We start from the raw sequence: 1,153,433 nt of genomic DNA, 5'->3' as shown, positions 1-1,153,433 counted from the left end.
TAAAAGGCATTAATCTGAAAAGAAATAAGGAAGAGAAAATACTTTTATTAGAAAACTCATAAGAAAACCAAAAAAGATATTATATGAATATATTATTTCAAATAAGTACTTACTATGTTAAAATTCCTTGAATGAATTAAGTACCAACTATAATTAAGTGAGCCAAGAGTTGAAATACCCACTTATTGAAAAAAATCACCAGGTATCACAATTCCAGACTTCAAGTTACATTACAAAGCTGTAGTAATCAAAACAATACGGCATTGACACAAAAACACATAGGTCAATAGAACAATAAAAAACCCAGAATAAACCCATGATTATATGGCCAATTAATCTTTTTTTTAAAGATTTTATTTGTTTGACAGAGAGAGAGAGATCACAAGCAGGCAGAGAGGCAGGCAGAGACAGATGGGGAAGCAAGCTCCCTGCTGAGCAGAGAGCCCCATGAGGGCTCAATCCCAAGACCCTAAGACCATGATCTGAGCCAGAGGCATTTGCTTAACTCACTGAATCACCCAGGTGCCCCAGGTCAATTAATCTTTGACAAAGAGGAAAGAATATGCAATGGGAAAAAGTCTCTTCAACAAATGGTGTTGGGAAAACTGGACAAGCTACAATGCAAAAGAATGAAACTGGGCCACTTTCTTACACCATACAGAGAAATAAATTCAAAATGGATTAAAGACCTAAATGGGAGACCTGAAACCATAAAAATCCTAGAAGACAGCACAGGTAGTAATGTCTCTGATGTAGGCTGTAGCTTTTACAAGATAGGTTCCCTGAGGCAAGAGAAACAGAGCAAAATAAACTACTGGGACTCCATCAAAATAAAAAGCTTCTGCACAGCAAAGGAAACAACCAAAAAAAAAAAAAAACCCTAAAAGTCAATCTATAGGATGGGAGAAGATATTTGCAAATTACATCCAATAAAGGGTTAGTATCCAAAAATATATAAAGAACTTAGGCAACTCAACACCCAAAAAACCAAATAATCCGATTAAAAATGTGCAGAAGACATGAACAGACATTTCCTCAAAGAAAACATACAGATGGCCAACAGACACCATGTTTCACCATCAGGGAAATTCAAATTAAAACTACAATGAGAGGGCACCTGGGTGGCTCAGTGGGTTAAAGCCTCTGCCTTCAGCTCAGGTCATGATCCCATGGTCCTGGGATTGAGGCCCGCATCGGGCTCTCTGCTCAGAGGGGAGCCTGCTTCCCTTCCTCTCTCTCTGCCTGCCTCTTTGCCTACTTGTGATCTCTATCAAATAAATAAATAAATAATCTTTAAAAAAATACAATGAGATATCACCTCACACCTGTAAGAACGCTAAAACCAAAAACACAAGAAACCACAAGTGTTGGCGAGGAGGTGGAGAGAAAGGAACCATCTTACACTGTTGGTGGGAATACAAACTGGTACAGCCACTGTGGAAAAGACTATGAAGGTTCCTCAAAAAGTTAAAAATAGAACTATGGTAGGATTGGGGCACCTGGGTGGCTCAGTAGGTTAAGTGTCCAACTCTTGGTTTCAGCTCAGATCATGATCTCAGGGTCGTGAGACTGAACGGGTATAGGGCTTCATGCTCAGCATGGAGTATGCTTGGAATTCTTTCCCTCTCCCTCCCCTTATGCCCTTTCTCTCTTTTTCTCTCAAATAAATAAAGAAATAATATCTTTTTTTTTTAAGAAAAAAGAACTACCCTACAATCCAGTAATCATACTACTGGTATTCACCCAAAGAATATGAAAACATTAATTCAAAGAGATATATGTACCCCTATGTTAATAGCAGCATTATTTACAATAGCAAAATTATGGAGGCAGCCCAAGTGTCTGTCAATAGAAGAATGGATAAAGAACAGGTGGGGTGTGTGTGTACACATATACAATGGAATATTATTCAGCCATAAAAAGAATGAAATCTTATCATTTGCAATGATATCAATGGAACCAGAGAGTATAATTCAAGTAAACTAAGTCAGTAAAGGAAAAATGCCATATGATTTCACTCATATGTGGAATTTAAGAAGTAAAACAAATGAGTAAAGGAAAAAAAGAGAAAAACCAAGGGGGGGAAAAAACTTTTAACTATAGAGAACAGACTAATGGTTACCAGAGGGGAGGGAGTGAGAGGGATGGAGAAACAGGTGATGAGGCTTAAGGAATTCATTAGTGATGAGCACAGGGTGATGTATGAAAGTGTGGAATCACTATATTGTACATCTGAAACTAATATAACACTATATGTTAACTAGCCTGGAATTAAAATTAAAAAATTTTTTAAATCATAAGAGAATCCAATTTAATTATAAAGATGTTAAGGGGTATAAATAACATGGATAATAAGAGCAGGCATTATGGAAAGCTGTCGTAAAGAACACTGAGAACTATCACTCTTCCCAGATCATTTTTCAATTTTATGAAGCCCCACAAGATGTAAATGATCAGCAGCACATTAATTAAGAGTAAGCATCTCTGTCTTTCTTACACGAATGCACACACATATAAGAACATATCCACTGATTAATCGGAAAGATATTCCAAATGAGCCAGAATATTAATGCATTTATACAAAGACTAGAAATATACTTTGTATATATTCATCATTTGTAAGAATTAGGAACACAATCACAGATACCAGTTCCTAATTTCCTACCACAAGTTAAGTCTAGAAGGAACTGGCATAATTTCCACATTTAGGTTTACAGATTAAATCAAGGTGAAGTTAAGTTCTGAACAAAATCTAGTATTCTTGTTTATTCCCACAACTAAAACATTACACCCTTTGATAAGCTACTGTTCATTAGCTTAGAATGTCTCTTAGCATTCTTGACTTCTCAACTTTTATATTAGTCTAGAGGTCTAACATATCATGTGTCAAAGGTCACAGAGAGTCAGATGCAGCCCCCAAACCTACTCTCTTATTAAACATTTTGTCGACATGCTATCTTATCCCTGTCAACATAAAAATCATATGAAGTCTAAAAGATGTCTTTACTCCAAGAAAAAACAGGATACAGTAAGGAGAGACAATAAACCACTGTCCAGAGCAACTAAAGGACAATTCTAATATATAGAGAGAAAAGAGTACAGTTTCCAATTAATTATCTACTTTGAAAAATAATCTTAAAATTTAGTGTTTTCATTATTATTATGCCTTTCTGTTTGCTTGTTATCAAAGAAAGAAAATTTTATTGGTGGATTGATCTCTACTTTCCAACCAGAATTTTTAAAAATAGTTAGAATGCTGATAATTCCAATACAAATTTCTTAGAATAAATTAGAAGAATAATTGAGCATTAAAAAATTTGAAGTTAATATTATACTTGGATTAAATCAAGAGTCCCTACGTGCTCAGGTAGAGTACCTTTCATTTGGCTTATTGAAAAGAACAATTTACTGAGTTTTGGTTTTATAAAGTGTTCTTGAGAAAAAAAAAACACATCACAGCTTGATAGTTACTATGAATTCATCTACTAAGCAGAGTAAAATTCCTTCCCAAAACCTAATCAGAAATATACAAAGACTATTTTACTTCGTGAAGAAAACTGACTACTAGCATTCAATGAAGAGCAAATCAGACTTCACAACTCCTGTGCTGCAGTAACGTTTTTACACAGCATTAGGTCAATTTCATGGATGCTTTGGCCTTCCAGACTTGTACCTAGGCCAAAAGCACAGCTTCTGGAAGCAAATGTTGTGAATCAGATGACAAGTCTAATATGCTACTAAAAGCAACCCCCACAGTGGTTTTAGAACTCCTGGCCAGGTCCCATGCCCTGTAGGAACAGTCTGATGGCATAATATCCAGGGATGACCCTCTGGCCAGTCCCCACTGCCTCCTGGGGACTTTCTCCAAGATTTATCTCTGGGGGAGCAGACTTATTCAACAACTTATCCAAGACTCTGACCTTGTCATACAGGAGTAGAACAGACATTCAGCCAGCTGATTAAAGCGTGCAACATATTCTACCAGAAAGTAAGGAAATCTCCAAGTACTATGCCTAGTAAGTATGCGAGGATAGAGCTGCCCAATGTTCCTGATAGTTCTGCTCAAAGTATAAGGCCCAGTTTCCTCCTATGTCACATCCACAACTATTAGAACCATTACAACCGTTATAACCATTTATTGTTGTTTTGCTGTGGTTTAGTTTTTATTTCATCACCATAAACTTAACTCGGCAATCCAACTAGACTTGGAGGGGAGTAAGGAAATATGGAACCCATGGAGCTGCAATGAGAGCACAGAGACTGCAGGATATTTCAAGTAGATGGGAGTGAAGGGGTGCCCTTCTGAGCTGCGGAAGGAGTGGTTTGGTAGTTAAGATAAAACACAAGTCAAATTTATGAGTTTGTCCACAGTTGGCAATGGTGATCTTCTCGCTGGTCTTGCCATTCCCAGACCCAGAGCCCTCCATGGCGTCCACAATATTCCTGCCCTCATTCACCTTGCCAAAGACCACATGCCTGCCATCTGACCACTCAGGCTCAGCAGGAGGAGATGCGGCCCAAGGGCTTGCCATCCATAGCGATGTTGAAGAACACAGTGGCCTTGACCATGGCTGGGCAGCACAAAAGGCTCCAGGGTGGCAGCAGCTGCAGGGCCACCATTATAGATTCTCAACTTTGAGGGCCATCATGTTCCCAGTTATGATTTATCCCTTACTTCTATTGGCCTGTCCCAGATCGGAAATGCCTTTCCTAGCACCTCTGATTTTAGAGGGATAACATCCTCTTCTTTGAGTGCCCCCAGGCTCACAACTCAGCTTCAGAAAATTTCTAGAGTCAGGAAATGGCCTGAACTACCAGTAAGTTACTCAGCACCATGTTCTGTCTTTTATGCTGTTCCCTGTATCTCAGAGGCTTAAAGTCTGGGAGATCCATCCCCCAGACTTTTTGTTATCACAGTTTGGAGTGAGGTCACACAACTAGGACACACTCATAAGGTAGAAGAGAAGCGAAAGCCCAATGTGATGGTGGCAGGCAGGTGTGTGGGCATTGGCAGATGGTCAATGGGAGGTGTTGCCAGGTGCTTCTGGGTACAGCAGCTAACTGAGATCATCAGTGGTTCTTTCTTAATGTTGTCATCTCCCTAATTCTGTAATGGTGGTTGTAGTCCTTTTCAATTCTTTAGTAAGCCTCTAACTCTTATATTCAATCACTTCCTTCTTGAAATATGTAAGGGTTTCTTGTTTTCCCCAACAAATCCTGGTTCGTGCAGAGCGCCTTAGTCCTAATTCAGGTTCACCGTTGGTAGAAGGGCCAAAAGGATTTAACTGGGTTCCACAGGAGCAACTCTGGTACCGACAGTGGGCAACAGGCGAAGCTTCAAGAAATCAGACTGAGCTAATCGCCATCAGGCATGGCAACCGTCAGTGGGGACTCTGACGCTGAGCTGGCTATCAGAGGTAAGATCGCTGTCCCTGGCAGCAACAGAACCAACTCCCTTTGGACCTCACCTCAAAATCCAGTGCTGACATCCGAAATAGCCATGTACTTCCTCTTCGTGCCAGGCACAAGTCTGGCGCAAGCAAGATAAAGACCCGCACTGAATCATGTGAACCCACACAGCAGAGCCGCGCTCTCCTAGCCGGTGATGCAGGAAAGACGGCCCACAGCTTTAACAGTGCTCAGCAAGTCGCCGCTGAAGTCGCAATAGTGAAGATTTCCTGGAAGGTGAAAAAAAAAGCACCTGGGAAAACGCTGCTCTGGTCTCTGATGCGCTCATGTTAATCTTCTCCGGGTGCTGGCTGTTGCTGAGTGAGGGCTGTGCCCTTTCCTCCCCGAGTTCCCCCACCTCTTACAGCTTTGCATGCCTTGAGTTAATTCTCCTTCTTTGCTGTCTTTGAAGAATCACTGGTCACATTCATCAAAATTTCCCATTAATTCATGACTAGATAAAAGTGCTAAATAGAAAATCACTTCAACTTTCTGGAACTTGGCTTTCCCTTTCATTAAAGCACGATGATAATCCTATTACACCAGGTTTTTGTGAGAATTAAATGAAACATTATATGCATAAGAGCTTTAGAATGTAAAGTATTACCAGGAAAAAATCACTGCAACCATATCCACGCAAAAATGTCTACCAAATACTTCCCTGAGCATTCTGCAAAGCCACGCACTAAACAAAGGAAGTAAAGGCCCTTGGAGCAGAAAAGGATTGCAAAGCATAACAAAAGCCAAAATTGAAAACAAAACAAAACTGTTTTGTTTCTTTAAAAATAATATCATCAGCCAAAATTGTTTGACTTTCAAAGTTGCAGCTTAGAGCATGCTCAAACAATTTCTAAAATGTGGAAACATTTGTGGAACTTGTGGGAAAACACAATTTCCAAAAGTTTTACTCAGAACAAACCCACGAGAAATAACAATGCCCACATCATCTCAGACATACACATCAGCACACACCCATCCCCGGCGCAGCCTGGCCCACCCAGAATGCAGGCCTTTGAGCACTTGGTAACAACACTGATCAATGGCATTTCATGGACAAATCTTTTGAGAATTAGCTCAAGGTTTCTCTAAACAACTGAATTGCACTGTTTGGGACATGGAGTCTCCATTTGGGTTCCCCTACAAGTGGAGCCTGAGGCAAGGGTATGAAGGTACATGGCTTACTTAGGAGGTGAATCGGAGAATGGGGAAGACGTCCATAGAGGTGTGTTAACTAACGAGTCACTTCTGCGGGCCCTGGACCTCGGTCCCACCAGGGAATGGTGGGACACAATGTGGAACACGCCTCGGAGTTGTCCCAGTTAAGGATCGAGGAGGCTGGAGCAACTAAACGGCAAGTCCCCATCCATCACGTCCCCAGGGCTGCTTTCCTAGGCTCACTCACAGCACTGGCCAGCATCAGGGGGGAAAAGAGAAGCCCTTGGGTGCAGCCTGAGTGAATGCTGAGGGAACACAAAGACCTACCCAGCCCCAGATGTCCAGAGGGTCACTGCTGAGAAACCCCGACTCAGACACTGAGAGTTCTAAAGGTTAATAGGGGAAGCGAATTAGTACCTCGTAAAGGATGCTGCAGGCGGCTGCTTTCGGGGTTGGGGAAGGGAGCCGAGCTAGAAGGATTTCACTGAGTTTTGTTCATTAGAAATTCCTCTCCTCTCCTCACGTTTTAATAATACATAGTACCGACATTGAGGGGATTAAATCCAGGGCGACACTACGGTACCATCGACCATTTCTGCCACTGAGTTCTAGCCGCGTGGTGTTGGGTGGATAAAGTCTGTCCCGCGGTGGCCTCTCCCAACCACGCTCCCCCATCCTAACTGAGGTCCAGGTATCCCCACATCTTCTTTAGCATTTGCTGCTTATAAACAGTCTTGGAGGGTCCTCCTCCTACCTCTGTCCTTAATTCTTCATTCCAATCTCTGCTTATACCGTCCGGGGGTCTCGAGCTTCCTCCCACAGAGGACTCAACCTGGCACTTCTGTTGGGTGCTACAGAGTCTTCATTCATGACATTTCTTTTTCTCACATTCAAAAAGTTGGCTTAACAGAAGCTGAGGAATGTGGCAAAAATGCAGGAAAAGATCTGAATAAAATGCAGAGCAAAAATACTAAAAATAAAGTTCTTATTTACAGCAAGCTCAAGTCTGGAGTAAGAAGAAAATGAAACATATGTTAGAGACCTTTCAATAATGGGTCTCGGATCGAGAGGGAAATGGACAAAGACGCCCAGAGAGGAAGGCTCTGAAAGTGACACGAGGTCTCATGAATTATGACATGAAATCTAATATACATTTAAGTTACCGGCAGCATCAGAACCAAGGGGACAGACTCTTAAATTACATGAGTGGCAGAGAAAATTCCTCCCCTTTTATTTCTGAGTCTCCAAGAGACCAAAAAGTTACCGAGTCTTACACTTATTAATCTGCAGCTGAGGTTTCAGAAGCCAAGTCAACAATGAGATCATAGGCATAGTAATTTTTTCTCCCCATTTGATAAATAAACATGATTGGTTTTACATGTTATTATATGGAATATAAATACCTGATACATTTAATACATCGTTGCTGTCTGGGCTGATGGCTAGCAATGACCAAACATGATGAGGAGGATGATGGTGAAGGTGACGGTCAACAACTGGGTGCTTACTGTGTGCCAGGAACTATGAAAAACATTCGTAAGTGTCATTGCTTCAGTCTCTCGATGCAACTGTAAGATACTATTATTATCCCATTTTACAGTGCAGAAACTGAGGCTTGGCATTTCAGAGTGAGTAAGTGGCAGCTCTTGGAATGTATCCAGATCTGTCTGTGTAGCCTATAATCATACCATCTCTCTGGTGATGGCATTTTGGAAAGAGCCAGTATTACTTTGATGTACGATTTTAAAATTTTAAATCTATCATTTTTAATGTAAGAATTAAATTGTATGCCTTGAGGTTAGGAATTGGGGTTGGGCTTTCCTTCTAGGACATTTTCTTTAGGTATTGCCTGCCACTCCTTTCTATAAGATGGGCAGCCCAGTAGACAGAAAAGGGGTAGACTTTAATGCTAGATAGACTGGGTTTCAAATGCTCGTTTCCCAACTCTCTAGCTGTGTGAATTTAGGCAACGTAGTTACTGTGACAGGCATAATTCTAAGTATGCCCCCCCCAAGATTCCCAACCCCTGGTTAATCAATCAAACACTATTCCAGGTACTGTTACAAAGGGATTTTGCAGATGTAATTGAAGTCCCAAGTAATTTAACCTTCAGATACGGAGATTAGCTGGCTGTACCTTTTAAAAGGCAGAAATCAGGGTGAAATAGGTGATAGAGATTAAAGAGCATGCTTATGATGAGCACTGAGTAATGTATAGAATTGTTGAATCACCATACTGTACACCTGAAATGAATATAACACTATGTGTTAACTATACTAGAATTAAAATTTTAAAAAACTTTAAAAAAAAAGGCAGAAGTCAGGGAGACTGGAAGCATGAGAAGGATTTAACATGCCACTTCTGGCTTTAAAGGTGGAGAGCCCATGAGCCAAGGAATGCTGATGACCTCTCAAAGTTAAGAAAGAGCCCACGCCAACAGCTAGCGAGGCAACAGAGACCTCAGTCCTATAGCCACAAGGAACGGAGTTCTGCCAACCACCAGAAGGAGCTCACAAGTGATTCTCCCCCAAGAGCCTCTAGCACAGAACACAGTCACTAAGTTTTTAGTCATTTAAAAGCAAGAGAAAACTAATACAGTCACCCCTCTCTAGGTTGGTTTTCTCAATAATCAAATAGGGGTAAGCATGCATATGTTGCAGCATTACTGGGAGGTACACTGGCGTGTACCTAACATAGAGGAGGCAGTAAGTGCCACTAATGACTCCAGAACTCCAGGCTGAGATGCAACTGTGCTTTATCTTTAATACAGACAAGATGTAAAATTAGCATAAAACTACAAACTATATATAAAGTTGAATTAAACTACAATAAAGTAGAAATCAATTCAAAATGAACATAGACTCTGCAAAGCTTGCAGAGGAAGCTACTAACTTATGAAATCAGTTCCAAGAGCCTATTTTTAGGCCAGTAGTTTGGAACTAGGTAGTCATTCTCCCAGAAGAGTAATGCTAAGACTCAGTGATGAGGGCTCAAGTCCACTCAAACCCTATTAATTGATGAGGTGGCTAACTGTCTTCGGGAGAACCCCATCATAACAGGCAACAAGCTTTCTTTTCATTTATACCACCACTTTACTCTAAAAGGAATTTTCATCTATTTTGCATTTTTATCCCACATAGCAACATTTTGAGACAAGCACACAGAGAGACAGAAGTGGCAAGCTGATGACAAAGGACTTATGTTAAGCCAGGAGTCCACATTCCCTGGAACCCCCTTGCAGCTAGGATGGGACCATATGATCAAGTGCTGGTTGTGCTGCATGTCACCTCCAGGTCAGGATCATGGGATGTACCCCATCCTCATGCCATTCCATGGAGCACACAGACTGAACATGGAGGTGCCACAAGATGGAAGAAGCCTGTGTCTTTGAGTGCCCACGTGGAAGTCTGCCCTTCAAACACCTGATGTAATTCCAATGCTAACCAAAAAGTTAACTTTTAATGTGTTAAGCCACAGAAACGTTCAGACTGTTCCAGCAACTAGCTTTTTGTTGCAGCATTTAGCCTGTCCCAGTAGAGATACTTGAACCTTAACATGAGGTGCTGTCATCACCAAGACCTAAAACATGTAGAACAGGCTTAGCCATCAGGTCACAGGCAGAGAGGAAATAGTGGCTGGTAAGACAGGTGACTGTCTTTTGCAGTCCCGCTATTGTAGCAGTGGGACGCTTGTTAAAATGTTCACCTGCGATGAACTAGAAGGCAGACCCAGCACCTTTAGAGATAACTATTAGTACATGATGGCTACTCCTGGTTGCATTTAGAGCAAGAGACTGCAACAGAAAAGGAGGAGCCTGGGAGAGAATTTCAATTCTGCCAGCAGAAATGAAAGGAACAGGGATTCCAGACTTGGAACCTATAAAGTTTGGAGAAGCTTACTCTTCTAGATACCCAACTACATAAAATAAAGGCTTAGAACATCAGTGTGTGTTGGCCTCCACTGCCCAACTGACTTTATTTTTTTTAGGTTTTATTTATTTATTTATTTGAGAAGGTAAGGGGGGGTGGGGAGGGTGAGCGCATGAGGGAGGGGAGGGGCACTGGGAGAGGAGAAGCAGACTCCCTGCACTGAGCAGGGAGGCCAACATGGGGCTCAATCCCAGGACTCCAGGATCATGACCTGAGCTAAAGGCAGGTGCTTAACTGACTGACCCACCCAGGCGCCCTGGCCAACTGACTTGAGAGGCTCACATCGCTGTGGTCAGTTAATAGATGGAATTCAGAGCAGTTACATTTTTGCCTGAGATCACGTGCCTTTATGAAGCGAGAGATCCAGAATTCGAACTCATATCTTGTGAATCTGACTTCAACCTTCTTTCAGAATATTTCGCAGCCAAATGCTGCAGTAAATTATAATTTTTAAAAATGTGTTGATGGTTCAGGAGCTAAACAACAGTGAATTTCCTTGGGAACAAAACAAACTTTGCATGTTTTTTATGGGAACCAGGAGGTGAAATCAGTGCTTCGATTTCCCTAAAATGGGATCCCTGCATTGTTTTCACTTAGAACTCCTTGTTCTCCTTTTTTTTTTTCTACTGACAAAATGAGAGACTGGCCTCCTTAAAGGCATTACTATCATTTTATTAAAAATTAGATTTGAGAATCTGCCTTTTGTTAACAGTGATATATGGCATATATTTATATACGCTATTGATCTGACCACAGTTCACAGCAAAAACTTAATAAACACGGTTATGTGACTCTGAGAGAAAAAGCACTGAATAACACAAGGCACATGATAGAATTATCTGTGGCTTATTTCCACAGTTAGACGATAAGATCCTGCTGGGGAGAGCTGAGTTTATTTCCTCTTTTGTGACTAGCTTTAGAGCAACATCAAGCATAAAGAAGTACACAATAACTCAGTGCCTATGGAACAATTAAAAAGCATTGATATTTTAAGTGAGATAGAAATAAACACACAATGTCAGCTCCAAAGGGTCTTAATGTGGGCTCCCCCAGAAGCAGATGCTGAAGCAAAGATTTGTAGACAAATAGTTCACTTAGGAGGAGTATCAGTTTCCTGTTGCTGCTGTGACAAATTACTACAAATTTAGTGGCTGAAAACAACACAAACATACTATCTTAGAGTTCTGAAGGTCAGAAATGCAAAATGGGTCACAATGGGCTAGAATCAAGGTGTTGGCAGGGCTGCATTCCTTCTAGAGACTTTATAGGAACCCATTTCATTGCCTTTTCCAACTTTTAGAAGCCACCTGCATTTCCTGGTTTGTGGTCCCTTCCTCCATCTTCAAAGGCAGCACTGTACCGTCTTTCAGTCTCTGACTCTTTTTGGTCATCATTTTGCCTTTCCTGAATCTGCCTGCCCCCACATCCCTTTTTCACCTGTAAGGATCCTAGTGATTATGCTGGGCCCACCTGAATAATCCAGGCTTATTGTTACAGTTTGAGATTCTTAATTTAATCCACATGTGTCAAGTCCCTTTTGCCATGTAAGGTAGCAAAGTCACAGGGCTGTGTATAAGACATGGACATCTCTTAGGAGCCAATATTCTGCCCACCACAGGAGGGGATACCAGAAAACACTGGTAGGGGAGTGAAGAAGTGAGACACAGAAGGGAAAGAAGTCAGTTAATGTGAGTTAACAAGGCAGCCATCACCGAGGGCAACTGGGATTCAGTCCTGCAGGGAGACTCTGTGAGGTAGGGCTGATATGCTTCAGTAATATCAGAAGGGGGGGTGACTGCCTATGACTTGCCCATCTATCACCATGTGAGGGCTGCTCCCACTGTCACTAACTCTGACACTACCAGCTTTCCCTGTGTTGGCAGTGGGAACTCACAACCAGCTAGAACGCGCTGGGAAGAAAGCTGCAGGTGTTCTTCTTCTCAAGCACTTGCCATCAGGAAGAAGTGGCTTCTGGAATCATCTTATCTGACCATATTCCCTTTTCAGAAGACCAGAGGCCCAGAAGGGATGGCCCAAGATCATGAGACAAAGAAAAGAAGTGATGGCTGCTTCCATTTAGTTAGTATCTCAGGCTATTGTGTGCTGGACACTGTACCAAGGGCTTGACATGTGCTTCCACATTTAATCTTCCTAGTCACCCTTAAGATGTGAGTATGAATACTGTCCTAACAAACTTGGCCAACATTACACACCTAGGAGTAGTGTTAGATGTAATAAGTGGCTGTTTAGTAGAACAGAAGTCTACAAAGCCTGGGTTGCCAAACTACAGCTCGCAGGCCAAATCCAGCCTCTTCCTCAGTTTTGTATAGCTCATGAGCTAAGAACTGAATGCATTATTCCAGTTGTAGCCTCGACCCACCTAAAATATAGCAAGGCTACCACCTCCCTAATTCTAGATGTAATACTTCTATTAATGCAATCCAAGAAAACTTTTATTTTTTGGAAACTGCCTCAGTAAGTGAGCTTACGTTGCCAGCTGACTCTTAGTTAAAACATGTAAACATAATTCTAAGTTGTATCCTCTCTATCCAGGATTTATACAGGTGGTTTTTCTGCATTTACCTTTAAGAATTTTTATTGATACTTGTTATAATCCATTTTGTTATTTCTACCTCTCGACCTCTTGTCTCAGCTCTACAGCTACTTATGAGGCACCTCGACTTGAACGGCTCCGCAGCGCTGAAAAGCACAGAGTCAAAACGGGAACTCATCCTCCCTCTGCCCACACCTGCATTGCCCCCCCCTTATATTCCCCAGCCTACGACTATCTGAAGGCTGCCCATACCATGGCATCATCTTCAGGGGACACTATGTCCTAATGCCTGGCAGTTCTCTAGCATGCATGAGTGAGTTCACTAAGTTTCAAGGGATAAAAAGGAAAGAAGAGAAGGAGAAGAGGGATGGGGAGGAAGGGAGGAAGAACAGGGCATTTTTATACTTTGTAAAGAATAGTAAAGGAGTGGAGGTTCTGCATGAAAAAGATGTAAAGGTAGCACTGCTGTAGTCAGGGCAGAGTGGACCCCAGGGTCCCATGGGCAGGCATGGGAACCCCCTACCTCCAGTCTCCTAATGGCAGCCAGTGAATAACAAGGTGGAGATTCTACCAACTCGATAAAAAGTGGAGGGTCATCATTTGTGCATGTGGAGGATATTTTTTACTTCCATGATCAAAGATGTTGCCTTTATTCAAGGGGACTTTCCTTAGAGAACTATCTGGACAAGCATGGGCCCACTTAAAGAAAGTCAACAATTTCAAGGACAGATTATAAAGCATCTGTACTTGCCTCCTGAACTAAGAAATAAAGAAAAAATTATAATTCCTTAGCCTCGAAGCCTTATCTGTATGGCAACACTACAGTATTACTCTATTATAACTGTATAAGTTAAATTTATTATTTAAGCTACATTTAAAAATTACAGTCACATGACTTTAGAGTAAATATTTTCTAATTTCATCAATGTGTGTACAGTAACTGTTAATTATTTCAAGTCCCAGAAATAAGATGTTGACTCAGGAACTTGATAAATGAACCCATCTCCCATCATTCCCCTCATGTTGGGATATGGCAAATTCCCTCAGTGCTACTTATCCGGGGACAGAGGTCTTCAGCCGGCCTAACTTCCCCCAATCTACAATCCAGAAAATTCCCAGGGCTTCCAGCTGTCCAAAAAGGTATCTCTAAATGAATTATTATAATTCTCCACAGCTTGTGGGTTTAGCTGTATTTTCAGAGAGAAATCTCAAATTCCGAAGGAGATGACTTCATCTGGGCAAATACTTTACTGTAAAAGGTACGAGACTCAGCCCTCATGAAAGTCTCATTCAAAACTGCGTCAGGAGACAAAATCTCACCCAAGGAGGGGCAGAAGGGAAGATGTTGACAGGTCCATTATGAGCTCTAACCATGTATGTGCATCCCCAGAGAAATCATTTCTGGCCTCATATTTTCCATTTTAATGTCTCAACAGCAGAACATAAAGCACCTCCAGATTATACCAGCAGCCACTGCAACAAGGCTTAACTATGGCCAGCACTCATTAAAGGCCAGAAAATTCCCTACAGAAGTGAAATAATATGTCCCAGAGGATAGGTGAGGACACTATAAGAGTGACGATGACCAAAAAAAGCAACTCATTTGAACAAACTCCTGGGTGTTCACAATTAACCTCATTAAATTGCGTTTTTCATTTCCAGCCTCTCTTTCAAACTCGTGTTTCCTACGGATCTTTCACACTGCGGGGGAAATTAAGCCCCTGGAAATAATATATTTTTGTTTTATACTTGAGTGGGGTCCATGGACAGCAGAACTGTCTGGGAGCTTTTGGGAAATGCAGTCTCTCAGGCCCCACACTGAACCTACTGAAGCAGAATCTGCATTTTAACCAGGGCCCCAGGAGACCTATGTGCACAGACGGGTGAGCAGCACTGACCCACCAGAGAGTAGCTTGATAAAAATGACCAGTGTTGCAACTCAACAGTTAAAAAGAAAACCCAATTTATTTCTTGAGAAACTTTATTTGAGAGAGAGAGAGAGCATGAGTGCAAGTTGAGGGAGGAGAAGAGGAAGAGGGAGAGAGAATCCCAAGCAGACCCGGCACTGAGCACGGAGCCTTATCAAAGCTCAATCTCACGATCCTGAGATCATGACCTGAGCCAAAATCAAGAGTCGGCTGCCCAACCCACTGAGCCACCCAGGTGCCTCAATAAAATAACCCAATTTACACATGGGATCCGAAGAGAGATTTTCCCAAAGAAGATATACAAATGGCCTATACGCACATGTAAAGATGCTTGGGGTTGTTTACCCATTAAGGAAATTAAAATCAAAACCACAATGAGACACTGCTTCATACCCACTTAGGATGGCTATAATAAAAAAGCCAAACAATGATAAGTGTTGGCAAGGAGGTGGAGAAACTGGAGGCCTCACATGCTGCTGGTGGGAGTGGAAAATGGTGCAGCCGCTTTGGAAAAGGGTCTGACAGCTCCTTGTATGGCATATGAACCAATAATTCTGCGGCTAGGTATATCCCGCACAGAACTGAACACAGACGCCCATGCAAAAACTTGTACATGAATGCTCACTGCTGCATTACTCCTATTGGTCAAAAGGTAAAAACAGCCTGGAGCACCTGGGTGGTTTGTTCGGCTAAATGTGCGACTCCTGGTTTTGGCTCAGATCATGATCTCAGGGTTGTGGGATATAGCCCTGTGTCAGGCTCCACGCTCAGCAGGGGGTTTGCTTGGAATTCTCTCTCTCTCCCTTCCTCTCCCTCTGCACTCCCTCAAATACTAAATAAATAAATATTTGTTAAGCAAAAAGGTGTTCCATATGTCCATCAGTGGATGAATGGACAGACAAAATGTGTTTTAGGGATGTCTGGGTGGCTTAGTCTGCTAAGTGTCTGCCTTTGGCTCAGGTCATGATCCCAGGATCCTGGGCTCGAGTCCCACATCTGGCTCCTTACTCAGCAGGGAGCCTGCTTCTCCCTCTGCCTGCTGCTCTCCCTGCTTGTGCTCTCTCTCACTCCCTCTCTCTCTCTTACAAATAAATCAATAAAATCTTTAAAAAATAAAATAAAATTTGAAACCTCTTAAAAGTATTTCATGTTTAAAAAAAATGTTTTTCAACATTTCATTAGCGATTCGGGGTCTCTTCTGGTTCCATACAAATTTCTGGATTATTTGCTCCAGCTCTTTGAAAAATAATGGTGGAATTTTGATTGCAATGGCATTAAAAGTATAGATTGCTCTAGGCAATATAGACATTTTAACAATGTGTATTCTTCCGATCCAAGAGCATGGAATGGTCTTCCATCTTTTTGTGTCTTCTTCAATTTCTTTCATGAGTGTTCTGTAGTTCCTCGAGTACAGATCCTTTACCTCTTTGGTTAGGTTTATTCCCAGGTATCTTATGGTTCTTGGTGCTATAGTAAATGGAATCGATTCTCTAATTTCCCTTTCTGTATTTTCATTGTTAGTGTGTAAGAAAGCCACTGATTTCTGTACATTGACTTTGTATCCTGCCACGTTACTGAATTGCTGTATGAGTTCCAGTAGTTTGGGGGTGGAGTCTTTTGGGTTTTCCATATAAAGAATCATGTCATCTGCGAAGAGAGAGAGTTTGGCTTCTTCATGACCAATTTGGATACCTTTTATTTCCCTTCGTTGTCTGATTGCTGTTGCTAGGACTTCTAATACTATGTTGAACAAGAGTGGTGAGAGTGGGCATCCTTGTCGTGTTCCTGATCTCAACGGGAAGGCTGCAAGCTTTTTCCCATTGAGGATGATATTTGCTGTGGGTCTTTCAAAAAAAAATGTGTTCTATCCATACAGTAGAACATTAGCCAGCCATAAAAAGGAATGATATCGGGACGCCTGGGTGGCTCAGTTGGTTAAGCCGCTGCCTTCGGCTCAGGTCATGATCCCAGTGTCCTGGGATCGAGTCCCACATCGGGCTCCTTGCTCAGCAGGAGCCTGCTTCTCCGTCTGCCTCTGCCTGCCACTCTGTCTGCCTGTGCTCACTCTGACAAATAAATAAATAAAATCTTTTTTTTTTTAAAAAGGAATGATATCCTGATGCATGCTACAGCACCAATGAAGCTTAAAAACATTAAACTACATGAACGAAGCCAGTCACAAAAGACTAAATATTGTATAATTCCATTGATATGAAAGGTCCAGAATAGGCCAAAGCATAGAGACAGGAAGTAAATTAACATTTGCTTAGGGCTAACAAGGAGGATGGGGTATGTGTGGAGGGAGGTAAGAGCTAAACAGTGTGAGGTTTCTTTTTGAAGTTACCAAAATGTGCTCAGACAGACAGGGGTAATGGTTGCACACATCTGTGAACACTGTGAATATACTAAAAACTGCTATTTTTTTTTAAATAAAAGGCAGTGAACTCTTCTGTCATCAGACTTTCACATATGATATGATGCCCAGCTGGAAATCTGATGACCTGCAGACTAGAACAAAGACCACAAAAACTAGAACAAAGAACGCCTTGTGCCAAAGAACACATCATGGACGGAGCACGTCCTGTGTGCCAGGTCCTATGCTGGTCCAGAACAGGGATTTTCCCTTAAAAATTCTCCCCACAGCTCTAGAATTTAATTATTATTACCGTCACCATTTAACAGATGAGAAAACGGAGGCACTGGAAACATATCCAAGATCAACTAGCAGGTGAGCAGTGGTGACACCCAGTTTTGAAGCCAGGGAGTCTGGGAGCAGAGCCCACCCACCATCTCTGTCTCCATCTTGAGTCTCCCCATAAGCTGCTTCAGCTCATCGCTAGCTCTCTGAGCCAACACACAGGTGGCAGAAGAGCCCCGTGGGGAGCAGGGAGAGGTGGGAGTTACCCCGTGCCTCTCAACCCATATTCTGCAAGCCCCACGGTTTATTGACTATAAGTGACCAATGCTGAATGGCTTTTCTCCTTGTATCCGTAGACCCATTGGCTTATCGTGATAATCAGCTTCAACCTCATCCTTCTGAGTTTTCCAAAACGTAAAATATTTTGGAAAAATCAGCCAGCCTTTTTTTACCAGAAAAACACTCAAACAAAACTGCCTATTTTCAGAAATGCTCTGAATGAGTAAAGGCCCAGTGAAATTCTACATGGGATGTAATTCCGTAAGTCATATATAAGAAAATATATTTCATGTGCAATCATAAGACAATGGTATCTGTAACAAAACTCCTGACAAATCAATGACTCCAATCTGATTATCTAAAAATCACAGCTAACACATACATAATACTCACTGTGCCCCACGTACTATTTCAAGTGCTTTCTATTTACTCAGTTAATATACACAAAAACCCATAAGGCATCCAATAGTCCCATTCTAAAAATGATGAAACTAATTACGGTTTTGGCAGCCAGTTAACAGCAGAGCTGGGGTGTGAAACCAGACGATTCCTACTCTGAACTATTGCAGCCTACTAACTGCTCTCGACAACTGATGGAAGAAAAAGCGAGAGCCTCTGTAACTGGAGATCACTGGGCAAAGACAAATGCAACACACTGAAATCAACTAAATTTCCTGGTTGTAATAACTTCTACAAGCTCAGAAAAGTGTTCTGTCAGCAAGTGACGGTTATGGCAACTGAGGTGAATTTGAACAGGTTGTTTAAACATACAAAATAAGCCAGAAGGCTACTCCGTGTTAGATACCAAATGAATTACCAGGAAAAATACAGTCTCCCCAGCCAAGGAGTCATTTCTCTTTAAGATCAAATCCTATTGCTCATGTCTGCACGGAATGGAATTACTCAGGAAAAAAGCAAACAGTATTGCCAGCTAGTCTATTTGTTTTCCCTACTATAATTTCAAACAACTTCATGGTTCATTGGGTATTTTGGCATACTCAGTAAGTATTTTTTAATGGAGGATGATCACAAAGCTTTAAAGTAAATTAAAAACTCCATAATAATCAATCACGATCAAGTAAGCTTTATTCCTGGGATTCAACAAGGTTCAACATTAGGACAACTATTGATGGAATTCTCTATGTGTTTACATTAAAGGAGGAGGAAAATAACATTGTCATGTCAACAGATGCTAAAATATATTTTACAAAATTTCAAGGGCTTACATATTAAAGAAAAATACAACTATTAATAAATCAAGATAGAAAGAATTGCTTCATCTTGGTCAAGGGTATCCACTAGAAAGTGATAGAAATCATCCTTGTTTAACAGTAGAAACTGAGAAGTGGCCCCATTATACTCAGGAGCAAGGCAAACATGCCCACATTCAACATTGTACCAGAAGATTCCATCAATACACATGACAAGAAGACACAAAGAAACCTTAGATAAAAAATACAATCTCAAATTATTGTTATTGGGAGATAAATGATTTCCTATCTACAAATCCAACCCTGTTAATTTAAAATTTATTGGAACTAATATAAAAGCAATAAGGTCACCAGATAGAAGACCAACATAAAAGTTAATAGAGTTCCTATACGCCAGCAAGAACCAAATTGAAAACATAATGGAAAAATAGATTTCATCCAGAAAAGCAAAGCAATCACAGAAGAAACAAAAATAAGTCTGTTAAGTGGTAAGGAATGAAATTAACAAGAAATGTGCCAGATCTGTATGAGGATTTTACAAAAACGAAAATCTGCTAATTACAAGTATTACTCTGATGAATAATTATCATCAAATAGGAGCACATAAGCTATTAAAACCTCACAAGGGGGAGATGCTCAACTATTCACTTTGGCTGCCCAGATCTAATTTGCCAAGTAACTGATATTTTGCCAGCGTGGCTAGTGTGGCCAGCCAAAAGCAGACCCCATCCGCTGGGCATTTATCCTCCCCCTCTTGAGAGTTTATCAGCCCCTTAGGAAGTAGAAGTCCCCACTGATCCCTTCCTGGCCAGGATTCTATATCCTGCACGGTGGCCTGAGGAGGAAGGTCTGCACACAGGCTGTTGGGTGTTGGAGTATTGTGAATTACCTTCCTATTTCAAGGAATATGAATAACTTCACTTCTGAATAAGAACCCACCCAGGTCTCATATACTCAGGCTGTTCCGCTGTCAAAACTGCAGATCCTGGTGCTGATCCTTTGTATGCATAGCTCCGAAACACTAGGATTGTAATAATTGTAGATGTAATGGAAAAGTATGAAACTGCATACATTTTAAAGCAATATTCTAAGTAATCCACGGGAAGAATACATGCATGTCAAGGAGATGAAAACTGTAGATAAGAGTCTGTGACATAACTACAGGCACAGAGGGCAACCTGAACGAAGACCCTAGGTCAAGACTGATTAAAAAGTTCCAAAAGCCACAGCCAGCAAGAGTACTGAGACTGGTGTAGAAGGATGGGCCGTGTTAATGCAGTTACAAGCAAAAGCAGTTGCATGGTTCTGACACATCGGTTCCTAGTAATTTAAAACAGGAAACAAATCTGGGGTGTTTGCTCTCTTCAAGGAAAGACTGTGCTGTAACTATCCCATGGGGTCAGTCCTGGGAAGAGACGAAGTGTAACTAAGGCAGGGCACGCGTGTTGTTGAGGGGCTAGAGGAGGGAGTCTTTCAGCAGAGACAGAGTTGCTGAAAATATTAACTCCTTATATGCTGCAAGATAGAGAACAGTGTAAAAATCTATGCGCCACAGGAGTCTTTCATCCCCACCAAAAGAGACCACGGAAAAGAGGTGATTTTAACAGAATAAATCCTTATAGTACCATGATTTTCAGTAGCATAATGTTTTCTATTTATTTAAGCTCTCTCCCTGATTTCTGAAATGATATGTATTCATTATAGAAATAACTGCCATTTTTCATTGTTAAAAACAGAAGTGTGATTTTTACAGATGCATTCTGCCATTTACAGAATTACCCTTGAGATGTTCTGAGTGTGAGGCAGACACACCTATTACCCAGGTCCCAAGCTCCCGCCTTCCATCTCAGTTACTGGCCCTTCTTAAAGGAATCTGAAAAGGCCCCACTTCTGAGATGAGCCAACATTTTGATAATAGCAGGCTTGGTTTACTAGGGAGATTTTTAAAGTTCTCTGGGCCACCATTTCCCGATCTACAAATATAATCCTCCCTTCCCGTGATTATTGTGAGTTTAAGAGAGTGTCGCCACTTGGTAAAATGGTTTTCCAATTCCTCAAAAACGTAAACGTAGAGTTACCATATGACCCAGCAATTAATACTCCTAGGTATAAACCCAAGAGAAGTGAAAAACTTACATCCGTACAAACACTTGTACGTGAACGTTCGTAGCAGCGCTGGTCTAAAGAGAGAAATGCTGCATTTGGCATGGGCCAAAAAGGTGCAACAACCCAACTGTCTGCCAAATGATGACTGGATACACAGAATGCATTCGATGCAGGCAATGGAAGTTATTCAGCAACAAAAGGAAAAGTCCCGACACATGCTCCGACAGGGATGAATCCTGGAAACATGTGAAGTGCAAGTCAGTCAAGAAAAGATGACATACTGTATGATCCCATTGGTGTGAAATGTCCAGAATAAGCAAATCCAGAGAGATGGAAAGTAGATTCGTGGTTTCTTTGGGCTGGGGAGGCTGGGAAGAAGGAATGGCTGCTGAATGACACAGGGTTTCTTGTGGGGGTGACGAAAATGTTCCAAAATTAGATAGTGATGATAGTTGCACAACTGTAAATAAATTCAACAAGTAAACTAAAAAAAAAAAAATCTAAAAGACCCTTACCCCTTATTTGGACACCTTAAAAGGGTGAATTTTTTGGTCTATCAATTGTATCTCAATGAAGCTGTTATTAAAAAATAATCTTATATTCTGTCGCTTGTCTGTGATCCTGTTGTCAATACCTGCATGTAGGAAAATCAGACACAGTCATCTGGTTTGCTCTTCTGAGCTTTTAAAGAATGAAGAATTCTATGACCACTTGTACAGCTTCTTATGCACGGATATCAGGCAGAAGATTGCATAGAAAGAGACACGCCATGTTTCTAGGAGTTTGTGAGTAGATTAAACTATAAAATCCTGGGAAAATAAACTCATTTGGACAGCCTGCCTTTGAGAATATTTCAGCAAGCTCTTCTTGTTTTCTATAAAAACTCTTTTCTGAGTGAAAGAAAGAAGGTGTTTAGTTACTATCTGCAGAAATGCTGAGCCCGAAGAAAATTATCTAATGAAGAACCCAATAGGCTGGCTTGAAGGGGGAAGGTTGATACATGAGAGTGACAAAATCCAGACCAACCCACTCATGTGGTGATGTCTCATTAAAAGACTTGCAGGAGAAAATTTACCTCACTGCAAACACTTTTGCCCTCACGTCCCCGGTCCCTGTTGATCTGTGTGACCTGTTCATTTACCGTTAGCTTATGAGAATCCAGTACCTCAGCACAAAGCTCAGTGGTGAGACACATTCAAAATGCCCCCATCAAGATCTAAAGAAGTAATTAGTTGCTGTTGGAAGGTAAAAGAAAGACAAGACTCATTAGGCATGGTTTCAAGAACCAGCTTTATTTTTGAAGAAACAGAGGGATGAGAGAAGAAAGAATGAGAGGGCATGGTGAAGACAGAGTAAGTGAAGACACAAATTGTATAGGCTTTCTGTGTCCTGAGTTTTCTATGGACCTGAACAGGGATCAGATATTTTTAAAATGTACTACAATGATAACCAAGAAGTTTAAGAAATCCATTCAGATTTGAGAAAAATTTAGATCACAGCTCTACAAACACAGAGTCTCCCAGAGATCCGTTCCTGTATTATAATACTTCACAAGGATGTAGAGAAACTGGAACCCTCATACACTGATGGACTGTAAAATGGCCCAATACCTCTGCAAAACATTCAGGCAGTTCCTCAAAAACTTAAGCCAGAGTTAGCACATGACCCAGCAATTCCGCTCTTAGGTATCCACCCAAGAGAACTGGCCAAACAAAGACTCGTACGTGAGTGTTCATAACACCCTTATTCACAGTAGTCCAAGAGGTGGAAACAACCCAAATGCCCCCCAAGTGACGAATCAACAAAAGGTGGTGTATCCATACAGCAGAATACTATTCAGCAATAAAAAGGCATAAGGAACTGATACATGATGCAACACAGCTGAACCTCAGAAACAGGCTAAACTAAGGCAGCTGCAAGAGACCACATGTTACCATACCAGTTGTATGAAATGCCCATAATGGGTAAATCTATAGATAAGGAAAATAGATTAGTGGTTGCCAGGGGCTGGGTTGAAGGAAAATGAAGATTAATGCCATTTAAATGGGTCTGCTTGGGGTAACGAAATAGTTCTAAGACCAATTTGTAGTGCTGGATGGACAGCTTAGCAAATTTATGAAGAACTCATTGGAATATATACTTGAAAGGGTGAACTACATGATAAGCAAAATATGCCTCAATAAACCATTTTTTAATTCATAGAAAAGGACTGATGGTGGGTACCTTGGGGGTGGAGAATGGTGTGTGATTTCTTTTTTCTTTTTTTTTTTTGTTGCAAATGATTTGCAAATTTTCTACGTGAGCAAATTCTTATACTAGGTTCCCCAGAATTAGACCCAGGTGAAGAACTGTATGAAAGTGATGCAGGGGCGCCTGCGTGGCTCAGTGGGTTAGGCGTCTGCCTGCAGCTCAGGTCATGATCCCAGGGTCCCGGGATCAAGCCTGGGTTCAGGCCCCCTGTCTGGTGGGGAGTTTGCTTCTTTCTCTCTGTCCTGTTTCTGATCACTCTCATTCTTTCTCTGTCAAATAAATAAATAAATAAAATCTTAAAAAAAAAGAAGAGAAAATGATTCATAAGAATAATTCCCAGGATAAACCTGAAGTAAAGTGGGACAGTAGGCCAGGAAAGTAAAGATGCCAAGGAAAGATGTAGCATCAGGCAAAGATCTCAGGAAGGTTAACCATGGCTCAGTCCATACTGATGGAGGGAGCTGGGGAGACAGTGTCGGATCCACATCAGTCATCTGATAAGGAAGCTGAAATATTTATCTCACACACACACACACGTGCACATGCGTGTCACAATACCAGTCATTGGCCGTCCTCACGATGCCCCACCCACTCACCAGGAGGAGTAAATTCCAAGGTATGTGTGGTTCTTTGTCTGCCAGCTAAGCGGTGGGACCCATAGCCTAGGGTTGGTCCTCCAAAACAGCAGACAGGGTACTGGGTGTTGCGAGTGAAAGCACCCGGGAAACAAGGTTGCCAGAGAATAAGGATGAAGCCCTGGCAGGATCTGCAACAAGCATGTTTTGATTACATAGGCCAAAAAAGTAAAATATTTTAGGACAAAACAAAAAAACTATTCATGGTATATGATACCTGCAAAACATAGTATATTAGTGATGTAACCACATGTACATCATAATAACGGTTTGACGGCATTTCTGAGACATTCTATAAAATGTAGAGGAAAGTTGAAAAAGATGTGGTTGCTGCCTTCTTTGAAGTAGAGAGAATTAAGATCCAAAATGGCACAGGAAGCAAGGAGTCATTAGCACAAGGGAAACTGTCAGTGGAGGGGGCTTCCCTATAGGAGAAGCATGGCTTGAAGGGCCTCTGGCAAATTTCTGGTTTGGTAGAAGGTGGTCCTCACTGACAACCAGCATTCTGTCAGAACATATTTGCACCTTTAATTCTTTTTTAAGAAGATTCTATTTATTTGAGAGAGAGAGAGAGAGAATGAGAGGGAAGGAGGGGCAGAAGAAGGGTCCCCGCTGAGAGGAGTGCCTGACATGGTCTTCAATCCCAGGACCCCCAAGATCATGACCTGAGCCAAAGGCAGGCACTTAACCAAGTGAGCCACCCAGGCAGCCCTGCACCTTGAATTCCTGTCAGACTCTGGAAGGGATGTCTCTAAGTACAAAAGTTTGGCATGCAAAATAACGTTACTGTCTGGGATCGAATGAAGTATATTTAATAAATCTCATTGGCTAGTTGTTTTCTAAAAGTTTGTTTCCTTAGCATTTGCAATGAATGACTAGTTTGCTGATTAGACCTGGCAATGTTGTAGACCACCTTGAACTAACCTGGAAACACAAAAAATGTCTTTAGAGAACATCAGAATAAAAACTCCCACGTCCATCCATGTTTTCTTCACATTATTGCTCAGGAACATTGTGACCACTGGAGCGTTTCTGTGTCCTCTAACTCTCTAAAGTTGATTGCTCCAGCAATAATACCTCCTGTGCCCATGATTATTACAGCAGGAGTAGAAATGTGACCTTTGGCGCTTATAGAGTGGCCCGCAGAATTATCGAAAGCTGAACAGGGAAAAAATAAAGCAGTGAGAAGAAGCTAACTGAAAAAGCTACCTACTATATGATTCTTACGCAACGATCTGGAACTACGCAACAATCTGGAAAAGGCAAAACTATGGAGATGGTAGAAAGGTCCATGGTTGTGAGGGTTAAGGGGAGGCGGGGGCTGGCAGGGATGAATAAAGGAAACTACGTTGTCTGGCACTACGAGGGTGGATACGCTTCATTACGCATTTGTCCAAAGCCATAGAACATAAGCCACCAAGCGTGAAGCCTAATGTAGAATGTGGACTCTGGGTGATGATGACGGGTAGTGTAGGCTCAACAGTGGTAACAAATGTCCCACTCTGGTGGGGGTGTTCATAGTGCCAGAGGCTGTGCACTTGTGCGTGAAGGCAGGGGGCATAGGCGAAGTCTCTGTACCTTCCCCGCAGTGGTGTTGTAAACCTAAAACTGCTCTAAAAAGTAGAGTCTCTTTAAAGAAAAAAGGAAGGAAGCAGAAAAAATGGGCCTCTCAGCTCTCAGTAGCTATTCATTCACTCTGCCCCGTCTCCGTGGAGCCTTGGCCAAGGCCAGTAGCTAACTGGCAGAGCCCAGAAATGGGAATGCAGGGCTCCTTGTCCAAACATTATTAAGAATACCAAGATGGTGACAACAAAGCATTAAACCCAGCGGGGGTCCCTCTAAACATCAGGTCCCGTGTGACTGCACAGGTCACATGCCAGTGAAGCAGCCCAGCCTTAGCAAGCGCTTGCCACTCTCCCACTTAAAGCACTTAGGATCCCCTGTAAACAATGAGCGAGAAGTCCCAAGTCCTTAACAGGTTTCACTTGCCCTTCCAGATCCACCCATCTGTCTTCAGCCCCACCCTACTCTCTGTATTCCAGTCACCTAAAGTTTCTTCAGTTTCTTGAACTTTCTATGCTCTCCTGTCCACAGCATCTTCGCATGTGTTTCCCTCACTGGGACTGTAATTCCCCCTGTTTTTCATCACTGTAACTGCTACTGATCTTGCAAGCCTCAGTTAAGCAAAGAAGTGACAGCTGGGCCGCCTGGGTGGCTCATTCAGTGGTTAAGCGTCCGACTCTTGATTTTGGCTCAGGTCACATCTCAAGATGGGTCACTGTGGGACTGAGCCCCATGGCCGGTTCCAAGGCCAGTTCCATGCTCAGCGGGGAGCCTGCTTCTCCCTCTCCCTCTGCCCCTCCCATTGCTTGTGCTCTCTTTCTTGCTCATGCTCTTTCAAATAAATAAATAAAATCTTTTTAAAAAAATTAAAGAGAAAGAAAAAATATTTTTATACAAGAAATAACCCTCTCATTTTTTATATATGTAAATCTGTATTTTCACAAAATGATTTCACATTCAATTAGGCAGACTGGTAGTTTTCAGTATAGCTTGTCATATTGTCAATTGTTGAAAAAGCACAAGTTTCCAAATACTTGATTTTGTTTACAAGATAACATCAAAGCCTACAATGATGTTGTCTTCTGGATGACCACAATTTCCGACCAATGTCTCCATTCTCTTAAAAACGAAGGATCAAAAGAAGGCTTAGACTACTCCTACAAAACATCACTTCTATTATATCATAATGTCAGTCACAGATGTCCAAAAGGATCCAAGTTATCCAAAATTAGCACCCAAGGACTTAGCAGATAAGGTCTGCCCCCCGTCCCCACACCAGGCTTGGAACCTAGAAGATGTTCGAATTTGGCCTCTTAATTTTCTGATCCCCTGATCTACACTTTTCTTCAAACTCGGACACTCTAGGTGGATCCACTTTATGGTTCTGCAGCACGTTATCTTTGATCATGCTATGTTCCTGGCTCATGAGTGTCTTCAGGTCTCTTTTCTGCCCACCTGATTCAAGCATTTAATAAATCTTTTTTGTTGTTGTTAAAACTAACTATATAGTACTTTCCATAAAATGACCCATGCTATGAACCTATACTTTGATAAGTAACTAGGGTGATCAACCTATCCCAGTTTGCTGGGGACTTTCCACCTTTACCACTGAAAGTCCTGTAGGTATCTCAGAAACCCCACTCCATCCCCTAAGGCCTGGGCAAACAGGGATGGTTGGTCATTCTGTAAACTTTGATATAAATTATGAGCTTATCTGTGTTTTCCACAGGCTTAACACAGGGATTTAAGCATAATTTTTGTTTTAAAAATTTCTGATTAATTTCAACCACATGCATTTGTGTCACTGTGTTTTTAAGAAGACACTTTCATAAGTGATTTTTCTATGAATTCATCATAAGGTCCAAGTACTGTTATAATTAGACAAAACGGTCAGTTCCTGGCAACCTGAACATGAAGAGAAAAAGAAAAGCACAGAGCCAAAATGTTAATAGCATTTAAAAATATGGCAGAGCTAGGAAAATCCTTGCTAACAGAGTTTACAGCTTATCTATGACCACCAAGAAATACTTGAGAAGGATTAAGGTTTGTGACCAATTACTATAGATGATTAACATGTGTTCTATTACCTTTTTTTTTTTTAAAGTAAGCTCTACGCGCAACATGGGGCTCAAAACTCATAGCCCCAGGATAAAGAGCCTCATCCTCCACCAGCTGAGCCAGCCAGGCACCCCTCTACCACCTTTATTCTTGATACTAATAGTAAGGTATTGAATCTACCCTTTTATCCCTGTCAAATATGTTACATTAAAAATTACTTTGAATCCCCATGAGGGAAGCAAGTATCATTCTGTGAGCTGTAAGGAATTACAGAGTTTATCACTATTAATATAAAAGGCAAAGCCAAAGTCAACATTTTTAATCAAAAAGTGACATCAGGTCAAGCCTTGAACTTGGCTCTTGAGAAAAGCAAGCAATCAAGCTGAAGCGATAATGTTCCAGGCAGAGGGAAGAGCATGCATAAAGACTTATAAGTGAGAGACCACAAGGCGTATTCAAGGAGCTGAAAGAGTTTCTTTTGTTTGAGATAGAATTTGAGAAGAGGACAGGTAGTGCTAGACCAGTGATGAGGAAGTGAAGAGGTAGATTCAAACCCCAGAGAGTCTTACCAACAAGGTCACAGAGTTTGTACTGGATTCAAAGAGCAACGGAAAGACATCAAAGTATTTGAGTAGGGAAGCGGATGTCAGGTTTTCATTTTCTGACACACCACTCAAATAGCAAAAGGAGAGAGAAAACTGTTGGTGGGTCAAGCTGGAGGCAAAAAGCCCACTCCTGAGGCTGTCACTGGCCATGGTGTGATGGAATATAGGGCAGTGGGGAAGGAGACAGGGAGACTAGAGAGATGTTTCAGTAGAAGACATGTCATGAGATAAGTGACTGGATGTGGGATGGGGTCATGCGAGAGGGAACGGCTGAAACTGACGTTCGAGAGTTTGGCTTCAGCAATCAGTGGACCCTGTGCCCTTCACTGGCCTGGGAGCTCTGGCAAGGGGGCTGGGTGGGGTTGGGGAGACAAGGAGTTCAGCTGCTTTATACATTGAGTCCTAAGCTGACAAAACACCAATTTATAGTGCCATGTTTATAATCCAAATAGCTATTTTCACTTCAGAAACACACCCCAAGAATCAAGTACAGTCTCAAAACAAATGTTTACACTTGTGCAAAATAAAGAACGCAGAAAGTAGATGGAACAGAGGTGCCAATTTGTAATAGGTCTGGACTTTCAATGATAGAATGCCCTGTGGCATTTTTTTTCTGTAAATTTTCTTGTAGGCAAATGGCTCTGTGGTGATTGCCAAGATACCACACACCACTCTCAAAGGCAATTTAACCAGAACACAGGCCACTGTGTTGCCAGCGCACGAATTCCTGGGAATCCACAGGGAGTCAAGGGAAAATGGTAACCAGAAGGAGAGTTGTAATTTCGACTACGTAAGAATCCCAGAGCATATCTGGATGATAACATACCAGCTCAAGAAGATTGTCAGAGAACCAGATGCTCTCCATGTTTAACATGGATGCAAACAAGTCTTATATTCTATTTCAAGACTCTTGGCCCAGAAACAAACGGGAAAAACCTCAGTGTTGTAGCAATAAAACAAAATCTTGTACAAAATTTAAACTGTAGAGTATATATGGCTGATGCCCCACCCCTGACCTTCACCTTTGCCTGTTGAAGGCTGCCTACCAGGAACGCCAGTAAATCTAGGCCTGAGGGCTTTTTTTTCTGGCTGAAGAAGCAAGTCTTCCTCACATGGGGCAAACTGGAAATACCAGAAAGTTAATGCCCCTGGAAGCAGCCCTTACTTCAGACAAATAAGGTGTTGGTAGGCAAATACACCTATCTCCTAGGCCCCCAGTTGGGATAACTCTGAGGGGTGTTCTACACAGTCTCCCAAAGTCTTATGGCCGGACTGAGCCCAGTTACAGGTAGTAGGCAAACATTCGAGTGCATGTAGTTTATTTTGGAGGTGTTCCCAGGAAACTAGCAGAGGAGTGTGAAGTGAGATAGGAAAAGGAAGATATCCAGTAGCGCAGATTACCACTGTGGGAAACTGGGGACTGATCCCACTGGGGCCTCTGAGAGATGGTTGTAGAACATGCCTCAAAGCTAAGAAAGCTGGTACATTTATGTACCAGTGACCATCGGTCACAGGCTCAAAGTGGATCCCAGATGTGGAGAGCCTGTGCTGGTAGCCAGAGGCCAATGGGTCAGGGTGCATAAGAACGATGAATGCTAAGGGGCACTGACAACATCTACTACAGGGAGGCACAAACTCCACAGAAGGGTGCCCGCAAGCAGTTCTCAGTGACTGACTGAGCTAAGCCATGGAGGGCAAGTAGGAGCCAATAGGGTTTGCGGCAGGGTGAGGGGCTATGGGAGAGGGACAGGACAGTAGGCAGGAGCAGAGTCAGTCTAAAGAAGGCCATTAGATGGGAAGCTCTTGGGCCCATCCCCAGGAGAACTGGTGCAGGCGTGATGCCAGGGAAAGGAAGTGGAGCTGGAGAGAGATGGAATCAAGGGGACACGAATAATGTGATGGTAAGGAATGTGAGAAGAGGATGATTTGTAGATGGCTGCCTCAAGAGACCAAATGGCTACAGTGTTCATTATGCCAGGAACACAGAAAAACAGAACAACCTAGAGTGAACATCGTGATTTAAATTTTTTTTTTTTAACATGTTGAGTTTGAAACCTACGGGGAATCCAAGTAGAGAGATGCTGTGGACATTACTGGTCAGCAACTTAGAAGCAATCTGTGCCTATCACGAGAATATAGGGAGCAAAATTAACTCCACAAAGATTTTTAAAAATATATCTACTCTGTGCCAGGCACTGTGTTACTCCCTAGAGGTACGCCATGATGAATATGAAGGAAGAAGTCTCTTCCCCACTGGATCTTTCAGTAAAGTACAGTTTCTGCTACCCTGATGTTGGCAGAAACCATGGTGGCTAATAAGACGTCCAAGAAGAATGTGAACACTGAGAACGGAAGAACGTGGAGCAATTCCAGCTTCTGAAGGACAGTCAGCAGAAGGAAAGCATTTGAAAGAAACCAAGCACAAATGGTCAGTGGAGTAGAAAAAACACGAAGAAGATAAAGACTGAAAAGAACTTACGATAACCATGTGGCTTTACAGGCTATAGTAGTGTTACATGTGTTGAGGTCGAGGGCGCGGTACTGAGCAAATGACCAAGAATATGATCTTAGATCTGACCGGCAGAGTGGAGTTCCTGCCTCAGAATTCAACACCAATGTTGTCTAGTCGATCCCACTGGTAGCAGCTCTCAAGCGGCATTTAGACCTTGAGCAGAAACTCTGAGATTTCTAATTAATTCTCAGGTAACTTAATCCACCAAGAGAATAATTTTCACACTGGAAAACAGCCAGTGCTATTCGGAGGAAGAGGAGCTATAGATGTGAACAACGCAGTCCTATTTTTTAATTGGCCAGGCTTTGATACGGAAGTCTTTTTGTTTCTCACACAAAATGAGGGACTGACTCCCTTTCGAACTGGGGCCCGGCAGAACGGCTCCTGAAAAGAAGGGTGGTGATGATGGCCATTCCGCTGCCATCGAGGGAGTGAGCGGAAAATACACCACCCACATTCACAAGTGCATCACAGAGTGGGTTTCTCAGGCCCTCAGAAAAGATCTGGAAATTTGCCACAAAGAAGATGGGAACTCCAGATGTGCGCACTGACTCCGAGCTCAGCAAAGCTGTCTGGGTCAGAGGAGTAAGGAATGTTCTCTACCATACCTGTGTGCAGTTGCCCAGAAAACGTAACGAGGGTGAAGATTCAGCAAACAAGTCCTAAACAGTGGTTCCCTTTGTACCTGTCACCACTTTCCAAAATCTACAGTTAATGTGAGCTGAGGACGAAGTGCTGATTGTCAAATAAAGGTATAAAACTGCAAAATGGTAATAATAATAATAATAATAATAATGCTCTGGAATGTGTCTTTCCCTCAGCTAATTGCTGCTCTGGCTTACAAATACATGTGTTTGTGCATTGTTTACACACCTTGTGTGTGTGGGTGTCTGTGAGCATGCATGTGTGTGGGGGGGTGTTTTAAATACATCAGACTTGAAACTTCAAAGGGCCAGTGGTTTCTGTGACTCTAATACTAGATGTTTGATTTATTAACGGACTTTTTTTTTTGTCTTCTTCACATAGTGGGGGAAGAGGGATTACATACCTGAACATAGTTTATAAGAAAAATAATGTAATTTATACTTAAAGAAGAAAACAGAATTGTGGATACAGGACTCAGGTTTATGCATACAGAACAAAATCTTCTTTTTTAAAGATCGTATTTATTTATTTGAGAGAGAGAAAGGGTGGGCAAGAGAGAGAGCACAAGTTGGGGGGAAGGCAGAGGGAGAGGGAGCTGAGCAGGAGCCCGCTGAGCAGAGTTTCCTGCTGAGCAGGGAGCCCGATGTGGGGCTCGATCCCAGGACCCCAGGGATCATGACCTGAGCTGAAGGCAGAGGCTTAACCAACTGAGCTACCCCGGAGCCCCAAGAACAGAATCTTCTTAAAGGTGTACTTTTCTAGTCTGTATACACACTGTCTTAGTCGGTTCAGGCTCCTATAACAAAAATATCATACACTGAGGATTTATAAGCAAAAACATGTATTTCTCATAGTTCTGGAGACTGAGAAATCCAAGATCAAGGTGCCAGCAGATTTAGGATCTGCTGAAGGTCCACCTCCTGGTTCATAGATGGCCATTTTTTTTTCACTGTGACCAGGGAGAGCTCTGGGGTCTCCTTTATAAAGGCACTAATCCCATTCATCTTCCCTCATGACCTAATCACCTCCCAAAGGCCACCTCCTAATATGACCACTTTGAGGATCAGGATTTTGACCTATGAATTTGGAGGGGACATAAATATTTTATCCATTGTGCATATCCTATATTACATTCCTCTGATTTAACAAGATAAAAGAGTATAATAAATCAAAACAGAAATGAAAAGTATTCACAATTTTTAATGTAAATAGCTAACCTAAATTGCCAAGTTACAGCTATGTGTCCACCAGTGGCCAGCTTCAGCCAATCCTCATAACCATCTTATAAGATGGGCTCCTGTCCTGGAAAGTAGCACTGAGGTCCCCTAGCCCATCCCATTGGTAATAGCTCTCAAGTGGCCTTTAAACTCTGAGAAGTTGTGAGATTCCTAAATTAGTTCTCAAGCAATTTATTCCACTGTTAAGGAACTTTTTTTTATCCTGGGAAATAGCAAACTCAATTTAGATTAAGAGGATCTATACCAATGAACATTTGATGTGAAGACTGTCCTCTTCTGACCAAGACCCACAGGTGAAGGAGTCTTGCTTAAGATTACAATGTTCATTTTCCCTTTTTGTAGTATCACCTCGTTTCCCAATTTGAGATTAAATTCAAGAAAAAAATGTTTTTTCCTAGAATGCTTTTCCAACTTTTCACCTCTCATCAGCCACTCGAGCTGTCAACCAGAGTTCTTTTAACATGAAAGAACTCTAACCAATTGGGATTACTGTGATTGTTTCCCAAACTTCATAAGGTGACAGCAGGAAGGAGAAATCCAGGGGTTTGGGGCTCCCACTCTTGAACCCTGACATGCCCCCACACTCCCTCCACACAGACAGTGGAGAAGCCTGGTATCAAGGAAGCACCCGTAAATCCAGGGAGCTGTCTAGCCCCTCAGTGGGAATGCCAGGCCCGTATAGATATGAGCAGGAACTCTGAAGCAGGCTCACATCAGCAGCTACCATGGACATGAACCTCAGGCTCCAGAAACCTCTGCACTATCCACCCTTTGAGACAAGCCCTAACATTCCATTTCAAAGCCCAAGATAGCGTCTTGGCCCTTCAAATGCTTGACTCTTTCCTACCACCCCTGCCCAAGCACATAGCTTAACCAGGCTACTTTCTCACCAAAAAATCTCAGTCCCTGGTGACCCATCCTGGTTAGGATTCAGATTGTGAGTTCCTAGGCATTTACCACCAGTTTCCTAACCTTTCTTGAATGCCAGGATCTCTTTGTGTCATTCTCTGATGAATGGTTGGCTCCAAGACTAGACTATAAACTCTGTAACAAGAATCTAGACTGTTTTGCTTACCACTGTATTCCTCAGTGCCTAGCACACAGTAGGGACTTTTTCAGTGTTTACTGAGTGAATCACAGGCCCTAAAATATTCCTTATCTAACCTGATTTGCTTGGGTGTCATTTCCTGCATGAAGCTTTCTCAGACCATCCCAACCAAAATGACTTTCTCTTTTATTCCTTTTTTCTGCCACCTGCACCACTTCCAATGTACCTGAAAGCACAACAGGAAGAAGGAGGGCTTTCTGGGCCCAGAGGCACTCAGAGGATGTACCGAGGAGGGGAGACTATAAAGCTCAAAAGAGGGAAAGGACAAAACAAGGGAAAGATGGTAACCTTGATTAAGGTAAATTAGTCTGAAGAATGTGAAACCATGGGTCAAAAACGAATGATCTACAGTGGTCAGCTAGAGCTGTGATAAAATTACGTAACAAAACCGCTCACCAAGAAAACCATGATGTCCTTGCTCATGTATCTTACATGGCTCTGTTTCAGGCTGCAGTCAACTGGGTTTGGCTCCAGCTTCAAGCTGGGTCCAGATCTGTTTCTTGAAGCCTAGGTTGAAGGGGTAACAGCTACGTGGGGCATGCTCTAATCACTGCACCATTAGGAGGCCAAAGGCCAAGCCTAACCATGCCAGCATATGTAAGAGCTCCTCTGGCCTCACATCTGCTAACCTACTAACAGCTACAGCAAGTCATATGGCCAAGACCACTATCAAAGAGGCATGGGGGTGCCTGGGTGGCTCAGTGGGTTAAAGCCTCTGCCTTCAGCTCATGTCATGATCTTAGGGTCCTGGGATTGAGTCCCACAGGCTCTCTGCTCGGCGGGGAGCCTGCTTCCCTCACCCTCTCTGCCTGCCTCTCTGACTACTTGTGATCTCTGTCAAATAAATAAATAAAATCTTAAAAAAAAAGAGGTATGAAAAATATACCCTAGTCACCCAAGGACACTGCAAGAACACACTACATGCATAATGAAGAATTGAGAACACAAGCTATCACACTGTACAGAGAGCCTATCGCTATGACCCAAAAGAAAAAGAGCATGCCAGCACTCAAAGCACATTTTGATGAGGAACGGGTTTTTTGGAAAAGGTAGAAATGAATGACTTATTCATTGAGTTCACCAACAAAGGGAAACTGCCACTGAAATCACGAAGCAGTCTGAGGTTTCATGTGTGAGTTAGGAAACTGGGTTCTACAAACATCTAGAAATTTCCAGTGTTCACATGAAATCTACACATTCCATGCAAAATACAGCTGTTATTTATTGTGTAACTGAGTTCAAAGCTAGCTTATTTGGAGCCTTGCCCCAAGTTCTCCATCCTCACCAAACAGTAACATTTGTGGTAGTCCTAGGATTAGTTTCTCTGGGAAAGCACTCCGAGCCTGGGAGTTGCATGCAGAAGGCTGATTAGAGAATCCTCTAGGGAGATAAACCTATGAGGAAGTGAGGGGGGAAGGAAGGACCAGGCACAGGGAGGAGTCCTGCAATGCAGTTGCAACAGAGGCATCAGCTGAGCAGACAAGGAGCTCTGGAACTTGGGTGGCCCTTCAGACACAAGAAGGTAGGGCCTCTATAACACCAAATTGGCCAGTCCATGGCTATGGATCACCCTCTCAGAGGCAATGTAACCTTGAGAAAGTCAGTGCCATGGGGCTGAAGACAATTCCAGTAAGGGGAGCAGCTGTGAGCCCTCGGAAGGTATCGTCCCCAGCAACTGGAGTTGGGTGGGTGTCAGTCCCTGGAAAGGGTCCTTAACAGAGCACTTCAGAATCCACCACAGCTGGTATCCACTGATCTGCTGGGGGAACTTCTGCTAAGTAACTGGGGGAGAAGAGAAGAGCCAGTGATTGCACAAGAGGGCCAGGAGAAGGGAGGAAGAGAATGGGAGGAATGTCCTCCATCTGGTCCCGAGGCTTGGGTTTGAGTTGCATGGTTAAGGCCCTTCCATTTCCATGAGAGACTCCACACCCAAGCTTCAGATCAAAATGGCCAAGGCTGACCCAGAGCTAGGGAGCTGTCCACTCTTCCTCTCCTCTGCATGGAAACCAGCAGCATGCTTGGAGAGTACAGGGCCTGGACTTTGCTCGTACTGATCTGGGCAATGGGTATAAAGGTAAACTGAAAGAAGCCCAGAGAAGATAGAATGATCTATATGACAGCCAGGAGCAACCCCATCCCAGGGAGAAAAGAAGGGATACAGAAAGGGAGTGGGAGGGAGTTGGGGCAGTGCTGTGAAAGAGGGAAGATCCTGAGGAGGCAAAGTTGGGAGAGGAAAGGGAAAAGAGGGGAAGAAGAGCAGAGAGACAGAAAATATGCAAAAATGGCTACCATGCTGTAGGGTAGGATTTAGGGATTTGGACCACTTAAGATTTTCTGTGTGCCATGCAATCTAATTTGACTTAATTCTTTCAAGCGCAACAAATTCTTTAAAGTGTAATTTCATTTTTTGCAACACCCCGTTGGACTCAACAGGAAGTGGCTTGGCTTTATCCACATTATACAAAAGAAACGAGAGAAAGAACAAAGATTCGCAGGGATGGAGGTGCAACACTTAGGGGTTGTCCTTGTGATGGTTCTCGAAGGGTTGTCTTGTGCTTTATGCTACTCCTTGCTGTGTTATTGACTTTTAAGAACCCCAAGAAGTGGCTGCAGCTTCTACTTATTCATAGCCTCCACATGCCTCATGATCTCTTTGAGGGCAAATGTTATATATGCAGATCCAAGGTGTTTGGCAGTCCTAGTAGAGCACAGGATCCACGAATGAAACTCAGAGAAGGAATGGGTGGATCCAGATGGGGTCACATGATCAGCTAAAGTGGAAATGAAATCAGTGGCCAGGATCTCCCTTAGACCTAATCCAGGGAACATTCAAGAAAGCAGTGGGAGCATCTTGTGAGTGTGAAAGACACCATTTCTCAGATTGCTTTTCAGATCTCTGGAGGCTCAGTGTTACTTTTTAAAATCTTTAAGACCCCATCTGGATGCAATAGTAAATTTATCCATTCTTTCATTTAGGTGCTACTTTCACTTTCAAACGAAACCTGTCCATCATCAGTAATTTAATAGTTTAAATATGTTAGGAAGACACTTAGCAAAACATAAACGTTGCTGAACACATGGTGATTGAAAATGGCACATTGCAAAATCACCTCAATCAATGCTGAACTCTCTCCAGTCTGTTTCTTATTTCCTCTGTTCATCTTACTTCCCCTAACATGATGCTCAAATACTTCTCCTTCTGTAAGTATTCATTTCATTAAGTGGGATTTGGCTCTGACAGCAGCCAATTCACGAGCTATATTCATGACTAAGTTTTCTGTCCTACATGTAAAAGACTGGAAGCATCTTCATTACGACCCTTCAATGCTTAGCTATCACTAGTGGACAGCTAAGATTACAATCTGTGTGGATGGGTCCCTAACAGACTAGGCGGGCAGGCTTTTTTGCCCCTTTGTGTTTTGACAATGTACAATGCTCAGCTCTTCCTGCATTCAACACTGCCTTCTAAGAACCTTATTTCTCTTATCCTAGTTCCCACCATCTCAAATGATAACATCAACAAAAGTCTAAAGGGATGACAGACCGTGACCATGCACGACTTCCACAGCTCATTCACAGGCAGCGTTTTCTGTCCAGAGTTCCCTGAAAAAGCCAGATGTGGAAATGAGTGGCTCTACAAGTGTCTCTGGTGGTTGTTATAGCACAATAGTTGGTTCCACACTCTTCGTTTCATTAAAAGCAAGCAAAGAAAGCATTCCTACCATCATTTAGCATTCAGAGACGGGTCAGGTGAGGTTTGAGTTGCCCAGAGGAAAAATCCATGAGGCTAACAGAATTAGAACCACAGGCAAAGTAACTGACAATTGGGGTTATGTTTAGGGTTTTAAAAACTCCATCTTCCTTTGTAAATATATATTATAAAAATAGCTCTGAAGGAATGTAATCTAATTCTTATTGCTGGCTGCTTGTTACTGTTAAATCAGGTCGTGTATAAAAGTATAGCTTGTCACAGTGACCTTATAGTCTACTTTAAATTCTACTTTAAATTTATGTGCAATTGTAGCCAAAGAGCTAGGCCGACAAATAACTTGCAGTCTTCTGGCTTCTTTCAACAAAGTTTTGAGTGAACCAGTGCAAAAGCATAGCAGCACAACTGACACTATAGGCTATGATAAAAAATAAGGGGAAAGAATCACATTTTGGTTCTTCATAGGGTATTTGCTTCAAAAACACTAATTTAAGAATTAAATCAGCAATCTGTATGAAATTATATCTTGTGGATAGAACGGGCTATTATTTAAAGATGTTTTGTCCTCCCTACTAGAAAAAAAATAGGTAAGCCTGGTTTTCATTAATCTCTCATTTTCTACTATTTTACAAATAAATTTCAGTTTTATGAAGTGAAACTTCACAACTACAACACTAGAGAAAGTAATGGATTATTGTGCAAAAATGGCAAGATCATGTGATCACAGAGACTGAAATGACACTCTTCCTACAAATACAAATAAATTTAAGTAACGATACGATAAATAAGGAGGAAAAGGATGGTTCTGGGGCAGTTCAGTATTCAAAATATAGAGATTTTTCTTTTCTGTAAAATTGAACTATGGAATGTACTAATTATGAGAACACAGCCATGATACGTTGCATGTTGATGGGCTAGAAAAGTCTGACCATCAAAACCACCACCACCACCATCAACACAACCATCGTCACCACTGTGGAGAAGCACAGAGTCTTAGGAGAAGGAACCCAGCCAGCCTCAGAGCTGGACAAGTCTGGCTGTGATGCACTGTGATTTCGCATCCCTTCAGCTAGGTGGTCTTTGCCCACTAGGGCACAGCTGGACATCCAGGTGGCATCAGGAATGGCCGATTCCATCAGAATTAAAGAGGGAACTTCTGGCCTTAACAGGAGTCATGGCAACCGCCAGAAGACAGAATGCCCTGCAACCAGATAAACCCAGGTTGCAAACCTGGCTCCACTGTTTACGGCCAGCGGGCCTGGGGCAAGGTCTGCAACCCTTCCCAAACCTTAGTTTTTGCATTTACAAACTTGTTATGTTAACTTGAGTCCGGGCAGACCCTGCAGAAGGATGGGGGTGCAGGTATTTTGAATGGGAGGTGATCTCAGGAAGCTCAAGGCAGGGAGTGGGAAGAGGGAGGGGAAGACGGCAGGAAAGCCGGTGAACAGTACCTCAGTGAGGAGGTTCCTGCCACAGTTAGGTGGGGTTCCCTCCTCAGAGGCACTCTGAGAAACCACAAGGAGCACAGCTCAGAATCACTCACTACAAACAGGGAGGGCTGTAGCATTTTTCTACTTACTTCCACCCACCATCCACTTAGGGCTGCCCTGGGGAGTGTCAATCCCCCTTGGCCTTTCCAGGTTGCCTCTACAGGCAACAAAGCTAGCCCTGGGAATGCTAGAGAAGCAGTCAGGCAGAGATCAGGAAGGCCAAGAAGAAAGAGGGAGAGACACAAAGAACACTGGCAGGCCCTGGCGGTGGGAACCCGTCAGCAGGCCAAAGACTATAGCTGCAGGCCAACGGCAGGTCTATGGAGAGGCTATTGGGGGGTGGGGTGAGGCATAACAGCATCTGCTATTCTTGGGACAACACCAGTTACCCTTCCAAGACACCGTGAGGATCTGAGACCAGAGCACCAAGTGCTTGGTCCAGAACAAGGACTCGGCAAATGGGAGGTACGGTGGCAGAGATGTCGTCCTAGAGGAAGGTGGGCACCACTGCACTCAGGAGCCTGCCGGTACCCTGGTCTGGCCCAGCCAGGGCGCCTCCTCACCTCCAGCCGGTAGCCTCCAGGTGTGCAGCCGGGCCGCTTCGCATTGGCCACCTGCGCTGTTGACACCTTGCTCCTGCCATGTTAAAGAAGGCTTTCGTGAAAAAAGACACACTCGGCCTATGTGGCCGAGCTGCCATGTAGAAGCGTGAGTGATGCCTTCCAGGGGCACAAGGCATTTTGCCTTCATGGGCCCCTTCCTCCATAAAAAATACATAAAATATATTTTATGACCATGTTGGTATAAATAGGAACATGGTAATACACATGAAGGCATTTTCTTGGACCTAAGAGTTCATTTTTTCATCTGAATGCAAAAGAAATCAAAACATTTTTTAGGCCCCCTGAAGTACTGCAGGCCCCAGACACACACCTGCTGTGCCTGACGGGCCGCTGGCCTTCATAAACGATTTCATTTAATTCTTACAATAATTTATATGTGCTGGCCTAAAATTTACCCAGAAACTCAGGAAAAATCTTCCAGCAGAACCTTCCAAAAACAAGTGCCCAATGACTTTTCTCAATTCAAATCGATGTTACATCCCCTTGTTTTTAAAAGAGTTTTTTTTTTAATTTATTTGAGGAGAGTGAGAGAGAGATCATGAGCAGAGGTGAGGGGTAGAAGGGAGAAGCAGACTCCCCGCTGAGCAGGAAGCCCTACGAAAGGCTTGATCCCAGGACTCTGAGATCATGACCTGAGCCAAAGGAAGATGCTTAACCAACTGAGCCACCCAGGCGCCCCGCGTCATCCCCTCTTGACAACATCTCCTTTCACTCCTTGGCCCCACTTTCCACCTAAGACTAACCCCATACCACTGAGTGCTCAGGACACTGGATAACACGCAATGATGACTGAGTGCCTATATGTGCCAAACATGGTGTTCAGTCCGGGAACAGAAAAATACTAACAGGCAAGGCCCATATATATCTTCAAGGAACTTACTCCCTTTTGAAAGAAAAGGAGGCTAATCAATCAGTATACAAATAATCAAAACCATTTCACATATAGAGATACACACACACTCTTTTGGTGGTAAGTAAAAAAAAAAATCGATTCTAACTAGCTTAATCCTCTAAATATAATCATTGGAAAGATACTGTGGTGTCTCAATCTTACAGAACTAGAAGGGCCACATGTACTGGCCTTGGGAGGAAGTAAAAGTCATTATAATTCCATGCGAGTGTTCATCTGCACATGGCTGAACATAACTGCTTGCCAAAACGCAAGCTTTTATAGGAGCAATGACCTCTCTCTTGTTCAACACTGTACACGTAACCTCTAGCTTCTGGCACATTGTAGGCACCCAAACAGACCAACGTCTCCCAATTTCAATTCTAAATTTCAGAAGAGAAAAACAGATTGGCCATCTTGGGTCAAGCGTCCATCTCTGATCCAATGAGCTGTCACCACACATACCACAAATGTTTTTTGGGTCCCACTCTTGGATGGAAAGAAAGAACGGTTCTCACAGAGGAGAGTTCATAACTCAGTATCCACAGAGATGGCACTTCGGTTGTCATTCTTTCAGTAAGTGCTGTCAGCCAGCTAACCCTTCTGTATTATTTTTTCCCTAGGTAATTGAGATGTAACTGACATCAAACATTGTGTGAGTTTAAGGTGTACAGTGTGTTGATTTGATGCACTTACATGCTGGAAAGTGATTACCATCACAGCTTCAGCTAGCACCTCCATCATCACACCACAGAATTACCATTTCTTCTTTGTGGTGAGTACATTTAAGATCTACTCAGAAACTTTCAAGTGTATAAGACAGTATTATTAACGATAGTCATCATGCTGTACATGAGATCCCCTTACTCATTTTGTAACTGAAAATTTGCACTCTTTGACCAGCATCTCCCCATCTCCCCCACAAGCCCTGGTGAGCACAACTCCTCTCTGTTCCTAATCGTTCTGTATTCCCACTCACTCCCTTTGGGTCCATAGTAGATATTTATATGAATTCTGACTTAAGAATTAAGAATAAAGCTGCAACTGAAAATTAAACTCAAATTAAGTTATTATTCCCTGGATATACACCAACCAACTAAGCCTATCAGCCAGAGACACAACATAAGGAAAGAACATTGTTTAAACAATAACACTGCCATTAATAAAAATGCCCATAATTTCCTAAAATTGAATGGTTTATCCCAGGTGGGAAAACCAGTGATTACTGTCTGTGGCAGATACCTTCAGAAGCCAACAATTCACTGTTATATTCTCTGGGACCCGTCATCTGTTCACCTACCCACCCCACTCCCACCCCAGGGGTTGGCCCCCAGCATCTATGTCCGTTGCCTTACAGCTGACCAACCTGGAGCATTCAACCAACTTAAGCATGGCTGATGGTATTCTTGCATCTGGGAACTGGGCCTAGAAGGCTGAAGGGCTGTTATCAGGTTCCACGCGGAGCAGGGACCATGTGATACAACCCCTTAGAGTGGCCTACCTTTTGGCCACTGTGGGAACCAAGAATCGGAAAAGGACTGTGAACAGGAGGAGATGAATAAAGCAGATGTACAACAACCTGAGAATCCAGGATAATATACGTATCATTCTAATTTTAGGTTCCGGCCTTTTCCTGAGATCTGCCTCTATCGCTGTTCTTGTGATCGACAGATATCCCTACATAGTTTTACAAGACGCCCTCTGGCTAGTTCCATCGGCTTAGGTTACTAACAACCAAGAGCCTAACTGGCACATGAAGTTATTGAAAGCCTTGACAGAGCTTCTTATGGTAGGTGATAAAGGACAAATCTGAAGCTTCCCACATTTCTTAGTTCGTACTTTGCCATCTACAATGAAACTCGAAGGCTTCTGAGTGTCAGTCCCATCATACTCTGGCACTATGGTCTGTGTCCAAGTTGCTATTCTTTAGAAAAGAGGAAATAGACTCACACTTTTAGGAAGACTGTGTTTGATAGCTCTGGGCTAAATCCTGCCTGCCATCTACCTCCATCGGCCACTTCTAGGTTTGTGAAAAGACTCCATGCGTTAAAAAAAAAATAGCAAAAGTAAAAACAAGGTCCTACTTTATTTTTAGCTGAGCCTGTTTCTAATAAACCCAGATGAAGCCAAGAGCACTTGGCAAGAAAGAGGAAGGGCTCTGGTGGCGCCTTGTCGAGGGCTCCTTGCACCACGGGCATACATGGTCCATTTGAAGGCAGGCAATTTTGCTGGCAGCACCCACTTCCCTATCTATCGAATTCAGCAAACTGACCCTTCTCCATGGCCCACACAGCCAACTGTTGTAACGCCTACCTTAAGGACCCACTGGCCAGACACATCCCACCCAAGCAGGATCACAGACCCTGTACTTCTCAGAATCTCCAATTCCAGTCTCTTCCCTCGAGGCTTGGGAAAAGGGTTGTTTTTCAGGGCAACACCTAAAACACAAAATTATTCTCAAGGCCTTTGTGAGTCAAGGGAACCAAGGACAAGAACACAATTCATGAGTGATGGGCTTAGTACATACATTCTCAAGGGGGCAATACTGCCACCAAGGGAGTAAAAACTGACTCTTGGGAGAGAAGAAAACTTATTCTTTTTTATGTATAAAATACAGACATACATACACTACATCTGTGGTATTAAAATTTCATGGCCTGCGGCGGGGGCACCTGGGTGGCTCAGTGGGTTAAAGCCTCTGTCTCCAGCTCAGGTCATGATCCCAGGGTCCTAGGATCAAGCCTCACATCGGTCTCTCTGCTCAGCAGGGAGCCTGCTTCCCCCCTCTCTCCCTGCCTGCCTCTCTGCCTACTTGTGATCTCTCTGTCAAATAAATAAATAAAATCTTTTTTAAAAAATTTCATGGGGGATGGCAATTATGGGAAAAAATGTCTAAAAAAGTCTACTTAAGAGAAAGGGATGAGAGACATTGGAACCTGTAAGGTGGATTTTGTGGTGTGACTTCCTGGCTCCCTCACCCCAACGGACCCATTCCCAGTTCTGTGCACACTGGCTAAGGACTTCCAGGTGACTCTTTCTCCCAAGAACTGCCCTTTGCAGAAGAGGACCCACCTCTCCCAGGAAGGCTATGCTCCCACTTAACCCCTTTTCTATGTCTCTCCTATATGCTATGCTCCATTTCTGTGAATGACAAGCCTGTCCAAGCACGCTTTCATTCTGCATCCTTCTCAGGCCTTCCCCCAATCAACTCTCTGTTTTACAGACTGAACCTTCTCTTTCCACTCCACTCTTTTCCAAGTACTACTTCCATCTGAATATTCTTCATTAGTGCTGGTGTTTTTTCTCCTGTGACTCTTAAAAGCATGCTGAGGGACAGAACCTTGCCTCATTCTTTTTTCTGCTCCCAGGACCTAGCAATGTTCCTGGCAGGAACAGGTGTTCATTAACTGCTAAGATCAATCAAAGTAGTTTATAGAACATATTTGTGAGTCTTTGGGCAAGGTGCACACTACAAGAGTGGAGAAAGCCACAAAGCAACTCCCACTTACTTCAAAGTTCGTTCAGCCACTGAAAAGACCCAATTCCACTTATTTTTGCACTCCCACAAGCACCAACAGCCAAGAAAACAAAATACCTGAAAGTCTGTCAAGATATAATCCAATTGTCATAAAGAGAACATTTTTGAATAAGTAAAAAATTATGAGAAAATACATCTCTACTGAAATAGCCATACTTGAATTCAAGTGCTAAACATAAATAAAATATAAATAATGCTGACTTCCTCCTGCAGACTACATGTAGTTTATTTTATCTGTACTGTCTCTTTCAACGTTAAGTCAACCTAGATAATATTTTACCCATTTAAAAAAAGATGAAAGTAGGGCACTAGGGTGGCTCAGTTAGGTAAGCCTCTGACTCTTGTTGGCAGCTCAGGTGATGATCTCAGAGTCGTGGGGCTGAGCCCCACATCAGGCTCTAAGCTCAGCATGGAGTCTGCTTGTCCCTCTCCCTCTGTTCCTCTACCGCCCTTCCTCTCTAATAAATGAATAAGTAAATAATTATCTTTTTTTAAAAAGGGATGAAAGTGTTTTAACAAGTGCAAGTGGCTCCCTCAAGGCCTCAGGGTTGCAAAGTAATATATAGAGAACTGAATTCAAACTCAAACCTTCTATACCCAGTTCAGCAGTTCTCTGTCCAAGGCAATTTTGGCCCCTAGGAGATTTCTGGCAATAATGGGAGACATTTTTTGGTTGTTGCAACCGAGGGTGAGGTGCTACTGGCACCTAGTGCAAAAGACCAGAAATGTGGCTAAACGTACCATTCTACGCAGGACAGCCCTCCATAAGCTAGAATTACCTGGCCCAGAATGTCAACAGTGCTGAAGTTGAGAAACCCAGATCTGGTCCCATGTGTTTACCATCATATCGCTTTGTCTTTGGGTAGACAAACTAGCTCTTAAATAGGTAGGGAATTATAAAAACTTTGGTTACAGGGCCGTGCTTTCCAACACAAAAGCCATGAGCCACATATAAGCATCACGCGCATGAAATGTGTCCAGGCCATACCAAGATAATTCTGGGTTCGGAGGACAGTGTGAAATAAAGCATACAAATTCCCTCAATATTTTTCTATAGATTTCATGTTGACATGATAATATTTTGGATCTACTGCATTAAATAAAATATATAACTAAAATCAATTTCACTTGATTCTTTTTACTTTTTTTAATGTGGCTATGAGAAAATTTAAAATTCAGTATGTGCCTTAACACTTGTGGCTTGCATTATATTTCTTTGGATACTGGTGCTATAGAGATTGTTGCTGCCAGAAAATAGCTAGTTGAAACAGTATACATCATATTCATTATGCAAAACAGCGTGAGAACAGGTTATTGCAAAACTGTCTTCCAATTTGTAACAGGTAAAGTAAGAGCCCCCACAAAGATGTCCCCAGCCCCTTACTGGGAACCAACGAATATGTCACCTTACAAGGCAAAAGGACTTTGCAGGTGTGATTAAGTTAAGGACCTTGAGTTAGGGAGATGATGGTGGACTATCTGGGTGGGCTCAAAATAATCACAAGGATCCTTATAAGGAAAAGAGGGAGGCAGGAAGGTCAGAGGAGATGTGATGATAAAAACCGTGTCCAAGAGAAACTGAAAGGTGCTTGCTATGCTGCTGGCTTCAAAAATGAAGAAAAGGGCCACAAGCTAAGGGTGCACACAGCTTCTAAAAGGTGGAATCAGCAACAGAATGAATTCTCCTCTAGAGATTCCAGAAGGAGCGAAGCACTGCCAACACCTTGGGTTTCGCCCATTGATACCCATCTCAGACATCTGGCCTCCAGAACTGTAAGATAATAAATTTGTGCTGTCCTAAGCCACTAAGTCTGTGGTAATTTGTTACAGCAGCACAGGACACTAATCCAGCATTATAAATGCAGAGGAGGATTATGTTGCACGTCAGCTTTCCTTCAAAATTGAAAACTCTAGCAAAATCCATGACTGCATTTTGGGAAGTAGAAATCTATATGACTTTGATTAAGCACACTCATTGAGAACTGACGTGTTCTGGGGGTCTAAACCACCTCCACATTTACAATGCAATGCATTTACCAAAACTACTTTACCTAGTGAATTACCGTAAACCATACTGGGCCCATGCATGGATAACTGATTTGCACAACATGCATGGTGCCCCAAGTAGAAGTCACTAAAGAGAAAAAGAATAGGAAGCTAAAAAAATTAAAAATTCATTGTCCTATATAACATACATATTCATATATAAAACTGGGTCTCGTGGATGGATGGTCACTACCCAACCTATGCTATTGAAATTCCAACACAAAAGCAAATTGCCTGTATGTGAACAACAATTATATATACAAAGAAGAGGACATTTCAGCTAAACACCTAAATGAAAGCCAAGCATGGTCACTGTAAGTCTCTCTACTTTTCAATAATATCGAAACACATGTGATTACCAAGCAAATGAAGGTTTTTAAAATGCAGGCCATCCCTATTCACAAGCCTCTGTGTTTGAGTGCATAGTTAGAGAGTTAATCCTTTGGATAATATCACATTTCAAGGAAGGTGGGCTTTAGTAAAAAAAAAAATTTTTAAATAGGAGGGATTAATAATACACTAATCTCCTTAGTAACTGAAGCTAATTTATGAGAACTATAAACTTTAATCTATTTCCAACTTTAAAAGCAGAGAACATAAGTCAACCAGAAAAGTATTTATGGCTAGCTACCAAAATTAAAATTGATTCTCTTTTGGGCTGAAGTAGCAAGAGCTCTGGATTAGGGGGCAGACATAGGATCTAGTCCCTGTTCTGGAACCAAGATACTATGCAGCTTTAAGCAGGTCCCTTGGGTTCTCAAATCGCGGTCTTCCCCTTCACAATATTAAAATATTAGACCAGCCATGCGTCTCTATGGCTCTTTACAGCTCAAGAACAATCCATGCATAAACATTCGTACGGGATTGTTTTATTAATTTCATCTTTGTTACCATATAAAAGCATAATTTATAAAGACTTTTAAATCTCAGGTTGTGCCCATGACAATGCATGTCTGATGACTCAAAGAAAAAGAGCAGCGTGATTCGTCCTATAGTTTGTTCAGTGCTTAGGGATTTGATGTCTTCACTTGGCTTGTAGTGAAAATGTTGACACAGATTACTGCCCTCTAATAAAAATAATTTTCATTACATTTGGCCAGAAATATGTGTGTGAGGAAGAGTAGGATCCAAACAACAGATCAGCGTATCAGCTTCTGCAGCTTCATCTCCCTTCCTCCTGGCAGCACCCCCCCCATCACTGTCCAACATCATTAATCAAAAGCAGGGCTTAACTATAAATAGGCACTGGAATTGACTTAACTAACTTTAACACGGAGGGAAAGGGCTGGGGTAAGTTCCAAGTTGGCTACATTTCTCTTCATTCCTAAAGATTTTCCAGCAAGGTCTAAACCTCCTGCTGCCCTCTTCTCCCTCCTAGTCTTCACTGTCCTTCTACATTATAACTACAGGCAGCACTTCCCTTTACTTCTTTCTTTACAGGACAATCTCCTTGTCTTCACTTGCAACATGCGATGCCTGTGCTCAGTCACAGAGTTAATATACAAAGTCACAGAGAGATGTCTGCATAAGACACTCAAAAATATCCAGAGGTTTTAGAGTTTAGAGTTAGCCTGGTCAATACTAAAAATGTAGAATTTAGCTAAAAATAAAGCAGGTTTATGAAAGCTTTGCTGCAAATACAAAAAAAAAAAAGATGAAACAAAATCATAATCAAGCTGGGGCAAGAAGGTAATACGAAAGTATCTAAGGGAGCCTGGGTGGTGCAATGCGTTGAGCGTCCAGCTCTTGGCTTGGCTTTGGTCACGAGAACGAGCCCTGAGTTAGGCTCCGTGCTCAGTGTAGGGTCTGCTCGAGATTATCTCTCCCTCTCCCTATGTCCCTCCCACTCAGGCTCGCTCACTTGCTCTCTCACTCTCTCCCTCAAATAAGTAAATAAATCTTCTTTTTAAGAAGTATCTAAAGGAACTGAACTATAGGCATACTTCATTTTAGTGCACTTCACAGAGAGTGGTTTTTTTTTTTTAAACAAATTAAAGCTTTGTGGCAAGTCTGCATCAAGCAAGTCTGTTGGTACAATTTTTCCAACAGCATTTGCTCACTTTGTGTCTCTGTATCACGTTTTGGTAATTCTCGTGGTATTTCAAACTCTTTCATCATTATTATATGTGTTATGGTGATCTGTGACCAATGATCTTTGAGGCAACTCTTGTAACCGTCCTGGGGTGCCACAAACCACTCCCATCTAAGGTGGCAAACTTAACTGGCAAGTGTTTATATTCTGACTATTGCACCAACTAGCCATTCCCCGATCTCTCTCCTCTCCTTGGGCCCCTCTATTCTCTGAGACACAATAATACTGAAATCAAGCCAACCGAAAACCCTACAATGGCCTCTCAGTGTTCCAATGAAAGGAAGAGTCACATGTCTCACTTTAAATCAAAAGTCAGAAATGTCTAAGATTAGTGAGGGATGCATGTCAAAGGACGACAGAGGCCAAAACGGCCTATGGCACCAAACAACGAAATTGGAAATACAAACGAAGAGTTCTTAAAGGAAATTCAAAGTGCTACTCCAGGGGCGCCTGGGTGGCTCAGTCCGTTAAGCGTCTGCCTTCAGCTAGGGTCATGATCCTGGGGTCCTGGGACTGAGCTCTGCATCAGGTTCCCTGCTCAGCGGGAAGCCTGCTTCTCCCTCTCCCTCTGCCACTACCCCTGCTTGTGTGCTCGTGCTCTCACTCTCTTTCTCTCTCCCACTCTCTGTCAAATAAATAAATAAAATCTTAAAAAAAAAAACCCTACTACTCCAATAAACACTGTGAATGATAAGAAAGTGAAATGGCCTTATTGCTCTTACAGAGAAAGTTCTCATGGTCTGGATAGAAGATAAACCAGCCACTACATTCCCTTAAGCCAAAGCCTAATGCAAAGCAAAGCCTTTACTCTCTTCAGTTCTCTGAAGGCTGAGAGAGGTGAGGAAGCCGTAGAAGGAAAGTCGGAAGCCAGCAGAGGTTGCTTCGCAGGGTTTAAGGAAGGAAGCTGACTCCACAACGTCAGAGCGCGAACTGCAGCAGCACGTGCTGATGGAGAAGCTGCAGTGAGTGGTCCAGAAGATCCGGCTCCGGTGTCTACTGAAGGTTGCTACTGCACACAACAGATTTTCAGTGTAGACAAAAGAGCCTTCTATCAAAGATGCCACCTAGGACATAGCTAGAGAGGAAAAGTCAATGCCTGGCTTCAAAGTTTCAAAGGACAGGCTGACTCTCTTGTTAGGAGCTAATGTAGCTGCTGACTGTAAGTTGAAAGTAATACTCATTTGCCATCTGGAAAATCCTAGGGCCCCTAAATATTAAGCTAAATCTACTCTACCTGTGGTCTATAAATGGAACAACAAAGCCTGGATGAGAGCACATCTGTTTATACCATGGTTTACCGAATATTTTAATCTCAGTGTTTAGACCTGCTGCTCACAAAAAAAGATTCCTTTCAAAATATTACTGTTAACAATTCACCTGGTCACCCAAGAGCTCTGATGGAGATGTACAATGAGATTAATGGTGTTTTAATGCCTGCTGACACAACATCCATCTTGCAGCCCATGGATCAAGGCATCATTTTGACTTTCAAGTCTTATTATCTAAGATAAAAAGCTTCTTCACAGCAAAGGAAACAGTCAACAAAACTAAAAGGCAACCTATGGAACGGGAGAAGATATTTGCAAATGACATATCAGATAAAGGCCTGGTATCCAAGATCTAGAAAGAACTTACCAAACTCAACACCCCAAGAAAAAAATAATCCTGTCAAGAAATGGGCAGAAGATATGAATAGGCATTTCTCCAAAGAAGACATACAAATGGCCAACAGACATATAAAAAAAAAATGCTCCACATCACTTGGCATCAGGGAAATGCAAATCAAAACTGTAATGAGATACCACCGTATACTGGTTAAAATGGCTAAAATAAACTAGACAGGAAACAACAAATGTTGATGAGGATGTAGAAAAAATAGAACCCTCTTACACCGTTGGTGGAAATGCAAGCTGGTGTGGCACTCCTGGAAAACAGCATGGAGGTTCCTCAATAAGTTAAAAATAGAGCTACCCTATAACCCAGCAATTCCATTACTGGGTATTTACCCCAAAGATACAGATGTAGTGAAACAAAGGGGCACATGCACCCCAATGTTCATAGCAGCAATGCCCACAATAGCCAAACTGTGGAAGGAGCCAAGATGTCCTTCAACAGATGAATGGATAAAGATGTGGTTCATAGATACAATGGAATATTAGCTATCAGAAAGGATGAACACCTACCATTTATATCGATGTGGATGGAACTGGAGGGTATTATGCTAAGTAAAATAAGTCATTCAGAGAAATACAATTATCAAATGGTTTCACTCATATGAGAAATATAAGAGAGAGTGCAGAAGATCATAGGGAAAGGGAGGGAAAACCAAATGGGAAGAAATCAGAGAGGGAGACAGACCATGAGAGACTCTTAACTCTGGGAAACAAACTGAGGGCTGCTGAAGGGGAGATGGGTGGGGGGATGGGGTACCTGGGTGATGGGCATTAAGAAGGTCATGTAATGTGATGAGCACTGGATGTTATATGCAACTGATGAATTACTGAATACTACATCTGAAAAGAATGATGTACTATATGTTGGCTAATTGAATTTAAATTTTTAAAAGAAAGAAAATGTTATAATCATAAAGAAAGGAAATGTTACTACCAAGTAGTATGAGATAGGGATATAATTTTTCTCAATACAAAATGGAAATTAAAAGGAAAGAAATATACTTCCTAGGCTATAGCTGCCATAAATAGTGATTTTTTTGATGGATCTGGGCAAACTCAATTGACAACCTGTGGGAAGAACTCACCATCCTAGATGCCATTAAGAACACTCATGATTCATGGGAAGAGGTCAAAATATCAACATTAATGAGAATTTAGAAGAAGCGGACTTCAACCTTCATGGATAACGTTGAAGGGTTCAAGACGGATAACGCTGAAGGGTTCAAGACCTCAGTGGAGGCAGCACCTGATAATGTAGTAGAAACAGCAAGACAACTAGAATTAGAAGTGGAGCCTGAAGATGGGACTGAATGGCTGCAATTTTACGATAAAACTTGAACAGATGAGTTGCTTCTTATGGATGAGCAAAGAAAGTGGTCTCTTGAGACAGAATCTACTCCTGGTGAAGATGCTGTGAAGGTTGTTGAAATGACAGGAGAGGACTTAGAAAATGACATAAACTTAGTTGACAAAGCAGCAGCAGGGTTTGAGAGGATTGGCTCCAATTTTTAAAGAAGTTCTACTGTGGGTAAAATGCTATCAAGCAGCATTGCATGGTACAGAGAAATCAGTTGTGAAAGGAAAAATCAGTATATGCTTCAAACTTCATTGTTTTCTTATTTTCAGAAAGTGCCTCAGCCACCCCAACCTTCAACAACCACTGCCCTGACCAGTCAGCAGCCCTCAACATTGACACAAGACCCTTCACCAGTAAAAAGATTATTCTGGCCAAAAGCTCAGATGATGGTTAGCATTTTTTAGCAATAAAGTATTTTTAATTAAGGTATGTACATTGCTTTTTTTAGATATAATGCTACTGTACACTTAATAGACTACAATACAGTGTAAGCATAACTTAAATATTCACTGGGAAACCAAAAAAATCATTTGACTCACTTTTTTACAACATTTACTTTATTGTGGTGGTCTGGAACTAAACTCACAATATTTCCAAGATGTGTCTGTGCCAAGGGGGGAAAAAACCCTCAAACTCAGTTAGAAAAAACCCAAATTTTTTTTGCAAACCTTTCTTCTATGACTTCTGGATAAGAAAGAGTTTAAAGTTCATGCTGTATAGTGTCCCCTCTGCTCTAAATATATAGTTATGATCAATGGACTATAAAAAGATAACACCAAAAGATTACAGCAAAGGGGCGCCTGGGTGGCTCAGTTGGTTAAGTGTCTGACTCTTGATTTCAGCTCAGGTTATGATCTCAGGGTCATGAGATCAAGCTCCAAGTTGGGCTCCACACTCAACAGGATGTCAGCTTGAGATCCTTTCCCTCTCTCTCTGCCCCTCCCCTGGCTCACATGGGTGCACCTGCCCACTCTCTCTCTCAAATAAATGTATCTTTTTTAAAAAGATAACAGCAAGATACAAAGATATATATCTTCACCAGTAGTGGCGAATGTGAAGTCACAATCTGCGGGGTGTCGGGACCTTAAACAGGCAGCAAGAGGTGGGACTTCCTTTCTAGCGGAGGATTAAAAGTCCTCTACTTAATATGAAGGACTGAACCCAGGCTCTAGGCTTAAAGCTGGACAGGATTTAGAACCACTTGCTTATTAAAGGAAATTAAAATAAACTATTAACAACTGATTCCCAGATTTATAAATTATACCATTGGTTACAAAGACATGACTTTGCTCCCCAGGGAACATTTGGCAATGTCTGGAGACATTTTGGGTTGTCATAACTGGACAGAAAGATGTGCTACTAGGGCAGAATGAGTAGAGGCCAAGGATGCCATTAAACATCCTACAGTGCAAAATACAGCCCCTTACAACAAAGAACCATCTGGTCCAAAATGTCAAGAGTTTCCCTAACAAGAAATCCTGGGTTACATGAAACTGAAGACCTATGAAAGCAGGAGGCATCAATACAGCCTGTCTAGACCAAAATCTTAATCAGGCTGCTACTGCCTTGGAGACTGGCTCTGTATTATCTCTCATCTCACTATAGGACAAGAGCTCCAAACCATCATACAGGATGTGGTTCTGTCCTGGGGACCCAGGTAGAAGTCAACTGAAAGAGTCAAGACACAAAGAGTTGTCCATTAAAGAGAGAGAGAGAGAGAGACAGAGAGACAGAGAGAAAGACAGCATAAAGAGAATAAAAATGCAAAAACAAATGAGCAAGAGAGAGCTTAAAAAACACAAACAAAAAATTTCACTCAAAATTAGCCAAGGAACCCAAATCACAAAACCTGTGAATAAATATAACACTGAAAAAGACAGGCAATAAAACATATATTCCTAAGTGAGTTCACTCCAGTTAAAATAATTTTACAAAATAGCTTGACAAAAACTTAAAAAAGAAGTATGTTTAAAATCTTCAGGAATATAAAAGATAAGATCACATCTACAAAAACAAAAAATTATGACACAAAATTGGGCAGAAGGGAGGAAAGGACAGGAAAATGAAAAAAGAAATAAATTAAAAATTAGGAAAAAATTCAGTTTTAAAATTAAAAATTCAAAGGCTAGGATAATCTTTAGACCTGAAAAAGCTGAAGAGTGAATTAGTAAATTAGATTTTGGTACCAAGAAATTTGCCCAAAGGGTTCCCCTTTCTCCCCATCCTCTCCAACACATGTTGTTTCCTGTCTTGCTAATTTTGGCCATTCTAACTGGTGTAAGGTGGTATCTCAATGTGGTTTTAATTTGAATCTCCCTGATGGCTCGTGATGATGAACATTTTTCATGTGTCTGATAGCCATTTGTATGTCTTCATTGGAGAAGTGTCTGTTCATATCTTCTGCCCATTTTTGATATGATTATCTGTTTGTGTGTGTTGAGTTTATAGATCCTGGATATCAACCTTTTGTCTGTACTGTCATTTGCAAATATCTTCTCCCATTCCATGGGTTGCCTCTTTGTTTTGTTGACTGTTTCCTTTGCTGTGCAGAAGCTTTTGATCTTGATGAAGTCCCAAAAGTTCATTTTCGCTTTTGTTTCCTTAGCCTTTGGAGACATATCTTGAAAGAAGTTGCTGTGGCTGATACTGAAGAGGTTACTTCCTATGTTCTCCTCTAGGATTCTGATGGATTCCTGTCTCACGTTGAGGTCTTTTATCCATTTCAAGTCTATCTTTGTGTACGGTGTAAGAGAATGGCCGAGTTTCATTCTTCTACATATAGTTGTCCAGTTTTCCCAGCACCATTTATTGAAGAGACTGGTTTTTTTCCACTGTATATTTTTTCCTGTTTTGTTGAAGATTATTTGACCATAGAGTTGAGGGTCCATAACTGGGCTCTCTACTCTGTTCCACTGGTCTATGTGTCTGTTAACCCTCTTACACTGTTGGTGGGAATGCAAGTTGGTGCAGCCACTTTGGAGAACAGTGTGGAGATTCCTCAAGAAATTAAAAATAGAGTTTCCCTATGACCCTGCAATTGTACTACTGGGTATTTACCCCAAAGATAACAGATGTAGTGAAAAGAAGGGCCATCTGTACCCCAATGTTTATAGCAGCAATGGCCATGGTCACCAAACTGTGGAAAGAACCAAGATGCCCTTCAAAGGACGAATGGATAAGGAAGATGTGGTCCATATACACTATGGAGTATGATGCTTCCATCAGAAAGGATGAATACCCAACTTTTGTAGCAACATGGACAGGACTGGAAGAGATTATGCTGAGTGAAATAAGTCAAGCAGAGAGAGTCAATTATCATATGGTTTCACTTATTTGTGGAGCATAACAAATAACATGGAGGACATGGGGAGATGGAGAGGAGAAGGGAGCTGAGGGAAATTTGAGGGGGAGGTGAACCATGAGAGACTATGGACTCTGAAAAACAACCTGAGGGTTTTGAAGGGGTGGGGGGTGGTAGGTTGGGGAAACCAGGTGGTGGGTATTGGGGAGGGCGAGTATTGCACGGAGCACTGGGTGTGGTGCAAAACCAATCAATACTGTTATGCTGAAAAGAAATTTTAAAAAATAAAATTAAAAAAAAAGAAATTTGCCCAGAAGCCAGCAAAAATAGAAAAAGAAATTTAAAATTGTTAAAGAGCATTTAAGAATCAGGGGGATGGGGACGCCTCGGTGGCTCAGTCGGTTAAGCGGCTGCCTTCAGCTCAGGTCATGATCCCAGCGTCCTGGGATTGAGTCCCACATCGGGCTCCTTGCTCAGCGGGAGCCTGCTTCTCCCTCTGCCTCTGCCTGCCACTCTGTCTGCCTGTGCTCACTCTCTCTGATAAATAAATAAATAAAATCTTAAAAAAAAAATCAGGGAGATGGCTTGAGAATCTCCAACTTTAGAGACTTAATCAGAGACTTAGAAATTGCTAACAGAGATTTCAAAAACTGGAAGTCTGAAACAACTAAAGAGAAGTATTTGTACATAAATACACAATAGTTCTTTTTCCATTATCAAAGAAAAATGAAAATCCTCAGTTTAAAGTACACTATTAGTATTCAGCAGCATGAATATGAACAAATCCTACACATAGACATATTTTAGTGAAATTGAAAAATATCAGTATTAAAAGTCAGCAGAGACAACCAGTAGCTTAACCTTAAAAAAGTGACTATCAGACTCACAGCCAAATTCTTTTTTTCTTTTTGAAGATTTTATTTATTTATTTGACAGAGAGAGACAGCCAGTGAAGAAACACAAGCAAGAGAAGTGGGAAAGGAAGAAGAAGGCTTCCCACTGAGCAGGGAGCCCAATGTGGGGCTCGATCCCAGGGCCCTGAGATCATGACCTGAGCAGACCTTAATGACTGAGCCACCCAGGTGTCCCTCAAAGCTGATTTCTGATAAGTGACAAAAGTTGATAGAAGAACCTGAAGCAAAACCTTTACAATGAAGATGAAAAGTTACTGTCAATACAGAATTTTATTCCTGGATACTATCACGCGACATTGAGGGCAAAATAATGGTAGTATAAAACATTAAGAATCTTTAGCACTCACAGGCACTCACTAGAAGAACTATTCAAGGATTTATTTCAGCAAGAAGAAATATGAACTTGGAGGAAAGGCATGGAACAAAAGAAATAAAGCATTTGTATTTCTTATAGATGAAAAACAAAATGATATTGCCGCAAGAGTTAAACTGTACCACTCGCAAAAATGCCAAATGACCTTGACTTCAGTAATATTAATAGTTTACCTCATAATCCCTACTTTAATATATTGCTTTTTAAAGATTTTATTTGTTTATTTGAGAGAGAGAGAGAGAGAGTGTGTGTGTGTGTGTGTGTGTGTGTGTGTGTGTGTGCGCGCGCGCGCACGTGCATCAGTGGCGAGAGGCGCAGAGGGAAAGAGACAAGCTGACTCCCTTATGAGCAGGGAGCCCTATGAAGATGACGACATGCGGCTCCATCCCAGGACCCCGGAATCATGACCTGTGCTGAAGTCAGATGCTTAACAAACTGTGCTACCCAGGTACCTCAATATATTGGTTTTAATTTCACTAAAAGAGAAAGTTCTATTTTCAAGTACAGAGACAAAAGATTGTCAAAAACAAGCTTATAAAAACTTGGAATGACCAGAATAGATCAATTATAGACAGAAACAATGTACCAAAGAAACAAACAAACAAAAAAAACCTCTTCAAAGAAATAGTTACCAAACATTAGGGGAAAGGTAAAGACACGAAAACTACCAACAAAAAAAAAAAAATATAATGGGAAGAAATGTGTATCCTGGACAAAACTGAGATTGCTTTAACTACTTTATCTATAAAACAAGGAATGGAGGGAAATCAATATCTTCATCCTTGACCAAAGGTGTTATTAACCTAAAAGATCATTTTAAAGCATCTTTTTGCTCAATTACTTAGCAAAAATTATGTAGCGGTCACAAGTATAAAATCTTAGGCTTGAAATATATATGTATTAAAGCTTTAGGTATTCCTAGAAAATATTTTGCATTTTCTCCATGGATCTATGCCAAGTTTTTCAAACTAGATATTCAACAAAGAGAATGGAACCAAAACATAGCATTTATCAACAGCCCAGGTAAAATCTTATTATTTATAAGCCCGAGAAATACATTCTATATTACCTTTAAAATTTGTTGGTAAAATTGCAAAGGAGACATTGAACCATGAACTACACAATTTCTAAAAATTCCTGAAGTTGTATACTAATTGTATGCCAAATATTTCAACAGTGCCTGGTCTATGATATATCCTCAATACACTTTCATGAATAAATAAAAGAAAATTACATAAAAACAGAATATAAGAGAAAAGCAGAAATTAATGACAGAAAACAAGATATAACAAAAGATACGTAAAACCAAAAGCTACTTTTTTACTAAAAAGCAAATAAATTGGAAAGTCTTAAGTAAGATATACCTAGAGAAGATATACATGTATGCAATATTAATAATGTAAAAAATCAAATACAGCAAAGATTTAGGTCATAAAAAATAGTATCAACATAAGAAATTTTAAAACTTGGGTAAAATGAATAATTTCAAAGAAACATGTAAATTATGGAAATTGGTAATGAAGAAACAGAAAACCAGAACAAATAAATAACCATTAAAGAAATCTAATTGCTAGCTAGAAGTATGCCCTTGAAAATGACAACCAGGCCTAGATGGTTTTACAGTTTGTTCAAACAACTTCAAAAGATGCAAAACAAACACAAAAACAAAAAATCACCTAATTCTCTGAACAAAGCTAGAATGCTCCTCATACCAATTTGATAAGGACTGAATAAAAAACTAAAATTGGAGACCTACCTGCCAATGAATATAGATACCAAAGTCTGAAAGAAAATATAGAACTTTTTTTTTAATCTACCATGCATATCGATTAAGCAGGGATGGTTCAAGTTTTTTTTAATCTAAAAATTTAATATACCACATTAATATATATTATGGATAAAAAGCCATATCTGCATCTCCTTGAGTTCAGGAAAAAAAAATTCCCTAAAATTCCTCACTTATTATTTTAAGAACTCTTAGCATGTAAGAATTTTAAAATACCCTTTAACTTGATAAGAATTTAAAAATCACCTAAGACAAAATATTAGATTATCACTTTCCCACCAGCCCTTTTTTAGAGCCATAATCAATGTAAACAAAACAAAACTAAACTAAAAGAGTTAAGAAGAATTAGAAAGGAAGAGATTAAATTGCCCATACTAATGAAGATGTGATGATCTCCCACAGGAATTTACAGAAAATTATTAGAACAAATAAGAGAATCCAGCAAGGTTGCCAAATCAAGAGCCAAACACAAAAATCAAGAGCCTTACCATATACCAGTAATAACCAGTTAGGAAGAAAATACATCACACAAAATATCAATGAGAACTATAAGATCCCTGGAAATACACATAATACAATCAGTACAAGCTAAGTTGAGAAAATTGTAAAATATCACTAATAACATAAAACATTACTTCAGCAAATGGATACATACCATTTCATGATAGAAAGACTCAATTTCATGCACATGTCAAGTTTCCTAAATTAATATACCAATTCAAAGCAATACCAAACAAAACTGCAACATGATTGCTCAGGAACTTACTGCACTTATCATAAAATTTATACGAAAGGGGTGTCCAAGCACAGCCAAGAAAATTTTGAAGAATCATCAAGAGAAAAAGGGAGGAATGAGTTGATCTTCTACTCATAAGATAGAATACTATATATCAGAGAACATGAGTAATTAGAATTATGATGAGCAAAGAAAACATGTTGCAGAATGATACCTATAAAATAATGAGATTTTTTAAAAACATGCAAAAATGCTGAGTTTAGCCACTAAGTATATCGGTCACAATAAATTGCCTTTATGATCACGTTTCTCCCATTTTGAATGAATAAGAAGAACACAGTGGTAGCAACCACGTCATGAGGTCAAAGTGATGAGAACACAAATCTGGCTTTAAGTGTTGCCTCTGCCCTTACTGGCTTTGTGACTTTGAGTATCTCATCTAATCTGTGGGCCTCACTTTCCTATCTCAGAATTTACATAGGATTCAGGGAGGACTAATGAGCATACTGACCAAATTCACAAAGTACCTGGTCTCATAAGTAATAATCCCCTCATTAAGTGATGAGTGTTACTGCTATTGCAGAAACCATTTCCCCTATGCAGTGCAGGCTGGCATTTGCAACCTCTAAGCCTTTGGGTGGCATGGACTATTCAGAACAAAGCCACGGTTTCCACAAAATTCAAATTCTAAAGGTTATTTTTCCAGTCAATTCATTGTCTTTTGTTTCTATTTTTAGACCCATAGGTAAACTTCCATTAACGATGTAGTATAAAAGTGTCACTGTAAATCTGAGGGAAAAAAGCTAAATGAAGATGAGTCATTTTCTGTGCAATAAATCACTTTGCTCTCCAATCGTTTATTACACCACAACTTTGAAAAGAACTGGCTTGTGCAATATTTGAGATTTTAGAGGAAAACAAAATGTACTAGGTGGAGCTGAGTGTCACCTAAAATGTTTGACATAGGGGAAAATATTTATGATTTTGCTGTCATGGCTAAACTTCTGAAATAGAAATCACAAAATGATTTCACAGACAATTATTTGAAAGCTGCAGAGAAAATTACATTGCTGCTACACTGAAAAAGCAACTGTCCCCCCAACATCATCTTCTGATTCAGTAAAGATACAAATGAATCTGTAAAAAGAAAATTGCATTATTATCTACTGTTAAGAACTTAACAGGTTTCTTATTGAAAGCCTTACAAATCTCTTTTTATAAAAGCTTCCTTTTAAAATAGTTATATTCTTTGTCTATTTCGCATCTGTACACAGAGAAGCAAGGCTATGTCCCCTTGTGTGGTACTCTACAGCAAGCTGATATCAGAGCATACAGAAATTCTAACCATACGCACACACAAACACACATACATACGCACACACATATGCACACCCCACACAACACATACATACACCGACATTCTAACCATACACAATTTCAGGTAGCACTCGTCAAGTGGAAAAATGATAACCACTTCCTCCAAAGCTCCCTTGCAAATCCCACCAAAACCTGCTACATCAGAAAAAGCAGGCAATGAACAGATCAACTCCTCTTCCTAACATGGAAACTTTTCCAAAAAAAAAAAATGAATATAAAGATAGTTTGGCAAAACTAGAATTGTTCTCTCCCTGTTTGAATATTTCAGATGTATATGAATATTTCCCGTTTTGCTAGCACGAGAAAATAAGTATGTGTTCTAATCATCCCACAGCTCCCAAACATGGCGAATATGGGTCATGTGCACACACAAGGTGGAGAGTGGGTCTTGCAAGTCTTATATCTTTATACATCTATACAAAGTACTTAGTTCATCCCAAGAGAGCACTAGGAAAGGAGGGACTTGCCTACTTTCCTCCACCTCCTTCATCTGCCATTACCAGTAGTGACCTCATCGTCAATATAGTCCATAACCTCATAGTGGTCCATGTTCTCAGGTCCAGAGAACTTTGCATTTATCCTACAATGCCATTCATGAGGATGGCCAACTCCCCTTGGAATATTTGCCACCCTTTGGAAGTGCTTGACCTAGAAACGTGCTCCAACTCCAAACTCCTACTCTTCCATTTAATGTATGTCTTTATCTTTCTAAACCTGCTCTTTCTTGTCATTTTTAACTCATTCATTCATTCTACGAATATTTATTTTGTATGCCAAGCAGTGCACCTAGAGCTGGGTACAATAATGAACAAGACCAACATGGTCCCTGACCTAATAAAGCAATCATGAATATGAATATTATATAAATCCTCATTAGGACACTGAATTCTGAAAGAACTTTGCCACAAGTCACTCCTAGCTCCCAAAGGCAGCATTCCATTATTAAAGCACATACTCCCACAAATTAGAAGACAAAGTCATTCTTTCTATGCCCAGGAATAAGCTGTTCCCCCAAGGCACCGAGTGGCAGCAGGAAGGCTGGGCTGAGGTTCCCCCTCACACACCCTTAAGAGTTCCCTGCCAAATCTGACCTCATGTTTCAACCACAAACACACAGCTAATAATAGCTTCTGCTCTTAACTCACAAAATACAATTCTTAAAGGCAATTCTTGAGAACCAGCCAAACATCCGAAAGGAAAATTTACAGAGCCTAACCAATAACTACTACCAAAACAAAACTTCTCTGAGCAGCCACACGGTGCTTGCAAGTTTGACCAGCAAAGTCCTTTGAAAAGAACCTGAGCACCCCCCAACCCGTATGCGTGTCTATTCACCCTAGAGTTCAAGTCTGTTAATCACCCCTGCTGGCTTCTGCTCTCTCAAAACAAGCAAAAGATAAAAATCTGTTCAGATAGGATCAAGAGAAATATATAACCAAATGTTTTATTTATATATAAACAGATTTACATAGAGAGAAGTATATATAAAGATATATATATCTATAAAGATATATATATATATATATATATAGAGAGAGAGAGAGAGAGAGAGAGGGAGAGAGGGAATTGTTAGCAACATTCGGCATGTGTTTGGTAGCTCAGAGAAAAATAAAGTGTTACACTTAGAGAAAAATAAAGCTGATGTCCAGTATATTTTTCATCCTTCAATTAAAAAACCAAATTATAAGATCTTCATTCCACTATTCAGACTACTTGTAAAAGCAAAATATCCAAGCAATCCAATTCAAGTGACTTCTGAATGAGCGGACTGAACCACGCAGACATCGAACTCCACATGTGATGGGGATGCCTGGGCCTTAGAGATCGGTAGATAAATAAAATTTATCCTCCATGTGGCTCTGGCAGGTGAAAAAAGGACTGTGCTGTCTCTGAGGGCAGGGACCGTGTCTCTTCTGCTTATAATTGTGTGCCTAATGCCTGGCACAATTAGCCTGATGATGAGCATGGAGCAAGTGCTCAGTAAATATTTGATGTTAGAATTAATGGTGAATGAGAGTGAGGGAGGATGGATGGATGGATGGTTGGGTGGATGGAAAGGTGAATGAATGCATAGATTTTGTTCCCTATTTGGATGAATAGAGGAGGGATTAGAGAGAGCGAATAGTCAATGAGTTAGGGAAAGATTTCCTTTTTTTTTTTTTTTAAGATTTTTATTATTTATTTGACAGACAGAGATCACAAGTGGGCAGAGAGGCAGACAGAGAGAGAGATGGGGAAGCAGGCTCCCTGGCGAGCAGAGAGCTCAATGTGGGGCTTGATCCCAGGATCCTGGGATTATGACCTGAGCCAAAGGCAGAGGCTTTAACCCACTGAGCCACCCAGGTGCCCTGGGAAAGATTTCTGACCCATATTAATGACCCTCTCCCTTTAGCAATAAGAGAAAATACTCTGAGCCAAGCTTTGAAGTTAGGTGAATTCACGTATAGGTCCTGCAGTGACCTTGGATCAGCTATGCAAGGTTAAGCAGGTAATGCCACCTTTGGGGGCCCATTTCCTTATCACTAAAGTTAAAAAGTGAAACGTACTTGGGTTATTGAGAAGATAAAACGAAGTAACAGTCAAAGAGCCCACGGGACAGCCAGACGCCATGCTTTTTTTAAATGCTGGAAAGAGCTATATTGAAAAGAGTTGATAATCACCTTTGGGTTAAAGGACATGTCAGTCATATACAGGTAACAGAGATAGCAGTTCAAATAATTCAGGCCCCTGGAAATCTAGGATTGATTGCTTCAAATATGCAGAGATAAAAGATCTTGCCCTGTGTCTGTGCTGTAGCATTATGTGTTTAAGTAAAATGTTCATCAAGAAAACCGTAGTCCTCTCTTTCCTAAAGAGCTAAACTGAACTTTATTTTCATCATCACATGATTCCCCAGGTTTTGTGTGTTCTAGTATTGTTTTAAAAGACCACAAAGTGTGGGCAAAGCGTGGCGCAAAAATCTAGAGCAGGGATCAACGAACAGTTTCTCTAAATGGTCAAACAGTAACTATTTTAGGCTTTGAGGGTCATACAGTCTCTGTCACCTACTCAGCTCTGGCATTATAGCACAAAAGCAGTCAGAGACAAACACAAATAAATGGGTCTGTCTGTGTTCCAATAAAACTTTATCTATGGATGCTGAAATTTCATTTTCCTATGATTTTCATGTGCCACAAAATGTTCTTCTGGCCATAAAGTGAAATGTGTGAAAGCCTGAATTTGGCCCATGGACCATAGTTTACCGACTTTTAGTCTAGATCAAGCCGTTACTTTAATATTTGACTGGAGTCCTTTAATGAATCAGGAGTATTTGCTTTAAATATGATGTTGATGTGGAGAAAGGGGAACACTCTTACACTGTTGGTGGGAATGCAAGTTGGTGCAGCCACTTTGGAAAACAGTGTGGAGATTCCTTAAGAAATTAAATATAGGGTTCCCTGGGTGGCTCAGTGGGTTAATCCTCTGCCTTCTGCCCAGGTCATGATCTCAGGGTCCTGGGATCAAGCCCCGCATTGGGCTCTGGCTCAGCAGGGGGCCTGCTTCCTCCCCCTCCCCCACTCTCTGCCTGCTGCTCTAACTACTTGTGATCTCTCTCTGTCAAATAAATAAATAAATAAAATATTTTTTTAAAAAATTAAAAATAGAGCTTCCCTATGACCCTGCAATTGCACTACTGGGTATTTACCCCAAAGATACAGATGCAGTGAAAAGAAGGGCCATCTGTACCCCAATGTTCATAGCAGCAATGGCCATGGTCACCAAACTGTGGAAAGAACCAAGATGCCCTTCAAAGGACGAATGGATAAGGAAGACGTGGTCCATATACATGATGGAGTATTATGCCTCCATCAGAAAGGATGAATCCCCAACTTTTATAGCAACATGGACAGGACTGGAAGAGATGATGCTGAGTGAAATAAGTCAAGCAGAGAGAGTCAATTATCATATGGTTTCACTTACTTGTGGAGCATAACAAATAACATGGAGGACATGGGAAGATGGAGAGGAGAAGAGAGTTGGGGGAAATTGGAAGGGGAGGTGAACCATGAGAGACTGTGGACTCTGAGAAATAATCTGAGGGTTTTGAAGGGGCATGGGATGGGAAGTTGGGAGAGCCTGGTGGTGGGTATTGTGGAGGGCATGTATTGCATGGAGCACTGGGTGTGGTGCATAAACAATGAATTCTGGTACACTGAAAAGAAATTTAAAAAATAAAAAAATTTAAAAAAATAAATATGCTGATGATCCAATGTTAAAAATTTAAAAATTTTTAAATTTCATATTTGACCTACACATGAAGCACTGCCATGAAGCTATGCTGTCAGTGAAGTTTGGTAATACTTAAAACACGCAGGCATTTGTTGCTGTACACAGATTAGCTAACATCTGTCTTTCCTAGCAAAGATAAGAAAAGTTAAGAAAATAAAAGTAAGAGGGGTGCCTGAGTGGTTCGGTTGGTTAAGCATCTGCCTTCAGCTCAGGTCATGATCCCAGGATCCTGGGATCGAGCCTCAGGTACGGCTCCCTGTTCTATGGGGAGCCTTCTCCCTCTTCCTCTGCCCCTGCTTGTGCACACGCTCGCTCACTCTCTCTCTGTCAAATAAATAAATAAATACAATCTTTTTTTAAAAAGAAAGAAAGAAAAGTAAGAAAAAACAATTTTCTTCTGGTTTCTGCTTAATCAATTGTTGAAGTGTGTTTTAGGGTGATGACAATTGGAAAGGCACATTTCATTTCCTAATATAATAAATGATACATAACGATTTCCTATCCTGCTGTTAGAAAGCTTTTGGGACTACGATTTCTGTGACTTATTAAAACCTGCCTTTAGGGACAGAATTGAAATGCCCTGACCATAGTTTAACTATTACCATTTGCAAAGCTCCGATTTGATTTTAACATGAACCTTCTAAGTTAGAGACTTGGAATTATTTGTCTTCCTTATTTTCCCTTAGAAAATTGCGTTTTTAATTGACCTCAATCTAACTCCCACAGATTCAGCATAAATGATCACAGTGTAAAGAACTTAATATAATTTATCTTTGGTACTTCTGTTTGGTACATTAAGGCTCAGCAGGAACAGCTCAACCAACAAATTAAAAACTCTTCCAGTTTTCACAAATACATGGGAGTATTTTTTTTTAAGATTTTAATTATTTATCTGAGAGACAGAGCACAAGCACGGGGAGCACCAGAGGGAGAAGGAGAAGCAGGCTCCCTGACGAGCAGGAAGCTCAATGTGGGGCTCAATCCCAGGACCCCTGGATCATGACCTAAGCCAAAGGCAGATGCTTAACTGACTGAGCCACCGAGGTACCCCTGGGAGCAGTATTTAAATGGATTTGTTCTCCTGATCCACTGTTGCTATGGACTGAATGTTTGAGCTTCCCCAACCTCAAAATTCATGCATGGAAGCCCTAACCTCCAATGTGTCGGTATTTGGCAGTACCTTTTAGGAGGAAATTATGTTTAGGACATGACGGTGGAGCCTACATGACGGAATTAACATCCTTACAGGAAGAGGAAAAGACCAGATGAAGACATGCAAGAAAGTGGCCATCTGCAAGCCAAGAAAGGAGTTCTCACCAGGAACCAAACCTGCCCACGCCTTGATTTTGGACTTAACAGCCTCCAGAACTATGACAACTAAGTGTCTGTGGTTTAAGTTACCCATCCTCCAGTATTTCGTTATAGTGGCCCTAGTTGACTAAGACAGTGGCCTCGCTACATAGTTTGAAAGCATGCTTTCCTTAGCTGTGCTGCCCTCAGCAAGTTGCACTTCACCTACTTTCAGTAAAATGAGGATTATAGTGCTATCTGCCTTGGAGTTGGCATGAGGACAGATTAAGATAATATTCGTAAAATGAATAAGGAGAAGTTGATAAATGTTCACTTATACACATCCTTAAATTTATCTTTACTTGTAGATCTAGTGGTTTAAGATACATACATAATTATTTTAATCTAAATGTTTCCTAAGCTTCAACCGAGAGTCATGTGAAAATATAATGAGAGACATAAAGATTACAGTAACAAGGAGATACTATTTCTCAAGTTGGCTATTTTTTTTTAAGTATTCAGTGTTGGCAAGTCAAATACTCTGAGGCATGTTAAACAGCCTAACTTTTCTGGAAAGTAATTTTGCAATACTCTTAAATCCTTAACATTATTCATACCCTTTGAATCACTGATTCTTCCTTTAGCAATAAACCTTAGTGTAATAAAAAGATGTGTAGGCAAAGATGGATGCATGAGGCTATTCAGCATAACACTATCTACAGTAGCCAGTAATCAGAAATAATCTAAATAGCCAACAACATAGAATAACTAAGACATGGCATATCCTTACTAAGTGATTTCTGCATCCATAAGAAAATCAAATTTTTAATAATTTTTAATGACCTGGGAGATTTTATAAGAGAATGTTACATAAAAATACTATAAGACTCTAAATGAGACATTCCCTAATTGTATTAGTTATCTATTGCTATGCAACAAATTACCTCAAAAGTAAGGTGCTTAAACAGCACACATTTTTTATCTCACAGGTTTTGTGGCACAGGAGCCACTTAGCTGGGTCTTCCACTCCGGGTCTCACAGGACTCTGGTCAAGGAATCTGTGGAGGCTGAGGTCTCATCGGGAAGCTCCACTGGGGAAGCATATGCTTCCCAGCTTACTCAGGTTATTGGCAGGATCCATTCATTGAGGACTCTTAGACTACAGGCTTCATTTCCTTTCTGGTGATTGTCCAGAGTTCTCCCTAAGTTCCTTGCCATGTGGGCCTCTCCAACATGCCAGCTTGCTTCAAGAGAGAGCCTGCTAGCAAGTCAAAATTCACAATCCTTTGTGGCCTGATCACGGAAGTGACATCCCCTCAAAGGTGCCGTATTCGATTGATTATAAGCAAGTTACTCACAGGGAAGCAATCACACAAGGCTGTGAGGACAGAAGGCAGGGATCAGTGGCCATCTTAGAGACTGCCCAGAAGTCTCAGCTATATGCAATGCTATAATATATAAATATACAGAAAAAAAATACTGCAAGATATTCTAAGTAATTATCTCTAAACTGAAGGAGTATGGGTGATTTTCAGCATTGTCTCTACACTCCTATATTCTATCAGCATTTTTTCACAGTGAGCATACATTACTTTTAAAATTAGAGAAATATGTTTTTTAATAAATACTTAGTAAAATTTAATTAAGTTTGCTAAGAATGCCAAAATCAAGTTATTCTCAAATGATCCCTTCTGTGATAAAATACTCCTATAAAGGTCTGGTTGTAGTTAAAATGTCTAAATCCAGGTGAATACTTTCTAACCCTGGTAACTAAATGGGCACTTGGGTCATGATTAACCATATCTGGCTTACTCTTTAACCCTTTCTACTATATAAAACTATGAACCTAAGAGAAATATCTTTAAATAATCATTTTTGGCACCATCACCCATGCTTTTAGTCACAATCATAGAGAGGAATATTACTATGAAGGTATGTCAACAACCCAACAAGAATTTCCTCACTCTTCACTTTGGGCATTGCAATGTCCTCAGAGCTTCAGGGAGACAGTCCTTGTGCTCAAGAAGATTGTGTTCTTATTGGTAAGAGAAAGAACAAATACACAACAAATAATAGCACATAATTCTTTACTTGAGGTATATAAAACATCCTGATGTCCACATGCTTGCCCCACTGCTGTCTTAATAATTCAGATAAAAGAAGGCCAAAGTACTCCAAAGATCCTTCTTGTAGGATACTTGATGTGGGCCTTCCAAAGTGGGTAGCACTTAAACATACGTGGAAGGGTGAAGAACAAGACATTCCAGGTGAGGTTTGCCCAGTACAATCTCAGGTTATGTTTGTTACTCTGGAGCAGTAATTAATAGCGCTCCTTTTCACATTCCAGACTGTCCCAATTTTGAAATAAAATGATAGGAATACCCTAAGCAAAAGTTCCCTAGTAGAGAGCACGGATGTTCACTAACTTGAGTACATTTATTCAATAGCTAATATGTCTTACCAGCACCAACAAAAGAACATTTACTCACTTAGATTATTTGTTCATTTATTAAAAGGGTAATTTGTTTTACCATTTTTTATTATTGCTGCATGATACTAGTCAATTAGAGCCAAGGACTGTGAGAGTGTATTTTTTTGCATAGTTGTTTTCCCTTTTTTTCTTCTGTACCGTTATCAGGATACTAGAGCAGATACCAGAAAGACTCCTAAAGCTTGGTGGTTACAGGCACACCTAGAGTTTGTAGCATGAACAAAGGTCCCCAATGGCTTTGGAAGAGGATCATATAGATTTTCTAGGATTCTCCAGGACAGGCATTGAGATGAGGTTTTTCCCCCCAGCTTTGTCCTCAGAACTACAGTTTAAGGCTCACTGAATTAAAGGACTTGTCTGAAATCCAGCGAGATTTGGGGTAGAGGTTGCCATCTCCATGGTCATCAGATCAAACCTAAGTTGGGCATCACCATTCCTCAGTACAATGGAAAACTGGAAGTACTAAATCATATGTAACAGCTGGCACCAGATAAAAGCCACAGTCATTGAGTATTCTTGCCACCACAAGAAAATCACAACTTCTTAGAGTTCACTGGTAACCATGGAATATGAAATCCAAATTTTGGTTAGGCCAAATTTAACAATAACTTCAGTCAACCAAATATGTTACATAAAATTTTAAGCCATGATCAATTTGATAAAAATATCTGCATAATTTCACTTTGTGCAGAGTAAAATTTAAAAGACTCTGTGAAATCAAAGTTGAACTACCTTCCAATAACAGTGTTGCTCCAAGGTACTACCTTATTAACTTATAAGATATAAATTTAAGCAGAGAAACTTGACCCAAAGAGGAAAAATAATCTATCAACCAATATGCAATTAACAGCAAGACGGAGATTATTTTTTTGAAAGGAGAGTCATTCTTTTAAAAGTCCGTACTGCACAGTATTCATTACTTAGCACATCATGGGTTTTACCATGGTCTGACTGTGCTGGTGAAAAATCTCAAACATAATTGTTGGAATGGTCAAGCTGACGTTTAGGGCAGGCAATTCCATTAAAATCTGGCAAAAGGCATCAATGATAATATATGATACAAAATCCTGCCATTATCCAGGACTCTGCTGGGACCACATCAATTACTTTTAACAATACCTGAACTTTAAAAAAGAAAATTATTCTAAATCTTGCTTTCACTTTCATTCCACCTGGTTTATTCTCTTAATTAATATATGAAAGCAAAATTCATTAGCCTAATTATTTAAACTCTGATTCAAGACTAACACCTATTTATACTAAAAGAAAACGGAGACAAAACTAACTTTTGATAATAAGCACAGTTTTAGTTTAAATGTCTCTGTGAAGAGCTCAAAAAGTCACTTCACTGAGTTTAAATACGTTTCTCTCTTCCAAATTCTTCTCAAAACTAATTAAATTTCTTTCTGTAATTGCTTTTACCCTTTCCTCCAAAGTGTTAGCTATAATAAATGCAAATTTTGATAATGTTTTCAATTGGCATTTAAAAATATTCCTAATTACCAGTGACTGGGTGGCTTAAATTAAAATGATTCTTTTGCGATTCTCTGAAATTAGTTTTTGAGTAGTTTCATGGAGGTTCAGGTGATAAACAGTTTTGAATTTCTCCTTATAGAGAAAGAAAAATGAGAAAGGATGTTCAATGATACAAATGGGCTGTTTTCCTGCCAAAATAATATGGTCAGGGCTAAGAGCAACAATTTTCAATGATAACAGGAGAAATTCTATTTTTAGTCCCCATAAGGAAGGAAACCAGAGGATTAGACAGACAGATAGCTAATAGTACAAATTTGCCATACAGTGGTGGGACACCTCTTGAAAGCAATATACAAACAGTATCACCAAAAGAAGCAAAGATAGGAACAAGAAGCTGTTCTTAGGCATTTGCTATCTAGAACTATCTCTTCCAATGCAAAATAAATTCTGAATAATGTTTACAGTTGGACTGAAGAAAATGGCAAAGTTAAAAAAGAGCAAGAATACCACTGAACAACGCAGACAGAAGCAATGGAAACTCAATGGTCTGAGGTAAATCTACCAGAACTAAATCCATGAAAGTTGTTTACAAGTTAGCGTACATTAAAAATTGAAGCTTGAAATAACAGTGAGGCTCTGTGCAAATAACCAAATTTCAGGTATTTAGATGATTTGTCTACATGATCACACAACTAATCTGACTGAACTGTTTAGCCATTTTTAGTGATTATAGCCATCTAAAATTCATTCTAGGGGCTTCTGGGTGGCTCAGTGGGTTAAGCCTCTGCCTTTGGTTCAGGTCATGATCCCAGGGTCCTAGGATCGAGCCCCACATCAGGCTCTCTGCTCAGCAGAGAACCTGCTTCCTCCTCTCTCTCTGCCGGCCTCTCTGCCTACTTGTGATCTCTGCCTGTCAAATAAATAAATAAAATCTTTAAAAAAAAACAAAACAAAACAAAACTGACTTTAGGGTGCCTGGGTGGCTCAGTGGGTTAAGCCTCTGCCTTCGGCTCAGGTCATGATCTCAGGGTTCTGGGATCGAGCCCCGCGTCAGGCTCTCTGCTCAGCGGGGAGCCTGCTTCCCCCCCCACCGCCTGCCTGCCTGCCTGTCTGCCTACTTGTGATGTCTCTCTCTCTCTCTCTCTGTCAAATAAATAAATAAAATCTTTTAAAAAATAAAATAAAATAAAATTCATTCTATACTGGGGCGCCTGGGTGGCTCAGTCAGTTCAGCATCCGGGTCTTCATTTCAGCTCAGGACGTGATCTCAGGGTGGTGAGACCGACTCCCATGTCAAGCTCCGCACTGGGTGCAGAGGGCGCTTGAGATTCTCTTCCTTCCTCTCCTTCTAATCTCTCTAGCCTGCTCCCCACTCCCATGTGTGCCCTCTAAACAAATAAATAATAAATACATAAAATTCTATACCTCCATTAAAATCTTCACTTGTTTGAAGTTATAAGGGTAATTCCTCCTGGTATCTATGCTAGAAAAGAAGAAATCAGCTGGTATACAGAGAAAATAGGGCCAAATTACTACTCTCCTCACATTAAATTTAAGTTTTAATCGGCAACCAAAAAGAAAATATTAATTTCCAGCAGATGAGAGAAAAATCATATGTAGCCCCAGACTAACAACTAACACAAAGACTTAAATATATGAGAAACAGTGGACTCTGAGAAACAAACTGAGGGGTCTGGAGGGGAGAGGGGTAGGGGGATGGGTGAGCCTGGTGGTGGGTATTAAGGAGGGCACGGATTGCATGGAGCACTGGGTGTGATGCATAAACAATGAATCTTGGAACACTGAAAAAAAATAAAATTTAAAAAAAATTATTAGTAAAAAAGAAAAGCTAAAGTACTAATTTTTTTAAAAGATTTTATTTATGGGGCGCCTAGGTGGCTCAGTGGGTTGAGCCTCTGCCTTCGGCTTGGGTCATGATCCCGGGGTCCTGGGATGGAGCCCGGCGTCAGGCTCTCTGCTTGGCGGGGAGCCTGCTTCCCTTCCTCTCTCTCTGGTGCCTCTCTGCCTACTTGTGATCTCTCTCTCTGGGTCAAATAAATAAATAAATAAATATCTTATAAAAAAAAGATTTTATTTATTTATTTGACAAACAGAGATCACAAGTAGGCACAGAGTCAGGCAGAGAGAGAGAGAGGAGGAAGCAGGCTTCCTGCAGAGCAGAGAGCCCGATGTGGGGCTCGATCCCAGGACCCTGGGATCATGACCCAAGCTGAAGGCAGAGGCTTTAACCTACTAAGCTACCCAGGTGCCCCAAGTACTAAATTTTTTAAAGATTTTATTTATTTATTTGACAGAGAGAAAAAGAGACAGACAGAGAGAGAGCACAAGCAGGGGGAGCGGGAGAGGGAGAGGGAGAAGCAGGCTCTCTGTTGAGCAGGGAGCCCAATGTGGGGTTCGATCCCAGGACCCTCAGATCATGACCTGAGCCGAAAGCAGATGCTTAACAACTGAGCCACCCAGGCGCCCCTAAAGTACTAATTTTGTATATTAGAACGAATGAGATCTAATGGATACAAACCCTATTTTTAAACAACTGTTAGGCTACAAAGGAACACAACACTTGTCAGTGGAAAAGTTCATAATTGAGTTAATCTGAAAATTAGAGATTTTAGGAAGCACGAATTGATGTGGTCTCATTTGAAAGGATTTCTGACTGACAAAAATCTGGGATAGAAACTAAGAATGAAAGAGTATAATAAATGTGAAATGGTAAAAGAATGATAAGGTAGCAGGAACGGAAAGGAGAGAAACATAAGGCTGAAAGAAAATAGGGACATTGAACAAGTAATGAAAAGAACATAAATTATTTTTAAAATAATCCTTCTGGAGTAAACAACCATATGATGCTGTAACTCAGTAGTACATTTTTACAGGATTTCACTTCTGTGATGTATGGGGGGGGAGGCTAGAGAGAAAGACTGAGAGATCGTCACCAACCGGCTTTACTACCAAACTCCCAATCCCCAGACTCCTGGTTAAGTAAAAGTAGATGAGAACCACACATTTGTAAAGCTTCCTTTTAAGTTTCAGCCAGTGTGTATTAAAATCTTAAGTGATTTTTAGTAAGCAAGGTCATCCTACAACTTTTGATAAGCTTCTGATTCCATAGTTTTAAAATCTAATAACATGTACATGAGAGATAAGACTAATGCCCCCAGGAAGGGAACATGAAAATTCCACTCTTTAATTCATCCTCACTGCTCTTTCACTGTGCTAAATTTGTTGATCCCACATCTACTATTCAAGAAAACATAAACTTGGCATCTGCATTGTCTTCTAGGCTTGCATCTGTATTTTGTTTCCCATCTGACATAACAAAAATCCAAAAATACTAATCTTTTCAATGAACTGGAGAAAGAAAATTCTCCTACACTGGAATTGGGTGTTCATCCTCACTCTGCCCTTGTTGGCTTCCAAAAGTTGTGGGGTTTCAAAAATCAAAAACATAAATGCAAACCTAATAAAGAACAGTGCTGCCTCGCCTTAAAGGACCTTCTATTGTAAAGTACGCAACAGGATAAACAAAGATACACCAAGAAAATAAGAGGTTTGCTCAGATGCTTAAAAAGCAGCGTCTGGCTTTGCTGCTTTGCTCCAGGCAGCTCCAGTCATAGCCTCGCACATAAAGTGATTGCTTCTTCCTCAGAGCTGTTGGCTGGGTTGCTTCTCTCTCAGAACTATGGTTCATGTTTCTTCCCTAGCCTCAAGTGCCTGCAAGTCCCCACGTCATATACTGACGTTCTATCTACCTCCAGAGCCAGCTCAAGGTCCCCCTTCTATGAGGTCTTGTTCACTCATTCCCGATCATCCCAGATTCTCCCTTCTTTCAATTTAGATGGAATTATCAGACACCTCAACAGTTTTCCCTCAGTTTAATACTTGTGTTATTCCCTAATTTTTCCCCATGTACTATCCAACTACAATGGTAAACTGGATGGAAGTCTAAGGCAGTTTTACATAACAAGATTTTGGACAGTAACAAGGGCATGGATATTTGACAACTACTTGCTGGGAGATGGACTGATGGATCAATTCTTTTCCTGGCTGGTAAGAGGGTGAAGGAATAGGGAGACTTGTCCTTGGGACAAACAGTCACCTAATTATCTGACTTCACAAGGGATCACAGCATAAGAATCCTATCCTGCCTCAAGGGAAGCATAGGTTAAATGTGGCCTCTTGTTTTGGTAATCACCACATCCTTCGAATTGGCAGCCACCCTCCCTGTCCCCCCCCCACCCCTGGGAATTAACAGTGACAAGGACTTGCCAAAAATATACTCACAAGGAGAGTGGAGAGGGAAATATATTCCCTTGCATGGAAGAAGGGGACATTTGTGGTTCCAAGAAGATTGCCCAGAGGGGAGAAAACTTCTTCCAAAGCCATTTTTCTTACTCTTCAGCAACAGCAGCACATAGCCTGGGACCTGGCATACTGACAATTACTGCAAGCAGCTCAGAGTCTCAACATTCATGAAAGAGGAGAACCTTTTCATTGTGATATGCTGAACGGTCACTTTCAGCCTGAAGGTCACACCACATGTGACATCTTGGGAAAGTAATGGATGATGCAATAAATTCCGACATAAAGACACAAACACTTCAGAGAAAAATAGAAATGTAAAAAGCATGTATTTAAATTATGTGAATAAACTGATGAGTACATTATAAGTATTTCCACAACCTGGCTTTGGAGCATTTCAGCACAGCCTGCATTCTGCATGCTTCAACAGACTCTATAGTTAGAAAAAGGCAATATTCTCCTTGTTCAAATGCTCTTAGGCTGAAGAATTTTAACAGCCCCCAGGGAGGAAAGCCTAGAAACTGCTTAAGCAAATTCTAAGCATGCCCACGTGGTTTCTGCTCAGCTGCAGGTAATTATCAATCATATCATTCTGGCAAAAGCTCGACGACATCACTTGCATTCTCATCTTTTTTTCTCATTATGCTCTTTTCCCTATAGAAAAATATCATTTGGAAAAATAACAAAACAAAACAAAACAAAACTCCAGACTATTCTTACACTGCTTGACAGACCAATGAATAGTTTATAACTTTACCCCTTCTTTTACTCACTTTCATTCCATGGGCACAGAGCCATTTCATCTTCTTCAGTTCACCATGTAAGCATGGTAATACCAAGAATATGCAATATACCATATATTCAATTTCAAATATAATGTTTCATATATATATGTATATGTGTGTGTGCATATATGTGTGTGTGTGTGTGTGTGCACATGCGCACGTGTGTGTGTGTGTATAAAACATCTTGGAAACAAGCAGCAGAAACTTACATATAACTTTAAAACTCACTAAAGATGCTGAACACCTATTCCAACTTTTGTGCTATTCCTTAAAAGTATATGTAGAGAGGCATTTTGGAAAACTCTTCTCAGGTAGTCACTCGTTTTTTAAAGAGATTTTATTTGTTTATTTGACAAAGAGCACAAGCAGGAGGAGTGGCAGGCAGAGGGAGAGGGAGAAGCAGACTCCCCAATGAGCAGGGGTTCTGACGTGGGACTCCATCCCAGCACCCTGGGATCACAACCTGAGCCGAAGGCAAACGCTTCACTGACTAAGCCATCCAAGTGCCCCTCAGGTATTCATTCATAACATGTATCACACTCACACCTTGGTTAGGCCGAAAGACTGTATTCTCAGCAAAACCAACTATATTTGTCAAAGGAGCCTAAGCAATGAATTTGTTTAAACCTTAGTGTACTCAGAAATTCCACTCCTGGGTATATACCCAAGAGAATTTAAAACATATGTTTATAGCAGCAATGTCCACCATAACCAAACTATGGAAAGAACCTAGATGTCCATCAACAGATGAATGAAGAAAGAAGATGTGGTATATATATACAATGGAATACTATGCAGCCATCAAAAGCAATGAAATCTTGTCATTTGCAATGACGTCGATGGAACTAGAGGGTATTATGCTTAGCGAAATACGTCAATCAGAGAAAGACAACTATCATATGAGCTCCCTGATATGAGGAAGTGGAGATGCAATGGGGGGTAGGAAAAGAATAAATGAAACAAGATGGGATCGGGAGGGAGACAAATCATAAGAGACTCTTAATGTCACAAAACAAACTGAGGGGGGCCGGGGGGAGGGGGTTAGGGAGAGGGTGGTGGGGTTATGGACATTGGGGAGGGTATGTGCTATGAAGTGCTGTGAAGTGTGTAAACCTGGTGATTCACAGACCTGTACCCCTGGGGCTAATAATACATTATATGTTTATTAAAAAAATAAAAAGAAAAAATAAATAAAAACATAAATAAAACATATGTTCACACAAAGACTTGTACTAAGAGTTCATAACAGCATTATTCATAGAAGCCAAAAAGTAGAAACAACCCAAATGTCCGTCAACTGATAAATGGGTAAGCAAGATGTTGCCTCTCCATGCAATGGAATATTATTCGGCAACAAAATTAAATGAAGTCCGGATACATGCCATAGTATGTGGATGAACCTTGAAAAATTTGTGCTAAGTGAAAGAAGCCAAAGACAAAATTCTCCATATTGTATGACTGCATTTATATAAAATGTCTAGAATATGCAAATCCAAAGAGACAGAAAGCAAAAGCAGATTCATGGCTGTTCAGGGGCTGGAGCAGAAAGAATGGACAGTGACTGTTTGACGGGGACAGGGTTTCTTCTCGTGGCGATAAAATGTTCTAAAACTGACAGTTGCACATGTCTGTGCCAATATCCGAAATCATTAAATTCTACATTTGAAATGAGTGAAGTGCATGGTGTATGAACTAATCTCAATGCAGCTTTCTTATAAAATTAGAGGGAATAATGGCTGTAACTCAAATCTGCTTGATAAATGGATTCTCTAATAGCACTTACTTTTATTTTTTGTGAAGAACACATATGAGCTCTAGGGAAGAAAAGCAATTTTCTTAGCCCTGGTCTCATCCATGGATCCACCATCCTATTGTCCACCCACCAACAGTCAAAAGAACAGTCCATAACACAGAGTTCCTTCTCATATATGATTCCAGTCTCCCAAATTTAAGAGCTAACACTAGAATGTGTCATCTTCTACACTCTATCTTCTTGGCACAAAGCTATTACGAAAAATACATGTAAAAACTTTGAAAGTTTGGATAAAAAGCAGAGGTTCCCATCCAAATATAATGCATTTAACATTTTACACCAAAAAAAAAAAAAAATCTAAACAAGTTCACCCCCCAGAAGTTTACTATTTACAATTCCTTCTATTTGGGAAGAAATGTTAGTGCCTTCCTCACAGACAGAAGTAATCACTCCCTTATGTTTAATTTATATAAGCAATACCTGTTTACTTTAGAAGAAATAAAAATATAAAAATGCAAAAAGAGGATTTAAATTCATCCAACAATATACAATTTAATGTTTTGATGTATTTCCAGCTGGATTCTCTTTTAATATACACTCACTTCAAAATTCCAAGTCACTTACACATAAAAGAGACTGATTACCAAATTGGGCCCTTGCAATGCGGCAGAAATTTCCATTAATAGATGAAGTCTATGACCCCATCCTTTGAAACTGGGTTGACCCTGTGACCCAAACAAGAGAAGACAGCAGAAGTGACAATGTACAGTTTCCACCTCAGCCCCAACAGGCTCTGGAGCATCTAATTCCTCTTACTAAAACCCTGCATCCCAATGAGTGTAGACCTTAGCCAGCCTGCTGGAGAATGAGAGACCACGTGGAAGCAAGATGAATATCCTCTACCAACATGCTCCGTGACTGCACGGGCACAAGCAAGCCTGGTAGAGATCAGCTGAATTCTGCCCACATCAACAGAACTACTCCACCAACCTACAGAATGGTGTGCAAAAATAATTATTCACTGTTAGATGAAGTCAAGTTCTGTGATCGTTTGTTACATCGTTTTCTGTGACCAGAGATAATTGATGCAGTATATAACCCTCATCTGAGCTCTTAGAAGCTGAATCCATCTAATCAGAAAGGCAATTAAGAAGATATTGAGCAGCTAACAGGATCATGGAGATACTCAGGACCAAGTTTCCCAAAACAATTTCCCAAATCACATCACAAACTGACCCGCTCGATGATTAAATTGCATTTGGCCTTCCTCAAGTTCAGAGGGTGTAGTTGATGTTGCTTCCAAAACCTTGACTTTGTTGCAACTATGTTGTCACCAAACAGATGCCACTCTCATCAGAAACTTAACCTTTCAGACAACTCCTAAAAGCTAGAAGCTTCTACCTCCACTGTTGCTAAGAAATGAATGCCTTCATTATGCTCTTACCTAGGGAAACCTAGGGCATATTTTCTCTTATGAAAATCAATGCTATGGGCAAAGGACTTGAACAGACATTTCACCAAACAGGATCTAAGGAGGGTCAATCAGCACATAAAAAAAGATTCACCATTATGAGCTGTTAGGAGAATGCAAATCAAAACCACAATGGGATACCACAACATTCCTCTTAAAATGGATAAAATAGAAACCACTGACAATACCAAGTGCTAACAAAGATGTAGAACAACTGGAATTCTCACACATTTCTGGCGGGAATGCAAAAATAGTACAGTCATTCTAGAAGATGGTTTTGACACTTAAACATACACTCACCATATGATCCAGCAATCTAACTCCTGGCATTTATCCTGGAGAAATAAAAACCCATGTTCACATAGAAAGCTCTACACAGGTTTATTTATAGCAGCTCTAGTCACAATCCCCCAAAACTGGAAAACATCCAAATATCATTTAACAGGTCAATATATAAATTACAGTACATCCATACCATGGAATTTACCACTCAGCAACAAAAAGGAACAAACTATTGGGACACCTGGGTGGCTCAGTCAGTTAAGCATCTAACTCGGGTTTTGGCCAGATCGTGATTTCAGGGTTATGAGATTGAGCCACAGGTTGGCTCTGTGCTGGGCGTGGGGCCTGCTTAAAATTCTCTCTCTCCTGGGGTGCCTGGGTGGCTCAGTCGATTAAGTGTCTGATTCTTGATTTCAGCTCAGGTCATGATCTCAGGGTCCTGGGATCAAGCCCCACGTTGAGCTCCACGTTCAGTGGGGAGTCTGCTGGGGGATTTCTCTCTCTCCCCCTCTGGCCCTCCCTCCACTCATGCATGTCTGCCCCTCCTCAGATAAATCTTTAAGAAAAAAACATTCTCTTCCTCTCCCTCTGCCCCTTCCCCCTCAAAAAAAAGGAACAAAGTATCGATAACAAGTGATGAATGTAGGGAGAGTCCATATGACAAATGATATTTTGTCTTGATAGTAACAGGACTTCATAATAGGAAATTAGATGGTGACCTTAGTGCTTAAGGAAGAAAGCAGGAATTAAAATGAGGAAACCTGTCATCCAGGAAACTAGTTATAAGGCCCAGCATGAGAAATGAGGGCCAGTGCCAGAATGGACAGAAAGAAAAGGATAAATAAGAATATTATTTAGAAAGAAGGGTAAGTTATCCCCCATAGGAGAGCCATATGAATACAGAATATAAAAAAGAAGGAATAATCAAAATATTTTCAGGGTTCCAAGGTTCTGTAAATGTTTATCATGGAAGAAAACAGGAAAGTTCAGAGAAGCTAGCTGTGGTTCATCTACTTACTTTCCTTCTTGCAGAGAAAGGATCATTAATTATCTTGAACATTTAAAATTTGAAATGAGGGGTGCCTGGGTGGCTCAGTGGACTAAAGCCTCTGCCTTCAGCTCAGGTCATGATCCCAAGGTCCTGGGATCCAGCCCCGCATCGGACTCGGCAGGGAGCCTGCTTCCCTTCCTCTCTCTCTGCCTGCCTCTCTGCCTACTTTGATCTCTGTCTGTCAAATAAATAAATAAAAATCTTTTAAAAATTAATAAAATAAAAAAATAAAAAATAAAATTTGAAATGAACCTACAAAAAGAACCATCCAGTAGACAAATGGAAATACAGAACTAGGATTCAATTGGGGAGGTAAATAACCATTTGCACTTGTAAAGGACAGAATTGATGACTGAAACTAAGATACAATATTAACCAACTGAATAAAACTGTTGGGAAAACCCATTTCTTCCATTTGACTAAAATTGTTTTTGACAAATAGGAATATCCAATTTAATTTACAAATTTCTACCATGAAAGTACAATATAGACATCTGTTTTAGTACCACTCCATTTCAAAAGAAACCTGATGTTAGATTTACCTTCTGAAAGATATTTAATTAGTGAATATCATAGGAAATAATTGTATCAAATTTTGTAAACCAAGAGAAATATTTTAAGTTCAAATCAGGCTCACAGATAACAAGATCAGCATATTCAAGGAATGCAGTATAAACCAGGCATATTTTGCTTCTCTTTGCAAAGCACCTCCCAAATCCATACTTCATTCCCTAGAGATATGAACGTAATCACTGAGGATGCTGGCCAATGGTATTTTTCCCAACGGTATTTATTATAAAACAATCTTGGCAAGTGAAAGAAAACAGCACACACTGCTAATATTTTGGTAGAATTATGTGTTTATTCTAGCACTGTTAACAAGAGAGAAGCAAGCATCCAAAGAGCACAGAGGAATGCTGCTGATTTAAATGAATATTTACTCCAAGTCCAAATCTTCCCCCCCACTAACCTCCCCAACATCGAGGAATGACAAAGAGCATTTTGATGTTGGCTTTTTCCCAGCCTCACACGCCAACAAATGCAGCACCCAAAGAAATGCTCGTTAATGGCTCAGGGTGGCAATAAGCACAGACAAAGCAGGAGACTATGACAGAGCTTTTCCAGTCGTGGAGAAGGGTGGGCAAATCCAAGTTATAGAGAGAGAATATGGCTCACGGGTCTACTGGTTGCTATGTATGAGAATATGGCTCAAGGTCACTGCTACGTGGGGGCTTTCTTCAGTCCCCTAACCACACTCTATACTCTCAATATTGCATCTGCTCAACAGACATATGACTGTGCTGCCATGCAGACAGGACAAGAGGAGGTGGCTCACTGGGTGAAAAGTACTGCCATTAACAGATACGTTATATTTTACTAATGTAGATGTATAAACAGTAACAATGGTGTTCAAACATGCAGTGTGTGTTCTTTCCATCACCTGGTTCTAACCATGGGAAACACCAGACAAACCAAAACTGGGGAATAGTCCACAAAGTGAAAAGGTCATGGAAGACTGACTGGAAGAGGCTAAGAAGCCTTGCTAACTACATGCGATGTGGGTTCCTGAACAGGATCCTGAAACTGAGAAAGAGCGAGAGTAGAAAACTTGGAGACTCCAAGTAAGTTCTCTATTTCAGTTAAAAGTACTGCAGTTAACTGGTATCACTAAGATTATCTTGGTTGTTACCAAGGTTTATTTTTTAGTTTTCATAAATGTACCATGGTCATACGAGATGTTACCATCAAAAAAGTTATTGTATATTTATTGTTTGTCCCGTTCTTTGGATCTTAATGGCTAGTTGAGTAGAAGATTAACTCATATGCAAAACAACTCCAGAATTCATGACCCATTTTCCAATCATATCAAACAACTTTTCCTTTCTATACTATGCCCCGCTTACTAATTCTTCCATATTTTTGCTCATTCTGTTTCTTCTACCTGCCTTCTTCCCCTTCTTTGTTCCCAGTTCATACTCCTTGTTTTAAGACTGACTTCAAATTAAAAAAAAAAAAAAAGACTGACCTCAAATATCATCTCACCTGGCTTCCCCAAGCAAATTTTGACTTTCCATTCCTAAAGCACCTTCTACAAAACCATTTTAGCTCACATGAGAAGGGACTAAATCTACCCTACGTGGAATAATGGTTACAAGCAAGTGATCTAAAATCAGGCTATATGGATTCAAATCCTGACCCAATCCTTTGCCAGCAGTATAAATTTTAACAAACTACTTAATTCTCTGTGTCTATGCTTCCTTGTTTATAAAATGGGGCTAATAACAACAATTCATGGAGTTGAAAGGAGAACTAAATAAATTCCCACACATAAAGTAATTCTAAGAGTGTTTGACTCAGATAAGTGGTTAATAATTGTTAGCTATTATTATGGTTATTACATGTCTGTCCAGATGGAGGACCTTCCGAACAAGGACCATATATACCTACTTTCCTGGGTGAAATTCTCCAAGCTGGATTTCCTTTGATTATTGTGAGGATTTAACGATCCAATGCCTTTCAAAGCATTTAGTAGGATAACTGGTTCAAGGCAAGCATTCAATAAATATTGGTTATTATAATTATTGTCCTGTTAACCCCGAGCTTGACACTTAAGATACGCTGAATCACTTGATGAATGAATGAGTGAATTAACTGGTAAGAAGAATTACTGATGTAAAATACTTCAGCAGCTGATACAGATTATCATTATCAGCTAATGGTAGAAACAATTTTTTTCATTTGCCACCCCATGCCTCTAAGCTTTACAATGCCAGTTTTAACCAGAGACCTGTTTGTTTTCCTCTGTGTTTTGTCATTCCAGTCATTTGGAAGGATCTCTACATACCACAACAAAAAGTTCTAGGAACAAGCAGCTTTGCACAATGCAACTCTTACAGCCAATGGGGTTGTCTGAGCGGCAGATATTGCCAGATGAAGAGTATGTGCAAATTCCCTAAAGGCGGCAGATCAATCAACAATGACTCATCTAATAAACGACTGCTGTAAGACCGGATGGACAGTCTTAATTAACTTCTTTGCTCCAACTTTGACTAAAATTAAAAGGGAGGTTTATTTTGCCATTTATTCATCAGTATATCCATTTGACAGGAACCAAATTGCATTCTTTTCAATACAATTTAAAATGCAATATACAAATCTTAAAAGCTAATATATAGAGGAAAAACTGCATGTCATAGTTCTTTAACTACTACATATTTTCCTTACAGTTTAAAAAGCCTAAAATTGCATCTTACACTTGTTACTTACATGTACCGTAGTATTATTGCCTTTTTCCCTCTGAAGGCATTACAGTCATTAATCTGCATCTGCCTGTGATAGGATTTCAGAATGAAGTAGACTGAGTAATAAACGCTAGAGCCCGGTGCATAATACATCAGAGGGTGTGAGTGCCTCTTACGGGTCCTAAGTGTACTCATCATTGGTTTCACAACCACCTACAAAGAAAATACAATTATATTTGCCCTTGAAGATGAAGAAACTGAAATTCATCCCTCACAAGTAGTAGCCCTGGGATTTGACCCCAGGCTTACCTACCTCCAAAATCTATGGTCATATCGTCCTTCAGTAATGCTTTTGGTTAGCTAAGATAGTGGGTGACTAATTCTAAATGCTGCTCCCCATGAGCCTATGCTAAACATTTGAATTCAGGTGGAACTGTGCTGGGAAGTTCTGTGCAAGCTCACACTAACCTTGTGCCGCTAATGACCCATGTCTATAGTGAATGCACAGTACTGTGCAAGAAGTTATCAGGTAAATTAAAAACCCTGGAAAGAATCTCAACCAGTGGAGGATGGAAACCAATGGGGATATTGCCCAGATCCCAGATCCCCATCTTTTAGCTTGTGACAGAACAAAGAAGGCCACATATTCTTTTTTGCTTCTCCCATCAAGAAGTAGAATCTACTTCCCTTGCCCTTGAATGTGGGCTGACCTTGTGACTCACTTTGACCAAATACCATGAGATCACCACGTAGCACGGAAGCCCAAACTAGCCACTTGAAGAGAGAGGAGCCACATGAAGGAATACCAAGGCACCACACATGTAAATGAAGATATCTTGAACTTTCCAACCATGGAGACATCAGCTGATGCCATATGAAACAGAAGTGACTAGCTGTGCCCTGATCTAATTCCTGACTCACAGAATCACGCCACTAAGTTTGGGTACGTTTTGTTATGTAGCAATAGGCAAGTGAAACACAGATGGATCATCCTGAGAGGCCTTCTGTGTGTTTTCTAGCGGTCCTAATGGAACTCCAGTTGTCCCTTTGTCCACAGCTGCAACTACCATGACGTAACTTACAACAGCATTTCATTCTCCTTTTTCTTTTTTTCACTCCTGCTTGCTGGGATCACCTCCCAATAAACCGCACTCAGCCAGGTCCTGACTTTGGAGGAACTCAAACTAAGACCCAGAACTTTTGCCCCCTTTAAAAATTTTTATCATGGAGAAAGTTTATATTTTCATAAAAATAATTTATCCAGATTGTTCTAATTATATATAGTAGTAATTAACCATTCATTTTTATTTCTAAAGAGAGATGTTATCATGAAATTAAAAATGATGTGTAGAGATATATAGACAAAGAGAGAAATTACACTAATAGTTCATGTCTAAAATTCTTCAAGAAGTCTTTTGACACAAATAAATAGAAAGATATTCCATGCTCAGGGATTGGAAGAACTAATATTATTAGAATGTCCATACTACCCAAAGTAATCTACAGATTAAATGTAACCCCTATCAAAATACCAACAGCATTTTTCACAGAACTAGACAAATAATCCTACAATTTATATGGAACCACAAAGCAATCTTGAAAAAGACCAAAACTGGAAGTATCACAATTCCAGGCTTCAAGATATACTACAAAGCTGCAGTAATCAAAACAGCATGGTACTGACACAAAAACAGACACATAGATCAATGGAACAGATTAGAAAGCCCAGAAATAAACCCAGGATTATATGGTCAATTAATCTTTAACAAATGATGCAAGAATATGCAATGGCGAAAAGACAGTCTCTTTAACAAATGGTGCTGGAAAAACCAGACAGCTACGTGCAAAAGAATGAAACTGGACCACTTTCCTACAACATACACAAAAATAAACTCAAAATGGAATAGGGACCTAAATGTGAGACCTGAAACCATAAAAATCCCAAAAGAGAGCACAGGCAGTATTTCTCTGACATTGGCTACAGCAACATTTTTCTAAATATGTCTCCTGAGGCAAGAAAAACAAAAGCAAAAATAAACTATTGGGACTACATTAAAATGAAAAGCTGCTCCACTGGTCTATGTGTCTGTTTTTATGCCAGTACCATGCTGTCTTGGTGATCATGGCTTTGTAGTAAAGCTTGAAATCAGGTAACGTGATGCCCCCAGTTTTTTGTTTTTCAACATTTCCTTAGCGATTCGTGGTCTCTTCTGATTCCATACAAATTTTAGGATTATTTGCTCCAGCTCTTTGAAAAATACCGGTGGAATTTTGATCAGAATGGCATTAAAAGTATAGATTGCTCTAGGCAGTGTAGACATTTTAACAATGTTTATTCTTCCAATCCAAGAGCATGGAATGGTCTTCCATCTTTTGGTGTCTTCTTCAATTTCTTTCATGAGTGTTCTGTAGTTCCTCAAGTACAGTTCCTTTACCTCTTTGGTTAGGTTTATTCCCAGGTATCTTATGGTTCTTGGTGCTATAGTAAATGGAATCGATTCTCTAATTTCCCTTTCTGTATTTTCATTGTTAGTGTACCACTTTGGGAAACACTGTGGAGATTCCTCAAGAAATTAAAAATAGAGCTTCCCTATGACCCTGCCATTGCACTACTGGGTATTTACCCCAAAGATACAGATGTAGTGAAAAGAAGGGCCATCTGTACCCCAATGTTTATAGCAGCAATGGCCACGGTCGCCAAACTGTGGAAAGAACCAAGATGCCCTTCAACGGATGAATGGATAAGGAAGATGTGGTCCATATACACTACGGAGTATGATGCCTCCATCAGAAAGGATGAATACCTAACTTTTGTAGCAACATGGACAGGACTGGAAGAGATGATGCTGAGTGAAATAAGTCAAGCAGAGAGAGTCAATTATCACATGGTTTCACTTATTTGTGGAGCATAACAAATAGCATGGAGGACAAGGGGAGATGGAGAGGAGAAGGGAGTTGAGGGAAATTGGAAGGGGAGGTGAACCATGAGAGACTATGGACTCTGAAAAACAATCTGAGGGTTTTGAAGGGGCGGGGGGTGGGAGGTTGGGGGTTCCAGGTGGTGGGTATTGGAGAGGGCACGGATTGCATGGAGCACTGTGTGTGGTGCAAACATAATGAATACTGTTACACTGAAAAAATAAAAAATTAAAAAAATATATGAAAAGCTGCTGCACAGTGAAGGAAACAACCAACAAAATTAAAAGGAAACCTTCTGAATGGGAGAAGATATTAGCAAGTGATACATCTGATAAAGGGTCAGTATCCAAAATATACAAAGAACTTAACTCAATATTCAAAAAAAAAAAATCCAATTTAAAAATAGGCAGATACACGAACAAACATTTCTCCAAAGAAGACATACAGATGGCCAACAGACATATGAAAAGACGCTCAACATCACAAATGATCAGGTAAATGCAAATCAAAACCACAATGAGCTATCACCTCACACCTGTCAGAATAGCTAAACTCAAAAACACAAGAAACAACAAGTGTTGGTGAGGATGTGGAGAAAAAGGAACCCTTGTGTTCTGCTGGTGGGAATGCAAGCTGGTGTAACCACTGTGGAAAACAGTATGGAGGTTCCTCAAAAAAATTTAAAACAGAATTACCATATGATCCAGTAATTCTACTACTAGGTATTTACCCAAAGAATATGAAAATACTAATTTGAAAAGATATACAGTACTATGTTTATTGCAGAATTATTTACAATAGCCAAATTATGAAATCAGCCCAGGTGTCCACTGACAGACGAATAAAGAAGAGATGGTGTATATATACATGATGGAATATTATTTGGCCATAAAAAGGATGAAATCTTGCCATTTGCAACAACATGGATGGATGTAGACAGTATAATGCTAAGTGAAATAAGTCAGAGAATGACAAATACCATATAATTTGACTCATATGTGGAATTTAAGAAGCAAAACAAATGAACAAAGGGAAAATAGACAAACCAAAAAATGGACTCTCAACTATAGAGAACAAACTGGTGGTTGCCAGATGGAAGGCAGGTGGGGGGAAGGATGGGTGAAATAGGCAAAAGGGGATTAAGAGAGCACTTTTCATGACGAGCACTGAGTAATGTACAGAATTGCTGAATCACTATACTGTACACCTGAAACTAATATGACACTGGAATTAAAATTTTTAAAAACACTAAAAATAGGGGCGCCTGGGTGGCTCAGTGGTTAAAGCCTCTGCCTTCAGCTCAGGTCATGATCTCAGGGTCCTGGGATCGAGTCCCGCATTGGGCTCTCTGCTCAGCAGGGAGCCTGCCTCCTCCTCCTGTCTCTCTCTGCCTGCCTCTCTGCCTACTTGTGATCTGTCAAATAAATTAAAAAAAGAAATCTTTAAAAAAAAACACTAAAAATAGAAATACCGAACAATCCAGTAATTCTACTTCTGGGTATTTACCCAAGGAAAACAAAAACACTAATTCAAAAAACATAGGCACCCCTATGTTTATTGCAGCATTATTTACAATAGCCAAGACATAGAAGCAGGGGCACCTCGGTGGCTCAGTTAAACATCTGACTCCTGATTTCAGCTCAGGTCATGATCTCAGGGTTGTGAGATGGAGTTTTGTGCTGAACATGAAGCCTGCTTAAGATTTTCCTTCCCTTTCCCTCTTTAAAAATCATTTTTAAAAAAGATATGGAAGCAACCCAAGTGTTATCAAGAGATGAATGGATAGGGGCACCTGGGTGGCTCAGTGGGTTAAAGCCTCTGCCTTCAGCTCAGGTCATGATCCCAGGGTCCTGGTATTGAGCCCCGCATCGGGCTCTCTGCTCAGCAGGAAACCTGTTTCCTCTTCTCTCTCTGCCTGCCTCTCTGCCTACTTGTGATATCTCTCTGTCAAATAAATAAAATCTTAAAAGAAAAAGAGATGAATGGATAGAGAAGAGGTATTATGTATATACACAATGAAATATTACTCAGCTATAAAAAAGAATGAAATCTTGCCATTTCTGGCAACATGGATGGAGCTAGAGGATATCACAGTAAGTAAGATAGGTCAGACAGAGAAAGGCAAGTATCATGATTTCACTTATGTGTGGCATCTAAGAAACAAAACAAATAACAACAACAAAGAGAAACAGACTCATAGAGAATGCGGCACAGGAGCAAGTGTGGAAGGCAAAACAGGTGAACAGGATTCAGAGGTACAAACTTCCAGTTATGAAATAAGTCAGGGGGATGAAAAGTATAGCACAGGCAATATAGTCAATAATAGTGCAGTGACTTTGTATAAAGAGTAACCATGCTGATCATGGTGAAAATTTCATCATATATCTAAGTGTTGAATCACTATGTTGTATACCTAAACCTAAAATAATAATATTATGTCAACTGTACTTCAATTAAAAATTTAAAAATAAAAATATTAAATTAAAAGATATAATGGTAAATAAATAAAACTCTGGAAGAAGTCTCTCCAAATAAAAGAAAAAATTGAGGTGCCCAGATGGCTCAGTTGGTTAAGCATCTGACTCTTGATTTTGGCTCAGGTCATGCTCTCAGGGTCATGAGATCGAGTTCCCCGAGTCTGGCTCCGCACTCAATGGGCAGTGTGCTTGAGATTCTCTCTCTCTCTCTCCCTCTGCCCCTCCCCTCCCCTGCTCGCACATGCACACATACTCTCTCCAAAAAAATTAAAAAGAAAAAATTAACCTTTCTGCACTGTAAAAATATTGCATAGGAACAATGACTTGGAGAAAATCTCCATTGGTATACTAAGTTAATTTTCTTCTTGACCATTCAACTTTCTCATCCAGTGAACTTTAAAAAAATAACTTTACTTCTTTAGAACGGTTTTAGATTTCAATGAACATTTACATAAGATACATCTACCATATCTTTATATAAATTAGAAATGATACCTTATGAGGACAGTAAAATACATAGTATGAGTTTAAATATTTCCTATAAGAGAGATAGTTCTAGGTAGAGAGAGACAAACTTGACAATCACAACCTACTAACTCTTCTGCATCTAGCTTCTCCCAGGGAGAACCAAAACAGAATAATATTGCAAAGAGAAATGCACTAATCCATTTGTTCAAAAATTTGTAAGTCTGGGGCACTTGGGTGGCTCAGTTGGTTAACTGTCTGACTTCCGCTCAGGTCATGATCCCATGGGTCCTGCGATCCAGCCCATTATTGGGCTCCCTACTCAGCGGGGCTTCTGCTTCTCCCTCTGTCTCTCCCCTCAAACCCCCACTCACATTCACTCTCTCTTAAAATCTAAAAGATTTTGTTATTTGAGAGAGCACGTGAGAGAGAGAGAGAGCACAAGCAGGGGGAGGAGTGGAAAGAGAAACAGACTCCCCATCAAGGAGGGAGCCCAGTGCAGGACTCGGTCCCAGGACCCTGGGATCATGACCTGAGCTGAAGGCAGATGCTTCACCAAATGAGCCACCCAGGTGCCCTGATACAGTGAGCTCTAATCCTGCATTTCTGTAAGTAGTTTCCAAGAGAACTTTGGGTCAATAGTATAACTTTAAACTATTCTTCAATTCTAGTTTGATGTATTCACAATTCTTATCTGCCAAAAAGAAAATATGACCAAACGTTGTGCTGACACTCAGAAAGAAAGCTAAGCCAACTTGCAGAAAAGGGTAACACAATATTAGTGACTATCTGCAGAACAGGTACGGCAGAATTCATTTGTAGCATGGTAAAAGCACCAGGGAGACTGGTTTTTTAACACAATTTCAGGAAGAATTTCCATGTCTATTAAAATCTAAAGGCAGAACTGTGAAGGTCTTCATTTGTGGGGTCCAGGAATAGACTGGGGATGTCATAGATGGGATTTAAGTATCACATGGGTGTCTGTACTACATAGAAAACTTTTTAAAGCTTTCCCCTCCTAATATTCTCTTCTGTTCCTAGCCTGCTGAAGTCAGTCTAAAAATATTAATAGGAGTTACAGTTAGATGTTGAGAGAAAAAAACAAGCATCTGAATGTAGATGCTACAGCCTTATTTAGTGATGCTACCCTGTTCGCCTGGAGAGATGTTGGAGAGATGAGCCATGAGAAAAGTCAGCTTGATCTCACGTGACAGTGGTGGTATGAAGAGGTGAGAAAAACACCAGGCTTGAAGTGAGAAAGCAGTCTGCCATTTACCAGCTAGAGAACCAGGGCTGGACTGCGAGCTCTCCAGTTTCCAACATTCTAAGAGTTCTACAAACAAAAAGTGTCTGATGCAATGAACTTACTATGACTAGCATGTGGGAATGAAGGTTATTACCCCTAGGCCTGTTGGCATGTTGGGTTATAACAAATCCACAATGCAAGTCTGACAAATTCCTGTGTTCCAAGTCACTAGGCCAAAACACCAGGAGTGACAGCCTGCTGTTGCTACAGTGCCTATCATGAAAAGTATATCTTACTTAACAGCTTGCAAAATACATTTCAAATTGCCTTCCACTGTTGTCTAACTCAACTAGGCCTACTCACTCACTTGTTGATCACCTAAGCTCTCTTCGATAGCCACAGCGAAAAGATTAAGCTTCCCGGCACACAGTAGGTGTGGAATGTGTATTTTTTTACTGATGTAATATTTTAATCCAAGTCCTACCTTTGTTGCCTCCTAGTTGTTTGACCTGGACACTTCTTCCACTTATTTAACCTTGTTCTCCTTCGTATCTTTTAGTCCTTCCTATGTGCTGGGCACTTTCCAAGTAATTAAGTATTGAGATCCTCACAAAAACTCCCTGAGGCAGGCACTTTATCACCATTTGACAGATGAGGAAACTGAGGAGGAAATACGCTTTGTAATTTCTCAAAGGCTACAAGGCAGAGCTGGGATCTGAACCCAGGCAGTCTGGTTCAGAGTCCAGCTCTAATCCATTCACTTCTTTTCCTCTCCAACTCAGTTTGGCTGCCTCTTAATCAGAGTCTCAGTGTCCTCATGTACAAAATAAATGTTGACAGCATCATCCCAGAGGATTGTTGTAATAAAAGAAAGAAACCGGTGAGCACTCTGCAAACACAAAGTGTTGTTTCACTTGCCATCACCATCAACATCCATCAACTGAAATAAGGGCGCAGGGAATCAACTGGAAGTTCCAACATGAGAAGAGTGATATTTGGCTCAAGAGCCATTTAGGTCTCAGAGGACCAGCTTGCCTGTTTCTTAACACCTGAGAGGTGAAGTTATCAGCAATGCCATGCTTCTTCACACTTTGACTCCTACAGGTGGTATGAATTCACCTATTTCCATGAGTGGCCCAGATATACAGAAACAATAACATGTCACTTTCCTTGATCCATGGGCCACCCAACTCAATTCATTTCCAATTTCTCCACAGACATGAAGAGTATAGGCTTAGCCTTCTCTTGGGTCCATCGGCACATCGTTTGATGGGCAGTTTCTCAAGCTGCTTTTAATTCTCATGGCTCCTAAAAATCTTTGGCTATTTAATAGGTCTGTTGTGATATGGCTGGGCAATTTTTCAAGACCATAAGTAGTTTTTAAAGTCTTTGCGTATTTTGAAAAACAATCTTTTTAATCACTTTGCTTTCAAGGCCTAATGATCAGGATACAGAATCTCCACGGTAACCAATCTCAGAAAATCTTGGGCTGGCTGTCAACTCTTGCACCGAATCTGCCCGAGCCATTACTGCTTCCCTTGCTGTGTCTTCAAGGCCAGCATTTCACATACATTAGGCCTAGGCCAACTGCATGATTGCTCACTTGGGTTTATGTTTTCTTGAAAAGATGGTGCAGCAACAATGTTGGTATATTTTCTAAAAGTTATAAACACCATTCTTTCAACGGACATTCAAATTCGCATCCTGTAAAATCCAACCCTTCGAAGTGCACAGGTCAGCAATGTCCTAAAGGATATTCACCAGGTTGTGCAACCATCACCTCTATCTCGTTCCAGAACGTGTTCAACATTCCAAACAGAAACCCAGGATGCATTAGCAGTCACTCCCTGTCCCTCCCTACTGCCAGCCTCTGGCGGCCACTAATCTACTTTGTGTCTGAATTTGCCTATTCTGGACAGTTCATATAAACAGAATCATGTCATTTGTGGCCCCTTGTGATGAGCTTCCTTCACTTTTTATTGCTGAACAATCTTGCGGTGTACGGGCAGACACAGTGTGCCTATCCCTTCATCTATTGATGGGCATTTGGTTATTTCCACCATTTTGGCTGTTACAATAATGCTGCTATGGGTATTCATGGACACGTTTTTGCGAAGACATATTTTCACTTCTCTTGAATATGTACCTAGAGGTGGAATTAACTGAGTCCTATGGTAACTCTATGTTTAATTTTTTGAGAAACCCTCATGCTGTTTTTCAAAGCGGCTGCACCATTTTGCCCTGTCACCAATAGCATAGGAGCCTCTCAAAAGGCAGATATTCTTGCCAACACCTGTTATTATCCTTTCTATTGTAGCCATCTTAGTGGGCATGAAGTGGTATGCCATTGTAGTTTTGAGTTGCAGTTCCCTAATAGCTCATGAAAGTATCATTCTTAACTAACACAATAACTAATTTCATTTTTTCACATGTTACATTCTACCTCTTCTGCCGTACTATAACAGAGTTGCAATTATAGTCTCCCTCTCTTTTTCAGAAGCAATGGCCCAGAGAGGATGCAGTAAACTTTAGAACAAGATGTCACGCCCCAAAGGTGTGTCTCCAGGATTTGGAAAACTGCTGTCAGAACACAGACTCCCACAAATCACTGACTGGATTCTGATATGAACACACTTTCCCTGCTGCAGGCACCAGACCAGAAGAATCAGAATCCCACTATGGAAAAATAAGCTCACAATTCTGCAAATCCTGAATGTGTCATGACATGTACCATACTCAAAGCCTGTTTATTCTGAGATGGCATCTGGCTGAGCCAAGAAATGGAAATGGAGCTTTCTCAGAGACATAGGGGACCAACTGATCAAAAGCAAATTAAGAAGGAGAAGACAAAAACCTCTGCAGAAGCCTTGGCATTAAGCGATAAAATCTGTATCGTGAAGCTCAAGGCCCAGTCAGACTTACTTTCTGCCATCTCTCACTCTCATACTCCCCTCTCGGGGGACTTCTCAAAGTTCCTGGAGCATACTACGTTTTGGTGACCTACAGGTTGTCCCTGCTAGCCAGCGTGCCGCCTGCCTTCCTTTTTGTTTGGCCAAAGCTTCCCCATCCACTGGTTTCAGTTTAGACATCCCAGGCGCCCTTAGTCCTTGTACTGGCTTCCTATTGCCGCTGTAAGAAGTCACCACAAACTCAACAGCTTCAAATAAGACACGTTTATTCTCTCACTGTTCTGCAGGTCAGAAGTCTCACTGGACTGGGGCTGCACTCCTTCTGGAGGCTCTAGGGGAGAATCTATCTCCTCGCCCTTTTCAGCTTCTAAGGGCTGCCCCATTCCTTGGCACATGACTCCTTCCTCCGTTTTCAAAGCCAGCAGTGTAGCACCTTCAAAACCAAGTCATCCCTCCTCTTCCTCCCTCCCTCTCTCCTTCCCTCCCTCTCTCTCATTCTGTCCCCACATCTCCTTCTCAGACTCTGACCCTCCTGCATCCCTATTACAAGGACACTTGGAAGGCGCTAGGGTAGCTCAGTGGGTTAAAGCCTCTGCCTTCGGCTCAGGTCATGATCCCAGGGTCCTGGGATCGAGCCCCACATCGGGCTCTCTGCTCAGCGGGGAGCCTGCTTCCTCCTCTTTCCTTCTGCCTGCTTCTCTGCCTGCTTGTGATCTCTGTCTGTCAAATAAATAAATAAAATCTTAAAAAAAAAAAAAAGGACTCTTGGAATGACCCTGGCTCACACAGATAATCCAAGATCATCTCCCACCTCAAGATTCTTAACTTAATCACACCTGCAGGGTGCCTTTTGCCAAGTAAGGTAGCGTAACTATGGGTTCCGGGAATCGGGACATGGACATTTGTTGGTGGGGGGGCACTGCTCTGTCTACGGTAGTCCTATGATAATGCCACAGCATTCTGAACAGCACAGGGACCTGTTTATTTGAAAGTGTTGCTTTCATAAAAGGGTCGGCCCCTCGTGGGGCCATGCCTGCTTGTTCCACATGTCCCTGTGTCATGTGCACAGCCGGTACTTGATAAATATTTGATGACTGCCTAGCTGAGTGGCCAGTTTGGTTTTCCTGGACCAGAGTTCATGGGGGACAGAGGAGGTAGGCTAAGGTTATATTGTAAAAGTCCCTGAAAGGACTCGCTAAGCAGTTTGGGTTTCATTCTGTACATACTGAGTCCCAGCAAAGGTTTTTGCTCAGAAAGTTAACATGATTACAAAGCGTCTTTGGAGTAAAAGTCCCATAAGCCAGATGGGTAGAGGGAGAAATTGAAGGCAGGGTGGCCAAGCAGGAGGCCACAGCCAATGAGGACATGGACTAGGCGACAGCAATGAGAAGGAAGAGCTGGAGAAAGATGTAGGAACGGGGATACATTCCACTTCAAATCCATTTCAGAATAGAGCAAATGAGAAGTAAACACAGCAGGACTGAGTAACTTATTTGAGAAGACAAGAGAAAGCAGAGGGGAGCACTGGAGATGCCTGCAACCTGGGAAAAGTAAGCAGGTGGAAGAATGGTGGCACCAGGCAAAATTAGGAATGCAGAAAGGGAAGCATGCTCACAGGGAAGGGGGATGATCTGCTCCACAGCAGACATGCAGAACATGAGTCCAGCTGACACTGTGAGCAGACGTCCAGGAGGAAGGCAGAGATGTCAGGAACTCAAACACAACAGGTAAGCATGTCCCCGAGAGGGATGATGGCTCAAGTCGCAAGACTGAATGAGATCATCACAGGAGAATGATTTGAAGGAAAAACAGAGGACCGAGGGGATTGGTGGACAAAGATGAACCAGCACAGAGACAGAAGAGCAGGAAGAGACACTGGAGATGGAGAGGTGGCAGCTGGGACTCAGGGTGGTGGGCAAAGGCAGAGCAGGAGCACAGGTGGGACAGTGTGGCACTTCTGCTCAGAAGTCCAGCCAAAGACACAAAAAAATGGAAAACTGTTCCATGCTCCTGGATTGGAAGAACAAATATTGTGAAAATGTCTATGCTACCTAAAGCAATCTACACATTTAATGCAATCCCTATCAAAATCCCATCCATTTTTTTCAAAGAAATGGAACAAATAATCCTAAAATTTATATGGAACCAGAAAAGACCCCGAATAGCCAAAGGAATATTGAAAAAGAAAGCCAAAGTTGGTGGCATCACAATTCCGGACTTCAAGCTCTATTACGAAGCTGTCATCATCAAGACAGCATGGTACTGGCACAAAAACAGACACATAGATCAATGGAACAGAATAGAGAGCCCAGAAATAGACCCTCAACTCTATGGTCAACTAATCTTCGACAAAGCAGGAAAGAATGTCCAATGGAAAAAAGACAGTCTCTTCAATAAATGGTGTTGGGAAAATTGGACAGCCACATGGAGAAAAATGAAATTGGACCATTTCCTTACACCACACATGAAAATAGACTCAAAATGGATGAAGGACCTCAATGTGAGAAAGGAATCCATCCAAATCCTTGAGGAGAACACAGGCAGCCACCCCTTCGACCTCAGCCGTAGCAACTTCTTCCTAGTAACATGGCCAAAGGCAAGGGAAGCAAGGGCAAAAATGAACTATTGGGATTTCATCAAGATCAAAAGCTTTTGCACAGTAAAGGAAAGAGTTAACAAAACCAAAAGACAACTGACAGAATGGGAGAAGATATTTGCAAATGACATATCAGATAAAGGGCTAGTGTCCAAAATCTATAAAGAGCTTAGCGAACTCAACACCGGAATAACAACCCAACCAAGAAATGGGCAGAGGACATGAACAGACATTTCTGCAAAGAAGACATCCAGATAGCCAACAGACACGTGAAAAAATGCCCCACATCACTCAGCATCAGGGAAATACAAATCCAAACCACAATGAGATACCACGTCACAGCAGTCAGAATGGCTAAAATTAACAAGTCAGGAAATGACAGATGCTGGCAAGGATGAGGAGAAAGGGGAACCCTCCTACACTGTTGGTGGGAATGCAAGCTGGTGCAACCACTCTGGAAAACAGCATGGAGTTTCCTCAAAAAGTTGAAAATAGAGCTACCCTATGACCCAGCAATTGCACTGCTGGGTATTTACCCTAAAGATACAAATGTAGTGATCCAAAGGGGCATGTGCACCCGAATGTTTAGAGCAGCAATGTCCACAATAGCCAAACTATGGAAAGAACCTAGATGTCCATCAACAGATGAATGGATAAAGAAGATGTGGTATATATATACAATGGAATACTATGCAGCCATCAAAAGAAATGAAATCTTGCCATTTGTGATGATGTGGATGGAACTAGAGGGTATCATGCTTAGTGAAATAAGTCAACCAGACAAAGACAACTACCATATGATCTCCCTGATATGAGGAAGTGGAGATGCAACATGGGGGGTTTGGGGGGTAGGAAAAGAATAAATGAAACAAGATGGGATCGGGAGGGAGACAAACCATAAGAGACTCTTAATGTCACAAAACAAACTGATGGTTGCTGGGGGGAGGGGGAGTTGGGAGAGGGGGGCGGGATTATGGACATTGAGGAGGGTATGTGCTATGGTGAGTGCTGTGAAGTGTGTAAACCTGGCGATTCACAGGTCTGTACCCCTGGGGATAAAAATACAGTATATGTTTATTAAAAAAAAATTTTAATAAAAAAAAAAGAAGTCCAGCCAAAGGAGGTCTAAGAACAGTCCTGGAATTGTGGGACCTTCAAGAGAACTGTTTCTTTAAGTAATGGGGATGGAAAAAAGATTGCCAAGGAATAAGGTGCTTGTAGCCACAGAATTTTTCCAGAAGTTTGGCAGTTTATACTGAGAGTCCAGAAGAACTTCCAGGTAGTTCTGCCCTTGGCTTGTCTGAATTTGAGCTTAATCCTTCCAATCCCTGGCTTTAAGGAGGTTACAGCTAGATGCTACCCCAGGTCCTTCTTGAGTCTAAAACTTGCTCTTTCCAACCTGCAAATCTCTAAATTCTGGTGAAAGTTCAATCTCCAGGTATCTGAGAAGTTACCTTCACATTATTCTCTACTTAAGTTTAAAATTACTTTAGGGATGAACTCTAACAGAGGGATAATCCAAGAGAGAGCATATGAAAGCTGAGTAACTATTTTCCTAATTTGTAAGTTCTCACAACATTATGCTGATTTGAGACATAATTCCTTGTAAAACGCCCTTTGTCAATTTCATATGCGAAGCTGTCTTACTCAAATTACTTTCTCTTTGGTGACACCAGTGAGCCTCTATTTTTAACAACAGTATTCATCTCTGCCTACACTTTAAATTTTAATTCCAGTTTCCACCATTATATATTTACCACTCAATTTTTCCCTACACATATATTTAGAAACCCCACATTTTTTTTCTATCCTCAGTATCATTTGGAAAGGTTTTTTTTTTTTTCTCCCAATTCAGAGTTCTGGTTGACATATACTAGAAAAGAAGAAAAAATGACATGAGAGAAAAAGTACTGGAAAGCAACCTAGAATTCCGTTTCTTGTATAAAGTAGCACATTACACTGAAGTTCCTCAACTTCAGCGCTATTGAAATTTCAAGCAGGATAGTTCTTTGCCACAGCAGCCTGTTTTACATGCTGCAGGATGATGAACAGCATCCCTGGCCTCGACCCACCAGATGTAGGTAGCGACCCCATACCCCAGCTCTGGCGACCAAAAACGCTGCCAGTATTGCCCCAGGTGCTCAGGGTGCAAACTCACCCACAGGTGAAAACCACTAGTCTACAGAGACAAACCCAGTAGTAGTTCAATAATGCCAGGAAACAATTTGCTAAAGTGGAAAAGAAATACAGAAGTATTATGTTTATATGCCAACTCCCATCTGTTTGTAGGATGCTTGGCATGGTTTTCCCATGCCGGCCTCCTCTGAATCTCTGTATACCCGGCCTGTTTCACTCTGCTAACGCACTGTCTCCCACCGCCCCACAGACACCAGACTGATCGCTCTAAAATACATGTCTGATCATGTTCCACCCTCATGCTTTTAAAACAAATCACCAATTTCTCCCGGTCTCTAGCACAGGGTTTCTCCACCTGGGCATGCCTGACACCAAAGGACTGAGAATGCTTTGCTGTGGAACTGCCCTGTAGATCACTGGATGTTTAGCGGCACCCCTGGCTTCTCCCCCACTACATGCCAAGAGCACCTACTGCCGTGGCAAACACACTAGTGTCCACAGAAGATGTCCACGCCCTCATCTCTGGGACCTGTGAATATGTTAGGCTCTGTGGCAAAGGGGAGTTAAGGCTGCAGATGGAATTAAAGGCGCTCATCAACTGACCTTAGAACAATGAGATCGCCTGGATTATCCAGGTGAGCCCACCGTAATCACAAGGGTCCTTAAGAGAGTCAGAGAGAGAAAGGACTATGGAAGAGATGCAACAAGGCTGGCTTTGAATATGGAAGAAGGGGGCACTGAAAAAGCAAAGGAAACAGATCGTAGAGCCTTTAGAACACAGTCCTGCCAACACCTTGCCTTTAGCCCTGCGAGACCCATTTCAGACTTCTGACCTCCAGAACTAGAAGGTAATAAATTTATGTTGCTCTAAGCCACTAAAACATGTGTTATGGGAGCAATAGGAAATTACTATATCACCACCCCAAAACTGTCTTCAGACGTTGCTAAATGTCCCCTGGGGATGAGGTCACCTCCAGGTTGAGAACGATCACCCCACAAAATGTCCAGTCCGAACTCCTGGGACGTGCACAGTGGGGCTCTTCGTAATGAATGCTACCCAAACTTTTGAACACTATTATCCAATACACAGCGAGACACAACCTATGCTCCAGGCATACCAAACTTCCAACTTCAAAAGCACTTTACTCCCTTTCACTTCCTTGCAGATTTAATAACAAGAGGGGCCTTGGAGCGTGGGCCATGAGCTCTGGCCTTCCTGCCATTTGCATCCATGCCCATAGTCAGTTATGATCCCCCAAATATGTGCCTGATTTCTGGTCTCATTAGATTACTATATAGACAGCCACTTGCTTGCTACATAAAATAAGCCACAGATGTCCTCACCTCCTCCTCCAGACCAGCACTGCACTCGAGCACCACTAAGTCCTCTTCGTTGGACACTCTGACGTCACCAACTCCTCTGTGCCTTTGCGCGTCCACTCCTTTCTCTTTCACCAAGGAATCACCTCCCTCCTTCTTCTAAATGGCAGGCACCCCTGAAGATCAAGTTCAAGTGTTCTCTGCACAGTGAAGCCTTCCAAAAGTCTCCAAAGCACAGTGAATCATCACCCTCCACCCCCCACACACAGCCCAGTCCCCCACTGTCCTGATCTTTCTGCACTGTACCTACTGGTCAACTCATCTGTCTTCCTCATTAGACTGTGAGCTCCTTAAGGGCCAACACCATATTTTAGCCTCTCTGTATTTCTGGTACCTAGAGAAATCTTGCACTCGAGAAGTGCTTATGGCAGGAATGAAGAAAAGAAGTCATGGGTAGAAAGAGATCATGTTAATTATGGGTTCTCAAAGCTGGCAAGCTCCTAGTCAGCTATGAGCATAATCCTAGCTCTGATCCGTAAGCATCAGGAGAATGCCAGGGTTGGAAGGAGACCTTACTCTTCTGAGATCAGAATCACGGACAGAGCTGGGCTTCTAAGAACACAAGTTGAGAAGCATGTACCAACTGGGTCACCATGCACCACTTATTCCTTTGCCTTCTCTCTTTTTCTACTCAACAGGTATTCTACCCAGCATGTCCATGAATCCATTTTTGTTAAAACAATCCTGAAATACATAGTAAGGAAATATGAATAGAGCCGTAGCTGACTTTGTTTAATACCTCCTGGTTTTAGGCCATAAAATGGCCATTTGGGAGCTCTGAGTGGGCACAAGGCACAGAGCTACAGGCACTTATGGGAAGCTTGGGAGTGGGAGCCACTTTAGGAACAATTTAGTTTAAAACCAGAGAAGCTGCTCAAAGAACTAAGCAGAAATAACTGTGATCCATCACTGGCTAGACCTGAATGAGGGTGAATTCTCAGGTCTGACTATGGATTCAGTGGAAGATAAACAGAATTGTTCATGAACCGTAAGAGGCACGCATGACCAAAGAGAGGTCCATGTGGTTTGAGGAGGGGACAAAGGCCTCAGGGAAACTTCATGCCAGCTGAGAGCACTGACGTGGGCACTCGCTGGATAGCCGGCATGAGGAGCTCACATTCAACTCACTGGTGCAGTGGTTCTCAGTCGGGGCCATTCTGTCCCCCACAGAACATTCGGCAGTGTCTATCAACATTTGTCACTGTCACACTGGTGGGGAGGAGTGCTACTGGCATCTAGGGGGTAGAGGCCCAGGACACTACTAAACATCCTACGAGGCACAGGATGGCCTCTACCACAAAGAATCATCCGGCCATAATTGTCAACAGTGCAGAGGCCGAGAAACCCCGAGCCAGAGCAACCAGGAAAAGCAAAGCAACCCAAGTACCCCTCCAGAGCCCACGTGAAGTAACCTTGCAAGGTGTCCATTTGCTGGGCTTTTGACATTATTGATAAAGAGTTGCTTTTAGGAGAGACGAGCCAGCTCGTTTGCAAGTGAGAAGGAGAAGCAGTGCCCAACCGGATGAATATCCTTGGTTTTTGAGACGGTTCCAAAGCCTTAAACCTTTGAAAGGCGATCTAGGCCATTAAATCCCAGACCCAGGGGTTAAACAGGATATCTGGGCCTCTACTAAACAAAACCAGCCTTGGACCTTCCTTCCATCCAGTCACTCCATGTCTGCCTTGAGACTCAAGAAATTGTGCGTGCACACACACACATACACCCACGTGAACATTTGATGAGAAAATGTTCTTTTGCTAGACGGCTATATACTAAGTTTTAACCAGTGCAAAGAGGTGCAAGTTATGGTAGACAAGCTAGCCAACTGCCCAGATACTGCACAGAACAGTGAAAAGCCACCGGTATTGCAGCAGTTCCCATACTTGCCCATTGAGGATGAGATTTTAGTGGATAAGAAGATAATTTCTAACCAGCCGTGATCCTCTATAGCAGAAGACCTTTTGGTCATAACAGCAACAGCATCTGGATACTATATTTCAAGTATGTACAGTTGTTAAGAAAAGCAGAGACATTCCTAATGATGCAATCAGGTTTAAACGTGAACATCAGCGGCCGTCCACTCCAAGAATCTGGCTTGCTTCTGCATTTCTCTCTCCTCTCAACTCACAGGATTATTCTGATAATGTGTGCTTCTGTTATATAGCAGGAATTCAGCCCCTTTTAAAGACCAAGAGAAATTCAACATCTAGATTTTTTTATCCTCTTCCTAATGCTGAGTTCCCTGGTTTGGAGAGAATCTCTTGTTCTCTGACTTGCCTTTTCTTTCTACTGCCTATCTTCCTCAGGAAAATAGGCAGAACAGTCAGCAGGGTCTGTTAGTTTTTGTAATCCATACTCCCCACCCAACAGCAAGTTACTTTGACATAATAACCAATATTTTATTAATATGTGATACTAATATTTCTGATTAATACTATTGATTTTTCTAAGACAGTCTATTAAAATCCAAAATTTCATAGTTATCTCATGGTAACAGAGCGAGGTATGATCTTGGATGCTATTTTCAAACTGTTTTTCTTGGTTGCGTTTCCTTTATTTAGTCCAAATCTCCAGCAATTACATGGTATTTCATTTCATTTCTGTAATTCTAACTGTACTTTAAAATATTTAATTACAACTGATGGCATCTCCCTTCCCTTATGGAAAGAGATCCAAGGCAAATCTATAGAATTTGTGAACTGAAAGAGATTGGAAGTTGTTCATTTCTAAAACAACTACTATTTACTCCCTAAAAGCATGCTGCCTTCCAAGTACCCATCGACCACAGTTTCCCAAGAGCTCTAGTCTCCATTCTTCTTAACCAGACAGCAAACATTTAAAAGGTACCAAATAGCTCCCTCTCAGTTCCCTGTTTATTAAAGATTCCCAATTTGCATATATTTCACTAACTAGTAGTTGTCCTTAGTAGAACTTGGGCATATTTCCATGATCTCTCATAGCCTGAGCAGAGATTCTTTTTCACCTAGATTAGACTAGTACTCAGTATCATAGATTCCTGAAATTAGACCTGTAGGGAGAAGAAAAGATCAAACTAGAGAATTCTAGTATTTACTTCCCATACCACCCAAACACACACACCTACACACACACACATACAACAGCACCCTCCAGAATAATGTTTCTGAATTCTCTGTAGAACAACCAGATGGCAGACATATTTCAAAACACATGACATCCAATCCTTATAAGAGCACAGGAATTAGATCATTTGAGTTCTGAAAAATATCCGCAGTGCATGAAGGGATCGGACGACCCTCTGAAATCGCCCACAGCACAAACAGGAAAGCACATCAGCTCTCCTTGCAGCTCCCACCACTGCTCCAAAGTGAAGCCAAGAAGTCCTAACAAGACACACATGGGTGGCCGCTAGGGACATCCCATTTCCAGGCACCATTTAACCGGCCAAAGAGGGCCAGCCACACCATGGAAATCTCTCAATGGGTCCCTGGTGCTGTAAACGTGATGGAATTAAACAAATGCCCGGGTGTCCAGCCTTGGGCCATGAGAATGCACAGCACGGGACCCTACCTACCTCGGACTTCCACACAACGTAGGGGTGGCTGTGGCTGTTGTGGGGGGACTGGAACTTCCTCTGCTGGAGCCACCTCCTGGGAGAAGTGAAGATGCCATTAGGGCCACCCCCGGAGGAGCAGAGGATGGCGCTGCGGCCACTGCCAGGCCCAGCCAGGACTGAAGGCAGGTCCCAGGCCATGCTCTTCTTGAGGCCACCGCGACCCAGGGGAACCTCATAGTCAAAGTGAAAACTGCCAGAAGGCGACTTCTCCTGCGGGGTGCTTGGCGTGGAGAAGGATGAGCAGAGGGGTCTAGGGGGTGGGAGTCGGTTGGCCCGGGGATGTGGGCCCCTAGGGGAGGACGCCGAGCGCGGGCCGAGACCCTCGGCTGGAGGCAGCGGGGAGCAGAGGCGGCCCCCGGTGGCCCCCCGGGAGCTGCCCTCCACGCCGGTCTCGCCCCCGCAGCCGCCGATCAGGGCCGGGTCCAAGCTGCGGGTCTGGCGCAGCTTTCTCTTGGAGAAGCCCTTGGCCGAGGTCGAGCCACCCGAGGCCGGCGAGGAGCAGGAGAAGACACTGTGGAGTAGGCTCTGCGCGGACATCCCGGCGTGACTGTGCCTAAGGGCCACCCTCTTCCCGCTCCCGGGACGCTGGCGATTTGGAGCCGGGAAAGGAAGGGGGCTCAGACTGGGCTGCCAGGCGGTACTGGCCCGAGGCTGGCCGAGGGCGGTGGAGGGCGGTGGAGGGCAGTGCCCGGCTCACGCGCCACCAGCGCGCTCCAAGTGCCCCAGCGGGTGCAGAAGCAGAAGATCCATCACCGGCCTTCTAGGGAAAGAGGTCGGATGGCCTCCTGTGGCCACTAGAACTTTCCCCCAGAGCCCAAGTCGGGAAAGGGGTGAGGAAGAGGAGGAAGGTCAGGCGCTCTCTGGGTCCCCAGCTCCAGCCCGCCAGCGCCACTCCCCCTTCCCAGCCGAAGCAGGAGACGCCGCGCTCTCGCTCGCTGGCTCTGGACAGCCTCGAAGTCTTCAGCAAGCTCCTCCTCGCGCCCTAAGAACCGTCCCGAGGGCTGAGGAGGAGGCCTCCTGGGCGTGCGCTCAGGGCGCGTCGGTCCGTTGCGCTCCCCGCGCTGCGAGAGGGACTTCCTCCGGCTCTGAAGTTGGGCGCCCGAGCTGCGCCTGGGCTGTACGGTCCTTGTGCCCCGGGCCCTGAAGCTGCGTGTCTGGTCTCCACTTGGCTGCTGTGCCCACTCCTCCGACTGGCTAGGTGCGAGAGTGTCTCCAAGCTCCAGGATCCCTCGGGGTGCAAACCTTGCTACGAAGTGGGGACACGGACCACGCTGCGCCTAGGGCCTCCCAAGGGCTGAGTGGCTACGGTGGGAGAGAATTCTTGGCTGCGCTCAGGGAGCTACGGAAAGAGCCCCAGGGGCGAGTGTCTAAGCCCCACCGGATAAAGGCTCTGGATATTCGCAGCCCAGCTGCGGGCCCAGAGCTGGAGCGGAGCTGTCCCCGCACGCTCACGCTGGAGGCAGAGGGAAGGGGGTGGGCGGGACGGGTAGGGCGGGAGGGAAGCCAGGTCTGGAGCTGGGGCGGAGCCAAGAGCAGGAGAAAGCGAACGTGGAGTTTTCCAGGCGCCAAACCCGGGAGCCGCGCTGTGAGAGCGCAGCTTGCTGCTGATACCGGGTCTCCAGGGGAGATAGCTAGTGAGGACGGAAGTTCGGACCTTCTCCCTGTCTCCCCTCCCCCAGATAGAGGGGGCGCCAGCTCCACTCACGTTTCTGGAAAGGAAAGGAAGTGTCAGATTGCACCCCACCCACTGGTGTCAGATGGGCAGCCCAGGACGGTTGTTCTAAAGTTGAGAATTAAATCTCCTGTCCTCCTTTTCCAACCCCTACAGCTTTTTTTTTTTTTTTTTTTTTTTAAGGGCAGATTTCAGTTCAAAAGCAGTGGCTGCAAATGAACGGGCTAGAGATGCGGACCTACTATGGAGGTGGGGGGAGTCCTGGCCCAGTAAGGGTCATGTGTGAATGTACTCGAGGAGAAGGGGTGAGTGAGAGGCAGGCGCCCAAAGCAGCGTCCGCCCGGAGGCTTCGGAGATTGGCGCTCCCGAGTGATAGGTCTCCTGCTTCGGCTCTGGGACGCCTCTGGGCGAAGTGCACAGCGGCCACATTCCTGGGAAGCTGAAGAAAGCTGGCGATGTCAATGTTCCTCACTTGGAAACGAGTCTGGAAGCAGCTTTTCCAGCTACTGTCCAACCCCTGGAATCTAAAAAGCTCGAAGCCTCACCGGCCTCTTAGCGGGCTTTGTGATGTAACATTTAGGTTCTGCAACACAACTTATAACCTCCTCGATAGGGGAGCAGAATGTTGGAAATGCCTACATACTTTTTTTTAACTATGTTCATGTGTCCTCTTACCACTTCAGGGTGAAGAGAATTATATATGAATGTAAAGGTAACTTTTCTCTACCATTTATTGTATTAAAGAAAACTTACAATGAACTTACAAACACAGGTGTTTGGCACAAATGTTTACCTTGCTGTGGGTATGTAAGAATTGCCCAACTTTGATTTTGGAAGATTTCTTTTACTCCATATAAAATTTTCAGGGGAAAATTTTGTCTTTTTCAAAAGTATGTTTGATGTTCCTAGATATCCGACTATCTAGGAAAGAGGTACTTCATGAACTCTAACAGAAGAATCCAAGGCCTCCACAAAAGGCTTCATTGGACCCCCAGGATCTCTGTTACACAGGTTTTTGTAAATGTGGTGGGACAGACTGTATCCAGGGAGTTCCTTCTGGTAACTTTATGACCTATCTGTTGCCTGAAGACACAGTGAGTTACAAATTCCCCAGGACTCTCACCGCTGTCAATCGCTTAGCACACTGAGACTGAAGTATTTCCACTGGCTGATGATGACGTGTGTATGGAGAAGCACAGCATTTAAAGTTGCTTACTTCCCTGCCTGAGTACATACACCAAATTACATTTGGGGGATTGTTGGCGTTTGCTCTCTTCCCCCCTCAAACAAGTCACATTGGAAGTAAAAGAAGGAAGGTCTTGCCTGCCCTTTCCTTTCTTAACAACACCCTGTAACTTGTCACTAATAATGAAAACACTGACGATCTCTACCATTCAGATACCATTGCATGGAATTGGTTATGCCTCACTGGATCTTGGCATTTGAAGTAGATGGTTAACAAACTCACACTTCACAGAACCTCTTATAACTCAAGGTGGTTGAGCAAATGTAATTTATGGTTCATATATATTCTATTCCTCTAAACCCATATGATGACCATGGAATTGAAAATGCAACCCTGCCATGATTATGTCAGGCTTCTAAGAATGCGCTCTAGATACAAAGTCATATATTCCTGGTTATGGATGTTGAGAACCAATGAGTGGAAGGACTCATCTACTGGTACTGGGGGCTTGGGGCAGACACATCCAGTTAATTCATCATCTTGTTTCTTCTTTTTTTTTTTTCATCATCTTGTTTCCAATGGGTCTTGACCCTCTATTAGCCTGAAGCTTGCCTCACTGTGGGAAACAATGAATAAATTGTTTTATATATTCATAAAATTAACTTTGGGCTCCTTTTTCAAACCCCAGTTTAAGCATGTGAGCTTTTAAAACATGGGGGGAAATGTAGTGGTACTTATAGAAAGAAAGCATTCATAAGAAAATTATTTGGATTTTTAAAATATTTTTGAACTATTTTGATTTCCAGCCTGACTGCTAGCTATTAGGTTTATTTTGTAGTCATTGTGGTTTGTGGCATATTTATTCATTCCTAGTTAAGGCATCCGATTTTACTCTTATTTGTTATATAATCCCTTTGCTTATACAGACCCAACTCACACTGGCCTTTCTGATTGACTGCCATCTGGATTAAGGAAGATCTGGGTTTCATTTAACAATTTCAAAAGTGGCTGGTCGTGTTACATGCTCCCCAGAATCTTTCTTGCAATTCATCAGCCTGCTTCATAAGCAATATAACCAGTAGTCTAGAAATAAATGGCTTTTAAATATATATACTTTAAAAATCAGATCTCAGGACTTTGCTCCTTTACGAGGGCATTTGCTATTGAAAAGTAGTGTCCACGTTTGTTTATTTCTTTCCCTCAGAACCAAAGTTAATCAAAGCCTTAGGATACCTGCTATTAAAGGGTAGCACAGTCTGTTCACTCTTCATTCCCCATTATAATTATCTTAGAAATTCAGTATAAAAAAATATATCCCATCTGGTCATGGCACAAGAATATTCTAATGAAAGTTCTAGAGTCCTTGGTCTGACATCAAGGTATCCTCTTATCAAGGACCCTAGAATACTCATCAGTTTCCTTTGTGTTCCCTTGAGATGTTGTTCTACAAACACATACATCTTCCTACCAAAGGATATATTCTGTTAAACCTAAATTTCCCTTTTCTTAACTTTATCCCTTGAAATTTTTCTTATCTCCAGCCAAAATTCCTCTTTCCCCTTGGTGTTTAGACCCTCAAACTATTTGTAGATTTTTATCATGCCCCTTGGGTCTGACTCTGTGGTTTGGCTACACTATAAAGTTCATATTTTGCTTTAAAACCATCATTGTAGATGATCTCCTCTGGATTTCCTCCAGTTGCTTATTTCTTTTCAGTTCTGATGTCTAATGTTCTAGGTTGGGGCATCCTATTTTACCCTTGTTTGTTATATAATCCCATTGTTTATATCGTCCCAAATCACATTCAACTTCCTGATTGATTGCCATATAATATTTCAGATTTCTATATGATTGGCTCCCAACACTTAGCATCACTGACTTTTGCTTCATTCTGCCTGTGACTCTCAAACTGACTGTGATCCCTCTGATATCATTTCTACATTTTTAGTGGTATCTATGGTAAACAGTTCACAGCACCTCACTTTCTCATAGAGGAAGTCCAGAGTTCTAAGTTCCTGAAACATGAAAGGGGGCACAGGTTTTTAATCTATGTGATGTGGAATATATGAGAACTTTACAGGACTTAAGAATGCTACTTACATTAAATAACCAGACTGCTCCATACTCAAACTGCTTGATTGTAAGCTAGGAATTTTTGCAGCTGAACTAAGACCGTTTCTTCTGAGTCCTATTCTAGCATCTCCCTGAATGAATATAATTGCCCAGTCACTTAAACTACCACTGATGGATGTCAGTAGAGGTAAATCTAGAGGCACAGGATAATTCCATATGGGTAAGATTAGCAAAAACTCACTGTCTTAAACATCAACCCAGCATTGAGGAAAAGTGATCATTTTCCAAACATGAAAATATTGTCAGGGCACCTGTGTGGCTCAGTTGGTTAAACATCTACCTTTGGCTCAGATCATGATCTCAGGGTCTGGGGATTGAACCCACTTTGGACTCCCTGCTCTGTGGGGAGTCTGCTTCTCCCTTTGCTTCTGCCGCTCCCCCACTCATGCTTTCTCTCTCTCTTTCTCTCAAATAAACTCTAAAAAAAAAGAGAAAATATTGTCATAAATATTCCCTAGAAGGTGAATTTAATGATTTGCAAGGTAGAAGGACATTTGAGAGCTTAAATTATAATCTATACTATGATGTGAGAAGACTAAGACATAAGTTCCACTCTCTAGCTTAGAGAAAAATATTCTATTACCAAAAGAAATATTCAGGGAGGGAAAATCTTCACACAACCACTAAAGAGAAAAAGCACTGAACATATCTATACCATTTGTTAACTTGAATTTAGTGTTGTACTCAAGGTCACTTATTCAAACAGCGTGGTCCTGACCTTTTTAATCATAACAATATAATAACTAACACTTGTTGGAACTTACTACATGGCAGGCGCTGGGCTGAAATCATGCATGCACTATTGAAATCGACAGACAGACAGACAGACAGACACACACACACACACACACACACAGAGTTAGAATACTTAACCCCCAATTTTATAAATGAAGAAAACCAAGACCTGGAGCAGTCCTACAGGTCACCCCCTGGTTAGGTGGCAGAGCTAGTATTCAGATCCATGTCACCTAACCTTAACCTCTAACTCTTGCAGGACTAGAACTGCAGATTAAGAAGCCCTTCATTTTGGAGGTGCTTTGAGATCCCTTCTGGATGGATTTCAATTTGTTGTTTTCCCATCTAGCTGTGTGACCTTGTGCATATCATTTCATGGCTCTCAATCTCACTTCCCCATCTGCAAAATCACATCTCCTTCAGAAGGCTGTAGAAATGGGGTGGGGGGGACCACTGTATGCAGCATGCTTAGCAAAGGGCATTCCAGATAGAACGAGCACAACGACAGGAGTTACAACTATAATCTATACAAAATCTATACATTCTAAATTACTTTATGAATCCAAATATATTGAATGACCAACAAGCTCTAATATGAGTTCACCTGGCCTAACACCCAAAAGACCTATCCAAATCTTTCCAATTTGCTAATGAATCATTTAAAATTATTTGAAAAAGAATTGTGGTTGACTCTGAATAGTCATAGCTGGGATTTTCACTACTCCCCCAAGTTTTAGTGAGGTGCTATCAATACCAACTAAACAATACCAACATAGCCTTTCAAGGTAGGGCACTTGAGGGGCGCCTGCATGGCTCAGTGGGTTAAAGCCTCTACCTTCATCTCAGGTCATGATTTCAGGGTCCTGGGATCGAGCCCCGCATCGGGCTCTCTGCTCAGCAGGGAGCCTTTTTCCCCTCCTCTCTCTCTACCTGCCTCCCTGCCTACTTACGATCTCTGTCTGTCAAATAAATAAAAACTTAAAAAAAAATGGTAGGGCACTTGAGTTAAATGAAGGATGATTTGGGATTGTCTGTATTCAGAGAGGAGTGTAGGAAATGTTTTGCCTCCTACTACATTTATATACCTAAAAGCCAGTTTTTTGGCTCAGTTTCACATTGCCCAGAACTAGAAACATGAACCCTCTCTCTCTAAAAGAGGCATGCAGATGAGGTTTGAGGTATGATCTCAGGATCCTGGGACGGAGTCCTGTGTCAGGCTCCAAACTCAGTGTAGAGTCTGCTTAAGATTCTCTCCCTCTCCCTCTGCCCCCACCTAAAATAAGTAAATAAACCTTAAAAAAAAAAAAGAAGTCAAGTTCCAGTATGGGTTTGAAAGAATCTTCCAACACAAATCCTAAATGTATGACCATCAGCACTTTCAGTTTTGGCTTTGAAACTTGATCTCAAGAGACTTTTAATAATAATACAAGTTGGCTGACAACCAAATTCTGTTTCAATTTATAAAAATTTTATTTTTTAATTTATTTTGGGTGGGACAGGCAGGGGGAGAGGGACAGAATCTTTATTTTTTTTTTGAAGATTTTATTTATTTATTTGACAGAGATCACAAGTAGGCAGAGAGGCAGGCAGAGAGAGAGGAGGAAGCAGGCTCCCAACTGAGCAGAGAGCCTGATGCGGGGCTCGATCCCAGGACCCTGGGATCATGACCCAAGCCAAAGGCAGAGGCTTTAACCCACTGAGCCACCCAGGCACCCCGAAAGGGACAGAATCTTAAGCAGACTCTGTCCTGAGCATGGAGCTAATGCCGGGCTCCATCTCACGACCCTGAGATCATGACCTGAGCCGAAACCAAGAGTTGGTGGCTTAACCAACTGTGCCACCCAGGCACCTCATCAGTTTATAAACATTTTGAACACACACTTTGTGCCAGTAGCATTCCTTCTTTGTTTTGCTTTCTCCTGCCTTTGCAGGTAAAGGTGCACTTGGAGTCTCAAAGTAAGTTAATTTTACCTAAACCTGCTATATGGCTCAGCTGTACTTACTTTCTTAGTTTTTAACATCTTCCCATAGCATGTTTTAGACTACTTTTGAGGAAGAAGAATTAAGTAATCGGGTAGCTCAGTCAGTTAAATGTCTGTCTTCAGCTCAGGTCCTGAACCCAGGGTCTTGGGATCAAGCCCTGCATTCCCCCCATCAGGCTCCCAGCTCAGCAGGGAGCCTGCTGTTCCCTCTCCCTCTGCCCGCCTCCCACCCCTGCCCCAGGCTTGTGCTCCCGCTCTTTCTCTCTCTCTTTTTCAAATAAATAAATAAAATCTTTTTTAAAAATTAGGTAATAATGTAAATGACTTTTAATATTTTGTTACTTTAAAATTTTCATTATCTAAGCATTTTTCAATATTTTTAATTTTTAAAAGTAAACAATGTAACATTTTTTCCTCTGAAATTTTCATTTTCCCCAGAATCCTGACTTCTCATCATTGAATGGAAACAGGAAAACCTATTTGCCCAACATTTTTTCTAGTGACAAGACAGGGTGGGGCATGGGAGGGGAAAAAGAAAAACAGCTGGTACTGTGCCTAGGATGTATATTTTTTCTCATCTACTTTACTGAGGAATAATCTAGATACAATAAACTGTACCAATGAGTTTTGACAGCTGTAAATACCTATGAAACCACCAGCACAATCAAGTCCAGAACATTCCCATCACCTCCTGGGTTAGTTCTTATTAATGTTCCATGAACACTGACAACTAGATTTTACACCATGTAATGGTTGAATTATGCCTTCAGTCAATATATAGAGGGAGGGAGGGAGGGCTAAATAGAGAACAGAGCTTTTTGCTTCTTATAGTGGGTCAGATTATGTCTCCCCAAAAGACATGTCCAAGTCCTAATCCCTGGTACCAGAGAATGTGACCTTATCTGGAAATGGGGTCCTTGCAGATGCAATCAAGTTAAGATTAGGTCAGACTGGAGTAGGGTGGGACCTAAAATGACTGGTGTCTTTATAAGAGAAAAGAGCGGGTGATTTGGACACACACACACACCACATGAAAAGTGAAAATGGAGGCACAGATCAGAGTGATACATCTACAAGCCAAGAAACACCAAAGACTGCGGGCAACAACCAGAAGCTGGAGAGAGGCATAAAACAGATTCTCTGAGACTCCAGAAGGAACCAATCCTTCTGACACCTTGATTTCAAACTTCTGGCCTTCTTAACTGTGAGAGAATAAATTTCTGTTGTTTTAAGCCACCCACTTTGTAATAATTGGTTGTATTTCTTAAGCATGGCATGCCACAGCTTGGTTCTCGTTGTAACAATTTAATAAAACCCAGAACCAAGAAATTCATTGAACAAAAAGCAATCACAGAGAATTTAAAAATAAGGCAAGAGAAGAGCTACTGAATGGTTCCAAGTACAGTCACATCCTTGCCACACCAGCAGCTAAGCTGCAGCTGGGTCCCATGCCTGGTTCTAACCCTCCTTCAGGATGGAGTTCAGTTCACTTTTCCCCTTTGGAACCTTCTGTCCTTCCATGCATTTGTTTCAAGAAAGGTGTTGGGGCTTGGTTTTGTAACTGGTCAGCAACACACAGAAGTGTATCACTAGCTCAAGCCCAAAAGAGACACTCAAACTTGGAGGGCTATGAGGCTTTCGATTACCTTCTTTGGTGCCTAATGCACTCTTCATTTAAGGCACTGAGCACAAACCTGGGATCCGAGCAAGTTCAAATGCCAGAAGAGGCCTGAAAAAAAAAGGCCTTTAAAAGGACAGATGGGAGCTGATCAAACTCTTCAACAGGCATGGAGAGCCAGTGCCCAGTAAGGTTTCGCTAGAGAAAAACTCTAGGGATCCAGTTGAAAAAAGCAGAGCTGCTCAAGTTCATAGCTGCATGCCCTTCATTTGCCTTCTGTACGATTTATTGGGAATTCCTTGGGTATTTTTCACAGTTCACTGCTTTGTGGCATGACACAGATTAGAGACATACCAAAGAACTCCCACCCCCTTTAAAGATACAGGAATGAAAATAAGACACTCACAGGTTGTAATAAGCAAGTTGTGGATCAGGAGCTAAATTTAAGGGGTTTCCCCCCTTTTAAAATAGAAATGGCTTCAGAAAGCAGAGCTATGGAGTTGCCAAATGCAGACTGCGGGAAGTCACTGAAGGTTTACACAGCAGTGAGGGAAAGCTGCTGCTTTTCCCAGATCTAACTTTTAGTACAGGATTGGCCACTAACTAGAGCAGTCAACTACCCTTGTGCAAGATAAATCTGTATTCGCCTTCCTGGTCTCAACTTCAAAGTCACTCTCATGAGGAGCTCTCCCAGCCTATTCCTCCTGCCTCAGCTAAGTTAGGTCCCTGTTACACACTCTTTGACTCACACACTTTTCCTTCGTCATAGCACTTGCCAATAGAACGGTAATTACATGGTATTCATTAGTGCAATCGTGTATGTTCAAGCTCTAACAGCCCCAAGATCATGAGTTTCATGAAGCAGGAGCCATGACTGATTGGTCTTCCCTTGTATGCCGAGTGCTGAAACAGCTCAGATCACATAAGAATAAGGGCTCAATCCATAATCATATATCAGCCCCTGTCCCCTCATCTGGAATCTGGCTCTTTTGGTCCCTGCTGTCTCTTGCCTTCTGCGTCTCAGAAAACTTGGAATTATCCTCAGGGCATCACAGGGAGATATCTCTGTTAATCTGACTTGTTGTGAAAGGGCTGAAATAAGCAATAATGATGTAGGCATCTGTTTATCAAAACTGTTGCTATTTTGTTAAATGCATGGCCTCTAAATTGGACATCTCCAACTTTGAATCCTAGGGTTGTGTGTGTGTGTGTGTGTGTGTGTGTGTGTGTGTGTGTGAGAGAGAGAGAGAGAGAGACAGACAGACAGAGACAGAGAGACAAACCAACTAACCAACCTTGGGTAAAGTTATTTAATTCTTCAGAGATTCAATGTTTCCTCTGATACAGGGAGTTTATAACTCTAAGATGTAAACCATTTAGTACATTTTCCAACACAGAACACACACATAATAACTGTTCCCTATTATTAATAAAATTTACTAGCATGAATTATAAAGTATACAGTATGGCTTATCGAGGCTTGTCTATCTCTACGTACCATCATGAAATCAAACACCTAATAACAGTAACAGTAATAATAGCCAATCCTTCATACACATTAAGTGCTTCACCAAGTACTTTACATGGGTTATCTTATTTAATGCTCACAACTTGATGAGATATTTATTGTCTTCATTGCCCAATGAGGAAACTGAGTCTCTAAGAGGTTACAGACTTGCCTAAGTGAGCTAATAAATGGTAAAGCCAAGATTTTCCCAACATAGCTGATCAATGACAGAGCCAGTAAGTTCATCTCAGACACACAACGCTAACTGGGTTTATAAAATATGTTTTCTATGGAATATGTGTGACAAATTTTAAAAAGTTCACGTTAATGTCCCCATTCACATGATCTAGACCACATGCACAGGACTGGAGGCATCTGGGTCTGGGGGTCAGATGTGGAAGAAGGGGGGAAGGCAGGCTTAATATTTCCCAAGCACCTATTCTGTGCCAAAAACTCTGCATAGAGGATTCCTACACAACTTTGCTAAAATGTGAACGTTCTTATTCCCATCTCCACCATGGTGAAATCACCATAAACCAGTGATCTACACCCACAATTGTCTAACATCAAAACCTACTCACTTCCCACTACACTTCATGAATGTCGAATCTGGCTTAAAAAGATCATGGTCATCATAAAACCTGAACGGGAATGTCATATCCCTAACTTGAACTTATACTTTGTCCTTTCTAAATGCAGATGGAAATTAGACAGCCATAGCTCTGTGTTTCTTATGCATCTTTTCACTTATTAAAGGAGTTCTAGCCTTCTTTCCTCCAGGGTAAGTCTTCAAATTTTTGTTTTCTGGTATCACTGCTTTGTTTTAAACATTTTCTTCTGGACATTTTTTCCCTTACTGCATATCCCTCTTAAATTGTGAAGCCCCAAACTGGACACAGTGCTCTTATACGGGACATATTCAAGCTGTGTTTAGTTTGATTTATGTATGCCAAATAAGAAGTTGAGTAGAAGGCTTTTATTCACATTTTATGACCTGCCTGATATGTGTAGGATGATAATAAGTTCATCAAATTCTTGTTATCTATAAAGTAAAAGGAAACCAATCCTACTAAATTGGGTTATAAGGTTATGAGAAATAAGTTGCTAAATTCCCTTTTATTATTCAGAACAGCTCCTTCTGCCCAAATGAGTTCTCATCAATGGAAAGTCAGTATCTTGAGCCAGATGATCCTTGGGGCATTTCCAAATTGCATGCTGTAGCAAAAAGTGTCTTTCTAAATGGAGATTGATCTGATAAAGCAGAGGGCCAAGAAAGTATCTATTTGGCTCAAGCATGTGACACAACGTGGATCATTAAGATAATGGAAAAAGTGTGTTTAAACTACTTGAGAGCCTGACTGGAAGAAATGTGATCACATAAACCTTTTATTCAAAAGTCCTGAACTTAAAAAAAAAAACAATAACAACAACAACAACAACAACAAAAAAAAACCCACACACAACCTTTATTGATAGTAAGCCCTTACATCTCAGCACCTGCTAAGGCAGTCTTCTATACATTCAGTACGTCCTCAAGTCTGCACCCCTCTCCCTAGTTGTCAGCACCTCCACCAGCAACGAGACTCACACAAGTAGAAGAAACACAACATCTAATCTGCTTGAGAAACGGAGAAAGTTGTGGCACAGAAATGGCAAGTAACATGCCCATTATATGAGAGACTATATTCCATTCATTTTTTTAGCCCTAGAATATTCCACAATGGCTGATACAAGATAGGCACTTAAAAATGAAAAAAAAAGTGAATGAATGAGAGATTATTAAGCTTGAATTATTTTTGCCGTCTTACATGCTGAGGTCACCCTCTATAATGTTATCGAGGTATAAGTCACATACCATTAAATTCACCCATTTTCAGCTCAGTTCACTTTAACTCAATTTAGCTAAATGTGCTAAATTATACATACTTACTTAAAGTCTCCTTCAAGATTTGTCAGGAGACAAGGTGAGCACACACAGTTAAAACTAGTTTTGGAGATCTCTTAATTTATTTGTTAATGCATCCCTTGAGACCACCAGTTGAGAAATGAAAACTAAAAACTACAAGTCACTGATAAAAGAAATTGAAGAACACAAATAAATAGAAAGACATTCCAAGTTCATTGACTGGAAGAATCAACATTGTTAAAAGGTCCACGTTACCCAAAGTAATCTACACATTCAACGCAATCCCTATGAAAATCCCAATGGCATTCTTAACAGAACAAGAACAAATAATTCTAAAATGTCTATTGAACCACAGAAGGTTCCAAGTAGCCAAAGTGATCTTGAGAAAGAATAACAAAGCGGGGGGTATCACACTCCCTGATGTCAAACTAGACTACAAAGCAATCATTATCAAAACAGTATGATATCAGCATAAAAACAGACATATAGATCAATGGAACAGAACAGAAAGCCCCCAAATAAGCCCACACATTTATGGTCATTAATTTACTACAAAAGAAACAAGACTCATCAACAGGGAAAGGACAGTCTCCTCAATAAATGGTGGTGGGAACACTGGCCAGCCAGATGCAAGAGAATGAAACTAGACCACTGTCTTAAACCAGACACAAACATTAACTCCAAATGGATAAAGACTTGAATCTTCAAGACCTGAAATCGGAAAATTCCTAAGAGAAAACATGGGCAGTAAACTCCTTGACATTAGCATTAATGATGTTTTTTTTCTGGATCTGACTCCCGAGGCAAGGGAAACAAAAGCAAAAATGAACAAATGGGACTACATGAAACCAAAAAGCTTCTGCACAGCAAAGAAAATCGTCAAGAAAGCAAAAAGGCAACCTACTGAATAGAGGAAGATTTTTGCAAATCATACAACCAATAAGGGGTTAATACTCAAATATATAAAGAACTTATACAACTTAACAACAAGAAAAACAATCCCACTAAAAATGGGCAGAGGATCTTAACAGATATTTTTCCAAGGAAGACATATAGATGGCCAACAAGCACATGAAAAGATGCTCAACATCACTAATTATCAGAGAAATGCAAATCAAAAACCACAATGAGACATCCCCTTACACCTGTTAGAATGGCTATTATCAAAAAGACAAGAAATAACGAGTGTTGGTGAGGATGTGGAGAAAAGGGAATCCTCTCGCAGTGTGTCCGACAATGCAAACTAGTGCAGCCACTGTGCAAGACCATATGCAGGTTGTGCAAAAAACTGAAAACAGAATTACCGTATGAGCCAGCCATTCTACATCTGGGTATTCATCCAAAGAATACAGAAATATGAATCCAAAAAGATGCATGCAGCCCTGTTTCCTGCAGCATTCTTTACAATAGCCAAGATAGGGAAACCACCTAAGTGTCCAATGACGGATAAATGGATGAAGATGTAAGACACACACACACACACACACACACACACACACACACACGACTACTACTCAACCATGGGGAAAAAAGGGAAAGCTTACTGTTTATGACAACACGGAGGATCTTAGGAGCATTATGCTAAGTGAAATAAGTCAGATGAAGAAAGACAAACACCGTAACATTTTGCTTACATGTAGAGTCTAAAAAACAAAAACAAAAACAAATTCATAAACACAGGGAACGGATTGGTGGGTGCCAGGGGGAAGGTGGGTAGAGCAATGGCCAAACGAGAGAAGGGGCTCAACTGCGCGGCGGCGATGACATCTAGACTTCCAGTGGTGGTCACCCTGTAATGTGGGCAAACATCGAATTATAATGCTGTATACCTGAAACTTCTAAAATGTCACATATCAATTTTACCTCAGTAAAACAAAAAGAGTATATTTTCCAAAATACATATCGGCTAAACTAAGAAGTTATTTTGCATATTTTTAACTTAGTGAAGAAATCCTTACAATGATGAGGAGATTGCTGATTTTCAGTCAGAATCTTGCTTGGAAAAAAGAGCTTCCAAAAGAGAGTCACAAGATTTTCAGATGATTGACCAGATCCAGAGAGTAAGACTTCCAAGGAGAAGCCAGATGGATTTATTACTACTGATTTTCAGCAAGATAAAGTATTTGTTTTCACAGATTGCTTTAGTGTCCTGGTTTGACATTTACTATTGTTTTAAAAGGCAAATTAAAAACACTGGAAATGAGAGGGCCAGATAAAATAAAACCCCAAAGTACCCTGGAGGGACAGAGTAATTGATAAAGGTGACCTAGAGCCCCCTTCTTCGGCCCTAGACAGCCCAGGGCCCCAAGGACTATTTGGTTGGTGCCTCTCCTTATTTGAAAAGATTTAATCCTGGCCAACCAGCTTCTTTCTCTTCTAGGAGCTCAAATTATTAGTCTAAGGCAGAACATCACCAGCTTTTTAAAGGAAGGCAATGAGCTCAATGAGACTTTATCTGGTAAGATCGAAAGCCAAATGAAGGTAATATTTTTTTCGGTCAGCTCTTATGTTCTCTCGCTAAAGGAAATGAAAGTTCTCCCAATATGCAGCCCCTTTTCTGTGACAACCACAGGACACCTTGGAAATACTAATTTTCACACACCACTTTTCTAAAGAAAGAAATTTTGCCACAGATCTTTTAACTAACCTGACTCAAATTAGAGAGATTTTAGTCAGTGCACTTGAACCTCCAATTTCAAGTCAAGTATCCCTCTGAGATGTTTCACCCCCCTATGGGTGATTTCGGCTTTCTCTCTCGAGTCAGTCAACAAACATTTAGTGAGCAACCGCTTACACCCTGGAAATTCTCCTCTGTGCCAGATACAGCAGTAAACAAGAAAGAATGTGTCCCCGCCTTCAAAGAGCTCACCAAATTGTAAAGGGAGGCACATGACAAATATGTAAATAAGTTAATGTATCATTTTAAGAAATAATATGTGCTATGTAGAGGGGAAATCAGGGGACTGGTGGGTTGCTTTGGCTACAGTGAAAAAAGACCTTCCTGAGGAGGTGGTAACAGATTTGGTTTCTATTTGTCTGTAGAGAACTCAGACCAAGACAATAATCCAAAAGGCAAAGGGTGGTGACACAAATACCCGGAGCAACCAAGGCAAATGCGAAGGGTGAGGACCCTGAAATGTTCCCAAAGGTCTGCTTCCTTGTCCTTGTGAGAAAAGCAAAGTCTGGCTTCTCTTAAGAGACCTGAGAGGAGCTTTAAACAATCACTTGCCTTGGGGCTCTTACCTTTAGGAGGCTGGGTGTTCTAATCCAACCCACAGATCTATCATCTCTCTGAAAAGACAGTACTTCTGTGATTTAAAAGAAGACGTCTTTGTAAAAATACTTCACTTCCACGCAAAATATAGTTTCCAGAACTAAATATAGTTTCAGCACTCATGCCGTTGGCTGACTTCCCTGCATTACATTTGCCTTTAAGGGTATGTTATGTTCACTTTCTAGTTCTCATGCTTTCAGACACGGCTGTCAGTCGGGTTCACAGCCCTGCAGGGGCAGTGTTTCAATGACCTCCCATGTTTCCATTAATTCTTAAAAAACCTTATACAAACATTTCTGTTCATGTTAGGTTTTGCAAACCTTTGCCCTTGTGCTCTTTTTTTCTTTCAAAACCCTAAGTTTGGTGCTTTGACTAATTTGACCTCAAAATATATCATCTTTTAAATAACTCTAAGACGTGACAAGAGCCAGAAACTGGGGCTGAAATGGAAGTCAGGATCCCCTCCAGTATTCCGAGGCCAGGTCAACAGAGCTACAATTCTCCCAACAGCTCTGGGGGAAAATGAAACAGTCTATTTTCGGTGAAGGAAGATAAACAAACATTCAAGGGGAGTATCTATTTTGAGGGGAATCCACGACAGAGACCTCGCTGAGTGTTACCTGAATTCCTTATCTGCCCAACTCTTCTGAGGTATTTTCTGGACTCTGTTTCATCTTGGGCTTTGAAGATCAGCCCCAGCGTTATGATTTCTTGGTCATAACGTCCACATCGGCTCAAGTGATCAGCAGTAAAAGGGCTCATTTAACAGGACTCCACGATTTTAAGGAACTGCTCCTGACTCCCGACTGACCACGGTACTTCGGTCAATTTTCTAAATATTTGCAGCCCCTCCGCTTGCTCGTCTGCTGGCGAGGAAGGTAACAGGAGTCCGCGGACGCGTCAGCCCTGTCACTGCATTCCGCTGACTGCCGCGACTGAGCACTGTGTGAGAAGCAACGCCAACGCTGTAGTGACGGAGTCGGTTTTTAAAAGAAAATAAACATGTGTCTTACAAAGCAAAGCTTAAACATGTAACTTTCATTACTTGTTAGGCTTTGAAGGGAAATTTGTAGAACCCAATTTCTAAGCCATTTGCCTCATTATTTCCACAGAAACCGCAAGGGGGATTAAATAGGAGAGCTAAGTGGTTGTAGGAATAACTCACATGGAAAAATAGCAGCTTTTTAATGAATTTCCTGAGTACTGCAGCACTGTAGAGACGACGGAAGAATGCTTTTTAAAAGTGGGGCTGAAATGAGCAAGATTGAGTAGGATACTGGCTCTTGGGTGCCTATCAGCCAAGTCATGTTAGGGCCAGGCTAAAATTTAGCCCAATCATCTATGAGACTGAGAGAAAAACTCAGAGTTCCCAGAAAGATCCCTGTTTAGAATAAACGCTGGGCGCTGGGTCGAGGGCTGCTGAGAATAGAAACCCGGGAAGAGAGGGAAATAAACAGGGTGGCGGGTCCGAAATCGCAGGCTGACAGGTTGCAAAGGGGTCTGCACCGTCTCAGGAGCGGCACGGAGGGAAGCAACGGGAGATGACAAAGGAGAGAGCTCTCTCCGTTCCCCGTGCAAGCATCACCGGCCGCCGAATCCCGCAGTGGCCACCAGCCAGCGAATCAGACACTGGCAAAAGCAAATCCGAGAGGCAGCAGAGTAAAGGCTGAAGAGTGTGGATGCTGGAATCAGAGCCAGGTGGGAAGTCAGGCTCCGCCCCTTACCAGCTCTGTGCCTCCATCTCCTCCCCGAAAAAATGGGACAATAGCTGTCTTTGCTCCCGGGCTACTAGGAGAATTCAGCGAGTTACTACTTGCAAAATGCTTACACCTCTGCCTGACACACAGAGGACACTCAGTGAGTTTTTGAACTAGTAAGTACACTTACACCTAGAATGCTTTAGTCTATGTTTTGGTAGGTTTATCAGCTGATAGAACATGGGCAGTACTTTTGATTGCTCATAACTCATACTTCGATTTATTTCTCTCCAAGAGTTTCTGTTTATGAAGAGCACCTTGTTATAACATTTCCATTTATTTTTACAATTTTTACTGTTCTGGAACAATTCTCTAACAGACATGTCCACAAACAAAAAATGTTTTTTCTGAAATGATGCTGGTCTTCAGAAAGTTGGTTAAGTCCATTATGGTCACCCAATACACTGCATAGCATGTACACACAATGCATTATAGGTACGGAGGATTTTTTCCTCTCTGTGAACGGCCTTGACTTTCTTTCACACTGAGACTCTCAAAGAATCCATTTGTGATTTTATGGAAACTTTTCTAATGAATGGTGCTGCTTTTGAAGTTGAATCCACTCATTCTGTGGAAAATGTAAGTAACACTTGGCATGGAGAAGAGCAGGAAAATTCTAAGAAGTAAACCAAAATATTTATATATTGGTCCACAAAAGACGTGCACCAGTGATCTTAGAATATATAGGAAAATGAGTTTTGCCCTCACTGCTAAGACCTACATCCATTTGTAAGAACAACATAAAAGATGCCATAAGCTTGCCCTTTGTTACTGGGTCACCACAAGAATGTGAGCTGGGGGAGCTGAGTGTGTTCTCAGCACTACCTTTAGCTTCTAGTCTGGTGGTCCTTGCTGGAGCCAGACTTCTCTTGTTAACTCAAAACCATTTTAGCAAAATGTAAAAAAGCTGTCTTACTATTCTTCCTGTGTCAGAAAAGATAGTTTCAAGTTCATACTACTCTGAATTTATTCTGTTTCTTACACTACTTTGCTCTTATCTACTTGCCTGGCATTCTTGCACATTCAATTCGAATATTCTGTACGTGATTTACATTTGATGAATTTTATTTCTTCCAACATATTTTAATGCCAATTTTCTCCCAAAGAAAGTGGTTTGAATGCAAGTATACTAAATTTCAGCCAAGGAACTGAACAAAATAATTGTTTCACTATAATCATTTCTTGTAGATTTAATTCTAGGCTACTGGGCAATTGAAAGGAAAAAGAACAGATTCCTTTTCTACATAACAATCCATAGTGTGGTGTGTCCCAATTATTTTTATGAATATACATGTATACACATACCCACGCGGACACATACACGTATACATATAGACATGCATATATATGTATGTGTATACACACAGATGTTACAGATATGCCTACCTAGCTTTCTTTCACATATAATGTTTCCATAATGGTTGGCAAGGTGAAGTAAGTCTCTCCGGTAAATTGCGCTGAGAAATTTGAACACAGGCACTTTTAAAAATTCCTCCTCAACTATCGACAAGATAAATAGGTGTGCCTGGGTGGCTCGGTCATTAAGCATCTCCCTTCAGCTCAGGTCATGATCCCAGGATCCTGGGATGGAGTCCTGCATCGGACTCCCTGCTCAACAGGCAGTCTGCTCCTTCCTCTCCCTCTGCCCCTTCCCCCATGTTCATGCTCGTTCTCTCGCTCCCAAATAAATAAAATCTTTAAAATAAAAAAATAAAATACCAAGATAAATATCAAGTGATCAAGACCAAAGGCCAAAAGACACTAAAACAGGTTACAAATAAAATTGCTCATTTAACTACCATTTCCCCCCTTAAGCACACCATACTTCAGCATATTACATTACAGAAACTATAAAGTGTGCTTGGAAAGCTGGTATAAACAGTGGCGAAGAAAGCAGGCAAAGGTGTATCTGCTAGCTAAATGCCCTTTCTCCTAAGGTGAATTTCCCTGCTGGGAGTTAGCGCACACTCATGGCTAAAAATGCATTTTTCTCCAGGCAATTATATCCCAATCACGTGGCCAAGAATCTGATGCATGCAACCTAAGAAGCAAGTCACACAGGTCCTGGACACCAAGTTCTCCAGCAACACTCTTCCAAGGACACAATAAACAGCCTTCCTTTGCTCACAGGAGGTCACACTTGCACCAATCATCACTAACTTGCTCCTGACCAAGCTTGCCATTCTCTTTTTTTCTTTGTAGAGTTCATTCCAATTGTCCCTCCTTATTTCAGGCTGTTATACCAAGTTCCATAGACTGGGTGGCTTCTAAACAACAGAAATTTCTTTCTCGAAGTTCCAGAAGCTGAAAATCCAAGATCACGATGCCAGCACAGTCACATCTGGTAACGGCCTTCTTCCAGATTGCAGATGGCTGTCTCCTTCTTGTATCCTCAATGGCAGAAAGAATCAAGTGTGCATTCTGAAGTCTCTTTTACAAGGGCACAAATCCCAGTCCTAAAGGTCTTCCTGTTACCATGGCAATGGTGGTGGGTGGCTGCAGGTTTGGGGCGGGGGAGTGCGGTTAGTGGTAAGATTTCAACATATGAATGAGAGTGAACACGTTCAGTCCACTGAAGTTGTAAACCACACCTTCAGGGAGCAAGTGGATTGATTTGGACCTTGAACTTTGTCTAGATGTGTCCCATTGTTTCTACTTTCTCGGGGGAGGGGGAGGGCTCTGACCACTCATCAGTGCATACAGCATTCTAGGGAATACAACCACCAATGAGAATTACAGATGTTACATAAACTTATATTTTCTTTCTGCCAATGGCTGGAAATGTATAAGCAAATACTTTTCCTCTACAACTATTTTTTCTAATTTCAGAAAATAAAAATAGAATATGTTTTACCCGTCTTTCTCCTGGCACAGTAAGAAAAGATCTAAGCTTCATAATAAAAGTTATTTTGAGAATGATCTCAAGTCCACAATCAGGGGGAAAAAAACAGTAACCCCAAAGGAATGGCAGGGAAGTAAGGGATCAAACTAACGAAGGTGCTTAGGAATTTCAGGATTGTCATAGAGGAGCATGAGTCACTTAAAATGCAACTGGTGCGGGAGGTATGCTCTTTATCTAGAACTTACAAGGTCTGGTCTGCACAAAAAGACAGATCTCCCCCAGCAAAAGGAGAACTAAACTCCCTCTAGCTATGCAGTGAGTAATTTAAACCATTTTGAAGTTTTAAAAAATGCAGTATTTCCTTTCATGTGGTTGCACAAAAATTTGAACTGAGTGAAGACTCAGGGTGTTAATTGGGCACATTCCTGCATTTAAGTGAAATAAAAACATCAAAGAGGGAATGAGAAGAAAAACACCAAGAGAACACATTTGACACTCGTGTATGATACGGTAGACCAAAACAAAACTCTGAAAACCATGTGCAAGACTTGCCATGTCGGTCAGCCCTTAAAGAACGGAACAAGCAGTTCAGCTTAGCATATAGGAGAATTTTCGAACCAGAAGTTATCTTGGACCCAGGATGATCCATCTTCCCTCAGTCACGGAGAAAACTGAGGCCACACCAAGTCACCTGAGCTGGGTTTTAAACACTTTGTAGGCAGGGTTCTGGTCTACACAATCGGCTTATCTGTAAGTGGAGTGCCCAAGAGACCTGCTGGGTGTCTAAATAAAGTAATTCATGTCCAAGGTGTCCTCCACTTCATACTTCCTCCCTCCAGAACTCTCAGTTTTCAGAATTTCTCGCTGTGTCTACACTGTGGTAGACAATGTGGCAGACGCCTGAACTCCTGATACCTACTATCCTAGTGACCTCTCCAGGCTTCTTGCTACCTTCGTCTTCAAACCACTTTGCCCTGGGTTGGATACACCGAGTCTCCTCTTCTTCACTGTCAAGATGTAACTCCAAGAATTGTGTGTTGTATGGCAAACTCTACCAAAGATTGAAAAATGGGGAGAGGAATGGCCCCAGAGTGCCAGCAGTCGCGTAGCAATGGGCATTCACGCTCTTCCGGCTTTCCTCTAGCGATAGCTGTTACAGAGGAAGCTAGTATTGACTCCCTTTCCAGAGGCCTCAGCCCTCTCCTCTGGCCCCAGTTCCAAGACTTCACATCTATTTCTTTCAAGGTACAGAGCAGGCAACTCCATCCTTCCCAAACACCTAATGTGTGAGTAGGTCCAGGCACAAAGCTTTGCAGATCCTAGAAACCCATTTGGTGTTTTCCTAAGCTACAGAGAAGTTATTTTCTCTAGGTTTATCTCTTAGCATACATACATGACCGCAATTTTAAAACAAAGCACCATTTTCTTAGATCGTGGCCGTATTAAACAAAAATCAGGCACATTGGAATCATCAATCCACAGGCCCTCTGCTCAACTTGTAGAGCCATGCGTGGCTTACAAATTAATTTTGTCTCCTGAATACCTTTCCTAACCCATCTCCCATCCCCTCCTCCGCATCACCACTGCCACTGCTGTGGACTGGGCCCTCACCATGTCACCCTTGATTCTGACCATTACCTCCTAAACTTGTCACCCTGACACTAGCCTCCTCCACCTCTTCCAGTTGCATTCACCGGGCCATCAAAGTTTTGTCTCAAGAATTCAAACTTTATCAGTACACTCTCCCAGTGAAGCTCCACAATCACCATCACCAGCTCTCAGGAGCATGTGTGGTCTTATTTCGTCACAGTCTAGCCCTAACTTAGCACTCCATCCTCACACCCTTCCATTCTCCTAATGACATTGTCTGGCTGCTATTAAAACACACTTTCCCTTTTCACACCTTGGTATCTTAAAGAAGGTTTTTCCTTTTTATAATGTGACCTATAACTTCTTAAAACTATCTAACACAACTGCTTTAAGAATAAAGGCCTCCTAAAGGGATAAAAGGGGGGGAGCATGAAGGGCTCCATGCTGAACGTGGAGCCTACTTTAAAAAAAAAAAAAAAAAAAAAAAAGAATCAGTGCCCAGCCTGAACATCACTTTTATGAAGTCTCCCTCTTGGTTCTCATAATCTTCAGTACGTGCTTTCATTATTGCATTTTCCACATTATGTTGTTAACAGAAGTGATTTCCCTACTAGAAGTAAAAGGTGAAGTAAAAAGGAACACTTGATTTAATTCAACTCAGCTTTCTACTGCTTAGCACAATACTTAGCTCTGAGTAGGGAGATATTTAAGGCCCTATGTCAAGCATTTTAAATTAACTTCAACTTAAATTTCTGGAAAATAATGGAGGACAGAGGACCCTGACTCATTTCATTCAAATCAATGACAGTGTTTCCTGGATAATGTTGGTAAAATTGACTCTATGAAGAAAAATAATTTGTACTGCTATCTCAAACAACTGTGTAAAAGTGACCTCAGAATGAATTAAAAACCCAAAAATGAAAGTCTCCCATCAAAAATAAAGTAGTGAACAGAAGCAATGAACTAGAAGTGCATAAAAATGGTAGATCTTAAAAACATAGTTAAGTAAAATATAAGCAACAGAATCAGACCAAGAATACAACAGCATTTATGGAAATTAAAATCATAAATATAAAAATACAAAACAACAATTAATATTTTCCCAGTATACTTTCTTTTTCAAAGACATATATTAACCATGGTTGGGTATATGGCCTAAGGCAGGGTACAGAATGAAGAAGAAAATTAACAAAATAAGACAGAAGAAAGACATTGCCTGAAATGATAATAGTGGGCTCTGAGAGAGGATTTTTTTTTCAATGTAAAGACCCTGTTGGCCCTTGAACAACACGGGTTTGAACTGTGTGGGTCCACTTATACATGGATTTTTTTTCACCACACTACAGTACTTCAAATATCTCTTCTCTTCTGATTTTCTTAGCACAGTATATAATACATATACATACAAAATATGCATTAATCAACTGTGTTATCAACTGTAGACTGAACCTATTAAACTGGTGTAGTGTGAGAGGAAAATTGAGGAGGAAAAATAAAAATTTTTACATGGGTAAGGTACAGGGTAATCTATTATGCACTCACCAATATAAGTAACTCAATTGTGTCTCTAAGTTTAAATAATGAAATTAAAAGCTTACAGAAATGCGAGAATATTCAGTTTGGTACCATGAAACAATGAGTGTGTAGGACAGCACAGCATCCATCTGCAAGGTGTGATGTCACATTCTGGCATCTGAAAATCAGCTGGTGGCTCCTTTCTGAAAGCAGTGATGTAGAACAGGCCAGGACCTGACAGAAGATTCAAGTTCCTGCTGTGTCTGGAACTTGCTAGGTGATCCCAACAGGCCACCCCCTATTCCTGGGCTGCTTCCTTATCAGAATGACACAGCTAACAATACCCATGCCTCATCAGAGAGGGGGCGAGACAGCAAGCAGAAGGGACTGTTCCTTACAAATGACTCATTTCCCTCCAGATATTAAAGACATTAAGCAGGGGGGAATTCAGCTCCCAGGTGAAGAGTGCCTGCTCCCCATTGTTAGAAGCCTGCAGCCACTGTATTGAAATTCAGGAGGGAAAGTAAGTGCTAAAAAGAAGCGGCCCAACCATTGAACCCACCTGTTGTCTGTTAGCTTGTGTCTTGGAATCTGTTGAGGATCACTTAGCCATCTGTGTGTCTTTGGAGGACCATCCAGATTCTAGGGATCTATGGTCAATATGACGCAGACCTCAACTAATGGAAACCCTTGGCCCCCATTCCATCTCTAAAGAACAGGGTTAGATAGAGGTCACATGATAATAGCCTGAGGCCTATGTTTCAAGGACCTGAGGATAAGATAGTTCCCATGCAAGAGGGATGACCTTGAAATTTCCTTCCTGTTTTGATTAAATAGAAACCATTAACTGCACTTGTAGGACCAAATGCAAAGTTCACCTGTTTCACTCATCTGCTAACATAAACAAGGAAAACCCTCATTCTTTCATACAAAACAGCCATCTGAATTTATTAAATATTATTATTCTTTTGGCACAATTTATAGTTAGAATGTCTTACGATTTAGACTGAAGGCAAATATTTATAAAATGTGAGAAATTACTTTTTAAGAGAATCCCCAAATTACTTATATTGACAAAAAGAATAATTTACCATTAATAATTGAATCTGCTGTGTTAAAGACATGAACTCTTCCAGAAGTAAACTGAAGACAACTTAAACTAAAGTCTTTTCGTGAGCTACCACTGCCTATAGCCTGTTCTGTAGTTTTTTCCTGGTAACTTGGCACTGTTGTCACATAATACCTTACTCAGCTGTATAACATGCTGTTGGACAGGTGAGTGACCAGTGGGGAAAGTCTTGAAGGAAAGAGAACACCGACTGTTGAAGTTACTCACAAGACTTATAGTCTAAGAGTGGGCCTAGAACTCAAGCCTCTGACATGATCTCAGAAACCTGGGTTGATCTTAACTTCCAGGGAAAATGGTGGAATAAGAGGAAGCTTCCCTAAGCTCACTTCATCCCATGGATACAACTAGATAATACCCACATCAGTGTAAATAACCCAGAAAATGACCTGAAGACTGGCAGAACAAACTCCACAGCTAAATGTAGAGAAGGGGCCACATCAAACAGGGTAGGAAGAGTGGAGATGTGGTGGGGAGCTAAACAGACCCACAGGGATGCCATAGGCATGGAGAGGGGAGAGAAACAGACTCACACCAGGGACCCACAAGGGGAGGATGAATCCATATAACTTTGGCTTTAAAAACTAGAGGGGCCAAATTTCACAAGTTCTTATGATCAGCAGGACTTAACACCTGAAACTTTAAAACTCAGCAGGCTTGGCTCTGGGAGAGCCGGGAGGGTGAGAGGAAACAGTCTTCACCCTTAAAGTGACAGCACAACAAACAGCCCTACAGAGATAGAGAATAGAAGCAGCAGTTTGGAAAATGCATGGGGTATATGGGAGAGAGATTCATTTACCAACCTCACAGAGTGTGCTGGAGGAGTATGGATCATTGGGCAACTTCTCGAGAAAAAAAGGAGATAGCAGGTACCTTTCCCTCCCAGTTCCCCAGCATAAATACATGGGCACCTAAGAGAAACCAGCATGTTGCTGACACTAACTTTGGAGGGACACCTGGCTGGCTCAGTCAGTAGAGCATGTGACTCTTCATCTTGCAGTCATGAGTTCAATCCCCACAGTAGGCATGGAACCTACTTTAAAAAATACACTAGAGAAAATGAACAGACTGGAGAAATCAGGAGACTGGATCAGCAACATGGAGGACAGAGTAAATGGAAAGCAATCAAGCTGAACATGAGAGAAAAATAATAATACAAAATGAATATAGACTTAGTTAACTCAGTGACAACAATAAGAGTAATGACATTTGCATTATACAGATCTCAGAAGAAGAAAAGAGAGAAAGGGGGTAGAAAATTTATTGTAAGAAATAACAGCTAAGGGGTGCCTGGGTGGCTCAGTGAGTTAAAGCCTCTACCTTCAGCTCAGGTCATGATCCCGGGGTCCTGGGATTGAGCCCCACATCGGGCTCTCTGCTCAGCAGGGAGCCTGTTTCCCCAGCGCTCTCTGTGCCTGCCTCTCTGCCTACTTGTGATCTCTGTCTGTCAAATAAATAAATAAAATCTTTAAAAAAGAAAAAGAAGAAATAACGGCTAAAAACGTCCCAAATCTGGGGAAGGAAGTCTAAACCAGATCCAGGAGGGAAAGAGGACTCCAAAACAAAATCAACCCAAGGAGATCCACACGAAGACACAAAAAAATAAAATGGCAAAAAGTAGTGATAAAGAGAGAATTTTAAAAGCAGCAGGAGAAAAACAGTTATATGTGAAGGAAACACCATAGGGATATCAGCTGATTGTTCAGCAGAAATTTTGCAGGCCAGAAGAGAGTGGCATGATATAGTCAGAGCGCTAAAAGGAAAAAACCTGCAACCAAGAACAGTCTATCCAGCAAGGCTATCATTCAGAATAGAGACAAACAAAAAGACGAACAAAAGTTAAAGGAATTCATGACCACTAAACCATCCCTACAAGAGATGTTAAAGGAGACTCTTTGAGTGAAAAGGGAAGACCAGAAGTAGGAGTAAGAAAAGTAAAAAGCACAAAAGCAGGGGGAAAAAGTATATCTATAAAAATCAGTCACAAATAAAAGGATGTATAGTATGACACTATATACCTAAAACATGGGAGGGGAGAAGTATAAAGAATGGGTTCGGGGCACCTGGGTGGCTCATTGGGTTAAAACCTCTGCCTTCTCTCAGGTCATGGTCCCAGGTCCTGGGATCCAGCCCCGCATCAGGCTCTCTGCTCGGTGGGGAGCCTCTTCTACCTCTCTCTCTGCCTGCCTCTCTGCCTGCTTGTGACCTCTGTCTGTCAAATAAATAAATAAAATCTTAAAAAAAAAGAATGGGTTCAAACTTAAGTGACCATCAACTTAATACAGATCTGCCAATGCAGAAGATATTATATACAAACCTAATGGTAACTACAAATCAAAACCCAGCAAAACATATGCAAAAATAAAGAAAAAAGAATCCAGGTAAATCACTAAAGAAAACCAACATGCTGTGAGAGAAGAGAGCAAGAGAAGAAAGAAACAAAGAACTACAAAAACAACAATAAAACAAGTAACAAAATGGCAATAATACATACCTACCAATGATTAAATTGAATATAAATGGATTAAATGCTCCATAAAAAGACACAGAGTGATGTAACGGATAAAAATGCAAGATCCACCTATATGCTCCCTACAAGAGACTCATTTCAGACCTAAAGACACATGCAGATTGAAAGTGAAGGAATGGAGGGCACCAGGGTGGCTCAGTTGGTTAAGTATCTGCCTTTAGCTCAGGTCATGGTCTCAGGGTCCTGCAATGGAAGCCTCCATCCAACTCCCTGCTCAGCGGGGGGTCTGCTTCTCCCTCTCCCTCTGTCCCTCACCTCTACTCATGTGTGCTCTTAGTTAAATAAATAAATAAAATTTAAATAAGAGGAAGTGAAGAGATGGAAAAGCCCTTATGCAAATAGATGTGAAAAGAAAGCCAGGGTAGCAATACTTATGTTAGACAAAACAGACTTTAAAACAGACTGTAAAGGGTGCCTGGGTGGCTCAGTCAATTAAGCCTCTCCCTTCAGCTCAGATCATGATCCCAGGGTCCCGCCACTGAGCCCTGCATCAGGCTTCCTGCTCAGGGGGGAGTCTGCTTCTCCCTCTCCCTCTCTTGTTCTCTCTCATACAAATAAATAAAATCTTTTTAAAAAATTCCTGACTTTGGGCTAAAATGAAAGAGTGGTGTTCTCTGTAGCAGTAGATAAGGGATAAGTTGCAAACAGCTTGTTCGTGGCCTCCGACACTGTTGGTGGGAATGTAAGCTGGTGCAACCACTCTGGAAAACAGCATAGAGGTTCCTCAAAAAGTGAAAACAGAGCTACCCTATGACCCAGCAATCGTACTACTGAGTATTTACCCCAAAGTTACAAATGTAGGGATCCGAAGGGGCACATGCACCTGGATGTGTACAGCAGCAATATCCACAGTAGCCAAACTATGGAAAGAACCTAGATGTCCATCAACAGATGAATGGATAAAGAAAATGTGGTTTATATATACAATGGAATACTCGGCAGCCATAAAAAAAAAATCTTGCCATTTGCAATGATGTGGATGGAACTAGAGGGTATGATGCTAAGTGAAACAAGTCAATCAGAGAAAGACAATTATCATATGATCTCTCTGATATGAGGAATTTGAGAGGCAGGGCGGGGGATTGTGGAGGGAAGGGAGGGAAAAAAATGAAACAAGATGGGACCAGGGAGGGAGACAAACCATAAGAGACTCTTAATCTCAGGAAACAAACTATAGTTTGTTTAGGGTTGCTGGGGGGTAGTGGGGAGGGATAGGGTGGCTGGATAATGGACATTAGGGAGGGTATGTGCTATGGTGAGTGCTGTGAATTGCGTAAGACTGATGATTCACAGACCTGCACCCCGAAGCAAATAATATATTATATACTAATAAAATTTAAAAAAAAAAGAGCTTCTTCATGGGCTGCCTGGGTGGCTCAGTCAGTTAAGCATCTACCTTCAGCTCAGGTCATGATCCCAGGAGCCTGGGAATGAGTACTGCATCAGGCTGCTCGCTCAGTAGGAAGCCTACTTCTTTCTCCCTTTGCCTGCTGTGCCTGCTCTGCCTGAAGCTCCCCCTGCTTGTGCTCTCTCTCTCTCTGACAAATAAATAAAATCTTTTAAAAAATTATAAGAGCCTGTTCATATTTTATCGTTGAGTGTGTGTGTGCTGTGATGAGTTCAACATTGTTTACATGATGATACAGCAAGCAAAGAGGAGGGGGCTAGCAAGAGAAGAGAAGTAACTTTATCTTTGCCCTATTGAGCAGCTTTTTGAAACCTGAGTCATCAGTTTGGGGCTATCCCGTGGGAAATGGCCAGGAAGTGATAAACAAAATAAATGATGGAATCCAAATGGAAAAACACTGCTCTGTGAGCTATTGGCCGCACAAAGAAGAAAACGAGATAGAAATGTTTATCCTACCAACATGCATACAGTGCTTAGACAGATCAGTTTCCAGACTGAATGTACAGTTATGTGATGTTCTGCTCATTTTTTTCTGTGCATAAGCCCCATGATGTCATAAACTTAATAAATCTGCTACTTTCTATTTACACAGGCATGGTCCAACGGCAGAAGGGATTTTTGTACTGGAAAGGAACAGTACTGACCTAAATTGAACTAGATAAATCTAATGGCTCTACTACCACTGATGTTAATTACTTGCTTACCATCAGTTATAAGGAAAACTAAATCCCCAGTTCCCAGCTTAGTCAATTCAACTCATCAGCAAGACAGCACCCTAGTCTGGGAAGATAAGCCCAGACAAAGTTCATAATAAAGAATAGAGGAATTAATCATCTATTGGACATGGAGAATCTTTAATGATTATTATAGGTATATGCAATTTCTGTAAATATCTGATACTAAATTTTAAATAATAAACTAAAGATAATGGTGTATATCCCAGTCTACTGCTATATGTTCAATGATCACTGAGAAATAACTTTTCAGAGTAGGAACCATGTTTGTAGGAACCATGTTTTAACATATAAGATATACTAAAAATATTAAACACTGATAAAATAACTACCCTTTATTGAGCACCTCTGACATACTAAGTAAGTAGGTTTATTAATCAGCTTCCTCAGTCCAACAAATATTAAATGAACAATTATCATGAGGAAGGTAACCTAATTCTTTTTAAAAACGTGCCAGTTGAGTGAGTTCTCCAGCATAGCCACCTATGGAGGTGGTATGTATTATGCTATTATTGCTTAAAATATGTGAAAATCCTTTATACAAAGGGTCTCCAATGTCAACTTTTTTTTAAGATTTTATTTATTTATTTGACAGACAAAGATCACAAGTAGGCAGAGAGGCAGACAGAGAGAGAGAGAGGAGAAAGCAGGCTCCCCTCGGAGCAGAGAGCCCAATGTGGGGCTCGATCCCAGGATCCCGGGATCATGACCTGAGCCGAAAGCAGAGGCTTTAATCCAGTGAGCCACCCAGGCGCCCCTCCAATGTCAATTTAGAATCAGATAATACTTGTTTCTTTAAAGTTATGTATTATTTTTATTCCAAATACATGTTTTTCATCTTGACTCATCTTTCTTTTCAGCGTTGATCCAAGTGGCTTTTATCTGAGTCAAAAAATTAAATATAATCTCAAAGTACTCATTGGTACTGTACTAAGCACAATTTCCTAAGACAGGTTACCCAAGTACTCTGGGAAAAGGCCTCATCACTGCTAAGTTTAACACTTCACAAGTCTTTGCCAAGGGAATACTTTTACTTCTTTTACAGGAGAAAATTCTGGAGAGGATACATTAAAAAAAAAAGATAGGTTACTGTGATTTTCAGGATAGTTAAGGAGGTGTAACTCCCTATCTGCCTTCTCATTCTCATCTGAGGTCCTTGCTTCCTGTTTCACCTAGAAAGTCACAAGACTTCTTCCTATTGCCTTAGCACTAAATCTAAGCCATGTACCCTTCCTTCCAACCTCTCCTGTGGAAGAGCTGTCCACATTCTAATCCATTGTCTCACTAGCTTTTAAATCTCTGGCATCTGTAGTTAGCCCTTTTTATACTCCTAATAGTGAGGTTGGTTTGCGTGTTTGTGTGTGTGCGTGGGTGGGTGTGTGTGCCTTCTCTATTTTATGAGTTTTGTCAGTTGTCATTACTGTGAGTCTTTTTTAAAAATATAACTTGGCTTTTAGTCTACTTTCTTTTAACTTACTTTTATTATTCTCATGCCTCTACTTCTTTGAACTTATTCTGTTTCTTTTCTGATTTATTAAATTTGGGGTTTCATTTATTTTGGGCCTTCTTATAAGCATCTAAGTCTATAAACTTCCTGTCAAATACCACTTCAGCTACATCCCTCAAATTTTGTACTACCTTTAATGTCTTTCAATTTTAAGTATTTTCAAATTTCCAATGTTTTTTCTCCTTTGAACTGTACATACCTCTTAATGTTTCTTCAATTCCCAGAGTATGTGGTTTTTGTTTTCTATGATCTTGCTTGTTCTTGATTTCTAATGTAGTTGTGATAGAAAAGTTGAGATAATGGTTTTTTGACTTTTGTCTAGATTATTTTATATCCCAGTAGATAGTCAGCTGTTGTGAAGTTCCACATGTGCTTGAAAAGAATACATATTGTCTACTTCTATATAGTGTGCATGTGTGTCTCTACCTACAGAGACATATGCATATGGCCAAGATTATTTATATTATCTTCCATATCATAATGCTTTCCTTCACCTATGAATTACTGAGAAGGAAAGGTGAAAATGATCCCCATGATTATAAATTGGCTATTTCTCTTTATAATCCCATCAATACCTGTTTTACAGATTGTAAAGTTATATTATTAGACAATCTAAGTTTTAAATTGCCAAAATTTCTCATCCGTTATGAATCACTAGATTGTACACATTAAACTGATATTATACTGTATAACTAGAACTTTAAAACTTTAAAAAAAAGAAAAAACTTCTCATGCACTAAACCTTTTATTAATATTTAATAGCCTTCTTAGTGATATATTTTGTCTTAAAGCCTATTTTGTCTGATAATACCATGGATATACTGACTTTCTCTTGCTTAATGTTTGTCTGATATAGGCAAACCTCTCAGGTCCCCTCCCTCCTCGGGAGCTCTGTACTATCGCTTTGCTCTCGCTCAATAAACATTGATTTGTTGTCCACCAAAAAAAAAAAATAGTCTGATATAACCTTTCTAATCATCTTATATTCAACATTTCTATACTGTTTTGGTTTTAGATATATTTGTTATAAACAATATAATTTAGTGGGGCACCTGGTTGCCTCAGTCAATAAAGCATATAACTCTTGATCTTGGGGTTGTAACTTTGAGTCCCACATTGGATGTAAAGATTACTTAAAAATAAAATCTTAAAAATACATATGCATATATATACATATATATGTTTTAAGATTTTATTTTAAGATATATATATACATTTCTCTAAGTTATATTTATATAACTTAGAGAAAAAGTTCTTTTTTAAATCAGTCTGCTGGTCATTGCTTTTTAACTCAAGTTAAAATTATTGTGACTATATATTGTACGATATATAATATATATTATAGCTATAAAAACATTGTCACTATAAATTATTTGGGTTCACTTTTCCAACTTAGTGCACGCTTTTCCTTTGTCCCAATCTTTCTTTTCTCTTTTTCCCTTTTCTCTATTCCTGCTGTCCACTGGATTAAGTTTCCTCTCTGCCTTATTTTTCCCTTCTCCTAAGGCATATCTGGTCCTGCAAGATTGCTATACGCTGCCCTAGAGACCTGCATGCTAGTTACTGCTTCTGTTTTCTTGAGTTTTCCACAATGAACAGTTCTCCAGCAGGCCTGGCGTATATTTGCTTGGATAGCCGCTCATGTTTGCATAACAGCAATTCAGATAGTTAGAGAAATATCTGACTTCATTTTCACTCAGATGGATAAGTAGGTCCAATCTAAATCTCTCTTTTGAGGATATTTCAGCTACCATGAAGGCTATCAGCTGGTATATTCTCTAGATTTCTCAGATGAAGCCTACTTTATCTTAGTTTACTAAACTGATGAAGCAGAAGTATTTGCTAATTACATAGTTCAGCAAATGTTGGCTGCTTTCATGTGGTACAGAAATGTAAATCCCTATGCCTGCTCTTGGCAAATGGAAACTCCATTTGGGAAAAAGAGCAGCCCATGCTGAAAACATCAGCAGACAAGAGAAAGGTCTATGATTAAGGGCTAAGCTGGGTGGTAGAAGGCTGTTACTATAGACATTCAGAAATGAATGTGAGCTAGAGCAGGCAGGAATAGCTTCATAGGAGAGGTAGAAGCTGAGCCCAAGACGTAGCACTTGCATAGCACATTTAACTATTGCAAAATGTACCATTCTTTTAATAGCCATTTCTCTGTCATTGTTTACTCCAAAGTGTTTTTCAGAATATGAATCACCTGGGAGTCTTGTCAAGGGACATATTCTGGTTCATCATGTCTGGGATGGGACTTGAGATTTGCATTTCTATAAAGTGAAAGTGATGTTGACTCTGTTGGTCCAAAGACCACCCTTTGTTTTTTGGGGTTTTTTTTTTGTTTTTACTTTATTAAATTTTTAATTTTTTTTATAAACATATAATGTATTTTTATCCCCAGGGGTACAGGTCTGTGAATCGCCAGGTTTACACACTTCACATTTGAATAGCAAGGTGATGGATTATTAGTTCTCCGAGGCAGGGACCAAGTTTCGCTCACCCTCCCATTCCCTAAACCCAGCACATGCCTGGCACATAGTAACCTCAATAAATGCTAAATGAACTTGTGACTGAATGAGAATGAAGGAGAAGGGGCATCATTTCAGTGAAGGGTTATTGAGAAGGGCAGTGGGAAAGGGTAATGCCAGCAAGACAAAGCGTTTAACAGTTGTAGAGAATTGCGTCCATTAGGAGTAAATTATGATACTCCATGGAAACCAAGCCTAGAATTTTTTATTTAAAAAGTCTTAAAATGTGGTTTCATTAAGGACTTTGGACAGAAGACAAGGGTGATGAGAATTTTAAAGATACATTTTTCTGAATGCATAAAACAGATTGCTTCCACCAGCAACTGCCATAATTGCGTATCAAATACTAATCATACTCCTCAGTTCTGGGATTTCTATAAGATGGGTGGGTGCTCACCAGCTCATAGTTTTTTATATACAACCAAGTCTTTACCACCAGGGCTGGCCGAAACATGCTCTCTTAATTTTGTAGTCTCCGTTCTACATTCTATGAAACATTAAAACAAACCCATATCCCAGAGGAAGCATAATTCATTGCTGTAAAAAAAACAGTTAAGGATTTTATAATTCTGTTTTATGATATTTAGCTACAAGTAACTTTTGATTTATGAGTCATAATACATACACATCAACTCTCACAAAGTAAGAAAATACAACTTACAGATGGTTTTCAAATGTAATGAAATGTTTATGGATACTAAATATATTAATTATTGAAACTGACATAATGTTAGGCTTTGTGGACATTTAATTAAACATTTATTCATTTCTATTCTACAGTTTTCACTTTGTACTTTTGAGCCCATAAATTCAGTTTCAAATCTCAAATATTTTTTAAATCCCTGAAAAGCTCCAAAGCCTTAATCATATGCTCATAAGATATAATGAATAAATTGTCCCTGCTTCTGTCCCCTGCCTGCTTTAATCCTGTATCAAAAATATCATCAATCAGATGTTAACTATAATTATTATTGTGGTGATCACTTCACAGTGCAAATATCAAGTCATTATGCTGTACACCTGAAACTAATATACGTCAATTATACCTCAATAAAAAAGAATATAATCAATCATTTTTATGACCTTCAAAACAATTGGCAACAATGATGACTGTATCACAGAAGAAACCAGTCTTCAGGATAGTGCTGTATTAGTCAAATATCAATGGGCCCATTTTGCTCCAAAATATCAAGTAGGAAGCTGCTTCTCACTTCTGCAGTACTGGTACACCCACTTTCGTTTTCTTTTTGGGGGGGATTTTTTAAAGGGTCCATTGTGATTCTTTTTTTATTAACATATAATGTATTAATTGTTTCAGGGGTAGAGGTTTGATTCATCAGTCTTATATAATACCTAATGCTCATTACAACACATACCCTCCCCAATGTCCATCACCCAGTCACCCCAGCAACGCTCAGTTTGTTTCCTAAGATAAAGAGTCTCTTACGGTTTGTCTCCCTCTCTGGTTTCCTCTTGTTTCATTTTCTCTCTTGTCTCCTATGATCCTCTACCTTGTTTCTTAAATTCCACATATCAGTGAGATCATATGATAATCATCTTTTTCTGACTGAATTATTTCATTTATTAGCATAATACCCTCTAGTTCCATCCACGTTGTTGCAAACAGCAAGATTCCATTTTTGATGGCTGCATAATATTCCATGGTGTGTGTGTGTGTGTGTGTGTGTGTGTGTGTGTGTGTGTGTGTGTGTATCACATATTCTTTATCCATTCATCTATCAATGGACATCTGGGCTTTTTCCATAGCTTGGCTATTGTGAACACTGCTGCTATAAACATTTGGGCACAGCTGCCCCCACGGATCACTACATTTGTATCTTTGGGGAAAATACCCAGAAGTATAATTGCTGGGTCATAGGGTAACTCATTTTCAACTTTTTAAGGAACCTCCATGCTGTTTTCCACCAAGCTGGCTACATCAGCTTGCATTCCCACCAACCGTGTAGGAGGGTTCCCCTTTCTCTGTATCCTCTCCAACATCTGTTGTTTCCTGATTTGTTAATTTTAGCCATTCTGACTTGTGTGAGGTGGTATCTCACCGTGGGTTTGATTTGTAGTTCCCTGATGCTGAGTGATGTTGAGCAATTTTCCATGTGTCTGTTGGCCATTTGTATGTCTTTGCAGAAATGTCCGTTCATGCCTTCTGCCCATTTCTTGATTGGATTGTTTTGGGTGTTGAGTTTGGTAAGCTCTTTATAGATTTGGGATACTAGCCCTTTATCTGATATGTCATTTGCAAATATCTTCTCCCATTCTGTTGGTTGTCTTTTGGTTTTGTTGACTGTTTCCTTTACTATGCAAAGGCTTTTTATCTCGATGAAATCCCAATAGTTCATTTTTGCCTTTGTTTCCTTTGCCTTTGGAGAGGTATCTAGCAAGAAGTTGCTGCAGCCAAGGTCGCATCACAGAAGTTGCTGCCTGTGTTCTCCTCAAGGATTCTGATGGATTCCTGTCTTACATTTAGGTCTGTCATCCATTTTGAGTCTATTTTTATGTGTGGTATAAGGAAATGGTCCAGTTTCATTCTTCTGTATGTGGCTGTCCAATTTTCCCAACACCATTTGTTGAAGAGACTGTCTTTTTTCCATTGGACATTGTTTCCTGTTTTGTCGAAGATTAGTTGACCATAGAGCTGAGGGTCCATTTCTGGGCTCTCTATTCTGTTCCATTGACCTATGTGTCTGTTTTTGTGCCAGTCCCATACTGTCTTGATGATTACAGCTTTGTAATAGAGCTTGAAGTCCGGAATTGTGATGCCACTGCCTTTCATTTTCTTCTTCAACATTCCTTTGGCTATTAGGGGTCTTTTATGATTCCATACAAATTTTGGGATAATTTGTTCCAGTTCTGTGAAAAAAGTTGATGGTATTTTGATATGGCTTGCAATGAATGTGTAGATTGCTCTAGGTAGCATAGACATTTTGACAATATTTGTTCTTCCAATCTATGAGCATGGAATGTTTCTCCATTTCTGTGTGTCTTCCTCCATTTCTTTCATGAGTGTTCTATAGTTTATTGAGCACAGATCCTTAGCCTCTTTGGTTAGATTTATTTCTAGGTATCTTACGGTTTTGGGTACAATTGTAAATGGGATAGACGACTAATTTCTCTTTCTTCTGTTTCCTTGTTGATGTAGAGAAATGCAACTGATTTCTGTGCATTGATTTTATATCCAGCCACTTTACTGAGTTCTTGTATGAGTTCTAGCAATTTTGGGGTGGAGTCTTTCAGGTTTTCTACATAGAGCATCATCATCTGCAAAGAATGAGAGTTTGACTTCTTCTTTGTCAATTCAGATGTCTTTTATTTCTTTTTGTTGTCTGACTGCTGAGGCTAGGACTTCTAGGACTATGTTGAACATTAGTGGTGAGAGTGGACATCCCTGCCATGTTCCTGACATTAGGTGAGAAGTTATCAGCGTTTCCCCATTGAGAATGATATTCACTGTAGGTTTCTCATTGTTGGTTTTTATGATATTGAGGTATGCACCCTTTATCTCTACACTGTGAAGAGTTTTAATTAAGAAAGGATGCTGTACTTTGTCAAATGCTTTTTCTGAATCTATTGAGAGGATCATGTGGTTCTTGTCCTTTCTTTTATTTACCTCATGCATCACAGTGATTGAACCAACCCTGCAGTCCAGGAATAAGTCCCACTTGGTCATGGTAAATAATCCTTTTAATGTACTGATGGATCCTACTGGCTAATATTTTGGTGAGAATTTTTGTGTCCATGTTCATCAGGGATATTGGTCTGCAATTCTCTTTTTTGGTGGGGTCTTTGGTTTTGGGATCAAAGTAATGCTGGCCTCATAAAAAAAGAGTTTGGAAGTTTTCCTTCCATTTTGACTTTTTGAAACAGTTTCAGAAGAATATGTATTAATTATTCTTTAAATGTTTGGCAGAATTCCCCTGGGAAGCCATCTAGCCCTGGGCTCTTGTTTGTTGGGAGATTACTGCTTCAATTTCCTTGCTAGTTATGGGTCTGTGTACATTTTCTATTTCTTCCTGGTTCAGTTTTGGTAGTTTATACCTCTCTAGGAATGCATCCATTTCTTCCACATTGCCTAATTTTTTTTGGCATATGGTTACTCATAATACATTCTTCAGTTTGTATTTCTTCGGTGTTGGTTGTGATATTTCCTCTTTACTCATGGTTTTATTTATTTGGGTCCTTTCTCTTTTATTTTGGTAAGTCTGGCCAGGGGATACCACTTTCTTTAGAAATGATCTTTGCTGCCCAAGTTCTCTCCGCAGTAGGACTACTTAAACTCAGAGGCCAATTGATAAGAATTTTAAAAAGATGTTTCTTAAAGTATGAAGCAAAACAAGCAATTCCTAAGCCTAATCTGGTCTCTGGAACTCATCAGCTCTTAATTATCTGACTATGTCAAAGTTTGGTAAAGTTTGAGAGTTCCATGATAAAAGAGTAAAGAATTTGATTTTTAATTTTTTAAATTTAATTTAAAGTTTTCATTCTAACTTAATGTACATTTGCTTTTAGATATTATTTTAGTCTTTATCTCAGATGTCTTAAAGGACTTAAAATACTTTAAAACAATGGAATCAACCTGTTAGGATCTCCTGGATTTCCCTACTATGCTTTCCCTCAAAGCACCTTTCTAGTATCAGAAAACCAAGCAACAACAGAAAGAAGAGTGCATATTCTCTGAAAGGTATGGAGGAAAGAATGTTTTTGAGGGCCTACTGCATGCTTGACACTTTACCTACATCCTTTCACTTAACCCTCAGAACAAGCCTATGTGGTCACCCTTGGCAGTAGGGTGTGGAAATAATTTGAGGTCAGACAGCTGAAGTTGGTAGATACATACAGGTTTTAAACCCAAAGCCATGTCTTTGCGCATCGGATTTTTTCTTTGATTCATGCCATCACAGGACATAGGGGTAATTATGTTGACTTAAAATATTAGTTTACAGCCTCTAGTAGGCTATTTAAAGATCCCATGCTCTACTCCTGAGACCAATATTGCACTGTGTGCTAACTAGAATTTACATAAAAATTTGAAGGAAAAGGAAAGATCCCATGCATATTGACTGATTCATTAAAGTTGGTAAAAATGTCAATATAGACTTGAATAATTGAAATCTGATTTTGATATTTAATATTAATCAATATTAATTTAATATTAATATGAAGTTTTTTCTTTCCCATTTCCAAAGAGTTCTTTCACCTTTCTACAAAGTAAATTTGCTTCTCTTTATCATGTTAAGAATTATCTGTCATACAATTTTATTAGACATCGACTAATTTATTGCCACTAGTTAAATATATTACTGTAACATGCGTGGTTTCTTAAAATAGAAGCTAGAGTTATTTTACTAAAATAATTTCTCCTTAGAAGCCCCATTTGCAAAAGTCTATTTCAGGCATGCCTTTTGAACTTAATTTTGATCTGTGTTTACTGTGTATCACTAGTCTTCTATTTATAGTCAGGGGATTAACATTCCCATGTTCCCTTTGACCTATTATTCCCAACAGCTAATTCCTTTGCTAAAACCTAATTAAATGCAAATTAAAGTATTTAAGAGTCCAAATTACTTAAGTGAAATTATGTGATCTGTGCTTGTAAGAATTTGAACATTTTCTTAAATAACTGAAAGCTGACTTTATTTACCCACAATTGTGTTTTGTGTAATATTGAATATCATATTAGTCTTGTGTGATATGAAAGCTCTAAAAAGCAAGTGACCCATTGGAGTAGCTACATAAATTTTCAAAGGGTTACTGTCTCAGTCCTTTTAGGCAACTATAGCAGAATACCATAGACTAGGTGGCTTACAAACAACAGACATTTATTTCTCACGGGTCTCGGGGCTGGGAAGTCCAAGATTAAGATGCCGGCATGCTCACTGTCTTGGGAGAGCCTGCTTCCTGTACATAAATGGCTGTCTCCTTGTTGTATCCTTACATGGTGGAAGGGACAGGCAAGCTCTCTGGAGTCTCTTTTATAGGAACACTAATCTAATTCATAAAAGCTCTGTCCTCATGACCTAATCACTTCCCAAAGGCCCCACACCCCCAAATACCATCACATTGGGAGTGAGCTTTCAACGTAAGAATTTAGGGGGTACACAGCCAGTCTACAGCAGTTACTAGGTATTTTTAAGTATATATCAAGAGGTTAGTTATCAGAGGAAAGCTATATAGAAATTATTCAACAAAGGTAGGATGAATCTAGATAGAGCAGACTCTGCTAGCTGCCTACTCAATAAGCAGTCTCTCCATTCTTCCCAGAAGACTCATTCTCCCAATCTGTCTTGGAGCAAATGTTGGCCATGTGACACCAAGATGATATGTGTAACATAAGCCAAAGCTTTCAGAGGGTTCTGAAAAAGCTTCTGCACTCATGATTAAAGAAAACAGCTGGCACAGGCATTCTCCCTTCGTACAGCCTTGAACTTAAATATGAAGTGTATTTTGTGGCCATTTACCAACAAGTATGAAGAAAGAGCAAAAGAATCCAAGCCATTCTGGGCTTGATATCATGGAGCCACAAAACCGATGCTAATGGCCATCTGCCATCTCTAGATTTCTCGATGTGTAAGGACAAATCCTGATAAGACACTCTTAGCTGTTATATTATATGCAATTAAATGCATTTCAAACACTACACCTGTGAACCTCCCTTTTAAGAATTTGCTACTCAAAGCGTGGTCCATGAACCAGCAGCCTAAGTACCACCAGAGAGCTTGTTAGAAATACAGATTCTCAGAGCACCTGGGTGGTTCAGTCGGTTAAGCATCTGCCTTCAGCTCAGGTCCTGATCTTGGGGTCCTGGGATCAAGCCCCGCCCCGGGCTCCCTGCAAGGCCAGAGTCTGCTTCTCCCTCTCTGTCTGCCCCTCCCCTTATATTGTGCTCATGTGTGCGCTCTCCCTCTAATAAGTAAAATCTTAAAAAAAAAAAAAAAGAAAACGAAAAGGAAATAAATGCAGAATCTCAGCCCACCTCAAACTCTGAATCAGAATCTGCATTTTAAGAAGTGCTTCACGTGATTTGTGATTAAAGTTTGAAAATCATGGTTCCGACATGTTAGGGAAACAGAGAGGAAAAATATACTCTGCATACATACATAAAATATAATTTTTTTTTTCAAACAAGGAAAAGGAAGAGCAGAGGGCTTAGTTTCAAACACTTGTCTGCATATCACCTTCTATGTGGCAGGCATTTTATTTGTTTATACACACACTGCAGTTTATATTCACTATATTACTTAAACCTCAGATATGGTAGTCATTGATCTGCATGTTACAGATGAGGAAATATGGCTTTAAAATGTGCAACGATCTCTAGAGCCATTCAGACAGAGCTGCTTCTTGAACCTAGGTCTTTCTGACTTCAAAGCTCCCATCCCTTTCTGCTATACTACACTGAATTTCTGGCTATAGGTTGAAAGGAGGTGGAAAATGAATGAAATTTCGAAGGGAGGGAAGATGTGCTTTAATGGTGAGGGATCAGTAGAATGAACTGCTAGGGTCTGCATCTCCGGGCAGAATTTGGGAGATTAGGGAGATCAAAGGCTCCTGGGGGAAAAGAGTACAAGATGGGAAAATACAGGGGAGAATGGAGTTTACATTGTGAATGGCAAATGATAGGCACACACTCAATTCAGAAGAAAAACTAAAGATGTTAAGGATAAAGAAGTAAGCAATGCTATGAAACTGACTTGCTTCAGAAATCCTCAGCCAGAATTCTAAACTCACACAGTTGTTTTCTGGCATGAAGTCCAGGAGATCATTTCTTATCTGAAACACTCATTTTTGTTCATATTCATAAGCAGTTCTGCTGACTATGTTGTTGGCTTAGCATTGCACATCTGGTCAGGGGGCCTCATTTGGGCAAATGTGAACTGCCTACAATGGTGTTGATTCACATAACTTAGGAAAACACAGAATGAACCCAACAGGCTTTAGGACATATTTATTTTTCCTTAAGAAAGATTATGTTCAGTAGAAATGAGCATGAGGGAACATGGACAGTCGCTGACACTGTATGGATCGGGGAGGCCCTTTTCCCAAAAAGTCATGGCTCCTTCAGCAACATCATCATTAACAAAAGCCAAAAAAGGAACTTCCTGTTGACCCACATGGGGAAGGTGATAACTTGCCTTGAATTCATCACTTTTCTACTTGGATCAAAATCTCTATCATTAGAGATCTTCCTATTTAACTTATAGAATAAAACTGATTAATTGTCCCCAGAAAAGTTCCACTCAGTAAACACAGTAAATGTGTTATAAAGCTCAGAAGAGGAGAGAAAGCCAGAAGATTCCTCTTTCTCAATAGGGTATGATCAGTTACTACGCCAAGGTAAATGGAACTTCCTAAGATGTGATTTTGATAGTATTATTTCCTTGCTTTAAAAAAAAATGGGGATGCCTCAGTGGCTCAGTCAGTTAAGCATCTGCCTTCCGCTCAGGTCATGAACCCCTGGTGCTGGGATGGAACCCTGCATCGGGCCCCATGCTCGGCGGGGAGCCTGCTTCTTCCTCTCCCTCCACCTGCCACTCACCCTGCTTGTGCTCGCTCGCTCGCTCTCTCTTGCGCTCTTTCTCTGACACATCAATGAATAAAATCTTTTTTTAAAAGTACGATCCAAATGTGTTCCCAGCCCTCAGTCATCATCTTTCTCACCTTCGTGTTTTATTATTTTCAGCACGACTGTCATTATTCTAAATGACCTTGCTAATTTGCTTTCTGGCTTCCCTTCTGCCTTCCGCTTCCACTGTGAAGACTCCAGGGCAGCAGAAGCTCCGAGCACCTAAGCCATCGCCGCATGGTCAGCCCCTGGGACGGTGCCTGGCACTCTGTAAATACTTGCAGGAATTCATCATGGCCACTGTAGAAAAGGTAAACTCCAGACTCACCTCTATTTTCATGTTCAAGACCTGTCCTGACTCCAACTTCACCTTCCCAGGCTTGCTCTTTCCCTCCTTTCACTTTGGATCCCAGCCATATTGGCCCTGTCAGTGGCTCCCGAACAGGAGGACTTCTGTCTGACCGAGGGTTCTTACTGAATGCCCCCACATCTATGGACCTTCCCTACATTCTGCTCACCCAAATTCTATCCATGGTCTGTTGATATCTTTCTTTCTTTGTGAAGCCCCTCAAACTGCTCCTGTCCACACACACACCACGCTCTTCTCTGCATCTGTAGGGTGTCTATTCAAACCAGCTAACACGACCATGTATGTTCTGCCTGTGTTCTGCTTTCCTCTTAGACTGCTATACATCGTAGTATCCGCTTCAGGTACTGCTACTTACACTGTCATGTGTTTCTATGTTGTTATACTACATGTGCTCTAGGCAACTATATTTTTTTCACTTCACTTCTCAAAAAGCAAGTTGCATAGGGCTTTTCATATAGTAGACCTTTTTTTAAAGGTATTAATTGAATAAACTGAATTAGCTAATTAACACTTACAATGTACAGTTATAAGGATCTGAGGAAGTTTCTTGTGATATGGAGAATGTTGAGAGTAATAAAGGAGGAATTGTCTTCCGACTGGTATTACCCTATAGACCAGGAATAGAAAATAAATTTTCATTCAAAAGCCACAATGAAAAACAACTGTCTCAAAAAGCAACTTCTTGGGTCGCCTGGGTGGCTCAGTCAGTTGAGCACGTCTGCCTTCTACTCGGCTCATGATCTTCCACTCGGCTCCTGGGATAGAACCCTGCATCGAGCTCCCTGCTCAGTGGGGAGACTGCTTCTCCCTTTCCCTCTGCTGCTCCCCCTGCTTGTTCTCTCTCTCTCTCTCTCTCTCTCAAATAAATAAATAAAATCTTAAAAAAAAATAAAAAACAAAAAGCAACTTCTCAGGGTGCCTGGCTGACTCAGTTGGAAAAACATGTAACTCTTCTTCTTTTTCTTCTTTTTTTAAGATTTACTTATTTACTTTAGAGAGAGAGAGAGAGACCCAAGTGGAAGGAGCAGCACAGGGAGACAGAATCCCAAGCAGAATCCCCAACGAGTGCAGAGCCTGAGGCTGGACTCGATCCCATCAACCTGAGATTGTGACCTGAGCTGCAATCAAGAGTCAGATGCTCAAAAGGCTGAACCATCCAGGCGCCCCAGAAACATGCACCTCTTGATCTCTGTGTCGTGAGTTTAAGCCCCATGTTGGGAGTAGAGATTACTAAAATAAACAAACTTTAAAAAGTAACTTCCCATGCCATTTTGCTAGAAGCAGCAAAATTGATCGCATTGAAAACTCATGCTTGTTTTTAAATGGGACTGTTTCCCATGACTATCAGATTTTAAAAGTCAAACATGGCATGGTTGGCCCTTAAGACATCCCAATGTATAATGCATGGAAAACAGACAACGAATTGTGAAAGATCTACTTATGATCACCTTGCCCATTAGCTTGTTGGGAAATGTATTTTATTACAGATAATAGTTCTCAAAACCCAAAGTTATCTTGGTCAAATCATTAATAGCTACCTAACAAATATCTGAACCAACTGTTATTTCCGGCATGTCATCTAATTTTATGATTGCTCCCCACATTTCGTTATCTCCTACACAGCAGGGTATAATTTCTAAATATAAATGATACAAAGTCAGTACTTTTTATCAAGATGAATAGGAAAAGAATCTCATGTGCTGATTTACAAACTCTTGGTGTACTTGCAAATGTCAACATTTATATCTCAGCTTTTGAATGTAGGCAAAAACATTCATTTTGTTTTAAAAATTGTGGATTTTTAAGATCTAGGATTAATCTAGAATTCCCTCGAACAAAACTTCAAAATTTAAACTTACTATCATAAAATGTTTTTGTTTGGGGTTCATGGGTGGGTCAGTCGGTTAAACATCAGACTCTTGATTCTGGCTCACATCATGACCTCAGGGCTGTGAGATTGAGACCCATGTCTGGCTCTGCGGTGGAGCCGCCCTGGTGTTCTCTCTCCCTCTGCCCTGGCCACCCTCACACGTCCATGTTTTCTCTCTGTCTCTCGGGGGGGAAAAGGTTGTTGTTTTCCTATTAAATGTGAAATTTTAAAATTAGCTCATTTTGCATGATCTGAACTTTAATCTGATATTAAATATTTCTGCTTTGCTGCAATCTATGAAAGCATGTTGTCTGTTTTCAAAATTTCGACATAAACCCAGGATGACTGTGAATAACGACTTCAAAAAATAAATTTTCTATCACAAAAGGCTTTTAGCTGTTTTATCATCAAATGTGAAATTACAGAAGTAGCCCCAGTATGTGAACTTTTAATAAAATTTAAAAAGAAATGTATCCTCTTTATAATATTGAAAAACAATTGCTCTATACCTGTTGATTTCTTTTTCTTTTCTGTAACTCATGAGTATTTTGATTCCAAATGAGTTTTGTTTTGTTTTTGAGAGAGAGAGTGCAGGCATGAGAGGGGTAGGGGTGGTGGGGGCTGGGGGGAGGAGCAGAGGGAGAGAGAGAATCTTAAGCAGGCTCCATAACCAGTGCAGAGCCCTACACTGGGCTGGATCGCACAATCTAGAGATCATGACCTGAGCCGAAATCAAGAGTCAAAGGCTTAACCGACTGAGCCACCCAGGCGCCCCCCAAATGAGTTTTCTATAGGATATTCTCTATCAATGATTATTTTGGAACCTATAAATAAAATGTTTCTTTTCTCTGTTCTTTTTTTAAAAGATTTTATTTATTTATCTGAGAGAGAGAGAACACGAGTGGAGAAAGGTCAGCAGGAGAAGCAGACTCCCTGCCAAGCAGGGAGCCCGATGTGGGACTCGATCCCCGGACTCCAGGATTAGGACCCGAGCGGAAGGCAGTCGCTTAACCAACTGAGCCACCCAGGCACCCTCTCTGTTCATTCTGTAGGTCAAAATATTTGAAACCATATGTCTGTGTGAGCTATGTATGTGTGTTCTTCATGCACTGACATTTTGAAATTCTGTTTAAAGGTATCTTCATATTTAAAAAAAATCAGATGAAACAGGGGCCTGCTTAAAGAAATCCACTTGCTTCCACTAGTGGATATTCTGCAACTATAAATCCCAGAGTCAGGAAGTTCACTATGTTCCAATGGGGGAAGATGCCCAGGTCATACTTTGATTGAAAAATGCAAGGCACGTAACAGTACATATAGAACAGTACTTTTTGTGAAGAAAAGGTGAGAAATAAGAATAAACATTCATAGGAGTAAAACTTCTCAAGGCATAGTGTTTAATGTATTTTGCTTTTTGAACCAAGTAAATCTATGAGCTATTCAAATATAATGAAATAAAACAAGATCTATTCGAAATCAAGTGAAACATGGGGCACCTGGCTGGCTCAGTCAGTAGAGCATGTGACTCATGATCTCAGGGTCATGAGTTCAAGCCCCATGTTGGACCTGGAGCCTACTTAAAAAAAAATCAGGGTGCCTAGGTGGCTGAGTCAGTTAAGCATCTGACTTCAGTTTAGGTCATGATCCCAGGTCCTGGGATGGAGCCCCACATCGGCCCTGCACTCAGCAGGGAGTCGGCTCGTCCCGCTCCCTCTGCCTCTCCCCCGACTCGTGTGCTCTCTCTCAAATAAGTAAATAAAATCTTTCTTTAAAAAATCAAGTGAAACTGTGTTCTGATTTGGATAAAAGAAGATAAGATGACAACTGAAACCGGAGCTAAAGCTACTATTCAAATTTCTTTGTTTACAATTCAGTGCTTTTTAGTATATTCACAAATTGTGCAACCATCACACTAATTCCAGAAATTCTTCATTACCCCCTGGAGTAACCCTGTGCATTAGCAGTCACTCCCCATTCTTCCAGTTCATTATTTGCTTTTTTAATCATAAAGTATTCAAGCAAAACATAAATTCCAACCAGAAAATGATTTTTAAACAGCACTTGTTACAATAGCACTTGTGAACAACATCCACAATGTGATTTCTAGCAGACTTCAGTCTACTATTAAGCTCAATATCTACTTCTACTTCCATACTCCTAGTTTTTCCTCTCTATTACTATTATTTTTATTCTTTTTTATTCTTCTTTTTATTTTTATTATTATTACTATTATTATTTTGAGACCCCTTCAGGTGCTGCAGAAGCACCACGCCCACATTCACACACTGTCTCCAGACCTGCTCACTCCCACTGAGCCTTCGCCACTAAGCTCTTCTCTATTGTCTTCTGCTAATGACATACTGGGGAATTTGCACATTCGTTATAATAAACACCTAAAACCCTGCAGTCTGTTGGATTTCACTGTTTACATTTTAATTAGAATGTCAAAGTGAATTTCCAAAAAAAAGAAAAAAGAAAAAAACATGGGAGAGAAAAAGGAAAGAAGAGAAAAAGAATGACCCCCTACTCCTGTTGAGGAGTGGTCACAGCCCACATCTCCAGCAAGAGCAATCACAGTACTCCCTCACCTGGGTCTGGGACCGCCCATACAGTTAGTTGCCCACAGAGCATTCCCAAAAGCTCATAGGGTTCCCCACATCTAACCCTCTGGCCTCTTCTTCACAGTGTTCCCTGTCCCACCTAAAACACTTCCTCTCATCCTCTAAGACCCAACTCAAATGATAGATCTCCAGTGCCCGCTTTGGTAGAAACATGCCACCATCACAGATGCAACCCTTCTTGAGGGATTCCAGAGCCAGAATTTATTAGCTATCTCTTTCTAAAGTCCTGATGTTCAGGAGGAGTGTTGGGCTTTGCCCCGAGGATAATAAGTTTTTATTTTATGTCTGGTTGCCCTAGATAATAGGGAAGAATGACTAGGCACCTAGGGATGTAGGATAAAATAATTACGGCTGCCTATCTTTTATGAACCACAGGGAGTGTTTGCAAGTCTGAAAAGGACGTGGAGCATGCCACCAAAAACTGTCCGATGGTTCACACAGTCCAAAGGAGTGCCCAAAGGTTTTCACTGGTCAAACAGAATGTAATTCCACAGAGGTGGCATTGTTTTAAGTCAGCCTAAAGAAAGCAGGTATAAAATAGCAGACTGTAAATAATGATGCCCATAGCTTTGCCTACTTTCTGATTAATTTTCCAGTAGTTTTTTTTTACAACATTATTTAGTAGTTTTTTTAATAAAATTCAAGTACAGTTAAAAATTGTTTTTTAGGGACACCTGGGTGGCTCAGTCAGTTGGGTAGCTACCTTCAGCTCAGGTCATGATCCCAGGGTCCTAGGATCGAGTCCCGCATCGGGCTCCCTGCTCAGTGCGGAGTCTGCTTCTCCCTTTGCCTGCTCCGCCTGCTGCTCCCCCTGCTTGTCCTCTCTGTCCCTGACAAATAAATAAAATCTTTTTTAAAAATTGTTTTTTTATACTTCTTCATAATTCAGATGAGGAAAAATAACTACACTGTGGTGATATTTTATGAAAGGTGTAACTTTTCAGTCAGGGTCCAGTCAGGAAAAGGAAACTCTTGCCAGGTATTTTAACAAAGAAAGTGACCCAAGGAATTGGTTTAAACAGATCGTGGGAGCCCCGCCCCGGAGCGGAGGAAGTAGGGCGTGTGGGGTTAGCAGGGTAGAGCAGGTCGGAGGAGCTGCATCAGAGTGTAAGGCAGGCCCCTGAAGAGCTGGCCCTGAGGGGCTGATGCTGCTGTCTCTGAGCCAGTGCACGGAGGATGGCTCTGGGAATACGAAAAAAAATGGAGAGAGAAACCAAAAGCAGCCCTGTAACTTGAAACAACTGCCACTGCCATGGCCAGGGTTAACACTGACATGAACAAGAAACAGTGAAGAGCAGGCCCCTCCCGCCTCCCGCAGCCTCCCTCCCGCCCCGCCCCCTGGGCCATCGTCTGACCACAACCCGGAGCCCGTTTGCAGACTCTCGGTGCCAACATCTGAGAGAAGAGTACAGGAGACCCGGTTTGGGCTGAGAGACAAGAGCTTGATGATCAGCTTATTTCTTAACTTAGTACTGCCCAGGTTCATATTTAAGAAAACCAATGTAAGTAAATTAAAACTCTGAAATCTACCAGCTTTTACAATTTTAAGTCACATAGTTCGTGTGTTAATGTCCTGGATTCATGATTTCAGGGTTCCTGTCAACTAGTTCTCAGTAAGGGATGTCTTAAAATTTCTAAATCCAATTCGGAGATAGCTTTGATATTAACGAGATGTGTATCCAGCGAACACACATTTCAAAGTCAGCATCTCTGGCCTCTACCCACACGATGCCCTTAGTGCCCCCAGGCCCAAGTTGGGACAACTGAAAAAATGTCTCCAGGCTTTGCCAAATGTCCCAAGGGCCAAAATCACTCTGGTTGAGAACCACTGGTCTATCACCACGTGAGTGATGTATTAATTAAATGTAGATAATAATGAAGAGAACTGAGAAACGAGCCCCTCATTCTCACTATCCCTAACTGGAACCGCCTCTCTGCTAACTCAACATGAAATTTGTAACTGGGTTTCAAAATCCTGTCAGCTTCATTATGGGGGGGAAAAACAGTTTCTCATCTTTGAGGAGACCATTCCCATATTTGGGCCAGAGTCTTTTCATCTATGCTTGCAACTGAAGAGGGAAGATTCCTGAATCTGAATGTGCCTTGATGCATTCCCAAGTATGAAGTTCAAACTACTGAGCTCTGGTTTTTAGCTGCTCCATACTATTTATCTTGGGCTTTTGAGGTTGAAGCCAGAGTTCTAAGATGTCTGAGTTGTGAAAGCTTTCAAACTGGATTTTTTTTTTTTATAAAAAAGAAAGGTGAAAGTAGAAAATAGTTTCTCTCAACAATCAGTTTTTGGACTCATTAGTAAAGGAAACATTAAATAAAAATACTAAAGATATAAGAATTATTTCTCTATCTAGATAAATGCCTTAGAATATTTGAAATACCTGTAGCGAATATGTGAAATGTTTCTCTTTTTCATATGCCTTCAAGAGAAAACCCAACAAAAATAAATATAGCACAAAGAAAATGAAGGCTTCCAAAGCACATTTGGTTAGGTGAACTGATAACTAATTTTGCTTAAACTTCCTTAAATATGTAAAGAGGATCGTTTATCCCACCAGAGCTATCCCACACAATTAATATTCCATACAATTATCTAATTCTATATAATTAATGGAGCTAATATTAAGTCATAAATAGTTCAATCAAAAGTGTGTCTCTATTCACTGATGTTAAAATATTCTGTCCAAGGAGACGTGGTGTCTTCCTCTTATCTTTCCTCCCTTCCTCTCTTTATAATGCATAATATATGCTAAGCGTGAAAAACTTACTAAAGAGCTTACAAAATAACCAAAATAAAGCAGCTAATCTCAAAATCCAGACAATATTTTAAGGTATGTCATTTATTACAGTGTGTTTTCTCTACCAATTTTTGTCAATGTATTCATTTGTCAAAAAAGCATAGGTATGACTTGAGATCATGGTTTTAAATTTTATAGTTATATCTTTTGTTGAACATTATATCATGCACATGTTCTCCTAGGGCCAAATATTCTTCAGAAAGATCGAGTATTCATGGGGTGCCTGGGTGGTACAGTCAGTTGAGTGCACGGCTCTTGGTTTTCACTCATTCATGATCTCAGGGTCCTGGGACTGAGCCCTGCATGGGCTCTGTGCTCAGAATGGAGTTTGCTTGTGGTTCTCTATCCCTCTCCCTCTCTAGCTCATGCTCTCTGTCTCTCTCTTAAATAAATAATCGTTTAAAAAATTAAATAAAATTTCTCAACTTGTTCATGTTGGCACATTATGCTTACTTGTGTTTATACTTTTCTCCTAAAAGTATTAGCACTCAAAGAATTAAGCTTATTTGATGATATATTGTTTCCAGGATTTTTTTAAAGCAGTTTTGGTGGGTTTTTTGAAACAGAGAGAGAGTGTGTGTGAGTGGGGTGCGGGAGAGAAAGAATCTGAAGCAGGCTCCACACCCAGCATGGAGCCTGATAACGGGGATCAATTTCACAGTCCTGAGATCATGACCTGAGGCGAAATCAAGATTTGGATGCTTAACTGACTGAGCCACCCAGGCGCCCCTAAGTGTGTCTATGATTTTTAAATCAAGTTCTAAATTTACTATTTTTAAAAAGCCTCTATTTTCTATGTCTTAGAGTCTCATCTTTATTTTCTGCATCAAAAACATAACTGAGATTGGGGAATTTGTAAATCACTCCTGCTATGTATCACTGATGTAAATCTCTCCTGCTTACGGAAAGTAGTTATCACAGTGCTTGGCACACAGTCTGATTTCAATGAAAGTCAGTATTATTCTAAGATTTCTTGCATTTTTTCCATGTGAAACTTCAGCTTTGAGAATAAAGCAAATTTCATAAAAGGAGAACGTAAATATGACTTATTTTCACATGAGTTACTACTATAGGTCAGGGTATCTCAAGCCCACATAACTGAAATTTAGAACCGGATAGTTCTCTATTGGGGATTGACCTACACATTACAGAATATTTAGCAGCATCCCTCATCTCTACCTACTAAATGCCAGCGGCACTTCCCCCACCCCCAACGGTTGTCACAACCAAACATGTCCCCCGATACTGTCAACCACCCCCTGACAGGCAAAACTGCCCAAGGTCGAAAAACTCCTCTAGGTCCAAACCAAAGATATTCCTTTATGAAGACCTTCTGCCACCTCCAAGCCTTCAGCATGAGTGTTGTATCCGAAAATGTACATATAAGGTGAGGTTGCCTTTTCTTCTGAGAAGTCTCTTAGGCTTCCTCATGTCCTTGAGATCTCAAAATGTGGATGGTGCCAGAACCAGTCACCAAAGACGTCGGAGCCAATAGGACTGAACAAAGAGGCACATAATGAAGATATTTGGCTGAAAGTCAATGCATTTGGAAACTAAAACATCCTTTCATTCTCATCCAAAAACCAGGACAGCATCACATGATGCTGGAGTGATGAATGAAAAGAGAATACCCAGGGCACCTGGATAGCTCAGTGGGTTGAGCCTCCCCCTTCGGAGGAGGACCCCCTCAGGGTCCTGGGATCGAGTCCCGAGTCAGGCTCTCTGCTCAGCAGGGAGCCTGCTTCCCCCTCTCTCTGCCTGCCTCTCTGCCTACTTGTGATCTCTCTCCATCTGTCAGTCAAAGTGAATAAATAAAATCTTAAAAAAATAAAAAGAGGGGTGCCTGGGTGGCTCAGCGGGTGGGGCCTCTGCCTTCAGCTCGGGTCATAATCTCCGGGTCCTGGGATCGAGCCTGCATCGGGCTCTCTGCTCAGCAGGGAGCCTGCTTCCCACTCTCTCTGCCTGCCTCTCTGCCTACTTGTGATCTCTGTCAAATAAATAAAATCTTAAAAAAAAATACCCAAGAAGATAAAATGTCCACTGTCTCCTCCATCTCCTTGATCTTCTCCTTACCTGTGCAATATAAAGACTGTGAGCTACTTCACTATTAGCAGCAATATAAAGGCCAAAAAATTAGTTTTTAAATTATTAATATAACTAATGTATCTGGAATTCATTCAAACTTTTTGCTTTCCTTCCTTTATACACCTTAAAAGTATATTCGGTAGAGAATCAACTGCTGTGAGAATATAATGAAAAGAAAGCCAACCATGCCTTTTGAGTGAACTGGCTAGGGTGGTGGTAGCTGCTGTAACAAACCACTCAAATTGAATGGCTACACTAAACAGGTTAAAAGTTTAGTTCTCACTCCTGTAACAGGCCAGTTTGGATATTTTTGGTCTCTGGGCAGGCAGTTTTCCTCTACAGGGATCTGCCATTTCCCGAGGCCTTGCGTAAAGAGAATAAGGAAGGTACCAGTCTTCCAAGACCCACCTGAACTGACAAACTCAATTCAATCCACATTTCATTGGTGACAGCTAATGGCATGGTCACATCAGAAGCAAGGGCAGCTGGAAAACATAGTGTCGGGTGGGGAAGCTGCCTTTCGGTGGTTGCGCCTCATGATAGAAGGGGAGCACAACTATTGGTGGACAGCCAGCATTCTGCCATAATGAATACACTGCTTTAACTCAAAGTAGTTTGGGGGGAAAAAGACCTAGTAATTGAATTTTGTCCCCCCAAAGATATAACAAAGTTCTAGCCCCAGAGCCTCAGAACATAGCTTATTTAGAAGTAATGTCATTACAGATACAGTGAATTAAGAGGAGGTCATACTAGAGTAGGGTGGGCCCTTAATCCAGCGTGGCTGGCGTCATATGGAAAGAGGAGAGACACAGAAAGAAGGCAGCTATGTGACCACAGAGGCAGAGACTAGAGTAATACTTCTACAAGCCAAGGCACACCAAGGATTTCTGGCAACCCCAGAAGCTAGCAGAGCCAAGGAAGGGTCCTCCCCTAGAATCTTCAGAGGGAGGGTGGCCCTGTAGACACCTTAATTTCCGACTTCTGACCTTTGAAACTTTTTAGTATAAAAAAGACGTGCGAAAAGTCCCTGGGCCCACAAGCTGTCTACATTTGCCTCTGAAGTTTTCTCTGCTTTGTATTTGCTGAAGGAAGCATGGCTGATGGTGGAGGAAAGGGGAGGGGAGCTGGTTGGAGAAAAAGAGCCCTTTGGTCATGATTTCATGGGCCTCACCCAACCTCTCTCCGAGAAGAGGTCCCATCTCGGTGCATGTCCTTCTCCATCTCTGTTCCTTGAACTTCTTGAAAATGTATTATCCTCTGTATTTAGCCTCAGGATTCTAAGAAGGCCTCCTTTGGAAAAGGAAGAGTTACTATAAGAGGCAATAAACAATATTAGAACAGGAACTATTCATCCCTGCAGGGCCCCCAGACTGCTTCCAGGACCTGCTTCTCTTTCTGGTCTCCCCATGGTTTCTATGGCACCTCCCTCACGGCACCTCTGCCTCCTTCCAGATGAGATCGGGCGCGTTCTGGGTGGTATGGCCGTAGACACCTCTGCCTCCTTCCACATGCTCCATTTTTCTTCATGTCCTGACCAGCCCATGCTCACTGTATTCCCCACCCCCAACCCAGATTTCACCCAGAGCTAGTCTCATCAGCTTAGCTAGTTCCCACTGTCCTTTGAGGCAAAACCTTTGCACCAGGTCATCTCAGGGAAGTCTCCAAACTGTGGAGACTCTGCTTTGCTCTCGGGCTTCCCCTGAGCTAAGAACAGGCCATCACTGTTTCTCCTTCAGGGTGCTGCATATGGGCTGTGCCCAACTGGAAGGGAACTCTGCACTTTGCTGGTTGATACATCTGACATGCCTGACATGGACCCAATATATGCTCTGTTAGTCTGTCCTACGTCTTAATTGCTTATTCCTGATGCACATCATTTTATCTTTTGAACTGCCACAGTTGCTCAGCATGAGTAAAGGCGTGGAAGCAGAGCCTGAAACTTCCATGGGCTAGCTTGGAGGCCATGTGATGGGAGCAACATGGCTCATACTAATAGCTAACTCTTAAACAGAACTTTCTAAGAAGCAGGCAGTCTTCTAAACACCTCACATACATTAACTCATTTAATGTTAACAACCCCCTGAGGTGGATGCCATTAGTAGCTAAGGAAACTGAGGCAAAGAGAGATCAAACAGTATGCCCATCCTGCCCATAAGTTTGATCCCCTGCCCACAAAGTAGGCCACAACGTTCTTGCTCCTCACTGGGCCTTGTAATTTGGACAATAAGCCACCCTTCTCATCAGGCCTAGAGAAAAGAAATCTCCCTAAATCGGGATATTTATATCTGTTGTCCTCAGACCACCTGCATCAGAAATTTATGTAGTACTGGTTTCTTGTTTTGTTGTTGTTGTTGTTGTTGTTGTTGTTGTTTTAAAGCAGGCTCTTCAAATTGTCAAGGCAGACTCACTAACAGCATGGCTTGGGGGTAAAGGATGGCTTTTAGCAAGTATTCTAGATTATTCTTTGTACATTATAGTTTGTGACCACTGCTTTAGGCCAAACATATATAACTTACTTCTGGGGTGTCCCCACCCCCCCAAAAGCTAAGATTTGGGTCTCAGCCTGTTTTCCCAAAGAGACTATTCAGAGTTTGACATGATTTAGCTGACATATAAATACAGACTGTTCACAAGGTTCATCTTTTTTTAAAAATATATTTTTTAAAGGTTTTATTTATTTATTTGACAGAGAGAGAGACAGAGATCACAAGTAGGCAGAGAGGCAGGCAGAGAGAGAAGCAGGCTCCCCACTGAGCAAGGAGCCTGATGTGGGGCTCGATCCCAGGACCCTGAGATCATGACCTGAGCTGAAGGCAGTGGCTTAACCCACTGAGCCACCCAGGCACCCCTAAAATACTTTATTTATCTGACAGAGCATAAACGGGAGCAGCACAGGAAGGAGAAGCAAGCTCTCTGCTGAGCGGGGAGCCCGACACTGGGCTTGATCCCAGGACGCTGGGATCATGACCTGAGCTGAAGGCAGATGCTCAAGCACCTGAGGCACCCAAGGGCCCCAAGTTTCATCTTTCCAAATTACGCCTAAGGTATCTCTGTATGTGAATGTTGAGGAACGTTTGACCCATCATTGTGCTCGCCATCTGGTGGTCACAGTAAGGAGTGGCATGTTTTCCAGAGAAGAAAATGACGGGCGAGTTTGTAAAACTGGGGGATCTTTGTTTTAAAAAAAAAAAAAAATTTTTTTTTTAGGAGAGCTGACACATAACGCTACATTAGTGTCAGGTGTACAACACAGTGATTCAACTTCTCTCTCTGTTACACTGTGCTACCATCTGTCACCATACAGCGCTACAACAGTACTAGTCACTAGATTCCCTATGCTGTGCCTTCTATTAAAACTGGAGGAGTTTGAAGTATTTCCTTGATATCTTAAGGACTGAAAATCACAGTCCTTTTTTATCTCATATGCTTGGAGGTTTTCTTTATATCAGTGGAGAATTTTGACACACAGCTGTGGGGTATACTTTCACTTTCAAACAGAAACTATTTCAATTAGATGATCTAGCCCAGCAAATTTTTTCTGTAAAGGGCCAGATAATAAATATTATAGGTTTTGTGGACCATATGGTCTGTGTTGCAATTACTCAACTCTGCTTCTGTAGGATGAGAGCAGCCACAGACTATATGTACACAAATGGGCATGGTATGTTCCAATAAATCTTTGTTTATGGACACTGAAATTTGAATTTCATGTCATTTTCACGTCATGAAATATTATTTGTATTTTTTCTTTAAGATTTTATTTATTTGTCAGAGAGAGAGAGACAGCAAGCACAAGCAGGGGAGCAGCAGGCAGAGGGAGAAGCAGGCTCCCTGCTGAGCAAGGAGCCCAATGCGAGACTCCATCCCAGGACTCCAGGATTGTGACCTAAGCCAAAGGCAAACGCTTCACTGACTGAGCCCGGAGGCATCTCTATTTGTCTGTTTTTCAACCATTTAACAATGCCACAACCATTCTTAGCTCACAGGCCTTGTGAAAACAGGCAGCAGGCAGGATTTGGCCCACTGACCATAGTTTTCAGACTTCTGGTCTAGCCCACAAACTGTCCCATGCATGGCCTTCCGTCATGAGGACTGTGAAGGAGATCCACTGCCTAGCATGCTGGGTGTCTTTTGTTTCTGTCTCCACACAGTAAAGAAAAGTGGGGCAGTGAGACTAATGTTCCCTCTTGAAACCTCAAACCCTGTAGAGCCCCAACAAAGACAACCATGAAAAAAGCAAGTAATAGGCTGAGTAATGGATCCCTACAGGAGATCGTTCTTTCTAAAGATGAGCTCACAGATAAACTTTACAAAGCATGTGAGGAAATCAAATACCATGAGCAGTAACAAGGAGTGATGAATCATATTTGATCATTAAAATAAAGGATTCAGTAAATGAGCTCAACAGTAGACACAGCTGACCAGAGAGTTGTGAACTAGAAGAGAGATGTAAAGAGAAGACCAAATTACATGGCAGAAGGGCAAAGACAGGCACAGTTGCTCAACAGGGGCTAAGGAACAGACAAAACGGTGAGCTCTAATATACAATCAATAGAAGTATAGCTGGGAGGATGGACAGGAGAGGCGACGATAACTGCAGGGATAACAGCAGAGATATACCCAGGAAATATTTTTTTTTTTAAAGATTGTATTTATTTGATCGAGATCACAAGTAGGCAGAGAGGCAGGCAGAGAGAAAGAGGAGAAAGCAGGCTCCCCGCTGAACAGAGCGCAATGTGGGACTCGATCCCGGGACCCTGAGACCATGACCTGAACCGAAGGCAGGGGCTTTAACCCACTGAGCCACCCAGGCGCCCCTCCAGGAAATATTCTTGTAGGCGTGTGTAAATTTAATTTTTGTGTAGTGGGGGGACTTGCAAACATGGACTTTGGAACCAGACAGATTTAGGGTTGATCATGGTTCTGTGGTCAGTCAGAGATCTTGAGCAAATAGCTTAAGCCTTGATTTTCTCATCTGTCGATCTACCTTCCCCAGGAAGACTGTGACAGCTAGACAGGGGAGACTTAAAACAGGGATTGGTTTGTTTTTTTAAGCAGTTACCATTACTGTAACTGGGAAGCACAGGAAAGATCTCAGCTACAGTGTGGAATTGATTTGGGAGCTAAGGTGGCATCTTGGATGACCTCACCTCAGTTCTTGAGGTGGTCTTCTTCTCTTCCACAATATTCCTATATAGATCATTTTTGTTTTAATTTCTCTCTCGTCAAAGAGGCCGGGGGGGCGTGTATCTTGTGTTCTTTTTACTTTCCCTGTCATCTCACACAGAATCCCCATCACGGCCAGCTTCCCTGGTGAAAACTGCCCCTGTGTCATTATGGAGGTATTCCATTTGGATCTTACAACACCACTAGGATATCTGGCATTTCATATGTGCATAGAGTTCCTTTTATTTGTTATCTTTCTGTCTTGAAGTTAGAGCCTCCTGTGACCTCTAAGAAATGAGAAGCCCATGTCACTTAGCCATCCCTGAGACAGCAATTAAAAACAAAAATAGATGTCTTTGAACACCAAGTGGTTTCACACTCTTAAGGGACTTTCCTATTTATTTTCTTTTCATGGAGCTTAGGATAATAACCACTCTTGTCTTCTTCTCGTGGATTTCAGCCAAAAAAAGATGCTTCATTCACAGGGAGGAACTTGCTGCCCTCACTGTGCCATTGCTTAGATTAGCACCTCTACTTTGATCCTTCATGTCCACCCCTATCTCAATGCCAATGTTTTCTATACATTGAGATTACTATTGAACCATCCTTTTCTTGGGGTTGCACTACTGTTCAATGAGAGCCCAGTGAGGGCAGTACTGCTAACGCCTGAACAACAGCCCGCATCAACTAGAGCTTTGCTTTATCTTGGTGCAATTTTTGGAAAAAAACATTCAGAGTATTATTTTGCAAAAAAGAAAAAATAAACTAAAATTTTCATATAAGGATAATTAGAAAAAATTATCTGTGCCATGAGACCCAGTTTTAGCTGAGAATGGGAACATCTGTTTGGGTAAAAGAAAAAAAAACCTGTAAAAACTTTTGCTCGTTACTGAAAATCAAACCTATCGAACCAGTGTTGGTAGAATCGATGACTTCGGTAGACTTGGCGACAATCCTCCCTGGCTTCACTTCACCTCGTACAGAGTTAAAACTGGAGAAGACCTGAAAATCCTACCATCTTCATTCCAGGAGAGGCCCAGAGAAATAAACCAAGCAGTGCCTCCCATCGCATCCCCTCTGAGCTTCTGCTACTTTTCCTCTGTTCCGGTCTTCTTCTAGAAAGACAGCATATTTACATATTCCATCAGTGAAGGGTATGATTTGGGATGACAAAATACTAATTTAGTCTCATTTCCCCCTCTGACAGCTGTGACTTTGGAGTCCACTGACATGAGGTGGATTCTGATAGCAAGTACATTAGCTTCCCATGACTGCCATCACAAATTACCGCAAATTCAGTGATATAACACAAAATTATCATACAGTTGTGGAGCTCAGAAGTCCAAAATGGTGTCAGCAGGACTTCTCTCCTTCTTTCTAGAGGCTCTAGGGGAGAATTTGTTTGCCTCTTCCGGGTTCTAGAAGCCATCAGAGTTCCTTGATTTGTGGCCCTGCCTTACTCTGATCAGCTTCCCTCCTTCTATCTCCTTTTCTGCTTCTGATCCTCCTTCCTCCATCTTTGAAAGACTCTTGTGGAGCACCTGGGTGCCTCAGTCAGTTGAGCATCCGAGTCTTGGTTTCCACTCAGGTCATGATCTCAGGTTCGTGGGATCGAACCCTGAATCTAGCTCTGCACTCAGCAGGGAGTCTTCCTGAAATTCTCTCTCCCTCTACCCCCAACCTACCCATAGACATGCTCTCTCTCTCCCTCAAATAATTTTTTTTAAAATACTTGTGACAACACTAGAGCCACCCAGATCATCCAAGATGATCTGTCCCAAGAGCCTTAACATAATCACATTCACCAAGTATGATTTGTCATGCAAGGAACCATATTGACAGGTTCCAGGGATTAGGAGGCAGACATCTTTGGGGAGCCATTATTCTGCCCAGCACAGCAGTACTGGGTGTACCTGTCAGTGATGACACATCTTCCATTAATGTCTTGGTGTATAAGTAAAACATTTTTACCATCTAACTTATTCAAGTCTATGTCTTCTTGCCATCATTAACGTCATTTCCTTGAGGGTAGAGACTCTTCCTTAGGCACCTTTGTGTCCTCTAATGTCAGAATTTCACGCATGGTAGTTGCTTGGTAATACTGATGCACCAAATTTGATTTTATCTCAGAGTACACTATGTTAGAGGATGATCCAGGTATAGGTCCCTGATATTTTCCTCCATAAAACATATGCATCAACTTCAAAATTTTTTAAAATTTTATTTAAATTCAATCAATTAACATATAGTACATTATTAGTTTCAAAGGTAGAGTTTAGTGATCCATCAGTTTCATATAACATCCAATGCTCATTACATCAAGTGCCCTCCCTAATGCCCATCACCCAGTTACCCCAGGCCCCCAGCCTCCTCCTCTTCAGGAACCCGCAGGTTGTTCCCCATAGTTAAGAGTCTCTTATGGTTTGTCTCCCTCTCTCATTCTGTCTGATTTTACTTTTCCCTCCTTTCCCCTATGAACCTGTTTTGTTTCTTAAATTCTACATATGAATGAAATCACATGACAACTGTCTTTCCCTGACTGAACTAGAGGGTATTATGCTAAGCAAAATAAGTCAACTTCCAAAAACTTTATAAGGGTTAGGGATAATAGCACATTTACAAAAGTACTATTTGTAGGTAAAGAACATGGCATAAAATATTTAATCTTCCAAGAAATTTTAATCTTCCTTATTAAGCTGCCTGAAATCTATAGTTCTTTTTCATTCTTGTGTGTTTTCTCTATATTCTATATTTCCTTTGAATAGTTGGCTCTAAATCATGAGTCAATCCCTTATATGTGGAAAGTTAACTGTTGTCTTCACATAATGAAACTTCTATGATGCTTTATGGTGATGATGACGTATCACTGAAATGTAATGTGAACTGAGCAGCTTCTATTTGTGATGTTTCCACGTTATCCATGTTATTCATTACTCCTTTAAGCATTTGCAGGTAAATAAAGCCTCGAAGGTAAGTAAAGCCTTACAGGTAATTGAAAACGGCCCCAAAGCATATGCAAAACAGATTTCCGAACAAACCACTGGTATTTAGAAAGCCAGTGAGGAACAGTCATTATACTCGGGACACCACAATCTCACTTCTACCGTTTTGATAAAACTACACGCAGCAGTTACAAGACAGACTAGCACCTAAATAAAGTTACAAGACAGACTAGCACCTAGATGAGCCACTGGCTGCTCAATGTTAGAAACTCACGGTGACCATCTATCTCCTTTGAGAACCCTTTCTGGTATGTTAAATATATATAAAATGTCCTCCCCCTTGTGTACAGAAATGCTCTTACTGACCCCTGTCACCAAGGGATCAGATGAGGGTAAGTAGTGGCACTGATTCACCATTGTCTTCTTGCTCCTATCAATTTGTAAACAAAGATACAGATTTTTCAGTCATGAGCTAGGATCTACAGGTAAGGACTGAAAAAAAAAAAAAAGTATACCTGGCCCTACCTGATATCAAATACAGACCTTTAAATTCATTAACACCCTCACAAACTATAAAATAGAATATGAACATGGGGCACCTGGGTGGCCCAGTGGGTTAAAGCCTCTGCCTTCGGATCAGGTCATGATCCCAGAGTCCTGGGATTGAGCCCCGCATAGGGCTCTCTGCTCAGCAGGGAGGCTGCTTCCTCCTCTCTACCTACTTGTGATCTCTGTCAAATAAATAAATAAAATCTTAAAAAAAAAACAGAATATGAACAAAGAGATGAAAATGTGCTCAAATTCCTCTGTTCACGTATGCAGCGTGTGCACGTGTATGTTAACATACACACACACATCTCACAAATCAATTTAAAAACTAAATTGATTAATTTACAGAATTCTATCAATTAATTTTTTTAAACGATCCAACTAAGAATGTTGGCAATGGTGCTGAAACACAATACCATCTGTGAGAATATTTGTGCATATAAATGAGCTTAGTAGCAGAGTCCTGTTCAAGCTGCTTCAAGGGTCCCCGGCACTAGCATGACATTATTCAACATAACTCATGAATTTCCTGATGAACCCTTTCGTTTTAGGAGACCAGACCAGGTTCCTGGGCTGTATATTACAATCTCCTGAGTGGAATTAGCCAGAGATCAATAAGTGCCATTTTGACAGCCAAGGACCCATCACAGGTACATTTTGCTTTCCATTAAATTAGAGGGAATTCTTTTTTTTTAAGATTTTTTTTTAATTTATTTGACAGAGAGAGATCACAAGTAGATGGAGAGGCAGGCAGAGAGAGAGAGGGAAGCAGGCTCCCTGCCGAGCAAAGAGCCCCATGCGGGACTCGATCCCAGGACCCCGAGATCATGACCTGAGCCGAAGGCAGCGACTTAACCCACTGAGCCACCCAGGCGCCCCTAAATTAGAGGGAATTCTAAATGACTCATGGCCCTGCCTTCCTACAAACAAGGCTCAATTTTGAGGACAATGCAAACTAACGCAGCTTTTACTGCTACTAATCTCAGCCAGATTTCTTTTCTCCTTGGGATTAATTTCTGACCTGCGTTCCATTCTGGTTCATCTTCCATATAAACTAATAAATGGAATCAACTAAGTTGCTTAAGAAGGAAGTTTGAGGGGCTCCTGGGTGGCTCAGTCAGTTAAGCTTCTACTTTCGGCTCAGGTCATGATCCCGGGGTCCTGGGATCGAGCCCCAAGTCGGGGTCCCTGCTCAGTGGGGACTCTGCTTCTCCTTCTCCCCCTGCTCCTTTCCCCCTTGTCCTCTCTCTCAAATAAAAAAAAATCTTTAAAAGAAAAAAAAGGAGCCTTGAATAGAAAGTTTGTGCCCTAATACAAGGCTAAACTTCTGAAGAGAGTAGCTATTATTGTGAAATGACAAGAAGTAGGGTGGACAACAGGACCTGCGGCCACTCCAGAACCCCTGAAACTATACCAGGTATACCACAACTTCCTAGAATGTAGTTATCAAAAGCTAGGCTGTTTTTATTTTTAATGTACTTCTAGGAAAACCCAGTAAGAAGTATTACTTCTCTGACTTTCAGGGAGAAAAGGAAGATAAGCAATTTCATACATTTTTTAAAGTTTTGGAATTCTTTCCTTATTTCAACTACCATCCCTCATTCTCTCACTGGACCTTTTTTCTCTAAAAGAAAATGCTGTCTGAAAAGTGACTAGCTGGCAAATGCAGACTCAAACATCTGGGTGCCAGACTGGAACAGATGTTTTTTATGGATCCTGTTCTATAGCAAGCTCCAGGCCAATTCATTTGAAGTGAATTGAGCAGAAGACTCATGAGGAAAAGGGGTTGAGGGGGACACAAAAGTTCACAGCAGAGGTTAAAAGTCTTGGTCCTCTGTTTTCGTTTCCTGCTCAAATTTCTGTTGTTCTCCTGCCTCTCCTCCTTGCTCCTGTTTCTAGTTTTAGATCACCACATTATAGTTTAGCAATAATGAATACTTCATTCTACAAATGATCGTTATTTTTTTAGACAAGTGTTTTCTATAGAATGTTCTTACCCTATGAAGTTTTCCCTCCTGTTCACACTTCAGGGTACAATGATTTAGAACAGGGTTTCTCAAATTTAGCAGTGTTGACATCTGGGGCTGCCAAACTCTGTTCATGGGCTGTCCTATGCACTGTAGGACATTCAGCAGCATCCATGGCCTCTTCCCAGTCACACCGCCCACCTCCAAGATGGGACAACCAAAAATGTCTCCAGACATCACCAAATATCCTCTGGGGGCAGGGGGGGGCAAAAATTGACCCCAGTTGAGAACCTTTTTTTTAAGATTTTATTTATTGAGGAGAGAGAGAGAGAAAGAGAGAGAACAAGTGGGGAGAGAGGCAGAGGGAGGGGTCCCAATGTGAGGCTCCATTCCAGGACCCTGGGATCATGACCTGAGCCGAAGGCAGACACTTAACCTACTGAGCCACCCAAGCACCCTGAGAACCGCTGCTTTAAAGGAATATATATTCCTTTAAATTCCTTTAAATATATATAAATGTGCTGCATCTGGATATTTTTATTCTTAAATCAGAACTAGTTTCATACCATTTTTAGTGTCCTTAACAGTCTTTCTAGCCTAACTAACACATGGCCCTTCTAATGTTAAGAGATTGTCATAAAAAGTTTACATCACCATCAAGCTGGGTGCGCGTGTATGGGAGAACTGCGGTCCTCCTTGCCATTTTTCCCATAGGCTCAGCCTTGCACACCAACCTATGTCACAGTCACAACAGTAACATCTGGACCTCTTCCCCTGCTCTTTGAATATAACCCCATCTTCTATCTATTTTCCATTCTGTCTCATTCTAAACTTTTTGTTTTGTTCTCTAGCCAGTTTCTCCTTTTTCCCAGGGTTCCATCAAGAATCCCTGCTGTCTTGGGTTTAAGCAGCCCATTAGATGGAACAGTATCAAAGGCTTTCTGAAAATTGAGATTATCCATGTTGTATGCATTACTGTTTTCCAATGTGTCTGTAAGCTGCTCCAAAGTATACAAAAGAGCCAGTGAAGTTAGATAGATAACATCTTTCTACATAAAACCCCCTCACTCGGTCTTCTTGAGGCCAAAACACCCATCCGAAAGGAGAAAGATGCTTGTCGAGTAGGTTTTGAATGCAGTCCAAACATTTGGATGCTTGGCATCATGTCGACAGCCATCTGGAAGGCTGATAAAATTTTTCTTCTAGATAGTTTGGTGGTATGTAGCCAGAACTTCTGAGTCTTCTTGGAATACTAGCAACTGTGGTTGGTTCCTAGTTAACTAACAATTATTGAGCCCTTACCAAATATCACACATACAATAACTATTCCGTTCTCATGAACATCCTATAAGGTACGTGCTTTTGTTCCTGTTCAACAAATAAGAGAAACAAGCCTCAAAAGGCTGAGGTCACAAAATAGGTGGCAGACTCGAATTTGAACTTGGGTATTCCTCTACAACACAAAAGCATAGAAAAGCATAGAGTCCCATGCCCAGTATACAAGTTTGAATTCTCATTAAGTAACTCCTTGCCATAGCTATTCAAATGTGATCCTTGGAGCAACAATGTCAGCAACATCTATGAACTTCTTAGAAATGCAGAATATCAGGGGCTCTACTGCAGACCTACAGAATCGGAATCCTCAACTCAGCAAAATCCCCAGCTGATTTCCACGTACAATAAATCTTAAGGAAGTACTGCTCTTCAGCTAGCTCTCTGAACATGGAAAGGCAGTCACCTAGTTGGTCACTCTGCTATGCCCCTTGGTAACAGGAGGGGGACTAGATACTCAGTCTCTTCCTGTTGCCCTCTGCATACATTCCTGCACGAGGGCACTCTTACATCCTCCTGGACATAGCATTCTTCCTCTCACATTCTGGGCTAGAAAAGAGCGAGAGGTTTCAACTCTTTCTGCCAAGGTTCTAACAGCAGGCTTGTTTCTTCCACCTCTTTCAATAATGCTCTAGTCACTTGCAATAAGATGCAGTTTTAAGGCAATAGAAGAGGGTTGGTCTGCAAGTACGTCATGTTTTCTTCTTTTCTTTTCAACTTCATTTTATTTCTTATTATTTTTTTAGTACTCTCTATACCTAACGTGTGGCTCCATCTCACAACCCCGAGATCAAGAGTCATATGCTCTTCAAACTGACCCAGACAGGCACTCCCATTTTTTTTTAACTTTATAAAACTTTATAAAATGTATCCTATTAAGATGGGCTTGGATACTGTATTGTCTGGACCTGTGAAACCAGCAGTGGTTAAGACCAGTAAATTTGTTAAATTCCTGGACCTACACTGTTGCTGCCTTCTCTGTGGTACGCCACGTATTTATTTCCTGTTGTTACTGTAACAAATTACCAAACACTTAGTGGCTTGAAATAAGACAAATGGGGCGCCTGGGTGGCTCAGTCTTTAAGTGTCTGCCTTCGGCTCAGGTTGTGGTCCCAGGGTCCTGGGATGCCTGCTCAGCGGGAGGCCTGCTTCTCCCTCTCCCACTCCCCCCTGCTTGTGTTCCCTCTCTTGCTATGTTTCTCTCTGTCAAATAAATAAAATCTTTTAAAAAAAAGAAATAAGACAAAAGTATCCTCTTACAGTTCTGGAAGTCAAAAGTCCTAAATGAATTTTAAGGGGCTAAAATCAAAGACCCTTCGGCAATTTCTTCTGTAGGCTCCAGGGGAGAACCCATTTCCTTGCTTCTACCAGCTTCTCGAGGCCATCTGTATGGCCTCTTTCTCCGCTGGCCCCTTTCTCCATCTTCAAACTGCTCTGCTTCTTGCCTCTCTCTTATAAGGATCCTTAGGATAACACTGGGTCCATCCACTCTGGTGTGCCCAAATCTGAAGGTCAAGAAAAGGATCTGACTGGACACTTGGGAGTACTGAAGACACAGAAAGCAAGTGAAGCCATACTGGGTGACAGAACATCGCATAGGGCAATGACCCTTAATCCTCTTGGAGAATCTAATGGACCCTACACTACACATCTTTGAGAAAAATTAAAATTAATATACTACTTCACATGCAATTTCAGGGGTTTAAGGGCTCTATAAGCATTCATGAACATTAGGTTAGGAACCGCTGGGGTATAGTCATCTAGGATAATTATTCAGTTGGATCCTTTCTTCACATCTCTCACCAAAACACATTCTGATGGATCAAAGATTTGATCATCACAAAAGAAAACATGAGAGAGTTTTAAAATTACTGTCAAGGTGATAAAGGTCTTTCTAAACATAAGACAAAAATCTCCAACCCGTGAAAGAAAAGACATAAATTCAACCACATAGGAAGATGTGTGTGAATTCTATGTGGAAATTAAACCATAAGCAAAATCACAAGGCAAATGACAAAATGTCAATATTTGCAACTCACATCAAAGACAAAGAGCTAATTTTCTCAGTATTAAATACATTTTTAAGTTGATAAAACTTAATTAAAAGGATATGAAGAGTTCACAGAAATTGATTTAAAAAGCATTTTAATATCTGAAAAGATACTCAGTTTCATAATAAAGAAATGCATTTTCAAATATTAAATTGTAAAATATCAAGAAGACAGAATACAGTCTTGGTGAAGGTACAAACAGAATATCATACAGATACCGCTACTGGCAATCCAGTATCTACGACCTCTAGCTCAAGGCTTATCAAAGGGAAACATGCACCCAAATCACTTGCTGATCTTACGAAAATGCAGATTATGGTTCAGGGCCTTAAGGATTAGGTCTGAGATTTTGTATTTCTAACCAGATCCCAGGTAAGGGCAACACTGCTGGTCCACAGATCACACTCTGTTATAAAACCTAGTGATTTGGTAACACTTTGAAAATTTTTCTCTTAAACCAACAATACAACCTCCAGGAATTTATCCTACTTACTTTCCCGCATATGTAGGAAAGGTGTGTGCACACAGAAATGCCTTATGAAACTGGGTATAATAACAAAAAACAGCAAACAACATAAACATCATTCTAAGTGTGCTAGCACAGAACTTTCCCCACCCATTCTTCCTTCCTACTTTGCATCTGCTGGGTGTGAAGAAACTAAACACTGCACTTCCCAGACTCTCGTGCAGCTAGGATTTGGGACATGATTTAGATATCAATGAGCTGTTTTTATGTGAAACTGAAAATCAAAATGAGACATCTTCCTGACGCTGTGGAGTCTGGAAAGGGAAGTCTGACAAGACATGAGAATTTGCGGCAGCGGGACTCAGCTCACCCCAGGGTCTCCTCGCTAGCTCTGGGAGTGAGCGGCTCAGCTGTGGCCGCAGCCGTGATGGCAGCCAGAGCAGGTGCCTGACTTGGTCACCACACCAAGTGTGGTGTGACCTTTAAACCATCGGCTCAGTGCTCCCCCTTGAATTTAATTCCTCACTTGCTTCCAATGAGTTTTCAAGCACCTGATTTTCTGTGGTCAGTCCCATTCTACGTGAAATGATCTAGAGTGTTGCACTGGGTTTCTGCATGTAAGTGTGACTACAGCAGTACGCGGTACTAAGATGGAGGACTGGGATTAGACATCTCACCAGTTTGGTGTTTGAGGGAGTGACAACTCCGTTACCATACTGGCTCTTACCAGTCCACCGTACAAATCACCCTACTTAGCTGAAACACCATTCAAAGGCAAAAGGAACATGGAATGCCAAATGAAGAAAAACATTTGTAAATACCAAGTACAACACCACGGTCAGTTGTCAAATTGAGGAACAGCATAGATGTTTTTCCTTGCCATTTTATGTTTATACCTTTATATATTAGCCAGATTCCTTTTCTACCTCCTCCTTTCTAGTCTAATTTTATACCAAGACATGTAAATAGTGGTTGTTGTTATCATTTAGTCCTTCGGTTAGAGGATATAAAATTTCCAATATGACTAATATCGAGAGTATTAAAATCACCCAGGGATGCATTCCGCAACTGATGGAACTGGTTCTCTGTTTTATGGAGGAAGGGTGAATATATTTTCACTTGCATAAGGTATGATTACTTTATATAAGGCAAGACCATGTTGCTGCAATTTAGGGACAGGTGGAAGGCTGGGTGTTTATGCCAAACAGCCAAAAGGGTGGACAGTGTTGACCCATCAGCCCTTGGTATCCATTTCCACTCCCCTTTCTATTTTATTTAGGTTCTGCTCTGAGTCGCTCTTAAACAACAAGAAAGTGAATCCAAGCTGGAAAGCATCCAAGTAAAAGTGAGACAAGGGCCATCTCTCTGACACTGTGCAGGCTACAGACAGAGAGGCATGAGCGGATGCGTCTCCTGGCCTCCAGCTTCATGGGTATGAGACAGCAGTGATACTTGTGGCTATGGCAACAGCAGCTTCTGGAGCTCTGTGCCAGGCTTATGGTTGTGAAACCTGGAAATCAGCATTCCAGCAGCAACGCCATGACTTTGACTCCTTTGCCCCTTTCAATTACTTCGTTATCATCTAAATCCCTTAACTGAACTTCATTTATGCCAGAAATAGGGTGAATTTCTACTTTCTACATTAAATTCTAGCTGATACAAGGAGGCTAGTTAAATTAATTATGGTATATCCATATGTTGGCATACTCTGCATCTACCCAAAAAAATATGCAGCTCTGTGTGTTCATATATGGAACAAGCTACATGATATATTACTAAACAACTGTCTTAGTCCATTTGGACTGCTATAATATAATACCATAAACTAGATAGCTTTAAAACAATAGAAATTTGTTTCTCACAGTTCTGGTGGTTGGAAGTCCAAGATCAGGACACTGCAACACAATATTAGCAGGGGATTTTAACACCCCATTTGCATTAATAGATAGATCATTCAGGGGGCCCCTGGGTGGCTCAGTGGGTTAAAGCCTCTGCCTTCGGCTCAGGTCATGATTCCAGGGTCCTGGGATCGAGCCCCGCATCGGCTCTCTGCTCAGCAGGGAGTCTGTCTCCTTCTCTCTCTCTCTGCCTGCCTCTCTGCCTACTTGTAATCTCTGTCCGTCAAATAAATAAATAAAATCTTTAAAAAAAAATAGATCATTCAAACTGAAATGTCAGTAAGAAAACATCAGCCTTGCGGTGCCTGGGTGGCTCAGTGGGTTAAGCCTCTGCCTTCAGCTCAGGTCATGATCCCAGGGTCCTAGGATCAAACCCCACATCAAGCTCCCTGCTCAGCAAGGAGCCTCCTTCTACCTCTCCCTCTGCCTGCCTCTCTGCCTGCCTGTGCTCTCTCTCCGTCAAACAAATAAATAAGACCTTTAAAAAAGAAAAAGAAAAAATATCAACCTTAAACAACATATTAGACCAGATGGACTTAATAGATATACACACAACATTCCATCCAAAAGCAGCAGAATACATATTCTTGTCAAATGCATATGGAATATTCCCCAGGATGGATCACATGTTTAGGCCACAAAACAAGTCTCAATAAATTCAAGAAGACTGAAATCCTATCAAGCACCTTTTACAACAACAATAGTATGAAACTAGAAATCAATTACAAGAAAAAAACTGGAAAAACTATAAAAACATGAAGATTATACATGTTACTAAAAAACACTGGCTAATAGAAGAAATCAATAAATATGAAGAGACTAAAACAGAAATACAACATACCAAAATCTATGGAATGCAGCAAAAGCAGTTCTAAGAGGGAAATTCAGAGCCCTACAGGCTTACCTCAAGAAACAAGAGAAATCTCTATAACAATTTAACTTTGCACCTAAAGGAGCTATTTAAAAAAAAAAATGAAATGCAGGGTGCCTGGGTGGCTCAGTCAGTCAAGCATCTGATTTTAGCTCGGGTCATGATCTCAGGGTCCTGGGATAGAGCCCCACATCAGGCTGCAAGCACAGCAGGGAGTCTGTTTCTCCCTCTCTCCCTGCCCCACCCCTTGTTAATGCACGTTCTTTCTCTCTCTCAAATAAATAAAATCTTTTTTTTTAATATTTTATTTATTTGACAGAAAGAGAGGGAGAGAGAGAGAGGCAGTGAGAGAGGGAACACAAGCAGGGGGAATGGGAGAGGGAGAAGAAGGTTTCCCACAAAGCAGGGAGCCTGATACAGGGCTCAATCCCAGAACCCTAGGATCACGACCTGAGCCAAAAGCAGAGGCTTAAGAACTCAGCCACCTAGGTGCCCAATAAAATCTTTTTTTTAAAAAATGAAGCCCAAAGTTAATAGAACGAAGGAAATAATGAAGATCAGAGTGGAAATAAATAATATATAGACTAAAAACACAATTTAAAAAGGTCAGTGAAACTAAGAGCTTGTTTTTTGAACAGATAGAAACTGACAAACCTTTAGCTAGATACAAGAAAAAAAAGAGGACTCAAATATATAGAATCAGAAATGAAAGAAAACTTACAACTGATGCCACAGAAGTACAAAGGATCATAGGAGACTACCATGAGCAATTGTACACCAACAAATGGGACAACCTAGAAGAAATGAGTACATTCCTATAAATTTATAATCTTCCAAGACTGAATGATGAAGAAATAGAAGATATGAATAGGCCAATTACTAGTAAGGAAATTAAATCAGTAATCAAAAATCTCCCAACACAGAAAAGCCCAGAACCAGATGGTTTCACCGGAGAATTCTACGAGACATTTAAACAAGAATTATGGCTAATCTTTCTCAAACTCTTCTGAAAAACTGAAAAGCAGGGAAAGCTTCCAAACTCATTTTATGAGGCCAGCATTACTCTGATATCAAAACTGGAAAAGAATATCACAAAAAAAGAAAATTATAAGTTAATATCCCTGATGAACATAGATGTAAAAATTCTCAACAAAATATTAGAGAACCTAATTCAACATTACATTAAAAATCTCATACACTATGATCAAGTGGTATTTATTCCAGGGATGCAAGGATGGTTCAACATCTACAAAATCAATCAACATGACATACCATATTAATAAAAGATAAAAATCATATGGTGATCTCAATAGATGCAGAAAAAGTATTTGACAAAATTTAACATACATTTATGATAAAAATTCTCAACAAAATGGGTACAGAGGGAACATACCTCAACATAATGAAGGCCATATGAAAAACCTACAGCTAATATCATACTCAATGGTGAAAGGCTGAAAGCTTTTCCTCGAAGATCAAGGATGCCTACTATCCCCACTTTTGTTCAACATAGTACTGGATGTCCTAGCCACAGCAATTAGCCAAAAGATAGAAATAAAAAGCATACGACTTGGAAAGGAAGAAGTAAATCTGTCACTATTTGCAGATGATAAAATATATATGGAAAACCCTAAAGACTCCACCAAAAAACTGTTAGAATAAAGAAGTCAGTAAAGTTGCAGGATACAAAATTAACACACAAAAACCTGTTGCGTTTCTATACACTAATAAACTATCAGAAAGAGAAACTGAGAAAACAATCCCAATTATAATTGCATCAAAAAGAATAAAATACTTAGAAGTAAATTAGGTGAAAGACCTATATGCCAAAAACTATAAGACACTGAGGAAAGAAACTGAAGAAAACGCAAATAAAAAGATATTCTGTGTTCATGGTCTGGAAGAATACTGTTAAAATGTCCATACTAGCCAAAGCAATCTACAGATTCCATGCAACCCTATCAAAATTCCGATGATATTTTTCAGAGCTAAAACAACTTTAAAATCTGTATGGAACCACAAAAGACCCCAAACAGCCAAAACAATCTTGAGAAAGAACAAACCTGGAGGTATCACGCTCCCTAATTTCAAACATACTACAAAGCTATAGTAATCAAAACAGCATGATATTGGCATAAAAAGCAGACACATCGATCTATGGAACATAACAGAGAGCCCAGTAATAAATCCACACATATCTGGTCGATTAATTTACTACAAAGGTGGCAAGAATATGTAATGGGGGAGCCCTGGTGGCTCAGTGGGTTAAGCTTCTGCCTTCGACTCAGGTCATGATCTCAGGGTCCTGGAACTGAGGCCTGCATCGGGCTCTCTGCTCAGCAGGGAGCCTGCTTCCCCTCTTTGTCTCTGCCTGCCTCTCTGCCTACTTGTGACCTCTCTGTCAAATAAATAAATAAAATCTTTAAAAAAAAAGAATATGTAATGGGGAGGTTGCCTGGCTGGCTCAGTCAGTAGAGCATGCAACTCTTGATCTCAGGATTGTGAGTTCAAGCCCCACCTTGGGCATGGAGCCCACTTTTTAAAAAAAGAATATTCAATGGGTAAAGAGCAGTCTCTTCAATAAGTGGTGGTGGGTGGTTCAGTCGGTTAAGCATCTCCCTTCAATTCAGATCATGATCCCAGGGTCCGGGGATTGAGCCTCGTGTCAGACTCCCTGTTCAGTGGGGGGTCCACTTCTCCCTCTGCTCCTTCCCCTGGCTCATGTTCTCTCTCTCACTCTCTCAAATAATAAAATCTTAAAAAAAAATAAGTGGTGGTGGGAAAACTGAACCACTATATTACATCAACTACAAAAAGTAATTCAAAATGGATTACAGAGTTGAATGTAAGAACTGAAACCATAAAACTCCTAGAAAAAAATAGGTGGTAAGCTCCTTGACATCAGCCTTACTAATGTTCTTTTGGATGTGACACCCAAGGCAAGGAAAATGGAAGCAAAAATAAATGGGACCATATCAAACTGTACAACTGCACAGCAAAAGAAACCATCAACAAATCGAAAAGGGAAGCTACTGAAGGAGAGAAGATATTTGCAAATCATATAACAGATAAGGAGTTAATATCCAAAATATTCATGTTGAACACATACAACTCAATAACAACCAAAAAAATCTGATTTGAAAAAATAGGCAGAGGATTCGAATATTATTTTTACAAGAAAAACATACAGATGACCAACAGGCACATAAAATAATGCTCAACATCACAAATCATCAGGGAAATTGCAAATCAAAACCACAATGAGAGGGGCACCTGGCTGGCTCAGTCAGAAGAACATGCTACTCTTGATCTCAGGATTGTGAGTTCAAGCCCCACGTTGGGTGTAGAGATTATTTTAAAAGAATAAATAAATACACTTAAAAAAAAAGAAATGAGGGCACCTGGGTGGCTCAGTCTAAAGTTAAGCAACTGCCTTTGGCTCATGATCCCAGGGTCCTGGGATTGAGTTCCTCGTCAGGGTCCCCACTCAGAGGACAGTGTGCTTCTCCTTCTGCCCCTCTCCCTGCTTGTGCATGCATTCTCTGTCTCTCTCACGTATGTGCTCTTTCTCTTGCAAAAATAAATTTTAAAAATCTTAAAAAAGAAATGAGAAGAAAATTTTAAAACAAAACAAAACCACAGTGAGAATCACCTTACACCTGTCAGAATGGCTAGACTCAAGAAGACAAGAAATAAAAAGCATTGGAGAAAATGTAGACAAAAAGGAACCCTAATGCCCTCTTGGTGGGAATGCAAGTTAGCACAGCCACCATCAAACACAGTATGGAGTGTCCCCCAAAAATCGAAATGGGACCACCGTATGATCTAGCAATTCCACTACTGGGTATCTGAAGAAAGCAAAAACACTAATTCGGAAAGATACATGCACCCCTACATTCACTACAGCCTTATTTACAATAGCCACAATATGGAAAACACCTGTGTCCATTGAGAGATGAATAGATAAAGAAGATGTGGCATATATACACAATGTAATATTAATCAGCCATAAAAAGAATGAGATCTTGCCATTTGCAACAACATGTATGGACCTTAAGGGTATTATACTAAGTGAAATAAGTCAGAGAAAGACAAATAGTGTATGATTTAACTTATATATGGAACCTAAAAAAACAAATTTCAACCTCATAGATACAGGGAACAGATTGGTGTGGTTGCCAGAGGGGTTGGGGGATGGGAATAGGTTAAGGGGATTAAAAAGTACAATCTTATAGTCATATAATAAATAAGTCATGGGGATGTAAGGTAGGACATGGGAAATACAGTCAATAATATTGTATTAACTTTGTGACAGATGCTAACTAGGTTTATCATGGTGACCATTTCATAATTTACACAATGTTGCATCGGTATGCTGTACACCTCAACTATGTCAATTATATCTCAATTTTTTAAAAGCACAACACACAATAATACTGCATATAGCACTATACAGCATCATGTTTGTGTGTCTGTATATGCATAGAATGACTCTGTAAAGACACATAAGAAATCCATAATGGAGGTTCCCCTAGAAAGAGAACTCAGGTGGCTAGCAATAGAAAGCCAAGTAGTCTTCATTCATCACCTTTGTACCCTTGGGATTTTTTCCAACTAAATATATTACACACACACACACACACACACACACACAGAGTTTATGGAAGAAAGAAAGAAATTTGAAAGGGGTAGGGTAAAAAGAAAAGAAGGCATGGAAGAAAACCCTAAGGAACACCAACAGACAAAGGAAGAAAAGCAGAGACAGAAACCCGAGGAGTGCCAGAAAGCTTGGAGAACAGGCAAGAATGGTGACACAAAAGCAAAGGCAGTAGAGCATTTAAGGAAAACAAGAGTCATCAACTGAGCCAAATACTGTGAGAGGACCAATAAGAGCAAAATTGAAAAACTGAATTGTCACTTGGTATAGGAACAAGGTCATCAGAGGTCTTGGTGAAAGAAATTTTAATGGAATGCACACTCCATCCCTCTGAAGAACACCAAGAGGTCACTGGATTCAAAGAGACACAAGTATCCTTTTTTCTGAAGTTCTATTGCTTGTTGAAATGCCGGGTCAATTCAGATGGACTCTAAAGATTGAAATCATTTTGGAGACCCCTACATACTGCTAGTGCATACACACTAATAAACGGCTATTACTAAAAGTCAGTATATTTCCTGCTAAGTGAAATGAAGTCACTTAGGCAAAGCAGTCATTCAGTTGAGCTTTAGAACACACCCACTAACATAACTTCCTAGGACATAGCTGGGTTATCCAGTAAGATCTGGCCTCTTATCTCCAAACTACAATCCTAGTCCTTTACTACTGTCTTCATAAAGTCTTTAAGAGGTTGATGATCACTACTAATCTGTAGGGTAATGTGGATGGCTACTTTTACTTTGCATATGGAAAATGAGATTCAAAGGATTAAAGTGTTCTCAAGACTAAAAAAAGGGTCATTAGGAGGAAATGGTGTCATGGGTTGTGAGATTTTTTTTCTTTCTTCCACTAAATTCATGTTAAAGCCCACTACTTTCATTTGTCTTCCAGAATAAATAGATAGCTCAGAGTAATTTGTTAACCATATTTTTTTGTCTCTTGGATCTTGAAATCTCATATAAACAATGTTGATGAAGGCACCCAGGGGGCTCAGTCGGTTAAGCGTCCAACTCTTGATTTCAGGTCAGGTCATGATCTTGGGGTCGTAAGACTGAGCCCCACATCATGCTCCACACTCAGCATGGAGCCTGCTTAAGATTCTCTCTCCCTCGGGGCGCCTGGGTGGCTCAGTGGGTTAAGCCGCTGCCTTCGGCTCAGGTCATGATCTCAGGGTCCTGGGATCGAGCCCCGCATCGGGCTCTCTGCTCAGCATGGAGCCTGCTTCCTCCTCTCTCTCTGCCGGCCTCTCTGCCTGCTTGTGACCTCTCTCTGTCAAATAAATAAATAAAATCTTTAAAAAAAAAAAAAAAAAAAAAAAAAAAGATTCTCTCTCCCTCTCCCACATCCAACCCCCACTGGCATGCTCTCAATAAATAAATTAATTAATTAAAAACAATATTGATAAAGGGGTGGCTGGCCGGCTTCGTCAGTGCAGTGTGCAACTCTCGATCCTGGGGTTGTGGGTTCACAAGTACCATGTTGGGTGTAGAGATTACCTTAAAATAAAATCTTTCTTAAAAAATTTAAAAAAAAACAGCACTGATATGGATATTCAGTGGTGCAAACAGCATAAGATTTAAATTATATGTTAGCTGAAAAAACATATATGTAATATATATTTCATTCCATATATTTCATTCCTCAGTTATGAAAGAACTTAAAAGTCACAATACTATACACTCTATTATTTTCATGCTCCTTTTTGAAGGTCTGTTGGTCTCAAGTCTGTAAGAGACCAATCTGCAAAATAACCAGTTCTCATTAAAAAAATCGCTTGGAAAATGTTATTAAACTAATAAAATGAATTAATATGTAGGTCTAGTTGAAATGACAGAGTTTAAACAGTGAGTAAAGAATGCATGACTTGTCCCAAGTGCTATTTTACAACATCAGTTGATGATAATCCTAAAAACTTTTTTAAACACTGTTGGATGAAAATTTTTAAAGATTTCCAAAAAAGGGAAGTTTGATAACACAAACCTATTTGGGCAGAGACACAGTCTTTATAGGGAACCTAGGAGCTTTCTGTTTATAAGATGAATCTAGTAGTATTTGTATTTTTTCCTTTGGGATGTAAACAAAAAGTGGTAGAAAAGATTCAATATAGTGAACTGCAAAATTATCACAATTAATCATCCATCTCAGTAAGAAAACCCAAAGATGTTTATAAGATAGGTGATTTAGATCAGCCACAATCCAACGTGAGGATTTAGGAAACGCAGTGAGCTGATGTGACATAATTGACCACATTTTTCTGTTGTCAGCTGTGGTCAAAAAGGCTACCGGGCATGAAGCAACTCCCAAAGCTCCCTAATGTGCAGACTCCAAGGAAAGCAGGCTTCGCTCACATCCAAACCTCTGCACACGCTTTTCCCGTGTAGCTCCACAACCAACGTTTCCTTTCCAGTTCTTCCTTGTCTTTCAGCACAGTATCTCCCTCCGCCCCGCAGAAAACCCTTCCCTGACCTTCACACATGAAACTGCTTCCTTCTCGTTGCAACTTTAGTGCTCTGTACGTGCTTTATCGTTACATATTTTTTCTTTGCTGAGGTTATAAATTTGTCCGTGAGGCAAATCCCTGGTCTCCTGAGGCCAGGAACAAGCACTGGGGTTGTTACCTCCTCAGACTGTCTTAGGGCAGACGACTTTTGGGGGGACGCCGAGGTGGCTCAGTATGTTAACCATCGCTCTTTGGCTCAGGTCATGATCCTGGGGTCCTAGGATGGAGCCCCGCATTGAGCTCCCTGCTCAGCAGGGAGTCTGCTTCTGCCTACGCCTGCTACTGTAAGGGCCTGTTCAGCCAGAGCGGCCCCGCCTCGGTTCAACAGCCATTTTGTTGTTTATGCAGTAAAACTTACACCCCCCACCCCCGCCAAGAGGAACTTACTTAAAAGCAAGTCTGGGAAACCAGTCCCAGGTAACAAAGCCCAAATACAAGGGTGGGTCAGGCCAGGTGGAGACAACAGCCCGAATGCAGGGATGAGTCGGGTCAGGTGGAGACACCCAATCAGTAGAGCGCGCATACCGTCTCCCTAGCTACCAAGGAGTGTGGGCCCCGCCTTTTGGGCGCCAATTCTGACCAAGGTGATAGGCTAGTTCAAATGTCTACTATGGGGTGAATGGTAATGCAATTGGCCACCCGTGTGTGACCTAGCATGACTGTGCAGCTTTCTCTGTGTGTTGCAATCTCATCGGCCACCTGTGTGTGGCCAGGCCCAACCACATGGCCTTTGCTCCATAAAAGTTAGTCTGTGAGGCAGGGAGGGGTCACCCTCTCTGTAAGGGCGGCCCTGACCGGTTGGTTTGATTCTCGATGCTTCCTGCGAAATAAAGCTTTGCTTGACCTTCGCTTTGTATCACTCTCGCTCCTTTGACCATGGACCCATTATTGGGGGACCCAACACTACTCCCCCTGCTTGTGCTCTCTCTCTCTCTCTCTCTCTCTGACAAATAAAGAAAATCTTAAAAAAAAAAACTTTTTGGATGACTTCATGATCAACATGACCACAATGCACAATCATCTCTTCACTACTCTTGTTGCTTCTCAGCCACTGTGTTTCTCCTGCTGGGACACACCTCTTAAACTGCAAAATTCACATTACAGATTTACTACGACATAAACTTTTCTCCTTGATGTAAAAGTACCACTGGGTAAAAAGGGTACATGTCTCTTTAGGACTCTCAATTTCTGAAATGTGCCCACTGTAAACTTCTGTGTGTTCATTTCAGTATTAGAGCAGGAAATACACATCCCGTTTCACACATCTTTCATGAGTTTTCCTGCCCATACGTTCCTACTGAAAAGGAAAGTCCTGAAAACGGTGTTCCTGTCGAGCTCTGGGGATTACATTTGACAGGCGGGAGGGTGGGGGAGGAGGAGAAATAGGACCAGAGGAACACAAACAATTCTACTTGCCAGGCACACTCTTCTAAGTACTTTCTAATATGTTCTCATTTAAGCTTCGCAGCAACCCTAGGAGTTAAGAATCAGATAGGAATCTCTTAACCGCCACATGTGGAAATTGAAATGTGAGTGCACACTTGTGTGCTGCCTTTCTGTGCCTCTTACAACAGAACCCAGCAGAGGCGACCCAGGGGGCTGACCAGGCTGTGTTCCTCACCCGCAGTTCGGGGCATTTACAAAGCATTCACTTTACAATAATTTGTAAGCTATATGTTTAGGTTGTATGCAGTGTTTGTATGAACGTAACACTTTGCAATTAAAAAAGAAGTCTGAAAGAGAAAAGGAAGGAAGGGGGGCGGAGATGGAGAAAGAAAGCCACAGGGAGGGGGCGGGAAAGGAAGGGCATGACAAAGGAAGCATTATGTAACTGTTAGCTATTATTGTTTAAAGACAACTCCCTATGCTTTTGGATGCATTTTTGAGTGCAGGAACAAAATATTCATCAGTAAGATATATTCAGTGAAGTGTCGTGAGCACACACGCCTAAGTAGCTCTCTTTTTTTGAGGGAGTTCTACTTTTGTGAAAAACAGCATGGCATTTCAATTTTTATTCCTGTTAAATCTTTTTTAAAGATTACAAAGAAAGTTAAAGAATATAATATCTGCATACTTACTACACAGCTTTATCAATTATTTACCTTGTATCCTGTCTCAGTTATTTTTAAGTAAAATATAATTAGTTCTACAATTATGCAAGTGGAACATCCCCTCCCCAACGTGTACCTCTTTCCTCCTCCTGTTTGTCTTCCTTCTTATGGGCAATCATCATCATGATCATTGTTTATTGTTTCTGTGCATTTTTATTTATTTTTTTTAAAGATTTTACTTATTTATTTGACAGACAGCGATTACAAGTAGGCGGAGAGGCAGGCAGAGAGAGAGAGAGAGGGAAGCAGGCTGCCCGTGGAGCAGAGAGCCCAATTCAGGGCTCAATCCCAGGACCGTGGGATCATGACCTGAGCCGAAGGCAGAGGCTTTAAACCACTGAGCCACCCAGGTGCCCCTGTTTCTGTGCATTTTTATACAGATAGCATAAATCATAGACATTACTGCTTTGTGTGTTTTTGAAAAGATTTTAGATTTTATTTATCTGAGAGAAAGATAGAACACAAGCAGAGGGAGGGCTAGAGGAAGGGAGAAAAGCAGAATCCCCACTAAGCAGGGAGTCCGAGGAAGGGCTCAATCCCAGGACTCCCAGATCATGACCTAAGCCAAAGGCCGAGGCTTAACTGAGCCACCCAGGCACTCCTGTTTTGCATGTTTTTAAAATTATGTTTCACAGGGGCACCTGGGTGACTCAGTGGGTTAAGCCTCTGCCTTCAGCTCAGGTCATGATCTCAGGGTCCTGGGATGGAGTTCCTCATTGATCTCTCTGCTCAGCGGGGAGCCTGCTTCCCACTCTCTGCCCACTTGTGATCTCTGTCAAATAAAATCTTTTTAAAAAATTATGTTTCACAGCTTTAACACAATGGTTCTGTTATTTTATTTGCTGTATAGTGTTCTATTGTATAAACATGACACATATTTCATCCAGTCTCCATCTGTCCTATATTTAGATCATTTTCATAATTTTTTGCAATAAGCAATACTACAAAGAACAATCTTGTCTCCTGTTAGATAAGGTTAAGAATTTTTCTAGATATCTTCCTAAAAATGGAATTGGTGAATCAAAGGATAGTGTATCTTCAACTTTACCATCTCTGGCCAAATTGTTCTCCAAACTGGGTTTGCTCATTTGCACTCCCACTAACAGCATATAAGAATTTTCCCCAACTAGTATCTTTACCAGAACTTTGCATTATCTAGCCTTTCATGTTTGCCAATTTGAGAACATGAAATTGGTATTGTTGTTTGAAGACCTATTTCCCTAAACACTGAAGAGGTTATACATGTTTTCAAATGCTCTGTCATTATAACTTTCTCCCATGGTGACTGCCTATTTATTGTTGGCTATTTTTCTTTTAGGTCATTAATCTTTTACTTACTAATTCCTAAGCATTCTGTAAAAATTCTTCTCTGACATCTTCTTCCTCTCACGTAAGCAAATTCTTTAGGTATTTTAAGATTTTACTTATTTATTTGAGAGACAGGGAGGGAGGGAGCACAAAGTGGGGGAGGAGCAGAGGGAGAAGCAGACTCCTTCCTTGCTGAGCAGAGAACCCAAGGAGGGGCTCATCCCAGGACCCTGAGATCATAACCTGAGCTGAAGGCAGGTGCTTAAATGACTGAGCCACCAGGTACCCTAGTAATTTTTTTAATTGACATATATGCACAGAAATGTACACAAATCATAATTACACAGGTGAGTACATTTTCACAAAGGTTACCAGTGGCCACATCACAAAATAGGACATTACCAGCACCCAGAGTATCCTCGTTTGTTCCTTCTCACAAGGGCATACACTATCTCAATTCTTAATATTATGTATTATTTTTGCCGGTTTTTGAACTTTATGTAAATAGAATAACCAAGTATTTACCGCCTACTACATGGCTTCTTCCATTCAATAATAAGAGATTCATCTGCGTTTGTTCTGCTATATTGTGTTCTGTTGTATTTATATGTTATAATTTATGTACCCAGTCTACAGTTGATGGCCATTTGGACAGTGGACAGCCTTGGAACTATTGCAAAATGCTCCCATGAGCATTCTTGTACTTACCTTTTGATAAACTTACCCACACCTTTCTGCAGGGCACCTAGCTAGAATACAACAGCTGGGTAATAGGGTATTTTATGTTCCACTTTAGTAAAGACTCCCAAACAATTTTCAAAAAGAGTTGTTTCAATGCATACTCCCATCCTCAGGGTATGAGAGCTCCAGTTGTTTCACGGCCTCGCCAAAACTTGGTATTATTGGGTTTTTTTTTCCATTTAAGGCATTTTGGTGCGCATGAAATGATATCTTCACAATGTGCATCTCCCTGCTGAAGTCCATCACTTTTCAAATATCCTCTCCCACACTGTAACTTCCGACTTGCTTTTTCACTATTTTTATGCTGCCCTTTGATGAACAGAAGTTCTTAATTTCAATGAGTACAGTTTCTTTTTAATTAGTGCTTTTAGGCACCAATAATTTGATACCTCCAAAATTATGAAGATATTCTCTTATGCTTTATTCTAAATGTTTTATTGTTTTTACCATTCACATATACAGCTACAATCCATCTGAGATTGATTTTTGCATATGGTTGGGTTAGCGGGTCAAGATACCTTTTTCATATGGACATGGAGTTGACTCAGTATCACTTATTAAAAAGATCCTCCTTGCCCAACCACACTGAAACAACCCCTTATTCACAATTCAAGTGAAATGTGTGTGTCTATTTCTGGACTCTCTTCTGTTCAATATGTCTTTCTATTCTTGTGCTAATACCACAGTATTTTAAATGCTACAGCTTATAATACGTCATGATATCTGATGATATCTTTTAAGTCCTCTCGGTTTGTTCTTGTTCTTCAAAGTATTTTTTTTAAGATTTTATTTATTTGACAGAGAGATCACACGTAGGCAGAGAAGCAGGCAGAGAGAGAGGGGAAAACAGGCTCCCTGCTGAGCAGAGAGCCCAATGCGGGGCTCGATCCCAGGACCCTGAGATCATGACCTGAGCCCAAGGCAGAGGCTTAACCCACTAAGCCACCCAGGCACCCCTCTTCAAAGTGTTCTTGACAATTGCTGGACCTTTGTATTTCCATACAAAATTTAGAATCTCCTGGTCAATTGTTAAAAACTGCCAGGATTGCACTTTATTAATGAATCTGTAGGTCAGTTTGGGGAGAACTAGTATCATTACAACATGGACTCTCCCAATCCATAAACATGAGCTCTTCCTCCATTTACTTAGGTCTTTTTAATTTCTCTCAGCAATGGTGCACTTTTTGTACCTTTTATCAAATTTATTCTAGGTATCTGACATTTTTGATGCTACTATAAATGGTATTTTAAATTTCATTTCCTACTTGCTTACTGCTGGCATATAGAAATACAACTATCTCTATGCAACAACCTTACTAAATATACTTATTAATTCTTATAGTTTACCTACAGATAGAGCTTTGGATTTTTTTTTTTTACATAGACAATGATGTCATTTGAGAATAATGATAATTTCACTTCCTGTCCTTGAATCATTTGCCCTTCACATTTATTTTCCTTCTTGATCTGGTTAGGACCTCAGTATTGAATAGGACTGAGGTACAATGGGCATCCTTGTCTCATTCCCCAATCTCAGGGGAAAAGCTTTCCATAATTCACTGCTAAGTGCAATGTTTTACAGTGACTTTTTTTCAACAATGACTTTTTATCCCTAGATCTTTAATATTCATTATATGTGTAGTTTGCTGCATTTAAGAATCTCTTTTTTATATATAAAATGTAACCGTGGGTTTCTAAAATTTTTTATTTTGACTGATTGATTTTGAGAGAGTGAGCAAATGGGAAGGGGCAGAGACAGAGGGAGGAAGCGAATCTTAAGCAGGCTCCATGCTCAGCAAGGAGCCTGATGTGGGGCTCGCCCAATGTGGGGCTCGATCTCTCAACCCTGAGATCATGACCTGAGCTGAAATCAAGAGTTGGATGTTTAACTGACTGAGTCACCCAGGCTCCTTTGTGTTGTTTTTTTTAAAGGTCAATACTTGATAAATTTCTGGCATATGATTTCCATTTTGGGTAGCTATGTTGCTTTCACTAAAATCTATAAAGGGATCTGTCTCTATTTTTTTGTTTGGCTATTATCTTTTTATTGCATTTTGAGAAATAAAATAAAAATAAAAATACATAGATCTGGATTTACATCAAAGATATTCAGGTCACTTATCCACCTTTTTTTTTCCCAAAGGGGGGAAAAGGGGAGGGCCAGAGGGAGAAGGAGAGAATCCCAAGCAGACTCCCTTCTGAGTGTGGAGCCCAACACTGGGCCCGATCTCAAGACCCTGAGACCATGATCTGAGCCGAAATCAAGAGTAGAATGTTTAACTGACTGAACCACCCAGGTAGGTGCTCCTCTTATCTACATTTTTTTAATTTAAATTGAGATCAAGATAAATTTTGAAGGCTGAAGATCCACTGATTCATTTCTTTCATTTAAGAAGCAATTTTAGCCCTTTTACGAAGATGGCGCCGAAAGCTTAAGAAGGAAGCCCTTACCCCTCCCAAAGCCGAAGCCAAAGCAAAGGCTTTGAAGGCCAAGAAAGCAGTGCTGAAAGGCGTCCACAGTCGCAAAAAAAGATTCGCACATCACCTACGTTCCGACGACCCAAGACTCTGCGTCTCCGAAGGCAGCCCAAATACCCTCGAAAGAGCGCCCCCAGGAGAAACAAGCTTGACCACTATGCCATCATCAAGTTCCCCCTGACTACTGAGTCAGCCATGAAGAAAATAGAAGACAACAACACACTTGTGTTCATTGTGGATGTCAAGGCCAACAAGCACCAGATCAAACAGGCCGTGAAGAAGCTCTATGACATTGATGTAGCCAAGGTCAACACCTTAATCAGGCCTGATGGAGAGAAGAAAGCATACGTTCGGCTGGCCCCTGACTATGATGCTTTGGATGTTGCCAACAAAATTGGGATCATCTAAACTGAGTCCAGCTGGCTAAATCTAAATAGTTTTTTCATGATAAAAAAAAAAAGAAGCAATTTTAGAGCAATTACAATGTACCAAGAATGATGCTAGGCTCCAGGACCTTTGAAGGCCGAACATTCATCAATTAACTACTTATTTCACTTAATAAGAATTTTTTTGAGAAATTATGGTACACCTGGGACTGTGCAAGGCCCTAGAGATATAGAGTTCTCCTCAAAGAGGTCTGATTACACAGGAAAAGACTGAAACCCAGACACTGATCATATAGCATGGGAAGTTCACTGACATACACACGCACGTGATCACACACAGAGGGGCAGTCAGCATCTGCGAAGACTTTGCAGAGGTGATGCCTGCACTGAAGCTTAAAAGAGAAATACAGGGGTGCCTGGGTGGCTCAGTGGGTTAAAGCTTCTGCCTTCGGCTCGGGTCGTGATCCCAGGGTCCTGGGATCGAGCCCCGCACCGGGTTCTCTGCTCTGCAGGGAGCCTGCTTCCCTTCCTCTCTCTCTCTGCCTGCCTCTCTGCCTACCTGTTATCTCTGTCTGTCAAATAAATAAATAAATAAAATCTTAAAAAAAAGAGAGAGAGAAATATAAGTTAGTTAAGTAAAGGGGGGATAGAAGTAGAAATGTTGCATCAGGAGTAAAGGGCTAAAAGTAAGCAAACTAAACAGCATCATTCATTCATTCCACAAAAATTTACTGAGTTTTTCCTATGTCACAACTGTTGTATTAGTCACAAGGTACTGATAAGTAAAAATCGATATAGTCTCTGCTCTCCTGAGTAGCTCTAACATAAAGAAGAGGCATTTATAAAATGACGTATAAGACCTTCATCTAAATATCGATTAACTTGTTTTTTCTCAAGATTTTATTAATTTTTTTTATTTGACAGAGAGAGCACAAGCAGGCAGATTGGCAGGCAGAGGGAGAGGCAGAAGCAGGCTCCCCGCTGAGCAGACAACCCAACATGGGGCTCAATCCCAGGACCCTGGGCTCATGACCTGAGTAGAGGCTTAACCAACTGAGCCACCAGGCCCTCCTAAATATCCATTAACTTCTAAACACTTTCTGGTAATATAGTCTGCACATTGTTATATTACTACGACAAAAGTTAATAATATATATATTAAATAGCTCTAATTTAAGAGTTTCTAACGTTTTAGTGGGAGGTCTCAGAAATTCATTTACAGTTTGGTTGTTCTTAAACAATAGCTTAAAAATCAAACTATATTATAAATGGCGGTTAGGTTTACTCTCTGGTGCCCAAAGCCAACTTAATGCATAATACACATGGTGTAAAGCATGAACTGTCCTGTTTCAAATATACTGAAATATACTGAATCACCATTATGTCAAGTGAATATGTAATATGAATTATGTCAAGGAAAAATGTAAGGCTCTGGGGAATACACTGTAAAAGAAAACATAGACCTGGATCTCACAGGAGTTAAAATTTAGTGAGAGACAAATAACTATACAAATGAATGTATAATGATAATCTGAGATGAGTGCTAAGATAAAAGGAAGAAAGCAGTGGACATACGAGCACCTGAGCCTAATTCTGAGGTCTGGGAAGACTAATCTGGCAACTTGGCAAAGGGATGAAAGAATTATGATTTTCATTTTCTTTGGGCAAATACTCTGTAATGGAATCACTGGATCATAGGGTAGTTCTAATTTTTGGAGAAATCGCCATACTGTTTTCCATAGTGGCTGCACCAGTTTGCATTCCCACCAGCAGTGCACAAAGGTTCCTTTCTCTCCACATCCTCACTAACGCTTGTTTCTTGTGCTGTTGATTTTAGCCATTCTGACAGATGTGAGGTGATAATCTCATTGTGGTTTTGATTTGCATTTCCCTGATGATGAGTGATGTTGAGCATCTCTTCATGTGTCTGTTGGCCACCTAGAGGTCTTCTCTGGAAAAGAATTACTCTGCCCATTTTGTTTTGTTATCTTTTAAGATTTTATTTATTTGACACAAAGAGGCCCATTTTTAACTGGGGATTCTTTCCCCCAGTGTTGAGCTGTGTAAGTTCCTTATATATTCTGGATATTAATTCCTTACCAAGTAACATACAGAATGTGGAATCATTACATTGTATACCTAAAATATAATACTGTATGTTAATTATATTACAATAAAAAGAAGTGAGGGAGATGAAAGAACATTCTGGATAGGATGTTAAGGGAACAGAGACAAGATCAGCATAGATAACATAAAAAAGGGGAGGAGGAGAGTGCCATGAGAAATGCCCATCCAGACCACACCACACCTTCTTTCTAAGAGCAAAGGGAAGCCCCTGAAAGATCGAAAGGAGTGGAGTATCATGGCAGATCTACGTATTAAACAGCCCATCCCACTGTACCACGGTGAAAAGATTGTACAGAGTCCAGACTGGAAGCAAGGCATCCAGTTAGGAGGTTACCATGCTGATCCAGGAGGGAGGGGACAGTGGCTCATAACACAATAGCAGCAGCAGAGATAGAGTAAAAGATAAATGAGTTGGACAGGTATTTAGGTGCTAGGACTTGTTGCAGGATTACTGAGAGGGCAGAGAGAAATGGGGTATCAGGGATGACTACAAATCTTAAGAGCTACTTAGGAAGAACTGATTGAATGCTCCAACTGAGTCAGAAAAGTAACAGGTGGTATCCAGACATATGCCTCGAACAATAGTGCATAATGATTTAGCTACTGAAACTCACAGAGACACAGCAGGAAGTTTAGGAAGAGAGGTGAGGAGTTTCATTTTGGACTCGCTGCATTTAGATACTTTGAGTATTCCATGGTACAAGACAAGCAGGTAGCTTAGAGACAGGAGTCTGACACTGGGATAGTGTGGAGTAGAGACAAAGCAGTGGGATTCATGATTTTGCAGGTTACAGATGGCCCCACTGGTGGGGTGGAAATGAGACTCTGGGGAAGTACCACCATAATGAATCAGGGTTGCAGGTCTCACCATCTCTTATGTTAATTAGAACCCAACCTCCTTTAGCTACATGCTAACCCCTAAGGAAATCATATCTTGTCTGTGTAACCTCCCCAAGTTTAATTACAACCCAGGAAGGGTGACGGAGAATTAGATTCACTATCTTCCTTCAATGGAAACCAAGTGTTGAGTAAAGAAAAGCAGAAGAATTTAACATTTCAGCCTCTTTTGCAATCTTCCTCTTCCTATATGAGAATTCATCTTTCTCCAACCTCTCTAGCCTCTTACTGCAACAAACATTTGTGAGACGATATGCACAAACCAGGCTTGTACCACTCTCAGAAAACCATGTGCAGACCTGGGATATGATTTATCATTAAACCTAATATTTATTTTTCATTATTAAATTTTAGTTGCATGCCAAGACAATGAAAAATTAAGTCTGGTATAAGGCTTGTGTAGAGCCATGTACCACTCTAATACCACCTCTGGTACAATCTTTTATATTTCTAGTTACCACAGCAGGATACTGGGGAAAGTTTTCAATTAGCAGTAACTGCACCTTGGATAAAGCTCATTGGCTACAATACCGTCACTGCACCGAGCTATAACCCCGTATATTTCAAACCTCCTTAAAAAGTGTGTCTAGGGGCGCTACAGGAAAAAAACTGAGGGTTGCTGGAGGGGAGGTGGGTGGGGGAATGGGATTAGCAGATGATGAGCATTTAAAAGGGCACTTGATGAGAAAAAAAAAAAAGAAGAAGAAGAAAAGGAAAAAAGAAAAGTGTCTGGGAGCCTGGGTGGTTCAGTCAATTGGGTAACTGACTCTTGATTTCGGCTCAGACCCTGATCCAGGGGTAGAGAGAAGGAACCCCACATCAGACACCATGCTCAGTGGGAGTCTGCTTGAGATTCTCTTTCCCTCTCTCCCTCTGTCCCTTCCTTCCCCACACCCACACTCTCTCTCTCAAGAATAAACAGATCTTCTTTTTTTAAAGTGTGTCTAAAATAATTTGGCTCACTTTCCTGCTTTTGCTACATGGAAAATAGTGGCCATATGAGCAGGCACTCAGTACGTTGACTACTACATTCTTTAGGACTCTTGGTTGCAAGTGACAAAAGCCCCTCTGCAAGCAGCTTAAGAAAAGAGAACGTACTGCCTTTGATAGCTTAGGTAGTTCACTGACTGAATCTAAGAAAAAGGTGCAGAATCTGAGAAATCAGGGAAGACCACCACCAACACACCTTACCTACTGGGATTTCAACTTGTTTCTGTTTCTCTTTATGAGTTAGTTTCATACATTGTTATTATACATCATCCTCTCTGTGGGGTGGGAAAGATGTAACCCCAGTCAGAGTTTGTCTGCTTCCTTTCCACTCAAGCTGCTTTTACTCCATGTCCAGGTAACAAGAACAAGGAATAATTCTGTTTGGTGGAGAGAAGAGATATTTCATTGGGTCAGGCCTGGGCCAGAGGGAGAGATCTACTATCACAATAAAGAACATGGCAAATTTTTCTGAGGTCTACCAAATAAAATCATTACCATACAACCCATACAATGGCGATGCCCAAAATCTTATATTTTGGATGGCATGAAAAAAACCTGTGACAATACCTCGGAATCATCCTTGTGAATGCTAATTCTCACTGGGGAGTATTGTGTATGTAGACAGAATAAGACGGGGGACAGAAGCCTGTATGTCGCTGAACATCCCTAAAATATTATATTTGTAGTAAATATTAATCTCCAAAAAATTAGGATATAAAAATCATTTTCAGTTACTTTTGAACCAAATTTGCCATCTTTACTTTTTTAAGATTTATTTATTTATTTGTCAAAGACAGAAAGAGAGAGAGAGAGAAAGCACAAGCAGGGGGAGTGGCAGGCAGAGGGAAAGCAGGCCCCCCACTGAGCAAGGATCCTGATGCAGGACTTGATCCCAGAACCACCTAAGCAGAAGGCAGACGCTTAACTGAGCCACCCAGATGTGCCTCAAATTCGCCATCTTTAGTCTAGATTTTACTACATGCAATACGAGTGTAAGAAAAATCTAGGGGTGCCTGGGTGGCTCAGTAGGTTAAAACCTCTGCCTTTGGCTCAGGTCATGATCCCAGGGTCCTGGGATCAAGCCCTGAATCGGGCTCTCTGCTCAGTGGGGAGCCTGCTTCCTTTCCTCTCTCTCTACCTGCCTCTCTGCCTGCTTGTGATCTCTGTCAAATAAATAAATAAAATCTTTAAAAAAAAAAAAAAAGAAAACTCTAAACCAGTAACTTTTAATTTGGTGATTGAGCTAATCTTTTTCATGATCCATTAATCACATACTCATGGTATTCTTTTCACGAGCTTCTGTTTTTTAAAATCAATATCATCATGACATAAACATTAATGACAGATTTAAGTAAAGAGGAAGGAAGTATACCTCTAGCCATGATTCCTGGGAGAACTGAAAGCTAATAATAAACGTTTACTGTAGCTCAGTTCTCTTTATCAGTCCTTCTTCAAAAGCAAAAATTAATTATAGGGACCAAAAAGCCATTTTTCAAACATGATAAAACCAAACAACACTGTTTGCAAGATTCATTAACTGAAATGTGAATGCTTAAATCATCAAGAAACTAATCCATTTCAGAATATGTTTAACAGCAAAATGTACAGTTTACGTGAATTTGTTCCTCAGTCAAGATTCACCAATAATTCAAAATATACAATTAAAGTAGTTTTATTATTCAAAATATAAAGTCATTTGCATGTAAGATTAGCCAGGAATATAGTCATTTTACTTAGAAATGTCATCTGAGTCTTAAGTAAAGCAAATCTGACATGAATAAGACATTCAGTGCTCCCTTTAAAATTACTGCACCAAACTTCAGGCGTTAATATTCCAGAGGCCTTGGCATTTGGACTCTATTATGTAAGTAAAATTTTTTAAAAAACTGATTTGATATTTTGGACCTTGTGTAAAACTCTTTTCTGTAAATATCTCTGGAATTCCAATTCTAAGGAGACTTTTAATCTGGTTATTGTAGCTGATCTAACTCTCAGTATCATGAAGACTGAAATGATTCTATGACTGTAAGCTCAGTGTCTTTTTGTCATGCAAATGATATTCCCTGTGCTGGCGCTAATTTGATATATCACAGGTGCAGAAAGCAAAGATTACATAGTAGTATAAAGACAGACATTCGAAACCTCGTTAGACTTTTGCATGCCTTTTTCAAAGCTTGTAAAACTTGCTGGGATGTTAACAAGTAAACTGAGAAAGTAGCAGGACATGGGAACTGGACTCAGAGTGACAAGATTATTGACATGCCTCCTTGGACAAGTCCCTCACTGTCCCTGTGTCTTAGTTTTCTTGCTTTAAGTGGAGGTAATAATAGTTACACCGGAGGACTGTTTGTGGCAATAAATAAAAAGATGAATGAAAATGCTGGCGTGGAGCCGTGTAAGTTCATGAAGAGTTGCTATTATTATTTGGTTCTTCAAGAGCACCAGCCAACCCTCGCTCGCTAAGTAAAATGTCCAGAAAGAGTGTTAAATAGCCGTGTCCCACAGTTCTGCATTCCTGAGAACTATCAATGTTCTTGATCATACAACAGGAAAGTCTGACGAGTAACTCTGACAAGTAAGCCTCTGCTTACCCCTCAAAATGCTACATTTAGCCTGTGCAAGAAGAGTTCAAATGCCAGGGAATACAGATGCTGGAGCCCCACCATCAGTATTTTGTCTCAGTGGGTCTAAACTTCAGGTTTAAAAAGTTCCTCAGGTGAGCAGAAATCCAGATTCTGTTTTCTAACGCTTTTGGTTGTTCCTGTATCATTAACAGCTTTTGCATGCCAGTATCTTTCTACAACATAATTTCAAAGGGCTTCATAGTATAGGTGCGCTGTTATAATTTGTTTCCGATTCGTGCTTGGCTTCTAGTTCAAGCTAGGCACCACATATATTAATACCTTTGCTATTTATAAAGAGGCCCTAACTTGAGTCTTAATGCCCAGGCACAGCCTTAGGGTTTTGAGGAGAGGAGCGGTTAAGACATTGTGGTCTCTGGCATCAGTCTGAACCTACACCCCAACCTTGGACAAACTGGTTAGCGCTGCAGGTGCCAGTTCCTACATCTATTAAATAAGGACAACGATAATGCCACCTCATAAGGGAGGGATGGTTCAACTTGAATATGTAAAGTACTTAGCACAGTGCCTAGCACAACACAAACAATAAGTTTTAACTATTGAGAGGGAAAAAACGCAGGCTCTGACATCCAGAAGCTGGCCAGGCCTTCACAGCTGGTCCTTGCTATTCTCCTAGTGACCATAAACAATGTCACAGAATATCAGACAAGCACATTTTAGAGACTGTGGTCACCAAGTGACCCACTCTATAAACCCGCCTGAACACAGAGAAAACACGAATACTGTCCAAACCACAAAATATTAAATAGTCCTCCCAGCAAATGAATGACTGCTGCTTCTTCGTCTCATTCTAGTGTCCTCCTTGGCAAGAAGTACTCAGCCACCCAATCATAAAAAATCCCCTCTTCTTAGCAGCATCCAATCCAAAGCCCCCAGTTCCTTACCTCCTTCCCAAATTATCTAACACAAGTCCAGTTCACTAATAAGCCCTTTCTAACCCCCTCACTGAGAGGCCCCGCAGCTCCCCAAGGTACTTCTCCCCAGCTGCAGCTTGCAATAGACCCACCTTGTTCCACTCAAGCTGAACGAGTGTGTCTGTGATGGTCTTCAGCTGGAGGCCATTGCTGGTATTGTTCCAGAACCCTTTCTTCGTTATGGAACTAAAATGTAGGAAGCTTGCTTTCACCTTGAACTTTATCTGTTTATCATTTGAAAAAGCAGAGGTAGGAACCAGAAAGCAAAAGTCATCCCCACTTAAGAAACACTAACACAGATTAAGGATTAAGAAGTACTGAGTCACTTAAATTGCAACTTTGGGGGGCACCTGGCTGGCTCAGTGAGAAGAGTGCATGACTCCTGATCTCAGCGTGGTGGGTTTGAGTCCCACGTTGGGTGTAGAGATTATTTAAAAATAAGATCTTTAAAAAAAAAAAAAAAAAAGCACTGCAACTTCTGTAAAAGGGACACTACAATTTTGTATCAGAATTTTCATTAACCACAAGCCACATTCGTAGAATGCAGGGTCTGCATATTACTCAAGACTAAAGTTTTTTCTAAAGTGTCTAGCTGTTCCTAATTTATAAATGGGTTATTCCAGAAATTCACTTAAGGTTTGTTTGTAACACAGAGCTTCTAATTGAAACCGTATCATAAATGGTCATCAGGTTTACTGTTCATCCCCAAAGCCTATTTAATCCTGAATACATGTGAAGTACTATTCCAAATGCACCAGCATGTATCCCTTCTTGTCCAGGTGAAAATGCAAAATGCATTCTCACTGTGGGAGGTCCATCTCCAATACTACCAAAAGTAGCAGTATAAATCGTGCCAAGAACTCGCTACAAATGTAGAAGAGGTGTGACCAGGGTGGTTTGGGCTGCACCGGGCTTTATTAGACCGCACAGCAAGATTGGAGTTAGGCGGCAGGGTTGGTTAATCCAGTGAGTCAGAGGCTCAATAAAGTATCCAAGACCCAGGTGAGCGAGCCCACCCCCAGCTCTTTGCCGTTATTGTCAAGGTATCAGGGATGGTTGCAGCACTTGCCACATCTCCACGCAGAGAATAAAGCCCAGTGAGGAAGAGGAGAGTTTATGTCACAGTGATCTCTTCTTGGGGTACGGGAATCTTCTTTGCCAGAAGCACTCCCCACCCCCGACACACAGGCAGAAGTTTCCCTCACTATGTAAGGAGTGTATCACATGGCCATGCTGAAACCAATCACTGCAAGAGGAAAGGTTTCCAATGTTACCCACACAGAGGAATCAATCCTCAGAGCTACAGAAACAAAATTCCAATTCTCAGCAACAGTAGGTTTTAAAAGTTCCCCAGCTGTTCCAAGAGTATACTTAGAAGCTAGCCCTACTGCATTAGCCTAATCAAGTTTCACCCCCGCATGGGCTTTGGGGCTCTGCCAGCAGCCATGGGGCAGGCAACAGCTAAGGCCGGAGGTGAGCACCTCACTACATCCGAGGTGTAGACACACCTTGCTATAGCTGACAGAAGGCGTCTCTGAAGGCCGGCCACCCACTAGGTGACCTATAATGACAAACTTAAAAGATGTGTAGGGGTTGATCCGTAACCCCTACAAAAACCGGAAAATGAAGAAAATACCTTATAAACGTTAGCTCCCGGTTGTTAAACATAAAAGCCTTTTAGACGGAGTTGGTTATAATGTCATGGCGGCCTACATAAGCAAACCAAAACCTGCCTGTAAATGCCTCAAGGTTATGAAATCGACCCACTAACAATAACCAACACAAAGAACCAAGGACACCTGAAGTGACAATCATTCCCTTAGTCCGCGTCCGCCTTTCCTCTAGGAAATCGCGGGCCTAAGAGCCTGTAGGCGGAGCCCGCCCACCCACTTCCGGTTCCGTGCTTCCATGTTTAAACTGATTTCCACTCAAAGAAACTTAACATTTTTAATGTGCCCCAGCTTAGCGTTTAACAGTTCTCATCTCAGAACAGGGAACCGGAGGAGACCCCCAACAGCCCCCAGGGACACGGAGCCACAAGCACGAGTACCTGCGGAGCCCCTTGAGCTCGCTGCTTTCTCCCTGTGTGTGGGGATGGCGGGCGGGTCCCTCTCAGATCCTGCCTTCTCGCTCCGCAGCTTTCCCGGCCGCTCCCTGCGTTCTGAGCTTCCTCACGTCACTTGAGCATTTCTTTCTCCTGACATGGTCCCGAAAGCAGCTGCACTGGGGGCTGTGTCCGACTTAAAAACCGGACCGGGTCCGGGACCAACTGGTTCCGCCTTAGAAACTGGTCCGCGGCTGGCCTGGGGCCGACTTACAAAGTGGACCGGGGCCTGCGTGGGGCCTCAGGTGAATACGATTTTGTCTTAAGGCTGCACAAGTATTAATCGAGTACGGCCACGGTGAGGAACTTTTAACCATCTTAGGTAACCTTATCAATTTACGACGTGCCCCAGAGAAAGAGGGGTCTCGGCCCTCAGTCACTCAGTGTCTACTGACGACAAAGGGTGGACAGAAAATTATTTTTCCTCCTGTACAGTTTCTGGGGGCCAGGATAAGACCGGCTACGACATGGGACACCCCGGCTCACTCTGGAGCAGGCAGAAGGCATCCTGGGAAAACTGGCAGAGGCCAGCAAAGGGGAACAAGTCTTACCAAAGTCGGTCCTCCCAGACCTCTGTGGCCTGGTGTAGAGAAGGTGAATTTCACATTTTCCCTTCCTTTCCAAATTCGGATCGGCTTAAAAAAAAAAATTGGTGAACTGTCCTTTCTCTCCTAAGGACAGTGATAGCCTTCTTTTTTGTCTCATTTTGCATCCTGAGAACTTGGCGTGGCAACCATCAGACCAGGGGACCCCAAAAAGATAGCTGAACAGAAATGTGTGTTGCGCCCCCATTCATGGCTAGATAAGCCTGGGCAGAAATGTGGATTGCATTCCATTTGTGGCTAGAGTCCTACTAACTGTGGGACCTGATAGTATTTGATAAGAATTGTTACCCTTTGCTAGTTTCTGCAAAAGCATCTTTCCCACGATGCCTTCACACTCCAGAGTGAGCGGGGTGGGGGGGGGTCCGGTCCGGACAAGTCTTAACATGGCCACCAGAAACCGTAGGGGAAGAAAAATTACCCAGTAATTCCAGCTCTCAGGGGAATTGTCCAAGTCTTCTTTCTATTGGTGATCTTAGGGAGTGGCTCTGGATCTTGGGAAGGTAATAACTTTTGCACCTCTTGAGAAACCCTCTTGGCTCTATGGGATTGTTGAATACTACCAGGAATATTGACTGTTTGTGTCCGCTGAAACCTGACAAGATACTAACAATGGAGTTTTTAAAGCATCACTATGGTCATAATTGGCCAGATTGGAACCTGATATTGAGAGCCTGATAAAAACTTTTTTTTTTTTAGGACTTCTCCCTTAAGCTAAAATGAAAGAAAAGCATTCTGAAGCCACTGTGGAAGGATTTACTAAAATGTTCTAAAGACAGGGAACCTGCAGGCACAGTTGGTTAAGTATCCAACTCTTGTTTTGGCTCAGGTTCTGATCTCAGGGTCATAAGATCCAGCCCCCGATGGTCTCCGTGTTCAGGAAGGAGTCTGCCTGAGAGTCTGTCTCCCTCTCCCTTTGTCCCACCCTCCTCCCCCCACACTCTCTCTCTCTAAAGTAAATCTTGAAAATAAAATAAAATATTTTAAAGAAACCCAGCTCTAGGAGACAGACCATAAGAGACTCTTAACTATGGAGAACTAACTGGGGTTGCTGGAGGGAAGGAGGATGAGGACATGCACTAAATGGATGAGGGACATTAAGGCAGGCACCGGTTGGGATGAGCACTGGGTGTTACATGTAAGTGATCAATCACTAAATTCTACTCCAGAAACCAATACTACACTATATGTTAAATAACTCGAATTTAAATTAAAAAAAAAAATTAAAGGAGCCCAGGTCTAAATCTAGAACGTATAAATCTTTTGATAACCATCTTAATTGCAGATCTTCTCCCTGATACAAAGAAGCAAATGGAGGATAATGTAGTTGGATGACTGGGTCAGTGGCTAGAAATCGTTCAGACTGCAACCCAATTCTTTGAGGAATTAAAAATTACCTTACAATTGAGTCTTTTCAAGAATGGAAATGCGGCTCTAAAAACAATTCAAAGCCCACCTATCCTTTTTACCAATCCCAAACTCTGCCCTATTCATCCCAAAAGGCTCACAGATACTATAAAAGATCTGGATTTAGGAAACAAAAGCTCTTCTTGGAGAAACAGCCTTTCTCTGTGGCTTTGAGATGCAAACGTTCTATCTGGCTTTCTCTAGGAACCCAGAGCCATCTCTTGAAGTGCAAACTTCAGGAAGATAATTCTTACAAGAAAAACAAAAAGCTATTTGGAAATTAGGCTAAATGAAAAATGTTAAAATTTTTTCCACAAATATTAGTAAAAGCTTTAGCCATCTGAGCAGGTAACCCTAACTTACTCTGCCGGAAACACAATTTAGATACAACCATTTTTTTTTAAAGATTTTGTTTATTTATTTGACAGAGGAAGACACAGCAAGAGAGGGAACACAAGCAGAGGAAGTGAGAGAGGAAGAAGCAGGCTTCCCTCAGATCAGGGAGCCCAATGAGGGGCTCGATCCCAGGACTCTGGGACCATGACCTGAGCTAAAGGCAGACACTTAATGACTGAGCCACCCAGGTGCCCCCAACCACTCTTTTTTAAACTAACGAGTTTTGCATTATCATACCTGTCCCATGGCTAAAATTTTAACATGGAAAGCTATAAGATCTCTGTGTCTTGTATGTGTGTCTGTCTGTTATATATGTGTGGTATTTTTCTACCTCCAGATGATATTTCCCAAAATTAATTTGTAAAAAACTTCTACTTAATAAGCTTAAAGACAAACAAGTATTCATATAAATCAAACAAACCCTCAGAAATAGAAACTAACCCAAATGTTTTTCAAGTTCACATCATGTAGGATAATCTTCAGTAAATAAAAGCTAGTTTAAATGTGTTGATTTAATTAAAACAGGCATATCTTTAGAATTACCAGCATTAAAACAAAATACTTGAATTTACCTAGGTTTACTAAAAGTCAAATAAGCTAATATATGTTATCTCTGTTATAGGATATATCAGCAAGAACAGTTAGCTGTTTAATGTCTCATGAAATTTTCATGAGTAATCTAAACATAAGTGTTAAGAACAAGTAAATAAGTGTCAGTAGAAGTTTATATATTTTCAATAATAAATATTCTCTACGGTATGTCTACTTAAATACAGTGTCCCAAATTTTTTTGAGAACTTGAAACCCTAGTTATACTGAGATAAATTAAATGATGGTTATTCATTGAGTATCTCAATCATTCCAAATAGGAGAAAATAACTAAAACATTAATTATTGAACACAGCTTTATCCACTTTTGGCTTTCTTTTGCAGAGGAACTAAAGATATTTGGATCGATTAGTAGACATCTTTTGTAACACATCAAAAATTTTACTGAGGAAGAATATACTTCTAGAAATTGTGAAATATATTTATAAATTTCCCAATCCATAGAATGTTAGTGTAACCAACAGTCGATGTTGCTTACTTCTCAGTTTTCACTAGAAATAAAGGACTCTCCTGGTTAAGAATTCTAATCAACATATGTAATTTAAACTACTTAGGAGGGGGGCCTGGCTGACTCAGTCAGAGAAACATGTGACTCTGCTCTCAGGGTCATGAGTTCAAGCCCCACGGGGGGCATTGAGATTCCCTGAATAAATAAAACTTAAAAAAAAAAAACCTACTTAGAAATAATAAGGGTGAAAGTAAACTACTGTATACTCCTGAAACCAATATTACACTGTATGTTAACTAACTACAGTGTAAATAAAAAATGGATACAAAAAAAAAGGAAGGAGGAAACTACTATGTATCTATTACCTGAACTAGATCCGGAATTCTAGTTTCCTCAAGTGTCCGGCTACAACTCTCCAGGCTAACGTTTCTAATTTTCTCCCACCTTTCTGACTTGGAATCACCAAGAACAAAAGCTGCTCTTGAACCTCCCTGGAAGAAACTATAACCGGTCCTTCTCACTGCCAAGACCACAAACTTCAGGGACTTGAACTTGGGTCCACTTCTCCCCATGAAAAAGGGCTCCTCCAGACTCTTGGAACGGCATGCCAGCTGGAGATCTAAAATTCAAGTTGACTAGGGAGGTTCCTCCTCAGAAGCAGATGGCATCTTGAGGCGGACAGCTCCCTAAAGATCATGGATCAAGATCTTCATCTCCAATCTGAACCTTTATTCCTTCTGCCTTTCCACCACTTGCCTCTTCTCTCTGATAACGCACAGGAAAATAACACTCCTTCGCCAGGGCAACTATTGCTGAACTACTGCTCAGGCCATAGCTACACAATTAAGTCTCCAGACGTTCTTGCTAAGATGGTTTCAGATAGGAGAACTGCTTTAGGTGATTTACGGGCTGAACAAGGAGGAGCCGGCGCCACAGCAAATACTTCCTGCAGTACCTGGACCAACACTCTGGTCTCACAGCAAATACAGTAAATTAACAAACCAGCCGCTTGGCTAAAACAGGCTGATGTCCCCTCTTTGACTTATCTGAGACCCGTTGGCTTGGCTCATGGGAGCCCTGGCGAAGTCTCTCCATGTTATCCTCCTCATAGTCGTCACCGTAATTCCCCTTGTATGGTATGTTCACTCGGAAGTCTTTTTATTTTTTTAAAGATTTTATTTATATATTTGACAGAGAAATCACGAGTAGGCAGAGAGGCAGGCAGAGAGAGAGGGAAGCAGGCTCCCCACTGAGCAGAGAGCCCGACGCGGGGCTCTATCCCAGGACGCTGAGATCAAAACTGGAGCCAAAGGCAGAGGCCTAATCCACTGAGCCACCCAGGCGCCCCTCGAAAGTCTTAAGCGCATGTTCACAGCCATCAGCAGCACATCAGATGGTCCCACTGGGCTTAGAGAAACAGAAACAAGATGGACGAGATGAACAGCAGAAACATTTCTTCCACGGATCTGACATCATCACCTATGAGGGTCACAGTGTGACGGCTGCAACTTAACTCTCATGATGACTGAGAGTGACACTCATACCAACGTTTTGGTCATTCTCTCATGTAGAAGAAGAGGACCAAAAGGGAGGAATTGTTAAATTAATTCAACAAGGAGGCTATTAGACTGAGGTAGCTCTAATGCTTTGGCAGCCTAAAACCTAAGCCTGTAAATGCCTCAAGGTCATGACATAAAAACTAAGGGTAACCAGTCACAAACAGCCAACCAGTCTTTACACGATAGCCTATCAAGAACCTCTTTATTTCTGCCTTTTCTCTAAAAAAAAAAAAAAAAATCCCTCTCTGGGCTCCTGACCCTGAAGTAAGTACTCCTCAGCACTTCCCATTGGCATTTACTTGACTGCAGTTGATTTCTGCTCACATTCTTAAAGATGTTTAATATGCTTCAGTTTATTATTTAACAGGAGAGACTTCCTCTCTGGAGCCTTTTCTGACACTCTCCCTCCTCCTGGGGTGATGTAAGCACCTGTCTGTTCCCTCCGACAGCATGCATGATGCTCACTGCTGGGCCCCTCCTGAAACGTCTCTTCTTTAAGGCCAAGGGTAATACCTGTATTCTGTTCTAGCTTGTGTGTCTAGCATCCAGAACACTGGAGGCTCAATAAAAATCTGTAGAACAAGGTGCCTAGCTGGCCTGGTGGGTAGAGCAGGTGACTCCTGATCTCAGGGTTGTGAGTTCAAGCCCCCATGTTGGGCATAGAGATTACTTAAATATATATATATATGTGTATATATATATATATATATATATATACATATATATATTTTTTTTTTCAGTGAATGAATGAGGTCAAGGAGAAATGACCAAGGGACACCTAATATTAATGGCAAGCACATACCCACCACTTATTATGTGCCAGGCACTACACAAACACATGTACACTGAGTAGATTTATTCCTAAAACAACCTGAGGAGGTTGGAGCCACTATTATCTATAAATGTGAGGAAACTGCATCACAGAGAGGCTAATCACTTGTCCAAGGTCACAAACGAGAAGTGACAAGTGTGGCACTGGATCACAGAGCCCTCTATGTTCTCTACCTTTGCACATAAGAGGGAAAGGGATGCTCAGCCCACATTAAAGATGGAGGCCTCTCTAGTGGTTCCCAATCCAGAGGAGGCCAGCAAGGGGTGCTGTCACTGAAGGCTTTTGCATTCTTGGACTGTTTAGGGGCAACAGAGGAAAAGGTGTGGCTCAAGCACATAAGAAGGGGTGGAAATGGAGAGAAACAAAAGAAAGCATCTAAAAGTCTTGCCCTGCAAGGTTAGAGTCTGGAAAGGAAATCTCCATTCTCCAATAAGAAAAATAAAAATGCTAATATTCTGATGTGGTTTAGCCATGACAGGCAATTCCTTGTGCCTTAGAGGTCCCACTGCTATTTATGGGGAACATCACCATCAACAGCTCATTCCTCATAAGCCACAAACTGCAGAAGGATCACAGCTCCAGTTCCGGTTTCACCCCTGTATTATCATCAAAGACACAGCTCACTATCTGTCCATCTTCCCCCAACCTGTCCCTCTCATGGCCCTTATTTTGCCCAATGGATCTATTGCTCACCCACCTCATTATGCCAGAAAATCTGGACGTCTCTCAAGATTTCTCCTTCCCTTTCCCCTGTCAAGTCCAACTGGTCACTGAGTTTTGGGGATTCTATTTCATAAATCTGTTAATTCATTCACTGAACATTTATTGTGTGCCAGGACTATGCCGTGAACTGGATGAGATTCCCCGCAGCTCTGCCCTCCCAACTTCAAGGAACGGAGCATCTTATGGGGAGTACTTTGGCAACGAACAGCCCATTCTACTGCAGCATACCGTAAATGTAAGAAACAGGTAGGTTGAAGGCTGGGAGGGAATATTGGAGGGGTATGTGATTCAGGTGGGGAAGCCTGAGGGTTTTTCTCCTGGCAATGTCCAAGCTGAAATGTGAAGGATGTATAGCAAGAAACCCAGTGAAAGGGAGCGCAAGCGCAAATTTCTGGTTGCAAGAATAGAGCACGACTTCAGAGGCGCCAAGGTGCTCTAGGCCGATCTTAATCCAGTCACTACACTACCCAAACGCTTTCCATCCCTCAGAACAAAGCAAAAAAATTCAGCACCTTCTTTCCTGCCTCTGGGCCTTGGTCTCCCAGCACTTGTCACTTGTTCATCAAGATCTCCTGAGCACCTCGTTGGTGCAGGTACCTCCTGGTACCAGCTTCACAGTACTTTCCCCCTTGGGGGAATTTTCAACATATTGCAGCAGACCTTGACGGAGCAACTCCTGAGTGCGGGGTTTGAAAACCATGCCAAGACTTAAGATGTTACTGACTTGGTTACGGACCTCACAGCCTCACTCCCAATGCTCACCCGCCGTCACTGGAAGGCTCCAGGCCTGTCACCTACTGGTCCCGGCCCAGGTATGCGCCAGGGCTTTCTTCGCTCCCCCACCACCCTTCGCCCACCTAGACCCGACTTCAGCCGGACGTCCTCCTCGCGGAGCCACCCTTGGCGGCGCGCAGCTCTGCTAAGGTGGCCCGCGCGGCGCGGTCGCTGCTGGTTGCTAGAGGGCGGCCGCCGGCTGGCCTCCCCGCCGCCACTGCTCACCCCCAGACAGACCCTCTCCTGGGTGCCTCCCAGCCCGGGCCGGAGAGCGCGCGCCCGGCCCGATGACCCCGCGGGCCCAGCCCGCGCCGGCCACCTTTCCCACGACCGCGGGAGGGGCCGTCCTGCCGGAAGACCGCGGCCGCGGGCAGCATTCCCTCCCTGTCTTTGCGGAGCCCAGCAGGACTCGCGGAGACGCGCCCCGCCGGGAGCGCGCCCGCCCCGCGACTCCCAGGTCTGGCCACCGCGCGGGGCGGGCCGAGGCGGGACTGAGGGCGGAGCGGTCGCAGCCTCCGCCATTCCCCGCTCCCTCCCCCCACCCCCGCCGCTGCGCGCCACCTCCCCGCCCCCACACCCCCTCCCCCACCGCGCGCGCTCCGCCCGCCCCGGAGCCTCGCCCTCCGCCACGATGAGCAAATGAGCGCGAGCGAGGGCATGAAATTTAAATTCCACTCAGGGGAGAAAGTGCTGTGCTTCGAGCCTGACCCCACCAAGGCGCGAGTGCTGTACGATGCCAAGGTGCCGCCGCGGAGGGACAGGGAGGAGGCGCGGGCCGGGGACCCCGGGACGGGTGGCGGATGCGGATGCGGGTGCGGACGGCGGCGCGGAGCAGGGGAAGTGGCGGGGCCCGGCGCTCCATGCCGGCGGCTCCTCGGCTTGCGAGGCGCCGTGCGTGCAGCAGGGGGCGCTCTCGGGGCGCGGCGCTGGGGAGTCGGGGCCCGGGTGCTTCCGCTTCCGCCCGGCGCTGGGCTGCGCACGCGCCATCGGAAACCTCGCGCGTGCAGTGTCGCGAGGCTGGGGCTGCGACGCCGGTTTGCGTACGCGACGCCAGCGAGGGCTACCGTCGAGGAGGTCGCTTGCCGGCGGCCTTCAGCTTCTTGTTAAATCTTTCACCATTCTGCGCGGCCCATCGTTGCCTGGGCTGCCGTGCGACGCCCTGACTGACCGAGCCAGGTCCTAAACCGTAGCGCCATAGCACTGGCCGTCGACTCACGACGTCATTGCTCTGGAGCACCAATCGTGTCTGGGCCCGTCCCTCCCGTAGGCCGCGACTCCCCACCCGAGGGCAGTGTTGACCCGGTGCTTTCGTCACTCGGGGTCTTGCAGCATTTAGGTTTTCAGTCCCCGAGTCGCGCCCTGTGCCTGTTCATCCAAGTTTCGGGGACGGGGGGGAGGGACGGGGGCACTGAGCCACAACCGCAGCTCCTGGGGCCTGGATGACGAGTGGGAGTGGGCACCGCAGTTTGGGTTTGGGGGCTGGCTTCGGGCCCCAGGTGCTTCAGGGCGACTCTGGCCTTAAGGGGACTTCCCGAGGCCTCTAGCTTTTGCGAGTTGTGTTTTCGGGCTCCGCCGCCGAAGCCTCCGGCTGCTTGCTGTCCCACCTCCCGTCCCGCCTTGAGCCTCCGTAGGGGTCACACGCCTCATTATTTGCCCCAGTTGTTCCCTCTAGGGACACCTCGGAGGGATGGCATAATTTGCCAAACGTCCCGACCCTGGACGCGGCTAAGCTGGGGTTACTACAACTCCCAGAGATCTTAGGGCCTCAGCGCTCCTGTCTGGCCTGGACTCTCTAGTGACAAATCGGTCGGCCAATGGGCTTCAAGAAGCTGAACCCAGTCTCAATATCTGAGACCAATCGCGGGCTGGTTGGAGGGATGTTTCCTATTTTGAGGCATCCACTCAGGGGGAAAAAATGGAATTGAAAGGAAAAATGTTTCAACCCAGCTTTCAGTCTAAAAAAGGAGAGAACGCTTTCTTTTCTTTTAAAAAGAGATCTGTGATCTAGTTTTCCTGATCTAGCTTCCAATATTCTCTATGTTCTGTCATTTGCGGACAATATTTCCTGGTTTCAGATTGTCGATGTTATTGTTGGGAAAGACGAAAAAGGCAGAAAGATCCCAGAATATCTGATCCATTTTAATGGTTGGAACAGAAGGTGAGTGTACTTGTTCAACGGGATTGAAAATTGATCATCTTTGCCGCACAAGAACATTGCAAACTTATTTAAGTTTTAGAAACACTTGTAGAAAAGCTTTACTTCCTGTTTCTGTTTTTTTATCAAACCTTGCGTATTCTGAAGAAGGATTACTTTTAAGTCAATTATATTTGGATTCTCTGTGGGTAATTCTAGAAACCCTAGTTCTTTCTGTGTCTGCATGAGTTTCTTTTTCAATTTATTTGCATCTTTTTTGTGATTTTAAAATGTTTAAATAGTTTTCTAAAACATAAGTACTTCTGGGACACTTCTGCTTCTGTGAGGCGCTTGTAGCATTTGTTTCATATCAACCTAAAATACTGAATTTTACATGCTTTTCCTTTTTTTGTTTGATTAGCTGGGATAGATGGGCAGCTGAAGATCATGTCCTTCGTGACACCGATGAAAATCGGAGATTACAGCGTAAATTGGCAAGAAAAGCTGTAGCTCGCCTGTAAGAACACAAAAATTGTGACATAATTGTTATTCAGTGTGTTTTCTGTTTGTGTTTAGAACCTTTAAAATCTTAAAGTAAAAATATGGCAAATATGGCTTATTCATAACTTTATATATTTAAAGTGCGCTCATGAAGAATTGCTCTTACATTCTAAATTCTGTGTTTTCACAGAGGTTACTGTATAATCTTCTGAAGTGGAGATTAACATTTATGTTCTGGGATTTAATGATTTTTAGGTTCTTAAGAATCGTTGTTATATCTTGTTTGTACTTCAATACCCGTTATCAGTCAGCATCAAACTTTATTTTGGTTGCGTTTATTTTCTTTCAGGAGAAGCACAGGAAGAAAGAAGAAGCGCTGCAGGTTGCCCGGTGTTGACTCTGTCTTAAAAAGCCTCCCTGTTGAAGAAAAAGATGAAAATGATGAAAACTGTGAGTGGTTTGACTTCATTTTCTCCAGCTAAAAGAACTTTTACCTAGTCCTTTTATACCACAGGATTGAGGGGTAGGAGTCGTTGTAGTTACAGACAAGGAAACATTTTAAGCTCACCACATATAACATGTGCCCCTTTTGTTCTTAACAATTAAAGCAGTGGTCAGTTAGTCCATAATACTGCATCAGTCTTGCTCATGACTGCTGTCTTTTCAGGCAGGGTCTTGATTTGTACTAACCCCTCATGTTTCCTTCTTGGCACTTCCTGAGCCTTGTCGCCAGTTATGAATGCAACAGAGAACCATAGAATCCTAGGTGACTAAACACTTTCAGATCATTAACTTGGGTGGGTTTTGCCCTCATTGAAATTGGTGTTATATTTCTCAAAATAAATTTCTATTCTGAAAGGTCCAGTTTTTATGTTCGGCATTTAAAATATGTGCAGGACTACAGTTAATTATTGCCAATAGTAGGACACATGCTTCACCTTAAAGAACTATAATTGTAGGGGCGCCTGGGTGGCTCAGTCGTTAAACATCTGCTTTTGGCTCAGGTCATGATCCCAGAGTCCTGGGTTCGAGCCCTGCATCGGGCTCCCTGCCAGGCGAGAAGCCTGCTTCTCCCGCTCCCACTCCCCCTGCTTGTGCTCCCTCTCTCACTGTGTCTCTGTCTGTCAAATAAATAAATAAAATCTTTTTTGACGGAGAGAGAGAGAGCACAAGTAGGCAGAGAGGCAGGCAGAGAGAGAGAGGAGGAAGCAGGCTCCCTGCTGAGCAGAGGGCCCGATGCGGGGCTCGATCCCAGGACCCTGAGATCATGACCTGAGCCGAAGGCAGAGGCTTAACCCACTGAGCCACCCAGGCGCCCCAATAAAATCTTTTTTTAAAAAAGAATTATAATTGTAAAGGTTAGGGAAGTATATGGTGCCATTATGCCTGATAATTTTTGTTTTTCTAGCAATAAGCAGTTCCTCTGCTGACAGTAGTGAAGAAAAGGATGAAGAAATAAGTGAAGAAAGTGATATTGAAGAAAAGACAGAAGTGGTATAAAGTTTCTACTGTAAAAATGCTGGTTTTGGTATATATTTAGTGGTAAAAATATGTGATAAAATTCTTCAGTTGCAGATCATTTTGTAAAAGTGCATTGTTTTAACCAGATACTGTAAACCTCTACTTGATCTTTAAGGGAAAATAACCTTTATTTATATTTATAGTCACTGTATGAACCTCTTGGTAGCTGTTTTTACCTGTAAAATGTTTTCACAAATCATAGTTAATTCTTTCTTTCCATTGCGGCCATGAACTTTGTTTTTTTAGTCGTGATTAGCTTTTAAATGTTGTGTATCAGAGTTTGGCATCTTCTGCCTGCCTTCAAAGTTAACATAAATCTCACTGGCAAACTTAAAAGGGGGAGAAAGAAAATTAGCATCGGCAACATGGTTCGTGCCGTAAAATACATTAACTTTTGGCCTTTAATGTACTTTTCTGTAAGACATATGGTATTCTGGTAGGAATGTCGAGGATTAATGGGGTTTGTTTCATAGTAGGCTCCCTGTGTTAGTCTTCCTTTGGATATAGACTCTGTTACTGTGATGACTAGTTAAAAATGAAATCGTGATATTGCAGAAGGAAGAACCAGAGCTGCACACAAAAAGGGAAATGGAAGAAAGAACAATAACTATAGAAATCCCTGAAGTTCTGAAAAAGAAGCTTGAGGATGATTGTTACTATATCAACAGGAGGAAACGGGTATGCAGGGAGAATACATAAAACCTGGATTTGTAATAGAACTTTCATTCTGCCATATTTTACAGTTACAGACTCAAATAATTAAGAACCTTGTAAGGATGAAATTCATATTTTAAGTTTTATAGTGAGTTAGGTTTTAAAGTTCTCTGACAGTACTCTTCTGTTGCTGATTGAATTAAAGCATGCACAGTCGTTCCCAGCTTTGGCTGTCCATTAGAATCCTCTAGGGAGCTTTGTCAAACTCCTCATGCCTGGGCTTCATCCAGGAGGTTAAGACAAGGGGCACCTGGGTGGCTCAGTTGGTTAAGCGTCCAACTCTTGGGTTTCAGCTCAGGTCTTGATCTCGGGGTCCTGAGGTCAAGACCCGTAGTGGGTTCTGCACTCAGTGGGGAGTCTGCTTGAGATTCTCTCATTCCCTCTCCCTGCGTTCTTTCCTGCCCCGTCCCATCTTATGCACGCACACAGATGCGCTCTCTCTCAAATGTTTTAAGAAGATGTTAAGACAGAATTGATCTGTCACAGAGGCCAACAGTGGACATAGTCTTCCCAGGTAGCTGCAGTTGATCATTAAGATATGAATCACGGGTCACATTTATTTTTAAAATTTATACTGTAGTCTTCATGGGGATAACGATTAGTAGAAGCAATCATAGACCTTCAAAGCATCTTTATTTAAAACATTCTCAAGCAGAATTGGCTTTATTTTTGAGTTAAAAAATGTATATCGGGGCGCCTGGGTGGCTCAGTGGGTTAAGCCGCTGCCTTCGGCTCAGGTCATGATCTCGGAGTCCTGGGATCGAGCCCCGCATCGGGCTCTCTGCTCAGCAGGGAGCCTGCTTCCTCCTCTCTCTCTGCCTGCCTCTCTGCCTGCTTGTGATCTATCAAATAAATAAATAAAATCTTTAAAAAAAAATGTATATAGACAAGAACACTGTTTCTTGGCACATGTGGTTTATACAATGACATGCACGCATCACATGTCTGTATTTTTATTAACAGTTAGTGAAACTTCCATGCCAGACCAACATCATAACTATTTTGGAATCCTACGTGAAACATTTTGCTATCAATGCAGCCTTTTCAGCCAATGAGAGGCCTCGTCACCATCATGCTATGCCACATGCCAATATGAATGTGCATTACATCCCAGCAGAAAAGAAGTGAGTAGTGAGGGAGGTGGGGATTGGTGTCTCAATGGCTCTCTCTTTGTGTATTAGGGAAGTAACTTCCATTTAGAACAGGTGACACTCTACTTCTGTAACTTGGAATTCATTTAATATATCACTCGATTAACCCAATAATTCATTAAGTAAGAAATTTAACACCAAAATATTGTTCCTTTTACGAAATGTTCAGTAACTATTTAGATATCTGGTCTGGATATACTGAGTTTGCACTGCCTCAACACCAAGACCAGTTTTTTTCAGTGATAGGATACAGGGAGGTAACTCTTTGTCCTTGAGAATCACCAGAATAGGCAAATAAAATTTTATCAAAGCTTGTTTACAAATAGGTTTTTATTTAGCCGGGATAATCGTTTTCATAGCCTGCCTTGTGCATGTTACCCAGCTGGATTAGAGGCAGACAGGCAGGCTGTTTGATTTGAAATAAGTATTAGGAATGGTTCATTAGGTCTGCCCCCTTCTACTCCCAGTAATTGCGGTCCAGTAGTCTGTGTTCTGCAACACAGGCTGCTTGGACTCCTCGTGTGGTACTGAATGTATACATTTGTGTTCAGTGCAGTAAGTTGAAATTCCTGGTGTACTTTTTTCGCTTTATATTATAGATCAACATTGTCATCTAATTTTTTGGTGGCAGCATCTACAAACTCACTGTATTTTTTAAATGTGTAGGTGTAATATATGGTGTTTCAGTTTAAAACTCTGCCTGATTAAAAACATGCAACTTCATTATGACCCTTTGGAAAGTATTTACTGCATCTCTAATCTCTTCTTATTCTCCTAGTGTTGACCTTTGTAAGGAGATGGTGGATGGAGTAAGAATAACATTTGATTACACGCTGCCACTGCTTCTACTCTATCCGTATGAACAAGTTCAGTATAAAAAGGTGACTTCATCCAAGTTTTTCCTTCCAATTAAGGAAAGTGCCACAAACAGTAACAGGTAAGTTAGATAATCTGAAGTTTGACTGTCAGATGTCAGCAACCAAGTTGACTCTGTCTTTGAAGATTTCCTCCTAATGCTATGGGGCCAACAGGTTTGGAGGAGGAGATTGAAAAGTAGAGTTTTTCCCTGGGTAAGCTAAGTCATCACTCACTTTCAGATGGCTCTCAAAGATTGAACCAAGTGAAGGTTCCAGTGCGAGAACTTGGTTTGCTTTTGAGCAGCTAACCTGTCTTTCCAAAGACAAATGGGGTGAAGAAGGCACAGACCGAGAAAGGCAGAAGTGGGTTTGAATGTAGCTCCTTCACTTACTGATTGTGTGGCTCGAGGAGATTCCTTCTGAGGCTCTTTCTTTTGCCTCTGCACAATGGAAAGAACGGCTTCCTCCTTGGGTAGTTATTAAATGAGAAAGTTCACAAAGGGCTGGCCACCTTTTGCCTTCAACTAAAGGTTAGTTCCTTTCCTGCTCTGATGCATCACTACTTTCTTCCCTCAGTCACCAAGCATGCCCAAATCCCTATTGTTTGGTTAGGGGAAGGGGTGGAAATCGCCCACCTGAAGTCTGCACCCTCACCTGTATAAGCTGCTTCCCTGTCTTCCTATGCCTCTCTTGGTGAGAATGGCCAGTTCTCATGATTTCCACTTCTTCATCTCTTCCTGCCTACTTTACGCTCTGCTGTTGTCTACCAACTGCCCCTGCTAACTCTGCTCCCCAAGGGGGGTACTAACAACTTCCCACTTGTCACACGCCATGCTCTGCTTTGGCCACCTTTCCCCACCACCCCCTTGTCCCTTCCCTTCATGCCTCCTTGCTCCTGGTTCTCTCTCTGCCTCATGATCATCTCTTAGCCTGCCTGCCTGCCTCTCCCATTGGTTTCACCCTATGCGAGAAGCGTGTGCAACTCGCTGGGGACCTGTGTCGATGTTCCCATTTACTCCCAATCTCAAGGTTCCCCGTGTCCAGGGTGGACTGTGTGTTCCACAAAGCTTGGCGGATGCTTGTGGCTTCTCTGTTCTAGTCTTGTGAGTAGTTACACTGTGGTGAGATAACGTGGTATTCTTACTCTATTTAAAAAAAAAAAAAAAAAAAGCTTTTACTGAAGTATAGTTGACACAATGTTATTTTACTTTAGAAATTAGGACACAGTGATTGCACAGACCTCTATGTTACCCACACATGGAGCTACGACAGTAATCCTATTCTCTTGACCGGGGTTTCTCAACCTCAGCCCTGTTGCTGTTTTGGGTGAGATCATTCTTTGTGGTGGGGCGTCCTGGGCGCTCTGGGTTGTCGGGCAGCAGTCCTGGCCTCTACCCACTAGATGCCAGGAGTGTTTTGCCAGTTGTGCCAAGCGAAGCAGCACTGTCTCCAGATAGCGCTATTGTCCCGGGCAGGGCACAGTGACTCCCCATTGAGAACCATCGCTAAAAAATACAAAAGGGGCATCACAGCCTTTAATGCCAGCATGCCTTGCAGAGTTATCAAGAGGATTTAAATGATCGAGTACGTATGGTTACTCTTTAAGAAAACATTTGTTTTGCCACACGTGAAAGTAAAAGTTTTAAGTCTCCTAGAGTGCAGTCCAGAGTGTTTTCTGCTCCGCCTGAAGGAGGACATTAAGAACGTCAGGTTTTGCAACGATTCTGGGACCAGGTGTGTGTGATGCTCTCTCCTATCCTTCCGTAGGAACCAAGAGGAGCTCTCTCCAAGCCCGCCTTTGTTGAATCCATCCACACCGCAGTCCACGGAGAGTCAGCCCACCACCGGGGAGCCAGCTACCCCCAAACGGCGCAAAGCTGAACCGGAAGCCTTGCAGTCTCTGAGGCGGTCCACGCGCCACTCTGCCAACTGCGACAGACTGTCTGAGAGCAGCGCCTCGCCTCAGCCCAAGCGCCGGCAGCAGGACACACCCTCCAGCATGCCAAAGCTGTTCCTGCACCTGGAGAAGAGTAGGTCCACTTTCAGGTGTGGGAAAGCCTTTCACTTTGGGCTTGGCGTGTGCCAGTCACTGCTCTCCTGACGGGAGCCCAGCCAACAGGGGAGGCTGGGAGAAGAATGGGGATGAGTGCACAGTCACACCCAGATTCACCCACTCAGCTGTGGGAAATCCACTCAGGAGTTTGGCTCTGACCAAGACTAACGAGGCATTTTCCCTATGGCTTGGAGAGAGGAGTCCCGCACCTTCGGCTCTGCAGTTGGATGCTTGGCCCTGCTGGTTTAGCTGTCTCGAGGGTCTTGTAGCGGTAGCTCTGTGTTCCCTCCTCCCAGCCCTAATCTATCCTGCTAGGCAACCACTAGTTAGTTATTTCCTATCTCTGTGGATTTGCCTCTTCTAGGCATCAGTTCCTGTGAGTGGAATTACATAGTAAGTGACCTTCTGTCTGTGGCTTCTCTCAGTTAGCATAATGTTTTCAAACTTCAGTGTGTCGTAGCATATGTCAATACTTGTTTCCTGTTTCTCCCCCCCCAAGAAGCCAGGTACTGTCTTTGATGATGGGAAAGTCTTACTGTTAAAGATTAATAACTTCTCTACTGTTTTAGACTGCCGGATGACTGTTAAAACAGTAGCAGAGTTATTACTCTTCAGTTGCTGTATGATTCACAAGCGAATAATTAACATTTTTTCCTTCTGAAGAAACGCCTGTGCATAGCAGATCATCCTCACCGGTTCCTCTGACCCCCAGCAAGGAAGGGAGTGCCGTGTTTGCTGGCTTTGAAGGCAGAAGAACTAATGAAATAAACGAGGTAAAGCATTACTGTTGCTGGTCGTCCGCAGTGAGTCCTCCTTAAAGGACCTTAAAGGACCTTAAGCCTCCTTGGGGCTTAAATCCTGTGGGCGGAAATCAGGTTTCCTTAGAAACGCTGTGTTGCTCTTGCTGTGGATAGCAACACGATGCTTCATACGATGACGTTTAATACTGGTTTGGGTTTCTAAAATGAGAAAATCCTAGGATTCCAGCCCTGCGCTTATGGTCATCTTTTAAGTAAGCACAAGTATTGAAATACATGAGTATTTTCATTTTATGGAACAGGCGTTGGCACACTTGTTCTGCAGAGATCCAGAGAGTAAATATTTTAGGCCTTGTGGACCACACAGTCTCCTTCAAGACTCCCCAGTTCCAAAAGCACTCTGTAAACGAATGGGCATGCTGTGTTCCAATAAGGCTTGATTTATGGATACTGAAATTTGAATATCATAATTTTCGTGTTGTGGAATACGGTTCTTCTTTTGGGTTTTTCCAACTATTTAAAAATATAAAATTCTTTTTTAATAATTGTACCAGTATCCATCTCTTTGAGGGTGTGCTATATGTTAGCATTGTGCCAGCCACTTGACCTAAATTGCCTCAGATTCTCTAGAACAACCTTGCCACCAGGTTTCCGTTTTACAAGTGGGGAAACTTTTCACTTAAAAATTCAGTTTTGGGAGCGCCTGGGCGGCTCAGTGGTTAAGCGTCTGCTTTGGCTCAGGTCATGATCCCAGGGTCCTGGAATCGAGCTCCGCATCAGGCTCCCTGCTCAGCGGGGAGCCTGCTTCTCCCTCTCTCATGCTTCTCCCTCTCCCACTGCTTGTGTTCCTTCTCTCACTCTGTCTCTCTGTCAAATAAATAAATAAAATCTTAAAAACATACCTTAAAAATTCTGTTTTTAAGTCTAGTTAACTGATGTGTAGGTAGTGAGTGTACCGGGGGTTTAAGAAATGTCTTGGTCTACTGGGATACTCTGAATCTCACCTAGGAGGTAGGATTTCCCTGTTTCTGTGCATAGGGGAGATGGCTTTACTAGGGAGAGAGAACATTTAAAGATGAGGGTTGGCAAACTTTTTCTGTAAAGAGTCAGATTGCAAATATTTTCAGGGTTGTGTACCATATAGTCTCTTTGGAGATGATCCAACTCTGCTGTAGTGTGAGAGTTACTCATAAGTGAATGAGTGTGGCTCTGTGCCCCCCAAATTGTATTCATGCACACTAGTAATTGACTTTCATGTGATTTTCACGTCATGAAATATTTATTCATGTGATTTTATTAACCACTTAAAAATACAACAGTCATTTTTAGCACAAGGGAGTTAGGCTGGATTTGGCAGAAGGCCTTAATTGGTTGACCCCCGATAGAAAAGCTGGAAAACTTCATTTGTTTTACAGTGACACTGAGGGAAAGTTAGGAAATTCCTATAATAGCAGTCCCTAACGTCCTGTTTTTCAGACAAGGCCCTGCAGGTGTTGTTAAAGGGGAGCCCTTTTTCTTTTAAGAGGCTCGTGAATATTCAGGCAAGGCCATTCCCACTCAGGTTGGCGGCGAGAGCCCACCATCTAGTGGTTACAAGGACAGCTGCAAGCTCCAGTAGAGCAGGAGTTCTAGTAAGCCCGGCTCTCAGCAGTGACTCATGACATCTTAAGAAACTGCCACCTTCCTGAGTGCCTCTGTCTCAGTGTGTTTTAGTAAAAGCTCTGCATCCAGATCACCTGAGACTGTCACTGACCTAGTGCGTTGGGGTAGAGTCTGGATGTACACATTTACAATTCACAGGCGGTTGTCTGTATACCCCAGGTGAGAATTGCTCTGCTAGAAACCTGTTTTTCCCCATGAAATTTATCTTTGGTAAATAGAAGGTGATACACTGTGTCGCAATGCAGAGTAGAATGAGTGAGGTAGGCTGGCCTGCTGAGTAGCCCGATAACTGGCATTTGCACACACGTGTCTCATGGTTCCAATGATTGCGGTTTCCCCTACGTTAACTTCAAGCATCGCTTGCCAAGCTTCTGTTGTGTGCGCCACAGGCTGAGGTGCTGTGCATGGAATAAAGATGCTGAAACCAAATCCCTCCCTTCAGTGGTCTACACCCCAGATGGGTGGTGCGGGTGAGGCCAGGGCTGAAGCCCAGACTTGCAGCGTGGAGCTATACAGAACCATGGTGAGACTCACTTCTACAGTTTCATTGTGTACACTTGTACTCAATTTAGTACATCAGCCTTTCTGGAGTGGTTTTGGCATCCTTCTGCCTTGTCTTACAGAGGATTTCTTTGGCCCTACTCTATTTCCAGATTAAACTTGACAGATCCCAAAAGGCAAAGCAGCAACTCGGTAAAATAGTCCTGTAATGTGCTGAAATATCTCTGTGGAGACTCATCAGAGAGCTTCTAAATACAGCTCTTGACTTTAACAAAAGCCCAAAGTCCACCCATAGCTCTGAAATTTAGAAAAAAGGAAAAGAAATTGGTTACCAGGGTTGAAGTCTGCTTTCACTTGATCCAGTGGTTCGGATTAGTTTCCAAAGTGAATCAAATATATCAGGAAATAAGGGAATCTTAAAACAATGGTAATATTACTCAAAACATGTTTGGGTTAGTTTTTGCTGCTACATTCTCTAGTATGGCATGATTTCCAATAAAAGAAAAGGGACAAAAATGACCAAAACAGTTACAACTAATTTATAGGTCATAGCTATCGAGAATTGGGAAATCAGATATTTCCTTAATCTTATTTTAGGTCTCCTCTCCCCCTACACACACACTTTATTTTTTTAAGATTTTATTAATTTGACAGAGAGAGACAGCGAGAGTGGGAGAGGGAGCAGCAGGCTTCCCGCAGAGCAAGGGGCCCGACGCTGGGCTCAATCCCAGGACCCTGGGATCATGACCTGAGCTGAAGGCAGACACTTAATGACTCTGCCCCCCAGGTGCCCCACACTTTATTTTTATAAGCTTTCTATTATTTTGACATAGAGCTGTATATTTTCTATATTTTCCTCTACGTGCAATTTATTGTTTTGACTTCTTAAGGTGATGAGAGGTATCTCCATGTTGCCAAGGAAGGTGGATCCTCATGTGATATAAGAGGCAAGAATGTTTTGAAAAAGTTGTAGGGAACTATTAGATATATGTTGATACATAATCAGTATGGAAGATGCATACCTTATCCTCCCAAACTTCTTAAATCATAATTTCACCAGTAAGATATGGACATTTAACTTTTTGGTATATACTTCCTGGTAGGTCTTCTGTGTATTTACATAATAATTATGCACATCATATTGTGTATTTTTTCTAAGTATCATATTGAATTTCGTTATTTTGTAGTTTGATCCTTTTCAACATAATGCATTATACTCCTGTATTCTGAGATCATGTCCCTTTTTTAAAGGGCTTCATGGGAAAGTTAGAGGAGTGGCGTTCAGAATTCCACAGTGGTTTGTCATTACTATTTACTGCCATTTTCTGGGTCCAGCTGTGAAGCAACTCCTAAGTTGCTAGGAGGCCACGAAGCTTGGGAGTGAGAATTTGACACTCAATTCGAGATGAGAATCTCAAAGCAAGTGTATTTCCGCTGGGATTCTAAATTTTGAGATCTCTTGGTGACAGTGTTAAGCATGCATTGAACAATTTGTCACTATATCTTTTCTCAGGTCCTCTCCTGGAAACTTGTACCTGACAGCTACCCCCCAGGCGACCAGCCCCCTCCACCGTCTTACATTTATGGGGCACAACACTTGCTACGATTGTTTGGTAAGAAATCCTGGTCCCTGCTTTCTTCTTCCTCCACCGCCCCCGCTCCCTTCCACTTTGGGGGTTTTTTAATCTTTTTTTTTTTTTTAGTAATCTCTACACCCAGTGTGAGGCTCAAATTTACAACCCTGAGGTCAGAAGTCATGCTTTTCCAGCTGAGCCAGCCAGGCACCCCTCCACTTTGGTTTTAACACCCTTGTTAGTTTATGTACATCTCGTGGTAATTTTGAGGGTCTAAGAAAAATCATTGAAAAATTTTTTTTAAAAAAGGCACTGACTCAATCTTAAATTTCATAAAAATTGTATTTGTACCACGTGTACCACTATACTATGTTCAGTGAGAGGTTTTGGTTTTGTTTGATAATGTAGATGTTAATTTCAGTTTGAATAGGATAAGCAAGGACCCTCAGTGTGTCCTGCTCATTGCCAGAGTCTGCCAGTTGTATATGGTTTTGGTTTTATTTTTTATGCAGTGAAACTTCCAGAAATCCTTGGAAAGATGTCCTTTTCTGAGAAGAATCTGAAGGCTTTACTGAAGCACTTTGATCTCTTTCTTAGGTATTTTAAATTTGTTTGTAAATACTAACTCTGCTGCCTTATATATGACTTTTTTGAACTTCTCCATAATAGATGTGGAAACTAGCTTTGTGGTATTTTAAACAGGAGCAGTAGTAGCTAAGAATGATAAAATGATTCCAACTGTGATCATGACATCAGGGTTTTTTGGCTATTTTCTTCTTCTGTAATTTATTGTATAAAGGTAAAATTTTTTGTGTCACTAGAAGAATGCATTTGGGTAACTGAATAGAAAATTAATTTTTTATAGTAGAAGTGATTGAGATTGATAATTTAGTTTTACATTTTTCATTTAGAAGTACCTTAAGTATTAGGTGTTTCTTTGTTGCATATACATAAACCTAAATATTAGCATTTACAGGTTGGATTTTGTGCTTAGAGTTAAGATAAATGAGCGATACATGCTGACGGTTTGTCAGCGTACAGAAAGGTATTGTTCTCTGCATCTGACAGAGCCAGTCATTGTATCTTAGGATCATTTGCTCAGAGGCTCTGCCCCCCACTCCTTGTACCATGCTGTGGGCCCCAGACTCATTTGTGCCTGTGGCCCAGCTCTGTCCCATCCAGATGTCTACTGACCAGTTCCTCTGCTTCATGTTCAAGGCTACTCATCACACCACCTTACCCAGCTCATGTATCTACCTGATCGGATTTCTTCCTTCTCTGTAAGGGGGTACCTTCTTTTTGTAGTCAGCTCCAACCTGCAAGAGCTAAACAAGTAGGATTTATTGGTGTGGAAAGTATTCCAGCCAGAGGAATGGGTTTTTGGAGTTTTTAAAGGGTGTTTTAAAGGGTATTTGGAGTTTTAAAGGGTATTTTTATGTAGACATTTTGAGTAAAGTGTCTGTGAGTGAAATTAGAGTTTATAACACGTTATTAGAAACAATTATGAAACATATACTCTTCCCTTCCAGCCTCCCCCTCAAACACCCAATTCTGTTTGGCATAAAGATTGTGTAGGCCAAAATCAAATAGTGCCAAGAAAACATGAAGAATAGCTGCAAGTTAGCATAGGAAAGCCTGCTGATTTTGTCGTGCCCAAAACAAAATAGAAATTAATGTTTTAAGAATTAATGTAGAAAGATATACAAATACTCTAATTGGTTTTGAAAACGTATCCAGAATGCTCGGTAGACTCAATGATCACCTTAAAAATGGCACAATCCAAAGAAGAGTTAGCTATCTCGTGAATTTTGACTCGGTTTTTACTAAAGAAGATACTAGGTTTATCCTTACATTTTTAGAAATTTGGACAGGTGGGAAGAGGCTGGTGAAACAAGCATGAAACTAATTAGCTTCACGGTTAATATGGCCCATGTGAGAATGTTTAAGCCCCGTGTGGTGAAATCTTTGACACTTCAGACACAAAATAGCGTCTGCGGAATGTGAACTTTTGAATAACTGGCCTCATTGTAAGGTCCATGGTCAGACACTAAGTCAGCCTTGTTTATGAAGTACGCTGAAACTGTAACACCTTTGGATGGCGATTTAGGACCCAGATACCCTTTACTATTTATACTGCTCAATTTCGGTTTAGCTTAGCCTATAGAAAGTATTGGAAATTTCTCAAGTGACATTTGTTGAGTTTATAGCGCCTTTTTTTTTTTAAAAGATTTTATTTATTTGAGAGAGTGAGCACCGGCAAGGGGAAGGGCAGGAGAAGGAGGCTCCCAGCTGAGCAGGGAGCCGCTGTAGGACTGCATCCCAGGACCCTGGGATCATGACCTGAGCCGAAGGCAGATGCTTAACTCACTGAGCCACCCAGGCGCCCTGAGTTTATGTTTTTTTATAGTTTATTTTTATTTTTTTAAGACTTTATTTGACAGAAAGCGTGCACAAACAGGGGGTATGGCAGGCAGAGGGAGAGGGAGAAGCAGGCTTTCCACCCTAGCAGGGAGCCCAGTGTGGGAGCCGGGGATCATGACCTGAGCCAAAGACACTTAACGACCGAGCCACCCAGGCGTCCCAGTATAGTTAGTTTTTATAACAGGAAAATGCAGCAGTCGTCAGAGTCCCCCCGCCTTTTTTTTTCAATGTTTGTATAATGAAGGCTGCCACCTAGTGGAGTTTCAGTTCTATTTCTCTTTGTACACTTGATAGTGAAAGGATCCTAATGAAATGGTAATTGATATAGGAGCCAGATATGTGCAATGAAAGTGATGAATATATAGAAATCAAGATTTTATTCATTTTCTTCCTTCGGAATACCAAAAACGTCTGAAATGTTAGGATGGTCGCAAGTTAAAATTTTGCTTGCTGGTATTCAGTCCTCACTGTTAAAGATCATCAGGGCCATTTTCTTCTTTTCCCAGGTTTTTGGCAGAATACCATGATGACTTCTTTCCAGAGTCTGCCTATGTTGCTGCCTGTGAGGCACACTATAGCACCAAGAACCCCAGGGCAATTTATTAAAGTTTTGATGGTTCTAGAAGAACAACTTCTCTGTCTAGCTTTGTGCTCTAGGATCCCAGTGAAGATCTAGGGAGAAGGTGGACCTTCTTTACAGAGCTGGCATGACACCCACCCCTAGGGGCGCTGGCAGAGGTGGGCCCATTTGTTTGAGTTGCTTACATACTATAGTTATTTCTGTTAAGGTTTACTTCCTAGGTGCCTGACCAGCCTCTAGCATGAGACCCTTGCCACCGTTCATGTCATCTGTGACAGCAGAAAAAGAACAGCTGTGGTCACTGTGAAGCGTTAATGAGAGAATGTATAGGTCAGGCTGTTTCAGTAACTGTTGGAGTTAATTTGTTAGCGATGACCACATTTTTTAGTTATTTGTTAGCATTAAGCAAAATTGTTTTCCAAACTGTTTTCATTCTTGTGATGAGGCTCAAAAACTCTGTCCAACAAATTTTAGTTTCGCTTGGAAATCACAACGTAGTACCAAAATATTTTAGAGGGAATTGATACCGATGGCAAAAGAAAATTTGCAGTCACACATTTGCTTGTTACAGCTCCTTTTCTCCAAAATCTTATTTTTGGTAATCTAAATAAAGTGTTGCCTCTCTTGTTTGAGATTTTACAGCTATACTTTGTTGTGTAATGTTATGGTTCCCTTTCTGTAAAACCTTATTTTTGGTGATCTAAATAAAGTGTTGCCCATCTTGTTGCAAAGAACCAGTTTTCACTCTGGCCTTGTCCTCTTTCTTTGTTGCAAAGGAACAGTGAGGTAATCTCTTGACTCATAACTTTTTGTTTTATTTTGTTATACTTTTGTGCCTTTTTTGCTAAGGCCTTTTGTTTTCTATCCCTCTTTGATTTTGCCCCACTTGGTGGCTTGACCATAAGGTGGCTACTGGGAGTCAGTGCAGTTTTTTGCTATCTTGCTGCTGCTCTCTGAGGTGGTCTGGGGCCAACACATTTATCCTTGTACACCATTACCAGCTGATGGTCTCTGCAGTCACCCTTTTTTTTTTTAAAGATTTTATTTATTTATTTGACAGAGACAGCGAGAGAGGGAACAGAAGCAGGGGGAATGAGAGAGGGAGAAGCAGGCCTCCCACTAAGCAGGGAGCCCGATGCGGGGCTGATCCCAGGACCCCGGGATCATGACCCAAGCCAAAGGCAGCTGCCCAACGACTGAGCCACCAAGGTGCCCCTGCAGTCACCCTTCTAATCCTCGTTTTAATATCTCCTGTGCCCCCTTTCTGCCTCGATGCTTAAAAGGCAAACATTAACATGATGAATATGATCCTTAACTGCAGGGTATAGCAGTTTAGGGAAATAACAGTTTAAAAATTGACAAGAGGAGGAAAACATAATTTTTAGGAAAATGGCCTAGATTTTTAAGAAAGTTGTAACTCAGTTAAAGGGATCCCAGTACCATACAAGCCTTGACTATAGCGCCTGCCTTCTTTTGTAGCTCAGTTCAGTTGACCTTAACTTCCAAAGACTATTGGTCATGAATGACAAAGGCCACAGGGGATTTTTTTTAAATCTAAAATGGTTCAGTGGTTCCATCAAAGAGACTTCTGCATGTATTGACCAGTTAGATTGAAAGCCTGTAAATCAGAGTAGACATCATCTTAGCGTGGTTAGTAGCTAAGTAAGACTCAGGTTTTTGGTGTCTCATCAAGTATAGCACTGAATTCGTACTATGTTTCATCTCCATTTGGTTCATGCAGTGCCTCTTTAATTAAATCTGGTGCACCGGCAGTGTGCTCTGAATTGCTGAAAAAGTTTAATCAGTAATTATTCATGGCCTGGAAAAGAAAAGAAGAAAAAAATTTCCCTTATGAGAATCTCCTTGTTTAAAGTCTCCAGTGAAATGGATACCGACTATCTCTGAGAACATTTATACAGTTGCATACCTTAAGTTTACAATTCATTCATTTTCTTTTTTTTAGCAGCTGTTTATCATTTAATCATGATCTTGTGTATCTCTCCAGGTCTCTACATGCAGATTTTCATTCCCTTCCTTTAAATCTAAATGTATCCTAAAAGATAATACATTCTTGTCACTTAAGATCCAAAAGGTACAAAAGAGCACACAGGGAAAGCCCCTTTGCTTCCGCTGTCTCTACCCCAGGTACACTGTGTAGACCCCGCCAAGTGTTTCTTTTTCCCCAGGAGTTCTTCTAGAGACAGCCATAATTCATTCATTTCCTTTTTTTTTTTTTTTTAAAGATTTTATTTATTTATTTGACAGTGAGAGAGGAAACACAAGCTGGGGGAGTGGGAGAGGGAGAGGCGGGCTTTCCACAGAGCAGGGAGCCCAACCTGGGGCTCGATCCCAGGACCCTGGGATTATGGCCTGAGCCAAGGCAGACGCTTTAACGATGAGCCACCCGGGCACCCCTTCATTCATTTTCTAATAATGAAAAGTTTTCTTCCTAAGGCATTTCCTAATCATAACTTCCTTTAAGCTAATCATTTACAGCTTAGGTTGATTAAGAGACCTTCAAATGTCCCTTTATTATATATCATTAATAAATTTTCAAATAATAAATCAGTTAAAAATATGATTTAAATGTCTAGGCCATTCTCCTAAAAACTATACGCTATCTTCCTCTTGTCAATTTTTTTAAAAGATTTATTTATTTGACAAAAAGAGATCACAAGTAGGCAGAGAGAGAGGTAGAAGCAGGCTTCCTGCTGAGGACCCTGGGATCATGACCTGAGCTGAAGGCAGAGGCTTTAACCCACTAAGCCACCCAGGTGCCCCACTCTTGTCAATTTTTAAATTGTTACCTTAGTCCTAAAGTGCCAAACCTTGCAGTTAAGTATATTTATCATGTTAATGTTTCCCTTTTAAGTCATTTAAAGGTATATTGAAAATAATATCTCAATAACTTGTATAGCAGGTCTTTGTACTAGGACTTTGAAAAGAACATTCAAGAACAACAACAAAAAAAACACTTGTCTGAACAGAAGTAGATTTATAAATCATTCCATAGTACAGTATACACAAAAAAAAGCAAAAAGAAAAATTTACTGAGGCGCCAGGCTAGCTCAGTCAATAGAGCCTGTGACTCTTGATCTCAAGAGTTGTGAGTTCAAGCCCATGTTGGGTGTGGAGCCTACGTAAAAGAATCTTTTTTAAACTCTCAATTTATAAAAGCTGACATCTGTCATTAGATTTTATTAACTCTGTAATAATGTCTGTCAAATAACTCTGTAATTTGAGGAAGTGCAGTTACCCTGTTTTTCCATTGTTTTAATAACTCAGTGGCCTCTGCTCCTTAATATTTAGCTTGTCAACAGTAAGTTTATCTGAGCATGTATTGACAACCACCTACTGTGGTTTAGCACAGCAAAACCTGTGCTAGCTATTGGAAACGTAAGGATGAATAAGGTATGATCCTTGGTGGGGAATGCACTTAAGACTGAGTCTTCCTTAAGTTCTATATTAAGGAATTGTAGTTCTATATTAAGAACTACAGTAGAATTTAAGTTCTATATTAAGGAATTATTTTAACTGCTTCTTTACTATAAAAAGTATAATGTAATCATAAACGGCAGCATTTTCCAAAATTAAGCTTTCCATTGTCTAAGAGAGAAGGGATAGTTGTACTGCTAATTGATGTATGGATGTCAGCTTAGGTAAGTTCGATTATTAACTTTTTGCTAGTTGAAAAATCTGCCAAGATAATGTTAAGGGACTTGATATCCATTGGAGAAGGGAGTCTCAATCGATTAAAATTAAAAGCAGTAATTTGGGGAAATCGTGTTTACTTCACAATGAGATAAGATTCCTCAATAAACCAATTAAATCTTTTTTTAAGCAATGCAATTGGAGAGACACCTATTTGTTCTAATTCTGTTTGTCTTATTCTTGTGCCAAATTCTTCCCGATGCTCATCTGGGATAGATTGTCAGTGCGTATTTAAGTTAATTGAGTTGTGTTGTTTTTACCTAGTCCAGTAAAAAGAGAATGCTACTTTCTGCCTCCCTATTCTGTGGAATACATCTAAGCTCAAAGTGACGTTGTAAATGACCGTTTCTTTGCCTTAGCTTTTCCTCTGATGGATGAGCAGAATATACGTCCCCTGTGAGTGTCCACTAGGCCTGGGGTGAGGTGCTTAGTCAGCTCTTCTCTCTGCACGTTGACTGGAGCATCTATTGGGACCCTAGCACAGACCATCTTCTCAAGATTATATACATGTTGCCGAAGGACTACAGTTAGTATCAGAGGGTGAATGAGCAAGTGTTCACGTGGTGGTGGACAGTCTGCTGAGCACTCAGGGGAGAGTGGAGATTGCTGAGGAGGAAAGAAAGAAAAACAACAAAAGGTCTGCTTTAGAAATGGAAAAGGATTGGGGTGCTTTTGCTGGGTGACATGCACTAAGCCTCTTCCCCTTCAGTTCTATAAGGTAACTCTGCCAAAATGGTAACCATTCACTTAGTGCTTGAGGAAATAGTTTTGTACTTTTAACCTTTAGTGGAGATGGGTTGCCAGGCTGAGACTGGCTTCTACAGGTGCGATAAGAGCAAAGGCACCCCAAGAGATGAGGACATCAGGTTGATATGTTCTTAAACTCATCAAAAGAGTTCCAGGAGAAGCCAGATACAAGAGGCCATATAGTCTGTGATTCCATTTCTATGAACTGTCCATAATAGATAAACCATAGGGACAGACAATAGGTTAATGGTCATTAGAGGACGAGGAGAGGAGGGAATTGGAACTGACTGCTAAGAGGCCTGAGGTCTCCTTGGGCTGATGGAATATTCTGGAATTAGTGATCACATGCCACCCTGTGATTTTACTAAAAACCACTGAATTGTATGCTTTTAAAAGGTGAATTTTACAGTATGTGAATTATAACTTAATTGAAACAGGGAGACCCAGGGATTGGATGTAACTACAACTCAAGAAATATACACCATGAAAACGCACTTTTGAGACCTGAAAAGCTATTTGATCCAACAGAGATAGCAAGAGAGCAGAAGTGGGGTGGAGCAGAAGTGGGGTGGAGCTAAGCAGGGATCCAGACATGGGGCTCCATCCCAGGACCCCTCTCGGAATCATGACCTGAGCTGAAGGCAGACGCTTATCCAACTGAGCCACGTAGGCGCCCTTTAACATATGGCTTCTTTAATGCACCATTGGCCAAGGCAGGCCGAGTTTCCTTTTCTCCACTTCCACTGAGTTCAGACTTCACCTGAAGTTCAGAAAACACAGTGCTGTGCCTTCATACAATTTTCTTCGTGAGCAAGTGCAGAGTTGACGGATCTTCAAACCTCCTTGACTTTCAAATTCTGCACGGCAGGGCATAACGAATAAATATAGAAGCAAAGAAAGTTGTTAAACAGAAGAAGTTAGTGACTATAAAAACAGCATGAATTAAGAATAATGCAAACCATAGGTCATGTTTACAAGTTTTCATGTTTTGGAATTTCTTTACAACATCAGTCTTTATCCTTCCAGAAGGTCATGAAAAATCATAGGTAGTAAAGTGTTGGACTGTGTTTTTCTATTGATTTGTCCTTTTCTCACTCAGATTTACAACTTTCGGTGGGATGATTTAGTAAGTCATTTTGGAGATCTGCTTTGGCACAAGGTAAATTACACTAGCCTGCTGATTCTATGTACTGCTCAATCTTCACCATTGTAAAGGTGACTTCAGAGACAATTTCAGGTCGTCAGCATCTATTAGTTGTTTATTATTAACCAGAAAATGATTTTGGGTGAGAAGATTTGTGAGCTGTATAGAAACACACCTGTAAGTGTTAGAGGCGGAAGCCTATTTAAGTGTGTTTGGGTAGTACCTAAAAGTCTGAAAACCAAAAATGGAGGGCAACCTAGTAAGAATTTCTTTTGATAAGTGATTATTCATCTTAGTGTTTATATTCTGTAGCACATAAAGTTTAACCAATCATAGCATTGAACCCTTTTGTTAATTTGGTGGTCCCTAAGAAGCCATGATGTGGTAGAAGGATTGAAAAATGTTTCTAAATCTTTACACACAAAATGCTTCTAAATCTTTAAACATACACACACATACACACACACACACCCACGTTCCTGTCTCTAATCTTTCAAATGTGTATTTTTTTGAAGTTTTTTCAACTTAGTTAACATATACTGTATTATTAGTTTCAGGAGTAGAATTTAGTGATTTATCAGTTGCATAGAACACCCAGTGCTCATTACATCAAGTTCAAATGTGAATTTTTAGTTTCTCTTATCGAGAGTTAGGATCCATTTTCCTTCTCCTTGATTTTGGTCTGGCTTTCATTTTTCTTGTGCTGAGGGCTGACTTTCAATAGATCGCAGCAAGGGAACTGCTCTGCTTAGTATGAAACCCACATTAGTCTGGCTTTGGGACTTGATTTAGCCAAGAAAATAGGGCAGAAGTGCTTCACTTCCCTTCTCTCCCTTGGAACCTTGCTGAGATGTGAACCAACCCCAGGCTAACCTGCTGGGTAATAAGAGACATGTTGCCTAGTTATTCTCATCACCCAACCACCTACCAGCCAACTGCCCCACATGTGGAAGAAACCATTTCAGACCAGCCAACCCCCAGCCTACCTACAAGCCCGAGTTTCCTTTTCTCCACTTCCACTGAGTTCAGACTTCAAGTGAACCGAAATCTGCCGAACTTGGCCTAGGTTAGAGCCACCCAGTTGACGCATATGTTGTTGATCAATAATGAAGGCTTATTGTTTTAAGCCACCGTGGTTTTGGGTGGTTTGTTATGCAGCAACAGCTAACATCACAATACGTCTTTGTGGTGTTTCTGTTTTGCATCGTGTTCCATGGCAGAGCTCAAACTTCATTGCCTTAGCTGAAATTGCTGAAATTCTGGTCTGTTCAGAAGCCATCAGCTAAGCAAGGGAACATGTATGGGCTCCTGCCACTGTTCAGGTAACAAGGAAGAAAATGGGTAGAGACGGCGACAAATCCTTGGGATTTTGTAGCTAACACTATGTGGGTTTTATTTTGTAAGAAATTTAGTTTGCAGGAACCAAAGAGAATATAAAATACGGTTTTATCATAAAATTAACTATGGTTATTTGGTAAGATTTGTTTCCAGCCATTGTTTTTTGGTTTTGGTTTTTTTGTTTTTTTACATTTTTTTATTAACAAATAATGTACTATTTGCCCCAGGGGTACAGGTCTGTGAATCATCAGTCTTACACAATTCACAGCACTCAACATAGCACATACCCTCCCCAATGTCCATCACCCAGCCACCCTGTCCTTCCGCTCCCCGCTGCAGCAGCCCTCACTTTGTTTCCTGAGATTAAGAGTCTCCTACGGTTTGTCTCCCTCCCCGTCCCATCTTGTTTCATTTTTTTTCCCTCCCTTCTCCGCACGAGCCCCCACCCTACCTCTCAAATTCCTCATATCAGGGAGATCATATGATAATTGTCTTTCTCTGACCGACTTATTTCGCTCAGCATAATACCCTCTAGTTCCATCCACATAGTTGCAAATTGTTTCCAGCCATTGCTTTAGAAAGGAAGAAGACATTTTGAATCTGGCTGAAATTCCCTTTATCGTTACCTGGTTCTCAATCCCCAGCCCTTCTCCCAGAGGGGATAATACCCTGAGCCGAGTGTGGTGTGGCCTCCTATTGTGCACATGGAGTTTCGTGCTCTCGTATTCTTCATCATGTTCCTGACATACATAGAGATGCATATTTACACATACACATGCATGTGCAACAGAAACGTGTGTGTACATACACACACATCAGTTTGTGTTTTTACACATACACACATTTAGTTTAATCTTGTTACCTGCTGTGTAAGACTACCACACGGATATGATACCCGGTTTTAGTTACCATTGTTGGATAGTCCGATTGCTTCCAAGTTCCCCTTTAACTAACAGTGTTGCACAGAACAGCACTTGTACTTTGGTCCTTGTGTTCAAATTCCAGTCTTTCTGTAGGTCACATACCCAGAATTGCTGGGTGGTCAGACACATGGAGTTACCCTGTTGGACAGGGATCTGGCTTTATAAGATTTCCTGGGTGTTCGGTTTCAGGACTGTTGTCTTGTGGGACATTTATAACACTGGGAGCTGAAAAGAAGAAAAAATTGGAGGAAAACTTGAAGTCTCTGCAACATTCTCCATGTTACCTCATCTCACATCGCCCACTCTCGCCTTGCCCTGTGTTTTTCTGCAGTATTGGGGATGATTTGGCGGTCTCATAAAAATTCGAAATAAATAACTTCACAGTGGTAAAAAGCAGGATAGGAGGTGATGGCCTGCTGCTTTGTTCCCTGATTGATTTCTGGGGCAACTATTAATGACACTGTGGAAAGGAGTCGATTGGTCATCCGAGGACTCTTTCATTGAGTGGGGCAAATGTACCACATGAGATCATTTTTGAGGGATCTCAGGTTCATTATTCAATAAGGCAAACCAGTTGTCTTTTGGGTTTTCTCAATTGAGAGGTCAAGTCTTTTTAGACCTGCATGTTAACATGCCAAGACATGAGGTGGTAAACATACCATGGCAGGATCAAGGTTGGGTCAAACAATATTGTCTCTGTAAACGAGAGAAAATCATTCTTGTTTAAGCAGTAAATAGTGGAACGTTCTTAGATTTTACACATCCCCTGTCAAAAATGAGTTAGTACACAAGAAACCCATTCTCATAATAAATGTTCTTCTCAACAAATCGTGGTGCCCTTTGTCCTTTGGGTTCAGTCTGCACCAGCTGATCATAAAAGATGATGTCAGTGTCACCCTATTGCTTTCCCTGTATAACCATATCTGAGAGCTGCCTGAGGTCTTTCGATTTATGTCACGTTCCATTATAGGTGCTCTGTAATGCAGCTGCTCTTAGTTTAAAATTTTTATAACTGCCAATAAGAATTGCTGATTAGCAGAAGTGGTACTCTATCAGGCATTTTGTATAGAAAAATGAGAAATAAAACTGTAGAAAAACTACATCCTTGTCCTCAAACTTCCAAGCCAGGCTGATCACAAAATCACGATTAAAATGAGCAATAAGATAAAAGTAATTAAATGATCTCCTGCATGCTCCCAGAAATCACTCCAAAGGTGTTTATTCATCTATTTATTTGCGGAGGGGAAGGGAGGGAGAAGCACACGCCCTGCTGAGCGGGGAGCGCCATGTGGGACTTGATCCCATAATCCTGGGATCATTACCTGAAACAAAGGCAGAGGCCCAACCAACTGAGCCACCCAGGCACCCCTCAGAAATCACTAAAAAGAACATCTAGGGATGCCCAGCTGGCTCAGTCGGTAGAGCACGGGACTCTTGATCTCGGGTTTGTGAGTTCAAGCCCACGTAAGCCATAGATCTGACATAAAAGTAGTAATAAAATAATAAAAGGAGCATCTTGTTGTTTGACAATATTGTTTGACCTGACCTTGATCCTGCCATGGTATGTTTACCATCTCATGTCTTGGCATGTTAACATGCAGGTTTTTAGACTTGACCTCTCTGATGCCAGTTTTTTAGTTCTGTTCTTGAAGATTTTTGGAATCAAGGCTCGGGTTTCGGAAATAGCCTGTGTATTTTGTGCACTTGAGGGAAATTTTATAAAGAGGTTTCAGGTGTTGCCAGTTTTACATTGATCATCTGGCAGCTCCAATCCACCGCTCTAGGCTGTGCTCTTTTCCTGAGAACGTGAGGCTCCGCCGAGGCAAAGCAAGCGTCTCCCCCCCACCCCGCCACCCCGCGCACCCCGCTCCCCGCGCTTCTGCCGGGGGAGGCAGCACCGGAAAGCAGAGGAGGCCCGACTGCCTCTGGACTGGCTCGCCCTTCCGTCCCAGATGCTATGGCAGCCCACAGTTCCCCTCAGCCCTTCCAGAAGAAGCGTCCTGAGAGGTGCCCCTGCCTCAGTAGGCCCTTGGCTACAGCCCTGGCCCCAGCAACAGCCTGGCAGCAAGCGCTCCCTCCTTCACAGGTATCCCCATGCATCAACGCGTTCCCTTTGCAGACGAGTTACTGGGATCCACGCTCTCACTGGCTATGTGTGAAAATACTTCTAGAAAGCTCTCTCCCATGATTGTTAATGAACTCTCCATTGTCTTTTCCAGAATTTTACATTTAATTTTTAAATTCAGTGCTTCCCACGGGCCTGTAGAAATTGAGTGGTCACCGCAGAGCCTGTAGGGCCCACAAAGCCGAAAATCTACGTGTTATCAGGTCCCTTACAGATCAAGTTGGCCACACCTGGTCTGGATTTCCAGATACAGGACAGCTGTGGCTGCCCAGTTTGTACATTCTCAGAGTTACTTTTCAGTGGCTGTTAAGGTCCATTTCAACACTCAGAAGGCCTTTAGGAGGCATTTTCTTTTTAATGGATTGTATTTGTCAAAGGTCATCTTTGCTATGCCTTTTTAAGAAATTTGCTCTTGGATTTATAGTGATACATTCTTGTTTTCTAATATGTTTACTTTTATTTTCTTCTAATTACTTAGTCTTTAAAAAATCATTTTCTAAAAATGTTAGGGTTATTATTCAAACAACCCACCTCCATTTCTTTTAAAACCAGAATACTACCGTGTCCGGGCTCTAAAATAACACCGAGTTAAAAACTAAAAGGCGGGGCACCTGGGTGGCTCAGTGGGTTAAGCCGCTGCCTTCGGCTCAGGTCATGATCTCAGGCTCCTGGGATTGAGTCCCGTATCGGGCTCTCTGCTCGGCAGGGAGCCTGCTTCCCTCTCTCTCTCTCTCTCTGCCTGCCTCTCTGTCTACTTGTGATCTCTGTCAAATAAATAAATAAAATCTTTAAAAAAAACAAAACAAAACAAAAAAACAAAAAACTAAAAGGCACCGACACGTCAAAGCACAATTAAAAGGAGGGGGAAAAAAATCATCCCCGTCCCACCACCATAGCTGCTTGCCATAACCATGTTGGAGATTTTTTCCTTCTCGTCTCTTCTTTGAGGCACACATATTTCAAGGGATGCCACTCTGCCCTCTAAGATTTAAATTCAATTTTCCTGAGCCCCTTTTCCACACTCCATGGGGAATCTAATCCCCTGCTCCAGGTCTCTGTGACACCAAGGGGACTTTGGTTTTCGTGTCCGTATCTACGTCTTCTCTTCTCTCACTGCCTTCCTCTACTTTTTTTTTTTTAAAGATTATATTTATTTATTTGACAGAGAGAGATCACAAGTAGGCAGAGAGGCAGGCGGGGGGCGGGGAGCAGACTCCCCGCTGAGCAGAGAGCCTGATGCGGGGCTCGATCCCAGGACCCTGAGATCATGACCTGAGCCGAAGGCAGAGGCTTAACCCACTGAGCCACCCAGGCGCCCCTGCCTTCCTCTCCGTAACTGGCTTCCCCCACCCCCCGGAGTTGTGATCCACGTGAATCCTTTTATCACTAGTCAATCAAAATCACCTCTCATCAGCAGACAGGGATTCAACAACTATGTTTTGTGTTTCCATGAAGTCTTTCTCCTGACCTGTGTTCTGTCTAATAAGACAAGCAGGATGGGAGAAAAATGCTTTCTTCAAAGATGAGATTCTGAAACCCCTGGCACTGAGTTGGTGGATTTTAAAAGAACTTTCCAGGATTTAGAGTATGATTGTATTTTGTGTCTTGTGCTGTTGCCAGATGATTTTGCTCTTTCTTAAACAATTCTCTATGTCTTACGTCTTACCTATAGTTTAGTAGAAGCGTTTCTCATCTAGCCTGCTCCCACTGCCATCTGAACAGAATGGTGTTTCTTGCTGTTAAGTTATAAAAGAAGGTGATGGGGTTGGCTTGTTTTAGAACTGTTTTTAAATATCTTAAAGTTTTGAAATACTAAATGGGACATCAAAACCTTAAGTTGAGTTCATTTATTGCTGCATAATGACAAAGCTTGGTAGTTTAAGACAATTCCTTCTCACTGCCTTGTTGGTCGCCTAGGCTGAGCTAGGCAATTCTGCTCCATGAGGGGGCAGCCCTTCTGTGGTTGCATTCAGTTGGGAGCTCATCTGGGGTGCGAACATCCAAGATGGCTCCACTCATGACTGGCACCGTGGCTGGGGCACCTGCTATGTCGGGGACTGGCAGGGCCCCTCTTTTTAGCAGAGGAGACAGACTTTCAACATGGTGACTTAGGACATGGAGAGCAAAGTAAAAGCCTCCAGGCATCTTTTGTCATACTGTGCTATGGGTGGGGGGGGACAAACTCTACGTCTTGATGGAGAGAGAAGAATGCAACATGGTGAGGGGAAGACCCTTTGGCAGCCACATTCGAGGAGAATCTACCAAAACCTAATGTAAATCCCATCAATTACATTCAGGAAAACAACATACTCGATATTGAAAATCTACCTATCTGCTATTTATTGTGCCATGGGACAATGAGGATAAATAATTAAATGTCTAGCGCATTGATTGGTAAAGGACCAGATAAGAAATAATGTAGGCTTTGTGCGCCAGGCAGTCTCTGTTGCAACCCAACCTCTGCCATTATGGTGTGGAAGCTGCCACAGAAGATGTATTAGAAAATAGGCAGGGCTGGCTTAGTGGGTAGGATTTGTCCTGTGGGCTGTACTTTTCTGCCCGTTGTTCTAGAGAAATAGTGCTTCTCCTGCATTCTACAGGAATTTAAAAATTATTCTGTAGGAAGGAGATTTCCGATTCTAACAATACCCACAAAAACTATCTGAAACCATGTAAAGTTACTATGATGATCAACCTACTGTGAGCTTGTACGTGTTGTTTTGGCGTCAACATCACGCCATGCTAATAACGTTAAGTACCGTGTGTGGACCCGTTTATAACTTGAGAGCGATACATGGCAGCACATCCTTTTTCCTTACTTGATTACCATTGCCTTTTAGATTCTGTAAAATCCCTCAGTATCCTTAGAGAAAGGATATTCGATCATGTGAAATCCTGTTTGGTAAGCAAAAGGCAAACAGTGGGATAGTTGCCGTCTTCAAAATACATTTACTAGCTTTATGTTGGCAGGACACTGAATATTTGAGTTCTTGGGCTCTTTGTGATGAAGCAAAAGACAAGGCAAGGTGTGATTTCAAAACGCTCCTGACCGTTTTTGTAGGGAGCGATTTTTTTTGACTTCTGCACTTTTCTGCAATAGACCCTCACCATTTCATATTTTATCCAGAACACATAGTGCTTTATGAGGTCATGGTTTCTTGGTTTTGTTCACATCCACACATGTCCGTATGTGGGTGGGAATTGCAAAGAGTTTCTCATCGGTTTGCATTCCATGTAAAGGAACAAGAGGGGGCAACTGGCGGGCTCAGTCGGTGGAACGTGCAACCCTTGATCTCGGGGTCATGAGTTCAAGCCCCACCTTCGGTGTAGAGACTACTTTAAAAATAAATAAATAAAATCTTTAAAAGTCGAAAAGATCCCAGGGAAAATGATTTCCACCCTCAGCACCAAAGATACTACTTTTCATACATTTTTATGTATATGCATTATCTAAATCAAATATACCATTCTTTTCTTTGCTACAGTATGCCTTACGTTAAATCCAAGAAGAAGTATTCTTTTTTGAAATTCAAATAGGGCAGCCAAGCAATACGCAATGTATTAAAAAGCAAGTATTGTAAATGTTTTTCAAAACTGTAGTAACATTATTGCCCTTTACAACTCTCAGGAACTATACAGCAGGTCCGTCCTTGGTTAGCATCGTTTTAAGTTTCTTTTAAGTTTCTTTACTTTTTAGTAATCTCTACACCCCACATGGGGCTCGAACGCATAACCCGGAGCTCAAGAGTCCCATGCTCCACCAACTGAGCCAGCCAGGTACCCCGAGCATGGTTTATTTTCTGCCTGCAAAGGAGACACCAGAACACAAAAGCCCTTGCTGAGCTTCCTTTTCGCGGGTACTGACAGGCCCTAGCAGCCTGTAAGAGCTAATAAGAAAATGCCGTCTTTTGTGGCTGTGTTGCCATATTTTCCAGCTTGCCCCCTGGGCCCAGCTGTCGCCACTGCCACCCCCATGCCCCCAGTTGCCCCCTCCCCCCAGGGCTCCAGGCTGCGGAGGAAAGGGCTTGAGGCACAGTGGATAGGGAAAAGTCCCACCTGCCCGCAGAGTTGAGCTTCTGAGTGTCTGTTTTGTGAGCGTGGGGGGCTGTGTTTAGCTTCTCCTCTTGTGTACCCTTGTCCAGGTAGCTCATGTGTGATTCAAATAGCACCCGGCGCTAGCGGGCTGACGCGGACACCCGCTGAAGTGCTTTAGCCGGAAACTGTATACAGCACTAGAATAGCCGGAAACTGTATACAGCACTAGAATAGCCGGAAACTGTATACAGCACTAGAATAGCTGATGCCTGAGCTCCACCTACTCCCGCCACAGAAAGTTCCAGCTCTCAGCTCCTCCACCCACCCTGAATCTCCCCAGGAACTGCCTCAAACACGAAATAAAAATGAGTAGAATCCATTCCAAACATCTTGGTTTGGATGTGGGTTTTGCCTTCCTCTTCAGCCCTTTCCATCCCGTACCTACTTTGTAGGATCTTTTAATTTTCTGATTTTTTTCCCCCTTCAACTCTGAGCACTGGGCCTGAGGGCCTGGCTCCTCCCCTTTGGCTTGATGGGACCAGTTTCTAGAACTCAGCAGGAAGTCTTGGGTCTCAGGGAGGAGCCGTTTCTCTTTTCTGCTTCCTTAAGGAAAATCAGTCCACAGAGAGACACGCACTTTATTCTGTTTCATGCACCGGCCAGCCGACCGGCACTTCTTTTAATGCATACGAAGTTCTCATGCGTTAGCTTCGTTTCTCTAGGCTTCCTTTTGGAGCCGTCTCCTTTGATTCTTGTCCTATTTCCTTTTCCACCATCTGTTAAAATGTCTTTTTTAGAGATACCAAAATTGAGGCATTAACTATGTTTTTGAGGCTGCTGGTTGATGTTGGCGTTTAAGGCTTAAGAGGGCAGTCCGGGGTCCACTCTGAAACAGAATCCTCTTTTTACTCTATTTTCCAAAAGGCGCACAGTAGTTTCAAAGTGCCAGTAATGAGTTTTTTGAAGACTTAGAAATGACAGTTATTTCATTTTGATTTCCTGGATTACTGTCTAGATTGCTACCTCATAAAGATGCGGGCTTTGGCAGGTGCAAAAAGAACACTTTAGAACTTACCATTTACTCTTTTTTTTTTTTAAAGATTTTATTTATTTATTTGACAGAGAGAGATCACAAGTAGACAGAGAGGCAGGCAGAGAGAGAGGGAGAGGGAAGCAGGCTCCCTGCTGAGCAGAGAGCCCGATGCGGGACTCGATCCCAGGAACCTGAGATCATGACCTGAGCCGAAGGCAGAGGCTTAACCCACTGAGCCACCCAGGCGCCCTACCATTTACTCTTCATAGAAACTTGCATGCTTTTCTTGGGCACTTCACAGTATATATTTTTGAGAAATTATTCTTCCAATGGCGTGTTCAATCCTTCTAAACTGATAATTTTATCTTTAAGGTCTCATTGTGAACAATAATCTTAAGAAGGACATTCTTTGGGGCACCTGGGTGGCACAGTGTGTTAAGTGCCTGACTCTTGGTTTTGGCTCACGTCATGAGCTCAGGGTGGTAAGATCAAGCCCCAAGTCGATCTCAGGATCAGCAGGGAAGTCGGCTTGAGGTTCTGTCTCCCTCTCCCTCTGCCCCCTCTCTCATAAATAAATAAGATCTTAAAAAAAAAAGGGGGTATTCTTTTCCTAAGGACATTTTCCCGTTTCCCAGATTTTCTGTCTAAGTGAACCAAATCTAGTATCTTTTTCTGTGATGCGCTACAAAATTAGCTTGCCATCAGGATAGGCAAGGAGAGTGCTGGGATGCAAATTATGTTTTCATGTTGATGACTGAGTTGTGTATTTTGATCAAGTCAACCAAAGAGCGTCTGGGCATATTTTAGTTAGCTTAAAATATGGATTTTTTTAAGACAGCATTACATGGATAATACCTAGTAATTAGTGGCAATCGCTTGCTTTTTGCTGGAGACTTGCCTCCTGTCGGCTTGAAAGCCATCACATGCACGATGGGCCCATTGCTCCTAACGGGCCACAAGATGCCCAGCTTGACCAACAATACCTGCCTGGGCCCCTCTGACTGCAGCACCGGTTTTCATAGTTGGCTCTTCTGTGGCCCATTTATCAACATGGAGTCAGCTCTCAAGTGTATTAAAGGAAGTGCCTTATCTCAGGCATTGCCACATGATTCTGTAATTTTCCTTTCCCATCGACACTATAGGGAGATCCTTTACACATGGACTCTAAAACCAAAATGTAAAACACACAAATATATATATTTATCTTTTTTATAGTACCTCTTGAACAAAAAACAAAGAGAAAATTTGTCCAATGAAATGTATTTCAGATTTTATAACAGGAAAGGAGGGTGTAATGATTTTTTTCAACCAAAATGAAAACTATAAATTCAGCATTTAAAAAAAATTGACTTGGGGCACCTTGGTGGCTCAGTCAGTTAAGCGTCTGCCTTCGGCTCAGGTCATGATCTCAGGGTCCTGGGATCGAGCCCCACATCGGGCTCTCTGCTCAGCGGGGAGCCTGCTTCCCCTCCCTCTCTCTGCCTGCCTCTCTGCCTACTTGTGTTCTCTCTCCCTGTGTCAAATAAATAAGTCTTTTTTTAAAATTGGCTTAAATTTATGAAAGGAATGTATACAATATGTTTATTTTTAAACTTTTTATTACGGGAAATGTTGAACATGTACAAATGTTGACCCAGTAGAATGTTGATGCCCCAGTTACGATCATCAACTTCAACCATTATTGATTCAGAGCCAGTCCTTTGTTATCCATACCTTTCCCCACTTCTACAGCTCTCAGATTATTCTGAAGTAAATTCCAGATACTGTATCATGTAAAAGTACCTTTACAAATAGAAGCATCTGAAAATGTTGAACAGGGCACCTGCCTGGCTCGGTTGGTGGAGTGTGCGACTCCTGATCTCAGAGTGGTGAGTTCAAGCTCCATGTTGGGTGTAGAGGTTACTTAAATAAATAAGTAAATCTTTAAAAGAAATTTTAAAAATTTTTGGACAAAATAAAGTATAAACAGGTAAAATAGGTAACAAGAGCTTTTATGTCTATGTAATTCAAGAAATGGAGTGATGTTTGGCATTTAAATGTCAACCATATGGCAGAAAACCAGACTTTTACGAAATAATGAATTAGGTATAACTTGAGAGCCAGTCAAATTGAAATATTTGAATTGGTCAACAAATATTTATTTTATGTATGTACATATTTATATATGTATGTAAAAAGAATTTACACAATCACTGAAATTTTAGCCAAGGTCACTCACAGTAGTGAGTCTTTTGTTTCTTTGTGCGTTTCCTTGTTTTACAAATTCCTTGCAATGGAATTTATTGCTTCTGAAATGATTTTGAAAGTATTAAAAATGATTTTGACTATATGCAAGCTATTGTACAAAGTGCCAGGTGGAGGTAGAAAGATGATATTAGATTATTTCTTGTTCCCAATCCATGACTGGTTTGGGTTGGGCTAGCTCTATGAACTTGAAAAGCCAGTGTGGCAGGTGTTTCTGCTTTTTGCTCTCTTCTTTGTTCTGCCTGCCTCACATTTCCCATGGGAACCACCCCTTCCTCAGTTCCAGTCCCTGTGGCTCATATGTGAAGTGGGTGGCTTCCGCTCCAGCTCCAAGGCTGGGCCCAGGACATATACTGGCTGGTCAGCTCCCACAGACCCTCGGCCACCATGATGATTGGTTCAGGAGGGACATGTGATGGAGGCAAACCAATCCAATAAGAGCTAGAGTGGATTAGACACCAAGAAGATGGGTGGGGCAGGTACTCAAAAAAATTAAACATAGAATTATCATATGACCCAGCAATTCTACTTCTAGGTATATGCCCAGGAGAATTAAAAATGTATGTCCACACTGGGACGCCTGGGTGGCTCAGTCAGTTAAGCACCTGCTTTCAGATCAGGTCATGATCACAGGGTCCTGGGATCCAGTACCGCATCGGACTCCCTGCTCAGTGGGGAGCCTGCTTCTCCCTCTCCCTCTCCAGCTCCCCCTGCTTTTTCTCACTCACTTGTGCTCTCTCTTTCTCTCTCTCTCTCAAATGAATAAATAAAATCTTTAAAAAAATTTTTTTTAAATTAAAAAAAAAGGAAATGTATGTCCACACAAAAACTTGTGCACAAATGTTCATAGCAGCATTCATTATCCATAATAGCCAAAAACCCCAGAAACAACACAAATGTCCATCAGCTGGAGAATAGATAAACAAAAGTAATCTATCCATACAATGGAATATTATTTGGCCATAAAAAAGGAATGAAGTACTGACAGATGCTACAATGTGGATGAGCCTTGAAAACATACTGTGTGAAAACAACCAGTCACAAAAGACCATAAAGATTGTATGATTCCGTTGATATGAAATGTCCAGAATAGGCAAACCCAGAGAGGTAGAAAATAGATTAATGGTCACTTAGGGTGGAAAGGAGGCCACGGAGAGTGGGGACTGTGGGGAGGGATGGCTCATGGGGACAGGATTTCTTTATGGGGGTGATGAAATTGTTCTAGAATTGGATAGTGGTGACAGTTGCACAACTTTGTGAATAAACTGAAAACTGCCGAGTTGTACACTTTAAAGGGGTGGATTTAATGATGAGTGAATCGTATCTTCATCTAAAAACTGCCATGAAAAAAGTGCTATGGGAATAAGAATATCTAATCATACCAAAGAAGGGAGATAGGACCACTAAAAGCTCAAATGGTTAAGGCAGGCATGTTAACCATTATTGGAAAATGGCAAAGTGTTGCAAAACATCTGGTACTGGGGCGCCTGGGTGGCTCAGTCGTTAGTCGCCTGCCTTCGGCTTAGGTCATGACCCTGGAGTCTTGGGATCGAGTCCTGCATTGGGCTCCCTGCTCAGTAGGGAGTCTGCTTCTCCCTCTCCCACTTCCCCTGCTTGTGTTCCCTCTCTTACTGTCTCTCTGTCAAATAAATGAATAAAAAATTTTTAAAAAATATCAGAAATTAAAACAGCTGGTATAAAAATAGGGGCACCTGACTGGCTCAGTAGAGCATGTGACTCTTGATCTTGGGGTCATGTTTTAAGCCCCATGTTGGGCATGGAGCTTACTTTAAAAATTTTTTTTTTAATTTTAAAAAATCTGATATAAAATCAATCGATGAAAAGAAGATATGAGAATGTATTGATGTCTTCTGCCCAAGTCAAATTTTGGATTATTAGGCTCAATCGTTTTATATAAGTTTTCACTTTCTGCACATCTGAACACTGGATATTAAGCATAATATACCCTTTTCTATTTTGGTCCAGGGCAATTACTGTATGCCTTGGTCATATTGGGTGCTCAATAAGCATTTGTCAACTGCATGGATAAATGAATGTTTTTACTGTAATGTCTTCTTAAGATACTGGCTGTATAAGATTCTCTTCCCCCTGAAAATGAATTATTTCAGAATGTTGCATTTTGTATTTGTCTACTTGAAAGTGTTTCCTTTATATTTGTATATTAGTCTTCTTTTTCACAACTTATTTGTTCAGATCAGAATAGAAATAATGTTTGACCATTGTAATTATTGATCTGTCCATCAGTCTTTAATCTGTAGGTTTTTTCCCTCTTTTTTTTTAATCCTCTTGCAATTTATTCTTTTAAGAAATTAGTTCTTGGTCTTGTAAACTTGCTCACAGGCTGGACTTTGCTAATTGCATTTGCATGGTACTATTGAACATGTTCTTTGTCCCCTCTAGTTTCTTTACACTTGTAGACACGACGAGAGGCTTAATCAGATTCAAGTTCAAAATTTTTGGCAAGACTACTTCATAGCTGTTATTGTTACTTATATCAAGTGGCACTTTAGGTCTGATTGTCCCACTCGTGATGGCAGTAGCCACTGATGATTATAGTATAGATCCATTCATTCAGTGGCAGTTGGAGAATGGTGACTGTGGTAGCCAACCTCTAGAACAGCCCCCAGTGTTTCCTGCCTCCTTGCATTCCTGCCCCTATGTGATATCCTTCTGCATTGTAACAGGGTTGGTCTGAATGACCAAGAGAATATCGGAGAAGTAGTGGTATGCCATTTTTGAGGTGAGGTCGTAAAAACAGTGTAGCTTCTGCCCTGCCCCTTTTGGGGGGGGGGTCACCTACTTTGAGCAAAGCCAGCCACCATGTCATGTGGACTGTGTGGAAAGGAAATGAGGGCTTCTGCCAGTAGCCCCGTGAGTGAGCTTAGAAGTCAGGTCTTCAGATGGCTGCAGCCCCAGCTGGCATCTTGATTCCACCCCCTGGGAGGTCCTGAGCCCAGAACCCCTAGCTTAGCCACTCCTGAATTATTGAGTTGCAGAAACTCAAATTAAGCCTCCGTGTTCTGAACTGTAATATATTTTTTTAAAGATTTTATTTATTTATTTGTCAGAGAGAGAGAGACAGAGAGATAGGACACAAGCAGGGAAAGCAGCAAGCAGAGGGAGAAGCAGGTTCCCCACTGAGCAAGGAGCCCAACACGGGACTCAAACCCAGGACCCTGGGATTGTGACCTGAACTGAAGGCAGACGCTTAACTGACTGAGCCACCCAGGTATCCCTGAGCTGGAATACTTCTATAAAGAGAAACTTTCCTTCAACAACTGTTTGATTGTTCTGTGGTACAGTTGATATAGGTAAAAATAGATAATCTTTCACTCTGAATTATAATCATGCCATATATGTGCTTTTGTACACATATACATGCACATGCATATGTAGGCATATGTATATAGATAAACTGATAAATGTAAAGAATTTAGGACATTTTCTTATTATTTTTACTAGATGTCCTAAACATCATGTTACTGGTTGTGCAATATTCCACTGGGTTTATACAACCATTCTTCTTTGTTGGAAATTTGATTTTTTTACAGTATTATTGCTAATAGCCTACCCATTGGAGATATTTTTGCAATAAGGATTTTTCTGACTTTAAGACTATTTTTTTTTTTTAGATCAGATTCCTAAAACTACAATTGCTAAACACGAAATCATGGGCATGTTTAAGGCCTGATGTATTTTTCTAAATTACTTGCCAAAAGGAAAATATAATTTCTCCTGGCAACAGCCAAGTCCCATCGTCATTTCTCTGCATTCCTGTCAGGGATCTGTATTATTTATACGTTCAGTATCCATACAACAAACACTTGTAATGTGCCTACTATGTGTGTGGTGCTGTTCACAAAATGAAAAAACTCGACTTTTTAAAAATTGTCTGGTTCAAAAGTACCTCACAAATATTCTGAAAATTTTATATCTACTTTAAAAATATCTCTTTGTTTAAAGATTTTATTTGTTTATTTGACAGACAGAGCTCACAAGCACGGGTAGCAGCAGAGGGAGAGGGAGAAGCAGACTCCCCGCTGAGCAAGGAGCTTGATGGGGGGCTCGGTCCCAGGACACCCAGCCAACTGAGCCACCAGACACCCCTAAAAATACTTCTTGATCCCTCTTCTTTTTGTCCTCTGGGTCCAGCAGGCATTTCTTTCTGTCCACTCGCCACCAACAGCCTTACAGTCTACATCTCTGAACCTTGCCTCTCTGTCCATCTCCTACTTTGCTTCTTTTATTTCTTCTACGCTGGGAAGCCAGGTAACCATCCTTGTTATGACAATGAATTAAATGAGGCGACTTTGGGACACCTGGGTGGCTCAGTGGGTTAAGCCGCTGCCTTCGGCTCAGGTCATGATCTCAGGATCCTGGGATCGAGTCCCTCATCGGGCTCTCTGCTCAGTGGGGAGCCTGCTTCCCTCTCTCTCTCTCTCTCTCTCTCTGCCTGCCTCTGTCTACTGTGATCTCTCTCTGTCAAATAAATAAAATAAAATCTTTTAATAAATAAATAAATAAATGAGGCAACTTTGATTCATCTACTGCCACCATCCATTCTCATAAATGCAAGTGTAAATCTGTTTTTAGGCCATATTTTATTTAGCTTGATTTATTATTTCTTACAAGAAGACCTTTCCCTGAAAGTCCTAGAAGGAAAGCAACCTTGTAAAGAGGCTACAAGACATTTCCTAAGAAAGACTGTTCGTAACAGAGACCGTCATCCCCTAAACTAAAGAGACATGGACTGGTTTCTCTTTTGGCCACATTTAGGATGATAAATTGGGAAGTGAGATTAACTTTCCCTTAAAGTAGGCATCACATACATTAGATCTTCAAGGAAGTAGTGGTTAATTCCAGACCAAATCACCAAGTAGATTTGTTTCTTTTGAGAGGCTACCATTTGGGTGGTTTCAAGTTCATTGGCAGTAACTATCCTCCCTGACTCCACTCTAAGGGTAAGGTCGAAAATTAGCAGTCAGAATAATAGAAAGAAAATAGCTGTTGCCCACAGCCCTGCTACCCAGACATGGTCACTCCCAGTATTTCAGCTTACATCTGTCCTACAGGAGGCTCCTTTGGCTGCCTGTGGGTCATCTATCAAGATTTGGGAGAAATTATATGTTACATAGTATGAAGTAAGAAGTAGGCCCTATAGGGAAAGGTAGACATAAAACCAGGGTTGGCAAGAGATGAGAGGCATGGACACACCTTCCTCCTAATATTCCACTAAAAGGAGTGTTCAGGTCAGGACTCTTTGCTGTATATATGCACCAGAGGTCCATGTTCTAGTGGAATTATCCTGCCCCTCATGAATTTCCATTTTTACAGGAGAGCATGAGAGTGACTGTCAAGGGTAGAGTAATCTGAAGGTTGGCTCTGGGGAGTCTAGATTTGATTGCCAGATGTTTGCAGAACATGTCAAAGTGCTAGCCCCCCAGGACCCAAGGCTTTTGGAGTCCATGGGAACTTCAATGGGCCTCTGGGAAGCTGAGTTCAGCTGAGGCCCCTCTCACTGGGAGGCCGGGTAGAAGCATCCTTTTCACATAATCCATGATCCCAACCGTGTTTTAGTCCAAGTGACCCAAATGGGGGTGGACCCCTGGGTCACTCTTGTACCCTAATTTCCTTTTAACTGGTTACATGTGTGCTTATTTATTTCTCTCTCTCTCTCTCTACACACACACACACACACCCCTTCTGCACAGTTTCTCAAAGAAATGTAGTTCACTTTCTGACACAGTTCTTCATGCTATCTCCATAGCTTTAAAGCATCCCATCACTTGGCTGCTTTGTTTTTAGTATGCTTTTAACTTGGAATGGTTTTGCTAGTGTTATGTTCTTATTTTTTAATTCAACAGCAAATAATCATCTGTAAGTGTAAAAGTTTTTGTGTTTTTGAAAGGCAAACACGATTCAGTTTCTGAAAACTGGATTTATTTGCACCTTTCTAGGAATTGAGCTTTCGTGTCAATCGGGCCATACATTCTGTTTGTTTTCTATTTCTGTTGTCAGGTCTGGCTACTTCTCCATCCTTAGGGATGAAAGTGAGAGAGGGCGAGGTCCAGGTTGTGGCTTCTTCATTTACCCTAGTTTATTTCAGCCAAAATTGGGATTTTTCCACAGAAAAGCCCCAGGTAATTCTAAGACCATGATATGATTTCTGTTTAATCCCTCACACAGAAGAACAAAGCGGGGAGGAGATTTTTAGATACTTAAAGGCAAGCTGAAGGTGCAAATCTTGTCGAAGTGTCCCCTGAAATGCTGAAATATCTGCTGATGCCATCTGGCTAGGAGCTCGTGTGGAGAGGGTGGGGGGGAGAGCCACCATCAGTTTAGCATGAGCTGGGCGGCAGCTTCATACATGCGCTCATTTCAGCCTTCAACAACTCCTGGAGAGATCTGTAGTCCCATTTAGCTGACGAAGAGACTGAGACACAGATGTGAGTAATATGCAGTTAATAAGAGAAAAGCAAGAATTGGAACCAGATCTGCTTGTCTCCCAAAGACTGTATTTTCTAGTATAGGGGCTGGTGAGGACGATCCCATTCTCCACAAAAAAGAAATATATATATATTATATTTATATATACACATAGATATTAAAAATTATATCTTACCATTATTTTGACATAAAGACAATATAATCCAAGCTGGATTAATTATTATATATAGATTACTATATTTTTTCTTCTAATTGTTTAAATTTTAATTTTTTTTTGTTTTGTTTTGTCTTTTGTTTTTGTTTTTTTGAGGAGGGCTGGCCAGAGGGAAAGAGAGACGGGATCTTAAGTGGGCTCCACACCCAGCATGGAGCCTGACACAGGGCTGGATCTCACCACCCTGACATCATGACCTGAGCCAAAATCAAGAGTCAGACTTTTAACTGACTGAGCCACCCAGCGACCCCCAAATTTTTTTTAAGTGGGCTCCATGCCCCACGTGGGACTTGAACTCAACAACCCTGAGATCAAGAGTCACATGCTCTGCTGACTGAGCCAGCCAGGTGTCCCTCTTCTGACTTTAAAAGAAATTAAAATTAAAATAATTTTCATGAGCCTCTAAACATATTGTGGGACCTGGACTTACTTTTTTTTTAAGATTTTATTTATTTCTTCGACAGAGAGACAGTGAGCAAGCACAAGCAAGGGGAATAGCAAGGGAGAAGCAGGCTCCTTGCCAAGCAGGGAGCCCGATATGGGGCTCGATCCCAGGATCCCAGGATCGTGACCAAATCCAAAGGCAGATACCCAATCAACTGTGCCACCCAGGCACCCTGGGACCTGGACTTATTGTGCCTAGTAGAGAAGTTGCTCTGGTCTACTCTAACATAATTCCTCCTTCAACTTTTTTTGTTTTATAGGAGAAGGGAAAGTTCCTGGAAGCCAGAGCTTTCGGGTCAAGGGAAGTGTAACGAGTCACAGCAGCAGAGAATGTCTAACACTGAGCAGAGTTGTTTTTTTTTTTTAATTTTTTTTATTAACATACAATGTATTATTTACCCCTGGGGCTAATAATACATTGTATGTTAATGTGAATCGCCAGGTTTACACACTTCATAACCTTCCCCAATGTCCATAACCCCACCACACTCTCCGTACCCCCCTCCCCCCGGCAACCCTCCGTTTGTTTTATGAGATTAAGAGTCTCTTACGGTTTGTCTCCCTCCCGATCCCATCTTGTTTCATTTATTCTTTTGAGCAGAGTTTTAAAGTCATCAGGAAAAATCATTTTCAAGATCTTCCTTTAGTGTTGTACCTCTTTGTTGTGAAAAGAGGAAGTCTTATATGCAAAGTCATTGTATAAAACTCTCATCCCAAAGGACCCTTGAGGGGCTCTCTTGACTGTTAAGGCGTGCTAGGACATAATCTAAACCCTCACCTCTTTCCCCGAAGAGGTTGGGGAGACACAGAGAAGTTAGCAGTCACAGTTGCTCAGAGGATCAATAACACTTGGTCCCCGGCCTGTGTATCTGGACCCCAAGCCAGGGCTGCTTCTACTAGCCTTCTCCTCCACCTATGCCTACCTGGGTCCAAAGAGTCACAGTCATATCCAGTTTTAAAGCCTCTAAACATGATTCGGCTGGAAGATATGTGAAAATAATGATGGTTAGCAACCCTCCCTCCAACTTCCGATGACTTTTTAAGCTTCAGTTTCATACTCCCTTGAAGTATTGTTCTGGGACCCAGCAGCTATGCTGTTGAGTGGAGGAAACTTAGCCACCCTGCGATCCTTGGTATGTGGGGAGTGCTACAAGGGGGCCCTCTGAATATCTGAGATCGGGGGCAGGTCTCTGACAAGCTCCTGTGCGGTGGAGTCTCGTGGACAGAAGCCGGTCCCAGCTCTGCTGCCAAACCTCCCCTCTGTGTTTCAGGTCATGGCCATCTGGCATTTCCCTGAAGACCATGTATGTGGTGGCTCAGACAGCGGTCCAAGCAAGAGCACTCTCTGGTTGTAATGTGAGAGTCACAGATAGGAACGCAGTCCCCCAAATGATAGGTTTTGCTTGGCACATAGTAGTTGATCAATTAATATTGAAAATGAATGAAAGATGCATGCCTGGGTGGTTTAGTTGATTAAGCATCCAACTCTTGATTTTGGCTCAGGTCATGATCTCAGGGTCATGAGATCAAGCTGCATGTTGGGCTCTCTGCTGGGCAAGGGGCCTGCTTGTGATTCTTTCTCCCTGTCCCTCTGCCCATTCCCCCTTCTCTCTCTATCCCTTTCTCTTAAAAAAAAAAAAAAGAGATTTTTCTCTCTCTTTATGCCCTCCCACCCCCGCCCCTGCAAAAGAAAAAAAAAGAAAAGAAAAAGAAAATGAGTGGAAGAATAAATGGTGAAGACATTCACATGCCAGGAAAAATCGGGGGTTTCTCTGCAAAGTCTCCTTTGGGCTTGAACCTCAGATCATCAGTCCTCCTTATCCTCCCTGTGATGGGTCCAGTTGCCCTTCTGAGGTTTGCTACCGAAGCTTCTGGGGAATAATAAGAGGCTGGAGAGGAAGATGCTTCTGGGGAAAGGCTGAAGACTCTAGAATGTGAGTGCAGACTCACACAAATCCCTCCATGTCTCCCTTCTGTCAGTGCCTGTTCTGCTCTGGGCTCCATTCTTTTTTGCATCTAGAGGTTTCTGAGGAGGAAGTAAGGTGTGAACTTCAGGAAATATAGCCATTTGAATACTAGCTCTGCTGGGTAACCTTGGGCAAATTATATAATCCCTGGAAGCTTTGGTTTCCCCATCCAAACCATGGAAAACAGTGATGCCTGTCTCACATTATCTCTTGGAAGATCCATTGTGATAGTATTTGAAATAGCACTGAGTAATCTCTCTCCTGGGTATATGGCTTCAGGAAATTCTCGCATAGGTACATAGGAATATTTTCAAAGATATTTATTATGACACAGGAGTGGAGCATTGGAAATGCCACCACTGGTAGTGCGGGGTGGTTATTAGTAAACTGATGAAAGTATACTGTGGAATATGCATTAACAGTTAGAAGGAGCACGCTGGATTTGCATACAGCAACATGAGTAGATCCAAAAAACAGCACTGTGTGAAAACAAAAGTCAGAAAGAGAATGTTCCGGGTGTAGTCCCAAGGCTGTGTGTGTAACATAAAATACACATATACAAACACCCTCCTAAATGCTATATAACGTCATGTACAAATAAAAGGATACACATCAAATGCATTAGAATGGGAGGATGGGGGTAGAAAATAAATAAAAGAAGACCTTATAGAGTTCAATGATGAAGATATGCTGTCAAGTGGGGAATTTGATTAATTCAACCCTTTGCTTCTGAAATCCCAAAATGAAACTGCTTCATGGGGAGACCATCACACAGCAGACCTGGTTATACCTAACTAGTTACACCAACTCTAGAGCAGGGTTTCTCAGTCTCAGCACTACTGACATTTTGGATGAGAACATTCTTTGTCATGGGGCAGGGGGTGTGTGTGGTATGTGTCAGAGGATATCTCGCAGCATCTGCAGCCTCTAACAACTAACGCTAATAGCATCCATCCCCCAGTTGTGTCAATCCAGAATATCTCCAGACATTGCCAGATGTCCCTAACAGTACAGAGTTAGCCCTGACCAAGCACTAAGTGGCCAAAGGAGTGGTGATCGTGAAGCTGAGGTTGGGCTACCCAGAGCAATGCGGATAACCTTACTGCTCCACGCCAAGTTAGAGGTCCGAAATCTGCATTGGGTCTGAGAAGCATATGTCCAGGCAAACCGAAGTTCTCTTTTGAGGGCATTCCCCACTGGAAGACACAAGCGTTATTTCCCTCATAATGAAGTCCAGGAAAAGCACTTTGTTGTTACGAAGATGCGTGTGTATGCGTACACACACACACACACATATGATTCTGCTTTCATTTAGTCATTCGTAAGAAGGTAGTATCCTGAATATTCTCGTTTCTTTCCCTGTTGGTTCTGAGCATGGTGATGTATTATGCTTCTCTTTTTGAGTCATCTTCTAAACAGATAGTCCATAATTTGACAGAGTGCAAGCATATTAATTCTTCAGGAGGAATTTGGGAACTTTCTATCATACGGTGGGTACCAACTAGATGACATTTCCCGTGATTTTGTCTGCTCGGTGCTACATAGTTTAATGCATTCTTGTGTACCTTGTATTCTGTCACTTGTAATTTATGTGCCTCTGGAAAGGTAGATCTTGGGCTTAAATATATTATTAGCATCCCTTGAAAACATCTGTTTTGTAAATATCCCATCAATTCTCTTTCCGCGACATGTTTATGATCAACTTGGAAGATGTTAGAAGAGGTAGAGAAAAGGGGAATAAGGATATTATGGCTTTCTAAAACTCTGGCTGGTGTTAATTGAAAATGAAGGCACTTTTATTCCCCCTGTCATTTTGATGTATCTCTGAATTTTTGTAAACGGATTTTCTTTTAAGCTTCAGAGATTACACGCTGCACTGTGTTCCACCTCAGCTGCTGTAACTGATTAGCCACATCTTCCATTTCAACAGCACGGTGGCTAGGGTGAAAAATAATACATTAGAGTTCCGGCCTTCTAAATTGAACTTCAGTCTGTTGCGTTTCAGCCTGGGACAAAAGACTTGCCTTAGAGTGTCTTAGTTTCTCTTCAACCTCAGTGCTTTCAAGTGTGATGCATACTTAATTTTACAGAAACCATTCTTTTGATTTCAGTCAATGAAGATGTGCTACTTGGGTTAGGCTATAAACTCAACTGAGTTCCTGCATCCAGATGGGTAGAAGACCAAAACAGGGGCTCTTTATTTTTAGGCAGTAAGTGGGTTCAGGGCCAATAAATGTATCCAAAGGAAAATACTTTCCTCAGCTAACAGAAAAACTTGTCGTCTCCCTGGTTTGGTACAGTATTTCTGAAAATGCATTTTTGTCCCGTAAGCTTGAGTGTGTAGAATTACAGCACTTTAAAGACCATTTCCATTCAGAAGTATACCTCAGAACACCAAATAGAGAAAAAAAGAATTCTATGAATCAAGAATCCAGTATGAGCTGCCAGCCCAAAGTGCTATGAAAGGTGGGAATTTTTTCAGCTGCTTCTACAAAATATGAAAAAGCGATTTATAAATTTGGGATAATATAAACCTGCTAAGCTTTGAGTTCTTTACACTGTTCCCAAACATTAGCTTTCTTATCAACATATTCCTAATTGGTATACATCGTTTCTCAACTTCCACCCACAGAGGTGGAGGATAATGGGGTGATGGCCCCCAGCCTGGATCGGGGTTTGGAATCTGCGGGGGTAGAACACGGGATGCTGAGAGCCAGATAGTTTATTTAAGGTCCAAGCCACGGAGGAAGCAGCTGAGGTCCAAACTCCTCAAAGTTTCCCTTAGACAGCAGAGCCAAAGAGTTAGAAGTAGACCGGGCATAGGTGAAGACGTGAGAGTTCAGAGCCCAGTAAGAATAGAAGAGCTCCTTGCGTGCTCTTGAATTATCCGTCCATCCCAGTTCATGGACATAAATGATAAATGCCACAGTTCTAGGGAGAGGGAACTGAAAGTAGGAGTCCTTTTTTTTTTTTTTTAAGATTTCATTTATTATTTGACAGAGAGAGGGACAGCAAGAGAGGGAACACAAGCAGGGGGTGTGGGAGGAGGAGAAACAGATTTCTGCTGAACAGGGAGCTCCACGTGGGGCTGGATCCCAGAACCCTGGGATCATGACAGGAGCCGAAGGCAGACACTTAACAACTGAGCCACCCGGGGGCCCCATTAAGAGTCTTTTTTAAAGTAATGGAGGGCACCCACGCACTGCCGGTGATGTGTTGGGATTGCCTGGGGAGAGAGGATGTGGAGGGGTCCCTGGAGAGGCTTGGGGGCCACAGAGCCAACAACATTTTGAGAGGGGACCATGGCCCCCTGGTCCCAGAGCCCCATAGCAGATTATTGAGAGCTGCACAGAGGTCATGATAGAGCAATGGCATAAGATGTCACGACATGTGGGGCCAATGAGACCACGCTGGGTAGAATTCTGTTTGCTTCCTCGTGTGACCTCGTTCCTGCTGGTCTTCATGCTGGTACAGCCCACAGAAGTAGCGTCAAATGCTAGCTTCTTATTGCTCCGTTCTGCCTCTTTTATAGAAAGTAAACATTTGTGTAACAGTGTTAGAATACTTGCTGTAGTTTCGTAGGATCATGCTCTGTTCGGAGCCTTTGGGGGGAAAAAATCTTAGATTCTAGGTGTGCCTGGTGGCTCAGTTGGTGAAGCATCTGCCTTTGGCTCCAGTCGTGATCCCGGGGTCCTGGGATCAAGCCCCACATGGGGCTTCCTGATTGGAGAGGAGTCTGCTTCTCCCTCTCCCTCTGCCTTTCCCCCTCCCACCCCACTTGTGCTCTTTGTCTTGCTTGCTCTCGCGCTCTCTCTCTCTCAAGTAAATGAATAAAATCTTTTTTAAAAATCTTACATTCTATAATCTTAACTGGAAGATTCTGGAAAATTTTTAGGAGTAGGAAAAACATGGAAACAACAATGTATGCTACTCATGAAGAAGAAATTTCTACTGAGGCATAATGTACTGGCAGAAAAATGCAAAGGTCTTTTTTTTTTTAAATGCAAAGATGTTAAGTGCACAGTTCTGTGAGTTTTGACCAAAGAATACACCTATATACCCATATCCTCAATTAAGATATGGAATCTTTCTGTCTCCCCAGAAAGTTCCTGCACGTCCCTTTCCAGTCAGATGTACTCCAACTCTTCTACCTCCAGCCCCAGTGCCCACCATTTGATTTCTTCACTACAGAAGCTTTGTCTGTCCTAGAACTTAGTATAAAGGGAACGATACAATATGTACTCTTTCACGTCTGCTTTGTTCACTCAATATACTAATTTTGAGAGTCATTCACATCACATGTATCATTAGTTTGTTCCTTCTTTATTGCTGGGTAACATAATATGGTGTGAATATGCCACAATTTGATTATCCACTCACTTGTTGATGGAAGTTAGTTTCCAGTTTTTGGCTACCATGGATAAAGTCCCTATGAACTTTTACGTTTAAGTTTCTGTGTAAACATATGTTTTCATTTCAGCCGAATAACTACCTAGGAGTGGAATACCTAGGACGAAGAGTATGGAACATTTAGAAGGAAGTGTCAAAACTGTTTTCCAAATACATCACACACCCTTTTACACCCACACTAACAATGTATGAGAATCCCTGTTGCTTCACCTCTTGGCTATCACTACTTTTTAAAAAGATTTTATTGATTTATTTGACAGACAGAGATCACAAGCAGGCAGAGAGGCAGGCAGAGAGAGAGGAGGAAGCAGGCTCCCTGCTGAGCAGAGAGCCCGATGCGGGGCTCGATCTCAGGATCCTGGGATCATGACCTGAGCCGAAGGTAGAGGCTTTAACCCACTGAGCCACCCAGGTGCCCCCTAGGTATCACTATTATTAACACTAATCTTTTCATTTAAACCATGTTCCTAGTAGAAGCTCATTGTGCTTTTATTTAAATTTTAAAATTTCCTTGAAGATTTTATTTATTTACTTGAGAGAGTAAGAGAGAGAGAGGGTCAGCGGGAGGAGCAGATTCCCCACGGAACAGGAAGCCTGATGCAGACTCGATCTTCCTGGGACTCTGAGATCATAACCTGAGCTGAAGGCTTAACTGACTAAGCCACCCAAGTACCTCTCTTCGTGCTTTTAATTTGCATTTCCTAATGACGACGCTGAGTATCTTTTGCATGTGCTTATTTAAGGCCATCAAGATCTTCTTTTGTGAAGTGTCTTTTCAAGTCCCCTTTAAAATATTAAGTTTTCTGTCATTTTGTTATTGATTTGTAGTAGCTCTTTTTATCAGGTAGATTCACATACTTTGTCATTCATGGTATATTCCAAATCCAATCATACTTTGTGGTTTGCCTGTTCATTATTTTTTCCTAGCCAGACATGGGGCTTGAACTCAGGACCCTGAGATCAAGACCTGAGCTGAGATCAAGAGTTGGATGCTTAACCAGCTGAGCCACCCAGGCACCCCTTGCCTTTTCATTTTCTTAAAGGTGTCTTTTGGTGACCAGAAGCATTTAATTTTGATGAAGTGCAGTTTATCTCTTTCTGTTTCTGGTTAGCACTTTTTGGGTCCTGTTTAAAGAAATCTTTGCTTACTACAAGGTCAAGAAGATAATTTCCTATGACTTCTCAAGAACTTTTATGGTTTCTGCTTTTACATTTGGGCCACTGATTCTATGAAGGTATTTCTTATTTACTACTTATATACAGATCTTTCAGGACATGAAAAACAATTTATATGACAAAACGGTTCTTTGTGAAAATAATGGCATGCAAAACATATGTCCTAAAAATAAGCTATTCATAGTGGCCTATTAAATTGCAATCATGTATTAGTAAGCAAGTGATTTAGAAAATCAGCTGCCTTTCATTCTGTTGGGAGAGCTTGCTAATTAATGTAAAACTCGCTTTGTAATAATATGGGAAAGATTATCTATCTAGCTGAATTCAGTTTTGCTAACAAAAGAATGTGCAGGTTTTTACATGCATTTCTTTTACACAGATGCATTTTGCAATTTGAAATAATTTCTTATCAATGGCATATTGTCTCTGGAAATAGTTCCGGTTTTGGAAATCTCTTCCCTCAGCTTCTATGCAGAACTCATCAGCCCTTTTCTTTTCTGAGTGGCACGTGGTGAACCCTCCAAGAGGTGCTGAGAATGATCTTTATCATCAACAAGGCCAGCTGCTCTAGAGGACTTCCCTCTCTATTTCCAAGCAGAAACTCCAGAAAAGGTTCGGTTCGCAGATGGAAATTCCTTCCTCTATTCTTCCTTCTTCCGTTCATCAAAGATTTATGAAGCACCTGTGATGTACCAGGGGTCAGTACACACGACTTAGAGGAGCACCAAGGATACTTCTTGTTTATTAAATGTAATTTTCTTCTTAATTTTTGCCTGCATGAAATATGTGAATATTGTGAATGTGTGAATGTGAATATGTGAATATTGATCGGGGCTCTCTAGAAAAACAGAACCAATAGGATCTATGCGTATGTGTATGTGTATGGGTATCTATATGTGCGTGTACATACATGCATATATACATTGAAAATTTTTATTTTAAGAAGCTGGCCATGGGGCTGCCTGGGTGGCTCAGTGGGTTAAGCCTCTGCCTTTAGCTCAGGTCATGATCTCAGGGGCCTGGGATCAAGTCCCATATCGGGCTCTCTGCTAGGCAGGGAGCCTGCTTCCTCCTCTCTCTCTCTCTCTCCCTCTCTCTCTACTTGTGATCTCTCTCTGTCAAATAAATAAGATCTTTAAAAAAAAAAAAAAAGAAACTGGCCATGTGATCAAATGGTTTGATGAATCTGAAATCTGTAAGGTGGGCTGGAAACTCAGAAGTTGATGTTGTAGTTCTAAGTTCTAAATGTGTAGGGCAGAGTAGCAGTCTAGAAACACAGGCAAGACTGCTCTATTACAGTCTTGAGGCAGAATTCCGTCTTCAGGAAACCTCAGTGTTTGGTCTTAATGCCTTCAACTGATTGAATAAGACCCACCCACATTATGGAGAGTAATCTCCTTTACTTAAAGACAACTGATTGTAGATGTTAATCACATCTACCAAATACCTTCACTGAGCTAGTGTTTGGTCAGCCAATCAACAGTAGCCTAGACAAGTTGACACATAGAATTTAACCATCACAATAAGAGTGAGCAGATATTTGACTATTAGGTTATTTGGAACCAACATATTTTATGTAAAAAGTCCAATTTCTCAAAAGCAATACCATTTATCACATATTTTGGCATAAAGAGTTGCATGTATTCAAAGCTTTGATAATGAACTGACTTATTCCTGCTTACCTGAAGATAAACAATGTCTGCCATAGGCATAAAGCTGTGGCTTAGTTTCTATAGAAATGATAAACGGGGCATTCGGGTCTTTAGATCCAGGCAGCAAATATACCTAGTGGTAGATAACCCAAATCTTGTCTTTTCTTCTGGAAATAAAGCCGAAGTGTTGGGCTGTCTGATGAAAAAAATACTCCTGTTCCTGTCTTGGTGCTGGGGCTCAGTCCGCACCCACCAAAGATAAGTATCTTATTATAAATCACAGTATCATAGTGATGTGGTGTGAAGTACTGAGATCCAGAAGAGACAAAAAAGAAAGAATTCTTGAGACCTCTTTGATGTAAAAAGGTGGTTTTATTAAAGCACGGGATAGGACCCACGGGCAGAAAGAGCTGCACTAGGGTTGTGACAGGTGACTGATTATATACTTTCAAATTTTGTGGTGGTTAGGGATAGCACAAACTTCCAAAGTATTTTGGACACAAAGTAGGGGGAGTTAGATATTGTTAGGAAAATGTCATTTGTTACTGTTTAGTAAAAACTCAGTCATGAGACCCTTTAGATGTGTATCAGTGGGTCATATGCCTGGAGGATGATTGCTAACATATATCCTGGGGGGTAGAGATAAAGGAAGTTTCCAAAGGAATTTTTGTATGTTAAAGAAGACCTACAGAACCCTGGGGGTTAGGCTAAGCTTGCCTTTTGACCTTAGCAAAGCATTAACAGGGAGGTAGTTGAGTCCCTAGAGGAATGTCACTCTGCCTGTTTCAAGGACTTGTCAATGGGCTGTAAGTAGTAAGGAAATTTTTCTTGTGCCCTTGTTTCCCCACATCAATAGCATCTCAACCTTAACATGTCTAAAAGACAATTATTGAAGTTTCTCTTGAAACTTCTCACTTAAGTCTTCTTTAGCTTGGGGTAGTACGAACCACATAGTTTTTCAGGCAAATATCTAGATGTTCTTCCTGATTCCTTTCTTTCTTCCAACAGTTACAATTCACCACTAAGTCTTGCCAGTGTTACCTCTAGAACATAATCCTGAACTGTCCACATATGTCCATTTCCACCAGTATCACCCTGGTCCCAGCCACTGTCCTGTCTTGCCTGGGCCACTGAAAAACTTTCCTAACTCTCCCTCCTGCTTCCATTTTTGCCCCCACAATCCCATCTCCAGTAACATGTTATTTTAGTAACTATATGCTATGACTTTACTAGATAGTGTTAAAAAGAAAACCACAGCCCCCAGATGGAGCCCCTTGGGCCCAGACACCAAATCAGGGCTTAATATCTAACATCATTTTGGTTTCGACCTCCTCCAGAAATGTAGTCAGGAACTGGTCAGTCAGGAATTTTCCCATAAGCACCAAGGAGGTCATCTGTCACATGGCACTTTGGAAGTCATCTGCATGATAAGATGATAAGACCCCCTGCTTTTCCCCCTAAGGGAAGATGACCTTGCCTGGAACAATCATTTTTTCCCCTTTTTTCTGGGTTAATAACTTCTTTGCCTCATCTTCTTTCCTATAAAAGCCTTCCATTTTGTTCGCCTCTTCAGAGCTCCCCTCTACTTGCTGGATGGGATGCTGACTGATTCGTGAGTCACTTAGCAAAGCCAACTAGATCTTCAAATTTAGCCGGTTGAATGTTGTTTTTTAATGATAGTAAGGCTGCAAAAGGACTATAGGGTTCACACAAGTCTTCAGAGCTAGAGGAGAAAGTATCCAGCATCTTCCATGAGCCAAATATACTCAAAACATAATCATTTAGATTTGGGGAAGGGGTTCCAGGCTTTCACTGGCAGACTCCAGAATCAGATTACAAGGAGTTGAACTGTGAGACCACCCAGTATGGAGAGCATTAATGTATCAGCTATAAAGAGATTTCATTGTGTCCCTTGAGGGTTGTGTATAAGCATCTCAGGGGCTGAGGCATGGGCCTTTTTCACTGGGAACTAGAAGATAAGCCCAACATTCTTGGGGGTTGGGGTTGTGCCATAAGTACTTGAATGACAACATCAAGGTGCTGAGTGCTTAAGGAAACAGTTAGTTTCTTAGTGGGTAAACATCTTTTAATCCAAGGAAAAGTTAGAATTTAGAAAAAATTTTAAGAGAATCAAAACTGTAGCATTAATATCTTTGTGTTTAAGAATAACCTATACAGGGGCGCCTGGGTGGCTCAGTGGGTTAAACATCTGTCTTCAGCTCAGATCATGATCTCAAGGTTCTGGGATCAAGTCCCTCATCAGGCTCTCTGATCAGCAGGGAGTCAGCTTCTACCTCGGACTCTCCCTCTATGTTCTCTCTGTCTCAAATAAATAAACAAAAATATTTAAAAAAATAATCTATACATATCTGGTATTTTAAGTCTTTATTACACTTAAGAGAATGTGGCCTATTAAAATAACCTATCAGTTCTATGATACAAATTCGAAGTGTGTTTTTAGTTATTAAATGTATGATTGTAGCTTGAAATCTTATGAAATTATAGTATTAGAAAATTCAGGAAAACCCAAGTTTATCAACATACTTAAAATTTAATCTAGTAGATTTGTAAATATTACTTAAGTACTCAGGAAGGTTTGTTACACAATTGAAACATGTAAAAAAAGAAATAGAATACATTAAAATTTTAAGTGCTGTTTCACATACTGAAGAGAGTCTAATCAACTACACTGGCAATGGGAAGAAACATTAATTAAAGATCCTGCAAGAGTGATTATTAAAATTCAGTAAATTAATAGATGCAGTAATATGATTAGTAAGTTGAATGTAAAAAAAATCTGAGAACTAGTTTTTTAGTTGGAAACTTTAATAAACTGTTTTTGAATATCAAAGTTATGTTCACATATTATTTTTGTTCATGTAAAAGCTGATATCAGAAAAAGCAAAAAACATTTATTGACATGTTGTAATTAACCTTACTACTTTCAGGAGCGGCACAAGGAGTATGATTCTTAACACATGTATGTGAACAAGAAACATCACAAAAAAGGGCCCTCACACAACAGAGTCAGTTGCAAGGACAAATAACTGTAGTGATTGAGGAAATAGAGTTCTAGAAGTTACTGTTTCCTGCCAGCAGCTCTTCTAGCCAGTTCCAAAGGCCTGGACCTCTTGGCAGTTGTCAAAGGATGAAGATTTTGTGTTGCTTGTCATCAGCTTCTCACAGGAAATGAAGTTTGCCTTAGGTTTACCAACAAGCCTACTCTCAGGGCCCTGTCTATTCTCTCTTGCCTTGTGTGATGTTTTAAAATATGTCCATGAACTCTTTGACACATTCTTCAATAAGTGGAGTCTATTTCTTCTCCCCTTGAGTGTGGACTTGACTGTCCTGCTTCTAATACACTCAGGTAGAAGTGATAATTCACGACTTCTGAGGCTGCATCATTAAAGGAATGTAGCTAAAAGATGCTCAACATCTCTCATCATCAGGGAAATGCAAACCCAAACCACAAGATCTCACCTCACACCTATCAGAATGGCTAAAATTAAAAGCTCAGGAAACACCAAGTGTTGGCAAGGTTTTGGAGAAGGAACCTTTGTGCACTGCTGGTGGAAATGCAAACTGGTGCAGCCAGTGTGGAAGACAGTCAATATATTACTATATATTCTATAGAACTACCGGGGCGCCTGGGTGGCTCAGTGGGTTGAGCCTCTGCCTTCAGCTCAGGTCATGATCTCAGGGTCCTGGGATGGAGACCCACATCGGGCTCTCTGCTCTGCAGGGAGCCTGCTTCCCTTCCTCTTTCTCTGCCTGCCTCTCTGCCTACTTGTGATCTCTGTCTGTCAAATAAAAAAAAAAAATCTTAAAAAAAAAAAAAAAAGAAAATAGAACTACCCTATGATCCACTAATCACACTACTGGGTATTTACCCGAAGAACGCAAAAAACTAATTTGAAGGAATATATGCAGCCCTATGTTTATGGCAACAGTATTTACAACAGCCTAATTATGGAAGCAGCCCAAGAATCCATAGATAGACGAATGGATAAAGATGAGGTGACTATATATATATATATATATATATATACATACATATATATATATATATAAAATTCAGCCATAAAAGAGAATGAAATCTTGTCATTTGCAATGACATGGATGGAGTTAGAGAGTATATTGCTAAGTGAAATAAACCACTTAGAGAAGAACAAATACCATATGATTTCACTCATATATGAAATTTAAGAAACAAAACAAATGAACAAAGGAAAAAGAGAGAAACCAAAAAAGAGACTCTTACCTATAGAGAACAAACTGATGGTTACCAGAGGAGTGGAGATTGGGGTGATGGGTGAAATAGGTGAAGGGGATTAAGAATAAATGTATCAGAACACCTAGCTGGCTCAGTCGGTAGAGCATTTTTTTTTTTTAAAGTAAACTCTACTCCCAATGTGGTGCTTTAGCTCACAACCCCAAGATCAAGAATCACATGCTTGGGGCACCTGGGTGGCTCAGTGGGTTAAAGCCTCTGCCTTCGGCTCAGGTCATGATCTCTGGGTCCTGGGATCAAGCCCCACATCAGGCTCTCTGCTTGGCGGGGAGCCTGCTTCCCTCTCTCTCTCTGCCTGCCTCTCTGCTTACTTGTGATCTCCATCTGTCAAATAAATAAATAAAATCTTAAAAAAAAAAAAAAAAGAATCACATACTCTACCAACTGAGACAACCAGGTGCCCTGAGCATGTGACTCTTGATCTCGGGGTTGTGAGTTCCAACCCCACAGTGGGCGTAGAGCCTACTTAAAAAAAAAAAAAAAAAAAAAAAAAAAAAGTACACTTATAATGAGCATGGAGAAATATATGGAATTGTTGATTTGCTATATTGTACACTTGAAACTAATACAATACTAATACTAATACAACACTGGAATTACAATAATAAATAGACAAATAAATAAATGGCATGAGGCTTCCTCCTTGCCCATTCTTGGATCACTCACTCTGGAGCAAGGCAGCTGTCATATCATAAGGGCATACCTGAAACCCTTTGAAGAAGTTCGTCTAGCAAGGAATTGAGGCATCATACAAATCGCCAGCGTCAACTTGTCCACCATATGAGCCTTTTTGGAAATATATCCTTCAGCCTCAGTCAAACCTTCAGATGACCGTAGCCCAGCTAACATCTTGACCTCAATCTCATGAGAGACCCTGAATCAGAACCAGTCCCCTAAGTTGCTCCCAAGTTCCTTACCCAGAGAAACTGGAAGATAATAAATGTTTGTTGTTTTAAACTGCTAATTTCTAGGGTAATTTGTTATGTGGCAATAGATACCTAATACACTTTCCTTGGTTGAAGCCCAGTCTGGGCATCTCCACATCCTCTCTCTTTAATAAATCCTTCTCACACTGACTCACTCAAGGTTCCTAGGAACATATCTGTCTTTTCCCATTACCTTCGAACATCTCATATTTAAAATAATATTTGTTTCACAAATTCCCTTGTGCCATGCCTTGTGTAGCATAATTTTCACATGATCAATGTTATATTTTCTTCTGGTATTAAAGCTTTAAACAATGAAGCATGTTTTTGGTAATCTTCCTCATTCTCCAGAAAGGAATTCCTGTAATTTGGGGGTAGTTTTAATGTATGGTGTCCATTCTCCGCTTCCCTTCCGGACATTAAGAACTTACTGATACAACTTCATTCTGATAAAGCCCCTTGGACGTGAAGGAGACACATCCTCCTACTTTGTGGTCTGTGGTTAAGAAAGACAGCATATGCTATATGCTAAAATTTTACAGTAGTAGTTCTCAACCCTAGCTACACATTAGAATCCCCTGGCAAGCTTCAAAAAAATTTAAATCAGAATCTCTGTTGGGGTGGGGGCAGGAATTTATATTTTAACAGGCTTCCATGTGCCTCTATTAGGCAGCCAAGATTGGGACCACTGCTTTGGATCGTACCCAGCAGACAATTCAGTCGTTTAGTACCAGCTCTAAAGACAGCGCAGTGCTGGTGGTTCTGCTACTGTTTAGCTACCTCCAGAACATCTATTTTCTAAAATAGAGCAATGGTTCTAAATCTTGGCTATAGTACTGCAGAGATTTAAAAACACGAATTTTTTTGAGTCCTACCCCCAGAGATTCTAATGCAACCATTTTGGGTGATGCTCTGGACATCAGGATTTTTCTTTTCTTTTTGAGAGAGAGAGAGAGTGAGAGAAAGAGAAGTGGGGAGGGGCAGAGGGAGAAGAAGAGAATCTTGAGTAGGCTCTGTACCCAGGAGGGAGTCTGGTGTGGGGCTTGATCTCATGACCCCGAGATCATGACCTGAGCAGAAATCAAGAGTTGGATGCTTAACGGACTGAGCCACCCAGGTGCCCCGGGACAACCGGATTTTCAAAAGTCCCCCTCGTGATTCCAAATATGCAGTTAAGTTTGAGAACTAGAAAAGAGATCATTGCTAAGATCCTTTTCAGGTCTGCTTCTATTTTCAATGCCAATGATTTTGGTTGACATGATTCATAATATTAAAATATTTTACACTCATGGGGAGGAGGAATTCTCAAGCTACACAGCTGACTCTTGACATGCATGTAGCATTATTCATGAGTTATTTGAAGTCATTCAGTAAATAGAATGGTTGAACTGGAGAGAGTTAATCTTGGAACACATTCAGAGGAGTTGAGTTTTTAGCAAACTTGCGATGTCCAGAGGGCTAGGGAGCAGCTAAGAGGAGGAACTCCTCGGACACTAGGGTTCGTGGATTGAGCGTGAACAAGGACAAAAGGGCAACTTAACAAAATGTTTCTGAAACTGCCTACTGGCTATGATTTTTCCATGGTGGTCCCTCTAACAACCTTCTTGTCTTGATACTGTGCCGTGACAAATAAAGCACACATTGTCTTTTCTTTTTATTCCTTGAATGGTGTGACAGAGGAATAGTTGTGCTTCCATTTCTAGAAGCTGGGAGGGAAACAGTAATTTCCGTAAGAGATGCCTGTAGTAGGTGTTCTCTAAGACGTCTTCAATCATCTTCAGCTCCTGGTAGTCAAGCCTTTCTGTAAGCTCTGCCCTTTGAGGGTGGGCTGGACCTCGTGATATGCTTCTAACCAACAGAATACAGCAAAAGTGACTGGGTGTCACTTCCGGTATTACGTCACAAGACTTATTTACAAAATATTTACACTCTCTCTCTGACTCACCTCACAGGCTGTCTCTGATGAAGCAAACTGAATGAGGCCAACATGGCAGGGAACCGAGGGTGGCCTCTGGTCAGCTGCCAGTGACGAACTGAGGGTCTCAGTCCAACAGCCCTTGACGTGAATCTTGCCAACAAGGAAGTGAATCTTGTGAGCAACCACTTGAGTGAGCTTAGAAGTGGATTCTTCCCCATCAAGCCATCAGATGGGACAGGTTCATGGCAATTATGTCACTTGTTCAGACCCTAACTATGTTTGCCTCAATATGAATTTTCCACTATTCCAAGCTGCATTTATAACTAATCATCGTGACCTGAATGGGTTATTCCCACTGACAATTACTGCTACAAAAGGTCAAAAATGATCCCCCTTCATACACACACCATTTCTTGCTGAGTTATCACCGTCATCAGGATGTCTGTCATTTCTGTGGAGAGAGCAATAAGCAATGCAGCCTGTCCTTTTACATCTAGTTCCAACTTCAGTTGTGTTAAAGAACAAAAGTTCAATGGAGTCAATTTGAAGATCTAGTTGGCTTTATTAAGTGATTCACGAATCAGGCAGCATCCCATCTAGCAAGTAGAGGGGGAGCTCTGAGGAGGTGTACAAAATGGAAGGTTTCTGTGGGAAGGACTGTTCCAGGCAAGGTCACTTTTTCTTCGGAGGAAGGCCAGGAGATCTCACCATGCACATGACCTCTTCCTTTGGGGAATGAAGAGGGCCAAGTGACAGATTGCCTCACTGGCACTGATGAGAAACTTCCTGACTGACCGGTTCCTGACTACATTTCTGGAGGAGGTGGAAACTGCAATGAGGTTAGATATCAAGCCCTGATTTGGTGTCTGGGCCTAAGTGGTTCCATTTTGGGCCGGTGGTTTTCTTTTTAGTAGTTGGAAATAGATCCTGTTTCCTTTGCCAATGTCAATTGATTGGTAGTGGTGGCTGGAACTCAGCATTAAGAAGGATCGTGAGGAGCCCAAGTCGAGGCTCTGTTGGTGAAGAGTCGTGATCAGTGAGAGATTAACTGGGAATGTAGGACACGTGCCAGGAATTGCCTTGTTCTAATGTCCGTTCTGACACAGGCACCTGGGTCGGATGACCAGCTCTTCCTGGTTTTAGCAAGGCAAGTGCTGCAACCTGGCAACCCCCTCAATCCCAGGCAAACTTTACTGTTGGCCACCCTACATACCCACCTGGGTATCTTTCTGGAAGCCAGGGGAACTGGGAACAGGGTGTACTGTAATACCTTGCTTCTCGAATGTGCTCCATGGACCAGCTGTATCAGTTTCCTCTGGGAGTCTGTTTACAGGCGGGACTCTCCTGCCCCACTCCAGACTTACTGAAGTGGAATCTGTACTTTCACAAGGTCTCCTGGGGATTCATGCTCACTGAAGTGTGAGCCGCTGCTGCAGGGCTTAAGTCCTGCTGGAGGATCACTGTCTATGGATCAATGGCTCCCAATCCCCTTGCACTTGGAACACTATGTCACCATGTGACATAATGTCACATACACAGCCTATGCTCTGCAGAAGTGGGCAATGGCACACTTCTCTCCCACTCCAGATTTATATGAAAATGAGAGGAAGGAGAGTGAGGCTTTGCAGATCTACTTGGAAACTGCTCTAATATTTTAGTGGCACAGTAGTAGGTGGGGGTGCTGAAGGGGGAAACGCTGCTTGAAACTCTTGCTCCAACAGCAACTGACCCTGAGCGATAAAAGGGGAAGTTCACTTGTCCTCTCTTGCTCCGTGTTCACCCTTTAGTCATGTGGCCAGTGGCGTCCGTCCTAAGATCCCATGCTAGATGATGAATGGGGGAAACAGGGGTTGGATATGTAGAGAAGCCTTAAAGGCCTCAGATCAGTGGTTTTCAGACTTGAGCATGCATCAGAACCACCCAGAGGGTTTAGAAAACAGCAGATTAGCCGGGCGCGAGAGTTGCGGGGACCGCCTGCTGAGCAAGCCGGCGCTCTACGGAGAGGAAAGGAGGGACGCACGGAGGGAGAAGAGAAGGTAGAAGATCTCACTCCGAAAAGTAGCAGCAGTGTAGGAACCAGAGAAACAGAAGGTGCCGGCGCTCCCTGAAGCCGCTCGCCCCAGTTCCCACGCGCCGGTTTCCAGGAAGAGGGACGGTGGCCAGGGGGCGTGGCTGGCTGGGCTGACAAGACCGGGGGGAGGGGGGTTGGTGCAGGGCGGAGCGCGCGCTGGGCGCTGCCCGGAAAGCGTCCGCGCGGATTGGCGGGGCTGTCTCGGGGGCGGATCCGTGGAGCGGAGCGCTCGCTTCTGCGGGAGGGAGATACTCGCGAGCTCTGGTGGCGAAATGACATTTAGTAATAGTTAATCTTCTACGATAGTCAAGTTTTACTAGGGCCTGTCTTTCGCCATTGTGGAAAGGGTCCTCTGAAGGGGGAAAAGGAAAGTGAAAGGCGGAAGCCTTTTGCAGCCCCGCCCTTCTCTGCGGCGCGCGCAGCATGGGCGGGGAACGTCCGCCTTGCGCCGAATACGTCATCCCGGCCTGCGCCCGGGGCGGAGCGGGGCGGAGTCTCTAAGCCAGTGCCGAGCCTGCGCAGATCGTGGGAAAGGCGTGCGGTTTGGCGTCTGACGTATCTGTGGAGACGTCTTAAGTTTCTTTCAGCGGGCAGGAAAAAAAAGAAGTGCAGGTTTGCTTGGCTCGCGGCGGGTTTTCCCGGGCCGGCTCTGCAGCGGTTTCCTAGTCCTCGGCGAAGTGAATTTCCCGGCGCGGTCACTGCAGGTCCCTGAGGAGCAGCAGGTGCCCCGCTCCCTCTCCCTCCCGGGCTGCAGCCGCCCGGCGGGCCAGAAAGCGTTTCTGTGGCGGTAGCCTTGGGGACCCGTGGCAGCCTGGCGCTCCACGTGGGCACGTTGTCAGAGTCACTGCACACTGGGGGGGGGGGGGGAAGCAAAAACTAACTTCGGAAATGTTGACCTACAGCGCCCTGTTTTGGTATAAATTTTAGGGGACCTGGACTCTTTTTAGCAACAGCTGCGAATATATAATTGCAGTGTATTTTGTTAGTTTTAGTGCTACAATAGTTAAAATGAGGAGTAGTTGTTACTTTGAGGAACAAGTGGTTCCTGCTAACGGTATTCATTATCTTGGTCTTAACTGAGTTAATTTTAGAGATTGAACAACGGTTTTTAGAGGAGCCTAGTAACTAGCACGTATAGATCAGCTCTACTGGGGCTGAATGAGAAGGATCTCTACTGGATTATCAAAATCATTTTATCTGTATGATTCTCAACATCTCTTTGACTGTAAAAGAGTCATCCTTTTGAGAAGACCTATTGAGCTTACCGTGTTGTCCTTCGTGATGTCACAATTCAAACTTTGAAAAAACCTTAGGACATCTGGATAATATATTTGCTATTAAAGTGATTTCTAAGCGATATTACACTGAATATAGATGGGAAGAGTTAGGCTTCAAAGCCTTGTACAGAGTGACTGCTTACACTTGGCTGCTACAACTGAGGACATTCTGCCACCTTTGGCAATAATTTGATTTAACTTGCCTTCAAGCACCTCAAAACTCCAGACATGGTGAAGTTATGAGCAGAATCTCAAATGAGGATTTCGTAAGAAAAGAGTTTGATGTAATTGGTCTGGAGATGTCAGCTCTGCTGAATGCTGCTGAATTTGCAAACTAGCCAAGTTATTACTAAACTGGGAATTTCTTACCCTTAACATCTTTTCTACCTGTCCTGTAGATATGTTCAATTAATACTAGGTAACTGATGTGGAATTAAACCCATAGTCCTTTGAAACAATAAAAGCACTACATACATTTTTATTTTTTATTTTTTTGGTTAGAATGAATGATTCTATTGTCATTCTTTTCAGTAAACTGAGCTGAGAGAAATAGGGCTTAGTGAGACACTATTCAGGGGAATAGTAAGGATTAAGGAAAAGGTGTATGGAAAAGGTCTTTAGAATTCTTAAACTATTTGCAGTCTCCAAATCCTTGGAATTGTATAGGCATCATTTGGAGAGTGGAAGTAAAAAGAAGGTGGTGGGTATTATGGAGGGCACGTATTGCATGGAGCACTGGGTGTGGTGCATAAACAATGAATTCTGTTACGATGAAAAGAATTAAATAAAAAAAAGGTTACTAGTCTATACAAATTGAATCTTGAAAAATATTTGCTTTGTATCTAAATATTTTACATTTGTTTAAAAGCCCTTATTTTTTTCTTCAGTTTTCTACATTTTTATCAAGAAAGGTAGTCTTCGAGATCTTAATATATTCTTCAAGGGCAGAAAAAAGCTTAGAGCTATAGGAGGTAAACTTGAGAATGTTTTAAAATACTGTATTAGGGTTTCAGAAAAGATCAGCAAGTGAATGTTAATGTACATTACCCACTATCCTATGAAATACAGAATGCTTTTGGCTAATGGGTTTTAAGCTAACATTTAAAGTTCTTCCCATAAGTTTAAATAATGGCAAATAATGTAATTTCCAGTGCATTATAAAATGTCATTTTACACTCTTGTGTAAATGTATGCAATGGAATTAAATTCTTTTGATACCTACCATCCATTTTTAAAAAGTGAACTAGCTCTTTGATAGTCGAAACTTTACATCATATTGCTATTCTCTGTGGTTCTGATTTGGTGACGGGGGGTTCCCAGAGGGCATTTGGCAATATCTGGAGACATTTTTGGTGCCCTAACTAGGGAGTGGGGGACACTGGCATGGAAAGAGGTCAGGGATATTGCAAAACATCCTACAGTGCACAAGGCAACCCCCAACAACAAGGAATTAACCAGCCCAAAATGTCAATAGTGCTGTGCTGTTGAGAAACTCTGACCTACAGAATTCTACTCTCAGTGCGGTTTTAGGAATGAAAGTCTTTTTTTAAAAAAAGATTTTATTTATTTATTTGACAGAGAGATCACAAGTAGGCAGAGCCAGAGCGGCAGGCAGAGGGAGAGGGAGAAGCAGGCTTCCTGCTGAGCAAGGAGCCGGAGGAGAACTCGATTCCAGGACCCTGGGACCATGACCTGAGCCGAAGGCAGATGCTCTACCAACTGAGCCACCCAGGCGCCCCAGGAATGGAAGTCATATTGGTTATCATTCTTTACTGCAGCAAAAATGTGTGTATATTTATTGAATATCTTGTGATCATAAGGTTCTAAATGTTAAGTCAATCCAGAGAAACATTTTTCTTAAATCATTACAGGCATCCTCTGCCTTTTGAAAGTTTACATTATGTCACTTTGCTTTTTGAAAGACTTACATTAGTACTTGTTTTTGCTAACTGAAAAAATTTCGTAGAGGATTTTCGCTTTTACAAAAAACGTGAAAAGCAAAAAGACTGTTCAGCTTTTTGCTGCAAGCAGAGTGCGCCCTGAGCGAGAGAGACGCCACCAAGCTCCTTCCCCGGGAATTACACCCAGCGTCTCAGCATTTAGCAGCCCACAGCTTTTGAACTGCGTCTGTGCTATATCTTGATCTATTTTGTGCATCTATTGGAGAGATATGTTCTAAGGTATCAGAAAAGCCCAAGAGAGATAGGGTTTTTTGGGTCTGGGACCCCTCAAACAAGTTTTCAGTGTAAATTAATTGTAATTGCTTCTTTATGCCAATTTGGCTTACAAAAGTTTTCACAGGAATGCTCTCCTTTCAGATGGTGGAGGAAACCTGTACAACTATTATTAGTATATAGCTGATTATAAATATCAAAATTCTGAATAATTATAAAAGCACTATTTTATTAAATGTATTTCTTAATGAGATCGGGCTTTCTATCATTCGGCTAAAGTTTCCATGGACGGATGTTCTTCACTGATAGAATGTGACAGAGGGTAAACATCAGTTCTTTCTCTCTCTTATTTTTAGAGATGTGAGGCCAAAACGTCTTGTTCATTTAAGTTGAGAGGAATAAAAAGAATGTTAATGTAGTAATGTCGTTCAGTTCTTTTTATTCCTTCTGAGTTCTATGCCAAAACTGATTTCGTGAGCGTGATCGAGCAGAATACTGTTAATGAGATATCTGTTATGTGCTCCAGTTTAGTCTGCTTTAGAAGCGAAAGGCTGAAATCCCAACTTGAAAAATGACTCCTTACCTAGTCATTCATTTTCTCAGTGTAGAACAAGACACTGGAGGAAGATTCAGGATGGGTAAGAGGTATTCCTTTCGTAGAGGCCACAAGGTCAATCTCTGTGTACTTAAAGTACCCGAATGTCTGATTTAAGTGGTTGTTTATTAGTAGTTGTTGGATGGGTGGATGAATGAACACGTTGAACGAATGAACACGTTAGGATTATAAATATTGTAATAATCCAAGCTAGAAATCACGAGTGATATCAAGGAAGCTGAGGAGAACATTCTGGATATATTCTGAAGACAGACCTCACCAAATTTTCTCAAGGTTTGTATGTGAGAGAAAGGGAAGCATCAGTTATCACTGCGTGGTTTTTGTCCTAAACCACAGAAGAGTTGCCATTTCCTGAGCTGGGGGAGAAGGAGGAGGGAAGAACAAGACTGGTACAAGTGCAGGCCCCCTGTGCATTTTCTCAGGACCACATTGGTGTTTCCCAGCTTAACTGAGCTGTTGAAACCTGTGGCTATCTATCAAAATATAAATAATATGATCACTTTTAGTCAGATTAAAAGTCTTACAAGTCATTTTCCCACAAAATGATGGAGTCTTTCCCCTTGTATTTAACTCCCATGCCTTAAATTCGAACACTTGATGATGTTATTAACTCTGTTACTAAGGAATGTTAATTATCTGATTTGTATATATTAGATGTACCTTAAAGACAAGCTTTGTAGTTTAAAGTTGTTAAGCGTTTTAATAGATTTTTTAAAAGATCTTATTTTTTTAGTTTTAATATTTTTTTTAAATTATTTTTTATTAACTTATAATGTATTATTAGCCCCAGGGCTACAGGTCTGTGAATCGTCAGGCTTACACACTTCACAGCACTCACCATAACACATACCCTCCCCAATGTCCATCATCCAGACACCCTATCCTTACCCCCCTCCCCCCAGCAACCCTCAGTTTGTTTTGTCAGATAAAGAGTCTCTTATGGTTTGTTTCCCTCCCGATCCCATCTTGTTCCATTTTTTCCTTCCCTACCCTGCACCCCCCAGGTTGCCTCTCAAATTCTTCTTATCAGGGAGAGGAAAAAACTCTTATATTTTAAAGTAATCTCTACACACAACCCCAAGATCAAGAGGTGCATGCCCCACCAACTGAGCCAGCCAGGCATCCCATAGAATTTTAAACATTTTATAGTACTTAATTTTTTAAAAAGATTTTTATCTATTTATTTGACAGCAGGAGAGAGAGTGAGAGAAAACACGAGCAGGGGGAGCAACAGGAGCAGAGGGAGAAGCAGGCTTGTCACCGAGCAGGGAGCCCGACGTGGGGCTCCATTCTAGGACCCCAGGATCGTGACCTGAGCCAAAAGCAGATGCTTAACCAACTGAGCCACCCAGGGGCCCCAATTTTATTGTACTTTAAATTAATAATTCTCTACAGAGGTATTGTTTGGGACAAACTTAATATTCAGCAGTTGGCTCTATCGGATGTAAAAATAGACTTCTCAAACTTCTAAATACCAAAACCATGATTTTGCTTCAGATAACCAAATGCAAATTAGCTCAAAGGCAACTTATAATTTATGATTTACAGTAATGCAGATTAATCATGCAAGTAACGTAGGGTTTTCTACCTTGTCTAAGCTAATCCAGAGAGGCATATTTTTCATTAGTAAACTTTTAATACTTGGGGTTTTTTCCCCATTTGTTGTAGCAGAGAAAATAGTATGTGCAAAGACAATATAATTAATATGGTTTCAGTGAGAGGGATCTTATATACTCAGTTTCTACGATCTTTAGAAAAGTTAACCCAGAATGTGTTTGCCTGTGTGAATTAATGTTATTTTTTTAAAGATTTTATTTATTTATTTGACAGATAGAGATCACAAGTAGGCAGAGAAAGAGGCAGAGAGAGAGGAGGAAGCAGGCTCCCTGCTGAGCAGAGAGCCCGATGAGAGCTCCATCCCAGGCTCCTGGGATCATGACCTGAGCTGAAGGCAGAGGCTTTAACCCACTGAGCCACCCAGGCACCCCTGAATTAATGTTATTAATACCGTGGGTTGACATACATACAGAGAGTACCCACATACAAGATTCTGAGGATGTGGGTTCTCAGAGTCCAGAGGACGAGACAGATACCTACATGCCAACTTTGTGACCATGTTTGTGATAAATATTGAGATGTAAGCAAATCCTGAGATACTGAGGTGTAGGCAAATATTAAAGGAGCATAAACAAGCGAGAAATTCCTGTCGCTTCAGATAAGATCTTTGCGTTGATCGCACTCCTCTGGGGAGAGGAGGTTGTGTGCACGAGGGTAATTTTCCTTATTTCTCCTGTTTTCCTCCTAAGCCCGGCACCCCCGTGTCTCCTGCCTCTCTGCATCTCCAGGCCGGTGCAGTGATGCTCCTGCCTTTCTACCGGATGCCGGCCCCTGCAGCCCACCACTGTTCTAAGTGAGCATGGCAGAAAGCTTGGAGGACCACAGCTGCCCTTTCAGAGTAAAAGCTTCCTCTGGGTAGCTAAAACTTGGACTTCTTTCTAAGCAAGGTATCTTTTACCGGGATCCCTTCGTGGAAACCACATACACACATAAAAGACCTGCCACGGTCTTCAGACTGATGGCTGTGCCAGTTACAAAGCTCAGCCGCAGCTGAGGAAGGCCTTTCACGTTCCGTAGTTGGGTATCAAACATCATGGATATTTAGTGCTCAAAATTATGTGGTAGAGACATAGCAATTTTGGTTTTGTTTTGTTTTGTTTTCTTACAAAAGGGCTTACAAATCCTGAAGGTAAATGATTAAGAATTCCGATTTGGGGGAATTAAAGTTCCCGGTCACCAAAACAAACAAAACCCCCCAAACCCTCATGGTGTTCCTGATTCTCTAGGTCGGAGATGGGACAGGAATATTTACAGTTCCTGCAAGTTCCCAGGTGACCCTTCCCTCTCAGACCACGATCGCAGGCCCGCCCCGTCGGCATCAGCTTGTAGTTTGTTAACAGTGCAGACTCTCACAGGTCCTTGGGCGCACAGCAGACCTTCTCTATCACAGTCTGCATTTTATCATGGTGCCAGGTCATGAGTGCACCAGGGCCCACAGACCACAAACTGAATAGCAAAGGCTAGATAGTCGCGAGAAGTTGTTTTCTTGTTCCAGTCTTGTCGAAGTGATGGCAGCCTTTGGAGCTGCCTCCCCCTGAGCCTTGACTTTCTGGCTGGTGGCCTCTAGTCGGTGACCTCCTCTATGCTGCCCCCTGCCTTGCTGTGACTTCCCTGGCTTTGAATACTCCCTGAATGGAAATACTACTTGGCCCTGCTCTGGAATATTAGTTCTGAAAAATGTAATGAAGGTGAATGCCTAAGCATCTGCTTTCCTTCTTGCTTCCCTGCTTCCCACTCACTTCTCTCAACTCCCGCACTGGTGAGCTCTTTGCGTTCAGTATCCTCTAGCATATGTGTGGAAGGCCAGAGCACGCCTCTGTGGAGCACTGTCACAGGAAGTCTCCAGCTGGGTATTTAAAGGTCCAGAAAAATGAATGGTGGTCACGTGTGTGCGGTGGGTACGGTTAGAGGTTATTTGGCAAGAATTGCTGACCAGCGCAATGGGTCAGGGCTGCACCTATCGGTCCTGGACTGAGAGGAATCTAAAAATGTTCAGAAGGAAAGCAAACGCCATGGCAATGCAATAGCTCTTAATGTGCTAGCCCAGCATCGAATAGGCTGAAACTGAGCAAAACTTTCTCATATCTTGCCCCCACCAGCCACCACTCTTTTGGCTGCAAAAGATCACGGAAGTAATATAACAATGCAAAGGTTTGGAAAATAGAGTACCAAATATTTACTCACTGTCCCACTGCCGTATTATATAGTTATATATATTTTTTAAGATTTTATTTATTTATTTGACAGAGACAGAGAGATCACAAGTAGGCAGAGAGGCAGGCAGAGAGAGAGGGGGAAGCTGAGCAGAGAGCCGGATGTGGGGCTGGATCCCAGGACCCTTGAGATCATGACCTGAGCAGAAAGCAGAGGCTTAACCCACTGAGCCACCCAGGTGCCCCTATAGTTGTATTTTTATATATTTTATTCTGTCTGTTGGAAACCATATATGATAGTAGAAGAATGGACTCTCAGAGATGTTTGTATCCTAATTCCTTGAGACTGGTAATTTGTTAGGTTATACAAGAATTTGGAAATTAGCATTGCGGAAGGAATGAAGTTTGCTTATTAGAGACCAATAAGTTTGCTTCTTGGAGGTTATTCTGGATTATCTGGGTGAGCCCAATGTAATCACAAGAGTCCTTGAAAGTGGAAGAGAGAGGCAGAAGACTCTGAGGGAAATGTGACTGGAGGTAAGTCAGAGTGATGTTGATGTGAGGAGGACTCAACGGGCCCTGGCGGACTTTGAAGACACAGGGCAGGGCTATGGGCCAAGGAGTGTGGGCGCCCTCTAGAGATTGTAGAAAGGAAATGGATTTTCCTATACAGCCTCCAGAAAAGGATGCCACCCAGCTGACACCTTAATTTCGGCTCAGTAAGACCTGTGTTGAACTTCTGAGCTCCAAAATTATAAGATAATAAATGTGCGTTATTTTAAGCAGCTGAGTCTGTGGTAATGTGTTGCAGCAGCAATAGAAAAGTAATATACCATATTTCTTCTCATAGTTACATCATGCCTAACTATTTTTATGTGTTGCTATAGTTTTTTATGATTATTCGAATGGCCATATAGTATTCTGTGGAGCTTACATACTGTCATTCCTTAGCCATCCCTTCATTTGAATATCAGATGTGTGAACTGCTTTCTGCATTTCCTTTTTTCATGTTTCATTATTTTCTAAGGATACTCTCAGAATTACATTTAGACTTCAAATTTCTTCCAGTTTTTCTCTATTTAATAAAAAAAGATCTCAGTCTATATGAAATTTTAAAAAAAGATTTATGTATTTATTTTAGAAAGAAAGAGCACGTGCCCATGGGGGGAGCTGAGGGACAGGGAGAGAATTTCAAGCAGACTCTCCGCCGAGTGAGGAGCCCACTGTGGGGCTTAATCTCATGACCCTGAGATCATGACCTGAGCCAAAATCAGCAGTCGTACACTCAACCACCCACTGAGCGAGCCAGGCACCCCTCATTTGATTTTTTTTCTTTTTAAGATTTTATTTATTTGTTTGAGAGACAAAGAGAGCAGGGAGGAAGGGCAGAGGGAGAGGGAAAAGCAGACTCCTGCTGAGCAGGGAGCCTGACGCAGGACTTGATCCCAGGACCCTGAGATCATGACCTGAACCGAAGGCAGTTGCTTAACTGAGCCATTCAAGTGCCCCTTATTTGATTCATTGTTTGATTTTTTTTTTTTTCAGCTGAATCTGAATTTATTGTTTCTAGCTCCTATAAAGATCCTATTGAGGGACACTTGGGTGGCTCAGTGGGTTAAGCATCTGCCTCCAGATGAGGTCATGATCCCAGGATCCTGAAATCGAGTCTCGCATCAGGCTCCTTTCTCAGCAGGGAACCTGCTTCTCCCTCTGCCTGCTGCTTCCCCTGCTTATGCGCATGCGTGTGCATTCTCTCTCTCTTTCTCTCTCTCTCTCTCTCCCTGACAATAAATAAACAAATCTTTAAAAAAATCCTATTGAGGGTTTCTGGTGTCCATTGCTCTGGCAAACTCCTTCAAAACCCATAGACCTGCAGTCACAGCCCTCAATCTTGTGATTCCACTTTTCCTATTTTTGTTTTTCACAAACTTAAATTATATTAGGCCATTTCTTTCATATCTTCTGTATTGATTGTTTTCCATTTTAAGTCTTTGTGTATTCTTTTCCCAGTCCAGGTTACATTTTTCACAGTGAAATTATGTGTGATTTGTATTACAAGCTTTTCCTCAGCAGCTCGGTATATGAAGAGTGTGAGCGTTAGAATCAGACAGCCCTAGGTTTGAAACCCAGTTCTGTTTCTCACTAGCTCTATGGCCTGGAATGAATCACTCATCTTCTTTGAGCATCAGTTTCCTCTTTAGAATGAAGTCAACAATGTCTTCCTTGCACAGTTGTCAACTAGTTTTTCGCTAATGTACAAAGAACCTAGCAAGATCCCTGTTACTTAGTAGGTAATCAATGAATGTCATTATTCATCTTATGACTTCTTTTAACCATCATCATTAAACTATAAATTCTTTAAAAATAAGAACAGTTCTTTATTCCTACATTTATACCCTATGAAGCCTGGGATATTATAGGTGCTTAATAAACATTTAAACTATTTCGACTTCCTTCTTCCTCTCCGTCTTGTTAAAATCCCATTCATTCTCCCAGGTGCCTCCTGCTACCCCGTCTCCTTTATGACTCATCCTTGCCACCTTTACCACCATTAACCTGGGTGAGTGACTACAGTTGAATGATGTAAAATGGAGGATAAGGGAGAAAAACAGAGGTTCATGGAGATAATCCATTGGATCCCTGTTAACTCCTTTTTTTAAAAAAGATTTTATTTATTTGTCAGAGAGAGAGAGGGCACAAGCAGGGAGAGTGCTGGGCAGAGGGTAGAAACAGGCTCCCTGCTGAGCAAGGAGCCCGAAGCAGGACTCAGTCCCAGGACCCTGGGATCATGACTTGACCTGGAGGCAGATGCTTAACCCACGGAGCCATCCAGGTGTCCCTTAGCTCTAAGTTTTTATATAGTTTTGGAATTTTCTGGGGAAGGAGTTATTACTGAGCTCTTGTTAATATGCCCAAATGTTCCACATATGCTAGGGCTTGTCATGCCATTTAAGACTCAACCCAGAACGAGAAAATATTTGCAAAAGGCATATCTGATAAAGGACTGCTATCCAAAATACGCAAAGAACTCTTAAAACTCAACAATAAGAAAACAGCCCAATTAAAAAATGGGCCAAAGACCTTAAAAGACACACCACTATAGAATGTATACAAATGGTGAACTAAACATATAAAAAGATGCTGTGCATCATATGTCATTGGGGAAATACAAATTAAAAGAACAATGAGATACCATTACACGCCTAATTTGGGCAAAATCTAAAACAGTGACAACAAATGCTGACAAGGATGTGGAGCCACAGGAACTCTCTCATTCATTGCTGGTAGGAAAGTAAAATGGTATAGCTACTTTGGAAGACAGTTCAGCAGTTTCTTATAAAACTAAATATACTCTTATGATATGATCCAGCAATTGCATTCCTTGGTATTTACCCAGTGGAGTTCAAAACTTCTGTCCACACAAACTCTGAACACACATGTTTATAGCAGCTTTATCCATAATTGCCAAAACTTGGAAGCAACCAAGATGTCTTTCAGTAGGTGAATGGATAAACAGTGGTCCATCCAGACAACAGAATATTATTCAGCACTGAAAAGAAATGAGCTATCAAGCCATAAAAAGCCAGGGAAGAACCTTCAGTGCATACTACTGAGTAAAAGAAGCCAATCTGAACAGGGTACATACTGTATGACCCCAACTATATGACATCCTGGAAAAGGCAAAACTATAGAGACAGTAAAAAGATCAGTGTTTGCCAGGCAGTGGGGTGGAATGGGTACGGAACAAATAGGGAGAGCACAGAGGGTTTTTAAGATAGTGGAAATACTCTGTATGATACTATAATGGATACATATCATTGTACATTTGTGAAAAATGATAGAATGTACAACACCAAGAATGAATCCCAAGGTAAACTATGGGTGACGGTGATGTGTCAGTGTAGGTTCATCATTTGTAACAAATATCCCACTGTGGTGGGGATCTTAATAACAAAGGAGGCTAGGCATGTGTGGGGCAGAGGATGTAAAGGAATTCTTTGTACCTTCCCATCGATTTTGCTGTGAACCTCAAACTGCTCTAAAAAAGTTCTTTAAAGGAAACCTCCAAAACTGAAGCCGGCCCTTACCATACTATACTCATTTTTAGAATAAGGAAATAGAGAGACAGAGCTTAAGTGGCAGAATCAGGACTTTCATCTCAATTTCTTTGCCTCCAAAGCCCACAGTCTTTCTACTCCATCAGAATGGAGCGACACCAACAGTGCCCTGTCCACAACGTGTTTTGTTCTCACTCTTCCCATACATGCACATATGCCTACAGCTTCTTCTCAGGAGCCCGTGTGGTCCTCCACCTTCTCCCACCGCAGAGGTGTGCTTGGCCCGTTTGCCCAGTAAGCTAGAAAGACCGGGAGTCCATATCCTGGGGGGCAGCCCTTTATTATGCTGGGCAGGTGTCAGTGGATGACTGTTCCAGCCGCCTCACCTGATAAGAAATGTGGATAGTGGTGATGGCTATGGCTGAAGTCAAGGGCCCAAGCATTCGGTGATGTTAGGTGTAGAACTTCACAGTAAATGTTTAGAAGCTCTTCTAGTAATTGGACGGAGACATTGTGTTTTTTGATTCTAATAATTTAAAAAGAAGTGTGTCTTTTGTATGTCTTTTTTTTTAATTTCATTTTTCTAGCAACTTATTTTTGTTGTTTTTACAAAAGTCTTGTTTTGTGGTGGATTTGGCACTTTTAAAGACCTGGTTCATCATGGGAGTTTGAGAAGCACTATTCTCCAGCAAGGGGTTGACAAGCTACAGCCCTTGGGCTGGCTGCCTGGTTTTGTAAATAATGTTTTATTGGAACACAGCCATACACATGTATTTATGTATTATCCAGGGCTGCTTTTTCTCTACAGTGGCAGAATCGAGCCATTGTGACCGACACTGCATGGCTCCCAGGGCCTGAAATATTCACTCTGTGCCCTTACAGGGAAGTTGGGCCGAGCGCTATTGTACTCTGTCTCCTTTAGTTCCCCAGCTGGGTTGAGCTCCCCAGTGTTAACTTGCCTGCTAACATACTTTCCGTTGACTTCTTTCACTCCCCTGTCTCATTTTTTCACTCCCCGCCAGTGTTTCCTAGATATCCTAAATAAATGACTTGTATGCACATTCTCGACTCAAAGTGGAATTCTGGGGGAACCCAACCAAAGCACACATCGTGGCCTTGTTTGTCCTAATTCCAGGGCAAACTGGCTAGCAGAGCAGGGTCCACTTACTAGCAGGGTCAACATCAGCACAACGATTACACTGTCACGTCCCTCCCACCCACTCTGTCCTGTCTCTTCTGCAGCCCTGTTTGAAAATTCAACCTTGTGGGCATGGCTTTTTCTCGTTCACGTGTTCTCTCTTATTGAGTGTCACCTCTGCACCAGGGATGATGGAGGAGAGGATAAAGAGCAGGAGGAAGAAAGAAAATCCCATCTTGTCCTATATAGGATGCTCCCTTTTTACAACAGCAGCCTGCTTGGAGCTGATCCCAGGGTGCCCACGCACCTGAGTCATGGCCGGTTGTTTTCGGCCTCACGGGACGTGGCCAAGTCAGTGGCTACCCCCACGATACTGCTGCTGCTTTCATTTGTCTCTGTCTGCCCCTCCTAATTACTTAGGTCACTTCAGACTTTAATTCTGTCTTCTAAAGTGTAACACAGCCATAATTAGGCCATATGTTAATTAGCAAGATGACGTCCTGTCACTCGTGAGAGATGCGGATCATCCCAGAAAGTACCATAGACAGGGGAGTTGAGCAGGAAGAGGAAGTCTAAGGAGGCTGGCAGTGACTCTCTGTCTAGCTGGAGCTAGAGAAAATGGCAGGATGCAAGAGGGCCAAAGGATGGGGTCACACAAAGCAAAAGAGCTAGAGTCGACCTCTTTTCCACTCCAGGAATGAGCTGGAAGCCAGGAGACAAGCCTGAGGCCGAGGAGCCACCGGGCATGGCAGAATCCACTGAAGGACTGGACGTGGCCAGGGCTGAGGTCAAGGCCCCGATGGACGCTACGGGCAAGGTGAGTGTCGGGCATGCGTTCCCCCATGTCTTAGCGCTGGCAGCCTGCGGGGATGCCAGTCACAAATCAAGGCCATTCTCTGCTGCCATGGCCCTTCCAAGGGGCCTGCGAGGAGGTCTGGCAGATGGGGTTCTGGTAGCTCAGAGACGCACCCAAAGTCAGTTCCCCATTTTCTTTTAACTTAAATTGTGACATTCTTGGGATGACAAAGTTGGAAAGAGGATTGCGCAGGGCATGATCATTTCCGATTTCAGATAGGGTCACCTTTATCACTCAGGAGACAATTTTCCAGGAAACTAATTACTCAGGGAATTTACGACTGGGTACAATGACATTTGAATTATGAAGATATTAACCTTCTTCCAGTTTGCTGTCAAAACATGATGTGACGAGAACTTGTTCTGTCATCACCCAACTAATAGATGGAAGGGACTAGGACAGTCGTTTGAAGTTGTGTATTGCCTTGGGTTTTGGAAAAAGACATTTGACGTAGGAACTCTCAAAGCATATCGAAGGGGAAATTTTGAGGGGTACAGTCTGTGTTAATACTAATATTAATAAGGATTATTGTATTTGTAGAGTTCCTACTATATTCCAAATCGTTATGGCCATTACTTTTAATACTCCTAACATCCTTCAAGGAAAGTATTGTCATCGTCATTTAACTTGAAGCTCATACATGTTGAATCATATTCAAAGATTCAGTGCCGGCTGAGACAAAGTTGAAATCTGTTATTTTTTCTAAACTCTAAACTTTGAGCTCTTTTTAGGACACTGGGATCAGCAAACTCTTTCCGTAAAGGACCAGATAGTGTGTTCACTTTTGCTGGTCAGGTTATATATGTCACAACTTCTCATTTCAGCTGTTGTAGCTCATAGGTAACCATACATAATATACCAATGAATGAATGGATACGACTATGTTCCAATAAAACTTTATTTACACACACTAAGATTTGTTTTTAACACAATTTTCTTTTTTTTAAAAAAAGATTTTATTTATTGATTTGCCAGAGAAAAAAAGAGACAGAGACAGAGACAGAGGGAGGCAGGCAGAGGGAGAAGCAGGCTCCCCGCTGAGCAGGGAGCCCAATGCGGGACTCGTTTCCAGGACCCTGGGATCATGACATGAGTCAAAGGCACACACTTAACCAACTGAGCCACCCAGGCATCCCTACATAATTTTTTATATATCTTGTGTTATCATTGTTCTCTGGAATTTTCTCCCCAGACTATTTAAAAAATGGTAAAATCATTCTGTTCACGGGCCATGCAAAAACAGGTGGCAGCCCAGGTTTGGCCCACAGGCTGACCCGTGCCCTCCACAAAACCACCTATCTCACAATGACTTGCAGAAACAAGCGAAAGCAACCGAGCTGCATATTTTACCTAAGGGAGTCAAGCCATCCACAGGAAGAGTTATCACAACCTTTAGGACAGAGAAGCTGTAGGGAACAATGGTCCTCATCCTGGCTGTGCCATCAGCTTTAATGTATCGGCTTAGGTTACACCGCAAGAACTTCTGGGTCTTGCTTACCTCTTCTCCAGAATAAGAACGATCCCTAACGACTCTACTGTTCTTTGATTCTACTCATGGATGCCTGCACCAAATGACTTCCATAATATCAGAATTTAAATCTGAGACGATTACTTGGAGGATGCCATCATTAACATGGGAAAGGCTGGGGGAGAAGCAGGTTTGTGGGTGACAGCAAGAGTTTGCTTGTGGACAAGTTAAGTTTGAGGCACCTAATAGACATAAATGAAGACAGTTGCTTTTAAAAACCTGGAGTTGGCAGGGGAAGGCTGGACAAGAGATTAAACTTTAGAAGTGGCCAGCATGTAGACTGAATCTGGGTATATCATAGCATTGAATAAGGTCTTTTAGGGCAAAATTTCATAACCTTGGCACTATTAACATCTGGGGAGGGTTAATTCTTTTTTGGGGGGATAATCCTTTGTTGGGGGACTATCCCATCCTACAGCATACTTCTTAGGGTGTTTAGCAACATTCCCTGGCCTCTACTCACCCCACCCCCAGTTATCACAACCCCAACAGCTCCAGACACTGTGCCACATGTCCCCTGGGGTGAAAATCGCCCTTGCTTGAGAGAGAATCACTGTCTTAGGGAAAAGGCTGAGGATGGTGCCTAGGGACTGCAGCTTTGGAGGTCAGAAAGAGGAGGAGGAAATGGGGAAAGGGACTGAGAGGAGTGGCCATTGAAGTAGGAGAAAAACTCAGCTGTGAGGTCCCAACGGTTTAGGCTGGATTGGGTGTAATGGTTGAGGAAAGGCAGAGGCGGAAGTCAGACAAGAAATAATGGCCCATGGCTCAGGGATGAACCCTGGTGAACCCCACTGTGTTTCCTTTATGGGACCCCCAGTGGTCGTAGGGGTGGCAAGGCACATGAAGCATTAGGTCATACGTTTTCTAACTGCATGACACCTGAAGACAGTGCATTGGACAGTGTTTTCTAGTAGGGAACTAAACTAGATAGCAGGTTAAAAGTAACATTTACAAACCAAAGATAGAGGCTGTTCCATGTTTCTTCTTTTTCATTTTATTTTTAGAAATAATCCTCAGAGGATAAAAATGTTATTGTCTGGGTGCAGGAGAAAAGCTAGAACAGAAATAGAGTTGCTATGGTTTTGAGGGAAAGCAAAAGGGACTCAAGACCTGGGGCTTTTGCCATTCTGAGCTGCAGGGTGGATCTTCTTTGTTTTGTTGTCTCTTCACTTACTTCATGTCTAACAGTAGTAAAAAAAAAAAAAAAGTCTAGAGATGTGAACTTGAACTTGTGTGAACTCTCTCTTTATGCATTTAAAAATGAAGAGCTATGACTTAATGAAGGCCCAATATAAAGACTATGAAAATCAGTCCCTCATGTTGAAATTGATGTCATTAGACAAGAGTTCCTCTTAGTCACATGCCTGATAGTAAAGGATGGAAGAAGCCATGATGTATACTTTCTTCTTTTTATATTTGTCTTCTCACTCCGAAATGAAGATAGTAAGTTTACCTCATGAGGTTACTATGTAAAACTGCCTAACAGTGCCTAGTCGGGCTTCTGTAAATGTTTAAAAAGAATACCAGTGTGTATCCTGCTTGTGGTGGTGGTTGCGCATGTCTCAACATGTAATAAAATTCCATAGAACTAGACACTGAAGCCCCACCCCCAAAAAAGTATAGCAAGAGAGTGAAATCCAAATGAGATTATTAGCTGAGTTGGTAGTATTCTATCAATGTTAGTTTCTGGTTTTGACAGTGCACCATAGTTATGTAAGAGGTTCTCATTTGGGGAAGCTGGGTGCAGGTACAGAGAACTCTATTATTTTTGCAACTTCTTGTGAGTCTTAAACTATTTCAAATAGAAAAGCATTAAAAACAAATAGTTAGGGGCGCCTGGGTGGCTCAGTGGGTTAAGCCTATGCCTTCGGCTCAGGTCATGATCCCAGGGTCCATCGGGCCCTCTGCTCAGCGGGGAGCCTGGTTCCCCCCATCCCCTCTCTCTGCCTGCTTCTCTGCCTACCTGTGATCTCTGTCAAATAAATAAATAAAATCTTAAAAAAAACCCAAATACTGAGCTGTTAAAATAGATCACAGAGCCACCCCCCCCGCTCACCCATTTGTGACTATTGCATAGCTCTGAATCATTTGGTTTTGTTGTCAACTTTACCTTGTAGATTCATTTTTATTTTAATGGAGAGTCATATCATGAGTAAATCAGATTATCAGGTTTTATTTGTAAGTGAGAATGTAGAATCAAATCACTCTATGTTTAGGCTAATGCAATAGGTTATAACCCCCAGATTGTGATCATAAATTGATCTTAATAAATACGTAGTCATGAAACCCAATGATAGGTGAAAGTCTGAAATTAAGCAGAATTACCATTTAGTCTTTAGTTTTGGAATATTTTATTTTTGGATCGTCCAAGACTCATCTAAGTTTGCCAAAGAAATTTTCACACAACACATCCTTAAATTCCCTGAGAAGTAGAAAGTAGAGGTGGCTTGCATACTTTTTTAGGTGAGAATTTCTACTTCAGCAGATTTTGGGGAGGGCAAGCCTCCTCTATCTTGCTGATATGCCTAAGATGTGATCTATTTATATTACAAACCATATGCAGAGCCTGGCAAGCCTTTCTGTAAATGAGCTCATCGGTTCTGCCCTAAAATAGGAGGCTGGAAGGAGGGTGCCAAAGACATTAGAGACCTTTCCCAACCATTACACCTCTTGGTGCTCATTGAACAGGAAGGATAAACAAAATCTATGAGTTCTGATAGGAAGGATAAATAAAAAGTACCTATCAAGGGGAACAGCATGCTTTCCTTGGTCTTTGTTGCTGGCCATCAAAGTCAAGTTCTTAAAGACTTGAGTACTTTTTAATGGATTTTCCTTTTCTGTGTTTGTACAAATTGCAAGTAAAGATAATTTCAAATTTGTCATACTGATGGGCCTCCTTCAAAGTGTGATGAGTTTTATCTAGAGCTTCATTCAAAGCAACCAGTATTTATAGAACATTTTATCCAGTGTTAAGTCATTAGATTTATCTGTAAGGAAATAGAGAAGAGCAGTTGCTGACCTTAAGAGGCTCCCAGACAAGTAGGGAAGAGATGAGAAAACAAAGAAAAGTATTACAAAATGACAAGCACAGCCAGAGAAACACATACAAGCTCCAGAGAAAGGAGTAAGAGGGAGGTCATTAACTATTTAGGACAATGTGGCTCAAACTGAGCCTACAAAAGGATGTATTCTTGGAGTGTGTTGTTTGCTACAAGAATGTAAAAATTTTGTGTTTTCGTTTCTCTCTGTCTTTGTTTTTTTTTTTTTAAGATTTTGTTTATTTCTTTGACACAGAGAGAGAGATCACAAGTAGGCAGAGCAGCAGGCAGAGAGAGAGGGGGAAGCAGGCTCCCTGCTGAGCAGAGAGCCCAATGAGTGGCTCGATCCCAGGACCCTGAGATCATGACCTGAACGGAAGGCAGAGGCTTAACCGAGTGAGCCACCCAGGCAACCCAGAATTTTGTGTTTTCATTAGGTGGAAATTATATGTACACACATTTATTTTTTTCTAGTTATCCGGATGAGGGTGTATCACAAAAATTTATTGTAGAGAGAACATTTAACATGAGATCTACCCTCTTAACAAATCTTTTTTTTTAAAGATTTTATTTATTTATTTATTTATTTGACAGAGGGAGAGCACAAGCACGGGGAGGGGCAGGCAGAGGGAGAGGGAGAAGCAGGCTCCCACAGAGTAGGCAGCCCAATGCGGGGACTCGATCCCAGGACTCTGGGATCATGACCTGAGCCAAAGGCAGATGCTTATCTGACTGAGCCACCCAACCACCCTCCCCACCCTTAACAAATTCTAAACTGCACAATACAGTATTGTTAACTATAGGCACAGTGTTGTAGCCAGATCTCTAAAACTTATTCATCTTGCATAACTGAAACTTTAACCTGTTGAGTAGTGTCTCCCCATTCCCCCCCTCTTCCCAGCCCCTGGCAACCACTATTCTATTCTCTGCTTCTATGAAGTTGACTACACTGAGTCCCTCATCTAAGTGGAATCATATAGCATCTGCCTTCTGTGACTGGCTTCTTTCACTTAGCACAATGTCCTCCAAGTTCATTTATGTTGTAACAAATAGCAGAATTTCCTTCTTCTTTTTTTTTTTTTAAAGCAGAATAATATTCCATTGTATGGATACGCCACATCTTTTCTTTATCCATTTGTCCACCCTTGGACATTTAGGTTGTTTGCACATCTTTGTTACTGTGAATTGGATGAGCCTTTATCTTATTGAATGCTCATGTCCACATGCTTTTAGTGCATTTGCATCTATATACTGTTCAAACGAGAGTTTTGCTTTAGTTTGGATAGAGGGAGTAGATAAGAAAACGGAGTTATTCCACAGCACATGTAGTTGGAAATATGGGATTCAGAGAACCTGAACTAGAACATCAGTGGCCTATTCTGAGTTACAGGGGGATGTTTTGCATAGATGCCATCTTTATTTGATCCAACCAGCAAAGTTTCCTTAACAAGAAGTGTGGTAGTACATACTCAATGAAGAATTTGTGTATTCCTAATTTCAACTGCAGCTGTTTAAGATATCCAGTTAATTTCTGAATAATGCCCCAGTGCTTACTGTGCCTATAACTAAACAGGAAAGCTGTGCCTATGACAGACCCTTTCCCCTCTCCATATTCTTGTAATAAGCAAGGCAGCATCAATTTTAGTACTTTGAAGAAAAGGCCAAAGGAGCCATAGTTACATTGGCAGTATGTGAATCAGAAATTGCATTCAGCTGCTAGTAATAAAAACCCATAAAAGGGTGGCTTAAATTATGGCTCTATTAGTCCACAGTGGGTAGTCTAAGACTGCTATAGTAATTACATGATATAACCAGGGACCCATACTCCTTTTGGCTTTGTGCTTTGACATCGGAATCCTCCTGCTCTCAAAATGGCTGTCAGAGCTCTAGCCATCTTATTTTCATTTTAGCCATAGAGAAGGGGAAGAGCAAAGAGAAAAGAAGGTATATGCCCACTGTGTTAACCCCTTAAAATTGCCTTCCTAGAAGTCCGCTTTGGTGACTTTTACCTGTATCACATTGACCAGGACTATCTCAAACACTCCTAGTTGTAAGAGAAACAGGAAATTTTGTTTTTAGCTCATCACATTGCCCCTTCAAATAACCTCAGGTTTCAAATAATACAGAAAAGAGAAAATAGATATTTGGTAGACAGCCAGTACCCTCTGGACATCAGGATCTTATTATCACTGGGCTCTTGATCCAACTTGAATAACTACCTGATTCCAAACTTCTTGAAATATGAAAGAAAAAAAACCCTATTTGTTAAAGGTAGTGTTATCTAGATGTTTGTTATTCACAGCTCAACATATTCTAAACTGAAACAAATACGAACACTGCTTATTGATGTTTAAGATCTGAAGTTGACTCTTTGTTACCAGGAATTACAAATTCAAATATATTCAGAACTAGAGAGGCAGTGTGAGTGAACGATGCTGGTTGAGGAAGGGGCCATGACAACCTGGAGAGTGTATGGCCCATCCAAAGTGGGCCGCCACTGCTGCTGGTGGACTGAGAGGCTTATTTTCATACAGGATGACCAGCCCCTATTACCAGATAAAAACATTGAAAAAGAACAAGAAAACTAGATCTTAAAAAAAAAAAAAAAAAGATTTTATTTTTAAGTAACCTCTACACCCACTGGGGGGCTTGAACTCACAACCCTGAGATCAAGAGTCACACACTCCACAGAGTGAGCCAGCCTGGTGCCCCAGAAAGGTGGATCTTTATGCATATAACAGGGTAAGAAAATCCTTTTCATACCACATTCTAGATATGAAGAAAACGAGTTCATTCTATTATTTAGTCTGTAATTTTGGCCTCTCCCAATCTCCCTTCCTCTGGCTAGAGGAAAAACATAAGAAGACACAAGCAACACCTAAAAGTCAAACTTGTTTAAATGTTACTCCACTCTGAAGTTCCAGGAAATGTTTTCCTCTTTTCTAAATTATTAAGGTATAATTCAAATACCATAAAATTCACCTTCAGAAGTTTATAATTCAGTAGTTTTTAGAATATTCACAAAGTTGTACAATTGCCACTATCTAACTCCAGAACATTCATCACCTCAAGGAACCCCCAAAACCCATACCCATTAGTGGTCACTCCCCTCCCCCCAGCCCCTGGCCACCACTAACCTACTTCCTGTCTCTGTGAATTTGCCCACTCTAGAGATGTCATATAAATGGAATCATGTAATATGTGGCTCTTTGTGACTGGCTTTTTTTCATTTAATATCATGTTTTTAGGGTTTATCCCTGTGTAACATGTATCAATACTTCATTCCTTTGTGTGTCTGAATAGTTTCCATTGTATAGATAGACCACACCCTGTTTATCTGTGAGTTGTTGGACTTCTTGAGTTGTCTCCACTTTTTGGCTATTATGGATAATGTGCTATGAACATTCGTGTACAAGTCTTTTTGTAGACATATGTTTTCACTTCTTTTAGGTATATGCCTAGGAGTGAAATTGCTGGGTCAAATAGGAGCTTTGTGTTTAACTTTCTGAGGAACTGTCCAACTGCTTTCCAAAGTGGCTGTACCAATTTCCACTCCCACCAGCAGTGAGTGAGAGTTCCAGTTTCTCCACCTCTTGCCAACTCTTGTCATTGTCTGTCTTTTTGATTATAGCCATCCTAGTGGGTATGAAGTGCTATGTCACTGTGGTTTTGATTTTTTTCCTTAATGACTAATACTGTTGAACATCTTTTCATATACACGTTGGCCATTTGTAGATCTACTTTGGAGAAATGTTGATTTAAATTCTTTACCTACATTAACAAATAAGTTCTATCTTTTTATTACTGAGTTGTAAGCTTTTCATATTGTTTTTATTTATTTATATGTTTGTTTGACAGAGAGTGAGAGAGAGCAAAAGCAAGGGGGAGGGGCAGAGGGAGAGAGAGGAGCAGACTCCTCACCGAGCAGGGAGTTCAATGTGGGTTTGATCCCAGGACCCCAGGATCATGACCTGAGCCAAAGGCAGACGTTTAACTGACTGAGCCACCCACACACCCTTTTTATATGTTACAGTCATATTGGAGGTCATTTCAGCCATTTCAACAAATGTTTGAAAATTGCCGACTAATATTGTTCAAAATAGTATAAAAATACCCAGTTTCCTACTGCTTTTCTCCCTAGAAGAGCATTGACGTGTGTGGGGTAGGGTGTAGCTTTTGTAACCTCGTGGCAGGTGGAAAGAGTCCAGCTCTTTGGGTTACCTTCTGGGTTCTGGAAGCATTATTACTCGTTCCCTTGGGTGCTGCTATCTTGGCAGGCATTTGTGGCTCACATCTTTGATGGGGGAAGCAGTGACATGGCCACTCTTGGCTTTGCGAGGGTCTTGTGTTGCAGTGGCTTCTTTGGCCTCAGATCTTTCTCTTGTCACTGCACATTCCTCTGAGGTCTGACCCAGACTTTCATTTGGCTGCTCTAATAAAATACCAAAGATTGGGTATCTAGTAACACCAAAAATGTGTTTCTCACAATTCTGGGAGCTGGAAGTCCAAGATCAGAGTGAGAGCCTTCTTCTGAGTCACAGACCTCTTACTGTATCCTCACATGGCAGAAAAGGCTAGGGAGATCTGTGGGCTCTCTTTTATAAGAGCACTAATCTCATTCATAAAGTCTCCACCCTTATGACCTAATCACCTACTAATACCATCACCTTTGGGGGTTGGGATTTCAACATATGATTTGGGGGGAGTAGGTCAAAAACATTGAGAGCATAGCAGTCTTGATTTAAGTGGTCTTCTATAGAAACTTCAGTGGATGCCACCTTACCCCCACCGTGGCCATTCTCTTTAGCAAATTCTACATTCAGAAGCTCAGCTGTTTTCCATAGTGGAAAGCAGGGTAGTCTGAGCAAGCTGAATTTGAGGGTCTCCTCCTGCATGACTTGGTTGTCAAGCAAGGTATATGATTGCACTTCAGAGACATATGAGATCTTCATCTGTTGCAGATTGTGTTTTCCTGCTTTTGTCCATGATGTCTCTCCTTTGCCAGGCATAAGCTAAGGAAAAGAAATCAGGAGGCCCAACTCTCTACTATGCTCTCCTGCTTTTCTCTCTCTTTCTGAGAGTTCCTCAGATCAGAAGACAGGAGGGTGTAATAGGGTTCTTCAGGAAAACAGAACCAATGTGTGTGTGTGTGTGTGTGTGTGTGTGTGTGTGTGTGTGTGTCTAAAGATATTTACTAGAAGGAATTGTCTCATGTTATCATGGAGGCTGACAAGTCCTAAGATCTGTAGGGTGACTCAGCAGGCTAGAGACTCAGGAGAGACAACAGTATAGTCCAAGTCTGAATCCAAAGGACTGAGAATCAGGAGAGCCAGTAGTGTCATTCCAGTCTGAAGGCCAGCAGGCTCAAGACCCAGGAAGAGCCAATGTTTCAGTTAGAATCCCAAGGTGGGAAAAAGCCAGTGTACGAGTTTGAAAGCTATTAGGCAGGACGAGTTCTCCTCTTACTTGGGAACAGGTCAGCCTTTTTGTTCTATTTAAGCCTTCAAGTGATTGAACAAGGCCCAACCAAGTTAGGGAGGGTAATCTGCTTTACCTAGTGCTCCAGTTTAAGTTTCCATTTCACTCAAAAACACCTTCACAGAAATACTGAGAAGAGTGTTTGACCAAATATCTGAGCACTGTGTGGCTTGGTAAGTTCATACATAAAATTAGCCATCACAGAGGGCTGCTGCTTAGCTTCCGTCATAGCTAGGGTGACCCATAAAATGGATCCTGTGACCTGGAATGCATTTGAGAGCTGAAAGGAGGTATTACCTGGAGGGGCTGAAGGGACAACACGTGTAAAACGGGACCGTACAAGTCAGACCAGGCTGTATAGTGAGCCTACATGGGATATTCTCTGTCTGTCATAACATGTGTCCAGCTGGCAGAGATGGATTAGCTACTGTCAGGGTACTGTGGAAATCTATGAGGCCGGGTCCTCAAAGCTTGTTCCTTGGCAAACTTAAGAGGGACATAAAGTAATTGCAAAAATCCTCTCTCAAGCAATAAGTTAGTTTTGGAGGATTAGTGCCCTGCTCTATAAACCTGATTTTAAAGACCTGGAGATTAATATTTCCTTGGGTTTTCTCTTCAGATTTTTTTTTTCTTTAATGAATTCCAGTCTCTCTCCAGGTAGCTGGATGACCAGACGTTAGGGTGAAGGTCATAAAATTGAGAAGGCAAAAGAATGAAGCACAAAAGAAATAAGAAAAGAGTACTTCAGTTACAGATGACATTTCTCAGTTTAAAATACTGGGAAGCTAATTTAAGTTAGAAATTTCTATTTAAATTAAACAAAAAACATTTATGTCATTGTTCACCCAGGAGCTGACAGTTTGCGACCCTTGCTGGGCACATCACAGATGAGTTTTGTTACAGAATCAGGCTGGTAGGGACAGGGAAGGAGCGGTAGAGAGAAAGGACAGAGCATTACTGCTTCCCCTCACAGAATGAAGGACTGAGAGACGGTGCCTCTGATGGAGGGAACATGAAATAGAGAAACAGAAGTGTACTTAGTAGCAGTATTGACCAGTGGAGGTCTTTTTTATTTATTATTTTTTTAAAGATTTTATTTATTTATTTGACAGAGAGAGATCACAAAGCAGGCAGAGAGGCAGGCAGAGAGAGAGGAGGAAGCAGGCTCCCTGCTGAGCAGAGAGCCCGACGCGGGGCTCGATCCCAGGACCCTGAGATCATGACCTGAGCCGAAGGCAGCGGCTTAACCCACTGAGCCACCCAGGCGCCCCTCTTTTTTGTTTTTTAAAGGTTTTATTTATTTATTTGACAGACAGAAACCACAAGTAGGCAGAGAGGCAGGCAGAGAGAGAGGGGAAGCAGGCTCCCTGCCGAACAGAGAGCCCAATGCGGGGCTTGATCCCAGGACCCTGGGCTCGCTCCCAGGAATCTGGGATCATGACCTGAGCTGAAGGCAGAGGCTTTAACCCACTGAGCCACCCAGGCACCCCCCAGTGGAGGTCTTGATCTGGAGCTATAACCAGAATATATGCCCAAGCATAAGTGGACCCTGAATGTAAGTGAAAGCATCCCTTTCCCAAATGAGAGAGTTGAAAACAACATCTCTTTTTTTGAACTTAAATATATAATATTTAGGGAAAGAGTTGAAATAGCCAAATGTCTACCTATAATACTGAACTTGAACTCGAATTACTTTTTTAAAAAGATTTTATTTATTTCAGAGAGAGAGAGCATGTGTGCACAAGTCAGGGGGAGGGTAGAGAGAGAAGCAGACTCCCCACTGAGCAGGGAGCCCGATGAGGAACTCAATCCCAGGACCCTGGGATCTTGACCTGAGCTGAAGTCAGATACTTAACCATATGGGTCACCCAGGCACCCCTAACTTGAGCTTTAATTATATCTACATGTTTTAAATCTCATGTCATATAAAATATAGTTATGCAAAACTGCTCTTTTTTACCCTCACTTTTCATGAACCAATTTTTTTTCAAACTCCACATGTGCACATTGACATTCATTTCTCCTCCATCAAGAGCCACTTGAAGACAGTGCCATATTCACGTCCATGAAGTTGATTGTAGCACTTTTTTATTCTCAGCATGGTGCTGCCATTAGAAATTTAACCATGATTCACATATGCCCATTGCTTTGCTGTAAGCTCCACAACGTACGTATTTAATGTATTATAATAAATTGATTTAAAAAAAAACAAACAACTTGTATGCAGTGGCACCGTGAGCTGCAGTTTGAAGTCCTTTCTCCAGAAATGGTGACTCGATCTGTGTTAAATTTATTTATCTTCCCCCATCATGTCAAGTGACCTCTATAAGCATTCAAGCTGAGTTTGATTGAGGTCATTTCAGGTTAATGTGTCTTCCCCAAATAGCACTTTATTGTTCAAAATTACGTAGTTGGGAGAATGCCTACTGTTTGTAATATGAAAATCTTAATAAAGACTTAATTTGTTAGAACTTTATTAATGATGGGATGATTTTGATGAAAAATCTTGCCTTATATTTGGATAAATACAGAATTTTGGGAAGAAGGGCTACTGGAAATTTGGGGGTGAGAGAGATAGGTTAAATCTCATCTACAGTAGCAGAAAATTAATAGAAATTTGATTTTGATAAACCAAGAAATTGTGACATAAAGCGTACTATCTAGAGATACTGTGTCGACTACTAGATGATCACATACGTGTAATAGTTTCAGTTAGTGGCTTGTGGGGAGCTAGACCGGAACAGGATAAGTTCGAGTCAAGAAATTTGTTGTTCAGGGGCGTCTGGCTGGCACAGTCAGTAGAGCATGCAGCTCTTGATCTCAGGGTCATGGGTTCAAGCCCCACACTGAGTGTAGAGATGGCTTAAATAAACTTTAAAAATCTTTAAAAGAAATTTGTTGTTCATTATAAAATCGCTTAAACTATAATGCAGGAAAATGGAATATGTTAAAGCTGGGTGTTACAACAGTCCAGATGAGAGACAATGAGCCATGTCATTGGTGATGAGGGTGGAAGGAAGAGGTAGACTTTAGAGCTGCCTGGAGATAGAACTGATGGGGCTTCATGCCTGGATTATGGAAGTCATGGGGAAGGAGGAGTACAGTATGACTTCTGGTTTCCCAACTTTGGAGACTGGATAAATATGGTGCCAAGTTGGAAATGCATGAACAGGGGAGTAAATGACAATGGGATCCATTGTGAACACCCATACTCTTGGCATCTGTGCCCTGTTAAAGTGAGGTAAATTGGGGGTACAGGAGAGAGGCTCCTGGGGAGATACACATTTGGGATCCATCAACATATGAGTATAGATATAGCCATAGGAGTGAATAGATTGCCCAGTAGACGTGTGTTACTAACAAGGCTGGGGATTGGCCTTTGGGGAAACCACCACTGTTAGAAGGAGGGAGAGTGAATCCAATGAAGGAGGTTGAGACAAAATAGGCCCAAGACAAAGAAGGTCTAAGCCAAGGAAGAGGGAAGTGTTAAAGAAAGAGTATTTAGTAGTGTTAGATTTCTAAGGAATACCAAGCAAAATAAGGAATGAACAGTATCCAGTTGATTTGGCACAATTCTTTTATATTTCCTAAACAAGGCTGTGAACTTCTTAAGATAGATCCTTCTGTCTACAATCAATTTAAAGGAAGCTTTTGGAGAAGGTATGGTATAGGAAGGTTTAGTTGAAATAAACTCAATATTCATCAGTAGGATGATGACCCTCTCCAAAGCAAATGATTGTGCTCTTTGCCCAAATTTGCCTGTGGCCCCACACTGTGCTAACCTCACAAGCATCTAAACTGAGCCCCTGCCTCTGTCCTTCAGGACCTCAGGGTCACTCTGAGTCTGGCTTGCTATCTGATTATCCCTGATCCCTGTCTCATTTTCCTGCAAAGCCTACCTATAAGGCAATGGCTTCAATTTTTTGGTGGGATTTCCGTTGAATAGATATTAGATTTGTCTCCCAACACTTGCTGGCATCTTTCTGATGCCCACTGATATACCAACATGGTGGGCATTATGGAGCTATAGGTTGGCTCAGTGTAAGGATGACTCTCAGACAAGGTGATTCAAGGAGGTGTTGAAAGAGTTAATCGAGGAGGCACCAAATTTCCATTCTCTGAAGATCTTCCAGCATAGACCAGATGACCTTTCAGCAGTCCTGCCACGGAGAAAAGAATTCATCCACTGGATGACCTTTAAAATCCCTTCTGGTCCTAAGAAGTCAGTGGTCTCTCAACACCAAACAGAGCATAGAAATCAGGGAAGCTCAGGGTTGGAAGGGACTTTAAGAGGTCATCTGATTCACTTCATACCAAATAAATACATCCCTTCTACTGCCTTATTGAAGAGGAACATCCCTACTTTTTTTATTAATAAACTTTTTTTTTTAGAGCCTTTTAGATTCGCAGCAAAATTGAGGGGAAAGCATGGAGAGTACCTCTATACCCTCCACCCCCACACTTATACAACCTTACCCACTATCAACATGCCTCACTAGAGTGGGACGTTTGTTACGGTTTCTAAACCTACATTGACACAATCTTATCACCCAAACTCTGTAGTTTACATTAGGGTTGTGTGTGTGCACACACTCCATAGGTTTTGACAAATATATAATGTCTATGTATATGTCTACCACAGTAGTATCATACAGAATAAACTATCCTAAAAATCCTCCATATTCTGCCTGTTTATCCCTCTCTCCCCCCAAGCCCCGTCAACCATAATCTTTTTACCGTCTTTATAGTTTTGTCTTTTCTAAAATGTCATAAAGTTGGAATCATATGATATGTGGCCTTTTCAGATTGACTTCTTTCTCTTACTATTATGTGTCGAAGGTTCCTCCCTGGCTTTTTATGGCTCGATAGCTCATTTCTTCATAGTACTGAATAATAGTCCATTGTCTGGATGGACCACTGTTTATTTATCCATTCACCTAGAGAAGGACATCTTGGTTGCTTCCAATTTTGGCAATTTTAAATAAAGCTGCTATAAACATCTCTGTTAAGGTTTTTGTATGGACATAAGTTTTCAGTTCATTTGGGTAAACACCAAGGAGTGCAGTCGCTGGATCATATGGTAAAAGTATTTATAATTCCACAGGAGACTGCCAAACTGTCTTCCAAAGTGGCTATACCGTTTTGCGTTCTCACCAGCAATGAATGAGAGCGTTCCTGTTGCTCCACATCCTTGCCCACATGTGGTGTTGTCAGTGTTTTTGGATTTTGGCCGTTCCCCAGCTTCTGTTTGAATGCTTGAACAATGGTAACCCACCATGTCAGGAATTCAGAACTTATTTAATGGCTGGGCATGGAAGGCCTTATAGAGTAGTAAGCTGAGATAGAGATTGTGTATAGCATCTCTGCCTGGAAAGGGTTCAATCTGGGCTGTGCGTCCTCTGGCAACTGAGCTCACTGAATGACGGTTCCCTTCCCTACGTGTCCTAGCCTCCCTTGTAGTTGGGCTGGGGCAATGTGACTGAGCTCTGGCCAATGGGAATGTGAGAGGTGAAGCTTCACTATACTTCTGAGTCCCTTAAGAGTCTGAGTGCTCCTGCCTTTTCCTGTTTTGTATGTTCAGAGGACTTGGAGCCCATGTGATACAGATGAAGCAGCTGTAAAGCACCCGACTTCTGTGAGCTCAGACCTCAGAATAGCTGTGAAACAGAGCTCCCTCCCTACCTACTTTGAAACAGGTATTTTGAGCAGGAAATAAACTTTGTTGTGTTAAACCACTGAGATTCCAGGGTTAATTTGTTACCTCCATGTTGTCTAGCCTAACCAGATCTCTCTTTGCTGACCCTTAGGTTTCCTCTTGGAGCTCAATCCTTTTCTCTCTATCCAGTTGGAATTCCCTTCTGTGCTTGTGCTAAACTTCAACTTCAGACCTCTTTAGTTATGTTTGGCCATGTGACCCATCTCACAAGGCTTTCGGAATCTGCCCTATGTCAGTAAGGTTCCCAGTCTCCCAATTCATTTTTGGAAGCCCATCTTTGTCTTTGGCCTCTGTGGGAATCTCTGTGTTCACTCTTCTGTCCAGTCCTTCCATTGGCTCTCCACTGATTTCTCAGAGCCTCACTAATACCAGCATTCCAGTCTTGAGTACTCTCAGTGACAATGCCCCTCACTTGACAATTGTAAATGAAGTAGCCATTCTATTTCTAGAAGGGACTAACTGATATAGGTTACCAGGTTTTTCCTTAAGTGAGTTTAATGTGCCTCATGAAAACTGTTCTATTTGTTCAACCTCCATCTTCTGGACTTGTCAAAATTTCTTCTCCTTTGTCCATGTACTAGACTTGTAGGTAACTGAAGGTGGAAAGCTATCATGTTTTTTCTTATTTCTTCTCTTACCTAGGATATTTGTCTTTATCCAGATGAATACATATGTGGTTTTTACACAAGTAAAACCTTCCTGATAATATGAAAATGGAATCGTAAAAAGACATTTATTTCAGTATGTAAATATAATTAATATTATACATTTAACACAAGAGAGATGAACTTGTTTAAAAAAACCATAACATGTGTGTAGGCTGTATGATTATACCTATAATCCATCTGCTTTTTATATATCTTTCAGTTTTCTTGATAAGATTTCACTCGGGGTTGAAACTTGGCAAAGCCTTAGTCTCACAGCAATTTTTAAAATACAAAATGTGAGAAAAGGAGAAAAGGATCTGTTATATTTTTCAATTACAAAAGCACTAGTGCAAGAAATAGCTCGGTTATCTTCTTTTCTTTTTTATGAACTCAAAGTCCAAAAAAGAGAGAGGGTTGGAAGAATAAAACCCTAGTATCTTTTAACTTAAAAAAAATAAACTTGCTCTAGATATTTAAATGGGAGAAGTAACCAATGTCCTCTTAGAAGTCAAGGAGGCCACTATAATTTAAAAGTACAGTTGACCCTTGAACAACTGTAGTTTGAGCTGCATGAGTCCACTTGTATGTGGATGTTTCACAGTACAGTACTGTAAATGTATTTGTCTTGTGATTTTCTTAAAAACATTTTCTTTAGCTCACTTTATTGTAATAATACAGCATATAATGCATATAACATACAAACTCTGTGTTCATCGACAGTTGATATTATCGGTAAGGCTTCGGGGTCAATGGCAGGCTATTAGTAGTAAAGTTTGCATGGAGAGGGGGAGAGGTCGGTGCCCCTGATGACCATGTTGTTCACGGGTCAACTGTACATTGAAAAGAATCCATTCTGCCATGGTATTTTCGCAGTATTTCTTGTCTTCAAAAGCCGGAAGGACTATGTATTTCTCGCAAAGTTCAGAGGGACTCTGACAGCCTGTTCTTGTCCTCTTGTTCATTTAGCTCAAATGCCTTTTCCTATTTAATCTCATTACTGTTGGGTTTTTCCTCCCTTATCCTTCCATCTCCTCATCAAAGCAGCAAGATTACACCAAGCCAGCAGGACAAAGGAAACAGATACACACACGCGCGCGCGCACACACACACACACACACACACACACACACAAACACACACACACTGGGATGGGTTGAAAGTAGGCGTGTACAGGGCAGCGCTGTGGCAGCTTAGGAAGTGGAGTGTGAGGTGGGGCTGTGGGAGGAGCAGCCCTGAGCCCAGGAGCTAGAGGGGCGGGGGCCTGAGTAAGAAGCCAAGCTGGGTCAGCCAGGAGATGATTTCCTCTTCCTCCTGCCCTCCCTCTTCCTTTCCCCAGCTTCTTTCCTTGTCTTCCCTTGACTTCCTCTTTCTCTGTCTTTTCCGCAATTTTGTCCTTTCTCTGCTTTCCGCAGTTCTTACTACTCTTCTTTCCACAACTTGTGCCCTCCTTTCCCAGTTTCTCACTTGCCGTGTGTGCAGGAAGCCTGAGGCTGCTCTCTTTAAAAGGCCTTCTTGCGAGGTCCCTGGTTGGCACCTGGGAACTCTGCCTTTGAAACCCTCTCTCAGTGGAAGGTTGTTTTGCCCACCCGGGGCACTGAGAAACTGCTTCCTTCCGGGAATCCAGCAGCTGGGCCGTTGTGGAGGGTCATGATGCTGACGTGACAGACCCCCAAGAAAAACCCTGAACTCTTGAGTTTTCAGGAAGACTTGGCTGGGCAGAACACTGCAAGTGTTGCTGCATGTTCTTGACGGAGGAACACATTCCTTCCTGCTGCTAGGGAGAGAGCAGGAAATATGGTCATGGATTCCTCTAGACTCCTCCTGCTGGGTCCTTTCCCCTTGGTGATTGCTGTAAAGCACCGTACCCCTGAGTGCGACTTCTGAATCCCGCGAGTCCTTCTAGCAAATCACTGAACGTATGGGTGGTCTTAGGATTCCCGAAACGCATACCAAAGCTAGCGTTTTACCTGGCTCGTCTTTGCAGCCTTTAAAGTGGCATTTAGAAGTCAGAAAAAGGACTGCTGATTTTTTTTTTTAATCTTGGGAAAGTTATTACTCTTCCCCACTGAGAAGAAACTTATCTTAAAAGAAGAGGTGACGGGAGTGGACACTACCACATACGAGGCACGGTGTTAAGTTCTTCTATACATTTAATTAACATCCCTGTGAGGTAGTTCTGTCGCCTATTTTGAAGGCAGGAAACTGACTCACTAAAGATCACAAAGATGGGAGTTGGAGGGCAAAACGTCAGTGGTTTAGTTTTGCTTAATGAACATTTATTGAATGACGAATAGCAGTGTGTTAGGCACAAGAGAGAAAGTGATCAGTGAGACTGAGGACCAATTATAAAGTTGTTCACTAGGCAGACCCTTAACCAAATGAGCCACCCAGGTGCCCCTCCCGCTTTTAAAAGATTTTATTTATTTATTTAAAGAGAGAGTGAGAGAGCTGGTCACTATTTAGGGAGGAGACAGAGAAACCTAACCATTTTGCTCTGGTGAAAGCTTACAAATATATACCTGGGGGGCGCCTGGATGGCTCAGTTAGTTAAGCATCTGCCTTCGGCTCAGGTTATGATCCTGGAGTCTCAGGATTGAGTCCCGCATTGGACTCCCTGCTCCTAGGGGAGTTTGCTTCTCCCTCTGACCCTCTCCCCTCTCATGCTTGCGCTCTCTCTCAAGTAGATAAATAAAATATATTAAAAAAATACATATATATATATATATATATATATATATATATACATACATACATACATACATACCTGGAGTGCTAGGGAATTTGAAATTGGGCTTTTTAAAGTTCATTATTGCCATGGCCCTCCTTTCTTTCAAGGGACATACATATGAGAAAATGAAAAAGTTGTGTGTTGTTTTTGAATAATTTTTATTAGGTTTTGAAATGTAAAAGAAGTATATGTTCATGATAAAAATGTCTGACAGTTCAAAAAAACCAAAGTGAAAGGTCAAAATCCACATCTGGTTTCCTTCCTTCCTTTCTTTCTTTCTTTTTAGCTTTTATTTATTTATTTGACACACAGAGAGAGAGATCACAAGTAGGCAGAGAGGCAGGCAGAGAGAGAGAGGGAAGCAGGCTCCCTGCTGAGCAGAGAGCCCGATGCAGGGCTCAATCCCAGGACCCTGGGATCATGACCTGAGCCGAAGGCAGAGGCTTAACCCACTGAGCCACCCAGGCGCCCCATGCATCTGGTTTTCAATAATAGCCCCTATTCCATACCCCAGAGAGAGCCACTTTTCCATTTTTCTATTGCCTTACACATTCCTTAGTGCTAGAAAATATCGAATAAAAGGATATGAGCCTAACAATTCCTAAGTTTAATCCTTAAAAAAATCACTTTTCTTTCAGCCTTTCTGGGCAGAGTTTAAGCATCCTGCCTGCCCATGGCCATGTTGGACTGAGTATATGTTTCTGATGATGAATTATATTTCTGACTATGAATTATATTTTAGTTTATCTTTGAATTCATTTTTTAAAAAAGATTTTATTTATTAGAGAGAGAGAGCACAAGCGGAGTGAGGGGGCAGGAGTGAGTAGGGGAGGGGTGGAGGGAGAAGGAGAATTCGACTCCTCACTGAGCAGGGAGCCCAAGGACTGGGGGCTCCATCCCAGGACCCTGGGATCATGACCTGAGCTGAAGGCAGGCACTTAACTGACTGAGCCACCCAGGCTCCCCTCTTTGAGTTCATTTTTAAACTGAAAAAAAAAAAAAAAGAAAAAAGAAAAAAAAAGAGTTGTATTTCAATACACGTCTTTTTCATTAAAAAAAAAAAAACCCTACCATTTAATGCTTTATGTTAGGAATCTCAAATCTTTATGTCGATGTTGGATTTTGAGAAAGCTCTTTTGAAACGTTCCTGGATTCAGTTTTTAAAAAGCTGAGATTTTGTTTCTTCTGTTCTGAATTTGGAAAAAAAAAAAAAATCTTACTTTCCTAAGGATTTATTCTTGGTAAAAGAATAGTGTGACAAAAATAGATTTATGCTCAGCTACTACAGAAATAGGTGATAATGGGTAGAAATGATAAATAATCAGAATAACAGAGGTTCATGATTTATGTTAGAACTGGAAGGAATCTTAGAGCTCATCTGGCACGTCCCCTCATTTTGCATGTAGAGCTCTCCATACTGCTAATGATGAGAAGCAGAAATAACTGTTGATCCACAATGAGACGACAGTTTGTGGTTTGTTTTTTGTTTCTTGTTTTTATCCTAGAGGCTACTTTTTGTTTGTCCCTGGTTGTGAGTATTCCTATGTGTGTTTGGGGAATTTTAAACAGTACAACCTGAGTAATTAAGGAGTAGAAAAGCCACTATGTTCCGTCTGATTCAGAAGAATGTCTCAGGCTCACCACGCTTATTCCTACGAATTTAAACTAAGTAAATTCATTCCAGATTAACTCATCAAGAATTTAACACAAATTCCTGCCTTCTATTTACTTTATCTCATGGGAATAGGACCCTCAACATGAAGAATTAGAAAGCAATGTCAAAGTTCAAATGTGAGATACAAACCAAAGGTACTAGAAGGATATTCAGATATTTTTATGGGTTTAAAAGGCAGTTTTCTTACTTGTAAAATAAAGATTTTGGATTAAGTTAACCCAGTGGTTTTCTTTTTAAATTTTTAGTACCTTTATGGAGTTGTATAACCATTATTACAGTCTTGTTTTAGGATTTTCCCATTACCCTCAAAATTTTTCTTGAGCCCATTTGTACACAATTCCCAGCCCGATTCTCCCACCCCCATCCCTACCAGGCCCAGGCAAACACCGATCTGCTTTCTCTCTTTAGAATAGAGTTGCTGTGCTGCAATTTCATATACACAGAATCGTATAATAATAGTCTTTTGCATCTCGCTTCTTTTATTTAGCATACTTTTTTGAGCTTCCTCCAGGTCTTAGCCTGTACCAGTAGTTTGTTTTCATTGCTGAGCAATGTTCTGTTATATGTCTGTGTCACATTGTGCTTCTAGAGTCACCTGTGGATGGACGTTTAGGTCATTTTTACTTTTTGACTATTACAAAGAATGCTGCTGTGAACATTCGCATACAAGTGTTGTGTGGACATATGCTTTCATTTCTTTTGGGTAGGTTCCTGGGCGTAGACATGCTGGTTTGTATGATAAATTTAATTTTTAAAGAAACTGCCAAACTGTTTTACAAAGCGGCTATACCATTTTGCAACCTTACCAGCAGTATGTAAGTGTTCTAGTTTCTCCAAATGACTAATGGTGTACATCCTTTCATGTGCTTATTATTTATTTGTGTGTCTTTCTTGGTAAAATTACTATTTATGGCTCCTACTCATTTTTAAAATTGGCTTGTGTTTTTATTGAGTTACAGGAGTTCTTTATGTATTCTGGATACAAAGAACTAAAAAAATAAATGTTTAAATCTTGAACTCTTCTTATGGATTTTGTTAACAAAGGATTTTGGGAAGTACCTGGCTTTAGCTTAGGTATGATGACAATAGAAATTTTCAAGAGGAGCCAAACTCACACCTTGGAATGCAAATTATGTATAGTTTACCTATAGTAACGGGTATAAATTTGTACAAAAAAAACCAATTCTAACAGATACACAGTAAGGTTCTGTTCTCAACTTGTAATTCTTTATCACAAGGAAGCTAATGAAATCCTTTCATCCAGTATGACTAAGAAAAGAGTTGTTTTGGTCCAGTGGCAAGATTCCCTTCTTCACCGCATATTAGCTGAAAATAAGAGACCAGTGCACTGGCCTGAAAAATGGATGATGAGTGAAGTGGGGATCAGGATATTCCTGTGTGTCCATTTCGCGTCATCTGGGCCACACAGTCATAACTTCTACTTGGGAATTACTTATGTATGAGCAGGAAGGAAGGCAGCACCAGGCTCCATCAGTAAAATGGACCTCACTCCTCACACTTCTCAGAGCTTATGGTGACAACACTGTTTGTATGACTTCAGACTTTTCAAGTTTATTGTGACCTCTCTTGTGGCCCAGTCTATAGTCTCTCCTGTAGGATGTTTCTTTTTTTTTTTTTTTTTAAGATTTTATTTATTTGTTTATTTGTCAGAACGAGAGAGAGAAAGAGACAGGAGAGTACAAGCAGAGTGGCAGGCAGAGGCAGAGAGAGAAGCAGGCTCCCTGCTGAGCAAGGAGCCCAATGTGGGACTTGATCCCAGGACCCTGAGATCATGACCTGAGCCGATGGCAGTGGCTTAACCCACTGAGCCACCCAGCCGTCCCTATCCTGTAGGTTGTTTCATGTGTGCTTTAAAAGAATGCTTACTATGAAGACTCTCATAGAAGAAGTTGATGCTGACTATAAAGTAACTTGTGAAATGTACTTTGAATCAGTTTCTGACACCACTATGTAAATGAGGTCTCTTCCTATTCTCCTAAGGTAAACTTAACAAGGAGATGCATATTTATGATGCAGATTATTAAGAAAGCAAATATACTTGCAGAAATCCTCAAAAATGTAGCTGTCAAAATATTTTTTTTTCCTATCACTGGTTTTAATAAACAGGTGAAGGTGTGAAGATATTATTTTTTTTCTCACCATGTTCTTCAACATTTATGTACATAAGAGAGGCTTAGTAAGACCATTCCCATGGTTGAACTGAGCTATTTGACATTTATTTAATTAAAAACATATTCATTTACTGCACATGGGAAGAACTATACTTGCTAAGGACATAATTATCCAGGATATCAATTTTTATTCTCTGGCATATGAAGTTGATAATAACTAAAAGTAGGAAGCACAAAGAAGCAAAGCATAGCATTATGCAATGTTTTGAGCTTTGTCATGCAGTATTAAAAAGAAATTTCAAAGGGAACCTGGATGGCACAGTCAGTTAAGTGTCTGCCTTGGGCTCAGGTCATGATCCCAAGTTCCTAGGATTGAGCCCCGTGTTGGCTCCCCGCTCAGTGGGCAACCTCCTTCTCCCTCTGCCTCTTCCCCCACCCATGCTCTCTCTCAAATAAATAAATAAAATATTTAAAAGAAAATTTTTCATGTTTTCACATAATAAAAATTTTGCAAAATATACTTGCTTTTGTTCTGTCAAACTTAAAACTGATCATTTTGAGATAGAATCTTGAGATGAGGTGGACATTTTCTAGGGTAATTAAAAAAAATAAAGTCCATGTTAGGACAAAAGAATTCCTCCATTTTGCCTAAAGTGAGGAAGGCCTTTTTCCAAGACTTTTGAGTTCTTGCCTTTTTGTGTTGTAGAAGGTAAATAGTTAAGATTGCTTTGTTATTCAGTTTATCACTACTATAGAAATAACGTTGAGGTTGAAGTTCAGGGAAGAATTACTGAAATTGTTTTCTCCACGTATTTTAAGAGTTTTGCTTTTGGAGTTATTTACCACCTGACATCTGTCTCTTGTTACTGGTTTCCCAGTAACTGGTTTCCCCTGGAGTTTAGGCTAGCTTCTGCTGCCTCTTCACAGGAAAGGCTCCCTTCTCTTCCCTGTTTTCACTCTGCCTGTGTCCTTTTCCTTCTTTGGGGATATATTCCTGTTGTTGGACGTGCTTTTTCTGGTCTTTATATTTGAGGATTTGGACTGTCATTTCTATTAACTCTGCTTAACTTTTGCCTTGTGTGTTGCAAACTCCCAAGAATTATTATTGACTTAAATGAGTCAAATGAGGAATTAAATGCAGCAAGGCTACTTCTCAGGACAGTATAAAATTAAGAACACATTTGCCAGAGCACTTGAAATCGTTGACAATAGGCATATATTTTGGAAATAATAGTTTCTCGATTTACTGTTTTCTACAAATGCATTGCTATAGTCCTTGGCTGGCTATTGTATGCAGAGTTATTATATGTGGTTACTATTTCTCATGTTAATCACCTTTTTGAGATTGAGATGTGAGAAGAACTTTTTGGTTGAGAATTTTCAACAATGGGATGTTGGTCTGAGGTTCTGCTTCTTCTGGGATATATCTGGACTCTGTACTTGAACCCACTGAGTGACTCAGGTGACATTTGCAATCCTGATTCATCCCTTACCTAGCCGCATATTGATGCCAGAGGATGTTTCCTGATGATCATCAGTGTTCCTTTTGGTCAGATATACTTGGTTTTTCCAGGAAGGGGAGTTGGCAGCTTAGAGCTAATTGGTACTTGACTAGCTATTAGTGATGTGTTCTTTTCCCTCTGGGTGTCAGCTCCCCGAGGGCTCTGTGACAATCACACTTTAATAATATTTAGAGGACACGAATTGTCTTGGAGAAAATGTTTCTGCCTTGGAAGCATCTTATGAGGTTCTTGAAATCTGATTATAAATGAACTCATGAAAGAGATAAAAATTTTATAAGCCAGTTGGATTTTCCCTAAACCAAGTTAGGAATACACGGTTTGTTTGTTGCTTCAGGTAACACAGGCTGAGTTTAAAGGGCTTACTGTAAACCTCAAATTCCAGGTTATCCTTGGAGATAAAGATTGATTGATCGATCTTCATTTGCTACTGATTGTTCTTTTATTGAAGTTTACAAGGTTCTCTATTTTACATAAGAGTAGTTAATTTGGAGATTGTCTTTTTAGTCTAAGACTCGAATTCAACTGAAACACTTACTCAAAGGATTTAATTTTTTAAAAATATAATAGCAGTTAAATCTTTGCTTTGAGAGTCTTAAGAAACTTCTAGGCATTTACTGATTTTATTTCTTTGTATTAATTGTGGATGTATGTGGTACAAAGGTGAACAAGAGCAAAAAGCTCCAAGAGAAGATGGACACTGAGATCTGACATAAGTGATAAGTGATACAGTGATAAAAAGGACATAGGTAGCTGAAGAGGTTTTATTAAGATTGTTAAAAGAGAAACTGAGGCATGTTTTAAGACTTTGAACAAATACCATTGGAATTAGGCAGTACCAAACCTTAAGTGGTAAGGAGCCTTTCACCAACAGGAGCTTGGAGAGAAACTTCTATAAAGCAAAGGAGGAAGCAAAGATAGGAAATCATTGAAGGGCTGTACCTCAAAGCCTAGTTGGCTGCTTGTGATTGGTGGTCCACAGTGTTTTGATTTCATAACCTTGAGGCATTTACAGGCTTACATTTGGGTTTGCTTATATAGGCTGCCCTCAGTATTCCAGCCACCTCAGTCTAATGACCTCTTTATTTTATTAATTTAACAGTTCCTACTTTTGGTCATCCTCTCATACATGACAGATAGAACACGTTTTGGTATTAGTGGCACTCTTTTGTCTGTTTGTTTGTTTGTTTTGTTTTTTACTTTTTTTTTTTCTAAGTAAACTCTATGCCCAGTGTGGGGCTTGAACCCTACTGAGCCAGCCAGGCACCTTGGTATGAGTGCCACTCTGTCACCATCAGAGTTAAGTTGCTCTTATCTTACTGTGAACCTCATAGGTGATGATGTCAGATCCGTGGAAGAAATGTTTCTGCTGTTCATCTTGTTCATCTTGTTTCTCTTTCTCCAAGCCCATTGGGACCATCTGATGTGCTGCTGATGGCTGTGAACATGCATTTAAGACCTTTAAGAGAAAATAACATACCAGACCACTAAAATGATGACTTATTATAAGAATAACACTAACAGACTGACATATACTCCTCAACCCCCATGAGCCAAGCCAATGGGTCTCAAATAAGTCAAAGAGGGGACATCAGCCTGTTTTAGCCAAGCGACTGGTTTGCTAATTTATTGTATTTGCTGTGAGACCAGAGTATTGGTCCAGGTACTGCAGGAAGTATTTGCTGTGGCGCCGGCTCCTCCTTGTTCAGCCCGTAAATCACCTAAGGCAGTTCTCTTATCTGAAACCATCTTAGCAAGAACGTCTGGAGACTTAATTGTGTAGCTATGGCCTGAGCAGTAGTTCAGCAATAGTTGCCCTGGCGAAGGAGTGTTATTTTCCTGTGCGTTATCAGAGAGAAGAGGCAAGTGGTGGAAAGGCAGAAGGAATAAAGGTTCAGATTGGAGATGCAGATCTTGATCCATGATCTTGAGGGAGCTGTCTGCCTCAAGATGCCATCTGCTTCTGAGGAGGAACCTCCCTAGTCAACTTGAATTTTAGATCTCCAGCTGGCATGCCGTTCCAAGAGTCTGGAGGAGCCCTTTTTCATGGGGAGAAGTGGACCCAAGTTCAAGTCCCTGAAGTTTGGTTGTGGTCTTGGCAGTGAGAAGGACCAGTTATGATTTCTTCCAAGGAGGTTCAAGAGCAGCTTTTGTTCTTGGTGATTCCAAGTCAGAAAGGTGGGAGAAAATTAGAAACGTTAGCCTGGAGAGTTGTAACCAGACACTTGAGGAAACTAGAATTCTGGATCTAGTTCAGGTAATAGATACACAGTAGTTTCCTCCTTCCTTTTTTTTTTTTTTTGTATCCATTTTTTATTTACATTGTAGTTAGTTAACATACAGTGTAATATTGGTTTCAGGAGTATACAGTAGTTTCCTTTCATCCTTATTATTTCTAAGTAGGTTTTTTTTTTTTAAGTTTTATTTATTTAGGGAATCTCAATGCCCCCCGTGGGGCTTGAACTCATGACCCTGAGAGCAGAGTCACGTGCTTCTCTGACTGAGCCAGCCAGGCCGCCCCCCTCCTACATAGTTTAAATTACATATATTGATTAGAATTCTTAACCCGGAGAGTCCTTTATTTCTAGTGAAAACTGAGAAGTAAGCAACATCGACTGTCAGTTACACTAGCATTCTGTGGATTGGGAAATTTATAAATATATTTCACAATTTCTAGAAGTATATTCTTCCTCAGTTAGATTTTTGATGTGTTATAAAAGATGTCTACTAATCGATCCAAATATCTTTAGTTCCTCTGTAAAAGAAAGCCAAAAGTGGATAAAGCTGTGTTCAGTAATTAATGTTTTAGTATTTTATCCTATTTGGAGTGATTGAGATACTCAATGAATAGCCATCATTTAACTTATCTCAGTATAACTTCGAGGTTTCCAGTTACTAAAAAGATTTCGAGGGGCACCTGGGTGGCTTAGTTGGTTAAGGGTCCTCTTGATTTCACTCAGCTAAGGTGAGGATCTCAGAGGAGCCCTGCGTAAGACTCTCCGCTCAGTGGAGAGAGTCTGCTTCCTCCTCTCCCTCTCCCTTTGCCCCTACACTGCTCCCGACCCACACTCTCCCTCTCTTTTTTTAAAAAAAAATTTATTTATGTATTTGAGAGAGAGTGAAAGCAAGAGAGATCACAGAAGAAGAAGGAGAAGCAGATTTGCCCCTGTGGGGAGAGCCCGACATAAGGATTGATCCCAGGACGCCGAGATCATGACCTGAGCTGAAGGGAGACATTTAACTGACTGAGCCACCCAAGTGTCCCACAGTCATTATCTCTCAAATAAATAAATAAATAAATATTTAAAAAGGAGATTTTGGGGGCACCTGGGTGGCTCAGTGGGTTAAAGCCTCTGCCTTCAGCTCAGGTCATGATCCCAGAGTCCTGGGATCGAGCCCCGCATTGGGCTCTCTGCTCAGCAGGGAGCCTGCTTCTCCCCCCTCTCTCTGCCTGCCTCTCTGCCTACTTGTGATCTCTGTCTGTCAAATAAATAAATAAAATCTTAAAAAAAAACAAAACCACATTTCCAAAAAAAAAAAAATAAGTAAATAAAAAGGAGATTTTGAAAACTATCTTTTTGACCCCCCAAAATGTATAACTCATTGATAATCATAATATTAACAAAATCTATATAGTTTTTTTATGTTCCAAGTACTTTGTATTTAATATTAAATACAATTAATATTGACCCTATAAAATATGTACTATTAAGGGTTCCTGTCTGGCTCAATGGATAGAGCATCTGAGTCTTGATCTCATGCTCATGAGTTTGAGCCCCATTTTGGGTACAGAGATTACTTAAGAAATAAATAAATAAAAAGAAACATGTACTATTATATGGACATATACAAATACATATATATATACACAAACATACATATATGATCACCGAGAATACAAATATTATTAATATAAATAATTTTATATTTAGTTCATATCTTAAAAATATTTCTTTTCCATCACACAAATAATAGAACAGATGATTTTTGGCAAATGAAATATATATGCATAAAACACATAACATGATTCAGTGCTACAATTCATAATGTAGAAATGGCTTGAGTTCTTTTTATTTTTTAAGTTTTCTTAATATACTGTATAGATGTGTTATTTACATTATCTTTTTCATTTTATAGTATAGTTGACATATAATATTAATTTGAGGGGCCATTGAGTGGCTCAGTTAGTTAAATGTCTGCCTTCGACTCAGGTCATGATCTTGGGGTCCTGGGATTGAGTTCTGTGTTGTGCTCCTTACTCAGTGGAGAACCTCCTTCTCCTTCTCCCTCTGCCCCTCTGCCCCACTCGTTCTCTCTCCCTCTCTCTCTTTCTCGTGTGCATACACACTCTCTCAAATAAATAAATAATATTAGTTTCAGGTGTATAACAGTGATTGAACAATTAAAAACATTATAAAATGCTTACTACAAGTGTAGTTACCCTCCGTTGCCATATGTCATTATTACAATATTATTGGCTATATTTCCTATGCTGCACTTTTCATCCCTGTGATTTATTTTATAACTGGAAGTTTATCCCTTTTAATCCCCTTCACCTAGTTTGCCTATCCTCCCAACCCCTGGATTTTGGAAACTGTTTTTAAGTAGATATACCATTAGGCATAATTATTGTTGAAAATGCATTTATAAACCTCTATGTTCCTTACATATATTTAATTTACTTGTTCTTAACAATTATCTTGAAATTACTTGTGAAAATTTTATAAGGCATTAAGCAGCTAAGCATTATTTTTGCTGACATATTCTGTAACGAAGATAAGATGAGCTTATTTCACTTTTAGTAAACCTAGGTAGAACAAAAGTATTATATTTAATGCTGGTAACTCTAAAGACATGCCTATTGTAATTAAACCAACACAACACTTAAACTAGCTTTTATTTACCGAGATTATTCTAGATCACATAAACTTGAAAACCATTTGGTTTAGTTCCTATATTTCTGAAAATATACTGATTTATATAAATACTTTTATGTCTTAAGCTCATTAAATAGATGTCTTTACAAATTAATTTTGGTGATATTACCTGGAGGTAGAAAAATATCACACATCTATAACATACATACATAGAAATGCAGACAGAAATCTTATATTTTTAGAGGGACCTGAGTGGCTCAGTTGGTTAAGCATCTGACTCTTGATTTTGGCTCAGGTCATGATCTCAGGGCCATGAGCTCAACCCTGAGTTGATTCTCTCTCTCTCCCTCTCCCTTTGCCCCTCCCCACCACAGTGCTCGCTCACTCTCTCTCTCTCTCTCTCTCAAATAAATAAATAAATCTTAAACAAAAATTTAGCCATGAGACCAACAGACACATGAGAAGATGCTCAGCGTCACTCATCATCAGGGAAATGCAAATCAAAAGATACCACCTCACACCAGTCAGAATGGCTAGTATCAAAAAGGCAAGAAATACAAATGTTGACAAGGATGTGGAGAATAGAGAATCCTTATCCTGTGTTGCTGGAATGTTAATTGGTGCAGCCAGTCTAGAAAAACAGTATGGAATTTCCACAAAAAAATCCGAAAATAGAAATACCGTATGGTCCACTAATTCCACTTCTGGGTATTTACCCAAAGAAAATGAAAACACTAATTTGAAAAGATACATACACATCTATGTTTATTGAAGCATTAGTTATAATAGCCAAGATATGGAAGCAATCTAAATGTCCTTCAAAAGATGAATAGGAGTGCCTGGCTGGCTTAGTCAGTAGAGCATGTGACTCAGATCTCGAGGATGTAAGTTTGAGCCCCACATTAGGTGTAGAGACTACTTTTATAAAGATCTTGTGAAAAAAGGTGGATAAAGAAGATGTGGTCTATACACACAATGGAACATTACTCAGCCATGAAAAAGAATAAAACCTTGCCATCGGTGACAACATGGATAGACTTAGAAGGTATTATGCTGCGTGAAATGTCAGAGAAAGACAAATATCATACGATATCACTTAAATGTGGAATCCAAAAAAACAAAACAAAGAAATAAACATAACAAAACAAAAATATAAACAGATTCATAAATATAGAGACCAGACTGGTGGTTGGCAAAGGGCAGGGAAGAGAAGAGGCAAAATAGGTGAATGGGATTGGGAACTTCCAAATTATAAAGCTTCCAGTTATAAATAAGTCATAGGGAATATAGTCAACAATAATGTAATAATTTTGTATAGTGACAGATGGTAACTATACTTCTTATGGTGAGCATTTCATGTTAGTAATTGTCAAATCACTAAGTTGTATACCTGAAACTAATATAATATTATATATCAACTATACTTCAATTAAAAATACAGATAAATTTTGAGATGCCTAGCTGACTCATTTGGTAGAGCATGGGACTGACTCTTAATCTTGGGGTTGTAAGTTCAAGCCCCATTTTGGGTGTAGAGATTACTTTAAAAAAATCTTCGGGGATGCCTGGGTGGCTCAGTCAGTTAAGTGTCTGCCTTCGGCTCAGGTCATGATTTCAGGGTCCTGGGATCGAGCTCCGCATCAGGCTCTCTACTCAGCAGGGAGCCTGCTTCCCTCTCTGCCTACTTGTGATCTCTCCCTCTCTGTCAAATAAATAAATAAAATCTTAAAAAAAAAATCTTTGGGGTGCCTGGGTGGCTCATATGGTTAAGTGTGTGACTCTTGGTTTTGGCTCGGGACATGATCTCAGGGTTAGGAGATGGAGTCCCTATATTGGGATCCACAACTTAAGATTACTTAAAAATGCTTCAGATTCTCTCTCTTTCCCCTCCTCCAGTTACATATATGCCCTCTATCTCCTTCTCTTTTGCCCCTCCTCCAGTTACATATATGCCCTCTATCTCCCTATCTTAAAAAACAAGAACAAAAAAAACCAAGTTCCTACCCGGTTTTGTGTATCAGGGGTCAATGTGCCCAATTTATGACCATGAAACTACTTGGGGAGAAAAAAAGTCCTCTTGAGTAACTTGTCAAGTTTAAGCTGGGGCAAAGAGTAAATATTCCTGGTAGTATTGAACAATGCCACGGAACCAAGAGGAGTTCTCAAAGAGGTGCAAAAGATAATACTTTTCCCAAATCCAGAGCCACTCCTAAAGATAACCAATAGAAAGAAGACTTAGACTGTTCCCCCTGAGAGCTGGAATTACTAAGGAGTTTTAACAGTTGGTAGGACCCTCGCCACAAATGGAATGCAACCCACATTTCTGCCCAGGCTTATCTAGCCATGAATGGAGGCGCAACACACATTTCTGTTCAGCTATCTCTTGGGGGCCCCCAGTCTGATGGTTGCCAAGCCAAATTCTCAAAGATGCAAAATGAGACAAAAAAGGCTATCGCTGTCTTTAGGAGAGAAAGGATGGATAACCAATGTGGTGTTTTGTTTTTTTTTTTTCCCCACCGATCCGAATTTGGAAAGGAAGGGAAAATGTGAAATTTACCTTCTCTCCACCAGGCAACAGAGGTCTGGGAGGGCTGACTTTGGTAAGACTTGTTCCCCTTTGCTGCCCTCTGCCAGTTTTCCCAGGATGCCTTCTGCCTGCTCCAGAGTGAGCGGGGGTGTCCCATGTCGTAGCCGGTCTTATCCTGACCACCAGAAACTGTACAGGAAGAAAAAGAATTTTCTCTCTACCCTTTGTAGTCAGTGTCTGGCTGAGACCCCTCTTTCTCTAGGGCATCTTGTAAATTGATAAGATTATCTAAAATGGTTAAAAGTTTGCACTGAAGCCACTGTAATTGAAGATTATCTTTGGTAAGATTAACGTACTTGTTCAGTCTTAAAATTTTATTCGTCTGAGGCCTCACATTGGCACTGATTCAGTTAAAGTCAGATCTAGTCTGACCCCAGACCCAGTCCAGTTTTTCGGTCAGACCCAGTCCATTCCTAGCAGTTTTGGACCCAGTCCGGAAAACGAAATGTTCAAATAAAGTCTGAAAGCTCATAACGTGAAAGCTGTGGAACTAGGATCCAGGAAGCAAGTAGGACTTGTCTACTATTGCCACAGGCAGCAAGAAAGCAGCGAGCTGAAGGGGCTCAGCAGGTACCTGTGTTTGGTTTCTCATTGCTCTGGAACTGTTAAATGACTGAGGCATATTAAATTTTTTTATTTTTATTTTATTCACTTTTTTTTAAAAGATTTTATTTATTTGTCAGAGAGAGAGAAAGAGAGCACAGGCAGGGGGGCCAGCAGGCAGAGGGAGAAGCAGATTCCCTGCTGAGCAGGAGCCTAATGTGGGACTTGATCCTAGGACCGTGGGATCGTGACCTGAGCCAAAGGCAGATGCTTAACTGACTAAGCCACCCAGGCACCCCTTTATTTTCTTTTTTAATAAAAATTTTATTTATTTATTTTGTTAGAGAGAGGAGAGTAAGAGAGAGAGAGAGCACAATCATGGGGAGTGGCAGGCAAAGGGAGAAGCAGGATCCCCACTGAGCAGGGACCTCTCCCCAACCCCCCAGTGCAGGACACAATCCCAGGACTCTAGAATCATGACCCGAACTGAAGGCAGATGCGTAACCGACTGAGCCACCAGGTGTCCCATATTAAAATTTTTTTGAGTTTATGTGAACAAAATAAACTCTAAAAAAAATACCAGTTCAAACTGGGCATTGCCAACCGGAAATGGTTAGGAGCTCTCCTCTCACAGGAGCTGGGGGAGAGAGTTTCATAGAGAAAACATGAAAGCAAAGTAGGGCAATTATTGATTGGCCATCACTTCAAGCCTAGTTGGCTGTTTGTGACTGTTTGTCCTTAGCATTTTGATTTTGTAACCCTGAGGCATTAAGAGGCTTTGATTTTGCTCTGCTTTTGTAGGTCTCCACAGCATTAGAGCCTTCTCAATTTAATGGCCTCCTTGATTAATTTAATAGGATTTTATATTTAAATCTCTTGAAGAATATTCATTTATTGGGTCAGTTTCCTATGTCAGCTAATTATACTGTGTGGATTTGCTATGACTGCAGCAGTGGTGATATTCTTTCCCAGGTCAATGGGGGTTTTGCATTGCATTTGAGAATCAATATTCGTTTGGGTTTGATAGTTTCTGTTTATCTTTTTTTAAAAGATTTTATTAATTTATTTGACAGAGAGAGAGAGAGAGAGAAAGCATAAACAGGAGAAGCTATAGGCAGAGGGAGAGGGAGAAGCAGGCTCTCCACTGAGCAGGGAGCCCGATGCGGTCTTGATCCCAGGACCCTGGGACCATGACCTGAGCCAAAGGCAGACACTTAACCGACTGAGCCACCCAGGCGCCCCTCCTATTTATCTTATAAATCTTTTTTAAACAACACAAACATGAAAATAAGAAAATAAGAAAAAAAATTCTTTTAGCTTTATTTTTTGTCCTGGGTCAATAGATATGCACAGGGCCAGAATCTCTCTTTCATTAGTTCATTTGTTTTTTTTTCAATGCACTGTTTGTACAATTGTACAGGAATACACAGTTGAAATGTCTGCCTTTTTTCCTGGGGTTGGCTATGAAGATAGAACTTGTAAGAACTAAAATAAGTAGGAAGTGCTTAAAGCTCTAAGCACAAGAGTATCCAGAGTTCTCTGCGTGCTCTAAGGCAAGAAGGAACCTTTCTGCAAGGGTAGGGGTTGAGCAGACGCAGGTGGGTGAGAGGTTTGAATTTGGTCTTGATGTTGGATTGGCATTTCAGAACGACCTTACAGCAGAGTACGTAGGAGCTTGAAAAGAAGCTTAGAGGTGAAGAAAGTATTAGAGGGAGGGAATGGTATAAGGGAAAGCATTTTAGTCACCTGTGGGGCTCCTGTGGGGACCAAGGGATTACTTAGACTAATGTAAAAGTGTCCAAAAAGGAAGTGCCAGAAACTAAGGTTACACGCGGGTTAGGTTGAGAAATGGGAAAATTTGGATGCCAAGCTCAAGACTTATTGCACAGATAAAAACTTCTGAATTTCTATGTAGTAGTGGCATGTTGTCTCCGAGAATTCACCTCATAGGCCTCCTACACTGGGAAGCAATTGTCCCAGAGCCCCAGCCTCTGCCCTCTGGGCTCCATTGTGTCTCTTGCCTCTCATAGGCTGCTCCCCAGCCATGGCTGAGTGGGGGGATATTCAGGAGGCAAACTCTTTGTTGGTTGACCTTGACTCAAGAACTCCAGACAGCTTTGCTGAACCTTCCTTAGATATTAAGGGGTCTAGGATGCTTCAAGTAAATGGGGGTCTGTCAGTTCTCTTAACCTTGCCTCACCCCATCTGTTATTTCTCTCTCTCTCTCTCTTTTTTTTTTTTTTTTGAAGATTTTATTTATTTGAGAGAGAGAGAGAGCATAACCAGGGCGAGTGGCAGGCAGAGAGAGAGGGAGAAGCAGACTCCCTACTGAGCAGGGAGCCCAACATGGGGCTTGATCCCAGGACTCCGGGATCATGACCTGAGCTGAATGAAGGCAGACGTCTAACCAACTGAGCCACCCAGGACCCCTGTTAGTTCTCTTTTGCATAGTTGTTTCTATTAACAAAATACTCATATATTTAATCTTGTCTTGACTTCTGCTTCTTAGATAAAGCACCAGGACTAAAGAGGTGTTTAGGGTAGCAAACTGGTTGGAGGTATATGACTCGGGAGATGTGTTTGTATGGCTGGCACACTGCTTTTATTTAGATCACGTGGATATTTGAAGAGACTTTGGTGAAACTAGTGGTGATTATAGAGGTCTATCGGACCTCCCTAGGCTCCCCTGGGTATTGGTCGTGGGGAGTCACTTAATATTTTTGACTTATTACACAAATGATGACACATTATTTCATAGTTCACTCATAAACTATATGTTATTGCATAATAACACTCATTTTTGCCTCTAGTTCAGTGCTTCTGACTTAGAACTGTTGTGTTAAGTGTTTAACAAAGACAGCTTAGAAATTCTTTTCTCCATTATTTTCTTCCCTCAGTATTCTTTTATACATTTTATCAGGAATTATGGCATGGCCAGACAACATCTTAATTTAGAGTGCCCCTTCTTTGTGTAATTTGTGAGAGAACTCTTATGACAGCCAGAAATTATTTTGAGTCAGTTTAGCATTAATAAAGACATTCTCCTTGTTCGCCTATTACTCAGCTTTGGGTTCTGCTTGGTCTTGCATTGAAATAATTCTATGTTTAGGACCTTGCCCTTGGTTGCCTTGGATCTCCTGGTACTGTCACAACTTTGGGCTGTGACTTTGCTGCAGGTGCTAACAGGAGGAGACAATAGGCTGCCAGGCAGAGGCAGAGGGAGGAAAAACTGGATTCCCACACATCCTGCGGCCTTGGCAAGTGGCACACATCGCATGAGTCTGTGGAAATAACTTCTACTGGGAATATGTGCCATAAATAAACAAAGACTGCTCAGAAAGTTAACAAAAGTCAAGGAATGAGGGAGGAAGAAGAGAGGAGCCTGGTTGAGGACTGAAGGCCCTTGAAGGGCACTGGATTGGCAGCACTAACTGGGTGGTCAGACACAGCAGAGGGGGAGGACAGAGGAAGCCAGCTAGGGGATGTGAGAGCCCACAGGAATCAGCAAGACTGTGAACAGGGTTCTTAGAAGGGAAGGGGAAAGTGGCCAGTGGTTTTGATTTGCATGCATAACTGAACAATTAGGAGCTTTTGGTATCCTTTAGGGAAAGCATGTACTTCTTTCTGAGTGACCCAGGGGTTATTTAACAAATGCAAAATCAACCAGGCCTGTTGTCTTTATATGCAAAACCATCCTGTCATTCTTTTGTCACTCTGGGAATATTCTAGAGAGTTGATGCCTCATTTATCCCTGAAGACTTCCAGTCATCTGCTGATTCCCTAAAAACAAAGATACATTCCAGAATTGAAGAATTTAATGGATATTTTCCATTGACCATCCCATGCTTTGATTTTGTTGGCATTCTTAATTTCTGTTTACAGTAAAATGTGAGTGTTTCCCTGAGGAGTAAAATGGATTTTTCTCTAGTAAATGTTTGTTCCTATGCAGAAAAATGTGAATGAGGCTTTATAATTCATTGTTAACGAGTAGTTTAAATTGAAGGTGGTAGAGATAGAAAAGTTGGAAGAACAGCTATTTGTGACGTTTTCAGGAGACGAATTCTCACAGTGAGTAAAACTGAGTGGATTATACTGTTCTTTAAAAATGTATAACACATTTTGTACAAAGAAGGTAGTCAAAACCAGATATCATTTATCTTCTAGGTGGATGGAAAAGAGACCAAGAGAAAAAAATAAGTGGCTTAATCACCCAACTTTACCCAGAGAATGGAATATAAAATGCAAGATTCCAAACCCCGCTCTTCCATTTCATCTTCATTTTTGAAAAACACAGGTGAGCATCATCATTTCAAAAATTAATCTAGTGGCTGTGAAAACAAAGTGGCCAAGACAGCAGTGTATATCTGGTTCAAAGATTGGTTTAGTTTTCTTGCAAATACAATTAGAATGGTATTGTTTTCTTATTTGTGAATGTGGAAATGGGTGACTTGATTTTTTTAAAGCACATCTCTGTGAGTTGTGTAGGACATATGAAGATGGGCTACACAGAACTCAGTCTCTACAGGAAGGACAACTCCAACAACAGCCAACAGTGATAGCTGCAGCCTAGGGAGTACACTTTCTGTGCTGGACATTGTACTAAGGTGCGCTCCATAGGTTTTCCACTGAATCCTTATCATAGGATTCATTAGGTAAGTATTTTCAGTGTTTTATGAGTATGAAAATGGAGGCATAGAGAGGCTAAGACATTGGCTGAGGTTCAGGTATCTAATATGACTAGTCCAACTTTGTTATCTCTAGAGGTAATTCTCTTAACCAAGGCAGATTATATAAGTGGTAAAATGAGTGCTGATGGGAATACACCAGCTCCTTTCACGCATTTGATTCTCCTGAAAGGATATCCAGATTGTAGAGTAAGCCGAATCAAAATGCTCTGATTTGTACAAGACTTTGCCATAGGAAGAACTACTATGTGGCCTGGTCTTATGGTATCTTATGTCCATCAGCTACTTGCTTTTGGGAGAAGGACTTCACCAAGTAGTAGTTTCCAGGTAAGTAGTTCAGGTAATAAAGGACTGCGAACATTGAGTTTAAGCAATAGCAGGGGAAATACAGTGTAAAAGCACAGTTCTCAGTTCTGGGGTCTTAGAAATCCACAGACAGCTACTGAAGGCCCAGGGTAGACAAATTCTGTGAGCTGTAGTGATGATCTCCAAACGTATTTGCTCACACATCATCTCAGCAAAAAATGCTGAGACCGGTCATAAATACGTGTGTGTGTGTGTGTGTGTGTATTTCTAGATTATACACAGCAGTCCCCTCATACCCGTGGTTTTGCTTTCCATGGTTTCAGTTACCCTTGGTCAACTGCTGTCCAGAAGTAGATGATCCTTCTTCTGACATTTCATCAGAAGATCAATAGGAGCTCAGTGCTCCATCACAGTGCCCACATCACTAGTCTTACATCTTCTCAACACGCAGGCATTGTGTCATCTCGTCATCCCAAGAAAGGTGAGGACACCACGATATGATATTTTGAGGAGATAGACCACATTCACATAGCCTTTATTATAGTATATTGTTATAATTGTTCTATTTTATTATTAGTTATTATTGTTCATCTCTTACTGTGCCTAATTTATAAACTCTATTGTAGGTACATATGTTTAGGACAAAACATAGCGTACATATGGTTCGTTACTACCTGTAGTTTTAGGCATCCACTGGGCGTCTTGCAATGCATTTCCCTTGGATAAGGGAGGATAAGTGTACTACTAAATTAATATATTAAGAGATCGTCAATGAGAGTTTTATTTATTTTTTTAAGGATTTCCTTATTTATTTGAGAGAGAGAGAGAGAGAGTTGATGAGCAGGGGGAGGGGGCAGAGGCAGAAAGAGACTCTTCAGGCAGACTCCCCACGGAGCACAGAGATCATGACCTGAACCAAAACCGAGGGTCGGATGCTGAACTAACTGAGCCACCCAGGTGCCTCTCAGTGAGACCTGAGACTTTCAACATGCATCAGGTTTAGTAAGATTTTGCAAAGTAACGGACTGAATATGTCTCGTGGTTTCTGTAGAAGTTTTAATTCCAGTATACTTAACATACAACATTATATTAGCTTCAAGTATAAAATATAGTGATCCAGCACTTCCATACATCACCGGGTGCTCATCATGACGAGTGCACTCCTTAATCGCCATCACCTGTCTTACCCATTCCCCCCCACCCCCTCCACTCTGATAACCATCAGTTTGTTCTCTGTAGTTAAGAGTCTGTTTCTTGGTTTCTCACTCTCTCTCTCTCTCCCTCCCTCCCTCCCTCTCTTGCTCTTCCCCTCCCTCTTATGCCTTTGCTCATTTTGTTTTGTTTCTTTAATTCCACATATGAGTGAAGTCATATGGTATTTGTCTTTCTCTGACTGACTTATTTCACTTAGCATAACACTCTCTAGTACTATTCATATCATTGTAAATGGCAAGATTTCATTCTTTTATTATGACTGAATAATATTCCATTATACACACACACACTCACACACACCCAACATATTCTTTATCCATTCATCAGTCAAGGGACACTTGGGCTGCTTCCTCATAAAACCATGAGGTTCATAATATTATTGAAAAATATGGTAATGGTTTGTTTCTATAGTCTGGATGTTTATTTTTATCTTATTTATTTATTTATCACAAGTAGGCAGAGAGGCAGGCAGAGAGAGAAGGGGAAGCAGGCTCCTTGCAAAGCAGAGAGCCTGATGAGGGGCTTGATCCCAGGACCCTGAGATCATGACCTGAGCGAAGGCAGAGGCTTCACCCACTGAGCCACCCAGGCACCCCTGGATGTTTAGTTTTAAAATATTTTGCAAATTTTGATGACTTTGTGTTACCATTAGCCAATTTCTAAAATAGAAATATACTTTTGTGCTGAGATTGCTGGCTAACAGTACCGTACGTAGGGAGCCTTTTTAATTTCAACGTTGTATGGCTGATTTCTCCTTGGATCTGATTGTATCAGTATTTTTCAAGTACTGCTTATCATAACCTATTGGTAGATTATAATATTAATAGCACAACCTATTGCTGGATTATACTATTAATAATAGCTAATACTACTTTTTAATAGAATAAAAGACAAAATGTTAGATACAATACAAATAAGTATTGTTTTAAGAAACTCTTCTTTTGGTTATATACCCCTATCTCTGTATCTGTATATACTTACACATCTATATATACATACCTAAATACAAAATTATGATGTGAAATGTGGTAGTCAGATGCTTTTGAAAATACTGAATTGCATCATTATTGTTTTTGTCCAGGACTTGTCATTGTTCAAGAGGTTATAATAGAAGAAGGAGAAACGTAAACTCCATTTTCTTGCTTTTCTCTTGTGCTTGCATTATTTCCATTAGTGTCAGACCTTGATTCCTTTACACAGAGCTTTTTAAGCCATTCATGAGTTGTGTGAGTGTTCTTTTAGTTCCAAGTGGAGAATATAGTCTGTAAATTCACTTAGCCAGTATCAACTGCAACAGAACAAAAGTATTCCAGGTGCCTGACAAACCCTTTGGTAACTATTTTCCCTCAGGAGATTTCCAGTAACATACTTGGCTCATTACCTTCAGATATCCCAACGGAGAGAGAGTACCACTGATGATCTCTATATGACTTGTTAGCAAAGCTTAATTGCTTTCTTACTATTTTAGACAAAAAACACGTTTAAATTAAAGTGCTGATACTGTTATCTTGCAGCCGGGTGGATTGTTTTGGGTCATGCCCTGTGGGGCGTGGGCCCTGCTCTGTAGACACATTCTCTAGTTGCAGCCACCCCTGCCTTCTGTTTTGACCTCCTGTCACACCACTGTACCTGCTCTAGCCTGACCACATTGAACACCCCAAACAAGTTCCTGCTCAGGCCATTTAAATCGGTGCTTCTCACTATCCCATATGATCCCTTTGAGTCTAGATTTTGCCATCATGCTGCATTTGGCTCAAAAGATACCTTCCTGAAGAAGACCTTCCTGATTATTGTATTTCATATAGCCCCCTCCTCTTTCCACAGCCCTCAGTTACTCTCGATTCCATTACTCTCTTTTATTTATTTGTTTTCATAAAAGTTATCACTATATGTTTAATCCCACTCCCATACTCTAAATAGTCTAGATGAGCCTCTAAAATGAGATTTTGTCTCCACAGTATACCCCAATATTCCCAGGATGTTTTTGGGGGGGCTGGTAAATATTTCTGGAGAGATTCAACAAATGACTTAACATTTCTCCTGTCCCTCTGCCTCACTTGAGCCAGTGCCTTTGGATCTAGTTTCCTCATTTTTCTCTGAAACCAGTTCCTTCCCATGGTATCAGTTGGCAGAGACACTGTATAATGAAGGGTGGGTGGTTGTAGGATAAGCCAAATGCTGTGAGAACTCCCTGGAAGAAATGCTCATGGACAGGGGTTGGGTAGGGATGCTGGTCCTGGAAGTCCTGATGGTTTATTTTTTGGTAATAAAATGATTATTCTACTTACGCATTTGAGAACAGAGACTTACAACTCCCGATGAATTATGCTGTTAGCTCTAAAGGACATCAAAGTTTTATGTTCACGGACAACTTCCATGATCAGAAATTTGATCTCCAATTGGAGATGTTTTCTTGAGACACGGTTAGTCGAGACTGCTAAATTTTATTCCTGTAGACAAAGTATTACCCTCTGAATTTGGAGTTAATCGACTGTACCTAAATGCACCACTACCCTGCCTTATGTGTGGTACTTAGTAGACTCTTAATAGGTATTAGTTTGATGAATAAATAAATAAACATAGTCAGTCATGGGATTTGGGTCTGGGCTGGCTCTGACATTATTTAATTGTGCACCGTGGATCAGGGTCTGACAGTCCGGGCCACCACCAGTCTTTATAAACAAAGTTTCATTGAAACACAGACATGCTCATTTGTTGAAGTATTGCCTTTCACATGCCAGCAGCAGAGGTGAGTGGGTGTGACAGAGACCATATAGCCCACAAAGCCTAAAATATTTACTACTTGGATATTTACAGGAAAATTTTGCTGACCCCTGGGCTGGAGAATGTCACTTAACTTCTCAGGGCATTGATTTTGTCATTCGTAAAATGAGTTAAATGGACTCAGTGGTGTCTGAAGTCCTTCTCAGATCTCACATCTGTATTTCCTGGAATCCAAGAGACTATATTTGGAAACTCAAAGTGATATGGATTTAAGGTTACCCTCACTGTTTTCTTAGAAAACATGATTTCAAGAAGCTATGTTTTCATTAGGTGGACATAAATATTTTACCACATGTGTCTTAAAGACGTATGGAGCGTTCCAGGTTGAGTTAATTTCTCTGGTTTGGTGTTTAAGTGCTTGGAGCAGCAGACTTACTGTGCTGCTGAGTTCCTTCCCACTGCTTTTACCAAAGGCTTTGCTAAAGCGAAAGTCAAGAGTTTGTAAAGAAACTCTGAAAGGTGGGTTTGCTTATTATCTATAATGCTTTAGATGTGGGTCTAGTATATTGAATTAAGAAGTGAAAAATCATGTTAAATATAACATTAAAATGTCAGCTGAATTTCTTTGACTTACTGTGAAGCCGTTTATGGGCCAGATAAGAAAATTAGTAGTTGCTTACAAGTTCCAGAAGAAAAATTCTCGTTTGGGAAGAAAAAATTGTCTATTAAGTTAGAATCAATTACTTTATCTCGATTGGTTTTCTTGTTTTGGGTTTAAATTACGAATGCTTAAGCAAATAAAAGCCTCATGGATACCTTTCAAAGATCATTAGATCTGCAAAAACTTGGTTCAGGTCACAGAATTTGCACTGGGTATTTCTTCTTGCCATCTTTGTCCTTAGCTACTCCTATTTCCATTGCTGCCCCCTATATCAGAGATCACGGAAGATGAGCAATATAACCAAATCATGGAGTCAGGAGTCTCTAACAAACTGAACAAAAAGCAATGGAATACATTGAATTTTTATGTGAGGACAAGCAATGAATTACAATTCAGGGACTCTATCCCTTATTCATTAAACATTTGTTGAGCATCTACTATGTGGCAGTTCTACACCAGGAGCTGGAATATCTCAGTTATATGTTATCTTTTATAGAATGCTAGAAATTTATAGAAATTTAGAGATTTCACACCATGATCCCGCTCGATTTTCACACAAAACTTTGAGAGGGAATCAGAGCAAGGATTCTGTCCAACCCTAAGGTTTGTGTGGACCCCTCTGGGGGAATATTGGAGTGGATAGAGTAGAGAGGTGAGTCCAGCCTGCTCCGGCCTCCTCCAGGTGAGTTTTTTAAGATGGGATCTTGCTGTGTGAACTGGGGAACACCAGGCACCTCACTGACTTGAGGTTGGGGAGCAGAGAAAGGTCAGTGACATGGTACTCGTGCAGGGCTTCCTCTGCATGCAAGAGGTATGATTTCCTAGTTTATGTCCTACTCTGTCTCCCAGACCCAAGCAGGAGGCTGGATTTTCAGCTCACAGCGAGAGCGTCCCTTCTGGGTCTACATAATTACCAGAACTCTGGTGATTGCCCAACACCCCCCTCCTAACCAAACTCAAAGAGCTCCTTCTCTCTTGGGTGTAGAGTGCTCACACCGGTGTCCATGAAACGTGAACATTCTTTGCACATCATCCGTCAGTGTCTGATGACCTAATAATAATAGAAATAGCATCTTAGACCTGTTGATAGGTAACTCTTTGCCTTTGGGTAAGTAACTCCCTGAGCCATAACAAGGGAGTTGGACTAGATTATCTTTGAGGTCTTTCCCAGTTCTTACTTCCCATGATTTTTGGACTTAAACTTGATTCCCAAATTAACTCAGTTTATGCAGGGCTCATGATCCAGAGATATCACTGTAGCAGATGCTGTCACGGCAGTGCCTGTTCATATCCCCTTGGCACTCCCCGTTTCTGCAGGCTTTCACTATCACTCTGCCAGAGGCTTTCATCTGGCTGCTGAGACATGCTTGGCTGGAAATGCAGGGGAATTCAGATCCCCAGCAGTGGTCCTCCACTGAGGCCAAATGTGAGTTGAAGAAAGATATTGCAGCGTTCTTTTTCCTTGGGGGAGACAGCTCTGAAGTGGGTTCTCACTTACCCACAGCAGTAACTTGTGGGTTAGTGCACACCACATTGACTTCCTTCTCTTCCCTCTCTTATGTCACCTCCCAAATTAGCCACTTGCACTCATCCTTCTCTGAGGGTCTGCTTCTGGGGGAGCTCAACCTAAGACTAGCCCAAAGCCAGTCCTACTGTAATTCATCTAGTAGCATATGCATTAAATCACAGTGGTCAGTTCCTTGAGGAATATATCTTGTTTACCCCGACTAGGCTTAGCAGATTTAGCAAATAAAAATTTAGGATTCCTAGTTATATCTGAACTTCAGATAATATCAAATAATTGTTTAGTATAAGTTTATCCTATCTCAAATATTACATGGGATATACTTATACTAAAAAAGTCATTATTTATTTGAAATTCAGATATGGTGGCGGTCCTGTATTTTACCTGTCATCCTTAATCCCAACTCTCATTGGGCAGCTAGACCCGTTCCAGAGCTGAGGAAAAGAGGGTGATTGGGATTGGCTTAGAAGATGTAGAACGTAGAGGGAGTGAATAGCAATGCTTTAGAGATAAAGACATGTCCAGTACCGAATAGGAGGTGGGTGTAACGTGGTGGATGAGGAACGATCAAAGAACGTGAGCAAGGAGGCAAAATCCGGGTACAACAAAACTGCAACCCGCCATCTCAAACATTGTGGGGAAAGAGATGCCGAAGTCAGTGAACTTGCCCAGACGTTAATTCACTTCTCTAGCCCCGCTGCTTAGTACAGTACCTGGCTCACTCTGGGTACTCAGTGAACACTGAACAAATGGGTAGGGAAGGAAGATTGGTGGAAATAGGGAATTCTCTTTTGTGAGCTTTATGGAAAATACTGCCCACTAAAAACTGCACGGGGCCTTTTAGAGCAATGACTTGCATCTGATTATAGAAGCATAGAAAATATGAATTGCTGTGTGAATTCTAAGTAATGAGCTTTTCTAACCCTTTCCTCATTTCTCATTGCAGGGACCATTCAACTTAAATCTTTCATTGCTAGCCAGGTTTTTGAGTGCCACTTGTATATTCAAAGCTAATTTAGCTAATAGCCAACTTATCTGAACCTCGGACAATATTACTGGAGCATTTAGATTGACAGAGGAAGTTTAGGATGAACATTCCCCATTCAATTTCAGAAGATTGTAATCAATTTATATTTTTAATGACATTTTCTTTTCTTTCTGCAGGGAAGGTAGAATCTCATCCTATGTTTATTATTTCTAACTATAAGTTCAAAGTTGAAAAAGATTGTTTTTTATCCTCAGCAAGCTATGTGAAATTTCCTAACTCTTTTATAGAGAAAATAAAAGGAAATACAAAAATAAATGAATGCATATAGATAACAGAAGAGTAGCATTAACATGTCCTCAATTTTCATTAAAGTCACCTTTTATTGTTACTAGACAAAAACATTTTTTGTGAAACACTAAGCAGGCCAGTCTCCAAAGGGTGGTTTCAACTTTAAATCATTCATTCTATGGCTGATATATCTTTAGAGTTCATTCTGCATTAACAGTGTGTCAACCACATGAGAAGGGCAGAAATCTGTATATGGAGAAATACCAAAAATGCACCTAGGAATTTAAAATAATATACATCTTAATTTAAAATTAAAGATGTATTTGTTATAACTTTTCTACCAGTAATATAAGTTTTCTCTGATGCTATAGAGCTGTTAAAAAGAAAACCATAGACCCCAAATGGAGTCACTTATATCCGGCCCACCTCACCAAACCAGGGCTTACTCCCTAACCTAATCACAGTTTCAGACTTTCCTGGAAATGTAGTCTTAATGGGTCAGTCTGGAATTTTCTGGTTAGCACCAGTGAGGTAATCTGCCACATAGACGCTCTTCTATCCCACAAAGGGAGATGATGTAATCTGCTCTTTCTTTATCTCTGCTCCCTTCTGTTTATAAAAGCCTTCCATTTTGCACAGCAACTTGGGTTCCTTTATACTTGCTGGATGGGATGAGGCCCAATTCATGAATCATTCAATATAGCCAATTAAGTCTTTAGGTTTTACTCTGTTGAATTTTTGTTATTTAATAGAGCCAATGATGTTACTTTGAGGTTTATTACCAAATCTGTGCGGTACTGTCATAGAAGTATGTAGAAGAAGTAAAATGAGGTCTCCTGTTTCTGAGAGTGGCAGGGTCAGTCATTCAGACCAATTCCCTGGATAAAATATTTTTTATAAAGCTTTAAATTACCAAAGAGCTGACAAAAGCACAAAAGTGAAAAAAAATGTAAAATAACACGCGTTGGCGAGGATGTGGCGAATCAAAACCCTTATGCGTTGCAGTGGGCATGAAAAATGGTGTAGCTGCTGTGGAAAACAATTTGGCAGTTTCTCAAAAAGTTAAACATAGAAATACCATATGATCCTGCAATTTCACTCTTAGGTGTATATTCAAGAGAATCGAAAGCAGGAACTCAAACATACTTGTACACCAATATTCATAGCAACATTTGCCACTCTAGGCAAAAGGTGGAAACAACCCAAGTGTCCATCAGCAGATGAATGGATAAAAATGTGGTCTATCCATTACCATGGAATATTAACTCATCTATAAATAGGGATGAAATTCTCATACATGTAACAAGACGGATAAACTTTGAAAGCATTATGTTAAGTAAAGTAAGCCAAACACTAAAGAACAAATCCTGTGTGATTTCACTTACATGAGGTATCTAGAGTAGGCAAATTCATGGAGACAGAAAGTAGAATAGATTTTACCAGGGACTGTGGGAAGGGGTTATGAGGAATTACTACCTCAGGGGTATAGAGTTTCTTTTGGGGATGATGAAAAATTCCAGAAATGGATAGAGGTGATGGTTACATGGCATGTGAGTGTACTTAATGTCACTGAACTGTACATTTAAAAATGGTTAAAATGGCAAATTTAATGGTATGTATATTTAATCACAGGGGGAAAAAAAAGGAAAAAAAAATGAAGGAGAAACCCGACAGGTAACTGAGCACAGAAGCTGCCTTTGACCTAATGGCATTTATCAATTTTCAGAAAATTAAGACCTATTCTTTACAGCCTCCTGCAGCAGGAGAGACAGAAAGCAAAGCATACAGTCTTTTTGTTAGGTTTGTAATACTCATCTCATTAATTTTATCATGATTGTGTCCATGAGGTTTCTGACTCAGAGACAGACTATCAGTAGTGTTATTTACATAATAATCATTGCAGTGGGTAGGGAGAGGGGGGTGGGGTGATGGACATTGGGGAGGGTATGTGCTATGGTGAGTGCTGTGAAGTGTGTACACCTGGCGATTTACAGACCGGTACCCCTGGGGCTAATAGTGCATTATATATTAATAAAAAAATTAAAAAATATATTAAAAAACTAATAATCATTGCATTGGCCCATTTGCCCCCAACCTTACCGCCTGGGGCCTCACAGTGAAAGTCAGATAGAAAAAAAATCTCTCCTTTGAGGGACCAGATGATCCATAGGTGTGGGATGGAGAAGAATGCATGTTCCCTGCTCATGTATAAGAGAAAGAGGCAATTGTCTTACCCTGTTCTCTTAAAAAGAGGGAATAAAACTTTTGCTTCTTGGGGATGGGGTGAAAAGATCTTGGGTTCTCACTCTAACCTTTTTTTTTTTTTTTCTTTTAATTTGACAGAGATCACAAATAGGCAGAGAGGCAGGCAGAGAGAGAGGGGGAAGCAGGCTACCTGCTGCTCAATCCCAGGACCCTGGGATCATGACCTGAGCTCAAGGCAGAGGTTTTAACCCACTGAGCCACCCAGGTGCCCCTCACTCTAACCTTTTAGAATGTATCTTTTTAATGACTACTTAAGCCTGAATGACTGGTTCTCCAAGGCCCTGAGCCTCCTTTTCCCTTGAAATGTTAACACATACCTCCAGAGTTAGAAGAATCTCTCTGGAGTTCTCTCAGTATCTATCCTGTTCTACATGACTTTCCCAAGGCTTGCTCTTGGCTCTGAATCCCAAGTTTTCAGCAAAATTTATTCAGAAATCCCCACCTCTGCAGAAACACAAAAAATATTTTCTCTGCACCCACCCTGTTGAATACCACACTTCAAAAATTTTGATAAAGTTCAGTTTATCAGCTCTTGCCACTATTTAAGAATGATTTCCCCATAAGATCAGGACCAGGGCAAAGATCTCCCTGCTTGCCACTTCTATTCAGCATTGTACTGGGGGTTCTAACCAGTACATTAAGGCAAGGGGGAGAAGTGGGGAGAGAAGGACAGGAAGAGGAAGAAGCAGAACGGATTTCATTTGTAGATCACATGATCATCTACGTAGAAAATGCGAAAGCATCTACAAGAAGCCTACTAGAACAGTAAGTGAGCCTAGCAAAATTATACCCAACTACCTATAATGTATGGCAGAATGTGATAACTGCTTTATAGAGGTACTGTGTCCTTCCCGAGTACTGAGGTGGTGAGATTAATTCTCTTGGAGAAAGTGGAAGGCATCATAGGAGGTAAGCTGTGAATCAGGCCTTTGAGGAAAGATTGATTTTGGTCAGGAAGAAGGCAGTTGATGTTCTAATGGGAGGACAGAGAAAAAACAAATGTTTGGAGATGGAAAATCATGGCACTGAAATGTCAGACCTTGAATGTCAGACCTAGAATTAAGGACTTGATCTGAACAATTTGAAATAATTCTCAAAACCTTCCTTAAAGTGTTATAAAATTATCTTCTCAGCTATAAAATAATAGTCTTACTTTCCTGTTGACTAGTCAAAAAAGATGATTATGTTCATAGGTAATTTAAAATCACTCAGAGGGATACCTGGGTGGCTCAGTTGGTTAAGCATCTGCCTTTGGCTCAGGTCATGATCGCAGGGTCCTGGGACGGAGCCCCGCATCAGGCTCCCTGCTTAGCAGGGGGCCTGCTTCTCCCTCTGCCTCTGCCCCTCTCTCTCCTTGTGCTCTCTCTCTCTGTGTCAAATCATAAATAAAATCTTAAAAAGTAATAAAATCACTCAAAGTGTACCTTAGTATTTTGAAGTAGGCAAAACAACCCAGTTTGATGTAAAAACAAATGAGAACATGACATGAAATGTTTCACATGTGCTGCTCTTGGATATTTACCATCTCTCCATAGATTCCTAGAATATAGGCTTTTTGAGGGTGGCAAAACGTGATCTAAGTCTTTCATATTTGCCACTGTGCGGACCATTCGGTAGGTGTTTAACAAGCCCTTGCTATCCAGCAACGATGCAGAACCGCAGCAGTTCACTCGGTAGCTCTTGACATTATTAAGAAATGAGTGTTGCCAAGTTAAGAAAAAACCCCTAGCACACAGCCAAGGAATAAACATGGGAAACAGGCTGGAAATAGATTTATTTCTTGAAGCTGTTTCTTCGAGGACCCAGCACTTACCTGGAGGGTCCTTCCCCCCACACTGTGCATCCTGGACATTTCCCAAGGCAGACAGCTTCCTCCTCCTCCAGTCCAGTTCATAGAGGAAGACATGGCTTACACATTTCAGGACACCAATGTGCTCTATTCAATACTCTGTTTCGCTTTCCTATCCCAAAGCAAATGGAGCAGGCACCTCTCTTCCTCTGCCTATTCCATACCCTTTTCTCAGAGGAGCCTGAAAGCACAAACCTCAGCACTTCAGAGACTGACCCCTCCACACTAATTTCTAGAATAAGCCCTGGAGTGGACAGGCGGCTGTACTGACACAGTTTACCATGTGAGGAACTTGCCTTCCTTTGGGTCACACCCACTCCTACTCAGAAAGCAAATTCTGAGGCCCCGAAGGCTGTTCCTTCTCCCAAGACAACGTCCTGTCTGCAAGATTGCACCCTTAGGCGGGCCATCCTTCTTAATGACAAGATGTCCGCCATTACCTGTGGACTTGAACTGCGCTTTTGCTTTTGAAACCATCTGCCTCATTTTCCCAGTGTTGAATTTAAATAGACTGCTGTTATTGTATTTAACTGAAAAGACTTCTTCTTCTTCTTTTTTTTCTTCTTCTTCTTCTTCTTCTTTTTTTTTTTTTTTTTTTTTGGCACTAATCTGCGGCTCATAAGGAAACATCTCAACTGGGGTTAGTTAAGGTTACACGAATAAGCAGGGAATCTATGTCCTCATTATCTCTGCCTTGATTTGTTTTGCTGTCAAAGATCAGCTCAGAATAGTTTGCCAGAGCAAACCTTACTTGCAATGGGATGACAGAAACCAAGGTAAAATGAAGGATGTGTAACTAAGGAGAAATTAGCATATTTTAAACGGCAGGTTTGGGAGACTTACAAACTGTAATAGTGTATTAGTTAGGACTCTCCAAGAAACAGAACCAATAGAACACACACACGTGCACACACACGCACATATTGGGACAAGGGTTCCTAGAGGTGTATTCTAAGGAATTGGCTCGCGTGATTCTGGAGGCTGAGAAGTCCCATGATTCGCCATCTGTAAGCTGGAGACGCAGGGGAGCCACTGGTGTAAGTTCTAGTCGGAGTGACTGAGAAGACCCATGGGCCAGCTCAAGACTAGGCAGAGAGAGCAAATTCCCCCTTACTCCACCTTTTGTTCTATTCAGACCTCCAGTGGACTGGAGGAGGCTCACCCACATTGGGGAAGACAGTCTGCTTTATTGAGTTTATGAATTCAAATGTTAATCCATTTGGAAGCACCCTCACAGGTGCACCCCAGATAACGTTTAACCAAAAATCTGGGCACCCCATAGCCCGGTCAAGGTGACACAGAATTCATCATCACAGGTAGTGAGCAGTTTAGCAAATCTCCATGGAGAGTTGGTATTCCCCACCTCCGATATGTCTCCATTCTGACAAATCGAATTGGCCACCTGCATGTCAGACGTATGGTTCACCCACAGCCTTGACTTTTCCTACCACCTGTCTTTGGCAGGAGCCTATCTCAGATGTAAATCACGTTCTTCCTCTTTTGAACAAGTTCACCAAAGAAATGAGTCCAGCATAGTGGGTTCAGTTGGGCATGATTGTACCTCCGAGGGGATATTTGGCAAGGTCTGGAGACATTTTTGATTGTCACAGCTGGGGAGATGCTGCTGGTTCAAGGCCAGGGATGCTGCTCAGCACCTTCTGATATAGAGGGCACCCCCACAACAAAGAAATACCTGGCCCAAAATGTCAGTAATGCAGAGGCAGAGAAATCCCGGTCTAGAGAGAAAGAAACATTCCAAATTCCAATGTGCCCCCGACATCCCTCATCTTTGCCATGAGAAACCAATGCTTTCTCAGAGCTTCCCGGACTGGCGTTTTTCCCCTGGGTTTAAATTACTGGGTATGATCTAGCCTAAAAATTGGCAACTTTTGAATAGCTTTAAGGTAGACATGCTACCGTATCAAATTTGGATGAAACACAAGAAAGCCACGGGAGAAGTCAGGCAGCACTTTGAAATCTGAGAGAGCTGTGCGAGCTGCGTGCGGGTGGCTTCGTTCCAGCTCATGGCGCAAAACACCCCATAGTGAGTTCTCAGAAGACGAGAAGCGAATATTCATTTTCGTCAGAGGCAAATGCTGAAACTGCACTTGTGACCTCTTCAGACCTTCAGAAGGTGCCAGTTCATTCCCAGTATACTACCACTTTGATTCTAATGGCACTGGGTTGTCTTGATTCATAGTGGTCAGGGGCAAAACTTCAATCAGAAGAAATCTCATTTCTGGACTGGTCGGTTTATATGCCCTATTCCGAACCCGACTGCTTTTTTCTTAAATGGGTAACCTGTGCAACTTTGCTCATGATCAGAAAAAAAAAGTCCCTGTGAATAATTTACAAAAGACAGAGCTGCTCCTCTTTCGCATCCTTAAATCTCTCCGAGCACGTGATTGTCTGAGCGTATCTGGTTTCCAAGTAGCTGAGTGATGAAATATGATTGGCCTCTCAGCATCAATTCCTCCTCTCCTTCCTCTCTCACTCTTCTTGCCTAGCAGTTAGTTGTTTGCTATGATACATTCTTCTTTTAAAAGAATAAAGAGCAAAGTTCTTTCTTTCCATCCTTAGGAAAAAGTGGGCTGTTTTGCCTTCCTACCATGGACGAGGATCTTGAAGGAGAGACTTGGCAGACTTTTTCCACTCCGTGGGGCTTCGGCCAGGCAGTAGAGGATGAAGGAGAACATCCCTGCCAGTGAGTACTAGTCCTCAAGTACAAATATCCGGGGTCTTATCATTGCTTTCTGAGATTAGCTTATGTTTTTTGGTAAGATGAATTTATTTGGACATGGGTTGAAGACCATGTCTCAGAATTATACAAAAACGATGCCTTTGGTAGAAAACCGATGGGATCCTTCTGAGTTTTGTCTCAGTAATTCTAATTTTTAAAAAAATATTGGAGGTGAGGCAGGAATATCTTGTCAAAGAAAAGTGTAACAACCTTACATTGCTTTGGCTGTTTATTTCCTTAAGACTCACTGTCTAGAGGCACTTTTGGGAAGAGAGAAACTGATTTTAGCTGCTCATCTTTATATATGGTATTATAATAGGTTATCATTCACAGTAAACTTTGGACTATGCCTTTTGCAAGGGAAATTGGATTGTGCTGTGTTTATTTTCTTTTAAAAGTAGTAGCTCTCAGTGACAAATGTATCTGTCAGGATGAAAAGTTTTGATTTTGAAACAGAAAATGCTCTATTGGCTATACACATTAGTTTGTATTTAATTGCTTCTTTATCTTCAGTGGTCTTGATAAATAAGTTTTTCTCCTTTGGAAAAAACTACTTTTTACAGAAAGTTCAGATCCTTGATAAGTGGCTTATGGTTTATATAAATATGTAAGTCTTTCTTGAGGTTGTTGAAGTTTTAAATGTGAGAAGTTTGTCAGTAATGCATACACTTTGGAATGCTAATTGGAAAGTTTCCAGTCATTCTGCTATTTAATGCTTTCTCACTAATCACTGGCACTTATGAATTTGTTTAAATGCTATTCTTTCAGCAGATTCTATGATTATTGAATGTTTAAGCATTGCAATGAGAACATTGTGTGGAGGCCCACATATAAAAGAACTGCCACAGGTTAAGAAAAGCTCTCCAAATGGGTAAAATTCATTACCCTTGACTTTTATCACTTGATACTTTGAGCCAAATGTGTTTAGAGTTGCCGTGATTTTCCATAGTAGTAGTCACTTGGTAGCACTCTCTGTTTTAAAACATTTTTACAGTTTGCATGGGTGCAAAGGAAACCTCTTTTTGTTATGTAGTTCATTGTAGAGAAAATTTATAAACCGAGGTTGTCATTCTATGGGATTAAAACACACAAGACTGTGACATTTTAGAACTGGCAACTATGATGTCCCCAAACTACTGTTTGTGACGTCATTTCATTGGAGAACTTTTCTTTTTAGTGCGCACATTTTCTTCCTGATTTCATACCTGAAGATGAAATGATTGACTGTAGTTGGATTAAGGAGAATGACTGCTTAAGCCCTAGGATCCTGAGATTTGTGTCTCTTGCTTGCCTGATCAGTAACATGAAAAGAAATAGACTCAGCTCCAAGCTCATTGAAGCGTATTGTTTACAGGTTGGGGAGAAAGTAGGTAATGAAAGAGATAAGAAATACTGTAAATCAAAATACTAAAGCCAGACCACTAAATTCCAGTTTGATGGTTTATTGGCCTTGGTTTTAGCTCCACATATCCGGTGAAAAGTCTCGTGTGTCTTGTTTTATTAGAATTACTGCTAGATAAGTTTCCAAAGACTGAAGTTCTGTGTTACCCGTGGATGTGCTTAGTCATTAGATGATCCGAGTTAGTATATTATTAGTTTTCTTTTTATACATAAATGTGATTTTATTTTTATGACTCAACGCAAAAAGCAAACCATTATTATAACTTCAGCTCATGTGTAGAGTGGAGGATGCCATCAGGTATAGAACACAGAACTCTGAATGGGGTTCAGGATTCAATGGGCAGGGGCAGTCTTCACGGGGCAAGTGCTGCCAGTCCCGTTCACTCAACTGAGTCTCACTCGTGCTGCTGACTTTTCACAGGAATAAGATCTAAAATCCTTAGTCTGTCCTCCAGCCAGGCAGTACAGGCTCCCTAGACTGGGAGGTCCCCGGGAATGGTTCACTTTCCTAAAGTTTTATAACCTTCAAAATTAAAGGGACTTGAGATTGTTTTTGTTGTTGATTGAAGAACACCTGGTTTCTTTGCCCAGTAGAGTAGCCCCACAGAATGGTTAGGACCGTAGTTTCCAGAACTAGTCTGACCTGGGTGTGCACCCTCCTGCTTCATTTACTGGCTGTATGGCTTTGGGTGACTTTGTCAGTTTCAGTAAGTCTCAGTCCTCATGTCTGTAAAATGAGAATCATGCCTACCTCATAGGGATGGAGGGGTAAGTTAGTTATTATTAGGAACATCTCCTTTCCCAGTGCCTGGCTCATCCAATTATCTACCTACTGATAATGATTCTTACTGTTCACTGGTAAGCTAGGAGCAGTGATAGCAGAGCCTTTCAGAAGCGATCTGGATCGCAGGCCTTCAGGTCCAGCTTAAGTTTGAGAGGAAGTTATAGGTTATGTTGCTGTATCTTCTGGTAGGAAGATTCTAGTCTTCTAGTAGGAAGAATGATTCATTTAGAACCTGGTAGGAGGAGTGAGTACAGGCGGGTAGGAAGGAATGTAATACTTCTCTGCAGTTTCTTTGGTTTTTTAAACACAAAGCTTGGTAGGAAGTATAATGAAAACACTAGTGAGGTTAAAAATAGAAGTAAAAATAGGATGAGTTGATTTCTGGTTAACGAATATTTGTGGATAACCTACCAATGTGCTGAGCACTTGTACGAGGATAAAAGTCAAGGCTACAGTGGGGTGCCGCACTACACCTACTAGAATGGCAAAAAGGACAGCTGCCGGCAATGCCAAGTGCTAGCCAGGATGTGGAACTAACAGAACTCTCACTGATTGCCAGGACAGTGGACCAGTCAGATGGTATAGCCACTTGGGGGACTATTTGGTAGCTTCTCATAAAGCTAAATACATGCTTGCAGTAAAACCCATACAGTCCCACTCCTGGGTCTTCACCCCAGAGAAATGAAAACTCATGTTCACAGAAAAACCTTTCACAAAAGTTTATAGCAGCTGTATTCAAAATTGCCCCAGACTGGAAATAGCCCAAACTTCCTTCCACGGATACATGGATAAACAGACTGTGGTAAATCCTTACAATGAAATATGACTCGGCAATAAAAAGGAACAAGCTATCGATACACACAACAATTTTGGATAAGTGTCAAAGGCATTGTGCTAAGTGAAAGAAGCCAGTTTCAAAAGGTTATGTACCGTATGATTCCATTTATAGGACATTCTGCAAAAGATAGAGCTATAGTGACAGAGAACAGGGGTGAGGGTTAGGGAAGGGTGTGATAATACCTTATGTCATGGAGCTTCTCCATCCTAATTGTGGTCCTCGTTACAGGAATCTATACATGTGATAACGTTTATAGAACTTCATACATCAAGAAGTCAGCTTTACCGTGTGATAATTTAAAACCTGAAAAATGAGAACACAGGGTTCCTGCCCTTGAGGAGTTCACAGGTGCAAGGAAGTACAAACACAAATATTTATAGCATAGTGGGGCGAATGCAGTGATTGTCACATGCTGAGAGCATGTCAGCTCGTGTGATGTGTCATGCGGATGTGCCATGACTGGGTTACAAGCGTACCCAGATGTTGCTGCACAAGGACTATGGCGTCCTGAGACCCAGGCCAGTTGCTTATGGCCAGGAACAGCCTGGCCCCTTTACCTTGAATCTTCTTCTGTGTGTACCAAAATGTGAAAAAGCTTGGGAAGTCCTAGTTTAAGGTATTACAAGAGCACAGAGGAAGACCAGTTTGCTTGTCTGGGAGAACAAGGGTCCTGGGAAAGACTCCATAAGGGAGGTAATGCCTGCAGTAGGAAATGAAGGATAAGAAAGGCTAGGCAGCGCAGGCAAGTCAGACCTTGCCTGAGAAAGGCACAGAAGAGGCCAAGTGGGATGCAAGTTGGGAGCTCTAGGGTTTTCAAGATTACAAGAGTATGAAGGGTGAGGTGGGGCTAGAGAACGGAGATTGGGAACCGATTTCTGGAGAGCCTTGTATAATAAAGGACCATTCGGTTGTTTGATAATTAGATTCTGAGCATATTTAGAGATGGATAGGGAGGAGGCAGCAGAGAGTGTGATTTGATGGAAGAAGAGGAGACTGGAAGGAGGAGATAATAGGAAGAAGTATAGTGTTCAATCTTAGTTGTCAAGTGCTGGAGAACACTCTTGCAATGTGTAGCAGTAATGGAAGACTTGGCCTCCTGGGAAGACCTTTTCACTCATTCATTCATCAGTTCATTCAACAAATCTTTACTGAGCACCCACCTGCATGATAGACACTACTTTAGGGCCTGGGGATCCAACAATGAACAACACCAAGTTCCAGCTCTTGTGGAGCTGATATTTTAGGAACTAAATGAGCTCAGCTTTGGACAATTTTGAAGTGTAAAGGGCCTCTGAGGTAATAATACGTAGCAGACAGGCCCTTTAAAGACCAGTCTGGGCTGAAAATACAAATAAGTAGTCACCAGTACAAAGAAATCAGAGCCTTGGAAATTGGTTCAAGAATCTATTTTTTGTATGTCAGTAAAGCTGGAAAAAAAAACCATTTATTTTTCACCAAAATTCTCAGTGAATTGTCATTAAGATTTGTTCATATGTGTGAGAAGGAGAGATGCATCTAGCTTACACTATAATCTCAAGGGTGCTTATCTGCCCAGTTTCCTTTTTTCTGACATCCTGGTAAAGTGTTCTCTAATCTTTCTAGAAGAGATGGTGTTAAAATTAACAAATGTTTCTGACATGCAGAGCATTATACTAAGCTCTAGGGAGGGGAGGGGATAGAAAAGAAAGAGTAGATCGGGTCCTTGTTCTGAAAACATTTAAGAGTCTCGCAAGGAGAGCTAGCTCCTTTACCCTTTGTGTTTGTGGTGCTTGAGAACAGCCATAAGCAAATAAGTAGAAATTCTAGGTTGCTAAGGGTACTGAATCTTGCAGTACATATGCACGGGCTGAGTTGCAAAGCAATCATCAAAGACATTTCCAAAAGGAGTATGTTCTGAAACCAATTTTTGATGACCTGACAATAATTGGAATGACATAGGCCAAGTTCTTGGCTTTGACTTTCGGCAGCACAAATGGGCATGTGATATTTTGAAGAGATTCTTTTAATGAAATGGTTTTAACCCAGAGGTGTTGTCAGAGCTATTGTGACTCAGGTTCCTGTTGATGCTACCATGTTGATGTGACCAACCCCCGCCCCCAACCAAAACATTAAAATTCTAGCTGTCCTGACAACCAGGAAATAAACAAGTGATGTCCTTTCTCCATCCTGAGGCCTCATCTCCTTGTGGTGGGTTTGGGACAAGATGGGAGTCAAAAGTGAGAAGGTAAAAGGTTCCGGCACCATCTGGTGGGCCAACTACCCATGACAGGGAATCGTGTGCTAACCATTATCAGCTTATAAAGGACTTTTGGTCGTTCTAAGCTCAGTTACCCCTCATTTTTGGAGCTGCCATGGCATCTTGAATGGTCTACATCTCATGTTATTTAATTTCACTTTTAAAATGACAATGGCTCTACTTGTTTACATGTAACAATGAGTTCTACTTACTCAACTAAAAATTTAACTTATTTTCTTTTCCATTTGATAAATCAGGGACAGACATCTCTGTTATTTGAAGTCTTCTTGAATATACTTAGTTTTATTCATCAGTGTTATGTTGGACACTAAGGGTAAAGAGGAGGAAAAATTTATGTGTCTTTATTCTTGGCTCCATTTTGTACATAAAGTCTTCAAATAGATTTCTAACAGATCTAATGTATATTATATTAGAATATATATATTCTCTGTATAGAATTCACTTACTAATATTCATTTTTAATTGGTATCTTAAGAGTTAGCTAAGATACCCTTAAATACTTAGTTTTAACAGATTTTAAAAAATCTTTATTGCCTTTTTATTATAAATTTAATACATACTTGTAAAAGTTAAAAAAAATACTGAAAGGAATAAAGCTGAAAGTAAAAGTCACATAATTGAGGAGGGGCAAAGTATAGCACAAGGATCAAGAAGTCTGTCATGTGCATGACTTAGTGATGAAACACCAATTTCACATTTTGGGAGGGACCCTTTTGACAAGGGACCTGACTCTGAATTGCTGAGTCATGGTGTTCCTTGCATAAAAGGGGCCCATCAAAACGACTGTATCAAAACCATCATGTCGTTCCACTTCTGAGTATTAATCTAAAAGAATTAAAAGCAGGATCTCGAAGAGACAATATCCATTCATGCACGTTTATGGCAAAATTATTCATAATAGCCAAGAGGTGGAAGCAACCCAAATGTCTACTGACACATGGATAAGCAAAATGTGGTCTATACATACAAAGGAATATTCTTCAGTCTTTAAATGGAAGGGAAGGGGCACCTGGGTGGCTCAGTGAGTTAAGCCTCTGCCTTTGGCTCAGGTCATGATCTCAGGGTCCTGGGATCGAGCCCTGCATCGGGCTCTCTGCTCAAAGGGGAGCCTGCTTCCCCCCATTTCTGCCTGCCTTTATGCCTGCTTGTGATCTCTGGCTGTTAAATAAATAAATAAAATTTTCTAAAAAAATAAAAAAAAATAAAAGGAAAGGAAATTCTGACAAATACTACAACATAGGCAAAGAACCTTCAAGACATGGTGCAAAGTGCAATAAGACAGATAAAAACCTCTAATACTCTCTTATATACCACTTATACCAGGCACCTAGAGTAGTTAAATTCATAGAAACAAAGTAAAATGGTAGTTGCTACGGGGGACTGGGAGGGGGACTTGTTGTAGAGCTTCAGCTTCCCAAGATGAGAAGAGCTCTGGAGATTGGTTGCACAACAGTGTGAATACACTTAACTGTACACTAAAAAATGGTTAAGATGGTAAACTTTATGTTACGTATATTTTACCACAATTAAAAGATTTTTTTAAATATTTAAAAAACAAACAGTTATATGTCAACACAGCCTGCCTGGATGTGCATACCACCTACAAAATGAAAATTCTGCTTCCAGTGCCACGCAGACCTGAGGTATTGCTCTTGGCTTCCAGTGTCTCGAAGGCAGAAGGCTTCCACAGTAGACCCAGGTGACCCATGAATTCCTCCATACTTGACGCAAATTCTTATCTGTTGGCGTATCCTTCTGGGTTAAAGGGCTCATCACTTTCTTTCTTTCTTTTTTTTTTTTTTTTAAATTTCATTTACTTATTTGACAGAGATCACAAGTAGTCAGAGAGGCAGGCAGAGAGAGAGGAAGGGAAGCAGGCTCCCTGCTGAGCAGAGAGCCCGATGCAGGGCTCCATCCCAGAACCCTGAAATCATGACCTGAGCCGAAGGCAGAGGCTTCAACCCACTGAGCCACCCAGGTGCCCCACTTTCTTGAGTTCCTCAAAGAGGCACATGAACTCCCTCTTCACCCAAAAGGCTTAGAAGTACTGCTCAACAAATTGTCTCTATTCAGTAAGCTTAATTAACTATGCACAAAAACTATTATTTCAAAGCTTTGAGTTGAATATATACTCAAATAAAGCAAAATCTTATTGTGGATGCCTGGCTGGCTCAGTCGATAGAGCATGAGATGCTTAATCTCAGGGTCTTGAGTTCGAGCCCCACATTGGACATGGAGCCTACTTAAAAAAAAAAAAAAAACTTGTTGAGGCTCGTTTATGTGATTGATGATTCCATCTATAGTTTCAGTGGCTGTGGTGAATTTATGGCCTCATACTTATAAAGCCAAAGTCCCCTTGTGAAGTGCTTGGCTTAGAGGGCACCTTATTCTACAGATGCACATGTCCCCAAGGAACCGTATTTGTTAGTTTTGCAGCTTTTCTCTCACACATCAAGAAGGTGTATCCGATAATAATCAATGATTCAAACCCCGCCATTTTGTACTTCCCATTCATAATTTTCCTCCAGTATGCACTTCTGTTTTCTGATTTTTTTAAGATGATAATTAGGCAGTCTTCTGTTTCAGTACAGTGGATTTCTAGAAAGAAACAGCTGGGAGATATGTTGGAATTACAGAAAGGAGATCGATTTAGACAACGGCATCCCCCACCCCCAACCCCGCTTTTTTCCCGCCCTGGTTACAAAGCACAGACAAACCCAGTGCCTTGAAAAGCAAACAGAGAAGTCAGAAGGTCTTTCCCTAGGCAGTTGAACATGCACTTGAAGGACCCTCCTCTGACAAGGACTGTGCTTTGCCCTTTCAAAGCCTGCTCTCAGGTAAAGATGGTTATCCTGTATTACAGATAATTGCTGATGGGGTTGAACACAATCCTCCCAGGGGACTGGGGCTAATGGTTTGGAAGTTCTGTGCCTTGAATATATTTGCTGGGGGAATACCTTCTCCCCTTTCCAGTACAAAACTCAAAAACTCAAAGTGGGGGAACAGGCATGCACACGCACATACAAACCAGCTCCAGTAATCGCATCTTTCATTTTTTTGTTGTTCATACTTCTTCTGTTTTATTTATTCTATTTCTCTATTTTAAAGTATGATTGTTGTTGTTATCTGATAATCATTTCTTTTTTTTTTTTTTAAGATTTTATGTATTTGCCAGACAGAGATCACAAGTAGGCAGAGAGGCAGGCAGAGAGAGAGGAGGAAGCAGGCTCCCTGCTGAGCAGAGAGCCCGATGTGGGGCTCGATCCCAGAACCCTGGGATCATGACCAGAGGCTTTAACCCACTGAGCCACCCAGGTGCCCCAATAATCATTTCTTAATATTAGCCCTCCCTTCTGACTCATGATTTTGTGCAAATTGTTCCCTGCATCTGGAATGTTTTATCACTCATGTCTCTGCTCAAACGGCTCCTTCCGGGAGAAAGCTTGCCCACATTGACATCCATTCATTTAATGACTCTGCTTACTAACAGTGTACCTGACACTGAGCTCTATGCTAGTAGGAGGGTAACATTATACCACTACTGAGCCAGTCTTTTGTCTCTGTGTAAGTATGCAAACACTTGACTATGATTTTTTTTTTTTTTTGGTCAACTATGAATTTTGGTTGAAACTTTCATCTAAAATGGGTACTATTCTGAGGTCTCACATTACCAGTATGTCAGGATTGTGTTTTTTCTCCCTGTGTTTTCATGAGGAAAGAGGTAGCAAAATGATAACATAGATAAATGAAGTTTTGAAAAGGTGCCTACAAGATTAATTTCCTGTTCTAACAAAGTGGATTGATTTATTTATTATCTAGTACAGTTAAAACATGATTTGTAAGTACATAATTTCCTTACAGAAAATGCTTATGAGGTTGAGAAAAATAAGTACCTTTTTATATTTTCTTGCATCTTAAATATGAAACTCGTTTTATTAGAATATTATGGGAAAATTTTAATTCTGAGGTTTCATGTGACCAGTAGCAACCATTAAGTCCAACATATTTCCCAAAAAGCCCATTATGACTGAGATGTAGATGAGAGGCCTAAAGATGATTACTGCATTCATCAAATCCTTTGTGTTTATTTTCCAGTACTAGTTTGTGTACACCTTTCGTCTTCAAAGCTCTAGTCATCTTTTTGGCTTTAACACTACACCTTTGCAATTTTTACCTCAATGACAACAATTCTGTTTCTATTTCTGGAGCATATGTTCTATGATATTCTTGTATCCTCACAATTAACTAGTTTAGTGAAATTATGTATGCCATGTCTATTTAGAATTGTCATTCTTGGGGTGTCTGGGTGGCTCAGTTGGTTAAATATCTGTCTTTGGCTCAGGTCATGATCCCAGGGTCCTGGGATCAAGTCCCACATTGGACTCCTTGCTCAAGGGGTAACCTACTTCTCCCTCTTCCTCTGCTTGCCGTTCCCCCTGCTCGTGTGCTTTGTCTCTCTCTGTCTCTCTCTGTCAAATAAATAAAAATTTTTTAAAATAAAACAAAATAAAATTGTCATTTCAGGCCACCTGGGTGGCTTAGTCAGTTAAGTGTCTGATTCCTGATCTCAGCCCAGGTGTTGATCTCAGGGTCGTGAGTTCAAGTTCCATGTTGGGCTCCATGCTGGGCATGGATCCTACTTTAAAAAAAAGAATTGTCATTCTCTCTATAAAGGACATTGAGAACTTTCTAGAATGTATTTGTCAGTAGGGCTGACTTTTTCAGCTTTCTATACCAGATTTGAACATTATGGCTCAATCATTACATACTCATTTTTACTCCTCTATTTATCCAGATTCAAGTTATACCTCCTCTGTTGGACTGTTCTCTGATAACTCTAGAATACACTAACTGAACTTTTTCTAGGTGTCCGTAGAATTGTTTTTGATGTTAAAATATTCTGATTCTCAGATATGTGCTTAGTGTACTGTTACTGATTGAAACATATTTTCTAATTTTTTTCTTTGTAAAATACTAGTATTCCCAAATACATTACAAATTTCTTAGAATTATGTTTCCAATTTTTCTTACATCACCCAGTAGCCCTGAATAAATACTTATGAAATTGAATCGAATACAGATGAGAGGTCTTTATGAAGAAGATCTACTCTAAATGTATAAGTCAGATCTTGGCATATATTCTGCTCTCCGGTTGGTAGACATATTTCTATATAGTTCTTCCAAGTGTTTTGGCTTTTAAAATTTCTGTTCCCTCCTATGCAAGCAGAACATGTGTATCTGCTATCACTTGCTGTGTAAGGAACCACCCAATACCTAATAGCTTAAAGCAGACTTCTTATTTTTTGTAATTTCTGTGGCTTGGGATCAGCAGGGTGGTTCATGTACTGTGTGAGTTCTCAGCTGGGGTCACTTGTGAGAGCAAGAAGGTCAGCTAGGGCTGGAATATCCACCATGGCTGCACTCACATGTCTGGCCCCTCAGCTCCAGTGCCTGGAGCTGAGCTCTAGCCAGCCCTTAACCCCCTTTCTCATTCAGCAGTCTGGCTCAGGCTTGTTTTTACATGGCAGCTGAGTTCTAAGCAGACCAAGTGGAAGCTGCCAGGCTTCTCAGGCCTAAACCTGAAATCACACAGCTTTACTTCTGCCATATTCTCCTGGTCTAGACAGGTCATAGGACAAGCTGGATTTAAGGGGAGGGACTCCACTTCTCCATGGGAGGAGCAGCAAACTCGCACTGCAGAGGGACAGGTAGGGTGGGAGGAACCGTTGGCAGCCATTTTTGTGGATAACCTGTCACAACATGATAGTGTGGTAGGAATGTGAAATGATCTAGATAAATTTAAAAAATTTTGCATCTTAGAAAGCTGAAGCCTGGAGAAAGAAATGGCTTGTCCTAGGTCCCACAGCTGGTTTTCCAGAACTTGGCTACACCAGGTGTGGCCCCTGGACCAGCAGCATCAATACTGGGAGCTCACCAGAAATGGAGACTCTCAGGCTCCACCCCAGATTTGCCGAACCAGAATCTGCCTTTTCCCAAGATCCCTAGGGGCTCTGAATGCCCATCATGGTGTGCCGAAAAGCTCCATTGCTCCTTCTACTTCCAAAACTGAGACAGAAAACCTACCACCTATGAAATAAGAATGTTTTACCATCAGAGACTTGTCTCAGCATGAAAAACATTTTGTTTGACTTCATACTTACTGTGTATTTTTTGAAGCACTGCCCTTCGCTCTTTAAAATTATTACTGAATTTAATCCTCATGGCAGCTTTAATTATTAATAATACAGAAATAATGAAATATACATTATTATAATGTATATTTTACAAAAGAGCAGACGGACACTTCGAGACCCACACTTGTACCCCCAAATTCAAACCTAGGGTTTTCTGACTCCGAACTCCATGCCCTTAATTACAGAACCATATACACTGGCAACTGCCACATAGCAGCTGTGGAAGAGTCCAAATGTTTAGAGGAAGAGATTGTTTGAGGGGAACTGTGGCATGTGGCTAAGCCTGGTGAGCAGTCGCTTCTCTGCCGATGCCCTCCCACTCCCACCTTGCCTAAAACGCAGAGACTGGCACAGGCCTGTGACAGATGGCAGGGCCTGCTCGGCCGTATGTGCCCTGCTCCCTGTTCCTGGGCACACAGCTGCCTGATACAGACCCTGCCAGTTGGGCAGCTGCCTCTTGAAGTGTCTCCAAGGGCTGTTGCTCCGAGAGCGCAGTCCAGTGTTTTCCCTTTTAGATGTGCCTTCCCTCTGCTTCTAGGTCTCCACCGGGAACAGAGAACACTGTTGGGCTCTGACTGGCGGCCCGTGCCAGGCCTTGAGCTGCACATAACAGCTGGTATGTGGACAGAGCTCATCCCGAAGTGGGTGAGCCAAGGCAGGGAGCAGGGAACAGGGACCGGCTTCTCCTGGATTCCCACTTCTGGGAGAGCTTGGCGCCTGCCAGAGCTTCTTTCCAACAGCTGTGCGTGGGATGGAAAGGCAATTTCCTCCTTGCTGTTCCCTTTCCAGGAATGAGAGAGGAAGGAATGAGGAATGAGGAGCAAGTGCGAGCAAGGGCACTCCTCTTCCTAGACCCAGGAGCTGAGGGAAGGAAGAGGGGGCCAAGAAAGAAAGCTCCAGAATCTTTCCATCTTGGAGTAAACAGAGCAATATATATGTTTGCTTTGGTCCTTTCTGCCAGCACTTTCTGCCCCCACGAGATGGGTTAACACTTGGCATCTGGCACTCGACATGTCGCACAAGCTAGCTTCGGTACTGTGATTACCCTCTCTTGATCAAAATCTACATGCTATCACTTTCTTTAGGTAACTTACTTGATCTTGATAAACCTCAAGGTTCTCATCTGGAAATTGGGAGTAATAATTTTATCTCCGCATATGATTGCTGTGAGGAATAAATGGGAAAATACACATAAAGGGATTACATAGACCAATAACTGACATTTAGTGCATATTTGATAAATGTTATTTAGTAATGTTAAAATTTTTCTGAGGGTAGAAACTGTCTTGTTCACTGGCACGTCCCCAGCTCCCAGAACAGTTTGTGGCACATAGTAGGTACTTATTAATTATTTGATGAATGAATGAATTGATGAATGAATTAATATACAAACTCTGTAGTAGTCTGGCAGATCTTTTTGTGCTTTGTCAAAGGACTTGACGGCATTAAGTTTAGAGGGTTGAGTGTGTGATTGTGTTTGTGTGTATGTATACACAGGAGGTATATATATGCACATAGACAGGGATAGACAGAGATTTTTCAGATGCTGCTGAGTTGGTCAGAGAGGACACCGCCTTTTTTCCCTGGAGCTGTCTGTTTTCCTTTCTCCTTCCTTCATGTGCCTGCACACTCTCGCATACTCCTGCTCTCACTCTCACACGCGCTCTTTCTTCCTTTCCTTTCCATTCCGTTACATTTTGGCTTTGGTGTTAAAATCCTGCCTTGGAGCCTACTGAGACAGCTTTCGTACTCACAGTAGACCCAGGGACATTGCCAAGGGAAACCGTACAGCCTTTCTGCTCTAACTATGGTCTTGCAACAGTGCGCTCACTTGCTTTTGTTGTGTTAAACAAAGTTCAAAGAAGTAAATTTGAAGATTTAATTGCTTTCTTTCTTTTTTTTTTTTTTTTAAAGATTTTATTTATTTGTCAGAGAGAGAGGGGGAGAGAGAACGAGCACAGGCAGACAGAATGGCAGGCAGAGGCAGAGGCAGAGGGAGAAGCAGGCTCCCCGCCGAGCAAGGAGCCCGATGTGGGACTCGATCCCAGGATGCTGGGATCATGACCTGAGCCGAAGGCAGCTGCTTAACCAACTGAGCCACCCAGGCGTCCCGATTTAATTGCTTTCTTGAACGATTTATGAATTGGTCAGCATCCCATTTAGCAAGTAGAGGGAAGTTCCCCTGAGCTAAACAAAAGAAGGCTTTCTAAAGGCAGAGAGAGGCCATTAAAAAAGGAACAAAGGAATGCATTGTTTAGGCAAGTTTGCCCTCCTAAGGGGTCTATCAGTAACTTTCCTAGTATTGATCAGGATATTCCCCATTGACTGGTTAAAGGTTATCATCCTGGGGTGGGGGGGTAGAACTATAGTTAGGTCAGGTATTAAGTCTTGGTTTACTGACTCGGGGTCTTAACCTAAGCCATACCATTTTGGACTGTGGTTTTCTTTTTAACTGCTGTAATTCAACTGCCAGAGCAGTCATTTTGCAGTCTTCTTCGGGGGTGTGAGTGGCCTCCCAGTCTTGGCCCATTGAAGGCCACGTTGCTCCGACTACCGCCCACTCCTTCACTCCCACACGTGTGGGACGGAAGACAGGATGAGCAGGGAGACACGTGCACTACGATACAACCAGAGGCGTAAGAATGACTATATAAAAATCTGCTTTGTGGAGAATGGATTTACTCTGCCAATAATTAAGTTCTCAGATGGTGAAACTGAGGGGACTTTTCTCTGTGAAAGAAAGGGCAAAGAATGAAAGAAGACTAAACCTGCATTCCCCTGGGCTCTGCAGCTTTTGGTCAGGGATCGGGAAAGTGCAACCAGGATCCTGGGCATGGCTCGCTCTCTTATTCTTCAGGTATCTGCTGTTTCCTGGAGGGATGATTTTATATTAAGGATTCAGAATAGAATGTATTCTTTTAGAAATGAAGCTTGGAATGGGTCTCAACCCCAGAGTTTGCTTCAGAATCAATGAATATTTGTTATTGTATTGTTATGCCCGAGTTTTCACGTCCGAGAGACCACCAAGGAGCCAACACCGATGCAATCACACGAGGGTTTATTTGACAAGCTTAAGCTTGGGCCCAAGTATACCTGGCACAGCAGAGTAGGGACTTGGACCCCGAACCAGATTACAGTCAGAGTTTTTAAAGGCAGAGTAGGGGTGGACTCGGCGGTGGGTGAAGACAAAGGGGATTATGGATGATGTAAGTCTCCAAGGATTTTTGGAAACAAGGTCTCCAGGACCTTGAGGGGCTAGCTATTGTTGGGAGAAAGCTTATTTATTACCAGTAGTAAAAATCTTCCCATGAGACCCATTAGATGTTTATCAGTGGGCCATATGCTTGGGAATAATTCTCGACACTATCTTGGAGGTTTAGAGATAAAGTTTCATAAAGGAATTGTTAAAGTAGACTTACAGGATCTTGGTCGGACCTGTCGGGGTAGGGGGTCGGTCAGGCTAGGATTGTCCTTAGCAAAACCTCAAGGTGAAAGCAGTCGAGTCCCCAGGGGAGAGCCACTCTGTCTGTTTCAAGGGCTTGTCAGTAGGTAAGGAATTTTAATGATTTTCTTCTGCCTCTGTTTCCCACATCAGCTAAACTTGAGGTGGGATGGCCTTAATTTTCTCGGCCTCCACAATATTAAATAACCCTCCTTATTTTAGAATAAGTTCAGATTTATAAAAGAGTTTCGAAGATACTCCAGGTAGTTCGCATGCAACCTTCACCCAATTTTTAGACTTCCATGGTGCATGGGTACATCGCTATTAACTGAACTCCAGACTTTATCTAGATTTCATCAGTCTTTCTGCTCTTCCTTTTTGTGTTTAAGGATCTCATCCAGCATACTATGCTGCGTTTAGTTGTCATGTCTCTTCAGTCTCTGGTCTGTAACAGTTTCTCTGTCTTTCCTTGTTCTCCATGACCTTGATCGTCTTGAGGAATCCTGACCAGGAGTATATTTACTTTTTTCAAGTTTCATTCTGATTCTGAAGGGCACCACCGTGAGGCTGTCCTTTCTGTATAGGTGCTTGGGCTTGCATTTCTTTTTTGTATATATTTTCTTTTCCCTGAGTTCTTAAAGGTTTTATTAAGATTTCTTACCGCCTCTCAGGTATCTGTGACATTTTGGTGACAAATAACCTATTTTTGGTTAGGGATGAAAACGTATTTTGGCTAGAATAGAAGCCAGTGTAAAGCTAAAACTGAGATTCAGCCACGTCAAAGCACATTATATGCCCAAGCACTTCGGTGTAAGAATCTTTGGCTAAAAAAACTTTTATGGTGGTGATAAAGATAATAATCATTTACTGAGTGCTGACTGTGGATGAGGTAGTGTCTTTAGTGAGTTGGATACGGTAAGGCATTTCACTCTGTGCTAGCATTCGATGTGTCAGCTTGGCTACGCTCAGCAAGAGTCCAGTGGTTCCTTTCTAGGGAATTCTGTTCTGGTTAGGGTGGGCTACAAGGGTTATTCTCAAGAGTATCATAGGAAGAAAGGGACACAGTGACTATTTTGGGTATCACTATATGACTAGCACATACATTTTTTTTTAAGATTTTATTTATTTATTTGACAGACAGAGATTACAAGTAGGCAGAGAGGCAGGCAGAGAGAGAAGGGAAGAAGCAGGCTCCCCACCGAGCAGAGAGCCCAATGTGGGGCTCAATTCCAGGACCCTGGAATCATGACCTGAGCTGAAGGCAGAGGCTTAACCCACTGAGCCACCCAGGCACTCCATAGCACATACATCTTATCCCAGTTATTCAAACACTAGTCTAGATGCTGCCATGAAAAGATTTTCCAGGTATGATTGAGACACATAATCGGTTCATTTTAAGTTCATCAAAACACAGTTATCCTGAGTTGGCCTGACCTAGTCAACTAGAAGGTCTTTAGAAGAGAGAGAATGTATGCATCCTTGAGTTAAGAGATGTTGGGGGGCGGCACTGAGGGGCTTAGTTGGTTAAGCATCTGCCTTTGGCTGGGGTCATGATCCCAGGATCCTGGGACAGAGCCGTGCATCGGGCTCCCTGCCAGCAGGGAGTCTGCTTGTCTCTCTCACCCTTCCCCCTGCTCATGATCTGTCTCCCTCTCTCTCTCTCTCTCTCTCTCTCTTTGTCTCAAATGAAGAAATACAGAATCTTAAAAAAAAAAAAAAAGAGAGAGAGGGAGATGTTTATGGACAAGCTGATGCTTATGTCCACGGGCCTGCAGTGCTTACGATCCTACCTTCCTGCCTGCCTGTGCTAGAGACCTGAGGCTTTGTAAGCCGCCTTCACAACTACATAAGCCAGTTCCTTGTAAAATACTCTCCCTCTCGCTCGCTCGCTCTCTCCCCTACTGGCTCTGCTTCTCAGATTGAAGACTGATTGATGGAAGCCCTTATCATATGAGGTAGTTATTCCCATTTACATCTGGAGAAGCTGAAGCAAAGAGAGATTAAATAACTTGTCCAGGATCACATAATCAGTAAATGACAGTTAGAATTCAAACCCAGGGAATTTAATCCCAAAGCCAGGCTCTTGACTGCTCTATTACACTGACTCCTCTATAGGCTGTGGAATATATAAATGAAGGAAGCCAGTATCAACCATAACAAGAACAATTAATCCAGAGTGGTAGTTCTCAACCTTGGCCACACCGTAGAATCTTACGAGAAGCTGTAGAAATCCCAGTGCCTGGGGTGAACCCCAGACCAGTTACATCAGGCTCTGTGGAGGTGGAGCCCACACATCAGTGTTGGTAAAGTGCGCCCCATGATTCTAGTGCACAAATTCTAGAATCACTGCTCTAGGCCAGAGCAGTATGTCTCAGACTTTGATGTGTGTGAGACTCACCTGGGCATGGTGTTAAAATGTGGGTTCTAACTCAGAACACTTAGGTAGGAACATAGTTTCTGCGCCTGGAAGAGGCTCCTCCCGGGCCATTAGGATATTGCTGGTGCAGGGACCGCATTTGGGGAGCAAGGCTCTTAAGTGTGCTTCAACTGAAGGATGTCTGAGAGGAGGTGAGAGACTAGAAAAGAGGAGGTTATTCTTGGCTGTGAATTACAGGATATGGAGCAGTCTATACAGAGCATGTGAGAGAGGGCCCTGGGGGCAGACCAAGCAAGCAGAGTCTCCTGCCTGATGGGTACACCCAGGCTGGAGGTGGGGCCTGGGGGCTCAGGGAGGTTCATTGGTAAAAGGTCTTAGAGCTTCCTTCCAGAAATAGAAACTCAAAGGACTGGAAAGATTCCCAAACGGTTGATTTGGACAAAATGATTCTTGCCCTTGCTTGTATGACAGATTATAGTAGGGCATGGTTTCTAAACAGCAGCACAAATCAATATTTAGGGCCAGGTGATGCTTTACTGTGGGGCTGTCCTGTGCATTGTAGGATGATGAGCAGCAGCCCTGGCTTCCACCCTCCACGTGCCAGTGCCCCCCACCCACCCCAGCTGTAACAACCAAAAATGTCTCCAGGCATTGCCAAATGTGCCCTGGGGGACAAAATCGCCTCTGATTGGTTGAGATCCACTGGAATAGACTGCGGATTAGCACAGGCTGTTGCACTGTTCCAAGGTGAAGTATTTAGAGCATTCTTGAAAACTTTCAGGAAGAAAGACTGCATGGCGGATCGAGTCACTACCCCGGAGAGCAGGGAGCATTCGGTAGGGAGAAGGAAATAAGAACAAAGGGACTTGGGTTCATCCAATGTGCCAAGCATGAATTTATTAAAATCAACAAAAATTTTTCTGTACTGCAAATGTAGGCAGTTTAAGGAGAGCAAACAGGGTGTTCTGCTGCTGGCGGCAACACTGCAGACACCAGTGGAGGGGAAGACAGACTGTTGCAATATGTAGGTTCATTGTGCGTTATGTTAACCTGGGGAACATCCTCTGCCTCTTTGTCTTCCATTAGTGCCTACCCAGGGCCTGTCTGCCTTGTAGTCCCAGGAACCTCTCAGCCATGTAATAGGGAGCGCTCCCCTCACACAGGTTGTTTCCTTCTTGCAGCTGGGTCAGTTTATGGTTCTGACAGAGCTGTGTAAGCACCCTGAGAGGTGATAGCCCTTTTGAAAGTTCCTATTTATATTTGCACCTGAATGCTTTTCCCAGTATTTTTTTTTAAGATTTTATTTATTCTTTTGACAGAGATCACAAGTAGGCAGAGAGGCAGGCAGAGAGAGAGAGGGGGAAGCAGGCTCCCCGCTGAGCAGAGAGTCCAGACGGACGCGGGGCTCGATCTCAGGACCCTGAGATCATGACCTGAGCTGAAAGCAGAGGTTTTAACCCACTGAGCCACCCAGATGCCCCTCCCAGTATTTTTAAATCCTCTCTAATCAAACTACCCTTCTGCTTTAGATGGATACTTGAGGGCTGAAGGAGTCTCTCTTTTAAGGAACTATTCCTGAATTGATGCTCTTTAGTGTGATTTCTCAATTTCGGACTTCCAGCCATTGTATTCTGAATGATTTCCCTTTGGTAATTACACAGACATCCTCCTTGAGCTCTATAGGCTATCGGAGTTTAGATAATCCAATTAGTTTTCCCAAACCTCAAAGGCATATGCGTTTTCCAAGAAGGGAATTCAAATATGACCGCATTAGTTGCTTTGTCCTGCGGTATTCCTTCCTTATCTTTCCACTGCCTAGTGCCAAGCTGGTGTTTGTAAAGAGGCCAGGAGTCGTTGATTGGTTTATGTCAAGGGAGCAGTGGCCGTGAATTGTGTTCCAGCTGCGTCCTGGCCCAGCAGCCACATAGTAGAGTGTGGCCTGATGACTGCATTACGAAGCCTCTCTCCAAAGAGTATTAAAACAGGTGCTTTAAAAACCTGGACCTGCTCCTGCTCCTGCTCCCTAATCGCCTGGGGTTTTTTAAAAAATGTGGATGCCAATTCAGTAAGTCTGAGACAGGATTCTGCATTTCTAGCAAGTTCCCGGGGTATATATGAAACAAGAGTGGTCATGTGTTGATCATTATTGAAGCTGCGTGTTGGGTCTGCGGCCTTCATTGTATTATTTGCTACTTTTGTTCATGTGTGTATATGACCAGAATGCTTTTTTTAAAAAAAATTTTAATTTTTTTATTATAAAAAAATTTTTTTAAAGATTTTATTTATTTATTTGACAGAAATCACACGTAGGCAGAGAGGCAGGCGGGGGTGGGGAGAGGGGAAGTAGGCTCGGCTCCCCGCTGGGCAGAGAGCCCAATGTGGGGCTCGATCCCAGGAACCTGGGATCATGACCCAAGCTGAAGGCAGAGGCTTTAACCCACTGAGCCACCCAGGCGCCCCTGCTTTTTTTTTAAGGTGATTTTCTGTTGAGATGTTTCCTCTCATGATGAATGCCTTTTACAAATGTAAGAGATGTTATCTCCGAGGACTACTTCCGTTTATTCAATGTAAATTCATTGTACACCTGCTATGTTCAATGTGCTGTGCTAGGTAATGGGAATATATCAATGAAGGAAACTAAAAAAAATTGCTACAGCCATGTTGCTTGCATTCTGGTAGAGAAGACAGGCAGTAACTGATGAAGGTGATAAAGAAGTAAGTACACTGTAGAGTATGTTAGACATAAGTGTTACGGAAAACTGGACCAGAGTAAGGGGATTGGAAGTGGTGGCAAGGTGAGAGGGTGAGAGGGACAGGTGAGGGCTCATTGAGGAGTTGGGTGTTCGGGGTAGGCCTTCCTGAAAAGGTTTCATTTGCTTCACGTCCTGAAGGAAGTGAGGGATTTAGCCCATGTAAATAATGGGAGAGAACATTCTAGGCTAAGAACTAGCATTGAGAAGGCCTCAGGCAGGAGGCTCAAGCAGAAAGGAAGAGGCCCTTGTGACTGAGTGGTGTGTGGGGGAGGGAGGGCGCAGCAAGAAAGGAAATGGTGGTGGTGACAGGTCCAGATGAGCCATTGTAATGACTGACTTTTACTTTGAAGTGGCAGCCTCCTGAGAGTTTTGAACTGGGAGTAGCAGGACCTGACTGCTGTTTTGAGACCAGACTCTAGAGGGGCAAGGGTAGAAGTAAGGGTGGCTGGCTGGCAGGAGACTTCACTTGCTTGGTCTCTCCCCAGTGCCTTCTCTCATACACTGCATGTAGATGCTTCTGTATCCTATCATTCACAGCCAAGGCTACTTTCCTTCTTCTAGTCTTTCCACTCCTCTCATTTTTCCTTCAGTTTGAAACACACTCCAGAACCTCACTGTCCAAGTTTGGTCCCAGGACCAGCAGCATCAGCCTTCCGTGGGAGGAGCCTTGGAGGTGCTCCATCACTAATCCAAGTGAGAGACGACGGGAGAGTCAGACAAGGTGGAAGCTCCCAAGGTAGAGAAAAGAAGTTGGATTCTGGAAAATAATTTGAAAGTAGAGTCGACAGGACATCCTGACCAGTTGTACGTGGACTGTGAGAGTACCAGTGAGTGAAAGCTGTCTCCAGGGTTAGAGCTTGAGTAAATAGAAAGCTAGAGTTGCCTTCGAGATGGGAAGAATGCTTTGGGTGTCTAAGTAAGGGTTTAAAGGTGGCTTGACATAACCCTCCACTCTGTCGTGAACATACCATCTAACTTCCTTAAAGACTTATGTTTGTGCAGTAGCTTCATAAAAACTACAAAATGGCTTTTCTGTCAAAGCAAATTTGAAGAGGTTATTGAGGAATGCAGGAAGTCTGAACTGTAACTTTGTAGGGCGCTACGTGTGATGCTAGCAGCTAATGGCAATATGCTCCATCTTCCTCTCCATAGCATCCTAATTTTTCATGCCTAGAATGCACTCGGGTAATTGAGAATGAATTTGCTTCTTTGTAGGATGTGGCTGGTGACTGTAGCAAGGGGAATGTTGCAGAATAATTTGTTAGTATAGAAGAAAATGGCTGAAGGGTTTACTAAAACCTGACATCAATCCTAATCTCATTTTCAATTGCTGTGACTCAGGAGTGATGTTGACTTTGCACCTGACACTTTGTGCTGCCAACCTCCCCTTTTCTTTCTTTGTTTTTACTTTTTTTTTTTCACCCCAACAACATCTTTCTCTTTCTTTTCATGAGAGTTAAGGAATAAGGTTTAAATGATAGATTATTTAGCCGTGGTCGTTGAGTTACACAATAATACTTTCATTTTTATAAGGAGTTTCAAATATAAGTATGCATGCATGTAAATGGACTATTATGTGAAACAATTTTTATGCTGGCTACTGGGTCAATTAGTACCAGCGATAGAGTGCACAATTCTAAATGGACAGTATTCAGGGTGCCTCGGTCAGGTGGGTGTCTGTCTTCAGCTCAGGTCATGATCCCAGGGTCCTGGGATGGAGCCCCACATCAAGCTCCCTGCTTGGCAGGGAGCCTGCTTCTCCCTCTGCCCCTCCCCCTAACTCATGTGCATGCACACGTGCTCTCTCTCTCTCTCAAATAAATAAATAAATAAAATCTTTTTAAAAAATGAGTGGTCTTTGGAAAAATACTCATTGATTCAGGGTCTAGGTTTCTGAACAATTTTCTTTAGGTAAGTTTCTTTCAGGTCTGTCATGAGCTGAGAGGTCCCTGTCTCTCTTTTGCTTTTTCATCCAGTTGTAAGCAATACTACATGAAAGATGTAATAATTTGACAGATTATTAAATTGCCTTTCAGCGAGATTTTGTTATGTAACTCTCACCTCAGAAAAATGCAGTTGCTAAGAATCTGCTCTGTGGCTGCTCACGCTTGGCATGGGAAATTATCTCCTGGAATGGAATTGGCATGGAGATGGCGGTGGCCTCTTATGTCCTTCTCCCACTCACTGTGTGGGAGAATTCCCAGAAGGAAAACGAATGGCTGAGCGAAGGGCAAAGGTAAAGGCCAGGAGACCAGCTGGAAGGTTGTTGCAGTTACCCAGGAGAGGGATGAGGGAGTTTGGGTTGGCACCACTGGGCTAGCTGTGGAGCTCTCTGGAGATGGATTCTAGATATGTTTTAAATATAAGGCTTATGGGATTTGCTGATGGGATAAAGATACACTGTGGGTCAAGGATAATTCTGAGGTTTGTGACCTGAATTACTGCAAGAATAAAGTCCATAGGCAAGGTGTTCTTGAAGGCCTGCGGACGGGAAACTGAGGAAGGCAAGATGTGGAAGAACGAAGTGGCGTTGAGCAGGAACAGCTGCCAGTTTTCATGTTGTCGGCAGTCTTTGAGCGTGATTCTGAGTGTGATCTACCACTGGCCATTTTCCAGAGCTTTTGAGTAAATGAAAAATGCTGGGCAAAGTAAGTGGTGTATGTTTATATGTCAGTATCGAACATAGACTTCAACCCCAAAATGGAATCTATTGCCTTGTTTTTTAAGCTATAATATTTTCAACTTTAATATTTATGCTAATATAATACTATCATTGAAGACAAATTGAATCCAACCTTGGTTGAAGAGCAAACTAAAGCAAAGCACACTTGTATATAGTCTAAATTCCTTGAGCCAGAACATCAAAACCTTTAGTGTAGCTAGCAAATAAGCCGATTAATAAACCACATGGAAATCCCCTCTTGATTCTTTAAGGCCCTTCTTCCTCTTCTCTGATTTAAATCCAAATCACAATCCCATTTTCTTCAAGTTCCACCTTTTTAAGTCCCATGCTTTCTTGTTTGAAATCAAGACATTTTGAAGTTACAAATTTCAAAGTCATTAAATTATATTAGAAACCCAAAACTTGAATCATAGTTGTAAATTTAGAGTTTATGTTTGCTGGCCAAAATTCCATAGACATTTCTCTTTGTAGCCCTACAGGTTGTCTTTTTAACAATTACTATTATTTTAAATCCTGTGCTATTTCAGTTTTAATATATCCTGCTGTTTTGAGTCTAATTTTGAGACTACTAAGTGAAACATCTGGATATTGCAGAAGCATTGTTAATTTATTTTGAAATGGTCGTATTTATCCCCTCTTTCTTTTTTGAATAGGTGGCTATAGTCATCATCTGGTTTAAAGCATTGTCATTTTTTTTTTCCAGTGTCTTTCAAGAAAAAACACAGAGCCCTCTATCCTGAAAGGTTCGTCTTCTTAAAGTGTTGCTTTACTCACTGAATTCAAATCACTAAGGAGAGACTTTGCCACTAAGCTTGAGACGAAGGAAGGGTATTTGTCGCTTTCATCAAATCCTGTTGATCTTTGGCCTTTTTAGTTGAAGGGCAAGGGGCACTGTTAAATGTGGGCTGCAAGGAAGACAGGAGCTTGATTTGGGTTTTAATTTTAGCATCCAATTTTGTCCAACCAACATTGAGTCAAGTGGTTTTACACGATTAGGTGAAGTCAATATTGAGTTTCCTGTCTTGGTCCTCACTTTCACCCTTCTCAGGAAGCAACTTGGAATTGACTCTGCGGCAGCCTTGATTTCTAAGGCCCATGGGAGGTCAATACTCATCAGCCACCTTTTAGGAATATCAACAATGACCATACTCAGACAGTCGTTATTGATCCTTTGATAGCTGTTCTCACTTTAACGTTAGGACTCCGAAGTCTTGACCTTGTCCCCATGAGCTCTGGAGCTTTTATAATATGATTATTTTTAAAGATACAAAAGTAATATTGACATGTAGAGAATAAATCTATTTTTGGTGATAATGGAAGTAGCTCCTCAAATGGCAAGACTGTTTTTTTCTATTACTTTCTGCGGCAAAGTTAGTTATATCCATAATAACACTTCCCCTTTCTCCTTGCCACCAGGAACTCAATTTTATTTAGGTGGCAGTGTACACCCCCACCCCCCCAGGAGATGAGTCTAAACCAGTGGTCTAAATAAGTGCGCTGTCATTCTATTTTCCTTGAAACTCCCTTTCCCGTCCCCTCTTGGAAACTAGGTGCTTATGTGACTTTTGGTCAAGGACACATAAGGGTAAGCCTGCTGAAAGATATCCAGGAGAGATTTTACTGCCTGAAAAAAGCAAGTTTAGGAGGACACACCTCCTCAGCGGTTCACTTTCTTCCTTCTTCCTGCCTTGAATGTGGTTGTATGATGCTTGGATTTATAACATCCATCTTGAAACCATGGTGTTACAAACTAAGGCAAAATACTGAAGATTACAAAGTGAAAAAATCAAAATGATCCTGAGACCTTGGTGATCTTGTTTGTCTGAGGCATTGAACCAGGAACTCCCTTCTTTTGTTTTGAAACAATAAAGTATGCTTATTTTTTACATTGTTAATAATTCTGTTCCTCGGTGAGAACCATTCCTTATTGGGGTGCTTGGGTGGCTGAGTCAGTTAAGCATCCAGCTCTTGATTTCGGCTGAGGTTTGATCTCAGGGTTGTGATTTCCAAGTTGTAAGATGGAGCCCGGCTTCACGGCTCTGTGCTCAGTGGAGAGTCTGCTTCTCTCCCTTTTCCTTTCCCTCTCTCCCTCTCTCCCTCTCTCCTTTCCCCCTCTCCCTGTTCTCTCTCTAAAATAAATAAATAAATCCTTAAAAAAAAAAGAAATACACCTTATTGATTCATCTTCTGTTATATTTTTCAGGCAAATCATCCATATACTCCACTTTGTAGAAACAAGGTTTGCCTACTGAAAAGAACCTTGAGTTAGCCCAGACTTGAGTTCTAGTCTTCGAACACTTAGGTTTGAATACCTAGTATTCATCAGATTCTGTGCTATATATTTGGAATATTAAGATTGATAATATGTGCTCTTAATTCCAAATGATCTTAGAAACAAGTAGGAGATATTGGGGCACCTGGGTGGCTCAGTTGGTTAAGTGTCTGCCTTTGGTTTAGGTCATGGGATCGAGTCCTGCGTCTGGCTCCCTGCTCATTGGGGAGTCTGCTTCTCCCTCTCGCTCACCCTATGTGGGTGCTCTCACTCTCTCTCAAATAAATAAAATCTTTAAAAAAGCCCCAACAACAACAAGTAGGTGATATTGACTTCAAATAGATAATTTTTATACACTGAGTCAATTATGATAACAGAAGTATTAACTAAAAGTTATTAGAGCAGAAACTGGGGGTATGGACTTCATTTTGTAAAGCAGGGAGAAAGCTTTTGAATAGACGATTTTTCCTATTAAACAAGTTTTATTGACATATAATTTGCAAACAATTAATTTAACCAATTTTAAATTTTATGTACAGTCATGTAACAGCTATCAAAATCAAGATGCAAAGTATTTATATCCCTCCAAAAAGTTCCTTTTGCAGTTAATCCTCTCCCTGAATCCTCTGATCCTGGCAAACATCGGCTTTCATATTTGCCCGCATAGTCTTTCCTTTTCTGGAATGTGAAAGAGTGTGTTCAGCTCCCTCTGATTTTGAAGGTTAATTTTACTGAATTTGAATTCTTAGTTGACAGTTTTCTTTTTCTCTTTGTCCTTTAAATATATCATCTCACTGCCTTCTTGTCTTCATTATTTATGATAAGTCAGCTTTTAATTTTTCTTTTCTACTGTCTATAGTGAGTTGTTTTTCTCTTGTTGCTTGCAAGATTTTTCTTCTTTATGGTCTTTGGCAGTTTGACTATGGTGTGTCTAAGTACAGATCTCTTTGTGTGTATCCTATTTGGGATTTGTTCAGCTTCTTGAGTCTGTAGGTTAGTATGTATTATCAAATTTGGGAAGGTTGCAACAGTTATTTCTTCAAATATTCTTTCTATTTCTCTCTTCTTCTTCTGATACTCCCATTACATGTACATTGATACACTTGACATTGTTCCACAAGTCTCTGATTCTCTGTTAATTTTTTCTTCCATTTATCTCTGTTGTTCAGATTAGATAATTCTACTCATGTGTTTTCAAGTTTATTAATGTTTTCTTCTGCCATCTCAAGTCTGCTGCTAAGGCCATCTAGCAAATTTATCACTTCCATTATTGTACTTTTTGACTCTACAGTTTCTATTAATATATTGATATTCCCCATTTCTTCAGTCATATCATTACATTTTTGTTTAATTGTTTTAAATAAACATGGTTTTGCTTAATTATTGAACACATTTATAATAACTGCTTTGAAGTCTTTGCTGAACCCAGCATCTGGACCCACTGTGAGCCCCTCCCCGCCCCCCACCTTTTTTTTAAACTCCTTTTGTTTCTCTGTGTATGGATTATACTTTCCTATTTCTTTTTTTTTTTTTTTAAGATTTTATTTATTCATTTGACAGAGGTCACAAGTAGGCAGAGAGGCAGTCAGAGAGAGAGGGGGAAGCAGGCTCCCCACGGAGCAGAGAGCCCAACGTGGGGCTCGATCCCAGGACCTTGAGATCATGATCTGAGCCAAAGGCAGAGGCCTTAACCCACTGAGCCACCCAGGCCCCCCCTCTATTTCTATGTATGTGTCATTTTGTTGTTGAAACCTGTATTGAAACCTAGATGTTTTAGATAATGTAGAAATTGTGAGTTCTGCATTTTTTCCTCTTATAGTTGTTGTTTTTGTCAATTTTTCTTTTTTCAGTTTTATTTTGTTTGGTAACTTGCTTTGCTTTGATCTGTGGAATCTCTTCCATCCCTCCCTCATTCCCCATGTTTGTGGCTGTGATGTCTCTTGTTTTTTTCACTTCTAAGTTTTACTTTTATTGTTATTTTACAATCTTAATTCCAGTACCGTTAACATATAGTGTTATATTAGTTTCAGGTGTACAGTATAGTGATTCAACCATCCCATGTATCGCCCAGTGCTCATTACCACAAGTGTGCTTCTTCATCCCTATCACCTATTTCATCCATCCCCTCAACCCACTTCCTCTCTGGTAACCATCAGTTTGTTTTCTGTAGTTAAGTGTCTGTTTCTTGGCTTCTATCTCTCTCTCTTTTTTCTTTTGTTCATTTGTTTTATTTCTTAATTCTACATATGAGTGGAATTATATGATCATATGGTATTTGTCTTTCTCTGACTTATTTTGTTTAGCGTTATACTCTCTGGTTCCATCCATGTCATCGCAAATGGCAAGATTTCATTCTTTTTGTGGCTGAATAATAGTCCATCATATATGCCGCCTTTTTATCCATTTATCTATCAGTGGAGACTTGGGCTGCTTCCCTAATTTGGCTATTGTAAATAATGCTGCTATAAACACAGGGGTGCATTTATTTCTTTGAATTAATGTTTTTCTGGTTTTTTTGGTAAATAGCCAGTAGCATGATTACTGGATCATAGGGTAGCTCTATTTTTAACTTTTTGAGGAACCTCCATACTTTCTTCCACAGTGGTTGTACCAGTTTTCATTCCCATCAACAGTGTAGGAAGATTCCTTTTTCTCCACATCCTTGCTACCACTTGTCTTAGTTTGATTGATTGATTGATTAATTGATTTGATTTGATTTTTTTTAAAGTAAGCTCTATGCTCAGTGTGAGCTTGAACTCACAACCCGGAGATCAAGAGTCCCATGCTCCACTGACATCCCAGGCACCCATTTATTTTTCACCTGGCTTCCTATAGGTTACTCTTTTGTCTGTACAGCTTCATTTTCAGTCAGTGATTAGAGAGAAATTATGCTAGAACAAATTATGTCAGTAAGGATTCTACTTTCTGCTGATAGATATGTGTGTGCATGTGGAAGCACTTTCAAAATCTAGGCAGTTTTCAATCTCCTCCAATTTTTTGCTGGGTCCTCTTGGGTCTTCTCTGCATGTGCAAGCAGCCTCCCAGTCATCTAGGAATCTGTGGAGAGCTTAGACCCACTCAGATTGGCCCTGAGCCTGCACACAGCCAATTAGCCAAGGACGGATGTAGAGAATTTCTTGCCCTCCTATGCATCTAAATTTTTAGGATCTGCCTATTAAATTTCTCACTTTCCAGATGGTCTGCCACTGGCCCCCACTGGGATTATACCTTAGGCTAATACAGCTGTGGACTTTCCTTTTTTGTTTCCTACCAAACTTGGAATTTTTACTGACACTACCACTGGTTGTGGCTTTTCCACCTTCTGCTTCAAATCAGGGCAGCCCCATCTAGCAGTGAATGTTTTTTTTTTTTTTTTTTTTTTTTAAAGATTTTATTTATTTATTTGACAGAGAGAGATCACAAGTAGACAGAGAGGCAGGCAGAGAGAGAGAGAGAGAGAGAGGAGGAAGCAGGCTCCCTGCTGAGCAGAGAGCCCGATGCGGGACTCGATCCCAGGACCCCGAGATCATGACCTGAGCCGAAGGCAGCGGCTTAACCCACTGAGCCACTCAGGCGCCCTCTAAGAAATTTTGGAAGCAAGGTTTCCAGGACCTTGAGGGGTTTAGCTATTGTTGGGAAAAGGTAATTTATTACCATCTAATAAAACCTTAGTCGTGAGACCCTTCAGATGTGTATCAGTGGGCCATATGTTTGGGGGATGATTACCAACACATATCTGGGGGCGGGTAGAGATAAAGGAAGTTTCCAAAAGAATTTTTATACATTAAAGTAGTTTTACAGGATTGGGGATGCTGGGTGGGGGGGTGGGTCAGTCTAGGATTGCCTTTTGCTCTTAGCAAAGTATTAACATTGAGGCAGTTGAGTCCCTAGAGGAATGTCACTCTGCCTGTTAAAAATGACTTGTCAGGGGTTCCTGGGGGGCTCAGTTGGTGAAGCATCTGCCTTTGGCTCAGGTCATGATCCTGGGGCATTGGGCTCCCTGCTCAGTGGAGAGCCTGCTTCTCCCTCTCCCTCTGTTTCTCGCCTGCTTGTGCTTGTTCTCTCTCTCTGTCAAATGAATAAATAAAATCTTTTTAAAAACGGACTTGTCAAAGGGCTGTAGGTAGTAAGGAAATTTAATAATTTTTCTTCTGCCTTTGTTTCCCCATCAAGTAGACTGGGGTGTGTGTGATCTGTTCCAGGCAAGAGTGCCATAGAGTCCCATTAATTTACTCAGAGTTTACCAGGTTATTATTAATAAATACATCTCAAATTTTTTTCTGCCATTGGTTGATTTTGAGAACTTTGAAATGGTTGTTTTTGGCAATTGTCCAGTTTTCTCATGGATTTTTGGGAGGAGATTTGCTGACTGCTTTACTGTGCTATCACTGAAGGTCTTACTTTTACATTGATTAGTTTTTTTTAATGTTAGTTCTTATATTCCTAGAATAAACCCAACTTGGTCAAGACATGTTATGCTTTTTATATATTACTATATCTGATTTGCTGATATTTTATTAAGAATTCCCTATTTGTGTTCATAAGTGATATTTGTTTCTAGTTTTCTTTTCTTGTATTATCTTTGATTTTGGTGTCAGAGTAATGTTAACCTCAACAAATTATTTGGAAATATTCTTCTATTTCAAGTTTCTGGAAGAGTCTATGTGTAATTAGTCTTATTTATTCTTTAAGTATTAGGTAGAATTCACCATTGAAGTTATCTGGGTTTATTTTTAGTGAAGTTTTTTGGGGGGGTTGTTTGTTTTTTTGTTTGTTTGTTTTGTTTTAAAGGCAAGAGAAAATAAAATTGGAAATAGGTGTATGTGCGGGGACTCACAGGCAGGAAATTCCAAAGAAAAGAGGTAACATGAGGCTTATCTGAGCTAAGGAGAGTTGTAGGGTCTGAGGATACAAAGGGGAGAAGGGATTGGAGGATGGTGAGAGATGTTTTGAAATACAAAGGTCACCCTGTTATGCAGATAAGTCCCTTAGGTAAAGGGGAGAGTTGGTTAATAGCTCTCTTCCTGCTCTAGACTCTCCTTTCCAATGTAAATGTAGGCAGTGGACGAGGAAGCTGAGAGCTTTTCCTGCATCTGCTGGGTTTTGATTCCTTTTAACTTGAAATAATCTTTATGCCAAAATTCTTAGCCTCCCCTGAGTTCATACAGTTCCCTCCTCTGAAGCTTTCTCTTTGGGAAAGGTTTTTAAACTACAAATCGGTATTCTATTTCTTCTTAAATGAGCTTTGGTAGTTCGTGTCTTTCAAGGAATTTTTCCGTTTTACCCAAGTTTTGAAATGTGTTGCCATAACATTGATTGTGATATTCCTGTAATATCCTTTAATGTCTGTAGGATCTATGGTGATATCTCCTTTTTTATTACTGATATTGTTAATATTTGTATTCCTTGTTATTTTGATCAGTCTGGCTAAGTTTCTTTCATTTTTATTTATTTTCTAAAAAATGGTTTCATTAAACTTATTTATTTTCTTTCTGTTTAATTGACGTCTGCTCTTTTTAAATTTATTATTTCCTTTCACTTACTTTGGGTCTTATTTGCTCCCCCCCACCCCGCCCCACCAGGTTTCCTTGAGTGAAAGCTTGGAATACTGATTTTGAGATCTTTCTTCTTTTATAATGTATTCACTCAATGCTGTAATTCACTGCTTTAGCTTTATTCCACAAATTTTGATGTGTTCTGTTTTCACTTTCAAAATTCTGTTTAAAATATTTTCTAGTATCCATTGTGATTTTTCTTCAACCTCTGACTTATTTGGGACTGTGTTACCTAACTAAATATGTGAGAGATTCTCCCGGTATCTCTCTCTTATTGATTCCTAGTTTAGTTTTGTCACAGTCAGAGAACATCTTTGTAATCAATCATCTGAAATGTATTTGATGTAGGAAGGACGTTAGGGTTTGAAGCTGACAGCCAAGAAAGAATTTTTGAGACGTCTTTGGTGCAAAAAGGTGATTTTATTAAAGCACAGGGACAGTACCTATGGGCAGAAAGAGCTGTGAGCTGTAGTGGGGTAGTGAGGGGTGGTGGTTATATACCTACAAGTTGGGAGGGGGTTTAGGGATAGCAGTAAGTCTTAAGGAATTTTGGCAACAAAGTTTTCAAGGCCTTGAGGGGACTTAGCTATTGTCAGGAAAAGGTCATTTATTACCATCTAATAAAACCTTAGTCATTAGACCCTTCAGATGTATATCGGTGGGCCATAAGCTTTGGGAATGATTGCCAACAAGTATCTTGAGGGTTTAGAGATAAAGGAAGTTTCCAAAGGAATTTTTCTACATTAAAGTAGACTTACAGAATCCTGGGGGAAAGAGGGCTCAGGCTAGGATTGCTTTTTGCCCTTAGCAAAGTATTAACATCAAGGCAGTTGAGTCCCTAGAGGAATGTCACTCTGCCTGTTTCAAGGACTTGTCGATGCTCTATAGGTAGTAAGGAAATTTAATAATTTTTCTTCTGCCTTTGTTTCCCACATCATATTGAGACGTCTTGTGTCCCAGAATATAGTCTATTTTGGTGAATATTCTATACATACTTTAAAAGTATGTGTAGACTTTTATTGTTGAATGAAATATTCTATAAATGATCATATTATCAAGGTAGTTGATAATGTTTGTCAAGTCTTACATCACCACTGATTTTCTGCTTACGTGTTCAACTCCTGAGGAAAAAAGTTTGGAATTTTCGACTGTAATTTTTGATCTGTCCATTTCAAGAAATCTTCATTCACTAATTACATCATTATAAACAAACCACTTAAGTCCATGAGACTCAGTTTCTTCATGGTTAAAATGCTAATACTCTTTTCCCACCTCAGAGGGTTGTTGTATTAACAGAAATGGACAATTCAGGAAGAAGCATTATAAGCCATATACAATTATATAAATGTATTATCTCATTAAAACCCACCTTGCAACATAACATAAACATAAAGATTTAATAATACAGTAATAGAACGCATGACTTTGCATTTGTAAGTATCAAGCCTTCTTCAAAGAGTTATACAACATGTCAAGGCACAGGGTAATGCCTGGTAGGGTTTAAGCACTTGCCTTTTGTGAATTAATATTCAACATCACAAGAAACTTTCAAAATCAACTGTTTTCATCATCATTTTTAAAGGAATGTAGTTATTTCTGCTCTTACAGAGAAATGAAAATGTAGCCCTAAAATAAAATCTGCCAAGAACACCTGCAGAGGGACTATCTATTCTGCTAAGTGTTGTAACCACGTATTTTTGTCTTTAGCATGTTATTAGTCTAGCACAGGGGTCAGCAGACATTTTCTGTGAAGGGACAACTAGTATATAGACTTCACAGTCTCTCTCAACTAGTCAGCTGCCGTTGTAGTGAAAAAGCAACCATAGACAACATGAGGAGGAGTAAGCATAGCTGTGTTCCAGTAAAACTTTGTTTAGGAAAACAGGTGGTGAGCCTGATTTGGCCTGTTGGGCCATAGTTTGCCAACCCCTGCTATACATAGTAACTCCTGTTTTCCCCTCCCTTAATTCAAACACTGCATTTGTTTATCTCTATACATTTATTTGGTAACTGAGAAGGTAAAAAGATATCCTGTTCAGGGAGGGTGACAGATAAAAGGCTAGAAGGATGAAAGAGGTTGGAATGGCAATTTGGGCTGTTTTGGAATTCCCTATAGTGAAAGCAAGGTGCCAAGGTTAACAAAATCATTCAAGTACTCTAGGGGACCCTGACCACAATTACAGAAGCGTTGTGGTGCTGGCTGTCAAAGGACTGGCCAAGAACTTCTCTGTCCCTCTAAGTGGACTCCAATTCCATTCTGGCACCTTGGAGAGCGTCTGTGGGGAGACTCTGGTATAATTTTGGTGGGGCCTGAGCAGGGAGCTGGGAGGCTGCTTCTGGAGACTGAGTGGACGGGGGATGGAGACCAGGTTAGCCAGAGCAAGAACAGAGGACAGGGTAGATATCTGAGATGGACTATAGCTGGCAGACATTTTTGTGGACACTGGGGAAGCATCCTCTTGAGAACTGAGAGCTACTGGGATCATAATGGTAGGAGAGAGAGCTGGGCTTCAGTCCAGTTGCTTTATAAGTGAGTGTTATTAAACCAGAAGATATTTAAGCAACAAGAGGAAATAGTTGAGATGCGGCAAAGTGGTACCACAGCCAGATTTGGCCAGAGAAGAGAAGATGGGCAGGCAAGAGCTATATACTTGCCCTTGGGGTACTTTTTTTGAAGAATAGAATGGCATTCTGGCTCAGTTTGTGGGTTTAACTGACTGGCTGGTTATCAGGAAGAGATTAACAGTACAGAGAGGGAAAGACTTTCACAGGCTACTTGAACTGCAGAGGCTGGTACTTCTTACTCTGAAACCACCAGGGAAGGAGAAGAATATGCCCCTCAGTCCTCTCATTTGAAGCTGGTAGCTAGGGAGAATGTCAATTTCTGTGAGCCACACCCAGATTCTTGTCTTACTCTTTGCCCCTTAGTTTGAAAATTTTAATATAACCAGGTTGGCCTCCCATCTTTATACGTAGTTCAGCCTTAGAATGTTACCTTTGGAAATGGAAACTCATGCTGAACACAGGACAAATTGTATTCTCCTTTTCTCAGAGATCAAAAAGGAGATAACTTACCAGAAATATCTTTTCCTGCATGTCTTCTGTCTAAATGATTGACACAAGTTTTAGTTTACTACTGCTCCTAGAAGTTAGATAGCAAATGGCTTGTTGGGATAATAACATATAAAAGAAATATAAAGGCTCAGATTCCTTTGAGGACAAAAATGCCACTTGACAGATGAGCCCATTGGCCTGACAAGCTAGTGAACTTATTTTGACCTGTGGAGAAAAAAAAAATCCTATGTATACATGATGACAAAACAAGATTTGGGATTCTGCCTGAGGATTTCCTTATGGTCAAATAAACTACTCTAAAATGCTGCATCAGGGCGCCCAGGTGCTCAGTTGGTTAAGCATCCCGCTCTTAATTTCAGCTCAGGTAATGATCTCATGGGTCATGAGATTGAGCCCCACATTGGGCTCTGTGCTCAGCCAGGAGTCTGCTGGAAGATTCTCTCTCCCTCTCCCCTACCCCTCCCGTGACTCACACATGCAATCTATCTCTGTCTCCAAAATAAATAAATAAATCTTTTTAAAAAATACGCTCCATCAATTCTTGTAATATTTTAATAAGTGGAAGCACTCTGTTATCCAATCATATTTGTAGGACATGACAACAAATTACTAATTTTCTGATATAGGAGAATAAATGAGATTACCAAAAAAAGAAGCTTCTGGGGCATCCGGCTGGCTTAATTGGTAGAGCATACAACTCTGAATCTTGGGGTCATGAGTTTGAGCCCCATGTTGGGGGTAAAGTTTACTTAAAAAAGGAGGCTTCTTTTAGACAATAGCAAAATGGGGAAGGGAATTTATGGACCACCAAATCTGTCCCAGACATGGGTCTGGGTACTCTACTTTTATTACTTATTATTTATTTCTGAGGTTATTATCATTGTCTCACTTTAGAGATAAAGAAACTAAGGCAAAGGATACGAGACTGACCCTTATAGGAAAGAAAAAAAAAAAAAAAGGAAAGGAAGAAACTGACTCTTACAGGCAGCCCACAGCTTTCAAGTGGCCAAGTTGGTGTTAATATCCATATCTGCCTCCAAAGCCAGTGGTACTTGTAGTTCTCTACTTCTGTCTAGCCTGTAGCTCATAGTCTTTACTGGACCTATATATTTCAGAGAGAGTTGGGAATATGCAGATTCCTGAACCCTGGCCCCAGAGATCCTAATTCTATTGCTTTTGCGGGGGGTATAGTCATAAATTTTCATTTTCCAGGCATTCCTTATGATTGTAATCCTAACTGAACACAATACTTGGAGGAGTGCTGGTCTGGACCTGAGGTTCTCCATGCTGGCTGCACATCGATCAGCTGGGAAGTTTATAAAATACCAATGCTTGCCACTTTATCCCAGGTTCTCTGGAACAGGGCCCAGGCACCAGTATGTAAAAATAAAGTCCTGCCCCCTCTGGATAATGGTCATTCTGATGGACAGTGAGAGTTGTAAATCTCTGGTCTAGCTGTTTCTAGTCTCACTTTCATCATTGAGTAATTTCATGATAACTGACAGTCCTTCCTCCTCCATAAGGCATTAGACTATGATGGTTAATTTTATGTATCAACTTGACTAAGCTTAGGTAGCTGATGAAACATTATTTCGGATTGTATCTGTGAGAGTGTCTGGAAGAGATCTGTTTGGAATAAGTAGACTGAGGAAAGAAGATTTGCATTTATCAATGTAGATGAGCATCATCTAATCCACTGGAGGCCCACATGGAACAAAAAGGCAGAAGAAGGGCAAATTCTTGACCTCTATAACTACATGAGCCAATTCCTATTATAAATCTCCTCTTGTATATATCTCTGTATATCCTATTGGTTCTGTTTCTCTGTAGAATCCTGACTAACACATGAACTCTACCTTCGAGATCTCTTCCAGGTATCTGGGTCTTAGAGGAAAACTAGTTGATATTGGATGCATTGTTCAGTAAAACTTCCAAGTATCTAATATATGGTTGCTTTCTGGAATTAAAATTTTAAATGTCATTTCCCTTTGGCCAATAAGGAGAAATACAATATTGCAGCAAGTAAAATCTGATTTTGTTTCAACACTTCCCATAGAATAAAGATCAAGAATGTTCTCAAAGCTATGAAATAGAATGGGAGAAGAAGGACAAAAGCTGAAGATGGTAGATAGAATAAGTGAACAGAGGCAGCATGTGAACCCAGGTCAAGCTTCCTGTTTCATTGGGATGCTCAGCAAACTCTGGAGGAAACAGATATGGAGGAAGGAGAATGACAGTATTTTTAGATGTGGTAATTATAATCATTTTAACTGCAGTAGATGGTGATAGCTGCCAATACATCCTAGAATTCTAGTTCTGCTAGAATTCTGTGTCTTGAAGAACACAAGTCTACAGCTCTGTATTCCATAAATGTTTCCCAGATGAATTAATTCCTCTAGGTTTATAGAAGGTTCATAGATAACAGAAAAGGAATTTGTCCTTTTTGTTGAAAGGATTAATCCATCTACCATGGTAAACTGATAGTGCATTGCATCCGAACGGCACATTGCACAGTGTCCTTCAATGATGATATCATTTGAATGATAACTAGGTAAGAATATGACTTTTGGAAAGCATTTGAGCACTCTGAGTTCCTGTAGTGGAATACTGCCTAACCAGGGGTTGCAAATTCCAATGTCTACAGGGGGCTGGGCAGGTACAGTAGACAGGAGAAGGGAGCAGATGTAAAACAAGAAGGGATGAAGGGAACAATGGAATATTTGAACATGCAAGTCCTATCTGAAAGCATCCAAGTATACATTTATAAAAAAACATTATGTGAGTGGAATAAAAGGCCACCACTTTACAACCTCTGATCCAAACAAAACCAATTAGTATCCCATTGCAGGCTTACATCGTATAGATTTAAGACCATAATCCCTTGAATTATTTGAAAATTCTTTACAACTTTTAATATACCACTTTCCTCCCAGGTTCTCTTCTCTCCCTGGGAAAGAAAACAAAACTCAAAACACAGAAACAACCCTGTGTGCTCTTTAAACTGTAGCAGCTGGTGGCTAAACATATGGGAAAATTATTTCTGCGGTTATTATACTTCTCTACACACTGTGCCAAATGGGGGAGAAAAACAAACTTTTTTGTATGTATATGTTAAATAACACGGTGTAGGCAAAACATATATTGCCGTTGTCACTTAGATATTTTCACACTGAGTTGTGAATGGTGTTCAGAAATTTATATTAATGTAACTTCTTGATACAGATAACTGCTAAAGTTTCTTAAGCATAAATTTCCATAGGACATATGTATTTTTAGGGATAAAAGAAAAAAAGAGCTTTGTAGCAACACAACCCAAATAGCTTTGAGGATTTGCTTATCTTTACTGTAGTTAACTTTTATTTCCTATTCCTGGGTGCAATGTGCTGACCTCATAAATGTTATTATGTGTTGACCTGTAAATATAACTAGGAATTGTCAATAAGTGCAATTGCATTTCTGAACACAGAGGTCAGATTCTTCTCTAAGCTGCATGAGATTACTTTGTGAGGTCATAATATCAAAAGTAATAAAGCAGTCTTTTGAGAAGCATTTTCAGCTAGAGCGGTTAACCAGATTTTATAATAATGGGGATTGTTCAGCATATGCTGCAAAATGGGAACTCAGGAAAATAGTCTTGTCTGTCAGTTGTAGGGGTAGAAAAGCTGGGCTACTTTTTTTTATGGCTGAAAATGAAATAGGCCTATTTCAATCTAACAAACATTGGAAGTGGATTCTGGGGGCGTCTGATAATGAGCAAGTTGTAGTCCCTGCCCCCATATGGAGACGAAGATGGTACAGAACTGTGTTGTCCAGTATGGTAGCCAAGAGCCACATGTGGCTGTTTACATTTCAAAGAAACTAACTAAAATAAAATGAAATTAAGAATCCAGTTTTTTCGTCACAATGACCACATTACCAGTGCTTAATAGCCACATGTGGTTAGTGGCTACCATGTTGGTGAGTAGAGCTATACAACAGGTCCATTATTGCAAGTTCCACTGGACAGCACTGGTATAGAAATCACGAACTCGTGTCTGGAGTCAGACTAACTGGGCTGGAAACCAAGAAGAGTTCCTTGAGATCGATGTGCACCAGCTTCCCCATCTATAAAGTGGGGATGATACTTATCAGAGGGCTGCTGCAAGGACTAAATGAGTTTATAATATTTAATTCTTTTATAAATATCTGACCCATAGGAAGTACAATCGAAACAGTGGGGGTAATTCCTCAATAAAAGTTCTATAGAGCATTCTGAAGTCTCAGAAGAGTCAGCAAATTAATTCTGACACAGAGATTGAGAAAATTTCATGGAAATGGTGACATTTAAGATGGACCTACATAGAATGATTAAAAAGTGGGCAGAGTGATAAATTGTAACAAGTAAAGAAGGGAAGTACATGGGGAGGTAGGGTATTCAGGCTGTGCAAAGGCATGGAGGCATGGAGGCATGAAATTATGTGCCACATCTGGGTAATGGCAAATTGCCCAACTTGTCTGTTGAAAAAGGAAAGGCAGAAGGTGAAGCCAGGAAGGCAGGTGAGGAAAGACTCTGTAGTGTGCCTTGCATGCCACACTAAGGAGGCCAGATTTTATTCTATTAAAAAAATAAAAAATAAAACATAAATTAGGTTACACCTGGTTGGCTCAGTCAGTTAAGTGTCTGCCTTTGGCTCAGGTCATGATGTCAGGGTCCTGATATTGAGCCCCACATCAGGCTCCCTTCGAAGCAGGGTGTCTGCTTCTCCCTCTGCCTCAGCCACTCCCCCTCTCACCCATGCTCTCTCTCCCTCTCTCAAATAAATAAATAAAATCTTTTAAAAAAATGTTTAAAAAAAAAGGAGTCTTCAAAGGATTTTGACATTATCGTACCTAAGTTTTGAAAAGATAACTACGGTGATATTGTGGAAGATGGATTAAGGTGAGGGCCCAGCAATCAGAAAGATTAAAGGGGAATGAAGAGATTGTGAACTAAGGCAAAAAGTCTGGAAGTAAAGGAGAGAGGGATGGTGATAAATCATGCAGGTGAATCACATGTGGGAAGATGGAAAAGGGGGATTTGAAAACAATTCCTTGGGCTTCCAATGTGGGTGGAGATATTCTTATTGAAGCAGGATTTCAGGAGAATCAGGCATGCATCTTCTGAGAAGCCTTCCCTGACCTCTCCAGATAGTGGGGATAGCTCCTGTTTTGTGTCTTACATTCTAGCTTTATTTATTCATTTTTTATTTGAGTAGAATGGACACACAATGTTATACTATTTTCAGGTGTACAGCTTAGTAATTTGATAAGTTTATACATCATGCTATATTCACCACAAGTATAGCTACCCTCTGTCCTGAGACATTGCTCTTACAATATTGACTCTATTTCTTATGCTATGCCTAGTCCCCTGATTTATTCATTCCGTAACTGGAAGCCTGTGTCTCCCACTCCTCTTCATCTGTTTTGATGAAAACACCTCCCCGCCCAGCAACCATCAGTTTGTTTCTGTATTCATACATCTGATTCTTTTTTTTTTTGTTTATTCTTTTTTTTTAAGATTCTACTAATGAGTGGAATCATACTGTATTTGGCTTTCTCAGTCTGACTTATTTTACTTAGCATAATTCCCTCTAGGTCCATCCATGTCATCACAAATGGCATGGTCACATCCATTTTATGGCTATGTAATATTACATTATGTATGTATAAATGTATGTGTGTATACACACACGCGCACACACACCCCACGTCTTCCTTATCCATTCATCTATCGATGGACATTTAAGTTACTTTAAATGTTGGCTATTGTAAATAATGCGGCAATAAACATAGGGGTGCATATGTCTTTTTGAATTAGCATTTTTGTTTTGGGGGATGGGTAAGTACCCAGTAATGGAATTATTGGATTATATGGTATTTCTAGTTTTATTTTTTTGAGGAACCTCCATGCTGTTATCCAGAGTGGCTATATCAACTCACATTCCCATCAGCAGTGCATGAGGGTTCCTTTTTTTCCACATCTTTGCCAATACTTGTTATTTCTTACCTTTTTTATTGTAGCTCTTCTAATATGTTTAAGGTAATACCTCATTGTATTTTCAATTTGCATTTACCTGATGATTAATGAGATTGAGCATCTTTTCATGTGTCTGTTGGCCATCCGTATGTCTTCTTTGGAGAAACGTCTGTTCAGGTCCTCTGCCCACTTTTTAAACAGATTTTGTGTGTGTGTGTGTTGGATTGTATAAGTACTTTATGTATTTTGGATATTAAACCCTTATCACAAAATATCATTTGAAAATATCTTCTCCCCTTTAGTAGGTTGTCTTTTTATTTTACTTATGGCTTCCTTTGCTGTGCAAACACTTTTTATTTTGAGGTAGTCTTAATAGTTTATTTTTGCTTTTATTTCCCTTGCTTTAGTAGACATATCTAGAGAAATGTTGCCATAGCCAATATCAGAGAAATTACTGCTTCTGTTCTAGGATTTTATGATTTCGGGTCCTACATTTAGATCATTAATCCATTTTGGGTTTATTTTTGGGTATACTGTTAGGAACTGGTCCAGTTTAATTCTTTTGCATGTAGCTGTCCAGTTTTCCCAGTACTATTTATTGAGGAGACTGTCTTTTCCCCATTGTATATCCTTGACTCCTTAGTAATAAATTAATTGACCATATAAGTGTGGGTTTCTTTCTGGGCTTTTTAATCTGTTCCATTGATCGATGTGTCTATTTTCATACCAGTACCATACTGTTTTGATTGCTACAGCTTTGTAGTATATCTTTTTTCAAAGATTTACTTATTTTATTTTATTTTTTATATTTATTTAGAGAGAGAGAGCAAGAGTGGGAGGGACAGAGAGAGATGGAGAGAGAAGCTCAAGCAGACTCCAAGCTGAGTGCAAGCCTGAAGTGGGGCTTGATCTCACTATCCTGAGATCATGACCTGAGCAAAAATCCAGAGTCAGACACTCAATTGACTGAGCCACCCAGGTGCCCCTATTTATTTATTTTAGAGCCAGCACAAGCAGGGGGAGGAGCAGAAGGAAAGGGAGAGAATCTAAAGCAGACTTCCCACAGCATGGAGCCCCATGCGGGGCTTGATCCCACAACCCTGAGATCATGACCTGAGCCAAAAATCAAGAGTTGCTCACTTAACGGACCAAGCCACCCAGGTGCTCTATGTAATATATATATTGAAATCTGGAATTGTGATGCCTCCAGCATAGTTCTTCTTTCTTAAGATAGCTTTGGTTATTTGGGGTCTTCTGTGGTTGCATACAAATTATAGTATTATTTGTTCCAGTTCTTTAGAAAATGCTGTTGGTATTTTGATAGGGGTTGCATTGATTCTGTAGATTGCTTTGGGTGATGTGCATCTTTAACAATATAAATTCTTCCAATCCATGAGTATGGACTATCTTTCTATCTGTTTGTATCATCTTCTATTTCTTTAAACAATGTATAATAGTTTTTGGAGTACAGGTCTTTCACCTCTTTGATTTTTATTCCTAGGTACTTTATTCTTTTTGGTGCAATTGTAAATGGGTTTGTTTTCTTTCTTTTTCTTTTTTATTTATTTATTTTTGGTAATCTCTACACCCAATGTGGAATTCAAACACCCAAGATCAAGAGCTGCATGCTCCTCCAACTGAGCCAACCAGGCACCCCTGGAATTGTTTTCTTAATTTCACTTTCTGCTATTTTGTTATTAGTGTATAGAAACACTACCAGTTTGTGAGTATTAATATTGTATCCTACAGTTTTACCAAATTCATTGTTTTTAGTAGTTTTTTGGGTGGAATCTAGGATTTTCAATGTATAGTATCACATCATCTGCAAATAATAACAGTTTAACCTCTTCTTTGCCATTATAGATGCCTCTTATTTCTTTTTCTTGTCTGATTGCTGTGGTTAAGACTTCCAGGACTCTGTTGAACAAAGGTCACAAGAGTGGACATCCTTTTCTTGCTCCTGAGCTTAAAGAGAAAGCTCTCAGCTTTTTACCATAGAATATGTTGTTAGCTATAGGTTTTTCATATATTGCCTTTATTATGTTGAGCTATATTCCCTCCAATTCTACTTTGTTGAAATTTTTATCATGAATTCAACATAGATGTGATTTATAGTTTGTTTTGTTAATATGGTGTATCATGTTGATTAATTTGTGAATATTGAACCATTTTTGCAGCCCTGGAATAAATCCTACCTGATCGTGGTGAATGATCTTTCTAAAGTATTGTGTATACGTTTTGCCGATATTCTGCTGAGGATTTTGCATCTATGCTCATCAGAGATATTGGTCTATAGTTTCTTACCTGCCTTCCTTCCTTCCTTCCTTTCTTGTGGTGTCTTTATCTGGTTTTGGTATCAGAATTATGCTGGCCTCAAATGTACTTGGAAACTTTCCTTTTCTATTTTTTGGAATAGTTTGAGGAGAGTGGGTATTAAGTCTTCTTTAAATGTTCGGTAGAATTCACCCACGAATCCATCTGGTTCTAGACTTTTGTTTTTTGGTACTTATTTGATTACCAATTCAGTTTCATTATTTGCAATCAGTCTGTTAAGATTTTTATTTCTGATTCACTTTTTTTTTTATTTACTTTAAAGATCTTATTTATTTATTTGACAGACAGATCACAAGTAGGCAGAGAGGCAGGCAGAGAGAGAGAGGGAAGCAGGCTCCCTGCTGAGCAGAGATCTCTATGCAGGGCTCCATCCCAGGACTATAAGATCATGACCCGAGCCAAAGGCAGAGGCTTTAACCCACTGAGCCACCGAGGCAGCCCTCTGATTCACTTTTAGAAGATTGTATGTTTCTAGGAATTTATTTCTTCTAAGTTGTCCAGTTTTTGGTATATAATTTTTCATACTATTCTCTTAAAATTCTTTGTATTTCTGTGATGACAGTTATTACTTCCTCTCTCATTTCTGATTTTATTTATTAGGGTCCTTTCTCCTTAATAAGTCTTGCTAAGGGTTTGTCAATTTTATCTTTTCAACTAAGTTTCATTAATTTTTAAATTTTTTTTTTAGTGTCAGTGTCATTTATTTCTTTTTGCTTTTTTTTTTTCTTCTTTATAAGTGGGCTCTGCACCCAGTGTGGAGCCAAATGCAGGTCTTGCTCTCACAGCCCTGAGACCAAGACCTGCATGCTTAACCAATGGAGCTACCCAGGTGCCCCTTCAATAGCAATTATTTCTCTGATATTTATTATTTCCTTTCTTCTACTCATCTTGGGCTTTGTTTGTCCTTTTTCTAGTTTATTTATGTGTAAGTTTAGGTCTTTTTTTTTTTAAGTTTTTATTTATTTGACAGAGACATAGCAAGAAAGAGAACACAAACAGGGGAGTGGGAGAGGGAGAAGCAGGCTTCCCACTGAGCAGGGAGCCTGATGAGGGACTCTATCCCAGGACCCTGGGATCATGATCAGAGGTGAAGGCAAACACTCAACAACTGAGCCACCAAGGTGCCCTGGTTAGTTAGATTGTTTATTTGAGCTCTTACTTGTTTTCTGAGGCAAGCCTGTATCCCTATGTACTTCCTTCTTAAAACTTCTTTTTTTGTGTCCAAAAGATTTTGGACCATTGTGTTTCCATTTTCATTTGTCTATGTGTATTTTTTAATTTCTTCTTTGATTACTTCATTGTTCCTTTGGTTGTTTGGTGTTATGTTGCGTAGTCTCCATGTGTTTGTGTTTTTTTCCACCTTTATCTTGTGATTTATTTGTGGTTTCATACCATTATGATTGGAGAAGATGTATGATATGATTTCAGTCTTCTTAAATTCACTGAAGCTTGTCTTGTCGCCTAATATGTGATCTCTTCTGAAGGATGTTCTATGTACACTTGAAAAGAATGTGTATTCTGTTTTTGGATGAAATGTTCTGTATATATCTGTTATGTCCCTCTGGTCCAAACTATCATTCAAAGATCTGCTTTCCTTGTTGATTTTCTGTCTGAATGATTTAACCCTTAATGTAAGTGGGATGTTAAAGTCCCCTACTGTTATTGTATTACTATCAATTTCTCTCTTTATGTCTGTTAATATTTGTTTTATGCATTTAGATGTTCCAGTGTTGGGTGCATAGATATTCACAATCATAAATTGTATAGTATTTATAATTTACAATGTCCTCTTGTTGGATTGAATGCCTTTATCATTATGTAATGTCCTTTTTTGTCTCTTGTTACAGTCTTTGTTTTAAAGTCTATTGTCACCCTGACTTTTTTTTTTTTTTGCTTCCATTTGCATGGTGAATGTTTTTTAATTCACTTTCACTTTCAGTCTGTATGTGCCATTAGGTCTGAGGTGAGTCTCCTGTAGGCAGCATAGAGATGGGTCTTGTTTTCTAATATATTCTGCCACCCTTTGTCTTTTCATTGGAGCAGTTAGGCCAATTACATTTAAAGTAATTATTGATAAGTGTACTTATTGCCATTTTGTTATTTGTTTTCTGTTTGTTTTATAGTTCTCCTTTGTTTCTTTTTTCTTTTCTTGCTCTCTTTCTTTGTGATTGATGAGTTTCTATAGTGTTATGTTTGGCTTTCTTTCTGTTTGTTTTTCATGAACCTACTATAAGTTTTGGATTTATGGTTACCATAAGGTTCATATATAACATCCTAAGTCAATAGCAGTCGATATTAATTTGATGGTCATTTAAGTTCAAAGACATCCTAAAAAAGGAAATTAATGAACATAAAAACGGAAAAAAATCTTTTTGTTTTTCTCTTTCTCTTGTCCCTTTTTACTTTCTCCCCACATCTTATGTGTATGTTGTCATATTTTACATGTTTTCATTCATAGTTTTCTTATGTCTAATTATGGACATTTCTTTTCCACTTAAGAAATCCCTTTAACGTTTCTTGTAAGGCTGGTTTAGTGATTTGTTTTTCTGGGAAGCTGTTCTATATTTGGTTGTTCAGAAGCTGTTCAGTGGGCCCTTAGTTATTCTTTAGGAGGAATTGTTCTATATATAGGTATAATTTGGTGTGTTCCGTGGGGGAGGTGAGTTCAGGGCCTTCCTGTGTCATCATGTTGGACTGGAGCCCTCATCCTTACATTCTAACTTTAGATGGCAGCAGCCGTTAGCCACCAGCACTGCCTGGTACTAATCTGATTCTCTCTGCAGTAGGTTGTGAGTTCCACGAACGGAGGACCAGGCAGTGTATGCACTGTCATGTGCCTTCTTGTGGAACCTCCCACATTCTCTTTCTTGCTTGCAGGCACACCCTCCCACTAAAATGCCAGATACCTGTGTTTCCAGCCTCCCTTGCACTAAGGCATGGGCATGGGCAGGTGATACAGTTCTGGCCATTGTGAACTGAGGGAACTCGTAGAGCTGAGTTTGGGTAAAAACTTTCTTCCTTGACAGAGGAACAAGGTAAGATGGGAGGATTCCCTCCCCTTCCTACTTAAAACATTGTTCTGTGAAAATGTAACAGAGCTGTGGCCACCATATTGTCACAATGAAGCAAATCTTAAAAGAGCAAAGAAGCTGACTCTGAACTCTGATATTGTTGAGGCCCTGGACCAAACATGGAACTGCCTTTCTCCTCATACTTCCTCCCGCTTTTTACATCCCCTTTATTTTTTTTTATTTATTATTATTATTATTTTTTAGAGCTTTTATTTATTTGACAGACAGAGAGAGTTCAAGTAGGGGGAGCTGCAGGCAGAGAGAGAGGGAGAAGCAGACTCCTCACTGAGCAGAGAGCCCAATGTGGGGCTAGATCCCAGGACCCTGGGATCATGACCTGAGCCAAAGGCAGACCCTTAACTGACTGAGCCACCCAGGCGCACTTTTACAATGCCTTTAAATAGGTGTTCTCTTATGTTTCCTCAGAGGCAAACTCTTCCCCAGTTGAGAACTACTGTTCTAGGCAAATGTTGTAGTTGTATGTCAAAATCTAAAGAGCAAATAATAAGGTCTACACAAATATCTGCTATAAATTACTGATGAGTCCACGAGAATCCATCAGTCTAATAGATTGGTTGGTGGGAAGAATAGGGTCCATGGAGGGTAGGTGTCTGCATAGAGGTCAGGGGGGCTGGGTGAGATCATGGGTGCTATGGAGGAGGATTGGTCACCAGGAATGTTTCACAGAATTCCTAGGGAGTCAGGGCCAATAGTGAGCACCAAGAAATCATGCTTGGCAGGTATCATTACAGGGATTCAATGACAATTCCTGCCTACTTCCAAGAGTTGAATTTGGGGATGACTGTTCAGAGAAAATGCTGCCCATATCAGGAATTCTACCATGAAAACTGGTTCATATTTCTAATTCAAGGCTATTAATCAAAGCTGCATCACTATAGTCAAATCTGAAGGTTTTGAAGCTGGAACAGAGAGAGCATCTTTTTAGAAAGTCTTCCCACGCCCCCCCTTGTTCCTCCTCAGAGATTATCTGTTTCTACAATGGTGCGGAGCTTAGGAGCTGTGACTGCATTGCATGCTATCTGTTGGGTAAATATTAAACTGTTCTGGAATTAGTATGGAATTACTGAAGGACAATATGGCATTGAAGAATAAGGAAATGGATATTCAATAGTGAGTAAATCTCTTTTTAGCCCTATAATTCCTGAATTAAAAACAATACAGCTGGCATCATTTTATGAACCTTTACACAAACACACCAAACTCTATATTCCTATAATTTTCAAAGCCTCCCCCCACCCCATTTTGTTTCTAATAAAAATAGAGAATTTTTCTTCTGGACCATTTGAGATTCTGCATTTCTGAGACCAGTGGGAAAATAAGGGAGGAAAAAAAAGCGAAGCATGTTTTCAGCTTTTGCCATAGCTGTGGGCTTTAACCACAATTGATGATTAATGCTAACATCTTTATTAAATGCCACTGTTGTTATGACAAATAAACTCTAGTCAGCTGCATCGTGGCCTATTAAATAAATGCAGTCAACCTTTCTTCTTGCCTGCAGGTTGCCTCCAACAGCCTCCATTCTTCCTTTCCCATCTCCACTCTCTCCAGTCCCCAAACAATTAATCACTATCTTCTGTACGGTAATTAGTCCTGTAAGATGAGCTCTGATTTGAAATAATGATTTATGGAACAAAGGAAAATGTCTCTTTTGATAAGACTGATACATGCTAAGCTTTAAATTCCCCTCAGGATGAATTTCTTCAGTTCCTAACAAGAATGTAGGAGGAGAGCAAAATAACATTTGATGAAAACCTACTATGTAGCAAGACTTTTCTCTCATTTACTTTTCACAGCAACCCTGGGAAGCAGTTAGCAGTACTCTTATTCAACAAACACAGTAGAACTCAAAGAGTTGAAATCGGGTTCCAAGGACGAAGTGCGACAGCTATGACATCCATCTCTTCTGTTGGAACAAGCAGTGCATTCTGTGAGGTCTAGGGGCCTAGAGTCAGCCCTGGACAAATAGAGAAGAGTGTTTTACTATTGGTGCCCCTCAAACTACCTTTCTCCATGTGTCTATTTAGACTCTCTTGATGTATCTGAAAAGTCAGGGTAACACTAGCTCACTGCTTTAACAAAAGATCCCCTGACTTCAGTGGCATAATGTAGTAGATGGTTTAATTGTCCCCAGTTATTTAGCCTACTTGGTAAGGAGACTGTCATTCTCATCCATGGCCATGTAACTTGCGATGCCTCTTTGTGGGGGTGTATTAGTCTGCTAGGGCTGCCACAACAAAATGCCACAGACTGGGTGGCTTAAACAGCAAAAATTTATTTTTTTGCATTTTTGGAGGTTGGAAGTCCAAGATCAAGGTGCTGTCAGGTTTGATTTCTCCTGAGGCCTCTCCCCTTGGCTTGTGGATGGCCACGTCCTCGTTGCATCTTCACATGACCTAGTCCGGTGACTCTTCCTCATATAAGGACAGCAGTCTTTTCAGATTAGGGCCCCCTCCCTTATGATTGCATTTATCCTTAATTACGTCTTTAAAGGCCTGATTTCCAAATATAGTCAAGTTGGTGGTTAGGGTTTCAGCCTATGAATTTTGGAGAACATAATTCAGCCCATAACAGAGGGTTAAGTAGAGTTTCTATGCTGGTAACTGAGGCTTGGCCATATGACAGGCTTTGGCCAGTGGAATGTAAGCAAACGTGATAGATGCCCCATCTGAGCAGAACATTTAAGAGCCTTGCATAGCAGCTCTGCTGGTGGTTCATGTTCTCCTGTGCCATGAGAACAGCATGTCCCAAATAGGGACGGATCCTTCAGCCTGGATTGGAATAAAAAAAAATATATAAGGAGCATAGCCCAGCCAAAAACCAGTTATCATGTAATATGAATTATAAATAAACCTTTGTTGTCATAAGCTACTGAGACTTTGGGAGTGGTTACCACAGCATAACCTAACAAAAATTGGCAGATATGTGTAACAACATAAATATGTATTTCTTGTTCAGTTATAGTCTAATGCAGGTTGGATATGTCTCCTTTTTTTCTCTTTCCTGATAGTCACTCAGGAATCTGGGCTCCTTGCATGGTAGGGTTCTGTGATCTTGACGTCCTCATTTCCAGGCACATAGATGGAAACAAGAGAAAGCAAGTGATCTCTTGGGAGATTTTAGAGGACAGACCTAGAAATGGAGTATATCACTCTGTCTTCTTTTCTTTTTTCTTTTCTTTTCTCTTTTCTTTTCTTTTCTTTTCTTTTCTTTTCTTTTTTCTTCTTCTTCTTCTTCTTCTTCTTCTTCTTCTTCTTCTTCTTCTTCTTCTTTTAAGATTTTATTTATCTATTTATTTGACAAAGATTGAGAGAGAGACAGAAAGCATGCAAGCGGGGGTAGCAAGAGAGGGAGAAGCAGGCTCCCTGAGCAGGGAGCCTTATGCGGGGCTCCATCTCAGGACCCTGAGACCATGACCTGAGCTGAAGGCAGATGCTTAACTGACTGAGCCACCCAGGTACCCCACCCTGTCTTCATTTCTTTCTTTCTTCCCTTTTTTTTTTTTAAAGATTGTATTTTTTTATTTGATAGAGCGATAGAGCTAGAGAGCACAAGTGGGGGGAATGGCAGAGGAAGAAGGAGAAGCAGGCTCCCTGCTGAGCAGGGAGCCCCCTGGAGCCCCAGGGGCCTGGGATCATAACCTAAACTGAAGGCAGATGCTTAACAAACTGAGCCCACCAGGTGCCCCATTTCTTTGATGAGAATTAATCTCATGGTCCAAACTTAAGTGTAAGGGGGGCTTAGAAATCTAGATTTTCCAGAATGCCCAAAAGAGGGAAATATAGGTGAGCATTTTGTCACCCTCTATATGACAATCTATCCTCAATGTTTAATTCCTGAGAGTGATCCTCTCTTCCAGCTGTTAATAATAGCCCAAGTATTAACTGGCAGTGGCATAGAGTTTTAGGTACATTTCTTTTTCTTTCCCTTTCTTTTTTTCTTTCTTTTTATTTTCAGTAAGTTCTACAACCAACATGGGACTTGGACTCATGAAGCTGAGACCAAAAGTCTTGTACTTTACAAACTGAGCCAGCAAGATACATATGTTTTAACAAAAGACTTTTAAGGATTAGAAAGCCTTATGAACCCCAAAGGAATAAAATGCCAGTAATCTACCTGATACAGGGGGATAGAAAATACATGCATTTGCTCATAAGCCAAACTTGAACCAGCTAGTTCAGCAAGTATCTATTTAGCACTTAGCCATGCCTGTGTAAGACCCTGGACAATGTGCTATGGGAAGTGAGAAGCAACTAATTTTCCCTGTGAAGTATTAAGAAGGTTGTATGGAAGAGAGCGCATCTGAACTGGACTCAAAGACTTTGTTCTGCCATGACATATAGCTAATGGCAGAAGGGTGCTGTCATGTGATTGCCCTCATACAGACACACACTTGAACACAGTGTGTCATGGGAAGTGCAAGTGGCAAAGAGTGCCCAGATCACAGCATCACTGGGCCAGGGACAATGGGAAGGAAGAGATGACACGGAGGAGTGAGGTGTAGTGGATTAAATGGTGCCGTCCTGGAAGGTATTTCCACCAGGAACATGTAGATATGATCTTATTTGGAAAGGGGGTCTTTGCAGATGCACATAGGCTAGGGATTCCCAAATGAGATTATCGTGAATTACAGGTGAGTCCTACAATCAGTGATAAGTGTTCTTATAAGAAGAGAATGCAGACACAGAGAAGGCGGTGGGAAGATAGAGGTGTGTGTTGGAATGATATAACACAAACTGAGGGATACCTGCAGCCACCAGAGACTGGAAGAAGCAAGGAAGGATTCTTCCCTAGAGCTTTTGGAGAGAGCACAGCCTTGTAAACACCTTTATTTCAGACTTCTGGCCTCTAAAGCTGAGAGAATACATTTCTGTTGTTTCAAGCCATAAAGTTTATGGTAATTTGTTATGATAACCACAAGAAACTAATACCTGAAGATATGAAGAGTCTGTTCTATGTCTTACTGAGGAATGTAGAGCAGGGGCTGGGCAGAGGGGGCAATACCGATAATCTTTCAGATGAAACTGTTATGGAACACTCAGGTGGCACAGTCAGTTAAACGTCTGACTCTTGATTTCAGCGCAGGTCATGATCCAAGCCCTGCATTGGGCTCCGTGCTGGGTGTGGATCCTGCTTGGGATTCTCTCCCCTTCTCCCTATCCCCCTCCCCACTAGTGCTCTCTCTCTAAAAAAAAATAAAAATGGAACTGATATGGTCTGATTTGTCCATCAGAAAGAAAGGCAGCTCTGGGAGCTCTGCAGGGTCTCGGGCAATTATGATTAGTCCAGTTGTGTTTCGGGAGCGGGATGATGATGAGCTATGGGTGAGCCCTGAGGTGCAGTGGAGCTGAAACTGACCATCTGCCTCTAGAGACACTGGCTGTGCCTTGGCCAGGAGGTTCTATAGCCTCTTCCCACCCAGTGAGTTACCCCAGCACCCTCCCAGGGGATAGTTAATGGGCTGCCTTTATCTCACTCAGAATGGCCAGTTCACTACTGGATGGAGGGTAATGAGTTCCTTTTAGAGATCCCATTCTAAAAAAAGCAGAACTGTTATAATCATCTGCCTATGTAGTGCCTCTTTTCGAAAACTGACCTCAGAAATATTGTGAGTGTATTGCATGTGTGGGAGTGCCCCATTGGTGAGCCCCCAAATTCCATTGAGTTTTCTTTAGTTATTCATCACCCATTCCCCAAACATTGTGGCTTAGAACAACAGCCCTTTCATCCTCTTGCATAGTTCTGTGGGTTGATTGGGCTCAGCTCTGCAGCTCTTCTGTGGGGTTTTTTTACGGTTGTAATCAGATAGTGCTGGGTCTAGAGTTATGAGGAGGCTCCCCTGGGACACTGGGATGTCTGGACCTCTCTCCTTCTCCACGTAGTCTCAGTACCTCTCCTCTCCACAGGTCTTCTCCATGCTGTGTCTGCAGAAGGGAAGAGGGGCTTTGTACATGGTGGTTTTGGTGTCCTGAATATGAGAGTTCCAAGAGGGAGGAAATGGTAGTTATCAGTACTCTGAAAAGCCAGGTCTGAAACTGGGAAGGCCTGGCTTCTGCTGCATTCTGTTGGTTAAAGCAATCACAGTAAAGTAGATTCAAGGAAGGAGAAATAACCTCCATCTTTTGATGGGAGAAGACAGAGAATGGGCACCCATCTTTAACGCCATCTCTGGGCTATGTACAAAAAGTTGCACTTTTGTTGTTTTCCCTCAGCAGAACAAATGGGGGTGGAGGAGGCACAGTGTAGGTATTCGATGACTATTTGATGAAGAGCCCGAGTGAATACACACATGCCATCAGTCATCCATGTTTCAGAATATCTGAATTCCTCTAAAAAGAGAATTGGGTAATTGTGAGGTCATGGTACTGATGTTGCCCAGAGATACTGTTTAAGGGTTAGATTAGAAAAAAGAGAAAAGCTTCTTGTCTGGTTAAGAGTATAATGTCAGCACGGACTGGTGTTATTAATGAATCGTGTTGTTAATTACAGGGTGTATATATACCACAATGCTAAGCCCCAGGAAGACACTGCTGTCTGCCCCTAGCCATTTAGTCAAGATACTTGTTACAAAGAAGTATTAATGACATTTCATTTCTTTTTTTTTTTAATTTCTTATGAATTCTAATCTAGCAGATAAAACTGCTACAGGCATGAATTAAGAAAGATGAACCGTTCACTTAAAAACTTCAAAAAATTAAAAAGCTTTTAAATCAATATATGCATTTCATCTTTACTGAGTAATTCTGCATTCATAAGTTATATTATTTCCTTTGCTTACCTTTTCCTAATCTTTTCCATCTCTCTTACCTATGACGGGAATTCTGAAAGTCATACATTTTCTAACTTAAAATACTATCTTTGTTTTAATGTTATAAATTAGATACTACTGGTTATATCAATGATTCAGGCATCTCACAAAAAGTATATCAAAATGCTGGGGGAAAATATTAACATGTTTTTTTGAAAATGTTATTCAAATTAAGAGATTGGTCAACTGTCCAAATGGCTGTGCCATTTTTTTTTCAGGTTTTTTAATTTTAAAAAAATTTTTATTAACATATAATGTATTATTAGCCCCAGGCATACAGGTCTATGAATCACCAGGTTTGGCTGTGCCATTTTAAAGGAGAAATCTCCAGTTACATAATGTAAAGAAGAAATTCTTTAACATTTACTTCTTTAAGTTCGGTGTCTCAAATTGTGTACTAGGTATTAAATACACAAAGGAATTACTATTCTGTTTGAACAAAGGGAGGTCTTCAGGAGGACCAAAGAATAAATTAAGAAAAATTAAAAAATGCTTTGAACCCAACAAGCACGTTCCTGCGTACCTTTTCTAGCCTCCTCTCCCAATATCCTCCTTTGCCTACAACTCACTTGTTCGGCAGGACTTGCCCCTGACTCCCCTCCAAGGCCTGCTCAAATTCCACCTCACTCACCAGGGCTGCCTTTCCCGACCACCCTTATTAAAGTAGCATCTCCACTGTTCTCAGTTCCTTCAGGCACATACATGGAGTTGTTGATTAGTTGTTTATAATTTGTCCCTCTCGACTGAGAGCAGAGGTCTACCTTTCCCATTGCCACCCTACAGTGCCTAGCAGCAGCTCAGTAAATAGGTGTGTATTGTCCATAAGATCTAGTCCCCAAATGTCAGCTTAATGTAATGTACAGGAGTCGAGGGCTCACACATTTCCAAGACAGGTACACATTTCCACAAAAAGGAAAGATAAACACTGCCAATGGGAGTGCCAACCCTAGAGTCTAATGTGTAGACATCTGCACCGATTGTGGAAAAGGCTGCCAGTTCCAGATTGGCCTTGCTATTCATGGGGCGTAAAAAAGAATTGTTTCTTCCCCTTGGAAGATGGCTCATCATCATCAGTATTTATCATTTCATACTAACCCTATCCTTGTAATGCTCTTCATGAAGATGGGTTCCCCGCCTTTCATGGCCTTCTCCACCTTCCCCCAGTAGCTGCCCTCCTTTTCTGTATTTAAGCTATAAGATACCTCAGCAACCTCAAATGGTTCTTTGGAAATATCTTTCATTTGGATTAGTGGAAGTTTTCCAGATGGGAGGAGTTGCAGTAAACTAGGAAAAAGTCAGCAGAAAGTCAAACATTTTATTTTCTTTTGCACAATGATTTTCAAGTCTTCCTACACCCAAAGCAGTGCCCAGGAATTCCAAAGGATTAAAAACTTAGCCGTTTCTCAGTGCTTCCACCATCATCTTTTTTTTTTTTTTTTAAAGTAGGCTTCACAGCTTGGAGCCCAACAGAGGACTTGTCCTCATGACCAGGAGATCAAAACCTTACTTGAGATCAAGGGTTGTATGCTTAACACACTGAGCTACCCGGGTGCTCCACCACTGTCAATTCTAATTCAGGAACCAATTGTACCCATCAACCCCCAACTGGGGAAAACAATTATGTCCATTTGTAGGATCAAAACTGAGTTTCCAAAATATTTGGTGATAGTATTGAGGTTCACTTTGTTTCTTTAAGGGTGATCAATATCTCACAAGAATAAATGTAGCATCAAATTGTATTATTTCAGTGGCAGAGCTTCTAATTATGAGTCCGTTGATAAATCTGGTGCTAAAAGCTTGCAATAACCTTGCTCCTTCATTTATGTTTGCCTCTGTGCTAATTTTCTTTTTAAATTAAACTCTTCAGAAGAGAGTTTAAGGTGTGGAATTTTTATTTCAGTTAAGTAGTCCTGGCTCATTCTTGGCGTATACCCAGCTTTCCTGGCCTGTTGCTAGTCTTACTTAAAGGGTGGATGAGCTTATCAAGGTGGTTTGATAATGCCAGGGGACAGGTCTACTATCTGATCATCTGTTTCAAAGAATGTCAAGCAAGTGGTGTGAACTTCGTTTACCGTACTGGCTAGATGGGAGGACCACTGCATAAGCATGGTTTACTGCACTTGGTGCTAGGACTTGATGTTGTTGGGCTTTTGTCCATTTGTTTGCCTTACTTGGGTCTCTCTAACTTTTAAAATAGTGAAGTGTTCTCGAGTTCTCACATAAGCAAGGTTCTGCCAACCTGCATGGCAGTTGATCTACATAGAAACAAGGAGTTTAGGGCCCGGAAGGAACATCCGGACTCCCAAGTCTCCAAGCATACCACCAATACAAAAGTTATTGAGAAATGGAGAACATCTCTCTGGCTGCTTGGATTTCTAGTTACAGTGGTTTCTAGACTAGAGCCACTCCCAGGAAAGTCTCCATGGTAAGGGTGGTTTACTTAATTCACAAGAGAGACGGCCCTCATTATAAATGTAAAGGGAGCATTTGGGGGAAGCATTTTGTGTCTCTACACGAAGATGTAGTGTGTTCTTGCCAAACATAATGGGTAGTATTTAGTATTTTGATAGATAACTTAAGGAAGGAAGCATTTGTCTTTTCTAAAATGATTACTTATTTCTAATTGCTTGTATATCTGCATTCCTGTGAGAATATAAACTCTTCAAATTTATGGACAATGTCTATCTCTCTCACTGCTGTATCCCTAGCCTGGGACAGGGTCTGATACTTGACAGAGTGTCCATAAATATTTATAGATTGAATGATGAAGGGATGATGATATCCTTGAAGTTCATAGCCATTTACTGCCCAAGTTCGTTTTTGTTATTGTTGTTGAACTTTATTTGTTTATAGAGGAGGAAGATCCTACACTATCTTTTGTGAACAAGACGCAGTACATGCAATTGGTCTTTTCTTGTGAATGTTGAAGGTCAAGTTCATATATATCAATCTGTCAGTAAACTTTTGGCCTTTTGTGATACTGGATTTCTAGCAGTACAATAAACTATTGGTGAATTTTTTTACAGTATTGTCAGGAGATTTTAAGAGATGATTATTATGAGAAATGCCATATGTTTACCTGTAGGCCATTCTGGTGTTTGCTGGTAACTGCATTCCCCATGCCCTCAGCACTTAGTGAAATATAGAAGCATTCTGCCCTTGCTCCCCCACAGTTAGCCATATGCCACTTCGTATCTATAGGTAATTTGTCCACATCACTCCCTCTTGGGAAAGAAAAACAGCTTCGGTATATGAAGACTCATTCCAAAATGAGAAGCATGTACAATGTTTAATTTAAGAAATACTTCAGCCTCAAGTATTTAAAAGCTTAAAGAGAGCAGTACCTTTGTGGGAACAAATCCAGTGTTCAAAGTTTGAAGAAATCCAGTCAGTTTCAAGCAAGCATCTAGATTTATCCCCTACTTTAAAAGACTTAGGGAAGGAAGATGAAGGCACGGAGATTATTTTTAGCACTATTGAAATCGTGGAGGGACACATTTACCACTCTGCAAATTGAGAAGGTTTTTTCTGCTATTCTGAAAACAGGTCTTTTTCCTCCTTCCTAAGGCAATGCTGGCTTCTAATCCAGTGTGTGTGAACTAATAGGGGCCCCTGTTAATAAATATCAGCCCTCAATTGTCAGCGGTGACCAGGAGCTTCAGAAAAGACTTGTGCAGTGGAGAAGTCAAGAAAACACACTACCCAGACACATATGAATGCCAAAGCTTTGAACCGGACAAAGGCTAAACATTCTTGCAAATTGGCTTCTGATTTTGATGCATATAAAATAGCAAGTAAAGGCCTCTACTGATCCCTGCCAGAAAACCTATTTTTGAAAGAGTTCTGCTTTCATAGAAATTTATGCTAGATTTGCATTTTAAAAGTAAGTTTCCTTCAAACTCTGACCCTGTGGAAGTGTTCTGGGCATTTATGTTGATTATTAACTTAATCCTAAGATACTTTTTTTTTTTTTTTTTTAATCTATCATTACGGGGCACCTGGGTGGCTCAGTGGGTTAAAGCCTCTGCCTTCAGCTCAGATCATGATCCCAGGGTCCTGGGATCGAGCCCCATATCGGGCTCTCTGCTCCGCGGAGAGCCTGCTTCCTCCTCTCTCTCCCTGCCTGTCTCTCTTGCCTACTTGTGACCTCTGTCTGCCAAATAAATAAATAAAATCTTTAAAAAAAATAAAAATAAAAAATAAAATAAAATCTGTCATTACTTTGGGGCACCTGGCTGGCTTAAAGGACACGCAACTCGATCTAGGGGTTGTAAGTTCGAGCCCCGTGTTGGGTGTAGAGTTTATTTAAAAATAAGACCCTTAAAAATATATAGATAAAATAAAATCTGCCATTACTTTAATAAAAGCATCAAATAAAAAATAGGCACAGAGGAAGCACATGCAAAATTCTGGCTATGGGGGTGCCTGGGTGGCTCAGTGGGTTAAGCCGCTGCCTTCAGCTCAGGTCATGATCTCAGGGTCCTGGGATCGAGTCCCGCATCGGGCTCTCTGCTCAGCAAGAAGCCTGCTTGCTTCCCTCTCTCTCTCTGCCTGACTCTCCGTCTGCTTGTGATCTCTGTCTGTCAAATAAATAAATAAAATCTTTAAAAAAAAAAAAAATTCTGGCTATGGTAGAATTAAGGGAGAAACAATAACCCCCACATCTTATCAACTGGAAATAAGAGAGTGGAGTTTCATCAAAACTATTACAACAGTGGGTGTTAACGATACTGGAATTAAAATTGAAAAAACACTATACTAGAATTAAAAATTTTTTAAAAAGCAGAGGTTCCCCCTCCCCAGTATAGTAACATTTATTATAAATTTAGGACCAGATTTTGTGTCTGACAAAGGGGTGTTAGGGATTAGGTTGTCTTGCATAATAGTGGTCTCTTATTTTGAGAATAAGTAAAAGGAAAGCACATGGGGTCATTTTTTTAATCATGGTAAAATACACATGAAATTCACCATTTTAACCATTTTAAAGTATACAATATAGGGGCATTTAGTATATTCACAGTGCTATGCAACCATCAGCACTAGGTAGTTCCCGAACATGTTCATCACCCCTCCAAAAAGCCCTGTACTCATTAAACAGTCACTTCCTTTTTCTCCCTCCTCCCAGCCCTTATAGCCAAGTACAGACTTAGGCAATCAGGAAACATACTTTCTATCTCTTTGTACTTACCTATTCTAAGTATTTCATATACATGGGATCAATTTTTTTAAGATTTTATTTTTAAGTAATCTTTATACCCAGCATGGGGCTCAAACTCATAATCCCAAGAGCAGGAGTCACGCACTCTACCAACACAGCCAGCCAAGCACCCCTGGAATCAGTTTTTTAACGGGAAAATCCAAGCCAGCAGTAGCTATCATTTCATAAGTGGGATATGAGCAAATGGTTGGATTTTACAATCTGGAAACCTTCCTTCTGCCAGCTGGCTACACCAGAAGTGAAGGACAAGCTGGAGAATCTTGATAATTGAGCAAAAACCAATGCTGGAATACCTAGGTACTATAGATGAAAGTGTAGAATTTGAGGTGAATTCCTATGTCCCCAAACTAGAAATTCGGGCAGAATTCCATAGAATCTCAAATTGTTACAGAGACCTAACTCTGGTATATGAAATTACTAAACTTCAGAACTCCACTCTCTCTAACTCTCCCACCCTTCCTTCTTTCTTTCTTCTTCTTTTTTGTAAAGTAAGCTCTATGCCTAACATAGGTCTTAAACTCACGACCCTGATATCAAGAGTCACAGTCTCCTCTCCACTGACTGAGCCAGCCAGGTGCCCCTTTTTGAAGCCTATAGTAGGGTCAACACTATGGAAACTATGATGTACAAAGCAGACATTACCTCTACATTCACAGACTCCACACTCATGCAAAGACAGTAAAATGAGTAGCAGCACTGCGCTATAAGTGTTGAAGGAAAAGAACACCATATTTTGAGTGAGAATAATGGAAGTGGGAAGCGCCTTTAGACCAAGTGTTCGGGAGTGGCCTCTCTGAGGATGTCATACTCAAGTTGGGAGCTGAAGGTTGCAAAGGAGGCAGCCATGTGAAAAGTGGTATATAAGAGTTCAGGTAGAAGAAATGCCTTGTGAATGGCGTTGTGGCAAGAAGGCACGTAGCACATTCTATCAAGAAAAGATCAGAAACCCAGTGAGTGAGGTGAAGCTGGAGAGGTACCCAAGGGCCCAATCAGGCAGCACTTTCTAGTCTGTGGTACAGAACTTATTATAAAAGGAATGATCAGTCATTGGACAATATCAAGTAGGAGGTTGACTTAAGCCAATGGTGTTTTGTTTTTTTCTCTTGCTGCTATGAGGAGATAGGATTAAAGAGCAAAGAGCAGACTCAGGGTGACCAGTTGGGAGGGTAATGAAAAGGTCCAAATGAAAGAAAGTGGTGGCCTGGACATAGTGAAGATACATCTATTCGTACAGCAGTCATTCGTGGAATCCTCTGGTAGGCAGAATGGAATAAGCAGGGTATTTGCACTGCTCATACTCCATCCATGTAACATCCCTCTAGTGGAGTTGGAAACAAATAAAATGCAAATCAGGAATCAAGTTGGTACTTTGTTGCAGTTTAATAAACATTTATTAATACTTCTCTGTGCCAAGCAGATGGCACCATTTTTCTTTAGAATTTTGAAGGTTTTGCTCCCATGTTTATCTTCTTGGTCCCAGGACGGCTGTTGAGAAGACTAAAGTCATTTCGGTTCTTGATCCCTTGCTTTTCTCTCCAGAAGCTGGAGGAGGGATCTTCTCTCTTCTGGTCTTCCACGATGACAGGCTTCAGTTGGGGTGTCTGATCATCCATTTTGCTGGGCACTTACTGAGCCAATTCAGTGTCAACATGCATGCTTTTCAGTACCTAACATTTAAAAAATAATTATATCAATGATTTCGTGTCTCCTGTTTTCTTCTTACTTTCTCCATATCTTACTATATCCACATATTGAACCACTAGTCTGGTCCTTTCTCTCTCTCTCTCTCTCTCTTTTTTTTTCTTTCTACTTTTGGAACATTTCCTCAATTTTATCTTCTAACCCATCCATTGAGCTATTTATTTTTAATTTCTGTGAACCTTCCTTTTCTATTTAATCTCTGGATGTTCCTTTTTGTGCAGATCCCAGGATCTGGGAACCTGGAAATCTAACTGCTTCTTAAACATACTTTTAATCAACCTCTTTATTTATTTATTTTTAATAACGCCATCCTCTCCCCATCTCTCTGACGTAATTGACATTGCCAGTTCTCAAGCCTTTGGAGTAACCGAGACAGGGATCAGCAAACATTTTCTCTGAAGGATCAGATAGTAACTCTTTGAGGCTTTGGGGCCCATGCAGCTGCCTGCCTATCAAATCACAGCTCCTCTCAGCTGCTCAGCTCTGCTGCTGTATCAGGAAAGGAGCGGTACATGAGACCAAAGTGAATGGACGTGCACCCGATATTTCCTCACCCCTGGTGCGTGATGGAAGTTGGGCTATGTTGTGGCTCTCCCTGCTGCTGGTTCAGGTTTTCGTCTTCTTTTGGTCTGCTAACTCATCAGCTTCCCATCCAGCTGCTTACCAGCTTCCCAAATTTTGTTGCTGTCCTTTGTTTCCCCTCCAATTCTTATTCTGAGATTGTATGTTTTTAATCCTTTTTCAGTCCTTTTCCTGGAGTTTCAGGAGCAAAAGTAAATAAGTATCTTGTTTCTTCTGTCACCTTTACCTGGACACTGCGGTTAAGCAGTAACTAATAAAGGGTAGCATGAGATGTTTACATTACTTATTTCTGTAATTTGACCCAGACACTAGCCGTTTAATTTATTTTACTTGTTTTACCCTTTTGCAGGGTCTACTAGTTCAGGTTCTTTCATCTTTGTTTTCCTTTCTTGTGACACAAATCTGACTTTTATTTTAGCCTTTGTCAAGCAATCTATTTCCAGCAGTTGGTAGGATCTTAGCATTTATAATTTCATGTAAAATTAATAGACCACAGATTTTAGGCAGCACGGTCAATGTATGAAGCTAATTTGCAAATGGTAGGTCAGAAAAACAGCTCTCCCAAGGAGAGGCTGTCACCAGCCAAATATGTTCAGAGAACCTGGAGATGGCTGCTTCTATTTCCACCTTCCAGAAGTAGAATCGAGGCCAGCAGGAGCAGTGGCTAGTCCTTGCACCCCGGAACGTTGAGCCATGGTGCTCAACGGACAAGAAACCACTCTCAGAACCAACACCTCCCAATAAGCTAGGGATAGCAGCACGTATGTCTTTCAACCGTGATTACGCTCCAAAATTCTTCCTTCCTCTCCTAGAACAAAATAAAAAATTCTCCGTGTGCTATTGGCCTAGGAGAGAAGCTGTAAGATAAATCCACTGTTTTTTCCAACTAGAGAATCCTCCTTCAATATTGCAGGAAATGCCACAGGAGCAGTGGCTTTCTACCATGATTGCACAATGGTGACACCTGGGGAGCTTTGGAAATCCTAATACCCAGGGCTCACCCTAGATTACTGACATCAAACTCTCAGGGGGCAGGACCTGGGAATTAGCATTTTAAAACTCCTGCATGCATTCCTTATATATTTGGGGCAGCTCTTTATCAGAGATAGGATGTGCAAATATTTTCTCCTATTCTGTAAGCTGTCTTTTCATTTTGTTGATTGTTCTCTTCGTTGTGCAGAAACTTTTTTGTTTGATGTAGTTCTCCTTGTCTATTTTGCTTTTGTCGTGTGTACTTTTGATGTCATATTCCAATAAATCATTTCTAAATCTAATGTCATGAAGTTTCCCCCTATGTTTTCTTCTAGGAGTTTTATAGTTTCAGGTCCTTTTTTTTTTTCTTTTAGAGAGATCAAATGAGAGTGTATGCAAATAGGGGGTGCAGAGGGAGAAGGAGAGAAGGAAGCTTTAAGAAGGCTCCACACCCAGCATGGAACCCACTGGAGAGCTCCATCTCATGACCCTGAAATCATGACCTGAGCCAAAACCAACAGTCAGATGCTTAACCGACTGAGCCATCCAGGTGCCCCTGTAGTTTCAGGTCTTACATTTAAATCTTTGACTCTTTTTGAGTAGATTTTTGTGTATGGTGTAAGATAAGCATCCAGTTTCATTCTTTTGCACGTGTATATTCAGTTTTCCCAACACCATTTGTTGAGGAGACCATCCTTTCTCGAAACATTGCATATTTCTGACTCCCTTGTCAAAAGTCAATCGACTGTGTATGCATGGGTTTATTTTTGAACTCTCTATTCCATTCCATTGGATTATATTTCTGCATTCACCATGCTGGTGGGCAGAAGATTTGAATAGACATTTGTACAAAGAGGACATACAAATGGCCACCAAAGCAGTACATGAAATGGTGCTCAATCTCACTCATCAGGGAAATGCAGATTAGAACTACAATGAGATATCACCTCACACTTGTTTAGGTGGCTGTTATAAAAATAATAAAAGATAATAAGTGTTGGAAAGGATGTTGAGGAAGCAGGATCCTTGTGTAGAGTGGGTGGGAATGGAAACTGGTGCAGCGACCATGGAAAACAGTATGGAGGTTTCTTAAAAAAATAAAAAATGGAACTTACCCTATGGTTCAGCAATCCCACTTCTGGGTATATATCTAAAAGAATTTAAATCAAGATCCCAACGAAATATTTGCATTCCCATGTTAATTGTAGCATTATTTGTAATAGCCAAGATATAGAAACAAGCTAAATGTCCATCGATGAGGGAATGCCTAAAGAAAATGTAGTATATACATATACAATGGGATATTATACAGCCCTGTAAAAGAAGAAAAGCCTGCCATAAACAACATGGATGAACCTGGAGGACATTGTGCTAAGTGAAATCGGCGAGGCACAGAAGGACAGGCATGGCATGATTCTACTTATATGAGGATTCTAAAATAGTTAAACTCATAGAAACAGAGGGTAGGGGACACCTGGGTGGCTCAGTTGTTAGGTGTCTGCCTTCCGCTCAGGTCATGATCCCAGAGTCCTGGGATCGAGTCCCGCATCGGGCTCCTCGCTCAGTGGGGAGTCTGTTTCTCCCTCTGCCTCTACTCCCTGCTTCCTGCTTGTGCTCTTTCTCTGTCTCTCTCTCTCTGATTTAAAAACAACAACAACAACAACAACAACAAAAACCCTAGAGTAGAATGGTGGTTGCCAAGGGTCAGGGGAAAGGGGAGATAGGGTGTTGTTCAGTGGGTACAAAATTTCAGTTACACAAGATGAATGAGTTCTAGAGATCTGCTGTTGATCTCGAGACAATAGTACTGTGCTGTACACTTAAACGCTTATGAAGAGTGTAGATCCAGTTAAGAGTCTTACCACAATAAGACAAAGTAATCAAAAGGAAAAAAATTCGTTTAAAGTTCCCTGGTGATTTCAGTGCATGGCCAGGTTGAAACCTCCTGTTTTAAAGCACACCCTTTTAAGGAAATGTTTCTGCTGCAGTTTGTCTCCCCAGGTGACTGCCATTTTTCCTGTAGTCCCAAGCATTCCTTTAGAGCAGTGGTTCTCAAAGTGTGGCCCCCGGGAAACTTGTTAGATATACAAAAATCTTAGGCCCCATCCAAGCCAATTGAATCAGAAGCTGGAATGGGGCCTAGCTTTTTGACTTTGAACAAACCCTCCAGGTGGTTCATGTACAGAGGCTTTTGAGAACCTTTGCATTGTATTGAAAAGTGGAGATGTCCCAGGATGTGGTGGGGTGGGGGGAGCACTGCATTTGCTTGCCGCCAGCTTCCTTTCCTCAGCAATAGGAAATTGACACCAGCATGTGACACAGAGCCAAAGAGTGTTTTGACTTGGGAGAGGAAGTGAAGCAACTCTTGAGTATAATTTTGGTTTTAGAACATAAGATTTTTTAAAATGTAAGAATATGAGAATTATGTCATATTTAATTAATAATGAATAATAGCTTAAATTTAGGCACTATTTGGAGCACTTTCAATATAGTGTCTCACTTTATCCTCATAGCAGCCCTATGAGGGAAGCATTATCATTTTCATATTTTTACCAATAAGGAAACTGAGGCACAGGGAGGTTAAGTTACTTGTCTAAGGATACACACAGGACATAAGTGGCAGAGCTGGGAGTCTATCTCCAGGGCTCAAAGTCATGGCTACACTGCTTCTACATTTAATTTTGTAAACGGTTGATGTCTTTATGAAAAAGAAACAAGTTAAAACAAAACAAATATAAAACTGAGCTGAAATATAAATCCTTGAGCATAGCACAACTCCATAATTTTATTATCTTAATTTTGAAATGCCCAAGGCTTGAAAAACAGAGTTTTGAAATTTGGTCCCCGATTTCATTTGCCTAGAAGACTGAGCTGAACAAATGGAAGGTGATGCATAATCTCTTCTTGCTCCCTGTACTATAAACATTCACATTTTGGTGGCATAGTTATTGGGTTTTACTACTCCTTGCTGTGGCTGACTCTGCTAGGGCTGTTACATAGTATATGGCTGTGGAGATCCAACATGCTGTGTACCAGATATCTCCAGCCCTCCACTCCCTGGGCACATTGTAGGGTTGCAATTCCCTTGGCCTTTGAAGTTAGGTATGGCCACATGACTTGACTTGGCCAATGGATTGTGACCAGGTGTGATGCATGTAACTTCCAAGCACAAGTTTGAGGAGGCAGTGTGCAATCAGCTTCAGGGTCTCTCCCTCAGGAATTCTGACCAGCCGTGCTTTTGGTAACGTTTGCTCTGACAGCCTGAGACCTGGAGATGATGCAGAGCACCCTGGATTTTGCAGATCTTCGTTGCTAGAGCCTAATCTAACCTCCTCTGACAGTTAAATGAAGATAAGTGCCACCTTATCTTTCTAAAATCTGAAAGACTCTGAATTCTGAAACAGATCCAGTGCCAAGGATTGCAGACAAGAGATTGTGGATCTTTATTTAAATACATGAAATTGGCATTTTTCCCCCAAGAAAGTCTGAACTGTGTCCAGGCTTTGAGCATAGCCATTTCCTGCAGAGTAACTAGGTCCTGAGCATTGTCCTCTGTACTGAGCTCTTGGAAGTCAGAGATTGTCTCATTTATCTGGGTAGGCTCCGTGCCTGACGGGGGTGGGGGGGTGGGGGGGTGGTGAACACTTAGTCCACAGGCACTGAAAACATCTGTGACACAGTGACGGTGCCTGGAGCTTGAGGCTCCAGGGCAAAGAGCAAGCTGAGAATGTGTAAGAGGTGAAGGCGGAAGTGATCTCTTTCATCTCCTTTGCAATTTTGCCTTGTTCAAATAATGACCTGGAGACAGAGCAAATCCTGTGCGGAAAAGACCATATAATGGCTGTAAGTAAATGCTTGTGTGTTGATACCAAGATGAACTGAAGTAATTAGAACAAGTAAGGCTCTGGGCGCACAATTGGTTTATAGTAAACTTGTAGTCATTTTGGCTTTTAATATGAATGAAGTAGGTAACAGTCCTTCTGAAACTCTGAGTATGAGGGAGAAAACTAGCTAACACTTTGGTTTTTAAACCGTACTCTACTGTGTTCCATGAATCCTGAAGCACCTCTTAATAGCCCTGTGGTGGGAAATCTCAGAGCCCCGGGGAGGCCAAGGGTGGGTAGGGCCTGAAGCATCACTGCTCCAAGCTCAGCAGCTGTGCCTCATGACCATCATGGATTAGTTTCCACTGAGGACTTTTTGTTTGAAGGAAGAATCCTATGGATCCTTTCAGCAGTGTTGAAAGCCATTAGAGTGATACGTTTTAGAGAGACCTTTGGCAGCAAGAGGTGAAAACCAAGGCTTTTTGATAAATTTCATTTTAAAATAAATGAATGAGTTATTCATAGTATTCTGGTGTGCTGGCTAATTAAGGTTTTAATGTCACATGTTGACATAACATTTTTTTTCTTTTTTTTTCCTTTTATTTTATTATTATTTTTTAAATCATTTTTTAAATTTATTTTCAGCATAACATTATTCATTGTTTTTGCACCACACCCAGTGTTCCATGCAATCCGTGCCCTCTCTAATACCTACCACCTGGTTCCCCCAACCTCCCACCCTCCCACCTCTTCAAACCCTTCAGATTGTTTTTCAGAGTCCATAGTCTCTCATTATTCACCTCCCCTTCCAATTTCCCCCAACTCCCTTCTCCTAATTCCCCATGTCCTCCATGCTATTTGTTATGCTCCACAAATAAGTGAAACCATATGATAATTGACTCTCTCTCCTTGACTTATTTCACTCAGCATAATCTCTTCCAGTCCTGTCCATGTTGCTACAAAAGTTGGGTATTCATCCTTTCTGATGGAGGCGTAATACTCCATAGTGTATATGGAACACATCTTCCTTATCCATTTGTCACCGTACACAAAGATAAACTCAAAATGGATAAAAGACCTCAACGTGAGACAGGAATCCATCAGAATCCTAGAGGAGAACATAGGCAGTAATCTCTTCAATATCAGCCACAGCAACTTCTTTCAAGATATGTCTCCAAAGGCAAAGGAAACAAAAGCCAAAATAAACTTTTGGGACTTCATCAAAATCAAAAGCTTCTGCACAGCAAAGGAAAGCCAAGAAAACAAAGAGGCAACCCACGGAATGGGAGAAGATATTTGCAAATGACAGTAGAGACAAAAGATTGATATCCAGGATCTATAAAGAACTCCTCAAACTCAACACACACAACACAGATAATCTTATCAAAAAATGGGCAGAAGATATGAACAGACACTTCTCCAATGAAGACATACAAATGGCTATCAGACACTTGACATAACATTTTTTAAAAAATATTCAATGCTCTAGCAGTCGTGAGCATATGGATCCCCACAACATTTTCCCTGCCTCCTCAAAACCAAGTAATAGATTTAGAAATTTGTAGGTTAATCACAGGAGAGTTCTGCTATGTTAGAATTTAATGAGATGTTACTTGAAGCTCCTGGAATGTCCTCCTTGGCTCATGAATTAGGGGCCCTGAAGGACACACTGTATTCGTATTCTGATTTAAGGTAAAATTAGAGACTTTGAGAAAAGGCCATTGGGTGGATTCCGTTCTTGAGGTGCCATTTATGTGATAAGTGGGAAGTCACTGAGTGACATTAGTACAGTCTGGCTTATGAATTGTGTCAGGTGTTGCGGGGGTATAAGGGGGGTATATAAGGAAGCTGTCCCCTCGTGAACTGACTGACCCATGAGGTCTCACAATAGGATACTCACTCTTCCTTACTGTTGGTGCTTCAAGGTTTCCTTTTCTGGGAGCCCCTCTGGGGAAAACAAAAGAGATTTGAAACTCTCAGAGAGTACTTGTTCAGAAGTGGAAGAGGAAGGAGGGCTGCTCATAATACCTAATCTAAGTTAGGAACTCTCTCTGAAGGTGGCATGTTTCCAAAGACAAATCTGATTGTTTTGAAGTTTTGTCTGGGGAGAGCGCTGCAGAAGGGTTTATGTATGTGTTGGTGAGGTGCACCTAGAGGGGGAACAGAGTCTTTTTTTCCCCTCTTCTCACCCATCCAGAATGTCACTGATTTCCTGGATTCTTAAATGAGACCAATATCATTAGAAGTCTACTTGAGGTCAAGTACAGGCTCATCGAGGGCTACAGTTAGCCTGGGTCCATGATGGCCCTGAACAGTGTTATCAGAGGGTGGAGAAAAGTGCAGCCTGGGCCCCAACTGCCTAAAATGGTCTTTTGAACAAGCACTCAGTTCTGTGCAGGAAAAAAAAAAAAAAATCAGTGACTGGAATTTTCACATCCCATCCAATATGTCTCCTTGGTGGTAATTATTGTTATTTTTAAAGATAAAAAAAATGATCTCTACACCCAGCATAGGGATCAAACCTACAACCCTGAGATCAAGAGTCACACCCGCCCCCCACCAACTGAGCCAGCCAGCCAGCCATGCGCCCCATTTGGTGAGATTTTTTTCTCTCCCTCTCCCCATTTCCCTTCCCCTCCCCTCTCTCCCTGTCGAAAAAGGAAAAAAAGAAAGTACTTTGAGGATAGAATTGACTGAACTATTTAAAGCTGGTTGCAGGAGTTACAACTGGAAAATATACTACATATTTTTTGCCCATGTCAGTAAATCTGGTTACACAATGTGTGACTTTGGTGAACAAAGAGATGCAGGGACGTCATTAATTACACTAACAAGAGAACAGTGTGGCTAAGAGAGTGTTCACAAGTTGTCCCATTAGCACCTCCTAAAAATAATCATCATGGCTGAAGTGCTTTTTCCATGTGGAAAGCTTAATAATTAAAACAAAACAACTAAGAGCAGGAGAATCTTTAAGTAAAGGTGAGGGAGGAAAAAAGGTGAAATTTTTACCGCCACATTTTCTAGTCCTGTGGTCCACGATTACCGCCAGCTGGCTGCAACTTCTATAAATAATACAAATCCTTTCCACTCTCATCCTGGGGTCTTGCCCCTAGTGTTCTACAGTTTGTATTGTCATTCTCTGTCAGTTTGTCTTTCATTATAGGATCATAAACTGATTGTAGGAACTGCTGATTTCTCACTGAGGATTTGTTCTTGACCTTGTTGGTGTCCTTGGGGGCATTTTAGCAGAATAGAAAAGTCTTATCACCGGGGGGACTAGACTAAAACTCCTCTAAAACATTCACAATGACAGCAAGAACCAGGAAACCATTTATTAGAAATTAGCCAGATTCTATCTTAGGCGGTGATAAAGTGAATTCTTATATTGAGACTCACAAAACGAAGGCCACCCCAGTGACTCAGCCCACAAAGCAAATCTAAACCTAGGTCACCCTGCACTTACAGGAAGCACCTCATTGTCAAGGAAACCTAATATAAATCACAGTCTTCCTACTCAGCTTCAGCTAGCTTCCCTTACCCTAGAAAATAGAAGTTTACGCATTTTATTTCATTGAAACCTCACAACTTATTAAGTGGGTATCATTTTACTCCGCAGATGGCAAGATTGAATTTCCAAAAGATTAATCTCTGTCTTTTTACGACACCACAGGAAATTTCTAAAATATATGACAAAGAAAGGGGTGTTTTGAGCCCATATTTCGGAAGGACAAGTAAGGGGCCATGGAGGGGGGTGAGCAAAGGTAGGCCTGCTCTTTGCAGCTTCTCCCTGCTGTGGGCCTTGGTGAATTCGCGTTTTTAGGCTCATCTTTGCCAAATTGCAGAATTAGTTCAGACACCCGTGGGCAGTATATTAATGGTTATGGGGCTCAGGATACACTACCCCCAAATCTGGTACCTCAGCATTTGAATTTTTTAAGCTGAAGAACTTTGAGAAAAGGCAGGCATGGGAAGGGCATTCTGATCTTTCTTGAAGCAGGTCAGAGAACCCTGTGAGAAGTGCCCTCCTTCTACCTGGAGGAAAGGAACATCCTTATCTCTGAAGGCAGAGAGGTACTGAGAAGAATGAAGGAATGGGACTAGCTAGGCTTCCCTGGGTTTACTATGCTTAGCTTTTATATACCCTTCTGTCCTATCACATTTTTCTATGACTTTCAGTTCTTCAACTGAGTATAAAAACACTCAGGTATAATGGTTCCTTCAGGTCTTCGTTTCATTATGGAGCATCCCATGCCACATAAAACTTGTTTTACATATATTTAGATGCTTTTCTTTTCATAATCTGCCTTTCATTATAGGGGTCCCAGCTGAAAACCTTGAAGGATAGAAGGAAGCGATATTTTTCCTCCTCCATGATAGCTCACACCCTCTGGGAGATGAGCTCTAGGGTTCTCACTGCCTGCCATATGCTTGACCGAGGGTGTGACGTTCGGAGCCAGAGCCTTCCCGATGCCCTAGCCCTTGGCACCCCCCATCTGCGACTCACTGGCCAGTTCCACTCAGGCTCCTTGTTAGCGTGCCATTTTCCTCTCTGGGACTGTAGGCCACTCTGCTCTCTGTTTCTTGCTTTCCAAAAGGTGGGGTTATAATACATTCAATTAAAGATGTGTGTGAGGCTTAGAGAGGAAAGGACTGCTTTAGAGAACATTAGCTGCTCAAATAGAATGTAGAGCCATTCCCTTAGAAAATGCTGAATATTGGGGTGCCTGGGTGACTCAGTTGATTAAGTGTCTGATTCGTTGTTTTGTTTTTTTTTTAAGCTCTTGTTTATTTATTTGAGAGAGAGTGAGTGAGAGAGAGTACAAGCTGGAGGGAGAGGCAGAGGGAGAAGGAGAGGGAAAAGCAGGCTCCCTGCTGACTAGGGAGCCCAATTCGGGGCTCGATCCCACAGCCCTGGAACCATGACCTGAGCCAAAGGCAGATGCTTAACTGACTGAGCCACCCAAGTGACCCAGTGTCCAATTCTTGATTTTGGCCCATGTCCTGATCTCAGAGTTGTGAGATCGAGCCCCGCATAAAATTCTCTCTCCCTATCCCTCTGCTCCAACCCCCACTTATGTCTCTGTCTTAAAAAAAAAAAAAAAAAAGGATAAGAAAAGAAAAGAATGGTAACAACACTGAATATAGTAACAGGAGGAGCCTGCTTCACTATTAGTACCTAGAAAACCCTTAGTGGGATTCACTGGTGCTACAGTCCCATCATAACTGGATGCACTTTTTAAATGACCCTCTAGTGTAACCTAGTTCTTCCTTCTGTGTAGAAAATTCTTTGAAACCTTCTTTTATATCTGTTTTAAATAGCATCTTTGTTCTTTTTCATTTTTGGCCTTTCAGAAAATAAACTCAGAATGTTTCAAGAGCATTAGAATTTTTTCCCCCACGTTGAAGTCAGAGAACTGGGATAGAATTGTCACTGAATGGAGGCAGGCAGGCTACTAACATATGTTCCAGAATTTGGCCCTCAGGTTTGGAGTTTCAGAAATGGGAATTGTGTGGTACTGAGTCAGTCAGCCTTAAATGTAGCCTAACCATACTCATAAGAGGGTGGTTTATCATCAGAGTCAGAATTTGTGTACCCTGAGGCACAGGAAGACTAGGATACCTGTCATATCTGATATTGCATTTTCTCCTTATAGGAAAGCTGTGGGTTTTGTGGAAAAAAAAAAACAAACAGAGAAATGAAATAAGTAAGAAAAAGCTAGATGAACTCACTAGCTGGCCTCCTTTCCCTCTACATCCCTTGAATATTAACTTCCTTGATAGAACCTATTAAAGGATAATTTTTAACAATAGGCAAACTCATGACTCTCGTACAAATATAAAATGAACACATAAAATATTTTACGTAGCTCATTAATTAAACGAGGGCGCCAGGAAGATGCTACGACCAGTTCAAAGTACAATTTATATGAAGTGAAGAAATGCTGAAATGAATTTACAAATGGACACAAAACTGGTTTTTCGCAGTGGGTGATGTTGAGGGAGTCGATTGAACTGCTACCAGACAATTTATTTGCATGTCTCAGGCAAGAATTATTTTACATGGCTATTACCTACAATTTATAGAGTTGTAAAATAGCTCAAAGGAAATGAAAGGCTAGAGTCAGCCCAGAAGATTATGCTCTACACAATCCGTAGTTTTTCCTTTGGAGATACCCAGTCATCTTTTTTGCTTATTTCAGATTTTCTCATAAACTTGTCTGACCTCTTCTTGTGCTGACCGTCATTATCTTGAAGAGCAATTGAAGACTGATTTCTCCTGGCCTTGATCCCTTTCTTCCCTCCCTTCTTCACTGGCCAGTTGAGAGCCCTTAGCAATATACCCTAAGGAAGTAGGTTTTAGTATTTAAAGCACCCCTCAATTGGCCTTTTCTGTAATTAAAATTCAGCACTTAATACATTTGATTCCCAAATCTGCTTGACCAGAATCATCCTGGATTTTCAGAAATACAGACAGCCAGGTCCATCTCTGGATTTTCTTCCTTCCTTTCTTTCTTTCTTTCTTTCAGATTTTATTTATTTATTTGAGAGAGAGAGAGTGAGAGAGAACATTAGAAGGGGGAGGGTCAGAGGGAGAAGCATACGCCCTGCTGAGCAGGGAGCTTGATGTGGGACTCAGTCCTGGGACTCCAGGATCATGCCCTGAGCTGAAGGCAGTCGCTTAACCAACTGGGCCATCCAGGAGCCTATCTCTGGATTTTCTGATCCAGGTTCTTGAGGATTGATTCTTGAGGGACATACATGTCTTTAACAAAATCTCATGTTAGGAATCCATGGATATACTCTGGATTAGCGACCAAGGGGCCTGGAAGGAAAAAAATACCAGCCTTGATTGGGGAGGTGGGGGCTTGGGCTAGAGGGATATTGGAAGAGAAATTGACAGGACCTAGTGACCAAAGAATATTGTACTGGATGATGGGGGAGGAGGAGGAATTTTCATGAGTTGAGGATGACTTCCAGCCACTGAGCAACCTGGATGGTGGTAAGGCTCATGAACATCTTTATAATATTTAAATCATTAGACACTCGTGTTAGTAGAGCTTCTCTCTTTACTACCAATCTGGAATGAATTCCAGCATTTACCATACTTTAGAAAGTTGCATTTTGTGATAGAATGTAATTCTCTGTATTGCCCATATACTATTTTATACCAAAAGCCAATGAAAGTAAAGGTTATGGTTGGTAGTGACGGGGTTCTGGAATATAGGTGAGGTTTGGTGGGGTGAGGTCCAGAGCCAATGACCAAGAAGAATTCTTGACACGTCTTTGGTGCAAAATGCTGGTTTCATTAAAGCACGGGACAGAACCCCTCGGCAGAAAGAGCTGCTGTACCAGGGTCATCGGGAATGGCTGATTATATACTTGGGAGTTGGGGGAGGAAGGAAAAGGGAGGTTTTCAAAAAGGATTTTCATATGTTAAAGAAGACTCCTAGGGTACTGGAGGCCCTGCCACTGTCAAGGTTGTTTTTCCTTTTAGCAAAGCATTAACAGGAAGATAGTTGGGAGTTTCCTGGAGGAACATTATACTCTGCCCACTTCAAGTATCTGTCAATGCGCTACAGGTTATAAGGACATTTAGTTGTATCCGCATTTTCTTCTTAGAAGCTAGGTTCTTGAGAGAAATGCTTTTTTCTTGTAAATTGCTAAGACACTTGTAAACTGAGGGAGACTCTTGTCTTGCAGGATTGTCATCTCTACAAGTTAACTATATGTTTTTCCTTTCCTTAGCTTTGGGGCAGCCAGGAGTGCATGAGGAATGCCAAGTATATCCCATGGGGGGGGGGGCTTGTGGGGTGTCAGCTTCTGCTTTGTTCTCACCTTGCCTTCTATTCCATCATCGGTAGGTTTTTTGTTCATTTGTTTGTTTGAAGTAGGCTCCATGCCCAGTTGAACTCACAACCCTGAGACTGAGACCTGAGCTGAGATCAAGACTCAGACAATTAACTGACTAGTTTCAAACTTCATTAAGTTTAATTTTTTTTAAAAAATTTATTTATTTATTTATTTGACAGAGAGATCACAAGTAGGCAGAGAGGCAGGCAGAGAGAGGAGGGGGAAGCAGGCTCCCTGGTGAACAGAGAACCCGATGGGGGCTCCATCCCAGGATCCTGAGACATGACCCGAGCTGAAGGTAGAGTCGTAACCCACAGAGCCACCCAAGTGCCTCTCCATTAAGTCTAATTTTTTAAAAAATATTTTATTTATTTGAGAGGACAAGGGGGGACAGAGGGGCAGAGAGAGAGGCAGACTCCCCACTGAGTAGGGAACCCGATGGATGTGGGGCTCAGTCCCTGGACCCTGGGATCATGACCTGAGCCAAAGGCGGGTGCTTCACCTACTGAGCCACCCAGGCAGTCCCATTAAGTTTAATTTAATCGGCATTAAAACAATCATGCAAAAAGTGGTGCCTGGCAGGCTTAGCCAGTGAAGCATGTGACTCTTGATCTCAGGGTCAAGAGTTCAGGCCCCATGTTGGGCCTCGAGCTTATTTTAAAGAGAGAGATATGAAAAAATCATGTTAAAAAAAAAATCAAAGTGTAGTTTGTGTCCTGAAAAGAAATCTTAAATGGAAAGCCGTAACTATTATTGTAGGTTATATTATGATATTGTGATGTTGGGGAGGAAAAAGTTTTTCTTAACCCTCTGGGGTCCTTGGCTGGGTCTGAAAATTAAACCAACAAAGAGATCAACAGGAGAAAAGCGGAGGCAAATGTATTTTATGTCAGCTATAGGTGATTCGGGAGCTCTCAGAAGGAACTGAAGAGCCAAAGAAACTAGACCTGCGTGTTCAACTAATTCTTGGGGGACCGAGAATTAGCAAGACCTGTCTGTTGAGATTCTTCTCCCTTTGTCTTCAGAGCTAAGGATATTCGTGTGTGTATATATATATGTATATGTATATGTATATGTATATATACACATGTATGTATGTATGTATATGGAAGGCCCCCTCTCACTTGAGGGTTTTATGACCTGGTTTAGAGCAGAATGAGGTGGGAGAGGGGTGCTGAGAGTGACTTGCTTGCTTCTGCTGTCTTCTCAAACTCCTTCAGCTTCATTATGCCAAGATGCCATATTTGGGGGCAACATGTTCTGATCCCATCAGTAATTTATGATAAGAAATACACATTTGGTTTTTGTCTGGTTCCTGGCACAGAACTCCTAAAATCCTAGTAATTTAGTGATAAATGCCTTTTCTTATTCATAACAATTCCCTTCCAAACACCCTTGAGTTTGCTAATGAGGTTAACTTTTGAAACGCCCCAGGTTCCCTAAGGATGGGGGCTGGCTGGCTGGGGAACCTATCTTGATTTGAGGTTTCAGTTTTCAGCCTCCCCGCTCCAGGGAGAGAAAAGGGGGCTAGAGGTGAACCAATCACCAACAGCTATCCATTTAACCAGTCGTGCTGTGTAATGAAGCCCCCATTAAACACCGCAAGGATGGGGTTCAGAGACCATCCATGTTGGTGTACAAGAAGCATCCATATGTCAAAGGGTGACGCACCCCAAACTCCGGGAAAACAGAAGCTCTTGTGCTCGGGACCTTTCTGGACTGACCCCTATATATCTCTTCATCCGGCTGTTACGTGTGTCCTTGAATATCCTTTGTAATAAGCCAGTAATCTAGTAAAACTGAATTCTGTTCTGTGAGCATGGAGACCTCCAATCAGTGAGAACTGAACTGAATTGTAGGACACTCAGCCAGTGTCACGGATTTGCTTGCTCTGTGGAAAACCCACACATCCGGTGTCAGAAGTGAAGCGGTGTTGTCTCAGAGTGGTGAGAAAAGGGGACACACCAGTGTCTTTTTCTTTATAGTATTTCTTTCAACAATTTCCATAAGTGAAGTAGACACGCTTTGTTCTCAACACAAGTACTTTTTTTTTTTAAGGTTTTATCTATTTATTTGAGAGAGAGAGTGAGCAAGAGAGCACGGACTGGGGGAGGGGCAGAGGGAGAGAGAGGAACACACTCCCCACTGAACGGGGAGTCCATGTGGAACTCAATCCCGGGACCCTGGGATCATGACCTGAGTGGAAGGCAGCCGCTGAGCCAACTGAGCCACCCAGGTGCCCTCAACACAAGTACTTTCTATAAAGGATATAAAAGACCTTAATTGCCATATGCTGTATCTCATAGGGGAAAAAATTCATCTCAGCAAACAACAATCAATGGTACCACAGGCAGCTCTGTTGGAGGTTCAAGTGTCTCAAATGATGGGGCATCACTCAACAAATTCAAGAAACCCTAATCCATCAGTGTTGAAAAGGAACAACATGTACAGAAAATAGCAGGTGTGTTAACCTTTTCAGCAGTTGGGGTGTGCCTCCCAGAACGGGACTAGCATATTACATATACTATAGCACTGATTATTATACTGTTGGAGAATAATATGTCGATACGGAGAGGCTTCCTTATGGAGCATTTAGGATTTCCTGTCATTCCCCGTTCTTTTCCTTCCTCCAGTTTTCCTTTCCATCTGGGGTGTGTGCGCGCACATTTGCGTGCGCGTGCGCGTGTGCGTGTGTGTGTGTGTCTGTGTGTGTTGCCAGGGACCATTTGGATTTTAAAGGCTGAGAAGTAAGTCAAGATCTTTTTTTCCCAGAGGTTGACCAGTTACCTGCTGCTTCTTCCTTCTGGCTGTCATTGCATTCAGTCTGTTATTGGCAAGGCCACACAGTGCCACCAAAGAGGCCCCAAGAAGCAGTCTGAAACTGAGATGCACTGATCCGTATCAAGGAATTGTTAAAGACCATGGCTAGTTATCAGTTTTCTGGCACAATTTTCTAGAGATATTTATGGCTTTAAGCATGGTTAAAAATTTTGATGCCCACATAGATACTTGAGGATTTAAATCTCCTATAATACAAAGATGGATATGCTCTTTTTTTTCCCAGATGTATTTTGCCTTTTTTCTGTAGTCAAATCCTGCAATTTACTCTGCTAAAGCTCTGCCTTGTGCACGTCACCCGCTCGGCACTGGCCGCACATCTCGATCGTGGCATTCATCGCAGAGTAGTGAAGCACGTTAAATTCAGGCGTGTATATATCCGCTCCCTCTTTGGCGGTGCCTCCTCTTGTATTCATGTTTATATTGGCAGTGTCTAGCGCAATGCTCACTACATGTTGGAGTTAAATTTAATGTATTCCCTATTGCCTGAAGGGATGAAGTCCAAACTCTTTAGCCTGATAGTCAAAACCTTATTTAACTTCTCACCTTACTGTCCCTTGATTACCTACTTATAACCAGTATGTGGAACAAAGAAGGACTTGGGGGTGGAATCTCAAAGCAACTTTAGTTTTGCTTCGTTTATCCCTCGAAACCTGCTCTGTAGAGTTGTGTTTTACGTTGTCTAGTGACTCTTTGATAAGACAAAGCCCTACGGTCACTTTTGGTTGCACAATACCATCTTAATCCAATAACTCAAACATCTGGCGCCATCAAACTCATGCTGACCTTGAACCTACTGTGGCCAGAGACCATGCCTGCCTGGCTTTTCCTCTCTTTTCTCCTCTGAAGTTCCTCTTGCCCTCTCAGATTGTTAACCATGGTTTTCGATTCCTCCAGCGTGGAAAGGGAGACAGAACGGGTAGGTAAGAAAACGCTGTGTGTGTGGAAGCAACTTATTTGTTCAGAGTGTAATACTGTCTACTTTGTAAGACTTGAAAAAAGAATCAAATGGGATAAATATACCGTCATTACTAAAGATGATTCAAATACTTAAGCAGAATTTCTCTCTTAACCCTTTCACAGGTATTTTAAAAAGTCAAAATTGATGAATAGAATAAAGGCAAAAGGAAGAATTTTTCCTACTGAAAAGGAGACTGTTCACCTTTTACCAATGACGGTTCAGCCTATAGAAAGGCGCTTCTGGTCTTCCTGTAGACCTGGGATGCGGGGATTAGAGTCCTTAATGTCCCTAAGTTACAATTACCTTGCTGTTTCCAGGCTTTTCAGCACATCTGTGTGTTTCCCCAGTAAGTCCTATAGCTGTTCCATATTGCAGCTCAAACTCATTTCCGGGTGGGACTGGGAATCTGTTCACTACCTTTAAAGTCACCAAATATGCAAGTCTGTACATCTTACAAACTTGATTGGTCTTTATCTGCTATTCTAGATGCCAAGAACTGTCAGCTAGGAAGGAGAGTGCAGCCTGTGCTGAAGGACACAATGATACATTTGTAGGTAACATCTACAGAACAACTTTCAGTATTTCAGAAAACTTCTTACTTGATGGGTACTGCCAGACAGGTCTAGCCTTGGTGTCCTCACTAGGCAGAGATATAAAGTTGATTTCTTTCTCTCTCTCTCTCCCTCTTTTTTTTTTTTTTTTTTTTTTGGTAGTATCTTGAGCATTTCCATCTGTCCTTGTTACCCATTTCTTAGCCCTGACAAATCTGGAAATATCTCCAGCTTTCACTGCTAAGTGTGTTTGCCCTTCCCAGTAGTCATCTTATACAGGATTAAGGCCACGCCACGCCTGCTCACCCTCATAGAGCCGCTGACATCTAGTCTCTGGGAAGCACTTCTCCGTTATCCTTCCTGATGGACCCTAAGAGTTCAAATCCAGCCCAGTGGTCCCCCCCACCACGCAGCACTTTCAGAGAAGCTAGCCAGCTCACCTTTCACACTTCAAACTTTTCAGGTCGGAGGCAGACACTCAGACTAGAGGGCCCTCATCTTCATTCCCCTGACCACTCCTTTGGATGATCTTTTCCCCGAGGCATCCCTGCACATGTCACTCCTGATTTGCCAGGTCCAGTCAGGAGAAGGAAAGCACACGGGCAATATTTCACGGAAATAGTTAGCTAGAGAAATAGGTGCTAAGTACCACAGAGGTTAAGAGGCGGGACTGGAAGGTAGCAGAGGCGGCCACTTGCTAGAGCTCCCACCACCCCCGTGGCTGAGGGACAAGAGGGAAGAGGTTGCAGCTGTTGGAGTTTAAAACTAAGAGAGGTTGGGGCGCCTGGGTGGCTCAGTGGGTTGAGCCTCTGCCTTCGGCTCAGGTCGTGATCTCAGGGTCCTGGGATCGAGCCCCACATCGGGCTCTCTGCTCAGTGGGGAGCCTGCTTCTCCCTCTGCCTTTGTGATCTCTCTTCCTCTCAGTCTCTCTCAAATAAATAAAAAAAAGTTTAAAAAAATTAGAAATTAAAAAAAAATAAAAATAAAAAAAAAATAAAACTAAGAGAGGGAGCCTCATAAAGCGGGTGGCCCCGCGGCCCATCCTCTGGGGCGGGCAGCGTTCAGCCGCAAGATCAAATGTTGCTGCAGCGAGGGGCCATTCCCGAGGCGCCCCGGGGAATTGCATGCCCATGGCCAACCCGCAGGAGAGCAAACCCATCCTCGTCTTCTGCTTCCAGGCTTCTGGCCCCCCTCTAGTGCCCCTACTGAAAGAGCGTATCAGGGAGAGGCTGGTGAAGCAGAAACAGACCCAGAGACCTAGCATTACAGGGCAGCATAGGGAAGAGTGGGTTTTCAGCCAGATGACAGAGACTTTCCTGGCGGGCAGCTCTTGGGGTGGGGCTGGACTCACAGCATGTCAACAGCACAGTGTCTTCAAACAGCCCTTGAAACCCCTCTCATGAGGCTTGTGGTCCCCCCACCGTTCCCCCTCGAGGGGCCAGGGCTCTCAGCAGAATTACTGCCACCCCACCGCCCCCATAGTCTGTGTGGGTGGGGTGCTTAAGGGTCAGGTAGCTGGTTTTGGGACACCTCTTTTAAAAATTTCTCTTCTGGGGGGTGCCGGGTGGCTCAGTGGGTTGAAGCCTCTGCCTTCAGCTCAGGTCATGATCCCAGGGTCCTGGGATCGAGCCCCGCATCCGGCTCTCTGCTCTCATTCTAAATATGATCTCTACTGTTTCTTGTTACTCTGTTCTGTAGCTTTTGCTGCTTCCAGCTGCCTCGGTTTCTTCATTATCTCCCCCCTCCCAGTCCCTCCCTCTGCCACCACTACCTCCACTAATAAGTAAAGTGTGTGCCAGTGTTCTTTCTTGCCTTATCTTCCTTTTTTTAAATTTATCTAATTTCTTTCAGTACCTGTACTGGGGTTGGTGAGACAACAGAAAGGATAGAATTAAGTTGGACATGAATCAGAGATCTCAATAATTTCTTTTTTCTTTCTTTCTTTCTTTCGTTCGTTCTTTTTTATTTAGATCTCAGTAATTTCTAAGATACAAACTATGAGGCATGGAGAGGGCTGGAGGCACTCGCTGGGAGTCTTCTTGTGTAGGAGGCGCTGTGTGAGAGGCTGAACATGTGGGGATCCAGAGCATATATGCTGCTACATTGATGATACAGTAGAAGCGGTCTTGGACACAAAACATTTCTACTTAATTGCACACGCTGTAAGTCCATAGAGTCCAGGCCCATTTGCCATAAACCATCCTAGGCAGATCAGGTATCTTGCTAAAAAATTTCAATAAATAAGGAATCTCTAACCAGCCATTAATTTGCCAGGAGGTCTGTCAGTACCATGTTTTCATAGGGATTTATCCAGGTAAACTTTCTTTCAGGAAAGACAATGGATTGCAGGACCGCAAACATTTTCTTTCTAAGGACCATTTCCTTTCCAGCAAATAAGATGGAACCGAATCCTAACTACGCTGATTGAAGATGAGTGAACTAGAAAGAGCAGAGATGCGTGGGCGAGCTCATTTGTGTCAGATCTGACTGCTGTTTTCCTTAAGAAGGAAAGGAGAGTCAGGCCAAAATTGGTAAGCCTCAGGCAAGGAACTGGAGGGAAGCTGGTGACCCTTCTTTTTCTTTTCTTTTTTCTTTTTTTTTTTTTAAGATTTTATGTGTGTGTTTGTCAAGAGAGTGAGGGTGGGGAGAGTGGCAGGCAGAGGAAGAAGCAGGCTCCCTGCTGAGCAGGGAGTCTGAGGCAGACTGGATCCCAGGAACCTGGGATCATGACCTGAATCAAAGGCAGACACTTCACTAACTGAGTCATCCAGGCGCCCCAAAGCTGGTGACTCTCTCTCTTTTTTAAAGATTTTATTGATCTATTAGAGAGTGAACAAAAGAGAGAGAAAGAGAGAGAGAGAAATATAAGTGGGAGAAGCAGAGGGAGAGGGAGAAGCAGGCTTCCAGCTGAGCAGGGAGCCCAACGTGCGGTTCCATCCCAGGACCCTGGGATCATGACCTGAGCCGAAGGCAGACACTTAACTGACTGAGCCACCCAGGTGCCCCTCAAAGCTGGTGACTCTTAACAGAAGTCAGCAGATGCTTTGTAAGAGAGGTTTGAGGGTAGGGGATGGTAGGAGGCAGAACCAGCTTTAAGCTCCAGACTTGCAGTCCCTAGGTCCCTAGGGATCATGTAGTCCAACCCTTCTTTTTAAAGACAAATAGACTACCCTGATTTGCCCCCAAGTTGTTGTGAGTTTGTTAGATGTGCTATGGGAGATCTCCTAGGAGGTGTTTCCCAAATTTGGTGGGTCATAAGATTCGCCTGAGAGATGGGGGAAGCTTTTTAAAAATGTGAAATCCTGGCTCCCACCTCAGACCTACTTGGATCAGAATTTTGGGGGTGGGGCTGGAATTCAGTATTTTTAAGATGCTCCCGAAGAATGCTCTAAGGATCTTTGTGCTTTCAGGACCACTTCCCTGTACTACAGATCAAACACAATAGGGCTTCCCATGTTACCCTGTCTGGTAACTATGACACCTAGTCAGTAAGACTCTAGGCCCTTTGGGAGAATCAGCCTTTCCTTCAGAGTCGGAATATCCTGTGAATGTGTGGTCCGTACCATTTGGCATTAGGCAATTACTACTGCAGATAGTTATTGTTCTGTTTATAAGTACGCTTATACTAGTTTTCCATTGCTTCTATGACAAATTGCCATGAACTTAGTGGTTTAAAGAATGCAAGTTTGTCATCTTACAGTTCTGGAGGTCAGAAATCGGAAATAGTTCTCACGAGGCTAAAAATCAAAGTGTTGGTGGGGCTTTAGTCCATTCTGGAGGCTCTAGGAGAGCATTTATCTCCTCGTCCTTTCTGGCTTCTAATGGGCAACCCCTGTTTCTTGGCCGGGTCTGCCTCCCTCCATCTTCAAAGCTAGCAATAGCATGCTAAGTCCTCCTCACCCTACCATTTCTTTAGTTCTTTTTTGCCTCCCTATTCCGTGTTTAGGGACAACAACTACAGTAATCCCTCCTTACCAGCAGTTTTACTTTCCATGGGTTCAGTCACCTGTGGTCAAGTAAAGCCTAGAAGCAGATGTTCCTCCTCCTAACACATCATCAGCAGGTCAGTAGTAGCCTAAGGCTGTGTCGCAATGCCCATGTCATTCACTTCACTTCATCTTATCATATAGGCGTTTGGATCATCTCATGTCGCAGGAAGGTTGAGTACCATACGAGAAGATATTTTGAGAGACCACATTCACATAAGTTTTATTACAGTATGTTGTTATAGTTTTATTGTATTATTAATAATAATCTCTTAGTGTGCCTATTTATAAACTAAACTATCATAGATATATATATGTATAGGAAAAAACATGCTATATACAGATCTTCCTTGACTTATGATGGGTTATGTCCTGATAAACCCATCATATGTTGAAGATATCAAAAGTTGAAATGATTTTTTAAACAATTTATTTACTTATTTAAGAGAGAGAGTGAGAGAGAGTGAGCATGTGCTTGTGAGTGAGGATAGGGGTAGGGGGAGAGAACTCAAGCAGACTCACCACTCAACATCAAACCTGACGTGGGTCTCAGTCCCATGACCCATAAGAGCATGATCTGGGCCAAAATCACAAGTCAGACGCTTAACCTGCTGAGCCACCCAGGTGCTCCTTAAAATGCATTTAGTACACCGAACCTACCAGACATCATAGTCTAGCTTGGTCTACCTTAAATATGCTCAGAACACATACATTAGCCTGTAGTTGGGCAAATTCCTCCGACACAAAGCCTATTCTATAACAGCATTGCCTATCTTGTGTAATTTACTGAATACTGTGCCAAAAGTGACAAACACATGGTTGTCTGGGGACAGAATGATTCTCAGCGTATGGGTTGTTGACCCTTGTGAGCATATGGTTGACGGAGCTGTGGCTCGCTGCTGCTGCCCAGCATCATGAGAGAGGATCCTACTGCACGTTGCTAGCTCGGGAAAGGAACCCAAATTCACAATTCCAAGTACCATTTCTACCAAACGAATACTGCGTTCGCACCATCATGAAGTCGAAAAATCGTAAAATTGTAAGCTGGGAACCATCTGTACAGGGTCCTATCGTGGCTTCAGGCATCCACCAGTGGTCTTAGAGTGCATTCGCCCATGGGGAAGGGGTCCTACTGTATTGTGTGTATATGGGGCTCACCTGGAAAACCCAGGCCACTCTCTCGTTGTAAAGTAAGCTAATTAGTGCCCTGCAACCTTCATTCCCTTTGCCACATGATATAACATCTTTGCAGTTTCTGGGGGTTAGGGTGTGGACATCACTGGAGGAAAGGGGGCAATTCTTCTGCCTACCTCATATCCTGTTTTCCAAATTAGATTCCTACGAGGACAGGGCCACATGTTATTTTAACTAGAAGGGTGTTTTGCCAAAGTAATCATTCAATAATTAATGGTTGAATGGTTGGATGAATTTGAGCTAAATGCTGAATGATTTAGTTTTAGTGTTCCAAGTTTTAGTTCTCTGAAAATGATTCCTTTATGTTACTTAGTTCATACACCAGAATAATTTCAGGAAGTACATTGTAATCTGGAATAGAACTCATTGATTTGCTGTAACGCATCTCAGTGTCCAAAAAGATATTATTTCTGCTTATTTAGATCAATATACATGCTCCCAGAGCTGTTGTCATTTCTCCAAGATCACACGTTCCTCTCATTGTTGGTGTAAATGTTGCACTTCAAGAGTCCCAGGAGAGTCTGGCAGGATGAGTCCAGCACAATCATCTTCCTGTTTAGTCACTGTTGTTGGGAACAGAAATCAGCATTCTTTTGTCAGTAGAACATCGTTCTTGTCTGTTGCTTCCCACTCTCTCAACATCTTAAATTAAACAAACAAACAAACAATACATGAATACAAAAGAAAATGGTATTGGCTGTTTTCCTCCCAGTATGGAACCTGAATAGTGTCTTGATTGATTGTTATTTAGAAACAACCTTTTTAAGCTCCAAATCAAAAAGTTCTTTCCTTTCTAAAAAGGGGGAAATAATAGTTTTCTGATATCTCTCACAATATTGTCATACTTCCTAAACTCCATATTTTAAAATTTAATGAATCAATCAGGGAGCATTTTTTTAAAGCACTGTGCTTGATAAAAAGACCTCTAAGACACAAACTCTCACCCCTCAGTCAGACAGAGAACACTCTCGATAATGCAAGTCACACAGCGAGGTTTATTTCCAGCTAGCTGGCGTCCCAGTATCCGCCTGACGCAGCGGGTTTCAACAAGGACCCCGAGCACTCAACGCCAAGGGTTTATATAGCATTTTCAAGGCACTTTTTCATAGCTCCAGACATATCCCGCACCCCACTTTGATAGTTTAACTTTTTGCCACCCCGGCATCACCCTGGCGGTTAGGCAAGATTTAGGTTTAGAAGAAATTTAACTTTATTTACATTTCCCTCCGCCTCAGCCTCCCTCAGTTTTATGGTGGGGAGGGCGACCTTAGGCCTTGAGGAACTGAGCCATTTGTCTCTGGAAATTGGGCCATTGAAGAGATGGCCCTTTTTGTTGTAAATCACCAGGACTTTTGCAAACCAAGGGAGACTCCTGTCTTCAAGTTACCTACTTGTTTTCTTTAACATCTGGTCCCTGTGGTGCCATCGCCTAACCACCCTGGTGGCATATGATTAAGTTGTTTCTTAGGTTTTAGCTACTTTCTCTTATCTCAAGTTCTGTGTGCCGTGTGGGCTGGTTAGGGACGCTCAATAAAATGGCTTCCAGGCCTTCAGGATGGCCATTCTTATGCTAACCCACTTACAGTGCAAAGTGCTGGCTTTTGCTTTGCCAAGATGGCTGTACTTATGTCAGGGCTAGACTCGAGCTGGGTACAGCCTTGTTTTTCTCGGCCTCCACACCTGGAGCTGGTTTCCGGGTCTTGTTTTTAAGTCCCCTGGGAGAAGGGGAGCAGGGACAGTTTAAGGGTTAAACAACAAAGTTATTGTTTAACCTCAATGGAAGCCTCTGGCTAAAATAAAAATATAAAATAGGTCCTTACAAAACCTCACCTGAAAGCGGCTGAAAATCTAGTGGAAATATATACAAATTTGGGGAAACAAAAGTTTCTGTACAAAGAGTAGAATTAACTGGACCTTTTCTGTGCCATGGGAGTGTTTGCTTCTAATAATCATAATGTTATTTTAGCTGTAATAGCCTCAATTTGCCATGCAGCGAGTTGAAAAGAGAGCATGGATATGTAACAATTGTCTATGATTTCAAAATACTTCCATCAAGGCTTAATTTTTCTTTCCAATCTGGTATTTTTCCTAAAGCAAAGTCTGTGAGTAAAACCAACTAAGTTGATTTCACTTTCTACTGTTTAACCTTTTTCGTAACCCAAGTGACAATTCCTTTGATTCACAAAGATTCTCACTTCGATTCAAAATCTTCCTGAACGCTTCACCTCTTAAATCTCCAGTTTCATTTATTTTTAAGTGTCCAACTTGTATGCATGCAGCTGATTTTTTTTTCAAGTAGGCCAGACTAAACATTCTAAGTGGCCACACTTCTTTGGATTACACTCGAGGATCTTCTTCTAATGGTCCTAATTTCAGCCCCTACTTCCCCAGCCATCAACAAGTAAATGGCTTGGGTGGATTTTTCTTTTTCAAAGATTGTATTTATTTTTAAGTAATCTCTGTACCCAAAGTGGGGCTTGAACTCACAACCCCAAGATCAAGGGTCACATGTTCCACCAGCTGAGCCAGCCAGGTACCTCTTGGGTCTGAGTTTTAATCCCTTATCTGGGTTTCTTTTTTTCTTTTTTAAAAAGATTGTATTTATTTGAGAGAGTGAGAGAGAGCACGAGCTGGGGAGGTGGGCAGTGGGAGCAGAGGGAGAGGTAGAAGCAGACTCCCCTGCTGAGCAGGGAACCTGATGCGGGACTTGATTCCAGGACCCCGGGATCATGACCTGAGGTGAAGGCAGGTACTTAACCGACGGAGCCACCCAGGCACCCCATCTGGGTTTCTTTTCTGCTTTTCATGGCAAGAGATAACAGCAATACAAAATATTTTAAATATTTACAAAGAATTTTATTGCCAGCTTGGAGTTGAAATTGCAAAGACTTTAGATGTAAAGATGTATCTTATCCATGGTGGGGCTTCTCCCCATTTCATTGCCTTCAGAAATTGGAGACACTGCCTCTCCCACCCAATACTATTGAAAATGTATGAAGTAATGAACTGTCTTTCCTGGACAGGGCTGTTACATGATGGTTTGCCGTGAGACCCTGATAGAGGCATTTTTGTTAAGTTTAACTCCACAATTTACTGCCTCAATTAGAACTGTGCCTTCCTGCTTGACTTGTAGTTGCACAATGCATTCAAAGCAATAAGCGTTTGAATTTGTAAATTTTCAATGCCTTGAGCTCTTACCCTAGGCCCTGATCATTTGCATTTTTACAATGAACACCTGTTCTAACAGACTCAGGAGTGGAGGGGAAGCTCAGCAGCTTCCTTCAGTCTAGACCCAGACTGTCAGAGCCCAAGATACACTGAGAAGTGGATTGAGATGGCAGCTGGAGTGGGCTTGTTCCTTGCAGGTGCTACTGTCACTGACCTCCTGGGTTTTCTCTGAGAAGCAGATATGCAAGATCCCGGAGGGGGGGACGTGGCCACCATCTAGAGTTCTGCATTTCCCCTTTTCTCTGTTTGACCACACAGGTCCACCAATTCTTTCTGTTCCATCTTCTCTTGCTCTTCCATCCCTTTCTCTATTGACCAACTGGGGAGCCTGTTACCCCCAACCCCCTTTGTTTGAGCCTTGGGTTTAGCTCATGGTAAAAGCTACTGTTTTATGCCAGGCACTGCGTTAATTTTTTCTTTCTTTCTTTCTTTCTTTCTTTCTTTCTTTCTTTCTTTCTTTCTTTCTTTCTTTCTTTCTTTCTTTCTTTCTTTTTTCCTTCTTTCTTTCTTTTAAGATTTTATTTATTTGACAAAGAGATAGAGAGCACAAGTAGGCCAAGTAGCAGGGAGAGGGAGAAGCAGACTCCCTGCTCAGCAGAGCCTGATCCCAGGACCCTGGGAGCATGATCTGAGCCAAAGGCAGACACTTAACCCACGAGCCACCCAGGTGCCCCTGTGCTAATATTTTCAACAGCCCAATGAGGAGATGCTAGTATTTTTTTTTTTTTCTAAGATAAGGCAACCGAAGCAGAAAGGGTAAGTAACTTGCCCAAAGTTATACATGGGTATCGAGTGGCAAAGAGGAGTCATATCCAGGCAACCTGGCTCCAGCACCTGTGTTCTCAGCCAACAGACCACGCCATCACTCAGTTGGCTCCCCACCGTTTCTCCCCACCCTTCCCATTTATGGGAGGCAATAAAACCATTTCCTTCCACCACTTACAACCACATGAGACCTGATGAGTAGGCCAACCAAAATCCCATTTGCTTTCATTTCAACTTCTTTCTTATTCTCTGGTCAGAGAAAATAAGGAATTGGTGGAAGGTTTGCTTTCAAATATTTAGGCTGAGTAAGGTGTTCATCTTCTCTCCTGTCTTGATCACGTTCATTCCAATCCAGAGATTCTTTGAACTGCCATATACTGCGCTCATGAATATTACTCTACGCGATACTTTCATGGAGGTGCTGTTAGCTATTGTTTAGTTTTTATAGGGAAGTGTTTTTAAAAGGTAATAGTTGGTCTCGAGGAGGAAAAGACAACCAAGAGTTTGCTGGTGGGCAGAGAAGCATGCCTTTTGGAAGATAGGGAACATCTGTTGTCTCTCGAGGAAGTTTAGGATTGTTGAAATGTTTTTTCCCTTAAAGTTTTGATGGTTACCTAAATCACTTGTTAGTTTTGAAGTCACTGTGTTTTGGCCCAAGCTGCCAATCATTTATCTCATACTACCGTAGCTGAAGCCGTGAAGTATATCCCCAACCAAGAGTCTCCTAGAAGTTGGATCACATTTTAGGGAAGTTTTAGTGGCCTTGGGGTTGTAAAGAAACTTCTAACAGGATGCTGAAGTGGTAAGACAGTGTATGAGACAGTTTTAGGCAAGGCTATTATTAAAGCAAATCTTACAGCCAGGCAGGTCATGATGCGGTGTGGATTTTGGCCTGAACAATCTGGGTCATTGGATCTTATCTCCAATTGTGTCGTGCCTACGGAGACTAGACTGAAAACAGAGGCTGTTTCTCATCAACGTTTCCTCTTCTGCAACAGGACTGCTAAGAAGGACCTCTTCTCTGCTCTCTCAGGATGGCAGAGTGCCTTGGGTGACACCTCTAGCACAGCTCCAATCCATTTACTGACAACAGGCCAAGTTGCTGAACTTTCTCATCAATATTGATGAATTGAGCTGTGGAGGGACATTGCCAAGAATGCCACTGATGGGGCAGTGCCATCCCAGGGGGAGATCACCCATGGATTTCCATGGGCTTAGACCTTAGATCTGAAAATAGGGAGCTTTTCATCAGTGACTTGGATAATGGACTAAAAGAATCCTAGGTGTTAAGATTCCAAATGGCCTTAAAGCAATCACAGCTTGGAAATGGGTCCAAGTTTAAAGTTGCCCTGATGGCATTGATTATCAGGATCAAAGAGTTAGGAGCCCAAGGCCATTTTGATATAAACCCACTGATTAAATGTGAAGTGTTGTGGTCTGTGAAAGTCTGGCTAAATTTGAGATTAGGGAGATGCAGAAACCTTGGAATCTGTATGATTTAACAGAGTATTTCCTTTACTATGTAAAAATATGTAACAAACATGTCAATTCATTCTTACATCTCATAAGGTCATTAGTTTAATAGATTGAAAGGGTTGATTTAACTGCTCCCTGCCTTTATTCCTGCCTCTCTACTCGCACAAATCTTCATTGGAATATCCAAAGCACAGGTAGTCTGGTTAGGAGTTACAGTCATAAACTGTTGCTAGTCTATTCCTCCTCTACCCTCAGATCCAGGAGCTGTGGTATTTGGGGGGTTTTCTATACTGTAGCAAAACCAGGGACAGATAGAATTTGTTGTATTTTGGGAAGCTTTACTAATTTTATGATGCCTGTTGGCACCAAGAGAGAAGGTAATTTGGGTCTCTTGCCCAGACCAAAGAGAGACACTTTTCCAAAGATGTATATTAGTAAGGCACCCTTTCAACTAAGTAACCTTTGCCCCTTCCTGCCACCATGACAACCTTCATCCCATAATAAGCAGTGATTATCAAGGGAGGCTAAGGGGTAAAGCTTCTTGTGGTGTCTTCTGCTTCTCTTCCTGAGTCCATCTGGTGATGTTACTTCTCGCAGGCCCTTGGCATTTTGTAGCAGATGATCGCAGCCCTTAGACTTGCATTCCCAAATGGAGCCCGATGCTGCCACATTGTGTGCGACCTTCTTGATCTTTCTTTTGTCTCTTCATTGCCCACACATCCTGGTCTGGAGAAATGCCTAATCCCACTGATTCTACCTAGAAAACGGAAGAGAAGGGCTTCTTCCTAGCGCTAACTGGCTCCGTCCCAATCACAAAAATTAACTAAGAATGCTCCACACAAATGAGCTGGATCACCACTCTTCATAGATATGAGCTACCCGAGAACCATCAGGGGAACAGGAAGAGTAGGTGTTTAAGCCAAGTCAGGAATAAAATTTCTGCTGACTGCAAATCTCTGCCACTTTGGCTGGGTGAGATGATTTTTCCCGGAAGGTTTCAGTGATTGCCTAAGGCACTTGCTAGTTTTGCTAATGTGGTTTGACCTCACTGGGGCTCTCATCACAAATGCCTGTCTTTATCTCATACTACCACAGCTGAGGCAGAGAATTTATTCCCAGCACCAAGAATCTCATAGAAATTGGATGATCACCCTTTGGTTCAATCCAATTTCATTTGATTATCCCCTGGTTTAAGCCTCCCCTACAAATAAATACAATATTGATCTGGTGGTCAGTATGTGTAATTGGCAATTGTTCTTCCCCTCTTCCAGATCATTTGTGTGTCTCACATGGTTTACGATGGCTGTATTTGTTAGAGGTTTTCCCACTGGGCTTTCTCGATTTCTACAGGTCGTGATCTGATCCCCAGGGTTTCTTTATTTCCTGACTTCTGCAATCTGTGAGTCACTGATGTGTCTTAGCCGTGGGCTGGTGGGCCATCCTTATTCCAAAATCAGAATCTGAGTTCCTGCCTTACCCACACCAGATTTTGTGAGGGTCAGGGAAACCTGTTTCCCTTCACTCACAGCAAAGTTTTTTGGGTGTAACCTTCCATATAACACATTATCTATGGCCTTGCCATTTTGTGTATTTCATTATTGTTTGGATATTTGTAGACTATGACTCAGGAGTTATCACCATATTATAATTTTATTACTTATGTAGAGAGAGGTGTATATGTATGTGTGTAGTTTAACACTGTAAAGAACAGCATAGAGTGTGAACTGTCAATGGCACAGTCTGTATCTTATTAGCCATTTATATCCTAGCACCTTGAAGAGTACCAGCTCATAACTGGGATTCAATAAATGCTTTCATTTTAATGAATAAATAAGTGAATGGATAAAAGAAAGAATGACTTTGTACTGTTAGCTTTTTCCCCTCGGTTTGTGGCTAGTAACTTAACATTTTGATTGTCTTCCCAACATTTGTTCCAAGCTTCCTCATGGGAAACAGCAGTAATGGATTTGGCGCAGATCGGGGCCATTCCAGCTCTAGGGATCATTCTTGACTGCTCTAGGCCTGTTGTCCCAGTTTTAGATGCCAGAAAGGGCACACACTCTTTTAGGTACCACCGAGAACAAAATGAGGAAAAACCCTGACATAACTATACATCAACATGTAACAGAACATGTAACGTATAGATGTAGCAAAGTACATCGAGATGTATTTGATACCAGAGCTCCTACAATACGAAAAGTACGCATCTCATAATGGGTCGAATATGGTGAGTTGGTTCCGAGTGAAGCTCAGAACTTGTGTTTGATAGTTTGGGGAAGAGACGCCCCCTTTTCAAGTACAAATGAGGAAGCAGGTGGCTCTCAGTGTTCCTGGCCACCAACATCCTATGACTCTGAGGAGGGCTGGCCTCAGTCGTGGCTCACGGTCGCAATGACCATGTGGAATGCTGAAAGGAAGCCGGGTTCTTGACACTGTCATGTCTTGGGAGCTCTGCAGTTATATGTATTAGGACATTTATTTTTCAGCCAGTCCTAGTCTGTTTTTTATTTTAAAATTTGGAACCTAGGGGTGCCTGGGTGGCTCAGTCATTAAGCATCTGCCTTCAGCTCGGGTCATGATCCCAGGGTCCTGGGATCAAGGCCTGTGTCAGGCTCCGTGCTCAGCTGAGAGCCTGCTTTCTCCCTCTTCAGCTCCGCTCCCTGCCCCCTGCCCGGCCTTGTGTCCCCTCTCTTGCTGTCTCTGTCAAATACATAAATAAAATTTTGAAAATAAATTTGGAACCTAAAATATCCAGTCAGGTATGAGTTTTAATAAAGGGTACTGAGCTCAAGAGGACAGACCATACACTGTGCAGTGGTTAAAATCATAGGGAAAGAAATCTCAACTGTTACACACTGTGGGATGTGAAAGAAAACATGGCATGTCCATGGAGCATAATCTCCCTTCTGTGTCCTCACTTTGGCTCGATTCTCAGGCCACAACTGGCCCCTGTTCTCGAGTCCATTTGCAGGCCTTTTCATAATTCCAGATGAGTCTTCCAGGGAAGGTATGTAAGAAAATAAATTAGAATTGTCCAGTTTGGGGAAAACAAAACAAAACAAAAGAAGTAACAGAGAAGCAGGATAATAAGTGGTTGAAAGCTTAGGGCTAGAGTCTGATCCTGAGTTAAAATACTAACTATCTCTCACTCCTAGGACCTCAGGCACCTCACTGGCTTCTCCTTGTCCTCTCTCCTCTTCTGCAAATGGGTCTAACCCTTTGTATTGTTAAGAGAATTAAGCAGGGTTGATGCATGTAAAGACATAATGAGTGCCTTATGGGTGGTAATTTTTAATACTGGAAAAACTTAGAAGTCGTTTTCAATTATATGCCGTAACTAGAAGAGATCATGGTCTGGCGGCCTTAGCCTCATGAGTATGTCAGAATAAATAAAGACAACTTTTGAGCCAGTAAAAGCTGCTAGGCCTCAAGATAGATAATAGAGGGCACCTGGGTGGCTCAAATGGTTAAGCCTCTGCCTTGGCTCAGGTCATGATCCCGGGGTCGGGGGATCGAGTGCCATGTGGGGCTCCCTGCTCGGTGGGGAGCCTGCTTCTCCCTCTGCCTCTCTCTTTCTCTGTCGTGAATAAATAAATAAAATCTTTTTTAAAAAAGATAGATAATAGACAAATAAGATTCTTAATTGCCTAGATTCAGTCAAGTCTTCTCTGGAGTCGACCCAGTGCAATATTCTGAAACAGAAGGCTTGACTTCGTCTCCCTCTCGCATGGGCTCATGTCTTTGTGGGCCTTCTAGTCTTTCAGCTGCAGAGTTCAGTAGCTTTATTTTTGGCTGGTTTTCCAGTAACCTCTACTTCAGTGCCTCCTTTCTAATCCATACTTCCTCTGTCCTTTTTCCTCCCTTTGTTGAAAGAGACAGCTTCTGTGTCTGTTAATCAGGCTCCCACCCATAGCTGTGAATAAAGAAATCATCATTTGAAAACATTTGGTTTTTCTTAAATGTATTATAAAATGTGATGTTTCAAAGAAAAGGGCTGTGGTCTGAATCCGAGACTAGGGCTCTCTAATTTTGTGGGTACCACTTAAGAAGGAGGCCTGGTTTAAATTCCTCCCCAGGTCTGGGCTTTGCTGTAGAAAATGTTGACCTTGATGTAGCCAGGATGTCATATGGGAGCCTGTTGGAAGTACAAACAACACAACACCCCTCCCCCACATACCAAGCCAGAATCTGCATGTTAACAGGTACCTCAAATGACCATGAAGTTGGAGGAGTTCTGGTCTCAGAAACCCAAGTGGACCAGGGTGTAGAAGAGACTGGGAGGCAGGCTCGTCTTCCGATTGGAAGAAGGGCTTCGTGTAACTCTATGCTAAGTGTTCATTCCTAGTTTTGGGCTTTTGTATTATTCTCCTTTGTCATGAAGAGAGAAAGCTGATCATTTATAAGAAAGCAATCACACGGATGGAGACCAGCTTGTGATAACACCAGGAAACACACAGTGAAACACGTCTTTGGCCAGAAAAGGTTCAAGGATGGCAGTTAATTCATCCTACTTAAGTCTTAAGGAGAATCAAGATTGGATCCAGCAGCAGCTGGCAATGCTAGAAGTTTCCTGTGCACCCTGAGATGCAAGGAGGTCGGGGACAACAGACCCTCATCAAAGCTCAAGGGTGTAGGCCCAGAGTCAGGTCCCGAGAGGGGCTGGAAGCTGGGAGTCAGGCTTTAACTAGAGACTGGGAGTGAGTGGTTACTAGTGAACTCTGGTCAACCCAGAGTGGAAGAGTTTGTGGAGAGAAAAAGTCAGAGTCAAGAGACAGAGCCACACGTGGTGTAGGAAAGAGCAAAGAGAAAGATCAGAAGTTCAAAGCAATAATCAGAAACCAGAAGTGCTTGGGAATTGAAGAGTTTGGGAAAAAGGAAAGTAAGAGATGTGGGAAGTCAGCCCTATGGAATCTAGGAATCTAAGGTTGTTACAGAGTGGGGGCTCCTGGCTGAGTGAGGAGAGAGGCAGCTCCTGACCAGGAGCTGTTGACCCAGGCGGACCTCTGTGCCATGGGTGGCAGCAGGGCAAGCCTGGGCAGGAGAGATCAAGTCCATGAGGTCAAAGAGTGAGAAAGGTTACTGGAGGAGCCCCGGTTTCTCTACTCTGCCTGGCCGAGGAGCAGAGAGTTTCTGCAGGATCATTTGGGGCAGGAAAACGATGGAAGGTCAGCCCGGGTCAGAAAGGCGAAGAGTCAGGCAAACAAGGCTTGGCCCGGCACACTGAGGTCTGCCTGTTGGTTCTCTGTTCTGGACGTAGAGCCCGCCGGGCACGGATGGCCCAGAGCAGAAACCCCGTCACAGAGGACAGCAGTGCCTTGCAGAGAACGAGAGCAAGCTATCTCAAACCAGTGAAGCTCGTACTTCCGTTTAGTATTTTCAGTTGCCTAAATCTTTATCCAAAGAAAATGATAGCATTTTGAATAGAGGACAAAGCATGCTCTCAGGAAAATTTGGAGGCACTGCAATCAGATACACTGGGGCTATAGAAAATTATGTTTGAGCTTTAGTTTCCATATCTATAAAGTTGAGAAAACGTGGTCTTCCCTGCAGGGTTGTTGCAAAGGCTTAAAGCATGTAGAACGTGTAACACAGGAACGCCAGACACATCACAGGGGCTCCATAAGATGCAGCTAAATAACTGTGGGGAGGAGGAAGCCCTCCTCCCCGCTGCCTGAGCCTTCTACCTGCCAGTGCTCATTATGGACCTTGCGATATTCTTTTTGTCTTCGAGGCATACAAATTGGTTTTTGTTGTTGTTGTTTTGTTTTTGTTTCTGTTTTTGCATTTACTGTATGAAGAAGGTGATAGCTCTGTTTCTGGAGGGTAGTGGAAGAGGAAAAATGAAATTCTTGGTTTCAAACAGAATTGACAGAGGAAAGGTTGAATTCTACCCGGAAGGTGCACACGGCACAGCCGTAGGCACAGCTGCCGTTTACAGGCAGCCTCTGTCTGGTGGGCAGCCAACCTCAAGGAAAGTGAGAGTCTCTTAGTGCTAACCCTGAAGGTCTCTGTCACTGAGGGCCAACATCTCAGCTTAGATCAGTCCACGAGCTGCTATTTACTTGGTGGATTATTAAATTATGTGTATGATGAGCTGCTTTTGAAGTCGGTGGGTGGGTATAGTTAGGTCACTCCCCTTTCTGGACAAGACATTTGCATTTTAACAGAGATCTTCGGAGAAAAATGCCACCATTCAAAGCAGTGACACTCTCACTAAGAATTTTTGAGGCCATGGCGGATCCATTGGAGAACAGTTTGGAGACAGGGAGCCTTTATGCTCCTGTCCTTGGCGCTCCCGAACATTTTCTTTCCATGTGAGCCTCTCTTCTTCCAGATGAGCCCCAAAGTTCCCTGACGTTGATGTGGGGAGTAGATTCTTGTCAAGCTGTTCTCTGGCCCTAGTGTTCAGATTCTGCCACAGCAGTGTCTGAATAATGTGTAGCTTATCACACACACACAAATAAAGATAAATTCGCCATGAAAAAGTCAGCAAAAGAAAAAGAAGGGTCTATGGCCTTTTGATAGTGAAAACCATGGAAGATATTCATGGAAGATAAAAGTATATCCTCTAATAGCTACTGTTTCTTTCAAGAAAAATTGTTCTGCTTTGATGTCTTTTCAAAACAAAACAAAACAAAACAAAACCCTTTAAAACACAAACACTCTTGGTTACACATCCATTTTCAGGTAAGCTGTGGCTTTGATCAGTACATTGATTTTAATTTAAGCGGGAAGGAAAACCTACTTTTTTGGCAAGGGCATCAATCTGTTTGACCCTTGAATATGTTAATTACAATCATCAAAGCAATTGGGAAGACCCAGTTTTAAATATTAGATCAATTGATCAATTACAATGTGATTCCTCAGCTCCCACACTCTGTTTTCTCACAAACAAGCCCTTCCTTATTCAGGTTGTTGCCTTATGAGAATTCATGCCAAACAAATTGCCAGTGACTAGCCAATTTAAGAGATTAACCTTGTTTAAAAAGAGCCCCTGAATGGCTGTGATTCAGCAGTCTCCATGAGACTCCGTTCTTTCCCCCTTATTTGCCATGACTCATCAGCTTTGATGGGACCAATTCTGTGATCATTTTCACTTTGTTTTGTCCTTTCTTATAAATTGCATCAGACTTTTATTTTAATTTTCCGTCACACAGGATCATATTTATTGTAGAAGGGCTTTTTCTTGTAAAACAAATAAAAGTATAAGTTCTGGTTCATGGAAACATTTGGAAACTGTGCTACCAAGCAGGTAGTGTTTTTCTCATCTTAAGGCATTTAGACTGATAGATTTTGCTGCTGCTCCTTATTTAAAAAGTAGCTAAATGATGGAAAACAAACTGAGCAAATGGCTGCATTTCTGTAAATTTGCTTTTCAGAATTATTCCAGTCTGGTCCTGGGTCTCAGAAATGGAGTCTGTGTGCGAAGTTGAGTCAAGGGCATTGGTCAGCCCATGTGCTTTTATTCTCTGGTGTTCTAATGGGTTCTCAAAACGATCTGATGTCGTGGGGGCTTCACAGTGGTCCTTCCTCCTAAAAAAAAACCACCTCTCCAGGACTGACATCCCCTGTGATTCAAAAGGGGTTGGTTATCTCTTTCAAAAGGCTAGAATATGTTAAATGGTGTTAACTGGAGGTGTGAGAACTAGATCTAAGAATCCTGTAGCTTATCTACTTTAGCAAGATTGACATATCTAGGGCATTTTGCCTGTTTAAAAAATAAGACAAAACAAAATACACTTGGGATTGAAAACCAAGTCAAAGAATATATGTTACCCATCTTTGAAGGGACGGAAAAGAAATCCTTCTAGTAATTACTGCATGAGAAATCTAAACTGAATCACTGTATTAATGAAATGGTTATTATGAACACGATAATTCAGTGCTGGTAGGAAAATTGGAATCTTAATGAGTAGAGTGTGCTTGTAGAGACTAAATCATGCCCCACAAATATAAAAATTTATTTTGAAGTAATTAGAAAATTAGGGAACAAAAGAAAAGAACATCTTAAAGATTTTTATTTTTTCCCCAGCTTCATTAAGATATAATAGACAAATAAAAATTGTATATACTTGAGGTGTACATGTTTATATATATATATATACATTATGAAATTATTACAGCAGTCAAGCCAATTAGTATATCCATCACCTCATATACTTCTGTGTGTGTTTGTGTGTGTGTGGGGGGGGGGTGAGGACACTTGAAATTTGCTGCAAGTGTAGATCTCAAATGTACAATACAGTGTTGTTAGCTATAGTCAGCATACTGTACATTGGGTGTGCAGAACCTATTCGTCCTGTCTAACTGAAACTTTATACCCTTTGTCCAATATCTCCCCATTTCCCCCAGCCCCTGGTAGTTATCATTCTACTTTCTGCTTTTATGAGTTTAACCTTTTAAGATCCTATATATAAGTAAGATCACACCATATTTGCCTTTCAGTGTCTGACTTATTTCACTTAGTGTAGTGTCCTCCATGTTCATCAATATTGTCATAAGTGGCAGGATTTCTTTCTTTTTTAAGGCTGAATAATATTCCTGTGTGTGTGTGTGTGTGTGTGTGTGTGTGTGTGGTACATTTCCTTGATCCATTCATCCATTGACAAGCACTTAGGTTGTTTCCATATTTTGGCATCCTAAAGATCTTAACTCACATTAGAACCAGTGCTTTTCTTGAAACCCAGCATATGGAGAATGGTAGTGTTTCTGGTCTTCTCTCTCTGTACCATTGCTCTCCACTCTAACAACTTACTCTAGAATAGGTCTCTCTTTATTCCCATAATACCTATTCATGGTAGCATTAAGCACTTTTGTAATTATTGCTATCTTTGAAAATTGATTGGGGCACCTGGGTGGCTCAGTCAGTTGGGCGACTGCCTTCAGCTCGGGTCGCTTCAAGTCCTAAATCGGACTCCCTGCTCAGCAAGGAGTCTGATTCTCCCTCTGACCCTCTCCCCTCTTATGCTCTCTCTCATTCTCTCTCTCAAATAAATAAATAAAATCTTAAAAAAAAAAAAAGAAAATTGATAATGGTGCATATATCAGCACTAGGAGGTGGGACTCACTGGGAGCTATCTTAGGGTCTGTCTGCTGCAGTGTCTAATCCTTAAAAACATTCTATTCATTCATTCATTCATTCATTCATTTTTAAAAGATTATTTGAGAGAGAGTGCACATGTGCATGAGTAGGGAAGAGGCAGAGGGAGAGGGAAAGAGAAAATCTCAAGCGGACTCACCACTGAGCAGGAAGCCTGATGTGGGACTTGATCTCAGGACCTGCAGATCATGACCTGAATCAAAATCAAGAGTTTGGCACTTATCCTACTGAACCACACAGGTGTCCCTTAACAGCATTTTAAAATAAGATCCAATGTTTCAGACATTAACACTCCACAAGTTATGCTTCCATAAACTAATTATGATGTAAAACAAGGAGCCAGCCTTTTACTGTTGCCTGTAAAGATCCCATGCCTTTGAATCTATTTGGTCTTTTTCTGGAAACAGACATATATGATAAGATGTCTCAAGAAAAGACACGTAGGTGTACACTGGAGCAGAATTTCTAACTTTGTACCTCTATTCCAAAACAGACAGGGATTTAAATTTAGACACTAATTGTAGTTGAATAGACTTTTAAAGTCAAGCTTAAGGATAGTGATTACTTCTAAAACTCCCACCCTTCTTACATCTACTTGAATCTGAAGTATTTCTGATGTGCTTTGAGCAATAAGAAAAATTATTTCCTTTAAATTTTATTTATTTATTTGACAGAGAGAGATCATAAGTAGGCAGAGAGAGAGGGGGGAAGCAGGCTCCCCGCTGAGCAGAGAGCCCGATGCGGGGCTTGATCCCAGGACCCTGACTGAGATCATGACCTGAGCCGAAGGCAGAGGCTTAACCCACTGATTCACCCCGGCGCCCTGGATTTCCTTTAAATTTTAGTCATTTGCCTTGAAGTTACCTGAACACATTTAGCCATTTGCTCTTCTAAACTGAAGAAGAGACAATAGTATCTCTGACACTGGTAAAGCTCGTATTTCAGTTGAGTTGCACTATAAGAGCACAGAAGAGTTGATTTTAGGTTCACTTGCCCTAATTGCAAAGAGTGGCAATTGAAATCACATTGAAGTTTCACTGCAAGTGCACTCACATCCAGATTACAGGCAACTGTTGTATTTTTATATCTAGACTACTATCCAGTGATTTAGAAGATAGATATACTCTAATTTTATTCAGTGTGTTCTTTCTGAGTGCTATAATAGGCTTTTGTTTGCATGCAGACACCTAATTAAGAGGGGGGGGGAAATCCCTTGTTAAAATCAGCTGGGAATAATCAGAATGATCATTCTGTGGCTCATAAATATTACATGAGCAATATGGGTGCATCGGTAATATTTAACTGTTTTCCAATTCCACTTAAAACTTTTTGTTCTGAAAGTCTCCAAGCCCAGGAGAGGATTGGTGCTTTAAATTCTTAATCTCAAGAAGAGCTGGTGGGATTTCTATTTGCAGCAATTTGGTTTATTTATTACATTTTCAAGGATTATAAAAACCAACATGGTATTGCTGGGGCCAGGTGTTGTCTCTCAGGTTTGTTCTCTAGTGTAGCTTACCCAGAGTCCCAAGGGCAAGGTGACAACATTTCCTGAGCTATTTTGCCACCCATGGTTTGTGCCTCAACACTCGGACTGCCCTTTGTTGTTGTTTAAATTCCACTGCCTTTGGGGAACTTGGAGCAATGGCTTACTTTCATATAAATCTTCCCCCCAAATTAAGTCAGATCAGAGTTCTCATTCATCAATTTTAGCTGTAATTGAAGCAAAGAGATGCAAAGAGAGAAATAGATGGTAAAGATATTTATTTACCCTCCTCCAGTTCTCTTTATTGTCCATTTACTGCCCCCTCCCCCCAACAACATGGTGGCCTCCTTGGGCCCTCAGAAGGCCCTTCAACATTATTACCCATCAGGGAGCTGCCTACTCTTAGTGGAGGACAAGGGGGTAGAAGTAGCTATCTAGCTTGAAGAAGAGCCTTGAGCCCCCCCTGGAGATTCAAATGTACAACCAACATTTTTGTGACCTTTATTGTCCTCGTTTTCTTGGTTTTTGCTTTTTTTGGCAAATGCTGTAATTCATTCATTTAAAAATTGGATTTTATTCCAACTGTACTTACTTTAAGTTTTTGGTTTACCACGAATGTTTTAACCAAAGGAATAATACTATTTCTTTGTCTTCTTCCAAAATATTGGATTTTTCAGGTCACAGTCACATTAGGTACCTGTAGTGGATATATCATTGTGGTCAGTAAGCAAATGGAGGAGATGTGGGTACCATTCCTTTCCCATAGGTTGTAACCAGATAAGGGGCTATTAGGGGGAGTTCTAATTATGTGTCTAGATGGGGATTTCTCAGCTTTGGCACTATGGGTAATTCTTTGTGGCACCACCCTATGCATTGTGGGATGTTTAGCAACATCTCTGGTCTCCACCCACTAGCTATTAGTCACACCCCCTCCCCAACCCTGTGCCTCTGAGCTGTGATAACCAAAACATGTCTACAAACATTGACAATTGCCCCCAGTTGAGAACCGCTGGTCTCAGGAAACGATAGGGAATGGAGATGGGGAATACAAAAAAGAAAACAAAAATAAACATTCATTTTAAAATCAGTATGTTTTACAGATTACTGTGTCGAACTTGAGCTAGTAACATGTATTGTACAAGTCAGGAATCTTATATTAGAACTTTTATAAAAACAAAGCTTTGCCTCTTCCCATTTTCTTAAAAGTTATTTTTCTTTTTAACAGTTTTTGTGGTACAGTAATTTCAAGGGCTACAGTAAGTCTAAAGGAATATAGTCACTTTTTGCCCTTTAGTACATTTTCAAGTTGATATTTGTAAATCAGGCTGAGCGCAAAGAATGATGGTGTATTCAGTGAGTCCTTCCTTGAGAATATTATTCATGTGTAAATTTTTCTCCAGCAAAACAGAACAAAAGCTCTTGACTGGAGTCCAATTCTGCTAATTATTTTGTGATGAACAGGTTTCCTGTTTTGTTTTGTTTTGTTTCCAAAGAGTGATTTATGTGCTAATAGCAACTGAACAAGAATAAAAAACAGAATGTGAGGCAATGAATTTAAGATTATTGGTGTTTGCAAGTGAGGCCTGTCTTCCTGTGGACAGCAGGTCTCAACTGGGTGATTTTGCACCCCCCCGCCCCGAGACATTTGACAATGTCTGGGGATTTCTGATTTTCAGAACTGAGGGAAATGATGCTATTGGCTTCTGGTGGGTAGGATTCAGGATACTTCTCAACTTTCTGCGGTGCCCAGGATAGCCCTCCGTGACAAAGGATTCTCCAGCCCCGGACTTCAGGAGCACCAAAGTTGAGAAACCCTGGCATATACATATGAGAAAGGAAGGCCTCAGCACACAATGTGACTTGAGGGTCAGAGAACAGCTATTTTGCTGCAAAAATTCTTCCCCTGTTGGCCTAGGGAAGTTCATTCCTTTGAGTCTAGCATAGACTTCTCATTCTCTTCTTTTAAAAGGCAGATAGTCCTGGGAGAGATAAGCTATCGAGTTACTAACATACAGTCAGAACCCTCCAGACGGTTCGCTCTTATGGTAAGAAGATTGCAGGATAAAGCAAGTACAACAACTGTGTTTGGGGAGTGCATCTGGGGGTGGGAGAAGTCTTTGACATGAGGGAGAAGCTGCTGAAAGGGGTATGGGATCTGTAAGGCTGAACTTTAGTATTGCTACATTTCCTTATGGTGGGTTGTTTTCGAGAGCATTATTAAAGTTTATGAACCCACAGAATGGTAAGCTGTATGCTCAGGGGCGTGTGCAGAGGAGTTGTATTTTAGATTAAATCTAAAAGATGATTCCTATAAAATGAACTTTCCATATCTTCCATACTTTCTAATTCTTCAGCTAATGAGTGATATCGGAGACAACTCATTCCAATAACTCAAGTACTCCAGAGTTTACATTTTGCTCATCGACTTCTACAAGGCATCAATTCTGTCAGAAGCTCTCAGTTTAGTCCTTCATTCTAGCTCTGTTTCTATGTTCTTTCTTTTCACTGTTGCATATTTAATGCCACATATGTGCTCTGAAGTAGGACTAGAATAATTTGAAATACTGGTATCACTTAAAGTCCTTTATTCCCCCCAGTCCCTTTTCCACTGAAGACTCCAAAATACTTGCAACAGCTCTTCTTTTTATCTCAGAACAGCTTGAATCTGTGGTCCTTGAACCATTTCTGTTCCTCTCAGATTCTGTGATTTTGCCTGTGTACTGAAATGGTTCTCATTTGGAAATTGTGGTTCTGTACAAGGAAAGGTAAGTTTAATTAAGACTTTGGCACAAACTTTCAAAAGTGATCTGAAGATCAGAGATAGTCGCACCACAGGGTCAATCTTAGAGGCACAGTCCCCTATGGTCTGGATTTCCTGACATCTGGTTTTTCACAGTGGCATCCTGTAACACTTCATATTTTTTTTTCAGTCACAGATCAGCTGGCGGAGGTCCCAGAGAAATTTAATTTTATCATTCCATCTTTTCCACTCTTGCTTGGGTCCTGCTATCTTTATTTTCTCAGGTTTCCCATTTTAGTTGCCAGTGAGCTGTAAATAGAGTTGAATCTTCCACATTTCAGACTTCTATCCCCCACCAACAGGCGCAAGGGAAGATTCTACTTTCCTTGGAAAACACTCCTTAAAATTGAGAGATTGAGAATTGAAGATAATGAATTTTTTGATGCTCTTTCATCAGTTAGATTTTTAGGCACATAGTTACTTAAAGTATTAAGAGAAATGTATTTAAATTGTTAAGATCTCACTGTTAAGGCACCATAATTATTAATGCCATCCTTCTTGTTCACTTGAAGACCTTCACCCAGTCGGTATATCAATCCCCCCCTTTTTAAAAAGATTTTATTTATTTATTTGACAGACAGAGATCACAAGTAGGCAGAGAGGCAAGCAGAGAGAGAGGAGGAAGCAGGCTCCTGCTGTGCAGAGAGCCTGATGGGGGGCTTGATCCCAGGACCCTGGGATCATGACCTGAGCCGAAGGCAAGATGTTTTAACCCACTGAGCCACCCAGGTGCCCCTCAATCCCCCTTTTAATTCGACATCTGTCGTGGCTGGGGGCCGTGGTGGACTCGGACCAAAAGTGGGAGCAAAAATCATCCACTTCCATAGTTAATATCAGATTGAGTTAGAAATATCTAAGATCTAACTCTTATATTCACTAAGTGTGACTGAGGTATTAGAGGCTGGAAGTGGTCTTCAATTACATTTCACCTTTGTAAACGTGGCAAGGCTAATTTTCAGAATCTTTGGCCAGTATTACTTTAAAATTCTGTTGTTGAGTTCTACTTCATAATCAACAATAGGACTTAAAATTTCCCCCAGATGTGCCAGGTGTAAAGTTTCAGTCATTTAGATCGGTTCTCCATTTATAAAAGAAAAAAAGCGGGGGGGGGAGACTGTGTAGAAAATGCAGTTCCATTAGTTGGTGCATTGATTTTGTAACATAATATGCTGCCTCTTTGATAAATTATGGAAGTTGCTATCTTTCAGATGACAAAGGGGAAAATTAAAATACATTTAAATATTTGTTTCTGGTAAACTGAAAAACTATAAATAGTGTGCTTTGGCAGAAAATTCCATCCCCACAAGCCCTTTTGGCCCCTCCTCACTGCTTTTGCAAGGAAAATAAGTAAGAATTGACAATCATATTCCCGGAGTGGTGGCAGGTTAAGAAAATTCTCTGGGTGAGACATGATTACATCTTCAGGAAATGCATCCCTAGTGCTCGGCTTCCATCTTTTTAGTCTGGCAATGGATAGAAACATTTAAAGTATATGCAGAAAATAGAATGAAATTCCTTCAGAGGAAAATAGTAGTGCTCCCTTTTATGTATTTATTTGTTGTTGCTGTAAATTATAAAGCTCTTAAGGCCATAGGTGGTAGCTTATCCGTGTTTTTCAGTCATTACGTATCAGTGCCTGGCACATAGTAGGTGATTAATCAGTATGTATTGAGCAAATGAAAGCCTATTTTAGGGTACCAAACAAATATGCATTCCCTCTTGTGTCCAGCAATTCTGCAAAGAACTTTAAGGGGAGAGGCAGAGAATGTAGTAAACTTTGATGTAGTTCTGGCTTTCAAGGAGATTTCAAGGTAGTTGGGAAGATGAGATAGACACACATATGTATATGCAAAGTCACTGTGTAACTAGATGCTCCTGTGATAGAGACTGAAAATGTCATAGGAATGGTACAGTTCTTGTAGCTCTAAGAAGTCTGGGAAGGATGATTACTACATGAAAGAAAGGTGGCTTAAAGTGAAGCTTTGTAGATGGCTAAAAAGAAGAAATGAATATTCCAAATGGGGTTCAGGGAGAGACGTTCTTCTGTCTGAACAAAGATATGGCATAAAGAGTTAGTCTGGGATGCAAACCATGAACAAATTAAACTACTTCATGGTTTTTGGAAACAAGGCAGAATTTGAATCTGAAATGCTGTACAGTGGGAAGCCCTGCAGATGGTGACATGAGATGTGACATGACAGTGGTATTGAAGAAGAATAGTGGAGACCTAGACTCTAGGATGGATGAGAATTGAGTGAACAGGCTCAAGAATATTGGTCAGGAGGCTGTTCTCTAATCTAATTCTAAAGAAGGATTACAAGAGGGGCTCCTGCGTGGCTCAGTGGGTTGGAGCCGCTGCCTTCGGCTCAGGTCATGATCTCAGGGTCCTGGGATGGAGCCCCGCATTGGGCTCTCTGCTCAGCAGGGAGCCCGCTTCTCTTCCTCTCTCTGCCTGCCTCTCTGCCTGCTTGTGATCTGTCTGTCAAATAAATAAAATCTTAAAAAAAAAAAAAGGATTACAAGAATATCTCCTTGATATTTTGGATTTGGAAGAAGGGGTATAAGGTTAAATGGGAGTTAAAAACTCTTCCCATAAGGATGCCTGGGTGGCTCAGTCAGTTAGGCATCTGCCATTGGCTCAGGTCATGATCCCATGGTTGTGGGATGGAGCCCTGCATTGGGCTTCCTGCTCAGCAGAGAATCTGCTTTTTCCTCTGCCTCTTCCCCTGTCTTATGCTCATTCTCTCTCTCTCTCTCTCTCTCTGTCAAATAAATCAATAAGTAACCTTTAAAAAACTTTTTCTCATATTTCCCAACATGCATGTATTAGTCAGGTATTGCTACAATAATGCTGTGTAACAAATCACTCCCAAACTTAGTGGTTTATAACAGTGTGCATTTTCTCTTCTTGCTCATAAGTCTGTAGGTTGGCTAAAGTGGTTCTTTTTCATGCTGCAACTTGGTGGGGCTTGGTTTCAGGTTTTGGAATCCAGGAATCAGGCTTTGAACTTCAGGCTTCATATCTGCAGCCTGGGTCTCATTATGGGACTCAGGCTGAAGGGGCAGAGGATATCCAGAATATGCTCTTCTTGTGATCATCATAGGTGGGCAAAGTATACTTGAAGCTACTGTTTGAGTTATATTCCTTTGGTCAAAGTCAGTCACGTGACAAAGCCCAAGTCCATGTGGCAAAGATGTATATATCCCACTCAAATAGAAGGGAAGTTAAGTGAATATTTTCTGAGCAACAACCCTAACTTTTGAAACTGGCATCACCTTTTTGAAATGCATCTGGAAAAATCATTTACGTGGCTCCTTACTTGTGTAGAGATCAAACTTCTTAGCGAATAGAGTTCTTCATGATCTACTCACATTCCCATCCCTGTGCTGTCATGCTCCCACCTCTATCTTCCACTCTGATCACACTGACCTATTTGCATTTCACCATGAAATTTCATGCCTCCTGTTCACACACTGTTCCTTTCTGCCTGGAATGTTCCCTTTCTCCTTTGAATCCTTTGGTTCTCAACCTAAGTGTTATTCTCTCAGGATTTTCTGACCCCCCTTGAAAGGCTGTTGTTAATGCCATTGATTCTTATTCCATGATACTTTTTGCATAACTGTCACAAAACCTTCCACAGTTTAATGCTGTGCCCTGGATGTTGGGCATGTGGCTTGTGTATCTATATTTCCCTTGCGTGTGTTGATTGAATAAGCCCAAGATAATGGGGGGTGCCTTTAGAAGGAACTGAGAACTTGGGAAGCAGAACCAAAGGTTCTCTTTGATTTGTTTTTTATTTGGTTGTTGTTGGGTAGGTGGATGGAAGGATAAGAAAATGAAGTTCTTCCTTTGGGCCTTTTTGGGTTTGAGGTGAGGGCAGGACATCCAACTGGCTCTCCATAGCTGAAAGTCTGGGACTGGAGTGAAGGTGAAAGGTCTGGAACAGAAAATCCAGTTTGGCCACCATCTGCAGTAAAACTTGTACTGAATTCTTGACTATGGTGGTATAGTCTTTTCTGCCTAATTGTCATCTAAAATCCTAATTTTGAAAGTTCTGCCATAAAAGGGAATTTTTTAAAGACTTTTTTTTTTTTTTTGGCAGTCAACCCATAAATCATGTCTAAATCATAGAAAATGTGTGAGTGTTCATACTCAGAGGAAAAATGATTGTTTCAACTTGACACATCCTACCTCTAAAACTTTTATTTCTAAACAGCTTACATCAGGAACAGCTGCACAGTCACTTAAAAGAACTAGTTGACTAAGTGCTTTTCAGTTTGTATGGGATGATGTTTTTCCTTTGCTTGGTTAAAAAAAAAAGTTGTCTTTGGTTTTTTTAGAGCAGGGGAAGCTCAGGATTGCTATCTAAATGGGATATCAGTCTTTGCATAATTTTATAGGTCTATGGGACACACAGTATATAACAGTTGATCATCTGAATACTGGTGTATATGGATCTCATCTAGGAAGCCCTTCCATGCACTACTCCCTAGAAAGGCCTTGGGGGATGGCCGCCAATGGGCCTGCCCCCACCTGCCTCATCACTTTATCCTGGGTGCCCATATCCTGCCTATGTTCATGTCCACGAGGGTCTCTTGACGGTTGCTGTATTTGCCCATGACCCTGCCACTCAATCCAGAAGTAATAAAGACATTGCTAACTATACCAGGCTGAAATGGAATTGCAACCTCTCACCGATTAATGTTCTAAAGAAACTTGAGGAAAGAGGAGATCCAAGAAATGGCCCAACCGCATAAATTAACATCAAGTTTTAATAGTGAAACAGTGACATTAACAATTAAATCAGAAAACTTTCAAGTGCAATAAAATTTTTTCAACAACCCTGACAAAAGATTATACAATTGAGACAAATAACATTGGGTATATTGCAGTGATTTCCTCCAGATGTCATTAAAACATGTTTGAAACTTGGTGGGGGAAGTTACAGAAGTTACTGACAAATTCACCACGACAAGATGAATTGGCTCATGCAAAGTGACGTGCGCACCTGTAACAGTCACACGGGAATTAGGTCTGTATCTCCCACTGCTCATCACATCAGAGACTCTCACAAGACAGAAAGCAAGTCTGAATGGGAGATTACAGAAAAACAGGCAGAGGAAGCAATTAGCAAATGGAGCGCATCAGCTCCCCCAACTGAAAGCCTCTTCTTAAAATGATTATGAGCATCTGTGCATGCCGTTGATGGCTGTGTCTGTCTTTGGAGCCCATCAGTGATATTCAGAAAGTGGGAACGATGAGCCTTTCCTCGTCAACGCACCAAGCACATCCTGAAAAGATGTTCTATGCTTTGAATTCTCATCTACTCTTTGAAGAAAGGGACTCAACTTGCAAATATTTTAAAGGCCCGTGTTTGAGAATTAAGCTTGAAGTGGAAAAATTATAGACCTTCTCAGATTCATTATTTTTTCATTACACAAAATCAAGTGTTTTGGTGGTAGTTTTAAAAAGCCACTTTACTGGATCTTACCTGCTTGAGTTCTTCTGTCATCTCTGTTCCACCTTCTCTTTGCTCTTACTGCATTAAATCTTTTCTGTAGGTTTTAACACCAGATTGGATTATTTTTGCCCAATTAATTTGGCATAGAGTAGGGCTGTGAAAATATCTGTGAAGATTTTGAGTTACCTGGAGGTAAGGTGGTACATAAGCCAAAGAAGCATGTATGGATTTCAACTCTCATTTAAAAATATCCCCAGGGGTGTCTGAGTGGCTCAGTCAGTAGAATGTGTAACTCTTGGTCTTGGGATGGTGAGTTTGAGCCCCACATTGGCGGTAGAGTTTACTTAAAAAAAAAAAAAGAAAAAAGAAAATAGCCCCAGAACAGTGACTGTAATTATGCAAGAGAAACAAAGACAAAAGTCTAATAAAAAGCAACTTTGACATAAATATACAGCAATGTTTAGTAGGAGCAAAGAAGTTCAATATCATAATAGACGAAAAATAGATGATTTACTTGTAGAGAAATTGTCAAATGTGATGGTGAGTTCAGCTTATTCCAAGCATCCTCTGCTCATTCCTTCCTGATCCCAGTAGCTGCATTAGAGTGTATTTTCCTTGCCAAGAACATTCTTCCCTCTCTGTTCCCTTCTTCAGATTATATTCAGACTTCTCAAGATGAACTTGGGCGTTGTTCTCCCCTGGAAAGTCTTCTCAAACCCCGAACTATATTTAGTGACTTCTCTCTCTGTGACCCTGGCATCATCTGGCTAGCTGTTCCATCACACTACATTACTGTGTTTTATGCATCTGTGAGCTCCTTCCCTACAAAATTGTGTCTTTCACTTCTCAAACCCCTAGTACCACAGAAGTTTGCTGAATGAATGGTTCTTTATCTGTAGATCTTACTTTTTTACTTGATACAATATGGAACTCATCAGATACATTTTAAAAAATTAACATGATAGGCAACTGGGTGGCTCAGTCAGTTAAGCGTTTGCCTTCGGCTCAGGTCATGATCATGGGTTATGGGATCGAGCCCTGCATCCAGTTCTCTGTTCAGTGGAGGGCCTGCTTCTCCTGCTCTCTCTGCCCCTCCCTCCAGCTCCTGCTTATTCTCTCTCGCTCGCTGTCAAATAAATAAGTAAAATCATTAGAAAAACAAATAAAACCTGACATGAATCTATTTGAAATCTTTATTTGTTATGCCTTGTATGAATGTTCATGCATGTAGCTGCAGAAATCTAAATGTACTGGAGTATTTGGTGCTATTCTGGACCCTCCTGGTGGGTTATGTATTAAATGGTATGTGCATTGCTCACCTTTCTAAAATCAGAAGGAAAAGGATGACTTGGGGTATGGGTATGACCCTAAGAGTTTCAAAGAGAGGCTGGTGGATCTGTCTACATACACACTGTTCCCTGACACAGTACCTACACTTAGTGGGCATTTGCATTAGTTAAGGTTGGCTGTGCCAGCTGCTGTAATAAAGACTGAGAGACAACCACATCCATTATATGATCCCTAATATTCTTTTAAGGTGGACCACATGGAATTGAACTGAGTCAGAAGTGCGGGAGTTTCAGCGAGTTGCCTTTTCCGATGATTTACTTGACAATCACGTGAGTATAATTGAAAATAGAGGAAGGTGATAGGTGATTGATAGTCTACATTAGGAAAGAAGGGACCAGAAGAATGACCATCTATTTCTCAGATATTTTATGAGCCTGGACAAATAGTGATTTAAGAGAATGATGTTGCCAAGCCATCTCCTCCAGCCCAGAATGCCAGAAACACAGAGAAATTGACATTAAAAAAAAAAAAAAAAAGAAAGCAATCAAGCTATTGAAGAAGACGGGGAAGTCATCCTATCTAGTACACTCACAACACCAATTTTCAGTTTTGAATTTTTCCTCTGAGAGGCTTACTGGAATGACTTGACCCGCAAAACTGATGCATTTTTATCTTTGTAATTAAACGAGACTTTTGGAAGTGTTCCCTGTAAATGAATTCTTCAGAATTGCCATGGAATTAATCCTCTCCCCATCATTTTTTTCCCAAAGACTATTGGTCTTGAATAAAGATGGACTTCCCATAATTAACAGACTAAGACCAATGCCTAGGCTTTAAAAGAAAATATAATCTAGAGTGGGCCATGAATGTCTTGTCTGTGTATAACTAGAATCTAGGAAGTAAATTATATTAATCGTGGTTCTCACTCTTCCTGGGGCCAGCAGACCAGCCATCGACACACAAAGCTCTGCGTTAAATACGGGATTAGGCACCTCCTCAGAGGCTTGTTCTCATAATGCTGGAAAGGAAGATGCAAAATGTGACCACAGAGCATTGGACTTCCTTCTCAGTGCATTCTGTAGAGCATTTATTACCTAAATTCTGGACAATGAAGGATGTGTTTTAATTAACTTTCTCTCTAGTGAGTTCTTGGACCCCTCACTCCCCTTTATGTCCCTGGAATGATATACAGGAGTAATAGCCTGGCTGCTTCTGCTCATGCGGGTAGAGGAATCCATTATTTTCCTAGGCTTATTCATAGGCAGGTGGCTTTGATTGTGTGTCAAGTCAGCAATTTGAAGAAACTCGACAGCATTGCTCTTAGAATTGCATTTCTAATCACGGGACAATGCCACAGACTGATTTAAAGCAAGTGTGTAACAGAAAAGCCAAGTAAAATTAAGTCATGTTAGAAGGCAAAAGCAATCATACCATATTCTTGTTCCTCTCTACCTTATGCACAATTTTTAAGGCCTTAATTCGAATGCAATAGTATTGACAACTGACAGCCTTTGTGTTTATCGCTATATCTCTACTTCCTGGAATGTGCATAGTATAGAGTAGATGCCCAATGTTTGTTGAATGAATGAAAAAATCCCTTAGAAACTGGAGGAGGAATCCCTGAGGAGTCATATATTCCTTCACTCATTCTTTCAATAGACGATTTTTTAAAAAATTGTGTTATGTTAGTCACCACACAGTACATCATTAGTTTTTGATGTAGTGTTCCAAGATTCATTGTTTATGTATAACACCCAGTGCTCTGTGCAATACATGCCCTCCTTAATACCCACCACCAGGCTCATCCATCAGTAGGCCATTATTAAGAAGTTACTACTTATCTCCTAGTATTGGGTATTGAGGGTGTAATGCTTGAGTTTTTTAAGCCTAGAGAAGTAAGATTTGGAGCATGTAGACGCACTGACATAATATATTTACCAAAGTTGCCATGGTAGACATACATTTCAGTAGTCCCACTAATAGAGGAAGGGGTGGGAATTTCTCTCTCAAAGACTCAGGCTCTCAGACATTATTGGGCAGAGTTTTAATAAAAGAAGCAGGGGCTGAGTAGGTGTCTACCATCTATTCTAGAAGCTGCTCTTACATTAAGCTCCTCTTATCAAGTCCCCACGATTTAAGGAACTCAAACTCAAACACACCAAGTGAAGTGACCCAGGAGCAGCCGCTGCATCGAGCTGGGTTCCCCCATCCATTCCTACCTCTTCTAGTCCGACACAGTGCAAGAGTCTGAGATGTGAGGGGACTGATTTGGAAAGCTCGCTCTGCAAGTTGCCTTACACTTATATAAGATTGACTTCTTTGGGAGTAAAATAAGGATGTTATAAGAGGATAATAGAGATGTCACAGCATCAAGGGAAGGGATCTGTTGCAGCTTACTAGAACCTTGAACCTTACACCCCTATTGAGGTTCTGCTAAGGAACTGTTAGTTCTTTTCCCCATTTGTCACCTGGTTCCTTTTGTTCCTCTTGCTGTGCCTCTTTTATCTACCCATCGTCACCCAAACATACATCATTAACATTATGAAATGCACCGTTTTTTTGGTTTTTGTTTTTTCAGTACACTTGATCTCACGTTGTAGACAACTGATAGAGTGTGGGTTTCAGGTGCATGGGCTTCTAACATAATTAGCTCAACTGAGGTCTGTTAAAAATCTGTCCCCTCCTTCCCTCCCTCCCTCCCTCTACCTCTCAAAAGATAGACTGGGCTAAGACTGGCTTTTCCTCTCCTCTCCTCTCCCCTTGGTTCTCAGTGCTGGTTGCCTAATAGAATAATTTGACAAGCTTTCTAAAACTGCTTCTGGGTCCCACCTTCAGCTACACAATTGATCTGAGCCTGGACGACATTATGTATTAAAAGCGGTATCAGAGGCTGAGAACCGCTGCTCTAAAGCAGAGCTCCATGTGGGTCTTGGTAGGATGGAGGACAGACATCTGCCTGGGCCAAGGGTCTGCCAGTCTGATTCAGCTTGACTACTGCTTCCAATTTAAAGCAGTAGGATCCTGATTTCAGCTGGCTCTTGGCGCTTACTCAGTTGCTAGAGAATAAGTGAGTAGAGTTCCCTTGCTTTGGACACATCGACAGTATACTTAATTATGAACATGGCTTCTGACTGGCATTATCGCATTTAATTGCCAGGCAGCCCACCTACTACCTGTCTGGTTGTGTTCACCAGGAAGCCTGGCCTGGCCCATATCACACTATGAGCCAGTGCCTAATAAACTTAGGCCCCTAAATCCTTATATTATTTATCATCTTGGTAAAAATGGAAACAAATTGAAATAGGCTAGATTTTAACCTTGTGGTTTAGCGTCTGTGCTTGCTGTCCACGGTGCCCTCTTATGTTTATGTGAGCTGTTGGGCTCTGCATCCTCTCAGTGCCAGGAGGCCATGTTCTGCCAGCCTAATGCAGCCCCTTGGCCTCTGTACTGGGGCTGGGTGCTCCTCCATCCCAGTATCAGGAAGCATGTTCCGCTGGCCCAGCACTCTGCTTGGCTTCTTTCCCATTGTTCAGATCTTTACACCCCACGTATAACCTTCATCATCATTTCCTGAAATGCAAAATACACCATCAATAATTTGGGGACAAATCCTTTTAGTAACTGATCTGTGAACTTGTCAGCTTTCATCGATTAGCATGCATTCAGATTCTGTCAAACTCTAAGCAATTTTCAAAATACCTAAATGACACCTGAATTATGCCTCATTTTATTATGCATTCTTCAGAATTAAGTCTGAGTAAACCAGTTGTCTATTTTATTATTAGTCTATAGCCATGGTCTGAATTGGGACTTCTCACATTTTAGCGTGCTTAAGAATCATCTGGAAAGCTTGTAACACACAGATGGCTGGACATCCCGCCCCCCCCCCCCGCCCCCTGCCCCAAAAGATTCTGATTGAGTCACTCTGGGATGGGTCCCAAGAATTTGCACTTCCAACATGCCCGGTGATGCTGCTGCTACTGGTCCGTGGACCATACTTCAAGGAGCACTGGCCTAAATCACAGATATCCCATCCCGGGTTGACAGTTTCTCTTTGAACCTCAGCTTGATCGTTACTGAGCCTCCCCAGTGCAAAGAACTTGTGACAAGATGATCATTTGCTTGGTTCTCTTTATTTTGCCATTATATATATTTTTGTAGTCTAGACAGAGTCCATTTCACCTCCAGTGTTTCCTTTAATCCCTAAGTACCTGGAGATACAGAACCATTGTGTAGAATTTTATTGTCCTACTTTTTACCCTGATGAATCATCTTTTAACAGACATGTGAGCCTTCACTAAATGCATTATGTCATTCTTCTGAGCTCTGCAGAGAGAATTGATATGCCTTTGGGTCTGATGTGAAATGATGGCTTCAGTATGCCCATCATACAGCAACTCTGACTTGAGGGTTGGCCCAGAAGTGTGACAGAAAACCCTGTGGCCAGCGCTAAGTGGGGAAGGGGTGGCTTGCGACCCTGTTACTCAAGCCTCCTGCCTTCATGCTTGTGTGAACAGGCCTGTCTCCTCCTAGGCTGCCACATTCAAAAGTGGGATTTATTTTTAGAGAAGAAATCATTAGTCATTAGACTCTCTCCTGCTTCTTTTTTCCCTTTGGGTAAATTTTAAGAACCTGATCTTTTAAGAAAATTTTTAGGCTGTTAGAAGAAATGGTAAAATGATTATAGCCTTGGTACAATGAAGCTATTTGCCTCTCTTCCAGACAAAGGCAATCTTCCCACAGGAGTCACTGCTCCTGGTCCCTACATCTAAACCAGCTTTATCTTTTTAGCTTTTTTTGAGAATCCCTTGGCTCTTCTGATTTCCTGGCCCACTCAAACCTAGGATTTGAGAAACTAATTCTATCATACACTTAACATTTGCTCTTTAAACCCATTATAAAATCCATAATGGAAGTTGATTCTTAGCAAAATAGCCCTCTGGCGTAGGTATGTACAAATTTTCACTTAAGGACAGGAGGATTTAATAGATATCTATATTGAAGCAGAAATAACTGAAAACAAGATTTCTCTAATGTCTTTAAATTTGGGGTTATATTACAAGAACTTTTTGCATGTTTCCATTGCGTTGGGCTAAATAAATGCCATGTTAATGGGTTTACTACCAGAAGGATGCCAAAACGACCAGTTTTTGTTTTTAGATGTTGTGTTAATGGGTTTACTACCAGAAAGCTCACTAAAATAGCCAATTTTTGTTTTTAATGAACCTGTGTCTGTAAATATGGAGTTGGGAACGTCATTTTGAAGCATATCAAAATTTCATAATCACCTGGTGGCTGATAAAGCCAAGGATCCCTGGAGAGGAACACAGCACATTTCATTATATCCTTCCCTCCCTCCCCATAGCTGTAACATTTTATTTCTACAGTTTAATCTTATTGAGTGAGACAGAGACCATCAATTTCAGGAAAGCGGGAGGTGGATTTTGTGAAGGGATACCAGGAACCCAAAGAGAAGGGATTCTGAAATATGGCAACCCAAAGTCTAAAGAGTTTCTGTGGTCTTGAGTCTAGAGGAAGGGCCACACCACTCTTCTGTTTTGCTGAGGTGATGGAGAAGGAGGAGACAGAGGTTGAGTCTCAGCCTTCTCTTCTACTTTAAGGCAATTAAGTATGGCAAGGTATGAGGCATATGGCTGGCTCAGTTGGAAGGGTATGCGACTCTTGTTCTTGGGGTTGTGAATTCGAGTCCCACGTTGGGTGTAGAGTTTACTTAAAATTAAAATCTTTTTAAAAAGGGTGCAAGTTATTATGACCACAAATTCCTTAATGCACCTCTCACTGGAAGATTCTGTGACCCTTCTGTGGGGCTCCTGGGTGGTCCAGTTGTTTAAGTGTCTGACTCTTGGTTTCAGCTCAGGTCATGATCCCAGGGTCATGGGATCGAACCACACGTTGGGCTTCACATTCCACATGGAGTCTGCTTGGGATTCCCCCTCTCCCTCCCCTCTGCCCCTTCTGCTTATGCGCGCTCTCTCTCTCTCTCAAATGAATTAAAAAAAAAAAAAGATTCTATGACCCCTCTACTTGAATCTTGGTGGGCTCTGTGATGGCTTGAGCAATAGAATACAGTGGGATATTGCTGTGCCAGTTTCTGGGCCCAAACCTTAAAAGAAAACCCATTCTTGAAACCTAGCTTCCATATCATGAGGAAGCCTAAGCAACTCTGTGGAAAGGCCCACATGGAGGGACTGAGGCCAGATCTAAGCTAGCACCAACTTGCTAGCCACATGAGTAAGCCATGTTCGAATCGTAGCCTCCAGCTTCAGCAGAACTGCCCCAGCTGCTACTGTGTGGTACAGAGGTAAGCCTTCCTGCTAGGCCCTGTTCACCTTGCAGATTCAGGAGCAAGATCAATGATTGTCATTATCTTAAACTGCTGGGTTTTGAAGTCATATTCTCATATTGCCATTCTCTGTATAGCAATAGATATCCAGGACAAAGAGCATCTCCTTTTTCTACTTTTCTACTCTTTTCCATGCTGAGACAATGCCAAGACCATGCAACAGCTCTCATGGCAGAGCTTTTCAGGCAGGCTCCTGCTGGAATTTCCAAAACCCATGATATACTTGGAACGGATGTCCTGGTGTCCTTCCAGTTCTTTTCCCTGGCAAATGCCATAGTCTAAAATGCTCCATACCCTCCCCCAGCTCCATCATCCATGTAGTATTGCTTTCTCTCATTCAGAGCCCACTGATTAACCAAGTAATGTGTTTGAGGTCAAAAGCAAGAAGTAGCCTGAGATTTCGAACCTACCGCTAGTTACACCAATAGAACACTTTTATTAAGGTGAAAAGCTTCTCAGTCTTCTATATCTGCCGCCTCCCCCAGGTGACATAAATAGGCCTTTAAGGGTGTAGGGAAATCTGTGATATTAAATTGTGAGCAGGGGTTGGTGACCATTAACCAAGAGCAAAGATTGGCCTATTGGTGGCCACAGGATGGGACCTGCCCTCCAAAGAATGCTAAGAGGGTGAGGGTACTCGCCACTGAGAAGAGGAAGCAGAGATATACTGAAAAAGAGACAAGAAATGGGGACTACGTAAAAAACACACTTAGGTGGTTTACCCTGCCCAAGGGAGAGTATACTCCTGAGTCACTGCCTGTGGGGCTGATGATGAAACATCACTGTGATTAATACTAATACTCCTTCCATACGATGACATAGTAGGGCTTTCTTGGTGCTAGGTGATGTTTCCACATCCTGTATGAATTAAGGCGTGTTACTAGTACCCTGACTTATGTCTGAGGAAATTGAGGCATTGGAGAAGAGGCCATTTGGCCCTCCCAGCATAATAGTGCATCACCAAATTCAGAACCAGGATTCAATCCCAGGGGACCTGGCTTCATCATCTGTCACCCCTGACGTCAGAACTCTAGGCACAAAGACTGCAGGGAGCCCAGTCCGAGTTCCCAGTGCGCCTGTAGTCTTTGCTTCGTGTTGTAGATCATGTCATACTCATGTCACACGGGCTAAGAGATGCTTCATTTTTCTTATTTTAAACACATTTTAGGGGTGCCTGGGTGGCTCAGTTGGTTAAGCAACTGCCTTCAGGTCAGGTCACGATCCCAGGTCCTGAGATCAAGTCCCATGTCAGGCTCCCTGCTCAACAGGGAGCCTGCTTCTCCCTCTCCTGCCACTCTCCCTTCTTGGGCTCTCCTGCTCTCTCTCTCTGTCAAATAAATAAATAAAATCTTAAAAAAATAAAAACAAAAAACTTCACATTTTAAGGGTGCCTGGTTGGCTCAGTCAGTTAACATCTGCCTTCAGCATAGGTCATGATCCCAGGGTCCTGGGATAGAGCCCTCCTTCAGGCTCCCTGCTCAGTGGGGAGTCTGCTTCTCCCTTTCCCTGTGCCCCTCCTCACTACTCATGCTGTCTCTGTCTCTCTCTCTCTCAAATAAATAAATAAAATATTTTTAAAAACACATTTTAATCTTAGATATATCATATGTCCTTTTGTAGGCTGTTTAAAGTTATTCTCAGAAGAAGGGAGGGTGAAAATGAACAAATGTGGAAATGTATCTTACAGAAACTGATGTAAAAGACCACAGAGTAGTTTCGTGCATTAAAAATGAAGATTTGGGGGCCTAGCCCATCACCCAGTTAGCCTACTGGCCTTTACTGTGATCAACCAGGAAACTAGGTCACATTTGCATTAGGCATGTGTTCCTGAATTTACAGGCATTCTAATAACACTTATTACAGTGACTTTTAAAAATATTAATTCTCGCTTTAAAAAAATAGACGTAGATTTATTTTAGTCTGCAAACATTTATTGGTTGCCCACAGAGAATTAAATGCATACTTCATGATATGGATTTTGCCAATAGGGTCGCCTTCAGCTCAGAGAGCCACCTGCTTATACTGAAAGCTTTCATTTGCATTAAATTGCATGCATAATTTAACACCTCAAAGAAGCTCAAAAACAAATCCCTTCTTTCTCACCGGGCAGAAATAAGTAGACTCTCCATAACTGTAAAGAATGCGACCCATTTCAGAGAAAGGGGTACATATTTTTTTAAAATCCTGTTTGTGTTTCAATACACGATGTAGTTATCTAATATAAATGCAAAGACATTACAACTATTTTTTTAAAAAATTCATGAGTTTAGTGTTTAATACATTCAGAATAAAGTCAGAATGTTTTTACTGGAAGACATAAAACAATTGTCCTGTATTCTCCCCATTCTGCTTTTTTCCAGTGTTTCATATCAGCTGTGTAAACAGTCGATACTGAATAGTAAAGAGGTGTTGCTGAGCAGATGATGGGCTTGAATTAGATAAACTTGGCTAGGACAGACTGAACATACCATGGGGGCGTATTATTCTTACTTACGGTTTAATCTGATAGTTACTTGAAGTCAATAACTTGAAGATGTTGAGTGAAAAAGAGCATGGGGCACCTGGGTGGCTCAGTGGGTTAAACCTCTGCCTTCGGCTCAGGTCATGATCTCAGGGTCCTGGGATCGAGCCCCGCATCGGGCTCTCTGCTGGGCAGGGAGCCTGCTTCCCCCTCTCTCTCTGCCTGCCTCTCTGCCTCCTTGTGATCTCTGCCTGTCAAATAAATAAATAAAATCTAAAAAAAAAAGAGAGAGAGAGAGCACCTGCCTTTGTAAGGAGGAGAACAGACCAGGGAGAATCAGTGTGACCAGAGTAGGAAATGTACATTTTCTGTATCTTTTGAAGTTTCGAATAAAAGGTCCCTTCATTTATTATTTTTCTTGGTCAGGGGGGAAGGTTGTTTTTTTTTTTATATAAATCTTTTTACATCTTAATTCAGTTTTAAATTTAATTTTAAAATTTTTTAGAACGTAAATACATAAAAATATTTTAAACTGACTGGTTCTCACAAAAATACTTCCATTTCTATTAAAAATAACCATGGTTTACATGAGCCATGATTATTAATATACTAAATAGATACAGATACAGTGTTTTGTTATTTTGGGTTCTGTCAGCATCTTAGTTCAATTTAAGGGAAAGCAGATAAGCACAGAGGCAGAATGAGGTAGCTTGAAGCCAGAAATGGGAAGATCTGGGTTTATGACCCAGTTTTGCAACTCCTTACTAGTTGTGTGACCATGTGCCTTAATTTTTCACAGTGTAAAATGTCGATAATGAGACCTACTTTCTCTGTGTCAGGAAGTTGTTTTGACTAGGAAATGGCAAATTGGATGGGATAATGTTTATGAATAGAAAACGGATATACATAAGCAGTACTTCTGTTCCTTATAAACAAAAAATTCATGTAAAATATTTATGATTTACTACTATATGTAGAGCAATATTTTAGGTTTTGTGAAGATTAAAAAAAATAAATCAGGTAGATTCTATAGTTCACTCTGGAAGCTTATAGTAACAGAGGACCAGCAAACTTTCTGTGAAGAGCCAGATAGGAAATATATTAGGATTTGCAGGCCAAATTGTCTCTGTAACAGTTACTCAATTTTGCTGTTGTAGGACAAAAGCAGTCATAGTGTGTAATGTACTGAACATGGTGACATTCCAATAAAACTTTATATACAAAAACATGCAGTGGGCCAGATTTTGTCCACAGACTGTAGTTTGCTGACCCTGGGTCTCATCAGAGATGATGTGCACATATAATTGTAATATACAGTCAGAGTACTAAGTACTACAAAGGAAATAAATGAAGAGTCAAGGACATCCAACTGAGGCAACACAGTCTTCTAGTAGATTGCAGACTTGAATTAGGCCTTGAAGAATGTGGGCATGTTTGAATTGTTAGGTGAAGGAGGACATTCCCAGCAGAAAAGATAGTCCAAGGAAAGGTGTAACGGTGGAAATAAGAAGGAGGTATTTAAAAGAAGAGCAAGGAGGGGTGCCTGGGTGGCTCAGTCAGTTAAGTGTCAGACTCTTGATTTCTGCTCAGGTCATGATCTCAGGGTTGTGAGATCAAGCCCTGCGTTGGGCTCCTTGCTGGACATGGAGCCTGCTTGGGATTCTCTTTCTCCCTCTCCCTCTGCCCCTCCCCACTCACGCACACACTTGCACGCTCTCTCGCTCTTTCTCTCTCTCTCTCTCTAGAAAAATAAAATAAGTAAAGAAGAGCAAGCAATTTGTTTGGCCTAACTATAGGGGTAAAGTTTGAAGCAAGAATTCACTGGAGTGGGTGTAAGGGAAGAAAAGCATATGTAGTCACTTAAATGTAAGCTATATTGTTTCTGACCTCGCACCACCTCCATAATGAATACTAAGCTATAATTGTTAGGAAGGTATTTCTTGTATTTTTGCTTGGTTAGATCTCTTACATGTTTCTATGTTGCAGAATCATTTTAGGTGATTCCTTTGTTTTTTTTTTTTAAGATTTCATTTTTTTATTTGTCAGAGAGAAAGACAGAGAGAACACAAGCAGGGGGAGTGGCAGGCAGAGGGAGAAGCACGCTCCCTGCTGAGCACATTGGGCTCAATGTGGGACTCAATCCCAGGACACTGGGATTATGACCTGAGCTGAAGGCAGACGCTTAACTAACTGAGTCACCCAGGCGTCCCCATTTTAGGTACTTCTAAGGATGTGCTACAACTTGTAATTAGTCCCAAGGGTGGTTTGTCCATCTCATGGTGCTACCCCTTATCGATCAATGAGGAACTGCACGTAGGTCCACTACTCCAAGGACAGAACCGTGAGAAGGAATGTCTGATTCAGAATAGGGACTAGCTCTCTAGGGGCTGCACTGTCCAACATGGTGGCCACTAGACTCATGTGGCTATTTAAAAATTTAGTTGTTCAGTCATACTAGCCACATTTAAAGTGTCCAATCCCCACTTGTATCTGATGGCCACTACACTGAATAATGCAGATATAGAACATTTTCACCATTGCAGAAGGTTTTATCAGACCTTGCTGCTCTTACGAGATAAGAAATCAAGCAACTGTTATGAATTGACTTAGAGTCATGGGGCTGGAGATTTGGATGACAGTTATGACATTTAGTGGCTGGCGCCATTAACCGATACAGGTTTCCCTGGCTATCCAAAAGTAGAGCATTTCTGTGAGACCTTTTGTAAGTCAAACTTGTGTAAATCAAAGAGCTTCCCCCACTTTCTAGAAGTTCACATTAGGCTATTATGCTTGTATGAAGACCTATATTAGCACAGTAATGGCTTTTATTGGTAAAAGTTAAAATTCTCTTTCGATTTCTTTTGGTTAGCAAAACCAGGTATAAACAGAGGTCTTTCATAAAAGGGAAGTGGGCTAACATGAACTTTTGGAAAGCAGGTGATACCTGTACATCACTTTCTAAGGACAGTTGACCCAGGAATAATGTGAGGATTGCGGTCACCGACCCTCTGCACAGTCAAAAATCCATGTATAACTCTTGATCACCCCAAACTTAACTACTAATAGCTTATTGTTGACTGGAAGCCTTATAGATAATGTAAATAGTTGATTAATACCTATTTTGTATATGTTTTATATACTATATTCTTACAATGAAATAAGCTAGACAAAAGCTGTTATTAAGAAAATCATAAGGAAGAGATAATACATTTATTATTATACTATATATATATACACATATGTGTGTGTGTGTGTGTGTGTATATATATATATATATATATATATATATATATATATAACCAAAATTCCCAAATAAGTGGACCTGCACAGTTCAAACCTGTGTTGTTCAAGGGTCAATTGTATTAGTTTTTGTTATCTGTGATACGGGTCCTACTAGTACTTATCTTACAGGTGGTTATGAAGACAAAATGATGCACAGCTCTTTGGAAGCTGTGAAATACTTCATAAATATAAGACATTACTATTATTTCAGTGATACCATATCTGTATCTTCAGGCAATTTCCATGTTTGCTTCTGTGTACAAAATTATTTCATTTGCAAATAGAGATACTTTTGCTTTTTCCTTTCCAATAGGATGCCTTTTATTTCATTTTCTTTTCTTTTTAAGATTTTATTTATTTATTTGAGAGAGAAAGAGAGAGAGAGCATGCATGAGCCAGGGGAGGGGCAGAGAAGCAGACCCCCAGCTGAGCAGGGAGCCTGGTGCCAATGTGGACGCAATCCCAGGACCCTGGGATCATGACCTAAGCCAAAGGCAGACACTTAACTGATCCAGGATCCTGACCTGAGCTGAAGGCAGACGCTTAACCAACTGAGCCACCCAGGGGCCCTTTTTATTTCATTTTCTTGCCTAATTGTTCTAGCTAAAATCTACAGTACAGTGTTGAAGAGAAGTGGTTAGAGCCGATATTCACGTCTTATTCCTGATCTTACATGGAAAGTCAGCCTTCCACCATTGACTCCGAGATCATGACCTGAGCCGAAGGCAGCGGCTTAACCCACTGAGCCACCCAGGCGCCCCAAGATTTCAATATTTTTAAAAAGATTTATTTATTTATCATTTAGAGAGAGAGTGTGTGTGAGCAGGGGATAGGGACAAATGGAGAGGGAGAGAGAGGTAGAGAAGCAGACTCCCTGCTGAACGTGGAGTCCAACATGGGGCTCAGTCCCAGTATCCCGAGATCACGACCTGAGCTGAAACCAAGAGTCAGAGGCTTAAGCGACTCAGCCACCCAGGCATCCAAGATTTAGTTCTTTTTGATGGCTGAATAATATTCCATTGTTCTATTGCTTTCTTGACTGAATGCTTTGGTGAGGCAGGCTGCGGTGCTGGGGACACCCACATGACAAGGAACTGATGGCCGCCTCTGGCCAAGAGCTGGTCGGTAACTGAGGCTCTCAATTTAACAGCATTCAAGGAATGGAATCCTGTCAACAACCATATGAGCTTGGAATTGGATCCTTCTCTAGATGAGCCTTCAGATGAATCCCCAGAGCCTGGGCTGACACATTGGTTTCAGCCTCCTTGGACACCAGGAAGAAGAGGACTCGGCCAGTCACATTCAGATCTCTGACTCAGAGAAACTATGAGATAATAAGTGTATGTTTTTGTAAGTCATTAAATTTGGGAGTCATTTGTTATGCAGCTGTCAGTCATTCATACAAGTGGACAATACCTAATCCCAGGTAGTGACTCCCAAACACTGAACATCCAGATATCTAGAAGCAGGAAGGGCAGTATTTTGGAGTAAGAGCTGTCCCTGACTCTGCCCCATGGAGACCATTGCTAACTGTTCTTTTGTGGGTCATCTTTACTTGTAGCGGCTAACAACCTTACAATCCCTAATAATCAACTCTTGAGGATTTGTTTTGCCCGACTCACAATTGCTGTGAGTATGTGAATGTGACATAGGCCTATTTCTGGGGCTATTCCTTTTTTCTTCTTTTATGGTCTGACCCAGTTATGTTGTCATTGACCTGCAGCAGGTGCATACTCTCCCAGTTCTCTAGCTTGTCAGAATTGTTCCAACTGCTTCTCTGTAGCTGTCAGCCACATCCCCCAACTTAGCCTTATTAAGAAAATACTGTGTGAATTTCTTCTTTAAGCCCATTACCTAAGTCACAATGAAATCATCATGGTTTACTGAGCACTAACCCTTATGAAACTGACTTAATACAAATCACTTATTAGTACTTCTGTGAAAACGATCCTCAAGTCAGGCCCATTAGTTAAACTATGTTTCCCTAGTTTTTTTTGAGAACCAAGGAATGTGCTTATCAAAAGCCCGACTAGACTGAGATCTCATTTTTCTCCTACACGTTCCCCGAGCCAAGAGCAGAAAGGTGTCCGCTGAGCCTTCCACCACTCCTTCATAGGGATGACACCAGACAGGTTTGGCGATGTGAGCCCTGTCAGCAGTGCCCCGGTGTATTCCTGCTAGGAAGCAGCAAGAAAAAAATGGGACAGAAGCTTCTTAAGGTCTGTCCCTCTCTGCTCAACTGGAAAAAGGACAACTAGTGCCCATGGAGCCTCAAACCAGTGTCCCCCTAATGGGGACACGTCCCTCTAATGGCACTTATCCTTCTGTTCCCTGAGTAGTAATTGACCTGTTTTTGTACCATTTGGATTTTACAATGACACGTTGCTGCCTGACTTACTAGTTACAAGTGATTATTCTTAATGTTATATTCCAGTTGTCTGGTGAGTCCAGAAGCTTATTTCTACCAGCTCAGACCTTTGGTTCTGAGTTGCATGCTAGGGTACGGCCATCCGTGTCTGCTCTCGGTGCCTGTTTTGGTGGAATATTCAGCTAGATTATTGTGGAAAAGTCAGAAGGAAAGCAAAAGACAGTAACCTGGCACCAGGGTTTCCAGTGCTTTGAAAGGAAAGAAGAGAAGAGAAAAAAAAAATGTCTATCGATACAAAACTAGAAATCTATACAGACTCGATTATGCATGTGTATAGCGTGGGTGGAGGTGCGTGTTTCAGGAATTCGAGAGAGAGTCGCGCCTGAAGAGCTGCTGAGAATATACAACATCAAGGGCTCCTTGATGCCACAGAGTGGATGCTTCCATGGAAGCAGTCGCCATACAAGTAGTGCAGGCTGCCTCCGAGAAGTGGGATCCAAGGCGGCGGAGGTGCAGCTGTGATGATTAAATTGCAAATCGCCCTCCATTTCCCAACAGAGAACACTCCAGAATAACATTCTAGGCAGCAGAGGACGAATCCGTTAGCTTGACGAGGACTCTGGGCTTGGACACAAGGATATAGAAAGAAGGGCAAGAGTGGGTGAGTTTCTTTGCTGCATTCTGTCGTTGGCAGCACTGTGCTGGCTTCTCAAAAAACGAAAAACAAATCTTGGCTTTTTTTTTTTTTTTTTCCCTTTTTCCCCAAATCTGAGAGTGCGGTCAGACAAAGGAATTGATCGCGATGTAGACTAGCTTTGGCAAGATTGTTACCTCCAAGTTTAGGAATTTTAAAAATACACACCCGCCATGTTATATAGTTCATTTCATAGTAAATTTTAAAAGCTTCTTTCCGATTTTGCCTGTTGGCCAGCTCCCCAGTGTGAAGGTAGCAAGGAGAAAACACATTGCCCCCAACCTAGTTAATTCCTATTTCTTTCTCCAGTTTCACTTGAGTTTTTTATGATCAGGGTGCCTGGGTGGTGCAGTCAGTTAAGCCTCTGACTCTAGGTTTTGGCTCAGGTCACGATCTCTCAGGGTCATGAGATTGAGCCCCATGTCGTCAGGCTCCCTGCTCAGGGGGAGTCTGCTGGAGGTTCTCTGCTCTCTCTTTGCCCCTCTCCCAGCTCATGCTCTCTCTCTCTCTCAAATAAATAGGTAAATCTTTAAAGAAATAAGGTTTTGGGGGACACCCGAGTGGCTCAGTCATTAAGCGTCTGCCGTCAGCTCAGGTCATGAGCTCAGGGTCCTGGGATTGAGCCCCATATTGGGCTCTGTGCTCATCAGGAAGCCTGCTTCTCCCTCTCCAGCTCCCCTGTGCTTGCATTCCCTCTCTTGCTGTGTCTCTCTCTGTCATAGATAAAAAAATTCTTAAAAAAAGGAAGTAAGGTTTTTGTGACCATCTCATCTTTACCACATTAGATCACATTGCCCCATTATATACTCTCACACCAGCCTGTACTGTTTCATCTTACAATTTATCAAAACTTGTTACTGTGTATTTTTATAATTATTTCCTTATGTCTGTCACCAGATTGCTGTTATCTATTGCCCTCCCCTGTTTTTTATTGAGATACAAAGGACATATAACACTGTGTAGGTTTCAGGTATACGGTGTGTGGACTGAATACGTTTGTATATTGCAGTATGATTGCCCCTCCCTTAGCCTTAGGTAACATCTCCATCATGTCACATAATTACCATTTCTTTTTTTGTGGTGAGAACATTTAAAATCTAGTCTCATAGCAACTTTGAAATACATTATACAGTACTCTTAACTATACTCACAGTGTTTTGCATTAACTCTCCAGAACTTCCTCAATCTTCCAATTGTAAATTTGTACCCTTTGACCAACATCTACCCAATTCCTCCTCTCCTCGGCCCCTGGCAACCACAGTTCTAGTTTCTGTTTCTACAAGTTCAACTCTTTTGGATTCCACATATAAGCGAGATCAGACAGTGTTTGTCTTTTCTGATTTACCTCACGTTTGCCTGATTTACAGCATAACACCCTCAGGGGCCATCCATGTTGTAGCAAATGGCAGGATTTTCTCCTTTCTCATGACTGAATAATATTCCATGTATATGCACAACTTTTTATCCATTTATCCATTGACGGCTTGTTTCTGCATCTTGGCTATTGTGAATAACGCTGCAGTATGGCAGTACAAATATCTTTTCAGTATCCTGTTTTTATTTCCTTTGGATAAATACCCAGAAGTGAGATTGCTGGATCACATGGTATTTTTAAGTTTTTTAGAAACCTCCATACTGTTTTCCACAGTGGCTGCACCATTCAAATTCCCACCAGTGGTGCACAGGGTTCCCTTTTCTCTACATCCTTGCCACTACTTGTTACCTTTTGTCTGTTTGATGATAGCCATCCTAACGGGTGTCACGTGCTATCTCATTGTGGTTTTACATTGGCATTTCCCTAATGATTAATGATATTGAGCACCTTTTCTTGTGCCTGTTGGCCATCTGGATGTCTTCTTTGGGAAAATGTCTATTCCAGTCCTCTGCCCATTTTGGAGTCAGATTGTTTGTTGTTTTGGTATTGAGTTGTATGAGTTCCTTATATATTTTGGATATTAATCCCTTATCAGATACATACTTTGCAAATATTTTCTGCCATTCTGTAGGCTACCTTCTCTTCTCATTTCTATTTATTTATTTGAAAGAGAGATAGCCCACACGTGTACACAGGAGCTGGGGCAGGGAAGGGAGGAGGGGCAGAGGGAGAAGCAGACACCTTGCTGAGCAGGGATCCTTCCATGGGGCTCTATCCCAGAACCCTGGGATCATGACCTGAGCTGAAGACAGATGCTTAACTAAGCCACCCAGGCGCCCCTGTAGGTTACCTCTTAAATTTGTTGATCGTTTTTTTTATTTTTAAAGATTTTATATATTTATTTGACAGAGAGAGACATAGCAAGAGAGGGAACACAAGCAGGGAGAGGAGGAGAAGGAGAAGCAGACTCCCCGCGGAGCAGGGAGCCTGATGCGGGGCTCGATCCCAGGACCCTAGGATCATGACCTGAGCCGAAGGCAGATGCTTAACGACTGAGCCATCAAGTACCCCACTTCCTTTTTTTTTTTTTTTTCTGAGATTTATTTTTTTTATTTTGGAGAAAGAGAGTATGTGAGTGGGGTGAGGGACAGAGGGAGGGAGAGACTCTCCTGCAGACTCCCCGCTGAGCATGGAGCCCAACTCTGGGCTCGATCTCACTATCCTGAGATCATATCCCCAGCCAAAGTCAGGAGTTGGATGCTTAAGCCACTGAGCCACCCAGGCGTCCCGCTGATTGCTTCTTTTGCGGTGTAGCAGCTTTTTGGTTTAATGTAGTCCCCACTTGTTGACTTTTGCTTCTGCTGCTTGTGTTATTGCCATTGAATTCTATCTAAAATAACTCTATTTTGTTTGAGGTGGAAATTTTTCTACCTAAAATCTACATTTCCTAGGCACCTGTGCATTTATAGCTGGTCATGTGACATAATTCAAACCGTTAAGATGCTGGTAAAATTATACAGTGAGGCTTCAGGGCATGTTCTTTCTTCTTTCTTCCTTCCTTTCTTTCTTTTTAAGATTTTATTTATTTGAGAGAGAGCAAGAGAAGGAGAAAGAGCAGGGTGAGGGGGGAGAAGCAGACTCCCCGCCTGAGCAGGGAGCCCAATGTGGGGCTTGATCCCGGGGGTCCAGGATCATGACCTGAGCCGAAGGCAGACGCTTCACCGACGGAGTCACCCAGGTGCCTTGCAGGGAATGCTCTTTAAAATGACAACAGACACAGTTGACTTGGGCCGCTTTTGCCTGTCATGCTCCCTCTTTTCTTGCTTTGGGCAGAGTCTCAACATTGGAAGAGAAGCCGCCACGTTGCACCCATAAGGCAGCCAGCATCCGCTGAAAGGCACAGGGTATGCTGAGGCTGAGTAAGGAGAGAGACGCAGCGCAGATATCCCCTAGTGCTATCCCAGAGCCACCATAGTCCTTGGGACTTCATTTTAGCATCAGAAAAATAACCGCCTTGGGATTGTCGTGGTTTGTTTTTTTCTGGTTTTATTTGTTTGTTTAGTGGCACAGAAGGATAAGCAAAGAAGGAATGATGTGGGGACTATTTTGCCTAGAGAAGAGAGCTAGATTTTCTTAGACTGAGGAGTGATGAGGGGGAGTCATAACCCTTCCTGGGAACTTGTGATTAAAGAAGTTGGTGGAGAACAAAGCACCCCACTCGAGAAGGGAAGAGCAGTCCCTGAACGAGTTACGTCAAAGGAAGTGGAGGAGAAGTTATGAGGGTCTGTGGTTTATCTAATGTTCCTGTTATTATTATGTGTGGTTGGAGGAGAGAGGCTCTATGAGGTTAAGGTAGTTATTATGTGCATTAAGCAAACCAGAGTGCATTAAATGTAGAGTGAATTGATTTTGTACAACTATCCTCTGCCATCTTTTTAGAAAAATAATGAGTAATGCAACTCTGCAAATGTGTTTCTCTGGAAGCTTTGGGGGAAGGGAGGTTTATTTTCTCTAGTGCCTTTCATATATGTCATAGATGACTTAGTGTGCTTTTTGACCTTGGGAACTATACTTCTGGTCATTACGCAAAGGAAGGCTAGCCTATAAAGAGAAATTACACTGAACACTAGTCCTATGAAATCAACCATTTAGGTCAACATTTTCCCCCCGCACTTAAATATTGGAAGTACCCTGCCGATCAATGGAAAACTGCTTCTTGGAGCTCAGGTCTGCAGGCCAGAGCATGGTCCATATTAGGGAGGGCAAAACAGGGCTTTCTCTCCACTTCTGTCCCCGGCCCCCTGCCCCCCATTCCTTCCTCCAGACAGATTTTCCCAAATGACCCCAAGCGTGGGCATCAGACTGTCCACACCAGGGAGAGACCTGAGCTTACTATGAAGCAGGCCAAAGCCTCTCATTAGAGGCCAACTCCGGTCTCACCGCTCGAGCATTTGCATCTGACCTGACCTCCTGAGTTTTACACTGTTTCTCTATTTTCTCCCTTCGCTGGGCTATTGTTCGCCTTAGAATAGTGCTTGCCCCATATACCAGTCCTATTTATATACTCCTACTTCTTGCTGATTGACCTAGCTTTGGAATCCTTACTTGCCGTGATCTTAGATGGTTGTATATGCTTCCTTACTTGCTCGTCGTGTGGCTTCTCATCCATTTCCTGCTCTGACTTTCCATATTTGCTCAGTCTGTCACTGACATCCTATATCTTCCTCCCTGGTTCCTGGGCTGGGCCCTTGCAACTCATGGAGCTCTTTTATAGGATCTCATGCAGACAAGCAGAAAGAGAGGAACCGCTTGGCAGGAAATTCATATGAGCACATAACCCTGTACAGGTCCCATACAATAGGAGCCAGACTTCATGCCTGTGACCATGTTTCTAGAATCCCTTTCTCAGCCAGTCAGGAACTTGTTAATTCCTGGAATCTGATTTTATGAATGGGCCTTTGTTTTAGATGTCCACATTCCAACCACTTAGCTATTAATTCCTTTTTTTGTTTGTTTTCTTTTCAAATTTTTATTTAAATTCTAGTTAGTTAACATATAGTGTAATATTGGTTTCAGGAGTAGAACTCAGTGATTCATCACTTACATATAACCCAGGGCTCATCACAGCAAGTGCCCTCCTTAATGCCCATCCCCCATCTAGCCCCTCCCCCACCCCCCTCCCTCCATCAACTCTCAGTTTGTTCTCTGTAGTTAAGTCTCTTATGGTTTGCTTCTCTCTCTCTCTCTCTCTTTTTCCTTTCCCCTGCGTTCATCTGTTTTATTTCTTAAATTCCACACGAGTGATTTTTTTGGAACACTTTTAACTCAAGGGTTCACGCTTGCTGATGTACGTCCTGTGGTTTGAAACAATGTATCATGACATGTATCCATCATTGTAATATCATACAGAGTATTTTCATTGCCCTAAAAATCCTCTGTGCTCATTTATTCATTCCTCCCCTGGTAACCTCTGGAAACCACTGATCATCTTACTATCTCCACAGTTTTGCCTTTTCCAGAATGTCATGTAGTTAAAATCATATAGTACATAGTCTTTTACATTGGCTTCTTTCACTTAGTAACATGCATATAAGGTTCCTCGATGTCTTTTCCTGGCTCGATAGCTCATTCCCTTTGAGGGCTGAGTAATATTCCGTCGTCTGACTCGGCCACAGTTAATTTATGCATTTTTCTACTGAAGGACATCTTGGTTGCTTCCAAGTCTGGCAGTTATGAATAGAGCAGCTATAAATATCTGTGTGCAGGTTTTGTGTGTAAGTTTTCAACTCCCTTGTGTAAATACCAACAAGAATGATTGTTGGATCAGATGGTAAGAGTCTGTTTAGTTTGATAAGAAACTGCCAAACTGCCTTCCCGAGTGGCTCTAGTGTTTCTGCATTCTTACCGCCAGTGAAGGAGAGTTCCTGTTACCCACACTCTGGTCAGGATCTGGTGTTGTCACTCTTCCCAATTTTGGCCGTTCTGATGGGTGTGCAGTCTTCTGTACATTGCTTTGTTGTGCAGACTATCCTGTTGACCATGCTTTTGTTGTTCCCAGGGAACAGAAACTATGAATTACGGGATTCTCTGTTGCCAGTTCAAATTCAAATCTGCCCGTCCTAATCCTTTCTCCAATGTGTAAATGGAAAGAAGTCGGTAAAGCAATACATGTAAAGTGCTTGGGAAAGGGGCTGGTACGGTGTGAGCATTGTACGATTGTTTGATAATATTTTGAAGAACAGTCCGTCTGTATTCATGGGAACCACTGGCAGTATGCGTGCCCTGCACATTTGCTAGCACAGGTAAGTGGCTGAGTTGAACCTTTGTTGGTAGCTAGGCCTGCTCATTCCTTACCAAGAAGACACACATCAAAAATCTTCAATACCAGGGGCACCTGGCTGACTCAGTTGGTAGTGCGTGTGACTCTTGATCTTGGGGTTGTAGGTTTAAGCCTCATGTTGGCTATAGAGATTACTTAAAAACAAAATCTTTTTTTCCCTTTTCCCCCACCCACTAAAAATAAAACATCAAAAAAAAATGGTCAATACCAGAATTTCTGTCAGAAATATATGTGAAGGGTCGCCTGGATGGCTCAATGGGTTGATGCCTCTGCCTTTGGCTCAGGTCATGATCTCGGGGTCCTGGGATCGAGCCCTGCATCGGGCTCTCTGCTCAGCGGGGAGCCTACCCCCCTCTTCTCTGTCTGCCTCTCTGCCTACTTGTGATCTCTGTCTGTCAAATAAATAAATAAAATCTTCGTAAAAAAAATTTTATATATGTGAAGATGAAATACTCATGGGTTCACTCAGCACCCTTCCTTCTCCCTTACCAGGGAAAGCTCCCTCCCGGGTCATTCTGGGCTGTGAAATCAGTGTGGAGCTGGGCCGGGACATGGGGCACCAGGCCTTCTCAGTCATGCGTTAGACATCATCAGCATCATTATGTCTCTGAAAGCCCAGATCTAGATGTCTCTTTGGTCATCTCCCTTAGGACTCAGGCTCTCTCCTGTACTGATGCCTTTAATCACAGCATTCTTTATAGCTTCTTCCAGCCCAGGCAAGAGTCGAGCACGAACAATATATTTCTTCCTCTGTCAGTTCAGTGTTTCAGTAGGTTATTTGGTTCAAACTACTTGTAAGAGCAAACCAGCATTGAGAAGAAGCCCCTGGGCTGTTGCCAGTGTGTAGCTGGTCCAATTACTCCGCTTCCCTCCCCTCCTCACTTCCCTCCCCTCCTCCCTTCCCTCCCCACCCACACTCACAGCTTCGATGCCACCAGTGATGTGCCCTGAAGCCACCAGATCAAATCTCTGCTTATCCCTGTTTGAACTGGGAGTCACAAGAAGTTCAGACTCCCCCAAGTCCTCCCTCATCTTCCGGACCCTCATCCTTACCTGTGTCACATGTCACCTTGCCAGTGACTGTGTTCCTGCTCACTGGATTTTTAATTTCCTATCCTTCCCCCGGGTGCTCACCTGCCTTATTTTTCTAAATTAACATTGCTGATAATTTCTTTCATTGTTTATTGTCTGTGTCCTCCCTCCAGAATACAACTGTCATGAAAGCAGTGACTTTGCCTTGTCTGCCACGTCTTCCTAGTGGCACAACAGTTCCTGGCGCGTGGTAGAAACTGGAAAAACAAGCGTCAAGTGGCCCTCTACCGGTAATGGGCACGTCGCCCTTGGGAGAGGTCGCTTCTGCTTCCTTACCCCTTGCAGGAATTCTGCCCCATCTCTCCTTTCCAGCATGAATTCCCTTTAAATTTCTGTTCAGAGTCTCTGAGCTTCACCTGCCTTTCTCATCCAAAGTCACAACTACATTGGCCATACCCTTCAGGCTCCAAACCCAGCCTGTCTTTTCTTGGGTGAGCAGTTGCTGAAGAGACGCTCGCTCCCTTTTTAACTGTAGGCTTTTTGGGACAGGGCAGTGGTGGAAAGGGTAGGGACAGAAGACTGCTTTCTTTAGAAAGTCACGTAACTGCAGTCCAGCCACAAAGTTTGGCCAGCTTCTGAGGATCGTTTTTTCTTCGCATTTCTTTGTACTAATAGAGACAGATCTGAACACGGCTTGGCAGTATTCCTTGTCATTTTCTTTCCCTGCCATTTCTTTCATCAGTAATCTGTATTCTAGCTAAGCTCTGAAAGATTGTCTTTTTTTCAGCCCTCACTGCGAAAGTTGAATTATAGCTCTCATTTATTTTCTGCAATACATTTATCTATATGTGCATTTGTGCGTGTGTGTTTGCATGTGTGAATATGTGCGTATGTGCATATATATGTATACACATACACATAAATACCACCTTATAGATGAGAAATCTAAGGTTCAGAGAGGTGAAATAACTTCTTCAAGATCACTCAGAAGGCGGGGGTGCCTGGGTGGCTCAGTTGAGCATCCAACTCTTGGTTTCAGCTCAGGTCTTCATCTCAGGGTCAAGATCTCAGGATTGTGAGATCAAGCCCTGTGTCAGGCTCCATGCTCAGCAAAACAAGATCTTTTTTTTTTTTTTTTGAAGTTTCTCTCCCCCTGCCCCTCCCCCCACTTGCACAGGCACATGTGCCTGCGCACTCTTGCAAACAAACAAATCTTTAAAAAACAAAACAAAAGATCACTCGGAAGGTAAAATAAACTTTTTCTTTCTTTTTCTTTTTCTTTTTTTTTTTTTTTACAGGTTACAGGTTTTTAAAAATTTTTTTTAATTTTTATTTCTTTCTTTTAATAAATTTTTTAAAAGAAGAACCCACCCTTCCTCACCTCTCATTCTTTTTTTTTTTTTTTAACTCCAGTATAGGTAATATACAATGTCATTTTACTTTCAGGTGTACAATATAGTGATTCAACAATTCTATCTATACATTGCCTTCTCATCATGGTAAGTGCACTCTTAATCCCCTTCACCTATTTTCCCCACCCCCCACCCACCTACCCTCTGGTAACCATCCATTTGTTCTATATAGTTAAGATAAAATCACTCTTAAGCGATTGCCAAATCTTGCCAATCTCTGTTACTTTAATATTTTTACTATGAAACATTTCAAACATATAGACAAAAAGAGAAAATAATATCAGGAATACTCCTGTATAATCCTATATTGTCTTCAAACTTTTAAAAGGATTAATACATTACAGATAAGGTGATGCCTATTGTATGGCCCTCTCCCTCCCTGGATGTAACTGCTTTCATGAATTTTAAAAAAACAGTTCATATGCTTGCTTTTTTACATTATTCCTATATACAAATGGGTCTATTAAAAATACTTTTTATATCTGTCATTGTAACAGTTTTTAGATAATATCTTTGTAACAGTTGCTTCTGCTTAGCTCAATGTTATGTTTTTTGGAATTTTTCCATGTTGATATCCATGTTTCTTTCATTCCTTTTCATTGCTCATGGGATTCTATTGCATGAATAGGCCACAATTTGTTTACCTGGCCACCTATTGATATATAATTAGGTTGTTTCCATATTTTGATTTAGAAAATGATAATGTCGCTTTTCAGTCTTCATTGGTTTCTGCCTCTCAGCAACATGTTCCATAGTTAGCCATCTTTATCCTTCTACATTTTTCTCTCTTTGTTCTGCAACATCAAGAGTCTTTGTTTTTCTCCATGTCCTCTGGTGACTCCTCAGTTTTCCTTACCTTCCTGCCCTCTTTCACTTAACCTGAAATTTGGGGGATTTCCCCAAATGTGGTATTGGACCCTTTACCCTTCTTTCTCCCGCCCATTTTTTTCTTAGGTGGTGTCATCTGTTTCCATGATTTTAAATACTCACAGTGCTGTCTCCTGCCTACATCTTCCCACTGAGCTCCAGGTATGAATCATGACGATTGTCTGCTTGACACCTCTTCTTAGTTATCTCAGAGGCCACTCAAGTTCAAACTTGAGAAATCTAAAAAAAAAAAAAAAAAAAAAAAAAAAAAAAGAAAGAAAGAAAAAGAAAGAGAGACTCTTTATTCTCCATCTAAACCCATGAGCATTTCTAATATGGTGCTCAAGGATCCACCTCCTGGTAGTCTCATCTTTGTGTAATCTCCTCTCCCGAGTGTGGGCTGGATCTAGTGAGTGCTTCTAAGGAATAGAGTAGAGTAGAGCAAAAGCATGACACGAGATGTCACTTCCAATATTAGGTTATAAAAGACAGCTTGCATTCTTTCTAGCTCTCCTTGCTTTCTTACTCTGATGAAGACATTTGTCAGGTTGTGAGCTGCTCAATGGAGAGACCTACACGACAAGAAACTGAAAGCTGTCTCTGCCTAACACCAATGGAGAATTGCATTCTATCAACAAGTCCATGAGATGTCCCTGCTACAGTTGAGCCTTGTGATGGCCACAGCCATTGCTGACACATTAGCTGTGCTCTTGTGAGACTCTGAGACAGAGGATCCAGCCAAGACACTCTGGGATTACTGACCTATAGAAAGGATGAGATAATAAACGTTTGTTGCTTTAAGCTGTTAAGCATTGGAGTAATCTGTTAAATGGTGTTAGGTAACTAATACAAATCGTGCTCACCTTCCAACAGTCCCCATTTCAATAAACCATCCACTTGATAACTCAGGTTTTAAACTAGATTCTTTTATGACTCATTTCTCTTCCTCATCCTCTATAATAATCCCTTTCTTAGTCCTGTAGCTTCTATCTTCAAAATCTAATATAAATATTTCAAGTTCTTTCTCCAATGATGTACACTAGGCCAAGCCATCATCATTTCTTATTTCGAGGGAGAAAGAGCAGGTCTTTGACGTTAAGGTCATTTTATCCTCCTGCTCTTTTTTCTTGTTAATTTATATTTTCCTATTTAATAAAGTTTTATTATTGAGCTCCTTCTTTTAAGTACTAGGGATGGTGATCAAAACCTAACACGGTCCCAAGAGTCATGGAGTTTGCAAGGGAGATAACATCTTATAAGATTAACTGAGAAATGTGAAAATTCTCTGAGGAAGGGATATGTGGTTCTATTTTAGTAAGATCGCAATGTGCTTATGATTTCTCAAGAAATTGATATTGAGGGTCATTCTTGGTCAGAGGGGGCTTTCAAACTTGTTTGTTCGAGGCAGAATTTTCTAGAATGGTGCTGAAAGTGGTGATTGATAAAGCTATGCATGTGGCATTATGTTCCATCATCTGAGTAGTTATTCTCTTTCCTTTCTTTATTACACTCCACATATAAGAATCTCCAGGGATGGGCCTTAAATACCAGAAACTCTGGTTGGGTGTTCTTCTCCACCTTCCCCGTCAAAGAGTCAGGGCAAATTATCAAGGTTTCATTATATCTAAGGAAAAAAGTCATAAAGTTGTTCCTGAAAATGTACAATGAATGAGTATTCTAATGCAAGCATATAATGGTATAGGATATCTCTTTAATTTTTACATCTATTTTTCTTTTTTTTTTTTTTAAATAGGTTATGCAGCATGACACCGGCAGGCTCTAAGTGATCATGGGATTCTTTTTTTTTTTTTTTAAGATTTTTTATTTATTTATTTGACAGAGACAGAGATCACAAGTAGACAGAGAGGCAGGCAGAGAGAGAGGGGGAAGCAGGCTCCCTGCTGAGCAGAGAGCCCGATGCTGCGTGGCTCAATCCCAGGACCCTGAGATCATGACCTGAGCCGAAGGCAGAGGTTTAACCCACTGAGCCACCCAGGCGCCCCCATCTATTTTTCTTTAGAATCATAAAAACTCTTAGAGTTCAAATGGGGACTTTATGGGTCACTGTACTGACTCTCCAGTATAGTGTGGAAATTTCCCCACAGTCTTCATAACCAGCAATCTTCCAGCTGCTGCATAATCATTTCTAGTAATTAGCAACTCATTGTCACACAAAGCACCTCATTTAATTGTTACAAAGATGAAATTGTTGTGACCTTTTATATTAATTAGAATTTTCTTTCCTTTTTACAAAATTATTTATTTATTTATTTAAGTAGGCTCCGTGCCCAATGTGGAGCTTGAACTCATGACCCTGAGACCAAGAGTCATGCGCTCCACCAACTAAGCCCGCCAGGCACCTCAGAATCTTCTTCACTTTGATTTACGTCTGTGGGGCCTGTTTACTTCTTGCAAAACTGAGTGATTCTAACCTAGGGTCCATTGCTGCTCTGTAAATTTATATCAAAAAGCTTCTACCCTTCTTGACTAAGGCTTTTTAGATGGCTTATTACTTCTAGGTCTTCAAAGGTAATTTTGTATGTCCTCACATCACTTCAATGGATTCTTTATAGCAACAGACAGTCTTAGAACTTGAATTGTATGAAACTATAATTTCCTTAATCACATAGATATTTGATGCAGTCATCTGATGTGAGCAAGCAATCTATGTGAGGAAAGCTAGAATCAGCTTGCAACAATTCCTTCCTGTTACATGGAGGGTGACAGAGTGATCAGCAAAAACTGTTTATGGAAGTCAACACTCATTCCTCAGTCCTTGCTTTCTGAAAACAAATTTGCCTGGGGCATAAATAAGACGTAAATAAATATGAAAGATAGTCTTAATTTAAAAAAATCTCAGCCCTTGCTTCTTATAAATTGGACTTTGTGATGCATTTATAAATATCTAATGCAATATTTTGAGCTGAATTGTACCTTCTTTTTCTAGTCAAAAGTAAAGCCAATATCTGGGATATGTTACCTATGCAGATGAAATTATTGCTGATAAATGGTCAGTGTAGCCTTTTTTTTTTTTTAAGTTTTTTTATTCATTTGAGAGAAAGAGAGAGCATACAAGTGAGAGCACAGGCTGGGGAAGGAGAAGCAGACTCCCTTCTGAGCAGGAGCCTGCTATGGGGCTCAGTCCCTGGACCCCAGGATCATGACGTGAACTGAAGGCCGATGCTTAATCGACTGAGCCACCCATGTGCTCCATTGGTCAGGCTCTTAATGCATGAGAATCATTTGCTTATAAACTAGAACATCTTTTTCTATTACTGGTGTTTACTTATTTATTTTTTAAAGATTTTATATATTTATTAGAGAAAGACACAGCAAGAGAGGGAACACAAGCAGGGAGAGAGGGAGAGGGAAAAGCAGACTCCCCACTGAGCAGGGAGCCTGATGCAAGACTCTATCCCAGGACCCTGAGATCATGACCTTAGCTGAAGACAGATGCTTAACAGACTGAGCTACCCAGGCGCCCCTGTGTTACTGGTGTTTAAATATTGCCCATGTCTTCGACATTTCTGTAACATGGAAGAAGCAAATTTATTATATATGTCACTGGTCTTCAGTTGCCAACTGTTGGATTTCATATTTTAACATTAAGGATGCATTAGTTTTCTTCTTCTTTTTTAAAAAGTTTTATTTATTTAAGTAGTCTGTATATCCAATGTGGGGCTCAAACTCACAACCTCAAGATCAAAGGTCACATGTCCTCCCAACTGAGCCAGCTGGGCACCCAGGATGTATTGGTTTTCATTAGCTGCATTACAAATCACCAGAAAATTAGTGGCTTAAAAAACATACAGTTTCTATGAGTCAAGAGTCCATGCATAGCTTAACTGGGTTCTGTGCTCAACGTCTCACAAATTTGAAAGCAAAATGTTGAGTGGGCTGTGTTCCTTCCTAGAGCTCAGGGTCCACTTCCAAGTTCATGTGGTTGTTGACAGAATTCAGTTTCTTTCAGTTGTATGACTGACAACCCCACTTCCTCTTGGCTGTCAGCCAAGTGCTGCTACAGCTTCTGGAGACCCCTGCAGTTCCTTGCCACTTGATTTTCTCACAATATGTCAGCTTACATCTCCAGAGCCAGCAGGAGAATCTCTGGGATCTCTAAAACCTCTTTTATAGGGCTCACCTCTTTAGGTCAGAACCACCCAGGACAATCTCTCTTTTGATTAATTTAATGTCAACCAGGGACTTTAATTATATCTGCAGAATTCCTCTGCCCTTGACAAATAATGTAACCTAACCATGGGAGCAACTGTCCCATCATATTCACAGGTCATGTCCACATCTAAAGGGAGGGGGATGCACAGGGCATGTGACCTGGAGCAGTGGGCATTTTGGGGACTGCGTCAGAATTCAGCATACTACTTTCCATTTGCCCGTTTCTGATCCTAATACCTCTGAGCTTCACTTATATCATCCATCAACCTAGAATTGCTGTAGATATTAGGACCCCACTCCTAGCAATAGCTCTGTGTTTCTCTTTATGCTATTATGACAAAGATAGAAACTAGTCTGGTTTATAGAATCATAAGACGCTTCCCAGACTTCATGAGGCACACTAGCATTTTGGAAGGAAAATATTATGTCTTCTTGGTCATCTCAAAGGGACAGGCTTTCCAGAAAAGTTAATATCTACACTGTCACATCCTTCACGGTCCTCTTCCAGGTCAGTGCCACTGCCATTAGCACAGTTCCCCATGATAAGTAGAAGGAACACCCACCATCAGGATGGTGGAGTAAACCTCCAAATGAAACCTTCTCGCCCAGGGAGATCCGTTAGTGTTTGGCTTCCATTCTGGTTGTTTGAGGTCTCCTGGTTATGGTCAACATCACGGAAAGTGTCATCCTGAGCTACTTAGTGAGACCTTATTTCTTGGCAATTGGAATCTCTGCAAATCCAACACCATTTGGCAAGACAGACCACAAGAAGGGCATATATTCTCTCTGGCAGAGCTTGGAGGGCCAATGAACCACACACATCTGACCATCGCTTAGTTACACAGGGAATCTGGACCATTCCAAGACAAATGGACATGAATGTTGTTAGAGAAGATACTATCCTTTAGCACTAGTAAGGAGAAAAAAGAGAAGGAAACCAAAAATCAAGTTAGAGCTTGCCATTGACTTATTAGAGATAAGGAGCGTCAGAATGTTAGTTGAAACAAAGCAAAAAGGTGAGAAATGCAGGCTCCGTTCTGACAGCAGACATTTTTCTGTTAAGCTGAGTGCCTAGTATTACCCGAAATCTAATTGAGCATTTCCTATTCGAAGATTCCCGAACAGATGCCAGGAATATGTCTATAAAAGAGTGTGGGTGAGGGACCCCAGGAATGCTTTCGAATGCCTCCCATAATGCCTGGCAGATCATAAATGCACATGGCGAACGCTGAGCTTTAGGAGCTGAAGAGACACAGTAAGAGGAGTCCACAGTGCTGTCTCCCTAGAGGAGACAACTCTAAGGGCTCGAAACCAGCGTTCACAGTAATTCATGAGAGGACTGGAGAGAGAGGAGGAATGAATATGGAAAAGCGTGTTTCCACATGCCTGGTCAATTTTCAGGCACAGGAGTGCCCTCGCTTTCCCTCAGGAGGTCAGTCTCCTGGTAGAAACTGTCATGACTAGAGAAGCCTGTATCATCTGTGTCCATATAATACAGGGCCTGCAGAGCAAAGAATTCTTTGTTAAAATCTTCTGAAATTATGTTTGCGAGAGATATTTGACAGGTTAAGAGGAAGTGTGGAGGACTAGAGGAGTGTTAAGAATGAAAGCTCAAAAATGTTGCAGGAGATAATGTCCCCGGTAGTGAATTGCTCATGAGGCCGATGGCAAGGTGGCGATCATGGGTGTACACGAGGAACCGGGAGCGTCAAAGCTGAGGAGTCATTTGCTTTCTATCGCTCAAGTCCGCAGGCCACAGGCGACATTCAGCAATGTTTCGAGACCTTTCCATTGTCACAGCTGTGGGGGGGACAGGCAGTACTACTGGCATCTGGTGGGTAGAGGTCAGGTGTGCTGCTCAACATCCCACAGGGACAGCCCCCTATAGCGAAGGACCCTCTGGTCCTAAAGGTCAGTTGTGCCAACGTGTGAAACGCTGTTCCAGGGACTTGCATTCTGTTATTGGATAAAGTGGAACTGGCAAGTGCTACCTCCTTGGACGGTGCTAGCTTAGCACCTCATACAATCATGCAGTTGAATGTTTTGCTTTCTACCTTTGACAAAAGCCTCCACTAAAAATAAACATACAAAATTTAACAGGACATTTATGATTTTCTTTCATTTTAAAGATTTATTTACTTATTTTAGAGAGGAAGAGAGAGAGACAGCAAGTGTGCACACATGTAGGAGGGGCAGACGGAAAGGGAGAGGGACTCCCCAGCAGACTAGGCACTGAGGAGTAGAGCCAGAGGCGGGGCTCGATCTCACAACCCTCAGATCATAACCTGAGCCGAAACCAAGAGTCCGATGCTGAGCTGACTGAGCCACCCAGGCGCCCCATGACATTTATGATTTACTACAAAAGACACTGTTCATGCTCTACATGAGACATTTAATGTTAACTTCATTGCTGGTAAACAAGAATACCCTTTGCCGAGGAACGTTCATGCATTTCCTGTTTAATAAGAGCCGCGTAATAGATCTTCTTGCCCTGTTTTGCTTTAGTAGCCGGGGGTTCGGGGCCAAACTTGAAGCTCATTTGTGATTTTTGAGCATCTGAACATGAAAGCTAGAATAGTTTGTATCTTTCTTTTCTTCAGTTATGATTTTCTTCTTACATTTCCATTGAATTACTATTCATAAAATAGTCCTATATATGAATGGTATACACATATTCTCATGTAATATCCATGTATATGATTTTTTCATAATCAGAAAGAAACTTTCTTGCTTTATAGAGTTTCTAATCATTCTTTTTTTTTTTTTAAAGAGAAAGTGTGTGCCTGAGTGGAGGGGAGGGGGCAGAGGTCGAGAGAGAAGGTTAAGCAGGCCCCACCCCCACCACAAAACCCGACATGGGGCTTGATCGCACGACCCTGAGATCATGACCTGAGCTGAAGTCAGACACTTAACTGACTGAGCCACCCTGACCCCTCTCTAATCTTTCTTAACATAAGCTACCTGGATTATTTATATGTAGGTTATTATTGTGAGTCCCTTCAAAGCAATGTGCATTCATGCCATTTTGTGCATTAAATATATTCTTGGAATGTCAGACATAGCACTTGCATCTGGCAAGTGCTGCTGTGGGAATTAGAAAAAAGGTATGACCCAAGAAACACAAAGGCTCTCCAATCAAAGGAATTCTGAGGCCCAGTTCGGTCTGGCTTCCTTCATCGTGGTGCCACAAATCCATTCTGTTTGACATTCTCGACAGCAGTCGTCAGCGTCTTGGTGAAGCCAGTGTCAATGTAGAGAGTTTTTTGTTTATTAGCGCTAAGGTTTGGCCAACTGGATCTGAGGGAAAAGGAGTGAAAAAAGGGTATTGTGGGGGTGTCTGGGTGGCTCAGTGCGTTAAGCCTCTGCCTTTGGCTCAGGTCATGATCTCAGGGTCCTGGGATCAAGCCCCACATCGGGCTCTCTGCTCAGCGGGGAGCCTGCTTCCCCCACCCTCTACCTACCTCTCTGCCTACTTGTTATCTCTGTCAAATAAATAAATAAAATCTTTAAAAAAAGAAAAAAGAATGGGTATTGTAGAATAAATGTCCATAAACCCAAGTGAAATGGAGAAGGAAGTGAAGACAGGATGGGGAGTGGTGGATAAGGAGAAAACAATAGAATGACCAAGGAAATCAAGGTCCCCTCTAGGTGAGAGAATAGCTCCTTGAAGAAACCAGAGGTGGAGGAATTGAGGGCTACGGTTACAGGGGGAGCTCTCCGAGTTTGAGATTAGGGGGAAGTGAAGCAAAGGTGAAGGTATTTGTAGGTAAGGAAATCAAGGACTCAAGAGACAAGGTCATTGAATGTAGTATCCAAATTAACATGGACCAGAGAGGTGTAGTCATTATGGATTGTTGAAGGAGAAACGCCTTCATGGAATGTGGAAAGAGACTTAAAGGTAACGGTGGGACACCTGGGTGGCTCAGTCGGTAGTGTCAGACTCTTAATTTCAGCTCAGGTTGTGATCTTAGGGTCATGAGATCGAGCCCCATGTTGGGCTCCATGCTGGGTGTGGGGCCTGCTTAATATTCTCTCTCTCTGCCCCTCCTGTACCCCTCCCTCTCTAAAAAATGAATAAATAGGGGTGCCTGGGTGCTGCCTTCGGCTCGGGTCATGATCTCAGGGTCCTGGAATTAAGCTCCGCATTGGGCTCTCTGCTCAGTGGGGAGTCTGCTTTCCCTCTCACTCTCCTTCTGTGCTCTCTCTCTCTCAAATATGATAAAATCTTTAAAAATAAATAAGTTAATAAATAAAGTGTACAACTAAAATAAATAAATAAATAAATAAAGGTAATGGCAAGGAGGATGCGAGGGGAAGGTGGTGCTGGGTGTCATCCACAGATGAAGTATTTTATTTTTTCTAAAACGTTTTATTTATTTAAGAGAGAGAAAGAGTGAGCATGAGTGGGGGAGGGGCATAGGGAAGGAGGAGAATCTCAAGTAGACTCCTCATTAAGCACAGAGCCTGATGCAGTGCTCGATCGAATGACCCTGAGATCATGACCTGATCTGAAACCAAGAGTCGGATGCTTATCTGACTGAGTCACCCAGGCGCCCTGACCGATGAGGTACTTCAAACCCAGGATATAGGATTGGTGGTCTACAGAAGAAGCCTTGCAGGCTGAGGAGGTCCTAGATCTATTGCTCTACTACAGTATGGGATGTGGACATCTTTTTGCTTAATGGACTTGAGAAGAATACAAGGGAGAGAAGAAAAAACCCCGTTATTTCACTGTCCTGAGAAATCCCTGTGAACATATCTAAGGAGATGACATGAGAGAGGATGTAAGAATCGGTCAGAGTGGTTCGGGGCATCTGGCTGGCTCCGTGGATACAACGTGACCCTTGATCCCAGGGTTGTGAGTTCAAGGTACACATTGGGTGTAGAGATTACTTAAAAATAAAATCTTTAAAAAAAAAATGGATTGGTCAGAGTGGGCAGACACAACTCAGATGAAAAGGTAATGAGGTCTTTTTTTCTTTTTTTAAGATTTTATTTATTTGACAGAGAGAGAGAGAGAGATCACAAGTAGGGGGAGAGGCAGGCAAAGAGAGAGGGGGAAGCGGGCTCCCTGCTGAGCAGAGAGCCCAATTCGGGGCTGGATCCCAGGACCCTGAGACCATGATCTGAGCCGAAGGCAGAGGCTTTAACCCACTGAGCCACCCAGGTGCCCCAGTCATGAGGTCTTTGATTTAGGGCTGTGGTTATTGGAATAGAGACAGAGATGGATACAAGCAAGGTCAGCATTCAGACAATCAGTTTGTTTTCCTGTGCTTCAACGGTTATTTCTGAACATTCTCTGTGTTCACAAGGCCTGCAAGTTCTTTCAGTATTCCTCTTGCTTATCCTTCATTCTGAGCTCCAATCCGTCTAGCTCTTGCCTCCTGCTGCTTCTTTCCATTGAGAATTGATTTCACTGAAAATGTTTTCACCTGGTCCATAATCCATGAAGCTTCAGGGGAAGTGGAAACCTTCACCGGCACTTACTGTAGCCCTTGCTGATAGAGCACCAGCTCCAAGACCTCTGGGCCCTTTGCCTCCATCCTTTCTGGTTGTTTCACTGGGAAGGTCCGCTCAGCCACCATCCCTGAAGTTTAACCACTCGAGGATTGGATTCGATGAACTCATAAACCGGCATGCAGGCATCACTGGAAGGGAATCACGCTTGGGGTTCAGTGATCTGTTTCTTTGCCAGAACCGCTGTGTGTATGCACACCTGTGCGTATGTGCACACGGCTGGTAAAAAGCAGCCTGTGACTGAGTGTCTCCTGTGACTGTGTGTTTAGGTAGCTCTAGCGTCACTGTAAGAGGTACGCGGCGGCTTCCCACCAAGCTGGCAGCTGTTCCTGCACTTTACTTCATGAAGTGAGCATGGAGAGCAGTCAGTCTCTCGAGCCGCTTATGCCTGGTTCTTGGCATCGTTTAAATTCCGTTCTATTCAGTGTTGCTTCATTTGTACAATCAAAATGCTGCCTTTTCAGACATTTGGAGCATTGAAAATTCTTTAATAAATAGATTTTTATTTGGCATCAAGTCTAAGTTGAAGGATTTTTCATGTGGGAAATGAAATAACAATATAATGGTGTTTGGAGAGCATTCCCCCCCTTTGGCTAACATTTGTAAGTGCTTTCTGGCTTCCAAAGCTCTTTGGTGCACTAGATGTTTTATTTCTTAGACAACCCCACAGAGTCAGTACTGTGAGCCCCCAGTTTAAAGAGGAGTAACTGGATTTCCAGAAAGGAAAAGTGGATTACCAAAGGCTGCGTTAGAGTGATGGATTTCAGGTAAAAACACTGGCTGTTGTAAACTCTAGGGATCTTTCTATTATAAGGCGCTAACCTTGAACAAGCGGAGTCTGTAGTGTGCTACCAGTTTGTATTGTAATAAAGTATCTTCAGCTTGATCTCAAACTATATTTCAAGGTTAACACTTTATAAATGGGACTAAATCATTAGAGCTTAGGCCAGGGGCTGAAGGTTTATTTATTGATCTAGTCTGGCCTCTTGAGTTTCTTGATATTTGGTGAGATGGTACATTTTTCAGTACATTGGAAGAGCATTCTGTTTCCTCCAGAATGAAGAGCACTGCTCTTGAATTTTAAGCAGAAGAAACGACTGTCCAACAGGGCTTATGGGCACAAAGCATAAGCAACGAGCCTCACGTTGGAAGAAAATAGACATCTTCTATAGAGCCTTTCTATCAACATCTACTTAAAGCTATGCCTCAAAAATAATAGAAATGTACGATAGCAAGTAAACATATTTTTTATTTTAAAAGATTTTATTTATTCCTTTGACAGACTAAAGGTCACAAGTAGGCAGAGAGGCAGGCAGAGAGAGGAGGAAGCAGGCTCCCTGCTGAGCAGAGAGCCAGATGTGGGGCTCAATCCCAGGACCCTGGGATCATGACCTGAGCCGAAGGCAGAGGCTTTTACCCACGGAGCCACCCAGGCACCCCTAAACATATTTTTCTATCCTCAAACTCCTTCAAATGAGGTTATTTTCAAATGTGTTTATTTTCAAAGATATACTTCGTAATTTCATAATACTTTAATACTCCAGTATATGTAATACAACTCGATTAGGAGCTATCAAAGTATTTCCACAGGGACTACTTATCAATTACAAAGGGTGAAAGATCCCTTTACCATAGAGAAATCTGACAAATGCCACCGACACCAAATGATCCAAGTTAACACTCCCGACACCAGGACAAACGAACATTGTGTGGGTCCTGATGTGACGTAGTGTGAAGGACAGGATCTCACGTCTTTCGGCACCTGCCTAAAATGCTTAACTGCACTCTAGTCGTGAGAAGCATCAGACAAACCCACACTGAGGGGAATTTTACAAAAAAATTAGCCTATACTCTTCAAAATGGAAATATCATGAAAGACGAAAGGCGGAAGAACTGTTCCAGATTGAAGGAGTCTGAAGAGGAATGATAAGTAGATGCAGTGAGTTTCATCTGGATCAAAAAACCAAAATTGCTATAAAGGATGTTATTAGGAAAATTGGCAAAATAAAAAGTTGGGCAAGAAAAGATAGGAGTATTTTTACAAATAATTGAGAACGTTTTGACATTTCTTTAGAAATAATATGAATTGATTTGAATGTTATTTTGAAAGCAATCTAGAGCTAAGAAATGAACAGCTTGCAGAAAAGCCTTTGAGTCTGTTTCATGATTTCAAAATGCAAGAAAATAAGAAATTCTGCCTATTTCAAGGGAAACATTTATTACAGAACCTTGTTTCAGCTCAGGTATTATCTAACTTCGATCAATTGTACTTGCAGAGAATTTTAAGATTTGGGTAGAGTTTCTTTATTTTGATTTGGTTATCTGTTTTAATCTTCTAGTGAGTCATTGGAGAGGAATTTTGTTCTTTATATACGATCCCTTTTTAAAAAAAACATTTCTCTGTTTGCTGGTCCGGCCGTACAGTTATGTGCTGAGATTCTAGAAGAGCCACCCAGGCACCATTGACACAGTAGTGTGGGGAATTGGGTGAATTTATAGAATCTTCTGTTTTCAGATTTCACCATTTAATATTCCACCTTCACACCTGGAAGAGCATCTGATTTTGGCTAAGTATCTTAGAAACCATTTATCTGTCCATTTATTCTACAAGTACTTGTTACGCAGTTATGAGATTATGGCCCTTTGCTGGGAACTGGGACTATATAGACAAATTAGACCATGTCTTCTCATACAGGCAGTGCACTGACTTGTGAAACTACTACTACTACTTCTCCTCCTCCTTCATTTTCTCCTTCTCCTCCTCCTTCTTCTCCTTCTTCTTCTTCTCCTCCTCCTCCTTCTCCTTCTTCTCCTCCTCCTCCTCCTTCTCCTTCTTCTTCTTCAGATTTATTTATTTATTTTACAGAGAGGGAAAGAGAGACAGCATGAGCGGGAGGGGCAGAGAGAGGGAGAAAGAATCTCATGCATACTTTGCGCTGAGCATAGAGCCCTGCTCACGGCTTGATACCATCACCATAAGATCACGACCTGAGCCAAAACCAAGAGACGGACGCTTAACCAACTGTGCCATTCCAGCTGCCCGGATCTGTGGAACTTCTAAGTAGTTCTCCAGTGTTCTCAGCTGGATTATAGATAAATATTTAGTTTTTAGCATGAGAGGATGAGGAGACCTACTTCTACACCTGAATTTGCACATGAGGATTATACTTACCAATAATCTTTTTTCCCCTTTTGTACTTACTTATGTAAGATGCATTTCATCAAAGGTATACAGTCATGTAACCATCGCAATGAAGATGTAGAACATTTCCATCATGCCAGGAAGTTCCCTCAGGTTCCTTTACACCTGTTTCCTGGTCCCTGATCTGATTTCTGTCCTTATTGTTTTGCATGTTCCGAGGTGTGTTATAAATGGAATCATTCAGAGTGTAACCTTTTGGGGTTGGCTTGTTCAACTTAGCATAGGATTTTTGAAATTTGTCCATAGTTGTGTGTGTATCGGTAGGTTGCTCCTTTTTTTTTTTTTTTTTTTTTTTACTGAATAGTATCTCCTTCCATGGATGTACTATTTGTTTATCCATTCATTAATTGATGGTATATTTGCATTTGCAGTTCTTGACTGATTGTAAATAAACTTATTATGAGCCTTTATATGCCAGTCTTTTTTAACATATGATTTCATCTCTCTTGGGTAATTATCTAGGAGTGGGATTTCTGGGATATATATTAGATCTATGTTTAAGTCTTTAATACATGGGAAATTATTTTCCAAAGGGGCCGCACCACCTTGCATTCCCACTAACAATGTGTGAGATTTCCAATTATTCCATATCCATATTAGCACTTAGTACTTTCAGTCCTTTTCATTTTAGCCATTCTAGGAGATATGTAGTGGTATAACACTATGATCTTAATTTTCCATCCAAATGTCCTCTTGTCAGCTCCTTTATCTGAGTGGTAATAGTTCTTTATGTATTCTACATACAAACCCTTTAAGAGATATGTGTCTTGAAAGATATTTTCTCCCAGATCTGTGGAGTGCCTAGTCATTTTCTAAGAGTATTCTTTCGTAGGGCACTTGGATGGCTCAGTCGGTTAAGTATCTGCCTTCTGCTCAGGCCATCATCCCAGGGTCCTGGGATTGAGCTCTGCATCGGGCTTCTTCCTCAGAGGGCCGTCTGCTTCTCCTTCTCCCTTTGCTCCTTCCCCTGCTCGTGCTCTCTCTCTTTCTCTCTCAAATAAATAAAATCTTTTTTTTAATTTCTTTATTTTTGGAGAGAGAGAGAGAGAGTGCAAGCAGAAGCAGGGGGAGGGGCAGAAGGAGAAGCCAACTCCCCGCTGAGCAGGGAGCCGGATGTGGGACTGGATCCCAGGACACTGGGATTATGAGCTGAGCTGAAGGCAGACACCTAATGAACTCTGCCCCCCAGGCACCCTAAATAAAATCTTTTTTTTTTTTTTAAGAAAAGAGTGTCTTTCATAGAGCAGACATTTGATGAAGTCCAACTTACCAACTGTTGTTATAGTTTGTGCTTTTTTCATCTACATCTAATAAATCATTGCCTAACTTGACCTCACAAAAGTATTCTCCTGTGTTTTCCCCTAGGAGGTTTCATTTCAGCTCTTACATTTGGGTCTGTCATCAAAATGTCTTCTTAAGAATATGTCTAGGGCACCTGGATGGCTCAGTTGGTTAGGCAACTGCCTTTGGGTCAGGTCATGATCCCAGAGTCCTGGAATCGAGTCCTGCATCAGGCTCCTAGCTTCACAGGGAGTATGTTTCTCCCTCAGACGTTCTTGCCTCTCATGCTCTCTCTCACTGTCTCTCTCTCTCAAATAAATAAATAAAATCTTAAAGAAAAAAGAATATGTCTATTTCAGTGAATTGGTATCATAATGTGTTGGTATCAATTTGTTCGTAATGCTTTCTTGTAATTCACTTAACTTCCTGAGTTTGGTCATTTATTTCTTCTTTTTTGGGACGGGTTGACTAGAAATTTATCAATTTTATTGATTCATTTTCTTTATTGTTTTTCTGTTTCCCATTTGATTGGTTTCTCATAATCTTTATGGTTTCTTTCCTGCTAGCTTTGGAACTAATTTCTCCCTTTTTCTAGTTTCTCAGGGTGGAAACATTATTGGTTTAAAACCATTCTTTCTTTTCTTTTTTTAATATAGGTTTTTAGAACTATAAATTATCCCTAAGTATTACATTAACTACATCTAATAAATTTTAATATATGTGATTTTTGTCTTAATTCAGTTCAAAGACTTAATAATTTCCTTTCTGATTTCTCCTTTACCTATATGTATAGTATTTTTTAAAGTATTGTTTAGTTTCCCAATAATTAGTGCTTTCCTAAATTCTGTTGTTTTTTTCTAACTTAATTCCACTATGGTTGGAGAACATACTTTAAGTAATTGGATATATCTAAATTTACTGAGTTGTGTGTGTGTGTGTGTGTGTGTGTGGTCTGGGATAAGGTCTAGTCTGAGGAATGCGTCATGCGTACTTGAGAACAAGTGTGTATTCTGCGGCTCTTGAGTGTTCTGTAAAATTAGGTGTGCGTAGTGCTGGTCACTGCTCATTGTGCTCATTTGTTTTCTCTGATTGTGATTTTGATCCTGGTTATATTAATGCCACAGCTCTGTCTGCATAACTTCACAGTCAGGCAGTGATGGGACAGAGCCTGTGTTCAAACATTTCAAGGTGCCGACGAACTCGGATGTGGGTTGGGAGCACCTTCAAAGTTTAGGTAATTTGGAAGGTGACCCCGGCTTTTGCTTTCCACCAGGCCCTGTTGACTCTCCCTGCCCAGACCCGTAATTTTCCCAGTCGGTCCGAGACGTGCGGGGAGCTTTTCTTGCGCATCTAAGGTGATCTCATTTCCAGGACTAGCTCCTTGTTAAATTCCTGCCTGGCTTCCCATGTGCCCTGGAAGCCGACGCCCGCAGGCTGTGGCTTTTCTTCTTGTGTTTCCTGCAGAATCGGCTCCTTTTCCTGACTACGCTGCTGGGAGTAATTTCCAGCTCTGCTCCCAGTCCTGTCCGTGCTCTCAGGCAGGGAGTGAGGCTGCGGATTTTCCGGCAGCCTCCACACCCGGAAGGCCCCCACTCCTGGCTCCCAGAGGGGAGCGGCCCTAGACTCCCACAGTTCTTGCCTGAGGTCCTGGGAGCTTTTCAGAAGTCGGTACTTCTCTAGCATTCGCCTTTGGTCAGTTGTTGCAGCTCTGAAATGGTCGTTCGTGACCATTTTGTACCACTTTATATGTGTCTGGAGGAGAGGGTTTGCCAAAATCTCCACTCGGTCAGAGGTGGATGCTCTGCCAATTATACTGGTTTTAAATGACAAATGTATGACTTTTTGGGTTTTTTTTTTTGGTGGTGAAAGAAATGGTATATGGCTAATGTAGCGAGGTAATGATAAAAGCCTATAAATCAGACAAGAAGATAATTGAAATTGATAAAAATGTAAATTAGAAACTAAATTCAATATCAAGTTTAAGAAAAGTGAAAAGCTTCTCAAAGAGCTTTCTGTGGTGATCAGTGGTGAGGCTTGTGAGAAGGGGGAGAGGTATTTAATAAAGATGCAGGAGAAGAATTTAATTATGTTAAAAAATTCACATGAGAAGAGACCTTGGATACCTTCTAACGCAGAAAGTAGTCCCCAAACAGTGGGCCAGGGATTCTTGGGGTCTTTGGGGCCTGTGAAAGTATTTTCTCTAATCCATAGCACAATTTAGAATATACTAATATTTTAACATGCTTTTCATGAAGCTACATCAATTTGACTTAAAGGACTGCATTTTACACAAAGTAACGTTGTTTTCCTATTTCTCTCCTACGAAATGGTGATAGTAGAAGGATGGACATCTCGTGCTCTCCTTTGGCAACGTTAATATTTGTCTTCCGCATGTTGTTCCTTTGCATGTTGATTTTTTACTGCAAATCCTGAGGTGTTAAATTCTTTTCTCAATTTCACTCAGTTTTTAAATAGAAATGGAAGAAATGGAGAAAATATCATCTTATGATATTATAATGTGTTTTGTTCTTCATAAAGAAAGGCTTTTACACAACTGACAGGAAAAATGAATGACTGCTTTCCCTTCTGTGTAATTTAGCTATTTGAGTTAATTTTTACCAATTTTCCAAATGATAAAATCTTATTTGGGCTTGGGACAAAATTCACCCACAGTTCTTAAATCTTTCTTTGTTAAATCAATTTAGCAATGATTAGATAACTCTATAATCAGCAATCCAGAATCCTCCTCATAGAATTTCATTATGCTGCCATCACAACACTTGTATTTGGAAGGTCCTGAGCTTTGTACGGGGATGCAAGGGATTTACAGAACACATCATTCTTCCTGTATTGTATGATAAGCGCCCTGATCATCCTTACGCTTGTCAGTTGGTCCTGTCTACTGGAAATAACGTAAGCCGTGCTCTATGGAGACTACATTCATTTATTTAATAATCTTTACATTAGCCATTCCCAGGTGTCGGCTTCATGGGTCTAGACAAGAGAGATGCGAAGGTCAACAAGGAGCACTCAAGTGAGGGAGAGAAGCAATTACAGTGTACTGCTAAATGTTACAGGGGGTGTATACAGAGGAATAAAGTGCATGCAGGTGACAGAAACATTACCATTGGACAGTCCAGAGGAAGGTTCAGGGTGGCGCGGGGTGGGTGGTGGTGGTGACCAGTCTGAGCTGGATTTTGAATAATGAGTAGGGTTCTCTGTGCCACACTCCTAGTGTCAGGCAATGATCAAGTCACTTAAATATTTCAGGTCTCAGTTATGCAACAGCTAGCTCTAATGTTCTGTTTTTCCAGATCAGTGCAGACCTGACCATCTCATCAGATCAATAAACAGGAGACTGTGGTCTCATGTACTGTTGAGCTCTCTGACTTTGCTTTGTGGTACAATAAGAGGTTTCCTTGGGCCAGATCGTCTGCTGGGAAACTTGCTATGAAAACAAAAGTATCCTCTTTAAATTAGTGATCAGTGATGCCTCTTAGTTTAATAATAGTAGCAAACACAGACATTGCTAAGTCTTAGAAAATATTCTACACCAGGGGTTGGCAGACTTTTGCCTGTGGGCCAAATCTGCCTGGCTGCCTGTTTTCAGACTTCCTAGAGTTAACAGTGTTTTTTACATTTTTAAATGTTGGGAAATAAATAAGATTTAGTGACATTTGGAAACTATACAGAATTCAGATTTTAGTGCTTATTAATAAAGTTTTATTGGGACACAACCATACTCATTTGTTTTTTAGTATGAGTCCATGCTGCTTTAGTCCATGCAAAAATGGCAAAGATGAGAAGTTGCAGCAGAAATTGTATGGCCTGTAAAGCCTAAATGTTTAATACCTGGTCCTTTATAGAAGAATTTTGCCACATTGTATTTTAAACACATATTAAGGCCTAGATTGAAGCTATTTGTCTCCAAATATGTTTTGTGTTTACTCCCAGAATTACTACAATTCACCTTTTTATTATTTCTTTCTTAGGTTAAGGTTTCCAGGGATGTTTTTTCTTTATTTCTAGGGGCATTATAAATAGGGAACAATTTGTAATTATCCTCTCCCTGGCTCAGAGGGTCCTAGATCACATCAACATTGGACATATGAACCCTAAACCCATGTGAGGGCTGGTCTGTGATTTCAAATTCCAGAAAAAGGCTGCTGCTGCTGCTTTTTTTTTCCCCCTACAAGAGCCCGTGTTGAGATAGACACATTACCCTGTTGGCCTTGATGGTGTGGGGATTTTTTTTTGTAGTCTTACCTTTTCTACTCAGGTCTATAGACCTTCAAGGGTCCTTGGCAAGAAGGAAATTAAACTCAGAATTGAGATTTAAGGAGGAAAAATATCACTAGAAGGGGGATATTATGACTGTATGAGATAATGTCAATGTCCAAATTTTAGGGCCAAAAACGCAAGGAGAAAATAAATTAATGGGTTATAGTAGCACACAAAATGGATGGGGTATTTGCAGAGCCCAATTGTTCTAAGGTTCCTGTGTTCTTGAGAAAAGGGAGGAATGTTGATTTGTGACAAAATATGCTTTAAGTAAAAAAAATCACTATTAGGGATAAAGAAGGTCATGGCACAATAAGAGAAAGCTACCTGTCAACCTAGAGATACACACCTTCTAAACTTTTTTTTTTTTTTTTAAAACCAGCTCTATGCCGAGGGTGGAGCTTGAACTCACAACCCTGAGATCAAGAGTCATATGCTCTAGCGACTGAGCCAGCCAGGTGCCCCCATTCTAAACTTTCATGACAAAGTCAGAACATAATCTTAAATGTATAAAAAACAACTATTTACAGAATTACAAGGAGAAACTAATAAATCCCTAGTGGGAGGTTTTAACAAACTGTTCTCAGTAAGTGGAACATTTACAAAAATGGACCAAGAAATAGGTCTCGACAAATGTCCAAATATTGATATTATACAGACCCAGTTCTTCAACTGTGATGCAATGAAGTTAAAAGATCAAAGACAAAAATAAAACCAAGAAGTACCTGTACACTTGGAAATTTAAGAGCACATTTTCAGTTAACCCATGTACCAAAGAAAAAATTATAATTAAATTAGAAAACATTTGTAATTAAGTCACTATAAAACAATACTATATTTCATAACTTGAGGGATGTAGCTAAAGTGGACATTGAAAATTAATAATCTTAAATTCTTTTTTTTTTTTTTTAAAGATTTTATTTATTTATTTGAGAGAGAGGCAGTGAGAGAGAGCATGAGCGAGGAGAAGGTCAGAGGGAGAAGCGGACTCCCCATGGAGTTGGGAGCCTGATGTGGGACTCGATCCCGGAACTCCGGGATCATGTCCTGAGCCGAAGGCAGTCGTCCAACCAACTGAGCCACCCAGGCGTCCCAATAATCTTAAATTCTTATGTTAATAAAAAGAAAACTAAAAATTAAAAAGCTAAGCATTTTAGTTAAGATATTAGAATAAACCCCTCAAAATTAGAAAGAACTAATAAAGAGTAGAAATGAAATAGGAAAGAAAGATACAATAGAAAAGTAGTTCAACTTAGGCAAAGTTTTATTCTTTGAAGTCTACACACATACAAATATATACACGTGTACGTGTGTGTACATGTAGATATACATTGTATACTCATGCAAGATTGGTCAAGTGCAAGCAAACATGATTTAAAATTAAACAATTTTTATAAGGCAAAAAGCAAAACTTTAAAATTTAAAACTTCTGAGTACCTGGTAGCTTAGTCCTTAAGCATCTACCTTCGGCTCAGGTCATGATCCCAGGGCCCTGGGATTGAGTCCCGTGTGGGGCTCCCTGCTCAGTGGGGAGCCTGCTTCTCCCTCTGCCTCCCTGCTGCTCCCCCTGCTTGTGCTTTCTCTTTCTTTGTTAAGTGAATAAATAAAATTTTTAAAGAAAATTAAAAAAATAAAAAGATTTTTTAAAAGTTTAAAACTTCTGTATTTTAAAGAAAATATAGGAACACAATTTGAAAATTTAGTGTAGGGAAAGGTTTCTTAAATAAGACACGAAAAGCACAAACCATAAAGGAATAGATAAATACATAAGCTACATTAAATGTTAAAAGCTTCTATGCATCATGGGGCTTCTCGCTGGCTCAGTTGGTGGAGTATGTGACTCTTGATCTCAGGGTTCAAAGTTCAAGCCCCATGTTGGGTGTAGAGATTACTAAAAAAAAAAAAAAAAAAAAAAAAAAAAGACCTTAAAAAAAAAATCTTCCATGCATCAAAATACAGTTTAAAAAAGAGAAAAGTTAAGCCACAAATTTGGAAAAGATGTTTATTATACATAAAACTGACAACAAATTATTTAGAATATATTAATTAATATCAATAGAAAAAAAACCACAGATAATGTAAATTCAGTATAACCGAAGAGTAGAAACAGGCAATTCACAAACAAAGAAGGCTAAATGGACAACAGACATGTTTATCTGTATTAATAATCAGATAATTGCAAATTAAAATAAGATACTAATATATATCGAGATTAAGAAAAATTAAAAGTTGATAATATTAAGTATTGGTGAGGATTTGGAATGATCAGAACTTTGCCATATTGCTGGTGGGCATATAAATTGGTACAGTCACCCTGGAGAACAGTGTGGCAATATCTAGTAAAGTCACATCCTATGACCCAGTCATTCTAATACTACCTGAATGTGGTTCACATTTGTACACAAGTACAAGAAAACTTGTACAAGATGCTCATATCAACATTGTTAGAGCCAAATACTATAAGCAACATCAATATCCATCAAGAGGAGAATGGATAAATAAATTGTGGCATATTATTACAATGGAATTCTACACAGCAGGAAATATGAATGAACTAGAGCTATATGTATTAACATGAATAAATCTCATGTTGAAGGACAAAAAGCACATGGCATAATGATACATATAGTATAATACCATTTATATGAAGTTTAAAATCATGTAAAACAATACTATTTATGGTTTCAGCATACATGCCCTGTAGTAAAAAGTCTAACAGTGGGCGTGGAAATGAATGAACAACAAATTCAGAATAATGCAAACTCTAAGGGGTGTAAGCAGAAGTGTACACAAAGAACTTTCAATGTATTTGTAATATTTTATTCAGATGGGTACAAAAGTGTTTTTTGTAATACCATACTTTTTTGGTTAGACTGAGTGGCAAAGGAAACCTTACTATAGCAGGTGTATGCTAATTGAGAAGGAAAACTTGGAGAAAACATTATATTGTGGTGGTTGTGGTTACATGTTATAGATAATATGACCACACAACCGTCTATCCATCCATCTAGCCATGAACTGAATAAATGCCCAATATTATACTAATCACTGGGATGGTTAAAGTAATGAAAAAGAAATAAACTGTGTTCCCTTTCCTCCAAGTCAAGCAGAAGGCAACATAAGAAAGTAAATAGTTACATCACCGTGTGAGTAGAGGTATATTCCAAATGCTCCAGAAGCACAGAAGAGGGAAGTAATAATTTGATCAGTGGAGGTGTTTTCTGCTGTGTTGAATAGAGAGAATATAAAACAATTCTTTTCATTAAATGTAGCCAGTGATTTTGTTCATTAATCATTTAGACATATTTTATGGTGTACCTCAAAGGTATTGGTCCATTGGTGCTCTGCCATTTCGATGTCTTGTGCTAAATAAGGATATCAAGATTTTCACCAGGCTCCACATTCTTGAGGTTATTTCTACTGTTGGAGGTAGATTCAGATGAGTCCTTTATAAATCACGGTCTCAGATTTATAGAGAAGGGAAGATTGTAAAAGTGTTTCTTGTGGTCATTAAATGCCCTTTGTCTTCTGCCTAGCTTGCTATATTGATGGTCTAACCAACACATCAAAGAAATTTATGGGGTTGTATATTTGATCTCACTCAGTGAGAGAATCAGTAGGGAGTTGGGGAGGAAAGAGCATCTGAGTACTCAGTTAATGTCTTTACAGTATGTCCACGAATACAGTCCTTTGTGTTTGTTTGGGTGGGCAAAGGAATATATACTTTGACTTCCATTCAAAATGGATGTGGTAGAAAAGCCCTGAATTGAAAAGCAAAGAACATGAATTCTATCCTTTCATTAGTTCTGTCGCTTTGGGACATTGGGCAAATCAATCAGCCATTCCAAAGCCATCATAGAGTGTCCTAGGTCTTTTTATCTGCTTTGTCCACAGCGATCCAATAACCATGAAGGCAAGATTTCCCCCAGTATTTGGAGTCCTTTCCAAGACTCTCACTTTAGACATTCTCTCAGTTACTTTATTGTAAATAACAAGTAACAACAAAAAAGCACCTATAATAAATTGGCAATAATTCCCTAATATTAACATTAATAAAACCCTAATATGGCAGTATGTAGGGCCAAGAACCAAGGTATCAGGAAAGGAGAGAAGTCTTTCAAGGAAATGAAAAGATTAGTCTATGAGGGTAGTCAGTGAAAAGGTATTCGAAACTTGGACCACATTTTCTCTTGTTAAATCTATGACACATTGCAAGATTCAGGATTCCTATAAAACACTCTGAAGAATTGAACTTATAGGGCAGATTCAGGTGGGAAACAATCGAGGCCCACATATCTCTACTGAAAAAGGTAAGAAGAAAATATTTCGGTAAACAACTGAACCATGGTCAGTTCTTAATTGTAAGCATCTGCAAACTCTCTGGATGATGACATTTGGGAAACAAAGATGAATCGGCACTCAATTGCAATTATGGGCTCTGGGGTGAGAGGCCTGGCTGCACTTGCAGAGCCACAAACAGTGGTTTAAAGGACAAGCTGGTGGAAATGGAAGACAGACAGACATCTCCCTTCCCCTAGGCCAGTACTCTCCCTCTGCAATTCGGACTTGTGATCAGCATTTCAGTTAGCTTTCGATTCATCCTGGTTCCTCATAAGTTTGTTTAGTTTCTTAAAAGCCTGATTGACATGTGCACACACACCCCCACCCCGGCCATTTTCATTATCCTTTTTTTCCTCTTCTTATATTCTTCCATACAATTTATTGATTTATCATGTCTGTTGTTTAAGCATTTGCCTTGTCTCCCTAGAATGTAATCTTTATAAGAACATCAGTCTTCATCTGGTCACCATCTTCATTTTGGTCACCAACTGGTCAAGAGATAGTTGTTGAATTAAACTTAATTAAATCTGATCAGATTGAAAATGGATAAGTTGTAACTGGAACAGACCTTGCTCCCAAGAAGCAAATGGAGGGGAAAAAAGTACATATCAGGGGGGAAAAAGTTAACCTGAATAAAATATGCTGATATTTTTTAAAACATTACAAAAGTGTGATGTGACAAGTCGTAATTTATTAATGTATAGGTGTTTCCAATCTCCCTGCCTGAGTTTCCTCAAAGAAAAGAGGAGTTTGCATTCCTTGCAAAGAGTTTCCTGGGGGCTTGGGGTTTAACCAGAGAATAGTTAGAGGAAGATGAGACCTCTATGCTTGAGGCTTGGGGGCTGGGAGAGATGTGGTAAAATAAGCAACATCTGTCTCAACCTGGTTGCTGTTGGTTCATAAAAGACCACAGAGCAGGAAGAAGAGTAGTAGACTAGGACAAAATGGGACAGAAATATCATTCATGTCTCTGGGGGGTTCAGACTTGAATCTGGTATGATGCTTATAAGATACGCAATTAGACATTTTTAGAAATTAGACGGATTGGAAATAAGGCATTTTCAACACTGATTATTCTGTTTGTATGGACTCCCTGGGTTTAGGACTCAGAGGGTGCAGAGGGAACAAAAGAAAAGAGAAATTTCCCAAGTCCCTCCTCCTCATTCCTTCTCCCCAAATGTTATCTTCTCTTAGCAGTTTGTTTTTTTAATCTTTGTTGTTGCTTTAAAATAAATAAATATATATATGTACACACATATATTTATTTATTTATTTATTTAGATAGTGAACATGCATGAGCAAGGGGAGGGGCAGAGGGAGAGAAAATCTCAAGCTGACTCCATGCTGAGCACAGAGCCCTATGCAGGGCTCCATCCCCCGACCCCAAGAGCAAGACCTGAGCCAAAATCAAGAGTCAGATGTTTATCTGACTGAGCCACCCAGGTGCCCCTTTGTTGTTTCATTTTTTACAAACCTTGTATTTTAAACTTTTTCTATGCACAAGATGCAGATATGCACATAATATTTTTAAAATAAAGGTGTTATCAGAAAATAAAATTGTCATCAAACTATATATATTATATTATACATTTTTTCATTCAGTGAAATCCTATGGATATCCAGGACAGTACATTCTGACAAGCTTATTCTTTTTAATGGCCACATAACATTTTATGATATGAATATACCAAAATTTATTCAACAACCCTTGATGAGTATGTGGGGTATTTATATGTTTTATTAGAACAAATAATGTAATGATTATCCTTATATATTTTAGGAATTATGCAACTATGTCTATTCAAATGACTCCTAAAATAGTGAAAAACTTATTTGAGAATAAATTGTTTTCTTACTTGTCTTTTTTTTTAACCACTGTGTAAGTTTAATTTCTAATACTTATTTTTATGTTTATTTTTGAAGTGTATTTGTTTAAGAAATCTCTATACCAAAGTGGGGCTTAGACTCATGACCAAGATCAAGAGCTGTGCACTCTACCAACTGGGCCAGCCAGGTGCCCTTCTAGTACTTATTTTTAGAAAAAAATTTTGACCCGTAAAATTCTTTGAAGCAAAGAATATAAGCACCATACACTAATTGTGTGATAAATTTAATGTGTACACAATGAAGACCAGCATTTAATTACCCAAATTTTGGCAGATGTCCCTTCTGCTTTCATTTGTCAATTAGTTACATTACTGGTGATGGTGTTTTTGGACAGAGCATAATTTAGTTTCATCAGCATCACTGAAAAGAATCAAAATCAGAATGTACCATTTTAGTTATTTCTCATGTTGCTTCTTTTCTTTGTCATAAGTGGACTATATTTAAATATTTAGATCAGGAATTTAGATGTGGATATGCTGTCCTGTGTTATGTATTAGTGATATATTTTAAGAGGTAGTGAAAGACAGCGAACTATCTCCTTCTCACCAAGCCTTGTTGGGGTCCAAGGTATCCAAAGAGAATGAACTTCCGGATATAATAATCGAAGTTTACTTTTTCAAGGGCTCAAATCATCTAGCCATTTTCACAGCAGTTATCCTAAATCAGTATTAGTTACTCCTACAGTATTCATTTTCCATTCTGAGTAATCACAAACAATGGCTTAAAACAAGGCACATTTATTATCTCCCAGTTTCTGTGGGTCCAGAGTCTAGGTGTGGGTTTGCTTGGGGCCCCCCAAGGCTGTCATTGAGAGGGTGGAGAGCATGGAGGCCACCACTTTAGAATTCTACCTTCTCAAACAGACCATGTTATACTTCACTTGATGTTTCTGAAAATGCACAAATAATATGAATATTCATTTGTGTACCTTGTTGTTACACAGGTGTTAGAATTGTCCTAGAGCATAATTTGATAACAGCTTTTGAGTTATACTTACAATCACTTCTTCTGCCTCTGCCATTTTATCTTTGCTTCAGGGTTGGTTTCCAGAGGCCTGAGTTTATACTAGGCTATCTATTAGTAGGAAAGTAAGCAATTCTTGCTCTGGGCTGGTAGGAAAGAATGCCTGCTTCCTCTTACAGGGTATCTATAAACCCTTCACGTTGTTTCCCTCACACCATTTTAAATAATTCTTAAGCAATGGGGTCAGGGCTAGTAAATTAAAATTACACAGGGAACACAAAGGGTATCATCTATCATTCAAAATTAGAAATTACTTCAAGAAATATTGTCATAAAACAGAAGGATTTTATTTCATACAAGACTCAATCATCAAATAAAATGACTTTAAGTTCATTGGAGGGTAAATAGAAAGGAAATGTTAATAAATAAAAATAGTACACCATGATGTGTTACATCATTTTTCAGGCACTGGTTTCATACATAATGTTTATCAAGTATAATATATGGGGTTGCTTAGTATTGGTGGTATAAACACACATTTCCCTTGTCTTTTGAATGAGCATTTCTGGAGAGTGGACCACAGATTCATTTTTAAAAAATGTTTACACCCTTTGACTGAATAATTCAACCTAGGGAGTTTATCCTAAGAAAATCATCAGTTGGGGCGCCTGGGTGGCTCAGTGGGTTAAAGCCTCTGCCTTTGGCTCGGGTTGTGATCCCAGGGTCCTGGGATCGAGCCCCGCATCGGGCTCTCTGCTTGGCGGGGAGCCTGTTTCCTCCTTTCTCTCTACCTGACTCTCTGCCTACTTGTAATCTCTGCCTGTCAAATAAATAAATAAAATCTTTAAAAAAAAAAAAAAAAGAAAATCATCAGTTATCCAACCAAAGAATTTTGTGTTTCTTATTTACCATGAAACAAATTAAAAGGTGAAAAAACTAAAATGTCTAGGGGCATCTAGATGGCTCAGTCAGTTAAGCAGCTGCCTTCGGCTCAGGTCATGATCTCGGGGTCCTGGGATCGAGCACTGCATCAAGGTCCCTGCTCAGCGGGGAGCCTGCTTCCCCCTCTCCCTCTCCCTCTGCTGCTCCCCCTGCGTGTGCTCTCCCATTCTCTCTGTCAAATAAATAAATAAATAAATAAATAAAATCCTTTTTTAAAAAACCCTAAAATGTCTAATTATATATAATGGTTGAAGTAAGTTAATATATGTGGTAATATTTTAAAATCATTAAAAGATGCTTTTTGAGAATATTTCATGACAAAGTAGAATGTTCTTCAGTTCACTCAATCAGTGATTTTTCAACCTGGGACCACTTTGCCTACACTCCCCCTACTACCAGGAGGTCTTTAGCCAGGTCTGGAGACATTTTTGGTGTCATAACTAAGAGAGAGGGGTGCTCCTGGCATGTAATGGGTAGAGATGATAGATACTGCTAAATATCCCACAGTGCACAGGACAGCCCTCCATAACAAATAATTGTCCAACCCAGTGGTTGATAGTGGCAGTCAATAGTGCTGGGGTTGAGAAACTTTGGATTAAGTGAAAGTACTTAACTCTATTAAATAATATTCTAGTACAGTGAAAAAAGTCTACTGATGTAGTTTCCAGGCCATGCCTGTATCTTTAAGGAATGAAACTGTTTCCCCCTTATTTATAAGTTTAAACAGAGAATATATTTTACATAACAGTTGGTGCTAAATGGATCATTGGCCTGGAAGTAAATCTTTGAAGACTCTAACTTCTTTTTTCCCACCCCTTTTCATCTGCCATGTGTATTCCCTCCTCCCCCTTCTCTGTTCATCTAAAATCTACTTTAAAATAATGTATTTTGTAGGTATGACTATCATACATAGTTTTGGTTTTGTATTTACAAGCAATGAGTCATGATTATATTTGTAATTTAATGTGCTATGTATCCAAATTGGCTGCTACACATTTTCCTGACTCCTTGCTATTTGGGAATAATAATAATTCACATATTTTATTTTTTTTAAAGATTTATTTATTTATTTGTCAGAGAGAGAGAGAGCACAGGCAGGCAGAGTGGCAGGCAGAGGCAGAGGGAGAAGCAAGCTCCCTGCTGAGCAAGGAGCCAGATGTGGGACTCGATCCCAGGATGCTGGGATCATCCACCTGAGCCAAAGGCAGCCCCTTAACCCACCGAGCCACCGAGGCGTCCCTAATTGACATATTTTAATGCATAATATTTGCCATGTGCCTCACTTAATCTTGCTGTGTGATGGGGAATGTCATTATACCCATATTAGAGATGAGGAAAGTAAGAAATAGAAGTAAGAAATCAAGTTCACCAACTAGGAAATAATGTAACTGGGTTGGCCAAATGGGGATTCATTAAGAGAAAAGACACAAAGTAGCAAATAAAAACAGAAAAAAAATTAAATTATGCTTAATTTATGATCACCAAAAGTAAGCCTTCTTTTTTAATTGAAAATGAAAACTTCACATTTTTATAGTAACAATAAATGTAATGAATGATAGGGATGTTTGTGCTAAAAAATCTATTTAAAAATAGTTTACTGGGGGTGCCTGGCTAGCTCAGTCAGTAGGACATGAGACTCGTGATTGTGGTCACTTTGAGCCCCATGTTGGTGATGGCATTTACACTAAAAAATAAAATCTAAAAAAAAAATAGTTTGTTTTTATGCATGTCTCTGTTCCATTGTATTGAGGAGCATTTTTGTTTCCCAAGAAGTTCAAAGTCTAACATGTATTTATTATAAATCAAGGTGTGTTGAACTGACAGATTAGGGAGTTTTTTTTTTTTAAAGATTTTATTTATTTCTTTGAGAGAGAGAGAGAGAGAAAGTGTGAGTGATGGGAAGGACAGAGGGAGATGTAGAAGCAGACTCTGCTGAGCAGGGAGCCCAAGCCAGGCTCTATCTCAGGACCCTGGGATCATGAAGATTAGGGAGATTTTATTAAAACCTATTTTGAGCCAAGTTTAGGACACTAACGTTCTTATACTCAGATGAGATATAGACAATTTGTATCTGAAAGCATCTAGAAGAAGTTAATAAATTTCTATTAAGACTTTAATACCCCTAAAGGTTTTTTAAAAATTTTAAAAGTTTTTAAGATCAATTAAATTTTTTAGAGAGTTGGAGGAGGGGCAAAGGGAGAGAGAGAGAGACTCTTAAGCAGGCTCATGCCCAGCATGGAGCCCAATACTGGGCTCAGTCTCACCACCCTAACATCATGAAACTGAGCCGAAATCAAGAGTTGGACACTCGACAGATTGAGCCATCCAGGCACCCTTTATAACCCTAAAGTTTTTCTAGGTAGAAAAAATAAAGCTTGTTGTAAAAACCCAAAGGGTACAGTCATAGGGATAAAATACAATTCTACTTCCCTGCCCTTACCCTACCCCTTTAACTCCCCACGTCATTATTGCTTATGTACAACCTCTGGATCTATGCACAAACACTCATACACCATTTAAAATTTTTTTTGGCATTGATGGAATCATTCTGGGAAACTTAACTTTATTTTACTTGACATCTGTAGGGGCCAACAGCAGGGTTCCCAAAATATGCCACTTTGGCAAATTTATTATTTTGAATTAACAAATTCATTATACCCATATTATAGATGAGGAAAGTAAGAAATAGCAATCAGCCAGCTCAAGAAAATTCTGACCCCCTCCACTTTGTCTCCAGAAAGTGGAAAATAATTCTCCCATGTGTAAGATACTCTCCCTGCACCAGAAGGTAAAGAAACATTCTTATCACCAGAGATAGACAATTCAGAGCTGAGAAGGCTATATAAATAAACCTTGTACTTTTACTAACTTATTACCCCAGCCCAAATTCTCTTTAGAATTCCTTACTAATTAAAGCTCTTAAACACAAGTTTTCTTTGTCATGCCAGTTCCTCACAGGTTTATCATCTCTTCATCTAAAAAGTATAACTAAAAAAAATTTTTAAAAAGCCTAAAATATATATAGAGAGAGAAAGAGAGAGAGAGAGAGACTGCCTGCCTTAGTCATTTCTTTGGGTCTCAATTTTATTATTGGGCTTCTGTGCACATGTAATTAAACTTTTTTTTTTCCCCATGTTAATCTGTTTCATCTCAGTTTAATTCTTAGACCAGCTAGAAGAAATTTTGAAGGGTGGAGAAAAATTTTTCCTCCCACACAATGCATTATGGTTATTTATCTTTGTCAGTACACATTAATCTGTTTCATCTTGTTGTAGCTTTATGGTATTCCAAAATATGTATGTATAAAATTTAGCTATTAATATAGATTTTTTTGGTGAGAAATAACTCTTTTCAGTATTGAGTGTTCTCTTCTGGGAATATGATCAGCCTTTCCTTTAATTACAAGTGTTTTCAAAACACTTCAGTGATATTTTATAATTTGGTCCCTCTAGGTCTTCCACATTTTTTGTTAAGTTTACTCCTAGTTTTCTAATATTTGTCTCTTCTTTTTGTTCATGTAGGTGTATGAAAAGGCGAGTGGTGAGTGGATGGATAGATGTGTGGGTAGATGTGTTTGTATTATTGTGAAAAGGCCATGCCTGTTTTTTAAATTATATTTTCCAATTGGTTATAGGTGGTATACAGGGGCACTTTGATTTTATAAACTTTTCTATCTCACCATATTACTGATTTTTGTTGTTTTACATTTACTGTTTTTTCTATAGAGGCTAGAATTTTCTAGGTAGAAAATTGTATAAAAAAAGAATACTGTGTCAGAAGATTATAACAAAAATATGCATGATGGAGTTTTCTGTCATTTCACAATATTTTTGCTTCTTATATTCTTTTGCACTAGATAGGACTCCCAGTCCAATGTCGATTAGTCAAGTTGAAGAAGCCGAGAGTATTGCCTTATTCATGGCTTTATGGGAATGCTTCCTATATTTTACCACTGAGAATGAAGTTTACTGTAATCTTCTGGTGGAGATTTTTATTCAAATTAAGATTTCCCACCATTCCGATATTACTGAGTTTTATAAGAGCAGATATTGAAATTTACCAAATACTTTTTATTATGTATTGAAAAGATAATATGCTTTTCTGCTGTAGCAGAATAATGTAGTGAAATTCATTTATACACTTCCTAATATTGATTGCATGGTTATGCAAAAACCAAACCTACAGAATGAAATTTACTAATATGTAGTTCATGACTTTGTATATAAGTGGGAGGGATCTGTAGTACTCCTTATTTTGTGCAGTTTTCAGAGATACTTGGCCTAGTAAAAAGAGAAAAGCAATTTTCATTTTTGTCTATATGATGGACTACCTTAATAGAAATATATGATCTCTGCATGTTTGTTAGAATTTTTCAATAAAGCCATCTACGCCTTTGTGGAGATTGATTTTGACTAACTTAAAATTATTCTGTGGTTTTTAGGCAGTTCCTATTATCTGTATCTCCTTGACTTAATTTTAAAAATTTACATTTTCATAGAAAACTATTCCATTCATCTAGATTTTCAAATTTAACAGGGCCATATCTATTGAAAAACTAAACAGATTTGCTTTTGTTTCAAAAGATATATCCAAATTGCACCTAGACTGTTAACCATGGTGTTTTTGTTGTTTTTGATAATGATGAGTGTTTATATCATAGCCCCAGTTTAGGAAGCACAACAAGCTATTGACTCTTATCCTTTTGTAGAGAGTGATTGAAGATCAGGATCAAGGTTGAGCTTCGCTTTCCCCCTATTTTCTACCTGTCTGACAGACATATTATTATTCGATCATCTGCTTATTTCAGGCATTGTTTGAGGAAGATGCTCTGTGTATATAATCTCACTTAATTTTCTAAACAACTCTGTAAAATAGATATTAACACTTACATTGTACACATGCCTAAATGCAGATTTAAGAGGGTATTGTATTTGTTCAACATTCCAGAACATGTTTATAGCAGAATTAGGGTTTTAACCAAATTCTGTGGCAGCAGGAGAAAATTAATGAGGCCGTACAGTATGAGAGGAAAAAAATCTTTCCCTTTACCTATCTTTGGTTCTCCAGCTGTAAATAAGACTGGCCAAAAACAGATTAGCAGGACAGAGACAAACAGAAGTTTATTGACAAACACATCAAGGTGTACATAAGGGAGCAATTAGCAACGAGTAACCCAAAGGGGTGGTTAGAATTTGGGTTCAACGCAATACCAACAAAGGAAAAGGAGTTTAGGGCTACTGTGCAGGGGAGGCAAGTTAAGGGAAGATGACCTGGAAAAGTATGGTAAACAAGGGTTGTCAAAAAAGGTTTGTTGATGCAGATTTAAGTCAGAGTCTTCTCGATTGATAGGAGTTGTAGAGTCCTTTTCCTGGTAAAGGAGAGGGAGACATGTCTATGAATGGAAATTTCTTTTACAAAAGGAAAACCTGGGCTCTGTTTTTAGAGCTCCGGCTGGTTCACAGTGGCTCTTAGCTCAAAATAACCCATATGTCAGAGACGCATATTTTGGGGTGGCATAATCTGGTACCCCTAAGAACCATGTCTTTGGCACAAACTTGAATTGTGATAGACCTTTTCAGGGTGTAGATAAATCATTGTATTCCCAGAATATACCTCCCTGGGTCTATTTCAAGCCTAACAGGTACCTGGCCAAAAAAAATGTGTCTGACGTTTGAGTTACTGGTCAGATGTCTTTTTCTAGAATTGAGTCAAAGCATGCTATAAGTCTAGCACTGAAAATACTTACATGTGGAGGTTTGGAATTGTTACTCACACAAGAGAGGTACAGGAGAATGAAAAGTGAGGAACACTGAGGTTAATCTTATGCAGGAAAAAGAAATCCATCATCTACTATATTAGGTGATTTCTCTCCAGTGCTTTAAAAATAATGTAAAGAAGGGCACCTGTCTGGTTCAGTCAGTAGAGCACATGACTCTTTTTCTTTTTTTAAAGATTTTATTTATTTGTTAGAGAGAGAGAGAGAGAGAGTGTGGGAGCACAGGCAGACAGAGTGGCAGGCAGAGGCAGAGGGAGAAACAGGCTCCTTGACAGGCTCCCTGCCGAGCAAGGAGCCTGATGTGGGACTCGATCCCAGGACCCTGGGATCATGACCTGAGCCGAAGGCAGCTGTTTAACCAACTGAGCCACCCAGGCATCCCAGAGCACATGACTCTTGATCTCAGAATCATGAGTTCAAGCCCCACATTGAGCGTTAGAGCTTACTTTAAAAAAAAATGGAGGGGGCATCTGGGTAGCTCAGTCATTAAGCGTCTGCATTAAGCGTCTGCCTTCAGCTCAGGTCATGCTCCCAGGGTCCTGGCATCCCCACATCAGGCTCCCTGCTCACTGGGAAGCCTGCTTTTCCCTCTCCCACTCCCAAGCTTGTGTTCCCTCTCTCACTGTGTCTCTCTGTTAAATAAATAAGTAAAAATCTTAAAAAAAAAAAAAAAGGCAAATAGATCACAGAAATTCCTGACAATATATACCGGGAGAAAATTTTTTCTTGGGCTAGATGTGGTAATTAATTGAGCCCTAAAAATAATTGAAAAAATGTTCATTTCAGTGGATTAATGTAACTTTTTAATAAAGATTACTAAAAATTCTCTATCTGGTTTAACAAAAATGAGCTAATTTGTGGAGGAAGTTATATGGTTTGTATCCTTCAAACTAATAATAAGTACATAGAATTCATATGGTTTTTAAATGTCAGTGTGCATAATTAATAACCTGCATTTACTAAATGAAGAGGAGGCAGTTAACATGAAAATAGAGTAATTAGGCTTCTGTAGTTTGTAAAAGGACGTAAAGATTCCTATTTGCAAATACTATTGAATTTTAAATCATTCTCAATTGGCAAATCGAGTGGGTGTTGTGACTTTTAAGAAGCCGGTGAATACTAGAAGGAAATAGATTATTAAACCTTTAAACAGGTTGCTGTGGGGGCTCCAGGTATTCTGATTTCTCCCTTTCGGAGTAGTTGTCCTTGGTCAGTCTCAGGTACTGATACCTGTGAGAAGCAGGCAGCTGGAAATGCAATGACTCACAGTAGCAGCAGGCATGAAAAGGAGAGTATGTCTTCAACCAATGCCAAACAGTGGTGACCATTTCATATTGCTACCAGGGGAGCTGAGGTTATTCAAGGGCCCATTTCAGCACATAGGACAGTTCCATTCAAAAGGGGCAAAGGGGCAGCTAGGTTGACCGTCGGGAGCACCGAGCCTGGCTGATGGATAGCTATATTATTCCTTCTTCCTTCTGCATTTCCATACCAACTTTTGAGGCTGCATATTGAATGCGAGTATCTCTTTTCACTTTGTACATGTATTCCTGCAGCAGTCTTCCTATGCTGGCTGCTCTCATTTCTGCTTTTGGCTTTGTGGTTCAAGGCTACCTTTGATGATTATTTTAAACAAAATATTCCCTGAATATGAATATTACAGCAGGACTTGGGGACTTAGACACACCTTATGGTTTGCCCTTGGTTCTTATACCTTGAGGGATGGCTTTCTTTGTATCAAAGTAATTGTAATGTTTATGTGTTTAGTAATCCAAATTAGTACCTTGGGACTCTGTGGGAAATCATTCGCTTTTTTCAGTCTGTATAAATCTCATTTGTGCTATGTTTCTAGTCATTCCCATTGTTAAGGTTCAGAAATCAACCACAATTGTTTAAACATATAAATCTAACTGTATTCCTCCCCCTGAGAGCTCTATTATGTCCCAGCCATTGGGTTAAACTATGAGATACTTCATGTGTTTCAGACACTTAAATCATTTGGTTGGGGCCCAAGATTAACCTGCTAGATAACAGTATCCAGCAGTGAATTAAGTTGCAGCAAGTTTCTGATTTTGTTTCTTTCTCCTATCATTTTTATTAACTAAATACATTACATTTCTTTCTGGGGAATAACATCCCCCCCAGATCGTTCTTTTGGGATGTCTGCTCACATCATCATCCACGTGTAGGAGCAAAATGATGAGGCACGGATACCAGATTTGATGGGGTGTTACCTAGGAAACAAATCAAATCCTAAGACTGTGTTCTCTATAATTGTCCATGATTGGAGATGAACCCTTGAAATTTAACTTCCCAGGGACGCGCCTTTTTGTGAGCATGGTGTGCACTGAAACCAATGGAGGGGTCAATTAAGCAAATATATTTGATGAGACAGTCAGCATTTCTTTTCTGCCTTTTGCCTTTTAAACAACTTAAGTTCTGTTTATGCTTTAACAAATATAAGTACTTTGGACTTGTTCATGGGGAAAGAAATTTTTAATTATGGAGGATTTAGGTTTCTGAGTATTTGGGATGCTTAAAGAGTAATGAAAGATATGAGATTCATATATTGTAGACCACATTAGTTCTTGAAATACTGCTTTATTATAACTTTATAAAATATCTGGCTAGTTTTGTTTTTACAGAAACAGAAGAAAGCAGCCATTATTTAGAAGGGGGGGAACACTATCATAAAACTCAAACCCTAGTTCCTATAGTTTATAGCTCCAGATACCATAAAAGCTATACAACAAACTAAAGCACAAACACAGCAGCAGCCCCAAGATTCTAAAGAAGCACTGACCTCCATGAGAAGTTTCTTGCCCCGTGAACTCTTTCACATGAGGAGATGACAAAATGGCCCAATCTCTGCTCCTCCACTCGCTTGCAGACAGTGTCCAGGTCCCAGATATGCCTATGGCCAATCAGGGCTGTCAGCGCTCACCCCTTCTGGCCTCCTTGGTCACTCAAAACCAAACACTAAGTGGAGTACATTTTATGTAAACAATCTGTATATTTTCAAGTCCTGCTACAGATTTGGCAGGCCTAAGTTACTGATCTGGTCACTCAAAATAGTACATCTTTGCCTTCTGGCCTCACACTGAATGACTGCTGTAGGCAGTATAATGGCCTCCCTCCAAAGATGTCCATGTCCTAATCCTGAATGTTATGTCCTGTTGCAGAGCAAGAATTCCTGTCCTCTCAAAGGTTCTGGCTGAACTAAAAATCAAATGGACATGAGACAGGTTAATAGGAGAAAATCAAATTTAGTAGGCATATGTACAGGGAATCCACATTGACATGGAAATTCCAAAGACAGGCAGGCAACATGAGGTCTATATGTCATCCTGAACTAAGAAGAAGTGGGGAGTGGTCTGGGATTTTAGAGGAAAGAAATGACGTTGGCCCTACCATACAAATGGATCACGCAGGTAAAATTTATCACTGCTAATAACCCTTATTCTTGTGAAGACTGCCCTATTTAGATTCTTCTATGTAGTTAAGGGAGTGGCAAATGTTTCTTTTGTGCCCACGGGGTCTCTAGTGCCTTCAGCTCTATATAATCTATAGTCCAAGATGGTACATTCAGGCGTGGGGGTGGGGACATCTGGCCTGAACCTCTTCATTCACATACCAAAGGGACAAGGCAGATGAGATTAAATTAAGGATTTTGAAATGGGAAGATTATCTTGCATGATGCAGATAGTTCCAGTGTCATCACAAGGGTCCTCACAAGAGGGAGGCAGGAGGATCAGAGTTAAAGAAGGCGAGTAGAGTGACAGAAGCAGGAGTTGGGGATGGAGAGGGAGAAAGAGAGAGAAAGCAAGAGAGATTTGACTATGTGATTCTGCTGGCTTTGAAGATGGAGGAAGTGGCCATAAGCTAAAGGAGGTAGGCAGCCTGTAGAAGCTGGAAGAGGCAAGGAAGCAAAATGTCCCCTAGAACCCTCAAAAGAAACATGGTGCTGCTGACCTTTGATTTTAACCACGTGAGACCTGTTTTGGACTTGTGGCCTCCAAAAATGTAAGAGAATAAATTTGCGTTGCTTTAAGCCACTGAGTGTTACAGCAGCAATAGGAAAATCATACAAAGGCAATTTTGTATTTTTCAAAACAGACCACATTTTTTTTTCTGATTGTAATAACAAACTTCAACTTTTATTTTATTTTTTTGTCTTTTTAAAGATTTCATTTATTTATTTGAGAGAGAGACAGTGAGAGAGAGCATGAGAGGGGAGAAGGTCAAAGGGAGAAGCAGACTCTCCTTGGAGCTGGGACCCCAATGTGGGACTCGATCCTGGGACTCCGGGATCATGACCTGAGCCAAAGGCAGTTGCTCAACCAACTGAGTCACCCAGGAGCCCATATTTTTATATTTTTTTTTAAGATTTTATTTATTTGAGAGAGAGAGAGAGCACAAGTGGAAGGAGTGGCAGGCAGGCTCCTCACTGAGCAAAGAGCCCAATGAAGGACTGGAGCCTGACCCGGGACTCAATCCCGGGACCCTGGGATCATGATCTGAGCTGAAGACAGACGCCCAATGACAGAGCCACCCAGACATCCCCAAACTTCAATTTTTTTTTAAAGATTTGTTTGTTTATTTATTTATTTATTTATTTATTTATTTTATCATTTTTAAAAAATTTATTTTCAACATAACAGTATTCATTGTTTTTGTACCACACCCAGTCCTCCATGCAATCCGTGCCCTCTCTAATACCCACCACCTGGTTCCCCCAACCTCCCACCCCCCCCTTGTTTATTTATTTGACGGAGATCACAAGTAGGCAGAGAGGCAGGCAGAGAGAGAGGGGGAAGCAGACTCCTCACTGAGCAGAGAGCCCGATGGAGGGCTCGATCCCAGGACTCTGAGATCACGACCCGAGCAGAAGGCAGAGAGGCCCAAAACATTGAGCCACCCAGGCGCCACTCCAAACTTCAATTTTTAAAAAATGTTTACTCTTCAGAAAATGTAAAGGGAGAAATCTTCTTGTTGAAGATTGATCTGTGTAGGGACCCTTAGACCCTCAACCCCTACTCCTCCTTCCTTACTGTCAAAGTCTGATGAACACATTATGCCATAAACTATGGAACTAGACTGCTTATTTTTCTAACTTCCCCTTAAATATGAGATCTGAGGGGTATCTGGGTGGCTCAGATGGTTGGGCATCTGCCTTGGGCTCAGGTCGTGATCTCCAGGTCCTGGGGTTGAGCCCCAAGTTGGGAATCCCAGCTCAACGGGGGTCTGCTTCTCCTTCCTCCTCTGCCTCTCCCTCTGCTCATGCTCTCTCTCTCTCTCTCTCTCTCTCTCAAGTGAGTAAATAAAATCTTTAGGGAAAAAAGGATTAGATCTAAGAGCTCTGTTTCCTTTCATTTCATTCCTGGCTTTTAGCAAAATACTTAACACACAGTAGGTAGGTCCACATGGTCAATAATTGCTGAACTCGTTGACTAGTTGACAAAATGCTATTTGAACATAGTCACGTATAAATATCCATTAAGTATGAAATGAAATATTTAACATTCATTGAGTATCCATGGCATGTGAGACTCAATCCTAGGGACTATATAAAAAAGAAGTTCCTGGGCGCCTGGGTGGCTCAGTTGGTTAAGCATCTGCCTTTAGCTCAGGTCACGATCCTAGAGTCCTGGGATCGAGTCCCACATCGGCCTCCCTGCTCGATGGGGAGACGGCTTCTCCCTCTGGCCTTACCCCTCTCATGCTTGCTCTCTCTCATTCTGTCTCTCTCAAATAAATAAATAAAATCCTTTAAAAAAATTAATAAAAATTAAAAAATTAAAAAGTTCCTGACCCTGAGGTTCTTATATTTGGAGGAGATACACAGACAGCAAAGAAACAAGAAAAAAACCATAAATACACAGTTTCCCCAGCAGTGATGAGTGCTGTGAAGGAAAATAAATGGCCTGTGGAGTAGTAGAGGGCATTGGGTTTTTTTTTTTCTTTTTTTGAGTTAGAACCAGAAATCCAGGAGGAAGTGAGCAGCGCTACTAACCCAACTAAGAGCAAGGGCCTGCGCCAGCAGGTGCTTGGCATATTCAATGAGACAGGAAGAGATGCCTGCAGACGGAGCCCAGCAGATGAGTGGCAGACTGCTGGTGAAGAGTTTGGAGAAGTAAACTGGGCCGCTCGTGAGGGCCATGGTTAGGACTTTGACTTTCACGCTGAACAGGATGGGACGCTTCCGGAGGTGCGGTGATCTGACAGTCTGTAAATATCAGTCGGGCTGCTCTATGGAGATTAGGCCAGAGACAGAGAGAATAGGAGTCCAGGCAAGAGGTGATGCTGGTTTAGAGCCCAGCTGCTTTGGCAAAGGTGGTGTCTAGTCACCGTATTTTGGATATATTTCTAAGGAAGTGCTAATAGGATTTGCTCATGATTTGGATGTGAGATATGGGATGTGAATCTGGAGTTCCAAGAAGTCCAGGCTGAAAGACCTAAATTTTGAAAGCGTCAGTGGGTAGATGGTGCTTTAATCCAGGAGTCTTACTGAACATACTGAGGGAAGAATGTGCAGCTTGCAGAGGGCTGGGCCCAGAGCACCGCCTTGTTGGGTGGTAGAGGAAGTGAGACTCAGAGGGATTTGCCTGTCAGCAGGGAAGAGAACAGAGCGTGGAGTCCCCAAAGTATTGTGAGGAGCGTGGAAGGAATCTCATCTCACACCCTTGACATGTGGATAAAATAACACAGATGGGAACAGAGCATGGGTTATGGGAATTGACCCCTGGGAAGTCATTGGTGACCTTGAATGAGCTGTTCAGATAGAATAATGGAGGAAAAAAACCTGATGGCAGTAGGTCCAGGGAGAATAGGTAGACAGGAAGTGGAGAAACTGAGTGTAGGCAAACCTTTCTAGAAGTTTAGCTATACATGCAAAGTTGGGTGGTAGCTGGAGGAGGATGGGGGACCACGGAAGGACTTTTACTTTTAATAGTGGGAAGATGACGGGATGTTTGAATGAGGATAGTGATGATCAAATAGAGAGTGGGGAATTGAAGATGCGGGAGAGGCAGGCATCAGGTTGCTTGAGTGATCAAAAAGTGGGGGTGGGATCCAAGGGTCCTATGAAAAGCTTGGTCACGTATTTTCTGAGCAATTAATTGATAAGGGCCCTATATTTTAACAAAGGATTTTTTATGCCACTTTTTAGTGTGAGAAGCATTTCAAAATAGGTAGCTTTGATGCAAAAAAGAGAAAAATAGAAATTTCTGGAAATTGTCCTGATTACGAGGGGACAGCAGGACATAATGTTTTTTTAAAACCTGGGCTTTCAGAGGAAACCGATATATATCGACAACTATCTAACTGAGTGGCAGTTGTCTCTGGTTTAACTCATTTTGTTAGAATCTTAAGTCGAGGCCACGGTTCAAGGCTCCAACCCCATGTCGTCCGGCAGATAAACAATTGGTCAGCTGTGGATTGCAGCCCTAAAGCCAGCCAGATGAATGAAGGTTGGGGGAGCTTGAGCACTTCCGGCTGATTCACCTCAGGATCCTCCAAACTACTGGAAAAAACCCAGCTCCAAGGATAGTGTGTCAGCATCATTATCTCATATAAAAGATGGCCCTTTGGGCCAAAAAATAGATATATATTGTGGAAGTGATATTGTCAATGTAATGAAACAGCGTTTTCCAAAGGTGAGATACAATTGAGCTAAATCATTTAAAGAGTGAGCCGTAGAGCTTCTGGGACATTTGCATTGCAAAGCACGGGGCTGTGCTGGTCCTGAAGACCTTTCAGGGAAGTGTGCGCTCTGGGTTTGTTTTGGAGAGTCGATTTTTGGTCTAAGAAAATTACTTTGCAGTATTTTTGAGAGACTGGTTAAATTATCTACACACTGCAGGTGACAATAATAAGATGGTTGAGTTACCTGCCCAGAGCCCATAAATAGCGCTGATAAGAATGGGTCTCTGAGTAATGATGAGAACTCGTCAAGATTTTCTTTTGGGGGCAGGAGACAGCTTCACTTTCCCTTTTCTTCTCTCTCCTTCCCTCCTTGCCTTTTCCCTCCCTCCTTCTCCTCTTCCCCTTCCTTCCCTTCCTGCTTTTCTCCCTCCCTCATCTTTCTCTCCCCTCCCCTTTTCTCTCCCTTCCTTCTACCTCCTCCCTCCCTCCCACCCCTTTCCTGCCTCCTCCTACCTCCCTCCCCTTTGTAAATCCCCCAACCATGACGTATACTGCACAGATCAGTGGAAATATTCTCACTAAGTTGCACACTGCACAAAGCATCTGGTAGAACAGCTAATACCTTTACAGAACTTAACCCAGTATAAAGCATTTTGGCAGAAATTTTCCTTTAAGACCTTCCACAGTCCTGCAGGATAGATATTCACCTTATTAGCTTACAGTTTCATTCATTTGGCCTTGGCGAAGTCAAGATGCTCACCCAGGGTTGCACAGACAGCAAGTGGCAATGCTGATAACCAAATCCAGGTTTCCTGGCTCCAAGATCCTTGCCCTAATGCTGCATAATCTCTGCTCCTCCTCGCCTCCTCTCCTCGTTAGTGAAGGCAAACAGGCAGGATCGTGAGGCTGATAGAGCCTGCCAAAGCACCCGTGCCTGCCGCCTTCCCTTTCTCCATAAAATTTTCCCTAGAGTCGTGAAAACTTTTCTGGTGCTCCACCTCCACCCTTATTAGCAAAAGGAAGGACCCTGGCCGGCAGGCGTTTGACCCAGCAGTGAGTGATTAGACAGGAACGTGAGTTTCCAGGAACACCCTTCTGGCACGGGCAAACCTCAAACCGCCCAGCATTAAAATAGATGGTCTAAGTTTCCCACCACGTCTGACATCATTCTCATTAGTATTTAATCATGCTTCATAGCTACATCCTTCTCGACTTATAGCCGGGAAGAGCACATTTCTCTTCCTCTTCCTGATACCGTTGTTGGAAACGAAGCTATTTTTCATTCACGGTGTCTGGGAAATGTACACTCTCTATTAACAGAAGGGTGATTGGGGAATGCGCACTCCTCGTGAAATATACTGCTCCTGAATTCTCTTCCATTTCCATCTCTGTTCCAATATCCATAAAACATTTGTCTAGGGTTACAGCAATTATTTTGTCACCCATACCCTATGGTGTCACAGTAATTAGGTGGATAGTGGGAGAACACAGCTTTACGGACTATGTAATTAGTCATGCCCACTGCTGCGCATTTCCTAGCATCCAACAATGCAGGGCTGACACTAACCAAACCTCCCACCTGACTGCCTTCCCCAAGTGTTACGTAATTCAGAGGGCATTCACAGACAGGATTGTGGTCAGCTGAAAACATAGGCAACAGAAATAATAGTGGGGTAGTTGTCTAGTTCAGAGATCATATTTTAAATTGTGAACATAGTTTATACGTTTCGAAGATACAGACCACATTGCAGTAAACACACATATGCCCATAGTAAACATATTGTTTCTTTTTTATTGGCTACCAGTAATTTTTTTTTCTTTTTAAAGCAATAGATGAAGGTTTCCAGCCCATTCCCTTCTCCTCCACTGCAGAAACAACAGGCATCCTGAGCTTGTGTGTTATTCCTATCCATATTTTTATGCTTTAATTCTGTGTATAATCCATATACCATATTTTATATCATTTTAGGTTTTCCAGAATGTATGTAAATGGTTTTATAATGGCAACATATTTTTGTTCATTCAACATTGAGTATTTGAGGCTTATCCAGGTTGATATGTGTAGCTCTACTATTTAAAAGCTATTATATTTCAGGGCGTCTGGGTGGCTCAGTGGGTTAAAGCCTCTGCCGTCAGCTCAGGTCATGATCCCAGGGTCCTGGGATCGAGCTGTCTGCTCAGCAGGGAGCCTGCTTCCCCCACTCCCACCCCCCCACCCGCCCTTTCACCCCCCGCCTGCCTCTCTGCCTACTTGTGATCTCTGGCAAATAAATAAATAAAATCTTTAAAAAAGAGAAGCTATTTTATTTCATTGTATGAATATACTAAGATTGATTTAGGCAGTCACTTCTTAATGAACATTCACATTGCTTCCAGTTTCTTCCCAATAAAAACAATACCCCAATGAACATTTTTGCACACCCTCTTTGCACACACATGTGAGTGTTTCTCTAGAGCCAAGCTCTGCAATTTTTTTTTTTTTCTGTAAAGGGCCAGATAGTAAATATTTTCAGCTTTGAAATTCTATCTGGCCTCTGTCACAACTACTGAGCTGTGCCCTGGTAGCATGAAGCAGCCACAGACAATATGTAAACAAATGGGCATGGCTATGTGGCAACGAGTCTGTATTTATGGATACTGACATGTGAATTTCATATCATTTTCATGTGCATTATTGTTTTTTTCCTCAGCTACTTTATCATGTTAAGAGATATTTTGAGCTCATGGATGGGCTATACAAAAATGGGCACTGGGCCTGATCTGACCCAAATTATGATTTGCTGTCCCTTGCTCTAAGGGCTGTATCTCGAAGTGGCATTACTGTATCAAATGGCTGGTGTAATTCCTCCAGATTACTCTCCAAAATCAGTGCATTAATTCCTCTTTATATTGCTATCCACATTTTCTTTTTTTTTTTTTTTAACTTTTCGGAATAGATTTTTTTAATAATTTTTTATTTTTTTATTGACATATAATGTATTATTAGCCCCACGGGTACAGGTCTGTGACTCGCCAGGTTTATACACTTCACAGCACTCACCAAACCATACTTTCAGGGATCATTTCTATAGTTTGTTGCTATCCACATTTTCTGATAGCCTCATCTACACTTGTTATCAGACTTTTTCTGTTTATTTTTTTCTATTGATTTACCTGTTTCCTTTTCAAGTTTTTTTGGGGGTTGTTTGCCTTTTTCTAAAGCTAGTCTGTAGGAGTCTCTATATTCTGCATACTAATTCTTTGGCTGAAAGAGACATTATATTGCAAATGTCTCGAGTTTGTGGCATGTCTTTGTTGTACCAGCACAGTTAATACGGAATTCATCAATATTTTATTCATAGGTTGTGGTTTTTTTTTTTTTTTAAAGAAATTTCCAGATTTATTTACTGGCTTTAAAATCATTGCTATCTGTTTGGGGCACCTGGGTGGCTCAGTCAGTTAAGCATCTGCCTTCGGCTCTGGTCATGATCCTGGGGTCTTGGGGTCAAGCCATACATTGGGCTCCCTGCTCAGTGGGGAGCCTGCTTCTCCCTCTCCCTCTGCCTCCCCATGCCCTACCACCCCCCCATCGTTGCGCACACTCTCTGTCAAATAAACAAATAAATAAAATCGTTTAAAAAATCATTGCTGTCTGTTTAAAAGACCTCCACCAACAACTACTGCTGCCCCTACTCCAAAATTGAAACAGGGTGCAGCTTACCTTAGGTGAGCCCATCCTTCTAACTTTTCTTTGTTTCCTGTGTCTTCCTCCAGCCTCCTTTTCCAGAACTGCCCCTTCCTCTCCTTCTTCTGTGTCCAGTTCTGTCCTGCTCTCGGGGCCCCACGGACATAAAAATCTCACATACCTGCTCAGAGATTTTTCCAAAGAGATCAATGTCTTCACCCAAAGGGATAATTAACTGATGTAATATTTCAATCTTCACTCAGCTTTAAAAAAAAAAAAAAAAAAGAGGATTTCTTGACTCCCTGAAATCAAGCCAGTGAGACTGCAGTAGACCTGCCTTACCACTGCAAGATAAGTGAGATTATTCCTTCAACACGGCATATTATTGATTTGACAAAATTTGAGATAATAAAAATGTAAGTGTTACAAAAATGTATTACATGTTTTGCTAGCTTTTCTCCAGTGACGAGAGATTGAAACTACATTTGCTCTGCATGGGTTTGCACTGTGTTGAGTGACATAATTAAGATAATCTCTCTTATCCTATAATTCTTACAGCAGTGTTCAGAAACATTTTTCCCCAAATGTTTTAAATTATGGTCTTTCTAAAGAGAAGTTCAGTGTTTATGAAGGGAAGAAGGATCTTGCAACCTGGGTGGTTAGAGGATTGTAACCGATGATAAGCGGAGGCGGAAGCTTGCGGGTGGAAGCAGGTAGTTTCCTTGGACAGGTCATGTCAGATATTGAGGAGTGAGTGGATCCGATGCTTATGAATCCACTATAACTTGAATCTACCCTTGAGCCTGGTGACCGAGAGTGTCTACTACCTGGAGACATTCAGTGGCTTTGCCTGGGCATAGAGCAGACCAGGTAATAATTGACTTTGTTTGCCCTTTCTTTCTTTCTATCTGTCTTTCTTTTGGGGAGGTGGGGGAAGGGAGAGGGAAAGAAAGAATCTCAAGCAGGCTCCATGCCCAGTGTGGAGCCCAGCATGGGTCTCAATGCTACAACCCTGAGATCATGACCTGAGCCGAGATCAAGAGTCAGACACTCAACCAACTGAGCCACCCAAGTGCCCCTGCTCTTTCATTTTTTAGATTAGAAATTATTATTTGTATATGCCTGTGTTCATTGAGCATATGAGAGGTGGCCAGAGATCAAAAACATTGCACCAACTGTACAGTAAATGCCATCCCCGTTTGGGAGGGCATGGGCTATGGTGAAGCATCTCTGGAGGTTTCTGGAAAAATCACAGGATTGGTGATGGTGAGATTTCAGAAGAAATGAAAAGCACCTTTCAGAGAACTCTGGAAGTAATTTTCTTCTTGCCTACAAGGAAAGAATAATGAAACGACTCAGGACCACAGAGTGGAGGGAAGAAGGAATGGAAATCTGAAAAAATACAGATCTGAACAGCACTTCTCCTCCTGGGTCAAGGATATTCTAGATGCTGCCAGGCAACCTCAGGGAATGAGTATACCAAGACTCTCCAGTCTGAGTCCTAGAAGGAGAGGATGGCAGCACAGTGAGCTCAGCAGCCTGGCCTGAGGGATCTGATCAAGATACAAATATTCACAGTAAAAACTGTATGAGGACCAGGGAGGAGGGAGATGCTTCCTTGCAGTGGATGTTATAAGACAGAGAGATGAAAATGGACGCGTTTAGCCTTCTTTAGATTTAATGTCTATGTCCGTTTCATAGTGGTGGTGGTGCTGGTGGGGTTGTTGATGGTAATGGTGATGGTAAATGATGACTCCCAGGGGAGGATGGACAAGATATTACTGCTACTCGGAAAATATAGTATTGACAGTGCTGAGAGTTGAATAAAGCATGCCTGTGTCTCAAAAGATAATACCTGTATTAGTGACTTGGGCATTTCAGAAAAGGGATGGTCAACACAAGTGCAATTACTAGATATGACTTTGAAATCGAGACTTGACAGTTCTTCACCAAAATTATGTTTTTGTCCCATTCAGTCCAACTAGCCAGCCTTGTTACGAAACCAGGAGACGTAGGGGCACCTGGGTGGCTCAGTCAGTTAAACATCTGCCTTTGGCTCAGGTCATGGTCCCACGGTCCTGGGCTTGAGTCCCACATCAGGTTCCCTGCTCAGCGGGGATTCTGCTTCTCCCTCTCCCCCCTGCTTGTGCTCTCTGTTGCTATTCCTGTCTCTGTCTCTCTCTCGAATAAATAAATAAAATCCTTTTTAAAAAGGAAGAAAAAAAGAAAAGAAACCAGGAGGGGAAGACTAGCACCTGCTCTCTGTGAACTCACAATCTAGAAGAGAAAAGAGAGAAAGAAACGCATAGTGGCATTCTGGTGGATAGGTGCTGTGAGAGGACCTTGCTATTGGGCTCTAATGCCCCAAATTTTCCCCTGCCCCTCTGTTCCAAACCACTCCCCACCGTCACCATGCACACGCACAGATAAAGTGGCTTTTTCCTCACAGACCCTGCCATTGACCTAAACAGCCAAGTTAGGAAGATAGATTGAAAGCTCTGGTGGTCTTCTTTTTAAAAAGTCAGTCTTGGGGTGCCTGGTTGGCTGGACGGATAGAGCATGTGACTCTTGATCTCAGGGTGATGAGTTCAAGCCCTACATTAGGTGTAGACATTATTTAAATAAATAAACAAACCAAAAAAGAAAAGGTCCGTCTTGTTATCAACATAAGTGATAAAATCTATAATGAAGTAACAGTAACTTGTATGAGGGTACTTGCCGTGCCACACACTCTGCTAATCGCTGTACTTACACTCTGTCGTTTATTCCTGACAGTGTTTTAAAGCAGGTACAGTTGTGCCTCATCACCGTATCCCTTGTTCAGTTGACCCTCTTTGTTCTGGAAAGGCAAGGAAAAAGATGCTTAGTCAATTTAAGCGACTTAATGAACAAAACGCAAAGAGTGGTGCTCAGAGCCTTCCATCGATCGAGCTCTGTCTCTGAGAGCTAAGCTCTTGTCTGTCTACACCGAAATGCTCTGGCGCCGGTATCTTGGCAAGCACGAGGCCGTGACACGGGTGCCCTGGCTCTCCCCACTGCCCAGCCAACCAGCATCGTGGGAAAGTTAGCTTGCCAGGCCAGAGCTAATGATGACTACAGAGCAGCAGGTCTCCCTCCAGACTTTATTTAAAATAGCAAATTAGCAAAGCAGCTAATAACCACAGCGGTTGCTGATTTGGTTTGCCTGGACTGAACTGAGTTTTCCGTGAGTCTTGACTCGAAGAGTACTGGGAGTGTGAATCTGAAAATGCAAAATAAGACATTCCTTACTGTGCAAGTCCTTTTCTTTGCCTACCCGGTTGTTAATAGTGCTTTAACCCCAAATTCTGGCCTCTGCTTCATAATAAATAGCTCAGGAAATTATCCCAGGAGTTCTTTCTGAAATTGTTGCTTGCCTTTTCTTCTTTTAAAACAGCCGTAAGGAATGATTTTTCAATGCTTTCTTCCCTGCACTCTGAGTAGACACTTGGGGTAAACAATGAAGAACATTTGCCCGTTCTACAGGAGGTTGACGAAAACATATCAAATGCATGAATAAAGCATTCGGCCCCTCTCACTGACCCTTAACCGCTACAGATTAGCACCAAGTGGTATTTTCCATTGGCAAATGAGTAGTCCTTAGACGGGATAAGACTGGGGAACCCATCAACTGCAGCTTCAATCCTTTCCTGAGAGAGACAGAAAGGGGGTGACATGGTGGAGAAGTATCCTGACCTGTTGCTGGGATTCATAACAGTGCCTAGAGTCCCTATAGTCTTGAGGCAGAAATCTTCTCTAAAAGACTAAAAATTACCTTCAAATTGAAGTCCATTTGTTAGAAGTAAGGGTGGTTGGTAAGATCTCTCTTAGCGGCTTGAGTCCTGGTGGAAGGCTGCAGGTTAGGGACTTCCCACTTTGATCTGGAAAGCTCAGATTTGCCCTTAGCAGCCCAGAGAGATCAAAGTCCCTGAGGGCAGTGCAGCCGAAGGCCCTCCAATTTTCCTTCCTCTGCAGAGAGAAAGTTTTCCCCCACGTTGTCCACTCATCCGAGACCTTCCCTTAGCACTTAACCCTGACTGTTCATGGTTCTGGGAACTCCTTGAACACATCGCACAAAATGGCTCTATATTCATTTTCTCCCTGCTTCTCTGAATAGACCTTTCTTCCTGCATCTTCTTCTCTTTGGTCTCGGACAGTTGCATCCACCGTCTTTTTCCTCAGTGAGCAGCACCAAGGGCTCCCTGGATTCACTTCTGCTGTTCCCTGAACCCCGTTTGAATCTTCCTCTTTGAGCCCCACGTGGAGCTCTGGGCGCTGCTGTTAGTTCGTTGCTGTCCAGTCCTTCCGTTTCCTAGAAGAACAGGGAGAAGGCATGGGGCTTTTCAGTTGGAAATGGAGAATTCATCTCCTTGAAATTTCCCTCCCTACCCGGAGACACTCCTCTGCCAGGGGGTTCCTGTGTCAGGCCACAGCACAGTGCTTCTGCCTACTTAGGCGTGATCTGGTCACAGTGGAGAGAAAATGGGCCAGAGTGAAATATGGAGGTTCTCCGTAATTGTGTTTGGTGAAACAGTGGAATTTTCTATATGCAGCTCCCTTTGATCCACGGCCGCTGCTTGGCCTCCAGATGCTGTTTTATAGTGATGCTAAGGCCAAGCAACACCCCCCAGACCTTCTTTCTCTCAGGAAGTCGGATCAATCAAGCAGAGTGGCACGTGGCTCTACACTTTTTCCTCAGCACCACAGACCCAGCTCTTCCGTGGGGTGTTCATCCTGTTGCTGCATAACCAATTACATGATTTTAGCGGCTTAAAACAACACACTATCTTACAGTTTCTGTGGGCCGTGTTCGAGCACAGCTTAACCAGGTCTTTGTTTGGAGCCTCACAACCGCCAACTGTGGAGTCGGCCAGGATTGCCATGTCAGCTACGGCTTGACTGGGGAAGGACCCTGTCAGAAATCTCCTCAGCTTTTCCCACAGGTCCTCTCCTGAGGTGTTAGGCCTGAGGTGTCTGGCTTTTTATAGGCAGTCAGCTGAAGGCTGCCCTCGGGCCCTGGGTGTCTCCCATACTTCCTAGACAGAGGGCCTGCTTCACAGGCAGTTCACAACATGGCAGCTTATTTTTTCAAGGCCAGCAGCAGACTTTCTCATTCCAGTCTTCTGGGACTGAATCTTCTATAACGAAATATAATCGTGAGAGTAACATCCCGTCAGCTTATCCAAATGCTGTCAACTAGAAGCAAGTCACAGATCCCAGCCATCCATAAGAGGATGGGACTCTACAGGGTTGTGACTCACTAGAGGTCACATTAGGATATGAAGAATAAGAGGCTGGCCATTTCTTCTTAGCAGAGTCCCTCAGAATTTCCTCCCTCCCTTCCTATGCCACAAACACTTTCTAAAGATCCTGCAATGCTTAGAATGGGGAATATCAAGCTCCAGTGCAGTACATTCCCACAATCTGTAAACTAATTATAAAGGCCCATAGGCATCAACATCAACTGTGTGGGATGAGTTATCAAATGGGTGGTTTCTAGTCCAACTAAATCACTTGGAAATAACTGTGCTGATGTCTAGGACAGGATTTCTCAACTCTGACACTATTGACTTGTGAGGCTGGTTAATTCTTTGTTGTTGGAGACCGTTCTGTGTACTGTAGGATCTTCAACGACATGCCTGGCCCCTCCTCCCCCTTCCAGGGATGTATCAACTAAAAACGTATCCAGACATCACCGAGTGTCCCGTGTAGGGAGGAGAGCATAATCACCCTCAGCTGAGATCCATTAAGCCAGGGTCGTTCCCAGGTTTCCAATAAGGCGACAGTGGGCATCTCCTGATTGCAATAAAATCCATGCAGTGTAATTTCATGGAACCATAATTAGGATGGAATTGGTGTGAATACAGCTGTGAGTCTACCCAACTGCATTACAACTGATGATATAAGGCAGTGGGAAATTTCGAGCCACGCTTCAGGCAACCTAGTAGGGTCTAAAGGGTTCCATTTCTAGTTTGGACTGTAAGTTCTCTCTGTCCAGGTCACTTGCCCTGTAAAATAAGGTAGATTTTATACACCTCCATAAAATAAGGGTATTGTCATCACAGAAATGATACTTTGTTTTGGAAGGTACTGCCACACCTATCGAAATTCCCCCTGCCCTGGCAATGGGCCTGGCGGTTGGAATATCTGAATTTACCATTTACAATCTCAGGACGTTTCTTTTAATTGAGAAAAGAATGAAATTTCACAAGGTACATAATTAAACAGTAGTAAAAACTCTTGTGAAACATACAGTTTGCTTATTGAATCTCTACACACGATCCATTCTCCAAACATTTGTTTATGTCCCCATTTTTGCACTTTAATTTAAGACTCCAATTTTCTAGCCCTTCAAATGATAATAAAATGTACAAAACAGGAAATGAAAGTCCTCAGATACATGTTTGGCAATCCATTAGGAATTGCAATTTGTAGCGATGACCCCATAAATCTGAATTATTGGCACTCGTGAAAGATTATTTCCATTTATTTTGTTTTATTATGCAATTTTTTCATTCAAGCTGAGGTGAGTATTAAGTCCTGCCAGTTCTGTAGTCATAACCTGATGATTTCATTTATTTTGTAAATATCTGCAGTCTTGACCCATCTCTTCAGGTCATTTTGCTATTGGCGGCATTAATTGAAGTATATTCTGCAACCAAGGTCTTAAAATAGAGAAGGGCTGTTAATAACCTGTAATATAAATTGGCTGGAAACACGAATATCTCTTTATATTCCAGAGTTTAAATAAGAAGTAAAACCAAAGATATATTATAGCTTAATGTGCCGTTTGGATCATTTACACATTTGTGTGGAAATGAAGTTCTTGCATTTTGAAAATTATTGCTGAACCTAGAACTTTTGGAAACTTGTGGAAATCAGGTACCATATCCTTTCAATCAGTAATGTGCTTTTTTCTCTGAGTGCAGGTAGAATGAGGATATCCTGCCCGAAAAGAAGAGAATGATAGTATTATTACCAACGCTATGACTTTCTCTGGTCTCCTCTTCAAAAGTAAACAAATTCTACTTCTTGCCTCACTTCAGCTTCCCAGGGACAAATTCGCGATTTCAAACTTTAATACTTAGAATGGCCATACATCGCTGTTTGCTCAGATCAGTCCTGGTTTACATCTGTTTTCTGGGTGTCCATGTTTTCAAAACTTCCACTTGCTCTCACAAGCATTTTGGTTTGGACCATGACATATATGGTCCTCCTCTTTAACCATGACTTCTTGAGGGAGTCTGGAGAGAAAGCGGTCCACGGTTCCGTGTGGGACGTATTGCCGTAGAGGTCCACCAGGCAGTGCTCTTGTTTCTGGCTTACATCCCTCAGCTAGAGAAGGTTTTTTCTCCTGGCAGATTTTTTTTTAAAGACTTTATTTATATTTATTTGAGAGAGAGACAGTGAGAGAGAGCATGACAGAGGAGAAATTCAGAGGGAGAAGCAGACTCTCCGTGGAACTGGGAGCCTGATGTGAGACTTGATCCCAGGACTCTGGGATCATGACCTGAGCCGAAGGCAGTTGCTTAACCCACTGAGCCACCCAGGCACCCTCTCCTGGCAGATTTTTAAGAAAGAAAAAAGCTGGGGCGCCTGGGTGGCTCAGTGGGTTAAGCCTCTGCCTTCGGCTCAGATCTTGATCCCCGGGTCCTGGGATTGAGCCCCACATCGGGCTCTCTGCTCGGCAGGGAGCCTGCTTCCCCCCCGCCCACTCTCTCTGCCTGCCTCTCTGCCTACTTGTGATCTCTGTCTGTCAAATAAATAAATAAAATCTTAAAAAAGAAAGAAAAAAGCTAAGGGTGCCTGGGTGGCTCAGTGGGTTGAGCCTTTGACTCTTGTTTTCAGCTTGGGTCATGGTCGAAGGGTCATGAGATTGGGCCCTGTGTCGAGCTCCACTCTGAGCATGGAGCCTCCTTAGGATTCTTTTCTCTCCCTCTCCCTCTGCCCCCATTTTCCGTGTGTGTGTGTGCACGCACACACACACACACGCTCTCTCTCTGTCTAAAAATAAAATAAAGTCTATTAAAAAGAAGGGAGAGATACTAACTCATAGATACCAGCGAGAAGACATTAGCTGGGCACAAAGCACTCAGTAGAACTTCTAAAAGTTGGAAGCAGAAAACAAAAGCAAAATCTACACTGAAAACATCACAAAATATCAGAATCTGAAGAAGGAATAGAAGATCATCGTTGAGAAGAAAAAATAAAAGAAAGCATCTGGCATTCTAGAAATTATTTATGTTGTGATTATTTGGGAATTCTGATTCAAAGAGAATTTATGAGCATGTCCCTTTCAGTAGTGCTTACAGCTGCTTTTCTAGATAACTGTAGAAGGTCAATACAACAGCATCATAGATTTTTTTTTTTTTGAGCAACTCAGCTGAACAATGCAAAGCTGAATTATTTCTTTATAAAAGCATCAATATTGCATTTTATTATCTTCTGAAAATGTATCAGATGCAACCCCTGTGAATTATTTACCTATTTGTCTGCCTTTCTTCCCATATGAATGTCTGCATATTCAAAGCTACCCACAGGAAACTTGATCATGGCAAATCTTTCCCAACTTTCTCACTTTGGTTCTTTTGATGAGCTAAGTCACCTTGGAGAGAGTGGTGTGTACATGACCAAAAATTAAGTTGTCCTGTTCTACTGTGGCTTGCTGCCCAGCCCCCAGCACAAAAGCCTGGTCCTCCCATGGGCTAAGACCGCAGAGAATGAAAAGAAACTTTCCTTTGTCGCTTTATTTTTATTTTGCTTGTAGATACAACAACTTATGTGTTATGACTTGGAGGAGGTTAATGGCAACAACATTTTCCTCCCCTCTCGGATAAAAGTGTCTTTCTTTTTTTTGGCTGAGATTTTCCCAGAAGCTACAGTGTGAGAGGACGGCACATATTTTTGCTTACAGTTTAATATGAGCAGAGTAGTCTTTGTCAGGCAGTCTTCAGGTCACGGTTTTATAAGTAGCGAGCTTGTCATTACTTGTGGTTTCTCTTTTGCCAGGCTGCTTTCTCAGCTGTGAATTTGACCATTGTCTTATATACTCTGAGTACGTAACTGGGAGGAAGGAAGCTCGTAGATCTAGTAACGGGATGAAAAGGAATAACAAAGCTGCCCAGCCTTTCCCATGCCTGTTGACGCTGGGGTTGCTGTTTTTAGAATGCCAGTTTCTTCTACTTAATTTTTTCAGTATAATTTTAGATTCTAATGGACAAGGAGAAATATATCAGCATGGACTCTTGTAGGAGTTGTGCTTTTCATTTTTTACTACATTTGAAATCCCCTAATGTCACCAAAATTGACAGCTCCTACCTTCGAAAATTTCATCAGTATTCTCTGCTGTATATGAAACAAATTTCCTCATTCCTATGAAATTTATGATGCAAGGAAGGAGCCACCATAAATATTCTTCCCTCTCACAGTGACATTATTCAGACAGTTGGCGAGTTATGCTTTTGAAATTACCCAGTGTAGCCCAACTCATGATATTTTTAGTTTGTTTCTTCCAGGAATCAAGCACAAGTCATTTTCTTTAGGAGACTAATTAATTTTTAAAGAAAATAAGGTTTTAACCAAATGGAATGATGATATAAGATGCAGTTAATTCCTTATTTATTATTTCTTGTTTCTTTGAGAATATCAAATCATATTTCTATGTGTTTGTGTGTGTGTGTGTGTGTGTGTGTGTGTGTGTGTGTGTGCATTCTAAAGTATCCTTCTTGGGGCACCTGAGTGGTTCAGTCGGTTGAGCAGCCTACTCTTGATTTCGGCTCAGGTCATGATTTCAGGGTCATGGGATGGAGCCCCATGTTGGGGCTCCATTCTCAGTTGGGGAGTCTGCTGGAGGATTCTCTCTCTCTTTCTCCCTTTGCCCCTCTCCCTGCTCATCCCGTCTCTGTCTCCGTCTCTCAAATAAATAAATAAATAAATAAATAAATAAATAAATAAATCTATCTTTAAAAAAAAGTGAAACACACTTCTTTTTGCAAAAAGCTTATATTTCACAATGAGTAATTAAAGAAATAGCAGATCATTTCATTCTCCAAGAGTGATGAAGAATTTCTGATGTTAATATCAAGGCTTATTTGTGGTCATCAAAAGAGAGTTAGACATTTTGGTGGTTCCATTATCTAAAATAATGACTAATGTCCAACATATCAAGAAAACCAATAAGCAATGGATTTTAAAATTTCTTGCCTCTCTACCATGAATGAAAGCAGAATGGTGTACTCACTACTTAAAAGACTCTTCTTGGGGCGCCTGGGTGGCTCAGTGGGTTAAGCCGCTGCCTTCGGCTCAGGTCATGACCTCAGAGTCCTTAGGATCGAGCCCCACCTCGGGCTCTCTGCTCAGCAGGGAGCCTGCTTCCCCCCCGCCCTCTGCCTGCCTCTCTGTCTACTTGTGATCTCTCTCTGTCAAATAAATAAATAAAATCTAAAAAAAAAATAAACAAAAGACTCTTCTTTTGGTGTAGGAAACTGGCAGAAGAGAGAAGCCACATTGGATGGAAGCTTTGGAAAGGCCAATGACTTGGGTATGAGATCCCCTTCTATGCAGGTGACTCAATGGCACACAGATTTGGATATGAGAAAAGCCTTAAGGCAAACTCACATGTGACATCTTGAATTTTGCTAGAGCCAGAAAAGTGTTGGGGAAAATGTTGATGTTTGGCTATCATCAGGGGATCACTAATAATGGAAGAATAAATAGAAATTGAAAAAATCATAGATAAAATGCTTTTAGTCTGAACATAGCCTATTTACAACTCAGTGCTGGGGATAAAAGAAATCATGAAACACTAATTTCAAATAATGAACTCTGATAATGGTATTTGCTAATGCCCCATAATAGCAAATATACCACCAGATGGTAAATTTTACCCAGGAAATGTGGCTTCAAAGAGTTCAGTTAAATGAAGTCTTTTTGTGAATCTACCATACGGCAATTATTGCACTAAACATGTGTATTTCAATCTTTAAAAATTGAAACATAATTTAAATGTATGAGGAGGTTCATATTTTATAGAAACCTGTGGATATCTTTTGAATACTGATAAAAATCAATTGTTCTGATTGCATTATGAATAATCACCCTTAATTAATTTTTAAAAAACAGTTTCTGGTTGGGGCGCCTGGGCGGCTCAGCTGTTTAAGTGTCTGCCTCTGACTCAGGTCGTGATTCCGGGGTCCTGGGATTGAGCCCTGGTTGGGCTCCCTGCTCAGTCAGGAACCTGCCTCTTCCTCTCCCTCTGTTCTCCCTCACCAACGCTGTGCTCTCTCTCGCTCACTGGTGGGCTTTCTCTCGCACACGCAGGCTTTCTCTCTCTCTCTCTCAAATAAATGAATGAAATCTTTAAAAATAATAATAATTTCTGGCTCAAGATGGATTCATGCTTGTTGTTCTTTCTAATTTTTTTATCTTTCAAAAATTATTTGCAAACAATAAAAAACATAGAGGAGACAAGTAAACATCCTTAAACCCATCGTTATATAATAACTACTGATATAACTATTATTTATAGACATTCAATTTTAATATCTTCTAGTGCTTTTCATATGTGTGTCTGTCTGTCTGTCTGCCTGCCTGCTCTCTGTGTTGCTATCCGGTAAGATTCCACACACACATATGCACACAAAAGCACACATATTAAAAGGAGAGGAGGAAATGGCTCTGTAGTCAAATACGTTATACAAATGCTGTGTGTTTATCTCCTTTTGTGGATGCTCAAACTCCTTTAGGATGTTACAAGCTCAAGAACTACTGCAGGAAAAAAAAAAAAAGGCTTACTTTGCTTTGCTCAGCATTTCCCAAACATTTGGCCACAGAACTGGTTTTTCGTTTTGTTTTGTGTTTTTCTATAACAGTAACTCAGGGAGCACATCTGGGAAAATTCTGAGGTTTTCTTTTTCCTTTTTTTATTTTAAGTAGGCTTCATGCCCAGTGTGAAGTCCAATGAGGGGCTTAAACTCACGACCCTGAGATCGAGACTTGAGCTGATATCAAGAGTCAGACGTTTAACTGACTGAGCCACCCAGGCGCCCCAATACCGATGCTTTCTATTAAAAAGTTTATATTCCTGGAATGGAGAGATGACAGAGTCACTAATGTTTAATTATTAATCAGTCTATCAGAGATTAACAAACAATTCTCTTTCAGACTCTGGAGAAATAAGAGAGTTTGGATATTTGAGGAAAGAGGGGTTTTTGTTTGTTTGGGAAAGCCTCTTTCAAAGATGGGGCAAAGATGGGGAGGCTTGGGTGTGTCATGACATGAGGGTCTGGGAAATTCAAGCTAATCCTGAGAACACTGTATTTGTTCTCCATCACCCCCCTCCCCCCCGCCCCCGCCCCGCCGCAGGGCCTACCCCAGCTTTAGGAAGATGTAATTGACATACATTGTGTAAGTTTAAGGTATACCATGTGTTGATTTGATACATTCACATGTTGCAAAATGATTACGGCCAGTAGCATTAGCTAACACCTCCATCCTGTCACATTATTGTGTGACATATATGAATATATTGAAGGTTTACTCCTCTAGCAACTTCCAAATACATAATACAGTATCATTAGCTATGAACCCCGTGCTGTACATTAGATCCCCCAGAGCTTGTTAATCTTATAACTGAAAGTTATACCCTTTGACCAATATCTCTCCATGTTCCCCACCTGGTCACCACTACTGCACTCTCTGAGTTTGGCTTTCTTAGATTTCACATATAAGTGTGATCTTACAGTATTTGTCTTTCTCTGTCTAACTTACTTCACTTAGCATGATGCCCTCAAGTTTCAGCCAAGTTGTCACAAATGGCAGGATTCTTTATTCCTCATGGCTAAATTGTATCTTCATATTTTCTTTTTCATATCTTCATATTTTCTTTATCCAGATATCTGTGGATGGACACTTAGGTGGCTTCCATATCTTGGCTGTTGTGAATAATGTTGCAATAAACAGGAGTATGCAAATAACTCTTTGAGATCCTGCCTTCATTTCTTTTGAATCTATACTGAAAAGTGAAATTGCTAGGTCATATGATAGTTCTATTTTTAGTTTTTGAGGACCCTCCATCCTGTTTGCCATGATGGCTACACCAACTTACACTTTGACCAAGAGTACATGAAGGTTCCTTTTTCTCCATATCCCTGCCAACACTTTGTATCTTGTCTTTTTTTTTTTTTAGATTGACAAATCTTTTTAAAATTTTATTTATTTATTTGACACAGAGAGAGAGATCACAAGTAGGCAGAGAGGCAGACAGAGAGAGGGAGAAACAGGCTCCCTGCCGAGCAGAGAGCCTGATGTGGGGCTCGATCCCAGGACCTTGATACCATGACCTAAGCTGAAGGCAGAGGCTTAACCCTTTGAGCCACCCCGCTCTTCTGTCTTTTTGATACCAGTTATTCTGACAGGTGTGAGGTGGTATCTTCTTGTGGTTTTGATTTGCATTTCCCTGATGATTAATGTTGTCAAGTAGCTTTTCATGTACCTTTTAGCCATTGTATGTTTTCTTTGGGAAAATGCCTATTCAGGTCCTTTGCCCAGTTTTTAATTGGATTGTTTGTATTTTTGCTATTGGGTTAGAGTTGTTTTCATATTTTGGATATTAACCCTTTATCAGAAATATGATTGGCCAATATTTCTCCCATTCTTTAGGTTGCCTTTTATTTTGTTGATGGTTTCTTTTATTGTGCAGAAGCTTTTTTTTTAAGATTTTATTTATTTATTTGACACAGAGAGAGAGAGATCACAAGTAGGCAGAGAGGCAGGCAGAGAGAGAGGGGGGGAAGCAGGCTTCCCGCTGAGCAGAGAGCCCAACTCGGGGCTCAATCCCAGGACCCTGAGACCATGACCTGAGCTGAAGGCAGAGGCTTAACCTTCTGAGCCCCCCAGGCGCCCCTGTGCAGAAGCTTTTTAGTTTGATATGGTTCTACTTCTTTAATTTTGCTTTAGTTGCTTGTACTTTGGATGTTATATCTAGGAACTCACTGCCAAGACCAATATCAAAAAGCTTTTTCTCCCATGTTTTCTTCTAGGAATGCTGTGGTTTTAGGTCTTAGGTTTAAGTCTTTAATATCTATTTCAAACTAATTTTTGTGAGTTAAGTGTAAGGTAGGAGACCAATTTCATTCTTCTGCATTCTTCTGCATATCCAGTTTTCCCAGCACCATTTGTGGAAGAGACTACATTTTCCGTTGAGTATTTTTGGCCTCCTTGTCAAATATTGTTTAACCACATACATAAGGGTTTATTTCTGGGCTCTCGATTCTATTCCATTGTACTATGTGTCTGTTTTTAACGCCAGTGCCGTAGTGCTTTGATTACTGTTGCATTGTAATATAATTTGAAATCAGGAAGGGTGATGCCTCCAGATTTGCTCTTCTTTCTCAGGACTTCTTTGGCTATTTGGGGTCTTTTGGGGCTCCATACAAATTTTAGGATTATTCTATTTCTGTAAAAAATGTCATTGAAATTTTGAAAGGGATTGCATTGAATCTGTAGATGGCTTTGGGTAATATGGACATCTTAATAATATTAATTCTTCTGATCTGTGAACATGGGTTATCTTTCCATCTACTTGTGTCTTTTTCAGTTTCTTTCATCAAAGTCTTATAGTTTTCAGTGGGCAGATATTTCATCTCCTTGGTTAAATTTATTCCTAAGTATTTTATTATTTTTGGTGCTATCTTGTTGTGTTTTTTTTTAATTGTGTGTATTTATCAGAGAGAGAGAAAGAGCACAAACAGAGAGAGGGGCTGAGGGAAAGGGACAGGTAGACTCCCCATTGAGCGTGGAGCCCCATGTGGGGCTCTATCTCAGAACCCTGAGTTCATGACCTGAGCTGAAGTCAGACACTTAACCACCTCAGCCACCCAGGCGCCCCACTTTGATGCTATATATTGTGAATGGAATTGATTTTTATTATTTTTTAAGATTTTAATTTGTTTATGAGGGAGAGAGAGAACATAGGGAGGAGCAGAGGGAGAGGGACAAACAGACTCCATGCAGAGCACCGAGTCCAACGCAGGGCTGGATCCCATTTCCTCGAAATCATGACCTGAGCCAAAACCAAGAGCCAGGTGCTTAACTGACTGAGCCTCCCAGGCTTGATTTTTAGAATTTCTTTTATAGATATTTTGTCATTAGTATATAAAAATGCAACTATTTTCTGTATGTTGATTGTGTATCCTGCAACGTTACTGAATTTGTTGATTAGTTCTAGCAGCAATTTGGTGGAATCTTTAGAAATTTCTATATATAAAGTCATATCATATGCAAACAAAAACAATTTTACTTCTCCCTTTCCTATTTGGATACCTTTTATTTCTTTTTCTTACCTGATAACTCTGGCTAGGACTTCTAGTACTGTGTTGAATGGGGTGGTGAGAGTGGCTACCTTTGTGTTGTTTCTGGTCTTAGAAGGAAAGTTTTCAATGTTTCACTGCTGAATATGGTTTTAGCTGTGGGCTTGATATATATGGCCTTTATTATGTGCCTTCTATACCTAGTTTGCTGAGAGTTTTTATCATGAAAGGTATTGAATTTTATTGAATTTATTTTCTGCTTCTATTGAGATGATAATGTGATTTTTATATTTCATTCTAATGTGATATATCACATTTATTGATTTGTATATGTTGAAGCATCCTTGCCTCCCAGGGGGAAAAAAAATCCCACTTGATCACGGTGTATGATCCATTTAATGTGCTATTGAATTTAATTTGTTAATATTTTGTTGAGAATTTTTACATCTATATTCACAGGAGTGTTTGCTATAATTTTCTTTTCTTGTAGTGCCCTTATCTGGCTTTCTTATTAAGGTAAATGTTGGCCTCATAAAATTAGTTTGGGAGTATTCCCTCTTCTTCAGTTTATTTGTTTTTTTATTTGTTTAGTTGTTGTTTTTTTTTTAAGACTTTGAGAAGGATTGACCTTATTTCTTTAAATGTTTGGTAGAATTCATCAGTGAAACTGTCTTGTCCTAGGCTTTTTTAACATGGGAGGTTTTTGATTACTGATTCAGTTTACTTCCTCAGTATTGGTTTGGGCAGATTTTCTTTCTCTTCTGTCTACTATGACTTAGTCTTAGTGGGTTGTATGTTTCTAGGAGTTTGTTCATTTCTTCTGGGTTATCCAGTTTGTTGCCATATCATTGTTCATGGTAGCTGCTTATGACTCTGTATTTCCGTGGTATCAGTTTTATCAGTTGTAGTGTCTCCTTTTTCACTTCTGATCTTATTTGAGTTCTTTTTTCTGAGTTGGTCTAGCTAAAGTTTTGACAATTTTATTTATCTCTTCAAACACTTAGCTCTTAATTTCATTGATCTACTGTGTTTCTGGTCTCTATTTCATTTATTTCTGCTCTGACCTTTGTTATTTCATTTCTTCTGTTACCTTTGGATTTAGTTTGTTTTTCTAGTTCCTTGAGGTATAAAGTTAGGCTGTTTATTTGAGATTCCTTCCCTTCCTTCCTTTTTTAATTTCTTTTTTTTTTTTAATTTTTATTTATTTAGTTGACAGAGAGAAAGAGAGCACATCAGGGGGAGGGCAGGCAGTAGGAGAGGGAGGAGCAGACTCCCCACTGAGCAGGGAGCCCAACATGGGGCTTGATCCCAGGACCCTGGGATCATGACCTGAGCCAAAGACAGACACTTAACCAACTGAGCCACCCAGATGCCCCCCCTTCCTTCGTTCCTTCCTTCTTTCCTTCCTTTCTCCCGTCCTGCCCTTCCCTCCCTCCCTTTCTTCCTTCCTTCTCTCCTTGCTTCCTCCCCACCCTTCCCTCCCTTCCTTCCTTCCTTTCTCTCATAATTAGGTTTGCTTTATTTTTTTTTATTCTATCCTATCACTACTTCCTCACTCCTCAATAGAGATTTTTTTTTTTTAGATATATTTCTTAATGTAGACCTTTACCACTATAAACTTCTCTTTTAGAATATCACTTCTCAGCCTTTTGGCTAAGATCAAGTGTAGAATACCTTTGGCAGCATCTCATAGGTTTTAATATGTTGTGCTTCCATTTTTATTTGTTTCAAGATATTTCTTGATTTCCCTTTGGATATCTTCTTTGACCCATTGGTTGTTCAGGAGCATGTTATTTAACCTCCAGATATTTATGAAACTTCCAGCTTTTTTTCTGTTCCTGTGTATTTCTTTTCTGATGCTACATGACAAGCTACCACAAACTTAGTAGCTTAAAACAACACACATTTAGTGTCTTAGAGTTTCTGTGGCTTGGGAGCCCAGGCGTGGGCTGAGCTGGGTCCTCTGCTCATTGTCTCATAGGCTGTCATCAGGGGTCACTTTAGGGCGTGTCCAGTGAAAGCACCAAGGGGCTGAGGAAGGAGGTAGGGAGGAGGCGGGGGCCGAAAGGTGAGGGGAAAATCAAAGAGAAGAGAGAAGTTCTGAATAGGGCAGCAACAGGCTTTCTAAGGCCATGTCCCCTTTCATAACTGGATTCAGTTCCATCCTGCTCTGCAGCCTATATTTGATGTACGAGTTGATACACTCAGTGCTCTCTTCTTAGAATTCCTTGCTCATTGTTGGTACCACCCAGGGTCAGCATCGAGATTCAGGAAGTCTCCCAGACTGGGTTATGTAATACTGTGGCCTTTTCTGTAGCTTCACCTCCTTCTGGCATCAGTATGCGTTAAGTAGAGAAGAGATACAAAAGCCTTGTTCAAGGAGAAACAAAAAATATATTCACATCATTAATTTAAAACATGTTTTCCTTGAATACAAAACATGGATTTTTTTTCTTTTGCCTTCAAAATGACAAGGCAAAAACATGCTACTTGTAAGATTTCTCTCTTCCTCCCCGCCCATAGCATAAAACAACCCTACAATACCATGTACCGTATAATTATTACCCAAGTACTAGATTATGAGTCCGCTGTTTAGCTACAGAAATTAGCACGTATATGTAGCATGCAAGAAACAACTGGCCCCAGACAAAATTAAATAAATGTACTCTCTCCTATTAAATTCCTGTCAAGTTTTCTTAGAAAAGTGTGGGGATGGAGAGCTCTTGGTACCTTTGCAGCAGGCAGAATATTTTCTGTGTGTACTCCAGGGATGATCAGTTGCCCCAGGAGGGTGTAAACTGTGGGCCTTTCCTGTGGAGTTTTGGTAATTCCAGGCAAACAGGAGACCGGAGTGGAACTGGAGGCGGGGTGCTAGGACCTCACTTCTATCTCAGCTGTGAATTGACTGTTGGGTCTCGGACCAACAACATGGACTCTTAGATTCCATTTTCTGGCCTGTAAAATGAAGTTCTTTCCAGTTTTCAGTGCTGAGTTCTGGGTAAAGAATGACGTGTTCCTGTGTATTTAGCAAAAGATAGGGGGTGGTGAACTGGTGCTGGTTAACGAAAGGGCTTTTGTGACCACGTGAGCGGAACATGATAGGTTGTTCTCTCCAGGGAATGGTGACCTTGTTACCTACATCCTATGTACAAAACAGAAAGCAGTACCTAGAAGTAAAGATGAATATTGCTGATTTACTCCTTGTTGAATGAACTGAAATAATTTAACTTTATATTGAATAGTCTACATACAGAAGAAGGTACATATTTTAATTGTACAGCTCAATAAATTTTCACAAATTGAACATGCCCATATAACCAACACCCAGATTAAAACAAAAACAAAAACAGAACATTAGCTTTTATCTCTGAGGAGACCCATCATACCCCCTCTGCAAGAATAACCATTTTCTTAACTTTTTTTTTTTAAAGATTTTATTTATTATTTATTTGGTGGCGAGAGCGAGAGCACAAGCAGGGAGAGCAGCAGGCAGAGGGAGAGGGAGAAGCAGACTCCCCGCTGAGCAGGGAGCCCGACACAGGGCTTGATCTCAGGACCCCGGGATCATGACCTGAGCTGAAGGCAGATGCTTAACCAACTGAGCCACCCAGGCACCCCCATTTTTTTATCTTCTTCTTTTTTAAAAAGATTTTTATTCATTCGTTTGACAGAGATAGCAAAAGCAGTAACACAAGCAGGGGGAGTGGAAGAGGGAGAAGCAGACTTCCTGTGGAGAAGGGAGCCCGATGTGGGCTTAACCGACTGAGCCCCCTGGGCACTCCCATGCTCTTAACTTCTAACAGCATAGGTTTGTTCAGTAAGTTTTGTACTGTATACAAATTGGGTCATACACTATATACCCTTTTCTGTCTAGCTTCTTTCACTCAGTATCATGTTTGTAAAATTCATCCATATTGATGGGAATATTGTATATTGTTCCTTTTCTTTGCTGTATCATATTCCATTAGAAGACTATAGGTATTTCTTTATTCACTCTACTACTAATCAGCATTTAGGTGGCTTTTACAAAGCCACCTATTTTTGGCTATTACGAATGGTATTACTATGAATGTTTGGTATTTTACTTTTAGTGAACATATATATACATTTCTGTGGAGAACAAACCAAGGAGTGGAACTGCTCCTTCATGGGATATGCTTACATGGAGATTTTGTCGATACTGCTGGACAGTTTTCCCAGGTAGTTGTATCATTCTGTGCTCCCATCGGTTGTGTGTGAGAATTCCAGTTACTGTAGTCAGTGTTCTCCATCTTTGTCATTTTAGACATTGTGGTAGGTGTCTAATGATTGCAACGCAAGGCTTTAATTTGCAATGACCCGATAACTAATATAGTTGAGTATCTTTTCATTATGTGTGTTGGACATTTGGATAAATTCTTCTGTGGAGTATCTGTTCAAGTGTTTCACCCATGTAACTATGATATTATTTGCCTTTTCATTGATTTGTAGGACTAGTAACATCTATATTTATGCATTTGAGTCCTTTATTGAGTATGGATGTGTGTCAACCAATGTAACTTTTAACTAATTTACGTGTTCAGTGCCTGCTAAGAGCTCCCCCTCTAAGCATAGTACAACAGGAGATTCACATGAGAAACTTAAGTTAGGTCCTTGCCACGAGTCATCTAAAATTTGATTGGGAGGGGAGCCTGGGTAGCTCAGTTGGGTCAGCATCTGACTCTTGATTTTGGCTCAGGTCATGATCATTGGGTCGTGGGATCCAGCCCCGCATTGGGCTCTGTGCTCAGTGTGGAGTCTGCTTGTCCCTCTCCCCCTGCTCCTCCTCCTCCTCCTCTCTCTTTCTCTCTCTGTCTTAAAATAAATAAATAAAATCTTCTTTAAAAATTGGAAAAAAATTTGGTTGGAGCCAAGGAAGCCGCATGAGCTGCCATTGAATAAGAGCTCTAGTGAGTGTGGGATGCAGTGTCTTGTTGAGAGCTGAAGTCCTCTGAGTACTTCTGGAATTTGAAGAAATAGTTCAGAGAACACGACAAGGGCCACAGGAAGAAAAGTACACATGCTGAGACTCGGAGAATAGATAGGAATTAGAGAAGTAGATACAACTCAAGCAAAAGAGACAGGCAAGAATCGAATTTGATCCTCTGTGGTGAGGCTCCAGGTCTAGTCAAGGTCGGGGATTTGTGGTGAGGATATATGGTTGACTTTTGAACAATGTGGGGTTTGGGGGCACCAGCCTTCCACAGTCATAAATCCACCGTATCACTTTTGACCCTCCAAAAACTTCACTACTAATAGTCTACTGTTGACCAGAAGCCTTCCTGAAAGCATAAACAGTTGATTAGCCCGTATTTTGTATGATATGTGCATTATATACTGTGTTATTACTTTCAAGTAAGCTAGAGAAAAGAAAATGTGGTTCATAAGAAGGAGAAAATACATTTACAGTACTGGATTGCATTTATTAAGAAAAAAATCCATGTGTAAGTGGACCTACACGGTTCAAACCTGTGTTGTCCAAGGGTCAACTCTATACACATCGAGGCCTACGTAAACATACATTATTACCTAAAAGCCTTTCCTTTGTAAGAGTTTTCCAATGAGACAGTAAATAATGAAAGCACAGCCTTTCTTAATATGAAACAGTTAGAAAGTACATAAAGCCCATATCCGTTTCACTATCAATTTGTATTTCTCCTCTCAGGTTTTCCATCAGGTACTTTAAACTCCTATTTTTCAAAGGCTTTTGATCCTTTTTTCTTTGAAATGAGCACATCAAAAATTAGAGACGATTAAAGGAGAGAGACCAATAAGGTTGATTAGATGTGAGAGATTTTATTCTTTTCTGGGCAGATTTTATAGTTATAGAAATCAGTCCCCTAATAAGTAATATCACCATGTTTTCTTTGTTTCCCTTGAAAAAGGGCCACCAATGCAGACATGTATTGAGTGCCCAGGATTGCTTGTGACTTTAGCACCATCATCATCAGCCCTACTGACAGATTAGGAAGCTAAAGCACCGGGAGGTTAAGGACATTGCAGCAAAATATATTGGTGATAAGCAGCTGGCCTAGGATTAAAAAAGAAGCAGCCTACCTCCAGATCCTATCTGTGCTATAAACCAAGGATCGACACCTTTGGCTTAAAATGGCCTGATCATAAATATTTAAGGCTTGCTGGGCCATGCTAACTCAATCTCAGCTCTTCAGTTCTACCTCTGTCATCTGAAAGCAGCCATAGACCATACTGTAAACAGAGAGCCTATCTATGTTTGACTAAAACTTTACAAAAACAAGTGATGAAATGGATTTGACCTGTGCGCCCTGATTTGCCGGCCTCTGCTGTAAAGCGTACAGGCGTATTGCCCCTCGTGTATGCAAAAGATTTAAGTCAGGTGTGTTTTTTACTGCCTTCTATTTCTTGTTTCCTGGTCAGACATCACTGGTTCCCAACCCGGAGTGATGGAACCTCTCAGGGGACATTTGGCAATGTCTAGAGACATTTTTATTTATCACAATGCAGGGGTGGGGGGTTGCTACTGCATCTGGCGTGAATAGGCCATGGATAACATTAAACATTTTATAGTATGCAAGGTAGGAACCCTTCTGCAAAGAGTCATACGTTCCTGGATGTCAGCTGTGCCACTTTTGAGTAACCCTTGACCAGTTGAACCAGATTCCTCTTTCAGCCTATAAAATGTCCTCTCTTCTCTGTTTCCCTCTGTGTGATGGCACTCTTCTCTCTCTCTGCCTCTGAGGCAGATCAACCCTTCCAAATGACAGTTATGATGACGACGGTGGTGGAGATGGCTGACATCTGTTGAGTGCCCATTATAGACTGGATAATTGTACATAATAATATCCCAGTCTTAAAATATCCTGTTTCATTCTAAAACGGATTCATAAAGCAGGTATTAGATTTTGTTTCTTTGTATGAAGAAGTACAAGTGCCTATATCCAAAGTCTGCATCTTCCCATTCTACCCTGCTGCCTTTTCTATTATTATAATGAATTATATCATTGGTCACAAAGCCTTCGAAGTTTGGACAACCTCCTTGAACACCAGGTATGCCTAGAAAAGAATGCCAGATTTGTGTATTCAAGTTTTATTTGTAAAGTTGCATCTCTAGCCAGCATTGGCTCAAAAATAGCTTTTTTTGAGAGTCTGGGATCTAAAATTTGATGTTTGCCTCTTTTTTCCACATCAAGAAATAAGGTCAATGGTCAACCCCATGCCTTCCCTGTTGATAATAGCTTTTGCCTTCTATTAGTCCATGCAGGCATTTTCCCTTTCGGTCACTTTACCTCCTGCTTAATTTACCTCGGGATGGAGCTCCCACAGTACCGAAAGAGAGAACAGAGTTGACAAAAGGAAAATTCACAGGAAGAGCAGAGCAAATGTGGACTCTGGAGGAGGCCATGAACATGAGATTAGAGCCATAGCCCAAAGGCCAACCAGGAAAAGCAGTGGGGCTTGAGGTTCATGAGCTGAGGCTCACTCTCACCTTGCTGTGCTGCCTTCGTTGTGCTCATTTATCCAGCAGACATCCATTGAGCCCCATGCTGCATGCCTGGCGGTCTTAGAGGTGCAGCAACGCAGCAGTGATCGGGGCTGGACAAAAGCGCCGGCTATGGGAGCCTAGAAAGTAAAAGTCCCCTTTATCAGATAATGAAAGGTAAGAAGCATTATGGAGAGAAATAAATCAGCAAGGAGGACGGGGCACGCCAGAAGGGAGACTGCAGCCCATCAATGTGGTGGTTAGAATCGGTCTGCCTGTGAAAGTGACTTTGGGCCGATTTGAAGGAGGTGAAGAAGCAAGCCTTCGGGGTAGCTAGGGGAGATGTTCCAGAAGGAGGAAACCACAAGGGTTTACACCTCAAGGCGGGAGGTATGTGGTAGATGGCGGAGGATTAAGGAGCCTGGCGTGGCGGGACTGCAGTGAACCTTGGACCAAGGTCAGGGGGTTGGTGGGCACAAGACCAGACAGTACAGCGTCTGTAGGCCACAGGGGGGATGGTAGCTTTCTAGGCAAGGTGGGGAATCATCTGCAGGCTTCTGAGCAGGGGAGAGATAAGAGCTTCCCTGTTTGAAAATGGATGTCTCTGGACATCGACTTGAGAAGAGAATGTCCATTCTGTAGGAAGAGGGATCCAGTCATGGAAATGTATTTGTCCTTGGAGACCCTCCCCCTCCCCTTTCTTCCCCTAAACTAAAGCACAATTACCTAAGAGTCTGCTTGGGAATTAGAGCCATGGTCTTTACCTAAATCTCAAGGAGGCCAGAAGAGGCGTCAGTGATCATCTCATCCTGTTCCCTTGCTATCCTGATAAGCAAATCAAGGACAGTTTATTGTTTTTTGTTTTTTGTTTTTTGTTTTTTTAAAGATTTTATTTATTGATTTGACAGAGAGAGATCACAAGTAGACAGAGAGGCAGGCAGAGAGAGAGAGGGAAGCAGGCTCCCTGCTGAGCAGAGAGCCCGATGCGGGACTCCATCCCAGGACCCTGAGATCATGACCTGAGCCGAAGGCAGCGGCTTAACCCACTGAGCCACCCAGGCGCCCAAGGACAGTTTATTGTTTATTATTATTGCCCATTTATTGGGAGCCCACACTGCCCAGCTTTGCACTAGCTACAGACAACACCATGACAAAAAAGTCTTGCCATCAAGGGATGTCCTGTTTGCCGGATGAGCAAATCAACAGTTTCCAAAAGGCATATGGAGTACGATGGGGGTGTGCGTGGTACTACCAAGGTCCAGAGGAGAGACACCAACCCTGCCTGCAAATCAGGGAAGACCTCACAGATGAGGTGACTGAGAATTAGTGTCCCGCTTAAATACTGGACTGGGCCTCAGCCCAACCAGCTCTCCTGCCTTATCTGTCTAGTTCCTGCCCTTCTACAACCTACTGCCTTCTAGAAGGCGAAGACTGCGTTCATGCCAAAGAACTCCTAAACGCAGGGCGTTCCTGCTCCCGTGACTTAGAAAGAAAGCAGCACGAGGGCCGAGGTTGGTCCTGTTGCTCCCGCCGCAGAGTCGTAGCTTGACGGAGACAGGCAAGAGATTCCAAGGATGGCGATTTTTTGGCTCTCTGAATCTTCTCAGTGGCAGTGGCCTTCATCTCTTGCATTTAGTCTTGATTTTTCAGGGTGTTAGGAATAGTTCTGAGAATAATGAGTGCACCCGTGTTTATCCGTATGCCCTCCTGAAGACCAGGAAGTGGACAACTTAATAAATGCGACAATAAATGCAGATCAACTGCCCTGTTGGACTTCTGGACTTTTTTGGTTCCATCTAAAGGCCCCAAGCAGTTTATGGGCAGAACTCATTTACTCTGCGCCCTCAGGGGTGGGTCGAGCTTGTGGCCTGGGGGGCAGATGGGAGTCTGCTCCCAGCCCTTGCCCTCTGGAGAGTGTGTCTGGGTGACTTCAGAGTCCTGTGCCTCAGTTTTCGCATGTGGAACGCCCGCCTTCTAGGTTTGTTGCATAGGTTCACTGAAGGCATATACAAAAGAATGATTCTGGTGCCTGGCTGCCCACGTTCAAGTTCCCTGTTCACCACTTTGTTGCTGTGAAACATTCCCTATGCTTTGGTCTCAATGAATGTTACACATAGTTGCAATTATTGGCAAAGGACAGACAGGTTTAAAAGGACACTCCTTGGGCCGCCTTGCTGGCTCAGTCGGGGGAGCATGCGACTCTTGATCTCGGGGTTGTGAGTTTGAGCCCCACGCTCGTTGTGGAGATTACTTAAAAATTTAAAAAACAAACCAAAAAACCAAAGAATCCCATAAACCTTTAAAAAGCCGCTCTTTGGGACGCCTGGGTGGCTCAGTCAGTTAAGCATCTGCCTTCAGCTCTGGTCATGATCCCAGGGTCCTGGGATTGAGCCCCGCATCGGGCTCTCTGCTCAGTGGGAAGTCTGCTTCAGGTTTTCTCCCTCTTCCCCACCCCGCCCTCTGCTTGTGCTCTCTCATGCTCTCTCTCTAAAACAAATAAGTTAAAGCTTTGAAAAAGGCATTACAAAATACAAGGCTGCTCCTTGTCTGTCAGGTTTTCCTCAAACTCAGAGTCACAGAAGTAGAAGCGGTCTCCAATGTCATCCAATCCAGGCGTTGGCAAACTACAACATGTCGGCCAAGGCCTACCGCCAATCCACAAGCTAGTGATTGCTGGGGAAAAAAAAAAATCAAAAGAATATTTCATGACACGTGAAGATTATATTAAATTCCACTTTCGGGGTCAATAAGTGCAGTTTTATTGGAACACAGTCATGTTCATTAATGTCTGAATTTCCTGTAGCTCTTTCTGGATATAGTGGCGGTCAGGTCGTTGCAACAGAGACTGCGTATGCTGACGAGCCTAATAGGTTTACTCTTTGCCCTTTACAGAAATGTTTCCGACCCCTGATCTAGTCTACCGCACTGGTCACCAGCTCAAATACTTTCTGGGCCGGCCAGTTTACTACTTTATGAAGCCCCTTCCTTTGTGGTCCGAAGAAGTTCTCACAAATACCCACACAGAAAGCCTGCCCCCTTGGAATATTTCCTTGTTGGTCCTAATTCTTTTCTTCAAAACAACAAATATAAGGATAATTCTTTAGTCACATAACAATACTTCGGCCATCCCCCATCAGTCCTCTCTTGTCTAAATTATCCATCCCTACATCTCCCAACTGTGCCTTACTCTTTCCTGACCGCTCACCATTGAGATCACCTTCCTCCGCAGGAGCACCTAGGCTAGGTGCACCCTTGTCTCTCACATGAGCTCTGCCCTCTTCCCTTGAAAGACCCACCATGCTGGTAATGACTGACTCAAGACCTGCCTTCACAAGGACAAGGACTCTGTTTCCTTGTGTTGTCCTAGGTTCCCAGTGCCCAGCATGGTGTCCAATACCGACACCTGAACTATCTTTTGAAGGCTGTTGGATCACTACTCTGCCATGCAACTCTCAAAATATCACATTCAGAAATAGGTGTAATTCCAAATGTCACTGGAATTTTGTACTTCTGTTACTGCTGCCCATGACCATATTAGTCTTATAAATAAGTGATGTAGGCAATATATATGGAGATTGTTGACATGTATACCCCACCGACTTCTTTTAAATGAGTGATTGTGAAGCTGGGTCTCCTTCCTTCTGTTCATGTGAAATGGATTTATTGAACTTCAATATCGAATTTTTATTTTATTTTGTTGATTTCAGCACATTGTTCCAGGTTACTGAGATACTTTTTTAACCTTAGCTCTATTAGCTAATGTATTTTCTGTTCCTCTTATTTTTGAATAACTAACAAATTGAAAGAGGACCCTGTCTTCAGTGATGTTGATAACAAACAGAGTCCTGTGGCAAGCCACTGGAATCTTTCTTCCAGCTTGATCAAAATCCATTAATCAAAGCACTTTGTTTAGTATACATTTGACAGGAACTGTTAGAATCAATGCCTAAGCTGAAATGATGGGAGTTGGGGACAGAATGGAAAGGGGAGCATTGGGACGTGAGGACTTCAAATGCTCCTGAATCACCCAGAAAGTAGTTACCACCTACTCTACCAAAATGAAGGATGGCCTACTAATTGATACACTTCCGTATGTATAAGTCAGTTGATCTGTGATTCCATTATAATGTCACTGCAGCAATGGAATCAGAACCTGTAAAACTCGATATCTTATCTGTCTCATTAATTTTAAGGATGCAGAGAATGTTAGAATTGAAGGTGACAGAGAGATATGGACAAATCTCTTCTTGTTGAACCCTGTAGTTAGGCCTGATGAATGGAACAACAGTGGAAGCTTACAGACTGAGTTGATAGTCTGGGAAGTAAACCTCAATTTTCATTCAGGAGAGGTTTCATCCAGACCTGTGCAACAGATACTTTTGACAGCTTTAATGAAATATAAATTATATATCATAAAATTCACCCATTTAAAGTATACAATTTAGTAATTTTTCGTTTATTTACAGAATTGTGAAACCACCACTGTGATCTAATTTTAGAACATGTTCATCACCTGAAAAAGAATCTTAATACATATTAGCAGTTACTCCCCATCCCTACACGCCACGTATATACCCAGCTCTAGCTAATCTAGTTTCTGTCTCTAGAGATTTGCCTATTCTGGACATTTCATATAAATGGAATCATGAAGTAGGTGGCCTTCATGTCTAGCTTTCTTCAGTCAATGTTAGGTTTTCGGTGTTCTTCCATGGTTATCCTGGGTCAGGACTTCATTTCTTTTTATTGCTGAAGAATTTTCCATAATATGAATAGACCATATTTTGTTTATCCATTCACCAGTTAGTAAACATTTGGGTTGTGTTCACTTTTTGGCTACGATGAATAATGCTGTTATTTGGGTATAAGTCTTTGTGTGAACATATGTCTTCATTCTTAGGTAGGTACCAAAGAGTAGAATTGCTTGGTCTTATGAGAAATTATGTTTTAACTTTTTAAGAAACTGCCAATCTATTTTGAAAGTAACTGTACCATTTTACCATCCCACCAGCAATATGTGAGAGGTTCAATTTTTCTCCATCTTGGCCAATGCTTGTTCTTGTCTAGACCTAGGTGCTATTTTAAATGACACCAGAATGACATTTATCTAAGGGCCAGTTACTTTTTTTTTTTTTTTAAGATTTATTTATTTGACAGAGAGAGAGAGATCACAAGTAGGCAGAGAGGCAGGCAGAGGGAGAGGGGGAAGCAGGCTCCCTGCTGAGCAAAGAGCCTGATGCGGGGCTCGATCCCAGGATCCTGAGATCATGACCTGAGCCGAAGGCAGAGGCTTAACCCACTGAGCCACCCAGGTGCCCTGGCCAGTTTCTTTTTATTACATATTTCAGGTAACTAATTTCAGCTAGGGAAGGCTGGAGGTGACATGAGTTTTGAGGAATCCTTATTATGAATTCCAAGATCATTTAAAATGTGTAAAAAAAAACCCCACAAAACAGAATGAAAAAGAAAAAAGAAACAGGGAAAAACTGTTGATCTACAGAGTTTTATTGACATAAAACCTATTACAGTGAAGCCCAAGTGATAATTGATACTATAAAAAATATCCAGAAAGCGTGTTAGTGCATATGTCAGATTTGCAATGACTTCCAAGCTACAAAATCATGGCTCTGCTTCAGTAAAGAGCTGGGGCCATGAGTGGGCTCATAGTCCTTAAATAAGGCAGAAGAGAAGTGCTCTACCTAGAGCTTACGGGGACTTCTCCATTTTTTTGGATTGAGCATTACGGTAAAGCCAATATCAGATGAGTTTGATTCTGACCCTGACAACTTTGCCGCCCAAGGGAACACTGGGCAATGTCTGGAGACATTTTTTATTGTCATGATTGGGGGTGGGATATTACTGACATCTAGTGGGTAGAGGCCAGGGCTGCTGCTCCGTGGCCTGCGATGCACAGGGCGACTCCCACGATGGAGCTCCTCCAGCTTCAGAACGTCAGTCAGTAGGGTTGAAGGGGAGAGTCTGCTTTAACCAGTGCTCCCGAAGGGCCAATAATTAGAATCACTTCTTAAGTGTTTTTTCCCCCTGATTTGGCTTCCTAAGTGCAGATGCCAAGTCATTTCCTGACCCAACCCTGGGGGTTGGGGGAGGGTGTTTGAATCTTGAGCTGGTGGAGGTGAAGACTGGACTGTGTGAATTTGTGGTAGAGATTTCCAGTTAATTCTGTGAAGTGTTTCTTTCTCCATTCCGTTCCTTTGCAACCCAGTTGAAAAACACCGATGCTAAGTATTTTGTAAATGTCTGTGGCCCATCTGTAAAGGAAATTAATGTTTCACGTAAATAATTGGAAGAATGGCTATTTTCTTCTTCCTGTTTCTTACTCTGTGAAGAACCAATCATTCACCGCCTTTCTCTGGGACAATGCATTGGATGTTCAGGACAAATCTCTCAGTTACTGGAACCTAAATAAGGAAACATTTATTTGTATTTTCCAGGAAATTCAGGTTAAAATTATTTTTTGACATCCATGTAATAATTGTTCACTGGATCTTGGCAAGAGCACTTCTCACTCATACCGGAAAACCCTTTCGAGACTATAAATTTCCCAGTGAGCTTGGGCCCTCGTGGAATCTTAAAAGGTTCTACTTGAATTATTTGGGCGCCACTTGTGTTATGTGGCGATTGTGTACTTAGGTGGGTGCGATTTCTCCTCTGAACCATAAATCCTGCACTTTAATGACTACAAAAGGTATAAGGCCAATTAACACAACTCAGCATGGAGGAAAGAACATGAGCTCTGGGACTTATGGTCCTCAAATCCCAGGCCTGCCACTTCTGAGCCAAGTGACTTGGAGCAGCAGTCGCTTACAACAGTTGCTCGAGCACTTTGAACCATAGTTTCTTCGTTGGTAATTTGGGAATTGTATCTAGCTCAGAGGTCAACAGAGACTGCCTACAAGCCACATGGGGACTGCTTACGTTGGTGTATGTAAATCTCATCTCACACAGGCTCTCGGAGAAATATTAGAACCTATTCCCTTCTAGACCCAAGAAACGATCTTTAACAATGACCGTAATCCTAAAGCTAGGATTTATTCAACACCTGTGAGTATGTACCTGCAGGTAAGGAGATCGTTCATTCTTACGACAGCCTAGGTGAGCATAATCCTCGTTTTGTACATGAAGAAGTGGAGTTTCAGAGAGATGAAGTAACTTCTTCTGGGTCACACAGCTAATTAGGAGAATCGGTGATGAAAATGTAAATATCACAGCTGTTTTGGTTTTTCTCTGTCTCCTGTTTAAACAGCCCATTTATATCATGTGAGACCTTTTGCAGGACAATTTTTGAAGCAGCTGATTGTTTAGGCAAATGACTAAACCTCCGAGGCCAGAGTGTACATTTATTTTGAATGTTTGCCATCAGATGTTTTCTAAAAGCTTTTATATTTGTATTAATTTGTTGCTGTGTTCCTTGTTCTCCATACCTTATCATCCCTTGTTTCTCCCCTTTTCCTTGATCTTGTGTTTTCTTCTTCCTTCTGGAAGCTCTCCCCTTTCTTTCTTAATTGAGAGCCCTTTTGAAAGGGAGGGCAGGGTGTATCTCCTGCATCTGCAAAGCCATAAAGCAGGCAGCTGAAAGGAACAGCTGAGCATTACCGTGCAGCTCTTCTGAGGCTAAGAGTCACCAGTGCTGTCAGTTCCAAGGCATTCTTCATAGTCATGAAACACTGCCACCCCCAAAGACAGGCGATTGGCTTTGTGGCTTATTATTTTAGGACATATCTCACAACTCTAAGGAATATCTTTAAGGATGGAAAACCAACCTCAGGATTACTTTTTATGCTGGGTTGTGGCCAAGAAGGACATCCAGCATGGTGGGGCGGGGCAGGGGAGGGCTGCGGTCTGCCTCTTCATATGGCCATTGGCATCGGGATGTATGTTTCCATGTACGGTCATCCGGCATCTGGACATGTACACGCACAGATGGTCATCCGGCATCTGGAGGCATGTTTCCACCAATGGTTAACTAACACCTGGGGGTGTGTTTCTGTAGCTGGTCGTCTGGGAGGGCACCTCCACAGAGAGGGAGCCCTGTCAAGCTTTTTAGCACACTTTCATAATGGCAAAGTATTTTTCTCTAGTGAGCTTCAGTGACTGTCCGTTGACTTTTCTGCGTGTTGGTCCTCGGTGGACTCTCCGGAGCTTCCCAGACTGAAAATTCGTCCCTTCCCTACGTGGTTGTGGTTCTTCTCTAGAGTGTTTGATGAATCTTTTCTCATTCTCCAGAGCCTGCGGTTTCTCCCTGATCGAAATCACGCCATCCTTCCGATGTTTCTCGTAAGACAAAATTCTGACCTTTTGTTTTCTGGGGGAAGCTTATATTGATCCTTTCTAGTACATCAATGGTTTTCTGTTCCAAAGGTAGCTTTGTGTGTGATGTCAAAGATGACGAATATTCATCCTAAAAAACTTGGACAATGTAGAACTCCAAAAGAAAGGAAGGAAGAAAAGGGAAGAGAGGAGATGGTTTATATATGTAAAAGCTGTAAAGCATACTGGAGACAGAATGAGCTCATTTGAAATGAAAGCCATCGCTGTGTTTCATTCAAGCTGTCCCATGATGTGTGTGTGCACATACGTGTGTGTCTTTGTACGAATAATAAAAAGGAATTTCAATAGGTCTTAATACCTCCTTTTCATTTTATTCTCTGTTCCTCCTCAAGGTGATAAACTATATATTTAGATGTTGGCTTTTTCTGTTTGATGCCTGTAAATGTGAGCTTTTTAGAAAATTTAGTAGCACAGTTTCTCTGCTGTGTTATAACACATTTCAGATTCCTGGCTATTCTGTGTGCTCAAAAGAAGTAGGAAATACAGTGTGTGTGTTTTAATGCTCTCAAGCCAGAGTTCTTAACCAAGGGTTTATAGCTGCCTTAGAATCAATGGGTATTTTGGGAGTCAGTGGTTTATGAAGCCCTGGAGTTTTTACCCAAATTTTTTGTGTGACTGTTTTTTTCCCTTGAAATGGGGCCCTTGCCAGATTTTCATAGGGTGCATTATGGTTGCTTAGTGAAACCTTCCTGAAAGGCTTAGCTGGTATTCTCAGAGTGATGCTGTCCTCACAGTGGAACAGTGGCTGGGATGAGGGTGTAAGTTGAGAATGCATTAAATTTTCAGGGTGAGGGCCTTTTTGTTTATATGACTTGTCTCATGGCGTATCAGGTAGCAATATGTACATGAGAATGTGCTTCCAGCATCCAGCAAAGTCTTTCCTCCCAATGATTTCCAAGATTCTCAGGACGTATCTTGAGGTAGGTATCTTGAAAGCGTTATGACAACCCCCGCCACCTACCCTACCACATGGGACCTCTCAGGGTGTCCTCTTCTTTCTGTCTTTCCCTTTTCTCTCTCACAGGAATCTCCGAGTTTGCCCAGGGGACCAGACTTGCAGACAAACATTTGTTCTTCTCCCACTCTCACCCCTTCCTGTTCAGAGGGGCATCTCTGTTTTGCTCGAGACAGGACCCCTACCACGATAACAGCATATAACCCCCTCACTCGTCAGCAGGCTTTCCTCTACCAAAGTCTTGGCTGGGGTTGGCGATCCCACATGCCTTTCAGGGCCTAGCAGAGAGGTGAAGGTGAGTGGCAGCTGGCTGTGATGGGATAGGAAGGAGTCACGGCACTGGGGTGGGGAGGGCATGCCCACTCCCAGGAATTTAAATTCTGTTTTTTTGCAAGCACTGTGCCATCCAAAAACATAGCTATGGGAAGACATCACGAGTGGGCCAGGAGTTGGTGACTTCTGTCTTAAGGAAAACCAAGGCTTGACATATTTTTCAAGACAAAAATGCACAACATAAAATCTGAAATTGCAGAAGACTAAGGTGTATAAGGGTCATGCAACAGGGATACCTTTTGGTTCAAGAGTTGAGCTGCTTTGCTTGGTTAAGGGCACAGGTTTGGAGCTTGGATTTCCTGGGTCTGTTCCTGTCAAATTCAACAAATGACATTGGACAAATCACACTGGCTCCTCATCTATGATATGGCAATAATAATAGAACCTACGCTTCAGGGCTGTCATGACAAGTAAATTAGTTAATATATGTAAGGCACTTAGGAGAGTGCTTGGTACATAGTAAACCCTCAGTAAAGGGGCACCTGGGTGGCTCAGCGGATTAAGCGTCTGTCTTCGGCTCAGGTCATGATCTCAGGGTTCTGGGATCGAGACCTGCATCTGGGCTTCCTGCTAGGTGGGGAGTCTGCTTCTCCCTCTCCCTCTGGTGCTCCCCCGCTTGTGCTTTCTCTCTCACACTCTCTTTCTGAAATAAATAAATAAAATTGATTAAAAAAATTAATAGTAAAGACAAGCCAACCTTCCTTCTCTCTCTCTTTTACTCTTTCTTTTTTAAAAAAGATTTTATTTATAAATATATATAACATATATAGTTATGTTATATATATAAATTAAAATTTATAACTTAGCTATTAAAAAATGTTGAGGGGCTCCTGGTAGCTTCATTGGTTAAGTGTCCAACTCTTGATTTTGGCACAGGTCATGATCTCAGGATCATGAGATCACATTCTGTGCTCAGTGGGGATTCTGCTTCTCTCCCTCTATCCCTCCCCCCACTTTCTTTACCACCCCCCCAGAGATAACTAGAGTTTACATTTTGGTGACTAGTCAATGAATATTCTTCTAGTAGAAATATGTTCTCAATCCCTTCCCTCTGTAGATCTCTGGGAGCTTGGTTTATTTGTGATTGGCTTAACCTTAAGGTTTAATTATGATAGTTAGTGGGCGGAGCTACTATCTGGGTCAAGTACGTATGGCACTAAAGGCCAGGGGAGAGGTGGAGAACTAAAAGATGATAGATTTACTCTCTTCAGAGCTGTCTTCTCTCTTCATTGAATAGCAGACTTTCTTAGGTGATTGTCACGCTAGTTGCTTCCGAATTATTTAACATCTGTGGGGACTTGTGTCACTATGTTGCCTATCTGCCAAAACCTTTTAATCCATATCCCGTAAGTTTTATACAGGCATACAATAAATTCTTTGTTATTTTAAAAGTTAAGATGGGGGCACACCCATGTACTTATTTTTGTTTTTATCATCCTTACATTTCTGAGAATTAGTTACTGAGCACTTGCTATATACTAGACACCATGCTGAATACACGTGTCATTTCATTGGATCCTTCCCCAAACTTTATGATATAGACATACTGTTCTCATTTCACAGACCAGTACACTAAGGCTTCTAGAGGTTGAATTACTTGTCCAGGTCAACACCGAGAGTAAGTCCAGGTCAGCACCAGGATTTGAACTTGAGTCTATGGACCCGTCTTTATTCTGCATATTTGCTGTAGCTTTGTCTGGTGCTAAGTATCCCCTTCATTTTTGTTTCAGATGGCGGTCTTCTTTAGAGTAGGGGAGGTTAAAATTCCAACTGTGGCTTACCTTTGTCACTTGACAAGCAGAGATGCACTTAAGACAGAGTTCAGTTATTTGCATAGTTATTAGTATGCTGGTGAAGTCCCCTCCTTACACTTGTGATTCCTTCCATCACATTTGTCATTTGGTTTTGCACACGAGAAAAGCTGTCTCTCTCTTCTGGGAGGATGTTGACTTTTTGTCTCTGCTTTTGTCGATTGAGACATCCCAGCCCTGCTTTCCTTGGTACTTTCTTCTTCCAGTTATGGTGTTGGCACAAACCGTACCTGCAGCATCATGTTACTCTCCCATGCTAAAAATAACTGAGATCCTGGGTGAGACTTCATATATAATTCATGGTTTTGATTTATTAATCTCCATTAAGTCAGAAAATGACATTTTTGCTGGCTGCATTCCAATCTGCATTATCTTAGGCATTTAGAATTTGCATTAACTTGAATACGCTCCGTGTGTGTATGTATATGCATGTGTGTGTGTGTGTGTGTGTGTGGTTTTAGTAACACCAGAATCATTGCTTGTATAACTCCTTTAATCTTTCACTTAACCCCTGACTTCAGATTCATAACATGAATGTAATATCAGAAAGAAGCGAGCGTCCAAATGAATGTTGATGATGATAAAAATGCAGAACCAGGATGAAAAAGGATAGCTTTGCCTTTTTGTATCGCCTTAAAGATAAATTTATATTCAGGAAGCGAGGAAGGGCGACACTTTGAAGCCCGTTTATTCATTCAGGAGCTCCTCCTGAGTGGTAGGACCTGTGGTAGGCTGATCGAGATATGAAGGTACTGTAGATAATAGATCAACTTGTATGCTACCCACAAGTCTTTAAAGTAAATTCAAATCCTTTCCTGCTCCTACTGATGCATTAGAGTTGGTTCCATTCACCTGAGATGTGAAGACACCTCGAAAAAAGTGAACACATTTAAATTGCTTTATGAGACATTTCTCTGAGAGCTAGACCCTGTGGGTCACTCCATCTCTGTGGGCTCCACCACCTTCCATGAAACCTTCACCACCACCACCACCACCACCACCACCACCACCACCACCACTTTCTGGGCATGACCAGGATCTTCAAAGCAGGAAGGGAGGTGGCAGTGATAACAGATCAATAAAGGAAGGTGGGGTCCCGATACTATCCCATCTGATTCCACCAAGCATCACTTCTTCAGATTTCTGACACCCCAGTGTCCCAAGTGCCCTTGAAACAGTGACCATGTCCCACCTTGGATCAAAAACAAGGCCACTTAGGGCTTCCTGGGGGACTCAGTTGGTTAAGTGTCCAACTCTTGATTTCAGCTTAGGTCATGATCTCAGGGTGGTGAGATCGAACCCCCATTTAGGCTCCGCACTGGGTATAGACCTTCTTAAGATTCTCTCCCTCTCCCTCTGCCCCTCCCCTTGCCCATGTGTGCTCTGTCTCTTAAAAAAAAAAGAAAGAAAGAAAGAAAGAAAGAAAGAAAGAAAGAGAAAGAAATCAATGCCACTTAGATACTGCGTTTTACTTTGGTTTTACCTGTTATTTATGTAATAATTGTCCTTTTTATGGCTGAGCTACCAAATTCATTTATTAATATAGAATAGGCCAATATCTTAGGAGCTGTATCCATAATGGGGATGATGGGTGGTGGTGGATCAAGGGCATTAATGAAACCACGCATGCAATCAAAATCTGGCATGTCGTTTTCATATTATAATAATGTTTTTAAAAATTGATAATCAGGGCACCTGGCTGACTCAATCAGTAGACCATGCAACTCTTGATTTTGGAGTCATGATGAGTTCAAGCCCCATGATAGGAGTAGAGGTTACTTTAAAAAAAATTTATATATATATATATATATACACACACACATAGTCAGTAGCCAAGGGAAGTACATTAATTTTGAATTTTTTAAAAATATTTTATTTATTTATTTATTTGACAGACAGAGATCACAAGTAGGCAGAGAGGCAGGCAGAGAGAGAGGAGGAAGCGGGCTCCCTGCTGAGCAGAGAGCCCGATGCGGGGCTCGATCCCAGGACCCTGAGATCATGACCTGAGCCAAAGGCAGAGGCTTTAACCCAGTGAGCCACCCGGGCGCCCTGAATTTTTGATCAAATATTGAATACATCCTTTTGAAATAGTATGTTTGTTTCCAGTGGTAGCTGTGATTCCTATTTACTCATATCCTTTCCCTTTCCCCTCTTCTGGTAACAGCACCCTTCCTTCTTGTGGGGACCCAAGTCTATGTGGTTTCTATGGGGCTGACCCTTCCCCATTCCCCTTGCTCCATACACAAGGGTTAGAGGAACAAGACCTGGCAAATTAAAATACCGCATTTCCCTAACTAAATAATTGGTTCGAGGAAAAAGAGTGACCTCTTCTAAGCCAGTCAGATTCCCACCTGGGCTTTTCTAGAGTATAGTGGGGGAAAGCTCTTGATATTCTTCTGGGGTTTCCAGGTTTTAGAAGGGCCACCACACAGTATAGCTCAAGGAATCTCCATTCATTAAGGACAAGGCAAGCCTTGAACTACCTGTGTTTATCTTTTCTATGACATGGAGAGGAACTACCTGAAAATGAGACTGGCATAGAGGAAAGCATTGTTTAGAGATTATTGTAATGGACAGGTTCACAACATCAGCTGAACCACTGGATTCAAATGGGTTGGAAGTTGATTAGAGTCCTTGAACTTCCTGGTTACACGAGTGAATGAATTTGCTATTGCTACTATAACAAGTCATCATTCACTTAATGACTTCAGACAGCACATACTCATTATCTTGTAGGTTGGAAGTCAGAAGGCTCAAATGGGTCTGCAGGGCTCGAGGAGAATCCATTTCCTTGCCATTTACACCTCCTAGGGGCTGCCCACAGTCCTTGGCTCCTCATCGCTCTGACCTCTGCTTCTAACGTAACATCTTTCTCTTTCTCTGTCTCTGACTTTCTTGCTCACCTCCCTCCTTTCCTTTATAAGACCCCTAGTGATTAGTGGAACTTGCCCAGATAATCCAAGAGAATCATCTTATCTCACAAACCCTTAACCTAATCACATCAGCAAATGTCTCTTATGCATATAAGGAAGCATATTTTCAGGTTCTGGGGATTAGGACATGGATACCTTTGGGGACTTAGCACAATAAACAAATTCATTCCTTTTTAGTTAAAGCTGGTCTGAGTTGGAACACTGTCATTGGCAATCAAAAGTCTTAAAAAAAAATACTATATTAAAGAAAATGAGGGGCGCCCGGATGGCTCAGTCGGTTAAGCACTGACTTGATTTCAGCTCAGGTTATGATCTTAGGGTTGTAAGATCGAGCCCTGTGTCAGGGTCCTGCTGGACATGGAGACTGCTTAAAATTCTCTCTCCCTCTCCCTCTGCCCCTCCTTTCTCTCTATTTCTCTCTCTATCTCCCCCACCCAAAAAGGAAAAAAAAAAGGAAATGAGATATTGGGGCAATTTAAGGACATTTATATAGATATTTGGAGTTATGAAGCATTTTTTTTTCCTGGAAAGATGAAAGAATTGCACAGAGAACATTAAATTATACATATAACTTTAAATGGCTCCAGTATTTTCCTGTCCTTTAATCTCTTTATATCTTTTTTAACCATATTTTTCAGTTCTTTTATGCTACCAACTGGGAATTTTTTTCACATGCTCTTGTTCTCACTCAAGTTCACCTTTCAAATATCTTGCTTCCTATAGCTTGTTATATGCTACAGAGCCTTTCTGAAATATTTTTTCCTCTTGTTCTCCATTTTCTTTTTCCTTTTCAACTGTCACTTCTCTCATTTTTCAGAATATTCATCTTCTTCTTTCTTAAATTTAAACTGTTTTCCCTTATTTACTGTTTCTGTGAATATTTATTTTTATTTTTTTCTGTATGTCCTTGAGGGTGGGAAATAGGCTCAAACCTTTTTTTCCCTTTTTTTAAAGAAAATTGTGTGCTTCGGTTGTTCTAAAGAATGTTTTATGATAATTCTCTTGGCTGGTATCAAATAAACATGAATTCCCATTTCACAATAAATGAATAAATAAATCTTTTTCTTCCAAAATTGTTCTTATTCTTTGCTGTTTCTATGTAAATAATATAGCCCTGTATTACTTTCCTGAAAAGCTTATAAAATCATATTTTTAGTCTTTACTCATGCATATTGCAATTGCATCTATTTTTAATTGAAATATTATTTTATCAGGCCATTTTGTCTTTTTGCTCATAAGAATATGTAAGGGAAGAAGAATTTTTCCTTGAGCCTTTTGGGGTTCCTGACTGGGTCTGGAAAGTCAACTGACAAAGACAGATTATTAGGAAAAAATCATACAAATTGATTTAATGTAAGTTTTACATGACATGGGAGACTTTATAAAGAAGTGAAGCCTCAAAGAAAGTTAGATCTGTGTATTTTAATGCTGGTTTGAAAAAGAGTGGGTAGTTGTGGAAGAATAGGCTAGGTTAAGGAATACGAGGGAAGTGTAGTAAATTGGGGGAAACAGCAAGGCTTGTTTGTTGGGATTCTTCTTGGTGTCCCTTTGTCTTTGGACATCGGGATGCTCCTTTCCTCCAGATATAGGGAGGGCCCCTCTTACCCAAGAGTCTCAGGGCCTGTTGTAGGGGAGAAGGGCATGGAGGGGAGGAGGTCAGACTGATCTTCTGCTTCTGCTGTGTACTTAAACTCTCTCAGCTTAAAACTTGTAGTATGCCCAGGTGCCATATTTTGAGGGACATGTCCTGAACACCATCAAATACATTGCACAAGCTCCTTATTTACACAGTGCAATTTAACTATATGATCTATGGCAGTTTAATCCAACAAATGGAGTTTCTTTTCTCGTTGTACTAACATGGAAGAAATAACTATTGTATATTTTATTTTTATTACCCATTTAGCCATCTTTAAAATAAACATATAAATAACTATATCGTAGACAACAAAAATACAAAACAAGTTTTTTTTTAAGATTTTATTAATTTATTTATTTGAGAGACAGACACAGAGATAGCAAGAGAGAGCATGAGTGGGGAGGAGAGGGAGATGCAGGCTCCCTGCTCATGGGGCTCAATCCCAGGACCCTGGGCTCATGCCCTGAGCCAAAAGCAGATACTTAACTGACTGAGCCACCCAGGCGCCCCCAAAACAAGTTTTAAATGTGATCTTATTTATCCTTATGATTCTATGATTGCTTTCCAGTTCTTGTTTTGGTACATTCATGGTTTTATTTTTCTTCCTTTTTCCTTAATCCATGTAAATGTTTTTATGTATCTCCTTGATGCGCAATGCAGTATATTGTTATACATGCTACATGTAATCATATCCCAGCTTTGCTCACTTGTTCAGTATCTTTTCTGCTGTTTTTTTCCCCTGCTGCTTTGTTTGTTTATACAATGAACAATACAGCTATAACCAGTCTTAAATACGTTTTTAAGTAATTCCTTGGCATATATTCCTAAAGGTAGTGGACCAGGCCAAGCCATATGGTCATAACTAATTATCTCTAGTAGACTTTTTTTTTTAAAGATTTTATTTATTTGTTTGACAGAGAGATCACAAGCAGGCAGAGAGGCAGGCAGAGAGAGAGGAGGAAGCAGGCTCCCTGCTGAGCAGAGATCCCAATGCGGGGCTCGATCCCAGGACTCTGTGATCATGACCTGAGCCGAAGGCAGCGGCTTAACCCACTGAACCACCCAGGCACCCCTCTAGTAGACTTTTAATGCTGTCAGAATAAATACCCCAGAGAGTAAATGAGATTTTGATGGAATCAAGCCTACACAAAGAAGCAAGGAGATGAGGTTGTTCTTTGTCATATGAATAATATTAGAAGTGTTTGTTCTTTCTTTTTAAATGAGACTAGGATCTGAGGGATTTGAGGGAAAAGAAATAACATGTATCTTCTTGAGAGGATGTTTCTGGTCTTTGTGATTAATTTCTTTTTCTCTCTATCTCTTTTTTAAGTAGGCTCCACACCCATGTGGAGCCCATTATGGGGCTTGAACTCACAACCTTGAGATCAAGACCTGAGCTGATATCAAGAGTCAGATGCTTAACCAACTGAACCACCCCTCCTTTTTTTAAGATTTTATTTTTAAGTAATCTGTATACCCAACATGGGGCTCAAACTTACAACTCCAAGATCAAGGGTCACATGCTCTACTGAGTCAGCCAGGCGTTCCTATGGTTTTAAGTGTCTCTTTTCTCCAGTGTTGTATGCCCCACCCCACCCCGCCATGGTATTGCATCATTGATACTCTTCCTGCTCCTCTTCAGCCTCTGCTGGCTCCTTTCCTCACTTCCTCCCCTAACTCCGAGGATCCCGCAATGCTGGCCTCTACACTCTCTTCCTCATTTACTTCAGACTATACCTTTATGTCACACATATTGAGATAATTCTATAGGATCTGAGAGTGACTCACAACCCTTTCCTCAGCCTTATTATCATTCCCACAATGTCTCCTCCTTCCCACTGCTACTGCCATTCCCTTTTTTCAAGACCTTATCATTTATCACCTGGGTGATTTAAATTCATTTCTGGATGGTTTCCTTGCTTCCTGGTGGTTTCAATCTTCCCTCTTCCCTTGCAAGCTGTGCTTGTCTACACTAGTCACTTAACATTTTTGAGTCTTGATTTATGTACATAGAGTCATGGATGAATACCTCATTGCCCCTGGCATATCATATATATACCGTCGTTTCCCTACTCTTCTAGTCTTTCCCTCTTATAACTCATCCCCCATCAGTATTCCTGTTGTGACAAACAAGTCGGATCATGTCACTCTCAAACTTTACTAACTTCAGTGACTTCCCTGGATCTAGAGGGTGAAGTCTAAACTCTGTGAGAACATATCAAGCCCTTCATGGCCTGTTCACATTTCCTACCTCATCTTCTGCCCTCAGCTTTCAGACTCACTATCCCCAGCCCCAGCACTCTTCTCACCATTTCCCAAACAGGCTGAGCCCCTCACTTCCAACCTCTGTCTTTGCACAGGATGATCTCTCATTTTTTATAGGTAAACTCTACCCCAACATAGGGCTCAAACTCATGACACTGAGATCAAGAGTTCATGCTCTACTGACTGAGCCAGCCAGGTGTAACCATGATGATCTCTTTTTTGCTGAACTTGCAAAATTCCCTGATTTTTTTTTTTCTTAAGACCCATTTTGAAGCATCTCTGTTTAAAGCCTTCCCAGATACATGAACTCTTCCTAAGCTCCTGGGACTTTAAATCTTGAGCAAGTGAAGCAATAATTTCAGAACAAAGGCAGTAAGTGAGTAGTGGGTGGTCGAGACCATCTTGTTCTGGTGCCTTCTGCTCAGCTCCCAGACAGCTTTTTCAACTGAGGTGCTTCATCTAAGCCACAGAAACAGAAAATGATTTGAGTGACAATTTTCTCAATCCTGCCAGAGATGGCACATAACCAGTACCATTTTACTCTTTTTCTTTCTTTTTTTTTTTTTAAGATTTTATTTTTAAGTAATCTCTTCACCCAACTTGGGATACAAACTTATAACTCTGAAATCAAGAGTCACATGCTCTACTGACTGAGACAGCCAGGTGTCCCAACCAGTACCATTTTAGATGCATAGGAGAGGAGTGATGTCATTATATGTAGCGTCTGCTATAGGGTGGTGGGGCTTAATTTTCTCAAGGAACTCAGTTTGGAAACATTGCTATGGCGCATTTTGGATCGATCATCTTTTTAAGCCTGGCCCTCCCAGCTTTCACTGATGGTGGGAGCACCTGGTATTAGCATGAATTCCCTTTCTGCCTAAGTTAACTAGATTCAGTTTGGGTTGCTAACAGATATGACCCTCTTCTGATACAGCAGCATCAGAGAATATATGTTTGTAGCTGTATGTGTTTATTGAATAATTAGATAAATAAACTTTGGAATTCCTTCATTTTCATTTTTCCCTATACCAAATCAGTCACCACACACATCAATCTTTATTTACATTGTCATTCAGAGTCTACTTTTTCTTTTTGTTTCTACTACCACCATCCTTGTCTAGGTGTTTCTTGTGTTGGCCCACATTTCTGCGGTCGTCTCCTGATGCCACCATTTACCTCTTCCACTCCCTCCCCTTCAATGATGCTGAACCCATGTCAATTTTCCCCCCCAAATAAAAGGATATAATATCATTTCTCTTCCAAATGTCATACCAACTGGCTTTCACATTATGTTGAAACTCATAGGTCTGGCACTCAAGGTGTCCTATGATTCAGCCCCATATTATCAGTGCAGCTTGCTTCCTTCACTCCACTCTGAGCTGTTTCTCTTCTGTGAATACTCTTTTATTTATGCTATACATACCATTCCTTCCTTTCTGCAACCTATATTATTGACTTTCAAAAAATATATCACATTTGGGGCACCTGGCTGGCTCAGTCAGTGGAGAGTGTGACTCTTGGTCTTGAGGATGTGAATTCTGGGCCCCATGTTGGGTGTGGAGATTACTTAAAAATAAAATCTTAATTTAAGTGGTCCCTGGGTGGCTCAGTTGGTTAAGTGTCTCTTTTTTTCTTATTTCTTTAAAAGGTTTATTTATTTATTCAGTCATTCATTCATTTATTTATGTAAGAGAGAGAGTGAGCGAGCATGTGCCCATGATGGGCAGGGGCAGAGGGAGGCTGAGAAGCAGACTCCCCACTGAGCAAGGAGCCCAACACAGGGCTCCATCCCAGGACTCTGAGATCATGACCTGAGCTGAAGGCAGATGCTTAACCGACTGAGACACCCAGGCTCCTCTTTTTCTTTTTCCTTTTTTTAATTTTATTTTTATTTTAGAGAGAGTGTGTGAGCAGGGGGAGAGGCAAAGGAAGAGGGGAAGCAGACTCCCCGCTGAGTGTGGGACCGGAAACAGGTCTTCACACAGGGCTCCACACAGGGCTCCATCTCTTGACCCTGAGATCATGACCTGGGCCAAAACCAAGAGTCGGATGCTTAACTGACTAAGCCACCTGGGTTCCCCAAGTGTCCAACTCTTGATCTCAGCTAAGATCTTAATCTCAGGGTCTTGAGTTATAGCCTCATAGCCTACCTAAAAAATAAAATTAAAATTATAAAATAAAATCTTTAAAAAAATTTTATCAGGTTTTACCAAATATTCCTTCCAATGTTCATGTTCCAACCACTTTGTCTCCTGAGCATATTCACCTGTATTCATTTCTTCTTTTTCTGCCTGATTTGCTTTTTATTTTTCTATTTTCCATACTTCATTTCATCTGGATAATTCTTTTTTTATGTTTAAAATTGCTTTACTCTTTTTTCTTTTATTCTTAATGTAACACACATTGGATGATTAGGAAAATGATTAGGGAAAATAAGAAAAGGGTGAATTACAGAGTGTTCAAATTCTAATTTTTAAAGGGGCGCCTGGGTGGCTCAGTGGGTTAAAGCCTCTGCCTTCAGCTCGGGTCATGGTCCCAGGGTCCTGGGATCAAGCCCTACATTGGGCTCTCTGCTCCGCAGGGAGCCTGCTTCCTCCTCTCTCTGCCTGCCTCTCTGCCTACTTGTGATCTCTGTCTGTCAAATAAATAAATAAAATCTTAAAAAAAAATCCTTACTGCCTTCTAAAACACCTTAGTACCACATCAAAATCTACCTCCTTCCAAAAGCCTACTTAACTCTCTTCAATTTAAATATTGTTGGGGCACCCGGGTGCTCAGTGAGTTAAGCATCTGACTCTTGATTTCTGCTCAGGCCATGATCTCAGCATCTTGATACTGAACCCCACATGGGGCTCTGTGCTGGGCATGGAGCCTACTTAAATTTCTCTCTCCCCCTCTTCCTCTGCCCCCTTCCCCCCACCCCCATCCTGCTCATGCTCTCTCTTTCTCTAAAAAAATAAATAAAATAAATAAATACTAATTTTATTTCTTATACTCTATTATTGCCTTATCTACATACTGGTAAGTGAAATTATCTACTGGAACTCTCTTCATCAAGAACCATTAATTAACCTGTTAAGTATGTACTTAAGTGGACAGTGAAGAAGAGACTTTTTGTAAAATGTTTAGAAGTACTCTTACCCCAGTTTCTTTTCTTTTCTATACCAAATTGCTAAATATAGTAGTTCACCCTTATCAGTGGTTTTGCTTTCTGCCGTTTCACTTACCCACAGTGAACCATGGTCTGGAAGCAGATGATCCTCCTTCTGATGAATTCTCAGAAGGCCAGCAGTAGCCCAGTGCTTTGTCACATGCCTGTGTCATTCCTCTCACCTCACCTCATCACACAGACATCTTATCTTGTATCATCACAGAAAAAAGGGTTGAGTATAGGGCAAAAAGATATTTTGAAAGAGAGCGATCATCTTCACATAACTTTTTGTTACAGTATATTGTTATAATTGTTCCGTTTAATTATTATTGTTGTTAATCTCTTATTGTGCCTAATTGATAAACTCTATCAAAGGTACGAATGGATAGGGAAAAAAAACATGGTGTTTTATAGGGTTCGGTACTATCTGTGGTTTTAGGTACCTACTGGGAGTCTTGGAATGTATCCCCATATATAAGTGGGGATTACTATATTTTTTAAAAGATTTTATTTATTTACTTATTTATTTGAGATAGAGAGAGAGAGCAGGAGGAGGAGCAGGAGAGGGAGACTCAGACTCTGAACTGAGTGTGGAGCCCAACCTGGGGCTTAATTCTGTGACCCTGAGATCACGACCTGAACTGGAACCAAGAGTTGGACGCTTAACTGACTGAGCCACTCAGGTGCCCTGGGATTACTATACATTTTTTTAAATAGATAAATAAATAAATAAATAAAAGTCCACAGCAGATCACTGCTGACTATTAAGAAACCAAGTAACAGGCAAACCATTTTCAAGTCATTGCTGGGTCCTTGGCATTGTCAATGGAAGCAGGAAGGCCTTCTGTGTGTGTCTAGGAGACTCAATGAGAACATCTGCCACTGAAGAGTGGAAGTTGAGCCAGGGTTGCGTTGGATGTCCAGGACTGTTTCGGACTTGGAGCATCATGCTTCTCATACCTAAATTGTCTGGTGGTGAAGATGGTCTTGGCTGGGAATCATTTGATTGCAAGGGTTAGAAATCTGCTCAAAGTAGTTCATGGAAAGGAGTTTTAGTATATTTACACTATGCAGTCATTCAGACATGGGAATCAAAAGGTGACAATCTTCCTGAGAATGGGAGAAGGTAAGGTGCTGGGACTGACTTTTTTTGTCCCTCTTGAACTCTGTTAGCAATCACAGGATCTCTTCCATTGTTGCTTCTCTTGGTCTCTGCTCTCCAACAATGTCGATCATTTGTTAAAGGCTCAAAAGGGCCCAAGTTACATGACCTTACAGCTCCATCACCATTGGCTGACTTCATTTTTGTGACTCTGAGTTCAAATTTTCAAATGAAAGAATCTGGCTAATCTTTGGTTTGCCAGTGGTGGTTGACCTTAGGTCAAGTGGTCATCATTGGTCCATAGCACTATTTAGGATCGGGGCCACATATTATAAAAATGAACGCTTGGTCTTGTCCTTTCAAGGGGGATTTGAATGGAATCACACATAGGTTCTGAAGCTTCCACTACAAAAATTTCAGTGTGGTATATGTTTTTGAGATTTCTCATTGAGTAATATTAAAGAATAATTTCTTTAACACCCTATGGCTATTTCTTTGCTTTCTTCCAATTTTAGTAGCTAGTTCACTATGATGTAGGAGAGGAATTGTCAATTTAATCTTAAAATTAACATGTGACTGATGAGTGATGTCATCAGTATGAAATGAAAAAATTAAGAATTAATTCTTATAATCACATATGCTATATGTTACATGGTTAAAAATCTAACTTATTAGAGGCTGGGTACAATTTGGGCCTGCAAATTTAAAAGAACAGATGGAAGAATTGGAGGGGGTCTATGGAAAGCTAAGGGAAAGATGAAAGAAAATAAAATGTGAGTTTCAAATTAAGGAAGATGATAGGCTTATTTAGCCTGGAGAAGAGAAGACAGAGTAATGATGTGAGAATTTCCCCAAACATATGAAGGTGAAGCAGGAATATATTGAGCTCCTCTCTTGCCTTGATCTAATATACAACAGAATATAGATTTTAATGACAGCATAAGCTCAACCTTTCAGACTGCAATGCTACGTGTAGAGAAATTCACAGACTCCCTTTATCTATAAGACGTATAAATATATATGTTGGAGCAGAATGTGGTATCATAGTCACAGGAGTATAAATCAGACAACTTTGTTGAGATTGCCTCAAGCTCCATGAGGCTGAGGTCACTTCTATGATACTTTAGTAGAAACGTAAGAAAGAAGTAAAGAATTTTTGTAATCACATTTTTCTTAATCTGTTATTCTAAGCATGATCAAATGAGTTGTGCTCTCTGAGGGGCAGTCATAGGAGCCAGCAGTCGTCACCGATCCCTGGGTTTTCTTTGGTAGAGTGGGAGTTATAAACTAAAGGGGAAAGCTACATTTTCCTCCATAATAAAGTGGGATTGTAAGTGACTCTGTGAGAAGAGAGACAGGAGAGATGGAGTGACCAGAAATGGGGAAAAGATGGTGGACATTTCCATACTTTCTTGAAAGTAGTGTGTGGTATAGATCATCTTTCTGTACTCCTCTACCATAAACTCATTGTAAAATGTTTGTCTCTGGTTATTGAATTGTGGAGTTGAGTCTGTGTTAAGAAGCATAGAAAATGCTGAGTATAGCCTCAAGGTGGGATTGGACGAGAGTTGAGGTCTCTTGTGGAAAGTGTACTATAGTCACTTTATCTGTATTTAATAACTTAATAGTGGACTATGTTGATACTCCAGTGTAGTATCTGAGCCAAGTAAGAAGTTTGATTGGGTGGAAGAAAACCCAAGATTGGGATTCCAGAGCATTGTATTATATGACCTTGGGTGAAACCAGTAAACTCTTCATGCCTAATTTCTTCTTCAAATTAAAATAACGCATGTAGCACATCTTCCTCAGGATACACTAAGGCATGATCACTCCGAATAAAACTCAGGCCATTAGTATCCCAAGTTCTGCCCAACAAGGAGAACCATTCAGAAATGAGCAAGCACTGGGCACTGTTACACGCTCTACCGTTCCTACTTGAAGTGTGGTCTGGGATCCTGGGATCCCTAAAACTCATTCGAGGGAGGGTGCCACAAGGGCAAAATTACTTTTATAATAATATGAAGACTTTTTTTTTTTCTTTTCAATCGTATTCTCTCATGAATGCCTGGTGGAGTTTTCTGGAGGCTGAAGAATGATGGTGAATGATATCTCAACAGATTGAATGCAGACGCAGATAGGAGAATCCAGCTGGCCTCTTTAAGCTAGATCTTTTTTTTTTTTAAAATATTTTATTTATTTATTTGACAGACAGAGATCACAAGTAGAGGCAGGCAGAGAGGGAGGAGGAAGCAGGCTCCCTGCTGAGCAGAGAGCCCGATGCGGGGCTCAATCCCAGGACCCTGGGATCATGACCTGAGCCGAAGGCAGAGGCTTTAACCCACTGAGCCACCCAGGCGCCCCTTTAAGCTAGATCTTAAAGAAATTTTCAAAAGTATAAAGCAGTGCCAGTCTACTTATTAATTTTTTTATTTTGAATGTATAGTTATTTTTCATCAGAAGCATTAACTTATGTTAACATGTAGGGGTTTCTTCTTAGTTTTAAATAACTCATAAACATTTAAACATTTTCAGTTTAATTTCTAACCTGGTAAATATCAATAGATAAGCCTTATGCAAAAACAATTTTTTTGAGCTCTTCTATTATTTTTAAGAGTGTGGTAGGGATCTTGAGGTGAAATTGTTGGCAAACCACTGGTCTGCTCCTTCGGCCGGCAAAGTGACCTTGCACGGCGTGATCTGTACACATTCTAACTTTCTCTCCTCCTCCCATGGTCCTCTGATGGCTGGTGGGACCCCCAGGAGAAGCCCTCAGAGAGTGCATATGTTCGGGATCCCTCTCCAACAGACACAAAATGAAGCAAACTGTGTGCTTGGTTCCCTAGGCAACCCCATCCTATCCAGACCTCACAACATACCCTTTCCTGAGCTGTAGGGGTTCTGCAAGGTTACTCTCTTCTGGGAGACAGAAATCGATGGCATTTTAGAGTACAGGAAGGATCTTGGGGGAAGATCTGGACTTGGTGACAGGCCTGGTCCTGGAACATTGGCGGTCTTCATCTGCACGTCTTTGAGCATACGTGTCATCAGAATGTTCGACTATCAGCCTCGGAATAGCTGTTCTGGACCCTCGTGCCATTTGAGACATGGGTCTAGGCAACTTACATGTATTAAATCTTACAACACACTTAGCAGTTAAGTATAATTATTATCCCAATTTTATGTACGAAGAAGTGGAGGCAAACATTTAAGTAAGTTTGCCCAAAGTCTCACAGCTAGAAAAGAGCAGGAGTTGGATTCAGACATAGGTATTCTGGCTCCTGGTTTTATGGCATTGAGCACTGTATTTTATTACCCTCCCTACAGATTTGATGGCCATATAGGACCCCCTTAGCAATGAACTAGGAAGGGTAGGCTAACTGCTCTAACACCCAAACTAAACTTTACAGAAGACTGATATAAGAGTTGTTCCTTCGTGTTCCAGTGCAAAATGGGTTGGTGAGGGCTCCATATGGTCACTTAGAGACCCAGGAACTTCCTATCTTGTGGCTCCATTTATCCGCAGGCCCTTGGAGTTTTCTATCTTCAGCCAGTTGATGGGAAAATAAAGGATGGGAAACTTCCCATAGGAGAATTTTATAGGCCAAGCCAGCACCCCCACTAATATTTCATGGCCTTGAATCACTCAGAGGGCTACACCCAGTGGTGAGAGATGCTGGGAAATACAGTCTAGCTGCACACAAGGAAAAGGAAAGAGTTAAGCCCATAATTACATGAGCATTCTGAAGAATTTTATGCTAGCTAATAATGTGGAAACTCCAGGAATATTGCCAGGTCTGAGATCACAGGTCAACTGATACTTTAGGAGGCCTACCAATAATTCTGTGTCCCCAACATGAAAGATTTTTTCTTTAAGGCCTCCAGTGCCTAGGTCCTAAAATATAAATATATACGGGCCTGGAGTTAGTCATCAAAAAACTTTAGTATGATAGCTAATGCTAAGCTGCCCATATAACATCTTAGTGAAAGTTAGAAAAATACCTTATTTTCCTAAGACACCTCAGTCCTATGTTCCAGAAAATTGTCGGAGCAAACATGCAAATCTATAATTAATATAATATGAATGGTGCCCTGTACCACTGCGCTGTGCACAGCCTGCACAACTGTGTTGTAAGAATCGCCTGCCTTTACACTTTAGTCCTTACAAGTCAGCCCAGCTGTGTATGTATATGCATATAGTCTTTATGTATATACAGTGTTATATCTACAAATGAAACTTAAAGCACAGTAACAAATTGAATGTTTTACTCTGAACAAAATTCAATACAAGTATTTTGAAAATCCTTTTAAGAATTGTATAGGAACGTCTACTTAATGCATGATGGGGGTGTGTTTTAATATTCTTGATATACTGTGAGGTGACGGTGGCAGCCTAGAGGGTGAAGGTGCTAGAAGCAGTGTTTGTTTAGCTCCCGGTTAGAGCCACATTGTCTTACCCAATGCTTTCTGTGTAGTAATTGCTCACTAAATATTACTGAACAGAAGAACGAGTGAATCCACGAATCAATGAATGTTCTCTACTGTCAAAACCAACTGCTTTGGGTTTGGGATTTCTGCATTGCATAGTTTGTTTCCTAACCTGTGCATCACCTGAAAACCTTTCTGCCCTCTTTGCCGTTGAGACATAGTGACCTACTCGAACAGTCCCACAGCCTTGCCGGCTTCTTTAATCATCATGCAAATGATATTGTCCGTGATCTTCAGACCATACTTGGGGCCCCAGGGTTTTATCAGAGCTATGTCAGCTCTTCCAATGAGTCCATGCTGAGGGTCCAAAACTCTCCTCCACTGTGGTAATACCCTCTGATATGGCCAAAGCTTTTGTTTGTGAGCCAGTGTAGGTCATACCAATTTCCCAGAAGATTCTCCTGGAGCCTAGTCATCCTGAGATATCAGACATCTGGAGTTAGAAGGATATCCGTTAGGTTGTACAACACTGGAAGGAAATCATATCTGGAAGGCTTTCCATGGGTGTGTTCAGAAAGAAAGTAATCTCATTATTGGCTAATCTCAAATACACAGGAAGTCCGGAGGACAGTGCCTATTAATTTTCTCACTGAGGAATCTTTCCAGCTTGGTAGTCACCTTCTGATAGGCACTTGGGACGTTTTCCATCCCTGGTATCCCTTCTCTTAATTCTTCTATCCCTCATTCCTTTCCGGAGCCTTCCTGGCAAACACATGGGGATCAGGTGGGTAGAAGCTCAGTCTCCTAGCTCTCTTCTGGAAGGGAACCAACATGTCCCTCCAGAGGTGAAATCCTTTACAGGAATAGATTGACATCCTTGTAGAACAATCAAAACGCAAACTCTCCACTTGCTACCATTGATAGCCCCTCATAACAAGAACACAAATATTACTTTTTTTTTAAAGATTGTATTCATTCATTTGAGACAGAGAGAGAGGGAGAGGAGTGAGCAGGGAGTAGGGACAATGGGAGGGGGAGGAGCAGACTCCCGACTGAGCAAGGAGCCCAATACGAGGCTCGAACCCAGGACTCTGAGATCATGACCTGAGCTGAACGCTTAACCAACTGAGCCGCCCAGGCGCCCCGAGAATACAAATGTTATTAAGCTTTAGAAAACAGATACAAAGTTTTCTCAGGGTGAGAAGGGCAAGGATTGACTAGGGGGAGGGACACAGAAAACTGCCATGCCACAACTAAACAGCCTGGGAGAATCCAGCTTAGTGGCCCGTCTTCATTCCCCACCCTCCTGTTCTCTCAGCTCTCCCCTCTTGTCTAGTATTTTCCTCAGCTCTCTCAGCAGATCCCGGCCCCGAATCCAAGGGCATTCCCAGGACCAAGCGTGCATGGGAGAATTTACATCGTTCCTTATACCAGTTCCCTAACAGTTGTGATGACATTTCACTAGATTACTTCTGGGCGATGACAGACAAGGCCTCAGTAATGATAACTTGCAAGTGTAACACGTCTGTAATTAGACTATCCTGTAATTAGGGAGCTGACAACTCAGCCCCTGCTTGTCGCTAGCCAGTGACACAGCAGGACATAGGCGGAACCGTAGAGAAGGACATCTGTCTGACGAAGGATGAGGAGGATCCCAAGGAAAACCACGAGGAATCACATAATAACAACTGTGACAAAAAGCCATAGAGATGAGCTGATCACATTTCTTGATCAGAGACAAAGCTCGTGCCTCGGGTCACGGACCTCCCTCCAATCTCCTGCTCTCAAGGTTAGGGTGTGAGAGGCAGAGTTTCGCGTGTCCCCACACCAGCCATACAGTTAGGGATGAAGCTGAAATTCTGGCCGTGATCTTGGGCGGTGTGAGCAGGAGGTTCCACATCGCAGGCAAACCGGACCATTTGGTCCAGCGGGCGGCTCTCTCTGCCATTTCCATAAACCCATCTGTGTGGCAGTTTTTTGAAGTCTCATTTGGCTCGTCTGTTCCACACCAGCTCCCATACCCAATAGGCAAGTCAGGCCACCAGCCCAATTCCAACCCATCTCTCCCACTGTGGATGTCCTAGCTCCGGTTTGGCTGGTCACACACTCTCTTCTCCGGTCTCCCCACCAGAGTCCCCGCACCCCCGTTCCTGGTGTCTGCTCTGAGCTCTCTTCTCTCCACCATACACCTAGAGCTGTGTGGGAAGAACCCCGTTTCCTGCTGTGGCTGCCCCACAGTCTCTCTTCTGGCATTGCGGATGGAGCCCCACCCCACCGCCTTACTGAAATCGAGTCCTTGGCATGACGTCTAAGACCCGGCTTCGGAATTCTCACGTCCGTTGTGTGTTCCGTTTCTCTCTAACTCAGTGCTTGTACCCCAGCTGAAACACTTGCTCGGTATATTCTGCGTATTTCTGTTTTCATCGTGCTGATATTCTTTCTCCGGACGCATCTGGCCTCTGACCTTCCCCTGAGTTCCCAGCCATCCTTTAAGGCCCAGCGCAGAAGGCATCTCTTCCTCACGACGCATCTCTTGTTTCACCCCCTGATAGATTTCCCTCCTCTCAATACTGTTCGCCCCTCACCTCCGTCTAATGCCCCACCCATAGGGGTGCCCCAGGCCCCAGAGCCACTGTGCTGTCTGAGGTTGCTCCCCTACAGCTGACAGCTTAGGTGGACACAAATGTGGACCCACCTGTTTGAGAGCTGCTGCTTCTAGTTTGCTTACCGTGCTATCTCTGGCAAATGTCTTTGCCACCTAGAACCTCAGTATCATCATCTACTGATGGGAGGTAAGGATCTCTGCCTCATAGGATTGTTGTAGATGCCACGATATGTATGGAAACCTTTTCTAGACTGGAAAGCATTTTACCAATGTGGGATATCATCATGATTTATCTTCTAGTTATTCATATAGTTGCCTTATTATATCTTTCATGCTATAGTTATTTGAGAAACTTTTAAAAAAATATTTTATTTATTGGGTGCGTGGGTGGCTCAGCCTGTTAAGCATCTGCCTTCGGCTTGGGTGGTGATCCCGAGGTCCTGGGATCCAGTCCGCCATCAGGCTCCCTGCTTAGCGGGGAGTCGGTTTCTCTCTCTGCCCTTCCCTCCTCCACCTCCCCCCCACACCCCCACCCCGCTTGTGCTCACTCTCTCTCTTGCAAAAATAAATAAATAAAATCTTAAAAAATATATTTTATTTATTTATTTGTCAAAGAGAGAGAGAAGGAAGGAGAGCACAAGCAGGGGGAGCTGCAGGCAGAGGGAGACTGGAAGCTTGATGACCTCATTTGGAAGCAGGAAGGAGTGCGGGGATGGGGATGGGGAGAGTACCAGGTTAGAGGTGGGCTGCAAGATGGACTCCATTTCCATGGGAAAAGAGAGCCTGCCTGTTGAGCGGGCAACTTGTCTACTAACAGCCTTGGGAGACAGGAATCAACCCTTGTTCATCTGAATTCCTCTCTACAGTGCCTCGTATATGGTAGGTGGCATATGGTAGGTGTTCAATAAATATTAATTGAACAAATTAATAAATAATCAATACATGAATGAAAATCCAAAAACCTGAAATAACTGATCTCGACCCAGCCATTTTTGTGCATACATCTTCCTTAAAGTTCACCCTCCTAATAGCCTTCAGGATTAGAGCAATTTATCCTTCAAGTAGAAGTGCTGTTATTCAAAGTGATTTGATTAGTTTTTGTCTAGTCAGGGGCTAAGGTGTGGGAACATTATGTTAGAAAGACAGCATGAAAGTGAGTCTGGATCTGAGAGGTTTAAAATGAGTCTGAAATATTAAAATATGTCTCAGACAATATGAACCTTTATGGTTTTCTTTTTATACATTGTTGCATAGGAATTCAAAATATTGTTACAGGGTATATCACAGTAAGAATTTATATTCTGAAAATTATGCACCAGCAGAATCTTTTAAATGACCTCCCCCTTTGCCTTTCAATACCTCATCAGACAAGAGGAGATTCAGTGGGAAAGCAGTAATTATAATCCTTTCCACATTGACAGATGTTTCATGTATGCCTGAGCAAAATGGTGACAGAGGGTGGGGATAAAGACATAAAGGAAATTAGGTGAGCTAATATGGCCTAGAGAAAGGTACATGTAGCAAATGTGGTTCTTACCCTTGAATAGAGTTAAGCTAAAAGGAGGATAGACTAATAATTTTCTATTTTATTGATATACAACTGACTAGTAAAAGTCTCTGATCTTGAATTTGTTCCTGTAGAACCTAGCCTTCTTTTTTTTTAATTTATTAAAAAAATTGAGATATAATTGACAGAGGACATTGTGTTAGTTTTAAATGTACAATGTAATGATTTGATATGTCTATATATTGTGAAATAATCACCACAAAAAGTTTAGTTAACGTGGATCACCGTATATAGTTGCAATTTCTTGTGTAATAAAATCTTTTAGGATCTATTCTTGTAGTAACTTTCCAGTATAAATTACAGTATTGTTAACTAGAACCCTAATAGTGTACATTATGTTCCTAGAACTTAGTTATCTTATAACCGAAAGTCCGTGCCTTCTGGTGCCCTTTACCTACTTCACCCACCCCCAACACCAGCCCGAACTGCCAATCTGTTCTCTATGCCTTAGGTATCTATGCCTTAGTTTAGCTTTGGGTTTTGGGGGGTGGTTGTCTCTTTTTTTAGATTCATTTATTTATTTGGGAGAGAGAGAGAGAGCACACGTGAGTGGGAGGGGCAGAGGGAGAGAGAGTCTCAAACAGACTCAACACTGAGCATGGAGCCTGTTGTGTGGCTCAGTCTCACAACCCCGAGATCATGACCTGAGCCGAAACCAAGAGCTGGGAACTCTGCTTAACCGACTGCGCTACCCAGGGGCCACTGGGTGTTTGTTTTTTTTTTGTTTTTTTAAGATTCCACGTATAAGCGAGATCATAGAGTACTTGTGTTTCTCTGTTTGAATTATTTCACTTACCATAATGCCTTCAAGGTCCATCCACGTTCTGGCAAATGGCAGGATTTCCTTCTTTTTTTATGACTGAATAATATTCCATTCCATATATGTGTACACCACATTTTCTTTACCCATTCACCCATCAGTGGACACTAAGGTTGTTTCCACATCTTGGCTACTGTAAATAATTCTGCAATGAATACACGGCTGCCCTATCTCTTCTTGATTACACAATTAGGAGAATACATGGTATTTCAAAATATCTCCCATCTCTTGGCTTTTAGGAAGACTCTCTTGTCTATCTATATTGCATGAGAGGGGGAAGAAAATGGGAAATACAAACTTATTCTAACTCACGAATCCTACAAATGAGGGAGTTAACATTAAGAAAAGTTAAGTGATATCTCAAGGGTCACTTCTATTTACAGACTTGGGAATGGAACCAAGAAGTCCTAATGTCTTGGTTGTCTTTTCTAATGCCCCATATAGCACCTTTAATTTTTGAGTCTCATGTATGACAATAAAATATGGGAGGAAAAAAAGAATTATATTGATAGAACTTGAGCAATTTGTATTTATTTATATTACAGATTTGATTTATTTACTTGAGAGAGAGCATGAGCAGGGGGAGGGGGAGAGACAGGCTCCCTACTGAGCTTGGAGCCTCACATAGGCCTTAATCCCAGACTCCTGGGATCATGACCTGAGCTGAAGTCAGACGCGTAAGCTACTGAGCCACCCAGGCACTGTGAATTTGAGCAATTTTTATTCCACAAATCTTTTTTTTTTTTAACTACCTACTGATGCTAGACTTATCCTCAGGAACCAGTGCTTCTTATACTAGTCCTCATGGTTTGTAGAAATTATTGTCATCACTGAGCTTTTCTGATCTCACCTTTTGTCATCACTAAAATGGGATAATAGTAACTTTCTTGTGTAACTTGCAGGGCTATTTCAAGGACTGATGGAATGAAGGCATTTAGAAAAATGAAAGCCTACAAATGTACAGCATGATTCATCTACTTATTTAATACTAATAAGCAAAATAATCTTTTTAAAAAGTCTTCTTAATTAAATAATACCCAACATGGGGCTTGAACTTAAACCCAGAGATCAAGAGTCACAGGCTCTGCCAACTGAGCCAGCCAGGTGTTCCAAGCATAGTAAAGTTTAAAACCAGCTTGTCCTGGCTTCCAACCTCTAGTCCTACCCCACCCCTATAGGATACTGAGATATGTAAGCAAGGTATAAAGTAAAAAATGGAAAGAAACAAAGAAACAAAGAAAAGAAAGAAAATTAGAATAATCCTTCTTTTACTACTTTTATTAGTTTTTTTAGCCTCATTTCTCAAGAATCCCATTGTCTTTATGTTTCTGCCTTTTATTTATTTTTTATTATTCTTAAAGTATAGTTGACGTATATTAGTTTCAGTTATACAGCACAGTGATTCGACAATTCTGTACATTGCTCAGTGCCCAGTACAGTAAGTGTAATCACCGTCTGTCACCAGACAATGTTATTACAATATTATTCACCATATTCCCTATTGGAATTTTCATCTCTGTGACTTATTTATTTTATAATGGAAGTTTGTATCTCTTCGTATCTTCACCCATTTCATTCATTTCCCCACCTCCACCACAAGTATCCCACTGTCTTTAGATGGCCAGTCCATCTCTGAGAATATTGCTCTGTTATTCACACCCAGTGTGAAAGTGTTGGTGGCCCACTGACATATCACACCTGCTCTTTAGTTTCAGGCATGTACATACGACATCCTGTGGACATCACTCATTCAAATTCAACATGTCCCAAAGTGAACTCATCATCTTTCCCTTCAAAACTGTTTCTCAGATACCCCTTATCTCAGGGGCATCTCCAATGGCAGAAACATCCATTAGATACATCCATTAGACACCTGGAGAGTTCGTTGACCCTCCACAACTTCCTACTCCCATATGTTATCAAATATGTATTCCCGAGTTTTTTCCCCTAACACAATTCTCCATCCTTTCACCTTTGACCATAGACTCCTTCTATATTCCCCTAATTGGCCTCCTTATGTCCATTTCTCTCCTCATAGCCTTAAGAAGGATCCAATTAGAATAACCATCTGATCAGATCATCTGCTTCATGCCAGTTAGTGACTCCCATCAGTGGCACCATGGTTCTCAAACTGAGTTCATATGGAGCTATGGGAATGCCTTAGTTGGAAAGAAGGAAGAAAGTGAAGGGGATGCTATTTGGGCTGGGTTCTACGTTCCCACTTCAGACAAGGAAATCCCACTCTATATTTGCTTTCTGCAGAGAGGTTCTTGGAAGTAATTGCTTTGGGATAAAACATTTTGCTATAAAGTTGGAAACCCACTGACCATAAGGTCTAGTCTCTGACCCTACCCTTGCCTGCTTCTCAAGCTTTATATCTCTCCTCTCCCTTTTCCTCACTGTAGAATCAAGCCACACTACCTGCATTTACAACACCATGTCATGCCTGTTTTATAACGTTGTGCCCTCCACCATGTAAGCCCTCTGTACCTACTCACATTACTACCTTTAGGGTAACTAAATTTCATATAACTTTTTTAATTTTTATTTTTAAAGGTTTATTTATTTCAGACAGAGAGGGAGAGAGGGACAGAGCATGAACACAAGCAAGGGGGAGGGGCAGAGAGAGAAGCAGGCTCCTGGCAGAGCAGGGAGCCCGATGCGGGGCTCGATCCCTGGACTGCGGGATCATGATCTGAGTTGAAGGCAGATGCCCAACCGACTGAGCCACCCAGGTGCCCCTTCATATAAGTTTTTTTAAAAAGATACATTATTTTTAATTTTTTTGAGAGACAGAGAGCACACATGCAAGGGGAGGGGAGGGTGCAGAGCAGAGGGAGAGGGAAAGAAGTAGATTCCCTGCTCAGTACAGAGTCCAACACAGAGCTCAATCTCATGACCCTGAGATCATAACCTGAGGCAAAACCAAGAGTCAGACGCTTAACCGACTGAGCCATCCATGCAACCCTCATGGACCTTTCAAGGCAGAGTATTACCATTTTTGAGAAGCATTCCCTTTTTATCCCCCGTTGCCCTTTCTCTGCCTGACAATCTGCTATCCATTACGGGCTAGGTCAGACATAAGAGATGTTAGATGGTATATTGCAAAGCACACTGGGTTCTTCTGATCTTCACTCTGCTACTAACTATATGTGTGGCGCCAAATAATTTCACCTATATGAAATATAGTTGATTCAATCAGTCATTCATTCATTCCTTCATCCAACAATGTTTGTTGATCCCCTTCCTCACCTTTATGGACCTTATATTCTGATAGGGGAAATAAGAAATTAAAAACACATTAAAATTATCCTAGGGTATGAAGCACTATGGAGAAAAATAAAACAAAGAGGAGTAAGGAGTCTAGAGGGTAGGGTATTTCTATTTGAAATGGAATGTTATAGAAGAAAGACCTTTTCTGATATCTGGGAGAAGAACTTTCCTGGCAGAGAGAACAAGTGCAAAGGCCTCATGGCCAACTAGTGGAGCAACCAAGTGGCTGATATGAGCAAGGGAGAGGGGGGCAATTTATGAAGTCAGAAAGGACCAAGGAGCCATATCACCTATGGCCTTGTGCGTGAGAAGGGTAAACTGCTAAAAATTTTAAACAGAGAAAAGGCATGATCTGCTTGCTGTTTTAAGAGAAGCCTGTTCAGGGGCGCCTGGGTCGCTCAGTGGATTAAAGCCTCTGCCTTCAGCTCAGGTCATGATCCCGGGGTCCTGGGATTGAGCCCCGCATCGGGCTCTCTGCTCGGCGGGGAGCCTGCTTACCCCTCCCCTCTCTCTCTCTGCCTGCCTCTCTGCCTGCTTGTGATCTCTGTCTGTCAAATAAATAAATAAAATCTTTAAAAAAAAAAAAAAAGAGAAGCCTGTTCATTGTTGAGTGTGGGGGCTCTGGGGGGAAAAGGAGACCAGCTGATAGGCCATTGTGATTATCCAGGAGAGTGATGATGGCTTGGACTTGGGTGGTTGTGATGGAATTAGTCAGATGTGTAAATAGTGTGCATTTTTTAAAAAGATTTATTTATTCATTTGAGAGAGAGACAGAGTGCATGTGAACAGGGAAGAGGGACAGAGGGAGAGGGAGAGAGTCTCAAGCAGTCTCTCCGCTGAGCACAGAGCACAATGCTAGGCCTCAATCTCATGATCCTGAGATCATGACCTGAGCTGAAATCAAGGGTTGGACACTCAACTGACTGAGCCATCCAGATGTCCAATGTGTGGATCTTTCTTGAAGGTAGAATTGAAAGATATGGGTTTGATGTGAAGTTTAAGAGGGGAAAAAAGGCAAAGGTAGTACCAGGAATTTAGAACTAAGCAACTAGAAAAATAGAGTTGACATTCACTGACATGGGAATGACTTTAAGGAGGAGTATCCTCTATAGGAATCAGTTTTCAGATATGTTCAGTTCAAGGTGCCTCATAGACACTGGATGGAGATGTTAAGTAGGTGGTCTGGAGCTGAGGGATCCAGGCCAGAGATACAAATGTGGGAGTTGTCAACATATAGATAGCATAAGACATCATAAAACTCAATGCAATTACTTAGGAAGTAAGTATAGACATTCAAAGAGAAGAAGGTCTAGGGCTGAATCCTGGGACATTCCAATGTTTAGAGTTTGGCAAGATGCAGCACCGTGACAGAAGAGTAACCAAAGATACTGAGAAAGAGCAAGCAGCAAGGAAGAAAGAAAACCAGGAGAGTGTGATATCCCCAAAGCCAAGCGAAGAAAAAGTTTCCAGAAAGAGGGAATGGTCAACTGAGTCCAGTACAAGCACTGAGCTCCTGGTCTTTGGATTGAGCTCCACCGATGTCCCCAGTTACCTTAAGAAGAATCGTTTCCATGGACTGGTGATCGTAAGGGTGGTGAGCAAATGCAGGTGGAGTAGATTCAGAATGCACTGAGAGATAGCAAAGAGAGACAGGTTTTTGGAGGACTTTTGCCATAAGGATGAGCAGAAGAATGAGACTTAGCTGAAAGGGGCTGGAGGTAGGTGTTAAGAGATCTGTTTGAAGGACGGGATAAATTACAGTGTGTCTGTGTGCCCATGGGAATGATCCAGTCGATCAGCAAGAAACTCCGATGTACGTGCTGGAGGGAGGACCTTGGGAAGGCAAGGGAGGCGAGGATACACACCCGGTGGGTCGGCCTCCACAGCATGGCAGTTTATTGAGAGGAACAGGAGGGAAGGCAGAGTACGTGAGCACAGAGGCAGAGAAATTCTTCCGGTTTTTACATAGTCAATACCTGGTGAAGTGAAGCCGTATTTTTAAAATAGTCTTCATCACGGAGTCATCCTTGATTCCTCTCTGTCCTCACCTCCCACATCAAATCCATCAACATATTCTGAGCCTGGCTACTTTTCACCGTATCCTCGTCATGTTCTTTTCTGAGGCACTGCCATCTCTTGCCTGGATTATTGCAATAGGCCTCTAAGTTGTCTTTCTGTCTCCATGCTCACTTCCCTGAAGAATGGTCATTCAAGGAGCCCCTGGGTGGCTCAGTCGGTTAAGCGTCTGCCTTTGGCTCAGGTCATGATCCCAGGGTCCCAGGATTGAGTCCTACATTGGGTTTCCTGTTCAGTGGGGAGCCTGCTTCTCCCGTTATCTGCCACTCTCCCTGCTTGTGCTTTCTCTCTCTGACAAATAAATAAATAAAATCTTAAAAAAAAAAAAAGAAATGGTTATGCAAAATATAAATCCGATTTTGCCACTTCATGCTAAAGACCCTCTTACGGATCCCCATTCCACAACAGAAGGTAGATGGTTACGGCATTCTCTGCCCCGTGGGATCACGGTCCTGTCTACCCCTGCAAATTTACCCACTCTCACTCCATTTGACAGAATACCTTTCAGGCACACTGGCTGCCTTCAACAATAGTTATTCCTGACTCAGGGACTCTTATTGTTTTGTCCTTGCTGATCCTTCTGTGTGGAATGCTTTTCCATGTAAATGTTGAGTGGCGGTCTCCTTCCTGTTCCTCATATCTCGTTTTAAATGTCACCCACATAGAGGGACACCCGGCTCACTCAGTTGGTAGAGCATGCAACTCTTGATCTCGGGGTCGTGAGTTCAAGTCCCCTGTTGGGTATAGAGATTACTTGAAAATAAAATCTTTGTAAAAAATGTCACCTTCATAGAGAGGTCTTCCTTGACCGTTGGACCATAAATAAGCACCTAGTTATGACATCAAGAGTCTGATGCTTAAATGACTGAGCCACCAAGGTGCCTCTCATAAGAGAAATTTCTTAAACACTCGTTGACTTGACAGATACCTTCCTTTTGTTCAGTCACTTCTGTTTTCAAAGCTGCAATCAGATGGTCAGGATGCTGCGGTCCATCTGAGAAATGCATGAGGCTCTAGCTCCTGCAACTGGCAGCAGCAGAAGTCCAAGCTGCCATCCTGTATAGAACATCTGGCCCAGTAGCAAATTCCTGACACCAGCTTGAGATAAGGCCTTACTGGTGAGGAAGAAATTCCTCCCTCTTTACCCTGAGCCCACAGAGCATAAATGTTACTACTGCTTAGGGCTTTGGTGACTGACCAGGCAACAATAAGGTTGATTTTTAGGCAGAACACCAGACCTCTGATCAACCAAAGCAAATGTTTTCATGTTCGAAGTAGTGTTCTTAGCAGCTGAAACTTTTCCTAACGGTACAGATGGTCCCTGACTTACGATAGCTTGACTTGGGATTTTTCAACTTTACAATGGTGCAGAAATGATACGCATTTAGTACAAACTGTACTTTGAATTTTGAATTTTGATCTTTTCCTGGGCTAGCGGTATGTGGTAGAGTCCTCTCTTGCAATGTTGGGCGGGGACAGTGAGCCGCAGCTCCCAGTCAGCCACGCAATCATGAGGTCAATAAGTGATACTCTGACAGCCATTCGGTCCCCAGACAACCAGTCTCTTTGTCACTCTCAGTACAGTCTTTAATAAATTACATGAGCTACTCCACATTTTATTATAAAATAGGCCTTACATGAGATGATTTTGCCCAGCTGTCAGCTAATGTAAATATTCTGAGCACGTTTAAGGGAGACCAAGTTAGGATGCTTGGTAGGTAGCTCAAGGCAGCTGTGAAAATAGTCAATATCCACGTGACTCAGTTCACATGTGTACAGCTCTTCACTGGTGTTCAACCTCAAGGGCTCATTCTATGTAAGGTAGGAGTGGATTGCCATTTCTATTTCATAGGTGGGGAAACTGAGTCTCAGAGAAGTTCAATGACTTGCTCTGGATGTCATGCCCTTGACTCTCTTATTCATGAATACATTCAACAGTGTTTGAAACTATGTTTGGTTTTCGGAAATGACCAAATGTCAGTTGGATCCAAGTGAAGCAAATTAAACAGATTCTCAAGGCTAGATAATACAGTTTCCAATGAGTAAATCTCTACAAGTTCTGGAAGGGGCCCTAGAGGTTATCCAGGCTGAAAATAAAACTTAAGAAGATCACGTATGTACTCAAATGCCAATCGTTGTTTTTTGTTTGTTTAGGCAGATCCGTTCCATGCTAGATAAGAAATGTATCCCAACCTCCGCCACACACACCAGGCACAGAGAGGGAGCAGAGCTGGGAGACCAGCCACTCAAATCTTTGCCTCCCTGCCCAGACTTAAAGGTATAAACTGGGCTGTGTTAGCATGTTTCAAGGGAGTAGACTCTGCCATTTGTATGCTAATGAAAAACAAAGGAGAGGAGGAATCTCTCTGCCTTAAAAAGAGACCATTAGAAAACATAAGAGGTAATGAACGGTCAGAGGTGTCCGAAGAGCGGGAGGAGCTAGTTGCCTCTCCTGGTAGCTGTTAGGCTGTGGAGAGTCGGCAACACACCATTCATAACTGTGGTGCGCAAATTGGCACAGATCGAAGCCCAAGCAGCAAGCTGTTCCAGGTAGACCAGATGTCTTAAAGGGAGGCTGTCTTTCTACAAGTAAACACCATGCCTGTTTCCTGTCATTTTCACTGTTGAATGACTAGGTCTTTGATAACTGCAATAATTTTTGATTGATAGCATTATCTTTTTTTTTTAAGATTATTTATTTATTTATTTGAGAGAGAGAGCAAGTGAGAGCAAGCACAAGCAAGGCGAAGGAACAGAGGGAGAGGGAGAAGCAGACTCCCCGTTGAGCAGGGAGCCCAGTGTGGGGCCCGATCCCAGGACCCTGAGATCATGACTCGAGCTGAAGGCAGAGGCTTCACCAGGTGAGTCACCCAGGCGCCCCAATAGCATTATCTTTTTAAGAAGGATAGCCAGACTGTTCTCAGAAGGAAGTACTTTTTGAAAACACGTTCTCCAAAGGCATTGCTTTATGTCCCTTTCCCCATCAAGAGCTGGTCTTGTGCTGCCAGATGTGGACACAGAGATGAGGGACCGTGTCAGAGGTCCTCTGTGCGAAAGGTAGAAAGTGTGAAGGGGTGAAATAGCCGCGAACGGGAGAGGCCTTCCTGGTGCTCACGGGCAATGGGAAGGAGGAGGAAGGATGTCGGGGATGGAGGAATGCCGGGGAGACAGACAGATGGCAGTGAGGAGGCCAGAGACGGAACAGTACCCACTGGGGATGCTTGACCAGCATTGGTTTGATTGTGAATCTCACCAGCATAAAATGCATTCATTCAACGCAGACGTAGTGAGGTCCTTCTACTTCCAAGGAGCTATTCGAGGCATCTGGGATCCATCCATGAAAACAAGCAAGCAAGCAAACAAAGCCAGGACACCCCGGCCCTTGTGGAGCCTTTATTCCAGCAAGAGCATCGGACAGGAAGTAAGGAGCAGTAGACATAAAAATAAATTCTATAAAGCATTAGTGGGTGATAAGTACTATGGAAACAAGAAAACCCCCCCACAAAAAACACTAATGGGCCCTGGAATCCCGGACAGGAGGGCCTTGCAATTTTAAATAGGCTTTTCAGAGGTGGCCGGTTGGAAGTGGTATTTGTGCAAACGCTCGATGTGGTGAAGGAGCTGTTCATGCCAGCATCTGAGGGCAGAACATTCCAGGCTGAGGCAACAACTATTGCAAAGAGCCAAAGCTGGGAGGCTACCTGCGGAGTTTGAAGACTAGCAAGGAGGCTGGTGTTGCCGGGGCTCAGTTATTGTTGAAGGGAGTAGTCATGGGTGAGAGTGAGGCGGGGAGGAAGAGATAGGTCAGAGAGCTCAAGGGCTAGGCATCGAGGGCCTTCTTGGTCACGGTCACGGAGGAGCACCAACTGCCGCTCAAAGGGGAACGGAGAGCTTTCGTGGAGTTGCAGTTGGAGTAACCTTGCACGACACACATTTAAAATGCATCTCTCCATCGCGTACGTGGAGTAGAGATGGTGGCATACAAAGAAAAGATTTCTCTTTTTTCAATGCGTTGCCTTACTTATATGACAGGGTTGCTATGAGACTCAAATGCAAAAATGCTTTAAAAAAGGTACAGGACAATACAGACCCAAACTAGCTATTTTGCACAGACAGTGAGGGGTTCACAAGCCCAGGTCCCTCTTGCCCCCGATGATGATGTGGGGTGACCCCATCCGTGAGATGAAACTAGCCTGTCTGCAAGGAGCTGAAGGAAAATTGATCCTATTTATTTTTTAAATCATGTAATTTTATGCCCGGGTTTCACATCATTTAGATTTTTTTCCTGATTGCTAGCGATTTTATGTTTCCTTTTGGAAAGAAATGCCTTTAAAACAACAAAGTGCAGGTATTAGGCTCCCATACTGGAGACTTGAAAAACAGCAACAGACCCGGCGAGGAGCAGAAGTCTGGGAACTTTAAACCTATTTCCTTTTCCCTAATCCCCTCCGAGAGCTAGAAGCGCACTGGCCAGATCCTCCAACATTTCGGGGGTGGTATCTCTTCTTCGCAGTGGCCCTGCCATCAGGTAAACGTTTCTGGGTGGGAGAGCACACACTTTGGGCAGCCATCTGACCTTCAGAGAGTCTGGGGAGAGATTTTAAAGGATTGGGGAGAAGAGGCCTGGAGACTCCAAGAGAAAGAAGAAGAAAAAGAGGCCCGGAGAAGCCTGAGGCTCCGGGGAGGGAGAACTGAGTTAATGAAGAGGGCTGATTACCCGAGATAATTATGTAAAAGAGAAGGGTAGGAGTTCTACATGGCTGCAACTTGGAGTTTACTCTGTCTAAGGTGAGTGTTTATGTTTCCGTGGTTTTGTTTTTATGAGTAAGGTTTTTTTTGGCTTTGTTTTTTGTTGTTGGTTTTTTTTTTTTTTTTTCCCTTCTGTACTGGCTGCTCCATTGGAGAAAGCATCTCAGCTCTGCCTTCCAGAACCCCATTCTCATCCCTTCTCTTCCTTTAGATTCTGAAGCCCATTCATAATCCTCTCCCCGCTACTGGCGTCTGGGACCCCCATCTCCGAACCCCTGTAGTGACAAGCAGCCGGGCGTACCCCCGCCCCTCCGACTGCCTCCCGTTCTTATTTTCTTATTTCTCCAACGCTCCCCCGGTGCTGCTGTCCAAAGACACACCTTCCCAGGCAGCCCAGCTGTCGCGTCTAGCTCCAGTGGTTGGGGGGAAGCGGTGGGACCTCTGTGCTCTCCAAACCGAGCCCGCGGTGCTGGGCATCTCCCTCCCCTTCCCCTTGACAAACCACCCAGCCGGGATCATCCCTGCTCCTTCCCAATCGCTAGTTTGGTTTATGGAACATACCAAGGCTTTGGGCAACCTGCAGTTGCACGGCTCTCCTTTGGTTTGGGAAGGGAGGGGGTAGCGTTCACTGTCCCCGGTGTGCCCGAGACTGTTAGATCAATCTTTCAGATCTGGAGGCACACGCAGCTGGTGACAGGAGAGCCCCCGCCTCCCCGCGGGTGGGGGTGGGGAAAGGAGAAGGGACTCGGCTTGGGGAAGGAGGCAGGGAGGCAGCTGCAGTGCCGCGAGGGGTGCGTGCGCGTGTGCCAGGCTCGCCCGCCGCCTCCCGGCTCAGTCTGCGCTCCTCCACACGCGGGGCAGCCGGGCCGGCGGGCTGGGGAGCAGGAGCAGCGCCCCTCGCCCGGGCCTCGCCTCCCCGGGGCGCCCGGCAGTCCCCCAGACCAGGGCGCACCACCCGGGGCCACGCTCCCCACCCCCGCCCCTCGCACCCTCCCTGGCCCCCCCTTCTCCATTGAGTTTTCCAACACGGGCGCCCGTCAATGGTCCTGCTCGGGGATGCACACGCAGCTCACGGCCGGAGGGGGGTAGCAGCCACCGCCTCCAGGTGCGGGCTCTCCAGGTCCGCCGCCGCCACCCGCTGTCGCCGCCACTCGAGCCCCGGGGCGCGCTGAGGTCCCGGCCGGCCATGGGGCTGCCGTTGCTGGCGTGAGAAGGGGCGCCGCAGCCTCCGAGCTCGGGGTGCCCGGCTGCCTGCATGGATGTCTTCAGCTTTGTGAAGATTGCAAAGCTCTCGAGGTAGGGGCTGCGCCGGTTCCTTTGCACCCGGGGCCGCTGCAGCCGGCAACTTGGTGCTTTATTTTTCGGGAGGTTTGGGGAGAAGCAAAAGCTGGAGAGAGCAGCGGGGCTTAAGAAAGGACTGAAACGAGGTGGCCAGGGGCTGCTGCTGGCCAGGGGCTGCTGCGTTCAACTTATCTCCCACTGGCTGGTGGGGCTTGTGTATCCGCGGCTGGAGACCACACACACACACACACACACACACACACACACACACATACCCTCAGGCACACACCAATATTCTTGACAGTTTGTTTTCCCTTAGGAAAAGCCCCAGTGGTGCTTGGGGTCACATGTATAATTCAGGGCCAGGAGAAGGTGGTTGTAATTGCTACTGCTAGGGAAAGCCAGAAGTGCTTAGAGTTTGGGTCCCTGCTTCCCAAGCAGCAGTGACCAGAAGTGACCCCTGGCCTCCACCCCCTAAATTAGACCTCCACACCCTGAAAACTCAGCTTGTACGCTGACCTGGGAAGTTGTCCCGTGTTCCTAGCAGTGACCTAGATGCCGAAGGCAGGGAGCTGGGAGAGAGAGACCTTTCGCCTGTCTTTGGGTAACTGTGTAGTCCCCAAGCCTCGAAAGATTTAGAAATTTGCTGCCAAGTGGCCATGTTGTCGAAACAGAAAAAGAGTCATCAATTCAGGCAGATTCCTCCGGCAGGGCTGATCGAGGAAGCATATTTCCACTCTGTGGCTGCCTAGGTATTACCTGGTCAGAGCATTCGCCTTAGGTTTTCTGCCCTGCTTATGCTTCCAAAGTCTTCGGAGCCCGGGACGCAGGTCTGTGTTTCTGCCAGCGCAACATTAACCGTCAGGCGCCTGGTGGGAGAAATCTCAGAAGCCCCCACGCTCCACGTCCTTCACCCACGTCTGTGGAAGGATGAGCCTCCTGCCCCTTGAGCTCGGCTCTCCCCGTACCAGTTTCCACCACCGCCTCAGGAGTTTTCCAGGATGTTTAGACTTCCTTGCAATTGCAAGAGAATAATCCCAGGGTTGCCTTTCTTCCTCAGGGTCAGGGTGGGCTGTGTGGCTCGCAGCAGGTGAGGGAGGACAGCCTCAGAGAGCCACAATCAGAAATGCCCGTGGGCTTCGACTGGCTCCCTTCCATACGGGCCATTTCAGATCAGTTGGGTCTGCGTGTTGCCTTTCAGCTGTGCCTTTCACTGGCATCCACAGGTCTTCGTCTGCTCCTCTGGCCCATGTCCACCTTCCCTCTCTGTTCACGTGAGTCAGTCTTCATGTCATGGCAGAGTTTCTGGGGAGAGGACCCCACCGTGACTTAGTCTGGGTAGACGTGAGCTATACGGCTGATGGGCATATATGTCTTGGAGCAGCCCACGAAGAGGTGTTGCCCCGCACGTCAGAAGACGGATACGTCAAACGGTGCAGGATTGTAGTGGCAAATGGTTTGGTTTCACGTCAATATCATAGAGGGCCGTGGCTTCACACCTCCGTTCTGTTAACTTCCTGCATGCTTCGGCCTCTGGCGGGTTTATAAACAGCTGTCGAATCACAAACCGTGGACGGTAAACGGCTGTGAGCAACAGTTTAGTGATTGCCTGGTGCTGTCTGTGTGATGGACAGAGATTGCCCAAGGGAGAAACAAGTTCACCGGCATCGTTGAGAGTAACCAAGATAGGGATTTTGGTGGCCTCAAATGCTAAAAGTGATCAGTGTTAAAAAGAAAACACAAATAATCTAGAGCCTGGATTTAGTCCTCAAACTTTGGAGTCTGGGAGAGGACAGTACTGTATGTCAGTGAAAAGATGGTTTATATTCATTTTACTAAATTCCGGGATGCCTTCGTGATATTCACAAATCTGAGTTTTTGCAAAAACCAAGCCAGGCTGTGGGGGATTAGTATCTTATTTTAAAGAGAGGTTAAAATTTAGTAAATGAGTGTGAATTTCACTTTCTGTCCTTAACATGATCCAAATAGAGTGTTTATTCTAAAGAGAGAAGCTGCACATGTTCTGAGCTTATGTGCCCATTAAGAAATCTTCCATCCATAGGCATTCTTCCTGTGGCTCCGTGTGAGCTCAGTGATGGTCCCCAAGCTGAAGTAGCAGAACTTCCCCAGGTACGACCCCAAGCTGAAGTAGCTGGTGGAGGGGATCACCAGCCCGCAGAAACACATGTTTACAGCTGCTGCTCCCTGCCATTGTAGGAGTAGTCTTGTGCATGTGTTTTAAACACTGTTTCAGAAATCAAGTTCTTTTCTCAAAGGTGCAGTGTAAAAGTGCTTATACTGCAGGATTTTCCTGATTTCAGAATGGATAATCTTCCTAAAGGATTTAGCTTTGATCAGCATGGTTACTTGAGTGCTTAACATTCTCGTGGTTTAGGGGTGAACACACACAGTTACCCTGGGCCTGCGCCTTGTCTTTGGTTCCCAAGAACTTGAGTTTCTAAATGTCGATTTGGAAAGCATTTGCTGGGGAGAGCATACCTGCTATTTGCTGAATGTCCTGTTTGTGAGTAAAGACACTGGTAATTACAGAGAATTATTGAGCGAGTACGAGTCCATGCTGGAATTAACAGAGTATTTTGACTTCTCAAAGTACCCACTTTTAACCACTTGTTCCCAGGATCTCTGTCCTTTCATTCACGTGGGAAAAAAAAAAGCAGAATTCAAATTCCCCTTTAGGAATTCAGTACCACCTTAGGGTCATCGTTTTAAACCAATGCTGCTGAGCACCGGAAGAGCTGGCTGGTTGTGACCCTTGATGGCACCCATCGTGGGTGGTGCAATGTATGGCGGTTCTATCTGGAGATGTTTGTTCTTGTTCTTCTAATATTCTGGTTATTAAACTGTTTGATAGTTTACATGCAATTTTACTTCCTGGTTTCCTTGGTAACACTTATATATCATTTTTCATCCTGGTAGATGAGAGCATTACAGATGATTGCCTTATAAACCAGTAATAGTAGAAAAATAGGCATATATTTCTATTGTTACTGCTCTTCGTATCGACGATTTCATTTGTAAACCAGATGCACTCTTTGAAATGTTTATAGGAGAATGCAGTTCAGTAGAAAAACATATGATTCTGCCCCCTTCGCCTGAGGGAAGTGATGTGAAACCCAAAACTCACAGGGGTGTTATTAAACTGAGGGCCGCTTTTGGGGATTATTGAATAGCTTAACTTCATGTCTCTTCTTGATGCAAAACGGCACACTTTGAGATAATGATTGGGTCCCAGCTGTTAATACGAAGATTATTCCTTATAGTGGTAGGTAAATTTGGAGGCTGCTCTGTTTCACATCATCATGTGGTTGCATGGGCTGTTTTGTGGCAAAGAATGGTGACTGATATCTGTAATAATAATTTTGTTACAAGTGTCATTCGCTTGAGGAAGAATAAAACTATATATTTAGAGCTTCCTATGACTCTTCCATAAAACCCCTCTAGAGACTACTAAACTTCTGTTTTTCACCTTTCCCTTGTTCAGAATTAAATATTCCCTGGGGGAGAAGGGGAGTTAAGGAAGCAATGCGAAAGGTCCTCTTTTTCGCATCTCCTCTTTTTTACCTGAATAATTGCATCAATATTGCCGATAATAGTGAGCTCTCAAGGCTAGCAACCAAAAACCCCCCCAAAGACTCTGGATTTGAATTTTATTAAAAATGCTACTTGCTCGTCATCCGAGTCCTTTCTGAGATCTGCTGATTTTTGTGGCTGTCAGGAGGTGAAATGATGAACAGTTTCATAACAGAACTAGATTCCTGTTTTAGGAATATTTAACTCTAGTTTCCCAGGGGTTGCTAGTTTGCAGCTGTGAAAGTCTAGTTGTTAGCAGTTCTGGAGGGAAGATGTCTAATTCAGGCTATATACCATTTCAAGTCTCTCTCTCTTTCTTCCTCCCTCCCCTCTCCCTCTCCTTCTCTGTCTCTTTCTCGCTTTCTCTCTTTGGGGCAAGTGAATTTCACCTGCTTGCTATCAGAATTTCATATAGATAGTCACCTGCAGTGAAATTTTCTTGTACTTTAAATGCATGACGTCAAAATTTTCACTTTCTGCTTATGGACCTTAACAGCTATTCATTCTCTCTTTACACACACACACACACACACACACACACACACACACACAGATGTACTGTTCAATTTTATTACTTTATTATTCCATTTGGCATTTGCCGTGGGAGTTTACCTATGAGAAAATATATGTAATTGATGAGCTAGGAGTTTATCTTTAAGAATTGACAACAGGGGCACCTGGGTGGCTCAGTTGGTTAAGCATCTACTTCTGGCTCGGGTTGTGATCCCGGGGTCCTGGGATCCGGACCCACATCGGGCTCCCTTCTCAGCGGGGAGTCTGCTTCTCCCTCTCCCTCTGCTCCTCCCCTGCTCATGCTCACTCACTCTCTCTCTCTCTCTCTCACAAATAAATACATAAAATCTTTTTTAAAAAAGAAGAATTGACTTAAAATCACTGATTTCATACTTGTCTCAATAAGGAAAATTGAGAGCATCTTCGAGTTTTTGAGAATATGACCCCCAAATCTACTAACCTTACCATCAAATGATCTTGAACTTTGGGAGCTAATCATAGCAAGGAAAGAGAAGTATGTAAATAGGTTAAACTAGGAGTTGGCAAACTATGGCCTGTGGGCCAAATCTGGCTTGCTGACTGTTTTGGTATAGAATGTGAGCTAAGAATGGTTTTTAAAATTAAAAATTGTTTTAGTGGTTAAGAAAAAATCAAAAGAAGAATAGTATGGGATTAAAGTGTCAGTGTTTGTAAATAAAGTTTTATTAAAACACAGCTGGGCTGGGTCCCTGGGTGGCTCAGCCGGTCAAGCGTCTGCCTTCAGCTTAGGTCGTGATCTCAGGGTCCTGGGATCGGTCTCTGCATCAGGCTCCCTGCTCAGCAAGGAGCCTGCTTCTCCCTCTGCCTCTGCCTCTCTTTCTCTCTGTCTCTCAAGAATAAATAAATAAAATCTTTAAAAAAGAAAACACAGCTAAGCTCATGCATTCCATATTGTCGGGGACTACCTTTACTGTACAGCACCAAAGTTTAATAAATACTGACAAGACCTTATGGCCCACAAGGCCTAAAAGACTTACTATCTGGTCTTGCATAGAAAGTTTACTAACCTCGGGGTTAAACAATACCTTTTCGTATTTTTTTCTTCTTTCATGGCTGACACACGTGTGTGGGCACAAGTACAACCAATTACACACTATCAAAGAACAGTGAAGCCAGACATTACTTAAAGCAGTAAGGACAGATTTTCATCGGTACCACAGTATTTTAAGAGGGAAAAGAGTCCAGCGTAAACTCAACACAACTTCGATGTGTACAGGGGGGACTGGGCATTTTAAAGGGACAGTGAGGGCCTAGGGAAGGGGATCAGCTGGAGCTTGGTAGAGGCAGGGAAGTGAAAAAAAGTACCAAAACCAAGGAGGAGGTTGGTTCATGTGAATCCCATCCGAGTTTGCTAACGGGTGCTTATCCAAGGTAGGCTCCTACCCTCCCACTGAAGCTGGGGGATAGGGGCCCTGTCTTCAGGTGTTGGCTGGAACAAACAGTAAATTCTCTTAGCAGTCTTGAATTTTCTCAAGCAGGCCCTTTAGGGGGGCGGGGGTGGGAGGTTGGAGTCATCCTAGGGATGCGTGGCCTTGAGCTGTTAGAAACTGAGTTAGTATTTGTTCAAGTCCTGGTAGACCAAGGTTGAGGCCTAGTTGAGAAAGGGCTCAAAGGAACCTGGCAAGAGTTTGGTTAAGGAGAGAAACTTTGCCAATATAAAATGTAGCATATTGAGTGCATGAATTCCCTAACGTACATTCACAATTCATGTAGACTTATCTTTTTTTAAACTTCTGATCTCAGATTACTTATTTAACTGTTGGACGTCGACCATGAGAAGTGAACGTAATTGCTCTACTGGTGTTGGATGCACTGGGGACAATTTGGAGTACTTCTTCTTTGGTCACTAGGTGGGCCTGCTGTCTTTGTGTTGGGGAGTTAGTTACTCGTGAGAGTGATGCTTGCCTCCCACAGGCCTTTAAACTCCTAGCTTCGCATGGATGGAAAAAGAGTGGGCAGTCATATTTGTACAGCCTCAACCGACATGTGCCCACAAGCTGATAAACAAGTCCATGGGAGAATGCCTGGTATTTCCTTACAGTACACTTGAGCCATCTGGTGCTAATGGCTGATGACCTTCATTAATCTTTTTCCAAATGGAAAGAAAACTAGATAAGCGGGTTTAGTCGTGGGTGGAGGACTGGATGTAGGCTGTATTAATTTGGAGTTGGAGTTCAACTCAACTTTCTTATGATTTGATTGAGAGCATTGTAATGAAAAACCAGAGGCTACCTTTAGTTCAGCCCAGCAAAAACATCTCAAAAGTATGCTGCCTTGCTTCTGAGCAATTGAGGTCATTATGTACTAAAGCTGCGAAAACTATCTACAAGAAATCTAAGCCTGAGTTTTAGATAACAAAGTTAACATTCCCATTTTTTTCCTGGCAAAGAGATAAGAAGGTTTTCCTGCCTGAATTCTTCTTTCAGAAATATATTTTCAAGTATAACTTACAGGATTTGGCATACAATAAATACTCTGTACTAAATAATGAGTGAGTAAAGTTCTCATACCTCTTGCAAATAAATTCTCATCATTTGTTTAGCTGAGCAATTATCATGATCAGTAACTTGGAAATGAAAAGGAGTACATATGTTAAAAACAAATGGCTTGCTTTGGGACTGGGTCGTGGAGAATAAACTTTTATTTCTGTTTCGACCTTTGGAGCATTTATTTTTTCTGTGATTGGTGGTTAAAAAGTCACCAACATGGACTTCTAAGAAATCTGTGTGTTACTGCTATGAGCTCCACGAGGAAACTTAGGTTTGTGCTAAATGGGTTTTTATAGATGTCAGGAAGTTTTGATTTCGGGAACTCCTTTTTGAACGATAGGAAAATACTATCGTTTCTATGAAAGAAATGTTTGTCAAGTTTGAGAAGGAAAAGTGATTTTCCTACAGTTACGGTTTATGAGAGGGTTTTACTTTTTTACTGTGGTCATTTTCCTATGTTCCATAAATCATGTGAGGTTTGCTTAATGGAAAACGAGGATGCGATAGTCTTCTGACAAAGACGAGCTTTAAAGAAAATAGGCCGAAGTTCATAAAATTGGGAAACTTGGCGCAGCGCATGTAGGAAGGAAGGCATTTCCAGACTTAGCCGGCACGACCTTGGACTAGCGGAGGAGGACTGCTCTGGTGGAGAACGTGAGGCCATCTGGCTAATTCGGGGCTGCTGTGCTGGTTCTGCATCAGATCCGACGGCTAACCGGGGCGACTTTACAACCGCCCGTCTAACTTTGCGGTCCTCGTCGCAAGTCCTTTCGGTGTCCAACTGAATCGTGGCACAGGGCAGTGTTCCCCTCTGTGGCCTGGGCCACCCTTGCTTTTATTTTTAGGTACTTATTTTCTCAGAGCTTTGCTGCCAGATTTTGTAAACAAAGTTTTATTGGAACACAGTGGTGCTCGTTTGGTTGTAGACTGCCTGGGGTGGCTTGTGGCAGGACAGAGACCACGTGGCTTGCAAGGCCTACAGTAGTCACCCCCCGCCCTCAGCAGGAGCATTTTACTGTTCTTCCTCAAACTCAGTACTCAGATTCCCCTTTGGGGCTAGAGTGGTGTTCGCTGGATGTCAGCCCGTTTTGCTGGGATGGGGAGGGGTGGAATATGGATGGGGGGCTCCCCACCCCCAGCCATTCTGGCCATCTTTTCTCGGGGGCGGTTACCTCTTAGCGCTCATCGTCCCACTTGAAGGTGAATTTAATTTTCTTTTCTTGTAAAGATTTTATTTATGTACTGGAGAGAGAGAGCGGGCAAGAGCACTAGCAGGGGGAGGGGCAGAAGGAGAGGGACAAGCAAACTTCCTGCCGAGTGGGAAGCCCACTCTGTCCCACGACCCCAAGATCATAACTTGAGCTGAAGTCAGACACTTAACCGACTGAGCCACCCAGGGGCTCCTAGAAGTTTTCTAAAGCGTGAAACTGATCTCTGTACTCCTTAATGTCCTTAGGACAAAATCCCCATTCTTTAGCTCAGCCTGTTGGAGTTGGCCCTGTCTTCTTTGGCCACCTTATTTCTGGATGTTTGTGATTTTTTTCTTTCACAGCCTTAACTCCTACTCAACCCCCAAACACGCATGTGCACACATTTTTACATACAAGCACACAAGTACACACACCCCTACCCCTAGCTGTGTTGAAATTTTCATTTATTTTTTTAATGTATTTGTTTTTTATGTTGACCTTTTTTTTCCTTTTTCCCCTAAAGACACCATTTATTTGTCAGAGAGAGAGAGACAGCACACAACCAGGAAGAGCGGCAGGCAGAGGGAGAAGCAGGCTCCCTACTGCCTACTGAGCAAGGAGCCCGATTTCGGACTCGATCCCACGACCTAAGGATCATGACCTGAGGCAAAGGCAGATACTCAACTGACTGAGCTACCCAGCTGTCCAAATGTTAAACTTTTTATAAGTCCTAAATGACGTCACACCTCTGTGCCTTCATTCTGTCTGGAGCACTCTTTACCTTGCTTCCTTTTCACCGGAAAAAGTCCTGTTTGTCTTTTATGTTGTAGAGGGATTTTGGGTTTGTTTTTGTACGTTTGAATTTTCGATCTGAGGTTGTTCCAGTTTCCTTCTCCCAACTTTCCACTCCTGGGTGGAATGGCTGACTAGCATCTTCCGTTAGTTTAGATAGTCTAACTGCTTCAGTGGATCAACCCCTCAGTTAGCGGCTTATCTCTGCTGACTTGGAGCCCCAAACAGGTGTTCCTGATGGAGCAACTCTGAGACATGCTCAGAGAACCTGCGAGATGCAAGCTCTCTCCTCCTCAGCCGGAGAGTCCGGGTGGCCCTGCCCATCCATATTCAGCTGACAGATGAGGGGCAAGAACTAGGGGAGGTTGGCTGGGAGGTTTTGGAAAGCCATGTCTGGGACTGAGTCTGTCATTCTGCCCACGCTCCGTTTACCAGGACCCTGGTTACGTCTCACTGCAGGGATCCCTGGGAAATTTAATCCAGCTGTGCGCCCTCTCTGCGGCACATCCTGGGTCCCGACTTCATCGTACCAAGTTATGCGCTATGTGCTCAATGGCTCTTCGTTCCCGATTCCTGAACCCTTCCTAAATCCGGGCCTCTTCTGTGTAGCATAGCAGTTCCTCCTGCCGGAGGGGGAGTGACCTTCCCTGCCTCATTGTTGTGGGGCTGGGGACTTGCTTTGGCCAGCAGAAGGTGGGCCGGGGCCACAGAGTATCAGTTTTGCCAGAAGGCCTTAAGAGGCGGCGTGCATTTCTTTTTTGCTTCTAGCATCGCTGTAGCAAGAACAGCCTGGGGTAGTGTGTTGGTCGCAGAAGCTAGATGTCACATGGTGCAGCACCATCCTGCAGACCCGTGAGCAGGAAAACACCTTACGGTTGGCTGGCGTGGAGCTTTGGGTGGTTTGTTATACAGCATTATTGTGGCGGTAGTTGACCAGGACACAGTGTATTATAATTCAGTCCTAATTTTGCATTATTTGAGCTTCTTTATGGGATCCCTCCTTGGTTCAGAGTAGATACTAAGGATTGGGTGCTTTAGGAATGAAGCGGAGGGAAACCACGCTGCATGGCACGCGCCATCCGGTGTTGACTATCCCAGCTCTGGCTGCTGTCGCCTCCATTCGGCAGATCAACAGCTCCTGATCTGGGGGATCTGCCTCCAGGACTTGTGCCCATGGGACACTAGGCAGGGAACCACGGCCTGTCACGGCGACTGCAGCCAGAACCTCTCCTTCTGACGCTTGTTTCCTTTCCCTCCGCTCCAGTCCTGAGAGTCCTAGCCTCCAATTACACACATTATCGCTCTACCACCACAAGAGAATTTCCATGCTGTCTATAACGTCCTTAAAGATTGGATAATGAGACTTTTGTGTACTTAAATGTCCTAGTAAAGAATCGATGATCGGGATATCTTGCATACAGGACACTGAGTAATTGAAATAGCTGGGAAGTGAACTACTCACTATACTAAATGACAGGCACTGTCTTGCTAACATGCACCTATCTAGGGACGCCCGGCTGACTCAGTGGGCGGAGCATGTGACTCCTGATCTCAGGGTTGGGAGTTCGGAGCCCCATGTTGGATATAGAGAGTACTTAAAAATCTTTAAAAAAATTTTTTTTAAATAAAGTGCACATATTTGACCTGGACTTAGTTTTTATATTGCCTTTTAAAATGTCACACCGGGGGCACCTCGGTGGCTCTGTTGATTGGGCGTCTGCCTTCGGCTCAGGTCATAATCTCAGGGTCCTGGGATCGAGCCCCGCATTGGGCTCCCTTGTCAGCAGGGGAGTCTGTTTCTCCCTCTCCTTCTCCCTCTGCCCCTGCTCATGCTCTTTCTCTTGCTCACTCTCTCTCAAATAAAGAAATAAAATATTTTTTTAAAAAAGAATTTTTAATGATATGAAAACATTTTGTAAAAATGTTATGTATAGACTTGTGTATATATGATACTATGTAAAATAATTGGAAAGGTTAAAGAAAATAGATAGCTGGACACCTGGGTGGCTCAATTGGGTGGGCACCTGCCTTTGGGATTATGACTTAAGCTGAAGGCATCTGCCTTTGCGATGCTTAAACAACTGAGCCACCCAGGGACCCCTCATTAAACATTCTTTATAAATAAGGGTGCCCGAGTGTCTCAGTTGGTTAAACCTCCTCCTTCGGCTCAGGTCATGATCCCAGGGTCCTGAGATCAAGCCCCAGTTTGGGTTCCCTGCTCAGCTGGGAGCCTGCTTCTCCCTCTCCCTCTGCCCTGCAACCCACATGTGTTCTCTCTCTCTTGCTGTCTCTCTCAAATACATAAAATCTTTTTAAAAATTCCTTATAAATAAAATCCATAGCAACACATGCTACAGTTTAGTGAATGACCTCTTATTTAATTAATATTTGGATCATTTCTAGTGTTTTGCCTTATGAACACTGTGATGCAATAAACATCTTTACAGCCAAGTCTTTGGATTATCAGCATTTTTAATGACATTAATAATAACATGCTGAGTATTTCAAAACTCATTAAAGTCTGAAGGTAGTTTGAGATGCCATTAAGTGATATTCAGATTCTTTGCTAAAATTGTGGGCATTCTAGTTCCTCACAGATATTAGAATGGACAAGTAGAATCTGTCCTGGACGTGAGCCTCATGACAAGACTTGAAGCAGTTGGTGATGGGGCAAGCTTGAGTAGTGATGGTTGGGACTTCAGGTTGATTTTGAGCAAGTCAAGCCTTTGTTTCCCCAAATTGTACAGTGGAGAAATTGTGTGATAGTCTCTCTAAATTTAATTCTATTTCTAAAATGCCATCAGTTTTCCATAGAATAAGCAGATTCTAAAAAACACATCTATGAGAACTTAGATTAAAATAGCATGAAACCCTATGCAGTTGTAAAAAATAAAGAAAAAAAGAACATTCCATGCAGTGATTTAAAATGATCTCCAGGGGCGCCTTGGTGGTTCAGTTGGTTAAGCGTCTGCCTTTGGCTCAGGTCATGATCCCAGCATCCTGGGATCGAACCCCGCTGAGTAGGGAGCCTGCTTCTAATTCTCCCACTACCCCATGCTTGCATTCCCTCTCTAGCTGTCTCTCTCTGTATATCAAATAAATAAATAAAATCTTTAAAAATAAATAATTTTTAAAAACGATCTCCAGAATATATTAAGGGAAAATAATAAATGACACAACAGTAAGCATGCTTGTATTCATATAAAAATCTGTGAGGAAACAGAAGAAAATAATAAAAATGTTCTTAGAGTGAGGTGTAGAGGCACCTGGCTGATGGTGTCAGTAGGACATGGGACTCTTGATCTCAGGGTCCCGAGTTTAAGCCTCACATTGAACATAGAGCTTACTTTTAAAAAACAGAATGGGGGGGGGGCGCCTGGGTGGCTCAGTGTGTTAAGCCACTGCCTTCGGCTCAGGTCATGATCCCAGGGTCCTGGGATCGAGCCCCGCATTGGGCTCTCTGCTCGGCAGGGAGCCTGCTTCCCCCTCTCTCTCTGCCTGCCTCTCCGCCTACTTGTGATCTCTCTCTCTCTCTGCCAAATGAATAAATAAAATCTTAAAAAAAAAAAAAAAACCCAGAATGGGGGAGATGGGAGAAGAATGTTCACTTAGAGAAGAGAAATAAATTGGGTAAGTATGATCCCCCCAAATATGTTAAAATGTTGAAAAATTTACTCTGGATGAAAATATGAATTGCTAAGTCAGGCCATTCTAACTTACAAGTTCCTCGTTTTCTCTACTTTGAACTAATGAAATAAGAGATAATTCAATATATTAAGGATATAGATCTGAAAAGTATAATAGAAATTTCAGATCTATAAAATTTTCTTGGTAATTTTCATTAGCAAATTCAGATAAAGCTGGAAGATGGTCTTATTTAAAAAGTGATATCTTTTTGTACAGAATTGAGTACTCTGAAGAAAAATTTCTTCAGTTTCTCTATCTAGATCAGCTTTTCTCTGATAGGAGTATAAACAGAAAAATATTTTTCTTTTCTTCCCTACCTCCCAACAAGGAATGCTTATTTTACATGTTTTTAAACTTAAAATTTTTTTCGTTTTTAACAGCAATACTAAAACTCCTATCTTCCTATAATCTTCCGCTCATCAAAGGGGACAACCTGGTGTGTTTTGGAGAACCACATTCTGGGGATGTATTGATGGATGTTTCCTTTAGGAACGTAATTTGATTATGATGCCATTAGTTCATAATTTGGCTTTCCGGTTGAGATCATGTTGACAGGCTGAAGAATAGAATGCTGTTTAACTAAGTTGGTGGAACACATGCAGGAGGCAATAAAGTGCCTAATTCTTCTCTACTGGTTAATTTTTTAGTTGACCTCACTTTAGTACTATTGTGGTCATATGTAACTACCTAAACTTCCATTTATCTAGAATATAGTGATGTGTTCGATCAAACCATCTGTTATACGTGTTAACATTTGTTGAAGATATCAACACAAGAAGATACATGCATAAAACGATACTGGGGTATAATTCATAGTTTTAAATCTTTTTTTAAAAAAGATTTTATTTATTTATCTGTCAGAGAGAAAATGACAGACACTGAGCAAGTGGGGGGATTGGCAGGCAGAGGGAGAAGCAGGCTCTCGGCTGAGCAAGGAGACCCATGTGGGACTCGGTTCCAGGACTCCAGGATTATGAGCCTAGCTGAAGGCAGACACTTAACTGACTGAGTCACCCAGGAGTCCCCATAGTTTTATTTCTGACCTAGAGGTCATTTCTGATTTTTTCCCTGTGTCCTAGCTGGGGATCGGGGGATGGCAAACTATAGCCTATGCACCAAGTACAACCTGTTGGCTGTGTTTGTATAAAGCCAAGAATGGCCATTACAGCTTTAAATGATTCCCCCAAGCCAAAAGAAGAAGAATATTTCATGACATGTGAAATTTATGTGAGAATGAAATGTAAGTATCCATAAATAAAGTTTTATTGGCACATAGCCATGCCCATTATGTATTGTCTGTGGCTGCTTGCTTGATCCAATGGCAGAGCTGAATGGTTGCTATGGAAAATAGATGGTCCACAAAGCCTAAAATATCTCCCCCATACAGAAAGTCTGCTGAGGCTTGTCCTATGTCATCAAATATCAAGTGGTGCTTGGTGAGAAGGGAATTAAAGATAAATATGTAGATACAGATTTAGATATATAAATATTTTTATCGTTTTGGGTTTTTGGAAATTCTGCATAAATGAGATGCTAGACAGTATCACTTTGCACTTACAGATGATTCTCTGTATAATTGTTCTTACTGTGAACAATCCTGTCTCTTCTCCAGTAGATTTTAAACAACTTGAATAGAAATCATCTAGTAGGGGCTCCTGGCTGGCTCAGTTGGAAGAACATGCATCTCTTGACCCTGGGGTCCTGAGTTTGAGCCCCACGTTGGGTGTAGAGATTACTTAAAAAAATATTTTAAAATCAAAAAAAAAGAAAAGAAAAAAAAAGAGAGGGAGTGAGAGAGAAATCATCCTGTAAATGGTTAAATCCTCCCGCTGAGCTTGCTTTCCCACAAGGAAGATGTAATAACCCACACACGCTATGTGGTAAAGGGTTCGAAGCAAAAAAGCTGACAAACTGTTTTCCCTTTGCCCACTGGTTGTTTTGCTATGACAGGTGGATGCTTTGAAGGAAAGTGTAGAAACCACACTGGAAAAGTAGGTGTGGGAGGATAGAAGAAGTAGAAAATGGTGTGCCCCCTGACCCTCACCACCCACCCACCGGGCCATCCCTACTTGCTTATCTGACCATGTCTACTTCCAAGGAAGTGTACATCAGAACTCCACGACAACATGGGTCATTTATTCAGGGACACCAGTACTTAGTAGTTCCTGTATAACCTAAACAGCTTCTATGTTTAAAGGTTAAAAATGTCATCCTCATTGTGCTTTCTTATTGTGTGTATCAGGATATTTTAGCTGCAAGTAAAGGAAAGCTTTCCTAAAAGTAGCTTACACAATATATTTCTAGAGGCAGGTGGTTCCTGGATTGGGCTTCATTGACCCAGGCTCGTTCTCTCTTTCTTCTGCACCAGCTTTATACTTGTTACCTTAGGCTTGTAAAGTGGCTGCCACAGCTCCAGGCATCATAACATCATATGACTGGGTTCAGAGCCAGGAAGCTGGGTGGCTGGAGCATGGTGAGCATTTTCCTTGTCTCTCTCTTTTATCATGGAAGAACATCTTTTGCAAAAGCCGAGACTCTTCCCTTACAGTATCCTTGACCAGAATGGGTCTCATGGCCACCCCTGGCAAAGGGCAATCAGATTGTCATTTCTGACTCACCTTTCCAGAGATCGTAACACTCAGCATCAGAGTTCTACTGGCATAGAAGAAGAAAAGAAGAGATGAGAAATCAGTCAACATGCTATTCTTCTTTAATATTTTCTCTTTTATTCAGAGCTGCACTTTTGGAGAACAGCAACAAAGCTATTGTTTGCAGAAGAAGCACTTGAATTTGGGAGGTGGCTATCAAATGTCCATTCAGATACTATACTCATATTTTGGTAGAATTATGTGACCTTTATTGCTCTGTGATCAAATGGTAAGAGTATTATTTAGGAGGCTGTCAGCAGCAGGTAGCAGAAGAACAACTACAGGGGCGTCTGGGTGGCTTAGTTGTTAAGCGTCTGCTTTGGCTCAGGTCATGGTCCCGGGGTCCTGAGATCGAGCTCCTCCTCGGGCTCCCTGCTCAGCAAGGAGTCTGCTTCTCTCTCTCCCTCTGTTTCTCCCCCTGCTTGCACAAGTGCATGCTCTCTCTCTCAAATAAATAAAATTTGGGGGAAAAAAAGGAAAAGAAAAAATCCAGAGGTAGAGCCATTTTAGGGTTGGTTAATTGGATTTGAGGGTTTTGTCATCTTTTTCATGCACCGTGTCAGCATGTGCCCTGAACCTCTTGTGGTCACAAAGTGACTACAGTATCTCCAGCTATCACATCTTCACACACACACACATACACACACACACACACACACACACACAAAACAAAGCTGATGGGGCACCTGCCTGGCTCAGTTGGTGGGGCAAGCGCCTCTTGATCTCGGAGTTGTGAGTTCAAGCCCCACGTTGGGTGTAGAGATCACTTAAAAATAAAACCTTACTGGATATTTACCCCAAAGATACAGATGTAGTGAAAAGAAGGGCCATATGCACCCCAATGTTTATAGCAGCAATGGCCACGGTCGCCAAACTGTGGAAAGAACCAAGATGCCCTTCAACGGACAAATGGATAAGGAAGATGTGGTCCATATACAAATGGATAAGGAAGATGTGGTCCATATACACTATGGAGTACTACGCCTCCATCAGAAAGGATGAATACCCAACTTTTGTAGCAACATGGACGGGACTGGAAGAGATGATGCTAAGTGAAATAGGTCAAGCAGAGAGAGTCAATTATCATATGGTTTCACTTATTTGCAGAGCATAACAAATAACACGGAGGACATGGGGAGATGGAGAGGAGAAGGGAGTTGAGGGAAATTGGAAGAGGAGATGAACCATGAGAGACTATGGACTCTGAAAACAACCTGAGGGTTTTGAAGGGGCGGGGGGTGGGAGGTTGGGGGAACCAGGTGGTGGGTATTAGGGAGGGCACGCATTGCATGGAGCACTGGGTGTGGTGCAAAAACAATGAATACTGTTACGCTGAAAAGAAAAAAAAATAAAATAAAAAATAAAATCTTACAAAAAATGAGAGGGGAGCAGAATATGTTATTTCTATGCCTCTCTTTTTGAGAGTGTGAGGACATCTGCCAGAAACCTCATCGCAGACTCCCTTGCTCTTCCATTATCTAAGACTATCATTGTGTCTCACGTCTTCCCCTGCAACGAAGGGAATCACCGTGGCCAGTTTAGGCTTGCAGACATTGGCACACTGTGATCTGTGGAGCAAATAGAGCCCATCACCTATTTTTGTAAATAGAGACTTACTAGAGTACGGCCATGCCCATTTGTGTACTTAAAATTTATGGCTACCTTTGCACTACAACAATTGAGTTGAGTAGTTGCCACAGAGACCATAGGACCCATAAAGTTCACAAGATTTGCTATCTGACCCTTTATAGGAAAAGGTTGCTGACCCCTGGTTTAGAGAATCAAAGGTTCTCAAATGGGGAACAGGTATTGGGCAATGCCTCTGAGTGTTCTAGTTGTTTACGATGTGTGTGTGTGTGGGGGGGGGTCCTATGGGCATATAGGGCATATAGTGGGACGGGACCAGGGATACTGAGCATCCTGACATGAATAAAATATGAAGGGTTGTCCCACTCAAAACAGCAGGGGTGCCTTCACATTGACAAACATTGACTTAATATTAATTAAGAGTCACTTTCTGGCGTGGGAGAGGGCGTCAGCTCCTGCTGTCCCCATCTTACACCCAACCCAGTAGACGGCCATCTGATACCTCTGCAAAATGGAGATGGGGAGGAAAGAAGGAGAGGAAATTGTTGGTTATGCAACCAAAAGTGCTGGCTGTGGAGAGCAGAGAGGATTTGCTAAATTGATATCCAGAAAGGGATGGTTGCATGGGTACCTGATAATTATGGACTGACTCATCGGCTGAGGACAGCGGGGGCCCTGATGGGGAGTGGCTCATGGCGCTGGAGTTTTACATCCATGGGAAACGTGCTTTCCTGTGTTGCAGCTACTACGGGGTTGGAGTTTACATGAAGCGCAAAGGCCTTTTCTCTCAAGCTGTTCTGTAACAAACAAATTATTTCCAACAAGAATGTGTGAGCCATATGACTGAAAGTAAGGTTTAAATGACAATTATAAACAAGTAATTTAAAATAATTTTTCTTGGCCTTTATGATAAAACCAATTAATGTATTAGGCCATTTTCATTGAAAAGAAATTTATAATGGTGCATTTCTTCATGCTCATTGTTTTCTCATTGATTGAATAAGGTGTAAGAGTACATAATAAAAATGTCTCAGCTGTACCTTCTTCTGTATCTATAGCCATGATCACATTATTTGAAGTCATGGAGAGAGAGAGGAAACATATCGGAGGATTCCCATGAATGGGAAGGTGATGTGCATACATGTTAAACAAATCTGATGTTTGATGATAGCCTAGAATATTGTAGTAGTCTTAGTTTTTAGCCAAAACTCACAGTAAGAAATCCATTTGCCATGGTACTCAGTGCACACAAATACCACACACGTGTGCACAAACACCTACATGCACAACGGAAGCAGGTTTCACGAAGTAATGATTTGGACACAATCTGATTCTGTTCTATCATTTTTAAATTTTTTTATTCTGCTGATTGCAGCTCACGGAAGTACAGCTGACGTTTAAACAATGCAGAAGTTAGTGGCGATGGCCCCCCATGCAGTCGAAACCGTGCCTATAACTTTTGACTCCCCCGACACTTAACTACTAATACCTACTGTTGACCAGAAGACTTACCGATAACATAAACAATTAATTAACACATATTTTGTATGTTCTATATATTATATACTGTATTCTTATAATAAAGTAAGCTAGAGAAAAAATGTTATTGGGACACCTAGGGGGCTCGGTCGCTTGAGGGTCTGACTCAGGTCATGATCTCAGTGTCGTGAGATCGAGCCCCGTGTCAGGCTCTGCACTTGGCGGGGAGCCTGCGTGAGATTCTCTCTCTGTCTGCCCTTCCGCTTCTGCTGCTTGCTCTCCTTCTCTCTTTCTCTCCCTCAAATAAATATTTTTATTATTATTTTTTAATTTAAAAAAAAAAGGAAAAAAGATTATTAAGGAAATAATAAGAGGGAGTGCGCCTGGACAGCTGTCAGTTAAGTGTCCCACTCTCCATCTCAGCTCAGGTCTTGATCTCACGGTGAGGAGTTCAAGCCCCATGTTGGCATGGAGCCTACTTAAGAAAAGAAAAGAAAGAAAATCATGAGGAAAATACATTTGTAGTACTATATACTGCATTTATTAAAAAAAAAAAAATCTGCACATGACTGGACCTGTGCGGTTCAAACCCAGGTCGTTCAAGGGTCAACTGTATTTCCATTTTGCATATTCCTAGGAGTGGAAATGTTGGCTCTGTACCTGTCCTTTGCAGTTACTCACGTTTCTGCTCTCGCTAGACTGTAAAGTCTTTCCATGGAGAGATGTCTTATTCACCGTCGTCTGACCCCTACACGTAGCAGAGAAGCTGTGGCACGGAAAGCGCGCAGACTTCTCGAACACTCCCGAGAGGCTCCTGCATTAACTCTTTAACATTTCGGCTGGGTAAGACACAAGTGCGCAGGCCGGCGCTGTCGGCTAGCCCATCTGGATTTAATATGTGGAGGTCAAGCCGCTATAGCAAAATAAATCCAGATGCGTAGTGCCCAATACCAGAATCGTTTGTCTTGCTCTCAGAAGGTCCCCTCGGAGTGGTGATACAGGGACCTAAGTTCCTTCTGTCTGGCTCCGTCGTCTTTGGTAGGCAGCTTCCAAGACATCGTGCTTGTATGCATAAAGCAGGCCAATTTGGAAAGGAGGACAGGGCAGACAGGAAGGCACAAGTTTCGCTTCTGCTTTCATCCATTACTGAGAACTTGTTCTTAGGCTGATCTAACCACACCAGATGCTGGGAGACACTGGGCATCATAGTCTAATGGACGTCCTGAATCAGACAACCTGCTCTGGGGACCAGCAGGCCAGTCTCGGTCAGAGTCCTTTCACACTTATCCGAGAGCTTGTCGCCTTCCCCATACTCTGTCCTCCTCTGCAGAGTGAGAAAATTCTCCGTCTTGAGGGCTAATAGGCTTTCCCCTGATGGTTGCTGCAGGCCACCATAGCCGGTCTCCATGCTCTATATTCTCGCACAGAAGGTTGGCAGTAACATCTCAGTTCAAAGCTGGGGAAGATTTGGAAGATGGATTCGATCAGTTCTGTTATAATGCAACATAGGCGTTCTTGAAATTGTAGCATGATCGCAAAGTCCAGTAATAACACCGCAAGGCTTGTAGGAAAAACGGGTGAAGCACATGGCACTGAAAATATTAAAAAACATTAGTGACACAACTTTTTCCCAAGATTTTATTTATTTATTTGAAATAGAGAGAGTGTGTGCGGAAGCAGGGAGAAGCAGACTCCCTGCCGAGCAGGGAGCCCGACATGGGGCTCGATCCCGGGACCCTGAGATCCTGACCTGAGCTCAAGGCAGAGGCATAACGGACTGAGCCACCCAGGCGCCTCTAGTGACACCATTAAAACAAAAGATGAGAACCCAATAAAAATGATAGCACAGTTCGACACAAGTTAAGGGTTAAGAGTTACAGAACTACTATGATACGCAGTTCACATTCCCTCCAGAAGTGCGGAAGTGAGCTCGTGGAAGTGGGAATAGGGAGGGTCGCGGCTTGCGTGCTCCTGGGAAGGGGTGGAGGAGGGTGATCTCAGGTCAGAGGGAGGTTGTCACAGGAGGTGTGAACTGAAGGAGTCTTAGATACTGAGGGGGGCGGGAGGGGGGCCCCTGCCGGGCTGGATGCGGTTTTCCAAGTTTGAAGTGCTTCTTCTCGATGAGATTGTTCTTCAGCAAACGGGAAATCTGTACCGTCCTCAAATCCCTCCCTGCTGTATCAGTCCCACTGAAACAAATTCACACTTACAAACAAGTGCTGTAGCAGAGCTGAGTCACCCCGGGTGGCGTGGGGGTTACGAGCAGACACAAAGTGGCCTCTATTCATTGCAGTACAGTTCCTGTTAGTACACATCTTCTTATACGTGCATTTTTGTTGTCGAATTTTTTTAAAAAGATTTTATTTATTTGTTCGTTTGTGTACTTTGGGGGTGCGGGGTGGAGCAGAGGGAGAAAATCTCCAAGCCGACTCGGCACTGAGCGTAGAGCTGGCCCCGGGGTGCAGTCCCTCGACCCTGGATGCTTCCCTGACTGAGCCACCCAGGCGCCCCTGCAGAATGTTTGTGACTGGCATCATCCTCAAGCCAGGTGGCTCGTTTCTAAGTAATCAAGAATCGTAGTTTGGAAACTTGTTGCCAAAGGAATATGCTAATTTCTTCCTTTCAGGTGTGTTTCTCTATATTCTTTTCAGAGTGATGTTTTCGCCTCATTGGTAATCAACACAACTCAGAAATAACCCTTACTTTCACGGTTCCTGTGTGGCTTTCATTCCCTTTTACCTATATGAAGATTGCTCTCTGTTTTCCTAATCTGCTCCAAGATACAATTATCTTCTTTGAGGGGAAGGCAGAAGGTACTCTTTAGGATACCCCTGTGTTCAAAATAAATGATAATCTTCGGTACGAAACAGGTCAATTTCATACCGCATTATTTTTATTGACTCTGCAATGATTTCAGGGCCTAGTAGTGGTAGTTGTAGTGCTCTTTGTGTTATCAATCACCAATGATATTATTAGAAATACTACTATTAGCATTAATGAGCGTGTTACTAATATTAATATTAGCATTACTATTGTTACTTAGTTCTGCAGTTTTATTTACTACTGACGGTACTTTTTACTATTCAGATTAATTAAAACCTATGAGCAATAATACTCCTAACTGCTACTGACTACTACTGCTACTCCGGCCGCCATCTGCTACTACCGTGACTACCTACAATGTACTGACGGCTGATTACGTCTCAGGTACATTGATAAGCATTTTATCCACAACCGCTCAAGTATTTAATCTTCACAACAACTCGGTGAGATAGGTGCTGTGATTATTCCCATTTTGCAGAGGAGGACACTGAGGGACAGGGAAGGTAAATCACTGACTTAGCCAAGGAAAAAAGAAGAGTCCATTGTTGCAGGCTTGTTGCACGACGGTCAAGAAAGAATTCTTGAGGCATTTTATGGTGTAACTTTGTAAGTTTATTTACGTAACATAGGGATAGGACCCGGGGGGGGGGTGTGCAGAAAGAGCTGCACTTTCGCTGTATGATGCTGGTGGTTAAATGCTTAGTGCTCAAGGGAGAGGGGACGTGTGGGGAGTATTGATCATTAATGTCTTCAGATTTCTACTCATAAAGCGCTTCTGTAAGACTTCTCTGGTGCTTATCATTCAGTTCAGTATTCACCATTGGTGAAATTTACAGGCACTCATGAGATCCTTTAAGAATGGAGCAACTGGGGCGCCTGGCTGGCTCCATCAGAAGAGCATGTGGCTCTTGATCTCAGGGTCGTGAGTTCAACCCCCATGTTGGGTGTAAAAATAAAACTTTAACAAAGCAAGCAAGCAAGCAAGCAAGCAGTGAGCTGTCTGTGTTCGATCCTTACTGGAACTATGCTGGTCATCAGTCAGCCTTCTGGGCTAAGAGGGGACATTTTTCTGCTTCTGTCCCCCATCATCAGGATCTGACCACTGCTGCAGAGTCCCTACTTGAAACCGCCATGCATACTGAGTAAATGAACGCGACTTTGATGTGTTTCTCATTTGCCTCCTGTGATCACATGGAGATGTCTTTTTAGATAATACCACATTATGGCAAAGAGAATATTTATGTTCTTCGTTGTATTTTAGATCTTTTCAGAGCTATGGGCTCAAACTCTAATGGTCTCATTTCCAACAATGTGGCATTACTGAAAATGGTTTCTTCCCTCTCTTTTAAAGCAGAATGGTTATCGTTACCACCAAAGGACACAGAGCAGTTAGGCATTTCACAAATGCCGAGTAACCCTCTTTATAGATAAGCATGTCCTTGCATATTCCCTACTTTCTTTTGAACCTATCCTGCTTTTGTACATTTTGTTTCTGAATTAGATGAGCGCAGTTTACTCAAAAGAACCATAGCTGTCATGAGATGTCAGAGAATGTAAAGAGGTCTGCGCCGTGGAGGTAATCTGAAATCGTAGGTAAACCTAGCTCTTTTCCTCCTGGAGTCATGGTTGGAGGGTCTGATTAAGAATGCCTAGCAGCATGTGTATTAACTCCTGGGTGGGACCAGGCTCCTCAGCCTTAGCAGTGTTTATCCAGTTGGGAACAATGTAGAATTCAGAATTAATCAGGTGCGGTTGTGCGGTCCCTTTTGGGCAGCACCATATCAAGTTGCTGGTGGTTTTTAAGAACAAGATAAAGAGCCGTGAAGGAAGAGAGGCTTGGAAATTACTGCAGCAACTTCTTGGAACAGATGTGGTTGCATGAGGAGTGTTAGTGGGAAGACCAGGTTCCCCACTCGGAATGCAATAGTAAATTGAATCCAGACTGTTTTATAAGGAGATGATTTTTTTTTTTTTTTTTTTTTTGGTGACTTGCTTCCTGTTTATCATTTTCAATGACATTTACAACCAGTGCCCTTGAAACTGAGGACCACGAGTGCCAGGGAAAGTTAGTGTGTGTAGCTATGAGTCACAGCGATGCTAGCATATGCTTTGGGATTCACTGCCCCCCACAGACGCCCTGACAGCGGCTTCTGGGATTGAGCCCAGGCAGACTTGGGAAGACTCTTCTGCTCCTACCCCTAGCTGGTGGCATGTCCCTTTCCCTGGGGTGAACTGTGGCATTTTCAGGTCAGGGATATTCCTTCTTGACCCAACACACGAGCTGATACTTATGTTACAAAAATGATGCAATTTGATAGATTTCTTTTCCCTCTAATTTCAAATGTTATGATTAGCCACAGACCTTCTTCAACTACATTCTTCAACTTTTGTGAATTTCTCTGTTATTAAAATGTCCAGATTGATTGAAAGTGAGCCTTCTACATCCTTTTCTTGTGAATAGCTCATTCAACATATTTTGATGCCTCCTCCTTAGGTCACATCATGAAAGGGGGAGGAAGGAGGGAAGAGACAGCACATTTTTTTGTGCACAGGTAAAAATGAAATAGATGATGGTCAGAAGATGGTTTCCAAATGATAGATGGAGCTATTATGCTCCGATTAGGGATTCTAACCTCCCCAGCGCAGGGATAAACCCACCACAGAGATACCCAAGATCTAAGGATATTTGTTGGTGACATTTTTCCCAGGACTTGGAGCAAGATAAACTATTCCAATTATTCCTGCTCTTTCTCTGGAGTGGTGTTTCTCCCCATGTTTCCTATTCTTTGGGCCTAACATTATTTCTATTATTATTTTCATTTATATGGTCACTATTATTGGATCCTTCTTGATGGTCCCAGTTGGGTGTATTTGTTCCAGTGACCTTTGTGGGGAAAAAAAAAAGTGGTATGCGAGACCTTGGGATTTCAAAGTTCGGTTTTGTGGGTAGCCTTTGTTCTAAGTCAACTGAGTGAGGTGAATTGTAGCCCGCAGGGTTTCAGTGCCAGCCAGGCCATGTTTACACGTACCAGTGCAGTCAGTGTGCCTTTCGCCTCGAGATTTCCAATGAATGACATCACGGGCTGTAGCATGTGACCGATGTAGGCAGAACATCAGCAGTTTAATTATACGACTCTTTCCTAAGCAACCACTAAATGTTGATGGGAACATAGAAAAGATACAGCCCTGTCTTTGATTGCTTTTAGCAGCTTTGCCTCAGCAAGAGTGAGAGGTAGGACAGTTTCAAGGGAATGAGGATCACAGAAGTAGTTATTAGGGGCTGCAACGTTTGGCTTCTAAGAGCCATTTTGACACGCTCGTGGGATTTGGTCTCACTCACAGAAGTGGTTTTGTGCATGGATTATGGCCTTCCATTGGAGAGAAGCTCATAGAAGGGAAGAAGCTTTCTAAAGGGAAGAGGAATGAATATCAAGTGGTACTCACTGAGGTCTGGAAAAACAATCATGGGGACCCATTTTACGCTGACTTTGAGAGACTTTCTCTGGGATTCATGGATAGAAGTTGTTCCTGAAATGCTTGTGAAGTAATTCGAGGCAGGAAGAAAAGACCCTTGCCTTTTTTTTTTTTTTTAAGATTATTTATTTATTAGAGAGAGAAGGAGAGGGAGGGAGAAGCAGGCTCCCCGCTGAGCAGGGAGCCCGACTCTGGGCTCGATTCCAGGACCCTGAAATCATGACCTGAGCTGAAGGCCGATGCTCAACTGACTGAGCCACCTAGGCACCCCAGAAGGACCCCTGCTTCTTATGGGAAGATGATAATATAATGGGCTTTCCAGCTGAGCACATTGTGCCCAACGGCCTTTGGAATCATGTGTCACATGTACTACATGACCAAAGATAACCTGATTTAATATGAAAAAAAATTAAATTAACACATTACTAGTCTGGAAATCAATGGAACACATAATCTCTGATGGGTGATAATATTGTTTTTGAGTAAGTCAGGGGTTCTCACTGTTAGGTTGTGGGGGAGGGTAAGACTTGTGCCCCCAGGGGATATGTACCAATATTGGGAGATACCATTTTTCCTTGTCACACCCTAGGGGAGGTGTGCTATTGGTATCCAGCAGACAGAGGCCAGGGTTACTCCTAAACTTCTTACAATGCCGGGGACAACCCCCTACAGCAAAGAATGACCTGATCCCAAAAGTCAGCCCCGCCAATATTAAGAAATCCTGGCCTAAAGGTTTAGAGGAGGCAGATACCACAGATGGAAGATGCCTGGGACCCTGAGCAACTTTGTAGTGCAAAACACGGCCACACTCCTTGCCTTACCTCTCCGTACTTTCACTGGACTAGGGTAGTGAAAACTAACTTCGACCGAGTTCAACCACGGACACTGTGGGCTTGTTTTGTGGTGGCAAGTAGCCTCTTCTGCTAATGGAAATTCAAAGCCTGGTTGAAAAAAAAGAATATTCTCTCTAATGTGTAGTGCGATCAGAATGCCATGTGCATGCAACTTAAATGAACAGTGCACCACCTTGTTGTCAAGCCCTCAAAAACAAAAGAGTAAAAGAATGCCCGCGTGTGAAGCAGGGGAAATCAATTTTATTAGCGAATAAGGAAATGTAAGTTTCTGAAAGTTATTTTGCGCCCTTTCGAGATCAGAAGGAGGACATTGACTTTTTATTACCTTATCTCACTTCGGAGTGTTTCTTTCATCTTGTTTGACATAACACATCCTAATACAGCTATTAAAGTTATTATTCATGATGACGCCCGCATTTTGACTCATACAGAGGTAGCTTTCTAATGCCACTAGACAAGAAGTTTAGAAGACAGAGTAATAGGGATGCCTGGGTGGCTCAGTGGGTTAAGCCGCTGCCTTCGGCTCAGGTCATGATCCCAGGTTCCTGGGATTGAGTCCCGCATCGGGCTCCTTGCTCGGCAGGGAACCTGCTTCTTTCGCTGCCTCTGCCTGCTTGTGTGTACTTGCTTACTCTCTCTCTCTCTCTCTGGCAAATAAATAAAATCTTTAAAAAAAAAAAAGACAGAGTAATAAAGAAAGAGGCTAGGAGTGCGTATATGTGCAAAGATGATTGCTAAAGCAGTGATTAGTGAAATCCAGAAGAGAAGAGGAAACGCTTTCTATGTATGTTTCCCCTAAATAGGAAGGAAAGTGGTGGTGGGAAGCAAGGACTTGGGATTTTTTTCCTTGACTAGCCACAATTGGTGACATTGGCATATATATCAGATTTTATGGAATCTACCCATCCCTCAATTGCTAGGCATCTTTTGGTGTGTACCACTGGGAAATTAAGACATAATGCTTTATGACTTTGATCGTAGGCTGACAGATTGGCCTGTAGGCCAAATCTGGGCTACTGCCTGTTTTTATAAATAAAATTTTGGGGCACGCGGCCACACCCATTCATTTATGTATTGTCTAGGGCTTCTTTTCGGGTAACAATGACAGAATTAAGTAGCAGCAAAAGAGATTGTATGACCTACAGAGCCCAAATTCTTTACTGTATGGTCATTTACAGAAAAAAGTTTGGCAACCCCTTACACTTTTGTTTTATATTTCTTGAACTAACTTTTAGACTTAGGCATCAATTTTAATCAAATAATGCTCTTGAGCATACAGAAACTGAAATATAAGCAAACGATTTAGTTAAGGTGTTCCTCAACCTTTCGTAGATATAACATATGGAGCTCAATCCATTTGAATCACATTTCAATGCAGTAAGCAGAATCCATGGTTTTCCACAAAATAATTTCCCAGGTGCCGTGGGAAGTGTCAGTGGTGCAGCATTTCTTGAATGGGTACTTCATTATTGCCTCTAAGATTTTCTTCCAAGATGCTGAAACCCATTCTACATGCTTTGATGCAGACACTTTCTTGATCTTCCCAGAAGTTTTCAAAAGAATTTTTTTTTTTTTTTCAGGGACAACCAGGTCTCCCATTCCGTCCTCAAACAGTCTTTATTCTGTTGGCTGAATCAGGGAGGGATTGCGATTGTCCAATCATGACTCCAGAAGCAACCAATCGACTGTGCATGTTCTGGAAGGCCAGGCCTCAGAAATGCCATTCGTTGTAAGATGATCCTGGAGACTGTAAGATGTGAAAGGCATGTGCTTCTTAGAATTCAAGAAATACGGTAGCTTGGTTTTTTCCCCTCAGGTGGCCAGTGGTTTAGTTTCTGGATAATTGAGGGGAGGGAAGGAAAAAAGGATCCAGTTTCAGGTTCTGCCAGTCTTTTGTAAGCCAGGCACTACTCGTATACTTGAGATTTTCTGTTCATTCTTTGCTTTATTTTGTCAAGCTAAACAGACTTCCTACCAAGGCTCAAAGTGAAACCTCATGGAAATGGACATTCTTCCTGAGTCTCTAGATTTGCAGCTGCCCCACTCTCCCGGGGCCCCACAGCGACTCACGGTGATGGCCGTGGTGCTTGGGTCTGCAAGGGGGGCTCAGTCCCTCCACTCAGGAGGCTTGGTGGCTTCTGCCTGGGCCGCTGCAGGATCTGGTGTAAACACTTTGCAATTTAAGCCCTCTCCGCTTTTTTGTGTGGAACGTCGGTATCCTGTGGAAGTCTAGAAATCCCTTGTTGGGTTAACAGGATGAGGTCATTCTTTGAGTGGCTTTCCATTCATTGGTGTGTTTAAAAAAAGTTGTGCCTAACACGCAGGTGTTCCCACTCCTCCCGATTTCTAGCTGCTGGTGTCGCACTTCAGAGAAGTTGTTTATAGTGAACGTTAGAAAGCTTCTGAGGGTCTGTTAAGGACCTGTTTTTCTCAGTCTCAGGACACCCCAGCATTTGGGGCCTAGAAACCCCTTTTTAATTTCCCTGACAGTTGGGGTCATAATACTAGGTAACCCCAAGTACAGTGGAGGGAGGGCTACTCATTTCCAGAACTTTCCCCTGTAGAGGAGATCCTGCACACTGAAAAGGCAAAGGATTCAAACCCACCGGGAGCCTAGCGGGAGGAGCCAGCCTTCAGACGTGCCAGGTGAGGACCCGGGCTTGATGCTAGGACCTTTCTACCGATTGTACGGCCCAGTGTGGGCTGTAAGTTCTATTTTTTTTCCTTTATGCCAGATATGGTTATGTGAGCAGCTTTCAAAATGAGAAATAAAGCCTTCGCTTTTCCTATGCTTTGCTTCTGTAGGCTCCTCAAGGCCTTTCAAAGAGCGGAGGCTGTTTCCCACAGCAAAAGAACAACAGAGAAATCAGTGGTACTTTAGAGCTCGGTGTGTGTGTTTCTGACTTGCTCAGGTTGAAGAGCTCCCTTACAACTTGGCAAGATACTGGAGATAAAAGGCAGTGTTGGAGGATTGCAGTGCTTGCAGATTCATTTTTCTAGAGCCCAACATAATGAAGCAAAAGCTGTCCCTGACTGAGAAGCCAAAACCTGGTTGAGCTGTTCTCCCTGCAGGCCGATGGCGCGTGGGCCTTCGCGCCTCCCAGTCACCCACGACTCTGCTGACCCACAGATTTCTTGGGTTCTTTGACTTGTGGAGGCAAAGAAGGTCATAGCAACAGTTAACCAGAGACTTGGGGAGGAAGGAAGGGACTAACGTTTCTGAAGCCCAGCCTGGCTCTTGGCTAGGGCCATTCTCAGAGCCCGAGAGGCTGGCCTCAGAGCTTCCCCCGCTGCTTGGCTCGGACCACAAGTCCCGATTGTCTCCTGAAGTGGGATCTAGAAGTTGTGGACACAGGGCAGCCAAATCTATCATAGACAAGAAATCCTTCTTTAAAACACACATTATCTGCAGGGACGCACCGTGCCTACAGCCATTACCTCGGCCACCACTAATGCAGTTTTAGCATTTCAAGCCTCTCTTTTACTAATTATAGTCTCCACTCTCCATTTGCTTAACTAAGCGGTCCGTTCAAGCAGCTTTTGCCAAATAACACAGTCGTTTCTCCAAAGCGTATATCGCTCTCTGCCCAGAAGAACCCCCAAACTGCCACAGCTTTCGGTTCCAGAGATATAAAATGCAAACTTTGGGCCGAGCCCAAGCTCAAGGTCTCTGACCTTTTTTCTGACCAGAAGTTTCTGGAAATGGGAAGGTTTTCTATGATGAGGAAGCCTTCAGTGACTTCTGCTTAAAATAGCTATGGTTGTGTGAGGCAGGTAATTGGAAGATATTAAGAGATCCTGCACCCAGACTGTAGTAGTAAATTAAATCTGGGCTGTTCTCCAGCAGATATATTTGGAGCAAGGCATAGCCTCCTTGCAACCAGCAGAGGTGGGGTGCGGCGCTGAGGCGGGGGCCACAGGTGTGCTCATACTCTTGCTCCAGGGATCACCAGCTTTCCCCTCTGGCTGTGTGTCAGTAAGGCCAGAAAGAAAAATGGCTTTTCATATTCCGATTCAAGGAGAGCCAGCTGAAGAGAAGGTCAACTGAAATCTGAGCCGAGTGTTGGCAAACGAGGGTGTATCAGGAAATGCCACATTCCTCTTTTTCTTAAATCAAGCTCGATGACGTGGTTTAGCCACCACCTGCCTGAGGGGAGGAACGTGCAGGGGGCGGAGTCCCTGCTCCCACACTGGGGCTTCTTAGGACCGGGCAAGTGGCGCCTCTCGTCGTATTCATCATGGCCGCTGTAGATGCTACGGGTCCTAGACCGTGTTGGAAGGTGGGTGCCTTGGCTGATGGCCTGCTTTCCCTCCCCGTAAGGTTGGCCTCTGCACCTTTTCTGCAGCTCGCAAGGCTGAAGATCTTGGTGGTCTTTCTCTAAGCCCTTGACCAGGTGGTCCTAGAAAACATCTACTGCCTTTGGGGCCCAGACTGGGGCTGTGACCACGTGTCTGGGTCTCCAAGGGCTCTCTTGTGCATGGAAACCACCAGCTGGCTGGCCCAGGCCGGGGGACCCTAACTTCCTTCTCCCTCACCCGTTAGAGTCTTCTCCAGCTCCAGACCTTCACAGGCTTAGACTTTCAAGTGAGGATCAGCCGACTGCAGCCAGCTGTTCTATAAAGGACCGGCTTTGCTGACCGTGGTCTCTGGCACAATTATTCAGCTCTGCCATTGTCACATGAAAGCAGCCACAGACAACTGGTAATGATGAGTTTGGGTGTTCAGTAAACCTTTGTTATGGACACTTTGAATGGAAGTTTGAATTTCACAGAACTTTCATGTGTCACAAAATATTAGTTTTTCATTTTTTCCAAGCATTTAAAGATTTAAAACCACTGAAAAAACCATTTCCAACCATTTAAAAACCACTTTTAGCTTGTGTGTGGTACAAAAGCAGGTGATAGGCCCCATCTGGCCGGTAGACTGCAGTTTGCTGACCCATGCTTTAGAAAACCAAAGCTTTTTGTCTTTCCTCAGTGGCAGTGGATTCCCGGGTGGTCAGGAGAAGATATAAACAATGCCTCAGTTTGGGGTCTTATTTGCTTTTGTCTTGTTTTGTTTTTTAAGATTTTTTAAAAAGATTTATTTATTTTAGAGAGCGTGTGTGTGCGTGTGCACGTGCGCAATCAGGCAAATGGCGTGCAAGAGTTGGGGGAGGAGCAGAGGGAGAGGGAGAGAAGCCCAAGTCGACTCCCCACTGATTGCAGAGCCTGATGTGGGGTTTGATCCCACGACCCTGAGATTATGGCCTGAGCTGAAATCAAGAGTCAGATGCTCAACCAATGGAGCCACCGGGCTCCCCTAGGATTTGATTTTTAAGTAATTTTTATACCCAGTGTGGGACTTGAACCCACAACCCCGAGATCGAGAGTCATACATTCAACCTACCGAGACGGCCAACCCCCCAGTTTTTGTTTTCGAACATAATTTCAAATCACACTTCGCGCTTTGGTCCCGGCCCACTCTCTACTCCAGCTCCTCCTTCCTTCGGACCCTTGGTGCTGCGCTAGCACATCCCGTCTGGTCAGGATGCTGAGTCGGCGGTCCTCCAACTCTGGTGTATAGCAGAATCACCTGGAGAATCAGTAAAGAACACAGAGCATTTGATCAAGTCCCCCAAGTGATTCTGATGCTCTCCCGATTTTGAGACTCCCCCTGGCTTCAGTGTTTTTATCCCATCCGGCTCTTAAACCAGCTATTTGCTTTGCCTGGAATGGTTTAGATCCATCCTTCCTCTGGTCTGCATTACCTACTCTTATCTTGTAAAAACATGTCAACTGGTAGTGCCTCTGGGCAGACTCCCTGACCCCTGTCTTATTTTGAGCTCTTAAAGCAAGCTGCATATAACTTTTTGATGGCGCAATTACCAGGCCTTACTTTGATTGAATGGGTAGTTGCTTATCTTCCCAACCGGTACGTAAGCTTCTAGACTGGACCGGATCTCCTTTGATCTTTTCTTTCATTCTTTCTTTTTTTTTTTTTTATCTCATATGTCTAACCTTGTATCATACTAGACATAATATAGAGTTACTAACAGATGGTGGGATGAATGAATGAATGAATGAAAACACCCAGAGAATGGAGGGCAAGTGATCAGGCATGGCAGGAGATGAAAGGTGTGAATTAATAGAGATTACTAGTATTTAGGTCTTGTTCCCCAGCTTTTACCATGAGCAGTGATCTGTGTGGGTTTATTTTGCTTCCTCTCAATGTCTGGGGTCTTCTTGTCAGTTCACACTCATTGAATGACCTGGTCTAGTGGTTCTTAAAATGCGGTCCCTGAACCAGTGTCATCGTCTGTTAAAAATGCACCTTTGGCAGCTGCACCCAGCTTCCCTGAGTCAGAAACACCATAAGTGTTCTATGGCAAGTCCACCAAATGATTCTGATGAGCCCCCATGTTTAAGGACCACCATGTCTGGATAGCCGGTTCTCAGATTTGGCTGCTCATTGAAACCATCTAGAGAGCTTTAAAAAATACTGATGCCGGGGCGCCTGGGTGGCTCAGCGGGTTAAAGCTTCTGCCTTGGGCTCGGGTCGTGATCCCAGGGTCTCGGGATCGAGCCCCGCGTCGGGCTCTCTGCTCAGCGGGGAGCCTGCTTCCTTCTCTCTCTCTCTGCCTGCTGCTCTGCCTACTTGTGATCTCCGTCTGTCAAATAAATAAATAAAATCTTAAAAAAAAAAATACTGATGCCTATGTCCCCGTCCCCAATCCAGCGATGTGCTGGTAAGCGTTGAACAACAGGCTCCTTGTAAGGTGAAGAGCCCTGACTTATAGCATGTGCCCATTTCCATGGTATAAATACTCCCACTGTTGCCACTCTCAGGCTGCTGGCTCTTGGGAGCTACTAGGAGCAAGATGGCTTCAGCCCGCGTTGGTTCCATCCACAGAGCTCCAGCTTAATCAATTCGGGTTGTGACCTGGGTATCAGGATGGTTTCAGAAGTGCCGCAGGTGATTCCAGTGCGAAGCACATTTTGCACTCAACAGCGGTGGGGTACGTGCGAAATAAAGTAGGGAATTGAATTCCTCTCACCCAGTTGTGGGCAAAATACTTCCTGCTTTTCCTATTTCATCTTTTCCATACCATGACAGGAGCAAGTTCTATAGGGAAGCCACTGGTTTTCAAACCAAGAATCAAAACTGTGTAAAACGTTATGTATTTCTGCAAGTTTTCTTCTCAAAAAATTTTTGTGTAAATATAAGACTATGTGCGATGTAGAACATCTGTATAACTACAATCAAATTTAGTTTACATTCAGTAATTTAAATCAAATCTTTTGGTCACCAAATATTAGGTTTTAGACAAGAGAATTTTTTCCTCGCCATACAGGTATATTTTAAGACCATGATTGATGTTATCGCTGGTTTAAGACCAGTTTCAGGGGCACCTGGGTGACACAGTTGGTTAAGCGTCGACTCTTGGTTTTGGCTCACATCGTGATCTCAGGGTCATGAGATCAAGCCCCGAGTTGGACTCAGAGAGGATTCTTCTTGAGTTTCTCTCTCCCTTCCCTCTGCTCTTCCCCCCAGTGCTTGCTCACATGTGCTCACTCTCTCTCTCTAATAAATAAATAAATCTTAAAAAAATAATTAATAAAATAAAACCAGTTTCAAATATTCTAAGCTTAAGGAAAACAGCAATGTTTTATATTCTAAACATTAGAATAAACTATAATATAGAATGTGACTAAAAGGCACAGGGAATATAAAGACGTGGCATTTTGAAAAATCTAATACTAGTAAAAAAGATAAACCATAAGGTGATTTTCTTTTATGTGGCTTGTCATAGTCATGTTTGAAAAATGCAATTTCTCGGCTCCTCTGGAAGAAAAATGGCTTAATAAGAGCAACAAATATATAATTGATTAAAATAAAGATGAATAATTTATTCTAGTGTGACATTTGGTTTTCTGTGGATGAATAAAAATAAAAAGCCACGAGGCATGGGTTATTCTTCATATACTTAGATGAACTCCCCACTAATGAAAAGATGCTATTAATGAATGTCCATTAAATACAAATAAATCTGGACACCTTGCCTACTGGATTATAGGTTATAGTGACGAACTGGATCTGGAACCAATTACTCACTCCAAAATGCTCACATAGTATGGGGGCAGGGAAGGTGGATGTGGTTTTCGGGAGATAAGCTTGACCAAGAGTAGATGATTATTGAAGCAGAGTGATAGTCACATGGAGATTCATTAAATGATTCTCCACTTTTATGTATGTTTGAAATTTTCCATGATAAAAGGTTTAAAATATTCATTTCAGTTTTATAGTTTTTACCTGGTGTGCTAGGCAGAGTGGAAAATGTAGAAAGAGCAAGAGACAATAAAGACACATTCTAACTCACTTGCCTGGTGGTCCACATTCATACATTTTTCAGATGACTGAAGGTTATCGCTTATATATGCAAACTTTGAAAAGCAATTTTTGTAGAATTTTCCCCCAAATATTCCTTCCTGCCCTGTGTTCTTAAATTGGGAATAATAAATATATTTTTACCTTGTTTTGATAACCCAGGTCCATTCTCACTTCAGACGGTCTGTTCAGTGCTATCTACCGTGATTGCCTTGAAGGTCGTTCATTCAGTCAACAAATATTTACTGAGCACTGAAGTTGGGTTAGGAACTGGGGCTGTACTGTTGAATGAACAAAGGAGACAAGAACCCCCACCCTCATGGCACTTTTATTCTACTGGCTGTTGGGATGCTTAGATGGGGTTAGATGAGAACTTTGAGTAAGAAGATACACCAAATAGCTCCAGAGTCCTATACTTTTTCCAGCTCTTTCCAGTCTGTTATTTGTAGTTAATTTCATTCATCCCATTTCTCTTTCCGACATGTCGCTTTTGTTACCTCTCAGCCTACCACATTTTTTTTTCTTTCCTTTTCTTTTCTTTTTTTGTTATTATTATTATTTTAAGATTTTATTTACTTGACAGAGAGAGACACAGTGAGAGAGGGAACACAAGCAGGGGGAATGGGAGAGGGAGAAGCAGGCTTCCTGCTGAGCCGGGAGCCCTATGTGGGGCTCGATCCCAGGACCCTGGGATCATGACCTGAGCAGAAAGCAGACACTTAATGACTGAGCCACCCAGGCACTGCTTTTTTTTCTTTTAGTTAGTTGATTTCGACTTTCCTGCCTAGTATTTGGGTCATTGCTATTGCAATCTGCGCGACATGATCACTAGATTTGTTATAAATGTGTTAAAAATAAGACACACTAGGCTTTGAGTAAATTCCTGAGTGGTGGATGAGTGGCTCTTGCTTCTTTGCCTTGCTGTCTTCTCCACCCCCGTCCCCCAATTATTTTTGTGTTTCTAGATAGCTGAGGTCCTTAGATGTGTGAGTCATTCATTTGGCATTTAATAAATAGTTACTAAGCACATACTGTGTGCCAAATACTGTTCTAGGAGCTAGAGGATACAGGATATAAAACGCAAATCCAATGTGCGCCCTGACAGCTGGGGAAAGTACAGGAGGTTGTAATACTCTGTGCTAGACAGAGAAGCATTTGCAAAGGCACCTCACCAGACAGTGACTGGGGGCATTAGGGAAGGGTGTGGAATCTGGAAGTGGATGAGGGCGCCTTTCACTGTGGACTTGTAACATTTGACATGCTTCTGAGATGTACCAGTGGAAACATCCTGGAGATAGCTGGCATTTGTCTCTCATTGCATAACAAACCACCCTAAAACTTAATGGCTTAAAATAACAACAGTGCATTATTTCTCACAATTCATTGGGTTTTCTGGACAGTTCCACTGCTGATTTTGCTTGAGCTCACTCATATGGCTGCATTCATCCAGGACGACAGCTAGTCTGGAAGGTCCAATAGAGCCTCACATGCTTGTTTGGCAGTGGCTCTCTGCTTGGCTGGGGTAGCCCGGTTCTCCTCCGTGTGGTCTCTGATCCTGCAGGACACCAGATTGGCTTTCTTCCTTTCACGGTCTCTGAGCCGCCTTCCAAGGCTGTGGAAGCAGAAGTGGCAAGGCTTAGTTAGGCCCAGTTTGGAAGGCAAATATGTGATTGCTGCTACAAGCAGTTTTCAAGACTAGCCCAGCTTTGAGGGATTGGGAAATAGATTCATTTTCTTATGGAGAGGAGCAGCAAAGGCACCTTGCAAAGGGTCTTTGCACACAGGACGGGAAGAAGTCATGGCCACATGGCCGAGATGCTTCCGAGGCTCAAGTGATTCGGATCGAAGATAGAGATTTGGAAGTTATCGCTGTACAAATGAAAGGTTTCTAAATCCTGGCCTCAGGAACAGAGCGGTTTTCCATATGCTCCTTGTGCAATAATGGTGGTTCTTTTTTTTTCTTTTCTTTTTTTTTTTTTTAAGTAGACTCCATGCTATGCTTGGAACCCAACATGGGGCTTGAACTCATGACTGTGAGATCAAGACCTGAGCTGAAATCAAGAGTCAAACGCTTAACAGACTGAGCCAGCCAGGAACCCCAGTAATGGCGATTGTTATGTAAGAAAGTGATGTCCCCCTTGGGGCATCTGGCTGGCTCAGTGGTAGAGCATGTGGCTTTTGATATCAGGTCAGCTCTGAGTTCAAGCCCCACATTGGGCATAGAGCTTACTTAAAAAGAGAGAGAGAGAGAGAGAGAGAGAGAGAGAGAGATGCCCCAAAATGTTGGGTGGGTAAACACAGGACTTCACAGAAAAATGAAACTTAACAGATATCAACAAGTAAAGAATCCAGTCTCACTTCCCGTGGTGATTCTATGGAAACTAGGTTAGCAAATTGGCTTTTATCCCTAGTCCTAACCACAGCATTCATTGCCCATACGAAGATTTATTGTGTTCAGTAAAGAAATTGTAATAAAATTAAAACTTCATGAATTCCTAAATAGCTTCTTTAGTGTTCTAGTTTGCATGCTGTCTTGCTAACCTCGACCTTTAAAAAAAAAAAAAAAAGTTGGTGTATTTGTTTCCTTCCCAGAATTCATTCAGACACAAGATGGGTTCAGAGCCCTCATTTGCCATTAATTATCATGGACAAGATGGACTTCACCCTGTTAGTCATCTGTTGGTGCTGGATACCAGAGAAATGAGGGAATTCTCTTGAGGTAGTTAGAGGAGAGTGCAAAAGAGCCCTGAACAAGAAAATGTTGCTTAGAGGAAATGGAACTTTACTATATCTTAGTGTTCTTCACTCCCTAATGCCGTCCTGTCCAACAGTAGCCACTAGCCACATGTGTGTATTCATATTAGTCTTAAATTCGTTATGTTACGTAAAATGAAAAATTGAGTTTCTCATTTGTACCAGTCATATTTCTTTTTCATTCTTTTTTTTTTTTTTTAAGTAGGCTTGACACTCAGTGTGGAGTTTGAACTCACAACCCTGAGATTGAGTTGCGTTCTCCAGGGGTGCCTGGGTGGTGCAGTCGGTTAAGGCAGCCAACTCTTGGTTTCTGCTCAGGTCATGGTCTCTGGGTCCTGAGCTTGAACTCTGTGTGGGGCTCCGTGTTCAGCACAGTCCGCTTAGAGTTGGTTTTCCCTCTACCTCTGACACCCACCCCCGCCACGCTCTCTCTCTCTCTCTCTCATTAAATAAATCTTAAAAAAAAAAATAATAAAGCCCCATGCTCCACTGACTGAGATAGCTAGTTGCCCCTGTACCAGTTATGTTTCAAGTGCTCAGTATAGCTACACGTGACGAGTTGGTGCCATTTTGGACAGTGCCGATGTAAAACATTTTCCATCAATGTGGAAAGTTCTATCTGACAGCACCTTTCTAATATGTCTTTCCAAATAAGAATAAAACACGTGGGATGCCTGGGTGGCTCAGTCAGTTAAGCGTCTGTCTTCAGCTCAGGTCATGATCTTGGGGTCCTGGGATCGAGCCCGGCATTGGGCTCCCTGCTCAGCAGAGAGTCTGCTTCTCCCTTTCTCTCTCCCTCTGCCTCTCCCCCTGCTTGTGTTCTCTTTCTCAAATAAATAAATAAAATCTTAAAAAGAAAAAAAGAATAAAACAGGTAGGGCCTGGGTTAGATCCCCATGATGTGGATAAAGATTAAGGGTTTGTTTCCAAATGGGCTACCTCACAAAGTAGTGTTTCACAACCAAAAGGCTTCAGAAAAGGGATGTATTGTTATCTGTGAGTTGATTGAAGAATTTGTTCTAAAAATGGGTGGAAGTTTATAAAGTTTATAAAGATAATCTTCTAAATTGTTCTACTATCAGATTAGAACGAAATTGCATGTAGAGAAATCCCAACCCTAAGTAGCTTAAAAAGAAAAGAAAATCTAGGGGCTCCTGGGTGGCTCGGTCCGTTAAGTGTCCAGCTCTTGGTTTCAGCTCCGGTCATGATCTCAGGGTTGTGGGATCAGGCTCCACGCTCAGCGTGAAGTCTCCTTGTCCCTTTCCCTCTCTTCTTCCCCCTGCTCACACACTCTCTCTTAAAAAAATAAATAAAATCCTTAAAAGAAAAAAAGAAAAATCTTTTGGCTTATACAACTAAAAGGTCCCAGGATAGGTCTGACTTCAGACATGGCTGGGTCTAGAGGTCTTACCAAAGTCTTTCGATCAGACTGGCTGCATAATTTGTGGGGCCTAGTACAGAATAGAAAAGCAGGGTCCCTTGGTCAAAAAATAAGAATATCAAAATGGTGACAGCATAGCCTTAAGTCAAGGGTGGGGCCCTTCCAAACGGAAGCCTCCATGAACCTTCACAGGCTGTGGGCCCCGTCTCCAGGTCGTGGTCTCTTCCATCTTTGCCTCTCGCCTCTGGTTTTCTGTAGGTTAGTCCCATTTTTCAGCAGCCTTTGTTCACTGGCAGCTCAAGGCTTGTATTTTTTTTTTTTTTAAGCTGCTAAAGAGTGTTCCTCTCCCCTGGTAATAGCTGCAGATACCAGACAATTTCAAATAAACTTTTCTTATCCCTGATTTCGAACACATGGTGTTGCTCCCTTTGCCCAGAACTGGGTGACCTGCGTACCCCCGAAGCTGAGAACAGAGTCAGCACTACTCAAACCATAAGGAGCACGAGAGAAGTGATAGTTCCAGAATGAAAAACACGGAACAGTTGCCTGGAGAAGGGGTAAGGCATACAGAGTAGTCCAATAATAAATGTCTACTCTGGTTAGTAAACAATCGTGAGCAATAATGAGGGGACTCCAAGTCAGAGGAAGTCTTAATTCAGAAATTTTGCCAATAACTGAACAGATTCCTTTCCCTCTAAAGAGTTTGCTAAATTTTAAATTCTGTTTCCTCGGGTATGCAAGCAAGATTTTTCCTGTCTCATGTATCTTCAGTAAAACATGTGTGTTCTTAGCCTTATTCTTACTTTAAAAACTCTCTGTCGAGATTCTGAGATCCAACACTTATTGCCCTGCCTTGAAATTATTTTAATCAAAGAAGAATATTCCCTGGAACTCTATTATATTTGTCAGACCCATCTTTCATTCAAAACTTTGTTTCTTAGGAGGAGAGTTTCTTAGGAGAGGAGATATATGTACGTGTGTGTGTGTGTGTGTGTGTGTGTGTGAGTCATTACTTTCTGTATTGGTCAGTCGTGCTGCTGAACCAGCATGTGGTTTAACACGCTCTTCTCAAAACTTGACATTTTAGTGAAATCATGAGTCGGATGCCTGGAAAGGTGAGGAGAATGAAGGTAGCGTGTAGAATGGTTGTTGTAGTGGAATCACTACACGCGCCAATCAGCTCAGCCAGGATATCCCTTCTAACCTAGTGGCATCTGACCTTACTTTTCTTGTCAAATCTGACACTTTGGGGCATCTGACTTGACAATTGTATTTCGATCAGTTTTTCCGGGAAGGCGGGGGGTGCTTGATTCCGTCTGCTCTGGCCATAGCTCCGCGTGGCCCATGGAGAACCCTTTTCTGAAGTCAGCTGCACCGAGGCAGAAGTTCAACAGAAGGCGTCTGCAGCTGGACCTCTGGGGGCTTGATGCCTGGTCCTGCCACTCACGAGCTGTGTTTCCTTGGGTCAGTTTGCCTCTCTGAGCTGGCTTTCTCTTGTTTGTAGAAATGTCATTGTTGCTCTCTGTGTATCCTTGTATCTTTATAAACCCACAGCATGAACACATTAGAAAGCAGCTACGCATTAGAAAGCACTTGCTTTCAGGGGCGTCTGGGTGGCTCAGTGGGTCAAGCCTCTGCCTTCGGCTCAGGTCATGATCTCAGGGTCCTGGGATCGAGCCCCGCTTTAACATTTCTCCCGCGTCAGGCTCTCTGCTCACTGGGAAGTCTGCTTCTCCCTCTCCCTCTGCCCGTCCCACTCCCCCAGCTTGCTCTTGCTCTCTCACTTTCTCTCAAATAAATAAATAAAATCTCAAAAAAAAAAATAGTGGTCCACCACACCTGCTGATTCATCGGATGCATTTTTCTGGGTCATTCAACTAGGATGCTAGCATAGAAAATGAAATGGGAATGCCTTGAGTTCCTGTTAATGTAAACAAGTTATCAATTAGTCATATGCTTGGCTAAGCAGACAGTGGCATACATTTACAGTGGCTGACTTCAGCCCAGCATCGTTCCCTAACCAGCAGAGCTCACCCTCCCCAAATCCATGAGGCATAAATCTACATTAATTGAAAGTTCAAGATGACACTCTTTTTGCCTCCTTCTTCCTATTTCAAAGATCCTCAGTAGGATAGAGAAGTCCTAAAGCTTTTGGGAAAAGAAGAGCTATTTCAAGGAAGACTTAATTTTCTGTTCTTTAACCTAGACATTGAAATCTGGCCTAATAATTACATCAAATAATTTTCTCCCCAAATATTCAGATTTTTTTCCACTGTACGGGTCTGTGCTTAGCTTTGGTTGGTCTTAAAGATTTTTAATATAAATTGTAAAGTATAAGGGCTTAATCCCTTCCTTCTGTTTTCCAAGGAGGTCACTTTAACTTTTCTCCCCACGGATAGGCACTCAGAGTCCATGGCTTTTTAAGACAAGCACACCAGTCTAGGGCTCTTCAGAATATAAATAGAAGCATTGAAAACACACTTGGAGCTTTCTAAATTGACTTCCCTGAACTAAGTTAGAAATTAAAGTTAGGCTGAGGTGCCTGTTTTGGGCTCATTAAGTCTTGTAGTGTTTTCTCCGAAATGGCAGGTCTCCTGGGACAAATCAAGGAAATGTTCTCTTTAAATTCCCTGAAAATCAGAAGGGCAACAATTTTCTGATAATCTTTAATTATTCTTCACTAGAACTGCATATTGAAAATGGAACACATCACCTGGGTAGATAAAGGAGACACGTGAAAGAAAGAAAAGAAGGAAAGAAACATTTATGTGCGAATTCACTCACAAAGCAGTCAGTGGCACAGTTGGGTTTTTTTTTAGAAGTCCCAAGCTACTTTCGTATCTTTGCTAACAGAACTACACCGATTTAAAACATACCACAGCTTTAGGAAACAGAAATAAAAATCCTGAACATCAAAGAGGTGAACATTTGGAAGCAGCCTTTTGAAAAATATTTGCCTGACTAGACCTACAGAGATGGCCCTGAGTGTCCCGTGAATTCCTACACTGCGTAGGACACTATCATTGAGTTTGATTTCAAAGTTCAAGTCATTGTCTCCAGCGGCCGCTCACATATTGAAAGGGATAAGTACCCCCACTACATGTCTGGCCTTGAAACAAATTGTAATGAAAACCATCACCCGTAGCTACAAAAAATTACAGTAAGGGTTCTGCCAATCCATTTTCCTTCTGAAAGGCACCGAGGGCACCAACATCGCATAAATCGTCCCCGTAAGTCCTCAGGTAAAAACCAAGGTTTGTGTCATCTAAGGATGTCTCATGGTGAACAGGCGAGGCAACACGCAATTCCTCAGCTCCTACTTCAAAGGTAGAAGATGGGCATAGTCGCCATGGAAGCGGTTATTGACCACTCTGTCGCTATCTCTCTGTGTCAAATAAATAAAATTAAAGAAGATTTTATTTATTTATTTGATGGAGAGACACAGCGAGAGGGTGAACACAAGCAGGGGGAGTGGGAGAGGGAGAAGCAGGGTCCTCACTCAGCAGGGAGCCCAATGCGGGGCTCGATCCCAGGACCCTGGGACCATGACCCGAACTGAAGGCAGACGCCTAACCGACTGAGCCACCCGGGTGCCCCATGTGGAGATTTTATAAAGTATGCCCAGGCCCCACTTCCCACCCACCAAATCAGAATTCTGGGGATGGTGTTCTGACACGGGTAGAGAATTAACACCCCACAAGTGAATCACATTAAGAATTAGCAGAACAATATGAAACTTAGAACCTTCTCTTGTGCCATTAGACCTCATGCCCGGTCTGACTCTGCCAGCAGTCCTTCCATACCTGTAATCGCCCACCCTGCCCACCCCCACCCCGTCTGTCTTTCCCCCTCGACTCACACACCCTCACAATTCCTGGAATGGAAAACACCTCAAAGGGGCAACCTGTTCACTGATTCATTTTTAAAATGGCATTACAGGGGCTCCTGGGTGTCTCAGTCAGTTGAGTATCCCACTCTTGAATTCAGCTCAGGCCATGATCTCAGGATCATCAGATTGAGCCCCGCTTCAGGCTCCATGCCCAGCGGGGAGTCTGCTTCACTCCCTTTCCCTCTCCCTTTTCCTCTCCCCTCCCCAAAACTCCTGCATGTGTATGCTCTCTCCCTCGCTCTCTCTCTCTCTCTCTCTCTCAAATAAATAAATACGGAATACTGACCAATTCCTCGAAGGACACAATCTGCCAAATCCATCTTTTTAAAAAAAAATTTAAAAAATACAATATCATTGCAAATGGAAGCAATTCTGGCCTCCATAAGTAACAAAGGGAAAAAATGGAGTGCTAATGGCGGTGATAGTTTAAGGAACTCAGTTTATTCCCAGGGCTCCATTTATCAAATCCCACTATAACTTTATTGCATATTCACCAGAAATCATTACATTTTGGTAGTTTTTGAATTACATTACCTCTGGCCATAAAATTCCCTCTAATAAGAAATCACAGCTGTTAAGTCCAGTCTGATTAAATGGAATGAAGGTGATCTGCAGCCTTGCAGATGATGTTTTTGGCTGCCCATTACTTCCCATTCGAAAGATGATTAAGTGATTATAAAAGGAAAGCCATAGGTACAATTCCAGGGCCCCCACACCATAAATGATTTTAAAGGAGAGTAATCTGTATTTTTCACGTCTTTTACTGTTTGCATACAGTTCCTTGCATTGCCTTTGCCCCAAGGCATTTCAACTCTGTACTTCATATAAACACCTGCTAAAAATCTCACCAGCAGTGCACTCCATGACCAAAAGACTTGAGTCCTCGCTGCTAATAATCTAGAATGCCTGTGTCTTGCGAAGCACAGCATTCCCTTCAAGCAAGAAAGCAGGGGTAGTCCGGTCTTCCTTACTACTGTCATACTTTTATAGTACTTGAGAATGGCTGGGATCTTTGGTTTTAAAAAATAGCTCCACGTATTTATTATTATTTTTTAAATAGAATCTCCTGGCCTCCTGGCCGGCTTGCTTTGTAGAGCATGTGACTCTTGATCTTGGGGTTGTAAGTTTGAACCCCACACTGGGTGCAGAGATTACTTAAAAATAAAATCTTTAAATGGAATTTCCCAAAGTGCTTGTTGGTGCTGTTTTCTGTTTTACTTACTGGATGTCACGTAACAGTATGACAGTATCCCAAAGAAAAGACTTAAATAATTTTTGGCGACGACAGCCATAGTATATTTTGGTACCTTGGCTATTCAAAATCAGTAACAGTGACTTCCTAACAACAAAATACTAAAATAAAGCCAAGGCTCAAATATGTCTTTGGTATGTGACATGAGGATAGAGAGAGAATTTTATTAAGAGGAAAATAAATAATACATTTCTGTTCATAAAATGAAAACTGGGCTGTGAATTCTTTTTTTTTTTTAAAGATTTATTTGTTTATTTATGAGAGAGAGAGAGAGAGCATGAGGCGGAGCAGGAGAAAGGGAGAAGCAGACTCCTCACTGAGCCAGGAGCCTGACATGGGGCTTAATGCCAGGGCCTGAGCTGAAGGCAGACACTTAACTGACTGAGCCACGCAGGCACCCCTGGGCTGTGAATTCTGAGAAGGAAATAGAACCATTATAATGTCTTTTTATATGGTCTTTTCCCACTATCTCTACTTGCACCATTGCACAGTATCTTTTTTCTCCAACACTATCTTTTTCTGCAACTATTTTTTGGGAGAAAAAGTATATCCACAAATGCCTCAATACATCTTCATATTTTCCCTGTAATCTCTCATGTGTATCTCCTCAAAGACCATGCACAGCAGCAGGTATAAGGGAGCTAAATTAAGGAGGTTCTGTGCAGGTCATCTAGAAAATCTGAATGTCTTACCTGTATTGTATATGAAAATGAAGCATGATTTTCTCTTCTCCGATTATTGAAAGAAGATAATAGAGTGGAAAAGGTGGCAGTATTGTAAGTAAATAGGATTTTTGGAGGAACTGTTTTAGAAGACACTGGCCACCTAATAATAAACAAGATGTATACCCCCATCCTTATGCCTTGAATGCACGTGTCCATTTGCCACCATTCCTATCTGTCCTTCTCAACCAGATTCCCTTGTTTTTCATAGGGCCTTCTCCTACTTCTCCCTATCCCTTCATAAATATTTTACATTATTGACCATATCATACTGTATTTTAGTTGTCTCCAAGTCAGTCTTTAAACAAGTGGATGAAATTTACTTTCATTTCCACAAAAAAACCAAAACCCAAAAGTTGGTTCTTTGAAAACATCAATAAAATCAACAAGCCTCTAGCTAGGCTAACTAAGGAAAAAAGAGAGAAGACACAAATTACCAAAGTCAGAATTGAAAGAGGACACATCACTACAGATCCACAGACATTAAAAGAATAATAACAAAAAATTACAAAAATCTCTGTTGTTACAGCTGTGAAATTGACCAATTCCTTGAAGAACACAATCTGCCAAATCTCACACAAGAAGAAATAATCTGAACAGGCCTATAACTAATTTTTAAAAATCATTTATTTATTTGAGAGAAAGAGAGCATGAGCGTGCATGCTCGAGTCGGGGGGGATGGGTAGAGGAAGAGGGAGAGGGAAAATCTCAAGCGGACTCCGTACTGAGCGTGGAGCCAGATGTGGGGCTCGATTTCATGATCCTGAGATCATGACCTGAACCAAAAATCAAGGGTTGGACACTTAACCGACTGAGCCACCCTGGTGCCCTTGAATAGGCCTGTAACTAGTAGAGACATTGAATCAATAATTAATAACCTTTCTAAATAGGAAGTCCCAGGTCCAGATGAATGGTGTGTCCTACTACCAAGCGTTTAAGGAAGACATGATACTAATTCTCTATAATCTCTTTCAGAAGATAGAAACAGCGGGAATACTTTCTGTTTCTGGGGCCAACATTACCCTACTACAAAAACCAGACCAAGGGGGGGAAAAAACCCCAGCAACCCACAAAAACAAACAAAAAACCAAAGACATTATAAGAAACTCTCATGAACATAGATGCAAAAATCCTCAACGAAGTATCAGCAAATTGAATCTAACAATGTATAAAAAGAATTATACACCGTGACCAAATGGGATTTATCCCAGGTAAGCAAGGCTGCTTCGGTGTTTAAAAGTCAGTGTAATCAATCACTTCAACAGGCTGAAAAAGAAAAATCACATGATTGTTTCAATAGATTCAGAAAAAGCATTTAACAAAATCCAACACCCATTTAGATGGCAACTCTCCGTACATTCCATTCAATTTTGCTGTGAACTGAAGATTATTGGGGTGCCTCGGTGGCTCAGTGGTTTGAGCCTTGAGTCTCAGTGGGGAGTCTGCCGGAAGATTCTCTCCCTCTTCCCCTCCCATGATTCCAGCACATGCGTGCAGTGCTTGCTCTCTCTTTTTCTCTCTCTCTCTAATAAATCAATAAACGTTAAAAAAAAGCCATGTCTTATTTAAAAAATAAAAAAATTAAAAATAAAGGCTATTAAAAATTGATTAAACTAAAAATTGCTTTATGAACCAACTGTTTTCTTATGAGAGAGCTTTCCCCTCAAGGCATTAGTCTTCTTTGGGTTTGGTTTGAATGACTGTCTCTTCTCTGCTGGTTGAAGCAACTTTATCACATTTTGAAACACAACCAAAATTTCTGGGCACATTCTTCAAACTGGGGCTCAGAGCCCTGTGGTGGCAGTGCTGTGACTGGCCTCCACGCCACTGGATATCATGTGACCTGGACATCCGTGATGATTTAATTAAGTTGCCTTTGTTATTTCTGTAGAGGTATAGAGAGGCCGTTTTCCTTAGGTACCAACAGGCATATTGAAGCTTTGCCTGTAGCAAGCTGTAGCTGTAGGTGGCTGGTAAGTGGGGAGTGTGTGCAAAGATGGCAGCTGCACTAGACGCCAAAGCCAGGTCTGATACGGTGGAAGGAAGGATATTGTGAATTCTGCATGATCGCTTCTCCTTCACCTGTCAGTCAAGCTTGACAGACGACCACCCGCCTCGGCATCTGTTTCCCCTCCCTATAAAGATGACAATTCGGGAACATCTGTAGTAAGCGTTTCCAAGTTGAACAAGGCATGTGCCAAATGTCATACAGTGATTTCCAGACCTTAGCGTTCATCTGAATCACCTGGAAAGCTTCCTATCATTGTATCCTGGGCCATCCCCAGAGCATCTGATTGATTAGGGCTGGGGTTAGGCCAGAGAATTTGTATCTTTAACAAGTTTCCACACGATGCTGATGCTGCCGGTCTAGGGACTACACCTTAAGAGCTTCTCCATGGGGCACCTGGTGGGCTCAGTCGCAGGAGCATGGGCCTCTTGATCTTGGGGTCGTGGGTTCAAGCCCCATGTTGGGTATAGAGATGACTTAAAAAATTAAAATCTTAGAAAGAACTTCTGCTCTAGAAGGTTCACCTTCTCAGTAGAAGGCGTGAAGACACCAGGAAGTAGCATACGTGTATATCTGACCTTTTATTAATGGACAAATAGCTGAGAACATTTTTTCTTGAAAGAAAATACAATGAGTGTTCCAGATAAAAAAAATAGAGCGTGCCCCTTTCTTTTAAGTCATTGGCAAAAATGGCATGAAATGAGAACAAAGAACCAGCAGAAGGTGGAGAGCGATGTCAAATATGACAAACGGGAACTTTGGGTGTCTGGCTCCCAAATCAGTTCTGTTTTTCACCTATTCGTTTGTCTCAGGATTGCTAGTTTCTAGCTGGTTTTCTCAGTGGTGCTACAGATTTTACGCTACACATAATCAGCTTCTTGAATAAATCTATTGACTTCAAAAACTTTGTCATTTTCTTTCTTTCTTTCTTTCTTTCTTTCTTTCTTTCTTTCTTTCTTTCTTTTTTTAAAGATTTTATTCATTTATTTGACAGAGATCACAAGTAGGCAGAGAGGCAGGCAGAGAGAGAGGGGGAAGCAGGCTCCCCGCTGAGCAGAGAGACTGATGCGGGGCTTGATCCCAGGACCCTGAGATCATGACCCGAGCCGAAGGCAGTGGCTTAACCCACTGAGCCATCCAGGTGCCCCATTTTCTTTCTTTTAAGATTTTATTTTTAAGTCATGTCTACACTCAATGTGGGGCTCGAACCCACCACCCTGAGATCCAGAAAAGCATGCTCCACCGACTGAGGCAGCCAGGCACCCCTGTCATTTTCTGAATATGGCCTGATGACCTTCTTGAATTGTTGGTAATTAATTCCTTTTTTTCCCTACAGAATGTTATCAAACATTCCTTTAATGTCAAACATATCTGGGTCCCGTACATTCAGTTATTGCATCGGACATCTCTGCCTTCAGGGGCCCCGGCCGGTGTGAAGTAGCAGCTGAAGGAGTAGTTGTCCGGGGATTTATGCTAATTGGATCATTTGAAAAGTGTTTGTGTCTTTGGTAAAAGGCTGACAAATAGAGGCAGGTGAGATCTACATGTCTTTTTCCCATAACCCGGCAGGCGGGTGGTATGTTACAGTGTTAGAGTGAAAGCATGTCTCAGATCAGGGTCTGTATAGATGTTAATTAGTGGGCTGGCAAAAAGAAAGGAAAGGAAAGAAAGAACAGATTGGCTACTTCTTCCTTGTGTGGTTAGTGACATCCCTGAGCAGTACCTGCCTGAAGAGTTCGCCTGGAAACAGACCTGGTGTCAGGTGTGCAGCCGGACTGGGCACCAAGTCCTTGGTCAAGTGGGTAGTGGGTGAGGGTGAGGGGTGGGCACAAGACCAGATGGCCTGGCAGAAGTGAGAGTGTCGCTTGCTCATAGCTGCTGGTTTTGCCCACTGCCGATTCTTGTCTCATTCAAGGGCAGTGGGGCCTCCATCGTCTTCCTAACTACCATATTTCTGCAATACGGTAGAACGTATTTCTACCATTTCTTCGGAGAACGACAAGGTCTGACCCCACTTATGCCAACGAACAAGCCTGTGGTGCTGATTTGATAACACGGTTGAAGTGCCTGCCTTCGCTGCCTCGGGAAGTGTGAATTCCTGATTAGGGGCTCTTAAATCTGACCTAATTAGCTTCAGGATATGGGTTAAAATTAACTTATGTACCCATATACATATCACTGTTTTGTTCCAGTTATAAAACAGAGCTAGATGAGGTGAGGCGTCAGGTTTTACAGGGGAACCACAGAGAGACTTAAAACAATTTGGGGAGGGCTGCCCCAGTATCAAGCGTGCACAGTGTAGGTGTTGGAGGTTAAGAAAGAAGTCTGGGGACTATTAGTGTTCCCTGAACACTAGTGTTCCATATGAAATCTGGATGTTTTGTGTATGATTTAGGTTAGTATTTAAGCAAACCTTATAAAAGTGATCTTTTTTTAAAAAAGCTTTTTTAAAAAATTTTTTTATTAGAGAGAGTGTGTGTGTGAATGGGAGGGAGAGAGAGGGAGAGAGAATCTGAAGCAGACTCTGCACTGAGCACAGAGCCCAACGCAGGACTCCATCCCATGACCGCAAGACCATGACCTGAGCCGAAACCAGGAGTTGGACGCTCAACTGACTCAGCTGCTCAGGAACCCCGAGAAGTGATCTTAGTGGTTTTTATTTTTTTTTTTTTTAAGTAAACACTATCCCCAACGTGCCTCTCATACTCAAGACCCCAAGTTCAAGAGTCAGTCACATACTCTACTGACTGAGCCAGCCAGGTGCCCCAATGTTAGTGTTTTTAAATTCCATCATGAAGACCTAGGATTTTAGATTCTCTAAGGGAGGGAACAAAAAAAGCTAACAACAGCAAAGCCATGCTGAAAAAGCCGGATGGATCTTTTTCAGAGGGAATGCTGTTTCTTTTCACACTTTCCTATTCCGAGCACAGCACTTGGGTAGTGCTGATAGCAAGCCCTGCGTTTAATCCTTGAAAACAATGACAACATGAAATGAAGTTCCCAATGCTGGCTTTCCCCTTTGTCCGAGATCATTTAATTTGCCAATGAACTTGAATGAAAGACAGAGGCTGAAAGGTTAATAGAAGTCATGTTGCCCTTGGCTTAATTCTGTCCTTTCTCTTTATGCCATTTGATGGACAGCTCCAACTTTTAAATTCAATGTCATGGCCACATACATGTGTCTGTGTGTCCATGTACATATTTGTGTGTTTGTGAAATACTGTATAGATTTTCTGGTTTTTAAAAAAGACTGACTCTACAGGCAGGTGAGTCAAAATTAAAATGAACTTGGAAAAGAGATTTATTTTACCTAATTTTAAATTTTATCTCAAATTCTCAAATTTACCGACTAATTTTCCAGAAGGGCATTAGTGTATAAATACCAATCCGAATATAGACTGTTGGGACAGTGGCATTGTTTTGGGGTCCAAGAGACCACCTGCATGGGGGCACCCGGCTGGCTCAGTCAGTAGAGCATGCAACCCTTGATCTTAGGGTCGTAGAGTTCAAGTCCCACCCTACTTAAAAAAAAAGAAGGGCAAAAGACCACCCGCATGTTTGATGGTTTCGTAGGACTCCTGGGGACTCAGTGTAGAGTCCTCTGTGTGTGGATACGCACTGGAACCAGAGAGGGGAAAAGGCACAGGGCAGAGTCTGGAAAAATCCATGCATGAGCTTATTACGCTGCCCCTGAATGAGGCCACGCAGAGTGCTCTCCCCCCAGCAGGACAATGCTCAAGTCCTATATGGTGTTCCTGCCTAGGAAAGGCCATTTGAGACTCAGTGCATAGAGATTTTAGTCACGTCATCACAAGGACAAGCCGCTATTATTGAAATTCAGGATTCCCCCAAGGAAAGCAGGTGTTTCAAGCCCCAGGTGGGCAAAGCAACCTGCTAACATAGGGAACTTTCCTGAAACTGAGATCCCAGAAGCCGGCCAGAGGCCAACCTGCAAGCTGACCTGCTTTAAGATAACAAATAGCTCAGGCCGACTAGGTTAACCCTTTCCTCCAGAGGTGTATACTTTTAAAAATGCTATTATATTATCTTTTGTATACCAATCTATAAATGCATGCTTGTTTGACTTAATGTATGAGGCTGTCAGCATCTTGAGGGCAGATGTACCAGCCTATTTATCATGTTTCCCTGGCACCCGGGATGACAGAGAGACCCGAAGAGAAACCTAAAGACTGTTTCTGGAAACATCCTGGAGATGTTCTGAAAACACGAGTGGATGCATCAGTGGACAGTGGGGTTGTAGTCCCACTTGTCAGTTACAAGTTGGCTATTTTGTAGAGTATGATTTAACTGCAGGTACAATTTAGAGATGATAAAATTCATATTTTCTGCCCAGAATTCTGGCAGTCTGGCTGCAGTAATCTGAATGTGACCTCATTCCTAGATTCTCCAAGCTACCTGCTAAATATTTAGCACATTGTGTATTTTCTGACTTGCGAGCAGGTTGTGTTGCGCTGGTCACAGGCATGGGGAGGGTGGGGGGGAGAACGGGGACAGAGCTTCTGCAGGTCACAGGGCTGTCTGCGTTGGCCTGGGCCCTGTCGCAGTCACATTCAGCTTCTGGTTTTGGATGGTCATCACAGGGCAAGCTTCCGTTTAGGGCACAATATCACAGTAATCACATCAGCGATGAGAAAAGGAAATAGAAGAGGATATGGCCGTTGACCCATCATGTCTGGGTCGGCAGATGCTCTGGCCTGTTGGCAGGAGCCTGAATCAGATTTAGTCCAGACTTCTCATGCAGAACTTCTGTTGCTGCAAAAAGAAGCTGTGTGTGTGTGTGTGTGTGTGTGTGTATGTGTGCACACGCACATGCGTGCAAGCACATGTGTACACACATATATATTAAAAGGAGCATGGAAGTGTGTGTGGCCTCTTAAGGATGGAGTACAAAATGTTTATGAAACAGAGCCTCTGAATAGAAAAAAAGCAGACATTAGAATCTGTGTTTCTTTCTTTACCCTTTTAAATGTAACTCTCTAGGGGCACCGGGTGGCTCAGTTGGTTGAGCATCTGCCTTCTGCTCTGGTCATGATCCCCTGGATCCTGGGATCCAGTCCTGCGTCGGGCTCCCTGCTCAGTGGGGAGTCTGCTTTTCCCTCTGCCCCTCCACCACAAGCATTGGCTTGTGCTCACTCTCTCTCTTAAATAAGTAAAATCTTTAAAAAAATGAATTTATCCAGAATGCAAAGAGAAACACACTTAAAATTGAATTGAATTGTTACGGAAGTTAGGCGCCTCTTTAACTTTCTATGAACTGTCTTTACAGATATGTAAGAAACACTATTATCGAGCTCCATCGTGAAATGGAATATTTGGGTGTTAAAAGGTAAACTGAGGCACATGAAAAATAAGTTCAGATTGGGTAGTACCAAACTGGAAGTGATCAGGAACATTCCTTGATGGAAGCCGGGGGAAAGAATTACATAGAAAAGGTGTGGCAGCAAAGAAAGGAAATTATTATCTTTCTTTTTTTTTTTTTTTTTTTTAAGAAAGGAACTTGTTGATTGGCTGTTACTTCAAGCCCAAGGTTGTCCTTAGGTATCAGTTTCATGACGTAGAGGCTTAGAGTTTGGTTTGTTGACACAGGCCACAGACCCACCTCAGTTTAATGGCCTCCTTAACTCATTCGTGTAACATTAGTTTATCACATACTACAGTTTAACACAAGTACATGTTTCACATGTATCACCTGTTTCCAAATACGTATATTTACGTTTTTCTTAAGGATTACTCTTGGGGTTTTCCCTGAATGTGAAGAGCCTCTCTGTACTCCTTTGCTGAAACGGGTCTTGGGGCACAGCAGAGTGACCGTGTGAGGACTCTGGCTGGCCAGCGTTAACGCCAACAGAGCTTAGTCATGATGCTTTAAGCTTTCATTTCCTCATCCACGAAATGGGGTTATACAGACCCAACAAAGCAGAGATTCATTTCCCAACGGCCAAAGGCTAATACTACGGAAATGCTTACTGCCGTTGGGATAGCACTAGCAATTAGACATTTGACACCCCCCAAAATGGGTTCGCTCTTGGTCTTCTGCTGCATTTCCATTGATCACTTGCTGTGGAGAACCACGGAAGCTGGGAGAAGGTGGAAAAGAGAAGCGGGCCCATGAGTTGAGTGGCAGCTGAAGTAAGGCGCCAACGAAGGGAAGCTTGCTGAGGGCACTCTGGGTTCTCAAAGACCCTGCTGCACCGTCTGGCTGTAAATGTGATTTTCTTGTGTGTGGCTTGAGGGTGACTCTAGTACCTAAAAAAGATTATTTGAGGTCAAGGTTTTGGACTAACTTGGTAAGCGGTATATTCAAGTTATGTATTCAAAACCCAGTTTCTTCCTTTTGAAAAAAAAACAACAACAAGTAAATGTAGCAAAATTCCATAGTCACTTTTAGGAAGACTTGTCATCGAATTCCCTCATACATTTAAGGTGGCATTTCTGTATTTCTTTGACATTCCTTCAGATGTCTAAGAAATCCTTCCAAGTATTTCAATTACTCTTATGAAGCTAGTGTTTTAAATTCACAGATCCAAGTGGTTGGTACCCTTAAATGTTCCAGCCCCATTTACTGTCTTCTGGCGTATAAATCCAAATCTGAATGAGTTACTCAAGGACACATTTTATTTTATTTTTAAAGTTTATTTATTGAAGTCATCCCTGTGCCCAGTGTGGGGCTCAAACTCACAAGCCGGAGATAAGAGTCACATGCTCTTCCAGGTGAGCCCGCCAGGCGCCTCTCAAGTACACATTTTATTTATTTTTTTAAATAATTCTTTTTTTTTTAAGATTTTATTTATTTATTTGATAGAGAAAGACACAATGAGAGAGGGAATACAGATAGGGGGAGTGGGAGAGGGAGAAGCAGGCTTCCCACTGAGCAGGGAGCCTGACTCGGGGCTTGATCCCAGGACCCTGGAATTATGACCTGAGCCAAAGGCAGACACTTAATGACTGAGCCACCCAGGTGCCCCTCAAGTACACATTTTAAATTAGAATTCTGAGACTAGATTAGCTAATCTCTATGCCAAATTCTCTTAAATAATAAAAAGTACTTATAATGTTAAATATTTACAGATTAACTCCAAACTTAATACAAAGATATTAATGCTGTGGGTTTGATTTATTCCATCATTTCTACACTTGATTCTCAACCTTCCCAGGGTTAAAAGACATCCAATAAGGGAAAAAAAAATCATTCTCACGAAGGCAAGTTGGGTCTCCCTTCTCCATTCACCCTGTTTTTCTTTTCTTTTCTTTTCTTTTTTTTAAAGATTTTATTTATTTATTTATTTGTCAGAGAGAGAGAGAGAGAGAGCACAAGCAGGGGCAGTGGCAGACAGAGCAGGTAGAACAGTCAGAGGGAGAAGCATGCTCTCCGCTGAGCAGGGAACCTGATGGTGGACTCAGTCCCAGGACCTGGGATCATGACCTGTGCTAAAGGCAGACACTCAACTGACTGAGCCACCCAAGCACCCCTCCATTTCTCCCATTTTTCATTCATCCAGGGGAGGCACAGGCCTGGTCTTTATTCATTCTTGGGCCATGGATGAGAAATACCATTTGCTAGTAATAGCCTTAGTTCCTGACCCGTGCTTCTCCATCTTTCATGGACACACGAATCACCCGGGCGTCTTGTCACACTGAAGCCTTTGTTTCTGAAGGTCTGGGTGGGCCCGTGATTCTACATTTGTCACCAGCTCCCGGATGAGGCCTAAAGGGCTGGTTCTAGTGGCATTTTCCATGCTTCTTTCAGCTGTGCACAGAGGACATCCTCTCCCACGGAGATATCTAACTGCCCTCCCAGTGTGATTGGTTTTCCATTTCTTTGACTCTCTTAAAGACATTCAAATGCCAACCCCATTAGATTCTGTAGACTTCTTCAGGTTTTGTGTTTCTGTTGGCATAAAATTAAAAGATCCTTGAAGATGAAAATTATTCTGACTCACTTAGAGGGGAAAAAAATGATTGTTTTGAAATAAATGCAGAGGAATAACTCACTGGGGAAAAAAAAACAAACAGAAAGACTGGGGTGGGGGGTAAGATCGCCAAAGTAATAACTTAAACTCTCTTGAGTTTTATAAATATAAAGTGAAGCATTTTTTGAAGTTGTTTCCTGTATCTAAGTGATTTTTTAGATTGTTTTTAGATACTTTGTACTGATTGAAGATCTTCATACAGATGCAGGATTTGGGGGGTTTGTTTTAACAATAATGGCTGTGCCCGCTCTCCCCTCCCCACTGAGTCCTTATTTGATTGTCAGGCAATGTGGCTTGCTGGGTGACTTTTTCTGTCTGTTAAATGAGAAGCGCGCCATCTCAGAGCAAGTTTTTATTTAAACTAACTAATTCCAGGCCCAATTTCTCACTAACATTTCTTTACTCAATAGATTTAGGCAACTTAAATTTTTGGAAAACATGTGCGCAACAGTGTGTGTGTTCGCGCGTGCATGCATACGTGTGTGCACCCGCGTGTGAATGCTGGTGGTGTTGAGCTACTTCAGTTCCCATCATAGATCATCACGCTGTGGTCTCATAGAGGCCTAGGTAATGAAGCTCTGGTGACCGCCTGGCCTTGTGGGGTGTTCAGTTGCTAGCCTACTAGAAACAGGTCCTCACAGGGTGTTCGCAGAAGTGTATTTGTGTATCGCTCGCCCACACTAGGTATCTGTGTTTAGATTTGCAGACATCTTTGCCCAGCAATTCTACTTCTAGAAATCTGCCCAGAGTATTTACCAGACGGGTATGCAATTTTGTTCAAGGAAGTTCCGTGTGGTATCGTTCACCATCGCAAAAGATTAGAAACCACCCAAATAGCCATCAGTATGGAACATTCATGTATTCATTACAAATCCATATTATCATCATGGAAAAGACCTATGATGCATTGTTTAAAGAATAAAGTGGGCCACGACAAAGTCATTACAGTGGGATCACATTATTGCCAAAATAATAATAATAATAATAATAATGTGTGTATGAAATTTTCAAAACCAAGTGAAATGACTCTCGTGCAGATATAAAATGAACACATGTTGAACATTTTATTCAACTCATTATGAGTAAGGGAATCAATAAGACGTTAGAACAGTTTGAAGGAGAATTGAAAGAATCCAAAGAACAAGCATGTTTATGGATCCGGAAGAGTGAAGTGAATTTGCCAAGGGTTGCGAGACTGGCTTCTTCAACAGGGGGAAGGGGAGTCAGTTGGACCTGCACCTTACAGACCTCATTTGCTTGTCTGTAGCAAAGTATTATTTTGCATTGCTTCCAGTTACGCATGACTTCCAGACTTGCAAATAGTTCAAACAAAAGATACAGAGCCACCATACCGTCAGAATCAGCTTAGAAAGTTGTTCGAAAGTTTAGCGCCTAAACAATGCCTAATTTATTCTTAAAAGATGACTTTTCCCCATGTGCATATATATGTTAATGTCTGAAATGAGAACAGAAGCATTTCAAGTTGTCATCTATGGGTGGTAAGATTTTGTGTTATTACTTTTGAATTTATGCATTTAAGTGTTTCTGTAGTTTCACAGTATTTCTAAGAGAGCATGGGATATTTTTTTAATAATCGGAAAAAAGGAAGCCCTACTTCCGTATAGCACAAGAACTAGAAACCCTCCTCCCCTGTTTGTGCTAAATCCTTCAACAGCAACAACAAAAGCAATGAATGAGCCACAGAGGAGCTCGCTGTAGGGTCCTGGGGTTAAGATAACAGCAGGAGAGTAGGGGCAGAAAATGTGCGGGGGTCCACAATCCCCTTGCTAACCTGCTATTTCTGGTGGTCGCCCGATCATCGATAGCTTTGTGTTCAGTCCTAGAATAGTCCCACTTGCAAGAGCCGCTGGTGCGACCAAGGTGCGTGGGCAAGTCCGAGAGGTGCTTTGAGCTCTCAGGCTGGATGAATGAAGCTCTTTTCAACCTTTTCTGTTGAGTCAGGAAGAGCCCCGTTAGCTGATGAGCAGCTTCCGGATAGGAGAGGGGAGAAGGACAGTGGCTCCGCGTGGTGTGTCGGAAGGGAAGCTGCTTCCCATAACCGTGTGATGACATTTATTAACGAAGAGATGTTTCTGAGTTCAGGCAACCTCCTTCGGGTTAATGTGCTTATTTATAGAACTCATTTGAAAATGAAGCAGAGCTGTTTCTTTCCCCAGTTGTTGCAAAGAGCTAATAAACATGCTGATGGCTTATATTATTTTGTAAGTATTTGCCGGGGTATCGATTATTGCCCAGAGATTTGTTGTCTTTCCCTGATCTGGGCGTTGTTTTCTTTCTTTTTTTTCCCCCTCACTCTCAGGCCGTTGTGCTTCTGGCTAACATCCTCATGTCCTCCCGGGTGCCAGGCTTTCCTTATAATCCTCATTCTGACTGATGAGATATTTTCAGAGAAGCTGGCCCACACATACAATACAGCGTGCATGTCATTGACGGTGCACAGAGAACATTTTGGGTAACCCTAGAAGGTTATATTCATCGCCTGTTGTATGAGAACGATAAAGATCACATCAATAATTAAACAACAGTCTCTCGCTCTTCTTTGGTTCAGCTCAGAGCTGTGTGCGTGTTGGTGCGAAAATATTTTTGTTGAATGGATGAGCTGAATAATGTTGACTTATATCAAGCTATGTATCACCTTTCTGGAGTAGCCCTGTGTGAGGCCATGAAAACATCCTGCTCTCGGAAGGAATGACTTCACCTGTAGGAAACACTTGGGGGACCGGTGTTCACATTTGATTTGGAGGTTTCGTTGTGAAAACACCACATCCGCTATGGTGCTGGGCATGCTTCCCGGCCTGCTCAGGGCACCAGCCCTTGGGGTGGGACTGGCCTTGGGAGAGAAGGAGCAAGAGGGTCTTGGATGCCTCTACTGAGTGGAATAGTGTCCCCCTTAAGATTCATGTCCTGGTAACCATGAATGTGACCTTACTTGGAAATAGGTTCTTCGCAGATGGAATAAAGGCAAGAGGAGGACTATGGGTTTCGCGTGGGCTTGGTGTAATGACAGTGAAAGAGGGCTCATGAAGACAGGGACATGGAGACACCAAGAGAAGGAGACAAGAGATGGAGACGGGAAGTAATCCAGCTGCAAACCAGGGATTGCCGGCAACTACTAGAAGATGGGAGGGGACAAGGAAGGATTATTAATCTAGGCTTTTTCCCTGGAGCCTTCAGAGGGAACATGGCCCCGTTGACACCCTGACTTCAGACTTCTGGCTTCCAGTCTGTGAGAGAACAAATGTCTGTTGTTCCAAGTGCCCCGCCCCCTGCCCCGGTTTTGGGTCATTTATTATGACAAACCAAAGAAACTAATACAGTGTCCCCTACTTCCCGGCGATGTCCCCCTTTCTTCCTTAGTGTCTGGCACTCCCCGGGCCTCTCACACCAGTATCTTATAGCTTCACCCATGCACAAGTCAAGGTTGAATAAGGGAAGCAGAAAGCACTCTAGTTATATTGAGCAGGAAGGGACTGGATTGAATATAGAGAATTATTGGCTTGGGGATCAAAAGTCAGGGAAGCCTTTCTAGTGTCTAGAACTCGGGAAGTACAGTGAAGGCAAGAGACCACTACCTGGTATTCCAGTGGCTTTCAGCACTTACTTGGGTGACTTGTAGGAAGCTGCTTGGAAGATCCCAGCAGAACTCTGCATTTGTCAACTGTCCGTGCCCACACGTCTGCTCCTGCTGCTGTCACATCTCTGGGAATGACTTTCACTGATAGAATGTAAATGGTGCCTTTATTTATTTATTTATTTATTTGACACCTAGTTGGAACAGGGCCACGCTAATAGCAGTGTTTTCTGAGGAGTCCTCAGAGATGGAAAGCAACGTTAGGTGGAAAGCTGTGCCCTTCGGGCTTTTGGTCCCGTTTGGCTTGGTTCCGTTGCTGTCCTTTTGTTTTTATTCGAATACATTATTCTATTCTGATTAAATGGTGCGCTTCCTCTAAATGGTCTGAGTAGTGGATATCAGTTGGGCAAGTTTACTTCCCACTGTCCACCCAAGACCCCCGACTCCCACCTGCCGTCTTCCCAGGGCACATCTCGTGCGGTGTCTAGAGACATTTGGGTGTTCACGACGGAGTAGAGGGGTTGCTGCTGGCCTTGAGTGGTTAGAGGTCAGGGATGCCGCTAAACATCCTACAGGGGCACATAGGACAGCCCCACAGCGAAGAATGATCTAGCCCCAAATGTGGCTGGAGGGAAAAGGTGAGGTAGATCTTTATTATCGTGACCCTTTTCTAACCTCAGGTCATCTTTAGTGCTGCTGCCACCAGTGTCGTCTGAAGGTCCCCTGCTTTAACCCCTTCGCCGTCCTCTGAAGTAGGTAGCCTGCCGAAAGGTGAGGCCAGCAGTCTGCCCCTGGCCGCCCAGGGCGGAGCCAGCGTACTGGCAGTGTGTCCCCTCCCTCTGAACCCCTCTTTGGTTTGGTTCCATTGTGGATCCCCACTCTTTCAAAGCCTCCTTCCTCCCACAGTCTGGAAACAGCCCGTCCGTCCGTTTGCCTGTGTTTTTGGGAGGGTCTCGGGGTCTCGTCACATGGCTGAGAGGCTTATTCTCTTCTCTTCCCTTATGGCTCTCCCCTTCACCCCTGCCCTTTGCCAAATGATCGGTGTCTTGACATTTTCAACGCTCTCATCTTCACGGCCTCCGCCGGAGAAGAGCCGATGCTGTAGCAATCTGCCTTCTGCCCGCTCCCACCCCGCTCGTTCACACACACTTGGTCCCCGATGCCCAGGGTGCTCTCCCGAACTTGCACAGGTTGTCAATTGCCCTATTTGTGAATTGGGCTAATTGTTTTCATTTGTTCATTTGCTCCATGCCAGAGAAGTCCCTTCTCTGGGTTACTGAAGGCTCAGTTCTTCGAGGGCAAACACAAGGTTCCCCGTAGTGCTCTGCCACCAACCCGGACCCCAAATCAGGCTAATCTGATGCTAAAGAAAGACAGTCTGATGCTGAAGGTGACGATCATGTGGCCTGGGAGGGATCTTGGAAAGCCCCGAAGCGTGTTCCCAGTGCACGCAGGCGGTCCACATCCCATCATCCAAGGCAGAAGACGATCTGTCCGCTCTCACAGAGTTCCAGAGAGGCAAATTTCACAGCCGTTCCAGCTCTTAACTGCTGGCTCTGAGTGCTGGCGTCTATCAAACCTACATCTCCGGCCTCTTAAGGAATCAACGTTGTGGGAAAATATAGAGTAATACGCTTTGAAATAGGAGTTAAGATTTTCTTTATATATAAGAAATTTAGACAGTACTGTGTCCCTTCAAGTTAAGAGGATTTTTATTTTTATCCGGAGAAATTGCTAAGCTAGGGCTTTTGGCAAACGGGATTGGAATTCAGAATACATGAGTAGCTTGAAAAGCTGATAGATTGGATGAGGTAAGAAAAAGAGTTGAATTCTTTTTCTTTACTCTCAGGGTGTTCCCGCACAGCTGACTTCGAATGCCCAGAGTTCCTTCAAGATGACTCACGTATTGTGTTTATTCCTCCAAAGACGTCATCTCTCCTTCTGTATTAAGATGGTGCATTGTGCTGTTTCCTTCTTAACTTCCTCCAGGGCAGCTGTTAAATTATGCGACTTCAGAGGGCACTTCTGTCTACCTCAGCATTTCCCCTTTCGGCGTGGAAATGAATTTTCGAGATTTGTGCAGTTTATGCAGCAAACAAGGGTTGAGCTTCTCTTGTGTGCTTGGGCACCGTGTGGGCTAATTATAGAATTGGAGACGAGGCTGTCTTGACCTGGAAGGGGCTTTAGAGAGTCGAGCAGGGAATTTAGACATGTAAATAAGGGAGCTCGGGAAAGGTCTATGGGCTCCGTGTAGCAGGAGGCACAAAGTAAAATGGGAAACATTTCGTATAGAACTTTCTAGTAAGGATGCTTTTCAGCATTCTTCAAGAACATATGCCTTTGAACCAAGATGCACCTGGTGACAAACCTGGTCATCGTGCCTGTGTGATCTCTGGAGCCTCAGAACCTACCCTTGCAAACGGAAAGAAATCCTATGTGCCTTAAAGATCATCGTGATGATTAAATTAGATCAAATTAAGTTAAGTTAAATTAAATTAAATGAGATAACTGGCTTTAAAAGTGCTAAGCAAAGGGCCTGATACTGGAGAGGTACTTCATAAATGTCGTTTCTGTCTTCTCTGTTTGATGATTCAAAAGTATCATAAAGGACTTTTATTCTTTTCTTGAGGGGGAGCAGGTCTCCTCCTGGTTTCAAAACTACCTTCCTGCATGTGGGCACCCCCCCAAGTCATGAGGCAGAGTCCACCCTACCATAAAATCGGAAGATGCCACAGACTCCCCTTTCCAGCTTCCTTCGGCAGCCGGTGATGGGACATATGGCTAACCAGGCACACCCACGCCTGTCCTTGAATTAGTGGCTCTTGGTTTGGAGAAGCAGGGGCCACAAGAATCCATTCTGATACTACGTCATTTCGGTTGTAGCCGGTGTCCCTGGTCGTTAGAGGTCTTAATGGCTGTAGTTCTGGCAAAGGCAGCTCAAGTCCACGCTGGTGGTGTCCACTGTGCAAGTTTCGGTATCTATCCTTAGTGGTGGCAGTAGCGGTGTCATTAGTGTTTTGATCTGTGATGTGACTATTTTTTTTAAGATTTTTTTTTAATTGGGGCACCTGGGTGGCCCAGTCATTAAGTGTCTGCCTTCAGCTCAGGTCATGATCCCGGGGTCCTGGGATTGATTACTACATCGGGCTCCCTGCTCAGAGGGAGATCTGCTTCTGCCTCTCCCCTGCTTGTGTTCCCTCTCTCACTGTGTCTCTCTCTGTCAAATAAATAAATGAAATCTTTTAAAAAAATTTATTCATTTATTTGTTTGAGAGCGAGTGAGCGAGAGAGAGCAGGAGCAGGGCCAGTGGGGGAGGGAGAAACAGACTCCCCACTGAGCAGGGAGTATGATGCAGGACTCAATCTCAGGACCCAGGGATCATGACCTGAGCTGAAGGCAGACGCTTAACGACTGAGCCGTCCAGGTGCCCCTGTGAGGTGACTTTTAATGTTGACCCTGCGGGCATTTCCTCCAGCCCTTGGTCTCAAGACCTTCGTGAGCAGCCTTCGTGAACAACCATATTTCCTTTCATTAATCCCTTTGAGTTCTTTTTTTTTTTAAAGATTTTATTTATTTATTTGACAGACAGAGATCACAAGTAGGCAGAGAAGCAGGCAGAGAGAGAGGGGGAAGCAGGCTCCCCGCTGAGCAGAGAGCCCGATGCGGGGCTCGATCCCAGGACCCTGAGATCATGACCTGAGCCAAAGGCAGAGGCTTTAACCCACTGAACCACCCAGATGCCCCTTGAGTTTATTTTTTTTAAGTTTATTTATTTATTCAAGTAATCTCTATACCCAGTGTAGGGCTTGAACTCACAACCCCAACATCAAGAGTTACATGCTCTTCTGACTGAGCCAGCCAGGCGCCCCTCCCCACCGAGCTTATGTTACCCACATCTTGTTTCCCATACTCACAACTTGAACTGGACTAATAAAAATATTGTTATAATCGTCGTAATAAGGTTTTTGGTTATGCAGTGATCTCTTATATGCTATCAAAGAGGGAAAGACTGTTCCATTCTATATTAAATGGATCCTTAAGACCATCCTTTCTCAGTTAATTTGCATTTTCACTTTTCAACCCTTCTATATGTTTCTTTATTGTTACGTGTCATTTCTTATTAGAAAACTAACAGTGTCCCAGAGTTTCCATTCTTTTGATGCTAGATCAACATGACAGGGAGATAGACCTTGTAGAATTGCCAAAACCTACAGTGCCATATGCAGAGAAAAAACAGTTGTGACTTTCTGTTTTTGGCATGAAAAGCAATGCCTCACTACTCTTCATCAATATTCTATTTTAAAACCTGACTATTAAGCCCCAAAGCTCTTTGCTGTAGATAGAAATTTTTCAATATTTTAACCAAAGCTGTGAGTTAGAAAAAAGAGTACCTCTTTAATTAAAAAAAAACAACAACAGGGAGACTTGCTGCTGGATCATTCAGTAGAGCACTCAACTCTTGATCTTGCAAGACCTACGATGGGCATAGAACTTACATTAAAAAAAAATTAAACAACAACAAACAGTTAATAAAAAATAAATTTCCAAGGTATTGTCTTATAATGCACTGGCAGTGTATTATGCTATTATTGAACTAACCATTTTGCTAATAACAATTATAAATTCAAAATCATAAACTATGAAAACAATTATTTGAAAGCCATCTGGAGAACAACAGAAGCAAGCAGGAACTGCAAGGCATATGACCCTTCACTGAGATGCATACTTAATTCTTTTCAGTGGACAATACTTCCCCATTCATGTAGCACACAGGGATAGACCTCAAGCAGAAAGTGACATTCTAATTAAGTGGAGGACTCAGGGGTGAGAGTTCAGAGCTGCTGAAACACCTGGAAATTGAGAGGGAATCCTGGAAAGGTGGAACATCAAAATCTACATACAAATCTCTCGTTGGATCCTAAACTGTGCATGCACATGTGTGTCTCCAAGAAACACAACAGAAAACAGTAGCTGGGAAGTTAAAGACCTGAGCAGAGATTTTACCAGCTGCCTGGTGCTGGGAAAACAGAGATTGGAGAACAAGTCCTGCCAAGTGGTAGGAGTTTGAGAAACACTTAAAGGTTTTCATTGGAGGCCTAGAGAAGCCACCTTAGGAGTAGGGACTGTGTTCAGGAATGAGGACTATGCTCTTGAAATAAGGACAAACTTTAAATAGACCCATCCTAAGAGACCTAAAAACCAGTCCTCTATAGAATTAGAGTGATCCTCTAGTAATATAATTGCCTGCTACGACAAAAATTAACACTCTTAAAAGGAAGATAACAGAATCCAGACTGTATACAACATTTTGTCAGTAATGTCGGTACGTAATTACAAATTACTAGGCATGTAAGAGCTAGGAAAATGTAACCCATGATCAAGGGGGGAAAAAAAGTCAATAGCTGAAGATCCACACATCACCCAGATGTTGGAATTAACCAACAAGGGCTTTAAAATAATTACTATAATGTGTTTAAAATTTTTTTAAAGATTTTATTTATTTATTTGAAAGAGAGAGCACACAGAGGGAGAGGGAGAAGCAGACTCCCCACTGAGCAGAGAGCCCAACGTAGGGCTCAATCCCAGGACCCCGAGATCATGACCTGAGTTGAAGGCGAATGCTTAACCAACTGAGCCACCCAGGCACACCACTGTGTTTAAAAAATTATAGGAAAAGATGGGTACAATGGGTTAAAAGATGCAGAATTTCAGTAGAGTGAAAGAAACTTAAAAAAAAAAGAGCTGAATAAAAATCCTAGAAGAGGGAAATAATAGTATATATTTGTTACCCTATTCATTTTGGTATCCTTTACAAAGCCTTTATACCAAATAGATTTGTTTATGCATAGCTAATTATTAATTATATTTAAGATAAATTTCTTTAAACCCATTAATTTAGGTTTCTTTCTTTAGCCCATATAAAATTGGCAGATGATACCTTACTATAGTATCATATAAGTTTATAATAAATTAATATAGTAATGTATCTAAGTGATTTTTGAATACAGTTGAAGAAATTATTTCAATTAAGCCACTCTACCCAATTTAATACAATCATCTATTGCATTTACCATATGTAGGTATGTATTTATTTATTTTCAAAGATTTTAAAATTTATTTTAGAGAGAGAGAGCCAGCTTGTGAGTAAGGGGAGGGACAGAGTGAGAGGGAGAGAAGCAGACTCCCTGCTGAGCATGGAGACCATGTGATGTATCCATGACCCACAACCCCGAGATCATGACCTCAGCCAAAATCAAGAGTGGGATGCCCACCTGACTGAGCCACCCAGGCGCCCCTTTACCACCCATATTTAAAATGTGAAGAGTAAAATTACGGAAAAACTCTATTTGAGACATCTTTGACAAAATTATGAAATAATTAGAAGAAACTACAACAATGATTATGAATCATTTTGGTAGGGTGGTTTTGCCTATTCAGAATTAGCCAACTGAAGTAAGTTAGCTTTCAAGAGGTGTTTAATTTATTGATTTTAATCATCAGATATAAAAACTATTTGTGACAGTAGGGATCTTAAAACCCAACACAACTAAACTCTAATGGACTTTTGTCATTTTAAAGATTTATTTATTTATTTTAGAGAGCACATGCAGCACTTGAGCAAGTGGAGGGAGGGGCAGAAAGGGAGGGAGAGGAAAAGAACCTCAAAGAGACACTGTGCTGAGCATAGAGCCTGATGCAGGACTCAGTCTCATGATCCTGAGATCATGACCTGAGCCTAAACCAAGAGCTGGTCGCATAACTGACTGAGCCACCCAGGTGCCCCAGAGTTTTGTCATTTTAAATTGACGTAGTTGCTACAGTATGTTTTTTATTTTCAGCCCTCTTATGAATTGGTCCAGTGTATCTAACATCAATACATAAATTATTTCCAATCATAAAATATTTCCTTAATTATCTATAATGTAGTATGGGGTTTTCATCTGCTGGTCGTAAAACTAAGAGCAGACATCCCTGTATCTTTTAGATTTTACAGAGTAATATATTAAAAAGTCTATTTTTTGAGATTAACTCTGAATGTTTTTTGTGAGTTTCAGGTTGGATATTTGAAAGAGCAAAATAAAAACCAATACCATGTCCTATCTTCATTTCATAAAAGATATAACAGAATCAAAAATTAATTGAGGAAAGCATAATAACAAGAGAAACTGAAATCCTCCATAAGCAAGAACTTTAAGACGTTTTACAGTCACATCTATTTCTGTATACACCACATAGACCTCATTTTTCTTTTTCTACTGCAGAATATTGAACACCTCCTCACTTAACCCAAATCTGCAGCTTACCATTTGCAGACCCCTGCTGCGGTGTAATGGGCTTCAGTGTAGTGGGTAGGTGTGGTGGGTGGGAGTGGGTAAGTCTGTGAGTCCCTTGACTGTGTTTGCAAAAATGTATCTGTCTGTACACGTTGGTCCTTTTCTGCGAAGAGGATTTGTAACTTTCAGATAATGATCAATTCTGTCCTTGATTCCAAAAAGAATAAGAATTCCTACCCATAATCTTTTTTCAGTATTGACAGTGGTGAATCTCTTTCATTTCCTAATTGCTCCTAACTTTTAATAATTGACAAAAAGAACTCAATTTAAAGGAATATTCATTTGGTTATTTCTTAGAATCATTTCACATGTGAAAAGCTGAGATGATACATCGGTATCAAATGTTACTTTTGTAAAATAGGAAAGCTGTTGCCATACTCTCATAGGTTCCCCTTAAGTGACGGTTGCTTGGTTTTCTTTCTGCGGTAGTGCCTTTGGGAAGAATGATCGGCCCTGTGACTTTGAGCATATCAAGGTATTTATGCTCCACCTTATTCAAGAAAAGGTTTAAAGCCATTCTTAAATCCCTGCCCAAAACAATAAGAGAGCACGTAAAGTATGTGATAAAAGCAAGTATACAAGAAACTTAGATAAAAAAAAAAAAAAATAGGATGATTTGAAACCAAATGTTGGGGGGCGCCCGGGTGGATCAGTGGGTTAAAGCCTCTGCCTTCGGCTCAGGTCGTGATCTCAGGGTCCTGGGATCGAGCCCCTGCATCGGGCTCTTTGCTCAGCGGCGAGCCTGCTTCCCTTCCTCTCTCTCTGCCTGCCTCTCTGTCTACTTGTGATCTCTGTCTGTCAAATAAATAAATAAAAATCTTAAAAAAAAAAAAAGAAACGAAATGTTAGTACATGAAACACGTGCCTTAGGCGACCTCACTTTTGCTCGATGCACAACTCAAAATGGGACCGATCTTCCCAGTAATCAGCACGAAGGGAGCAGTTAGTGGAGTGAGAGTGGGAAAGAATGCAGGTTAGCAAAACTAGCTTGAACCTGCAGAGTCCAGCTTGAATGAGCAGCAGCCGGCTCCGGCTAGCACAAGCCAGGGTGACCTGGTTAGAAGCACAGGAGGGAGGCCTCCTTCCCCCAGATGGTGGAGAGCTTCTGGCTTCTGTTCGCATGGAGAGCTCCTGGGACAGAGAACAAGGGCGCGTCCATACCTTCTCCTTCTGGAATCCCGGGAGTCTGTCCTACCCCGCTCTGCCACTTCCCTCCACAGTCTCCTTCCCTCCTTTCCATTCTTCCTTGTCTAAGTATTTCCTGAACCTTGGGGTGCCAGCTGCTCCCCTGGGCACAGGGAACGCAGCGTCGGGAGGAAGCTTGCCTCCGAGGAAGACGACCGTCTTCCAGAGAAGTCAGCCATGACCCGCAGTGTGACAAGTGATCTACTAAGGGAGGCCAAGGGTACCCAGGGAACCTGCCTTCACGCTGTCATGTGTTAATCTGTAAATGATTGGAGTATTTGGCAAAGAGAAATCCACATATTTGAGGGACTTTAGATTTGCACTGACTGATTCTGTTGGAGCCTGAAATCACCAGTTTAAATATGGGCCCCAATCTGATAGGGAGTGTGGGCTTGCAAGGACGACTTTCTGAAGGGGGGAGGCAAGAAGGGTAGACAAGGATGTCCTCATCTTTCCTAAAAGACAAGGGGGTGTAGCTTCTTGACACACATTTACAAAGAGCTTGGCAGTGCTCCCAATGAGCACAGTCTGATGTTCTGGAAACTCTGTAGGCAGTCATCGTGTGTCACTGTTGGAACCCTGCCCTCTCGCACACCAACACACACACACTCAAAAAGGGGGAAATAAAACCAGACAACCTGCAGTTTGAATTTAGATGTTCGAGAGAAAGTGACAGCCTTAACGTTCTCCAGATTTAAAGAGACAACATTAAATGGTAAGTTGTATTTAAAATATCAAATGGCGAAATGTTAGACTTTCAGAAATAGGAAGGTTTTAAAATGTCAAAACTAGGCATTAAAAAAGAAAGGAAGAAAGAAAGAAATTCCGCAGCTGTAATTTCCAAATGACAAACTGAAATAGGCTATCTTTCTGAAAGGTACTTTTGTTAAAATCAAAGTGTTCGATTTCAGCGGGTGATTGTTTGGTCGCTCTGGCATTTATTTTACGTTCTCAGCAAGGACCCGGGAGAGAACAGCTTCTCGGACTATGGCAGAGTTGGAATGACTGGCATTTTTGTAGTTCTCGTTAACAGGATTGAATCCACCAAGACGAATGGTGTGGGTTGCTTGAGCTTCTGGCTATACTCGAATTTTCTTTGATAAGCCACTACAGGAGGGACTCTGGCAAGAAACGGTGGAACGTAGGGTTGGCTAAAGCGGCGGCATCTTCTCTAGACTTGGACTGTGTCTCCTGCTTCCTCCTGCTCTAGTTGCCAACCCCCCTCCCCCTTTTGCTCCACTTGGCTTACAGATCTGCTTACCAGCCCATGAGCTCTTTGATGTCGGAGGGAAGCCTGTGTGTATGGAAAGGATTATTGACAGTAACTGCTTTTCACTTCATATTTACTTTACTGCAGTTACACTTGCGAAAATTCTAGTTTTTCTTGTGTTTTGAACCTCAGGGAATAAATCCTATTAATCCATTTTTAAAACTAGTAAAAGAAGGACAATCACCTTGGTAGTTTCTTGAACTAATATTTCATGAATTCATGTCAAGCAAATGATAACTTATCTAAATAATCAGAGCCATTTTCGAAGGTAGTTCATTGAATGCCTTCGAATATTTTACACTGCTATTATGCATTTAATATGTTATATTTTTCTTCAAAGTGTTTCCAGTGACTGACAGGACAGCTTGATGTGCAAACGATCAAAAGCCTTCCAAGCACTTAAAATGGCTCTTATAATACATTAAACTTATAGAGCAAACAACCTCTGTGAAATGTTCGAATTCTGTTTAAAAATATCAATTTTCTTACTCTTTTCAGCTTAAAATGGAAAGGCAAATATGTTGGAGTTTCTTAAATCGCTTATATAACAAATGCAGGCTGTTCATAAAATTTACTAAAAAATACAAATTGTATGACATTGTGTGGTTTCAGTTGTTTACTTAATTCTAAATATTCCCAAAGCTGAAAAGACGCTTGCCACTGTGGCAGAAACTTCCAGTTTCTCTCCTCTATCTTATACTCCTTCCCTCTCTAACAGGCATTAGTGAACTTTTTTTGTGCAAGGCCAGATAGTAAATTTTTTAGGCTTTGTGGACCACACAAGCCTCTGTCACAATTATCTTTTTTTCTTTCTTTCTCTTTTCAACAACCATTTAAAAATGTGAAAACCATTCTTGGGGCGCCTGGGTGGCTCAGTCAGTTAAGCATCTGCCTTTGGCTCAGGGCATGATCCGAGGGTCCTGGGATCAAGACCCATGTCTTTGGGCCTCCGCATCTGGCTCCTTGCTTAGCGGGGAGCCTGCTTATCTTCCTCCCTCTGCCCCTCCCCCTGCTCATGAGTGTGCTCTCTCTCTCTCTCTCTCTCTCTCGTGTGCATGCACACACATGCTCTCAAATAAATAAATAAAAATCTTTAAAAGAAAATGTGAAAACCATTCTTAACCCTCTGGCTGTAAAAACACGGTGGGCTGAATTTGGTCTGTGAGTTGGAGTTTGTTGACCCCCTGTTATTTATTTATTTATTTATTTATTTATTTTTATGTAAACTCTATGCCCAAGGTGGGGCTTTAACTCATGACCCTGAGATTAAGAGTCACATGCTAGACCAGGCAGGCACCCCTAAGCAAAGAAATTTTCAAGGCACTTGCCAGGCTCAGTCCAAGGAATGTGCAACTCTTGATGTTGGGGTTGTAAGTTTGAGCTCCATGTTGGGTGTAGAGATATTTTTTTAGGGGTACACATTTCCCAGACTCCTTGTAGATAGGCAAGATTAATTTCTGTCCTCTTTCCTTTGGATTAGAATACAGACTTAGTGGTGCACCATCTTGGCCCAGTGGTCAAGGACAACATGGCAGGGTTGGCAGAGTGTCTAGAGGAAAGGAGGTAGACCCCATGGGACCATGCGACGCTGTAACACTCCCACAACTCAGAACAGTGTTGACACACTAGCCTAGCCTTAGATGGGAGAGAAAAGTAAATTTCTCTCTGGTTGATATCACTGTAACCTGAAGCCAAATCTATTTTTGAACTAATCCACTTTCAAGGGGACAGATTTCATAACCCAAGGGATCTCAAGTTAGTAAGTCAAAAGTTCATAATCACATTATGGTTGTCATTAAAATTAACTAGTTCTTTAGTAATTGCTAATCGCTTTTATCTTTTCCTCATTTTCATGATAAAATCCTGCATTCCTGACCCAGATGTACAGAAATTTTAATGCTATTTCATTGGAGTTTTATTATTTTATTTTATTTTCTTAAAGATTTTGTTAGGGAGAGAGTGAGAGCGAGAGCGAGAGCAAGAGAGAGAGAGAGAGAGTGTGCGTGAGCGCGAACATGAGTGGGGGAGGGGAGAGGGAGAAGCAGGCTCCCCACTGAGCAGGGAGCCCGATAAGGGACTGATTCCAGGATCCTGAGATCATGACCTGAGCTGAAGGCAGGTGTTTAACCGACTGAGATATCTAGGTGCCCCTTACTGGATTTTTAAATTCTCTTCATAGTTTCTTAGAAATTCTAATGACATTGGGGTGCTTGGCTGGCTCAGTCAGTAGAGCATGTGATCCTTGATTTCGGGATCCTGAGTTCAAGCCCCATGTTGGACAAGGGGCCATTTGGGGAAGAAGGTCCCAAAGACACTGTTCTGGGGTCTTGTTTTGGGTGTTTGGTTGTTTGGCTGGTTTCTTTTATGAAGGCAGGGCTGTTTGTGTGTGAGGACATGCGGATCCTTGAACCTTCTGTTATAAATTGTGACCTGAGGTGTGGGGTGCTCCGGCGACCCAACTGGGTGGAGGCTGGCGGTTTGGGCAGCAAAAGAACTCCCCCCACCCACCCACAGCCCCCGGGTAGAACAAAAGAGAGAGAAGTTTATTACATACACTTCATGGAAGTGGCAGGCAGGACAGCAGAGGAGAGACTGTCTGCCAGGAGATGGCGGCAGTAAGGGGCCACAGTTATAGAGGGAGCAAGGGAGTGTGGGAACATATGGAATTTCCCCTTTTTTGGTAATCTTAGGAACTGTGCCCGGTTGTGATTGGTTAGTTAGGACCTATGGTTATTTCAGGTGGATTGGCTAATGAGCCTGTTTGCGTGAGCTCAGTGGTCAGTGTGGCCCTTTTGCCTCAATCACATTTTCATTACCCAATCCTGCTGCCTAAAAGCAGCCTCAATGTGAGGCAGGAAAGACACTGAGACTCTACCCATAAGGCCCTCGATCAAGTCTCCCTTACTGCCTTCTTCCTCAGACCCAGTGTCTGACTGGTAGAGGCCACAGCCACAGCTGCCTTTCTTCCTGGCTCCTGAGTTTTTGACCTTCAGTTTTGATAATCTGCTCTGACTTCTCAGGCTGTAGAGCTCTGGCTTCCCTTTGCCAGGTTCCTTCCAAAATGGAATCTACCTTCATGTCTTCATTCGGTGATACGGCCCACTTTCTGACGAAGTACCTGGGACATAGCAGAGACTTAATAGATGTTAATTCTCTTACTCCCTGTGCTTTTGAAAATTAGAATAAAGGCGTAATATTTGGTGACATTTCTCATTGCCAGACTTAAAAAAATAAAATTGTACAACATAAATGTATTTTGCCAGAATTAATTGGTCTCTTCACACATACAAGTTGAAGGGTAGAAAGCATCTAGAATTTATGGAAAATGTTTTGTCATGAAGCTGGGACACATTTTCTTCAAAAGAGGAATTGAACCCCTGAGAGTACTTTTCTTGAGTGGCCCGATTTTTGCTGTAAGTTCTAAATGATGGATGGGAATTTCGTCAGTTTTGTTTGATGCGTGTTTTCTAGTTGAGGTTCTTGTTGGCTGCGTACTTACTGAGTACCTTCAAAATGGCTTGCATCTCCATTTTCAGAGTGTGGGCTTTACGTATTTGGAGAAGATTTCATGTGTTCCTTTTTTTTTTTAATAAAGATTTTTCTTTATTTATTCAACAGACGGAGATCACGAGTAGGCAAAGAGGCAGGCAGAAAGAGAGATAGGGAGGCAGGCTCCCTGCTGTGCAGAGGGCCCGATGTGGTGGTGCTCGATCCCAGGATCCTGAGACCATGACCTGAGCTGAAGGCAGAGGCTTAACCCACTGAGCCACCCAGGCGCCCCTTATGTGTTCCTTTTTACTTGCAATCTCAGGATGCTTTCCTTCCTTTGTGGAAAATGAGAAAGGGTAAAAAGGATGGCTTCACCAAATTCTGCCCAGGGGACTTCTCATATTGTTTATGAAACTGAAAATGGCGTAATTGTTGGTCCTCAGTGACTTGTTTCATGCAGTGGCTTTAAAACCTTTGTCTTAAACCATAAGAGACTCTTAATGTCACAAAACAAACTGAGGGTGGCCGGGGAGAGGTGGGTAGGGAGAGGGTGGTGGGGTTGTGGACATTGGGGAAGGTATGTGCTGTGGTGAGTGCTGTGAAGTGTGTAAACCTGGCCGATTCACAGACCTGTACCCCTGGGGCTAATAATACATTGTATGTTTATAAAAAAATTAAAAAATTAAAAAAAATCAAAAACCTTTGTCTTACTAAGGTAGGCATATATCAAAGAGTGCATATCTCTTGGTACATTTATTTGACTTGCCTTTGGGACACATGTTTTTAAAATCTAGTCGAAAGTGGGGTTAGGGGAGCACTTGACCGGCTCAGTTGGTAGAGTGTGTGACTCCTGATCTCAGGGTCTGAATTTGAGCCCCACGTTGGGGATAGAGCCTACTTAAAAAAAAAAAAAAGTCAAATCACATTGATACTTCAAATGGAGTTAGAAATGTTTATTGAGAATCTGTAGCTATTTGATTTTGGAATATTAAAATTTAAGGGACTATTATAACACATTTCAAATATTTTCCTGGTTGTCATGTTATATTAACTTAATGATAATCATTTATTAAGTTCTTCATTAAGTTTGAAGTTAATTAAAAATAAAAGCTTTCTAGCAGTATGAATGGTTGAAGTTTTTCTTTCTATATGTATTTTTTCTTAGCAATTGGCATTTTTGAAGTAGCTTGTTCCTGATTATTGACCTTTAGAAATACCAGATAAATTTAAGGAGTGCAAGCTTTATGCAGTAAGATATTCTCTTGCCATTAGATACATAATATTTTCCCTTTTTTAAAAAAAAGATTTTATTTATTTGACAGAGAGAGAGAGAGAGAGAGAGAACACAAGCAGAGAGAGAGGGGGAAGCAGGCTCCGCCTGAGCAGGGAACCCAATGTGGGGCTCGGTCCCAGGACCCTGAGATCATGACTTGAGCCAAAGGCAGAGGCTCAGCCAACTGAGCTACCCAGGCACCCCTATTATTTTCCATTTAAAGTCTGGTGTCACTTAGCTCGACAGGATCCCACATTGCAGACTAGGGATAAGTTGGAATTTAGTTTTTACTGAAACTCAATTTATACATATATTTTTTTTTATCTGCTATGATTTATACCCTGTTGTAGTAGATCAACTTACTAATGACCAATGACTCACAGCTAAAGGCAGAATATAAAATGTATTGCTTGTTTGTGGGAAAGAGTTAAAAGAAACCTCAGGGCAAAGAATGATTTTGGACAAATAGGGCTCTAGAACACTGATGTCACAGAATTCTTTTGTCACCTTTTCAGTAGAGCATCATGTCATAGTAGAGATCCCTTAGGAAGTAATGGCCACATCTTCATATGAATGCTATTGGGCTGCGTATGGCAATGTATGTCTCCTACAGTCACGAGAAAAGATGGATTAGTAAGCACCCTTTGTTAAAAATCCTTTTATAGGGACACTCGGGTTGCTCAGTCAGTTAAGTGGCTGCCTTCCGCTCAGGTCATCAAGCTCCACCAGGGTCAGCTCCCTGCTCAGCGAGGAGTCTGCTTCTCCCTCTCCCTCTATCTCTCCCCCCACTTGTGCTCTCTCTCTCTCTCTCAAATAAATAAATAAAATCTTAAAAAAAAACCTTTTTATAAAACTCACCTTAATTTTATGAGAAGATGCTCAAGAGATCATGTTTAAGTAAAAAACCGATACGTAGATAAATATGTAACCTATAATTTTGGTATATATATTTGTATCACTCCTTTATATATAGTAATTATCAAATATAAAAAATGTTAGGAATATTTAATTTGTAATTACACGTAAGTTAACATTTGCAGGTAAAATATTATCTTCCCTTAGTCTGAGCCACCCAGTCGCCCCTCTTCTGCCATATTTCTCACGTTTGTGTCCTCCTCTCTCTTTCTGTAGCTTCTTCCCTAGGTAACCACAATAGAAATAGCAGCAGGAATTTAAGTAGTGCTTGTTATGGGCCAGGCACTGCTGTAAGGCCCATACATGTCATCCAAGGTCACATATAGCAACCTAAGAGGTAGATAGTATCATCATTCCCATTTTAAGGGACAAAACTGAGGGTAAATGGCTTGGCAAGAGGTAATCTGGATCCAGAGGCCATGTCCTGAAGTACCAAGCTGTTGTGATCTGTAAGTACCTTATTTTGCCTCCAGGGTAGTTTCTGTAATTTCTAGAACAAACAGCCACATTTCTGCCTCTGGGCCTAATGTCAGGTTTCTTTCTTTGCCTAGAATAGGGGTCAGCAAGCTGTGTACTGTAGACCAGATCTGTCCTCCTCTGCTCCCCACTGATGTAGGAGAGACATTAGTGTTCGAAGCGGACAGCCAAGAGTGAATTATTGAGACAACTTTGGTGCAAAAAAGTGGTTTTCTTAAAGCACAGGAACAGAAACCGTGGGCAGAAAGAGCTGCATTGGGGTCACGAAGAGTGGCCCATTATATACTTTCAAGTTGGGAGGGGTTAGGGAGAGCGTGTAGTCTCTAAGGAATTTTGGAAGCAAGGTGTCCGGGACCTTGAGGGGGCTAGCTGGTGTTGGGAAAGGGTCATTTATTACTGTCTAATAAAACCTGAGTCATGAGACCCTTCAGATGTATGTTGGTGGGCCATATGCTTGGAGGATAGAAATAAAGGAAATTTCCAAAGGAATTTTTGTTTTTATTTTATTTTGTTTAATTTTTTATTTTATTTTAAATATTCCAAAGGAATTTTTATTTATTTTTTATTTTTTATTTTTTATTTTTTTAAGATTTTACTCATTTGGGACGCCTTGGTGGCTCAGTTGTTGAGTACCTGCCTTTGGCTCAGGTCACAATTCCAGGGTCCTGGGATCGAGCCCTACATCAGGTTCCCTGCTCGACAGGAAGCCTTCTTCTCCCTCTCCCACTCTCCCTGCTTGTGTTCTCTCTCTTGCTGTCTCTCTCTTTCTCTGTCAAATAAATAAATAAAATCTTTTTTAAATTTTATTTATTTATTTATTTTTTAAAGATTTTATTTATTTATTTGACAGACAGAGATCACAAGTAGGCAGAGAGGAAGCAGGCTCCCTGCTGAGCAGAGAGCCCGATGCGGGGCTCAATCCCAGGACCCTGGGATCATGAGCTGAGCCGAAGGCAGAGGCTTTAACCCACTGAGCCACCCAGGCGCCCCATAAATAAATAAAATCTTAAAAAAAAAAAAAAGATTTTACTTATTTGTCAGGGAGAGAGCATGAGGAAGGGGAGGGGCAGACTGAGAGGGAGAAGCAGGCTCCCCACTGAGCATGGAGCCTGATGGGGGGGGCGGGGACGATGGCTGAATACTAGGATCCCGAGATCATGACCTAAACTAGAGGTAGACACTTAACCGACTGAGCCACCCAGGCGTCTCTCCAAAGCAATTTTTTTTTTTTTCCCCAAAGCAATTTTTATATGTTCAAGTAGACTTACAGGATCCCGGGAGTTGGGCTAAGGTTACCTTTTGTCCTTAGCAAAGCAGTAACATCGAGGCAGCTGAGTCCTCAGAGGAAGGTCACTCTGCCTGTTTCAAGGACTTGTCAGTGGACTGTAGGTAGTAAGGACATTTAATACTTTTTGTTTTACCTTTGTTTCCCACATCACACACCAGGCCTGGTTTTGTAAATAAAGTTTTATTGGAACCCAGTCCCGCCTGGTCATTTACATACTGCCTGGCTGCTTTCCCAGCACAGCGGCAGAGTTGAGTAGCTGCAGACCACAGCGCCTGCAAAGCCTTGTATATTTCTACCGTTTTGTTCTTTAAAAAAGTTTGCTGACCCCTGGTCTAAAATACAGTTTGTAGATCCAACTATTCCAGTTACTGTGTAATAATTACTCCAAATCCCAGCGGTATAAAAATGACCACTTACCACGCTCACGGATTCCGTGCGTCAGGAATCCCCACAGGGCGCCACAATTCTTTCCAGTCCCCAGACCTGGGGACTGGCTCAGCAGGGGCCCCACTGGCCTCACTCCCTAGCCCTGCGTGCTCTCCCACCACGCTCTCTCCAGCTTGGCTGTGTCAGTCCTCCAGACCTCTGACAGAGTAGCTCAAGCTTCCCAGTGTGTGCATCGAGAGAGAGAGAGAGAGAGAGAGAGAGAGAGAGAGATGGAAGCTGTCCCACCTTTTCTGACAAGTCTGGCAAGTCTCACAGTGCCACTGCCGTGTGTTCCGTGAGTCAAAGCCGTCACAAGGAGCCACTCCCGGTCAAACGGACAAAATACAAATGTCGCCTCTCAGTGGGAGGGTGTTGATGTCCACTTGTAAGAAGCGCATGAGGCTGTGACTGGGTCTGGAATATGAAAGTACCACCACCACCCGCCTACCTGTCTTTAACTCTAGACATCACAGTATCCCTGTGGCCCTCAACAGCGACATCATTTAGGGTCCTAGGCTAACAAATCTGCATGTGCTACCTCCTCTAAAACCTTCACTCGTCTTTGTAGGTGGAAGTCATGTTCATTGTTTCCCTATCCCCTGTCAGTAGAAAACACCTGCGGTGTTATGATTTATAAAAACATATTTTGGTCATGCGTATGACCAGTATTTATTTCTTATATATATATTTGGTCTTCATCCGTGGTTCCTGGCTCACAGCTCCCAAAACCCTTGGCATTTCCTGAGCGATAAGAGCATCTTTTGTTATAATATTGGCTCTCCTGTCCTCAGTTTCTGAAATCCCTTCAGAGCCTGAAAGGTGTAATGAGTATCTTGTTATTCATAATAAGCCCCTTTCCACCACAATGGGGTTTATGTTAATGAGGTGAGTTTTGGAAAACACCTAAGGAGAGGGGCTGGTTGCTGGGGGAACCAACTTTGAATAAAAGGTTGAAACTATCAGTCCCACCCCTTGATTTCCGGGCGGGGAAAGGAGGGGTTTGCTAGAGGCTGAACCAATTACCAACGGTCAATGATTTAATCAGTCATGTCTACGTAATGAAGCCTCCATAAAACCCAGAAGGATGGCACTCTGAGAGCTTCCGGGATGGAGAGCACTTGGAGATGTGGCGAAGTGGCGGGCCTGGAGAGCCATGGAGGCTACACGCCCTTTCCCTAGCTATCCCCTGTCCTATGCAGCTCTTCCCTTTGGCCGTTTCTGAGTTCTACCCAGTGATCTAGTAAGTCAAATGTATCTCTGGTTTCTGAGTTCTGTGAGCCAATCTAGCAAATTAATAGAACCCAAGGAGAGAGTTGTGGGAATCTGATTTATAGCTGGTTATCAGAAGCCAGGTGAGAACTTGGACTTGCACTTGGCCTCAGAAATCTGGTGGGGAGGGGCAGTTTTATAACGTTGACCTTTTAACCTGTGGGATCTGATGATTTTCTGCATAGTGTCAGAATTGAGTTGAATTGTAGGAGATCGAGGTGGTGTCCAAGGATTGCTTGCTGGTGTGGGGAACCCACACCCCCCCCATTGAAATCGGGTCCCAGAACCCAAATAATAGTAAAATCTTAATCTAAACCCTGAGGATTACTCCCAGCCTCTGGCTCTGTTCTTTTTATGTGTGTTAATGATCAGTGTGTTTGTTTCTCTGAGTCAGAATCAAATCCTTAAGTCTGGAAGTGACTGCATTTCCTCCCCGTGCCTAAGCAAGGCCTCTGCTCTGCCCTAAGTTTAAAATATTCATTATACCTTTCTGGGGTCTGCAGAAATTCTATGTAAAAGGGGTGCACCTGACCACTCAGATGATTGAAATGTGTATTTGGTAGGGGACCAGAACACTTGTCTTGAAAATGAATGTGTATCTCACACACAACTAAGGATAGTCAATGGACAGTATTAAAAAGAGATTGTGGGTGGTGGGCTTGATGTCTCTATGTCGTCCCTTGGTTCTGCTACTGACTTCCTTATGTCTGAACTAACCTCTTTGCCAGGTGTGATTTTTCATGGTCTTTGGGAAGATAGGCTCTGCAGGGTTCCTTTGAGATTTACCAAAAGGGAAAGGTAAAAAGAAAGTTAGAAAGTACATCCAGAACCCTTCTTGTTGGTCTTCTAGCGAAGCCTTCAATAGGTAGTAGAAAAAAACAAAACTTTCCTTTGATGTTTAAATGAATTAAAAAAAAAATACAGGTAGAATAGCAGGAAAGGACATTTCAGTGTTCTACCACTTCTGTTCTTGTGGTAATAAGCTTGAATGAGACTTTCAGTTGGCAGACTGGATAGTCATTACAGTTCATCTCAGGAAATAATACCGTGGCTATGATTTTCCACCCCTTATAAAATTTTCCGCCTAAGTCCCAGGGGTCAGCAGACTAGCCTCCTGGCATCATCTAGCCCTCCTCCTGTTTTTGTAAGTAGAGTTTTAGTGGAACTCAGTCCAGCCCATTCACTGGCATGTTGTGTTCGGCTGCTTTCACACTACAGGGACAGGACTGAGCACTCGTGAGGGAGATCATGTGGTCTGCAAGGCGAAATATTTCCTCTCCACACATTTACAGAAAACATTTGGGGCGCCTGGGTGGCTCAGTGGTTTAAAGCCTCTGCCTTCGGCTCAGGTCATGATCCCAGGATCCTAGGATCGAGCCCCCGCATCGGGCTCTTTGCTCAGCGGGGAGCCTGCTTCCCTTCCTCTCTCTCTGCCTGCCTCTCTGCCTACTTGTGATCTCTGTCTGTCAAATAAATAAATAAAATCTTAAAAAAAAAAAACTTAAAAAAAAAAAGAAAACATGTGCTGCCCCAAAACATAATGTTGCCACTTGAATGAATACTGTACATTTATTTTTCCATTTAGTTGTCAGCTAATACAGTCAATCAATCACACGGCAAATTTTAGTTAGGTTATATTTAACCTGAAACTGAATTATGTATTTAGACTGTATAAAGGTACCAGAGAAATCAAGATACCTCTTCACTTTGGTACTTGTCTGATTGGACCTGAGAAATAAGCTCTCTAAAAAAGGAATGTAGTCTTAAGTGTTCATTCACATCCTTAATTTTTAAAAAAATTTCAAAAGAATTAATGAGACCAAAATAAGAGGTCAAGACAAGATGCTAGGAATCTAGGGGATGAACTCTTTAGAAAAAGCAATTATTAGTAACATCCTATTAATGTACAATGATATTTGGTTCGAAAAAATTTGTGGAACGATTTCCACTTACTTTCCAGAATGGCTGCAGTAGCTCGAGTCCTTGCCGTTAAGGACAGAATATTCGGTCGCGTACGGATAGCGCCGGCTGATCATAGGAAGCGCCACACGGGCCAGACGTGCTGGGAAGGAGAGGCTGGCATCTGTGGACTGTACTCAAAGAAGGACAGAAATCTTCCTAGTCAAAGAACACAAAGTTTTCTGAGAATTTTTAGTTATGGGAGTTCATAGAATTCATCATCAGGGTTCGTAGATCTCTGGAATCGGTTTTTCTCCCTTCCTAGCTTAACCCGCCCTCTCCTCCAGCTGGGAGTAGTGGAAAAAAGTCCGTTCTAAACATAGGAAAATGGTAGAGGTGACTTTAATTAAAGAGTTTTTAGGCATGACATGACTGTCAGAATTTCCAGATAAAAGGAGGCTAAGCTATGAGTTAGACCAAAGATTTTTTTTTAAGATTTTATTTATTTGAGACACACACACACACACACACACACACACACACACACACACACACAGAGAGACCCTAGCGGAGGGTAGGTGGAGGGGGCAGGGGGACAAGCAGACTCCCCACTGAGTCGAGAGCCCGCTCTAGGGTCCGATCCCAGGACCTGAGATCATGACCTGAGCCGAAGCCGGATGCTTAACTGACTAAGCCATGCAGGTGCCCCCTAGACTGGAGATTTTGAACTCTGCTCCTCGGTCTGTGGTTCTGTAGCTTCTCTGGGGCACCCACAGGGGTCCTTGCATTTGGAGGCTCGGGGGTGGTTCAGTGTTGCTCCCTCTCCTTCCGACCGAAACAAGCTGTTGCTTCTATTTTCCATGTACTGCCTTGCACACAAGATTTGCTATAGGAGTAGTTTTTAGTAAAATGTTTTGAAACCATAGATCCTAGGGGAGCTCTTCAAATTTTGCAGATGGAGCACCTGCAGCGGCGGCCACAGTGTGGGCGAGTTCACCTGGCTCAGGCGGAGAATTAGAGTAGGGCTGCCCTCAGCATCTAGCTCTTTTGTGCTCAATCAAGGGCTTTTATCTAGGATTCTATAACGAGGAGGAGCTGACTCCCATGCCTTAATCCACTGAGACAAAAGGGTAAGCCTTTGTATTTTTAATACCCTTACTTAAGGGTATTAAAACAATAGTTTAGTATTTATCAGCTATTGTGACCTTTGTCATCACACTATAATAATAGTTCTCAAGTTTTTGTATGCATAATAATCACCTGTGGGAGCGCAGTATAAAAAAAATCAGTTTCCCATTGATCCTTCTTAGAAATTCTGCTGTGGAATATCTGGATTTTAATCAAACATCCCGGATGCTTCCGATGCAATGGTCCATGCACCATTGTTTAAAACCCACTGTCATAAAGCTCTGGGGTCGTTATCTTGAAGGCCACCAGAACTAGTATTCTTTGGTACCGTGCCCTCCGTGGAGGCGAACTGCCACCCAGGTAGATGACATTAGTCCTGTGCTGCAGGAAGGGACCAACCCCATTACTGGCATTCTACTGAGACTGCGGCTGCCTTGCGACTTGGTCATCAAAAACAGGTGGTGCCCCAAGTGGCCATGGAAGAGGAAGAGGCATGTAAAATCATGTTCCGTGAATTTGTTACTGAACTCTAACCAACACAGAGAGAAGCACCATCACGAGTGTGCAGCTGAATGGGTTGTTGCCACTGAGCACAACCTTTTAACCAGCCCGATCAAGAAACCGAGCTTAAAGCACACATTTTGTTTCCTTTTCCAGCCTTTTATCCACCCCATCCCCAGGAAGTGTAGCTGGCACATGGGATATATGTTTTTTAAGATTTTGTTTTGTTTTTTAAGTAACCTCTACACCCATTGTGGGGCTCAACCCACAACCCCAAGATCAAGAGTTTCCACTGACTGAGCCAGCCAGGCACCCTAACATATAGGGTTTTCCTGAGTTCAGGTTTGGAACTAGCATTTGTGTGTGTGTGTGTGTGTGTTTTAAACTTTATTTTATTCTCTCAGTGTTCCAAGATTCATTGTTTATGCATCACACCCAGTGCTCCATGCAATGCGTGCCCTCCTTAATACCCACCACCAGGGCGTTTTGTTTTTGTTTTCTTCTTTTTTTTTTTTTAAGATTCCATTTATTTATTTGACAGGGAAAGAGAGAGCATGAGAGTGCACAAGCAGGAGGAGCAGCAGAAGGATAGGGAGAAGCAGTCTCACACTGAGCCGGGAGGGAGTCGGCAGTGGGGCTTGATCCCAGGAACCCAGGGTCATGACCCCGGCTGAGGGCAGCGGCCCAACCGACTGAGTCACTCAGGCGCTCCAGGTTTAGAAGTAGCTTAACTCTCTTTCTGCCACATTCCATCGGTTAGAACGATGACATGTGGACCTCAGCCTAACTGTAAAGGGTACTGGGAAATGTGTCCTTTTTTTCCAGGAAGTGAATTGGTGTGGTTAACGTAATATTTTCTCTATTATAGTTAAGTTTATAATCTAGAATATAATCTCATGGTCCAAATAATGATACTTTCTATGCTTATCTAAAGGTGTGGCAGATTAAATAAAAGCTTGCTTGCTTTCCTCCTTTCTTAAAGATTTTAAGTAATCTCTGTACCCAGGATCGAGAGTCACATGCTCAGTCACATGACTGAGCCAGCTAGGCGCCCCAAAAGCTTACATACCTTCTAACTTAACTCTTCTTTTTTCTTTATCTTTTATTTAATTTTCTTTAGAAATTACATTCATTCCCCCAAATAGGTATATATTTAAGTTAATGATTACTTGAATACTGTTAGATGGAGTTGTGGATGGCTGGCAATTTAGAGAAGGTAAAATAACGTGAACTTCTGGGGACAACTCGTTTGTCAAACCTGTCCCGAATACCATAGACAATATTAATTAATCCTGATGGGTTCTGGGATCCTGAAGAATGTCCAGGTGTGCACTAGTTGTGTCTTTAGATCACAAGATAAATGTCTCTGCTTGGCTTTCTTTCCTAACCATAGCTCTTTGACATTTGAAGTTGGTAGTTGTCTTTCTAATCTTTTGCAACCCTTAAGCTTACTCATTAATTACTTGGTGGTCAGCTATGTTGTTTCCCATATAAGTGTTTTCCTTCTTATTGCTTAGTAGTATTCTGTTGTAGGGATGTATTACATTTTGCTGATTCGCCAGGTATTTGACAGTGGAATTGTTTTCAGGGATCACCTATTACAAATAAAGTTAACTATGTACATGGGCATCAGAGTCTTTGTATGGACTAGAACTCACAACCCTGAGATCAAGAGTCCCCTACTCCTCTGACAGAGCCATCAGGTGCCCTTGTCTACCTTAGTGGACTCCCCCCAAAATTTAATAGCCTGCTGTTGGCCAGAAGACTTACCAATAACATAAACAGCCAATTAACACTATTTTGTATGTGATATGTATTATATACTGTATTCTTAAGATAAGCTAGAGAGAAGAAAATGTTATTAAAATCACATGGTAGAAAAAATACATTTACAGTACTGTATTTACGAAAAAAAATCCATATATAAGTAGACCCATGCAGTTCAAACCTGTGTTGCATAAGGGTCATCTGTATATCCTGTTTCTTCACCATCCTGACAGCAATGTAATTTCCTTTCTTGCGTTTCCTTCTGATCTTTATCCAAAAGTCTCTGTTGGTAAGTGGGGGACTGCAGATGCCTTTGGTGATTGAGTTTGGCTCTGATTTCGTATTCTTAAGTTCAGCCTTTCGGTGTGCTCTGTTGAGATGGTTTTTATTGTTCTTATTTGGAATTACTTTCCTAGGATGAATATCTATGAATAGTATTACTAGCATAAAGGACCTAAGGTTTGAAATTCATTGTAATATATATTACCTCTTTGTTTTCTAAATGTGGACCAGTTAGGAAATGTCCATTTCCCATCTGTATGGGCCCTGCTGTACCAAAGATAGTATTTGACTCAACTGTCTTTTCTGTGCATCTTGAGGAAGCCGCTGTGCCAGTTTGCAAGTTTTTAACAGTAACAGTAATAACTTCTCTTTTCTTGAAGATCCTATATATGAAACAAACAATATGCTAAGTCAGAATTCTAGAGTTAAATAAAATCCCCACAACAGATTAAGATTGAAGTATGGAAAGAAAGGAAATGGGTTTAGAAAGATAAATCTGTTTGTGCACTGAGTAAGGATAGTATTTTATGCAATAAAGCCTCCTTAAGTAAACATTTGATGGAAGGAATAAAATCTTACTTGGCACATAAATCTTTTTTATTAACAGCAAGGTTGTGTGTATAAGTGAGCACTAATGTACCCAAGGGAATAGGAAATAGAAGGAGCGATTATGGCAAATAAGATGAGGGCAGAACTGCTTCACTGTTCATCTTTAAATTGGCCCAAAATTGTTTAACAAAAACTAAGGAAGGATAGATGGCGCTTTACGTAACAGTGAAGCCAATATTGAATCAGCAGTGACTTTCTCTAAGGGCTCTGTGTGCTCTAAAATCCTGATGTAATTCGGGACCGAACGGAAAGTCTTTCTTGCCCTTCTGCCTAACTGCAAATGGAACAACAGAAGTATCGCAGATGTAGCTTTGTCACGAACGAGAAGCCGGGCTATGACAGCTGGGCTTCATTCATACAGAGCTAGCAACCTTTCAGGGGTTGGAATTCTCTGGAGTAGTGTTACTTGAAGACACTCGGACAAGGAAGAACCTCGCTCTCTTGCTCGGAGTGAGTATTATAGCAACCTGTAACATCTCATAAGCAAGAGGAATGGCAAATGAAGAAGAAACCTGGCTGGCCCGAAGTGGTATGCTGTCCCTGGGCCCAGGGCACGTAGGGTGGTGGGCCCGTTGCATTACCAATGGCATCAGCCAGCCCGGGAGGGAATCGTAGTGACTGCCTCCTAGGGATGTTGTCAGCGTTAAATGAAAAGATCAGTATCTGGCACAAGAACTCAGCCAAGTTTCAAGTATATGTTACTGTTGGATTTTTTTCTAGTTTAGTTCCAAAATCTGCATTTCTTTCTTTTTTTTTTTTTTTTAAAGATTTTACTTATTTATTTGACAGGCAGAGATCACAAGTAGGCAGAGAGGCGGGTAGAGAGAGAGAGAGAGAGAGAAGCAGGCTTCCCGCAGAGCAGGGATCCCGATGCGGGGCTCGATCCCAGGACTCTGGGATCACGACCTGAGCCGAAGGCAGAGGCTTTAACCCACTGAGCCACCCAGGCGCCTCTGCATTTATTTTTCTTAAAGATTTATTTATATTAGGGTGAGAGAGAGAGAGAGAGAGCGCATCATCTGAGGAAGGGGCACAGGGAGAGGGAGAGAAGCAGAACCCCCCCATCTCCCCACTGACCGTGGAGCCCCACACAGGGCTCCATCCTGCGACCCAAGCCGAAACGAAGAGTCAGATACTCAACCAACTGAGCCACCCAGGCTTCCCCCAAATCTGCTTTTAGATCTTAATTCCAGACAAAAGTTTCCTAAATATAAGTGTCAAGATCTGTGAGGGGTTGGAGATTTTTAAGATGTGAGCTTTTTTTTTTGTTTTTAAGTTTATATTTTTTAGTAATTGCTACACCCAGCATGGGGCTCGAACTTAAGACCTTGAGATCAAGGGTCACGTGCTCTTCTACTGAGCCAGCCAGGTACCCACCCCCCATGCCCATCCCCCATTGTGTCCAATGGGGGTCAGAAATCTTCTTTCCTTACTTGCAAGCTAAGAAGATAGCCTGCTGCAGCTTCGTGGATGCTGACAGAAGGAAGACGCAACACCCTTATCGGAGACCATAGCCAGCTTACTGCTCGCAGCAAGCAGAGTATCAGCTTTTGTGTCTGTTCTGAGTGCCAGTGCCCATGCGGCAACATGAAGAGGAGCGGTGGTTTCCATTGCAGGAAAGGAGCCCTGAGCTTAGAGAGTCCCAGTCTCTTCGAGGGGACAGTAATCACGTGTACCCTTTGCTCCCAAGGCGGGAGCGGTCTCTACCTTCCTACGCAGCAAGCGTTCCTGCCCTTTGCTTGGAGGGAAGGAGGGAAGCCCTAGATCTTCTAAGTCTGTTCCGTGTACAGACATCTTTGAAAAATTAGTCCGAGGCAGAAGGCAGTCAGGGCCTCCACCCGAAGGATGTGTAGATAGGGGAGCGGTCCATGAGAAGTTGCTTTCTGACAGTAAAATCTGAAAGCTGTGTTTATATTGGAAGATAGGGAAGGGTGCAAAGGAACGTTGCCTTGATGTCCTATGTGACCAAGTGCGACAGAAAGGGAGAGCGTAGCTACGGCACATTAATGACTCCAAAGCACATGTGGCATCTCAAGGACGGTGTTATCGGGGTTTGGTGGCACTTGTCCCTTGGTGATTCTGGAGGTGGTGGTACTTGACGGTGGCGTCAATGGAACCCCATGGGAAGCAGCTCCTTCATGGCCTTGGAAGGCCCTGAGGAGGGATCTCTACACGGATGTGCAGCCAAGGGAGGAGTACGTGGTAGAAATTCTTAAGGACAAACAGGAATTACTCAAGAGCCTTTCGGCGTTTGTTGAGGGGTCTAGAAGCAAGGGAGGCAGCTCTATAAGGAACTGTAGGCTTCCCAACAGTTTGGGGAAGTGAGATGCAGCAGAACACACGTTAGATGGAGAAGGGCTTCTACTACTTCCGATTTAAAAGACTAATTACTATGGTGTGTCGATTCGTGTGTAGAAATGTTAATTTGATAAGAAAAAAATAAACAGTAATGAGGAAGTGACACAGTTAGATTGATTTACCCAGGTCCACTGGTTTTCTGACTTGTTTCTGGTCCAGATTTTATCAATGATGTGTAACTATCAATTGTCCGTTTCAGTGCTCCCCAAATATATTTTGGGGTACCCCAGGATATTCCTCCGGTTACACTACAGAAAAAACCCTTTGGCCAAATTCATTTTGAAAATGCTGAATATTATACCCTTACCTCTTGGGGATTTATACTTCACAAAAACATATTAAAGACTCTTGGTTATCCTGCCTTTAAGGATGCTCTTGAACTTCATTTAAACCAACTTTTGCTACACTCACCTGATCACAGAATCCTCTTTTTCATAACATGCACAAAAATTTCATGGTACCGGGGTGCCTGAGTGGCTCAGTTGGTTAAGCAACTGCCTTCAGCTCAGGTCATGATCCCGGGGTCCTGGGATCAAGCCCCGTGTCAGGCTCCTTACTCAGCAGTGAGCCTGCTTCTCCCTCTCCCTCTGCCTGCTACTCCACCTGCTTGTGCTCTCTCTGGGTCAAATAAATAAATAAAATTAAACAAACAAGCAAACAAACAAAAACCAACCTAAAATCTCATGGCACCAATGTTTGGGAGAGCACATCCCAGAGACTGCTTTATAGTAACATGATAGCGCTGTCACAGTTGAAGTAGTGATAAATAATAAAGGAAACATTCAGGTTATTTACGAGCTTTTCAGCAATGCCTGTTGTTAACACTTGTTGCTTGTATCTAACTAAGGTAATTTGCAAACTTAAACTCTTCCTGTCCTTGCACTGCATTGTAATCCTCGCTAGTGAGCAGCTCTGGTCCATCATACATGATGTAGAATTTCTGATAGTGACACGAGAAGCTCATTGGAACTCTGAAGAAGCCACCGTTAACACATTGAGTTGATAGGCTTCTGGTGAAAGCAAACATGCTCGGCCTTTCATAGAGCTTGAGCGGCCTTATTGGGGTACACTCCCATTTTTACAATAGGTTTATGGAATGTTAAAACTTGTTTGACAGTCATTTGTGACTTCCTTGCCTGTGTGGGACACAAGGTTGGTCACCATTGGATAAGACCGCCTTTTTTCTTGGATCTGTGGGGTTTTTCTTATGTTGTCTTTGTTGCCAGGTAAAATATTAAGGATGTAGTTAAGACTTGGAGAGTAGCCTTGGTTTTCGTGTTTAGAAAGCTGGACCAATTGGTGGATTTATGGGGCGTTTTTCATTATGTTTAGTGGAAGATAAATTAGTTTTTTATCTCTTGTTTGCATAAATCATCTCAAATTTTATGCTTGACAGCTGCTCCTTTTGAAGTTATCTCTTAAACAGGAAGTGAGATAAGACCAAGCTGGTGGAATTGGTAGGAGGTATTCCGGGAAGAGATATCACATAATCACATGGGATATTGTGATTAATGTCACAGTAGCTAAAATTGTGATGTGGATAAGTTTTTTCCCCTGGTAACATATTTCCCTTTTCTGTTTTATCATGCATTCAAGTCAGGGAGATAGGGAGGTTTCTGTTTCAATCTCGAGGCCGCCGTAGAAACTTACTTAATATTTATGAGCCTCAGTTTCCGGAAGACTCATTCGGGTGAGCTTTAAAAAAATAGAGATTCCTTATCCCTCCCCAGATTTGCTAGGTAAGAACCTCCTCGAGTAGGGCGAGGAATGTCATTCTCTGTGCTTTGAAAGCTCCTGGAGCCCAAGTGATTCTTCTGTGCAGCTAGGCTTTTCACCAGCATTGAGAGCCAACAGATGAGATTAAAAGCCCCAGCACTGCCCACCTTACCAGTCTGTTAATTCTGGTTTCTAGTTCTTGAGTAGAGCACATTAACCAGCGTGAGTGTCTTTGTCATGGCCATTCTGAGGACAAACATTTGTGTGCTCTATTGGTTATTTCTATAGCACCTTCCTACTTACCATGAGTTCTTGAGTGTCGTGAGTGGGGTGACCCTCCAGTCCAGGGCACTTCTGAGAGGGAAAGGGGGGCCATTAATAATTATCCTGAGACAACAGACGTAAACCAGAGTGGTCCCAAGCAAACAGGGCTCTATGGTCACCCATAAGTCAAAACAGAGAGATTAACGAGAGGAAAACCCATTGAAGAAGGTCACATGGGAGTAGATCTGCCTTTTTTTTTTTTTCTGCTTCTCTCTCTTTACTGATACTTTATTTGGCACCCATGGGAACATAGGGAGATTAGATTGGCAAACACCACTGTTCAGTGGGATTGGGGCAGGGAGGGAACAATGTTGGAATGATCTGTGAACTAGACTATGTTGAGCTGTGCAGCCTTTGAATTAAATCCAGATATATCAACTCAGTCAACCACAAGAGGGAGTAAATATTTATGCTCACCCACCATAGAAATGGGGATGAGCTGGGCCCTGGAACACCAGAATAAAAGATTTCTTGCCTTCATGGAGCTAATGGTATAGTAGGAAGTATAAGTGAGGGCACCAGCCATTCAAATACTGTGTGAAGTTAAGTCTAGGTTTCTTTTAGAAAAAAATGCAGTTTCACATGTTGCAAGGAATCCACGTAAACTCAGAAATAATATTCAACTGGACCCGAGCCACTACCAGGAACCTCACCAAAATGCTCCATTGTTTCCCAGTTTCTCCTATTTCTTTTACTTTCAGTGGCCCACTTTTACTTTCTGAATGTGTGCGTGTTTTTTAATTTGCCAGATAGTCTTTTAATGAGAATTATAAAAGAACAAAAACTTTTTTTTGCAAACTGCCTTTTTAAAACATGATTTGCTTTTGATTATAAATACTGTGCAAGATGATGCCTTCTTCTGCAAAACCAATAAATACAAGAACATATTTTATTTTATTTTTTAAAATATTTTGTTTATTTTAGTTGGGGGAAGCAGCAGGCAGAGGGAGAAGCAGGCTCCCTGCTGGGCAAGGATCCCGATGCAGGGCTGGATCCCAATGTAGGGCTGGATCCCGATGCAGAGCTGGATCCCGATGGAGGACTGGATCCTGATGGAGGACTGGATCTCGATGCAGGGCTGGATCCCGATGGAGGACTGGATCCTGATGGAGGACTGGATCCCGATGGAGGACTGGATCTCGATGCAGGGCTGGATCCCGATGCAGAGCTGGATCCCAATGGGAGGACTGGATCCCGATGGGAGGACTGGATCCCGATGGAGGGCTGGATCCCGATGCAGGGCTGGATCCCGATGCAGGACTCAATCCCAGGATGCTGGGATCGCGACTGGAGCTGAATGCTTAACCTACTGAGCCACCCAGGCACCCCAAGAACAAATTTTAAACATGTGATTTGTCCAAGATATTTTGGGGGGGGGAACAAATTTTTTCTGGTATTTAAAAAAAAAAATCAGTATTCCTTAACCTTCCAAATAATAAATTCAAAAGTATGAGTCAACTGGAGAAAAAGAGAGACAAACAGACAGATAGAGACCATCTTATAGCTGCTTTAAATAGCTTCTGATAATTCTGCTGTTATCTTTCCTTTCTGGAACTTTCGTTTCTCAAAAGAGTTGAATGTAAAATATTTATTTTTTCTTTTTTTTGTATTTGTTCTTTTTTTATTTATTGATTTTTTTTTCTTTTTTGTTGCTGTTTTTTTCTTTTATTTCTGGTGCAAAATGGTGGTTTTACTAAAACACGGGGACAGGACCCGTGGGCAGAAAGAGCTGCTGCCTAAAATATTTGTAATGAACTCATTAATGGGGGAAAAGGAAATATGTATTGAATACCTATGTATAAGGTTTATCATAAACAACTATGCATATCAGAAAGACACTAACTTTAAAAAGGCACCCAAAAAAGGTGAGGAAAAACCTGAATTACAGAAAAGAAAGTCAAATTTAATGAAAAACTAGAATTAATAAGAATTAGCAAATACACACAAAATATACACACACAGCAGCACTGTGTATTGACCCACAAAGGGGAAAAAACAGTGGTCCAAGAGCACTCAACATGGCTTATTGGTTAAAGGAAAAAAACACCCTCCCCCCATGCCCCATACACACTAGCTCTGGGGCACACACACAAAACAAAAACCCAGTATGTATTTTTGAACAGTACACTCAATCTGCAACACAAATTCATAATTTTTTTTAACAATGCTCCCTTTCTTAATACAAGAGATGCCCATGCTGGGTGTGTGTGTGTGTGTGTGTGTGTGTGCGCGCAATATATAATTTTTAATTATATAATTTATATAATTTACTGTTGACTTATTTTTAAATATATTAGTGTAACTACATGCAGCTGTTTCCTGTATTTAACAGCCTTTCCTTTTATTTACCTCGTGTGTCTAGACCTCTCAAAAGTTCAGGTTGACGGGCTAACACGGGTGCCTTGTTCTCTGTGAACTTGAGCATGAGGGTTTTCGGTCGCGGCCGGAAAGCCGCGGGCCTGCCGTTTTAACACATGGAGATCGTTACGTTGATGCCCAGGTTGCCGTTTTCTGCAAAGAGCTGCGCCATGCGGGTGTCGAAGACGAGGCAGTCACTGTTCCTGATGGCGGTGGCGATTCCCTCGTGAATGGAGCGCGGGGTCGCCTCCCAGGTCAGCCGGTGCCGGTGGCCGTTCAGCTCCAGACGGTAGGCGAAGTTCTCGGCCTGCTTGTGCGTTCCTATCAGCTGGACGATGGCGAAGAACTGGTGCCCGTTGAACTTCTCCTGTTTCTCCAGGACGAGCATGAAGTGGACGCCGAAGCAGGACTGCGTCATCACCCAGTCCACGGCGCCGGGGAGGTTAATGTCGGTCGCCAGGAACACGATGTCTTCGCCCTGCAGCGTGGTGATGGACTCGTGCTGGTGCATCAGGTGCGGCATCACGGCCTCCAGCGAGCCTTGCCATTTACAGAGCGCACCAGGGCACGGGCACACGTACGGGCGGAACTCGCACATCTCTTCGTGCTCGGCCTTCTCGGTGTGACGCGAGGCTAGCCGGCAGCCGGTGGCCGCGTACTTGCACGGGAACAGGACGGAGTTGGCCACCTTCTCCATGGCCAGGTTGCGAATGGACGCCAGCGGCCCGCGGCACGTCGGGCAGCAGCTGAGCTTCGGGCGGCAGGTGCTGCACACGAGATGGCCGCCGTGACACTGAAGAATGGGGGGCAGCACATAGTCGAAGCACACCGGACACTCGAAAAGGCTCGCCAAGTCGCTGTTGGGCACGGTCGTGCCGGCCAGGGAGGGCACCCTCTGGGACGGGTTACACGTCGCCGCTCTGGGAGGTAAGGCTGCCGGACACTGGCGCATCATTTCTGGAGGCGGACGCTGTGCCTCACACCCCAGCTCGAGGCTCAGACGCGCCCCGCCGTCGCCGCCGCCTCTTCCCCGAGCCGGCCCCGGCCCCGGCCCCGGCCCTGGCCCCGGCCCTGGCCCCGGCATGAGCGCCGACACCTATGGGACACGCCGGGCCGCCGCCGCCTCTCGAAAGTGGGCCCCTCGATGGTCGCCTGGGACGCTCGAGGGCGCGCCTTTTAACAGTCGCCTCGGACGCTCGAGAGCGCGCCGTTCAACGGTCGCCTTGGAAGCTCGAGAACGCACCTCGCCTTGGAAGCTCGAGAACGCGCCGTTCAACGGTCGCCTTAGAAGCTCGAGAACGCGCCTCGCCTTGGAAGCTCGAGAACGCACCTCGCTTTGGAAGCTCGAGAACGCGCCGTTCAACGGTCGCCTTAGAAGCTCGAGAACGCGCCTCGCCTTGGAAGCTCGAGAACGCGCCGTTCAACCGTCACGTTGGAAGCTCGAGAACGCGCCGTTCAACGGTCGCCTTGGAAACTCGAGAACGTGCCGTTCAGCCGTCGCGCTGGCAGCTCAAGAGCGCGCCTTTCAAGGGTCACTTCAGACTCTCGGGAGTGCGCACCGCAATGGCCGCCCCCGACGCTTGAGAGCGGGCTCCTTGTGCGTTCTCGAGCCCGCTTCGCCGGCGCCCGGGATAAATACCACACCCTACAGCAGCAGCCAGGAGAAGGTAGGTCTCTAAGCGCCCGCAGCCCGAAGGGGGCGGGACCCGGAATGTGTTTTGTGATCCTAAATTCTATGTAGCCTTCCTACCCGGTGGTAAGGATGCCAATGCTTCAAGCTCTAAATTCTCCTAGGCTATCTCTCGTTCCTGTTCACAAATCCAATTTTTTTTTTTTAAATATCTAGTTATTTAGGTAATCTCTACACCCAACGTTGGGCTTGAACTCAAAACCCCAAGATCGAGAGTAGCATGCTCCACTGACTGAGCCAGCCTGGCAAGCACAAAGCCAGTTTTCTGAGGACATTAATGCACGGTAAGGACTGTTTAAAATAATTGATAGGAGGAGGGGCACCTGGCTGGCTCAGTCCGAAGGGCATGCCCCTCTTTTTAAAAATTCTTTTTTAAAGATTTTATTTATTCATTTGACAGACAGAGATCACAAGTAGGCAGAGAGGCAGGCAGAGCGAGAAGGAGGGGAAGCAGGCTCCCCGCGGAGTAGAGAGCCGGATGAGGGGCTCGATCACAGGACTCCGGGACCATCACCCCAGCCGAATGCAGAGGCTTAAGCCACTGAGCCACCCAGGCGCCCCGGGCATGCCCCTCTTAACCTTGGGGTGAGTTTGACCCGACGTTGGGGGTAGAGATTACTTAAATAAAACTTTAAAAAAATAAAATAATTGATAGGAGGGTATGAACATCCTAAGGACTATTTTTAATTCAAAAGGGAGATCTCTCAATGCAAATGATTCTCAAAAAGATATATTTGTAACGTTGTCAGATTTAACAAATAAAAATACAGAAGATGCTCAGTTAAATTTGAATTTCAGGTAAACAGTGAACAGCATCTCTTTTTAGTAAGAGTATGTCTCCTGCAGTATTTGGGATATACTTATACTAAAATACATTCATTGTTTATCTGAGATTCAAATTTAACTGGGTATTCTATATTTTATCTGGCAACCCTACATACTTGAAGAGCTGTGTTTGAAACTTCCTGGAATTCTGATTTGGTCATTTTTATAACCATAGCCCTAACCAGGTCCCACCATGGGATTATTTTCTTTCATTTTCTCAAAAACCATTATTTATTCCTACTATAGTTCAGGACTCAGATACAGAGATCACTGTGATGACTGGGAGTGAACAGTGAAGTTACTGAATGGAAAGTCCAGGTTCAAGTGTGTGCCGTTGCCTTGCACCTATAAACAGTGTGGCTTTACTAAAACTTCTAGGGAAGGCAGTCAGGGGCTGGAGCTAAGTAGAGCAGGACCAGGACCAGGACCAGGACCAGGTATAGATTTGGAAATGGAGAGTGACAGCTGTGGCCATGTATACAAGGCAGGGAAACTTCGTGCAGGCAGGATTTGTGCTGTATTCCATTCTGCATTGCCACATAGCTTACACAGTTCTTGCATGTAGTAACTATTCAAATATTTGGTATTAAATTACCTCGTCCAAGGGGCTATCTTCTGATTTTTTTTCCTTCTGCGTAATCCACTAGGAGATGAAATACTTGGCTAATTTATTTCTTAGCTGGCTCCTGCACATATGCGCTTCTCTTATTTAAGTTTGTGAATGGCCCCATGGGGTTCAGCAAAAGAAGCAGTATGAGCAAGAATGGATTGGTAGGCTGGGTGGTCAGCCAAGCTAGGCAGAGGACTCCTTTTAGCATTAGGGTTGAATGTGAGGGTGTGTTTGTGCTTGTAAAGAGACAGAGAGTGTGAGCCCCATGCGAGAGATAGATCGCTGTGTTGGCAGTTTACAATATAAAACTTACGTTAGGACCTTCGAAGTACAGATTCATTACAAAATGAGCCAAAGTCAGTTCTGAAGGTGAGAAATGACCCAGTGTTCGAGACAAGTTTGTGTAGCAGGTTGTTGAGCGTTTGCTCTGGCTTGAGCAGAGAGGTGCGTAAATACCACCGAGAGATGATTCTACTTGGCAACATTCTTGGTTTTCCTCCAACTGCACTTTCTGGCGACTCTGATTTTCAGTGTCCTGGCATGTTGCCAGCCACCTCCAGGGGTGTTAAGAAATATCCAAAACAAAATTAAAATAAATTCACTTTCATTTAAAATGCAATTATATATATATAACACTTAGGAGCAGTGGGATTGGGTGTTAGAAAACCAAACCAAGCAATGGAGTATCAATTACAACGTTGGAAAGAAAAAAACAAAGCAGAACCATAAAACATGCTAACACCTTGCTGATGGATTGGACCCTGCTTGGGGAAGAGCTAGAAACGGGGAATAGAACTACCTTTAGGTTTAATCAAATTCCTGGGAATTCATCACTCTTCTTGTTTGAAATGCCATCTGCAGAATGACTTGCCCTGGTGTTATCTGATTTTGATTATTTGCTTGTGATTCAGTCATTCCTTCTTCCTTTGTGTGCTTTGTGCTGAACAGTAGGCTTAATAACACAAAGGATGGGTTCGAGTGGGTTCTTTGAACATCCCCATATCGCCATTCCACCTGCAAACACTGTCCTCCCTCTACTGGAAGGTGGGCAGAGGGTGTAGCATCAGAGCGTCCAATTCGGAGAGCTCATCCAACGGTGACCATGGAGAGCCCAAATGTGCTCGGTGCTACACATCCCTTTGGGGAAGATAAGGATGGTAATGGCTTTGAGAATGAAATAATATGTTCTGACTTGAAGGACAAATTAGGGTAAAGCAAGGAGAAAAGACAGAATGAAATGTTCTCTCCTTTTACAGACTAAATTTAATTGTGGTTAATAGCAGCTGACTTTCCCCATGACTTTGCTGTGGGAAGAGAGGCCTTCCACCAAAATAGGGGCCAGGGTTACTGAAGATTTTAGGTGATCTGGTTTTTGATTGACCATCAGATAACTAAACTTTTTCTTTTATTTAAAGAAAATTTTTAAATTGAGCAATAACGTTTCCTTTATATAAACTATTAGTTGATGCTAAATACAATATGGATTTTAAAATGAAATCATGGGTGTGTACTTGTGACCGTACAGATGAGCACACAAATCAGAAGCTGTGCAACAGGGGCGGCCGGATGGCTCAGTCCATTAAGTGTGTGACTCTTCATTTCCACCCAGGTCATGATTTCGGGGTTGGGAGAGCAAGCCCTGCATCAGGCTCCACGCTCATCGTGGAGTCTGCCTGAGGTTCGCTGTCTCCCTCTGCCCCTCCCCGTTCTCTACAATAAATAAATAAAATCTTAAAAAGAAAAAAAAAATACAATATTGGGCACCTGGGTGGCTCAGTGGGTTAAGTGACCGCCCTTGGCTCAGGTCATGATCCCAGGGTCCTGGGATCAAGGCCCTGCTCAACGGGGAGTCTGCTTCTCCCTCTCCCTCTACTCCTCCTGCTCTGGCTCTCTCTCTCTCTAATAGATAAGTAAAATATTAAAAAAATAAAATCTAAAAAAAAAAAAGCTATACAACATTAACAGCAAATCCGAATATAAGCAAAGATAATCCTCTGAATTCTGTGTTTCATCAAGCATCAAACCCCACCAGTTTTATAGTCCTTCAAAGTACATAATGCTGCATCCACATCCTCTGCATGTAATTGGATCTCTGGATTTAATTTCATTTCTCATGTGACATTCTCCACACTCACATCATTGACTGTTGCTTCGGGGGTTGACCATCCTTCCACGTGTCCGTTGTTAGTCTCTCCAAATCCCAACCAGCTAATCCCCTACCCACGTATCCTGGAGACACTTCTCACTCTGGGCTTCTAAACAGATTCTGACTCTTGCCCTCTAAGACATTTTTTTTAAAGATAAAAATTCATGCTTTTTCTGTACCAGAGAAAAGGGAACAATTTTTGGCATGCATAACTAATGAGGTAATTAGTACTATTAAGCTGCTTTAGAAGATTAAGCCATCAGTAATTATGAAAGTAAGTATAAATTAAAGGACAGTGGTTAGGTTTCAGTGTAGTATATTATATCCAGTATTGTACTTTTTACCCAGTATTGTATTTATGTAGAGCCATTACTGAACATGTATATTTGAAAGTCAGAGTACAGGCATAGAAGGCCCATGGCTTTTTATCAGAAATAGACAAACAAGAAGAAAAACTATGGCACTAAGAGTAGATGTGTGCCTATTTTTTAAAAATTATTTTATTTAAATAACTCAGGAAGGATATTTTCAAATGTGGTTCAAGTGTGAAGAATGATACAACACACAGCCATGTACCCACAACTCATGTATGTGTACTTTTCTAATCCTACTACGAAAGCAATAGAGCGAAGTTTAAAAACAAATCAATAGAAATGAAAGGAGAGCTAATTCAAAAGTAATTTTTGCATCTGAAAATTAGACACCAAAAGAAACCCTCCACAGATATAGCTTCTATATTTTTCTATAAAAAATTACAATGAAAAAAATATTTCACTGGAATTATTTTATATATATATAATTTATATATCATATATAATAATTCATGTATTATTTGAAATAATTTCATTGGAAAAGTGCTTTAAATTTGAATTGTGAATCCGAGGGTACCTGGGAAGCATAAGACTCTTGATCTAGGTTGTAGGTTCGAGCCCCACATTGGGTGCAGAGACTAATTAAAAATAAAACCTTAAAAAAAATCATGAATCGTAACCAAAATATATAATTTATATTTTTTAAAGATTTATTTTTATTTTAGAGAGAGAGCCATGTGAGCATGTGTAGGGGAGAGGGGCAGAGGGAGAGAATCTCAAGTGGGCTTCCCACTGAGTGTGGAGCCCTGACATGGGTCTTGATCTCATGACCCTGAAATCATGACCTGAGCCAAAATCAGACCCGAACCAAAACTGAGTTGGACATTTAACTGAGCCACCCAGGCGTCCCAGAGCAAGTAGTTTTTAAGAAATGAAAAAAAGGAAAAGAAAGGAAAAGGAGCATTTCCAGTCATCTTCTTGGGCACTTTATGAAGATTTTTTTTTTTCATGAAACACATTTGAGACACTGCCCTTGTCTTGCCGATGTGTTTTTCCATAAATAGAATGTTTGACCAAATGAAATCCACATTTTTGAGGAGCTTTTGGTTCTCACTGACTGGTATTGCTGCAGCCTGAAATAACTCCCAAATTACATATGTGCCAATCTGATCAGAAAGAATGCTTGACAGCGAGCTTAGATATATACACCAGAAATCTGAACTCTGAATGCCTTGTCCTGGTCATGGCTTAGGAACTCCATGCGTTCCTGTAAGTCTGGAGGTCCTAGCTTATTGCGGTGTTAACGGATATTTATTTCTCTTGGATGTTAGAACATGAATTGATCTATATCATTTGATTTCAGTTGGGGATGATTTTGCCCCCACTTGGCCGTTCCTGGAGACCTTTTGGGTTGTCACAGTTGGCACAAGGGTATTGCTCCTGGCATCTAGGAAGCAAAGGCCGGGGGATCCTACCACATATCCTACAATACAGAGGGCAGCCTCCACAACAAGGAATTACCTGTCCCCAAAGGTGAACGGTGCCGAGGCTGAGAGATCTCCAACTACACAAAAGAACAGGGTTTAAATTTATTTCCTAAAACGAATATATATGTGGACATTCCTTAGGCAGAGTTTTTCTTTTAATAATAATGCACTGTGTTTGATAGAACAAAAATATTTTTAGAATTTTGTCTTTACATCTAAGAAATATGGTTTTGCACCGTTTTTCCAGGGTATACATCAAAGTTTTCTAGCCTATGTTCTGTTTTTCCTATGTGCTTTGCACCTGTGTCAAAAAATAGATGATCACGGCGTGTTCAGACATGCTCCATTCATCCTGGTCATAAATGAAATGGCTGCCAGAAAAGGATCATTTCTTGCCGTATTTGATTTTGGCCATTAGTTTTGCTCTGTTCTAGGAGTGCTTTTAGCATTTGAACAAGTATCTTCCATATTTGTGGGGAGGGAAGTTTACAAAGACATTGCCTATTAAATTCTATTTCATTTCTTGGTGTCAACATATTTTATGTACTTTTTGTATTATGAATTTCATACTTGATAAATTCCAAAAAAGAGGCTACATTTAGATACTAACCTTGAGGATTTCTGGAAAATTTTCCGTATTTTCTACTACTGCTTTCTCCTTGATGTTTTTTTACTTAACCCTGATCTAGTTCTCAACAGTCCTCTTGGTTTTTGTTTGTTTGCTTGATTCTAAGTAGAATCGTTTCAGCTATTTTGTAACTTGTTCATTTGAATGAGAATCCAAATAAGGTCTACCCCTATAAGTTATTGATAGGCCTCTAAAGTTTATTTTAATCTATAGGTTTCCCCATCTCTCTTATTTTCTTATGATGTGTTTTTTTAAGAAGCTGGGTCATTTGTCCTGTAGAATTTCTACTCATTCTGGAGTTTGCTGATTCAATTCCACGGCAGGGCCTAACAGTTTCTTTGTTCTTTGTATTTCCTGGAAATTGATAGTTGAATCAAGACATCATTTACTCTTAAAATAGAGACAGAAAAACCATTCTCTTAAAGTTAAAATCGAGACGGAAAAACCGTTCTCCTGGTTTGTGTGTGTGTGTGTGGGTGTTTTAAGGATTTTAGTTATTTATATGACAGAGAGACACAGCGAGAGCTCCCCGTGGAGCAGCAAGCCCCATGCGGGGCTCGATCCCAGGACCCGAGCCGGAGGCAATTGCTTAACGACTGAGCCACGCAGGCGCCCCAAGACAACTACTTTCTTAATATAGTCTTTTAGGTTACCACTGGGGATCAGTACAACAGGAGTTGATAGACTGTAGCGGGGGCAGGGGCCTGTTTTTGTAAATCAAGTTTTATTGGCCCATAGCCACAGGCACGCAGCATAACACCGCCTGTGGTTGCTCTCGCATAGTAACAGCAGATTCCAGCAGCTGCCAGAGGGATAGATACAGTGGCCCACAAGGCTAAAACTGTTTACTATGTAGCCTTAAAAAAGAAAAAAAAAAAAAAAAAAAAAAAAGCTTGCCAACCCTAGTAGGAAAGGTTACGCCTTTTATTTTAATTTTTTAAGTAGGCTCTATGCCCAATGTGGGGTTCAAACTCATGACCTTGGATTCAGGAGTTGCTGTGTTCCATTGACTGAGCCAGCCAGGCCCCCTCAAGTTTAGCCCTTTTATTTTATTTTTTTAATTTAATTTAATTTTTCATTTTATTATTTTTTAAAGATTTTATCTATTTGACAGAGAGAGAGACGGAGAGAGGGAACACAAGCAAAGGGAGTGGCAGAGGGAGAAGCAGGCTCCCCACTGAACAGGGAGCCCCATGCGGGACTCGATTCTGGAACCCTGGGATCATGACGTGAGCCAAAGGCAGACGCTTAATGAGGACTGAGCCACTCAGGTGCCCCTGTTTTATTTTTAAAAGATTTCATTTATTTATTCTTGAAAGAGAGGTAGAGTCCAGGCAGGAGGAGGGGCAGACATGAAGAGGGAGAATCTCGTGCCGACTCTAGTCAGAATGCAGAGCCCTTGTGGGGCTCGATCCCAGAACCCTGAGATCATGACCTGAGCTGAGATTAAGGGTCGGACCCTTAACTAACGGAGCCAGCCAGGTGCCCCTCGGTTAGGCCTTTAAAAGAAAAAAAAGGTGATCTGTAGTCTGCTATAAACTGTGGATAAAGTTTTTCTAAAAAAGGTTAACTGTCCTTTATTATCTGTCCCAATATATAATTTAAAAGTATGATCACTATTCAGCCGTGATATATTTGTACTTTACCATCCTAAAGTTACCTTCATATCTCTTTACCTCTCAAATAGAAAAAGTTTATGTATTAAAAAAAAATCAATATCATAAAGTCATTCACATTTCCTAAAAAGAATTCCTCTTAGGAAAACTGTGCTCTCAGATAACATAGTCTATAGCCTTCAGACTGACTATAAATAATTTTATTAATTAATCTTTTCTGTCCACTTTTACTGTCCTTAAATACTCCCTTTAACATGAGCCAGGCAGTTATAGACTGTAAAATGAGGAATGCTAGAGGACCTAATTTCAGTGTCTTTTCTGAGTAGTTTTTCGATATTGGAATAATAATGCTTTTAGGAACAGGATTTTCCAAATTGCATAAAATGGTCTCTTTTGTGGTTCTCTCTGCAGAAAAGAAACTGACTTATTGTATGTCATTAAAACTGAATTCTGGGGCGCCTGGGTGGCTCAGTGGGTTAAAGCCTCTGCCTTCAGCTCAGGTCATGGTCACAGGGTCCTGGGATGGAGGCCCGCATCGGGCTCTCTGCTCAGCAGGGAGCCTGCTTCCTCCTCTCTCTCTGACTGTCTCTCTGCCTACTTGTGATCTCTCTCTCTGTCAAATAAATAAATAAAATCTTTAAAAAAACAAACAAAAAACTGAATTCTGTGGCATCTGTATATCACGTTAGGTCAGAATTGATACCATCGCCGAGAATGCACTTGTACCTTCTCTGTTTTACATGAGTACCCCCTCTGTTGTTAGGTATCTGTCATTTCGAAATCGGTCGCTGGTAGGATTTGTCTCAAAAACACCTGGGGGAGGTGTCCTCCCAGATTATCCTCACCACATGTGAAAAAGGGGAAGGAGAAGAAGCAGGAGACAGACAAAGAAAGCAACTGCCTGCTTAAAAATTGTAAACAGGCTTTATATTCAGGAAAATCTGGATGTTGAAGTTTCTCCCAAGGACCTGGGTGGGGACATGTGTGTTTCTCCAAGGAAAGCCTTTATTCCGTTTTGAAACAGCTTGTATGGTATCTGTTCTTTTCTCGATGGTCAAGATTCTGCAATTACTTACGTATCAGTCACGGTACTGCAAGAGGCTCCGAGACCTCCCACAAGGAAACCCATTTCTTAACTCCTGCCACTGTGGGATGGCGGGAGTGTGGGGTTGGCAGAGAAACGTCTCCACACGGGCTTTCAGGGACCCCTACCTGATCGTTTCAGTCTAGCAGGGCCAAGCACAGTTTCTACATTTTTCTGATGTTTAAATGGTTTAAAAATAACAAAAGAGTAATACCTTGTGACACGTGACATTTAAAAAAAAAAGATTTTATTTATTTATTTGAGAGAGTGAGAGCATGCATAAGCAGCGGGAGGGGCAGAGGGAGAGGGAGAAGCAGGCTCCCCGCTGAGCAGGGAGCCCGATGCTGGACTGGATCCCCGGACCCTGGGGTCATGACCAGAGCCAAAGGCAGACGCTTAGTGACTGAGTCACTCAGGTGTCCTGTGACACATGAAAATCATACACAACTCAAGTTTCTGTGTCCATCATTCATGGTTTGATTAGGACATAGCCAGACTCATTTGTTTACTTAGGGTCCGTGGCTGCTTTCTATGATGGCAGGTTGAGTTTTTATGACTGAGAGCATGTGGCCTGCGAAGTCTAAATATGTTCTATCTGCCCTTGATAGAAGAGTTTGGCAACTCCTGGTCTAAGGGCTTGATCATCTTCTGGAGTCTCATAGTATCCCCACTGGAGAGAGAAGAGAGGGAGCCTGGCGAAGCTTGCTAGAAGTTTCTGGGCAAGGTAGCCCATGAACTGGGCTATGCAACTGGCCAACACACGAATGTGTCCCCAGTCCCTGCGAGGGAGGCTGGAACATGAGGTCTAGCAAAGGGCCATGGAAGAGAGAACACAGATGTTACTGGACAATTGTCAATGTCTGCCATTTTATATGAAAAATGTTTTTTTCTATAGTCTCCTTCTCGAACCTTGGCCTCAACTCTGACTTCACCTGATTGGAAGTTTTTACAAAGGCTTGAGCTCTTTCATTTGCCCTCTGCACGCTGTCATTATTTCAGCTCATCACACTTTACTTCCTCAACGTCCGTCGTCGCAAAATGAAAGACAGATTGTTTCTTTGTTTCTGGATTTTTTTTTTCTTTCGTTTTTCTTCTTCTTTTTTTTTTTTTTTTTTTTTTTTTAAGATCAATGTGAGCAATGTGTTGAAAACAGCAGGGGTGTCCAATAATTGAGCTGGGTTTGACAGGCTCATTTGTGTATTTACTGAACTAGTCATGCAATAGGTGTTTGAAATATCGATCAAAGCCATGTTTTATTTTTCTGGATCCTGTTGTCTTCCTTTTTGGTCCGATTGCAGCTGCTGATGTTTGTGAATTATTGTCAAATGGGCACCTTCCCAAAGGGTAATGTTTCATTGGAGTGTAAATTTCATGTGAGAGTAGAAGGTCCTATAAATTCAAAGACTATGATCAGCCAGATTTTTCTTTTAAGACAGAAGAAAGAGACAACATGAATACAGCAATCAGAGTTTTATATTTCTAAAGGGAGAACTTTCTTAATAAAACCCGAGAGGATACTTAATTTTTTGGGGTTCTTGGGAATTTTCTGACATCAGAAATAACTTGTAAAAAGCCAGCAGCAAGAGAAATTACAATGATGTATCAGTTACACCAAAGGTGGTATATAGACTGGAGTTTTATAAAATTCTGGAGATTTTTCTGTTTGGGCTTCAAACTGGAACGGGACTGTCCCAGACCTTGTTCCAGGTGGGTCACTTTTGTGCAGTCAGCATTGGGTCTGTAAGAGTTCTTGGAGGGCTTTGGGAAAATCACAGTTGCATGGAGGGTGGGAGGCAGAGGTATGTGTGGATTAGCAAGTCAGTATTGCCTGGCTGCAGACCTTTGGGCATGTCCATTACTTTTTTTGAAGTCTTGTGTGTTTTGCATGTCAAGCCCATCTCAGTTTGGGCCAGCCACCGCATCTTAAGTGTTCCGTTGCCACGTGTGGCTGGTGGCTCCAGTACTGGACTGTTCCAGAGGGCCCACTCTGGTTCTCCTCTAGGCACTCCTCTTTCCATGCTTCAGGGATTGTGCAAGTCCAAGGGGATGTGTCTTCCTCAGCCCATTCCCTCCTGCCTCCTACACCAGGCACCAGCAAACGGTGGCCTCTGGCCCACGGCCCATGTTTGTAAATGAAAGTTTTCTGGGGAACACAGCCACAGTCATTCACTTCGATATTATCTATGACTGTTTGCACTCAGTAGCTGTGGCAGAGAGAGTGTGGACTGGAATGCCTAAAGTACTGGCTCAAAAAACAGGCATTTTACAGAACACAGTGACCAGCTTCTGCTTTAGACCAGTGTTTTGGGTATCTGGGACCTTGGAATTCCTTGCCCCGATTCTCCTGAGCCTGCTTCCAGGATCCGAAGGGTAGGGCCCCACCAAGGAATAGTCAGATGTGGCTGATGGCAAACGAGAAGGACAGAAGTGATGTATGTGGGCTCAGGTGTGAGCCTGCGCATGAGTGGGGAAGAGAGATGGGATCCGGCCCCTGTGAGTGCTGTCTCCTTGACACCACGTTGTGGGGTGGGACTCTGAGAAGTCTACAAGTTACAAATTGGAGAATGTGCCTCTTATTACGTGTTGTTATCAAGGGACATTTGTCAAATTAGGAGGATAAAACATGGACTTGACTTAACAGATTCAGTAGGTCAGTTTGGAACTTCTATATCCATAGACGTGTGGTATGGGGGGTTCTAGTTCTGTTCTTGCACAGCCTGGTGAATGTTGAGGATGAGCCTGCCCCGAAGAGGGCTAGAGACACTCGTGTACTTGGGGAGGTGGTTCCTGACTCACGCACCCTTTAATCTGACCCTGCCTGCCTTTTAATGGAACCGTGCCCTGCAATGATAAAGCAGGGACAACAGTGGGGCGGGATTCTTCCCTCACTCAAGAACTGTGTCTGTGACCAGCCCTGAGGTTCGTGAAGCCCGTTAGTTTCTTATCAAGGTGGAAGAGATCCCAAGGGCTGAGAAGTACCAGTAGGTCTTTTGTTAACTGTCAGTATTCACTATGTCTTCATCCCAAGCAGTAGTGATTGAGACGGCCCACTCAGCCTCTCTTTCCAATCCTGTCTCCTTGCTCACACACCGATCTTTCCTTTCCCTGGCTTCTTGGCTCCATCCGGTAGAGTCTGTCCAGGTACAGTCACTGTGGGGGGCTTGCTGCGGAACCGCCTGGACAGAAATGCAGTCCCAGTACCTTCTGATACTGTTCTTTGCCCCTTGGGCTTTGCAAACAGATGTTTTGACAGCTCACGATTGCTGCTTGTGATTTATTTCCTTGGAATTACTGAACCCTGGACCCCACGGGGGTACTGAAAAGAAGGCTTCACACTCTGATTGCTGCTCTGTTAAAAGAGAAGTCTCGTTCACATTGCATCAAAATGAGGTGACCCGTCCTCCTCTTTCTAAAAGCTGACTCTGCACTTGCTTGACTGAAATGAAGAGTTTCAGACCCCACCATCTTTGATCTGTAGAGGTTACATTTCTCTGCCTCTTAGCAGACAAAACGCTAAGGTGGTCGAAAGAGACTGGTAGGATTATTCAGCTCCTAGCATCATTTCTTCACCAATGGTCCAGGGTACGGTCACCTGCTACAGAGCCACTGTGACGTCCAAGGCGAGCCCGTTACTTTCCTCAGGCTTTTCAGTGTCTGCTTCCTTAAACTGAAAGGAGACTGGCTATGAGGTCATTTTTAAGGATATATTTTTCACATTCTCTGATAATGCTGCTAAACCACTTAGAGTCATTGGAAAAAAACACATTTTTCTTTGCATGATTCTTACGATTTCTGTTCTTTTTTTCCTACTGATAAGAAGTAGTGCAGACAAAAGGAGATGCATATTATATGAGGTATCTGAGTCAGTTTAGCATTTTTTTTTCCGGAGCACATTTTAGTATAATCTTTCCCAGACACCTTAAAATTAAGGTCTCACTTTCCCTTAATGTGATGGTCAGTAGGGCACCGTTATGTCTGCCAACAGACGGGGTTCTTATAATTTTAAAAGGAGGTGATGAAAAACTGAGAAACCAGATTTCTATCACCCTAAGTCTGTGATTTCAAACTAGAAGTGTTGGCGACTGCTAAGTCTAGGAGAAAAGTTTTTGGTCTAAAGGACCAGCAGCTGGTGCCAACTGGACTCCTGAGGGGATTAGCAGAGGAGGTGAAATTAGGTTTCTCCTGCCTCGCTCTTTCTTTCCTCACTTCCTTGTCTCCAGAGCAGGGATTTTCAACCTCAGCACTGGTGACGTTCAGGGCAGGTTTGCTTGTGGTTGCGGTGGCTCTCAGGTGTATGGTAGGCTGGTTAGTACCTTCCGTGGTTTCTACCTACTAGATGTCAGTGGGATCCTCTCCCAGTTAATGATAACCAAAATGTCTCCAGACCTTGTTAGATGTTCCCTGGGGAAGTGGAGCAGAATCCTTTCTGGTTGAGAACTTCTCTAACGGCTTCCAGTCACCCGGGTACTCCATGCTACCTTCTGGAGTTCTGAACTGGCGACCCATCTCCCAGTGACCCCTCTGGAACACGCATGCTCCAGACTCTTGTTCTTTCCCCACTAAGCCATGACCCACATGGAAAAGGGTGTGATTGGTCACTTGTTTTAAGCGGTTCACAGTATTCCATGAATGTGTCATGGGCTGAACTCAGACCAACATACTGCATTTTATTTATTTTTTAAGATTTTATTTATTTATTTGACACACACAGAGAGAGAGATCAAGTAGGGAGAGTGGGAGAGAGAGAAGCAGGCTCCCTGCTGAGCAGGGTGTCTAATGCGGGACTCCATCCCAGGACTCTGGGATCATGACCCGAGCTGAAGGCAGACGCTTAACTGACTGAGCCACCCGGGTGCCCCTACTGCGTTTTTATTTATTTTTTATTTATTTATTTTTTTAAAGATTTTATTTATTTATTTGACAGACAGAGATCACAAGGAGGCAGAGAGGCAGGCAGAGAGAAAGAGGGAAGCAGGCTCCCCGCTGAGCAGAGAGCCCAATGTGGGGCTCGATCCCAGGACCCTGGGATCATGACCTGAGCCGAAGGCAGGGGCTTTAACCCACTGAGCCACCCAGGTACCCCCCGCTACGGCACTTTTAAAAAGATTTATTTATTTATGAGCGAGAGAGCGAGTTGGGGGAAGGGCAGAGGGAGAGAGTCTCCAGCAGACAATGTCCCCCGCCCCCACCAGCCTGGAGCCCACCCTGGGACTGGAGATCGCCCAGGAGATCATGACCTGAGCTGTACTTACCAGCTGGAGGCTCAACTGACTGAACCCCACAGGCACCCCTCAACATACTGCATTTTAATAGAAGAGGAGATTGTTAAATGTCTGATCAGTAAAAAATAAATAAATAAATAAATAAGAGGCCATTTATAGCATTACTATTCATCACTTAGTCTTTTCTTGAGACTTACAGGAATTTTCTCCAATAAGTAAGCTTATGGAGGAGGAGATGGAGACATCAGGAAGATTATGTAACTTGAACAAGATCACACAGAAATGCCATTGTGGTCTCTTGGATTGTAGCCTGGTGTTCAAGGTATTGCGGAATGTCAAGAGCGTCCTAGTTGCTCCCAACTGCCCCATGTGATCGCTAATACCTTTCCTTCTCTACCTGCCACCTGGCACAGAAAGACATCGTCTTTTGTGCATGTAGTGTTCTGCATAAGTCACAAAAACAGTGAAATTCTAAGAAACTGAGCTTTGTCAATTTCAGCTTTATCGCCGTTCAGTGGTGGTAATACAAGTATAATCATTCCAGCTGTGCTGACACTCAGTAATTTTCATTATAGGCATCTCCTTGTAGTTTCAAGCTTCACATACTGCAAAAAACCCCCCAAACAAGCTCTTCATACTCCTGTTACAGGAGATCGTGACATATTCACCGTCAGATATGCTCTTGCCATGGCGCTTTCTACAAGAGCTACCGTGACGTGACGTTGGTCCTCGCAGAGTCCAGTTGACTAACCTGGTAACTGATTTCTTGGTTTGTGGAAATGCAAATGGATTCTGTTACATATTGGCTGCCTTCCAAAATCTGGGAGAAGTTGTTAAGGGTCATGTCTATTCTGTTGAACAGCTATGAAATTCCTATGAAAAATTTACTCTTTTTGTAATTGTACTGTAGCAAAATCGGGAACAGTTAATAGGAGGAAGGATAACCCAAAAAAAGATGAGCTCCTGTTTCCTGGGGCCATTGCTGGGCCTTGGTGCCTGGAGCAGCAGCTGGATGGAGAGGTGAGGGGAGGAGAGATTTGCTCGCTACTTGATGCTTGTTGGGGCCCGAAGCCCCACCGCAACACACACTGACTGACTGTTTTCTCTGTTCGGTGGACCTCCAGGACAAGTGGGATGCATTTGAAAGTGTCTGCTTAATAACTGGAAGTGTATTGAGAGAGAAAGAGCATTTGGGCAGTTTTTAGAGACTTACGTCCTAATCATTCCCTCGAAAACTTTCCTAAATTATCAGAAGACAAAAAAAGGTATTACTGAGTTATTTAATGGTGGTTAAAATGGATATGTTAGGGGCGCCTGGGTGGCTCAGTAGTTAAGCCTCTGCCTTCAGCTCAGGTCATGAGCCCAGGGTCTTGGGATTGAACCCCACATCAGGCTCCCTGTTCAGCGGAAAGCCTGCTTCCCCTCTCCCACTCCCTACTACTTGCGTTCCCTTTCGCGCTGTCGCTCTCTGTCAAATAAATGAATAAAATCTTTAAAAAAATGGATATGTTAATTTTAGGACACAAAACCCCAACACCAGTCAGGTTGCATTTTGCAGTTCTGTATATAATGAATATCGATCTGCTGATCCCCTTGTGGAATCAGTCTGCTCATTTTGTAGGATGGAGTTTTGAAAATAATTTTTATTGGGCAGAGTACCCATGTTTGAGCTTATTTTGTTTTGGTCTTATTTATTGTTATATATATGAATTCCATCTTTCTGCTCAAAATTTTAAATATAGTAGGTATGAAAGGCGTAAGAGGATTTTGTGTGTGTGTGTGTGTGTGTGTGTGTGTGTGTGTGTGCTAACGGTCCCTTGTGATGATATTCTGGGAGGGAGGTTTGCTTAGTGACTTAATTTTCAAGAACACACTGTGATACCAACTGGAAGCTGTTTGTCCATGGAGCGAATTATAATTGGGCATTTACCCATGTCCTCTGCCATCCCTAAATGAGGTTTGAGAGTTGTTTTTCTTAACATTTTCATTTGGCAGTGATTCTTTTCACAGCAAAATAGACTAATGTGATCACCAGACGTATCTCAACTTCTAATGAGTAGGTTATAACATCTTAGGAATTCTTAAGGTACTTTTCTTGAGAATACCATATGTGAGTACTTCACTATAAAAGATTTCCAGGTTTGACTAGATGTTTCTTTGGCAGGATTCACTGCTGATGCACCCTGGAAAGGGAATATATCCTTGGGGAGGTTGTGGGGCATATTATAGAATTAATTTCATAGTAGAAAGCATAATATATGGCACACCTGGGTGTAGCTCTTTCGGTTAAGCGTCTGCCTTCAGCTCAGGTCATGATCTCAGGGTCCTGGGATCGAGACTTGCATCGGGCTCCCTGCTCAGCGGGGAGCCTGTTTCTCCCTCTCCCACTCCCCCTGCTTGCTCTTTCTGCCAAATAAATAAAATCTTTAAAAAAAGAAGAAAGCATAATATAGAAATCTCTTAAGTAGATCGTTTCTCTATGAGTCAAACTGAGTACCCTAGAGAAAGAAAATTAAGATTTCACTAAAGTTAAGTGAAAATGAAAATTCCCCGAAATTAATTTAGTGTCCTTATGCTGTCAAAGTTTTACTTCGGCATAGAACTGCTATTAAAAAGAGAGATCAGTACTCAAAAAAACACAAATACAAACTTTTGCTCCCCAGTTTTTCATGCAAATGGTCCTAACTGCCAGTTCATCCACAGGCCAAAGTGTTTTTTGCCTTAATTAAGAAATAAAAGTCTCGGGGCACCTGGGTGGCTCAGTCGGTTAAGCATCTGACTCTTGATCTCAGCTCAGATCTTGATCTCAGGGTCATGAGTTAAGGCTCCACGTTGGAAGTGGAGACTACTTAAAAAAGAAAACAAAACATTAAGAAAAATCCAAGTAGGAGGGTGATGAAGCAGCGCCCCTCGTGTCAGCGTTGTGGAACTGCAGAGGGAGAATCCAGAAAGTGTATGGTGCATCTAGTTCATGCTTCAGGTCAGAAATCCCCCCCTTAGAGCTGTGTTGGCCCCTTGACCTTCACCCTTCTGTTCTCTTGCTCCTGGAGACTCCAGCTAGACTCCAGGCCGACCCTCCCACTGTCTTCTGCTGGACACCAAAGTACCAAAACTACACAAAAAAACGACAAAAAAACACAAAGCACCAAAACTGCAGTTTTGCTGTTCCCGTTTAAAACTGGCCTCACTGTGAGCGCAGATCTGCCATGAAAAGAATAACAATCCCAAACATTACTAATGGCATTTAAGATGGGGTAAAATTGCCTGATGTTCTGAAATGCCCTTTAATGAGTCACAGTCTCTGTCAGTTCCCTTGAAGACCGAGGAGACCCAACCGATGACAGAACTAGGAGCAGGTGTCATCCACAGGGAAGCTGGGAAAACGGTCCGTGGTTCCCCGTGGTTCCAGGTAGGACAGACAATGTCAGGGTCAGCCTGGCCCCTTCATAGACTGTTCACTGTGTTTGTGCCCTCCTTTAACCCTTTCTTTCTTTCCTCCCTCTCCTTCTCTCTTTCCTTTCTTTTTTCCCTTTAAAAAAAAAAAAAGATTTATTTATTTATCAGAGAGAGAGAGCACAGGTGGGGAGTGGCAGGCAGAGGCAGAAGCAGACACTCCGGGGAGCAAGAAGCCTGACATGGGACTGGATCCCAGGACCTGGGATCATGATCTGAGCTGAAGGCAGATGCTTAACTGACTGAGCCACCCAGGCGCTCCTCTTTCTTTCTCTCTCTCCTTTTCTTCCTTCCCTCCCTCCTTCCTTCCTTTCTTTTCAAAGTACTCTATACACAACATGGGCTTGAACTCACATCCCCGAGATCAAGAGTCACACACTGTGCTAGCTGAGGCAACCAGGTGCCCCTCCTTTAACCCTTCGTTGGTGATTTTCTTTTGACCCCTAGGGCCCACTTTGAAAGTGCTTGGCTTGATTGAATAGGAAGCTGGGAGCACCTGGGAGTTCCTGCCCCTGGCCCCATGGCCTACACACAAACGTGTAGCTCTTGACCAATGACTAGCTGGTGGGTGTAGCTCATGCTGCAGGGGTCCTTGTGGGATTCAGGCTGAAGTTACCTGTGATGACCCAGGGAAGCTCTCCAGGGGGTTGTCCTGCCCTTCTCTGCTTCCTGCCCTTTCCTGGGCTGCTCCTCCTCCCTCTTCGCCAACCCTTCCGTGGGAGTAGTGCCAATCTGGTCACAGGTATGGAAGCCCTCCTTTTGGTGTTTGCTCCTGGAGGACGTGGATGGAGATAGCCGGTCAGCACATATGTCTGGGGACTAAGCTAACGAGCACGGACGCCAACAACTCCAAGTTCATGTGGCTATGCGGCTAACGGTAAGAGCAGAAGCTATAAACTAGAATCCTTGATTGCACTCCCAGCTTTTCCTTTGTTAGCTGTGGAACGTCAGGCAAAATGGCTAACCTCTCTGAGCTTCACTTTCATTGCCAAGTGGAGGAGAAATAGAGCAAACTAATAAAGTTGGTGTGAAGCTTAAAAGAAATCATGCTCAAAAACATTGGTTCGTGGCGCATACCAGACCCTCAGTAAATGTGAGCTCTGTAGAAAACCCTGTTCTTAAGATTCAGAGGAGTCCAGAAGTTCAGATAATTCTCTCTATCGTGAGTCAGAAGCTTCCCGAGAGAGAGCAACACAGCAATACGTCTACTCATTTTGTAGGTAAGCGCACACACTCAGAAAAGTCAGTGACTGTGTGTGAAGTATGGTTTGCTGTGGTCTGTGACTCGGACCCTGGGATCTGGACTAGCAGGGCACCGTTTTGTCTGGGTACACAGAACCTTTAGGCATCCAGTGGCCTGACATTTGGGAAATGGGTTTGCTTGAACCATTGAGTACATTGGATCCTGTGTATGAAAACGGACATGAGATTTTGAGCAATGAGAAATAGTCTGTTACTAAGGAAGGAGGTGTAAGATAAAGGAAGACGAACACAGTAAGAGTGTATCCCCTAAGTATTCTCTGAATGCCACGAGGAATAATATTTCAATAGATGAGACTCTCTTCATTTCAAATGATTCCAATCTCTGGTATTGATTCTTCTACCTTAGGGAGAGGAAATGAAAGAGATTTTAGATGATGGTGTTCGCAAAAGCTCTTGAATCTGTGAATTTGAAAATGTCACATGGAAAATGTGAAGGTCATGTGCATAAATTTACATATGATTGAATTTATGTATGTGTTAATTACTCCCAAAGAAATTAAGATCAGACATATGGAAAAGCATATGTACTGGGAGGAAAAAAAACTCAGGTGTGTTCAGTGTATCAAAGCACAGAAATCTCACCTGGTCAGACTGATGTTGGAGGGCATGTGTGAGTCAAGTCTTTAATGGATGACAGAGAGAAAGTGACTGCACCTCACTAGATTAGGGAGGGCGTTCAAGGGTAGGGAATCTATTTATAAATAGGACTTTGAATAATATATAAAGGACTTCAAATTATATTTGAGATTCCTGGAGGGCTTAAGGCTGCCAGATCTGAGAGACTTCAGCTATCTATGAGAGCATGCAGAGGACAGAACAGCTGGAGCGGGAAAGACACAGAGTAATGTCCTGTTAAGAAAGGGGTCTCCAAAAAAAAAAAAAAAAAAAAGAAAGGGGTCTCCATTCTTTGTTTGTTTGTTTGAGGCGAAGTGCAGATACAAACAAGACACTTGGCAGTATGGGAATGTTCTTCCAGGACTGAGAGGGTTATGATCTGGATGAAGGTGGGGGTGGAGGCTTCTAGCTGGGACTTCTAGAAGGTAGAACAGAAATCAGAGGAGGGAGAGTCACAGTGAGGTGACCAGAGAAGGAGCTTTCTTCCAGCTCAGCTGCAAACAGCGAGAGGGTTGTCCATCACTAGAGGTGTTTCCCACTTAGCAAAGATACTGTAGAAAGCTTTGGGTAAGTTCTGCCTTTCCCGGACTGCTATGAATATTTCATTTTAATTTTCATAATCATTTGTGGTCCTTATAATTAAAACATAGTCAATGTTCTTAATAAGATATTTTTAAAGTGTCATGAATTTTATACCCTTGTGATTTCTACGAGCCTAGTTAAGAAGCTGTGTCTTGAAGTCAAATATACCACGTATAATGTCATTACCCTCTACTAAAAGCAATGGATATTAATTATTGATGCTACTTCTCCTATAAAAATGAAGATGATCTTTTTTCAAATGGACAGAATTATTCCAAGCATATTTTTAGTTAAAGTAATTGGAACATGTGTGTATAGTGTAATAATATCTTCTGAGTGCTTGTGGGGGGAGAGACAGACGGAGAGAGGGAGGCACTCCATACCAATAATTATGTCCAGAAACACTTTTACAAGGATGGGTTGAAGTAAAAGATCTTTCCCCAGTAAACAAAACACAAGAGATTTTCTACTAGGAGATCATAACTAGGGAGTGTACTATGGGAACAAGGTGATATTCTCAGGAGAGCATATGAATAAGTCCCCCCCGAACCTTTCTTCAGAGAGGAAAGTTCACCATGAAGGACTAAGTTCCGGTGCCCTATCAGTCAGTGTTATGGGTGCAGTCAGGATGTATATGTGTGCGTTCTATATTGAATATAATAGTTTTTATCTTGTATCTATATGTGTGTGTTCTATAAAGTATATAATAGTTTCCATATTGTATCTATACACACACACACACACATATATATATATATATACATGCATACACATAATACATAGATACAATCTATTGAATGTATAGACACAATATAGAAAATGTGCTGGTGACGTTTTTCTTGGAAAAGATTAGATTGGGCCAAGGCAGCAGGGGCTGGTAGAGAGCCAGGTTGTAGGTTTGTAGAAATTATTTAGGTTTGGGAGGAAGAGAAGTACAGAAAGTAGAGAAACAAAATGTTAGAATCGACGGAACTCTTAAACTTAACAAGATGTGAGGAGGGAAATTCTGGCCAGGAGGCCCTGATGAGCACCTAGGCAGATACCTGTTGGTGCCTTTTAGCAAGACAGGAAACAGGCTTGGGGACAAGATCATTAGTTTAGTTCTGAGACTGATGACAAGATGCGTGTCTGTGAGGCATTGGGTGAAGATGTCCAGTGGGCAGTGGAATAGCGTGGAAGGCCCTTGAGGCAACTCGCTTTTGGGATCCAGATGAAATTATGTGGGACCTGAATTAACACCCAGTTGGAGGCCAGCGCCCTCCCAGTGCTTGGGATTCCTGATGGCAGGACTGTGGTGGTAGGGGGGCAGGCGTGCAAATTGTGTTGTGTTCATCTCGGTCTGAATTTCTGCTTCTGCTTAATTCGTTCAAGAGGGTGATTGTCTCCTTGTCTTTGTGTGCTGTATTCCTCCTCTTCTGTGTGTTCTCTGGTGTGGTAGAGAGTCCCGCTTTATTGATAACATCAACAACAATTACTTATGCAAGACATTTATTTAGCAAACTTGAAGGTAGATCTTTCTAACCCCCTTGTTTTTCTGCCTTCCTGCCAGATGAGTCAGCCATGTCTTTCTTCCTCAAGACCCTTTCTGCCACTGTTTTCTAGATCCTTCCTGTAGATGCCTCTGGGAGTCAGTTCGCTGCACTCCATACATCACAGTACTTTCATTTTTTAAAATCTATTTACTTTTTAAATTTTATTATTTTTAAGTGCCCTCTACACCCAACGTGGGGCTCAAACCCGCAACCCTAAGATCAGGAGTCTCACAGTCTACTGGCTGAGCCAGCCCACCACAGTACTTTCAGCTCCATCCTCACTCTTACCATTCCCAAGACTCTCTAGTAGCTTCCCCTGCACGGAGAGCCAGGGCGTCCTGCTCCAGCCGTGGACGGCTACACGCGTGCAGTTTTCAGCATTGTCCTTCTTGGGATGGAGCCGAAAGTGCTTCATTGTCTCCTTGAAATAAAATAAGGCAGAAGTAAGCCACAGTGTTGATGTTTAGTAACTCGTTTTCCATCAAACATTGGGTTATGAATCCAGAAAAGAAAGTGGGACTAGGGATAAGATTTGGGATGATCAGCAAACGGGTCACAAAAAGGGGCGTGGCTGGGCCAGGGGATGGCATCTAGGCACAAGACAGAGGGACAAAGGACAGTTGTCAGAGTTTTCTGCTCAACTTTCAAAAGGGGAAAAAGATGGAGCAATTTTTAGGCCCAAGTCATATTTGCCAAGAGAACCTGATGTGGGGGTGGCACGAGGAAGGGGGGCATAGGACAACTGCATGGTTAGAATCTTCAGGAAGAAATATTGTCTGATTATAGGCCATGATTTATCAACTGCCATATCATCTCTGTTATTAGAGCGCAGGCAGTATTTTATGAAGCACTTCAGTTGGATTTCTGTGATAATGCAGGCTTTTCTTTGAAGAATTCAGATATTCGATGGATGTATAATTATCCTGTCTCTGTTTGTTTTTAAGTACTGTGTAAGTTAAAAAATTAAATTCTAATATTTAGGTATGCAAAATGAGATGTTATTCAGTCTAGCTAAAAGGGAGAATTTGGCCATGCAAGTGAATGCCTGTTCATCAAGGTCACAGGTTTGTAGATAGAGGAAAGACGTCTCTTTCTTGCTTTGGTGTCCATCAGAGTGGCCGGGCTGCACATGGGTGTTTATTCTGTTGACTTTTTTATTTTGTGAGATGGACACAGAGGGCTGGATTCAGGGCAAAGCCACGGGCAGTGGTACTAGTCCAGGCCTTGCCCATGTTGTGGGGACTTGCTTCTTAATGCTGAAAGCCGAGTCCTATCCTCGCGGGCCGGATCACCAACCTGACATCTCCAGGTGCACAGGCTAGGTCTAGAGGTCGGATGCCAATACCAAGGCCAGGTGGCCAGTTATCTTCACGTGTGTTTGACCATCACGCTACAGGGAACCCCCCTGGGATGAAATGTGGGCAGATGATCAGTGTGAGATGTCCGAGGTGGATTTCTCAGCCAAACCCCTACGGTGCTCCTAACAAGCTCCACAGGGATGTTGGCTGCACAGAGTCTCCGATGCTTGCCATGTTTCACCCAGAGGTGTCACTGCCCAGGCCAGTCCCCTTCCCCAGAAAAAGGAGAGGAAGGGAGGACCTAAGATGATAGGCCCACATATCACCAGCAACATATAGCTAGAACCTATGCCCCAGGAATCCAGCCAGGATTTCCTGTACACTCGTTAAGTCCATGGGCAGGTGACCAGGAACAGTGCTCATTGCTACCTGGGGGGGTGAGGCCAAGGTCTGCACCGAATCAAGTGTGACCGAGTGACTGTAAGCCTTGCGCCCTCATGGCAGGTGTTCTTGATTAACCTTGTCGTTGGGATGATCCCAAAGGCCTATGACCAGGAAACAGTCCTAAGTAGGTCCTGTGAACGTGGCCTGTTCATAAAGTCGACACCTCTATTTGTGTATACGTCAGTACTTCGAGCCTTTTTATGTCATGACCAATGCAGAATCTAGTAATGCGGAGAGCTTATTTGTGGCAGAAGATACAGACCTAGCGGCTGACTGTCCTAGGCCACTTCTTCTGGTGAAAAACCTGGTTAAGAATCCCCAGTTAAGGGGCGCCTGCATGGTTCGGTCAGTTAAGGGTCTGCCTTCAGCACAGGTCATGATCTCTGGGTTCTGCGATCGAACCCCACATCGGGCTCCCTGCCCAGTGGCAGTCCGCTTCTCCCTCTCCCTCTGTGCTCTCTCTCTTGCTCTTGCTCTCTCTTAAGTAAATAAATAAAATCTTAAAAGCATCTCCAGTTAAATACCTCCACACACTTACAACCCTTTCATGGCACACCAGTGTCCTTTGATATTGTAGGTTATCCCACAATTCTTCCTAATTCCCTGTATCTTTGTTGATGAAATCAAATTGTTATCTCAGTGTTCTCGTTTATTTAATGACCGAGGTGTGGCAACTCTGTAAAAAGATTTCCCAGAAAAGATGTTCACTGCCAAGTGTTAGAAATACCATCCGGTTTCTCATTTAAATTTTAATTATCATGCTACTCGAAATGACTCCTCATCGTAGATGTTTCTTACGCGGTTTTACTGCCGAGGTGTCTCTTGTCAACATTTTCGTTTTCTTTATGCTGTAATTGTTTGGTGCTTACGAGTCATTCTGTTTCACCAACACTTGGCTTTATGACCTTTCTTTGCAAATCCTCAAGACCCGGGTGCCTAGATGAGGGCGGTTTCTAGGTTGAAAATACTATTTTAGGTTCTGTCACATTTGTGGTTTCTGTTTTGTTTTGGGTTACTTCCCCCCTTTTCTACCACCTTACAAATTCTAGGTATGTGATTTACACCTTCTTGGGCCTCCTAACACCAAAACAAGGGGTCATGCTTTGATTCTTGAATCATTTTCAATGTATTGATGCTTGAGGCCAGAGACTTTCCTTGTTATTTCATTATCTTGCTACTTCCAGCTTCATGGGAGTCAGAATAAATCTTTCATTTGCTTTGATATATTTTTTCTTCTTCTGGTTTTTGCCCATTGAAGCAGGAGAAGCGTCAGGGTCAACAAAATTGGGTGAGAAGGCCCCTCTAATCTACCAGGTGTGTTAGAAAGAACATGAGATTTTGTTCTTTTTTTTTGGCGAAATGAACCTGGGTTCTGGTCTTGACTTGCCTATTTGTTAACTTTATGACCTGGGAAAAGAACTTGGGCTCTGAGTCATTTCTTCACTTGAAACAAAGGAAATCCTAATGCTTGCTTCATGTACCTTGGAGAACTATTTTAAGGAGTACGTGAGAAAACACTCGGAATTCTCTTGCCCTGTGCTAGTGACCGTAATAGATGTCAGTGGTTGTTGCTTATACTCTTGTGATCTTTTCTGCTTCGAAAAACCTCCATCCATGCTTCCCTCAGTTTCAGAGAAGGGGTCCCTTCCCTTGTGGAAGTTACCCTTCCTTCTCTATTCCTGACTGCATGCGCTCTCACCTTCTCCAGGGTCTTGATGTCGACGAGGACGTGGAGGATGGTGGCTTCCGGTTTCGAGTCCCTTCCGGGGCAGCGAGCTTCATACCCATTACCTCAGACTCTCTCACAACAGCTCCCCAAAGGAGGACTTATTGTCTCTGATCACGTGACCCCCTCCCTGCAGCTCAGTTCATTTTGTTTCTGTGCCCCTCCCTCACTCTCTTGGGATTCTGTGAAATAACAGATAACATATACATTGATGTTTGTCCCTGCTTCCAGCACCAAGCCCCTAAATCCCTTGGAATTTCCCGGGTGATTGGAATGTCTCTTATTCTAATGAGGTGACTCTTGGTGGGCTACTGGATGGCGACTGTCACCAGAAACATGAAGGCATGATTAGAAGTTTTGGAATTGTCAGCCCTATTCCACGTTCTCTGTGTAGAGGCTGCACGTTGTGTGAATGATTGATACAGCTACATGCTGAAGTTTCCAGAAGTGTCTTGGAAGTAAGAGGTGGGGGATCTTTCAGGTCAGCGGACACGTGGAGGAGCAGGGAAAGTGGCGCATGTGGAAGAAGGGAAACCCTTCCCACAGGACTTGTCCTCTTCGTCCCTTCCATTTGGCTGTTTCCGAGTTGTATCCTTTTATTAGAAAACTGTTAATGTGGTAAGTAAACTGTTCGCCTGGGGTCTGTGAGGCCCTCCAGTTGGTTCATCAAACCTGAGGGAGGGGTTCATGGGAACCTCTGATCTGTCAGGTCAGGGGCAGTCTTTGAGTCTTCACCTGTGCGATCTGATGCCATCTCTGGATAGATAGTATTGGATTTGAGTGAAATTGTAGGATGCACAGTTGGCATTGAATCGCTTGATGGGGCAAAGGCCCCACTCGTCCCATGTCAGAAGTATTGTAAGTGTGGCAGTAGTCTGAGACCTAAGGGGAGACACAAAGAAGAAATGAGTTTTTATTACTCAGTATTCATCTCTGAGTACTGCTTCTTTGTTACTCTTTTTAAAAAAAGGTTTTTATTATTATTGAAGTGCCATCGAGTGTTGTGTTAGTTTCAGGTGTACAACATTGTGATCTGACAACTCTTTATGCTACGCAGTGCTCCCTGCCGTTAGGGAAGTCACCATCTGTCACCATATAGTGTTACTACGGTATTACTATATTCCCTATGCTGTGTTTTTATCCCTGCGACTTTATTTTATAATGAGAATTTTATTTTTTTTAAAGATTTTACTTATTTATTTGAGAGAGAGAGAGAGCATGAGAGGAGAGAGGTCAGTGGGAGAAGCAGACTCCCTGCCGAGCAGGGAGCCTGATGTGGGACTCGATCCCGGGACTCCAGGACCATGACCTGAGCCGAAGGTAGTTGCTTAACCAACTGAGCCACCCAGGCGCCCCTATAATGAGAATTTTATACCTCTTAATCTCCTTCTCCTATCTTGGACATTTCTACCCCACCTACCCCCCCACCCCACTGGGTATTTACCCAAAGAAAATGAAAATACTAATTCTAAAAGATTTATGCCCCCTGTGTTTATTGCAGCATTATTTACAATAGTGAAGATAGGGAAACAACCCAAGTGTCCATTGATAGAGGAATAGGTAAAGAAGATGCAGTATGTATATACAATAGAATATTCCACAGCCATTCAAAAATGGAATACGATCTTGCCATTTGCAACAACATGAGTGGACCTAGAGGGCAATATGCTGCGTGAATCTAGTCAGAGAAAGATAAGTACCGTAGGATCACACTTCGATGTGGAATCTTTGTACTCTTGTAGGTTCTTCTCATATCTGTGTCTTGGATTTGGGGGTTTCTTGGCTGTGACCTTGATTTTTTATCCTTAGTCAACGTGCATTCCCTCAAAGACCTCAGCCTTTACCTGCTCCTGTATGTTGATGACTCCAAAATCTAACTCCCCACACCTGAGCTGCAGAATGATAAGTTCAGGTGCCTGGTGTATATATCCCACGTACCTAAAACTCAGCCTGTCCCAAAAGGTACCTCTCCAGTTTCATCCTAAGAATTTCCTTTCTTCTGTATTCTCACAGTAGGTGACACCACCCAGTCACTCTCAACAGAAAACTGGTGGTAACCATCAATTCTTGTGGCTCCTTTGACCATTGCTAGTTACCTGATCTGTACAACTTTAAATATTTTTTAAGATTTTATTTATTTATTTGATATACACACAGAGCGCACAAGCAGGGAGAGTGGCAGGCAAAGGGAGAAGCAGACTCCCCACTGAACAAGGAGCCTGATGCAGGGTTCGATCCCAGGACCCTGGGACCATGCCCTGAGCTGGAGGCAGACACTTCTCCGACTGAGCCCCCCAGGCACTCCCATCTATATGACTTGAAATGAGCTCTCTCTACTTCTGACCACCCACTGGCCAGTTCTGTCTCGGTATTCCTCACTGGATTTGATTTCAGGAGATTTTGATGTTCTCACTGTTGCCTCCTTCGAATCCATTATCCACACCGGTAGTAGAATGTTCTAGTTGAAATGCTGGTTGTGTGCACTGGTTCCCTGTTCACTCACCAGTGACCGCTTACTATACTGATGTGAGCTCCTTAGTGTGGCCAGGAAGGCTATGAATGACCTCTCTCTCCACCCGTTAGTGCTGCCTTTTATGCCCTAGTGCTAACAAACAGCTCTTCTCCTACTATGCCATGCTGTTTCACTCCTCTATGCCTTCGCCAAAGCTGGTGCTTCTCCCTAGATGCCCTTTGCTCTTTCCTGCATGGAACTTGCTCCTCTTAGGCTTTTAGGCAACTCAGTAGTCTGTTCTTACAATGCCTGTAAGCTTGGCTCAAGTTGCTCTCTCTCCTCTGGGCTCTACTCAACACCCGGGGCTTCTCCCTCTCTTGGAGCTTACAATGGTACACACAATCCCTCTTTATGTGTCTGCTGCCAAGAGTTGGTTCCCCGAGGGCCGAGGAGCACATCCTGGGACCTGACGTGGTCGGTTTTGGAGCATCATAGATGCTGAGTAAATATTTGCTCATTGGAGCTGAGCTTCTCGCCGAGGACCTGGATAGAGATTTGGAGCCTGGACAGGACCACAGATGATGGTTGGTCGCCCTCACACCCCAAAGGAGAAAAAAGATGCCTTACTTCGTAGAAATCCATGAAAACTGCATTACAGAATCATTAAAGATGACACGCACAGAATGCAAAATACACCAGCTCTAACTTCTGTCTGATTCCTTGGGTTTTATTGATTTAAGGGAAAAGCAAGGGAACATTGTTTTGAGCTTTGTAGAACCTTGGACTTCAAAAAGCTGGTGATTTGCATCCTGTTGAAATGCCACCAGTGCATCTTTCCTGCCCAAGTGCCTCCCCGCAGGACTTGACATTTAGGAGAGAGGCTTTCAGAAGCCAAGGAGTGCCCTCACCCAAGGAACTTTGGGTTCTGTGTGCACGTCTTTAACAATAAGTAAGGTTTTCATGATTTTAACTCTTTATTAAGAACATTTGGGACATGCCTAAAGTAAACAGAAGAGCAGAACAGCCCTTTCCAAGCCATGATCAACATTCTGCCTTTTCTGGATCATCTGTATACCTAGGCATTTGCCATTCCCCCAGTTTTTCTTCTGTGGTAAAGTTGTGGCTTTCATTTGTTTATATTCAGAAGAGACAAGGCCAATATACCTAGGTGAAAAAGAGTTCCATCATCAATTAATAATACCATAAATACCAAATAAATATATAGATATTTATAGATTGTTGTTCTTTTGAATTGTAGCAGTTTAACTTACTTGTTTTTTTTTTTTTTTTTTTCGGTCTAGTTTACTTAATAAAATGTGGCCCAAAAAACCTCAGAGAAATAATCGGTGCTCCTGTGAATGATATTATATCCACTTTTTTTTTAAGATTTTTTATTTATTTAGTTGACAGGCAGAGATCACAAATAGGCAGAGAGGCAGGCAGAGAGAGAGGAGGAAGCAGGCTCCCTGCTGAGCAGAGAGCCCGATACGGGGCTCGATCCCAGGACCCCGGGATCATGACCTGATCCGAAGGCAGAGGCTTTAACCCACTGAGCCACCCAGGCACCCCTTATATCCACTTTTAAATTGTTTCAGGAAGAACTTCGGTATAGTGGTTTAGAGTAAGAGCCAAGTCTGCACCAACCCGTGGACCAAATGTGGCCCCTGCCTGTGTTTGAAAATAAAGTGTTATTGGAACATAGCCATCCCCTTGCATTTGTGTAACGTCTGTGGCTGCTCTTGGGTGACAGGGCCACAGTGGGCTATCTGTCACAGATTCTATGTCCCATGAAGCCTAAGACGTTTTCTGTCGGTCTCTTTACAGATAAAGTTTGACAACCTCTATCTTAGTGTAGAAGCTTCCTCTTATCACCCATGGGCCCTTAGATGAGTCACTTAATCTCTTTGAGACAATTTAATATTCTATATATAGAAGTGAAAAGTCTCTAACTTCTGGGGTTGTTTTGAGGAGCCCAAGAGTTGAAACACAGGGGAATACTCGGGAGGCACTTTGGCCCCCAGTAAGTACTGTTAGCTTTGTCCTCGTGACCATTACCAGAACTGTTGGCTACGCGGTGGTCCTGCTGGAGGCCCCGCAAACCCGTGGGCTTCAAGATGCCGGTGTGCCTCTTAGGAATGGAGGAAGCAACTTATTCTGGCCAAGTCAGTTTCTGTATCTGCGAAAGGGCGATAATTAGTTCCCTCGCTGTGAGACTGTTAGAAGGAATGAAGTCAACAAAGTCTTGGAACCTGCCAAAGGCTTAGGAGCCGGGGCCGCTGCTGTTAGTGTGTTTCTGCAGCTCTTCTCTCTTGCATGGAGGTACTGGGCACCTGGATCCTTGCAGAGATCTGGCCGGCAGGCCCTCGAGACTTCCTGGGGTAATAGTCTAAATCTTGATTAATTTACTACAGTTCAGCGTCTAGGCCTCAGCTGCGAAGGTCTAGGATCTGAATTTTGTTATTTCTCCAAGAGTGAGCTCCTCCCTCTTGAACAGATCACGAGACTGATGTATAAACCTGGGTAGTCAGTTTGTACATTTGCTCTTTTTTTTATTTTTTAAGATTTTATTTATTTATTTGACAGAGAGGAACACAGCAGGGGGAGTGGAAGAGGGAGAAGAAGGCTTGCCACTGAGCTGGGAGCCCAATGCAGGGCTTGATCCCAGGATCCTGGGATCATGACCTGAGCCGAAGGCAGATGCTTAAAGACTAAGCCATTCCGGACCCCCCTTTTTTAAAGAATTATTTATTTTAGAGAGCAGGGAAGAGCACTAGTGGAGGGGCAGAGGGAGAGGGAATCTCAAGCAGACTCCTCACACAGAATCCTCACTGAGCAGGGAGCCCAAGACAGCAGCTCAATCCCAGTATCCTGAGATCATGACCTGAGCTGCATCCAAGAGTCAGGCAGATACTTAACCAATGAGCCACCCAGGCGCCCCTGTACATTTGCTTTTAACACGAGGTGCTGCCCCTCCAGACTGCACGGGGAGGTACGTACCCCTCCGTGGAAGTTTACAAATAGATTCAAAACAAGCTTTAGAACACAGATTTTGACAATGCTGGCGCAGGAAATGCTAGCTTAGGATTGTTTGAGTCTCTGTTCTGAGCAGAATGGGGGCTTGATTGCCATTCTTCTGTAGATGTTGTGAATCAGATTATGGTCTGCACTGCAGAAACATGGGCTGCTTCAGGGAGCCCCGGGGTGCAGGACCCGGTGGCCGGGAGAGCAATTGCACACGCGCTGTCGTGGAAGGAGCTCGATAGTGCACACTGCAAGCTGGTGTGCTGCTTAATGAGTGGCACGTGCCCTGAATTTTACATCTCAAACGCTTGATTGATAAATATATCCAGAAGGTGAAATCAAAACCAATATTCATAACAGGGTGGAAAAAAAGAAAGCTATTAGGAATGTTCCCATTTATCTTCATGAAGTAAACATTTGCCTCTTAAAATGAGATATTTATTTGGGAGGAAAACAGACTCTGTCAGTATATCCTTGCAATAAAATAAATTTGCTTATGAAACCAGTTGTGGGTGAAATGAGGTGATTGTGGCTTCTCCTAGGTGGTGTACCTCATATTCTACCGGTCTTTAATGAAAATAAAATGTCTTCTCCATCTTCCTTCTGCTTGGATGGGTTGTTATCCTTAGGATGTTGTTGGTGAAGAGATTATAATAATTAATTTATATTACGCTTGGACAAAAATCTCCATGTGCTTTTCAGAAATGGATTTTAAGTCATCTAAACGCAAGAACAAATAGCAAAATGCACTTAATGTCACACTAAATGCCTACCTTTTAGTCAGTTCTTTCTAGGTAGACTTCGGCTCAAATTTTAAGTCTGTTCTCTCCCACAATCATTAAATTTCATACGTGCCCTGGATTTTTCTAATCTTTCCAATTATAGTCTTGATAATATCACTAAAGAATAGCACTGATCCAGGATTGTCCTCTAGATACAATACTGTCATCTTGGATTGTGACGATTCCCTGGAACACGGTATTCTATAGTATAAACAAATATCTCATTCAGGAAATAATTATGGAGCATCTACTGTGTGCCAGGCACGGTTCTAAGTTCCGGGAATACAGCAGCAAGTAAAAACAGCCCTCATGGGCTTATCTTCTGTTGGAGGGAGTCAGAAATGAAGCTCCATAAATAAATGTGGAGCATGGTAGTTGATGATGGAAGGTCTCTGATGAAAAGGAAGCAAGAAGATAGGAGAGGGATGGGGGAGGGGGGAAGGAGTCCGTTTTCGATCCAGATCCAGGTAGCGTGCTAACCTAGCAGGAGAGAAGAAGCACGCCAGCGGGGGTGTCTGGGAGTGGGAGAGAGAGGGTGCCCCGGTTTGGCCAGCCCTTACTGGTATATAGCACTGAAGGTCCTGCATCCTAGGAAACTTCTCGGTTCCCTGTAGACCCGGATGTTGGTGATCTTACAGGCAAGAGTGCGCCTGGCATAGATCAGCGAGCAGACACGTGTGGCTGTTGTCAGGGTGTGCCGGCATCCGCCGGGGGTGGGGGGTGACAAGCAGTGGGATCCGAGGTGAGGTGGAGGCAGCAGAAGCCTTAGGGCCTTGTCAGCATTTTGAGGACTGGCTTCTTTGACTTGGAGTGGAAGGCAGGCCGTGGGCGGTTGGCATTGGAGTGGCATGCGTTGATGTCTCTTAGTGAAGGCCCATGCTGGTTTCTCTTTTGAGAGTCGCAGGGAGAGCCACGACCGAAGCAGGAAAGCAATTTGGGAGGTCCTAGAGTGACCTAGGCTTGGGATGACAGCAGCTCGGCCAAAGCTTAAAGTAGCTGGTGTTACAGGATCGCAGGGTTCTCATCTCACGGAGTGGAAGAATGACCCTCTCAGACACAAAAGGGTGAAGTGAGGTGAAAGTTTATGAAGTGAAGGTGAGAGCAGAAAGGAAAGCAAAGAGCTCTCTAGAGGGAGAGGGGTCCCCAGTGGGTTGCCACAGGCGGGGGGGCGGTGCACAGCTGTCACTGGCGGTCTTTTGTTGGGAACTGACCAGGAAGCTTGTGGCCTTGAGATTCTGGTGCTGTCTTGGTTCGAGCAGGGACAATCGATAACACCCTTAGTGACAGACTTTATCTTTGAGGTCTGGCCATTTTCTGTAGTTACAGTGTAGCTGGCAAAAAACCAAACCAAACCAAACCAAAACCCAATTCCCTAACGTCCAGGGCCAGGTGGACCGGTCTGTTCCCTCATCCCTGGTTTTGTACGCCTCAGCATTTCTCCACAGTTGGGATTGCTGTGAGCCTCCTCAGGGGAGTCAGGGGCCTCCTCTCTCTCCCTGCCTACGTCTTAACCCTTTCCTTGCTCACTGGGAGAAGCTACCGTCTTGATTCAGGATCCAGGACGTTGTTGGTATGGCAGGATTTCTCTGCCTGTAGTTCTCCCAGTTCTTAGACACGCTGCTTCGGAGAATGAAGAGGTAGACCAGATCAACAGTGATGGGCAGCGAAGCAGAGTTTATGGAGCAAGGGTCCAAATCTCCCTGAGAGGGAGAGAACCCCAGAGGGTTGCCACTGAGTTTCTAAGTTTAGGGGCTTTTATGAACTCTTTTTGTGGAACCATCATAAGCAAACCCTGTGTGCTGAGTCGTGCCGATCAGAGTCGTGCAAGCCAGTTGTGCCAATTGGATCTGTCTGCCTATTAGGGTCATGTCCATGTGTGGATGTTTTTTTTTTCCCTGACCTTTGAGGGTCTAGTCTTAACTGCCCCTTGCCTGTAATGGTGACAAATGCTTTGTGGTTCATTATTTTATTTTAAGACTTTTTGCAGAAGTGATTTCTGCAAAGCAGAATGTTCGTGCGGTCCTGTCTAAGCTGCAAGAAACAGGATGTCACTGCTGTTTGATCTCAGCTGCCCTGACTCCGTATTTCCTGGCCCTCCCTTCCACATGACCCTGGCCCTGTCTCCCTAACTGTCTGACTCCTAACACAGGCTCAGGCTAAAGGCGAGGTCGCCGCATCTGTGAGAGGTGGTGGGATTCTGGGTGACTCGTGAGCTTTTGTCCTGAGTTACACAAAGGAGAAAAAGACCATTAACGGAGACTGAGAGGAACAGCGTTTGAAAGGGAAGGTTCAGGGGTCAAGATGGAGGTACCTGTTTGAAATGCAAGTGGGAGTGTTACATAAGGGGGTTCAGAAGAGAGGACTGGCCTGTGTGTTGCCACGGGGACTCAAGACGTTCCCCAGGCTCTCAGTTCGTGATGGGGGTGGCTGTTTCACACCACAGCTGCTTCCCGCAAATATTTTATTCCAATTCTGTCCTGTATTAATGGGTCTAAAAATTCAGTGTGATAATAAATCCATCTCCCACAACAGGTGTTGATTGGAATTAAGTGAGGTGTAAGTGTGGGCTACCGTATGTTTGTTTTCCCACAAGACTTTAATGAGTTTATCTATTAGTTTAACAAAGCAAATTTTTGAATCTCAGGAGATGGTTCATTATGCCATAGTTCTTGAAGAATGCCTAAAGCTACTACTGTTGGGTTGATTTAAAAGCATTCTTTTACTAATTTTCCAGAGACAGTTATTTTAAATTGTTCTGAATTGGGGAAATGGAGATGGGAAAAGACGCAGTTGGGTTGTATTAAGCCTAGTTTCTACTGTGAGATCTATGAGGGAAATGAGCTGTTCCCCTCCCTCCATCTAAATAAGCTTGGGCTGAGCTGCTGTGGGGCAAAGCAAGGCCCGGTGCGTCACGGTACCAGGCTAAATATTTCAGGAGAAGGAAAGGTTGCCTTGTTGATTTCGTCTGAGTGGAAGAGCCGGGATCACCCGTGTTTTGGTTTCCGCCTGTACGAGTCATCGGGGGCGAAGTAGTTCTCTGCCTTGGCCGCACGTTGCCATCATCTGGGGACTTGAAAAATACCTGGGCGTGCTCCCAGTGACTGTGGCCTAGTTGGTCCAGGGTGGTACCTGGGCCATAGGAGATTTTTAGTCTCCTGAGGTGATTATAATGTGCTACCAAATCAGAGAACCTCTGGCCCAGAACAGGTTGTTCTGTGTTTTACTGGTCCATCAACATTGAGGTGTTTTTTTTTTTTTTAAGACTTTATTTATTTGAGAGAGTCAGGGAACGCATGCATGTGTGGGGCAGGGCAGGCAGGGAGCGAGAAGGAGAGGGAGAAGGAGAGAATCTCAAGCAGACTCTGTGCTAAGTCCTGAGCCCAAGGCAAGGGGCTCCATCCCAGGACCCTGAGATCACCATCTGAGCCAAAATCAAGAGTTGGTCGCTTAACTGACTGAGCCACCCAGGCGCCACAACAGTGAAGGTTTTTATAGTCACCAAAGCCTGTTGTTAGAAGGGGAAAACAGCCCAGGAAGTGTCATAAGAGTCTTATGTGTTCGCATGGGTTCTGCTTAATTAGAAGACTTCTGTAGGTTTATTTAAAACTTGGAAATAAAGTCCACGCATGTTTTCATGTTTTATCCTTTGCTCTGGAAATGACATGGGAGATGCATTTCCTGTGATTATATGTTTCGAGTGGCCTAAGGCCGATTTGCGAGACTGAATTTGATGGCTATACAATTAACCACTGGCCCTCTTTCTGCACACCATAGGTCTTCCCTATTTAGATGAAAAAAATATTTCAAGCATGACTTTAAAAGCACCTTGTAATTTTCCAAAATTTCTTCCAGAATACTAAGTACTGGTAATTTCACTAAGCTTGGTTATTATGACAGCTTATTTCCCCCCCTTTATGATATAAAAAAAGTGTGTAGTGCTACAAATAGCTTCTTCTTTTTCCTAAGACAGATGGGAAGCTTGGAAGTGCAATCTTGAAGCATGGTTATTAGTGTGAGTTACTGATAAATTCAGCAACAAATTATTGGTTCACTTTTGGGTTACCACTGTTGGCAGAGTGATGATAAGGTGTTACTTATCTTGTTGGTTTACATGTATTCTTCCGCATGGAAAATGTGTGGGAATAGGCGTTCCCTTGGGTATCATAGGGTCTTCCATAGTTTTGTGAGGCAAAGCTAGTCTTTATTGCCTCAATGTCCGCTCTCACTAGGAGTGTCATCAAAGAGGAGCCTAGCAAGAAAGCCCTTGGCCAGTGAACTCTTTGAGCGGAGGTAGAAAGGCTTTCTGATCCTCCATTCCAGCCTGCTGAATTTCCCCACACAAGCCAGACACTGTACTTGGGAGTCTACAGAGAATGTCTATATCACCCTTCTACGGGCTGAACCCCCAGAATCTGTTCATCCAGTCAAAGTTTATTCCTTGCTCACATCCCTAGCCAGCACATTCTGGATGGGGACGGCCCAGCTCTACACGGTCATTCAGGAATCCAGCCTCCTTCCGTCTGGTGGCTCTACCTTTCCGTAGATCTGTAGAGTCTCCATTAAGCTAGTAGAGTGGGTTAAAAGAGTGAGGCCCCTACGTGGGAGAGTTTCAGTTGACCAGTTTTGGGACTAGCACATTCACTTTGATTGCTGTGGCCAGAGTTTATCACACAGCCATGGCCAGCTACAAAGAGGGCTGAAAAACCTAGCCTTGCGGAAAGAAGAAGAGGAGAAAGCAAATCCCAGAGCTGTAGCAGGCTCCTCCGTAGCCTCGGACAGGAGGGTTTTGGGAGTACGACGGTAGCCTACCTGTAGAGGCAGTGGAGGTGTAGCGCCGAGAGCGGCGGGCTTCCCAGCAGGGAAACTGGGTTCCGGACCCAGCTCTGCACCCACGCATAGTTAGGGCTTCATTCCTCACTTCTTTCCCTATGAAGACGAGGGTCAAAGGACCACCCAGCACTTGGGAAATTACTTGGGAAGTATCATCTTTCTGTTGTGTTCTACAGTCCCTTGCACAGGGCTAGGCATAGCCTGTAATTGCCTTTCTGTGACTCGCTCTTCCAAATAAAAATTTTCCATTTCATTGATGAGAGTAGCACGTTAGTTCCTTGGGGGGTACAGCCTTTACAAGGAGCTCAAGGAGCTCAGAATTCGGGGGCCCTAACTACACTACTGATGGACTTTTGATAGAAACACCAATCTGAGCGTGACCTCCTTATTGAAAATTGTCTTCGAGAGTCTTCGTAATTCCCTTTTCTTCTAGAAACAGTCCGCAGTTCCTTCCTTCCACTGCCAGTTGGGCCCTGACCTGCCCTGGAGTGAAATTTGACTGTTAGCATTGGTTCTGTTGCCATTTTTTATATTGTGTTATTATTATTTTGATTTTGCACTATTGCTTACCAGTATGGAAGACTGGGGCTGTGGCTTCATAGCCCATAAATAGGTAATGGATGGCTGCCTATCTGTAAAGCGGTTAGCTGTTAAAGTATGTGAATGAGAGTGTGGGAGAAGCCAAGGAGACCCTCTGGGGTAACTGGACTAGAAAACCACACGGCTTGGCTGGTTGGGTGATTGTGGAAAACTGCTTACCTTCTCAGGGGACCTCAGTGTGTTAATTCATAAAATAAAAAGTTAGTCCTCTCTGAAGCTCTTAAGCCTTCCAGTTATAGACTCTATTATATATATCGGTTGACTGGCAAGGGAGGGAAACAGTGTTTTAGTGCTGGAATGGAAAACTTAGGATGTTTTTGGGGTCTACTCAAGTCCGTGATAGGTACTATTTCTAGTCATTTCACAGTATTTCTAGTGTATTGTTGAACGGACGGATTTTTTTTCGAAGGTGCATTGAGGTGTGCCACATTAGCTGTGGTAGGTTTGCCTCCTCCCCCCCAACAGATGCTTCTAGTGTCTGGAGACATTTTTGGTTGTCACATCTGAGTGGGATGCTATCGGCATCTGGCGGGCCGAGGCCAGGGAGGCTGCCCCTGCCCCCAAAGGGCGCAGGATGCCCCTACCCCACCCCTTCCGTAGCAAAGAGTTCTTGCCTCCAGATGTCAATACTGCTGAGTCTGAGGAACTTGGAATTTAACGCAGAAGGTGGAGACTCAAATCCTCCAGCGTTGTGCCTTTGGGATAAGGGGAGGCAAGTTGAGGAGGAAGTGGGTATTTTTTTGAACCACGTGTAACTTAGAATTCGGCGTGGACAGATGAGGGGAGGGAGAAATACAGGGAAGAGTGAGAAGATGTCCCTCAAAATCATGTACTTGGATTTGGTAACATTTACTTATTTATTTAGTTTAAAGATTTATTTACTTGAGAGAGAGAGCGAGAGCGCCCATATGAGCAGGGGGAGGGGCAGAGGGAGATCATGACCCTGAGATCATGAAATGAGTCTAGATCAAGGGTCAGCCTCTTAACCAACTGAACCACCCAGGCGCCCCTGGATTTGGTAACATTTAATTCCCAAAGTGCTAATGGACTTGTAGGAAGTTCTCGCTGGTGAAATTGCAGATTCCTGGATGCTTCAGAGAGAACTTCCGGATGCAGAAATGCCCATGTGCTTCTAACAATTCTTTGTATCATTTTGGTGAGGAGTAGCAGTTAGCATGACGAATGCCATTGTGTTCCCCCCCCCCCAAAAAAAATAAAAGCTCTGAAAAATATCTTTCTTGGTTTTTTTTTGCATGAACTGCGTACCTGAGCCACGTGTCCAATATTTTTCTATTCTCTTAAAATTCTCTGACCATCTGGTTGATTCGTAACGCCTGATAACTCCTGTAATAAATCTGTTTATTAGTTTCACCTAAGGCACTGCGCGAGGGGAGCAGATACAGAGCCATCCCAGTATTGCGGTTGGGTAAGTTGTGGGACCAAATGATTAAGATCAAGTTACATGACAATGTCATGAACAGGGAAAGTTACTTTGCAGTATTCCTTTATGCATCATTGTTTCTTTTGTAACTCTATGAGGGGGCCACAAGGTATGACTTTGGAAGCCAAGGCAGAATGATCATACTGCTGAAATCTCAATAGAGTCTGTAGTAAGTGGTATTGTGCCAATGTCAATTTCCGGGCTTTGACAATACAGTATGGTTAGGGAAGATTAAGTTAGCATTCAGAGAAGCTGGGTGAAGGGTACATGGTAGCTGTCTATTATTTTTTGCAGTTTTTTGTGAGTCTAAAACAAGATGTTAAAATCAAAACAACTAGGATGGTGTTCCTGCTTCCAACAGTAAAAACATATAAATAGTTTTCCTAAAAAGAGAGCACACCTTGCTTTTTTGTCAGAAAATGTAATAATACTCCCACATGTACTATGTGATTCCTAACACTCAGTTATAAACACTATTATGTTGCATCTGTGAATTAGTGAAACTATGTTATAGAAATAGTAATTTCTTTCATGTAAACTTTTGTCAACATATCACATGCACTCAGAAATCTCAAGTCCACAGCTAGTGAGTGTTCATGAATTGGACACACTCATGGCATGGGCACCCAGATCAGGACTGGATTATGACCAACACCCAGGGCCACCACCATCCCCACCCCCTCAATCCCTAACTGGACCCCACCCTTGCCAAGGTTAACCCATATCCTGCCTTTTGGTACTATAGATTAGCTTTAACACTTTCTAACTTTGGTCTAGTGAAATTTCAAGCATCTCACGTCTTCTACCCGGAGAGAGACGTGGGTCCAGCACATATTAGCAGGCGGGGTAGGTGCTGCTCAGCTGAGAGGTTTCCGTTCTGACACCACGTGCAGAGAGCTGCCCTCGATCTCTTCTCTGCCATTTACCTGTGCCAGCTGAGCTTAAATAGGGTTGGGTACCCCAGGTTCTCCTTAATTTTAGAACTTAAGTTATAGCTTCTGCATGTCATTTTAAGATAAGAGTAGGAGCCTTTATTTAGGTGAAAGTGAGGTTTTTGCATGGTAACAAGAAGTCAGTACTGCATCTTTTGTCATTAATGAGCTCTTAGACAAATACAAGTCAAAGGTTGTGAGCATCTGACTCTCCTGGGGATCTCCTTGAAATGCGGATTCTTATGCTGTAGGTGTTTGGTTGAGTTGTTCATTCTGCATTTCTACCAAGCTCCTCCTCCGATACTGATGCAGTGGGTACAAGGACCACATTGATGTAGACATTCCCGCCCTCCCTCTCTCCCTCCTTCCTTTCCTTCCTACCTACCTTCCTTGGTTCCTTCCTTTGTTCCCTTCCTTCCATGTGATTATAGTTGAAATACAATGTTACATTAGTTTCAGGTGTACAATGGAGAGATTTAAGAAGCTTATACGTTATGCTGTGCTCACCACAAGTGTAGCTTCCATCGTCACCGTGCGACGCTATTATAATACAATAATGTAGACATTATCTTATAACCGGGGTGGCGCTATGTGATGGTTGACATCAGGGACTTGGGCCAGATTGTCCAGATTCAAATCCTTGTTCTGCCATATATCCATGGACATCGAGTAACTTTCCTAATAGTTCTCTGCTTCAGTTTATGCATCTGTCCTGGAGGGAACTGTCATAGCAGGTTTTCGTTTGTTAGGTTTTCGTTTGTTTGTTTTCTTTTGTTTTGTTTTTAGAGAGGGAAAGAGAGTGGGCTGGGGAAGGGCAGACAAAGAGAGAGATTCCCAGGCAGGTCTCATGCTCCTCGCGGAGTCTGACATAGGGCTCGATCTCACAACCTTGAGATCATGACCTGAGCTGAAATCAAGAGTTGGATGCTTAACTGACTGAGCCACCCAGGCATCCCCATAGCAGGGTTTTGTGAGGACTGAATGATACCATACATGGGAAGTGCTTCCAGCAGTGCCCGGCATAGTCAGTACTCAGTAAAGGTCATCTTCATCAGTCATTGCCTGGGCAGTTGGCAATAGTCTGTCAATCACTAACACTAAACTAGTAACCATTTGGCTTTCTAGGTGGGTCCGTAGGTATTTCTGGGAGAAGTGTTGAGACTAGAGTTCAGTCTTGGCATTTGGATTGGGATGGGCGTCGTGAAGGCACGGGCAGTGCTGCAGTACCCAGAGTCAGATCAATGGCAGGGCAGTGGTTGGAATCTTGTAAGTAGTGAGAGTGTAGGCTCTTGATATGTGAGCAAGGCCCTGATGAAATAAATGATTGGGTGGTTGGGTTTAGGACGACTTGTCAAAGTGGCAGTTTGTAGGACTTTTGATTCATCTTCTTTCTAGATCATCTGATGTCAATGTTTGAACATCGAACCTTGGCCTATTTGAAATCTGTAAGAGTTCTTAGCTGGTAATTAGTAGCTAGCTTGTAGAGGAATAAGTCAAGGTGGAAAATAAACGTCATACTCAAGGTGTTTTTAAAAGAAAACACAATTCTTGCATGAAACCACAACCTAAGAGAGGAAAAACTCCTGTCATTTTAGTTACCAGTGCTACGGACATGCCCACTTAGTCTTTCAATAAAATCCAGCTCATGCCCCCTGCCAGCTGTGGTCTTCTTCTTCTAGATAAAGATGACTTTATGGAATAGTAGGTATATTTTGTTTGTTTTTGTTTTACAAAATGAACTTGGGTCAAAAGCATTTAGAAAAGGCTAGGAACATGACATTTTGAAAGTATTAGGTAAATGCCTGAAATTGTTAAAAAAGAAGGTTCCTGTCCATTTTACTCAATTTTCTTGTAATTTACATTTTTTGCCAAAGTACAGTATGACATGTTTTTTGCACTTAGGGTAATTTAGCTTTCAAATCACACACATTCAGAGACACCACAAATTTTTCAAGCATAAAAGGTAGTATAGATTTGTTTTCCAAATACAGATCATATCATGAATTAAAAAAATTGAAACTGATATAAATAATGCTTTGTGTCAATGTAGGGTTTAATCATATGATATACTAAGATGATAGCATGCTCTTAGTTTATAGAAGCTTCTGGTTCTTTGCAGTGCCAGTCCCCTGGGGCAGGATGGGGTAGAGGGGATTTTAGTAGGCACCTACTAGAGTATATAGTGCTTGTGATTAATGTTAATCTGCATGTTTTGCTCTTGCCGTGTCTATGCCTTGATGAGAGGATGAAAGTCTATGTGGCTTTTTTCTGCTTTGTCTACAGAGAATTCGTTGGAGAAACTTTGCTTTTTGTAGTACATCGGCATTTCTGGGTATAAAAATGCCTGTGATTTCATTTGTATCCTTGACTGAAGTATTTTTTTACTGGGTTGTCCCCTGCACTTTGTTTCTCTTTACTTATTATGGGAGATTATGACATCACAACATTTCACCCATATATTAATTCACGTAGTTATTTATTGATCGATTCGCTGAGTCAGTAAGTCATGAGTCTTTTGCGTGCGGAAGGGGAGACCTACTATGAGAACAGAATGTGGGGTCAACATATTCCCATGGGTTTGGGGACCCCTCAATGGCCATTAGGATATACATATCCTAATATATATATCCTATATATGCATACTAACATGTATGTCATATATATATATATATCTCCTAACATATATCCTCTCTCTCTCTTTCTCTCTCTCTCTCTCTCTCTCTCTCTCTATATATATATATATATATATATATATATATGAAAAAATATATATATTTAAGATTGAAAAAGTATAGGCTTGGTATTTGCTCTTTCCAGTTAAAAATTAAAAGAGAACTAAAATCAGGCACAGATCCAGTTTTTGTGCAGCCAGAAGCTGTTATATTATGAAAAGCCCTCTTTGGGAAGAATAATCCAAAATTATGAATACAAATTGGCAGAACCGTGCCCGGAGCCTCCGAGAGGAGCTGCGCAATTAGGGCCTTTAGACGGAGATGTCATTAGCCTCTCAGTCGTTCCTCTTCGGAGTGAAAACGGGCCACTCCACTCTGACCAAGCGCATGTTCATTCTTACACTTCTGTAAAAAGGAGATAGCACCGAGAGAACACCAAAGCAAAGAAACAACATGATTGAGTTTTATAGCTTATGTCAGCAGCCAAGTCGTCCACTGAGTGTGGCCTTTGTTTGTTGCATCTATTCCTTCTGGAGGATTTGTTTCTGGAGGGGAGTTAGGGCCAGGAAGGCAGCAGGGGGCCTGGCTGTGGCTTTTCTGCCTTCCGGTTCTATATGCTCGCTCCACCGGGATCCCAAGATGGCCCTGGCTTTTCAGCTTCGAGTTCTGGAGAGGAGGCGCGCACATAAATAACCATTGCCCAGGATAGGGTACGTTTCCTTTTCAGAAGGCAGCAGTGAGACATGGTGTTACAGGAACCCAGGAGAGCTAAGATAACTGCCAGCTGAGGAAATACAAGCTCTCCCAGAAAGGTAACATTTCAGCACGACTTTGATTGACGGGTGACATTTGAAGGTGTGGGGATGCGGCAAAACAGGATTTCAGCAGGATTCCAGAGGACTTGATACAAGTCTCAGAGGAGGGAAAGGCACGAGGCCAGCTCCTTGAGACAGAAACGCAGGGAACAGAGAGCAGAAGTCGGAAAGGAGTCCCCTCCCTGGACAGCAAGCGGGGCTGGGGGGAATTGTCCTTTTGTTGAGTGGGTAATGGGAAGCTCATGAAGAAGATGGAATTGGAAGTGACCAGGACCTTTGAGGAAGAGTAATTGATGGTATTTGGGTGATTTGGAGGTGAGTTTAGCTTAGCCCCTTGACTTAATTGATGAGTAAACTTGGACCCAGGAGGGGCAGCGACTTGTCAAGGCCACAGAGTGAACTAGGGAGTCAACCTTGGTCTCTAGATAGACAATGTTTCCTTCTTGCCACCAAGACGACATGGGTTAAGATCAATAGCCGTATAACTTTTTTCTTTTTTCAAGTTAGTTCTACGCCGTGTGTAGGTCTTGAGCTCATGGCCCTGAGATCAAGAGTCATATACTCTACCGGTTGAGCCAGCCAGGCGCCCCTCCAGTCCTATAACTTGATTCACAAAAACCTTTCCCCTCCCTATGGCATGGTAGAGGTGGAAAGGAATAAGATAAAACTTATGGTTAGCTAAAATATCAGATATTTGATTGATCATACACCAATTTTCAAGGTATTTTTTTTTACACAAAGTAGCACTATCTGATAGAAACAAGATGTGTAAGAAGTTAAAAATTTCCCAGTGGTCATACTAAAAAAAGTTACAAATGGTGTAATTGATTTTAATAACATACTTGACTTAACCCAAAAGATCTAGAAAATGATCATTTCAATGTGTGATCAATGTAAAAAGTATCATTAAGACATTTTACTGTTTTTTTAAATTTAATTTTTAGTTTTTTAAGATTTTATTTATTTGAGAGAGAGAGACAGAGATAGTGACAGAGATAGAGACAGCATGAACTGGGAGGAGAGGGAGAAGCAGGCCCCCCAGCTGAGCGGGGAGCCCAACTTTGAGCTTTATCCCTGGACTCCAGGATCATGACCTGAGCCAAAGGCAGATGCTTAACCATCTGAACCACCTAGGTGCCCAGATAGAAAGCTTTAGCCTAAGGTTTAAAAGAAGATTTCTGGGGACCACTGGGTGGCTCAGACATTAAGCATCTGCCTTCGGCTCAGGTCATGATCTCAGGGTCCTGAGATCGAGCCCCGCATCAGGCTCCCTGCTTGGCAGGAGGCCTGCTTCTCCCTCTCCCACTCCCCCTGCTTGTGTTCCCTCTCTCACTGTGTCTCTCTGTCAAATAAATAAATACAATTTTTAAAGTAAAAAAAGGAGATTTCTGAATTTTTCATTTGGCGTTTCACATTCTAATCAGTCTTACTTTTGGCTGATGTAGCTAGTATTAGGAATTGCAAGAAATAACTGAATAAATGTCCCCAAAGTCAGCCCTCTGTGTGAAACGTAGAATCCCACTTATTATTCTCCAGTTAGAAATCCCGATGGGGGCTCTGCTTAGGTCTCAAGTTAGAAGGTAGTGCCTTTTCTTAATAAAAATGATCCCACCTAAAACTTAGGGTTATTATTAACAAATAAGAGTGGCCCCCATCCCCACCCCGCCTCCCCCGGTCCAAAGAAGTACCAAGTTTATTTTCTGACAGGAAACACCCGGGAATGATTGTTTTTTTCCAGCTCTTGCTGGATTTTTACCCATTTCAGCTGCTGCTTCTGGTCACAAATGCTCCCAGCCACCTGTTCTCTGAATATATTCTTTTCCCAACTGGCTTCCCATTTGTTTTGATACTGGCAAAGCAGATTCCAGCTATCACTCATTTATTAAGCCCATTCAGTCTGAAAAGCTTTGTCCACATGCAGCCAGGAAGAAAAAGTCACGGGAATGATTTCCAAATCTAATTCTAAAAGCAAAAAAACAGCACATCAATTCATCTAGCCCACAGCTTAACTCCTAAGGGGAAAATAAGGAGATAGAGAAGATACTCCTCTCAGATTAGAGCGGAAGTGGAAGGAAAAAGCTGCAAGGGGGCTCTACGGTGTCTTGATTTTCCATATTACCTAGATGACATGGTACAGCAAATGCTTTTAGGGCCTCACAGGAAACCCTGCACACTCCCTGTACCTGCACGGGCTGAGGGCTCCCTGTGGGAAGCACCCGGGATTCACTATGTGAAAACGCTGTTTTGTTCTTCCCTGGGGTAAGTCAAAAGTGCTATAGAGGGTTGGTATTTCTGAGAGCGGTCCTCATCTAATGACCTCTGGGACTTGGAGTGTAAATACCCCAGCTCCTTCCTCCTCGGGTAGAATCACCACGAAGCGTGGTCTACAGAGTCTCCCAGGGGTGCCCATCAGGACTGAGTTCCAGTCACCCACAGCACTCACTTGTGATCAACACTCCTCTCCTTGCCTTCCCTTTCACGTCCCTGCTCTTTATATCAGAACTTCTGGAATCATCTCACAGATCAAGTGTTTTCACCAAATCTCTGCCATCGCATACACATTGGTCTCGGGTTCGCAGTGGCTTCAGTGTACTACTGAGAGTTCCAAGACCTGTCTGTCCCATCCCTTATCTTTCCAGCAGTACCCGGGGGTGGAGCTAGTATTCTCCTTGGTGGACCAAACCTTCCCCTGGCCGTCACTCATGCAGCCTGCTGCCATCTTGGCCTCGTCTGGTTCACGGCAGCACAGCATCCGCTATTCCCCTGCTTTCCTGGGTGCTCCGGGCTGCTCAAGGTTTCCTTTTCCAAGCACAGAAGGAGATTTGTTTTCAGGTAGAGCAGTGGTTTTTCTAGTCTTTCAGCGAGCGGGGTCTCGGTTTCTCTTTCTTCAGGGCCACCTCGTGTGGGCTCATGCATGGTAGCCATTCCCCGCAGGTTCCTCTCCGGCCAGGGCGGGTAGTTTCCTCCGGACCTTGCCGTGGATCTCCTCTGAAAAGAGTGTTCCATTTCTCAGTCCTTTTCCATGTGAGGCCCTAGCTGTCCCCAGGCCTGCTTTAACATCCTGGGGGATTTCCTCACTCCACATTGTGATGTCCCGGGAATGCAACATCCTCTTTCCCCTTTCCTCCCAGACGTTCCCAGGTGCAGAGATGCCATGCTTCTCTGGGTAGGCTGGCGGCTCCAGCCGAAGAGCACAGTGACCCAGACACATACTCTGGATGGAACCAGACTGCTTGGGCTCCAATCCGTGCTCCGTCACTTGCTGGCAGAAGACCCAAGTCCCCTCTGTGCCTCAGTTCCCATATTTACGAAATGAGGACAATCACGTGACTCACCTTGTAGGGTTGTCAGGAAGATTAACTGAGGTTACCCGTGTAAAATGTCCTGTGCGCAGGCACACCGTTGCCTTCTTATTTAGCACACATGAATGCACACGCATACACACTTTCATACACACCCACCCTTGAGTCTCAGATACACTAACGCACACCCTAGAGGTAAAGAGTAATTTTAAATGGGGAGCCCGGGTGGCTCAGTCAGTGGAGTGTCCGACTTTATCTCAGGTCTTGGTCTCAGGGTCCTGGGATTGAGCCCCGGTTCGGGCTCCACGTTCAGCAGGGAGCCTGCTGCTCCCTCGCCCTCTTCCCATCCCCCACTGATGCTCACGGCTCTCTCTTGCAAAGGAATAAATAAAATCGCTGGGAAAAAATGGCCTTAATTGCTTCAGGTTTCTGGTCTAAGATTGTGTTCTCAGTGCTTCATATTTAGTAAAAATACTATAAAAAAAGAGAGAGAGAGAGAATAAAACCAAGCTTAGGAGAAAAAAAAGAGAGCTTTTCAAAGGAACACCTCTGTAGTATAAATGTTGAATCAAAGGCGTCTCTGGTGTGAAGACCCAGGTTATTTGTTGGCCACACTGGTCAGGGAAGGTGGGGACTGGATTTCGGGTTCAGTTCCTTGGACTTGAGCCACCATCTGGAACAAGGAGGAGCACCTCTGCCATCCCTGAGAGCCAGACCGCTCCCTCCTGGTAACCATTTGGGGCCTGCTGTTTAGTAAAGAGTGTTACTCCACAGAAAAAGTCCGTTTACTTCATCCGAGCCATAATAAGCCTGAGGATGGTGACTGTTCACATACCTTAAAGTCCCCATTCCCTCAGGGGAGCAACACTGCCAGGCTGCTGGGAGGGCAAACCTTCCAAGCTGCTGCCTACAGAGTTCGATGTCCTCTGACAATCTTCCCTTCCTCTGTCCCAGCCTTCCCACTCACTAGCCATGACTTAAGAACGGCTCCCTTTCTCTACCACTCAATCTAGTCACCTGCAAACTGGAGACCCCGCCATCACCAGAGTCCCACTGTCAATGCAGCCTGTCCCCGATTCTTGGCAGGCCTGCTGTATCAAAATGCCCAGTCCTTCTGCTCTCATGACCGGCTCCTTTCTGGAAGCACCCGAGGCCTGCCCACATACTGCTTGCTCACGGTCCCATCTCAGCTTCTACCGATGTTTTTCCTTTGATTCTGTCTTCCATTTCTTGGAGGAAAGTAAAAGAAGCCCCAGGGATGATGAGGAAAGAAGTAAAAGAACACCAGGGAAAACAAAAAGCCAGCCTCTGCTTTGTTTTCTGTAGTGAGCGCTGATCACCCACCCCAGGGGGGCAGGGAACTTCCAATGACAGTAGAACAACTTTCCCTTTTCCCATTCTCTGTGGCACTTTCCATAGGGGGTGGGGGGGTGGTGGGAGCATGGTGGGGGATGGGATGGGTGAGGTCGGTGATGGGGATGATGGGGATGAAGGAGTGAATTTATCGTGATGAGCGCGGGGGATGTGTGGACGTGTCGAGTCACTATATTGTACACCTGAAACTCGTATTTTGCTTTATGTTAATCATACTGCAATCAAAATAAGACACAATAAAATAATACATTTCCACAGAATGTTAGGCTGAAGTACAATTTCCTTTCTTATGGAATTTCATCTCCCAAGCAAAAGAATTAGATTAAAAAAAAAAATAGGGAATCTACCATGATCCACATGAAGTAAGATTTCAAAGCTAAGAATTCTGCACCCTTTGAATCTTTATTAAAAAAATCTCTCCAGTGCAGCAAACTTTTGTCATTTTTTGTTAATTTTAATATTGGTACCGGGATTTATTTCATGAGAGACATTGTGCTTCGCAGATAATTATCTTATTTAATTGTCATCACAATCTGGTCAGGTAGATATTACTTTGTTTCCGTGAGTCATTTGAAAATTGGGATTCAAAGATATTAATTAACATTCCCAAGGTCAGTGTTAGCAGTAGACCCAGGATTTAAATCTGAAATAATGAGATTCCAAAGCCTATATGGCATTGATCTGAGATTCTCTCCCCACTCACCCTGTAGGTACCAGCAAGTTCTGTAGTTTGATTAATAGGCATCCTGTTTCCTAGGAAGTGGTTGTTAATGGACTGTTGGTACTGATGCCATCACAAATGAAGAAGCCTGAGGGAACTCTCTAGGCTATCCTTTCATTGTTCGAGAAGAAATTTGAAAACAGATGACTCAGATGTCACCAATATGGAATTTATGCCCAGGCTAACTGTGTGATGGTTCCTGCATTGTGAGGCCCTCACCCTTTCCCTGACCCACAGACTTTTCACCTGCTAAAAGGCCCCACGGAAAGTCACAGATCTTTGTAAACTGGAGGCCTAGGCCCAGGCAAGGGATCACGACAGGAAGGCAAGGCCAACTTCCCCATCAGGCACAGGGCTAAAGGACCATTGCATTTGGCATTCTTTTAAACAGTCCAAAAAAATGTGCAGGTCAAAGAAAAGATTTGTAGGCCAAAGAAAAGATTTGAACATATGATATTAATATACTTGAAATCTTTCTACCAATATAGTTATACAATATTGTTTTTTAAAACTTTTTTATGGCTTAAGGGGTGCACAAAGGCGAAAGGAAAAGTACCTTGCGCCCCTGGAAACTCACGTGGCACATGGCAACCGAAACCAAAGCCTGAAGCACAAACCAGCTTCATGCAAATCTAGTTGTACTATCTTGAAGGCTTTATGGGCATTTGAACTATCCTGAGGCTGGGCTTGGAGAAGCTCAAAACTGTCATAAAGTGACAGGCTAACAGCAGCAATTGGTCATCTGCAAAACTAAAGGAAATTAGAACCGTCGAGGAGGGAAGGGGCTTTGTAGTGTTGGAGCTACCTCTGCGGCCTCCCATCAGCTTACTCTTGGGTTGACCAGTTAGCCCCACGAGCTCTGTGGAAGTTCTACAGGGCCAATGAGCGCCCATTGTCAGGACATGTGTCCGGTGGGGAGGCTCAGAAATTGTCCACTGTCTATACCTGCTCTGTCCAACACAGAGCCAGCAGCCCCGTGTGGCTAATGAAGTTTAAACTTAATTCAAATGGAGTATAATTAAAGATTATATATATTTTTAAAAGATTTTATTTATTTATTTGAGAGAGAGAGAGCATGAGAGGGGAGAAGGTCAGAGGGAGAAGCAGACTCCCCAAGGAGCTGGGAGCCCGATGTGGGACTCGATCCTGGGACTCCAGGATCACGACCTGAGCTGAAGGCAGCCGCTTAACCAACTGAGCCACCCAGGTGCCCAAAGATTATATTTTTATACGTAAAAATATCTACTGCCACTTCATTCATTCATTCATTCATTCGTGAGAGAGCAAGAGCAAGAGTGCGCATGAGCACGGGGGTGGGGAGGAACAGAGGGAGAGGGAGAATCTCAGGCAGCCCTGGGCATGAACCCTAGGCTTGCCTTGATTCTGTGACCCTGAGATGATGACCTGAGCCGAAATGAAGAGTTGGAGGCCTAACCAACTGCGATACCCAGGTGCTGACCTACACTGGCACATTTTAATTGTGGCCAGGGGCTACCTATCGGATAGTGCAGATACAGAACGGTCCCATCAGCGTAGAAAGTTGTGTTAGACGGTGCTGGTCTAGAAACTGTACTGCAAGCTTTTATAAGGGGATTGGTGTCGTGGTTTTCCAGGAGCAAACTCCTAAGTCCCAGACCCTGCAGAGAAGGAACCCCAGGCTACCCAGTCTCGTTTAGGCTGGTGTCGGTGCCGCTTTTGCAAAGTTCTGTCTGTTGCTGTCAGGGTCCCGCATTTCAGGGAGGAGGCCACGTGGAAAACCAAGTAAATAGGCATGCCTGGTGAATGAAAAAGATAAGAACGATTTGCGGTCAGTTCTGTCGTTAGCTCTAAGTGAGTGCTTTTCAAGTCCTTGAGATCATTTTGCTCTTGTGGGCAAATTAAGCCCGTCTTTGGAAATCTCATTTGTGCCCTCGAGCTGATGAACGCAAGCTTCGCAGTGCACATACATTTCGGCTCGGCAGGGTCACATGGTGGTATGTGCTAAATGGATGGGCTCTTAATTAATGAGGTTTAGTGGGACTATCGTTTTCTCTAGTAAACATTTTATTTCAATTGAGTTTTCAGAGTTTCAGTTGCCTAAGAAATTAGCATATAAGATACATTCAATTCCTCTGTAAGTACATGAACAATTGTTTTTTTCATTGCTGGTACTTGTTCTCACATCCGTTTACCAGCCCGCACAGAGAAACAAGGAATAACACCCCAGGCAGATCCATACGTTCCCCCAAAATATTTGTATGTTTCTTAAGACTCTTGTTTCTAGGCTCCTGGGTGGCTCAGTGGGTTAAGCCGTTGCCTTCGGCTTGGGTCATGATCTCAGGGTCCTGGGATCGAGTCCCGCATCGGGCTCTCTGCTCAGCAGGGAGCCTGCTTCCCTCTCTCTCTCTCTGCCTGCTTCTCTGTCTACTTGTGATCTCTCTCTGTCAAATCAATAAATAAAATCTTAAAAAAAAAAGACTCTTGTTTCTAATAGTCATAGAACATAAATTTAAGAAATTCTGAAAAATCTGTTTGAATGGAAACAATTTTTTAAAAGACTTTTATTTATGTATTTGAGAGAGAGAGAGAGAGAGAGAGCACCAGCAGAGGGAGAGGGAGAAGCAGACACCCCGCTGAGCAGGGAGCCCAATGTGGGACTTGATCCCAGGACTCTGAGATCACCAGCTGAGCTGAAATCAAGAGTTGGGTGCTTAACCGACTGAGCCACCCAGGTGCTCTTAGAAACAAATTATTACTAGCCTTTGATGTATATGCAGCCCAGGAACTATATCTTGTAGTTCATTATATCACCACACATTTCTGCAGACTGTGCTTCGAGGTACCCCTCTGTGTCTTGAGCCATGATGACGGGTTTTCAGAAGAAGTGAAGAATTAGTATGGCAAGCACTGCACATGAATCTAATAGTTTGTAATAAATAAGTCTATTGAAGATGATCTATGGCTTTTCTTCCATTTCGTTGGTTACAAGTCACCCCTTCTGTAAGTCCTTGAATAGCATGTTAGTGTTATTTCCTGAAACTTCGGAGATAGAGTATGAGCCTCCAGACAAACTCATGAGGTCTGCTGCTGCTTTTCACAGCCTCGTCTGCAGTAGGCACCCCCAGCTTGGAATTTTCCGTTATATAAGACATTCCTTGTGTAAAGTACCCCGGGTGCCAGACAGATTACCTTCTATCCCCTCAAACTCTCATTGTTCCCTGGATAGTGACTGGTTTGGTTTTCCCTCGTGACAAGAAACATTCCTTTTGTAACCTGACCAGAGTAGGAGAGAGGGCTTTGCAGTAGGTGATAAGTAAGGTGCTTACTAGTATTATTTCAAGCTTGACCTTTGATAAATGTATTCAGGTGTCCTTCCTTTTCACCCGCTTTACGTTTGACCAGGTTTCTATTTATATCCACATTCTAGTCGGTAGCCCAAGTCCTGCATGGGGGTGGGCTTGGGAGAGTATTTGACTTTCCACTCTGGGGTGCTGCCTGGGTGGGTGATGGGAGGCCTAATCATTGTTCAGGCCCCTTTGAGCTTGGCCGTTCATTCGGCTAGAAATCTTCAGTACTTCTTCTAACACACATGGTTCTGTCTTGTTCCCAAGGAACAAGGAGGATTTCATCAAACGTAACGATTGTTAACAATGGATTATCTTAGATCAGTGCTTCTTATGGTGAGGCAGGAATGAGTGTAAGAATCGTCTGGGAAAATCCGGGCCTGGTATTTGCCATTTTATGCTCTGAGATGTCATGGATGAGTTTAAGAGCAGAAAAAATGAGATGAGCAAACCCATAGTGATGTGTATGATATGCTTGAGGAAACCGAGGCAGGGAATTTGATGGGTGTCTGTGTGTGCAGCTGAGGCATCGCATATAGGTGAGGACAGGAGAGAAGGGGTGGGCAGGTTGGAGACCATGGTGTGAAGTAAGCCAGGACGGAAAGGGCCAGTCTGGAGTTCGAAAGGTTAAACGGGTTCTTCAGGCTGTTGATGACCCAAATATTTTATTTTATTATTTTTTTAAGATTTTATTTATTTATTTGACAGACAGAGATCACGTGTAGGCAGAGAGGCAGGCAGAGAGAGAGAGGAGGAAGCAGGCTCTCCACTGAGCAGAGAGCCTGATGCGGGGCTCGATCCCAGGACCCTGAGATCATGACCTGAGCTGAAGGCAGAGGCTTTAACCCACTGAGCCACCCAGGTGCCCCAGATGACCCAAATATTTTAAATAAGGGATCCTCTAATCGGACTCTGGAGAAAGATTGTGGAGGAACATTTAATACTCTCTTGCTTTTTTTTTCTCTTCTCAGAAGAACTTTCTCCTGCTACACTTCTTCTAGAAGTCCAGCACTCAGCAACAGAGATGCCAGGTGTATCTGAGGACTAAATGCATATGGGTTGCTCTTACCAGATGATAAATCTCCTGTAACCCACTTACATATACTCAGATTTAGGGAAATTCTGTGGACAGATGGGTCTGACATCAGAAATCTCCTGGTTTGGGTGTTCTACCCGAGAGCGGAGTAAATGGAGGAGCACGCAGGAAATTTCCCTGTTAGTCAAGTGTGTTGTGACACATCCTGTTTTCACTACATCCAGCGTCAGCAGGAAATAATAGCCTACTTCTTCCCCAACGGAGCTTGCCATTTCAAGGAGCAAAATACCTTTTGTATACACGCCAGTGCCTCCCAAAGAAGACAAAGTAGGTAAAGGTACCATTTTAATGTGTTGTAGAGTGTTCCCCCTTCCCCCACAGGCACGTATATGCAGACACTTAACTATACTTGACAGATGAATTTTGGGGTGATTTTTTGCATTCTGGAAGGATTTGGGTTTCAGCGGAAAGATCTTGCTATCCTTTTCCCCTTAATGCTGAACGCTCCCAGTATATATAAAGTTACGTATTGTAAGTGCAGCCCGATTTTGTCATCTATAATGGGAGCAGGACCCCTGCTATGATGTGAATGGTATTGGCAGTGCAATATACCTTGAATTTGTGGCACTGAATTGGGCAATCTGGAAGATCGCTTTGAACTCTATGATTTCTATGGCTCGTTAATGAAATTTATGAAACACGCACTTGGGCTTTGAGAAAGTTTCACATATTATATTGCACTTTTGTGATTGCCAGAATATGGGAATGTGCACACGGAACCCTCTGCTTTTTGTGCCTTATGGGGATGTCAATATCGTTATAGACTTGATAAAATTTGTCATAGACTGAGTGGAGAATTATATCTTGTGATAGACTGTAGGGGCCTCATTTGTCATTGTGTAGACAATAGTGAGCTGTTCAGAAAGCTGAAGAATGTGGAGATTTAAGAGAGCCAAGTGCATGACATTTTGATGCCCTCTAAAGAATGAAAAAAAATGGTCCATTGATTTTTTTTTTTTCCCCCTCATTATAGCCAATGCAGAAATGAAAGTAATAGGACCATTTGCTGCATTTCACAGCTGGAGTGTACTTGGCCTTCAGGAACTTTGAGTCTGCAGAAGTCATGAACACTTGGGAGGATGGGTCAATCCCTTGTGGTATCTATTGATTCACAGTCGAGGCCGGAGGTGAAAGAGCATCCATCCGTTCATACACTCATTCAGTATTGCTCATGTAAAGAATTTCAGTTATGTTCTTGGCTCTGTGTAGGTGCTGGAGATACAGCGACAAACAAAGCAAGGCAAAGTGTTTGCCCTTTGGGAGATGATTGTGTTGTGAGTGGAGGGATTGGGAGAAGACAAGTAAGTACACAATTGTAAAGTTAAAGGAAGAGTAGTATGAAGTGGGAGTCCCTAAGAGGGACAGCTAAACCAGGTCCCAGTTGGTCTAGAAGACTTTCTTTTTAGTGGGACTAGTCACAGAGTCGAGTCCCATGGCCCAGGAAGGGGTTATGCCCAGTGGGGGGTTGGAGGTAGGATCAGAACTGGAAGACAAGTTCAGAACTGTAGGACAAGAACTGGAAACAAAGATGACCATGGCACATTTCAGAGCCTTGGAAGAGTGACGGCAGCAAGAGGCTCTGCTGGAGGCCATCAAGGGCCCGATCATGGAGGACTTTTCAGCACCTGGCAAGGAGTTTGGATTTTAGCTGGATGGTAGTTAGGAGACAGTGGAAGATTTTAAGACAGAAAAAGGCCATTTTTTAATTTAGACCAAGGTTTAGAAACACTGAACCAAGTGTTGAGTTTGTTTGATCCAAGTCTTCTAGGACAGATGTGGTGATGCCTTAAGTTTTGTTACAGATTGTATAGAAGGATCAATTCAAGAGCCACTAAAGTCTTAGATCAGGGTAGAGACTGAAAGATAATATTTTACTGCTAAATAATAAGTATGACATTGTTGCGGGGGAACCATAGTTTGGCTGCTGGTAAAGAACACCTGATTAACAGCGGCAATCCAACATTGTATTCCAAAACTATTAGTGATCGTCAACCAGAGAAGTAGAGTGGCTTAAAGTCGTGTGCACTAAAAACCAATAAAGAAAATCTCACCTGTTCATCTCTAACCAGTATCTCCACCCAAACTGTTTTTTATTAAATGCTAGTTTTCAGGCATAATGAGTGGGGTTTGGGTATGCCCATCTTAGCTGAGCGATATTACAGAGATACAGAATTTGAATTTTCACTGGTACCCAATAGAAGAAAGGTGGAAGCTTCAGTGCCCTGGAGAAATTACACTTCCTACTCTCTAAATTTATCATATCATTTTAATTTTGTACCGAATCTTATGGCCCTATTCTTTTAGAATTTTTGCATCTCCTGTTCATTCCAGACCGGCCTTCTCTTGGTGATCAATGAGCTATGATCTTAGGGCGAATATGTTCTGCTTTATCCTTTGGCTTGGAATAGTGCTATTCCCTAACTGAATTGAGCAGTAAATGGTATTTATTCCTCCTTTTGTAAAAAGTGCTTTGATGATTTGTTATTTATTATAAATTTTTATTCACATACTCAGATCTGGCTGTGAATCTTGAGGGAAGGCATGAGCACATGGGTGTTAACCAATACGATCTATAATTTCCTCTTGGCGTGGTGAGAGGGCAGTGTCTCACTGGCTGTGTATGAAACGAGGCTAATAATAGGTCCTGCCCCCCAGGTGTGTTGGGAGAGGCATTAACAGAGCATAGTGCTAGGATGAGCTCAAAAGATGATGATTTTCTTGATGCATTCATTTATTTACCTAGTTTTCTGAGTAAAAGTTGTGTGGGAGAGAGGCAGTGGTTTATACCTTACTGTCTTCTTCCTTTTTTTCTTGGTCTTTATTCCCCTCTTTGTCTCCCTCCCATGAAGTTTCCATTCCTTGGATTTGTCTGTACTTCACCTCACTTCCTACTTCTTCTTCTTCAGTTTTGTCTTATTTTAGTTTTTTTAAGATCTTATTTTTAAGTAATCTCTGTATCCAGTATGGGCCTCGAAGCCACAACCCCAACATAGAGTGTCTCATGTTCCATGGAGTGAGCCAGCCAGGTGCCCTGGTCTAGTTTTTAAATGCCAGCCTCCTGGCCCAGTAGGGGGAACGTTCGACTCTTGATCTCAGGTTTGTAAGTTTGAGGCCCACGTTGGGTATAGAAATTAGTTAAAAAATAAAATCTTTAAAATAAATAAATAAATAAATAAATAAATAAATGCCAGCCTCACCAGAAAGGGTTTAAAATATGTTAGTGTTAAAAACAAAAACAAAAACAAAAAAACCCAAATGTTAGTGTTGTTATTTACTCTCTTTTTTCAGAGTATCTGAAACAAGCTTTTTGACTTTTTCCCCATTTGCCTCGCTTTTTTTTTCTATTTATCATTGGAATTGAGCCATTTGCGGTTTACACTGCATTCTGATTTCAAATATGAAAGTTACTAGCCTATGTGCAGCTACCAAAATGATATGATAATAACACTAAACAAAATTTAAAAATATGTCCCCGGGGTGCCTGGCTGGCTGGGTCAGGAGACCATGCAACTCTTGGTCTCATGGCCTTGAGATCAAGCCGGGCATTGGGTGTAGAGATTACTAAAAAAATTAAACAAACTTAAATAAAATAAAAATTGTGTTCCTCTGTTGCACTAGCCACAACTCCACACTCAAGATGAACCTTTAGCTAGTGGCCTTCTTGTTGAAAAATTTGGTGAGAATGTCTGCATCATTGCTGAAAATTCTGTTGGAATGTGCCATTCTTGATGATTGCTTGTCTTGCCTTTTTTACTCTTTTTTTTTTTTTTAAAAAACTTTTATTTATTTATTTGACAGAGAGAGCACGAGTGGTGGAGGGGGAGCAAGAGGAGAGGGACAAGCAGGCTCCCCAGTGAGCAGGGAGCCCAATGAGGGGCTTGATCCCAAGACCCCAGGATCATGACCTGAGCTGAAGGCAGATGCTTAACTGGCTGAGCCACCCAGACACCCTTGCCTTTTTACCCTTTCGGCATATTTTGGGTGTACAGGGTGCAAGACAGTGAGATGAGTGGCTTTACATGAGGGCTTAGGGGCATGAGGCGCCGTTTCTGACTTGGCTTACAATAGCTTCTAAGCCTATTGTTCCTGGGACTGAATGTTGGTGCAAGTGCAAAACAGAAGAAAATCCTCAGTGTATGAGAGGGCTCAGATCAATACTGTGCAAGCCCATTGACTTCTTCTTCTTCTTTTTAAACATTTTATTTATTTATTTGACAGAGAGAGAGTGCGCGGGAGAGGAGGAACACAAGTGGGGGTATGGGAGAGGGAGAAGCAGGCTTCCCACCAAGCAGAGAGCCCGATGTGGGGCTTGATCCCAGCAAGCAGGGATCATGACCAGAACCGAAGGCAGACACTCAACGACGGAGCCACTGAGGTGCCCCTAGCTCAATGACTTTTTTTTTTTTAAATTTTATTTATTTGACAGAGAGGGAGAGATCACAAGTAGGGATACAGGCAGTCAGAGAGAGGGGGGTGAAGCAGGCTCCCCGCCGAGCAGAGAACCCGATGCAGGGCTCGATCCCAGGATCCTGAGGTCATGACCTGAGCCGAAGGCAGAGGCTCAACCCACTGAGCCACCTAGGCGCCCTGCCCAATGAGTTTTTGCCAGTGTAGGAGTACTGGAGCCATCGGCCAAGACCACTCATGACATCCTGATCAATACAGTGTTTTCAGAGAGGGCTCTAAAAGCCATCTTTATACTCGGTTCTTTGTCCTGGGTCCTTTCTTAGTTCTATATTGGACATGTGTCGCGAGTGTAGTCTCCTTTCCTCGTAACGGCACTCATTGACTTTGTCTTATCCTCATCAACTCTAGTAGAGTCATTGTTTCCTACTCAGTCTTCATTCCACCAACTTCTTCCCCGTTCAGTTCATGGTCACATTACTTAAGAGTGAGTTTCCTAAACAGTACTTTTCATTTCACTTTCTGCCTAGAAGCTTCTTCTTTGCTCTCTGTTGCCTAGGGATTAAAATCGCAGAGGTTTATACCTGGCAAAAAGATGCTTTTCAGATGTTGACTGCCAGGAACACCCCTGCAGTCGTACAAGTTGGATGTATTGCCCACTGCAACGAGGGATAATGTACACTGTGGGGAACCATGTGGCATCTGCGTGGGAGTATGAGGAAGGGTGCACTGTAGGATTGTGCTAGTGGTAGGATTTTGGGGGATTTTCAGAGAAATAGGACTGCTCTGTATTGGATGCTTCAGAAGCAGGGCCAATTCTCAAAGTCTAGGTAGGAGTAACAAACTGGATCTAGAAATCAGAGGCATGAGGAGAACGAATAGTGGAGGCTTACATTAGTGAAGAAGCAGCAGTCACTCTTTTTTTTCTTTTAAAGATTTTGTTTATTTATTTGAGAGAGAGCAAGAGGGAGAGAGAGAATGTATGAGAGGGGAGAGGGTCAGAGGCAGAAGCAGACTCCCCTCTGAGTGGGGGAACCCGATGCAGGACTCGATCCCAGGACTCCGGGATCATGACGTGAAAGGAAGGCAGATGCCCAACTGACTGAGCCACCCAGGCGCCCCGAAGCAGCGGTCATTCTTACTAGCCGAGCTAGTGATGTTTGACCATCTCTGTGGTTTGGACAATGTTCTCGTTTTGTCTGTTTACAGATGTAATTCCAGAAAGCCCTTGTTTCTGCCCTGATTCACTATGGGTCACAGAGTGGCTCTGTGTGATGTCGATGGTCTGAAAGTGCTCATAGGAAATTCTCCCTGGGGCCCAGATGTCTTTTCCTGCACGTGGCTCGCTGGTTCCAGTGGGGCTCTCTAGACTTCTCCATCCTTGACCCACACTCTCCCACTTGCTCCTACTGTTCTTAGTGCTTTGCTGTTTTTGCCACACTGAAAGTCTCCGAGTTTTCTTAACCATGCCAAGACGTTTCTTGCCATTCAGGTGTCGGCCTTTTCTGGACACAGACCCTGATTATAGCTCTTATACTTCTGGCTGGAAAATACAGAATCATCAAGAGTTTCCTCCTGAGCAGAGCTCTGTGATGGCCCTTCGTACCTTTCCGTGTATGTAGTATGTTGGAGTCTCCCTTCCCCCATGAATAACCTGCTGCCTGTACACCTTTGAGCCAGTTTCTTAACCTTTACCTTCCTCAGTTTGCTTCTTTGTTAAATAAAAATAATAGTAGCCCTCACCCAGAAGTGTTGTGGGGGTATATGTGCTAAGTGCTTAGAGTCATAGTAAATGACAAGTGTTACCAATTGTTATTTTGTGTGGTGGTGGGGCCTTGGGGCAGTGTCGCTGTATAGGGAAGAAAAAATTCTCTGCCCTTCCAGGGTCTTTCAGCTGATCTCAAAATTACATGAGATAGGAGAAAAAAAAAGTGTAATCACACATGTATTGAGGCCCACTATTGAGATTAAGACCTAAAAATATGACCACGGCAGGTAGTTTTTGTACTTTGTCTAAGAGACAACTTATTTTTGAAGAATTGACAGGAAAAAGTCAACAGATATTTGGCAGTTTTAACTAGGAATTTTAAACAGAATTTGTTCTGTGGTGGTAGATCAGTTATACAGGTACAAGGATCGTTTCATTCAGATTTCTTGGCTATAAAGTTGCCATTTCCGGAGATGAGCTCTTTTTCCCTCTTGGTATAGGGAGAGTACTTTCATCCGGGAAGGTTTCTTTCCTGATTTCAGGGGGGGTGGAAGAGGGTCTGAGTGTCCTTGTACCTGGTTATTTTCTTCTGTAACTTTTATTTGAAATAATCAGTATCCCACCGTGGCACATTTTGGGGTGGCCTGCCCTTAGCCCCTACATTTCGCATTTTGATTATTGCTTTAATGGTGTTTTCATAATGAATTCAGCGCCTGGCCCACAAAATGGTAGACTAAATATTCTGTGTTTATATATTTCTTTGCAGCGTGAAGCACCTGTGAGTTCATTATGTGATTCAGATTCAGGACAATAGAAACATTCTTTTCAACCCCCGTTTGTAGATGAGGATATAAGTGTGAAGTCCTTAGCTGGTCTGCTCATGATCCCACTCAAAAAAACTGAGGTATGAGACTTGAACCCGCGTCTAACCATACGCGATTCAGGGTTTTCCACTCGGAATATGTCAGTTTCCGTGACAACTTTTCCGTATGCATTATCCCATTCAGACCATGCTACCCAGGGGGTGAAATCTCCTGCCTGGCATTAGGGAAAATAGTGAATGATCTCCGTCATTCTGTTATCTTGGAGCCTGAGAAAACGGAGCCAAATGCTGGATGTCTTCAGTGAACCTAACCCAAGTATAAAAGCTTTGGATGTATGGGTCCGTTCACACGGGCACATATGCACATTTTAATATTCTTCTATGAATACAGAATATGGATTTCTAAAATGGATGTTTGATTGTAATTGTGGCTGCATTTTTGTTCTGTCCATCACCCTGCAGATTCTTAATGTTCAGTGACTGGTCTGTTCGGAAAATTTCCGTGAAATTGGGGGCTGATTCATATACGTACTAGCGGAACTTTGCAGCTAGAAGGATAAGTTAGCAGCTAACAACAAGAGTATAGAATTGTCGAAAGCAGCGCTTGGGAAAAGAATACTAAGAATTATGTTGCAGAAAGAGATCAGATCTGGCAAATAGATTTATCTCAGGGGAGTCCATTTGCAGTGTTACATTGCTCTGCGATGGACATCACTGCCTGGAGAGGGGGAACAATTTGAAACCCAACAGCAGAGAATAAATATGCAAATTGTTCCATTCTTTGAAATAGCCAGAAAGACTTATACCTTAATTCACTTGTGGTGTCACTGTCCATTTTAATTCTCAGAGAAGCACTGGATTCTTTCTACATTTAATTTGCTCGTTGCCTTCGCTTAAGTGATTCTTGTTGCAATGGTTGTGCGTTGTTGTACGAGGGAGACTAATGAATGAAGATCGACAGACTTGTATTGCATAAGACAACGCCACTGACTTTGGAATGAATATTAGGTAATTTTGCTTGAATTTAGTCCAAGTCAGCTGTGGTGATTTTCAAGTATTAATCAGCGGTAGAATTTAGGTGGCAGTGTGTTTTAAATATTATCTAGCACTTTAGTATCAATTGTGCTGTGAACTAAACATTTCTACTTTTGTCCTTCAGTTGCATACTATCGTGTATTACTCAACGTAGGAATGATTTTACAAACCCTGCTCTTTTTCAACACATAAAGCTGATTAAACAGTTTATGTATGTCCTTAAGTTTAGTTTTCATTAATGGTATCTTTGACCAAGAATAATAGTGGAGCCCTCAGAGCAGTGTATTATACTTGCAGAAAGAATAGAGGCCTGAGGCAGGAAATATTTTCTGGGTACTCACTGGTCTAAGATGGGGATTAGGTGCTGAAAACAGAGTTTGAGACGGAGGCCTTTGAACTCTAGTTTCTGGTCTACATCAGTATTTGGTATAAATCCCTTTCTTCTTTGTTCAGATTCTTTCAGAATCTGCTTTCCAAACAAGATATAGTACCAAGGTGCTTTTATAAGCAAGGCCGTTAGTGAGGTTCAGGAAGGCTCTTGGTCTGCGCACGTGGCTCTGAAGGGTGTTCTTAGAGCTCTGAAAGCACTTCGAATAAGGTGTCAAGACTCTTTGCTCCGCATGATGAAAAGCTAATGTTTGTCGTGGCAGCAAGAGACGTAAACCAACAGGGAACATATATATGAAGTGCAAAAGGAGTTAGAAGATGAACCATGAGATCAAAGTAATTAAATTTGCTCATCAAAGGAAGTATTTGAAACAGTATGTGAATAGTAAACACTTTAGAAAACAGGGCCATAAACCCATAGCTGTAAACACACACATAGTCGTGTGCTCATATGCATACCCCCCCACACCCCCACACATACCCCTTTGTAATGTGGTGGGCTTGTGTTTGGTATGTAGCAGTTAAATAAAATCTATGTAACCAAGGTGCTGCCTCAGATGTCACGTAATATGCCGTAGGGATTTCTGTACATGCTGTATGATCTTTTCAGAGACCTCTTCGATCTAATTTCTAAAAGGTCACTGATAAGGTTGGGGCGTCTCCCACTAGAGGAGGGCTCTCTGCCTAGTTATCCCTATTAAATGAGTAACTACATTCAGAAGGCCAGGTGATAACCCTGATGGTCAAACTGGTCTTCAGATGTATAGCTTGGGAGTCAGAATTTGTTCTCATACTGGGTATAAATTGGCCTCTGAAGGATAATCAGATGGAATCCTATTAGTCAGTTTTATAGATTCACCATATAAATTTACATATTTCATTTATTTATGTAAATACCAGATATTATATATACGTACATATATACATATTTAAAATATGTTTCTCCTGTTGAAATGTTAATGTATGACTCTATCATGAGAAGGAAATAAAATTCTCAAACAGACCAGAATATTCATTTTCTCATGTCCGTACCTACCTTCCTTCCGTGCAGTAGTGCTTGTGATAAGTTAGCTTAAAATCAGACTTCCAGATTCATCAAAGTAATGAGTTCCTTTGAGTCAACTGGAGGTTCATGTCAGCTTGATCTGCTCACTCTTTCCTTACTGAGAATTGACAGGAGAAACCAAATTATTAAAAGGTCACTTCGGTGAGACTGGAATCCGAATAGGGGTTGTGCGTTATGTCAGTGGGTTGTGTAATTGCATTAGGTTCTTCTAGTTCTAGACAAGCGATCAGGAAAGGGGTATTTGGTTGGTGTGGAGGGAGCCTGTCTCTTCTAGCCACTGTGTGTATGGTCTGCGCTATGGTCTGCCTTCGAGAAAGATCTCTTTCTTATAACAGTAATAACCTCATAAAATTTTTGTGAGGATCACATGGCACAAGCTTTCTTTGTAAGGTACCTACTGGGTATTTAATAAACATTTATTGTTTAAATGAGTTGAATGAACTGTAGCCTTAAAAAAGAGAAAAAAAAATCTTTTCTTTAGAGCTAGCCTTAATGATGTTTGGGTTAGAATTTGGGGTTGGATCATTGTTTGTTGTGGTGACTGTCCTGTATATTGTAGAATGTTTGAGCAGCATCCCGGGCTTCTACCCGCTCGAAGCCAGTAACATGCCCCTCCCCCAGTTACGACAGCCAAAGCTCTCTCTAGACATTGCCAAAGGTCCCCTGGCGGTCATGATTATCCCTTGTTGAAAATCTCTATCCTAGAGGAAATATTGCTCATTAATGGTGTTCACGTCTTCATTATCTTTCTGTATTTCTCAGATTTTCCCAGGAAAAATACGTGAGAGGGAAGGGCACTAGCATTAATTTTAATAACTTGCCACTAATCTGAGAGTGGCATTTACTGCTTCATTCCAGAGGAAATCAGAGCCACCAATAATATCTCTATTTTTGAGGTACAGTGCGATGATGAGCTGGCCCAACAAAGGAAAACAGCAGATTCTTTAACCAGGAAAGTTTCGCTATGGAAAAAAAACCATCTGAATTAAACACCGTGCTTAGTGCTATACTAGTTTGGCATTCTAGAACAAGCTGCTTATCTCGGGTTGGACCATGGCACTGGAGTGGGACCGTCCTCTGTTGCTTCATTCCCGGTGTACAAAAAGATAGTCAGTCAATGAAGCAGCCAGTGAGCAGGTATAGGAGGCATAAAGGAATCAGTGAGTTGTCCAGGGGTGAGCTGTGAGGTTTGCACTCAGGGAAAAAGCTCAGGTAAGCGTGACCACGACGGGGAGTGTGTTGTGTGAAGCGAACGCTGCTGATGTTTAACATATATACAGGATAAACACTTAAGAAATACTTTAGACTTCAGAAACCTCTTAGGCAGGCAAGACAAGTAGACATTGAAGGACATAATTATGGGAGAGAATGAGGAGCTGAGCGAGAGAATAGAATTGTGGGAGAAACAAGGAATTGTGGGAAAGAATGGAGATTGCGGAAGAGGGAATAGCAAGAAAGAACAAAGATTGTGGGATCAGTGGAGGATCTTGGGATCAAATGGGGAATTGGAAGAAATAAGTTGAGTTTTGTGACAGAAGGGAGGATTATGGGAAAGAATAGGTAATTTTGAGAGGAAACAGAGCTTTGTAAGTAAAAAGAAAGCATGGTGGGAGATAAGACATACATGGAAGAGATACAACATACTATGACCCTCTGGGCTCTGTCTCTCCAGTAGGGCCATGCTCTTGAGTTTTGGCTTTGCCATGTATGCTCCTTCCTGACCAGTCACCTAACCAAACCCCTTCTGCTCTCCGCTGACCCCTTTCAGGTTCTCTCCTACCCTGCCAGTCCACAGAAGCCTATAAGGCCACCCATCTGCCCAGTCCATTCCTGGCAGATCTGGGACGTTGTGGTTTTTGTTTTCTGGCTAAAAATGACAAAAAAATGCAGTCTAATTCAAAACACTTGGTTCTCCCAACACTCAACCTTTTTAGGACTCCTAGTGTATGATTAGGATTGGTCATTTCAGTTTTAGTCAACAATCAAATATTCATGGGCCAAGAGAAATGGGAAAAAGGAACAAAATATAGTCCCTGCCCTATACTAACTTTTAAGGTTGTAGGAAACAAAAGTAAATCATGTTGGTGATAGACGGTGTGTAAGAATGGGAATAAAATGCTATTGGAACCCAGGCCAAGGCAAGAATCTAAGGTAATTAGATTCGACAAGTCAATTATGAGACTGTACAGCCAAAGCAAAAGGAAGGAAAGGTTTCTCAACCGAGATAATTGAGATAGACCTGGGACAATAGTACATATATTTGAAGGTAAAAAAAAAAAAAAAAAAATGAAGGTGTGCTTGGCCAGCTCAGTTGGTGGAGCATGTGACTCTTGATTTGGGGTCGTGAGTTCAAGGCACACATTGGGTGTAGAGATTACTAAGAAAATTTTTTTATTGAAAATCAAAGAAAAAAATGAAAGCTCACAGCATTGAATTGAAGGAAGCAGTGTGGAAACAAACACAAAGGACAGAGGTGAGACAGGGCCTACATGCAAGGTCTGGCAGGTAGGAGGGGTCGGGAGGATGGGGAGGGGGACATCAGTGTAGATGCATGTGAAAAGCCAAGTGGGGTTCAGATCTTAGAGGCCAAGGTGTTCGGATTCCCTGACATGGGCCCCGGGGTGCTGATGAAGATTTCAGTGTGGCAGTGACTCCACTGTAAAGGCCAAGAAGGAAGACAACAGAAGGCAGGCACAGCGTTCTGGGACCGAGAGCTATCCACGTGCCCGTCGGACTGGCAGCCACAGGGCCCCGCACAACCAGGGAGGCACCTGGTAGGCTTCCGAGGCGGGAGGGAAAGGGGACAAGTTTTGGCTTGGAGCACGCGAGTGGGTTCTAGGGTTCCATAGAAGCCGTGAGCATTTCCGCTGTCCCGTGCCTCTCTGTCCCGCAGGGCGCTCCACCTTTTCGTGTCTCCAACGGACCTCCTTGCATTCCTTTCCCTCCTGCCCCTTCTTCTAGACCCCATGAACATACCAGCCCTCCACACCGTCCCTAAACCACAGATATTCTGCTCTATGTCTTTTTTTTTCTTTTTAACTTTTATGAAAGAGGATTTTATCTTTTTATTTATTTGAGAGAGTGTGTGGCCCACACACAAGGGAGAGCAAGAATCCCAAGCGGACTTTGTACTAAGAGTGGAGCCTGACTCGGGGCTCGATCCTGTGACCACTAGATCACCACCCGAGCTGAAACCAAGAGTCGGACACTCAACCGCCCCCATTCTGTTGTGTCTTATCCCAGGGTCTTCTTTGGGTTTTCTTTCTTCTCCTTCTTCCCATTGTGGTCTGTCATGCAAGACTCAACCTGAACATCAGCTTCTCCAAAAACACTCACCAGGGCTCCCCAAAGGCAATATAGTACCTGTAATTTCTTTGTTCCCTTGACACGTGAATCTTATAAAAATCAAAAGCAGCATTGTACATCCTTATCTGTTAGTTTCATTTATTATACTTGCCAAGGTACCCGGCGTCTGGCTAAAACGGTGCTTACCATACAGTAGATGTCCAGTGAGTATTTATTCAAGATCAAAATCAAAATCAAAATCAGCTAACTTTTCCAAAACCCTTAGTAAGTGCCAGACACCACATCGTAGCTTATAATGGAAGCTCAGTGTGAGCCTTTTGGCCTTGGAGTAAAATCCAGAGAAGCAGACGTTTAAGGATATGATAAACGAAGCCAGGCTTCATCATGACAATTTATAAAACAAGAAGCATCTCTGTGTTTACTCTGTGATGTTTGTATCTCTGGGCTTTCCCTCCATATGTAGCAAAGTAGTTTTGGCTCTCTGGATGCCTCCCTGCCTTTACTAACACGAGCAAAATCAAAGAAGCTGGAAAGAAAAAGTGAGAACAGCCCTGGAGGCACCCCTATCTGAGTCTCAGGACTACCGCTTTAGCAGAGGAGGCCGCCTGTTCCTCTGGGCTCGGGCGGCAATACACCGACTAAACTAAGCCGAGTCTGCTGTGGGGGTGGGAGTCACTCTGCCCTCCCTGGGCTATTTCCCTCCTTGAACTGCCTCTTTAGCCCCCTGCGAACTGCCTCGATATTTGAAATACACATTGGAAATTTTCACTCTAGTCTGTTGCTTGTGAATTCCACTCCTCCCAAACGTCAGTTACATTTTCCCCCCGAAACTACATGAATTATCAGATAATTCTTAGATATTAGATAATTTATTATTATAGTTCTTTATTAGCAGTCTACTATGTGTGAGGTACTATCAAGCACATAGCATGCAGTATTGTATTTAATAGTCCTAATGCTCATCATAATTTTCTGAGGAACTACTGTCATTAGGATTCTATTAGAGGCAAAGAAATACTAAGTGAGATTTCCCTGGAGAAGCCCATCCCATCCTCAGCTCAACCTGGCCAGAGACTGAGATGACAGTCTTGTTCTCTGATGCCAATAACACTTCCCTGAGGTTATCATGACCCCTCTTGAAAAGAAACCCAATTTCTTTTTTTTTTTTTAAGATTTTATTATTTATTTGACAGACAGAGATCACAAGTAGGCAGAGAGAGAGGAGGAAGCAGGCTCCCCGCTGAGCAGAGAGCCCGATGCGGGGCCTGATCCCAGGACTCTGGGATCATGACCTGAGCCGAAGGCAGAGGCCTTAACCCACTGAGCCACCCAGGCACCCCAGAAACCCAATTTCTAATGCTTAGGTCATTTGTTGCCTCACTTCTACTAAGCTTAGCACTGGTTGCTATTACCTGAAGAACTTTCTTAGTATAAAATCTTAGTTTAACAACAACAACAAAAAAAATGTTAGGAAGACCCCCAACTCTCATATTATTAATAAATTTTTAAAAACTTATAATTGGGGCTCCTGGGTGGCTCACTCATTCAAGTGTCCACCTGTGGCTTAGGTCCTGATCTCAGGGTCCAGGGGGAGAGTCCCCACATAGGGCTCCCTGCTCAGTGGGGAGTCTGCTTCTGCCCTTTCCCCCTGCTCATGGTCTCTCTGTTTTGCTCTCTTTTTCTCTCTTATGCTCTCTCAAACAAATAAGTAAGATCTTTTTAAAAAAACTCAAACTTTTATTCTTATTTTTTTGCTAGGCATTTTAGAGGCAAGCAGGACACAAAAATCTATAGAAATTCAAAATTTCCAGCAAAATATATAATTTAATGTGATTACTAGGTACAGCTTTTGGACACATCCTGTGCGAGGACCAAGCATTAGGTATGCGCGCAAGCTGGTAAATGGAACACATAGTGTAGATGCCTTTTAGTCAAAGCTTTCAAATAGCCCCAGTGGAATAAACTGGTGGATGTTCAGGAAGGGAAGGAGATACAGGGCCCAGTGGGTCATTAGGAGGGGGAGGCATGTGTCTCCTCAACTGCTTTTGCTGGAATCAACTCACTGATTCCCAAGAGTATGGGGTTGCCAACATGTAGGCTCTTCTAATGAATTTGAATCTTGTTGCTCAATGTTAACAGTGAAATGTTAATCCAAGAAGAATCTTTGTTTTTATTTTTATTATTTTTCAAAGATTTTATTCATTTATTTATTTGAGAGAGAGAACGCACAAGGAGGGGGGAGGAGGGTCAGAGGGAGAAGCAGACTCCCCGCTGAGTAGGGAGCCCTACATGGGACTGGATCCCAGGGCTCCAGGATCATGACCTAAGCCAAAGGCAATCACCCAACCAGCTGAGCCACCCAGGCACCCCAGAAGAATCTTTAAATGCGATAAAATCTGAGTATACAATTTACACTGAAAATGGAATGTAAGATCCTTTCCCACAAGCTTTAAATAAAGAAATAAAATGAAAGTTTGATTTTGGGCAGGTCAGATAAAGTAGATGAAGGAGGGTAAAATTAATTGGTTATAATAACAATGACATTGAGATTTAACTGGAAAGAAAAAGCATATGTTTGCTTTATTTCTCATTAACCATCTCAGTTAAAAGATAAATGAACTTGTAATAGCAAATTCAGAATATAGAAAAAAGATTATAATCTTACAGAATGTTTGACTTCTGTATACACTTATATATAAGATCGATTTGTCATTTTAACCAGTATCCCGTAGATGTATTACATCACAGTGTTTTGGGATATGTTATTTAGTCCTTTATTATTTGGATTAATGGAAATCATCCATATGAGGAAATCAAGAGTTAAAAAGGAAAATAGAGTGCGGAATTTGTCCGTTGATAAGTTAGGCTGATGGTGGCCATATGGGGTGGACCCCTCATAAAAATGAAGCTTTGAAAGGCCAAATGCTATGGTCACCATGAAGGAAAAGCAGATTTTAGACACAGAGAAGACTAAAGTCAAAGGAAAACTTCCTTTGCACCAGCAGTCTAAAAGGTTAAGAGCAAGCTCTGCATTCATGTCAATGTCAATCTAACGTGTCCGACTTGAGAACTTGCCAAGGTGGACCGCGCACTCTGAGGAAGAAGCTTTTATGCAGCAGGTAGGACTGATCTCGATTGTTGGTACCTAAGTGGGTGCAGGGAAATTCATTACACATACAACCAGGAGGTTTCTTTCTCGGAAAATGACATGACATATTTATTTATATGTGTGCACAATAAAAGTCATGATGCCAATTTCCAAAGTTTAGTCCCAAATATCATCTCCCATATACTCTGTCCTTGGTTGCTGATTCTAATTATGAAATACTAAGGAGTAATTTGGGGCCCGTTACCCAAAAGCCTTGCATAATTAACGTGGTAACACGATGTTAAAATAGGGTGTCTTAACCTTTGCACTGTTGCCATTTGAGGCCTGATAACTCTGTCTTTTGAGTGTCTGTCTTGTACATGGTCAAATGCTTAGCAGCATGCTTGATCGTGACCTACTAGATGCCAGTACCCTCAGTCCGCCAAAGACAAACAGCTAATGTTTCTGCAGACGTTGCCTAATGTCCGATGGGGAGCAAAATTATGTGTGGTTGAAAACCACTGCATTATAGTAAACCTCTAATAATACAATCTATACCTTCCTCTAAGTCTTAAGATAAAGGAAAGTCAGAAACTAAGTTGGTGATGAGCCCCTGGAGGTTGAGAGTTCCCATCAGTGTTCCTTACGAGTGGAGACAGAGCGGCTTCCCTGGCTGTCTCTGCCCAGTGGACCTGACGTCAGGCAGCCCCTTCCATCCCTCATTCATTCTCTGGAGGTGGAAGGCACCCTGGGAAAATTTTTATTTTATCATCAATTATAAAATATAGATTCCTTGTGCATGAGTTTGAATTTTGAGTTGATGCGTATCATGTGGCATGAATTATTTATGACGAAGACATGATACAATCTATTGTAGAACAATATGCCATAGAGACCTTATTAATTGGGTGACTATCAATAAAATATGAACATTGTAGGTCAGATTTGACTCCGCCATTTTACCAATTAGTTACAGCCCAATGCAACATTATGGGTAAGGATGATTCGCACCTAGAAATTATGAAGCATGACTGATGAGAAAAAGTTCTGTGCATACCCTGTCTCAAAGATAACTCCTCAGGAGGAAGCCATCTTCATAAGGATTTTTTACCACCTTTATGCGCCGAGGTAACATCGTAGGCACTTTTAACTTCCTCAACTCAGCTGTATACAGTGAGGAGTCAGTTGGGTGGAGGAGGGGAGGCCAGGTGGGGAGGACAGGCGTGGACGACATTGTCCCAGCGATCCTGCTGGCCAGCACCCCACCAGTTAGCATGTGCCCACTGTCGGGTGGGGAAACCGAACATTCTGTGACTTGGAGAAGACTCTAGAAAGACTAGGTGAGTGGCCTTCAAGGTTCTTCCACAACTGACAGAGAACTGAGTTCTCTTGGGGCAGACAAGTGGCTGCAGAGACACACTGACCAGGGAAAAGTTAGAATCCTGAAATTATCCTCAGGGGGCCAAATGGTAGCGACACACAGCTAAAAGTCTGTTTTAGAGATCTTCCTAAAGGCGCTGAAGTGTCTTAGGCAGCAAAACATTTAAAGGGTTTAATGACTGACATCTCTCCATAGTTCTTTGTAGAGTCATCTTTGCAATTTCTGCGCAGGATCACTAGACAAAGCCATAATGACTATCTTCTGGGCTATTCTAAAAAGTTCCAAGAGTGACTGGATACAAAATTGAGTCCCTAATAGGCACCCGAGCTGGATTTCCATTTTATAGTTTTGCAGGAAATTTTGGTCATTAATTTTACAGACTTACTCTGTGCTTTAACAATCCCCCAAAAGCCTCACCCCAGGGAAGTTCGCTGATAATGTGTCAGCATGGGTTCTCAATTGACATTGGCTCTTTGTACGGAAAGTCTTGGCACAACCAGAAATGCTGATTGTATTTCTTTTTCATTGGTCTCAAAAAGCTTTCTTTATGTGCTTTCTATTTGCTCTGAAGATTTTCCAAACACAATATTTCTAGTGCTTAGCCTATTATTATCCTTTTTGTTTTTCTCCATGGAATGTGCAATTCTTGGGTGAGGTTTGCAGTCTCCCCTCCCTGCACCCCACCCAGCTCCCAGCACAGGGCTTTGCTGTGGTCACTATGTAGGGAAAGAGGAAGGAATGGATATCCCTTATGAGACTGCAGACTGAATATAACCAACGATCCTTTTCTGTTAATTCTTTTCTTTCTTTTATTATGCCCACAAAAATCAATGTCTTTTAGAGTCTTATTTTATTAAAATTAACCAAAAACAGAATAACATGCAACCCATTGACTTCTTCACTTGCTCAGATCACCTACTGCTTAAGTGATTAAATCATTAATCTGAATATTTACTTGCTGAATGGAATTCCAGTAAGCCAAAAAGGCTGTCCATAGGAGTCTGGTATAAGTAGCATCAGAAGTTTGAAAATAACTGACCCTCCGTTCCATTCCGTCCTCCACATAATTGTTATGAGGAAGTTGCTCTCATTATCACTACTAGCCACAGGAATTGTTAGAGAATATTCAGGTGTTACAGTCTTCTAAACAGGAAGATATGAAGTTTTCTCAAAACTTTTTGGATGAGCTGTCATTTTTATATGGGCCTAGAAAGCTATGCATGGTTCCTATAGGCATAAGCGAGTGTAGTAGGGAGGGGGACCTCCACTGCCCAAACAAAGGCCCCTGAGTGGGAATGTGAGCAGGGTGTGCTTTTGCACTGGTTGAGAATTTGTCTGAAAGAACACAAACATGGATGGCAGAGATGGGCCACAAAGGCTGGATGGTAAATCAAATGCAGTAGCAGAAGCTGTTGAATGCTAGAATGAGGAGACAGTTTTTATTGAGAAAGCCAATGAGAAGCCATTGGTAATTGGCATGCTGTGGAGTCCTATAATGGAAGCCTGGCTGTGAGAGTAGTAAATGTGGCTGTTTGTGCAAGATCCAGTGATGGGCAAGAGCCTGGGAGTCAGACTAATAAAGGACCGCTGCAGGCTTTATCCATCATAGCCCTGAACTGCAAACAGCTTTGATGTCCATCAGTGGTAAAGTCAGGTGAAGACATTGTCGTATAGTGGCCTGTGGTATGAAAATACCACGATGAAGAAAGAACGCATCGTCACTACACGCCTCAACTTGGATCAATCTCGTAGACCAGTGTTGAGCAAAGAAGCCATCACACATCATTCCATTCGTATGAAATTTAAACAGAGGCCAAATGATTCTCTGGCGGGAGCCATCAGAATAGTGTTTGCCTTTGAGACGGGTATTGACAGAGGAAACATGTGAGGAGGTCTTCTCAGGTACCGGAAGTATGTATACATGAGTGCATCCATAGGGAAAAATTCATTCCAACGGCACACTCAGGATCTGTGCACTTTGCTGCGTGTGTGCTGTCTGGCAATGAAACAATCAAACCTAGAATAAAGGAAAAATAAGAGATAGGATGAAGGAAAACCAGTGTAACAGTTTTGTGGAAGGGAAGGGGCCTGAAGTTGAGGTCAATGACAAGAGCTAAACCGTACGGTGCTTATGAGGCCGGCAGAGCCCTGGGCTTGCCAAACCCTTGGAATGCGGACTCAGAGAAGGGAGAGGAGTATAAGTGGGCATTGAAGTTTTCAGGGGCAGGTTAACATCGATATATGTGTGTGCGCACACGCGTGCGTACTTATGCATGAACGCCTGCCTGCATGTTGCCTTAGCAACTAAAAATGTGGGATGTCCATGGTGTTAGGTATCATATAGCCTGGGCAACCTTTTGATTTTCATTACCTCTGCAAGCCTTGACCGCATTTCCCTTGGCTCCAAGGTCCTAGCACATTCTGGCTTGCTTCTGTTCCCTTTGTTTCCATCTGTAGAAACAGAGGACTCTCTGGGGGTCCTTCACATTCCATGAGCCTCTGCATCTCATTACCATTCACCTTGTATTATGTGTGGAGCCTCCCTTCACTCTGAATCCGTTAGAAGTTGTCTCGCTAAGTTTACTGTAACACTTAGAGAAACCACACCAGATCCGGAAGATTCTGCAGCTTGCACTTAGAGGAAGCTTTGTCTTTTCAGGGTCCCCATGATGGAGAAATTTTGATGCTCCGTAGCCAGTTTGCAAAGGGTACTTGGATTCTGTCTGGGCAACCGCAGAAAGAGGCCATGAATATGCACTGCCTCTTCCTGTCTGTTCATTTCTGTGTGTACAGCTGGGCCCTGGAGAAATGGGGATTGGGCTTCACACATGGCCAATTAGCTGTGTTTGGGGCCTGTGAATTTGAATTGAACAGGAAGTTTTGAAGAAGCCACTGTCCTGGCAGGAGTTGGGGGCTCTCTGATGAACCAGCAGAGAGCACCATGCCAGGCACTGGAGGCTGGATGACAAAGACACCAAGCATTCACAGGAAGGCAGTCACATTCAGAACAATTGGGAACGACTTGGGCTCTTTGGAGACCTGCTCTGATCCTGGCTCACCGAGGCAGTTGAGGTGGCCCGGCTGCCCTGTTAGCATTTGATAAGGAAGCAAGGTAGGCTAGGTTTCATCACATGGAGGTAAGTGTTTTGTTTTAATAGGGGTCTTTATTCAATAACCGCCTAGCCAACTCTACAAAGCCAGCTTTGTGCGTGTCTACTAGCTGCTGAATGGGGCTTTTCCCCCCGGCTGTCCAACATCCCTCCCTGGATTCTGCCTAGAGCCAACTTGTCCTGTAGGACCACACAGTAAGTATGTCTGGCTCTGAGGTCTATATGATCGCTGTTGCAGCCGCTTAGCTCTGCTGTTCCAACATGGCGTATGCCGTAGTCTATACATAAATGAATGAGCAAGGCTCTATTCCAGTCAGACATTATTTTAAAAAATAAATGGCTGTGAGATTTTGCTTGTGGGCTGTCGTTTGCCAACCCCTGCTCTAGGAGCATGCTCAGAGCCAAGTTCTGTGAGTCACTGTATTAAATTCTGTGTCTTCGTGCTGCTACTGAAACGTGGGAAGTTGGTCTACATCGAGTTGTGTCTGAGAGACACCTAGAAAGTTACCTCTCATTGGTTAGGGGTTAAAATTTAAATCACTGATGGAAAATGATCCAAAAACACAGTGTGGGAATTCTTGAAACCAGCTGTGTTTTTGCCTGGTAGAACAGCAGCACCAGATGACTTTAAAGCCCTTGAACCTTTGTCTGCACTACATAATAGTAACTAAATTTGTTTTGGGAAGTGAGACATTGTTGTATAAGAATAAGACAATGTGATCATTATCTAAGCTGTGTACACCAGGATGATAGAGACCGTCTTCTTCACTAAGCACCGTATACCTATCACAGGCGCAAAATAAAGGAATTAAGGGGTGGGTGTAGAAAGAACTAAGGAATGGGGAATGCAGACTGGACTGTCTGATGTTTTGGAATATTTATTTTGGAGGCAAATGGCTATGATACAATTCCCGTGCACAAAACAGGCTGTCCTCAGATGAAGTCTGGGAGCAGCCGTCGTCAGGGTATCCTTGCTTTGTGTTGTGGTGTTCCTGATTTGCTCTGCCCTGTTGACACAGTCTTGCTGATCCCCCCGGTGTAAGAGTTGCTGATTGGATTAGAAAGGACATCTGTGCTTGTGCAGGAGCAAAACTAACTGGTCCCCGCAGATTGGATTCTGCTCATTTGCGTTCTGAGCACTGTCCTTCCGGCCTCATGAGCTGAACATCGTCAACATAAGTCTTTACTGGTCTTAGTCCTAGTTCATCCGCACGGTAAAAAGGAAGGCAGGATGTGAAAAGAAAATTCAGAAACCATCAACAGTCCAGTTTCCTATCTTCTCTCTAATGAACAGATATCATTGTCATTAAATGAAATCAGTAGTTTTTCTTGTATATCCCGCATAAAGTAGCATCCATGTGGGGCAAAGAAGAAGGAGTGACTGCTTGTAAAGCTATATTATCCCCCAGCCAATGCAGCTAGGTTTACTTAATTTGAGAAGTTGGTCATAATGGGTAACTATTTTCAACCTGAGTAGTAGTGTACCCTAATATAACCAGAAATCCTTATCTGCCCAGCAGGGAAGATCAATAATTAGTTTACCTTTTCTACTCTATTTCTGCTAGTAGGTAGATAGTCCTCTCTCGATTTCCTCATGCTCTATTTATCCTCTAACTTTTCTCTGTAGTCTTAAAGTTCATGTGTCTTATGCCTGGCATGAAGTCAAAATTTTGAAATATTCGATCTGATTTTTATCCTTTAACTTGAGCATTTACTTCATTTACATGTAATGTAATTATACATATTTATGTGCAAAGATTTAAATCCACCACCTAATTTTGTACTTTGTATTTGTCACAATGATTCTGTGATCTTTGGTTATTTTTTCTTGTCTTATTTTTTTTTGAAGGAGGGGTGGGATCTGGGCTTACTAACATAAAGCCCTTCTTGCCACCATATACTGACGGGAAGGCTGGGCTTGGGTGTGACCGTCCACTGCCATCCATTTCCGGGGTTAGATGATTTGGCAGGTTTTGATCCTATTAGTTGTTACCATAGCGGGGAAAATGTGAATTTTTAGCTATCAAAGTCTGAAGTTAATATTTCATTCTTCCTATGGACTAACAAGAATATTTAAACTCCATTTGCTCGCTCTTTTCCTTATAAACATATATGCCATTATTGTGACTATGTATTTTAACTTATCCCACAAAATAAGATGAATTTTGCTTGATACACTCAGTGTTTGTTTAGAGTTACCCAAATACTTACTACTTTCTGTGCTCTTCTTTTCCTTCTGTACTTTATAAATTTCTTCTGGCATCTGTTCTCTTTTGTTTGGTTGATGGTACATGCTTCAGAATTTCATTTTGAGTGGCTCTGTTGGTGGTTAACTATTTTCATCTGGCTAAAAAGTATTTATTTTGTTTTTATTCTTGAAAGGTATTTTTGTTGTGTATATTATTCTAGGGTAGAAATTATTTCCTCTCAGTGCGTTAAGGGTATTATTCTACTTTCTTGGAACTTTCATTGTTCTTGATAATTCTTATGTAACTCTTTTGAAGACAGTCTCTCTTTTTTATGATCTATGCATTTCTTGGTGTGCATTTTTCAAATTTTATCTTTGATAATTTGGGGGGTCTTTCTTGGAACTGTGGACTATTACTTTTCTTTCTTTCTTTTTTTTTTTTTTTAAGATTTATTTCTTCATTAGAGCAAGAGTACGTACAAGGGAGAGAACACACCAGCAGGCAGGCTCCCTGGGAGCCCTAGGTGGGGGGTGTTACTCAATCCCAGGACCTAGAGATCAGGAAGGAAGGAGATCATGACCTGAACTAAACCAAGATCAGACTCTCAATGGATCCAGCCCCCCAGGCGCCCCTGGACTGTTATCTTTCTCAGTTATGATCTCTTCAGATATCACCTCTCTGCAGTACTCTTACCAATGTAGGTCAGGCCTTCTAAGGCCTATCGAAGGGTAGATAGATGCTGTGGATCTTGTACCCTCTCCTGTTTTTACCAATGTGTTTTCTCTCTCTGTTGCATTCTGAATAATTACATCTCATTTATCTTCCAGTTCACTAATTCTTTTCTCAGCTTTGTCTGATTTTCTGTTAGACCTATCCACTGAGTTTTTAAACTTAGCTTTTGTATTCTCATTTGTGTAATTTCTAGTTGTTTCTTTTTTCAGTCTGCTTCATTGCTCTGTATAGTTTACTGTTCCTAGTAGATTTCACATGGTGTTTATTATTTATGTTTGTCCTTTTTCAGTTGTTCTCATCTAGATAGACTGATGCAAATAATTAAACTTCTTGTTACTGGAACCTGGATGCCCTTGCTTCAGGCATTCTTTCTCCTGTTTTGGGAGACAGCATCCTGAAATACTTGATTTCATCATCTGAATCACAGACTCACTGCAAGTATAAATTACCTCTTTTAAAAGATCACGTATTTTCTTAAGGCAGGCTTCCTCTACAAACTGACAACCATTCCCTGCCCTCATTACACTGTGGGATAGTAGGCCAAGAAACCATCAATAATAATTCAGTATGCACCCACGGTGCAGTGGGAGAACAAAGAGGAAGCCCAGAGCCTTGGCAGGGCAGATTCTCTGGGGGAGTGATGGATGAAGGATGAATTTGATCACATGTCCCTAAAGAGAAGGGAAAGACCAAGTCTGGAAAATCTTTATAGTTTATGGGTGAGGTGGAAGAAAAAGGGACCAAGAAGACTTTGAGAAGTACTATTTAAAAATCAGAAGGCTAGTGGAGCTGGGCTTCCTGGGAAGTAGGGGCTGGCTTTAAACCTGAGAAAGTTAATAGTGAAACAGGCCAACAGGGAATGTGATCGGGCAGTTGGGTGGTCATTGATGACCTTTGTGAGAACAATTTCCGCATTGGTAGGTGGAAGTCCGGACTGCTGTGATCATGGGTGGTAACATGATGGAGGATTTACAGTTGAAGAACTGGAACCACGAGAAGCACTTTCGTCACTGAACACCCCCACCCACCCCCCACCCCCCAGCCGCCCAATCTGGTGCATCAGAGTCAAACACTGAGACATCAGGTATGCAGCGAGGGAAAGGGTTAATTGAGAGGCAGCCAAACGAGGAGGCTGGAGGGCAAGCTTCAAATCTGTCTCCCTGAAGGGGGAGAGAACATTTTTTTTTGTAATCACGGGGGTGATTATGACTATTCATGAGGGACGATGGAACATGCGCAGCAAGCAAATATATGGAACATACGAACAATGTTCACTCTGGGGTGGAGACTTAGCACGAGAAAAAAGCCAACTTCAGCCCCTGACGTCACCAGGGGTTACCCTAAGGACAAGGAGAGGAGCCCATGGGCGGTGATGGAGAACCTGTGTGAACTGGATGGGGTCTTGGGCTTCTTACTCAATGAGAAATGCAAGGCTTTGCTTGTATCATAGGCTGGAACGGTGTCAGTTCACTTGGAGTCCAGGCTTCTAAGGACAACAGCTAGTGGGTTTTTAGTGGGGTCTGCAAAGAAACAGTAGCTGATTAGAGAGAAACAGTTCTCTGAAAAACCACTTTTAAATTTTCTGGTCATTTGGACCTCATTAACCCTATGGGGCCTGGGTGCACTTATGGAGATGGCCTCGAGCTTTGGGGAACCATGGCCCGCCAGCCAAATCTAGCTGGTTGTCTGTTTGGGAAATAAAGTTTTATTGGAATGTAGCGCTGCCCATTTTTTTCTTTTAAACCTACTGTCTAGGGGCGCCTGGATGGCTCAGTGGGTTAAAGCCTCTGCCTTCGGCTCAGGTCATGATCCCAGGATCCTGGGCCCGAGCCCCATATTGGGCTCTCTGCTCAGCGGGGAGCCTGCTTCCCCACCCCCACTCTCTGCCTGCCTCTCTGCCTACTTGTGATCTCTCTCTGTCAAATAAAAAAATAAAATCCCTAAAAATTAAAAAAAAAAACCCTACTGTCTATAGAAAAGTTCAGTAGTTGCAACAGATTGCATGACACACAAAGCAAAAATTATTTACTATCTGGCTCTTCACAGATGGTTGTGGACCCCCGAATTACACAAAAGGAGTCAAGTTCTGCTTGTTTGTTTTGTTTTGTTTTTAGGCAAATTCTTAGGGAAAATTGGAGGGGAAAGGCTGAAGGTCATAGTAGGAGAGTTGGCTAAGGGGAGCGGGATGTGGAAGCTGGGGAAAAGTTCAGCCTTGAAGGAGTTAGAATTTGCTCTCTCACTAAACATGCAAGACAGAAAGAGTTGAATGGGTGGGCCAAAACTTGAAATTGAGAAGTAGGAATGTTGAGAGGGCTTTTGACCAATGTCCAGAGATCGCCATCTCCTTGTAATGTAAAACAGCCAGGAAGTGGAAAAATCCCATCCTTTTGAAGGAGTAAGGCTTTGCGAGTTCTTTTCCACACTTCTTTTATCTTTCTAACTGGCTGCTGTTAATAATCTTGAAGAGTGGATAGTTTCATTCTTGTTGTGTATATCTATTTCCTGACTTGAGCTTTCTGTTGTTTTTTACTTCTGTGTTTTCCCTCTCATTGTAGCTGTACTCTTTCCCCCAAATTTTTCAGAATTCCTCTGGCTTCAAAGGTTTAAATGGATCTTCTCCAAGATCGATTGTAACGTGTGTGGTGAATCCTAATGAGTGTAATGTCTGTAGTGTAATGTTAAGTGCAGTAAATTACAAAATGGAAATCAAGACCAAAGAATAAAACACGGCTATAAATATTGTATCTGGAAGCTATGTTAAAGCTGCTGTAGGGTTCAAAGTGGGTGAATATTTCTGAAATTCACGCTGACATCCGAGACATTAAAACATAACTCTCAGTAGCAGAAAGCTGAAAGTGTTTACTGAGTCAAGCAATTACTAATTGCCTCCCATCCACTGGGCGTGCAGAAGCCAGTAAGTCTAAGACAATCTCTTCAGTTATTTGCGAGGAAAGAGGGAAGTAACGAAGGAACCCGTTTCACTAGAGATAGTTAAGAGCTGTGACAATAAGGGTGCTCAGGCTCCTTGGAAATACAAAAGATGGACGTTTGTACGCCAGCTTCGAGAGTTTTCCAGCAGGGTTCCTGGAGTGGTTGTACCTGAACCATTTAGAAGCTGTACTTTGCAAACTTAAGCACACCGGAAGAAAAACAGGGCATATCCAGACTCCTCCCTGATCTTCAAGATCAGCTTTAGGAGTAAATCTGAGGATTCTGCGAGGTTTTGGCCCGGTGGTCTGTGGCCCCTACACCGAGGCAGATGGGCCGTAAAGGATGCAGGGAGGTTATCTGGCATTACTTGAGCTAATATCCTATTGAGATGCTCAAGAGATAAAAATCTCAATTTCAAATGGTCCTATAGTTGCTCAGGGAGAATCTGAGGTTATGCACACTCAGTGCCTATGGTTTATGCACATTTTTATGAGCGTTTTTTTAAAAACTTGGCAATAAACTTGTTACACCTCTGTGTGTCTCCTTCTCCTCGACGTGGTGTGGTCCACGGAAGAGACAAGTGACCGGGGGACAGCAGGATTAGAGAGGGGCTGTAATTAGTGACACAGTGAACACTGTGAAAGCGGAGGCATCTGCTACAGTTGCTAAATATAATTGCCAGAGAAAAGTTTATAAATATTCATTTAAATGTATTTCTCAAAGGCTCATGTTTGGAACCACAGCTGCTGGGTTGCCTGAAGAAACACAAATGCACCACAATTAGTGCATTCTTAAAGGAAGGAGAAAAGCTTTATCTTAAATGTGCAGGCATTTCAGTAAATACCGTGGATCAGCGATTTCTATAGCTAACATTTTGCATGTCATATTTATTAGTCGGTGTTACTACTTATACTTTAGATATTCAGTACTTTCTCTGATTATGGCTTTCTTAATTTAACAGTTATAAATTTAACTTGCGTCGAGTGACTAATATACTATTTAATGTCTTGTGTGATTAAGTTTTGAGTTTGCTTGCCAGAAAATTTGGCTAAAGACCGTTAAAATGAATTTCATTTTCTTTTCAAACAGCAAGCTGGAAAACTCATTTCATTTTAGTATTGCAAACAACGGGATTTTTTTTTTTTCTTGTATAAATGTTTGGGGTTAATCTTCCCTTTTGTTGTTTTGAAATGAGCGCAGTAATATTTATTCATTGACCACTTACACCAATATGTTGACAAATATGAATTGAATAACAACATTCCCCGGACAATCTCATAAGGTAGGGGAGGAAGAAATTCTTTTTTTCTTCTCTTTCCCAGGTGCTGTAGTTAGGGCCATGTGAATGGGACTGACAAAAGACAGATTTATACGAGAACGGCATACAAATTTATTTAATGAAAGTTTTATGTGATATGAGAGCCTTCACAAGGAAATGAGGACTCAGAGAAAGAGTTCAGTCTAAGGATTTCTTTTTTTTTTTTTTTTTTTAATTTTATTTATCTGACAGAGAGAGAGGGCACAAGCAGGGGGAGCAGCAGAGGAAGAGGGAGAAGCAGGCTCCCAGCAGGGATCCTCACACAGGGCTTGATCCCAGGACCCCCCCCCTTTCTTTTTAAGATTATATTTATTTATTTGAGAGAGAGAGACAAGAGATAGCCAGAGAGAGCACAAATGGGGAGGAGAGGGAGAATCAGACTTCCCGCTGAGCAGAACCCTGGGTTCAGGACCTGAGCCAAAGTCAGACACTTAAGTGACGGAGCCACCCAGGTGCCCCAGTCTAAGCATTTTTATTCTAGGTTTGTTGAGGTGTGCAACGCCACTGAAAAGTGTCATAGGACAAAGACTCTGAGGTAAGAGTAGCAAATTTGAGCAAACGTAGCAAGGCTTATTCACACATTCCTTTCAGCAGGGATCCATTTTCAGTCATAAAGGTGCTCCTTTCTTCCGGTTATTGGAACGGCGTGTTTTACTTGAAGGAATTCTGACCTATCGCAGAGGAAAAGTAGGATTTCAGAGAGTCCTTCCTGAACCTCGTGTTTCTCAAATTCCTTCAACTTAAAGTATTCGATATGCCAAGGAACCATAGTTTGAGTCATGTGTCCTGAGCCCCAGCAACATTGTCTCCTATACAGAAATTGGTGGATTTGGCAGAGGGAACAGAGAGGGAAGACCGAGCTGCAGTGACTGGCCTGTGAAAACCAGCTGGTGATCCTTAGGTGGCTGGAATAAGGAGGGTGTTGGGTCTGTAATCAAAGGAGCGAGACTGATACAAAGCGAAGGTCAAGCAAAGCTTTATTTCACGCCAAGCATCGAGAATCAAACCGACCGGCCAGGGCCATCTCTTGCAAAGAGGCGACCTCTCTCTGCCTTACAGACTAGCTTTTAAGGGCAAAGGCCATGTGGTTGGGCCTGGCCACGCACAGGTGACCAATGAGATTGTAACACAGAGAAAGCTGCACAGTCATGCTAGGTCACACACAGGTGGCCAATTGCATTAGAATTTAACGCTATAGTAGACATTTGAACTAGCCTATCACCTTGGTCAGCATTGGCGCCCAAAGGGCGGGGGCCCATACTCCTTGGTAGCTAGGGAGACGGTATGCGCCCCCACTGATTGAATGCCTCCACCTGGCCTGACCCACCCTTGTATTTGGGCTTTGTTACCTGAGACTGGTTTCTGGGACTTGTTTTTAAGTAAGTCCCCTGGGGGGGAGCGGGGGAGGGACAGTTTAAGTTTTACTGCATAAACAACAAAATCACTGTTTAACGGTATGGAGCTGCTCTAGCTAAATAGGCCCTTACAAGGGCAAGGCATGGATTAAAACTATGCAGATCTTAGGGTGCCTGGGTGGCTCAGTCATTAGGTGTTAGGTGTCTGCCTTCGCCCTGGGTCATGATCCTGGGGTCCTGGGATCCCGGGATCGAGCCCTGCGTCAGAAGCCTGCTTCTCCCTCTCCTACCCCCTCTGCTTGTGTTCCCTCTCTCTCTGTCTCTCTGTCAAATAAATAAATAAATAAATGATCTTAAAACAAAACAAAATAAGGTAGATCGCAAGGATGAAGTAGGTAAGATATATCCAAGACTTCCTTTGCAAAGCCCAGAGCAAGGGAAAAGGCAGGATTCCTGCTAGGTGGATGAGAATCAGAGCTAGGCACCCAAAAAACATATCTTGTCAGTTAAGCTTGATAGGTGTACCAGAGGCTCTCAATCAGGGGACATCTGTCATCCAGGGAACATTTGGTAGCATGTCCTGATGGTCAAGATCGGGATGGAAGGGGAGATGCTATTGGCTTGTAGTGGGTAGACTCCATGGAGACCGCTAAACCTCCCCCAGAGCACAGGGCGACCCCCACACTAGAGAATTATCTGGCCCCAAATATCAACTGTGTGGACAATGAGAATCCACTCTCCATAGCTAATGGGATGGCAGGACACAAGGTGGTACTGAAGGTATGCACAGGTCTCAAATGCCAGGTTTGGTTTAGGAAACTTAAGGGCAATATCTTCAGAGGTAATTGCATGATCTCAACTCAGGAGAGCAACACAAAATTAAAAAGATTCTCAACCATTGAGTATTTGAGGATTATATAACCATAATAGTGTTAGGCAAAAAACATTGCTGTCCTTAAGGTTCTCCTAGCTGCTCTAAGAATCAAATTGACATGAGACAGATTAGCAAAGTTTAATAATATGTATACCTCCAGTCTACCTGAGAGACACCCAAGAAAACTGAGTGAGGCCTCTTAGGGAACGGCCAGAATACCTTCGGGAACTAAGGAGAAAAGATGTTGGAGGCCAGGAGTCAATTTTGGCCCCTTACCAGGAAAAGCACAATGGAATAAGGGTCCTTGGTCGGGATGCAGATTTTAGAAGTTGGCTTCTTCACTGATAACAGTTTCTAGAGATTCAGAGTCAACCCCCTCTTCCTGGTACAACCCAGGGGGACACCCTTGGACACCTTTACAGAGGGAGATTTTCCTTATACTTGTAAATTCTAGGAGGAGTAGCTTTACTCTGGTTTTAGAGCTTCTCTTGTGTTTGTAGTTTCTTAAAAATAATCAGCTAAGTAATCAGTATGCCTTGGGGTTAGAAAATTTGCTCCCCTATGGTAGCTTTTATTAAATTCAGCTGAATACTTATGTATAATAGTTCCGCCTTAGCCGCAGCTGATATCTTCCAAGACCCCCCGTGGGTGCTTTCAACCATGGATAGTATTGAACCCTTTGTATATACTATGTTTTTTTTTCTATACATAAATACCTATGATAAAGATTAACTTATAAATTAATCATCATAGAAAGACAACAATAACTAATAATAAAATAGAACAATTTTCACAGTATACTATAATAAAAATTATGTGAATGTGATCTCTCAACACATCTTAGTTTCCTGTACTCACCCTTGCGATGATGGGGGAAGATAAAATGACCGGATTGAGATGAAGTGAGGGGAATAATGGAGGCATTGTGGCTGAGCAGAAGGCTACCATTAGCCTTCTGATTATTCATCAGAAACAGGATAATCTGCTCTTGTCCGCCATTGATCATGGCTACCTGAAACAGGGAAACAAAATCGTGGATAAAGGGGGGACTACTTATTTCTTATCATAGATAATCAGTTTTGTGGATGGTTTTCACATTTCCCTTTTCTTATTGTTTTAGACCCACTTATGAAATGTATTCCTTCACAAAGGTATCCAGGTAAATCCACAGCTTGCTTTTAGCATTACAAAGAGTGTCATAAAAATCCTCCAAGGTTCTCTGGCATTTCTTTTACATTACAAAGCTTGCTTTAAAGACAGGCATATAACTGCCAGAATGTACTGATCACATTGTCTGGTTTGGAAGGAAAAAAAAATCTTTTATAGTTACGGGGATTATGATTGAAAATGGCATGTACAATTTTGCATTTTTTAATGTTGCTAAAATTGTTAAAATTCATATTCACTGAAGAATGTGTAGTTCTCATTTCCGGAACTTCCTTTATTGGCTTTTTAAGATCTCAGTACAGCAGTCATTTGAATTTTAAGGTCTTTGATGTCTGTGGGGGAGGGAAAAAAGTTTACCCTCCACCCTTCTTGTTTCTTTGCTGAGACCAACTTGTAATAAAAGAAAGATTAACAGGAGCTAAACAGAAGTTTGATCACATGTATACTTCTTGTATATGTGGGAGAAACCCTAGAAATCTTGAGATAACACCCTGATTTGGCCACAACCATTACCCTAAATACCATCTTCAGCTAAAGACAAGATTTTGGGGGTGCAGAGTCAGTTCTGGGAGGGCATCAGGCAAAGCACGGTAAACACGGGTAGAATTGTTATGCAGATTTGAAGAGGTTTGGTCTTGGCCATTTTTCTGGTACACTGTAGGAGACCCCATTACAAATAGAGATTTTCCTTATAAATGCAAATGTCTCTTAAGCAAAAGGGTAACTTATACCAGTTTTTAGAGCTTCTCAGTTGTCTCCAGTTTCTTAAAAGTAACCATTTTAGGGGTGCCTGCGTGGCTGAGTTGTTAGGTGTTTGCCTTCAGCTCAGGTCATGATCCCAGGATCCTGGGATCCTAGGATCGAGCCCCATGTCAGGCTCCTTGCTCAGCAGGAAGCTTGCTTCTCCCCCTCCAACCCCCCTGCTTGTGTTCCCTCTCTCTACGTCTCTTTCTGTCAAATAAATAAATAAAATCCTTTAAAAAAAAAAACATTTTACAATTATCCTTGTACCAAAGAGCCATATTTTGGGGTCACATTCTGCTCATTTGGAGCTGCATAAAGTGAATTTCAAGTAAATGGAAACGACTTGCCACTAATAAACCTACTTCCTTTATTCTGTTTTGTTTTGATGAGAATGTAGGGAAAAATGATAAGAATATGTAGGGGAAATGACAAGTTGAAAATTGTAATTTGGGGGAGTGTCTTGACTGTTTTGTTCCTATAGTTGCTTGGGATGAGAATGCAATGTCTCTGTAAGTTTCCCTAAATCATAAACCGTGCCTTTTAACCTACATGCAAAATAAGAAGACGGATTTCATGTCACTGCCTGACTATTTGGTATTGGTATTTGGGGCCTTGGAGTCCTAGAGGCTTAGAAGCATGGTGATTGATTTGCAATGTCTGCTGCTGGCGTCAGAACAGAGGGTGTTGGTGTTCATACCATGCAATGACTGGCCTTACTAAGCCCCTCTTCAGCACTCGACTACCAATCTAAGAGTGCAGCGTGTTGATTCGGAGTGGAGAATATTTGCTTTTTTTTGTTGATTTGGAGTGGAGAATTATATTTGCTTTTTTTATTAAAAACTTCTGTAATATACATGGTTTCATGTTAGTGTAATTGATATGGGTAAGAAAGGCAAAAGGAAAAAATTAAATCTACTACTTGAGCTGTAAGTCCATGACAAGTCCTTGAAACAGGCAGTGACATTTCTCTGGGAGTTTAGCTGCCTCGATATTGACACTTGGCAAAGGGCAAAAGACAATATTAGCCTGACCCCCAGGATCCTGTGATTCTACTTTAATAAATAGAAATTCCTTTGGAGGGGTGCCTGGGTGGCTCCATGGGTTAAGCCTCTGCCTTCAGCTCAGGTCATGATCTCAGGATCCTGGGATCCAGCTCCACATGGGGCTCTCTGCTCAGCAGGGAGCCTGCTTCCCCCTCTGTCTCTGCCTGCCTCTGTGCCTACTTGTGATCCCTCTCTCTCTGTGTCAAATAAGTAAATAAATAAAATCTAAGGAAAAAAAAAAAGAAATTCCTTTGGAAACTTCCTTTATCGTCACTACTCCAAGATATGTGCTAGCAATCATCCTCCAAAGCTTATGGCCCCCTGATATACATCTGAAGGTTGTCCTGAGTAAGATTTCATTAGACAGTAATAAATAACCTTTTCCTAAAAATAACTTGTCTCCTCAAGATCCTGGATACCTTGCTTCCAAGATTCCTTAGAGATTTAATGCTCTCCCTAACCCCCTCCCAACTTGAACGTATATGATCAGTCCCCCAGACAACCCCAGTGGCGCTCTTTCTGCCCACAGGTCTGTCCCCATGCTTTTTGCATTGAAGATGTGTCAAGAATTAGTTCTTTCTTGACCGTTTGCTCTATACCCCAGCATTGCCACATCATTTTGTGTTCATGTTTCATGTGTGATCATGTGTCTATCAGGTCATAAACGTAGCAGTTTTCTGATCTAAAGGAGTTATTAACTGTACTTTCGCACCCTATTGGCCAGTGGGATGTTGGGATGTTGGTGTTCTGTAATGTGTCGTCACAGACATCCTCCGGGTTGGCAGTAGTGTTGCTAGTTTAATTAAAACAGCAGTAAGGGCGCCTAGCTGGCTCATTTGGTAGAGCATGTGAGTTTTGATCCCGTGGTCGTGAGATCAAGTCCCTCTTTGGGTGTAGCACTAATATAGACATTAAACAAATAAAAACATACCTTTAAATAGTTGATGCTTTACTGTTCTTGGTAATGAGATGGAACACAGCCATGAAACTCTTTTGATTTCTGCAGAGGCTTGCATCTTATCTCATTGCAAAGTACTTCTTAATAATGTTCTCAAATTTAAAGTGTCACTTTTTGTTTTACAAAATTTATTTTCCCAGTATGTCAGGAGGGTATACTATCTAGTAGCCTTTTTGGAGACATTTTGTCTGTTATTTTCAGAAAAAGAAGTATACAATGAACAAGCAATTAACTGCTTTGTAAGAGAAATATGTTTGAAATTCTGGACCATTTTGCAAATGAATACTTGTGAACTTTCCATTGTTATGCATTCTTAAATGAATATATATTGTGTATGAAAATGATGAGTATTACCTATCCACATTCATAGCTACTTGGTGAAAATCCTTGGGGGACAGACTTTTTTTTTTTTTCTTTTTTAAGATTTATTTATTTATGGGGCAGCCGGGTGGCTCAGTTGTTAAGTGTCTGCCTTCGGCTAGGGTCATGATCCCGGGGGTCCTATGATCGAGCCCCGTGTTGGGCTCCCTGATCAGCGGGAAGCCTACTTCCCCCTCTCCCACTCCTTCTGCTTGTGTTCCCCACTCACTGTGTCGCTCTCTGTCACGTAAATTAAAAAAAAAAAAAAGATTTATTTACTTATATGAGAGAGAGAGAGCACAGGAGAGCAGGGTGAGGGGCAGAAGGAGAGGGAGAGAAACTCAAGCAAACTCCCCACTGAGTGGGGCTCAATCCCAGGACCCTGAGATAATGTCCTGAACTGAAACCAAGAGTCAGCCCTAGGGACAGACTTCTCCAACCCAGTTTAAACAAAGCTTCTAGACTGAAGGTTTCACTGGGTTCTGACATCATGTATTAAAAATATGGAAAATAAACAGGTGCCAATTAGATTCTAGGGCAAGTTGCTGGGGAAGATGGACATTTATTGCCAGAGGTTCAATAGAAACAATGGCCTGGTTGATGGGCATCGTTGAAAACTAAGCGTCATGAGCTGGAAAATTCAGGTAGTCAGCATTTCGGTCAACATAACTCTGGCAAGGTTGTCTGCCAGTCTGAGAGCCACCGATGCAAGTTTGACAACGAAGTTCGTGCCAGTCCTTTAGATTGCTGTATCATGGAGTATGAAACGAAATTTTTCAAAATTAATTAAGCATTTGTAAATGAATTGCTCTCCATAAAAACTGTTAGCAGGAATAATTCCAGAACAGCACATTCTGTACTATTCATAATAAAACACATACTTAACGATACATCTATTATGTCCATTGAAAATTGTCATTTGAGCATGTTTTATAATGTGAATAGCATTGTTACTGTGAGCTGGATAAATAGTTTAGGCTAGACTAGGTCAGGGGCCAGCAAAATAAGACTCACTTACTCAAAGTGACCTGGTGCCTCCGAATTTACATATTGCCTATGGCTGCTTTTTGGATTAGAAACCGAGTTGAGTGGTTGCCACAGAGGCTGCGTGGTCTGCAAAGATGAACGTGTTCCGAATCTGGCCTTCTACAGACATTTGTCAGACCCTTGGTGGAGGTTAATAAGGCAACAACGGGGAAGAGAAGCTCTGCCCGGTCTTTCATTCCGTTAATACCGTTTAGAACGCCTAGTTGTGCTGCTTCTCATATCCGGCTGCACACTGTGGTGGCTGGAAGCAATACTGACGCCTGGGGCACCTGGGTGGCTGAGCAGGTGGAGGATTTGAGTCTTGATTTTGGCTCGGGTCATTATGTCAGCGTCCTGAGATCAAGCCCTGCTTCCTGCCCCAAACTCAGAAGGCGAGTCTGCTGGAGAGTGTTTCCTTTTCCCTCTGCTCTTCCACTTTCTCTCTCTGTCTTTCTCTCTCTCTCTCTCAAATCAATCAATAAATCTTAAAAAATATATATATTGCTAGCTGCACCCCACCCCCTCCCCACGCGTGTGCAGGGATTCTGTTGTAACTAGTAGGGGTAGGACCTGGACACCAGGATGTTTAAAAGCCCGACACCGGAACTTCGTGTGCAGTCCAGCTTGGGAACCACACTGCCTGTTGGTGCTGGACACTCCTTGATGGGAGGGAAATTTCTCTCTGCAGGTTCAAGCCGCCCCCGAGTAGCATGAGAGGAGCCATTCTGGCCTGCTTATTCTAGCTAACTAGTGCCTGAGGTGAAATGTCCCCACATTAGGTAGGATGAGGACAGTTTTGGGACCCATAGGGGATCTTCAAACAAACTTCTGGGCGTTATGGCAAGAAGAAAGTAGATTGAGATTCTTCAGACTTCATTATAACATAAAACCCAAGGACTTCTATTGTCTCCTTTTTTCAGTGTTTCCTTGGCCCTCTGGTGCCTATTTTTACCACTGAACAAAGAAATTCTGTTGGCAGTGCTCCTGGTAGTTATCTTCCTTTCACATGTCAGTGGAAGACGAGCTGAAGTTCTAGAAGTTTGGACATGATCGATTTCTTTTCTGCATGGTTTAGAAACTAAGGATTATTTCGGAAATAAGCCTATTTCTAAATGCCTGCCACATAATGTTATTTTGTAGCTCTGTGCATGGCTGTCCTTGTAAACACTGTTTCTAGAACCTTTATCAGCAGTTGCCTCTGGAATTTATAAAGCACTTAATATAATTCGCTGTGAAAACACTGTTTTGTTGTTTGTTTTCTTTAGCTTGATAGAGTGGCACATATGGAGTATTGGGAAGCAAGTAGGTTACATCCTATAAAATGGCTTTTCAGGGGCGCCTGGGTGGCTCAGTAGGTTAAAGCCTCTGCTTTCGGCTCAGGTCATGATCTCAGGGTCCTGGAATCGAGCCCCGCATCGGGCTCTGTGCTCAGCAGGGAGCCTGCTTCCTCCTCTCTCTTTGCCTGCCTCTCTGCCTACTTGTGATCTCCATCTGTCAAAAAAAAAAAAATGGCTTTTGAGTCTAAAACACTTTTATCTTAGCCATTTAAATTGGTTGGTTATGGTTAGGGACTCCTGGGTGGCTCAGTCGGTTAGGCGGTTGCCTTCGGCTCAGGTCCTGATCCCACGGTCCTGGAATCGAGCCCTGTATCGGGCTCCCTGCTCAATGGGAAGTCTGCTTCTCCTCTCCCACTCCCCCTGCTTGTGTTCCCTCTCTTGCTGTCTGTCAAATAAATAAATAAAATCTTTAAAAAAATTGACTAGTTAATTCACACTGACAGGTAGTATTCTTATTTTTAAAATGGGGAGATGGAATGAGGACAGGGGACTTCCTCAAGGACATGCCTCAAGGAGGGGCCATTGGAGACCCAGAGCTCAAGGTCCCCATCCCTCATCCACTGGTTTCCTCCACTGCTGGACTGTGATAAAGCCCTCTTGGTCTACATCCTCCCTGAATACAAAGCAACCCCAGCAGATGCTTTTGTAGTAAAACACAGGACCAAATCTCTGCTCTTGCCTTAAGAAAAACTTCTTCAAATTTGGAAAGGCATAAATACAAATAGATCCTTCGAGAAACCGACATTTTGCTTTTTAAAATGAAACCAGGGACTCAAGATAGGTAGTGTACTCTCCCCAGCAGTTGTGAATTAATGCCACCAATGTTCTATAGGAGAAGGTGATAACCAGTGCTATGTTTTCTCAATGGTGTGATTTAGCATTTGCTTGTGCTGTTTATTTCATTTAGAATGCTTTTAAAAAGGTACTGCAGAAACTTGATTAGCCAGAATAGAAGATAAATAGAAATATTCCCAACTTTACGGTATCTGGAAAGAATTAAACATTGAAAAAACAGTCCTTGTTAGTTTATTAAAAATTTTAATTTCTAGACTAAGTTCCATTGGAGAACCTCTTTCTGTACCATGGAATCATGTTTAATATTCATGACAATGACCCTGAGGAAAAGCAGTACACTGAATTATCAAACAAGATTCGCTTGTCTCTCTGTACTTTCTAAGGCAACGGAATAAATTTTTTAAATTGTCAAAAATATTCCGTAACCATGGCTAAACCATGTTTATTCACCAAGAACTCTCATAGATCGAGATTATTTTTTTGATGCTTTATCTCTAAGTGTCTCCAACTCTAAGTATTTATTATCTCAAGCCAAGTCTTGCTTGAGATAATAAGACCTTTTTGTCCACTAATATGATGTCTAAGAGTTTCTACAGCTGTGGCTTATCTGGATAAAAAAGTACATTGTAGCAGCTGTAAATTATTAACTTGATGGCTAGAGGTAAACATTTAATTAACGCTTTTACTATGACTTGATCTTTGTCCACATGAGGGTTCCAGTGTCGTGGGAGGTGGGTGGGGTAGAGTTTGGCCATAAGCGGAGAATAAAAGCAGGAAGTCCAGGGGGGGTAATGCTGTCGACCGGCATTGAGCAGCCTGCAAGAGGCGGCGGACTGCTAGGCTGGGTTTCACACTTACATAAATTTGATCTGTAAGGAACCAAGGAGCCCAAGTGGTTTTACACAGTTACTAGTCTGGGCACAGCAGGTTCTCCTTGCTTACCTTGCCTCCTGAGTTCTACAGGGTGATGCGGATGGAAGGTTCTAGGTAGATGCTGGGCACGTTGTAAATTTGTGTCTCGGTTGAGAAACCACAGAGCTTAGGAAACTCCCAAATTATAACCAATACAGAAGCCAACCTGCCCGTCCTCCCTTCTAACAGATTCCCTTTATCAGCCCAGACGCTGAGCGGATCTTCTCTGGAGAGAGAGGGAGACTTTCCAATCCTCTAATGCCTCAGAGTATGTGGAGGATCAGGACGGGGAGGTCGGGCTTCTCTGGCTTGTTCGGGAAATAAATCTGAGCCAGGGCTCCCCTAAAAGTAGCTTCCAGCCCGTTTGCTTTCCAAGCGTCCTTGGACAGAGCTCTTGGTACCCTTGACTGAGAAGACGTGCAGATACACCTGTATTACCTCCCAGCCTGGATGAGAGGTGCTGTGATAGAAGCAGTTTCAAAGGTGTCAGAGAGAAGGGAGCCAAACTTAGAGCTGACACAGAGAAGAGCAAATGATAGGAGTAAGTTAGGAAGGGCACGTCGAGAGAGGACCCTGTGAGGTGGGCGAAGAGCCTGCTGTGTTCGGGGGACCTCAAGAAGGATGGGCGGTGTGTGGGGGGGAGTGGGCCAATCATGAGCGAGCAGGGAGGTGGGCTGGGGGAAGTGGGCCAATCATGAGCGAGCAGGGAGGTGGGCTGGGGGAAGTGGGCCAATCATGGACGAACAGGGAGGTAGGCCAAGTTCGGGATTTGCAGGAATCGGGCCATGAGGGGCCTGGGTTAGGCCCATTCCAGAAGTAAGATGGGAAGTGCTCTGGGGGCCTTCTGCGTTTTCAGAGTCTGTCTTCTAGCCAGGCAGTGGATAAATCAATCAATTTAGCTGGTCACAGTACAACTTTTAAATACTGAAACTAGAAACTATGAGACTGCCTTGTATATACTATAGTGAGTATTTCATAAAACTCTTTTTAAGGTTTTATCTATTTTTTATTTGAGAGGGAGAGAGGAAGAGCACCAGCGGGGAGAGGGGCAGAGGGAGGAATGACAAGCAGACCCCACTGCACATGGAGCCGGATGCAGGACTCGATCCGAGGACCCCAAGGTCATGACCTGAGCTGAAGTTGTTGCTTAACCAACTGAGCCATCCAGGCACCCCTGTTTCATGAAACATTTGTTTTAATATTTCCTTTATATTGAGTGTACATTTTTCCAATTGGGACCTCTCTTCTAAAATCATGGTGGGTCTCATGGTCAATGATGTGACTGGTTGATGAAATATGGTATAAATGTTTTAGAGATGCACGTGTGAAGTAGGTTGCTATGTAACCTTCCTCCCTCCCTCTCTTTCTTCCTTCCTTCCTTCCTTTCTTTCTTTCTATTTTTTCCCAATATTTATTTCTAACTGTGAGTCACAGTACTTTACTTCTGGAGCCCCAGTGAGTGGTTTGCAAGTTTGCGGCAGCCCAAGGGAAGTCGAAAACCAAGTAAAATGGGACGTTCCCATCCTCTGTGGGGCTCTTCAGAGGAGATAAAAGCAAATACAGTTGTTTCTCAGTCTAACTGTATCAGACGAGCGCATTCAAACCAACAGACTTAAGCCTTGACGACTAAATGTCAGCGGAGGTTGCCCAATGGACAAAGGGAGCCCATGAGTTCACAGGGCTTGGGGGTGTTCCTAGCACCATGCACTGGTTGGGAAATCAGCAGGAATGAAAACCGACTTTAGCTTTTACCAAGACAAGGATTGTGGGGGACCAATGTGCAAGCCCCCTCACGATGCATGGGGCACAGAGCCTGTCACACTGGAGAGCCAGCCTCAGGAGGAGGAGGGGGCGGTTGCCTTCACTGGGGTCCCCTGTTTGCCTGCTTCTCATCCAGAACCAGCACGTGGCTTGTTCACTGTTTCTTCTTTGCATGGGTGTCTCAGTGACGTCTTCTAACGTATTACCTAGGTAGAGTGTGTTCGGGGAGAGATCCTGCCTGACTGTGCTTTGGGAGTCTAAGGTTGGGGGACTGGCTCCTGGAACTAAATGAAAGCCAGGCCCAGGCTGTTCCTGAAGCAAGGGCGACTAGAATCCCGCACTGTTGAGTTGGACTTAGGTAAATACCATCCGCTCATATCTGACTTCAGTTCCTTTAAAGGCACGATGGAGCCTCTGAGGTAGGTCATTTGGTTTAAGGAGGGGGAGGAATGTCTTGTCTGGAATCATAGCTTACCTCAACTCCTCTCAGGAGAGGCTGGAAGTAACTGGAAGTTATGCAAATGACCACAGGTGGTTTGAACCAAGCAGTAGAAGGATGACATCAGTATCTGTGTTGTCTTGCCTTGGAAGTAAAGACGTGTGCTTTTTTTTTTTTTTCCCCTCTCCAAGTTCTGTCTGGTGAAAGCGCATCTTCAATTCTCTGATGTAGACAGGAAGAGGGAACAAAGAACTATCTTTTCAGCATTCTGATGATGTGTAGTTCAAGTTGTGTAACCTTTTCCCAAGGAACTGAATTTAGTCATCGCATACCATCTTCGAACATGTACTACAAAATAGGCCCTTTATTAATTGTCAGCAGATGATGACTAAAATTAATCAAATTGCTGAAGGCTACCCAGGATGGGTAAATTAGCATGTGATAATTTGTTTTTCATTGAATTTTTCATTCAGACTATAGCTTCTGCCCTTATGGCTAGGCTTTACAACATGAAAGGGTATTTCGTGAGCTTGACAAAGTGACACATTTCGCTTGTGCTTGCTCGTTGTTCTCTAGGATAAATGTTATGGTTTGTAAACGTAATTTTAATGCATTATGAAGAGAAACTGCCATTTTAATGTATTACGAAACAGAAGTTGCCAGTTACCTAAATGGCAGTTTAAAAATAAACAATGTGACAATGAACTTTTCCTAATTTATTTGTTATTTTGGCTTATCTATAACGAATGGACTGTTTTATGTCCTTAAATGTTAAGTTCTTAAATTATTTCACTTCTCTTTTTACTGGCAGACTATGTATTCATAAATAGATATGTTGATGCATACAAATGAATTACCTTCTCCTTGGTCAGTATATTTAGAAAGCAATTGGTATTACTAATATACTTTCTAATTAAGTAAGATAATGGATATGGATTTTTTTTTTCTCCCCAGAATAGACCTTTACCCAGCAGAACCTGGTATTTTATTGTCTTTTAATATTTGGATGACAAGAAATGGTTCTACGTATTCAATAAAATTCTGTGAGGACAGAAAACAATTTTGTTTGATGCTTTGTCAAAGCTGTAAGTTATTTAATGTAATCTCAATTCAGTTTGTTTTTATTTTTATGGTGTTTCCCATACCCAAAACACAAATTAAAATATGACAGAAGAGGGAAATATTTTAAATTGATCTAGTTTGTTCTCCATTTTCTACTCTGGAAAAGTAGTATTTGTTGTAAAATACGTCACAGTTTCATGTAGTATTTTGAATTTTTAAAAACAATACTGGACTCCTGTGTAGTATACGTTTTAAGGAAATGTTGTTGGATGTATTCTCAAGACATACAGTCTAATTCTAGGTGACTGAGACCTGTCTGAGCTGATTAACTCCAGTCACTTCGATGCAGTTTTTACTTTGAAGAGAGTAAGTCAACACTACTTGCTGTCTTTTATAGAAATTGTAATTCAGATGCATTATTAGGATTTATTTTTTTAAAAGATTTATTTAATTAATTTAGAGAGAGAGAGACAGTGTGCACGCTTGCAAGGGACAGGGGGAGGGAAAGGGACAAGCGAACTCTGCCCTGAGCTTGGAGCCCAACACGGGGCTCCAAGTGGGGCTGGATCCCAGGACCCAGGCTGCCCCAGATGCACCATTAGAATTATGTAGGTACTTCCCAGAAAGTCATCTTACTATCGAATGTTTTGCATTCCTGCCCGGTAATTCTAGCATTTAGAATCATTGCTCTTGCAGACCATGTGGTCTCTGTGGCAACTACAAACCTCTGCCCTGTTGTGTAAAATCAGCCATAGATACGATGTAAACAAATGGATGTGGCTGTGTTCCAATAAAACTTTATTTACAAAAACAGGTTTAAGGCCACGTTTGGCCCATTCCTGGTTTGCCAGCTTCTTCAAATCCTTGTCATGCAATGAAGAGTCCACCTGCTTGGAATGTCAGTGTTGCCCGAGACTCCTTAGAAATTCAGATTATCAGAACCCACCTCAGTCCTGAATCAGAATCTACATTTAATAAGATCTTCTCAAAGTTGAAGAGCCATTGGCCTACTGGCTCTTCAGAGAGAAGCCAGAGTAGCTCCTGAGGAAGATCTGTGAAGGGAATCAGTGTTGTGAGTGGCTTTCTAGTAGGCTGAGTGGGTAGGGAGCTAGATGTTTCGTTGTGGACTTCTAGAATATGAAGCTAGAATATGGAGATCTTTTTATGGGGCACAAGTAACCCCCCACTTTCTGCCTTAGATATTCTCGCATGGTTCACCTCATTTCTCAGGAAGAGCCACATAATCTCTTGCCCTGGAAAATACTGGCTTTAGGCACTTTTGCATGAGAGAGATTGTTATGCCCGAGTTTTCGCGTCCGAGAGACCACCAAGGAGCCAAGCACCGATGCAGTCACACGAGGGTTTATTTGACAAGCTTAAGCTTGGGCCCAAGTATACCCGGCACAGCAGAGTAGGGACTTGGACCCCGAACCAGATTATAGTCAGAGTTTTTAAAGGCAGAGTAGGGGGTGGCCTCGGCGGTGGGTGAGGACAAAGGGGATTATGGATGATGTAAGTCTCCAAGGACTTTCGGAAGCAAGGTCTCCAGGACCTTGAGGGGCTAGCTATTGTTGGGAGAAAGGTTATTTATGACCAATAATAAAAATCTTCTCGTGAGACCCTTTAGATGTATATCAGTGGGCCATATGCTTGGGAACGATTCTCGACACTATCTTGGAGGTTTAGTGATAAAGTTTCCTAAAGGAATTGTTAAAGTAGACTTACAGGATCCTGGTCGGACCTGTCGGGGTAGGTGGTCAGTCAGGCTAGGATTGTCCTTAGCAAAACCTCAAGGTGAGGGCAATCGAGTCCCCAAGGGAGAGCCACTCTGTTTCAAGGGCTTGTCAGTGGGTAAGGAATTTTAATGATTTTCTTCTGCCTCTGTTTCCCACATCAGCTAAACTTAAAGTGGGATGGCCTTAATTTTCTCGGCCTCCACAAGATTCAGTGTGGTGATTGATTTTGCGTACAGATGTTGACGTTTCCTTCTGTTTTCTGTCAGGCCTCACTTCAGCCAGTTCTGTACTTGGCATTTCTACATCCCAACCTTTCTGTCTTCTTTCCAGTCAGATCCACTTTCCTATCCGTGGATCCCTCTGAGCGTATCTAAGCTTCCCAGCTTCTGGGACTGGGCCACAAATGGACGGCTTACCATGGGGGTTCTCAGCCTTCGCTTTAGTGCCATTTGGGGTCAGATTTTTCGTTGTGTTGGGGGCCTCCCTGCGCCTTGTAAGGTGTTTGGCACCATCCCTGCTTCTTCTCGTTAGGCGGCATCCGTCCCCTCCCTAGCCTCTCCAATTGTGATGCCCTGAAATGATGCCCAGCGTGGCTAACTGTGCTTTGTGGGACAAAATTGCCCCTCATGGAGAACCACTGAGTCACAGGAATGCTGAGAAAGAACTGCCTTCCTGCGCGCTATAGGTGCTGCCAGAGGCCCTGGACATTAGCCTCCAGGCTCGAACATTTTCTGTGTTCATCCGGTGCGGCATGATGATGTTGTTTGCTTGCCATGTGAGTCATGAAATGAAGAGTTAGGGAAGCCCCCTAGCCCTGCCTCGCCCCCCCGCCCGGGCCCTGCTTCTCCATCAGCTCCTCATCCTCCCCACGCTTGGCCTCCCTCAGCTGCCCACCCATTATTCTCTTTCCTGTTCTCTTCCTTTCAGTTCTAGATTCTTTTGTGTCTTTAGAGTCGCTTTAAAGAATCTCAAGTGGGAAAAGACATAAATATGTATTGTCTCTCTGGCATTTGGAGCTGGAGTCTCTCCTCATAATCTATAAAACAACTTGATTCTCATGGTTTAGGAATTTTCATTCAAATTAGAAATTGGCTATTGCTTAGTGTTCATTATGTGGTCCATTCATCTCTATAGTGCGTTTTACAAAATCATCATCAAATGTCTTAAATTGTGTAGCTGGTTTCCCTGACAGGCTCATCACACGTTCGGCTGGTAATAGGACTATTTTTTCTGAGGAAGAAAGCCGGCATTTGCTCAGTTCCGTGTGAGTAATGAAAGAAAACCTTCCCAATGTGATTAAGCCTAACTCATTTACTCCTGTAAAAAAAAGTCACTTGGTATTATGCAGTGATTAAAATATTAAGTTTCCAAATATTGAACTTTATTTTCTATTTGGTTATTTCCGGAAGTTGTGCTATGCAAATTTATAGTTGATTCAATTGACGGCAATAACGCTTACCAGAAGGAGTTAGTCTGGGGCAGCCAGAGGACTGACTTTCGTGTACCGCCCGGGATGAAAGTCCTGCCTGGCAGATCTGATTTATAGTCTCATCTGGGTATTTAGGCATTTCCCAAAGAGAAAGGAATGATTACATCTAGACCACTGCTCATGTCAGTACATACCGCGCCTTTGTGAATATCCTGGATTGATCACGACATTGGTTCCATCCACGTGCCTCGCACAATGACTTTTCAGATGTTCGCATCAATTAGTTGGAGTCTTATTTCTTCTCCCGTTGAGTGAGGGATGTTCTTTTGCCTTGCTTGGAATGCAGGTGCAGTAATGACATGCCTGTTCTCAGCCAAGTCCCTAAGATTTCCTGCACATCTGTCTTTGTTTTGGGACCCTGCCCAACTCCCATGAGAATAAGCCAGAGTAGAGTGCTGGAAGATGATAGACCCTGTGGGACAGACAGAAGCTGTCCCAGCTGAAGACAGATGTGCCTAGCTGAACCCAGTTCAACTGCCAACTTGTAGAGTTGTGATATGTAGTTGTTGTTTTCAGCCTCTAAATGTGGGATGATGAGGGGCACCTGGGTGGCTCCGTTGGTTAAGTGGTTGCCTTCTGCTCAGGTCCCGGTCCCGCTCCCTGCTCTGTGCACAGTCTGCTTCTCCCTCCGTTCCTCCCCCCTCGCTTGTGCCCTCTTTCTCTTTCTATCGCAAATACATAAATAAAATCGTTAAAAACATAAATGTGGGGCACCTTGGTGGTTCAATCGTTACGTGTCTGCCTTTGGCTCAGGTCGTGGTCCCAGGGTCCGGGGATCGAGCCCCGCATCAGGCTCCCCGCTTACCAGGAGGCCTGCTTCTCCCTCTCCCACTCCCCCTGCTTGTGTTCCCCCTCTCGCTGTCTCTCTCTCTGTCAAATAAATAAATAAAATCTTTAAAAAAATAAAAACATAAATTTGGGATGATGTGCTCTCTAGGGAAAGATCATTAAAAGTGGGATTCGGGGAAACGTATCCCTAGGGGTGCATGAGTCAGATAATGGCACCCTTACTCTGACACAGACATTTCCAAAGTAGACCCTCTTCCTCCCTCGGGTTTCCTTATGCACGGTCACGGCACTCACAATTGGAAGGAGTAGCCGTGAACTCTAGAGTCAGCTAGAGCTAGACCTCACTCTAGGCTCACATACCAGGGAAGCCTTGTGATCTCAGGAGGGAACACGGTCTCTATTGTTCTCTGTATCGCTTTCCCACGTTTGGATACGTGGAAGTCCTCGGTGGTACCAGAAATAATTCACAGGAGGCTTTTGTTTAGAGGTGACAGGTAAGGTGCTGCAAGGTAGAGAAGCAGGTGTGGGCACACATTGGACTTTGAGACCCATTCCAACCATCCATACTCTCCGGCGCCCTTTTCTTGGAGCACCCAGGCCTATATTCAGTCACTGGCTGGAGAACCAAGATCTGCGTGACTGATCTTGGCCTGGAAACAGCTCAGAGTCCCTCTCAGCGCACAGCGCTTCTAAATCCTCTTGGTCATAATTCAGCGACGTTCTTCCAACTAGTTAGGATAGTTGTAAATGCTCAATAAGGAAGGTGACCACGGGAGTGTCAAAGCTTAAAAAGATACGCTTTTAATCCTTATCTTGGGCAGGCGTCAAAAGTCAGCTATTGCCCATCCTCAGAGATTAATGGGAGCTTTCCCTTCCAGGTGTAAATCTCTTCCATCTTCACTGCCTCTGTTTGCTCATTTGGAAAATGGAATTACTTAAGAACCTTTTAATAGGATTGCTCTGAGATTTGTAGGACATGATTCGTGTAGAATCCTTTTTTACAAGTGTCTGCAACTTGATAAACACTCAAAAATATGGATGCTAATTAAACAAAAAACACTCAGTTGGGCATCAGGAATGGAATTCCGACGGTGTGACCTTCGACACAGTACCTCAGCCACCTGGGCCTTGGTTTCCTCATATGATCAGGGCAGTCCCCTTCTCTAATGATGTTATGCATGCTGTCAGTTGAACCGATGTCTGAAAACCCAACTAAGAGAGCCCTTATGTTATCATTTGTTCGTGCAGGTTAGCATCTAGTGGGTAGAAAAGCTAGAGAAATTTCTTATTTATTCCTACTTCTGAAGGGGTAGTACAATAATTATGTGAATAACCTAGTAGGCAGATCTCAAAGAGCCAGTGAACCAACGAAGGCTTGAGGTATAGGCAAGAGGGTTGAGAAACTTGGGATTGAAAATCTGGACATCACAGAGCAAATACCTTTTTTGGTGCCCTTGGTGTTGGGGCTTCATCGTAGTCCATGAACCACTGGTCATGAGTGAGTTTTCACTACTAGAGACTCTTAAGTTGGGATGTCACTTTATTTATTTGTTTGTTTGTTTCTTTATTTACGAATGAGATTGGGGGGGCAGGGGCAGAGGGAGAAGGAGTCAGAGTCTCCAGCAGACTCCCTGCTGAGGGTGGAGCCTAATGGAGGGCTCGAACCCATGACCCTGAGATCCTGATCTGAGCTGAAAGCAAAAGTCAGATGCTTAACCTACTGAGCCATTCAGGCTCTGGATGTCACTTTTGAAACACCTATGAGTATAAATAAGGAGAATAAAGGGGTGATTGAAAAATTTTGGTTGCCTGGTGCCATTCTTAGCTATCATTTGATTTCCCCTTTGAAACAATTATATATATGTCTGTGTGTGTGTATACATACACACACACACACACACACACAATGGAATTTTATATATGGACAGACCTTGAAAGTTTGGCATTTTGTTTTTTAAGGTAAAACTTTTATTGGGCAAAGAGTTTAACTGCTTTATGCTCACAATTTTATTTTCCCTGTTTTCAAAACTGCCAGTATATAGGAAACAATAGCATCATGAAATCTAAATCTAAGGGAACAAGTGAGTTGATTAAGTGTGGTCTTTGGATACACAATAAGTCATTGAAATGTGAATACTTAGACAAAAGTCTGATTAAATGCAGAGTGTTTTCTAGATTACTTCAATATTTAAGTTGGAATTTATTTTCTTTCAGGAAACAGATAAATTGTCATTTACTTATTTTCACCCAGACTTGAACTGGAACTAATATTAATACTTAAGATACTAGGTTCACGGGTTGATTATTAATCCTGAATTAGGTACCCACCCTGGCATTTTTAGAAAGTAGAATTTTCTAATTGCCTAGCAACATAATTTAAATTTTCAACTAATAAGTCCACTATATTGTTTATTCTTTCTTCTTGAAGAGTTCACACTAAAAATACTGCATCGGTAAGCAAGGTGCCCTTGCATTCTGAAAACAACATATGGGCAGAGTAAATATAATCCCGATTAAACTCGGTATTTTATATGGAATGGCAATATAGCCAGACATTTTAAAGACCTGCAACTTGTCAACCCCTAATTTGTGGTTTCCCACAGGACTAGAACAGTCTACTATATTTTTCCTAACTGCAGATGTTAGCCATTTTTTACCATAATAAACGTAACCTAAGTTTTTAAGGCGTTATATTTTTCTACCCCATTTAAATATAAACATCTGCCTTAAAATTGGAATAACGGCTATAAGTCATAGAAAAAGTGACACGTTTGGTGGGCCATATGCACTCACTCTAGAAATGGGCTGATTTTCAAAAATTATCATGGACAGGCAATTATGTGCTTGAAATTTTGCAACCACATATGATTCATTACCTAATGCACACTGAGTATTTTTTGCATTTGGAATGTTTTTGTACAAAGACAGCCACTAGGGAATATTCTTTTATTTATTTATTTTTTTGTTAGTGAACACATAGTTACAGAGATTGGACATGATAAAGGTCACTGAAATTTGCTTATGTTTATGAAAAAAGAATTATGATGGCCAGCTATGGTAGCTTCAAAAATGAATACTTATTCTTTTTTTTTTTTTAAAGATTTTATTCATTGATTTGAGAGAGAGAGAGTAAAAGTAGGCAGAGAGGCAGGCAGAGAGAGAGGGGGAAGCAGGCTACCCGCCAAGCAGAGGGCCTAATATGGAGCTTGATCCCAGGACCCTGAGATAATGACCTGAGCCGAAGGCAGAGGCGCAACCCACCAAGCCACCCAGGCGCCCCTGAATACTTATTCTTTTTTTTTTTTTTAAAGATTTTATTTATTTATTTGACAGATAGAGATTACAAGTAGGCAGAGAGGCAGACAAAGAGAGAGGAGGAAGCAGGCTCTCAAGGAGCAGAGAGCCTGATGCGGGGCTCGATCCCAGGACCCTGAGATCATGACCTGAGCCGAAAGCAGAGGCTTTAACCCACTGAGCCACCCAGGCACTCTGAATACTTATTCTTAATAGTTAACCAGGAAAGGAAAAAAGTCAGAGGATGCTATGGAACCTGGGCTATGTTCTCACTTGTTAAAATCTGCACTACAGATTAGTACAGTTGTACTTTATAATTTCTGAGAAATTATAAATCTGTGTTGTCTATGATGTCAAGTGAAGTAAACTTGTAAACATAACTTTTTCAACCAATGATTAGAAACAAGATCATCCCCTTTGTATTTAACTATAGCCAAACAACCAATATTTGTGGGTACGGTTTAATGGAAACCGGGGAGCCTTTCCAATATTCCACCTAATTTATATAGAAATCATGTATTCACTTTGCTGGAAGAAACAGTCAGGTAGGTAACTTTTTATTGTTGTGATTATCTCCAAATTGTTTTCTTTTGGGTCAAAAAACCAGAGTAGTGTCCACTTGCTAGAACGTATGTGCGTGAGGTATAGGTAATGAATAGGTTTCCCCACTGAGCCACCCAGGCGTCCCCTCCTTACTCAGTTTGCATGCAAATCACACAGCCTTAGACGCTTGGTTTCTTCTTTTTTCCTTTTTTTAATTTTCCCATTCTCCTCTGTTTCTTTTCTTTTTTTTTTATTAAAGATTTTATTTATTTATTTGACAGGCAGAGATCACAGGTAGGCAGAGAGGCAGACAGAGAGAGAGGGAGAAGCAGGCTCCCCGCTGAGCAGAGAGCCCCATGAGGGGCTAGATCCCAGGACCCTGGGATCATGACCTGAGCCGAAGGCAGAGGTTTTAACCCACTGAGCCACCCAGGCGGCCCCTCTCCTCTGTTTCTTATTTTTAGTTTTCTTTCTTGGATTTGTGTTAGGTGCAGACCATCTATCTTTCTGGTGCTGGAAACCTTCTCTTGCTCAAGGATCTGCCTCAGTAGCTAGGTAGTGAGGCCTCCACCGAGAAATCAGTGGATCTGACAAGTCAAGGCCAAGGACAAGAGCTGAGTGCTATGCAGACTCATTGTAAATGTGACCTTCATAAAAAGGCATCCGTTCTTAGGAAATGAGGAAGTTTCCATACCGGCTAAGTTGTTAAGCCTCTTCTCCCTTCCTCCCTATAAATAAGTATGACATTTATGGAACTGTATTCATTGATAAGTTAGAGAATTTATGTACTAGGTAGCTAGAAGAGGTATTGTGGCCCTTGCGGATACATAGCGACAGTTTTAATTGTTTCAGTTCAATTCAGGACACATTGTGCACCTGTGTGTGCCAGCTGTAGTGTGAGGCTGGACGGCACATAGCCCCTGCCCCACGGAGCTCATATGTTGCAAAAGGAAAGAGACCCAAACATGCCCTCATATAGCAAATCCAGTTACTAGGATTTCCCTGCTAACATGAAGTGCTTTTCATGGTCATCAGGTACTGTTCTGAGCCCTGGACGTATCATACGCCGGTTAACCCGCAGAGTAACACTAAGGTTTATTGTCCCATTGTCAGATGATACAACTGGGGCTAAATAACACTGTGAACTTCACCTATTTGCGTGCTTGCTTCACTCGGGACCGGGACCGTATCTCGGGAGATGTTGGTTTGCCATTTTCCCGTGGAAGGGCGGTGCTTCGGCATTCAGGGTTGTGCTAGTTCAGCACCACCTCCTTAACTTTCGGACTCTTCATAAAGCTGTTTTGGTTTTATCCAATAATGCTGTTTAAAATGGTATGTCGCCCCTTCCCCAACGCAAGGGATCTATGACGGGCCTCTCCCTTCTTGGACTCTGTGTGCATTATCCGCTCATTTTCTGGGGTCATTTTTCTCCCCTCTGAGACTCTTCTACCATCAACTCTCTTCTCCTTACTCCAGGACCCTCAAACTCCAGTTTCTACCAGATGGATAATGGGGGATCTCCTTACCTGTTCCTGCACAGCACATTTCCTGTCCTTTCTGTCAGCCTCCCCACAGCTTCAAAGGGAAGCTGGGTTTTGCATCGAGCCCACCATTAAGGGATTTCCCCAAAGACTTTGCTCTCTCCCAAGGAGGAATGTGACTTCCTTTAGAGTAATTAGCTTCCACTGCCATCAGCTGTGACAATACCATAGTTTTTTTTTTTTCTTTTTTTTTTTTTCTGTCACCTCACTTGTAACTCTCATTTGCACAAAGGCATGCACTGTGTCTCTTGAAAAGAACAGAAGGACTCACTTTAATGTTCATTCTTGGTGCTTGAGTCGGCCTGGTTGGGGTTCTCAACGCAAAGCCTTCTATCTCAGCATATAACATGATTTCTCTGTGCGTGAACTACTTTAAGGAGATGAATTTCCTCAGTTTCAAAATTTACTTTTTTGCTGTTATAAAGGAGAGAGAGATGGCCATTTTTCGTTACAGTCAGGCTGAGGGCATCACCAGGTTTGAGGACTGAGAGAATAAGGACCCGCTTTCTTTTTTCTTTTTTTTTAAGACTTTATTTATTTATTTGACAGACAGAGATCACAAGTAAGCGGTGGCGTGGGGGGGAACAGGCACCCCAAGGATCCGCTTTCTCGGCATCTCCCTTTAGCTACCTCCGAGATGTTCCCGACAGTGTTTACAGTTTAGAGGACACAAGTTGAACACAAACTGTTTCACGGCCTAGTACAAAATGGAAAATTATCGGGGCTTCAGAAATTCTTCGTATCCAGCAGCTCGCATAGGTTTTCACTGAGATCTGAATGTTACCATTAGCCACGACGTTGCCAATGCTCAACGTGGTAGCCTTGGGCCGGGAGGATTCTTTCTCCTTGGGTGACTTGTGAGGCCTCATCGGGTGTGGGACCCAGAGAGCTGAATGTCGGCATTGCGGTCCCAGACGTGTCCCCTCAGGAGGTGTGGGGGAGGGCAAGACAGAGAAACCTTTCTTTCTGTTGGGGGTTTGTTTGTTTGTTTCAAATTTTTAGTTAAAATGTAGTTAGTTGGGGCACCTGAGTGGCTCAGTGGGTTGATCCTCTGCCTTCAGCTCAGGTCATGATCTCAGGGTCCTGGGATTGAGGCCCCCATCGGGCTCTCTGCTCAGCGGGGAGCCTGCTTACCCCTCTCTCTCTGCCTGCCGCTCTGCCTACTCGTGATCTCCCTCTCTCAGTCAAATAAATAAAAAAATAAAATGTTAAAAAAAATGTAGTTAGTTAAAACATAGTAAATACTGGTTTCAGGAGTCAGATCCATCTTTCCCTAAATCGGGGCATAAGAGTGGTGCCTGGCATGTGGCTGGTTCCTGACGGGACCTGGGTCAGCAGGCATCACCGATATTGTTTACAGAACTCTAACATCTCACCCAGGAAAGCTTATCTTGGCAGAAAGGCCAGAGGATCTTTCCCTGGAAAATCCCTTATGGACTTTTTCTTTTATTTTATTTTAGAGATTTCATTTATTTATTTGACAGAGAGCGAGATCACAAGTAGGCAGAGGCAGGCAGAGAGAGAGAGGGAAGCAAGCTCCCTGCTGAGCAGAGAGCCTGATGCAGGGCTTTATCCCAGGACCCTGACATCATGACTTGAGCCAAGGCAGAGGCTTAACCCACTGAGCGACCCAGGCACTCCCCCGTTACGGACTTTTAAAAACGGTTTTGGATTTTGCTGAACAAACTAGGCCCATGCTGGGCCTGAAAGGTCACGCAGCTGGTCCAGGAAAAACGTCCAATTTCAACATCAGGCCTTTCCCTTCTACTTCAAGCATAGGAAAAGAGGTTTGAGAAGGTGAGCGGTGTTCTGGAGGACTGTGAGGTTTTGATAGTAAGTAGCAGTGGACTGAACCAGGAGGATAAACCGGGGGGAGCAGCAGGTATGAGTTGTGGGTTAGTCGCCGCTATGCTGATTGCATTCCGAAAACGCTAAAAGTTGGTTCAGGTTTGTGTGTGATAGGACAGCTAAGTGGGAAACGGAGAGAAGGTTAAGTTTTAAGGGGTTGGGATTGCAGAACATACTGAAGGATGAAAATCTGGGTGACATTGATCCAACTGGAGAACATTACAGCAATTCCAACACAACCAAAAATTATCCTCCGGTCCTCACGGTATATATTCCTTGCCTTATGATTAGTACCAGAATTAAATATGATCTTTTTGGAGGCATGTATTCATTATGAGACTTTTATGTTTATTTATTAGTTCAATATCTTTTTAATTGCAAAAATGAGATAAAAAATTATCATTCTTCCCTTTGTTCTAGAACATGGGGCTCTTTAGAATTGTTAATTGAGGATCCTGAGAGAGAGTCAGTGTACTTGACTAGAAACAAATCAGTTAGGCTTTGCTTTGTTTTAATTTTTTAAAAGATTTTATTTATTTATTTATTTGAATTAGCTCGAGTGGGCAGAGGGGCAGAGAGAGAGGGAGAAGCAGGCCTTCCACTGAGCAAGGAGCCTGATGCGGGGCTCCATCCCAGGACCCTGGCATCATAACCTGAGCCGAAGGCAGATGATTAACCGACTGAGTCACTCAGGCGCCCCTCGGTTAGGGTTTTAAGGAAGGCACATACATTCTAGCAGTATGCTGTGCAATATTTTTACGTGTCCTGTTCGTGGAATTTGTTTGTGATTTGTTTGAGTTAACGAGATCCACTATTATAAACTTTCTTGACAACATGAAGGAAAGACACTGTCAGGGGCTACTGTTTTCCTTAGTAGATGTTCTGATAACTGAGTTCCCGTTGAGTCTAAGATAGTATCCCTTCTTTGCGAGAGTGATTTATACTGTACTCGGAGTGGGTTTTAAGGTCAGTTGCGGCTTTGCAGAGTGAATGTTGAGGAAGATTAATAGTTTGAGAAGAGGTAATGGGTGAAAATACTTCTTTTATATGGTTATTTGGTTTACTATTAATTTATCATGTCCTACCGTAATGATGAAAATGTTTTTATAAAGCATAGTAGTATTTTATTCTACATTTTTGGATTGGACTTAGAAACCTAAAGAAAAAAAGAGGTATCTACTCATAAGGTGAAAAGTGTCTTAATCATTGATAGGTGTCCTAGACAGCGTGTAGCTCTACAGACAAGGAAGATAAAAAGCAGGTTTAAAGGGGATTAGCATATTATCTGTATAAATTTGCATTTGACCTTGCCTGTGACTGAAGAGAGCCACCTATATTATTCATCTTACGGTCTGTTCGCTCAGTAAACATTTTTTGAGTTCCTGTTGTAGCATTGATTGAACACCTACTATGTACCATGTTTGTTTCATGTAATATAAGTACTAAAGGTAGATAAAACATTCTCTTAACTGGAAGAATTCACACACTTTTGGGGGATATAGTTCAATGACAAACTGCTGAGTGTTAGAAGTGTATATAAAGTATTGAAGGAGTTCAGGAATGGTTTCTTTAAATTTATTTTATTTTTTTAAAGATTTTATCTAGTTCTCTGAGAGATAGAATGAGAGGAGAGAGGTCAAAGGGAGAAGCAGACCTCCCACTGAGCAGGGAGCCCGATGTGGGACTAGATCTTGGGACTCTAGAATCATGACCTGAGCTGAAGGCAGTTGCTTAACCAACTGAGCCACCCAGGCGCCCCGGAAATGGTTTCTTAGCCAAGTAAGTGAAGTCATTAGAAGGGAAGACACAGTGCGGAAAATATACTACCTAGAGGAGCCTTCCAGTCACTTGATGGGGTATTTTAAGGTTTACAAGGGTCATCAAGTAATATCATCGTTGCCTTTTTTTTTTTTTTTTGAATAAGGAAAGGGAGGCTTCCAGAGGTGAATCAGCTCCTACCAGAGCAAATGCCTAACCAGAAGTAGAGCCAGGATTTCAATCTCAGGTCACTTCATTCAGGAGACCCTTTCCCACTGTTTCATGTTGGTTTTTGAAGGGTGAGAATACAGTGTTAAGTAAGTAAAGGAAATTTCGACCTGAGAACAGAGAATATTAAAAGGCACAGAAATGTCAAAACTTCGAATTGGGGACAAGCATTTTGGGGCAAAGGGCAGCAGGAGAAAAGATTCCTTTATTGGACTAAATCATGGGTTTTCGGGGCACTTGGGTGGCTCAGCAGGTTAAAGCCTCTGCCTTCGGCTCGGGTCATGATCCCAGGGTCCTGGGATCAAGTCCCGCATCGGGCTCTCTGCTAGGCAGGGAGCCTGCTTCCCCCTCTCTCTCTGCCTGCCTCTCTGCCTACTTGTGATGTCTGTCTGTCAAATAAATAAATAAAATCTTTAAAAAAAAATAAATCACAGGTTTTGAAAGTTAACAGGGCAGTCTATCTGTGTTTGGATGGGATGCATATACTTATTTTTCAGATACCAGACTTCTATCTATGGACTATGGCTCGCATGAGATTTTTTATTTATTTATTTGAGAGAGAGAAAGCAAGATAGGCGTGAGCAGGGGTCAGAGGGAGAAACAGACTCAGGACCCCGGGATCATGACCTAAGCCAAAGGCAGCTCCTTAACCAACTGAGCCACCCAGGTGCCCCACACATGAGATTTTCTTGATGGTGGTTATTTCCTTGTTCTTGCTTTTATGCCTTGGATGATTTCTGTCACTGAGTCATCTTTTCTTTTTCCACCTTAAACCCCACTGATGACCTACTCAGTAGTTCTCCTAACCTGTGTAAAACCCATGTCCGTGTGTTCTTCCACAATTTGCTCATTACTTTCCGCCATATTTTATTCTCTCAGCATTTCTGGGAACATCCAAGGTAAGAGATCACGCATAAGCTGACCAACTTCTTGCTGATATACCACGGTACCATTAGAAACAAATTAGCATTAGCACAGAAATTTGGGTAGCAATCAATTGACTCAATGGTAAATGAGATTGGGAAGAGTGAATCCCATGTTCCCCTTGGAGTTGTTCTTCCCATCAGGGCTGGGTTTTAGAAGGTTCCTGTCAGTGGCACTTAGCCACGGAATCTCAGAGAGATAAGTAAAGCTTAGGCTGATTACAACTGTTGTCATACCAGCAGGGTGTTGATAGTTTTATAAAACTTGTTAACCATCCCATGAATATCATTTTTGCAGTGAAAAGCAGTGCGCCATTTCAGTATTTAGTTCTTTTCCAAACATACGTATTTTCGTGAATATTTACTTATGAGGAAAATGGTCTATGGACTTTGGTCAAAAAATAGAGAAGGCAGACTGGATTTCTGTGAGAGAGTGGAGGAAAAAAAATCAGTCTGGAAACATTGAATGGTGGTTGACATTTGTCCTGGAAACCAGTCGGATGGCTGGGAAAGATGTCCCAGTGAGGATTTTGTCCTTTAGGACTAGGCCAACAGTCATCAAAGGAGAACATCTGTATTCTTGTGTATGTTTTGGGAAACCTTGAGGTTTTAGGTGAGGAGCACAGATGACATGTCTCTGTTATTCTGTGTATAGTTTGTGGATCTTGATTTTCGGTTCTTATATGCAGTGAAGTGTTTTCTTTTTTGCCATCAACATTGATTTTCACTGGCTCTTAACCTGCCTTGACAGGAGCGTTTGCTCTAGTTTTTGAAGATGTCCATCCTTGTAACCAATGGTCTAACTAAATTGTCTGTTTCAAAGAAGTGACATCTTAATCTTCACTTTCCCATTACTGTACTAAAAGGTATTTACCTTGAAATCACATTAGGTGAATTGCCGAGAACTTTCTGCTGTTTGCATGGTGGCTCGAGAATTGGGATCTCGTAAATTGCAAACTTCATTTTTATTTCTAACCAGGCTTTAGCTTAGATTACGTTCTTTGGACTTTTCTTTATTTCTTTGGCTGGTTTTTATTTTCAAGCCGAATTTGTTATTTTTTAAAATGCTGTGCCTGGGGTGCCTGGGTGGCTCAGTGGGTTAAAGCCTCTCTGCCTTCTGCTCAGGTCATGATCTCAGGGTCCTGGGATCGAGCCCCCCATCGGGCTCTCTGCTCAGCAGGGAGCCTGCTTCCCCATCTCTCTCTGCCTGCCTCTCTGCCTACTTGTGATCTCTGTCAAATAAATAAATAAAATCTTAAAAAAAAATACTGGGCTTATGGCTGTGATATTTCAAGTTCTTTGAGCCTTGGATTCTGTGCCTAGGACCATTTTTCATGAAGACTTGCTTGCCAGAGTGTTTCCCTTTATCTTCGGCCATGAAATAATCTCTCATAATCGCATCATTTTAGAAAATGAATCTAAAACCTTGATCAGAAAGTAATGGTGGAAGAAGGGAAGCATATTGAACAATTTGTGTTTTTTCTTTATGGCTAGGTTACTGATTTTATTAGAACCCAATTGGTGAGCCCAAACTGTAATTGCTGTTTAATTCATGGGAACTTTTTTTTTTTTTAAATTATTTATTTATTTGAGAGAGGGAGAGAGCATAAACAGGAGGGGCAGAGGGAGAGGAAGAGAGAATTTTTTTTTTTTAAAGATTTTATTTATTTATTTGACAGACAGAGATCACAAGTAGGCAGAGAGACAGAGGAGGAAGCAGGCTCCCTGCTGAGCAGAGAGCCCGATGCGGAGCTCCATCCCAGGACCCTGGGATCATGACCTGAGCCGAAGGCAGAGGCTTTAACCCACTGAGCCACCCAGGCGCCCCAGGAAGAGAGAATTTAAAGCAGACCCTGGTCAAAGATAGATCTCGGTCTCAGGACCCTGAGATCAGGACCTGAATGGAATTCAAGAGTGGGACGCCCAGCTGAGTGTGCCACCTGGGTGCCCCTCATGGGAAATTTTGTATCCTGATTACTGATTTGAGAGGACAGGTCCAATTTGTTTTCTCAATTATTATAATTGAGTCGTTGGTATTTTTATTGACACATACAATTCATTTGTTTATTTTTATCTTTTTAAAGATTTTGTTTATTTATTTGACAGAGAGAGACAGCAAGAGAGGGAACACAAGCAGAGAGAGTGGGAGAGGGAGAAGCAGGCTTCCTACTGAGCAGGGAGCCCGATGCGGGGCTTGATCCCAGGACCACAGGATCGTGACCTGAACCAAAGGCAGATGCTCAACGACTAAGCTACCCAGGCACCCCTAGCACATACCATTTAAAGAGTGTTTACATTTCAGCCTCTCTGCTGTTTTGCAGGACAGTTTGTAGTGTCTTAGTTTTACTAAGAAACTGAGGCACAAAGCAATCAGTTTCATAAGGTCACACAGCTGGCAAGTGACTGATTTAAGACTGTCCCTGTGTCCCAAAACTGCGAGCTTTTGTATTTTTCTGCTCTGTTTGACTTTTTGCTGGTTGACTCTGCGTGTCACACAGAGTTTTATATCCTAACAAACTGGATGAACCATCTTTGAGCCAGGGAACTTTTAACAAAGTCCTCTGTTCGGATATTTCAAGTGCTCTCGGAATTAAAATTCAAAACGTCCTGGGGCACCATAATTAAATGGAGCTGGAAGCTCCAGTAGAATTGCTTTGTGCACCAGTCCTATAGGGAAACTTTTTTAAAGGGTAATTGGAAAGAAAATATTTCATTAACAATCTATTGATTTTTGTCTCTGGAGTTTGCCAGATATCTTGTATCTTTGGTAATTGATATTCAGTGCAGGAGAAGGATTCAGATTTGTGAACCTGACCCACACATTGGCTGTACTTGAACTACAAATGCAGGTGAACTGACCGATTGGTACTCATTCAATTCACAGACACTTTGTTTGGGGGGCATCTTCTCAGAGCTAGATCTGGAGCAGGGCACTGCAGAAGGAATTCACAAGCGTTTGTAGGCTTTCACACTCTAAAAGTGGAAGACACATATGAAATCCCATAGGCATATTTCTAAAATGGTAGTACTTATGGAATGTTCTTCTGAGCCAGGAACATTATCTCACACAGTGGGCACTGACTTATAAAGAAGGTGCTCTTGTAATTACCATTTTCTATTTGAGGAAGACATTGAGGCCCAAGGAGTTTAAATGACTTGCCGAGGGTCACAAAAATACTAGGGGAAGAGAAGAGCTTCAGATGAGGCTGGATGACCCCGAACTTGTACCCTAAATGGGGACATTGGTGGGTGTGGTGAACCACAGGAGAGAACTTTGGAGCTTGGGTGTGATTGGCTAGTTCACACTTGCCCTCTGGATTCAGTGCGGATGGAAAGGGAGCTCCAACCTGAGGAAACATTTGTAAAATAACAGAGGTGAGCAAAGTCAGAAGAAAATGTCTGAAGCAGTCAACCTGGTTAGGAATACCCTGTACGTGAAGTGGTGTGGCCGATCAGTGGGTGAGCGTCAGTTTGTAGAGGTCGGCACGGCCCAACTATCTGAAAAAGTAGCCAACCCTTAAAAAGACCTGACCATGTGTCCACTTACTGCCTTAAGTCCTGTTTTCCTCATAAGGAGCCTCTGTGTTATCATAACCATTCTCATCTCACACACGACGCAACAAGGCCTACACAAAGATAAACTTGCCCAACATGACATAACTAGTAAGAGCTAGAGCTGGGATTCCAGTTGAGGGAATGTGGTTCCAAAAAGCATGATTTTAACTGTGGTGTGGCCCTAGGTGTTACTAAGAAGTGGAGTGATGTCATTGGATTCATGACCCCAATGGAGGACCTGAAAAATAGGGAAGATTGGAGCGGAAAGGTGAGTGAGTAGGGATGGAGAGGCCCACTGAGGTTCCTGTTGCGCTCCGCCTGGGTGGCACTCAGTGTCTCTGGAGATGACTAGCAATGAAAACATGTGTGAGGTCAGAGAGATTAGTGAGGTTGGCTTAGGGTCTGGAAGTAAGAGTTCTAAGTAGGAATTTTGGCCGTGCCCTTCCTTGGGTTTGTGGATAAACCTCTCTGCTTCGATTTGCTCATTCACAGAGTGGTAAATGGCTCAGAGTTGGGGGAATTAATTCCATTTTGGTTCAGCTGATTGTAAGGTCTCTTCAGGCCACCCATCTGGCCATACCACTGAGTCAGTTGGAAATCTGCATCTCCAACTCAGATCAAAGCCATCAGGACCCTGAATGGACTCAGGGGGCCCCTCCAGGGATGTGCCCATTGAAATTGCTTTAGTGGGGATGAGCAGAGGGTTGAGAGGATGGAGGGCAGGGGGAGCCCTCATGGCTCCTCCAGAGAACAGGTCAGGATGAGAAGCAGGTGCCCAGGAGCCCATTACAGTTTTCTAGATACCTTCTTCCATAGTTCCTGTCGTTCTTGAGATGTGAAGCTCTGGCTGCTCTTTTTCCTGCCATCTTGGTTTTGTGTCTTCTTGGGATCCCTTATGAGTTTGAGGGTTCAAGCTCTAATGACCCTGCTTTATTGGTCTCTACATTTGCTATTTCTTTGCATGAAATCTCTTCAGCAGCATGACCACCGCAGCCTCATACTTGCTAAATGCACACTCAGAACCTGAAATCAGGTCTTCCATTCACACTTCTTTTCCTTCTTTTTCTTGTTTTCGGGATTATTTATCTATTAAAAATTTTTTTTTAATTTTGAAAAATGTTTAATTGTTGTGTATTTGACTCAAATCTTTTCACTCTTGATATCCCAAAGTCCTTTCCTTTTCTAGGGGGCATCATGTGTTGCCGGTGAAATTATGGTGGCTGTTTGTTAATGCTTTTATTCTATTAATTAAATTAAGTTAATTGAAGTTTGGGATGCCAAAATGCAGTGTGGGGTTAAAGGTGTTTTGAGGAGCCATTGCCCCAAGTCACAAGTTTCGGCAATGGTCTTTGAATTTCTTCTGTTAGTGCCATTCTGGATTTTTGCCCAAAAGACCGTAGGTAGATGCATCACTGATGTCTATCTCACCTGCCTGTCCTCATCTCATGGCTCACCTCAGCAGGCTGGGACTTCCAAAGAAACAAACGCTACCTCAGGAAACCTTACGGCATTAAGGTCCTTGCTGGTCATCCCAAGGACATGAATGTGTGGGATGTTGGGACATCATAGCTCCCTGCAAAGTTCCCCCAAATTCCCATGGTGTCCTTCTCTTTCCCATCTCCCTCTCCTGTCAGCGATGTTCTCGTTCCCCCTCTACTTCTCTCTTCTGTCCCCCTGGTAGCATGGCCTTGCTCACGTTATAGCCTGAGGACACTTAATCTGACCTCCTCTCTGTGTCCTCCTTTGCATGTCCACTTGGAGCCCTTGTCCAAACTAGTGCTTTCTTGTTATTATTTATCATCATTAGGAGGTAGGGGAGGAGGAATGGAAATGCCAGTGGTAATTGTATCAAGCTAATTATTGAAATAGAACTGAGCCACGGTCAATAAATTGTGTACAGTGGATTCATAGTCGAAGAGCATTTGCGTCTTTGGACTTGAGTCTGATTTTGCTGAACTTTGCAGACAGGTGTTGTTGCCTGCCTTTGAATTCTGTTTCTCAGTTCAAGTTTTTTTTTTGTTGTTTTTTGTTTTTTGTTTGTTTGTTTTTCCCCTAAGTCTTCAGTAGATGGCAGGTGCTAAATGTACCAAGTGTTTATAAACCTCCTTATGCCTACAACTGCTGGGCAGGAGGCAGGGGCAGGAAAATCTAACATTGAAATTCTCCTTTGACCCCTCCCTCAGGACACACATGGCAGGAAAAGAAAAAGTCATTGAAATGCCTTCCAGGTTTCTTGTCTGTTTTAAAATACAAATTAAACTGTGTTACTAATGAACAAATGCAAATCTTGGTATCATCCCAGTAGGCAGTCACTGGCTAGATGGGTAATGGAGGTTGGTTGGACTGATGAATGGTTGGATGGATGGAGGATATTGGATGGGTGGATAGATTAGTGGATTGGTGAATGGAGGACATTCAGATGGACAGATGGACAGATGGATGGGTAGGCAGGTGGATGGGTGGTTGGAGGATGGTGGTTGGTGGATGGATGAGCAGGTGGTTAGAAGAGTAGGTGGATGGAGAGTGGTTATGTGGACTGATGATAGAAGACTGATGAATGGATAGATAGATGGACAGAATGTGTGAATGGAGGTGTTTCCTCTCCTTTCATGCGAGAAGTGAGTGGATGTGTATGGTCTGGTTATGAATGTATTTGAGTTTGCACTTCAGACCTGTTTAGCATCAGTTCAAGAATTCCTGTCCAGGGGTACCTGGGTGGCTCAGTGGGTTAAGCCTCTGCCTTCAGCTCAGGTCGTGATCTCAGGGTCCTGGAATTGAGCCCTGCATCCGGCTCTCTGCTCAGCAGGGAGTCTGCTTTTCCCTCTCTCTCTGCCTGCCTCTCTGCCTGCTGTGATCTCTGTCTGTCAAATAAATAAAATCTTAAAAAAAAAAAAAGAATTCCTGTCCATTTCGTCTAGCAGTTGCTCCTCTCGCCCTTTACCCACCCATTTTAGGAAGGCTGAATAAGTTTTCCAAAGACCCAGGACCAATGAATGGTAGACCTAAGCTTTCCATTCATAGAATTATGAACTGTGAACCAGGGTTATTGACATTGAATTCTTGGAGAATTCAGGAACCTTTTCAATTCCTTATGTTGCTGAGATGTATTTCTCCCTGCTGGTTTCCTGGTGGATAAACCTACATTTTGTCATATGGATGCATGATTTGTGGTATATCAGGAGGCCGGGAGGAATGGTAGCAAAATCTAATCTGTTTCTAATTTAGCCAATTTAGTTCAATCCTATTAATTCTGTACTTTATTGAACACTAAATCTACTCTCATGTTATAAAACATTAGTAATCTCTCTAGCTTTTAAAAATACAACAATATATGATGTGCTTAAGGCATACAAACTTGACAAAGAGCCCAGAAATATTTTTTCTCTGAATTTTTGAAAAACATTAGTTAAGCTACTTTCCGAACTAGAAATCAATAATGAAAAAAAAAAAAGGAATCATCTTTACTGTCTTAAACCTCAGAAGTCAGTTTTGTCTTTGAAATATACTTTTTCATCAGAATTTTAAAAATATCTCAATTTTAAGGAATGTGTAGTTAAAGGTAAATGCTCACTAAAGATTAGTGTAATTGAATTACTCGCAATTGTGAAGCTAATTATGGAAAAACAAATGAGTAAGCAAATATATTCATATGTCTTTGGGATGGCAAATTGATGGTGCATTGAATGTTAACATTAATGAATTATCTATTATGGCTCACCAAGGAATGAATGGAAAGGCTTTCTTGGGAAGATCAAGTTTTGCAAGAACAAAATTAGTTTGCACTGAGATTATGTAAATAAAGGGCCGAAAGGGCAGTGCCCAGTCTGAAATTGTTGTATTTGAGGATTACCAGTTTTTTACAAAACTCAAGCATGATAGCTCAGAAGTGAGTTCCCGGTCAGATATCTCTCTCACTGATTCCTGCCGAAACCTTGGCAAAATTATGTGATTTCTTTGCCTGGATTTCCATATCTGTAAAATTGGCAAAATAATACCTTCTTCAGAAAATTGCAGTGTATATTATTAACTCTACAGCAATTCTTTCCAGACTCACTCTTATAAATAGTCACTTCTCATACCCCTTAACAAAGATTTTGTAGTCTGCTTCCTAGTTTTGGCAAAAATGGAATATGCAGTTTTTTAAAAAAAGATTTTATTTATTTGCGAGTGAGACAGAAAGCTAAGGGCTGCAGTGGGTAGGGGCAGAGGGAGAGGGAGAGAGAGTCTTAAGCACACTCTCCCTGATTGTGGAGGAATAACATGGGGCTGGGTCTCACCATTCTGAGATCAGGACCCTGGACAAGGACAGGAGCAGAAACCAAGTCTCAGACCCTTGACCACCTGTGCTACCTAGGTGCCTTGGGATATGAATTTTAAAATATTTTCCATTTACCTTCTTGTTTTGTCTTTTTATTTGTTGAGAGAGAGTACTGATTCCTTGATAGTTTTCCTTCTTTTGTTTAGAGATTTTTTTTAATCACAATTTTTAGTGAATGAGATGGATATTTGCTTTATTATCTTGAATAATATAGTAATATACCCTTCTGTTAAGAAGGATTGTCTTACTCTCTTAAATCTTAAAGAGACTTTTTCATTAATTCTTACTAATAGAAGTGGCATTTGAAAATTGGATGTGAAATTATGTGGGTTCTGTTATCCAATATTCTGAGACAAGTAGTTAACATAAGTAATGTTTTTCACTGTCTCAAAGTGGTTATATAATTTTCTTTTTATGTAATTAATTGGGGGTATTTGTGATAATACAGTGATTCAACCTAGTTAGGAATATTCTGTTAAGTCACATAATCCGATTGAGGAAAAGCTGCTTTCTCTCGATTTGGGCACAGGAATGCAGGCTGGGTACATTTGATATTTCTTCTAGAACATATTCCCTCTCTTGAAAATATGCCTTTACTATTTTATATATTTAGTCTTTTCCATGGCCATATTTTATAAAAATTCTGGATGATTTATCTCCTTTTAAAAGCTAGAATTAGGGGTGCCTGTGTGTCTCAGTCGGTTGGGTGTACAATTCTTGATTTTGGCCAGGGTCATGATCTCAGGGTTTGGGATCCAGATCCGTTTCAGACTCTGTGCTCAGCTTGGAGTTTGCCGGTTCTGTGTGTTTCCCTCCCTCTCCCTCTGCCCTTCCCCCTGCTCATTCTCTCTGTCTCCCCCCAAAATAAATAAGTTTAAGTTTGCAAAATAAAATAAAATAGGTGTAAAATAAAATAAAAATAATTAATAAATAAAGTAAAATAATTTGGAATTTAAAAAGAAAACTTATTTTAAAAATTTCACCCCTAATTAGTTTCATTAGATATACAAAAATACAGAGGATTATTTTTGAGAAGAAATAAATAAATAGTAGATAATAGAATTTCTGTTCTCCTCATTATTTTATAGAAGTTTCAAAATATTAAATCTGGGACATGTGGGTGGCTCGGTGGGTTAAAGCCTCTGCCTTCAGCTCAGGTCATGATCTTAGGGTCCTGGGATTGAGCCACGCATCTGGCTCTCTGCTCAGCAGAGAGACCGCTTTCCCCTCTCTCTCTGCCTGCCTCTCTGCCTACTTGTGATCTCTCTCTCTGTCAAATAAATAAATAAAATCTTAAAAAAAATTAATATCATCAATTTTCATTTAATATATTCCTAAATTAGGGCATGCACATTTGACTCTTAGTTTCTGCTGTGACAATATATTTTATGAATACTTATTTAGAAAAAAACATTTGAATATTAAGCATAGATTTTACCTAATTAACTTAGTTCAGGCTGGTAATATAAATTATTGCTTGATAGTCATTTAAAAATATTTACAGGCCCTTACATTGCATGGGTAGTACCTAATTTTAACGATGAACCCAAGTTAAAAATACCTTGTAGATTTTATATAGATGAAGTGTTCTTTTCAATCAGCTTATGAACCTATCTCTGCATCTGGCTGGGACTCTCCATCTACTAATGTTGACCTCTGACAAAGAAAAATCTAAGACAATGCACCCGAATTTCCCATATTTCCATGAGCAAGAAGGAAGTACTTGTCAAGCTAGGGGGGAGCAATGGAAATGGAGATCCCCAGGAATTCGAATCTGAACGCAAGGTAGAGGGATCAGGAAGAAGCAAGTGTTTCTCATCCCTTTCTGGAGTGAGACCTGAAGATACATACCCAGAGTCTCCCTGTTCCAATCAGCAAATGCTAAGGTTAATTCTTTCAGAAAGAAGTTGGCCTTGAATGAGTATTTGCTCCAGATGGCCGCTGAAACTTAGACTGTGGACTGAACTGAAGGATCCGTATTGTCCAGGCTAAGCCTGGGTCCCATTTGACTGACTTCACTGCTTTTCTAAATGGAATAATGGAGAAATATGCTTTAGGATGTCAGAATTTGGGTGTTCTGATCCCAGCTATGCTCGCATAAACTATGGAAAAACAAGAAATCTAAACTGAGAAGAATACTCTATCTTTGATGACATCAAAGAAGCAAGCTATGAAAGTTTGTGAAACAAACCAATCATGACAGCTGATTTCCACAGGGAATTCACCTAAATCGAAGGGGCCCTCTAGAGAAGACAAAACATCTTAAGGAAGGGTGCTCCTCATACATGGGGAAGGCATGTTTGAAAGCGCCAGTAATGTCTATCATAGTTGAGGACTGGGTGCCTGGGTGACTCCTGTCCCTCTCAGGGACCAAAGTATGAGGTAGGTTAACTCAAATAGTGGCCTGAGGAAGGATAGACGCTGGGCATTAGTCAGCTTTACAGCAGCTAATCTCAAAGACACATAAATAAATTTTAAAACTTGTAATCAGCACAAATACATAGAAACAAGACATACAGGGCTTCCCTGCATGGCATTTACAGACCTTTTGTTTGCCTGGAAATTGGTAAGGAGGATAAAGACTCCTAATCAGCCCTCCTTCAGGCAAACAAGTCACCTTGTTAGGAGTCCCTATCAGGGTCTTGTGGTAAGGCTTCCCCCAGAATTTTCCATAGCTAAGCTCCGTCTCAAGGTTGCCTAATACCTACAATATTAGTGTCAGGAAGACAGGGAAAGCCAAGAATCAGGTATAAAGGTAAAAGAGAGATTTTTTTTAAGTTTTTATTTATTTGAGAGAAGGAAGATGAGCAGAGGGAGAGAGTCTTTGCTTAGCGAAGACTCCTTGCTTAGCGAAGAGCCCAATGCGGTCCTCAATTCCAGGACCCTGAGATCCTGACCTGAGTCAAAAACCAAGAGTCGGATGTTTCACCATCTGAGCCGCCCAGGTGTGCCAAAAGAGAGACAATTTTGACCATGTTAGTGCTTATGACATCTGTTTGCTCATCTTGAAACAGAAAATGTAGAGATTTCCTTAATTAAGAATTAACAGAAATGCTGAAATGAGTAGTAAGTCCATTTCAGTAGAAATATATAAATAATTATGGCAATTAAGGATCTGGAAGAGAATGCCAATGTTTTATATCTTCCTAATGGATCATTAATTTAAATTATTTAGCTTAATGGGCAAATATTCATAGCTGGCTAGAATGTTGGAGAAGTTTCTGGGGTGTATTTCCTCATGATTCATAGGCAGGAGTAAAAAGATACTACCTAGAATGAATAAATTCAGCAATAGAGGCTTAAATTATAAAAGTGTTGTTTAAAAGTAGAAAGAGGGGTCCCTGGGTGTTTTGGTCAGTTAAGTGTCCCACTCGTTCTCAGCTCAGGTCTTGATCTCAGCATTGTGAGTTCAAGTCCCGTGTTGGGTTCCTCGCTAGGCTGGAGCCTACTGAAAATTAATTAAATAATTAACTACTTAGTAGAATAAAATAAGAGTACAAAGATAACCAGTAGAAGAACCAAAATCAATAGGATCAATCATAAAATATACTTAATAAATAAATAAATAAATAAATAAATAAAAATACGAGGATACTTTTCTAGAGGAACCAAAATCATAACATAACATCAAAATTTTCTAGTGGAACAAGGAGGGAAGTTAGGAAGAAGTGTGCATGCATTCATTTCTCTTCGACTTGATAGTTTATCTCCCCGTGTGAGGTTAGTAATGCATGAAACCAATGTTTGAATATATAAAATATCGGCAACCAATAAAGAGCATACACCAAGAGTGTTGAAGCTGTATGAGTTGGAGTGTGGTAAAAGAGGTTAATGCACTTTTCCTTTTGTTCCATATCCCCTTTATGCTTGTAGGCTTTGATTTCTAGTTTTATGTATTAGTATCGTGGGGCTATTTTATTATTATTGTTTATAAAAAATCAGGCAATATTTTTTTCCAATCTTCAAATTCCAAATTTGCATTAATGGCTGTATTAATTGTTTTCCAAGTGTAAATTTTCTGCATTTTTCTCTTTGCTAGAATTCAGTAGATGAACCTCCAGATTCACATGTGAGAATCGTTTACAGGGGCCAGATTCTACCCCTGTCATTGTGACCTCATCTTTATTGCAAATGAAAGTGGTTTTGGACCCACAATAGTGAATAGAGATGAACTGTCTCCTATCTAATTAAATTTTCAACGTCTTTTTGATTAAAACTACCTTGATAAGAACTGTATGGTGAATAAGTTTAGACATTTCGGATTAACTTTGTAATAAGTTAAAAGCAGGTCAAGAGACAGGAAATGAAACCTGGAGGTGAGCAAAGAAAATCTCAGTAGACGAAGGTCCAAGGACAGTTCTTCCAGAATGAGTGTCGTTAAAATTCTTGGTGGAGGATTTATCATGATAGAGCTAGATGTGCCCAAAATAAAAGCACAAAATGAGGAAGAACCTTTTGGCCCAGAATGAGTGATTATGCTATGGTTCTTTCGTTAGAGCCCTGTGGGTGGAGACTTGGGACCAGAGAAAGGGCACCCAGTGCGCACGTCCTGATTGCACTGGCTTGGGGAGAGGATGTTGCTCTGACCTGGACCCACCAGCCTCAACAGAAATAGGTCTCACATGCATCCCGGAACCAGTAAAGTGCTTGCCAGTGATCAACACACGTGCACAGACTGGCCTTCAGAAACAATGCATCTAACTAATTCTAGAGGTGGCATTTGATCATGCGGGTCCTTTTCTCTCCCTGCCTCGGGTCGTGTCATTTTAGCTCATCACTTAACATCTGCTTCGGAGTCCTATTTTTACCCATCCGCATGACATTCTTCGCAGTAGAGTGACTTCTGCCTTGTGGCTAGAAACCAATCAGGCTCGACTCGCCAGCTGAAACTCCAAACATGTGGGGCGCTCACCAGCAAGTTGTGTGAGGACAAATTTACTGTGAGTTTGCCCACTCTTAAGCTTCACAGCTTTTCGCCGCATGGGCTCCACATAAGATTCTGTATCTAATTTCAGATGCTCACTCTTCGGGCAGCCCCAACCAAATGAGCTAATCCTCCGATCCCACAAGACATGGACAGGAAGCAGGCTTCTGCTGTCTGGCATGTTGCTCGGTTATTAAATTTTGTTTTAGTTCTTACTTTATTTTCTTTTGCCATTGGTCAGTCACTTGGGAATTCAGATAGGGCTAAGGGGTCTTAGTGGTTGAATGCTGCAATGAATTGTGAAGTGGTTTTCGGTGAATGAGAACACTGGTCACTCTTTGCCGAGCGCTCATTTTGTGCTCCGTGCTAGCCCACACTGGATTTCATTTCACATTCACGGTGCTCTGGGGACACACGCTCATTTTTGTCACGTTGGAAAGGATTTGCCAAGGACTCGTATCTAAATAGTGGTATTGCCAGGGCACTGGGCTTACATTAATAATTACTATAACATTGAAATGATTTCGTATCTCAGACCCATTGAAAACATGGGACGTATTCATAAGGATACCCAGTATTGTTTCTAGTTGCCAAGGAAGCATGTTCTCTATTGCGAAATAACTATGTCTCACCCAGTTCTTGGCATGCAAGGCCATGTTCTCCGATGAGTCCTCTAAAACAGGGAGGATGTTGCCATGGAACATCAGCCATTTTCATGTGGAGGATAAAACTTAAAGACAGGTGAGTCAGGGGGCGCCTGGGTGGCAGTCGGTGAAGCGTCATCTGACTCTTCCGTTTCCACTCAGGTCACGGTCTCAGGTTTGTGAGATTGAGCCCCACGTGGGGCTTAGCATGGGCCTGCCTCAGAGTCTCTCTGCCTCCCTGTCTCCTCCCCAAGTTCTCGCTCTCACTTTCTCTCTCTCAAGTAAATAAATAAATAAAATCATTTAGAAAAAAGAACAGGTGAGCCAGAATCCCCGTCTGCCTTGATTTCTGAAGGTGAGCATGGCTGCCCCCCTGGGGATTGACGGATGGGCCTGCAGCCCGAGGGGGCAACCTCCATGCACACTTTGACAAGAATGGAAAACACGGCTCCTGGAAAACCTGAACCACACTGTGGTCATGCCCATAGTCTTAACTGTCTTTCCCATTGTATTCGGTTCTGCCAAAGATTTTGCACTCTAGGACCGTGGAGGGTTAGTCTTGAGCTTTGGCTTTGGGCTAAGATTTTATTCCTTTGCTTCTTAATGAAAAACATTCCCGGCTTTGTAGACCCAAATCAGATACTACTACTGATAACTTAGACCTTTTGAATATTTAGGGCATTGTCAATGTTTTTTAAGTAGCTGAATGATCACTGATGTAAATCTGCTTGATGAAGAGCGCATTAAACGATGCAAAGGGAGTCTGACCAGAACTATAAAATCTATCCATGGGCGTCCAGTAACAGTGTCAAATGTCATTGCCTGTTTTTTTGTGTTTTTGTTTTTGTTTTCCTTCTGAAGGTATGGGAATTAAAATGTAGTGAGACGGGTGCCTGGGTGGCTCAGTTGGTTAAGTGATTGCCTTCTGCTCAGGTCATGATCCCGGGGTCCTGGGATCGAGTCCCGAGTCAGGGTCCCCGCTCTGCAGGGGGCCTCCTTCTCCATCTCCCTCTGCCTGCTGCTCCCCCTGCTTGTGCTCTCTCGTTCTCTGTCAAATAAATAAAGTCTTTAAAAAATGTAGTGAGATGAAAGATGTTTGGGGGAGAATATCACCAAATCTCACTGTATGTGTGCAATTTTCACTTATGGTAGGTTTCTCAGTTTGGTTTTTCCTTGATATAATACACATGGATTTAATGTGTGTGAATGAAAAAGCGATGCGGAAAACATTCAGTAACGATAGGATGGTAGTTCTTCTAAACTAGAGGTGATGAGACAGATTTCCTTCCTGGGAATTCAGTGTCCTCTTAGCCTATTTCGGATATATCTTGAGCACTGATGTTTGCGCCTGCGATATTCTAATATTCGTGGGTTACTACTTTAAACAGTTAAAAGTTTAAAGCCTTCTTTAAAATTCAGGCATTTCCATATGTACTTAAAGCATATTTTACAGCTCTCGAAGTAGCTGCAAAGTTTTAATAAAAGTATGGCAAATGGCAAATTTTATTATATTAGGAAATGGGACAAGTGGAACATATCAGTGAATTTTCTTCCTTCAGAATGAAAGACATATTTTCCAGGTGAATGTGGGTAGGTGAATGATTTGACTCCTCCTCTCCATTCCTCTTTTGGAGTAGGATTGTAGTTTCCTTGTAAGAGGCAGAAAATTGTGCATTTCATATTAGTTTTGTGCATTTAATGCAAAAGTTAGCACAATCAAAGCTACTATAAAGAATGGGGCAGAGGAGAAAAATCCTTGGCCTGAGAGTCCTTGCGCTTAATATGAGCTATAGGATGTGTTTGACCGTGAGTGAGTCACATACTCCCTTTCCACATTGTTAAACAGAGTGGAGCTAGCAGTATCTGCCGTACTTGAAACCTGTTCGCCCATCAGAAACTCTTACTTGTTAGTCTAATCAGGGGTAGTGTTATTAATTGTTATTTTCATTATCCTTTAATTTCAAGGAAAAAAAATTCCATTTTCTTAACCTATAAAAGTGGTTGACAGGCAACAAAAGGAAAATAGATAAGTTGGCCTTGATCAACATTAAAAATTTCTTTTTGTATCCAAGATGTTATTTGAAGGGTGGAAAGTCAACCTCCAGAATGGGAGAAAAATACTTGCATAGTTTATATCTTATTGGAGATTGTAATCCAGAATTTCGATTGAACCAAAGAGGATGCACATACGGCCAGTAGTCATGGGAAGAGATGCTCAACATCACCAACATTTGGCCAATGTAAATCTAAACCACAACGAGTTACCGCTTCACACCCATTAGGAAACTGGGACCACGTGCACTGCTGGTGTGAATGGGAAGTTGTGCCATTTTTATGTAAATGGGTTTCTTATTCCTCAAAGAATTAAACCGAGAATTGCCACACAACACAGCCATTGCACTTTCAGGTACACTCACCCAAGGAAACGAGAGCAGACACTCAAAAGAGAGAACCCATTTTAAAAGCAACGAAAGGTGAAGACAACCCACGGGTTCGGGGACAGATGAATAGCAATAAACAACATGTGATATTTACATGCAACGAAATACATTGTTTCAGCTTAATGAGTGAGGAGTGTCTAACACAACCTCGTTCTACCTTCAAGACATTAATGACACGTGAAATAAGCCAGTCACAGATGGACAAATATTGTCTAATTCCACTTTCGAGGGATGCCTAGAGTCCTTCAATTCATAGAGAAAATAGCGAAGTGGTTGCCGAGGGCTGGGAAAAGGCAGCAGCAGGGAGTTACTGTTTAGTGGTTATGGAGCTGAGGTTTCTGAATGATTAAAAAATGCATGGTGTTAGTGGTTGCCCAGCAATGTGAGTGTACTTAAGTGGCACAGGATTGAACACTTAATACATTTCAAATGGTAAATTTTATGTTATATGCATTTTGCAACAGTAGCACCCACACACACAAGAGTCCTCGATGTGCTTAGCTTAATAGTCATTTCTAGCTGCTTTGCCTTGGGGAGTTTTGGAGAGGGAATACCAAAATTTTAACATGAGAGAGATACCTTGAAGAGCCCGAAAGCCGGGGTCGTCAGTAGCGACGTTGACTTTAATGCTTGGCTTAGCATGTTGGTTCCTGGAGTCTCCTGGGCACCCCAAGACGTATACGATGAAGTGTAGATTCTGGACAAACAACAATAGGTAGGGGAGCTTTTGTGCCACAGGAGTGGTTCTCCACGTAATCAAGATGGTGTTTGCAGCCTTTCTTGAAGCTCCAGAATAGGGCTTCAGTGTGGTAGTCTTTAGAGATAAGGGATATTGAAATGTAAGTTGATTAAAGTGAAAGAAAAGGAATAATCAGTTGCACTAGGCACATTTCAAATGATTGTTAGCAATAAATTCCATTAGCTGATTAATGGATACAAAACCTTGTTCTATTTATACAATGGAATATTATTATTCCACCAAAAGTCATAAAGCATTGATACATGCATGACTGGATTGAACCTTGAAAATACTATCCTATGTGAAGGAAGCCAGGCACAACATACCACATTATAGGAATCCATTTGTATGAAATGCCCATAATAGGCAAATCCATAGAGACAGGAACTAAATTAGTGATGGCCTAAGGCTGGGGGGAAGGGAGAATGGGGAGTGACTATTAATGGATATGTGGTTGCTGGTGGGGTGCTGAGAATGTTCTGGAATTAATGGTGATTACTTTCACGACCTTATGAATATAAAAACACCACTCAGCCCACTAACTTTATGGTATATGAATTATATCTCCATGAAGAAATGAAGTAAAGTTATTTAAACATAGGTAACTTGTTGTTTTCTATGCAAATACCTTTTAATTTACATAAATACTTTAGAATTGTTTATTAACGAAAATGTTTATATGTGTTTAGTGACTATTATATTTGACAGAAGAGATACAGAACTTTCCCTGTCACCTCAAGAGTCTCTACTGGGCAGCACTCCTCAGTATAGAAAACACTGTTTTACAGATAATAGGTTCTCATGGTAACATCCGGGTTTCTCTCCACAGTCCTTTCCTTGTCTCTACTGCCACGCATGTGCATTTGCTGCAATGACAGTTGTGAAATCATCTATAAGGCTTGTTCAGCTCTAATAACATTCTTCTCAGAATCTCTGTGGGAAAGAAATTGTTTTTTTCCCCACCATCTATTTCTTCAACTCTTCTGATTTTTGAAATTTTCCTTGGGATCTTTGTATATTTCCTTTGTGAGATATTGCTAGAGAAAACAAATTTCATCCCAGTAAAGGACACTTGGACTTTATTTAAATTAGACCTATTACCATTCTAATGATTTACATGTCTCTTTCCTTTTGTTCCAAGGTATGTTCATGTGACTATCTTGAAGGCTTGGGCCACATTCTCGTTCTCTCAAGCCATGGCCAAGAAGGTTATCATTTCTGTTAAAATGTCCCGATCTTATCTTTAGCAGCTCTGCCAGAATGAGAAAACACTGACTTACTATCTCTGTAGACCTCAAAACATCTAGATAATCCAAAGGTAATACTGACTTCACTGTGATTGATTGATTTTTGAAGATACACAAAATTTTAATTTCGTTCAGGACTAATTTTGTAAATAAATAACCTCATTCTAAGGAAATTTTGTTAATGGACACCTACAAATTCACTCTGTGAAATGACAGGGAGGAAACTCAAATGGATCTTTTTTTTTTTTTCAAGATTTTATTTATTTATTTGACAGAGAGATCACAAGTAGGCAGAGAGGCAAGCAGAGAGAGAGAGAGAGAGAGAGGGAAGCAGTCTCCCCCCTGAGCAGAGAGCTCGATGCGGGGCTCGATCCCAAGACCCTGAGATCATGACCTGAGCTGAAGGCAGAGGCTTTACCCACTGAGCCACCCAGGTGCCCCTTCTCAAATGGATCTGGCCGAGAGAAAGAAGCAAAGTCGAAAAGGCTACATCCTGTACGATTCTGGTTATTTGACATTCTGGGAAAGACAAGACTGTGGAAAGATTCAAATGATCATTGGTGATGGATGGTGAGAGAGAGGTGGATAGGTGGAGTTCAGGGGACTTTTAGGTCAGCAATATTATTTGTGTGATACTTCCCTGGTAGATATATGACAATATACATTTGCCAAAATCCATAGAATGTGCAACATAAGGATTCATCTCTCATGTTAATTTGTACGTGGTTTAATAACGATGTATTAGTGTTGGGTCTTTGATCACATGCAGTGTAGCACTCTGCTTCAGGACGTTGGTGATGACGAGGCTGGCCAGGGGCTGGAGGAAAGCATAGTGCCATCTTTGTCTCTTTCCTTCTGTTTCACTGTGAACCTAAAACTGCTTTAAGATATAATGTCTCTGTACTTGAAAAACTCACTCATGTCACTAAAAAGCGATTACATAACTCAATATGCAGTTCTTTCACATTTTTACTTTATTATCATTGTTTTAGTAGGCTCCACACCCAATGTGGGGCTTGAACTAATCCCTCCGAGCTTACGAGTCACGTGCTCTACTGACTGAGCCAGCCATGGGCTCCATGCCATTATCTTTCTCATTCAATTCAGTAGCATACCAGGCATGATGTACATAATGATTTTTGTTTTCTTATTTTTTCCATAATTTTTTATTCATTTGAAAAAGGAATTCCAGTGATGTTGAATAAATTAGTAGGTACATTTCCAATAATGGATTTGAGAAATTATCTTATGTCATGGGCAAAAATCACCTAATTTTCATTGAAAAAAAGAGGTCTTATCATTTCAAAAATTAGGGCACCTGTGGGGGCTCAGTCATTGAGCATCTGCCTTTGGCTACAGGGTCCTGGGATCGAACCCTGGATCGGGCTCCCTGCTTAGTGGGGAGTCTGCTTTTCCCTCTCCCACTCCTCCTGCTTGTGTTCTTTCTCTTGCTGTCTTTCTCTCTGTCAAATAAAGAAATAAAAATCTTATTAAAATTTTTTTTTCAAGAGTTATTTAGCTTTACCCAAGGGGCGGAGTAATCAGTAACTGACATATTGAACGAGGTCTGTTTTCCAGGCCTTGACAAGTAAGTACTATACATGTGGTACTTCATTTAATCCTGACAGCTCTGTTGGGTAGGTACTATTATCTTCTTTTCTTGACAAATGTCAACTGGAACATGATCTTGAACATCTATGGTCTCAATTATAAATGTCTTTGAGTCAGATATTGGTCTAGGTTACCCACATCCGGGAGAGCTGGCCATGGCATTGGATGGAATCCACTATTGTCCATAGCAAATGAAACCTTATGTAATTGTAGATAATCCACTTTCTCTGTGCTCACGTGTCCTGGCAATTTACTTGGGTCTTTACGATCTCTCTCAGAATAGCGAGCATAGATATAAAACAACTGTATTTTAGAACCTGATGTGAACATCCTGATCTCTGAAGGCAGGCTCTCAGGGAAGGAGAACTTGAAGAGGCATGTGTAGCCTGTCTTATTTCTTAATGGCTTTGCCCCACTCCATTGGAGGAATGGAGTGGAGCTCCAGTGCTCCACTACATTGGAGTGGACTCTCGTTGTTTTGTTTTGTTTTTTTAATGATATTATTTAGGTGTAATTTACAAACTGTACAGTTCACCCCTTGTTAGTATATCAGTCAGTGGGTTTTTAAAGAACGTATTGAGCCCATCACCATAATTCATCTTAGGATCTTTTGTGCATTTACCGTCACTCCCTGTCCCCGTGTGTAGTGTTGGCAAGTGCTGTTCTCCTTTCTGTTTCTGTAGGTTTAAACTTTTTCTGAAAAGTTTTTGTAAATAGGACCATACAGGGTGTCCTTTGTGACTGCCTTCTTTCACACAGCATAATGTTTTGGAGGTTGATACATGCTGTAATGTGTATCACCACTTGGTTTTGTTTGTTTTGTTTTTTTTTTTTTTTTTACAGCCGAGCCAATTCCACTGAATGGACATACCACAGTTTGTTGATCCATTATCCACTGAATGAATATGTGTGTTGTTTCCATTTTTCTGGGTTGTAGTAATAGTTCTGCTACGATGATTTTTTTTAACTTACTACTACTTACCATATGATGTGATTAGTACCTGACCTCTCATTTCTCTCATAAGCCTCTCCCTATCCCCCACACCTGTGTGTGGACGAGGAATAAACAGAGACTCCCCCTCCCCCCACTAAGACCAGCAGGAAGCCCTCCTGCCTGGATAAAATGACTTTTGAGTAAAACTCCAGGTCTCTTGGATTCTAAGGTCAAAGGGCTTACACATTTGGAACAATGACTGCATTATGTTTTATATTTTTCTGTGCTATTTGTTGACAATGGAAACACAGTATTTTCTATATTGTTGGCTGCATGTATCCATTTCACAGGATTGTCCTGTACGGGCATTCATCTTGCCAACCCCACAGTTTGTCACTTAGGTAGACTTCATAATTCTTCCTGAAGACTCCCAAATCGTAGTTCTCAGAGTGGTTTTACTCATCATTTCTACATCCCTCCCTTCGATAATTAATTTTAGAGTTCAGTCATTGGGAGCCTCTGAGAGCAGTCTTTCCATACCATAATTGAAATTCAAGGAGGCAATAAATTGTGAAATATAGAGAAAGAGGATTTAATTATAGTTTCAAAGCAGAAAAAGATGGCTTCAAAAGTGCTGCATGTCTATGAGAACAAGTGGGTACTAAAAATGTTCAGAAGGCAGGTGTCCCGGGCTTGTTCTGTTTTTTTTTTCTTTTCTTTTTTTAAATAATTTGATTTTTGCCTCCTTCAATGTGCCATTCCTAATGACTTTTAACTGGATATCTAGATAGACACTACTTCTCTAACTTCAACAATATTGCAAAATATGTTGCAAAGCTTGCTCTGAAGGGAACGACTGCCTGTAGAAAAAAAAAATTTTTTTTAACAAGGGTACAGAATGCTGGAAGCTATCATCAATGTTCGATGGAGAGAATGTGATGTCTGTTTCCATGATGCTGCAAATGTGATTGCTGGTAGATCTATTAATAGCTCAGAGTTGATTTTTGACCTTGGACTTGTGAAATTAAAGAAGCTCTATAAAAATGGAGATGACCAAAATGAACTGAAGGAAATCCAGGGCACTTGACAATCTTTTCTCATGAATATGTAGCATATTGTGTTTGAAGGCGTAAATTTAAATAAGTGTGTGTGTGTGTGTGTGTATACACAAATTTGTATTTTGTCATCAGACCATTCGAGAATATAAACATTACTTTGAAGTTAATCTGATTGAAAGGAAGAAATCTTGTAGATGTCATTATTCTCATCTTCCCACCATTTTGTTTGTTTACAAAAAGCCATTGTTATGTCACCTTTATGCTGGAGGGCAGGAAGTAGAGGGGGCACTGTGCTTCTTGGTTCTCTCCTGCTTCTTCAGTTGGTTCTAGTCCATGCTTCTGGGGCAGGGCCGGACCCCAGTCTCTTTATCTTACATCAGTGTCTCCACTTACTGTGTCGATGACCACATTGGACTTTCCAGGCTTATAGTTCAATGAAGTCTGTTGAAGCTGCCCCTTCTGATACTTTGGTTTAGATATAATGCTACTTTTCTATACTTAAGTAATACGTTTTGTCGATTCAAGCTTTCTTTTGCTTTTGCTTTTATTTTTATGTCTCTGGCAGGCTTACCTGGCAAAAGTTGTAAAAAATAATGGTCTAAGTATATACCATACCAGTAGCAGTTGATCTTTAAAGAATTGAATATTTTAGATATGTACTCAATTAAATTATATCAGCTATTCGTGCCTCAAGTGGGAATGAGTTCATGTGATTTTATTCTGAATGTGATTGGGATTAAGGGGCGTCGAGACCAAATTCCAATTGCTATGACATTTCACGAAAGATTGGCCCACTCTGTGAGTTGAGTTGGGTGAACAAAACCATATGGTCTATTTGGACATATGGGGATGGTTTCATGGAGGGCAACCATCCATGTATGTACACTGGCATGCCCAGTGTTTTCAATCTTACTTTGTATGTTAAAATTAAACATGTAGGGAAAAAAATAAAGGAAAAAAGATTCCTGTGTCATCCATCACCCATTTCTACAAATTCCAATTCTGAACATGTGTTGATCACTGTCAGTCGCCCATATTTTTAGCTGTTCAGTGTGGTCACAAATTATTAATTAGATCCCAGTGGAGGTGGGGGGACGTGGGAAGAGTAGTCATGTTGGCCAACTGAGAGAAATTCCTTTTCACCTTCCCACAGACTAAAAGGTCCTATATCGTCATCCTGCTCGGAGTAATTCCTGACATTTCTTTAGTAGTTAAAACCTGGTTGATTGCCAGAAATTTAGACATGGTACATGTTGTTCCATGGAGAAGGTGATCACAACTTCATACCACAATTTTAAGAAATAAGTGTATTTAAGAAGTAATTTATTCCTCAGGCAATGTAGGTTTGTTTTTTGTTTTGTTTTGTTTTTTCCTGATAGTTCTGCCTTCTGTGTTCTTATTTCCCTAATCATTAGGGGGTAACAGAGATATCTGGGGCAGCTTGTGCTCCATGCATCTGTTGCTCACATCTTAAATTATAGAACAAAGAAATTGGTAAGTATTTTGAAGTCTGCAGACCTACGTGGAGCTCTGAGCTTTTGGAGAAGGATCACCAAAGTACTGAAACATACTCTTGTTTTGTCACCTCCAAGTGATTTAAAGGAACGTGGAATTTCTCTGAACAAAAGGAAAAAAAAAAAACTAATGAGATGGAATGGTTGAGTTTAATGGCCTTATCTTACCAAATAATGGAAATCAGCTTTTCTTGAACTCTCTGAGACTGCGATCCTGGCGTTGCATTTTTCTGACTCTCACATGTAAAGTAATTGTAAAGAATATTTATGTATTGCTTAAGAGATGGCTTTTAACAAACAGCCAGAGCAATGAACGTTCAGTTGGGATATTAAGGACATCTTCCTTATATGATCTATAAGCAATAGCATAAAATTGTCATGGAGAATGATGGGCTTGATGGCTCTGGAAGGATTCCAGGCCGATCTTGACATCGCCTCTGTGTGATAGTTTAGAAATCACAGGGTCAGGCCTTCCTTCGTGCAGTAGAGCGCGCAGATGAAACAGGAAGCTTTCCTGGGAACACTGGTCCTGTCTTTCTCTTTGGTGTCTCAGAAGATTTGAACCTTTAGCTTTTCCTGTTTGTAGGGGAAAGAGCTAGACACAATCTTTGAACACAGTGATTTTCAATTATTTTTATCCAGTGACACATTTTTGGATTGTTACTTGGGCCTCGGGGACATTGGATGTACATGTGATAGAGTGTGAGTGTACTATGATTGCTGGTTAGGTTAAAATAAGAGCGGAGTATTCGCTCACAGTTCTGGAGGGCTTGAGTCCAGAATCAAGACGTTGGCAGGTGTATTCTCCCTGTGAAGGTTCTAGGTGCGAATCCTGCCATGCTTCTTCCTTATCATGAGGGCTCCAGGTATCATTGCCCTTCTGTAAACACGACTCCAGTTTCTGCCTCTTTCTTCTACATGCCCTTGTCCTGTGTGTTTTTCCTGTCTCTGCCTCCTCTTCGTTTTAAGGACACTTGTCACAGATTTTAGGACCCCGCTCTGTTAATCCAGGATTTTCCCATCTTGAGATTAGGTATAATTATCTCAAAAACCCCTCTTTCGAGTAAGCTCCCCATCATGGTTACTAGGAATTGGGACTTTTATCTTTCTTGGGAGGGTCACATTTCAACCCACTGGACAGAGCAAAGGAGAGTCGATGAAATTAGTATTTAGTAGAAATCTGTCTGTTTATTTTTGTCCTGTTCATGTACTCAATCTTAATCTTCTCCAGGTCTCTGAAAATATTCCCAGGAAAGTGTATCATCTGGTGACCTTCTTCATCCTAACTTACAGTCTCTTATAATTCTAAACTACATTTCTTTTAGTAGAATATATTATTTTTTATAAAAGATTTTATTTATTTGATTGAGAGAGAGCACAGAGGGAGAGTGAGAGAGCAGAGAGAGAGCCCCATGCTCTGCTCGATCCCAGGACCCTGAGATCATGACCTGAGTTGAAGGCAGAGGCTTAAACGACTGAGCCACCCAGGCGCCCCAGAATATCTGATTCTTTCAAAATACTTGCCTTGTTGGAATTATATAGTGGTACAGGTACTGTGCAAGTACTAGCTAAATATTTGCAATTCTTTGAGTCCGGGGATATCCAGGGCTCTAAGGACGTAGGAATTAGCAGCGACCACATGTCAGACTGTGGAAGTCCTAGTCGGGTACCTGAGGGGCTCACACCCCCGCAAGGCTGCACTGCACCATCCTGAACCCACCCCAGCTGCGACTGTGGTAATCTGTCATTGCCATCATCTGGCCCATGAAACCACCCCGACGGCCGAAATTTGAGTCACTGTGAGGTGGTTCATTCCATTGTTGTGGTGTGTTTTCTAAAGCAGAACTTGACAGCCTCTTCGGGGAGGGAAGTGACAGGTTGTCAGCATGACAGCCTAGAAAGTGACGTCTCAGAAGTGGAGAGGAAGGTGATGCCCTTGGCCTTAGCTCCACATGCGTAGACGCTGAGAGCATATCAGGTGATAGAGAGCACTTGGAATGAGGTCAGCCGACTCCTAAGTTCCATTTAGATATCTGTCACTGGTTCATTATATCCTAGAAGTTTCATTTGTTCATATTGGGCGTGTACTCGGTGTCGGAAACTTGGATGTTCTCATATCAAGCGAAAAATGAAACCTTCATTTTCCCTCAAGATAACTCCCCAGTTATCCCCAATTAGATCGTCAGCACACGTACTCCCTCACCCCCTTACTAAAATGTAGTCAGATCAGTAGAGAATTTGAGGTATATTAAGGCTAATTGATCAGGAGATGATTGACTTTGAGCAGATACTTTATGACTCCATGTTTATAAGTAGAAAGGGCTCTGCCCTGCCTTTTGAGGGGCAATAGGGAGGGTCACGAGGTGGAAAGAAGAGGCGAACTGTGGCCAGAGCCTCTATTGTGGTCTTCCTAGGAAGGAATGGCCAAGGCCAGCCAGTGAGCTTAGGACTGGCAAATTTGGTTACTTGTAGTCTGTTATGGAACATAGAGGTTGTCCCTAGTTTTCTCCTTTGTCACCCTGGGAGTGGTTATGGGAAGAGAATAATGGCCTACTGTGGGAGAGTCAGATAACAGGGGTGGTTAAGGGTGCGGGCCCTGTTTGGGTCGCTTTGCATTTGAGAAGCATGCCGCCTGCCAGGGGAGCCCTTCGAGAAATTACAGACCATGAGGGAGGAAGAGGGCTGAGGCAAGGTCAGTCCTGGATAGCGCTCTTTGTCCTGTCAAGGAGTGTCTGGCTTATGTATGTAGGGGAGATGGTAAGGCATCAGTTTTCCAGAACCTAGAAACATGGCTAATACACATACACTTGCAATGTTATCAAAAGTTCTCGTCCAAAAGTGGGAACCCAGTTTGAACCCTCCATACCTCCATGACAAGGCAGCAGCCTGGCGTGGAGAGGTTCCCAGTACTCTCACTGCTTACAGACTATCTGACTATAGAGATCCTCATGGATTGGCTGGTTCTTCCTCCCTCCCCTTCTCTCTGCCACACCAGGCAAGGGAGCTGTACTTGGGGCATGCTTTCAGCTTGCTAGCCCTGGTCTAGAGGCCCCTCACATCCAGCAGGTGTTCTCCTAAGATGGGACCTTTATTGTGAGTCTGTATCATGGCAAACAGGCCATGTGACAACAGATCGTGGGCTTGCTTCCTCTAGACGCAGCTGGGGAGGGTAGACAGCGAGCGGAAGCCAGTCGATGGTGGCCAACTTGAAACACCTGCATGGGTTGAATGAAGGTTCTTTGCCTTCTCTGCGGCTTCTGAATGTGGAGACTTTTTGTGGGAGAATTTATGGGGTAAAAGAAGCCCGACATTTGAGTCAGAAGGCCTAGAATCCAGTCTGAGCCCTACAGCTTTGTTCAGCAGGGCCTTGGGCAAGACGTGTCTCTGGGCCTTGGGTCTTGCAGCTCTGAAATGTGTGAGACGGTGGGGCACAGAGGAGGGGTTGATGAGGTGTTTTGGGCAATGGTTTTGCCATGAAGCCAGAGATCTAGTCCTGTCTTTCTTGGCTTTGGTTCCTGGCTCCACGGTCGTAGAGCCTATGGTGGCCGTGAAATCGTGAGTTTGTTTTCAGCCCGCACGGCTTTCGTTTTGCTCCTGCTTTTCTTCCATTCCTAGGCTCTTTCCCGGGTTCTGGGCTTTCGTGCCATCCTCCGTGGGGGCCTGTCTCTTTGGGGAGAGGCCACGCTGTGTACTTCCACAAGTTCTTGACCCATATACGTCCTCCCCCTCCTCCATCCTTACTAGTTCACGGGGCTTGACCCCGTTCCATGAGTCGATCCCAGATGGGGGGTGGGGGGGTGGCTGCCTGTGCCAGCTCAGGGAAGGGGCTGGCAGCCATGAGAGCTGAGGACATGGGAAGGAGAGAACTTGGTGTTTTAGGGTCTTTTTATGAAGCTTTCCACCACTTCCGTCTTGCCTCTGCCCTGTCTTATTTTCTGCTGCATTATTTTCTGCTTCATTTTCTTATTTTCTGCTACATTTCCTCCTCCCTAAGTCATTCCTGTTTTTCATTTGCGCACTCACTCATTCATTCAATAGGCCCATGCGGCAGGCTCTACCCGTTACTGGAGATAGACAGATAAATAACCGCTCTCCCGCCCTCCAAAGCTCAGAGTCGCAAATACGTAAGCAAATGGTCTTTCTTGCTCTTGCACAAGAGAATTATAGAGAACCAGCGCAGGGCGCTACTAACTTGGCCCCGCATTTCAGGATAGCGTGGGTCCCGAGAACTATTGAACTGAGCCTGCAAGGCTCCAGAGGGGTTTGCCAGGTTAAGAAGGGGGGTGAGGAGGTTTCTATCAAGGCAAAGGTTATGTCCAGCCTTGTAAGGGTCATAAGAAGGTAGCGAAGGTAGACTTAGGGCGGGACCCAGGCTCGTGACCCAAAGCGGAGGCCGCGCAGTGGAGAATCTCATGCAGTGTAATCGGGGACTCAAACTGTATACTGAAGGCCACTGGCACTGGGTAGGATTGTGCAAGGGGGAAAACTGGACCGGATTACATTAGGAAAATCCAACTCCAGTGGCAGTGACGCCGTCCCCATCTTGCTCTCTCTCTCTCTTTCTCTGACTAAATAAATAATAATAATAATAATAATAAAAATCAAAGCCAAATATTCCTCTTAGGACGTTCTTATCCCCTGACACCTGCTTCCTCTTCTCACTGACACCCTCAGACCTTCACTTGCGCCCACAGCCCCTCCCCCACTCGGCCTCCTACTTGACTTGAGCTGCCACGCTGATGCCATCGCCAGGGCATTGACCTTGAACTGCCAATCCAGGCCAGACACTTTCTCCTCCTGGCACAGGCCAGAGCTTGGCTGAGGGGTTGGTTATAATGGTGGTTAGGTGCCAGGCCCCTGGGCTAGAGACAGTGGCTACATCTCCATGCCTCAGTTTCCCTCTCTGCCACAAGCCTGGAGGCAGGCACTCACAAAAGTGCAGTATATAGAGCACCTGGGTGGCTCAGTTGGTTAAGCAACTGCCTTTGGCTCAGGTCATGATCCTGGAGTCCCAGTATCAAGTCCCACATCAGACCCTCTGCTCATCAGGGATCCGGCTTCTCCCTCCGCCCCTCGCCCCTTTCATGCTCTCTCTATCTCTCAAATAAATAAAATTAAAAAAAAAAAAAAAAAAAAAAGAAGTGCAGTATATAGAACGGAGACCTTGCAGCCCAGTGCTTAAGCCTTTACCTTTCTGGGGAGCTGGATATGAGCCTGTGTACAAGAGCTAATGTTATGAGGGAAGGAAAAAAGAAAAAAAAAAAAAAAAAGAGGCCGAATGCAAGGTGCCCGCGAAGGCAGCAAAATCAGCTAGCACGAGCTCTACGTGCCATGTTGTTTTCAAAGAACAGGAAGGCCAGTTGCAACCTAAGAAAAGAAAAACAGTACCAAAGAGAGGTTTGAGGAGTACTAGCCAGTGAGGGACCATGTTTTACGATTTCTGGTATTTGTTGTTGTTTTGTTGTTGATTTTGCTCGTCAGTAGATTAGAAACATTTAAACACAACCTGTTCTCTAAAAACAAGATGATGTGTAGGAAAAGCTATAAGTTAACACCCCATTTACAAAAAGTATAGGATAAATTCCGACTGAATTTAAATGTCTTCTGCCTCTTCTGTGGCTCTCTTTCCCTCTTCTTTCCCTCTCCCTCCCTCCACGCACCCTTCTTTAGAAATTAGCCCTAGAAAACTGAACTTTGTGGTATTGTAGAGAGTTTGCATTCTGTACTTTTGGCACTTTGAGGGCACACTCTGGTCTACGTAAGGGCATTTGAAAATTAAACTCAAAGTTCTTTTCATTTTGACCTTTTTTAAATTCATGAAATCATGCATGTATTTGGAATCACACTGGTCTGACTCTACGCCATTCTTACGAAACAGTATTTTGGAGCACGAGTGATACCACGTCATTATTTTGGGCCTCCTTTTTGTGTGAGTTGATTTCAAATTCAACATGTCTGCTTGGGTTTGGTGCTGTCTCGACACAAAGACGAGGAAATCACAATGGCGCTTGTGCAAGGGAGGGTGGGAAGTGGATTCAAATGTGTAATTATGCTACACGACGAGTGTGCCTGTAAAATGCAAGGCTGGCCAAGTACTTGGTCTGTGGCATTCTGGGGTGGCTGAAAGGAGGAGGTGGCATTGAAAGAGAAATACCTAGCAGTTCGATAGTTGGAGAGAAATAGGAAGTGGAAAGCCTACCCTTAAAATGCCCGTTGTTTTCAAGGAAATGATTTCATGGAGCCTGAGTGCTGATCAGTAAGGAGGGTTAAAGGGCAAATTCCAACAGGCCTCGTTACTATGCTAAAGAGTTTAGTCTCAGTCGTCACCATCTAAATAATCAATTCAGAGTATTGATTCTCCTCCTGCATTTTATGTAATATATAATTTTTGCCTCCTTTGTAAGACTTAATGGGTCTATTTTGGGTTGGCCTGAACTTTTGCTTGTCAAAGAGTTTCCTAGTATTGAGCAAATGCTCTTTCTCTCCCTATAATGTTCCTGTTTAAAAGGAAAAAAAAAATCTATACTGTTCCACAGTAACATAATTCACGTGTCCACAGGGAATTTGCTTCACATCGGTGCCTTTATTCAGATTCTGAACTGGAGAAGTCGATGAAGAAAAGCGACAAAAAAGCCGAATAGGTTGGGAGTTTTTCTAGCAATTTCAACCCTGGAAGCTCCCATCAGTAGTTCCAGAGCTCAGGGCCTCTCTGCCCTTGAGTTTGACCCTGTGGAGGCAGGAGCCCCTGCTGGGATCAGGAGAATGTGCTGCAGAGGCTTTGCTGGGAGCGCCCAGGGTAGCCCCAGGTGGCAGGTCTCTGTGGCATCCCAGTGTACTGCCCTTCCTCCCCCACCCCCCGACATTCCTAGAAAATGTCTTGGGAACAGGTAAGGGTTCTGGAAGATTCCTGCAAGATGTTACTAGTGTCTTAAAGACAAAGGGATTTGTAAGAATAAGGGAAGTTTCCTGCGAACCTTGGGCTGTAATCAGAAATTGTCCAGTTTGTTCAGCCGGTGAGCCGGTCATTTCTACAATTGCACGAACCCAAAGTTTTTCCGGAAACATATTTGTAATATGTTTCTTGATTGCTTCATGTTTGGGGATATCATATCCTTAAGAATATTTGGAACCGGGGTACCTGGGTGGCTCAGTCGTTAAGCGTCTGCCTCTGGCTCAGTTCATGATCCCAGGGTCCTGGGATCCAGTCCTGCATCCAGCTCCTTGCTCGGCAGGAAGCCTGCTTCTCCCTCCCCACTCCCTGTGCTTGTGTTCCCTCTCTCGCTGTGTGTCTCTCTATCAAATAAATAAATAAAATCTTTTTTTAAAAAGATTATTTACTTATTTATTTGACAGAGCGAGATCACAAGTAGGCAGAGAGACAGGCAGAGAGAGAGAGGGGGAAGCAGGCTCCCCGCCAAGCAGAGCCCGATGTGGGGCTCGATCGCAGGACCCTATCCCAGGACCCTGGGATCATGACCTGAGCCGAAAGCAGAAGCTTTAACCCACTGAGCCACCCAGGTGCCCCAATAAAATCTTAAAAAAAAATGTTTGGAACCCAGAATGCTGCTGTATGTTTAGGGAAATACAAAAATAGAGCCAGGCTACTGTGTGGTCTGCGAGACAGAGGGCATATGAGTATTATTGCCAGGAGGAAGTTCTCTCTCCTAGGAAAGTGTGTTGGTGGTCATGAGACAGGTAACTCAGTGATAGATCATGTGTCCCTTTTGACCTCGGCTTCAGGGCCCTGTTACACTGGATTGCCATAGGGGTCTTCAGTTTAGGTTTTCTTGTAAAACGATCTCCTTTCCTTTGATCTGAATTTTCGTACTTTTATACCTATAGCAGTGTCTTCGTAGGATCGTTGGCTCTTTGTATATGTCATCTCAGTAACATGTGGATTGCGAATATGTATAACGAAGAATTAGTTCCCCATATCCCATTGCTTCATGTCCCCCGTCCCCACCAAGTCACATCCAGATCATACGATGATGGTTACATCCAGTGCTTACGGTGGACAGGGTGACACTTTTGAGAGGCAGGTGTAATGACAAGAAGGGGCGGAAGCATAGGAAGTCAACGAGAAATGTGTCCCTAATTAAACAGTATTTTCTAAATTAACTTACTTGTTGCTTAAAGAATCAAGCCTGAAATTCCTCTATTAAGAGTTTCTTTTGGTTCCGTTTTTAAAATTGGTATGTCAAAGAGCTCAGTGACATCAACTTGTTAGGAAGTCATGATCACCATGATTACAAGCATTTATATGCTGAACACTGGGATTCCCGCTTTGCAGAGTTCTTGATTCTCCATAGAATCCACAAGAAAGCCCCTGTTTAGCGGGGAACTGGGGCTAAGAAAGGCTCCGTTATTTGCCGCAAGGTGCAAGGAGGTTCCTGAGTGGGTCTGCACCCCTTGGTGCACACCCCACAATTTACCTCCACTTACTCCGCGGGAGGGGTGGTGGGAAGAACTCTCCCACCTTCAGATAAAGAGAACTTCCGAGCTCAGTCCTCACATGTGGTTTCTGGGAAGAGGAAGCACAAGCCCAGTGCTTAGCACAGTGGCTGGCACGTGAGATCAATATATATTCTTGTGATGGCAGCAAAGAGTAAATAGGCATCCCGGGCCCTGATGTAGTGAATAAAATTACAGGCTGCTCAGTGAAATTGAATTTCAGATAAACAACAAATAATTCTTTTTAGCACAGTATGGCCCATGCAATATTTGGGAGATCTGCTAAAACCTTCTCGTTCAACAATAAGTACCGTACGTAGGCGGGCCTTCGGTATCCCATCATGCAGTCCCAAATCAGAATAACGGGCAGAGTGGTTGCCTGGGATAAGTGCTTGAAATACTTCTAGAAACAGCTCTGCTTCTCTGTGCAGAAGGCTCAGCCACTCCGTGTCTCTTGTGCTGACCCGTGAGAAGCCTGAATTCCCTCAGTTTCTTCATTTTATTGGGATCTCCTGTCTCTTTGCTTAGATCACCTCCATCATGGGCAGCCTCTCGGTATTTGACCTATGGTAACGTTTGGAAATTGCTGAATACCTGTGAGCCTTGCAGTGGTGCTTCTCAGCCTTGTATGAATGTTAGTAGTACCTGAGGATCTTTTAAAGATTTTTATTTATTGATTTGGGAGTGGGCAGGGAGTGAAAGAAAGAGAATCCCACATGAGGGTCTTTCAGAAGTCCTGATGCCCTGGTCCCAGCCTAGACCAATTATGTCAGTATCTCTTGGGTGGGAAAAGGCATGAGTGTTGTTCTTTTTTTTTTTTTTTTTAAGATTTTATTTATTTATTTGACACAGAGAGAGAGCACAAGCAAGGGTAGCAGCAGACAGAGGGAGAGGGAGAAACAGGCTCTCTGCTGAGCAGGGATGTGGGTCTCTATTCCAGAATCCTGGGATCATGACCTGAGCCAAAGGCAGACGCTTAACCCACTGAGCCACCCAGGCGGCCTCAAGGCATAAGTATTCTTAATGCTTCCTGCATGATTCCAATGCATCACCTGGGATGGGACCCCTCTGCTTGGCTCAGGGGCCCCCTGTATGCTTGGCCCTAATGCAAGGATGTCACCACCTTCTAACCCTTTCTCCATTGTTTCTTGCCTCCGCTTTCTGGTTCCATCCTGAGTTCATCCAGCCATCTGTATCTGTCACCTTCTGCAGTTGCAAAGTGGGTGTGTTGGGTTCTCCTAGCACTCTGTCTAGGTTAGACTATTGCCTTTTACTCTAGGTTGTGCATCTTGGGCCCACACACTGTTAATGAATTTGGAAAAGGCTCCTAAGAAGATCCAGGGCATTTTCCCTTTTTGTCCTCCGCTGATAGAGCTGCCCTTCTTTTCAGTAGTGTTTGAGGCCCTTAGAGAAGGAAAGTGAGCTCAGAGATAGAAAATGTCCATGACTGAATAAATAGTGACATCAGTCCTGGAGTACTACAGGGCCTTGGCGCCATCTGGGAAGACTTCCAGGAGAACCAGGGGCTCAAAGACCCCCACCCGTGGCCATGAGGTCCCTGATGGAGCAGAGATGCACTTTAGAACTTTGGGAACCACTCCTGCTGAGGGAGCGCCTGCTGCTGGCTCACCAGATGCTTCTACAGTTACGGGACACTTCCATTTGGTTTGGATAGTCCTCGGGTTGGAAATGCCCAAGTTAGCCCTGGATTTGTAAAGTCAAGTGTATAATCCGATACGTTTGTTTTCTGTGGGCAGGTTGACTCAACCACTTCCCTGTACATTCTGCCAAAGTATTGGAGTTTGTAACTGATTGCCTAGTAGAAAGAAAATAGTTCATTTTTCAGAGAGAGTGTTTCATATGCCTTGGCAGGGACCAGGTATATAACTTTAACCTGGGTATTTAAAAATGTAAATTCTCAAGATATTCTGTGGCCTTCTTTGCATTTTAATGAAAATGGAGCCTTTAAGAGAGATCAGTCATTGAGTACTAATCAGATACTGATTGCTTAAACTCTACAAAGTGTTTGATTTTAAAAACCTCAGTCCCATCTAATAAATGGTGGGAGTTTATCAAAGCAAGTGGCGTATACTTTTCCTCTCTATTTTGATTCAGAGGTGTAACAATTTCTACCTGCTGGTTTAAATTGGCCCTGAGAACACCTTTTGTGTTAAGCCCACTCACAGCTAGAAGGAACCCACATCAACCTGACAATAAAATAATATCTCCCAACTAAACAAAGTCAAAAAGCCAATGGAACAAATTGTTCTGTCGATAATCCAAAGCTGAAACTGTGTGGTCTCCCGCTATTTTTAGAACTTGAGAGGAAAAGATTCCTCCTTATTGTAAAAATGATACAATTAAATATGAAGTCGGCCACTGGGAAACTCAAGAGTTCCCTTTGAGCACCATTTTGTGGCTCCGTTTTCCTTTTATTAAAGCAGAAAATGAAGCCCACAAAGGCGGCAATGCTTCAAAGGAGAAACAGAGAGTTCTGTGTTCACCGGGTAACCTCGACACGCCGGTCTGCTGGTGGTTCGGGCAACCCGCGTTACCATCTGCATGAACGTGGACAAGCAGATCGACCTCATTATGCTCCGAATGCAGAAAAACTGATTTTGCTGTCCCTGAATTTACCGATAGCTTTACATTCAGTTCAAGTTTGTTTATAGTTGTGTTGGAGTTCCACAAGGGGAACTCTAGAAATTTTTGGCAAGAAATTATTCTAATTTCGCAGGAAAGTAGATTAATCCTTTGACTAGTCATCCAGAAAATCAAGGTGAGCATTTCTCCATCTTTGGAAAGATAAGAATCGTGGACTTCACTCTGAGACTAGATAGAAGTGAGAGAGGTGTTCGTCTCGGTCCGGAATAAGAAAGCCGAAGTTCACACGGAAATCAAACTCTCACTATTTTATTTCATTTTATTTTTTTTTTTTTAAGATTTTATTTATTTGACAGACAGAGATCACAAGTAGGCAGAGAGACAGGCAGAGAGAGAAGGGGAAGCAGGCTCCCTGCTGAGTAGAGAGCCTGATGTGGGGCTCGATCCCAGGACGCTGAGATCATGACCTGGGCCGAAGGCAGAGGTTTAACCCTCAGAGGCCTGAGCCACCAGGCACCCCAAACTCTCGCTATTTTAAATACAGAATCCGGTGTGGCTGGGACGATGGGGAGGTGAGATAGGGTCATGCACGTGGAGGGTTGGAGACAGTCTGTGAGAGAGAGAGAGAGAAAATGTTTAGATTTTGATAGTCATAAATCTTTTTTCTTGGTGTATGGCATCTGTGGAAAAGTGGCAGCTTGGTTTTCATACTGTCTGTGGCTCAGGGCCCCCCACTTCCCAACCCCCTTCCTCTGAATAGAAGAGATGATGTTATTCTCTGCTCCTGGCATCTCTGTTCTTGGTTTTCTTTCCCTGACTTTCCTCAACTCCTTTGCTATATTATAACACCCTTGAAGACAAAGATCTTGCCTTCCTTGCCTCGGAATCCCCCGAAGCTAACACTGTGTCCGGCACTTCTTGTATTGCCATTTCTCCTCCGCTCTGTCTGGCCTACAATCACGTTCCCTGCCTTTGGGTGTTCCTGTGTTGACCTCACGTCTTTCTGGGCTTGGCTTGTCTATCCAGTGGCATCTGTGGCTGTGGTAGGGCTTACTCTCCTCTGGGAGGAGCCAAAGAAAGGAGAAAGTCTGCCAAGATGATTGATGGGTTCATAGAAGATCATCCACCTAGGCCACCAGCCTTGCTGGCTCGTCAGAGGTCTGCTGTGGAAGAGATTGTAACTAACTTAGTGACGTCATCAGGACTCACATATTCGCTCACGACTCTTTCGGGTCAGAAGTCCTGCGTGGGATGGCTCGATTTTCTGCTGAGGGTCTCACATGGCTAAATTCAAGGTATCCGCCAGGACTGTGACCCGCAGCCTATGGAGCTCGGGGACTGCTTCAAGCTCCCTGTTTGTGGGCAGAAGTCCATCCCTCGCATCTGTAGGACAGAGGTATCCATGTCCCCAACTTGTGTTTCCTCCATCTTCAAGCCAACAATGGCACACCGAATCTTCTTCAGGCTTCCGGGCTCTGACTTCCTCTTCGACCTTCTCCTTTGGCCGTCAGTGCTTATGTCATTCCACTGGACCCATTGGGGCCATGTAGGATAACCTTCCTAGTGTAGGGCCAGCTCATGAGTCACCTTACCTTCATTACCTTACTGCAGTTACATCTACAGTGTCGCTTTTGGCTACCTACGGAAGCCCCAATCAGAGAGCAGAAGGTGAAGGTCATGGGAGTCAGTCGGTTGTTTGCAGTCTCTGCCCATCATCTTTGGTGTTTCCTCAGATTCTCTCCCTAAGGTGTTTGGGAAGATTGGGCTCATGTGTTAAAAAACCCCAGGATATTCCTGATGGGTCTGTCGTCCCTCTCGTCAAGTCCTGCAATGTCATGTTGTGGGATTTTGGCTGAGGTATTCCTTTGGGAAATAAGGAAAGACATCCTCGATTCTAAGAACATGAGCCCCATCTGGTCTGGAGGAATGATCTGTTACTCATTTCCGTGTCCCCTGATGGGCAGCCTGGAATCTGGGCCATGGGAGGCAGTCTGGTAAGGCTGCTGTGAAGAAATGAATGGATAAATGAATTGATCAATCCTGAGAATCTTCTACCAAGTGATAGAACTGCTATTTTTGAACAGATAGAGGTAGTCATCATTTCCCAACAGCTGTTTCCGTGCGCGCCCACACATTGGAAGACGTCCTCTGATTTTCCAGGCTATGTGTGAGCAATCATTTTCATAAGTACCTTTTCAGAAAGTGGACTGGGATATTTGCCTGAAAATGTCCTTTCCTAGTCATTGACGCTAACCTGTGCATCTATGTCTCCTCTGCCTCACCACTCCTGCCTCCCCGTCTTACGCTAATGGTTTTGAGTATCTGTGCCAGGATTAGAAATTGAATCCGTATACTTCGGCCTATTAACTCTAAGGAGCCACTACATTTTACTTTAAGTTAGGCATTTATTAACTATTTATTGAAAAAAATCTCTTAAGGATACTTTTAATTTCTGATTAACTTAAAGGGTGAGACAGACATCACTTGGTATTTATTCCCATGACATCAGTGCACGCACGCACGCACGCAGGCACGCACTCACCTGAACAAATGTTTTATTAATCCCTGGAGGGCAAATAGGCTATAGCTTCAAAGAGACACTTGTAGAATGTAATGTCGCCCTGTACCAAATCTTATGCTAGGTTTTGTACGAGATTTCTTTTTTCTTTCTGTTTCAAAAATGTCATTCTATGCAACAGAAGTCCCAAATAATTATATTAACCCAGGTCCTACGTACCTGAATCTAGGAGAAAACATAGAGTTGATTCAAGCTTGATGGGTCGATGTGAAAATTCTGGTCATCAGAAAAACATTGATTTTTGTCATACATTATTTATTGGGTGAATTATACTTCATAAATTAACACCTGTTTTATACATCATTGTCTCGTGAGTGGGATTAGCATGACATTCCAGAGATGTGCAGAAGCCCTTGGTCCAGTGACCAAATAGTGTCTTGACCTATGGATTAGAGAATTTCTTGGATCACTGTGGCATCTACTCAGCATTCCCTGTGAAATATTGCTCAAGATCCAAACAGTTTCCTCCCGATGGGGAGCTTGCCACCTCGGTAGTGTGTCTGGCAGCGTCCATCATCTCAGCCCTTAGAATGAGAGTCACGGAAAACCTCCCTGCTTCATCCAAATGTGTATTCCCCAAATGCAGAGGTCTCAAAGAAGGTTCAGGAAAGTCCCTGTCAGGACACACTGTCCTGAAGGCCTGGGCACAAAAGCCCCCATAACAGGCAGCCATCCACATTTCCTCCTCAAACCATGCTGTACAGTGGGGGCAATTTGGAGGAAGAAAAATGAGCAGTGTGATCATAGTGTCTTCTCTGCTCAATCAATTATGAGCTATACGTGAGGGGGACATGTAAAATTAAATGTACCAAGCAGACCGGCTTTCCATCACTGCTGGTAGCAGGTCGTTTTAATCAAATGGGATGCTGGCTGTGGCCTGGTAGGCACGCGTTCTTATGTTCTAGGATATCATGCGCTTTTTGTACAGTGGGTTTTTATTAAGCTTGTATTTAATGTTACCTATCACAGAAGGATTAAAGCCAGGGTGGTCTGTGTTCATGAATCCGTTTCTAATAACGGCCCACAGAGCAGTTACTTGTCAGGATAAAGCCGACACTCCACAGTTCATCAGCTACCCGTTTTCTCCCCGTCTCGAAAGTTGCTGATTAAAAGAGAAAGGCGACGCCGGGCAACACTTCCATCCCCCCCTGCACCCCTGGGTGCACACGGCAGCAGCTTGCAAAAAGGTGCTTCTCCTCGCGCAGGACGTCACCGCGTGTCAGGTGCACGGGACCGCGTGTGGCTGGGAGGCAGGGCGGCTGCAGGAGTGCGGTGGGTGTTGGCAGGGGTTCAGCCGTGAAATGGAAGCTCGCCGTGTAATAAAATCTCCTGGGAATGCACAGGATGCCTGGGCATTAAGCATGCTCCTCATGTTTCACATAAATGCATCCTCAGGAGCGGAGGGGCAGTGCGTTACGCACCGGCTCATTCAAATTGAATGTAGGTAAAAGGAGAGTCCCGAGCAAACAGAGCAGTCTGGCGTTTGTGAAGGCGGGAGCAAGGTCAAGCTGCTGGCTGCGTTCTCTGTTGTTTATTGGGCGTTTATTTGCTCTCCTTTTGCACACTCCACGCACATTGCAAAGAGGCAGCGCTGGGCGGACTGATGTCTGCTCGGCTCAGGCATCCAGGCGATTCTGGCCGGACTCTTCTGGGTAATAAAGTTCAAGGCTTCATACGTGGCTTCATCTGTTGTGCCCAAGCCTGGCGTGGGTAATGTTTGGCTGGAAGACAAAGCTCCTCTAGAGGGGGCAGTTTGTATTGGTTTTGGGATTTTTTTTTTCCCCCTGTCTTTTGTTCTTCTTTATCAGTGTTCCAGCTTTAAGTTTGGCACAGCGAGAGTGAGGAGAGCGAGCCTGTAAAAAGCCTCTTGCAACATGCTTTTTCCATTAGGTTTCACAGGAGCGGAGTATCACCGGCAGCAACGGCTTGCTTGCTCTCTAGTCTTGTGCTGTGAGGAATAAAGACACTGTAGGGCGGTGAACCTGAACGTGGCCCGTTCATCCATACTGTATAGAGGGATTGCATAGAGTGGAGTCAAATGCCACTCGGGGGTGAACTACACGCATCAACTTGAGTTCCTGCTGGATATCGTAGGAAGAGCCCTTGACAGAATCCAGTAATTAAAAGGTAAAGCATGAAATGTGTGCTCCGTGTAGGAAATACGGGCTGAGGGGGAATGCATGGGCAAAGAGGGACTTGTTTCATTTTGTTTGGAATGATAGTTCCTAGATTTTATTGCCGGCGGAGCAGAAGAAGAAGGGGAGAGATTGCAACTTGCTGTAGACTTAGAGTGTAGTATGATCCCGACGTTTCCACATGCTGCTGGACTATTCTTGTCCCCAAGCACTCAGAACTGTACGGGACTTCTGTCCTTGAGACAGGAGTATTGTCAGTGGGAACCTGGGTAGAAGTAAAGTTGTCACCATGGAAATGGAAGGGCACTCTTCGGTTCTCTTTTTTTTAAGGTGAAATCTTTGGGATTCACTTGGTTGTTTTATTTCTATCGAGTGGCTCTGTTTGTTTTTCCTAAACCTGTTAAGAAATAGCTTTCAGAGACACAGAAAGACTGGGAAACTTCACATTTAAGCTAAAGCTCAGGTTTGTTCCTAAAGGCGTGTGTGGTTACCGTAATCCCTTAGGGAGAGTACGGGTGGGTGGCTGAAGTTCTAAGTCAAAGCATGTCGTCTGCTCGGTGCAAGTTAGTATTGTTTATTGTAAATCATTCTTCCACGTGTTGGCTGTATATTAAGACTGTGAAGTAAGCACTATCTCTTAGCAGTTCAGACTAAGTTCACGGTAAGTTTTTTGACTTTAAACTTAGCTTGTGCCCAGTAAATCTCCTGGCCAGTTCTTTGATCTCTTTGACAAGCTGCATGAAAAATACAAGGTTGAAATTGTCATTAAATTATGCATTGTATTTGAGCCTAGGGAGCTGAAATGCAGTTATGTGGGCGTGTGTCATGGGATTCTCTCATGTTTTTGTTTTTTTTTTTTAAAGATTTTATTTATTTATTTGCCAGAGAGAGAGCACAAACAGAGGAAATGACAGGCAGAGGGAGAGAAAGAAGCAGGCTCCAGTTGAGCAGAGAGCCCGATGTGGGACTCGATCCCAGGACCCTGGGACCATGACCTGAGCTGAAGGCAGAGGCATAATCCCCTGAGCCACCCAGGTGCCCCGGATTCTCTCATGTTTAAGAGACTGGTCATATGTTGCAATTTTAAAATCAGACTGCTACCCTTTAGATCTTTGAGGGTTTTTTGTTTTTTTTTTTTTTTACCATCCCACAGAAGTGACTATCAGTTTCAATTAACACTCAGATGTTTATAAACACATAATGTAATTTGTGTTATCGTATATGCATGCCCATTTTTTATCCATATGTGTGTGTGTGTATCATTGATAGGAAGTCCCTTATATATGTGTGCATGTGCATTATATGCACCTGTAAGAAGATTTTGTTCAAATGATTAGATTGGGGGAAATAGAATTGGCCAGTAGCAGAGTTAAAAGGCATGGAGGAGAGTCAAGCATTCTTGGCATATAAATATGGGGTCTGCTCAACTATTCATCTGTTGGTACATGACTGTAGAAACAGTGCTGGTGATTACCCAGGGATTCCTTGTGCTATGGTGTGTAGATCCTGGTTTCTATACCAGAAAGTGCACATCTCATTGGAGGATGCAAGGATAGGGAAAGGGGAAAGAGTAAGAGAAGGGGTTCAAAGTCTTTGGGGGAAATTGGTATTAGAAGCAGTATAGTAGCTTCTAGATGTGTCCATGCTAACACAGGGATCAACTCTATGGTGATCTCATAGGAAACCAATTTTGATCGTTGGTAGCTGCTTCATCCTTTGAAGCCTATGAAACTATCTTTACCACTCTTGTTTTATTCATTGGATTTCTTATTTAAGGTGTCAGATTTTTCCAGTACCTTTTTCTTGGGTTTGTAAAGGTATAAATATGAGGTTTATAGAATATTTTAAAGGAACATGTCCATGTGAAAAGCAAAGATGTTAGAAAAGATAAGTTACTAAATTTCTGAGAAATAGTTTTGAGTAATGGCTATTGAGTTTAGAAAAGGGCACGATGTAGGAGCCTAGGGTAGGAGAGAACCTATCAGTTTCCCTTCAGTTGTAATTGGTATTTAAATTTTGTTATCTTAATGCCTTTAATTAGTGAATGTGGAGCTGTGTAAAAGTAGAAAATCGGGACAGTCTGCTGGGCCTATATTCTAGAATATTTCAGCCAGTATAGACAAGCAGAGTTTTTGTTCTGTGGACTGTTTTCCTTGAACAAAAGCAAGTGTCTGATTCACTGAAGAATGGTGTCCAAAATCTCACTGGCACCAAATCTCCTTGCACTGTTCATTTATTGGAGGGTCCAACCTGGACTTGTTGAAACAGACAAGAAGAGTTCTATGACTCTGGAAGTCAGGAATGTCTGTGCTTGATTTCTATCCTGGAGTGATTTATCAAAGCAGTTTTGATTGTCTTATATTTACAGACCAGCCTGTTGTGAAGAGCTCAGTGTATTGGGGACATACTCTGATGATCAGAATGCCACAGTGAATGAGCTCATGCTATCTCTGTTCTACAGGTGAGCCTGTAGATGGACCGATAGGTAGAGTAATTTTCAAAGATGATTCAGAAAAACACTGACATCTAGCTCGGAAATGGTGACCCAACATGAGCTTGGTGGTTGGGGTCTGGGCACCTTTTGCCTCTGTGATCATGTTATCTGACCGGCTGGCTGTCAGTGCGCACCCATGGTTCCTGAGCTCAAGAGGAACAGCTTCCATTTTGTGATTGTAGGGTCCCGCTGATCTCTCTGAAATCTGTGATGGCCAAATGGAATGGAAGCCCTGGAGGACAGACTTGTGGGGTAGCAAAACGAACCGATGTCACCAGAGGTCTTTACAACCAATGCAGAAAGCAACAGGACATAGACAGGACATTTACCCAATGTTTAGAGTTGAAAAGAGTTGACTTCCTTGATACATGAACCCAAAAAATGACAGTCAGGAAACACACTTCTTTTGGTGTTTCAGCTTTTCGGCACTAAGGTAGGCCAAGCTTGCTCAAAGTTGAGTTAAAATCATTGAGTTATTAGATAAAAAATTGTTTGCATGCACTCATGAACAGTGTATTCTTTTTCTTTCCTACTCTATTAAGTGGTTATTCTAGATGGAGCTCTGTCCCTGTTATCAGATAAGAAAATGATATCACAGATAAAGAAGTTATGTCTGTCCTGAATTTTTTGGTATGATTTCAGTATAGAAATAAACACATCAGCAGTTGGTACTTGGTCTATCATTTAGATTCACAAACATGTGAAAGACAAGACAAGGACTTTACAGACCGTTACAAATAGAGACTGTCCTGCCTATGCACAGATTGAAAAACGCACGACTGATAACATCATCCAGTGGCGGACTAGGGCAGATGGAGGCTAGGAGAATGTTCTGCGAAACGGAGGAACTAGTAATAGGGCAATTTGATAGAATAACCCACTTTAACCTTGGACTGGAACCCCGTAGCACTGTCCCTTGCTAGGTCCACTTCTGAGAGGGGGACGGGTGCCCCAAATGGAGAGATGCAGCCAGAAACAATGTGAAACAACAAACAGCCTAGAAACCCTGTGAAGAGCTGACAAGTCCTGAAAAGGCTTTCCCAGCAGGAGGGGAGACCAAATGAAGGGGGAAGAACAAGGTCCAGTGGAGGTTGAAGAAACCCAAAGGATTCAGACTGACCCCGGTACAGGCAGTTAGGGACGGAATCCTGAAGGCCAACAGGGAACCTGGCTCTTTGCTACCATAGTGAGAAGGCTGTTGTGATGCAAGAGAATTTCAGAGAACAGAACATAATGGACCCTGGTGGGAGCACCTGGGTGGCTCAGTCCATTAAACGTCTGCCTTAGGCTTAGGTCATAATCCCAGTGTTCTGGGATTGAGCCCCGTGTTGGGCTCCCAGCTCAGTGGGAAGCCTGCTTCTCCCAACCCCCTCTGCTGCTGCTTGCCCTGCTTGTGCTCTCTCTCCTTCTGTCAAATAAAGAGATAAAATCTTAAAAAAAAAAAAATAAATAAAGGATCCTCATACGTCAGTTTTTAAAGCTCCAGGAAAAAGAGGTGCCTTGGGAAAATGGGGGACAAAGGACTGGCTTTCCTGTGAACACTAGAGTGGAGGCTCCATTCTGGTAGCAATGATCTATCTTGTTTACGGTTTCCTCCCTAGAGCCCAAAGCCGAGGCACTAACATCATAGGAAATGTTAGTGGAATAAATCACTTGTTCCTGATTCATTTATTTTTAGCCCCATCTGGCACTTGTCCCACCTGACTGTTACCGGAGATGTTCTGTGTTCCGATCACTCTCCCAGACAAGATGGTAAACCTTTGAGGGCAGATAATTATGTTATCCTAATTTTTTAAAGGCCTCTCGTGAATAGGATAGCCCCTTACACTTGCAGCGGCACTTGATAAATAATTACAAAATTGAAATTACAGCAATAAAAATAGGACAGAATTGTCATCCTTAGAATTTCATAGTCAGAATCCCTTAGAGCATGGCACACAGATGGAAAATTCTCGGGAAATAAAAGGATAGAGTTAAATCAGTGTTTATCGGGGCACCTGGGTGGCTCAGTCATCTAACTCTTGATTTTGGCTCAGGTCGTGATCTCAGGTCCTGGGATTGAGCCCCTGGTTGGGCTCCCTGCTCAGCGCAGCGTCAACTTGAAGATTCCTTCTCTCTCCCTCTGCTGCTCCCTCCACTCACACACACACACACTCTCTCTCTCAAATAAATAAATAAAATAAAAACAAAGAAATAAACCAGTGTTCGTCAAATAAGGGTAATTTTGCTCCTCTTTCACCAGTAGATACTTGGAAATGTCTGGAGACAGTGTTGTTGTCCCATCTGGTGGTCGGAGGGGTGTGCTGCTGGCATCTAGTGGATAAAGTCCAGGGAACATGCAGCAGTGCACGGCACAACAGTCCAAAGAGAGTCAGCTGACCTCAGATGTCAATAACACTGAAGCTGAGAAGCCCTGATTTAAACTAGAACCTTTATGATAATTCCCATGTGCGCATGTTTGTCATTAAACGCTGCTTGTGGGTGGCAGTCTGACGCATGTTTTTGTCCCCCCAGTTGAGAGCACCTGGCATATATCAGCCATTTAATAAATAACAGTTTAACCGATGAATGAATGGAGAGTAATGACATCTTTAAAAAAAAAAAAAAAAAGGATGCTCCAGTATCATCTTTGGAACATCATTACCATTAGAAACAAGCATTTCTCATAAGGCCTCCACAGGAAGTAATCAGTAGGGTCAAGTTCAGGGTGTACAAGCAGATTTGCAGCAGCACACTTTATGTCTCCATTTAAGATGGTCACAGTGCTTCGGGTCATGGAATATTAGCTGCGAAGGGGATTGAAGGGCTCATCCATTCCAGCAGTCTTAAATCCAAGTGAAGCAAGGAATTTGAAATCCAGGCATGTGAAATGACTCACTTAAGTTCTCACAGGTAAACGGCAGAAGCAAGAGAGGAATGATTTCGAGCTCTTAGTCTTGGTACGTCTTCATTATGCTACAGTATCGCCGGTATATCAGCCTGACTAAAACTTGGCACAACAAATTGCTTTTAATGACGAGATAAAGAGACACCCCAATGCAGTATTGAATGTAAAACATAAAAATCCCATCTCTATGGCATTGTAGAATTTGACCTTAAACTAATGTGCTCGTTATTTTTGTTATTAATACAGATGTTAAAATAATGGAGTATTAGGGCTCAAGAAAATGCTGTAAATCTCCTGCATTCTGGAGAGGAGTAAGTCTCGGGGGCGCAGGTGTCAGGAGCTTTATCCAGAGTCCCAGAAAGGGGTGGTGGGGCTCTCTGTTCTGTGCTCTTCACTGTACGAGACTTTCCTAAAGGAAATATTATTTGCAGAATCTGTTACACGAAAGCACGGTTATGTGGTCAGATAAATTTAGAAAATGCAACAGTAAACAAATAGAAGCCGGTACGTGTGTAGAAGGATGCCTCCGAGGTTTTCCTCTCTGGTCTACTTCTCCAAGAACGTCCTTCAGTACGTGGCTCCCGTCCTGCTCACCAGATGGGAGATCATTTATATTACCCTATCAGTGGTCCTCTGAATACAGCTTGAAAAATACTGTGCTACCTCAGCTCTCTATATAATTGACAGAAATGTGTTGGGACAGCTTAAGGTTCAGAGGGATTCTTTTAAAAAGATTTTATTTATTTATTTGACAGAGAGAGACAACACAAGTAGGGAGATGTGGAGAGGGAGAGGGAGAAGCAGGCTCCCCCCTGAGGAGGGAGGCCGATGTGGGGCTAGATCCCAGGACCTTGGGATCATGACCTGAGCCGAAGGCAGACACTTAACCAACTGATCCACCTAGTTACCCCCAGAGGGACTTTCTGGTAGACTTTAGAATGGCCCATGTTTGCTTCCCTGCTCCCCATTCCTCGTATCTTTTTGAAAAACCAGCCAAAGTATGTTGCCTTGGTATATTCTGTTTCTCATAGTAGGTTTCCCAGTTCTAAGCCAAGGTTTAAGAGAGTCGTTTGTGAGCCCAGTCTCAGAGAAATCGGTATGTACTGAAGCCTTGTCGTGCAGGAAGACCCTGGGTTGGACATGAGACCATGTTGCCTTGGCAAGTCAGTTGTCATTTAGTTGGTTATCGATGATTTTGAAGACAATCACATGGGGAGTTTGAATGTGTTGAGGGGAGACAGTAGACCTAGTATTTTTTATATTTTTTATTTTGTGTTTGGATAATTAGTATAAGCCTATATTTTACATGAGTGTCACAAGGTTAATATTTAATTCGACTTGTATTTGCAATAACACCACACAAACTCGGCCCTGTACGTAGCGCGTTTTATACAGTGAATTGGAGCTCATCAGAAAGTGCGCGTTGCACAGAAATGTTTACCATAAGAGCCTTTGGTGAATTTACCAAAAGGAAAATAGCATGGATTCAAGAACAGTGATAAAGGAGAGTCCTAGAGCTTCTAAAAATCATCTAGATTGGCATGGAGCTAAATGATAGATAAAAATCTGCACCTGATCCTACCCGAAGAGGAGTTCAAAGAAAACGAGGTAGTATTGTTTCCAAAAGCTGTCCAAGGAAGCTTAAAATATTACCTTGTGTTCCTCTCAAATTTCCTTTTAATGGTAACCCAAGGCCTTTAGAACTATCCTATTGGCAATATTTTCAGAAATGTAGCAAGTTTAAAGGTATGCAGAATAAGGACCCTCTGCTTTCATGTGAGTTTGGAGTTGGCTCCCCTCTTGCTTCTCTTCACTGAACTTGAGGGACATTCAAGTTCACCATGATCCAAACCTTGTTAGTTGGGGGATCACATGAGGAACACAAATATCTGTCTCTTGATTTGAAACAGATCCTAGCTCTTCATAGTGAAATTATGTCTTCTGCATTCAATCTCCTCACATCTGGAAGGATCTCAGTGCAGCCAAAATTTCCACCCCGTGAAATAACCGTCTCCCATGATGTAGTGTAAAGCAACAAGCCATTTCCATGGCAAATTCTGTGAGGGGGGACGCGTGGGAAGGTTGGCACCCAAATATAGACTGAACGGTTGATGCCGCAAGGGAGCGCAGGGAAATCTGTGAGCGCCCAAGGACAAAGATGCGTGGATAGATTGATGGGGGGGACTTTTTCTAATTTTCACGCCTCAGCCTTGAGTATGATAAATGGGCTCCTCAGATCACTCTGGGGTCTTCCCAGCCCTCTCAGAGCGTGCGTATCATGGCTGACTGCTCATTCACTAGGTACAGACTTTACCCATTTTGTAGGCTTTGAGGAAAGAAAAAGAACCCAAGTGAATCCTCTGCTTCTAGTGGCCAACTCATGGTTTCTGCATGGAAATGCCTCGGGCACTGCTCTCTGTTTGTCCCAGGCTGAGTGGAGGTGCTAGTGAGGAGCTGAGGCAGAGCTCAGGGGACAAGAGTTGTTGTTTCGGCAAGAGGAGTGAATGGTGATGGAGGTTAAGAGATGAAAGGGCAGAGAACTCACTATTGAAAACGGAATTTTACTAAAGAACTATGGCTATTCTTGGGGGGGAGGGGGTGGGGCACAGCCTCCTCCTTAAGAATCATTATGGAAAGTTTGTGTTTTTGTGCTAATTATTCATATCGGGAGACAAACATTTGGTTAACATTTTGCAGTTATACCAGAAAGGAATCAAAACATGCAATTATTGGCAAAGAAGACAGAAAGCAAAGATTCTTTGGTTTTGTTGTTGGCTATTTTTCTCTGCTGTATTTTGTTTTAAGTATGTGTTCATTTTGAGTATGTGTTTATGGACTTGCACCATTCCGGGAACTACCAGGTTAAGAATATCGTAAAACAATAGGGAAGCCATCCATTGTTTGTGTCCATGTGAGATGAATGTCTAATGATGTGAGCAAGCATTTTACTCGGAAAATTTGCAATAAAGCGTAAAAAATATTTTTCACTGTTTTGGAGCCTGCGAACATTCCCTTGGGACACATGGACATTAAACTTGGGTTAACACCATTTCTGGCAAACCTGGTGATTAAAGACTGTTCATTTCTATTTTACGACATTAAATCTCTAAGCCCCTAGGAATCACTAAGGCAGATTAAATAATGTGAAAGCAGCCGGCTGAAGGAGGCACAATGGAACACAAGGCTTATTGATTATAAAGTGAAATGAATCTCACTCAGAGACAGGAAGATTGCGGAAGGAAAGTTATGTCTATGAAGACACCTTTTTAATAACATGTCATGATTGAAGAGAGAACTTTAAATCAGGTAAATAAGAAAAACATAATTAAAATGAATTAATCATACATCAACATCTTGTTGGAAATCTCTCTTGTTTATGGGATTTAATAAAAATTATATTAATAGTCTTACTCTTCCTAATTTGATGTACTTGTATCACTTCAGGAATTTCTGTGTTTTTTTTTTATAAAACCAGTGTGTGAGCACCAAAGGAGTAGATTGGTGTGATAGGAAACAAATCCTGAGATCATCTGGAACTTTTTGCCCCTACTTTCCCCTTCCCTTCCTCCTCATACAGTTGGTCAGTCTGGCTTGCTTGTGGTCTTCATTGGGCTGAAAGCCAGTGTCCACGTCCAACCGTGATGTCACGATCTACTGATCACCCTCAGTTGTCATTGTGATGATTCTTTCTTTGCTAGCTTTACATTACTTCTGGAGTATCAGACCCCCTTGCCCTCTATCAGATAGTGGTTTAGTTCAACAATGAAATCAGTATACAGCGATGCAATGAACCAGCTACTGTCATAGGGACATAGTGTTTGAGTGAAGGAAACCAGATCAAAATTTGTACTCTGTGCGATTCCATTGAGATGATGAATAAAAACAGGTTCAGCTAATGTACAGTGATACAAGTCACACAAGGGGTTAGCGCTAGGTGCCAGGTGGATAATGACTAGGTTTGGATAGGACACAGACATCTGGGTGCTGAACTGTATCTTGGCATGGGTGTTGGCTGTGTGGGTACATACATATGGACAAACTCAGCTATACACTTAAGGTTTATCTATTGTGAGGCGCAGGCGCCTGGGTGGCTCAGTTGTTAGGTGTCTGCCTTTGGCTCAGGTCATGATTCCGGGGTCTTGGGATTGAGCCCCGTGTTGGGCTCCTGGCTCAGCAGGGACCCTGCTTCTCCCTCTCCCACTCCCCCTACTTGTGCTCCCTCTCTCGCTGTCTTTCTCTATCAAGTTAATGAATAAAATCTTAAAAAAAAAAAAGATTTATGTATTGTATATGTTAGACTTCAGTGACAAAATGTATAAAACTCATCACACATTTGATCCTGAGATGCATTCTTGTGAATGTACAGAAGACTTTACTTTTTAAGGAAGAGAAGTTCTGAATTGTGACTAGAGTTTTATTTTGTATAATTAGTAATGTTAGCAGAGACTCTCCATCAAACTTCCCATATGTTTCCTCATCTCCCATTTCCCATTCCCATTTTATATATCGCCTCCAGGAATGTTCGCTGTTGGCTGTCAGGTAGCTCCCAAGCAGGACTGTGCCAAGTTTTAACCCCAGATTTAATTCACTCCAGGTCTACTGGAGGAGATACTGAAATTGTGACTGTGGTAGAAAGCAATCTGAAAATGGTCTCATAAATTATTAGCTTTGATTGTTGTCATTTCTAGTCTTTCTAGAATATTCCCCCATGCAGCTAACTTAAGTACCAGGCTCTGATATATATATTTTAAAGATTTTATTTATTTATTTGCCAGAGAGAAAGAGAGTGAGCACAGGCAGGCCGAGTGGCAGCAGAGGCAGAGGGAGAAGCAGGCCCCCCGCCAGGCAAGGAGCCCGACGTGGGACTCGATCCCAGGACGCCGGGCTCATGACCTGAGCCGAAGGCAGCCGCTCAACCAACTGAGCCACCCAGGCGTCCCCCAGGCTCTGATATTAAACTTTAGTTTTGTGAAGGGGGAATAACGTGTTGTAGGAATCAAAGGTAGCTTACCAAAACCCAGGGCCACTGCTGTTTAAGTTTGTTTTGGTCCAAGGATTCAATCTGTAATTCACATGCAAGGGAGAGTATAAATTGTGTATGTTTAAAAATTAACAAGAATGGAAAACTCAATGAAATAGAAATAAAATTGTTTGTAAATAATGAACAGGTGAAGTTTTTCTCTTTAATTGAGTCATGACCACTTTTTACCTTCGTGGAGTTTTCTCGAAAGCTCCAGTTTATACCACATCTTTGAGGGATGGTTACTTTGTCAATTCTTTCCCTCTAATGAAAGTGCAGATTTTTGCACAGTGTTTAATCTGCATTACTTGTGCTCTCCAGGATGTTTGGTATTCATAGATAATGCAACAAAGGAGCACAGCTTCACTTTCAGATTCCCTTTGTCTTTACCCCTAAAATGTCAGAATCGTTCAATGGGACTGGGTCCCTAGAGATCACATTTGGGACCCTCTGACTTCAGAAGTGGCTGGGAATAGGTGTTGCCACGAGTTCAGTAGGGTGTTTTTTTCTTTTGGCTATGTTGCTCAGTGATGATGAAGGGAAGTCTCAAATGAATTACTTAACGATGTTTCTCACAAGTTATGTGGACTTCCGGAATTTCTTGGGTCTTTCTTTCTTTCGGAAATCGTCTCCTGTTTGCTTTCCTCTGATAGATATCTGATATCACCCTAAGGGCTCAAGAAGTCCTTTAAAAATGTCACCAAGAGCATGTGGATGGAAATCGAATGTAAATTCATTCCCCCTTTTGTCTCAGCAAGTTCACTGTGTATCAGAATCTCTGAGATTTCTGCAAAGGCATGGAAAAAAGTAGTGGTCCTTGACAGAGTCGGCCTTGTGGAGCACAAGGCTTGTAAGAAATGCTCCTTCGAATTCCCTTACCTTAGAGAGTGAGACCATCTGAAACTTGGAGTCATAGACATCTCACAGACTGCTTCTTTAGAGAAATGTTTTGAATTTTTTTAATAAGCAAAATTCCTTAAAGACAATGATAATCCTTACTGTGCAGTCACTGGTTATCCCCCCTCCCCACCTCCCACCCTTATTTACATGATTAAAATTGGGAAGGGGAGAGCAGAATCATACAAATCAGACTATTGACATTTCGAGTCTTTAGTTTGTCAAGAAGGAGACAGGGAGCTTCTCCAGGGGCGACAGTTTGAACAGAAGTTATTGCTACCTGCAGACATGTATGAATAATGAATCCCCAGCATGGTGCGCTGTCCTTGGAGAACTCGCCCTGCTTCTGTGATGGCTGGAAGCAAATTAGGCAAGCTGCATTTCTGGTTATCCTCTCAATTTGCTCCTGCTCCCTGGGTCTCCCGTCTCAGTGCCGGGGGCTCGTCCCATCATGGCATCGGAGAGCCAGAGCAGCTGGTAGCAATCAGCCCTTTTCTGGCCCTCATTTTGGAAATGAGGAAGTGACAGTACAGTGAAGGAATGGAACTTACTAGAGGCCAGAGAGTTGACTCTGAAGCCAGGTTCTCAGACTCCTGACTCCTGCCCCAGGGCTCTGTCCTCCCTGGAGTAACCTTACCACAGGGTAAAATGCTGAAAATGCTGTTGCTTGAGGCTCCTGAAGGAGGCGTGGAGAGCATCTGGATAGATTAGGACCATAGGGCCCCACCCACGATAGGACTGCACCTTGAGGCTGGGCGCTTAGTGAGTACTTGCTTCTGCTACCTCCGTTATCAGCCCAACAGAAATGCCAGCCTCTGCTAAGTAGGGCCTTACAGGGGTCTTAGCCCACCTTGTCCAACACAACTTCCTTCAGTGGTAAAAATCTATGATCATGGCCATATGTGGCCACTCCGTGCTTGAAATCAAGAGTTTAGAACTACGTTTTCTATTTAATTTAATTTTAATTAATCTAAAAATAAAGAGCCACATGTGCCTACGAGTTGGAGTCTTGGACACAAACTCTTTCTGCCTTTGTCTATCATTTTCCAAATGAGATCAAAGTGACTCCATTACTTTCCTTTTCCTCCCCATATCCGGGAGATAAAAGCATATCTTCTATTTTATTTTATTTATTATTTTATTTTTATTTTATTTATTATTAACCATCTTATTTTATTTTCCAAGATTTTATTTGTTTATCAGAGAGGGAGAGAGAGTCACAAGCCGACTCTCCACCGAGCGCAGAGTCCCATGCCAGGATTGATCTGATGACCCCGAGATCATGACCTGAGCCGAAATCAAGAGTTGGACGCCTAACCAGTTGAGCCACTCGGGCGCCCCACAAAGCATGCCATTTATTTTAAAATATGTCTAGATTCATTAAAACATCATTTTCTATCCACTTTTGAAAGGTTGATAGAGAAGATGTGAACTGTTTCCATCAGTGGTCTGGCTGACAGGGAATGCAAATCCAGTTTTTAAGTTTTGGCACTTTCTTTTCTGTGTCTTATGTGTCTATGATTCTTGCCTCAATATCCCTAGTTCTTAAGAAATAAAGGATGACTTGTAAAGTTACCAGATTTTGTAATAAATAATAATTACTGTTTCTATATTATATAAATAATAATAGGCAATGGTTTGCTTGTTTATCTGAGATTCAGTTCTAATTGAGTATTTTGTATTTTCCTGGTAAACTTATTATTGGGCATTCTTAAAGCATTTTTTCTGTGTTTTTATTTCTTTTTTTAAATTTTAATTATTTTTTAAATTTCTTTTCAGTGTTCCAGAATTCATTGTTTATGCACCACACCCAGTGCTCCATGCAATACGTGCCCTCCTCAATACCCACCACCATGCTCACCCAAACCCTCACCCCCCTCCCCTTCAAAACCCTCAGTCCATTTCTCAAGAGTCCAGAGTCTCTCATGGTTCTCCTCCCCCTCCGATTTCTCCCAACTCACTTCTCTCCATCTCCCCATGTCCTCTGTGTTATTCCTTATGTACCACCAGTAAGCAAGACCATATGATAATTGACTCTCTCTGCTTGACTTATTTCACTCAGCGTAATCTCTTCCAGTGCCGTCCATGTTGATACAAAAGTTGGGGATTCATCCTTTCTGATGGAGGCATAATACCCCATAGTGTATATGGACCACATCTTCCTTATCCATTCGTCCGTTGAAGGGCATCTTGGTTCTTTCCACAGTTTGGCGACCATGGCCATTGCTGCTATGAACACTGGGGTGCATATGGCCCCTCTTTTCACTACATCTGTATCTTTGGGGTAAATACCCAGTAGTGCAATTGCAGGGTCATAGGGAAGCTCTATATTTAGTTTCTGAAGGAATCTCCACACTGTTTTCCAGAGTGGCTGCACCAACTTGTGTGTGTTTTTATTTCTTTCTGTTTCTTCAAAGAGAAAGGAATAAGTTGGAAAAAATTCTTACGTAAATTTCCATTATCTTTTTTTCCCCTTCATTCGTAGTTCCCTAATAGAGGGGCTCCTGGGTGGCTCAGTACATTAAGCTTCTGACTTTTGGTTTCTGCTCAAGTCCTATCTCTTGGACCCTCAGATGGAGCCCTGCCTCAGGCTCCTGTGCTGAACAGGGAGTCTGCTGGAAGATTCTTTCTCTCTGCCCCTCCCTCTACTCCTTGACTAAGTTTCTCACTCTCTCTCTCTCTCTCAAATAAATGAATGAATCTTTAAGAATAAATTAAAAAATGAACAATTCCCTAATAGGATTTCCTTATGTACAGAGGTAATTTTTTAAAAAGACACATGATTAATCTAAATTAAGATTGGCTTGGCCTATCTCTTACTTGTCTCTAAGAGAATTAAGTAGGTATTGAACTGAAGTGTGAATTCTAAGGAGTCATTGTATTTCATTAATATCCATTCTAAATTGTTTACATGTTTACAGGCCTCATTTTGAAAATAGCCAAACTACTGATCACTTCTTTTTTAAAGCAAGAGCATTTTTTGTTTTGTTGATATTTTTTGAACCAATATACTGAGTTTTCATGAAAATTACTGAAGATTACATTGCTTTTGAGTAATGTCTGTCTCCAAGAAGGTTGAGAATTTGCACATAATTTTTCTCAAGTAATGCAGCTGACAGGATAGCATTTTCACCCCTGAGGGAGTAGAAGGTAATGAAATATTTTAGTACAGCTCTACCAGACACATTTTGAAACATCAGAGCTTTTAAAGAAAATCTTAGCTGCTTGACAACTCATGAAAAATAAGCATCTGTGCCCATTGTGTAAACTTTATGTGAAATCACGTTTTGTGTGTGATAATAAGAACAGGCGATATTGTTGACATCCACATGGAAATGTCGTGACTTATTCATTTTGCTGCCATTGAGTGATGGTTGTCAAAACAAAAAGAAAAACCATTGAAGGAGGACAGAATCATGGTGGACTGCTAGAACTTAATGCTGAGAAAGAACCACATGTCTCTGTGCTGAAGCTGAGAGATGGTGGAATGTGGGAATTTTAAAATAAGTATGGGGGCGCCTGGGTGGCTCAGTGGGTTAAGCCTCTGCCTTTGGCTCAGGTCATGATCTCAGGGTCCTGGAATCAAGCCCTGCATCAGGCTCTCTGCTGAGTGGGGAGCCTGCTTCCTCCTCTCTCTGCCTGCCTCTCTGCCTACTTGTGATCTCTTTCTCTGTGTCAAATAAATAAATAAAATCTTTTAAAATAAAATAAAATAAGTATGTAGGATGGTGAAAGAGAATCGTGGTTCCTTTTCAAGGCCAACTGACAAATGGAATTTGTTTTTACCTTTACCCTGTTACCAGTTTCTTCTTTCTTGCACTTTTCATTTCTCATTTAGGTATTGCTTTATTTGCATTTTCCTTCCTTCCTTCTTCTTTCTTTCTTTCTTTCTTTCCTAAAATTAATTTTTTATTATTATTTTTTTTAGAGAGCTAGAGAATAAGCAAATACATTGTTGGGCCAGTGGCTTAGGGAAAGGATCCCAAGCGGAGTCCCAAATGAGTGTGGAGTTCCTTGCAAGACTCCCAGCTCTGGACCCTTGAGATCATGACTGGAGCCAAAAATGCTTAACCAACTGAGCCATCCCGGCACCCCTGTAGTTGTATTTTATTTTATTTTAAGATCTTATTATTTGACAGAGAGAGAGACAGTGAGAGGGGCAACACAGCAGGGGGAGCGGGAGAGGGAGAACCAGACTTCCCACTGAGCAGGGAGCCCGATGCGGGGCTCAATCCCAGGACCCTGGGATCATGACCTGAGCTGAAGGCAGATGCTTAACAACTGAGCCACCCAGGCACCCCTGTAGTTATATTCTAAAAAAAAATAAAAATTATCCTTCGCGTAAATGGTTTCAAATGGTACCAGTTGTACCTAGGCCACAAATTGAAAAATTCTCCTGTGGGCAACTAATGGGAGTCAGCGGTTATGTTCTCTCTCCCTTCCTTCCTCCTTCCCTCCCTGCCTCCCTCCTTTTTTTCCTTCCTTCCTTTCTCCCTCCCTGCCTCCCTCTCTCCTTTTTTCCTTCCTTCCTTCCTTCCTCCCTCCCTCCCTTCCTTCCTTCCTTTGCTTTGGTAGGGAAAATGTCATTTGTTGGGTCGCTAATGCATAACATGAAACCACCGTGCAAACTTGCAGTAGATTCTTTTTTTAATCCCCATGTTTGGATTTACATGTGATCTGACTCAAAATGTTCATCCGTGGAATACGCACACTGCAGAATACTTCGTTATGAAGATTTCAGCGGGATGTTGCACTCAGGCGTTGCATCATTTTTGCACACCATGTGGTGCAGATGAATGAGATTTTCATGCATGTCCTGTGCTTCCAGCATATTCTTGGTGGGCAATTCCTGGGTTCAGAGAAGCCTGGGTCCAGCTTGTCTCATTTGAAGCATGAAATTCCCTAGTTATTTGATTGTGTTGACAAATTTAACTAACAGACATCTGTTGGTGTAGGTGTTGGGCACTGACCAATAGCAATTATAGCTCTGTACCTTTCCTGTGAGGCACCAGGCAGACTTAGTTAAGCTCTGTTGACAGGCACACTGGTTGATTAATTAGTTCCTTGTGGCTTCCTTGGAAAACTGGGTGGTCATGGAATGGAAGTTGATTAGGCCTACAAGCAAACCTTTTCTTAGGGCTGGTTTGACTTGGAGAATTAAAAGGAGTTCCTTTGAGGATATAAAAGGCATCAAATTGACCCCTCTCTTATTTGGGTTTCTTCCCACAAAGATTATGATATGCACTATATTTTAATTTACAAACTAACAAGTTTTCACAAAAGTAACTTGCAAATTTGTTTCCAGTTCCTCTTCTAATTAAGAATGAACATATTACATCTTTAAAATTTTTATATGGATGTTATTAATAGGTGGTTCATTCACATTACCTGGAAAATATCAAAGTTATTTCTATCTATGGTTCCTTTATGTATTTTCCCTTGAAACTTTATTTGGGGCTCTGGAGACCTTTCTTTAAGTCGGTTGTCATTTTGAGTGTATATTTTACTGAATGTCTATATACAGTTTAATAGTGCTTTCAACTGGGCTGAGTGATTACTGTTTTGGAAAGAACGTGTAACCTTACAGATTAGAGAAAGGTGAAAGATTTCAGAGCTCCCTGAAGGTAAACAGTTTTTCAGTTTTAGTTTATACCACTTTTTTTTTTTTTTGCAATTTTCATCTATTAGAACATATTCAGTTTTAGTTTCATAGTAAGATACCCTTTAAAAAAAAAGATTTTATTTGTTTATTCGATAGAGAGTGAGAGGGTGATGAGTTAGAGAGCACAAGCAGGGGAGAGGAGCAAAAGGAGAGGGAGAAGCAGGCTCCCCGTGGAGCAGGGAGCTAGATTCTGGACTCGATCCCAAGACCATGAGATCAGGACCTGAGCAGAAGGCAGATGCTTAACCGACTGAGCCCCCCAGGCACCCCCATAGTACGATGTCCTACTATGTAAGGAGTACAAGGGAATGCAAGCGTTTTGGATGGGTTCATGGCAGTTTTTACTGTGACTTAGGATAATGTGGGTGGCTGTGATGCTCATCATCCAGTCCTAAAATCATAGAAATCTTGATCTCAACAAATACAACAAAGCCCAGTCAGTGTCAGGGCCTGATGGGGGGTAAATCTTCTCCTGGATTCGGTCATTCAATCACCAGAGCTGGGGGCAGCTTTGCTCTCTTCCAAACCTGGCGTTTCTGGGGTTGCCTTGGACTTTGATTGTCAGCAGACAGATGTGGAAAGAGAAAGCATGGACACTTGCCCATTTTAATGGGCAGGTGTGGAAGGGACCGACCTGATTGTACCCACATTCCATTGCCCAGTGTGTGGTTCCAGCTCTTTCTTAGGAATAAGGGAGGCCGGAAAACATTGTCCCCGGGGGGCTGGCTGGATCAATCTCAGCAATGTCCGTGGTGTGGAAGGGCCCTGGAGAATGGGTAGACAGCTAGCCATCTTTCATGTAAATCGTTTATGAGAAACCCTATTTATGATAGTAAAAACTGGCATGTGATTTTCCCTGATGTCTGGTTGATAACTTCCTAATATTAGCTTGGTGTTTTCTGGTTTAGCCATATCATCTCTACTTTCCACATGTCTTCTTAGGAACTGCTGTTAGGTTGTAGTGGTATGCAGACATGCGTGGCTGGTAGACTCTGGAACCCTATGAAATATAAATACTTACTATTATCCTTCAGGAAAATTGGTACCCATTAATGAAGTCACAACAACATAGAAATACAGAGAGAGAAGGAGTGAGGAGAACATTAAGCTACAAGTCCGATTGTCTGAGTGTTTGTCATTGGTACACTTCTTGCCTTGCATCTGTCCTGGTTTGGAGATTTTTTTAAGAAAACTTTATTCACCCTGAAACCATAATTACAATTTTATGTCGTGCGTGTGTACGTGTGTGTTTGCAAGTGCCTCTCTTCATGTTACTGTGTAAGGAGTTTCTGTGCTTCCACTCCTAAAATCAACTTGTAAGAGGTTTTTTTGTACCCACCTCCTTACCAACATTGTGTTTTGCATCTTTATTAATTTGAAAAGAAAATCGTCTCATTGTGATCCATTTCTCTTTTACTAGCAGTCGAATCATTTGGTGATTTTCTTGTTTTGTTGTTGTTGTTTAGATTTTATTTATTTATTTGAGAGAGAGAGAGAGCATGCAAGCATGGGCGGGGGGGGTGGGGCAGAGGGAGCCTGATGCGGGACTTGATCCCAGGACCCAGAGATCATGTCCTGAACTGAAAGTGGTCTCTTAACCTACTGATCCATCCAGGCACCCCTGTTGTTTTGCTTCCTAAGTCATTTTCAGTGTGTCTTAGGAATATGCTCATAAATTACACAAGAGTTATTTCCCAAGAAGTGAGGAGCCCAGCCCAGCGCTGGCTGTGTTGAGTTCTGGGGCCCATATCCATGAAATGTGTTGAGCAGGACAGCCCTAGGACGTATTCCCATGACCCGTCTCCCCAACCAAACCTTGATTTTCAGAGAAAAAGATGGTCTTTTGGTCTCTCACTCTTCACACAACCAAACTCACTGTCCTCAAGATAGAGCAGAATCTGAGTGAGTGTTCTAGGACCCCAGACTTGGGTAACAGCTCTCTAACCTGGGTCAGCAGGAGTGAAGGATTTCCCATGTTTTTCAGAATTTTTTTATTCCAAAACCCCCACAAATTTATAAACAAAATTACATCTCTTGGAAGTAGCATTCTGTGTGTGGCATACATTTTGGGAAACACACACTGTGTGATAACAATGGGCAGGAGTATACAGGTGTTGTTTAAGCCGTGTAAGTGACAGAGGAAGATTACATGTGGAGATTAAGTGAGCAGGTTCAATTGATTTCAAATGACCATAGAAGAATAGATTCCAGTGTTTCAAGCCATACAGTTTTGGAAAATGGATCAAGAAGTCCTGTTTTTTGTTGAAACCAAAGATATGAAATAGAACATGTCTCAGTAAGGGAGGTGATAGTTTTGGTTTCTTACATACCTACGTTTTCTGGCCATGTTTGTTAGGCTGTGACTTCGGTGGTCGTAGGCAAGCTCCTTCCCCTGGCTTCCAGGGGTTAGCAGCAGTGATTCTGACTAGCTTCTCTGTATGGTGTGGTTCTAAGTCCTTGGCTGGGAGAGTCCCATGTTATAATAATAACTTCAATCATTTTTGTTCTTTTTGTTCTTCCTGGCCGGACAATATTATTCCTCCAACCTGGGACATCCTTCTGTTTGGAGGATGTGGTGACCATGACAATTACAGGGCTACAAGGTCATGTTAGTCAGTCCTAAATTATGATTTCCATTTTATTTAACGATTTTATGCATTTATTTCAAGAGAGAGAGCGCGCAGGGGGAAGGGCAGAGGAAGAGACGGAGAGTGAATCTCAAGCAGAGTCTATGCTGAGCAGGGAGCCTGGAAGTGGGGCTGGATCCCAGGATCCCAAGATCATGACCTGAGCTGAAATCCAGAGGCAGATGCCTAACCGACTGAGCCACCCAGGCGCCCCTCTTCGCCATTGTTTTTAAAGTGAGAGGAGGTCCAACATGCTCATTCACTTTATAAGGAATTACCAAGGAGGAAGTAACAGTATGACAAAATAAGGGGAAACAGAACTCATCCCCACAAATGAGTTTGGCTTATTTGCAGTAACTCCTTTGCAAGGTAATCTGCAGCTATCTCTTTGGCTGTAATCATTTTACATGTGACAACAGTGATACTGTTTTCGTCTTTTGTGCCCCGATTGTCCTGTGTATTACAGTACTTTCTGCACTAGGCTGACAGTGATTTCAAACATATCTGGGGACCTGCCTCAACATCGTATCAGGACTCAGGTGCACAAGGCAGTCCAGTGAGCCGCAAAGCCCCTGTCTTTCCTTGGCCTCTCAGCCTGGCGTAGCTGCTGGTTTAAGGGAGTCTCCAGAGTTCTGCACCTGCCGTCACTTGAGTGCTCATGAAACGATGTTGCACCGCCCTCTAGGCAGCAGGGTCCCTGAGGAAGGTTCCAGTCTACCTGCTTCACTGGTGCATGTTTGGGGTGCTCAGGAGTTTCTATCTTGTCGGCGACATGTATGTAAATAAAGGCATGCTGTTGGGTGTGGAGACGGAGATAGAGTTGTAGATATTTGATATAGAGATTTTTTTTAATTTTAATTTTTTTAAAAGATTTTAGTTAATTATTTGTCAGAGAGAGAGAGAGAGGGACAGGGAGAGAGCACAAGCAGGGGGAGCAGCAGCCAGAGGGAGAGGGAGAAGCAGGCTCCCCACTGAACGTGGAGCCTGATGTGGGGCTTGATCCCAGGCCCCTGAGATCATGACCTGAGCCGAAGGCAGCGGCTTCACCGACTGAGCCACCCAGGTGCCCCTAGATTGTTTTTCAATAACAGCATCTTATGAGTTCCTCAAGGCCCCTAAATATCAACACAGTGTGGACACTGAAGCTTTGTCCCAAATATTAACAGTCCGCTTCGGTTTTTATTTGTTCTGGAATATAAGCTTTTGTGAATATTCCTTAGGTATGATAATGTTGGCCCGTATTGGTTTCTTAAATCTTCATCTGAAAGGTATTTTTTGGCAAAATAGCCTTAGAAGGAAATCAATGCTGCTATTTGCTCATGCTTCTAATTCCTTACATGGGGAATTTGACAAAGGCATTCTGCCCAGAGTACATTTATTAATAAACCCCTTTTCTTGAGTGTATAGCAGTGTTCTGCCCCCATACTGAGGTGAAATTAAGTCCATGTAAAATAATTAGTAGCATTAACCTTCCGTGAGGTTTTTAGATAGTACGTTTAACCATCTGCTTCTTCATATTTGTCATATTTAATTCACCACGATAGCTTTTTGATTAGAAAATGGGCAAACATCGCATCCTTTTGGGAAATCTGCTGAAAGCAGAGAGGAAACGCCAAGTGACAGAGTGCAGAGCATAAAATAATTGGAGGAGTATTCGTTCTAATGGTCCCTACCTTGGATGTCACTACATGTTTGAATGCAGCAAGCTCCGTGACCTATGCGGATCAAGTTCATTTGGTGTAAAGGCGAGTGACATTAATCATCGTCATTTCACAACTATAAAGTATGATTTTGTGGGCATTACTTTTCTGCATTTTCTACTCCTATCTTGGTATTATTAGTGTCCTTTTCCACCTAAGATGCATGCCAAACCACCACTCTAATTTATATAACTTTTATACCTTTTCAGTTTGATTTCCAGTTGGGTTTGCAAATAAGTTGTGGCCAAATGTCAGGATTACCAAAGCGTTTCATCATTTTGAAGTACAGTTTGTTTTATTACTGTTCCTGTTTTGATAGTTTAAGGGCAGAAAAGATTTTGTGATAACCCTCACGTTAAGAGAGTATTTGGAAGTTATGTTCTAACCTAGAATGAAAAGGACACAGAATCCTGAAGCTAAAAATCTCCTAATTCCCATTTTAGTAAGTCTCATAGAAAGGATTAATTCTCATGTTTTGTTAGAATATAATTAAATTGCATAGCCCTCAGCTTAAGCTAGATCTTCACGGAAGAAAATCTGTCTTTAACGGGAAATCTAATGTTCCTGTTACATGTCCATTTAATTTTTTAGTAGAAAAATGGACAACTTAAACATAGTTGAAATCAATTACAACCTTCAGTGTTGGTCAGTCTCAAACAGCAAATTAATTTCATCCCTCCTCTCTCTTTTCTCTCTCTCTCTTTCATTTTTTCCTCTCTGGAAAATATTATTCTCCATCTATACAAATAGAAATGTTCATGGGAATGTTGGCCTGTTTCAGCAGCTCATGGCAGGCTGAGTGACATTCTGAGGACACTTGCTTTTAAGAGTTTTTGGCTTATGTTAATCCTCATTTCAGGTCTTTCTTATGTTCCAGATTTTCCTTGTTATTCTTATCCCCCAACACCCTCCCTGTCTCTGGAGGACCAAATGTGCCAGAGATAAATGTGGAAATAAGTAAAGAGGAGTAAATATCTAACATAAGTTGGATGTGTTAGTTAATTTGGCACAGATGATAATTAAGGAATATTGGTTTTATACAGTTAATTGGCCTTTAGAAATATGATCATATGGATATTTCTTAGATATAATAAGGATTTATGTGATACTGTAAGAGATCTGAAGGCTCCTGTTTCCAATAGTTACAGATTCATTCATTCCACAAATAGTTTATTTGCAAATTAGTGTAAAGTATTGCTAATTTATTCAGTACAAAGTAATGTACTGGGTGCCTTGGGAGAGCAAAGATAGTCAGAGCTGCTGTCCTCTCGTGCACAGAAGATGAGGAACAAGTGTAGAGGTGAGCACAGGTGCAGTTTTTTTCCAGAAAGTCAAGTCACGCTTTGGGTAGGCATGGTCCTAGAGGATGAGAATGAGGCCATTTGGGGCCATTGTGGGTTGGTGGCCATAACTGCTTGTGTGCTCTGGGGTGAAACCCATGGCACCTTGGCCTGTCTTAGGGAAGTGACAGCCTTGATTCTCAAGGTTGTCCAGAAGAAGAGGAAGCAAAGGTAAAGGAGGAGGAAGACCCTAGTATGCAACCAGTATTTTGACATTGTCATGCCTACTTTTGGTGAGATGGACCCCGTACCACCTCTCACATCCTTTGTAATCCTGGCTTTCTCCATTAAAGCCAGTTAGTACTCTCCAGTCCCTACTGCCTCCCATCCTATTTAAGGCAGAGTAGTCAGGAACAGTATTCTGTGTGAATGTGGCTTCTTGGATTACATGTGACTCTACATGTGAGATCTGAGGGAAGAAATGTTCCGGGAAGAGGGAAGAGAAATCTAATGACTTTGAGTGAGAATAAAGCTTCAGGTGTTCCAGAAAGAAAACTAATTGCTTGTAAGATGAAGAGAATTTCCCTGTCTCAGTAAATTTCATCATTGCAGACACTCCCGTGAAATGCCACAGTGATCCCTGCTTCCTCTGCCCCCCTCACTAATCTCTCCATATCCCATGTGTTGACTCGATTCTGGAATTTGCCCCTTTTGTTTGCTCCCTACAATTTTTCAGGAAGGTTCGCCTTCAAAACTCACCTGTGTCACTTCACCTGGTTCTTTATCGCCCTTCTTGCTTCCATTCTTCCCCTTTTGCTATTCATTCTTTATGGTGCAGCCAGAAAGTTCTTTCAAGGACACGCCTTGATCCTGTTAATAAGCCCCTGCTCTGAATGCACTAGTGTCTTCCCACTGCACCAAAAATCGACTCTCAAATCCTCTTCAGGTCCCACATGGTTGTGCTAAGCTTGCCCTGCCTACCAGTCCTTCCTACTTGGGGATCGGGCCTCCCCAACCCCCCCCGCCCCCCCGTTTTGCACTGCTCCTACTTGCTATTCTTTGTTTTGTAACCCATCCACTTTCTTCTGTCTCAGAGTTCCTATATCCTGTGTCTCCTCTTACAATGTTTTATTTCCTCAGATCTTCGTACTCCGGTCTCCTGAGAAAAGGCCTGAGTGTCCTGACACTCCATCTCAAGTAGCTCCCCTTTCTACTCTTTCCATGCTATCCCGTCTCCTCGCTTTGGTTTCTAGGTGACTTTTAGGATCTTAGACATTTGCATTTGTCATTTTTTCCTTATTTATCACTCCTCCCATGTCCCCTCCACTGCTCCTAAGGGTGGAATATCCTGTGAGCCCTGCCTATCCTGTGAATCGCTGTCTCTCCAGCATTTAAATAGGACCTGAGCACTTAGGGAATTCATGTTGACTAGAGGAGTGACACAGGTCCCAGCCACGCATGCGCACGATGGTGTCCTCACGCATGGATGCTGTCTGCTCCTTACTGGTTCTTCTTCGGCCTTCATCTCTGGGAAATTCAATCTCCCTCCTCTTCTTGTGTTGCTATATCTTCTCTTCAGTGAGTTCATGATGTTGGCCCATTTTTTGAGTGTGTTGGCACGCTGAGTTTGATGCCCGTGCATCAGGATGCTTTTACCAGCCTGACCTAATATTTGTGTTGTGGATATGACCAGGTGTCACCTTTCTTGGATTTTTTTTTTTAAGATTTTTCTTTATTTGTTTGAGAGAGAAAGAGAATGAGATGGGGGAGGGCCAGAGGGAGAAGTAAACTCCCCGCTGAGCAGGGAGCCTGACACGGGACTCGATCCTGAGACTCGGAGATCATGACCTGAGCTGAAGGGAGATGCTTAACTGACTGAGCCACCCAGGCGCCCTAGATCTTTAATTAAGAATATTTCTAATACAGAAAAAGGCCCAGAGAATGGTACAATGACACCTCAGCACCTTCCTCATCTTTTTATCACGTAGATATAAGAATCATTAAGGTTTTGCTCTATCTGCGCTTGATTTGGAAGAAGGATTTTAAAAGAAATGACAGAAATCATGATTATATACTGCACATGCTTCAGCCTGTACCTTCAACAAATATACTTGCTTATGTATACAGCATAGCACACACTGCCTTCAAATCATGTAATCCCCAGATTGTATTCAGCTTTTCTCAGTTGTCCCCCAAATACGTGGTTAACTCGCATATCCAGTAGTGGCCCCCATGTCTAGGTTCTCATTCATGTAGACTAACTGCCTGTCTTTTGTTTAATCAATGTGGTGGAAGAAGTCCTGTCCCGTGGCATATCTCATTTCACGATCTGGAAAATTGCTTTGTTGTAGTTTTGTTTAACGTTTCCTCTTATCATCTATAATTTCTGTTATGGAAAATTACAAGTAAAGGTCTGAGTGAAGTTCAAAGTTTGGGAAGGTTGCCATAAAGCATGTTGTTGGTATTACATCTTGTGGACGTTCCATCTGGGTGAACACAATTTGTCTTTGTTCTACTATTGGGTGCTGGGAATGAAACCTAGGTCCTTCTTTCCTCTGCTTCTTCTTAGAATCAGCCAAGAATCTGTGGGGTAAGTAGACTTTTCTTCTTAAGCTATTCCTCTCTTAGCATCAATCATTTAAAGCAGTGTTCAGAAGCTGTTTCAGTAATGTACCAGGTCAAAAACAATTTCAACTTCGGCATCCGGAAAGTCCTTTTTTACTATTAGGCCATGAGTGTAGCTGTAGATAATATGTAAACAAATGAATATGGGTGTATTCCAATAAAACTTCATTTACAATGGTAGGTGGCTCGTAGAACTGGCTTGCATGTTCTTGTATGTTCCCTCCTTGTTTAAATATAGGTGTTCAGCCTAGGCCATTAATAACACTTGAAGAGTATTAAAAAATACTGATGTCAGTGCACCACACCCCCTCTCCATACCCCCTCCCCACCGCCAAAAATCAGTTAAGTCTTCATCTCAGGGGGTAGGGCCTTGACAGGAATTTGATTGTGTTTTAAGAGTTTATTTTGTAGAGCAGTTTAAGGTTTACAGCAAAGTTAAGGGAACTGTCCAGAGATTTTCCATATATCCCCTGTCCCCACTAATACAAGCCTCCCTCATTAGCATCATTCCCTATCAGAGTGGTATATTTGTTAGGATTGATGAACCTACATTGACTCATCATAATTGTCCGGTGTCCATAGTTTAGATAAAATTATAGCTCACTCTCAGTGTTGTACACTCTGTGTCTTCGGACAAATGTATAATGGCATGTATGTACTATTCTAGTATTATATGGAATAGTTTCCCTCTTCCAGGAATCCTCTGTGCTCTACCTCCTCATCCCTCTCTCCCTCTAAGTCTTGTCTTCTCTGATCATTTTACTATCTCCACCGTTTCGCTTTTTCCAGAATGTTCTGAGGTATGTACCCTTCTCATGTTGGCTTGTTTGACTTGTTAATATGTATTTGAGTTCCCAGTGTTTCTTTTCATGGCTTTATAGCTCACTTCTTTTTAGCACTAAATACTACTCTCCTGTCTGGGTGTAACACACTTTATTTAACCCTTCACTACCCTTCACCGCTTTATTTAACCCTTCACATGTCTTGGTTGTTTTCAATTATGAATAAAAATGCTGTAGACTTCCACGCTAAAGTTTTTGTGTGAATGTACGATGTCAACTCCTTCTAATAAATACCGCATTGTGCAAACTTTGGATCATATGGTCAGAGGATGATTGACTTTGTAAGAAATCGCCAGGCTATTCCAAAGTGTCTATTATTTTGTATTCCCACCAGTAATGAGAGGTACTGTTGCTTCACTGTTATTTCAAAAAGCTCTCTATGTTAACTTCAGTGTGTAGATATTGTTGAAAACCCCTGGTTTAAAGGGCGTTATCCCCACTAGAGAGAAGGAATACAAAGACACAAGGTGAAACAGATGGGCATGTGAACAAGTAAGTCTAATAGAAACCCTCATTAAATAATTGTCAAAGAACAAGGGGCAGTAGACCATCTAAAGAAAGAATGGGGCACCAGAAAAGTTTCTCTAGATTGTTCCATTGGAGCCATCCTTGAGTGCTGAATAGGTTTAGTTTTGTGCAAATACTGTAGCCGTCCCTTGTCTAATTTCTCAAAAGTCCTGTCTCCCTGGCTGACGTGACATCAGGAGTAGAATGAAGAATTAAGTCCCATTTCCAGTAGACTTTGTTCATTTCCACGTTGTCATTATCCTACTCTTCTGGAATTGGTATATCAACGACAAAAAGCAGGTGAATATTTACATTATATTTACTTCGATCTCAAGGTTGTTGTTTTTTTTTTTAAGCAAATTGAAAATAAAAATCTGGTACGTAAGAAACAATGCAGAGACAATGGGTTAAGTTCTGTGTGCTAATTCTGAATTAATTCTCTTAATATTTCCCTGGTGCCACTGGTTCTTGTATTTATGTTTGATTAGTGAAGCTTTTCAGCAGTGATGAGATTCGTGTATATACATAATAGGGAGTTATAATTACATAATGTTAAAAAAAGGGGGAGGGGGCTGTCCGCCATTGTGGTTGTTTTCAACGAGGGGAGATTTGGCTCCTTAAGGGACATTTAGCAATGTGTAGAAACAGGTTTTTGTTTTTGTTTTTGTTTTTTTTGCTATGACTGGTCCTGGTGCTACCGGCAAAGGTGGGCAGAGACGCCGTTAAGCCCGGAACAATCCACAGGACAGCACCACCACATAGAACTGTTTGGTCCTAAATGTCAGTAGACCCATGCCTGCAACACACTGGAGTATTCTAATATAGTCAGACATACTGCCTTTAGAGAAAATTTTTGCCTGGTGTTTTAAGGAGTACTTAAAGTATTATCCTCATAGGTCAAATTTGTAATAACCTCTGAAATCACAATGATAGCTTTTAATAAAGTTGGGGGCTGTGGCATTAATAGATCTAGTTATCAGGAAGTTTGCTTTTGGATGCTAGAAAGAAAAAATCATGTTAGAAGAAGTCCTGCTCCTGTAACAAAGAATTCCTCATCATATGTCTCGACCATGGTACAATTCAGCTCTTGCCAAAGCTTGCTTTCATTCTCTCTCTAGCTACCTGTAATAATCCCCCCTACCCCTGCCCCCATCCCCATTACCACCTAGCTACTAAGTAGTTTAGTTAGTTAGATACACTGAAATCAGTGTTGTTATATGGGGAGTCAATCTCTCAATTCTTCCTTTGGGTTTTCTAGGTATTTCTTTATCCCCATATTTATTTATCAACTGTAACCCCGTTTAATTTTGCAGATGGATGCTCTGTGAATGATCAACCATTAGTCTGATTTCAAGTAAGTTCTTCTATTGCTGCCATTTGGTATATAGTAAAGTGTGGCTCAAGAGAGTAAAACAAGGCTTGTGTTTTCATTTCCTGTGGGTGATGTAAAAACAAATGACCACAAACTTTTTGGCTTTGAGTCCATCATCATGTGTTCTCTCAATGCCTCTGGTGTCTTCCTCTTTCCATTATCAGGATCTTGTGATTACGTTAGACCCATGGATTATTTGGTATTCAGTAACTATCTCAAGATCTTAACCTTGATTACTGTAAGAAAGTCCTTTTTGCTATGTAATGTGATGTATTTGTAAGCCATGAGATTAGAACATCAATATCTTTGGGCGCCATTATTCTGCCTACCTTAGCTTTAAGGTTGCCAAATATGGGGTCAGTTGGTCACATAATTTATTTGTACTACACAGAGATAGATTCTGAATTCTTACACTGGCTCCCCAATCTTTTAGCTTTGTGGATAAAGGAAAGTTACTTCAACTTGCCTCAGTTTCCCTGTCTCTAAATTGGCATTCCAGTATCTACTTGGTAGGACTGTTGTTGCAGGCTGTAAAGGAAATAACAAACTCATAGTAGTATGTGTAACCCCTCGCTCATAATTGTTCAATATACCTTAGTTGTGAAGAGGACAAAACAAAAGACTTGACAGGTCAGCTGACCTTTCTGTAAGGAGCCACATAGTAAACATTTTTCGCGTTACAACAAGGCAGTTTCTGTCACAACTTTTCAACATTTAAAATGTGATATAAGTAGCTACAGAGAATATGTAAATGAATTGATGTGGCTGCCTCCCAATAAAACTTGATTTTTAAAGGCTGTCAGCGTGGTGGATTTGGCATGTACAGGTCATAGTTGGCCAATCCCTAGTCTAGAATAGCAGGATTCAACCCAAGCTACATTATTGGTGTCTCCTGAAGAACTTTTTAACCATGATAACAGTACCACCTGACATTTTCAGGGGTTTTTTTTTCTAATTAAAAGATATAATTTCTCTTATTTTTCCACACCTGATTTCAGATTAAGTGTCCATGGTTACTGCCTTGTTCATAGCAAGAATCTGACACTGCTTTTGGGAAAGAATGTATTATTCTCAGCCCCCACCTCAACCAAATTGGGTCAGATTCTCTGGGGGCAAGGCCTAGGCATTTGATTTTTAAAATTCTTTGCTCCGGATGATCCTGGTAAGCTGAATGAAAAAGCTCCATGTCCCTGTTTCTATTTCCCCATCCATGAGTAGGGCCTGTCTTATCCTGGGCGCGAGCAAGATCCGCATCTCCTGAGTAGGAGTAGGGAACCTATTACAGACCATTAGCACAAGGCCCAGGCCATGATTAAGCCCAGTCAATCATCATTGATCATTTGGGTCCTTTGCTTGGCAGCAGTAAAATTCCGAACTGGCTAATGTAGTCAAAATTGGAAATTAGAAGCAAGATAGAGTGGACTCTCAGGGAACTCCAGGAAGATAAGTACTAGAAAGGATCAAAATTTGGTCAGCTTCCTGGTATCAGATGCGCAGTGATCAGGAGAGATTTTCAAGGATTCTTTAGGTAGATGAATGACAGTTGCTATTTTGTTTTTTCTCAGAGACAGATTATACATTCCAAGGCCCAATGAGAGTGGGACACCTTGGCCTCCAAGCCTCGTCCTCAGTGTGACTAATGGGGAATGTTTGTCATCAAGGAAAAAAATTAGGTGCTTATTAGAAGGAGGAGATAGGAGACCATGCAGTTCTCTCTCCAGAGCTGGTTGTTATTGTTTCATTGTTGTGGTTGCTGGTCCTTTCCTTGAAGACCTCCGGAATACAGTAGCATGAGAAAGTGCTCACTGTGGTTGATGCAGCACTGATGAAACTAGTTTGTCACAATGCTTGTTCTCTAGTGGACTTGAACGTGCCACTTTTATTTCTACCTAACTGTGGTTCAAAATGGAAAAGATTTTAAAATAGGTTCATTGATAAAGAATCAGTTGTATGTTTTTCAATATCGCTAAGGGAATTATTCCATGCAAAAATTCCTGGATAGAATGGGATTTCAGTGACTATTTTTGGATGGGAGAAAAAGTCCGTATGTTCATTGGTGTTCACAAAACATTTCAACTCCTTTCCTTCTTAAGTGTATAATAGTTTCACAACCTGTAAATGGCACCCCTTCTTCTCTCTTCTAAATTTTAGGAGAATTGGGCTTTAAAATATCTTATGGAAACTTTATGTCAGTCTGCATTTGAACTTTTAATTGAAGATGGAACTTTATTTAATGTGGGCATATCAGATTGAGTTAATGCTTTTATCAGTTTCTGAACACATTATCATCTGTGATAATTAGACTCCTTCATGTTGTTAAAGAAGAAATCCTTCATTTTCCTTTCTCTAGGCCATCATGATTTACATACCCAGGTAATTATTCTACTGAGTTTATTGTAGATCTTTTTGTATGCTTTTATTTTTGCAAATGAATGTTATTGTTTTACATACACTCTTCAATTTGCATAAAGTTTATTGAGTTAAATATCACTGTTTGTATTTTCTGAGACTTGGTATTTGAAGATGTTTATACTATTTCTGTATACTTCTGCCTTGTATACTTCTAATCTGTTATTTTTTCTAAATACCACCTAATGTTTTGTGGTATGCAGACATCTTGGTTTTTGAGATAGAGTCACTCTACACTAGTTACTTGTAGTTCTGCCTTTGCCCCTTTTATTACGGAGTCATAAAAGTGTAATGAAAGGAAAAGCTACTAGCTGTGAATAGCACTTAAAATGTCAATTTCAGGTCCCTCAAAACTGATCCTTCCCACAACCCATGAAAATGTTCTTGCTTTCAATTCCGTAGAAGAAAAATCTCTGAATCCCCAAGCTTTCCTAAATTCTTCCAAGGTTATAATTTTGGTGAGGCAGTTAAGTGTTCCAAAGACCATTTAAATATCAAGTTTTAAGTGGTTACCATTCCCTCCTAATGAGTTGTATTAGGCTCCTTTCGTGTTACCGACATCGGGAAATGGTGTCTTAACTGGCCTTTGTGTCTACCTGTCCCTTTTATATTTTGCCATCTTTTAGTCTTAAGAGTTTTTCTCTTGTATCCCCCTGGAACATATATTTAAAAAAGAACATAGTGGGGCGCCTGGGTGGCTCGGTGGGTTAAAGCCTCTGCCTTCAGCTCAGGTCATGATCCCAAGGTCCTGGGATCGAGCCCCACATCAGGCTCTCTGCTCGGCAGGGAGCCTGCTTCCCTCTCTCTCTCTGCCTGCCTCTCTGCCTGCTTGTGATCTCTGTCAAATAAATAAATAAAATATTAAAAAAATAAAAATAAAAATAAAAAAGAACATAGAATCAAAATATATTGGTTAAGATAGTCCTTAAAGTTGTTGCTGTTCATCACCCCCTTTGGATGCCTGTTTGAGAATCACTGATGCCAACTGTCGTTCATCCAGTATTTTCCTTTGTGCCATCTATTATGTTTTGTAGCAAGCTCCACTATTATGTGAGATTTTTTTTTTCCCCCAAATTCCCAAAACCCACACTGCAAATTTTAACATTGAAGTTTTTCTTATTGGGTGTGGAAGAGGTAATAATTTCATGAGTATTTTGATAGCACAGTGTAACACAGCTTCATCTACTTGTGTGGTCCTGAATTCATTTGTTGTTTTGCCAGAAGTTGTGACAACGTGTTCACTTCTTCAAAAGTGAATATTTGTTTTTCTAATACCGAATTCATGGCCTGTTGCACTGTTGAATAGTTGCATAGTTCTGTTGCATAGTTGAAAAGCCTTTTTATGTGCCAGCAAATTTCAATTTCAATATTGAATCATAGTGCAGTCTTTTGGAAGATATTTTATGTGGCATTTAAACTTAACAGGAGTGGCATCAACACTAGACATAATTCCATATAAGTAGCTATGAGTGCATCTTTCAAACGTAAGCGGGACAAACCACTATGGCTTGATCGCTCACAATTTGAAACACCATCAAGTGTAATTCTCATCCCATTTTTTTAAATGTTAAAGTGTGAAAAATGTACATTTTCTATAAGACTGGTTCAGAGGTAGGTACTAAAAATTCAATATGGTACCTTCATCGTCCATCAGTGAATGTAGGTCCCTGTCATCTGCTGTCACATTCTTACGACTTAGTTTCCAATGTCAAGGTGACTGACTGTAGGATGCATAAGGAGTTTGTTGGCTCCAGTCAGAGAAGAAAGTCTGAAAGGACCCAAAGCCAAGGATACACAACTCATTGGATGCATATATCTGAAAAAGAGGTTGGCTAGGAAAATGGGGTTTTATCTGGACACGTTTAACTGTGGGAACAAATTGGGGTGTTTCTATTAGAGGAGACAAAGGATAATGAGAGCATTTTGAAAGGTGCACTCCCCATGTACCCTGACTAACAGTCCACTTGAGGCTACTTTGAATCAGAGGACAGTTCAGCATGTAATGCCTGATGAAAAATCTTAAGATTTCTTTCTTACCATAATATTCAGTTTAAAATAAGCATATCTGTGATAATTGCTATTTTGTGTGGCTCTACCACTTCTGCCTAATGAGGCTGCAGACCTGTCTCCTCCATCATAGTCATCTGTCTCACCCCACCTCCCACCTGGCTGCCCAGGGTCCAAATTCACTTTCACGCAACAAATGTTCCATCCGTGGGTTTGGTATCATCTGGTTTCAGTGGCCTGGATTAGTGTTTGCTGCTTCCAGCTGATTTGGTGTTTGAGTTTCCCTATTTGAGTCCATAAGGAATTTAGTAAATGAAACAGCTTGCAAAGAGGAAATACTTAGTGTTTGTTTATGTCCTTTGTGAAAATTGAATCCATGTTGTGGTCGGCCTCCGTTCTGGGTCAGGCATTTCCATAGCACTGAGAATGAAGAAAACCAGCTACAACCTGTCATGAGATTTTTGGAGTCATGCCTCAAAATGGAAGCAAAGGCAGAGGCCGTGGATTTGGGGGAGAAAGACTAAGTAGTTCTTGGAGGAGGACTTAGTGTATTGGGTTGGCCATTGTTAGTACATGTTCTCTTCTCATAGATTTATAAGTGTACAAAAGCAACTGACACCCTGTTGTTCAGCATGAACCTCTAGTTGAATGACAATCAGCATATTGATGATCATTACATGTTCTGAAATAGCTATTCTGCTGGGGAACTGAACTGGCTTCCTGGTAGCAGGACATTGACATCAATACTGGGTAGCTTGTCCAATGCCTCCTCGCTACCAATACTAATAATCCTGACTGTAATGGTAAGTGACATTTATGGAACGCTTTCCATATCCTCTATACGGTTCTGGGCATCTTATGTACAGTAATACACCCAACCCACTCATATCTTTTGTATCATACCATTTCACTGTGTATTAGAGGACTCCCAGTAGCCCATATCTGAATCTCCATGGCTGAGATATTTTCCTGGGACTATTTTTGCTGCTTTACTTTTGTCCAGGAGTGTTTCAGAAATGACTGACAAGAGTTGGTATATAAATACCCCGGTTCCCTTGCTCCTCAGAAGCGGTATTTCAGGGATGAAGGTTTTCCACTGCTTTCAGAATTTCCTGTTAGGGTTAAGCTACCATGACCCACTGTGGAGCTAGTAGTATGATACTTTGTTTATTAAGCTCTCTCCCTTCACATTATAGCTTCTCCTGCTTTGCAGTACAATCTTTGTCTGGGGGTCTACTTTGTGGGAATTCCAAACTGAGATAAATATTAATATCAGCCCTGTTTATTAGATCATGGTATTTCATTAATTTTAGGAACCTGGAAATTGAAACAAAAAGAAGTAAGGGAAATGTCAGAGGGGGCCGTCTATGGCTCCAAAAGAGTCTGGATTCATAGACAGATTTCTAGGTACACAAAAGAAATGCAACATCAGCTAAGCAAAGCAGTGTAGAGAATTTTCTAGCAAGTGGAGGTGCTGATCAGATAGAAAAGGAATTGCTTAGAGACTGTAGATTTAGTTACATTTCCAATGCAGAAATATGTGGTCTCATGTGAAGTGTGTGTTGTAGACTCTTGTATTTATGACTTGGTTCCTTGAACATTTCTTAGCAGTCTTTAAATGGGCAAACTCTAGTTTTTGGGGATCTGGTGTTTCCACCAATCAACCTCCTTAGAGCGTTGATTTTAAATCAGTTCCTATTTCGTGGATGTTCAGCTCTCCCAGCCAAAAACTCGCCATAGTTGTCAGCAATCCAGAAGGCGATGTTTTTGTCTTTTATTTCCTTCCACTCTCTTAGTGTCTGGATGATAAATGTCTTTTAATTAAATCTTATAGGGCTATGGATTTACTGTTTGTACGATGGTGACTTTCACTGTTAAATTAACGTTGGTCAGTGTGACAATAAATAAGAGTTTTGGTGGTTTTATAGGAGTATATCTTGGCTAAGTGAAAAGGAATTAAAAAGTTATTGCCACAAAGACTTCATGTAATAATACTTAGTGATGAGTTAATACGTGTTGCTTCTATCTTCTATATTAATATCTCCATTTGGTAATTCAAATAGTGCTTCACTAATCCTTCCCATATAAGACACCATAATTCATTAACCAATTCCTGTCAGTGTAACTTTTAACTGCCCGATTTCAAGTGCTGAATTATCTCATTTCTTTTAGATTATAGTTGAAAAGGTGTATCATTGATTTGGCTTGAAGTTTTATTTGTCAAAGATGTATTTGAATTACTTCAAAAGCCTTTTATGTGTTGAAAAAGTTGTTGTTTTGTGGTGTAAATAGTTTTGTTTTGTTACTTGTTCCCTCTCAATTTAATCAACGATAACATCCTTGAAATACTTTGCATCCGCACGGAGAGTCGTGGGATATGTATTCTATATTTCCCAGTCACAAAGTAGTATGAAATTCTGGAACCCCAGATTCTGCTTCTCTCAGGTGTTGAAGCTTGGTCAGTGTATGGACAACATGAATGCTTTTGTCACGTGGTAGAATGTTCAAGAAGACGGAACGCAAAATCAGTGAAGGAGAATGTCCAATACTGGTAGGACCTAGCATTTATTAAGAAAGCATTTTGTTCATCGCCTTACCGTCATGCTTTACATGTCGCTTCCTTTTATCTTAAACCAGAAAGCGAGTAAGTTATTTTCCCAGGTTCATGATCATACCGGTGAGACCTTTGGGTTCTTCAACAACAGGTCTGGTTCCACACTTCTTTTTCCATACATCATTAGCAGATGGTATTGAAACCCTTCATGCTACATGGTAGATTTCTTTGGTTTTTGGATACATGGAATTTCGTAGGCTTTTGGTGGGGATCTCTTCTATGACGTTATGAGGGCAAGTGCCTGAATTTCGGTGTATTTCTAGATACTTCATTTAGATGGTGAACATGAAAAAGTTAAGGAGGATGTGGAGAGCCTGGGAAAGCATTGTGAATCCATTTGTGGTCCCCAGTGTTCTATTAGCCATTCTAAATGGCACATATGATCCTGGTTTACCCATGTTCTATTTTGACAGCAGAATGCTGCTTGGATGGGATGTCTCCCATTGGAATCATTGGACACACCTGAAACTTGAGAATAACATGTCTGAATTACAAGTACAGCCACACCGAGCATCTTAGGTTGCCCCCGCCTTTCTCCAGAGAAATAATGTTGTTGGACAATATGCATGACTTTCATGGAGATAGTTCTGAGACTTGCAACCCTCACCTTCTTCATTCATTCTTTTCTCCCCAGCTGAACATTCTCATCTCTTTCATCTTTGGTGTGAACAAAACTGTCTTATTGATCTAATGTATTTGGAGAAACGTGCTGAAAAGATTTTCTATCAATATTCCTCTACTGGGCACCTGGGTGGCTCAGTGGGTTAAAGCCTCTGCCTTCAGGTCAGGTCATGATCCCAGGGCCCTGGGATCGAGCCCCACACCAGGCTCTCTGCTCAGCGGGGAGCCTGCTTCCTCCTCTCTCTCTCTGCCTGCCTCTCTGCCTACTTGTGATCTCTGCCTGTCAAATAAAATAAATTTAAAAAAATATTTAAAAAAAATATTCCTCTACTAACACCCCTTTCACCCCTATCAACTCAATCTTCTATTTAACCTATTTTCATACGGTATTTTCAGGTAGATATTTTAACAAAAGTGTTTGTTTGTTTTTCTTACTACCACCACCTGCCCCAGCACACAGTATGAATGCTGGAAGTGAGTCTGAAGGAGGGAGATATATGGGTTCCTCTTGGGGGAATAATGGGCTACCAGACAACAGTGACTGTAGACTTTCCCCCTAGGAATTCAGTGAAATGAAAGTTCCTGGGCTCTTCAAGAGCAGAATTCAGAAGTAGGTGAAATGCGACTTTAGGTTTTTCTATTTCCTTTCCTGCTTCTTGTTTTCACTATAATTAGAAAGGGATATGATTGATTCCTCAGGCTCCTACCATTACTAAAATGTCCTGACTAGCCCCCAGCTGCCATTTACATATTATGAATATATATACATTCATATATATAATATATGTTATATATCTATATATGTTTATATATCTATAAGTATATATAGTTAGAGATATATAGGTCAATATTTGAAATTAACTCTTTTCTGCAGTTAATTTTGAATGTGGATGTATTTGAACTCTTCATGGTTTTTTGCTCATGTAGCAAAACCTGCTGTTTACAAATGGTCACGATTGAGAGAAGAGCTGCTTATTATCTCCTGAAAATCTACCGGACTTTCCCTTTGAAATATGTTTTGTAACACTGTTGTTTGCCTGTGACTGTGATCATTTCAAGGTCATAGTCCCTTAGCATATTTACTGCAGCCCGTGGACACTGACCTTTCTGGAAATTTGCTGGTTTTTTAGAATTCTTCACAAACATAAGAAGAAACTTACAGCCCTTTGGGTAACGTATCTAATGTTAAAGGGAAAGAACTTATCCATCTTGTGTTAAATGCTGAAGTGCTATTAGGAAATGCTAGCATTTACTAAGCAATTGTAAATGTATTGTTTATAAGTGTTTTCTATGGTCTCTAGCTCCCTGCTTTCCTCCCTTCTCTCTCTTTCTCTCTGTCTTTCTGGTTTTCTGTCTGTCTGTCTGACAAGATCAGTTCTTGGAGTGGTGTCGGTGTATCTCCTTCTCCACACATTTTCGCCTGGTGTCCATCGCTGGCCATCACTTTCCCCTTCCATGCCTGGTGTGGGAAGACACCACAGACATGGCTGTCAACACCTTGTATGATGGACTCTTTGAAGGCCTGGAGGTTTTCTCAAACTCGGATTCATATTTCTCAAATTACAGTCTTGATCATCAATCCGCTTTAGATTTGTATAAGTTCTTATTACGCTTACAACCTTGGTTGGCACTCTTTAAAGGTAAATTTTCATGGGACTAAATTCTAGTTTCTGATTATTAAATAAAAAATTCATGTGGTGAGAGGATCTTTTAATTGGTGTCTTATGACTCCTTTGTTAACCCTTTTTGCCTCTTTGGAGATGAGACATATGATAATAGTTGGGGTTTGGGGTTTTTTTTTTTTTTCATTCTTTGTTTTTTGTTTTTTGTTTTTTGCTTTATGGGCAAAGGAAATAATTAAAAGGTATCTGGCTTTTTCCATCTGATACTTGCTCTAGGGCCATGGGAAGTAGATCTAGAGGCTTGAGCCCCTTTATAAAAGAAGTTGCTAATATTATATGTTTTTTCCATCTTTGTTTAAAATCCTTTGTTTTTTAAACCCTGCTAAAAAGTTTTTGAGGTTTCATTTCATTTTTGCATAATCTCTTTCCATCATCCAGAGACTACCCTTACTTAATTGAAAATTTGTTTGCTTAATTTATAGATAAGGATAAAATCTTCATGACCTAAGGGCTCAGCTCAGATAGCATCTCCTCCTGGAAACTAAGAGATCCTCCTCTGTATCGAATTCCTCGAGTGTGTCCACTACCTTAATATTTCTTCAATCTATTCAATTTATCTCTTTATAGGTTTGCCTTCCCATTAGGCTGTAAACTACTGTTTATGTTGCTAGCAGTCCCCCTCACATTGGATATTTGTGACACAACTAGGTCATAAAAATCGTGCTAGATCTCTCTATGGAAGGTGGTAACTGACGCATGCATTTTTCTATATTATAAAATCAGTTTTAAATTCCAGTTCTAATTATCTTATTTTATGCCTTTACAACACTGTTTTGCGGAGTCTGAGGCTTCAGCAGACTAGGAAAGGAGCTTGTGTCCTAGGAAAGGTTAAGAGCCTCTAATGGAACAACATGTTCCAGAAGTTAAAGGCACTTCAGTGACGTTTGAGGGGATGGTTTCATGTGCCCTTGCGCTGGCCGTCATCTTAGTCATTGACTGATTCTCTTATCATTATTCTGGAGAGGGTTTTTGGATTTTCACGGGTGCAGAGAAGAGCAGAGGTTGGTTGACTCTCGGATGTTTCTAGTCTAGCTGATGCCTATTGGATTTAAGCTTCCATCAGTGTTTCTATTTATAAACAACATTTGTTTTTATGTGACATGGTTAAGATATGCTCAGAACAATGGTATTACGTCAGACATCATGTTACTCTCCTGTTCTATTACACGATAATACCATATTGCTAGTCTACAAAAAGCTGAAAACAGCCACCACATTCTAGACTTTTCTCCAGAAGGGCCAGTGATGTTGCATTTCTTGCATATTTTCTTCTAAAACCTTTTGTCATGAATTTTAGTTTTCCAGATGGCTCACGAATTTCTCAATGAATGCAAATACCTTTTGTGGTATTTCATGTGCGTTTTTCAGAGGAGATCTCATCCTGTGGGTTTCATGAGAAGAAAGGGTCACTTGAGTATTTCTACTTAGATATTCTCTACGCTTTTCAAATTTTTGTTCTCTCATTTCACTGCATCATGATCCTATATTTGGGAAAGTACGACCTACTGTTTGAAAAGTCCCTCATTCTCCTGCCTCAAAACCTGTTCTTTTACTTAAATCCACACCCAAATTTGCCTCCTTGCCCTTGTTACAATGAAAGGGAAGTTAGTTTTTTCTCCTGTTTGAAGGGAAGGAGGACTTTCTGTCTTATGTCCTGTTTGTTATAATATTGCTACAAATTGCATCCAGGAGTAGAGAGGAATGAGGAAGGCCCATTTTCATTCATTAAGGTGTATATTGAGTTGTATCTGGAAATACGAAAAGATACTCTTCTGACCACATGCTTTTTTTGGGAAAATATAGTTATATTGTTAAAAATATAGTACTTGTTAATGGAGTTATTGTTGTTTTAAATTAATGAATAAATATTTGGATCATTTTCCACTTTTAGCTTCCACTGCAGTTTTTTTTTTAAAGATTTGTTTATTTATTCTAGAGAGGGATCAAGAGAGAGCAAGTGGGAGCTGGGGACAGAGAGGGGAAGGTGACTCCATTCTGATCTCGGGGCTTGATCCTCCTACCCTGACTTCCTGAACTGAGCTGAATCCAGGAATTGGACACTTAACTGACTGAGCCTGCAGGCGCCCCAACAGTGCATTTTAATCAACGCATGTGAACAACATGAAAGCAAGTGTTCTGGATGGGTCATCAGTCATGTTTGGCAGCATACAGGTGTCAAGAGGCCAGATCGTTTGAGAAGTGCTCTTCTTGGCTTACCCTTAGGGAGCAGTTTCTTCCCCTCTGTTCCACTCTGCGAGCCAGTCTCATGTGGCTTCCACCCCTATTTTCTGGAAATGCCTTTATATTGACTCAAGGTAGTCAAGAGAGGAGCCAAGCCTACTCTTGGTGTTCCTCCTGTCCCTCCCATTCCATCTCCTCTATCTCCTTCTTGTGCTTCCTTTTCTGTTACCTCTCGTAAAGGTAAGTGACCCTTGGGGATCTGGCTGCCTTCCATGCTCCCTGAACATCCTCATTGCTTCACTGTTTGCAGTTACCATCTCTGGTTTGATGAAAGCCTTGATTTGATCCCTTTATGCTTTTATCCCCACTCTTTGGACCCCAATATTAAACAGCTTGCTGAAATACCAATACTTGGATCTTCCACCGGCACCTGCATTTTAATATGTCATAAATGGAACTTACCATGTCACCACCACAACGGCTCCTTAATTTGTCTTTCCTTCATCCATCTTCCATGGAGTCGCTCCATCCAGAAGTTCGGAAACAATTCTTGATGATTTATTTTTTACTGAGCCCTCAACATCCCTCACAATATCCAAGGTCTAGGTCACCCAGGTCCTCCATCCTCAAAACCATCCCTCCATCTCTAATTTGTATTCATGCCCTGCCCTCATCCCTATGGTCTCTGCGCTGAGTGCCTGCAAAGATCCAGCTGGCTCCTCAGTTATTCTCCACAGTGCCACAGGTCTCCTACCCACACCACCCCCAACGACCCACATGTCACGAGTCAGTATTTCCTCAACAGTCTTGATCATCTGTCTCCGGTCACATCAGCTGCTGCTTCTCTCATCTTCTCTGGCTCATCCCGTGCTACCCGGAAGAGCTTTGATGTGGTTGTGTTCTCCCTGTTCTGGTCTTGCATGCCTCCTTTTCTTTCATCCCGTGTGAGCACACGGCCCCTCCACCTGCATCTTTTCCCCCTCAAAGTGCATGCTGTTCTCACTAACTCCATCTCTGTCCTTTGTTTTCTAGAGTAGACCTTCTTCCCCAAGCGAGCCTTTCCTTGCCCACATCCTGCCCTTTGTCAGAGCCTCCATAGAGCCCTAAGTGCTCTGCTATGGCATCTGTCAATCCACTGAGTAATCGCTTGTGTGATGGGAACGGTAGGAGGCCAGCAAGCTCACTTGTCTTATTTGTCTTCGGATCCTGGAAGCATTTGCAATCTCACCAGAAATTCTCAGTACCTACTTCTCGAGTGAGGATGTTCATATATTTTTAAAATTATTTTTTCCTTGAAAGGTGCAGTGATTTCAATGATTTTCAATTTTCAAGTAATCATAGAATGCCTTGAGCACAGAATAGCAGTGATTTCAGAATTTACAAATACACGATTCATGGTTTCCCCAAGCCAGCATGGGTATAATTTCATCTACCACCCACAGGCAGATCTAAGAAAGAACACTGATGGGCTGGGGTGGAAATCGGAGGTGGCAACATGGTGACCGGGTTCAGAACTTCAACTGGAACATAAGGAAGGTGCTTGTAGTCATTGAGGATCTGGTAAAAACATTGAGATGAGCATGTCACAAAACCAATCCCATTGTTTTTCTTCTTTCCCCAAATGTCTTTAAATTATAAAACCCCTAAATATAAACATGGTGACTTTCTTTAAAACTGTTCTATCACGGAGGTGAAAAAATGAAACTCTACAATTCATCACAGGAGATAAGCCCTACATAAATGTTAATCTGGTAGGTTAGGACACCTGAGGGAAAAAATATGTCCATGCTACCTTTGGGTTTCGGAGGAAGTAAAATATTTGGAAAAGAGGTAAAATGGTTTTTTCATCTGTATTTTTCATAGAACTCTATATAATCTCTAGTCCATCCCGGAAGACACTAAGTTGATTTAAAGCTAGACCATGTCACCAGGGCATTCGGGTTCCCGCTTTGTTCAACTTCTTTCTTTCCATTCTCTTGCCCTTTTCATTTTATTCCTAGTATTGTGGGCAACGCAGCAGCCCTTCCTTTACTTTAAGTCATAAACACTTAAGACGTTTATGTCCACTATTTTTGATTCTTTGAAATTAAGGTTTGTTTATAAAGCATTTCCTTCCAGTATTATAAGTTTAGGTGATTGATCTTGGAATTTATAAATGATTATGGCCTTGAGTTTGCTGCTTATGACCACCAGCTCCTTTTCTCTTGCCTGATACGTTTCCCTTGGAGGACCTGCCTCCTTATCTAATGAGTGAAGCCCTTTCTCTTCAGATCTCTTCAGTGGGACAAATATTTATTGGCAGTCTCCCAGAAAGACTTCGTGTCAGATGCTGAGGGTAGACTACACGCCATCACCTTTGGTGTCTAAAACCTGCTTAGAAGAGGGTGCCTGGGTGACTCAGTCCCCCTGCAGTGGGAGCCTGCTTCTCCCTCTCCCCCCGCTGCGCCTGCTGTTTGTGCTCTCTCGCTCTCTGTCAAATAAATATATAAAATATTCAAAAAAAAAAACAAACCAAAACCTGGTCAGTGGAGTTTTTATTGTAATTACCTTCACTTCCTCCAGTCCAACTTTCTTCTTCTGAAAAGAATGGGGAAGAATCATTTTCCCCATTTTTCAGAAGTACATTAAGAAGTAAATTGGCGGGGGGGTTGTCTTGGTGGCTCAGTGGGTTAAGCCTCTGCCTTCGGCTCAGGTCATGATCCCAGGGTCCTGGGATTGAGCCCCGCATCGGGCTCCCTCCTCAGCGGGAGGCCTGCTTCTCCCTCTCCTACTCCCTCTGCTTCTGTTCCCTCTCTCGTTGTGTCTCTCTCTGTCAAATAAATACATAAAATCTTAAAAAAGAAGTAAATTAGGTGAAGTCCATTAAGTGACTATTTCAGTGCCTGGCATAGAGGCGGAACTCAGGAAATAATGGCCTTATGAGCAAGATAATGAGAGATCCCAAGAGATTCCCTGGGATTCCAAAGTAAGCTAGAAAGAAATGTTTTGCTTCCAGAAGGAGTGTAATATATAGATAATGGAGAAACAAATGAGGAAATCTGCGTTCATAGTTGTGGAAAACATTACGCCCATATCTCTCTAAAATGAGTATTCTTGCTCTTTGGTTTTGTCTAATATTTATGAAGGTGATCAGCTGCCCAGACTTGAGTGGCTAGTCCTTGGGTTTTGTTATTTTCTGCTTGCTTGGCCCTGTAGAAAGGCAGGAGAGGACCAGAAATGGGAAAGTTGCGACATTTTGTTTAGAGCTGATGTTTTTTGCAAGGCTTGGGAGGGCAATAGGCTTATGGAGATTGTTACTGTATACAGCGAGCTGAGATGTTGAGGGCAAAGCTTTCCCTGACAGCTGAGTGTCTTTCATCCTCCATGTGGAATGCCAGGAGGTTTTCCAAAGCAAACTCTAGAGCCAACACCCTAGTGTTCCCAGCATTCTTCTGCAGAAGGATGACTTTTCCAGCTTTGAAAGAGACAAATATCTTTTTCAAAATTCCTACTCCTGCAATCTCATTCTGAGTGAGGTCATTGGGTCCAAGAAGCAGTCATCTAACACTGTTCAAACGTTGACCCCCAATTGTTGTTCCTTCTGGAGGTCCTGAAAAAAAAAGCAAGATTAGGTTTGGAAGAGAATGGAAACATAAATGAGTGTTCCTCCTTAATGATGTTTTTGGCTGCCACCACAAGGATTATGGGCTTTAAGCTTCTAATCTTCCACCTTTTTGACATATTTCCTGTTTCAGTATTATTGTTCTCTGAGTCGGGGAATAAAAAGGCTGCTGAGCCAAATGAACCCCTTCAATGTACCCGAAATGTCTTTGTCTACAGTTCAGTGGCTGAGTTTAATTTTATTTCATTTTTTAAAAGATTTTTATAATTGCTTTTTAATTACATGAGATCGTTTTTCATTTATTGAACTAATTGCCTGCTATTTATTGATGTTCTTTAATCTTGTGCTTTGAGACTTGCTTATCATTTTAAAAGAAGAGCAGTGTTAACCACTGGGGTTGGTGTGGGGGGACTTTTGCCAAGCTTCCCCAGATCTCCCCCTCTCAGAAGTTTCAAAAGCACTCAGTGGCCGAGATCACAAAATCTGGTCAGCTGTTGGTAATGAATGACACCTGTTATCTTAAACTCTTAAGCAAGAAAGAGAGGAAGAAGGGAAGGGGAAGGAAGGAAGGAAGATTAGGTGAAAGAAAGGGAAGCTTTCAAAATAAACTGCATTCTAGTTTATGGCCACAAGTTTTTTTGTTTTTTTGTTTTTTTTAAGATTTTATTCATTTACTTGACAGATCACAAGCAGGCAGAGAGGCAGGCAGAGAGAGAGAGGAGGAGGAAACAGGCTCCCTGCCGAGCAGAGAGCCCGATGCGGGGCTCGATCCAGGGACCCTGGGATCATGACCTGAGCTAAAGGTAGAGCCTTTAACCCACTGAGCCACCCAGGCGCCCCTGGCCAAAAGTTTTTAATAACTGTTTTATTTTCCTGTTAGTAATAACATAGCTTTTTCTATGTTTGTGGGGAAGAACCAGAATCTGTGGCCGGTAAGAAATGATGGGGAGTATCCAATGTAGGTACAGTAATTGGTCAGAGAGTAGGTTCTTTTTAGAGCTTGAAGCATGGCCGTTGTTGAATTTAATCAGAATAACCCGTCTTTGAAAACATCCACAATAAATGATGAGCTTAGTCATCGTTTTACTAGTTACATTTGTTTTCTATTCTTGTATTTTCTTTTTTTTAATTTAATTTTTTTTTCAGCATAACAGTATTCCTTGTTTTTGCACCACACCCAGTGCTCCATGCAATCTATTCTTGTATTTTCAATACAATATATTATTCCGGAAAATCACAAGGTCTTTAAAGAATTTTTTTCATATATTCCACAAAGTTCTAAAAAGACCATTTTGAAAAAAATATTTGTGTTGGTTAGCACAAAAGGTTTTGTACAATATGATCCTAAATGATAAAATTGAATTCTCTAGAGCAGGACGTTTCAAACATCAGTGAGTGTGATTATTACCTCGTTATGTTGTCAAAATGCAGATTCTGATTAAATATATCTTGGTCAGGTACTGAGATTTTTTTGGTTTTGGGGTTTTTTTATTTTTATTTTTTTTAGTTTTTTGGTTCTTATGAGCTCCTTGGTGATGCTAATAATGTCAGTCCACTGATCACAATGTGAGAAGTAAGGTTGAAGTCCAAGTTTGAAGTTCAGTTCAGTTTCCAGCTTAGTCTCAGCATACACAAGAAGTGAGTGTGTATCCCCCTGATGTCTTTCTGTCTGGGAAAAGTTACATTGTCACATCATGAAAATATGAACACTCCTAACAAATTTTGACTTATTCGAACCATTTCCAGTCATGTGATTTGCAAATGCTACCTGAATTATAAGTAAAGATTATAATTTCATATTTACTCTGTCTTGGATCAAGGCAGTGTTATTTATATAATGCTTTGGTGTTCTCAAAGACAGGCCTTCCTCTTAGAACAAATCTCTCCATAACTCAGTTCTAATTTTTCCCACACGTTGGGAACTGAATGTTCTTGGCTCTTCAAAATTCAGAGGTTGAAGCCCTAACCTCTAACATGATGGGACTTGGTGGGGGACGCTGGGGAGGTGAGTAGGTAGCGATGAGATCATGAATTGAGTACATAGGATGGGATTAGCGTCTTTATAAGAAGAGCAGGAGACACCAGATTTCTCTCTCTTCCTGCCTCATTGGCTTTCTGAAGGCTTGGAAAATCGTTCTCACCAGGTATTGAATCTACTGAGACCTTGAACTTGGACTTTGCAGGCCCTAGCACTCTGAGAAATAAACGTCTGTTGCTAAAGCCTCACTATTTTGTTATATCAGTGCAAGGTGACTAATACAGCAAAGGAAGACTTTTATAGGTTGAATATGTGAAGTCCCTCCTTGAAAAAGATTCCTAAACAGCTCTAATGAAGTCCTTCCCGGGGCGCCTGGCTGGCTCAGTTGCTTAAGCAACAGATTCTTGATTTCAGCTCAGGGCATGATCCTAGGGTCCTGGTATTGAGTCCTGAGTTGGACTCCGCAGACTCAGGCCAGAGTCCGCTTCAGGATTTTCTCCCTCTCCCTTTGCCTCTCCCCCTGTTCTCATTCTCTCTGTCTCTCTCTAAAAATAAATAATTCTTTATTAAAAACAAAAGAAATCCTTCCTTATTAGCTAAGTAGTCACTTGTGCCATCACTTACAAAGATAAAACAAGGAAGAGTCAGCTAGAACCTTGTCTTCTTGGCTGTAGATGCATATATGCTGAGCTTGGGTTTACGCTTAGCTCGTTTTTTGTTTTGGTTTTTGTTTTTTCCCAGTACTTCTATTTGGTTAGACCACATTCCTCAAAGAAATGCCAACGTTCTTCTGTTTAGTGTTTTAGCTTTGCCTTTCACAATGTTCTTCTGTGTACTTTGGCAGAACAACTTTCAGAGTTTGTAGAAACGGCCAGTAATCCCAAGTTGTATTTTTATTCCTTCTCATTACTGATACAGAATAGAAAGCGGATAAAAATTACATGTAAAAAGGCACTTCTCTTAGGTTTTCTTAGAGCTCTGTGCTGTCTAAACCGTGCTCCCTGTTCTCTGCTTAAGGAATCTGTGAGCATCATATTTTAGATAGAGAATAATTTGTGGTCTAAAAAGTAATACAAATTAAAATCTGAATTTAATAGTTTCTTGATAAGATGATACCTGATATATTGTTATGTCCCTGACAGTGGTGAATCACAGGCCTTGGGCATGACAGTTTGGCTCTCAAGGGGACCCTGGGTAGGACTGAGGGTGGGTGAGGGTTGCTGACTTCCTGGGGGTCAAGGTCAGGGATGTTGTGAAATAGTCCACAATGTGTGGCACAGTTTCCCGCAACAGAGGATAATTTGAACTTCAGTGTCACATGTGACAAGGGTGAGAAACCCTGGTTTATTGTTATTTGATATAGTGTTGCCTACTTGTTTGGCTGTGCAAGGATGTTATCCCGGCAGTTCACATTAGATAATCAAGAATTGTGTGTATATTGTTTGTCAGCAAAATTGGATCCTTTTTCACATTTTGCTATGGTTTGTGACCAGGATTTTTTTTTTTTTTTATGTTCTCAACACCAGAATATGTCTATATATACGAAACCATTAAACAGTTCACTCATTTCTTTTTCAAATCAGAGTATTGTGCCACTGTCATTTGAGCATATTTATTCAGAAATAAATGTTGGTTTAACTACCCCTTGAGAAAGACCAGGTTCCCCCTGGCTCCAGGATACGCTCCCTATTTCTGGCCAAGTATTGCTAACGGGGCTCGCGGACACATTCAGCGTGGAGACAAGCTAAGTCCTTCTGAATCTCATTCATCTTCGGTGCCCGTGGACAAAGTGGGCAACCTTCGTGCCAGTGTTCCCAGAGTCTTCCCCTGCCCCGGGGTGAACAGGCTTGAGCAGCCCCTTACTCTGGAGACTCCTGCTGGCAGCCGGCCACTGTTATCCACGGAAACTGTAGCGAGATTATATAAAGCAAAGGCTGAGGCCTGAAATCAATGACCTAATTTAAGCCAATATGGACAAGTTTTTTTGCAATTGCTCTTTTTACCATTTTTCATCTGAGTTGCTAACCCTCTCACAGACCTCTGTAGGCCACTCCCGTGTCTCTACTTTAGTGGTCATTAGTGAAGGCGCCAGTGAACAATAATCTGCGTTCCCGTCGCCGCAAACGAAGAAACAAGACTAAGAAACAAAAATCTCACAATGTGAGGAAAATAAAAGGAGTGATTTCAGAGCCTCTTGGCCCTTAAAAACCAAACACTCTCAGGCTTGTGTCTATTGCTTGGGCACCTAGCTGTGGAGTTCAGTGTTTTTCAAGTGGGTTATCCTCCTGGCTGTCACCTGCTATGTGACTTCAGGTACGTTTTAGAACCTCTCTGTGCCTAATCTCGCTGAAAATGAACATAATAACAGCCAGTACATTGTATATGGGATGGTGATGATTAGCTCAACGAATGTATGTCAGCGCTTTAAGATAATGTCCAACACGTTATAAGCACAATATAAACATTAGCTATCATGATCATGTGTATACAGAGAAACTGACTTCAGTGTCTACACCTTAGTACTAAATTTTGTTTTGATGTAAAGACAATGAATTGCTTTTGAAACACCTTTTCTGGGGCTGTATCATTGCCCATTTAAGAATGTTTGCTGTCCTTCATACAACAGGCTATATCTGTAGTGAGCCCTGTTTTTCCTCCAGTTGTCTCCTTACTCCATCCTTCCCGTCAAAACAAGCCCACCGTCAAGCAGTCAGCATGTTGCGGGCTGAAACCAAGACACAAGCCAGCGCATACTTATTGTGTCGGGGTTAGGTCAGTTCATTGACCTCCGGCTACGTGTCCCAGATGAGTTTCTGAGTGACAGGGAGAGTACAGGGTGTAGAGGCACTAGCAAAATAATGTCTTGGTGTAAGAATGAAAGGAAGCAAGCCCTAGGCCTGTCTCTTTTGGCCACGGAGTGCGGAATAAACCGGAGCAAGCAAAGAAAGATGGTGATGGTGTCCTGGGACAAGACCGATGGCTTTGCCCGCACCCCTGGCTGCATCCACCCCCACCCAGGCGCTGTCTCCAGTCGCCCGTGTCGGTTGCCCATGCCAAAAAGTGTGGTTTGTGTCACTCTCTGTTTTGTAAAAGATGCTGTTTATTCCACTTTGAATCACAGTTTTACTTAGCAATAATTTTAAAAGGCCGGTTATTCTAAATTGCTTATGAGATGACTCCAAAGTCTGTTCCCTCCTATCCCCTGCTCTGCCCTCCTCCCCTGACGCAAATTCATCTACCAAGGCTTATTTACTCTGTGAATTAGAAGTATATTTTTTTATCGGAATGCATGAATTGCTCTGTTTTATTCATCCAGGTTCAGTTGTTATCCTCTTGCTTTTCATTCTGACGGATTTTAACCACCCATCTTTACGTCTTGTTAAATCCACAGGGAGAGTTTCATTATGATGTTCATTTAAATCCTGTTCTGTCCTAAGCTACGTATCCCTTGTACATTTCTTTTTCTTGAAGAATTGATTTGATTTTTACAATTGCTTTGGTTTGTTTCTTTTTTAATCATCTGGAAAAGTCTTCACATGCCCATAAGAATTCCTAAAACTACTTCTCAACACAGTTTTCCTTAGGGTCCAGGAGGATAGATAATTGGTCTGTGTTTATTTTTTCCCCCCTCACCTCCACCAATCTTGGGCAGCCTTTCCTATGGCCGACTCTGAAGCTTTCTTTTTAAGTGCCATCTTACGTTTCCATTGTACCTTCCTATAAATTTTCATTATTTCTTTCACTGCTGCTTGAATCTCTTTCTTTTGAAGCCCTTGTTATTTCCGCCTAGGCTTACTCCCTCTGATAGAGCCTATCCTCCGTTATTTTTCTATGAAAGGGCTTTTGGCTGTAATACCTTCTCCTGCTTCTTAAGAGACTTTAAGTGCAAATTCAGCTCTGCTTGGGATTCTGTTTTTACTATGGCCAAACCTCCTGGCTTGTCCATTGGTTGAGGACAGCTGGCTTCTTCAGTGGGGTCACAGACCCAGGTGATGAAGCTGTGTCTATCGATCATCAATCAAGGGATCTTTTCATGGACAGTTGCCTCACCCTTCTTTCCACTGTAATCTGTGTTTCTGATTATTCAAACTCTTGGGGGTTCTGAGGAGGGAGAGCACTTGCTTCTATTATTTGCACTCTAACTCTTCACCAAAGTACCTAGCTTCGATTTTTTTCCTCTCTGCCAAGTTCATTATGCTTTCCTCCAGTTTGAATTCTGTAATTTGGGATTTAGTTGCTGCCGTGAGATTTTCCCTGTTTTGTCAAAGGTACTATGTGTAATGTCTTTCCTCTTCCATCTGGAAAATATGAGTTGGATGCCATTTTGTGCATCCTGACTTCCGGTTGGTAAGAGTTGTCTAGCATCTGCCTCATAGGGCTCCATTACCAGACCAGAGTGATTTGTAACAAAACTAAAGTTTGTTCTCATAATCTCATTTCCCTCAATTCTATCCTAATGAATTCCGTGGCCTTTCCTTATGAAACCATTTACCATTCTCCACAGATGCCGTTCAGTGTCAGAGCTCAAGGAAAACAGGTACTAAATGTGACTTTCACGAGAAGATCTACGTCTTTGTTTCTTGTCTTGAAGAGTGTTAACTCTTCGAGGTTAGTCTTGTCTTCTCTTCAGTCCCATGGCTGGTTTACACATTGGTCTCCAGAACTTGGAGGGAGAGACATCATTTCATTTATTTATCTGTGAATCTTCGGTGACTACACAATTCCTTGCTTATAGGAGGTGCTCATTTCATATATGTTCAATGCATGGATGAAGGCTGTTACTTTAGGATGATTTAGGATGATAACTAAAAGGCGAAGACCGCCACGATCTTATTGCCTAGATTGGTCTGTTCTGACCCCAACGTCTGTTCTAAATGTTCTAAATGAGGGAAATGAGATTATGAGAATGGGGAGAAGTTGTTGTTGGATCGTTCATCTGATGAATGAATTAACTGTCCGAGTTTCACGTTTGTTTTTTCTTAGCTTTGTTTCATCACTAATCGTTTTTTACTCAACCTTTCCTTTAAAAAAAAAAAAGATTTTATTTATTTATTTGAGAGACAGAGAGCACAAGTGGACGGCAGAGCAGAAGGAAAGGGAGAGACAGGCTCCGGCTGAGCAGAAACCCCCCCGCCCCCGACATATGGGGCTTGATCCCAGGACCTCAAAATCATCACCTGAGCCAAAGGCAGATGCTTGACCGACTGAGCCACCCAGGTGCCCTCATCCTTTCTTTTTGATCTTTAAATTGTTAAGCATTTTAAACATTATTTTCTCACATCTCTCAGATAGACATAGCTCTGTCTTTCGGGGAAAAAAATGGCATTATTGCAGTCTGCTTTAGATGAAAAACATTCTCTTAAGCATTTAACTGCTGCTGTTAGTTTTCCAGAACAATATTTCCATAACATTCAGGGTTCAGAAGAGTATTTATATTCAAATTGCACATAGAAATTCATTCTTATCCTTGACTTACAAATCAAATTGCATCTTAAATATTATATTTAAGAGAGACATAGCTTTCAATTTTGGCTTTTAGGAACATATCTTCAATCCATTTATTCATTCATTTATGCAAACATTTATTGAAAACTATTATGAGTCAAGCAAGTTTGGGTCTTTAGGTATGCATATAGAAATAAGATATGTTCTCTGTTCCAAAGGAGTTCTGGGGTGAAAAAAGCCATAATTTATAAGCAAAATACAATGCATCCCATCTGAATATATAATGGTTCCTGACACCAGTGTAAAAGGACAGAAGTGGGGTTTCTGATGACTGAGCTTCCATAAAGAGGAAAAAGGTAATCTTGTTACTCTCAACAAGTTTTTAAATAACACCATAAATGCAAATCTGTTCACGCGAGATTTAGATTATGATCCATCAAGCACTTATTGACTACTTAATGTATACTGGGTGAGAGTCCCAATGTTTACACATACCTAATAAAACTGGTAACATGAGGTTGCTTTGATATAGTTTTTAAAGATTTTATTTATTTATTTCACAAAGAGAGAGAGATCACAAGTAGGCAGGCAGAGAGAGAGGGGGAAGCAGGCTCCCTGATGAGCAGAGAGCTCAATGTGGGGCTGGATCCCAGGACCCTGAGATCATGACATGAGCAGAAGGAAGAGGCTTAACCCGCTGAACCACCCCTGAGCCCCTTGCTTTGATATTTAAAACAGCATACAGGGAACATAGTAGGTAAATAGGAATAGTTGGAATTTTCCATTTACTTCCATTCCATGGAGATTTGTGTTATCTCCAAGGGCTGTTCAGAATCTGGAGTAGGGGGTCCTTTGGTCCTTTTGAAGTGGTTATTAAGTTTTAGCACACAGAGGAGTGGCAATCCCTGATTGTTGTACCAAAGATCATCCCTCACAAACTGCATGATCAATACTTTTGGCTTTATGTTACATTTGCCTCTTGTGCTAAATTTCTTTCTTGGTATAGGAAGCATTTTTTATTTATTCTTATTCATAGCACATCATTTGAAGCACAGAAAAATAATACCTTTGGTCCCTTATCTGGTGTGACATTTTCTTCTTACTGAGCATTCAAATTTTGCAAAAGAATGTCTGTTTATGGGACGCTTGGGTGGCTCAGTCATTTAAGCGTCTGACTTTGGCTCAGGTCAGGATCCCAGGGTCCAGGGATCGAGCCCCAAGTCTGTCTCCGAGCTCAGTGGGGAGCCTGCTTCTCCCTCTCCCTGCTTGTGCATATTCTCCCTCTCTCTCTCTCTCTCTCTCTCTGCCAAATAAATAAATAAAATCTTAAAAAAAAAAAAAGAATGTTTACCTCAAGGTAAGGAAGACCTAACAGGCACAAGGTCCACTTATGGGGAGAACAGGGAGGGCCAGCACTGGCAGCCCCCTCTCTGTACTCCTTAACTCAGGGTTCTAAATCTTAATTTAGATTTAATTTAATTAATTTAATTTAGAATTTAATTTAATTTAGATTCTAAATTTAATTCTTTGTCAGAATTGGCCATTGAAACCTATGTCTAACTCTGACTTGTGAACCTGTTCCCTTTTTCTAGAAAGCACTTTCTTGAGATATGACCATGACCTAAAGCTACACTCTTTTCAGCTCTACACTAAAGTGTTTCCTCACAGTCCGTCACTGATCACTTCTAAACAAACCAGGAGGCAAGTTCCTCTTCAGCATCTCTTAAACTCTTTATCTTTATCCATTGTAGTGAACCCCCCAAATATTCTGCCTTAATGATCCATTGTTACATAACGAATCATCCTAAAATCTTGTACTTGAGAACAGCCAATATTTATTCTTAAACAATTTCTGTTGGATAGGATTTGGGCATTGCCTGACTTTGCTCTCTCGCTAAGGGTCCCTCACAAGGCTGCCATCCGGGTTTCAGCCATGGCCATAGGCATCCCAAGGTTTAATTGGAACAATTTTTCTTCCTTGATCATCTCCTGGACTCTTGGTAGAATTCAGTTCCTTCACCTTATTCAAATGATGGTTTTTAGTTCCTCAGCCTATGGGCCAGAGGCTACCTTAAGTTGCTCCCTCAGATTCCCTGTAGCACAGCCCACAACGTGGTGGGGGACGTCATCAATGTGAGCCAGGTTGCAACACTGAGAGACTGCCAGTGTGATGGAGGCTGTAATTTTCTTTTCTTTTTTTCTTTTTTTAAGATTTTATTTATTTATTTGACACACAGAGAGAGATCACAAGTAGGCAGAGAGGCAGGCAGAGAGGGGGGAAGCAGGCTCCCCGTCAAGCAGAGATCCCGATGTGGGGCTCGGTCCTAGGACCCCGAGATCATGACCTGAGCCAAAGGCAGAGGCTTCAACCCACTGAGCCACCCAGGTGCCCCGAGGCTGTAATTTTCTTAAAAGCTCATCTCAAAAGTAAAATCCTAACGCTTTCATTGAATTCTATCATAAGAAAGTCTCTAGTCTTGTCCACACTCTGGGATTGTGGATTTCCCAAGGACATGGACTATAATCATGTTGGAGGTAAAAGTTATTGGTTGCCATCTTAGAAGCGTACCAACTACATGCCTTATATTATTAATTATTGTACATCTTCACCTCTAGAAACCAAAATATAAACTCATGGAGCCGTGCTGGCAATTTGCCTGTTATGCTCACTGGTGAGTCTCTATAGCTCCGGAAATGTAGGGAAATCCAATGGGTATTTGTTGATTGTTGCATTTTATAAAATAAAGGAAGTGGGTTTTTTTTGTTTTTTGTGTGTGTTAAAGATTTTATTTATTTATTTATTTGACACAGAGAGAGAGAGAGATAGCAAGAGATGGAACACAAGATGTGTGGGAGAGGGAGAAACAGACTTCCCCTTGAGCAGGGAACCCGATGCTCCATCCCAGGACCCTGGGATCATGACCTGAGCCGAAGGCAGACACTTAATCATCTGAGCCACCTGGGTATCCCAAAATAAAGGAGTTTTTTGAGATTAATGTTAGTATGATTTTTCTCAAGGTTTACCCTACAGCACTGCATCCTTCTTCTGAAACAAACTGATACTCACTAATAACTTTTTGGATCTCTTTCCCCTCCTACCCCCCATACTAATCCTCTTCGGCATTCCAAGCCTTAGCCATGTGGAACTTCAGTTCTTCCATCGTACTATAGTTTTATACCTGAATCTTCACAGGAACAAATTCCTCATTGAAAATTCTCTTGTTCCCAAACTAGTTAGAGGTATGTCTGTCATTCCTCTATCTGTTATCTATGAATCTTGAGATAATATGCTTAATCTTTTTGTTGTTTATTCACACACTGAGTATCTGTTGACACTTAACTTGATTATTTTAAGGATACTAATTCAACTAGCCTTTCCTGAACAGTGTCTTATAGGAGTTTTCCCTTTTTTTCCCCATCTCACATCTCTTGTTCCCTTATGTTATTTTAAGAAGTGGCATCATTTCCTTACCTGACTTTTGGAGATATATTTTTTGTTTTCTGTTAATCAATTATAACTGTCAATCATTAGATATTATTAACCTATATTTCCTTATTCTCTCTTAGTAATTTCTTTGAAATGATACTTCAGAGTTTAATGCTTTGTCCATATTAAAAGTTCCTGAGCCCGATTAGCAAACTGTGCTATGCTAAATTATATGTTCTTGATCTACTATCTATCTCACATTTCCATAGTCAGCAGTATGTAGTATTATCTTTGTAGGGTTTTCTAGCTTGATAAATTCAAATTTGGTCCTCACTGAGACTGACTTGTTTTCATGTTTTTATCATATATTCATATTTTGTTGTCCTGTGAATCAGAGTTCATTTCACGATGATTGTTTTTAGTTGGGAGGTGGTAGCCTTTTTTAATATTGATTTGTAAGCATTCTTTTTATATTATGGAATCCATTCTGTATTGCCAATATTTGGTACCATTAGCTTATCCCAGTTTGTCACAGATTTTTGTATCTTCTTTATTGTTTTTTTTTTTTTAAGATTTATTTCTTTATTTTAGAGAGAGCACATGCACAGGTGCACAGGTGGGCAGGAGCTGAGGGAGTCTTTTTTTTTTTCTTTTAAGGATTTTATTTATTTATTTGACAGACAGAGATCACAAATAGGCAGAGAGGCAGGCAGAGAGAGAGAGGAGAAAGCAGGCTCCCCGCTGAGCAGAGAGCTCGATGTGGGACTCGATCCCAGGACCCTGAGACCATGACTTGAGCTGAAGGCAGAGGCTTTAACCCACTGAGCCACCCAGGCACCCCGAGCTGAGGGAGTCTTAAGGAGAACTGTGCTGATCACAGAGCCCCACGTGGGTCTAAATCCCTAGACCCATGAGATCATATCCAAGCAGAAACCAAGAGTCAGACTGTAAACCAACTGTGCCACCCAGGTGCCCCTTTATTATGTTTTGGTATGAAAGCCATTCAATTTTCATACAGACAAACGTATTAGTCCTTTCTTTTCTTCAAATATATTCTCTTGCATATATACTAAGCTCCTCACCGTGAACATATATTTCCACTTATTTTCTTTACATTTAGAGTGATTTTTCTTTATTCTTGCCTTCCAGGTAGGAGTTCTCAAAGCTGACACTATTAACACAGGGAGGGGATAGCAATGATTTGGCAGGAGCAGGCTGCCCTGCAAATTGTAGCCTGTTCAACAACATTTCCAGTCTTTACTTAACAGATGCTGGTTAACAACCCATTTTTCTCCCAATAATGAAAATTGCTTCCAGGTATTGACAGATGTCCCTGGACAGGATTAAGTGGGCAAAGTAGTCTACAGGTGAGAAGCACTGTGCGAGAATAATTGGTCATCTTAAAACAGAGCTTTTTTCCCCTCTTTTAACATGAGGCTTCATGCTCCGGTTTTTTTGCATCCCACAATAGAAAGTTTGTGACCCTTCGATAACAATATAGTCAAATTCCTACATATTCAATAAAGCACATTTGCACATGTGATACATTTTGTGAATGAAAATTTAAAATCGTCTTTTAATTCATTTAATCACATCCTCGGTTGCCTGGTGGTTACATGCGCTGGTATGCTTAAGTATGATTTAAGTCAGGCTTTATCAGCTCTGGTTTAAGTTAACTAATAACTAATGGTAATTAACAGTTTCATATATAGAAAGTTAACTGCATTTTTCTGCGGTGTGATTTGACAATCAGCCACAGAGGGTTGTGAAAACAATGTTTCAAAAAGGGAGATTTCAAGATAAGTGTGTGCATCATTAATATAATCAGGCATCCTGACTTCTTACAAGTTTCATTGGTGAACTTTTGACTTCTGATAATCGTCATTGTTTAAAAAAAAAAAAATGTCAAGCACCTAGCTAAGCTTTCAGGAGCAAGGAAGGAGTTCATTATCTTTCAGTTTGTTTTTGTAAATGAAGTCCTGGGCAGCACAGAACAGAGTAAAAAGCAATCTGTTTCTGCTGCCTTGGAAAGGAGATAAATAGGATTAAGCCCAGGGATTGTCATCTCCTCTCCTCCCTGGACACAACAGTGCCCCAAGGTACAAATGATTTCCCAGGGTCTGAAATTGTGGAGATTGAATTGGCCTCTTGCTGCTGGGGAGATAGTCTGGAGAGGTTAGCCAGAATTCACTGTTATGTCTTTCGAGTTAAGTGATCAAAGGGGGGTGAGCAAGTTCTTCAAGTTAGAGGCAAGGTAATGGCAACCGCAAATGAAATCCAGCTCGAAGAAATGGAGTGGCAAGGACAATCTAGTGAGAATGAGGGTGTTTCAAACAGCGGGACTCCAGAAACCCAATTCTATCAACAATATTTTCTAGAAGCTTTGTATGTTCAAAGTATAAGGGAACATTAAAGTTGGACTTACTCTTGTTCTCAAGTAGGTTACAATGTATTTGGAAAGAAGGCAAGTATTTGAAAAGTTGAACCTTAATGGATCTTTGCAGGAGCACAAGAGATCGCATGGAAATACAACTGTAATTACCAGCCTGGTGATTTCAGACTGAATGGAAGGCAGGCAGCTACTTGCTGGGAGTGACTGTCTCAGCTGGGTTTTCAAGAGGAAGATGAATGTGTAGGGGAGGTGGTTGGGGACCTTCCCAGACAGTAGGATCGCATACATTTATTTAGAAACTTGTATGTGAGACAATGGAAAGTGGGCTCAAGAGCAGAAAAGCTTTATGTGGAAGGAGAAAAAGAATATTCGAGAACGCTTGTTGGGCCTGACTTGCAGAGAAGCCCTCAAGTTCATGAAAGATCTGTTTTCCGCTGGCCCTCGTCTATACCACCTTCTCTTCTGCCCTGTCTCTTCCTTGTTGCTCTTTCTTCTTTGCTTGTGTACTCATTTACACCAACTGAGCTGTGTTTTGAAGGCCCCATGAGTATTGCTGTCTGGGGAGACCCTGTGTCGATTACTTAACTCTCACCCTCTTCAGGAGGAGAAGTTTGTAAATTTACAAAACCAGAAATTGTTACGAGGGTCTCCTGGTTGGCTTGACCTGGTGCCTGTGACTCTATTTCCCTGTGTTTCTCTACTCCTTTCCTCTCAGTCCTAGCTCCCTCCTTGTGCCGATTTCAAGATGCTGGCTGCATACCTTTTGCTTCCCCTTGCTACAGAACATCAAAGTAAGGGAATGCATGGCGAATTTAACTCTTAGAGTATTTTATTCCTTCAAGAAGCACCCAGGGAAGGGGCGCCTGGGTGGCTCAGTCGTTAAGCGTCTGCCTTCAGCTCAGGTCATGATCCTGGGGTCCTGGGATCGAGCCCTGAGTTGGGCTCCCTGCTCTGCGGGAAGCCTGCTTCTCCCTCTCCCACTCCCTGTGCTTGTGTTCCCTCTCAATGTGTGTGTGTGTCTCTCTCTCTATCTCTATCTCTCTCTCACATATACAAATAAAATCTTAAAAAAAGAAGAAGAAGAAGAAGAAGAAGAAGCACCCAGGGATGTTTCCCTACAGCCTTCTGGGTCTGAATCATGTCATAGACCCTTTCCTGAATCATCTTCTGTCAGACTGGAAATGCCATAGCTTGACTGGCTGAGGCTTTGCTTTTGAAACCACATTCCCTTGGGAGTCTTGGTCCGAACTTGATGGATCTTAATCACTCTTGGCCATCCTTGGCGTTCGACTGGTACATGGCAGCTGCTCAGTGCAGGGTTGGAAGGGGTGTTTGAGAAAACCACAGGTCCAAGTATTCGTGGTTTAACTGTGGTACAAATGTAGAAGTTAATATACAAAGTTTGCACTTATAAACCATCTTTGCTGTGCTTACATAGTCCCTCCTCCGTGTGAATTTTAGGAAATTTTATTATTTATTTATTTATTCGTTTAAGATTTTATTTATTTATTTGACAGAGAGAGCACAAGTACGCAGAGAGGCAAGCAGAGAGAGAGGGGGAAGCAGGCTCCCTGCCAAGCAGAGAGCCTGACACAGGGCTCGAGCCCAGGACCCTGAGATCATGACCTGAGCCAAAGGCAGAGGCTTAACCCATTGAGCCACCCAGGTGCCCCATAATTTCAGGAACTTTTAGTTAAGTGCCATTGTAAGTCTTTTCCAGACTTTGAATGAAATTTAATTAAAGTAAGAGCAGAATTGACCCTCGGGGGAGATTTTATCCTACTCTTCCCTGGTACTCTGCTCTCTTAATTTCTGTTAACCTGTTAAACTTTTATTCATAGTTGGTTCTTCTGGAATGATTTCATTAGATCCATGCGAAGATATTTTATAGTATTAGTAGCTCCTGGAAATAGGATTTGGTTTTCTATTACATATTCTAACTGGTTAGAATGCTGTATTTGAGGCATTTGAGGTCTTATTGATGGTTGTAGGTTAATCTTGTCCCTAGGCTCCTGCCCAATTCTCATATAAATCATAATTATGCATTGATTACCTTGACTAATGTGTTATCCTTAGGTAATGAAAATTTTGTCCCGTACTTTATAATTCTCAAACCTCTTACTCTTTTAAAAAATCACTTTCCTTGGTAGAATGTCTTATACAATGTTGCCTAAGTGTGGACTATATGCTGGCAGGGAGATTTTCTGCTCTATCTGTATATTCACTGTAATTCATCTTAAATATAACTACAGAGTTGGTTTTTTTCTGTTCCTTTTTAGTGTACACCCGTTTATTGACATAGGAGAATTCTTTCTTTAATTGTTCATTACAAATTTTCATTATGAATTGGTATTAAATTATACCATATTCTCTTATCACTTTGATTATGATTATTTTTACATCAGAATTCATAAATATTTAAATTTTTTTTTCTGTTACTTTTCTTTGGTTATGTTTCATAGGTATGCTAGCCTCTTGATATAAGGTGATAGGCTTGACATCTTTTGACTGCTAGAAAGCAAAGTTATTCTAAGAAAGGAATGAATTTAGTAGAAGTTGAGTCTCTGTCCTGTAAAATCACCAGGCTTAGTTGGAGTTTTTGTCCCGAATTTGTATTCCGGATTTAATTGCTTTTATGTTTGCTCCTCCATTAAATCTTTCTTTGTAGAAATTTATGTCCTTGATTTTATATTTTTTGGCTTAAATTTGTGTAATTGTGTTTTGTAATGATTTCCGAAATCACTATAACATCTGTAGTTATGCCCTTTATTTTTAATATTATTATTTTTGTGTACTCTGGTGGGTTTTTTTCCCCCCTCTTTGGAGATATTTATGTGTTTCATTACATTTTCATAGAACCAATATTAGATTCATTGATCTGTGGGGAATCAGTTGTTTTTTATTTTCCATTATATCTTTTGTCGCCTTTCATCTTCTTGTTTTGGCTCCATTTGGCGTTTTCTAGCTTTAACAGTTGATCACTTCATTTATTTTTACTTTTTCTCTTTTTTAAAAGACATACCAATATTTATTTGCTGTTTTAGTTTACCTGGCTAATTTCAATCTAGACTGATTTTCACCTAAATTCCCTTCTATATTTTATATAATATTTTTCTCATTCATCTTTAATTATGAATTATTTAGACATATATATATATATATTTAAAGATTTTATTTATTTATTTGACAGACAGAGATCACAAGTAGGCGGAGAGGCAGGCAGAGAGAGAGAGAGGAGGAAGCAGGCTCCCTGCTGAGCAGAGAGCCCAACGCGGGGCTTGATCCCAGGACCCTGGGATCATGACCTGAGCCGAAGGCAGAGGCTTTAAACTGCTGAGCCACCCAGGCGCCCCAAGACATATATTTTTGTCTTAAAATATTTGGAAATTGAAGTCTTTTTTATCTGTTGCATTGTGATGACCGGTTATGGGCAGTAGGACATCAGATATTTGACATTAAGAGGGAGTTATTTGTCCTAAAACATAGATGATTTCTCTTAAAATCTGAATATCTGACTGTAGTAGATGAGCTGAACTGATCCATATTTTTTAGTGTACTGAGATATCTTGCCTTCTTTGGTTGTAATGGTATCTTTATGTTTTTTTATTTTCTGATTTCTATGGTTTGATTGTATATTTTTGTTCCTTTTTAAATGTTTGGAAGCTATGAATTACATTTTTATTATCTGTGCTTATTTTTTTAATAATTAGCAAACACACTTTGATTGTTTTTATTAAAATCGAAGCATACTCAGTATTTGTTCTCTCAAACAAGACACTTTAGTTTGTGTTTGTTTTCCCAATCCAGAATCTACTCTCAACTCCCTAAATAATACTACTTTGAGTCTAGAATTTTCTTTGATAATTATTATTTTACTCACAAACACACACAGATACACATTTTCACACTTATATTTCAAGTAGTATTTATTTAATCTGAAGAGTTTATTTTCGCTTATCCTTTTTTCTTCATGTATGTACCACCCATTTCTGCCCGCCTTTTATGAATTTAAGGCATCTTGGCCTCAGTTCTTATATTCTGGCTTTATGGTTGGGATTATCAGTTTAAAACTTTTTGAGGTTTGGGAGGCCTGGGTGGCTCAGTTGGTTGAGCAGCTGCCTTCGGCTCAGGTCATGATCCCAGCATCCTGGGATCGAGTCCCACATCAGGCTCCTTGCTCGTCAGGGAGCCTGCTTCTCCCTCTGCCTCTGCCTGCCATTCTGTCTGCCTGTGCTCGCTCTCTCTCTCTCTGACAAATAAATAAATAAAATCTTTAAAAAAAAAAAAAAACTTTTTGAGGTTTACTGTGTCTGAAAATGTCTTTCTTTCATACTTATTTTTGAATGATAGTTTTGGCTTCTAGGTTTCTTCCCTTCCTGGACTTTCTGTGTAGTCAGTTCATTAACGATATTACTCCGTTGTGTTCTCAAATGTGGTCTGCATCCATTTGTGTGTCACGACTAACCAGCCTTTACCTCTTTTCCATTCATGATGCTCTCATTCCACTTGATTTTGTGGAGTTTTAGTATGAAGTCTCTCAGACTCAAGTGATCTTTGCCTACGAGTTTATACACTTTATTCTTTTCCTGCGGTTCACTGTGGAACTAGTCTACATTATGCTCTCAACAGCCATTGGTTACCTATAATTAGAAATTAGAATCGGAGTTTGTTCTGTGAGTTCTGTTCAAAATCCAGGATGAAAATTTATTGATAAAAAATGATGTGAGATTACCTCCATCAATCTTTTACCTAATCTTGAAAATAAGGGATAGAAATAGATAAATCAATGCTTCCTCTTGCCTTTTGAGATTTATTATCTAGTGATTTGCTAGCTTTAAAAAGAATTAAAATCTCTGGGTTATAGGCAAGTGTATTATTTAACAACTGATAATATCAGGAAACCTATCCATAAAAGATTTTGAGATGAACTTATGACTAAAATTATCCCCACTCTTTGAAGAAAGTTACATAAGTCATTTTAAACAGACCCAGCACCCAAATATGGTGAAATGAGAAATCCAAGAACAGAATATCAATGAAGTGGTCTTTCTTTCTCTGTCATCCTTTATGTCGTTTTGGATTCTATATGAAATTGTTCTATCTCCTTGGTCATTAATATATGCTAGCCCTTTAATAAATTTTGGGCAATAATAGATTTATAGATTTATATGCTCATGATTCCTAATGAGGCTATGGACAAAGTGAAGATTTTCCTATTTGAGACAGAAGGAAGCCTCGGAAAGATTCAGATTCTCTGTCCGATAAGAGTTGTTGGATGAAGCCCCACACCCTGGGTTTAATTTAGAACATCACAAAGACTTGTCAGTGGTAGGATCTTAACTATATCTGTTTAACGAGTGGGTGATCGGGGATTCTGTTACTAAAACCTAAGGCACTTTCTGCCTTCTCAAATGCATTCAGTTATATGCCCTTATACAACTGGTTTGGAGGAGCCAAGAATCAGAACTTGTCCACATAAAGGAGCTTTACTAAATAAAAGGTGAAGAGAAATTCAATGAAGTAGAAACTATTTTTTCCCCATGTACAAATAAGGAAGCATAATCTTAGTGTGGAGAGTTAATTCTCTTTCGATCTCTCACCTTCCTACATCACCTTTCGACCAGAGACACTGAGTATCCTTTTTATAAAATACACTTAAAGGATTATTTGTATAGAGAAGAAACTTGGACAACAGGACAGTGACTCCAAATGGAGTAGAGATAGATTTGTGTCTTATTGATTATCACAATTAAAGATAATATTTCCCTCCTGGGCAAGATCAGAAAGTCTTTACTGTCCATTATAAAAGATTCAAGTTCCCTACATTTGGTGTCCCTGTTCTATAAGGAATTATGTGCAAGTATCATTTGATCCCTTTGTGTCTCCTGAGAGACACAAGAGACTGAGATTTAGGGTACACAACTGCACAAATGGTGGCACTCTGGCTGTTGCTATACCTGTTAGTAAGAAATTCTTTTTATCTTTGACCCAACTGTCTAGTGTCTTGTGCAAGGAAATATGACAATGTACCCAACTAACCCATTACCTTGCTGGGAGAGTTAAATCTCTGCCCTTCCACAGTTCGTAAAGCTTCGGAAGAGTCGAAATCATCTTGCTAGAGAGTAGTGGGCTTTGAACCCATGTGCAATGAACCTTAGAGCCAAAGCGCCTGAAATTCTGCTTTGTACTTGTTCACATGGAAATAGGCAGGAATAATCTCAGCGAGAGCCCATTATGTATCTAAAATTGCTTTATTACTGCATTCTGAATGGCTCAAGTCCAGACCTCATTTCATTCTCTATTACAATCCTTTCGATTCTATCTAGCCTGATTCAGAGGCCTAGGAAATGGGTCATTGACAATGTATGAGGAGTGGGCCAATGTCACCTGTCAGCTGACAAGATGTTTCCATTGTGAATAGTCCACATTTTCTAATTAAGGCATTGTTTGTTTAAATGCATATTCTCAGTTGGTTCAACACACCAAGTGGTTATTAGCCATTGGAACCTTAATTTTAATTAGTTTGCCAAGTTTCCTTTTCCAATACCGAAGTTGAAGAGTGCAGAATTTTAAGAAAATGAGATGATGGAACAAGGCAGAAGGAATTCCCACATAGGAGCCAGAAAACTGCAAACTCCTTTTTGACATTTGGGAAGTCAGTAAAATTCTCAAAGCTTTATTTTCTAATCTGATAAATGGTAATCATCATTTTAATGTGTTCCTATGAGGGTCTGTTTGAAAGGGATGCCAGATTTACTGTGTAAAAATACTGTTTGCCCAGTTGTATTTGAATTTCAAATAACTGTTTAGTATTAGTATGTCACAGATATGCATGTGACATACACTAACTCAGTGGCTGTGTACTTCAATTTTAATTTGGTATCCTGTATTTTATTCGCAGCCCTATAGACAGATAATACATATATTAAATCAACCCTGACCTGATTTCAGGTGGTTTATTTTTTTTTTTTTTAAGATTTTATTTATTGATTTGACAGGCAGAGATCACAAGGAGGCAGAGAGGCGGGGAGAGAGATTGGAGGGGAAGCAGAGAGCCCGATATGGGGGCTCTCTCTGCTGAGCAGAGTCCCGATATGGGGCTCAATCCCAGGACCCTGAGATCATGACCTGAACCGAAGGCAGAGGTTTAACCCACTGAGCCACCCAGGCGCCCCTGGTCAGGTGGTTTATTAAGCAATTCTTCCCTGGAAGACATTCATCGGCATGCAAGACACAGCTGTAGAAACTACAGAATACCATGATTGGTCTGTATCAACAGATTGAAGGAAAATGGGAAACTGGATTCAGTTAAGAAATGGTCCTATTGAGGTGCCTGGGTGAATCAGTTGGTTAAGTATCTGCATTCAGCTCCGGTCAGGATCTTAGGGTCCTGAGATCAAGCCCTGCATCAGGCTCCCTGCTCAGTGAGGAGTCTGCTACTCCCTCTCCAAAATAAATACATTTTTTTAAAAATTTATAAAAAATGGTCTTATTTTGTTCATGCTGTTGTAATAGGAGACCATAGACTAGGTAGCTGATAAATAATAAAAATTTATTTCTCAGAGATTTGAAGTCTGGAAGTCCATAATCAAGGTGAGAAGCAGATTCAGTGCATGGTGAGATCATGCTTACTGGTTCATGGACACCTGTCTTCTCATTGCATCCTCACGTGATGGAAGGACAAGACAGCTTTCTGGAGCCTGTTACACAAGGGCAGTAATGCCATCATCAGGCTTCACCTTCTAGACATAAATCTCATTTCTGAGGCCCCACCTTCTAATACCACCACATTAAGGGTTAGGATTTCAGCGAACAAATTGGGAGGGCAGGGCACAACCCTTCCAACCCTAGCAACCCGAAGTGCTGGAGGACTTTTCTCCCCCATAGATCAGGGTCCAAATTGTATGGACAGTTTTTTTCCTCCCATCATCCCACTCATTTAGGACATTGAATAGTATCTCTTCTCTATTTTATTTGCACGTAACTGGAAAAAAAAAAATGAGCAAGCATTCCTTGAATCCAAGAGGAAAAGCCTCCTACTTACTGTGGTATTCAAAGCCCAGCTGGAGACGAGTATAAACATGCAATCTACAACCCATGAAGGGGCATCTCATGGGGGGATTACAGGGCATCATTTGCAAGTCCATGAAGTGTTACATGGCTTTGTGTGAACAACCGTGACGAGAAGTTGAATGGCCATAAACCAATGCCCAAATTGCACATTAAGACCCTGTAATTTTGAGGAACTCTTCCCAGGATACTGTGTGCTTTGCTTGGCCCATAAAAATCAACATTAGAATTAAAAATTGCTTACTACAGGAGTGGAAAAGAAAATGTGTATGAAAATCATTATTTTATTTGGTTTGTTTTTTTGCCTCTTCTCTTCCCTTCGAATAACACCTTCACAACAAAGGGATACTCTAATAGAATCCCCACTCCCTTACACTCAAGTGTGAGACTCGAAGGTCCCAAAATGATTGGCTTTTGGGGAGGGCATTTTACCCCAGCCTTGTGCCTTCCTTAGAGGCAAATGGGAAAAAATGGTGTTGCAGATGGAAGAGGTCAAGAGTCTTTGGCAAGGCACATGGGAGATTGATTTTTGGTAACTGTGTGTTTAGGCTGAAAATGAACTTGGTAGGAACAAACCACAGAACGGGGTCTTCCAGCTCAATGCAGAAGTATTACCAACCACCAGGGCCTCTGTGGAGATGATTATTTGAGACTGATCCACTGGTAGCATTTTGCTACAAAATGGTTAGGGAATACATAGCTCCTTGATTCCTTTGCTTCAGGTGTTTCTGCAATAAACTCATTACAGAGCGGCAGAGCTTTCTAGAGCAAGCTTACCAACCAGTGTGCCACAAGTGGGCTATAAGTAGGGTGATCGTATGTCACCGTTTGCTGGGACACTTTTTGTTTATGCCTGCAGTGTCAGCATAATTATTAATACTCGCTCTATTTGTCATGGTACCTCTGCTCACTGAGCACAGCGTGATTATAAAGTCTGCCGTGGAGACGTGTGGATTTTTAGGTTGGAGGAGAAGCCAGGAGACAGGAAATTAACATCAAGAATCCAAGTGAACCGAACTGGTGAATGCACATTTGACACATGGAAGCTCTTGTGGCTCTTTCAGATCCCATCTCACCTGGCACCGGGTGAGGAATATATAATGGAAATGACTATACAATGACATACTACTTTGCCTTGCTTGGGTTCCCGGACACGACCAAGTTCCGTAAAGACAGATTTTCATGATGATCTGGGGTCATTTCCACCCTCACACACTGCTGGTGGAAGTAGAAAACCGTGGGGCTGTTTTCAAAGTCAAATGTAAGTTCCCGGAAGTGTGAAACATAGTATGACCACATGAGCCAGGAATTTCCCCTCCTCCCTGTACCGCACGCGAAAAGAAGACACGTGGACACTCACATGAATGTTCATCGCAACGGTCTTCATGAAAGCCAATGTGTGGCAATAGCACAGACATCTGTCAAATGAAGTATGGTTACACTAATTGTGGTTTATCCCTACCATGGAATATTCTTTGGCCATGAAAAGGGATGAACTACCATTACAAGCTTCCGCTTGGATGGACCTAGGGAACGTGGTCAGAACTGAAGATAGCCAATTGTAAAAGGTGACACGTTGTGTGATGTTATGTATCCAAGATGTCTAACATGGGCAAAGCCTTAGAGACAGGAAGTATATGAGTTGTTTCCAGCAGCCCCAGAGCAGCATCCTGGGGAAGGCGTGTTAACGGGTACAGGGGTATTATGGAGGGTGGTGAGCATGTTCTAAAAATAGCCAGCGGCAATGATTACAGAACATTAACATACTAAAAAGCACTCCCTTGTCCATGTTAAAGGTGGGATTTTATGGTATGCGAATGGTATCAGTAATGTGTCTTACACGTATATAAAATGGAAGCCACATACATAAGTATAAATTTTTATCATACGTTAAGGGAGGTCAAATGAAACAGGTGTAAGTAATTTTAATAATTGAATATATTTTACTTAATTTGTCCAACATGCTATCTCAACATCCATCAATATTTCTGAAATTAGCAAAGCACTTTATATTCATGTCCTTGTACCATCGTATTAAAAGTCCAGTTTGGATTATAGATTCCCAAGGACCGGTCAATGCACACTCACCCCCATTTGAAAGACATGAGTGTCACATGAGACCTGCGGCCACTGTGGTAGTGAGTGTGAACCTTGCTAATGGTCACTCACCGCTGTTTATTTCAGGCTTGTGTGTGGTCTGTGTAATGAGGTTACATCAGAAGGCCCAAGTATCCTCAGCTACTGTGGGATCTTGGTTTGAGCGGAAGCAAATAAAAGCATGATTTCATTGGTTTTTTTGTATTCTTAGGGCCAGCTTATTTGTAACTTCTAGCACTATCTGTTATGGCCTCCAAAATGAATGTGGGACGCAGATGTTTTTGCTCGTGGAGGAAAATAGCAACCCCACAGCTCGCAACCGACTCCATTCCCATTTATATTCTGGTATTCCAGATTAGCTTTGCCCCGCCACGGGGCGAGTTTGCTTTCTTTGAAGAGCTTCAAGGTTTCATGTCATTTGCCTCAGTTCCCCCCATTTTTTAAAAATGGGCCTAACGCTCATTTCTGCACTAACTCCACTTGGAAACTTGATTTCGCAATTTCCAATTTTCTGTCCCCCTGGTGGCTTTGATGCCCTCCTACCTGATCAGCGGAGCACAGAATACATCTCAACTCCCTGTATGTTATTCTGCTTATCCCCTAATTTGTGAGAGACACAGGATTTTCAATATCCTGTGGTGTGACCCAGGGACTATTTGTGAAACAGAGAAAGGGACAAAATAACCTGTGGGGACTCTGCTCTCTTTCCCAAAGCGAAGAATTTCTAACGCTAGGAATAAAAGTTTGCGAAAGGAAAATTCTTGCCCAAATAAAAGCAGAAGTATGTCCGTCATTAATTTTTTCAGTGTGTGTTGGTGTTGACAGCTGGGAATAAAGGGGTGGTAAGTTACTCTCAGAACCTCGAACAACAGTGCCTAGGTCAGTGGCTTAGGAGCCGAGTAATGGATGGATGCTTGTTACTTAATCTAGAAATGGAGACACAGTGTTTTGGGGTTTTTTCCTGGACATTGACATTCTGGGGACTTGAGGACAAGCTTTTTACCTTATTACTGTCTTTCACTAGTTTGTGTTCCCCTTATTCTAGTAGTAAGTGTCCTGACCTTACTTGGGCTCAGGTCAACTCCTTCCAGTCCTTTCCTGGCGGGTGTGGTGTGACCAGTGGCTGCATTTGTCCTTAAGAGTCCACATAGATCAGTGGTCCTGGAACATGGGAAAGAGCTCATCCATCATACTTGGAAAATAGGGGGAAATGAAAACTTCAGGGCCCCAAAGATCTGTTTCTTTGGGAATTGTGTGTTAAGCAGCTGTCCTTGTGATTGTCATGTATGCTTACATTTGAGAATGCTGATATTCAGCATTTGATCCTATGGGTATATCATCTTCTGCTCCATCTGAGGGACTTGAAAAATAAATAACAGTGAAATAGTGGGGAAACTCTAGTTTGACAAGGTTTCAATAGCAGAAGTAGAGCAATGCTATGTTGATAGAGATTTTAAGATACTGAATCATTTGTTGAAAACCTATGATGTGGAAGACAGTCTTCCCACACCTTTTCCATCCATTCTCTCCAGTCTTAGCATATGTGAAAGTTTGGGGATAGATATCCTTTTATAGCCCTTCTTTATAACTAAAGAAATGGTTATTCCAAGAGGATAAGTAATCTGTGCCCCTTTAACTGGTGATATGAGTTGGCACTGAAATTGGAGTTGAGTTCAGCTGTGTTCACTTGCTCAGTCCAGCAAGGTATAGTAGCGTCTAAGTAGTGAGCTCCTGGTGACTGAGTGTTGTTGTCATTTTGTTTTGTATTATGAAGAGTTGATTGATGGCATAGCATTTCCAGCTTTTTTTCTACTTGTGTATGTAGCACTTTGCCGAAAGGATTTTCCAGCTGTAGCAAAGAAGGCAAGTTTGTACTGATCTCATGTGTTCTTACATTTAATGGCATCTCGTTTGAACAGGAAAATGAGAGATGGTTTATTATGAGGGTTCTTTAATGGAATGGGCTTGTTGCTGGTAATGTGACAAGGTCTTTGTTCCCAAGGTTGAGTGAGGTAATGGGGGAGGGGAGAGAGAGAGAGAGAAAGAAGTAGTGTCAGTCTCTGGAACTCAGAAGGGATCTGAGAGGACAGTTGGTGTAGATCAGTGGCTTGAAGATCTCTTGGTCTCCTTGTTGGAGGGGCCCCTGGGTGGGTCAGTTGGTTAAGCATCTGCCTTCCGCTCCCTGCTCAACGGGCAGTCTGCTTCTCCCTCTCCCTCTGCCCCCCCATGCCCTCATGCACTCTCTCACTCAAATAAGTAATGCAAAATCTTTAAAAACAGACAAACAAATTAAAAAAAAAAAAAAAAAGCAAGGCTCCTCATTGGAAATGCAGTTTGCAATACATTTGAGGATATAAATTTCCGGACATGTTTACAAAACAACCAGAGGTGCAGAAGACAGATACTTTGGTTTGTATGTGTGATGGACTGTGCAGTTTGCTATTTTTTAATGTTATCCACCACCCACTATAATGATTCAGCATTCTACTAACCAGCAACTACATGGCAATGTTGAGAATATTGCAATATATAAAGCAGTGTGGACAGCACACATTTTAGGTGACCTAAGGTGCTTCATGTACATGGCATAGACAGTGAATGTTATTCAGATGTGAAGAAGAGAACCAGCGGTGCTGAAATTGATTGGAAAGAGTAGATTCTGGTTCCCAAAGCCCTTCATTGAGGCTTTGGAAGTTCACAACTGTAGGTAGTAAGGAGATGTTCAAGTTCTTCCCCACGTGGTACGTTTCTGTTCTTTTCAAGGGCATTTGGGAAGAACTGGTGGGCGGAAATGTTGATGTGAGAGGAGTATGGGGCAGTGCGCCCCTGCAGGGGTTTTCTTGCCAAACTTGCATTGGGCATTTCATTGCCAACGGGAAAGCCTGGTCCCCCAGGGAATAGGACATTACCAAAACAAAGACTAAATCTGAGGGTGTCTTTGAGCTAGGCTTCTGTTGTTTTAAATTCCTAAATTTAACAACCCACTTCTAATTTAGGGATAGAAGGAGAGCCAGGACGGGAGCAGCAGGGAGGAGCAAGGTGGAATTTCTTAACATTTAGAGAGAGAGAATTCTTTGTTCTGGGAGCTGCTCTTTGCAATGGAGAGCGTTTTGCAGATTCCCTGGCCTTGAATTTAGATGTCTTTAGCACTGCCTTCCTCACCCAACGTGTGACAATCAAAAATATAAACAGGGGCTTCTGGTGGATCATTCAGTTAAGCGTCTGACTCTTGATTTCAGCTCCGATTCTGATCTCAGGGCTGTGAGATCCAGCCCTGATTTGTGCTTGATGCCCAGCGGGGAGTCTGCTTGAGTTTTTCCCTCCCTCTCCCTCTGCCCTTCCCCACCTCCCACTCGCCTCTGTCTTTCTCTGTGTCAAAAATTAAGAAATAAATCTTTAAACAAATCTTTATAAGTGTGGCTATCTGCCCCCGGAGGGCAATGTCACCCTTGTTGAAGACCACTTGTCTAATAAGGAGAGCCCAAGACCACTTTTAAAATCAGTCGCGTGCAAGTAGAGGGAGTTCACACTTGGCATGCCAAGTATAAGGCTGTCTCCTCCTGTAACTCTTCTAAGTCACAGAGAGACCTTGGTAAAGGGCAAAGTGCTAATACTTTTTTCTCTTTCCCCCAGAATCTTATTTCCTATACCTTCTATGGTGAACTGTTTGTGACAACAAGATTTAATGTGATGTCTAAGAAAGAAAGAAGGTCAAATCCCTCCGTGCTCTAGGAGGATATCACGTCTCCATAGAACCAGAACATCAGGGTTCCTCAATCATCTAGAGAGTGAGGCGGGTAATGCTTGCTATTCTTCTCCTATGTCTCTGGCTCATAGGAGGATAACTGATCGTTTTCCAGCTTACCTGCATCATATATCCAGGGGTTTACTCTGTTTACTTACATGTAGAATAAAGATGGAAAATGCGGTCTGCATCATTTCCTGGTGGTATCTCGTCTGAAGGAACAAAGACACTTGCTGACATGTAAGGCTAAGGCCTATTTGCAAGTATTTTCCAATCAACATCCTTAAAAAAATAGGCATCTTCCCTGTGGTGTTTACTAGATTCTCACCTTTCTTCGTTTGTTTATGTTCTATTTTATTTCATTAAACTAAATGTAGTATTGCCTTTAAATGTTTGCATTTGTAATGTAGATCTGTCCTCCCCATGAGATTCCTACTTTCCCTACTTCTGGGAAGTATAATTCAGGTTTAGGTAACAATGGTGATAACTGTCCTTGTTTTACAAAGGCAGTATTTACAGGATGGTAATTAATTGCATAAAACAAATATTGCAGGAATGTTTTTAGAATCCACTGACTGTGCACATCTAGGGAATGATGGAGTATTTGTGTACTCGGTTAATCAAAGTGGAAGTGTCTTGCTTCCAAATTAAACAAGCTTCTCTTCAAATTTATTAATTGAGTGTTGCTGCTCCCGATAAATGAAATGATCTATGCATTTGTGAGAACTTTGTTCTCTGTTTTAATGGCAACTATATTTCAAGCCGAGAATAATAGAAGTTTGTCCTTTAGAATTCATGTTATTGGTCAATAAGAAGATGAGAGCATTTATAAGAAGTAATGAAGAAAAAAACCTACCTAATTCTTGGCTCAGAAACACTTCAATAAATAAAATGGAACCATTAGTTTAAATAAACATTGGTAAAATGTGTTTTGTAGTCTCGGCAAATTCAACCAATCAGTTCGGTTTTATTCTTTGTGAATTTTATTATTTGTGCCAAACCTTAAGATAGCGTGGGGTGGAAAGTAAATAATATTTCTGATAGATGCCTGAGAAATATTAAATTATTCAAATAAATGGGTTTGCTTATTTTTTCTATTAAGTCTTTAAAAAAAAAAAAAAGAGTTATTTATTTGAGCAAGAGAGAGGGCCAGAGCAGGGGGGTGGGTGGGAGGCCTAAGGAGAGGGACAGAGAATCTCAAGCAGACTCCACACTGAGCACAGAGCCCATTGGGGGTTCAACCACATGACCCTGAAGTCCTGAGTTCAGTCCAAACCAAGTGTTGGCTGCTAAACCGATCGTACCACTCAGGTAATTTCCAGTATAGTTCACAAGAGTTTCCATTTTTTTCTTTTTAATGTAAGAAAGATTGAGAAGAATTATTGCTTTGTTCGTGGAAATACAGGGATCAGAGATTGCTCACACTGAAATGACTGAATTTCTATTTTGTATAGTCAACATTTGTAGATTTGTTTTGAAGTTAAGTGATATGTTGAAGAGTAAACATCTCCTGATGACATGAGTGGTGGAAGGTAGACCTGATCTCAAAAATAGTATTTTCCAGAATAGCGCTGCTACTGGCCCAAGAGATACCCCACCCGGCTCTCCATGTCTACCGGGTTTAGAGTTACACTCTGCTCTGGTCCACACATCCGACTCTGAACATCCCTCCTCAACTTAAAGGAACTAATTATCTGACCCTTTTGCATTTGCTTGAACTATTCACATATGCAAGGATCCATTGGTGGACTCTGCTATTTGAATTTCTTAGCGAAGTGATTTTAACCTCTTCTAGCCAAATGGATTGTGGTCATCTTCGTGCTCTCTGGGAATCATTTTGCAGAGATTAACTATGGGATTAAAAGAGTACACTGGATTTTGCATCCACAAGACTCTCATCTAAAACTTCCGTACTCCCTTCCTAATTGAGTAGCTTTGTACCAGCTGCTTGAACTGTGTAATCCTCCCTGTCCTCAGTTAAGAGAGTAACCATTTTAACTGCTCTGTATTTGCATATTATACATATTCGCAACAGCCATCCATCTCAACATAAAAGATAATACTGTCATTTCTTAGTAATTGAAATTGTGTTATAAGAATGGCTAGACCTGTGGAATGAACCATAAATATATTTTGTAATCTAATGAAAATATAATACTGACATAAATCGTACAAGTACCAATAACAACGCTCCTCATTTATTTATATGGCTTCCATACCTATTATTTCCTGTGATTCTCACAGTCCTGTGAAAATATTAAGAGATTATATTTGGTCAAGTTTGACTAATGAAATAAAAGGGGCACCGATGACATAAACTGGGACTATAATGGAGAAATCTCAATGAACATTTATTAAGCACCTGCTGTGTGTCATGCCTGAAGTGACGATATGTTTATCATTTTTACTACATCAGAGTTTAGGCTTGTCAGAGGAGCATGAAATACTTATTAGTATTCCATATAGTTCTAAAATTTGAACACTTTGGCATATATTTTAAGAGGAGGGAATTGGGGAAGAAGTTTACATTGAGTAATTTCCCCTATACTTGGTGACATGTGTGGTGTGTTGTTCCAGTGGGTGTGGCTGCTTCTGCCTGATGCATTAATTTGAACAATGTTCACGGTCTTCTTACAGGCATCCCGTGTACTGACTACTCAGTGAGTCTCCATGTAGTTCTGCCAATTAGTGTCTGGTCTTTTCTTGGAGTTGACTTCAATGGTTCACTACTCCGTGTCCTTAATTATAGGCAATGCTGTTTATTTGATCTGGCACTCTTTTCCCCTGTGAATAGATTTTCTAAATTCGTGGTAGTTATTTTGGGGGAGAGACGGATGTATTATTTTAAATCCAAAGGAATGGCTTTAAAAAAATGAAAAATTGGAGCCAAAGACAGGAGACTAAAATATGGAAGCTGCTTGAATTTGGGTCCATTGCATGTAATAGGAGATCAGTAGTTATCAAACAGGTGTGTAAGAAGGTAGGAGTCTGCGTCACCTGTTCACATTTGGTAGCACGAGGTTTGGGTGGACAACACAGTCCCCATGAGATCCTGTGTGCTTCAGCCTTTCATTCTGCCCTGGCGGTGATTTGGTCTTAACCTGAAGTTCACCTGATGTTCTAATAAATCTCAAGTTTACTTGATGTGCTCAGATGTCCTGGGATCTGAGCACCATGACCTCTGCTCTCCAGCGAGGAAAAGACAGATGGAGAGAAGAGTAAGGAAGTGCAGATGGGATGCACCTCCCAGCTTCCCCTATGTTTCTGGGAAATCCCACTCAATACTTCCCCGGCAATCCCATTGGCCAGAACGTAACCGCGTGGCCTCAACAAGTTCGGGAGCTAGACATGTGGTTTTCTTGGTGCACATGTTACAGATGAATTCAAGAGGGATTATTTTACTGTGTGAGAAGGGAAGGTTCCTATCGGGAAGCAGAATCTGCCATACTTTCCCCTGCATAAATTACACTCCGTTTAATGGAGATAAAATGTTTGAGGTGGATTTTGTTGCCCTTAGTAATTCCCACGAAGGCAATGAAAACATCTACCTTTGTTTTGGACTCGATGCTGTAAAATTTATCTAAGGTAAGGATCTATATAAACGAAGAAAGTACATTAAGCGAATGGCTATTCATTCACCTCAGTGCAAAAGTCAAAGTCCTTAAAATGACAAATGGAGATGGCCCTCCACGAAATGGTCTGTTACATCCCCTCCTGCTCATTCTATTTCAGACACAGTAACCTTGAACTACTAAGCAGGTGTCTGCCTTAGGATATGCACCCTGCCTGCTCCATTGGGACTGAAATGTTTCCTCGGGACCTGCTTGCTTCATTCCTTTTCATCCTTCAAGCCTTTCCTCAAATTTCTTTTTTTAGTAAAACCTATTGTTATATTATGATTTATAGATAGAAATATATATTCGGGGGCATGTAGGTGGCTCAGTTGGTTAAGCGTCTGCCTTTGGCTAGAGTCATGACCCCAGGGCTCCTGGGATCGAGTCCCACATCAGATCCCTGCTCAGCAAGGGAGTCTGCTTCTCCCTCTCCTTCCACCCCTCTCCCCTGCTCGTGTTCTCTCTCTCGCTCAAATAAATAAATAAATAAAATTTCTAAAATATATACATATATAAAATATTTGGTCTTCATCTCCCATTCTGTCGTAGAGCTTGTAAAACTCTTTGTAGGACACATGAAATTTTCTCTTTATGTTAATGTATCCATTTTAGAAAGCACCTAAAGATGAGCGCTAGTTGTCGAGTGGCCCAACCATGGAATTAGAGGGTTGTGCTTTTTTTTAATTTTAAGTTTTTATGTAAATTGCATTTAGTCAACAAGCAGTGTAATAGTAGTTTCAGGTGTACACTATAGTGATTCAGCACTTCCAGCCATCACCTGATGCTCACCAGGACAGGTGCACTCCATCACCTCTTGCCCATCCCCCCACCCCCCTCTAGGAAGGGTTGCACTTGCAGTGCCATCTTCCTGACCTCCAGTGAGGGCAGAAGGCTGGAGGTTGAGTTTGATGGCCAATTATTTAATCTGTCATGTCTATGTAATGAAGCCTCCCTCAACTCCAAAAAAGCAGAGGTGGTGTTTGGAAGGCTCCCGTGCCAGTGAATAAGTGGATATCCAGGGATAGGCGTGGTCTGGAGAGGGCGTGGATGCCCAGAGTATTCTCCTGAGGCCTTGCCCTGTATCTCTGCAGTGGGGCTGTTCCTGAGTCGTATCCTGTTATAATTAATTGGTAATCAAGTAAGTAAAATGTTTCTCTGAGTTGTGTGTCTTGCTCCAGCAAATTAATCAGATCCAAGCTGGTGGTTTTTGGAACCCCAGATCTACAGCTGGTGAGAGGCACAAATGACAACTTGGGCTTGCCTGTGGCATCTGAAATGGGCAAGGAGTAGGCAATCTCGTGGGACTCTGCCCTCAAGCTTTGGAATCGGATGCTGTCTCCTGGTAGATGGTGACAGAATTGGGTTGAGGTCTAGGATATCCAGCTGGTGTGGGAAAATTGCTTGTTGGAGTGGCCCTCTGTTCCAGCCCACAGTGTAATTGGGTATCAGAACTGTTACTCTGCCTTGATCTAGAGGTCGCGGAGTGGTGACTTTTCTTCATTGTGTCCCATTCCTCATAAAAGAATTCAGTGACAGCACTTTGCCTTTTTTCAGATTGTGTTTGTAAAATGGGCCAAGAACCTGCTTTGGTGCAGTAATTTTTTCTTTACATGAGATGATTTCCCCACCCATTTCGTTGAGAAGGGAGGAGAGAGGAATTTCACAGAGAGCGTGTCCTTAAAGGACAGGGACTAAAATGGCATCAGTGTCACTAATTTTGGCTAATACCTATTTCTATGTATATACAATTAGACTCATGGGATGAAACCAAGGGAAAAGTCTACTTAAATACATAATGTCTTTGTATCTAATGTTTGAGACTGTTTTCCCTTCAATTTTTAGTTTTTGTTGTAAAATACTGTTTTCACACGACATATCTCTTACAGCTTCCCACTGTTGGTAGCTTCCGTGATGTGTGTGTCTCTGCATGTGTGCCTGAGTGTGAATTCTCTTTACTTTTCTCCTTTCCACTCTTATGTGAGCAACAAGTCTTTAACATACTGCATAAATTCTCCATATTATTCTCAGTGTCCTGACTCACGAGTTAACTTGTTTATTTTTTCTGGATTGTTTCTCCTCCTCCAGAATATTTACCACTGCTCCCATTCCTTCTTCTCTTCTTTTCCTCCTGGTCTCCTACCTTCTTTCCGCAGTTATAGCAAGAGACTCTGTAGGAATGCGATCAGACCTAATGTCATATAATTTTCTCAGCTGGATATTCTCTCGTCCGCTACGTCCTTTGGCTCATTTACAACTATAATTGTCAGTGAAAATCAGCCCCTAAATTGCAAAACTAAGATCAGTAAGTGCTGCCGTATCTGACCACATGGCCCAGACAAGAAAATCTCTGTATCTGTACGAACAAATACGAACAGCTTATTTGTGCACATTCTCTCATTTAAATTGTTACTTGCGGATGAGTGGTAATTTCAACCGTTTTTCAAAAGCAATTTATTATAACTTGTAATCAAAAATGTGACATACAGATGCAGTTTCATGTACACCTACTTTGTCGTGCATTTCATTATCATGTATAGAATATCTCTATAATATTTACAGCATATTCATGGCCCTAGCGCGTTGGTTTTTTTTTTTTTTTCAAACAACTAGATGAGGAGAGCAAGGAGCAGCGAATATAAAACTGTGCCATATCACACAAAAAACAGCTGTTATCAGGAAAATGTCACTTTCTCATCATGGTGGTTGTCTTCATTGTCCGTGCCCTGCTTCTTCTCTTTTTCTGTTCTGTGTCAGCCACTGCCATCTGTGTCCTCTGGTACCTGTGTTTTAAGGTATACATATATGCAATGAATATATACATGTTTATATATATGAAAAAAACACCCTGAAATAGCAAAATATCTCAGACATGGAATATTGGTTGAGAGCCAAGCCTATTTTTAATATTAATATTCATTTTGTAATGTCAAATTATCATAACTTTTTATGTCCACTCATAAATGTCGAAATAGGCCCATGATTCAGGTCCATTAAATCACTTGTAAATTACCACTGATGAGGCTAAAATTGCTAGTTCTTAAGATGTACTGCTGTGAGGGCTTCCTGTAGTTCCCTGAATTACTACCTCCAAACTGCCGTACTAGTTGCTCCCACCGTCTGGTCAGACCTGATGAATGCCTGCTGGCTGCTGTCCTGGTGCTCCAAAAGGAAAGGCCAGTCTTCCAGCCCAGCAGGGACATAATTATTGCTACTTTTGATTTGGACTACAGAAGGTACAGTTGTGTTCAAAAAGTGTAATTATATCAGGTGGTTCTCCTTACTTAAATAGAATCAAATATGTATTTTTCATTGTTTCTTAAGATTTGAGGAGCATGGCACTCGTAAATGGTCGTGTTCTGTTTTGTTGCCCCTTGTAAGATCTTTTATCTCCTGTGCGTTTACAAAGTTCCTACAGTGTGTGGAACAAATTAAGAAAATATAGGAGAGAGTCGGGCCTTGATAATCATTCAAACTGTAAGATGTTCTCCGGCTGGAAAATAAGATACACTGGTGGGGCACCTGGGTGGCTCAGTTGGTTAAGTGTCTGCCTTCATCTCAGGTCATGATCCCAGAGTCCTGGAATCGAGCCCCACATCGGGCTCCCTGTTCAGTGACGAGCTTGCTTCTCCTTTTCTTTCTCCCTCCACCTCTCCCCCGCTCATGCTCACTCTATCACTCTGTCAAATAAATAAATAAATGTTAAAAGAAAGAAGAAGAAGATACACTTGTAAAACAAAGTAGCTATGGAAGTTTGTTTTAATTAGTTTTTTTTACGTAATCTCTATACCCAACATGGTGTGCAACTCTCCACCCTGAGATCAAGATTTACATCCCCTGCCCATTGATCCAACCAGGCTCCCCTAGAAAGTCTATGTTCATAATAGGGTGCCTGGGTTCCCTTTCTGTTTAGCTTCCATTTTGTGTTTGTCCTTGACTTTATTTACTTTTGAAGGTAACAGTTTACTTGGTTCCTTTATTGATTTCTTCTGATAGGAATGAAAATCTTCCCTCTTAATTCTGAGGTAGTGTTGCTTTATGTTGTCAGTGGGAGTAAAACTATAACCTTAGGACCATGGGTTCCTTGGTTTGAGTATCATCCTTCCGAATCCATTCTGAATGATATCAATGTCCATTACCTTGGGTAGGTTATAGGAAGTTTGGGTTTGCCACCTGAAAAAGGTCATCACCAAGTCCTATCATTATTTTTTCAGTAATTTAGAACCACCGTTTAACCATGTGTATGTTACAGAATAATTTAAAAATATATCTTGATTTTAGTGTACCATAGTGAATCTCTGTCCTATACTTTAATGTTTCCCAGCTCCTCTAGCTAGCCTATCAATATACTTAGCCAGTCAATATCTTTTCAAATTTTATTCCTCTGTATTATCATAAAGTCTTGTTATTTACGTTTCTTATGTTTCGATAATAGCAATGAAAGACATATGGTAAAGTAATTCTTTGGTCATGAATAGATTTCCTTTTTGTTCAAGAATTTCTTTTTTTAAAGCAGATGAAAAACAATCTCTCTCTTTTTTTTTTTAAAGATTTTATTCATTTCAGAGAGAGTGAGCAAGGTGGGGGGAGAGGCAGGAGGAGGGAGATGGAAAAGGAGAAGCAGACTCCCTATTGATGGAGGAGCCTTTCCAGCGGCTAGATTCCAGGTCCCCGTGATCATGACTGATGTCAAAAGTCATGTGCTTAGCCAATGGAACACACAGTTGCCACCAAAAAGTATCTTCATTATGACTTTTGAGAATATTCAAAATGTACATTACTGGTGAGTTAGCTAAACATTTTTCTTCAGATGCATATGTTTGTTTGAATACTGACATTCTAAAGAAGTTGTGTTTCAAAGAACACAACAGAGAAGCTCTGAAATAAGCTTCTCTTTTTTGTAAAATTTCAGTGATACAACCTCAAGTGCTGAATTTTTTATTTTCCTGAATTCAGTGAGGCTTTAGAGATTTGGGTTGATAACATATTTCTCCTAGAATGTGGGTAGGTGACTTTTGCATGACAAATTCCTATTTTCTAAGCTAAGACGACTTTTCTTGCTCTATAATCACTTCTAAAAGTCATGTGTGCATTGAACACAATGAGATTTCTGGAAGCACTCCACGATACTGTACAATTCTGCAATGCAATTAAGAATCATCACATGATCATGGACTGCAGAGAATATTAAATGTCAAAGAATGGCTGGAGGGAGATTTTGTAAAGGAAAATGACCTTTTTGATGATCAAGACCAGTTCTACGAACATAGTTTTATAACAAAAAGGGAGCTGCAACCTCATATGAGCAGAGATTTTCTAGACGTATTGGTGGTGGGTTGTAAAGCAACATAGATTTGGAGCTTTGTCGCAGCTTATTAGGGATAAATATCAATCCATTTCTCTTAGTTGATCTATCCACTATAATGGGAAATCCTTTTTTTCAGAGACAGCAGGGTTAGATGAGTTTTAAGAAAGCATACGATTTGGAATTAAGTCAGGTTTTTGTGTTAGCTCTACCCATTGGAGTAAACTTCAAGAAGTCACAACTTCCTTATCTTTTCAATGAAGTATTAGTAACTTACCAATTTCATAGGGTTGATACCGGCTCTTAAGACACAACACACATTGTCTTATTATATGGTGAACAATTACTTCAAGGTCATTAGAGAAATAAGTTGTAAAATCTCTCGGCCATTAAAAGTCCCTCAGTGTTATGCTGAATTCCCTTAAATAGCTTTGAATTGTCCACAGATTGGGTGAAGCACTTACTTTGTTCAAACTATCTTGTTTCCTTCTGTACAATAGGTAATACAATCCCATTATTCCTCACACCAACCAAGCAAGTTAAGAACTATATTTTTAGAGGTGCCTAGGTGGTGCTGTAGGTTCAGTTTCTGACTCTCGGTTTCAGTTCAGGTCATGATTTCAGGGTCTTGAGGTCGAGCCCTGCATTGGACTCCACACTCAGAGTGGAGTTTGCTTGAGATTCTCTCCTCCTCCCTCTGCCCCTGCCACTCGTGTTCTCTTGGTGTCTCTCTGTATCAAATAAATAAATAAATCTTTTTTTTTTAAAGCTATATTTGTATGTCTCAGGTTAAATTATTTGTGTACATTAGCTCAACTTATAAGCAACAGGGTATTACCAACCTGGGCTCTCTGAATCCGACAGTCGTGTCCTTAAACATCTCCCTTATTCCCAGCTCACACCATATATTAGAGTAATTGTTACTTACTGGCTTGCCGTCTGCCATGCTACCATTATTTTGGAACCAGCTAAAATGCAATGGAAAGTAGATCAACCTGATTGTTCTTACGGATTTTTAGTAAAAAGTGTTTAATCACGTGTACTCATATTTTATTGGCCAAAGAAAGTCAGTTGTGTAAGCCCGGCTTCAGTGGGGTGAGCAGATACATCTGGCCCTAGGAAAAGACATTGAATATGGTGTTCCAAATCACCTTCTGTGGTTTGGTAGATAATACCTATATTTCACTTTTAAACAATTCAAATGTCAAGGGCTGACTCTGGAAATGTATGGCCCTGTAGCCTATCGTTCACTGGAAACTTTATCAATAACATAAATAGTCCCTGAACACATATTTTGTATGTTCAAGGTAGTATATATTGTGTTCATACAATAAAGTAGGCTCGAAAAAAGAAAATGTTTTTAAGAGAACCATAAGAAAAAGTACATTTATAGCATTATGCTGTATTTATTGGGAAAAATCCCTGTATAAATGGACCAATGGTGTTCAAGGGTTAACTGTATTTTCTTATTTTGTGAATGAATGAAAAGCATGCAGGCAAGAAATGGAGAAGAATGAGAAGGAAATATGAAACAATATAGGCCCATTGGCCATTGAACATTGAAACAGGTGATTGTTTTATAGAGGAAGGGAGAACACAATGGATACCACGTATTTTTAAAATTATTTGAGGTGGAAACTTAAGCACTGAACCCGTTGGGAATTTATGGGCTCCGCTGTGGTTGAGATCCTTGTATTTGACTGTGAGATTAGTCACTTATCATTACCGACTTCATACAGTCACATATCCTTTAAGCCCTTATGGAAACTGGTTAAATATTTGCCCACTTTCCATATTTGCATTATTCAATAAACCTAAATAGACAAAAGCACTCTCCTAAAGTGGCATTTAGTCAGTCCGCTGTCACATCTAGGTTTCAGTGAGGGACATGGTTAATTTAAGTCTACATCTATTAGTAAATCAAGTTACTATTAAGGTCATATTTAACCATTTTACCAAAGGAAGAATGCTCGATTTTTTTATCGCTATTGTAATCTAAGAGATGGTGGATAGGGCTGAAACCGAAAGCCCACTCCATCCATGAAAAGCAGCAAAAAAAGTACATTCTAAGAATTTGATTAACAAAAAAAATGATCGTAGAGGCCATTAAAAGGCTTCCATCTCCTGGTTGCCTTGTTTTTAGCAGGGATCCCCACCTGTGGTTCATGTTCACTATATTCTGGGAGAGGGTGGATAGACTAGGTCTTAGCAGGGTTTTGGAAAACTGCCTGAAAAAGCATCCGGTTTGCCGTCCTCGCCAGGGCCATTTTGTCAACACTGACTTATGAGCCAGCGTTCTTTGTCCTGTTCTGGAGTCGTGCATGAACCAGCCTTGTTCCCCTGTCATACCTTGCCATTAAGTAAATGATGAGTATGGGATACAGCATATAAAGGTGATGCAGTTTACTCCCATTTTAGAACAAGCCTTGGTCCTATGGTGCTGTTTGATCTTAATGGCCACCTCCCGGGAAGCAGCCATTTTTACCACAGCCGCTATACAATGGCTGTCCGCATTTGCACTTGGGTGCTCCCTCCATTACTTCTGTCAAGAGACACTGAGTAGTTGCCTGTGCCTGTTGCTTGAGAGACAAACATGCAAGTAAATAGTTTATTTGGAAGGTTATTCTAGGAGGCAGGAAGTTGTTTCTGTTAGGTTAGTGGGGAAAATGTGAGAGTGATAGAAGAAATAAAAAACCAGAGGAGTGCGGTAGGTTGGCAGTGTGGGTATCTGAGGCCCAAACCGATGGGGAATTTCCAAGGAGTCCTATAGAACAGAAGGCAGCTAATGACATGTGGTGGGCTCAACCTGACTGGCTTTTTGTAAATAGGTTTTATTGGCATGCTGCCATATGCATTTGTGTACATTAGGACTTGGGCTGTTTTTGTGCCCCGGTGAAGGAGTTGAGTATATGTGATAGAGATCATGTAGCTTAAAACGTCTAAGAGTACCTAAAAATATTTGGGTCAGCCCTGCAAAAGTTTGCTGACCCCTGGGGCAGAACTTATCTCCAACTTGACCTTCTGAAAGGCAAAAGTAGGGTAGGTATTCACTGAACCCTTCCAATAAGCCAAGAGTTTTTCTCACCATTAGATGAAGTGCATTTAAAGAACAGAAATGAAAGCTTTGAGACAGAAAATTGCAGTGGTCATTAAGCGAACATCCTTGAAGTGAGACCACCACTGGACCTAGAATTGTCTACCACAGCTCCCCTACAGGCTTTCAAACCAGCTGTCGTAATGCCGTTATTTTGCAAAGATTAGCTTTTTCTCACCCACCAACATTCGTGCTTATTTGATCCACAAAAACGTTGCGTTCCCTTTACCATCGTTCAGAACATTCTGGCTATCATAGATATCTCATTTTCAAATGGTAGTTGTGTGAGTATGTTTGCATATACGTGTGGCCTTCAGGGGTATTTTTGAAGGTAATTTTGTAAAATAAACTAGACAGTTTGACGAAGTTGGAATTATATTCATTGTCATAGACTAAGGGACAGAGCTGACAGGAGCCCCTGTCCAACAGATAGCTTCTAAATAATGCATGTGCCTGACAACAAGGGCAAGCTCTATGGAGCGGAATTTCTCCTAGAAGAACAATTTTCTGTTTGAGGTTGCTTGCGATGCTCATTATCCACAATTATGTGCAAAACTAACACCTGCCATATTCCCATGAAGAGATACTTTGGAGTTGGATTATATAAGAATTACAGGTGGGTTAGGTGCTGCCGTGCCACTCTGGGACTAAAAATAGAGGGACCGATTTTGAGTAGCAAAGCAATGGATGCAAGATGGCAAACCGAAGGTGAATTTTATGAAATGGAACCCCCTCATTTAACATCATCGCAAGGGAGAGTTTATGGCCAATGATTTCTTCTACATATCGTCTGCTATAGGTAATAACCAGTCATTTCATAAAATACAATGTATATTTTGCAGTAGAGAACATTTTGAACCTATATGCATAGCAATACTTTTAAGTGACTGCCTCTTCAAAAAATAGGAGACAGATCTTGAGGAAGCTACAGTGAGTGGGGCTGTTACATACTCAAACGTTACTTCCCAGGAGCAACTTTTCTACTCTAATTCTAGTGGTTGATCACAGCCTAGGAGGTTGAAGGTGTTAATTTTTTGGTCAGTGTCCCCATGACTTAATGGTATAGGAGAAACAAAATGTCATTGGTTTTGAAAAAACTACCTATTCCCCAACTAGGCATTTTTTCCACTCTTGGGATCGATCATTGAAAGAAAAGGTCCGGTAAAATAGTCCCTGATTGTACATTGGTTGATGGGTTCTTGTCAAAGATCCCAGCCCAATAATACTTGGGCTGAATGTTTTTTTTTTTTTCCACACAACATCCATGAGGCTTTATTTTACATAAAATATTCTAGAGTAGAATCCTTCCCCAAACCTGGTATGAATATTGCATCCCATTACTCAGAAAACACAGGTTTTCACTGTCGTCCGTGCCTGAACATGAATGCTTTGTTGGGTTTCAGTTGGGTTCTAGAAGTTCTGTTTATCATCTTTGATGCCGTACTTCTTATATTTGAAGGTATAGCATTGAATAAGCATTTGCTTACAAGTTGTGAATTGTAAGGTTAAGCAGAGGGGAGTTTAAGAAATAAATGTGGTACCTCAATTGTACAATTATTGCTGCTTGTAGGTATTATTGATAACATGTCAAAATAAGGATTTCGTGTTTCATGTAAAAAAACAACCTCTGACAGTCATACGGTATTTACCACATCTCCTTGAAAATGTAGAAATGACACAGAAGATGGATGTTTTTTGCTGTTAGTTTGCCCCCATGGAGTCCGTGGGTTGGTTGAAACATCGAGTTCCTACCCCATGCCCTCTTTCTTCCTGCGGAGAAACAGCGTTCAGTTGCATTTTCTTCCTTCAGTTGTATTTTCTTCCTAACAGGTCGTCGGTATTTATAAACACGTTTAAATTAGATTCTACATTGGACTTTTTGAATTTTGTTCCCAAATGAGATGGTGACTATATTTCAAACGTGTGGGGGTTGGGGGGGAGAAGCTAAAATGATGACAGGGGATTTCCGGTCTGAATATTCTTAGATTTATCATTATCAATCCCTTCAACAGAAATGGAGCACTAGCAGGGGGACTGGAACTCTTTTTCTGAGAATGAGCTTTTTTGATTTGCCTTCCCAGCATTACATGTGGGACTAAACAGGGAAACAAAATGTTTGACCAGGAAAGAGCATAGTTTAACATTCTTCACGGTGTTGTTTGATCCCCTCAAAATTGCCTGCAATGAAAAGAAATAAGAGGGGCGCTTGGGTGGCTCAGTGGGTTAAAGCCTCTGCCTTCGGCTCAGGTCATGATCTCAGGGTCCTGGGATTGAGCCCCACATAGGGCTCTCTGCTCAGCAAGGAGTCTGCTCCGCCCCCCCCACCTCTGCCTGCCTTTCTGCCTACTTGTGATCTCTGTCTGTCAAATAAATAAAATCTTTAAAGAAAGAAAAGAAATAAGAAATGAAGATCATACTTCTAAACCCTGTGATTAAGAAACTCTTTTTTTCTTTGCAAATAAAGTCGTGGTGTTCACTCCCTAAGCCTAATGGAGATGTTCTTGGTTTTCGTTTTGATTTCCAATCACCCAATTTTTTTTTTTCCTATCCTCTGTTCTTGATCTTCTATGGCCTGTGAACACATTGGGGGTTTTGGGTTGTTGTTTTTTAGAACATGTGCAAAAAAAAACTTCCATTTTTGAATGCCTGCTGTCTTCAAATCACAGAGGAAGACAGGAAGTAAACAAGAAGCCCTATTAGTGAGGGTCATAGAAAAAAAATTGTTTTGCAGCTGCCTGAAGACGGTGCTTCAGGGAATGTACAGGGAGCTCTAAATCACTGTGCAGAGCTGTTTCCATCCTCCTCAACTGATAAATAGCCCTGGAAGGAATGGTCAGAGTTGTGCGAGACTGAACTTGGCGGGCATCTTGGGAAGGGTGGGATCCCATTTAAGGAGAATCAACATGTATTTTTTACCAGCCTTGATGTATTCCAATGAGCTCATTTTGGGACAGTTGTGGTTGGCTTCGAACCCTTTCTTCTTCTGTACTTAGAATTGCGTTCGTCTCCAATATCGGAGCACATTCAGCGTGTGTACGCGTGCTTCTGTTGCCATAGAAAATTCACCATGTGCCCATTCCACGAGTGCGTATTTGATTGCTTGCTCAGGAATGCTAATTGTGCAGCTCTAAGGTAGTTTTTGCGAATATCAGCGAGCAGACACCTAAGCTGTCTGTCCATATGCTCTGGATAACAAGACAGAAGTAGTTGGCATACACAGTCCTTCCCCAGTTGAAGAACGTGCAAGAGAGCATCCCCCCAACACAGGCTCCATTGAAACAGGCCAACTTCTGCACTGCAATCAGTCTATCTGGTTAATCAAATTTCCATCATGTTTTCCCTTTATGCCAGACACGGCATTTCACTTCAGGTTCAGAGGCTCATTGAGCCAAACTCACAGTCCTTTCTTTGATAGGGAATAGCAGTATGTGGGGGTCTCCTCAAAAAAGTGTTCATTTCCCGACAGTTGTGCCTTTACATCCTAGAAGCGGCTCGCCCTGATGGACATTGTCATTGCCTGTCCCTATTGGAGGAGCCCCGTCCTGGGTGATGGTGAAAATGTCCAGGCTTGATTCGCAAGTGATAGGGTGCTGGTTTCCGAGCACGAGCGTGCCTGGTCCGACATAGCAAAATAGATTGAGATGAAATTCGAGCCTATGAGCCATCAGGAGAAATGATCTGTTTTCATTTTAAGAAATTAAAAGTGCTTGGTAAGTTTCAGCCAAAAGATACAACACTTCTACCTTTTAATTAAGATGACAGGGCACTGATTGTCCTGCAACATTAAGTCAATCCATTCCAGTGTAATACAAACAAGGGGGAAGGCCGACTTGCCTGGTGTTCTGTAAAACTCCTTTCCATGGGTAATGCCTTATTGAGGGATTTGATTTTACAGCACGTGATACTAAATCAGAGCTACCAAAAGTAAAAGTCCATATCCAGAGTCCGAGGGAAGAGGTCTTTTGTGTTCATCATGCTTGCAAGACAACAGTTTCTAATTTACCGCTGCTGTCCTACAAAGTACTAATGTACTTGTCCTGTTTTTTCTTGGAAGTCTCGGAGTTACTCGGGGCACAGAGTAACAAGTGACAGTTAAGACAGAAAATGGAATGATCTAAATAATTGCAGGTGTGAATCAGTGATTTTGTACAAGTTTGTGACTTTTTGTCAATTACCCAGAAATCCCTTTTACTTCCATTACCCCCGCATGTGACAGCTGCCTTTTGGGCTGTGTATGAATTTTATCTCGGTGCCATTAAAGCGTTGAAGGAGCATTTTCCTCATTTCATTTGTGGCAATCGTGCATCAGTTTTTGGTCAAGAATAAATAAGGGTTTGGTTCCACCTGTATCTACTTGAGATAGTATTAAAGCACTAGAAGAAATGACGCTTTTAAATGGTAAGTGTCTTTCAAGAGAACACAAAAGATATTTTTTCCAATGGTGACAAAAGCAATCATGCATACAGTGAACATTTAACAGGAACTGGGAGGCATCCTGTTCCTCATTAGTCCTGCCTTTGCGCCTTTTATGAGCCACATTTATGTCACCTGATACTCAGAGCTTTTATCGAATGTCTGTGTTCAGGCCCCGTGAAGAATCACGGTGTTGGCCGCTTCTACAGAAAAGAAATAGTTCATTTGGGTGAATCCATTGAATTCCCAAAAACTCCTTGTTTGTTGTTGTGCGTGCCTGACTTGAGGATTATAAGTGGCAGACGGGCCCCAAATGGGACCCAAATGAAGAGAATATTCTATCCATATTTTCACCCTCCTAACGGGGGACCCACAAGTCACCTTGAAATCCTATACTAAGAAGATAAGTGATCTTTCATTCCCTTGATGATGCTATGGAAATTCCTGGTGATGTTCATAGGGAATGAAATGTCCTAAAAACACTCCGTGATCTTACAAGGAAGAGTGCATTAGAAACATACGTCTAACTCTGATCCACGCTCTAGGGTTAGCGTGGCCAAATCTGAGTCCTGAAGCCAAATATTTGCTACATCCTAATGAAAACCATCAAGCAAATTTGGAGAGGGAAAAACCAGTGCCTTGGCTGTTTAGTGAAATGTCCATTTTGAATGTGACTTATTGTTGTTGTTGTTTTTCATGTTAAAATTATTGAGTCAGACCATTCGCTTAGAATGACCTGGACAGTTGGTTTAGTATTCCAAATGTAGAACTATAGCGAACATTCTGTGGGACTTTAGGAAGTAGAGCTTAATAATTTGGTCAATTTGATCTCACATACATTCATTTTTGCCTTCTGTCTTTCTTACTTTCTCCTCTGTTCTCTCCTGCCCACCTTCCCTTCTCCTTTTTATCTGTTCTTCTTGGCTTTCCTTTTTAAAAATTATCTTGGCAAACTATCTCTTCAGGAATAAATTGTTTTTCACTGGGGTCATTATACTTCAGGTTGAGGTAGATTGGCTGTTATAATTACCTTTTTAAAAGCTAAGCACTGGCCAATACTCAGAAGCAAGGTGATGAAGATATCAGCTTTTAAATATGATGGATGAGGAGTTGAAAATATTTGAACTTCTTTCAAATTAATTATCCATTTTCAGCTTATCATTGGGTAATGTATGCAGAGAAATAAGAAGTCATCCATTAAGTAAAAATAACCAGTAATGTCTGACCTGACCTACTATTGGGAGTGTAGTTTTTCAAGTAGTTAACCTAGAATAGTGCGAGCATTGCTGAACCTGGTTGCGAAACTGTATGCTATTTACTTTGGCAGATTTTCACCCTCCATGCTCCTCTAGTTAGGGTCAGATGAAATGGCAGGTGTGAAATACGTTTTAAAGGAAAAGCTGTGATTCAGGATATTCATGTCATGATTATCGACAGCATATGTGCATTCCGTGTTTTGTAGTGATAGTTTTATATATTTATGTCGGCATCGAATACAAATGTGACCTTACTGTGAAATCCAGTCCTGAGCCAATCACAATGAAATCTCATGGAAAACCAGGGCAGTACTGAGTAAAAAACCCTTCCTTTCAGGATCACTGAGGGACTAGTAAAAATCATTATCTCTAAGAAGGTGGGATTCCTAGGCTCTCTTTCTATTTAAACATAGTTGGAAACTGGTTTAACAAATATATATTCTTTCTTTGCTTCCAGTGTAATAACCATCTAACTAATGATCAAATAGCGTTATATTCAGAATAAATAAATATACTAACAGCCATTAATGCCCCCACCCCTGGGGAATGTGTAAGACCCGATTCTTCTGTATAACCCCATTCATTAAATTGCTGTTGCGTAGCAAAGAAATGAATTGTTCACTAACATTGTTGATTGACTACAAGAACTATGATGGTTTCTTTCCAGCAACAAAGATAGAATGGCCTGATGTCCTTGTGGTTAGGCTCACACATGCTAAACATCGAGTAATTATTTCTGGTATCATAATTATTTGTGTTTATTTGAAATACAATACAAAACCAATGTATTAGAAAACTGTCTCAAATTCCTTTGGGAAAGCTGTATTATCTCTTTTCTTAGATCACGTTGGTATAATCAGGTGTCTAAGTCAGATGTCCCTTGCTGACGGCATTTCTATGTATCTTCTCTACATGTCATGTTAAGTAGGTCTTCTTTATCGAAATCTTTTAGTATCTCACTGTTTCTGTTGGAAACTAATTCAGAAACCTAGCTCTATGCTTCACATCCCTTCATTGTTTACCACTCTTATATGTGTGTCCATCCATCCATCCATCCATCCATCCAAGCAACACATATTTATTTAGCATATGATGTCATTTACTAGATCCTTTCAAAGACCCTAGTTTGAGGACTCCTTCTATTGGTGCTTTCTTCATGGAAACTTTTCCCCTGTTCATCTAATTAATGCAGCTGCCATTTTTCTCACGTCTACCATTCAAATCAGCACCTGGACCTTAACAAATTTGCTCCTCACCTTATCTTTCCAGGTTTGCGTGGGTAGGCCAATAGTTCGTGACCCATGTGAATTTTTTTTCTTTTTAAAGATTTTATTTATTTATATGACAGACAGAGATCACAAGTAGGCAGAGAGGCAGGCAGAGAGAGAGGTGGATGCAGGCTCCCTGCTGAGCAGAGAGCCCGATGCGGGGCTCGATCCCAGGACCTTGAGATCATGACCTGAGCTGAAGGCAGAGGCTTAACCCACTGAGCCACCCAGGCACCCCACGACCCATGTCAATTTTGACCTCGCTGATATGAGAAGAGGGGCTTCACACAAGGAGTCACTTTGCAACAAAGTAAATTTCACCCAAGAAGAGATGCTCAAGAAATAAGAAACACAAAACCATTTAAGCAGGTTATGACTACTGGAGCAAGAATAAATATAATGAGAAACACCTAAAATACTCTCACAGAGGATATCCGAAGTGAAAATAATCCAGTTTTAAAGAACATTAGTATCATTCACAGAATTGTTTTTATCAGGAATTCAGGAGATGGCCATCAGGGACTTATCAGAAGAGCCTCGTAGCTGGATGGCGTTGCTGGGTTTGGGATGGTAAGGGTGAGGGCAGATTTGATTTGGCCATTTTTCTGCATGAGTGAGAGATCAACCATCATCAGAAGCACAAACGTGGAGAGAATGGTTGGCTCACAGTTGATAGGGAGATTTGTGTTGTTGAGTTTGTGGTGCTCCTCTTTGGCCTTTCATTAAGGAGAATAGTGCCCATCCCCTATTTGTTATCGCTACAATCGTAGGAAGTTGTAGATGGCCCTGCACAGAGCTGAAGACTCGCTCTTGTGGTTTCACCCACCATCAGGATGGAAGGACACTGAACTCTGTCTTTGGCATTCATTAACTCACTTAATTTACCTCCAAGCAAATGAGAATATAGTTTTCATGTTGCAAAGGGACACTGATGCTGAATTATTTGCCACAACAGAGCCCAGGCTCAACCTCACTTCCAACCCCTCCATCCATCCCTAGAGCTGGCTACTCCATCTTGTCCATCTGTCTTGTCCACTGTGGGATGCTGAGCAACACCTCTGGCTTTTACCCGCTAGCTGCCAGTAGTAGTCACCCCCCCACCCCCAGTTTGTGACGATCAAAAATCTTTCCAGAAATTGGGAAGCATCCCCCAGGTGAGTGGAGCAGACAAGTGTAAGCAAAAGTGTCCCTCCTTAAAAAAATATTGTTCCAGAATAATGGAAGAGTTTTGCAGTGTTTCCCGTGAGCTTTTATTCTCCCAGCTTTAGCCACACTCAAGAGAGTGCAAGTTTGTACACGCTTTAATTCTTAAAGCAATCACCCAGTTTTTTTGTGCAAACATGATGTTTATAACATGGAAGTACTATTAAAAGAAGCATTATTTCCAGTATAGTATGTGTTGTGAGGGCAGCATAGAGCCTGAGAACCCTCATTATGGAGCCCTTCATTGCAAAGGGTTATCCTGGGTTTTTACCTGCATAGAATTTAAGAAGCTGTTGCTTTTGCCATAAATCATTCAGAAGCCTCGCCATGCTGGGAGCGTGAGCAAACTGCTGGGTAGACATCGGTATTTTCAGCTGGGTCCCTTCCAGCTGCCTCCTTGAATACAAACTCCAATTGCAAACATTGAAAGCTCCTTGAGAATAGGGCCATGTGTTCGACACAGGGGGGTTATTAAGAAGCATAACTCATAATTAGCAATAGATGAGATGGTATCGCAGTCATTTGTTGACAAATATTCAGCCCTTGTTACATAGAAAGAGAATACTCCGATGGGTGTATGTAGCTATTAACCATCATGATTATTTCTTTAGTTAGCCTCAAAAGTTTTCGTATTGCTTTTGTGGTGATAGGCAAAAATAGAGTTTGTAGGGTATTTAAAAAAAATAATTAGGAAGATGGTTGCCCCAACTCTAGAACGTCACATCATTCGAATCCAGTCCCACTCCTGCTATATAGAATTTGCCACATATAATGACCCATGTGGCCTGAAATCTGGGAGACTCACTCAGTCATTGGAATCCCACCCAATACACGCACACCGCAAGAATGTGCATGTGTTTCCACCCTTAGTATGGGTACAATATGTGGCTTGAATCATAAAATAGGTAAGCTCTTAAAAGCAATTTTCAACAAGAAAACCCCTCATTAATCTTGGATCTTAATTGTGTTTGCTCATATCAGCACAGGGTAATTAGACGGTTATAGGGCTCTAGGACGCAGCCCTAGAAAGCACGACTTGTCTTGTTTAGTTTCCGGTCCCTTTTGGTGCTATCTCGAGGACCCATCTGCAGACTGGAAAAGAAGTATTAGCTCTATGCTCCGATGACTGTCATTCACTCGGTTTCAAAGTTCTCTAAAATACTGCGCTCGCCCTCTCCTCGGCAATGTTCTAAACTCACAGCCGTTGAGGGCACCTGTGTGGTTCAGTGGGTTAAGCCTCTGCCTTCAGCTCAGGTCATGTCTCAGGGTCCTGGAATCAAGCCCCACATCAGGCTCTCTGCTCAGCGGGGAGCCTGCTTCCTCCTCTCTCTCTCTGCCTGCCTCTCTGCCTACTTGTGATCTCTGTCAAATAAATAAATAAAATCTTAAACTCACAGCCGTTGAATGTGGGCGGAGAGCTTGCATTGAGGAAGACGTGATTTCATGCCGTTCTTTCTTCTGGCTAACCTAACCATCTCTAATGATCGTGTTATTCAGTCTTTCAGGGAATATTGCCTTTGCAGATAATTCCAGTTCCAGGAGAGGTTGGAAGATGAGATAATTAGATCAGTAGGGAAGCCATGTTTCTTTCTTTTACGCTTTTTAAAATGATCTGAAAGCTTTGCACATTTACACATTTCCCTTTTTGACGCTTTGTTACTGATTATTGCCCATCTCTTGTTTATGGTGACGCAATGTATAATCTAAAATTTTACACGAACAAATGGGTGTGCATGAAGGGGCATGTGTTTATAGATTATAAGGGCCAAAAACCACCTTAAGGTACTTGTAGCATTTTCTTTGTTTTTCCTATCTCCAAGCAGAAACATGTTAAAAAAACAAACAAACAAAGAAAAACACTACATTTTTTGCCTCCCTTAGAAAGCTGGAATAATTTCAGAGTTTCTGCCCTGGGGACCCCCTGACAGTTTGGAGCACTCAACTGCCTGTGGTTAAATAGGGACAGGAGGCCCAGGAGCATGTTCCCAAGCTCTTAACTTCCCTGCGTCCTAAGAAACACTTGTCTGAGAGCGCATTAGCAGGCAAAACTATCTTACCTCTCAGGGACTTATATTTCAAGTCTCAAAGAAAATGATGAGCTCTGCGTGTCCTTGGCCAGCATTTTCCATTCCCAGGGGCTGGCAGTCTACACTCGACGAGCTGTTGCTTCACTTGAAGAGACCATTCCAAATTCAGGGGATGGCTAGTCAGGTCACACCCTGCCAAACCTTGGTGAAGGTGGTGGTGAGGGGGAGGTGATCCGGTTCTTTGACTTGACAAGAATGGTGTAGTTGAACACAAAAGAGTAGGCACCCTGGCTTTCAGTGAGACAAACCTGGGTTGAAATTTGGGCTCCACCATCTTTCTTTGTCTGTGGAACCAGAATAGGAATAATGACATTATAGCACTATTGATATAATTAAAAACAATGATTGTTATAACTGTGCTGTAAAATGAATAAAAGTGTTGACCACAAACCTGAAGCCTTCATTAATGTAGCTACATTGGACACTCCTCCAAACTGGTCAGATCTTTGAATTTGTCAGAACCTTTTGCCCCATTAATCACCGTGGGTGGGGAGGAACATGGTGTGTGGCTGAAAGGTTTTTCTTTCTTTCTTTTTTTTTTTTTTTTAAGATTTTATTTGTTTATTTGACACACAGAGACAGTGAGAGCAGGAACACAAGCAGGGGGCGTGGGAGAGGGAGAAGTAAGCTTTCCCCCAAGCAAGGTGCCCAATGCTGGGCTCGATCCCAGGGCCCTGTGATCAGGCCCTGAGCCGAAGGCAGACGCCCAATGACTGAGCCACCCAGGTGCCCCTGAAAGGGTTTTCTTTATAAAGTTCTTTTCTTTTTTTCCTTAAGATTTACTTATTTTTTAGAGAGGGGGGAGGGGCAGAGGAAGAGAGAATCCAAGGGGACTCTGGGCTCACTGGGGAGCCTATTGCAGGGCTCATCAGGGGCTCCGATCTCTGGATCCTGAGATCATAAGCGGAGCCAAAACAAGACTTTGACGCTTAACTGATTGTGCCAGAGGCGCCCCTCTTTTCACGTTCTTAAACTGTACTGACGAGGGGCGTCTGGGTGGCTTGGTGGATTAAAGCCTCTGCCTTCGGCTCAGGTCATGATCACAGGGTCCTGGGATCGAGCCCCGCATCAGGCTCTCTGCTCAGCGGGAAGCCTGCTTCCTTCTCTCTCTCTGCCTGCCTCTCTGCCTACTTGTGATCTCTCTGTCAAATAAATAAATAAAAAATCTTTTTAAAAAAATAAACAGTACTGATGAAATGTCAGTAAAATGTAATAATACAGAAGTGGAAGAAGTGGGATGGTTGCAGAGCTGTCCAAGGAACCAGGAAAGCCTGTGACACCAAGAGCAAAGTGAGTGGGTCTGCGGGCTCATTCTTTTGCTAGAGCATTTGAATCTTGATCTTGGCCTCCTGAGATTGAGCCTTTCTGTTGGGCGTACTGATTACTTTTAAATACATAAATAAGTTAACAAATAAATAAATAAACAAAGAAACCACACTTAGGTTTCTTCCCCTTTGTGCCTCTACAACGGGGAACAGCAGGAGATTATTAAGTACATATACAATAAGATGTTAGTCTCAGGGAATGAGTCCCCCTTTTGTGTTGGGGAAACAGTGAAGGATGAGACTGGCAGGAAAGGTAGGGAGAAGTAAGGTAATGAGGCCTAATGTGATGTAAATGAGTTTCTGTCCCTTCCTGGTTCTGTTAAGTCTAATAAAGCAGCTGTCTCTACCCTCCACTTTGTCTACTGGGAAATAGGTCCTAATTTGCAGAGTAGAGGGCAGAATGATGAGATAAGTCTGGTGAGTGGCCTCGGCTCCTGGGCGAGGCCCCCTTTCCCTGTGCACATTTTGATCATCACAACTATTCGTGCCTGTGTGAAATACTGCCAAAGAGAACAAGAGGAGCCTGCCAGAAAGTGAAATTTCCTAGGGCAAGAGATGAAAAAGAAATGGAACGAAGGGTGAGATTTTGGGGAAAAAAAGAACAGAAAAGTAATTGCAGGAAAGAAATTAGAACAATTACATAAACAGAGACTGGCTTCAAGGACACATGGCCAAAATCCCAGAACTGGAGGAAGGCAGACTCTGTGTTTGGAGAAACACACAACAAAAAACAAAAAACCTTTGAGAGTTAGAATGTCGAATTCTCCAGTGGTGATCAGAGAGTTTTGAGAATAGAAGCTTCCGGTAGGCTACATTCAAAAAGAAAAAGAAATGAAACTGGGATAGGAAAATTTCCAATTTCCCTTTTGCATCTTTGATTCCTTTATCTCTCCGAAAAGAGTTTTCTGTCATAAGATCCTGGGTATCAATGGGAGACACGCACCCAGACTCCTTCGGTACATAATTAGGAATTAGGGTTTGTACAGTTTATGAAGAAGTTTCTTGTTTGCCGAGTTTCTTCCTTTTCAAGTCCTTCGCCTGTATTCTCGGGAAAGCTACTTTCAGCTTGCTTCTTTCTGCTACAGTGCGATTGGCCGTTATCACTTTGTCTTCGGAGTCATGATCGATGGCTGGCATGCTTTGTGTGAATAAAGGAAATGATCTTAATGACTCTGGGACCCCCCATGAGAAGCGTTCATCACAGCGGCGGAGCTAACAGAGACTGCAAGCCTGTAAATAATGATGGATTGGACAGCCGGCTTCCAAGCTTCCTTTAAAAAAAAAGCCTTAGAACAAACATATGTTCTGATGTGGCTGTTTTCATTAAATAATCTTTGCAGTTGTTCAGTTGTGTTCTTCTTGTTGCAGTGTAAATTAAATTTGTCTATTTCTACCAGAAAGCATCTTGCGCTGCAAAGAATAGTTGATCTGGGGTCTCGAGACACCCTTCCAGGACGAGGTAGATCACTCAGGCAGTAATTTAGAAAACCTTCAGGGCACTACTTCTTCCTTGCTCCTTACTGTCCAGGGGATGAAGTAGGAGAGAGGCTGAGTCCCTGGAAGCAGCCCTTCCTGCATACTGGCTCCTTCAGGTGTGTGCGGGGAACGGGGAATTTGCACAAGTGACTTGCGGAGGTCTCCAAGCCTGCGGTGCATGCCTCTTGTACTCCCCTCCTTGGCCTACTAGTGCCCCCAAGCCCTGAGCTTAGCCTCCCTGCTCCCGGGACAGAGATTTCCACATGTGTGGCCGATTGAAGGGGTCCTGCCCATCTCAGCACTTCTCCTTCTACAGCAGGCCCGCCCTGCAGAACTTGTAAAAAAGTTTAGCTTACTATTTGTTGAATTGATATTGACTTTCCAGGTATCAGCCTTACTGCGTCTTGTGAAAGATAACAAAAGAAGGCATTTTTTGGGAAAGATCTAAATATGAGAAGAAAACAACGGTCTGGTACAAGTCCATGATAGACATCTCCGTCCATGGATGTCAAAGGGCTGGTGGAGATAATGTATGCTAATCCTTCACAGTACTCATGACCTAGGAGGACAACGTGACAGCAGTTCTTGATTCGTAATGTGGTTCTTGGTATTCAGAGAACATATGTGGAGGTCTTCTGTGGGTCAGCTATGGGTGGTGTCCTGATCAGCACAAGGTCCATGCTTCAGCAGCTAACAGCACGCAAAAAAGACCCACAAGCCACCGGGTAAATTAAGAGAAAGACTGGGAGATGTAAAGGAATCTGTGAGAGGATCACTGACCCTCCCCCAATAATCTAGAGCAGCATAGTCCAATAATAATCTGAGCCATGTGTGTTATTTGAATTTTTCTGCCGGCCATATTTTAAAAATAAAAAGGAGCTGGTGAAATTAACTTGAGTAATAGATTTTTACTATACCCCATATATATGCAAAATAGCCTTGTTTCAATATATAATCAATGTCTAAATAGTTCAGGGGATATTTTGTTCTGTTTTCCTATTAAGTGTTCGAAATCTGTGTATTTTACACACAGAGCACATCTCAGTTTGCACTCGCCACATTTGCTGTGTTTAGTAACTATATATTGTGTGATTGCTTGGTGGGCTCAGTCGGGAGAACATTGCACTCTTGATCTTGGGGTTGTCAGTTCCAGTCCCATGTCGAGTGTTGTTACTTCAATATAAAATCTTTTAAATGAAAAGACCTGTATGTGACGTGTGGTTTCCATATGGGGTGAACCAGGTTGACAGAATGTTCCTTGGAGGATGAACCATTAGGCTTTGGTCATTTGGGAGAGTGGCAATGGGAGCCTTGGAGAATGCTTCTCTGCTTGAGGAGTTAGAAACTTTCGACACTCAAAGGAAAGAGAAGGCAGGCGTCTTCCAAGAACTACATGAAATTCATTGTAGCCTCTCTTGGGGGACAAGGGTTGCCATTTTTCCAAATGGGGTTATTAAGTAGAGGAGCAGGTGGGAGGGAAAGTACGTTTGGATGTATTGAATTTGAGTTACCTGTGGGTGACCAAGTTGAGGGGTGAGATGATCAGAAGTATGGGAATTTGGAGAGTTCAGTGTGCATTGAGTAGAGTAAAGAAGCTTCAGGGAGGGGAGAATTTTACAGCATTTTCAAGTGTGGGTAGAGCCGATGCCATTTACCCTACCGAATAGTGTGGTTTCCACTGAGTTCTTAGTTTTTCCCGTTCCCTGCAGAGGAGCAAAGTTAGTTATGTGAACCATGAACAGTTTATGTTGACCACTTTGGAATGTATCATTCATGCCTCATTATTTTCTACAAATAAAATTGGGGTTTCTTTTTTTTTTAACATTTTATTTATTTGACAGACAGAGATCACAAGTAGGCAGAGAGGCAGGCATAGAGAGAGAGGGAAGCAGGCTCCCTGCTGAGCAGAGAGCCCAACTGGGGGCTCGATCCCAGGACCCTGGGATCATGACCCAAGCTGAAGGCAGAGGCTTTAACCCACTGAGCCACCCAAGTACCCCTAAAGTTGGGGTTTCTTTCTATGGTAGAATGACATTTGGATATAGGATGCCAGATCTTTAACTGCAATATTTATATTCTAGTCCTTCATGAAATGAAGACCCATTTTGTTTCCTTCAGTGGAATTTTATACATTTTATGTTAATAGGCAAGTTCTTTTACATAAATGTTTAGTTTTTACTGTGTAATTTTTCTCTTCAATGCCTGCATGAAGTAAATTAAATTTATGCATCGTACTGGGGAATCTCATTGGCTCAGTCCTTGGGGCATGTGACTCTTGATCTAAGGGTCCTGAGTTGGTCGTGAGCTTATTTAAAAAAAAATTTAAGCACCATACCTACTGGTCTTTTCTATCCAAATTGTTTCTAAGTTTAAAAAATATTTTTCTAAGCTTATATAGTAACTTCTTTTTCCTTTTTTTAAAGAGTATGTCCTTTTTTTAAAAGATTTTATATATTTATTTGATACAAAGAGAGAGAGCTCAGGAGAGAGAGAAGCAGGCTCCCCGTTGAGCAGGGAGCCCGATACGGGACTTGATCCCAGGACCCCAAGATCATGACCTGAGCTGAAGGCAGATGCTTAACCTACTGTGCCACCCAGGCACCCCTTCTTTTTCCCTTTAAAGATTTTATTTTTAAGTAATCTGTACACTCATAGTGGGCCTTGAACTTAACAACCCTGAAATCAAGACTTGCATGCTCTACCAACAGAAAAGTCAATGGCTCGTATGTATTATGTTATGGTATAGAATCTGGGGATGAGAAAATTTAATTTTGTTGGTTTTTTTTAATGGGGGAACAACAATGAAACAGCATGCTTTGTCCATAAATATTGACTTTAAATAAATAAATTTATATTAAATTAGAAAAAGCCAACACCATCTTGGGAACCCTTTTGCTTCAGGATATTTGTGACTAGCAGTACTTATGTGGATCATGGTACTCAGAATTGTCCAAGTGTGGAATCTGTTGGACTTGTAGAATGACAGTAAATGGGGCGCCTGGGTGGCTCCGTGGGTTAAAGCCTCTGCCTTCAGCTCAGGTCATGATCTCAGGGTCCTGGGATCGAGGCCCATATCAGGCTCTCTGCTCAGCGGGGAGCCTGTTTCTCCCTCTCTCTGCCTGCCTCTCTACCTACCGCGATCTCTGTCTGTCAAATAAATAAAATCTTAAAAAAAAAAATGAATGACAGTAAATGAATGAAACGCTGAACGCATACAGTAATTTGGCCAAGATTACATTTAATCGTCTTTCCAGTGGCAATGACAGAAGGTGTATGTTTTTGGTTCGTTCTTAAGAATTGATGAACATAAAGGAGTAAATGTTCAAAGGAAGAAAAAAGTTAATTGCTTACAAAGTGTAGTTACTGCCTTGACTTCCTACTGGGTCCTTGGAGCCCAGCTAAGATTGTAAAGTAACAGATGAATGGGGGTGCTGGAACAGAAGGAGAAGTACACAGCCCATAAAGCAGCATGGCCATGGCTGAGCCCCTGGGTTGTTTGCATTGCAAAGGGCAGACCGTGTTCTTTATCTCTGCTATGGCTTTGAAGATTCACCATGGATCAGTAGTGCTAATATTAAGTATTTTATGGCTGCAATTCATTATAGAACCTCTTGAAAATCCCTGTGAATGAAAATGGCTCTTACAGAGCTGCCAAAAGCACCATTTGGTTTCTGTTAATTTAGTTACAGGTATAATTGGATGCTTGCTTATTGCTCTCAGGCATTTCACCATCCTAAATATCACAGCTTTAGTTGTATCCTAGAAAAACTCTAGTTTACTTTCAGTCACCTAGAGTCATTGAGCTCTATGTTTAGGCAAACCCTCATGCTGGTCATCTCCAACTTACTCGGATACAAGGGGCTTCAGAACCTTTAGGAGAACTGCAAGCCTGCAGGATACAGACTCGCTCGGGACATAGCATGAGTCATCATGTCCCCTGAGCTTGCGCACCTGCCTGGTTCTCACTCGCTCCCTCTCCTTTTTCTCTCTGTCTGTGTTTCTCTCTCCCTCTCTCTCTCTCTCTCTCTCTCTCTCTATCGCCTTCCCTCCAACCCTATCTTGGGTGGACTGTAATACAAGACGAAATCGAAGTGATGTCAGGATGGTGATTAATCATTAGTCTAGATTATGGATTGGCAAAGTCTTTCTGTAAAGATCTAGATAGTGAATACTTTAGCCTTTGCAGGCTGTTCAGTTGGATTCTTCCACATTATTCAACTCTGCCATTTTTCTCGAACGAGCAGCCATATGCTATCCTAAAATCAATGGGCATGGCCATATTCCAATAAAGTTGTATTCACGAAAAAGCGGGTGGTGATCCAAATCCATGGCCTGTAGTTTGCTGTTCAGTGCTCCGTGGAATAGTGGGGAGAAACTATCAACTACACCCAATTTTAAGCCTTTGTGAAGGACGTAGTACAAGAAATGGTCCTCCTTGGACATCTAACATTTTTGTAGGGATTTTCAATCTATCTTATTCTTTGATGTTCTCAAATAATGTTCTGTATAGTAGTTAACCTCTCATCAGCTTTTTCTTTTTTCTTTTTAGATTTTATTTATTTATTTGACAGACAGAGATCACAAGTGGGCAGAGAGGCAGGCAGAGAGAAAGGAGGAAGCAGGCTCCCTGCTGAGCAGAGAGCCCGATGTGGGGCTCGATCCCAGGGCCCTGGAATCATGACCTGAGCCGAAAGCAGAGGCTTTAACCCACTGAGCCCCCCCGGCACCCTTCTCATCAGCTTTTGTACATGTTCTCTGCAAATGGAAACCAGGTCATCAGTCTGTGGTCTTAAACAGTTTAGTTAAGTTGTACAATACAATAAGTGTTCGATAAATTCGTGTCAAGAGTAGTAGGATTGGGTCTTTAAGGAAAGTTTCCCAGAGTGCTGAATCCTTATTGTGCTAAGGAACCAAAGCAACTGCCAACGCTGAGGGCCCCACCATGTCTTATGTACTTTCTCTATAATTGGGGATGCTGATAGAGCTTCTAAGTTAGACACTTACTCCGGAATCTTGGCTGGGTAAGTGAATCCTTTGAATCTAGAATGTACATCAGGCTCTGTAATTTCCTAGTGCTCCATTTAATGCATGCTCACCATGCTCATATATTAAATGTAAGATAACCATGACCATGAAGTGCCACTATTATTCACGAGACATACTTTTGTTTCCTTTTCTTTTCCTTATCCAAATCAGTTATCCTGGGTTTGCCAAGGTCAGTGTCAGGGGAAGACTAGGTATTGACTTCTATCCTTCCAAATACCTGCCAGGCCAGCCTGGATGGATTCAGAGACACCTTTGAAACTATTTGACTGGGAGTCCCAAGTCTAGCTGTGATAGTTTGCTTTCTGTTTTCCAAACACGTTTAAGTCTCCTACTCAAGTTGCGTCCCTTGCACCAGCACCGTCACCACCACCTGGGAGGTTTTGGAAGTTGAGCACCAATGTACACTTAATGAATCTGAACCTGTCTTTTAATAAGATGTTTGCCTAATATGTACGCATGTATCATGTAGTTGTTAATATCTTTCCTAGAGATATTATCAGTTGTAGTATATATTATCATTATCAGAAGAGCAGATTTTCTGGGCACCTGGGTGGCTCAGATGGCTGAGTATCTGCCCTCTGCTCAGGTCATGATCTTGAGTCCTGGAATCAAGCCCCACGTTGGGCTCCCAGCTCAGCGGGGAGTCTGCTTCTCCCTCTCCCTCTGCCTCTCCCTCCCCCCATCTCCCCCCACCCTCCCCTGCTTGTGCTCTCTCTGTCTCTCTCAAACGAATGAATAAAATCTTTAAAAAGAAAAAAGGACAAATTTTCGGTACTTTTCTGATAAAAACTTAGCATGTCGCACTTGCTTCCAATATAGCGCTTTCCAATAATTTGTAAGTCTGCACACTTTGTAAATAAATATCTTTCTTACTGTGGAAGTGGATACCCCATGATGTAACACTATTCAGAGCTCACAGCCTTTCCCCTGTTTCATGTGCTTTCTTCTCTATGACGCCTCTTAGGGAAATGTCATGATGATTTTTGTCTTGATTCCTAAAATGATACTATGGCAGCATATAAGAAGGTAGCAGAGTCTACTTGTGTGCTTCACTTGAGCTGGGACCGGGAATTTCTGGATCTTTCCCTCTGTTCAGAGTTAATTTACTTATATTAGGAACAGTTGGAATGAAAAGCATGAATGAATGCCAAATGGAAACTGGAAAAGATGGGGGAAAACTAAGCATCCAATTATTTTTAGTAATGGCACCATTTAACTTTGAGAGTTTTTATTATAGTATTCATGATAAATATAATTGTTATCCAAACTGTTATGAAAATATGAAGGTAGGAAGGGAAATGCTAATAATTCTTCAATACATATATGTCCTTCCTTTCCCTTGGGTTTCAGGTTGACTCAGAGACTTTCCAGCACATAAATGATCATTGTGGTTTCCCCACGTTCGTTCTGGTGACCTTCTGCTTGGGTTTTTAATCCTGTGCTCAGGATCTCCTTGTCCTTTCTCTATTTTTTATTATATGTGGGTTTTTTGAAGACAGCGTTCTATCATCTTCCTCTGTCGCAGTTCTCCCCATACAATGGTGCTTATTAGAAGCAATTTGGAAGGTATAGAACCAAAAGAAATATGAGTAAGGTCAATAAAGTATTACCAGAAAGTTCTCTCTTCATCCTTAGCTTACATTTTCTCCCTTTGATCTTCCCAGTTGTTTAAAGAACCGCCGCCCCCCCCCTTGCCACAAAAAGTGGCAGGGGAGGCCCTGAGGGTAGATAGGTATTTTTAAATGTATGTGTTTATATCTCCTCTGAGGCTTTTGTGCTTTCAATTCTCATACATTTTCAGTGACCTTGGCAGTGAGCAGATACCGAGAAATCTAGTGACATAATGTATTCCCCTTTGTTATCTAGGCGGCGTGTTAATGAAATAATTTTAATTTTCTGTGCTTAGCCTCACATGCCCATTTGTTGCGTCTATGTTAATCGTTTCACAAATGAAGAGAAGCCTTGGAAATGCATGATGAATTCAGGGTTGTGATGGGGACTGGCAACAGTTATGTAAATGCAGGAACAAAGCCCGGAATCTCTGTATTAAATGACTCTAAATGAAAAGCCATAAGAAATCTTCCTGGAGTTAGATAAAAATAAAGTAACACTAGGTTGATGTGTTTTGTTTATATTGTAAATAACCCATTAACAACATTGCAAACGCAGTCTAACTCTGGGGAATGAAGCCAGACGACACATTTTAGTGTGTCAGTGTACTTACATATACTGACTTTAACATTCTGTCTTAGCTTGTTAAAGATGTCAGCAGGTGGAGCGCCTGGGTGGCTCAGTGAGTTAAAGCCTCTCTGCCTTCGGCTCGGGTCATGATCCCAGGGTCCTGGGATTCGAGCCCCGCATCGGGCTCTCTGCTCGGCGGGGAGCCTGCTTCCCTCTCTCTCTCTGCCTGCCTCTCTGCCTTCTTGTGATCTCTGTCTGTCAAATAAATAAATAAAATCTTTAAAAAAAATTAAAAAAAAAAAAAGATGTGAGCAGGTGTCCTAGAAACCTGTTCTTCAGGGATTATAATTCAGCCATAAGTAAAGAAGTCGCCAGTAGACTTGGACATAGCAAACCAAAGTCAGGCATGTTTTTGATTGAAAATAGACTCATTATAGCTTGTAAGATCAATGCCCTTTGGTTGTTTAGAATATATGAATGAGGATAAAGCCATGGTTATGTTATTAGGCATCATACTATTTGGTATTAAAACCACCTTCGAACCTCACATTTGAAAACTCTTAAACAATCAGCTTGTGATACTATTTATTTAAGCCAAAAAGAATCTTTATTTGAATTCTGGAATGCAACCACTAGAGTGAGTTTTCTCATTTTGGTTTTAGACTGCCTACATATTGCGTATTTGAAATACTATTCACCCAGATAGCGGTCCTATTTATAAGACAAGATAAATGGTTCAGAGATTTAAAACTCCCCATAAATATTCAGGTATGTTATGGATTGAGGTATGTTATTGGCTCAAATGCTGTTTAAAATCGGAATCTTGGGGTACCTGGGTGGCCCATTGGATTAAGCCTCTGACTTGGGCTCAGAGCATGGTCACCAAGTCCTTGGATTCAGCCCTCTTTCTGGCTTCCTGCTCAGCGGGGAGCCTCCTTCTCTCTCTCACTCTGCCCCTCCACTTCTACTCTCTCTCTCTCTCTCAAATAAATAAATGTATTAATAAAAAAAAAATAGGAATCTTGTTCACTATTTTTGACTGTCAAACTGATATCTCTGTGGAAAAATAGTTTTTGCAGAATGTGTCTACTTGGGTCTCTTATAATTCTGTTAAAGATTATGGCCTTTGAGAAAGAGACCTATTTAGTTTTTGAAGGTGAACATTTTGAATTTTAATGGAGCCTCAAATATCATGTAGGTCAGCACTGTTATTTTTGAATAAGAAAAGTGAGGCACAGAAGTATAAATGACTTTTCCATAGTGTCACTGTAAGATCAGCAAACTGGCCCATGTGCCAAATGTCAAGTCTTTATTTTCTAAATAAAGTTTTATTGGAATACAGCCCTTTCCGTTAGTTTCCATATTGTGTGGCTACATTGATGCAATGGTAGAGTTCTCTACCTTTAACCCAGTTACCATCTGACCCTTAAAGCTGAAAATATTTATTACCTGTCTCTTTACATGAAGGTTTGCTCGTCAGTCACCTGTATAGAACTTTCTGGCCTTACGCTAGTAGTCTTCCATTTATATTCTTTCTTACTTTGAATTCACAAAAGGTACACATACAGTCCTATCAGTTCCTGCCATTGTCTCTCCGCTTTCTTCTTTTTAGTGATCTCTTCCTTTTCATTTCAAAGTGAGGATAATTTTTAAATAATACTTTATTACCTTACCAAGAAATGTTTGAAAAACCTCAGTGGAATGGGAGATTGCTTAGCTAACGGATCTACGTTTAACGTACCATGCTGAAAGTCCTAAAAAGAGGCTAAGAAGGTTAAGAAAACTACAATCTTTAAGAGCAAATACTTTATATGATAATCCATAAACATGAAGTTACGGGGTATCCTCAACCAACAATGAAAATATAACTTTCACTAGCTAACTTGAGAAATGTTTGAAGTTTTCATATACAGTTCATGAGGACATTTAATGGGAAGCCAATTGGATTTGGCTAAGCTTGGTGAGTAGCGATATTAGCTTATGAGTCATCTATTAAAAAGTCAAATGTGAACATGAATTGGCCTCTCAAAATGATGAATCTTTGCAGAAGCGTTTTAACAACACCTTGGAAAATTACCTTAGGCCATTTGGCAGATTTTGTCGATGTTGGGTTTTATTTATTTTATCATCACTGTCAAGTTCTATGACAGTGCATTTGGTGGGTCCTCAGAGCATTTTCAGCTTCCATATTACAAGCGAGAGAAGAGGACTAACCTTAGACGAAGGAGGAAAAATTTATTTAATTTTCAATATGGGTGAAATAGTTGTCCTGTGGGCTAATCGAGGGGCATAAGGAAGAGTTCCTTGTCCCCTGATGATTGACTTCCCTGGCATGGCACTCCTACCTGCCAAGTTTCACTGAACGTTTAGTGGGCGTGGAGCAACCCAGAGCTTGTACCCTGGGGAAGTTAGGTAAGATATTCTCCTGCTTGTCTAGGTTGGCAGTGTTATCAATTCCAAGAGGGCAGGCATCCTATGTGCTTATCACAGCTCCAGTCCCATACAACAAATGCCTTGAAATTCCGCAATAAAATGTTTTAAATGATTGAGGGAATCAATTTAGTGTCATAAGGGCACTAGCTGCCTGAAACAGAAAACAGTTATTTAGACTACCTTATAACCCAAAGAGTAGGAACTGCGTATTATAGGTTTGCTATATTTTACACACAGGGGACCAGAATCTTGCGGAAAAGAGTGGATACAATGAATGGTCATTGACTGTCTGGAATTCCCTCTATGTGTAGAGGCTTAGCTCATCTTAGGCCGCGTGTTTCCACTCTGAATTTTCTGGTAATCCAGATTGACAAGTCTCTCCCCAAGCCATCAGGTAAACCAAACTCTTCATTGTCCTTCTGAAATATTTTTTTGTCATCTCAGATCCTTGAATGGAAGAGGAAGGACAAGAGGGATAACTAAGTGTCTGCATTCCTCAGAAAATGTAAGCAGCCTGGTCTTCCCGTGCACTGGGCTCGTTGCACATGAAGAGGTCTGTGAGGGCCTTCTTGTTGAGGCAGAAAGTTGTCTGATTTCAGACCCCTCTTCTGGCCGCTGTTGCCTCTCTTTTTTATATGCCTTTCTTGCCTTGCAAAATGTCGGGGCCTCTGGTACCTGTTCAGTTTCCTCATTATAAATCATTGGAAACTTGTGGTCTTGCCTTCTGTTTGTTCACAAGTTGATACATTATGTTGTCATCTTGAATTCTGCTTTTGAGAAATTTTAGGATTCTTTGGGGCCCTTGCTACCTTGTCCCAAACTCCCACTAGTATCAGGGTGTTGTGGGATAGCTTCTAACAACGTGTGTGTTAGCCCTGGGCAACTAGAATTGCTAGGCACTTTGCGAACCCTAGGAGTCCCATATAGAGTCTGTCGTGTCATTTACAAATATTGGTCATCATTGTGTCTTGGGGGCGGGGTTGAGGTGGCATCATACTTCCTTGCCTAATTTTTATGATTACTTTGCCTCCTTAAATGAGTGTTTAATAAAGAGACAGCATGACTAAATGCAAGGCACATAGAGCTTGTTTGGATACTGAATCACACCCAAAAAAACCCTTAAAAGTAGTTGTATCCTTGGGGGAAATTTAGATATGGATTCTATGCAATATTGTATAAATATTAAATTTTACTGTGATACGGTATTGTGATTATATAGGAGTATGTTTTTTTTCTTAAGTGATAGATTCTGTACAATTTTCGGGGGAAGTGTCCTCATGTCCCTTAGAACATAACAGCCATTAGTACCTATCAGATGATTGAAATAAATACTTCAAATTCGCAAAGAGAAAGAGAAGAAATTGGAAAATGTTGCCAACTAGAAATCATTGGTAAACCTCGGTCAGTGTTTCTCAGCCTCCACACTACTGACATTTGGGATCCTGTTGTTTTTTGCTGTGGGCCTGTCCTGGGCACTCTAACAGCATCCACGGTCCCTACCCACTAGATGCCAGTAGCATTCCACCACCCCCAGTTGTTGTGACAAAAATGTCTCTAGATGTTGTCAAATGTCCACTGGGGGGCAAAATCATCTCTCGTTGAGAACCACTGCTCTAGAAGATTGCCAAATGGATGGTTGGTGTACTCTTTCAACTTTTCTGTGTGATTGAACTTTCTCAGAATGGTCAGTCAGGGATATAGTCATTGTTGTGGCTATGAGCTCACCATCAATGAAGAGCCATTTCCTACCTCCGGATCCTTGATCTGATAAAGATCAAGAAACAAGCTTATATCAATGAAACTCATCAAGGCTTGATAATTTAACATCATTAAGTTTATATTTAATCCATTTGGGTCCTCTGAGTTGCAATGTTGTCTTTATAAGAAAACATGGGTCTTTCCAGAATCCCAAGGTAGGAGGATGCTATTGATTATATGGCGTTCTCTTCCTGGCTGTAGCATCCATTGCTTGTAATCCTGGACCCAAGCAGGCACCATCACTGTGCTCATTTTGGAGGATGCTACAGAGTTGACTGCTATTCATTCATTCATTTATTTAAAGAAATCCTGTTATAAAATGATTTCCATGTGCCAGTTTATGCACTGAATACTTATGTAAGGAGAGGTCGTGGATTTGCATACTGGGCTTGGTGGCTATTGTTGATCAGAGAGGTGAGCGTTGTTGGCCTAGGAGTTCCATGAATCCCCTGTCCGTATGTTCTCATCAAGCAGATACATCTACCTGGCCATTCAACAATAGAAGGCAATTTAAAGAAGTTAGGTTACTGCTTTCATGTGTTTAGATCTCCCCTCCAAAAGCAATAGCTAAAATTCCCATTTCTGTGCAATTTCGAGGCCCTTACTAAACCAACCATAGCAAGACAGTTTCTGTATCAGCTCATTGAACACACAGTACGTTATCACGCAGCTATCATTGCCAAGTACTGTGTGAATTCCAGGGATAGAAAGATGAAGGAGATTCACCCCCGACCTTCTGAAAGTCAGAACTGGCTCTGCAGTATAACAGATAAACAAGAGATAATTCCCGTTCAAGGCTGCAAGGCAAATGAGCCGATTTCAAGCTGCCCTAAGTATATGAACATGCAAATATTTGATTTTTTTTAATTGTATGAACTCTCAGGATCGTATAATCTAGGAAGACATGTCCTACATTAATTACATAACGTAGATGCTACCTCCATAGTGCAATCCATCATTTCCAAACATTATGGGCAAGTGAGGTAATCATCTTAGAGTAGGGCTGTTCAGGGACTCCTTTATGCACGTAGTCGCATTTGCAATGAGTTTTGGAGCATGGGTCAAGTTTTACAGTTATGTAGAGGTAGGAGGGTTTGGGATGGAGGAAGAAGTGTGTTTTAGCCAGAGACCATCGCATTAGAAGCATGTGTAAAGTGAGTGTGATGGTAGGTTACCAAAAAAAAGGGGGGGGTTGGTTCGGATGATGGGGGTGTTTATTTCCTGTGTTCATGAGTCTTATTTTCAGCATCTCTTTTGTTCACTGGTGCATTGCCACCCCTTGAACAGCCTGTGGCGTCTACTGACTGTGTACTCGATCAATACTAGATTTGCATTAATATGTACAAGCTATAACAATAGTATTTCATTTTTACAATTAATCATTTCACTCCTCACAATAGTCCAGGCAAGCTGGTTAGTATAAGCCTTAGCTTTCAGAAGATAATGCTGATGTTTCGGGAAGGAAAAGGAACCGGCTAAGTTTTCGATCCAATGTTCAATGTCGTTGCTCTAAATCTAGATTCTATGGGTTTGTCTTTTGTGGAGTTTTTTACTTCCTGATATTCATGAAATGGTAGATGGCTGTCCACGTTTCTTTATCATGTGTGGGGTTTTTTTTTTTTCACTTTAGGGTCTTCATAAATCTGTAAACAAAGCAGATCTGCAGTCCTTTTTTATAGGTGCCTGCTATCTTACTGCATGTTTGTGTCATAGTTTATTTAATCCATCTCATACCAATTGGGTCTCAGAGGGTATCCACATTTGCCATTTGGATAGAAACTGCTAGATTGTTCTCCATAGGGGACTGTTGAAATGAACTCTGAGCAGTATATTATAATGCGTATTTCCTTACAGCCTCTTTGACACCTTGTTTTCAGATTTTCAGTGCTGCCTTTTGACAATTTCTCCAGTGAATCCACCAGAAATCCATATGGAATCCTATCTGTTTCTTCTGTTTAAAATAAAATTTTATTTACAAAAGTAATACATTTTTCTCATAGGATATAAGGAAAGACAAAAATCACACTGAAAACCACCGCCCCCCCCCAAAAAAAACCCACCTCGGTCCCACAACTGATGGAGAGTGACTTTGGATCCCTCCCTCATACAGCTTTGTTATGCCTGTGTACATAGCCTTTTCCTTTTACATAGTTGATCATGCTGCGGTCACTCCTCTTGTAACCAGTTTTGTTCATTGAATTGTAAATCTTATAGCAATCAGTCTTCATGTACCATTTGGGTTTTTGGCTGAATGGTATCCATTGTTGGATTAGCCATCACGGTGACAACCAGGCTCCCTTTTTCACCTGTCATGAGATTTAAAAAGAAATAACCTATGAAAGTTCCTAGAATGGTTCCTGCCTAATAGCATTTATTAATCTCATTATCTCGCCCTCTTCCTCTCACGGACTGTTAAATGCCCAAAGGCAGGAAGCCACAGTTTTAATGCCTATGATTCTGTGTGACTAGCATCTTGTACCTTGATTTCCTTTATTAATTCAATTCGCACTGACTATCACTTATGTGCTACATACTGTTGCGAATAATAGAGTATAAGGGTGAAGAAGACCCTTGTCACAGGCGTGTGCCCCGCTTAGCATACCAAGTTGACATCATGTGGTTACCTGGGAGACAGGACTGTGAACCCCGGAGTAGTTCAACAGCTTTCGAGCTAAGGTGGATGCACCCTTGGTTGGTTGAATGTTCGGATGTAGAGCTCTGTATTGCCTTTCTGGGAATCCTTGGCTACTGTGTCTAGTCTCTTATCTTATTTTGTATACTACAGGGCTAATCATAATTGTCCTTCTCCATTCACAGAATTAGAGAGTTCAGCCAGCTAATACGTACAAATGCACTTTGCAAAAAACAAAAGTTCAGTTTAAGGCAAAACTTCATCTGTCACTAATGGCCAGCACTGTGTACAATATTTCGAGACTCTTGGTATGGGAAGCAAATGGACATTCTCCTAACTAGCTGTGTCGCAGCAACCAGAAAAATCTTTAAATTTGGTTATTAAAATTATATCCAGATATCTTTTTATTTTAAAGATTTTATTTATTTATTTAACAGAGAGAGAGAGAGATCACAAGTAGGCAGAGAGGCAGGCAGAGAGAAGTGGGGAGCAGGCTCCCCGCTGAGCAGAGAACCCGATGTGGGGCTCGATCCTAGGACCCTGGGATCATGACCTGAGCCGAAGGCAGAGGCTTAACCCACTGAGCCACCCAGGTGCCCCCAGATGTCTTTTTAAACTCTTGATTAATAATACATTTTTGTTTGAGTCTAATGACTTTGGAATGTATATACCGTTTGCATTTGTGCAATATGTCCGTAACATTCATATGAGTTTTTTAACTAACTGCGATTCCCCTTTTACAGTACTTTTTTTGTATTTCCTGTTAAAAGAGAAGTGAAATCTTATAAATAATTGGTTGGATGATTTTTACTTCTGTCTATGGCTTTGATATTATTCTTCTCTCCAATCGAGCTTTCTGCACATGCACTTGACCTTGATGTGTCTAATAAAGGGTAGTTGGATAGAAAGCTGTTGCTTTGTGAGTGAGATTGACATACTGTGACTACAGCTGAATTGAAGGCAGAGAGTTATATTCTGAAAAAACACAATGCAGCTGATTTAAGATGTGTCTTTGTGTCAATAGCATGATGATTTTACTGGAGCCAAAAGACTTGGCCAGTCAATTCCTCCCTGATCCCTGGAGACCCGAAACTTTGTAGCAAAGGAACCTTTCTCATCCAGCTGAGGCTCAGCGAGGTGGTCCTCATAGAAACAAGGCTGCCACTAATCATGGAGCTTTTTGAATTCATCCAGAACATTCCTTTATGTTTTGTTTTGTTTTGTTTTGTTAAGATTTATTGATTTATTTTATAGAGAGATTGAGAAAGAGCATACTAGCGGGGTTGACGGACAAAGAAGAGGGAGAGAAAGAATCTTAAGAAAACTCCTCACTGAGTGAGGAGCCTGACCTGGGAACTGATCCCAGGACCCTGAGCCAAAATCAAGATGCTTCAACCACTGAGCCACCCAGATGCCCTTGAAAGCATTCTTTATTTATTTGTCTCAATCCCTCTCTAATTCCTTTACCTTAAACCAAAAGGCCATTCAACCTACCAGATACTTTATATATCACCCGCTTATATATTGTGTGACCTTAGGCATTCTTGCAGAATTTTGGATACTGTAATCCTGTCACCACTTAGAGCAATACAAATGAGAACATGTTTTACATTTTGTAGCATCATCTGTAACACTATATAACCTTGGGGTATTCTGAAAATAATCTCTGTGAGTCCAAAGAGATAAGGATGGTCAAATTCTGGGAAAGAATTGGATTTGGTTGGATTTGTAAGTGCATTGTATGTCCGGGATGAGTAACTGAAGAGACGTGGCTTAGGTTTTACCATATCTGAAGTGCATATAAGAGCTTCTTTCTCAATAGCAGTTTTCAAATGATGCACGTTAATTCTGGTTAGTCGTCCAAAATATTTCCAGGTATCTAAATAAACCTGTATGTTGAAGTCACACTTCATAATGATGCTGTGTAAGTAAGAGGAATTTAGGGTCAGAGGCTGTGGTTTGTTTTGGACATTCTCCTAACTAGCTGTGTCGCAGCGATAGGATGTGTGCATGGGGAGATTTTTCAGAGGCTGTAACTTCTTCCCCACCATTTCCATCCCTAGTACAATCCATGAAACACACAGTGCCTGCCACAACATGTGGTCTCTAGTCCAAGTCCATGGCTGTCCTTGTTTCCCTCCAGTGAGGCCAATATGGTACCTCCATTGGCTTTGGGGTAAATTATACTTTCTCTCTGAGTTCCATTTCTGCATCTTTAAAACAAAACCATGAATGCTTTAGCAGGCATTTTGTTCCATGATGAAGCCGACTTTGCATCAGAAGAAATTCTGTATGTAGAAGTGGTGTTTAATCTATGAGGTTAAATACTAAAATTACCTTCATTACGATGATAACCACTTCTAACACAGAGCGTTTGATGAGACTGTTCTCAGTGAGTCAAACACTGGACCTTGGTTCTTGGCACGTATTATTTATCTGCAGAACATCCCTGAGAGTGGATGTTGGTGTTTTTATTTTTACCCATAGGACTAAAACCCTGAGAGGCCAAATGATTTACCGAAATCATTTGGGTAAAGTTTGAAGGTTTCAGTGGCAAACCTGGGTTTTGAACGCTTGCATTGTGATGGAAAGATCGATTCTGCTTATCTGAATTCAGGTTTCCGTGGAAACTTTGAGAAATTGCGGGGTGCCTTGTGTGTTTGTTTTCAACCAAAATGTTTTGAGCCCCAAGTCTCCATCAAGGAAAGTGGTCGGAACCGTGGGTTCTTCCTTCTGTTTCTTTCTCAGGGCAGCTTTAGGTGCTGAGCAGGGGCAGTGATGTCATTCTGTCTCTGTGTTGGAAGTGACTTGTGTCCCAGGGGATGTGTGGCAGCATCCATGCCTTGTACCCACTAAGTGCCTGACGTGTCTCCCCTCGCCCCGTTTGGGACCACCTCACAGGTCTCCAAAACCAGTGTCTTCCTGGTAGCAACCCCCACCCTCCACCCCGCAGGTGAGAACCATTGAGACAGACTAAGTCATTCTTACAGGTGATGAAAATTAAGTAGGGCGCGTTTAGAATTTGGGGTCACAAAGCTCGTTTGGGACAGCATTTGAATGTGTTTGTTCAGGACTGTGGAACCGGACCTCACTCACTGTCCTTCACCCGGGGATAATCCCCTTCTCTCCTCCCGAGTTGTGCTTCTAGCCCCCCTGGTCACTGTACTGGCCTGCCCCTGATTTCTAAGAGCCCGCCTTCTCCCGGGTAGATTGGCCTCCGGATTGGGTCCGGGACTTAGAGGCGGGCCCACGGGCGGAAACGGGGCGTGGCTTCCACCGCCAGTCCCAGTGCCGCTAGTGCCGCCGCTCTACCCCTCCACTTCCTGGCTGCTCTCGCTTCATCTCGTGTCTGAAGAGCTTTTCTGTCCAGGCCCTCTTCGATCTGTCGCAAACAATAGATGTGAGAAAGCACAGCATTGCAAAGCAGTTCAGTCAAGCGGCCCGCGATTTCTGGAATGACTGAAATAGCCCTGGCAATGTAGGTCGCTATTTTGAAGGCTGAGCTAAGTGTTTGAAAGTGGTTCGCACGACCGTGATCTCGGGCTGCAGTGACGGAACCTGCGGTCGCAGGCAGTTTCAAGGTGGGGCCTGAGAACCGTGGAAATTGGCCTCTCTACCGGGGATCCCACACACAGCTGGGGTTACTGGTTCCCGGGCCCAATTTTCTGATGTTTTCCTCTGCTTTCGGAACAGCTGAACTCTACTTGTGACCTGGGAAGAAGGTATAACCTGGCTTGATCCAGGCCCTTATCACCTTGCTCTTGCCAGTCGGGAAAGGAATAGAGGGCTGAGACAGTCACCCTTCTAACACTTCTAACACTTTGAGAACGAGTAGAGACACCTATTCCTGCCTTACCCCCAAATCCCTTACTGTCGCCGGTATTCAGTTGACATTTATTTAGCAGAGACTTTTCAGCACATATGGTATGAAATGACCTCCAAAACTAATTTAATATTGTTCCGAGGACCTGGTCCTCTTACCAGTGTTTATAGAGGAGTAGCTGGGACCAAGTGGGTTAGAGGTTGAGGAACTTGAAGATTGTGGAAAAGAAATGGCAGAGCTTGGATTAAAGGGAGTCTGATTCTAACTCAGTGGTTAGCGAAGTTGAGTGGGCCCCAGCCTTGCCTGTAGGCCCTTTAAACAGAAATTGCTTGGTCAGCCCTGTCACTTGAGTGTTTTGTGTTTTGCTAGGTCTGGGGTGATATGTACACCTTGGTGGCGCCCGGGGCCACACTTAGAGAACAGGCTCTTGAGCGCCACACCATGCTGCTCTGATTCAATCAGCTCAAAAACAAATATAAAATGACTTTGACGGTGGGTGGCCATCTTGGGGTGAAATACCAATGCCTAGGCTTCACCCTCAGGGAATCAGACTCCAGTGGCTTGGCCTCCATCCCGGGCAGTTGGACTTAACAAGTTTCATCACGTGATTCCATCCTGCTGCAAGGCTTCACTTTGGGAATCACCCATTTGGGCTGTGGTTAGAAAGCTTGAATGCATTTGGAAATCACTTGGGGATCTTGATAAAATGCAGATTTCACATCATGCCAACAACCCAGTAGATTCTAATGCTGTTGGGTTGCCACACGAACATGGACTAGTGTTCTCCAAACCCCATGCCTCCTGTATAAAATATAGGATGTCCGGTTGAATCTGGATGGTTTTTTTAAATCAGTATTTCCTAATATTGCATGTGTCATCCTTACACTAAAAATTATTCACATGTATTGGAAATTCAGTTGACATGGGCATTCTTGTTTTCTTTTGTTTCATTTGGACTGGTAAATCTAGCAATCCTGTTCAAAAGAGAATTATGTGAATTGCTGGTTTCAGCACACATACCCTCATTTTCTCACTCATAGATTCCTAGTTCTAACCCAGACCTGCTAAATCATAATTTCTAGGGTCTAGTTATCTTTATAGTTATCGAACAATGTGAGGTGATTCTTGCAAGCTAAATTTGAGAAATAGATCAATGCCTAGCTCATGACTGCTTGTAATCCCCCTGTTATTCCCACAGACATGTTAGGAGGGTTTGAAGCTAGTCCGGGAGCTGAGGGTGCTTCTTATCACATCATAGACTCTGTGAATCCCACGATTAGGTGAGGGTAAGTCTTAAGAATTCTGGGCTATGATATTTTAGTTCTGTAGAAAAGCTGCCTTTTTTGATTGTGGAAGAGAATCTGAGTATTCAATTATTTAAGGTGCTAATGTTGAGTTTGTAAATAAAACACAGGATGTCTTGTCAAATTTGAAATTCATATAAATGATGAATGCATTTTTTAGTATATGTAATGCCCGAAAATTATGTGAGATCTTCTGATGAAAAAAAAAAAATGTTGTTTATACGAAACTCACATTGAACTTGATGTCCTATGTTTACAGTTGGCAAATCTGGCAACCCTAGGCTGGAGAACATTCTAGAAATGATCTCAGTGGGGCCAGCCTGCTTACCATCCTCAGTCCTGCTGGCTCCTGAGCAGCACTGCAGGTTCCTACTTACAGAATAGTCTTTGTTCTCCATGGAAGTGGTCAGAGCAACTCAGAGGCTAATAGGAACTTGGACAAGAAAAGTAAGACCTGGGGCGCCTGGGTGGCTCAGTGGGTTAAAGCCTCTGCCTTCGGCTCAGGTCATGATCTCAGGGTCCTGGGATCGAGCCCCACATCGGGCTCTCTGCTCAGCGGGGAGCCTGCTTCCCCCTCTCTCTCTGCCTACCTCTCTGCCTACTTGTGATCTCTGTCTGTCAAATAAATAAATAAATAAATAAATAAATCTTTAAAAAAAACAAAAAACGGAAAGAAAGAAAAGTAAGACCTCCTTCTAAGAGGAGAAATACCAAAGGTGTCAGTGCTCTGGAAGACTGCTGAGGAACTCTGAATGGACTCTTTGGGAGATTGGGGGATATAAAGGGTGCGCATCTCACACTGGGACCCAGAGTCAGCATTTTTTCCAAACATGAGGAGTTGGGCACAGAACTCTTGTCAGCAGTGGTAGAATATCTGAATCAGAGAGGCTTCTGGTACACATCAGTAAGTGATCTCTACTTTTACAAGCACTGGCCCCATCTACACTCTGTAAGATGCTAACTCTTGCATTCCTGGTGGAAAAGACTATGTCTCCCAGTAGTTCTGGGATGGGCCAATTTGGAGGGTTTGGTGAAGACACGGAGGGTGGAGCCAGGAACGGAGGTGCCTAGAAAAAGGGAGACCAAACAATCAGCTTATACGGCCACATATTGTTGGGTGGACCTCCAGCAATCCCACTCATAGAAGCAGGATCCAAATCCTTCCATAGTTATGACCCTTGTCCTTGAGTCTTAAGACTCTTAGGTTTAGATATTTAGGGTGTTATTTTTTTGTTCTCTGAGCATTTTAATTTGCTAAATTGCGTTAATTCCTTTCCAACCCACATATGACAACACATTAACAGACATATAGACATAACTGATTTTAATTATTCAGTTTTTTATATCAAACAATGTCCTGGAATGGAAGTATTAAATTAGCATTTGTAAACGTGTCTAGTATTTGCACTTCATTGGGTGTTTCATGACAAAAGTCTTCACTGGAAAACATCGTCGTGAAGTGCTGTTTTCTGCTTTCAGAACATACTGTACAGGACAGAATGTACTTTATAAGAAAATTCCGGCCTACTGCTACTGTATTTTACATGGCAGTTACATTAGGAAGCCTGTGTCTTTCTTTCAGTGATTCAGACATTGGTGGCTGTGGCCGATGAAAGAGAGAAATACTGAAAAGAAGAGAGTCCGTTTTCAGTAAGGTAGCCCTCTCTGGTAATGATTAACGTTCTGATGCAGGCCCTCATTTAGTCATCTAGTGTAAATAGTTGCATTCTCTACATGAATAGTCTTTTGCTCGAGTATTCCTTGTGTTACTTCTTACCGTACTATTGCTTTTGGAACACTTTTTGATAGCAGGATATGCTCTGTTCACCTGCCTAAGGGCTTGTGTCCTTGGTCCAGTCTTAGGAAGCTCTCCACATGTATTCTCTGCTACTTGGGAGAAATTGGTGTTTATTTTTTTTTTCCACGGGATGGCAAATTCATGGGTTCTCCAACTGTGGGGAAGCAGCCCATTCTTAAAAAACCTCCAGAGGAAACTGCCCCTGCTGACTTTCGTGCGAAGAAGAGGAACAGAAACTGTTGCCCTTGTCTTGTATTTTAATAGTCTAGGGGCAAGAAAGGCTCCCGTGGTGGGATTTTAAATCCGCCAGCGCTGCTTTAGATTTGTGACCTTTGCTCACCACACTTCATGAAGGATGTGGGAAACCTGCAAGGAAGTTTAAAAAACAGCAGCAGAGGTGGTTTAAATGTTGCGAGATCCTTCCCGTCTAGAAGTCGTACGGGAAATGGGCTTGTTTAACCTGCAGGGAAGGGTTGGGTTCTGATCAAATGTGTGCGTTGGCTGTGAGGTGGGGGTGAGTTGCCCTGTGTTCTGGGGGATTCAGAGGTGCCTCCTTTCAGAAACGGTGACACCCTGTCCTTGGATGCTTGCTGTAGGGGGTGTGCTGCTGGCTTTGGACGGCTGCCCACACAGAGTTGTACACCTTGTGCGTGTGGTCCCTGGGGCCCTGTCAGAGGCTCCCTGGTGCTCTACTCAGATGCTGAGCATGAGGCCCCTGAAACGGGAGCCCTGCTTCCCCAACCCCCGCCACGTCATTTGGACCCCAGTTTGCAATCTGCAAGTGCCTGGAAGATCTCCAAGGCCATCCAGAAATTCACGTGGTGTGGGTAGACCAAACAATGAAGGATGTTGGCTGATCCCAAAACGGCACTTGGTATTTCCTCTTGTGATTTTGCTCTGAAGCAATTTTCAGTGTTGTTGAGCAGATGGTGGAAGTTCTGGAGGTCCTTGGTGGAAAGGAGTGGCCAGGACCCAGCCACGCTCCAGGACGTGGGCTTTGGCCTCTGGTTGGAGATCGTGACTGTGCCGCCCTGCCTGTTCCAGTTGCTTGTCACGGGCAATTACTTGACCTTTCCTCTTGCTCTTGGGAGGGCCGGCTTCTCTAAAGTTCTCCATAGCCTACCCTTCCCTTTTGCTAGTGATTGAGATTCAGGGTTTGAATTGCAAGTATAAAAGCAAATGTGTAGATTTTCTCTGCAACTTAAATGGAGAGTTTGTCTCTGGGCTATAGCTCACTTTGACAGGAATGTGGATAATATAATGGAATTGTTATGCTTGGGTCAGGGGAGGCCAGGAAATTGTAGCTTCCAATTATTTGCTTCATATCCATAAAAACAATGTTTACATATATGTGTTGATATGGCGTGCAATACCTATCTGCCACACTTCCTGATGTCTGGGGGCAGGAAGCGTAGTGCAATGATGCCATTGCAAAATTTGTGCAAAAATTTTGTTTAAAATGGATAACGTGTCCTGAACAATGTTACTTAATCTTTCTGAGCCTTTCGTTGTTTCCTCATCTGTAAAATGGAATATGTGTAAAGGAATATATGTGCTTACCTCAGGAAGGAAGATAGTGTAAGGAGAACTAATGAGCATGGTACCTACTGTAAAATCACTCATTGTATTTATTCATTTAATCAGCTGAGCATGTAGCCCACAGTTGAGAGGAGCAAATCCCATGCTCCTTCTGGTGTTTGTCTCAGAAGAAATGTTTAGGAGTCAGGTGTAATGATGCTTTTCTTTCTCTCTCTCTCTCTCTCTTTTTTTTTCCCCAGCCACAGGACGAAGTCTTCTGGCTGGCCACCTCCCTCGGGCACCTGGGGCTTGAACCAGGTGCCACCCTATGGATGGGAGATGACCGCGAACCGGGATGGCCGAGACTGCTTCATCAAGTAGGTAGAACTGATGGCTTGAACTGTGTGGTATCTTCTACCTGTTCTTTGTCTCTACTTCCAGCCTTGACTCAGAATTAGCGTGCCTCCATTTGGGACTCATAGACATTTGGAGGCCATCAGTCAAGCTGCTTAATCTTCTCTGTCTTCTATGTCTTGTGACATGCAGTTGCTTCATAGTTGGTCATCTGCCAGGTTAGGCTGAATATTGTCGGGACAGTAAGGTCATTCTGGGAGAGTGAAAGTGTTCTTTAGTATATCCAAAGGCCAGTTGTACCCACTGTCTGAGGCTAGAACTAAAGTTTAACAATTTCCATTGCTTTGTAGAATTGGTCAAGATAGAAATGTTGCTGGGTTATTCGTAATGAAAAACATGAGCTAACAGAATTATATGTGTTCCTCTCGCTGACACTGCCTAAGATTTTGGACTTTTTTTTTTTAATGCGCAAAAATGTATATAGCATAAAGGTAAATTTTTAAAAAATTTTAACATTCTGGGGTGTACAATTCTGTGACATTTAAGTACATTCAGAACATTGTACAGCCATTAGCCACTGTCCATTTCTAGAACTTTATCATCATCATGCCCAACAGAAACTCTGTACTCATTAAAAAATACCTTCCCATTCCCCCTCCTCCCTCTGGTAAGCTCTATTTTACTTTCTTTCTCTATGAATCTGCCTATTGTAGATATCTCATATAAGTGAAATCATAAAGTATTTGTTTTTCTGTGTATAGCTCGTTTCACTTAGTGTAATGTCCTCAATGTTTCTTCCATGGCATGGAATATATAATAATTTCATTCCTTTTTAGGACTGAATAATGTTCCGTTGTACACAATCCATTTTATGGATAATCTTGTTTGTTTAACCATTCTTCTGTCATTGGAAATGTGGGTCGTCTGCACTTTTTGGATCTTAGGAATAATGCTGCTGTGGCTAGTGCTTCATAAGTATCTGTATGGGTCCCTGCTTGCAATTCTTGTGGATATATCCTAGCATTGTACTCACTGGATCATAAGATAATTCTATGTTTACCTTCTGGAGGGAACCACCAAAGAATTTTGGAGCAATCAGTAGCCGTAGTTCTCTGGTTTTTTGCAATTGTTTGAGATAAGTTTTCCTATTGCACTTATCAAAAAACAAGGGCCCATCCTGCTTTCTTTTACAAGCTATGTGCAGCATTCTTAAGTATGAGAATATTTAAAATAAATTTTAGGGGCACCTGGGTAGCTCAGTTGGTTAAACATCTGTCTTTGGCTCAGGTCATGATGCCAGGGTCCTGGGACCCATCCCCATGTTGGGCTCCCTGCTCAGCAGGGATCCTGCTTCTTCCTCTCCCTCTGCTGCTCCCCCTGCTTATCCACTGTCTCTCTCTCTCAAATAAATAAATAAAATCTTAAAAAAATAAAATACATTTTAGATCAGTAAGCATGTTTGATCCTAACCGAAAAAATTGAGTTGAGACTGGATGCCAACAGAAACATTTTTCAGACTACAGGCAGCATTTTTTTGTTCTTGTCAATCTGACTGTGGACTGATGAGCAGACAGGGTCACGGTGAGGTGGGGGGATCATGTTTATAAAGATAAAAAATCTTTCTTATGATTGTTTTTGGGGATTTGATCTTTGCACAGCCCAGCACCTCCAGGTGATTATGGGAGGCTATCTATGCAAGAAACATATGAACGTTATGGTCAGATTTCAGTCTTTGCGGCCCAAGTCTCCCCTCTTTCTTGAATTTCCTGCAAAGGGGAGAGCAGCTCTCTTCAGAGTACAATTCATTCTTGAGGGCCTGGCCTTCTGGGAAGTTTCAAGTTGCCCATGACCCTGACCCACTACAGGGAGCCTGTGGGCAGTGGTCCTTTGGCTCTTCAAGGCTTTCTTGAGGGTGCCCTACCATAGGAACTGCACTGGAATTGGCCATGGGAGTAGAATCTCCCAGAAAGCATAAAGACTGGAAGAAAGACCAACAATTCTGCTTACACCCTAGACTCTGAGTTGTTCATTTCGTAGTTTACCCAAGTGCTTTATATTGCTGAAAAGATGATATTTTGTCAGATTACATTGTGCTATCTATTTTGTAACATCATTATGAATTCATGTAATTGGCTCAGTTGAGCTTGCCTAGATGCTTTGACTCAAAACAAAAAGAATTTCTGCCAAAGAAATGTACTTTCTAAAAGATTCAGATTATACATTTATGGAGGGATATCTTAGACTTTACCAAGGAAAATGGATTTTTCTGTTTCCTCGTCGGATTTGGGCTCCTGTGCTTTCCAAACCAGTTAATTAGATGGAAACACAAAACAAGGCCTGTTGGTCATAGAATCCCAGCTAACTTGAGCCATGTGCATTTTGCTTCGTGTCCTTGACATTTTTAAGGGCAAGGCCACGTGTGAATGTAACATTTACCCTGGCCTACTGCCAGCTGTTAAAACCTGTTAAGAGTAAATCAGCAACTTCATAGAGAAACCTGCACTGATCACTAAATAGCAACATTAAAAACGAATGTCACCCGTGTCACTTTTCCCAATCTGTAAGATAGGTTTTTTTTTTTTAAGATTTTATTTATTTACTCAAGAGAGAAATACAGAGTGTGCACATGGGTGCACATGCTCACGCGCCCAAGCTGGGAGAGGGAGAGGATCTCAGGCAGACTCCCTGCTGAGCCCAGAGCCCAATACCAGGCTCGATCTCAGAACCCCAAGATCATGACATGAGCAGAAATCAAGAGTTGGCCTCTCAACCTATGGAGCCACTGAATCTGTAGGATTTTTTTACTGGAAAAGTTAAGTTTCCCTAGCTCTCTCAGACTCATTGTTTTCAGATGTGAAGAACAAGTACCTGATTTCAAAGGTGTTTGTTCTTTATCCCTAGTGGGTTTTATAAATGAGAATCATTCCCGTGGGGTTTTTTCCTTATCTACTGAGTTCCCTCCATTACAGAACAATACTCTAATTACTCAAGTTTCTGTCGACCTCTGGTTTGCAGTGTGGAGTATATTTCTGCTCATTAGTTTTGTACGTTAAAAGAACAATTTGAAAATTAAGCTGTGGCTAGTAATTAGCACCTTTGCATTTAATTTCTTACTCTTTTACATATTCTCTTTGAAAGATGTTAGATGTCTCCTTTTTTTATCTTGTCATCGGATCCAAATGATATCCCAAATCATACAATTGGTTTTGATGGTGGTACAACTACTTTCAAGTTATTAATGAAGCTATGGGAAGATCCAGGCTTCCCATGTTCAAAGTTAGAGTCTTTCTAGCTCAATAATGAGCTAATTCTATCTTGATGAGTCCTTCAGAACACAGCCCACAGTAGTTAAATGTGTTCAAATTTCGTGTTCCTTTTCCCATCCCCAATTATTTAGAGTGGAATCAATACCTTAAATTTTATAAAAAAAAAAAAAAAGCTGGTAATGCATAGGATAAAAAAAAAATTAATGCCATTACGCACATATTAATGAACACTTATATAACATTATATAGACAGTAGACCACTGGTTATCAGTATTTGCTGCACTTTGAAATAGGGTCAGGAACGGTAAAAAATCCTGATGGCTGGTTATCTTAGTCTTTTGGGGGTTTATAATAAACTCTGAAAGAGTGGGTGGCTGAAATACAGAACTTTATTTCTCAACAGTTGTAGAGTCTGAGAAATCAACAATCAGTGTGCTGCTAGCAAGCCTAGATTCTTGGTGAGGGCTGTCTTCTTGGCTTGAGGTGGTTGTCTTTTCTCTGTACCTTGACATGACACACAGAGAGAGGGATCATATCTCTAGGTCTCTTCTTAGAAGTTCCCTAATTTTATCACGCGGGCTCTACCCTCGTGGCCTAATTACCACCCTCCCCGCAATAGCCCCATCTCCAAATACCATCATTCTGGGGATTAGGGTTTGAACAAATGGATTTTAGAGGAACACACATGTTCAGTACATACCCTGGATCTTGGGTCGAGCCAAGAAATAGTCTCAGCTTCTCCTCCCCAGGACTGGCAGCTGCCCCATTGCATTTTCCCTTATTTAATTGATGAAATATTGATCCTATTTCTGGATGAGAGAAGTGAGACTCAGATTCATCAAATGGTTTTCCAAATGTCTACTCATGTACCTGGTCAAATACACCCAACTCTGCATTAGAAAAGGACAACTTTTGTTACTATTGTCAGAAAAACAGGAAATATATGTGTTTGAGCAACAGCGAATATTGTTTACGAAACATGGGAGATGTAGAGGAAGAGTTTGTCAGTTTCCTGTTATTACCATGTAAGCAGGGGAAGTGAGACAGATGGGAAGAGAGAAACTGGAACTTGAAGGAATGACTCTCAGGAAAGAGTGTCCTTTTAAGAAAGGGGTGAGAAAGGGAGAAATGGAAGGAAAGAGAAAGTAAGAATTATAGTGAGTTTGAGGCCCTCTGCGATGTTTGCTCTAAGAGCAGCATCCATAAATAACAGATGTCCGTGTGGTTGTGAATCAGGATGCATAAAGCTTAGATACAGTTGCAGATAGAAATGTAGATATCAACAGAGCTCTTGATTCAGATACACGTGTAGTTGTGGATATAGTTATAAATGGATATAGCATATAGATATAGATCATATGTGTGCATATAGAGAAGTGCAGATAGAGGCGTGTAACCCTGTCTGCCCAGAAGTGAGTGTCCTGGTTTATGAGTATCGTTCTGACATAATTATGGACAGCACCTCTTTTTGCTCTTAATGTGATCTGATTTAGATAAAGCAAGTTCAGAAAATTCTTGCGAGACCAAAGATTTAATTAAACCTTGACAACTGACCAGGGAGATAGTGAGCTACAGTGAGGAATCTACTTTTTGGGGAGAAGGTGAGGCTTCCCGGGACTGGGCATTGCCACATCCTCTGTGTAGCCAGACTAGCATTTCTTCCTCATCATCAGAATATAAAGCCTCAGTTGTTTTGGCTTTGTAATGGAGTCTAATGCATGCTATGCCCCCTATATTCCATAGCCTTAATCACCACCCCCGCGACCACGCAGCCCTACACGCTCACCACCACCTTTCCCTGGCTTACCCTTCCCATTCAGCATCTTTAGAAATGGCCCATCCACCGGGTGGTCTGGTCATGTGCTTCCTTTAAAAGCACTCCTTGGCCCACCCAGCATACACCCACCAAACATTATTGAACATGAGTATATGCTGAAGATGCCAAGATTAGTAAGACAATGTCCTACCTTCCATGATCTTAGAGTACAGTGGAAGTGATAGGCCTGCAGTCATTCTCAACTGTGCAAGATCTGTTTTACTTCCTTAGAGACATATAATACATGTCCTAGAGAATAGGGAGCAGCGAGTTCCTAATATCCCATTTCTTCGTTAAACAGTAAAAACACTCTGGTTGGACTTTGCGGGTCGGGAGGGTTAATACAAAAGAAGAAATATCCTTCATGAATTTGAAACTTTGGCTTTTGAAGATTGAAAGAAAAATTAAAACATGGTCAAAATTAATATTAGAGCACTTGTTGGCAAGATCACTGTTAATGAAGAGCCAGCCCAGTTGGAGTCTAGGGATAGCAATTGCAGGTGGGAAGGAGACGGGAGGGTCATTGCAAAAATACATGCCCTCATTTTCAAGTTCTGCATTTGAAAGACTTGCTGCTCCTCCTCCTCTTCTCCTTCTCCTCCTCCTTCTTCTTCATCTTCATCGTCGTCGTCTTCTTCTGTAAGCCTACAAAAAGTAGCTCTGCATGCTTATTGGACAAGACATACTGTTCTGTTACTCTGCCAGCAATTCCCATGGTGGGCAATTAAACCAAGTCACTATCTTCTGAATGCAAGAGGGTTCAATCCTGAAACCTGAATAGTGGAAATTTGTAATGAGATGTGGAAACTTCCACTCTGTTCTCCAGGATGGACATTGCCCATCGTGGGAGAAGTCTAGCCATTCCCACCTGCCAGTCAGTTCCGTAGTCAGTGTGAAAGGTATTTTTGACTTCTCTAGCTCCAGGAAAGAATCATCTGAGGAAATGCAAGCAGCATGTGGGTCCCACCTCCCCATTTTGTTAACCCCACGCAGAATTGTCAAGTCACTGTGATAGAATTTTGTTGTTGTCATCATGGAAATAGAAACAGCAGATTCTTACTTCATCCTTAAGTTTGAGCCCCCGAGTAGTTCCCCTGGGCTTTACCTAGTATGTCCCCAAGAGGGTTATTCTTGGGGTGTTTTTTTCCTTTGCTTTTACCGCAAGATTTCAGAGGAGAGTCTGGCTCGTATTCTGTGGATCAGTCCCTTCATTTGTTCCGTTTCATGAGTTCTTTTAATGTTTTCCTTTTCTAAAAATTTAAAGTTGTAAAGCTGGATTTGGATACTGTGGTAGCCCCCACCATCCCCTGTATTATTTTCATATTCAAAATGGTACATCCATTTCCTGCTTCATTAATCTGACATTATTAACCAGCATCCAACCAAGGACAAATGGATCTGAGCGATTACGTACGTTGTTACCTTTTGATTCTGGGAATGAAATACCAAAGTTTCTTTGTGGAAACTGGAAGGTGTGACAAGGATGGAAATAGGAGAGATTTATTTGAGCCAGGTTGCCATATTATTTTGTGACTTTTTAACTGTTGAAAGAGTTACAAATCGGCATTATGTTAGAAAAGAGGCGGTTTGCCTCGTGTTTTGGTGTTTGTGATGAAGAACACTTAAACATCCCGCTTCCGAGGACACACAGTGAATTCTTCCCCAAATGCAAATAATTGCCTCATGGCAAGAGCAAATGCCGTTGAGTTAAATGAGTTCCCGAGGACCCCAAGCATTCCACTTAAGCGAGGGAGGTATATTATAATTTTGGAATTGGAGGAACAAAGTAAAAGTGATAATATCATTACATGCAATGAAAGGTAATTACGTCCTGTCAGCGCACAAGCTTCCCCGGCTGAACATCGGGGGCTGTTTATTCCCTTCACTGAAGCAGGTTTGTTTTCTTTCATATCCGACAGAGCACCTATCTGCTAAGTTGATAATTAATTACTCCTCCCAGCTAGCACGGGAGTCCGCAGAGTTGCCGGAGCCCCTTTGAAAAGTAAGGCTTTGGAAACGACTCTGTCGTTCCGGCTCTAACTTGGCATGTGGTGGAAAGGGCGATGCCACGCAGTCTTCGCCTGTATCAGTGCCTGTTCCCATCTTGGGCGTTCGTTCTCGAAAGGTGGCGGGTTCACATAGCCGGTCCATCTCTCTTGCATCAATCCCTCAAACTCTCCTGGCTTTTTTGTCCAGGAAGCCAACAGAGCTGAAGGTTTGGTAATTACCTGAATTGCCTTGGGCCACTTAGTGACAAAGAGTTGGGACACGCGTGGCAAGCAGAGCTGTGGACAGCCGGTTCGGTGGTGATCAGGATTGGTTCTTTCTTCTCCTTATTTTTTTTCTCATTTTTTTCATTTTTTAGCACCCTCTAGGGATGTACACGAAGTGGGTCACAAAGGCCATTCACGATCACAGGGACGGCCAAACTGTGAAAAGCAGAAGCACCTGGGTGACCAGGTTTCTGTCACAGCCTGTAATTGAAATAGTAGCTTGAGGCTGCTACCACCTCTCGATTCTTTTGAGTGGCCTTTGGAGCCCTTCTTTCTGGCTTGAGCCAACCCTTGCAGAGAGCAATTTTGATGTCCTCGCCTAAGGCTGGGACACAGGCAGGAAATTCTGGCCGGTGCCAAGTGCCAACTGGCGGCTGTGGGTGTTTTTGCCAAATAAATCGACTGAACTTAAGAGGACACAGTATCACTTTTGTGGCAGGTGTCCTTTCATGATTGTCTGCACCCCCGCAGCAGAGGAGAGGAGGGCTGGATATACAGTGCCTCGCTATGGTCCCCCAGGGGTCGGGGACCGCGCTCCCTGCCGAGCCCTTATCCTCTCTTGCCTCTCACAGCCTGAATAAAACCTTGTTGGCAATGGCCACTTTCTGGAGAGGAGTCTCTTCCATCGCAAAGCTGATGAGAAGTGGCACTGCTCTTTTGTGCCAGTGGACACACGGATCAGCCTGAGTCGCAAGTAGGCATGTCACTCCATTGTTTTCGTGGAGTGTGTCGCTCAGCTGCTCCAAGAGCTTGCTGTTGGCCATAGCAGCTCAGGCTGTGATGGCTAGGAGACACTCTCTAAGCAGACGAGTCGATCTTAAAGGGTGTTGGTCAGTGCACGGGGCCAGCCCCTTAACTGTCAGCACCCATTGCAAAATGAAAACAAGTGTCCCCTTCCTCAAGGAGCAAGGTAAAAAAGAGGAAAAAAAGAAAAAAAGGAGCAAGACAAATACACTAAAAATCTATAGGGTTTCCCTTCCTTTTGTGGTCTGTCAATATTTCATAATTGTTTATTTGCCTTTTATCACCATTCTCATTAAGTTAAAATTAAAAGTTTTAATTTATTAGCATGAATATTACTGATGATCCTTCGATGATGCAAAGTGAGCTTTATATGCAAACATGGGAGCTTTGCCCTCTGTGCAGAATCAGTGAAATGGCACAATTTTTATTTCATAGCTTATACATCTATACGTATTTCATTCCAACCCCAAAAGTCGAAATGGTACACAAAAATAATTTAACGGTTTTTATTTTACTTCTCGGTGTGAGCACACTCTACCTACTTTTGGCTTGCTGTTGACCATAGTAAAATTGCAAGGAAAGGGTCCTATCTTGCCCTTTCTTTCTCTGTCATCATTTTCCATAGGTTGATGGCTAATATAGGGAAAGAAGACAAGTCAGAAAGGATATGACAGGATTGTTCATTCACTCTTGTTTCTTAGAAGGCTATAAATGCTAAAGACTGATTAGCCTTCACACCTCACCTTCCAATCTCACCTCCTGATTTCTTTCTTATAATTTTTTTCATGTGGCATTTTCAATAAAGGCCTAGGAAAGAGGACAGGTTGCTTTTAGCTCTCGACTCTCTCAGAAAGTCTTCTCTTTGCCCTGTTATGGATGGGTTTTCTCACCAAAAGGTACATAATTTTCTTCCTCCACTCTTAGCCTTTTTTTCTGTAGGCCAAGTCAGCAAACTTTTTTCTGTAAGAGGGCACATAGTAAATATTCTAGGCTTTGGAAGTAATGAGGTCTTGGTCACAACTCAAAGCAGTTGACGATCATGGCAACTCTGCCACTGTAGTGTGAATGCAGCTATAGGAAATATGCAAATAAATGGATGTGGTTGTATTCCAATAAAACTTTATTTACAAAAAGAAACTGCAGGCCACCTTTGTCCTATGGGATGTAATTATTTTCCAAACCTTACTCTAGAATATCTTGCATTTGACCCCATTCTTGTATTTCTGTTTCACTGTCTGATAAATTTATAAAACCCTCCCATGAGGTGGGAAGTTGCCATTAGTTTTTTGTATGACGGAAATTAGCTTAGACATCGGTAGAGTGTGTTTTCTTAGGTTGTACTGTGAGCAAGGCCAACTTCTGTGGTGCGTCTGCTGTCAGCAGGAACTTGTTGCACAGCTCTAACAACCAGTATCTACCTCTAAAGAGTGTTGTAGGGTTAACATCATCAAAAGTCAACAGAGAAGTAAAACCTTCACTGTGAGAATATCATGACTCCCCCCTCCCTTGTGATGGGGACTGAGGGAGAGGAATCTGCTGATCACGGGGCATGCAGCTGCTCCCACCAACATCCAGCACCTTTGTGGGAGGGGTTGAAGGGGGAGCAACAAGAGCAACATAAAACCCAGTCACAATGGAATGCCAAATGCAAGTGCAAATAATTATTAGGGATATGAAAATTACATAGCAACTTGTTGTCACCAGTGGTCTACAGAGAAACAGCCCCATTGTACTTTGAAAAAGTTAATTGTCCATAGTGTTTTGAAGTAATACCACTCATTTTATGGGGGAATTTTATAAAGCTCCCAAATAAAAGTCCCCAATTCATTTCTGGTGATGTTCTGTTCTAAGTTAATCTCCTGGCTTCTGTGATACCACCCCCTTCTTTTTCTCCAAACTCACTCCTTCTCTTTTCTCCTCAGCTAGTTCTTACTCTTTAGTTCAGTGATTAAAATTCAGTTTCCCACATTATTAAGCCTACATTGCTACTTAGATCTTACAAAAAGTTAAATGGATTTATTAATTTCATTATATTGATACCATTTAGTTTCAGTCCAAAAAATTCCAGAAAACTCATGACTGTTCCTCTCCAGGAGATTAATCAGTGTTGGTTATCACTGCCCGTAATATTTTCTGGGCAATAGTAGATGGTTAATAAATCTTCGTTATAAAAATCTTTAGGTGTATGTAGATATGAGTAGATGGATGGATGAAGTAATGGATACATGAATAGAACTATTTCGGAAATATTCAGTAAATTGTTAGAAAAAATGATGATCGATAAGTCAGTGACTTAACATGATCACCTGTGAACTTTCTGCTTTAGGAATTTCACTAACAGAATTTGAGCACATTGATAAAGCACATATTTCCTAATAAAACCTTGAGAACTTGAAAAATCATCACATCCTTGTCACTAATTCATATCTTATTATGCTTGTCTATGGGCTGTTCAAAATTCAGGATGTAATGAAGGTGAATTTCTGGGGTAATGTATTACACTGTAAAGGGCAGAAATTGGATGGTAAAAACTAAAAATTCTTGGGCTAAGATCCTAGTTCTTCTCAGTACTAGTTATGTAATGGTGGGTAATCATTTGGATACTGTGGGCCTGGCCTTACATTTATCATTATAAAATAGTGTGTTTAAACTAGAAAACAGTATCGTTTGGTAATCTAGTGAGTTCCAAGCAACAGAAAATTCTTAACAAATTTGGCTTTGACTATGAACCGAATTTTTTGGTTTATATCACTCAAATGTAGTGGTAAAACACTCATATAATCTAGAGGAGCCCAAGAAGATAGGAGCACTAAATGTGATATAATCTCCTGGATGGCGTTCTAAAACAGATCAGTGACATTAGGTGTAGAACCTAAGGGAACCTGAATGAAATATGAACTTTAATTACTAATAATGTATCAGTATTGGTTCACTGGCTGTGACAAATTTACCATGCTAATGTAAGATGTTAACATTAGTCAAAACTGAATGCCAGATGAATGGGAACTATGTAGTTTTCTATAACTGTACAAGTGTTCTAAAATAGTTTGGATGTAAGAAATACTCAAAGTGGCAGGATAGCAGCAAGATAACCGTCCAAGAAGCTTTAGAACTTCACTCTGCCACGTAGACACTGTGTTTCTGTGCGGAGCAAAATACCTTTGTGAGAGTTCTAGAGACAAATTAATAAGTAATAGTACCCTACCCAGTGTAAGACAAAGAAAGAATTCCAGTAACTGGGTTTGTTAAATTCTTGTGTTCTTACATCCTTGGCCATGTTCCTCCCCCTATGTGACCTACCATGGTGCGACTAGGAGATAACCTCCTACGCCAAAGATTCATGTTCAGGACACAAACAATTGAGCATATATCATGCACCCAGTGTTCTAGCTAGTTTGGAGGCTCCCTCAGGGACTGTAATCTGTCTTACTTGTCATGGAGTGCTGATCAGACTAAAAGTATTATTTGGAAGCTGCTGACACCAGATGCTATTGCTATGGTATCTTATTAGAACTACAGTTCCCATGGCTGGTGTCAGGAGGAATAAGAGACCATGGGGTTCCGAGAAGAAGTAGGAATAAGCTGCCCATTGAATTTAAAGTTACTAAAATCGTACGCACAAATCTGAAGAAGAAAAATCCTCAGAAAATGTTTGAAACATCCTAGGATCCCTGTCTGAGCTGATCAGTGAAGTATTTCTCTAATAATGCCAGCATATAAAGGCTGGAAGAGAGATTTTTTTTTCCCTCCAATGCCCAAGTCTCAACAATAGCAAAAAATTGCGGCATAGTAAGAAACAAGGAAACATGGGCCAAGCAAAGTAACAAGATTAAATGCTTGAAGTGGACTCTAATGTGATACATATCCATGTGCATAGCTTTGTTTCACATGTCAAGAGACCAGTCATGAAAAAGCTCATTGAGCTAAATGAGAACAGAGGTAGAAACTAAACAAAATAAGGAAAACAATGCATGAACAAAATGAGAATTTCAAGAAGGAGATGTAAATTATAAAACACCCCAAGTGGACGTGCTGGTGTTGAAAAGAAAGGTACACTAGAGGAGTTTACAGCAGAGTCGATAAGGTAGAAAAAAGAAAAAAAAACCACGTGAAATTGAAGACTGGTCATTTGAAATGGTGAAGTCAAAGGAGCAAAAAGAAAAGTAGTAAGAAGAAAAATGAAGAGAGCCTTAGAGACACGAATCAACATTGTATCAATTTAGGGAAGGCCAAAGAGAGAAGAGGGTCAGAACTGGGCATAAACATTATTTGAACAAGTAGCAGTGGAAACTTCCCAAATTTGAGGAAAGAAATATACACAGTAATTGAAGAAACTAAACTCAAATAGCATAATTCAGGAAAAACCCAAAAAGACACCCAATCAGTGAGATGATAATCAAACTGTGAAAGTTGAAGCAAAGGGAAAATCTTTGACAGGAAGAGAAAAACAACCCATCACATACAAGGGAGTTTATATAAGGTTATGAGTGGATTTCTCTGCAAAAACATTGTAGACTACAACGAGTGAGACGATATATTCAAACTGCTGAAATAAAAAACAATTTTCAACCAAGAATAATATGTCTAGGAAAACTGTCCTTCATAAATGAAGAAATTAAGATATGCTAAGGGAAGTTCTTTAAGAAATGGTCAAAGGAGTCTAACTTTAAGATGAGAGAAAAGGATGCTATACCCTAATGCAAAATCAAATGAAATTATAAAGTTCTCTGATAAAACTAAGTATATTGACAAAAATAGCCTCTTCTCTTAATAGAATCTCCATGTATCAATTCAGTTTTAATTCCTATATAGAATTTAAATGATAGAAACATTGAAAAATAATGTAAATCATGAAAATGAGTATATGATATTTAAAGATGCAATTTGTGACATCAGTAACGTAATGTGCCAAGGAGGGTAGAACTCTCTGAGTGGTTTTTGTATGCAATTGAAATTAAGTTTTTAATCTGTTTGAAATAGAATGGTATAATATTACACTGTTTTATGTAATTGTAATGGTAGTCACAAAGAAATTATAAAAGAGAAGAAAAATGGAATGAGAAGGCAATGAAAGTATGTCAGTACAAAAAAAATCAATGAAACACAAAGGAAGGTGGTTATAGAGGGAGGGCTGGACATAAAGATACTATTTAAGTAGCAAGAGTATGTCCTGCTGTATCAGTAATTACTTGAAGTACAAATAGATTAAAGTCCCCAATCAAAACACAGAGTAAGAAGGTATTATAGAAACACAGACTCGGACTATATACTATGTATAAGAAACTCACTTTTGATTTCACAACAATCAATGTGAAAGTATGGGGGAAATTACATTTAAATGGTAACCAAAAGAGCCAAGGAGTGGCTATGCTAATATCAGACAAAAATCAATTTTATGTATTGTTTCATTTATTTATTTATTTATTTATTTATTTTAGATTTTTAAAAAATGTATTTATTTGAGGGAGAGAGAGCATGAGCAGGGGGAGGGTAGAGGGAGAAGCAGGCTCCCCACTGAGCAGGGAGCCCAATATGGGGCTCAGTCCCAGCACCCTGGGATCATGACCTGAGCCCAAGGCAGACGCTTAACCAACTGAGCCACCGGGGCATTCCCAAAATCATTCTTCAATCAAAAACTATTTTGAGAGACAAAGGAAGATGTTCTATTATGATAAAATGACAATTCACCAAGAAGACATAATCATTATAAATATTCATACAATAAACATACTAAACTCCTAAATATATAAAGCAAATATTGACAGATTTCAAGAAAGATACAGCAACACAGTGATAGAGACTTCCAATAGCCCACTTCAACTGTGGATAAAAGAGAAAGAAGGTAAATCAGGAAATAGATTAATTGCACCTAGAAGTCATATACAGAATTCTGTACCAGATAACAACACAATATACATTCTTCTCAAGGAGCCTTTCCAACATCATCCAAAATACATACACGTTAGGCCCTAAGAGAAGTCTCAGCAAATTTGAAAGTGTGAAATTATTCAAAATCTCCGTTTGGATTAAATTGCAATGGAACTAGAAGTCAACAGAAGAAGGAAAAGTGGGAGACTAATGAATATGTAAAAATTTAAAGATGCACTTCACCTACAAATTGGTCAAAGAAAATGTATCAAGGGAAATTATAAACTATCTTGTGAGAAATGAATATGAAAGCTCAACATATTAAAATTTGGGAGACGCATTGAAATCAGACCTAAGAGGGAAGTTTGTAACTTCAAAATGTACAAAAGAAAATCTTCTGGAATCTACAAGCTACGTTTACACCTCAAGCTAGAAAAATGTGAACAAATTAATCCTAAAGCTAGCCAAAGGAAGGAAATAATAAAGATAAGTGCAATAATAAAGATGAGTGCTCAAATTAATGAAATGGAAAATTGTAAAGCAAGAGACAAAATTCAATAAAACCAAAGCTGTGGTTTTTTGAAAAGATCAAAATCATTGGCAAGCTATTATCTTAAGAAAAAGGAGAGAAGGGGCACCTGGGTGGCTTAGTTGTTAAGCGTCTGCCTTCACCTGGGGTCATATGAAATCGACCTCCCTGCTCAGTGGGAAGCCTGTTTCTCCTTTCCCACTCCCGCTGCTTGTGTTCCCTCTCTATCTCTCTGTCATGTAGATGAATAAAATCTTAAAAAAAGAAAAAAAGAAAAAAGAGAGAAGCCTTCAGTGTCTAAACTCAGAAATGAAAGAGATTTCATTAGAATCAGGGTCACAGAAATTAAAAGGAATATTAGAGTATACTTTAAACAAATGTATGCCAACAAATTGAATAACAGAGGAAACGGTAAATTCTTAGAAACACACAGCCTTACCAATACCGAATCATGAAGTAATAAAAAAAATCTGAACAGGATAGTTGCTAATAAGGAGATTGGATCAGTATTCATAAACCTTTTAACAAAAAGTCAAGGACTGGTTGACTTCATTGGAGAGTGATACTAAACACTTGAAGAAGTAATATCGATCCTCCTAAACTCTTCCAAATGATTGAATATGAGGTGGCACTTAACAATCTCTTTATGTGATGGTGGCATTAACCTGATACGAAATCCAGACAAACAGATGAAAAATACAAATACCCTTGATGACTATTGATCCCCAAATCCTCCAATAGAATACTAGCATCGTAAATTCAACATCCTCTTAATATCTTTATATATAATGAATTAGTGATATTTTTTTCCTAAAATGTAAGGATGCTTCAACATATGGAATTCAAGTAATGTATAATACACCACATTTGGAGAATTATGGGAAAATCGACATGATCATGTCAATCGATTGAGGAAAAAGCATATGACAGTATTCAACACCCTTTGATGACAGAAACACTCAATAAGCTTTGAATAAAACTGTATGACTTCAACGTAATAAAGGCCACATGTAACATCACTCTCAGTGGTTAGAACCTTAAAGGTTTTCCTCTATTATAAGGAACAAGAAAGCATGTCGCTCTCAATGCTTCTAATCATTGTCATGTTGGAAATCCCAGCCAGAGTAATTGGCCAAGAGAAAGAAATACAAGACTTCCCAGTTGGAAAAAAATAAAATAAAATTATCTCTGTTCAGATTACATGATGTCATATTGAGAAAATACTAAAGATTCTACACACAGAAAAAAAGAAAATTAAAAGAAGAAAAAATCGTAATAAAGCTTGGACTAGTAAATATACTCATTAAAGTTGCATGATATAAAATCCACATAGAACAATCTGTTATGTTTTTATATCCTTTTAATGAACAATTGAATAAGGAAGTTAAAAAAATAATTCTGTTTATGACTGCATCAAAAAAATATTTTTAGAATGAACCTAACCAAGTAGGTGAAAGTATACAGTATACATGGCTTTCACCAAGTAGGTGAAAGTATACAGTATACATGGCTTTCACCAAGTAGGTGAAAGCCATGTATACTGTAATCTACAAAACATTGCTGAAAGAAATTAAGGAAGACACAAAAAAATGCAAAGATAACGTAGGTTCATGAGTTGGCACATATAATATTATTAAGATATCAGTAATACCCAAAGTGATCTACAGATTTAACTCAATCCCTATCAACATTCCCATGGCCTTTTTTTGTGGAAATAGAAAAATATCACCCTAGGGGAAAATGGAAAAATATCATCCTAGGGGCACCTAGCTGGCTCAGTCAGTACAGCATGGGATTCTTGATCTCAAGGTCATGAGTTCAAACCCCAGTTTGGGCACAGAGATTATGAAAAAACAAAAATATCCCAAAATTCATATATAATCTCAATGAACCCTGAATAGTCAAGATTTTTCAAAAAGCAGCAGACAGCTCTAGTAATCACTTCCTGATTTCAAAACTCTTTATATTATAAAGATAAAGGAATGAAAACAGTATGGTACTAGTATCAAAATAGACTTCTAAACCAGTGACACAGAAAAGAAATAAACAGGGGCCCCTGGGGGGCTCAATCTATTAAGCATCTGCCTTCGGCTCAGGTCATGATCCCAGCGTCCTGGGATCGAGCCCCACATCAGGTTCCCTGCTCAGAGGGGAGTCTGCTTCTCCCTCTCCCTATTCCTCCTCACTCTCTTTCTCCCTCTCAAATAAATAAAGTCTGTTTAAAAAAGTAAAGAAAGAAATAAACCTTTGTGTATTGAACTAAATGATTTGACAAGGGTTCCAAGATCACTCGATGGGGAAAAGGCAGAATTCTACATACAGTGTTGAAAAATTGGGTACTCACAGAGAAAATAAGGAACTTCAACCTGATCTTAAACCATATATTAAAATTAAAAAATAAGTTAAAGACCTGAACTAAAGATGGAAAAATATAAATTTCCAAAAGACTATAATATTGGAGTAGGCAATGATTTCTTAGATATGACACCAAAGGCATGGACAACACAGGTTGAAAAACAGAGAAACTGGACTACATCACACTTAAAGTCTTTTGTGCATCAAATGACAGTAATAACATAGTGAACGGATGACCTAAAGAATGGCAGAAAATACTTAAAAATCAAACAAAAAAATTCTGTCAGTAAATTTGGTAAATGGGCAAAGACTTAACATTTCTCCACAGATGATATATGAATGGCCCAAACAATTATATTAAAATATGGCAAGTATCCTTAATAATTAGGAATATGAAAACCAAATCCACAAATATCACATTCATTGGGGCGATTATTATCAAGAAAACAAATATAAGAATTGTTGGCAAGGATGCAGGAAAAAAGGGAATCTTTGCACATTGTTGCTAGTATTATAAAATGGTGTAAGCATATGGAACACAGCATATTGATTCCTTAAATAATTAAGAGTAGAAGTAATGTATGATCTAGCAATCGCACTTTTAGGTGTATTTCCAAAAGAACTGAAAGCAGAGTCTCAAAGATAGTTTCATACCCAAGTTCATCCCAACAGCCTTCCCAAGACAAGAAGTGCCAACAACCCAAAAGTCCATTGATGGATGGGTAGACACACAAAATATGGTAAATACTTATAGTGATACAATATGTAGCCTTTAAAAGGAAGGAAATCCTGTGGCACACTACGACATGAAAGAGCCTTGAGGAAATCAAGCTTGTAAAATGAGCCAGTCTTAAAACGTACTGAAAGATTCCATTCATAGATATACATATCTATATATGTGTCAAATAGTGTTTACTAGTGTCTGCGGTAAGAACAGAATGTTGTTGTTTAATAAAGATAAAGTTTTGGGTCTGAACAGTCTCGATCCTGGAAATGATTCACAACAATGTAATGGTACGTAACACTAGTGAATTGTGCACTTTAAGATGTTGAAGAGGGAACATTTTAAGATATGTGTTTTTCACTCTGATAAATACACACACACACACACACACACACACACACACATATATACACACACACACATACACAGAACTAGCACCCAGTTTCAGAAGAGGTTTCAAGGGCACCCAAGGTCATCGGAGCTTTTCTCCCTGTCTCTGGATTCTTGCTGTTCTACCTTCACTCTCCAGTTTCATGCCTCATGAATGCAATCCTGCCCTTTCTTGCAGTCATCGTTGGCATGAGAGATAAGCAGCCTCCCAGCATTCCCCGTGCATAGGCCACATACCCCTAGCTTCAACAAATCACCATGCTTGGACATACGGGAAATGTTGGCTGACCTGAAACAAACAGGGCTTACCCTGAAAAATGCAAGTCAAAATCAATCCTTGCCTTACCACTTGGAGGGAGGTCGTTTTCACACCAGGCATCAGCAGACTTTTGTATTGGGCTATATTCTCAATATTTTTCCTTTGTGGGTCATATATGGTTTCCACTGTAGATATTAATCTCTGCAGTTGTAGCGTGAGAACAGCCGGAGCCCTTAAATAAGGGAATGTGGCCGCATTCCAGCAGAACTTTACAGATACTCAAACTTGGATTTCATATAATTTCATCTATCATGAAATGTCATCCTTACTTTGTTTTTTCTTAACCATTTAAAAATGTAAAACCGTCTCAGCTCACAGATGGCGGGTAGGATTTGGCCCATAGACAGCAGTTTGCAGATTCCCTGTTCAAGATAATCCGTCCAAATGCCTTTTAGCTCCTAAAAGAGGCATTTGTGTCTGAGTTGCAACAAAGCGTTTGGAAGGTCGTGCGATCTCTTTCCCTTTCCCCTTGTGTGCTGAATTGTCATAATTCCTTGGTTGCCACAGGACAACACTCTGCACACGCAGGGCAGCGTACTGTTAAATATTAGAGATAATGACTCTTCTCTACTGTTAGTGGAAAAAAGAGATACCTTCAAATCCGCAGGCATGATGAACTGATTTAGGTTTAAACTGTTGTCGTGTTACAATGCAATTTTTCTCCTATTGTTGTTGACTTACCCTCAGGTCCTTTTGTCTGTCTTAAATATTTAGTAGACTAAAACAGTCCTCAGAAAGATCTGTTTCTTCATAGCTTTATTTTCCAGCCATTGATCAGAGCGCCATTATGTAAATGATTGAAGTGAGTGGTCAAAATGTGGGTTTCAGGATCTTTAGTGTCAGAGGGTGATCCTGGAAAGAGGGGAATTAGAGCTGGAGCTCAACAGAATGGAGCAGAGGAAGAATAAAGTCAAGGAAGCTTTTAATTTCCTACAGGGGGAGAGTTTGGCAGGATCTCTGGAGGAAGATGAAAAGAAAACAGGCTTGGGAGAAAGCAAACTTCATGGGAATATATCTTGGTGCTGTGGGAGGGCAATGATCTGTTTTAAAACGAAAATTGGCAACCGTGGAATGATTTGGTCAAATGTGTTGTGGCAGCATTTGAATTGTTGTCCAAATACTTTAGCACATATAATGACTTTTTAAATTTTGTTCACTCTGTGTGGCCCTCCTACTTCTAAAAAAAAAAATGCGAGCCTCAACTCATTTTTGGAGCTCTCGATTTGAATTAAAATGGCACGGCGCTTGGAATCTTGTGTACCAGTTTGTGGCATCTTTCTGATATTATTCAAGGTTTTCGGGGCCCTGTAAGGTTAGATTTCAATCGCAATTTAGCTCTTGGGCCATGCTTCAGTGGCAGAGCCCTGAGTTCGAGATGGGTCATGCTCAAAGACACTAACTGGGTGGCAGTCCTCTTAAGAGTCGTTTCCCAGGTGTGATTTTCAGGCAGGGTCAAAAGGCCACTTAGGGGATAGGACGGTGAAGGGCTAGGTGCGGTTTGCATGCATTGATGATAATGTATGTATCAAATTGAGATTTAACTGCGTAGCTCCTCACAAAGCTTACTTGGTCTAATACCAACACATTAATGTATAAACTGCAGAATTTTATTCTAGCAGTTGCTCGAACAGGAACATTTTCCTGTGAATAGTATTCAGTACCTCCTTTCAAGCTCTCTCGAGCCTCCATGATGAGAAAAGGAAAGTAGAGAGTGTTAATTTAGATCCAAAATCTAAGCGTTTCCAGGATAGTTTTGTTGATTTTCTGTTTTCTCTAGCCTTGTTGTTGCATTTTTCTTTACCTTCTTTTCAATTTCTAAATTGGAGGATTCCTGCCTTACGTGGTGACACAAGTTTCATCTTCAAATGTGCCTTCTGGAGAACCTGGGTGGCTCAGTCACTTAAGCGTCTGCCTTCATGATCCCAGGGCCCTGGGATCGAGCCCCGCATGGGGCTCCCTGCTCACTGGGGAGCCTGCTTCTCCCTCTTCCTCTGCCTGCCTCTCTGCCTACTTGTGATCTCTCTCTCTCTCTCTCTCTGTCAAGAATATAAATAAAATATTTAAAATAAATAAATAAATAAATGTGGCCCCTAATAGTAGGTCCTCCCTCAATTATCCTATGACATGACTCCCTTTTAATTTATACTCTATAATCTCATAATGACTAGGAAAGCATTTGTTTGGGGTTGGTAGAATTATAAAGAAATTAAAAGTTAATAGTCTCTAAGCAAGATCCTTATGGACTCTCAGGAAAAGAAAGAGACAATTTGGGGCGCCTGGGTGGCTCAGTGGGTTAAGCCGCTGCCTTCGGCTCAGGTCATGATCTCAGAGACCTGGTATGGAGCCCCTCATCTGGCTCTCTGCTCAGCAGGGAGCCTGCTTCCTCCTCTCTCTCTGCCTGCCTCTCTGCCTGCTTGTGATCTCTCTGTCAAATAAATAAATAAAATCTTTAAAAAAAAAAAAAAAAGAGACAATTTTCGTGGTAAGGTCGCTTGTATCTCCTTCTTCTGTTCAAATAGTCTTTAGGTTTACATCACCCACATCCTTTCCAATTCTTGATTTTTGTATTCCAAATAACTGCATTTATAAGAAAATGACTTACAAACAGTGTTCTTATTTAGTGTTTTTATTTTTTGTGCAAAAAAAGCTAAGGTGGAGGAAATCTTGCTGGTTATGAATGCAAGCTCTACAATTAGGCTGCCTGGCTTTGAATATTTCATTTTCTGCTTATCTGATGTTGGACAAGATACCTAATCATTCTTTGTCTTCTTTTAGTCATCTGTCGAAAGGGCATAATAGTAGCTCGTATTTCATTGAATTTTAAGAGTGTTAGATGCCTTATTCATGTTATGTGTTAAGAACAGTAAACATTCAAGCATCATCATCATCATTATTTCCATTGGTCACTGATCGAGTTGTAGAAAAAGTAAGGAAGCACACTCTCTCTACAGATATCAAGTTAAATATCGTCACTGGCAATGATGTCTTGAGGCATCTGATGTGTGCTTTTCTTTTCTAATCCCTGTCTGTTTTGAAATAAATATACTTCTAAAGAAAGCATTATATTAGTAAGGTATATTAGCATTCTACAGAAAATAAGAACCCGTAGGATATATACAGAGATATAGAAAGAGATTTGTTGGGATACCTGGGTGGCTCAGTTGGTTAAGCAACTGCCTTCCACTCAGGTCATGATCCCAGGGTCCTGGGTTCGAGTCCCATATCGGGCTCCTTGCTCAGTAGGGAGCCTGCTTCTCTCTCTGCCTCTGCCTGCCACTCTGCCTGCTTGTGCTTGCTCTCTCTGACAAATAAATAAATCTTTAAAAAAAAAAAGAGAGAGATTTGTTTTGAGTGATTGACTCTTGTGATTAAGAAGACTGAGAAGTCCCATGATCTGTTATCTAAAAGCTGGAGGCGCCAGAAAGCAGTGGTATAATTTCAGTCCATATCAAACTGCATCAATTTTGTATGTACGTGTCTGAGTCTTAAGGCCTGGGATTCCAGAACACCGATTTCCTAGAAGAGGAGAAGAGGGAGATGGATGTTCCAGCTCAACCAGTCAGCCAGTTTGCCCATTAGTCTTCTGTTTGTTCTGTTCAGGCCCTCAGGGGATTGGAAAATGCCTACATACATTGGTTAGAGTGTTTTTGTTTATGCAGTCTCCCAACTGAAATGGTAATCTCATCTGGAAACATCCACAAAGACATACCTGGACGTAATGTTTTAGCAGGTATCTGGGCATGTCTTCGGTCAGTCCAGATGACATAAAATGAGCAGAGCTCAAGGGAGAAACTTAACAAAAATGCGATGATAGTAGAGGACTATAATACCCTACTTTCACCAGTGGATGGATTAAGCAGCCACATGATTAATGGGGAAATAGTGGTCTTCAATAACACTGTGGACCAGCACACCTAACAGACATGTGCAGTGTGTTCCTTCCAGCAGCAGCAGAGTACGTGTTCTTCTCAGGCACGCTTGGAGCATTTTCCAGGATGGATCAGAAGTTGGACTTGGGTACATGTCTTGTTCAATTTGGGAAGTTTGAATTTATATCTACTGTCTTTCCCAGACAGAATGGTATGAAACTAGAAATCAGTAGCAAAGGAACATGGGAAATTCACAAATGTCTGGAAAATGGGTGCACACTCATGGATGGCCAGTCAGTCAGTGGAGAAATCAACAGGGCGAGATGAGTGTATTTTGAGATAGATGGAAATGGAAACACAAGATGACAGAACTTGTGGGATGCAGCAAAGGCTCTTCAAAGAGGGAAGTTTGTAACAATAAGTGCCTTTGTTAAGAAAAAAGGAATGTCTCAGTGAGGCAACCCAGCTGAGGAAGAAGAGTGGGCTGGGCATAGGTATTACAGAGGCAGGGAGATGGTAAAGACTAGAGTTGAAATAAGTGTAATGGAGACTAGAGAGACAGTAGATAGAATCAACAAAGCTGGGCCTTTGTTTTTTGGAAGGATGGACAGAATTGAGAAAGCTTTAGCTAGAATAACCAAAAGACCAAGAGAGTAAACTTAAGTGAATAAAATAATGAATAAATATGGGACATTGCACCTGATAACCACAGAGGCATAGAGGATTATAAGAGACTACTATGACCATTTATACACCAGTGAACTGGATGCTGTAGAACATGTGGGTAGAAACACACAGCCTGCCAGGACGATCATCAAGAAATAAAAATATCTGAATAGGAAATGATGAGAATGAGACTGCAAAAGAATTCAGAACTTCCCAACAAAGAAAAGTCCAGGACCAGATGGCTTTATGGATCGATTCCACCAAGTATTTAAAGAAAAATTAATTTGAATCCTTTTCAAATTTTTCCAAAAATTGAACAGGAGGGAATACTTCCAGACTCATTTTACGAGGCCGACACTACCCTCATACCAAAGCCAGATATAAACACTACAAGAGGGACACCTGAGTGGCTCAGTTGGTTAAGCGTCTGCCTTTGGCTCAGGTCATGATCTCCAGGTCCTGGGACTGAGCCCCACATCGGACTCCCTGCTCAAGTGGGGAGTCTGCTTCTCCCTCTCCCTCTGCCTGCTGCTCCTCCTGCTTGAACCCTCTCTTTCTGTCAAATAAATAAATAAAATCTTGGAGTACCTAGGTGACTCAGCAGGTTAAAGCCTCTGCCTTTGGCTCGGGTCATGGTCTCAGGGACCTGGGATTGAGCCCCACATTGGGCTCTCTGCTTAGCAGGGAGACTGCTTCCTCCTCTCTCTGCCTGCCTCTCTGCCTACTTGTGATCTCTGTCAAATAAATAAATAAAATCTCTAAAAAATAAATAAATAGATAGATAGATAAAATCTAAAAAAAAAAACAAGAAAAGAAAAGAACACTACAAGTGATGAATATAACTACAGACATACAAAAATCCTCAAGAAAATTCTTACAAATCTAATTTAACTGCACATCAGGAAACTGCACAAAAGTAGTATGCAAAAATGAATGACTTTTTTTTTACACCATGATTTATCTGTAACTGAAATTAAGAAAACATCCCATTTAAGCACATTGTGACCAAGTAAGGTTTATCTGTGAATGCAAGGATGGTTTAATAGCTACAAATAAACATAATACACCACAGTAACAGAGTAATAATAAGAATCATATGATCAACCCAGTAGATGGATGAAAAAACACTTATAGAATTCAGCATTCTTTCATGATAAAAGCTCTCAACAAGTTACATACAGAATGAATGTACTTTAACATGACAGAGCCCATAATGACAAACTCACAGCTAACCTCACACTCGATGATGAAAAGCTGAAAGATTTCCTCTAAATTAGGAATGAGACAAATGTGCCTAATCTCACTACTCCTATTCAACATAATGTTGAATGTTCTAGTCATAGTAGTTAGGCAAGAACAAGAAATAAATGGTATCCAATTTGGAAAAGAAGTTAACTTGTCTGTGTTTGTGGATGATGGGATCTTACATATAGAAAACACTACACACACACACACACCCCCCAATAAGAACTGTTAGAATAAATGTATTCAGTAAAGTTGTAGAAAAAAGGTCAATACATAAAATCAGTTGCATTTCTATACACTAAAGATAAACCATCTGAGGGATGCCTGCATGGCTCAGTTGGTTAAGCGTCTGCCTTTGGCTCCGGTCATGGTCCCAGGGTCCTGGGATTGAGCCCCACATTGGGCTCCCTCCTCAACAGGGAGCCTGCTCCTCCCTCTATCTGCTCTGCCTGCCACTCCCTCTGCTTCTACTCTCTCTCCCTCTGACAAATAAATAATCTTTAAAAAAAATACAAAATATAAACCATCTGAAAAACTACTTAAGTATACTGTGCCCTTTACAAAAGTATCGAAAAGAATAAAAAAAACTTGGGAATAAATTTATCCAAGGAGGTAAAAAATCTGTACAGTCAAAACTATTAACGCTTTGATTAACGATATTGAAGAAGACACAAATAAATGGTAATATAGATGCTGTTTATCAATTGGAATAGTTAATGTTGTTTGAGTGTCCATGCTACCCAAAGCAATGTACAAATTCGCTGCAATTCCTATCAAAATTCACATGGCATTTTTTCATCGGTGTAGAAAAATCAATCCTCCAATTTGTGTGGAATTACAAAACCCACCAAAATAAGTCAAAGCAATCTTCAGAAGGAGGAATCAAGGTAGAGGCTTTGCCGTTATTGATTTGAAACTGTATCGTAATGCTCTAATGATCAAAACCCTATGGTACTAGCATGAAAACAGACCTATAAACAAATGGAACAGAATGGTGAGCCCAGAAATGAACCCATGTTTATTTGGTCAGATAATGTTTGACAAGAGCATCAAGAATTTACAGTGTCGGGGTGGGCCGCTGGGTGGCTCATTCGGTTAAGTGTCTGCCTTCGGCTCAGGTCATGATCTCGGGATCCTGGCGCAGAGTCCCATATCAGGCTCCCTGATTGCTGATCCCTGCTGGGAATCTGCTTCTCCTTCTCTCTCAAATAAATATATAAGTAAGTAAGAATTTACGATAGGGAAAGCATTATGTCTCTAATAAATGGTGTGGGAAAAGGATATGTATATGCAGAAGAGTGAAATTGGATCCTTCACCATACATGAAAATTAACTCAATATGGACTAAATACTTAGATGTAATCCCTGAATCCATAAAATTTCTAGTAGATAACACAAAGAAAAAATACTCCTTGACACTGGTATTCTCAGTAATTTTTTGGATATGACACCAAAGACACAGGCAACAAAAGCAAAAATAAATAAGTGAGTCTGCATTAAACTTAGGAGCGTCTGTATACCAAAGGAAACAGTAAAATTTCAACCTCTAGAATGGGGAGAAGTACTTGTAAACCTTATATCTGATAATGGTTTAATACTTAAAATGTATAAGTAGGGCACCTGGGTGACTCAGTGGGTTAAGCCTCTGCCTTTGACTCAGGTCATGATCTCAGGGTCCTGGGATCGAGTCCAACATCAGGCTCCCTGCACAGCGGGGAGCCTGCTTCCCTCTCTCTCTCTCTGCCTGCCTCTCTGCCTACTTGTGGTCTCTCTCTCTTTGTCAAATAAATAAATAAAATATTTTTTAAATAAATAAAATATATAAGTAATTTGTACAACTCAATATCAAGAATTGAAATAACCTGGGGCACCTAGGTGGCTCAGTCAGTGAAGCATCTGGCTTCAGCTCAGGTCATGATTCAGGGTCTTGGGATCCAGCACCTCATCAGGCTCTCTGATCAGAGGGGAGCCTGCTTCTCCCTCTCCTGCCTGCTTGTGCTCTCTCTCACTGTCTCTGCCACTGTCTCTGTCTCTCCCTCTCACATAAATAAATAAAATCTTTTTTAAAAATTGAAATAACCTGATTGAAAATGGACGCCATCCTTTTCTCAAAGAAGGCATACAAGTAACAAACCAGTATATTAAATCACTAATCATCAGGGAAATTCAAATCAAAACTGCAGTGAGATATCCACACACCTGTCAAAACGACTATTATAAAAAGAGAGCAAACTGTTGGTGAGCATGTGACTAAGGGGAACCCTCGCACGTGGTTGGTCAGAATGCAGACTGCTACAGCTACTTTTGGAAACCCTATGGAGGTTCCTCAGAAATTAAAAATAGAACCACCATATGACACAGCCACCCCACTTGTGGTTATATAGCCAAAGGAAATTAAATTAGATTCTTCAAGACATATGTGTACTCCCTTGTTCATCGGAACATTATTCCCAGTAATCAAAATCAGAGAAACAATCAAAGTGTCCGTTGAGGGATGCATGAATGAAGATGTGGTTTATGTATAACAACGGAATATTATTCAGCCGTAATAAAAAAGGAAATCTTGCCATTTATGACAGCCTGGATAAACTTGGAGGTCATTATTTTAAATTTAATAAGCAAATCAGGGAAAGACAAATAGTTTATGATCTCAGTATATGTGGAATCAGAAAAAGTCAAACTCTCAAAATAGAGTAAATTGGTGTTTGCCAGAGTTTGGGTTAGAAATGGGGAAGTGTTGGTGAAATGTTACAAGCTTTCAGTTTTGAGATGAGTAAGTTCTGGGTATATAACATAAGCACTGTCATTGTAGTTAATAACACAGTGTTATCTATTTGAAATTCATGAAGAGAAGTTCTCATTTGTTCTTATCCATCTTCCCACACACGCACAAAATGGTAACTGTGTGAGGTTATTTATGCATTAATTAACATGATTGTGGCAATAATTTCACAATGTGAATGTTTCTCAAATCATCGTGTGGTATGCGTTTTAAAAGAAAAAATTTAAAAAAGAACGTATTTAGGGGCGCCTGGGTGGCTCAGTGGTTAACTGTCTGCCTTCGGCTCAGGTCATGATCCCAGGGTCCTGGGATCGAGCCCCACATTGGGCTCCCTGCTCTGCGGGAGGCCTGCTTCTCCCTCTCCCTCTCCTTGTGTTCCGTCTCTCACTGTCTCTCTCTCTCTCTCTGCCAAATAAATATATAAAATCTTTAAGGAAAAAAAGGAACATATTTTAAAATATAGAAGGGAAAAAGAACCTTCAGTAGGGAATGCACGTAATAGAGCTGGCCATATTAGCATCTGAATTACTGAGAATCGTGTAATAGTGTTTCCCAGGGCTTCTGGCATTTTATTAAGGGTACAGTGTCTTTAACCATAGAATTAAACCTAATAGTCAAAGTTTTGGTGTCAATGACCTCCCTACTTCCTTTTACTACACATAGACACATTCTTATCATTACTTGCTTATCATTGCTTATCATTGCTTAACATTGCTTATCATTACTACCCTACTCCCTACTACCTTTTACTACACATAGACACATTCTTATCATTGCTCACCCACGTTGGTCTCTTCATTTTAATAGAGAGGAAACCCCTGTTCATCAGACCCAGATGATTTTCAGTCCCATGATGTAAACCCTGCTACCATCTTTGGAACCTGATTTCCTCTATCATGCCATCTCTTTGCTTAATGTTTAGTATCTATGATCCAGGCAACTTCACATCAGGATTGGTTGATCGACTGATTAATTTTTAAAAGACTTTATTTATTTGAGAGCAAGAGAGAGCACAGAATCTAGGGGAGGAGCAGAAGGACAGAGACAAGCAGACTCCCCGGCGAGCAGGGAGCTGGACATAGGGCTCCATCTCAGGACCCTGGGATCATGGCCAGAGCTGAAGGCAGATAGTTAACGAACTGAGCCACCCAGGCGCCCCTGATTTATCAATTTTTAAGAGAGGGTCAGAAAGGGGTTGGGGAGTTCTCAAGGGAGAGGGAGGGAGAGAGAGAATCTTAAGCAGGCTCCATGCCAAGTGTGGAGCCTGACACTGGGCTGGATCTCACAACCCTGAGCTCATGACCTGACGAAATCAGGAGTCGGACGTTTAACCCCCTGACCCACCCAGGCAACCCTCAGATCAGTATCTAAGTATGCAGAAGTTAATATATTATAAAATTTAAAAGACGATAAAACAAAACCGCTTTTCCCTCACAGCCTGCTTTGTACCTATAGCTTCACTTTCTCCCTGTACATAAAATCACTGAAGAGATCACTCTGCTGTCTCCCCCTTCACCCCGCTCTGTGTTACTGAACCCACTAGAGCCTGGCCCAATTTCCCCAATGAACTGCCTTCACCAAGGTATTAAATGTAGTAGACACTTTTAAGTACATTAATTAATGCTTTTGGGAAATGGAAACCATCATATGGAAATGGTGATAATTGATTCAATACAGCAGAGTCAAAGCATCTGGTAGAGTTTACAAGTTCCAACATATCAACATTAACATATCTCAAATAGAATGTTGAATGGGAAAACAGGTTGCTAAAGGATACCTGACTGTGGATAGGTACACCTAGAAGAGATGTCTTTCTTTTCCGTTCTTTAAATGTAACTTACATTCCATAACATTGACTTATTTTGAGTGTACAACTCAACGCCTTTTAGCAAAGTAGCAGTTGCGCAGCTGTTACCACGATCTAATTTTAGCACATTTTTTACCACTCCCAAAATAATTCTGTGCCCATTTGCAGTTACTCCCTGTTCTCACCATCAACCTTCGGACATCCACTATTCTGCTTTTTGTCTGTGTGAGTTTGCTTTTTCTGGACATGTCCTGTAAATAGAATCCTCTAACATACGATCCATTGTGCCTCGCTTCGTTCACTTTGCACGTTTTTATGTTCTGTCCATATTGGTACCAGTGTCAATATCCTATTCCTTTTTGTGGCTGAATACCATTCCATCGTATGGATATTTCACATTTTGTTTGCCTGCTACGTGATGGACACTTGGGTTCCTTCCAGCGTTTGAGCGTTCATGCACAAGTCTTTGTCTGTGAACATATGATTTCATTTCTCTTGGTGGATTACCAGGGGCGGAATTACTGGATCATATGTTAAGTCTGTTTAACTTTTAGGGAAACTAACAATTGTTTTCTCTTTCTGTATCCTCACCAATACTTGTGACTATCTCTGTTTTTAAATACAGCCATCCTCGTGGATGGAAGTGCTAGCTCATTATTTGTTTTTTTTTTTTTATTAAAATATTTAATTTATTTATTTGGCAGAGATCACAAGTAGGCAGAGAGGCAGGCAGAGAGAGGGGGGGAAGCAGGCTCCCTGCTGAGCAGAGAGCCCGATGCGGGGCTCGATCCCGGGACACCGGGATCATGACGTGAGCTGAAGGCAGAGGCTTGACCCACTGAGCCACCCAGGCGCCCACTCATTATTGTTTTGATTTGTATTTTCTTGATGATTCTTGATATTGAGTGTCTTCCTCAATGCTTTGCGTCCATTTGCCCATCTTTTCTGGAGAAATACCTATTGAAATCTTTTACCCATTTTTAAGTGGGATCTCAAAATGTTCGTCTGAATGAGTCCTAAGGGTTTTTCATCTATTCAGGAGAAAACCTCTGTTTTTATTTCCTGAAACATTTTGTAATAAATTTTTCTCCGTCTGGGAGTGCTACCAGTGAGGCGGTTTACATTTCCCAGGCCTTCACAGCACCTCCTTATAGGTGCAGCACTGATTAACAATTCCCACAAGCACATAAGCCATCTGCAGACTCCCCAGCTGGTTCTGTTTCCTCGGTGGGACCGGCTCATCAAAGTGGAGTTTGTCTGTGTCAGTCTCCCAAAAGCAAGAGCCGGGTCTCACATTAGCCGTCATCTTCTCTGAATTTTAATTTTAGTCACCTTCGGTCTTCGTGTTTGCTCGAAGCCAGAGTGACAGGAGCCCTTAATGAGCTCTTTGCCTGGTGCATCATTCTTAATACATGCACAAGTTTGCCTGTTCATTCACCACGAGCCCCTTGGGGGCAAGCGCGCTGTTTGCAGCCCAGTAGAGGACTGCATATACTGCTGACTGCAAAGAAGTCCATTTCTAAAGGACTTGAGAGGAATCCTAATGTCAGTTCCCCTTGCCACTTGTCTCCCTCTGCATCCTTTTCCCTTTGCCCTCCAGTGCCAACCTTCATAACAGTGTCTCTAAACCTTGTTCTCGCACGAGCCTCGGCCATCTGGTGGTCAGATGTGCATAGGAAGTGCCTCTGACAGCATTGTGGAATTGTGCGCTCGTGAAGCATCTTGGGTTTCCAAGCGACATCATTGGTGGGCGACAACAGAAAACTTTTCAATTTCGAGAAGAAATTATCCGGGAAAACGGTCTGATTTTCCACTAAGGCAGAAGGATTTCATATGCTTTAAAATAATCTTGTCTCCTGCACACATCAGCATACATACAGGAAGAGGAATTACTTGCATCAGGAGCTTGTTAAATTCCTCGTCTTTTGCAACACATTAAGTTGTAAGTGCTCCTTCTCAGACTCCCAGGAGGACCGGTCAAAGAATTAGATCAAAAAACAAGGAAGAATGGTCCTTCTTATCTATGGTCAGTCTTCATTTGCGACATCCAGTAAGTTTCATGGGTTCTCATATAACCGAGATAAAATTTTGAGGGAAGTTCAAAAAAATTAGTAAAGTGATCCCTGAAGAAAATAATGGCCTTAGTGTGTGTGTATGTATGTGTATGTATATATGTATGTATATGTGTGTGTGTGTATTTTTTTTTTTTAGTTGTGAACTCACTATCAGTGTGTCTCCTGAGAGCTGGATACCAGTTGGGGAACCACATGAGCGCACATACCTCACAGTGCTTCATTAAAGCTGTTACTGATTTTTTACTTCCTGGAAAATGACAGGGAAATGACATCTTTCACCTGTGTCCACACCTAGAAGTGTTTAGTCTTCTGTCGCCTGCTATGTGGCCTCATTTCTTCCCCTGTTAATGTACATTTCTGTTTATTTTGTTGGCCCTGCTTCTGTTACTCTAAGAGATCCTTGTTAATCTTTTAGGCTTAGGGCTTGCGATATTAATTGGCCCTTACCCAGCCTCAGAGATCTGAGTCACAGTTTGTTTTTTTGACTTCCCTCTTTGTCAACCAGAAGCAAATCACCCTCCTTGGAAAGCGGATGTGTTTTTTTTTGTTGTTGTTGTTTTTTGTTGTTTTTGTTGGCATGTTGGTTTAGTTGGCTTTGCATTCCTGAACACTCCTCCAATCAACAAAATGACGCTTTTCCCATCTTAACCATCATCCGGATAGCAATAAAATGTATACACACAGTCCCACTTGGAATTATGTCACCATACGTGAAACACCTATGCAATGTTTTCGTTTCTAACCATCCGGAAGTGAACACCACCCCCCATGATGCCTGTGCTACATTCATTTATTCTACTAGGAAAGTTTACTTAGAGCACGGAGATGCCATGGTTGAAATTTCTCCTAAGGTATTTAGATGAGGCGTCTCAAATATTCATCCCACTATAATGTGCAAGCCTAGGAAAAGCTTTTGGCTTAGTGGGGAAATCGAAATATTTTCTCATGTTATCACTGTTGGCATTTTAAAAACGTTATGTGTTATCCATCAACCAATTAATCACCATGAATATATTGAACCATCACTGCATGCCAAGTGATGTGTTAAGAAATAGGAAAAAATACAAAATGTTGCCCTGGTTTCAAGGAGCCCCAGTTTGTTGATCTATTTGTTTATTCGTTTTACGATGTTTATTAAACACCCAGTATGTGTCAGACACATAAGTTAGTTGAGGCCAAATAAGCATACTGTGTATAAGAGCTCGGTGCAGTAGATCAGAGAGCACAGAGCCTCCAGGAGGAAGTAGCTGGCAGAACGCTTTATCTCCCTCTTAATAGCCAATCTTCTGGTGACTTCTTTCACTTCTGACGTGACTGCTGAGCCTCCCTGACCTGACCTTGTCGGCACCGGGTTCCTCACATTACAAATACTTGCCATGATGAGAAGAAGGATAGCGGCGCTGCTAAGTGGCCGTCTGCTCTTCGACGCATCTTAACCTTTGCTCCAAGGCATAATTCTTTACAGCGTAGATGCATAGTGTATGAAAATCCAGCATCGGGATTCCTTGAGTATATCTCACCTTCCAAAGACTCTTTTTTCATACTCCCGTTTAACCCAGCATCCACGATCCCCTGTAACTATCCTTGAATCATGATTATTAATCAACCCACCCAGAGTGGTATTCTCTTTGCATTGGTTACCCTTGCTGCCATAATGGATAATCCCAAGACATTGTGGCTTAAAACAACACGCATTTATTTTCTCGCAGTTTCTGTGGGTCAGCACTTTGGATGTGGCTAAGGTTGTTCCTTTCCCCCAGAGTTCTCAGTAGGCCACACTCCAGAACTTGGCTGATGCCTGGGGTTTTATGTGAAACTTGGAGTGGGGAAGGGGGCACTTCCTGACCCACTTCGTGATTATCAACAGATCCACTTCCTTCACTTTTGATTGGCTGAATGTCTCAGTTCCTCACTGGCTGTTGGACCTGAGAGGCCGTCTGCAGCTGCTTGCCATGTAGGCCTCTCTAGCAGAACTGCTCACTTCATCGTAACGTCCCATCCAGGAAGGCCATAGAGACAGGCTGCTAGCAAGATGGAAATAATAATTTGTACAATCTAATCACAACCATCGTATCTCCTGAGCATTGCATATTCTCTTATATAGAAACAGTTTGCTCAGAGCGAGGAGATTATGCAAGGCAGTCAATACCAAGAGGGAGAGTGTGTTTGCAGACATCTCTTAGAAATCAGATCTGTGATGATTTCATTTAGCAAACTCTTATCATTCATCCATGTCACCACTAAGGTGCAACTTGGATCATAAGTAGCCTTTGCCCTCAAGTATTTCACAATTGACTCATAAACATGAGCGTGTTAACCTCTAACTTTAACTTGGAATATGTCACACTAAAATCAAGTTCAAAACCCAATGAGCATATGGAAAAGAGGGATGGCTTTGTTCATGTTTGAGCCCACCATGAGACTCCCAGTTTCTCTCACAGTTCTAAATAAACATGCTGTCACTTTTTTCTGTGGAACTTTCTCTAATACTACTCTTTCTCCCCAACTCAACTCCAAAAAGAGTTAACTTTTCAGGGATTATTGTTACAAAACCAAGTAGGTAGGAGTGGCTTTCCACTGGCACAATGAAAGGCATGGAGAGATGGTGTGATTTGACACCTTCCAGGAACAATGGAATTTCCAATATGGCTAGAATGTTGGGAATATGTTTAGGGAAGGGGAGTTATTAATGGCATAAAATATGTCTGCAAATATGAAGTGTGGTTATAGGAAAGAGAACTTGAGTGCTATAACATGGGCTGTGGGCTTTAGCATATAGAAAGCAGAGTGCCAGCGATGTTCTGCAATTAGTAGAATTATGTGCTGAGATAGATGCCTTCGAAACGAACTGTGGGGGGGGGGGGGCGAAGACTGAGTGTTTGCTGGAGATACTAGATAAAAGAAGAAAAGTTAATATTCCAAGGAGAGTTGGGTGATGATGTAAAATAAGATAGAGAAAAAAGAAGGCCGTGGAAATGGAGTGGTCAAAATTAGGCATTGTTTCAGGACCGGAGTTGACAGTATTGCCAAATTCAAGCAAGAGTTATTAGGAGTGAGGGAGGGATATGGAAGAGCCAAGGATTTCTATGGAATTTCTATTTTAAGAGAATAAAAGCCTCTAAGAAGAGGAACCATGTCTTATTTGATAACAGAATCTCATATTCTAATGGTGCCTGGTAGGTGAATGCTGGCAGTTGGCGGGTTGACAGATGAGTAGATGATGTATGTTGGATGGATGGATGGTTGGCTCAGGTCTATTGATGGTGTTGTTGAACTTCCAAGGGAACACAGTAGAGTAATCAGTTTGGGGGATATATAAGGAAATGCATAGAAAGTAGTAGTAAGAACTTCAGATGGCTAAAGTGACAGTGGAAAGATTTAGGAGAGCAATTAGAAAACTAACCCATGTTTCTTCTTTATGTTAATCCCTGCTTTCCTAGTTTTCATCAAGAATTTGTTATTCCATCTGCTTCTACAAATTTTAGGAAAGAACAGTTTCCTTAGAAAACCAAACTCTTTAGGCAGATCGTATGAACATCTTGGAAACCTGTTAAATTTCTCAGCACTGTATTCTAAACATGCAAAGCAACTACCAGTCTGGTGACTGGTGCCATTTAGCGTCTCTATAATTTTAGTAAGGGACATAGGAACATTGAAAAAAATGTTTCCAGAAACTCAAATCAAAAGTTTCTCTTCCTATCCTACACCACTCTTCTTACCTTTAATTTTCTATCCCTGACATAACCATACTTCTTTGGAATTTTCAGGCTTCTTGGACATCATATCTTCTCAAATAGCGCTTCTCACACTTTGAAGTGCATCATCTAGTGATCTAGTTAAAATGTGAAGTCCGACTTTGAGGTCTGAGCTGGGGCTTGGCAGTCTTCTTTTCCTAACAAGCTTCCAGGCATATCTAACACTGCTGATCCCTGGATCACCCTTTGAATGCCCAGGATGGTAAGCTACCATTCACTATTGGTGACTTGGCTGACATCCTCTATTTTTGGTGACACAGTCAAGTTGCAAGCTGCCTTTCAACGCATAATTTCATTTACCTCCTGCCATTGCTCATAGCCTCCCTGTGTGAATTTTTATTATCTATCCCTTCCCTGATGCTCCTAGTTCATCCAGCTTCATGCTAATGTGTGAGGATAGCTCCTGCCTGCTGTCTTTACCTTCCTCCAGATCCTTAGTGAAGCTGTCAAAGCTGACCTCCCCCCTCCCTCCACTTTCCCGCACCATTTCTTACCTGAATGCTTTGTTTCCAGTCCCTAGATTTAGTCTTCTGTCTCCTCTTCGTGAAAGTCTTCAAAGGGGCACAATCAATGAAGGTTCAGAGGTCAGGGACCTAGTCCCCTTTTTAAGTAAGAATTTGGGATCCCATCACTTGCAGTCTTGAGGAGGTCAGCATTGTGGATGACAAAAACAAAGGAGTAAAGCAGTCCTCCTTGGTTACTAGGGAATGCTGGTTTAGCTCAAAACAAGGCAGCCCTAGTCTCCACCTTTATGCTAAACAATTACATGACCTTGAGGAAATCGCTTACCCTTCCTGAGCCAACGTTTTGTTGGTTATAAAATAGTACATTAAATTTAAATGATCCTCTGTGGTCTGTTAAAATTGATTACCTAGTGGCTGACTGAGCCTCATCTCCTCCTGATGTGTCTAACTAAAGGAGAGTTTCCTAACATGGGGTTCATAGATCTCCACAAGAACTCTGTCAGTAGAAGTCAGAGAGTCCATGAACCTTGATTCACTGGGGAGGAGGTGCGTGGAATTCTGTTTTTACTTCCACTGCCCTCTGGCTGTCAGTGAGCATTTTCCTTAATCAGGAGTATAAATGACAAACTACAAGAGGATTTGCAATGTGTAACTTTGTCACCAGTAGAAAACACAAGTGTATTTGATGTCACAGGACAGGTTTGGGGCTATCAAAATGTCAGGGTATTTGCCGCTAAGTCAACGTTTTGGAGGTTCTTAGACCTTCTCCCTCTTCTCATTGAACTCAGTAACGAAGAGGCGTATCCATTCCCATAGGCACGTTTGTCAACAGGGGAAGTTTTTGCCTCACGAGTCACATTTCACAAGGTACAGAGACATTTTTGATTGTTGCTACAAGGAGAGGAAGTTTTATTGACATCTGGGTAGTCATGGAGGCCAAGGAGTCCGTTGAATATCCAAAAATGCACAAGACAGTCCCCTTAGTAGAAAGAATCATCCAGTCCCAAATTTCTGTAGTGCTGCGACTGAGAGGCCTGCTTTAGGTTTTTTAAAAAAAATTATGATAACTATATTTTAGTATAATTAATTGCCTTTGTAATCCTGTGTATTTTATTTTATGCCTTTACGCACTTGGTTCTTTGAAGAGTCTTATAGGGGTGGCACAAAATATGGCACAAAATAGGTTAAAGGAGAGAGTAGACATCACCTGGATTCAGATCCTTCAGTTCATAGACCTCTCAACTGTAGCTCAACTACCTGATTCGCAAGGTAGCCTGACACCCTGGAATAAGATAAGGTTCAAGGGCCTACTCCAGCCATACAGCTTATGGGAGGGACTTGGCTCAAATCATTTTCATTGTCTTTGTCTTAGCACCTTTGGGCCTCTACAACAAACCACTAGAGACTGGCTGGCTTGAAAACAAGTTTATTTTCCAAACTTCTGGAGACTTTGAAGCCCAAGATGAAGGCACTGGCGGTTTGGGTATCTGGTTAGAACCCATTTTTTGGTTCATAGACAGTGTATATATACCTTCTAGTTTTGTGCTGAGCAGTGTAGAAGAAAAATGTCTATTCCTTGTGGCCTCTTTCAGATGGGCACTAATCCCAGTCATGAGGACCCCACCCTCCCGACCTAATCCGTTTCCAAAGGTCCTGCCTCATAATCCCATCCATTGAGGGGTTTGGATTCCACATACGGAATTTGGGGAGATACAACCATTCAGACCATAGCATCTTGGAATCAGTTTTCTCATTTACATGATGGATAAAATTGTCCTTCACCCAGAGTCAGCAAACTGAGGCTGATTGGCCACATAGAACCTGTAGCCTGTTTTTGTCCTCGAAGTTTTATTGCAACACAGTCCATGCCCATTCATTTACGTGGTATCCATGTCTGCTTCTACCTCCGAATGGCAGAGTTTGGTTACAACACGGAGCCTGTAGCCCACAGTCCCCAAAATATTTACCATCTGTCCTTTCTCAGAAAAAGTTTATTTGATGCTGACTTAGTATATAGCTGTGAGGATAAAGGGACAGACACTGCGCCAAAAGATTTAGCTCATTACTGGGTCCACACTGAGCCACCTAATTGGATTTTTGTCACCTTCCACTTGTTGCTAGCAGATCTTTGTTGGTCTCGTGGGAGCTTTGATTCACAGCAGCGACTCTTCTGGGGCTTGTTTGGTTCAAATAATCATCATTCAATGCTTTAAAATTGGAAATAAATTTATTTAGAGTTCAATTTTAAATGAAAATTTATCTTGGGCGCCTGGGTGGCTCAGTGGGTTAAGCCTCTGCCTTCAGCTCAGGTCATGATCTCAGGGTCCTGGGATCGAGCCCCGCATCAGGCTCTCTGCTCTGCAGGGAGCCTGCTTCCCCTTCTCTCTCTGCCTGCCTCTCTGCCTACTTGTGATCTCTGTCTGTCAAATAAATAAATAAAATCTTAAAAAAAATACATTTCTCTTTTTTATTTATTTATTTATTTATTTATTTATTTTTAAAGATTTTATTTATTTATTTGACAGGCAGAGATCACCAGCAGGCAGAGAGGGAGGCAGAGAGAGGAAGGGAAGCAGGCTCCCTGCTGTGCAGAGGGCCCGATGCGGGGCTCGATCCCAGGACCCCGGGACCACGACCCGAGCCGAAGGCAGCGGCTCAACCCACTGAGCCACCCAGGCGCCCCAAAAATACATTTATCTTAATAGATCAAATTCTTTTAACTATTATAAGACTATTCCACACCAAATTTGTGTAGATGCTCTCACCAAGAAATATTAATATAGTGGTTTTCAGTCTCTCCGTTATTTCTTTTGAGTTCTAAACCCTCCCAGATTTTATCTTTTTTTTTTTTTTTGAGATTTTATTTATTTGACAGAGAGAGAGACAGTGAGAGGGAGCACAAGCAGGGGGAGTGGGAGAGGGAGAAGCAGACTCCCCGCCAAGAAGGGAGCCCTATGTGAGGCTCCATCCCAGGACCCGGGATCTTGACCTGAGCAGAAGGCAGATGCTTAACGACTGAGCCACCCAGGGCGCCCCACCTTCCCAGATTTTAAAGATGCCTTTGCACATAGCAAGTCAAACAGAGTGTCTGTTTCTGACATGACTTTTGATGCGTGATTTCAACACATCCAAATGATTGTTTTCATGCAGACTACCGTATTGTCCCATGAAATCTGGGGCTTGCCTTCTGAGCTTCCTGAAAATTTGAACAACAAGCCGTCTCAGCCCAGGACCTCAGCAGCTCCTTGTGAGGAATTCTCATGTGTTGTGCTATCCCTCTCCTCCTGGGGGAGGTTGGGGAGCCCAAGGCTTTCTAGGGGTGTGGTCAGGCAGCCCAGATCCCTGCAGCTGAATCACATACAAGACCTAGTCCTTTCTTCTCCAAGAACACGCAGATCCCACCCAGCTTAATCCACTCGGTTGGAATTCGCATAATTTTGCCACTATGTAAGCGTAAATGCCCTTTGTGTGTAATTGGAGGATTTTTGAACTGGGGGCAAAATAGTGCCTCTTTTATATTCTCAGCACCCACAAGGTTCTTGGATTTTTAAATCTGATCCTGTTGAATTCTCTACCCTGCCACCTAGCCTGTCACCAAAACTCCTGAGGCTCTCATATTAGCATATCGAATAATAGAATTTTGTTGATTCTAGAGTCCTTCTCCTCTGCTCCTTCAAACTCAGCCATTCATTCCCTTTGGGTCTGCTGCGGAATAAGCAGTTTTCTCATTTATGTCTTCCTGTCATCAGGACCAAAGTGTAAGATACATGAAAGTCTCCCTGGATGCTGTGAGCCCTAGGGCAGTCACTGCGAACAACTTATAAAAAGTATATACCCCCGAGACTTCCAAAAATAATTCAGATGGGCATAACTCATTTGGAAGGTGGTTTGCACACTCTGCCAGGTTGGGGGGAATGGGCTGTCCGTGCCTTTTATTTTTTTTTTTCCCTGTTCGATCCTGTCAATTTCTATGGACTTGTCTAGGCTGCAGACTTCCGTAATGAGGCTTAGTTTAAGGATCAAGGTAATGATGTTTAGCAATAAACTGCAAGGGGATAGGCAAGGAGGAGGGGAAAATAGTATGGAGTAATCTTTCTGTACTTTAATGCACGGGCCAACGCTTTATTAAAATATCCTTTCCAGTTTAGGGCTCCACAGCCCAAGGAAAATTAAAAAAAATAAAGACGAGTTCCAGCCAGTGCCAGATCTAGAAAGCAGGGCTGAGAATTCCCTAATTGTCAGTTAGCCCCTTTACTTATCTTTATTGTCCAACAGTTAGCTGGTCTGCTTTAAAAGCCATGCTAGAAACAGCTGAAAGAATGGTTTCAGGAGAAATGTCATTTCGAGGCCTCGTGTGGAGCCCCAGTTGCAGTATGTCTATAAGAGTTGTCCAGATTTTTGCATCGTGTTTCCTAATGAATGTTACTTTTATACCAGCCATCATTTTATGAAAGATACTGTATCCTAAATCGTGAGCCCTTTCCTTTGTGCCAACTGCCTTTCTTCCTGTTCTCAGTAGCCCACAGGCAGCTCTATTACAGTGTGTCCTTATTACCGGAATGTTTTCCAATTAGTGGTTTGTAAGCCTCAGATGGGAAGGTGGAATGTAATTTTCTGTAAAATCATGTTAAAAATGGTGGCAACATTCCAGGCTAGCCAACAAAAGGTACTTAGTTAAAATATAATTTAGCTGTATTTGGTATTATGGAATCTTTTCCCCATATTTTCCCCACGCGGCACTGTAGTATGGTCCATTCATTTCAGCTCTCTGCGCCCCCCTCCCCTGGGGCAGACGTGGCAGATGAGTCCACCCAGGAAAAACCTCAGAGCTGAATCCAGCTGAGCCTTGACCTTCCACTGACCTCATCCTCCACTAAAACACTGGTATCTGGCTTGTATGATTCTGGTTGTGTTTACCTGTAAATATGACAAGAGCAAGGAGGGCGTGGGTGGCTCAGTCAGTTAAGCGTCTGCCCTCCACTCAGGTCATGATCTCAGAGTCCTGGGATCGAGCCCCACATCAGGCTCCCTGCTTGGCGGGAAGCCTGCTTCTCCCTCTCCCACCCCCCCTGCTTGTGTTCCCTCTCTCACTGTCTCTCTCTGTCAAATACATAAACAAAATCTTTTAAAAAAATCATTAAATATGACAAGAGCAATAATAGGAAGTTACTCTTTATTAAATGTTTATTATGCGTCCGTCACTGAGCCCATCACCCTTACGACCATCCTACAGAGCGGTGCTACTTCTCCATTTCACCGGTGAGGAACTGAAGCACAAAAATGTCCAGTAACTTGTGCGAGGTCATGGAGCTCTCAGGCAGCTGAACCAATTGAATCGCAAGTGGTCTAGCTTCGGGCCCAGTGCTCCTGGTTGCTTTAGTGCTGTGGTCTGCCAACTTGGGTGCACTGTTTCTTACTGTGGGGCGCTGGGGCAAAAAATGGTTTTGTAAAGGGTTGGGAGGGGTGAAGAGGAATATTGTGTGACATGTGAAAATAATATGAAATCGAATTTCCTGTTTTCATGTAGGAACCCAGCTGCCGGAACACAGCCTGTACCTATTCATGTATATATCGTCTCTAGCTGCTTTGGGGCCAGGATAGGAAAATTAAGTAGTTGTGACCCTGTTGCCTATAGAGCTTAAAATATTATCTGGACCTTTTCCGGAAGCTTGCCAGTCTCTGCTGTAGTGCCTGAAAAGCTTTCGGGCCCTATGTCTGTGTTATTATGAATCCTCGGTAAATGTTGACATTTTGAAAAAACAAATTTGTCTCCCTCCCATTGCTGGAGCTAGTGCACAGGGTTTTCCCATTCAGAAGATGCCAGACGGCCCAATCCCCAGTTTCAGGACCCTGGTGACCGCACCTCCTTGCAAGCCCCCACTGGTTTCCAATGTCAAGGGCCTCTCAAAGGCTTTAATCTTGAGGTTTTTTTGTCTTGTTGCCCCAACGGTTCTTAAGACCTATTCACTGGTGGCCCATTAGGCAGGAGAGCTCCAGGAAGACCAAAGGGAACTTCTGGGGGACTAGAGGGACCCCAAATCCAGCTGCCTGGGAGAGGCTTAAGGTATTGACAGGAAGGGACACTACGTATCCATTCCTAAGCAGAGTGTACCTCCCCTGCCTGTAGCAATGTACTCTCTGTAACTGAGGAATTTAACATGCAGCCGAAGTATTTAGTAGTGAGAGGTTCTTGCAAGTGTATATTAAGAGATTGTACAAAAATATCCAGAGCAGGGGTGCCTGGGTGGCTCAGTCAGTTAAGCGTTTGCCTTTGGTTCTGGTCATGATCCAGGGGTTCTGGGATCGAGTTCCACATCAGGCTCCCTGCTCAGTGGAGAGCCTGCTTCTCCCTCTTGCTCTACTGTTCCCCCTGCTTGTGCTCTCTCGGTCTCTCTGTCAAATAAATATATAAGGGCACCTGGATGGCTCAGTGGGTTAAAGCCTCTGCCTTCGGCTCAGGTCATGATCCCAGGGTTCTGGGATCGAGTCCCGCATCGGGCTGTCTGCTCAGCAAGGAGCCCGCTTCCCTTCCTCTCTCTCTGCCTGCCTCTCTGCCTACCTACGATCTCTGTCAAATAAGTAAATAAAATCTTTAATGTTCTTCTCAAATCTTTACTCAGTTGATAGGTTAAGAAAGAATTCGATCATGTTCTCTCTCCCTCCTCCCCCCACCCAGATGTGCGCATGCGCGCAGGGAATAGAGTCCGCAGAAGATGCATTATCAGATACCTAGCTCCTGCGGGCTCTGTCCTCCTCTGGGGAACTCTAAGGCCAGCCAACTGGGGGGCAGACATCCATGGTTATTATCCCTGATGGAAGGATAACTGCTTGGAAGCATGAACACCTTGCCAATTATTTCTCAGGCTGAGGCAGCGCTGTTGCCAGAAGAACTTTTTCTTAGGCAGAAAGTATTAAACACTGCAGGTTGAATGCCCGGGTCCATGGGTAGAGTGTCGACGTTCAGTTCCCTGTCGCCCCAGCCGAGGCAGCGATGACATTTCCCTGCACCTCCGCTCAGTGGTGACCAAGAGGATGCCTAGGTCACCCGAGTCTCTGCTCTCACACAGAGGGCTCGATTCTCTACGCCCCCACGCCTCTAAACACTGGCATTCCCAATAAAACTTAGCACAGTGAAATTTGAGGTCTGATGTCACCTGACCCTTGCTGCTCTTTGGTGTGCCCTCTGAGATCAACGTTTTTGAAAACCTGAAGTCAAAGTAAACAGATGTGTCAATTTCTATGGAGTTACGATTTATAAGTCGCTTATTAAGGGTTTTTGAAAATCTTTTGGTCTAAAATTACTGTTATAGTACTGTAAATGATACAAGTAATTGAAAAAAAAGTTATTTCCTTTGGCCCAGTAGAACTACTTCAGGGCTACTAGCCTTTGGATGTAATTATGAACGTAGAAATCATTTATATATAAAAATAGTCTGGGGGATGATTTTTATACTAGAGTAAATGGAAAGCAACCTTAATACCCAACAGTACAGTACACATTAAATAAATGTGTGCTAGACATATTACAAGCTATTTTTCAACCACTGAAATTATTGTTATAAAGAATTTTGAATATGAAAAAAGCTTTATGGCATAGTGATAAGGGATAAAAAAGTATAATAGGAAGTATGGTCCCACTAATTCATATAAAACGTTTAAACAAAATAGTGGAAAAATACAGTAAAAATAGAAAATACATGGGAAGATATACTAAAACATTAACACTGGAGTATAGAATTAGGTGTGATTTTTTTTTTTTTGAAATCTACCTTTTCTGCCTTCTCTCCAGTGATCAGGTATGGCTTTTGCAATAACAGTGTGAACCTCAAGAATTAAGTAGGTTAGCACAGGATAAGTTAATTTATCAAAGAATAAAAGAAAGTATCAATGACAAAAACACGTAGTTCTTGAACGAAGGACTGTGGGATCAAAGTTTCTAACTGTACCTCTTCCATTTTAATAGCCTCTAGGTGTAAATCACTTCTCAGGGATTAAAAATCACCAAAGCTACATTCTAAGAATTTTCCTTTCATTACGAGAATTGTGTTTTATTTATTTATTTTTGTTTCGTTTTATTGTATTTCTTGGAAGTGATCTCTGAAGCCATCATGGGGCTTGAACTCGTGACCCTGGCATTGAGAGTGGCAAGCTCTACTGAGTAAGCCAGTCACACACCCTTTTTCAGTACAAGAATTTTAAATGACACATTCACAAGTATGATCTTTATATACTTCTAAGTATCTTTAGTTTCTATATATATCCTTATTAATTTTAAAATAGGGGGAAATGTAGACCTTAAGATTCTGTTTGTTTCATCTTTAGTCAGCTTCTTAACATGATTATCCTGAAAAGAAAATTTTGCCCCATTGGATGTACTGCTGCTCTATATTATTATTATTGAAATTGAAGGTGTCAAAAGAGATCACTAACAATGAAGCTATCTCATTGATACCTGGGCATTCTAAAACAGGAAAAAAAAGATGAGTTTAAATGAAAAGGATTTTATAACGGGTGTTATAACTCTAAAGAGGACCTTTGAGTATTATACTCATCCAGCTCTCAGGGTTACGCATTCCCGCCTCATATCATTCAGTTATTACAATATTGCGTTTAATGCTTTCTTGGAATTTGAACCTCAGGAAAGCTGACTTGCCCAAAGTCATGGAGCTGCAAAATGCTACAGTCTGCAGTCCTATCCAGTTCTATGGAAAATGTGCATTTCACCCATTTTGGCCATGTGCCATCATGATGACACCTAGTGTAACTGCAGTGAATTCTACCCTGTACTGTCCTTTGGTTCTCATTAGAGAGTGTCATTCCATTATGGCTTCCTTGTCCGGTAGTTTCTCCACCTCTCTGTGGACTGCTTGAATGAGCAGTAACCTAACAGGAACCTGTAGGGACTTGGGCAGCTAGTCTAAAGCGTGGCGTACAGTCAACAGTTGAATGGACGGGAGACAAGCTACCAACAGTTTATAGTAGACAGTCTTTTCTGATCAGGCCAGGCAGAAGATGTAGGTTTTCGTCATTGTAAGGAAGGCATGGGTCTGGAAAGTGGTTACCTAATCCGTTTCTGAGAAGCAAAAATGAGACTGGTAATGAAAGCAAATGAGGCCCCCGACCACCCAGCTCAGGGGCTTGACTCTTCATTTGGAGTTTCCCATGGAGGTAGATCAGAACCATGGATAGTGCCCGGCCCTGGGAAGGTTTGTAGGAGACTGCCTTCCTTGGAGTTCCAGCTTAATTTTTTTTTTTCTTTTTGCAAAAGTTTGACTTCTTTCAAAAACTTCCTGTTTTGGCCTCTGTTCTCAGGGATTTCATAAGCAGCACGGGGAGGATAGAGCTGCAGCTAGCAAAAGGTCCCCAGATTATCAGATTTTAAAAAGCATCACTTCTAGCTGTAGTAGTAGGAATTTCACATGTTGTTTTGTGTCTGTTGGGGGTGGGGACCTCAAGGAGTTGTAGGTGCTACCTCCTATCTGCCCCCCCCCAGCCTTGCCCCATAGTGTTCTTCTCCTAGGTGAGCCCACAGACACTAACAATCCAGCCTCCTCTTTGGAAGATTCTGAGAAGAAAAAAAATGGCATTTATTTCACAAATCTGATTCCTATAATCCGATTTCAAAATTCTGTTTCTTATATAATGTTAGCTAATTTTTATTTTCCATTAATTTAGATTACTCAAATTATAGCTCTTTTTCATTTGTATTCTATAGCTACAAATTAAATCTCATTTTCTTAATTAATTCCTACAAATTTTGTACTTTGTAGAAGGTCACTTTAATACAAAAGCCCAGGATGTGTCTTTGGAGAAGGACTTATTTATCTTTACAAAATTTGCCAACCTCTGCATTTGATTCTGAGTTAGAACTACAAAAAAGATTTGACAGGCTCCATGCTGTTAGACCTCAGCACCTACTGTTGGCAGTAGCCCTGGCCAATATGCCAGCATTTCCCAAACTGTGTTTCACTGAACACTGGTTCAACAAAACCCTGAAAGCAAAGGCTTTCAAGGAATAGAAGTTTGGAAACTCTGCCTCACTTTCCTGACTTTTTTGGAGAATCATAATACCCCATAGCTTTGTATGTTCTGAATAAACAAATCCCTTTCACGCCCTTCAACCCTGTATTTTCCCAATCCTTTGAACCTCAGGAAGCCCACCCCCCCACCTTTTTTTGTAGTTGTACCCATAATTACTCCCTGAGCCATGATGAGTTCACCAGAATAGCAATGAGGGCAATAATGCATCTAATGCAGAAAGTTAGTGAGATTTACATCCCTTAACCTGAGAAGGTGTAAATTTTTGTGATCCTAGCTTCAATGTGACAGGGTCGACTTTAGTTAGATATCACATTTATGCCTTTTTTAAATAGAGCAAGCATTTTGGGAGTTGGGGAGATACTTTTCCAACAGGGAGGAGGTCTAGCACGTTAGAAAGTGACAGGTGTATATAGTGGAGGTTTCAGACTTCTGAGTTTTTCAAGCCATAATTAAAATCTCTGCTATCAATGGACAGTTAGTTCTATTAAAGTTCTAAGGTAGAGTTCTGTGGGAGGTGTAGAACCTAACCAAGCTCAAATTCCTGGACTAGACTCACACATATGACCTTGAAGGTCGCATCTTACTTGAAGATGTAAAGCTCATACAAATTAAATAAATAAATAAACAAGAGCATTCTATTTGCTATTTTTCCACAGGCAAGAGTAGAATGATTTATTTGGGATTCACTGAGGTGTGGTATTGAATATTGCCCCATAGCATTGCCAAGTCCAAGTGCAAGAGCCACAGTACTGTGTTTGCAGCTTCAACTTTGAATGTGGTTTTCCAACCCATTTGTTAAGGAGTATTCATTTTCAGAGTCAAATGATGTAGCAAAAAAAAAATTGTTCTCTGTATATACACAGCCTTTTTTTTTCCTTTTGGTCCTTGGGTGAGGAAGATTGATTTTATAATACTCCTCAGTTCATAGAACATTAATCGTTCTTGATTCAATAATGCCCCCCCATATGCGTGCTCATATGCATATCTTTGTTTCTCTGTGCGTAGATATTCTCCTTCATAATGAGTGTAATATATATGAAATAGTATATATAATCCCATATACTTATATAGTAGTGGATTCCATTTTTCATATATATACATCATCTGCATATGTGTTTTTGTGAATATTTATATATATTTTTTATTTTACCCTGTCCTAGGGAATGACTAGAGATGTTTAGTTACATTTCTGTGTTTTAAATTTAATTGAAATGTTTCCTTTCTTTACACTTAGTCACCAACCCAATTCACAGTTGTGTTCTTTACTTTCACTTTGCTTTTATTTATAAAAGTTCTTTCTTAAATTCAATCTACAAGTATTTCTTGTAGATACTTGATTAAATACTTGTAAATTCTACAAGTATTTAAAACCCATACCTGGTCCCAGTACGCAATCTCTAAAATGGTATTCAAAGATGAAATTTTCTCTCTGTCCGTTCCACCTTCTTCTGTCTCTCCCTCAGAGGTAATGTTTTACTTTTTTCTGGTTTGTATTCCATCCTTTGATTAAGGATAAACTAAGGCAGATTAACAATTTTGAGTTGATTTTAGCAAAAATCGATTCCAGTTGGGCAGTACCAAACCTGGAGTTGTTAGAAACACTCCAATGAGGGGCGCTGGGCAAAGACTTCTAGACAAAAGGCAGAAGCAAAGTAAAGAAATGATTGATTGGCTGTATTAAAGAGTCCAGTGGCTCTTTGTGTTTGATTGTTCTTAGTGTTTTGATTTTATCAACTTCCGGCATTTAAAGGCTTAGATTTCAGTTTGCTCAAGTGGGCCACCTTGGAATTCAAGCCAGGCCAGTCTAATGACCTCTTTGTTTCATTCATTTAACACCTATCTTTGATTTTAAAATAAACAATAGCATACTAATGACGCTTTGTTCCACCATGATTTGCACTTAACCTTACATTCTGGAGATCTCTCGCTGGAGAAATACAGAAGCAGTCCTTGCTCTCGTTTGCAACTGCAGACAATATTAATGGGCATTTGGGTTAGTTCTAGTTTTGTCCTACTACAAAGAACACACTAACTTTGCGACATTTTTCCATATTCCAAAATAATACATCTAGTCCTCTATTTTTACCTACATCATTGCTCCTTACCCAGTACCCCAGGTCTTTTTTCTTTTTTTAAAAAATATTTTATTTATCTATTTGTCAGAGAGCGAGAAAGAGAGAAGAGCAGGCAGAGGGAGAAACAGGCTCCCCACCGAGCAGGGAGCCCGATGCGGGACTCGATCCCAAGACTCCAGGATCGTGACCTGAGCCGAAGGCAGATGCTCAACCTACTGAGCCACCCAGGGGTCCCAGAACCACAGGTCTTTACACAAACTCTGCAAAACTGTAGTCGGCACTGAATTCACGGCCCCACATCCTGTTAAATTAGTGACTAGGTCCAAGAAAGCTGGAGTCTTTGCTGTTTCCATTATCTTTCCTGAAGAAGCGTTTCAGGAGAAACATATATTTCATTTAAGTATTTTAACTAGCTGTGCTACCGGGCGCCTGAGGGGTGCAGCCATTTCGAGAATGCCTTCAGGTCAGGTCAGCATCCCTGGATCCTGGGATCCAGCACCACATGGGGCTCCCTGCTGAGTGGAAAGCCTGCCCCTGCTTGTGTCCTCTCTCTGTTGTGTCTCTCTGTCAAATAAGTAAATAAAATCTTTAAAAATTTTTTAAAAAAATAGCTGTGCCTCTTTTAAGTTCTGTTAGTTTTGTCTTGTAGACACCATGAGTTGTCTAGATTTCCCTCCAAGTTTAGGGCCTAATTTATGACCCACTCAGCAATATATAAAACTGCATGACTGTATTTTCCTCCTTTATTAAGTGAAATTTTTTAAAAAATCAGTATTATGGTAAACATAGTTTTTTAAAATGTCAAGTAATTCTAGTTCTGCGAAGCCCAAGTCTTACTTCCAAACTCCCATTTTGTATCCTGGCCTTGTCAGTATTCTAGGAGGACATATGCAAATATATCTTGTTATTCCATTTAAAAGGATGTTTACAAACATCAGTGCCCTTGAAAAATGTATCTGACTTGCAGCTTTCCAATGTCCTGTAAAGTGTATTTCTCTATAGTGATGACATTTAGAGGGGATTCCAAAAAAATCATCACCTGACCTTTAATGCTGTGGGGTTGGGGCTTTTATATTGAAAAATATATGTCAGGAACCTCAGAGGCCTTAGAAGGGGGGAAAAAGTAGTCATCTTTGGGGTGTTTTCATGAGTTTGTGCTTTCCTTTGTGTATTTAGACATCAAAGAACATACTAAGAGACATATCCGTGTTTTAGAAGTGGGCAAGGAGTTAACTCTACTTTAAAAAAATGTAACACCTGTGAGAAATATCTATATGTATGTTTATATTTAATGCTATATTTTAACTTGTGTTTATTTTCATATCAAAAATATGATCTAGGAAATTCTGCCCAGGTGTAATAGGGTATTTTATATAAATGTTGGTTCCGAACAAACATAATTTCTTTAACTCACATCTTTGACAAATGAGATAGGCTCTAGAAGTGTGTTTTTTGGATTCCGGGAGGAGCTAATCTCAAATGCAAGGCCCCCTACTGTTTTCCGGCATTGCCTCCATGCGGACTTTGGTGGTTCATATGTAAAGAAAAGATTAACAAAGGGGTCATTGTTTTTCAAATCCTAGCTTTGGCGGTTTAGTAACTCTTGAACTCCTCTTGAACTCCATTTGTTGCGGAATGGTCTATCACAGCTGCTAATTTAGGATCTGGAATTGGTTTGATGAACCCTGTAGCGGCCTTGGCGAGTTGCTGTGTCCCTGGGGATCCCGAAAGGCCTAGACAATTCGAAAGCATAGACCCTGGGTGGGTTTGCCAACAGTGTCGCCAAATATATTTGTCCTAAGAGAAACCAATAACTCAAGAAATGAGGTTAGGAAGAGAGAAAGCCAGAGATTAATTTCGGGTGTCTGTGTCTTGGGAGGTGGCAGGCTCAGGCCTTAACAGCTAACTTCTCTGCCTGCAAGACCGACAACTGGAGTTGTATAGGAAAACTTCAGGGCCCTCAGTGCAGGCAGGGAGCAAGTGGTGGTGGGGAGGGGGGGGCGTCAGTATGTGTTCAGCCCTTAATCTTGGGCAGGGAAAGGGCTTGTGGGGTGTGGTCATCAATACATTCCATTGATATCAGGGCTTTTCAGATCTGATGGTCGGATTGTAACCGGTCATTGCAAAACACCCTCATCAGTGCCTCAAGGAAGTGTGATAAGACATAAGCACAATAAGGGGTGCCTGGGTGGCACCGTTGGTTAAGTGTCTGACTCTTGGTTTCCGCTCAGGTCATGATCTCAGGGTTGTGAGATCGAACCCCACATTGGGGCTCAGCCGGAAGTTGGCTTGGGATTCCCTGTTCCTCTGCCCCTCCTACTCATGCTCTCTCTAAAATAAGTAAATATTTTTAAAAGCTGGGGGGAGCTAGAGCTTGTAGGAGAAGATGATAAATCAGTATTGGAAACCTTCTATGGATCAAGTTCTGTAATATTCGGTAAACTCAATTTTAATCAGCATCTTCTAGATTAGGCATTATTTTGTTTTAAGTTGCATTTTATTTTATTTTTTAAGATTTCATTTACTTACTTGACAGACAGTGTGCACAGCAGGGGGAGCAGCAGGCAGAGGGGGAGAGGGAGAAGCACACTCCCTGTCGAGGGGGGAGCCCAATGTGGGGCTCCATCCCAGGACCCTGGGATCATGACCCGAGCTGAAGGTAGATGCCTAACTGACTGAGCCACCCAGGCACCCCTGGATTAGGCATTTTTTTCCCCCTTTTTGGGAATGAGACCAACAATAGTCTCAAGGAGATGAAGTCAACCAAAGACATATACTTAACATCATCTCCTTTTTACTCTGTCCTTAGTCTGAAAGATACCAAAAAGCCAGTCTTTTGCCACCACATTGTATAAATATAGATGAACAGGATGTCAAACTTTGCATATTCTTCCCCAAAGTCACCAACTAAACCATTCACGAGTGACAATAATGCCTGCCGTTTATACATTCCTTCATGGGTTGCAATTAACCTGTATGCACTGCATTTGCTCTCACAAGGCTGATTGATCATGCAAAACTGTCCTGTGCTCTCCCCTTAAATAAAGTTGAAAGTATATACTCTGGAAGCGAACAGCAATAGGTTCCTGCCTAACAAGTCATTGATAATAAGAAGGAGAAAAGAAAATGGCCTTCAGACATTTAGATGACCATCCTTGTTGCTTTGTAAACAGAGCAATAGCAACATGGTTAATCTGTCTCTGTAAGTATAAGGTTATAACGAAAAACCAGACATTTTGTGTTTTTAATTCAAGACATCCTCAGGAAGTTATCTGCCTTTAAAATAGAAATTATTTTTTGCTAAACGGTACCTGTTACAGCATGATACATGCCAACTTTCTTCAATAGGAGATAGCAGATAAAATGCATACAGTTCTTTTCCCTTACACGTAAGGCTAAGCAAAAGTAATGACTTTTGGGAAACAGTAGCCTTAGTTATTAAATGGATTGATTCAAATAAGAACAGCATTAAAATCCCCTCCCAAAATGAAAAGAAGTAAGTTCAGGGCATGAGAAGGCTGGGGAGGAAGAAATTTCCTCTACTGTGCAAAGGTTTTTCCAGCTGGTCTGCAACTAAATTGACATGAGACAGATTAACTTGAGAAAGTCAAATGTAATTTCATTCATACAGGAGCCCCTCAAATTTGAGAGGTTCAATGACGGAAATGTTCAATGAAGTATCAGTGCCATCTGGAACTAAGCAATAGGATGGGAGCCTGGGGCTTCAGCAGGGAGAAGAGGAGCAGGTGTGTGGTAATTCACGTTTGCCCTTCCATACAGACGGGTCACTCAGATAAAAGGTAACTCTGATAATCGAAGGACCCCAATTTAGATTTTTCCAGGTTGTCAAGGGGGGGGCAAAAGTTTGTGCTTGGCCCCTAGGGTCCCAATTGCCTTCAGCTGAAAATATTCCTCATGCCAAAGGGACACAATTTTTTAGAGATTCTTTGAACCTCTTCAGTACTACTTTATAGATTTTATTCTCGAATTTTATATTGGCCTCAGGATTGGAGACAGGAGGATTTTCAATTTGGAAGGTGATGAAATTTGCCTGTCCATTATCCAAGATAATTCTAAAGCACAGAAAAGTTATTTGGGCCCCATATCTGATACCCTGCCAGATTTGGGTTGAGAGAAATGGTTTATTGGTTAACTAACTAATAAACATACCTTCTAGCATATCAGTAGTATGTTTGAGAAAATAAAAGCAAAAGAGAAATCGTGGTGGAGTGGAAAGAATTACTTATAGAAATGGGTAGGTAAAATGGAAAATAAGCAAGAGTAAGGAGATTTGGAAAAGTGGCAAAAGAACCTTCCCGTTAGGGCATCATCGCACACCCTGCTGAAACATTCCTATAACTCTTATTGGAGCAAAACTACCTTCCTCAAACAAACATTTAGTTACAGAAACTCATACAGTGTCGGGCACTTGTGACTTGCTTGGTTGAGCAATTATTTTAAATTTTAAATTTGGGGAAGAGAAAGCTGATGTGTTCAAATTAGATATTGTTCTCGGAAGAATAAATACATCTCTTCTATTTTCGATATGCCCTTCCTGTTTTCAGTGCAGTAAACCCAAGATCTAGTTCAGAGAGAAAATAGAGTTTTCTTTTAGAAATGCATTGTAATTACAGTGCATTCAAATAGATCTTTTATTGAGTTAGGAAGTGACAAAATTTATTAACTAACAATTCACAGGACTTTTTTCAAACTCCACTGATGAAAACATTGATTTAACTCTGACAATAAAAGAACAGGCAATATATGCCCAGGTGGGAACTGTTCCCCTTTAAATACAAAGGCCTGTGATTTTTGTAATTAATATTTTTCCCTTATCAAAATCGGTATTCAAATATATGGTTGTGTTTTCTTACCCGAAGTTCGTTTGTTTTAGAGTTGCCAAAACCACATATAAGACATGTAAGAGGGGTGAAATCTTGTGGACATACAAAGAGAAGCAGCCTGGATTGATGGAGGAAAAGGACAGGCAGCAAGAGGGAACTTAAGAAGGAACCAAAATAAACCCACATCTACTGAAGGACCTCAAAGGAGGGATATTGACTGGACACTATTTTGACTTCATAACAGGGACTCTTAATTGTAAGAAAAAATGTAAATAGCCCATGGTTTCTTGAAGAACACAAAAAAGCTATGATGTAAATTTTCAAAAATCCTGCTAAGAATAACAAGGCAATTAAGTTTTGGAACTAACACAATTCGGTTTCATTAGCAGCAAATATTTATTATGTGCAATGATTCTCAATACAGTCTTGCTGTATTTTTATCAATTTGACATGACAAGTGTCTGGACAGTAATTGGTGTGTATATAGTTTTGTACCATCCCAGCATCTGAGAGTAGCAGTTCTCCCCAGTGTTTACATCTTCCCTTATCTTTTTTGACAGCTCTGCCATTAATTTCTCAGTCAAATGGAAAATGTGAATATTGCTTTTACCTACTTTTACTTTTCATGGCCTTCAGGAAATTTGTAAGTCTAAGTGTCTAAAAATCTACAGATATTCTCCTTTTTTAATTAATTGAAGACCACAGTGATTCAATGTAACATTCATGATTGAAATAATTTTTCACACAAATATATAAATAGGTTAAAACATATTTTCCTGTTCAATCTCATATTCCCAAGGGATGTAAATTTCCTGGAATAGAACCTTTGCTACAAGTCATAATAAATTAGAAACTTCACAAATTTTGTGTTGCACCTTAGAGAATTTTCTGCTTCTGTCAAATGAAATCACATATTGTAAACACTCTTATCTATATTTAATTTTCCTCCAGGTTGCTAAATTAGGAATCAATTTGCGTCATATTTTAACACAATCTTATTGACATACTTAGCAGTTTATCTTTCCCATTCAAGTCAAGGTTTTATGAAATATTTTACAAAATATCCTATATTCTCAAAAAGCTTTAAATGTGGTTGTCATAGACCTAAATCAACACTATAAAGTAGTGATGCATTACAAGTTGAGAAGATTGGCAGTGTTTTCAGAGTTTGACGTATCAATCATTATAATTATAGCAGCTAATATTTATCTGATCCCCGTACCATGTTAATTCTATCCACCTACAGCCCTAAAACATAGGTTTTTTGTTAGTCAAGCCTCTTCCGGTTGCAAGGGTCAGAAATTCCAATTCAAAGTGCTTTGAGGACAAAGAGGGTTCTGGTGACTCATTTACAGTGGTAGGTCTGGATTCAGGGGCTCCAACAGTGTTACCAGGACTCGGTATCTTTCCTTTCTCCCACCTGAGTTGCCCTCTGTCCTGGCTTCATATTCAGGCCAATTCTCTGGACCACCACCCTTTTCAGGGATATTTGTTGCAAACTTTGGATCCGGCAGCTAGAGTGTTTCTCTTTCTGAGTCCTACAAAGTATACTAACATCCTTGATTTCTTTTATATCCATTCCTGAACCATTAACTGTGGCAGGAAGCATGTGAAGCAGGGCCCACTCCTTAGGCGTGCAATCTGTGTGGTCACGCGGAACCCTGCACTTAGAAGGGCCCCATGCTTGCTCTTATCCTCTACTACATTGAAATTAGTATTAATTTTTGAACAAGGAGTCCTCCATTTTCATTTTATTTTTTAGAGTAATCTCTGTTCCGAATGTGGGGCTCGAACTTGTAACCCTGAGATCGAGATTTGTGTATTATTCCAACTGAGGCAGCCAAGCACCCTGTATTTTCATTTTAAACTGCATAGCATGGGATTGCCTGGGTGGCTCAGTCTATTGAGCAGCTGACCCTTGAATTCAGCTCAGGACATGATGGAGTGGGCTCAGCGGGGAGTCTTCTCGTCTCCCCCTCCCTCTGCCCCTCTCCCTGCTTGCGTGTGGTTGTGCACGCTCTCTTTCAAATAAATAAATAAATCTTAAAAAATAATAAACCGCATCCCACAAATTATGTCACTGGTCCTGCTGAGATGCAATTGTTGTCTAGACTACATCGTGTGACTAGTGCAGGATCCCGATTTTGGGGGTCGCCTCAACAAAGACATGGGTTAAAGGGGTACCAACTGTTTTTCAGAGGAAAACTTTTGAGCAGGAGGAAAATGCCTGGCAAAGTCAATTAGCTGTCTGCTGAATAAACATTTTTTTAATCACCATTATTCAAAATTGGATACCTACTAATGGTGGGCCAAGACTGCCTGCTATCTAAAACAAACACAAAAATGATGCCATATGCTTCTAGTATATATTTTCCTGCTCTGTGTCATGGGAGAAAAGGAGATTTCCAAAGAGAAAAGACAAACAGGCCAAAGTTGATGACGCCATGAACAAATCGTTAAGACGGAAGTACTTTTAGGTGTTTGGAGGAAGAGTAAGTTCAAGCATCTAATATGAACTTCGTGGAGTTGCTGGACAAGTGAAAGATACGGCTGTGCGAGTGGATTATAGGCTGGAAACCGCCAGCTTGGGCTTGGTTGGTGCTGGGAGGAGCAGAAGAAGCAGCGAGTGAACCAGATAGAGGGATTTGGTTGTGACCCTGTGAACCAGGCATTCTCAGTGGTGGCTGACACCACTCCAGCCTGGGCAAAAATTGCTTCTTAGAGACAAAAGCCTTTTATTCTTTTCTTGTATAAAGCACAGATACGAATATAGTACATAAACAATTTAAATAAATCTTTGATGAAATTTCACATGAGGGCAGGGGTCTATTAGGAAAACTGTCTAAAGAGAAAGGAAGGTTGACAAACATGGCTTCTTAATTTGGGTCCCAGATACTTTTGGAGAATCTGATGACAGTAATGAACCTGCTCCTAGATAATACATACGCAAAATTGTGCATATTATTTTACAGATTCATACATTCCCCGCTAAAGCTGTAGGCACCAGGGTGGTTCAACAATGAACTTGAACTCATGGAGCAAAACAATGACTCTTCCCTGGCTTTCAGAGCATTCTACTGCAGCTCATTTTGTGAGCCACAGGAAATGGTTATTTTGAAGATTAACCTTGATGTGATAAACAATAATGATAGGAGGTAAAAGGAAAATATGGCACATTATATTTGAAAGGAAGAAAAAAATGAAGATAGCTGTGGCTCTGTGATTATCTCTCCATCTCTCTCTTTTTTTTAATGTTCACAGAGGTTATCTTTTATTTATTTTTATTATTTTAATAAAAGTCGAAATTAATAGCATTCTCTTTTTTTAAAGAAGCAAATATATATATATATATATATATATATATATATTTAAGATTTTAAGATTTTATTTATTTATTTGAGAGAGAGAGAGCCCAAGCTGGGGGAGAGGCAGAGGGAGAGAGAGAAAGACAGGGTCCCCGCTGAGCAGGGAGCCCAGTAGGATCAAGAGCTGAGCCAAAGTCAGACGCTTAACCAACTGAGCCACCCAGGCACCCCATCTCTCTCTCTCTCTCTTTTTAAAGAATTTATCTGAGAGAGAGAGAGAGAGCACATTTGCACACGAGCAGGGGGAGGGACAGAGGGAGAGGGAGAAGCAGACTCCCCACAGCTCAATCCCAAGACCCTGAGATCATGACCTGAGCAGTCAGATGCTTAACCCACTGAGCCATCCAGGCGCCCTGAGTATCTCTTTAAGAAAAAAGAAAGTTCTCGCTGGCTAGATGAAATTAGGTATCATGCAACCATCAAGCCAAAAGGGTGAGTCCATGTCCCTAATTGTAGTAGGTATATTGAAACTGGGAAGATAATTTTTTGTCTGTTGGACATCAGCCAACCCAAGTCACATACCCATCCTGCGTACAGTAATCGCATGCTACCTAAGACCAGTTCAGGCTCTTTAAGCGGAACAAATTTGTTCAAGGAATTCTAGTTCATTTTTTATTAGTTTAATATACACGATTTGGGTTTAAAAAACCATCTCAGGCTTATATGAACCTATCTGTGTATGGGGTGAGTTATTTCCCAGAAAGGTCTGACAATAAATGATAATCCTTCTATAACTTGAAAGTATTATTTTCTTAAGGTTCTGTCTTCTTTGGGGGATTTCCTCTTACTGGTTTACAAAGAGCTGCCTAACTCAAATGATCTAATCAAACTTGTGACTATCGCGTACTCCGACAGCCAGGAAAGAAACCCATGTTGCCGCTTCCCAGTATCGGCCATAGCAATCCCTCTCTAGCTCCATTCCCTTCATGTGGACAATTATGAAAATACTCGCGGTCTATACCTCACAGACTTCTTTCTCCATCTCTGTGAAACTCAGTGTGAAGTCCTATCATCTCCTCAGGAGGAAAAAATGTGCAAAAGAAGTACAAAGTGTTATGATTAATTCTTTTATTTTTTTTCAGTGGTGTTAGTTGAAAGATGAAACAAAATAAAGACAGGAAATTGAGTTGAAAATTCACATAAACACACCCTCTGTGAATTGCCCTTGCATGCTGAGACCTGGAGTGAAAAACCACTGAAAGACCAGATTTGGCGAAAATGTGTTGCGCAGCCTGTCTGGGCAGAAGGAAATCTTGGCCTGCCCTTTCTGTTCCCATGTGCTGAAGTAAAGACATTTTTCCCAGGTGAAGCTTTGGAGCTTACATGTGTGGTGTTTCTCATCATGGGTGATATTCAAAATATTTTCCCAGCATTTATAGAATGGACAGAGAAATGAGGGGAGATCCCTGTCAACAATGCCATCTTATCGCCAGGCCAGGGGGTGCCTATGGAAACACATCCCAGTTTCCTGGGGGTGTTTGTGTTCACTGTTGAGTCTGAAACAGCGAGGTGTCTAAAATGTTATTCTCAGACTAACAAATCAGCCTCTCACCATTATATGTTTATACACATCCACACACACGTATCCAGAGCGCTAGTTCTCAGAGGGCAACTCAGTAAATGCATCTAGCTGTGTGTCGAAGCTTGCCAACACAGGAGAAGAATTCCAGAATTATGAACCCCAGAGCTAATATAGGAACCGCGGACACATCTATCCATTCTCCTCTCTAGAGAGAGAGGAGTTCATGACTCTGATACGTAGACAATCCCCGCGGGGAAAGGAGGCAGCCGTCCGCACTTGACCACTGTGGAATGGAAGCACAGGACCCGGGGCCTACTGGGGACTTTGTCATTAGGGAGGCCTCAGTCCTTCCATCCCTCAGGTTGCTATTCAGTTATCCTTTAAACCAGGTGCCATTGCTGTTTTCCTAGTAAGCCTTGACCATCCCGAAACATTAAAATACTTGTGGAGCGTTGGGTTTTGATGTACTTGAACTGCGCCATGGAAATCGCATGGAACTTGACTTCCCATTCCTGGAGAGTCCTTTAAATGACTTCCAGACTGGAATAGGTGTGCTGATTAACACAGTTAGAGAACCTGAGTGTAACTGGGTAAATTTTGTAACCTGGATGGCACAGGTTTCTGTTTTATGGTAAAATCATAACAAAAGATAAAACATGAGTTGATTGACTTTATTCCATCTGTCAAAATGAAATTCTTCTGTGTTACTGCACAAAGGTGATTTTTTTTTTTTAACATAGATGAGGTTGGTGGGGTCCGGAGCCGATGACCAAGGAAGAATTCTTGAAATGTCTGTGGTGCAAAACAGTGGTTTTATTAAAGCGCGGGGACAGGACCAGTGGGCAGAAGGAGCTCACTACTGGGCTTGTGAGGGGGTGACTGATTCTATACTTGGGAGTTGGAGGGTAGGAAAAGGGAGTTTTTCAAAAGAATTATTGTATGCTAAAGAATTTTCAAAAAATTTTTCAAAAAAATTTTTATGTGCTACAAAATATTGGAGGCCTTGCCATTGTCAAGTTAAAGTTGTCTTTCCCTCTAGTAAAGCGTTAAGGGTAAGACACTTGGGAGTTTCCTTCTGGGAGTTAGGTTATTGATAAGAATGCTTTTTTTCTTGTAAATCACTAAGACGTTTGTAAACTGAGGGAGACTCATGTCTTGCTAGACTGTGATCTCTGTTAGTTTAACCATTTGGTTTTTTTCCTTCCCTAATCTTTAGGGGAGCCAGGAGTGCCTGAGGAATGTCTCCCATATCCCACCTTGGAGTTGGGGGGCGTGGGGGGGCGCACTTAGGGATGTCAGCTTGCTTTCTGCTCCCTCATCAAAGACTATTTAATTTTAAGTGCTACTGCTATATATAAATGCAGTGATTTCCCCCAACATGGGTCTTGTCCAAACCTGCAGTTTCACAGTTTAATATTTAATTTTACTAAGCAGGTACTTAGTGTGGTAAATGAATTTTATATACAATAAGCCATCATTGGAATCAATAAGTAGATCAAGATGGGTTAAGGCACAGGACTCTTATGAGGGCCTGCATCAACCGAAAGAATTATACAATTTTCCAGTAAAAGGAAGCAGGGCTCCTTGGAGAAATGGTGATTTGGGGACCCGAAATGGGAAAATGCAAGATGAGCCTACAGCATGTTGTGCTGGAAGGTTCAGAAATGTTTTAAAAAAAATAAATGAAGCCAAATCAGAGGAACACAGGAGCGGCAGACCTTACAGGGCACGCAAGGGCCAAACCCGGACAATTTCAGTGACAAGATAATAATGTAGTATTATCTTGCCACCCAAGGTAAACATGAATAGACATAAACAAACATAGACATAAATAACTGAAATAAATGAACAATTCAAGAAATAAATTAATGAGAAAGGAGACAAATCTGCCTTACAAAGGAATGCCGATTAATTTCTGGGACTCTTCCCCCCAGGAGGTGGAGATTAGCCCCCTCCCCCCACCCCCTTTACTGGCATATATGCTTCGAGTTGTGACTTGCTGCCAAAGAGTTGAGTAAGAGGAAGAAAAAGCAAACCTTGGCAAGCACCACTAAACCAGGTGATCAAGTTTAGTATCAGCAGCCATAAGTCCAGTCCAGAGCAGGTACCGCTGACATAATGTAATAAGAAAAGCGTATCACCACAGTGATGTTCTTTCTAAAAATCCATAACCTAGTCTAATCATGAAAAAAAATGTCAGACCAACCCGATTCTTGAAACACTCGATCAAATACCGGACCAGTACTCCTCAAGACTGTCAAGGTCATGAAAAATAAGGAAGGACTGAGGAGCTGTCACAGACCAGAGGAGACTAAAAGAGATGTGACAACCGAACATAATGGAGTACCCCCAAATGCATCCCAGGGAACAGAAAGAGAACAGTAATGGGAAAACTTGATAAATCCAAATAAAGCCCAGGGTTTGGTTAATAGGAACATACCACTGTAGGTTTCTTAGCTGTGAAAATGGGGGAAATGGTGAGGGGTAAAATGGAACTCTCTGGGCTATCTTTGTAACTTTTCTGCAAATCTAAAATGTTTCCGAAGTACAAAATGTCTTGAAATGATGGAGTGAAACTTGAACTTGTGAATCTGAAACACAGCCTTCTTGATCAGATCAGTCATTCCTGAGGAAGGCCGTTGAGCCATTGCAGACAATGATAATGGTGTTCTAACTGGGGGGTCCGGGAAATAGGGTCAAAGTCAAACAGTCATGAAGGCCTAAGAGCTGAGAACCTACAAGCCAGGGACTGAAAACTGTCTCCTGTGTCTCGACCCAGAGTCTTACAAAGCATGTCAGCTAGCAAGAGAATCAGAATAGAATTCCATAGGTGATAAATGAGACTACAACGGGGCCTTGAAAACTCCAGGAAATGCAATGTGGCCAAGTGTGCAAAGGATTTGTATCAGGCATGAGGCCCTCCAGGATGGCGGTCAGCTTCGCGCCTTTGCTTGACTTCGTCCACTCCCAATCTCCTGCAAACCCTAGAGAAGACTCCTGTTTTTCAAATAATTCTAAAATTCTTGACACCAGGCCTTTTGTTTTCTAAATATGCTTTCTAATCGTACCACAGTAAATCCCTCCTGAATACTCAAAATTCACATGCTTATTTTGTTCTTACAAAAAGAATTCACTTCAAAAAAACATCACAGGCAACTCAATATCATAATATGTACATGTGTATGTCTATATGTATGTATTGTTTTATTGTGTGATTGTTTTCATCAAGACAAAAGAAATGAAATGAAGGAAAAATCCCTTTTCCCCATGGAATTTCAAGACGGCCAAAAAAGCAGCAGCTGTAAGATGAACTGTCTTAAATTTCTAAAATTTGAAGGAGTAAGAGTGAGTAAGAAATTACTTAATCTAACATCTTTATTTCACCTTTCTCTTGAGGTGGGAGGGTGGGATTTTTTCCATAGCAGATCGTATTAATAACTGCTCACTGTTCTTTGGATTTAGGAATTGACTCTTGTTTGAGAAGTATTAAGTATTTGGGAATCATTTAAAAAATGGCAGAAACTTTTCCCCCAGATCACACCCTAAACCAGCATTCTCACTTAGCTCTCCGTAGTGAGAAAGCTACCTTTCTTTTCTCCCTTGCGATATAAACATCCTTCATTATAATCTTGGCTCTAAACCGAAGTTTACTCACAGAAAATAGGAATTGATGCTGATTTCCTTCCTTTCATTTCGGTATATTCTTCCTACAAAGACAGGTAAGCCTAGCCATCAGACATTTTCCTCTTTGTCCTAGATTTAAAAGGAAACAATTTTTTTCTTCTTCACTAAATTCTCCCTCAGTTAGCTCTGTCACCCACAGACACATTCGGAGCTGCAGGTGATTTCCATTGTCAAAGTTATAATAAATAACTGTATTCTTACTGTTCTGGGTTTCTGAGGAAGGTGGACTTCTGCTACCTCAGGCTTCAAAGGTCAAAGATTTGTACAATAGACCTCTTCCAGCAGCCCTCCACTGCTGGTGGTCCTGGAGCCATTTCGATTTAAGAAAAGGGTTTTATTTGAAGTGAAATAACGCTGTCTCTTTGTGATGTTTCTGGGACATAGAATTGATATTTCTAGGAAAATAGAATCTAAAATTCCTTGCTGCCTCTAACCATTCATTCCTGCACACACACGTGTGTGCACTTGTCCATTCCTTAAACACTTAGTGGCTACTGTGCGTTGGGATTACAAAGTGAATAAACCAAGGGGCCCTACACGGAAGACTTTACTATTTCACGGAGGGACTCAGCATCCTGTAAGAAGATGATCGCCATACAATGCGGCCAGTGCCAAACCCCAGAAATGACTACAACTGGAGAAGGTTTGAGTAGATGAGATGATGTACATATGATGAGCGTGAGTTCTCCTTGTAGATAAGCCTTGAACTTTGGGGAAAGAGGGAGTTAGCATGGACTGTTGGGCCCCTGATACGATTTACGTGTTCACTATGCTGGAATCAGTGTCCCTGGATTTTAGGGAGGTGCCATGCCAGACTATCGTGGAGAGCACAGTTTGATGCAGGTTCTTTTTTTTTTTTTTTAATTTTAATATTTTATTTATTTGATAGCACAAGTCGGGAGGGGAACAGCAGAGGGAGAGGGAGAAGCAGGCTCCCCACTGAGCAGGGAGCCTGACATGGGGCTTGATCCCAGGACCCCCGGATCGTGACCAGAGCTGAAGACAGGTGCTTAACCAGCTGAGCTACCCGGGTACCCCTGAAGACAGGTTCTGAAGAGCTAGGTTTACTACCCGAAAGACACTGGAATTTTCCTCTACAGATTGTGAACCAATAGAGGTTCCTATCGCATAGATAGTGTCGGTGTATAATAATGTTCTTCATATCTTTGACTGTTTTGAGAACGACCCAATTATGTGTATTCAAAGCATTATCAACAGTTCTAGAAAGACGGTCAAAAAAATAAATCTCCTAATGACAGCCACAAAATGGAGAGGCCTCTTTGCTGCCCTCTAGAGGCCACTAGGGCTCAGTGCCTTTTGAGAAAATAATTTGCGTCTGCATCACACTTCATTTTGTTTAGAAAGAAAAATATTGGCATTTGGGAAAGTTTCAGATAACCAGATTAATGTATAGCAGCTGGAATGGAAACTCAGTCAAGACAGGTACTATGTGGTATTGGTAATTCCTTGCATTTCGAAGTCTTTTGACTTTTAGTTTTGTAGTTCAAATAATTTTCCAGCATACTTTATTCATCTAAGGGTCATGCTTTAGAAACCTTAGCTGTTAATTGCACTTAACAATAATTCTTTCAATATTTAAATAGATTAAGGATCAAATACCACAACAAGTTTAAAAGGGCAACTGGGAAAACATTTGACTCACATATGATTAATAAAAGGCTAAATTAATACATCTCTTTTTTTTAAGATTTTATTTATTTATTTGACAGAGAAAGAGAGAGATCACAAGTAGGCAGAGCAGCAGGCGGGGGATGGGGAAGCAGGCTCCCTGCTGAGCAGAGAGCCCGATGCGGGGCTCCATTCCAGGACCCTGAGATCATGACCTGAGGCGAAGGCAAAGGCTTAACCCACTGAGCCACCAGGCGCCCCTAAATTAATACATCTTGATATTTTCCATATACCTCTCTCATCCTTTTTCTTTTCTTACTTTTATTTTTGAAAGATTTTATTTATGTGAGAGAGATCACAAAGGAAGAGGGAGATTGCAGAGGGAGAAGGAGAAGCAGACTCCCTGCCGAGCAGGGAGCCCAACTTGGGGCTCGTTCCCAGTTCCCTTAGTTCATGACCTAAGCTGAAGGCAGCCGCCTAACCCACTGAGCCACCGAAGTTCCCCTCTTTGGTCCTTTTTAAATGCTACACAGAGAGATGCCTGGATGGCGCAGTCAGTTAAGCATCTGGCTCTTGGTTTCAACTCAGGATCTCTGGGTTATGAGATCGAGCCCCATGTCATGCTCTTTGCTCAGCAGGGAGTCTGCTTGAGATTCTCTCCCTCTTGCCTCTGCTCTCTGCTTCTGAGCGCTCTTCATCTCTAAGATAATAAGTCTTTTTTAAAATGCTATATAGAAGTCCATTTTATGTGAATTTTGTGTATCATTAAAATTTTTATTCGAAGGTACACTAGAAATCGTTAGTAATGATGTCTCCTGGGCATTGGGCTGGGATCTGAGGAACTGGGGCAAGGTCCGTATTTTTCATTTTATACTCTTCTGTACTATGTGAATTTTTCTCCTAAAGCAGGTTTTACTTTTATCATTTTAGAAAGCCGGGCTAGGATTTTAAATTGGAACATGCTCCCCAGTCCATGATGTAGACAATTTAATGTGGTTGGCGTACAAACAAGATGGACATTTCAGAGTTACATGGTCTACAAAAATCACATCTAAATTTCAAATACCAAAGAAGTTCCTTGAGAGTGAAATTTAGGATATGGCAAGTAAACATTAGAGGTAAACCGAATTGTGGTAAAGAAAACTAGTGATGCTAATGCAAGTTTGTATTCAAATAGTTTTAAGCTGTAAGTTAGATTCACAGTGTAAAATTTCTCTCTTGATTGAGGCATTCATCATATAATAAGACATTACAAATATAGAGAGAATAAAATATTAAGGTATTTTCTTCTCCCCACCACAGGTTATCAGTAAGCAGAATGGGAATGATTGTATCCACACATATCAATGGGAAACCAACATTTTTTTACCCAAGACTTAAAGTCTAAGAAATTCAGGTAGAAACTTGAAGAAAAGGATTCTAAAAGAACAGATTCCTAACTTTCTGTTTCCTACTGTTAGTTTTTTACTCCGTTTGTATTGGTAAAATAACATTTAATTCTGATTTTTTTTTCTCTTGGTCTAGCGACCTGGGAATATAGCTTAAAAACACAATATATGTCAATGGAAGGAAATGAGCAAGAGTAAATGCGCTTAAATCAGAGATATTGTAGAAATTAGTTTTGATGGTTCACTCTGGAAGTAAAAGCCTTACGTTCAGAACTAATATAACATATTCATGTATCTACAGCACTACCTGGTACAGCATTACACATATTAGTAGTTACTTAATCATTACCCATTAAAGGTATTTTTCCAAAACAAGGGAATAGCATGATTCTCATACAGATTTATTTATTTATTTATTTTTAAAAGATTTTATTTATTTGAGAGAGCGAGAGCCCTAGAAAGAGAGCAAGAGCACTAGTGGGGGAAGAGGGAGAGGGGGAAGCTGGCTCCCCGCTGAGCAGAGAGCCTGATGCGGGGACTCGATCACAGGACCATGAGATCGTGACCTGAGCCGAAGGCAGACGCCCAATGACTGAGCCACCCGGGCACCCCTACTCTTATACAGATTTAAAACTAACCTGTGTCATAGATTTCATTTAACTCATTAATTTGGAAAGTGCTGTGACGTTACAACTACTCCAAAGGAGAATCTAAGAACAGATACCCATGCAGATCAGGAATATTTATATAAATATGCAAATGGAGGCAAAATCAGCTTGCACAAATCCCTGGCCTTCCCGGGTGGAATTTGCGCATCTGTCTCTGGGCAGGAATGATTTTTGCATTGCTATCCATTATCCATGATTTAAATAGTTGTAAAATAACCACCGTAGAATCAGGTAATTGGGAATGATGTGTTCTGGGTAATGTTTTTTCCACTGAAGTACAGGTTCCCACCCCACTGATTTTTTTTTTTTTTTAATTGATCTAGATGTAGATCACGTAGCCGGTCGTTGGGGTTGCCATCCAGGTTTGGCTGATTTCAGAGCTGTTTGTTTTTGCCTGAAGGAGTCTCCTTCCTAGCCCATCTGCAGGTGCCGTCCCACATCCCCAAATGGCTCAGTGTTCTGCACCAGCTTGTCATGTGGCCTTTCAAGTTCTTTCCAACTTTGTCACTCTGGGCTCTTTTTCCTCCTCGGCCCTCCCCTGGAGAGCCTCTCTGAGCCTACAGGCCTCTCCCTGAGTGCCTACAGGGCAGTTCAAAGTCCTTTCCCTCCCGCCTAGCATGCCCACTCAGCTGAAGCCCCTGGGCCTCCCAGAACCTCTTCTTACCTCTCTGGGACTCCTTTTTGCAGCCGCTTCTCCTTTGCTCTCCCCTGTCTCCAAAGAGAATGATCTTGAAGTGACACACAGAATTTCCTGTCCCTTGGCTGGGGAGGGCAGCTAAGTCAGTCTTGGAGATGCTCTCCCCTCCTTGTAACGTGCTCCCTTGAAGGAAAGACACAAAGGTGTCCCACCGCCTCCAACAGATCATTCAGGAGGATTCCATGTCTACTGATAGGCATAAATAATCTCTCTTCCTTCCCCACATCCTTTCCTTTCCACGTGGAAATCCAGCCACTGCCCTGCAGTGCTGTGTTCCAGCCCCCGCCACTGAGCTGCCACCCTGTGTCTTAAAAGGAGCTTACTTCTGGGTCACAGATATGCACTGAGTTTAATTTAAATTGCTTCCATTACCCTCTGGTCGTGTGTCAGCCTTACCCTCTTGCTATATACTCCTCCTGGTTTGTTTCACTTTGAAAAATCGAATGGCACTTCATAGTTGTTTTTACGTTGTTATCGCTTTGGGTCCATGTGTATTTCCCAAGAGTTGCCAGGAGGTGAAGACGCTTGCCTTAGGCAGGACTCAGATTTCCCCCCAGAGCATCTCCTGGTAAATGGGAGCCCTTCCCACCGCTGCCGCCACCTGCTAGACAAGGTAGACCTCGGCTCCCCCAACCTTCACCACCGAACCGGCATCTGCCTTCAGCGTTTCCCCCGACGCAGCACTGCAGTACGAACCGCAGAAATACTGTTATCTCAGTAAGGAACACTAAATGTCATTTCTGTTTCGAATGTCTCAAAGTAACCCGCATCCAAACCTAAACTCTCAGGTCAAGATTCTCTCCCCGATCGTTAAGCCTGACCTTCGTTTATTGAACTCCTGAGCTCTCTTCTCCCATAATGAATAATTCACTCTTCAGCCAAGCATGCCTGTGAATTAATTAAATGAAAACCGCACAAATGATCCTAAGAAAACCCTTATTAACTTGCATATAAAACATATTTGTGCTGTTTACAGATAGCTTTTGCTATGGAAACAATTTGTTTCTTAATTTTTGAACAGGTGGCACACGAGGTAGGTATGGGTCTTGCATAATTTCTTTCGAGTTTGCATTTGTGGGACATTGAACGTGGCAGTGGCTTAATGAGAAGTAGAGTTTGAAGTAGGTTTGCCCCTTTCCTTTCCTGCCTGTTTCTTCTTGCCCCAGCCACTTCAGGCTTTCTATTGTGATGAACAGCTCAGAACTGTCATTCTGTCTCATAATTGGAGATGATCAATTTTCATTCCCCTTTGTAATTGGCAATAGTCAGGCATGTCCTGGCGTTGCGGGGTGCTCCGTTAGAGCATCCCCGCCCGCTCTTCCTACCCTTCCGGGCAAGCCTCCGTCTCCGCCTCTTCGCCATCTGAATGATTGTGTCTCCAGTTAGGTGGGGTGAGAAGTCCTCTCAAATCCGGGGAACTTTGACGAGAATTGCCGAATTACTGTTGGTCACGTGACTGAAAATTCCCTAGCTCTAAAGCTGTGCTTGGCTAATCACAAGGTCGCCGAAACTTTCATTTGCTTCCACTAGGGTTATTTTGTGTGGTCAGCAGTGAACCTCCGGGTAGAGTAACTGTGATTTGATTTCTCTTTCTCTTAAACAAAGGCAGTATTTTCGAAATTGAAGAAAACAACAAGAAAAAAATTAATAAGCTTTGTGAGCTTTTTCACGTCACGTATAGAAAATTCTGAAACGATTTGCCTTGTCTTCACAGTTATTCCAAATGTTGCTCAGATACTCCCACTGAAAGGGCTCCCTAAAGAAAGGAGTCCATGTTCCCAAAATGACATGCAGGATATACTGATTTTTGAGGTTCACAGTGTGTTGTGTTTTTTCTTTTTAAGATTTTATTTATTTATTTGAGAGAGAGAGCAAGAGAACACAAGCAGGGGGAGTGGCAGAGGGAGAGGGAGAAGCAGGCTCCCCAGTGAGCAGGGACACCCTCCCCCCAATGCGGGGCTCAATCCCAGGGTCCTGGGATCTTGACTTGAGCCCAGGGCAACGGCTCAACCGGCTGAGACACCCAGGCACCCCCACAGTGTGTTTTAGACTTTAAAAGTCTCTAATGATTCTTGCAGCAACAAACCTCATTTAGTTTACTCTTACTTTTTCCAGCTTAGATGGATACGTTGTCTCCAGATAACTGTGAGACCCTCCCATGTTGAAGGGAGCTTAGAATGCACTCAAACATTTTCAGATCTTATCATATACATTCTAAGTTCATCATACTAGGGTTCCAGAAACTCCTTAAAAGGCATGCTCAAAGGAGGGGTGATTAGGGTCTCATTGACGAGAGCAAAATACATGTTGCTTTTAGGAAAAGACTTGCCCTTGTTCTAAGATGAAAATGAAAGATAAAGTCGTCGTGTATAGCACGGCTTCGCAGTTGGGGTACTATTGACATTGAAGGCCAGATGCTCCTTTGCCAGAGTGGGGGGCTGCAGCTGTAGGAGGTGAAGCCGCACCCCTGGGCTGGACCACTAGAGGCCGGGAGTCCCTCCCATCCCCAGCTGGGACAGCCAGAAAAGTCTCCCGAACTGGCAGAGGCACACCAGGGGGCCGGACTGCCCCGCGCGGGAGCAGCTGCCTTAGAGCTCCCTAACAGTGGACAGGCACCAGTTCCTTTCCCCGTGGGCTATTCCAAGTTGCTCAAAATGTAACTTGCTCCCTTCCGGCAATATCTAATATTTAAGGTGGAACCAAAGAAAACATCTGAAGTTACTCGCTTAGTATAACTGAGAAGTAAGACCAGGAGATCTCCAAAGACAACCCTAATCCAGTGCTTTGGTTTTGTACCTTTAAAGCATAACAGTGCTCCACCCGTTGTAGTGACCAAAGGGGACTTAAAAGACAGTCTGCTTTTGTTCGTAGATCACTGGTGAAACACTGCTTCAAAATTGCCAGATGAGGGGCACGTGGGAGGCTCAGTGGGTTAAGCCTCTGCCTTCAGCTCAGGTCATGATCTCAGGGTCCTGGGATCGAGCCCCACATCGGGCTCTCTGCTCAGCGGGGGGCGTGCTTCCTCCTCTCTCTCTGCCTGTGATCTCTGTCTGTCAAATAATTAAATAAAATCTTTAAAAAAAATTGCCAGATGCAAAAAATCTCAGAAAGCAAAGAAGGATAACAACTTGACCAGCTCTATAGAGGGCAGGTTAGAGAACAGCCGGTAGGACAGCCCTTCCCCCCCACCAGAGACTTGGTGGGTGGCCGGACTCCCCAAAACTCTTCCTGCTTCTTGTAGTTTTAAAAACTAAATTCAGGGGCACCTGGCTGGTTCAGTCGGTGGAGTGTGAGACCCCCGATCTTGGGGTCCTGTGTTCGAACCCCTCGTTTGGTGTCCAGACTACTTAAAAAAAAAAAATCCTAAACTCATTCGCAGTAGTGACGTGGACTCCTAGAACAAAACTTCACTATTTAACATGGGCTTTCTCGGATTCAGCTCCAGCCCGTATTCCCGGCATCCCGTACGTTTACTACTGATCAGGGGCCCATATGGCACTAACCCCCTGGGGAAAACCACGAAGAGCAGTGGCTCTCGAAGTGTGCTCTCAGGACCCTGGCGAGTTTGGAAGACCCATCGGGGGGTCCGCGATATTGAAACGATTTGCATAATAACGCTGGGATTTTAGTTGCTCCTTTCCATCTCAGTCTGTCACAAGGACACAGTGGCATTTGTGGCACGTGTGATCTTACACGAGATGCAGTAAGGAAGTCGAGATGAGCAACGAGCTGTCTTGTGCTAATCCAGACATCACAGAGATTTATAAAAATGGAACGCGATCCTGCTCTCCTCACTAATTGTTCTTGTTTGTGAAACAGTTGTATTTTATAAATATGTTGTTTGTGTTACAATACATAGGTTTATTATTATTTTAATATGTTAATAAGTACTTCTTTGTTTTTTATAGATTTATTTAGTTCAGAGAGAGAGCATGGGTCGGGGGTGGGCAGACGTGGGGACAGAGAGAGAGAGAGAATTCCAAGCAGACTCTGAGCTGAGCACGGAACCCAGTGCTGGGCCAGGTCTCATGACCCTGAGATCACGACCCAAGCTGAAACCAAGAGTTGGACGCTTGACAGACTGTACCCCCCAGGTGCCCCAGTATATTAATAAGTATTAACAGGTTTTCACGGTTTTGATTTCCAACATGGTGAAGATCGGTAGATTTCAACCATCTAAATGAAAGCTCTCTGAGGTTCCCCAGCAATTCATGGGTAGAGAAAAACAGATGCTGTGTCCAAGAGTTTAAGGACTGTACTAGAGAAAGAGAATATTCTGTTGGGTGGGTGTGCGTGGACAGGGAAACATAAGACTAAACTCAAAGGAGCCGGTAGCACGGGGGAGCATTTTAAATACACGCTGAAAGGTAGTTTCAAGTCCCAGGGCTGGGATTCATTAACATCTTCAACCCAATAAAATGCCCCATTAAAAATCAGGTTTCTCTTCTGACACTCTCCTATCTCCTGAGGGCGCTCATTAAACAGGAAGATCAATAAAATGAGCCTCCTTCCTGACAGCGTTCGCATCATCTTCACCTTCTACTAACTCATAAAGAGAAGTGCCGATCTCACAAGAGGGAACACAGGTCCTTCAGCTGTCTGGTTGTCCTCTCCGCCCAGTCCATTGTTCCTTCCTGGAAGTGGCAGGCCAAGGAGGTCCCTCACATGATGCTTGCCGTTCGTGGACAACTCATTAATGTGCACAATTATTTAAATTCATGGGGGGGAAAAACCCAGAAGGCCCACATTAGCCTGGATCATCGGGCTTATCTGTCTGTCTTCCCAGGAATCTCTCCTCTCTTTACCCCTGCCCCCCAATCCCAACCCCCACCCCCACATTGGTTAAGTAGGTTATAAAAACCAGCCAAAAAACTTTGTTTCCTGATGGGCTAAAAAGGAAGCTGTAAATTAATTTTTACACTTAAAGACCTAGACTTTCAACAGTGTGTCTTCTGTCTCTTGTGATCGTCTCTGTCCTTCATTCCCATCAAGTTGAGGCCGAGATGGGGGAGCTGAAATCCCTTACCTTGGAACACACAGCAGGTCGGTAACATTCTTAACCTCGAGCTGTGTTTGCATTTCAAGAAACCTTTTAGCTCTGAACCGGTTGCCTCTTAACGTCACCCTTTGAGGATCTTTCCACAGCTGGTAAACCTTTCCCCCTGAAAAATACATTTGGTAGGCAGAATAAGAGCCCCCCCAAAGAGTTTTATGCCCTCATTCCCCACAATCTGTAAATATGATACCGAAAATGGCAAAGGAGGGATCTTGGTTGCAGGTGAAATCAAGGTGTTCTCATCAGCTGACCTTAAAATAGGGAGGTGGGCCTCACTCTTTCAGGGGGGCCCACCATGGTCACAAGGCCCACTGAATGAGCAAGGGGGAAACCAAAGGGTGAGCCTCCGAGTGATGGAACGTGAGGAAGAATTGACTGGCATTTCTGACTGAAAACGGAAGGAGGCCACAAGCCAAGAAATGTAGGCAAAGGCCGAGAAATGGGCTTTCCTCAGGAGCCCTCCAGATAGATAGGAACCAGCCCTAGCAGACACTTTGATTTTATCTCAGTGAGCCCCATTGCAGACTTCTGGCTCCAGAACTATAAAATCATAACTTCGTGTTGGTTGGAACCTGTGACAACTGGTCACAGCACCCATGGGAAACCGGACCGTGTACAGCCATGCCCACGTGCCCAGCTCTGGGTACAGTTCTGGTGGAGGAGGCCTCTCCCCGGGCCATGACCCCATGGTGCGTTCCCCAGTGTCATTTTGTGGCTAGCCGTGGGATCTAACCCCTGCCTTCTCATCCACAGCCAAGTTCACAGTTAAAATGGGCTGGTTGTATGTGCTTCTCATCAAAATAAGGGCTTTACCTTCAGAATCAGAAAAAGAGGTTCATTTCTGGTTGTGAATGAATCATGCTGAATTAGGGGAGGGACCGTGAAAAAGATTCCCGCTGCGAACAGAGCCCACAGGAATGCACGCTCTGAGGGTGTCCGGGCTTGCAAGGTCTCCCGACGCGGTTCATCCATCTGGGGGACTTTGCTTTTTATCCTAGTGTGTTTTCAGCCGCTGCAGGCCTGCAGGAGACAGTTTGTGAATCTGGAAAGCTGTCAGTCCCTTCCTTCACAGCAGCACCCTCGGGCACTCTCGTGGGAATCTGAGTAAGAAAAACAAACCCGTTGTCAAGGTTGCAGGAGGCTGGCTTCGTCCTGGCAAGAGGAAATGAACAGAGGGAACCTTCTAGGAGGTGTCCTGGGGTGCCACGGGTTGGGGGGGTTGCTCCTGCCTGACCCCATGGCAGCCTACTGCCACACGTGTCAGGTCGCAAATCTCAGAAATCTTGTTTGGAATCTGAAAAGGAAAGTGAGATCCTTTCATTTGAAGCCTTCGTCACTTTTTAGCCACTTTCTGTCTGTAGTAAGAAAATGTGTAGGCGTGGGTGTTCGCTCCGAGGCCGGCTTAATGTGCTGTGTCTGTCATTTGGTCTGGCCAAAGGTCTTTAAGGGACAGAGACGCCTGAAGTCCATGATAGCTGTCACTTGAAGCCTCTTTGATTTCTGTTAAACTGTAAATCCATGAACTTGTCTGAGGATCCCTCCTGAATTCTAAGACCCCTGAGGAAAAGAATCCCGTCTCATCATCTCTTCCTCATTCATAGTGAGTGTTCAGTAAAAGCTTATTACTCACCGGGGAGAGATGACAGGTGGGTCTTAGTCCCCAGCTGTTTATTCCTTCCAGGCCTTGTGTTAGGTGCTCTGTATTTCTGAAATAAATCTCCCCAAAGCCACCTTCTCTCCTGGAGAAGGCCACACCTCAGTGGAAGAGAGAAGACACTCATGCAGACAGCTGTCATGGGAGCCAAATCAGAGAAGTGTCATTGGAGAAGCAGAAACAAGGCCAAGGACGGCGGGATGGTGGGGCTTGTGGGCCTGGGAGGCATTATTTCCAGAATGAGGCTTAGGCAGGTGTGGGGGAAGAGGCTCTGAGTTGGTTGGTGGTGTCTGCAGGATTTATTTCACATGAAGATGGCGGCCAAGACCTTCTGCAACAGGAGGGCTGCATGGGCAGCGATGAGAGAGTATGGCGGACCTGAAGCCCTCAGGCTTGGCCAATGCTGACGTGCCCAGTTGGGAGAGGGGGAAGGAGTTACTAGGCACTTAACTTCAGTAGAACATAAGAGGGCAGCTTGGATTGGGGCATGGGCTGCCTACACTTGGCTGTTGTAGTTGATATGAGATGTGCTGAGCCCTGCCCAGGACGGGCCTTAGTGACTAGTCTTGTGTGTTTTTTTATCCACTGTGGGAAGTGGTGATTATCAGACATAGGTTGGGGCATACATAGCTTCTGAGACAATCATATTAAGCTGACAGACTCACACAAAACCCCCAAATGATATAAAGAAAGTTCTAGATATAAAATCTATATCTATTTAGCTGTCTGTTATAATTGTCTATACCTAATGAGTATTCTGAGATACCCGTGTTTGTGTTGGCTTATGTCCATGTTTCCCAGTTGTTTTCTCAATTATTTCCTACCAAGGAGAAGAAGCATTTTTCAACAATCTAACAATTTTTTTCCTAATCGCCCCTTCATTTAATAACACAGGTATTGGGAGCACTGGGTGGCTCAGTGATTAAGCATCTGCCTTCGGCTCGGGTCATGATCCCGGGGTCCCGGGATTGAGCCCCGCATTGGGCTCCCTGCACAGCGGGAAGCCTGCTTCTCCCTCTCGCACTTCTTGCTTGTGTTCCCTCTCTTGCTGTCTCTCTTTCTGTCAAATAAATAAATAGAAGCTTTAAAAAAAAATAAAAATAACATGGGTGTTTATGTACTGTGTGTATATCTGTGCTTTATATATAAAAAGAGAAAGATTTTTGCCTCTTAAGAACCAATTTCCACCCCCTGGGAAGTGATACCACGCCTCCTGAGAATACATAACATGTGTGTGCACGTGTCATCATTTGTGTGTTACCTTATTGCACAAAAGAGTTAGGAAACCAAATCAGACGTTGCTGAATCATTCACAGTGGAAAATGTTACCTCCCAAACGATCGAACATTCCCACCTTCCAGCCACCTACCAGGAAAACGGAAGTGGGGGTGCGGGGGGCGGGAGAAAAGAGTGCCTGAAGACGATTATGCCAAAGAAAGTAATGTGGGTAGTTGTGCAAAGTAATTTCATTCCAAGGTATAGAAACACCTGATGAACTATCCCTCACTCTTAACATATAAAATCATGTTAGCAAAAAAAAAAAAAAAAAAAAAACAGTTTGAACTCCGCAATGTATAAAATATTGCTGTCTCATCGAGCATGCTCAATGAATTTTCAAAGTCTTTTTTCCACTCTGCTGTTTCTAGACTCCCTTCAGAACACCCTTCCAATCTGATGATAATGCAGCCGTTGTCTCCTACTTGTTACCATGCAGTTCAGTTGTTGATGGCCCTTGAGATCCGTCTTCGTTTTCTTAATTTGATCAGACTGCCCATTCTAATATCATCGGGGACACACCGCAGAGCGATCTACTGAGGAGAGTTACCCCAGCAGATCCGTTATGTGTTGTCTGATGAATTGCAGCTTCAGGGGCAGCTGCTTGTTGACCTTGTCTCAAGTCCTGTAGGTCCCCAGTGGAGCCCACGTGCGGTGATCATGAGGCACGGAGCGGTCTGAGAGTGCCCGTTCAACCGTGCAGCCGACGTTCAGCCTTAACGTTATTCATCATTACCTAATAATGCTTTGGATATTTTATTTTTAAAAATCTATGGATTTTTATGGACAAAAATCTGTTTTAATCCATCAGGAGCTAATTATCTAGTGCCTACTTGAAATGGGTATGGGACAGAGAAGTTAAATCTAGTTCCTCTCACGAATGCTTCACTGAAGTTCAAAAATACTCCCAGTAAGCAAAATAAAACTCAAAACGCTTCCTTGTTCTGGGGCTTAGAAAAATTGAGGTCGAAAGAAAAAGATGTTGAAACGAGGAGATAAAATGTCTTTGGAAAATAGAAGCAAACTTCATTGCATGAGAGGGAAAGTTATTGAAATGGGTGACACGTTCACATTTCAGAATTATTTAAAAATAAAATGGGGTTCCGTTACCAGTATGGCCACAGAAACTCCTGAGAGACTGATTCTCTTCTATACAATAATTATAAACTCTGAACATGATAGGGGAAAAAAAATGCAACACCTACCGCAGACACTGGAAAATTAACAAAGGTAAAAAAATTCTGGAGTGGCATTGACCCTTGGAGAAAAGGAATTGCAGGATAGGTTTGCCAGTTTTTGTGGGATTATGACCTGAGCCAAAGGCAGATCCTTAATTGAGCCAACCCAGGCACCCCAAAAATGTGAATCATTTTTTCTTCTTAAGATTTTATTTATTTGAGAGAGAGAGAGCGAGAGAGAGAGCGCGCACATGTAGAAGCAGTAGAAGAGGGAGAAGGAGAAGCCGGCTTCCCGCTGAGCAGGGAGCCCGATGCACGGCTCGATCCCAGGACCTTGGTATCATGACCTAAGCCGAAGGCAGTTGCTTCACCGACTGAGCCACCCAGGCACCCCAATGTGAATCATTCTTTAAAAAAAAGACAATCAATAGAGACCAGTATTGATGATGAGGATGAGCAAAACCAAGCTTGGAAATCTTAGCAGAGAACTCGAATCCATTAAAAAAAAAAAAAAAAGGAAGTTATAGAATTGAAAAATGTGATATCTGAAAAGTCAGTAGAGTACAATTATTTTAAGATTTATATAATAATATATACTAGTGCCAGATAAATTGTCAAGAACTCTTGCTTTAAGTAACAGCCACCAGTCATTTGTAGCCTGCTTGAGAATTTTAACTATATATATTACACCAAGGTGGTGTCTAAAGTTTTAAGAAAAGACTAAAAGATCTTCTGCAATCTTTTTTTCTTTTAAGATTTTATTTATTTATTTATTTGACAGAGAGCGAGAGAGGGAACACAAGCAGGGGGGAGTGGGAGAGGGAGAAGCAGGCTTCCTGCCGAGCAGGGAGCCCGATGCGGGGCTCGATCCCAGGACCCTGGGATCATGACCTGAGCCAAAGGCCAGTGCTTAAGAACTGAGCCACGCAGGTGCCCCCTTATGCAATCTTTTATTGTTCACTAATTGTTTCTTACATCTCTTTTGGTTTTCGTAGAGTACAGTAACAAGCTTGGTCTAACCTATGTCCAAGTTATTACAATTTTTGAGCAGGACAAAAATTGGTATAATGTACCTGTGAATTGTTACTACTCAACAATGGATTATTTTCTTCCCATCTTTCATTTGTGTGGACAATAAGACTTGCTGTACTGATTTTTTTTTTAAATCCAAGAACCCCACAGCATCGACTGAAGAGAAATATGTGAATTCTCCTTCGCCTCTAGAGATGGGATACTCCAGAGGTGTGTGGTTATTGACTGGTTATCTGGGTGTAGCTTGCTTGCGAGGAGATACAATCTCCCAGTTTCTGTTGCAGCAGACACACTGTTTAGCCCAGCTCATCTTTTGCTGCTGAGCCAAATCAGGTCCAGTGGTCAGCCTATGAATTGACTTGCCTTGTATTAGGAGTCTCTCCTTGTCCAGTTAGATGTGGCCCAGTGGTAGAATGGGGGTGACATGGTTCAGGGAATTTAGGCACGGTGGTGCGCCTTAGAGAGAACTGTGAATGGGGCAGGCACTGAGACTAATGTTTCTAGGTCTAAGTCCTTATTCTGACCTAGCCTGGAGTAAATTCCTGTCTCCCATGAGACAGTGATCTGGGAAATTGTCATGGATCCTCTTGCAGGATTAAGAGTTGAGTGTAGAACCCCGAATGAATAGTGGAGTTGGAAATAGTCCCTTTTATAGCTGAGTTTGGCAAGGAAGTGGACATTGAGGGCAGTCCCCTAATTTGGCCTGGGATAGAGGTGGCCAATGGAGATTTCTCAACAAATGTGGTAACTGAACAGAGCCAAGAGAGAAGGAAGCATCAGCAAATAGTCAAGAGGAAGGAAAAGCTTTCCAGGTCAAGGTAGGGAAGCATGAACAAGCAGGGTGCCGGCAGACCTTGGAGCTCCCGGGCCTGGAAGGGTGCCCCCAGGACTCACCATGAGGTCAAGTATCTGCTGACCCAACGAATAAGGGAAAAGCCTTACTATCCCTGTGTGATTGGTCCGCTCCACCTGTCTGCCTATGGACTAGAGAACAGCCCATCCCCCTTCAGGCCAGTGCCTGCCTGGGGTTCTTGGAATATGCTGGGCACCCTCCAGCCTATGGCTTTTTCATGTGTAGTTCCCTCTGCCCAAAATGCCCTTCCCCCAGGAAGCCACATGACTCACTCCCTCTGCTCCTTCAGATTCTTCCTGGAACTCTGTTATTTAAAGGAGACCTTTCTCACCTCTGCCTCCTGACACTTTTTATAACCCATTTCCTGGGTTTTTTTTTTTCTCCATACCGCTTATTAGCCTCTCACCTTATGTATTGTTCATTTCCATATTGTATTGTCTGTTTCCCCAGAATGTAGGCTCCCTGAATGCAGAGACCTTTGTTTGCTATCTGCTATCTCTGCGGTTCTTAGAACAGAGCTGGGCATGGAGTAGCTTGTTAAAAATATTCATGAAATGCATGAAGGACTGAAGGACCTTTTTCTATCTCCTTGTGCCACATATTATAATCATGAATTGATTGCCATACTTTCACTGTCTGCCCCTGACAGAATGGGAGATATTCAAGTAGATCCTAGAGGAAAGCAAGATCTCTCTGCCTTGGTTTCTTTTTGAGTCAGAAAATACATATAAATGGAGTGGAATTGGATGAGTTTGTGGTGATTAAGTCAGCGATGACTGCCTGATGAAAATCGTCTCTCCATTTTCTTCATGCCGTCCGTGTCAGTAACCAGTTCATTTTCCAAAGCTTGAAAACTTGCCTACCCAGCCCCCCGCGCCCCCGCCAATAAATTAAGAATGTGTCTCACATCCTATTATTCAAGGATCTGTGGTATGGCCGTTGCCTTAGGTGGCATCTCTAGGGGTAAAACCTGAGACTAGGGTTTCTGGTGAAGCGAGTTATTGGAACGCTTCACAGGAAAACCCCCGTGTGCAGGACAGGAAGTGGAGGACAGGGAAGAGAAGGAGGCCGAGCCAGGTGGCAACATCCAGACAGTCACAGGGAAGGATGGCAGTCTTTGTCCAGCCCTACAGGGGAGCACTGTGGACAATTAAGTTAACATCTCCAGAGTTGTCTACACTGTGGGGACAAGGAGCCCAAGTAATTCTACCCCAGTATACCTTCAGGCTCCTCTCCCTTCATTGTAAAATTGTTTCTGGCTCTCTCTGAGCAGAGGCAAGACCGGCTCTGGTGGCCTGGTGCTGTCTGCCAACCAAGAGACAGGGTGCTAGCTCTTGGGAAAGAAAGTATCTGGAGACAGGATGTAAGGAAATGCTCAGTGGATTCTAGGAATACAGACCATGGAACACTGCCAACATCTGCCGCCATTTTACCCTTATTCTCACTACTCTTTGGTTACACTCCACCTGCCTTGCCTTCTCTCCTTCCATATTTACCCACATTTTAAGACTGATATCCTCTGCTACCTTCTCGGTCAAGCTTTTCCTGGGTCCCAGAACCTCACGGCATTCTCATTCTTGTGACCCCTCGTTATTGTCTTGACCTTGGGGTCCGCCCCTACCTCTGACACAGAATTGCAATTTGTCTTTGGAGAAATCATTGTGTCCAATTACTCATCTGTCAAGGGTTTGCAGTCTGGCCACTCAAATCCCTCCTAGGGCAAGACTTCTCCGATTCTGTGACTTACAATATTCCTGTATATTAAAATTATGAATAGATTTGCCAGCATTCACCGGACTGCAAACTTAGCGTAAGAATAATTTGCTTTCTCAACTCTACCTATGTCTTCTGAAAATTAGAAATATTAAACTCTCCAAGGTTGTAAAAACTAGAATTAATGTGTGTTCAGTGCCTGGTCCATAGGAGACTCTTGAAATAGATCATTAATATATTCTTGTATCTTTGTACTTCAGGAAGTGCCTGTTACACTCTCTTGTACATTAGAGGCATTCAAGAAATACTTGCTGCATTATGGAAAGTGAAACTGTAAGCTTTCGCTAGTGAGGAACACAGCCAAGTCCCCTCATACTGCATGCTGGGACCTTTTCCATCCTTCCTTGTTGCTAGAGGCAAGAATTGATTAAATACTGGAGAAGTAGCTTCGGGTAGATATTAAAAGACCTACAAACCCACCTAGAAGCTATGTCCACTCACCTAGAAACTGCCAGCCTCTACTGGTTTCAGAACAGTCAACTTTCAGTCTTAACCACTCTCAAAGCTTACTCTTCACTTTCTGTAAACACAGAAAGTATGGTTCTGATGCCAAAGAGATCCTAGGCTCTGGGTTCCTCAAAAAAAGGGACATCTTTATTAGCTGGTGTTTGTGTCTTGGCCCCTCTTTGAATGCTGTTCATTTTTTCTGCAGTTAAACACTCTTCAGTGCTGGTTACCCACTGCAAGGTTGGCCTGGAGCAGTGGTCTACCCTCTTAAATTTAGCTATTGACGTTACTAACCAGACGGTACAGACATAGCCTTAGCTGTCACAGCTCACTCACTGACACACAGGAAGTGTGAGTACCAGAAGCTAATTCCACAGCAATCCATCCTGTGATTCTGCTCGGAATCCGAAACCCCATGTATCAGACCAGGAACCTGCCCAAACATGATTGTAGAACCCTCCACTACCAGGTAGGACCCATTGGGTCTTCTCTTTCAGACTGTTCCTTTGCAAATACCCTCCCCATCTCCGACTCTCCCCACTCCCTTCCTTAGAAGAAAATCCTATGAATCATGTTTCAGGGAATTGAATGCCTAGACGTGGCAAGAGAACTGTCATTACTTTTTCGTATTATCCCTACTCCCAGGCACTCTCCCATGGGAGCATTGAAGGGAACAAGGCAGATTCAGGGAGAAAATTAGCCCCTTGAAAGGAAATACTTTAGTGCTTTTTCTTATTGTGGTAAAATACCCTTAACCTAAAATTTACTGTTAGGGACATTTGTACCTTCATAATATGAACAGCTATGATTCTGCTCTGAATTCCATGGTGTGAGTATTTCCCGCACCACCAAGCAATTCTCTGACACCTGCTGGGTGTCCTCGGCTCGGTTGCACCTGGAGCTATCATCCCATTCTGTAGCTTAAGCGCCTGGTTTCCTAAGTGTTCTCCCCATCCACCCAACTTCAGAGGCCGATCGCTTGTGCCATTGTCACCTGGGCTTCTAAACAACCTCTATGCGGTGTCCCCTCCTTATGTCTGATTAATTTGCTAAAGCAGCTCACGGAACTGAGAGAAACATTTTACTTACTAGATCACCAGATTATGATAAAAGAGTATGACTCAAGAACAGCCAGACGAAGGAGATGTAGAGTCGGGACTGGGGAAAGACCATGGAGCTTCCTTGCTCTATTTCTGTTCCGTGTGGCATTTTTATCTGGCTTTCTTTCATTTTAACATCATGTTTTTGAGGTTTGTCCACGTTGTAGCATTCATTGGTTTTCATGGCTGAATAATGTCCCACTATATATGCATGTATATATGTGTATAGCAACACTGTTCATGATAGCCAAAAAGTGTTAACAACCCAAATGTCCAGAAAAATGGATATATCACGAATGGTGATGCTATACACATTTTATGTGCAATTCTTTAACACTTGTTTTCCGTTCTTTCTTTCGGGTAGATATTAAAAGAGCTACAAACCCACCTAAAAGCTCTGTCCACTCACCTAGAAACTCTGGTACGTATCTAGGAGAGGAATCGCAGAGTTATACGCAGTCTCTGTGTTTAACTTACTGGTCAACCGCCATATTTCGTGCCGTTTTCAAATCCACTGTGGCCCGGTATGTAGAATGCTTGTATCTTTACTTTGAATTCAGGGATAGATAAAAGACCATAATTAAGAGAATTGTTCACTGAAATGACTGAAATGTGAAGTGCCAAGTGTTAAGACCCAGGATTTCCTGCCTTTGGGTGTAAAACAAGTCTAGTACATGCCATGTCACGTATCCTCCTCTGCTGTCAGCCATCAGACCGGGTTGTGCCTGGCTGTGGGTGTCCGAATTGAAAATCGAGTATCTTTATGTTCACCTCAGAAATAAGTGAAGGTGATGCCATTTCCGAGGAGCTAGAGAACAGGCTGTAGGAGACACCTGGGCATATGCGGTTGCTCTATCAGAGACACGAATTAGCAGTAAGGATCCCCAGCCTCCCCCACCCTACCCCGACAGTATTTCCCATTTCGGTTTGCTTTCTCTCCCTGCTAAAAGTAAGCCAGATGGTGCTCCGTGATGTAGGCAAGTCAATCTCTTTCCAATTCGGTGTACTTAGTTTGTAAGGAGATCTCCAGCCCACAGCTAATGTCATTTTGCTCAGAACATTCCGTTGCTTATCAGTATATTTCAAATGTATCTTATTTTGAACGATTTTTCAGCTCGTTTCAAATGTGTGTGTATGCATAGGTCTGTATATATACATAGATTATTTTTTATGGACAACCATCAACATTCCTAAAAAATACAATGTCTGCAATGCTCTTTGGTGTTGTTTAAGGATCTTGGGGTATCATTATTTATCACCAGCTTTTAGTAGATTGAAGATTGTCCCTAGTTGATATTATCCAAATATTTGGTCGAAGGCATATTGAAATAATTCAGACTATTTACTGAGTGTGTTAGATTGTTTTCATAATGTAGACCTAGGCGTTTTAGGTTCACTGATCTTCAATAGGCTTGAGTCTTAGAATCTTTGAGAAAATTTTAATCCACTATGTTTTCAGTTGAGCTAATGGCTAACCTGATCTTTTCCCTTGGGGCCAAAGCAGATGTTTCATTTGAAGCTTTGATTGTTTGTTGATGATATTGATGAACGCTTAGTGCACGTGTCTTTCCAGAGATCTAACCCCTCACTACGCATTTGGCCACTTCTTAACAAATTGTCCAAATTCAAGGAAAACACTGTGAGGAGGGAAACCCAGGCTTACACGGGTGTGAAAAGTCTCAGATTTTAACAAATCTGAAACTGAATACAAAAGGTGTTACATTCTGTTTTACAGTAACCCTAGCACACCGAACATGTTTATCTTTTTATGTAGCCCAGGTAAGCTAAAAAGTCCCAGCAATTTTCCTGTTATCCTCTACAAACCCCTAAATTTGATATGACCCGAGAACAAGTGTTTCAACTCTTTGTCTCCATAACCTCCTTTTTTCATACGCTGTTATCATTAAACACTTCTGAAGACAGGCCTCTGAAAAGTGAATTGTGGCCTTTCCATGCTTAATTTGTTTCTTAATTGTGCATGATTTTATAATGCCCATAAAATAATATTTATAGCCATAACATTTCAAAGACATCCTTTCTCTGAAAAGGGGAGTTAGATTTATTTCCAGATGTTTCTACCAAACATTTTCTTTTTCTCTTCCCGTCATCCTACACTCCCAGTTTCATGGTTGTGATTATTAGGGCAAAGCTCCATAGCAAAAATTCATCAGCTGATTCCTTCCACCCACAGAATCCACATTTTTGAGGGCTCAATTTGAGACATAATGAAAGTCTGCTTTGCATAATTATCATGTGAGACTATCTATAATTAAATGATGAAATGTGGTTTTGCTCCAGTGTATAGACAAGGCTTTATGTGAACTAAAATCACAGAAGTTTATTTCTTTGCTTTAACTTTCATTTGGTGTTGGGAACGGGGGTGTAATATAAACAAGCAATTCATTTCCAACACAGTTTATGTCCCCATGGGAACCTTTTTAATTTTCGGGAGAGAAGGCAATTTCTTGAATTGAGAAATAACTGGAAACTTGAAAATGATTGCCTCTTCAACATTAATAGATATTACTCTCAAACTTTAGAATGTGCTTATCATCAGCATTAAATTTTGAGTTTTGCCTTGAAAATATTTTTTTAAAGCTTTTATGATAACTTTGGAAATACCTATACAAAAAGGCCCGTTATTCATCAGGCAGCTCTAAGCCCTGAAATGAACCTTGCCCAAGTTTCTAACCCTGGTTCGTCATCTCGTTTTATAGTCTTTCTGTTTCTTCTGACCAGATAAAAACAATGCTGACCATCCAAAGTTGAAAATTAAAACAATGATTCGAAGACTTCATGTGGGGAGTAACATCTCTGGAATTCTTTGGGAAACATCATGATATATTATCAAATTAAATTTAAAGTAACTGAATAGGGGAGTTTTGCTAAGTTATATCTGCATTTTCCAAGTATGCTTTACACATCAACTGTATCCCATACACAGTGGAAGAGACTGAAATTAGAGACATTACACAGCTTTCAAGGAGTTTGGAACCTAGTAGTATTTACCAAAACAAATACTGGAATAAACCTTAAATTTAGGTACATTTTAGTCTTGACCATTCCTGTCATGATGTTTGGGAAAAGGCTACCAATTGTTTAGTATTAGTAGAGCATTTTTGCTCTTGACATGACTTTAAGAATCAAAGAAGAGATGTCCTCCTAGGAGCTGAAAGGTAAATGTAAGTGTTTGGCTTCAATATCTCTCTAATGGTAATTTTTAAAATCTTCCTCTATGGTTTTTGTAATATGATGATTTCATATGTACATTTGGATCTGGGCTCAGCAGACTATGGCTCTTGGGTCAAAGATGGCCCTTTACTTGTTTTTGTAAATAAAGTTTTATTGTAACACAGTCCTGTTCATTCCTTATACATTTGTTTATGGCAGGTTTTGTGCTACAACAGCAAAGTTGACTATTTGTGATCAAGACCATATGACCGAAAAGTCTAAAATAGTTGCCGCCTGGCCCCTTACAGAAAACTACCTGCCAACTTCTGTTCTGAGTATTATGCTTAAACTGGTAATTTCTAAGATTACCAATTTCAGACCTTATCTGCTGTTGCTCGCTCTGCCAGATAAAACCTAGATCAGTGGCACCATTCCCTACCTCTCCTAATGCTCCTTTTTTCTCCGGGTAGTTCAGTTACTGCCACTTTACAATTCTAATTGATAGATCAAACCTTTGTTTCTTTTTCCTTCTACTATAAGCAACATGTCCTAATACTAGTAATTTCCACTCAGTGAGGTGAAAATACAATTCTGGCGCCCTTGCTGGCTTCTCCTTACCCTCTTCTTTCCCATGTTTTGTTTTGCATGTTTTATCTTTAATATCACAAAAGTTGAAAGCTTTTACAGTTGCCTGGTAATCATTACAGAGTCTTTGGGGCCCTACCTATAGGTTGGTTCTAAATTTTCAAGCTCACCGAAGAGTTTTAATTTTTATTAATAAAAAAGAGTATTCATTTTATTACTAATTAGTGCTGGTTATATTGCCACTACTTTAAAATTTTTGTTTTTCTAGCAGGTTCTGTGTTTTCATGTTCCCCCTTGCATGTTCTATCTTGAACACTTTTGTGCCCATCTATGGAAGCACCTTCTTTCCCAAGCCTGTCCCTCCTGAATTCCTCCTCCTGTTCTAATCTTGACTGCTGACTTCCTGAGCCACCAGCAAAATGTCATCTTGGGACTTTGCTGCCTTGTTGCCTGTGTTGGAGCCAAGGTTATCTTAATCTCATGCCTTTCTCTCTCTTAATTTGATTGGAGCCCATCCTCTGATCATTTTCTTAGAGAAGATGTGTGGGAAGTAAACCTTCTAGATCTTTGCATTTCTGGACCTGTCTTTGTTTTACCCTCACACGTGATGTAGAAATCTGGGTTGAAAATTATTTTCCTGGGAAGGTTTTGATTCCGACTGCATTGCCTTCAGGCCACCAGTCCTGCACCGAGATAATGCTCTGATTCACATTCCTTCATCCTCAAAGTATCTTTTCTTTTTGTAGCTTTAAAGATCATTTCTTTATACTTGGTGTGTTAAAATTTCATTATGATGCATCCAGGTGGAAAGGTACTTTTATGGTCAGGCTAAAGGCTCTTCAGCTAAGTTCTCTGGGTCCTTCATCTCAAAGATTGTTCAGAATCATTTCTTTGGTGATTCCCTTCTCCCTGTTGTTTGCACTTTTTGGTTTTAGAAATTCTTACCAATTTTGTATTAGCTTTCCTGAATTGATCATATGTAATCTTCTTTGGTTTCCTTTATATTTCTAACACATTGTCTTGTTATTCAGATGTCTGAAGGGTTTTTTAAAAATGTATCCTTCAAGCTTTCTGTTGAATTCAATATGAAAGTATATATTTACTTTTCAAGAGCACTTTCTTGTTCTCGCATTCCCTCCGTATTTCTGTTTTCGATAAAGTGCCACAGTGGGCATCCTTGGGTACACGGCTCTCCCCAGCTATCTTATAGGATACAGGCCTAGAACCAACACTGCTGAGACACATAATATGTGCATGTAAATTCTGGAAGCTCGTGAGGGCCCTTCAGAAACAGGTTGCACCAAGCTTACATTTTTACTTCAAGGGGGGAAAAGTGGCATATCAGTATTTCACTTTGCATTTATCAATGAGAAGGAGGGACTTTCAGAACATTATTAGCCATTTGTATTATTTTCATCTATGTCTCTGATCATATAAGTCACCATTTTTTACTGGATTATCTTTGGTTTTTGAATTGTACAAACTCTTTATTTATTACGTATTCATACATTTGTCCACTGTCTACGTTGCACACATCTTCCAGCATTTTCTCTTATAACTTGGCTTATGCTTTTGCCCTCTTAAATTACTATGGAGTTGAACCTATTTGTCTTGTCCTTTGTAGCTTTTAGATTTCACATTATACTTGGAAATTCCCTTCTTGCCACAAGACTCTAGATGCATTCTGTAGTATGTTAAGAAGGAAAACAACAACAATAACAATAACAAAATTCAACTGAGTAAATCTGAAGATCTATTTGGCCTTATTCAGTGACTCATGAATCAGGCAGCACTCCATCCACCAAATAGAAAGGAACTCCAAAGAGCTGCACAAAATGAAAGGCTTTTATGGAAAGAAGGGGACAGGAAAAAGAAATTTCTAGCAAAGAGTAGGTTGTTGCAGACAAAGCTTCCTTCCTAAGGCAGGGTCTATGAGATAGATTACCCCCGCTAGTGCTGATTGGGTAATTTCAAATTGAGTGCAAAGGTTACATTCCTGGAAGAGGCTGGAACTGCAATAAGGTTCTGTATTCAGTCTTGGTTTGCTGATCTGGGGCTTAGCACAAGTGACTCCATTTTGAGCTTGTCGTTTCTTTTTTTAAGAAGTATTTTATTCTAGTACTTTCTTTTTTTTTTTTAAAGATTTTATTTGTTTATTTGAAAGACAGAGATCACAAGTAGGCAGAGAAGCAGGCAGAGAGAGAGGAAGGGAAGCAGGCTCCCTGCTGAGCAGAGAGCTGGACGTGGGGCTTGATCCCAGGACCCTGGGATCACGACCTGAGCTGAAGGCAGAGGCTTTAACCCCCTGAGCGACCCAGGCACCCCTCTAGTACTTTCGTACTAACTTAAATGTGGCCACTCAGCTCCTCTGCACCCTCAAGTATAAATGGTGAAAATATTACCCAGCTAGTAGGTTTGTTGTGAGAATGAATGTGACAATGCAAGTTTATTGTCAACAGAAGTACTTGGCAAGCTCGGGCCTGTTCGCAGTATCTGCTGCTTTTATGGTAATGATTCTATTTTTTTCAGGGCCTAGCTCAATGCCTGATTAAAAGACTGATGTAAAAAGTAGATGAATAAGTATAAAGTATTGAAGGGAAGGGCAACTCCCTGTGATGAAGAGAGAAGAGCAGGAAGTTCTCATGCCCTTTCGTAAAGGTGAAGAAGGATTGAGGCAAAATCTCCCAGTTTCGTCCTTTTTCTTTGATTTGTTTACCTCCATGATTTATGTGGCCCAGAATGTAAGTGTCACACTAATAAAAGCTGAAAATACTTTTTAGCCCTTAAATTGAGTTAAATGAATGTTATTGTAACAAGTTAATTAGGCATACATAAAATTGCTAAATATGTCATTGAAAATGCCTGTCTTTCATGTTTTGTTAAACATCAATTATGATCATAAGAAATCTGCATCTTGTAGAATGGATACTGCTGATACATGTTAATTATTTTTTAAAATAATTGAGTTCTTTTAAAGTTTCCATATGCAGGGTTGCCTGGGTGGCTCAGTTAAGCATCTTCCTTCAGCTCATATGATCCCCAAGTCCTGGGACAGAGCCCCACATCGGGCTCCTTACTCAGCGGGGAGCCCGCTTCTCCCTCTGCCTGCTGGTCCCCCTACTCATACTCACTCACTCTCTTTTTCTGCCTCTGACAAATAAATGAATAAATAAAATCTTAAAAAAAAATTTTTTTTAATTTTAAGTTTCAGTATGCTTTTAAGTGCGCGCATGTCCTCTGAAGGTTTGAGCTATTCTGAGTTTATCCAAATGAATTTTTTTTAATCCAAATGAATCTTAATGATAGGAAATGAAGTAAAATTTTTCCCAAACTTCTTAATAAGATGAAAGGCAAATGGAAATTGCTATAGCCAAGGGTCCATAAAAGATACTTGGTTTAGACTCCAGATGTTCAGGTGGTAATTTTCTCAAGTCTCATCAGATGCAATCTGTGTTGGATCAGCACGATAAAATAAAATAAAACAATGAAAAGCAGTTTCCTTTGTCCTGTCATTGATGGTACACCAGTTCTCAACAGGGCAATATACACTAGAGGCTGAGCTGTGTGCCTCTAATCTGTATGTTTTTCAATCCTTGAGACTGTCCTGGGTTCGTGCTAAAATAATGGCAAGTGTTGTATCCAAGCCATGAAGTTGTTTATCATCAAGAATTGCTGTTGCCTCCCTTCCATGCTTCTCCATCTGGAAACTCAGATTCTCAAGATGGTCCCAGGGAAGCAGGTGCTACATCAGAGGTTGTCACCAAGGCAAGCTGTGGGCAGGCATGACTGCAGAGTACCACGTATAAGGAGGCTGGCTGTCTCTTCTGTCTCTTGAGCTCCCTCTTTGGATGTCTCCCACTGACCCAATGCTTTGCACCAGAATCCCCTGGAATGGGCTTTAAAAGCGCAGCTTCCTGGCTAATGCTACATTAACTAATGGGATGAATTGAAGTGTGATTTAGGTTATCAGCTGAATTGTGTCTGAAAAATGAAAGCATTTTAAGCAAATAGCATTAAAGTAGACATGGAAAATAGAGTATTGTTGTACTTTCTTTATTTTGTTTCATAGTTTTGTTTTGTTTTTTTAAGATTTTATTTATTTGACAGAGAGAGAGAGAACAAGTAAGCAGAGAGGCAGGTGGAGGGGGAGGGGGAAGCAGGCTCCCCGCTGAGCAGAGAGCCCGATGCGGGGCTCGATCCCAGGACCCTGAGATCATGACCTGAGCCTAAGGCAGAGGCTTAACCCACTGAGCCACCCAGGCGCCCCCCTAGTTTTGTTCTAAAATGGAGCCCGGTGTTAGGATAGTCATTGTCTTGGAAGGTAGTGGCCATTCTCTCAGGGACGATTCTCTTCTTCCTGCTGAAATTGATCACCCTCCCTCTTGATTGGAATCAGAACAAGGAAATCATCTGGTTTCTTCCCAGTCCACTTTTCCTCTTGCTCGCCAGCTCCTCTAGTCTGCTGGGTGCACCCTTCAAACCTTAGGACTACCTACCAAGTGTCATGGGAGGACCACTGGCGTGCTCTGAAGATCCCTACCTCTGGGTCCTATCCAATAGCTCAGAAGTCAGGGTTGACAATTACAAGGTTGGGCTTACTGCTACATCCTTTTCTAACATGGTTATTCCAATGTAGTCTCCAGGAAGAGATATGCCTCGTGGTATCCGAAATGTTGTATAGCCTCGGCTCAAATTCAGTTCACACTGACTTACACTTACCCAAATGGCACACTGTGTTTTTTTTTTTTTTTTTTTTTTTTTTTTATGGAGAGTATCATATGGTTCCTGTTTTTTCTTTTATTAATGTGTTGTATCACATTGATTGATTTGCGGATGTTGAACCAACCTTGCAGCCCTGGAATAAATCCCACTTGGTCGTGGTGAATAATCCTTTTAATGTACTGTTGAATCCTATTGGCTAGTATTTCGGTGAGAATTTTTGCATCTGTGTTCATCAAGGATATTGGTCTGTAGTTCTCTTTTTTGATGGGATCCTTGTCTGGTTTGGGGATCAAGGTGAGGCTGGCCTCATAAAATGAGTTTGGAAGTTTTCCTTCCATTTCTATTTTTTGGAACAGTCTCAGGAGAATAGGAATTAGTTCTTCTTTAAATGTTTGGTAGAATTCCCCCGGGAAGCCGTCTGGCCCTGGGCTTTTGTTTGTTTGGAGATTTTTGATGACTGTTTCAATCTCCTTACTGGTTATGGGTCTGTTCAGGCTTTCTATTTCTTCCAGGTTCAGTTGTGGTAGTTTATATGTTTCTAGGAATGCATCCATTTCTTCCAGATTGTCAAATTTGTTGGCATAGAGTTGCTCATAATATGTTCTTATAATTGTCTGTATTTCTTTGGTGTTAGTTGTGATCTCTCCTCTTTCATTCATGATTTTATTTATTTGGGTCCTTTCTCTTCTCTTTTTGATAAGTCTGGCCAGGGGCTTATCAATCTTATTAATTCTTTCAAAGAACCAGCTCCTAGTTTCGTTGATTTGTTCTATTGTTTTTTTGGTTTCTATTTCATTGATTTCTGCTCTGATCTTTATGATTTCTCTTCTCCTGCTGGGTTTAGGGTTTCTTTCTTGTTCTTTCTCCAGCTCCTTTAGGTGTAGGGTTAGGTTGTGTACCTGAGACCTTTCTTGTTTCTTGAGAAAGGCTTGTACCGCTATATATTTTCCTCTCAGGACTGCCTTTGTTGTGTCCCACAGATTTTGAACTGTTGTATTTTCATTATCATTTGTTTCCATGAATTTTTTCAATTCTTCTTTAATTTCCTGGTTGACCCATTCATTCTTTAGAAGGATGCTGTTTAGTCGCCATATATTTGGGTTCTTTCCAAATTTCCTCTTGCGATTGAGTTCTAGCTTCAGAGCATTGTGGTCTGAAAATATGCAGGGAATGATCCCAATTTTTTGATAACAGTTAAGACCTGATTTAGAACCAAGGATGTGATCTATTCTGGAGAATGTTCCATGTGCACTAGAGAAGAATGTGTATTCTGTTGCTTTGGGATGAAATGTTCTGAATATATCTGTGATGTCCATCTGGTCCAGTGTGTCATTTAAGGCCTTTATTTCCTTGTTGATCTTTTGCTTGGATGATCTGTCCATTTCAGTGAGGGGAGTGTTAAAGTCCCCTACTATTATTGTATGATTGTCGATGTGTTTCTTTGATTTTGTTATTAATTGGTTTATATAGTTGGCTGCTCCCACGTTAGGGGCATAGATATTTACAATTGTTAGATCTTCTTGTTGGACAGATCCTTTGAGTATGATATAGTGTCCATCTTCATCTCTTATTATAGTCTTTGGTTTAAAATCTAAGTGATCTGATATAAGGATTGCCACTCCTGCTTTCTTCTGATGTCCATTAGCATGGTAAATTCTTTTCCACCCCCTCACTTTAAATCTGAAAGTGTCTTCGGGTTTAAAATGAGTTTCTTGTAGGCAACATATAGATGGGTTTTGTTTTTTTATCCATTCTGATACCCTGTGTCTTTTGATTGGGGCATTTAGCCCATTAACATTCAGGGTAACTATTGAGAGATATGAATTTAGTGCCATTGTATTGCCTGTAAGGTGACTGCTATTGTATATTGTTTCTGTTCCTTTCTGATCTACTACTTTTAGGTTCTCTCTTTGCTTAGAGGACCCCTTTCAATATTTCCTGTAGAGCTGGCTTGGTGTTTGCAAATTCTTTCAGTTTTTGTTTGTCCTGGAAGCTTTTAATCTCTCCTTCTATTTTCAATGATAGCCTAGCTGGATATAGTATTCTTGGCTGCATGTTTTTCTCGTTTAGTACTCTGAATATATCATGCCAGCTCTTTCTGGCCTGCCAGGTCTCTGTGGATAAGTCTGCTGCCAATCTAATATTTTTACCATTGTATGTTACAGACTTCTTCTCCCGGGCTGCTTTCAGGATTTTCTCTTTGTCACTAAGACTTGTAAATTTGACTATTAGGTGACGGGGTGTGGACCTATTCTTATTGATTTTGAGTGGGGTTCTCTGAACCTCCTGGATTTTGATGCTTGTTCCCTTTGCCATATTGGGGAAATTCTCTCCAATAATTCTCTCCAGTATACCTTCTGCTCCCCTCTCTCTTTCTTCTTCTTCTGGAATCCCAATTATTCTAATGTTGTTTCGTCTTATGGTGTCACTTATCTCTCGAATTCTGCCCTCGTGGTCCAGTAGTTGTTTGTCCCTCTTTTGTTCAGCTTCCTTATTCTCTGTCATTTGGTCTTCTATATCGCTAATTCTTTCTTCTGCCTCATTTATCCTAGCAGTGAGAGCCTCCATTTTTGATTGCACCTCATTAATAGCTTTTTTGATTTCAACTTGATTAGATTTTAGTTCTTTTATTTCTCCAGAAAGGGCTTTTATATCTCCCGAGAGGGTTTCTCTAATATCTTCCATGCCTTTTTCGAGCCCAGCTAGAACCTTGAGAATCGTCATTCTGAACTCTAAATCTGACATATTACCAATGTCTGTATTGATTAGGTCCTTAGCCTTTGGTACTGCCTCTTGTTCTTTTTTTTGTGGTGAATTTTTCCGCCTTGTCATTTTGTCCAGATAAGAGTATATGAAGGAGTAAGTAAAATACTAAAAGGGTGGCAACAACCCCAGGAAAATATGCTTTAGCCAAATCAGAAGAGATCCCAAATCGTGAGGGGGGGGGGGGAAAGGGGATAAAAAGAGGTTCAGAAAGAAAAAAATAAAATAAAATAAAAAAGAAAAAAGAAACAAATAAAAAAAAAGAAAACCAATAATGAAAAAAATATAAAAAGGAAAAAATATATATATATTGGATAAGCTAGTTAAAAAACGTTAAAAAAGAAAAGGGTAAAAGTTTAAAAAAATTTAGCAGAAGAAGAGAAAAAAATTGAAAAAGAAAAAAAAATTAAATTAACTGCAAGGCTAAAGAATCATGGGGAGAAAGCCATGAGTTCCGTGCTTTGCTTTCTCCTCCTCTGGAATTCCGCTGCTCTCCTTGGTATTGAAACCGCACTCCTCGTAAGTGAACTTGGTCCTGGCTGGGTTTCCTGTTGATCTTCTGGGGGAGGGGCCTGTTGTAGTGATTTTCAAGTGTCTTTGCCCCAGGCGGAGTCACACCGCCTTTACCAGGGGCCGGGCTGAGTAATCCGCTCGGGTTCGCTTTCGGGAGCTTTTGTTCCCTGAGGGCTTTCCGTAGAGTCCGGAGGACGGGAAGGAAGATGGCGGCCGCCCAGTCTCCGGCCCGGAGGAGCCGAGAGCCCGGGGCCCCACTCCTCAGTGCGCCCTCAGGGAACAGCGTCCAATTACTCCCGTCTGCCTGGCCTCCGGCCGCGCTCCGAGCTCACCGAGCCTGCGACCGGTTCAAGGTAAGCCCGAGCTGTGAGCTCACTCCTCGGCTCCGTCTCTGTAGCCGGCTTCCCTGTTCTAATACCTGCGAGCTCTGCGACACTCAGACACCCCGATCCTTCTGTGACCCTGCGGGACCTGAGGCCACACTGGCCCCGCGTGGGCTTCACCCCAGTTAAGCCTCTGGAGCGATGTCCCTCAGCGGAACAGACTTTTAAAAGTCCCGATTTTGTGCTCCGTTGCTCCGCCGCTTGCCGGGAGCCGGCCCCTCCCCCCGGGGTCTGTCTTCCCGTCCCTTTGGATTCACTTCTCCGCCAGTCCTACCTTTCAGCAAGTGGTTGATTTTCTGTTTCTAGAATTGCTGTTCTTCTTCTCTTCGATCTCCCGTTGGATTTGTAGGTGTTTGCAATCTTTAGATAAGCTATCTAGCTGATCTCCCGCAACCTGAAGTAGTCTCAGCTGCTACTTCTCCGCCATCTTGACTCCTCCCCCCAAATGGCACACTGTTTATACAGATTACTGTCAAGCATATGATTCTGAGCATTTATTGTGTGGCTACCTTCCTATATTACCTGTCTTTGAAATGAGTAATCACCAATAAATCTCAATCTCAGGTTCCTTAGGAGTCATGCCTATCTGGCTTGATGGTATGAGGTGAGGTTGAGAACTACCAGCTCTGCTGAGCCCCTCAATCAACCTAAGGATGTGACTTGATTATTATTGCCTCTGACACATTAGAGTGTCATTAACATAAAAGTCATCTCTTAAACACATTGAACTGAACTCAATTAATGTAATTGATTACCAGCCTAGCTCTAGGGATTTTGCAGCTTTAGGGAAACTGACAAACATTTTTGCCCTTTTAGATCCTACAATTAGATTCGCAAGGCACAGTCAATAAGCATTCTGCAGGCGCTGAATTCATCATCTTTAACGATGATAAAAATCTGGGTAGATGAGCTGGCTGTTGATAAAGACTAATTGTTGAAATGGTTTTCAATAGTGGTATTGACAAATAGAACTAAGTCCTTGAAAGATGAAGTTGATCATGAATTAATGGACCCTCTTCTGGACGTGAATTTATACCAGCTCTAATAGGTCCTTCATTTATTGCATCTCATTTGCTAAAGCTGAAGGCATGACGAGAAAAATGTATCTGTCTGGGTTCTGTTTAAACTGTGCAGTCCTTTGAACTATAACCCTCAAAATGAATATTACTGATTCATAAGTAAAATTAATAGTGTGTGCATTCAAGTTAATATTTAAGAACTGTATTTACCTTCTTTTCTAAGATATTCTACTTTCATCTCCTAGAATGTGGAGAGAATTTAAGAATTTTTCTTTTCCCAACCCAGGGTATCCCAGCTCCTATGCAAGTGGTAGATTTTAGAGCCTCCGACCTTTGCAGGAAGGATGTACTCTTGCTTACATAAAGGGTCTGGGGGTGGTATAGGGCAGCCTTCTAACATGGCTAACGGTTTTCTTCTTTAACCTCATTTGTCCTTGATACCGCTCGCTCTCCTAAACATTCTCCCTTATTACCCAGCAAGTAACACGTACAGTTGTCCCAAACACCAGTCTCTTTAATGTCTCTGTGGCTTTGCCTGCTCGTCCCTTGGATTGGAATGTAATTTCCTTCCTTATCCACCTGGTATTTACCTCCTCATATCTCTAGACTCTTCTCATGGTCATCTTCTCTGTGAGGTCCTTCCTGGTCCCCCTGACTGCCCTTGGCGTAGGCTGACTACCCCCATGGAATGTGCCCCCAGAGTATGGCTTATATCCTTCCTTGGCACCTGCCTCCAGCAATCTGCTGGACTCAGATGTTTTTATCTGTAGCTGCTCCTACTGGACTGGAATTTCCTTCAGGGCATAGAACCATGGAGAACTTCGCAGTCCATTGAACTACAACTTTTTTCAATAAAGGAATGAATGTATGAGTAGACCAATGGCAGGGAAACTATTCTCTCAAGACCATTCTACCTCTCTTCCCTCTGCCTGGGATCTTCTCCATGGCTAGCCTCCCAGCTGAATTCCTCATTTCATCCAGGTCTCAAAAGTTACCTCCTCGGAGAGGCCTCCGCTCCCGTCCCTTGCAACCCATCCACCCCCTTTCACACTGGATCCTGCTGTATTTTTTTTTTTTTTACGTAAAATCATATCAGCCACCAATAATATGAGATATGGTTTATGTTTGATTTTTATCACCTCCATCTCTCCACTAGAAGAGGGGCCAGCAAACTTTTTTTGTAAAGGACCAGGTAGGAAATATTTCAGGCTTTGTGGGCCAGAAAGCTTCTGTTACCATTAGAACTGCTGCCTTGGTAGCGTGAGAACAACCACAGTATATAAATAGAAGGGCATGGCTTTGCTCCAATAAAGCATTATTTATTAAAGCAGCCAGAGGCCAGATTTGGCCCATGGGCTACAGTTTGCTGCCACCTGAGCTAGAAGAGAAGCTTGTAAGTCTGAATCACAGCCATATCCGGGTACCAGACACAGAGAAAGGTTCCACTAAATAGTTGTTGAATTAAATAACAGAAGAGCCTGATTTTGACTGAATTTGCAAAGTCAGTGGCTGTTAGCCTGGGAGGAAAGGATAGACAAAAATCTTCCGGCTAGCCTGTGGATTCCTCTAAGTCATGAAAATGGCTGGTAAGTGGGTAATACTGACCAAAGATAGAAGTTTACTGAGAACTTCTACAGAGACAACCAGAGAAAATGCTTCAGTTAGGACAAAAGGAGATTGCTTTTCATTTAAATTAGGCAGTTAGAAATGAATTCTATGGCAGTCAATCCAGGAAGCTAAAGTCTTCATTGTATTTAAAGGTTTATATGTGGAAAATGCATTGCATCCAGAAAGAAGTATTTATTTAATAGGTATTTGGGATTTGTTTGTGCTTTAAGAACTGTTGGTGTAATGTAGGTATGGTTGATGTATTATAAATAGATATTAATTGAATAATTGATCTCAGTATTGCTCTCAGTGCAGAAATGCTTATTGCTCTTGGCTAAGCATTAGAACAGAAGTTCTAATCCTGTTTTTCCACTGGAGTCTGGATCAGGACGTTCCTCATCAGTGTCATTGCCAAGGGTGTGATTCCTAGGACTCAGCAGGTGTCTACATTGGAGAGAGGGATGGTGTGTTTGAATCCTGGCAGAGAGAATGGATAGATGGAGGCACAGATAAAGAAATCAGTGAGTCCCACTAAGGCACCCAGGGACTACCGACTAGCAGCACCTGGGACAGCACCACTACATGCTGTCGCCTGCAGGGACTGAAGCACCCATTGCACAGAGCAGGCAGAGAAGGAAGCAGGCCTGGATCTGGGACCTCAGGCAGAGCAGTTGAGTTCGTGTGCATGGAGCTTAAAAGAGGGGAAAATGAAGCAAACAAACAAAACTCAAAGCAGGAAAGGTGTGGAACCTTGGGCTGTAACATAGTTCGATATCTAAGGAAACTGAATTTACTCTAGGTAGGGGCTAAGAACAATTATTTTAATGCAGAAAAGATTAGGAGATCACAATTCCTTTTTTAATTTTTAAAGATTTTATTTGTTTGAGAGAGAGCAGAAGCAGGGGAAGGGACAAAGGGAGAGGGGCCCCCGATGCGGGGCTCGATCCTAGGACCCTGAGATCATGACCTGAGCTGAAGGCAGATGCTTAACTGACTGAGCCACCTAGGCGCCCCAGGAGACCACAATTTCTTGATTAAAATAGAACCGTTAGCTGAAACCTTTAATTCTGTGATTTCTTTGCCAGCTTCTTTTAACTTCTGTCAGACATTCTCAGTCATTAGGGGCACCTGGGTGGCTCAGTCGGTTAAGCATCCAGCTCGTGATTTTGGCTCAGGCCTTGATCTCTGGGTCATGAGATCAAGCTCCTGCACGGGGCTCTGTGCTCAGCGGGGAGTGCCCTTGAGATGTTCCCACTCTCCTGCCCCTTCCCCACTCACATGCTGGTTCTCTCTCCCTCTTTCTCTCAAATAAATAAATAAAACCTTTAAAAAAAAGAAAAAGTTCTTGGTCATCAAGGGACCCTTACCGCCTAATCACTTTTTCAAATCATTTGTGTAAAGATTATAAAATCTTGAAATTTACTAAGTGTGGCTAATCATCTCCCCAAAAGTATGTCCTTTTTAAAAATCAGTTTTAAAAAGTAGCCCCTGGGGGTGGGGGAGGGGCACCCCCTGCATCTTCAACCCTCTGCTTCCCCCACCTCCTGCTCTAAAGTGTGGATAGACTCCAATTTGATGCAAACAAATTTTCAGGCCTAAAGTGATGATTTTAACAGTTTGAGAAAGGCTTCATTCGTTGTTATCAAGTCTTTTGTTCAAAAGTGGATTTTCGTGTAGGTACAAAAAAATAATGGTGATCATTCAGGATGGAATGGTCTGCCCTGCCCTGCCCTGCCCTGTAATTCGTTACGCTCTGGAAATGACAGATACCAATTGAAGCTTAGAAAGATTTGGAGTGGTTAGCTTTCCAACCTCTAAAGGTTCAGTCTTTTGGAGCCCAAAGCAGGAACACACGTAATAACCATCAATTTGTCTGACCCAAACCTGGGGCCACTCTGTTTCATCTCGCTTGCTGGGATTCGCAAGGATTAGACAAGCAGAATGAAATGTACCATTTCCCATCGCATGTTAACTTCATTTGTAGGTTTCTAAACTTGATTCAGAATAGATTGGAACGTGAGAGCTGGGCTTTTTTTAAGAGCTGTGCTGAGCTTTGTAATATCCATGATTCTGTCTGTCATGTTTGCATATGTAAAACACTTTTTGGGCTCACACCATAAATCAGATTATACAGAACAGAAATCTCCACATTTTTTGCTTTTGTACTCCATTCCCATTATAGATTTTATTTATTTATTTCAGAGAGAGAGAGATAAGAGCACAGGCATGAATGGGGGCAGGGCAGGGGGAAGGCAGAGGGAAAAGCAGACTTCCTGCTGAGCAGAGATCGCTCCCCGGACCCTGGGACCATGATCAGAGCCAAAGGTTGACGCTTAACCTTAACAGTCTGAGCCACCCAGGCGCCCTCTATTCCTATTACCAAAAAAGGCTTTGAACATGTAAACTCCGAATATGTGTTAATTTATATGTAATTTATATATACACCCATGCCACTGTAAAGAGTATGTTATGGAAAGCATGAAGCACATGTGAAAAAGGTATTAAAATGGAATGTTTAACATGAGATGAGATGAAGACGGGGTATATTTTTTAATCACTTGTAAACACGCTGTTTTTGCTGCATTCCAAATTCTGTAATATTTTCATGACAGCAGCGTGATTGAGGATGCTTATTTATTTTTGAGCACCGTCGTTTACCACGTCATTGAATAAAAATTTGAGGGTCTGGGGCGCCTGGGTGGCTCAGTGGGTTGAAGCCTCTGCCTTCGGCTTAGGTCATGATCCCGGGGTCCTGGGATCGAGCCCCACATCGGGATCTCTGCTCAGCGGGGAGACTGCTTCCTCCTCTCTCTCTCTGCCTGCCTCTCTGCCTACTTGTGATCTGACTGTCAAATAAATAAATTAAAAAAAAAATTGAGGTTCTGTTTGCAAGTTCAGCTTATGGTTTTACTTGGTTTCACTCACTGTCATCGGAAGCAGAAACCTATCAAGAGGCAACAGGACAGAACGTCTCACCAGCTTGCTTACTGTTTTCCATTCTCATCTCTGCAAGTCAGTTTGCCGAGATTGGGCCAGAAAGCTTCCACGTTCCTTGTTGTCCCTCAGCTGTTCTCACAAACCAAATGGGAGATGTTACATGGTATTATATTTAACAAATGAGTTCGCACGCCACTGAAATGCTTCACTTGAGGATTTTTGAAAGGGTTGGAAAAATTCATTTCCAGGTTTTCAAAGGCTGCTGTTTTTATAGATATGTATTTGCATAATTTTCAATAAAACAAGCACATAATGGTAGCATCATTGTTAAACATCTGTTTCCCTGCATTCTTAACACACACCCAGATTTCTTTTAAAATTGAAGTTATTTTCTCCTTCATTATTCTGATAGCTCCTTTACTCCAAAGAGACAACCTCTGAAGGGCAAAAGATTTAAAGGCTTTGGTTCAAAACCAACCATTTTATTGACATGCTAAAGCACTTCGGTTTCTTTGGTTCCTTGGCTTGCGGTCAGTTCTTTCCAGAGGGCAGGCATCTCTAAATGTACCTAGAAGCCTTGTTTGTTCCAGTTGAAGCATCGACTCCACCAGTTTATAGTTTTCTCTGTTTGTGCCAGGATCAGAGCATCCTAATAATTGTCATTTTCTAATAGGGTCTGGTATCCTGTCGGCTCGGCAACCAGTGTTTTTCTTGTTCAAAGTGTTCTTCTATACGATCATACAAAATTCAGACTTCTCTTTGTTGAATTCTTTAAAATGTACTGTTGAGATATCCTTATTGAATGGCATTAAATCTGTAAATTAGCTTAAAGAGAGCCGAGATTTTCAAATTTAGTCTACCCATTAGGAAGTCCCGTTTATTTCAAACCCTCGTAAAATTCTCCAGGATGCTTCTAAACAGTTTGTGTCTTCTCAGTTAAGCATTCGGGATTCTGTTAGCTTCACGAGTACAGTGTAAGATTCCAAGCTTGACTAAACAGTTGGAAATCTTTAAATGCTCCTGCCGTGTTGTGGAATTGAGTGACAGTGGCCTGTGGAATTGATTAGTGAAGGTTGAGCTCTTCTGAACCCACAGTATGAATATTCATGAAGGCAGAAAGCATGAGACCCAGTATGTTATGTGAGCTGGAAATACATTATGTACAGTTATTTACTTTTATATTAAATTTAACTCCTCTTCAGTGGCGGCGTATGGTTGAGCCTTTTTGATCCCTGAGGTCAGAGGCTTGCCCAGATTTGCTTTCAAAAAATGGGTTTTGAGTGTAAAAATCCATAGATCGTGAAAGGGGTAGAATGCCCTGGACATTCTCGATTCAGGGGAGTTTCGATCCGTATTAGCAGGAGTTCCCAGATCTCCTAGCGTGATGTCACTGCTCAGGATGGTTTCTCTCCAGGCTTAGTCACTGCTCTTCCTGTTCTCCTCTCTCCTTCCTCTCAGAGCTTGTGTTTACTCACAGTTTCTGTTCTCTCACACAGCACATAGTAGTCATGTGTTGAAAGAAAATCAAGAAAATCACGTGTGAATATCATATTACACTCCTGCTGGTTGGCAATTCGAACATAATCACATCAATACTCAAACGTCCTCTGGATGTGTGCCAAGTTGAGATCTGAGTAGACCTCTCTGGTCTTCAGTGCACGGTCCTGCTCCAAGGTACCTTGCCCAAGACTGAGGAGGTCCCTGAAGTTCACGGGCTGCCATTTCTTTAGGCCCAACCTGTGGATCTTGGTGTTTTGCTAGACATAGCACCAATACCCGAAGTTTCTGCCACCTCACAGGACTGTTTGCCGTTGCCTCCTGAGTGGAGTTGCTCAGGGATGGTCACCAGCCTGTCTTCTTCATTAGACCCCGTAGAGGAACAAACTCAATGAGAAGCCAGCAAACACTTTTTTCAGGATGTCACTTTGGTACACACACATCACTGTAATCTGGACCTGCTGAAAACCTATCCTGTGGTCTCATCTACTTCCGGAGCTCCCTCAGTTGTCATCTGTTGACTTGAATAACCCATACTTCTGAGTTGTTGTAATTTTTTTTTCCTTCCTTCTTCTTGTTCTAGGGAATTTTGGTTTGCCTAACTTAGAACTTTTGTTCAGAACTTTTCTTATTAGGCTCCCTCACAGGCCACAGGAGGGCTTAGGAATTTTTACCCTTGCACTGCTACCCATGTGCAATCAGGGGTATAAGAAAGTCATGAAGAAGAGATTATAGCGTTCCTGTGGATGTCATGTCAACTGCGATAATGAGGCAGGGATTAGGGACAGTTTCCTTTGGAAGTGTCTGTCGTGTTTGTGAAATGTTAACATCCGGTCATAAATGGTGTGGACAATAGGGTTGGTAGAATCTGTGGCAAACTCTGGAATTCCAGGGGTTTTAACCAATAGAAATCACTGTGTAATGATTATATGAGTGAGCTTTTGGTGCCTAACAAGCATCTCCCAAATTCAGTGTCACGCCGTCATTACTTACTAGCTCGTATTTGGCCAGCTGCTCTAGGCTGGGGGTGCTGGGAAGCTCCACTCCACTTGGCTCCTTCCTGAGCTGCCAGCTCTGGTTTGTTCCATGTGCGTGGTGACAATAAAGGAGCAAGAGCACAAGACCAGCTACAAAGGTGTTTTTTGTTTGTCACACCTGGGCTCCGCCATGTGCCCGCTTTGTGCAGTGAGGTGTTAGCCGAGTCAAGGGACAGCGAAATGTGCACTGCGTGCAGTGGGAGGCTCTGAAAGGCATGTGGCGTAGGGTGGCCAGTCACATCCTGGGCTGCAAATGAAGAATAATTTAGTCGATCACAGAGACCAGTACTAGCGAGGTGAGCATGGAATATCTTGACGCGTAATGCTATCACGTGATCCCAGCAAAGTCACACTGACAATGGCCTTCTTGAGTAAAACTTGGGCACATCTGTTCATTCATACTTCTTTTCGTTCCAGTCTTACCTACCCATGTGTCCGACCTGCCACCATGTTCCTACAGATTTTAATTTTACAACATAAGTAATAACTTCCAAATTTAGTTTTTCCCACCAGGATCTTTCCCTTCCGCACATATTCCATAAAAGGACGTCACTGTCTCTAATAAGTGCATATAAAAATGGAATCACTTTGGGTTTTCTTATAGCATTCTATCTACCAGTCAAAGTAAGTTCTTGTGATATGCTGAGTGTATCTGTCTTTGACTTCTGTGGAGGAAGAAAGTCTCCCAACATTTTAGGAAAGCCCTTTCCTTTTGTTATGGGGGTGGGGGTTGAACAGCAAGATCACCATCATTCCTTTAAAATGAATCTGTCAGGAACAGGGTGATTATTCATTGAATCTCAGTGGGCACGTTTTCCATCTCAATTAACAGAGCCTGGATTTTTAGGTCTCTGATTCCTGGCCTGTGTGTGTGTGTGTGTGTGTGTGTGTGTGTGTATGTTGCAGAAGGTTGGGGGCTGGGACTGGAAGGTTGTGGAGCTCATCAGTTGTCTTCTTGCAGCGTTAGCATGAGAAATCACTGAAGCATGTCGAGCAGGTAAAAAAGGTGTTGCTTTCTCAGCTCATTGTGAAAGGACTCAAGCATCTTTATGAAAAATACTGCAAGGTGAGAGCCAAAAACATGCTTACCTTAATCCAAACCACCAAATGATGTTTCATGGGGGCACATTTTTGTATAGAGCCGTTCCTGCTGGAAAAAAGACAGGTTGATTATTTTTAGATAATTTATTCTGAAAATACCACCTGTTGCACAAGAATAATAATGCCATTGGAAGGTTATCCTCAAGTGCAAACAAAACAAGAAGAATGCAACATCAGAAACAAAAATGAAAATGCTGCAGCAAACACCAACCATAAAATACACGTTTGGTTATGGGTTTCAATGTTACTTGGGTGGGGAAAGAACAATGAAGGGATGTAGACCGATGTCACACTCTCTGTGGGCACAGCTGGTGGCAGCATCTCCATCTCCTCTGTCCCTTAGAACTTGAGTGGTGCTTCTCATTTTCCCCATGACGTGGGTTCCTTCCCAGAACTTAGAGTTCTAGAAACATGGCCAAGGAAAATTTACTGATTCCGTCCTTAGAGAGCCTGGATTTTATTTTTTTCTTTTTTGGTCTGTATTCTGGCATAGGACTGCCTTGTGTGTATCAACTTATACTTGTGTTTATTGTGTCATCGCACTTGATAAGATTTTTCAAATGAAAGTTCTCAGAGCTTAGCTATGATTTGGTGAGACATTTCATCGGGCGTTGGGCTATCGAGATTTGAAATGATACTGGATTTGTGTTCATATTTTAAGAGTGAATGTGTTCATAATATCTGAAATCTATTCCTTTCTATTCATTGACCTTGACAGATGAAAATAACACATCGCTTTTTTTTTTAAAGATTTTATTTATTTATTTGACAGATAGAGATCACAAGTAGGCAGAGAAGCAGGCAGAGAGAGAGGGGAAAGCAGGCTCCCTGCCGAGCAGAGAGCCTGATGTGGGGCTCCATCCCAGGACCCTGAGATCATGACCTGAGCTGAAGGCAGAGGCTTAACCCACTGGGCCACCCAGACGCCCCGACATTGCTTTTTTTTTTTTTTTTTTAAAGATTTTATTTATTTATTTATTTGACAGAGAGAGAGAAAGAGAGGGAAAGCACAAGCAGGAGGAACAGCAGGCAGAGGGAGAAGCAGGCTCCCTGCTGAATGGGGAGCCCAATGTGGGGCTCGATCCCAGGACCCCGGGATCATGACCTGAGCCGAAGGCAGAGGCTTAATCCACTGGGCCACCCAGACGCCCCATGCCAGACATTTTGCTAAATGCTTCACTTCTATTCATTCATTTCATCTTTGCAGCTGTCCTAAGCCATGGTGACTGCTCATATTGCTATTATGCAGATGGAGAAACTGAGGCACAGAGTCAGGAAGTAGTTCTTTCATGTCACACTGCTAGGAAGTGGGGGCGGGAGCTGCAGGGTTGGGCTTCAGAGAGTCCGGCTACAAAATCTGCCCGCAAACGACCCTATCAGTCTCACACTTGCCCTGTACTTGGGCAGGACCATTTGTGTGTTTCTTGTGGAAACCGTAAAGGGTTAGCTGTTCGCAACCAAAATGGCTCCTGCGATTTGCACACATCGGGACGTAAGAGTTGCACTAGATGATGTGCTGATATGTCCTTCCTCACTTCAATGTCCTCTGTGAGCAGGAAGGTGGTTTCAGAATAGGAATCCCAGCCCTGTTGAAGTGGCCTCCAAATGTGTTAAAAACCCAGCGATTTCTTGCCATCCCCGCCGCTCTCACTCTGGTCCAGGCCCCCACGTATTTTGTCAGGATGGACGCCACGGGCCCTGTAAAAGCACTCCCTGCCCCCTGCCCTGCCCAGCTTCCTCCTGTCTGTTCTCGGTAAGGGCCGCTCGCAATCACTTCTCTACTCGTAACCTTTCAAAGGCTGCCTGTTTCACTCAGCACAAAACACAAAGCCCCTCCAAGAGCCTGTGTCTCACACACACACACACACACACACACACACACACACACAGGTCCTTTATTTACCTCTGAGTCCCTCAGCACCTCCCCATCGTCCTACCGCTGGCTTCCCCACTGTCCCTTAGGCACACTCTCCCTAGGCACAGCCTGTCTCAGGACCTTTGCCCCTAGAGGTCCCTGTCCCTGAAATACTCCTCCTCCCCCAGATATTTATCCGACCCCCGCTAGAAGCCCAAAGTGTCCCCTTCCGGCATTATTTTTCTCCACATGCTTATAAAGACCTGATATGCGATACATTTTCCTAATTTCTTAGCTCAGAATACCAGAGTGAACATTTTATTATTTTTATTTGGCTTTGATTCCTATTGTGTCCCTGGAAGCGAGAAGCCTGTGGGCGTTCAATAAGTATTTGTTGACTAAATGAATGCATTATGGAGTTGTTTCGGAGAATTAAATGAACTAACATATGGAAATAATTTCAAAAATTGCTTAGCATGAAATTAGTGTTTAATAAATGTCAGGTATTCATAAGATAATAATATTAGTTATTGAATGAATGATGATTAAAAGTTGGAGACTATTACTTTATCATGTGGTGGCAAGAGGATAGTCAAGATATAAATGCTTTAAATATCCTAACTTACATTTGCAGTAGAGGCTGGAGGAGGTGGTCTAGGGCATGATTTGTGCTCTCTTGTCCTACTACCCAGAAGGAGAGCTAGATGCCACATTTCCCTGAGCAGGAAGTGGTCCCCAGTCCTCGGTACACTTTGGAATCACCAGGGGATTCTTTCAAGATTAATCCTGCCTCGTACCCTCAGATATTCTGATATGATTGGTGTGGAGGGAAACCTGGGCATTAGGACTTTTGAATCCTCTCCGGGTGATTCTGATGTGCCGCCAAGGTTGGAAACCTGTGCCAGAAGCTTTGCACCGACTGGCAGTGGCACGGGGAAAAGCTTTCCCCGGTCCCTTTCTACACTTGGAACGGGAAGTTTGGCCTCCGGGGTCCAGGCCTGTGTTCTGCCACGCGGGACACCATGAGCAGGTCAGTTCACTTCCACCACCACCTTCATTTAGAAGATGTCTCCTGTGGGTCATGGTGCAAATGACTAGCGTAAGGCCCGACCCTAAAACTATGGGTATCCCCTTCCCTTTTTTCCCCGTTACTCCATCTGGGGCTAGCAGGAGAGCCCCATTTACAAAGGTAGCCTAAGAACAGCGTGCTCTGAGGGATGCCTGGGTGGCTCAGTCCGTCAGAGGTCTGCCTTTGGCTCGAGTCATGATCCCGGAGTCCGGGGATAGAGTCCTGGATCGGGCTCCCTGCTCAGTAGGGAGCCTGCTTCCCCGTCTGCCTGCAGCTCCCACCTCCCTTCATCTCACGTGTGTGACCTGCCCTTGTAGGCACATCTAAACTCTGGGTCCAGAGAGACCGCCCCTCCCCGTTGACCCTACGATGCAGTCACTCTGAGCCCGCACACGTCTAGGATGGCGGTGGGACGTTGGGATGGGACACCACCAAGTCCAGTTTCTTGGGTGCGTGACCCAGGCAGTAACACGGGGCCCTGACCTGGGTTTCACGTTCTGCTGTCTTAAAGTTCGGAATTAGGTTTGGGTGACAGTGTCTGCATTTTGGTTTTGCACTGTCAGTGCAGATTATGTAGCTGGTCAAGCGTGTGACACTTAGGAGACCTGGTGTGAGTTGCACCTGGCTTACCTCTGAGAATCGTGTGACCTTGACCCAGTTACTCTTCTGTGTTTGGCGTTTGCACTGAGGAGGTCGTGGGGTCAAACTGCCGTTCCTGTGGGGTGTTCTGAAGATAAAATCGGGTAACAGATGAGTGTCAGCGTGCAACGTGTAACACGTTAGCTCTCGACGAACACTTCTCTTTTTCTGAGCCTTTCAGACTGCGAGCTGCTAAATCGAAGACACGTCCTTTCTGAGTAAAGGGGAATTTTAAACTTTTATTTTCTTAGTCGGTGGTACATGCCTAGAGGACAGATCCTGGAGGGTTTCCATTCGTTCTTCTCAACTCTTATTAATTACACAAAAGGACCACAGAATTCGTCCTTCTCAATCTTCTTTTTTTTTTCCCCATTTGAACAATATGTTGTCCACATGGCATATAGAATAGCATGTTTCAAGGTATTTCAAAATGATCTTCTTTTCCTTATCGAACATTAGAGAGGAAAAAAATTGAAGTCCACGTCATTGAAATAACAGTGCCTGCATTCCTTACAGGAGGGCGCTGGTGTTCAGACTAATAGCTCTTTGCTCACAAAAGGCTACACTGGCTATAGTCTGTGAGCGAAGCCTTCATGGAGAGTCCGGGGAGTTGGGGTTTGACCCGACACTCCGGCATATGAGGCGTGGGCCCTGGGAGCCAATAAGCCACTATTGGCTTCGGCTTCCTTCCTGGGATAATGCAGATGGTAACACCGGCCTCGTTATTCCCAGATCGTTTGGTGCATCAAATACGATATTTGTGGATGCATTTTGAAAATTTTTGAATGCCATACCTATTTTGAGTTTAAATGATGTTTTTTAAAAGATTTTATTTGTCCATTTGACAGAGAGAGAGAGAGAAAGAGACCACAAGTGGTGGGGAGGGGCACAGGGAGAGGAAGAAGCAGGCTCCCTGCTGAGCAGGGAGCCCATCGCGGGGCTCCACCCCAGGACCCCCGGGATCATGACGGGAGCCGAAGACAGACACTTAATTCGCTGAGCCACCCAGGCGCCCCTTGAGTTTAAATTACTGATAAAACTTCTGAAGTTAGGTGTGAACAAAGAGATTCATTTAAATCAGCTGAAAATTTCTCCAGAATATAAATGCCAGGAGTTAGTTTCCCATCTTTTTTGGAAAGGGGAAATGTGTTCGACCCCAGAATAACCTATCACCGCCCATATGATTCCCATCCCTTCCGTTTCACGGGAGCCAGAAGCCGTAGATGCTTCTTCCTAAATATCCGTAATCTTCTGAGCTTCTCTCTCGGCATATCAGTTATAAATCGGTAGTGTTCCGCAGACAGTTCTCGCTCGACATGTTCATTCAGTGATTGATCGTGAATCCGCTCTGTGACAGCGGCTGCGCTAGGCAGCGGGGATGAGTCCGTTAACAAAACAAACTTCCTTGTCCTCATGGGGCTTCCACTCTAGGACTGTGGACAGCAAAACAATTTTTTTTTTAAAAAGTGTGTTCTATAGCTCATTAGCAAGTGATTAGTGCTATGAGTGAAAATGTAGAAGAGGAGGGCGCCTGGGTGGCTCAGTGGGTTAAAGCCGCTGCCTTCCGCTCAGGTCATGATCTCAGGGTCCTGGGATCGAGCCCCACATCGGGCTCTCTGCTCAGTGGGGAGCCTGCTCCCCGCCCACCCCCCACCTGCTTGTGATCTCTCTCTTTCTGTTAAATAAATAAAATCTTCTAAAAAAATGTAGAAGAGGGTAAAGGGGTTGTGGGTGTGGGGGACCAGGCTTGCGGTGTATGTGGCTAGAGGGTCACACCAGAGCAGACCAGAGAGTGGGTAGGGGGATCCACACCCATAGAGTGGTAGGATCAGCATTTCCGCTTGGGGGAACAGCCATTGCAATCGCCGAATGCTGAAATGGGTCTGGTGTTTTCAAGAGATTAAGGAGGGGACACAAGAAGCGTAACTGTGTGCCTTCCCACGTCTTCCCCAGGCTCTCCCAAACCGAATAGAAAGTTTGGAAAGGAGAGGGAGAATGTGATTGCCAAGCCATTGCCAAACACTTACACTAACACCTTTTTTCCATTGTGTGTGCTTTTCCCACAGTCACATGATGCAGGGCATCCCATTTGACGACCCTCGGTTGGAAAGCTGCCAGATCCTCCCTCCGGCCCCTCGGAGGGTGGAGATGAGGAGGGACCCCGTACTGGGGTTTGGTTTTGTGGCCGGGAGTGAGAAGCCGGTGGTCGTTCGCTCCGTAACACCAGGTAAGCACCCTGCCCGCTCCTGGTCTCCTGGGGTCACCTACCACACCCTGCACCAGCGACTGTCACTGAGTCCCATAGGTTTCGTACCATTCCACGTTGAGCTGTGGAGCCTTGTGGAGTTTTTCCAACATCAGGCTAGAGTCAGACCGCCAGAGAGACACAAAGGGCTCTGTAGACTGGGTTTCAACTGCCAAATGCATCATATCTTTTGACTTCGGAAAACACGGATCTATCATTTGTAACCATGGAAATGACCTACTTCTTAAAGTATGAATGCACATCAAAAGAGACAGGCGCTGTGCTGTATTTCGGTAAGTTCACGATTAAACTCCTTAGTGAACAAAAGCAGAAAGTGGCATGAAGTCACAGAAGGATTTTAGTCATCGGAGCGCTTGGATTGTGTTCTGAGGATGTACTCTTCTCCCCCCACTGGCCGCGGAATATAGTTCTCTACCCCGCTGTTGCCAGGCTGGACCAGGTTGCTGACTTTGGCCAATGGCCTATTAGCAGGGATGACACTCAGAGGCTTGACAAGTGCTTATACTGTTGACCTTCTCTATTGGATTTCTGTCATGGGAGTGGCAGGAGAGTTTCCCTCAAGAGGCTCTTACCTTTTCAGCCTGTCTGTGCTCACCCGAAAGGCCCATAGCCCGAGAAGAAGTGACCATCAGACAGCCTACTGAATCGGACGCTAGTTCGTCATCCAGTAATGGCTGACTGATCACCAATGGGACAATTCCCGGCATCCCTCAGTAGGAGCCAGTCATTAATGTCCTCTGCCTCAGGCTTTCTTATTAGACTCTACAGATGTCCGACATCCACACAGTTGAAAATAATGCCCTTAGGAGGCAATTACCTGAAGTGGGCCGCCCTGGCCTTTCCAGAAACAAGGCTCTTTGATTGATTTCTTTTTTCATGATATGTATTTATGAGTTTATCTTAATGGACTTGTATTGGATTTATTTTCACACAAAAGGAAATTGCCTTCCATACTATTCCTTCTCAGGATTTGGCAAATCACGGACAGAGCTCAGGAGAACAGTCCTGTGGTGAGGAGCACAGCCTCTGGCAACGGACTGCCCAAGTTTGACGGCTTTGGAGCTCACCTCTGCCCCCGTTAGAAGTGTTGAGCTTCCATGTTAATTCCTTGCATTTCAGTTTGATGGACACTTATCTGCGTCCTCTGGATAATGGGGCTCATGCTCATATCTATCTTCAAGGGCTCGGGACAGAATGAAACACATTCTAAGAGTGCAGGTAGCTTTTCTCCATCCCTGCATCTTTATGCTTACTGTTCCGGCCACCAGCGCCCCTGCGTCCCTGGTCACCATGCCTCACAAAATTGAAGGAATCGGGGACTTTGCTCTTAGCCAGGGAAAAGGATGCCAAACCTGTCAAGATCAAGAAAAATAAGGATCATGTGAAGTTCAAAGTCCAGTGCAGCAGAAACCTTTATACCCTGATCATCCCAGACAAAGAGAAGGCAGCCACGTGACGCTGTCCCTGTCCCCAGATTTGGCAGTGAAGAAGCCAAAATGAAGCTGGTACACTGATTGGAACTGTATTAAAATTTTAAAAGCTCAAAAAGTAAATAAATACATAAAAGAGCGCCAAGTACCTCCTTCTCATTTCAAAGATATTTATTGTTATTATTACTAAACTCTAAAATATTTGGGCTACTGAGTCTGCCAGTTAAGGAGAATGAAAGGCATCTAGTGCACGGTAGAGGTCTCAAAAGTTGATTGCATTTTTCATTTTTTTGACATCATATAGTCCAGGGTAAGCCCTGTGACCACAGTCAACCACCTTACAGACTCGTACAGGGAAGAATTGGCTTTCTTTTCTCTCCCACCACTGCCTCACCACACAACCTGTTCCTGTTTGCCAAGCTTCCTCTTTTCTTTTATTTTTTATTTTTTATTTATTTATTTGACAGGGAGAGAGAGATCACAAGTAGGCAGAGAGGCAGGCAGAGAGAGGGGGGGAAGCAGGCTCACTGCTGAGCAGAGAGCCCAATGTGGGGCTCGATCCCAGGACCCTGAGATCAGGACCTGAGCCGAAGGCAGAGGCTTTAACCCACTGAGCCACCCAGGTGTCCCAAGCTTCCTCTTTTCTTAGCTGTAGGTCCTACCTCAGTTCTCTGTATGGCATCGTTGAGCTTGACGCGGCTGAGAATTGTATTACTAAAATGAAAGAGATTTGTCGCCTACTGTGATAACAAAATAATACACCCGCATTGTGAAAAACATACAATATAGATCATATAGAGGAGAAAGTTAAAAAAACAGAATCACCTGAGCTCCTACTACTCAGGGCGAGCCATTTTTTTTTTTTAAGATTTTATTTATTTATTAGAGAAAGAGAAAGAGACCGTGCGAGAGAGAACACAAGCACAGGAAGTGGGAGAGGGAGAAACAGGCTTCCCGCTGAGCAGGGAGCCCGATGTGGGGCTCGATTCCAGGACCCTGGGATCATGACCTGAGCCAAAGGCAGACACTTAACGACTGAGCCACCCAGGCGCCCCTAGGGCGAACCATTATTGTGTATGTAGAGGAGAAAAGTCTGTGTATGAGGGTGCGTACATTATATGTCATACGCATGAGCTATATAATGTAGGGTAGGTGTGTGTGCACACATCCTTTCCTGAGTGGGGTGACATTGAGCTGCTGCTTTCTGATAGAGGGACACTAACATCTCTGGTTCTGAGATTCTCTTAAAGAGGAGTCCTCCCCAGAGCAGGCAGGAGATCTGAGTGTTGTTCTAGGTTTTCCTGTATTGCTTCATCGTTCCTTTAACCTCTTCCGTTCCTTGCCCTTGACTCTCCTGAGTCAGACACTGACACTTCATTTTCGACAATTTTGAGAACAGTGGACAAAAGTGAAACAGGTCAAAGATTACCATTTCCGATCATTTTGGGGTGTGAAAATAGTGGTCCAATAAATTGTGGCTTTCATAAAAATGACTCTGCTGAGGTCTCAGATGATTTCTGTGGCCTGACTAGATTTTCTGTACCAGACACCCCAGCCTTCAGAGTATGGGGCACGAAACAGTTCTCTGAAAGGAGCTGTGTCTTGCTTCCCTCTGAAATTCTTGTTTAAGTTGCTTGATTAAACGAGAATATTTCCATTTGGCCAAAAAGCCTGGGTCAGATGTAAAAGTATTGCCTATTAATCGGCAAGTGGTTTTCGCAGGAAAGTAGTTAACGTCCATCAGCCAATCCGTGTGAACATTTTTCAGTATTTGATCAGCATCTGATTTCTAACCATTTGTTGGACTGAATTTGCGCGAATGTTTGCAGATAATCCAACAGTTCTATAAACTCTCTTAAGTGATTTTCAGAATTTCGTATGTGTGCAAACACTGAATTCTCAGTTCCCACATCTTGAAATGAATATTTTTCTATCACGATATGAGGAAATATTAAGGTTTTCTCTACTGTTTTACTACTCAGAAAGAAGATTCATTTATGCTCCAGCTTCAGTGACGCATATGCCAAGTGTCGGGGTGGGTGGGAAGCATCTGAATTCCTTTGAGAACCCATATCTAGCTGTGAAGTGCTCATTTCAATTACTGAATAAAGTCATCGCAATAATATTTGAGAGATCATCTTTCAGCTGCACCTATGACCTAGTGACAGACCTGGAAGTAAAATGAAAATTATAGTACCCTATCAATATTTGGGAGGTAATTACATTAAACATGGAGGTAGTTGAAATATCCATTTATAGGTTTTATTTGATACTGATGTATGCTTTCTGCAGTTGTGGCTTTAAGTTTATATGTCAGGAGACCTGACAGTGACCAGTTTTTCAATTATAGGAGCACGTTCAAAAGAGATGCGGGTCACCCTGAACTTGACCGAGTCCACAGACCTAAGCTGCAGCCGGGTTCTATCCTTTAAGCCATTTCTTCAACCTGTGTGAGCCTGGGGTCTCTCATTCTATGAAAGGGATTGTAAGTGTCATTGGGATTCTAGGCAAGGCAGCTAGGCCCTTGGTATGTAATAAATGGTATGTAATAAATGCCCAGCAAATATTAGCTCCCTGCCTCCTTGCAAAAACCAATGGAAAAGACTATGATGGACCAAGACAAACCCAAGAGTCCTCTGTCATCTCGGGCGAGCACGGGCACATGCACCCAGGCTCGGTCCCTGCCACGGTCCCAGCCACAGAAGGGACCAAACGACCTCACCCCCCAGCTGATACGACTGTCTGCTGCTTTCTGAACAATCCCAGCTTTAGCTCTGCTTCCTTGCCCCCACCTTTTAGACAAGAATCACGAAGATGCCCCCACTTCTTGAGCCTCCCCAGAAGCACATAACACAGGCCCCATCCTGTCAGTCCTTCCTCCAACGGGCTTGCTGCCTCCCGGTTGCCGACAGTATGGGGCCTCCCTAGTTGGACTGAGTAAGTAAATGCAGCTTTGTTCAGGTCCCTGTGTGCCCCGGTACTTTGGCTGCAGGCCATCTGCACAGATGGGTGGCCATCCCTTTGGGGCAACACCTTCTTTTTGGGGCTTCCACACCAGTATACTCAGTTGACCAGCAGTGTCTGGAGCCCTTGGGAGCTGGTGAGAAGCGCTTTACCTCCCCGTCGCTACTCCGAATCTATGGAATCAGCCTGCAGGGTGCCACGGTCCCCGGCCTTGCGCGTGTCCGTTCAAGTGTGCGGTTTTCCTAGGCCGCTGTGTCTCAAGCCTGCCGGGAAAGTGCTAGAGAAATGCCAGTGCCTGCTTCCCCACCTCCAACGATTCTGATTTAATTGGCCGGGGTGTAGCCTGAGCCTCTGGAGTTTATCCAGAACTCCCCAGTTCCTTCTCTCTCTCTCTCTTTTTAAATAAGCTCTACTCCCAACATGGGGCTTGATCTCATGACCCTGAGACCAAGATTCACGTGCTCCACCGACCAAACCGGAGAGGCACCCCTCCCCAGGTCTCTCTAACGTGCCACCTGGGTTGAGTTTTGTTTTGGCGGACAGCGCCAGGTGCTGACGATGAGCCGTGACAGGGCGAGGAGGACACGGATGGATCGGCGATGGTCTTCTCACCTGCGCTTCGCTCTCCTTTGTCTCCAGGTGGCCCCTCCGAAGGCAAGCTGATCCCGGGAGATCAGATTGTAATGATTAACGATGAGCCGGTCAGCGCTGCGCCGAGGGAGCGGGTCATCGACCTGGTCAGGTGCGTGACTCCCTCCCCTGGGCCCTGTTCTGCTGCGAGGGCTGATACGCAGCTCTGAGACCTCCTCCTGTGAAGGAATGGCTTCCTGTGAGCCAGTGAAGGGCAGTAACACGAGCCCACGTGTTCACCTTGACAGTGCTGGCGACACTGACCTCTAACCTAAAAACGCATGCCCCCTAAGCACCGAACACCCAATCGCCCGTTCTCTGTTAACTGCCAAGGTGCCTGTGCTTCAGCTGGAGTGTTCTTTGACTCTTACTTTCATTGCTATATCCAAAGGTTGCATTTTCCCCCCTTCCAGCCTTACTGACACATTGATATTGCCTAATCGAAGAGGTCAAAATGCAATACCCAAATTCCATATAAGTGAAGAGTAATTTTATATAATTCCATGGATATGCAAACACAGAGCTCACTGATTTTTCATAATTGACTGAGTGATTCATTACTGAATTGTGAAAGCATCAACCGAAGCAAAAGGATAGTTAGGTCAAAGCTGTGACAGTTTAAAAATGTGCTTTGAGTGTATTGGCTTAGCTTGATCATCGATGTAAATAATTCGTTGTATGATAGTCTTAGTGGAGCACCAGAAAATCTGTTTTATGTGATGTTAAAATATTGGTCAAGAGATCCTTGAAGCCCACTGGAGTTCCTCTCCCACAGCGTACTTAGGGCAAAAAGGGGTCATTAGAAGTTAGAAATGAAACTATGTCTATTGTCTGAGCAGATCCACGTGTGCTCCGGGGGTGTTAAGGGATAATGGGTGTGTGACACTTGTCTTTTACAAACCGATTTTTTTTTTCCAAACAATATTGAAGCAGAAGCTAAAGCTATCAGAACATTTTAAACTGAAAAGGGGATCTTCTAACATTGATACTCTTGTTACAAAATGTACATCTGTACTTTGAAAAGGCATTAAGCGGAGCGTCTCAGGGGTTTTCCAGAGAAAGTTTCTTTCCCAAGTTCTGCAGCTTCTGCTTCACAGAGAAGCACTGGAAGGTCCTGTCAGTCCTTGGAAGGACTGGGAGAGGGGTAAGAAGACAGAGAAATAGAAATAGAGGCTGCTTACTTTTAGGGTGAGCAGCATTTCCAGTTTGAGCCCAGCAGGGCCCACCTCCTGGGCAACCTCACAGTACTAGAAGGGTCGGCCACCCTACTTTTCCGTGTAGACCCAGGGGCATAGAGCCTTTGCAACTGGCTGGCCAAGTCTGCAAGGGGCGTCCACATCTCTCAAGGGTTCCTCCTTGTGAACAGGCACTGAGGATCATGTTAGACCCCATCATGCATCTCAGGAGTGAGAACTGGCAACACCTCCCATTTTCCTGGGGGCCAGGAATGCAAGAATCTGGGGGTGACTCTGTATTGTCAAGCCCCAGGGAGGGAGCTGCAGTGTTGTCATTTGGAGCCATTTGTCTCTTGAGATGCTTGTGGTTATCAGCGGGGACAGGTGTCGTCCAGGCAGGCTCCAAGCCTTATGTAGGCCTGCATCCTGGAGTTTCTTGTTCAGGCCTGATGTCAGCCCACGGGCTTCTTTGGTACCCCCCTGGGCACACCCTTCCGTAATCAGCTCTGTTTCCCTCTGTCCCCGGAGGATCGTAGGAGAACGAAGACGGCTGTGTGGGTGTGCTGGGACTGGCTGGCTCGCTGCAGGACAGAGACACGGCAACCAGGGTCTGAAAGTGTGATCATCTCCCAGCAGTCCTAACAGGGCCTCTTGAGAGAGGTTTTCCAAAAAACGGTTTCCTTCTGCGTTAACACGTTTGGGGGAAAATGACCTCACCTTAAACAAAGTCTCTAGAGAACTTTCTGTGTACCAGGGCCCAGCGTAGTTGTGTTGACTAAATGAACGACAGCTCGTGGTCCACACCCAGCCTGCCACCTGTCTCCGCACAGCCCATGAGCTAAGAATGGTTTGTACCATTTTTAAATGGCTGGGAAAAAAAAAAATACAAGAAGAATATTTTGTGACACATGCATTCCATGTGAAATGTAAGTTTCCAGAGTCCATAAATAACATGCCAACAGTCGCACGCCACCATTCTATGCGTCGTCTCAGAGGTTTTTCTCCCTGCGGTAGCAGAGCTGGGTACTTGTGACCGACACCCATCTGGCCCTTGAGAGGAAAATGTTGTCAGTCCCTCTGGCAGGAGAGAGTAAAGGAACTAATGGCATTTTTGCCACTGACCCGTGCAACATGCCTGCATACTTGCTCACCAGGTTGTGTTTGAAATGGAAAGCTTGTATGCTTTTTAAACATTATGAAATACTTCAGGTGCCTAAACTCCCGTTCCCCTGTCAAGGCCAAACCCTGGGGTCAGAGGTCGGAGGGCAATAGGTGAGAGCCGAGGTCTTCTCGCCAAACTGCCTGCAGTCAGAGCTCCCCTTGGTCAGTGGGGGCTGCTCCTCTGACTGGCACTGGCTGTCACCTCTCTTGGTGGCATTGGTCCCTACAAGCTGGCTGTCCCCTGAAGCTCACCCATGAAGTCTCTGGAGGCAGGAAGGGACACATCCTGAGGAGCCACCCCACATGCACGGGGGCCTGGCACCAGCAAGACCAGCTACCCTTCAAGTTGTCTGCTTGACCCCGTCACAGAGGACAAGAAGTCACCTCTCCCTGGATCTTGGCCCTTCTGACAACACCAAAGGTCCTGCTTTCAACTCCTTATGTGGGCTGGAGGAGGAAAGGGGAGGAGGAGGTGCTGGCTGGCAGTAGCAGATCCCATGGTGCCTCTTTCTAGAAAGTTCTGGGGGGGTCCCACTTGTTTGTAGCTCCCTTTGGAATGTGGTCTGAGTCTCCTCATGGGTGTCCCACTGCTATGTGACAAGGACACGGTTTAAATCCAGAATGCAGCTGGATGTGGTGGAAACAGGTGACCTGGATCCTACATCCCGTGAGAGAAGAGACCTTCTCTGTGTTGTCCCCTTCTGTGTCCCCATGACCTGCTCCAAAGCTGGGCGCGTAGGAGGTGCTCAGTGACCGTGCATTGAGTGAGTGGGTGGGCTCTGGAGAGTGCTTTGTGAAAGCTCCCAATTGCCATGGTTTCCCCCAGCCCCTCCTTCAGTTCAAGTTCTGCAAGCATGAATGTCAGCTAAGGGGTCCACCTCTCAGGAAACCCGTGTTTGATCAGGCAGCCACTGTGTACACGGGACACAGAGCGAAGGCACCAGACACCGGGAGGGATGAGACAGCGCCCAGCCCTCGGGGAGCCAACGGTCCTTGCCACCATGGCTAGTGCTGTCTCTTCAGGATGGACCTCCTCGAGACAGACAAGACCCCACATCGAACCCTTGGGGGAGTTTTGTCGGATTTGAAGGGATACTGCTAGTGAGAAAAACACATTGGCCATGGATGCCATTGAGATGATGAACATGTCCCACAACCCTCAAGGTTGCTCCCTTTCATCTCCGTGCAATCCATTTATCTGCATAAAAGTAACAAGGTGCTTTCTTTTAACCAGAGAAAGCCTCGTGCAATAATAACACGGTGCGGTTCACGGAGGTGAGATGCAGTCGGTCGCCGAGTTCTTATTGTGGCTGATACCTTCAAAATTAAATTAAATTCATTAAACCAGAATTTGGAAATAACGCATTTCTCACTAATGAAGGAGTTCAAGTATTAGAAAAATCTTCCCCGTGCCTTCCCATCAGCTTAGTCATCTGTCTGCCATATGTGTACGAACCTTTAAAAACGGGGCTCACGTAACATCATCCTGGGCTTCTCAGCCAATACGTGTTTTAATGTCTGTGTCTTACACAAAATAAATTCCCTCTCTCTTTAATAAAATACCCCATTTTCTTTGCCACTAAGGATATTCAGAAAAACACTCATCACTTTAATAACCCTGTAAAATTCGCTCTTTAAAAATTGGTATCCATTCACCACTCGCCTAAATGGTTTCGTCTTGTTTTGTTCTTTTTTCTCCCATCGCGGCATTTGCTTGCGGATCTTTTTTTTTTCTTCTTCTTCTTTTTCTTCTTTCCAGATACATTTATGTTTCTTTGTGGGTTATTTTTCTTATCATTTGGTTGCTCTATGATAGAAAATTATTTATTTTTCTAGAGAAAATGAAGGAGTTTCTTTGAGACCAATTTACTACTATAGTAACCACATTTGGGTTTTTTTTCATGTGTCCTCAGATAGAGCTATAATTGCTGTGCTGAAATTAGATGAGTTCTGTTCATTTCACAGTTTTCTAAGTTCTTAACTTGGTCTCATACTTTATAGCAGCCGAGGAGCAAAATCTTTGCAGCATTCTTGCCCTTTGCAAATTACCATATCTTTCTTCTTTAGAAGTAGCCGCGGATAATTTCCCCTGGCTTTTCATAATTGGACAAATTAACTTGAAACAATTTACAAAATTTTATTTTTGAAAACTAAGGAGTATAATTGCTCGTAGACATCATGAATCATGCCCCATCCCTCAAGGCTAGCCAACCCAACTCAACTCGTTTGACTTCAACAAACGATTACTGAGCATTAACTAGGTAGCAGACGATGGGGCGGGTGCTGGCCATCTATAAATACCAAAGACATGATTCTTGCCCTTCAGGAGGAGACGTCCAGCTAATTTCCCTGTATTTATGAGTGGTACAAGGCTGCAGCAGAGGGTAGCGTTTGGAAGGAATGTTTGACGAGGTTGGATGGGGATGTAGAAGAGTGTAATGAAGTGGCAATGTGTAGCTGTGAACCCTGAGTGGAAGAGCAGGTTCATGGCTGGAGAGAGGCTTGTCAAATACATCTTGGTTCGTACCTGGAAACCCCAGACCCTCCTGATGGACACTTACTTTCCCACGTGCAGAGAGAGAAATATCCATTGCCCGCATGGCCATCCTAAACCGTGACGTCAAAGTTTGGTCCTGCCTTCCTGCTGTCACCTCTTTAAGGCAGCAACAGAGCTCCTGGCTTGGGTTGGCCTGGAGGCATTTGGGGAGTCAGGACCCATCTGAAAATTGGGTGAATAGCGTGGACCTGCGCCTCCAACCAGAAGCATCCACGGGCACACACGGTTTTGCCTGTAGTGTCAGAATGTTTCTCGGCCCCCATCACCGGATGCCAGTCCCGGTTTTAGAGCCCTGGCAGCATATTCTGAAGGGGTGGGCTCCCATCCTTTCCCTTTGTCTCCATCAGAAGGCAACGTGAAGAGCCAGGCGTGTGAGCTGCTCAGTCTTACCCCTTCCCGGCAGGGCAGTGAAAGCCAAGGGCAGCCCACCCCATGATGAGAAGGCACGAGGGTCAAACTGGAAACTAGGTCCCCTTCTCCCATCCCCTGCTGACCATCCCTCCATCTGTCTCCTCACACTGCCTAGTCTGATTATGCCTGCTGATCTAATTAATGAGCTGTGCTAGAGCTCCAGCCACATCTAGAGAAGATTGTCCACATCTATCAGACACGTCATCCCTTCCGTACTAATGTCCTGTGACTGGACAGCTTTTCTGGGGAGCATTAGGCTTCTTCCCGATAAGTAACTAGAATACGAATACGAATAGACAAAAAGTGACTCATCATCACTTTAATTCACGAAAGACAAACACGAATTTTTAGCGACATTCCTTTTGCCTAAGTAACTAATATGTATAAACACATGCCAGGCGATGTACACATTTCTTTCTAAGGCCAGGATGATCATCCCAACAATTACAACCAGGACGCTGATACAACAAGCGAGCCAACTCACGTCCACAGTCGAAGCCAGAGCTTTGTGTATAACTCACTGTTAAGGGTAACATTTTTGACCCTCAGGAGATAAAAAGAAAATGTGATTGGTCGCATCCCAACTAAGAGAGTTAACCTGGAGCAAGTCCTTATCATATGCTAAACTCTTTCATTGCTTAGTATTCAGACCAGATAATACTCACACTGCGCTCACTATATACCCTGTCCCGTGTACATTTAATATATTAACTGATTCAGTCCTCACGATGGTTCCTGGATCCAGGGGTAACCTCTGATTTACAGGTGGGGAACCCAAAGTGCAGAAAGGTTAGGAATGTGCGCAAGATCCCTTAGCTAGTCAGCGGTGGAGTGAAACGCAGTCTGCCTCCTTAGTGACCGTGCTTTACCTGTTCAGCTCGTATTTCTTGCGACTGCCCTAGGAGCAAGTATTGTTTCTTGTACCCCTGTTACAGCCTGGAAGAGGGAGCTAAAAGAAGTTAAAGCAGTTGCTCAGGGCAAGTAGGGAGGCATGCAGCGGGGGTGGAAGAAGCCAGTAGGAATTACCAGGACCTGTCGGTTCACACAGGGCCAAGTCTAGTTACCAAGTCCTCTCTTGGTGGGCCCATCCAACAACGGAGCTGGATTTGGCCCTGAGATCGTGGGTCCAAGCACCTCCGTTCTTGAATTATACGCACAGAGCCCATCTCCTACCCCAGGTTTGCCAAGGCTCTGCTTGGATTTTTGCAGGAAGTACTCAGGAGTACCTCCTCACTGCCCTCGGCGGGAGATTGGCAAGAGCTTGATGGCAAGTAACCATTTAGAAGAGACCCATCTACAAGATCAGATCTCGGCCCCTCTGTCTTTTGATCAGGCTCTCCTCGCCAAAATTATAATGGAAAGTCAAATCGGATCATGTTCCATGGGCACGGCGTCTGCAAAGGAATCTGTATGGAGGGTCACCTTTCTGTCTCATTTCAGCTGGGCTTAGATGCATCATGATGCTGCTTAGTGAAATAACAAAGCAGAGAGCAGCCACCGAGCATCAGGCATATAAAATATGCATGATGATGTAGGATATAATAAGGCCTTATTAGAGGAAGACTGGCAAGCAATTTCAGTGCAAACAGAAAAGAACAGCCCCTCGGTATGCTGACACGGCACATTGTAGACTCACCAAATACACACTTGCAGTGCACACATATTCTGGCATTTGCAAATTACAGAGCCTGGGGGGAGAGAGGTCAGTGATTCTAGAGAATGGGATGTGTGGGAAAACCTTCTAATAAGGACAAAGTAGAAAAAGTGATTTGAGTCCGTAGTTCATAAGGGTTATAATGAGAATTAATAAGAAAAGTGGTTTCATCAGCATTATTGCAGCGTGCCTTATATCTTGTTGATGAGCATCTCCTCATTTCTCACTAGATCTCTCCATTACTCTGTATCCTTTTGTGCAACTCATGGATGGCGAATGAATGTTGGAGATTGAAGAATAGGGAACAAGTTTTCAACTAGGGCATATTTTCGGTGATCTACAGTTGACACTACTGAACGTCTTCACATCTTATCTACCTGAAGAAAAAATGATAGATGATGATTATTGGCCCTATGCTATGTTCTGTTGATCTTTGATATAAATTATTCCACAAACTTTCTAGAAGTAGCTGAAAAGACAAAAACAAACAAACAAACAAACGAAAAACACATCCCAGCGAGCCCACAGTCAGAACGTACCCAGGACCAAATAGAAGCCCTGTTTCCTAGAGATTTTAATAGAAGGTCTCAGGAGCTTAACACCTGAACCTATCTCTACAGCCAACACAGTGGGTGGGCAAGAATCTCAGGACACATGCTCAGATGGCCAAGAAGCCCATTTTTTTTTTAAGTAATCTCTATGCCTAACATGGGACTTAAACTCACAACCCCAAGATCAGGAGTCACATGCTCTCCCGACTCAGCCAGCCTGGCTCTCCAGAAGTGTACTGTTATTTATCTATTGTATATAACAATCCAAATTATTCCTAGTTCCTATCCTAGGGTATGGTCAGTTTGTCCCATTTTCCACAGTGCTGCGTCTCCGTCGGGCGGGTTGCTTGAACAGGAGGAGGCTTGGGGGAGGCGAAGCAGAATTTGCTAGAATTTGCTGAGATACCTTTTTGCCCATCTGGTCTGCCTGCGTTCATTCACCTTGGCTGGGAGCTACTATGGCGTCTCTTGTTCACTGCTGTCAGCGCTTCCTCAGCCACCTGTCTGCCATCTTGGGTACACTTGCCCCTCCTCCGCCATACTGGGACATGGACTTCTCTCTAGGGCTCATTTCCTTCAGGGTCTTGTCACCTTCCCAGGGTTCTGACTACAAGAAGATGTACAGGTCATTGTACTGTTTCATTCCACCAGACTATTTGGGGGTTCCCAATGGGATCTTCCTGAAGGATAAGCTTCTGAAAAGAGGGGGATGATGTGTGCTCTTTCACAGGCACCCCCAGTTTGGTACTCTTCTAAGTGCCCTAAGATTCGCTCTGTCTCCCCATTCTCTGACAAGTCCCCATGCCAGAGAGGAGTAAGCTTTTCTCTGCTTTGTTGAAGTCCTTCCTAGCCTTATTTTTTACCCTCAGTTCCTAGAACCTAGGTATTTTTTCCACTTCTGTCATAACCCTGTCCAGGGGGTATGATGGGTGTGTGGTCTGACTGACCACATGGGCAAAGGGATAGAGTGGATCCAGCAGAGCCAAGAAATGAGAGGAGAGGGCATGAAGGGGAGAGGGCACACTGGTGGGATATTTCAGAATACTGTCCTGCTACCTGATGAAAATTCATGTGGCAGAGAAATCAGAAAAAGGTGAATTCAAAGGCTACATCCGAAATGGATTCACTGTGTCCAACGTTGGGCAAGGACTTTATTTACACAAGCCTGTCTCTTGAGCCATAAAATGGAGATCTGTCTCATACAGTCGTGAGAGCTAGCTAAGCCAGAATGACGTCACGTATGCGAGAGTACTTGGTGACTTCTAATCAGGCAGGTCATTGTGTCACATGTTGTCATTAATGCTCATGAAATTGCAGAGCAAGAGATTGGAGCACAATCTAGATATGCAGTCAAAACCAAAGAGAGGAACCTTAGCAGAAATTGAGTTTTGTTTTGTTTTGTTTAGAAATTTAGTCTTTTAGGATGAAGAGAACTTGAGGAATGATGAAAAAGCCCAGAAGGCCCCCAGGGTTTGTTGGCAGAGCTAGCCAAGGCTCAGCCCTAGAGCGCTAGAACCCAGCAGTGCCGATCAGTGAACTTGACTCGGGCATTCACACAGGTGTGCAGCAGGGCAATGAGGTGGTGGCTGGAACAAGAGGGATTCAGTGTCATGTCATATGGGTGAAGGGGGTGTGGGCAGATCTGGGAGCTCTTGGCATGTGCCCTGCTGAGGTTATGACTAGGTTAGGAATGACCTGAACCAGGGGTCGGTAAGCGTTTCCTGCAAAGGACCAGGTTGTACATATTTTAGGCTTTGTGGGCCATATGGTCGCTGTCACAACAACCCTGTTTTGCCATTGTAGCACAGAAGCAGCCATAAATAATATGTAAACAAATGAGTGTGGCTGGGTTCCAGTAAAACTTTGTTTACAGAAACAGAGAAGGACAAATTTAGCCCCGAGGCTGTTGTCTACTGGCCCCTGACTTAAACCAATGAAACTTTGAGACCTGTTCTGAAGATAAGGGGACTGGAGAGGCAGAGCAATAAAGCAGAGGGTGCTGGGTGTTTTTTGTTGTCGTTGTTTTGCTAGCAAACATAGTAAAGATAACACCAATATGATGAACTCTGTGGCAACCTAAAATCCTTTTTGGAAAGTGGAGTCATGGCAAAAAAAAAAAAAAAAAAAAAGCAACAAGCAAACAGATAAACATCACAGATTTCTGTATTGCTTTCCCTTATCCTCCCCAGTCAGCCCCCAAAGTTAATTACTCCCATATCTTGAGCCGCTGAAATGTACAGAGATTTTATTATAATCTATACCACCCAAGGTTAGCCATATTTGTGAACTTGCTGGTCTCTGTCACGAGTCTGTATTTCTTAGTGACAAGGACCCGGATTAGGAGAACACTGGCTGCTGTAACAAAACCCAAATCATACCATGCTTCAGTCACAATGGGGATTTGTAAATGACATAAAGTCCGTAATGAGCGCTCCTGATTGGTGGACAGCTCCCCTGCCCGCGGGGCGGGGCCGAAATCCAGGGACGCAACCCAGACACCACCTGGTCTGTGACTGCCATCTCCAGCATGCTGCTTGGCTTTGTCCTTGTCATATGGCAGAGAGGAAAGAGTTTGGAAGGGTCCATGGGAGGGTTGGCCAGGCCAGGCCTGGAAGGAAGGGGTTGGGGGTATACAGCGCTTGCACTCCCCTCGCTTTGGTAGGAAGTCAGCCACATGGGTGACTGTCCCCATGCGGGGAGCTGGGTGTGCGGTCCAGCCGTGCGGCTGATAGAAGTAAATGTTTCCAGGAAGTCCTCTGTAAGGGGATTTAATGTGGAGCTGCCTTTTACATGATTACATACAATCCGTTTCATTATTCCTTTGATCAAATCTAAACAAGTTCTTAAGCTTTTCAGCAGTCGTGTCCGAAGCAAGTCCCTGGTTTGTCTCATGCCTTTGCATACATGTTGATTTTAGTCTGGACACCTGTGTTCCAAACACCCGCATACTTCCCCAGCTCAGCTCATTGTCCTATCTCTGTCTACCTCACTTTTCCTGACTTCACTGGTTTCAGCCTCTTTGCATCACCTTGGCCTCTGCTCATAGATTAGAAGTGGGGTATTTAGTAAGTGGTTCAAGTTACCATTCTGGAATTAAACTTTCCCTTGGCCTGAAGGGGTGTCAGATCTCATACTCAGCATGACCAGAGTTACATTTATGCCCATACTGAAGATGCCCACTAGTGGACATTAAACTTCTCTTTTCTCTAAGAAAACACAGTGTGGCCTTTTAAAGGTTTTATTTGTGCCAGACATGCGTTGCTTACATGTGAGCCGACAGGTAAACCTCCTCCCTTCCTGATTGAATCGGCATTGGCGCTGTGTAATCTTCCCATGCCCCCTGGCCTGAAGATGCCGAGCGTAGGAGTGTGAGATCGACCTGCTTGGGGGACAGAGAAGATCAGGGTTCTTCCCCAGGCATCTCCCAACCAGCCCTGTCAAGCTGGGCATGCCGCAGCCCCAAAAGTTTGTGAGGGAGGATCGTAGTCATTGTGTGTGAGACCGTTCTTCATTGTCAAGGTCTGTCCTTGAATGGAAGGACATTTGACATCTGGCGCCTCATCCACTAAACCCCGGTGGTGCTCCCCAATGACTGGGGATGTCCTTGCTCCATTGAAGACCACTGAAGATGAGAGTTATGAAATCTTGGCCACCTTAAACATGCTATGATCAGTAGTAGACACCTCTCCCCTTTCTCTCAAGAGGGTGTCATTTCCAATTCCCACAGGTGAATGGTTCCCCAGTGAGTGGGAATGTCCAAAGATGGGGAAATATATATGAAGTGGTTGGGAAGAGAGGAGGGGAGGTAACGAGGCAAGTCCTATCCCTGTTCCCAGGCAACAAAGCGTGGAGCAGGGAGGCAGCAGTGATCAAAAGCCACCCTCTCCCTGCTGGGAGTCCAGATGGTGTGGTAGCAGAGACCCTATGTTCATAAACTAAATGGTGAGACCGTGAATTTTTGTTATAAATAGGATCTATAAAAAATGTATTGGCTTGTAAATCTCAGGCAGAAAAGGATTCTTTGCACAAGTAAGATGCAAGGAGAGATTTTGTACTCCCTTGCCACTCTGGCTTGCTTGTTTTTTCAAGCAAACGAAAACCACTGAAAGAGGTCCTTGAACCCCAGTTTTTCAAACAAGGAAACGTGAAGCCACCACCATTTATTAACCCCACCTCTGGGCCCCACACACCAAATCCTAGCACTTCTCTGGGACTGGGAGTAATCAGACTCCTTTCTAGTTAAGAAAACAGGGTTCAACTCATGCTGAGTGTCTGCTGGGCTCGATGCTATGCTAGCGGAATTCCATGATTTGCTCAACGTCAGTTGAGAAATACTTGATGAAGCCGGGAAGTCAGTCCTGTGTCCGTCTATGGTATGGACCATCCCTTACTCCATCCGTCACTTGGTGTCTGGGGGACCCTTGAACCCTGAGCAGACCCATCTCTGGTGGCTATGTGGATTAGCACCACAGCACCCGTCCTGAATGGTGAGAGCCGAGTGACATCTCCAGGACCCTCGCGTGACCTGGGCAAGAAGGTAGCTCTTCCCAGACACAACTAAGAATATGTCTCCCACCAGACTACCGGGCAGGAGTTCAGAGTAGGGATACATTGAGTAGAAATAATTCTTTTTAAAGGATGTTTTTCACAGCTAGTGTTATGGGGTTAAAATTTTGTACCTGCTACCTAGTCTTTTTCTTACATTGGACAAAATGCACATGCAAGGAAAAGGAAGACTTTCTTGAAGGCCATTTGTCCACTCTGAAATGCGTTTTGATTCCACGTGCAAACATACGAGCTTATGTCTATCAAATCAGCAACTTGGGCGTCTGGGAGTTTCAGTCAGCTAAGCGTCCCGCTCTTGGTTTTGGCTCAGATCATGATCTCAAGGTTGTGGGATCAAGCCCCGTGTTGACTCTGTCCTCAGCAGAGAATCTGCGTGGGATCCTCTCCTCCTCCCTTTCCTTCTGCCCCTTGCCCACGCTCACACATGTGTTCTCTCTCTGTCCAATAAATTAAAAAAAAAAAATCTTTCAAAGCAGCTTTTATTTCAACATTTTGGCTTCTCAGTATCCTGTATATTATAAATCAGTCTTTATTAAGCAAATTATGTGCCAGCACATAGTAGACATTAAAAAGCAGTTAATAAGCCATTTGATTACAACTTAAAAGATGAAATATAAGCTCATTTACTCTGTAAGTTACATATGTTTAGACAGAAAAGTACCAAGAAAAAATTACGAATCTTGGCATTTTGACAGCAGCCTATGTAATATATTATTATTCTAAACTAGATTTCTATTTCCACATCTTTGCTTTCTCGTATCCTGAGTATCTCCCATTTAAACAACCAAGGCAAAATTCATTGCTGATTCTAGATCAAATAATAAAGGACCCAGAAAGCAAAAGATTTGTTAGTTTCCCCCATATGAGAATTTATCACTATTAGACATCCTTCTTTTCCTTTTACCTCCTTGCTGCTATCTATTTATATATTTATGCACAAAATAGTCTACATCTCTGTGTCTAATAAATGGGACTGCTCTATGGGCTGAGCATTCTTGGGTTTTTATAAGAAGCATGTCAGAGCTGAATTTTCATCACACGCTCTGAAACTCTGCCCCAGGGTGTTTTCATTTATATTTAATGTTAAATCAAGGATATTAGAGGTGGAACAGACTGTTCCTCATTGAACCCAATCAACAGTATCAGCTCGCTTTGAATTCTGGAAATAACAGGGAATGTTCTTTCTCATAGAGCACTTCAGGGTGTCTGGGTGACTGGGACCTTGGTAATTTCAAAACTGAATAGCCGAACACAGTAACAAAACCAGCCTCTCTCGGGGTTTATAATAAAACATACCAAATTTGGGGAAAGCTTCTAGAAATGTGACCATTTTTTTTGAAGACTCACACTTCTCGCCCTTTAATTTCCTGCATCTATTATGTGTCTCACATAATGAGGTACCAGTTTCCACTATTTTACGAAGTAATACAATACGTGGGAGGCCCTTAGGGGTGGCCTTCCTCTGTAATTTGTTTTCTTTTCTCCATGAAGTCCCTTTCCTTGGTCTCGCAAATATACGGTAGTTCTTAAAAATAGCATAGCTGTGATTAATAAGAGCCTTTCAGGCAGATGTGGAATGTAATTCAAACGGGCTTAAGCAAAAAAATGAATCTAGTGACTGGTGGAACTCCAAACAGATCGATGGTGCAGCTGGTCAGGCTTAAGAGAAGTCAGGTGTTGAAACCCAATGGTGACAGGAGTCCTTTGTCCACCATCTTTGGCCTTGGCCCACTTTCCTGTGTTCACTTCTCTAGGAGAGCTCTCTCCAAGTAGTGGTGAGGCTAAACCAGACCTCTAGGCTTGCAAGCCACCAGCTTAACAACTCAAGAGGGTGAGGACCCACCATTTTCCCCAAATATCTAAGCCACCTTCCCAGACAGGGCATTTACTGGCCCAGTATGGTGACTGTCTACCCCTAAATAAATTACTGGTGCTTGGGAGAAGACTGTGCCCTGGGGGCTGGGAGAGGGGCAGGTCTGGGTCATGTGATGAAGATGGGATCATCCCTGCCTGGAGTTTTAGGGCCTGAGAGTTGGAGAGGTTGGCTCTGCAAAGGACATCTGGTGGCCATTACTAGAAGAGTGGACTGAATCCTGGTCAAGCCAAAGAAACCACTGCTGACATAATGAGTCCGTCATGGCTGTGGGTTTTTTGGGAGAAATTTTATGATGGAAAATCTTGAAAAAGATCATAAGTGTTGAGAAAAAGTGTAGTCAACATATGTTGCCCTCACCCAGTTTCCACCGTTCTCACTCATGGCCAGTCAGTCATCCATACCCCAGGACACCCTCTACTTGTTCATGACATTGAAGCAAACCCCAACATATCATATCATTTCATCTGTAGTAATTCAGTATGTACCTCTAAGAGATCAGTATTCCTTATAAAAATTAAAAACACTTCATAGCATTATACCTTATAGTATACAATGTAATCAGATAGTCCCAGTATTCGTATCTCTTCCATGGCCTCAGAAAATAATTTCTTGTTACAGTGTATTTGAATCAAGAGCCCTGTAGAGTCCATATAATATGAGTTGTTCATATGTCATTTAAGACTCTTTTTTATTTTTACTTTTTCAAGATTTTATTTATTTATTTGAGAGAGAGTGCCAGCAGGGGGACAGGCAGAGCAGGGGGACATGCAGAGGGAGAAGCAGACTCTCCACAGAGCAGGGAGCCCAATGTAAGACTCCATCCTAGGATCCCAGGATTATGACCTGAGCCAAAGGCAGATGCTTCACCAACTGAGCCATCTAGGCATCCCATGACTCTTCTAAACTATACTTTCTCCTTCCCTTTCTTTTTTAAATTATCTTCCAAAACGACATACCTATATTAAAAAAAAAAAAAGTTATTTGTCCTATAGAGAATCCTGGACCCTGAATTTGCCAACTGTGTATCCCTGGATGTCATGTCCCATGATCCTCTCTGATTTCCTGTAAGAATCGGATTTGCTTCCTTATAGAGGATGATGCGTACCTTCCATCTCCAGGGGTGAATGAGAGCTGGTTGTGTCTCTTTGTATAATGTAAGCAACTGTTGATAATGTTGGCCAAATCTCTCATTTCATTAGTGATTGTAACAAAGTGATACACTATTTCTATTATTTCTTGCTCAGTTATTAGCTGAATAAATTTATTTATTTATTTATTTATTTATTTACTTACTTACTTATGAGTATGTTCCATGACTAGCATGGAACCCATTCGCTGAACAACTCTGGAGAGAAAATAAATTTGGTTACCCGAGGAACGATTCATATGGAAGGCAGGGTAAATATATGATTCTGTCCCTTCGTTTTCCACTTTCCAAAACCAGATTTCAGAGTGAGTTGTTTCACTGGCTTTTCTCCCCAAAACTTTTTTTTTAATGTTATTTTGAACTCATGGATTTAGGTATGTTTGATTATTTAAATCCATTGGATTTTATTTTCTTGTCAAAGCTCAACTCGTCTCATCTTTGGTAAGTTGGAGCCTGTTGCAGTGGGCTATCGAGTCCTCGTGACATGACCCTAAGGGTCTGTATTAGTGTCTCGACTTTCTGATAAGACAGGATGCTCAAGGTTTGGCTCGTGTGTTTGTCACTCCAGATCTGGAATCAGTCATTCCTCCAAGGAGCCGTGATTGCTTCTAGTGGGAAATGGTGTTTGGTAATCTGAATGTCAGTGTGCTCATTGAGATGGATAGAACTACAACATTTGTGTACATTTTTTAAAGGTGAAATACATCATGAGGAGATATTGATATGTCTGATTCAAGTTCAGGACAAAACGTTTTCACATGACCCCATATATCTTTCATCTTTATCTCCCTTTTCTCAAACTAAATCCCTATTCTTAGGGACCGTATCATGACTTCTAGCTTGATCCCACACCACCCATATTCCCGCCTCAGAATAACAACACTACCACAAATAACCTGGTTACACATTGCATTTTAAGAACATTTTGTTGCAGTTCTTTTTGTCTTCCTGACATGCCTTACAAGGATGTTCAAAATGCTGTTTTAAAATCACTTGGGACAGTTCCTCTCTTTGTCACTCTGCCTCTAACTGGATTCACAGGTACAATTACTTCATCTTACTTAAAATTGCTAGGATGGCCCCTTTGTTTAATTTTGTTTTAAAATTATGCATAGCTATAACCATTCCTTCAACAGGAGACGTGGGTTCCTTATTTCATTTTAAAAAAGCAATATTTGGGGATTTTATTTAGTTGTGTTTTATAATTATGTCTATTTACATGATTCCCAAGTCAAATCTACAAAATGTATGTTCAAGGAAGTGTAAATTCTGTCCCTGTGCTCCCCTCTCTATTTCTTCCCTGATATGTAACACTTATTTTTTATTTTATACTGTGGTTCTTTCTTCCGTTGTTTAATATGAGCACATATTCCAATTTGTCTCCATTCTTAGAAATAGCAGTAAATGAGACATACTTTTTTCACTTAACTGTATATCCTACAGATCACTACATCATATCATCATATTTCTTACACACACGTGTGTGTGTTTGTGGGTGACTCATCATAATTAGGAAGAGAGGTGTTTTTGGTCAGGTGGTTGTCATTAGACTGGTGTCTTTACATAATGGCCATCTCCCCACATACACACCTACCCACGGTTTTTTATTTCAAGCTATTATCTAATGGTTCCCTACTCTGAACATTTTTGAAGTTAACAAATAACCTCCTCTTTGTCCTTCTTGCCATCTCCTTGAACACTGAATTTGAACTATTATCTTTATACTCACAATTCGTATTATCTATAAGGCAAGTGTCTACCTACCTCTGCTCTTGGTCAGTTTTCCTTTTCCTCCACCCATTTTTTAAAAAGATTTTATTTATTTTTTTGACAGAGAGGGGGAGATGCAGAGGGAGAGGGAGAAGCAGGCTCCCCACTGGGCAGGGAATCCAATGAGGGACTCGATCCCAGGACCCCGGGATCATGACCTGAGCCGAAGGCAGATGCTTAACCCACTGAGCCACCCAGGTGCCCCTATCCAGCCATTTTTACATGGATATACTACATCCACTTGTCAGAATGGAATTAACACAGATGCTCCCTGTTGCCCTTCGAACATCAGAGCAGTAGTTCTCCAAGGAAGTATGTGCTTTGCTCTTCCTGGATGGGAATCTCCCACTTTTAGGGGGGACCTGTTGGTAATTCCAAGGTTTCTCTGCTCTCTGAGTGATCAGAGGCCCCTCTCCCTTCCCTTCAGGTCCTCCCACACGGATACTTTGGTGGCCTGTCTTCACCAGCTCCAATGTAGCTGCCGTGGAGATACCTCACATGCAGTTTTGCTGGGCTGGTGTCTTGGGTTTGGAGCTTTGCTCTCCTAGCTGCTCTCTCTTTTTATGGGCCAACTCAACACTGGTTCACCAGTTTCACCTAATCCTCCAGTGGCTGCAGATTTTACTGAAAAGCTTCACATACAAAGAACTATTTACAAATATTTAGTCTCTCTTATGGGCACGTAGTACTTTCATTTGAGTAATTCTCTTGCAGTCCCAGCCAACAAATATAATCAAATGGCAATGATTGTGGGTTCAGGTCAAGTCTGGCTCTTTTTAATAAAGAAGAAATAATCCTCTCTTATGGTAGAAGGAAAAAACCTAGCTCTTCTGTTGAAAACAAAATGGTTCAATGTTTTCCTTTTTCCTTAGAAGTGAATAGCAGACCAGTTTTTATGGTACTTGTGAAATTTGCCATCTGAAGTTTAAATGTTGAGACTGTTACACTTGGGGACATCGAACAAAGCATAGATTTTAAAAATTGACTTCCTGCGCTGTAAAGCATCTACTTGTAAAGTAGCATGGGAAATAGTCAATCCAGTGAAGGCATCGCCTCTGCCAGTATTATTTTCCTACTATATGTTCTTCCGTGATTGACATATATGAGTATAGGGTACTGTTCACCTTCACAAAACAGTAGTGTCATAGCAAAGATTGCCGTCATTCTGTGAATGAGGTTATAGAGGCTCGAGAGGAGCAGAGTATTTTCTTGCAGTTGTGCAGCCAATAAATAGCAGAGCCCAGAGCCAAACACGGCTGCTGAGGGAAACAGAGGTGGAGAACCATCATACCAGCATGTGCAGAAAGCACGCAGTGCCATTTTCAACACAAGAAGGCAATCGAACAGTTTCCATCGGACAAGAGAACTTAGACTGCTCATTTGCTTCCAGGATGGTGAGGAGAGGAGGGCGTAGGAGAAGCCTGTTGAAAGTCTTGGGTAGTCTAAACATTGCAGTTCAATAGATATCATTTTTTTTCTCCCAAGTTTTGTAAGCTATAATTCAGAGAGGCTCTAGGGTGGTTTCTGCCCACCTCTGGATTGAAAAAGAAACACAGCATTGAGGCTATTTTAGGCATCTGTCAGGCTGTAATTACCTCTTTGCTCAGAGAAATCTTTATGTAAGACTAATGCAGATTGGCATCTCTGGTTTAAAAGAACATTTCCAGTCATCCTCTTAAAAGAATGATCTTTATTAATGATACTTATTTCAATATGTTTTGATGGAAGAAAATGCTCCCAGAATGGCCTTGACTTGGGAGGTTTTACTTTTAATTGTGGTTGTTTGTGTTGCATATTTACTTCCCAGTTCTACACACTTTGAGTTTTCTTCTTCTACTCTTTCTAGTCCCGAAATTGTTGAACGGCATTTATTTCAACTTTCCAAGTAAGCTGGACTTGTCTATGTATCCCTTCTACAAAATGTTTGCCCAAATCATGACCACTGAGATGTGGAATTGAAATGACGGTTTATAGCGGGAATACCAGTGTTTCATCATTAAGTGCTCAGTCACTGTCTTAGGTCAGGCTACCAAAAGCTCACCCCGATATGCGGATTCACGTGCAAGGGACTTCAAAGGAAGAGTTCTCTCGAAAACTAAATGGGGGAATAGGGAAGTCAGACCTGGAAGAAAAAGAGGCCAAACAAGATGCCATATAAGACCATATTCCAAATGGGTAACTTTGGCTCAATCCACAAGGGATTTCTGGGTAAATTCTCCATCATACCTGGTAGTTGTCTCATCAGAGGCATTTGTGGTCCTTCTCCACCACAAGACAGTCACTGGTTAGGTCTGTCCCCTGGGGCATTTAAGTTCTCTCTAGTGCACCTTCCATACTCTGAGGCAATGGCCAACTCCACAGCACTGAGGCTATTTCTGGAACAGCATCAAGTCCAGGTGCCAGGTGACAGTAATAAAAGCTGTTGGGCTCAGCATAGGCGCTGTACACTGACTGCCTGTGGTGCTTTCGCTCCGTTCCTTGCGCGTGATGTGTTCTAGCTGCTTCCGCCAACAAATCCTAGAGTTCCCATGGGCATCTTGAGCGGGCAGAGGTGCATAAGACGTTCAAGTTCAGCTGTGTTTTCTAGAAACACATCGACCATCAGAGACCACCTGCCTCAATCCAACATTTGTTTCTAGCCTAACATTCCATGTTTACTGACAAATATCTCTAGAAAAAGGACTTGAGAGTGAATTAATTGAAGTAGAAAAAACATCTGCTATAAAAAGGAAAATATGCTTTCCTAATCTTTAACTCACATGATAAATCCGCAACTGAAGTAGCTTGAATATCCTGACTGGCATGACGACTCCCTGACTCCTTGAATGCCACTTGAGAGAACGGATGGGTTTTTAAACAAACAGTCTTATCCGTTAACTGTGTCTGTGCTGAAGAGAGCCAAATACAAGGAAAATGTCCAAGTCTGAGCATGCCCCTGGGGTGCTTGAAATACTAGTCAACACAGCAGTTCTGACACAAGCCGAAGGGGCCAGGCGTATTGTTACGGCCATTCTAGACATGAGGGATCTAGGACTCAAAGGAACGAAATGTGTTCATTTGATAAATATTTTGGTGCCTGCTGTGAGCTAGGCCTGGGGGTAGTTGCTGGTTACGGGGTACTGGTTACAGACCCTGTCCCTGCCTTCCTCGAGCATGTGGTCTCGTGAGGAAGAGGGACAGTAAGCAGTGAAACAAGCAAATACATAGGTGAGTACGGTTAGGGTGAATGAAAGGGAGAATGATGGTATAGGAGTAGGAGACTCAGGGAAATCCTAAATGAGGAGGTGATGTTGAAAGTTGTTCCTGAGAGTATGGGAGAAGTCAACCAGGCAGAGTAGAGGGAAGAAAAAAGCTTTCTTTCAGGGGGAGAAAAATAGCACCATGTGGCTGTCCTTGGCCGGTGAAAGGAAACGTGGTATGAAAAGACCAGAGAGAGAGAGACGGGAACTGAGCATTGGAGGGCCTTCCAGAGTAGGGTTAGTTCATTGTGGTCCAAGGGCCAAATGTGGCCCTTCGCTTGTTTTTGTAAATCAAGGTTTTTTTTTGGAACATAGCCTCGACCATGCATTTACATATTGTCTTTGTGCTATGACTACAGATGAGGTTGGTGGCGAGAGGCCATGTGGCCCACAAAGCCTAAAATATTTACTGTCTGGCCCTTTACAGAAAACGTATGCTGACCTTTGATCTAGACTATGAAAAAAAGTCTGGATTTTATTCTATAGGAGAGAGGGGACCGCTAACGGGTTTTCAGCAATAGAGTAAAATAAACCAGTTTGTATTTTTACAATTTTACTCTGGCTGCTCTGTGTGGCGAATGGAATATGAGAGACACAAGTAGAAACCGAGAAGCATTAGAAGGTCTTAGAAGAGTCCAGGTGAGAAATAACAGCTAGAGACCTGGCCCAGGGTAGTCCTTGAGAGTCATAAAAGCTATGTCATAGAAGAAGAATAGATTGACAGGACTTGGTGGCATATTTGATAGAGATTGAAAGACAAGAAAGAATGGAGGGTAAGTCCCTAATTTCTAGCTTGAGCTGTGGGTGAATGATGGTGCCGGGTCATGAGATAAGCCAACAGGAGCTGGCAGAAGTCATTTAGGCGAGTAAGTAAGTTCAAGTTGCTCAGGGTTCTGTGCTCTTGCATCAACCAAGCCTGCAGGGGAGACCAACTCATCATGGTTTTCCGATAAGCAATGTGGCCTTCCGTAGGAGCCATTGCAGGGGTTTAACTCTCAGTGGAGTGCGTGCCTTTGACTTAAGATCACGAACAATAAATCTTTCCTCTGCTGATATTTGGGGTGATTGTGTAATCGAGCCACAAAGATATGGTCAGAGTAATCTGGTTTAGACAGATATGCCTGTAATTGTGTGGCCTTGTCTTTAGGCTTGACAGAGTTTCTGTATAATTTATATTATGCATAAGCATGAGCTAATTTTGAGCTTCATCTTTTTAAAAAAAAACATTTCAGACCATTGATTAAAATCTTTCAGTTGTGAATTATATATGTACCCACATACACCACGCAGAGAGCATCTTGGAGAATATACAGCATTGGATTCAAAATAGTTGTGGGGTCCTTGTCACTGTAACATGTGTCTGTGACAGCCATGGGAGATCCCCTCACTCACATTTCTCAGGTCCTTTCTCAAAATCAGGAGATTCTAGAATTGTGCTTAGCCATAGACTGGCCAGGAGTAGCTCTGAGGGCTTCAAACCTGAACAAGAGACTGCGCACATCTGTTTCCTCTTCCCACCTCGACAGCTGGGAGGGTAGTAAGGTGTCTATCTTGGTGGCCTCACGGCTCCCCTCGGGTGGAATGGAAGTTTAAGCCCCGTGGTACTTCCACCCACATCTTCTTAAGCAGCAGACCTGGCCCAGGTTAGAACCTGGCTCACCTTGGAAGCTGAAGGATGACCAGTCTGCCCGCGTTTCAAACTCAAGCTCAAACTACCGCTCACACATAATTAGCTTCTGGGGATCTATATGGGGGACTTTTGTTTCCTCTTCTTTGAATGAATAGCAGTTCCTCTACATGGAGAAACGGCATGTGGATAAGAGCAAAGCATGTGAACAGTGACTTACTGACTATGCAAATGGACGACTTCACCAGCTCTGTTCAGACTTCCTCCTAAGAGTTTTATAGGGCATATGTTTAAAGACCTATTCATATGATACATTACATGAGTTTCAAAGGAGCTATTAATGTCTCATTTGGGCGAAGAAAATGCATTTTTTAAAAAGAACTCCTAATGTGTGTTTGTATAATCGTGTCTCCTGGTATTTTTAATGTTGCTCCTGTTCATCAAATATAAAAAATAAGACTTCACCAGGTTCTGAAAACAGTACTCACAGAGCAGTAGTTTCCTACCTATTTTATATTTCCTGCTAATCCCTTACCATTGTTTCCAACATGTTATGATTCATTCAGACCTCGTTGGATTTTATTTCAAACTGTTTTTCTATGCATGTTATTTTGTATTATGCAATGGGCAATTTTGAAAACTCGCTATTTAACTCAGTTTTCTATATTTGCCTTTTCTTACCTCCTCATCACCCTGTGGGGCTTTTTTTCTATTTCACCTAGCTGAATATTGGTGTTCCTTGGACATTACTGAAACTCAAGGGAAAAAATAGTGTAAAAGACAAAAATTGGTTCATATTTTTAAGATTGTTACATACACTTTGACTTGCATCCTTCTGAGTTGTCTTTGGCTATGGACATGCTTCCATATGGTGGCAGGAATAAAAAATCCAGGATGATTACAAATGGAAATCACCAGCCACACCCTCCGTTCCTAATGGCCTTGAAAGTGGAAAAAGGCAGTTCTGCTGAAACTCTATCTCTTACTATATTGGGGATGCACTGAAAAATGATCTAAACCACGCTCTTAGGTTCTATAGGAAGGAAGTTGTTTCGCTACTTATGTTTGTTTGCTGTTTGTTTTTAAACCCCGCAGATATCTGCTTTTGAAAAGTAATCTTCATAGGATTCTTCATGTAGTAATTAGATATCTTTGAGAGTGAAACACTTTCTTTTTACATATCATCAGCCCAAATGTAGATCACAAACCCTATTAATACAAAGCAGAAAGGTCTCAGAATTCAGTTGCAAGGTTAGTGCAGTGAAGTTCACGTTCAAAGCAGTTATTTCCCAAGAGACAGGAAAATAAGATTTCTCTCTGTCTTGCCATGGATTAATTTATAAATAGTTTTCTTCGGTTGATGCTAAATTCAGACGTGGCGGGCGCACTTCAAAAGTTTAGTGTAAATCCCACAACCTCTTGCCATCAGTGAAACATGATCATGGTTGACTGAAAATCTGTCAACTTTTAGAAGGGATTAGGGCACTGCTAGGTTTTCTGAGATCTGGGACGTTGTTTCAGGATAGCCATTTGTGCTTTGTACCTGTGCTTCCTTAACCCGATTTCTCCTCCTAGCAGGAAGGTAGAGTCTGTCTTGCAGCTTTTTCCAAGTACTCTCTGTATGTGCCGTCTGAGAATTACAGCTTCTCCTTCGGGCTCACCTCTCTTCCTTGCCAACATTAAAAATAGTATTTCTCTCCTTACCCGTGCCCCCTGTTCACTGACATGCATGTGAAAGTTACCAACTGGCACTAGAGTTCAGAGACTACCATTGCCTTATTAATATTCAAGCACAAGTTCAACCCCCATAGAGCTCCGCGTGGTTATAGCTCCAATTCATGTAGATTGGGAGTTAGTGGCTATGGTCATTAACCCCTAGGCACACCTGCAAGCCCCAGCTACTTCTGGCACTGGAAAAACCTTATCCGCACATTCCGTTCCATGAACTCCAACAGTGCCTTTCACCTTTTCATTCTTGAACACTATTCACATTTTGAAGCCTCTGGACACAAGTTTCCTCCAAATCGTCCTTATAGATCCCTTCCTCGTCACCCTTTCTGCCTCTTTAAGTCATCATTCCCCTTCACCTGGACATGGCAAGAGCTTCATCCCTGAGTCACCTTCTCCCTGTGCCCCTGACATTTGCTTGCGCTGTGGGCCGAGTGAACCTTTAGAAAAATAAAGCTGATTGTCTATGTTGACTAACTGGAATTTAAACAACAAGTTTAAAAAAAAAAAAGCTAATTATATCAGTCCCCAGCTTAAAGAAGCCATCTCGTGGTCACTGTCATCTGAGATAAGGTACACGCTGCTTACATCAATTCAAGACGCGCTGTCATTAGACCCACACTCCTGCTCAGCCTTGTATCCTCTCTGTGCTCCCATATGGCAGAGCACGTTTCCAGCAGCCCCCGCATGTACCCTGTTCTCTCTGACCCTGTTTCTTTTGGACTTGTTATCCCAACTGCCTGAAATTTCCCTTTTTTTTTTTTTCCCTTGATCATCTGGTACACTCTTCCTCCATCCCTAAAGACCAGTTGAAGCATCTGTTTCTTTGTGAATGCCTCCCTGAGTGTAACCTTCCTCACATGTACCGGGGAATGAATTGACCCTTCCCCCTTCATGCCAGCATATGTTCCCATATACGCTCCTACATGGCACTTTTGTTATGGTTATATTTATCTGTGAGTCTGGACCGTGGGCTTCTTGAGGACCGGAAAACTGTTAAGTTCATCATATTCCTGTTGCCTAGCATGCTTCCAGGTATGTAAATGTTTACTGAATGAATGAATGAATATATGAATGAATTAGATCCAGATTTGGCTGGGTGGTTTTGGGAACCTTTATCCTTGCATCTGGCTTCCTTCTGTAAACATTAATGCATTTCTTCTAGATTCTAATAGTGGCAACAAGTGTTCCCCAGCTTTCCTTGTTGTATGACACCCACTAAAAACCCAAGTTGCACCCATACATTTAAATGTGCACCTGTAACTCCATTTGCTTTCCAACACACGTGATCATTTCTGCCACCTACTCCTCATTGAGTAATGATTCAGCTACTGAAGGGTGGTTCTCATCAGGACTCTTTGCCTCAACTGGGTCTTCCTCACCTGTTCCCAGGCTTCCTTTTCAGCCTTTTCTCTCTCAAGAGCGACTTACCCATCTTGTGTCCTAGTTATGCTTGGAGATGCACTATTCCCTAACTAGCTCCAAAGCATCCCTGCCTGTGGAACTGTTTTCACTGGGGTGTGTTGGCGACTCAGCCCATTAAGCATCCCGACTCTTGATTTTCCTCGGGTTGTGATCGCAGGGTCATGAGATCAAGCCCCACATCAGGTTCTTCGCTGAGAGTGGACCTTGCTTAAGATCCTTTCTTTGCCCCTCCACCCCTCGGCGTTATAGCTGCCAAACCCTTCCCTGCTAGGTGAAGCGCGCCCATCCAGCAGAACATGAGCCTCTCCACACCACAGTGTAGTCAACTATGAAATGGAGAACTCGATCCTTAATTGTCACTAGCATTGTGGAAATACAGAGAAATGCTATGGGAACAGGCTTTGGGGCCTATAAGATAAACACAACATGTATCTTTATTAGGCAGCTGTCCTGGGTAAAACTTCAGGATGCGGGTGCTCTGAATGTGGATAATGACTACCATGGACAGAGGCAAAGAATGCTACGAGGCGTGGCCCTCATGGGATTACTGGCTCCCCTTCTCAGGAGCAGCGCTGCCTTGGACAAGATGCTTAGCCTCTGGAGAGAGCCTGTTTTCTGGCGTGGGGGCAGAAATAATGAAAAATGTCTTGCAGAGTTATTTTAAAGGTAGGAGATGATGAGGGTCAGGCAGCTTAAGGCAGGCCTGGTGCAGTCGGCGTTGATAATGAACAGAAGCTGGCAGAGCTGTGATGTCTTGAACTCGGCTGCTTTGCAGTGTTGCCTGTCATCTCCTACATGGACCATACCAGCAGGGACACACATCCCAGGCAAGACGCAGTGTTATGGGACTGGGCGAGGCCTGAGAAAGTGTTTGTCACATCCAAGAAGCTAAGTCCCATCCTAGGAGGCTGCTGACCAGGACGAGTGTCAGGTTCCTGCTTTAGAAACCTACCTGGCCAATCAGCACCCTCCCAGGTTTCTTCAAGTCACAGGTGAGAACGAATCTCGAGCCTCCCATCACCTCCTGCAGGAATTCTCAGAACCTCAGGGATGGTGAGCTGAGATAGAAGCCCAAAGACCTGCCTGGTCGGGGAAGAGCGATTTTTATGTTGCAGTGAAATGAACATCTCTGTCACTGGGCTATACACTCTCCTCTGTATCTTCTAGAATGTTCTCCCTCTGGGCTCTGGAGAGAGGCATTAATGATCGTAAAAACAATCGTGGTTGAAATTACAACAACAAAGACATATGGGTCAGGGTCGTGTGCAATACCTCTCTCATACCTTATCCGTACTTAATCCTGCCACTCGTGACCCAGATTCTGCCCCAGGGGTGAGCCTGTGACTGGGTTTGTAGTGAGGACCTTCCTCCAGCAGGACAGCAAGAGTGGGTAAGCTTTGATAAATGAGGATTTTTTTTTTCAACATCTGGCACCTGGGTTCAAAGTATTTTCATCTTCAGAGCCTCTGTATCTTCATCTCTAAATGGAAAATAATAACGCTTAATTCCTAATGTACTTGAAGAGAATACATGGGAAATATTGGGTATGAGGTGCTTTGCACTGTCCCTAGCATGCAGTAGGTGTGAAATAAATGCTCACTTGTACTAGGTCTCAGAATGTTGCCAGTTGGCCCCACATAGATCCTGACCATCTCTCATTCCTATCTACACTGGAAACTTGTGTGCAGTAGCCTTTTCATAAAACCAGTCCACGCCATGTGACTCCAGGTAGCCAAGCAACCCGTTTCTCTCTTTCCCCAATTTGTTCCCTCTTTCCGTTAAGGAGAGTCCATCTTTCCTCCCATCTGCCCCTTCCGAGCTGTCTCTGAATGTTGAAAGGTTGCCATGGACAGCAGTAGATTTGAAGACAGATGCAGTAATCTGGGAAGACTTGGAGGGAGTGATTCTTGGAGAGTGGTCTGAGGAAAGAGGATAGGGTGTTATTTGTAGTTAGAGAAGACATTTCGGGCAGTTTTAGGTAAAAGACGTTGAACCAAGCAGATTGCCTAATGTTGGGAACTGGAAGAGTAAGCAGCACCATGGGAGAAAGCCGTGGACGTGGAGATTCCTTCCAGTTCCTGCATCTTCGGGATGAGAACACAAATGGCCAGAGGCATAAGGGGCTCGCTGAGGCCCACTGCCACCCAGCTAGGGCATCCCATGCTCAATGTCCAAGTTCTAGATGATTACATAGAATGGCAACCACTGGCGAGCAGGGATGACTTTGTGTTTGGGTCACTGATGTATCCATATAGCCCAGAAGAGTCTTTGATGCATAGTAGGGGCTTGTCAAACATTTATTCCATGAATTCCAGTGATTTTTAAAGTTGAAATGTTAAGTGGAGAGCTGCAAGGGATGTCCTCTCCTGGCAGGCAGAGATTAAGAATCCTACTTGAGATAAGATGCAGTTGGAAATCATAGTGTTTTGCAAAGGAAAGTGGTAAGATCAACATATTAGCTCAGGAAGATGGTTCAGATTGCTTCCAAATAGACCAGAGAGAAAGGAGACAGGAGGCATTCCACTTCTTGATAGAGAAGCGATTTTTTTCAAGTATGCTGATGAAGTGAATGAACCCGAAGGCCAAGCCATGTGTTGGCTGTCTGTAAGCCGGGTCTTATCATCTCACCTGACGGCGTCAAATACATCCGTGGAGTCCAAGATTAGAATTTAATTTCTCTCACTACAAATTGCAACATGCTGACTTCCAGCCCTGCCTTCCAGAATGTTCCATTTAAAACAAGAATTGCTTTTACTGGCCTTTGCATGCACCTGCCCTAGAGCCTAGAACATGGAGTGTCAGTGTCTGCCCTTGGGACTGGGCACTTATAGTCGCCTGTGGAAAACACTCCTAAAACATAGAAGCACAATCTTGGAAGTGAAGGCAATAGCCGTGTCAACAAGATGGAGGGGATCCTTTTAGCAAAATGACCATAAAATCTGTGATTTTACTTTACTTCTGGGCAGGGGTGGGGTAGGGGGATGGAATCCTGTAGACACTCTGTACCCTCCATAGCCGCATGCCTAAGTAGATGAAGTTTATTAATGCAAACGCAATGGCCAAGAAGTACTTCTCTCTATTACTTGCTTCTCTGAAATATATTTTCTCCCCTTCCTCCCTCAATCCCCATTCTCATCCACCCACTAGGATCTTTTTTTTTTTTTTTTTGGCAGTCTTCAAGGAAAAATAATGAAAAGAAAAAGAAATGGAATTTACATAATACCTTTCTGCCAAGATACTAAAAGCACTTCAACCATCTATAATTTGTCCTCCTCCCAACAATCCCCTGAACAGGCCTGTTATTATTATTACTGTTATTATTTCCATTTTGTGGGCACATCGCTCGCTGCTGAGACTTTTGGCCAACGACACCTCATTTCTTGAACAACGTTTGTCCCTCGGCTTATGTATAAAAAAGGCTTCTACTGCCACCTCCCATTTGCCATTGTGCCACGTATTCCATTACAGTCTCTGGCCTTCTGTTTAATTTTATCGTTTAAAAATATATTAAATCCCTGTATTGTGAGTGCACTGCAGGACTGGTGAACAGAAGGTGCTGTAAGCCCTGAAAGAGGGCAGAATCACACATAAAATTCCTCTGAACTAAGACAGAAAGGGAAAGCAACTGTCAGGGCAAATTGATTTGAATTGCATAACAATGTGATTTATTTTTTTAATTTTTTTTTTTTTTTTTTTTTTTAGAATCCACTCGGGATGCGAACTGTTCTTTCCAACAGTGTCAGCTTAGCAGATGACACTACCTGTCTCCTTCTGATCTCTCCCATTCTTTCAGGCTGAAAATTTGTATTGGCTTCCAATTTTTTAATGTTTCCAGCTCCCTGAATTTTGCTTGTCATTCTGTACGCTCCACGACAGCATTGCCTCCATGGGAATGACCCTGAAAATGGCATGAGCCACTTCCAAATGGTCTCTTTTAATGGTCCCAACCATCAGTCCCTTCCTTGGCCAGTGACCTAATTTATTTTTACCATGGAGAGATTTTATTCAGTAGACCAGATGTTGACTCTGACATTTTCCCCCTCTTTCTTCACCTCGTACTCATATTCAGCATTCCATCAAATTCTCATTCTTCTCTTTATAGAACATTGGCCCTACTGTTGGCTTAGGGGCCATATTGCTTCATAACAAATAACCACAAGGTCTCAGTGCCTTGTGACAACACACATTTTCTTTTTCATGACGGCAGTAATATCACATAGCGTTAAATTTGCCATTTTCACCACTTTGACTGGTACAACTCAGAGACATTAATTACACTCAGAGTGTTGTACAGCCATCACTGCTGACTGTTTCCAAATAATTGTGCATCACCCCAAACAGAAACTCCGTACCCATTCAGCAAAGCGTCTCCATCCCCCGTTCCTCCTAGTCCCCCAGTAAACTTTAATCTACCTTCTGGCTCTATGACTCAGCCTAGTCCAGAGATTTCATAGGCGGACTCTTACAATGTTTGTCCTTTTGTGTCTAGAAATAAGCATTTCTTTCTCATGCATCTGAAAACTGGTTGGGGTGGTTCTGCTGATCTTGGCCGAGCTCTCCCGGAAGCTGCAGGTAAGGGGCTGGTCCTCTACACAGGGACCTCATCCTCCTTGGGCCAGGGAGCTGGCTAGAGTACAGTCAGGAGTGGACAAGTGAGAACACCTAAGGCCTCCAAAAATGTGGGCTGTGGTCTGGTGTGCTTTCACTCCTTTCCCTCTTCCATTGGCCGCAGCAAGTCATGGCCAAACCCAAAGCCTCAGGTCAGGGAAGTAAATGTCACTGTGACCTTTCCGAGCCTCATTTTCTTATCGATAAAAATGGGATAATAGTTTTTCCGATCTTGTAGAGTGTTGTGACAATTACCACAATTCTCTACATTTGCCATGTGAAATAGCAAACAATATTATTGTTGTTCTTAAAATGTAAAGAGTAGAAAAGCAACCTAATCCACCAAAACTTTACTTTTTTTCAAATTATTTTTTAAAGATTTTATTTATTTATTTGACAGAGATCACAGGTAGGCAGAGAGAGGGGTAGGCAGGCTCCCTGCTGAGCAGAGAGCCCGATTCCGGGCTCGATCCCAGGACCCTGGGATCATGACCTGAGCTGAAGGCAGAGGCTTTAACCCACTGAGCCACCCAGGTGCCCTCCAATTATTTTTTAAAACCTTTTTGTTGAGCAGTGGAAGTTAAAGTTAGAAGAGGATGCTGGACAGCTTCATGGAAATTCAGAACGAGATTTAGAATTGCACACTAAGGCCAATTGGAATTTGATGAACCAATCACAATCTTTCTCTCCACTGGTTTTCTTATTTGCTTTTAGCAGTAGAACCCTTTCTTCAACAGACAACTAACCCACAATCCAATGGGTAAAGCCCTGGAGAGTCTCTGGTTGAAAATGTGCAACAGGGGACACCTAGGTGGCTCAGTTGCTTAAGCGTCTGCCTTTAGTTCAGATCATGATCCCTGGTCCTGGGATGGAGCCTGCTTCTCCCTCTCCCTCTGCCCTTTTCCCTGCTTATGTGATCCCTCTCTCTCAAATAAATGATAAAAACTCTTAAAAATTGGGGCGCCTGGGTGGCTCAGTGGGTTAAAGCCTCTGCCTTCAGCTCAGGTCATGATCCCAGGGTCCTGGGATCGAGCCCCACATCGGGCTCTCTGCTCAGCAGGGAGCCTGCATCCTCCTCTCTCTGCCTGCCTCTCTGCCTACTTGTGATCTCTGTCAAATAAATAAATAAAATCTTTTAAAAAAATCTCTTAAAATTAATTTTAATAAAGGAGAAAATGAACAGCATGTCCAAGACTCTTCCTACTGGCCTGTGTCCTTGTCTCAGAAGGGTTGCATGGAGCACAGCTGGAAATCTGTGGGCTTCCCAATAATTTTGATACAGTTTGTGGTATTTAGTTGGGATGAGTTGAATATTGTACACTCATACCTTTTTGCACCCCTCTCTAAGAGGACGGAGCTTTAACTGTGTATGAGTAAGTTTAAGATATTCTTGGAACTTCGTCAGACACCAAGAAGAGTAAAAGAACAAGGTCAAGGAAAGCTAGGAGAGTTCATCATATTAAAGAGGTATCCACGTCACAGGACCATGAAGGAATGGCATAGTCAAATAAAACACCGTCTTTACCTGAACAGCTGCATGCGCCATGACCTGTCAGCCCCACTCCTAGGTACATGCCAAACAGAACTGTGTACGCTCATTCACCAAAAGACATCTTTGAGAATAATAATTGCAGTCCCAGCTTACAGCTCCAGTTTGAAAACCACCCAAATGTCCATCAGTTAGTAAACCATCCTGTGGTGTTAGAAGTCAAGATAAGGAACGGAGTACCTGGGTGGTGCAGTCGGTTAAGTGTTGGGCTCTTGGTTTTAGGGTCAGGTTGTGTTCTCAAGGTCATGAGACAGAGCCTCGCAGCAGGCTCTGTGCTGGGCATGGAGCCTGTTTAAGATTCTCTCCCTCTCTCCCTCTGCCCCTTCCTGCTCTATCCTCTCTTTCTCTTAAAAAAAAAAAATACAAAGGAAGGGAGGGAGGGAGGAAGGAAGAACAGAAAGAGAGAAAGAATAGAAGAATGAACTCAGGGTAGTGATTATTCCCAAGGGTTATGTCTGATATAGCCCAAGGTCTCTGGGTCCAGGCACTACTGACAGTTTGGGCTGAAAATTCTTTGTCTTCTGAGACATGAGTGCCCTGTGGGACACTGAGCAGTGGCCCTATCCTCTACCTACTAGATGCCAGTAGTTTCCCCATTGTTGTGATAACCATAAATGTCTCCAGTCATTGCCAAATGCCCTCTGTGGGGCAGAATCACTCCCCATTGAGAACCATCGATGTATCTCAAATGCTGGGCACTGTGAGATACTCAGTAAATACCTATTAAAGAATTGAAGGAGGAGAGAGCTATTTAGTATCACACATGTGTGTGAAACAATAGAATTTTTATCTCAAGGGCTCCTGCTGTCCTTTACGAATCTTAAATCTAAGTACCGGTTTCATCCATTAGTTAAAGGTAAGTGGTTCAAAGGTGAAAGACAGCATTCATTCAGCTGAAAATAAATTAAATAGACAAAAAATTTAGGTCAGGCCAAAAACAAACATGACATGCAAATAAGACACTTTTGACAGCGGTTTCCACATTCTGAGCACCTAACCTGAAATTTCACTGCAACGGCTTAAAAAGTACAATAAAATAAAGTGCTTCAAATTAGCTGATTTCATTTAAATGTTAATTTTGATAATCACTGCATCATTTATGTGATTTTAACCTAATGACCTAATATTCTCCACAAAGAAAAGCCCAGCCTAAGCCTTAAATACATTCATTAAAATGTGAATTAGATTTTGCAAAGAACTGTGGTTTCTCCCTAGGTTTGTATTTATAGTCCTTGGCTGTATATAAGTATTTAATTCTAAACCTAAAATTACAATGTACTTTAATCCTTGCTCTGCAAAGTTCAAATATCTACCCAACAATGCGCCAGTGGTGCCCTCAAAACTCCTCTTTGTAGTGAAATACTTGTAGTCCACGACTCAGAATTTATTGGTTCTTTTTCCTCCACCCCGGTCTCCAAAGTGTGTAATTGTTGTACTTGTGTTCTACTCACTTCCAGCATTTAGAGCATCCTTGTCGCCATTTCCACCTCGGTGTATAGGACTGACATTTTGTATTTAAATGTGAGTCTGTGTCACGGTATTCTGGGGAGCCATTAAATTGGACACTGTCTTTTCTTTGAGAAGGGAGATGTGTTCTATTTCAAGATCATTTGACCCCTTTGATGACTGCCTTTTAAAAACATAGGTTTTCTTCTTTTTTTAAGATTTTTATTTATTTATTTATTGAGTGTGAGTGAGAAAGTGGGGAGGGGGCAGGGGTGGGAGGGAGCAGAGGGAGAGAATCCCAAGCTGACTCTGTATTGAGTGCAGAGGCCAATGTGGGGCTCTGTCTCACAACCCCTGAGGTCATGACCTGAGCTGAAACCGAGAGTCGGACACCTAACAGGCTGAGCCACCCAGGTGCCCCTAAAAACATAGTTTTCAAAGTCTTTATGGACAGATGACGGTCCAGTTTTCTATTGCTGCATAACAAATTTAAGGGCTTAATTAAGGGCTTAATAAAATAATAAGATAATTCCTTATCTGTCATGACTCTGCTGTGGACTCATCCACAGAATTCTAGCTGGTGTCTTTCACGTGGCTGCTGTTAAGGGCCAACCAGAGCTATAACCACATACAGGCTTGTTTGGGCTGGACATCCCAGGTGGCCTCTTCATTCCTGCATTGTTGCCTGGACCTGGGCAGCCGACACAGGTGCGGCTGGCCAAGCAGGTCCCCCCCCCCCCACGGTGCTTCTCCACATGGCCAGCCTTCTCCCAACACGGTGCTCTCAGGGTTCTTGGCCTTCTCACGTGGTGGCTGGCTGCTCAGTGAGTGTTCTAAGATAGCCATGGAATGGGTCTCTGCAAGGCTTCCTCCGATTCTTCTAACCAAGGCCTGGGAGTCATGCAGTGTCCCTTCCACACTATTTCTGTTTGTCAAAAGTAAGTCATGGAAGTAGCCCAGATTCAAGGGGAGGAGACTACACAAGGTCTGGACACCAAAAGCTGTGGTTCATTGAGGTCCATCTCTGGGGCCTCTGTAGCTCAGATGGGAAAAGATGAAGAGTTCAATTGTGTTTATAGTCCTTGGCTGTGTATAAGAATTTAATTCTAAACCTAAAATTCTTTTAGTCTTTTAGTTTTTTCGGTTTTTCAGTCTTTAACCTCCTGCTTAATAAGGATCTTGTCTTAAATTCTCTTCATTTTCCCCATTGGCCACCAACCTGGTGGGTTTTTTTTGCTCAACAGTATAACCCCTATCTCAAGGGTAAAATGGTCCTGGGATAGACACTGTGGAATTAGTAGCAGCCAAGCCGGTGCTCCCGGACAAGTGAATTCTTTGATCCTTCTCTTCTGTCTTTGCTGCCCTGATGACTATGGTGGCTTCATTAAGTACGTTTTCTTTGCCAGACTCCCCTGACCGTAACTGAGAAATGACAAATAATCCCATTCTTTGCAGTTATCGAAGTAAAGACGCGGTTCAGCAACAATGCGTAGAGCGTTAATGTTTCCTGATGTCTGTGACAGATCACACTTAGCCTTAATGTGTTGATCTGGTTTGAATGCTTAGTCATTTGCTAGCTGTTTCCATTCTCTTCCAGCTGCAGTACATGTTAGGAATTGATACAATGGATCATTAGTGTCTCTCTCCAGAGTGTTGGAAAGGTCAACTAGATGAAGCATTAAACCGCCAATCTAAGTAGTCCTGTGGCAACTTTTCTAAAAGTGAAGGGCAGCATTATTTCCTTCAGCTTTGCCAGCAATTGACCAGGTGCACCATGTTATGGCTGGTTCTCAGATCATAAAAATCTTAATGTTCTTTTCACATCTCCGGGTTTAGATAGAGAGAAGAAATAGAAAGGAAGCCACTGGGATACCAACATCCTAGGATTGCAGAAAGGCTCTTCTGAGTGAAGAGTCGCTGGAGAAACGCTGTTATAATCATTTCTGATTTCCTTCATCAGCGGCTGTCCACCAGCAGAGAGTTTAAGGGCCGAGGTGCACACATGAGCTTGCAGAAAAAAGTGTTTTGCTAATCTCGCCAAAGAACGCTGAAGTGCAAGAAGAAAGAATCTGATGTGTGTGTGCATTTACCTTAGAAGTGAGAGTTCCAATGCCCTTTCTCTGTGCCTCAGCACCTTTCCTTGCAATTAAAAATACTGCACATCAGTCCCTCGCATCATGTTAAAATGTCACGTTACAGTTTACCAAATCATTTCATATGTAGCCTTAAATTTCCTCTTTATTTTGCCTTCCCGTAGCCAAAACTGTCAGCCTTCATGGATTGATTCTTTACTTCATTTTTGAAGTCTAAAACTTTATAGTGAGTTAACTTGTTTGGACTGTTTTTTTGTTTTTGTTTTTGTTTTTTTTTTGCAGGACTCTTGAATTTTGACAAAGTATCTTGCTACATATTTTAGTTATTTGGGCTTGGTTTTGTTTCATTTTCCCCATCTCTGAGGAAATCTCAGTGTTCTTCAGAGCTCTGTTACATCGGTCTCAATTTCTGAGTTGATCAAGGGATCTATTTCTTTGGTGCAGAAGGAAATATACAATAGGGCATGCCAACATTACTACATATGGCGACAGTAAATTCGTGTAAATAGGAAATGAGAAAGGCAGTTGAGGAAAGGTGCCAAGCTATGCTGCTCTTAAAAAAAAAGACCACATCAGCTTTAGCTGCATTGTTGGAAAAGATTTTAACGCTGAAAGCCTCATTAGAATCCTAGCTCTGCCTCAGGTCACTTTGCTTGCTGTAGCAGAAATCCCAGCCAGTGAAATTTACAAATGGGATGTGTTGCCAAAGCGTCACCTGCGACCACTGATGCCAGATGTCCCAGATGTGTTTCAAGGAACCCCATCAAAAACGGATAAGACACTTTTGTGGAAGAATCAAAGGCAAATTTGATAGGAGCAGTTAAGGGGAGGGCAGACTCTATTTTCCACCACAGGTCAGCGCTGTGATTCAGGGATTTAAATGATGTTTTTAACAAACTCAACTATTTCAAAACTATCGGTACTGCCCTTTGAAACTATTCTTTAAAAGTGGAAGATTCACTTGGAATTTATTATGAAATAATACTTCTCTACACATGCCCCTAACTGTATTTTTTTAACATTCCTAGCTGTTTCAGACCTCCATAAAAGGAAGTTACCTGCTTTACTGGAATGTGGCATCTTCCATTCTCCATTCTAATCTTTCTATTGAAGCGATTTTAAAATGGCTTAGATTTCCCCAACCCCCAGCCAGGATCTTGGGGTTAGGAATTCTAAAAGATCTAAAACATTATGAAGTTAATTGTCTGGCAGGTTATAATGAAATAATTATAGGTGAGAAAAACAGAAGAAAAGCACATTTCCAGTCTGGATGACAAATAACATACTGTAATATTTTATTTCAATTTAAATAACTTCATCTTTCTTTAATCGGTAAAGTTAAAATCAAACTAGGTTGTGTTTCAGGCACTTTACAGAGAGTTACTGCAAGCACAAAGACTTCTTAAGATTTTATTTATTTGCAAGAGAGTGAGAAAGAGCACAAGGTCGGTGGATAGAGAGAGTGGGAGAAGTAGGCTCCCTGCCGTGCAGGGAGCCCAATGCAGGACTTGATCCCAGGACTCAGGGATCATGACCTGAGCTGAACACAGATGCTTAACCAAGTAGCTACCCAGGCACTCCAGGCACAAAAACTTTAAATGCCATCAAGGTAATAGACATATTTTGAAAAATGTTTCCCATTTTTTAAATTAACTGAGTGTACTGAACAATGCTTTTTTGCTGATGTTTCTTACCATGAAAAAAAAAAATCTCATGTGAGATGAATTCATGGGCAGAGACCACTTTCGGATACTTAGAGTTACTTGGTTATGAATCTTTCTGTTAGTGCAGCGGACAGAATCCAACATGGGCCCAATAATCCTCGCTCTGGATATGCATAGTTTTGTGCATTCCACTCTCTTTTAGTATGGGTGGGATCTTTGATGTGCTTCTCACCAATAGAATACAGCAAAGGTGATGGGATGTCACTTCTGTGATTATATTATACAACATTATAACTTTCATCTTGCCAGCAAACTCTCCTTTGCTGGTTTTGCTGAAGCAAGTTACCATGTCGGAGGGGCCCACGTGGCAAGGAACGAAGGGTGACCTCTAGCCAACTGCAAGCAAGGAACAGAGGTCCTTGGTCCAATATCTCAAAAAAGAATTTAATCCTGCCCCAAACCACAAAGAGTGTGCTTGGAAGTGGGCCTTCCCAATTGAGATTTCGGATGAGACCTCAGCTCTGGGCATCACTTTGATGACAGTGTCGCGAGAAAAAAAAATTTTTTTTCAAGATTTTATTTATTTATTTATTTGAGAAAATAAGAGTGAGCAAATGGGAGCGGGGAAGCAGGGGTGAGGGAGAAGCAGACTTCCCATTGTGCAGGGAGCCCGTTGCAGGGCTTGATCCCAGAACCCTGAGATCCTGACCTGAGCCAAAGGCAGATGCTTAACCAACTGAGCCACCCAGCCAGCCACCAAAGATGTGCACAACCTAATCCCTAGAGCCTGTGACTGTACCTGTGATTCCATTAAGAACGGGGTGATTGTCCTGGATTATCCAGGTGGACCCATTGTCATCAGAAGGGTCTTTATAACTGAAAGAAGTCAAGAGAGTCAGAGAGAAACTGGAAGGCGCTATGCTGCTGGTTTTGAAGATGGAAGAAGGGGCCATGAGTCAAGGAATACAGGAAGGCTCTAGAAGCTAGAAAATTTCCCAGAATGAGTGCAACCCAGCTGACACCTTGACTTTAGCCCAGTGAGGCCCATTTCAGACTTTGGGCCTCCATTATAAGATAATAAATTTGTGTTGTTTTAAGCCACTAAGTTTGTGGTTATTTATCACAGCAGCGATACGGAGCTAATCCCATTTCTGTGGTTATTTGCTTAGCGTCTGAGATGCTTAACGAGTTGCATCTCCAGGTATTTGTCTGCTCCTAACAGATGCACCAGAGCTGGGAATATCTGCTTCCCTTTCCAGAAGTAAACAAATGAATATGGGGCCACCGGGCATCGCTCTGGAGGAAATTAGCATTTTTCCCATAGCCTTGTGTGCCCATCCCGCCTCCTGCCTGCCCCAGCGCCTCCTGTCCCTCACTGTTGTGTTTTCCTTTGTATTGTTTTTTCCTTAGAGCTCTGAGCCCTCAGTCAAGGATTGTTTGGACTCAAAGAACACTATCTACTCAAGTCAGTTGGAGGAAGGAGAAGTTGGAGAGGAGTGTAGCCAATGAGTCTCAGAGTGGAATCTTCCAGCAACTGTGGTTCTTCCTCCCCACTGCCCATTCACAACAGCTCGCCAGAGCCCGCTCTTCCTTAGCCCCCCACAAAGCCTCAGGCAGGTCCCATCCTTGTCTCAAGCAGGTTTAAGGAAATTCTCCAGTGTCTTGTACACTCATAATCACAACAGCTTGTAATTGGTAGTTGAAACATTCAGTTGTCACATAAGAATCGAGACTCCCAGATCTACAAACACCTTCCTTGCCCCTGTTTTGCACCTGGGATGCCTGCAGTGGGCTAAGGGGCATTCCTTAACCTTCTTCTCTAGCTTTGGCTCCTTCCATATGGGAATGGGACCAGGACAGTGAAGTAAAAAGCAGGAGAGTCCTCACTTGATTGGCACCAATGTCATCTGGCATTGGTGTCCTCTTATCTATGGAGGATAATGCACAGTCACTTTTGGGCTCCTGGGTGGCTCAGTCAGTTAAGCAGCTGCCTTGGGCTCAAGTGATGAACTCCAGGTCCCCGGATCGAGCCCTGTGTCAGGCTCCCTGCTCAGTGGGCAGTCTGCCTCTCCCTCTGCCCCTCCCCCTGCTCATGCTCACGGTCTCTCTCAGATAAATAGGACCTTAAAAACACACACACACACACACACACACACACACACACAACGTTGACTCTTTCTCTTGTGGACATGTTTGTGGATTCCTGGAAGACTTCTCTGTTGTGTGGCTCCAACCGCAGCACCTAGAGTCAGAGAGAACCCAGAGGCTGGCTCTGTCCGTGCACCTCTGCCCCTGTCCAGGCACTGTCAGTCCTATAGAGGCTCAGATGCACCAGACGCCTTTATTCAGTGACCCCAGGGTACCATTTCTACTGTGTCTTCCACATACTGGCCCCAGGAATTGCATCCTGTAGACCTGCCTCAGTGGAAGGGTAGGGATTTTGAAAACATCTCTATTCTTAGGGGTTATGTTGCTTCCACCAAACTCTCCCAGTTGCCTTTTGTTGTTGGTTTTAATTAAGTAATGAGTCCGACTCCCAGACGCATACAGTGTTACAGGCCCTAAGCCCTGGCTTTCAGTACCTCCTTCAAAGATCTGCGGCACCTTTGGTGCGCAAAGGTGAGCCATGTCTTTTGACACAAGGCCTCGGCTGGCTCTCCCTCAGCCGTGGTGGCCTCCTGTAACTCATGAGCCCAGAGGGCGCCTTGTGACTGCTGCTGCTGCTGTTTCACCCCTGACAGGACTGTGTGAGGAACCCTACGGGACCCAAAGTGCTATGGAGTTCATTATTCATGTCTGACAGGGGATAATTAAGTACTTGTAGATGAAAGGACACAGAAATGAAAGGCCGTTCCCAGAGCTGATAATAGTTCGATTGAGATTTTCCTATCAATTGTTTTCTTTCTAATAAGACAGTGGGAGCCAGAACTGCACAGTCCTCCCCTGTCACCTCCCCTCTTGCCCAGCCATTACTGACCCTCCTGTTGGGAGTCTTGGGTGCCTTAGTTCCAATCCTGCAGAGAGGAAATCTGATTGGCTCTCTCCAACCTCTGGGTCCAATCAGCTGTGCCCCGAGCACGGATCCCTGGGCCCAGCGACGGCTCCCGAGGGCCCTGGGGGCGGGCCTTGGGCAGGGCACGCCCACTACCGTGGTGGCCATGTGCACAAAGGCTTCGGTCAACTGGATCCTTTCTCTCATCTGCTGGGCATTCCTTGGTCCCTTCGAACAAGAGGAACTCGAGTGAGAGCTGAGAAGCAATATTTGTGTTGCCTTCTGAGTGTTCCTGTCACGCAGACACCTGTATGGAAACAGTGGGGGCTGGGCGATGGGGTTAGGTCCCCTGCCTTGGGACGGCCCCAAAAGAGCTGGGCAGCATGTCCTCCGCTGTCTTGGTGAGCAAATGAGGGATTACTTCAAAAAGCTCCATGAGCCACCTCCCCTTCAGCAGTTCGCGAGTTTGCTAACATACGTCTACCCCACATTTCTTCATCCTCTTCCAAATTGCGAGTTCTTTATGAAACCATACGTGCAGACAGTGGACTTCATCAAACTCGTCCGTTCAGGCTAGAAAGCATCATCAGAGACCCACGGAAGGCCCCTCTCCTCTGATGTTGCTTATTTATTTCACTCCTGCCCTCTCTCTCTCGCCCGACAGAGATCCCTTCGAACGCGTTTAGTGTGTCCTTTAGTGTGTGCGTGTGTTTTGCCCTTTTGCCAACGGTATTCTGTTGCGCACCGGGTCCGGTTTCTTGCCCTGCGTTTGAAGCGCCATCGCCGGAGTTACCAAGCGCAGCTAAGCTCCTGCCTCTTCTCGCCCCGTCCTTGGATGCTGGCCATCCACGCACGTCCGCGGCCACTCTCCTGCGGCTGGAGCCCTAACTGCTCTCTAGCCTTTCACCTCCCCACCCCGGCAACATCCCCAACTCCCCCAGCCCTTAAAGTCCAGCGGCAGAATTTCTTTGGGACCTAAACCAGAGTGGAAAGGCTGAGGTCATAGTGCATGTAACACTGAGGTTTTGAGGTTTGCCACTGTGCTGTGGGCGTGCCGTGGCTCTGTTTCTCCATCTAATGGCGATCCTGGCTGCCGTACGTGGTGCTGGAGCTTTCCACCCACCCTTGTCAACTGGGAACTCGTGGGAGCCCACGGGCGGAGCGGCGGGTCCTCCAGCTTTACCGTCATCTGAAATGTTCTGATACTTCTTCGAGTTTCTTGACTTCTATCCCTCCCTTCTCTGCTGAGTTTTGCTCTCCTCCCCCACTGCACTCCCCACTTCCCAGCCCCCACCCAGCGCTGCTGTGGCCAGTGGCCCGAACTAGCTTGGCGGGGAGGGTTCCCACCACAGCGCAAAGATTGCTAGAAATACATCTGCCGTGGCTTCTTCCAGGGAACAGCCTTGCCACGGATTCCCTTTACTTTATTCACGTGGACAGTAAATCACAAAAGTAGGTCGTTCATTAAAACCTGAAGTAAGAAGTCTGCATCTCCTCCACAAAGTGGCAACAGACCTTCCTTGTACTCCGGATAGAAAGGGAAGGAAGGAAAACTGTTACACCCACAGCATGATTTTCCCTGAGGAGTTGAGTTATTTATCAGGATGGGGTTATTTGGGGGAAATTAAATAAACCATGATATTGCCTTGTTCTGCTTTCTGCTACAAGGTATCCCCTATCAGGAACACTGTTTCCCAGCGAGCGCCGGTCTGAAATAGCTCGCACCCCAACATCCTGAGCATTGTCACCGTGGACCCAGGGGGCCTCGTGGCGCGGGGAAGTGATGTTTGCGGGGTGCTGTTTGCACATAAGAAACCCACACTGACACTTCGCTTTTGTGCTGCTGACCCTGAGCAGATAACGATGTTACGAATTTTTAAAAAATCAATTTCCTTTCTAGAAAATTAAAATCAAAGGGGGAGAATCAGTGTGAGGGTAGCGGGAAGTACAGAAACTGATGGAGTCCAGAGTCCAGGCTTCTGCAACAGTCCTTCCCTGGGCGAGTGTTATTTCAAAGCCCTGCTGTTTGGCATCGCAGATGATAACACCCAACATAAACCGCATGGGAAGCTTTCAATCAGGCTGTTTGTTACACTGGGTGAACACTTGATTTTGGTTTTCTCTGAGGCCTGAAAGCCCATTTTTGAGCTTTTTGATTTACTCCGCCTGAGAGCCCCAGAAATGTTCGCCAACACATCACACGTTGCATTTCAAAAGAACGCTGTCATAGAGAGCCTGGCCTCTGCGCATTTCATAAATATGTTTGTTTTTCTTCTCTTTCAGAAGCTGCAAAGAATCGATACTCCTCACTGTCATTCAGCCTTACCCTGTAAGTGTCCTGTGAGTAAAAGTGTCGCTGTAAGATCCCAGGATTCCAGTCTCCCCCTCCTCCCAGTCTGGGGAAACCGTGACAATGAATTAACAGCAGAGAAAAACAACATGCACTCACAATATGAGTTCAGAAATCTTCATTATTTGTGTTTTACGCACCATGGTAGCAAAACCATTCGCAGCGAGAAAGGAAAGTAACGCCTTTTCTATATATCTTGAAAACCAGCTCTCAGTCTATGGCACTCACATCTGGAAATCACACAAGACTCAAGACTTTCTTATGGTTTCTAGCTTGAGAATCACAAATGGAATGGGAATGTTTAATTGTAGGGTGTTCTAGCATAATTCTTTTCCATATTCCTTTCTAATTATTTTGGTAGATATTTCAGGGAGGCCCCCCACACACACACACACACTTAAAGGTGGCTATTAGAGGAGACGCGGCTGTCAGAATTAGATTTCAGCAGCCTTGGTCAGGACGGTGGGGAGTACTGCCTTGGGTTGCCATGATTTTTTTTTTTTTTAACAACTCTATCACGGTATAATTTGTATATCCTAAAATCTACCCATTTCAAGCATACAAGTCAATGCTCTGTATGAAATTTACTGAGGTATGCAGCCATCACCACCATCTGGTTCCAGAACACTTCTTCAGCCCATCGAGATCCCTCATTCCCATTTACAGTGAATTCCCCCTTCCCACCCTCAATCCCAGGCAACAACTGGTTGTCCATTTCTATAGATTTGCTGTCGCTTGTGAAGTACGTACATTGGGAGTTGAGCTCAAAAATACCAAGGCAAAGTCCTTCAGATTTTTCCCCAAGCGTTTACCATCAGTACCTTGCATGGCCTTCGCAGGGATTCGTAGAGATTCCCAACTGTTTACGCTTCTATTTTCTTCCCTGTGGAGTTGGAGGCTCTGCTAAGGGTCATTCTCCGTCTCCTGACCAAACTCTTCCTCTCCCCTGTCCCAGCATCTTCCTTGTAAGCACTGCAGCCTAAGCATTTCAGGCAGGGAAAAAAAAAATGTGTTCCAGATTGTGATACGATGACAAATAGAACTAAGCAAGACAACAAACTGTGCCATCCGGGACATTGCTACTTATAATAAAAACTTAGTTTACTACGGACTGTTGCTCGTGGTCCCTCTGTGTGCCACAACTGCACACGCATGTCTGGATTTGAAAACCAAGGAGACAACGGGATGTAAGAGAACTGAGATTTGAGATCTAGTTCCCGGCAATAGAACAGGTCAGTCCCGCACCTGCTCAGACTTGCGAATCTGTCTCGCATCTCACACTGACTCACATCCAAGGGCTTCTCTGCTCTGCCATCTCATGATTCCATGCTTCCTTCCAGAGAAAGAACAGCTACACGGTTTCTGTTAACCAGAGTGTCATTCACACTCACTTCAAATCTATCCATGTTTCCTCATTCTTTGCAGGGGACAAATAGGTTGAGTGAAGCCAGCAGAAATGCCTACAAAAACCGAGTGGTTGGCCAACTGTAAATTCCTAATGGAACTTCAAGTTCACCTTGTGTCTCCTGGCTTCCCTCTTCTCACTTTTTAACCTGTTAGACATGAGAGATCAGAACCATTGTATTCCAAACCAGGTTATTTTTGCAATGTGAGGTAATGTTTTACCCCAGGCAGTAGACTTGGAGAAAGAACAAGGAGTTTGGCATTTAAGTTAAGGGTTGTGTCTTGTGGCTTTGCTTCTGGTTTCGAGAGCGCGTGACTGGTTATTCATATGAATCCTCATTATTACCAGTGATTCATGGAACTTCCTATAATAGATCATCTGGAACTTTCCAGGAGTTCAGGTGGCTGTTGCTCTTGTACTATAATGAAAGTCAACATTTGACCACAACATTCAGGAGCGAGTGTTTTGTGTTCTTCTGACCAATAGCCACGCCTCTGCGCCTCGCAGCACTTTCTCCCTGCTCGGTCACAGGGTGGCATCCTCGTTTGACTTCCCTGGATTAGCCCTCCTTCCTGAAAAGCCCACCACATATCCCACCCCAATACTTCCTCGGCCTAGCCAAACCCTTCTTGCTGACCATTTCTCTCGGCAGCCAGGATCGGTGTCCTGAAACAGATGAACCCCCAGGCCGAAAGAAGGTGTATAAATTCTGCTTTTATTGCAGATAGTAAAAATTAGCATTTTAATTTATTCTGTAACCTGCCGGCCAGCATTTGTTATGTTGTATTTCTTCTGCCTAGTAAGGCCCAGTCAAGACAGAGAGCTGGTGTTCGCCCCTTCTTACATCACTCCACACGGTCCCGGGGCTCCCCCACAGTGAGCCCCGCTGTGGAAATTCCTGAGGCTTTTGAGAAGTCATTCTTCACAGGCTTCTGCCTTGTTTTTGAAGTGTTATAGATGGCTCTCCCCTTCCGCCATGTTTCCTTTATTTCTTAGAGAAAAATTGTGGAAGTATAGAAGGAAACACACGAGAGCAAAAAAATATATGTCAGCACATCTTTTCCTCAGAGACAAGCAGTGTAAACAATCGGCCTGGTTCCTTCCAGTCATGTGATAGATGCCTTGTCGCTAGTGGAGATCTTGGACATAGAGTTTATTCTGCTCCTTTCACTTAGTCTGTCATAAACATGGTTTCATACCATCGAGAATTCTTTATCAGCCTCGTATGCATGGCTGGAAAGCATTACGTTGAACCAAGATTTATTTAGCCAACACCCTCTTATTAAGCCTCTCATACTGACCTCAGTGGTCTTCCCTTCTGATTCTGCATGCAACACCTCTGTGTAGAAGTCTTCATGTGTATCTAGTGAGAAGTTCCCCCCTTCCATTATGATGACATTCTCAAGAAGAAATTTCTGGGTCTCTTGTGAATTTTATTCCGTCTTTTGTACCATCTTCTTTCCTTGCACTCTTACTGTTTTTTATTCCAGGGCTTTCTTGATAGCTCCTTCCTCCTTTCCTTTGACTCCACCTCCCACATTCCCAAATCTGGAACTTCCAGAGCTTCCTAGTCTAATGGGGCTTGAGATACAGACTGTTGAAAGTCTTCGGTTCCCTCCCATTACACAGTGCTGGCTCCGTGGCACTTGGGATGAGTCACTGTCCATTCTGTGGGCTGGTGCTATCATGATTTTCATTCACTCGGCTTTTTTCTGGACCCAGGAGCTGAGGGACCTGCTTTCCTGCTTCTCCTTCCTACCCAACTTTTACTACATTCCACACACCTGAGAGAGGCTACCTGTCTCCTTGTGGGAGCCTCCATGTGTTAGATGGTCCCAGAATCCAGACCAGTTCCTCCTGCCGTGTGTCATGCCAAGCATGCCAGCCCAGTTTCGGGCTTGTAGGATGCTTCATTGGGTCACTCTTCCTTCCTCCTGCTCATCCGTGCGTGTTTCCTGGGAGCGCCTCCCATTCAGCTTCCTGCTTGTCAGTCCTTGTCTTAGGTGATGCTCTGGGGGAACTCCACGCTAAGTGACCCGGTGATAACTGTGGGCTAACTCAGACTTCACCACATGCTTACTCCATGTCTACCTTCCACGTACAGAGTACTGTAGACATACAGGAGTTGCAAACTTAAGACCTTATGCTTTACTTTCAGAAATTTTATCTTATTTAGGTAATTTTTTTCCAAACGATGTTCTAGTGACTTCTGAGCCTCTAAAAGCCCCAAGAGCATGGCACACATCTACTCTGGACACCTTAGCAACAGCAGATTTGGAAAGAGGGGCAGATGTTGATTAGAGCCCTTCTAATCTTAAATTAATTAACAGCAGGGGAAGCTGATTATTTTAAATGGTAATCACTCATCATTTCCACTACAGGATAGGAAGTGCTTGTGATCAGCACCTTCGGGCCTGCAGGTTGCTCAGAATTAACTCGTCGGGTTCTGAGGGGTGTATGTTGTATGTTTTTTGAGCTGCAAACGGAGATCAGAGTGTAAACCGCAGTCGTGATGGGATTGCGTACCCCGCATGCCACACGTAACTCCAGCCAGTGGAATAAGCCATTATTTTGTTGACTCTAATTCAGTAACCTTCAGACTTGAGGAGCTTATGTTTTTATTATCCAAAAGTATTTTTTTTTTAAAGATTTTATTTATTTATTTGTCAGAGTGAGCACAGGCAGACAGAGCGGCAGGCAGAGGGAGACGGAGAAGCAGGCTCCCGCTGAGCAAGGAGCCCGATGTGGAACTCGATCCCAGGATGCTGGGATCATGCATGACCTGAGCCGAAGGCAGCGGCTTAACCAACTGAGCCACCCAGGCGTCCCCAAAAGTAATTTTTGAAACATACGTCAATTACATAAAATAGTCGCAAATCCAGAATAAGAAAAATGCCCTGGCCTGAATTTTCGGCCTTTCATCCCAAGTCTGTTGGCTTCAAAATACACATAGAATAGTATTTACTTAACTCCCTTAGCTGTCTAGTTCCTGGCTGGTTCTCCTCTTTCATCAGGTTTGTGGTTAGGGCAGGGCAGATAAATCTGGGGAGGAGACAAGAGGGTAAAGGGAGAAGCAGGCTCCCCGCGGAGCAGGGAGCCAGATGCGGGGCTCAATCCCAGGACCCTGGGATCACGACCTGAGCCGAAGGCAGATGCTGAGCCGCCGACTGAACCACCCAAGCGTCCTTGTGAAGTGCTTTTTTTTTTTTTTAAGATTTTATTTATTTATTTGACAGAGATCACAAGTGGCAGAGAGGCAGGCAGAGAGAGGGGAAAGCAGGCTCCCCACTGAGCAGGGACCCCCCCCCCCTGACGTGGGGCTCGATCCCAGGATCCCAATATCATGACCTGAGCTGAAGGCAGAGGCTTAACCCACTGAGCCACCGAGGCGCCCCCTGTGGAGTGCTTTTTTATTGAGGCAATGAGTGACATAGATCGTTTCAGGAAAACGTGGCAAAGTGTTATATTAAAAGATTCAGATGCACAGGAAAATCAACCTCTGTATCTGGCATGTTGAGCACACGTGAGAGCCTTCATGAATAAAGGATGCTAGAGCCCAAGGCGGCAGTGGTTGGTGGGGGAGGGGGGCATCAAAGCTCAAGCCCCTTATCTAATTAGTAGTTTCTGTTCTCGGTAGCTTTTTGACAGCCCACTCCCTTTGTGCGAAACCCATTGTGCCAGTGTAAGTATCGCCTGCCGAAAATCATTAAGAGAAAATAATGTTTTCCCTTCAGCTAAAAAGTGGCATATCGAAAGCAAAAGAACTCACTACTGTACGATTTGTTCGTTAATCATTACCAAATTCAGCCTATAATTACAGCGATACCGAGAACACCACCATCCCATCCCTTAAGCTCTATAGTAGGACTTTTTTTTTTTCAGTTTATTTTATTTTATTTTATTTTATTTTATTTTATTTTATTTTATTTTATTTTTAGTAATCTCTACACTCAACATGGGGCTCAGAACTCCCAACCCAGAGATCAAGCACAAGCCCCACAGACTGAGCCGGCGAGGCGCCCCTGGAGTGGGGCTTTTAAAAGTCATGTTGAACGTGATCAACATGTTGTTCTTTAGAGCTTTGAGTTCTTGGTTTTGTTTTCTTTTGTTGCGTTCTAAGAGGTCAGCCTTCTCTGCAAACGTCTTGCATAAATAGGGAAATTAAAGCTCTGGTGGCCAAACCATCCATTCATCCATCCAGTCCCCTAAGACACGGGTGAGCGCAGAGGGTGGGATGGGTGTGGAGGGAAACTTAAGATAACAGGATTTTTTCCAGTATTCAAGCAAAACTCCTCCCTGGAACAGGCACACACAGAGCCAACAGCAATTTTATCTTTTTACAGGAAGATGCACATAACATAAATCTACCATTTTCACTATTTTAAAGCGTTCAAATCGGGGACATTAAGTGTGTCCACCATCGTGTTCAACAGTCGCTGCTGTCTTGTTCCAGAACCTTTTCATGACCCCAAAAGGAAATCAACCCCCACAGATGTTAGTCACTCCCCATTCTCCTCGCCTGCCCCGGGTAACCACTATTCTACCTTCCGTCTATATGGATTTGCCTCTTCCAGACTGTTCATGGAAACGGAGTCAAATGCTACAATACATGGCCTTTTGTGTCTGGTTTCTTTCACTCAACATAATGTCCCTGAGGCTTATCCATGTTGTAGCACGAACCGGAACATCATTCCATTTTATGGCTGACTAATATTCCATTGTATGGATTTGTCATTTCATTTCTCCATTTTATCATATTGTTTTAATTGATCTCAAGTACACTTGCATTTGACAAAGATGGGAACCTTTTTCATTTTTACTCAAAATTCAAAGTATGGGACCCCCTAATTGGCTTTTGTGCCCTGAGATTAATACAGTGCACAGAAAGTCGAGCCTCTATGTTTGTTCTAGAGTCAATTACTAGGATTCTTTCCACAACAGCCTGAACCTCTTAGGACCACATACCACGAAAACGATTAGGTTGGACAATTTGCAATTTGCAGTGCTTGACAATTTTAATCTATCAAGTAGCAATTTCATGATTCAAACTAAAACTTTACCTGTTTTTTAGATTCAGTAGAGAATGTGGTCCTTTTTAAAATAAACAAATGGTGCCTGCAACATAGTGGACACCTCCTCAATGTGAGTTCCCTTCTCAGGCTTCATTAAAATTCTGCAACAGGGATGATTCTCAGATGGAGTGAACTGTGCAGCAGGAGTTCGCTCTTCATCGTAGTACACTTCTGAGCAAGTTTCCGTCTTGCACATTTAGTTTCTGAGGAAGAAAACTTCAGTCACTCAGCTCCTTTCCAATACAAGACAGTACAATTGACCCTTCAACAACGTGGGTGTTGGGAACACCAACTCCCATGCAGTCAAACACCTGCATGTAACTTTTGACTCCCCCAAAACTTAACTGCTGATGGCCCACGGTCGACCAGAAGTCTTACCGATAACGTAATCACGTATTTTGTATGTTCGATGTATTATATACTGTATTCTTAGAATAAAGCAAGCTATGGAAAAGAAAATTTTATTAAGAAAATCATAAGGGAACTATGTTGGTGTGTCTGGCTGGTTCAGTCAGTAGAGCATCTGACTGTTGATCTTGGGGTCGTGGGTTTGAGCCCCACATCGGGTGTCGAGATTACTTAAAGAAATAATAAAATAAATATAAATTTTAAAAAGGAAAATACATTTATGATATTCTACTGTACTTTCCCCCCAAAATCCACATGTAAGTGGACCCTATGTTGTTGAAGGGTCAACTCTACAAAGAACCTTTACAATGAGACAGAATATGAAGCCAACATTCAGTTGTTTGCCAAAGTGGTCTCTGCCCCATCCTGCAAGAACCCCGGATGACAGATTACCAGCAAGAGGCTGAAATTCAAGTTTGGGGCACATAAAGTGGATGTGTTTTGTGTGTGTGCGTGCTTGCCTGTTCACACACCCTTAAACCCTTCATGTGAATAACGGTGGGACTATCGATCACCTTAGAACTATTAGTGAATCTTCTCCGCCTCTTAAAAATAATGAGTGATCAACTCGACACTTCCATGTTGCGCTCAAAGCTCTATATTCAAAGCACGGTTTGTGACTTTCACAGGCATTATTTTAAAAGATCCTTGAGTGGGGCACCCGGGTGGCTCAGTCGGTTCAACGTCAGACTTTCGATTTCGGCTCGGGCCGTGATCTCAGGGTTGTGAGAATGAGCCCTGTGTTGGGCTCTGCGCCGAGCATACAGCCTGCTTACGATTCTCCCTCTTCCTCTGCCCCTGCTCTCTTTCTCCCTCTCTCCTCTCAAAAAAAGAAAAATAAGATCCTTGGGAACGTGCTCAGCAAGAACATAGAACGCGCTGTTTGCAGTTCTGGTCTGCTGACTAAATCAAACCTCCTACTTTATGAGCATGACAGGGTTTTGATTGCTTCCATGATTTGTGTTTCATCCTCGAATTGGACATGTACCAAACGTACTTTTTAGCAGAAATATTGCATATATGAGAGGAGAAAGCTAGAAAACAACTGCTCCAGGGTTTGCTCTATGTTCCCAATAATCATACCCAGTGTTTTCTCTTTTCTAGTCTCCCAAGTCAGCATTTATTAGTGCTGCCAAAAAGGCAAGATTAAAGTCCAATCCGGTCAAAGTGCGGTTCTCTGAGGAGGTCATCATCAATGGCCAAGTATCGGTGAGTTGACCGTTGCCTGCTTGCAGCTCAGAGAGAATGGCTGAAATAAGGGCTTTGCCCAAAGCACAGGCAGTCGCCCCTCTGGAATGCTCAATAGAGAATGCGTGTTTGAATTTCACAGGGCTGCTGAATCTCAGAATTGCAAAGGGCTTGAGAGATGACCATGTTGCACCTGATGGGTTCCCTCTATAGTATCCAGAATATGTAGTCCCGTGTTTCTTCGAATGCTTCCAGTGTTAGAGACCTCACTACATTGCGGAGGAGTTGATTGGTCTGTGATCTCTGGCATCACCCCAAGTTGAGTAAAATAGGCCTCTGAACCTTCCACGTGCTTCTTTCCATTGTGCCAAGTGAGCACGCTTCCATTATATATTTTGAGAAAGGCTTCCCCTAAGTTTTTCCTTATTCAGAATTAAATGTCTCTATTTCTTTTCACTGATCAAAAGGGAAAGAAGTGAAGATTCAGGGAAAGAGTCATATATGCCAGCAGAAGTGAAGATATACAGCCTGAATCTTCATCCATAGGTCTTGATGGAAATCACGATTGCCCAGGCACGTAATTCATCTTCTAAATGAAGAGTGCACACATCAATAGGAGGCTGAGTTTCCATTTTTTTCTCCAAGAAAATCTAGCCTCATGTTTTTAGTTTTTCAAATGCAGTCATGTAAGGCACTAATCATTTTTGGGCCTCTGAAATACCAGCTTTTGTAGTCGAGGTTATGTTGTTGCTGGTGGCGGTGTTTAAATGAGCTCACGAGGACAAAATCTCATCCATGACTTGCTCGTGACAGGTCACAAAGTCTTCCCTGAGGGTGGTCCTGGGTCTGAATTTGAAGGTGTGGGCCTGAGCAAGGCCCTCCTGGTCCAAGTGTGTGCCTGTCAAAACTCGCTGACCTGTGTCTACCCCACTTGGAGTCCAGGGGTCGGATGGCCAATCTGTTCAACTATGGGATGCTTGTGGGAGGGGCCTCAGGCTGTCACTGTGCTGCCCTGGGAGCATTTCATCTGTGGCCCCTGTCCTCCCAATCGCCATCTCCCACCCCATCTCCTCTGCCCCCATTCACCTCACGCTGTTCCACCCACCACAGTGTATCCCTGTCCCTCTGGATGTAGTTAGCATCCGTTAGCATCTTACAAGACAAAGCTGCAAGGTTCCAGTCACAGAGGAATCACACTATCACAGAAGACCACCCTTAGCCCATCTTTTTTCAAGCTTCCAAGCGTGAGATTGGGCAATCAGTTTATGCATCTTTAGAGAGAATGTGATTCTAGAAGCTGCTATGGCAGTCTCACTTCGTCCTGGATATAATAGGGCCCATTCAAGGCAGCTGGTGTGTGAGGACAGCTCGGGGGGTCAGTCATCACCTACAGCCCCCCCACTGTCTCCCCACAGGCCTGTGTGTGGCAGGGACATTCACTCACGTGTCTGTTCCTCAACCTTTGGGACCATCTTCATGTCCAGCCTACTCTTGCTCTACTGAGTCACTGCGTATCTCTTCATGTGAATTGGGTAGCAAGGAGTCAGGTGTCAAGTCCACAGGAGGGGAAAGGAGAGAGAGGAAACTCAAAGAAAGGAGCAGAAAGTGAAAGGCACAAAGTCTCTTACAGAAATACCCAGGGATTGAATTCTCATGGGTTATCTGTAGGACATTAGCCAATCTCTGGACATCTTGTCTTTAGTTCCTTCATCGGTAAAATAAGGGACATAAAGTTTCATGACTGCTGAGTTCCACTTGGCTTCTATGACCCCAGGACCAGGGAGAAAGGATTGGCAGAACGCATCCCACGTGCCTTCTTTCTTCCCCTGCCATCTCTCCCCACTTTCAGCTAAAGAGAAAATTGAAAGGAATACGTTTCTCTTGTTCATTTCTGGTCATGTTCCAAGCATTTCTTCTTGAATTATTTTTGAGTTAAAATGTTTGTTACAGATTCAGTGTTTTAACCTTTAACATGCTCATCCATTCCTTAAATGTCCCCTTTGAGTTTAAGGAACATTTCTAAATGGGTTAAAAATTGTTCCACCTTCCTGAGTCAGTTGGGGGGGCATGCAACTCTTGATCTCTCCAGGTCTTGAGTTGAAGCCCCACATTGAGCATGGAGCCTACTTAAAAATAATTGTTTCCTGAAACAACTGTATACTTCAAGCGTGTTCTTGCTTATTACTCACTTTGCATGAGCTCTGCCAGGTGCCAAAGGTACCACATCAAAGATTATCATTGCTGGTCCCCGTTCTTTTCAAGATAGGCTGCTCTGCAAAGCCTGGCCTTGCTGTCCTGAGCACTGTAGCTCAATTACAAAGGAATTATTTCCTTCATTGGGTTTTCCGATGGGAAACCTTGACTTTTAAAAAACATTCATCGGATTTATTTTCAGATGGGAAAAAAAATGTTCTTTTATTTGCATCAACTGAGTTATTTGTAGCTGGAGAAGAAGAGTTTTGCTATGAACAACTGAACTCAGATATCTCGGGAGGGGCAGCTTTTAGCCTTAGAGAGTACCCCCCCACACTTTTTTTTTCATGTTGGGATTAGAATACATTGTAGATAGATACTGCTTCTGCAAAGGGCAGAATGCTCATTTGACCTTCTTATTTGTTGCTGTCATTAAACAGGAAACTGTTAAGGATAATTCACTTCTTTTTATGCCAAATGTTTTGAAAGTGTATCTGGAAAATGGACAGACAAAATCATTTCGCTTTGACGGCAGCACCTCCATAAAGGTAAGCGGATCCCCTGATCTCCACCTGGACACTGGCAGGTGTGGCCTGAAAGTCCCACGGTCAGACTGATGTGGCCACACCTTCTTGCCGAACTGTTTCTTTCTGAGATTTTTTTGGTTGCTTCCAAATAAGGTAGTATGTGAATACTTAAAAACAAACTGGAAAAAAAAAAGCTTAAACTAAGAAGGTTCTGCTGTGTGTGTGTGTGTGTGTGTGTGTGTGTGTGTGTGTGTGTGTGTGACGAACCACTAGGGCTAGTTATTTTTATGCAACTCCAGTTTAATTAAAAGAGCATAACGGTCCCCAAGAAGGCTTGGCACCCTGCCTAAAATTTCTTAGCAATGTCAGCCCCCAGGAAGATTAAGACGCTAGCTGTTAATTGAATATCTGCTTCTTTGGTGTCCAGCAAAAACAAGGGGTAGGATGATATAAAGATAACATTTACTTTTAATTGCTGTAACCAATTTCATAAAATTAATGCCTAAAAAGAAAGAAATAAGGCATGCTTCTTAGGAGAAGGGGTAAAAAAGGAAGAGTCACAGAGCAGTCCTATTACTGTGGAGCCACAGGTACGTTGTACAAAAAGGGTATTAGAACAAAGCAGATGGGTTCTTTTCCCCCATGCTTTCTTCCTGGGGAAAAAAAGTGCATATTCTCTTTTTTATTGGAGAAAAGTGTGTGCAGAAATTGATTGCTCCCTAATGTTCCAGCAGCCTAAAATAGTCTTTCTTCAAATGGCACAATAAAAGAGATTTTTATGGAGGTTTTAAAAAAAGTCCCTAGTGATGATCTGTACAACAATGTATCAAGAGACTATCAAGTCTGTGTTAAAAATGTCTGTCAATAGTCAACCCCTCATTCTCAGTTTTGTAAATTAGTCAGCATAGCATAGACCATACAAGTAGAAGCATTTCTGCAGACGCCCGTTCCCTTATTGCCATGATACCAACAAGCAGCCTGTTTGAAAGTGCTTAAACTAGGTGCCTATGTAGCAGGTGATAGAGAACACAGTATTCGAGACTGATGATGGAGTGTATAAGCTGTCCTCAAATCCTTCCACACTGAACCATCACCTGCGTGCAAGACCACTCATTTTAAATGGGGGTGACTGACAAAGTCCTTTTCCTTTATTCCTACTCAAAATCCGTGGATGGCAACATGTTACTCTTATTATTGATCTGCTAGCCTAGAGGTGGGCAGACTTCTGGAAGGAGATTAAGTATTTCCAGCTCTGTGGCCTATTTGATCTCCTTCGAAACTACTCTGTTCTGTTGTGTCAGCAAAGCAGCCGTAGACGGTGGGCTCCGGAGGTCCTTAAGTCCGCCCTCTGGTTCCATGATTGACTTGAAGGACAAATTGTTATAAGCAGAGTTACGGGGTTTGGTTTGGTTTTGTTTTTTATTTTTTTTTTAAGATTTTATTTATTTATTTGACAGACAGAGATCACAAGCAGGCAGAGAGGCAGGCAGAGAGAGAGAGGAGGAAGCAGGCTCCCTGCAGAGCAGAGAGCCCGATGTGGGGCTTGATCCCAGGACCCTGGGATCATGACCTGAGCCGAAGGCAGAGGCTTAACCCACTGAGCCACGCAGGCGCCCCTGGTTTCGTTTTTTAAAGATTTTATTTATTTGTTTATTTGTGAGAGAGTGAAAGCGAGAGATCACAGAGCGAGAGGGAGCAGTAGACTCCCCACTGAGCAGGGAGCCCAATGCGGGACTCGATCCCAGGACCTGGGGACCGTGACCTAAACCAAAGGCTTAACGGACTGAGCCACCCAGGCGCCCTCACAGTTGCATTCCATCACAGCAAGAGGATCCAGGTTAAAATCACCAGTGGGCGTAGGTGCAGAGGGCAGGAGAGTTTCCCAGCTTACAATTTCCCAACACCTTCGTGCTTGTTCTCCCAGCAATCACACGTAACAGCACGGGTGTGGGACTGCCAACCGGGGAGGCTCCAGTGAGCCTCCGTGTTCAGAGTTTTTGTCCGAGGTTGGCCACATAGACAAGCTGAGCCCCCGTGGGCCTGACTGTAGTATCCCGCTCCTCCAGACGTCGCACTGCAAACACTCGGCCCAAGGCCCTCACGTCGTGGGCACAGGCTCTCTGCTGTCTCTCCGGCTCCCAGGTGGACAGACACTCCCCTGAAGAGCCAGGAGCAGAGAGGCAAATGTTTCTTTGGGCAAGACCACTCCTTTCCTACTCAGACAATATGTAAATGAATGGGCGTGGCCAGCTTACATGCTCGGGCCAGGCCATCGTTTTTTTGCAGATCCCCAGGGTAACCCATAGGCCCGCATTATTAGATCTCCCTGTGCCACCGCGGCTTGGTCTATGATACCACATGGTCAGGAAATCTCCTTGCTGTTAGACCACATGCCCCATCTGAAGATACAGGTCAAGACTTGAATACATTCCTTAATCGAAATCCCTCTCGATTTCAAAGAGAGTCCTGTTGTTAATTCCCTCTGGCCTTTGTCTTGGGAACCCACACTAGAGTGAGTGAGTTTGATTTCCCTGAGGGTGGTGGACGGCACCGAGAAGACAGAGGACAGCAAGTTCAAGCTCACCGTGCTTGTACCTAACAGCTTTACTATCGCCGCAGACGTTGGTTGGGAGGTGTAAAAGAGAAGGAGGAGAGTTATGAAAGGAATACGACACTGGTTAATAAAAATTGCCAGAATTCTTGCTAGAGAATCGCGGCGAGGAAAAACTATTGCTATCGATTTTCCACTGTCCTCCCTGGTGTTTGAGGAGACTCTTTTATAAAGTATCTGTTGTCACACAGAGGCTGGTTTGTTTGTTCTTTTCTGGCCCTTGAACAAAACTTATGACACAGAGAATCTTTTTTTATGAAATTCAATATATAGTCAAGGCAGTTCTGTTGAATGATGTCTGAGGTGGTGATTAGGTGCGAGGGTCCTTGTTTTAAAGGGGCCTGGAGAAGGGCTCCGGGCTGGCTCAGTCAGTAGGTCACGCCACTCTTGATCTTGGAGTTGTGAGTTCAAGCCCTACACTGGGGTGGCGTTTACTTAATAACAAAAAATAAACAACAGCAAAACAACCATTAAAGGGGCCTGAAGAAATTGAGAAAGGTCTACAGGGAAGAAACAAAATTTCAAAAAGATGAGTTTAAAAAAAAAAAAAAAAACAAATCTGTAGGTATTGCAGGGTTTTCCTATCTTGACACTGTTGGTACTTGGGACCAGGTAACTCTTTATGGTGGGGCATGTCCTGCGTATTGTAAGATTCTTAGCTGTATCCCTCAATGTTGAGAGCAGCCCCAGTCCCCTTGAGACCACCACTGATGTCTCCAGGAATTACCAATTGCTGTGAGGTAGAATCGCCCTGGGCTGGAATAGCACTGCTCCTTGGGATTTTTAGCATCTGAGTATAAATCATCCTGAAGAGAGATCATTTACGAGTTTTCGAGTATGTGGGGGAAAAAAATGGTGTTTCTTTTTTCATTTTCAAAGACATCTGTTTTGCACTGCAGTAAACAAGTGCTTATGTATAGAACACCCACCTCATCATAAATGTTTAATCCTGCCAAAGATTGCTAACAAAGCCTGCTCCTTCTACTTTCCCCAGGGATGTGAAGTAAAAGTGAATGTGTGCGTATTGTTATAGCCCCCCACCTCTATATCAAATAGAGCTACAGTAAATGTGTTCTCTGTGTGAACTCATTTAGTCCTTACATCTTTTCTGAGGCAGGTTTTGGTAGACAGGGACATGAAGACACTTAGAAGTTAAATAACTTGCCTTAAGCTGCACAGCTACCGTGAAGTCGAGTTGGGAATAGAGCCCACATTCCTGACCACTACCGCATGCCCTTACCAGAAGGAGAGACTCTGGCCGCCTAGGTGGCTTAGTGGGTTAAGCATCTGACTTTTTTTAAAAATTATTTTAAGATTTTATTTATTTATTTATTTGAGACAGAGAGTGCTAGAGTGAGAGAGCACAAGCAGGGGGAGCCTCAGAGGAAGTGGCAGAAGCAGGCTCCCCACTGAGCAGGGAGCCCAACTAGGGGCTTGATTCTAGCACCCTGGGATCGTGACCTGAGACAAAGGCAGAGACCTAACCGACTGAGCCACCCAGGCGCCCCGCCTCCGACTCTTGATTTTAGCTCAGGTCATGATCTCAGAATTGTGGGATCGAGCCCCCTGTGAGGCTTCATGCTGAGTGTGAAGTCTGCTTAAAATTCTCTCTCTCCCTCTGCCCCTCCCCTCACCCCCTCCCCAGCTTGTGCTCTCTCTCTCTCAAAAACAAAACCAAAAAACCCGAAGTATAGACTAAGGGTCAGCAAACTCTCTCTGTACACGACCAGACAGCAAATATCTTGGGCTTCACAGACCACACAGTCTCTCTTGCCAATGCAAGGGGCAAGAGCAGCCATAGACAGTACAGAAACAGATGAGCGTGACTGTGTTTCAATAAAACTTTATTTACACAAACAAACAGGTGGTGGGCTGGATTTGGCATGCAGGTGGTATTTCGCCCACCCCCCGAGGGTAGACCACTTTATGAAGTGGTTTGATCACCACCCCATTTGGAAGCAAGGGAACCTGAACCCTCTCCCCTCCACCGTGGATTGATCAGCTCTGTGGGTCAAGTAAGCACCTCCTCCAGCTAGATCAACCTGTTGCCTCCCTGTTTCTGAGCTCTGTAGTGATTTGGGGTGGTGGGCGAGGTCAGGAAGAGGAGCCTCAGGCTTCGGAATGAACCAAAGGTACACAGTGCAGACACCTGAAGCCCATCCGTGCAACCTTTTCCGTCCCGGTAAACTGAGAGAGAGCTCTGTCAATCCTGATGGCATCTTGTCCATGTTTCCTCTATAAGGATGTCATCTTGACTCTTCAAGAAAAGCTTTCCATCAAAGGCATCGAACACTTCTCCCTCATGCTGGAGCAGAGGACAGAAGGGGCCGGAACCAAGCTGCTCTTGCTTCATGAACAGGAGACTCTAACTCAGGTGTGTTAAATTACACCCCCTAGGTGAGAGCAGAAATTACACCCGCCGGTGAGAGCAGAGGCTACCCGGCCCCAGAAATCCCCTGTCCTCTCGAATCCTTTAAATTTGCTCACTGCAGCCCCGGGTATCTCCACTAACGAATGCCCTGGCATTCATAATGGGTTTCACATCTCACGGTAATGTTTTCCCTTTTTGTCAATTTCTCATAGACTGTCAGTCGGTGTCACATGCAGAATTATCAAAGACTCAGCAGCTACTCACTGGGAATGTGCCTCCGTCGGTCATATTTTATGTTATGGGAAATGACTTGCTCACCTGTTTTGACCGTTGATCTCCTGAAACTGTTAAAAAGAAATCAGCTCCTGCGATTACTCAAATGAAGCCAATATCATATTTCGTTGTCTTAAGTTCTGGGTGCATACTGGTGACTGTTTGTGGAAGCTTGAAATCCCTGCCCCAGGGCTGCCCACTGTAAACATGTGATCTGCCAGTGTGTCCCAGTTCCTGCTTACCAAAATGCCACCCCCATCTGTTCTGTCGGGAGACAAGCAGGCTGCTTGGCTGCTGAATTCAGTGTGGCACCCTGACTTCTCTTGTGATTCGACACAAGCAGGGTGTTTGCTGGAAGTATAAGGGACTTCAACAAGTTTCCTTTCTGTAGGAGAGCTCAGTGGTAAGGGGACTTTAGGGAGAGAGGGAGACACGCGGGAAGACCAGGAGGAGAAGCAAAGAGTCAAGGTGCCCCCAGATGGATGGATTAGCAGAAAGTTTGCTCCCACAATATCCCTAAATCTCTTGATTCAGTCTGACTCAGTGCAGGGAATTAGTGACAAAGCTCTCACCGGTTTTCATTTATAGCCCTCTCCCTCCACTTGACCTCTCTTTATGAGGTTTAAAGCAACCTATAGATATTTGAAATCACGTCACATGTTGTTTATTAACCTGTGCCAAAACTCCCTTGGAAACAGAGGTCTTCTTTTATAATTTGTTCTAGGGGAACAGGCCCTGATAATCAGAACTCCCCCATGTGAAAGGAGTTCGGCTTGGAGTTCCTCCAGACGCTGGACTTAAGACAAGGGTTTGGGGGCAGGTGGTTTACTGGGAGGCGATATCGGGAAATGAGGGGAGAGGAAGAGGAAGGGAAGTGGGAAAAATGGGGGTGCCAGTAGACAGCAAGGTAATGAGCCAGTTTCCTCTGTGGGCAGCTGGAGCTCGGTCCTACCGGGAAACACTGCAAGCCAGCGGAGAACACGCTGCAGAGGTATCCCACCTAATGGGTGGGGTGCGGGGGCATTTGTCCCTTGGTGGTGGTGGTGGTAGGCTGCTCCTGAGGGCAGTCACTCCCTGGCTGTGCAGGGTTGTCGGGCGCTGGCCTATGGTCACAGGTGTTTACAGTGAGCAGCCTTCAGCTGGGAGCAGTAAATGTCAAGGGTATATGGGCGTACAGCCAGTTGCTATGAGCCTAATGAAACCTCCCACAATTTTCTGATATTTGCAGTTAGACTATCCCTCTGAACTTCTATCTATTGCGTAGCCTTCATGGGAAAACTGCTTGCTGATTTAGCTGGAGAGAGATTTTTTCAGTCTCTCTTGGTGCTAGGTACACATAATTTCTCATTCCAGATTGATTTCCAGTTATTAAATTTCCACTCGAATCTTAAAAGGAAACAAAAAGCCCCTAACCCTGATTCTTCCCTTATCTTTCTAAAAGAGGCTTTGTTTCGTGTTTAGCCAGAACTAAAAGCAAAGTGTTAAAACTTTAAGTATGCTCTCTAGAAGGAAAATTGGTTGATTTAAATATCCTGAGACTAACCAGCTATATGCCTTTTGCAAGTCATTGCATATGAAAGGTTCGATCACCAAAATATTTATAGGCATGGCAGAAAGGGAGAGTAAGTATAAGAAATGTGTCTAATAACAAAAATCATTTAAATTAATCATTGAAAATATTCCATTTTGGTGAGAACCCCCAAAAGAACTTTTAAACAGCTCCGAATTTCTGGCAGTTTATAACTGAACTTTACATACAAAATATTATTGTCTATTTACATACTACTGCAAATTTCCAGGAAATTGTTTTCTTGTTTGTTTTAGGGATTGTTCTTTTTAGGAACTGCATTTTCTAATGAGTCTGAAGCACTTTTTTTTGCGTTACATGATTTCTCAAAAAACCTCCTGATGATAAAAGTAGACTCAAGATCGCTTGTGGAAAATTTGAGAAAGATAGATTCTAACCAGTAATGAAATGATAATCCAACTTTCTAATCTCAGCCCAGACCTTCTGACAAAATACCCTATGACCTCACCTTACAACCCCACAGCAGGCCTGAGCAGTGCTTCCAGCCTCTTGGGAGTTCCCACATTTTCTTCTTCCTGGTTTGCTTGACCTTCAGCTGGTGAAGAGCCAGCCGCCAGCCCATGGGCTGGTGAGTCCAGTCAGCTCTGTAATCCCACCCACAGCCAGAAAGCCGGGTCAGTGTTTCTGCTTCTCAGGATGCCTTATACCTTTAAAAGGACTATTTTCCCATTGAAATTCGTCAGCTCAACAAAAGTAGGGATGGCGACTGGAAGAATATGTGCACACGCACACAACATGGTGTTCAATAAAGCTATTGTTATTTTTATTTTGAATTTTCAATTGCCATTCACAAACATTTTTATTTTGCCAGATTTGTCCTCTGTAACGAAGGAGTTACAAGGCCATGAAGCTACGTACAGATACATAGAAAAGCACACACAAGTATATGAAACTACAAGTAGAGCAACTGTTGGTTCGTGGTGCATGGTTCAGGTGCATCGTGTTGACCTCTTTAAGGGAAATCAAAGAGCTTTTACCTTCTTCCTTGGAGTCCAGTATCTTGTATTCATTCGGCTGTTTATGAAGCACCTACTATTACATTGGCTGATTCCCTTCAGTTGCAAAAGGAATTAAGAAACTTAACACCTAATAGTTGGCATATGCTGTGCTATAAAAGAGGAAAACAAAACAATCCATGGTCCTTAGCCCTAAAGAACCTGTGGTGTATTCTAAGCTCCCTTGAACAACTTATATTCTCAACTCCCTTGAACTCCCAAATGTCCCGTTATGGAAAGTTTGGGGTAGTTTGGAAACTCATGGACTCCAGATTTAGTGCTCAGGCCAAAACTCTTGTCTTCTGACTTGCCAAAGCATTGTTATCCAAGGGTGACATTTTCCTGCTTTCCCTGCTGCAGTCAGTCTGGAGTCTCATTGAAAAAAAAAAACAAAAACAAAAACAAAAAAACCATAGCCGTGTCATACAATAATCACAGTCTCTGTGGTCTCCCTCCAGATCCCCTTTTTGACCCCCCAACCCCACCCTAGTTTTGGTGCGCTATCACTTCCTGCACCAGCATTTTCAGATCTTCAGAGGACTGCCCATAGACTGCGGTCGCCCATTCTCTTCACACCTGGAAATTCATACCCCCTTGGGACAGCCTGAAACCAATGGCTGATCTGTGGTCCTTTGGCTCAGGTTCCCATGGCTCTGTGGTGTAGGTAATCCTCCTGAGTCCCCTGTGGGTTAGGCTGTAGCTACCCACCTCTGCGCACTATGCCCTTGGTTGGCTCCTCTCCTGCCTGACCTGCTCCCCCCACTCCCTTACCAGCCTCTCCCTGGAGCAGTTCCTCAGCAGGTCCCTTATCTCAGGGTTAGCTTCTGGGGAGCACAACATAGGATATGTGCGGGTTTTGGGGAGTCGGTATCTGGGAGACATCGTAAAAGAACTTTGACCACTCTTCCTTGGTGTTGAAACAAAGCTGCCTGTGCTTCCGTGTCCCTCTGCCAGCAGTGAAGGAGTCTTATGTTTGGTCTGATCTTCTAGGTGACACAGCGGCCGAGCTCCCATAAGATGAGGTGTCTTTTCCGAATTAGCTTCGTCCCAAAGGATCCAATTGACCTTTTAAGGAGAGATCCAGTTGCTTTTGAGTATCTCTATGTCCAGGTATGTGAGAATTTGAGCACATTTTGTATTAATATTGGGGGATAAATTAATGTGGGGTTTTGCCCCTAAATTCTTTTCTTTGGGATCTTTCTCTTTGTCCCCCACCCCAGGCTTCATGCGTTGTGAAATGATTGCATGGTGTTTTTTAAAGTTTTCCCTTTTGATTTTGAAATCATTTCATACTTAAGTTACAAGAGTAGTAAAAGAATTTTGATAATTTTCACCCAGGTTCACCAGTTGTTCACATTTTACCATACTTTAGTGAGAACGCATTCCCCCTTTGCGATGCCTGCACATGCACACGCACACACACGTTATTTTTCTAAACCACACGAATGTCATTTACCAAATCCTGCTCACTTACCCCAACTACTTCTGTGTGTATTTCCTAGTAACAAGGGCCTTTTCTTACATAATTGTGGCACAATTAACAAAATAAGAAAATTTAACAGATACATTTCCATCATGGTGTACAGTCTATACCCAGATTTTGCCTACTATCCCCCAAATGGCCTTTTTCTTCTAGAAAACCATTCTTTCTATAATAGGATCCATGCCAGGATCCCATTTTTGCATCTAATTGTCGTGTCACTTCAGCTCCTTAAGTCCAGAATATTCCTCAGCCTTTCTTTGACTTTTGACACCGTAACAGTTTTGAGGAATACAGGTCAGTTGTAGCAACCTCTCATTTTTCTCAAATTTCTCCTGATAAGGTTGAGGTTATGTCATTTGGGCAGAAGAAAGACATGCATGACTTCGTGTCATCCTTAGTGCACCACACTGGGGGGTAGATGATGTCCATTTGTCCCCATAATGATGAGGTTGACTTTGACTCTTGGTTACGGTGGTGTTCTCCAAATTTATCCATTGAGAAGTTATTATTTTTTTATAATTAATAAGTAATTTGTGGAGAGGCACTTGCAACTTTCTTAATACCCTTTCACTTACTGGTTTTAGTATTCCCTTATGGTTCTTGCCCGAATCCATTATTACTGCAATGGTTCAAAATGATGATTTTTCTAATTCCACTATTTCTTCTTCATTTATTAATTGGCATTCTACTATAAAAAATATTTTCTTTCTCCTTTCTTTACTCCTTTATTCATTCATTTATTTGGTGCTTCAATTGTTCTGAAATGTGATATTCCTTATAATGGAATAATTAATTTCAAAGCAACAAGACTTTGTGAAAATAGTATCTTTTGCAGACTATCTCCGATTCTGGGTTACAATTCTCAAAAAACAAGGTTTCAAGAGATGAAAATCTTTGCTAGTTTGCCCCAGAGGGAATTTACTCATTTGACATTTAGGAGATATTCCTGTATTTTTCCGTAACTGCTTCCCATTATTCTCACTTAAATTCCCAGTACAATCACATTAAACAGTAAGAGCCCGTTTACCTGAAGTTTAAGCATCTCATATTAGATCTACTCAAAGAGATTGTAAACCTAAATGTAACCTCCCCTGGCACCAAAAAAAAAAAAAAAAAAATGGAGAAAATACCAAAACAAGGCCCAAAAAACCCCCCAAAGACGTGCTCCCTTTGGCGGAGCATACCTGCATACCTGTATAAGGCAAGGATTTCTGGAGCTGTGAGAAATAAAAAAAACAAAGAAGTTAGAAAAAGGAAAAAAAAGAAAAAGAAACCTTTGTTAATTCTAGGTAATTAATACACTGGTTTTTGTTTTCCTATTCTCAGTATTTTCTTGTTTATTTCAAAACTTCTGTGGTCTTTAAAAAGTTGAGTGGATAAAGAAAACCAGTAGAAGATGGCAGAGAGACCTAGACAAGATAAATGCCAGAGGTTAGGAATGGTGACATAAATTAAAGTGGCAATAAGCCCTAGAGCACAGAAATTAAGTTGAAGGATAAAAAAAAAAAAAAAAAAAGCAAGCAGAATGTGTACTAGAACATTCCAGCAGATGGGGCACTAAGGGCAAGGCCCGCTTAAACATTCCCCCACCTCCGTGGTCTTTGGAAGAGACCGTGCCACTTCCGGCTTAGTAGGATGATTAATGTTCCTGAAGATAACCCTGAGTCATTTGGAAAAGCCAAGTCCAATTCAGCGTGTCCTATTCATCAAGAAACGTGAAACTGTCAAGACCTGGGTTTTTTAAATGTTCCAATTCGGTCACCTGGACCCCTGTTCCCCCCCCCGCCAGCCGAAGAACCCAGATGTGACCGCCTCATCCCCCTCATTTCTGTTAAGACCCAACCCTGGCCTTTGCCACAGCAGCTCAGAGGATACACTAGGTTTTTTTTAATCTTGTTAGTTGTAAGGAGATAGTTCCAGGTGCTAGTCAGAGCACTGGTGTAGACAGATGTATGCACTTGTCATTCTCTATAATTATGGACTCCTTCCATTCACAAGAGGACGCTTCCAAACCATTGTCCCTGCCTGGGGATCTCGCTTGGGGACTTGAAAAAATCACAGATGATGTTTCTGCTTTCCCGCCTTGGCTGTTGCATGGCTGATGGACCAGCCAGTCAGCTCTTCAAGGAGTAGCCAGTGGAGGGAGGGAAGCAGGTGGGAAGCCACGTGTGGTGGACTGACACTAAGCTACCGTCATCTCCTATGTCCACCACCAAGAATAGGAAATGAGAATTTCCTGGCATCAGCCTGGGTCTCGCAGCATGTGAGGTATGTCTAAGACAACTTATCTAACAGAAGCCAGTGGGTCTGCAAATGGTGCTGGGTGCCAGTGTCGATTCTAAGGCACTAAAAGGATACAGGAAAATTAGCCTAGAGAACAGAAGAGTAAGCAAACGTGCTATCACTCGTATGCCAAAGACCGAAGTCCGTTCAGCTTAGTGGGTTCCTGTGGAGGACAACAGCCTTTGACTCTAGATGAACCATGACAATGAAAATAGAGGCACTCTCTGCTAACCTCCCACTCGCTAATGGGCCATGAAGTATCTTACAGATTTTAGCATATATAGTAACAGAAAACCCTAACCCTTCAGACAGGTGCAATTCATAATTTCCTGTCCGCGGTCTCTGCGCAGCGTTGGTTTCCTTTTTAATATCCAACGTGTCTATTGTAAATGAACTGTTTTAGGCCTAGAGTAGAGCCTGTGAGGACCGCTACAGCACATCCGTGCCCGCCGTTTGCTTGTGTGAACGGTCCTTGAAGTCCTGTAGTTATGAGTTATAAAAGCATGATCTGTCCCACACGAATATACGTCAGACTTCTCGGGGATTCTCCAGGGTCCGTCTGAACTCATTATGTAATGTAATTAAGTGACTAATCACCTTGACAAAAACCTCATCCAGAAGTCTGGTTAAACACAGAGTACAAAAGGGATGGGAAGTGGCGGTCCCAGTCACAACTCCTTGGAGAAATGATGGCGGTGACTCATCCTAATAAAACACATTCCAATGTATGCAACATCCTTAAGAGGTGTGCCAACAACCTTGAGAGTTAGCCCACTTTCCAGGTAATAAAACAGGCTTGAGAGATGAAATGCCACATCTGAGGTCCTTCGCTCAGTGGTTGATAGAGCCGAGGATCAAAGCTTTCGTCTCTCAGTCCTGCGCTAAAATCCTGGTTCACACGTGACCTGCAGTAGCAGTCCTAGAAGAAAGCCAGTCAGTGACATGATTGACCAGCAAGCATCACGGGCTTATGATGGCCTTGCGCTGGGCCCCGTGCCCTCCTCACCGTCACCCTTCATGAGACTGTAAGGTGACATTCCACCCCATGGTGCCCCTTAATGGACACCCCTTAGGCCTTAGGATGGAGGCAGGGTTAGAACGGGACTTCCCTCTTAGGGGTGAAGGGATAAGCCGAGAGGCACGAACTTAGAGCATAGGAACAGAGCATGCGTTGTATGACCCCACTAGGGCATGGGTAAGTATTTGAAAGGTAAATATTCTGTGCAGAAACTGTACAGTGGTACGTGTTCCCACTGAGTCAAATCAATATAGGAAGGGGTCATGGATGTGCTTTTCTTGGAAAAGAGCCAAACAGTTTCTGAGACCATTTTGCCCTTGAAATCTCGGAACAAGACAAACAAGGAAGAAGGAGACTAACCTAGTTTTCCAGAAAAATGCATGTGCACACATATGCAGGATATAATGAAGCAATACCGTGCTTCCAGGTGATGTGTAGCCCTGTGCCCTGCTCCTGATGACTGAGCACACCACTAGAAAGCCAGTCACTGTGGTCCCCATGGACTTGGCACCTTTCAGGGCACCTGGGTGACTCAGTCGGGTAAGCCACTGCCTTTGGTTCAGATCATGATCCCAGGGTCCTAGGATCGAGCTCCACATCGGGCTCTCTGCTCGGCGGGGAGCCTGCTTCTCCCTCTCCCTCTGCCTGCCACTCCCCCTGCTTGTGCTCTCTCTCCGTCAAATATAGAAATAAAATTGTTTAAAAAAAAAAAAAAACTTAGCACATTTCTCAGCCACTGTTCAGTTTGCCCCTCATCACCCTGTGATGTAGGCATTTGCCTCTTACAGATGAGCAAACTGAGGCCGGGGGATCTGAGATGATGCTCTCAGAGCCCCAGCAGGGGTGGTCAGCACTGGAATGAACCAAGGATTTCCATAGCCACCCTTTACTGAGCGCACCAATGCACAGCTTTGATGTGTAGCTCTCACAGTCTTCGCACAACCCCCAGTGAGGTCGTTAGCACAAATCCCCATTGCACAGATGAGTAAACTGAGGCTGTGAGAGCAAAGTGGTTGAAGTTATGTGTGCAGGGGGGCATTGGCAAAGCCAGGATTCCGAAGCAGGTGGGCGGCGGGGGGGCACGCAGGGGTGGGGAGGGTGAGTCCAGAGCTGCTACTGTCCATCGCCTTGCTAACTCCACCTCCCCAAAGCTGCTCTACACAGTGAAGAGGAAGGTAAAGATGTTCCTGATGACAGCTGTGTATGCCTCCAAACACTTAAAACATACCAGGTAGAGCCCTAAGGGCTTGACGTTGTTACCTCAGTTAATCCTCACCGTAACCCTGTAAATGGGGAGCAGTATTGTCCCCAATTTACAAAAGAGGAAACTGAGGCACAGAACATTTAGGTTGCATGCCCAAGTGCCCTCCCCTCTGTAGTGGAGGAATAGGATTCGAACCCAGGATTCCAACATCAGCAGAAGCCACATGTGTTTTTTGTGTTCTTTTGCAGCCCCTGTATTAGGAGACTGACCTAAATTCCTAATTATTCTTACAAAAAGCTCGACAGTTAAATAGCAGCTCACTTGTCAGTGAATGTGGCATGTTGCGCGTGGTCTCTGTGTCTGTGTGCGTGCAGTCCAGCTCCAACCGGGTTCCAAGCGGCCTGGTGGAAAGGTTTGCACGTTTGGCCTCCTTGGGGAAGGGCTGTTGCCGGTCCCCGAGGCAGCGCGCGGCGGCCCATTCTTTGACCCGTGGCGCCCTCTGCTGGTGTCTGTTGCAGAGCTGCAACGACGTGGTGCAGGAGCGGTTTGGGCCGGAGCTGAAGTACGACATAGCCCTGCGGCTGGCGGCTTTGCAAATGTACATCGCTACCGTGACCACCAAGCAAACGCAGAAAATCTCCCTCAAGTACATCGAGTAAGTGTTGAGCCTCGGAGGCGATTCAGGCCCAGGGATGCTGCCTCCGTAACGTCAAGGGTATTTTTGACGTCTGTCTCTGTTTCCAACACTGATGTCGTTTGCGGCGGGGCGTTCATTCCACAGGGGCACCGCGTCCGCACATCGCGTCCGTTTTGCGGGGGGAGAGACCCACTTCTTCCATAAGCCGCCTTTAGGGAATTGTGGTACAAAGGAGGATCGGATGTCACATGAAGCGTCGGTTCTCAAAGTCCCTAACGGACTTGATTCTAAGCTAAGCTTTGGTCTCCGCGCTTTTCAGGCATGAAGGTCTTTAATTCTCATGACGTCCCTGGGAGAGAACTAGCCTTTTTGCTGTATTTTACAGATGAGCCAACCCAGGCACAGTAGGACAAAAGGCTTTGGCTGAGCGCCGGGGCTACTAGCTAGAGGGCTCAGGATTCGAACCCAGGTCCGGTGCGGGGTGCGGGGGTTCTGCCTTCTGCTATGGTCCGTGTGATCGGTGGAAGCACCTGTGTTCAGGCTGCCACCCCTCCCTTAATCTTGGTAGCTCTGATGAGTGTTCGTATTTCAAAGTTTATGGCAGGACAGGAGCCACATCTCCACGGAACAATAAGGCCGTAGAGCCCTCCCCATGTGCACGAGGGGTGGGCAAGCTACGTGAAATCCTACCTTCCAGTGAAGCTTCCCGGGGCCTGCGTGTAAAGCCTTTCTAAATTCCTGCATGCCGGGTTGACCCACCAGGGAATAAATTCACTTCTTCTCAACAGAGTTCATGAGCCTGTGTGGGGGACGGTGAGAGCTCCAGGTTGCTGACTCCGAGGCCCCTAGTCTCACAACTCTCGGTTCTCCCGTCTACACCGAGGGACAAATCCTCATGTACAATTTGAGAACCTCGGGCTTTTCGTTCTCGGCTCACTCTTTCTCACAGATGGCTCATGTCTTTCTTGCCACACAGGCTGTGAGTGTCACCTCAGAGAGACTCAGCTCCCAGAGGGGTCTTACACTCAGTCGGACACACTCGCTCCCTCATCCGTTCCCCTTTCGTGTGTTCCTGGGCACGGATGATATGGGCCTCTGTGTGAAAAGGCGGCCTAAGCAACCTGCCATGGTTTTCAGACCATTGAAATGCATTTCTGTTCTTATTGTCCGTCCCCACGTTCGGCTAGTTGGAATATGGTACCGTCAGAAACCTCCCAGAGATGACTGGCTTGAGTAAGACTCTTACAGTCTATGATAATGTTCTCATTAATTAATTTACTCACCTGTTCACTGAGCATTTTATGTGGGATTCACGGTAGGCCAGCGGAAAGTACAAATAAGCATAAAGGACTTGTGATCCAATTGTAAAGATACGAGGGGTACCTGGGTGGTTCAGTTGGTTGAGCATCTGACTTCAGCTCAGATTGTGATCTGGGGATCCTGCTTTGGCTCCCCACTCAGCAGGGAGCCTGCTTCTCCCTCTCCCTCTTCCCCTCCCCCTGCTTGTGCACATGCGTGTGCTCTCTCTCAAACAAATAAATGAAATCTCAAAAAAAAGATAGATATGATTTAAAATACTGATACAAGTAGAATTACCAGGCAGCCCGTAATGAGGGCAAGACAATGGGTAGAAATAGGTGCCCATGGAGGAGGAGGAGGACATGGTGATCATGAAAAACCCCATCGTAACTAGCAGTGGCGTGGATGGTCAAGTGGGGGGAAGGCCGTCTCCCTACCCTTCTTTGGAGAGGATCTGGCATAGGAGAAATGACCAAATCTTGGCGGTCTTTACAGTATTTAGGAGACACTGGTTGGGCACCCGGCCAATCAGGGTAGAGTTCATAGATTTCAAAATATGGAGCATTGTTGGGGTAGGGTTGTAGCCGTCGCTGGGGACATGGGCCTTCGGCAAACCTGTATTAACGCAGTCCTCTCTGTCTCTTTCTCTTGTGTGCACACCTATTGGTGACATTCGCACTTCCCCATCAGTGTCATACATCCTTAGGGGTCATGAACCCCACGCTGATTGCACACCAGCAGCACTCCTCACACACACACACACACGCATGCACACACACCAGGTAGAAATGTTGCTTGAAGGACCTTGACAGACATCATCTTGCTGGCAGAGAAGACAAGTGTGTATTTCTAGCGAAGCAGCCACTGGGGAGGAGGAAGGGAAGGGAAGGGAAGAATGGCTTTGGGAGAATGAAGGAGTTCCCCGGGCCCTTCTCAGTGAAGAGAGAAAGACCATGTGGGCTGACGGGGGGATAGTAACTATGGCAATAAACAAAGGAACTGGGAGAAATTGTGTTGGAAATACATACTCAGACACATAAATGAACTCAATGGGACTCGGCGGTGGGTTGGATAAATTGTCTCTTCAATTCCCATTGGTCCCAAAGGCATTCCCCCTGGAGAGGGAAGAAGGTGTTTCCTTGAAAATGCAACCAGATGTATTACCGATCAGATATAGTAGGTTTCCCAAGTGTAAATTCAAAGTTGCCTTGCTAATTGGGGACCTACCTCCATTTCCTGACTTCCTCACAGTTCGTTTGTTCCAACCAACATCAGAGCGCCATTTTGTCTTAGATTACTAATCATCACAAGATTGTGAAATTAAAGATATGCTCTTTATTGCAGAAAAGAATGGGGATTAGAGACTTTCCTTCCCTCTGCTGTGCTGCAAAGCATGAAGGAGAAGAACATAAAGAAAGCACTTTCACACCTTGTCAAAGCAAATCAAAACTTGGTACCACCGGGTAAAAAGGTATCACATTTGCATCTTAATAGAAAATGGATTTTAAAGAGAAAGGCTTGTGTGCATTTTTAAAAATGCTTAAAATTAGCGCATGAATAAAATACTTAGCAAGCCCCGAACTTTCAGAGGCAATAACTGTGTAACCCCAACCCCCTCCCCCTTTTTTTTCCACTATCAACCTGTTTCTAAGGCTAATGACAAGTCAGTGTTCTTACGGAAACTTATTTATTTCTTGTAAGCTATAGAGTTATTATATGGAGTGTGCGTGTGTGCACATGTGCACCTGTGTGTGCGAGAGAACCTTGCATAGCCACTGAGACCTTGTGATCAGAGAACAGAATTGCGAGACAGTTGTACATTTCCATCATGCCATCTTCAATGCGTAGCAGCCAGCAAGGGTCCTCGCAAACCAGCTATCACATTATTTAAACCAGGGTTTCTGCCTCCCCACTGTTGACATTTGCAATCATTCTTTGCTGGGGGGAGGGAGGCCCTCTTGTGCATTGTGTGGTATTTAGCAAAATCCCTCGTCTCTACCTACAAGATGCCCTCGATCGTGACATAGAAAAATATCTTCAGACACTGCCAAATGGGCCCCGGAGAGCAAAATCATCCCTGGTTGACAACCACTGAATTAAATCTTACTTTGGAAGGGAAGATAAAATTATCTCTACCATTCACCATCGTTAGTGGTAAAGTCTCCCTTATTTTTTTTTATCAGAAGAAACAGAAAGGACATTTTAAAATAGATTGTGGGTCAGAATAGAGAGTTATGTGTATAGGTAATAAAAAGCAAAGGGTTTCAAGAACCAGAAAGAGGAACCTAAAAATACAGGACCTATAAAGTTGAAAGCAGTGTAACAGCCCAAGAACACTTAACAATTGATATTGGCCATAGAAACTTGGGCGGCTCTAATACAAATCACTGTTTATGTGGGTAATTCTTTGGTCTTGGTATTGGGTTATAAGTCATTTTTACTGGCCAAAACATACTTATTACTATTCCCTCCTCACCCCATGGCTTTTTAAAATGTAAAATCAGGTTTGACACCCTCTAGCCACTGTTGCCTTACTTCCTCATTTCTGTAAGCATTCAGCTCACAGAAATCCAGCAGGATGTCAGGGATCCAAATTTTGTAGGGGCATCTGGCTGGCTCAGTGGGTAGAGTGTGCAACTCTTGATCTCGTGGTCATGATTTTGAGCCCTGCGTTGGGTGTAAAGATTACTTAAATAAATAAACTTTAAAAAAACAAAAAGTTTTTCTTTTTTTTTCAATTTCGGTTCTGATTGGCCCAAAGTTAATTTCTTTCGATTGGCTCAATAGGATTTTTTTCAAGCATGGCCTACTGATTTTGTAATAATCGGCTTAACTGCTCAAGGATCTATCTATCACTGTTTTTCTCTGAAGGTCGGTTTTTCTAGCCAACAGTGAGTAGTTTGCTTTCAAATCAATTTGCAAAGTGCTCCTGGTTTTCGAAAGGAGGAGGACGGCTGAACAGTGCTCACTAACAATGTGTTTAGGTAGAATTAACAATCAAGGACTCCTTTTAAGAGGTGGGAATCTCCATTTTTAAATCTTTAAAAGATAACTTTTATCTGGATAAAGTTTTTTTTTTTTTTAATATCCTTCACGAAACTCAAAAAGTGCTTGAGTTGAACTAATTAAGCAGGGACTTCCGGCAAGCTCCAACATTTCCCCAGTGATTGGAGCACAGAAAGTCTACCCATGCCCAAAAATTTACAAAGGCCGGAGGAAACTTGAGATAAGCTTGGAGAGCCTCTTTCACTGGCTGTAGGTAGATGGCCAGCGTGTGTTCAAAACGGCTCTCAGGAACTCTGTGTAGGTGAGTCTCCGGTACACGACCCACTTCGTCCCTACCCGCGATCGGAGAGCACCACTCGACTCTTGGAGTCTCCGATAAGCAGACATTTCAGTGGAATAGCTTACCATCTTGTTCTCATTTGTTGAGTGCCCTGGCCCAGCATATCCATGTCTGTGACCCACCCACTCCCATACATTTCCCCCCAAATAAACAGGTTTTCATCTGGATCCCTTACTGCAGCCCTTTATCCTGAAACCCAACACATAGCAATTTACTTTGACTCTTCATCCAGACTCCTTGTCGTGCCCCCCAGTTCGCCCTGTTGTTCCGCTGGTCTCCGGCAGAAACCCGGCCACACCCACTGCAATTAACACCTGAGCTTTCTTTTCTCTCCTCAGCTGTCTGCTCTGCAAGCCAAGGTCCATTATCTCAAGTTCCTCAGTGACCTTCGACTGTATGGGGGTCGTGTGTTCAAGGCAACATTAGTGGTAATTGCTTTTTGGTTTTTGGTGGGGCTTTTTTGGTTTTTGGTTTTTGGTTTGTTTGGTTTTTTTTTTGCTTTCTCTTGGGAGCCACGGAGACCTGCAAAATAGCACTGCCATAGGCTGTCTTGAATGAGCTGCCTTTGACAAAAGCAAATCAGCTATGAATCTTTTCCAGCCTTCATTTCTAAGCGACTGCAGCACAGTCTGGAAATATCAGAAGAAATGTTAAACTAGATAACGCCACTGTCGAATGCCCTAGGAAAAGGAATATGATGAACCAAGAGCATCGATGTGCTCTAACAATGGCCTTCTTTTAAATCATTGGGCCATAAGTTGCTTTCGTGTTAAAAAAGAAACAACAAAACAAAACCCAAAAATCCTCGTTTCTTAGAGTGTCTCATGATTATGAATGTATGTGCTGGGATAATAGTTACTTTCTACATTATTCATGATTGATCCGCCTCGATGCGATCGTAATGTTTGGTTCTTCTAACTGGCTGATTTAGTACAATATAATCGAGGAATACTTGCTAAAGAAAATGTGATCTTATAAGAACAGACTGTCAGGCTCAAGTCTGCATGGTGTTTTAGAGGTCTAGGATTTTTAGGATTTGTCCTTCTCTCTCAGCAGGCGGAAAAGCGCTCGGAAGTGACTCTCCTGGTTGGGCCCCGATATGGCATAAGCCACGTCATAAACACCAAGACAAACCTAGTGGCTCTTTTAGCCGACTTCAGCCACGTCAACAGAATCGAGATGTTTACCGAGGAGGACAGCTTGGTACGGGTAGAGTTGCACGTGCTGGATGTGAAGGTAAATCTTTCAGCTGTTGACCTGGCACCTTGATCTGAAAAGCTCGTTTGTGGTAACACCAATATTATTTGCAAAGCCGTCGACATTGCATGGTGGGCAGAGGATCAGAGATGGGACGAGGTACAGAGAAAAATCCACCCATGTCCGGGCCGAGGCCTCTGGTCCTCCCTAAAGAGCTGTGTGATCTGGGGACGAGTTGTTTGACCACTTCATCTGTACACAAGAAAGCAAACGAGTTCGTTTCTAAGGTCCTCTGTAGCTCCTGAGTACGTGAATCATAGAGAGAGAGAGTTGGGAAGGTTTTTCCCTGCTAGCCTTCTAGAATATTCCTGTCCAGAGAGTCAGGAATATTTTTCCCAACTTTGTTTAGAACGGCCATTTGGCCCATGTGTTTATTCTTTGGGAAAAGCTAAGCATTTCTGTCAGTTAGCCTTTATCTGCTATAGCCGTTAGTACTGCCTGAACGGCTGGCCCCTATGAATGTCATGGCCATTCCATTTAAAACAACAATCTGACATTGTCCTCAAAGGGCAGAACTCAACTCCCGAAGCAGAAGTTGACGGGGAATAATCCAGGTCCCCTCTACCTACCTTCTTGTCCCAGTAGTGGATGAGTCATTGGTTTTGGGCCAGATGTTTCCATGGAGAAAAGGAAACCGTGTCAGTCAGGAGGAGTGCTCTGAGAACAGGCGAGGGTTCTGTCTACACAGCAAATCGAAAAGCCTCTATAGTGGGAAACAGTGACTATGGACTGGAGAGTACGGTGCTCAGACGTGGCGGCCACGGCTGGTGGCGTTCATGGGCTGAATCCAGGGCCTCTGGTTGACTTCGTGGCAATGCAAGTGCAAGAACAGACTTGGGACATCTGGCCCACTCTGTGAGCAGAGATGCTAACAACAGTGGCCCCCTCACAGAAAGATCAGGGGAAAGAGTGAATTAGAGGCAGTCATCACACACCTGATAACGGGATGATCCGACCCAACAGAAGTAGGTGGCGAGACCCTATGGGTGGTCTCCTGCTTTCCTATAAGGAAAGAATTGTGGGATGCTTTGAGGGAAGCCCTCAGTTGAAATGGAAAGAAAAGGCAGGTTATCAAGTAGTAGGGGGGCTTTGGGTGGAATGGTAGATTCCATTAGCCAGGGCCATCAAACGTGGCCAGGGTCCTATACCTTGAACTGAAAGCAAGAGCTCGTCACCTTGATGTTTCTGTGCCTCTCTGGGTGTCTGCTTTCGTATTGCTCCCTTATTCCTGTCAAGTTTTCAATCTCTCTCGCCAAGAATCCACCAGCCAGTCCACCCTTACTAATTCAAAGAGAATAATTGCTTCAGCTAACCACCTCTTCCCTATATGCCCAAGCCTTGTCTCCAATTATATGCTAGCCTCACTCTTTCCAGAAAGTTTTACCAAGGCCTTTTCTTAGCTCCCATCTCTGGTTTGTTCTCCTGTGAATTTACAATTTCTTTTACAAGCAGCCCATCCTGGATCTTTTTGACACTTTGCATTCGGTCTTAGATGTCATTTCCACTGGAATTTTTACTTCTTTTCAACACTAATTTGCACTATGAACCCCAACTTCATCTTCCCGTGATTTTTTAGATCACAGGTTCACATTTGGTAACTGACCCCTTAATTGTCACTTTTTAAAAATGTTAACTATTTGGAAACAAAACCAGTGTTGTTGTTTTTTCTCCCATCCCAGTATTACCTGGGAAGATTCAAAATGTCTCCGCTTTCAAGATGGTGTCACAGAAATGTTTTTCCGCAAGGCTCTTGGTGTTACTTCTGACGTTCTGTGTTTCTCCAATGAAATGGTTGCCCAGTAACTTTCTTTGTTATATTTCATAAGCACCAATGCAACTGTTGTCAGCCTGAGGGAACTCATTAAGGAGGAATGGCTTTAACCAAAATATTCTCTTTTGTGTAGCCCATCACACTCCTGATGGAATCATCAGATGCCATGAACCTGGCCTGCTTAACTGCTGGCTACTACCGGCTACTTGTGGATTCCAGGAGGTCAATATTTAACATGGCCAACAAGAAAAATACAGGGACCCAGGAAACAGGTATTCTCTTCCTAAACTCATGAAGCATTACCCACCCCCTGCCTTACCTGACAACAATAAGAACGTTTCTTTAAAAGTTAAAATTGTGCTCATGCAAAAATCTAGTGTCCAAATGTAATCCAAAAGCCTTCAAATAATTCTGATATGGTCTATTTTTTAAATGAAAGTATTGATTTTTTCCATCCTGTTTTACTCGTCCCTTGGAAATGGTGGTGTTTCAAAGGGAGTGATTTTCTTATTCTGAAGGTAGTAAGCATCAGTCTTCGTGACTGAGTTTTTATTGCCTTGCTCTTCCAGAACTCAGGATGGGGAGAAATAATGATGGAATGCACAGTAGGACTTGTAAGAACCCCCGCCCCCCCAACCCCCACCCTGCTTAGGGCTTTTCCCTCCTTAAGGGGCCCTAGGCCTAGATGTCTGGGCACCTCCTCCTATATCCAACTTATATCCAGGATTCTGGGAGCTCTGAGACCCACTGGAGGACTTAGGGATCACCCAGTACTTGGACTTGGGCCTCTAGAAAGAACCCCAGCAGCCATCTTAGCTCTGTAGTGGGAGCACTGATATGGCAAAGACATCCAACCAGTTCAGCTACTTGACAGGACAGGATAGTTCCCAAGTGGGGACAAGGAGGACTGCGGTGTTAACAGCTTCTCTGAGAGTGGGTGGTTTTCATTTGCTTTAGAATTTCTTTTCTTTAGTGTTTGATTATTTTCTTCCATCTACTGGGGACACTCGGTAAATGTGGCTGATGGACAGACACTAGCGCTCAAGCCAGAGCTGCTGACCCATGAACAAATCATCACAGGGCATTCTGAAATCAGGGTTTCTCTTAAAGGGAAAATCTTAAGAACAAATTCCATTGTCACCCATTTCTGAAAGGGGCGGAGGAGGGAAAATCCTCTCACTTTCCGACTTAGTAGAAAACGTAAATCGTTACTCCCTAAATATCTTGTTACTTGTAGACGCACACAACCACACAGCTCACGCACAGCTGATGATGATGGCTGCGGAGGGGAAAGCAGTGGTCACAGAAAGAAGGGGAACCTGAGAGAAAACGAGGGCGATGGCCAAGGCATGCCAGAAGGCAGCTTGGAATTACAACTGGACGTGATCCAGCCCCACCTGGAAGCATCTTGTTTCCATTTCTCTGAGTTTCGGTTTTCTCATTTGTAAAATCGGAACCAAGAAGCTAGTGGGCAAGGGAAGGGTTCAAAAGGAATTTGTGTACAACACCTAAAAGGATGCCCAGAACTTCTGTCAACAAGGGACAGGGAAGCAGGAGTGGGAGAACTTGAGAACAAAAGTGACAGAAATGGAGAAAGGAAAGGAAGACAGACATAAGGCAAGGGAAGACCCTGAGACACGCAAATGATCAAAAATAAACAGGGAAGGAACAAGAAGGCGGTGGCAAGGGTACACCAGCTCTGGTGGTGAACATTTGTGGGATCACATGTTTTCGAGCTAGGAGATTTTGAACAACTTCGCCCCAGCCTGGGAAATTCCAAAGATCGGTTCTGTAGTGTAACACAACCCTTTCATGTTGGAGAACTGATTTTTTGCTTTTTATTTTCAAATCTTAAAGTTGATCTTGAAAATGGAACCTTTTTTCCCCATAGACTGTTGAGATTGTACAGGTGTGTGTAGAAGACGAAACCTACCATTTCAGCAACAGTCACAGTAATAAGGACCTCCATTCTGTCCTTTCGATAGTGACTCACAATGTCATGTGACCCTCCGAGACCCAAGAAGCATGGAGGGTAAAGCCTGTTTAGACCAGCTCATCCCTGGTCCACACTGTCTTCCCACAAGATTAGGCCATGGTGTAGACCCCAGTTCCTAACCCACATCCTTCTGTGTCTCTAAAATCATTCCAAAAGCCAAGCCAGAACACCCTTTTGGAAGGAAGCCAAGATTGAGTGTGTATTTTCTTCTTACCTCAAATTGATCAGAGACCTTAGTCAAGATCTCTAATAATAAGGAACAGCAAGCCCCCATTTCTTCCCTATCCTGAAAACTAACGTTCAGTTACTTTCAGAATCCCTGAACCCACATAGCTATGACCTCTGAGCATGAGGAGGAGCTGAGTAAGTATCAATCAACCGTTTTAGCCACCGCTCTGTTCAGCTTTCATGTTGTTCTAAACCAGAAGTTGGCAAAAGATGGCTGACAGGTCAGATCTTGTTCTTGTAAATAAAGTTTTATTGGCACTCAGCCGTGCACATTATACTTGTTTCCTAGGGCTGCCATGCCAGGGTATCGCAAACCCTGAGGCTTAACGTAACAGGAACTTACTCTCTCATAGTTTTGGTGACTACAGGTCCAAAATCTAGGCAGCAGCAGGGCCGTACTTCCTCCACAGGCTCAGGGGGAGAACCTTCTCTTGCCTCTCCCAACTTCCAGGGGCCAGCAGCGTTCCTTATGGCTGCATGACTCTGATCTCTGCATCGCCTTTCCCACTTTTCTGTGGGGCCCCATATTTCCCTCTGCTTTTCTCCCTAAGGACACTGATTGTTGGATTTAAGGCCCGCATGGATAATCCGGATGAACTCATCTCAAGAGCCATAACTGAATTATCCTAGCAAATGCTCTTTTTTCAAATAAGGTCATATTCACAGAGCGGACCTGTCTTTTGAAGAGGCCCCTGTTCAGCCCATTGCATGCACGTCTTTGTGTGGCGGCCGTGGCTACCTTCGTGGGAGAAGAACAGAGTTGAGTGGTTGCTTGACCGAACAGTCGACCCACAAAATCTGAAATGTCTACCATCTAGCCCTCCCTTTGTAGGAAGAATTTGCCAGCCACTAGTTTAAACCCAGAGCTCTGTCACAGCTTTGCTAAACCCCTCTCCGTCTTCCAGCAATTCAGACCCCCCCACACCGCCCCACACACAGCCAGTCATCATCAGAATTGTTCATAAAACAGTGCTGAACCCCCATACGTCTGTTTATCATCAGGTAACATGTAAATATGGTTCTCGTGGAGTAGCTCAGTGTCTTCAAAATTATATCTTTACTTGCTACTCGCAAAAATACACGCCTTTAACAAAAGGACTTGGAACAACATTCAGCGTTGAGTTTAATGTGTACCATTTGGGGGAAGCAAACACATCTTCCGTAAAACTGATTTTTTTCTCCCCGTACGTGTTGTACAGCTGATGTCAGTATTATCCAGACTTAGGCCCAGGAGCAATTTGAGGGCACAAATGGGAGAATGTGTGGCCCCAACATTTCCTCAGAATGTTCCCTCTGGAATCTACAAAGCAATATTGACAGAATGACACATTGCCTTGTCTTGTTAAACGTCAGAGCAAAATCTCTACATCAGAATTCCCTCTTGGAAGACCCTTGAGGAACAGCCAAAACAATGATTTTTTAAATTAGGGTTTTGCGATTTTAATTCATGAGGAACATCAAACAAGCCCTCAGGAGTTCTCCTGATACCGATAACAATTGAAATTAGCCAAACTGTTAACTACGCTTGGAGACAGCAGAGAGGGAAAAAGAAAAGAAAAGAAATAGTAGAAGTATGTTACCTGTAATGCAGTCCACCTTACACAATTGTACACGTGTGCACATGCGCACACACACGGGCTTCCATCCTGACCTTTATGCGTGAAAATCTTAACACCCACTAGGATATACAAAGACTGAAGATAGCAGTTTTTGTGTTCTCATTACAATATTATCCTATTCTTATGTATGTATGTCTTAGATTATTTTTACTGTGACATTATTATATTATCACGACAATATTTCCTAAAATATGTGGTGAAAATACAAGACTTTCTCTTAACTCAGTGAGGAAAAAGTCCAACATCTTCTTCCACAAGGTGGGGAATGTCAGTGCTTGCTTTACTGAGAAAAGGGGGATCTATTTTCTGGAATGACAGCTGATTGGACTATGGCCTTTAAGGAATTTGAAAGGCGTGTTGTATATTCCCATTCATAGGCGGAAATTAGGTCTTCTAATAATAGAACCAAGGGTCACATGGAGTTAAGCTCTAGTTCCCTATTCTCAGATGGTATTCTTTTTTTCTTTTTTTTTTTTAATCAAATAGCAATTATATTTTGTGCAGGCTCGATTTTGTTAAGGTCAGTTCTCCTAACCAGGAAAGCCTGATACCTGAAGCCTCCATCGACTGGTTCGCTCTCCGGAAAGCTGCATGACCGTATTTCCAAAAGTGATACTACAAGCCATGAAATTAAGAAACCAGGCCTCCCAGTAACCTTGTCTTTGCATGATTCTTTCTCCTTAGGAACTGAAAATAAAGGAAAACATAACCTCCTTGGCCCCGACTGGAACTGTATACCCCAGATGACCACCTTCATTGGCGAAGGGGAACAGGAAGCCCAAATCACATATATAGATTCAAAGCAGAAGACAGTCGATATTTCAGATGGCACCTTGTGTCCCAAAGACCACCGGCACCTGTATCTAGACAACACCTATAATCCGGATGAACTCAACCAGCCGCTCACCCAGCCGGGAGATGCTCCGTGTGAGGCCGACTACAGGACTCTAGCTCAGCGGTCCCTGTTGACCCTCTCAGGACCAGAAACACTGAAGAAAGCACAGGAGTCTCCGAGAGGAGCTAAAGTGTCCTTTATTTTCGGAGATCTCGCCTTGGATGATGGCGTGAATCCCCCGACTCTCGGCTATGAAAGACTGTTGGAGGAGAGCCCGGAACTGCTGGAGAAACAGAGGAGTCTCTACATGGCCAGTGCCAACGACATGAAGGGCCTGGATCTCGCTCCAGATCCCGAGAGCATCCAGTTTGTGGCAAATTCCGTTTATGCAAACATAGGCGACGTGAAGAACTTCGAGGCTGCTGAGGGCATAGAGGAGCCCCTCCTGCATGACATCTGTTACGCAGAAAACACCGACGACGCGGAGGACGAGGACGAGGTGAGCTGTGAGGAGGACCTCGTGGTGGGAGAGATGAACCAGCCGGCCATCCTCAACCTGTCTGGGTCAAGCGATGACATCATTGACCTCACGTCCCTGCCCCCTCCGGAGGGGGACGACAATGAGGATGACTTTCTGCTGCGTTCCTTGAACATGGCCATCGCTGCACCCCCACCTGGCTTTCGAGATAGTTCAGATGAGGAGGATTCTCAGAGCCAGGCAGCCTCCTTCCTCGAGGACAAGGAGCCAGGCAGAGGTCTGCAAGGTGATGAGATCCCCGTGTCCCTCATTGACGCGGTGCCCACCAGCGCCGAGGGGAAGTGTGAGAAGGGCCTGGATAACACCGTCGTTTCCACTCTGGAAGCTCTAGAAGCTCTGTCCGTGTCAGAAGAACAGCAGACCAGTGACAATTCAGGTTCTTTCACGATTGTTACATTTATTCACTGATAACCGTGCATTTCGTCCTCTCAAGCCATTTACCCCCGGAGTCCTGTTACCTGCTGTTCTCCATTTCACGCATGTCCCGTTTCATAAGTGTGTTGAGACAACCATTGTGGGTTTTTTGTGTATATGATTTCCTTTGGTTTTTTGTTTTGTTTTGTTTTTAATATGTGGCATGTATTTTTCCTCATTTCTGGAACAATTGTGCAATAAACTCAAGAGTCCTCACTGCAAAGGGAAAACCTTGTTTTTTTTTGTTTGTTTTTTGTTGTTGTTGTTGTTGTTGTTGTTTAGTAATAACGAGTCCCATTTTCTTACGTGTCTCCTAGTGCCTCTGATGCATCCAGTAATCGGTTCTTGTCTTTTACGGCATGCAGGTGTAGCCATCTTGCGGGCTTATAGTCCCGAGTCTTCGTCAGACTCGGGCAATGAGACTAACTCTTCCGAAATGACTGAGAGCTCTGAACTGGCCGCAGCACAGAAGCAGTCAGAAAGCCTCTCCCGCATGTTCTTGGCCACTCACGAAGGCTACCACCCGCTGGCGGAGGAGCAGACAGAGTTCCCCACCTCCAGAACCCCCGCCGGGGGCTTGCCTCCCAAGTCCTCCCACGCCCTGGCCGCCCGCCCCGTGACTGACCTCCCGCCCAAAGTTGTGCCTTCCAAGCAGATCCTTCCCCCAGACCCTATGGAGATGGAGCCCGAAACCATGGAGACCAAGTCGGTCACTGACTATTTTAGCAAACTGCACATGGGATCGGTGGTGTATTCTTGCACCAGCAAAAGGAAAAGCAAACTGGCCGACGGGGAGGGGAAGGCTCCCCCTAGTGCGAACCTGCCCGGGAAAAAACAGCAGGGGACCAAAACAGCCGAGGCAGAGGAGGAAGCCAAAGGTAAATTTGGTACCGTGTCTTCAAGGGACAGCCAACACCTAAGCACTTTTAACCTGGAAAGAACTGCCTTTCGCAAGGACAGCCAAAGGTGGTACGTGGCCACTGAGGGGGCGGTGGCCGAGAAAAGTGGCCTGGAAGCGGCAACGGGGATCCCATTCCCGAGAGCTTCTGGTCTGGGGACCAGGGAGACAGAAGAGAAGGTTGAAGGGGCTCCTGACGGAGAAGCCAGTGAGGTTTCAGCGCTTGGCCAACGGGATCACTTCTTAACGGACGTGACCTGTGTATCTTCAGCCAAAGACTTAGATAATCCCGAGGATACCGACCCGTCTACCTGTGACCATCCTTCCAAGCTTCCTGAGGCGGAAGACAGCGTGGCCCGCCTTTGTGACTACCACTTGGCCAAGCGGATGTCCTCGTTACAAAGCGAGTGCCATTTTTCTCTGCAGAGCTCTCAAGGCTCGTCGGTGGATGCGGGCTGTGGCACGGGCAGCAGCAGCACGAGTGCCACACCCGTGGAGTCCCCACTCTGCCCCACCATGGGCAAGCACCTGATTCCCGAGACTTCAGGGAAGGGCATGAGTTATGTTCCCTCCGAGGAGAGAGCCTCTGGGCTGCCCCCCCACGGAGCCACCTTTAAGGAATTACACCCACAGGCAGAAGGGATGTGTCCGCGCATGGCAGTGCCCGCCCTGCACACAGCTATTAACGCGGAACCCCTGTTTGGCACTTTGCGAGATGGATGTCATCGACTCCCCAAGATTAAGGAAACCACAGGTACAGCAATGATGGATTTAGTGCTTTGCGTTATGCGCCCAAAACATGTAAACCAGATTTACGACAAACCGAAAAATATAAAGTCTGGAAGAAAAGGACAAGTTAGGGGGTTTTGGTTTTTGGGTTTTGGTTTTTTTTTTTTAAAGGCTGCAAAACTATGGCCAGGCTAAGTAGCGATCATGGATCCTCCCCTCCCCACAGTGTTCGGTGAACACTGAAGTTTCTGGATCTGGATCAAGAGTGGGAATAGCATTTGCTGTTTGGACTCTTGTTCTGTGCCTGCTTCCAAAATGTGGGGGAGCAATACATTTTTTTTCTAAATTCTAAATGGGGATTTTTAGCAGCGTTCAGCAGGACTTTTGGTTATGAGACAGTATGATGTAGAGCCCCAAGAGTCTGATGTCCGTCTCAAGACCTCGAGTTTCTGTTTTTGCCATTTCTTATTGAGGGGCAAGGAAGGCTAATAGAGCAGGGTAGTGGGGAGGTCGAAGGGGTTAGGGAAGATCATTTGCCCTTCACTAGTACTTACCATCCCAACCTACTCTGTAAGACTTTCTTAGACACGTGTCCTAAAGTATCTGGCACACCTTGGGGTCAGGAAGGCTCTGGGGGTACACATGACGAGCTGCTTCATTTTCCCCCACAGGTAGAAACAAGAACACGGACACCTTCTGCACCCACCTTCACCATTCTGCCACCCAGTGGGCACATAGTCCTCTCACCAATCTACTTGGCCAGCCATCACATGGCAAAAACCGATGTTCTTTCACACTCTCAAATATCAAAGTATATCAGCAATTGTCTCTTCCATCCTAGGTCAGTAGATGGTAGGGAGAGCTTACCTTGGTTCTCCATTCGTGCCATTTTAAGATGATCTCCTTTCGCAAACCCACCGTTGGCACCACCTGCCTTGGGAAACCCGTCTATGAATGTTCCTTAACTCATGACTCCACTAGCATCTTGACCTCTAGTTCAGGCATGCTGTTTATCTTTCATGGTTTACCAAGAGCTTTCCCCTGGCGTCCCTCTTCTCACAAAAATTCTGTGAGGTGGGAATATTTTCTTCACATGACAACTTTTTTTTTTTTTTAACTTAAATTCATGTGACAACTTTTTTGAGAGAAGTTGGGCAACTCGCCCAGGGTCTCTGCTTCAAATCCAGTACCAGACAGACCTAGTGGGGTTCTCTTGAAAAGCTGACCTTATTTACTTTGCATTCATTAAATTAGACCACCTTGGGAAAAAAAAAAAAAAGATAACTGATGCCAGGATTAACCTAACTCTCTTGGAATGGAACTTCAGTGTCCTAAATATGTTTGCATAGTCAAGATCTAGGGTGTGTGTTTTCTAATTACATGTCTAAATGCCAATAGATAAATGTGGGGGACAAGGCAAGTCATGAAACGCCATGGTCTCCGAAAACAATTGTGATTCCAAAGAAAACCGTAGTTTCAGAAATAACAGATTCCCTGTCTTTCTTGAAATGTTTTGAAATGGAAATCTGATGAGATCCCAGGGGGTAGCCATTGAAAGGGGGGCCGACCTGACAAACGCGGCCCTTCTAGAGTACATCCTCGGAAAGTGACAAACAGCACATAGAGATTGAGTGAAAATGACCACCCATGAGATGCTTAATGATTCTCTCTGTTTCTCTGCTACCCCTAGTGTAGCTTTGACAGAGCCTGGGAAGGAGAGACGAGGAGGCATGCCTTCAGCTTGGTCTCAACATCCTGAAGCTGATCCCATCCTGCTACCATCAAACCTTCACTCGGAATCAAAGGTGCCAAATCCAAATCAAGACCCTAATGATTTCTCCCAAGCAAATCTGGCATATGGAGAGGCTGTGAACTGGCGGCCACTGGATCTGAGAGGGGGGAGCCTCGGAACACCCCCCAGCCAGAGGGCTCTGGGATGTAGCAGCAGTATCCTCTTGGGATCTGTAGGTTTGGAGACCTTCCAGGAGAGAACCAAGGGTGCGGTCAGCTTAAAGTGTCCGGGTATCACGGAAGCACAGGAGGCCAGTTCAGAAAGGCGAGCAGAACTCCCCCTGGGGAAGAAGCTCACCAAAAGCTTTTCCCAAAGCTCGATGTTCTTTAGCTCAGAAGGGAAAGGTCACAAAAGGTCCCCGGTGGCTCACAAAGACTCCAAGCTGTATAGGACATTACCCTTGCGCAAGCTGGAAGGCAGCAACTGGAGATGCCGGGGACCTTTCAGCTACTGCTTCCTGAACCGAGGGCAGGATGAAGAGGGTGATGAGGATGAAGAGGAGGGAGAGGCCACCCGCCAGGTCTCTTGCCTCTTTCGACCACAGATGACTCAAGCCATGCCAGAACCCATCAGTCCGCCTCTGGCTGCTGTTGGGATTCAGAAGCAAGGAGGGGAGCTGACCAGAGCGTCAGTGCTGAAGGTCTGGGCGGAAGACCTGCCTGGCCCAGAGGATGCGGACTTTAGCAACCTGGCCTTCGATGCCCGGATTGCAAGAATCAGTGCCCTAAAAGAGAGCACGTACGCCATGCCTGATGGGTTCCTCGCAGCCCAAAACGATGCCAATGAGCTGCTCTGCCTTGTCAGGGCGACAAAGGGGAAGAGAGAGGAGTCACGCCCGGAAGCATATGACCTTACGCTTTCTCAGTACAAGCAACTGTTGTCCATCGAGTCCAGACAGTTGGGAAGTGCCTGTAGGAAACTGGCGATGGCCGAGAAGAGCCCAGAGGAGATGCTCCTAGCCATGACTTCCAGCTTTCAAGTGCTCTGTTGCCTAACGGAAGCTTGCATGCGATTAGTTAAAGTCGTGAACTCAGAAACACAGCGGCAGGAAATCGTAGCGAAGATCAACGAAGTGGTCATAAACTACATTTGTCTCCTGAAAGCTGCAGAGGCAGCCACGGGAAAGACGAGTGGGGATCCTAATGTTGGACTCTCGGCGCGACATTCAACCACCATGGCCGCCCTCGTAAGCACACTAACGCGTTCTCTCAAGATGCTTTTAAATAAATAAAGTATGAAAGTCACATCATAATCTACCTTTGCAAAGCCATACGTGAACGTTTATTTACTTTATGTGTACGATGAACAGATGTCTCCTTTCTTCTCTCTGTATATTTTGTTATTTTATATAAAATAGGAGATAAAAGTCACACTGATGAAATGTTGAAATGTACTAATCAGATGTATTCTGTTTATATTATACATATATATACACACAAAAAAGAAATATCCAACCAAGTGATGACATTTGGCTATTTTTCATATAGTTGAAACTCCAGTTAAATGACGTGAAGTTTTAAATTTTACCGTGTTAGAGCAAAACAATGAATCCTATCCCCTCTCCCTCCAAGCGGACACTTGGAGACCATATCATTCATACTTAGAAGTTAAAACAGGAAGAGAGAAAGAGAAAGAAATCACAGTGTATATAAAACAGTACTTACATTGTAAAATTACGATTTTTAAGCATTGGCAATAGCAAAGAAGATGTTTAAAATCCAAGAAGCTATTATGAATTAATAGAGAATATATATAATTAATTTTAATTTTTTGCTCCTAGTGTTTGGTTATCTGATGCTTTCTTCCAAGAATCCTACATGAAATTTAATTTTGGCTTATGCCGTTTGGACTCGAAACGGGATGGGGGTGGATTCTATTGTGTCCCTACAAACGCTCATCACGTTGTTTCTATAATTAAAATACTTCCCAAATAGGAGAAGAGAGCTAACGATGGGCAGGTTCCTAGGTAATACCTAGAGTTAGAGATTATCTAGTTACATAAAATGAAAGGAATTAATAATATCAAAATTAAATTTTTGATGAAAAGAAAGATCTCCTTTGATTTAATGTCAAAATATATAAACCAAAGACGTCATCTTCCTTCCCACCCCAACTCAACTGCGAAACTTAGAATTCCATTAAGAGTGACAGAACATTTAGTGAAGTATTTGCAAAATTACCAAAAGCAACAATCAGTGATCATTGGAGTCCATGCAGATCCAGTCCCATAAAGTGGACGGGACGCCAGCCTGTGAGGCACAGCGCTCTACCTAGAGCTCCGTGCATCACCTCGACAGGGGCCAATGTTTCCAACCAAATTTGGAATCCCAGCCTAACATCGGGACAGTTTCAAATCCGGAATGTTCCAGAAAATCAGGGAGAGATGGCTCCTCTATTACAGAAGCCATGATCAGCAAAGTGTTTAGGAGAAGTTCTCGTTTGGATCGGTAGATAGAAATAGGAAAGCTGGGGGGTAAAAAAAAACAAACAAGTGGTAAATTTGACCACTTTTGGGGAAACTGATAGAATGTAAAGAAGTTTTCAGAACTGTCCTCTGTCTACAAATGTATCTTTGGGTCAAAGCAAAAGGACGCAAGCCTCAACTGTCAAATAACATTGAAATGTACATATGTACTTAATGGGTCATTTAGTGCTTAAGCTCCACCTACTCCTGTTTGTGTAGACGGCTCCTTAAAAGATGACAGGAGTATGCCAGGTGCAAATACTTCATTTTTGTAGCCTACTGGGCAGAAGGCGTAACAGTCTGTAGTCGCTATCTCTTCTCATCAGTCGTTTCATAGAGACTCCATCCCAAAAGTCACACGTATTTCTAGATGGTAGCAAACAAAAGGAGTTTAGGTGTGTGTTATTATAAATAATGTTTAAATAATACAACATTATTTTCTTATAATTATAAATATTGGTGTTTGATATTGATCAATATTAATGGTGTTTACTGTGGAAACTTTTGGTAAATATTCTGTGTACTAAAATGCTAACATTAATAGGATGTGTGTTCTTTGTCAGACAATGTGCTGAACATATCACATATATTTAACCATCACAACAATCTTATGGTTTGGACACTTGTTAATTCCCTATGGAGGCAATATGGTTTAATCGTTAAGGACATGGGGCCTGGGGTCAGAACCTTCTTGATTTACATTTGGACTCTGCCATTTTCTACCCCTTTCATCTTGGGAAAGTTAATCTGTGTTTTCTAAATCTCGATTTCCTTAGAGGAAAACGAAAATCTCTTTCCATAGGATTGTCATGACTTTTAAGTACAATCACGTGTGTGAAAGTTTTACTGCATTACCCAGCAGAGTAAATACTTAATGTTAAGATAATTTCGTCATAGTCATTACGTCAGATATATCGCCCAAGCTGATGGGGGGCGGGGTGTTTGCTTTATCTGCATATTGTCTCCTGCCTGTACGGGCAGGACACATTCTGTGCGTTGCATGTGTCTAAAAGGAGCGTACAAGGAAGCGGTGATCCTTGTTCAAATCCTGTCCAGTTAGAACAGCTTTCAGTCCATTCCAGTTCTTTGAGAGGCCTCTGTGAAGCAGCTCTGGGTCTTTCCAGATCATCTCCCATTACCAATGGGTGCTCTGGTCCATTTCTGTTTCTTACAAACTCTTTAGTACTTTGAAAACCTGAAGCCCCCACCCACCCACCCAATTCACTACACATGGGGCTCCTGAGTGGGGTCCAGGTCCACTAGAGTGTAGGAAGAACATGTTCGAATGATCCTTGTGTTTATTTTTATCTAGCCTTTTTTATGTTTGTGTATGTTTTATAATGGCATAATAGTATGGTGGTGTATGTACATCATTTTAAATAAATAAATCAATTAATAAGCATATGCCTGGTGCATGTATGCAAAAATCTTGTCACAGGTAGGGTCGCATTCACACGAGTTAGGAGACCACTGAACTAGAGAATAAAACTTCCTTGTAACTCCAGGTCCTTTTTTTTTTTAAGATTTATTTACTTCAGAAAGCGGGGAGAGCACGCGTGGGTGGCGGGAGAGGCAGAGGGAGAGAAAAGCAGACTCCCCACTGAGCACAGAGCCCATCATGGGGCTCTATCCCAGAACCCTGAGATCATGACCTGAGCCGAAACCAGGGATCGGTTAGACTGCGCCACCCAGGTGCCCCTGTACCCGTGGTCCTTTATACTGAAGTCCTCAGCCTGGTTTTCCAAGTGTGTCACTATTAATCTTTTATTCTGAGGCTTTGAAACATACACAAAAGCAGACAGTCATATAATGAATCGTGTGTACTTCTCACACACCAATTCATTTCATAAGAACTTCTTACAGGTGACTTTTAAACATAACCACAATGCCATTTTCACACTTCTAAAAATCAATAATTTCTTAATGTTATCAAGTAAATATTAGAGAAGAAAGTGAAAATTCCTATAAACCCAACCCCCAAAGACAGTCCTTGTCAACAATTTAGGGCACCTTCTTTCAACTTCACATATATATGTATATATATATATATTATTGTCTGGGTTTGTGAGTTTAACATTTGACTCAGAGTTGGTCTGACCGCAAGTGCCCTTCTAGCTGCGTCCCCATTCCAGCATACTTTATGTAAGTAGATTAGCCAGAAGGGGTACGATGGACGTGGAAAGAATAAGATGAAATAAGAAAGATGAACCCCACAGCATTAGGCTTCTAGTAACATCCAACAACTAGTGCAATTGCTTCAGACACTGAAATTAACACAGACTCCCTAGGCCCAACTGTAATCAGTCTAATCGCAAAATAAGTTACTTTCCAGAAAAGAAAGACTAACAAATATTGGAATGATCAGTACAGCGACACTGCAAGGGATCAATTCCTTTTGCTAGGAATTTCACCTTCCATGATGCTCTGTCTTAAGAAAGACAGTCTTCATTTATGTTCCTTTTTCATGTATTTCCAAATGCCAGTTACTCTCTGAATGATACTTCTGAGCTACTCTGGGTATTACTCTAATTTATTTCTCCTGGATTACTCTTGATTTGGCAATGGGAGAAATCCACTCTCTTTTGTTTACCATTCATAATTGTGTTAACTGATTTTTAAATTGGAAAATGAGCTAATCGGCTCTGTTTGCATGATTCCTTATCTTTAAACAAACATTTAGAAATCTTCATAAGGATCAAAATATATATATTACATTGTTTCTCTCTAATCTGACTTTGTCTCCACATTTTGGGGGCTGGAGGGGTGCTTAGAGGTGGGAGATGTCTGAGGAGCTCTGTGTGGGTGGGTGGGAGGGTAAGACTAGTTTTCAGTTTGGTTTTATGGATTCCAGGGCTGGTTTCCCCTGTGGCAGTCCAAAAATTATGATAAAACGTTCTCTGTATAACATTCCCAAATCTTCCTTTAAAGTTAACATCGCAGAGATAGCTTCCCTGCTTTGAAAGATCAGAGTTGGAATCTAACCTTTTGAACTGAATTTTTATTCATAAGATCTTGAATATCACTAAGCTGGATACTTTTTCATTATCTCCCTTTTCTCTGGCCTACCCGACTCACTTTTTAATTTCAAAGCCTATACATAGGAAATCCATATCTTTATCAAGTGTTTCTGCTGCAGAAAATAATGGAATGAATTAAATCCTGGGTCACTGAAATAAGTAGATAGCCACTTATCCCACGTAGCTTATTTTGCCATTCAATTTGAAATTAACCTCCTGCCTTCAGCTAAACTTTGTCCAATCTTGCCTCTGTATTTATGATTGCATCTCAGTTTTCTGTTACACATTCACCTCAAAGCGTTGAGTTGTTTGTGGGTTTCTTTGGGGTTTTTTCATTCTCCCTATTAATTCTCATTTTCTACTCCACAGCCTGGACCAAAATTTTGTTTGCGGCATTGTCATTCACAACTTTAGGGGAATTAGCTTTGGCAGTGGAGGTATGTGGGATTTGAGAAGCTGAGCCTTCTTGCTAACCTCCAACCAAGTAATGTATCTGTTTTCACTTTGATTAGTACCTTTTGCATGTCTTGCCCTTTCACTGAATGATCCAATACTCCTTTCTGTCACCCACTTAAAGAGTCAAGATGATCCGTTCATTCATTCCTAATCTGGGCAAACACTGCTAGGTGCTGGAAGTGGGACGTGATGGTGAATGATTGACATGGTCCTTGCCAAAAATGGAGCACCCATTCTAGAATGGGCCATTCCTCAAGAAAGGAGGGGCTCAGAGTAAGTGAGCATTGCAGGCAGTTTTCACTTTGCATGAGATCGCAGGCCCTCAAAGATAACCAAGCGAGCCAGAAACATGCAAAATGATCTTAATAGACAGTGAGAAAAAAATTACAATTGTTCCATGACCTATAAAGATTTTTGTGAAAACATTACTATCTTACTGTCAATTTCAAATATATAGGGACATGAAAAAATAGAGTAAACCGGATACTTATTTGGTACACAGTGATTTAAAACATTAGAAACTGAGAATTAAAGTGGGCCTTTTTGGTAAAGCCTCATAGAGGGTAGTGTGAACAGTGTTTGTCTTCTTTTTTTCACCATTTGGCTTATAATCTGGAAGGAGCATCTTTTCTATGCTTTGGCAAATTGTCATACTGCTTTCTAAATTTGGATCGGCTTCGCATATTTTATCGTTCGTGCTTCCAATGTTGTGAAACGTCTCCAAGAGTTCCTTTAATGTAGGTGGGTTTCTTTTTCAGTGTTACTTCCTCTGGGACAGCTTCACCCTTTTCATCACAGCCACCCTCCTTGCTTACGTCAATGAATTCACCTTCACTGCTGTCCTCTGGCTGCCTATGTCCAGTCTCAAAGGAAGGCCGTGTTTGCATTCCCATAATCAGTGACTTTTTCTATCATCCCACTTACATTCTCTCTTATTTCACTTCCAGCATCATCATTTTTTGTTTCTCTATTGCACTTTCATCTTTGTTGGCCTGTTCCCTCTTTCAGTCATCGATTTTTACTAAATGTTATGTGGCTTTATCATTTGGTAGGGGGAAAAAGAAGACAGCACAACTACATCCTTTGCTGTCTGTGCCTGAGCTGAATAGCAGAAGCTTGGCAGCCCATACCAATGGACGTTGGAAGAAGTGATACAATTGGTCATTAATCATCATGCACCTCTTTTATTTATACAGTGATTTTTGGATTGAAGAGGTAATCACGAAGTTTGGCCTTTGTGCAATGATTCACAGTTAGCATACCATAGTAACTGAGGTTGAAACCATGTTGTTGGGGGACGGGTATTTAGTAAAACCATGGTAACTGAAATTCATGCATATCAGACCCATGCAGAATGAGAACTGCCTGGACACTAATGTTTAAAGGGTCTGAAGCCAGTGGTGAAAATAGCTGAATGGGTAGTGTTCAGCACTGTCCAATAAGATTTCCTGCTGTCATGGACATTTTCCAAATCTGTGATGCACAATATTGTAGCAAATAGTCATACGTGGCTATTGTGGATCTTCAGTGCGGCCAGAATGACGAAGCAACAGAATCTTGAAGTTAATGTACTTTAATTCATTTAAATTTAAAACCCACCTGTGGCTAGTAGCACACGGAGGTCTAGTGGGCAAGTGCAGGTCTGGGGGCAAGCAAAGAAGAGTAAAATAAACAGAATAATGACAGATTTCAGTAAGTTCTAAGAGGGAAATTGATAGTCTGCTGAGGAAGGAACTATAAATAAGTCAAGACTTTGTCTAGGTTTGGAACGAAGGAGCCAGCTCTGATCGGTTGGTACATGACCCCCATTTCACACAGGCCCCCTAAAGATATTTAAATGGTATACGCATTAGAGACAGTAGCAGATAAAGACCCTTCCTCATTAGACGTGGGCTCTGACTTATCCAAATCTTTTCCTAAGTCCCAGGTCAAAAGACAACTGAGTACCCCCTGAATAATGCAATTACACACACAGACACATGCACACTTGTTCTTAGCCTTTGGGTGCCTTCAAGGATGATGATGTGTGATTTGCATGGATAAATATTTCTTCCCCAAGATCTGAAAATCAGCTGTTGAGTGCACATTAGTTCGTGAATGGCTGACAGCTGCACTGGGGCATGGGAAGTGTGGCAAACATTGACCTAATAGCCAGCATGAGCAGTCTGTTCCCTAAAAGGTGTCCTTCCCAATGCAGTCTGACTCCATACCAGCCCTTAGCCCAGAGCTGGAACTTTCCTCTGTTTTTCCTGATCTCTCTACCAGTTTTTGGGCCCAGCTTCCTTCTTGGTGGGGTTCCAAGCCTGCACCCAAGCCCACTCAGTTGTGACCAGTACATTCTGTGGTCTAAAATATACATAGGGTTAGGAATAAAGGAAGATGTGAGCCCAGAGTTTGATGAAAGCCAATTTAAATTTAATCGCCACTATCTATTATTTCTTCCCTTTACTTTCCCCTCCTAATCTCCCCCCACCCCCCACCCCATCCCTCTGTATTAGTTTTATGTTGCTGTTTAATGAGTGAACACAAACGTAATGGTGCATTTATTATCTCACAGTTTCTAGAGCTCAGGAGTCTGGGCACAGCTTACCGGGGTCATTTGCTCAGGGTGTCACAAAGTTAAAACCAAGGTTTTGGCTGGGCTGCAGTCTCACTGAAGGCTCGGCTGGGGATGAATCTGCTTCCAAGCTCATTCAGATTGTTAAAATAATTCAATTTCTTGCAGCTATATGACTAGCGAGTAGCCCTGGTATTTTGCTGCTGGAGTCTGGAGGCTGCCCACGGGTCACAGAGGCTGTCCATGGTTCCTTGCTACAGGGGCATCTCCAACATGGCTCCTTATTTTATCAAGCCCACAAGGAGAAGCTCTGACCTCAGGGAAGGTCCAGTCTCTCTTTTATGGGTTTCACCTGATTAAGTCAGCCCACTTAGGATAATCTCCCTTTTGATTAATTCAAAGTTAACTGTGTTGGGGGACGCCTGGCTATCTCAGTCGGTGGGGGCATGAGACTCAGTCTCAGGGTTGTGGGTTTGAGCCCCACGTTGGGTATAGAGATTACTTAAGAGCAAAATTAAAAAAAAAAAAAAAAAGATTAACTGAGTTGGGACCGTAAGTGCATCTCCAATATTATATCACGGTTGCCACACTCTGTCACTTAGAAGCATGTCACAGGTTCTGCCCACACTCAGGAGGTGAGGGCTGCTTGGGGTGTAAATACTAGGAAATGGGAATTGTGGGGGATCACTTTAGGGTCTGTCCACCATGCCCTCTAAGGCTCTTCCCTTAGCTACAAACTCAACAGATGAAATACTCCTCTGGACAGAAGAAATAGTGTAAACACTTGAAATATAGACTTGAAAGACCTTCAGGACCCGCAGCCTTCAGCTTTCTCTGCCCTGGCCCAGGCCCATTCTCTAGACATATTTCCCTGTTAATAGGCCAAGTTGCTCTGGCTGCAAATGCCAATAATTATGATGTACTGACCTGTGCAGGTCAGAATTTTATTAGCGCTAAGACCATAGGTGAGCTTCCTGTGGCAATATGACTTTTTTCACTGCACTCATTTTAGAGTCAAGTTATGACTTCAAGATCAGCTTAGATCACATAATTCAACCAGCAGATGGATTATTAAAGATGCCAAACTTTAACCAGCATAACCATGCCTTCTCAAGTATTTATGAGAAGGGGGATGAGTCAAGTCAGATTGCTTGGTTCTAAGTGATTCAGCTGGAGGTGGAGTCCACTCATTCAAGTTCAACACCCCACCATGTCCCACTTGGAACTCCTGGCCAGAGTGCCCTGAAAGGATGCTGCTTCCTCCATGTGGGTTCCAACAGAGATGAATATAAAACAGGGCTCATTTCCTTCTAGATTCTGTGACCCTTTTTCCTCTCCCTTGATTTTCCAGAGCTATATAAAGCTATGTCATTGAATCAGACTTTCGTTGAATCGGACTTAGTACTCCCCAGATTTCCGAGACAGGAGCAACAAGACACACACAAACACACACACACACACACACACACACACACACACACACACACACACGTATACTGGATCACAAGGGAAAGTTAATGTGACCAAAATGATGGCACCTGTCTACAGTCCCACAGGGTTTTGACTGATGTATCCCACCCACAGTGTGCATTATCCAGCTTTCTGACTTTGCTTATTTGATGGATTTATATTTCTTTGTTATTTTAATTTGCATTCTGGGATTGATAAAGGGTTTGACCTTCTCTTCATGTGGTCATTGACCATTTGGGTTCTTTTTCCTTTAATTTCCTTTTATGTCCTTTGCCCAATTTTCAGTTTTCTATTTTTCAATGTTGATTTACAGATGTTTTTTATGTATTTCTATATGAGGCACTCATTGGCTTGGGACATTGCAAGTATCTTTTCCCAATCCATCACTTGTGATCTTCGTCCATAGTTTCCTTTCGAAAACAGAAAGCCTTAGTTTGGAAATATTCAAGTCCACCAATCTTTGACCATAAGATGTATGTCTCCTCTTCTCTTTGCTTTATAGTTCCACCATTCCTATGTAGGTCTTTAATCCATTCGAAATCCACTTTTTTCTATGAGTCAAGTAGGAATCTACTTTTACTCTTCCCCATAGGTATAGACCATTTCCTCAACATCAAATCGCTGACCAGATCCTGTGAGACAAGCAGTATATGTCGAGGCTTAGGTGGCCAAGTGTGGACAGGTTGGGGATGGTGATTTGTATCGCTTCTAACTTACACACATTCTGCCTCCGGTCTGCTCGGAAATCTTTGGAGGGAACACCCTTGGCCATGACACAGATTCCATTGTGGTGAAGTGGCTTGGGGAAAAACTGAGGTGCTCCCCACCCGCTATAGGGGTGCAGATCACAACAAGGATGAGCTAAAGCTGAAGAACATGGCAGATGTCCCACGTTCTGGGCAGAACTGTTGGTCAACTCATGTGAGGTACCATCAAGATGTCCCAGGAGAAACTGGGTAAGACGTTAACAGGAAAGAAAAGTCCTGCATTATTAGGTAGGCACAAGAACAGCCAAGCTATGGTTTATTGCTATTAAGTCAATCCCTTCTATAACCACACAGTTGATGGAGTCGGGGAAATAGAACAATGTATGTCAACTGCATTCTCTACTGTGTGGTGGGGTGAAACTACCATTTATTTTCAGGTTCATTAAATAAGAATTACATTCCTGGGAGTAAATTGCACTTTGAAAAGAAAAAAATTTTTATTCTTGAAACCAAGGCTGTATATGTCTCCCATTCATGTTGTTATGAGTGAAGGATGACTCTATATTTTAGAATTATTTTTCTATTATACAGTATTTATACTGTTAAAGGCAAATGGATATGAAATAAGACATTATAATTATAACATTTAATCATGTAAAAATATCACTAAATCACCCTTAAATGTATCTTAAATAAAATAGCATAATGGAAAAAATAACTAAATTCAGGAAGACATTTTTATCTGTCTTTGAGAATACAGAACAGAAGGCAGAGTAGAGGTCACAGGTGCCTGGGGAAACACAGGGAATAAGTACAGATGAGAGTATAATAATGATTGATTTTTGAAAAATACTTCTTGAATTCGTAATTATCATTTGAAGTGACCTTTTTTCCAAGGAAAATAACTCTCCAACTTGAAGTCCTTTCTCTGCTTTATCCAACTAATGAAGTCCTATTTGTTTTTCAAATCACACCTCAGAGGTCACCTCCCCGGACAGCCCTCTGTGATTGGCCATCTAACCCTACTCAAGAGTCAAACTCCCCGCATTACTCACACAGTATTATTATTATTATTTTTAGGTTTCATTTTTTAATCTGTTCTGCTTAGGGAAATACCTGCATCTTACTCATATTTGTATTCTCGGTGCTTTGAACTGTACCTGGAGTATAGCACGCTCCATTGTAAAGGGTTTTTTTTTTAGGGCGCCTGACCGCCTCAGTGGGGGAGCATGTGACTCTTGATCTTGGGATTGTTAGTTCGAACCCCACACTGGGTGTAGAGATTTCTTAAAAAGAAAAGATAAATAAATACCTTTTTCAAAAAAGATTTTATTTATTTATTTGACAGAGAGAAAGTTCACAAGTAGGCAGAGAGGCAGGCAGAGAGAGAGGGGGAAGCAGGCTCCCTGCTGAGCAGAGAGCCCGATACGGGGCTCAATCCCAGGACCCTGAGATCATGACCTGAGCCGAAAGCAGAGGCTTAACCCACTGAGCCACCCAGGTGCCCCAATGCCTTTTTTTTTTTTTTTTTTTTAAAGAGTGAACTGAAATGCCAAGGACCTTCCTTATGTATTGACATAAGTTTTAACGTACATATAAATCACCTGGGCATTTGCTAAGATACAGAAAACGGCTTAGGAGGTCTGGGGTAAGGCTGAGGGTCTGCATTTCTAACAAGTTCCCAGGTGATGCAGAGTTTTTGATCCACCATCCAATACAGGAAGTAGCAAGAATCTAGCTGGGCCCAGGACCCAGGGCTCCAAATTCCGTTGAGTCCTGGTGGGGCTAGGGACTTTGCATTCCTAACAAGCTCTCAGGTGAGGCTGATGTTGCCTGGTCCAGGGACCACACTTTGGGAACCATTGCTCTAAACGTCACCTTGAAACCATGGTAATCAATGACCAATCCATCCATAATGGTCGGAATCCAATCATTCACACAGGTGATGTTAGAGGAACAGATTGGAGCATGTCAACACCACCGGTCACGTGACAGTGAGTTGGTGGCCCGCAATATTAGAGATTCGTCCCCACTTTGGCTCCAATCCTGGCTTCCAGTTCTGGGTCTTGAAGCTGTAATTTACATCCCCTTGGGAAATTCTGAACCTCTCCAAGCCTCAATCTCTCTATCTGTACTTCAACACTTAGCTGCTGTAAGCCCCACTCTGCCGACCCACCGGAACTCCCCCATCCCGACCTTCATCCTCGAGCAGTACCATGGTGGGTCTGGTTCTCTAGTTCAACGAAAAGACTCTGCGTTCCTTGAGGACAGAGATGAGTTTTATTTCTATTTATTTTCAAGCGCAGAATACCCCTGGCAAAGAGCAGGTACTCATTAAATGTTTGCTATTGAATGAATAAAAGTAATAAACCCTGGGCTCCAAATAGCCCTTTAGGTCCTGGCTTTATGCTAATTCTCTAATTTTAGCTGCTTTGAACTATCGCTGGAATGGGATGCCGCACCAAGTAGCACTGGGAACGAGAGACTTATAATTCAATGCCGAATACGACACTCCTGGGACAAATCCGTGGTTGCTGAGCTATAAATGATTTTTTTTTTAGTTTTCAGATTTAATGATACATAGAATTATTTTCGCAGGCAAGTATTTTTACTGCCGCTCTTTATCACGAGCTTTAGTAAGAAAAGTTTTCCTACAGGGCCTTGCTTTTATAAATAAACTAGGGCTTTTATTACTGTAAAAGTTTTCATTAATAAAAGAAATCTTTTTGCACTTAGGTGTTTGTTTTTTTCGATTTTAGAAGTTATTTTTTAGTTAGAAACACTTTTCTGGTTAATAGAGTGACAAATCCATATTCCTCTTTTTCCCCAGCCCTGCCGGGTCCCAGCTGTGACTTTTGGGTGAGGCGCTCATATGTATGGGCCTCGGTTTTCTTATCTGTAAGACGAGGATAAAACAGCTCTTGTGTGTGCGGGGGAGTGGGGGTGGGGGTGAGGGGGTGTGGCGCAGATTGGCTCGGTGCGTAGAGCATGCCGGGGTTGTGAGTTCGAGTCCTACCTCGGGTGTAGAGATTACTTAAAAAAAAAAAAAAAAACAGCTGTTGTACATTGGTTTGATAGGATTTCAAATCCACTTGTGTATGACCAAAATGGAGTTGTTTTCATGAGTAAAGTTGTTTTGCTGGAAAAGTGAAGTCAGCTGAGACGGGATGGCGTCCCCTCACCCGTGGTCACTGAGAAGCACGGAGGGGCCCCGCCGGAACTGGATTTGGACAAGGCGGCTCTTTGCTTATCTGCAAAGCGCTCCCAAGACCCTGGGGCATTTCAAGCCACTCTTTCCGGCAGCGACACCAGTCCGGCCGCGGGGTAGGCGACCCTCTTGCAGTCGCCTCCAGCGCCCGCGTTCCCTAGCAACGCGCCCTAGCAACGGGGCGGAGTCGGGGCTCGGGGCTAGCTGAGCGGGCTCCGCCACCAGCTCGGAGGAAAGAACACCTCAACTAAATTTGGACTTTATTCCTTTCATCTCCCCTTGCCTGGAACAATGGTGTGATTAATCTATTGTTGGTTTGGACTATGTTCTTTCTTTATTGGCTTATTAAGAGGCATTATCCTGTGCGCTATTGGCTTCTAAGATTTCCGCAGTAAATCAAGCTGTGTTAAATAAATTACTGGCCAAGACAAAGTCAGTCTCTGAGCCTGAATTTGCTTCTCAGAACAAAACAACAGCTCCTGCCATATGGCTTTCAGAAGAAATACATGAGTTAATAGATGTCTTTAGGAGACGGTCTGACATATAATAAGCCCTAATAAATGTTGGCTCTTATTATTTTAAGAGTGACCAAAACCAAACACATTTGGAGGAAGGTGTGGCCTTTCTAACCATAGCCAGAGGTGATGTTTCCCCCACCCAGATCCAGAGCCCCGAAAGGTCTGGTTTGGGTCGCTCTCCTGACTGCAGACCAGAGTGAGCCTCCCCCGTACCCTTCAGCGGCAAGAGCCCCTCGCTTTGCCGCTGGCTTCAGACACGGCGCTAATCCAAGCCTGGCTCTTCCTAGCTCGCCATGGCTCAATGGTTCATGAGATCTGCATCCCCATGTTCACAGCGGCCCTGTTGACAACAGCCAAGATGCCGAAGCAACCTGAATGTGCACTGACAGATGACTACATCAAGAAAATGCATTTTACACATCTATGTATAATGCATTATATATATCTATTAAGATATTTATTCCAATTTAGGCATTTTATATATAATGCATTATATAGAGATCATTACATGTGATAGGCATACACTGGAATAATGTTCGGCCATCAAAAAGAAGTCCCGCCATCCGCAAAAACAGGGATGAACCTGGTGGACATTTTGCAAAGCAAAATAAGCCAATCGCAGAAGGATAAATGTGGCATGATTCCACTTATATGAGGGTTCTACAGTGGTCGAGCTCAGAGAAGCAGAAAGCAGAATGGTGATTGCCAGGAGCTGGGGGGGAGGGCAAATGGGCGGCTTTTGAAGAAGTATAACGCTTCCGCTGCACGAGCTAAGTCCTGGAGAGCTGCCGCACATGCCGGTTGACCAGGCCCACTCACGTGACTCCACCAGCAACTCCCCCGCTCTTCTCTCCGCTGTGGAGTCGAGGTTGCCTGCCACCGGAAGGGTCTCCTGAGTGCGGGAAGCGCAGGTGGGCGGAGGGGAGAGAAACATCTGGAAACCAGGCTGGGCAGAAGGGAATGAAGGATGACAGGGGGTGGTTTCAGTTACTCTCCTAGTCAGTCTGAGCCCCACAGATTAAGGGGAAGCAGGTGGCCTTAAGAGCCCACAGGCTGGGGCTTCGGCTGCACTGGTGGGGTTGCTTAGGCGGGTTGGCTGCCGTCGTCGTTAGGAGCACTGCCTCCCGTGGTTGCATGGCTGGAGGCCAGGAACAGTTGCCAAAAAGGACAGAGGCAGACAAAGGCAGGAAAACGAGCTAGAAGCCCAGATTGCCCGAAAACGCTACACCCAGCAAGCCAGAACTGTTTTCCAGAGTCAAGGTGTTGCCATGGTGGCTAATTGAGGCAAGGAAGAGAAGGTGAAGCTAATGGGAAAACAGGGGTGGAGGCCCAGGAGAGAGCTGGGACCCTCGAGAAGGCTGTGGCCTACAGACTACATGGCTAGCGTGTGGGAAACCTCAGACGAGCCTTCTCAGTGGGGAAAGACGTGGGGCTCAGTTGCCCCAACACCCCAGCTGATAGCCAGGCAGCCTCCAGGACCAGAACAGCCCCGCTGACTGGCTTCGGTGCAGAGCTGAGCGAGAGAACCCAGCAGAAGCCAGAAGTGCTCAGCTGAGCCCGGGCAGCAGAGCCAACAGCGGGGCGGTGAGCTAGGTGGAGGACTGTTGTAGGAAAGCACCGAGCAAGGCTTCGGGTGTTGGGTACGCGGCCACTGAGAACATTTGCGGGGAACGGTGATGGCAGTTCAAATAGGGACTGGATTATTACGTGCTATGAGGACATTATTAACTTCCTTAAGTGTGAGAAGTTATTATGATCATAACAAAATACATCCTTGTTTTGAGGAGATATGTGATCCGTGATAGCACCTGTAGCTTTCAAGAGATTCAGCAAAAATAAAGCCAGGTCGCTGGATAAGCAAAGCAAATGCGATAAAACAGGGTCACTGTGGAATTTAGGTGACCGCTGTCTGGTGGTAGCTGCACTGTTGTTTTCAACTTCCCTGTATATTTGAAAATTTTCACAGTAAGAAGTTGGGAAATAAGATGTTAACAAATCACCCGTATCCCACACTGAACGCATATTTAGAATGACACGGTTTTCATCACTCACTTTTGAAATTAGTTGTGAGTAATCGTTCAATCAGCCTTTGCTTATAATTTCTTGGCTCTTTTCATAAACACTCGGGGATGTCATGAAGAAGAAAATCTAATTTATAGGTTGTTTTCAAAAGTACAGAACTTTCTATGAAATTCATGTGTTTTTGTGAATCTGTGAGCACCAGATTTCTGTTTACCAGTTTTAACAATCCAGTCATTCGGTGGTGCATTAAATCTTGTGGGCACTTGCTAGAAGGCTTGCTCCCGTTCTGGGTGAATGGTGGTCAGAGGACCAGACTACCAGCTCTGCTCCTTAGTCAGCTGGGAGAAGAAGCCAAATGCCTCCGCTGACAGATGCAGGAGAGAGACAGTCATGTTTTGTCAGGGACCACTGAACCTGGGAACTGTGGTCAGGGGAGTCACACAGACGTGAGTTCAAATCCCAGTTATGCTATTTTCCAGGGTTTATTGCCTTGAAAGCAAGGGACTGTGGAGAAGGCAGGCATCTGATAGGCTTTCCCTCCGCTGCCTGGAGCCCCCTTGCCAGGGCGTGCACTCGTGCCTTCGAGAATAGGCAGGCCAACCCAGTAGGACCCTGGGCTGCCCCCCGGGGGAGCCTCGGTAAATGGTTACCAAATAACTTAGTGGGATTGGACACTACACTCTACACTTTCAGAGGAACAGTGTGTTTGGGGGACGGGCCAGAGGCCGGAGCTGGGAAGCTGATGGCAGAAAGAGCTGGCAGTGTTCATTAACCCCACAGCCAAAAACGTTGCCATTAGTCCATAGGATACCTTTGTGCAAATTAGACAAAGAGACGCCTTCCTGGAGATACTTTACCTCACAGGTAGGAGAATTGCTGTGCTGACTGTATTAGCAAGCACGTGGAGAAAAGGGAAATCCTTCTGCGTTGTCGCTGGGATCGTGACACGGAGCAGTCACCGTGGAAGGCAGTGTGATGGCTCCTCCCGAAATGGAACCGAGTTATCCTAAGACCCGGCAATTCCACCGCTGCATATACCCCCCAAATAAACGAGGGCGTGAGCAGCCTTGTGCACACCGGTGTTCAGAACAGCAGCATTCACGGTAGTTCAGAGATGGCAACAACCCAGATCTCCACCGACAGGAAAACGTATAACCAGGGTGTGGCCCATCCATACGATGGAATATTACTCAGCCTAAAAAAGAAAGGAAATCCTGACACCTACTAGGATGTGGGTGAACCTCCAGGACATTATGCTAATTGAAATCAGCCGGACACAAAGGGACAAATACTATATGATTCTACTCAATGTGAGGTATCTAATCTTTTTTTCTTTTAGGTTAACTCTGCACCAGACATGGGGCTTCAAATCCCGACCCTGAGATCAAGAGTCACAGGCTCCACTGACTGAGCCAGCCAGGTGCCCCTCTCTTTAAAAAAAAAAATTAAAAAAAATTTTTGTGACATATGCAAAATAGTCACATTCATAGAGACAGAAAATAGAATGGTGATGGGGGCTGGGGTGGGGGAGAATTGTTTAATGGGCATAAAGTTTCTGTTTGGGAAGATGAAAAAGTTCTAGAGAAAAATTGCCAAAGCAGAATTTAGGAAGAACAAGATAGGATGCACGAAGACAAGAGGTCAGGGACTGTAATATGTAAGTAACAGGAGTTCTGGAAGCAGGAAAAGAACAAAAGGGAGGTGAATAATTAAAGAGATAATAAAAGAATGATTTTCCTGTTCTGAAGAAAAGACAAGGCCGCAGACCAAAAGGGCCCACCGAGATCCAGGTAAGATTAATGGAAATCAAAGTCCCTGGCCTTGCAATGTCTTGATGATATTCCTGAGTTCCAGAGGTACAAAGACAATCTTTTTTTTTTTTTTAATTTTATTTATTTATTTGACAGAGAGAGAGATCACAAGCAGGCAGAGAGGCAGGCAGAGAAGGGGTGGGGGGGAAGCAGGCTCCCTGCTGAGCAGAGAGCCCGATGCGGGGCTCAATCCCAGGACCCTGAGATCATGCGCTGAGCCGAAGGCAGAGGCTTAACCCACTGAGCCCCCCAGGTGCCCCCAGAGACAATCTTATAAGCATTGTTCATATGAAAATCGTGGATTACTTAGGAAGGCAGAACAATCAGGCAGCCATCAGACTTCTCATAAACAACATTTAAAATTAGAAGGACCTGGGGCACCTGGGGGGCTCAGTTGGCTAAGCGTCCAACTCTTGATTTCTGCTCAGGTCATGATTTTGGGGTCATGAGATCAAGCCCTGCATTGGGCTCCGTGCTGGGCGTGGAGCTTGCTTGGGATTCTCTCTCTCCCTCTCTCTCTCTCTCCCTCTCCCTCTGCCCCTCCTCTCAAAAAAACAAAAGAAAACAAAACAAAAACACCTAGAAGGATGTGAATGACATCCATACACAATGGAGAAAAAAGAATTGCAGTTGAAGAACCCAATATCCGGCCAAGATTGTCTTGACCTGCCAGGCGGAAATACACATAGCAACAGGTGTGCGAAAACTCGAGAGTTCGCTGAGCGCTTCCTGTGCTCTAGGGACTCCGTGGGCAAGGATAGATAATATCCGTTTCAGCCTCCCAACAACCCTAGGAGGGAAATCCTTGTGTTATGATCCCAGTATTACAGATGAGGAAATGAGGCACAAAGAAATGACAAAAGATGCCTGCGATCACACAACCCACAAGGAGCAAAGCCAAATTCTGGTGTTCTCACATTTACATCATTCTACCGGTTCTTAAAACTAGTTGTCTTCATGACAGGTGGAGAAAGGGCTGGGGCAGAAAGGTTTGCAGAGCAGGGCTTGGGGACAGAAGACCAGCAGATGGAAAAGAATGCATCTGGTAATACAGGGACTCATCAAACATAAAATGCTGTAAAAAATGTTATTGCAAACATATAAAAATTGAATGTACAGACTGAGAAGAACTAGAAAGCGATAGGGCTCGTGAAAACATGAATGTAATCCTAACTGGGCTGTGAGCCCTTTTGCTCTGGGATTTCTGTTATTTCAATAGAGTGTGATCAAGAGTTCAAAAGGAACAGAGTTCTGACCTGGGGGACAAGACTGCCTGGGGTCTGACTCTCATCCTAGTTCCTTAGTCACTGGGATCCTGGAGGGGCTCTGGGGTGTTTCACTTTAAGAAGAAGGAGTTTGGGTCTCAAAGCTCTATCCCCATAGGTCGTTGGCTACAGCTGCCCAAGAAGGCTGTGTGCTGTGACATCTCCCCTTGAAAGCTGCCTTGGATCCAGTTGCCTGGCGGTAGAACTCCAGGTCGCTAGCGTGAACGGTTAGAAGCAACGCATGCCAAGACTGGAGAAGTAGCCCTCGCAACCAGGAAAGCCTATCCGAGGAAATTCGTGCAGAACGCTAAGGCTCCATGTGTGATTTTCCTCCCTCCACAAAAAACGCAGAGGGAGGAGGTTGGAAGAGTGAGATCGGGGGATGGTAATGCTCCCGAGAAACCAAACGCTTTCTGTCCTGTGGTTGCTCCTGCCCCAGCCTGTTGGCTTCTTGCTGTAGAGGTCGAGAAGCTGCTCCATCTCCGGACGTAACATTCATGATTCAAGCAGGAGGACGTGGGAAAGGATGATGGTCAGAAGGTCCCTCCCTGCCAACTTGTACGTTCTTGTGGTTTCTTCATGTGGGAAGGCAAACTCCCAAGCAAACTTCCCCTGTCAGCTTATTACCAGTCCTGGAAGAAATGCTCACCCCCAAACCAATCAATGGTCAAAGGGAACGAGACCCCCATGTTAATTTAGACCAATCATGATTCATCCTCTGGTGCTGGGGATGAGATCAGGGGTCGCCACCAGAGATCTGAACGTGTCCCTCTTGTATCAGCAGCGCCATGGCTGGTGGGCTGGCTGTCACCAGCACCTGCCACTATTGCCACCCCAAATTGAGGTCATGGGAGTAATGGGGGTGCTGCGATCCAAGGAAAGGTCAAAGAATGGAAAGAGAAGGGGATGGGATCTCGAGGAAGCAAGTCACCTGAGAGACTGCCGGGAGGGGAAGAGCCCATGACGGGATTGGGAAGGGGAGCCACGATGTAGGCGCTGGCTTGGGGTTTCCTGTGTGACTAGTCAGCTGATGACCGAGGCTGCAGTTGTCTCAAGGCTCCTCAGTCCCTGGTCTGCAGGTGGGCTGGGCAGATGCAAACAGCTGGAGCGAGGAGCCGAGGAGCCCCCCTCCAAGGTCATTCTGTAGTGCGGTGGTCTTCCAGCCGTGGCTCCTCCCTGCGGCTGTGCCCCAGCAGCCTCGCCTCTCCCACCCTCACATCACTTTTGATGACCTTGCCTCAGAGGTCACAAAGCGTCTCCCTCCATGAAGCTGCATTCTCATACAGGTGCGACGGAGGCCCACCGGTATTCAGCAGCTCTTGATGGGAGCCAAGGCCAAGGATTTCTGGGCACGTGTTAAGACCACCCCATCTCAGTCGTTTTTATTTTATTTATTTTTTATGTTTTCAAGTAATCTCTGCACCCAACGCGGGACTCTAGCTCATGACCCCGAGATCAAGAGTCACAGGCCCCACTGACCGAGCTGGCCAGGTGCCCCACAGTCGTTTCTGTTTTAAACTACTGCTTGGGGGCGCCTGGGTGGCTCAGTGGGTTAAAGCCTCTGCCTTCGGCTCAGGTCATGATCCCAGGGTCCTGGGATCGAGCCCCACAACGGGCTCTCTGCTCAGTGGCGAGCCTGCTTCCCCTTCTCTCTCTGCCTGCCTCTCTGCCTACTTGTGATTTCTCTCTCTGTCAAATAAATAAAGAAATTTAAAAAAAAAATCCCACCTCCTAATACCATCACATTTAGGGGTAGGGGTTTTGACTTATAAACTACTGCTTGATTGTCACAACAGGGCAAGGATACAATTGCTGGAAAGATCCTAGGCCAAGGATACAAGTTCCTTCAGTATAGTTACAAGATAGAGAGGATCTGTGAGCAACGTACCCCCAGAAGGAGCCCACGCATGCCCCCAACTGGAAGGACAAGTTTCACTAAACTTGATCTTCCCCCAAGTCACCCAGCTGATCAAAGAGAGGAGGAGCTCAGGGTGTGATTTCCAGAAATTCCTGTTGGCCATTCCCTTAGGGTTTTGCACATTGTCTTAGATGCACCCCATCCTGCCAAAAGTTCCAGAGTGTCTTCCCCTGTTCCAGAGTCTTCAGCCTGTTCTCAGGGGCAGGCTGCTGCTTTGTCCTCTGTGGTCAAGGTCACCTTTACAGCCTGGTTTCTGCTAGCTGGCCCTGGCCTCGGGGCTGCCTGCAGCCCTTCGGGCACCTTCTTATCTCAAACCTATACCCTGCCTTTTCCAAAGGCTTTGAGGCTACTCCCCTGAGCGTGCAAAAGGCACAACGGGGTAAAGAGAAAATAAAGAGACCCAGTGACAAAGAGAGCAGAGAAGGCTCTCGCGGCTCTAAGCTTCTGGACCGCAGAGCCGAAAAGGCGGACCTTGGCTTATGAAATTTTTAAAAAATTCTTCTTCAGAAACAAACTTTTTTCCTAAAGTAAGCTCATTTATCACAGCAGGGTATTGAGTAAAGGACACTTGGTCACAAAGTCGACACAACACCTTTAACTACAGTTACGTAAGAGTCACTGGCTGCCTGCATGATGGATTCTTCTATTGATCCTTTATAAAGATTAAAGATATACTATGCCCATTAGCTGTCTCTTCCAATATTAGGTGTCTTAAGCGAGTCTTTCTTAGGTTCCTTCACTGAAAAATTTATTGAGTATCTCAGGATGTCAAAACGGCGCCAGCTGCTAAAATTGCAATTCATCCTGGAGTCCTCGAAGCCAGGACTTCTCAAACTTGCCTGCGCGTTGCAATCCCCTGGGGGGCTAGTTAACACTCTGGGCCCATCTCTAGGGTTTCCGATTCACTAGGTCTGTGACGGGCCCCAATAATTTGCATTTTATCATGTTCCCAGGTGATATTAACATTGGGTGGGACCAGGGCCCACACTTGGAGAACCACCGCTCTTTTTTTTTTTTTGAAGATTTTATTTTTAGGTGATCTCTACACCCAGCCTGCGGCTCGAACTCACAGCACCGAGATCTAGAGTCACGCGTTCGCCCGACAGAGCCCTCCGGGTGCCCGGAGAACCACTGCTCTTAAGAGTCACCTGTAAAGTCTGTATTCTAAAATATGTTTTAATTTGTGACCCACCCTGGATGTGAGATTTGAGAGAGAAGGAGCACTTTATTTGCAGCTACATGGGAAATCAATTTACTCCATGCAAAGTGGGAAACAATGGGACCCATTCTAGAAGGAGTGGGAATTTTTCTCAGCTGAGGACTTGGGATCTTTGAAAAATGTCTAAGGCCCTAAAGGTGCTGTCAAACAGCGTGGAAAAGAAGCTGTTGGGACTGAAAATCGTTTGAAACCTCCGTCTCCTTCTCAGGGCTTAGTCCATACAAGAACCTCACCGCTGTCTCTAAGAATATTCTAGCTTTATGAGCAACATCACTTTGATGGACTTGGGGAATGAATAAAATACAAAATGCACTTCCCTGGTCATTTAATTGGCGGTGAAAACATTTCAACGCTTTCTCAGCACGCGTTTTTCAGATAATTAGCACGAATCCATCATTTACTATGTAGACCTCAAGGAAGTTCGTTCAAATACAGAGATTTGGTGCTAATTCAAAAATCTGCCAGTATATTCATTAACGTGCTTAAAATGTACTGTACTGTAGCGAATCTGACTTATTTGCAAAGGACCCTGGGTAAGTTTTGAAAAAATCGGAATTTCACATTTTCCATTTCTCTACATTTCTGTTGAAACATTAAATATCAATTTAATGACCAAGATTTTCTCAGGTTCCGGAGCTGAGGACGAGGACATCTTTAGGGGCCATTATTCCGCTTGTCACAGATGTCTCCATCACTCTCCGTGGAACCCGTGGTTGACCAGCCCCATTCCCTGGTACACGGCTTCCGCTCCTCTCTTTGGTGCCGTGTCAAATATTAGCCCAAGGTTGAGATATCCGAGCCTCGGGTGTCCTCATCTCTGATAACCCCTTGCATTTAGGAATGTTAAGATTAAGTGAGTTCATATGTGTAAAGTGCTTGAAAGAGTTTCTGCCAGACTGTAGGTGCCATAAAAATGTTAGCTTTTATTATGTGATATTATTATCATCAAAGGGAATCTTCTGATGTTAAAATTAGGGGAAAAGCCCGGGTGGGGGGTGGAGATTGCAGAGGAATGCTTCCAGAGGGAAAGTGGGGAAGAAACAATCTCGTGCCAAAAATCAGAAGTTGAAAGGCTTTTTTTTTCTTTTCTTTTTTTCTAAAAGTTGAAAGGCTCTGAGTTTCTCAACAGAAAAGAAGCTGGAAGAACTAGGGCCGTCCCGCTTATCCACTGTTGCTGTTCCTCTTTCCGTGGTTGGGGTTACCCAAAGTCAACTGCTGTCGGGAAGCAGATGCTCCTCCTCCTGATGTCTCCTTAGAAGGTCAAGGGTAGCCTAACGCTGTGTGACAGTGCCTGTGACCATCTCCGCACTTCATCTCATCACGCAGGCATTTCTTCAGGTCACCTCATCCCAAGAAAAAGGGTGAGTACAGCGCAATGTGGTGTCTTGAGAGAGAGGCCATATTTGCCTTTTTATTACAACACATCGTTATAACTGTTCTATTTTATTATTATTGCTGTTAATCTCTTACTGTGCCCAATTTATAGATGAAACCCTGTCTGTGTGTATAGGACAAAACATGGCATGTAGCCTGCGGTACTAGCTGGGGTTTCAGGCATCCACTGGAGGTTCTGGAATGAATTCCCTACGGATAAGGGGGACTACTGTTTATAGAAGGAAACCTTTAAAATATTGGGAGAAAACAATTTCCAATTAAGAGTTCTGCAGCCATCCAAGCTTGGAGTTGTGGGAATGATGTATGCTGAAGACATTTTCAGACTTGCAGAACTGCAAAAAATTTATTTCCTATGCATTATTGCTCAGGAAGCTACTGGAAGACAGGCTTCCTCCTCCACCCCCACCCCCAAAGGAGGGAGTGAGTCTCAAAGAAAGAGGAGATGATAAAGGTGGGGCTAGTAACAGGAGGACTGGGCTTAAGAGAAAAGCAAACGTATTTTTAAGCACTGTTTTACATACATTTGCAATAACAACAGAAAAAAATCCTCTGGAGCAGGGGTCTCCAGCTTGAACTTAAATCAGCCGGAGGCTTAGTTGAGACAGTGCAAGCTTCCTGAGCAGTAACTATTGTGCGTACATATTTTGGAGAGCTACCAAGGTTAATGAGGGGAGAAATGGGGCGGTTGCAAGCCGTGGTACCTGCGGCAGAAACACTGGGGATGGGGGGTGGGGGGAGGGGCCGGGGCGCATGGGGCCTGGGAAGCAGCCGCCTATTGCAGTAAATGAAGTTTTCCTGGCGCACAATCCCGCCTATTTGCGGGCTTGCCTTTACTGGCCGCTTTCCCATGACAAGGGCAGAATAAGTCTGGGAGTCTTTGGGTGGGGGCGGGGGGAGGGTCCCCGATGCCCACAGAGCCTAAAATATTTATCATCTGGCTCTTTACAGAAGAAGTTTGCCAACCCCCGTTTTAAACGATCCGCGTTTCTACACCTGAAACCAATACAATATTGATGGCGGGGATTAGCCAATGAAAAATTTATCAAGTCGGTGTTTATCAGAATAAAAACTAAATGAAAGAAAAGCAAAAATATACCCCCCCAAAACTGAATGTCGACAGAATCCTAAAAATGTTAGCGCTGGAAGAGACCACGGGCAGGTGTACTGTTCATGAGGGAGGAGACAGGTGTGCACGCAGCGGCGGGGGTGGGGGTGGGGTGGGGGGTGGACAGCTGGTCCGGGGTCCTGGGTGGTGGGGCGACCTTGCATCTTTCTCCAGGCTCTGCTCCCTCCCCTCCCCCCAGCCCTGTGTCTACCTCTGCGCTGCTATCGTCCCCTCATCTACCATTGGCTTTAAGTGGCTTTCCCATCGAGGTGGGGCATTAAAAAGCCACTAGAGTAGGGCTCGTGAACGAAAAGAGCACGTGACCAGGGTTTGTGGGGTGATCTAGTCTGGCGTCCTGCAGTGAGGGCCAGAGCCCTACAGCTCGCAGGGAAGTGAGATGCCCAGAGTGTGATTTGTAGTTGCCTTCTACTGTGATGTCTTCCTCTAGCTTGTTGGCAGTGATTTTATTGGTGCAAGGTATGCTTTTGCCAACTGGGGGCCTATAATCTCCCCAGTAGAGGGATGTGTTATGCCCCAATAATGGGTCCGTGATTAAAGGAGTGAGACTGATATAAAGCGAAGATCAAGCAAAGCTTTATTTCGCGCCAAGCATCAAGAATCTAACCAAACGTTCGGGGACCCACCTCTTACAAGAGAGGGCAACCCTTCTCTGTTTCACAGACTAGCTTTTAAGGGCAAAGGCCTTGCGGTCGGGCCTGGCCACGCACAGGTGGCCAATGAGATTGTAACACACACAGGAAACTCCACAGTGATGCTAGGTGACCAATTGAATTACAATTTACCCTAGTAGACATTTGAAACAGCCTATTACACCTTGATTAGGATTGGCGCCAAAAAGGCTCCCAAAGGGCGGGCGTGGGGGGGGGGGGACCATACTCCTTGGTAGCTAGGGAGACAGTATGCAACCCCCCACTGATCAATGTCTCCACCTGGCCTGACCCACCCTTGTATCTGGGCTTTGTTACCTGGAGCTGGTTTCCGGGACTTGTTTTTAAGTGAATCCCCTGGGGGAAGGGGAGCAGGGACAGTTTAACTTGAATGAAATCCTCTTGCTAAATAGGTCCTTACAGGATGGGAGTGGGGTGCAGTGGGCAAGGTTGGTGGGGAGAGGGAAGGGAGGGGCTCTGCTCCACACAGTGGCTCAGGGTCCCAGGCTGATGGCAGCTCTGCCATCTTCATCAGGAGGCTTCCAGGCACACTGCAGTGGTCCCCCCGAAGCCAGCAGGGAGTGAGGAAGGCCATGGGGGAGGCTGTGGAGCTCCGTGTCATTTCTGCTCTAGTTCCACTGGCTAGAACTCAGCCACCAGCCCGCCCCTAACTGCAAAGGCAACTGGGAAATTTGCACATACCTGAAACACCAGGAAACACAGGATGGACTTACTTTACCGCGATATTTTAGATATCATTCCAAATCACATGCTCAGTAAGTTTTTCTCCGACATTTCACGTGTGTGGCCATGGGCCTGTGAAGGAGCAGGTGGATTTTGGTGGTCTTCCCCATTCCTCTTGCTAAAGATGTTATTATTGCCCAAAAGTGCTTATAAAGCAAGATTCCCTTGTTACTGCTTACATCTTTCCTCCACTGGAAAGTGGAAATGAGTCAGGTGGATGTGGTTGATTTAAAAAAATATTTTATTTGTTTCTTTATTTAGAGACCGGGGGGGAGGGGAGCATGAGCAGGGGAAAGGGCAGAGGGAGAGAGAGAAAACGAAGCAGAGTCAGCACCGAGTGCAGAGCCTGACACAGGGTTTGATCCTGGGACCCAGAAATCAAGAGTTGGATGCTCAGCTGACCCCGCCCCCCAAGTCTCCCCAGATGGGTGTTCTACAGGCTTCTTTTGTCCCGCCTGACTGTCAAAAGCACTCAGTCATTGCTATAGACGAGCAGTTTCATTCTATAACTTGGGTAGCTGAAAATTAGTAGGTGGGGATTTTAGCTGAGCCTTAAAAAGGACATTGTCTCTGCAAGGACTCAGACCGTGGGAGAGCGCCTACCTAGTCTGAGGCTAAACAGACGAAAGCAGAAACAGCCTTATCCATCTGCTAGCGCTGACAGGTCAGAGTGCGGCATAGAGCAGACTACCCTTCTTTGGCTTCTCCGTCATCGTTTAAACATGGGGACAGTCCTAATCCCAACTACAGGGGGGTGTCATCCAGGCCAGCACACCCGCTTGCCTAGGGTTCCACGGGCCTGTGGCCTCCATAGATTGGGTCAGCAGGCATCCTGGATCCTGTGCCCACATTTCCATCCCAGCTCTACCAGTTGCATTGTCCCCCAGAAGCCACTATAGACTAGGAAAAGATCAAAACTCACTGTGCCCCACCTTAGCCACCTGGTTGGCTCTCCCATCCCTTCCTGATCGCCAGGAGACATGGTGCTCCCAGCAGGAGGAGCAGACCTGGAGATCACACACCAGCGTGGGGCCGGGCAGTACCCAATGCGGGCAGAGCCGAAGCAGGTGGGGGAAAGGGAACTCTAGAGGCATCAGAGATAAATTGCACTTCCCTTAAAACACTACCTAAGGCTGTCCCATCCTTACCTAGGGGCATTTGTTTGCTTTTGTAGTAAAAAATGCTTGGATTTAGGGTGGGCTTTGGGTATATGTTCACTTTAATTTACAAATTCCTGCCATCTAGTGGCTAAATTAAGAACGCATCTTCTCTCAAACAATGATCTGATATTTGAAATGTCAGTTGGGTTTTTTTTAAGTGCCTAATGCAGAGTAGATGTTCAAAATTATTTGACGTAAAATGAAATGTGGTTCAACCAAAAGTTTCAAGATGTAGTATGTGAAACACACAAGGATGTGAAAGAAAACAGACAGACTTGATGGCTAAGCTCTTGTCTGTGTTCTAATCCAGTAAGGATCTCTCCTAGGAGAGGTTTGTCTAGAGAAGGGGGGAGAACTGGACTACCCCAGTGGTTTTGACATCTGTCTGGACATTAGCATCACCTGGGATCTTTTAAAAATTCCACAGCCCAAGTCACATTCCAGATCAATGTTCTTCATTTCAACATACTTTATTTGAAGCAAAACAAAGGCAAGGAAATCCAAGATTTTCGAATTATATGGGATGATTATTTACTTGGTGAAAGGCTTCCTCTCTTTATGAAAAAATTCACCACAGGATTTCTTAAGACAGCTGGCTCCTTTTCTGTATCTTAAATTAGTTTAAAAACCCAATTCTATATTCACCTACTCGGCAATCCTTTTTTGGGTTAAAGCGAAACACATCAAAATATTTGTCTAAGTCATTGGCTCTATATTTTTGTACTTGTTCATCCAGCAGACCAGAAAACAGAAAGAGGAACTTTCCAAAAGCCAAAGAGATTCCCCTCCCTCAGGGCTGCCGTGTATGGGTACATAGGTTGTGCACTGCACAACTCCAAGAGGCCTGTGCCACATTGCCACTGAGGGGAATCACAGCAGCATGGTGGGGCTGCTCTGACACCAGGTGTTGAGAAGGAAGAAAGAGGACTGTTTGACTTGTGTCTCTAACATGAGAACTGGTGGCACACCAGCTCAGTTTAGCAAGACCCCCCGGTCAAACCCAGCAGCTGTCACTTTAAGGCCAGTACTGTTTCTCCTGGGATGGCTTCCTGCTGGTTCAGGTCATTTCTCCAGCTACATGAAGATCATCTCTCTCTCTCTCTCCTCCTAAATATTTTCTCTGAGAACATTTTTTTAAAAGACTTGTTTCAGCTCATCCATATTCAAGAGAACGTCATGTCTTGTGCTCTAAACATGAAAAACTCAACTAATAGAAAGATCTTGTTTACTCCCCTTAACACACATCATGACTCATCGACCTTCAATGTCAATCTTGCCTCTACTGACCAACTACTGATTTCCCCCCATATTCAAACACAAGTTTAACCTCTTCTCGAAAATATGATCAGTCTTGTGTTTCAAATGGCCTTGGAAATGTTTTACCTGTGAGGGGAAGCCTCTCTCAGCGGGGAATCACAAAGCAGTTTCTGGGAGGGAAGGGGGTGAGCCTTGCTTGCTGGCTTGGATGGTTCGGCCTCCTGGGTAATAGAGGACTCGTAAAATGGATGTATTAAGAACGGAGGTGCTGAGCTGCTTTACCTTCTGGCCAGGGCGGTCCTTTCATTTCTTCCAGCAACGGGATCTTCAGTAAATGTCAGAAGCTGTCTTGCAAAATCCTGAGTCTGGGAGCTCCCCCCATCTCCAAGGTAGCTCCAGGAATTGTAGACGCTACTTTGCCCCTCTTTGCCTTCCTTGGCTGCCTGGAAGCTCAGAGCCATTTGGGGTTTCCAGCATTCTCTATTAGCTTGGCTTTCTAATGGAGTTCTTCCAAACCCACTGGGTCTTTTGGAGTTGTGTTGGTACGTTCGGTTTTATGATTTCTGTGCCTTTGCTCTTCAGGTAGCTCCACATCCCTTCAGGAAAGGAATGAGAATAAAGAAACACACCAAGTGGAAGTACGCATCTCTAACTCCGAGCCGCATCTCTAACTCCGAGCCTTTGCGATCTCGTTATGAGGCAGGCACTAGGGAAACGAGAGACCAGGAGACCCCGGACCCTGCTTCCTGCTCACGGAAGAGGAAGGGGTGGCCGGGGACAGAAACACGCTTTTGCTGTCCTTTTTCTTAACACATAGGAATCACGGGACAGAAAGCCATAGCAGTAAGCGGGGACAGCATGTGCCTCTCGCTCAGGTGACAGGCTCGGGAGATCAGATCCACCTGGGTTCAAACCCCGGCTCCGCCGTTGGCGGTCACTCACGTGCCTTATCCTCTGTTCTTCAGTTCATTCATCTGTAAAATGGAGATAGTAACTCACACTCCTTGGCTTTCATGAAGATTAATGGAAATACTAAACATGAACGCTTAGCACAGTGCTTGGAGAATGCATAATAGGGGCTTAATATATATTATAGCCAAATACGCTAAGTATAGTTTTATCATTTTGTTTCCAGCAGAAAGCTGGACAGCACTGCGTGAGTGGCTGTGTTATTACCCATCATTCCAACAGCAAGCACAATTAAAATTGTTCTCCTTTGTAAGAAGGTGTGGAGGCTCTGGAAAGAAAAACTTCTAGGACAACCTTATTTCTCTCTTTAGAAGTTTCCCCAGTGTTTCTTTCTGAATTTTTATATCTGTAATGCAACTGTAGTGAGATACTAATTTAATAAGACAGTTAAAGATTTGATTTGCATATGGTGATCTTTAATTCAAGATAATTGGATGCTTTCTTTGCAGTTTCCTTTTTCCCAAACTTAAAAATTAACAGTATATGCTCTCAAGACACATATCGATAAAATCACCAAGAGGTAAAGCATTCTTATATTTCCTTCACTTTTAGGAAAAATGAGTTTGCTGGAAGTTGCTCTATTTCAGAAAGGTCAATTCTGGTTCCTTCCCTTCTGCGATGCTGAATTCACCATGAGACCCATACTTGCCAGATTTGAATTTTCCCAAGTCGTAGAGAAAGTGTCCAATAAAAAGATGAAAATTCTTACCAAAACGATGATTCGATAAAAGCCTTTTTCTAGAGGACAATTAAAATATAAACATATTCCCAAAATAATTGCTGTTTGGGGAGTGAAGCTAAACTTGCAAATCTCAGTTAGGCTAAACCTGCATATAATTGAAATGGAAAGGAAAATGGCCAACCAACAGTATCTGAAACAAATATCAAAATACAGACAATTCCACTGTTACTGGCTTTCTTAGGGACGCATTATTTACTTCATAATTGGGATTGTATTTAATTCTCTCAAAGTACAAGGCACTGAGGGAAGGAGGGGCAGATCTTTTGCCATAAGGAGCACATATCCGTTAACAGTCTGGGTCTCCAGCCTCAGCCTCAGCCCTGCTGCCAGGCTCTGTAACCCTCCAGATTCAGGCACCATTTATACAGACGTATTCGATATGCTCTTCAGGTTTTTTTTTTTTCCTTCAACAGTAAAAGCACCGTCCCTCTCTAGGAGGATAATTAAATTTCCCCAGATGCGTGCATGTCCCAAGCTGCAGGCCCAGGATAATTGGAGCCAAACAGCTCTTTGTTCTTTCATTTAAATGTGTCCTAAGGCTTAGAGGTAGACAGGAAAAATCAGCGGCTTTCGAGAGCCAAGATGGCAATGGAAATGTGCAGCTAGGGTATGGCGGAACGACAAACAGAAGCACAATCTTGATGAGAAAGGACACTTGACACTTGACCTCCATGGGGTAAAATAGAGAGTCCCCTCCCCCCCAAAAAGGGGACAGCCTTGACTCGGTGGTAAACAAGTGTGGCTCGATGCCAAAGCAGGCCCAGTGTCCGGATCTTTGGATTCTTCAAGAGAAGTCCTAGATCTGGCTTTTCTAGGAAATAGTCTCTGTTTTAAAAGTTAGCAACTCGGGGTGCCTGGGTGGCTCAGTCAGTTAAGCATCTGCTTCAGCTCAGGTTATGATCCCAGTGTCCTGACATTGAGTCCCACATTGAGTTCCCCGCTCAGTGGGGACTCACCTTGTCCATCTCCCTCTACCTACCGCTCTGCCTGCTTGTGCACACGCTCTCTCAAATAAAATCTTTTATAAAATTAAAAAAAATAAAATTATCCTACAATATAGTTTTATTTATTTACTTATTTTAAAAGATTTTATTTATTTATTTGAGAGCGAGCACGTGCACAAGGAGGGGACGGGGGAGAGGGAAAGAGAGAATCTCAAGCACACATCACGCTGAGCGTGGAGCCTGATGCAGGGCTCGATCTCACGACTCTGAGACCACGACCTAAGCAGAAATCAAGAGTAGATGCTCAACAGACTGCACCACCCAGGTGCCCTGCTACAGTTTACTTTAAAAGAAACTATATAAAATAATGCATGAAATACGTTCACTCAGGTAATTCATAAAACACATATGGAACAAGCAGGTTGTTCACGACCATCACCATAAGTGTAGCAAATAAGTAGAAAATAAGGGTGAAAACACAGCTGAGTTCGGGTATGGGTAAAAGCAAAAATCTCAGAAAGAACAAGGTACCTTAAGACAACTGGGAAAACCACTGTGGGTGGGGCAGAGCATCTGTTAGGGAACATTTTTGGTGGAAAGTCTGAAAAAAATATAGACCTGGATTCTGTGTAGGCAGTAGACAATGGCATCGCTCATTTGTTCTTTCTCGACTTAAATATTGTTTTTCTTTTTTCTTTGTTTTGTTTTTCAGTCTGGTATTTTTTTTTTTTTCATGTAGGCTCCACACCCAACCTGGGGCTTGAACTCATGACCCCGAGATCCAGAGTCACATGGTCTACTGGCTGAGTAGCCAGGCATCCCAAAATGTTGTTTTATAATCACGGTAGAGCTGCTTTTTTCATCTGTGGTCTACCAGTTTCCTAGCTTCTGGCTTTCAATTGTTTTGTCTTTACCAAGGTAATGCAATAGAAGGTGTGTCCCTGGTGAGATTCGGCACAAAGAAACGGCCAGAAGAAACTGAGCGTGGTGAAATGCAAGCCAGGGCAGCACACCCAGGCGTGGCGGGCTAGTCTACGGATTAGCCTAGAGCGGGCTTTCTCAGCCTCAGCACTACTTGAGGACTAAATTGTCCCTGCTTGAGGACCAAGTATGCCCAGAACCGCCATTCAAATTGTTAGAACTGGCAGGTGTAACCACACATTTCAAAATTGCTGTGTTGGCCGATCAGAAATGGTTGACTATCAGCAATCTCGGAGATTTCAACCCGACATGACTGTATGTCTATGTTCATTGGTATATAGCAGCCTAGTGACTGCTGGCAGTAGTAAAAAACTTGTTAGTGGAAAATAACTGCCACGTCATTGAACGTCACAGTAACCAACTGTTGCAGGGGCTGTGTGTCTCAGTAGATTATAGAGATATTAAATATATTAATAGCCCAGCTAGGAAAAGCAGCTGAAAATGTTTTCATCAATTTGCTGTGGGTCCATGAGAGGCCAAGAGTAAGTTCAGTGCCAAGAATAATGGCGTTGCCATAGCGTATACTCTCGGCTGATGAGATGAGAAGTCACCAGATACTAGAGCTTGCGGGCAGCTTCACAGGCAGGCAGTGGGGTGTGGGGGCAGTGCTGGTGGAGGGTACTTAGTGATGGCATTGGAGCAAGAGGTGTTGGTGGCCCCGAGATCTGCAGAGCCGTAGTTCTTCCGGTCCGTGCCATGCCAGACGTCATGATATTCACAGATTCACAGGCTCAGCCACCTGAGATCTGGGACACCCAATCTGGTGGTCCCCGGGCGGCAACACATCCAAGATCTGGCACTGGATGAGTGAGATGTGGTTCCTTGGGCTAAATCGTGGCTTGGACAGAGGCATCATTTAGCTGATCCTAGCTGCGTCAAACAAAAGATCAGATCAGCAATTTCTAAAAAATCAAGAGTGATTTGGAAATTATTACGAAGTCCAGTGAGCAATGTGCTACCACTTAGGCTACTTGGTAAGTAGTTTGAGGTTGGTACAGTTTCATTTATTTAGGGTATACAAGGAGCACATGTATAATTTTATGTGTATATGGATTTTTATGTTCATTTTATTCCCACTGCAGTTGTAAATATATTTACTTCATTGGTGGCCATCATCAGGTGTCTAGAATCCCACCGGTTCCCAAATCCAATATTGAAGACTGAGCAATTACATTCTGTGTTTCAACATATATATTTTAAAAAGGAAACATAGAAACAGAGAGGCAAGGGGCTCCTGGGTGGTTCAGTTGGTTAAGTGTTTGCCTTCGGCTCAGGTCATGATCTCGGGGTCTTGAGATCGAGTCCCGCATCGGGCTCCCAGCTCAGGGGGAGTCTGCTTCTCCCTCTGCCTCTGCTCCTGCCCCCCTGCTCCTGCTCTCTCTCACTCTCTCATTCTCAAGTAAATAAATAATCTGGAAAAAAAAAAAAAAGAAACAAAGAGGGAAGTTCAAATGCTTGCCCACCACGTACTCTGGATGCCTTACTAACCTTTTCTGAGCCTCAGTTTTCCATAGCCCACGGGGTTGTGGGAAGAACTGAATGTCTGTATGTGAAGCAGTGGGGCACGTAGTAGGAACTCAAGTTCCCTCTGGAATTTCCATTAAAGAAGGAATTCAGGAGCAACCTTTTTCTATATTGACCTGAGATGATTTATACCCAGTGCTTTGTATTTCACTCATTAGCGGTGTTCATTAAACCTATTCTACTGCCTGAATTTAAAGCACCCGAAATTTAAGGGTCTAAATATTCCAGAGGAGAGTGTTTGAACTAAAATTCCTGAACTTGGCTACAGTCCCTCTCTTACCTATGATAGGGTAACCTTGAAGGAGTGCCAGTGGGGTTAATGATTTACTAAGCATGGCTTTTTCCCCAAAGATACTTGAGCTGAGACTTTTTCAAGCCTGAATAAGGTCACATTAT

General features: G+C 42.2%; 3 protein-coding genes, 1 long non-coding RNA gene, 1 other non-coding gene and 2 pseudogenes across 7 annotated transcripts; 5 read left to right on the top strand and 2 right to left on the bottom strand.

The window, feature by feature from the left end:
- The first annotated feature begins 20,267 nt into the window (after window positions 1-20,267).
- LOC116880806 lies at window positions 20,268-31,744 on the top strand. Its single transcript, XR_004385286.1, has 3 exons — window positions 20,268-20,277; window positions 25,572-25,574; window positions 31,605-31,744. It is a non-coding gene; the product is annotated as an uncharacterized LOC116880806 (long non-coding RNA).
- Window positions 31,745-159,573: 127,829 nt separating this feature from the next.
- Window positions 159,574-159,698, top strand: LOC116880856. The gene has a single exon (XR_004385289.1). It is a non-coding gene; the product is annotated as a U4atac minor spliceosomal RNA (small nuclear RNA).
- A 9,986-nt stretch (window positions 159,699-169,684) lies between these two features.
- LOC116880844 lies at window positions 169,685-185,252 on the top strand (annotated as a pseudogene).
- Window positions 185,253-188,639: 3,387 nt separating this feature from the next.
- Window positions 188,640-188,802, bottom strand: LOC116880858 (annotated as a pseudogene).
- Window positions 188,803-202,847: 14,045 nt separating this feature from the next.
- On the top strand, window positions 202,848-219,420 carry MSL3 (MSL complex subunit 3). The gene is made up of 13 exons (XM_032880203.1): window positions 202,848-202,995; window positions 204,330-204,412; window positions 204,810-204,905; window positions 205,239-205,339; window positions 206,298-206,383; window positions 206,966-207,088; window positions 208,088-208,248; window positions 209,054-209,212; window positions 210,900-211,162; window positions 211,849-211,958; window positions 215,620-215,719; window positions 216,193-216,277; window positions 218,608-219,420. The coding sequence occupies exons 1-13, from the start codon at window positions 202,894-202,896 to the stop codon at window positions 218,705-218,707; spliced, it is 1,569 nt and encodes a 522-aa protein (XP_032736094.1). The 5' UTR covers window positions 202,848-202,893; the 3' UTR covers window positions 218,708-219,420.
- A 55,907-nt stretch (window positions 219,421-275,327) lies between these two features.
- FRMPD4 (FERM and PDZ domain containing 4) lies at window positions 275,328-1,122,784 on the top strand. Of its 3 annotated transcripts, XM_032880199.1 has the most exons (19): window positions 275,328-275,368; window positions 312,041-312,170; window positions 326,963-327,086; window positions 923,839-923,955; window positions 1,030,126-1,030,286; window positions 1,035,359-1,035,461; window positions 1,076,872-1,076,917; window positions 1,084,928-1,085,032; window positions 1,087,645-1,087,752; window positions 1,092,585-1,092,716; window positions 1,096,560-1,096,679; window positions 1,102,076-1,102,212; window positions 1,104,838-1,104,964; window positions 1,107,178-1,107,267; window positions 1,107,893-1,108,075; window positions 1,110,001-1,110,139; window positions 1,114,395-1,115,459; window positions 1,115,863-1,117,149; window positions 1,118,820-1,122,784. In XM_032880199.1, exons 2-19 carry the CDS (start codon window positions 312,104-312,106, stop codon window positions 1,120,145-1,120,147), a joined length of 5,439 nt encoding a protein of 1,812 aa, XP_032736090.1. In that variant the 5' UTR covers window positions 275,328-275,368; window positions 312,041-312,103; the 3' UTR covers window positions 1,120,148-1,122,784. The 3 variants fall into 3 exon arrangements, with proteins under 3 accessions (XP_032736090.1, XP_032736092.1, XP_032736091.1); XM_032880201.1 differs by lacking the exons at window positions 275,328-275,368; window positions 312,041-312,170; window positions 326,963-327,086 and adding an exon at window positions 566,908-567,525; XM_032880200.1 differs by lacking the exons at window positions 275,328-275,368; window positions 312,041-312,170; window positions 326,963-327,086 and adding an exon at window positions 568,225-568,782.
- LOC116880801 (E3 ubiquitin-protein ligase SIAH1A-like) lies at window positions 657,814-658,714 on the bottom strand. The gene has a single exon (XM_032880202.1). The coding sequence runs from the start codon at window positions 658,712-658,714 to the stop codon at window positions 657,869-657,871; it is 846 nt and encodes a 281-aa protein (XP_032736093.1). The 3' UTR covers window positions 657,814-657,868.
- Window positions 1,122,785-1,153,433: the final 30,649 nt, after the last annotated feature.

Source organism: Lontra canadensis, unplaced genomic scaffold (genome assembly GCF_010015895.1).
Source record: "Lontra canadensis isolate GAN:19392208 unplaced genomic scaffold, GSC_riverotter_1.0 scaffold68, whole genome shotgun sequence".
NCBI lineage: Eukaryota > Metazoa > Chordata > Mammalia > Carnivora > Mustelidae > Lontra > Lontra canadensis.
Note: the sequence above shows the minus strand (reverse complement) of the source record. Positions and strands in the feature narration are given on the sequence as shown.

What these genes read in the sequence shown, in the direction of transcription:
- MSL3 (XM_032880203.1), top strand. Translation starts at nt 202,894, where the DNA reads ATGAGCGCGAGCGAGGGCATGAAATTTAAATTCCACTCAGGGGAGAAA. An exon ending in TTTAATGGTTGGAACAGAAG is followed by an intron (nt 204,413 to 204,809) that starts GTGAGTGTACTT and finishes TTGTTTGATTAG; the next exon opens with CTGGGATAGATGGGCAGCTG. An exon ending in AGATGAAAATGATGAAAACT is followed by an intron (nt 205,340 to 206,297) that starts GTGAGTGGTTTG and finishes TTGTTTTTCTAG; the next exon opens with CAATAAGCAGTTCCTCTGCT.
- FRMPD4 (XM_032880199.1), top strand. Translation starts at nt 312,104, where the DNA reads ATGGAATATAAAATGCAAGATTCCAAACCCCGCTCTTCCATTTCATCT. An exon ending in TCATCAATGGCCAAGTATCG is followed by an intron (nt 1,085,033 to 1,087,644) that starts GTGAGTTGACCG and finishes GTCATTAAACAG; the next exon opens with GAAACTGTTAAGGATAATTC. An exon ending in CAAGATTAAGGAAACCACAG is followed by an intron (nt 1,117,150 to 1,118,819) that starts GTACAGCAATGA and finishes CCCCTAGTGTAG; the next exon opens with CTTTGACAGAGCCTGGGAAG.
- LOC116880801 (XM_032880202.1), bottom strand. Translation starts at nt 658,714, where the DNA reads ATGATGCGCCAGTGTCCGGCAGCCTTACCTCCCAGAGCGGCGACGTGT.